At 53.8% G+C, this 931087-nt stretch overlaps 294 protein-coding genes across 294 annotated transcripts; 147 read left to right on the plus strand and 147 right to left on the minus strand.

Annotated features, from left to right (window-relative positions):
• Positions 1 to 67: 67 nt before the first annotated feature.
• On the minus strand, positions 68 to 1649 carry JN550_001090 (uncharacterized protein; the record flags this gene model as incomplete). The annotated part of the gene is made up of 5 exons (XM_049309207.1): positions 68 to 196; positions 294 to 453; positions 511 to 679; positions 736 to 1531; positions 1599 to 1649. The coding sequence occupies 5 exons, from the start codon at positions 1647 to 1649 to the stop codon at positions 68 to 70; spliced, it is 1305 nt and encodes a 434-aa protein (XP_049176996.1).
• Positions 1650 to 3044: 1395 nt separating this feature from the next.
• Positions 3045 to 4112, minus strand: JN550_001091 (uncharacterized protein; the record flags this gene model as incomplete). Its single annotated transcript, XM_049309218.1, has 1 exon — positions 3045 to 4112. One exon carries the CDS (start codon positions 4110 to 4112, stop codon positions 3045 to 3047), a length of 1068 nt encoding a protein of 355 aa, XP_049176997.1.
• A 1248-nt stretch (positions 4113 to 5360) lies between these two features.
• JN550_001092 (uncharacterized protein) lies at positions 5361 to 6586 on the minus strand (the record flags this gene model as incomplete). Its single annotated transcript, XM_049309229.1, has 2 exons — positions 5361 to 5550; positions 5619 to 6586. The coding sequence occupies 2 exons, from the start codon at positions 6584 to 6586 to the stop codon at positions 5361 to 5363; spliced, it is 1158 nt and encodes a 385-aa protein (XP_049176998.1).
• A 1194-nt stretch (positions 6587 to 7780) lies between these two features.
• On the plus strand, positions 7781 to 10260 carry JN550_001093 (uncharacterized protein; the record flags this gene model as incomplete). The annotated part of the gene is made up of 2 exons (XM_049309240.1): positions 7781 to 9985; positions 10036 to 10260. 2 exons carry the CDS (start codon positions 7781 to 7783, stop codon positions 10258 to 10260), a joined length of 2430 nt encoding a protein of 809 aa, XP_049176999.1.
• Positions 10261 to 11162: 902 nt separating this feature from the next.
• On the plus strand, positions 11163 to 12388 carry JN550_001094 (uncharacterized protein; the record flags this gene model as incomplete). Its single annotated transcript, XM_049309253.1, has 3 exons — positions 11163 to 11641; positions 11713 to 12131; positions 12219 to 12388. The coding sequence occupies 3 exons, from the start codon at positions 11163 to 11165 to the stop codon at positions 12386 to 12388; spliced, it is 1068 nt and encodes a 355-aa protein (XP_049177000.1).
• Positions 12389 to 12735: 347 nt separating this feature from the next.
• JN550_001095 (uncharacterized protein) lies at positions 12736 to 25959 on the minus strand (the record flags this gene model as incomplete). The annotated part of the gene is made up of 4 exons (XM_049309264.1): positions 12736 to 13200; positions 13254 to 20083; positions 20147 to 25576; positions 25656 to 25959. 4 exons carry the CDS (start codon positions 25957 to 25959, stop codon positions 12736 to 12738), a joined length of 13029 nt encoding a protein of 4342 aa, XP_049177001.1.
• Positions 25960 to 27458: 1499 nt separating this feature from the next.
• On the minus strand, positions 27459 to 29455 carry JN550_001096 (uncharacterized protein; the record flags this gene model as incomplete). Its single annotated transcript, XM_049309275.1, has 2 exons — positions 27459 to 27874; positions 27937 to 29455. 2 exons carry the CDS (start codon positions 29453 to 29455, stop codon positions 27459 to 27461), a joined length of 1935 nt encoding a protein of 644 aa, XP_049177002.1.
• Positions 29456 to 31733: 2278 nt separating this feature from the next.
• On the plus strand, positions 31734 to 32921 carry JN550_001097 (uncharacterized protein; the record flags this gene model as incomplete). Its single annotated transcript, XM_049309286.1, has 4 exons — positions 31734 to 32201; positions 32250 to 32736; positions 32792 to 32803; positions 32857 to 32921. The coding sequence occupies 4 exons, from the start codon at positions 31734 to 31736 to the stop codon at positions 32919 to 32921; spliced, it is 1032 nt and encodes a 343-aa protein (XP_049177003.1).
• A 532-nt stretch (positions 32922 to 33453) lies between these two features.
• JN550_001098 (uncharacterized protein) lies at positions 33454 to 36792 on the minus strand (the record flags this gene model as incomplete). The annotated part of the gene is made up of 3 exons (XM_049309297.1): positions 33454 to 34616; positions 34842 to 36553; positions 36605 to 36792. 3 exons carry the CDS (start codon positions 36790 to 36792, stop codon positions 33454 to 33456), a joined length of 3063 nt encoding a protein of 1020 aa, XP_049177004.1.
• A 3664-nt stretch (positions 36793 to 40456) lies between these two features.
• Positions 40457 to 41749, plus strand: JN550_001099 (uncharacterized protein; the record flags this gene model as incomplete). Its single annotated transcript, XM_049309308.1, has 3 exons — positions 40457 to 40559; positions 40673 to 40765; positions 40821 to 41749. The coding sequence occupies 3 exons, from the start codon at positions 40457 to 40459 to the stop codon at positions 41747 to 41749; spliced, it is 1125 nt and encodes a 374-aa protein (XP_049177005.1).
• A 367-nt stretch (positions 41750 to 42116) lies between these two features.
• On the minus strand, positions 42117 to 42910 carry JN550_001100 (uncharacterized protein; the record flags this gene model as incomplete). Its single annotated transcript, XM_049309319.1, has 6 exons — positions 42117 to 42215; positions 42270 to 42332; positions 42396 to 42483; positions 42649 to 42664; positions 42735 to 42766; positions 42837 to 42910. The coding sequence occupies 6 exons, from the start codon at positions 42908 to 42910 to the stop codon at positions 42117 to 42119; spliced, it is 372 nt and encodes a 123-aa protein (XP_049177006.1).
• A 962-nt stretch (positions 42911 to 43872) lies between these two features.
• On the minus strand, positions 43873 to 45317 carry JN550_001101 (uncharacterized protein; the record flags this gene model as incomplete). Its single annotated transcript, XM_049309330.1, has 5 exons — positions 43873 to 43889; positions 43956 to 44061; positions 44119 to 44920; positions 44983 to 45198; positions 45295 to 45317. The coding sequence occupies 5 exons, from the start codon at positions 45315 to 45317 to the stop codon at positions 43873 to 43875; spliced, it is 1164 nt and encodes a 387-aa protein (XP_049177007.1).
• Positions 45318 to 45850: 533 nt separating this feature from the next.
• JN550_001102 (uncharacterized protein) lies at positions 45851 to 46543 on the plus strand (the record flags this gene model as incomplete). The annotated part of the gene is made up of 2 exons (XM_049309341.1): positions 45851 to 46150; positions 46208 to 46543. The coding sequence occupies 2 exons, from the start codon at positions 45851 to 45853 to the stop codon at positions 46541 to 46543; spliced, it is 636 nt and encodes a 211-aa protein (XP_049177008.1).
• Positions 46544 to 49019: 2476 nt separating this feature from the next.
• On the plus strand, positions 49020 to 51298 carry JN550_001103 (uncharacterized protein; the record flags this gene model as incomplete). The annotated part of the gene is made up of 3 exons (XM_049309352.1): positions 49020 to 49234; positions 49301 to 49727; positions 49784 to 51298. 3 exons carry the CDS (start codon positions 49020 to 49022, stop codon positions 51296 to 51298), a joined length of 2157 nt encoding a protein of 718 aa, XP_049177009.1.
• Positions 51299 to 51749: 451 nt separating this feature from the next.
• On the minus strand, positions 51750 to 53480 carry JN550_001104 (uncharacterized protein; the record flags this gene model as incomplete). Its single annotated transcript, XM_049309364.1, has 4 exons — positions 51750 to 51996; positions 52065 to 52206; positions 52261 to 53164; positions 53226 to 53480. 4 exons carry the CDS (start codon positions 53478 to 53480, stop codon positions 51750 to 51752), a joined length of 1548 nt encoding a protein of 515 aa, XP_049177010.1.
• Positions 53481 to 54473: 993 nt separating this feature from the next.
• Positions 54474 to 57658, minus strand: JN550_001105 (uncharacterized protein; the record flags this gene model as incomplete). Its single annotated transcript, XM_049309375.1, has 3 exons — positions 54474 to 56370; positions 56427 to 57275; positions 57324 to 57658. The coding sequence occupies 3 exons, from the start codon at positions 57656 to 57658 to the stop codon at positions 54474 to 54476; spliced, it is 3081 nt and encodes a 1026-aa protein (XP_049177011.1).
• A 6913-nt stretch (positions 57659 to 64571) lies between these two features.
• JN550_001106 (uncharacterized protein) lies at positions 64572 to 65190 on the plus strand (the record flags this gene model as incomplete). Its single annotated transcript, XM_049309386.1, has 2 exons — positions 64572 to 64799; positions 64861 to 65190. 2 exons carry the CDS (start codon positions 64572 to 64574, stop codon positions 65188 to 65190), a joined length of 558 nt encoding a protein of 185 aa, XP_049177012.1.
• A 1027-nt stretch (positions 65191 to 66217) lies between these two features.
• Positions 66218 to 68007, plus strand: JN550_001107 (uncharacterized protein; the record flags this gene model as incomplete). Its single annotated transcript, XM_049309397.1, has 3 exons — positions 66218 to 66406; positions 66485 to 67737; positions 67791 to 68007. 3 exons carry the CDS (start codon positions 66218 to 66220, stop codon positions 68005 to 68007), a joined length of 1659 nt encoding a protein of 552 aa, XP_049177013.1.
• A 624-nt stretch (positions 68008 to 68631) lies between these two features.
• On the minus strand, positions 68632 to 70543 carry JN550_001108 (uncharacterized protein; the record flags this gene model as incomplete). Its single annotated transcript, XM_049309408.1, has 9 exons — positions 68632 to 68662; positions 68715 to 68820; positions 68989 to 69130; positions 69196 to 69305; positions 69362 to 69630; positions 69681 to 69891; positions 69946 to 70049; positions 70107 to 70117; positions 70175 to 70543. The coding sequence occupies 9 exons, from the start codon at positions 70541 to 70543 to the stop codon at positions 68632 to 68634; spliced, it is 1353 nt and encodes a 450-aa protein (XP_049177014.1).
• Positions 70544 to 72518: 1975 nt separating this feature from the next.
• JN550_001109 (uncharacterized protein) lies at positions 72519 to 73331 on the plus strand (the record flags this gene model as incomplete). The annotated part of the gene is made up of 2 exons (XM_049309419.1): positions 72519 to 72929; positions 72990 to 73331. 2 exons carry the CDS (start codon positions 72519 to 72521, stop codon positions 73329 to 73331), a joined length of 753 nt encoding a protein of 250 aa, XP_049177015.1.
• Positions 73332 to 74295: 964 nt separating this feature from the next.
• On the plus strand, positions 74296 to 75705 carry JN550_001110 (uncharacterized protein; the record flags this gene model as incomplete). The annotated part of the gene is made up of 5 exons (XM_049309430.1): positions 74296 to 74521; positions 74579 to 74802; positions 74854 to 75101; positions 75159 to 75289; positions 75347 to 75705. 5 exons carry the CDS (start codon positions 74296 to 74298, stop codon positions 75703 to 75705), a joined length of 1188 nt encoding a protein of 395 aa, XP_049177016.1.
• A 2716-nt stretch (positions 75706 to 78421) lies between these two features.
• Positions 78422 to 78749, plus strand: JN550_001111 (uncharacterized protein; the record flags this gene model as incomplete). Its single annotated transcript, XM_049309441.1, has 2 exons — positions 78422 to 78483; positions 78590 to 78749. 2 exons carry the CDS (start codon positions 78422 to 78424, stop codon positions 78747 to 78749), a joined length of 222 nt encoding a protein of 73 aa, XP_049177017.1.
• Positions 78750 to 79422: 673 nt separating this feature from the next.
• JN550_001112 (uncharacterized protein) lies at positions 79423 to 83330 on the minus strand (the record flags this gene model as incomplete). Its single annotated transcript, XM_049309452.1, has 6 exons — positions 79423 to 81187; positions 81240 to 81308; positions 81361 to 81432; positions 81482 to 81507; positions 81658 to 82925; positions 82985 to 83330. 6 exons carry the CDS (start codon positions 83328 to 83330, stop codon positions 79423 to 79425), a joined length of 3546 nt encoding a protein of 1181 aa, XP_049177018.1.
• Positions 83331 to 86633: 3303 nt separating this feature from the next.
• JN550_001113 (uncharacterized protein) lies at positions 86634 to 93469 on the plus strand (the record flags this gene model as incomplete). Its single annotated transcript, XM_049309463.1, has 3 exons — positions 86634 to 87261; positions 87312 to 93355; positions 93413 to 93469. The coding sequence occupies 3 exons, from the start codon at positions 86634 to 86636 to the stop codon at positions 93467 to 93469; spliced, it is 6729 nt and encodes a 2242-aa protein (XP_049177019.1).
• Positions 93470 to 94297: 828 nt separating this feature from the next.
• Positions 94298 to 95173, plus strand: JN550_001114 (uncharacterized protein; the record flags this gene model as incomplete). The annotated part of the gene is made up of 1 exon (XM_049309475.1): positions 94298 to 95173. One exon carries the CDS (start codon positions 94298 to 94300, stop codon positions 95171 to 95173), a length of 876 nt encoding a protein of 291 aa, XP_049177020.1.
• A 764-nt stretch (positions 95174 to 95937) lies between these two features.
• On the minus strand, positions 95938 to 97119 carry JN550_001115 (uncharacterized protein; the record flags this gene model as incomplete). Its single annotated transcript, XM_049309486.1, has 1 exon — positions 95938 to 97119. One exon carries the CDS (start codon positions 97117 to 97119, stop codon positions 95938 to 95940), a length of 1182 nt encoding a protein of 393 aa, XP_049177021.1.
• Positions 97120 to 105496: 8377 nt separating this feature from the next.
• Positions 105497 to 108678, plus strand: JN550_001116 (uncharacterized protein; the record flags this gene model as incomplete). Its single annotated transcript, XM_049309496.1, has 11 exons — positions 105497 to 105604; positions 105655 to 106124; positions 106175 to 106366; positions 106429 to 106564; positions 106624 to 106830; positions 106974 to 107209; positions 107261 to 107478; positions 107527 to 107816; positions 107868 to 107968; positions 108020 to 108338; positions 108469 to 108678. 11 exons carry the CDS (start codon positions 105497 to 105499, stop codon positions 108676 to 108678), a joined length of 2487 nt encoding a protein of 828 aa, XP_049177022.1.
• A 2054-nt stretch (positions 108679 to 110732) lies between these two features.
• Positions 110733 to 113103, plus strand: JN550_001117 (uncharacterized protein; the record flags this gene model as incomplete). Its single annotated transcript, XM_049309507.1, has 5 exons — positions 110733 to 110960; positions 111289 to 111371; positions 111429 to 112156; positions 112214 to 112921; positions 113009 to 113103. 5 exons carry the CDS (start codon positions 110733 to 110735, stop codon positions 113101 to 113103), a joined length of 1842 nt encoding a protein of 613 aa, XP_049177023.1.
• A 1300-nt stretch (positions 113104 to 114403) lies between these two features.
• Positions 114404 to 114883, minus strand: JN550_001118 (uncharacterized protein; the record flags this gene model as incomplete). Its single annotated transcript, XM_049309518.1, has 1 exon — positions 114404 to 114883. One exon carries the CDS (start codon positions 114881 to 114883, stop codon positions 114404 to 114406), a length of 480 nt encoding a protein of 159 aa, XP_049177024.1.
• A 1349-nt stretch (positions 114884 to 116232) lies between these two features.
• JN550_001119 (uncharacterized protein) lies at positions 116233 to 118097 on the plus strand (the record flags this gene model as incomplete). The annotated part of the gene is made up of 3 exons (XM_049309529.1): positions 116233 to 116331; positions 116533 to 116623; positions 116686 to 118097. 3 exons carry the CDS (start codon positions 116233 to 116235, stop codon positions 118095 to 118097), a joined length of 1602 nt encoding a protein of 533 aa, XP_049177025.1.
• A 3765-nt stretch (positions 118098 to 121862) lies between these two features.
• On the plus strand, positions 121863 to 122915 carry JN550_001120 (uncharacterized protein; the record flags this gene model as incomplete). The annotated part of the gene is made up of 1 exon (XM_049309540.1): positions 121863 to 122915. One exon carries the CDS (start codon positions 121863 to 121865, stop codon positions 122913 to 122915), a length of 1053 nt encoding a protein of 350 aa, XP_049177026.1.
• Positions 122916 to 123575: 660 nt separating this feature from the next.
• On the minus strand, positions 123576 to 125433 carry JN550_001121 (uncharacterized protein; the record flags this gene model as incomplete). The annotated part of the gene is made up of 4 exons (XM_049309551.1): positions 123576 to 124073; positions 124162 to 124479; positions 124570 to 125352; positions 125410 to 125433. The coding sequence occupies 4 exons, from the start codon at positions 125431 to 125433 to the stop codon at positions 123576 to 123578; spliced, it is 1623 nt and encodes a 540-aa protein (XP_049177027.1).
• Positions 125434 to 126267: 834 nt separating this feature from the next.
• On the minus strand, positions 126268 to 128763 carry JN550_001122 (uncharacterized protein; the record flags this gene model as incomplete). Its single annotated transcript, XM_049309562.1, has 1 exon — positions 126268 to 128763. One exon carries the CDS (start codon positions 128761 to 128763, stop codon positions 126268 to 126270), a length of 2496 nt encoding a protein of 831 aa, XP_049177028.1.
• An 870-nt stretch (positions 128764 to 129633) lies between these two features.
• JN550_001123 (uncharacterized protein) lies at positions 129634 to 130442 on the plus strand (the record flags this gene model as incomplete). The annotated part of the gene is made up of 2 exons (XM_049309573.1): positions 129634 to 129671; positions 129770 to 130442. 2 exons carry the CDS (start codon positions 129634 to 129636, stop codon positions 130440 to 130442), a joined length of 711 nt encoding a protein of 236 aa, XP_049177029.1.
• A 620-nt stretch (positions 130443 to 131062) lies between these two features.
• On the minus strand, positions 131063 to 131758 carry JN550_001124 (uncharacterized protein; the record flags this gene model as incomplete). The annotated part of the gene is made up of 1 exon (XM_049309585.1): positions 131063 to 131758. One exon carries the CDS (start codon positions 131756 to 131758, stop codon positions 131063 to 131065), a length of 696 nt encoding a protein of 231 aa, XP_049177030.1.
• Positions 131759 to 132271: 513 nt separating this feature from the next.
• On the minus strand, positions 132272 to 133519 carry JN550_001125 (uncharacterized protein; the record flags this gene model as incomplete). Its single annotated transcript, XM_049309596.1, has 1 exon — positions 132272 to 133519. One exon carries the CDS (start codon positions 133517 to 133519, stop codon positions 132272 to 132274), a length of 1248 nt encoding a protein of 415 aa, XP_049177031.1.
• A 451-nt stretch (positions 133520 to 133970) lies between these two features.
• On the plus strand, positions 133971 to 134648 carry JN550_001126 (uncharacterized protein; the record flags this gene model as incomplete). The annotated part of the gene is made up of 1 exon (XM_049309607.1): positions 133971 to 134648. One exon carries the CDS (start codon positions 133971 to 133973, stop codon positions 134646 to 134648), a length of 678 nt encoding a protein of 225 aa, XP_049177032.1.
• Positions 134649 to 135900: 1252 nt separating this feature from the next.
• Positions 135901 to 138358, plus strand: JN550_001127 (uncharacterized protein; the record flags this gene model as incomplete). The annotated part of the gene is made up of 5 exons (XM_049309618.1): positions 135901 to 135934; positions 136032 to 136069; positions 136128 to 136215; positions 136278 to 136627; positions 136688 to 138358. 5 exons carry the CDS (start codon positions 135901 to 135903, stop codon positions 138356 to 138358), a joined length of 2181 nt encoding a protein of 726 aa, XP_049177033.1.
• A 940-nt stretch (positions 138359 to 139298) lies between these two features.
• Positions 139299 to 141839, minus strand: JN550_001128 (uncharacterized protein; the record flags this gene model as incomplete). Its single annotated transcript, XM_049309629.1, has 3 exons — positions 139299 to 141436; positions 141503 to 141645; positions 141742 to 141839. 3 exons carry the CDS (start codon positions 141837 to 141839, stop codon positions 139299 to 139301), a joined length of 2379 nt encoding a protein of 792 aa, XP_049177034.1.
• Positions 141840 to 143832: 1993 nt separating this feature from the next.
• On the minus strand, positions 143833 to 144867 carry JN550_001129 (uncharacterized protein; the record flags this gene model as incomplete). The annotated part of the gene is made up of 4 exons (XM_049309640.1): positions 143833 to 144177; positions 144274 to 144341; positions 144478 to 144659; positions 144758 to 144867. 4 exons carry the CDS (start codon positions 144865 to 144867, stop codon positions 143833 to 143835), a joined length of 705 nt encoding a protein of 234 aa, XP_049177035.1.
• A 381-nt stretch (positions 144868 to 145248) lies between these two features.
• Positions 145249 to 148821, minus strand: JN550_001130 (uncharacterized protein; the record flags this gene model as incomplete). The annotated part of the gene is made up of 1 exon (XM_049309651.1): positions 145249 to 148821. One exon carries the CDS (start codon positions 148819 to 148821, stop codon positions 145249 to 145251), a length of 3573 nt encoding a protein of 1190 aa, XP_049177036.1.
• A 660-nt stretch (positions 148822 to 149481) lies between these two features.
• JN550_001131 (uncharacterized protein) lies at positions 149482 to 151296 on the minus strand (the record flags this gene model as incomplete). Its single annotated transcript, XM_049309662.1, has 2 exons — positions 149482 to 151172; positions 151239 to 151296. 2 exons carry the CDS (start codon positions 151294 to 151296, stop codon positions 149482 to 149484), a joined length of 1749 nt encoding a protein of 582 aa, XP_049177037.1.
• A 1305-nt stretch (positions 151297 to 152601) lies between these two features.
• Positions 152602 to 154307, plus strand: JN550_001132 (uncharacterized protein; the record flags this gene model as incomplete). The annotated part of the gene is made up of 2 exons (XM_049309672.1): positions 152602 to 152874; positions 152940 to 154307. 2 exons carry the CDS (start codon positions 152602 to 152604, stop codon positions 154305 to 154307), a joined length of 1641 nt encoding a protein of 546 aa, XP_049177038.1.
• Positions 154308 to 155110: 803 nt separating this feature from the next.
• Positions 155111 to 155951, plus strand: JN550_001133 (uncharacterized protein; the record flags this gene model as incomplete). Its single annotated transcript, XM_049309683.1, has 2 exons — positions 155111 to 155492; positions 155581 to 155951. The coding sequence occupies 2 exons, from the start codon at positions 155111 to 155113 to the stop codon at positions 155949 to 155951; spliced, it is 753 nt and encodes a 250-aa protein (XP_049177039.1).
• A 132-nt stretch (positions 155952 to 156083) lies between these two features.
• On the minus strand, positions 156084 to 156860 carry JN550_001134 (uncharacterized protein; the record flags this gene model as incomplete). Its single annotated transcript, XM_049309695.1, has 3 exons — positions 156084 to 156442; positions 156500 to 156674; positions 156744 to 156860. 3 exons carry the CDS (start codon positions 156858 to 156860, stop codon positions 156084 to 156086), a joined length of 651 nt encoding a protein of 216 aa, XP_049177040.1.
• A 1092-nt stretch (positions 156861 to 157952) lies between these two features.
• On the minus strand, positions 157953 to 160581 carry JN550_001135 (uncharacterized protein; the record flags this gene model as incomplete). Its single annotated transcript, XM_049309706.1, has 3 exons — positions 157953 to 159022; positions 159084 to 160403; positions 160470 to 160581. The coding sequence occupies 3 exons, from the start codon at positions 160579 to 160581 to the stop codon at positions 157953 to 157955; spliced, it is 2502 nt and encodes an 833-aa protein (XP_049177041.1).
• A 4242-nt stretch (positions 160582 to 164823) lies between these two features.
• On the minus strand, positions 164824 to 169816 carry JN550_001136 (uncharacterized protein; the record flags this gene model as incomplete). Its single annotated transcript, XM_049309717.1, has 3 exons — positions 164824 to 166446; positions 166502 to 168064; positions 168119 to 169816. The coding sequence occupies 3 exons, from the start codon at positions 169814 to 169816 to the stop codon at positions 164824 to 164826; spliced, it is 4884 nt and encodes a 1627-aa protein (XP_049177042.1).
• A 1192-nt stretch (positions 169817 to 171008) lies between these two features.
• On the plus strand, positions 171009 to 172091 carry JN550_001137 (uncharacterized protein; the record flags this gene model as incomplete). Its single annotated transcript, XM_049309728.1, has 1 exon — positions 171009 to 172091. The coding sequence occupies one exon, from the start codon at positions 171009 to 171011 to the stop codon at positions 172089 to 172091; it is 1083 nt and encodes a 360-aa protein (XP_049177043.1).
• A 503-nt stretch (positions 172092 to 172594) lies between these two features.
• Positions 172595 to 173887, plus strand: JN550_001138 (uncharacterized protein; the record flags this gene model as incomplete). The annotated part of the gene is made up of 2 exons (XM_049309739.1): positions 172595 to 173179; positions 173237 to 173887. 2 exons carry the CDS (start codon positions 172595 to 172597, stop codon positions 173885 to 173887), a joined length of 1236 nt encoding a protein of 411 aa, XP_049177044.1.
• A 2223-nt stretch (positions 173888 to 176110) lies between these two features.
• JN550_001139 (uncharacterized protein) lies at positions 176111 to 177945 on the plus strand (the record flags this gene model as incomplete). Its single annotated transcript, XM_049309760.1, has 2 exons — positions 176111 to 176185; positions 176266 to 177945. 2 exons carry the CDS (start codon positions 176111 to 176113, stop codon positions 177943 to 177945), a joined length of 1755 nt encoding a protein of 584 aa, XP_049177045.1.
• A 734-nt stretch (positions 177946 to 178679) lies between these two features.
• Positions 178680 to 182525, minus strand: JN550_001140 (uncharacterized protein; the record flags this gene model as incomplete). The annotated part of the gene is made up of 7 exons (XM_049309771.1): positions 178680 to 178741; positions 178796 to 179201; positions 179256 to 179457; positions 179507 to 180587; positions 180641 to 181633; positions 181695 to 181964; positions 182045 to 182525. 7 exons carry the CDS (start codon positions 182523 to 182525, stop codon positions 178680 to 178682), a joined length of 3495 nt encoding a protein of 1164 aa, XP_049177046.1.
• A 2302-nt stretch (positions 182526 to 184827) lies between these two features.
• JN550_001141 (uncharacterized protein) lies at positions 184828 to 186852 on the plus strand (the record flags this gene model as incomplete). The annotated part of the gene is made up of 4 exons (XM_049309782.1): positions 184828 to 184983; positions 185068 to 185141; positions 185210 to 186657; positions 186725 to 186852. The coding sequence occupies 4 exons, from the start codon at positions 184828 to 184830 to the stop codon at positions 186850 to 186852; spliced, it is 1806 nt and encodes a 601-aa protein (XP_049177047.1).
• Positions 186853 to 187314: 462 nt separating this feature from the next.
• On the minus strand, positions 187315 to 188366 carry JN550_001142 (uncharacterized protein; the record flags this gene model as incomplete). Its single annotated transcript, XM_049309793.1, has 2 exons — positions 187315 to 187385; positions 187442 to 188366. The coding sequence occupies 2 exons, from the start codon at positions 188364 to 188366 to the stop codon at positions 187315 to 187317; spliced, it is 996 nt and encodes a 331-aa protein (XP_049177048.1).
• Positions 188367 to 189613: 1247 nt separating this feature from the next.
• Positions 189614 to 193868, plus strand: JN550_001143 (uncharacterized protein; the record flags this gene model as incomplete). Its single annotated transcript, XM_049309805.1, has 4 exons — positions 189614 to 192117; positions 192181 to 192544; positions 192981 to 193106; positions 193233 to 193868. The coding sequence occupies 4 exons, from the start codon at positions 189614 to 189616 to the stop codon at positions 193866 to 193868; spliced, it is 3630 nt and encodes a 1209-aa protein (XP_049177049.1).
• A 304-nt stretch (positions 193869 to 194172) lies between these two features.
• Positions 194173 to 196512, minus strand: JN550_001144 (uncharacterized protein; the record flags this gene model as incomplete). Its single annotated transcript, XM_049309816.1, has 1 exon — positions 194173 to 196512. The coding sequence occupies one exon, from the start codon at positions 196510 to 196512 to the stop codon at positions 194173 to 194175; it is 2340 nt and encodes a 779-aa protein (XP_049177050.1).
• A 1373-nt stretch (positions 196513 to 197885) lies between these two features.
• Positions 197886 to 199504, plus strand: JN550_001145 (uncharacterized protein; the record flags this gene model as incomplete). Its single annotated transcript, XM_049309827.1, has 7 exons — positions 197886 to 197895; positions 197960 to 198067; positions 198120 to 198192; positions 198249 to 198364; positions 198418 to 198648; positions 198698 to 198923; positions 198976 to 199504. 7 exons carry the CDS (start codon positions 197886 to 197888, stop codon positions 199502 to 199504), a joined length of 1293 nt encoding a protein of 430 aa, XP_049177051.1.
• Positions 199505 to 204987: 5483 nt separating this feature from the next.
• Positions 204988 to 205970, plus strand: JN550_001146 (uncharacterized protein; the record flags this gene model as incomplete). The annotated part of the gene is made up of 3 exons (XM_049309838.1): positions 204988 to 205053; positions 205102 to 205190; positions 205250 to 205970. 3 exons carry the CDS (start codon positions 204988 to 204990, stop codon positions 205968 to 205970), a joined length of 876 nt encoding a protein of 291 aa, XP_049177052.1.
• A 1538-nt stretch (positions 205971 to 207508) lies between these two features.
• Positions 207509 to 210314, minus strand: JN550_001147 (uncharacterized protein; the record flags this gene model as incomplete). The annotated part of the gene is made up of 13 exons (XM_049309849.1): positions 207509 to 207905; positions 207959 to 208023; positions 208093 to 208117; positions 208171 to 208201; positions 208251 to 208280; positions 208337 to 208528; positions 208590 to 208652; positions 208702 to 208725; positions 208775 to 208970; positions 209023 to 209251; positions 209306 to 209399; positions 209464 to 210087; positions 210182 to 210314. The coding sequence occupies 13 exons, from the start codon at positions 210312 to 210314 to the stop codon at positions 207509 to 207511; spliced, it is 2103 nt and encodes a 700-aa protein (XP_049177053.1).
• A 1317-nt stretch (positions 210315 to 211631) lies between these two features.
• On the plus strand, positions 211632 to 215472 carry JN550_001148 (uncharacterized protein; the record flags this gene model as incomplete). Its single annotated transcript, XM_049309860.1, has 4 exons — positions 211632 to 213024; positions 213683 to 214147; positions 214736 to 214744; positions 214796 to 215472. 4 exons carry the CDS (start codon positions 211632 to 211634, stop codon positions 215470 to 215472), a joined length of 2544 nt encoding a protein of 847 aa, XP_049177054.1.
• A 2009-nt stretch (positions 215473 to 217481) lies between these two features.
• JN550_001149 (uncharacterized protein) lies at positions 217482 to 222123 on the minus strand (the record flags this gene model as incomplete). Its single annotated transcript, XM_049309871.1, has 3 exons — positions 217482 to 218179; positions 218230 to 220859; positions 221828 to 222123. The coding sequence occupies 3 exons, from the start codon at positions 222121 to 222123 to the stop codon at positions 217482 to 217484; spliced, it is 3624 nt and encodes a 1207-aa protein (XP_049177055.1).
• Positions 222124 to 223311: 1188 nt separating this feature from the next.
• On the plus strand, positions 223312 to 224982 carry JN550_001150 (uncharacterized protein; the record flags this gene model as incomplete). The annotated part of the gene is made up of 2 exons (XM_049309882.1): positions 223312 to 223335; positions 223396 to 224982. The coding sequence occupies 2 exons, from the start codon at positions 223312 to 223314 to the stop codon at positions 224980 to 224982; spliced, it is 1611 nt and encodes a 536-aa protein (XP_049177056.1).
• Positions 224983 to 225530: 548 nt separating this feature from the next.
• JN550_001151 (uncharacterized protein) lies at positions 225531 to 227675 on the minus strand (the record flags this gene model as incomplete). The annotated part of the gene is made up of 5 exons (XM_049309893.1): positions 225531 to 226188; positions 226242 to 226428; positions 226476 to 226500; positions 226562 to 226844; positions 226909 to 227675. 5 exons carry the CDS (start codon positions 227673 to 227675, stop codon positions 225531 to 225533), a joined length of 1920 nt encoding a protein of 639 aa, XP_049177057.1.
• Positions 227676 to 228484: 809 nt separating this feature from the next.
• Positions 228485 to 230303, minus strand: JN550_001152 (uncharacterized protein; the record flags this gene model as incomplete). Its single annotated transcript, XM_049309904.1, has 3 exons — positions 228485 to 229865; positions 229923 to 229940; positions 230122 to 230303. The coding sequence occupies 3 exons, from the start codon at positions 230301 to 230303 to the stop codon at positions 228485 to 228487; spliced, it is 1581 nt and encodes a 526-aa protein (XP_049177058.1).
• Positions 230304 to 231776: 1473 nt separating this feature from the next.
• Positions 231777 to 232421, plus strand: JN550_001153 (uncharacterized protein; the record flags this gene model as incomplete). Its single annotated transcript, XM_049309916.1, has 1 exon — positions 231777 to 232421. The coding sequence occupies one exon, from the start codon at positions 231777 to 231779 to the stop codon at positions 232419 to 232421; it is 645 nt and encodes a 214-aa protein (XP_049177059.1).
• Positions 232422 to 232590: 169 nt separating this feature from the next.
• On the minus strand, positions 232591 to 233731 carry JN550_001154 (uncharacterized protein; the record flags this gene model as incomplete). Its single annotated transcript, XM_049309927.1, has 2 exons — positions 232591 to 233504; positions 233656 to 233731. The coding sequence occupies 2 exons, from the start codon at positions 233729 to 233731 to the stop codon at positions 232591 to 232593; spliced, it is 990 nt and encodes a 329-aa protein (XP_049177060.1).
• Positions 233732 to 234895: 1164 nt separating this feature from the next.
• JN550_001155 (uncharacterized protein) lies at positions 234896 to 237676 on the minus strand (the record flags this gene model as incomplete). Its single annotated transcript, XM_049309938.1, has 1 exon — positions 234896 to 237676. One exon carries the CDS (start codon positions 237674 to 237676, stop codon positions 234896 to 234898), a length of 2781 nt encoding a protein of 926 aa, XP_049177061.1.
• Positions 237677 to 243059: 5383 nt separating this feature from the next.
• On the minus strand, positions 243060 to 245599 carry JN550_001156 (uncharacterized protein; the record flags this gene model as incomplete). Its single annotated transcript, XM_049309949.1, has 8 exons — positions 243060 to 243826; positions 243882 to 243977; positions 244053 to 244266; positions 244329 to 244639; positions 244716 to 244845; positions 245016 to 245277; positions 245331 to 245361; positions 245419 to 245599. 8 exons carry the CDS (start codon positions 245597 to 245599, stop codon positions 243060 to 243062), a joined length of 1992 nt encoding a protein of 663 aa, XP_049177062.1.
• A 658-nt stretch (positions 245600 to 246257) lies between these two features.
• JN550_001157 (uncharacterized protein) lies at positions 246258 to 248446 on the minus strand (the record flags this gene model as incomplete). The annotated part of the gene is made up of 10 exons (XM_049309960.1): positions 246258 to 246502; positions 246610 to 246654; positions 246713 to 247119; positions 247179 to 247236; positions 247363 to 247573; positions 247622 to 247766; positions 247821 to 247941; positions 247999 to 248044; positions 248101 to 248215; positions 248271 to 248446. The coding sequence occupies 10 exons, from the start codon at positions 248444 to 248446 to the stop codon at positions 246258 to 246260; spliced, it is 1569 nt and encodes a 522-aa protein (XP_049177063.1).
• A 1014-nt stretch (positions 248447 to 249460) lies between these two features.
• Positions 249461 to 251664, plus strand: JN550_001158 (uncharacterized protein; the record flags this gene model as incomplete). Its single annotated transcript, XM_049309971.1, has 3 exons — positions 249461 to 249508; positions 249632 to 249811; positions 249868 to 251664. The coding sequence occupies 3 exons, from the start codon at positions 249461 to 249463 to the stop codon at positions 251662 to 251664; spliced, it is 2025 nt and encodes a 674-aa protein (XP_049177064.1).
• A 1239-nt stretch (positions 251665 to 252903) lies between these two features.
• Positions 252904 to 255303, plus strand: JN550_001159 (uncharacterized protein; the record flags this gene model as incomplete). The annotated part of the gene is made up of 4 exons (XM_049309982.1): positions 252904 to 252978; positions 253097 to 253128; positions 253222 to 254971; positions 255025 to 255303. 4 exons carry the CDS (start codon positions 252904 to 252906, stop codon positions 255301 to 255303), a joined length of 2136 nt encoding a protein of 711 aa, XP_049177065.1.
• Positions 255304 to 255625: 322 nt separating this feature from the next.
• JN550_001160 (uncharacterized protein) lies at positions 255626 to 256164 on the minus strand (the record flags this gene model as incomplete). Its single annotated transcript, XM_049309992.1, has 2 exons — positions 255626 to 255795; positions 255867 to 256164. The coding sequence occupies 2 exons, from the start codon at positions 256162 to 256164 to the stop codon at positions 255626 to 255628; spliced, it is 468 nt and encodes a 155-aa protein (XP_049177066.1).
• Positions 256165 to 256922: 758 nt separating this feature from the next.
• JN550_001161 (uncharacterized protein) lies at positions 256923 to 257264 on the plus strand (the record flags this gene model as incomplete). Its single annotated transcript, XM_049310002.1, has 1 exon — positions 256923 to 257264. One exon carries the CDS (start codon positions 256923 to 256925, stop codon positions 257262 to 257264), a length of 342 nt encoding a protein of 113 aa, XP_049177067.1.
• A 439-nt stretch (positions 257265 to 257703) lies between these two features.
• On the plus strand, positions 257704 to 259079 carry JN550_001162 (uncharacterized protein; the record flags this gene model as incomplete). The annotated part of the gene is made up of 2 exons (XM_049310013.1): positions 257704 to 257931; positions 258018 to 259079. 2 exons carry the CDS (start codon positions 257704 to 257706, stop codon positions 259077 to 259079), a joined length of 1290 nt encoding a protein of 429 aa, XP_049177068.1.
• Positions 259080 to 259541: 462 nt separating this feature from the next.
• JN550_001163 (uncharacterized protein) lies at positions 259542 to 260463 on the minus strand (the record flags this gene model as incomplete). Its single annotated transcript, XM_049310025.1, has 2 exons — positions 259542 to 259682; positions 259780 to 260463. 2 exons carry the CDS (start codon positions 260461 to 260463, stop codon positions 259542 to 259544), a joined length of 825 nt encoding a protein of 274 aa, XP_049177069.1.
• An 870-nt stretch (positions 260464 to 261333) lies between these two features.
• JN550_001164 (uncharacterized protein) lies at positions 261334 to 263420 on the minus strand (the record flags this gene model as incomplete). The annotated part of the gene is made up of 4 exons (XM_049310036.1): positions 261334 to 261489; positions 261623 to 261919; positions 262258 to 262685; positions 262742 to 263420. 4 exons carry the CDS (start codon positions 263418 to 263420, stop codon positions 261334 to 261336), a joined length of 1560 nt encoding a protein of 519 aa, XP_049177070.1.
• Positions 263421 to 265225: 1805 nt separating this feature from the next.
• Positions 265226 to 266270, plus strand: JN550_001165 (uncharacterized protein; the record flags this gene model as incomplete). The annotated part of the gene is made up of 2 exons (XM_049310047.1): positions 265226 to 265264; positions 265320 to 266270. 2 exons carry the CDS (start codon positions 265226 to 265228, stop codon positions 266268 to 266270), a joined length of 990 nt encoding a protein of 329 aa, XP_049177071.1.
• A 677-nt stretch (positions 266271 to 266947) lies between these two features.
• On the plus strand, positions 266948 to 267775 carry JN550_001166 (uncharacterized protein; the record flags this gene model as incomplete). Its single annotated transcript, XM_049310058.1, has 2 exons — positions 266948 to 267061; positions 267122 to 267775. The coding sequence occupies 2 exons, from the start codon at positions 266948 to 266950 to the stop codon at positions 267773 to 267775; spliced, it is 768 nt and encodes a 255-aa protein (XP_049177072.1).
• Positions 267776 to 268946: 1171 nt separating this feature from the next.
• On the minus strand, positions 268947 to 269348 carry JN550_001167 (uncharacterized protein; the record flags this gene model as incomplete). Its single annotated transcript, XM_049310069.1, has 1 exon — positions 268947 to 269348. One exon carries the CDS (start codon positions 269346 to 269348, stop codon positions 268947 to 268949), a length of 402 nt encoding a protein of 133 aa, XP_049177073.1.
• A 651-nt stretch (positions 269349 to 269999) lies between these two features.
• On the minus strand, positions 270000 to 272917 carry JN550_001168 (uncharacterized protein; the record flags this gene model as incomplete). Its single annotated transcript, XM_049310080.1, has 6 exons — positions 270000 to 270105; positions 270162 to 270482; positions 270534 to 270960; positions 271022 to 271964; positions 272020 to 272336; positions 272386 to 272917. The coding sequence occupies 6 exons, from the start codon at positions 272915 to 272917 to the stop codon at positions 270000 to 270002; spliced, it is 2646 nt and encodes an 881-aa protein (XP_049177074.1).
• A 554-nt stretch (positions 272918 to 273471) lies between these two features.
• On the plus strand, positions 273472 to 273947 carry JN550_001169 (uncharacterized protein; the record flags this gene model as incomplete). The annotated part of the gene is made up of 3 exons (XM_049310091.1): positions 273472 to 273518; positions 273589 to 273736; positions 273798 to 273947. The coding sequence occupies 3 exons, from the start codon at positions 273472 to 273474 to the stop codon at positions 273945 to 273947; spliced, it is 345 nt and encodes a 114-aa protein (XP_049177075.1).
• A 1048-nt stretch (positions 273948 to 274995) lies between these two features.
• JN550_001170 (uncharacterized protein) lies at positions 274996 to 276335 on the plus strand (the record flags this gene model as incomplete). The annotated part of the gene is made up of 4 exons (XM_049310102.1): positions 274996 to 275297; positions 275565 to 275661; positions 275853 to 275888; positions 275970 to 276335. The coding sequence occupies 4 exons, from the start codon at positions 274996 to 274998 to the stop codon at positions 276333 to 276335; spliced, it is 801 nt and encodes a 266-aa protein (XP_049177076.1).
• Positions 276336 to 277060: 725 nt separating this feature from the next.
• Positions 277061 to 279708, minus strand: JN550_001171 (uncharacterized protein; the record flags this gene model as incomplete). Its single annotated transcript, XM_049310113.1, has 3 exons — positions 277061 to 279393; positions 279450 to 279465; positions 279532 to 279708. The coding sequence occupies 3 exons, from the start codon at positions 279706 to 279708 to the stop codon at positions 277061 to 277063; spliced, it is 2526 nt and encodes an 841-aa protein (XP_049177077.1).
• Positions 279709 to 280558: 850 nt separating this feature from the next.
• Positions 280559 to 281329, plus strand: JN550_001172 (uncharacterized protein; the record flags this gene model as incomplete). Its single annotated transcript, XM_049310124.1, has 4 exons — positions 280559 to 280622; positions 280677 to 280762; positions 280828 to 280918; positions 280974 to 281329. The coding sequence occupies 4 exons, from the start codon at positions 280559 to 280561 to the stop codon at positions 281327 to 281329; spliced, it is 597 nt and encodes a 198-aa protein (XP_049177078.1).
• A 271-nt stretch (positions 281330 to 281600) lies between these two features.
• Positions 281601 to 282576, minus strand: JN550_001173 (uncharacterized protein; the record flags this gene model as incomplete). Its single annotated transcript, XM_049310136.1, has 4 exons — positions 281601 to 281960; positions 282017 to 282277; positions 282381 to 282421; positions 282498 to 282576. 4 exons carry the CDS (start codon positions 282574 to 282576, stop codon positions 281601 to 281603), a joined length of 741 nt encoding a protein of 246 aa, XP_049177079.1.
• Positions 282577 to 283638: 1062 nt separating this feature from the next.
• Positions 283639 to 284526, plus strand: JN550_001174 (uncharacterized protein; the record flags this gene model as incomplete). The annotated part of the gene is made up of 2 exons (XM_049310147.1): positions 283639 to 283951; positions 284000 to 284526. The coding sequence occupies 2 exons, from the start codon at positions 283639 to 283641 to the stop codon at positions 284524 to 284526; spliced, it is 840 nt and encodes a 279-aa protein (XP_049177080.1).
• Positions 284527 to 284943: 417 nt separating this feature from the next.
• JN550_001175 (uncharacterized protein) lies at positions 284944 to 287904 on the plus strand (the record flags this gene model as incomplete). Its single annotated transcript, XM_049310158.1, has 1 exon — positions 284944 to 287904. The coding sequence occupies one exon, from the start codon at positions 284944 to 284946 to the stop codon at positions 287902 to 287904; it is 2961 nt and encodes a 986-aa protein (XP_049177081.1).
• Positions 287905 to 289538: 1634 nt separating this feature from the next.
• JN550_001176 (uncharacterized protein) lies at positions 289539 to 294161 on the minus strand (the record flags this gene model as incomplete). The annotated part of the gene is made up of 2 exons (XM_049310169.1): positions 289539 to 291838; positions 291893 to 294161. The coding sequence occupies 2 exons, from the start codon at positions 294159 to 294161 to the stop codon at positions 289539 to 289541; spliced, it is 4569 nt and encodes a 1522-aa protein (XP_049177082.1).
• A 1017-nt stretch (positions 294162 to 295178) lies between these two features.
• On the plus strand, positions 295179 to 295612 carry JN550_001177 (uncharacterized protein; the record flags this gene model as incomplete). Its single annotated transcript, XM_049310180.1, has 2 exons — positions 295179 to 295297; positions 295351 to 295612. The coding sequence occupies 2 exons, from the start codon at positions 295179 to 295181 to the stop codon at positions 295610 to 295612; spliced, it is 381 nt and encodes a 126-aa protein (XP_049177083.1).
• Positions 295613 to 296341: 729 nt separating this feature from the next.
• JN550_001178 (uncharacterized protein) lies at positions 296342 to 298000 on the plus strand (the record flags this gene model as incomplete). The annotated part of the gene is made up of 1 exon (XM_049310191.1): positions 296342 to 298000. The coding sequence occupies one exon, from the start codon at positions 296342 to 296344 to the stop codon at positions 297998 to 298000; it is 1659 nt and encodes a 552-aa protein (XP_049177084.1).
• Positions 298001 to 299309: 1309 nt separating this feature from the next.
• Positions 299310 to 301833, plus strand: JN550_001179 (uncharacterized protein; the record flags this gene model as incomplete). The annotated part of the gene is made up of 8 exons (XM_049310202.1): positions 299310 to 299401; positions 299496 to 299683; positions 299743 to 299854; positions 300033 to 300630; positions 300682 to 300750; positions 300799 to 301058; positions 301112 to 301737; positions 301787 to 301833. 8 exons carry the CDS (start codon positions 299310 to 299312, stop codon positions 301831 to 301833), a joined length of 1992 nt encoding a protein of 663 aa, XP_049177085.1.
• Positions 301834 to 302234: 401 nt separating this feature from the next.
• JN550_001180 (uncharacterized protein) lies at positions 302235 to 303859 on the minus strand (the record flags this gene model as incomplete). Its single annotated transcript, XM_049310213.1, has 4 exons — positions 302235 to 302688; positions 302761 to 303128; positions 303188 to 303625; positions 303680 to 303859. 4 exons carry the CDS (start codon positions 303857 to 303859, stop codon positions 302235 to 302237), a joined length of 1440 nt encoding a protein of 479 aa, XP_049177086.1.
• A 1176-nt stretch (positions 303860 to 305035) lies between these two features.
• JN550_001181 (uncharacterized protein) lies at positions 305036 to 306272 on the plus strand (the record flags this gene model as incomplete). Its single annotated transcript, XM_049310224.1, has 2 exons — positions 305036 to 305147; positions 305218 to 306272. 2 exons carry the CDS (start codon positions 305036 to 305038, stop codon positions 306270 to 306272), a joined length of 1167 nt encoding a protein of 388 aa, XP_049177087.1.
• A 380-nt stretch (positions 306273 to 306652) lies between these two features.
• Positions 306653 to 307808, minus strand: JN550_001182 (uncharacterized protein; the record flags this gene model as incomplete). Its single annotated transcript, XM_049310235.1, has 5 exons — positions 306653 to 306918; positions 307004 to 307202; positions 307270 to 307326; positions 307384 to 307515; positions 307605 to 307808. The coding sequence occupies 5 exons, from the start codon at positions 307806 to 307808 to the stop codon at positions 306653 to 306655; spliced, it is 858 nt and encodes a 285-aa protein (XP_049177088.1).
• Positions 307809 to 309310: 1502 nt separating this feature from the next.
• JN550_001183 (uncharacterized protein) lies at positions 309311 to 311416 on the minus strand (the record flags this gene model as incomplete). The annotated part of the gene is made up of 1 exon (XM_049310247.1): positions 309311 to 311416. The coding sequence occupies one exon, from the start codon at positions 311414 to 311416 to the stop codon at positions 309311 to 309313; it is 2106 nt and encodes a 701-aa protein (XP_049177089.1).
• Positions 311417 to 312389: 973 nt separating this feature from the next.
• JN550_001184 (uncharacterized protein) lies at positions 312390 to 316642 on the plus strand (the record flags this gene model as incomplete). Its single annotated transcript, XM_049310258.1, has 2 exons — positions 312390 to 316538; positions 316592 to 316642. 2 exons carry the CDS (start codon positions 312390 to 312392, stop codon positions 316640 to 316642), a joined length of 4200 nt encoding a protein of 1399 aa, XP_049177090.1.
• Positions 316643 to 318460: 1818 nt separating this feature from the next.
• Positions 318461 to 319255, plus strand: JN550_001185 (uncharacterized protein; the record flags this gene model as incomplete). The annotated part of the gene is made up of 3 exons (XM_049310269.1): positions 318461 to 318522; positions 318604 to 318770; positions 318846 to 319255. 3 exons carry the CDS (start codon positions 318461 to 318463, stop codon positions 319253 to 319255), a joined length of 639 nt encoding a protein of 212 aa, XP_049177091.1.
• A 91-nt stretch (positions 319256 to 319346) lies between these two features.
• JN550_001186 (uncharacterized protein) lies at positions 319347 to 320555 on the minus strand (the record flags this gene model as incomplete). Its single annotated transcript, XM_049310280.1, has 1 exon — positions 319347 to 320555. The coding sequence occupies one exon, from the start codon at positions 320553 to 320555 to the stop codon at positions 319347 to 319349; it is 1209 nt and encodes a 402-aa protein (XP_049177092.1).
• A 664-nt stretch (positions 320556 to 321219) lies between these two features.
• JN550_001187 (uncharacterized protein) lies at positions 321220 to 322083 on the plus strand (the record flags this gene model as incomplete). The annotated part of the gene is made up of 5 exons (XM_049310291.1): positions 321220 to 321280; positions 321339 to 321373; positions 321434 to 321525; positions 321587 to 321895; positions 321963 to 322083. The coding sequence occupies 5 exons, from the start codon at positions 321220 to 321222 to the stop codon at positions 322081 to 322083; spliced, it is 618 nt and encodes a 205-aa protein (XP_049177093.1).
• Positions 322084 to 322482: 399 nt separating this feature from the next.
• Positions 322483 to 324642, minus strand: JN550_001188 (uncharacterized protein; the record flags this gene model as incomplete). Its single annotated transcript, XM_049310302.1, has 3 exons — positions 322483 to 324185; positions 324238 to 324316; positions 324370 to 324642. The coding sequence occupies 3 exons, from the start codon at positions 324640 to 324642 to the stop codon at positions 322483 to 322485; spliced, it is 2055 nt and encodes a 684-aa protein (XP_049177094.1).
• A 434-nt stretch (positions 324643 to 325076) lies between these two features.
• JN550_001189 (uncharacterized protein) lies at positions 325077 to 325707 on the plus strand (the record flags this gene model as incomplete). The annotated part of the gene is made up of 2 exons (XM_049310313.1): positions 325077 to 325281; positions 325346 to 325707. The coding sequence occupies 2 exons, from the start codon at positions 325077 to 325079 to the stop codon at positions 325705 to 325707; spliced, it is 567 nt and encodes a 188-aa protein (XP_049177095.1).
• A 12-nt stretch (positions 325708 to 325719) lies between these two features.
• JN550_001190 (uncharacterized protein) lies at positions 325720 to 326910 on the minus strand (the record flags this gene model as incomplete). Its single annotated transcript, XM_049310324.1, has 3 exons — positions 325720 to 326394; positions 326451 to 326776; positions 326847 to 326910. 3 exons carry the CDS (start codon positions 326908 to 326910, stop codon positions 325720 to 325722), a joined length of 1065 nt encoding a protein of 354 aa, XP_049177096.1.
• Positions 326911 to 327361: 451 nt separating this feature from the next.
• JN550_001191 (uncharacterized protein) lies at positions 327362 to 328604 on the plus strand (the record flags this gene model as incomplete). Its single annotated transcript, XM_049310334.1, has 3 exons — positions 327362 to 327371; positions 327440 to 327778; positions 327889 to 328604. The coding sequence occupies 3 exons, from the start codon at positions 327362 to 327364 to the stop codon at positions 328602 to 328604; spliced, it is 1065 nt and encodes a 354-aa protein (XP_049177097.1).
• Positions 328605 to 329015: 411 nt separating this feature from the next.
• On the minus strand, positions 329016 to 330638 carry JN550_001192 (uncharacterized protein; the record flags this gene model as incomplete). The annotated part of the gene is made up of 2 exons (XM_049310345.1): positions 329016 to 330267; positions 330337 to 330638. 2 exons carry the CDS (start codon positions 330636 to 330638, stop codon positions 329016 to 329018), a joined length of 1554 nt encoding a protein of 517 aa, XP_049177098.1.
• Positions 330639 to 331629: 991 nt separating this feature from the next.
• JN550_001193 (uncharacterized protein) lies at positions 331630 to 332882 on the minus strand (the record flags this gene model as incomplete). Its single annotated transcript, XM_049310358.1, has 3 exons — positions 331630 to 332328; positions 332384 to 332526; positions 332591 to 332882. The coding sequence occupies 3 exons, from the start codon at positions 332880 to 332882 to the stop codon at positions 331630 to 331632; spliced, it is 1134 nt and encodes a 377-aa protein (XP_049177099.1).
• A 964-nt stretch (positions 332883 to 333846) lies between these two features.
• JN550_001194 (uncharacterized protein) lies at positions 333847 to 334790 on the plus strand (the record flags this gene model as incomplete). The annotated part of the gene is made up of 2 exons (XM_049310369.1): positions 333847 to 334249; positions 334327 to 334790. 2 exons carry the CDS (start codon positions 333847 to 333849, stop codon positions 334788 to 334790), a joined length of 867 nt encoding a protein of 288 aa, XP_049177100.1.
• Positions 334791 to 335224: 434 nt separating this feature from the next.
• Positions 335225 to 335723, minus strand: JN550_001195 (uncharacterized protein; the record flags this gene model as incomplete). The annotated part of the gene is made up of 3 exons (XM_049310380.1): positions 335225 to 335357; positions 335565 to 335648; positions 335713 to 335723. 3 exons carry the CDS (start codon positions 335721 to 335723, stop codon positions 335225 to 335227), a joined length of 228 nt encoding a protein of 75 aa, XP_049177101.1.
• A 499-nt stretch (positions 335724 to 336222) lies between these two features.
• On the minus strand, positions 336223 to 337204 carry JN550_001196 (uncharacterized protein; the record flags this gene model as incomplete). The annotated part of the gene is made up of 2 exons (XM_049310391.1): positions 336223 to 337107; positions 337160 to 337204. 2 exons carry the CDS (start codon positions 337202 to 337204, stop codon positions 336223 to 336225), a joined length of 930 nt encoding a protein of 309 aa, XP_049177102.1.
• A 942-nt stretch (positions 337205 to 338146) lies between these two features.
• JN550_001197 (uncharacterized protein) lies at positions 338147 to 339320 on the plus strand (the record flags this gene model as incomplete). The annotated part of the gene is made up of 2 exons (XM_049310402.1): positions 338147 to 338429; positions 338512 to 339320. The coding sequence occupies 2 exons, from the start codon at positions 338147 to 338149 to the stop codon at positions 339318 to 339320; spliced, it is 1092 nt and encodes a 363-aa protein (XP_049177103.1).
• A 270-nt stretch (positions 339321 to 339590) lies between these two features.
• JN550_001198 (uncharacterized protein) lies at positions 339591 to 340046 on the minus strand (the record flags this gene model as incomplete). The annotated part of the gene is made up of 1 exon (XM_049310413.1): positions 339591 to 340046. The coding sequence occupies one exon, from the start codon at positions 340044 to 340046 to the stop codon at positions 339591 to 339593; it is 456 nt and encodes a 151-aa protein (XP_049177104.1).
• Positions 340047 to 341132: 1086 nt separating this feature from the next.
• On the plus strand, positions 341133 to 342122 carry JN550_001199 (uncharacterized protein; the record flags this gene model as incomplete). Its single annotated transcript, XM_049310424.1, has 1 exon — positions 341133 to 342122. The coding sequence occupies one exon, from the start codon at positions 341133 to 341135 to the stop codon at positions 342120 to 342122; it is 990 nt and encodes a 329-aa protein (XP_049177105.1).
• A 73-nt stretch (positions 342123 to 342195) lies between these two features.
• Positions 342196 to 342996, minus strand: JN550_001200 (uncharacterized protein; the record flags this gene model as incomplete). The annotated part of the gene is made up of 1 exon (XM_049310435.1): positions 342196 to 342996. One exon carries the CDS (start codon positions 342994 to 342996, stop codon positions 342196 to 342198), a length of 801 nt encoding a protein of 266 aa, XP_049177106.1.
• Positions 342997 to 343241: 245 nt separating this feature from the next.
• Positions 343242 to 347093, plus strand: JN550_001201 (uncharacterized protein; the record flags this gene model as incomplete). The annotated part of the gene is made up of 3 exons (XM_049310446.1): positions 343242 to 343412; positions 343584 to 346862; positions 346938 to 347093. The coding sequence occupies 3 exons, from the start codon at positions 343242 to 343244 to the stop codon at positions 347091 to 347093; spliced, it is 3606 nt and encodes a 1201-aa protein (XP_049177107.1).
• A 4176-nt stretch (positions 347094 to 351269) lies between these two features.
• JN550_001202 (uncharacterized protein) lies at positions 351270 to 354075 on the plus strand (the record flags this gene model as incomplete). The annotated part of the gene is made up of 2 exons (XM_049310457.1): positions 351270 to 352187; positions 352249 to 354075. The coding sequence occupies 2 exons, from the start codon at positions 351270 to 351272 to the stop codon at positions 354073 to 354075; spliced, it is 2745 nt and encodes a 914-aa protein (XP_049177108.1).
• A 2867-nt stretch (positions 354076 to 356942) lies between these two features.
• Positions 356943 to 358416, plus strand: JN550_001203 (uncharacterized protein; the record flags this gene model as incomplete). Its single annotated transcript, XM_049310469.1, has 2 exons — positions 356943 to 357225; positions 357281 to 358416. The coding sequence occupies 2 exons, from the start codon at positions 356943 to 356945 to the stop codon at positions 358414 to 358416; spliced, it is 1419 nt and encodes a 472-aa protein (XP_049177109.1).
• Positions 358417 to 360270: 1854 nt separating this feature from the next.
• JN550_001204 (uncharacterized protein) lies at positions 360271 to 363905 on the minus strand (the record flags this gene model as incomplete). Its single annotated transcript, XM_049310480.1, has 2 exons — positions 360271 to 363089; positions 363164 to 363905. 2 exons carry the CDS (start codon positions 363903 to 363905, stop codon positions 360271 to 360273), a joined length of 3561 nt encoding a protein of 1186 aa, XP_049177110.1.
• Positions 363906 to 366275: 2370 nt separating this feature from the next.
• JN550_001205 (uncharacterized protein) lies at positions 366276 to 366749 on the minus strand (the record flags this gene model as incomplete). The annotated part of the gene is made up of 1 exon (XM_049310491.1): positions 366276 to 366749. One exon carries the CDS (start codon positions 366747 to 366749, stop codon positions 366276 to 366278), a length of 474 nt encoding a protein of 157 aa, XP_049177111.1.
• A 3535-nt stretch (positions 366750 to 370284) lies between these two features.
• JN550_001206 (uncharacterized protein) lies at positions 370285 to 372674 on the plus strand (the record flags this gene model as incomplete). The annotated part of the gene is made up of 2 exons (XM_049310502.1): positions 370285 to 371726; positions 371783 to 372674. The coding sequence occupies 2 exons, from the start codon at positions 370285 to 370287 to the stop codon at positions 372672 to 372674; spliced, it is 2334 nt and encodes a 777-aa protein (XP_049177112.1).
• Positions 372675 to 376577: 3903 nt separating this feature from the next.
• JN550_001207 (uncharacterized protein) lies at positions 376578 to 378439 on the plus strand (the record flags this gene model as incomplete). The annotated part of the gene is made up of 10 exons (XM_049310513.1): positions 376578 to 376657; positions 376724 to 376871; positions 377102 to 377187; positions 377244 to 377434; positions 377486 to 377647; positions 377709 to 377802; positions 377858 to 377927; positions 377975 to 378005; positions 378052 to 378075; positions 378249 to 378439. 10 exons carry the CDS (start codon positions 376578 to 376580, stop codon positions 378437 to 378439), a joined length of 1077 nt encoding a protein of 358 aa, XP_049177113.1.
• Positions 378440 to 379502: 1063 nt separating this feature from the next.
• On the plus strand, positions 379503 to 380090 carry JN550_001208 (uncharacterized protein; the record flags this gene model as incomplete). Its single annotated transcript, XM_049310524.1, has 1 exon — positions 379503 to 380090. The coding sequence occupies one exon, from the start codon at positions 379503 to 379505 to the stop codon at positions 380088 to 380090; it is 588 nt and encodes a 195-aa protein (XP_049177114.1).
• Positions 380091 to 380855: 765 nt separating this feature from the next.
• On the minus strand, positions 380856 to 382053 carry JN550_001209 (uncharacterized protein; the record flags this gene model as incomplete). Its single annotated transcript, XM_049310535.1, has 3 exons — positions 380856 to 381062; positions 381118 to 381426; positions 381484 to 382053. The coding sequence occupies 3 exons, from the start codon at positions 382051 to 382053 to the stop codon at positions 380856 to 380858; spliced, it is 1086 nt and encodes a 361-aa protein (XP_049177115.1).
• A 1249-nt stretch (positions 382054 to 383302) lies between these two features.
• JN550_001210 (uncharacterized protein) lies at positions 383303 to 384667 on the minus strand (the record flags this gene model as incomplete). The annotated part of the gene is made up of 3 exons (XM_049310546.1): positions 383303 to 384095; positions 384227 to 384406; positions 384456 to 384667. 3 exons carry the CDS (start codon positions 384665 to 384667, stop codon positions 383303 to 383305), a joined length of 1185 nt encoding a protein of 394 aa, XP_049177116.1.
• A 2207-nt stretch (positions 384668 to 386874) lies between these two features.
• JN550_001211 (uncharacterized protein) lies at positions 386875 to 387350 on the minus strand (the record flags this gene model as incomplete). The annotated part of the gene is made up of 2 exons (XM_049310557.1): positions 386875 to 387027; positions 387081 to 387350. The coding sequence occupies 2 exons, from the start codon at positions 387348 to 387350 to the stop codon at positions 386875 to 386877; spliced, it is 423 nt and encodes a 140-aa protein (XP_049177117.1).
• Positions 387351 to 388169: 819 nt separating this feature from the next.
• Positions 388170 to 389092, plus strand: JN550_001212 (uncharacterized protein; the record flags this gene model as incomplete). The annotated part of the gene is made up of 5 exons (XM_049310568.1): positions 388170 to 388239; positions 388289 to 388406; positions 388463 to 388531; positions 388587 to 388613; positions 388681 to 389092. 5 exons carry the CDS (start codon positions 388170 to 388172, stop codon positions 389090 to 389092), a joined length of 696 nt encoding a protein of 231 aa, XP_049177118.1.
• A 327-nt stretch (positions 389093 to 389419) lies between these two features.
• JN550_001213 (uncharacterized protein) lies at positions 389420 to 391272 on the minus strand (the record flags this gene model as incomplete). The annotated part of the gene is made up of 4 exons (XM_049310580.1): positions 389420 to 389901; positions 389953 to 390086; positions 390142 to 391103; positions 391189 to 391272. The coding sequence occupies 4 exons, from the start codon at positions 391270 to 391272 to the stop codon at positions 389420 to 389422; spliced, it is 1662 nt and encodes a 553-aa protein (XP_049177119.1).
• Positions 391273 to 392192: 920 nt separating this feature from the next.
• JN550_001214 (uncharacterized protein) lies at positions 392193 to 393702 on the plus strand (the record flags this gene model as incomplete). Its single annotated transcript, XM_049310590.1, has 2 exons — positions 392193 to 392323; positions 392403 to 393702. The coding sequence occupies 2 exons, from the start codon at positions 392193 to 392195 to the stop codon at positions 393700 to 393702; spliced, it is 1431 nt and encodes a 476-aa protein (XP_049177120.1).
• Positions 393703 to 394457: 755 nt separating this feature from the next.
• On the plus strand, positions 394458 to 395387 carry JN550_001215 (uncharacterized protein; the record flags this gene model as incomplete). The annotated part of the gene is made up of 1 exon (XM_049310601.1): positions 394458 to 395387. The coding sequence occupies one exon, from the start codon at positions 394458 to 394460 to the stop codon at positions 395385 to 395387; it is 930 nt and encodes a 309-aa protein (XP_049177121.1).
• A 456-nt stretch (positions 395388 to 395843) lies between these two features.
• JN550_001216 (uncharacterized protein) lies at positions 395844 to 399687 on the minus strand (the record flags this gene model as incomplete). The annotated part of the gene is made up of 2 exons (XM_049310612.1): positions 395844 to 399447; positions 399509 to 399687. The coding sequence occupies 2 exons, from the start codon at positions 399685 to 399687 to the stop codon at positions 395844 to 395846; spliced, it is 3783 nt and encodes a 1260-aa protein (XP_049177122.1).
• A 1422-nt stretch (positions 399688 to 401109) lies between these two features.
• On the plus strand, positions 401110 to 402237 carry JN550_001217 (uncharacterized protein; the record flags this gene model as incomplete). Its single annotated transcript, XM_049310623.1, has 1 exon — positions 401110 to 402237. The coding sequence occupies one exon, from the start codon at positions 401110 to 401112 to the stop codon at positions 402235 to 402237; it is 1128 nt and encodes a 375-aa protein (XP_049177123.1).
• A 594-nt stretch (positions 402238 to 402831) lies between these two features.
• Positions 402832 to 403498, minus strand: JN550_001218 (uncharacterized protein; the record flags this gene model as incomplete). Its single annotated transcript, XM_049310634.1, has 2 exons — positions 402832 to 403366; positions 403446 to 403498. The coding sequence occupies 2 exons, from the start codon at positions 403496 to 403498 to the stop codon at positions 402832 to 402834; spliced, it is 588 nt and encodes a 195-aa protein (XP_049177124.1).
• Positions 403499 to 403934: 436 nt separating this feature from the next.
• JN550_001219 (uncharacterized protein) lies at positions 403935 to 404967 on the minus strand (the record flags this gene model as incomplete). Its single annotated transcript, XM_049310644.1, has 3 exons — positions 403935 to 404166; positions 404240 to 404744; positions 404829 to 404967. 3 exons carry the CDS (start codon positions 404965 to 404967, stop codon positions 403935 to 403937), a joined length of 876 nt encoding a protein of 291 aa, XP_049177125.1.
• A 1233-nt stretch (positions 404968 to 406200) lies between these two features.
• JN550_001220 (uncharacterized protein) lies at positions 406201 to 409303 on the plus strand (the record flags this gene model as incomplete). The annotated part of the gene is made up of 3 exons (XM_049310654.1): positions 406201 to 406214; positions 406272 to 409156; positions 409203 to 409303. The coding sequence occupies 3 exons, from the start codon at positions 406201 to 406203 to the stop codon at positions 409301 to 409303; spliced, it is 3000 nt and encodes a 999-aa protein (XP_049177126.1).
• A 2033-nt stretch (positions 409304 to 411336) lies between these two features.
• Positions 411337 to 412740, plus strand: JN550_001221 (uncharacterized protein; the record flags this gene model as incomplete). The annotated part of the gene is made up of 2 exons (XM_049310665.1): positions 411337 to 411522; positions 411586 to 412740. 2 exons carry the CDS (start codon positions 411337 to 411339, stop codon positions 412738 to 412740), a joined length of 1341 nt encoding a protein of 446 aa, XP_049177127.1.
• A 350-nt stretch (positions 412741 to 413090) lies between these two features.
• JN550_001222 (uncharacterized protein) lies at positions 413091 to 414046 on the minus strand (the record flags this gene model as incomplete). Its single annotated transcript, XM_049310676.1, has 2 exons — positions 413091 to 413193; positions 413385 to 414046. The coding sequence occupies 2 exons, from the start codon at positions 414044 to 414046 to the stop codon at positions 413091 to 413093; spliced, it is 765 nt and encodes a 254-aa protein (XP_049177128.1).
• Positions 414047 to 414455: 409 nt separating this feature from the next.
• On the minus strand, positions 414456 to 417887 carry JN550_001223 (uncharacterized protein; the record flags this gene model as incomplete). The annotated part of the gene is made up of 1 exon (XM_049310688.1): positions 414456 to 417887. One exon carries the CDS (start codon positions 417885 to 417887, stop codon positions 414456 to 414458), a length of 3432 nt encoding a protein of 1143 aa, XP_049177129.1.
• Positions 417888 to 418591: 704 nt separating this feature from the next.
• On the plus strand, positions 418592 to 419023 carry JN550_001224 (uncharacterized protein; the record flags this gene model as incomplete). The annotated part of the gene is made up of 1 exon (XM_049310699.1): positions 418592 to 419023. The coding sequence occupies one exon, from the start codon at positions 418592 to 418594 to the stop codon at positions 419021 to 419023; it is 432 nt and encodes a 143-aa protein (XP_049177130.1).
• A 1372-nt stretch (positions 419024 to 420395) lies between these two features.
• Positions 420396 to 421953, minus strand: JN550_001225 (uncharacterized protein; the record flags this gene model as incomplete). The annotated part of the gene is made up of 3 exons (XM_049310710.1): positions 420396 to 420679; positions 420743 to 421767; positions 421820 to 421953. 3 exons carry the CDS (start codon positions 421951 to 421953, stop codon positions 420396 to 420398), a joined length of 1443 nt encoding a protein of 480 aa, XP_049177131.1.
• Positions 421954 to 422948: 995 nt separating this feature from the next.
• Positions 422949 to 423896, plus strand: JN550_001226 (uncharacterized protein; the record flags this gene model as incomplete). Its single annotated transcript, XM_049310721.1, has 2 exons — positions 422949 to 423120; positions 423178 to 423896. The coding sequence occupies 2 exons, from the start codon at positions 422949 to 422951 to the stop codon at positions 423894 to 423896; spliced, it is 891 nt and encodes a 296-aa protein (XP_049177132.1).
• Positions 423897 to 424647: 751 nt separating this feature from the next.
• JN550_001227 (uncharacterized protein) lies at positions 424648 to 425532 on the plus strand (the record flags this gene model as incomplete). Its single annotated transcript, XM_049310732.1, has 1 exon — positions 424648 to 425532. The coding sequence occupies one exon, from the start codon at positions 424648 to 424650 to the stop codon at positions 425530 to 425532; it is 885 nt and encodes a 294-aa protein (XP_049177133.1).
• Positions 425533 to 426481: 949 nt separating this feature from the next.
• On the plus strand, positions 426482 to 428968 carry JN550_001228 (uncharacterized protein; the record flags this gene model as incomplete). The annotated part of the gene is made up of 1 exon (XM_049310743.1): positions 426482 to 428968. One exon carries the CDS (start codon positions 426482 to 426484, stop codon positions 428966 to 428968), a length of 2487 nt encoding a protein of 828 aa, XP_049177134.1.
• A 442-nt stretch (positions 428969 to 429410) lies between these two features.
• Positions 429411 to 431607, minus strand: JN550_001229 (uncharacterized protein; the record flags this gene model as incomplete). Its single annotated transcript, XM_049310754.1, has 7 exons — positions 429411 to 429635; positions 429703 to 430407; positions 430480 to 430700; positions 430771 to 431023; positions 431123 to 431212; positions 431286 to 431293; positions 431352 to 431607. 7 exons carry the CDS (start codon positions 431605 to 431607, stop codon positions 429411 to 429413), a joined length of 1758 nt encoding a protein of 585 aa, XP_049177135.1.
• A 1297-nt stretch (positions 431608 to 432904) lies between these two features.
• Positions 432905 to 434453, minus strand: JN550_001230 (uncharacterized protein; the record flags this gene model as incomplete). Its single annotated transcript, XM_049310765.1, has 7 exons — positions 432905 to 433001; positions 433080 to 433263; positions 433320 to 433755; positions 433820 to 433919; positions 433982 to 434155; positions 434276 to 434323; positions 434398 to 434453. 7 exons carry the CDS (start codon positions 434451 to 434453, stop codon positions 432905 to 432907), a joined length of 1095 nt encoding a protein of 364 aa, XP_049177136.1.
• Positions 434454 to 438944: 4491 nt separating this feature from the next.
• On the minus strand, positions 438945 to 441064 carry JN550_001231 (uncharacterized protein; the record flags this gene model as incomplete). Its single annotated transcript, XM_049310776.1, has 9 exons — positions 438945 to 438974; positions 439030 to 439092; positions 439156 to 439349; positions 439411 to 439716; positions 439786 to 440226; positions 440298 to 440355; positions 440405 to 440574; positions 440651 to 440782; positions 440848 to 441064. 9 exons carry the CDS (start codon positions 441062 to 441064, stop codon positions 438945 to 438947), a joined length of 1611 nt encoding a protein of 536 aa, XP_049177137.1.
• A 2438-nt stretch (positions 441065 to 443502) lies between these two features.
• On the minus strand, positions 443503 to 444540 carry JN550_001232 (uncharacterized protein; the record flags this gene model as incomplete). Its single annotated transcript, XM_049310787.1, has 1 exon — positions 443503 to 444540. The coding sequence occupies one exon, from the start codon at positions 444538 to 444540 to the stop codon at positions 443503 to 443505; it is 1038 nt and encodes a 345-aa protein (XP_049177138.1).
• Positions 444541 to 447774: 3234 nt separating this feature from the next.
• On the plus strand, positions 447775 to 448823 carry JN550_001233 (uncharacterized protein; the record flags this gene model as incomplete). Its single annotated transcript, XM_049310799.1, has 2 exons — positions 447775 to 448360; positions 448432 to 448823. The coding sequence occupies 2 exons, from the start codon at positions 447775 to 447777 to the stop codon at positions 448821 to 448823; spliced, it is 978 nt and encodes a 325-aa protein (XP_049177139.1).
• A 343-nt stretch (positions 448824 to 449166) lies between these two features.
• On the minus strand, positions 449167 to 450880 carry JN550_001234 (uncharacterized protein; the record flags this gene model as incomplete). The annotated part of the gene is made up of 5 exons (XM_049310810.1): positions 449167 to 449293; positions 449385 to 449592; positions 449649 to 450187; positions 450241 to 450784; positions 450838 to 450880. 5 exons carry the CDS (start codon positions 450878 to 450880, stop codon positions 449167 to 449169), a joined length of 1461 nt encoding a protein of 486 aa, XP_049177140.1.
• Positions 450881 to 451253: 373 nt separating this feature from the next.
• Positions 451254 to 452559, plus strand: JN550_001235 (uncharacterized protein; the record flags this gene model as incomplete). The annotated part of the gene is made up of 4 exons (XM_049310821.1): positions 451254 to 451274; positions 451349 to 451498; positions 451567 to 451680; positions 451741 to 452559. 4 exons carry the CDS (start codon positions 451254 to 451256, stop codon positions 452557 to 452559), a joined length of 1104 nt encoding a protein of 367 aa, XP_049177141.1.
• A 2303-nt stretch (positions 452560 to 454862) lies between these two features.
• Positions 454863 to 457086, plus strand: JN550_001236 (uncharacterized protein; the record flags this gene model as incomplete). Its single annotated transcript, XM_049310832.1, has 7 exons — positions 454863 to 455035; positions 455099 to 455697; positions 455802 to 455839; positions 455895 to 456138; positions 456187 to 456437; positions 456608 to 456854; positions 456914 to 457086. 7 exons carry the CDS (start codon positions 454863 to 454865, stop codon positions 457084 to 457086), a joined length of 1725 nt encoding a protein of 574 aa, XP_049177142.1.
• A 318-nt stretch (positions 457087 to 457404) lies between these two features.
• On the minus strand, positions 457405 to 457872 carry JN550_001237 (uncharacterized protein; the record flags this gene model as incomplete). Its single annotated transcript, XM_049310843.1, has 3 exons — positions 457405 to 457436; positions 457491 to 457571; positions 457683 to 457872. 3 exons carry the CDS (start codon positions 457870 to 457872, stop codon positions 457405 to 457407), a joined length of 303 nt encoding a protein of 100 aa, XP_049177143.1.
• A 1139-nt stretch (positions 457873 to 459011) lies between these two features.
• JN550_001238 (uncharacterized protein) lies at positions 459012 to 464936 on the plus strand (the record flags this gene model as incomplete). Its single annotated transcript, XM_049310854.1, has 10 exons — positions 459012 to 459077; positions 459131 to 459164; positions 459221 to 459258; positions 459322 to 459597; positions 459655 to 460724; positions 461321 to 461388; positions 462195 to 462447; positions 462513 to 462582; positions 462646 to 464688; positions 464748 to 464936. The coding sequence occupies 10 exons, from the start codon at positions 459012 to 459014 to the stop codon at positions 464934 to 464936; spliced, it is 4107 nt and encodes a 1368-aa protein (XP_049177144.1).
• Positions 464937 to 465941: 1005 nt separating this feature from the next.
• JN550_001239 (uncharacterized protein) lies at positions 465942 to 466828 on the plus strand (the record flags this gene model as incomplete). Its single annotated transcript, XM_049310865.1, has 2 exons — positions 465942 to 465995; positions 466052 to 466828. 2 exons carry the CDS (start codon positions 465942 to 465944, stop codon positions 466826 to 466828), a joined length of 831 nt encoding a protein of 276 aa, XP_049177145.1.
• Positions 466829 to 471103: 4275 nt separating this feature from the next.
• On the minus strand, positions 471104 to 474086 carry JN550_001240 (uncharacterized protein; the record flags this gene model as incomplete). The annotated part of the gene is made up of 14 exons (XM_049310886.1): positions 471104 to 471518; positions 471576 to 471640; positions 471694 to 471718; positions 471774 to 471804; positions 471855 to 471884; positions 471936 to 472127; positions 472192 to 472254; positions 472329 to 472352; positions 472407 to 472623; positions 472680 to 472905; positions 472962 to 473055; positions 473135 to 473534; positions 473659 to 473891; positions 474014 to 474086. The coding sequence occupies 14 exons, from the start codon at positions 474084 to 474086 to the stop codon at positions 471104 to 471106; spliced, it is 2088 nt and encodes a 695-aa protein (XP_049177146.1).
• Positions 474087 to 475909: 1823 nt separating this feature from the next.
• Positions 475910 to 479173, plus strand: JN550_001241 (uncharacterized protein; the record flags this gene model as incomplete). Its single annotated transcript, XM_049310897.1, has 1 exon — positions 475910 to 479173. The coding sequence occupies one exon, from the start codon at positions 475910 to 475912 to the stop codon at positions 479171 to 479173; it is 3264 nt and encodes a 1087-aa protein (XP_049177147.1).
• A 543-nt stretch (positions 479174 to 479716) lies between these two features.
• On the minus strand, positions 479717 to 481723 carry JN550_001242 (uncharacterized protein; the record flags this gene model as incomplete). The annotated part of the gene is made up of 3 exons (XM_049310909.1): positions 479717 to 480286; positions 480472 to 481455; positions 481511 to 481723. 3 exons carry the CDS (start codon positions 481721 to 481723, stop codon positions 479717 to 479719), a joined length of 1767 nt encoding a protein of 588 aa, XP_049177148.1.
• A 1392-nt stretch (positions 481724 to 483115) lies between these two features.
• JN550_001243 (uncharacterized protein) lies at positions 483116 to 484552 on the plus strand (the record flags this gene model as incomplete). The annotated part of the gene is made up of 1 exon (XM_049310920.1): positions 483116 to 484552. The coding sequence occupies one exon, from the start codon at positions 483116 to 483118 to the stop codon at positions 484550 to 484552; it is 1437 nt and encodes a 478-aa protein (XP_049177149.1).
• A 1299-nt stretch (positions 484553 to 485851) lies between these two features.
• JN550_001244 (uncharacterized protein) lies at positions 485852 to 487031 on the plus strand (the record flags this gene model as incomplete). Its single annotated transcript, XM_049310931.1, has 2 exons — positions 485852 to 486429; positions 486581 to 487031. 2 exons carry the CDS (start codon positions 485852 to 485854, stop codon positions 487029 to 487031), a joined length of 1029 nt encoding a protein of 342 aa, XP_049177150.1.
• Positions 487032 to 488104: 1073 nt separating this feature from the next.
• Positions 488105 to 489718, minus strand: JN550_001245 (uncharacterized protein; the record flags this gene model as incomplete). The annotated part of the gene is made up of 1 exon (XM_049310942.1): positions 488105 to 489718. The coding sequence occupies one exon, from the start codon at positions 489716 to 489718 to the stop codon at positions 488105 to 488107; it is 1614 nt and encodes a 537-aa protein (XP_049177151.1).
• A 557-nt stretch (positions 489719 to 490275) lies between these two features.
• On the minus strand, positions 490276 to 492006 carry JN550_001246 (uncharacterized protein; the record flags this gene model as incomplete). The annotated part of the gene is made up of 4 exons (XM_049310953.1): positions 490276 to 490981; positions 491216 to 491315; positions 491373 to 491720; positions 491775 to 492006. The coding sequence occupies 4 exons, from the start codon at positions 492004 to 492006 to the stop codon at positions 490276 to 490278; spliced, it is 1386 nt and encodes a 461-aa protein (XP_049177152.1).
• A 961-nt stretch (positions 492007 to 492967) lies between these two features.
• JN550_001247 (uncharacterized protein) lies at positions 492968 to 493757 on the plus strand (the record flags this gene model as incomplete). Its single annotated transcript, XM_049310964.1, has 2 exons — positions 492968 to 493124; positions 493240 to 493757. 2 exons carry the CDS (start codon positions 492968 to 492970, stop codon positions 493755 to 493757), a joined length of 675 nt encoding a protein of 224 aa, XP_049177153.1.
• A 296-nt stretch (positions 493758 to 494053) lies between these two features.
• Positions 494054 to 495468, minus strand: JN550_001248 (uncharacterized protein; the record flags this gene model as incomplete). The annotated part of the gene is made up of 2 exons (XM_049310975.1): positions 494054 to 495192; positions 495285 to 495468. The coding sequence occupies 2 exons, from the start codon at positions 495466 to 495468 to the stop codon at positions 494054 to 494056; spliced, it is 1323 nt and encodes a 440-aa protein (XP_049177154.1).
• A 2192-nt stretch (positions 495469 to 497660) lies between these two features.
• JN550_001249 (uncharacterized protein) lies at positions 497661 to 498286 on the minus strand (the record flags this gene model as incomplete). The annotated part of the gene is made up of 4 exons (XM_049310986.1): positions 497661 to 497685; positions 497746 to 497804; positions 497906 to 498133; positions 498284 to 498286. 4 exons carry the CDS (start codon positions 498284 to 498286, stop codon positions 497661 to 497663), a joined length of 315 nt encoding a protein of 104 aa, XP_049177155.1.
• A 1048-nt stretch (positions 498287 to 499334) lies between these two features.
• Positions 499335 to 502156, minus strand: JN550_001250 (uncharacterized protein; the record flags this gene model as incomplete). Its single annotated transcript, XM_049310997.1, has 4 exons — positions 499335 to 499972; positions 500030 to 501380; positions 501619 to 501905; positions 502129 to 502156. 4 exons carry the CDS (start codon positions 502154 to 502156, stop codon positions 499335 to 499337), a joined length of 2304 nt encoding a protein of 767 aa, XP_049177156.1.
• A 3304-nt stretch (positions 502157 to 505460) lies between these two features.
• On the minus strand, positions 505461 to 508294 carry JN550_001251 (uncharacterized protein; the record flags this gene model as incomplete). The annotated part of the gene is made up of 3 exons (XM_049311008.1): positions 505461 to 505690; positions 505743 to 507342; positions 507395 to 508294. 3 exons carry the CDS (start codon positions 508292 to 508294, stop codon positions 505461 to 505463), a joined length of 2730 nt encoding a protein of 909 aa, XP_049177157.1.
• A 900-nt stretch (positions 508295 to 509194) lies between these two features.
• Positions 509195 to 509750, minus strand: JN550_001252 (uncharacterized protein; the record flags this gene model as incomplete). Its single annotated transcript, XM_049311020.1, has 2 exons — positions 509195 to 509470; positions 509538 to 509750. 2 exons carry the CDS (start codon positions 509748 to 509750, stop codon positions 509195 to 509197), a joined length of 489 nt encoding a protein of 162 aa, XP_049177158.1.
• A 6939-nt stretch (positions 509751 to 516689) lies between these two features.
• Positions 516690 to 518587, plus strand: JN550_001253 (uncharacterized protein; the record flags this gene model as incomplete). The annotated part of the gene is made up of 4 exons (XM_049311031.1): positions 516690 to 517002; positions 517211 to 517357; positions 517432 to 517898; positions 517949 to 518587. The coding sequence occupies 4 exons, from the start codon at positions 516690 to 516692 to the stop codon at positions 518585 to 518587; spliced, it is 1566 nt and encodes a 521-aa protein (XP_049177159.1).
• Positions 518588 to 520034: 1447 nt separating this feature from the next.
• On the minus strand, positions 520035 to 521556 carry JN550_001254 (uncharacterized protein; the record flags this gene model as incomplete). Its single annotated transcript, XM_049311042.1, has 3 exons — positions 520035 to 520847; positions 520921 to 521373; positions 521515 to 521556. 3 exons carry the CDS (start codon positions 521554 to 521556, stop codon positions 520035 to 520037), a joined length of 1308 nt encoding a protein of 435 aa, XP_049177160.1.
• Positions 521557 to 522916: 1360 nt separating this feature from the next.
• Positions 522917 to 525594, minus strand: JN550_001255 (uncharacterized protein; the record flags this gene model as incomplete). The annotated part of the gene is made up of 8 exons (XM_049311053.1): positions 522917 to 523156; positions 523233 to 523339; positions 523396 to 523833; positions 523920 to 524184; positions 524259 to 524656; positions 524721 to 524764; positions 524843 to 524985; positions 525514 to 525594. The coding sequence occupies 8 exons, from the start codon at positions 525592 to 525594 to the stop codon at positions 522917 to 522919; spliced, it is 1716 nt and encodes a 571-aa protein (XP_049177161.1).
• Positions 525595 to 526246: 652 nt separating this feature from the next.
• JN550_001256 (uncharacterized protein) lies at positions 526247 to 528323 on the plus strand (the record flags this gene model as incomplete). The annotated part of the gene is made up of 7 exons (XM_049311064.1): positions 526247 to 526437; positions 526491 to 526624; positions 526683 to 526842; positions 526901 to 527418; positions 527512 to 527793; positions 527879 to 528015; positions 528078 to 528323. The coding sequence occupies 7 exons, from the start codon at positions 526247 to 526249 to the stop codon at positions 528321 to 528323; spliced, it is 1668 nt and encodes a 555-aa protein (XP_049177162.1).
• A 1114-nt stretch (positions 528324 to 529437) lies between these two features.
• On the plus strand, positions 529438 to 530729 carry JN550_001257 (uncharacterized protein; the record flags this gene model as incomplete). Its single annotated transcript, XM_049311075.1, has 2 exons — positions 529438 to 529749; positions 529809 to 530729. 2 exons carry the CDS (start codon positions 529438 to 529440, stop codon positions 530727 to 530729), a joined length of 1233 nt encoding a protein of 410 aa, XP_049177163.1.
• Positions 530730 to 531674: 945 nt separating this feature from the next.
• JN550_001258 (uncharacterized protein) lies at positions 531675 to 532427 on the plus strand (the record flags this gene model as incomplete). The annotated part of the gene is made up of 1 exon (XM_049311086.1): positions 531675 to 532427. One exon carries the CDS (start codon positions 531675 to 531677, stop codon positions 532425 to 532427), a length of 753 nt encoding a protein of 250 aa, XP_049177164.1.
• A 436-nt stretch (positions 532428 to 532863) lies between these two features.
• Positions 532864 to 534698, minus strand: JN550_001259 (uncharacterized protein; the record flags this gene model as incomplete). Its single annotated transcript, XM_049311097.1, has 3 exons — positions 532864 to 533774; positions 533833 to 534098; positions 534148 to 534698. The coding sequence occupies 3 exons, from the start codon at positions 534696 to 534698 to the stop codon at positions 532864 to 532866; spliced, it is 1728 nt and encodes a 575-aa protein (XP_049177165.1).
• Positions 534699 to 536151: 1453 nt separating this feature from the next.
• Positions 536152 to 536837, minus strand: JN550_001260 (uncharacterized protein; the record flags this gene model as incomplete). Its single annotated transcript, XM_049311107.1, has 2 exons — positions 536152 to 536326; positions 536386 to 536837. The coding sequence occupies 2 exons, from the start codon at positions 536835 to 536837 to the stop codon at positions 536152 to 536154; spliced, it is 627 nt and encodes a 208-aa protein (XP_049177166.1).
• Positions 536838 to 537645: 808 nt separating this feature from the next.
• JN550_001261 (uncharacterized protein) lies at positions 537646 to 540354 on the minus strand (the record flags this gene model as incomplete). Its single annotated transcript, XM_049311118.1, has 2 exons — positions 537646 to 538720; positions 538778 to 540354. The coding sequence occupies 2 exons, from the start codon at positions 540352 to 540354 to the stop codon at positions 537646 to 537648; spliced, it is 2652 nt and encodes an 883-aa protein (XP_049177167.1).
• Positions 540355 to 551828: 11474 nt separating this feature from the next.
• On the plus strand, positions 551829 to 554703 carry JN550_001262 (uncharacterized protein; the record flags this gene model as incomplete). The annotated part of the gene is made up of 3 exons (XM_049311130.1): positions 551829 to 552174; positions 552240 to 554506; positions 554560 to 554703. 3 exons carry the CDS (start codon positions 551829 to 551831, stop codon positions 554701 to 554703), a joined length of 2757 nt encoding a protein of 918 aa, XP_049177168.1.
• A 981-nt stretch (positions 554704 to 555684) lies between these two features.
• Positions 555685 to 556689, minus strand: JN550_001263 (uncharacterized protein; the record flags this gene model as incomplete). The annotated part of the gene is made up of 1 exon (XM_049311141.1): positions 555685 to 556689. One exon carries the CDS (start codon positions 556687 to 556689, stop codon positions 555685 to 555687), a length of 1005 nt encoding a protein of 334 aa, XP_049177169.1.
• A 781-nt stretch (positions 556690 to 557470) lies between these two features.
• On the plus strand, positions 557471 to 558783 carry JN550_001264 (uncharacterized protein; the record flags this gene model as incomplete). The annotated part of the gene is made up of 2 exons (XM_049311152.1): positions 557471 to 558494; positions 558557 to 558783. 2 exons carry the CDS (start codon positions 557471 to 557473, stop codon positions 558781 to 558783), a joined length of 1251 nt encoding a protein of 416 aa, XP_049177170.1.
• A 483-nt stretch (positions 558784 to 559266) lies between these two features.
• Positions 559267 to 561140, minus strand: JN550_001265 (uncharacterized protein; the record flags this gene model as incomplete). Its single annotated transcript, XM_049311163.1, has 2 exons — positions 559267 to 560602; positions 560662 to 561140. The coding sequence occupies 2 exons, from the start codon at positions 561138 to 561140 to the stop codon at positions 559267 to 559269; spliced, it is 1815 nt and encodes a 604-aa protein (XP_049177171.1).
• Positions 561141 to 562590: 1450 nt separating this feature from the next.
• JN550_001266 (uncharacterized protein) lies at positions 562591 to 563041 on the minus strand (the record flags this gene model as incomplete). The annotated part of the gene is made up of 2 exons (XM_049311174.1): positions 562591 to 562891; positions 562950 to 563041. The coding sequence occupies 2 exons, from the start codon at positions 563039 to 563041 to the stop codon at positions 562591 to 562593; spliced, it is 393 nt and encodes a 130-aa protein (XP_049177172.1).
• Positions 563042 to 563744: 703 nt separating this feature from the next.
• JN550_001267 (uncharacterized protein) lies at positions 563745 to 564815 on the minus strand (the record flags this gene model as incomplete). The annotated part of the gene is made up of 4 exons (XM_049311184.1): positions 563745 to 563972; positions 564024 to 564426; positions 564491 to 564707; positions 564797 to 564815. The coding sequence occupies 4 exons, from the start codon at positions 564813 to 564815 to the stop codon at positions 563745 to 563747; spliced, it is 867 nt and encodes a 288-aa protein (XP_049177173.1).
• A 4006-nt stretch (positions 564816 to 568821) lies between these two features.
• Positions 568822 to 570624, minus strand: JN550_001268 (uncharacterized protein; the record flags this gene model as incomplete). The annotated part of the gene is made up of 1 exon (XM_049311195.1): positions 568822 to 570624. One exon carries the CDS (start codon positions 570622 to 570624, stop codon positions 568822 to 568824), a length of 1803 nt encoding a protein of 600 aa, XP_049177174.1.
• A 1417-nt stretch (positions 570625 to 572041) lies between these two features.
• On the minus strand, positions 572042 to 574039 carry JN550_001269 (uncharacterized protein; the record flags this gene model as incomplete). The annotated part of the gene is made up of 2 exons (XM_049311206.1): positions 572042 to 573331; positions 573386 to 574039. 2 exons carry the CDS (start codon positions 574037 to 574039, stop codon positions 572042 to 572044), a joined length of 1944 nt encoding a protein of 647 aa, XP_049177175.1.
• A 785-nt stretch (positions 574040 to 574824) lies between these two features.
• On the minus strand, positions 574825 to 575193 carry JN550_001270 (uncharacterized protein; the record flags this gene model as incomplete). The annotated part of the gene is made up of 3 exons (XM_049311217.1): positions 574825 to 574935; positions 574992 to 575132; positions 575191 to 575193. 3 exons carry the CDS (start codon positions 575191 to 575193, stop codon positions 574825 to 574827), a joined length of 255 nt encoding a protein of 84 aa, XP_049177176.1.
• A 1062-nt stretch (positions 575194 to 576255) lies between these two features.
• Positions 576256 to 578256, plus strand: JN550_001271 (uncharacterized protein; the record flags this gene model as incomplete). The annotated part of the gene is made up of 2 exons (XM_049311228.1): positions 576256 to 577596; positions 577651 to 578256. The coding sequence occupies 2 exons, from the start codon at positions 576256 to 576258 to the stop codon at positions 578254 to 578256; spliced, it is 1947 nt and encodes a 648-aa protein (XP_049177177.1).
• Positions 578257 to 580725: 2469 nt separating this feature from the next.
• JN550_001272 (uncharacterized protein) lies at positions 580726 to 583979 on the plus strand (the record flags this gene model as incomplete). Its single annotated transcript, XM_049311240.1, has 4 exons — positions 580726 to 581003; positions 581074 to 581503; positions 581594 to 582745; positions 582801 to 583979. The coding sequence occupies 4 exons, from the start codon at positions 580726 to 580728 to the stop codon at positions 583977 to 583979; spliced, it is 3039 nt and encodes a 1012-aa protein (XP_049177178.1).
• Positions 583980 to 584998: 1019 nt separating this feature from the next.
• Positions 584999 to 586328, plus strand: JN550_001273 (uncharacterized protein; the record flags this gene model as incomplete). The annotated part of the gene is made up of 2 exons (XM_049311251.1): positions 584999 to 585165; positions 585236 to 586328. 2 exons carry the CDS (start codon positions 584999 to 585001, stop codon positions 586326 to 586328), a joined length of 1260 nt encoding a protein of 419 aa, XP_049177179.1.
• Positions 586329 to 586857: 529 nt separating this feature from the next.
• JN550_001274 (uncharacterized protein) lies at positions 586858 to 589382 on the minus strand (the record flags this gene model as incomplete). Its single annotated transcript, XM_049311262.1, has 8 exons — positions 586858 to 586923; positions 587040 to 587181; positions 587234 to 588135; positions 588187 to 588225; positions 588337 to 588366; positions 588420 to 588549; positions 588606 to 588723; positions 588812 to 589382. The coding sequence occupies 8 exons, from the start codon at positions 589380 to 589382 to the stop codon at positions 586858 to 586860; spliced, it is 1998 nt and encodes a 665-aa protein (XP_049177180.1).
• Positions 589383 to 590469: 1087 nt separating this feature from the next.
• JN550_001275 (uncharacterized protein) lies at positions 590470 to 594845 on the minus strand (the record flags this gene model as incomplete). The annotated part of the gene is made up of 7 exons (XM_049311273.1): positions 590470 to 591620; positions 591766 to 591899; positions 592477 to 592500; positions 592555 to 593069; positions 593193 to 594618; positions 594688 to 594756; positions 594823 to 594845. 7 exons carry the CDS (start codon positions 594843 to 594845, stop codon positions 590470 to 590472), a joined length of 3342 nt encoding a protein of 1113 aa, XP_049177181.1.
• Positions 594846 to 596742: 1897 nt separating this feature from the next.
• Positions 596743 to 599027, plus strand: JN550_001276 (uncharacterized protein; the record flags this gene model as incomplete). Its single annotated transcript, XM_049311284.1, has 4 exons — positions 596743 to 596769; positions 596898 to 597027; positions 597093 to 597158; positions 597226 to 599027. The coding sequence occupies 4 exons, from the start codon at positions 596743 to 596745 to the stop codon at positions 599025 to 599027; spliced, it is 2025 nt and encodes a 674-aa protein (XP_049177182.1).
• A 469-nt stretch (positions 599028 to 599496) lies between these two features.
• JN550_001277 (uncharacterized protein) lies at positions 599497 to 602206 on the minus strand (the record flags this gene model as incomplete). Its single annotated transcript, XM_049311295.1, has 5 exons — positions 599497 to 599612; positions 599806 to 600014; positions 600140 to 600336; positions 600525 to 601265; positions 601355 to 602206. The coding sequence occupies 5 exons, from the start codon at positions 602204 to 602206 to the stop codon at positions 599497 to 599499; spliced, it is 2115 nt and encodes a 704-aa protein (XP_049177183.1).
• Positions 602207 to 602485: 279 nt separating this feature from the next.
• On the minus strand, positions 602486 to 605012 carry JN550_001278 (uncharacterized protein; the record flags this gene model as incomplete). Its single annotated transcript, XM_049311306.1, has 2 exons — positions 602486 to 603005; positions 603058 to 605012. 2 exons carry the CDS (start codon positions 605010 to 605012, stop codon positions 602486 to 602488), a joined length of 2475 nt encoding a protein of 824 aa, XP_049177184.1.
• Positions 605013 to 605202: 190 nt separating this feature from the next.
• Positions 605203 to 608586, plus strand: JN550_001279 (uncharacterized protein; the record flags this gene model as incomplete). Its single annotated transcript, XM_049311317.1, has 1 exon — positions 605203 to 608586. The coding sequence occupies one exon, from the start codon at positions 605203 to 605205 to the stop codon at positions 608584 to 608586; it is 3384 nt and encodes a 1127-aa protein (XP_049177185.1).
• A 1667-nt stretch (positions 608587 to 610253) lies between these two features.
• Positions 610254 to 611473, plus strand: JN550_001280 (uncharacterized protein; the record flags this gene model as incomplete). Its single annotated transcript, XM_049311328.1, has 2 exons — positions 610254 to 611025; positions 611082 to 611473. 2 exons carry the CDS (start codon positions 610254 to 610256, stop codon positions 611471 to 611473), a joined length of 1164 nt encoding a protein of 387 aa, XP_049177186.1.
• Positions 611474 to 611954: 481 nt separating this feature from the next.
• JN550_001281 (uncharacterized protein) lies at positions 611955 to 612797 on the plus strand (the record flags this gene model as incomplete). The annotated part of the gene is made up of 2 exons (XM_049311339.1): positions 611955 to 612411; positions 612532 to 612797. 2 exons carry the CDS (start codon positions 611955 to 611957, stop codon positions 612795 to 612797), a joined length of 723 nt encoding a protein of 240 aa, XP_049177187.1.
• A 986-nt stretch (positions 612798 to 613783) lies between these two features.
• On the minus strand, positions 613784 to 614504 carry JN550_001282 (uncharacterized protein; the record flags this gene model as incomplete). The annotated part of the gene is made up of 2 exons (XM_049311351.1): positions 613784 to 613787; positions 613843 to 614504. 2 exons carry the CDS (start codon positions 614502 to 614504, stop codon positions 613784 to 613786), a joined length of 666 nt encoding a protein of 221 aa, XP_049177188.1.
• A 1504-nt stretch (positions 614505 to 616008) lies between these two features.
• Positions 616009 to 619855, plus strand: JN550_001283 (uncharacterized protein; the record flags this gene model as incomplete). Its single annotated transcript, XM_049311362.1, has 3 exons — positions 616009 to 616167; positions 616217 to 619065; positions 619120 to 619855. The coding sequence occupies 3 exons, from the start codon at positions 616009 to 616011 to the stop codon at positions 619853 to 619855; spliced, it is 3744 nt and encodes a 1247-aa protein (XP_049177189.1).
• Positions 619856 to 624165: 4310 nt separating this feature from the next.
• On the plus strand, positions 624166 to 625793 carry JN550_001284 (uncharacterized protein; the record flags this gene model as incomplete). Its single annotated transcript, XM_049311373.1, has 2 exons — positions 624166 to 624497; positions 624578 to 625793. 2 exons carry the CDS (start codon positions 624166 to 624168, stop codon positions 625791 to 625793), a joined length of 1548 nt encoding a protein of 515 aa, XP_049177190.1.
• A 1807-nt stretch (positions 625794 to 627600) lies between these two features.
• JN550_001285 (uncharacterized protein) lies at positions 627601 to 628853 on the minus strand (the record flags this gene model as incomplete). The annotated part of the gene is made up of 4 exons (XM_049311384.1): positions 627601 to 627713; positions 628041 to 628522; positions 628591 to 628673; positions 628752 to 628853. The coding sequence occupies 4 exons, from the start codon at positions 628851 to 628853 to the stop codon at positions 627601 to 627603; spliced, it is 780 nt and encodes a 259-aa protein (XP_049177191.1).
• Positions 628854 to 630021: 1168 nt separating this feature from the next.
• JN550_001286 (uncharacterized protein) lies at positions 630022 to 631542 on the plus strand (the record flags this gene model as incomplete). The annotated part of the gene is made up of 2 exons (XM_049311395.1): positions 630022 to 631314; positions 631390 to 631542. The coding sequence occupies 2 exons, from the start codon at positions 630022 to 630024 to the stop codon at positions 631540 to 631542; spliced, it is 1446 nt and encodes a 481-aa protein (XP_049177192.1).
• A 1699-nt stretch (positions 631543 to 633241) lies between these two features.
• JN550_001287 (uncharacterized protein) lies at positions 633242 to 634004 on the minus strand (the record flags this gene model as incomplete). The annotated part of the gene is made up of 2 exons (XM_049311406.1): positions 633242 to 633806; positions 633877 to 634004. 2 exons carry the CDS (start codon positions 634002 to 634004, stop codon positions 633242 to 633244), a joined length of 693 nt encoding a protein of 230 aa, XP_049177193.1.
• A 2102-nt stretch (positions 634005 to 636106) lies between these two features.
• On the plus strand, positions 636107 to 637921 carry JN550_001288 (uncharacterized protein; the record flags this gene model as incomplete). The annotated part of the gene is made up of 1 exon (XM_049311417.1): positions 636107 to 637921. The coding sequence occupies one exon, from the start codon at positions 636107 to 636109 to the stop codon at positions 637919 to 637921; it is 1815 nt and encodes a 604-aa protein (XP_049177194.1).
• Positions 637922 to 638404: 483 nt separating this feature from the next.
• Positions 638405 to 641028, minus strand: JN550_001289 (uncharacterized protein; the record flags this gene model as incomplete). The annotated part of the gene is made up of 2 exons (XM_049311428.1): positions 638405 to 640954; positions 641008 to 641028. The coding sequence occupies 2 exons, from the start codon at positions 641026 to 641028 to the stop codon at positions 638405 to 638407; spliced, it is 2571 nt and encodes an 856-aa protein (XP_049177195.1).
• An 806-nt stretch (positions 641029 to 641834) lies between these two features.
• On the minus strand, positions 641835 to 643018 carry JN550_001290 (uncharacterized protein; the record flags this gene model as incomplete). Its single annotated transcript, XM_049311439.1, has 6 exons — positions 641835 to 642191; positions 642283 to 642425; positions 642481 to 642619; positions 642684 to 642708; positions 642776 to 642888; positions 642950 to 643018. The coding sequence occupies 6 exons, from the start codon at positions 643016 to 643018 to the stop codon at positions 641835 to 641837; spliced, it is 846 nt and encodes a 281-aa protein (XP_049177196.1).
• An 850-nt stretch (positions 643019 to 643868) lies between these two features.
• JN550_001291 (uncharacterized protein) lies at positions 643869 to 646885 on the minus strand (the record flags this gene model as incomplete). Its single annotated transcript, XM_049311450.1, has 3 exons — positions 643869 to 643934; positions 643991 to 646650; positions 646717 to 646885. The coding sequence occupies 3 exons, from the start codon at positions 646883 to 646885 to the stop codon at positions 643869 to 643871; spliced, it is 2895 nt and encodes a 964-aa protein (XP_049177197.1).
• A 1266-nt stretch (positions 646886 to 648151) lies between these two features.
• On the plus strand, positions 648152 to 648658 carry JN550_001292 (uncharacterized protein; the record flags this gene model as incomplete). The annotated part of the gene is made up of 1 exon (XM_049311463.1): positions 648152 to 648658. The coding sequence occupies one exon, from the start codon at positions 648152 to 648154 to the stop codon at positions 648656 to 648658; it is 507 nt and encodes a 168-aa protein (XP_049177198.1).
• Positions 648659 to 649891: 1233 nt separating this feature from the next.
• Positions 649892 to 650948, minus strand: JN550_001293 (uncharacterized protein; the record flags this gene model as incomplete). The annotated part of the gene is made up of 3 exons (XM_049311474.1): positions 649892 to 650116; positions 650219 to 650855; positions 650932 to 650948. The coding sequence occupies 3 exons, from the start codon at positions 650946 to 650948 to the stop codon at positions 649892 to 649894; spliced, it is 879 nt and encodes a 292-aa protein (XP_049177199.1).
• A 1203-nt stretch (positions 650949 to 652151) lies between these two features.
• Positions 652152 to 654656, minus strand: JN550_001294 (uncharacterized protein; the record flags this gene model as incomplete). Its single annotated transcript, XM_049311485.1, has 1 exon — positions 652152 to 654656. One exon carries the CDS (start codon positions 654654 to 654656, stop codon positions 652152 to 652154), a length of 2505 nt encoding a protein of 834 aa, XP_049177200.1.
• A 5021-nt stretch (positions 654657 to 659677) lies between these two features.
• JN550_001295 (uncharacterized protein) lies at positions 659678 to 660183 on the minus strand (the record flags this gene model as incomplete). Its single annotated transcript, XM_049311496.1, has 2 exons — positions 659678 to 659807; positions 659861 to 660183. 2 exons carry the CDS (start codon positions 660181 to 660183, stop codon positions 659678 to 659680), a joined length of 453 nt encoding a protein of 150 aa, XP_049177201.1.
• A 102-nt stretch (positions 660184 to 660285) lies between these two features.
• Positions 660286 to 661433, plus strand: JN550_001296 (uncharacterized protein; the record flags this gene model as incomplete). Its single annotated transcript, XM_049311507.1, has 3 exons — positions 660286 to 660469; positions 660539 to 661237; positions 661288 to 661433. 3 exons carry the CDS (start codon positions 660286 to 660288, stop codon positions 661431 to 661433), a joined length of 1029 nt encoding a protein of 342 aa, XP_049177202.1.
• Positions 661434 to 663399: 1966 nt separating this feature from the next.
• Positions 663400 to 665849, minus strand: JN550_001297 (uncharacterized protein; the record flags this gene model as incomplete). Its single annotated transcript, XM_049311518.1, has 2 exons — positions 663400 to 665502; positions 665556 to 665849. 2 exons carry the CDS (start codon positions 665847 to 665849, stop codon positions 663400 to 663402), a joined length of 2397 nt encoding a protein of 798 aa, XP_049177203.1.
• Positions 665850 to 667091: 1242 nt separating this feature from the next.
• JN550_001298 (uncharacterized protein) lies at positions 667092 to 667787 on the plus strand (the record flags this gene model as incomplete). Its single annotated transcript, XM_049311529.1, has 1 exon — positions 667092 to 667787. The coding sequence occupies one exon, from the start codon at positions 667092 to 667094 to the stop codon at positions 667785 to 667787; it is 696 nt and encodes a 231-aa protein (XP_049177204.1).
• A 916-nt stretch (positions 667788 to 668703) lies between these two features.
• Positions 668704 to 672512, minus strand: JN550_001299 (uncharacterized protein; the record flags this gene model as incomplete). Its single annotated transcript, XM_049311539.1, has 6 exons — positions 668704 to 668850; positions 668906 to 669039; positions 669093 to 670838; positions 670895 to 672187; positions 672319 to 672349; positions 672447 to 672512. 6 exons carry the CDS (start codon positions 672510 to 672512, stop codon positions 668704 to 668706), a joined length of 3417 nt encoding a protein of 1138 aa, XP_049177205.1.
• Positions 672513 to 678429: 5917 nt separating this feature from the next.
• On the minus strand, positions 678430 to 681923 carry JN550_001300 (uncharacterized protein; the record flags this gene model as incomplete). The annotated part of the gene is made up of 4 exons (XM_049311550.1): positions 678430 to 680248; positions 680302 to 681207; positions 681266 to 681384; positions 681459 to 681923. The coding sequence occupies 4 exons, from the start codon at positions 681921 to 681923 to the stop codon at positions 678430 to 678432; spliced, it is 3309 nt and encodes a 1102-aa protein (XP_049177206.1).
• A 1391-nt stretch (positions 681924 to 683314) lies between these two features.
• JN550_001301 (uncharacterized protein) lies at positions 683315 to 684220 on the plus strand (the record flags this gene model as incomplete). Its single annotated transcript, XM_049311561.1, has 1 exon — positions 683315 to 684220. One exon carries the CDS (start codon positions 683315 to 683317, stop codon positions 684218 to 684220), a length of 906 nt encoding a protein of 301 aa, XP_049177207.1.
• Positions 684221 to 685421: 1201 nt separating this feature from the next.
• Positions 685422 to 688308, minus strand: JN550_001302 (uncharacterized protein; the record flags this gene model as incomplete). Its single annotated transcript, XM_049311572.1, has 5 exons — positions 685422 to 685439; positions 685499 to 687277; positions 687342 to 688028; positions 688090 to 688252; positions 688301 to 688308. The coding sequence occupies 5 exons, from the start codon at positions 688306 to 688308 to the stop codon at positions 685422 to 685424; spliced, it is 2655 nt and encodes an 884-aa protein (XP_049177208.1).
• A 1525-nt stretch (positions 688309 to 689833) lies between these two features.
• JN550_001303 (uncharacterized protein) lies at positions 689834 to 690811 on the plus strand (the record flags this gene model as incomplete). The annotated part of the gene is made up of 1 exon (XM_049311583.1): positions 689834 to 690811. The coding sequence occupies one exon, from the start codon at positions 689834 to 689836 to the stop codon at positions 690809 to 690811; it is 978 nt and encodes a 325-aa protein (XP_049177209.1).
• A 107-nt stretch (positions 690812 to 690918) lies between these two features.
• On the minus strand, positions 690919 to 691371 carry JN550_001304 (uncharacterized protein; the record flags this gene model as incomplete). The annotated part of the gene is made up of 1 exon (XM_049311594.1): positions 690919 to 691371. The coding sequence occupies one exon, from the start codon at positions 691369 to 691371 to the stop codon at positions 690919 to 690921; it is 453 nt and encodes a 150-aa protein (XP_049177210.1).
• Positions 691372 to 692028: 657 nt separating this feature from the next.
• Positions 692029 to 701794, minus strand: JN550_001305 (uncharacterized protein; the record flags this gene model as incomplete). The annotated part of the gene is made up of 3 exons (XM_049311605.1): positions 692029 to 698719; positions 698777 to 701638; positions 701706 to 701794. The coding sequence occupies 3 exons, from the start codon at positions 701792 to 701794 to the stop codon at positions 692029 to 692031; spliced, it is 9642 nt and encodes a 3213-aa protein (XP_049177211.1).
• Positions 701795 to 702623: 829 nt separating this feature from the next.
• On the plus strand, positions 702624 to 704597 carry JN550_001306 (uncharacterized protein; the record flags this gene model as incomplete). Its single annotated transcript, XM_049311616.1, has 3 exons — positions 702624 to 702712; positions 702890 to 704039; positions 704088 to 704597. The coding sequence occupies 3 exons, from the start codon at positions 702624 to 702626 to the stop codon at positions 704595 to 704597; spliced, it is 1749 nt and encodes a 582-aa protein (XP_049177212.1).
• A 388-nt stretch (positions 704598 to 704985) lies between these two features.
• On the minus strand, positions 704986 to 707457 carry JN550_001307 (uncharacterized protein; the record flags this gene model as incomplete). The annotated part of the gene is made up of 5 exons (XM_049311627.1): positions 704986 to 706224; positions 706278 to 706317; positions 706377 to 706753; positions 706803 to 707321; positions 707374 to 707457. The coding sequence occupies 5 exons, from the start codon at positions 707455 to 707457 to the stop codon at positions 704986 to 704988; spliced, it is 2259 nt and encodes a 752-aa protein (XP_049177213.1).
• A 1565-nt stretch (positions 707458 to 709022) lies between these two features.
• On the plus strand, positions 709023 to 711509 carry JN550_001308 (uncharacterized protein; the record flags this gene model as incomplete). Its single annotated transcript, XM_049311638.1, has 2 exons — positions 709023 to 711360; positions 711412 to 711509. The coding sequence occupies 2 exons, from the start codon at positions 709023 to 709025 to the stop codon at positions 711507 to 711509; spliced, it is 2436 nt and encodes an 811-aa protein (XP_049177214.1).
• A 935-nt stretch (positions 711510 to 712444) lies between these two features.
• Positions 712445 to 712732, minus strand: JN550_001309 (uncharacterized protein; the record flags this gene model as incomplete). Its single annotated transcript, XM_049311649.1, has 1 exon — positions 712445 to 712732. The coding sequence occupies one exon, from the start codon at positions 712730 to 712732 to the stop codon at positions 712445 to 712447; it is 288 nt and encodes a 95-aa protein (XP_049177215.1).
• A 69-nt stretch (positions 712733 to 712801) lies between these two features.
• On the minus strand, positions 712802 to 716011 carry JN550_001310 (uncharacterized protein; the record flags this gene model as incomplete). The annotated part of the gene is made up of 1 exon (XM_049311660.1): positions 712802 to 716011. One exon carries the CDS (start codon positions 716009 to 716011, stop codon positions 712802 to 712804), a length of 3210 nt encoding a protein of 1069 aa, XP_049177216.1.
• Positions 716012 to 717013: 1002 nt separating this feature from the next.
• JN550_001311 (uncharacterized protein) lies at positions 717014 to 718528 on the plus strand (the record flags this gene model as incomplete). Its single annotated transcript, XM_049311670.1, has 4 exons — positions 717014 to 717169; positions 717347 to 717433; positions 717504 to 717626; positions 717737 to 718528. The coding sequence occupies 4 exons, from the start codon at positions 717014 to 717016 to the stop codon at positions 718526 to 718528; spliced, it is 1158 nt and encodes a 385-aa protein (XP_049177217.1).
• Positions 718529 to 721207: 2679 nt separating this feature from the next.
• Positions 721208 to 721479, plus strand: JN550_001312 (uncharacterized protein; the record flags this gene model as incomplete). The annotated part of the gene is made up of 2 exons (XM_049311682.1): positions 721208 to 721317; positions 721374 to 721479. 2 exons carry the CDS (start codon positions 721208 to 721210, stop codon positions 721477 to 721479), a joined length of 216 nt encoding a protein of 71 aa, XP_049177218.1.
• Positions 721480 to 724036: 2557 nt separating this feature from the next.
• JN550_001313 (uncharacterized protein) lies at positions 724037 to 725197 on the plus strand (the record flags this gene model as incomplete). The annotated part of the gene is made up of 1 exon (XM_049311693.1): positions 724037 to 725197. The coding sequence occupies one exon, from the start codon at positions 724037 to 724039 to the stop codon at positions 725195 to 725197; it is 1161 nt and encodes a 386-aa protein (XP_049177219.1).
• Positions 725198 to 726137: 940 nt separating this feature from the next.
• On the minus strand, positions 726138 to 729379 carry JN550_001314 (uncharacterized protein; the record flags this gene model as incomplete). The annotated part of the gene is made up of 5 exons (XM_049311704.1): positions 726138 to 728479; positions 728539 to 728629; positions 728748 to 729029; positions 729089 to 729178; positions 729251 to 729379. The coding sequence occupies 5 exons, from the start codon at positions 729377 to 729379 to the stop codon at positions 726138 to 726140; spliced, it is 2934 nt and encodes a 977-aa protein (XP_049177220.1).
• Positions 729380 to 729735: 356 nt separating this feature from the next.
• On the plus strand, positions 729736 to 730299 carry JN550_001315 (uncharacterized protein; the record flags this gene model as incomplete). Its single annotated transcript, XM_049311715.1, has 1 exon — positions 729736 to 730299. The coding sequence occupies one exon, from the start codon at positions 729736 to 729738 to the stop codon at positions 730297 to 730299; it is 564 nt and encodes a 187-aa protein (XP_049177221.1).
• Positions 730300 to 730323: 24 nt separating this feature from the next.
• JN550_001316 (uncharacterized protein) lies at positions 730324 to 730731 on the plus strand (the record flags this gene model as incomplete). The annotated part of the gene is made up of 3 exons (XM_049311726.1): positions 730324 to 730461; positions 730525 to 730618; positions 730679 to 730731. 3 exons carry the CDS (start codon positions 730324 to 730326, stop codon positions 730729 to 730731), a joined length of 285 nt encoding a protein of 94 aa, XP_049177222.1.
• Positions 730732 to 730915: 184 nt separating this feature from the next.
• On the minus strand, positions 730916 to 731724 carry JN550_001317 (uncharacterized protein; the record flags this gene model as incomplete). Its single annotated transcript, XM_049311737.1, has 2 exons — positions 730916 to 731565; positions 731628 to 731724. The coding sequence occupies 2 exons, from the start codon at positions 731722 to 731724 to the stop codon at positions 730916 to 730918; spliced, it is 747 nt and encodes a 248-aa protein (XP_049177223.1).
• Positions 731725 to 732893: 1169 nt separating this feature from the next.
• JN550_001318 (uncharacterized protein) lies at positions 732894 to 736078 on the plus strand (the record flags this gene model as incomplete). Its single annotated transcript, XM_049311748.1, has 2 exons — positions 732894 to 735121; positions 735175 to 736078. The coding sequence occupies 2 exons, from the start codon at positions 732894 to 732896 to the stop codon at positions 736076 to 736078; spliced, it is 3132 nt and encodes a 1043-aa protein (XP_049177224.1).
• Positions 736079 to 736825: 747 nt separating this feature from the next.
• JN550_001319 (uncharacterized protein) lies at positions 736826 to 737548 on the plus strand (the record flags this gene model as incomplete). The annotated part of the gene is made up of 1 exon (XM_049311759.1): positions 736826 to 737548. The coding sequence occupies one exon, from the start codon at positions 736826 to 736828 to the stop codon at positions 737546 to 737548; it is 723 nt and encodes a 240-aa protein (XP_049177225.1).
• A 161-nt stretch (positions 737549 to 737709) lies between these two features.
• On the minus strand, positions 737710 to 739362 carry JN550_001320 (uncharacterized protein; the record flags this gene model as incomplete). Its single annotated transcript, XM_049311770.1, has 1 exon — positions 737710 to 739362. One exon carries the CDS (start codon positions 739360 to 739362, stop codon positions 737710 to 737712), a length of 1653 nt encoding a protein of 550 aa, XP_049177226.1.
• A 1164-nt stretch (positions 739363 to 740526) lies between these two features.
• JN550_001321 (uncharacterized protein) lies at positions 740527 to 741242 on the minus strand (the record flags this gene model as incomplete). Its single annotated transcript, XM_049311781.1, has 2 exons — positions 740527 to 740920; positions 740980 to 741242. The coding sequence occupies 2 exons, from the start codon at positions 741240 to 741242 to the stop codon at positions 740527 to 740529; spliced, it is 657 nt and encodes a 218-aa protein (XP_049177227.1).
• A 238-nt stretch (positions 741243 to 741480) lies between these two features.
• JN550_001322 (uncharacterized protein) lies at positions 741481 to 741973 on the plus strand (the record flags this gene model as incomplete). Its single annotated transcript, XM_049311793.1, has 3 exons — positions 741481 to 741584; positions 741661 to 741854; positions 741918 to 741973. The coding sequence occupies 3 exons, from the start codon at positions 741481 to 741483 to the stop codon at positions 741971 to 741973; spliced, it is 354 nt and encodes a 117-aa protein (XP_049177228.1).
• Positions 741974 to 742601: 628 nt separating this feature from the next.
• Positions 742602 to 744635, plus strand: JN550_001323 (uncharacterized protein; the record flags this gene model as incomplete). Its single annotated transcript, XM_049311804.1, has 1 exon — positions 742602 to 744635. One exon carries the CDS (start codon positions 742602 to 742604, stop codon positions 744633 to 744635), a length of 2034 nt encoding a protein of 677 aa, XP_049177229.1.
• Positions 744636 to 745168: 533 nt separating this feature from the next.
• On the plus strand, positions 745169 to 746626 carry JN550_001324 (uncharacterized protein; the record flags this gene model as incomplete). The annotated part of the gene is made up of 1 exon (XM_049311815.1): positions 745169 to 746626. One exon carries the CDS (start codon positions 745169 to 745171, stop codon positions 746624 to 746626), a length of 1458 nt encoding a protein of 485 aa, XP_049177230.1.
• Positions 746627 to 747600: 974 nt separating this feature from the next.
• Positions 747601 to 750041, plus strand: JN550_001325 (uncharacterized protein; the record flags this gene model as incomplete). Its single annotated transcript, XM_049311826.1, has 5 exons — positions 747601 to 747690; positions 747748 to 747916; positions 747977 to 748189; positions 748239 to 748431; positions 748481 to 750041. 5 exons carry the CDS (start codon positions 747601 to 747603, stop codon positions 750039 to 750041), a joined length of 2226 nt encoding a protein of 741 aa, XP_049177231.1.
• An 82-nt stretch (positions 750042 to 750123) lies between these two features.
• On the minus strand, positions 750124 to 751324 carry JN550_001326 (uncharacterized protein; the record flags this gene model as incomplete). Its single annotated transcript, XM_049311837.1, has 3 exons — positions 750124 to 751010; positions 751068 to 751128; positions 751187 to 751324. 3 exons carry the CDS (start codon positions 751322 to 751324, stop codon positions 750124 to 750126), a joined length of 1086 nt encoding a protein of 361 aa, XP_049177232.1.
• Positions 751325 to 755750: 4426 nt separating this feature from the next.
• Positions 755751 to 757534, plus strand: JN550_001327 (uncharacterized protein; the record flags this gene model as incomplete). The annotated part of the gene is made up of 3 exons (XM_049311848.1): positions 755751 to 755877; positions 755930 to 757192; positions 757248 to 757534. The coding sequence occupies 3 exons, from the start codon at positions 755751 to 755753 to the stop codon at positions 757532 to 757534; spliced, it is 1677 nt and encodes a 558-aa protein (XP_049177233.1).
• Positions 757535 to 759258: 1724 nt separating this feature from the next.
• On the minus strand, positions 759259 to 760265 carry JN550_001328 (uncharacterized protein; the record flags this gene model as incomplete). The annotated part of the gene is made up of 3 exons (XM_049311859.1): positions 759259 to 759492; positions 759610 to 759982; positions 760048 to 760265. The coding sequence occupies 3 exons, from the start codon at positions 760263 to 760265 to the stop codon at positions 759259 to 759261; spliced, it is 825 nt and encodes a 274-aa protein (XP_049177234.1).
• Positions 760266 to 764889: 4624 nt separating this feature from the next.
• JN550_001329 (uncharacterized protein) lies at positions 764890 to 766429 on the plus strand (the record flags this gene model as incomplete). The annotated part of the gene is made up of 4 exons (XM_049311870.1): positions 764890 to 765237; positions 765293 to 765525; positions 765575 to 765645; positions 765699 to 766429. The coding sequence occupies 4 exons, from the start codon at positions 764890 to 764892 to the stop codon at positions 766427 to 766429; spliced, it is 1383 nt and encodes a 460-aa protein (XP_049177235.1).
• Positions 766430 to 767347: 918 nt separating this feature from the next.
• JN550_001330 (uncharacterized protein) lies at positions 767348 to 769043 on the minus strand (the record flags this gene model as incomplete). The annotated part of the gene is made up of 3 exons (XM_049311881.1): positions 767348 to 768301; positions 768358 to 768673; positions 768727 to 769043. 3 exons carry the CDS (start codon positions 769041 to 769043, stop codon positions 767348 to 767350), a joined length of 1587 nt encoding a protein of 528 aa, XP_049177236.1.
• Positions 769044 to 770746: 1703 nt separating this feature from the next.
• Positions 770747 to 772369, plus strand: JN550_001331 (uncharacterized protein; the record flags this gene model as incomplete). The annotated part of the gene is made up of 1 exon (XM_049311892.1): positions 770747 to 772369. The coding sequence occupies one exon, from the start codon at positions 770747 to 770749 to the stop codon at positions 772367 to 772369; it is 1623 nt and encodes a 540-aa protein (XP_049177237.1).
• A 635-nt stretch (positions 772370 to 773004) lies between these two features.
• On the minus strand, positions 773005 to 774415 carry JN550_001332 (uncharacterized protein; the record flags this gene model as incomplete). The annotated part of the gene is made up of 3 exons (XM_049311904.1): positions 773005 to 773202; positions 773262 to 774206; positions 774263 to 774415. 3 exons carry the CDS (start codon positions 774413 to 774415, stop codon positions 773005 to 773007), a joined length of 1296 nt encoding a protein of 431 aa, XP_049177238.1.
• A 1477-nt stretch (positions 774416 to 775892) lies between these two features.
• JN550_001333 (uncharacterized protein) lies at positions 775893 to 777354 on the plus strand (the record flags this gene model as incomplete). The annotated part of the gene is made up of 8 exons (XM_049311915.1): positions 775893 to 776023; positions 776088 to 776176; positions 776236 to 776258; positions 776318 to 776336; positions 776394 to 776492; positions 776555 to 776575; positions 776637 to 776697; positions 776790 to 777354. The coding sequence occupies 8 exons, from the start codon at positions 775893 to 775895 to the stop codon at positions 777352 to 777354; spliced, it is 1008 nt and encodes a 335-aa protein (XP_049177239.1).
• A 746-nt stretch (positions 777355 to 778100) lies between these two features.
• Positions 778101 to 778773, plus strand: JN550_001334 (uncharacterized protein; the record flags this gene model as incomplete). The annotated part of the gene is made up of 4 exons (XM_049311926.1): positions 778101 to 778142; positions 778211 to 778275; positions 778349 to 778573; positions 778650 to 778773. 4 exons carry the CDS (start codon positions 778101 to 778103, stop codon positions 778771 to 778773), a joined length of 456 nt encoding a protein of 151 aa, XP_049177240.1.
• A 1485-nt stretch (positions 778774 to 780258) lies between these two features.
• On the plus strand, positions 780259 to 783167 carry JN550_001335 (uncharacterized protein; the record flags this gene model as incomplete). The annotated part of the gene is made up of 3 exons (XM_049311937.1): positions 780259 to 780378; positions 780450 to 782881; positions 782936 to 783167. The coding sequence occupies 3 exons, from the start codon at positions 780259 to 780261 to the stop codon at positions 783165 to 783167; spliced, it is 2784 nt and encodes a 927-aa protein (XP_049177241.1).
• Positions 783168 to 783993: 826 nt separating this feature from the next.
• On the minus strand, positions 783994 to 786039 carry JN550_001336 (uncharacterized protein; the record flags this gene model as incomplete). Its single annotated transcript, XM_049311948.1, has 2 exons — positions 783994 to 785589; positions 785644 to 786039. The coding sequence occupies 2 exons, from the start codon at positions 786037 to 786039 to the stop codon at positions 783994 to 783996; spliced, it is 1992 nt and encodes a 663-aa protein (XP_049177242.1).
• Positions 786040 to 787114: 1075 nt separating this feature from the next.
• JN550_001337 (uncharacterized protein) lies at positions 787115 to 789359 on the plus strand (the record flags this gene model as incomplete). Its single annotated transcript, XM_049311959.1, has 6 exons — positions 787115 to 787682; positions 787770 to 787838; positions 787892 to 788074; positions 788134 to 788411; positions 788481 to 788508; positions 788572 to 789359. The coding sequence occupies 6 exons, from the start codon at positions 787115 to 787117 to the stop codon at positions 789357 to 789359; spliced, it is 1914 nt and encodes a 637-aa protein (XP_049177243.1).
• A 179-nt stretch (positions 789360 to 789538) lies between these two features.
• On the minus strand, positions 789539 to 790317 carry JN550_001338 (uncharacterized protein; the record flags this gene model as incomplete). Its single annotated transcript, XM_049311969.1, has 5 exons — positions 789539 to 789619; positions 789676 to 789737; positions 789791 to 789970; positions 790025 to 790131; positions 790211 to 790317. The coding sequence occupies 5 exons, from the start codon at positions 790315 to 790317 to the stop codon at positions 789539 to 789541; spliced, it is 537 nt and encodes a 178-aa protein (XP_049177244.1).
• Positions 790318 to 791146: 829 nt separating this feature from the next.
• JN550_001339 (uncharacterized protein) lies at positions 791147 to 793277 on the plus strand (the record flags this gene model as incomplete). Its single annotated transcript, XM_049311980.1, has 4 exons — positions 791147 to 791891; positions 791964 to 792503; positions 792558 to 793131; positions 793190 to 793277. The coding sequence occupies 4 exons, from the start codon at positions 791147 to 791149 to the stop codon at positions 793275 to 793277; spliced, it is 1947 nt and encodes a 648-aa protein (XP_049177245.1).
• A 408-nt stretch (positions 793278 to 793685) lies between these two features.
• JN550_001340 (uncharacterized protein) lies at positions 793686 to 795731 on the minus strand (the record flags this gene model as incomplete). The annotated part of the gene is made up of 4 exons (XM_049311991.1): positions 793686 to 794514; positions 794577 to 795026; positions 795086 to 795455; positions 795503 to 795731. 4 exons carry the CDS (start codon positions 795729 to 795731, stop codon positions 793686 to 793688), a joined length of 1878 nt encoding a protein of 625 aa, XP_049177246.1.
• Positions 795732 to 797128: 1397 nt separating this feature from the next.
• Positions 797129 to 798498, plus strand: JN550_001341 (uncharacterized protein; the record flags this gene model as incomplete). Its single annotated transcript, XM_049312002.1, has 3 exons — positions 797129 to 797272; positions 797329 to 797939; positions 798015 to 798498. The coding sequence occupies 3 exons, from the start codon at positions 797129 to 797131 to the stop codon at positions 798496 to 798498; spliced, it is 1239 nt and encodes a 412-aa protein (XP_049177247.1).
• A 2588-nt stretch (positions 798499 to 801086) lies between these two features.
• Positions 801087 to 802586, plus strand: JN550_001342 (uncharacterized protein; the record flags this gene model as incomplete). Its single annotated transcript, XM_049312014.1, has 1 exon — positions 801087 to 802586. One exon carries the CDS (start codon positions 801087 to 801089, stop codon positions 802584 to 802586), a length of 1500 nt encoding a protein of 499 aa, XP_049177248.1.
• A 1437-nt stretch (positions 802587 to 804023) lies between these two features.
• JN550_001343 (uncharacterized protein) lies at positions 804024 to 805705 on the plus strand (the record flags this gene model as incomplete). The annotated part of the gene is made up of 2 exons (XM_049312025.1): positions 804024 to 804218; positions 804368 to 805705. 2 exons carry the CDS (start codon positions 804024 to 804026, stop codon positions 805703 to 805705), a joined length of 1533 nt encoding a protein of 510 aa, XP_049177249.1.
• Positions 805706 to 806297: 592 nt separating this feature from the next.
• JN550_001344 (uncharacterized protein) lies at positions 806298 to 807347 on the plus strand (the record flags this gene model as incomplete). Its single annotated transcript, XM_049312036.1, has 1 exon — positions 806298 to 807347. One exon carries the CDS (start codon positions 806298 to 806300, stop codon positions 807345 to 807347), a length of 1050 nt encoding a protein of 349 aa, XP_049177250.1.
• Positions 807348 to 808736: 1389 nt separating this feature from the next.
• Positions 808737 to 809024, plus strand: JN550_001345 (uncharacterized protein; the record flags this gene model as incomplete). The annotated part of the gene is made up of 1 exon (XM_049312047.1): positions 808737 to 809024. The coding sequence occupies one exon, from the start codon at positions 808737 to 808739 to the stop codon at positions 809022 to 809024; it is 288 nt and encodes a 95-aa protein (XP_049177251.1).
• A 705-nt stretch (positions 809025 to 809729) lies between these two features.
• Positions 809730 to 811230, minus strand: JN550_001346 (uncharacterized protein; the record flags this gene model as incomplete). The annotated part of the gene is made up of 3 exons (XM_049312058.1): positions 809730 to 809866; positions 809927 to 810959; positions 811039 to 811230. The coding sequence occupies 3 exons, from the start codon at positions 811228 to 811230 to the stop codon at positions 809730 to 809732; spliced, it is 1362 nt and encodes a 453-aa protein (XP_049177252.1).
• A 447-nt stretch (positions 811231 to 811677) lies between these two features.
• On the minus strand, positions 811678 to 814545 carry JN550_001347 (uncharacterized protein; the record flags this gene model as incomplete). Its single annotated transcript, XM_049312069.1, has 1 exon — positions 811678 to 814545. One exon carries the CDS (start codon positions 814543 to 814545, stop codon positions 811678 to 811680), a length of 2868 nt encoding a protein of 955 aa, XP_049177253.1.
• A 405-nt stretch (positions 814546 to 814950) lies between these two features.
• Positions 814951 to 816039, plus strand: JN550_001348 (uncharacterized protein; the record flags this gene model as incomplete). Its single annotated transcript, XM_049312080.1, has 2 exons — positions 814951 to 815194; positions 815261 to 816039. 2 exons carry the CDS (start codon positions 814951 to 814953, stop codon positions 816037 to 816039), a joined length of 1023 nt encoding a protein of 340 aa, XP_049177254.1.
• A 555-nt stretch (positions 816040 to 816594) lies between these two features.
• On the minus strand, positions 816595 to 819214 carry JN550_001349 (uncharacterized protein; the record flags this gene model as incomplete). Its single annotated transcript, XM_049312091.1, has 5 exons — positions 816595 to 817184; positions 817241 to 818258; positions 818306 to 818970; positions 819024 to 819119; positions 819190 to 819214. 5 exons carry the CDS (start codon positions 819212 to 819214, stop codon positions 816595 to 816597), a joined length of 2394 nt encoding a protein of 797 aa, XP_049177255.1.
• A 3827-nt stretch (positions 819215 to 823041) lies between these two features.
• Positions 823042 to 825623, plus strand: JN550_001350 (uncharacterized protein; the record flags this gene model as incomplete). The annotated part of the gene is made up of 5 exons (XM_049312102.1): positions 823042 to 823316; positions 823364 to 823441; positions 823499 to 823544; positions 823593 to 825267; positions 825418 to 825623. The coding sequence occupies 5 exons, from the start codon at positions 823042 to 823044 to the stop codon at positions 825621 to 825623; spliced, it is 2280 nt and encodes a 759-aa protein (XP_049177256.1).
• Positions 825624 to 827392: 1769 nt separating this feature from the next.
• JN550_001351 (uncharacterized protein) lies at positions 827393 to 830554 on the plus strand (the record flags this gene model as incomplete). The annotated part of the gene is made up of 2 exons (XM_049312113.1): positions 827393 to 829771; positions 829823 to 830554. The coding sequence occupies 2 exons, from the start codon at positions 827393 to 827395 to the stop codon at positions 830552 to 830554; spliced, it is 3111 nt and encodes a 1036-aa protein (XP_049177257.1).
• Positions 830555 to 831460: 906 nt separating this feature from the next.
• On the plus strand, positions 831461 to 832633 carry JN550_001352 (uncharacterized protein; the record flags this gene model as incomplete). Its single annotated transcript, XM_049312125.1, has 3 exons — positions 831461 to 831725; positions 831815 to 832298; positions 832354 to 832633. The coding sequence occupies 3 exons, from the start codon at positions 831461 to 831463 to the stop codon at positions 832631 to 832633; spliced, it is 1029 nt and encodes a 342-aa protein (XP_049177258.1).
• Positions 832634 to 836361: 3728 nt separating this feature from the next.
• Positions 836362 to 839055, plus strand: JN550_001353 (uncharacterized protein; the record flags this gene model as incomplete). The annotated part of the gene is made up of 2 exons (XM_049312136.1): positions 836362 to 838468; positions 838529 to 839055. 2 exons carry the CDS (start codon positions 836362 to 836364, stop codon positions 839053 to 839055), a joined length of 2634 nt encoding a protein of 877 aa, XP_049177259.1.
• Positions 839056 to 839874: 819 nt separating this feature from the next.
• Positions 839875 to 841010, minus strand: JN550_001354 (uncharacterized protein; the record flags this gene model as incomplete). Its single annotated transcript, XM_049312147.1, has 2 exons — positions 839875 to 839901; positions 839976 to 841010. 2 exons carry the CDS (start codon positions 841008 to 841010, stop codon positions 839875 to 839877), a joined length of 1062 nt encoding a protein of 353 aa, XP_049177260.1.
• Positions 841011 to 841732: 722 nt separating this feature from the next.
• Positions 841733 to 843095, plus strand: JN550_001355 (uncharacterized protein; the record flags this gene model as incomplete). The annotated part of the gene is made up of 2 exons (XM_049312158.1): positions 841733 to 842267; positions 842344 to 843095. The coding sequence occupies 2 exons, from the start codon at positions 841733 to 841735 to the stop codon at positions 843093 to 843095; spliced, it is 1287 nt and encodes a 428-aa protein (XP_049177261.1).
• A 686-nt stretch (positions 843096 to 843781) lies between these two features.
• On the minus strand, positions 843782 to 846261 carry JN550_001356 (uncharacterized protein; the record flags this gene model as incomplete). Its single annotated transcript, XM_049312169.1, has 2 exons — positions 843782 to 844070; positions 844127 to 846261. The coding sequence occupies 2 exons, from the start codon at positions 846259 to 846261 to the stop codon at positions 843782 to 843784; spliced, it is 2424 nt and encodes an 807-aa protein (XP_049177262.1).
• A 2832-nt stretch (positions 846262 to 849093) lies between these two features.
• On the plus strand, positions 849094 to 850599 carry JN550_001357 (uncharacterized protein; the record flags this gene model as incomplete). Its single annotated transcript, XM_049312180.1, has 4 exons — positions 849094 to 849144; positions 849217 to 850128; positions 850180 to 850468; positions 850532 to 850599. 4 exons carry the CDS (start codon positions 849094 to 849096, stop codon positions 850597 to 850599), a joined length of 1320 nt encoding a protein of 439 aa, XP_049177263.1.
• Positions 850600 to 851001: 402 nt separating this feature from the next.
• Positions 851002 to 851841, minus strand: JN550_001358 (uncharacterized protein; the record flags this gene model as incomplete). The annotated part of the gene is made up of 3 exons (XM_049312191.1): positions 851002 to 851079; positions 851257 to 851550; positions 851686 to 851841. 3 exons carry the CDS (start codon positions 851839 to 851841, stop codon positions 851002 to 851004), a joined length of 528 nt encoding a protein of 175 aa, XP_049177264.1.
• Positions 851842 to 852384: 543 nt separating this feature from the next.
• Positions 852385 to 854151, plus strand: JN550_001359 (uncharacterized protein; the record flags this gene model as incomplete). The annotated part of the gene is made up of 4 exons (XM_049312202.1): positions 852385 to 852516; positions 852626 to 852804; positions 852865 to 854031; positions 854106 to 854151. The coding sequence occupies 4 exons, from the start codon at positions 852385 to 852387 to the stop codon at positions 854149 to 854151; spliced, it is 1524 nt and encodes a 507-aa protein (XP_049177265.1).
• A 315-nt stretch (positions 854152 to 854466) lies between these two features.
• On the minus strand, positions 854467 to 857068 carry JN550_001360 (uncharacterized protein; the record flags this gene model as incomplete). The annotated part of the gene is made up of 8 exons (XM_049312213.1): positions 854467 to 855009; positions 855186 to 855802; positions 855890 to 856267; positions 856330 to 856502; positions 856559 to 856611; positions 856669 to 856716; positions 856771 to 856794; positions 856853 to 857068. The coding sequence occupies 8 exons, from the start codon at positions 857066 to 857068 to the stop codon at positions 854467 to 854469; spliced, it is 2052 nt and encodes a 683-aa protein (XP_049177266.1).
• Positions 857069 to 858571: 1503 nt separating this feature from the next.
• JN550_001361 (uncharacterized protein) lies at positions 858572 to 859599 on the minus strand (the record flags this gene model as incomplete). Its single annotated transcript, XM_049312224.1, has 3 exons — positions 858572 to 858898; positions 858973 to 859183; positions 859235 to 859599. The coding sequence occupies 3 exons, from the start codon at positions 859597 to 859599 to the stop codon at positions 858572 to 858574; spliced, it is 903 nt and encodes a 300-aa protein (XP_049177267.1).
• Positions 859600 to 860803: 1204 nt separating this feature from the next.
• On the plus strand, positions 860804 to 862287 carry JN550_001362 (uncharacterized protein; the record flags this gene model as incomplete). Its single annotated transcript, XM_049312236.1, has 2 exons — positions 860804 to 861377; positions 861428 to 862287. 2 exons carry the CDS (start codon positions 860804 to 860806, stop codon positions 862285 to 862287), a joined length of 1434 nt encoding a protein of 477 aa, XP_049177268.1.
• Positions 862288 to 864127: 1840 nt separating this feature from the next.
• Positions 864128 to 865939, plus strand: JN550_001363 (uncharacterized protein; the record flags this gene model as incomplete). Its single annotated transcript, XM_049312247.1, has 4 exons — positions 864128 to 864287; positions 864372 to 864522; positions 864592 to 865843; positions 865901 to 865939. 4 exons carry the CDS (start codon positions 864128 to 864130, stop codon positions 865937 to 865939), a joined length of 1602 nt encoding a protein of 533 aa, XP_049177269.1.
• Positions 865940 to 867306: 1367 nt separating this feature from the next.
• On the plus strand, positions 867307 to 868066 carry JN550_001364 (uncharacterized protein; the record flags this gene model as incomplete). Its single annotated transcript, XM_049312258.1, has 2 exons — positions 867307 to 867558; positions 867731 to 868066. 2 exons carry the CDS (start codon positions 867307 to 867309, stop codon positions 868064 to 868066), a joined length of 588 nt encoding a protein of 195 aa, XP_049177270.1.
• Positions 868067 to 868452: 386 nt separating this feature from the next.
• Positions 868453 to 869868, minus strand: JN550_001365 (uncharacterized protein; the record flags this gene model as incomplete). Its single annotated transcript, XM_049312269.1, has 4 exons — positions 868453 to 868883; positions 869002 to 869416; positions 869545 to 869712; positions 869866 to 869868. 4 exons carry the CDS (start codon positions 869866 to 869868, stop codon positions 868453 to 868455), a joined length of 1017 nt encoding a protein of 338 aa, XP_049177271.1.
• Positions 869869 to 870983: 1115 nt separating this feature from the next.
• On the minus strand, positions 870984 to 873931 carry JN550_001366 (uncharacterized protein; the record flags this gene model as incomplete). The annotated part of the gene is made up of 7 exons (XM_049312280.1): positions 870984 to 871070; positions 871133 to 871243; positions 871377 to 871557; positions 871706 to 871712; positions 871777 to 871817; positions 872292 to 872664; positions 872728 to 873931. The coding sequence occupies 7 exons, from the start codon at positions 873929 to 873931 to the stop codon at positions 870984 to 870986; spliced, it is 2004 nt and encodes a 667-aa protein (XP_049177272.1).
• Positions 873932 to 874705: 774 nt separating this feature from the next.
• JN550_001367 (uncharacterized protein) lies at positions 874706 to 875589 on the minus strand (the record flags this gene model as incomplete). The annotated part of the gene is made up of 4 exons (XM_049312291.1): positions 874706 to 874776; positions 874832 to 874964; positions 875028 to 875294; positions 875575 to 875589. 4 exons carry the CDS (start codon positions 875587 to 875589, stop codon positions 874706 to 874708), a joined length of 486 nt encoding a protein of 161 aa, XP_049177273.1.
• Positions 875590 to 877137: 1548 nt separating this feature from the next.
• JN550_001368 (uncharacterized protein) lies at positions 877138 to 879214 on the plus strand (the record flags this gene model as incomplete). Its single annotated transcript, XM_049312301.1, has 2 exons — positions 877138 to 877603; positions 877674 to 879214. The coding sequence occupies 2 exons, from the start codon at positions 877138 to 877140 to the stop codon at positions 879212 to 879214; spliced, it is 2007 nt and encodes a 668-aa protein (XP_049177274.1).
• A 410-nt stretch (positions 879215 to 879624) lies between these two features.
• On the minus strand, positions 879625 to 881164 carry JN550_001369 (uncharacterized protein; the record flags this gene model as incomplete). The annotated part of the gene is made up of 3 exons (XM_049312312.1): positions 879625 to 880490; positions 880631 to 880843; positions 880912 to 881164. 3 exons carry the CDS (start codon positions 881162 to 881164, stop codon positions 879625 to 879627), a joined length of 1332 nt encoding a protein of 443 aa, XP_049177275.1.
• Positions 881165 to 884986: 3822 nt separating this feature from the next.
• On the plus strand, positions 884987 to 889277 carry JN550_001370 (uncharacterized protein; the record flags this gene model as incomplete). The annotated part of the gene is made up of 6 exons (XM_049312323.1): positions 884987 to 885220; positions 885423 to 886520; positions 886578 to 887044; positions 887094 to 887242; positions 887318 to 887419; positions 887476 to 889277. 6 exons carry the CDS (start codon positions 884987 to 884989, stop codon positions 889275 to 889277), a joined length of 3852 nt encoding a protein of 1283 aa, XP_049177276.1.
• Positions 889278 to 890471: 1194 nt separating this feature from the next.
• Positions 890472 to 893836, plus strand: JN550_001371 (uncharacterized protein; the record flags this gene model as incomplete). The annotated part of the gene is made up of 4 exons (XM_049312334.1): positions 890472 to 890844; positions 891025 to 891485; positions 891551 to 893526; positions 893590 to 893836. The coding sequence occupies 4 exons, from the start codon at positions 890472 to 890474 to the stop codon at positions 893834 to 893836; spliced, it is 3057 nt and encodes a 1018-aa protein (XP_049177277.1).
• A 660-nt stretch (positions 893837 to 894496) lies between these two features.
• JN550_001372 (uncharacterized protein) lies at positions 894497 to 895390 on the minus strand (the record flags this gene model as incomplete). Its single annotated transcript, XM_049312346.1, has 1 exon — positions 894497 to 895390. The coding sequence occupies one exon, from the start codon at positions 895388 to 895390 to the stop codon at positions 894497 to 894499; it is 894 nt and encodes a 297-aa protein (XP_049177278.1).
• Positions 895391 to 896942: 1552 nt separating this feature from the next.
• Positions 896943 to 902643, minus strand: JN550_001373 (uncharacterized protein; the record flags this gene model as incomplete). Its single annotated transcript, XM_049312357.1, has 3 exons — positions 896943 to 896974; positions 897030 to 902281; positions 902339 to 902643. The coding sequence occupies 3 exons, from the start codon at positions 902641 to 902643 to the stop codon at positions 896943 to 896945; spliced, it is 5589 nt and encodes a 1862-aa protein (XP_049177279.1).
• A 2994-nt stretch (positions 902644 to 905637) lies between these two features.
• On the plus strand, positions 905638 to 911126 carry JN550_001374 (uncharacterized protein; the record flags this gene model as incomplete). Its single annotated transcript, XM_049312368.1, has 4 exons — positions 905638 to 905945; positions 905998 to 909630; positions 909686 to 910336; positions 910391 to 911126. 4 exons carry the CDS (start codon positions 905638 to 905640, stop codon positions 911124 to 911126), a joined length of 5328 nt encoding a protein of 1775 aa, XP_049177280.1.
• Positions 911127 to 911738: 612 nt separating this feature from the next.
• Positions 911739 to 912854, plus strand: JN550_001375 (uncharacterized protein; the record flags this gene model as incomplete). Its single annotated transcript, XM_049312378.1, has 1 exon — positions 911739 to 912854. The coding sequence occupies one exon, from the start codon at positions 911739 to 911741 to the stop codon at positions 912852 to 912854; it is 1116 nt and encodes a 371-aa protein (XP_049177281.1).
• Positions 912855 to 913075: 221 nt separating this feature from the next.
• On the minus strand, positions 913076 to 914962 carry JN550_001376 (uncharacterized protein; the record flags this gene model as incomplete). Its single annotated transcript, XM_049312389.1, has 2 exons — positions 913076 to 914017; positions 914075 to 914962. 2 exons carry the CDS (start codon positions 914960 to 914962, stop codon positions 913076 to 913078), a joined length of 1830 nt encoding a protein of 609 aa, XP_049177282.1.
• Positions 914963 to 915444: 482 nt separating this feature from the next.
• Positions 915445 to 917829, minus strand: JN550_001377 (uncharacterized protein; the record flags this gene model as incomplete). Its single annotated transcript, XM_049312400.1, has 2 exons — positions 915445 to 917649; positions 917704 to 917829. 2 exons carry the CDS (start codon positions 917827 to 917829, stop codon positions 915445 to 915447), a joined length of 2331 nt encoding a protein of 776 aa, XP_049177283.1.
• Positions 917830 to 919196: 1367 nt separating this feature from the next.
• Positions 919197 to 920885, plus strand: JN550_001378 (uncharacterized protein; the record flags this gene model as incomplete). Its single annotated transcript, XM_049312410.1, has 1 exon — positions 919197 to 920885. One exon carries the CDS (start codon positions 919197 to 919199, stop codon positions 920883 to 920885), a length of 1689 nt encoding a protein of 562 aa, XP_049177284.1.
• A 269-nt stretch (positions 920886 to 921154) lies between these two features.
• JN550_001379 (uncharacterized protein) lies at positions 921155 to 921808 on the minus strand (the record flags this gene model as incomplete). Its single annotated transcript, XM_049312421.1, has 1 exon — positions 921155 to 921808. The coding sequence occupies one exon, from the start codon at positions 921806 to 921808 to the stop codon at positions 921155 to 921157; it is 654 nt and encodes a 217-aa protein (XP_049177285.1).
• A 940-nt stretch (positions 921809 to 922748) lies between these two features.
• On the minus strand, positions 922749 to 924277 carry JN550_001380 (uncharacterized protein; the record flags this gene model as incomplete). The annotated part of the gene is made up of 2 exons (XM_049312430.1): positions 922749 to 923538; positions 923601 to 924277. 2 exons carry the CDS (start codon positions 924275 to 924277, stop codon positions 922749 to 922751), a joined length of 1467 nt encoding a protein of 488 aa, XP_049177286.1.
• A 2501-nt stretch (positions 924278 to 926778) lies between these two features.
• Positions 926779 to 927708, plus strand: JN550_001381 (uncharacterized protein; the record flags this gene model as incomplete). Its single annotated transcript, XM_049312440.1, has 3 exons — positions 926779 to 927015; positions 927070 to 927581; positions 927636 to 927708. The coding sequence occupies 3 exons, from the start codon at positions 926779 to 926781 to the stop codon at positions 927706 to 927708; spliced, it is 822 nt and encodes a 273-aa protein (XP_049177287.1).
• Positions 927709 to 927985: 277 nt separating this feature from the next.
• JN550_001382 (uncharacterized protein) lies at positions 927986 to 928831 on the minus strand (the record flags this gene model as incomplete). The annotated part of the gene is made up of 1 exon (XM_049312452.1): positions 927986 to 928831. The coding sequence occupies one exon, from the start codon at positions 928829 to 928831 to the stop codon at positions 927986 to 927988; it is 846 nt and encodes a 281-aa protein (XP_049177288.1).
• Positions 928832 to 930161: 1330 nt separating this feature from the next.
• Positions 930162 to 931087, plus strand: JN550_001383 (uncharacterized protein; the record flags this gene model as incomplete). Its single annotated transcript, XM_049312463.1, has 2 exons — positions 930162 to 930386; positions 930445 to 931081. Coding segments are annotated over 2 exons (862 nt in total), but the record flags the coding sequence as incomplete, so codon positions are not given.

Consider the following 931087-nt stretch of genomic DNA (forward strand, 5'->3'; position numbering starts at 1 on the left):
GTCGTTAGAGATTCATATAGTTTCAATGGTTCTAGCGATGCCATGGAGACTTCCAATGTGTCCGCTATCAAGATCGCATCACCGTGGCGGGCCTGGGCATGGGCCCAGGTCGATACCAAAGAACACCTGTGACGTCGACTGGGTCTATCTTTGCAAACCCCAGGTCAGCATCAAGGCTTTCCTTGGTGTAAACACGCTGCTGGAAGTTAGCTCACTTAATCCGCGGTGCAGGAGTACAGAAGTATGAATATAAATATAAATATAACGTAATACAAAATTTGGGGCATTCTTACTGCTTGTGCTGTCTTCTCGCTGTCTGCCTCAACCCACTGGCATTCAGTAAATGCTGTCCAGAGGGCACCAAAATATGAACTTCTGTCCACGTGGTAGTAGTCACCTAGGAGTGGCTTGATCGCGTCTGTGGCCTCCTGAGCATGATAATGGGGAATCCGACTACATCCCAGGTTTAGCATGGTTCAATTTTTTCTGGCATATGGATAATACACTCACGGGAAGAGATGATGGATGACGTGCAGGTCAATGATGTGATGGAACATGTGTCTCAACAGAAAACCAGGGTCCCTATCGACGGTAGCGAGCGCTCCTCGAAGGTATGTCCACGCTTCGGGAGTGTATTTTGGAAGCGACGGCGAGGTGTGGTGGAGATAGGTAATCATCACTGCAGTTTTGCTCATTAGCATCGAAGTATCATGGCGGTAGCGCAAGAACACATACCAATCCAGTGATTTACCCACATGACCGGAAGGAGGTAAGTCCAAACAACTGTCAAGGACCCAAATGACTGGCTGAGTGCGTAAGCCGCTGCCCCAACCAAGCCAATACCAACATCAGAGGCAATAATGGACCAGAACTCATTCGGTCGGAAAAGTGAGCTTGACGGGAGATAATGACTGTTGTCCCACCAGCCCCTTGACTTCTTGGGTGAAGAGTTGGGCCCAGCGGTGATGTGTGTCAGGAGATACCACGGCCATCCGATTGCCTGCTGGAAGATGATTCGAAGCAGCACCACCACTGGGGCATCCTCGACCAGATGATCAAGATCGACCTTGCCACGGAAGAGCTCGCTATATTCTTGTCGCATAGGTGGCACGTAATTGAGGTCGGTAGAGATATTATTCGCGAACTGATGGTGTCTGCCGTGGCTGGACCGCCAAGCAAAATAGGGGTTCAGCAGTGCCGAGTGCAGAACCCAGCCAACCAGGTTGGCGATGAAGCTGTTTGCTGAGAAGGCACCGTGGCCGCATTCATGAGCCAGAACCCACAAACCGGTCAGGGGCAGCCCAGCCAAACAAGGATAGGCGACATAGCATAGAAGAAGTCGAGCATAGCCGTCGGATTGATCCGCCAGATACAGAGCGCCTGTCAGCAAGCCGGAAAAAATTATAGTATCCTGCACCACGTATCCTAGGGAGCGGATGGTTGAAGGTTGAAAACAGTGAGCAGGAATACGCTTGCGCAGCCGTTGGATGTCGATATCGACTTTCTTGCCGCTGACCTCCGCTTCGATGACCTGTTGAACCCATTAAGTTAGGAAAGAACCAAGTATACAATACTAAAGAGGTTGACATTGAGCTTACTCCGCCATGGACGCGCTCTGCGTGAACAGTCTCCGTTACGTAGTCACTCATCGTGATGGTGAAAGGGGGACTTGGTGGTAACGTGTATTTTCTGGTCCCTGAATTTATTTACATAAGTGGCAGTCAACTGACGATAGAATAGGTAGTTTACTCAAGAAGAATCTACGGTCAATAATTTGATGTTGAGTTTTGCTCCAGGTTGGACTAAGAGTTGAGATGCCCTGCAAGGACTTAGTGAGGGCAGTCACTCAAGGCAGCGAGAAAACGCGGATGAGTGCAGAACCTTAAGGATATCGTCAGAGTAGACTGAGCCAGTAATCCTCAATTTATAGATAATGTGTTGGCGACATAGCTGCACATACAGTCCCCACTTTGGTATGGTATGGCGCAACCAACTTCTGTTCCATTTCCGGTATCGCGAAGTCATTCCTTTGGCCCCCTCCCCCCTATGGAGTAAGAATCACATGAGCCGACCAACAAATGCAGCTTTCTTCTTCCGTCAGGATCTCCCAGTGGAACCGTTACCGATACCTAAACCGCTTGCAAACCCTTGTTTGTGGCGTCCCGTCCTATCAGACCTCGTACGGTGACTCTCGAACTCCTTGCTGCCTTCCTACACCATCTCACATAAGCGGCGCTTGGAAGCGGATCAAGACAAAAATACCATGTCACGCAGGTCCCTACTCGTATCAGACTACCTTATAGGCCAGGCGCCGTTGAACTTGGGGTTTGAAGCTTGAATGACAAACAGATCGGGGGCCATTGCGGACTAGTCCCGTGTCTGCATGCAGGAGACAAATGACAGAAGACTGACACAAGTCCAACCGCCCACCAAGAAAGCAAGTGAAGTTTGATGCCACTTTGTATGAGCGAGCGAATAGGAAGCAAGGGATATGTCGCTGGTGAAAAGACCGGATGATTTTGTGATCACACCCTTTGCTTTTTCTCGGTCCGTATGATAGGGCGTGGACTACGGGAGTTCTGGACCGAGACTTGGTCCGCTAGCAGGCTCTTGTGCGACTTGATCCGAACGGGTGACCCGGCATATCGGTAACGGTAAAGTTGTTTGCTTCTTTCTTATGCCAATCTTCGTTGAGATCAGCCGCTTGATTTTGTTCGGATGTGAAACCGACCTGTCTCTAAAATCGAGTTGTGGAGTCACCTGGCTATAACCCCACAGCATACCATAAGCCTCTTCCTTCCATTCTATCCAACCAATGATGAAAAGAATGATCCCCTCTACTCAGTTTTTGGGTGCAAGGCTACCCTGGAGAGCACCCCTCATCCATGCAAAGTGATGGCCCAGACTCGAATCATGGCAAACAAGCGTCCTATTATTGATTACTGATGATCCAACGCGCGATTGCTCTTGCGCGATGCAACTATGCTATTGGTGGCGACATGGTTCTTGGGGCTGGTTCAAGGTGCCTCCACGCCGCCAACAACCTAGTAGTCCGGGCCCCAGTCGACGATGTCTAGGCCTTTGCCTTTGGACTCCATGATACATTCAAGCTTGTCTTCGTTGGTAACCCAGCCGTGCCTCTTCGTAGCAATAGCGTATCTGATTGGGTCCTTCCATTCCTCCCACCACGTCTTCTCGGATTGTACGAGGCACTGTCTGTTCGGCTCCCCATTCTGGGCCGTGGCGAAGGGCCAGACTGCCTTCACGACCTCATACTTGCTTTTACCTGTGAACAGGGCAGAGACGCTGGTGAAGAACTTGTTCACTTTGTCTGGATTCTGGATGGTCACTCGTGAGTGGGTGACGGGGAATGAGACCGTCACCAGACCCTTGTACTGAACAGCCGCCACCAAGCTCCGAATCTGACCTTCCAGCCAATTGGTGTCCATGTTCGCAACAACCCGTTCCATCGTGAATGTTTTCACATTTGCCGGGTCATCGACGAACCGTTTGCACCATTCTTCTAGTCCACCGTTTTCGACCTCTGGTTTCAAAGCGGGTTGCTGGCCACCCCGATAGCCCATCTCGTCCTTGTTTATGATACGGAGATAATCTAGGCGATTCCTCGCGTCGTCTGGAACTAGCAGGCTCAGCAGGTTCAACTTGATACTGAAGTCGACCTTCCTGCCTCGGTTCCCAACGACCAGGATTTGAGGCTTGGGTGGGACTGTGGCTAAGTTCTTGATGAGAGTTGACAAGGCCATCACGTTTTCGGAAAGGTAAGTGGCCTTGCTTGTAATCGAGTTGGTATCTGCAGACAACTCGAACATGGGGGGCGAGTACTGTCGATAGTCCAAGATCGGTAGGCCGGGATAGTATTGCGGCCCTTTAGGGACGACTGTCCTGCTACGTGGGTCCACATAACTTGTATGCGGGCTGGAATATGGCGGCAGCTTCGTCTGTTGTGACTCCGGTGGCGGACTGACAGTACCATCTTCTCCGTATTCATCAGCCAGCGGCGGGTTGCCAGTTGCGGAAGCTCCGGGTGGCCGGTATACTTCTCCCTGGGCTCGGCGAGCCTTATCAGCCAAGACGGACTCTTGATCCTCCATCGTGGAGGAAAGAATGGCTTCGGACACGACAGGTAAGACGAAATGGCCTACGCGTAACTGCGAGGTTATATAATCTAAGTAAGAACTGATCTCAACAGCACGCCCGAGATGGTAAGCAGAGCTCAAGAAAAGAATTCACTAGATTTCGAAGAGGAGGCCTTTTCTTTCTCTGTGTTTTGTCCGCCGAAAAGCCGCGTGTCTCTGCTTTCGATCTTGGTGATTTGGTAAGGCTGAAGCTGAGGGTGGGTGTAGCTGCCTGGTGGCTGAGCTTCTGTTCTGATATGGCTTGGCCGAGAGGTTGGTGGGCAGTGTCTGACAGATTGAGGCCCGTGCTTCGTCACATAATACTCGGTTAAGTAAGACGCGAAGGATTCAGCGCTTCGGCTACAATTGGTGGTTCGGCGCATGCAAAGAGCGAACGCTAGCGTAGAGGCGTAGCAAAGCACCTAACGACTCAGCCTCCGGGTTGCATGATCTACCATCCAAGTATGATGGCGCTCAGAGTTGTCGGCCATGCTACAGAAGTGGAAATGCACAGCATCATTCAGAAGCCTGGACGCCTCCACTCAGCAGACCAAAAGCAGCCACAATCCCCTCAACGCTGCTGGTATCACAGAGCTACTGGGCGCTATATGCGACAGACTCATATTTCTCAAACTGCCGCTGAATAGGTCTTCCGCCCTTGAAAGACCCGGCGCCGACTGGCTCAAGTATTCCTATGGCTTCACCATGGGCACGTGAAGTATTATGCCTCGTGACGAAAAAGATTGGATACTCAGTAGACAAGACGCTGGCTTCTGAAAGTGACACAATCTACTCAGTCAGCTTCGAAGCAGGACTTGAGGGAGGGTATGCTGACTTGAATGAGTTGAGCATCAAATTGCTAGACTCCCGAACTTCGAACAAAACCTTATAGCTTCGCGCAAGTTGGGGGCCTTCCTTCCTTGCAATGACTTGGGCCGCAACCAAAAGGTCGTTGGAAATGCCCGATGTTCTATGATGAACCTTCCAGTGAAGTTCAGCCGAGACCTCAAGCACGCGAAAAACTGTCGGCATAGAAACACCCTTCTTGTCTGGCATCGTGTGGCCGACAAACCAAAAGCCTGGTATAGGAGAGCCCGCGTCTGATATTCGGCAAGGTTGTTAAAAGCTCATGAAACCCCGTAGAAGCCATATAGCCAAGGCCGCGTTCTGTTAAGCGGGCTGAGCTGGGCGTTTTGTTTCCTGGTCCGTAACTGAAAAGGGATTTCATACGAAGCGACCTCGCATGACGAGCCGACGCCATACAGCCTCTTCGTCTTCATTCTGACCACTTGGCGAAATTGGTGCGCTTTCGAAAGGGTCTGGATTTTCACAGAGGTCCAAGAAATCCTGCGCCATTCCGTCTCCACCGGTAAAGCCTAGGTTCAGCAGTGTTTCTGTTGGGACGGACTCGTACCTATTGATTATAGTGAGTTAGGGTTTCCTTGATATGTGGGATCCGCGGGGGGGGGGGGGTTCTCCTACCATTGATTCATGTCCGGAAAGTCGAAGTCAACAGGTTGTTGGCCCCCAGACTGAGCTCCAGCCGCATCCTGATCCGCCATGGGTTGACTTGCGTTCTTGAGCAGATCAGACAGTTGGTTTGGGCCGCGCATACTGGGCAGACCACCATTCTGGATAGGCGTACGAAGCAAAGCATCGTAGTCATTTGTAAACCCGTTCGGGTTGAAATCGAATGCAGGAATCTCGGTGTCGCCGGCCGCAGCGAAATCCTGCCAAGCGGGATCACGAGATGGTTTCCGAGCTATAATATCGTCGGCCGGGAGGCTGGCAGTCGTCTCGGAATGAGAACCACGTTTCCGGAATATCTCACTCAAAGTATATATTTCGCCAGGGTTTTGTGGAGCTCCATGAGGGTTGATACTAGGCGACGCCTTGGACGTTGCAGATAAAGTACTCCTTCTTGAACGGGGGCCAGTACCTCTCGACGGCCCCATTTCTCCAGAGTTGGGGCTTTGATGAAGTGGCACAGGTGCTGAAGTGGCAAATGACATGGATGCTTCGCTCCTCTTGAGCGTTCGTAGGTCAGGCAATTCGCCGGTTTGAACGAAACGGCCAAGCCGGCTTTCGTTGAAACGCTTTACCAGTTCCGCCTGGTGATCATTGTTCTTGAAGTAGTCTGCATTCGGGACGCCAGTGTTGCCAAATGTGTTGGTGGCTAGGGTATGCAGCACAAGGTCTTCGATCTCCGGGTTTGTCTGCAGAACCAGCCCCCAGAGTCGCTCCCCATACTGCGCAGTGTATCCCGTGCGAGGACCACGCTTGCGTATAGGCCTATTGTATGTGCAATCAGTGCCAGCACGCTCGCAGACGCTGCACTTTGGGGAGGCGTTGTCGCATGGCTGGTGTTGCACGTTACACCGATCACAAGCGCGGCTGGCCTTGCGTTTCTTGGATGCCCGCCTGCCATCCTCGCTCTCCACGTCACTCATGCCGCAAGCGCCCGTGACCACGAGCTTCAGCTTATGCGTGTGCTCTGCGCCGTATGTTTGCTGAGCAAAGAGCCACAATGCTGGGGTTCAAGCCTGTAAGAAAGGAGTCTGTCGCAATGACTTAAAAAGCTAGACGTTACACCCCACCAGGCCAGCGTAGGTTGAGCAGCCTCCATGCAGTCGTTAACTGTGCCTGCTCTATATCGCCATCCCATTGACGTCTGAATAGGGGCTCTGAGGCGAAGTTAGCAATGTCGGCCCGTGACTGGCGTGAGCTTCGTTGGAAATCGCTCTGGTTGCAACGCGTCTTCGGAATCCGAGTGGGGCGCGGAGGGGCCGGGATGATATGTAGGATGCTGAGTCCACTGTGATGGAAGTCGCTTCGGCGCCAAGTCCCATTGAGCACCTTGTGAGCGTTTTGAAACTCCTGGTAACATGGGACTTCCACGTTCGGCCTTGTCTCACCGGCTTCAGTAGAAGCGGCATCCGGGGCGCCGGGATGTCGTTGGCACCGTGGACTCGTAGAGAGAGAGAGAGCGACTAGCCGGCAGCTTAGCGTGTGGCTTGACTGCGCTCACTAACTTGACGTTAGGCCGGGGCCGGGTGTGGCTCGGGCATGCCAAGAGGTCACTTTGGGACGGGACTTATGGAAAGTGGGCGAACTTTGTTTCCCCAATGCCGGCAGGAATGCCGACGCCGACGCCGACAAGCTCTAGACTTTCTGTACCACATTAACGCCCGCTTCGTCGATGCAGCAAGGACGACTCTCTGCTGATAATCATCGTATATCGTTGCAAAAACCTATGGCTATCAGCGACAGCGCCCATGCATGCTCTCAACCACACGCGACGTCGTCAGGCACTATAAATCCTTCTCCTGATCCAGGTGTTTGGAGGGGTCGAGGGGGGTTGTGGTAGCCAATCGATGGGTAAGTGTACGCTTAAGTGTTATTCCGCCAAGTACTGCACACCTCGAACGTCTTGCTCACAGATCGGTCAAGGTCCCACGACGCCTTGCTTGTCAACCGTCTGGCCGCCACTTGGGTCGAGGCTTCCTTGATCATCTAACAAGAAGGGGGTTCAAGGCCATTTCATTCTGTGTTGGAGGTTTCCTGTAGCGCCTCACGCCCTTCTCTCAATCTTGTCCAACCTCGCGTGGTGGCCCCACGGCCCGCTCGCCAAACTTCCATCTGTCATGAATAACACGTATGGCCCAGGGGCCCAACCCCTGCAGAACCGGCGAACATTTCAACCAGATGCATCCATCGTCCTGGTTGGTTGTCGCGGCGCTGGCAAAAGGACTTTGGGATTCATTGGAGCCACTTACCTTCACCGCCGGCTTCTCACCGAGGACCATTACTTCAAACAGGCCACCGGGTGCAGCAGGGCTCAGTTCATGGAGAAATATGGCAAAGAAGCACTCAACAGCCAGTTGACAATGATTCTGGCGCAGGTTCTGCAGGCTAACCGAACGAATTGTGTGATAGAATGCGGGATGGGAACTTGGAGCCAAGAGACCCAGCAGCTGCTCTCGCAGTTTTCCCAGACCAATCCTGTCATATACGTCCACCGGGACAAGGAGGACATTTACAGATTTCTCAAGATTCCCGTTGCGGACGCAGAGCGACTTTTTCTTGCCGACCAGAAGCACCGTGAGTACTGCAACTTGGAGTACTATAACCTCCACGACTCTACTGCTGAGAGCAATGGGTCAAAGGAGTCAGGACTGAGGTCCGCCTCTATGGTTTCGGCGAGACTCTTACAAGTGAAAGAGGACTTTACCAAATTCCTTGATCACATCACAGGACAAGGCGTCACGCGGTCGTGGCTAGAAAACCCCTTCTCAGTTGACGCTATACCGCCGGAGTGGCGGGCACACTCGTATGTCTTGCGTTTGCGCCTTTCGGACTTCCTGACCCAAGAGATCAACATGCAGGCCTTAGAGTCCGGGGCGGATGCCGTCGAAATCATTGTTGACACATGGCCGGATAACATCATGGATGTACTTGCTACGCAAGTTGCAACAATCCGCCGTAAGCTGGGTCTGCCTATTCTTTACCACGTAGAAGAGAACCCACGGGAGGAGCGCCAAAGAAGCCAGGAAGAGCGCGACGCCGTCGACTTTACGCTAATGCTTCACGGTCTTCGGCTTGGCGTTGAATACCTGAGCCTGGACTTGGAACGCAGCGAGGAGGTAGTATCTCAGATTATTTCCTTGCGAGGACGAACAAAAATAATCGGCAACTATACGTTGAAGGGATTCAACGCTCCAAAGTGGTCAGACCCCATTTACATACAGTATTATCGGCGCGCGCAAGCTCTCGGGTGCAGCGTTGTTCGGTTCGCGAGATTCTGCGCTCAGAATCGAGACGACGAAGCCCGACAAAGGCTTATGGACCACATCAATTCCATGCCCGATCCAAAGCCCCAGCTCGTCGCTTATGAGTATTCTGTCCTTGGCGCGGTGCATGGGGGCCCGTTCAGTGAAGGCAAAGCGGCCCCGTCGGGCCTGGTACTCTATCCAGTCGGCCACAACTCTATCAAGGCATCGTCGCGGGAACACCTTGCTGGAGTGAACACAACTCGTGGTATCATGCGGCTGATGTTTCGACACGGGCGGCTCCAGCCCCTGAAATTCTACACTGTGGGCTCAAAAGTCTATTACTCTGCGTCTCCAGCCATGCATCGAGCGGCATACGAGTTTCTCATGATGCCTCATTCCTTCGATGCTAGGAAATGCGACGAGCTCGAGGAACTAGACAGGCTCCGGCGCGAGTATGACTTTGGCGGTGCGTGTTTGACGGCTCCGTTCAAAGTCGTCATGATGACCCACGTAGACCATCTAAGTAGCCATGCCCAGGCCATTGGGGCGGTCAACACGCTTCTGCCATTGCGCGGGCAGACTGCCTCAATTCTTGACCACGCAAAAGCTCGCAACCAAGCAGGTTCGACGACCAAGTTTTTCGGAGACAACACTGACTGGAGCGCTATTATGACCTGCTTACGGCGGGCCATTAGCCCAAGGAACACTGTTCAGCCATCTCGCACCACAGGCCTTGTTATTGGTGCTGGAGGCATGGCGAGGGCCGCTATCTATGCTCTGATCAAGCTAGGCTGTCGCAAGATCTTCATCTTCAACCGAACAAAAGCGAACGCGCAGAAGGTTGCAGAGCATTTCAATAACTGGGCCCGAGAGCGGCGGCTCGTGCCTAGTCATGGCCCAGTGACAGAGATCTGCCACGTTCTGGATTCAACAGCGCAGGGATGGCCGCAAGGCTACCAACAACCTACGTTGATAGTCTCATGTATTGCTGCAGCAGGAGACTTGCATGACGCTACGATTGACTTCCGGGTGCCATCACAATGGCTCAACAGCCCTACAGGTGGCGTGGTAGTTGAAGTAAGTACCCATGACCGGGAACTTCACAAAATACTAACTGTATCCCTCAGTTGGCTTATGAACCTCTCATTACGTCCTTCGTTGCGCAGATGCGGGACATACGCGAGGCGGGCGGTACTTCTTGGGTTATTGTCGATGGCCTTGAGGTGGTGTCCGAGATGGCCATGGAGGCATTCGAACTAATGACGGGTTTCAAGGCGCCTAAGTCACTGATGCGTCGCGTGTGCAACGAAAACTGGGAGAAAAATTGCGCTCCATTCGAGCCACGACGATGAACAACGATTACTCCGTGATGAAATTATCCTGCCGGTGTGCATCTCGTTTCAACCCGCCGCATCCCTAGACCTCAGCCTCCGAACTCGACACTACCATTTTACAGAGCTTGGCCATCAACCGTGGTTAGGTCCATGACTACCTGAAATCTTGAAATCTGGAGTGCACGCTGCCGGATTGGAGCGCTCCAAGCCGCTTCAGTACAAGGCGAGCAGATGTAGCAGAACATCAAAGTAGGATCTAGGTCCTAAAGCAAGGAAGCCAAGCTGAGGCCGGTGTTATACGGCGAATTGGCCGGTTTGGATCCGTCACTGCATGGTCTTACTGAATACCTCCGCATCTGTGCGGAGTAAGGACGGCTGATATGTAAGCGTGGCCTGGGTTCCTTAACCCACGTTGGGGCATATGCTAATCCCGGTCTGCTGCGGCGTAGCAACTGGCAACATTTGGTATGATCTAATCAAGGCTGCCGACATTTTCTCTGCACTTATGGATATGCGACTGGGTTTTAAACCATACAATAAGCAGGATTGACTAGATTTCTAATCAATCTCATTCGGTAGAAAGTACCCCCAAACGAGCACCTTCGTATGACGGCCGCATCCCATGCATCCCCTTGCAGGATACAGTATTTGCGAGAGAAGCTTATACATCTTGGTTATTCTGATCCACCAGGCTGGGTTGGGTGATTCGTAATTAGTATGATGAACGACCACAAGCGCTTGGTCCCTGGCGGGTGTCTTACACTGACCTCACGAAGAGCACTATGAGGCAGCTGTATATAAGCTCTCGTCCATCGCTCTCGGTTTGAGTTTTGGATGGATAGTCAATAGGTCTAGATACAACTCCTTCAGCGACGAACGCACAGATCAATACATTGTCAATGATTCCTCCACCAGCCAGAATGCTTTCAAAGGCGCTGTTTTTGTCGTCATTGGTGACTCTGGCGGCATCGCTTACCAGCTGGGACGATTGGTCGCACGGCCGCGTTGCCCTTCAAGACGTCTCCATCCACTTCCGGTACGCCGGGTCCGGGCCGCCTCTGCTGCTCGTCCACGGCAACCCGCAGTTCAGCTTGACGTGGCAGTTCATTGGGCCCATCCTGGCGGAGAACTACACCGTCATCGCGGCAGACAACCGCGGCGCCGGCGACTCGTCCATCCCTGCCAATGGCAACTATAGCGCCATGGCGTCGGCCGAGGACCTCAAGGGGGTGCTCGACTTCCTCGGCGTCAACGAGACGTACGTCTTCTCCCACGACAAGGGCGTCGGCATGGCCGCCGCGCTGGCCATCAAGTATCCCGGCCTCGTCAAGATGCTCGGCATGAGCGAGTACGCATTTCCGGGGTTCGGGTATGAAGAAGCGGCAATGCCCGCTCCGTTGTACGTGCTATCTGGCTTGTCAAAATCCGCCTTAGCTATCAAAGCCTGCTGACTACAAATCCTCGATATAGCTGGGACTTGTACGCCAACCCGCAGCTAGCCTTCTTCCAGATCCCAGACTTTGCCGAGTTCCTGATCTCTGGCAAGGAGAAGCAGTTCCTGCAGTGGTACTTCTACCACATGTCCTACTCCGGGCCGACGTCCATGTCCGAGGACACGGTCAACCGCTACACGACGTCCATCTCGAAGCCGGGCTTCTTGCGCGCTATGACGGGGCCCTTTTCCTCGGCCGCAGTGGCGGATGACCGCAGTTTCTTCACCGGTGCTCTATCGTCGCCGTCCAACAGCTCGAATGCCCCGCTGCCCATGCCCGTCTTGGCTCTCGGCGGCGAGGCCGGCTTTGGGATCCGTGCCATCTTACAGAAGGGATTGGGGAGCTTTTCTACCAGAAGCGAAATCGATATCGTACCCAAGGCTGGGCATTGGATTGGTGGGTCTCCTCTCTTCCGCTCATACAGTCGCACGATGCTGCACTGCACAAATCGACCCTCCTTACTGACGTTGCCCCTGTGTACAGCTGATGAGAATCCTGTCTGGGTCGCAAACCGTGTTGGAAGATGGCTCGCCACGGATACGTCGCCGTTGGCCAATCTTGACCTGTCCTGGCTCACGGACAAGGTAACGTTAACAGTAGGATACTTTGGAACGCTGGGAAACGCAGCCCTGGGTGGCCTCAATCTGGGTTAGCAAGTTGGATACCTACAGATTTGCAGATACACCATCAGATATACCGTAAATTTCACGTTGGGACAGTTTACGTATAGCAGTCTCATCATATTCCAATCTAATTTCTAAATATGTACAAACGAACAACAGACTGCAGTCGACATCTTCACACTGTACTAGACAAAGGAAAACAACATTGAACGGTCTGGGGGTATCAGTGCGTGCGGCGGGAAAAGACCACCATGTTGTGAAGACCTCCCTCAAACGTACCCAGCCGTAGGAAAATCAGCAAAACCATTAACGCCCTCTCACGGTCTACAATTCTGTACACTAACACCCAAGTGGTCTGTACACTTGGAAGACCCCCTCTAGGCAGCCTCGGTTGGCGCCTCGTCTTCCATCAACTGCTCGGCTTCGTTCAGCTTGGTACCAATGTCCTTCGTCTTTGCAATGAGCTCTCTGCCCTGCGCAACGAGCAAGATCTTCTCTGCATTGGCTGGTAAGCCGAGGTACGTAGGCGGTTCACGCTCTGGCAGCTTGTTGATCCAGTCATTGAACTGCTGGAGTGTAGTACCGCTGGGGACTTCGAGCCCTTCTTCGGTCTCGGTGCTTTCGACAAGCTTGTGCCCATCTTCGAAGGCAGCCGGCTGCAGGACCTTGTACACCAGATCTGTGAGGATATTGAAATCACCCTCATCGTCAATCTTGCCACCGTAGGACTCGCGAACCAAGTAGCAGATCATATCCCAGGGGATATTCTGCGGTGCGATATGGCTGCGAGTCTGGGCAGCCCATTCAATCCAAGTGTCGATGACAAAGGCTGAGCATTCATACTATCCATCATGTTAGTGTTTGGTCGAGTGACGACAGATGATTGGGAACTTACATCAGCATCGTTGAACTCCCAGAAGCCCTTCCATCCAAGCTTGGGCGCATATCGCAGGCGCTCTTGGACCACAGCGTGCAAGAACGACAGCAGTAGGTAGAGCCTCTTTCTCTCGCCAGGATCCTTGGCAGCTCTGGTAGAGGCTGAGCTCATGGTGTCCTTCATATTGGCCTTGACACCTGCAGGCTGCTCATTCATGAGGATTCTGGAGGCTCTCAAGAAATTGATAGGGATCTTGTCGCTCGCCTCCATGGACAAGAAAAGACGGAAGCCAGGTAGCGGCTTGAGCGATTCCATGACCTTCTCCACGGATTGAAGCCAATCTGGGGTAAGATGCACGTTCTTGATAAGCACCCAGTTTCCGTTGGCCCCAGCGTCGCTGACAGCTTTGCTAGCTATCTCTTGGGACTGTTTGGAACCCATGGCGATACTGGTGCATTTGACACGCTCGCGCTCGACCAAGCTGTCGACCTTGTAGCTTGCGTCAAAGCCTGGACTGGAGATTAACGAAATCGGGGTTGTTGCCGAGGCTCTGTCCATGGTCTGCTTGAGGTCTTCTGTGACATCGAAAAAGTCGCTTCCCAGGACGCTCGTAACGAAGCGCTCTGCAGCGGGGAGGAAACGATCAAGACGGAACAACTTGACGATGAGAAGTGAGAGCAGACCCTGGTCAAACAGCTTCATGTTGGGATCACCGATCTGTGGCACAAATTTCTCAGCCTGCTCTTCAGTCAAGAACGTGTCCCATGCGGCAGCCGGCACCTGGTCGAGTTTGTCTCCAAGAACCCTAACCTCCCTCGCTCTAGCGAAAACTTCGTCTTTGGCGTCAACGTCTGTAGAAAGGTCTTGACCTTCTACCTTTGTGTCCAGGATGACATCGATCAAGCTTTTGTCCATGTCGTACAAAGTAGGCGGTAGAGCTTGCACAAGAAGCAGGGCAAACGTGACGAGGTCCTGCTGCAAAAGACCAACTGCAGTGCGCTTGAACGTGGTCACGAAAAGGTCCTGAACAATGATCCTCCGACGGTTTTCGAAGTTTTGCCTTGATTCATTTGCCAAGTTCTTGTTGTCATGCAGTACAGAGTGGAAAATGTCCAAGAAATATTGGAGAGAGAATTGGTAGAAACGACCTTGTCGGCCAAGGTTGTGTAGTTGATCGAGCACGGCAAATATGGCACCACAGGATTTGGCAACAACTGTGTACTGGCTTGTGGTCTGCTCCACCTCAGCCATAGCACCTTCCGTGTCGCTCATCTTGGCGGCGATCTCGGCAGCTTCTTTCTTGAGTCTCTCGAGCGTGGCGATGATGGTATCGTCTTCGAGGATGTTACCGCGCGAGTTATTCAAAGCTTGCAGAAGATCATTCTCAAGCCGGCGCAAGATAACCTTGAACTCGCCTTGAGACTTGATGAGGTTTGACCGTTTCTCGTCGACATCAGGCCTTTCAGACTTGAGTACTTCGTTAAGCGACTGGGTCTGTAAACTGCTCTGGGTCACAGTGAAATTGACAAAGGTCGTTCGACTGCAGATATCCGGAGGGAATGCGGCGGATGGATCTCTCGTGGATAGGAAAAGCTTGAAAGATGGCGAAAAGTCGATTTGCTGCTTTCCAAGCTGAATAAGAACTCGGCCACCAGTTCTCTGGTATTCTTTGTTCAGAACGTGGTTCAGAAGAGGATCCAGATGCTCTGCATCTTGAATCAAGATGGGATTGCCAAAGCGGATAGCGCTTTCGAGTTGTTTGGCAAAGTTACCATCCAGGAAGCTCGTCACGGTGAGACGGCGCTCCTTAGACTCCTTTTGCAAGAAGTCGGTTATGCGGCCAGACGGGTCAATGATGAGAGGGTATCGATTGAAACGATTAAGGATGATGGCATTCTCGGTGCAAAGATCATCAACCGGTAGACCGTTTGCTTGCCAACCTAGCCGATCGTCCGGGGTCGAGAGATATTCCGTGATGGGATTTGGCTGCTTGAATTTCACGCCAGACATATCCAGCTGGTGCAACCAATCCTCCATCAAAGACTTGCGGAAAGTCTGGTCGTACAAACCGCTGTAGGCCAAGAAAGCAGCGGCGACCAAGACGTCTCCAACCAAGGTAGCGATTTGGGTTTCGAACCCTCTGCTTGACTCTTCCCATCGAACTCTCTCCGAGGAAAGACTGCCTAAGAGGTTCTTGCTGCGTTCAACCTTTTCGTTCACTTGCTTGAGTAGTGTTTTGGTTTTATCGATATCACCAGAAAGGACCTGGTACTCTTGCTGGTATTCTTCTAATTCCTTAGCGAGCTGTTGGACTTTGGCTTCGACAGTTGCAGCCTCTTGCTGGGTCACCTTCGCAGTTGCCCCTAGATCTGTGATCTCCTGCGTCAGCGGGCCCATCTTGTCAAGGATCTCCGCGTATTTGACCTGAGCTTCGATCCACAAAACTAGGGGTCCGCAGGCTTTGCTGGCTTTATTGACATTCTCGAAATTGAACTTCGGGTCGTTGATGTATGTTTCTTTGATCAATTTGCGGATAGGCTTGGTAAGCATAGTGTGAGTGTCATAACCTGAAACCTTGGAGGTGAGTTGGTCGTCTCGAATGCCCTGCTTCACCACACCCCAGTCTGCTGGGCCGGTAGTCTTGTGTAGCATGATGCAAACCGCCTGCATAGTAGTTCTGACAGGTACTGGTGGATTGTTCATAGCCCGAACTTCGGAGAGCTGCTGCTTCTTGATGTTGTCAACGGCCTCCCGTGCTGATGCAACTGCTGGCAGAGCTGTTTCGATTTCTTCCTGTACTGCTCTCTGCCGCTCTTCAATAGCTTTTGTCTGTTGTGCGAGCTTCACCTTGAGCTCCTCGGATATTCGCGTATCATCCTCGTTCTGCCTAGATTTTGAGATAATCTGGTCCATCTTCTCACGACCCAACTTCTCTTTGGCCTGCAGTTCTTGTCGTGTTTTCTCGAGACTGTGTTGCATCCTGTCGACTTCTTGTGCCGTATCTCTAATCTTCTCCAGACCAACATTCAAATGGCGTTGCTGTTCCTCAAGATCCTCACGCTTCTGACCGTACAGTTTCGTGAACTGTGCCACGAAATCTAAGAAATGACGTGGTGTCAGGAAGGTGATCTTGTTCTGTTGCACACGCAGCTTGGAGTTAAAGCGGTGCATGGAATCGTGAATGTAGACCATCGAGTTGACAATGGTGTCTCTGTGCGTTGCAGGCAAACTTAAACCACGATAAGCCACAGGAATGGAGTTGGGCGCGGTAAAGTCAGCTTTGTCGAGGTCAACAGATGCCGTCAACTCGCTCGCAACCTGGAAGAAGGCCTGGTCAGACCAGTCTCCCATCCAGTTCAACACGCAACGGTTGAAAAGGGCGGGACTAGTGGCCGCTTTAGAAGAGAGACCCTCCTCAGGAGGATTCATGGTGAACACCACGTGCAGATTCTTGACAATCTGTCCTGTGAACCACTTGTAAAGTTCTTCCTCCGACTCCAGTGGGAGACCTTCTCTCTGAGCACCTTCCTTGCAAGCGGTCATCAGCGTAGCGAAATCGTCTCCCTCGAACAGTCCAGGCACCTCTGCATTGGCAAGTAGGGTGTTCATTCTCTCGAGGAAACCGGAGTCCAGGACATTTGCCTCGTCCATGATGAAGCAAATTTTCTCGCCCTTGCATCCTGTACGGCGAAGGACATCTCTCAGGTCGTCATCAAAGTCGGCAGCCGAGTATTTACCGTGTACTTTGATCTGGAAAACCTTCATACCGTTCATCCACGCCACGAATCTTGAAAGCGTTGTTTTGCCACTACCACTGACACCAATCAGGATCAAATGACCCTGTGGCTGGCGGAAGACTCGGTCGATGCGTAGAACATGTTCGAGAACCTCATTGAATAGGATCAAGGGAACGTCAACCTCTTCCTCACAGAAAGTCTTGAGACGAGCCTTGACAAACTCTCGCAATTCTTCTCGCTCGACCGGGACGTAGTGCTTCGACAGCCAGTTCGAGAAGAGGATGGGCCCACCGATAGCCTTCTCCTCATTAATGTTGGGGAAGTATTCCATGGCAATGCGCTTGACGGCATCGGCGGTCCATCGTCGTTCATCCTCGGAAACGAGACGATCTTGGAAGAGGCGCAGCGCCTCGTGTGCCCAGATGCGAACAATGCCTTCTACAGACAAGTTCTCAAGTGGCTTGATTGCCTCATATACACCACGAACCCACCTGGTCAACTCACGAGGACTGTATACATAGTGAGGCTGGATCTTTGCGGTGAACCTCTGTTGGGACTCGAGATAGAATCGGACCATGGCTTGGGTGAGCTGATCAGAGTGTGGGCGCAAAGACGGTACGATCTTCAGAACCGCATTATTGAAAGTACCGTAGATCTGGTTGAGAGAGATCTCGCCAGGATAATCTACCATGATGAGTGGCGCGTGTCGAAGGAATCTCAGGGTGAGTGGTGTACGGCCGGCATCAGTAGGCGGGTTGCAAGCTCCGACGAATTGGATCTTGTCAAGAGTGACCCATCGCTTCTCTTTTGTTCTCCAGAAGCCGTTATGTTCAACCAATTGCCGTATGAAGGAGATGGCGCGTTGAGTGCCGTACTTGTCAGGAGCAGGCAAGTTGATCTCGTCACAGAAGACCACCAGCCACTTACCACTTTGCTTTGGAGTAAGAATGGCACCACCGGGCTGCTTGTGTTCATCGCAATATTGGTCAAGAGTCTTGATGAGCAAGTCAGGCGTGGTCGCACTGGAGAAGTTGAGACCGACGACCTCCATGTTGGGTAACTTGCGAAGTGCACTGAACAGCGTCATTGTCTTACCCGAACCGGGAGGACCGCAAAGCATGAGGGGCTTGTGCTCGGCGAGCCAAGAGTAAAGCACATCTTCATGACGAACAGTGTCAAGAGTGGGGATAACCACGTCGGTTTGAGTGATGGAGTGCGTGTTGACTTCAATGGTAGGAACTTCATTCTGCCAAGGTATCCATTCAGCTTGGGGAAGGGATACGGCAAAGTCGATCAAGGAGCTCGACTCATCCAATGGCGGTGAGCCAAAGTTCGCTCGAGCCGCAATTCTTTCTCCGAAGGTCTTGCGATCAGTCAGAGGGCAATCACCAGTTAGGGACCAAACCAGAGCGAGTAGCAGTCTCTTGGCAGTGTAGTCTTCAACCTGCTGAGCATCCAATGGAAAGTCGCTGTGTTGGGCATTATACTCAATGATGTTGCGAATGGATTTGTTCAGGAGGGAGAATAAGGTTGTGAGAACTCGAGTAGTTGTGAACTCCATGATGTGGTTGAAGGCCTGTGCTTCCTTAAGCGCAGCCAGGAGGAACCTGTCCGTGGTGAGGAAATCATGTAATAGATCGGCGACCTGCTTTTGAACATCGAGGGCTTGTGCGGCGGTCGTATCGATTACTATATCCTCGTCCAAGTCCTCGAAAGCAGCGCTGCGAAGCCCGTCAAGATAGTGTGAGACCATCATGTCAGGGTTGACAACATCTTCGCTGAACCATACCATACCACATCGACTGACAGTGGCAAGCGTAGCATACTTCAGGGTTTCGACCTCAAACATGACTCGAACATTTGATGGGAGGTTCAAACGCTCACCATTAGGCAGAGTAAGCAGCTTGTTGTCGTCTAGCACGGAGTTCAAGTTCTCAACCCACTCGGGGTCAACGTCACCATCGAACACAATCCAGTGGCGCTTCTTGTCCTCACCACGGAGGTTATCGACGATCGTACGCAGAATGGCCGTGAATAGACCGTCGGTCCATTCGCGTGTAGTTGGATCGAGCGTTCCATAGAGAGCCTCCTTGGACATGACCTTGGAGTCAATAATATGGCAAACACCTTGGACCTTTTCAACGCTTTGGAGAGCATCGAGAAGCAGTCTCCAGGCTGCAGACTTTCCGGATCCAGAGTTTCCGACCATCATGACACCGTGATGAATATTTTGGATCTGGCATAACTGAAGGACCTTGGTCATCCACGTGTCGCTGACAACTAGATGTCGTTCTTTGGCTAATCGTCGAATAGCCTCTTCCAGTTCCGCCAAGTCACGAGGTACGTATTCGACGCCAGGGAAGCAATCTGCCTCCACATCCACTAGAATCTCCGTATCGCTTTGGATCAATTTAGGCGCAATCGTCTCACGAACGCTCTGAACGATAATCTCAGGCTCTACGACATCCTCGGCGCCAATATTGCCGCCGGTAACCGCTAGTCGAGACCGTTTTAGACCACCTGAGCTGACAAGGACACTCTTCAAAGCACGGAGTCCGAAGTCGTAATGTGCTTGCTTCGAGAGTCTTGCTGAACATTTGTCGAAGAACGGCACCACTTGTTTTGAGAGCTGTTTGGCTTGCTTGAAACCCTGCGAGTACAGCATGACCTCGGCGATAAGCTCCTTGTCTGGCTTTGACATAGCAACACTTCGGAAAAGCTTCTTGAGGTTGTCCGGTAGGTTGGAACGACCGGCATAACCGGGGTTCATGGTAATGAAGATTCCACTGTTCGTGTTGACCAGAATAGGGCCCGAGTCTTTCTTCAAGATAATCTTAGACTCATGCTTTAGGCCAAGCTGGATGTCCTGAATTTGCTGGGATACAGCTGATAGGATTCGCTCCTCAAGTCGATTGAACTCATCGAAACAACCCCACGCTCCGACCTGACAGATACCAAGGAAGATACGGCCCATGGCACCATCATCAAATGTGTCGTCACAGCAGAAGACCAGAGTGAAACGACCGAGTTCCACACCAAGGGCCTTGACGGATTCGGTTTTTCCGGTACCAGCAGGGCCGTATGGCGAGCCACCGAGTCTCTGGCACAGACCTTGGGTCAAGGTCAGGAAACATCTATCTGTCAGAGGCGTGCGAACAAGTCTGTCCGGAATACCAAGATACTCAAAGCCATAGTTGAGGGTGGCGTTCGCCATCTTGATTTGAAGCCGGTCGATGAACTCTCCTTCAGGCACGTATGCGTAGCGCATCTGGATAAGCCAGAGGTAGTGACTGGGGGAGTTGGCGTTGGCTTTGATCAACTTCTCGATCAAATCACGTTGGTGGACGTAGTTTGTGATAAGAGCTTCGCACTTCTTTCTCTGAATGACCTCGAGATCACCAAGCACCGTCTCAGCCAGAAGCTCCAAAAGTTGGACTTCCTGGTCATACACAGACTGGAGGTTCTTGCCACCTTCATTCAGGGACTTCTCAACCGCCGTAGTCCAGACCACTTGGGTGGCAAGAACCATGACCTGGCTAGGATACTGCTCGATGTATGAGTTTAAGGAGGCTTGATCAATCTTCTCAGCGTTGAAAATAGGCGTGAAAGCCTCTACAGCTTCAGCTAGCAGTTCCGCGAGTGTGGCCTTCATGCCAGTTTCGAGCAGTGAAAGCCAATCATTGATCCTGGGCACTTTGACGAGCGAGATTTCCTTTTTCAAGGTAACAACCTCGCCTTCCTTGGACGTAAATCCGGAAATGATGCCATTGTCGTCCATGATGAGACTGTTGATACCTGCAAACATCTTCTTGAAGTGCTTTGTGATGCGCATGGTATCGTTGCTGTTTCCGATCATCTCCAGGAGATCCTCGTTTCCTACGAAGTAAAACCGAGGGAATGAAGCTCTCTCCTTCTCGAGATACTGTTCGAGTCCGCTTGCGACAGCGCCTAGACCTTCAAGCACCTTCTCAAGGTTGCTTTGGATGTCTCGGATACGTAGAACTTCAAGAACCATGGGCTTCTTAGTGACTGCCTTCATGATATTGTTGAATGAGCCGTTGTGCTTTTGGAATCTCTGGGATTCATGAGGGAGCAGGTGCTTGATGTCGGCGTTGCCGGTGAAGACTCCCTCAAGGTATACCCATTTCTGCTGGACCTTCTGGAAGACATCGAGCAGTACACCGAGTTCGTTCATTCTAGCTTCCCAGCTGGCAGCCTCCTGTTCAAAGGCCTTGTAGTGGGGCGAAATCTTCATGCCTTGAAGATTGTTCAGGTTCTCGCCAGACTTGGTGTTCATGTCATCGTAACATTCAGAGCGAATAAGGCGGCACTTGTTTTGGTAGTTCGTGAGGTCCAAGGAGTAGTTTTCCCAAGTCTCCTTGATCTCCTTCAAAGATCTTTCGAGCGCCATTTCCCCGACAGCTTGCTGGATAACACCGCGGATGATGACTTCACTGGCAACAAGGTTGAGGTCCCACACATCTCTGAGAGTCGTAGAAACCTGCGAGTAGCGTTTGCCAGGCTTGAGTTCTTTCCATATCTTTTCCCAATGACGTTCCTTGATGGCGTCGGATTTGAGGTCGCTCAAAATGCTGTTGGCTTTCAGATATTGACGAAGGATAGTCTGGATATGGTCGAATGCAGCATATTGACGCATTCTACTCGGCATGTCCTTCGTCATCTTGATCAAGCCATCAATGGACGTACGAATCTTCCTGGGCTGGACGCTCGGCCACAGCGTTTCGCCAAGCTCATTGAGACTGTTCCAAATGGTCGACAAGGCCGCCCATACCGACTGAAAGTCGTGGACTTCCTCCAGAATTATGCCAAGAGACGTCTCCTGGCTTGCAGGAAGGTCGAGAGCTTCTTTGGCCTTGGCGACCATTTCAAATTCTTCTTGCAGCTTGTTGATGCGGGACTCGAAGGACTTGAGTGTGCTGGCTGCAACCTCAGGAGCAATGGTGCCAGACACGGGCTTCTCTTCGTTCCACTGGTTTGCAATCTCGGCAATCTTACCTGTGACGACCTGGTCCTCGGCCGTGATCTTCGCTTTGAGAGCATCTGTCTGGTCTTCCACAATTCTCGATTTTCTAGCCAAAAGATCATTGAGGGCATCCCACTGAGAGTCAATTTGTTGGATGTCAAGCCAGTCGTTGGGGAATTGGTAGCGGTTACGCTGGAGCATCTGTTGACCCTGTCGGAAGACCTCGACCTCGGGTGCCCAGATCTTGACATTACGCTTGCACGATTGGACGATGGTTATGAACTGGACGGCCTGAGCAGTTGACGTTGCCTCAAGAGTCTGCCCCTCAAGATCTTTACGGGCTTTCTCGATCTCGGCGTGAATGTCTCTCATGCGGCCGCCCAATCTGCTACCAAACTTCATCAAGATCTCATGCTGCCACTGATCGTACTTGGCATTCACTTTGGTCTGAACTTGCTCGTAATCGATGGTGATGCGACCAAACGATCTGCTGACTTCAGTGGTGTCAAAAGTTGCACGAGACTTGCGGATCTCTTGGAGCAACTGCAGCCACTTGGAAAGTTCCTCTCCAAGCAACTCATACACCTGTTCTGACTGCAAGTCCCAGAGAGATTGAAATTGCAACCACTTTTCGACATATTCACCGATGTGCGAGATCTTCTTCTCCACGGAGACGTAGACGGTGGTCAGCATATCAGTGCAGTCTGCGGGAAGATCCGTGAACCGAACCTCCTCAGCAGCGGCAGTGCCCAGAGAAAGAGTCATCTGGTATCGTGAAGCTTTGATCTTGGGTAGATTGCAAACAACCCCGAGCCAGTCGTGGAGCTGGGAGAACCAGCTGGCTCTGGCATACTCCAAAGGAGGGTCGAGATAGATCACTTGGTTCCTCATGGTAATCTCATGCACCAGGTTCTTCAGAGTTGGCGCATCTGATTTCAAGGGTTCACCGGAGGGCGCCAGTGCTTTGCGGCGGAAAATATCATCGGTGGAGCTGGGGTTCTCATCTTCGAATGCTTCAATCCAGCTGGTGATTGCTTGCTGGAGGCGAACAAGTAGGGTTGTCTTGATACGCTCATTCATTTGCTCCACCCAAAACCCCAGGTTCACGTACTGCTCCAGGTTCAGCTGGTCAACAGCGGCCTGTATTGTTTGCAGCCGTGTCTCGAACTCATTCGCCTCGTAGGGGCAGGTCCCAAGCTCCTTCAAAGCCTTCTGAATAGTCGCATGAATCGTGGCCAGAGCAACGGTCTTGGACTGAAGAAGTGATGCGGCAGTAGCGAAGTCACGGACAAACTGAACATGCTTGCTGCCAGCAGTGTTTCTGCCCAGAGACTGCTCGAAAGTGCCATTCGGGAGGTGTTGTCTCATGTGTACGTCCCAGGCATCAAGGAAAGATGACCATTTTAAGGGTACGCCCCTTTCGATCAGGTTGTGCACGTCATGCTGGTAGCCACTGAGGAGAATGGAGACTTCGGCCATCTCGGTTATCTGTCTCGACGTTTGTGTGTAAGTTCTAACGCTCTCCATGAGACTGACGGCAAAAGGATACACTCGCTTGGCATCCTTGGCTGTGTTCGATACCGAGTGAGGAACATTGAAGTTCTGCCAACCAAGATTGCGGGTCTCCTTGAAGAGGGTGATGATCTGGGCATCAAAGTTGACAGCAAGATCCAGGGCATTGTTCGCGGACCTGATCTTGTTGATGTTGAACAGTCGGCCCGAGATGGTGATGTTCTTTCTCTGAACGTCTTCGATCCAGGCTTTATAGATTGTCTGCGTGTTGAGCTTCTTTCTGAACAGGTCACTCTCTGTCTGCAACTTCTGTCCCTCTGTGTGATGAATCCACTCAGAGCCAAGGATGTCTTCAACTTTGCCCATGTACCCATCCAGTTGCCGCTCAATCTGTCGCGCCCAAATGATGGCGCCAGAAACAGGGGGGAGATCGTGCAGCTGGGCCATGGCGTGAGCCTCAGAATGACCATACTGCTGCTTGAACCGCTCGTGGAGTGCAGAGATAGCTTGCTTGACATTCTCGATAAGCTGGTTTTGGTACTCAGCAATCGCTCCTCGGATCTTGGGACGAACGAAGAGGGCATTGAACTGGGAAAAGACGCGGAACATCTCGTTGGCGTTCTTTGCGGTCGCCAGGCGGTCACGTAGACGAGCAATGATAGAGTTCTCCACGCGAGTAGTTCGTTCATTGTAGGTGTTTTCAGCTCGGGCCCATCGCTGAGTGCCCTCATCGGAGACGTCAAGCAGGTCCACGTTTTTCAGCGAATCCCACGCTTGCTTAACCTCCTCAACGGCGTCAACATCACCGAGCTCCTCGCCCAGGGGGGCGCCGTTCACAGCGGACTCGGCCCCGTCCACGTTCGCCTTGGGGCCAAGAACGATGACGATAGTCCGTTGCAGCTGCTCGTGGTTTTCGCGAAATGTGGCGATATACTTCAGCCGTGCCTGCAGGTCGCTATGACGGGGGCTGATCTTGATGGGAATGAACTTTTCTTGGCGCCTTCGCGTAGTCTCGCGCGCAATGTTGGTGAACTCCTTGATCTGGGCATCCCAACCTTGGAAGATCTCATCTGCGGTGCTCATGAGAGTTTTGAAGTCGTCATATTCGAGGTTCACCAGGTCGGTACCGGGTAGAAGGCGGTGCATTACCTCCTTCAGGTCAGCCGAAATGGCCTCGACAAGATCCAGGGTTCTTTTGATGGGGTAGTTGCTGAATCTCATCTTCCTGTTCATGTGGCCGAAGATCTGGACAATGGCGTCGTTGACCTTTGTCAATGACGTAGCAGAGAGTAGCTCATCAAGGGGGAAGTCCCGCATGAGCTGGTTGTACTTCTGCACAGTTTCCATGGCTTCCTTCAAGCCAGTATCAGAAGAGAAACTGACGGTGGCCTGGAAACGCTTGGCGTGCTTCAGTATCTCCAACGTTAACATGACACCCTCACTCCTCAGTTGGACCTCGATGCCCTCGAGAGCGGATTCCATGGACAGCCAAAAGTTGATCTCCTGGGTTGCCGTCCTCGTCACGGGATCTCTGGTCAGCTTCGTGATACCCTGGATCGCTTTGATCCAGTTGTTGACGCTTGTCTGTAAGCTATTCATGAAGGTACTGTCGGACAGGAGGGTCGGGGGTATCATATCAATCGAGGGCTTGGCACCCTGAGCAGCGGCATTCTCCAGGGCAGACTGGACGACGGGGTGGAAGGGCAGAAGGAGCTCGGGTATCTCGACATTCTGCTGCAGGTGTAGCAAACTCAAGGCGAGCTCGGTCATGCGCTTCTTGGTGACGGGAATGCCCGTCTTGGCGTCGACATCTGTGCGATTTCTGGCGCCGTTGACCGACTGGGAGGACTTGGTGTTGGCATCGAAGTAGGGAGCCAAGGCATTATGAACAATAGTATGTAGAATCTCGAAGGGCGAAGCGGAAGGTCCTTGGTCGGCAACAACATTACTGAGAGAGGCGGCACCGGGCAACGTCTGGATTTGAATCTGAGAAGTCAAGGGTAGGGAGGGGTCGATGGCCTGAGGGCGCTTGAGGAGGGCGAGGTAGGCGGCGGTCGTGGGTGACGCAGAGATCTCGCTCGTGACGGAATATGTGTATACAGGAGGGACTATAGCGGTACGCGATGAGTACAGTTGCAGGTTTCCCAGAGGAAGCTGGAAAGGGGGAGCGGGAGAGAAGCTGCATACCGTTGTCAACAGGGCCGTCGGGCACCTCGGGCGTTGGCACGACCTCCTTCTGGATGTAGAGAGCTACCTGCGAATCGGTCGCAAAGCGAGTACATCTCTGGACTGTGTCGGCGTAGTTTGCGGGCGACAGAGGGTTCCCGTCTTTCTCCAAGTCCTCGCGGCTCGCCCCAAGGGCTATCGTCACGACGGCGGCCAGGTACTGCACGATCTTCTCGGGTTCGATGGCGGCAAAGGAGGTCGGGGAGGGAATGCCATTAGCAAGGGGCTCCTGCGGCGACAACGGGGAGGCCACAGTGTCCATCATGGCGGCGATGGACGGAGAAGGGAGAGCAGAGGGGGTCGGAAGAGGCTAAGGCGTCGTCGGGCCTGGCATCGGTGGCATGAAGCTTCGGTGCGAATGGTCGAGAGTACCACTCCTCGGCATCAAGACGGGGGGTGAAGGAGTGCGTGTAGGGAGTTGAGGCGCAACAGGTAGACAAAGACAAAACAAGCAGAAACAAAATGAGTGTGGAGTCTGAGCTGGTTCTATCCTCGTGCGTCGATGGCGCAGGAGGGCGATAGCTGTTGTTGTCGTCGCCGTTTGGTGGACTTGCCGGCACCTTTGTCAATAAAGCAGCAGGTTGTGTCTGGAGTTTCGGTATCACAGGGTCGCCGAATAATGTTTTACCAGACCCCCGACACGCGAAGCAGCAGTTCGCGACTGGCAGCATTGAGTACCACAGTACCACCCAACTAGCTGCTGGAATCCCACCTAAAAGAGTACTACAGTACCTACCTAGGTACCTAGTTAGAGCCAGGGGGGTGCCGGCAGGGGTGCGTGGCAGGGCGTGTGCTGGGCGGGCCAAGGGGGCAACTTGACTTGTTGCTTGGGAACTCCTACATAGTACAGCAGGCAGTAGGCTTGCAGAACTGCGCGGTCGTCAACCCCTGACACCATGCAGAGCTGCCCATTGGCCGACCTGTCGGCAACGTCAATGCTTCCCGAGCTTGCCTTGCAGGGAACAGCCCGTTATCCACGACCACTTATGTATGGGCTAGGTAAAAACTAAAGCACATCGAGAAAGGCTGCTAAAACATCTGTCCAGTGCCGACAGACCAGCTCCCCCCGGCGTCTAGTTAAACACACCACCGTCGACGTACAGAATGACCCCGAAATCAAAGCCAGGGCCTATTACAGTACGATGCGTCTATCGCCCTGTGTGGTAGGCATACGCATGCATGCCAGCTACGCGGGCACGTCTTGTTCCCAAGTCTTTGGGATCGGGCATGCGAATGTGCATACATGCCAATGTATAGCCCTCAAATCAGCCCGTCCGTACCTAGAATCATGCACACATTCCAGCGCAGCATGACGTAAGCTGGAGATTAGCCACCCGTACATGCAGTACATAACAGGAGAGTAGAATAGGTGGTATCTGCTGACAGACTGTCCAACATTGGCGAACAGGAACAGGGCCGGTCTTGACTAGATATCCCCGTGCACAACAGAGGGATGGCCTGGAGTTACTTTCTTGTATGTCTCAGGTTTTGCTATAACGTTTTCCTGTAGTTGCTAATGCCGACCATTGCTCATATCTACCATAAAGCCCCCCTTTTTGTAACCTAAGCAGAGTAACTCCTTTCCTGCCGGCACTATGAATGACCCCTTTTCGCTATATCCATGGCCATAACCCTCCTCCAAAAGACAAATCACAGCTCATCCGTAACGCCGCCGCTGTTCCATTGCAAATGAGCATAACGCCAACTCCTGTCTGGCCAGCCTCGGCTTGGTCAAATGACACGCCCGGGGTCCGTTCGAGGCAACTAATTGCTCGCTCCGCTGGCGTTGCCGTTTCCATCGCTCGGATCAGTCAGTTTCTGCCTCTGAACCATGACCCGCTCGTTGCAAATATCAATAAACATTTCAAACTTTTCGATCATCTTGTCCTTTTCTCGGAGCTTCTCCTTGAGTTCCTCGATCTCCTTCTTGCTGTCCTCTCGAAGCTGCTCTAGCTCGTTCTTGGCCATCTGTAACTGCCGGCGCAAATCAGAGCGGATCCGCTCCTCTGGCGTGGGAGCCGGCTTGCTGTAGATGGCTGGGCGTTCGTCCGCAATACCAGCTTCCACTTTCTGAGGATTGCGGTTGATTGCCGCACGTGCGTTGTAGATATCCCTGGGCAATAGGGGCACGTGGGGGTTCTGTTGCTGCAGTATTTCCAGCGTCTGCGTGACGCCAATGCCTGATTTTTTTTGGGGTTAACAAAACTATCCATCCAGGTTCCACGTACTTTCTCGAACTTACCGGCCTCCTTTAGCTGCTTGACGGACGCCACCATCTTGCTATCCAGCTTCCTCGCCGCCGGGTGCAGTAGAGGACTTTCGCTTGGCCCATGGTTGTGCTGGAGATGAACAGGATCTGGCCGGTAGCGAATAGTCCACTGCGTCCTCTGCTCGATCGCAAAGAAGCCAAATTGGCAGTTGCACTTGCGAGACGATGTTTTGCGCTTCCTGGCCTCCGGGCTGACACGGCTCGGCGGCTTCCCAGCACGGTCACACACGAACAAGACCTTCTTCAGACCCGGCACAGTCTTCTTTGATCTGCCAATCACCACAGCATAACCCACTGACGTGCAGTACGCTAGCACCTCCTTGTGGACGGCTTCGAGGCTCGCGTAGCTGCCTCCTTCAGGTGGTGCCGACATCATATTCCCCATGGGCGTTCGCGGGACATACGGGGTACCCTCCAGGAGCTTCGGCGAAAGATGGCCATCCACATCTCCTGATTCTTCTTGACTGTCTACTTCCATCTCGTCGCCACTGTGCGGGTCGCTAGGTTGAGCGCCAGGTTCGGACTTGGGCAGTGCATTTTGGCTCTGAGGCGGCTGAACCTGTTGCGGTGCTGGATGTGGTTGCGGTTGGAGAGGTGCGTGTTGTTGGTGGACTTGAACAGGCACAGGTGGGGGTCCTTGTGGGTGTGCCTGGGGATGCGCCTGCTGGTGCGCCTGGTGGGCTTGCTGATGCGCCTGCGGATGTGCCTGCTGATGTGCCTGTTGATGTGCCTGTTGATGGGGAGTTTGGTGTGGCTGTGGGTGCGGTGGGTGGCGTGCTTGCGGGCGAGGAGTTTGAGTCATCAAGTTTGGATCGTTCGGCTGGTGCACCTGCTGCGGCTGTTGTAACTGCTGCACGGGCTGCTGCTGTTGTTGCTGCTGCTGTATGGGCTGGACCTGTTGAGGCATCTGGTGCATCTGCTGTAGGGGCTGGACCTGCTGCACGGGTTGCGGAACTTGTTGCGGTACTTGCTGGGGCATTGGCTGGTTCATCTGTGTAATGTAGGCCATCTGGTTCGGTGACTGCTGCATATGCCGTTGTTGGCCAGCCCTTTGACGAGACGCCGCCACGGCTGAGGCCGTGTGTGCCTGGCCAGAGCCATGCCTTGCGTTGCCATTCGGTATGTTATGGACGCCGGGTACGGGGGATGGAGTGGTCGAGAAGAGCGGCGGTGGGTATGTCCCTTGTGGTGGCTGCTGGGGTGTATAGTGCTGAGGCTGACCGTAGGGCGACTGGTGTTGCTGCTGCTGTTGTTGCTGTTGTTGTTGTTGCTGCTGCTGCTGCTGCTGCTGCTGCTGTTGCTGTTGCTGCTGTTGTTGCTGCTGCTGTTGCTGTTGTTGCGGCGTCGGTGACGGCTTGGGCGGTGTCGCGGAGTGAGATGATGGAAATCCACGTCCTCGCAGGCTACCGTTCGGCTGCGGGAAACTGAGGCCGGGCACCTGGTGTGTGTTCGAGTTGTGGGCGTTGGTCCCCGTCTGACCCAAGGCCGACATACTCGACACGACACGGACACGGGAGGAAGAAAGAGAGGCGAAGGGGTGGCAAGCAAAGCAGCAGCGACAACAGACGACTGTCGGAGGTGGTCTGGAAACGTAGAGGGCACTGACGCTGGGGATGCGATGTCAGTGTCAACCCTGGCGGGTGGGCAAGCAGTCGAGTGTGGGAGGCGTAGGTATATCACGATCTTTCACACGGGTGTGTGCTGAATGAGATTTGGCAGAAACTGACAGGACGGACGGGGCTTCTGCGAGATGGCGGATGGGGAAGAACGTCGGGATCAACGGGGCTAGGACTGGGCTGCTGGGGCTGGGGGGTGTGAATGGACGTGTCCAAGCTGGAGGTGTCCTGCGGCCTCCAGCCTGGAACCAGCCAACGACCAACTAAGCTACTGCCTGCTGGCCTACTCTAGGCACGCTAAACTTCTAGGGGGATGGCATACAACAGCAAGTTAATGCCTGGGATGATGCCTGGGATGCCTGGCCCCCCGCTGGAACCTAAGCCAATGCCGCCTTTGTGGTCAGCTAGTCCTCGTCAGGGATAACGTCCTCTCTGATCGCCGTCAAGGGCGGTGATGCTAGGACCAGCCGAGAACGACTGCAACTTAACTGTGGTATAAAAACGGTCGGGATTCTAGAATGCCAACTTGTTGTCAATAGCCCACCCACCTTCGAGGAAATTGCTGCTTCAAGGTTTGGGATCCTTCCCTTCGTACTTTGTAGGTCCAGTCCCGAGGTCCATTCCATAAGGTTCGGGCACAGGCGGATGTTTGGTCGGGCCGCAAGGCCTTTGGAATCCTGACGGCAGGTAGGTAGCTAACTGCAGTGATGTCCAACCACTCAATTGATTCGCCGTCTTTGCGTGCCCTCGGCCTATTAGGAAGTTGACCGGCCATTGCCAATCTCGAACAATTCTGCGAGCGCTATTCATGGAGAACCGACGGTGGCTCAGCTATACTGGACGCAAGTCACACACGTACTTGGCTGGTTTCCAAAAATACTCCAAGCAGTGGGTCATGCACTGCTTATAATATAGTTAGTGGGTACCTGACTACATACTCCAAATGCCACATCTCTTCATACAGTGGCCATAAAATCCCAACTTGGATATCCGTCATGGGATCGGAGATTGTTCATCGTGGAAGTCCTATATCACGCGTGCAATTCTAGACCTCGCGTTGCCCCGTACGCTCTATCCTGGATGGCAGTCACCTGGCTCGATGGACTGCGCTGCAGGCTTACCATACCATAGCATACCCAGCTCCCTGCGGTGCGGCACAGTAAGAGCGGCCATACTGTGGACCAACACGGAATCTTCGGCAGAGGGTCGCTGTTGTATAATCCGTTAGATAGCCCGGGATACATCCTCGCCGTAGGCGTATGCAGCATTCAATTGACACCTGAACATACTTTTTTTACCCGTACAGATACTCTCAATCCTACAATATCCACCTGAGCGACCTGACGGGCTGCTCCTTAAGGCCCTCCATCTCCAGCAGCTCTAGGTCTTAGACACCTGATCGAGATCTTCGGGGGTGTCACGAGCAAGACAGCCAGCTCCATCAATTCAGTGGGTAGGCGCGTTACTTCAGACGCACTGGTACCATTAGCATCGGCTCGTGTACATACGATTCTGTGCAGCTGCTTGATTTATATTGATTGCTACGTCTCCTTCGGCATGTCCCTCTCTGCGACGTCCAGCTCGTGAGATACTGCCTTCGGCGGCGACTGATTTAATCCTTCCGTCACTTACCTTGACTCTGATTCCTGATGTTTCGTTGGAGATGAGTGAAGACCACTGGAATTACTCGGACTTGCGAACCCTAAACCGACTAATTGGACATATTTCATCCGGTTCTTCAACCTAAGTACAAGTGAATGCAGAAACCCTTTTTCGTCAAGGATTGGCTGCCTTCGGTGACTGGCCTGCCAGGTGGTTGGTTTGTGATTGCTCATTCTCAGCCAGCCGTGTGTGAGAGCTGCACCGCTACCACGTCGTACTGGTTTGAGGCAGGGACGAGTGGGAAACAAACATCCAGATCTTTGATATCAAACTCGCCCGCTACTGTCACAGATCTCTCAGTACGTTTGTCAGAAACATACGTCCTCGGGATTGATGGACCGCTACCTGAGAGCGATTCGCGCCCACTTCTCTATCACTCGCCGACGCCGAAGGCAACTCGCAGCCCTACTACCCACACGCCAGATGATCTGACAGTCACCACTGATCCCGAGGCTGGCACTCATTTCGCTCCCGCTCAACCCGGTCGTCAATATGAGGGCAGAGACTCTGAATCAGTTCTACGACTGGGGTAAGACCTTCCAGCGAGGCCGAGAGCAGGTCATCAGATCGATCAAAGCCAAGCGCCGGGCGGATCCCACATCGGAGCCGTACGAACCCCACTATCACCACCAGCACCGCTCCTCGAAGCCCCGCTTCGCCGCTCCCGCTGCTGGCAAGGATGCCGCATCCAGTATAGCAACGCTCCCAGCGTGTCTATATGAGATTCCGTCCGCTGCCGCCCGGGGCTACGGCCTGCGGTCCAGTTCCCGCCGCCTCTCATTCCTGTCCCTCGCTCCAGAACTTCGCAACATGGTTTATCAGTACTTCGTTCACTACCCCGGCTCCCGGGAGCTCTTCGACTCCTACTATATCCAGAGGGAGAAGCGGAAGAAAAACCCCACGGATTCAGCTGCCAAGGGCAAGCAAGCGCAGCAGCTGGCCGGCAGATCCAAGTCGAAAGTCAGTATCGTGTTGCACACGCCGACAATTTTACTCTTGTGCAAACAGATCACCCGGGAGGCTCTGACTATCCTTCGAGCCCGTGTACTTGTCATCGACCGTATTCCACCGTGGGTCATTGGTGAGACCTTGCCGCTACCGATCTCGAGCTTCATCACAAAAGCAACACTACAAAGCGTCAGGTACGTCGAGCTCCGGTTGAGCCTCGGGGAGGGCACGAGCGGCAGCGGTCGGGTCTGGTCTAAGGTGCTGACCGACTTTCTCAAATGCCTGGACAACCACAACCTCGTCAAGTTCAAGGTCGTCTTTAAGCTCAAGGATATCCACAACTGGCCGCTCTGGTTTAACGAGCTATGTTACTATGAGCTGATCATGAACAAGGCAAGTCTATCTAGTGTTATCGCTCGGACGATGCTAACAGGACAGCAGTTTCGTCGCTGGGAGCACGACACCGCCAAGAGGGGAAACCTGATAGATTTCGAACGGTGGATCATCGACAGGTTCTTTGCCTATAAGCACAGCGAGCAGTATCGGAGTAAGTCATCGGTTCTTCTCCACAAAACGTAAACATATTGACGAACAAATACCAGACCCTCTCATCTGTCAGTACCCCAAAGGTGATGTGTGGACTGGCAGCATACTTGAATACGTATAGCTGGATCCACGGCCAAGAAGTCCTTCCTCGGTGGGTTCGGCTGTTTACGCGCAACTGGTGGTTGATATGGAGAGTTTCTCCTTCTCTCACCGGATCATGATGACACGGCCGGGAAAATGATACCCCAGGCGTTTTGGTGTTTTACAAGCGTTTATATCATTCAATTGTCAGCTCTTATTTTGATTGTTAGCACAGCCTTGGCACATCGAACACATGTACCACAGGCACAATAGTGATAAAAGCGTTGCATTTAAATTACCTAGCGATTGTTCCGCATGGCGAGTTATGTCACTCAAAATCAAGTACTTCAGCGATTCTTAAGGGGGACTGGTGGGTACCGAGTTCAAGTGTGTTTTGGAACGTGGCACGGCACAATGTGCCCAGGCACTTTTGTGCGCTTTCTATATGCAAATGGTATCTCGTGCTCCTATATCACCCATCCCTTGTGCCTGCATGCTTCCCAGAAGCTTCCATAGGCCGGTTTTACCCTGTCGCATGCGATACGCCCCAAGTTGCAAAATCAGGATCCCTCCCCAGATTACTCCTGAATCATTACAGCTCCACCCTTCCAATACCCAGCCCATTTGTGTGTTCCCACTACTCCTCGTCCATCTGCTTTCTCTTTCCCGGCCTGCGGGTCCTGCCCTCCCCCTCAACAAAGTGGCCCTTCTCGATCTGGTGCTGCCGCAGATTGTCTGGGCGGTTCTTGTACGCGCTGACGCAGCCCGGGTACGGGCACTTGTAGATCTTGGGCGGGTTCGCCGAGTGCTGTAGTTTCTTGTGCTTGGCCATGGACCCCTTGAACCATTGCGGGTCGCCCTTGGGGCGGTAGCCGCAGATGTCGCAGCACGAGTCGGCTTCGACCTTCTGCTGCTGCGTAGAGGCCGGCGTGCTGCCCTCGGCCGGTGCACCCTCATCTACCTGGCCTTGGGGCTCGTCAGCTGTCGTGAAGGCCGACGTTTGAGCTTCTGCAAGGTAGTTTTGGTCCTTTGGCTCAGGAGAGATTTTCGGTTGTGATTCGGCGTCCACGTGGCTTAAAAGGCTTGCTGGATCAATAGTTCGGTGATGGGACGGAGCTGGCATCTTAGCCGGCGATGCAATTGTACCTGGTGTTGGTTCTGACGGTGCCTCAACAGTCTCCCCCAGAGAAGGATCCATGGGGAGAATGAAATCATCTGCGAAATTCCTAGTATCGAAGTCTTTTAAAAATTCGGCCAGAGGGTCCGAAGCATCATTGGTATCTACTGAGAAGGTGGGACTTGAATGCTGTTGGCCGATAGTTTCATTGACAGCCACTTGGGGCTGGACACTATCCTGGGCCTGGGCCTGAATTAAAGACTCAACCAAGGAAATACCAAGGACTTGGTACTTCTGCCTTGGGTTGTAGCCTTGCTGTGCGTATATGTTGTCGCAGAAGCTTCTGACTTGTGGGACATAGTCGTCAAAAAGCTGAGACGAGTCGAGTGTCGCTTTACCGGCCTGGAGCAGTTCGAGTTCAAATCGCCTGATGGTAGTGATTTGGCCTGCCGTCACTCGTTGATCAGCACTTTTCAGTCGTCTGATCAGAGTTTCACTCTGGTCAGCAGAGCTGAACTTCTGCCTGAGCATCTGGACGATATAAGTCGCTGCAACTGAGAACGCATCCGCAGAATGCTGTGTGCCTGGCACATCTGCTGACAAGTGCTCTGACCAGAGATCGGACGTGAGAACCTCGATAGGTCGATTATCGGTCGTACTGTTCATAACTGAAAACTCAAGATCTGATCTGACGTTAGCTTCGGTTGCTGGAGTAATCTGACTTTAATGAAATAAACCAGGGGCCATTCGCTGCACAATAAGATTCAAATACTTGTGATGTATTGGTTGGTGTTACCCCCATGTTGGTTATTCAAGTTTCATCATTGCTATACCGGCTATATTGGCGTAACGTGAAAAGTGCCCGCATGTGGGAGCGATGGAATCGGAGGAGAAAGAAATCGACCTACCATCAAGGAAATTCAGGCCTTCGCCTACCAGGGGATCGACAGTGTAATTGGATCTTGAGTCGAAACGGAGTTCCGGATTCTTGCCTTTTGAGCTAGAAGATCGGTTCAAGGCTGCTTGAGCAGCTTGGGCTTTGTTCGAGTCTCTCGGTTCCCAGAGCGCAGCAACCGTTGTTTGATACATATCACGGTCTCTAGCGGACAAGAACCCTCGGTATGCTATCGCTTGTTGAAAGAGCCTATAGGAGCGGGCTGACGTTTCTTCTTCGTGAATAACAATAGAGAACGCATAGATAAGATGGATGAAGCAGAGGTAGTCCAATGGGTCCGTTGGGTCGACTCCATTGAGTATCCTCCGAAGACTCGCAAGACCTTTGAGGCTCACCTCTCTACTTGAGAGAGCTTCCAGGCGACGAGCTAGAGCGTTGTTGACGTTTTTGACATTTGGAACCGTGTACGCCATCTGTGCCCTCAGCGCCTCCGAAGTATGGGCGACCAGCGTTTTCGTGTCTGACGCGCTCTCGTCTTGTACGTCGGATGCCAAGTGATTTCCAGTGAATAGAACATTGACTTCCGTATCCATAGTTGATGACCACGAGTAGTTGTCTTTCGGGTCGAAAGAGAATAAGAGAGGGTCGCTGCCCCAGATCCTCGGTACCGGAAGATCACCCGGCAACTCGGAAATGTTGTCCAGTATATAGTTGTCGTCTAAACTGGGGAGCCCTGGGGTTTCAGATGGAATAGCCTCATTGAACCCAGTGCTCCATCCGGGGTTGGAAGAAGGGAGGTGATAATCCTTCGGAAACTTGCAACTATTTTCACGAGACAATGTACCGGGATCCGTTCCATCGGCGCTGAACGGAGTGATGGGCGAGGCCAAGGTGGTATCAATCGCTGAGGCGTTCGTCCAAATTCCAGATCCAGCACTCAGAGGAGATATGATACCTTGAGAACTGTTCGTAGATCGTAAAGAAGAGCTCGGTGATAAATACTTGGTTCTCGGCACTTTTCGAGGTCGATCGAGGTTGGTATCAACGGCGAGTGAGGGCCGGCTACCGTTATTTGCTTGTAGTTGCTGCAAGTTGCCACGAGATGGCGCTTCCGGTGGCCGCAGGGTAGTGAACTCGCTATAAAGTGAATTGCCGTTTTGGCTGGATGGTTGTTGAGGAGGCTCAGGGCGTGATTCGTAGTTGACAGAATCAAGCTCCACTGGAAACATAGGTGCGGCGTCCATCTCTAGGATTTCAGTGCCACTGATCTCAGGCTCTAATGGCAGCTGAGCCTCTGATGGGGCCTCTGGCTCTTCTCCGATGTCGAGAGAATCGTAACTTGGCGGTTCCATCCCAAACTCCTCTTGATCGACCTCAAAGGCGTCATCTTTCCGTGACTTGTGGCCCAGTGTAGAGAAGAAGGTCTTCGCGGCATTGATGATCCGACGCCTCTTGGTTGGCTGACCAAGACAACACTTGCACCTCCCATCGTTGAACTTCTCGACCCTCATGCACTCATAACAAACGTATTCCCCAGATTCCAAATGCTGGCACTCGTGGAGGTGACTCAGCATACTCTCGTGATCGGTGAACTGCTCTCCGCATCGTATTAATGGGCACCTCAGTCTATCATTGGGGGCCATCCGCACGGATCTGTTTCGCTTGACTGCTGCCCAAACTATGAATCTCTGCTTTGCGCAGTCATCTCCAATCGTCTGACGGGTCCTACCGAGTTCAGCTGGCGGTTCTCTCGCAGGAGCAGTGAACGATACTTACACGCACGACACGGATGTGGACGACCTCGACTCGGATCTCAGGCTCGACCTCGACTGTCTTCTCAACTCTACTGAATTACGAAGGCGTTGTGTCACGCGCCGTGTTGTCGAGACTTCTCGCTCGTAGATTGAAGTGTCGGTGTTGGCCGAACCAACACCAACAGCGCCGGAGCTCTTCTTGAACTCCATCGTCACCTGGACTGTGGACAAAACGCAATGGAGCAAACAACAGGTCTACAAGAACGGATGCAGTTACAAGTGGCAAATCATCATGGGCTTCACCACGCCTCCACGACTAAAAGTATTTGGAAGGCATCCCAACGCTGCCTCGAGAGAATGACGAGGGTCAAGCTCACTTAGGACTGACGGGTTACATGGGTGCGTGCCGTAGGACTTTTGGACGGCGCTCCGCTCTAATTGGTAGGTTGCCTCAACCCGCAGTGCCGGAGTCGCGAAGGATTGAGCACCGACGGGGCTTGGGGGCGGGATCTTACTCGGTAAGGTACGACAGGCAACAAGGCTGAATCTGCGGGTCAATATGCCTCGAGCCATGTGGACAAAGCCTGCTGAGAGGGCGAAGGACTTTTGGACCTCATCATCGCTCGACGACCAATCAGAGCCGCAGACGCACTGCTGACCGAGGTGGCAGACGCACTCAGCACCCAAGGAAACCTGCGATGTTCGAGCGCACTCGGGCAGTCCTGGACGCACTCATCTCGGTCTTTGACGAATGCCTCAATTGCGTCAAGGACGTCAACGCAAGAGTCGACTGCTCCGAATACCTCGGTAAAGCGTCGAGTGAATGCGCTCTCGCCAGTCTACCCGCCCAAGCAGCACGGTTGGTGGCTCCTCTCACAGAGTGTCCGCTTCGTCGACGTAGAAAGAAGCGTTGACTGATGGAGTCGCGAGAGGATGCAGAGGGCAGGGTTGTATATTTTAAGGGCACTCGAGCAGCACCCTGTGTGCTTTGCCTCGAAAGATAGCCAAAGCTCCTTCGGTTGCTGCCGCGATTGGGTTCCCATTTACCCCCGGGCAACTAAACAATCGTTGGCCAGGACAGGTCCCCAGTCGAGTGTTGATCTAACTATTACCCCGGATCAAGCGAAACAAAGTCACCCATAGGCGACGCAATCTGGGCCATAGGGCTGGCTCAAGTCGGGCCCGACTTGATGATTGAGGCAAGCTCGATTCTGGCTTTTTCGGATTCAACCAGAAGTCCTTCGCAGCGGCTGGTGCAGCGCCAAGCCGACACGGTGGAACCACCCACCCCACTGCCATCCATGGATCCCTGCCAAGACCATGTAGGACTTTGGTTAACAACCATGCTACGATGAAGGCTGCACTCTGCAGCAGGTTGTTGGCTGCAACCAAGAATTGGCAGCACCATCGAGTTTAGATAAGAAGTGCAACGTCCTCTTTGCCGTCCTCGAAAGCTCCCACCGCTCGACGTTTACCATTCCTTGGATAGACCCAGTGACCAGCCTATTGCACAAGTTTTGACCGGGCCTCTTTTCCCTTAGGGCAACCAGTTCGTCCCAAATTGGATAATGAACGAGGGCGGGCACCTTCGATTCTCTTAGTATTACGCGTACGCATGTTGATAGGCCCCAGAAGCCACGGTAATGTGAGCTTACATGCACAGTCCCATCGCTTACGGTTGCACAGAAGATGCGACCCTTCAACCTGCTCAATTTCTTTGCCTAGTCTAGTGCTAAACATTGTGAGATCATGAATGCCTCTCAATTCGGTCCCGCGTAGGAATGATAAAGGATTGCTGCGAATTCCAGGGACTGACACGCATAATGAGAGACACTTCATCAGCCGGACCAAAGCCTAGCTTTCTCGCGATAAGCCATCATTGGTTCTTCCCTTGAGGTATCTATGGACGTAGAATTGCCGGTCCGTGGGTTTATCGTTGCGCATCTGTCCCACTGCTCCCGGCCGAGGCAACAAACCAACCAACGGGTTGGCCGGTGCAGACACGGACCTGCCGGACTTCCCAACGTCCCGAACTTCATATGTTGGTGGCTGCACCTTGAGCACAGTAAGCATGATCATCGTTGATAGGCTTCACTGCATACTAGTGATTATGCGGAAACCCTCTTGGTGATGGCAGGTGCATGCTCCGCATACCCTTTTAAAGTAATCCCACTCGCAATCCGAAAACCACCTCCTCTGGCCGCTCGGCTCTAGGCTCGTTTCAAACAATGCACGCTGAGCTCACCTGTTCCAGCGGATGGGGACGGCCTGGGTGTCTCTCAATCCTCCGCTGCTCACCCCCAGAGCTTGATGGTTTCAGATTGACAGGCTCTAGGAAGGCGGTTGGGCCTATTAACTTACCCCAAACTCTCCCGCATGCACCTCAGATCTTTGCAAGTCCCCAGAATGGGGAACTAGTGGTTGGGTATGTGGGCGAATGAACGGTGCGAGAATACCCTTTGAATAACCTAACGACTTGGCAAGCCAACCATGCGCCGAGAGCACGAGACAAGCAGGCTTGGCACCATCGAGGGTTTGCACGATGAGACGAAAGAGACAAGGAAGGATCTGTTTATTGTGACATCGTTTCTGGGTATTGCCCCCCTCGGGTCCCGAAACAGATGCTGTAGTAGATAACCTGAATAGCTACCCTGCCACGACGGGGGCGCCCGTAAACAGACATGCCCCTGATACTGTCGAGATGGATCACGACTCATGGTGGGACGTCACAAGGGCCCGGGCTGCACAGCTGAACGTCCCATGCGGCGCGAGGGCGCTCACGATGTGGGCTAGCAGCAAACGATAGTCGACCGACCTTGGTGAAGCCAACGATGCAGAACTGCTGATAGCGAGTCTCGATTCCCTGCTTGCGGGCGCCTGTGGCGCCTACCTAATCGCCAACTCGTCCACGCGATTCGTCTAGACTTGCAGACCTTATCAGATAACCCCAAGGTCTACCAACTGGAAGCCAACCAGCCATCCGATGCAGTGCGTGCTCCTCGGCTGGGATGACATCTTCTGGAGGTGTTTCTCGACCCAGCCAGTGCCACATCGCAGAAGCGGTGGTTTGTAGAAGGGGGTGTGTCTATGCCCTTGCGCTTGGGTCCGGGCTGGTTGTAGGAGAAGGAGGAGGGGCGTCTAGGGGGGAGCGAACGCATAAGAGTATCTTGTCTACATGTGTCCATAGACGGACGGCACATGTGCCAGATGGTGCAGTTGGTCCCATCTTTCTGGCTGGCTGGGCTGGCTGCTCCAACGTCTCGAACGAATATGATCAGCCATATATCCACCCATTCCCAAGCAGCCGTCGTCGATCAACAGTCTCCTTGTCTGTTCCCATTTCGACCCGGTAAAAAGCCCTTGCTCGCGTCGTCGTCATCTCTCCTCTGGAAAGACCTATTTTAAATCCTTTTATGCTCCCCCAATTGTTGGCATATACTTGTTCAACTATCGTTGGTATACGTGTGCAGAATTTTTCTAACGATACTACGATATAATCAAATGGCAACCCTGGGAAATTAGACACACGAGCACTCTGTCAGCCTCAGAGTTCCATTCGGGATTTTAATCGTTTCCCCCCCTACACGCGCTCTACTCGCCAATTTTCAGGGTCCCCGTCCAGCCCCTCCTCTACTAGCCTCCCCCCAAAGCGCATCACTATTAATTGCAGGCTCACGTCACCCGGCCGCGTGCACCCTACCAGAAAAAAAAATATTCTGCGCGCATACAAGCGTTGTAAATTTGCCCTATACTGAGCCGCGGAAAGGGAACCAACAGCAGTTTTCCTTTTCACTCGCTCCTACCGTGGACTGCTGCAGGCTCTGCAAGTCTGCAAGTCACCGAACAACGCTGGCTGCCCACACACAATGCTCAGATGGCGCACGTGGTTAGGGAACTGGACTTGAGCCACCACTATGGCGGGCACGGGTCCATAGTGGACAAGATGAATGCAGTTCCTGGCCTCAAAACTAGTACTGGTGAGTCTTTTTTTGGTTGATTTCTGGAATTCCCCGAGTTCTCGTCTTCTTTTCTTGGCTTTCCGTACCGGCCAGTTCACCTGCAGACAAACTTTTGAAGGTTGTTGCTATAGTGGGGTTCGCGCCAGTTGGTGAAGTCACCTCGAAGACCTCCAGTGGTCAACAACGGGACGCAGTCACACGAGCTATTGGACACCCAATTGCTGGTAAAAACATCATCAATCGAAACAAGGGTGGCAGTTCGTACGGGAAACTATTCAGATTCTTCAGCCGAGGCCCCTAGACTGATCCTGTGCCCAACAGCATTCTTCACTTTCCTCCGCGCCAACCTCAACGTCAACCCGTCTGCAATGTCCTCGAATGCGAATACCCCAATGCTGGAGCCCTACCCCACGCATGCGCTGCCGCCACCCTCGCCATCCCCCCTGGTAACCGTCGACCCGCCCTCGCAGCCCGTCCCTGACGACCTGCCCGCGCTGTCCTGCGGTGTCGTGAACGCCGAGATCGACAAGGTTGATGCTCTGAACCTGGTGACGGACTCGATCGCCCAGCAGCGCCAGACCAGCTCGCTACACTTGGTCTTCCATCCTTACCTCGTCTCTGTCCTTGTTGTCAGCCTCGCGCTTGCGTTCCAGTACTCATGGCGCATGAAACGTGACCTGGGGCTCGCCCTGATGTTGCACAGCGGCGTTGTCATGACATATCTCCTTGGCATACGATTCGTGACAGGGCGGTACATTGTCGTTGCCGAAGCGATGAAATGGGACTGGATGGTGGGCGAGGACGGCGAGGAGGACACGGTGATCGGAGTGCGATTCGGGAAAGAGTTGATTGGGGCGCTGTTCTTGCGGCTTGAGCCGTCGCCGAACCTGACCGGGAAGAAGCGTACCCGTGCTTCGGCACTGAAAGGGGGCAAAGGTGTGATTCGAGCATGGACTGTAAAGTTGAAGTACAGGCATAAGGGCGTAGGCACAGATATGCTGCAGGAAGCTGTCAAGGTCACAAGGGAGAAGTGCGGCAAAGACGCCGCTGTCGGGTTCGCCCAGGAGCATGCAAATAGCGCGGTGGTGATGCCAGAGGCGTTCAACGGCCAGATGAGAAGGGGCGAGCAGAAGGCGGCGAAGGCATTGGAAGACGTGCTGGCCGAGTGGGAGGAGGTTCGGCGGCATAAGAGAGGGAACTCTAGGTAATTTGGCGTTGTGGATCCATCTTGAAGAGAGGCCTGGCATAGACAGGATAGATGGCGGTTGATACCCCGTTCTTTCGTTTCGCGATTTATTCAAGCGTCAGCTCAATATTTCAACCATGGAGTCGTGATCTTTCGTCTTCAGCGTCGCTTCAAAAGTGAACAAAATCGTATACGGTTCGTCATTGGGTATCTCGTGACAACGAAGCCCTGAAGCCAAGCCTTCAACTCCTCAGGTTATGTCCATACATGCCTAGTACTCCTTGCCGTTCATCATTTCCGAAAATAGCAGATCCCAGCAGTTGTTGCTCATGATTTCATACAATCCCTTCGTCCCTTGCGCGCTCTTGGTAATTCAGGTGTCGTGAGTTCTACACGACATGGCGGCGTTTGCCAGCTTGCTGTGCCATCTTGTAGCCATCGTCGAAGCCGTAGATGGGACGTCCCTTGCGCTTCAGTGAGTAAATGACCTAGAAAATGGTTAGTGATAAAATACTCCTTGGATCCCAGAAGGGTCAACACACATCGGTGACTGTCACGGTCTTCGCTCTACGATATTCCGTGTATGTCACACAGTCCTGAAGAATCTATCTCCAAGTTAGTCCAGACCCTCACAACAAAGGCTGAGCTCGAGGCATAGCAGAACGTACGTCCTTCAAGAACAGGTGGAGAGCATGACGGGTTTCCTCGTAGATGCCAGCCGAAATACGCTTCACACCACCGCGGCGTGCCAGGCGTCTGTTGTTGAGATCAGTTTCGTTAGAGCAAAGCAAAAGAGAAATCTGTATAGCAGATAAAAACAGTGACATGCAGGCTCAGGACAGCCGGGTGGCCCTTCTGGCACTGTCCTTGCAACCTTTCCGTCGTAACATATCATCGTGGGAAGGCGCACGAAGGACTTACCGAATGGCTCCCTTGGCTTATAGTTGAGCTTCGAGTTAATCGCAGTGCTCTGATCATCAGCAGCAGTGAGGACAATGTTCACTTACTGACGCCCTGGATGTTGTCTCGGAGAACCTTCCTGGGCTAGTGTCAGTCACGGAGTCTCGAGGATGGATATGTATCGCATTTCAAGTTGGACGATAGCTTACCTGTGGCGTTTGGCACCAGTCTTTCCGCCCATGCCATGGCCAAGGCCCTTGCCGCCTTTGCCGCGACCGGCCATAGCTGCAAATTTGGAACCAGACGCCACTGGAGCCATCACGTCTGTGGGTCTCGCACGAAGTTATTCGGAACACAGGAGGTCTATGGGGTTGCGGCAGATGGAAAGGCGCATCAAAACACCAAACTGCGTGGCGGGTTTGAAGAGGAGGAGTGGAGAGATTAGAAGTTGAGGATGTGGGATTTCTCAGGTGGAAGCCATCGCGGCATGCGAGGACCGATAACGTTGACTTGATGGCGACTGCTTCGAATTCACGATGGGCGCATAAGTCATAAGTATTGTGAGGGTGGGGAGGCGAAAGCTGAAATCCGGGGGGCAACCACAAACAGCGCTAAGCAGGAAGTGGACTAACTCGCCACTTATCGGCTGATAAGTAGCCGCGCTAGAGACGCGAAAGCACATGCATGCTCTTGCTGAGCAGGAAGGAGTACGAGCTGCTATTCGCTTGTACATAGTAACCCCGATCAGTGGATGGCAAAGGTATTCAAGGTACCTTAAGTGGTAAGCATGTTCTTATGCCCCGCCCAGCGCCAATAGTTTGGGAGACATCATCATCCTAATTAAATCATTCCACTTTGCGGTGTATTGGACTTTCCGCCCTCTTCCCACCCCGAGCGAAGGCCTAGGCCAACAGCTGAGCCTGACGCGATATGCAAAACGATTGTGTATATGTAATTATTCTGTTCATTACAAGGTCTTATCAAAAATCATCCTCTAGGTTGTAATTGCGTCCTTTCCTCCATGCAAACTGAATTCCCAAGCGAGCGATATGTCCCTCATGGCCTCTATAACGCCGTGACCCAATAGCCCAATGTACTCTCCCCAGTCAGACATCTTGGCAGGATCTTATATGAACGTGAAAAGGCATCGTGCCCGAGTGCCTGCGCTGTTCAAACCTGGACAGGTATGGTAGGTGGCACTTCGGGTTTTCGTGATGGTTTCGTCTCATTGCCATCATCTCTCTCCTAAGAGTGAGCGGCAGCTATAGAAAGTGTCGGTTAGTCCTGAGTTTGTGTAATGTAATCGTGGGGAGCTTAAGGGTTCTTACCGGTTTCCGTGCCTGAAATGAAGGTTGCTTCGCTGAACAGCTTGCCCTTCTCGGTGATGGTCTCGTCACCAATCTTCAACTTCAAGGTAAAGTCGGTAGGAGCGAACTACGAACGTGTTAACCATCACATCAATAATGTGTGTACTTGTAGGTGCGCAAATACCTGGTAGATGTAGGGCTTCGTGCCGGCAGCTCCAGCAACGATCTTCTTCACGAATGCGGGAACCTCGGCCATGACGTCAACACGGTCGATGCGCTTCTCAAAGGGTCCCTCGATGGCAGCTTCGACCGCCTTGCCATCCTTGGTCTTTCCAGTCCAAGTGAACTTTACCTCCTTGGGTTCTGGCCACTCGTTGTCCGAGTCGGGCTGGGTCTTCAGGTGCGCGGCGTCGCAGTCGGTGCCGGCGACAATGATCTCGCCATCCTTGGCGATGCCTCCTACGCTGATGACCGAGGTTCCATAGGACGGTGGTGTCGTGTACTGCATCAGGATAGCCGAGTAGGTTGGGCCCTGGAAGTCGACAAAGTTCCACTTGGCAGCAGCGTGATGCGGCTTCATGCCCTGGAGTGCGTGAATGAACAAGGCCTGGCCTTTGAAATCCACAGGTCCGTCCTTGGTCATCATGCTTCCTTCGGCGACGCAACGAGGCCAGAATGCGTGTCTCATAGTTCCCCACGGGTTCGACAGGTCGGTGCCGTACAAGGTCTTTCCGTCCTTTCCGGCGACAAAGCCGGGCGCGGCCTTGGTGACCTTGAGGTTGACGATGCAGCGCTGGTCAGTCATGGACTTGATGGTGTATGTGTTGCCATCGTCAGACAGCTCTACAGAGCAGTCCTTGGCGTGGAAGTTCAGCTTGTCGTCACTGAAGGAGTGCTCGTTCAGGGGGGTAGAGCACCAAAGGTGGGGCTTCGAACCATCTGGGTAGATGATCTTGGAGTTGAACTGGACCGTCGTTCGGATGCCGCTTCACGGAGGTTAGAGCGGTGTTGGCCGGGAAGGACGGGGCCGAGAGAGGTGGGAGCATACGCAACGTTACTATAGATGACCTGGGCAAGACCGATGTGGCCGCTCTCCGACATGAAGTAGAAACTCTGGGTCTCGACGGAGGTCGAGTCCTTGACCTCCCACTTCAAGTCGTCCCGCTTGAGCTCGGTGTAAGGGGTTGTCTTTGCATCTTCGGCGACCGATCGGATGGCAGAGGGCCCGTATATAGGCTCCTCCGTGCCAACGACGTTGGCTAAGCTGTGTTATCGAGCAGAAAGTCAGCCAAGTTGGCCCAGATTAGACGTGGGATGCGTTACGGGACGTTGGTCAGTCGTGATGGTGGGGCAGACATACGTTTGCTTGGCCCAGTTGAACATCTTCTTGAAGTGCGTCTTCCCTCCTATGGCGAATGTGGCCTCTGCAAAAAGTAGGATCTAGGACGGGGAGGGGTGCTATCTGTATGGATCTAAAGAGCGGTGATGTCTGAAGTGCCGGAAGGGGAATATATTGGATCTAGGGGAATTCTCTAGTTGGGAAACGAATCACGATGGCTGGCCGGCTAAGGCGAAAGAGCTCCAGTTAATGCAGAACGCGGAACAGAACGAGGGTCCTCTGAATGGAGGGGTGATTGGGTGACGTCCACTGATCAGCCACTGACCACGAGGCATGGCGCCCGCTGCTTTGGCTGCAATTGCGCTGCAAGGTTGGACTTGGGACTGACTAGCAGCCACAGCCAGCCCTGGAGCCCCTGGGTTTGCCTGGGTCTGGGGGGCTCCTCTGTACCTTAGGTAGGTGGCATCTGCCACTGACGACTTGCGCCGTGGTAAGTTTTGCGGCTTGTCCCGAAACGGGCAGCCGGGATCCAGGGCGCTCCGGCTCTAGCCTCTTTGAGGTCAGACTGGCAGCTGCAATGCAGTTGCTCCCCTGCCGCCGAAAATTGCAATCGGTCGCAGCTGTTGAGCCTCAAGAGCCATATCAATCAAGGTCCTCGATTTCAGGCTCGATCGACGCGACGAACTGCCCCGACGACACGCGCAACCGCAGCCCTGTGACCCCAGAGACCCCGGCCGACAAGATGTCGAAGCGAGGTGCTGCCGCCGGAGCGGACCAGATCGTGAAGCTCATCGTAGGCGCCGGTCAAGCAACACCCAGTCCACCCGTTGGTCCTGCGCTTGGTAGCAAAGGTGTCAAGTCAATGGACTTCTGCAAGGTGAGCCGTCTTCAGCGACTAGAAGTGCTGAGGATCCAGGACTGACGGCCGCCGCAGGAATTCAATGCGCGAACACAGCACATAAACCCCGGCACCCCCATGCCGACCCGAGTCACCGTCCGCGCCGACAGGACATTCCACTTCGACGTACGCACACCTCACACATCGTGGCTGTTAAAGAATGCCGCAGAGCTTCCGGTCGGAAAGAAGGGGAAGAGAAAGGGCGCCGCCAAGCCCGGCCAGGAGGTCGTCGGCAGCGTCACCCTCAAACACGTCTACGAGATTGCCAAGATCAAGCAGTCGGAGCTACGCCTGTCGGGTCTTTCTTTAGAGGGCCTGTGCAAGTCTATCATATACCAGGCCAAATCGATAGGCCTCAACGTCGTTGCATAGAGGGGTGGCAAGAGCGGGATCAGGCGCAAGAGTAGGAGCAGGAGCAGGAGCAGGCACGAGGAGCTCGTATGTGAGCTTGTGTACATAAGTGTTTATATTAGGGATTGTTCGACCACTTTGGAAGGCTACCAGGGATTTGCCACAAACGACAAAGGGTCTTCCTTCAAAATTTGAGCTGCTCGCGTTCGAGCATGCCCTGTAAGATATCACCAGATAATTACATTGGAAAAAACCTCTGACCACTCCAAACCCACTGTTCAGCCAAGCTCAGTGCCCAAGTACTTGAGTAGTTTCGCGAAACTGGCATGGAACCTGCTCGTATGTTAATCTGAACTGTAATTCGGGGCTTTGCGACATGGTGATAACCCGCTTGCAGCGACTTGCCAAGGCTCTCTGTTGCATATTTCCAATAGGTCAGACCTTAGGACCTCGACAACCATACACGTTGCCAAAGATTGACCCCTGGTACTCTTAACACTCTGTCCATTGGTACTCTTAACACTCTGTCCATTGGTACTCTTAACACTCTGTCCATTGGTACTCTTAACACTCTGTCCATTGGTACTCTTAACACTCTGTCCATTGGTACTCTTATACTCTGCCCACTGCATCTATCAGCCGGCTTCATGTCCTGATCGTAGCTATTAAGACGAGCTGCACATTGCACGGCGTGGGTGCTTGCTCAAGTAAATTCCTGCTGAAGTCAAGTGTTATCACCTTTGGGTCAAGGGCGTGCGTTCTGCCTACATAGGTAGACATAGACTTGTTTCTTCTATGGAGTACTTCAACTGCAACTTGGCAAACACCCTGTGAAATGATCGTGCAGTGCGTCGAGTCTGTCGTAGCGCAGGTTGTTGCGCAGGTTGTTGCGTTAGATGCTTTGGTCTGAGAAGCAATTGGCAGCCTCATTACTTCTATACTACGTGGAGTATCATAAACGGCTGAACAGCATATTTTACATGAATAGGACTAGTATAAGGCTTGAAAATACGCAGTAATAAGTATGTTGTCACATCTCTGAGACGCTGTGGGAGTTCCGGGTCGAGACTCTCGAATGCCGTTGACCAAGCCCTGATAATGGGACGACACTCTCCTTTTTCGAGTTTCGCGGTCGATGTTGCAGCGTGTACGATAAGGGCAACCTCGGCGGTGGTTGCACGCACCCAAGGCGACGGGAACCCCGTCACTATCCGTGTTCGGATTGGTTCATTGATCAGCCTTTCCCAATGATCTGTTGCACAAATCTCGCATGGCATTGTTGGCGGCCCGTAGGACTCGGGATTTTCTCAGCGGCCTCAACTGGTCAGGTTTCGTTTATGCAATGCAGGACAACTGGCATATTGCCACGTCCAGTAGCTGGGCAGACCTGGACTCCCATATCGCTCAACGTCGAGGCAGGGGCAATTGTTTCTGTTCGTGTGTGGTCGACCCGGTGGCACATGTCGAACTTATTGACCTCAGCCAGGAGTTGCAGTGTTGGGTGCGATTGTTCATGACCGATTAACAGGTAGCCACTTGTCTGATCTCAGGCTACACCGTAGACGCTGGCGGATTCCGTGTAGGCGGCTAGGTACGCCGGGGTATTTTGCCTGGGCCCGCGGGACCATCTGATGTCGCCTGGAAGATGCCATCCATGCTTGCCATGGGTGGTCCTTAGCGCCCTGGGCTGGCGCTGGGGTGCTGGGGTGGGGTTCTGACTGCGAGTCATCCCTGCTACACAAATTGAATGGTAGCATTGCCGCTGCTGGACCCCGTGTCTCCAGGAAATTTATTACGTTGCCGACAGACATCCATGAGTCTGCCACAAGGGGAGGGGGAAAAAAACACATGCTTGACCGCGGGATGACCACGCGAGGCCGTCTTATCACGCTCATTGCTTCTTCGACCGGACTGTTGGGTAGTCAATGCCCCCGTCGGTGAATCTGGTGACCGGTCAGCTACGCGTCCGGGACTGGCTGCTTGGGATTTCTTTCGGAATTGGGGCGAATGGGCAGCCTTCTCATTTGGAACCCATCTAACGGCATGCCCCGCTGAGGTCTTGTCGCGATACATGTTGAACATCGGCCCTGATTTTAGAACTACCCGACATCCAGACCGCCGCCTCCTTTTCCTGATTCTGATCACCCCCAATTCATTGCCGGCATGAACACTTGCGCCGACTGAGAGAACCCGTGTGGCCCTCTGGTGATTCAATTTGCTTCTATGATATCCACGAGGAATGCGCGCGACTCATAGACCCTCGACTTTCATCTGACCCGAGATACCTGGAGAAGCCGCCGTGACGTCAGCTCACCCTGCTTACCAGCAACCCGTGATCAACTCAAGACTGCTAGCTGTAGGAGTCCAGCCGCCGAATTGCTGGGAGAGCTTGTGCTGTTGTCCAGGTAGCTCATTGGCCCTGGAGCTACGTATTGCTGGCCTCTGAAGTCTGGCATCTCCCAGGTTCTCCAGGCAAGCGACATCGTCGACCTCCACCATGTCGAGTCCCGGCCCCGATCAAGCGGGGGCCGTTGTCAGCGATGCCGCCGGTGGCAAAGCTGGATTTATACCGCTTGTGACAGTCGTCGACTTCCACCATGCCAGAGGACCCGAAGTCGAGAAGTGGTTTGGGGTGCCGGAGGGAACAGATCCTGCGGCGGACTGGGATTGGACTCTGCTGCCATTCATGGCTCTCAGTGATGGCGCACATGCGTAAGTCTTGAGACTGTATATTGCACTTGGCTATGTCGGGCCGCTGACAACAGTCTATTCCGACAGTTCGACAGAGGACTTCTCCTATTTTACATTGCTGCGACCAGCTCAGGGCGACACCCCGGCGACCTCCCTTTTCGGCATATCCTGCACCCGACAAATGGACGCTTCGCAACTCCTTAATAGACCGGCTGACGTTACCCGATCGACCGTACAAAAAGCCGTCGTGGTCATTGCGGATAGCCCGCAGTACTTCGGGATGCTAAGGGAGCGCCTCTCCATGGTGACCAGCGCCTGGTTTGCGCAGCGTGAATTTACCGACTGCGAGATCCTGCAACACTTTCAGGAAAGCTTGAAGGAAGAAAAGGAGCGAGGTCAGCTGAATGAGGAAGAAGATCGGGATCAATACTTGGGCATGAGTCTGCGCGAGCTGGTTCGCGAGTTCCGGTGGCAGACTCTGGTCCTGCTCAAGTGTTGTCTGCTGCAACCAAAGGTAAAGTCACGCAGCATCACAATCAAATTCAGCAGACAGATCACTAATAGTCGCAGATGCTTTTCTTCGGCTCACGATGCGAGCGGCTATGCATGATGCAATTCTCTCTCATCTCTCTGATTCCAGGACTTCTGAGAAACCTCCAAGATTGTGCCGGCCCAGAACTGGATGAATACAATAAGAATCTGAGCCAACCAACCAGCCTCAGAACGAGCGATCGGAACTCTCTGCTCTCATATATGGGCCTACCCCTCCAGATATTTGGCAAGGGCAGTTTATTTGGCCCGTATACGCCGCTGCAGCAGCTTGATATACTCGCCGATTTTGGTACCAAATCGTACATAGTCGGAAGCACTAATTCGCTTCTTCTGCAGCAAAAGGACCGCTACAGCGATATTTTGATCAACTTGGATGACGACACGATCAACATTACATCTTCGTCACTGCGTTCTGCGCTTGCGTTGTCTGCTAGCGATCGCCGTTGGATTGACTTCATCACACAGGAGGTTAACGACACCTGGGACGAGAAGAATCCGGGGCGGCCAAATCACATGGGGTACCGTGGTAGTGAGGAATTCATTAGGCTGCAGTTCGAAGAATACCTTCTTTCTCTGATTTCATCAGTCAAGTATCATAATCACCTCAAGAAAACAGCTGGGAACTCCAAGGCCGCATTGCCCCATATCGAAGGCGATCCGTCGACGGACTTCAGCGCTGAGTGGGTGGAGTACTGGAAAAAGACGGAAAATTACCGGATCTGGGACGCGCACACCGACTCACTTCTCTTCGACATCGTGGAACCTAAGCACCCATGTGCCGGCGGATTGACTGTCGACGATGTCCAGCGCCGAATCCAGCAGCAAGTACAGGACTTGCACCTTGATGAACGGTTCGCTGCTGGTCGCGAGGTTCTGGGCCGCAACGCCGCCGCCGCTCGTGAAAAGGCTAGCACCATGTTCAACAAATTCTACGCCGACATGGAGGCAATGCGTGAAGCGCAGCGGAAAAGAGCCGACGAAGCAAGAGCTGCCCCTGGAGGAACACAGAAACCCGGTTCCACTGTACCCAATGTGGATCTTGTAAAGGCGCAACAGACAATGAACTCAGTCGGCGCGAAAGCAGGGGCGTACATCGGTTCGTGGGCTGCATGGGCTGGCGAACGCCGGAAACAGGCGTGGAGCTCCAAGTCCAGCAACGGCGGTGGAAGCGGCAGCACTGGCGGGGGTTGGGGTTTCGGCGGCAGTAGGAAATCAAGGACCAGCAGCGAAAAGACTGGGAGTGCAGCGAGCAGCCCTGGCCTAGGCTCCCCGGGATTTCCGTCCAACGAGAAATATCAGGCTCTGGGTATCCGAGCTTCGGCAGACGGGAGCGAAAAGGATGCCAATGACAGACCACCGACACAGCATAGCTTCAGCGAGAGTGTGCTGGATGGCGTGGGATCTGAAGGTTCGTCCAGTCCCGCATGTCCAAAGGGACCAACGCGACCCTTGTCACCGTCTAGCATCACATCCAAGGACGCACAACCCGGGGATGCGAAGGGCATAGATGCAGTTGTCTCCGATAAACCGTGACCAGATGTGGACAGGATGACTTTAAACATGAATAATAAATCGGCCGATATACCCGGGCCATACATGCTTATGTGCAGCGTTGCGTCGTGATACTTGAAACAGAGTGATTTCTGGGTTATACGGCCGTTCGAAGTTGAAGCCACTGAAGCTCTCTACATAGAAGAATATCCTACTACCAACTTGATCAACGGCCATGATGCCGAATGACCTTCTTATCACGCCCCATGGCCTAGGACGTGCAAAGTTTGACAAGCTGCACGACTCTCAAGTGCTCCCATCCTGTCATTACAATTGATTCGCTAGACCGTTGCTGGCCCCGAATCCATCCGAACATGACGCATTCACATATCTGTATATTTATTTTCGTCCCCTCACTCCTAGCCACGGCAGCTCCCAGCACCTCGCTTGTGCCATGGTGAGCTGACGTCCGGGTGTATGCTGCTCCTACGTCTCAGAGCTCATGGCTGTGTAGAATATGGGCAAGATCCACCTCAGGGCCGAGGAAAAGCTCAATCTCAACGTCGTCGTCGACATCGTCCTCAACACCCTCGTCCTGCTCCGGGTCGTAGTCGGCATCTGCGAGCTCAATCTCTTGGTACTCGTCCAGGAAGGCCTGGTGCTCATGAGACCCGTGGGTAACCTTGTCCGACGTCTTCCAGAAGGCAGTCGGACCAGCAGGGCCGCGTGGATCGTAATCTCTGTTGCGCATTTTCAATATCAAATCTCGTTACCTCTATAATCGGAAGAAAGCTCAGCAGAAACTTACTTGTCGAACCAGTGGCCCACCACACCTTTGGCACTCTTGACGCCGCCGATCTGAACGCTCTCGCTCCGCCACCTCTCTTGCCCGTTGAATACGGAGAAGGTCGTCCACCGGACCTCGCCCTCTCTTGTTAACCTCACAGTTCCTGTACTACTGGTTAGCAGGCCCCTGATTAAAAAACAAAAGGCGCGGAACGCACCTTTGATTTCGACCGTACCTCGGAGATCCGAATTTGCGTTCTCGTCCCAGCTGTCGTCCAGCGACCGGGAGATGCCCTTGAAATGAACCACCGGTAATGCTTGGCCATCTTCCGGTCCTGGCGGCTCGACCTTTGTCACGGATATCTTCATGAGGATCAGCCTGGTCGCCTCGCCATAGTGGATAGCCCTGCGGGGGATGTTTGACGGCAACTCATTCTCCGGGTTAAAGTTGAAATTGAAAAAGTCCGTATAGTCCAGAAAGCAAACAACCCTCAACCAAGTCCCTGTAACGCCATACGGGTCCTCAAGCTCATTTTCGTCCTTCTCACGCTCCAGAACCGGGAGGGGCATATACGAATTAGGCCATACCCCAGCAAAGGGGACGTCCCAGAAGTTTTTGCAGATGGGGAAGACATTAAGTCCCAAACGACTGAGGTTGGCTCCCAGGACTAACATGATAGCCTCGACCTTCTCCCAGTCCGTTCTATCCGAGCCGTCGTCCATGAACGGGCCCCACCGAGTCTTCGCGGTATACTGCCTCAGGTCGTAGACCTTGGAGCAGGCGAAGGGGGACATCTTGCCTTGCCGCGTGTCGTGCGAGCTCCGGTGTAAGTGCAGCAGCGGCACGCCGTACAGGCAGTGAAGCTTCGCACTCTGCTGGTGCTCCACCTTGGGTGGAGAGGAAAAGGACGCATGCGGCGGCAGCTCGCCGCGCGCGCGCTCGTAGATGAACGAACGTTCCAGAAAGGCGTTCTGGTTCCTGGGGTCGCTGAACAGCTCGGTGAGCAATGCCGCGTTGCGCGACAGGGCGTGCGTCGCCGAGTTGCTGGCCCTTTCCCCCTGCGACGAGGCATTCTTGAGGAACTGGTTCACCGTCTCATAGACAAACGACAGCTCGTCTCTCTGCGTCCAGTGTGAGTTTCAACAGTAGCAGTCCTCTCTATTGCAATACAGCTCAACGCACCTTATCCTCGACCCCTGGACGGCGGCACACAACCTGCAGCCGCACGACGTCCTTTAGGATCTGTTCCCAATCAACGTCGTCACGCGGGGGGTTATCAAAGTGTGCGGTATACACATCCTTGAATAGCATGGGGTTGCCCCTAATAGCATAGTGGAAGGACTTGCAAACACGAGGAATCCATGCGAGATCGGGCGGGTCCACGAAGCGGAAGACGTTGTGGATGATCTCCGGAGGCAACTCCGTGACCAGAACCATCTTGCGTAGCCCAGGCTCGCGTGCTTTGCTGATGAGGTCTCACGGTTTACAGGTCAACAGAGATAAGCTGAGCGGCACACATCACCTAACGGCAGAGTATTACAGATGCCCGATGAGGACTGAAGATGTCGGGGGAGGTGCGATGATAAAACCCCCGGGTCCAATGACACGATAATAATACGAAGCTCGGCATGGATAGGTCGGGATGGGTTTCAAAGTGGAGGCGGGGTTCGGCGGGATGGGATATGTCAACTTAACTGGCTGGGCGAGGACGGTCCGAAGCCACCATGGAGATAACTACGGTGCGTCTGACGCAAGAGAGTCTGGGGTGTGGACGGTCGGACTTAACGACACTTTCCGGCGTTTCGCTGCATGGACATCTCATCCTGCCATCCAAAAGCCGACATGTCCAAATACCGCCTACATTTTCGCGCTTAGCTGTTCCAAGTGAGAATGATAATTATTGGCTGACCGACGACCATGAGGAAGAGAGGAGCTGGGCTTTCCGACAGCCACTTTCATGACGATGTCACCGACTGAGGGTAACTGCTTTGACAAAGTTTCCAGGGCGCATCAATGGGGAGCTGAGCTCTCCACCCCCACCTCTACCCGCGGACGAGGAACATGTTCACTATTGATGACATGAAGGCTTATTCGTCACTACGGTCGCCCAAGCAAGCTCCTTCTGATGCATGGATTAATACTCCAAAGGGAGAGAAAGCCATCTGAGGGCCGATCGACGGGCATCGTCTGCAATGTGAAACTGATACTTTTTAACAAATCCACGCTTCTAAAAAGTAACGCCACGCCTCGATCCCAGGGCGCGTTGGGGGGTATATAGGGTCAGACAGAAGTGTAGATACAAGACGGAATACAACATATGTATATGGACAAGTAGAAAAGATAACTTTTGTGCCTTTCCTCCATTCCACACATTGTCCAGGCCAGACCACGCTGAGAACTTACATGTCCGTACAGATGTACATATCAAGATCAGACCATGGTGGAGCCAGTATTCAAATGGATGCAGTTACTTAAGAGGATTGCGCCCTCGTGAAGGAGCTCCCAACGACTTGTCTCAAACGAATCTTTGAGCACAAGCAATAATGCTGTGTTGTGGTTTACCCCCTTCATGAGCTTCAAGTCTTCGGGGGTCGGTATAGCGCCAAACTTATGCAAGTAATCTCTCATGTGTTCGATTTTCTCTTGGGGCGTCGTGGGCAAAGAAGCAGCCGGACACGGCCCTTCAAGGGCAAATCCATAACACCAGACAACTAGTGTTGCAAAGTAGAGAACCCAAGGCCGGTTGAGAAGCACGTCGTCGCGGGCCACATAGGGTTCGCCTGGCTTGTAACCGCCAGAACCCGACCCAGTCTCATCGGCTAACAAGACGGAAGCCAAGAACTTGAGGGCATACCACGTGGCATCACGTGCCTTTGCTGTCGGCGCCCAGTTATCTTTCATCCTTCTCTGGGCACTGCTGAGGTCTTGGTTGCCGATCGCGCGGCCGAGAAGTCTTTTTGCACGAGCGAATATCTGGCAGTCGACTATATCGACGTGCATCGCCATGTGTGCCAGGTGATGCAAGACTGTGCGGCTCTCAAACACAACATTGGCGTTACTCCTTGTCTGATTGCCATACGGGTCTGTGATAATGTCGGAGCGCTGCAAGGACTTGTCGAAATCTGTCTTCCAGGAATCGAAGGCTCTGGTCAACGTGCTGCGCCACTTGTCGCGACCTCCAAGTGCCTGCGTCACTCCTCCGCCTAACGAGCTCACTTGTAGATCCCGCTGGTTCATGTGCCAGCTCACACTCAGCAAGCCCGCCATGAGGATCTGTCGGCCGAATGAGTTAGTGTGCACTTCCTGCCCATTGAGCGTTCTTTTCAGCCCTTCCAGAAACGAGATAGGTTTGATCCCATTAGACATCAGATTCGCTTCAATACGTCCAACCTCGGCCCCACTGGTGGCTTTCCACAATTGATCCTCACACGGCAGAGGCAGACGCATTTCGTGGGCTACCATAACTGTAGAGTGGCCGAACATGGTTGCATGTACCGAATCGACAAGGAATGCCGCAAACGCAGCCCGTCTTGTAGATTCGTTTGTGATCCAGTGGTTCCACCATTCATCGGGTGTGTTCGCAAGCCCCGAGGTTGAAGAATGTCTTGAGCCATTTTTCTCCTCGCGAGAGTGCGGAGGCGAGTCCAGGGCGGATTTGCCAATCAGCGACCTTCCTCTACGCATGAGAGTGATGGTGGTCGCGTGATGAATATGTGCACGTTCGTGTAGCTCTCGGGTCGAGTACATCTTCTCATAGAGCTCCAGTAACAGCAAAGCTTGGAAAACCCAAAGCTTGGCTGGGGGACGACTGCTGACGTCCATGAATACCTCCCATCTGACATGCCAAGCCAGGAAATTGGAAAGCTGTGCGCCCGCTCTGGTTACCTTATGCCCGTGTGTCCTGTCCAGGCAAGATGCGCCGATTGCCATGACCGAAAGCAACAAGAGGTTTGGTGTCTTGTCTGGCGAGAAGGTCGGCTTGTGCAATATGGGTATCTGATCACTGAAATGCACCCAATAAGAGCTAATGTAAGCTTGCATCATTTTGCGGCTCAACATGTGCTGTTCATCGCTGCGGTCGCCCTCGAGCATGTTGTCTCTTTGGCGTTCAACAGGAGCGTGGTCGTTCTCGTGGAAGCGTTCTTTGATGAAGTCGAAGATCTCTTGACTCTTCTCCTCAGAAAGTAACGATTCGGGCAAGTTTTGATCCAGAAGGTTAGTGACAGACATGACTTGTTGGGGTTGATTCGATGGTGGGAAGTAGCCAAGAGACACGCCATCAGTCCCGTAATAGGTCATGTTGTACTGGGATTGGTAGTCACCATAGCTATTCGCCATTAGTCATCAGTCCTCGATTCAGGTCTTGAACATATAGCAACATACTTGGAATATTGATTCTGCGCTAGAACGTGGCCGACAGAAGGAGAACCGTCTGGATTTGTTGTGTTGAACAGGTAGGCAACGAAGTCTTCCGGGATCGAGATATATGGAGACTTGTTGAGCACACCATCAGTACCAAAAACGGGAATCGTGGTCTGTGTTGCCATCTGGTCTAAGAGCATCATCTCTCCCGACGCCTGTTGATGAGCTGATTCGTTATATTCGTTATTCGTCGTGGCCGTGGTGGCTGCCCCATATGTTTGGCTTGATTCTCTCGACACACCAGTTGGCGAAGTAGTGGCGAAGTCGGAGGGTGGCAGTGTGAAAGGAGGAAAGTGCTGTTGCGAAACATACGGCCCCGTTGGGGCTTGCTGAGGGGTGTTTGCTTGTTGGTTGTGATAGCCACCATGATGCGTCGACACAGGTGATAGCACCCCATACGAGGAAACGTTGGTCTGAACCGATGGGCGGGGATGGCCAGCTGGCGACTGGTGCGCCTGGCGATGGTTCACAGCATTGCCATAGCCAGTGTCTTGGGGGAGGAAACCGTCTACCCCGTGAGCAGGGCCGGCGTGGGGATACATGGGAGGTGTAGCAGATATAGGCGTGTAAGGACTGGCTCCGGGGCCGCCAGGCCTCGGAAACCCGGATCCTGGTCGATTGGCTTCTGGCGATATCGATCCGGAAGTTGTATGATGGCTCATAGAGTCCTTCCGACTCAGCGCTGAACCTTTAGCAGTGTGACGATCCATATGACGATTTCGTAGATCTTGCCGGACGAACGTTCGTGTGCAGTCAGGAAAGGTACAGTGGTAGATCATCTTAGGCGTATGGTTGAGCTGATGGCGATAACTTCACGCTGGTTAGTCTCGGTCAGCGGAGACGGTCAATTTAACTCACAGGTGCTCGGCCCTTGAATAGCTTTTCCCGCACCCCTCGTGAGGACATTCGAATTTCTTGTCGAGTCCTTTCCGACTCCGTCTGCGTTTTCTCGTAGGGCCCCCATCATCATTAGAGGAATGCTCGTTCTTAGCTTCAAGTTCGCCGTCTGCATCCTGTTCATTGTCGCTCTTGTCTTTAGACTCATCGTCATCGACGTGGTGGCGGGGACGCCCTCGTTCGGGTCCGTCTGACTGAGGAGTTACCCCTTGCTTTTGAGCCATCATAGGCGAAGCTCGTGCAACGGGCAAGGCGGGTTTGATCTCGCCAGGCTGTACTGCGACGAGGGATGACATAATCCATACAATGTCTCTCGGCCCAAGACTTCCCGGCAGGATGAAGGAGCTTGCAGTTGGACTTTAAACCGCGCGGCCCGGGGTTCAGTATAAATAGTTCAAGCTCTGGAAGAATGGGTTCTAGAGTTTCCAAGGAACGCTATACGTCTATAACGTTGTCTCAAATCCGCCGGAGACGTGAAGGTCGCGTTCCACAGGTCGACGTCCAGCTGTTACACGGCAGCGCCACCAAATACGTTGACCGGGGAGCGTTGCCAGGTACACGGAGGAAAGTCTTCAGTCTACTAATTCGGTGACTCCAGCTAATGGTGATCTCGAGAAGTAACAGCGAAATTCACCCCAGTCCAGTTAACGGAGTTGCGAACACATGGCCGGCACAACACGGCAGGCCCGCACGGGACTATGCACCGAAGATAGCTTGGCAGCGCAGTGCGATGCCACTGTTGAAGAGGGTAACGTCGCTCAATGTGTCCGCGACTATGTGTTGCTATCAGTGAGGCCTAGATTGATGAACAGAGCTCGTTAGTCAGGGTGCGCAAAGAAGACAAAGGATGACGAGCGCTCGCTGATCTGAGGCGATCCACGGATGCCAATCTGTACTTTGGACGCGCATGGGAGAGGAAGGAAAAATGGAAGCTAGCGACTCTGAGCGGGGATGTGGAATCGGACGTGGGTTGGATGCGGGATGCGGGTGCTCAAGCGACCTGTAGCATCAATGCCATTCTTGGGAACCGGGCCATACATTGATGAATCTATGTAGAGACATGGGTTCCAAAGACCAGGGTCCAGGACTGCGCCAACGAAGTACCTAGGCAAGCATGCCTCTCAACGCAGGAGACGAGATCGCGCTGGCTAGGTTTTCTCCAGCCCGGCATAAAGCTGTTCTCGTTCTGCTTTGTCTAAGCAGCTCAAATGCGTGGTTTTGAACAAGACGGCAGATGCCTTCTATCGCTCGAGGGCGTTGAGACAAGGAGTTCTGGCGATTTGACCTGGGCAGTCCTTCGGTCTCTGGTTGGAGGGACAAAGAAAGTAGGCATGCATCGACGGCGCAAGATAGCAGACATGAAAGAAAGACAGAGTACCGCAGGCGTTCTGTCCGTGCAACGCTTGCGTGTTCAAACGTACCGTGCCGGTCAATGGATAATATGGATAGTGGACAGCGGCGGCTCAGAAGATGGCGTGTCTTATCAGGCTTGATCAATCAATGCCCAGGGCAGTCCAGTCGTGACTGCGGGTAAAACGACGGCGTAGATAGCCCAGGGAGACGGGAGGACGGGAGGGCTCGCAACGGGGTTGCACGAAACTTGATACAAGAAAAGATTATAGTATTGACAGCGGCTCCAAGAATGGGGTTCAACCGGTCCCGTGGTTCTAGGTTGAAATGGAGACTCGGATCGCGCGTGGTGCAGTGCTCTGGCTGCCGTGGGTCGAAAGTCAAAGCGAACCTGGAGAAATAGACTCGCACGATTGACCACGCGTGGGGGGCTATTGGGTCTTAAGGCACTGCGGGCTGCGGTAAGCCGCGACGATCCAACCCATGCCCATGAGACCTGTGGGAGGGAAAAGGCTGAGTGTTAAGCCGACGTCTCCTCCTCCCCGTCCCCCCGGCCAGCCAGGGCGTGCGTGGAACGAGGGAATTGCAGGTAAACCTTGACGATGCACATACGACGGGACCGTGCGATTCTCGCTACCAGTGGCAATTATAATAATGCCGCAGCTGAGCGCTCGTCGCCTTGCGAGTCCACAAGAGGAGGAAGCCCGGCGTCGGTTGCTTTTTCTTGTATTCACTTGCTGTCCGCGATGTCCTTTCCTGACTGACACTAAGTACCTTAGCACAGGGAGGTCGGGAACTAATCAAAATACAGGGTACGAGGATGCGATAATAGCGCCCGTCGATTAGAGGAAGTCTCGTTTCCCCAGGCTAGCGTGCGTGCTACGGTGCGCGACGGGGGATCCCAGTCCAGGTGGCTTTATATGACCGTGAAACATTGTCGCCTGTTTATACTTCTTCGCCTGGCGCAGGATTCACTATTTCTCCTCAACTAGCCTGTAGCCACCAACATAGCTAGAGCTTGACTGAAGCAGGGTGAGGCGGGCCATAAGATTCCGCTCCGGAGAGGAGGTATTGGCCTCGCGCTGGCCCAGAAGCAGGATTGGGCCGCCTGTACTCTCAGTAGCTGCATGAGACGCGCCTCTTGAATCAAATTTCGAACCGGATCGTGGTCTCGGAAACTCCTACCGATCGATCTTGTTCGGAAACGTTCCACCAGCTCTGCGAGGGAAAAAAAAAAAATTCTTTGCGAAAATCTTTAAGAGTGCTTTGCCTGTCTGCCTCATGCACTTCCGGACGACCCGCGAACCTTGACGTGCTGCGAACTCCCAGACAAGCCAGGCGCTGCCCAAAGGTGGCCTGGATGTCTGGCAGGCAATGGAGTGTACCTTCAGGGGACTAAACGCGTCGACTAGGTTGCGGTCTCCGGTTGAGTCGGTGGCCCGTAGGGGTGTGGTGCTATTCCGAGAAGAGGCATTTATCTGCGATGATCATGGCCTAGCGACAGCATGCGACTCAATATCACATTGGCCTTAAGGTCCCCTAGACCCAGCCAGCCAGCCAGCGGGGCCGCGCGACGGGTTGACGGGCAATGCCGACGATGCAATGGAGCCTTTACCTGCCCTGCCTGCTGGATCTGGTGATGGGTGGAGTCGAACTCGCAGGAAGGAAGTAGGGCAGCCAAGCCGCGCATCTCTGGTTCAATACACAGAACTGTCTGCAAGTGGCACTGGCCCCGTCGCGGCGTTGAGATTGTGGATTTCCGGATGCAGCTCTGTCGACATTGGTGGAAACCCCCATGTTACTATGTAGGTACTTCCGGGGCCCCATGGGAGACTTTCTTGAACCTTGAGGCTCCTGGCAACTGCATGCAAGACATCCAGCATCAGAGACATGGCAGGATATACATAGTACGTCGTCGTCCACACTACGTAGCTCTGGCAGAAAATATTCATGGCCCGACGATCGAGACACGGCCAACGCAGATGATCTGATTAGCGTGGGAATCACCACCCATGCATGTGGAAATGGGCCCGGTTGTCGGTCGTCAGCCTCTCTGTGTGGGGTCTGGGGTTGTTGAGATGACCGAACACATCATATCCCCCTTCATATACAATTGGTTGGCTGGCTGGAGCATCGACGCTTCGTACCCTTGGAGTTTTGCTCAGAACGCCGATAAGTCTGGAGCTAAAGCACAGCTCTAAGCTGATTGACTCCACGCTTCATATTGTGACCACACGTTTTACTCAATCGCAGCTACGAGCAGCCAGGCAGGTGGACAAGACGGTCATAAAGCTTCGATCCAATATACAGAGCATGAGTCGCCTTTTCTGGAGATATAGCCCTATGCTGCATAGATCCAGTGAGCCCTTCCGCGACCGCCTGAGCCAGCACCAAATATTGAATTGTGAGAACTATTTGTCACAACCAGACTGCTAGATGAAGCCTTGGTGGACCACTAGTTGGCAACACAAGATCGGCGACCATCTGCTAGTTTCCGGCATCGCAAGAGCTCAGCGGTGGTCGGAGAACGCGTCGTTCAAGACCAGCTAAGTTAGCAAACAAGCAATTTGTGACAGCAGCATCACGCAACGGTGGGCGCACCGCGAATGAGCACTAAGACGAGAGAAGGACTGTGACATCCCCACGGTCACGGCGTGTTGCTGCAAGCCACCATACATTAGTTCCAGCAAAGCGAGAAATCCAACCAACGTTCTCGCGTGACTGGGCTTAGTTAGCGACCCGGCCCTGGGCCCAAGGGATCGCCAGCTGTCCCCTGGACTTGAACCCAGCTCGAACTGTGCAAAAGCTAAGGTTCTTCCGGACACGAAACTCAACTTCAGCCGGCAGGCAAATCATCCATGCCGTCTAACCCCCAATACCCACCGAGTACCTAGATGTGTGGGGGTTTCATACTAGCTGGTTCCCAGGGTTCTGGGACTGGCTTCGGTACGGGCGTCGGCCCCCCATGCTGTTCTCCTGAGCCGGACAATCACGACATCTCCGTCGCCTTACTGTCCGCCCTACGAGAGGAGGGTAATGGTTTGCGCCATAAGAGGTCATGTGCCCTGCCAGCTCAGCGGCATGATTTGTTGAGTGCTGGCCCCAGTTGCCCAGGAGGGAGAAAAAAGCAAGCCTGCTGGAGAACGATCTGCCCCAGGGCGCCTTAGCTCGGGGCTAGAATCTGCACGTCGATGAATGCGGTATCCCAAATGACCAAGGGACTGTCACCAAGCCGTCAGAACTGGGGTGCATAGGAGAGGCGTGCACCAACCCCCGTCCATTAAATGTCGGCGGTTACATTCAGCGCCCCTTTGCCAACATGTACCCTGACATTTCTGTGCTGCTATAGGGAGTTGCATATATCACCGCCCACTCTACCGACCCGAAGCCGGCTTCACGCAGGATGGCAGATACGATGCATAGGACGCCAATAGAATAAGAAGCAGTAGCTGGTTGGCGGAACGTAAGCCGACCGAGCATTTTTTTGGGGGAAAATTGCCAGCGCCTGAGGACCAGAGAGTCACCTTACCCACGTCGATGCGGCGATTTGCTTACTCCAGATGGGCGTCCCCGGTAAGCTGGAGAACATAGAGAGTGTGGGGGCCCCGGCCACAATCTCGTGTCACGGATGCTTGTGATCCCTTCCATGCGCTCGGTGTAACAATGGGGAAGGATGCAGTGCCAGCATTTAAGACAGAGCACATGACCGAGGGCGTGGCACAGGTTGCACAAGAAACGCGGTCCGGATTGCCAACTAGCCGGCTAAATTTATGTCTGTACCTAGGTGAGTACTCGAGCTTGGTCAGCCACAGCATCATCACGGCGCACGCTTATTTGCTGGAGGACCAGTGGGGGGAGTATTTAGCCCCTAATTGCTGACATGGCTGTTGTGCTGGCTGGGTTTTCGGCAACAACACTGTTGATATTATAGCTACAGTTGAGATAGCCTTGCGTCTTATTTATTTATAGATCCAATTCATTTCTCCCCACTTGGTTATGATATTAACCATGCTGCTGTCTTGGACACGATCTGAGGGCTTTCTAATTCAAGTTAGCAGCACTGTCCATGACATGATGAGGACTTGAGAGTATCCGGCTGAAGGAAGTTGTCACAGTTATATTGAGGCCTGGGCAGGCGGAACACGGTTGTAGGGTAGGGCGGGAGTAAGTATCATAACGTGGTTCTTGTCCCAACTAATTAGAGGTCTACAAGTCTCGTCTGCAATCAGAATTGACGTTGACGTTTGGTAACCCCATCCCACACTGACAAGTTGCAACGCGGATGCGAATCCATCTCTGCTAAGACGCCAGATCAGTGTTTCAGGTCTTCTACGCATAGTTGACTAGGCAAAGAAACACATATGCATTTCCCCTTGATTCCTGTCAGCATCGAGCGTCGAGCGAGAGTGCTGGCTGCCAGAGCAATACCGAATGTGGCTATTTGTCATTGTGTCTTGTTACACAAATAGTGACCGTTGCGACTGTTCAAGCAACTCGTAATCAAATCAATGTCTGTAATTTCAGACCAGATGATTATATCACATATGGTAATCCCTCAGATCGCATTTGTACATTGGACAGATATTGTTCTTGCGACTGCCCTTCATTTTCTGGGGTACTTGATATGTTGGAGCCAAACCCACGGAACCCAATTGTGAATTCTAATAAACGCCATACTTTTTCTTGGGTGGAGTTATGGATGACCCGTTGAGTTTGAGCTCAGGGAAAGACCTGTCATTCCACGTCTGTGTACGAGAAGCGTAAGCTGGGGTTTTTGGTACGAGCCCTCCCAGGTTGCTTCCACATATCTCTAGCTGTCCACTAACCTAGAATGACAGTAACACAAACGGGAAATTATTTCCCACACCAGACTCTCCAAGTCGAAGCATCGTCGAGCGTTCACAGAAGAATCCGGATTGACTGAAGGCTTTCTATCAGCACTCGGGTCTATATTTCGACGCAGTGTCGACGCATCCCCAAGCTTATTGCAAACGTCAGTCAAAAATGTAGATCTCAGTCGAAACTTTGGAACAGAATTGATTACCACATTTCTTACAAGATCATTCATGTAGAAACTCTTTACGTTGCTGCGTGAATGTTCGTACACGATTCATGGCATCCGGTGCTGAGTCGACAGACAAGGAGGGGACTGCTCACGGCTATGCGACTTATAACGGAGATGGGCCAACGCGCCGATGTTACTATTCTTTTCATTATGTTTTTGCAGACAAAATATGCCAATGAGGTCAAGTAAATGATGACTGGTCGATACCAATTTCTCGGTATAGGTATTTGTATATTTTGACATCTCAGGATGTCCCCGTGGACCCGAGATTCTTTGTCGTGATATGCGGTCCCGTCTGTTCTCCCCCTTGACTCGACTTGGCGGGGATTCGGTTCGGAGCTAAGGCAGGCACGGGGTCCACTAGCCCAATGCGGGACAGCCCAGGTTCGGGAAGTGGAGACGGTCGCCATGTCGTCACTGGCTGTGGCCCTGCGGAAAGTCGGTGGTCCTTTGCTCGAGACCCCGAAATTTCCAATGCGCGCTGGGCCTGGGGCCGTACTGGGGTGCGCCGAGTCCAAGGTGCGGGTGCGAATTTGTGCGCTTGCTCGCCTGCCAGCCAGCCAACCTGACCGTTGCTGATCGCCTCACCCCGTCCTCGTCCTCGTCCTCTCCTCTCCGCAGATGCTGCCTTGCCTACCTATCCCACACTCGAAGACACTGTCGACCGTCTCGAACAAACCGATCCCGTTGTGCGAGCACTCGTTCCCACCGGGGGTTGCCCATGCACCCACCCTCTCGCTCTCTCTCTCTCTCTCTCCCCCCAATCCGACTCCCGCCTCGTCACATCCTGACCGATGCCTCCCGCCAAGTCGAAACCCAACCCCGACGACTCCAAGTCGGAGACGGCAAGCATCAAAGAGAAGAACGGCCATGTGGCCAAGGAAACCCACCACACGAGCGCCAAGCTCCGCCGTGTCGCCAGCTCGACCGGCTCGCAGCTGCGTGAAGCGACTGCGGTGAACGGGCACACCTCTGCAGCACCCGCCGCTGCTACCGTCACACAACACTCGACACCGCCAGGGGTACGCAAGTCCTGAACTGCATGCCCGTGTCTCAGCGTCACTGACCGTAATGTCTCTCCAGTTGAACTGGTCGTCGTTCGACCGCGACGTGCTCCACGACTACCGGCGCGAACACAACCTCGACACCCCCACGGCCTTTGAGCAGTCGTACCACCACCTCGTGCTCTCGCGGCCGGGCTCGATCGGCCTGCAATCCCCGACGATGGCACGGCGACGTGAATACAAGAGGCAGAGCAAGGAAGAGCTCGTCCAGGTGGTCAGGAAACACTTCAACGGGCTGGGTGTCCAAGAGAACGACGTCGTGGTCAACTTCCTGCACAGAGTCAAGAACCCTGGGATTACCAGGCCCAGGAGGAACAAGCTACAACCACACGCATCGCCGATGCCCTAGTGGCTACTTTTCCATTCATTTTCCTGGGATGGCAATGCATCACATGAGACATACACGATCTATAACATTTTGGGAGGATTTTGCTTTGGTTTTTTTGCTGTCGTACGGCATTATTTTTTTTTATTCCCCCCTCGGCATCTTGCTTGGGTCATATCAATGGATGGAGTTTTTGGCGCCGGCTCGATAAGGATGGGGCACAGTAATCGATACCTACGCCCCAGGGACACTGGGGAATTTTTTTTTTCCAACCTTACGAATGGACATCTTCTGCAACTGGAGCCGACATATAGCATAGTAAAAGGAAATAGTGGTATTAGTTAGTATATACCTAGGTAGTGCCAATATGAAGGGTATCCTGGCTTTGCATCCACACAGCATCTCATGTAGCTGCTTTGTCTCGTGCTCTGTCTCCAAGAATCACATTGACAAGCTTTTGGTCGGGTGGTTCAGTGGCCCCCCGATGCCGCTGTCACGGAACGCGCTTCCGCTAGACAGCACTCTAACCAGCCAAGGCCCAAGACAGACCTGCAAATTGGGTAACGGGCAGATAAAGTGGGTTCGCTGCCCACGCGCCCAGGCAACTCCAGTGTTGGGTGGGGGGATAGGTCATCTTCAGTTGATGTGATGACCGACAGTGACTTGGCTGCCTGAGAACTGAGGCCAGCATTTCGTCCCAATCTCAGAGGGCCCGAAGCTTCGCGGGTTCGCTCATTTGCATACAACGCTATCGGGCTATGTGCTGCGTGGAACGCCGGGGGCGCCCAGGGGGACCCACCCGCCGTGCCTATTACGTCGAAGCCGATTGGCGTTGGTTTAGCTGGGCCCGGCTCCAATCCAAAAAGTTTTTGGATGATTCCAGCTGCTTCACGATTATACCTCCGTAGCGAATAGGCCACTCTCGACTCTGCGCCATTCTCGCCCGCCCTGCCCAACGCCCGTCGCATGTGTTTCGCGGCCTCTGTCCCGACCCGGCCTGCCATGATACCTCGTCCAGCACAATACCCCTGAGCTGTGGTCTTCATCCAACATGAACTCCAACGTTTTGACAAAGGCCGCCATCCCGTCGCGGCTGCTCTCGCCCGCCCAGATATACCGACGCCAGCGGTTACGCGACAATCTGCAAAAGTGCGCCCCGGCCAGGACCATCGCGTATGCTGCCAAGAGGCCCAGCGTGTGCGCCGCCCAGCCAGCTTGCCAGACATCGACACACAGGAAGGTAGGTTCTCGGGGAAACTCCCTCGCGGCCCTCCCCCGGCCGGCTACCCGCGGTTGCTGATGACCCATGGTTCTCCAGGCTTTCCATGCGTCGCCCAGCTCTCTCGCAGTAAAAGACCCCTACCAGGCCCTCGGTGTAGGCAAGACGGCCACCGCCGCCGAGATCAAGAAGGCCTACTATGGCCTAGCTAAGAAATACCACCCCGATACCAACAAGGACGCCGGCGCCAAGGAAAAGTTTGGCGATATCCAGTCCGCCTATGAGATCCTGTCCGACGCAAAGAAGAGGGAGCAGTATGACTCGTTTGGTGCCGCCGGCTTCGATTCCAATGGCGATCCCCAGCAGGGTGGAGGCCACCCGTTCGGCGGCGGCGGAGGTTTTGGTGGCTTTGGCGGTTTTGGCGGCCAGGGAGGATTCGGTGCCAACATCAACCTCGACGACCTATTTTCACAGTTCACCGGCGGTATGGGCGGCAACCCCTTTGGCGGAGCTGCTGGTGGCCGGCGGGGCCGCAGCCCCTTTCAACAGGAGATACTGGTCGGAGACAATATCGAGATGCAGGCCACGATATCGTTCATGGAAGCGGCCAAGGGTACGCAAAAGACCATGACAATACACCCGAGGGTCACCTGCCACACCTGTTCCGGTAGCGGCTTGAAGACTGGAATGAAGCGGTCCGAGTGCAAGTCCTGCGGAGGTACTGGCACCCGCGTGCACTTCATGACTGGAGGTTTCCAGATGGCCTCGACCTGCGATTCCTGCAAGGGAACCGGCCAAACCACCCCGCGTGGATCCGAGTGCCACCCGTGTGCCGGGAGCGGAGTCGTGCGGGAACGAAAGTCGATCACGCTGGACATCCCCGGAGGCATCGAGGACGGAATGAGACTGAGAGTAGACGGCGAGGGTGATGCGCCTGCCACCGGGGACGGCGTCAGCCCAAATGCCAAGACGACTCGGGGAGATCTCTACGTGCTGATCCGCGTGGCTGCCGACCCCAAGTTCAAACGCGCAGGTTCGGACATCCTCTATACGGCTACCATCCCCTTGACGACGGCTATGCTGGGAGGCGAGGTGACTGTGCCTACCCTTGATGGTCAGGTTAATGTCAAGGTCAACACCGGCACCAACACAGGCGACAAGCTCACACTTGGCGGCATGGGCATGAAGAAGCTCAGTGGACGGAGGGGTGGTGCTGGAGATCTACGGGTCGAGTTCCGGGTCAACATGCCCAAGTATCTATCGCCAAACCAACGGACGATTCTGGAAATGCTGGCCGATGAGATGGGCGACAAGACGGCTAAACGTATCATGAATGTCAAGATGCCTTCTACGTAAGTTCCACCCAGCGACTCAACATGGTATTTTAACTAACCCCATTGATCAGGTCCGATCCGTCGCCGTCGCCCAAGAAGGGCGACGACCCTGCCACACATCAAAACGAGGGCTTCTTGAAGTCCATGTGGCACAATCTCACGAACCACCCGGCACATCAGAAGAAGTCCGACGAATCGAGTAGTGCCGACAAGGGTCCCGAAGGCAAAACCGAGACGAAGAAGCCAGACGACGAACCGAAGAAGGACGCGGGCTCCGGCTCCGGGTGAAGGGAAAAGGAGGGGATGGGGTAGGGTGTGATGCTGTACAGATGTACGAAAGCGAGACTGTGATTGTACCATACGGGAGACGATAGTCGGCGTGTTGTGCTTAACTCTAGAGACAAAAACCCATAGACGTCACGGGAGGGGGGAATTCTTGGTTGCATTGGGCGGCGTGTAGTTCCGAGGGAAAGCCGGACAGAGGAATTATACTCTCTCCCCCCAAACTGACCCGCGAACGGCATGGGGGAGAAAGGACTGAGTCCCTCTCGGGCACAAGCCATGAGTGCTTGTTTGGTTTGTTTGACACTTGCCTCCCAAAGGAAATCAATTTTGTATTATAGATAAACTTAGCAGCGACATCTCCGCCCACTGCCACTCTCCTCAGTCACTAGATGATCGGATACAATGGACACTGTAATACCAACTACTGACAGGCTTTCGGCACACTTCGCAGCATGATAGAGAGGTGGTTGCTAGACAACTTGTAACTTTTCCCATTTTTTCTACCAGTTTTATCCCTATCTAGTTTCGTTCATATCGCGTACTCGACTCTCTGTCACTGTGTTGTCAAGCTACAGGCCTCGACGGTGTTGCTGGAAAAGAGCTTGTGCCCATTGTTGAGCCTCTCTCTTATGTAATGATCTTCTCAATGCATTCGATTCTGGGCACCCAGTCAGTGTATGAGCCTAAGGACAACGGTCAGGATAACTTACCCGTGCTTCTCCTTCAGCTCCTTCATCAAGGGTGTGTTGAGGCTGGGGTGCATTGGGGCGAGGACACCCTTCTCTGAGATGGTGCCATCAAGGACTTGCTTAACAGCTGTAACACATGCTACGTTAGTATGTCTATTTAATAGGAGAATGCTGGATCCGGGGCTTTGTACGACAGTTGGGAGGTGAAGAAAGATGTGTCTGAACAGGATCTCAAGTGAAGCCATTCCAACCGTAGAGGATCGCCATAAAGTTGAGAAGAAAAGGAAAAGCTTACCGATAGCGCAGGGAATGCCGACCAGCTTTGCCATTGCCGAGTAACCGCCAGATCCAATGGGGGCACCATATTCGCAAAGGGTAGAGGTGATGATGTCCTTGCTGCCGTCCTTGTTCTCGATATCAAACTTGTGTTGGAGGAACTTGTTGCCAGATGTTAGACTTGGGCGTTCATAGAAAAATTCGGCGACTCGGAAATGTTACATACCACGAAGTCACGCTCACCCTCCTCATACGCCATCTTCTGCTCAAGGGTAGCACAAAGTGTGTCCAGGGGGTTTCCTCTCGGCGTAATCTTGGCATCCGAAAGGATTCCGACTGTGATGGGTTGTCAGAATCACCAGTGTAGTCATTGCCAGGGTTCAGTTACTTACGCCACCTCAGACCAGCAACCAATTGGCCTTTCTCTTCGGCATCCTTGAAAGATGTCTTGGACGAGATCGCCTGCACCAAGTCATCGTCGCTGGATGAACTGGCACCAAGCAGCTGCTTAGTAGCTTCCTTCCAGGCAATTGGCTCTTTCAAGAAGCTCTGCTCCTCCTCACGGAGGAAGCCGAGGTCAACGAGGACTTTAACGAACTCCGGGAAGCCGGCGTAACGGAAAGTGCCACGCATAATGGTGTGCGCCTCGGGGATGTTGTATCTAAACAGCGTTAGACATTTGTGATTAATCGAATGGGTCCGTTTTCATACCTTTCGCGATAGCCAGTACTGTCACGGTTTCCGTAGGCAACGAAGTTATAGCCGAGGAAGCCAGTGTGGTACGGCTTGGCTGTCGCCATAAGCTCGACACCCTTGACGTGCAGGTCCTTGCCGTCCAACACGTACTTGGCGTCGTTCTTCAGCGCCAACAGAACTCCACGGCTGCTCCAGCTGAACTTGTACCCTAGAGGGTTATCGGAGTCTGGTTTTGAATGTTAGCTTCGGCGACCTGACTCCATCATCATGGTATTCGTACTCTCTGGGGCGGGCAAACCGCCACAAAAGCTCCTGAAGGCACGGACGGAGCCTCCTGCCTTGTGGACACGGTCGATGAGGTCGACAGCGTAGAGATGGTCGATACTTGAGAACAGTGTAAGTCAGGCAGAACGAATGGAGCATGATAATTCAGGGGCTTACCCAGGGTCGAGCTGCGAGTAGAATGGTCAGCCAAAGAAGTCGCGGCGCTCGGTGTGTATTCAACTTACTCCGATCTCGTTCATGACAGTGATACCTGCAGCCTTGGCCTCCTCATGCAGTTCCTGCAGCGCGGGCGAGACGTAGGATGTAGTGACTACATGCTTCTTGGCCTTGATAGCTGCCTTGACCACAATGGCATGGTATGTGTAGGGGATCAACGAGATGGTGACATCGTGTTGAGCCACGGCAGCTTCCAGAGCCGAGGTATCGTTGACGTCGAGGCTGACGGCCTTGGTGTTGGAAAAGCCACCAGCAAGGCTCTGGGCGGCGGCCAGCGTACGGCAGGCAACAGTAACGTGCACACCGGCGTCAGCGAGGACCTTGACGGTAGGGGCGGCGACAAAGCCGGAGCCGAGGAGGAGGGCAGATTGCGGCATCGTTGCAGAGTACGTTGGCTGGGGGAACAGTGCAACGCGTAGGGTGTGCTGAACTCGAGAACGATGGGAAATTCCAGGTGGATGTGAAGTCAATTGAGATTTTCCCACGCTATGGTGTAATTGGTATCCCGAGCTGCAGAGAGCAGCACCTTACGTAGGGTAGTGGAAAAGAAGTTGTTGCGAGATCGGCTGCAGCGCGGGGTGACGGGGTGACGTGGTGGGGTAGCTACGAGCGCGCGAAAGCCGTGCCAGATCCCCGGCAGCTGACAGCCAGCTCCTGTTTGGTAGCCAATTGACATCAGACCCGGCCGGTTTTCGGGGACGCAGCCGGCGCCCCAGTGTGCTCCGTCAGGCGGCGCTCCGTCTCGCTGGTCCTAAGCCCCGGGCCGCCCGGACGGTGTGTGCCAGACTGCCGCATATTTAATCGCGTCAAACTCTATGTCAAGTTCTGTTTCCAGGATAGCACGAGCAACGACCTCAGCTGCCAGGCAGGACGCAGGAGGTTGGTTAGTTTGGTTCGATGGATAGCTATTTGAAAGGCTTGATTGACACATTAGAGAAACCTATCCGGAAAGAACACGCAAGGTTTCTGTAGAGCCTAGCCTCGCCTCGTAGCGCAGGCTTGTGGGCTCTGGGCGCCGTCAGTGAGAGCTCCATTGAGATTTCACTTGGCTCAACCATAACTGCTCAGCCTTTCGCGAGCTCTTGGTGCAGCTTGGGAACTACCAAGTGGTACTCGCCTGGACGTAGGCTCTATAACGCGTGTGGGTAGGTTTTCGCCGTCAAGCCAATTGGTTCAAGTGTAGACTCAATCCGTGTCTAGATTGTAGAATCCTAGGAGGGTTTTCTCAGGTGCAGAGTCACCACCGAATACGGCATGATATCAAATCCTGGCCACGCAAAAGGGTAGATAGGCAACAAATCTGTACCAAGTCGCACCGTGCATTTGCCCGGCCACGAATCCAATACGTCCAACACGCACTAATACGGAAATTTAACTTTCAGCTTTCACTGCAAGGTGACCCGCGCCCCTCACCACTGCGTCCACTTATTCTCAATGTGGGAAATAGCAAAGACACTACTACCGCTGCCCAAAGCGGACCCTTAACCCACTTGAGAAGACCCTGACTTGCCGGACGCGAGAAGTGAAGGTCATGAGCCTCTCCCTTGATCAAAGCGTCGCGATCGATGGTCAGGCGGTGGCTATTGGATAAACACACCCCGGCTCTTTTGATCTTTACCGCGTACTTCGTAGATGTATCCATACCTCGGCAAGTCGGTAATCCCACCACCCTAGCCCAAGCACTGAATGTGGCCTACTGAAATGAGTTGATAGCCCTCTAGATTCCACCACCTCTCTCATTACCATAACGCAACCTAGAGAACCAAGAGATGTGGTATAGTTTACCATAAGTATGTTGATCAGAGCGTAGCCAAGTATCTTGAGGGAAGTCCGATTTTCTCTCAGTTAAAACCAGGCAACGACAGTACTTGTAGTACAGGCGGGTTCCAAGCTAATTACGAAAGACAACTGGGGTTCGACTCCACGATCCCCTCGGCGATGGCCCACGAACGGGCAGATGATCTCTGACTCTCCCGAGACGTGTCAACGTGCACGCTACTTCAGACTACTTGAAATAGTACGATCTGTTATTATCTGCAACATCGCAAAGTCCTCCAAGATCGAAACCTTGGTTGGGCTCACCCGGGGGTTTGGTGTGTAGTTATGGAGGAAGATCATTTACCAAAGACTCAATGCCAATTCTTGAGATGCTGTGGAATATCGGTTGTTCAATGGAGTCAGGCTGCAGCAGCTTTCCCCTCGTCCATTGACAGGGGGTTTAATTGATCAAAAGCAGGTGTTTCCCGCGGACCTGCTTCATTATCTTCCCCTCATACGCTCTCTATTTGCGTGTTTCGCAGACGAATATCAACCTTAGAATTATACACAACTACTAAAGTTGTATCATTAGCAATGTCGACCAAGCCAGCCATCGTCTTCGGGCCCGGTGCATGGCATTCGCCCGACTGCTTTCAACTTGTTCGTGATGAGCTAGAGAAACGTGGGTTTGAGACCGTGGGCGTTACTTACCCGACCGTGGGTGCCGAGCCTCCCACAAAGGGCATATCTGATGATGCTGCTGCTTTCCGAGGTGCGGTCGAGGAGCTGGTCGCGCAAGGAAAACAAGTTGTGTGTGTCGTTCACTCATATGGTGGTTTGGTAGGAGCCAATGCCGTCAAAGGCTTGGGATTCCAACAGCGGGCCAAAGAAGGCAAGGCCGGAGGAATCGTCATCTTCGTCTACCTGGCGGCCTTCGTTACGCCGCTTGGCTCGAGCATCTTGAGCATGCTAGGCGGAAACTGGCTTCCTTGGATGCGACCCGAGGTAAATTGCCTTGCCTAAGTTCTTCAGATCTCGATATGCAGGCTTACATATGTTGACTAGGGCAACTACGTATATGCTGATACACCAGCCGAGATTTTCTACCACGACGTCCCTGAGGAGATGCAGAAGAAGGCAGTGGCGGGTCTACCGCACCAAGCTATCAGATCATTCACCGATCCGGTGGACTACGAGCCGTGGCACGAAATTGAATGCATGTACTTCTTCTGCGAAGGAGACAAGGCAATCCCAATCGCCGTCCAAGAGAACATGGCCAAAATGCTGCCTGGACAAACTCACTTCCGCACAACGGCATCTCACTCGCCTTTCCTCTCGCAGGTGGATGAGACGGTCAAGGGATTGGAGTTGGCAGCCAAAGTGGGCCAGGAGAAGGCCGGCACCTGAGCTTTAGAGATGCAATTCTGTAAGCTGTAGTAAATCATGAGGTCTAGGACTGAACTTGATGTTGGAAACCAGCCGTATCAATGGTATAATTGACTCCGATTATGTAATTCTTCATTTTAATGGTTGAATTACGGTCAGTTCTGTCGTCAGTATAGCTGGAAGGCCAAGTAGACCCGGGGGGCAGATAATCCACATGGCGGATGTAGTACATAGAACGCGGTCCTCTTGCCGGAACAGGGGTCGGTCATAATTTGACTTGCTAAATGCCCGGCCGGCAAGACGGCTCCATGACTCCACCTATACCTCTGTGCATCGTGGTTCACGAGTCAGTCACCTTGCTCAGCCGCACGGCCAAGTAACATAGTCGTTTTACTAAGTGAAGCGTCAGCTGTAAATCGTAACTCACATACGGTATCATACGCCATGGTAATTCCGGGGAGGCTCATAGAGTTCTCACTTGCATTATTGACCCACTGTCATGTCCTTACCCCTACCCACCACACTGGTACTTGCGCACTCCCATCCGAGATGCTATGGTCTCTCCCGGCGGAACGTGATCTGTGATTGCTGTTGTAGATCCTAGAATATTTTTCGTATGCAGACAAGCAGGCAATATCTTGACTTTTCCTTGTGAGCGCCAAGCGGTTACAGGCCCTTGTCCTTAAGGTCGACTGATGTATCTATCAAATGATTATATCTTGCAGGCCCGAGATCACCAGATGGCACCTTGAGGCTCCCGAAGGAATGGTAGCGATCTGATCAAGGTCGAACAAAGACCCATAGACGGAGATCAGTGCGGCTCACTCTACCCCTGAGTCCAGGAAAAGCTTCGGTGCCCCAGTCCGAGATCCATTTTTCACTCAACAGCTGCCCATGACCACATATCGTTAAAATACGGCGATTCGAAAGTCGCACTGACAAAGGAGCCAGGACCGGCGAAAACAGCCAAAGATAGTTCGACGCGATGTCAACACTACCAGATCCTCCCGCCGACATCGACCTTAGCGAAACAAAGGTTCCAGAACTGGTCTCGGTATTTGTGGTCACCTGGGTGCTTGGAGTGTTATGCGTGGGCCTGCGTGTCTTTGTCCGTCTGGTTGTGCGCCGCAACAAGCTGTGGTGGGATGACTGGCTGGTGATGGCTTCGTTGATTTGGTCCGGCGCCTTCATGTTTGATGTTACCTGCTACAGTAAGCATCCCTTAAGAGCTTTGAAAGAGAGAGGCGAACTTAACACAGAGCCCAAAGTGGTACCTCAGGGACTCGGGAAACACATATGGGTTGCCCCCGCCGATGCCTTGAAATCATATTTCTTGGGTCTATTCATCGCAGAGTGGACTTATACGCTCAGTCTTGTTCTCGTAAAGTGTTCTATACTTGCATTTTACTGGCGGATATTCAGCGCCGAGCCGAAAACTCGCCTGTTCATCTATATAATGGCCGGTATGGTACTATCTTGGGGAATTGCAGTTGTGAGTTGATCATGAGTAAGCTTCTATGAAGCTGTGCTGATAAATTGTCAGATTTTAGTCACGATCTTCCAGTGTCTGCCGGTAAATGCATTCTGGATGCGTTATGATCTTGTCAACCCGATGCAAGCTTCCGAGTACACCTGCGGAGTGGGGGTCAAGGAATTCTTCATAGGCAACGCGATCCCGAACATTCTCACAGATTTCCTGATGATATTGGTACCGTTGCCTTCCATTTATAGGCTTTACCTCCCCCGGAGCCAGAAATACGCTATCATGGGAATCTTTGTGGTCGGATTATTGTAGGTTGCCTGACGAGAAATGATGACGAACGGAACGCTGATTTAACGGCCTGGTAGCGTCACCGCGGTGTCTATCGTTCGACTTCAGTATGTGCTCGCACTTGACTTGACGGCTATCGACGCAACCTGGAACTGGTCCGACGAGATGATGTGGACGGGTGTGGAAACCAATGTAGCCACAATTTGCGGTAAGACTTGGATGTCCAATAATTTTCTACTAGAGCTAATTCTAATGCCCAACGTAGCCTGCCTCCCAAATCTCAAACCCCTCTTCAACCTCATCATGTTCGGGTCATGGAATCACAGCACAGTGCGCTCGACCAACCCCGACGGCACACCACGAAACGGACCAGCCATATCACTGCCTGACAGGAAATGGCCCAGTAGTCTGCGACTCAACCCACAAGAGCATGGGAGTAGCAAGGCATTTGTGACCGCCCAAGGAAAGGATGACAAGCGGCCCTTTTCGGTCCTGACCGACAACGAATCGAATACATGGCGAGAGCAGGACAGTGACTTGGAGTTAACGGGTGGCAGCCTGAGGCAGGGTGGAGCTTCGGGCGTCGTGGTCACAACACAAGTAAATATACATAATTCGAAGTAGAGGACTATAACATTTGCTCGAAGGTCCTAGTACAGAACTTACAGTAGAGTTCCTTTTCAAATAAAGAATAGAACATGCCGATTTTCGCGGAATGTAGGACACAACTATTAGTAGCTCACTATCAAGCATTTACGACGATAAGGACTAGAAAAATCAGGATCTCTTCCGCGAGCACATGGATAAACTGGTAACCGGGGCCTTCTGGGCAGAAGAGCGAAGGACCACCCCTTTAGTGGTCGCGTAACGGGCGCCGCCTCATCCTACAATACGGAGCACCGCCGGTCTATGCTGTTACGGTGGAACCCACTCGACCGTTTCCGTCGTCCTGAACCCGTGCCGCAGCGGCCATTGGTACTTTGTGTGTCTAATATCCTTGGCTCGTTGTCCTCATACCTTACCTATTCTCTTTTTAGCTTTATGTTACGGTACTGCGTAACTATTCTAATCTGTCATGATTGAAGCTTTTATTTTATGACGCGTTTACTCATACTATACACTTAAGCTATTCTTCATTGTCATATTTTTGCTACTAAGTAAGACATGTCAATGTTAAGGCGGTAGAAGCCACCAATCGTCCGTCTGCTCCCTTGCTTCGGATAAACTGCACGAAGCACGCGCCAACAAGTATACAGCCTATGCAGAACAATAACAACTCAATCAAGCTCTTAACACGGCTGAAAGTGCTGAAGATCTCGCTCAACTGAAACGAACGTTTCGCTGCTGTATATCCATACTGCAGCCGCTGGGAAGTGACAACGCTCTCCCAAGTATATAATCACAAAGTGGCTCACGTCCTCACTAGGATGTCCGCACGTTACGGTCCCACTCGGACAGCTCGACTATAACGGGCGGCCCTTTGGCTTGTGCATCATAGGGAGAGAGCATGAAGAGGCTGCGTTCATGACTGCCTATGAGAGTGTCTCGCAGCCACGGTCCGTCCTGTCATTTGAAATTCTCGGGACATAGTGCAGAATATGTTTTACACAGGGGTATAATTTCCGAACTGCGAAGCGCATGAACGTTGACTTTTTATTCACAATGATGAACACTTATTCCTCGTATGTTGAAGGACACTTGGAGGTGCACATATAGTGGCTAGGGTATATGGATCACAATGACCTGGATCTGCTTTCTCTCCATATGGCTAAGCGTGACTTGATAATGTAATCTTGCCAGGCTACATTCCATGCTGCATGGGAGTTCTCACTATACTTTGGATCTCGATCAAAAGGTCATATAGCATATAGCCTGTGGTCAATAGGTGCCAGGCAACAGTGGAATGGCTGCCACGTGGTACTGCTACGACTGACGGTCACAATTGCTGCAAGGACGAATTGGCTAACTGCTGGTCCTGATAGAAGGGAGTAGTAATCCACAGCGGTTTTACGGAAGGGCCGACGTATTGCAGAACGTAGAGACAGAAAAGGGTGTAGATATGCAGAGCTTCCCCATCATGGCATTAGGCCAAATGCGTGAACCAATCATAACGATGGCTGCATATCCCGCATAACAAATTATAGCAAGAACAGCCTCATAATCAAAAGGGGGCCTGATCGAGAGCGCAATAGATTGACATAGCCACTTGGTGACGATGTCTCCTTTGGCTGCTTGGGCTCTACAGTGAGACGTCATAAATTAGAGTGCAATGTCGAAGTGGGCGCTGGAAAACTCTGGGTTATCTCGGCCAATAGTCAAAATACTAACAGGAGGAAACGCAATCTGGCTGTGGTGCAGGTTCAACCTTCCACATCCCTGCAAGGAACGGTCAAAGTACCTTGAGTACCTGGGCATATGCCCTCAACTAGAGATCAAGTTGTAAGTTCGGACGGCTATTGCAGCGAGTTGGCAATACCTCGAAGCACGCGGAACGATGCTACGAGTTACGCAGTGAGCAGAGGCAGAGAGATAAGGGAAGGCGTGTGCAGCCTGTTCCGTAGTGCCTACATCTTCGTCGGGCATGATGCCTGCGCATGATAACTATGGCCAGGCCCGCGTAGCTTCGAACCCCCAATCCCAGCATCCGATAGACTTCCTGATCTGCCCGCTAGCTGGAAGGCATCGTCCAATCACCGAGCTCCAGTTTCCGAGAACCCCAACAAACTACACGCTTCCCCGCCATGAGCTACTCCAATTCGAGCCATGTCGCGTGCCGCCTTACTGGTCTGGGCACTAGCAGCGCCCTTGGACGCCCCAGGACGCCCCAGCTGTTCACCGTATGTGCAACCTTGGTGACGAGCCGGAGGCAAAAAGGTCGCCCAAAGATGCCTTACCTACGCGTGCCACGCCGCCCTGAGGACCCTTGGGGAGGAGGAGGACGACCCGGGTGTCTGGGGTTGGTTCGTCTGCCGGCAGGGAGGAACGTGCGACGAGTCTAATCGTCCGACAATTGTATGACATAAAGCGCAGGAGCTATCTGGTCAACAGACCCTTTATAATACCATCATCGACCCATTTCCGAATCCAGGCCCCTCTCGTCTCCTACCCACAGACCTGCTACAGCATCTCCCTATTCCCCATTTCAAGAGTTGAAACTTTTGTTTGTGTGTCTCAGATCAGAGAACATTCAAAAATCTGTGTCCAAGTCAAAAGTCGGTGTGGAGGGTAGTCGACCAGTCTGGTCCTCAAGATAGCGTCTTCACGAACCGACAGCAGTACCACTCCAGGCTCCTCACAGAGCTCGTCCGCCCAGATTACATATATCGGCAGTTCGCGCAAAATGGATCACGTCAGACCCAATGTTGGAGGAGGTGCAGGAGGACAGCCGCTGCGTCCGGTGGTGTGAGTGATGCATTCCTCTCGCCTTTTCCACTGGCGGTGCCACGTCGTGTGCCTGCCAACAGCAGTATTGACTGGGGCCGAGTGCTGACCGCCCACTGATGTATAGTCGTCATCGCGGCCTTGCCGTCCTCGCCCTTGCGACCACCGCCGTCGTGGCCGGCGTGCAGTACAAGAAACGGTCGATGCAGCGGAACGAGCAGGCGCAGAAGAACTCGGGCGGGTCGAATTACTACGTCAGCGTCGACCGCAGCGGCGGTGGTATTTGAAGCAACCCACTGCCGACTAGCAGGGCAGGGGAGAGAGATCCGGGAGCAACCATGATCACTGGCCGAGACTGTCACTTCAGCACACGATATAGAGTTGTCGACTGAAAGTTCATGGATGATATTGATTTGCAAAGTTGCTTGATCATTGCTACGTTTTGTCCCAGATGGTCGTGCCGGATGCTTCATGGACATACAACCATGGCAACAAGGGAAAGAATTAGACATGGCTGGGCATCAATTCAATATGATGTGGTGGGCAGCGTGCTTCATGCCGGCCATCTGTAATCCGTCAGTGGGATTACCAGTCGTTCTCTATTCACGATCAGGCAAGCCAGAGGTATAGATTCCCAATTTTGGGTGACACATAGAATCTGGTACTGGCGGCGCAAATATCTTTGTTGCTTAGATAGCCGAAACAAATCTTCTGCAGAGCCATACCCATATTCAGACACGGCCATCACATCGTCAAAATATGCGACACGTATTGGTAAACCATCTCAAGATTATCAGCCTCCCGTGCTCACAAAGCATATGCATCGCCCTCGAATCGCAACGCAATGTACAAATGTCAAGATGCTCCCGGAACGCCTTACTAGTGCACACATCAAGCAGTGGTATATCGCACAGCTGCAATGATAAAAAATCCGCCTAAGCCAGCCGAGATCGCAATGCATTAAAACGAGCTGCCCCTCCTTCGCTGACGGCGCGCCTCCTTACCGCCGTCGCTGTCCTCGGACCAAGGGACAGCCTTCTCCTTCCCCTTGCCCTTGCCCTGGTCGCGTTGCTTTGTACTGGTGAGCGGTGCGATAGGTTGGTCCTCCTTGGCACTCTCAGGTCGACTGCGCACCCTTGGGGTGGTGGGTCGGCTCCTTCCATCCTTTGGCTTCTTGTAAACTGGCCGCCTCCTGTCATTACCGGCGACTTCAATGGCAACGCCAGCTCTTCCTTTCCAGCTCCCGTCATCGCCCGAATTTTGTGCCGTAGGGACGCCACTGCGCATGGTACGCATCTCCCGGACGACATCCGCGAAGCTCTCTTCCAGCGTCTTCATACGGGCCAAGACCAGTCGGCTCATGCGCTCCGAAGTCTCACGTTCCTGGGAATTCCGGTTCAGCCCCTTAAGCTGGCCCGTTGCCCAAGCCATCTGCGTAGCGAATGAGGCTGGGACCCCATTGAATTCGACGTTGGTATCAAGTATGTCCGAGTTCAAGTCGACGTCAATTGATGGAATGTGACTGCGTCTAGTATCAGGAGCACTCAGCATCGCCGGACGGTCTGGTGCCGTCTTCGCCGGGATCGGGCGGGGTCTGGAGGGTGGCTGGATGTAGATAGATTTGCGTGGTGAACGTGTGCCGCCCGGAGTTACTGCAGGGGTCTGACGGTTGGATCTAGGTCGCGAACGCCGCCCAGCTGGCTGTTCCTCCGAGTCGACCTCAGTGGTTGCGCCAAGGCCACGTCTGGCTTCCTGGGGCGCGTACAGAATGGTGTTGGTCGAAAGTGTGCGACTATGCAAGCCCTGGCGGCGTGCCGGAGCTGCCCGAGGCGAGGCATTGGCGGTCGAAGGCTTTGATGAGTGCATGGAGCTATAGGAAGCGGGTGCCAGAACACCGAAGCGGGTGGCTACTGGCGTGGTAAAGTAATCTTCCTCTTCTTCCTCGTCTTGGCGGGATTTCGGAGCTCTTTGATCCTCGGTGGCAACTTCGTCTTCGTCCTCATCGTTGGTCACAAGTTCATCATCACCATCAGCATCCGTCTGGTCCTTATCCTCCGTGTGCTGGTCCTGGGGAGTTGCGTCAAACCTGAAATTAGCGAGTGGATGACCGCTATTGGATATAAGATCTGCAGGGTCGCTAGCGGCTGACCTGACATCTGATATTGTCCTAAATCTCCGCGTGAATCTGCTGTTACCGCTTCGTCGGCTGTCCATGGTCGGCCAATGGGACAAGGGCTCCCCAGCTTGATCGCTCTGATCCATCCAGTTCCGGATTGCCGTCTGCGATTTTCTTCTCTCCTGCCTCCGTTGTTGTCTCAGGGTGCTTGCATCTGGAGCGCGGAGGAACACCTCTGCCAATGCCTGATCTTTCTGCTGGCCGACGACGGAGCCTTCGTGCATGCGAATATTGGGACTGTACAAAGCGGTACGGCTGGCTGGATCAGCGAATGAGATGAGTCGCCCTCGACTTCGTCCGTGATTCTCGACCAGATCCGTCGGCTCGTAAATACTTGAAGCCAAGAAGTATTTCTCGTAGAAGTAGATGCAAAAAAGCAACGGCCAGTGTGTAAGCTTGATGACAGTTCGGTTCAACCGCACGAATTCCCGCATGGGCATGACGTATCGCAAGGGCGTCAACATCCAAGCAATGATGTTCCCAGGCGCTACGTAGCTAAAAAGGGCGTCATTCTTTACCATTGATATGGTGTTGATTGCAAACAGAAATCTGTTGCAGAATTAGTATGCGGCGCTTCCCAATTTGTAGCATAGGGCCTTACTGGTGCTCTTCGTTCGCGTTCGAGGCGATTGCCATGAAAGAATTGGTCAAAACCGTAATGAGGATAGTCCTTCGAGATGTTAGCCCCAACCGCAGTGGCCAGGTCAAGGGAAGCTACTTACACAACCACGAAATGACAAATGATAAGGAATATTACCAACAGAAACCGGCCTAGGAAGTTATACTCGGGCCATCTACAAGAAAACGTCAGTAATTATCTAAAATCAGTCAACGTGTACTTACACGTCCCAGGCAGCCGGTGTGAATCCCTGCGAAAATGATTCATTAGCTTCGTCTCTTAAGATTCATAGGCGAACTTTATAGGGCTTGTTGATTTTCACGGAACATCTATCCCGTCGGTATAGTCGACAATACCAGGAAAAAGAACGCAAACAAGAAGCTATGCTTTCAACACTCACCATCAGAATCTGGAATATCTTGTAGGCGACCTCCCCAGCGTCATTGTTATTCCTTGACAGGGTGAAGAAAACGAAGAACCCAGAGCAGCTGATGAGGATGAGGATGAAGACAGCTGCAAGATCCACCGCCATAAGTCGAAAAGCGATGAGGAGCTGGGAGAAGTACTGGTAGTGATCGAGCACACTGAAGATACGGGGCAAAAGCAATATCGCATTTGCTGCCAATACATCATATGCCATATCATTCCAGCTCTTGGCCTCCACCAGGAACACCCCATATATTCTCATGCAGTAGTACACAACAAGCATGAGCAGGATTCCTATGTCAAAGAGGTTCCAGAAACTCATGATGTAAAGTGAGAAGCCTTGCTCATTGAAACCGACAACCTCATCAAGCATAAACCCGGCACTCCAGAACCAAAATACAAGTTCCAAGGAAGTGATGCGATTTGACCGCTGGGCGAGTACAGCAAGAAACAAGCAGATCAGGATGAACAAGGAGCATGTCGACAAGAACTGCCGATAGCGTGGAACACGCAGGCGCGACAGCTTCAAGGGAGATGCGTTCCGCGGATTGTATAGCGTTACAGACCGCTTGATAGGCACCGCATGAAGCGGCAGGCTGCCATTGTCTTCCTTCACGCTCTCCGTTTCGAAGCGAAGCAATGGCGTTCGGGAATCGGCTGGTCCGTGGCCCGGAGACTTGGGGCTGTTGTCCTGCGGCGTTGTAGGCTTACGATGGAGGTAATCGGCCGCAGAGTAGAAGCTGATGGCACCATTCCAGATAGCTTCCAACTGCTGCACCACCAGGGGATGGGCTAGAAAATGCTTGGCCGAGGCGCGAATGGCAACCTCTAGCGTAGAAGTTCTTGCAGCGGGCTGTCTATTGGCAGGCCGAAATCCGTTCTGGGCCTCAGGCAATCCTTGCAGTGGGTAGAAGTCGTACGATAAGGCGTCAATGAGCTCTCTTGTGCCGTACTCCTTCAAAAGCTTGAGGGCGAGCAGTTCACAAACTTTGGCCCGTGTATTGCTGGTGCCTGCATTGCCCGGGTACAACTGGCCCTCTCTCCCAAATTGCAGGCAGTTGGCCATCAGAGCATACAGGGTAGCCCGACTGAAGTGCTGGGTCCGAATCTGCTGCTGCATAGGTTTCACCAGGAACTGCGAAACCTGGGGAGACCGCAGCTGATCCCATGTGAGGCTCGTTTCGGTTCGGGTTTGTACGATGATGCGTATAGAGTGCACGATGCTGTAGACTGGCAACGAGTCTGCGTTCACGGTTAGCAGCCAGCGCGATTGATAGCCCCACGACGCGCCCTGTATTTACCTAAATAGCTCGCAGAGAACAATGGCATTGTGGTGGCCGAGCTCCTGCGTCCGTCCCTGTCGCGCATGCCCCCATCGGGCCTGTATTGCGTGAACCTGGAGAGGTCTGCACCATCGTCCTGCTCGTCCTCGTCGTGCGTAACCTCGTCTTCGTCGTCCTCGGCCTCGGTGAAGTCGGCAGTGGCATGGCGAGGCCCCAGATAGTCGCGGCGGGTCGCGGGGCCTGGAGAAGGCGTGTTGGGGTTCGAATGGAACATGGACGAGTCGAGGCGGCGTCTGCTGTTGTCGTTGTCTGTCTTCCTGGGCGGCAGCAGCGAAGACAACATCTCCCTCGCGCGAGTCGTCATTGCGAACTCAGTCCCCGGCCCCTAGGACTCGGCGAGAAAAGTTATAAGAGCATTAGGGACCCGACGGACTCGCTGTGCGTGCTGCAGGAGACGGCGCGACGAGGCGACCGCGAACTGCGGAAGCTAGAGAATACAATAACACGGAGCTGGCACTAATAAAAAAAGATCGGGGTGACGACCATGGGTGTCCTCGCTAGCAGCCACGGCCATAGCACCTGCGGCCCGCTAAATGACGGAAAACACAGGGATCAGCTGCCGCTGAGTGGACCGCTGAGGCAGCCCATGCACCCCGAAATATGGGGGCTTCATGCACGACTGACCACCCGCAGCGTCCTGGCCATGACCAGCATGCCGTGGCCCGCAGCAATCCCCAACGTCGTCAGCATAGCGAGATTGCATGCTCTTATGAGGGCCTGCCACCCTCGTATGACAAGGCCCATCGCGATGGCGGGCTTCGCAACGGTCGTGTAGACTCCTGGGCTTGAGGGACGAGAAACAAACCTCACCATGGATGTCAGCCCGACCGCGGTATATCCCTTGGGTCTTAGCCAAGTCTATTATTTGACACATTCAAACCTCTAGTCAAATTGGTTTATCGGGCCTTTGAGTGGTCAAATTACAATGGCAGAACCCGCTTGCCGAAACTCTATCGACTTTGATCACTGTCCAACCCACACATCGGATGCGAGTGTCTTGTCCTAGTCACGACGTTGAATTGTGGTAGTGAACACCAAATTCGACTTATCGTCACACCGCTCCCCTCCTCTTCACCGGCTGGGCTGCCTGTGTATGTGTATAGACTCAAGGTTCGTTTCACCTGAACATGGGCAGAGTCGATGGCACGCTGTGAAGACAGCAGCCGGCATCGAATAATCATGCGGCCAAGCCGTCACCAAATGCAAACTCGCCTGCGATTTTGCTAAGTTAGGGGCTTTGCTATCTTTGATTGGCAAGCCGGAGCTTTTCCTGAGAAACGACAGATCTTGGGCACTCGATCTAGATCCCCCACACTTTGGCTTTATCAATTCTCGGGGAGGGTGGCCATCTAAACCTGGAGTCAATGACACTACCCTCGTTCCATCATGGCGCTCAACGCTGCACCTGATGCAGGATCGCCCAACCAACCCCCTGTATACCGAGCCGAGCTTCACAATGCTATCCCCATCATAGTAACGGTTGGACGTGGATTGTGTACGGCGCAGTCCATCGATCAAAGTGATGCCGTCGTGAGACTTGACGTTCCCAGGGGGCCACAGACCATGGCACCAAGAAACGTGATTGCTTCATGATGTGTGCCACAGCATAACGGCGCCAGTCACACCGCCAATCCTCGGTGTGGAGGGCATGTACTTGCAGATCGATGCTGGCAGGTCTCGGTTGCATTTGACCAATCGTCCCCAGCCCATCTTGCATCTTATCTACGTCCGGCATGCCTCATATGGCTGTCGGCCCACAACACCTTGTCTCGCTAGTCTTGCTTGCTGAATGCGATTATATGACCTTGTGAACACATGACAATCCCACACCTTGCCTCGCCTTTAGCGCGTGTAGGCAGTTCTCGCTCTTCATTTGCAGCAGAGGCGCTATTGACTTTGGCCAGCCCATCGGATTGGCGTGATGATGGTCGGCCGGTCGGGAGCTGTGCCGGCCACCCCACTAGAAGCAAAGCCTTGGGAACCTACTATGGTAGATGGACGGTACGACCAAGATAACTAAATCGTCCAAGCGACCCCAGAAACTTAGCAGCGAACGGGAAAAGGCATCCATAAGTACATAGGTAGGACATGCGGATGGACGCGTTTTCCCACGCCGCTTTCAACGTAGTAAGCATTGGACCACATCCTAACAGCTAGAAAGCCGGCTCGCATCCTCCAGGCGTCGTCGGAATATGCATGGGTAGTCCATATCTATTCAAGGTCATTTATATCGTTATTCATGCTTGCCATAGCTCGCCCGCTTGAAGAAGTAGTGGCTTTGAATTTGAAGAGTTCCCGCACTAGCATTTCAGTTGTGTGAGTTGTTCTGCAAAAGATCTAGTCGTAAAGTACTGTTTACAACCCAGGTATTTCCAACAGAACTAGCCGTGCAACGCCTGTTCGTTATGACCTTGATATACATTCTACTCCGACCGGTGAAATCCTCTGCAGTTTGGAGCGCTGAGGTTGGTTGTACATTTCGTCATCTATGGATAAGAAAGAGTAGGAACCCCGGCAGGCCAGTAGAGAACCGTCAACAGTAACAATATGCCAATGCCTCCTCCACCACATCGTTATCGATAAGCTTGATAGTCAGCGAATGACGCCACGGAGAGAAGGATTCACATTGGCGATCATGCACCATATATGCAAGAAAACGGAAGATGTACAGAGTCACAAAGCTACGGACCAGATCAGAGAGGGTGCTATAGCCAATCTTCTGTTCAAAAGAAAGTGTCCAACTGTAAAGCATTGCACATAGGGTCGCGTCGTCGGCCAAAAGTCAATTGACAGAGCTCCGTATCGATAAGCCCCCAAAAGTCTCGGCTCCGATGGCGGGGTCCAAGGATGTCATTTTCAAATGTCAGGGACGCGTCCCCCGCCAGCCTTGATGAGAAAAAGCCAGATGAAAATCACGACTTCACGATCCTGACCTAGGCTCATATAGCAGATGGTGTCAATGTCTAAATGGGCACATAGAGATGGCTTGGCACAACGTTGGCTGTGCAATACAGGAACGTCCAGCGCTGAACCTGGCTCAACACAGCATAAAAAAATACTTTCTGGTTCAATCCAGCTGCAGGCAGGGACCGGTAGGGCTTTCGCAGCATCGAGGCTCACCGCGTGGTTGGACAATGGCTTCCGACTCAAGCACCGGGACGTAAGACCTTGCAGGACTGACACAATGCAAGAGTCCCATTGGCTGCAATGTTGCAGATCGCAAAGATTTCTGGGCTGCCGCCCCGCTTTATTGCCGTAGCGGGGACCGACAGAAAAAAAAGTTCTAGGTTCCCCAGAACCATTCTCAATAGCTTGGTCGAGTTTTTTTTTTCTCCCCTTCCTCCTCCTCCTCCTCCTCCTTTATTCTTCCCAAGAATCGCCAGTCAACGGAGCGGCGGCATGAGAACTTGAGCCAGTTGAAGTTCCGCGGTCACAGAGTGCACAATACGTGAGCTTCTGAGCTGCATCCTCGCCCCATCCTTCCCCACTGGGGCTTCCTGTTCCCTGTCCGAGAATAACCGCGGGGTCCCTTGGTTGAGCTGAGCTGGACAGCAAACACGACCACGGACACGGACGCAGACGCACACTGAGCAAACGCGCCAACAAGATGGAAGTCGTCCACCATCAGCCCGCCTCGGCGCGGGTCGTCGACGCCAAGGACGAGGGCCTCATGTGCCTCGAGCTCCAAGATGGCTCAACCTTCCAGGGCTACAGCTTTGGTGCCAACAAGAGCATCGCTGGAGAGCTCGTCTTCCAGACGGGCATGGTCGGCTACCCGGAGTCTATCACGGACCCGTCCTACCGCGGCCAGATCCTCGTCATCACCTTCCCCCTTGTGGGTAACTACGGTGTGCCCTCTCGCGAAGCCACCGACAAGCTTCTGGGAGACCTGCCCGAGTATTTCGAGGCCAACCAGATCCACATCGCCGGTCTCGTTACCGCCTCCTACACCGGCGAGGACTACTCTCACCACCTTGCAACCTCCTCCCTGGGCACCTGGCTCAAGGAGCAGGGCATCCCCGCTGTCTACGGTATCGACACGCGAGCTCTTACGAAGCGCATCCGAGTCGAGGGTAGCATGCTTGGTCGACTGATGATGCAAAAGGACGACAAGAGCAATGGAGTACCCAACGGAGTCAATGGCGCCGCCACTCACGTCGCTAAGAAGTACACAAAATCGGACTTCGAGACGATCGAGTGGGTCAACCCGAACGAGAAGAACCTTGTCGCTGAGGGTAAGTTGTGAAAGCTTGCAAAGGTCAGACTTGTGCTTATCAGTGGCTAGTATCCATCAAGGAACCGAAGCTATACAAGCCGAACCCAGAGATTGCCCTTAAGCATCCCTCTGGACGCACCCTGCGTGTCCTCTGCCTCGATGTCGGTATGAAGTTCAACCAGCTCAGGTGCTTCCTGAAGCGTGGAGTCGAGGTCATGGTTTGCCCCTGGGACTATGATTTCTCCACCGAAGCGGGAAAGGAGTACGACGGTCTCTTCGTTTCCAACGGCCCTGGTGACCCAGCTGTCATGAAGGATACTGTCAAGCACATCTCCGCCACCATGGCGAAGAACCGAACACCGGTCTTCGGTATCTGCCTTGGACACCAACTCCTTGCCCGCGCGGCTGGCGCCGACACCGTCAAGATGAAGTTTGGCAACCGAGGACACAACATTCCTTGTACAAGTATGGTTACTGGAAAGTGCCACATCACATCTCAGAACCACGGTTATGCCGTTGACTCCAGCACTCTGCCCACCGAGTGGAAGGAGCTCTTTGTGAACGCCAACGACGGTAGCAATGAGGGTATCATGCATGTCAACAAGCCCTACTTCAGCGTGCAATTCCACCCCGAAAGCACTCCTGGTCCTCGAGACACTGAGTACCTCTTTGACGTCTTCATCAACACTATTGTCGACTGTGCCAAGGACAACAGCTTGTTGAACGCTCCTGTCAAGTTCCCGGGCGGCACCATTGCGGAGAACGAGGCACGACACCCGCGAGTTCACGTCAAGAAGATCTTGGTCCTCGGCAGTGGCGGTCTGAGCATTGGTCAGGCCGGAGAGTTTGACTACTCGGGTAGTCAGGCCATCAAGGCTCTGAAGGAGGAGGGTATCTACACTGTCCTCATCAACCCCAACATTGCCACAATCCAGACTTCGAAGGGTCTGGCCGACAAGGTGTATTTCCTCCCAGTCACAGCCGACTTTGTTCGTAAGGTTATCCAGTACGAGCGACCGGATGCCATTTACGTCACCTTCGGTGGTCAGACTGCTCTGCAAGTGGGTATTCAGCTCAAGGATGAGTTTGAAGAGCTTGGTGTCAAGGTGCTTGGTACTCCAATTGACACCATCATTACCACCGAGGACCGTGAGCTGTTCGCTTGCAGCATGGAGTCTATTGGCGAGAAATGCGCCAAGTCAGCTTCAGCCAACAACGTCGAGGAGGCTATGCGCGTCGTCAAGGACATCGGATTTCCCGTCATTGTCCGAGCTGCATACGCCCTCGGTGGACTTGGAAGTGGTTTCGCCAACAATGATGAGGAACTGCTTGCACTTTGCAATAAGGCTTTCGCCGTCAGTCCCCAAGTCCTGATCGAGCGGAGTATGAAGGGCTGGAAGGAGATCGAGTACGAAGTTGTCAGAGATGCCCAGGACAACTGCATCACTGTGTGTAACATGGAAAACTTCGATCCCCTCGGAATCCATACTGGTGACTCCATCGTTGTTGCCCCCTCGCAGACCTTGTCCGACGAGGATTACAACATGCTGCGAACGACCGCAGTCAACGTCATTCGCCACCTCGGTGTCGTTGGCGAGTGCAACATCCAGTATGCTTTGAACCCCGATTCCAAGGAGTACTGTATCATCGAAGTCAACGCTAGATTGTCCCGATCGTCTGCATTGGCCTCCAAAGCTACTGGATATCCTCTAGCATTCATTGCCGCCAAGTTGGGCTTGAACATCCCTCTCAAGGACATCAAGAACTCCGTCACCAAGAGCACATGCGCATGCTTCGAGCCATCTTTGGACTACGTCGTAGTCAAGATGCCCAGGTGGGACTTGAAGAAGTTCACCAGGGTCTCCACACAGCTGGGCTCTTCTATGAAGAGTGTTGGTGAAGTCATGAGCATAGGCCGAAGCTTCGAAGAGGCCATCCAGAAGGCCATACGATCCGTCAACTTTAGCAACCTTGGATTCAACGAGACGAAGGCTCTCATGTCCTTGGATGACGAGCTCCAAACCCCATCGGACCAGCGTCTCTTTGCTATTGCGAACGCCATGCACCAGGGATACTCTGTTGACAAGATCTGGGAGCTGACCAAGATCGACAAGTGGTTCTTGAACAAGCTGATGGGCCTGAACAACTTTGCCAAGTCCATGACCCAGTACAAGGTTGACGATGTGGCGCAGCGTCCTGATCTCCTTCTTCAGGCAAAGCGTCTCGGATTCAGTGATCAGCAGCTGGCCAAGTTCATCTCCTCGACGGAACTTGAGATCCGAGAGCTGCGACTTGATGCCGGCATCACGCCCTTCGTAAAGCAGATTGATACCGTTGCTGCAGAGTTCCCTGCATTCACCAACTATCTTTACCTGACCTACAATGCGTCGGAGCACGATATCCCCTTCAACGACAATGGTGTGATGGTTCTCGGTTCCGGAGTATACCGTATCGGTTCATCAGTCGAGTTTGATTGGTGCTCCGTCAGGGCCATCCGTACATTACGCGAGCAAGGCTTCAAAACGATCATGGTAAATTATAATCCGGAGACTGTATCCACGGACTACGATGAGGCCGATCGGCTGTACTTCGAGAACATCACGATGGAGACTGTGCTTGATATCTACCAGATGGAGGGCGCCAGCGGTGTGCTTGGAGCCATGGGTGGTCAGACACCTAATAACATCGCACTCCCACTGCATCATGCTGGTGTCAAGGTCTTGGGAACGTCGCCAGAGATGATTGACAATGCAGAGAACAGATTCAAGTTCTCTCGTACTCTGGACAGAATTGGCGTTGACCAGCCTACCTGGAAGGTATTGACGAGCTTTGAGGATGCCAAGTCATTCTGCCAGAAGGTCACTTACCCGGTGCTCGTTCGACCTTCGTACGTGCTTTCCGGTGCCGCCATGAACACAGTCTACTCAGAAGCAGATCTCGAGTCCTACCTGGAACAAGCTGTGGATGTTTCTCCCTCGCACCCGGTCGTTATCACGAAATATATTGAGAACGCCAAGGAAATCGAGATGGACGCCGTGGCTCAGGATGGCAAGGTCATCGGCCACTTTATCTCTGAGCACGTTGAGAACGCGGGTGTGCACTCAGGTGACGCCACACTCATTCTGCCGCCTCAGGATCTCGAGAAAACGACCATTGAGCGTATTGAGGACGCAACCAGAAACATTGGCGCAGCCTTGAACGTCACTGGTCCGTTCAACATCCAGTTCATTGCCAAGGACAACGATATCAAGGTGATTGAATGCAATGTCCGCGCTTCGCGATCCTTCCCATTCGTGTCCAAGGTCATGGGCGTGGACCTCATTGAGATGGCGACCAAGGCTATCATGGGCTTGCCAGTTGCCGCGTACCCCCCGACCACGATTGTGCCAGATTGCGTCGGTGTCAAGGTGCCGCAGTTCAGTTTCTCTCGACTTTCTGGTGCTGACCCGGTCCTGGGTGTAGAGATGGCTTCCACTGGAGAAGTGGCTTGCTTCGGTGCTGACAAGTATGAGGCTTACTTGAAGGCGCTCATCGCAACTGGCTTTAAGATCCCGAAGGCCAACGTCTTGCTCTCTATCGGTTCTTATAAGGACAAGAAGGAGATGCTGCCATCGATTGCGAAAATGCAGAAGATGGGCTACAAGCTGTTCGCAACCGCGGGTACTGCCGACTTCTTGCAAGAGAACGGCATTCCAGTTCAGTATCTGGAAGTTCTCGGAAACGAAGAGGAAGATCAACGATCTGAGTACTCCTTGTCGCAGCATCTTTCCAACAACATGATTGACCTGTACATCAACCTGCCATCCAACAACAAATACCGTCGACCTGCCAACTATATGAGCAAAGGCTACCAAACCAGACGAATGGCCGTTGACTACCAGATCCCGTTGGTTACCAACGTCAAGAACGCCAAGATCCTTATCGAGGCTATTGCCAGACACTTCGACCTTGAGGTCAGAAACCGCGATTACCAGACAAGCCACAGGACTATTGTCTTGCCTGGGCTGATCAATATCGCCGCCTTCGTTCCTGGCATTGTGTCTCAGGGCAGCCGCGATCTTCAGGCTGTGACAAAGGCTTCTGTCGCTGCTGGGTTTACCATGATCCGTGTGATGCCCCTTGGTGTTGATGGCTCCATCACCGATGCCAAGAGCTTGAAGTTGGCCCAACAGAACAGCAAGCGCGGCGGTTACTGTGATTACAATTTCTCAGTATCTGCAACTTCTGACAACGCAGAGCAGATCACTCAAGTCACTAGCGAAGTTGGCTCCTTGTTTATTCCCTTCAATCACTTGTCGGATAACATCAACAAGGTCGCAGCTGTCATGGCCCACTTTGACTCATGGCCGACTCACAAGCCCATCTTGACGGATGCCAAGACTACCGATCTTGCCTCCATCTTGCTGCTCGCCAGCCTGCACAACCGACGTATTCATGTCAGCAGTGTTACTACCAAGGAGGACATTCACCTGATTGCCCTGAGCAAGGCCAAGAGCCTCAACGTCACCTGTGATGTGTCCATCTACTCGCTGTATCTAACAAGAGAGGATTACCCAGAGTGCCAGGCCCTGCCTACTTTGGCCGACCAAAAGGCTCTGTGGGATCACCTTAACACCATCGACGTGTTCTCTATTGGCAGTCTGCCATACCAGCTTGCTCGCAGCAAGCAGGCACAAACCGATTCGGCCGTGGGCATCACAGATGCTCTGCCGCTCCTGCTGACCTCGGTTACGGAGGGTAGATTGACCATTGATGATATCAAGGCGCGTCTATACGATAACCCTAAGGAGATCTTTGAACTCCACGAGCAAGTCGCTACCTCTGTTGAAGTTGAGATTGACCGACCTTACGTCGTCCCCACTACTTCAACCTGGTCTCCTTTTGCTGGCAAGACCATGCGCGGAGCGGTACAAAGAGTCACCTTTGGCGACAAGACTGTCTGTCTTGATGGCGAAACGCTTCCCCTTGAGCCTCTTGGCAAAGACATGTCAACCCACGGCAGCATGCCGGCGCCTATGTCACCTCCCATCAAGCCTATGACCCAGGCCCTTGGCAGCTTCACTCCTAACACCCAGAATGGAAGGCGTCCTTCTGTTGTTGGACAGAGGTCTTCTTTCAAGCCACGAGCTCTGGACGGTCTCATGGATGGCGACCAAAGAGTGTCTTCCACTGGCGATGACTTCGGCCTGCCTTTATCTATGGGACAGCCGGCATTTGATCCTCTGCGGGACTTGCTGAGACAGCCCTCGTCATTCAAGAACTCCCATGTTCTGTCTGTCTCCCAGTATACCCGCTCGGATCTGCACCTTCTGTTCACGGTCGCTCAAGAGATGCGCCTGGGTGTTCAAAGGGAAGGTGTGCTGAGCACTTTGAAGGGCAGAGTCCTCACAACCTTGTTCTACGAGCCTTCGACGCGTACATCAGCCTCGTTTGACGCTGCCATGCAGCGTCTCGGTGGCAGAACGATTGCCATCTCGACGACACACTCGTCTGTCCAGAAGGGTGAGACTCTGCAGGATACGCTGAGGACCCTGGGCTGCTATGGTGATGCCATTGTCCTGCGCCACCCCGAGGAGAGCTCCGTCGATGTTGCCAAGAAGTTCAGTCCCGTACCGGTGATCAACGGTGGCAACGGCAGCAAGGAGCACCCCACCCAAGCCTTCCTTGATCTCTTCACTATTCGTGAAGAGCTCGGTACCGTACAGGGTCTTACCATCACCTTCGTTGGTGACCTCTTGTACGGCCGCACCGTGCACTCGCTGGTCTACCTCCTCCAGCACTACCAGGCTCGAGTGCAGCTTGTGTCTCCCAAGTCGCTCCGGTTGCCAGCCAAGATCCGTGAGCAGCTAGTGTCCTCTGGACAGCTCGTATGCGAGTCGGAGACATTGACGAAGGAGATTCTCGAGAGGAGTGACGTCTTGTACTGCACCAGGGTACAGAAGGAGCGGTTCCCGAGTGTGGAGGAGTATGAGGCTGTCAAGGACTCGTACCGCATTGACAACGCAACGCTGAAGCATGCTAAGAGCACTCTGGCTGTATTGCATCCTCTCCCGAGGAACGAGGAGGTCGCTGAGGAGGTTGATTTCGATCAGCGAGCGGCATATTTCAGACAGGTGAGTTCTTGTCCCCTCTCCGGCGACCAAGAATATTTTGACTGACTTTCACTCCAGATGAGATACGGTCTGTACTGTCGCATGGCCTTGCTGGCCTTGGTCATGTCGCCTTGAAGTACTCTGGGCACCTGATATTTTGTACAGATTGATTTGCGGATATTTCTAGAACAAGGTTTAAAAAAAATTAGATAGCTGTATTGCGTGTCCGTAAAGGGGGGGATCTTTTTCCACAGTATTACGAGGTAGAAAGGCAAACGCATAACTAGACAATGCATGGCTCAAGCCACTCATGAGTGAATGATTTACGTATGGCATATCATGGGTATATGGCGTTATACGTACGTCGGGTATGCGTACGTTTGGGGTATAGGTATATTATGTATTATATGTTATGTATATAGTTCCTACGTATATATGTTTCGTTCCGTTCAGCTGATTTTTGTGTGTCTCGTGCGTGATCTGTCTTCCTAGCTACTGACCTGGGTATAACATTCCTCATTAGTGGGGCCTTTGAAATGGGGCGACCTTCATCAAGACTCCAGGCCTCAAGGTTTGTGACTTGCGCAATCTACTTAGTTAAGTACTCGTCAACTAAGCCTTGAGTCTAATTCAAAAGCTGGGGACTCTGGAGCTGAGCCAGGTTGTTCCGTTGAGACCATAACGTCATAGTATTGCGTCCTTGGGTTGAGTGTCGTGGAACAGAAACACCTCTGAGCCCTAGGCTAGGAGTGTTGAATCATCACCATCCCGGACCAGACACAAAAGCCGCTGTCGCCGTGCCACGTGAGGCCAACATAGCTACGGTTCCGTAAACCACCACACCGCAAAGGTTTGCATATGTTGCGCTCATCACCGTTAAACACCCTGTTACGCACAGATATCGTCGGATCCCGCATCACACAAGTCGCTGCACACTTGAAACGCAGCGCCCAGCTCGCTACCATGTCGACAGCCACCGCGGCGCCGTGGCGCAGTCTCTTCCTGGAGCACGTGGAGGGCATGAAGTCTCCAGAGTTCACCCTCTCCACCATCCGGCGCGTGCCGGCATCCCGGTACGGGATGGACGCCGGCAGCGGCGACGGCCAGGGCTTCGTCCAGGTGCCGCGCGCCCGCACCTGCATCTTCCGCGGCATGTGGGCCAACCTGGCCGTCAACCCCAAGAACGACGCCGAGCTCAACCCGGACTGCTACGAGTCGGAGCTGCTGACCTTCACCACGGACGTGCGCATGGACAAGATGCCGGAGCTGTGGGAGGGCCAGCCGTCCGGCGGTGTCGAGGGCTCCTCCGGCGGCGGCGGGCCCGTCGAGGCCGTCTTCTGGGCCGACGCCCCCATGGTGCAGTGGCGCGTGAGGGGCCGGGCCTACGTCCTGGCGCCGGACGTCGAGTCGTCCGAGGGCGGGCGGGCGGCGCGCGACGTGCTGCAGGCGCGGATGCGCCGGACGGGGGCGGAGGGCGAGGGAGACGCGAAGGGGGGCTGGAGCTGGGCCCGCGAGCTGACGGCGCACTTCGGCAACCTCAGCCCGGGCATGCGCGGCTCGTTCCGCAACCCGCCGCCGGGGACGCCGGTCGCGGTGCCCGTGGGCGACGACAGCCTGGCGCTGGGCCAAAAGGTGACGGACCTGCAGGACGCCGTGGCGCGGCGCCACTTCCGCGTCGTGGTCATCGTGCCGTTCGAGGTCGACCGCTGCGACCTGTCAGACCCGGAGAGGGGCCGGCGGTGGCTGTATAGGTTCGCGGGCGGCGAGGGCAGCGAGAAGCCGGTCTATCCCGGCGGGCAGGTCGTCGATGGGTGGGAGAAGGTCGAGACATGGCCGTGAAGCCCCTGGGTCTTTGGCGGCTGGGAGGTGTTCAGACTTCAAAAGTTTCGGCTTCCTGAAGTCTCAGCGGGCTCGTCAACCACGATTCGACTGTAGAGCGCAATGCAAGGACCTCTCGAGGAAGACGCGAGCTTCTACATATAAGATGGATATGCAAGCAGGGTTATAGACTTCGGGTTTACATGGCTATACAGCAAGCTCTACATGTGGGTGAACGGCACACAAAGGTTATTTCACCCCGAACATATATGCCACGGAGAAATTTTGATACTGTTTCGAGATCTTATTTGCTATCTCTGACTTCAACGAATGCGGTTCGACGACATCGGCATCGCTTGCGCCTATTTTAGGAGCGCACTCCTGTCCTTGTGGCCGTGTCCTTCAGTCCCAAATTATTATAGCATCATACCCGCGGCAAACGCCATGATCAAGCCTATCGCATCAGGCCTATGGCGCCCTCTGGCCGCCCTCATGAGATGGTACTGTACGGTGGCTCTAAAGCCCCTGGGGATGCAATCCCTGGTGTGTGATTATGTACTTATTCTATATGACTTGCGCGTTGATCCTGAAAGTGCCAACTCCGTCGCGATGCTCAATGTTAGCGAGGTATAAACAATGATATCATGGCTGCAGCTTGCAGCCAAATTCAACCCCTGGATATAAATCTCGGGGGGTTGGGTAGTTGTCGTGATAGCGTCACGCTTATTTGGTCCAAAATTGGGCAGTTTGCCTATATGGGCTGGCCGTGAGAGACGTTGCGATTATCACATGTCTTCAACGCCTTCATCGTCAACCTCCAGTTGTTTCTTCTTAGAGTGGACTGACGCACCGGGATCCCTTCGCATGGTCGAGGGGCGATAGCTGCGAGCATTTGGCGGCGCGGTTTCGCTCAGCACGTTGGGGTTTTCTTTGGATAGGCGCTCCATCTCGTGATCGGCAACCTCCTTGGTCTGCGCCAGTCGGCGCTTGATTTTTGCAATTTCTTCCTCGCAGTCGCCGTCACGGAGGAACTGATGCGCGGCACGCTCACACATGCCCTGCACAAACTCCAAGCCCCGGTCTAGCTCGTCGAACACATCGCTGGGTTGGTCCATGTCGCTCAGTCCGCGGTTCAGCATGTCCATACCGCCGTAAGACCCTCTCATCTGCGCCAGGCCGGCGTGGGGCATCCGTGACGTTGGCCCCATCATGCGAGTGCTCACATATCGCAGCTTCAAATCTTCCCGCGCTTCCCTTGGCGGCCGCGAGGCGATTGCTGGGTCTGCCGCGATGAGGGCGTCTCCGGGCTGCAGAGGATCGTCCACGTCGTTGTCATCGTCGTCATCGTCGTCGGGCATCTCCAGTTCGGCGAGTCGCTTGATCTGTGCCACTTTTGCTGCCATTTTGGCCTTGCGCATCAGGTTCCTCTGCGCCGAAACGAACTTGACCAGTTCCTCGAAGAAGGACTGCACGTAGCTATCGTAATAGACCAGGATCATGCTCCGGGTTCTGTAGGTGGGTGGAGCACCCTCGCCGCTGATCATGGAGTCGGTCTTTTGGCGCTTCCGCAGGACGGCGCGGGCGCGTCTCTGGGCTGTCGCAACCACCTCGTTGGTCTGCCGTTGGAGAGAAGAAGGCGACTTACGATCGCTACCGGGGCTCGATGGCGGGCGATTGCCTTGTTGTGATTGCGACGGTTGCCGTGGCGGTGTTGACCGTCTCGGGGCCGGTGTGGCCGGGGCCGGGTTGCGATGCACGTCGTTGGACGGGAAAGCTGCGCCGTCGTCTTTGGGTTTCAGTGACTCGGTCGAGCCCTGATTTCGAATGGACCGAGCGGAAGATTTGGGGCGCTCGGTTTCGGCGAGCTTCGCCAGATCACGCTGGCGCTGCTCAATCTGGCCATTGAGCTCGTCGAGCCGCTTCACCCAGTCGGGAGCATTGGCCGTTAGGCTCTTTAGGGGATCCATGGTGAGGCGAAGGGCGGTTTCGTACAGCGGAGCGATTTAGGAATTGTCCCAGAGCTCGTCGTCGAGTGTCCTGCTGTAGCGACCGCACTCAGCCTGTTAAGTAGCAGGCGGTTGCGGGTGGGTGTAGGACGCACGGGCGGCGAGGCGAGGAGCTTCGCAGCAGCTGACAACAGACAGCGGTCGAGAAGCGATCACAGCTTTATAAGCTGGTCATGTCGCAGCGCCAAGTATCGCCGCGGCAGACAGTCAGTCGGTTGGTTCTGGCAAAGGCTCCTCGTAGGCTGCGTGTCTCGAGGCGCGATCGAATGGGAGACACGGTGAGCAGCAAGAGAGAGTAGGGTTTTCAGAAAGAAGAGCAGAGGTACGAGTTGGAAGGCCGACGGGCGGATGTTCTGGAGATATCCCAAGCGGCCCTAGGACCAAACCAGTCGCACCCCCGTCGTCCCGTTGTGGAGAGACTGTGGGCTGGAGCTGGGATGTGGGATATGGGAGGCAGCGAACGGTGGAAACGGTGGCACGGTGGCTTTTGCTTTCTTGCTGGGCTTTGCTCTTCTCGGCTGGGCTTCCTGCTCGAGCTCCTGGGCTTTTCCCTGGGCGCTAGGCTAGCATGCCGCGCTGCGCTGGCCAGATGTCGAACCCGTCCACCCGCCTGCCCGCCTGCCCGCCCAGTTGCCCGCATATCCCCCCCCCCTCCCCCCCAAGGGGGCCCCTGGTCCGCCGTGAATGGGAGTTCTTGCTTGGGGGGGGGTGGTGGTGGTGGTGGTGGTGGTGAGGGGCGTCGCGTGCTTTTGCGGTGCCGTGGCATCTGTCGGTTTGATCGGCGCTCTCCCATGTAACTTATCTACATTGTACCCCCAATCGCCATGGGGTCATCTCAGACCGATATTACCCTGGTCATTCTTCTCTCCCCTTTGTCTTTCCCATGAGTTGCACACAACTAACTAGTGCTGAGTGTACATAGTATACTGTGTTATTGAAGCTTCCCCGTATGCCGTGTGTTGTGAGCCGTAGGTGCCGGAGCCGTGCCGGTGTGGCCTCTGCCTCTGCTTTTGCCTCTGCCTCTGCCTCTGCCTCTGCATGGCATGAACATGTAGACACGTGGCTGATGAGGTCCAAGGAAGAAGGAAGCGCTTCGTGGGAGGCCATATTCCCCCAGTGGTATGATATGATCTGTAAATAAGTTTGGCACTAGCCAGGGGACTACATAGCTGTGGTAGAGCCGGATGACCAGAGACAAACCTGGTTTGTTTGACAATAGATGTTGTTGTCCTACTGTACCAAGCGCGTATGTACTGGAGATACCTGCTCGATGCAGCACTGTTGGGAGAGGGAAGTCAATGCGAGACCATGCGGTGCCATGCACGTACGCGCCGGATGGAAATTCAACACTTCGCACAAGGCTTATGCATGTGTGATTTCATGTACGGAGTATGTATGTACAGTGCTTCCCATCGATCAGCGTCACAGCTCGACGGGTCTGGCGGACCACTACGGTAATTGCTGTACATAGTAGATACGGTAACCCCCATAGCGGGACTGGCTTTGACTTTGGCGTCGACCGCTGGCAGGTTCCGAGGAGGACAATCAAAGACGTTACAATTATATTATCACAAGTTGAAAATGTTTGCTGATCTGCCACGGCACTAACCTGTCAGTGGATACTCACTTCCGCGCTCCTTGCGACTGATATGGGCTCGAGCAAAAGCTTGAGCTTCGTGAGGCCTTCTAACAGTCCATACCTAATCCCCTCATTTCCCCCCCTCCTTGCCTGTCTCCTCCTGCCCCTACTAGTGTCGAAGGAAAACAGAAAACATAGAACACATGAAATCGGAGACTTGTGGGCTGTGGGGTAGCTTCATCCGATTGGCCCGCTGCCAAAAGTCCCTCCCCATGCAAGATAGATGAGGTGGGTATGATACCGCAGTATTATCCACGGGGCTGCGAAAGCGCCTGCTTCCAAATCCAGCTCGAATTAGCGACTGCTGCCCGAACCTGCTTCTTTTTCCCTCTTGGGCGAATGCAGGTTGAAGAGCATTCGCGTTCGTCAACTGGGCGGAGGGAGAGCCAATGATTGCGCGAGTATAAATGCCCAAGTTCAGTGCTCAGGTACTTTTTGAAATTGGAAGTGAGACAAAATACTCTGGTACAGCCAGTCCCCCGTTATGCCGTGAGCAGGCCAGGATCCCACGCTCGACCTACACCACGGGGTGGCGTTTCCTGGATCACTCTCTTTGCCGACGGCTGCTGCGCACAGCCCATTGTGTCCGACAACTTTGATGGCCAGGGGTTGTTGGTCAATCCTACGCAAAAGGTACACTAAGCAACAGGATCGGATCGTGCCAGGACCGCCTCTGCTGCAAGTGCGGGAGGAAGCAACTACGGCCAAGGTGGCTGACGCTGCAGGTGTCTCCATCAGATAGGGTCGCATGGAGGATACAGCACTTACAGCTATCGAGATAGGATCGCTGTCAAGACATACAGTAGTTATAAAATACCATGTAGTCTGCACACGCGTCACACGGACTCGACTCACGTTGATGATCCCAATTTGCGTCATAGTTTGGGGCTTGTAAAGAGTCTACCTGACACGCAGGGAAGAAATAGAAGATAGAAATCCCACAACCACCTGGCATTGCAAGGTCATGGCATGTTGAAAAATTACTAAAGCTATCTCTGAACCACGTCGTTAGATATTCTTCTAATAGAGTTGAGACATGCATTCGAGGACACAATCGGGTAGCTTCTACTTTGTCCAGCGACCAGCACGTCCTCTCCCACTTGGACGTTGGTCCACCGAAAACAACAGATGCCGCGTCCGCTTGAGACTCCAGCCCCGTTAAAGCTCAGCGTCGGGCTCTTGCAGCTGCCAATGTCGATAGCCTCAAGATCTGCCCGTGCGACAAGTGCCGTCTCGATGAGTTGTGATCCACGCGGCCGTCGGGAGCCCTGCTGCCACATCTCGGCTACCAATTTAGCTCATGTGTGTTAGCACTATTATGGTACAGTCTAGGGCCGGGGAGCGGTGAGGCTAAACCTGTCTGAACCCGCCATCTCCTTCTCGTGCCACAGTAGCGTAACGGTGATCCGCTCCCGCCCAACCAGTAACTAAACTTAGCTGGTACCTAAGATTGTTACTAGTGCCGGAGTCGTGCTCTCCTCTCTATTTTTCCTTCGCACCCAAGGCACCTGTCGCAACCAGGAAGCCCGTGAAGACGTCGCGAGAGTCATCGAGCGCAGCCTTGACCGTCCACTGGAGTTGGCAATGCTTCGAGCTGGGAATTCGTCGCGGATGCCAAAGCACCGTATTGAAACAGTTTGCATCGGAGACTTGCTTGCTCGCGTGCTGCATTGCCAACGGTTTTTGCTGATCGTGGACCCTTGCGTCTAAAAGTCCCGTGCAGGATCAAAGACGAATGTAACGCAACCAACCACGCATCGGGCCCGGGTCTATGCGGGTGGCTCGGCGTTTGGCAACATATCCGTCTTCCTTCAAAATGGGTGCTGCAAGTTCCATGACACGGCCGAGCTCGAAAATGGTGGCCGTCGCGAATACGTGTATCTGATGGCCCGGCGCTGGAAATGGCGTTCTATAGCTCATCGCAATCAAACGCTGTGAAACCTCAACAGCAGAGGCAAGTGTGCATGCATCGTCGGAAGTGTTCCGCAGGCTCTAACTACTGCAGATCACCAGAGCCCCACGCTTCAGGGCATACAGTACGCTAGAACAACGCCTTCATGTTATTTGTGATGTGTCGAAGTCATGGAGATTCGGCACTTGAGGGACCCTTCGAAACTAATGCTGTCATCGAGATGCGTGTCATTGCCGAGTTGGCATCTTCGCAGCCGGCACGACAGGTCCTTCTGGAAGGCAAGGTTGGAGAAAAGGACCTCTTGAGGCCCCTGCTCTTTTGTCCTTGACGCTCGGTCCCGATCCCACATGTTCGTTCGGTCAAATAAGGTATACCCGACCACCACGAGGGCTGTCGGCCTCGACACCCGCGGCCTCACACACAAATGTGCAATTGCTCCACCTGGCGTTTGTATCGGAATTGCGACCCCGATAGGGCCAAGTGTATGTGGCATCGTCGCCCATCCGAAGCTCGCGAGAATACGACGGATACGACGGTGCTCGATCGACGGAGGTCAGGTGAAGTAGAGAGCCAATCTACTGTATACAACAGCAATTGCCAATAACTATATCCCCCCGGTGCTGAGGCCACCTCACCGTACCTGGTTGTGGTAAACTCGGGGAATGGGTACGATGGAGCCGGTGGGTTATTGGTACGGCCGTCCCGCAATCGTGCAGTCGTCCAATCTTCCTGTCACACCTCAGCACCCCATCTGAGTGGCTGGCTTACGAGCATTCCTATACCAACGAACGCGACAGCAGCGGAATTGCCTCATTGGATCGAATGGGCCGTTTCAAAGGCACTGTCGAGTCGCATTCAATCCAGTTTCGGCCGGACCTTCTGGTCTGACATGTTCACCACGGCCCGTTCCCTTGCATAATGGGTTTGATGACAGCGCTTCGTAGCCGTCCAAAAGAAAGGGAATAAAACAGGAGACCTGATGGGGCAGCCGCGCAGACGGACGTGCCTCCGGCCCTCCCTCTTCCCGCGTCTTAGCCCACCCTCCGTAGAAACCTTGCACCTTGGCACCCTCTGCCGTCCATCCCTTGCCCAACTGGAAGATCAAAACCACCAGCACGCGCGCATGGATCGGCGCCGAAAACAAAAGACCTTTGCATGTGTCGTGTCTTGGTGGACACATACTCTGGTTTCTATGCACAGGAGGTAGGTAGCTGCATTGTGTTGGCCCCAACCACCCCTGTTGCAGTTAGGTCCCCGAACCACGTGGGAATCGACCTGTCGAGGTCCCCGAGCCGCCCTGCTGCAGGCACCCGGCTAAGCCGTCAACTGGAGCCACCATCATCGGTTTTGTGGCTGACAGATCGTCGTCGATACTACACATGAATTTCCCTCATATGGCTCATCTCGGAATTCCATCCTCTTGCCAATTTCTGTGCGGAATAACTGACCCCCCTCAGAAAAGGTGCAAATGATATACGCCTCTGGCTTCGTGGACAAGTCTCGCAGCTACGTGGGCACCCTATAATTCTGCCAATATCAACGGCTTACATCGAGCTCAAGTCGTCATTGTGTATCTCCTCACAGCTGGTTCGGTCAAGCAGAACGGAGATGTCATGCTTGCTGTAATCCGGGGTTGGCTGGTGCGCTGGATATGCGAAGTCCCAGCGTGGGACAAACGTGTACGGTCGTGCCACCATCCGTAAATTAGTGTTCTATGCACTTGCTGGGACTGTAGGTACGGGTGGTAAGTCTTGGTGGAAAGTTGCCAATCAGTGATACAGTCACTGGTATACTGTAAGGCTATATCTCTCACAACAACGATCAAGTCCAATGGCATGATTGTTTGGCGGGAGGACGTAGTCCTGGTTCAGAAGCAAATCGCAACTACGCAGTGTGGGCTCTATAGACCTCCCCTAAGACATTTCCAATCACAAGAATCACAGAGTGAGGCCGAGATAGGTTGTCGGAGATGGTCAAGCCTCCTGAAATGTACCGTCTATCTCGAGAAGGATTCTCTTGCACCATTCTCCCCTTTGGCTGCCATAAGCTTATGATTCAGGTTGTCGGCAACTTAGTGTAATTAGGCGTCTACTTTCTGCACGCGGTCGTGCAGCGTCATGCGCGGTTCCTCGGTCTTTCAGAAAGCGCACATATTGCTATCAAAGACGTCGTCTATCGCGTCGAGAGACCTCCCGCGTGTCTTATGGAAAAGGCAGAAGGCGTATAACAGCGCGAGAGTGCTAAATGTGTCAAATAATGATGTATATCTGTCATGGTTGTTAGTTGCCTGACTGCGGTATGAGATGTAACAAAAGAATCTGACCGGCTACTGAATGTGCTGGGACGCGGGACGCGTGAGAAACGTGAGTGAGAAGTTGCTAGCCCAATTGAAGAACGTTGATAAGGAGACGCTCTTGCTACGAATATGAAGGGCTATGATCTCGGCGGGGGATATCCACCCCATGGCACTAGGCCATGATTAGTATCGTGATGACAAGCGAGTTGTTGGGATCATCGTTACCCCCAGGTACAAGCATATGTGGCGACGAATCGATACGAACATGCGATAATCACCTTGAACAGATTAGGTTCAGGGACCACCTGGGTGACTGCATCCCACGTGTGGTCATAACGGCGCCTGTGGCGTACAGCCAAATCGCCATCAGCAATGAACCTACCGTCATGACCCTCCTTCTGAGTAACTTGTCGATAAGGACAAGTACGGATACGGTCATCATAACATTTATGATATATTGAATCAAGGCAAAACCAGAGTGTGTTGCCCTGTAAGCCCTGTTACCTGGGGTATGTAGATGATATCTAGTGGGAAGATCAGGTTAGCTGCTTACTCTTGGACAAAAAAGGATAGGTGATGTCTCTAGTCGACGTGTGATCTCGAGTTGAAAATCTTCTTGATCCCGCCTAAATCATTACATTTATATACAGACAAGAATTCGAAAAATTGCAATGCAGCCATTGGGACGACTGACAGTAGATGAGCGCATTTGTGCCGTATGGAGACCATATATGTGCAAATACAGCACAATGTACGCAGATGATGTCTTCGGCGCTGCATGATCATGTCCATCCCGTCGATTTGCGTCAGACCTCGAGTCTTGGAGCTTGTAAGCAGGACAGGCAAAACGGAGAAAAGGCATCATCAAAGACTTCCTGAATCCCCCCCTTCAGCAGTTGCAACTTGGCAATCACGTCAGGATTTTTTCGGTCGCCCTGTGCCTGAGTATTGCCACACGCCCATTTCCTCGTCCCACCGATCTTGACTTGCATGCCATCTAGGCGAACAAGGCATGGAAGGCAGGTACAGTATCAAGACAATAGCAGTCATCATCTGCAAGCCCCAGAGAAGTCGAGCAGAGGTATTGCTCGCGATGTATGAGGTCCCGAAAGAGACCAAGTACATTATCAAGATCTAACGAGTCAGTGTCAACATGTTTGGGCTTTGCAGATTGCGCACGCCTCAGGTAGTTATCCACTGCTATAATGCAATAAGCCACCCCTGCAAAACGGTTGACTGATTTCGGTGACGAATCCAGGACTGGTAAATCATGTCAGACTGGCCTTCTTGTTAGAAGCCGAGAGAGTACTTGCCCCTGACTTGTGAACATACTGATTGCAAAACTATTGACCACCCGGGACACTATTGACCAGGCTTGGTTCTGAAGTGCGCACATGAGGGCTGAGCCAATGATGAAGACGATGAACCTGCAGAGCGTCAAGTCGCGTCGTCCGATCTTGTCGTCCGTCCAGGAAGAGAACGAGGCGACTGTTAAAGAACCGCCTGTCATGCTAGCCGTGATGTGGCCAGCTATTACCGCATCGGTGTTATTGAAGTACGTTCTATACTACTGTAGAAATCAGTCTGACCTTCATACATTAGGGGCAAAGACCGGTGGAGACCTTTCTGTGTTGTCCCCAAGATTGCTGGCATCGAAGGCAGATCGAATCCTTGAACGAGCCCGCAAATAATGGCCAAGCAGCTGTCCCTATAGGCGTTGGAGGTCCTGGGCATCATCTTTCCATTCTCTTCATTCCACGTCATGAAATGGATGCTCCTCCTGTATTTTTTATGCCCAGGAAAATGTACCCCTTGTATGGATTCGTGGAACTGAGGCAGGGTTGAAGGCTAGTCTGCTAGGAGCGTTGCTACACTATATTAGTAAATTATAGCACCAAAACTTACACAAGTGCCAATTTGGTAGCCAATTCTCCGACAGCTGCGACAAAGGGTGCTGTTGGCTGTAGGGCTGAACTTGGTAAGACTAACAGGATAGCCCAATAGTTCGTGCGCCGTCAACCTGCGTTCCAATTCTCGCACGTAATGTCGGTGAATGATTGGTTTGCAGTCATTGATGTAAGTGCAACGCCCTTGTCACGCTGCTATGGCCCCTCCGCTTGACAAATTAGTGCCAATACACTAGTTAAGTATCAGGTTAGCAGGCGGAGGACAACAGGCATACACCCGTTAGGCTTATTAAGAGGACCTGGTTAGGGGGTGCGATAGTGCCCACACAGCCGTTTTCCTTGGCGACGTCAAATTAAGGTTTCTCGTTCTCTCCCCCTCCAGGATTGCCGGAAAATGCCCGCTTTGATCGAATCCCTCTCACCATCACATTTCTAGACTGTGTCATTTCTCAGCGCCGATTGCGATGGAGAATCAGGCGAAGCACCTGAAAATACGGAATTAAGTTCAACGTAATTGTGGGGGATGGCGGTGCGAGGATCACGCCAAGTAACTACCCGCCATATGCACCTAAGCTGCCGTTACTATGGATAGCCGATCTTCCGCCCATGACGGCGGAGACATCGGCAAACCGACCTATAGTCAAGGCAAGCAGAGGTCCCGGACGGGCTGTCGTACCTGTCGCTCTAGAAAAGTAAGTACACATGTCCCACCAGTGCCCGACTCGGCTGAGGAGTTCTTTAGGTGAAATGCGACGAGCGCCCTGGCGGATGTTTGAACTGTGCTCGGCTCAATCTGTCCTGTCCTAATGGACCGGATCCTGGTCGGCACAGTAGACCGATTGACGAGTCTGCTCAAACACAGGCAGGCCTGAAGCGCTTGAGGACGTACCGTTCATGCAAGCCTTGCCGCAATTCGAAGACGCGGTGCACCGGGGAGCGCCCAACGTGTCTGCGATGCCAACAGAGGAGGCTTGAATGCCTGTACGATGGCAAACAAGCCCCTGCTTGGGTAGATACGGTCTTACCAGCGACCCGGACGCAACATGGGTCACCACGATCAACAGATCAGGAGCTACAGGCTCCTACTCCGGCTAGTACCCCCGCCGAGAGACACGTGAGACAGCAGTCAGATCAACCAGCCCAAATTTCCTCTAGAGAAGAAGTGCACCACGGGGATCATAGCCAGGGTTATTGCCCGAACGAGTTTTCATGGTGAGAGATGCATCGCTTGATGAGAAAGAGTGTCAATTAACCTGGCCTAGGCTTATGTCACCTGAGTTACCCGATAAAGAGAAGATAGTGATTCTGGCGGAAGAATTCTTTGCGAATATTCACAATATTCGTTCCTTTGGCTTCGTACACAAGCCGTCCTATATGCAACAATTGGATGAACAGTCACCCGCTGTACAGAGAGAAAGCAGCCTTTTGCACGCGATATGTGCCTTGGGTGCCAAGTAAGGCCTCTTACCCTCCGACACAAGGCGACTGATCACGCTGGTGCTAAAGATGCAATTAGATTCTACGCTCTGAAGTGCGGTGAACAGAACCCACTACCAGAGGATTTCGCACTCCGAGTGGGCAATCAGTGGGCATCGAAGGCCAAGCTGAACCTCTTCATGAACATGACCAATGTGTCGGTCCAGAACACCATGGTAAGAACAACGGACCACGGCAATATTCTTTGGATGTCGTCACTGATCATGTATTATAGGCTGTGGTCCTTCTGCATGAGCATGATCTACGAGTTGGTAACTTTGCCAGTGCGTTCTTGCTTACGGGCTTCGGAGTCCGCATGGCGCAAGCCCTGCAAATAAACCTGGAAAGGTCAAGTAATATTCTCACAGGTGATGGAAAGCTATTATGGTCATGTCGAGAGGCACGACGGCGTCTCATGTGGAGCATCTATATTATGGACGCTGTAAGCAAATCCCCCGAGCACTCAGCATCGTGAACGCAGAATTTGTGTCGCCGTGGCTTACCACTGGATTCCATCTCGAAACACTACAGAAAGTCATCTAGCCCCATCTCTCGTGGAGTGTAAAGCTGACAGACCGCATCTAGTGCGTTGGAACCGGCGTTGATGAGCTTACGCTAATTAGAGAGTCCGACATAAAAATCCAATTGCCTTGCAATGAGCGGAATTTTATGTTACAGATACCCTGCATCGTCGAGACTCTGCAAAAAGGAGAATATTTGCCGTTCGTTTCAGCCAAAGATCGATCGGATGGCCCAGTGGATACCCCAGATCTTCAAGCACAGTACATCAGACTCATGAGTCTGCGAGGAAAAGTTCTTAGGTAAGTTGATTTGCAAGTAAATAGCATGGATAACCTGGCTGACTTGAGAAGATATGTCAAACATCTCGATACAGAATTAGCGCCGTGGCTTCCAGCGTCTGAATACACAAACTTGGAAAAAAGCCTTTTGGCCTGGTATGAGGATTTGCCGAACAGCTTGCAGTTTACACGTACTGCCTTAAATACGCGCAAAGAATTATCACAGCTCGGAGCTCTACTAGTCCTCCACTGGACGTATCACGCGACACTGTGCGATCTCTACAGGATAGGTATGCGAGAGTTGTTCCGAATACGCAAGCCGGTAACTTTTCCTCCAGAGCGATTGGGCTTCCAGGAGCGTGTGCAGGATTGCTGCTTCGAGCATGCGACGGCAACCGCCATCATTTTTGAGGAAGCGCTGAGACACAACTTCGAGGTCTTTGCGGACACGTGGCTGCCCATTATAGCACATGATGCTACAAGAGTAATTGTACATTACGCAACCCGAAAGCTTGGAACATCCAGGGATAGACAAGTCATGACTCGGCCTCATGCAATCTCGTGCATGCAAGCCAACATTTCAGCCCTCAAGAGAATGGTCCCCATCTTCCAGCTCGGGAAACCTTTGGTAGGTTGGGTGATGTGGCGTCGCCAGCTCTGGTATTGACTTCGTCTCTAGTACGCTGCCGCTTCGAATATGGTCCGAGAGGGGGGCTTCGATATAAATGAGCTTGCAGATGAGCATTTAGCCCGTACCAACATCACCCAAGATAATGATTCGTTAGTAAAACGAGATCGCCTTTGTGTACCAACCACTAATTGGAATACTAGGCCTGTCACCCTCGAACCGCCACCTCAATTTACTCCAGACTATATCCTCAACCCACTAGCGATATACCGAATGGCACGGCGGGATATAGACGACCAAGAGAAGTATGCGCCGGAACGCATACCACCCACTGCTGCTACACAGAGTACCGACTCTCTCAGCCAGCAACCCGAAACACCGCCCGTTCCAGCATCCTTTGGACCCAACGTAGAGCCTGCGAATCCACCCGCGTTCGTCGGCTCTTGGTTTGAGAGCGGAACGGGCAATACGATCACGGTCGAGGACAACTTCCAACTCCCCAGCAGTTTCGATAACCTACAGGTCAGTTGTTGCAGATAACCTCTCCCCTGACTACTCCAAAGCCGTCGACTCTGATTCTTGCGAACAACGACGGCTTACTAAGTTTTCCCTTTTATTCCGGTGGGCCAAGAACTCACATACTGTAATGCAGGCCTATTTTCCCCTCATGTTCAACAACTTCAGCCTACCTGTTCAGGGGTCCTTCGGGGAGCTTGGTCCGCGCAGTCATGTCTCGGACTTTAACGAAGGAAGTGTTCCCAGCTACCAACCTCCGGACGTCACCATGCCAGATTTGATGGTTCGTCCTGCTTCCCAGAACGAATATGGGATGCAAAGCCATGCGCCACAATGGACTTCTTGAGCTTGATCTCCTCATCTCATTCGCCCAGAGTCATTGATCCGTTGTGTGGATCAAGAGATTTTGCTACTTCTGGCAGCTCTGGGAATAAGCTGGGCTGAGCGGTTGGGCAACATACCTCAAAATCCAAGGACAACCCTGTATGATACAGGTGTCAAGTCTCTCCTGGTTGTACTCTCTCCTGCGAGTGCTTCCTGAGTCACAAGCTCAGTATCATTACCTGTGTAGTGTGTTTACCAAGTACATTGGATTGCGCGAGTATCAATAGAGAAACCCCCATTCGAAGCGTCTTAACAAGATCATGCTTGCATGTGGTTCTTCGTAGGTCTTAATTGAACTGCATGCAATCACAAGTTGCAATCACGACTGTCTTCTATCAAGCCATATCTGAGAAACAGTGTTTCGTACTTTGAGTAAAAGCAAAATCACTTCCCCGTTGCTATCTAGTCTTATACCTCTGGCTGCAGCTGTGGGATCAAAACGACTACCGGGCTCACCGAAAGATCCAACTTCTACAAGATCTTGTGCCATCCCGTCGTCATCAGCACAGCATCAAAACTGAGGCCCTGTACGAATGCCTGCCTGTGGTCCGGTGATGCCATCATGCGGAGTTGCTATTGAGTAGCTCACAGGTGTGTCCCTGGTCGTGGAGTGGTTACGCAACTGCGTCGAGAGACCTGGGTCCCGGACGAGGAAAATGTCTCGAGGATGTTGATAGAGCGACGCACTCACGGCTTAGTATTGATGGCAGTTGGTGAAGCAAGCTTCAGAGCCAGGACCCTAACCTACATACTCATCCTATCGCAAAGCGGCCGGTGGAGCACACCTTCTGTAAGCCGAGTTTTTGTTGGCATAAGACAATGGTTTGCTATGGCGAGACAGCTGGATTACCAAGATGTGCCAAGGCTTGATCAACCCACCTCGCGTACCTACGTATAATTCATCGCTCCTATAGCTTCTCTGGAGTATCACGTGCTAGTTTACGTGTGGCGTGTTGCACTTGACATAGCTACCACAGTAATTGGTGGTGTGGTGCTCGTCTAACATGTGCTCTTGTTTAAGACCCTACCACAAGGCGTCTAGCAGGCCGATGGAGCCAACCTATTACCCCAATAAAGTGCTGGAGGTGTTGTTGTACTGACTCTGCATCGTACGGGAATGACGTCAACTAGGAGCGGGCATTCCCATGGAGGCTCGAGATGGATTCGGTAGGTCCCTGCATCCCGTCGCCATGCAAGGCAGTTGCCGCAAGGAATGCGTTGGAACAACTACCCGCGGTATCGCAACTCTGCACTCTGCACATCAAAGTGCACGACTCAAGACCATGATGCCGTGGTATTGCAGATGCTCCCCAGCTCTCACCGGTCATCCAATGGAGAGGTGGCGCCCAGCCGAAGCTAGGGACTTATTCAGCTGCTGCCCCGGTTTCCAGCTACTGTGGCTAGCCAGAAGCTTAGCCTGGAGCCGCGATAACCAAATGAAAGTGCCGGACAGGCACCCCGGCTTGCCAGGCTTGCCAGCCTGCCCTTGTGCAGTGTCCAGTGCCCAGGACAGCCGCCAGAGCCTACATGCAGCCTAGGGTCGGTCCATAATAATAACCTGGCAAGCCTGGAACCTGGGGGAGCGAGGCAGGGGGGCAGGGGGGGCAGAGGGGGAGCGTCTTCGCCTCTCTCCTCCCATGGCCGACTCTTTCCTTATCTCCAGCGCAGCCGCCTCCCCCATTTTCTTTTCCCAATCGCACTTCATTCCCGGCCCAAAACCCGCACGCGAGGGAGGGGACCAGCTTCAATTGCGTACGCCGTGCCACGCTGTGATCCCCCGGTGGTTAATATCGCGGATCGCTCGACCTTATTTCCGGACAGAACCAAGCTCCCAAATGTTTCAGCCTCACAAGCTGATTTGAGAGAAGGGCCAGAGCCAGACCCAGATCCTTTCCGTTCCCGTTGGGGCCCTCCTTGCCGGGAATCCACCACGGCCGGCGGGCGCGCGCGTCCGCGCTCTCTGGGAATAAGAAGGGTATTACCCGTACTTCGTACGTATAATACATACCAATCACAATGTCATACAGCTCTGGCAGGCTGCATCATGCGACAGTCCTGACGCCCACATCTGTGAATTCGGGCCACACCGTCTATGGATCACCGGCTTCGTACACGGTCAAGCCCGACCCCGATGCCCCCAGTTCTGTAGACGATGCCGAGCTAGAGGACGGTCCAGTCAAAAAGAGGCAGAAGCGCAACAAGCCCACATTATCATGTCACGAGTGCGTTGAGCGAAAAACGAAGGTGAGTTTCTACCTTTCCTTCTGTATGCATTCCACGCCATTTTGTTCGTTTCTATGCCCTGTTTGTTTCTCTTGGAACGTGGAAGAGCGTGCAACACCACGGAGACCGACTTGTCCAAATTCTCAGACACGACCACGTCCACTACAGCTATAGATTATGCAGTTGATATACCTGTCCACCACGGACCCGAAAGTCAAATCGGTCATCTGCATTGGAATTTGAGTGCAGATCCCCCGCGCATGCTGCAACGCGTGCATCTAACTCTCAACGTGCTTATTATGTCTTACTCTATGGCTCCGGCTGGGCTGACTGACAGTCCCTACTACAGTGCGACAGAGGAAGGCCCAACTGCCTTGCATGTATAAAGCGGCAGACCGAATGCAAGTATGCACACGTTGCCAATCTGCTAGAGTGAGTTGTGCCTTTCAGACATGCCCTTCTATTGGCTCACTCAATGTGACTATTCAGGCAAACCACCCGGTCCGCCTCAAATGGACGGAGGATGACAAAACCACCTAAGCGGAAAATCTCTGAAGAAGCCAGAGACCCGCGGGCATCGGTACCCAACATTGCTGATCGAGGTATGCCGGCTGGCATCATGTCCAGTGGATCTGTGGCGTCGTCCACTGGTCTCTTGTCTAATGTTCCTTATTCCCTACCCACCGCGTCCAAGGTTTTCGGAGTAGGGGCGGAACACCCCTTCGCGAACTATTGGACTTTTGAGGGGAAACTTTCGCAGGTCATTGCCGTGATGCCGTCGGAGAAATTGACCGTCGACATGTTGCTTGCACAATACTTTGAGTCGGTGGATCCTATATACCCGATGATCCATCGACAAACTTTCTATGCCGACTATGAGCATTTCTGGGCACTCATGCTCCAGAAGGCCGACGCAGAAAACGCCGATGCTGCGTTTGTTGCGTTGTTGTTCGTAATGATGGCTCTTGGCGCGCAGTTCCAGGAGAACCAGAGCCCGGAGGACAGGAAGCAGTCGGCCGAGTTCTACGCTTCAGCGTCAAATCAAGGGTTGCGAATTAGTTCGTACCTGAGTTCTGCCTCGATACAGTCGATCCAAGCTATGGTTCTACTCACGTATTTTCTAATCAATGACAACCATGCGTCGGATGGATGGTCTTTTGCAGGTGTTTTGATGAGGCAAGCGTATGCCATGGGTCTGCACCGGGACCCCAACATCGGTAAGCGGACCTTGTTGCCGAGTATCTATGGATTTTGATATTCTAACAACCTCACAGTCGTGCCTCATGCAAGCAAGTTCGAAAAGCAGCAAAGGCGCAAGTTATGGCAAGCGGTGCTTCATCAGGACACATTCCTAACCATCCTTTTGTCACTCCCGCCGAGTGCTACCCACACCGACGTGAACGTGGACGACCTCATCGACGATCCTGATGATATTGTCAGCACGGATCCCAGAGACACAGCATACATCCGTGGCTCATGGTCCTTGGCCAATCTGGTCCAGGAGATGATATGCAGTCCGCGCTCCCTCGACATGCCTATATGTTCAACTCAGCGCCAGAAATCGAAGCTGATAGCCGACTTCCGCTCCGTTTACCGTTCCTTCCCGGACATATTCCGTTCTTGGGACCAAGATTCGCTCACAAAGCTAGCGGCAAGCAATAAGCGCATAGTCCGGCAGACCCTGTTCCTCACTAGTAACTACTACCACAACCTCATGCTCGTGCACGCCTCGGAGAGTCCAGATGTGCCTGTCAACGTACGCTCGACGCTGGACGCTGCGCACGAGGCCATCAACGCCTTCTTCATGCTGTATACACTTTTCGACCACGAAGCTCGTGTGTGGTGGGTCTTTAACCACCGTGCGTTCCTCGAAGCTCTGTGCATTGGCAGCGTTTTGCGTGAGACCGCAAAGGAAATCGGTGGTGACGAGGCTGATAGATACGAGCGAGATCCGCTGTTCGCGAGGGCCAAGGCGGATTTGTGTAAGTTTTCCTTCAATCCATCCAGTCCATTGGACAAGATTCCTATCCCAAAATAGCCAGGAACTAACATGGATAACAAATCAACAGCACGCATGATCCAGATCATGCAGGCCATGGGCGAGGGAAAGCAAGGCTCCGAAGTTGCTAGGACGAGGGTCACGGTCCTGAGCGAATTCTTATGACAGGACTCTTCACTCCAAGGACTGTATATAGGTCAAGAAAGGTACAGCACAAGATCTCAATGCTCGGGCTGGGCCAAAGTATATCGATAACAATCATTAATGGGACATCTATACAAGAACTTTTTCAAAATGATATAAATGTTTTGATTCCTTTGTTGTGAGGCATTATGTCGTATAGCCCGACGAGAGAATCTCTTGCCGTATTTACATTAGAAGTGTTGATATACTTACCGTGACAGGGGGCACACATTTGTCTAACTCTAATGCCATTATAACAACCCGTCCGGCAGAACACTAATGCAGTGCCCATCACTTCATCTCCCCAGTCATTCGTCCTTCATAGTGGTGAATTTGGGGTTGTCTGGTCTGCCGTCCCACATTGAAGCTCGGCATTGGCTAGCTCAACAGCCCTGGACCACAGGTGCATACAACTCGTATCCGACCCCTCCAATTGACTCCCATCCGCAGGTCGAAGTTGCATCTGCAGGTCGACTAACATGCAACCCCATCGATTATCGATAGTCAATACATAATGAAAACCTTACAGTCCCACTCACACCTACCCACTCAATACCCCAGAACCTCCCATTCTCCGCTCTGAGGAGACTAAAATTGCAGTGCAAAGGTGCGCAAGTGGCCAGTGTACTAGTCTGTGATAAACGCTTGCTTCTCCAACGAATCACAGCGGTGAGATGGCCGAGTTGGTCCATGGCGTGAGGTTAAGGTCAAAATCTTAGCATCAATTTCCTCATCGGGGTAACCCGGCGTGGGTTCGAATCCCACTCTCATCACTCAAATTTCTTTTTTGGCTTTTTTTTTTGGGCGCTTGTGCATATACACGCAGCTTGGAAGCCCAGTCAATACGATCTCGTTTTTATTCTCAAAACAGAGAATCGGAGTCTCGCAGGATGATGTACAGAACATATCAACAAGATGAGTACTTTTTTTTTTTTTTGTGTTAATTACCATGTCCAAGGAACGCCCGGCGTGATTGCTGTCGGTATCTAGCAGTATCGCAATTGTACAGAGGCGTTGTATCCAAGTCATAGCTACACGGAAGAGGGTGAAAAAATGCTTGTCATTGTGTGCGAAACCTGACACCAGTAGCTAGTAGGGCTTTATGCCTTGCTTTGTTTTCCTTCCACCAATCCATTACATGTTATTTTGGGATCCTCATTGACCACATGTTGGCAAGAGCATCTTCGGAACCCTTCTCTCGCCTCTCCTTGAAGCAATGACCCCCAAGTATGATATATTCGAGCCTCGAGCATACTGATCTCTCAACAGGCCTTCCATGACTTCACCAGCCGTTTCGACTTCGTCCGGGATCCCGTGCTCCATCCCCCGACGTTGTAGATCCCCATCCTCCTGGTCCCTCTGCCCCAAACCCACTGTTTTCCCAACCGTTCTGGGGCGGCTTTGCCTTCTTGTCAACGGCCAGAACTTCGATTTTGGTATTCTGCGCTTTTGCAGGAGCGGAGCTTGCCAGAGAAAATGCCACCACAGGCGGCTGCGCAGTCGCCTTTGTTGCAACAGTCAACGCATAATTTTGTTTGTGTGGCAGTTGAACCTTGAGAGCACCCGGAGCAATGAGCTGCGATGGACCACCGAGAGCTGCAGTGGCTGCTGTGGGCACCGCGGGCTTCTTGAGTGTAGCGTTGATGTTGTTGGTACTCTCGGCCTTGGTTTTCATCAAGCCTTGGATTCTTCTTTCGAGATCATCCTCGATCTTCTTGAGCTCGGCGGCACAGGTAACTCGGACTCCTGCGTCCTTCACCATGAGGTTCAAGCCCTTTAAGGCGCTTTCAAGATCTATGTTTGGGTGCGATGAACTTGCCAAGTTCGTCGTTGAATGCGGAGCTGCTCGGTCGGTGGGCGTGTTGAGTAAGACTCTGTGCGGTGTAGATTCTGGTCCGTTTGCAGAATTCAGTGGGAACTTGCTGCCTGGTGTTTGAACGGAAGCTGAGGGTGGTGGTGGGCAAATTTTTATTTGCATTTGAAGTTAAGCAATAAGATGGAATAATGGCCACCCAGTGGCACTTGTGCACCACGGCATCCCTCCGTTGTGTGTAAAGAACATATCCAAACTGAGAACAACCACACTTAGCTGCAGTATGGCTTCGTGAACCCATTTTCAGTATCACAGAACTTCCCTAACCTGCATCTAAGGGTGCGAACGGCCTTGAAATTAAATATCTATTATTATTGAGATGCCCTAAAGACAGCCATTATTACTCCAGCCGAAAGTGAAAGACATTATTAGCGCAAACCCGCACTCATCCTGTGTATCAAGTAATAGAGTAGACCATCCAGTTTTAATGCTGAGCATTTCTCACTGCTCACCATACCTGATTTCCTCTACATATTAGGCTCCCTCCTTCATCCAGTAATGACAGAACCACAACTTTCTCACAGATTGTATCCCAAATCCTCCAAGGCATAAACGCCGGCTGTCTCGTCGAGAGAGAGAAGATGTTGCACTACGTCGACGACGGTTCCCATAGGTGAAGGATCGCTCTTTCTGGAGGACGTTTACAGTCCCTAATGCTCTCTGTGTTTATCACCGACTGTAGATTTGCGGCGTCTACCGGAAGCTGGATTTCTTTCCGGGATGAAAACCAGCAGGAAGATGTTCTCTATACTGATGCTGCGACTGGGTTGACCTTTTGTGGTGATTTTGCTGCGGAGAGCTGGATTTTGCAAAGTTGACTTCCGGCTTTTCGGAGGTAAGGATTTCTCTGATCTCTTTTACGGGCGGCATGGCTCTTATTCTGCTTTAGAGTTGCGCGTGTGAAGACACAAGATAGTTTTGATGGAATTAAGTGATTTGTTTGGGATTTCTTGGAGATATCATTGTGAGGATAGACCAGCCAGATTTATACACATTCAACCCACAAGCCGCCGTTACTGGCACGGTCGGGACAAAAGCAACTTGAGGCCCATGGTATGGTGATGCAGAATCGGCATACTCTCATTTCCGCAAATGGGATTGGCGGTCTACTGCAGGTATTCGTCAATCTCACCGTGGTACGTAAGACGACCACGACTATTGGCCGTGTTGGGTAACAACTCTAGGCAGGAGCGTATAGGTACATTGAGCCTCGCCATGCCACGGTGCGCCCCGAAACGATGCATACAGAGGCACTATGCTGCATATGCATTGATTCGCTTTTGCATTGCGACGATTTTGTTTCACCCGGGCCCTTGATCCGCTGTGAGAGTCCCTATGTGAGTACGCAACTCCCTCACTTTACCTGACCTTACCTGGGCATGGTTTCCAGGAAGATGTCGTAGTGTGGAGAGCGCTGTCGGTGGTGCCTGGCGCCACGGGCTATAGCGCTATGGCCAGCCCCACTGGCAGCTTGGCTCGCTCCCCAGCCCGAGGCTCCTTGGCTCCTTTCAGAACCTTAATGACGTTGAACTTTGCAGAGCACAGCAGACACTGCACACCCATCATACGACGCCCGCGATAATCCCAATCCGCACCCCGCGACGGCGCTCAGGCAGCAGCGATTCCTCGGTGTCGTCCACCTTCTGCGCGCGAATGCGCTGGTGATACATCCCTATAGCTGACGCGGACAGCTTCGTCCCTGGCCTGTACAGCGGGTCGCATCGCACAGCGAAAACCAGAGGAGCCTGGGGAAACGTCGTCGACGACCACCTCCAAGCCGTCCGTCACAGCCATGTCGGAATCCGTCGACTCGATCGTCAAGGGCGCCCCGGCGCCCAACATGGAGGCCAAGTCGCCGCCCGTGGGTACGAGCCCGCTCGGAGCCGTCAAGCCCGGCGACCCGTTGAACCACACCCCCAGCTCGCCATCCATGATCTACCTCAACATGCTGATCCTCGAGGCGTCGTTGCGCGCCCAGTTCCTGACCCTCCGAGCGCGCCGGCGCAAGCACACGTTCTTCCTCAGCTTGCTCAGTGTGTGGAATGCCGGCTTCGCCTACGCCCTGTTCTTCGCGCCCCGGGAGGACGGTGTCGGAGTGGGAGGCTCGGTGTACTGGATGGTAGACATGGCAGAGAAGGTGTGCTTCATGGCCGGTATTCTCACCGCATTGCTAGTGTGGGCCACCGGGATATGGGAGCGAGGCATACGGTGGCCGCGGCGGTGGTTCGGCATATCGAACCGCGGCCTGAGAGGATTCAACTGCAAGCTTGTCATCATTAAGAGATCATGGTGGGTTGAGCTCGTCTCGACTATTGGCTTCTTCTTTACGTATGGGGCGTTCTCCAATACTTCAGGCCAATACCGCTTTGTCGAGCCGTCAATCCTGCGTGAGGTTGACAAGGAGCTGAACTTGTCGCACCAAGATCACCCCCAGTTGCCATTTGTGAGCACCGACGAGGAGAAGGGGGGCCACGAAGAGGATATCGCACCCGGCGGAGACTATGTCAAGCTACTTCTGCTGCCCAAACCATTCTCGCCCAACTTCCGTGAGAACTGGGAGCTGTATCGGACCGAATACTGGGACCGAGAGAATGAGCGCAGGGCGCTACTACGGACGAAACTAAAGCAACGGGACAGAGAGGCTGCCAAGCAGCAGAGCACGTGGCTATGGTGGCTGCCCGGCCGGAAGAAGGTGGAGGAGAAACTGCACCCAGCACACCATGAGAGCGAGAAGACACTGCATCAGCGACAGTCGAGTATTTTGAAGGAACACAAGCGCGTTCGAAGCGGTAGCAACGCCCGCCGAAGTAGTATATCGGCAGGCTCGTCTCGCAGCCCTACGCCTCCGACCGAGCTCGAGGAGGGCGGACCGGTTGCTAGGAGAGGCAGCAACGCATCCACCTCGTCGGCGAAACGGGGCAAGAAGCACTTGTCGTCCGGCTCGAGATCGAAGCGGCCCGGCGTCGAGTCGCGATCCGTGACTCCGGATTTCCCCTCGCCGCTCGCCAAGGAAACCAGTGCCACTCCGGACGCTGGGTCCGAGGGAAGCGGCCGGACGCTGAGGAAGAAACCCTCGAAATCAAGCATTTCACAGCAAGAGTAGCGTGCTCGTTGTTGGTATTGATTACTCTAGCGTTTGGGCAGAAATAGAATACACTAATTTGAGTCTTGTTGCTCTTGTCTACCAATGATGGCTTTCCGTACATACGTGACATCAGACTCAACACCGTTTTGAAGCGTCCCAGGTGATTAAACACGTTCGTGAGCTTCAAGCACCACTGTGTGTGTTGCAATCGCGACGTGTGGGATGAGTAGCGTCAACCACAGGACTATCGCCATTGCAACATATCCCCATGTCCGCTTCTCTTAAAGTTGATCAAAAACGTTGTAAATAGTCTGGAAATGGTTGAGGACGTTCGGTGAGGATGATAAGAGTCCGACTTCCGATTGCAGGGATGCAGGACAACGGGCCACAGATCGGCTCAGCCTCAAACATGGTGGGTGCATCGCTTACCTTGCTGACTTTCATGAACCATTGTTCTCCTGTCTTCTTCTATCTGCAAAGAAGCCACGGACCACTGGCATGACCTGATATACTGTATTTCAGAAGGCGCCTTTATTCAGTTACTGAATTAGACAGCAATCACATCGGTTTCGGTTCTGCAGAAGTAATGGCTGCCAATGCAGAGTCAACGTCTTCGAACATCTTGTACGAATCAAGCCTCGACGATGAATTAAACTTAACCTACCGCTTCTCTCCCAAAGTCCCGGGATTTATTCACAGAACCATAACTAGGAGGCTTGGCCTTTACCTGCCTGATAGATATCCGATCCGTTGCTCTTTCGTGCTAACGCAGTCGAGATTATCGGAAATAAGACAGCATCTGCAGAATATTTGTACCATTATTCTCCTAGGGTAGAACTTCTGAGACTGGTGGATCCGTCTGCCGATGACGAATTCTTGTCTTCCGAATCGTCTGTCTGCACCAGATGTCGAAGCTTGAAACTTGAGAAATTTAGTCACGACTTCACTGACTGCGTCAAGTCGAAGCAATCGTTGCGCAGCATAAGAGACAACTCGCCCCACTGCGCTTGTTGCGACTTTCTATACAATAATTTCTGCATGGGCTCAAGACTTTTCAGAACCTTTGAGGGCCTGTAGAAGAAATGGTTCCAGTCTACACGATGTTTCGTACGACGACGTAAGATTGCAACGTGGAATATACGAAGACTCGCATTTCAATGGGTTTCAGCGGGCATATGGTATGTTGAATGGAAAACCATGCGCGATACATAAATACACGTTAGAGTTGACACACACTCAGCTGGTGTTTGGCCACCCTCATGGGCAGGAAGTTGCGCAACTGCAAAGCCGTTCTGCAATATCGTGAACCGTGATGCGCCAACTGACCGAATGGTCGGTCAAGCCGTCGAGTGGCTTTCAACTTGTGAGTCGCACAGAAGTTGTCGGGATCTGTGCAAAGACTCTAGACTGCCGGACCGAGTCCTCGATGTGCAAGATCGTGAAGATGGGTACATTTATCTTCTTGAAACGGACGGTGCAAACCGGCCGCTATACGGCCATGAGCTACTGTTGGGGCCAAAATGGGCAATAACAACTAACAGAGGCTACCCCGAGTATATGAGGGCTGGAATATCATTGAACAGGTTGCCCTCAACTATAAGAGACGCAGTGTCTCTGACAAGAAAGCTCGGTTTTCGCTTTCTCTGGGTCGATGCGCTTTGTATACTACAAGACAACCCTGTTGATTGGCAGATGCAGAGCTCCAAAATGGGTTCCATCTACATGAAATCCTATGTCACCATCTGTGCCTCAGGTGCTTCGGGTGTACACGAAGGATTTCTCAAACCACGGCGGCCAAATGAAGCGGCTGGGTCCAGCACAAATGCTATTCCAAGGCATTGTATCTCACTTGCAGCCCGGGAGATCGCACACTGGATGGTTTCCTGCAGTGGGAGCCTCTCAACACACGCGGTTGGGCCCTTCAAGAGCGAATGCTCTCGACGCGCAAGATTCTGTTCGGACCAAGCCAGATGTTCAGGCAGTGCCAGGTATCGACCTTGACTGAAAGCGGTGGTATAATATATCATGAGACCATGGACCCTGCAACTCCAGGCGCAGGTTGGACCGTCGTCGGTCTATGGCTGCAAACCGTGTCGAGATACAGCGAGTGCTCTGTAACGAAGTCTTCAGACCGCCTTCCGGCCCTGTCAGGTACGGCCAAAAAGTTTTCAAGAGTCGAATCTTGTGGTGATTACGTGGTAGGAAACTGGCGGAATCATATTGTGGTGTCTCTTCTTTGGGCAATGACATTCAGCGGCAGACCGCAGCAGATCATGGATCGGTGACTGTCGTGGTCGTGGCCATCTCATGACAGTCCCATCGAATATACCATCTTTCCACCCCGTTCGCCGCAACGAATCCATGAGGAGAATGACGACGAGAGCACTGGCAACGAGCACACTAACGACGTAAGTGCTCATAATCTCACTTTCCCCATTGCAAAGCTGCTCGACGTGAAGGTTACACTTTCCGGCTCGAATAAGTTTGGAGGGGTGAAAGATGGATGGCTCGATCTTTACGCGCCAATACTACGAATTCGAGCCAAGGAGTTCAATGCCATCATTTCTCTCCTTCAAAGACGCGCAGAACTGAGGGTCAGTTTCTTCCGAATGCTTGAAGCATTCGGGCTGCGACAAGAGTTGCCAAGCGCAAGGAGATCTGGGAGCATTCGAGACTGCGGGATTAATCATGTTGACATGGACTATGACTCCCGCAGCCAACATTACATTAATGGTGAGGTAGTCCTGCATTTTGTTGTTCTCGGAAGGCGCCCCCATATAGTAGGTTCGGCTCAATGTGGCATCATTGTCATCTCCTCAAGAGCAAGCGAAGACAGCTTTCAAAGAGTCAGGATGCTTCGAAGGATGTTTTGATATTGTTCACGGTAAGACAGATTTCAGGAGAATTAGGATTGTATAAGCCACTATAACCGAGGAGAGCCAGATAGAGCTCAGCCCCAGCTGGAATACAAAGACTACCTATGGAGGCATTCAGGAGTCATTTCTATGACTATGTGCAATCCAGAAACACACATTCGTACTGACCAAATATAAGATGGCTGGAGAACTGACGTGCTAACATGAAAGACTCATGGATTCCTGGAAAGGGCACACCAACCCCGACCCACTTCTGTCATGACAGGTTGACATGGAGAGAGATCCAATGCCTGCCTGCCTGCCTAAATACAGTTAACCCTGCCCCGTAGCGATCCAGAAGTTCTAGGGGCTACCTAGGGCAGCCGGGGTTGGGCTGGGACGGCTTTTAGCGGCGGGTGGAGATCAGCAGCGGCTCAAACTGGTTAACGAGAGTGGCTGCAGCTCGCATTTTAGGCCGAGCCAAACCCTGGGCACCCACCTGCACCAGCCCGGCGCCCGCCCAATCACTGGGCTGGACCGGACCTCTGGGACTTCGATCCTCACTTTCGATGGTAATCCGAAGGGACGAACCTCATCCATCCCAACCGGAACCACGGAGCTTCTGCTCAATTGATGCCACAAAGGCTCTGCGCAGTCGGGCAATAGATTAGATTTTCCAGATTGTGAAATTTGTCACGCTCTCATTTGTTTGGCTCCGTCCTCCGCGGGACTGATCTGAGTCCACCAGGGCGAGCTTTCCCCAGCAACCGCCAACCAGCTCAACCTCAGCTTTCATTGACCTTCATACTCCCGGCCAACGCAGAAACACCAACCCTGCGTCACAGCTCACTTCGAGTCGCCCGGCACTCTCTACCCTCTACCTTGCATTGTTCTGTCTTCATCCCCGAACTTTGCGCAACGCGACACCATGATGGACACAGACCGCGAGCTCCAGCCGGGCGTCATGCCTGCCGCGCCCTACGCCGCCAGACCCCCCAGTCCCCCCGCCATCATGATCCCGGCTCCCAACTTCCTCAAGGGCAACCAGCCCATTGTCTGCACCCCCAGCTACGCCAACGTCGACCCCTTCTTCCTCAGCGCCACCGACCTCCAGATCATCACGCGCAACAGGCCCCAGGAGGCCCACGACTCGGTCAGCGACTGGGCGTACGAGGACCGCCGCACCGCCCAGCCCATCCTGGACTTCCTCTACCTGGGCCCGTCGAGCGTCGCGCGCGACCGCCAGTTCCTGCAGGACCACGGCATCACCATGCTGCTCGCCGCCCGCGACTCGCGCCTGGCCCAGGCCCGAATCATGGGCGTCGACCGCGTCGCCAAGGAGCTCGGCATCCGTGCCGAGTACGTCGACGTCGAGAACAACCAGGGCCTCATCCGCTCCTTTCCCGACACCGTGCGCAAGATCAACAACCACATGCTCGATGTCTACCGCAGCCAGGCTGTTCAGACGTATGACGGTGACCACAGGATGCAGGACGGCGAGATCGCCATCAACCCTAACCCCGAGCAGTTCCGCCGCGGCAGAGTCCTGATCTTTTGCGAGACCGGCAACGACCGCTCAGCCGGCGTGGTCATTGCTTACTTGATGTCCGTCTACGGCATGGATATGATCCAAGCCTGTCAGTTCATCCAGTACCGCCGCTTCTGTGTTGGCCTCGACGAGGATCTGAAGTACCTGCTGATGACGTACGAGGGCATACTGAACGCCCAGAAGGCCGTCCATCGCCAGCAGCTCCTCAACCCGCCCACGACTGCTTCGCCTGCCACCACGCAGTCTGCCGGTCTCGGCTCCGCTTCGCCCCATACCGCAAAGACCAAGCGAGGCATCGAGGACACCATGGACACCGACGATCAGGACGATATGGGTGGCATCGAGAACGGCTACGCGCTCGACAGAGATCGCTACACGGATCGACCCGCCTTCGTCCCCTTTGTGGACGTTCCTGATCGTACCAAGACCTGATTTGCCTGCCCACCCTATGTGCCCACGAACAGCATCAGCATAGCGCATCTGCATTTTTTACGGCGTCACAGTTTTCATTTGAGTGCATGGATCAGGAGTTCATGGAGTTTGGTGTCCCACTCCTGCGGACGAAGAGACCGGTTGAGCGCATGAATCGGGGCACGCCAATTGCACTTCGTCATTTCAGGACCTGTACATATTGTTGTGCAGGAGTTGTACAGAAGTGAGGGCTGTTTTGTCTTTTTGTTTTCTTGTTTGGTCGGCGACTGTCCGCATATACCCCCTTTGCCGCGCTTGCGCACTTCACTAGACGGATGTTCAGACAGACTTTGGTAGTCGGTGACCCGTTGGAACGGAATGTATCGGAAGTGAGCACGGTTGCCACATCCCATAGCTTGCGTGTATTTGTTCACAGACAGAAGCGGATGACTAGATCTTGTGCCCGTTCGGTTGCAAATCAACTTTGTACATACCAAAGCCAGCCTGTGTCACGTTCTTCATGATACTGCAGCACCTGTTTTCAATTTTTTGTGTCAGAAGAGGTTTGCATGTGTAAACTTTGGCGTGAATCACGCTTCTGATAATGTTTTTGGGACATTCTTGTTTCGATTCTGACTGTTACTCTTTTGCTGCCTTAGCCTTTGTCTTATCCAAGTTCAGTCAGAGGTTTCCCTCCATACTTTCCCAATCTCTCAACTCGACCTTGCCCAAGAGACCTTCCAGTTTCCTGTACCCTTGGCCCTGCACACCAGGACCCGCCCCTTGAACCAGGAGCCCGTCGTCCTGCGCCAGTGCCACGTCGCTCCTCTTCCTCCGGCCATGATATACACAGACGCCCGTGCCCCCGCTCTTGTGTTTCTTGTTGGCCGGGCACATGGGGCTGTTGGGCAGGTGCTCGGGCATGTCGAACTCGAAGGACTTGGGGCCCATGTCCTCCCAACGCGGGATGGCGAGCGGCACCTCCCACCACTCTCTGCTCTCACGCATGGCCAGGGGGTCAGGTGCATTGTTGGAATTCGGCCTGCTGTTTTTGAAGGGCGGCGGGTGTGGTGTGGCAGTTGCTGGCCGATCTTGTGACACGTCCGGAGATAGGTCATAGGCCTTGCGAGGGTCGGGCAAATCTGAGTGCGCGGCAAGAACCTGCGGGTGTTGTGCTGCCTGTGCAAGCAGTAAGGCGTGAAGTCAGCAATTTTGTCGCTGTTTCTCGCGGACGTGCATACTACGCGGGAAGTGTTGCGTGACATACCGCAGCTGGGCTGGCCTCACTCCACGTATATGCGTCGGCCTCCCCGGCCGGCGAGCTATGAGGGGTGTTGCCGCGGAGGATCTCGCGGATCGAGCTGGACACGCTGTAGCTGGACTCGCCCGAGGTCTTGCGGTGCCAGGGGCTGCGTCCGAACAGCTTGCGCGCGCGGGACTTTCCCCCGTTCGGCGGGCTCCTCGTGCCCTCGCGAAGTATGTGCGCTATCCGAGCAACAGTGGCCGCGGGCATATCACCCGTCGGCGAAGTTGACGGATCCCCAAAGGTATCTTGAGCGAGCTTCTCGACTCTGATGCTATCGTGCTTGGATTTCTGAGCCCAGTATTACCACCCAATCTTAAGGAGCAAAGGGCTGCTTGGCATCAAAGTAACTGTGAGACAAGCCGGACTTACGAGCTTAGATCTGGGGCAAAGTGCCATGAATGATCGCTTAGGCTTGACAGTTTTTACTCGCAGGTCGGCATATGCAGAAAAGTCAGTAGGAGTCATGGTGTTAAAGTCCATTTCCGCAGTGCTAGGAGTGGTTGTCTCGTTCGAGTGACTGGTATATGCAGACTCGAGAGGGAGAGACAATGGACTGTTCGAGACTATGTGAGCCGCTGTCGTCGTAGACCTGCCGGGCAGAATGGACCTGGTACTGCTTGCCATGCTCTCTTCACTTGTGTGCTTGCGTCCCACGCCCGGCCGCTGCAAGGATAGCACATGGTCCGCCTCGGTCAAGTAGGGGCTGGGCAGCGGTGCCTTGCCAGCCAAGGACTCGGCTTGCCCAAGCTGTGCCTTGGGACTGTGATGCTGGCCCTTGGGACTGAAGCGAATCGCGGCCGTGCCGGTGCTGTTGTCGGTATGGCTCGAGCTGCCGCCTCGGCCTGATTTCTTCCGCCACCTGAACCCCTTTCCGCCAGAGGGAGTGCCGGGGTACTCGACGCGCTCTCTTTCAGCCCAGTAGCCCTGGGGGAACCATACCCATTCGTACCCTTCCCGGGCTGCCCGCGGTGGATCGATGCCACCAGCTGTTATCGGCGGCGTACTTGTCAATGGGTAGGTGAGATCCCGGCTGGATTGGGCTGTCCTCAGAGGTGGAGTGTGCCCAGGCGTGTACGACGTGATCGAAGACGGAAGTCGACTCGTGGCTCCATCGATGGCTGAGATGCTGCGCGGGATAGACGGACGCCTCCACTATCGGCTTGGTGGTTCATGATCCTCATATTCTGGTGCAAACGCCTTGGGGCTGACGTTATTTGAGTCTCGTCTGTCCATGATCTTCGAACTAGGTCAGATAACTCGAAATTCTGGCAGAAGAGATTCTTCGCACTCGCCAAAGCTTCAAGGTAGGAGCGACAGTACCGTGTAAAGACCACCACAAGTAGCCGGCTTTCGAAGGGCAGGATTTTGAATGCTTACAAGAAACGACCGAAATTGTGAAAATACAACGCAGCGAAGAGCGATACATAGGGTTCAAGGCAAAATAGTGTATGCATTGGAAATGACGTTACTTCACTTCATGCTCAGGTCCAAAGTGTTCGCTAGAGCGTTACATGGGTTCAAGGAAAGCACCTGCCCAGTCTCGCCAATGTCCTAAAAACCTAGCGCAAATGATCACGTAGCCCTTGAGCGACAAATATACTTGACCGCTGAATATACTAGACGCGTGAATCTCTGTTCTCGAACAGATCTGTAGACACTATAATAGATATTCTCCTGCCTCGGAAGCAATCGGCATTTTGCGCACTGGTTTCTGTTCTGTTGGCTTGCTTGGGGAAGGTGCTACTTGTAGCACTCGGCTCATCTTCAGGGGCTAACTATCGTTACTTATCTAGGTACGTACGAGATCGGACTTTGATCTCTCTCTCTCATTGCTCTACTCGGGATCTTCTTCTATAAAGATAGCAGTGATATACACAAATCTCTACCCCTCATTGCCTCCTTCGAGTCTATCTCTGCCAAGATAAAATTACATATACAGGTGCCGTTATCATGCAGACACTTGTTCCATCCCACCATCTCCTCTATAATACAATAGCGACGCAGCTCTCGTAATACAACGGACATGCCATCAGAAGCCCCCGCAGTCGCCCGTATGCGTTATGGTGTTTATTGTACATCGGCGTCCTTTCTCTTGGTGGCCACATCGACCTCAGAGGGATCTTCGTAGAGAGGCTCTTGATGGCCCTCCTCATTCCAGTCACCCGGCCCTTCATTTTCCGGCGGGCGGTCGTCGGTGTCCTCGATCTCGCCGCCGAGGATACCCTTCTTGCGGCGCTGCGCATCCGCAGCTTGCTTCCGGATGAATACGTTTCGGGCTCTGAGACCTTCTTGCGTCATGGAAACCTCTCCAAGGGCCTCATTGATCCTGGCTTCAACGAGCTCCTTCACGTGGAAAGCCAGTTTCTGGCTGCGGAAAACCCCCGAGTATCGATAGCTGAGCCATAGGTACAGGGTGATGGACTTGTGCAGGGCCTCGAGGTGCTTCAGGTAGGCGGACTTACCCAGCGGGTATGTCTCTCTGGTTGTATCGAGGAGCTCCAGGTTGACCGCGGGTATATCCAAGAGATCGCCGCCAGTCATATTGGAGGCGCACCGCGCGAATGCTTGGAGTGTAGCCTTGCCGTTTTCTTCTCTTAGAGAGACTGGGGCATTCAAGAAAACACAGCGGTCATATACAGACATTGGGAACGGCTGAATCAGGTCTGCAATTTCGACCATTTCCCCTAAATTGCACATGTGGAATCGGTGGTTGACGGTTGCAATGTCGCGCAACCGCAGGATGATGTAGCTCAACGGGGTATTTGGCGGGAAATACGCCGAGAAGCGTTCAAGAACAGACGGCGGAACTTGAAGGCCGGCTGTCTTGATCTGTGGCGGCTTGCGACTGAACGCTCGACTGACGTTTCCGAGGTCTTCGTCCTCCATCGCCGTCACCAAACCCATCTGGCCCTCGGGGGCCTTCGGAGGCCCAGAAGACTGCTCGGGCTCCTCACCGGCAGCAGCAGTCAGGTTGGCCCGCGCTGCTGACCGGAATCGTCCAGCACGGCCACCAATCTGCTTGATCTCTGAGACGGAAAGCCGTTTGAAGCCGTACTTGTCACGCTTGTGGGTCGCCTCAAAGATGACACGCCTGATCTCAAGGTTCAGACCCATGCCCACAGCGTCACTGGCGGCCAGAAAGTCGTAGTCGTTGTCTGGGTCGTTGAAAAGCGCGGCCTGTTGCGCCCTCGTCTCGGGCGGCAGTGAACCGTACACAATGGCACAGCGCTTCCCGGTGGCCTTCTCGATGGCCTGCTTCAGGCTGTGGATTCCGACGCGTGAAAAGGCAATAACGGCATCGCCTTTCTCCAGATTCTTCAGATTGCCCCCTAAGCTCCGATCCATGGGCTGTAAAGGGCTGAGGCGCTCGTAGCGATGAATAATACACTTGTCGCCCGTGAGCTTGCACAAGGACTGGATCAACTCCACGGTACGCTCCTCACCGCAGACGTGGACCTCCTTGGCCTGGACACCGAGAAAGGCCTGCGTCCAGGCCCAGCCTCTGTCACTGTCCCCAATCATCTGAATCTCGTCAATTACGGCAACATCCATCTGGTAGTTCAGTGGTGTCATCTCGACAGTGCAGCTCCGAAAGTAGTTATCGACGTCGGGTATGCGCTGCTCCTCGCCGGTGACCAAGGCGCAAGGCTTGCCCTTGGCCACGAAGCGCGAGTAGACTTCGTGCGCCAGAAGCCGCAGAGGGCCGGCATAGACACCCGACTTGGCCTCCTCGAGGGCCTTGAGGGCATTGTAGGTCTTGCCGGAGTTGGTAGGGCCGACGTGCAGATGCACCGTCCTTTGCAGAGCCCGGGTGGCGGGGAACCACTCGTAGGGAAAGCGGAAGTCGGCGATCTTGGCGTGGGTGGCTGTGATGTTTTTGGAGAAGCGGGAGCGCATGAGGAAGTTGTAGAAATTGTGCTTGATCTCTCTGGTCAAGGCGTCGACATCTCCCTCGACGAAGGCGCTCCTCAGGGCCCAGAACAAGGGGTTTTCGGTGCGAGAGACATCGTTCTTGTCCGTGGCCAGGGCGCAAGCCCTCTCGATGGCCTGCTTGAACAGCTTGACCTCACGCTCAAAGTCGAGGGCCGTCTCGATGCCAAAGGACTTGTATTCCTCCCTCTTCGCAAGCCAGCTTCCCTGGTGGGTCATATAAGCGTCGACGCGGGTGAGGGCCAGCTTGCCAAAGATTTCGTAGGTCCTCTGTGCCGTCTTTGCCTTGTGGTAGCCGGGCGAGCCTGGCTTCAGGGCCTGGCGCGGAGGGCCGAAGGCGTGCGCTGGGGCGCCATGGACGATGTCCTGCTGCCTGCCTGGCCCAACAGCGACGTATTTGATCGCTTCGAACTTGGAGCCGGACTCGACCGACTTGTCCGACTCTTCAGATTCCCGCAGTATGTCCCTGGTGGCAGGGCGGGAATCGGCACGCCGCGCCCATTTTTCAGACTTGCGCGGGCTTGGCCTGGGCGGGCTCCGAGCGGTTGCGACGGTGGTCGAGAAGGCGTTTCTGCGACAGGCTCGGCAGGCCAGGCTGGAACGGAGGTATCCAGCTCTATATAGGGAAAGCATGACAGCTGGGGAGCGTGTGAGGAATCATGCCACAGCTGATGGCCTGAGTCGACTGCACTTCACAGCTGCATGGTTGCGAAAAGCGGTGATAGCAGGGGGGAGGTTGACAGCTGAGGTCTCGCGGTCGAGAGCCTTCGTGGTCTGCCCCAGTCGTCGCGCCAAGTAAGTGGATGTCGCCGTTCAATGACTTCAGCAAGGGGGACGTCGATACGGGAATATTTTTTTCTCCCATTAACTTATCGTTTATCGGCCAGCCCACCCATTAGCTACTGGACCCAAGGTACTTGAGCTACCGGCCGCGTCGCAGCGCTAAGCAAGGTTTCCGTACGTACTAACTTATGTATGACAGTAGGTAACCTACTAAGTAACTACCGTAGTAGGCACTTCAGCAGTTGACACCAGGGTGAGACTGGTCGCTTGAGTGAGGCTAGACCGAGCTCAGTTTAACGTGCCCTGTAGTGCTTCCTAGGTACCTACTAGGTAAGTTAACGTAGAGCGTCGTCGGGCAGGGGGTCGGCGTGAGTGGCCGCCTCGCCTCGCATCAATCGCAGCGTCATCTTGCAGCCGCAGGCACCGCCGGCAACTGGACAACCTTGGAACGCTTTTGCATGTTTGGGGATTTCCACACCACTGCGGGCACTTTCCGGCTTCTATCGACATCTACCCCAGGTCTCGGATTCATCCCTCCTTCCGCCCATCACCTAGAGCTAGTCCAGGCTTTCTTCCTATACACACCCAATCTGCCTGTCTGCTTGGGGACTCGCGAGCCCACCGCCCACCGAGAGACCCAGCGGCCACCACACTCCGAAAGCACCCTATAGTCCCCAAACCCAACCAGATCGAGGCACAACTGCCCGCCCGTCCATCAAGATGGCATCCTCGTCCACCCCCAAGACGCCGCTGTACTAGTAAGTAGCAGGCCCAGACCATTTCTTGCCGTCCTCTCTCGTCGCGAATCTCACGGCGCCGCCCTCTACCTTTGGCTCAGCGGCTCACCCTCCTCCAGTGCCTGCATAGCCCACAACACAACCATCCTCTCGGAATGCACCACCAGCGCCTCCTCGCAGACCTCGTCGCTGTCCTCGCTGGTGCTGCCCAAGATCACCCACGACAGCCCACAGAAGATGACCTTCACCCATGGTTCCTATCACATCCACTACATGTCCGAGGCGCCGTCGGCCCACCCGGCCAACGCCTCGGCCGGCGGGCTGACGTTCCTGGTCATCGCCGACTCGGCGCTGGGCCGCCGCATCAGCTTCGGCTTCCTGGTCGAGATCCGGCGGCGCTTCCTCGAGGCCCTGCCCGACGCCGACTTTGCCGACATGCCCAACTACGGCGCGGGCAGCTTCAACGCCGAGCTCAAGCGCCTCATGGTCGACTACGGCACCACCAGCGGCGGCCGCGAGGACGCCATCTCCAACGTCCAGCGCGAGATGGACGACGTCCGCGGCATCATGACCCGCAACATCGAGGGCCTGCTCGAGCGCGGCGAGCGCATCGACCTGCTGGTCGACAAGACGGACCGCCTCGGCGGCAGCGCCCGCGAGTTCCGCGTCCGCAGCCGCGGGCTCAAGCGCCAGATGTGGTGGAAGAACGTCAAGCTGATGGCCCTGCTGATCCTGGTCCTGACCCTGATCATCGTGGCCATTGTCATCGCCGTCAAGAATGCGGCGAGCTGAGCGGAGAAGGAGGGTCAAGGATTCTACGGGACCGGCGGAACCGCGCGGAGCCATGCACAGTCTGGGTCTCAGGCTCTTCGCTGTTCAGGTTTCTTGGATGTTGCGACCAGCAGCATTGCCCATGGGCCGTATGGGATAACATAACGCGCAAGGGTGTCTTTGGGACAGCAGCAAAACTCGGGCTCAAACAGGGCTCTTTCCTTTCTATTTGTTTACGGCGATACCTCAGCAGGGCGGGTTTGTTTTCCAGTTTAGGCAACGCGGGCTTTCATGTATCATGGCTTTGTATATCTAGCACAATCCTCTTGGTTTTGGATTTGAAGCAACAAGCCCTATTTCCCTTGCCATGGCATTTGGCGACACGGTTGCGTGGTTGGTGCTCTTCAGTAGCATACGCACATGAAATTGAAACTCCAAGTTTATCCCATACAACAGCCCAGTAGACACCCAGTAGACCATCGGAGCAGTAGGACCAAGCTCCATCGTCATCGAATATGAATTAATGACAACCTGGGTCCCCCTTGATGGCCAATGTCGATCGTCAAGTACCCCCAACATCATCTCCTCGCCATACCCGCTCTCGCAAATAATCCGATGCTCTTGCGTCTCTCAATGCACAATCATAACCTCGGCCCCTCCCTCGGGTACCCGTACCCCAGGGCCACGGGGCTCGCGAGCGCCGCGTCGGCGACCAGCGGGGCGCGCTGCAGGCTGTCGGAGAAGAAGACCGGGTGCAGGGTCGCGGCGTCGCGCGGCTGCTGCTGCCGGCGCACGGCGTGCGTCTCCCACGCCGCCTGGAAGCCCTTGAGCACCGGCATCGTGGGCTGCAGGGCCTGGGTGGCGGGGGCCGAGAAGGGCGAGGCGGCCGGGGCCATGTTGGACGTCGCCGGGCGGTAAGGCGGCGGTGGGAGCGAAGCCGAGGTGGTGGTGGACTCGAGGGTAGCGGCCTCCAGCGACGCTTCTAGATCTGCGCAGCTCTGTGTGGCTCCTGCGGTGGGGTTCAAGTGGGCGGCAGGTTCATGGGATTGCGTAGAATCTGTAGATAGGACTGGCGCCGGGTCCGAGTTGGATTGGAACTGCTGCTGCGGCGGCTTGTTGAAGCTGGGGTCGTTGTTGTCGGGGTCCTGACGTCGTTGTCGGCTCTTGGAGGTCGCGTACGGGGCGTGGGCCGGGGAAGCTCGAAGGCCCAGGATGGTGTGACCCCTCCAGAGCTGGTGCCGAGCTGGAGCAGATGCGCCGTCGTCACCTTCACGTGCGCCCTGCAGGGCCGGGTGCGGGGACCCGAAGATCTGGGAGGCGGAACGCCGGAGCGCCATGGCGTTGTCGATGCGCGCCCCAGCTGTCGTGTGCTGTGTCTAGCTATGTCCCGTGCCTGGTCGGTTCCAGCGATCGGAGGCACAGCGATAGTTTGGGGGGGGCATGAGGACTTTTTGAATTGGCCCGCGGACAGGATTTGACTGACACCATGTTTCCTCTATATCCCATATCCCCAGTCTTTTTTTCCCGCGACGATGCAGGCGACAGCTCCGCTGGGCGGGACCCGAAGCGCTATCAAGGCCTGGAGCTACGGCGGGCTACCCGCTAACCTGGGCCAGTGAACGCGCTTCCAACGCCCCCAAGTGGGGGTGCACCTCGGCCCTATCCGTCAGCTGTCTCGGCGGCTTGTCCTGCCCGCCCAGGCGTGCCTCGGAAAGAAATCCGTACACAGTCCCATCTGCGTGCAATGGCTGGACTGGCAGAGCCTTACACATCTTTGGCCGCAGGGTATGGGGATCTTGGCTGTCTGCCAACGATGTTCTATAAGCATCCATCTCCCTGCCCCGACTCCATCACGTGGCCTTCTTGTTCTTCCTCCTTGACTTGGTCTTCTCTGCCTCTTTGCCCTTCTTGATAGCGTCAACCAGTGACTCGACCTCCTTCGCCTGCTCCGACTTCTTCTCTTCTTCCTCCTTCATCTCCTTGGCTTTCTTCTCCAGAACCCGAAGGGCTGCCTGTTCCTTCTCCGTCTTCTCGATCAGCTTGTCACTCGACTCCCAGAGCTTCTTGGCGATCTCCTCGTCCCGGATGTCCGTCCTGGCAAAGTCCACCTCCATGCACTCCTTGATCATCTTGCCACCCTGGCCGCGTACGAGGCTGGGCTCCATGACGGCGTACAGAATAGATTGTGCACCCATCTCGGCGCTCTTCAAGAGCAGCCACGGTAGGAAGTAGCCCAGTATGTAGAGAAACAAGCCCCAGATACTGCCCCGGGTCAGCCAGCGCCGCAGACCGGGGGTTCTCGAGAGACCCGGGTCGACAAACAGAACCCTTGCCGTCATGGGCAGCCCATCGGGCCGCTTGTATGCGTCCAGGTGCTTCTGGTAAGCCTGTCCAAAGACCATGAGAGCCAGCTTGCTTCTTGCGTAGGCCTTGCTAGCCGACCACTCTTTCTTGTCCAACTCTGCCACGAGGGGCGGCGACGCTATGTAGGCCGGACAGGTCGGAACGATGATGCGCACGTCTCGGTCGAATGGCTGTGCCCGTATCGCTGGGCTGAGGATCCCGAGCAGGTGGAAGTTCGCCAGGTAGTTGACCATCCATGTCTCCTCGATGCCCTCGGCAGTCTCGATCCTCTTCCCGCCCGGCGGCGTCAGGGTCGAGGCGCAGAGGATGAGCATGTCCAGGCGCCTGGGGGGCGCGTTGTCAATCCACTTGGTCGCAAACTGTCGGATGCTGTGCAGGGAAGTCAGGTCGACCTGCTCGGCGTAGATCATCTGGTTGTTTGTCTTCTCGCGCATCTCGCCGATGAAGTCGGCCAGAAACGTGTCCGAGGGCGGCAGCCGCGTGAGCAGCACGATCTGGGCCCCCCGTTCCGCCAGATCTCGGACCGTGGCGGCCCCTATGCCTGAAGTACCTCCGGTGACCATGACGACCCGGCCGTGCATGTCCCTCTCGGAGAGGTTGGTCGCTCCGCCGCTGTAGATCTTGATCAGGTACAGGGCCCCCACGACGGTGCCGACGGAGAGCAGGATCCAAGGGTCGGGCACCCATGCCGGCAGGCCATTGGAGATGACGCTCTCCAGAAACGGGAGAGGCATGGTGTGGTAAGGGTTGAGGAGGAGAAGGGGAAGGAGGTTGAGAAGGTTGAGTCTCCTACGTGCTACGGGCCCATGTCAGGAGCTGGACACTTGCGCGGGCAATCTGCTAGGCCCATGGGATATTCGTCAGCTACGGCCGGTCGGAGCTGTCTTGTTGGCCTTGTCCGGCAATGCATGTCAACGGCCAGGGGGTGTGAGGCTAAGAGGGTGTCCCCACATTTCAGCTCCAAGTTCGGCCACAGTTTGACAGTCCTGGCCGTGGTGGCGGCTCTTTTAAAGATGGCCGCCGGGTTGCTGCATAACCTTATCTGCAACATCTTGCCTTCTGGGAACAGAGGACAGGCAGGTGGACTTGAGTTGGTGCTCACTTTCTTTCCTGTCCAACTGCATCACATCTGTGACGCTCACGGGAGCACTGTAAAATAACACACGAGATCCCCAAAGTTGGGCCATGGCCTCCCGTGAGCCATATGACAGCGATGAAGAGGGCGACGCCATCCCTCTGCAGCACCAGCGCCAATTCGGATCGGGTCTGCACCGCAGGCCCATCGCCTTTGTCCCCGCAGTCTCGGGGTCTTCGGCAACATCTGAGAGCAGGTCAGATGCAGCAACAGCGTCCGTCGCCGATCTCTATCTGGATATCGTCTTGGGGAAGGAGTCGGGGTCAACCACTCCGGACGTGGCGCCGCCGCAGGTCTGTGAGGTGTGTCAATTGCCGCTGGATGGAGAGTCGTTAGAATCTACCGCGGGCAAGCAAAAGTTCAAGAAGCACGAGACGTCGCTGGCTCATCAGGTATGCCTGGCGCACTCGCATCCGCCCTCGGCCCTTGACCGAAGGCGCCTGGGCATGTCGGTCCTGCAGTCACAGGGGTGGGACCCCGACTCGCGAGTTGGTCTGGGTGCCCAAAAGCAAGGTCCACAGTACCCCATCAAGGTGAAAGAGAAGAACGACACGCTGGGTATCGGCGTCCGGGTGCCCAAGAACCTGGAGAGGTTTAAGAAGGAGAGGGTACAGAAGGCCGATGCAGGCAAGGCGCGCCAGATGGCGGCCGAGGATAAGCGGAGGCGAGAAAGACTGCAGAGGGAGTTCTATGGAAACGGGGAGCTGGAGAAATACTTGGGGAGGTGATGACAAGTAATAAGGGAGTGCTGCCAGGTACGGTACGGCACAGAGGCGTGTAGGGCGTCTGAGGAGCATTGGCAAAGGCGTCATGGGATATGATTTGGTTTGATGATACCCCCAACACGGAACGATGCATGGCAATTTTTAATTTTCCTTCTCTTTATTTTTATTTTTATTGTTGTTAATAGAACTTGTCGAAGTCTGTATACACGAGTATACTCGCCTGCATAATATTCAACACACAGACAGACAATAAGTGTCTCGGAGCTTAACTTGCGTTTTGCCCCCAACTCGAACCAACTCGAACCGGGATCGTGACCACGAAACGGATGGACGACCAGAGAGCGGGCTCGATCGTTGCTGCCGCCATGCTTGTGAAGTGACCAGATAGTTGAGGAGTTGTGCATACATTCAGTCAGTCGAGCTTTTCAAGGCATTGATTGGGTTTTTTTTGGATCCTGTATGAGACGCAGGCCAATTCAGTGTCTGGTGTCTGGTGTCTGGTGTCTGGAGCCTCATGGCAGGTGCATAATGCGGCTGGAGCGCTGGAGGCTGGAGCAGCCGTGGCAGCACTAAATCCCCCCTTGGCTGTCGTTGATATGCATGTCCAGGGGGCCGATGGGGACCAGGGGGGGCGTGTGTGCCCGAACCATCGACGCCTAAATTCAACTGTAAAAGTGGCAGGAGACTAGGAGGGGGCCTGGAGGGGCGGTGGCACCTCACTAAAAACGGGCAAGGACCAAGCTTTGTGCATTGCGTCTCTGCCACTGCGATGCGAGTGGTCGGAGTCGGGTTTGGTGCACTCTGTTACATGGATAGTACTGCCCTGGCGCTGTGGTGCTGTGGTGCTGTTTGCTGGGTGGCTCTCCATTCAACTGAAACCCCGCCAACTTGATCCCAGGCCATGCAACGACTCCCACCCTGTCGCTTGCACCGTCACTCTTTACCTCCTGCAAACCTCGCCGATCCGCACTGCTGCCACACGAACTACCGCATTAGACGTGCCTTTCGGAAGTCGAGTACGCTCTGCGCCGTCTTTGGAGACCACCTCTTGCTGCGTAGCTGCATCAACCGGCCGGGAAAGGGGGGAGGTCCACTCCACCACCACCACCACCGCTGCTCGAGCTGGGCTTATACCGACAACCTGCCACATCGAACGACCACGGATACCGGCCGGGTCTGCTTCTTCATCGTCCCCAGGGACCACTGCCGCAAGTTCGACGTTTGGTGCTAGCTGCCAGGGTGGCCAAGCGCCAAGATGGGGGTTTCCATTGTGCAAGAGCAGCGTGAAAGTAAGGACGTCATACCGCGAGCACGTCGGCATGCCAGCTTCATAACTATGCCCGCGCCAAGATCACTGTAGCTAACCATGGCCTCGCACTCACGCAGTAATCCTGGATACCCTCAAGAACATTACACAAGGAGATGTGAGTTGACCCGGGCCGGCTCCCACGCAGGCATGACCCGCATACTGATCCGTGGTAGTGGAAAGTCCTAGTCATAGACGAAGAAACCAAGAAGATCCTCGACAATGTGGTCAAGGAAGATGACATTCTCAACCAGAACATCGCAAGTATGCATTTTCCGACCCTCGGCCGAACCTGATGAGCGCCTTGGCTTACGCGATTGCCCTAGACATTGAGCGCATCGAGGAGCGCAGGGACATGAACCCGACCATGGACGCCATCTACCTGATCTCCCCGCTCCCCTATGTTGTTGACTGCGTCATGGCCGACTTCGAGAGCCGCCGCTACCAGAAGAGCTTCCTGGTTTGGACCGGCGTCCTGGACCCCCAGCTGCGGCACCGGATAGACAAGTCGCCAATGGCACAGAGGGCGCTGGGCGGCTTCGAGACCTTGTCCATAGACTTCTTCCCGCGCGAGTCGCATCTCGTGACTTTCAGGGATCCCTGGAGCTTCCCGGTTCTATACCACCCAGCTTGCAACGGACTGATAGCGAGGCACATGCGCGAGCTGGCGCAAAAGGTAGGTCCCACATGATCAGCGCAAGACGGAGGATCTGAGATGCTTACGTCGAAATATCAGATTACAGGTCTCTGCGTGGCGCTCGGGGAGTATCCCAAGGTCAGGTACTACCGTCCCAAGGCGCCTTTACACGAGGCTGCTGTCCTCAGCTCCCACCTTGCGAGGTTTGTGTCGGAGGAGCTCGACTCATACGCGCAGTGGAACCCGAACTTCCCACCACCGTCTACAAGACCGCAAGGCGTGCTGCTGGTGACGGACAGGTCGATGGACCTGATGGCACCCTTGGTCCACGAATTCACCTACCAAGCCATGGCTCATGACCTTCTCCCGATTCAGGATGGCGCCAAGACCACCTTCCACATGACCGTCAATGAAGGCTCGCCGGAGGCCGAGGAGAAGGACATGGAGCTCAGCGACAAGGACAAGGTGTGGGTGGACAATCGACATCGCCACATGAAAGACACCATCGACAAGTTGATGAGCGACTTTCAAAAATTCTTGGACCAAAACCCCCACTTCACCAACGCAAACAGCGATACGACCAGTCTCAATGCGATTAAAGATATGATGGCCGGGTTGCCGCAGTTCCAAGAAATGAAGGAGTCGTATTCGCTTCACCTGACCATGGCCCAGGAGTGTATGAACAAGTTCCAGCACCAAAAACTACCAGATATAGCATCGTCAGAACAAACAATGGCGACTGGGCTCGATGAGGATTTCCGGAAACCGAAAAACGTGCTGGAAGCCGTGGCCCAGCTTCTAGATGACGATGCGATAACGCAGTCGGACCGGCTGCGGCTGATCATCATGTACGCCTTGTACCGGGACGGCGTGATCTCAGAAGATATCAAGCGCTTGCTAGCACATGCGGCGCTCCCCCCTCAGGACGGTGAAGTGGTACAAAACATGGAGCTTCTAGGTGGACGGACAACCCGCGGCCTGAAAGACCCCAAACGTGACACGACTCCTATTTTCCCCATCGATACCAAGAACGCGGTTCCTGACGGGGAATACGCACTTTCCCGTTTCCAGCCCGTGCTGAAACCCTTATTAGAGCATCTCTGCAGGGGCGTCCTCGACCAGACACAATTCCCATACGTCAAGCCGCCGCTCGACCCCAACGAGGACGCCATCATCGGCCAGGGCTCCCTACGTGCGGCAAAGCCGTCATGGGCAGGTGCTGGCCGCCGTGTCCCCGAGAATCGCCAGAGGATGATTGTCTTCATGGCTGGCGGAGCCACATTCTCCGAGGCTCGCACGTGCTACGAGGTCGGCAATCAGCTCGGCCGCGACGTCGTGCTCGCCACAAGCCACATGCTGACGCCGCAGCTGTTCGTCCGCCAGGTCGGGGACCTGAGCGTCGACAAGCGCCGTCTCGACCTCCCGATGGACCGCCCGCCCAAGCGTGCTCCAGCGCACCTCTTCGAGCGACCGGCTCCGCCCGTGGCTGCCGCGCCTCCGCCGCCGGGCATGGGAACGGGCATGCCGAACCGACGTCCCGCCCCCGGCGCGGCCCCGGGAGGCCTGCCCGGCGGTCCGAGGGTGGGCGGTCCCGCACCACCCACGCAGGCGATGGGCCAGATGAGCCTGGGCTCGGGCGGCAGGCAGATGTCGCCCGCGAACGGCGGGCCCGGCGCGGTCCCCAGCCCCAGCCCCAGCACCCCGCACAAGCTGGAGAAGGAGAAGAAGAAGCGCGGCTTCCTGGGCATCAAGAAGAGCAGCCACGGCTAAAGGGACGAGAGGGGGTCAACCATGCATTGGCAGCTCTTTATGCATTGTAAAAGAACGAAACCTCGGTCTGCCCAAGAGCAAACCCGACAGCCAGGGGCCGGCCCGGGCGAGCGTCTCTCTTCCCCCCAAATTTCCGAACACAACGGTGGGGGTTTCCCAAGACAGGAAGGGAGGTATGGCAGAGAGAGGAGGGTGGGAAGTGGGTAGGTGCATCAAAGCATGGCGTTTGCGGTGTAGGTTAGATATCTTATAGCGCTGCAACATGAGGTGCGGGTCCTTCTTCTGCATATATACACACAACTACAGCAAAGGGAATGAATGCTATGTAAAAACGAACCCCATGCAGTTCTGATGTGTGTGCCTGAATGGCGTGGTTTTTGAGTGAGGCAGGCTTATGGACTTCAGTTCGTGGAATACGTCAAATTTGCGCATAGACCTTGCGGTTCCAGTACAGTAGCAGCAGATCACATATACGGCACGAAAAAGTCACTAGATGGGTTTTTTTCTTTCTTCGGGGTTTTCTCTTTCTCGGTTTTCCAAAGAGTTTTATTCGACATTTGGCTGGCTAGGACGGTACGTCCAAACGTGTACGTCCGATTCGACTCTCTTTTGCCACGAGGTAGGCTGGTCGCAGACTCGTGCCAGGCCTGGCGAGAGCCAATCCAGTATTCGTAGAGCTCCTAATGAGCGAGATGGGTTTGCTCGATTACAATTGATACATGATAATTTGTCCTTCTCATCGTCGCCCAGCCTCGACCTTGCCAAGTCCCCTCACCAATATAGGGGCTGTTCAATGGCCCCCTTCATCATCGCCCGGAGGAGTTGCATCGTGGGAGTCGTTCGCTCCGTCAAAGCATGACAGGCCGCCACGTATCTGCTGGAGTAATAGGTTCTCCGCTGCAGTCTTGGTGGAGGGCTCATCGGGTTCCGAACGAATTTTCTAGTTCCGGCGGAAGTTGGCAGCACCGGGAGGAGGCATGCCGCGACCATCGAAACCGAAGGCCAGAGCCTCAGGTCCTCCGTGGAAACCTCCGGCCATACCCGGGGGGCCCATGAAACCCGGAGGAGGAGGACCGCCAAAGAAGCCAGGCGGTGGTGGCATGTTGCGCGGCGGACCGGCCATGGCTTCGGGTGGGAAGGCTCCCATCGGGAAGTTGGGGGGGAACATACCCGGCATGGGACCGTTGCGGGGGTTGCCGGCAAGTCCAGGTGGCGGAATCATAGGTCTGCCCGGGCCTGGGGGCAACTGCTGGTTCGCACCTTGCAGGAAGCTGGGGTGCATTGGCTCCAGGCCGGGGGGTCCCTGGCGCTGGAGAATCTGGGTAGGTTGTTGTCTTCGGTTGTCTTGTTCGTGGTGGTGAAGCTGTTGCTCATCGAAGAAACCAGGAGGGCCTTGCGGTCGTCCCTGGTGTTGCGACGCGCTGCGCTCACGCTGGAAATCGGGCTCACGGTCCGGCGTCTGCGGAATCTGAGCCGGGCGGGATGGCTGTGGCATCCTGAGGAGTGGCTCATTCCGTGGCGGCTCAGAGGGGTTTCTGCCACTTTGCATAAGACTCATTAGGAAATCTTTGTTGGGGTTACTATTTCGACCCTGGTTAGGATCAACACGGCCAGAACCCGGGCTGGGCATCGGAAGGCGTGCCCCTAAGAGGTCCTGGAGCATCTGCTGCTCGGTACGCATTGGCGGCAGCTGATTGCCCTGCTGCTGCCTCTGCTGAGGAGGAGGGGGGCCGCGGTTCATTGGCTCGTTGCGAGGTTCTTGGGGGAAGGATTGGTATGGCCCTGGGGATGCCATATTTCCCTGCGGGATTCTGTCGTGGGGAGGACCTTGGTTCGGAGCGGGTGCCGGATATCCTCCCTGAGGTGGGGTGTTGGCAGTGATGGACGACTTCTGTAGCTTCTGCAGGATAGCCTCGAATGCCATTTTATCTTGCTTATCTGCAGGGTTGCCGGCGCCAGCGTTGGGACCCATGTTGACACCAATACCGGCCAAGGCCAGTAGAGGGTTGGGTTCCTGAACTGGCGGACCAGCAGCGGGTGTCGAGGGCTCTGTTTGTCTGCGATCCTCCTGGGACGCAAAGAAACCCTGAAACCTCGAACCCGTCTTTTTGGGCGGCGCACTCTCCTTGGGGGTTTCCATGGGGCTGATCAGTTCTGCACTGGGCGTCGGTGCGAAGTTGGCGAAGAACTTGTCCGGGCCCATCTCGACCGCTGGTGCGGATTTTACCTTTGATTTCTCGGCCTCCAAGGCGGCGTCGCGCACAGAAGTGTCCACGGCAGGCTTGGCTGCCTGCTCAGCTGGGGCGCCAGCCCTCTTACCAGCCTTCATGCTCTCCATGAATTTCTGGAAGTCCTCGGCTGTGTGACCATGGGACTTCTCCTCGGCAGGCTCATCAAGCCATTCCGGCTCGCGCTCCTGGCGGTGGTCCCTGTCCCATCGGCCCAGGTTGCGCTCGTTGCGCTCGCGAGGCTTCTCGTTGGCGTGCTGGTCATCGTTATTTCTCTCTCGCCAGCTCTTGGCTCTGTCAAAGCGCTCGCGAGTAGGTTGAGCCTGGGGTTCGGCATCCGTCCCTCCCCGGGCCCAAGAGGGCTGGTCAGGGCGGTTCCTGTTCACACCGTTTCGGCGCGGTCGTTCACCGTCATCGCCCTCCTTGTCCCGGGTGAACTCTCCAAAGTTGCTGCGGCGCGGGGGTCTCTCGGCGTCCTCATCCTGAGGATTGGCGTCGCGGGCCCGGCGCTCGCCCCCGAATCGATCCGGCCGGTCACCGCCAATGCGGCCATGGAATCGTTCGGCGCCCTCGTGGCCAAAGCTCTTGCGCGGCTTCACGGTGCTCCAGCCATCGCTGTCCTGGTCGGTACCGTCGCCGCGGCGGCGAAAGCTGTTCCTCCCATCGCGGTCGGCACCATTTCGGTCCCTTTCACGGAACCGATCCGTGTCGCCGTCGCCGTTCTTGCGGAAGGTGGCAAAGCGGTCAGAGTCCTTGAACGTCCTGTCATTATCGAAGGGCTTGCTGCCTCGCGACAGGGTAGCAGACGAAAAAGTGGTTCGCGGCGGTCCCAGGATGATATCCTCAGGGTCTGGCATGACGAAATGGTCAGCGATCGGACGAAACTAATTTTCCACGCAGACAGGGTGGTACCTACTTGCGCTGTTCCGCGACATATGCCTGTCGACGCCTGGTCGCCTGTTGGTTTGGTCAAGCAACGAGGTGTCGCCGCTGGATCTGGTCCGATCCGTCCCCGTCTTGCCAGTGGTTTGGTTGTTGCGGAATGTCTCAGGAGGTGGTCTGTGTTTGTTGGCGCAGAGGTTAGCAAATGCGTCACTCGTGATGAATCGAAGGCTGGGAGCAGCAAAAAACACGATCGGAGAGGGCAGAATTTACCCCATCCACTCCTCGGCAGGAGGTAAGGCGTTGGGCCTGGTACATAGCGGCGATTCGCGCAGGAAGAGTAACGCTTCTACAGAGTATCGTGTTGCCATAGCATCTGAGGGGAGGCTGCTGTCAATGTTGAGCGGCCAGGAGGGTGTAGAGCATCAGAAGCTGCCCGGACTTGGGGCAGGTAGGTGGTATACGGTCGCTCGTGGGCGACGGCGGATCAGCGGTGTGAAATTTGGGTCGCGCGAATGTGTCGTAGGTCGGTATGGATGGTTGAAATGTTTGAGGATTGTGCGGGGTGTGGCAGTGGAGGAGTGGCGGGTGTAGAGTCTGGTCGCGGATCAGGCGAGCTCGAGGATGAAAGAGCTGATGTGCGTAATTGGAGGTGGTTGCGTTTCAATGCCTGGCCGATGCCCCTGTGGTTGACAGATCAGGCTGTGATGTGAGAGGTGGGAAGGCCGTCGTCGATGGACCCGAGATGCGTCGACGTGGGAGCGTGATGTCGGTCCAGCTGGAAGGGGGGGCTTGGGGGAGAGGGATGGATTGGTTGCAGGCAGACAGGGCAGGTGAGGTGCCTTCCTTGGTCGGGTGTGTGTGTGGCCTGGTGCCGTGCCCTTGCTGAGGTCGATTCGGTGGAAATCCTGTTCGTCTGAATGTTTTGGATAGCAACTTAGGGGGTGGGCGTGACGAGGGCAGGGGCGGCGGTCCCGAGGTCGGTTTGGGGGTGTTCTGGTACGTGCTGTCCGTATGCTGGTGTGCGATGGTTCCGAATGGGGCGGCGAGCTGAGGTCTTTTTTTCTTCTGTCTCTCTTCTCCTCTCCTCAGGAGTCTGGATAATGCCGTGCGGTGCGAGTCAATTGGTAGCGAGATGTGTACGAGTCGAGTCGGGGCGAGGCGAGTTTGGGTGGTAAGTCGAGAGCGCAAGTGAGGTATTGTGTGTAGTGTATGGGATGCCCTTTCGGTCAGATGGTGGAAGCCCGATGGCAAGCAATTGTGGTCAGGCTGGCCAAGGCAGGAAAGGCTGGTTTCTGGTTCTGGGTAACGTCCAGTACTGGCCTGACTGGTTCTGGCGCTGGTCCCCACCGCCCACGGTCCACCGTCCAGTGGTCGCCTCCCCTAATGGAATCCAATGGGCCCAATGGCTCGAAGCCGGTGGGCGGCGTTGGCACCTGAGTTAGGTGAATGTACCATTGGATAGTGGCCTTGGTCTTGGCCTTGGCCACCTGTCGTCACGTCCTGGCTGCCCGCACAGGGCAACCCTCAACTACACGCAAGCCTGGCCCTGGCTGGGAAGGAAAGCATTCGTTCTTGGCTGCTTCGTCCATCTTGGCCAGGTATACTCGACTCGTCATCGTCCGATATGTTGTTAGCTACGTAGCCTCAATTTTTTCCTTTTCGGGCACGTTTGGACGATCCAGCTAAAGTCTCTCTGCATCCAGACGTTAAAAGACCAGCTGAAGTCGACGGTCGGCTGTCAGATGGAAGCGTCTCCCGTCCATGCAGTCAGTACCCGCAACTCTATACGTGATAGTGTGGGTATGATTCCACTTTGTGCTATGCAGCGTCATGGAATCTAATACGATTGAATAAACCCGAGGGCAAACAGCTTCCAAGAGAATCGACGATCATGGTTTGCTTGCTCTACCGTTGTCCCTCGAGAGCACTGTGTCAACGGGTTGTGGGATCAACAGAAGCAATCGGAGAACCCCTCTTCCTTGACGAATATCTCGGCTTGAATGTCCGCCTCAGTCATTCACGGGATCGTACTATGGCTTGCAGGTAGGGCTTGGTAGTCAGTAGATTGTATAGACGGGTTTGCTACCATGTTACAAAGAACAACCAAGATAAATCAAGTAATGTCTCCCAAAACGCCCCATATCTGTACTGCGAAAAGGAGGGTTTCCATACACAAGCCTGTGCCCTTGCTGTTCGTAATTTAGTCATGACGTATCCGCACATCGCCCATCTTTCCATAGACAGCTCAGTAGCTACATGTCTTCAAAAATGTCTCCCAAGCCAAATCTACGCCGCTGTAGCATACACTCTCCGCGCCTGTATCAGTGAGATAACCGACCGCGCATCACTCCTGGCCCGCGCCTAGTCCGACGTCTGGACCTTGTTGTCGCCCTTGACGGCCTCGGCATACGTGGGCGGCGCCGGCTCGTGCCTCTCGCCGTTGCTGCTCCCGGCCTGCGCCGCCGTGGAAGAGGACGACGAAGGCGCGTTGCCGTTATTCTGCGCGGTCCCGTAGTTCATGCCGCCCTGCGGCTTAGGTTGCTTCTGGCCCCGCGGTCCCTGCTGCTGCCTCCGCTCGCGGCGGCCGTCCTCCTGTACGATCACGTACGTGACCCGGCCGCCCTCGGCGTCCTGGGGCACGCGCTGGTAGTCGTGGTCATCGGGGAACTTGGCGATGATGTACCAGGCGTGTAAGAGGCCGGGAAGCTGTGTTGGGGTTTGTCAGTAAGGGTTCGCATATGCATGCGCAACACGCCCACATGGCGATATGGCGCCGGGGCAGGGGGGATAGGTGAGACATACGAAGCCGAGGACGCAGAGGAGTATGTTGATGATGGAGTCGGCCGAGCAGATACCACATTTGACCCATACTATAACGCGTGTTAGCCTCCTGGTAATTTCGAGAATGGCCCGACAACCATCGTTGGATGCTGGCCGGGGCAGCTGGCCACACAAGCAGCAGGCAGCGAGATAGCCGCGGTTGGCGGGGATGCGATCATGACGTACCGGGCAGAGGAGGGAAGAGGATGGCGAGGAAGCCGAGGAAGATGTCCGAAGAGCACATGGCTGCGTGGTCGGAAGGCCGACTCTGTGTCTCGAGCTGGTGCGCTGTGTTCTGGGGTAAAGTTGGGGAGGTAGTCTGCAGATGAGGCAGACGTGCGTCGGGTTGATGGGAAGACGAGGTTCGACTGTCCAGTGTATGTAGGTCAGCCGCCAGTTGTGACCTTAGTTGGGTGACTCGTCCCTTGGCAAGTTGGGTGCCTTCGGAGGAACCTTTCCTAGGTACCTAGGTAGGGGCTGAGTGGTGCGGGAGGCAACGACAGTGGAGTGGCTCAGCTCCTGCAGGGCGCCAAGGGGGGGCGGCTCTGAGCGGCCAGGCGCGTTGAGCCCGTTCATTGTGGGGCAGACGTCACTCTTCCCCAGAACCCCTAGCCTCATAGGACGCTAATTAGATTGAATGCGGCATGTAACCAATGCTAACGTATCGTTGTTGCTCTCTCGTCGTGCAGGGGGAGGGATAATGACCCATACACCAAGTCGTCTCAAACATATATACGTCGTACTTTACAATGCGTTCCCACCACCGGCGCAGCAACTGAGATGACAACGCCCTTATAATACCTGTCATATCAGAACAGATCGTAGCTCACAACCGAGAATCGTCCTAGAAGGATCGGGCGCCGTGTCAACAAGACGACAAGCCGGCTCTGATGCAGCCTGGTATTTATCATTGAGGGTAACGCCAATCTTCTAATATCTACACAAAGCCCGGCCTCTCTAACCCCAGGTGCCACCACCGCCACCACCCCTGCCTCCCTTCCTCTGCGCGCTGAGCCTCCAGTCGTCCTCGGTCGCGAACTTGTTGTACAGCGGCTGGATGCGCTCGGCCTTCTTGCGCTTGCTGAGCCGGTCCGTGGGGGCGACCTTGAAGAAGGTCGGGGCGGCCTCGACCAGCCACTTGGGCTCGATGGTCGTCGTGTGCGTCATGTACTCCTTGGTCGTCAGCACCAGCGTGTGGTAGATGACCCATTCGGCCTGCTTGCCGAACAGCGCCGAGCTCGGGTGCAGGTACACGGGCGTGCCCTCGATCAGCGTCTTGTAGCCCTCCTGCGGGTCCTTGCGCGCCGAGTTGCGGAAGAAGCCAGAGCAGAGCGCCTGCCGCACCTTCTGCGTGTGCCGGCCGCACGACGCGAGCTGGTGCCGGTGCCGCCCCATGATCTGGACGAGCTGTTTCCGGACCTCGAAGGCGTGGCGCATGGCCCGCGCCTGGATAAAGTTCTCAAAGCACCAGGGGTTCGAGAAGCCCGAAGTCTTCCATGCATTGTAGACGTTCAGGAGCGTCAGGTGGTCACCGCTCGGATCATGGAACTTGGCCTTCTTCTGGTCTGCTTGCTGCTGCTTCTCCTTGGGTCGATGGAATACAGTAGGCACGTTCAACATGGAGATGATACTCAGGACCTCTTCGGAGCATTCCAAATCCACGGCAGCAATGAGCACTTTGGACAGTGACGGGTCCATGGGGAAGTCGGCCATCTTGCGGCCAAGACGGGTCAGAAGACCCTCATCATCAAGCGCCGAAAGTGCATAGAGCTCCTCCAATGCCGTAAGCATGGTATTCGTTGGCGGCGGGTCCATGAAATCGAAATTTAGCAGGTCGTTGATTCCCATAGCCTTCAACATGAGAATTGTGTTCGACAGGTTTTGCCGCTGTATCTCAGGGACTGTTGTCGGCAGCATCTCAGACTGATATGCTGCTTCGGTGTACAGCCTGAAGCACTTTCCGGGACCCGTTCGCCCGGCTCGCCCAGCCCTCTGGTTGGCTTGAGCCTGGGAAATAGGGGTAACGACCAGAGCATCCATACCAAGCTTGGGATCGTAGGCATTCTGCTTTACAAAGCCTGGGTCAATCACGTAGTAAATATGATCGATGGTGATAGACGTCTCAGCAATGTTGGTTGCGATGACGACTTTGCGTTCGCCTGGGGGCGCCGGGTCGAAAATTCGACTCTGCTGCTCGCTGGGTAATGCAGAGTATACTGGCAAAATGTTGAGGTTCGGCACGTTGGGGCCAAGAGCCTTCATGCGCTCATATAAGATCTCGCAACTGGTGTCGATCTCCTCTTGTCCTGTGAGGAAGACAAGAATATCGCCAGGGGGTTCTGTGAGATGTATTTGCATTACCGTCACCAAGGCGGCATCCAAATAATCCGACTCGGGTTCTCGAGAGTACAGGATCTCGACCGGGAATGTGCGTCCCGGAATGGTGAAGATCGGGCATTCGTTAAAGTAAGCTGAGAATTTGTCGGCGTCTAGCGTTGCGGAGGTAACGATGACTTTCAAGTCCGGACGGTGCTTGCATGTTTTCTTGAGCAGCGCAAATAGAATATCAGTGGCAATGGTCCGCTCGTGCGCCTCGTCCAGCATAATGACAGAATATCTCTCCAGGTTCGGATCCATCAGGATCTCACGCTGGAGCATACCGTCGGTCATGTACTTGATCTTCGTTGCAGGGCCGGTCTTGTCGTCGAAACGGACACAGTATCCAACTTCTTGACCGAGTTCACAACCAACTTCTTCCGACACGCGCTTGGCGACTGATATGGCGGCAACACGACGCGGCTGCGTACAGCCCAACATGCCATCGTTGGTAAAACCAGCCTCTGCAAGATATTGCGTCAGTTGTGTCGTCTTGCCTGATCCAGTCTCACCGACCACGACAAGGAACTGGTTCTCCTTGACTGCCTTGATGAGCTGGTTCCGGAATGCGTAGACGGGGAGCGACTCCCTTTGCTCTTTGATCGACATGTTCGTCCGTCTTCCCAAGGGCTCGTCTCTTTTCACAACAGCTTGCTTCCATTCCGGCACCGCGTCAGGCTTTGGCGCGTTCATCCTGGCGTTGCGCATATCGCTGGCAAATTGCCTAGAGTCTGGGTTGGCCATTGGATCATTCCATTGCGATGCAAGGTCAGACTTCGACTCCGCTTCGGCGGCAGCAGACGCAGCTTCCTGTTCTTGTCTCTTGAGTTCCTTTCTTTCCTTGGCCAGATTCGTTCCCGACATGGCGGCACGGTTCAGCGAGCCATCTGGTGCCTTAACGACTCTAATGGGCGAAAGCTCGAGCGATTGTTTCGTTTGACCAACCAAGAAAGGAGGCTCCTCTTCCCTGACTTCAATGTCGACCTCCTGCTCCAGCTCCAACTCGCCTTCGCCTCTGAGGGTGGCATGGTAGTCTTCCTCCAGATCCGGATAGTCCGAAGCCTTGGCAACACCCGAAGCGATCAGTTGCCGGATCTCCCACCTCTCCGGAGAAGTCATGCGCTTCTTTTGGCGACGAGGCTGTGCAGCATACTCTGACAGTGCGGCGGTATTGTCCGCCACAACTCCATTGCGGCCTCCGCCAAGGGCCTCCATGTTGGCTCCAGATCCTATACGTGCCTGTGGAACGAGGTCTCTCCCCGTCTCTTGATCCACATCTTTCATCGAAAGCCCTATACGGCTCCCCTCGATCTTTGTGACCTTCACCTTGACGTCCTGCCCTCTGATGAGAAGGTCGGACGGGTGGTTTACCCGCTGACCTTGGACGAGACTGGATATATGCACCATGCCATCTACCTTGCCTCGGACTCCATGCAGGTTGACAAAGGCTCCGAAATCTTTGATACCAGTGACATGGCCCTCGTATACCTTGTTCAAGATAGGTTGGTCGTCGACTTCGGGTACCGGGGGCCGTCGGAACATATCGTCGTCGTCTCTGCGGCCGCGATCGTAGTCGTCCCTCCTGCTTCTGTGTTTCCGTCGCGATCGGTCATGATGGTCGTCGCCGTCGTAATCATCCCGGCGCCCATCGCGAGATCTGCGCCGCTCCTTGCGTCGGTGGTGCGAATCTTCCTCTCTGGGACTTCTGCTGCGTTTCCGTGATGTCCCATCCGTCCGTGGCTGTCGCGCCTTTGGCTCCAGATCCTCCAGAAGGGCCAGGGTGTCGTCTATGGCGTCGCCATCCTCGGCCGGCACGTCCTTGTCGGGTATGGCCAGACCGGAGAACAGACTCTTCTTCTCCTCTCTTGAGCGTCCGAAGTGCTCCTCTGCGGTCGACCCGTTTGTTCCGTTCGATTTGAATCTGGGGTGCATGGTGCGCACTAAACGATCTATACTCTCGAACAAGCTGGATGGCCATTTGGCGCCGCCCATGCCGGCCAGCTTCTCTTTGAACTGGTCGATGTCGCTACATTCTAGCCGTTGCGCGATGATGAACTCGGCGAGGACCTTCTCGGAGATGCCCAAATGGTTCTGCAGCTCGGACGTGACTTTGGACACCAACGACAGGAGCTCGAGCTCCTCGAAGTCGTCCATCTTGGTCGCAGGGTAAGGGAAACCGGGGTTCGTGGTCTGCTGTGGTTGCGCAAATGTATGTGGCAAGCGACCTTGAAGATGCAACGCGGAAGCTCTGGCGTAAAATATTATGGGTCAGCCCATTTCCTTGGCGCCTGCGGGCCTCAGTCGGAGCCGCGACACCGTGGGGTGTGCACTTCCAAGGTTCGGACCAAAGATGAAAGCAGGGGGCTTGACTGACTATGGTGAGTACGGACACGTTCAACATGGAATTACCAAAAATTCTATTGCGAAATACGTTGATGCAGATTTCACGAATTCGCACTCTGGAATAACAAAGACGTATAGACTAAACGGTTGAGACTTCTGGTGTGGCGAGGCATATCAAACATCGAGCAGCGGTCTTGGCAACACCGAACAAGTCATTAACACGGGCGTGACGAGGCTGGTCGGGACCCTTCCGCCGATTCGCTACAGATCTCAGCTTTGCACACGGCCTTGGGCCTCATTGTCACGGGCTTGAGACTCTGGCATTTGAAATAGGATATAATATAACAGTTACGATCGAGATGGATCAGCGCTGCAAATTTTGGTGTCGATGCATGATATATTCAGTTCCCAACCCGCAACTCCCATCAGAAAACCCACGGTATGCCCAGTTGCCTAGATCTTTCTATGAAATCAGATGCCGTTGGTCTTGACCTCTCCGTTGGCAAGGCCAGCTTGCAAGTAGCTCTGGGTGACCTGTTGCAGACATTCAGGCCCTGCGGACGCTGCCACAAAACCCAGGTACGGCCGGCTAGGGTCCAGGACTCTGCTCAGGTACTCTGGGTGATATTGTACACCAACGAAATAGGGGTGTTCCTTCAGCTCGATGATCTCCATCCGCTCGCCCTTCTCGTCCTTGCCGATGAAGTTCAGACCGGCCTTTTCTAACTGCTCGATGTACTCAGGGTTGACTTCATATCTGTGGCGGTGGCGCTCCTTGACAGTGTCGGCCTCTCCGTACAGAGCTCTGAGCTTGCTCCATTCGCTGCCGGGCTGGAAAAGGGTGGGTCGGAGACCCAAGCGCATGGTGCCTCCCATGGTGGTCTTGTCAATCTCCGGCATGAAGACAATCAGCTTCTGCTCTGCCTGTGCATCGAATTCCTCGGAAGTAGCCTTGGTCAAGCCAGCGATGTCACGCGCGTACTCAATGACAGCGACCTGCATGCCCAGGCAGATACCCAGATACGGCGTCTTCTGCTCGCGTGCCCATTTGGCAGCGGCAACCATACCTTCTGTGCCTCTCTGGCCAAACCCACCGGGGACCAAGATTCCGGACGCGGTGCAGACCTCGTGCCAAGCCTTGTGGAAGCAGGCCGGGTCTGTCTTCCGGGTCTTCTCTTCCAGATGCTCCGCGTCGACCCAGATCAGGTTCAAGCGCCGGTTGCACTTCATAGCAGAGTGCTCAAGCGACTTGACAACGGACATGTACGAGTCGTGGAGTTCGACGTACTTTCCGACAAGGACAATGCTGACCTCTTCCAGGTGCGAGGGGTTTGGTGAGACGGTGGCCTTCCATGTCTTCCAGATGTCGGCACCGTGTTGGAGCATCTTGGGAGCAAGAGTCAACTTGTCCAGCTCGAGGGACAGGCGGAACTGCTTGAGGAGGCCTTGCTCCTCAAGCAGCAAGGGAACCTGGTAGATGGTCTGCATGTCGCGAACGACAATGACCTGTTCGTAGTCGATTTGGCAGTGGTGTGCGATCTTCTTGACCGTGCTCTCCTCGAGCGGTACCTCGCATCGGCAGGCGACCAGGTCGGGGATCAGACCGGCGCTGCGAACCGACTTGACGGCGTGTTGCGTGGGCTTGGTCTTCTGCTCGCCGTGGATGATGGGCACGTAGGAGACGTGGATGTTGATGAAGTTGCCCTTGCCAGCACGGTGACGCAACTGGGTCAGGGCCTCGACAAAGGGTGCGCTCTCAATGTCGCCGACAGTGCCTCCCAGCTCGACGATGCAAATGTCGGGCTCTTCGCCCGAGTCGTCGACAGGTATCCTCGCGACGCGTTCGATCCAGTCCTGGATGGCGTCTGTGATGTGCGGCACGACCTGGACCGTCTTGCCCAGGTAGTCGCCGCGGCGCTCGCGCTCGATGACGTGCTGGTAGATCTTGCCGGTGGTGATGTTGTTCTCCCGGGTCAAGCTAATGCCGAGATAGCGCTCATAGTTGCCAAGGTCAAGATCGACCTCTCCTCCGTCGTTCAAGACAAAGCACTCGCCGTGCTCCTTGGGGTTCATGGTGCCGGCATCGACATTGAGGTAGGGGTCGATCTTGATGGACGAGACCTTGAGGCCTTGGGTCTTCAGCAGCAGGCCAGAGGACGAGGCTGTTTACGGAGGGTCAGTGGACGAGACCAGAGATGCGACGACGGATACAACAAGCTGGCTCATACCGATAATGCCCTTGCCCACACCGCTGATAACACCGCCGGATACCAAAACGTACTTCATCTTGAACAGTCGGGCACGGCTTGTCCAGTCGATGGTGTTGTGAATGAGGATCCCTTTCTACGACCTGCACTCGATTTCTCGAGTGAGGTAAACAAAAGGAAGAGAAAAGGTTGTGCTGCAAGGGCGTCGAGTAAGTGGTATGCAGTAGAATTTGCGTTGTCTGCCCCACCAAACAGGCAGAGCCTGCAGCAAAGAAAGTTTTTGGCGGGTTGGCGCGGGTGAGACGCGCCATCCCTGCCTCTGCAGCGCGTTAATTGATCACGACTCTGAGGCTGGGCGGTCAGAGTCAGAGGGCCCATGGAAGTTGCTGTGTCCTAACTATACATATATCCAGGCGTGGAATTGTGGCTTATTCGGAAATCAATGCCTCTATCACATACATGCATGCAAAGTTCGCTTGCGTTTTGCCCAGTCATATCGCAGGAGAGTACTCTCAGGACAGGCGCAGACCTGTCGCTCTTTAACACTACTTCTGGGCAAGTATAGCGTTCGCGCCGCCCCGGTGCAATGCCAATGACTCGTTCCTGGGGTCCACGTGGAAAACACCACACGTCCCGTCTGGCCATTGCCGGTCAATCGAAAGAAAGACAGGTAACCTTTCATGCTATACGTCATGTCTAGTCGGAAGGGAATGCGCAACAATCGTCCCATATACTGCAATCTGATGGCTTGCGAAGTGGTGACGACTATACCAGACAACAGCAGCCAGTCGGGACTCGGCAGGCCCAAGGTGGCATTGCGTGCCTAAAAATAAATGAATAAAAGGGCCAGGCTCTTGTGTGTACTATGTACTGTAGCTCTGCAGGTCCTGTCTCAGTCGGTGACTTTTATTTCTCCAGTGCCGCCTCCCGGAACCTGCAGGCAGTCCAGGCTCGCAGGGCTCGGTGCGGGCAGATGCAAGGCCCGACCATGGATTTACAGGGGGGTTGCGAATCTCCGGGAGCGCCTTAACTCCGCGGAACCCGCAAAATTCCACGTCAATGATGCGGCGAGCCCTCAGCCGCGGCCAATCCGCGAACGAGCGCATTCGCACGGCACCACCACCACCTCCACCACCACCGCTGGCACCTCACCGCGTCCCTTGCGAATCGACTGTTCCAAGTCCCTGCCACCCGCTAGGCTGCAGTGTATACTCAATCGTTCCGGTAGCCTCTGCTGATTTCGTCCGGACCTTCGGACATTTCACCCCTGCTTACGTACTCCTCCCGCTCTCTATCCTCCTTGTCTGTCTCGCTCGTTGATGTGGCTTGCCAATAAGTAGGCGTGTCCCTCCGCCCGCTTGCCACCCGCTCCCCCCCGTCCGGTATGATCAAGAATCCCTCTACATCAGCCGTGCTCCAGTCGAGGAAACTCGTCACCGCCGTCCAGAAAATCCAGACCGACAATCAAGCCTATCCACCCAGACAACGAGCTAACATGACCACCGAAGCCGCTAACCCCCAGTCCGGAGGTTCGTCCATGCTGGCATCCCAAAGAGAGTCGGAACAAACACATCACAAGACTGAAGAGAAGCCCAAGGCCTTCCAAAGGATGGCGCCTTACTTCCCCCTCGGCTATAAGGAAGCCGTATACCAGTGGGTCCGTGTCCTTCCTTGTAGCCTTGCGGGCTGCTTCCCTCCGCCTCCGGTACTGACCAGCTGCAGTGGACAAGTGTAACGCCGACGGTCGCGGAAAGAAATGTCATCTCACACATTCCATACCTCAGAGAGGCTGTGGCCAACTCGACGGCACCGTTGGCAGATATTCCCTCGGCGGACCACCCTGGCTCTACAGAAACGTCGACCGACATCGACCCATATGGCCCGCGAGTATGGAAGTCACAGATGGTCCAGCTATCGGGCAAAAACCGCGGCCTCAATGAGTTCTCAGTCGAACGAGTTGGCGAGACCGTCGATGATAACCTCGTCATGCTGCACGGCTATGGAGCTGGCCTGGGCTTTTACTACAAAAACTTCGAGAGCCTCACTCGGTCAAAAGGCTGGAAGCTTTATGCACTGGATATGCTGGGAATGGGCAACTCAACGCGGCCGCCCTTCAAGATCCACGCCAAAGACCCAGCCGGAAAGATTACCGAGGCCGAGAATTGGTTCATCGACGCGCTGGAGGAATGGCGCAAGATCCGCAAGTTGGAGAAGTTCACCCTCCTCGGTCACTCGTTGGGCGGCTATCTCGCCGTTTCGTACGCTCTGAAATACCCTGGCCATCTCAACAAGCTGATACTGGCATCGCCGGTCGGTGTACCGGAAGACCCATACGCGGTCAACGCCGACATGCCCGAGCCGCGGGAGTCAACATTCCAGGACGAGTTCACGCAAGATCAGCAGGAAACCACCAAGACTCGGGATAACAACAACTTCCTGAATACAAAGAACAACGAACAGCAGGCTGGCACCACGAACGCCAAGAGGCGGCCCTACCCGGGCTGGCTCGTATGGCTTTGGGACGCCAACGTCTCACCGTTCAGCATTGTACGCATGACTGGCCCGCTGGGCCCCAGATTCGTCTCGGGCTGGACATCCCGTCGGTTCAACCACTTACCGTCGGAGGAGAAGCAGACCCTCCACGAGTACGCCTATAGTCTGTTCCGGCAGAGGGGCAGTGGCGAGTATGTTCTCCCGTACCTGCTAGCACCAGGCGCTCATGCCAGGCGGCCTGTCATCAACCGTATCCAGGACGTGGGCCGCCAAGTCATCCAGCCAGCCACCGGGTCGACGCCAGCGGTCAAGGAAACCGGGTTCCCGATCGTGTTCATGTATGGCGAAAACGACTGGATGGATGTCGCTGGAGGTCTGGCTGCCGAGGAGAAGCTCAAGCAAGCCAAGGTCAAGGCGCTCCTCCAGGGAACCGAGGAGGAGAAGAGGAAAGAGAGTGGCGCCGCCAAGGTCATCGTTATCAAGAAAGCCGGCCACCACCTTTACCTTGACAACCCAGAGGACTTCAACAGGGTCATGAAGGAGGAGCTGGATGAAACCAGAAAGCACACTCTTAAAGAGCGGGAGCAGTCGTCATAAATGAGATAAGCGAGAGGAAGAAGCGGCAAGATACCTTGGACTGATTTCGGCGTACGGAGTTGTTGCTGAAACCTAACAGTAACGGTTTGATAGATCAGAGAAGAGATTAATGTGTCCAGTACCGTTGCTTTGGTACAGAGCTGCCACTGGGTAAGAAAGGCCGTACTGGCTTGTATAGATCATAGAGAAGATAAAGAGCCTTGCCTCAAACGCAATGGCACCGAGCTGTCCAGAAAGAACAATCTCCGAAGACAGTTGAAGAGTTTCATCTATGGGATTGGCTAGTGGGGTGCGTTTTCTCAAGACTCTCTTCACAACTGAAACGCTGGTCTCCTAAGGCGGGATATCATCTGAGCAACAAAAGACTTGCATGACTTGACACAGAGCGAAATACCTTCGAATTGGCCACAATGCCGTTCTAGGCGCGCCCCAACATAATCTGAGGCTTGTCCTTTGCCCTCGCGACCTAGTTATGGCCAGGCACCCCACAGCGGGCAACCCCCCTGCAAGCGCGGCTGAGAAAGTTCCAAGGTTGCTGCGTCATAGCTTCCGGTGCCTTAATCGATGGAGGGGCAACTTGGCCTCCACAAGCTCTAAGTCACCTATATCCTTCGCAGCCAGTCGTTGCCGGACGAAGAGGAGAGCGTACATTTTTGGGGGCAAACGATCCGACATCAAGAAGGAGGGCACACGATCCAAGCTACTTAGTTTCTCGAGAACCTGACCGATATCACACCCACAAAACACTCCATCCCTCTTCCCTCCGAGGTCCCCTTCCGCCAGCCGGACACGAGCTAGACACCATGGCCACGACGCAGACACACCCGGACCCGCCGCCGGGCGCGTCGCCGGCCTTCATCCCGCTGGAGGCGAACCCGGAGCTGATGACGAGCCTGCTGCGCAAGCTGGGCCTCAGCGCGGCGCTACAGGTGCACGACGTCTACTCTATCTCGGACCCAGAACTGCTGGCCTTCATCCCGCGGCCCGCGCTGGCCCTGCTGCTCGTCTTCCCCGTCTCGGCCGTCTACGAGTCCCAGCGCATGGCCGAGGACGCCCCGCTGCCCGAGTACGCCGCCAAGGGCCCCGCCGAGCCCGTCGTCTGGTTCAAGCAGACCATCCGCAACGCCTGCGGCCTCATGGGCCTGCTCCACGCCGTAAGCAACGGCCCCGCGAGGGGATACGTCGGTAAGTCGCCTTTTCTACTGCTGTGTAGTCTGCTACCCTGCTATTCCGTGTTTTCTCATCATACTGACTCCACATCCCCCCTATCAAGAGTCTGGCTCCGACCTGGACAAGCTCATCAAGGACGCCATTCCCCTCGCTCCCGCCGAGCGCTCCAAGCTGCTCGAGCGGACATCGTCCCTGGCAACGGCGCACCAAGAAGCCGCCAGCCAGGGCGACACGGCGGCGCCTGACGCGCAGGACGACGTCGACCTGCACTACGTCTGCTTCGTCAAGACCGAAGATGGCACACTGTGGGAGCTGGACGGACGACGGAAGGGCCCGATCGCACGGGGAAAGCTGGAGGAGTCGGAGGACGTTCTGTCTGAGTCTGCGCTGTTGTGGGGGCCGTTGAAGTTCCTGGAGCGTGAGGGCGCCGATATGCGCTTCAGTTGCGTGGCGTTGGCAGGCTCGCTCGAGTGATTCATTCTCAATCTTGATACCCATGTCAATTTGCGCCAAAGCCGGCCTTATGATCTAGAGCAGGAATACACGCGCCCAGGTACCCGTCACTGCCCAACTGTGTATGTCTTCTTCCACCAATTGGTCGCCTGCTCACGCGTCCTTGGCCGCCTTGGCCTCCTTCTCCTTCGCCTTTCGCTCAGCCCTTTCCTTGGCTTTGCGTGCCTTGTCTGCCGCCTTCTTCTCCTTCTTTTCCTTTCTTAGCCGTTCCTTCTCCTCGCGCTCCTTGGTCCTGTGCTCCTTCTTCTCCTTCTTGAGTCGCGCCTTCTCCTCACGCTCTTTAGCCTTGCGGGCTTTTCGGGACAGATCTTCGACTAATTTTGGAGGGGGCGTGGGCGGAGGAGACTTCTGGCGCGCATGGTACGCGCAAAGGGGTCCTTCGGGAGTGGCGAGCGTCTTCGGCACAGGTGAATGGAGAAGTGGGACGTTGGGGGTCGGAAAGCTCTCCAAGCCTGTAGCATGTGTTAAAACCCCGTTTCTCAAGCAGTGGTTCAGAGTATCGGCCTTACCCTTGGGCGTAGGCGGTGGTAATATGGGAACAATCTCCATCGGGGGAGTCTTGGGCTTCACGACCAAGGGGATCTTCCTTGGTTCCTGGGGGGCAGGCCCAGGCTCCTTGAGAGCTGGCTTACGACCATGAGGGGCCGTATCGGGCTTCTTTTGCTTCGGAGGTGCCGAGGCTGGCTTTGGTAGGTGATCATGAGCGAGGTCGTCATGTTGCAGCTCGGGAGGGTCGCCTTGCTAATCGCAGACCTCCACGGGACGAGGTTCCGCATGCGCAAGATCATCTAATTGGGGTTCTGGGCTATCCCCGCGCCAGTCGCACGGTCCCGGCTCAGCATGATGAGAGGCAGGACCGGGATGAGCCATGGCTGAACGAGGTACGATGTGTGGAGCTGCTGCTGCGGGTTCTTCTGTTCTCTCGGGGGACCACAGCCGAAACCTGGGGACGAGTACTCTGGGCATATGGTGGAAAGCGAGTCGAGTAAGTGATAATAGGTGTTGAAGCAGTCAGATAGGATATGCGGCAATACGAGGCAGCCGGGGAGCCAGCAGAGTCCTCGATAATGATGCAGCGATACTCAATGGTCAAAGTCAACAAATGGGAAAAGAGGCGAGAAGAGGTTCGTGACGAACGGAGCAACACGATGGCCAGTGTCAACAGCTTCCTTCTGCAGCTATTTATCAGGACGCGGCAGTCTCCAGTGCTCGTCAGGGGCAGCGGTGGTACGCTCCTTCTCGTCGCATCGGTCCAGATAGCAAGCGCAAGACAGGTCTGAGGTTGACAGTTGCCATCGATTGCTCGAAAGGCTGGCATTTCCAGCACTTACACTTTTAGTCACGATGAAGAAGGTGACCGGGCGGAAGTGAATCAGGCTTCGAGGTTGCTAGCAATCCTCGATTGTGAATAAAATGCTGGTCAGGGGTCGCCCCTGAATTTCGGCAAGGGATTTCCAACTGCAATATCAGATTGGCCTTCAGGGTTTGAAACCATGAATCAGGTGGCTGGGGTATAATGGGCCGCAATCGCTGATCATGATGCAATAGCTTTGTAGTTTACACAAGGAATCATATTGCCTGAGTCTATCAATATCGTTGTCTATCCTAATTGCCGAGCCTGTATTATCTATCGGCATACCCAAGCATATCCAGCTGTAAAGGTCGTAAAGATGGGGGTATAAGTATGTTTGGGCAACTCGCCGCCTGGCCGTATCCGTACAGTGTCGTGGCAAACCCATAAAAAGCTACACAAGAGAAAAGTTGGAAAAAAAATAAATGAAAAGTGCTCACGGGAGCAGTTATTGTGTTGCCAAGATTCCGAGGAGAATCCTGGGGAAAAGGGCAATGCTGAGTTGCCCCCAAGTCTGGTTTGCTCATCGCCAAACGCCTTGCTGTTTCTCCATCATAGGTACCGTAACTCAAAAACAATCGCCGCTTACAGCCACGAGGCTGCGACGTTCATTACTCCACATCAGCATCGAAGCCCTTCATGTCAATCCGATGCGGGTGGACCGACTCTTTTTCCTTGCCTTTCTCACTCCAAGGGCGGATTGTGGTCCCGCTGGCACCACTTAATCTCTTGCGTCTCTTTTCCTCCTTACGCAGCCTCATTGCGGTGTGGACGTCCATCTTCTCGATGTCCCTCTCCTCCATGATAATGTCCTCTCGACTGGCGTACCTAGCAGCACGGTACTGTCTTAAGGGCGTGCTTCGCCTGGTCATCGGAATATCGAATGATAACTCATCCTCTGAATCTTGCTCTTCCTCCCCCGTAGAAGACTCGGTGTCGGTCGAGTCATCGTACCGATTGGCTGACACATGAGTTCGGGGTGCACGGCGGCGATAGTCTGCCCGGGACCCGCTATACGCATTTTCAAGTTCAGTCAAGGTTGACTCATCGAGTTTGTAACTTGAGATATCCCTCTCATTGTCCCTACCCTTAGATCTGGAGATGGATCTTGGGGGCGAAGAAGGTGCGAACAGAGGGGTGGCATCGAATTGACTAGAAAGGCCGGGCAACTCAAAACCAAAACCATAGCCCGAGTCGTTGAATACAAGCTCTTCCTCGCCTTCGCCTCGGGGCCGGCGGGGTTTATCAGCATCATCGTCTGATGAGATGTAGTCGTCAATGTTGAAATTGGTCGAGCGTTTCGGTTTCACTTCTGATCTCAGCGGTGACGAGGCCGACACTGCGAGCGGGGACGGAAGGCGATGATCCGGTCCTGTGCGGCTCGAGACTGCCCCTAACGAATCATGGCTGAAGTTGGCTTCCTTTGCGAATGGCGAGAGGTCGATGGAAGTATTGGCAGTATGCCGGGACTGCGGTCTGAAAGGGTTAGAGCTGAGACTCGTCGCCGATGTCGAGTCCATGGAGCCATGCCGCAAGCTGCTTGTTCGTTCTGGGATAGTCTCGTCGAGATCAGGCTTCTTGACAGCTTTGCCCGGCGCAGTCCTGGGACTTCGCGTGTGGGCAAATTGGTCAATCAGGAGTTCATCTCGATTACCAGAACGTTTATGAAAGGACTTAGGACCTGTATAGGTTGTCAGCACCAGCTTCAACAAATAACTGCGGACAGCTCTTGGGGCACCTACGAGGTGTCTCAAATGCCTGCATCCGTAGATCGCGGCGCGAGCTGCTCTGCGTATCCGATCTTGGGCTTTGAGGTCTTGCACGGTGAATACTGCCTCCATCGGTGTCGTTGCCGGTGGAGGTCATTTGCATGCTCTGTAAACTCAACCTCTTTGATGCGACATGGTTCTGAGCTGACTTTGATGCATAGGACAATGTCTCCCTCCTAGACGATTTCGTGGTCTTGGACGATCGTCCCTTGGTGGATCTATCTCGGTCCTTTGATCCATGGGTTTTCTCACCAGTGCGACTGGCATAGCGTCTCTTATCTAGTGACGAATTCCGAGGCGAAGGTACCGACTTGATGGACGACAGTCTGCCATCCGCTGCTCTGGCCGCGTCTTTGCCTTTGGCCTTCAGCGAGTCGGGAAAATCAGAATCACTGTCTTGAACATGTTTCCTCTGTGAGGAATGCAGATACGAAGGGAGAGACTTGCGCCGATCCGCCTTGGTCGACGCTGAGACGGCCTCGTCATCGATAATACGACGGCGGAGAGGGCTTTTGGGCGGCAGAGGTGGGTCGGTACCTGGTGCCTTTGACCTTACAGCATAGGTCTCAGAATCCAGTGAAGTGGTCCGCAGACCGGCTCCCAAGGAATGCCTCTTCCTCGACTTGGATAGCAAATCTTCATCTCCTCCATTCTGAGATCTTGCGGCGGACGCTGAGTTCATGCTGTGATGTGTGGAGGTTTCGGTCGAATTCAACTTGACTCCGCTGGCACCAACGTTCCGATCTGCAACATCTTCGCCATAACTCCGAGCACCCGTCGCCTGGACTCTTTGGTACAAATCCGTAGATTGAAAACCCGCTTGCGCGTCCAGTAGGTCAACGAAGCCCCTGGATAGCTTGGTCGCGGCCGAGTTGCTACTGTTGATGGACGAGGTCTTCTCGTGTGCGATGGCGGGCAGTGGCTTGTTGAGAATTGAAGCGTCGAAGATTTTCTCGGGCAACTTGACAATTGGCGGGCGCGGCTTGTCTGAACGATGGGGCAGTTTGCCCGGCAGCCTGTAGGGCGGACGGTTCCCCTGCGAGATGGTAGGCAGTTGAGGAACTGGATGCTCCTTCAGAGATGCGGACCTGCGACGGCCCAGCCATCCGGCCTGGTCCTCGGTCGGCGCCGTCTGCGGACGTCCCGACTCATCTTGTCGGAGCTTGCGTATCGACGGCGTCGGTACGTATGCCTCAGTGGAATAGCTCGGGGCTTTTCTGAGTTGCGATTTGATCTTTGTCCTCTGAATGGCCTCCAAAATGCTGGGGCCATTGCCTGCTACCGGTAGGGTTCCTAAGCCAGAAGTCAGAAGAGCGATTCCACGGGCCAATTAGCAGGGTTGCTACGGTGCGACTATACCGAGGATTGGGGGCAGCGACGCCACAGTCGCATTGTATGGTTGCGCCTTGAGAACATCGGTATCCTCGGAAACGGGCGGCGGCTTCCTGGACCAGAAGCTCAAAAAGCCCATCTTGACTGTCTGCCACTACGAGGCCATACGCTGCTCTTCTCTGGAACCGAGGCTGGGTCCAATGGGCGAGGTTGTCGGGTTTCACGTCAGTGATGCGGGGTCTGGACGAGGCGGCAGACAGGGCAGGGCATTTAATGGTTCGCCGCCATTCGGGGTCGATCTTGGCCACGAGCAGAGACCCCAAGAGCCCGGTGGCAGGGGGAAAGAATGCCTCTCAGCTCGACGAGAGTAGTTGGAATAAGAGAAGAGTGAGTGAGCGGAAAGGACGGGGAGCGGCCAGTCAAGCACTCGTCAGCACGAAAAGATACGAGAGGAGAGAGAGAGAATGGGGGTGCGACGCGAGATGCGACAATAGTTGAGTGAAACTTTCTTTCTAGAGGCTGAAAGTGGTACCTGCTGTCGTCGCCGGCGCGCAACTAGAGCAAAAGGAACACTTGGATCTGAGCACCTTGTGTTCCCACCCTGATGGATGCTAGTTAAGTTAATTAATATGTAGGTCTAGTTTTACCGTGCTAGGCAAGCCAACTCTATGTACTCGACCCTGCACTCTGGGTCCATCCACCCACCCCAGAGGCTTCTGCGCTTCTGCACTTCTGCACCCCTCCGGGATCCATTCCACACGAAAGGCGGGCCTATCCATCCATCCATCCATCCATCTGCACGGTGTGAGCCAGGGTCCCGTTTGGACGACCGCCCACCACGACTGCAACTTTCCTGTAACATATTGCCCTGGTAGGCACTGGCCCAGGCATGCACACCTCTAGTGAGCATCACGGCAAGAGTTGCTTCAGCGTTACACATCCATCCGCGACGCAACGCGGCCATCCCATCCCAAGCACGCAAACGGGATGGTTGAACGAATCAAAGGTTGGGGCGCCTCAACGCTTTGACTGTGGCATTCATAGTCGCCCTCCAAGTCCTCGCCGGCCCTCTGGTAAGTTCTGCCATCTCATTACTGACGGAACTCTGTCGGTGAGACATTGGACTTGGTTCCCTGGTCTACATCGGACACAGTTCAACCTTGAAACTTGGGAAGAAAAACAAAGCGGTCCATGTGCTCGAGAGATTTCATGTGGCGGGTGCTCTCCATGCTTAGGGCCATCGCAATCAACTCAAACCATAACTGCCGTGCCACGTCTTCCCGTGTCGAGCCCGACTTGGACTCGGCGGACCCCGTCGTAGCTGAAAAAGAAAGTCGTCTGCACCAGATCTCGGAAGAGCCGTTGGAAAAAGAAAGGCACTCTAGAGGGCTGGAGATCTGCTGTAGCGTGAATGACATCAACGAAGACATGCGCTAAGATCGACGCCCAGTGAATGGCCCATGGCCCTCCCTCAACCCATGCTCGAGCAGCAATCAAAACCCCTGAGCTGATGACTCGGGCGTCCACTCAGAACGGAAAGGGGAGATCAATCCGGCAGGACCCCGACATGGCACTATACCCGTCCGGGGCCCCCTCTCAGCTCGATTTGGGCCTTTTCTGCAGCAGCACACACATCCCTGCCCACGCAGCACCAGGTTGCAGGGCAAGCAGGGCCTGCACATCCCACCATAGTGGTTCGCCCTGTCTGTTTTGTCTTTCACCCATCCATCGGTCCAGTCATGCCCATTCCCAGGTACGGAATGCAACCAACTAGGGAGACAACGCGGGCAGAGCCGAGTCACGTCACACACGGCTCAAGAGCGCCGGCTGTTGCGTGCGGGAGCGAGCAACACGGCATCTCGTCGCGCTGTGGGAGGAATGCTGCGCGCAGTACGCCCGTTTACTATGTACCTCCCGACCTCCCCGCTTGCCCACCGGCCGAGGATTAACTAGCTCACTGGGAACTGTTGGACATCTGGCCGCGTGGTGGGTTGTGCCTCACTAGCGGTCCGACCTAGTGGCTGGCTGCTTGGCTGCGCAATGTGCTGATTCGCACCTGAACGTCTACTAGTCTTGCAAACGCTCAAGTTAGTCGGCCGCCGTCGATTTCCACCCGACGATCTGGCCTGGAGCCGTGGCAGATAGGCGATGATTGCCTTCCGGGATAGCCCTTCGACGATGGCAAACCGACGACACTAGAGGCGTCGCCATCAGACCACACGCTCCTGCGCACTTGCGAGGCGTGCCATGCCCAGGAAAGCACACCCATTTCCCATCACACAACCAGACCTCGCAAACACATCTCAGGTGCGGGCCGCGGATCCCAGTACGAAGCACTGTGAGTCTCCGCTGCTCATCGCTGCGACTGCAAGATTTGGATAGCTCGATGCACCTGGCCCCTGATGACGACCGGGGAGTTACGAGCTCCTACTGTATCTTGTTGCATTAGGGGGTCCGAAGAAGCTGCGCTGGGCTGCGGAAGCCAATTGCCCGGCAGCCAGGATGCAGATCGAAGTCATTCTGGTCGAACCGTGATCCTTGGATGATGCACGCCGTCTTGGAGATCCTTCTTGGAGACCTTCGAAACACCTACAGTAGATACCTACCTAGGTAAGGCCAAGCTGTGTCGGGCCGGACATTGATTGATTACCATCGTGATCAGCTTGCCCGCTGAAGTGCTAAGAGTTCGCAATATCCCGCTCTCGAGAAATTGCAATTCCTCAGCGACCAGGGGCCAGGGGTCCGAGTCAGGGGTCTGAGGTGACACCCCGGGGGGACCCACGTGGATTGACTGCACGAAACATTTTGGTTTTCCAGAAACAGTCTGCTCTTGGCAGATTGGAACGCTTCTCGGCCGCGAGCCGTGGAACTCACCGTACTAGAGGGGGCCTGGGGTGTAGTAATTTCTCAAATCCCATTTCGCAAGAATTCACTTTCGCAAGGTAAACCCCACCTTCTCTGGTGGTCCTCCAAACAGCGCGACTAGAGCCAGCGTCACGTTGACCAAACGACTAGCGCTGCCTGTCACAAGAGTTGCACGAGGGACACGTGTAGCTGTACGTTTGTTATGACGGAAGTTCGGCTCTCAGTAGATGTTCATTCCCGTTCAAATGAAGTGCTTCCCTCTAGCCCCTGAGCCACCATCATCTGGGTGCCATCAAAATTGATGAACCCATGCTGGTACCGCACATGGCTCGAACCGATAGAACACTCGGTTTCTTCCACAAGCAGATGCTCCGTTTGACAGTTGGTTGGAATAGAGTCTGCGGGCCCAGGCGCCTTAGTGGTCCGCTGACGGGTCAACCGTGCTGGACCTGGGGACCTTCACCTGCGCTTGCGCTCTGACAGCGGGACTAAGAGGATACCAAGAATAACAAGTGGTCTGATACTACCTAATCTGCACAGGACCTGTTTCCAGCCGCGCCCGTTAGACTTGAGTAGCTTGCCTGCGGACATGTCGCCAAGTAGGGGCTGGTGCGTATGGCACCGAATATCACCATATGCGCCTCAAACACAGAGCACGACCTCATGATCCATCATCGGGAGCATCTAGTCCTGGCCCGAGAATCCTCCTCCATGTGACGGTAATTAAACAGGATATTACTTTTGCAAACACCCGACACCTGTGCAGAAAGAGCCCAACTTGTCCAGAATTTCGCCCACGGACAATAACAGCCTGATCTATCAGCCGGAGATTGCCTTCGCCCCCGTAGAGGGCCTGGACTGGGTAGTTCTGCTCACTGTCTTCTCTTTCAAGGTGAAAGCATACTCCTTAAAGGAAGGAATCAAGACGCAGCCATGCAAGGCGGCTGGCAAACAGGTCAGGTGCGCGCGTTGCGCCGTATACGATATCACCAACCAGCATCATGGATGTTCGTATCAATGAGCGCCCAGCTACCTCATCAAGCACCCAAGCAACGCCCGAATAGGTCTAAAATGCAGCTATTTACAAGCTCCAGTTACTATGATGTTATTCAGCTCAATGTAGTTCAATAGTAGATGCTAACCCATACTAATCGAAAGTATTGTAGTGGATGTTTGCAATGTGCGCTGACGTGGGGTTTGCTCTGCTTTCTCCTGTTTGAACCCCAGCAAACATTGTTATCATACTGAAGGATTTGCACCGATAATTAGCAGTGCTGTATCGTGTAGTTTAAGAGGTCGATATCATCATCAGAGCCAGCGTCTCACGGTGGCACAAGTGAAATATCAGAGAATCACATTCATTGCCGTCTCATTGTATCTCTAGCGTGGCAAAGTTTTCGAAAATCTCTATATACATGCATAGCAATTATGATAGACCGGATCACATCATGCAAGTCAGCCTAGCCAAGGCGTTCTCCGGAAGTATCTTTATCTACTTAATGGCCTCGTCACGAGATTACACAGCGGTGGCATGCATGGTAGGGTTACTCTCGGCAACCTCCTCAGGCTTACAATTGCAGCCAAACTGCTCCTTGAATTCGTGAACCTGCATGTTGTCCAGCATAGCCATGCACTTCTTGGCCGCGGCGATCTTGGCATATCGGCCACTGCTCGCAGTAGCATGCGCTCGCACCTGGCCATGGATCAGGACGGCTGCAACGACTTGTTTCTCGCTCAACGAGCCTCCGGCGGCAGGCATCTCGTTGACCATGACACGCCAGTTGGCACAGCCAAAGTTGAGGTGCAGGCAGTTGGATAGGAATGTGACGGGGTGCTTGTTGGCGAAGGAGTCGTACAGGTGCATGTCCTCGAAGTATGGCCTGATGTGATTGTCGAAGAACTTCTGAACCTCGCCAAGGTCGTACTTGCTATCGACAAAAATAGCCCCAATATACGCCTCGACTATGTCGGGGAGACACTTAGGCGGCTCGATTACCGACGTCCAGAAGTCGCGTGAGTATTCAGACGGCTCGAGATAGGCTGCCTCGGCCTCGTCCTCGGCGTCCTCCCGTGCGGTGGTGATGGCATCTACATACTGAGCGATCTGCTGCTGTAGGCCACCAGTCATTGAAATCATGTGTCTCTGGAACCCAAGGGCAACGCAGAGACAGCCCAGAAATTGGTTGGAGACCATTGCCATCTTGTGCTCCGTGAGCCACTGGGGATCTGCGCCGGGGTAGCGATGGAAGAGATAGTCGACACAGACCATGTCCAAAAGAGCGTCTCCTAGGAACTCAAGGCGCTGGTAGTGGGGAATATGCTCATACATATAGCTATAAGATGGGTGGATGAACGCACAACGGAGCAGCCGCGGGTGCGCGAACTTGTATCCGAGTTGTTCCTCAATCAGCTTGGCGAGGTGAAGGTGGACTGCTGTGGGCTCGGCCGCCTGCCATTCGGGCACCTTAAAGGCCGAATAGAACTCACCATAGGCCACCATTGTATGGTTCTTGTTCTCAAGTTTGTTATTGCTGAACTTGGTAACAGCTTGGACCGCCATATCGAGACTGTTCGACTCCTTGCCTGTGAGATATGCGGCACCAATGAGAGCCTCGCACACATCGGCAATGGATTTGTCTCCTAAGACATGGATGTTCCTCCCTGCCCCCTTTTTGCCTTTGATACTTGTGTTCATCTTGCCACTCAGTTGCTCGAGCCCTTCCGGATACCAGTTTCTTCGATTGAATGACTTGGAACGGATGAATGCCTCAACCTTGAGGTCGAGAGCGTTATTGAAGAGGTTCTTGTTACAGATGAGCAGCATGCGATCTACGTGATAGTCGAACTCATTGCCCTCTGGGATTTGAGAGTACAGTGCGATTGTAGTACTCATCTTCAGGAAAGAGTCGCCTAAGAACTCAAGACGCTCGTAATTGTTGCCCATGCCCCTCTGGAAATTGACCTGCTCGGCTGCATGGTCGCCTGTATTGTCGCTGTCTTTCGTCATCGCCTCAAGTGCCAAATCTGGACGAATCTGCAGACCCCAGCCATCACACGCTTCCAGGACAATGAGGCTGGACTCCAACCGGTGGATTATGGCTGGAAGGTTGTAGGCCATTGCAACAACCTCGACCGGCAACTGTAACCTTATGTTAGCTTTATTCCTAGCATCTATGTTTCAAGCAGAAACTCACAGCTGAAACCTTGAGGGTAGCGAATGTCACAAAACATTTATTTCCTTCTTGATCTGCACCCTCGAACTCGTCCAGGAGATTGCGTCGCAATGGTATATACTCCGCTTCGACGACCGGAAGATCGTTTCGGACTTCCATTCGAGATCGTGATTTGGACCACTTACTGATACTATAGTTCCAGATATCGTTGGGGGCGTCTCTACGGGCTCTGTTGTTGCCCAGTCCCTTCACACCTGGCACCTGAGGATCGGTAGGCTTTAGATCAGCTCGGGGACACAGCGTATAGAATTTGCGTGAGCCATCGTGCGGGTCAGTAAGGTATCTGTTGTTGAAGAAGCCCAAGGGCTGACCTTCCCAATCAAGATCGCCTGCTTCGTGAATCATCGTGACGCAGTCCCAGCTGATCAAGTCACACGCTTGGTCGCAATCTCCGAACGTGTATAGGTGATCCTTGTTCAGTGGAGCGAGATAGTAAGGCATTTTCTCGGGCTCACGTCTGTATTCCTTGCTGAACACATCCTGAAATATACGCAGCGAGAATTCGGTCAGTGCTTGAACCTGTTCTAGAGAGATCGTGAATGCGGATTCAAGTGGCAGACAGTTGACCACCGATGTTTGCTGGTTTCCAAAGAAGATAGGGAACCTGGCAACTTGAGGAAGTGGTTCGCGGGTAACAATCGCCAATGGCCTTGAAGGCCGACCGAGTGCTTCTGGGCTCTCAAGCTTCAACACTGTCATGTACATGGCACCCGGAAGTCCACGCCTGTCCCAGATTTCCGGCTTTACCCTCATGTCATACTCGGCTCGCTTCTTTGAGCTCAGTGCTAAGTGGGCATTGCGCATCGCCGGAAGCCTTTTCTGGTGAATCGACTGCAGGTAATCATCAAGCTCTCCGGCCTTTCTCAGCTTCACACACATCTCAAAAGCCGCCGAGCATTTTGCAACTTGCTTGGAGGTTGCACGACGGCCTAAGGCGCTCTTTATTGTCGAGTTGTCGGGCAAAATTACCTCGCATTGGTACTCCTTGCTTACACTCTTGACGACGTAGTCGGCTTGTAGACTCATGTCTGCTCGGCCCGCAAGGGACGATACATACGAGGCGAGAACTACGAGGCTCGATTCATAAGTCAGCTTGGCACCCGTCTTTTCGATCTTGAAAACTCGTTTAGACTTATCCTTTCGGAGGAAGAAGTCCATATCAAAGTCGTTGCCTTTCAGCAGGCGATCCTCCGGCATGGTGGAGCAAAAGGCATGAAGAAGCTCTTCCTTTTCCTGACAGTCAAAGACTCTCTTGGCGTGCTCTTCGTTGCCGACCTCAACCATGTGGAAGTATTTTGAGTTCTTCATGCGAGCTCGGCCTTTGGACTGTATGTATTGTATCATGGTCCGGTACAGGTCAAACCTGATTATGATGTTGCAATCTGGGATGTCCAGGCCTTCTTCGGCAATAGTGGTGGCGATGAGAATGTTCAAATCTCCATTGTGGAATCTCTGGATCGCCCTTTGCTGTTGAGCGTAGGACATACTCTCGTGTTCGCCCGTTACCCCAGTCCCAGATCCTAACTAGTCAAGAGTCAGCTTAGTCACTGGTATAGTAATTCAGGCACCACAACATACCAAGGTACCTGCTTGCAAACCATACAGGGCCAGGGGTAGCTGCTTGAAGAGATCGTCGAGCACGATCGCCGTGAGCCTTTGCTCGACAAAAATCATACATTTATCGAATGCTGGCCGGAAATGCTGCTTGAGTATGCCGAGCAAAGAAATGACTTTATGGGACAAGTGACCTCGCGTTGGGTCTACCGCCGGAAATGGGTGTTTCTGGATCTCTCGGTAAGCGTCCTCGATGTCCGCAACACGAGCGTCAATGGCTTCTATGGCTAGGTCTGATCCGGTACTGAGTAGGTTTCGCTCCGTTCTCGCCTTTGCCTTCACTATTTCCTCTCGGGGCAATCCCAGTTGCCACACTCTGTCAGCGCACCACGGACCAAGCTCCCTGGTAGAAGCCTTCGAAAAGACAAACAACTTTCTGAAGACACTGTTCTTGCCGATGAGCTTGTGGAGCCTTTGCCCAAGGGGTGTGGTGAACGGAGCATAGGATAGCCCATACTCAACCAGAGTTTCAAGGCCACCCCCCTGCCTCTCCAGCGAACCAGACCTCAGAAGATCTGGTTGATCGACTGTTGCAATTTCACAATGAAGTAACCCTTCTAATTGAGCTGCAGTGGTAGCCAAGTCAGTCTTGGCATCGACAGGCGAGGCCGTCATTCCAAGGATTCTTGGCCGCCTCGACGAGCCTTTCTGCAAGTCAGCGTAGAAGTCCTTGATAATCCTGGAATATGGATGGTTCTTCTTTGCGTGATGAGCTTCATCGAAAATAAGGAGGTTAATCTGGTCCATATTGAAGTACCCACGAGACAGGCATTGCTGTAAAATGGCCGCAGTACAAACGATGGCCATGTTCTCTTCCAGCTGCTGTTTCCAGAATCCCTGAGTAGACATCGAATCAACAAGTTGTCCGTGGAACTTTGCCACTGGATGAGAAAGATTGGCCTTCAGTACTTTCCACTGTTGATAAACGAGCGAGACTTTATCAACAAGGAAGAAGGTGACGCGGGGCTCCAATTTTCTCTCCTTGGAGTTTCGGTCGATCAGTTCTTGTTCCAGAGTGTGACGAATGAGTAGGGCCGCAATGAGGGTTTTGCCTGTTCCCGTGGGGAGCACAACAATGAGGTTCTTCTTTTTTGCCCTTTCGAAGAGTTCGACTTGGTATTCCCGGGGACTAGAAATGATACGTTTCTGAGCTGGGTCTCGACTAGAGAGAATTTTATCGACATCAGCTTCATCCCATCGGATCGAGGGGTTATCTCCCAGGGCTGATTCGGCGAGCTTCTTGTTGGCACGCTTCTGCTCTTGTCTCATCCAGTGCTCGAATTGGTCTTGGTCCGCAAGGCGTCTTGCTGTGACCTTGCGAGCCTTGGGTTCTTCGACGACCGGCTCATCACCCTCCGAGAGGTCTGAATCTTCTGAAGGTTTCGTTGCACTCCCCGCCTCGCCATGGTCATCATGCAAGCTGGCGCCTACCTGAGGGTCAACAGAGCCCAGCCCGCTATCTTGTGACAGATCAGTCAAGAGCGTGGGTAATCCTGTAGAAGCTGCATGCTGGTAACCATGTTGTGGTACATATTGATGTGAGTTGGTCCCATAGGGAGATCCGTGATGACGATCTCCCGAAATACCGCGAGATGAACCTTTGTGCACCTCTTCAGACCTTGTCTGGCCCTGTGGGCTCCTTGGATCCGGAGCGACAGGCATGCTCCAACGAGTCGTTGCACGATGAGATGGAAGGTCGCACGACTTACGGTCCGAAGATATGGTCAAGTGAGCTTGCAGGACTCTCAGTTCATGATGGCAGGCAGACAGCCAACCTATCGGTGCCTAGGTAGGAAGACGAACAGCGGAGGAAGGGGACACCGGAATTTGAAACGGCCAAAGACGTTGTCGACGTGAGGATTGGATTGTTCCAGATGTTGGAAGACTGTGCCTCCTCTTTTACGTTGATTTTCCGATGTGAATACTTCTGAACATTCACATATCGGGACACAGCAAAATCTACCTCGACTTGACCAAGTAATCAAACCGGCCAGTGAAGCAGACAGATTTCAACAAGTGATGCGCTGGTTGTGCTATTCGACGTCTGGAGAACTTGACCAAGTCTGCTTTTGGAATATCCATTGGCCATTGTGTAATTACCATTTTTAATTACATATGGGCAGCCATATTGTCAGACTTTCACCACCTGCCTGCAAACATGGCATGAGCAAACGGCATCAGCCTGTGAAAGCACAGCTGCCGTCCGCAGGCTGCAGGCGTATCATTCATCCCAGCCTGTCCCAATTTCTTTCATTTCCTTGCTTTCTCCAAGGAAAGCGAGAATAAGAAACATTCAGAAAAAAAAAAAAAAACTGTCTCTTGATTATCATTCATCTTGGCTGCAAATGTAAATATGGCTACACACTTGATGTAGGTAGTGGAGGTAAGGCAGGTACTATTTCGGTGAGAGATGAAAAGGCGTACCAGATGATCAGGGGTCCTCGGCATGGGACGGCACTCTGCAACTTAGGCTCTGGTCCGTGCTCTACAGGGTTGGCTGGGCCCCTTGCATTGATTGACAGGTCTACGAGCCTTAAGGGCCTTAAGGCACACTTTCCGGGGCCACCTTAGCCTGGAGGGGCAACTGCAGCTGGCTTTCATAATCCTAGTGCAAGCAAGCAAGCAAGCAAGCATTGGTGATCGACCCCCCCAAAAGTGCCGTCTTGTTCGCGTGCCCCTCACTGAAACGGGTCACGCTGGGATTCCATGTGAGCAGAGTGCTCATAATTGCCACACAAGGGGCGCTGCGACTTGCGACTTCACCCGCTGGAACCTGGAAACCGTCTGGATTTCAAACTCCTTCCAACTCACGAACTACGTCCAGCATCCACCAGCCAGCCCAGGTTTGCTCACCATGGGGGAGCCGAGAACTCTGAAGACGGTGTTCGAAGGCGCCGAGAAGAAAAGACTAGCGCTAGAAGGCACATTTGAGGCGAGTTCGCTCACATTCCGTGAAGATCTCAGCTTTGCCCTCAAATCCTACGAGGAATGTCTGAAAATCATCAGCAACGTCTCGCTGTTTAGTGAGAACGAGGGCCCGGAAGACATCAACACCACAGACCTGCCTTATCTGTTGGTTAGCTACCGGATCGCCGAGCTTCTGCAGAAAATCTCAGTGACGTCGCCCCTGGAGCGGAAGCTCGCTCTGAAGACGACGCGGGACGCCTACGAGCGGTTCCTGTATCTGCTGGACAACTACACACTCCTGTCCAAGCCTGACCGCAAACTCTGGGATACATACAATGAAGATCCCGAGGCCTTCTCGACCATCTCCACTAAAGATCCAGCAGCCCGGCGCAATGCCAAGATTGCAAACTTCCAACAGGAGAAGGAACTGAAGCAGAAACTTGCATATATGCGGAGCACGCCGCGTTACCTGGAGAATGGAGGTGACGAGGAAGCTGTCAGGGAGCTGCACCTGGCAAATGTCGCCTACTGTGCCCATATGGCGTTTCAAGGGCTGGAGCATATCAACCGAGAAATGGAGATGTTGGCACAAGCGCCCGTGCCACTGATGCCGACAACGACCACGGTTCAGGAGGATGAGAGACGCCGCCTGTCTCCTACGGAGGACGGCTACACAGAACGGTTGGACCGACCGCTGCACAGGTTAGGCTCTGTGCTCAACGGGCCACTTCTCAGCCGGGAGGGCAAGCCGTTACGGCCGTTCACCCTCACGAGCAATCGCCAAGACCTACAGAAAGGAGTGTTCCGGCCTGGCCATAACCTGCCAACAATGAGCATTGACGAGTACCTGGAGGAGGAGCGGCGGCGCGGTGGCATCATCGAAGGAGGCGGAGAGGCGAGTGGCCGGCAAGCGACGCCCGACGAAGACAACTACGAAAAGGCAGATGCCGAGACAATGAAGGCGCGGGATTGGGACGAGTTCGTAGAGGCCAACCCGAAGGGTGCGGGCAATACCCTGAACAGAGGCTAACGACCCGACCAAGCAGAAAAGCAGGATCGAGGTGTGTGGCAGGGTATACTGTAATGTGTAATATAAACTGGAAGGTCTCGATACCCGCTAAAGGAATACATGCATGGCAGGAAATCACAGCCTGGATCCTACTGACATCACAACGCGTGTCTTCTTGTTCTGGATTTGCCCTTCACTTCGGATCTTGCAATGTCCATCTGGGCGTGAATCTCCCAATAGTCAAACAGACTGGCTCGCGTTGTCTCAGTCCTGGCCGTGGCGTGGTCAGTGGTACCAAGTTGGACCCACTTTTGAGCATTCAGCCTTCCCCAGAGGAGCTCTAAGTTTCGGGGCCTTCGCCTCGGACGCGAGGCTAGCTGCTCGCCAGCTATTGACAACGACCACCACCTCAGGCATCTTGCTTCGACTCCGTCATCTCACAAAAGCGTGGCGAGCACAGGTTGGGTAGACAGTGTGTGTGAACATCGCCGACGAGCGCGTGAATCATTGAGTCAACGGTCGCCATGGCGAGCGCCGAGATGGACCCTCTGCTGCTGCTCCGACAGTCAATCGCTTCGAGCAGCGCCATCCTCCCAACCGCGTCCGACGATGTATCAGCTCCCGAGGTCGCACTATCCAAGGCCACACACCTCACATTCACCACCCCGTCCAGAATATCACTACCGATCACGACCCCGACGCGCTTCGTGGCCAATGACACCGCCGTCGACTTGCGCAGCATCTACTTTCTGTGGCTGAAGCGCGAGCTGCCCATTCCCGAGTACAATGCAGCCGTGGCACAGCTGGACAGCGAGCTGGCCGACGGCAAGATCCACAAGCCGGCCTACTTCGAACGAGTCGAGTTGATCGCCTGGCTCGAGGGCTCCAGCGAGGAGAGTGAATACATCAAGCCGCTGGCTGGCGACAAGGATGGCGCAGCGTCCAGCGCCGCCGCCGCCCTGGCTTCCAAAGGCGCTGCTGCCCCGGCCATCGGCTCTACTGTTGGACGGTCCGGCAAAGGAACCCTAGACCCGCGCCTGGCCGTGATATACAACAGCGAACGAAGGACGGGAGACCGGAACAGCGCGCTGCGCGGGATCAAGCCGACAGTATGCTTCCCTCGTGCTTGTTCCTTGTCCGATTGTATGCTAATCTAGGTCCTGTAGGACTTTTCACATGTGCGGAAGATTGCGGCTCCCTTCTTATCCAAGAAGCCTGTTCAGCCATCCACGAACATCTCGTCGAACCCTTCTCTGGCCCTCAACCCGAAACAGAGGCGGCCCGATCCTATCATCCTCCTCTCACCATCCGCCTCCTCGCTTCTACGCATGACGAACGCCAAATCATTCCTCGAGAACGGCAAATTCGTCCCGGCCGACTCGCCCCTGGCATCGGCCGAGGGGAGCACCATGTTGCACATCAATCGCCTCATGAAAGACATCGACCCCAACAGGTCGCTGCGCTTCGTCCTGGTGGAAGGCACGGAGAGATTCAAGCCCGAGTACTGGAACCGCGTGGTTGCCGTCTTCACCACTGGCCAGTCCTGGCAGTTCAAGAACTACAAGTGGACCAACCCGCACGACCTTTTCCGTCACATCCCGGGCATCTACGTGGGCTGGCGGCAAGACAAGACGCCCGAGGCGGTGCAGGCTTGGGGCCACAGGGTTACCACGGTGGGTGTCGAGAGATGGAAGGATGTTGGCTCGGACGCGGGCCGATGGCGGGACCGCGAGGTGGTGGATTCGATTTGGAGGGTCATTGAGAGCAACATGAGAAGCAAGGGCTGGACAAGGGACCGAGCCCCGGCTTCGATATGATCTTGAGATTTGAGACGAACTTTCTTCATCATACCCTCGTGTGAGGGGTCGCCTATCAAGCCGAGTAGCAGCAAATGCCTGCACGCTCGGCCGTGTTCAGTCACTGGCTCCTAGCTGGGGGCTTTACTGCTTGTGGCCTCCCAAGAAGCACGAGGGCTAAACAGTCTTGATCTCAAGAGTCATGACCTCAAGAGCCATGACCCCAGGGTATCATTGTCCACGGGCTCTTCTAAGTTTATTGAGTGAAGTAAGCGTTCCGTTGTGGCATCACGGCGAAAAACGGACGGGAGTTTGGGGGCGAGGCGCATCGGAGGCCCAATTTTGCTCGAGCTGTCTTCTACGTGATACAGCATGTACATAATCTATTCCCATTGATCCTGTCATATTTCTTGCCAGCGGATTGGGAAAATGAGGATTCAGGCCTCTGTAGCAAGAAATGACACATGAACAGTCTGGCAGAACTTGTCATTGACAGTCTCAAATAGCTCAACTGTAACCCTGCTCTTCGGGGATCCTCAAGTGCTCCATGCTCTATATCTAAAAAGATATACCATTTGCTTCTATAATGCCATGCAAATCCTAGTCGTCTATTTTTTATCCTCAGATATTCAGACCTCTCCCATGAAATGTCTATGAATGTCTATGCCGAGTCTAGCCGAAGCCGAGTATATCTATGATCTATATCTCTAGCTCGCAATGCTCTCTCTCTCTCTCTATACCCTGTTGACGGCGGCGGCCTTGACGCTGATCTCGCCGTCTACGACGCTCTTGACCACCTTGTGGATGTCGCCAAAGTCGTGGAACTCGGTGTACGGCACGCTCTCCCTGATGCAGTACTGGACGAGGTCTATCGATAGACTGTTAGTGAACCCCGCCAACCACCATGTTTCGTTGTAGTGAGTTACTTACCCCTGCCGGCCTTTGCGAACAGCAGATCCGTCTCCTTGGCCGCCGAAAGGTCCGACACGCCGTCGCCGGCATAGAACATGACCGGGCGCTCGGGCAGGGCTGCGTACGGCCGGATCTCCAGGGACTTGTCGTGGCCGAAGTCGCTGCGCACGAGGGGTCAGCCTTCCTCCACAATTTGCGCTTCAGTTCCGCCCCGCGGCGGTGGTGCCATTGAGCGGGAGAGAGGGAGAAAACGACGAAACTCACCTGTCGTCGTGGTAGACGATGTTCCAGCCGCCGACGTCGTTGATGGTCTTGCCGGGGCGGGGCGCGACGTCGTTGCTGACGATCTGCATGTCGCGGACCTCCTCCTCGCCGACGAGGTGGGCCAGCAGGGCGCGGATGACGGGCTGCATGCCGCCGCTGAGGACGACGACGGGGACGTTGTTGGCGCGGCACCAGGCGTAGAACTCTTTGAACTTGGGGTCGAGCACGACGTTGGCCAGCAGGACGCGGATGCACTCGTCAAAGGGGGTGTCGACGCTGTCGAGCATCTCCTGGAAGCTGGCGCGGAACGTCTTGCGGCCCTCGAGCACGTCGTGGTTGCCCTGCTTGCGCAGCGCCGTGCCGAAGCCCAGGTTGTCCGTCATGTAGTCGTTGCTGTCCTGCAGCGTGATGGTGCCGTCGAAGTCGGTGAAGAAGATGGCCTTGGGGTTGGTCCGCAGGGCGGGGAGCGAGGCTGGCGTCTGGGAGCCCATCGTGCTGAGTTTGCGTAGGGGACGAAGGTGTGTATATGACTCGAAAGGGTTCGAGGTGTCGGCTATGCGATGCGGTGTCGCGGGTATCAAATATGTGGAATATACCCAAATGTTCCTGCTGTGTCTCGGACAGTGGGAATAAAAGTCTCTCAAATTGTTCGCCTATGCAGAAAGACTATAGAAATGACGTCACTTTAAACACCAGGTCTGTCGTGTCAATCGGTGTTATGGGCGGTTCGAAGAGACTAGAGAGAGAGGTTCTAGAGTTGCTGTTTGGGAATACAAAAGCACAGGAGAGAAAGGCACAGAGGGATGGGATGAATGCGCAGAAACTATGTTTTCCAAGGCCGTTCGGCGACGGAGCTGCAAGCAAGAGTCAAGAGTCAAGAGTCAAGAGTCAATCAACCGCCCCCGTGCCTTTGGGGGGTGCGGCACCGGTGCCCCTCCAAGCGCAACACCACCGCTGCGGCCCAGCGAGCAACCTAGCGGCAAGGTGGGATGATCTGCAGGTGTGCATTTAGTTGAGGCACGCACTAAGGAAGTACCTAGGTGGCCAGGGTAGCACTGGTCGTTCACTATGGCGGTAACCTGTAGTTCTGCCCGGCCCCGCGGCGCCAGGGGGCGGCACCAAGCATCCAACCTTACCTACGGAGTAGGTAGCGTCCAATGGCTGCAGATGAGCCCCGGCTTGGCTGCGCTAGACCCTGAACGACAAGCGGTGAGCCGCAACAGCGCGTCCCACCCCGGGGCGGCACACCCGTTGAATTGGCCGTGTTTCCGTTCCCGTCCGAGAAGCTAGGGACCCCGTCCGTCCAGTGTGCACTTTGGTCTGGCACCACAGTTCTCGACTTTTCGAATGCGTCCTCTCCGCTGAATCGGCCCAAGCTCCTCCTTTGCTCCTCCTACGACCGTGGTCCGCCGGCAAAGCCTACCGCACCCTGGGGGGCCATTGGAGCGTCGACCGAGCCCACCATGTCGCCTTCGACGGCAGTGCGGCCGCTCTTTCGAGCCGGCTCCCGCCTGCTCCTAGAACACTGGCAGAACGGCCTAGCTACCACCGCCAGCTCCGGGAGGCTCGCCGCTGCTTTCGGTCCCCGGCCAGCCTCCAGGCCGCCCTCGATATGTCTGAGCTGCAGCTTCACCCTCGGCCGGCAGCTGAGATTCTCGTCCACAAACACACCTCCGCCCGAACCACCTCAACCTCCTCCTCGTAAAGACGAGCCCAAGCCCGAACATGTCTCGGCCTCCAGCAGCTCCGAATCAGCAGCAACGACAGAAGCAGAATCGTCACCATCCGAAGCAACACAACCACCACCACCGCAGTCACCGTCGTCGCCGCCGCCCTTGAACGCCTCTCAGACCTCTAATCCCGTTACTTCAAACCCATCCCTGCCCTCGCATACCGAGTCCCGCCGCTCCCAGCTGAGCACCCGTTTCACCGAGTTCATGGACCGCGCACAGTCGTCGCTGTTCGTGGCCTCGCAGCGCATCAACGACCTGACGGGCTACTCGGGCATCGAGTCGCTCAAGGCGCAGATCGCCTCGCTCGAGGCGGGCCTGACGCGCGCCCAGGAGGACCTGCACGCGGCCCGCGGCGGCTACAAGGCCAAGGTCGCCGAGCGCGCCTCGACCCAGCGCGAGGTGACGACGCTGATGGCCCGCCAGAAGACCTGGACCCCGCTCGACTTCGAGCGCTTCACCACCCTCTACCGCACCGACTACGAGCTCGAGGCCGACGTGGCTGAGCGCGCCCGCGACCTGGAGGAGGCCGAGCGCGAGGCCGAGAGGCTCAGCCGCGAGCTTAGCGCCGGCATCCTCGCCCGCTACCACGAGGAGCAGATCTGGAGCGACAAGATCCGCCGCATGAGTACCTGGGGCACCTGGGGTCTCATGGGCGTCAACGTGCTGCTCTTCCTCGTCTTCCAGTTCGGCGCCGAGCCCTGGCGCCGCGCCCGCCTGGTCAAGGGCTTCGAGGAGAAGGTCCGCGAGGCCCTGGGCAACCAGGAGGAGAAGGAGCGTGCCCAGCGGCTGCGGGAGTGGGAGGAGCTCATGCCCGTCTTCCGGGAGGCCGACCGGAAGGCCGCGGCTCTGGCGCCTGAAGCTGCTACTGCTACGGCTGCTTCTGCTTCTGCTGCAGCCGCTGCACCGGCCTCTGTGGCAGCAGACCCTGCGAGCCCTGCCGTGGCCGAGGCGGCAGAAATACTAGAGGAGACACCAGCGCCCGCGGCAGCAGTGTCGTGGCGGGAAGTCCTCACGGACCCGGCGTGGTGGAAGGAAACAGCCGCGGACCTGACGAGCGAGCGCAAAGTGGCGATCCGAATGCGAGACGTATCTTTGGTCGCGTTGGAGGGCGTGGCCGCCGGCGCTGCCATTGCGGGCAGCATTGCTATACTATTTCTGCGGAGAACGTGACAGAACCGCAGACCAGCGCAAATCTGTTCCTGCCACTGCCGATGCCGACCAGGGCCAATGTTTAAGTGTATAGATAAAGAGTGCTAAAGATCAAAGGGCGACCATATTGGAGGAATCAGGGGTATCAGGGTATTACGCATGACCCATGAGGCCCCATTTATCGTGTACATTGTAGATAAATCTGTACGCTTATAGCCTCTAATCCAGAAACTACTGGAACAAATCCACTCTACGCACTACTGTTACTTCTGTCAGCAGTTACCGCCGTTGTCTCAGCCTGTGGAATGTTCCTAGTACAGCAGGTATAGGGGCTTGGCCTCACGCTAGGTGATTTGCAGGATAGGGTTTCTAATCGAAGCGCTTTGCCCGTATTCTGTTTCGAAGTCGCTACATTACCTGGTCTATTAAAAGGCGGCCACATTGTGCCCAGGACTCACGGCGAGAATCTAGAAGTGTTTCCTCCTCCCTTCCAACCTTTTCCCCTTCCTTCTTGTAAAACACTACAACGTCGCTTCGTCACCACTTTGACTCATTGCTTTTCGAAGGCCCCTTGCCCCTCCGTCATCATGGGTATATACCACGCCTAACCGGCTGGCGTCGTCCTCGGGGTGGAAAGAATCCAAAACAGGGATGGATGCTGCTGGCCCTGCGCATTTTTGCGCACCACGACAGGCCCCGCAACTTTTCGTACGTGGACCGGCCATTCTCCCCCAAACCTGGTATTATTCGTCCTTTTACTCGAAATCTGCTGTGTAAGAGAACCCGCGGAACTCTTCTTGCATAGCTTGCGACAGCACTGAGGAATATTAGTTTGCTGTACTTCCAGATCGGAGAATGCGCAATGACTTACCAGACTGCACTGGGGTGAGAACGGGCGTAACGCTCGTGAACTCGGAGTCGAAGTTGCTGGTATCCGTAGCATTCTTAATTTGCGGCAGGAAAGGAGGCGCAACACGCTTGTGATAGATATCGTCCCAGACGATATTGCGGAAGAAAGGCTGGCTCATGACTTCTTGAGCATCAGTGGGACCGCTTCCCAGTCGCTTATCCGGCTCTCGGGTCAGCAGCTTTTGGAGGATGGACACCGAGTCTCGCGGCATGTGGATCGGGTAGAGAGGCTCATCAGCAAGAATGGCGTCGTAGATCTCGTCTTCATCTTCACCTCTGAAGGGAGACTGCTGAAGCAGCATCTGGTAGATCAGGACACCAAAGGCCCACCAATCGACGGCTCGCCCGTATTTCTTGTCGAGCAGAATCTAAAGCATGGGGTTAGCTAGTGGCCGAGGTGCGAATGTCCATATGTTGCTTACCTCTGGCGCCATGAATTCAGGAGTTCCACAGAATGTGCTAGTAGTAGAGCCGAACCACATGTCTTCTTTGCAGAGACCATAATCGGCAATCTTGATGTGACCATCCAAAGTAAGCAGAATGTTATCAAGTTTCAGATCACGGTAAATAACACCGTTCTCATGGAAGTACTTCAAAGCCAGACAGACTTCAGCGGCGTAGAATCTGGGATGCGGTTAGCAAAGCAAAACGAAGAGCTTCGACAAACACTTACTGGGCACGCTTGGTCCCGAACTGGCCACGCTGGATATGTAACATCAAGTCACCACCACTCACGTACTCCATGACGAAGTAAACACGAGTTTCCGTCTGGAAACATGCGTGTAAATTAGTCAGGAATGGGTGTCGTTCTCGGTTGGCAACCAAGAAGACTCGCTTCTCAGATCTGATGCTCTCTACTTCGTCATTCTCGATAATGAACTCCTTCTTGAGGACCTTGATGGCGTACAAACGCCGCGACTTCTTCGTCTCCGCCAGCATGACCTTGCCAAAGTTACCTTTTCCAAGAACAGCCAAGAAGTTGAAATGATCTAGTCCAATTCGTTGACCAGTTCCAGGATCGGTAGCCGAGGGCAGAGCAGGCTTTCCAGCCACGGCTCCCGGTCTGGACACAGCAGAGGCTGGTTCTACCACTGGTTGTGGCTTTTGGATAGGAGCGCTGGGTGGGTACATGGCTTGCTGCGCTGGAGGCGGGCTCATTGACTGCTGCGGAGCCGGACGCCCTTGCGGCTGTGCTTGCGGCTGGCTGGGATATGTGTTGACATTCGCGTAAGCTGCGGGATTGTACTTGGGCTGCTGAGGAGCATTGTATCCCTGGTTGTGTGCGTAGGGGTCATCCTGCGCATCAGGGCCACCATATCCCCCATACCGGCCTGAGGTATAGTCTGGGATTGATCCAGGGCGGTTGCCTTGCCCTCCAGATGTGCTGCTCATCGCGGCTGTCGCGGCAGCAGCCGCTGCACTCGATGTGCTAGACGATGTGCGATCCGGATGAGCGGGTCTCGTCGGGGAGGTTTGGCTTGCGTACATCGCCTTGGCGGCGTTCTGCGCCTCCTGAGACGCGATGCTAGGTTGGTATGATCCCGTTCCTCCTGAGCTGTACGGAGAAACAGGTCCCTCTGACGTGGGTGTCATCTTGCCCTGGCGAAGAGTTCGGTCACTCAGGGATGAGACCTTGGATTGCCGCTGCTTCTGAGTTCGAATGCCCTCGAGAATTTGGTTAGCCACAGCCATACTCATACCACAAAAGTCCGGTACGAGATGGACACATTGCGCGTGGGCTGTCAAGCCACATTCTGCCATCTGGTTAGTACATGGTCAAAAACTGAACGGCTTTGCGAGGTCGTACCTGAGCACTTTCTGCAATTCTTCTTTCCAAGTGGTAGTATATAACCACAGTGGCAGCACCAATTGGCCGTGACATTGGAAAACGCCTGGAACCTGTGAGGAATACGGTGGTTGATCTTCTCCTCGTCTGGGTCGGTTTCGGCGTTCGATTTGCTGATACACTTTGTAACGACGCTGGTGTAGCATTTTGTGTGACATGTGTATTTGCAGTCTTCGCACTGCATGCCCGCCGAGTACTTGAGAAAATCTCCGCACAGAGCACAACGCATGATATTGTAGAACTGGTGCTGGACAAACTTGTGCCCATACATCTCGTGCACCTCCTCCTTGCGCTGACGAACAGCACCTTTACGACCGAGGCCGAGATCGACCTGGCGACGATCCTTGTTCATCTTGTTAAAATTAACCTGGAGATGAATCTGGCCGGTAGGTTCCAGGGTGAACCAAGCGTCAATGGGTTGGTTAGCAGCCGACGGCATGGCCTGGGCACCGAACTGCGGCTGCTGTTGTTGCGGATCTTGTGGGTTTTGGAATCCTTGGGCGCCAGGTGGTGGGCTGAACTGCGGTGCTTGCGGGCCCATTGGGAACTGTGCCGGGGCTGCCCCTGAGTTTCCTACTCGGTCTGCCGAGACCCAGCCGGAGCTGTTGACCTCTGCCTCGATCCTCTTACGGCGCATCTCCTCGACGATGTCTGAGATCCGGACCCACATCATGGCAATGGGCAAGGCGTGCTCGCCTGGCTTGTCGTACACGGTCAGTTCCACCTCGTTGGCTTCTCTCACGTCAATGTTGTGATACTCCCCCTCCCATTTGTCGTTCCGCGAGGCTTTGGTCCGGGCGACGATGTTGTCTTCGACCTTGACGGCAACAAAAGTTTCCGGCCCTCTGCTGAACCGGGCGGTGCTCGCGTGATCAACATCCCGGACCTGGATCACCCTAAAAGATAGCTGGCCTGTCAGAGGCTTTCGCAAGTTGGGCATGTTGATACTATCATCTGCATCAAGTTAGTCAACAGAGAGGTCAAATTGACTATAGGGATAAAGAGGGGCCATTACCATCGGGAGAGTCGACCGAGTCCACATCGTCGATGTGGAGTTCTTCATATCTCTTGAGGGCCTGTTTCAGGAGTTGAATCTTTTGTTTGCTCTCTATCCGCTTGGCGGCGGCATCGGCCTTGCTCTTTCTGTCGCCATCCATACTGTATAGCTGAACCATCTTCTCGATACCCTTCAGGTACTGCTCCTCGACGTTGAGCTTGAACTGGATCTGCGAAAGCATGAGTTGGATGCGGGGTCCGAGATATGGAGTGTCATATTTGATCAGGTCTGGAAGAGGCCATTAGTACAGCTCGAGTGAGACGAGATACACGCGGCTACAGGGAGCCCTCGCGGAGCAGAAGACTCACCCAGCTTCGTAAAGTTGGGTCTGGGCTTGGGGATGCCTGAGCTGGGCCCCGGCGGCGCGTACGGATGCTGCGGGGGCATCAAGTCGCCGTGGCCGCCAATCTGACTGTAGTTGATCGAGCCATAGGAGCCTCGATCCGGCTCGGTATATCCGCCGCTGGCATCCTTGGGCGGGGGGGTCGGCGGGCCCTCAGCATCCCCACGCAGGTCGGAGCTCTTGGGACGCAGCGATGCGACGGCGGTCGAGCCGGAGCTGACGCTCATGCTGTCCACGCCGTGGCCCAGGCGGCGCACCTGGAGGTCCCGCAGCTTCTCCTCAAAGAACTGCAGGTTCCTACGGCCCTCGCGCATCTGGCTGTCGAGGCGGGATCTGACATCGTCGTTGTTGGTCTGCTGTCGCATAGCATTGGCGGCGTTGATCAGGGCCTTCTCCCGCTCGATCTTCTTGTAGATATTCATCATGGCATCGTCCTCGGAATTCATGCTGGCGGTTGGGTGCGCGTCGTCACGCGCGGGACCAGGCTGTGGCAGCGAGCGAGGGTGATGTGATGGGGGGGATGGACGATGTTGGCGTGGGCGTGGGCGTGGAGAAGAGGAGGGGGCGGGCGGGCGGCGGGCGGCGGTTTAGGGATGGGCAGATTGGGGTTCCTGGTTGATCTCTGTTGTTTTACTGTGGGTAATGAAATAAGGCCAGGACAGGTCAGGTCAGGTCAGGTCGGGTCAGGCACGGAGCAGCAAGCTTAGGTATCTACTAGAGCTGCTGGGCGAACGAACAAACGTGCCGGCCGGGCTGTCCCAGATCCGATGCTCGTCGCGAGTAGAGAAAGAAATGCAGACAAGACAGGCCGTCAGGGAAGCACACGCTGGACGGCAACGAACCAAACTCTCGCTCAACACAACAGCACACTGGGCCTTTCCCTTCCAGTACAACCGTGACGCTAACGAGAAGTAGCGGCCGGGAGTCGCAAAGAGAAAGGGCAAAACGGAGCCGGCCAACAAGTGTGGGCGAGCGTGGGCGCTTGAGAGATGGGTTTTGGGATCTCGGGACGTTGGGACGTACGTCAGTGACGAGATGGCTATGGCGGGGTTTTGTGTCCGTGTTGTTTCGCATGCGGGAAGCCCAGCCAGTCCTGTCTGTTTCTTTGTGGGGGGTGGAGGGCGAGTTGCAAGGACTCCAGTAGGAGGCTTTTTGGGCGCGCACGCGAGAGGGAGGGGGAGGGGAACCGGCGAGACGGGAGTCTGCCAAGGCCGCAAGCTGGAAGATGGGATCCTGGATCCTTTTTGCTCACCTCGCACCACAACCTACCGGTAGGGACAAGTATGGAATGGGAGAAGTGCAGGAATCCACCGCGCCAACAGCAGAGGCCCCGAACCGCATGCGAGGTGATCGGTATATCTACGATAACTTGGAACACAAAGTCCACACGATCATTCGATCCCAGCCCGGAGTCTCCTCTTCTCTTATCGCGGCGCGACGAGCGGCATAACTTCTCGCGCGCTCGAAAGACGGATCGTCTAACTACCTAGCACTAGTTACCCCGAGTTAGTCCTTCCTGTAGGGTAGGACTCATAGGTCTTTCCCTACGAAGATCAAGTCAGAAGTAACTCTGAGAACAAAGGGACCGAGCGCGGGTTTTGCTGGTTCCCAGCAGCTTCGGGGTATAGTTGGGCTGTTACTTTAAGTAGGATCTGCTACCTGCAGTGGTCGAGGGCTCGTCTGCTCGTCTGGCGGGAGCTTGCTTCTGTTGCCCAACTCTTCATCCCCGAACAATTTTGAAACTAAAACCTTATTCCACAATCTAACGGTCCCGACACTGAACTGAAAGCTTACAAACCACTGGCTACAAGAACCCGGTCAAGCCATTCACACACACGCATGCCAACGCAATGTGCTTCATGCCCGCTGATTAAGTCATGCCACCGCGGCTGTTTGGGTCTGAAGCACTGCCAGACAATTCCAGATCGACAAGCTGTAGCATCTACAGATGGGATGGGCTTCGTGGCTTGCAAGGAAGCCTAGCTAGGGGCTTAGGAAGCATTGCAGTCACACCCGACTCACAGCCACAGCCTGGTTAGCCTGGATAGCCATAGCCATAGCCATAGTACGGGCTCCCAGGGGCAGATCGCCTAGTTAATCTGTCGCGATAAGCTATGGCTCCTCTGCATTTGCCTGTTCTCGTGGAAGCCCACTTCCAACTTTTATCGCAGACGTGGCCCCGATAACCCCCAAACATGACCTGGACTTGGCTTACTGTGCATATACTCCTGACGTGCGCCGGAGTTAACTTCCCGGTCCGCGTCCGACACCTTCGGAATGGCTGAATGGCCCAGCTAGGCCGTGCATTACGTAGTCGACGCTGGTATTCCGACCTAAACCTGGGGAACGGACCGGTGTACATAACTCCCTGCTCTCCTTCTTATCTCGGCCTCGCTCACATCAGCATCTCTTGCCCTTCCTATCCGATTACCCTGCTGGTTGCGCGCGGCATGGATTCGCAAGGGCTTGCGCGATTAGTAAAACATTTAGCACGCGCCTAGGAGCGCATTGCTTCCTCACCCGGACATTCCGCTGCCCATCGCGATCCTACACATAGCTACCACGCCCACCACGCCTGGTGGCTCATACAATCCCTCACGTTCCATCCAAGAGCCGCAGCAGGCCATCCGCGCATATCCGGGCCGTGTGCGACCCTTAACGCGACCCACGAAAGCGAATCCAGCGTATCCGACTGCCCGAATGACGACCGAAAGCCAGCCCGGAAAGGGTGGGGGCGGACAGATTATCATGATGGACGCCGAAGAGACGGGGTCCAATCCTGGCGAAGGGTCACCTCTACTTGGCGCAGGCGCCGACCGCGATGATAGCGAGGGTAGAGGGAGCGATAGGAGCTGGATAGGTTACGAGGACTTCGAGCATCTGACGTGGTGGCGGCGGCCGTCTGTACGTTCCCAGCTGCCCGGTACGCTGTCGAGCGTAGCGGCGCCATGAACTTCCCAACATGCGTGGTACTGACCCGGTCGCCAGGTGTATTGGCTTATTGGCCCTTATTTCCTCTTCACGCTCGCGTTCGGAGGCGTCATCGTGCCAAAGCTTAACTTGTACGTGCAGGGCTACACTCGCCGTGACAGAGTGAAGCACTTGTGGCTAATCAGATTATCCTCTGTAGGATAGTCGACCTGGTCTGCCGCAATTATTTTGCCGACCAGACACTCAAGGACCCTGCCTTCACCTTCTCCCCGGTCGTGCTTGGTGGCGATAATCCTCAGTGCAACATACCAGCTGTTCAGAAGAATGTCGCGACCTTCACCTTGACTCTCAGCATGTTGATCGGCGTTTTGAGCGCCTTGACTGCGCCGAAGCTTGGAGCTCTATCGGACCGCTACGGACGCACACGCCTTCTGACGATTGCGTCTTGCGGTGGTGTATTGAACGAGATCGTCACAATCCTCGCAGCGAAATACCCCGATGTAATCGACTACCACTGGATCCTTCTCGGGGCCTTCTTTGATGGGGTCACAGGCTCGTTTACGGCCGGAAACATCCTCGGGTCCTCATATGCCAGCGATTGCACACCGCCCTCGAAGCGCGGCGTCACCATCGGATACCTCCACGCCTGTTTATTTACCGGCCTTGCTTTGGGCCCTCTTTTGGCTGGATATTTCGTCAAGTGGACAGGTTCCCTTCTCTCCATTTTCTACGTCACGCTTGGATGTCACATCTTTTTCATCCTGTTCATTCTCTTCATCACTCCCGAGTCTTTATCAAAGAAACGCCAGATGCTGGCTCGGGAGAAGTATCAAAATGAACAGGAATCACTTGCAGAGCGCATGCGCTCTCATCTTCCACGCGTTATGGGTGGCTGGGTGGGACCCAACGCTGCGGGTTACATCAGTGAACATGGCCCCGATTGGCTTCCAGCCCTTTTGAGCGCAAACCCCTTAGCACCTCTGAAGATATTGGCTCCCGGTGGGCGTGCAAACAAGAGCCTGCGGCGCAACATGATTATACTTGCGCTCATCGACGCGGTGATTCTCTCGGCAGCCATGGGATCTGGAACAGTTACAATCCTCTACGTCGAGTACATATTCAACTGGGGGAACTTTGAGGCTTCGCGTTTCGTGTCTCTCATCAGCTTCATCCGCGTGATTGTGCTCCTTGGCATCTTCCCGTTAATCAACTACTGGTTTCGGCTGCGGCCAATGCAGCGTCAGCGTCGCGAGAGTGGTATTATAGTAGCCGAGAAGAACGAGGGAGCAGATGAGATCGACATCTGGTTGCTGCGCCTGTCCTTGGCATCAGACACCGTGGGCATTCTGGGCTACGTCTTGGTGCGGAAGGAAGAACTTTTCGTCATGTTCGGTATAATCACAGCCTTTGGTGGCCTGGGCGGTCCCGTCATTCAGAGCGCAACTACTAAGCACGTCCCTGCCGAGCAAGTAGGCTCGTTACTCGGGGCCATTGGACTGCTTCATGCTCTTGGGCGAGTGTTCTCGCCGGTCTTGTTCAATGGCATCTACGCCGCAACTGTGGAAACATTTCCCCAGGCATTCTTTGTACTGCTCACATCGCTCTTTGGGCTGGCTATGATTGCTAGTCTCTTCTTGCGGCCTCATTGTATGTTCTCCCCTTAGCAACCACCCCCGACCCCTTTTTTGCACATCGTTACTGACTTAATCCGCAGTATTCCTAAAGGACGAAGCGTACGAGCCAGTCCCTGCCGGGGGACCTAACTCTGAGTCGGTTGCTGTAAGTGATGAAGAGACTGTGACGGAAGCAGAGGTGGCAAGCGAGGCTCTGCCACGCGTGTAAACTATTTAACGCGGACATGGATATGGTCATTCTAGAGGCCTCCTTCATTATAGAAAACATAAACGAGAGCTTCGTATGCTCGCATGGGGTGGCTTCTTAGAGCTTTACAGGGCACGACTCAGGGGATTTCGGCGTATTGGCGTTGGATGACACACGCACATATGTAGTATGCCCTGTATATCTGACTTTTTCTTTGTCTATACGGGCAACATCTACTCCATATTTACCTTTCTTTAAATATATGTCATGAGGCTCTTTTGTGTGCCCCCCTCCCTCCGTCTCCCCTTTCTTCTCAGAACTAGCGCGTGCCTTCTGCGAGCAGAAGCCAAGATCTGCCAAGTGGGCAGGTTTGGTTTGGTGACTTATAGCACATCTTCATCCCACACGATTGGAACTCTCTTCTTCAGCCAAATATTATCAGGCTGCCCTATGGATCGACGGTGGGGAGCGGTTTTATTAACCTTATGATGGGGATGGATATGTGATGACTTGGCTCGAGACATAGTCCGCACCCCTATTTTCCTGTCTTGCCCCTGTTTCCTAGACGTGCCTCTCTGTGGCTTCAAAGCTGTGGCACTCAGATATTTACTCGCAGACTTTTTCTTGTATCCCTTCCGCGACGTGTGCTCACTGTCCACGAGCTCGATAGCAATGCGAGCCTTGTATTTCAGCTCTCGAACGCACATGGCGGCGCATAGCCCGGCCATTTCTTCTCGCACAGACTGGGCAAGGAACCAGCTGGGCATAGGTTCCCACAGAGAGTCTTCGTACGTCTTGCCAGCTAGATAAAGCCTTGTAACCCTCTGCATGAATTCGCTCATCGCTGCGTAGCACCTGAGGCCACAACTCCAGCCATCATCCTGCGGCGGAACCCACATGTTCAGCAGAAGCTCTGGGGTACGGGCGAAAGAGATGCCGCCTGCAGCCAGGACAGTCTTGAGTCTGTCCAGCACGAACCCTACCGTCAAAGGGTCGTGGTCTGTATCTATGATAACAGCTTGAGCGACATGATCAAACTCCTTTGATCCGCCCGTTTGCTGCATGTGTAGAATCAGAACGACCCAGTGCATTCCCACATCGACGGGCCACATCGTAAACTCGTGTGCTCTGATACTCTTTAGCAGTTTGCTATCACCACCGTGATTTGTTCCTTCAAGACTCTGGCGGACCTTATCTGCGTTATGCTCGAGACTCGTTCCGCCAGAATGACGGAACAATCCCGCATCAGCACTGGTGTCGAGCAGATTGATCAGCTGCCGAACCTCTGGTGGCTGCTGCAGGTATCGAAACTCCGTGGGGACATCCAGTGCCGAGCCGTTGAGCCACTCGGTGTGACCAGCCTGTAGCGAGTCCAGACCAAGGAAAGCGTCCCAATACTTGATTCTGAGAATAGCTTCTTGGTCGATACTGGAGGGCTTGCGGTGTCTGTGTGTTCTGTCACTCACGACTACAGCGGAGCTGGCGTGCAAGGGACACCCACCCTTTTCAGGAGAGAGGGTTTCTACTTGAGTCATATCTTGACTGCGATGAGTTCGCTACGATGACCGCAATGAAACCAGATGATGAGTTCTTTGAATTATGGTCTGTTGTTGAATATTTGGTTCTTTCAGAGCCACAATAACTTTCCTTACAGTGCCTTGCACTGTAATTGAATGAAAACAGAAGTTTTATTGTCTTGCTACCGTTCTGATAGAATATCTATCACCCGCCTTGTCCTACGGCCAGCAGCCCAGCAGCCCTTGTTTATGGGATTTCAGAGCTAACAACACACCTTCGGCAGCCAATAGCACTATCCTTGAAACGCCAAGGAGGACAAGTATGACCATTTCATCCCATGTACTGCAATTTGCGCCGAGGGAAGTAATTCTTTGAGGCTCACTTGCTGTTCACCTCCGGCGCTCTTCAAAAGCTAACGATATCCAGGTCAACTGTTTGCTTACCGCTACTGCCACCGGGGCAGATGCGGGCTCAATGTTGCTAATAGGCTTGGTTGGCCTTCTTTCATTCAATACCTGAAAAATCATTACGCAACTTACCCAGTACTTAAGTAGATCGGTTTCATCCTGGTCACCGACCACTTCCTCGCTGGTACCGTAATGTGAAGCTATCGCCACCTTGCTAAAAGCCCAAAATCTGGCTTGCACGGATAGTCATGAAGCGTTCTTGACCATTTAAGACATAACTATCGACTGTTTCAAATTGTGCAGTGCTTCCAATGATTACGCTATGACGGTACCACACCAAAAAGTTGGTCAACTGTTGCCAGTAGGAAATAAATTACAATTCGAATCCGTGATGACGAAAGTTGCGAACGTGACGTATCACACGAAAGACCTGGATTGTAGATGCCACAGCCCCCCTATCCCTACGCTGTGGGCTGTCTCCATGATCAAAACGGATCTTGTCGAAGAGCAACTGACATAAGAAGTCCAACACCTCTCAGATTTCTAACACTGTTTGCAATACGATACTGCAGAATCCAACCTACTCAGTGGGCGTGGACTTAGCGCGTGAGGTACTGTTGTTAACGTTTGGGGGTCTTGCAGTTGATTTCTTGCTTGGAGACTGCTAGGTCCACGCCCCCACCCACTTTATCCCATCAACGCGTCTAGTCGCGTCAACCGCGTTCCCCAGACCACCCACTCTAGTCGTGGTACCTATCGATTCCGATCCATACCACTCGACACATCCTCAGTAGTTCCTCAAGTCTTTGACTGCAGCGATTCTCTACGAACGAGGCGGGGAAAATTGGACAGTCAAAATGCTGTCGGCATCGTCTCCAGTGGTCTATCCTGCCAGCTCGTCGCCGCCAGTCAACAAGAGACCGAAACCGCACAATGGACAAAAGCCTAAGAGAGGCAAGGCCGGATTCCTAGTCGACGACGACTCGGACGAAGATGAGGGCCTGTTGACGGAGCCGATTGCAAAGCGGCGCATGCTAAGCAGCCCCAGCGAAAACATTACCGCCGCGTCGACACAGCCGTCATCACCCCCAGCACAACCCGACGTCGAGGTGGCCGAACCCAGCAAATCAGAGCCCAGCGTTGGTGAGCCAACGGACACGCAACTTGATAACACCAACAGCGGAGATCATGACACCTTATACGAATCCCTCCTGAGGAAGAACAGCGATTTAGCGGCGGCTTTCGAGAACCTCTCTTCCTCTTCCAAACAGTCACGCGCGGCTTTCAAAATTACGACATGTTCTGGCAAGACGGTACATGTCAAGCCAAGGAAAGCAAACACCACACAGTCATATGAGCGCTTGGTTGCTGCCAGGTCCAAAACGAAGGAGGGTCGAGCAAAGCGTAGCTACTACGGTATCGAGATCCACGAGTTGGTAGACGCAGCTAAGCAGGAGATTGCTGCAAGCAAAGCATCCCCCGATGCCTCGCCAGATCGCCCCATGCCGTCAGTTGAAGAAGTTTCTGGCAAGAAGCCAAAGAAGTCGATGCTGTGGACCGAGAAGTACCGAGCTAGAAACTTTCTTGACTTGTGCGGCAACGACGGGACCAATCGCAACGTTTTGCGTTGGCTTAAGCGATGGGATCCCATTGTCTTCCCTGGCGCTGCCAAATCGAGGCCGTCGGGACGTAGACCAGGAGCCAAGGAACAGGCCGAGCAGGAGAAGCCCCATCGCAAGATTCTCATGCTCACAGGGCCACCCGGACTCGGCAAGACTACTCTAGCTCATGTTTGCGCAAAACAGGCTGGTTACGAAGTCATGGAAATCAATGCCAGCGACGATCGGAGCAAGGACGTGGTCAAAAACCGGATCAGGACAAGTCTAGGGACCGAAAGCGTCAAGACTGTTCAACACAAGAAGGCAGAGCCAGGCCAGCAGCAGAAGATTGCCCGCCCAGTTTGTGTGGTGGTCGATGAAGTTGATGGCGTTGTGACTGGCTCTGGCGGTTCCGGAGATGGAGGTTTCATCAAAGCACTCATGGATCTGATCACCTTGGGAGAGAGAAACAGTGCGGGTGTCGGTGAACCTGGATACCAGCACGGCCGCAAGAAGAAGAACGATGATTTTCGACAGATGCGGCCATTGATCCTTATCTGTAATGATGTTTACCACCCATCCCTCAGGCCGCTACGTCAATCAAGTTTGGCTGAGGTTATACATGTCGGCAAGCCAAGCATTGATGCGGTAGTCACACGCCTTAAGGGTGTCTTTGAGAAAGAGGGCATTCCGTGCGAGAAAGATGCCGCACGCAAGCTTTGCGAGGCAGCCTGGGGCATGAGTAGCGGCATGGACGCCAAAAAGGGCGCTGAGAGCAATGCGGAAGGTGATCTCAGAGGGATCATGGTCGTTGGAGAGTGGGTTGCCGGACGCCTCAAGGCTGCCACACTGAAAAGTCCACTCCGTCTGACGCGGCAATGGGTTGACCAGAACATTGTCCAAGATCTAGCTCATGGCGGAGGAGGAGCAAGAGGTCTTGGACGGGGCAACGTGAAGGACATAGTCACGCGCATTTTCCAGGAGGGCGCCGGGTTTCCCAAGGGCAGTCTGCGTGTTGCTCCTACGGCAATGCCTCTCGGCGAGCAACCTCAAGCGCAACTCAAATTCTCTGAGCAGACCAAAAAGTATGCTATTGAGCGATTGCGGGAAATGATCGAAACCAGTGGTGACGTTGATCGCATCATTACCGACATCTTCTCCGATTACCCGAACCATGAACTGAACGACGACTTCTTCCTGTCGAAGCCTGACCAAGCATATGAGTGGATGCAGTTTCACGATGCCTGCTCTTCAAGGTTGTTCGGCAGCCAGGAATGGGAGCTTGCCCCTTATCTCAGTCAGCCGGTTCTGGCTTGCCACAGCTTGTTCGCTTCACCCACGCGCCACTCCCACCTGATGTACCAGAAGAGGGGCCAGGAAGAGGAAGAAGCGCCGCCGCTTCCATTCTCAGGCCCCCGTGCAGATTTTACTGCTCGTGAAGCCCAGAAAGAAAGCCGCGCCATGCTTCAAGCTATTCAAGCACAACTGGCTCCCACGCTAGGACGATCATTCCGGAGTGCTGAGGACATTGCAACGGACTTCTTGCCCTATCTCATCCGCCTAGTATCACCTGATGTGAAGCCAGTCGTCGTCGGTGGTAGCGGTGACCAGAAAGGTACAGCTAGCGTCCGAAAGGAGGCTGAAAAACGGATGGTCAAGCGGGCTGCGGACACACTTCTCGATGTGGGAATTGCTCTCCAGCGCGGAAAGATTGAAGGCGATATGTTCAGTCGAGGTGTAACGTGGGTGTATCGAATGGCACCGTAAGTACATCCCTATATGCAGAGATATGCAAAGGTCACCTTGAGTTGCTAACATACCCCTAGTGATCTCGATGCGCTGGCCACCTTTGAGACGTCAGCAGCGGTCATTCATGGCACGCATGCGCCAACTCGTTACGCTGTCCGCCAAGTTCTGGATCAGGAGATGCACAAGATGTCGGTGCTGCGCGAAAACTCGGCGAGACAAGCCCGCTTCCGTGCGGGTAACCCGCACGGCCAAGAAGATTACTCGTTTGACGATAAGGAGAACTTGTCAAAGCCCAAGGAGATCCAGCTGCCATCTATTCCAGTCAAGAGAGACTTCTTTGGGAGAGTCATCAAGACGGAACCACGGCCGCTGCAAGAGACTGATGGAAACGGCGACAAGAGACCCAGAGAGGATGAGACGCTTGGAAAGGGGGAGAATAAGGTATGGGTAACGTTCCACGAAGGCATGAATAATGCTGTTAGAAAACCAATCTCTTTGGGAGAGCTGCTACGAGGTCTATGAGTTGCTTTCCGGTGCCTAGGTGTAGTATTGCATAGAATAGCATTGCGCATTGGAGTGGACGATGTTCTATTTTGGTACTTAATGACACAAACATATTGAATTGATTAAAAACGCCGTCGTTACTTAGCCACTAATTATTGCCCGGAGCTGTTTGGTTCCCCTTGATAATAAGGATGTACGCTGTATATGGAGGTACGCAGCGTTACACCGCCTAGCTGGACCCTATCTCGGCGGTCGTCCAGCGCATAACGTCATTGACCTCAGCGGGCTTGACCATTGCAGCGAGCCCGCTTTCAGACAAGCCTGGCGATCATTCCCTCCCACTCAATCATTATGCCCATCACTCACACACCAGTGCGTCGTGATGATAAAACGAGGCACCCAACTTATAGTCAATCCTTTTAGCGTGATCGGCAAACGGAACATGGTTTCCAAGCCCACGGGGCCAATCCACTTTGGTCCCTTCGAAGTCACTTCACAGGTATGTTCTAGATGCACCGCCGCAGTTACAGCATCTCCTTGCAGCGTCTTGACGACACGTTTATCTGCACACCGTCTCATCTTGGACTACCTACTCTCGGTCGCACATGCTAATGATATTCAACAGGTCTTCCTCAAGACACCACATTCATTCGCCCTTGTGAACCTGAAGCCGCTGCTGCCAGGCCATGTCCTGGTCTGTCCGCAGAAGCCGCACCTGCGGCTGACGGACATGTCGGCGCCTGAGCTGACAGACCTATTCCAGGCCGTACAGCGCGTCCAGCGCATGCTGGCCAGACATTACTTCGCCCGGTCCCTTCCCTCCTCTTCGGACAGGGGAGCAGCCGGCTCCAGCCCGGAGCAGAAACAGCTGAGTGGGAAAGCTGACGGCAACAGCAGCAGCGCCAGGCCCGACGATGGCTCCTTCAACATCGCGATCCAGGACGGCAGCGAGGCCGGGCAGACAGTGGCCCATGTGCACGTGCACGTGATCCCGCGGATCCGCGGGGAGACGGAGAAGCCGGATAACGGACCCGGTGACCAGATCTACGAGCAGATGGCGGCCGAGGCGGGCAACGTGGGTGGCGCGCTGTGGGACCGCGCCGTCGCCGCGGCCGGGAGGCGGCCGAGCCCTGGGGGCGGTTTCCCCCGGATTGAGGACGCGGAGCGCAGGGCCAGGAGCCTCAAGGAGATGGAGCGCGAGGCCGAGGTCTTCCGCGGCGTGCTGGAGCAGCTTGAGGGTGACGAGCATGCTACGCGGTAGCGCGGCCGTGGAGACATTCCTCAGTGGCTTATACACAGTGGCGTCGGCGTGCTGTTTAGTTATAGAGTATACATGGAGGAGGCCCTTCTGAAGATACCATTTGTCGAGGGGGCCACCGTCACTTCTAGGCCTGTGTGAAATGACTGTATCATTGTTACTAGATGTTTCCAAACCACCTAGTATGTACGGCTCACGGTCTTTGTTATATTGTTGGCATTTTGCTGCAACTGAGCATTTCTTGATGTACAATTTGTCTAAAATACAACGCCAACGAAGCCTTGCGCCGAGGCCGAAGAAACCGCACTTAATGATAACCGTTGACGTTGCTGAGAGATTCGAGTTCGTCTTTGGTTCGCTTATACATATCTTGTGCCTCCCGCTCCCTCCTACTGACAAAGGCGACCTCTTCGCGTAGTGCATCGAGACGACTCTTGGCGGCAATTTCTTCCGATATGCTCAAAGCCTGAAATCCGCTGAGCGCAGTCTGTGCCTTCCCAAGGGCTTCAAAAGCCTCCGCTGTCTTTTGCCCCAGGGTCTTGGCTCTGTTCTGATATCCTCCGAGATGCAGTGTAAGCTTCTTTTCGACCTTCGCGCATTTCTCCACAGTCGACATGGTGGAAGCCTGAACAGCATCGAAAGCAGACTGCATGAGCGCTGCCTGCTCTTCTTCCTCATCATCCACATAGCAGCCTAGACCCAGCAGAAGGGCGTTGCTGTTCTCCCTGTTGAAGACAGCGGATACGTCTTCTGGCTTGGGTTTGTCCTTGACCTCCAGAAGAATCTGAAGGCGGGCCTCTGCAAGCGCAGCATCGTCAAAGCGAGCAAGGCTGCCGGGCCGCCCTTTGACAGTGCCTCCTGGTAGGGGGTATCTCACTGCATCATTTCCAATGAGCAAGGCAGCCTCCTTGGCAATCAGGGCTTCCACAGGATCTTCCACCGTTGCGGCCCGCTCAATCAGGGCATCAATGTCTACTACGTCAGGTCGAGGCAACTCTTTCTGCATGACCTGCGTTCGACGTCTGCGTTCAAGTTGCTCCTGTGCTTCCCTAATCTGTCTTTCACGACGATCTCTTTCCTCCGAGTCTTCTTCCATCTCATCTGCAACTACCAGTTCCATCTGATCCTCTGGAGCTTCAAGCTCCCAGTCGGATTCCTTTGGTTTTGGCAGAGAAGCAAGCCCCTGCCTCAATGACTGCTTCTTCGTTGTCTCACGCAGGCGCATGTCCTTCGCGGACCCAGGGATGAGCGCCATGGCATCGCCAGCAGCGTTCAAGGCAAAGCTGTCTCGCGGGGTCCGCAGAGGAGTCTGGCCAACCCTCCCTGGTGTGGCACCCACGCCATTGGCAGCATTTCTCAGGGGTGTGGCTAGGGGATTAGGTGTTGAAACGACCTGTCTGCGAGGAGTTGCGCTTTCAAAGCCTGTGGAGCCCGAACCCTCCTGTAGGTCGGCATTTTCGCCTCCCAAGAGAGCTGACTGGTTATTTGTCAAGGCCTTGATGTTGCGGATTTCATTGGCAATATGATCCTCCTGGGCCGGCGCCATGGGTGTCCGAATTGGAGTTTGCGACGTCAGGGTTGAGTATGTGTTGACAAGGCCCCTTGTAGCATCGTTCTCGCTGGACTGGGCAATTAGGTTTGCACGTTCACCCATCATGCCCATCTTGACAATCTCTTCGAGCTCGCCCTCGCCAACTTGCGGCGTCGGCAGGACAAGCGCCCGCCTTTTGCTGCTCTGCTCAGCCTCGCGTATCTTTTGCATCTGACCGGCCTTCATGGCGGCCTGCATCGAGGCCGAAGGGCCGTCCTTCTCGTTCTTCCGCTTCTTCCTCTCGCCGTCATCATCCTGCTCACCCTTGCGCTTGTTTGCGAGCTGTTGCTTTCGGGGGTCGAATGCCGCCCTCTCCCGCTCGTTCAAGCCTTGTTCCTCGGTCGTGTCGTAAAACCCTTGTGCCGGTGCCTTCTCGAAGGGAATGTCGGCATTGTAGTCCATCTGACCCTTTTTGCGGGTGATGACCTTGATGTTGATGCCAGCCGTCTTGAGCTCGCGGCGCTTTTGTAGGGTGGCCAGGCGCCTGGACTCCTCCTGCTGACGTTCTCTCGCCTTCCGCTTTGCCTTCTTTCCTTGGGTGTTGGCAAGGCGGGCTCGGGCCTCGCTTAGCATCTCCTTCTCATCCTCGTCGAGGTCGATGGTGTCGGGTTTGGCGGGCTTGCTTTCGGGGTTGGGGTCGACCTCGCCCGGACGTAGTCTCCGTACATCATCGGCGGTGGGTGCTTGCGTTTCGCCGCCGTCTGGGCCGGTGAGGCCTAGTCCGCCAGCTTCGCGTTGTTCGGCTTCGTCAAGCAGCTTCTGGTAACGTTCAAGGCACTGGTTTGCGGTGCGGCCAACGAGGGGAGCAATGGTGCGCCATTGGGTGGGCATCAACTTGGCCAGGTGCAGCAGCCTCTCATCCTCCTCCTTGCTCCACTCGATCTTCTTGATGCTGGGATCCAGCCACTCGTTCCATCGCGCCTTGCACTGCTTGGGGGTTTTGCGCTGCAGGAGCGACGACACGCGCGCCCACTGATGCAGCCCATACTTGGAGACCGACGCCTTGAGGATCTCGTCCTCGGCGTTGGTCCAGACTCCTCCCTTGACGACCGGCATATTTGGCAGCAGTACGAGTTGGTCGAAGCAGATGGTGGGCGCCACGACGCGAGACGGCTGGGAGATGCGCGGCTGGTCGTCACGAAATAAAATAGTCAATCAGCCTTGATTGAAGCTTGACGTTTGCCGGTGGAAAGAGGCGCGAACTAGCGTGGCGCAGAGGGCCATTGTGGCTTGTGAGACAGGGTCCGAGCTTTCCGCCCCGCTATTTGCCAGCAGAATGCCATACCTAACTAACTTGTTACAATTACTATCTCACATAAAACCAAAGCTCTCTTTTTCAGAGAGACGCGCTGGAAACTGCTTGAAAACCTCAAAGTATCGTCTCTTCTGCTTTCATCTTGCTATCCATGAATGGACAATAAAATAGGGGAAAAAAAAAGGGACAACATAGTTAACTGGTGTACTGGTGCTACGGGGCGCTTCAACAAGGTCCACGCCAATGTTGCAGCAATTGTCCATTGACACGTAGAACGTCATTGACTCCGCGCGCATAAAGGTAATGATACGCATCTCAGAGCAATTTTGAGACATTGTAGGTGGCAAGGCGGGTGATTGTTAACAAGAGCCGCAACGGACAAATGCTCTCTTTGATTGCCGCCCATATCGGTTGGGGTTGTCTGATCGTCCAGTGTCCACACCACTGGCCGAGACCACTATCCCGTTGTGGTTCACATCCCGATGAGCTCAAACCACAAGGCTTATCTTCGTCAGACTGTCGGAGCATAGGTTTCTGAACATCAGCCTGCAACACCAGCATTTCGTGTGATGCAAGATCCCTCTCCAGAGAATGCTTGGCGCGTCTGGATCTCTGGATTGGTTCAAGGTGAAAGTCCAGCGGTGTACACTTCAAGCCGTCTGGATGATGGGAGAGGCAACCATTTCGCCGGGCATATTTTCTCCAAATGCCTATTTTGGCAGCTTGTAAGTACCTATGCGGGCTGTACCCGCATCTCGCACCCGCATCTTGTAACTGCGACTCCACTCGGCCAAGACGAATACATGCCTTTCGACGCCTCTCGCAGAACTGCCAGGCAACCTACCCCACAGCCGCACCTTTGCGCGGGTCACTTCCTGTACTATGTATACCATAGTACTACACTATGCAGACGACCCCACATCCTATCTTGTTAAGACCTTTGCGACTATCAACAGAACTCAACTCGGATTGGGTTGCGTTCTCTCCGACTCAGTCCCCTCCAATGTGCCACCCCTGACATTCACCCGTCACGCTTTGAGATCTTCATCAGGGGTCCTGTCGTATACCTGTTAGACGCATGATCTGGTATAACATGCCCGACACATTTCCGCCTTGTCAATTGCCCGTCTGTTCTATCTCCATGACAGTTTTTTGAATACCATTGCACGAGACAATGAACATAGGTATGGGCATCTGATCCACTGTACCCGTCCACATCGTCGAGACAGAATATGTGGCAACTTCCAGCGCAGGCGACAGGTGTAGCAGTGGCTGTTTTGTTGTTCTCAGCATTTTGCTGGATCTGCAATGTCTTGATGTTGTGGCTAGCATGGATACACAACGAGCGACTAAGCTGTAAGTCGGCTCTTACGCTCCGCGGCTGCCAAAGCTGAAGCAACCCGCGTAGATGTTGCCTGTATATCATATTTTCCACTTCTATCGACTACATGCAGTATCATACAACAACTTCACGACTATATGTAAGTGTCAGTCACCAGACAACATCTTGGCGGTCAATCAGGTCTGACTGAAACAGCTGGTTTGAAGATGTTGCTATTGCTGCCTGGGAGAACAGAATTGCCAACGTCGGTAATCCAACGCTCGTCATATGCAATGGCTGCACTGGGATCGATCGCATTCTGTTCTACATTCGTGAGTCTTCTATGTGCACCAATTTATGTCTGCCAGGTACTCACCCTTTGCAGAGTATTACTGCTATAATGTCGAAGCAACGTTCGTTCTATTCTGGGCCTTCTCTCTCATGGCCTCAGTCTATGGCTGGACATCGAAGCCTCATCCGCGTCGTATATTTGCCCGAATAAACATTGTTGGGAAAGTCACATCTGTGGTTCTCCCGCTTGTGACTGTCTCGTTACTTCAAGTGGAAGCAATTCAAGGGAAAATGGTGGCGTTTCTGGTTATTGCTGACTTCCAGTGTAAGTTTGATTTAGCTTGTGTGCCGACGCAGTCACTGATATCCTACAGTTATAATCAGCTGTGGTGGAGGGGCGATCTTCCTGCTGATGATTCTTGCAAAATACGTCCATTCACGGAGACAATTCAATACGTGGACCGCTGCCTACGGAATAAGCTCCCTTACAACCGAAACTGACACGAAAAGGAGCAGCTTCTCTCCCATATTGCCACGTCCAAAGGGAATATATGACAAGTGGCTTGTCATTCGCTTCACAATCGCATTCGTTGCGCTCGGGTAAGATGCAAACTTATCATGTCCGGTCATTGATGCTGATAGGTCATGCTAGAATCTTCGAGTGCTGTCTTGCAACATTCCAAGTCACTGGACAACAAAACAACACAGCTGTTTTTCTTTCACACGCGCCTAACCTGAGCGCCGAGAAGGCAATTCGGATGAGTCTACAAGATTTGCCTGGTGTCACCGCATCATTGATTCCATTTGTTGTCTTTGGCACTACCAAGCAATTCCGAGAGAAGATGTGGACGACATTCGTGCCGAAGAGATGGCAGAAGTCTTCCAAGAGGGACAACATGGCTTTCACAAACCGCCAATCCATGCTGCAAGACCCATACTCAAGCATCCGAGTGTCAAAGGGTGTGGCCATTTCCTACAGCATGAATGACATGAGTCCCACGCCAAGTTGCAGCAACTACAAGAAGGCCGCAGATGATGAGAAGCCACTCAAGCCTCTGTCACCAGCAAGAGTTCCTGCTAGAGGCCCCTGGGAGGACCGATGGGAACAACACTCAAGCCTTCACGGTGTACGATGGCACGTATCCGCAGGCGGCGATACCCACCCATCACAGGTTAAATAATGAAGTTTGGATAGTGTGCATGTACTCGGGGTTTTCGGAGTCTCGGGGGCGGTCAATTTACATATATGGGCAGGTGCATTTGTAAGTCCTGCGCGCAAGGCCGGTATCGGGGAGGGCACAACTCGAAGCTTTCAATCATGTATTCAGTCCGAGATACATTTGCAGGTAGCAGAGTGGCTGGATGTAAAAGATCGGATGAGGATACCCAATGAATATAGTGCCAGTATTGGCTTGCCTGATTCGGTAGCCCATCGCCGGGGTCCTTGGTTCCCCACGTTGAGATATGGCACTCGCAGCAAGGGGTACACAACATCGGACGAGACGACCACCACCTAGTATTGCTTTGGAAAGATGGCATAAAAGGAGGCTTGCATTTAAGAACTAAGAACGCTTGATAGACTGATTGGTTTTTACAGACTTGCATTTGTCACATGGTGCGAACAGATGGATTTAAGACGACGATGGCTCGTCCTCCGCTATCTTTTCCTCGACGCGATAGGGGTCTGCGCACCACAACAGGCTCAAGGCACACAGGAAAATAAGCTTAGCCTGGTACCAAGATCATTCCAAACCTCGATACTAGAATGCTCAAAACTCCTCAAATCTAAAGGACCGCACGCAGGGGTGGTAGACAAGCATGCAGCCCGGGACCCACCTGCCAGATCGGGGACGTATTCTCGGGACTGGGGCCGAGAAATAGATACTCAAAGAGCCAATGGAGTATTGACAGCGGAACGCCTTCAGACCAGGGGAACTACTGATTCTAGCTCCAATATTGAGGCGTCTGCAGTCATGCACACCACACTTATCGCCGCGTCGTCCGACTGCCGACGCTGAGAGATAAGGTTGACAACTTCGGCCGCAGTCCGACACGTCGTTGTTTCAGGAATTTCGAGTACTCATGGACAGCAGTGGACAACAATGAATGAACGACGTCTGTGCGATCAATGCCAACTACCGACTCGACGCCTCCCTTAAGTTCTGCCGGAAGCTAACGATCCAAATTCGGTCTTGCAAACCAGTATGCTTCAATCGAGCAGCGCTCACAATTCTTGTTACTGGCCACATGCTTTGGCCTCCACACATACCATCACTAGCTACGTTCCACCAACTGCCTTGGAATTTCGGTCAGTGCTAGTTGCAATGCATATCAAGCGGGTAGAAACTGTGCAGATGAAGCCTTAGGTCGACATCAACAACCTCGGACTTCTGGAACAGAACGTCAGCGAATAATGTGGTATGATGTCGCGCAGGTAAAGTCCTCAATGGTGCAGTAGTCTCGATCTACTCAATATAAAGCGCCTCCTCATAGTAACCCAACCTAGTCATGTTCTCGCGTCGCAGCGCTAAAATCCACCCCATTCTGCGGCGAACCTCGGCCGTGAGTTGTCTCCGAGTTCCGGACCCATTAGCTACTTTAAGATAGTACTTATAGCTATCAAGAATAGAAGTATACGCCCGATTTCCGCGAGCTCGGGAGATTCTGCTTAAAGTTCATAATGAATTTACATATCGGTGATGCCGTCATTGGCTCCTAAGTTGGCCATGGCTAATTACTTAGCTATCAATGTCGATAGGGATATAAGTACATATGTGGGCATTAGTCGTGCGTCATCGGAGAGTAGGCGCATTGAACACCGATCCATACTGCATCTACCGTCAGTATTAAGCTTCCTTTCTGGGTATCCGTGCTGTTGAAAACCTACAATGAGGGTGACGCGGTAACATGGGACACGGATAAGCGAGATGCTGGTTTAAGCGCTCCAAACATCAGGCACAAGCCTTATCGCCTCCGGGCGTCAACTGTTTGGTAGGTATAGAGGTAGATACCGGAGATTACGATCGATGATCAAGTGTAGAGTGAGGAGGATTCTAAGTAGCTGTATCTAACACGGTCTTTAACAGGCATTGATGCGATCCTTATGGGGTGCGATGTGTGACGTATTAAAGATGGAGAATGCAAGTATCCGTGGCACCCACTAAGGTGGGTTACCACACAACTAGCTTATCTCCTTATCTATACACCAGCTGTTACCAGCTGTCAAGTAAGTATGGAGGTACGCTAGTTCCGTGGTAATGCACCTTAGTGGGTGTTATAAATGCTTACATTCTATAATTATGATATAACATACATCGCACTTTATAAATGTTACGGTACCACAGGTATGATCGAGCCTGTGTTGCAAATCCTGTAGTATTGCAAAAAATCTAAAACTAAAAGAGAGAGGAAAGAAGAGCTCCCTCTACAACTGTGGCGTTTGCTATTTACAGGTGGGGTGGATCACCCCTCGTCCCCAACCACAGTGTGAGGGATTGGTCTCAGAGTGAAAGAGGTGATGACTTTTATTGAAAATTACAATACAACTCAAGCCTACCGAGGGGCCTCTGTGAGCTCGCAGAGGCTCCTGGCTACTTAACAAGGCCCATTTCTGCGGGGTAGTGGCGAACGTGTTGATACTTCGCCAGTTCTGAGCTTATTCCCATTATCACATGACACACAGCAACCACTTGCACTAGCCAGCCCGTAACAGCAACCGTGGTTGAATTAAAGGGGATCTAAAAACTTATAAAGAAGGCGCAGGTCACAAACAGTATCCACAGGACACCGGCCATGAGTGGAACATGGTTTTCTGTCAGCGGGACAGTGTGAGGTCAGGTATTGTTCAAGGTCATGGTGTGGTTGTATTTTTAAAGAGACTGAATCTTGTTCCTGTTCCCTTGAAGGGGACATGAAGGGGGTTATATGGTGGATATCGCTCAGAGCTTCACTGGCCCTTCTGTAAACCGAATGCATCGCCGTGACATCTTCGTCCGGCTTGCTGACCAAATTCAACGTTGGCGACTTCAAAATCGGTATTATCATAGACGTGACGTAAATGAGAGTCCGGGAGTCATGTCAGTGAAGAGCCCCAGAGTCCTGTCGGTCACTGTGAGTGAAGATGCAAATCTGTAGTCTTTATGTGGCGGTGGTCCCATCATGTTTACCAAAATAATTCGACGGAGACTGTCAAGGATCTAGGTCGTCAAGTCAGAAACGAAAGTGCCGTTGTCTGGAACACTCCATCGAGGCATATTTGCTCGTTACGACCATAGCCTCATGGAACGGGCAAGTCTGGCGAGGTCCCAAGACATACTATGATAAGGGGGGTGAAACTCGTCTGGGTCCACGATTGGGGCTCGAACAGGTAGGTCATGTGCGCGTCACCCATTCGTTGTTGGACTTTCATCCTGTTGCCGTTGATGGTATGACTCCCGCAAGTTAGCCCGGCTAGTTACAGGTCGGGATTGGATCTGGGGTCCGAAACAGAGCCATGTCACACACCAGCACTGATCTTCAGGAGTTTGACAAACACAGAATATGAGACCCCGTACTAGTTCAGGCTGACCGATCGGCTTAAAAGAATGTTAAATTATTCTTTGTAACTTTTCTTTTGATGTGACTATTGAACTGGAGTAGTGCTCCTGGGCCATATTTCCCAAGTAACACAACCTTAGCCAACGCAGTCCTCCTCGTCAGTGTCGACGAATCGAACGTACATTGTTCGTATAGCTAAAATAGACGTATAAATCGACGGTCGCCAACCCGAATAGTCGTGAAATGAAGGCATAAAGTGCGATAGTGTATTAAAAGCTATGGAAAGAGGGAAATTGAATAAACGAAACACGAAAAGTATAGCCACATTTTCTCAAGCCACAATTCTATACCACATGTCACCAGCCCGAGCTCACTATCTACGTATGACTATGCAGCTGCAGCTGCACCTGTGACTATACTTGTGGCTGCACCTACCATGCTCTACTACTCTCCGAGATGTTGTACCATCAAAATTTATACTTGTTTTTATGTAAAAATTAATTTTTTTCCCAAGTGAGAGATGCCGGCTGACCTGGTTTGTACACGCCGTCGCCATGATTGCTAGAGCACGATGGATAATGAATCCGCCTGCAGCTCTATAGTTTGACGTTATGCAAGTTACACAGGCAATGGAGCGTGGACAAGGACAACGAAGTTCATTTCAGACGTTCCTCAAGAATCAGCAGAGTTGTATATATAGCTAGCAATCATAGATCATTGTCGCATTCAGCTGCTCCTGGGTCAGCCAATGCTGAAGAGTCCATGTTCATGCGGGCGTATGTCTATTCCCCACAATGCTACACCTGCAGGGCAGGGAGCCTACACAACTGCCAGCGCATCATAGGCACAATGGTGTCTTGGGCTGTACGATGACTGGCAGTCGCCTACATTGAAGGCACCGTGGTAGGCCGGCTATGCGATGACTTGCGTCAATTCATGCACACTAGCGAATAGGATATCTGATTTGTAAACATCAAAGTGCGGACTGCTGCACAACGCAAGCTTGGAGCCCGGCTTCTACGACAGAATCGTCTGCAGCCTGCAGATGGCAGTGCTTTCACCGAAAAGAACATCAGTGCCCGGAATGTTTGCTGCGAGGATACCAGTATACTTATGTCTCGGTTCGTCTGCCATGGATCTCGACTCTTGACAATTCTTCACGAAGTGTATACTCACCTAGAAGTATTATTGCGCTGCATTAATCTCTCTGAATTGATGCCATGGATCCTCTGAGCGGCGCGGCAAGTATTATTGCCGTTATATCACTCGCCGTCCAGTTAGCACGGAGTGCCAAAACTTTGAAGCAAGTTCTCGATGGAGTGTCTCACGCTTCAGTGGGAGCTACTCGGTTGCGAGATGTTGTCTTGCAAGTCTACTATATTGCCGTCAGTGTGGAGAATCTGCTTGACCAGGGAAAAGATTTAGAAAAATCTGGCCTCTACATATCGAACATGCACTCGGCCCTGCGTTTCTGCAAAAGGGAGCTAACGACTACTGAAAATCGTCTACGGATAGGTGAAAAGATTGAGAATGGAAAGAATCCCATCACCCGAGGTTGGGCATCCGTCCGTCTAGCGTGTACGTCGGACCAACTCGATAAGTTCGCCGGCAGGTTGGAGCATGCTATATCCATCCTAAATGCCAACCTACTGCTAAGCCTCACGTAAGCCACTGTCTTCAGACCATGGTTAATATTAATATTTACCATATTAGTCACTCAAATACTATCCTTCATTCTAAACTTGACGTGTACACACGGAACTTGTCCGTTAGTATCAGAGAGGAACGATTGCAGGAAATATCACGCAACAAACTCGAACGGACGATAAATGTCGCGAACGATATCAACGTTCCCCCTAAACGCAGTCAGTTCGCTGCATCCGTGAGGGCTGTATGGTCTCTAAGCGATCGGTTGGAACTCCAATACTGCAAACTCAATCAGAGAAAACACTTGCATTCACTTCTATTCCGGATGACGACATACAGGAGTCGAGTCCTTACCATGCAACTGGCGGCCTGTTTTGAATGGAATTGTCCGATATCATTGAATGTTTCAGTGCGAAATCGCATTCCAGGAGATGCAGATATATTGGTGGCCTGCAAATATGGGAATGCCGACAAAGTCAGGATGCTGCTAGTATCGCGTTCTGCGGGACCCAATGATATGACATGGGAGAACGTCACACCACTTAGTGTATGCCGTGATCAATGAAACGTTTATAACCGTAGCTAATAGCGATAGATGGCAATTTCCTATGGCCATGAAGAGATCGTACAGCTTCTTCTCCGAGAAGGTGCAGAACCTGATCTTCCAACTGGTAGTCTCTACAGGTGAGAATCTCCATTTCATAGCTCATTATTCTGGAAGTTATGACACTAACTCGAGTCAGCTCTCCTTTGCAGGTCGCAGTAGCCCATGGTATGTTAAACACTGTACGCATACTTATGGCCCATGGAGCCGATCCCACTTATTGCTCCGCCGGAGGTTGGTCAATACTGCATTACCTTTATGACCGTGATAGCTCGATTCACGGTTACGAATTTGCCGCTGTGCTAGGGTATGATTTGTTATTTGATGAGATCAAAGATTCTCAAGGCTGGACGGCGCTTCACAGATGTGCAGCGTTTGGTACAGCCAATGATATAGGGCTCCTGCACCGCTTAGGTGCTTCCCCATTTCCTGACCGTTACATCACGAATCAAGGATGGACTCCTGTCCACATAGCGGCTTTGATGGACAACACATCGACTCTGGAGGCATTGCTTCACCTGGGTACAAGTGCAATGGGCATGAGAGATATGATCTCGTTGAATCTGAGCGTTCCAAACTTCGTCGATACCCATGGTTGGACCCCTTTACATGTCGCAGTATACCGGAGCGCTTCATCAACTATATCATACTTGCTTCGAAGAAAGGCTGACCCGCAACAAAGAACATATTGTACCGCAGGGTGGTTTCCCCCAGGCTACGAGGGAGAAGCACTTGACACCATAGACATTGCAAAGTTGAACGGGGAGAAAAGTCTGTTTCACTATGTCTACTTGCTGAACGAAGCAGGATACGAGGTGACGACTGACGGTGAGGATGTCTTCTGGGAAGCCTACGTATGAGAGTATCAAAACTGGTTACGACGGAAGCAAATTTTGTGAGATTTCAAAGCAAAATATATCCAAAAATTCGTCCACTGTGCTGAGTATCAAGTGCTACGTGGCTCTAAACCGCTGAATCGAGACGGAAGGTTTGGAATAGTAAACCATTATAAGTCATTTCTCGTGATGTCAGTACACCCCCCAAATATCCTGTGCCATGAATTATCGGCACCATCCGCTTTAGACTTCGAGCTCCTACACCCTTGTCCTGCCTGACAATTGCAGCTACATATGCAATTATCCGTATATCTGTTTGAACCCATTAGATTCCATGGCAAACATTCATAAGGTCATCTTACCTCTGACCGTACTGCCTTTTGCCGTGAGCCATGACCACTGACCACCAACGGTTATTGAATAGTAGATTTCCCTGTACCATTGTGGGGAGTCGGTCCTTGCCTTATATTGAGTATAACAGTAGGCTACACCAGTAGGTTGGTTTTATTTCTACTCTTGGAGAAATCCAGATTGGCTTTTGATAGCCTTGACACATACTTCACGGCGAATTTTATATTCAAGATAACACCGAAAGGCAACGGCCATGATAAAGCCTCTTGACACATTTCATCTACATCTACCGCATTGTGGGACATGATTAAAGCACGAAATGTTTTTGTACCTCAGTTCTCATTCCCAGATTGAACCTACGCAGGGTATAAACATAGCTATTGTTGGTAGAGCGACAATGCTGCTAGCGTCCAGTTTTGTGTCAACAACTGCGTTAGTGACACATCAAGATAGCTGCAAGTGGCAAACTCGGAACGTCATCAGTGAACAAGCCAGTGGTCAAAGGCACACTCTGAACACACTCTGGCACTTTATTACTAAACAAATAGGGCTCTCGTGCTAGGGTACTTGAGTCGAACAAGAGCATCAGCTGAATTGCTTCCGTTTTAGTTGTGTGTTTGTTTTGAAACCCACAATTCGTACCAAGCGGGAGGGACATAGGGACTAAAGACAGTGGCATGCATGGAACAGCGTTCCGTGGCTCGCTTCAAGGCAGGGTCTACGAGAATCACAAAAGGCTGTGTTCTGTGCGCCACAGCTCGATCTTGCCGACTAAGACAAATTGTGCTACAAATTGTTACTCATTCCCTCATTTACAGCTGGTCAACCACTAGTACCGAATACGTTTATCGGAGAAAACCAGAGCCACTGAAGCACGCAAAGGAAATGGTCTATTTGATTTTCGGCCTATAATATGGACGAAATTTTCTTTGTTAACTATCCTGGTGTACTACTAATATCTCGCCTGATTCCCAGTTTCACAATCAGCCCTATGCTGCTGTGACTTGAAGACGAGCATCCAAAGGAAAATCTAAAGGGAAAGAAACCTGACTCAGCCCGATCCAAACCCCCAAAGTCAAATATTGCAATCCCCTTAAAATTATTATTAGCTACCATCGCACGCCTTCGAGTATGCTACTTACTCCATGAAGCTCGCTATCGGGGTGATTCATGTTCAAGCTCGATTCAAAGTTGCGCGCCACTCATTCGTTTCATGCATGAGGATCTTCCGGTGAGAGCTCGGCGTGCCACCCATTCGTTGATTCGATGCCGGGTGGATAGGGCATAGGGTCGTAGTTCTCTACCAGCAGACCGCCAGACTCGAAGTGTAGCCCCACTTGCGTTCGGCTTCCAAGATACTTTGAAGGGACAAAAAGCCGGATCCAATGCTTTAGCAGCCACGGTGCATATTTCTTAAATATCCAAGGTGTATACTTAAAGATCTGGTGATGCAAGAAGTCTGTCTTTGATCTCTCAAAGATGGATTCAAGTGCTTCCAAAGAAAGTTGACGGGTTTCTTCAACGAGGAGGAAAACCAGCACGAATGATAACAAGTTGAGCACGGCAAATACGCACAGCAGTCCTGGGCTTGTAAGCCAGTACAAAAGACTGTTCAGCAGTGAGCCATTTTTCGCGCACTGATGCGTAAGCTGTCTACTCACACTGGCAGTAATAGTGTTAGAAGTCCAGCAAAGAAGAGATTCACAGATATGGCGAAAGCACAGCCCTGCGTTAGTGAATTAGGCACACGAACTTTTGAAGTAGATCGATGCTCGGCGACGAAAAATTGACATACTACTTCACGGTGTGATAAAGGAAAGCTGCACCGCCATTAGTTGACGCCTAAGTCAAGTTTCTATTGTTCTCTACGTACCTCTCCGCTGATAACGTAAAGGGAACTGGCCCTGTTGAAATGAGAATGAGACCACAAACTTGTGCATCGTGCTTACTGACCTAGTCCCGGCGAATATAGTGCCGCGTGCACTGTGATATGACTGTTACATATGGTAATTTGAATGTCTACAGGGCAGATGACTTACGAAACAAAAACACTGCGACAAGTGTGGTAGTCACTGAAACAGCGTTCTCGTCATGGATTGTAGGCACAAATGATGCTGAAGCCCCTGCCATCATGACAGCCATTGGCAACAGGGTAGCAAGTACCCACTTTCGCCTTCCAATAGTGTCAATAGTACGCCATGCTGGTATGCCGAACAGGAAATTGACAGCACCTGATAACACAGTGTCAGTATGTCTTGTTATTCTGCGTAGTGTGTAAGCGGCTGTCCATACCGAAACCAATACTGTAGTACATCGACTGATTCTTTGAATTGCCCATGTTCGAGAACATGACACCTTGATAGCCGTGAGTAATAATTAGGTAAGTATCGGATATGAGCCTTACCTGAATAGAACGCGAGGACGTTGACTTTTGTCACGAAATTAGCTTTTGCTCATAGACGGCTGGTTGCACTTACTTCCACACAGTTGCTGAGAAAGTGCCATGATACAAGTGCTGACGAGGGCATTCCTCAATCTTGGCACTGAGAACAATTGTGCGTACTGTTTCGCAAACCCGCGGAGTCCGATGTAGTGCTCTTGTAACTCATCCTTGTGGTCTTGTCTCCTGTGTAGCGACTGGTGAAGTAGATAGATATCTCTCAGGGCGATGAGCTCATATGTGTCAGTCATGATGATTGAGCCAAGCATTTCTTCGAAAACTTACCTCACATCGTCCAAGTCTCTTCAGTACCATGTATGCTTTGGATGGTCTGTATCGATGACTCCTCATGTAATAACGTGGACTTTCAGGACAAATGCAAAGTGCCAAGAGTAAAACAACGGAGGGCACAATTGGCGCACCGAGAATGAACGCAAGTGTGGTCTGATTGTCGCCAATGAAGGTAGAAAACACAGCGTTGAAGATAAATCCGATCATTATTCCGAATGCCACCCTGGAAAAGCGCAGAATTTAGCATCTACCACAAATTTAAAGTAAGTGCACTCACCATAATTGCCACGCAAGGACCGAAGTTCCACGCCAATATGAGATCGCGGTCTCAGAAGCCAACATTGGCGTATTCACAGCTTTGATCCCCATGCCTGGAATACCAGTCAATTGACAATCTGGAAAGCCCGTGGCTCGCTACAAGATGATGTGATTTACCCATTCCATTTATGATCCTTACTATAAGTAGTATCTGCCATTTGGGAATGGCGGTGTCGATGGTCACGATTACGGCCATCAATATCGAGGTACCAAGGACCATGAAAGCAGCAACCGTCATTGCACCTCGGCGCCCAAGCCTGTCGCTCAGTGGCAATGCCATCCAGCATCCGAAGGCCGCAGCGGCCAGAAAAGGCGTTGCATTTGTGATACCCAATATCCAGTCACCGTTTGACGGACGATTTGGGAATACCTCGAGCATGTGCTTCTGAGTTGAGGTGCTAATATTGAGGATCTCGCGGTAAAGCGATGCGCCGTTGATAGATGACTGAACGTGCCCCTGTAGCAAGGCTGCCAGAGAGACTGTGAGGATAACGACAAGCATGCCTGGCTCTGGAATAACAGAGTCATATTCTTTCAGGAGCGCCACTTTTTCTTCACGACTAAGGTTCACCAGACCAGGTTTCTTTGAGCAATCAAGGTCGACACGGCAAATATCCTCATAAGCCTTTGGGTGTTTGGCAACTCTTGCTGCCCTGAGGAGTCGATCATAATGGACATCTGGGAGGTAATGTTTATGGAATAGTCGAACGTCAGATGGGAGGTCCTCGTCTCGAATATCGCCTATAATATCTGGGATCAGCATCTCTGGGTTAGGTAGAGTGAGCCACCTGCTTGGAATGGTTTTAGGTCATGCCATACACAAGGGATTGCTTACACAAAATATCCTCGAAACGTGCATCTACGCGCAGAGCTCTCGAGCTGACTCTCCTTTTCGTGATCTTGGTCCATAAGCGCTCAAAGATGTGTTGTAGTCTAAAAACATCCTCTGGTTGCTCTGGAATGGCCATCTTGGATGACAGTGACTAAAAGTGACATGAGTAGAGCAGCTAGTGTCAGGACGAAGAGCCTGTAATAAACTTGTAAGGCACCAAGACCCGCTTCTGATTTGATTGACCAGTCCTGTGTCAAATGCAATGTTGCGGTCACGCTTCCGGGGGCAGTGCTGCGGTCACAGAACTCTTAGCGCACCGATGTGCTCTTGTGAACGCTTTCAAGTATACTGGAAGAGCTGTCGCCAAAATTGTAGCCGATCAAGTCTGGGAGATTGAGTGAAAAGACAAACCGACACAAGGGATCCGCTATACAGGATTCCGCCCAAATGGTACAATCGCTACAAGGCCCTGCAGTCTGATCACGGTGATGCCACCTCTTGCGAGGTTCATAACGTCAGTGCCCGCAGATACGAAACAAGCTGTTGCCATGAGCGCATAATGTGGTCTGCCATAGAACACAATTTGTGCTGTCTGCAAAAGAAGCCTGTAGGGTGAGTGTAAAGCACACACTGTGCTGTTTTCACCGGCACAAGGAAAGGGAGGCGGCGGAATATAGCACATAGGCCGTAGAGCACGTCTGTTCTGCTTCTTCCAAGGCTGTGGCGCTTCTGTAGCCTATGGCACCACTGGACCAGCGCAGCCCAAACTTTATCTGACGTGTACTGCAAATACACCAGACGAATACCAGATACGCTACTGGGGTCATCCATGAAAACACCTGGGCAGCCAATGACTTTGCCAATGTGCACTTTCTGCAAGCCTAAGCTGCCTGCTACTTACCTTGCCGTCAATTTCCACATTGCCGCCTTCATCATCATTGGGCGACTTGTACCAAAAATAGAAGGACAAGGACAAGGCAAGGCCCGAGCGATCGCGTTCGAAGTCATCGCTCTCTGTGCGGCAATTTTGGCAGGGTCTGCACACTCTAGCCGGACGAACCATGAAATGTGAGCTGATATGACTTTAGACCTTCGAGACTTGCATATTGCCACAAGGGGCAGCAATATCGGGGGAACTTGGAAGCACCGAACCCCATGGGGATCCTGTGGGGCCGGGGAAGATAGTTTCTACCTTGGTTTAGATCTGACTTCTGGGACAGTTGAGGGTGCGCCATCCTGGCGCGTCCACCTCCAGTGATTATATTTGCTCCACGTCCTGGTCTCTTAAGGTTGCGTCAAATGAATGCTTTGCATTCATTAAACAACAACTTTCCGACATCGACCTGCAACAAAGACCTGCAAACAAATGACCATTTCCTCGTAGATAAATTTCAGTCTGATTCGATCATTTGTTTCCAGACTCCCTGCTCCAGAATAACCATCAACTTGCGCCATGTCTGGTACGACACATAATGCTGAACAGCAGGATGAGTGGGAGTGTTTGAGCTTTACCCAAACCACACTGGCGGAGAGAGCATCCGACCATGCATCGTCGATACCGGCATGGCAAAGAAGCATCCCTTTGCGGGACGTTCTAAAGTCCATGGGCGAAGCGACTGCTTCCGGCCATTCCATATCTCAAGTCCACGCAAAGGTTTTGGAGATGGCATGGAAGTCAAAGTTGAACACGAACCCAACCACTGGGGATGAGATCCTCGACTGGAATCTGCAATATACTCAAATCCTTATCGATTGCGACAACCTGGAGAGTGTCACATTCCCGCCTCCTGGCCTGGCTGATCTGGAATCCAAGAAAAGTTTTCTGCAAAACAAAAAATGGGGGAAGCTATGTTCTACAACAGCTCTGTTATACCTGAGGAAGAGAGGCCCCCAAAGCTTGCAGATGGCTAATCACTACCTTCACCTGGCTTTGGAGACCTACCTGAATTCCAAGTACTGCGACCGGGCATCTCTGATACCGATAGCTCAAGATCTAGCCGACGTCCTTGAACTGCAAGGTAACATTGGCCTGGAGAGCGACTATTTCCAAGATGAAACGAAGATTCCGCGGTGGATCGCGAAGGAGGTCATCCTAGGACGGATGGCGCTTGCCAACCAATGGTGCGAATCTAATGAATTCGAGAAAGATCAGTTCTATGAGGTGAACAAGAAACACGGACTGTCGCCGCTTGAGAAGTCCGTGAAGTTCGAACACCGCGAGGAGTTTACAGCTATGCTCCGCTTCACGGCGCGAACTGTTACTAGCCATAGGATGTCTTCGATAGCCTCGAAGCTATTGCTACTGGCCGCTGACACATGCAACTCAGACTACGCCAGAGATCTATTAGAATGTGGAGCAATGGCCAACACGCTTGACGACCATGGGCGTACAAGCTTGCATCGCTTGCTGTTGTGTCGCAAATTCGGTGACTCCGGAGGTTTCAAGATGATGAAGCTGCTTCTTGAGAGTGATACATCGATCCTTGATATCCAGGATGAGAATGGAAAGACTGCGTTGACACTCGCGTGCGAGGCTGAGTATATACGCAAGACTGATGAGTTCCTTAAGCACGGTGCCAACCCAAATATCTTGGACAACCATGAACGCAGTCCTTTCTTCATTGCCTGCAGCAAGGGGTGCTTCGAGATGATCAAAGTTTTCATCGCCAACGATAAGAGCGGCCGGTCCAAGATAGCCTTGGAAATCAACGCCCTTGGGCCAAGTCGGGAGACACCGCTTATTGCTGCTGTCAGATTTGCTGGAAGAGGAATCTCTAAGGATACTGGAGCAATCGATGCAATAAAGTTACTCGTGCAGCATGGTGCGGACTCAACCCACAAAGATTGTAAGAAATTAAGCGCACTTGACTACGCAACTGGCTATAGGAAGAATCAGATCAAACGCATTCTGAAACACCCCGGGATCAGTTCCAGACTTTCATTGACTTCCATTTTCTCAAACTCGCGGGCGGACTATGCAAGCTCATTACACAGTAGCTATGGACATGCATCATCAGGTGGCCCATCTTTTACAGTGGAGCGGCATTGTTCGACCAAGCCTGTGGAGCACGATGGGGGCAGGGGGGGTTTGGGGATCATGCGACAGGAAACTTTCACAGAGAATGTTACTGTGTGAGTATTTTTTTTTTTTTTTTTTTTTTTTTTTTTTTTTTGCTTTACCTCTTGCATTCAATTCGGGCGACGCAGATCTCAATGGTCAGTGCTTGATCACTGTTTGTCGTCGAGGTCAGACCGCCAAGCTGCCCAAGAAGCTATGCCCGTTATATCTGCATCGCTCCTTGGTCAAAGAAGCAATAAGCTGCTCTTCTTGAAATTGGTCGACGGGGCATATCATTAATCATGAGTTCTCCAGGCCTCAGGTATCACCCCAAAACCTCCATGAGAGTTTTGTAGAGGACCAATACGAAGCCATAGAGAATAGTACTGATGTAGCTGATCCTTGCTGCCGGATTTCGCCAGCGATGATTTCACCACTGTCTACAGCGGAGAAACGCAAAAATATTGAGGGTAAAATCATCACCGCTCCCGAGACTGGGGAACCTTCGATCCCACAAACCTCTCATGCAAAAATTGTTGAGGATGGAGCTGCTCTGCGGATAGACAGCGATGACGATAAAACCACCGGGAGTCTCCTGGAGGAACAGACATCTGATGACTTGGACGACGACACATTAGACTGGGAGTCGAACGATTCTGTTGAGGATCCGCCTCTTTTCCCGGTCAGAGCGAATCCAGTAAATCTCTCGATTCTTGGAGGAGCCTCAGGTCTACGCCAATGTCCTAATCAGAACACATATAGCAACCATGAAGGCCCCTTTGATATCACATCTCCAGCAAGTGAAAATCATCACCACGGCATACCAGCTTCAGGCTCTGGGCCTTCAGATGAAATGAATTCTCAAAATGGAAGTACTCAGGCAGAGGTAGAAGTTGCCGAAGAACCTGCGGGTGAGCCTATTCACAGGAAATTCGCCTGCGTGTATTGCAAAGCTTACCCTCTGCTGTTTCCGCATTGCATACGAGAAGCTTTTGAGAGCATTGCACGCTTGAAGCAGCACATACAACGAAGTCACTATGTTCAATTCTACTGCTCGCGATGCCAAAATGTCTTTCAAGGTCAGGAATCCAGGGATAATCATATTTCCGAAGGCGGCTGTCAACCACGTGCGGCTGACGTATCCTCGAGGAGTATAACGGAAAAGCAAAAGCAGTCTCTCGGCAAATGTCCTAAGGGTCAGCGAGGTAATGCTGTTGGGCAATGGTACTCCATTTTCACACTGATCTTCCCTGAACGAGCGGTCCCAATGACACCCTGGGCGGACTCAGGCCCTTCCTCAATCTTAACAGATGTTTTTTCAACATTACGACAAGATTTTGGCGAAAGTATTACGTCAACACTCGCGTCTCAAATCCGTCAATCAAGAGATGACAATGAATTAACAAGGATACTTTGCGATTGGTTTCGAGTGTTCTTGGACAACTTTTTGGAAAGAAGTCGTCAAACTCAACATAATGCTAACGTACCGTTTCACCAAGATGCCTCGGGTGAGTAAAACAATGAACGACTTGAAACTGCTTTTTGACCTATTATTACAGGCCCTGCCTCACTCTCTAACAGTCTTGAAAACGTCTTGCAAATGCATGACAACCAGCATGGAGCCGCATACATTCAATCACCACCTGCACCGCAAAATGCGGCGTCGCCTACGTCCATATCAGCTAACGGTACGCTTCGCTTTCCTCAAACGCCAATTCCTACTCTCAATCATATACAACAATCACGTGGGCCATTATACTCTAGTCTGTCGACCCGGTTCGTTGGTCCCCAACCTGGATACCATCCCCTCTCCTCGCACACCCACTACGACATCAATTCACAAGCGAATCTGACAGCCCCATGGCCTATTCAGATTCAGCAAAGTGTTCCTGGATCACATCTCCAAGCGCAAGGCTTCCAAGCTGCAGATGACATATTCTTGGCCGATTTACATGACCCAGCTGCATTTTTGGGGGACACCCATCTCGTCTCCTCCTTCTCGCCTGGGATTTGGAACAACCCGGCGTACAATTCTGGTCAACCTGGTGTATCGGTCCAGCAAGGACTCCCATTGGACAACGCTGTGAACCTCGGGACTTCACCCATGTATCGTCGCAACCACAATTTTCAAGTGGGGATGCAAGGACCATCTCAAACAGATCCGCAAAGGTCTTCCTCGGGAAATCAGAATATTCAAGCAGCTGGGCGTAGTGGAGCGAATGATGTTGCAATGTAGCTGGGATTACTAGGCTGAATGCGCCTCATCCGCTTGCCGAGACTTAGAGCCTTCAAGGCAGGGCTCAAGGTACCAGTGACTCCCTTCCATTGGCGTCTGTAAGAGCGATGTGTGTTTCGGATAGACATACCTTCGTACGAGGGCAGGATATAACATGTGTCAGACATGCACAAATGAGTTAAATCAGCGTGAACTCGATTGCCGTGGGGTTTTCTGCCGCATTGTCAAGGTTAATGTAATAGCCAAAGCGTTCTGTTCAAAGGTTGATTGACTTGCTCCACTGGGTGCTTTTTGATTCAGAGTGAGTTGTTTAGAGGGAAATAAGGAAAAATGAACCATTAGCACTCAGCTTAATAGAAATATATCATATACTGTTCGTAGAAAGTCTGATAATAAAATCGTTTTGGCATCGAAATGCTGAAGATATCGTGGCAATTGCAATGTTGCCCTTACTATATCCATCTGGAAATAACATAGGTTTCGTCCATTGGGCTCTAAGGTTCCTAACACCTTCAAGTAAGGAATGAGTAGCCTTAAGCCTACCTGCCGTTCATACTTTATCAGTAGCAGGATCTCATTTTCGTCCACCAAAACTTTTCACGATAAATTCGTCACCCACAGCCTGAGGTCGTGCACAAGTTTCACATTGGAGGAATCTTCAGACGAGCGCGAGCGTTTATCCTTGACCTATCGTCTACGGCAAGCTGAATCCAACAACATAGTGATTACTCCTCTTTTAGAGCCTACTAACTGATTCGAATTCTTCTATTTCTTTCAAAGCACGCTCTTCTGCCGTAGTAGTATTGCTTGCTAGGTTTACCGAAACAAGTCGTGTTTGTGCTCCGACCAACCCCAATCTTTGACATTGAATCTTCGGCCCAGAAACCAGACTATAGCGTTACAAACGCTGGCCTTCACATTCAGCTTCCTCTGTTTCCGGTCTCCGAGCCTGGGTATGATGGCGTCTCTTACGCGTGCATAGCTTGTACCCTGAAAAGAGGCCCACCTTCACGTACCCAGCGGGACCAAGAACGGCCCGTAATCTATCTGTACAGGCCTCCTACGAGCACAAGCCAGTCCAACAACAGAGTCAGCTTCAAGGGTCAAATGACGGGGGTCATTTCAATTATCGGCCGCCAAATCAAAATGCAATTGTTCTAGAGGTCACCCTACGAGAATGTGCTGCCTCTTGTGTGATAACCGCCATCTTCGCTTTCCCCCGATAAAGTTTTCCGTTGTTGCAAGAAGGATAACCGTTACCGAGAGACTTTCCTTTCGACCAGACACGTACCAGAGACCTCATTGCTTGAGTACGATGATCATTGGCAGTGACAACATCAGCAAGCAAGTTCTTGCTGTCGTTGCAATCGGGAGAGGCGCCTGGTATCTTTTTCTGTCAATCCTGGACAAAACTGTCACAGCAGAGGATTGCTTCAAGGCACTTCTCCAGCCGGGCTCGGGAGCTCACTCTGGCTTCATAGGATGCGGTATCCCGTTCAGCGCGGACTATCCCACCACGCTGAATCTCGGCCAATACCATGTTACTGTGCAACGTGACTCTTTGGGGCACTCTTATCTGACCTTCCGTATCATCTTTGGGACCGGAACCGTTCAAAATAGAAGCGAGGTACCGATTGCCTGCAAACAGCATTTTTTTTAAGTCCGTGTTCAGCATGGACCTTCAGGTTGAGAGGTTGAGATTAGCATAGAGAACGCAGCCATTCATGCCCACGATTGAAGCCACATTCAAGACTCAAAATGATGGCGGGTTGCAGCTTAAATGGCAGTCGAAAGTCAGTTTGGTACTGCCAGCAACAACATCACATTCTAGAAACAATGAATAGTACATTTGACTCGAATATTTCGATTGTATTTGTATACATGGTAAAACTACAAAACAGACTTGCTGGCATGGCTAGAATAGAAGACGAATGCGCGACCGCGCGATGTGATGACGACGTTTCTCTCATCCTCACCCCTTCCCCTTCTCTGTTTCTCCCTCAAGACATTTACCTGTCTGTTTCAGGTCTTGTTGTCGGCCTCGTGTACGTCGACTCTTTTGGTTTTCTTCGGTCGTGCACCTCTTTGAGCACGTGCAGTTTCTCTTCCGTGACTCTTATCGCTTCCTCCACCTCGCGCTCGGTCATCCTGTCCTCGCGCAGTCTCTCCTCCATAGTTCGCGGCTCAACGACTCGTTTTCTGATGGGCGCTGTGTCGTCATTTATGCGGTGAAGTCCAACCCGTTCTTCCAGCCAATCCCAAAGGTCGCTTTCCTCGCGGCGCCAGACCTCTTCGTACGCCATCAGACGCTCTGGGTGTGCTGGGAAGCCTATACCAGGCCCGTAGCCCCCAATATTCTGACGCGGATTAAGACCAAAACCAAACCATGATGCCACCAGAAGCCCAACAAGCAGGCCATATACCACATTTCCGGTGAGAATTGGTTTGATGATGTCCACGAGGGGCCCAAGAAGCCCGTGCAAGGGCTCCAGAAGGCCCCAATCCTGGGAACCCTTGGCAATCGACTCTGAAGTTGCCGCAAGAGATTCTTTCGATGTCTCCTGAAGTTTCTTGCCCTTTCTCTTTTTACCCTTCCCAACTGCACCATTAGCGGCAATAGGGCGAGAAGTAATGGCTGCCTTTAGGCTAGCGAATAGGTCTTTGCAATACTGGATTTGGCCATCATTGGCACCTTTCTCAATTGGACCTGATGACAATTAGTAACCACATAAATTTGCGAAATAGGTGAGAGCTTACCTTTCAGCCAACTCTTCCCCGTCCACTCGATGGTGCAGTTAACTTGTACTCTTGTCGCATTGTTTTCGGCCCACGAAAAACAATACTTTGTCTTGACGCTGAATACGTTTCCGCTCGGTACGTCAGGATTCTGAGTAACGATCAAAACATTGACAGCCTTCTCCAGATCTATATTCTCGAGAGTCTCGGTGACCACACATTTCGTCTGCTTCGGTCCTATCGATGCATTCAATGGCTTTATATAGGTAAAAGCTCTCGACTTGTTGTCCGCTGTTAGTCCAATCTTGTCCTCCATCTGCAAGTCGGTACACTTCTGTTCAACAGTAAGCCACTTGGCCATGAAGTTGACAGAAGCCGGTCCGAACATGTAATTGTAGACCTTTCCGAGGGGCGCAGCAATGATCTCGTCGGCCAACAGTCTTTCATAATGCGAGGCTGCGTCACCACACTCGGTTGGAGCGTGGGTGGCAGGGCCAGGGAAGTCACTTCCACCAGCAGGAGCCGGCGCTCCATTGGCTGGCTTATCGGAAGTCCCGTTCGTAGCCAATGGCCCAGAAGCTTTGCGTGTTGTGGATCTTTCCGCCTCGGTATCGGTCAGGCTTGTCTCTACCAAGCGTGTTGATTCTGGGGCCTCATCGTCCTCTTCATCCTCATCATAGATGTCGTCGTCGTCCTCCTCGCTCTCATCATCATCGGCAATCTCTGATCCCGATCCGCTATGGTCCGCAATTGGTTCCAGATCATCGACTTTCTCGGTCTTATCTCCTCCTGTTTCATCAAGCGACACCCCATTCAACGAGCTGCGGAGAGTTGGATGGCCCAGCTTCCAGATGTTGACAATGAGATCATATGTAGAGTCCCGGCTCGTAAAGCTAGCGAAGACATGCTTGGCGTGCAGCGTGGTGATCATGAGGCCATTCTTGAAGAGCAAGGCAGTGCTCCTCTTCTCCACGGACACTATCTCATCGAAGCTCATAACCAGAGTCGTCACCCAGCCGAAGATGTTGCTGCTGAAGCACAAGTGACCCTCAGATACGTATAATCTACCGTGGGCGAGAATTTCTCTTTGCAAAGCACAACTATAGTCTTCAATCAGGTAGTCGTCATCCGGTACGCTCTTGAATAGGTTGTGAAAGTCACGATTGCGCCTCTTGGTCGCCACGGCAAAGCCGGTGAGCTTCGGCACGCTCCCAGCAGCATGGGGATGTGCTACACTGGCGTTTGCGGCGGCAATGGCCGCCCCGATTGTGGTCCCAGTTCCAGTAGTCCCAGCAGTTCCACCAGTGCTGCCACGCTTACGCCTGCGCCCAATAGCACTTCGAATACTGCCGCTCCGATGAATGCCAGTTTTGCCTTCATATACACTGGTTGGCGGCGTCTGATCACCGGTGGACCCATACACAGATCTCGGTCGGTTGATACCAAGATCATCTGTTGACAAGGCTAATTGCGGGTTTGGGGGGGCATCTGGAGCAGATTCCGATCGAGACCTCGTGTCGGTTACGTGGTCTGGGAACTTGGATGCCTGCGGAGTCGGGGCGGCGCTGCCAGACTCTTGAATACCCAGATGGCTCAAGCTGAGATCGCCCTGCCCCAGGGTCTTCACAGCAGGTTCGGCCATAGTGGTCTCCCTGGAAATGCCCGTCGAGCTCTCGACTTCAGTTGTGTCTCCGTCTCCCTCCTGGGACTCGGCGGGTATGGGAGCCTTTGGCTTTCCACCGATGCCGATGTTTGCAGTAGAGACCGTGCTGCTGAGAGTGTTGGCGGCGTTTTGTGCAGCTGATATGACAGAGGAGAAGAAACCACCACCCGGGGTCGGCGGGACGGCGTTCTCAGGGGTTGGGGTCAAGGGCGCCAAAGTGATGTTGGACAGCTTGCTAGGCCCAACGCTTGTGGCGGATCCCGACCTGGATCTCCCGCGCCGGTGCGATATCGTGCCACCGGGCTGCGATGCGCTCGACGTCGGTCTCGAGGACGGGTCAGAGCTCTGGAGCGGGGTTTGGGACGCCGGGACCCCTTCCTGCGGCGGGTGGGAGTGGTCGGTGGGCGTCGGCGGTGTGTTCACTATAACAGGTGCACTGTGCTCTGAGGATGGTGGTGTTCGGGGCCTGTTGGAGGTATCAATGGCAGGGCGCGACTTGAAGCGGCGTGACGATTTGTTGGAGGAGGCTACCCCGGCGTCATCTGCGTCAGGTGCGGCAGCTAAGGTTTGGCCGGTCTGGGAGCTGGAGCTAGCTGGCCGGGACGAGGTCTCGGAGGCGAAGTCGGTCTTATCAATCTGGTCTGAATGTTGGCTCCCTAAGCTCGGCGTGGCGCTCGGGGTCCTCTTGGTCTTGAATACGTCCTTGAACCTGCCGGCAGGCGACCTGGACCGCTTGGACGAGACGCCCAAGGGGGGCTGCAGGCCGGTCTTGCTCCCGGAGAGCTGACGAGTCGGCACGGCAGAATTGTCGGACGAGACCGAGACCGAGTAGGTGGCCGACCTAGCGATGCTGTCGCGGCTGTTGTTCGCCAGGGCGTCGATGTGTTGCACCTCGGGTGCGTGCTCTGCTTGGATAATGGGTGATGATGTCGTCAAATGTCCTATTTGCGAGGGATGGCTTGAAGGGACGGTGGGTCGGACCGGTGATCTGCCAGGGTTCCAATTGTGTCAGACTCAGAGCTGCCTCCTAGACTAGCAGGACTCGGTGTAACAAGCTATCCGACGCGGCGATCTGGCCTCAGGTACACGAGCAAGCATCAATCGCTACTGTGTCGAGCCGCAAAGGTTCCTGAACAGACTTGCATGCAAACGAGTGAAAGAGGGAGCAAATAACCACGATATCTGCCGACCACCCAATAGACAGGAGCGGTATAATCCAGGGGACGGGACAGACTGGGGTTATTAGTGAGAGGGGCTGTCGGTGAGGAGTACGTAGTAGTACGTAGGAGTACGTCAACGCGTGCAGAGCCCAGAGCCCAGAGCCCAGACACGAGAGAGGCCTTGGAAACTAGCGACTAGCCTGCTGGCCCCGTCTTGAGGCTAAAATACAGGGAATCAATCTAGCACGTACAGTAGCCGCCTGCCCATTCTGTCTGATTTGGACGTGTGACACGCTGCACTGGCGATGCGATGCCCGGCTTCAGATGCGAATGCGAGGAACCCGAGGGTGTGCGATGACACTGTTGTACGGAAATGTGGAGGGAGTTTATACCTCTGGGTTGGCCCCTTTCTCCGCTAGGCCAAGTGGGCGTTGCCGTCTGCTCCAATGCTTCCCATATGCACAGTAAGCACGTTTGAGGAGGTAGAGCGTAATAAAAAGGCGTCCGAAGGAGCAGGCACAGCAACACAAGCCTCATGTCGAGGCCGTATAGTTGCGCTGTGTCGTCGTACGGGAACGGCTGGTGGCTCCAGCCCTAGGCTCCCGTCCAGCGTCCAGCTACTGCTTGGACCGGGATGCAGCTGACAAGGGAAAAAGAGGGCTGGGTCGTAAGAACTTGGAATTTGTGCCTGCGCTTGCGACACAGATCCTGGAGGATAGAAGGAGTGATAATTGGACAACTCGAAACCTTAAAACGAGAGGCAGGACTGGGGAAACACGGACGATAGACAGCTTACCGGTCATTGTCCCATTCGTCTGCCAGTGGGCTGATATTGTCGTCCTCTTCGTCTTCTCCAACTCGGTCGTTCTCCTCGATCACGGCCTCGGTAGGGTGCGATTGTGACGCTGGGCGCTCCGAGGGGTCGTCACCAAGCGACGGCTCGCGGCCATGTGGGCTTCGGCCGCGAGGAACATCCTCGCTGCTAGTCGTCGACGCAAAACTCTCTCTGGACTGCTTGCGCCAGCGTCGCCTGGCAGCAAAGTTGGGTAGGAGCTTCGCGACTTTACCACCCGACCCACCGTTGTCGTCCATGGTGCGCGGCCTGGAGGTGTTGAGGCACGAGGATGACCGAGGCTCTGGTTCGTCCCATTCATAATAAGCAAAGAGGTGGTTCTGCGGTCGTGCTTGTGCTGAACAAAGACAACGGCCAACTTAGGATTGGAAGCAGTGTCTCGCAGCACGTCCGCTAAAGTGTCGTCATGCTCGGGAAAGACGGCTCGACTTGTTTCTGGGCCGTGGTCGAGCTAGACGGTACGCAAATTCCGAGGTGAGGCGCTTTCGACTCCTCGGTGCTGATGGTCTTAGCCCAACGGCGCAGTCGTGGTCCTGGTGGCCCTTGCCCAAGTCCTTGCGGTGGTGATGATCCGAGATCCGAGACGTATAGATGAAAGAGGACATCCCCAACCGGTTGGACCACGGAAACGTAGATTACACAGGGTGGTACTCAGGTACTCTCTGATGTCGCAAGACTACCAGTCGGTTTTGGGATAACCTCGACTGCTGTAATCGCCCAGCTAGCGATCCGTCACCATCGCTCTATTGGGCCCCCCTGCGCTTGTGTCCCTGTCGGCCTCGTGATGAACCCCCCGGTGACACAGGGGACACTGGCCGAACTCCGTCACAGCGATGCGTTCGCAACCTGGAATGATCCACAGCCACTGGGTTTCGAAGTTGTTACGGGCAAATACCCACTTTGCATGCTGTTTCCGTCCAAGTGGTCTACTATGTAGCTGAGCTAAGTACCATATCGGTAGTATGTCCTGGGTTATAGAAAGGCATGCACTATGATGGAATCGTACACAATTATCTCGGCCCTGCAGATCCCATCTCGAGAGCGGCCAAAAGCCAATCCCCGCGCGAACTGTCCAGGCCCCCCTCCAGTCTACAGCAGGGGCTACCCAGGCACTGTAGCGCCTGTTGCCTGTCAACCTACCATAGTACAGTAAGTGCCTTAGCTAGGGCTGCGGATAAAGGGCAGCTCCGCTCAACCCCGCTAAACCCAGCCGCTGATATGCATGGAACCTTGGCGGCTGCGTACAACTTAGGTAATCTATCGATACCAAGCTGGACCACTGAGCAGTACCATGACCTAGTAGCAGTCGCTCAGCCATCGCCATATCACACTCGGCAAGGTCGCTGGCGATACGTCCGTCGACCCCATCATCCCATCGCACAGTCGCCCGGCCTGCCCTAGAGCATGCATACACTCTGCGCCGAACTATGGAGGCGGCACCCTTGATCAAGGTACACATCTCGCATCGTCACACATCCCGGCGCAGACAGATCACTGACCATGCAACCTAGGCCCACGACCATGCGCGCGCCGCATCCGAGGCTACCCATGCCGCGAACTCGACCGTGGCCATCAACGAGCACACGCGCGCCGCCGGCGAGTTTGCAAACGCTGCCAGGAGCACCACCAGCGTCGAGGCCCTAAGAACTCTGAAGCTCCTCGAGCAGCACCACCAACGACTGTCCGAGCTGTTGAGGATACCGCTGGAACGTGCACATTCGCACCAACCTGCTGAGGATGAGCCGCAGAAACCCGCAGAGAAGGCCGACGAGGGCACATCCTCGGAGACTCCCACCGCACCCAGCTCAAGAGTCGAACCCGACAACGATACTTCGACCGAGAAGAACCCACAACCCATCCCTAGCCTACCGAAGCCACAAAAGTATCCTGTACGCGACCTCGGTGCTTCTATAGCTAGCAATCTGGCATCTGCCCGAGGAATCCGCTCCAAGTACCGCTCGCAACCTTTGACTCCGAGTGTATCAAATGCAGAAGCACCCGGAAACCTGGAGCTCACCACGCGGAGGAGCGGGTCTGGATCCAAGTCGAAAATGCAGAGCATGATAGATAATGCAGACAGGCCCGGCGCTTCATCACCCGGGAAGGTTTCTCGGCAAGGGAGCTTTGAGGGGCGAGGCATGGAGAACGAAAGGGGTCCACCAAGAACCCGCGATCACCTTGCACCACCTGCCGACGAGGGCTTCTCCAAATTCTATAGCACATTCGGCAGCATCATCAATAGGATCTCAGCACCCCTGGCATTTGCAGGTCTGCCTCTGATCGGTGAGGACCCGGCCGAGGAATCAACGCCAGTCCCAGAGACTCCGCCGCCAAAGCGAAACAGACATAGGTCTTCATCGTCTGTATCTATGGAACCTGACTTGAGCAAGCTGTACTCCGGGTCCACCCTGAGAGCCATAGCCCGGGATGGTCAATCTGCAACCGACTCGTTTTATGTCGTACCGACCAGTGGGCATACCGCCTCCTATGCCAGCATCCTCTCTTACGCCGACAAGGAAAAGCGTCGCATGGAGGCCTCTGTACTCGGGGAGCTTGGAAAGGTCGCCGAGGATCCAGATGAGGACGACTTTGTAGATGCGAGGGAGTCACAGGCACCATCATCACCAGGTCTCCGGAGAAAGACGGGAAAGAGTCGATCCGAAAGGGAGATGAATAACGTAGTCGAAGAGCTTTACCTGGAGAATAAAAGTCTCAAAGATATGCTGGACAAGCTAAGCAAACGACTGCACGCGTTCGAGTCCATGTCGCAGACGTCAGGCATGCGGCTGGCGGAGAGCATGAGGCTCATGCGCCCCAGCTCTCCGGTCTCGACTACAACGGGGAGCAAGCCAGGGACAATGGCGAGCGGAGACGATACTCTGAAGAAGAGGAATCAGGAGCTTGAGGAGCAACTGCTGCTTCTTGCGAACCAGATGGAAGATCTGCAGAAGGACTACAATAAGGCCCGCGCCAACCTCATCCGCTACCGTGAGAAGTGGGATCAGCTCAAGGCAGGAGCCAAGGCACGGCGGGCTGGCGGAACACAGGGGAGTTCGGAGGGAGCCGAAGAAGCGAGCCGGGCACCTAGTATGGCTTGAAGGTGACATATCCTAAGAGAGCAAACTCTAAACCGGGGAGATCTTCAACTCGCTGGAATACAAAATCATTTCTGCCACGTCTTCACGAGTACTCGCGAAGTCTAATTGTGCACATTAGAAACCTGACAAGAGATACATGGTAGGACTCTGTTGGCCCATTGCCTAGTTACGTTCCAGTTATCATCCGGGTTCTCCGTGACCCCTGAGAGCTGGTTGCACTGCGCGTGTTTTGTATATGTTCATATATGCATATATCCTTGATGGCAATTTCCCAATGCAAATCGCTCTCCACTATACGACAACCTGATTCAGCCTCGATAGAAGCGTGCTATGAAACCCAACATGAACAGGTCACCCAGATGCTAAACCCAACCCAGACAATGCAAGATGCTAATGACATTCCACATGCCCAAATTTTAACGTTGCGCTCCCCCTTTTACTCATCTCCCAAAAAAAACCTAACCGGCCAACCTCTGTCCCCTGGTCGCAGAAGAGTCAGCCCCCCTTTCAGTCCTCAAGGCCGGGAACGCCCTCCCAGAGAAGCAGGATCACTTCCTCGCCCCCAGACGTGGCAGGCGGATCGGCAGCACCAGGCAGACCATGACTATGCCGACGCCGACGCAGCACAGGAACGTGACGCGGATGGCGGCCTCGTAGCTCAGCACGACCTGCTCGCGCACGGGGCCCTCGAGGCGGGCGACGGCCTCGACGCTGCCGCGCACCCGCTCGATGATGTCCTCCTTCCAGGCGGGGCCGCGGCCGCCGTCGCCGTCCTCGGTGACGTAGGCGCGCAGGTAGGCCAGCAGGGCGTTCTGCAGGATCAGGCTGCTGCAGGCGATGCCGAGCACGGAGCCGAGGGCGCGCCAGAGCACCAGCGTCGACGTCACCACGGCCTGCTCCGCCTGCGGCGACACGGCCAGCACCGCGATGAAGGTGCCCGGGAACTGGAACCCCTGGCCCATGGCCCCCGGCAGCAGGCACAACAGGTACGCCCACACGGGCCAGTCGCGGCGCATCATGCTCAGCACGACGGCCCCCAGCAGCGAGAGCAGCGTGCCCGACGTCAGCGGCCACTTGAGCCGCTTGGTGCGCGAGATCAGGAACCCGGTCGCCGTGCCGACCATCGACGCCGAGACTTGCGGCGCCACGAGGCGGATGCCGGACTCGGTGGCCGAGGTCAATAGCACGGCCTGGAAGTACAGCGGGCTGTGGCAGTGTGTGTGAGTGAGTGAGTATGGGAACCCGGTGGGCGAACTTACACGTTAAACAAGATAGCATTAAGGAGGAGTGAGGCAAGGAAGTTGGCAAAGATCAAGTTGGCGCGCGGACTGCTGTGTAACAGTTTCAAGGGCATGATGGGGCGCTTGGCCTTGGACTCGGTCCAGAGGCATAGCGGGAAGCAGGTGGCAGAGATGGCCAGCGAGGCGATGATAAACGGGTGCGACCCTAATCAAGTCAGTAGGCGTCATTCGATGGATCAGTGTTCAACTCACATGGCAGGATATTGCCGCCGAGATTCTATATCGGTAATAGTTAGTGAGTTTCTCCTAACAAGCACACGCACAATAGAGATACGCACTAATCCCAATATCAAGAACGTAGTAGAGCAGGTCAGGAGGAAAGAACCCTGGAAGTCAAAGGCCCGCATAGCCTCCATGAAGCTTTCCCTTTTCCCCTGAATGCCAAGGTCTGTGGGGACAAAAATGACTCCAAGAATGATGCAGAGGATAACAGGCGGGACTTGGATTCCAAACTCCCATCTCCAGCCGAGAGTGTCGGCCATGAGACCACCAAGAGCGGCGCCTGAGGCCGATGCGATGCCGTATACCGCATTGATCCAGCTCTGGTATGTGCCTCGGCGTCTGGACACAAGTTAACATTATTCCATACTTCTCACTTGATCGTGAGCCCGCCATCTTGACCTACTCTATATCCACCAGGTCGCTGATCATGATACTTCCCAGTGTCATCATGCCTCCAGCCCCAAGCCCACAGACGGCCCTCGCCGCGATGAAACTGGTCATGCTGCCAGCTAGCCCACACCAGGCCGTTGCCGCCGCAAAGATCGTCATGGTCATGATATAGGGCCCTTTCCGGCCGATGGTGTCACTGAGACGACCGAGGATGGGCTGGAAGGCAGTGCTCGTCAACAGGAATGCCGTGGAGAGCCAGGACGCGCTGTTAGAGCTGTGGAAGTAGGACGTAATGACCGGGTGTGACGACGCCATGATCGTACCGTCAAAGGCAGCGATGAAATACGTGAGCATCATGCCCATGAAAATAGTCCAGAATTTTCGGTAGTCTGTGTCGATGAGAAACTCTCTTCCAGATTTGTGCAATGCCGCGGGAATAACAGCTTCCACATCATCGTCGGTCAAGTAACCACCGGGCTCGTCCCTGGGCCGGGTTATATGAGTTACACTTGATCGCCGTTGACGCCCCCTAAGCATCGACGATTCAAGAGACTCCGGGGCCAGCCCCGTCCCGCTCTGGATAGACGCTGTCCTGGCGAGGAGGAGATCCGACTCGTTTGCGTCGATTTCGTCATCCTCGTCGGTCTCATACTGATCCCGTGTCAACGCACGACTTCCTGTGTAATTGGGTTGATGCGGTGTTGCCAACAGCGCCGTGTGCTCAGTAGAGTTGCCGTCGGCGTTGCTACGCAAGTGTGACGCAGCGCTCTTGGCCCCCATAATCTTTCTGAGTAAATTTGGAAAAGGGGAAGAAACAGCATGCAGAAACGCGCTGCTGGATTTGAGTCTCGTCAACGAGTATTTGAGCTCTAAATCTGAGTCGGAGGGTTTCTTTGAAGTGGTTGGCTTAGATAGATACACCGCAGTCCAAGCCACTCACAACACGCTCTAAGCGACTCTTAGCAATGATCCCTACGAACTTGCAACATGAAATCAGCCTGTGGATTTGTGGAACAATGGCGCAGAGCCTTTGGTAACTCGAACTTGTCTAGACATCAGACTGCTACAAGGCTCCCTCCGACAAATGGAAAAAGGCACAGTTCCTGCCCCGCAGGCATCTCCGCCCCGGCAACGGGGCCTTAGCCGCTGTAAGCCCGCCAAGCCTGCGCTTACCATAGTAGGGACAACGTCGGTTCATGATTCGCGTTGCATACGATGTCGAAGAAAATTACGCGATTGGCTCGATCACGCCATTGAGCGTAAAATGGCAGACTGGTTCCTGATCAGGAAGGCATCGCTAAGTATAATTCAATATAGAGTCGCTCGTCTATGTATATTTCTTGGAGATCGATATGCTGCGGAAGTAACTGCTTGTCGAGCCGACGAGTAGCTGGACGGTGATAGCCCATCTTCAAGTATAAATTTCGAACGCACTGCGCCATAAGCAGCGCTCCGCGAAGCTGACAACAGCAACATGTCCATGGCTCTTTTCTGGTAAGGGGCGAGCTCGCCTGAGCTACCAGATAATACTCACATGAGCCAATGGACAGAATAGACACCCAACCACATCCCCTTCCACGTGTGCCTTCTCAGGATATACTGGCAGCTCTCGCCTGCGAGGAGCCAGCCAGAACGCCAGCACCAGTAATGCCACCGTCGTGACAAGCACTGAGCACCACGCGCACAGGAGGAGATGCGCCGAGTTCGGCTTCTATGATCTGATCGAGGAATTCTTGGCAATCGGCCAGGTAATCTTGGAAATGGGCAATGCACCCTCCGGTGTAGCCAACAATGAGCTCTTTCTGTGAACCCGACCCGTTCAATGGCTTCGTCTGGTTTGAAGTCTCAGCGAGAGGTGCTCGCAGTGGCAGGTCTCCTGCGCAGGCAAGGAGACCGATTGTCGCAGCGGCAATGATCCCAGCAGCTCTGACCTCGATAGCCTTGGCAATTTCATAGAGGGCCATGGCAGTCTCTTTAGTCCACCGAAACTCAGTCGACGTGACAGGAAACTCGGTTTGAAGCGTCTCTACCAAATTCGACTCATCGGGAGGTTTGATGCGGCTGAGAAATGTTGTCGAGAGGCCGTAACGATGTAACAGTTGCTGTGGGAGGGCATTTTCGGCAAATCCGAGTTGTTTCGTCAAATAGTCAACCAATATGAGCCGTCCTAGCTCCCCGAGATATCGGCCCGCCGTCATGTACTCTAAAGGTTGAAAGCCGGGTTTATCGCATTCGGCATCGAGCTTGCTGTCCCATTCACTGATGAGCCCATGTTTCTGCAACGTCGGTGCTGTTCCATTGATGGTCCATTCCGTGTTCACAGCTACCTTCACATCCTCGCCGTTATCTTCATCGGTCACGCCCACCTCGGTCGGTACTTTATCGCGATGCAACATGTCCTTTCGCAACGGGATGGTTGCGTTGCAGCCGGTTCCGCATATCAACCCCATGGATGCCTTGCGTGTTGGGCTCTCCTGTGCCTGGTAGACAAAGGAAACCATGGTGGCGACCGAATCATTAGCTATAGCTGCAATCCTGATGGGTGGAAGGTTTTGCGACTTTGCCTTCTCATAGCCTTGTAACAACTGTCTGCCTAGATCGAGGTTGGAGGTGATCGCAAAGCCTTTACCCATGCTCATGAGCGTGGCTTCTGAAAGTTTATGCTGCACAATCGGGAAGCTGAACGCGACCCCCAAAGGGAGAGGTTGCTCGTGCGAGAGGGTGAATCTTTCACTTCCATCCTGTACAACCTCGGCGATGCAAGCCCCTATCCAGGCAAAGAGGTCATCTGCTTTCTCGTTCTTGAGGTGCTCCAAGATGGGCCACGATTTCTCAAGAACTCGGCGAAGGCGTGTTGTCTGTGAAGTATCGCCATTGGCCTTGCCAGAGCCGTTCACACCCTTGGCTGTGCCCGTGGCTCTCTCATTGCCTAGTAGTTCAATGAAGCCCACTCTTAAATTAGTACCACCGCTGAATGACTGTAAGTCATTTTATCGTAAGTAGTGAGAGATCATATAGTAAACTGACATGTCAATCGCAAGGTACCTAGAAAATACGTCAGCCCTCTCTTTCTCTCTCTTTCTATATGCTATTTGGCACAGTGATAATATGTTGCTACCGCTTGGCTGCACTTGAACGCATAATACTCGGTACACGCCAGACAGAGTTATGCAGGGCTTGGCATGGGGGCAGCTGCAAGATGGACCGATGTCCTCTCAGTACTTACCGGCCTTTCTCGCTCCCAGCAGCCGGTCTGAGGATGGTGTCGGATATTGGGGTGGGGAGGAACTGCTCTAGTGACTCAGCAGCCAGATACTTGAAGGTCTGGCGGAACTCGCGGGCTAGACGGTGGGCAAGAGACACGTCCATGCGGAGTGGCCGCAGGAAGTGCTCGAGGTCCGGCCTCATGGTTTGGTTGGGGGTGGGGGTAGCCGGCTATAGACGTGGGAACGAAGGCAGAGCCGCCGGATGCATGTCAAAACCGGGCGGATAGGCGACTTATCGACAGCCTGCACAGGCCCAACGGCTCAAGGAGAGGTTCACGAAGAAGCGACGGGCCAAAGGGGGCGCTTGAGATTGGAGGGTCGGGGGAGGCAGAAACGACGTTGGTACTTGGCGGCGCAACTATATGAGGTGAGGTGGGCGATGGGTTGAAGAAGTGCCGGGCCTTCATGTAGCATCGTCGGGATGTTCGTGTACTAGAAACGTTGCAATGCCACTTAAGGCTGAGAAGGGGGCCGCGACTCCCCCGGATTTTAATAAACAAACACGCAGTGAGTTGAGGCAGGGCCGCGAGTGAGTGAGGGCCAGCCTGCCCACTTTCAGTTGGAAGCTGGATGGATCGGATGGGCCTCCAGCTAGGTTGGTACACAGGTAGGGAGGGACGGGGCGGGCTGGCTGAGTGCTATATCCAGCAAGTGATGCGGAGCTGGTTGAACTGGGATTCAATAGGCTGCACCAGCAGGTTAGGTGGCATGCGGGTTGGCGATCGCCGCGTGTAATGTGTACGAACGGACGGTTGCAACTCATGGCGAATATTATTTTTATTACTATCATCATCACCGCACCACCACCACCACCACCACCACCAGCAGTCGTCATGCCCCCCTTGCTGGAGTTGCACGAGCTCGCGGCGGCTGGTTCCCAACTTGATCCCAGCAGCTGCGTCTGGACTCTCAGCCAGCCAGTCATAGCGTCGACGCTACACGCTACACAGATCGCTGGATCCTACTACCACCCGCCCACATGGCAGCCCCCAATAGCCACGCTGCATGGCGTCGAATAGAGGTTTGGCCCTGCACTATCGAGTCCGCGGACAAGCCTAACTAGATGCGAAGTAGGTCTGGGGGAGCGGTTAACAGGCCACTGGTGTCAGGCCTAATCTGGATTCTAAAGTGACCAGGTCCCTAGGCAGGCAAGTAAGTTGCCCTGTAGTCCGACCCTGCCCGCAGCGCTGTGAGTGCTAACATTAGAACCCAGACGGGGCTTACCGGAGCTTGTCCTCGGGGTCGGGACCGACTTTCAGGCAGGCTCTCCAATGAGCTCCAGTGCGGCCAGGGGCCCCCCAGGTGATCCTCCTCATGACCAACCAGGACCGCTGCGCTCCCGTCCCTCCCCCCGTTCCCATGCCGGAATGTCCTACTCCACGATCACGACATCCTGCCCTCGTCACGGTCGACCTTGCTTACCATCCGGCTTCACCTTAGCACACTATGCATAAATGAACTTATTGCTTGCGGTGACACCCCAACTCGCGCCGTCGGTCATCAAAATATATTCCATATCTGCAGCGCCCAGGCCGCAGCACCGCGTCCTAAATTAGCATCCGAGGTTCCGGAGTCCAAAGCCCGACAGATGGCTGCCCGCATCAGTCTACCCATCATGGAGGAGAAGAGGCCGTCGCGGCCTCGATCTCTGCGACGAAACAGGCCGCTGCTCACATTCGCCGTCGTCGCCATCCTCTTGTACGCATTCTACACCTTCCACCCCTTTACCACGTACGCCGGCCACCAATGGGCACCATCCAAGGCGGCCCAGGGAGCCGCCGCCGCCCCGAAGGACACCAAGGCGACGACCGCGACGACCGCGACTGCCGCCCAAGGCCTCGTGCCGCTCGAGGCGCACATCATGAGCAAGTGCCCGGACGCGAAGGATTGCCTCAAGGATATGATCCTGCCGACCATGATGCGCGTGAACGAAAAGGTCAACTTCACCCTGTCGTACATCGGCACGCCCACCGATTCCAACGACGGCGTCGAGTGCAAGCATGGCCCGAACGAGTGCATGGGTAACATCCTCGAGCTGTGCGCTGCGCATCTGTACCCGGACCCCAAGAGCTACCTGGGGTTCACCATGTGCCTGACCCGGGACTACAAGCTGATCCCCCAGCGGGAGTTGGTGGAGGACTGCGCCCTGGAGCATGCCATCGATTTCGAGAAGCTCAACGACTGCGCGGCTAAGGATGACGGCGCATTTGGCATCTCGTTGCTGAGGGACAGCGTCAAGAGATCAGCCGCTGTACGTTAGCCCGCTCATCAGACCTCCTGGAAACCCTGAAACCCCCAGTACTAATATCATGCGCTACAGGCCAACGTCACGAAGAGCTGCACGGTCCGACTAAACGAAGAGATATACTGCATACGAGACGGCGGGAAGTGGAAGGATTGCCCCAACGGTTCGGGGGTCAACGACCTGATTATTGCTGTAGAGAAGCTTTACGGCCGGTCTTGAGAGGCTCGAATATATCTGTCCATAACTCCGACTCCTCGCCCACTGTGTAGCTGAGCGATACCGAGTCCATACCCGTCTCCTCATCCCCTCCCATCCTCTCCAACTGCTCGATGACGCTGTCGAGGCCCACCGCCTTCCCTACCGACTGCGTAGACGTTGCCTCCAGCGCGACGTGGACCACGTGGATGTGCAGGTGATAGTACGTGGGCTGGTAGTGGAAGAACAGCTTCAGCTGGTCCTCCTCGATCTGCGGGTATGACTTGACCGTCGCGTCGATCGCCTTCGCCCTCATGTGCCGTAGCCACGGGATGTGCTTCTTCTTCAGGTCTCGCAGGCTCCACAGGTCGCGCCGTTCGACGATGCACAGCAGGTGCAGGGCCTCGATGGTCTTGCGGTCCCAGTGCAGGTTGGGCAGCATCAGGAAGCCCTCGTCGCCGTCCCGGCCCAGCGGCGTCCTGTATATCACGTCCTCGACCTCCTTGCGCCCCTCGATGATGTTGTAGACCCAGTTGAGCCGCCCGGCCTCGCGGTTCGCCTGCATGAATGGCCGTACCTGGTCGCAGTAGATGGCGGGCGTCTCGGTCACGAAGCGGTGGCCCTGCCTCGAGTGCTTCTTGATGTGCTTGTCCGTGCACGGGCAGATGAGGTCGATCTTGAAGTCGGCGTACTTGTCCTTGTCGTTCTCCTGCAGGATGGGCCCGCCGCTGCCCAGGAACCACGAGTAGATGTCGTTGTTTCCCAGGTTCGTCAGGCTGCGTAGATTTGCCGGGAAAACGGACAGGTACTCGGGCGCATCAGGGAAGGGAGCCCTATCGAGGACCAGGAGGGCAGGCTCCGCGTCGACACGGCCGAGGAGGGTAATCCGGCGTCCGCCCCCATCTGAGATACTCTCGTCAGTCTCGTAGTGCAATTATATAAGAAACGACGAAAGCAAATATGCCACCAATATGCCACAACCAGAGGCTAGAATCCCTTGCCTGTTAGACTGACATTGGCTGCTCTTTACTTCCCCGCTGTCACCATCCCGTACCTTGATTGAGCACGCGGTCGAACTGGAACTTGGGTATCAGCGCCTCGGCGTTGCGCTTCGCCTCGTCGCTCGCCATGTCGCGAAGAAGCAGAGTTGTATATCTCGTGTGTCGAATTGCTACAGCAGGCGTCTAGTGGAAGACCCAGCTTGATACATGTCACGGTAGACCCTGTGATGCAGGCCCACCGCCTCGCTATGTTCCAGGCAGTGGGCTGCCCCTCCACCCCTCTGCCCCTCAGTGGGGGGCACGAACCCACCATAAAGCTGTGGTCACCGACCAGCCAAGGAATTCGACCTTCCGAACATCATACTTCCAGGGTCCGATTATACATGTGTACGCCCCTGTAAGGTTATCAAGGATAGAGAGGAGTTAAGTACCTAGTCGGCGGTCAACTTACATACAACCTCATAAAACTTTGATATAGGAAACTCTGCGAGGCCGTTCTACGTCACGACGCAGGAACACGAACGGAAATCGACCGCCGCATCTGTTGGCTGCATTTATGCTAAGCTGGTTGGTTCACCATGTGCCAGCGTCATCAAGACAATTTGATGGAGGGAATGATTATGCCAATCAGGCATTCTTCAGAACTGTATTTTTGAATGGGAATAAGCCATGCTCGCTTGTGATGAGTATCTAAGCATAAGCCCCTTTCAAGTCCGGTCCAGTCATGGAGCCGAGGAGGTATCTCTCATCTCGGTCTTCCATCTAATAGTACATACACGGCATGTAGGCCTTTTTGTGGTTTTGGACTCCCTGCTCTTCCTGTTCCAGTTCTCAAGGCATCCTCTCAATCGGATGAGGATCCAGACATCGTACCAAGGCGTGCAAGTCGGGGCAGCTATAGAGATCCATCAGGGCGGGATATCGGGTAATGATTGGCCGTGAAGGCATCCGTTCGTTCAAAACATTTTGTAAACTCCGCGTTAAACCAGTCAAAAGTAAACCCCCAGCCGTTGGGCTGACCGTGTATCAACCAGACCCCCAACGCCAGGCGCAGGAAAATCAACGCTGCCATGACACCAGCCAACCCCTTGCCACATTTTATACGTGGAATCCATCTTCAAAGGAAAAGAAGCGTAGATCGAGACGAGACAGACCAAAGACATGCGGCCATGGCGAAGTACACCTTACACACACATATTTTGGTACTTCCGCCTCTTATCGTACAAAGAAAAAGGAAAAAATAGAAAAGTCGGAGGCGCCGGGTTGATGTGGCATGGGCGGATTGCTCAGGTTTTATTGCTCTGCAGTCTTTTCCGCATTTGGCGAATCCGACATGGGCACGTCCGTGACCGTTGGTGACTTCGCCTCTTCCGAGATTGGCACCGGCTGCTTCAGCGTTGCCCCCACCGGCTTCGCTGCCGCCGCCTTGCTTAACCTGCTCTTATAATCACTGAGGCTCAGTTTCTTTTTCACCGGGCTGGGGTGGACGGCCACACCATTGGTGGTAACAGAGGCCCCAAAAGGACTGGGGAGATTGCCCGATGAGTATGGCGATTGCACTATTGTTCCTGTCGCAGACATAGGTGTCGTTGCAGCAGAGACAGAGGCTGTGCTGTTAAATGTGGGAACTGGTGGTAGCTGAACTCGAAGTTCTGGAGATTTGACAGCAACGTTGGGCGAACTGGCAGTCTCTGTAGGGGAAGCCGTTTTCGAATCAGTCGGCGATGCCATTGGTACGTCTAACATCACGGCGTCACCGCTTGAATCAGTCTTGACAGTGGTCGCTCCCAGATTATCTTTGCTTGTGACAGGCGACTGTAGACGGTCGTTCTGTACTTTAGGTGAATCGAGGTCCATCTTAACTAAGGCGGACACAACTGATGTGGGCGAGGCAGTCGAAAGCCTTCGACGCTCCTCTAGGTCGGCTCTCAAGCGATGTCGATTTTCCAGCAAGCGCTTCGATAGTGAGACTACACGCCTCTTCGCCCGAGGTGTCGACCGTGCCGAGCTGAACCACTCCCCTTCCACCGCATCGGTTTGAACTGCGGCATCACAGTATACAGGCCGAGGACCTTCGGACGAATGACGGGATGGAATCGGCATAGATCCATGTCTGGAGCCGGGTGCCCGGAAATGATTGGCTGAGTTTGGTGCAATGGCACTCTGAGGTGAGCCGGACATGCTTCGATTGGTGCTAGCATCAACGTAGCGTCTCTCACCCAAACCATTGGTCAAGCCAGCAGCAGATCCCGACGAGTTCCGCTTGCCTTTTGATACAACCGTACCATCAGAGGTCCTCTTCTTTTTCCGCGGGGGTTGCTGCTGTTCCATCCGACGAAAGGAGTCCTCCACCATGGCAACCTTTCGCTTGTCTCTGTCGGTTGGCTCGGTCAGTATTCCCAGCGTGTCAAAGGACCCTTGACGTGGTGCAGGCGTCATATCCCGGCTGGGTGGCTTGCTGTGTGATGATCCCGAGTCGTTATCGAGCACGTCGTCGCCATGGCCTTCACTAGGGGCGCGGCTGTTCGTCGCATGGCCAGTGCTAGTGGGAGAAATGGCGTGAGGCTTGGGCTTACGCGACTTCTTTTTGACTGCTCCCGACTTTGAGTGTGACCTGTTGATGTACTTCCTGTAGAATCGCCGGAAGGCACAGTCCGAACCAAGATCGCATGCGCAACCGCCGTGTTCTGACAAGATCAGGGAGAGCCACGTACGAAGGCCTTCATACTGCTCAATCTGGGTGGGATCGTAATCCGGCAGTTCACTCATCTCTCCCACACCAATGCCGAGTAACTGGCGAGTCTTCATTCCGCGCTCGCCATTCTCAAATCTGAAATCCCATGGAATGGTGACTTGCTCGTTGGGCGCAATTCGACGATCGCTCACAAGCCAAAAGTGATATTCCGAGCCCTCGGACAGGTAGGTATCAATCGTGGCGTTCGGTCTGCAGCTTCTCCGTACATAGCGGGCAAGCGAGCCTTCCCGCCTGGTGTCGATATACAAGGGTAGCTCCGGATGAAAGAAGACGAACGGCAGGGGCGAGCTGAGCTCGGCCCATCTGTTTGCCTCGTCGGCGCAGTAGTCTTTTTGGAAGCCCAACTGGCCATTCAGTTCGACGAGAGGAGTATCCTTCTCGATCGATTGTGGTGTAGTCAAATATTGCCAGTGCAAGACTGTATCCGGGGCCATCAGGTGCTCCTTGTGGGATATCACTGGTGTCCTTTTGATCGAATCAATGTTGGGTGGAAGTTGTTGAAAGACATCCTTGTAATCACAGCCAGCCTCGCGCTGTAACCTATCGTGATCCCGCAGCCAAAAAGACATGACATTGGAGATCTCGAGGCCGGCGAAAGAGTTCGTTGAGACGATCTGGATGTCGCGGTCGTCATTGTACAAGGTCAAGAAACTGCTCGAGTAGTTGTGAATCTCCACGTCCGTCGGAATATCGGGAGGGGTTGTGGCAGGACTTGGAGGGTGCCCATGAGACGTTCCATTGGTAGTCTTCTGGCCATAGGAAGGACTGCGCTTTGCGGTCCCACTGATCGACTGACTGGGTCGGTGGGTGCTCTTGGACTTCTTGTGACCGTGATGTTCGCCGGCTTGTTTCGCATTTGAATCCGAACCGCTGTGGCCATTGACTTGGAGGTCATTCGGCCTCGTCTTCTTCTTGTGACTCTTGGACGGCGGTCGCTTCGGTTTCCTTTCGGTTAAGTTCTCGGCGGTCTTGACCTTGGCGCGGCGGGCTTGTTGTCGCTCGATGGCAAGATGGCGATCGAGCAGTCGCGGCTTGCAGTCGACGCAGGAGTGCGCAAAGTCCTCCTGCAGGGCGTCTTGCACATTGTGGGGATAATAGCATTCGATATGCTGCCAGGTGTCGCATGTCTCGCAGTATATCGTGTTCCCGTCATCGTCAGCGAAGGGGCAGATGCATTTGATCGTGTACGGCTCTTCATCTACCGTCTCGGCCTTGCTGGACGCGTGGTTCAGCAGGACAGGCACCGGCTTAGGGCTCGTAACGGTCGTCTGACTCGGAGGCACGATATGCGTCGACAGCGAATGTAGCTTCTCTGTCATAATCTAACAGGACACCTCACGGGGTGATTCGGTGTCAGAGGGAAATGATGAAGGGAGGTTTACCGTCGTGGTCCGGGTGGCATGACGAAGCCCTTCCCGACACGACACGACGGCACGGTACGGCGGTTGTCGAATGGGGGAAATGATGCTGGTGACGGTGTCAACCATCCGTTGGGGGGAAGCCTGAAGGCCGTGGGCGTCGGGGTGGCGGTCGTGGTCCTCGTCGTCGTCGAGAGAGTCGGCGATCCGTCGGTCGAGGACTCGAGGCCAAGAAGGCGCGAGAGGCCACTACGCACAAAGGATACGGCCGCGACGCAAGGATAACGGCGGAACCGCGCAGAAGGATGCACGTCAATGAGGTCGCGAGAGGGCCGATAGGTAGGCAAAAATGCGACCAGAGCGACCGTCGTGCGTGGAAGGGCAGAGGGAGGATGCAGCGTCGAGATCGCGAGAAGAGGCCAGGACCAGTTTTAGGTTTCCAAGGTTGCGCCTCGAGTAGTGCCGAATAAACTTTGGAGCGGGTCGAGTAAAAGTTGCACACGAGTCTCTGGGATGATCTCGAGGGAATAAACAGACGGGGTCGTCAAGGGAATGTGGTCGCGCTCGAGTCTCGCGGAAGGGAGAATGGAAAGATGGGGGGGGATGGAAAAGTCGACAGAGCGAGAGTGAAGGACGGGGTTGAGGAGAAGGTGCGAGTAGAGAACGAGACTAGAGAGACTTGAGACCTGAGACTGGCTGGGAGGGAAAGCGAAAAGGCTTGCGCCCAATGGCAGCGGCGGATGGGGGGGATGATGGGAGGAGGAGAAATGGGGAGCGGAGCCCAGTGCAGTACATCGAGCAGCGACAGACAGACGTCCGACAAGGCAACACCAGCACCGGCACGTCCAGCACGCCCCCAAAGCAGACGGACAGCGAGCCAGCCAGCCAGCCAGCCAGCCAGCCAAGCCAGCACGCAAAAGAACGACTTGTGCCAGGCCCGAGTCTGAGTGAGCACCAATGCTGCACCAACAGGGCCTTGGGGCACCTTGGCCTCGTTTGGGGTGCACGCTGGTGCTAGGCGCTGTGGTGTCGAAGTGCTGGGCTGCTGGGGGTGCTGTGTGCCCTGCTGCTAGCGGGCGCGGGACGGCCTCGCCTCCGCCATTGGACTGTAACTGTACCGTCCCTAGCGGCCACAGCGTACCCGCGGTCCTGTCTAGGACAGGACCTTGGTGTGCGCGTGTGTATGTATGTGTGTGCGTGTGTGTGCGTGCGCTGCGTGCGGACGACGCGCATAGATAGGGTGGGCGGGTGCTGCTGTAGCCGTTTTGGTGCTAGGCTGCAAAGGACAGAAGGAAGAATGGAAAAGCTTGAAGAACCATCAAGACGCCAACAAAAACAAGCAAGACTAGATACGAAACTCTCACCTTTGGCGGCTCACCTGGATGGAATGGACGACTTCATGCCCCGTGCCTGCGGGGATGGCAGTTGTCGATGGAGAAGAGGTAATATGGTACCGGTTGGTGGTAAAACCAACTCTTGCGGCTTGCATGGCAAATGGGTGTTGCTTTTAGAGGCGGGCAGTCTGAGGGAGTACGAATGATGCTGCATCGCGCCTGGCCAAAATCCCACAAGAAGCCATGGGGGTGGCTCGGCGCTGGCCAATGGCCAATGGCGCAGCTGCGACCTTTTTTTTCTCCTCGGCCGCCTGCACCCAGGCTGCCAGGCCAGAGGGGCGGGGGTGGGAGAGTTGGGAGGACGTCGAGTTTGGGAAGGGGAGGGAGAAGACAGACCAAAGGTGCGCGCGGCGCGAAGCGAACACACAGGAGGAGCCCAGCGCCGTCCGTTGCATTGTTGTGAGATTGGCCCCCCCCTAGCCCGGCCAATCATGTCGCGTCCACAGGTGATACTAGGCCCAAAAGGCGGTGGGCTACGTCGGTCGAGGTGAGACATTTGCGCACTTTTGCTGCATGACCAAGACGGAAACCTGGCTTGCCACCCCTGTCTTCGCTGACTTCATCTTACACAACCCCCCGTTGCCTTGTCGCCTGAGGCCATCGCACTTGTCGCGGCCCCCAGCAGCTCAGGCAGCAAATCATATGAGACTGCTGCTCTGGTGGTGTGTGCCATGTGCGATGATGATGAAGGACCACCGGGAGGTGACTGATGGTGCTGTCCGTAGACTTCGGTATGGAATCGACTCAGTGCTCGGCCGGCAGGGTCATTATGGAGAGAAAGATGTCGCCATCATTCTCTCGCATGGACGCAAAGAGGTTGCTTTCTCCTTATCTGCTGCTTTCGCCATGTGAACAACGTCGTGAGGCGTAGCCGCGGGAAGGAGCTGACTAGCCATGTGAATGATCGAGCTGAGTGAACGATACTGAACGATATGAATGTAGGGTTAAGCAAAGTTGAGGATAAAAGGATCAGTTATGACGAAACCTAGGCAAAACTGCTCGTGACCAGTGTGCGAATCAACAGGTGTACGGCCTAAATACCCCTGTACCTTAGCCGCTACAGTGTCATTCTTGACTGTCCAAGACACCAAGTCCCGCAAGTCAGCTCTTCAGAGTTTGGAACGGTCGCATTTCTTAGTCTAGGGTTGGGGCTAGCTGACCTGTGCTGTGAGCATATCGCTATCTCGCATGAATCTTGACTTGGGCTTCCCTATCAGTTGTTATAGTTCGAGATACCCTTATTTCTTGTTCAATACAATGGTCGTCAGAAAAGTCGTACTGTAATACGCACAAAATCGTTATCGGTTCATCTACTGGGATACAGCACAGCTGAACAACACGGTGTTTGCCCTCTTTCCCAAGGGCACTCGCTCCACCCTCGCGGACGCGGTGATCTGGCGGCTTACGGGTTTGGGCCCTCCGATTCGAAACACCGACGGCTCACATCTCTTGTCGGCAAGCTGGGACTCCCTTGACTCCCGAGAGCTCTACTAATTAGTGCTAAACTTGATAGCACCCACCCGGTGTTTTCCTGTTGAGGATAGTATATCTCCAATACTTGACCGTGCATCCGTGTGCGCAGATTTGGTTGCCAGTTTGGCTGATGAAGTGAACCGGATCTCACGGGTGATTGCTGCCACCTGTTAGTGCTCGGCAGTAAGTTGGTTGGGTACCGTAGCCATTATCGTCCACTCAACGGCATCTTTGCCTCAAGATGCATAAGATGGTGCCTCCTCTTGCAGCTGCAAAGCTCGAGGCTCCAATCACTGACAACGCCTCCTGTATCTACAGCAAATGCCCTGTCCATCTGCGCCAGATCGTCGGTTCGCAAAGGTCGATCCCGGCTTCTCACAAAACACCAATCGGATGCCGCACGGTACTGCTGTCGGTTGCAACGTTTCAAGCCGACGGTTGCCCTCGACATCTCCGGTGAATCATGTGTTGCGGCAGACAAACGCACGTAATTGTCGAGAGCAGTCGCTGTAGTACCGCGCCGTTGCGCTCGGCCACTTGTTTGCCGTCGTTCCTGGCCGGTGGCCGTGCCGTAATGTTTTGTCTGCCCCTTATCTACGCCATAAGTACACTAGGTTCTTGTTCTGAGCGCGCTGTCTCTTGTCGTTTTTGGTAAAGGGCAAAGCTCTAGAGTGTGCCTGAAATTTATGAAATTTCGCTCTCAAGTTTTGGCATGGCAACAGCAGCATCATCAATCTTCCAAAGATGACCAGATGCTCGTCGGGATTCAGAGCCTGAAGCAGTGTCGGACATATCACTTCAATCTCGATAAAGTTGACAAGCACATCAATGACGAAGCTGTGTGGTCACTAGAACTTCTTCTTCATGGCATCGCTCGCGGCGACGCTCACAACGAAAAATGGAAGGGACATCAAAAATTCCACTTTCCACGACCCCGAAGGATAGTGGGGAGAGGAGAATGCCACGCTGTGCAATGCAGATCCCCCAAACCAAACGGCCGCATGCTTGATCGCACCCGTTTAAAGCAAGGTAAGTATGCTTCAGAAAAGAAGAGGAAAGCAATAAGGTCGAGGGGAGGACAGATACTTATACTCCTTCGGGATGCGGCTAGGCAGAAACACGCTTGGCTGATTGTCCACTAAGTAGGTATTTGTGGGGGTTATGTGCGCCAGCCAATCAGAACTCAACCTACGTTGAATACTTCTCTGTGAATTAAACTTCCTTCTGATTGTTCAACTGCGAAACTTATAGCTAGCTGGCGTCGGATATGGTCAATGGAAGATCAACAGAGTATTTGCAACATTCTGTTGCTGTTCACTGGCATCGGCCTCGCTGCAGATCTGGAAAGGTCACTCTACGGTGCTCGTAACTAGATTCCACGGGGCTGTCCCTGGATTCTGCCAAGCAGCCTGTGGAATGGCGGGAAGGTCGTCGGAATTACCATACTCAAGTCTCTCTAGACCTGAGACCAAATGTCTAAACCTAGCGATGTCGAAGGCACTTAATATACATGGTGACGCGCCAGCATTATTCAGTGTGGAGCTATGAGGTGCATCAGTTGTCAACGACGTCGTCGGTGATTCTTATACTCCCTTGCCATAACTTTTGGCCGGGTCAAGGGGAGGAACACCGAGACCTTGCTATCGCAAGTGTTTGGGCGGTGCTCAATAACACCACGTTATGTGGAATCTTGATGAGGACGAACGAGTGGGCCGTCACTTTTGCCCGGTTTGGTCAAACACGAGAATCCGCGACGGAAGCATTGAGCCATAGGATTCAGCACACCTAGAAGAGAATTTGCACAACGCTGACGCGTCATTCAGTAAAAAGTCTGATATGCATCATATTTGCAAGTTCTTCTCTACGTTAATCCAAGTCACGACAACAGCAGGTAACACTGGTTGACTCGCCTCATAAGGTTGGGTTGACAATTTCTACGTAGACTTAAATGGACTACAGAGACAAGCACCGGGAAAAGAAAGCGTCTCAAACATGCGCCTATGGCATAGAGGAGGTACCTGGTGACCAAGGCGGGTGTTCGATCTTCGAGCTATCTCCTTTTTCTGTGTTTTGACTTCATTCGTTTACAGCAGCTCGGATCGAGAATGGCAAAGTGTCTTACACTGCACAAGACATATCTCGTGGTGAGCAATCGACTTATGATGAGTGATGAAGTTAGTGACATTGAGCGGTTTGAGTGTAGTGAAGTGGACAATTCTCTAGGCAGACGGCCATTACAGAATTACCCTCAAGGGTCTGCATGAAGTGGAATGCAAGCATATATTATCGAAGTGACACACAAAGCCTTTGGTCTCTTTCTTCATTTATCCCATACGTCAATATCCCGGCGTTCCGTTCATGCGTACTTCTCGTCTCCGGCAAGATGCAAGGTCTTCACCTAGTTGACTAAGCCACAAAACTTCTAGCCAAGGCTCCGGATGCTGCCATTCAACCACCAAGCCAACCTCCCTTTGATCTTACGTCAAGGTGGGAGTCGCACCGGGAATAGGTGGCACTACTCCTGGAGAATTCGAGTTCTCCATCTTGATTATATCCGCAGCCTTTTCGGCAATGGCGTAGATAGCGGCTTGTATGTGTGCCCCAGGGATCAAGGGCATGACCCCGGCATCTACGACTCTCAAGTTCTTCGTGCCGTAGACTCTGAGCGACGGATCGACCACACCACCCTTACCCCTTGGTAGCATGGCCGTGGTACCGCTAGGGTGGAATTCAGTCTTGATCTGCGCGCGGAGAGCGTCGTCGAGCGCCGTTGCATTTGACACCTCATCTGGACCGAAGCCAACTTGGGGCACAGGCTTCAGTGCGGCCATGGACGGAGTTTGTATTAGTCGTGAGTTGAGTCGCAATCCAAGGGCTACGATATCGCAGTCAAGCGGGTGTGAGCAGTAACGAGGGTCGATGATGGGCGGTGTGTTGCGGAAGATACATGGCGAGGCCGCTTGGACGATCCCCCGCGAGAAGGGTTGCATGTTGCTGACGGAGAGCTGTCCCCACGAAGTCGACATGAGTTCATAAACGGCGGATCCATTGTCTGACAGCAAGGGCAGAAGAACTGATAGCTGGTCCATATATCCTTCAATGAGGGAGTCGTCGTAGCCATCAGGTAGATGCAATGTGTCGTTTGATTTGGCCTTCGCGACGTGGCTCGCGAACTCAGTATCATTCAGCAACCACTTCAGAGCAGGAAAGGCAACTACGTCAACCATTGGAGATGTAAAAGGGCCTAGCATATTTGTGTCAGTATACTCCTCGCGGGCAACTGGAAGTGGCGCTTGAACCTGTTCTATTTGCAGCATACTCGTTCAACGTAGCGTCCCTGAGACTCTCATTGTGGTGTATTTTCTCAGCCGTGAGGAGATCAGCAGGGTTCGTGTCTAGGAGGGAATCAGTAAACCGCAACCAGGGGTTATGTTCTTACCTCCCGCATGAATGAACGGGCAGTCACTGACAGTTGTAGAGAATCTGAACCATCGGATGATCCTGAAGATTTCTCCCAACACCCGGGATGTCAACGACCATGTCAACACCCAGATTACGAAGCACGTCACGAGGCCCAAAACCCGAAATCTGAAGCAAAATAGGCGAGAAGATAGCCCCTGCTGCGAGAATGACCTCTTTCCTGCAAACTGCAACACGCCTAATCGCGGTGGCATTTTCGGCAAACTGCAGATTCAATACGAGATCAGTGAGATGGAGACGGCCGCCTCGAACGATTTCATACTCACCTCAACTCCGCTTATCGATGTGCCTTTCATGGTCGGAATGAAGCTTGAGTTCCGGAAAGGCGCATCGCTATGGAGGATGCGTGTCGCCGTGGTTTGAGTCAGCAGGTGCAGATTTGGTCTCGAATTAGCTGGGTCAAGATACGCCGTGCGGGCATCGGAGCGCGACTGGTTGTCTGCAGACATGCTGCTTGGTATGACGGAGGCACCAGTCACATATCCTTGGTTTGGATCTTCGTTGAAGGCATGCCAAGCTGCTGGAGTCCATCCAGGAATTTCTCTGTTGTCACGGATGGTGGAGTTAGTTGGAGATTCTCACGCAGAAAGGGTTGCCAGCTCTCTACAACCATGGGACAGAATATGTTCCAAGCCCATGAAACTGTGACTTACGAGACTGATTGTAGAAGTAATTCGGATACGAGATCTGGACTGTGCCGTCGAAACCATGTCCAAAGCGCTGGAATTGGGTATGCTGACCTTCTCGTAGAGTTTTATCGCCGTTGATGGCATACTTCTCAGACTAGATGCGCGTTAGTGCACAATCACGGTAAATTGAACATGACAATGATGGGACGACGGAATTGAGCTTTCTTCTCCCTTTGAAGACCAAAACAAGGCGTAGTATCACAAGTTATGTCATCCGAAGTAGCCAGCATTTTAGCGGTGGACTTGGATAAAACAAACGCTTACTCTCATGAAATAGGGCAAGAGACCGTCCCAGCCCCAGCCTGGGTTACCTAGAGCTTCCCAGGCATCAAAGTTGGCTCTCGAGCCCAGTGTCCAACAGAGACCATTGAGGATAGTGCTACCCCCGACGACCTTACCCTGTCCGAAAGGCAGAGTCCGGTTGCCCAGGAATTCTTGGGTGGCAGTAGTCAGATTGGCATCGTAGCGTTGGGGGTTCTCGAAGCCAATGAAACCGGGTATCTCGACCTGGGTACTCCTATCGTCGCTGTGGGCAAACGCTTGTCAGTCTTGCCGAGAAGCGGAGCCTTGCTTGCCTACAGTGGACCAGCCTCGATCACCAGAACTGTGACTGCGGAAGAATTTAGCGGTTGATCGATCATCAGAGTGGATGACGGGGACAACCAACCTCTTGGATCTTGCGACAAGCGGTTGGCAACGACGAGACCTCCAATGCCGGCGCCAACGACGATGTAGTCATAAATTGGAAGCGGAAGTGGAAGTGTCCCATTGCCGGTGTGTACGAGGATGCCTTGAGCCAAGTCCAAGATCAGAAATAGCAAGAGAAGCATTGTAATCGTGGGAACCATCTTCGCAAGTAGCAATCCTTGATGATGTACATCAGAAAGTGGGAGGATTATCAACGTCTTGGGAGAAGGGGGCAAGCCAAAAGCTTAGCAGCAGTAGATAAAATGCTCTGTGGGGGGCCAGATGGTCTCTCAAGAAAAAGACAAAATTTAACCTGACGTGCAAACATTATGTTTTCTTATGTTGTTGAGGACGCGTCATAGTTTTCCCCTGAGCAGCGGTTCAGCGTCGCGTCGTGACAAACGGGGCAACGGCCGTCCCGGTCAAGGCAGCGGCAACAAGCTGGATTTTGCATGCAACATGGCCACTTGAACTGACAAGTTTTTTGTACCTGTAGTTCGTCCATCTCACAGCTCTATTGGGATATTCTGTAAAACAAAATTTAGATGCTGAATATCTCGTAGCATGTAGCAAGCATCCCAGGATGACTGTCAAGGCTACCTCTTCTATCACACCTATGTAGGGTTTCATTTACTGTTGGGTCAGACTTGCCGACATCTTTTATTCTGGTTTAGTCAAACTAATGCATTTTTTTTTTCAGCCGAATAGTACAGATAAAGAGAGTTGATTGCCTTCTGTTCGGGAATCTTGTTCTCCGCCAAACCGCGTGTAGTAATTCCTACTCGTCTGCAAATCCGCCGAATCTGGTCTTCAATCGTCCTATGACATCAATTGCCCGTATTCATCGTATGTATCATTTTCATCGGAGTGATAGTCACCTTCTGAGTCATCATCGTCTGTGCCATCTTTGATAAAGATGAGATTTTCGGCCTCGACATTGAGAAACAAAGGTGGTTGCCTTGCTCTATTTTCGATCAGCAATACTCTTTCAAGAGCAGAACCCAATCTGATCAGTTTATCGTCTCGATGGGGTTTGACTATGAGGGCAATTCCATACGGAACACCTGGTAGGTATGAGCATCAGCATGTTGCATATTTACTCATCTCTATGGAAGGGGTTCACAGGGGTAGAGCAAGCGTCCTTCTCAAGGTCCAGGGATGACCAACTCACCGTCGAATGGATTAATATCGAGAGGGATGGTGATCATGGGATACCCTACGAGAGCGGTCAAAGGCTAATCGATGGCTTGGCCGAGGGTGGCAGGATAACTTACCAGCTTGCGCCGCTAGTTGCATGACTGCACCTCCTCCGGCCTGCACCGGAACCAGCAGTGCATCAAAGTCCCGCTCATCATCATATTCAAAGGCGCGGTCTAGACCGTTGTCCTGCGACATCCTTTGAATGTGTGATGAGGCGTCACGGTATGTATCGTCCTCGGTTCCCCCAGACGCCATGCTCTTTTCGAAACTGTCCTGGCCGCTAGGCCATGCTGGATGAGTCCAAGGGAAACCTCCTCCAGATGCTATATTCCTGTTGTATGCAACCACTTCTTGGACGCCGTGTATGCCACAGGGATTTGTGACCAAGCTGGACAGATATCTCCTCAAGTCGTTGAAGAAGTCAACTTTGACTACTGTGTGTTGGGAACGCTCTGGGTATCCCCGTAGCGATTGGAAGTCCCTTGAAGTTGTCAATCAGAGCCAGCGCCAACTTCGTGAAGCCACAGCCTGATAACATACCAGTCACAGCAACCATAATCAGGGACACTCTCTCCAATACTGCCAATCTTTGTGACATCTACGAGCGCGCCATGACACATAGCCCAATGTACAGCCAGTCTCAGACGTGGCATTTGTGCTCTTTTGCTTGGGTCTCTCTCTCCGCAGTCCCAAACTCCCTCCATTGGCACTCCAAATAACGTACCGGATAGATCTCGGTGGTCGGTCAAATGATTGGTCAAAGATCTGTTGCCATCGGAGATACCATCAAGGGCAGCAGCGGCGTCCGCAACGGTTCGACCAAAAGTTCCGACTGTGTCAAAATTGCGAGACACTGGAATGACACCATCACACGATACTCGACCCCTGGTAGGTCTGAGCCCAACGACACCGTTCCGGTCGGCAGGAAATATCACCTGCTTTCAAGTCAACACAGCATCCATGGTACATGTGAGGCGACTAACCCTAGATTTAGTTTCCGTGCCGAGGCTGAAAGCACACATGTTGGCAGATACAGCGCTAGCAGAACCCGAACTTGAACCCCCAGGATTCTTGGAGAGATTGTAAGGGTTCCTGCTCTGCCCTCCCCGGGTCGAGTAGCCCTCGGAGCTACCCAGGTCAGCAAGGAGTCCCCAGTGGGATAGTAAGGGAACCGGCACTTACTAATGAAACGATCGCATAGATGACCACTCGGACATATTGGCATGGCCCAAAAGTACGGCTCCCTTTTGTCTTAGAAGTTCCACAACATGAGCGTCACGAGGAACGTTGGCGCCAATGAGCACTGCAGAGAATGGTGAGCCGAGATATCTCACTGGTCACCACTGTGTAACCAACTTACTGCTCGAACCAGCGGTTGTGTTCATACTGTCCTTCGTCGCAATGTTCTGAAAGGATAGTGAGAAGCAGGTCGTCATGGAGTGTTATGGCTGAAAATACTCACGTCCTTTACCAAAAATGGTATGCCATGCAGAGGTCCTCGAACAATACCGTATCTTCTCTCCTCGTCAAGTCTGTCTGCAATCGCCAGGGCATCAGGGTTCAACTCAATCACGGCGCTGTATGTCTCAGTCGTTATTACACCGCGCGGATAAGTCACTGGTGAGAACATACGACAAACGCGGATTGAGTTTCTGAATGTAGGCGAGGTAGCACTTGGTCAGGTCAAGGGCTGTGAAGTGGCCGACGTTCATCGAATGCTGCAGGTCCTTGATTGACTGCTCAGCGATATTTCTGCCTGCACAAAGAGGCATGTCAATTTCGAAAGTCTCATTCCAAATAGTAGGCATCTTGACAAAAAATGTGTGCTGATAATGCAGCGGCGTATGACTATCGATCTGAAATGCGGACTGCTGAGTGGCTTATGTTGCCATGAAAATGTATGATGCTAACCTTTCGACAAGGCGGACCGTTTCGTTGTGTATCGCATGGCGTTGCACACGGAAGGCGCTTTGGAGGTTCAAGGAGGATTGCTGGTATCCCAAGAGGCAAAGAGCGACTGCTGACAGAGCCATACTGCTTAGCTTTTTTTTTGGGGCACCACGACCACAGGTCAGAATATTTGGGCAGTCAGCATTTTCAAGGCGAAGTCTCATTTTGAAATTGCCTACAGGAGCTTACTGTATATCTGTCGCGTAGACTACAAATCGAGAGCAGAAGATATGCCCATATTCCGCCATTACAAACGCCAGTAACAATAAGACTGTACCTAACCTACATTCTTAGGTCGGCAATAACATAGTCATCGATAATATATTCCAAGGTAGTGGCATATGTATATACCACCTATGGAGGAAAGAGGTGCCTAATAAATAATAATAATCAGAAACATTGCTACCAGGATACCCATATCCATGTTGTTAGGTAATGGTGATCTGATGGGTTGATACGTTCTACCACATACCTACTACATATTTAAGTACCTAACTCGGGTATGTATGCAAGTTGACCCTTCAGGCATCCAGGTGCGTGGTGAAGAAAAGGCGGCCTTGAGCTCGGCAGGTGGTTGCATAGTGCCAGCCGGGGGCTCCCTTGTCGGTTAGCCTGCAGGCACGTGTCGGCACAGAAAACCCTTCAATTTGATGTCACCGCCCCCGCTGGCGCCCGCTACACTTGACCGATACCGGTTAGCTGTCGAGGGCTTTATCGGCCTTATCAGATCTTGACTCACGGGGATGCTTCACAACATTGAGATGAACAACAGCACCGCTCTTCCTCCGTACCACTTCCATGGACAAAATTTGATGCTATAAGCCCAAAGCTGTCGAGTGTCCTCCCGGGCCTCGCAAGATGCCTGTTGCGACATGAATCCGCGAACGATTGCCTTCAAAAAGGCTAGTTCTACGATCAATGTAAGTGGGCTACCTCCCGCACCCGAATGTTTCTTCACTTGTCTTCACGAAGCTTCGGAATGACAGATGACTTGTGCTTTTGCGCGTTCAGAGTGACAAGAATGCATATCTTACGATGCTCAGGTACCATTCACCAAGGATTTTCAGAGGAGCATCGCAACGCGGTCAAGCAATGGCTCGCAAAAGCCCACGCCCTTAGGAGCGGTGGCTGAAAGTAGCGGTCGGGCCAGAACAACAATAGCATTCAAGTCGCCATTCGCATCCATCTCAGACGCGCAGAAACAACAGAAGAAACAAGACAGGGTATCTATCCGTCCTAGCATAATCGTTCTTCACAGCACATTGCTGATGGTCTCCAGGACTTTCTGCTTTCCGTTCTGGAGACATCTGTCACTAAGCGAGATGCACGTGCTTATATGAACAAGTTTGTTCCGCTCCTCCAGAAAAAGGGCGCGACAAACTTCAAGCAGCAAGCATCTCAAACCCAAGAAAATGGCACGAAAGAGACACAATCTACGCTTGCAGAAGCTCAAGATTCAACGGAGACATTGGGCAGTGCAGCTGCAGTTTCTGAGCCTGTCTATGTTGCCTTGGTGAAGTTTAGGGCACCCCAAGACCTCGACGACTCTACGATGCATGGAGTTGGAAGGACTTTGAGTCAGCTCAAGAAGCTGGGCCTGACAAGTATTGTGGTTGTCGACTGTGATCTCCCTTCCGAAGACGAGGCCACGCGGCGCCAGGTCACCAACATGCAAGCCAGCCGGATTGTGACAGCAATCGATGATCAGTACGATGAAGCGAGCGCTCGTATTGTTCAATCCCCGATCATCATAGGAGATGCGGCCGGCAAAGACACTTCGCCGTTTACTTCCGAAGACCTCTTCGTCGGCAACTCGAAAGATTTGATGGACACGCTGCAAGACGAAGCCATCGCCGTTGTACCCTCCATTGGTTACACGGAAGATCTCTGCTCTTTTAGATCCGTTGATCCCAACGAAACTGTCATTGCACTGGCCCGCCAGCTTTCGGGTCTTCAGTTCTTAGGCCAGCCGGCCGAGGACGACCAGCTCACGCGGCTCTTCAAGTCCGCCGAGGTGTATAGATTGATCATATTGGATCCTGTGGGAGGCATTCCCGCTCTGAACAGGGCGACGGGACGACACATGTTCCTCAACATGGAGCAGGAGTATGAAGAGGTTACCAAGCACCTCTCAGAGGCATGTGAAGCACATACGACATCGGATAAGCCACGAAGTGACAGTTTCTATCATTTGAAGAATGCTGAGCTGGCAAGGAAGACGTTGTCGCTGCTACCGCCTACTTCCTCTGCGATCATAACGACACCTCAGGAGGCAGCGAACGACAGATCGGGAGGAGAGGATGACCTGGACTGGGCTTTAGTATCGACCAGGAGGAAGTTGAACCCTCTCATTCACAACCTGTTGACCGATAGACCCGTTCAGTCGTCATCTCTACCATCCGGTCGTATACGACCAGTTGTGTCGTCGAATGGGACGTCACCACGGATTGGCTCATTGACAACACTAGCTAAGCGAGGCATGCCGTTAACTATCTTCCCAGACCCCCGCGTTGCTCCGTGGAGACCGCCGCAACCGGGCGAGAAACGCCTGAAGCTGACAGACCCATGCATCAATCTTGGCCGGCTCGTGCATCTCATCAACGACTCATTCGGGAGAGAGCTTGACGTTGAGCATTACCTCAAACGAGTAGAAGACAATCTGGCCGGCATCATCATCGCCGGCGAGTATGAAGGAGGGGCCATACTAACGTGGGAAAGCCCGTTTGGCGAAAGTGGACCCGAGAGGGTGGCGCCATCCAGAATGATTCCATACCTCGATAAGTTTGCTGTTCTCAGGAAAAGCCAAGGTGCCGGAGGTGTAGCGGACATTGTCTTCAATGCGATGGTCCGAGATTGTTTCCCGGACGGGGTATGTTGGAGGAGCAGAAAAGACAACCCGGTGAACAAATGGTATTTCGAACGATCGAGGGGTACCATGAAGATCAAGGACATGAACTGGACCATGTTCTGGACGACGTCGGACTTGTCTATAGACCAGCAAAAGTATAGGGACTACGAAAGTGTATGCCGGGGTGTGGAGCCATCCTGGGCGGACAACAAGCAGATACTGGATTAGACGCCAATGAAATCAATGGAAAGATTTTTTCTTGCTCCCAGAGCTTTTAACGCCGAATCGTCTCCCTAGCCTGGGCTAGTCAAGCATCTCGAGACGAGTCAGATTCCCGGTATTCCTTCTGGTGCCTGGGGGCGTCGACAGAGGTTTTCAGCCTCGCCTCACTGCACAAGTCAGTTATGTGACAAATCCTGAGGACGTCTCGCCGTCGTCCCGGTCGTGATGCAATAATATTGTGGAATCGCGGGGCGGTCAGGAATTTGGTGGGGTCTTGGGCCTTCTGTGCTCATAGTGGTTCATCACGGCACGCCTTGGGGTGCGGGTGCAGCCCAGCACCAAACCCCTCCAGCAACCACCTGGGCAGGGCTTGTAAGGCCGTGAAGACCCATTGTTATGACGAAAGTGAATGGAGCTGGGATTCACTGCATTCGGGCCATTTCTGGTGAGAATGGCAACGGCATCATGGGACAGGACCGTAGACGCAAATTCACATATCGTCATACGTGTTTACTGTCATGTGAGAGTTTGTGATTACATGTATACGCAAGCGGGTGAGAATGCCACTGGCCATGGGTTGTGTCCATTCATGAATTCTTGGGCAAGAGGCGCCAGGACGGGTACCCGACCTAGATGGAGGGCCAAAGGTACGCCGCGTGCCGATCTGCCGGAGCAAGCCAATGATGGTGTTGGGCTCTCTAAATAGAATACCAAGTATAGAATGAGTATAACTGTCCACAAGGCATACTTGCTGTTATCTTTTTTTAATGCATGCGGGCGTGCGAGCATGGATGTGAGGGTCGTAGCCTCGTTGCCGATCAGCTTGCTGCTGTGGACTGTGGAGGAGCCAGGCAGGCCAGGTCGTCGCGGGCGTCGGGTCGGTGCTCGAAAGTTCTGGAGTCTTCAGGCAGAGGCTGGTTGCGCCTAACAACGGCGGGGGGGTGTGTGCCTAGAGGAGGGGGAGGTCGCAAACTCAGCGAAACTTGCGGGCGGGTTGGCGGGCAGCCTCACCACTGGACGCACCGCACCTGTTCGTTTCTACCTATCCTACCCACCTTTGTTTGACACCACTCATCCCCTCGGGCAGCTTTTTTTTTCTCCAACGTCCCGAAAAGTCTGAACATCTGCAAAACCCGCCGTGGACAAAACGACCCAGACACAACTCTTTGGTTCTCCTCCCCTTTCGCAACCCTCGTCTCCTCCCGTGAGAACGTCCTGTCAAACCCCCCCACTCGCGAAGTAAAGATGAGCGTAGTCGGTATCGACTTGGGTACCCTCAACACCGTGATCGCGGTTGCGAGAAATCGCGGTGTTGATGTTGTGAGTACTTCCGCGCATCTCTCTTTCCGTCACTACCCTCTCTATCCTCTCGACTCTACCATACGCCCTTCGGGCGTGCCCCAAGGCGACCGTTCGTTTGCTGACTTTCACGTCCTAGATCACCAATGAGGTTTCCAACCGAGCCACACCGTGAGTCCTTGTCTCCCCAGACTTCTACCCCGTCGACCCCCCTCCGGTCGTTCTCCCGCGCATCCACGCTAACCGCACTCTCTCTCTATCCAGTTCCCTCGTAGGATTTGGTCCCAAGTCCCGCTACTTGGGTGAGCCGGCCAAGACTCAAGAAATCTCCAACCTCAAGAACACCGTCAGCTCCCTCAAGCGCTTAGTAGGCCGGAGTTTGAAGGACCCCGATGTCCAGGTCGAGCAGCAATATGTCTCGGCTGCCCTCGTCGACGTCAACGGCCAGGTCGGCGCTGAGGTCTCCTACCTCGGCGAGAAGCGACAGTTCACCGCCACTGAACTGACGGCCATGTACCTCAGCAAGATCAAGCAGACCGCCGCCAACGAGCTGAGACTTCCCGTACAAGACATGGTTCTGAGCGTGCCCGCCTGGTTCACCGACATCCAGCGCCGCGCCCTGATCGATGCCGCCGAGATCGCAGGTCTGAGGACCCTGCGCCTCATCAACGACACAACCGCCGCCGCTCTTGGCTACGGTATTACCAAGCTCGACCTGCCCGGCCCCGAGGAGAAGCCCCGTCGTGTTTGCTTCATCGATATCGGTCACAGCAACTACACTGCCTCCATCGTTGAGTTCAAGAAGGGTGAGCTTGCTGTCAAGGCCACCGCTTGCGACAGACACTTTGGTGGTCGTGACTTCAACCTGGCCCTGGTCAACCACTTCCACAAGGAGTTCAAGGGCAAATACAAGATTGACATCACCACCAACCCCAAGGCCATGGTCCGTGTCGATGCCGCTGCCGAGAAGCTGAAGAAGATCCTGTCTGCCAACCAGCAGGCCCCCATGAACATCGAGTCCCTCATGAATGATATCGATGTCACCGCCATGATCACACGTCAGGAGTTCGAGGCTCTCGTAGAGCCCGTCCTGAACAAGGCCACCGCTCCCATCGAGAAGGCCCTTGCCGAGGCCAAGCTGACCAAGGACGACATCGACTTCATTGAGCTTGTCGGTGGCTCCACCCGCGTTCCCGCCCTGAAGGAGAGAATCCAGGCCTTCTTCGGAAAGACCCTCTCTTTCACCCTGAACCAGGACGAGGCCATCGCAAGAGGTTGCGCCTTCAGCTGCGCTATCCTCTCGCCTGTCTTCAAGGTCCGTGACTTCGCGGTCCAGGACATCTGCAGCTACCCCATCGAATTCTCTTGGGAGAAGGACGCCGACATCCCTGATGAGGACACCAGCCTTACCGTCTTCAACAAGGGTAACGTGCTGCCTTCCACCAAGATCCTGACCTTCTACCGAAAGCAGGCCTTCGACTTGGAAGCCAGATACGCCAAGCCCGAAGAGCTGCCCGGCAAGGTCCCTGCCTTTATCGGACGCTTCTCCGTCAAGGGCGTCAAGGCCGACCCTAAGACCGAGTTCATGATCTGCAAGCTGAAGGCACGTGTCAACATTCACGGTGTCTTGAATGTGGAGAGTGGTTACTATGTAGAGGACCAGGAGGTCGAGGAGGAGGTTAAGGACGAGGCAAAGGAGGGCGATGACGCCATGGATACCGACGACAAGAAGGACGACAAGCCCAAGACACGCAAGGTGAAGAAGCAAGTCCGCAAGGGTGACTTGCCCATCGTTGCTGGCACGACCTCCCTTGACGAGCCCGCAAAGAACGCAGCCACCGAGAAGGAGTCTGCCATGGTTATGGAGGACAAGCTCGTGGCCGATACCGAGGAGAAGAAGAACGAGCTCGAGACTTACATCTACGACATGCGCAACAAGCTCGATGACCAGCTGGCCGACTTTGCCAGCGAAGAGGAGAAGGACAAGCTCCGATCCAAGTTGACTGACAGCGAGGTGGGTTCACATCGAATTACAACAGTTTTGAGTCTGTGCTAATAATGCAATAGGATTGGTTGTACGAGGACGGCGAGGATGCCACCAAGGCTATCTACATCGCCAAGATGGACGAGATCCGCGCCATGGCTGGCCCCATCACCCAGCGGTATTTCGAGAAGGTAGAGGCTGAGCGTGCTGCGGTACAAGCAAAGCTTGATGCCGAAGCTGCCGCCAAGCGTGCTGAGGCGGAATCGAAGAAGGCTGCAGAGGAGCAAGCGAAGAAGGAAGAGCCTGCTAAGGACGAGGTTATGACTGACGCACAGCCCGAGACGGAGGAGGCCAAAGAGTAGAATTCTTTCCCCACGTTTGCGGCTAATTAAATCATGAGGTTCTTTCTGGCGTGCGGTCAGGTATAAAGAATAGATAGACTTGGAATGACGAATCTTGTGTTCATGAACATGTATACGATGGGCTTCTGATTGCTTTGGTTGGCAGTGGTTAGATACGCACTCTCACTAGCGGCCCCAAGCCGCGATTCATTCTAGGAGAGAAGCGAATAAAAGTGATCTTTACTTGTATCCTCAATGTTAATCGAAGTAAGCTGCTGTATAACCGTGATCAATTGGACCCAATCTATAACCTGGAAAGCACCCAGGTGCTCATCTGCAGTCATCAAGGTGTTCCTTCGAAGTTGATCTCAGGACCGGCTGAAGATGCCAGGCCGAATTCGTCTTTGATCTTCTGATCTGACCATCCTAGAATTCGGGTATACCATTGTGACGAGCAGCCTATTTGCTTCGTCTCGACCTTCCACTCTGGCCACCTCTCAGCCAAATTCTTGTCTGCTTTCCACTGTAAGTAACCATTCATTATTTGTGTACAAGGAAAGGGCAATAAAGACCCCTACACGCACCATCCCAGAACTCCAACAAGCAAGTCCCCATGTCCAACTTGGCCGGTAGATCACGCCCGTCCCGTTCTGCGGCGCCATCCAGCTGGCCCGAGTCCGTGATACGGATCAACAGCGCCCGGATGCTCGCCCCAGTGTATTGGGCGCTGCTCTTGTTGCGGACGATGATGGTCTGCGACGTTCCATCGAAGCTGAACGCTACGACCGGGAGCAGCGCCGTCCGGCTGTTGGGGAACAGAAAGTAGTCTTCAGCCCACTCGAGGTACTGCTGCCAGGTACGAGCTGGGATCCCACCCGCCATTGGGGGGATGTGATTTCGGGAGAATTGCGTGAAATAATTCTCCAGACGGTTGAATCACGAGGAATTGGAATTGTTATTAAGTGACGGTACTATGATCATGCATGTAGTGTATGAGAAGTCCTTCCCTGTGACGACAATGGTAGGAGGGGCGGCAGCGGCGTTCATTGTTTATGTGCTGTCTTTTTTGATAAAGGGACATAGTATCTCAAACTACCGGTCTCTTGCTGTTGTTCTGCTGTCTCCTTCATTGCTCCTTGTCTTTTGTCCTCACAAGGGTACGATCTGGAGTTGCTGGGTGTTCAAGCATCAGAACCACGTGAAGGCACCATGGTTTGGTCTAAGCAGGACACTCATCTCGCATCTTATGGGTACCCTAGTCTCTGAAGATGATATACTTGTAAAAGAAATACATGATCGTGTAGCAGTCATTATCTGCATTTGCATGCTTCGTTGCTGGTGTCGGTGCTTTTCTGCCGTTCAAGCCTCGAATTGATGTGATTGGAGAGATGCATATGCAGCGGGGTATATATTTTTGGTATGATTCTTCTACCGCTGTTGTCATTACGGGTCACTGAGACTCACCAGCATATGTGCGCCTGTAGTTCATGGGTTATTGAAGGGGACAAAACATATAGTATCAGCGATAGGCACTGACGTCATACTTATGGCATGAGCGGAAATCCGCATCATTGAAAGAGGCCAGCAACCCATTGATGTTAAATGACTTCCCGTCTCCAGAAATTAACGCGTCTTTGAAGATGTTACGAACAGCACCTCAGCGCTTGCAAAAGGGATTATGCTCACCAGCCGCGACCACTGCAGGCCAACTCCGGAGAGCCTATGTGGGCAGCAAATCTGATCCGCCCGCGGGATCCCAACAAGAAGGGGACGCGTCTGGGAAAAAGCATTACACTACGCCAGATGAAACGAAGAGCTCGGAGCCCAAGAAGAAGAAGACTATTGCAGAGCTTGATGAAGAGATGAAGCGGAAGATGTCAGGCCTGTCTGGGGATGGAGGCGAGGCGGGCATTGAGTACGAGGATGGCCAACCCGTAGCCATGAAAAGAAGTGTCAAGAACAACATGTTCCGATATATATGACCACCAAGGACGCATAAGCCAAGAAATGCAGTCTCACTGCCAGAGGCATGGTACTCATGCAGCGTCGTAAGTCATACATCAAGCCTAGAGGTGTCCTTCGCAGCGTTTACTAAGACGGATCTGCCAGGCTTAAGATTCAAAGAGCCACTCATTATCAAAAAAGAACATCGTAAAAGAAATTAGTGTATTGTCGAGCGGTATGGAATATGAAAGACTGAAGCCGAGTTCCACTAGTTCGCTAAATGCATCTAACCCAAATGCACTGAACCGTGGTTTGCTACGCCAACAAGCAACAAATAACTTACCCCGCTATGCAATCAACGTAGAGTGTCTTGAAGAGCTACAACTACTTGCGTACATGCATGTATTCACATGTGCATCAATCTCACCGACTTCGAACACTTTGGCCCATTGATAATGGTGATCTAGAGTGCCGAGCATGCCTCCTGCACTGGATGATGTCCCGTCATTGACGGATGACAGCGCGAGCTTCGATCTGATTGCCCATGGCCATCGGGACCTGGTCCAGGCCGTCGCATTTAATGCATATGGCGACCGCTGTGCGACGGGCTCAGTTGATGGCAAGATTCGAGTCTTCAACCGCCAGAAGGACGGCACCTGGCGTATGTGTGATAATTGGGGTGCCCATCCCGGCGAGGTTCTAGAGGTAGGTCGTGCCTTGCCCCATGGCGCGCTTTCACGATTCAATGGCCGCCGCCGACCTCAGAAGTAGTAGCTAACGGCCACGCGCAGCTCCAATGGCTGCCGCCGACAATATACCCGAATCTCATTGCTTCTCTTGGTATTGAAGGCCGTTTCAAGCTATGGGCCGAAGACGACTCTGCCGCGCCAAGTCGGCGCTTCAGCTCTCGCGGCAGTAATCCCAAGGCCGCCCACGAGAGCAGGTCAAACAAGTCACCATACCGCTCCTTCTCAGTCAAGCATAATGAGGAGACCAGATACACCTACTTCGCATTCCTCGCAGCGGATGGACATCTATACGTCCACGAGAGCGAGGAGCCTGAGAACTTGGCAGACTACACCGGCATTGACGATTTCCAGGCGCTGCCCAGGCCCAACCGTGGAGAGGAGACGTGTTTCAAGGTCCGCTTTGATCCGAACCCAGAGCCCTGCTACAAGGCATTGAGAGCCGGTGTGCCCACTGATGCCCTGAGCCTGGTCGTTGCGGGCTTGGACTCTGTCAAGATCTTCCGGTCCCGTGACACTGTGACCAGCTCTTTCGGCGCGGCTACCCGAGCAAGGGAGTTCTACCAGGCGGTTGAGATCAGCGGACATAGGGGCCTGGTCCGCGATGTCGCTTGGGCACCCGGCAACTTCAGAGGCTACGACATGATCGCTACCGCCTGCCAGGACGGCTTTGTCAGGGTCTTCCGGATTGACACTCCATACAACAAGGATGATGGAAGGTCATGGGCCGTTGCCGACATCACAGGCAAGGACAGAGCCGGGGCCCACTCTGCTGCAGCGACCCAGGATAGTCAGCCTCGAGGCCAACCCCAGGCGCACTCGGGCATAAGGGCCGAGATTGACAAGTCTGGCTCCCATGGAGAACGCCTCATCACCGGCCAGCCCGGTCAGATCGAGCACACCGTGAGGGAGCTCTCCAAACTCGAGAGCCACCGCTCGCCCGTCTGGAGGGTCGGCTTTGACGATGACGGTCAGATTATGGGTAGTGTTGGAGACGAGGGCAAGCTCATGTGTTACCGCCAGAAACCGGATGGCACCTGGGACAAGAGTTCAGAGTTGGGTATGATGAAGCAGAGGCTTGTCTTCCCGCACTCTATTGCTGGTTAGTCGTGTTGGGCAATGGCATGAGTTAATCTGAGATCTCTGGACTTTCTGGGGCCGTACCCGTTTCTTATGTTACATGATACCCTTCCTTTGCTTTGTGAAGGATTACGGTCTTCAGGTCTAGTTTAGTAGATGTTCAGCACGGATACAAACCTAGTCTCGACGCAATTAAGCCCGCTCACCGACAGCGAGGGACGCGCTGGTTTTGCAATGCTGACTGCCCTGTTGCTATATTCCTCTATGTATAGCCACCGGCTTAGAAATAGCTTCATTTCTCTCAAATCAGTGTGATCAATGTACATCCTCTTATACGCGCCATCACCTTTTTCAAGGTCTCGTATTGCTGCAACAGCGGCCATAGCTGAGATGCAAGTTCGGGACGGGGCCTTATCAAGTGCAGCCTCAGACGGGTTCCCCATTGTCTCCAACCACGGCACGATACTTTTCCACCGAAGTGAGAGAGACTCAGGTGCGCGCGTTCTGTATTGGAGATGAAGGCCAAGATGTTCCAGCCGGACCTCCTAGCCATGTCCCGTCTACACACAGGATCTTTTCGATATCTTGTGCAGGTTTCGGTGGCCAGAAATGAGAGTTGCCTAGAGAATGCTTCCCAAAAGCTTAGCGGTCTCTCTCGGAGCGGGCTGTCTTGCGTTATGGCCGCTTCCGTGGCTAAGCTGTCAATTACGTCCATGGCACCACTTACAAAACAGTCTCCGATGAGGCGAAAACAATCATTTGTACCATATTCATACGAACTATTCTCAGGAGACCTCCTGAGAACAAATGGTAGACGTCCCCCCGGGAAGGTTATTACTTCATCACCGGGCTGAGTATCTGTAGGCCCCCAGCCACAGATTCCATCCGTGGTCCTAAACAGACGTCGTCGCGCGGCGAGAGTTGTCATTGCAGTTGCCAATCCTTGCCTCTCACAGTTGTCCAGTATTAGATAAGGATCCGACCAACGTTTGAATTCCTTGAACTCCTCAAATACACTCTCAACACTCTGGAGACCAAAGGAGAATGTTTCAACGACTTGCGCCTTGTCAGAGCCCAGATTGAGTTTTCGCTGCTCGTACCAAAACAACAGCGTCCACAGAGCTTCCAAAAGATCCTCCCTCATGACAGAGCCGTGAATAGGGTGGCCTATAGCTTCGACTGTCCCAAGGACTCTGCCCCACAGTCGCAGGCAACCAGGCCTTTGCTCCCGCATGATACTCACAGGAGAGCTTCCCGGTATGGAAATGGTCTTCACATACTCGACGGGTGGTCGGAAGTAGTTTTCGCAGGGGTCCGAGATGGCGTTGAGATGATGGCGCTGAGGCTGATGTTCATTTATATCTGTGAGTGTCTTTGCCCATCTTATCAGAGAGCCTGGTTCCTGGGACATTGTATCCCAATATTTCCTCAACAATTCGTCCCGAATAATCTGCCTGTCCTCAGTCCAAAGGCCAAGGGGCTCCTCCAGAAATACTGCTTTCAAACCCTTGCTTGTATTATACCTTTCCAGGAGAGTTTCTACCCGTCGGGTGTTCAGCTCATTCGAAATGACACTCTAATTAACGGCCCACGTTGGCAGATCTTTCCTATTTTTTCCGTCCAATGTCACCACACAGTATGTCGAGCCTCCCAGTTTTGTGAATGATATGACAGAGGACGGTGGTGTACACTGCTCTTGTCGAAAGGGTATAGTCCGGAATGAGCCACGTCTGAGACGGCAAAAGCCCTATAAGTGCAAAGATTTTATCCCGATCGTCTGACGCCTTCCGGGCTACCGTTGCTTGAAGAAAAGCGAGGAGCTCTGTCACCTCATCGTCTTGGTTTCGGTGACGACCCTGTGTAATCAGTCACGCAACGCGTCGATCTTCAATATCCTGGACGGCTTTTACGAAAAGCTCCAAAATCTTCTTCATATCCGAGCTGGGATTTTACTCTGGCAATGAATCCACAGCCGCGAACTTTTCCCAAGGTGCTTCTACACCTCCATGATGCATAATAACCCTGCGAGAAACGATGGCATCTTGGAAAACCCACACTCTGCTCTACCCGGGGCATGGAAGAAACATACGGAGTGCCTCTGCAAGGGCATCCAGGTGTGATTGATCTAAAGTCTCCATAAAATCCAGGTGCTCTCTCCTTGCGAAAATTTGAATGAAGCAAAAAACATCCTTTGGACCCGGATATAATCCAGTAGGCCCAGTGGTCCAACGATGACGAAATCCCGCGATAAAACCATCGTCTTGATCATCATTAGAGAATTTTATTCATCATGGGGTGGGTTTTGGCTCGAGAGGCCCAGGTTGCGATGACCGCGACTATCTCCTAGGAAGACAATCGTCTCTTCCGACGAGGCGTAAATGTCGCGCATGATGAGAACCTGTTGCTTTTTCTCATCGTCATCATTCTGGTTGATGCACTGGAAATCCATGAGCCTATATTCTGCTACTTAAAAATGTCCGACAAGAGAGACGTCACCTACGAGAGCGTCAACCCAGTGTCAACACTGTATCCGAGCTCCTGATATGCCTTAGAGCAGATTCCAGACTGACTGTCACAGCCACTTCGCACCCATCAAGAAGCACCGGTCGGATCACCTTCGTGGAGCCCCAAGGGTATGATAATGTTCGATAGGTAGGCTTGCGGTCCAGGGTGTAGTACCAGAGTCGGCAATCGATTGGAGCTTCCCATTCACCTGATTTCATATCGACAAGTCGAATGGCGCGGGGCAACCAGAGTCGAGTATAGGGGCTGCCCATGTTGTTTTCAATCGCCAAGGAGTCTGATCCCAATGCACAATGGTGGTCAGTCTTGGTGCTCTGCTTGAAGTCGAGTTGAGGGCGCTGGGGCTGTGTGCCAGAGTATTGCCTTAAGTTAGCGAACCAACGTCAAGCAATTTCGTCGTGGATGTGTCCATACATACAGACAAATCACGTTGCAGAAAACTGCGTCAGCTGCCTGCACAATTTCTTGAGTACCACCAGGTCGAATGCTACCGCCCTGTCCCAACGACCCATTCAGGAGCAGCAATCGCATTGAAGGTCTGAGGCAGGCATAATATTTTTGTATTAATGAGATGTACTTTCAAAGAAGAGAAAGTGACATAAAGTGAATAAAGCTTTCTCCAAGTTCTGTCTGTTCCTTTCTATCTCTTCTTTGGCACAATGGAAGGGTGAGCATTCTTTACCAGCATCTGGACGTATTCATCAAACCAAGCCCCAGCCCTCGGCGCCCCCGTCATACCGCACTGCCCGTCACTCTCACCACCAGGCTTGATCCACACCAGACTATCCACATACGTGTTGTTGTTAGACGTGCCAGGTTGCGGGCCAAACCCAGCGGGCGAGACGTTGCACCACTCACCCCATTCCTTCCTGGCGCCGTATTGTGCCACACGGCCCTGGTCGACGATAAAACGGGAGGGGAGACCTTCCGCCTCAAGATGAGGGGCCAGCGACGAGGCGTAGTGGGACTCGTCCCAAGAATTACTATACTCGGTGTAGTTCTCCCTCTGGGCAGCGTTGAATGGGTTGTAGTTGGAGACATTGGTTGCGAAGCCTCGAATTTTGGTGTTATTGCCAGACTTCTGCACAACTTCTGCGAATACCTTGGCACCTGGAACAAGCAGTCAGTTCAAATAATGCTCCGCACGACTTTGTAGTTGTCCTTACTGGGTGCGAGGTTGTCATTCCAACCGAGCCATCCTCCATGAGCAGCATCCATATATAGATGTACGTTCTTGAATTGAAGACTGGAGATGGCGTAGGCGATACCCTCCTTGTAAACGTCGGCAGCGTTGGCACAGAATTCAACCGCCATGTTGGTGACCAGGTTGGCGAGGGAGTCAGGCTCCAGCACGATGGCGAAGGTGAGATCCGTGGCGGCGCTCACCTTCTCGGCGTAGGGCTTAATAAACTCATTCTTGTAAATCTCTAGTCCATTTTCAGCACTGCTCAGCTCTCCTGCGCTCTCACCGGCGCTGCAGTCGCGGTCTGGAAGGTTGTACAGGACCAAGCCAACAATTTGGTCGACACCACTGGCGGCCTTCTCGGCCCGCGCGGCAGTGATGGCATCATCGATGTTCTTTAGGCCGGCACGGTCAGATACCCAGACAAAAGTGCCGATGTCCTGGATTACTCGGACTTTGTTGGCATTGACGTTGTCGTTCTGCGAGAGGAAAGCCTCGTAGGTCTGATCCAGCTTCTTTGCCCATGCTGGGTTTGCAAAGAGCTTCTTACCCTCAAATGGGTTGACCCCGGTGTCATTTGCGCGTCTGTAGGGCCGAGACCATTGAGGTGCAGCTGATGCCGTAGCAGCGGCACAGAGCGTTAACAGTGCAGCAAGGCGCATCTTGTCGGTATGTGTACGAAATCTAAGCTCCCCGGATGAACACTGTAAGGTAGGGAAAAGCCTCTCCCCAAAGTGAAGAGGTCGAGCACCTTTTATCCCCAGATGAGACAACAGGTCCGTCTGGCCAGTCTACACAAGATCAATCCATGCTAGTGAGTTGAATTACATACAACTCGGTCAACCATCAAGCGAGCCCGTTCTTTCCGCGAATGACCCAATGTCGCGTATGTGTGGTAGCAAACTTTCGGAAGCATGGGATCGAGCCCTGCGGTGGCGCACCAAATGACATCTTCGCATGGTTCTCGGAGGTGTCATCGCCTCTCAGTCAGGAAACGGAAGCACCACGATTGATTGCCCAGGGCTGAGGTTGCTTGCGGGATGTTGAGCCGCATTGGCGCCCCCACGGGCTGTCTATATTCAGGGGACGCTGCAATGTTGGTTGAATATGCAAGATTTAGAGTAGAGTCGTCTATGTGGATTATACTTGGCCAGGCACCGAGGCGGCATGAGCGGGTTTCACCTATAGTTGACCGGCTGGAAATTAATTTCGCCGCAAAGACGGGACGGTTGCCGGAACGTGGAAGAAGTCTTAGCTTTCCTATTGAGGCGTGCATCAATATGCCAAGCCTTGGGAATTGTCAACCATCAGTGAACACGAATGGCCCAGCGCCATTTGCGTCAAGGCTAGGCTGCTTATATGCATATGCTATACGAGAATAGAGGTTTCTAACCCGGCTATGAACTTGAGCGTTTTGTCGTTTCTCTACTGCGGCTCTAAAATTTGTATGATGTGTTTGCATTCTTACAGATTTGATGGCATCGTGACCATGGCAGCGCTTCATCGCCGCCATGTCAATGCCAGGCCAGCGACGGTGCACCATGATACACTGCTGCTGTATTTTGATTCACGAGCCTCGTTCTTACCACACCTGAGCAAACCTCAGCAGTCTCGCTGTTGTTGAAGGGATAACCTGGATTAGTACCATGGACGAAGGGGACCATCTAACGATAAATGTCACCAGAAGGTTCAGTTCATCGTGTCGGATTGTGAGGTTGTAGCGAGGCTGCTTGAAGTGAGGCTACTTGAGTCGAGACACCGCGAAGAAGTACTGTAAGCTTGGCAGATTGCCCGTCGGACTGGAATGTCGCGATGAAGGTCCAGCCGGACAAAGTTGCAAAGTGCACCGAGCCGCGGCCAGTCCCCCTTGTTTCATGACCCTAATAGTCACAGTCGGCAGCATAGCCGAGGATGACCCATCGGGAATGATTAGCCTCCTTACTATACCCAGAAAAGAGGGGTGGTGGGCTGTGGTACAGGTTGCCTAATCTGGACAGCGATGAGATGCCAGCTGGCATGGTGATGCATTCACGGTTGGGATGCCGAGTTGACGACTCGGCACTCAATAGGCAGTGCCGGAGGGCCTATGCCATGTAAATGTCAGTGAGCACATGATTCTGCCTCCCATGCTTTCTGTTGCCAGGCACGATTCGGTGAAGCACTCACCGTCCGGGGAACGCCCGAGCACGAGAAACCCCACCGAACCCCGCCAAGGGGGAAATAGCGGGCTCTGCGTAGTTCCAATGAACGTCATGAGGGGCACTAGAAACATGGAGAGCACTGCTTCGTGAGCTGGGGCTGGCGAGCGCGACTTTTGGCGGGGAAATTTACAAGCCCGGCCGGCCAGTACATAATTGTTATTGCTGCCCGTCGTCTGTTGACTTTTCCGCTGGTTTTTTCTGCCTCTGCCCTCACCCTCCTTCTACCTCCCGGAACGATACCACGATCTGCGACTGTATTTTCCAAGATGACTAAGGTTCCTTCTTTGAAACTTGCCTCTGGCTTTGTATGTTGCTACCTGCCCAACCCCCGATCGATGATTTATTGACTCACCATATTAGGACATGCCGGTTGTCGGCTTTGGAATCTGGAAGGTTCCCCGCGAGACCTGCGCCGAGACTGTCTACAACGCCATCAAGCTCGGATACCGCCACTTCGACGGTGCCTGGGACTACACGAACAGTGCCGAGGCCGGTCAGGGTGTTCGCAAGGCCATTGCGGATGGCCTGGTCAAGCGCGAGGAGCTCTTCATCACCAGCAAGCTATGGAATAACTACCACAAGCGTGAGCATGCCCTCCAGCAGGCCAAGCTCGAGCTCGAGGCCTGGGGTCTCGACTACCTTGACCTCTTCCTCATCCACTTTCCCATTGCCCTAGAGTTCATTCCTTTCGAGGAGATTCGCTGGCCCTGCTTCTGGTCCGACAAGGAGCAGACCAAGGTCACTCCCCTCGCCAAGGTCCCCATCTCTGAGACCTGGAAGGCTCTCGAGGAGATTGTTCAGACCCCTGAGAACCCCAGCGGCTTCATCAAGTCCATTGGTGTTTCCAACTTCCACACTCAGCTCCTCTACGACGTGTTGTCGTACGCCAAGATCCCGCCTTCAGTCCTCCAGATCGAGCACCACCCATACCTTACCCAACCTGAGCTCATCCAAATGGCTCAGGAGAACAACATTGCCGTCACTGGCTACTCTACCTTTGGACCCCTGTCCTTCCTCGAGTTGAACAACCCCCAGGCCAAGAATGCCAAGCCTCTATTCGAAGTCGACATCGTCAAGAACATTGCCGAGAAGTACGGCAAGACTCCTGGCCAGGTCTTGCTCAGATGGTGCACACAGCGGAACATTATCGTCATCCCCAAGTCGAACAGCGTGGACAGACTTAAGCAGAACCTGGAGTGCTGCTCTTTCGACCTCACTGAAGACGAGCTAAAGCAGATCTCAACTTTGGATCTAGGCCTAAGATTCAACTGCCCAAACACTCTTCAAAGACCTATCCGTATTTTCACATAAAATGTGAGGCAGGTCAATGGAGGAACGATAGAAATTTAGAATCTAATGAACAAAAACCCTTGACGACCAGTATCCTCAGAAATCTCTCGTGCAGCAGCTGACAGTGAGAGCGCTTCCTCCTGCACTCTTCAAAGGTTGTTTACTCACGACGTGAATCGAATGTTGTAATTTGATATTGATTTGGTGACGAACAAAAACCCTGGGCCATGTCGAGACTAAATAATGAGAGTACGTACGACGAAATCTTTATCAGAGGCACAAGGATCGCTTACCAACGCGCATAAGCTTGGATGTTTACACCAATTGTCAGCCCAACATGTGTGCTAGAGGTCAAGTAAGCGAGGGCTGAAAGTGGAAATACTGCAATATGTTGATGATTTCAAAACGCCAAGAAATGCTGTGAACAAACCTGTGAGTTCATTTGACATTGTAGCAATATCCTCCTCTTTTTAACAGTCAATTATCGAGCCAATTCACGTCCTTTTCAAACAAATTTGTTACGAGGCACCACAAGAATAGGGGGGCGGGCGCCACACGCCAACCCCCAAAATCTGCACCGCCACGTCTGAATCGCGGGGTGCATTTCCACTTACCAAAATCGCGTTAAGTCGCGTCTCACGACATCCGTTCGTGAAGCAGCAGAAATATTCACGTCACTCACTTCGTGCTCATAAAAGATGGCGCTGCCTTTACCGCCGGGCCTCGTGCCGACAGAGGTGGCTTTCCTCTGTGAAATGGAATTGGTCACAATTGTACCTCGCCAGAGGCTGGAATCCATCCCACTTCTAAGTGTAGATCGACCCCGCCACGCATCCCACCTTTAGAACATCACCAGCTGACCCAGCCCACAGGGTGCAACGCCGGCGCTCCGACCGCCGCATCGCGCGCAAATCCCGCTCTGGCTGGCCCTGCTACTCAAGAAGCAGCGCCGCGCAAACATCGTCCCGCCGGCCTGGCTGCATCCCGCCTCGCTGGCCGAGATTATCCACCAAGAGACCAACGTCGACCCGGAGGCCTTCTCCCCGCCGCCTCCGCCCGTGATGCGCTCCGACGGCCGGGGTGGCGCGCGGCCGTACGCCTCGAACCCGGAGCCGAAGCCCGGAGATTTGGTGCTTTCGCCCCCCTTTCTGCCCTCGTGTACGGCAGACGCCCCCTCAGGCTACCTGCCGTATCACTGGCTGGAGATGTCAGAAACACTGCTTGCACATGCAGCAGACGATGTGCCGAGCGCGGCGGAAGTGAGGACGCTGCTGCGTGACCTGCAAGAAGTCCGGGCGGCGAAGATGAGAGGGAGTACGACGCAGTTGGAGGGCGGCGGCGGCGTGGTAGGACTGAGGGGTGTTGGGGCCATGGAGTTAGCGGAGAGCAGAGGCTTCGTACAAGGTGTCGTCGATGGAGTACGGAAGATCGGCGCCAGCGTCGAGCAAGCAAGGAGAGAGGATGAAGAGAGGGGATACGGGGATGAAGGAGCCGATGAGAGTGATGACGAGATGGGCTTCGAATGAGAGCTGCCTTCAACTAACAAGGCCCCTGAGACACTGTTCTATGCTTTTACGGCACACCGTGATTACAAGCATGGACGTGGAACAGACGAAATTACGTATACGATACACTAGACGATGGGTCCGCTGAAGCTCGGAATCGAGCTTTGCTTGCTCATGGTCCAGAACAGACCGGTGACAGGGTCCCGTCCATTTGGGGGATATATCGGTCATACATGGCGAAAAGTCGGCATGTCAAGAAGCAGGATATTATGATGAATATGCAGGCGAACATGCAAATACGCCAAGATTACCATCAGTCAGAACACACATATCATTCCACTACCAGTCAGTGAGTGTTCTCTATGGCAAAACGAAGGGACGACACTAAAGCAAGGTGGATAAAAAGGCATAAATAGATACATAAGATTTTCACCCGGTGTTGCGCGCAGGACTTGAAGTGAATGAATTCCTTCTGAATAGCCATTGAAATCAGTCTCCAAGAATCTCATTGCAGTTGACCGATTTTTGGCAAGAAAGCTCGGCCACCAAGCATGCTACGTCTCTAGTTTTTACCGTCCACCACGACGGGGCTGTTTTCCTGTCGGTACTTCAGACAAGGTCTGCGAAAGTCCGCCTAGGACGGGGATGCTTTTACCGTCGTCATCCAAGAGACTAACAAGCAAGTACTGTTCATTTAATTATCAGGCCAATGTGGCCTTGCTCGTTGAACTAGTGAAGACTTGTCTCGCAATATCAGACCACCCGCGGCCCAGTAACCAGAGGAATCCCAAGGCTCTACCGAAACTGGCTCGTCATACTCATTGCTTGTCAGCGGTTGGGTGTCAATGAGGACCTTAGCTTGTTGCTAGACCTAGTATTCCCAAGTCAAATCGTTTGCAGGCCCCCTTCCTTAGCGCCTCTTCCTACAAACATCGCACAATTGCAACTGCAACACGATGCCACCACATAGCACATCCAGTCTCCTTATCCCTCGGTTGGAATGACATCTCGAGGCTCTAGTCTACGTATGCCTTAGAGCAACAGGATGCAATCATCAATCACAACATGCAAAGTGTAGAATCAAGAATCTGGATAATCATCAGCTGTGGATAGGCACAAGTCACTTTTCACAGGACGCTTCACATTTGGTTTGAACACAAACGAAACTAAGACTATGGACCACAAACACATCTTAGATCGACTCAAAGTTGCCAGGCAAGTATGCCACCTCCGTCGTCACATCCATGTAATACCAGTCCCTATAATCAATCGTGACAGGTTCCTCAACCATCGGCACCCGCAATCCATCCACAGTAACACGATATCGCGGCGGCTTGCCGTCTAGGTCGTGCGTATACATGCTCCATTGCCCAATGTTGGCCGGGTGGACGATCCTGCTCGAGACGAGGAACTCCGCGGTCGACAGAGCGTGCCACTCCATCTTCACGGCTTCTCCCAGCAGTCGTACCGTCACGAGGAGACCAATGTACCGGAGGAGATTCAGAGCATACAGGCCCAGCGCTCGGAGAAATCTTCTCCCCAGATGAGATAGTGTGGTCCCCCATTCTTGCAAGCGTTGATACGACAGCACCATTTCAGGAAGCGTTTAGGTTCGAGTCAGGAAGGATATGAATGCCGCAAAAGCCAACTATGCTGACATCGATAGAAACATGTTGCTGATGTCTCTATATACAAGACTCGTTTTGGTCAGGCCTACTTGGAGGACGGCATGTTTCGCTTTTACACGTACCGTCGGTTGTTTGTGTGAAGTCTTTAGCCCCTGGACTCCTTAATGAAAGATCTTTGTGCCGGTGTACAATGCATTCCCAGCACTGTCAAAGCACCCTTCATCCACAAGACAAGGCATTGCCTGATAGGTTCCAGACGATAGCCATATTCACATCCTCAAGCCCTCCAATGAAGGCATCTCGTATCGAATCTCCAAAATTAATGACGCACGTAGTTCGAATATACACACCACAACCAAATGAGAAAACGTTTAAAAAGAGATTTAGGGTTTCTCTGCGTCCAGTATGTTGGATCTGCTTAAGAATACAGGGGACGGTCATCGCTAGTAGACGGTCTTGTATATGACATTGTACAGTATCTAATGACACCTCTATACTACAGATCGATGTTCCCATTGAGGAGTACGCAAGATTTTCGCAACGCTTGGAAAGGAAGCCAAAGGCAAATCTAGCCAGACGCCTGGCAATATGGTACAGAATATCGTATTGAGTCCAGTTTAGTCGCCTTTGATCTGTGTGATACCGTCTGCAGCAGTATCGACAACCTGGAAACCATCGGCGTTACCGGCACCTCTAGCCGCTCGGGCATACGCTTCATCACTCCTGCGGAGATATCAGTAGGATTACTTATAGTAACACACGGTACAACTTGGACATACCTGTCACACAGGACTTCGATATCTTCATCGCTGAGAACGCGATCGCCACCGGAATGGCGATACACTTCACCGTCTTTGAGGAGCAGGGCACGGAGGGTTTCTTTGTCTAGATCCTCGCCTTGCTCCATCTTCTGGCCCATAGTCTTGAAGCCGCCTTTCTTGATGACCAGCTTCTCGAGGCGCCGCTTTGCGTCAGCGCTCATGAGCAATTCTTCTTCAACAGTTCCCTTGGTAGCGAACCGAAACACGACGACGGGCCGCATCTGACCGATACGATGGCATCTATCCTGAGCCTGTAAGTCCTGCTGAGGATTCCAATCACTGCAGGCCTGTTAGTGGGAAAAGTTTCGGTCCTCACAAGAGCAGTCTTACCTATCAAATAGAATAACTGTATCGGCACTAGCGAGGTTGATTCCCTGACCTCCCGCTCGCGTGGATAGCAAGAAGATCTTGAATTCTGGATCCTCATTGAAGCTGCTGATTTGCTCACGACGGTCTGTCTGCGACACGCTACCGTCAATCCGGCAGACCTTCCAATTTCGCAGTCCTTCGCAGTAGTCATGTAAGATATCCAACTGAGTCTTGAATTGAGAGAAGATAAGGACTTTGTGGCCCCTTGCAAACATTGCCGGGAGTAAACGGTCGAGAAGAAGCATTTTACCTGAAGAGTTTACAATGCTCTCGTCGACAGGGGTGTTCTCATCGAAAGCCCAGGGGCTGTAAAAGTTATGGGGGCTGTTACAAACCAGCCGCAGTTGCATCAGTGGGTTGCCAAGCTTTTTCTCAGCTATTTGCATTTCTGCCAGGTGTTTTTTTATTAGCAAATACTCTGTTAGTAGAAAATTGAGTAGGTGCCTTACTAGCAAGCTCCAGCGTGGCAACTCGTTCCGCCTCCTCCTCGTCCTGAGGCTCTTCATCACTGTCCACTTGAGCGGCTTCGAGCTCCGCCACAAGTTTCGCTTCAAACTCCTCGTCATCGAGCTTATCATCGTCTGAATCATCTGTAACTTTGTAGGCCTGCGGATTCTTCCGTGGACGACCTCTCCCACGACCGTTAGTCGCCGGTGTGGACTGTCTGCTTGATTTGTTGCTCTTTGCCTGAGGTGTCTCTGTTGTTGGAGGTGCCCTCCTCTTCGTGCTTGCTCTGGAAGGGGTATTTCTGGTAGGGGTCCTCGAGGCCGCCTCTGTTACAGCCTTTGGAGGCCTGCCGCGCCCTCTCTTGGGTCCCATCATGATAGAGAAAGCATCGGTCGAAGCGGGTGACGTAGCTTCAGATGTGGTGGCACTGCCAGCCAGAGATGTTTGCCGGCTGGTGCGCCTCGAATTAACAGCAGAGTTCGTAGTGCCTGTAAGGCGCTCCACAACCTTCTGCTCCAGATAGGCCCGCGTGTCGGTGCTTCGATCACCCATGACGTTGTAAAGGTCCGTTTGCTCCTTGGTCATTGGCGCATATAGCACGTACTCGCGCTTCTTGGGAAGCCAGTGCGCAACATCCGCCTTGATTCGGCGAAGCAGTAGCGGTTGGAGCACTTTGTGGATTTTTTTAACCAATTCTTGGTTTTCTTGATCTCCAATGAACTGCTGTGTGCCCTCTTCATCCTGAAGGTCGCTGAAGTCAAACCAGATCTCAAAGGCTTCCCAGTCGAGAAATGTTTTAGGCATTAAGAAGTGGAGCAGTGACCACAGCTCCTTGAGATTGTTCTGCAGAGGAGTGCCTGTGATAAGAATACGTGTGGCAGACTTGAACTGCTGGAGCGTCCTGAAAAGCTTGGCGTCGGCATTCTTCATCCTGTGTCCTTCATCCTGATCATCTGTATTAGCCTAGGCCATAGTTGAGTGGATTGTTCCTATCGCTTACGACAACAATGAATTCCCAGTTGATCCTGGATAGAGCGGCATGGTCTCTCAAGATCATCTCATAGCTGGTACAGACGACGGGAAACTTCAAGGTCGGGCTGCCTTTCTGATAGTGCTTCATAATCTGGGTTTTGAAGACATCTTGTCGCTCTTCAGGCTTGCCGTGATATAGGGCAAAAGGAATCGAAGGAGTCCATTTCTGAAACTCATCTTGCCAGTTTGACAAGGTGCTCAGCGGAGCTATTATCAGGTGAGGGCCATAGAAGCCCTCCTGTTCCCGAAGTAAGGCTATGAGGGAAATGGTTTGAATTGTCTTGCCTGTAGAGGTTAACACGGAAGCTAGTTTGCATGGGTTGTGCATCCTTACCAAGACCCATCTCATCTGCCAAGATGCCGCTGAGACCCTGCAAGACGATCTCATACATCCATGTCAGACCTTCAAGTTGGTAATCTCGCATAGTCCCGCCGGTCATGTTCTTTGGCTGCTTCTTCAATTCAAGCCCGGCATCTACGAGTGCCTGGTTGTCGAAATCACGGCCAACACGACCCAGCGCCTTGGTCTTCTTAGTGAGGATGTCGCTGAAGATGGAGCTCTTGCGAAGCAGCTCATCTAGCTCCTTTGCCTTGGCCGCCCGCTCCTGCGGGCTCAAGTCGGCTCCCTTCCGCTTTCGGCGGGCCTTTGCCAGTCGCTTTGCCTCATCGCGGGTGTTCTCTGCTCGGGCCCTCTTCTCCTCCGCTTGAAGACGCTGTTCCTGAAAATGGGAGTTGGCGGTCATTTTGGCGTGATCGGACTCTTCAGAGGTTGGTGGTGACGAGGGTGCACTAGTGTGGATACGTGAAGGCGAAGACAACGAAGACGATTTGACAGAGTCCAGATCCGACGAAGAGCCCGACTCCATCGTGTCTATTGAGGGAGGGTACGGTGGGAACAAAATGACAAGGGCATTCGTCTACGAAAATGGGTAGTTAATTTGTTTTGCTTCTGGTGCGGGCTTGGACCTGGCTGAAGAAAAGTGATGATTTCACCGGCGTGATGCGCACACATTAGCGCGTCGAGCAGATCGGCCAGGACGCGAAAGGATAGCGATGTCACGCGTTAAGTGGCAATCGCGCTCACCCTGCCCATTGCAGCCTGCTCAAGGTGGTGCGCATTCCGGCCCGTTTGCAAGTGGCCGCTTTCATCCACAGTGGAGGCGGGACAGGACCTACGTTAGGTACAGGCTACAGTAGGTACCTAAGTTACAGTAACTAACTCAAGTTAGTGGTCGAGTGGCACCCGGTCGGATCTTTAATCGGCCCACCCAAGCCAAGCCACACTGGACTACTGCTGACTCATCGTTGCGTCGTCGGCTTCATTCCCCGAATCGTATTTAATCACCTAAACCTCATCCCTTTCATCATCGCCGACACCAACGCAGACTCGTAGCAGGACCTCGAGCAACCACCAGCAAAGATGGCATCCGGTCCGCAGAGCTTCTACGAGCTGTATCGCCGTAGCAGGTACAGCGTCACCGACTGCTCGCCCTACTGTTGCTTCCAAGTTGGCTAACCCTGGGGCGTGGCGATGTAGCGTAGGCACCGCCTTGACGGACACCCTCGATGACCTCATCCAGGACCACCGCATCGACCCCCAGCTTGCGATGAAGATTCTTGCCAATTTTGACCGGGCCATCACGGAAGTCTTGCAGGACAAGGTCCGCTCGCGGCTGACGTTCAAGGTGAGTTACTGCCCAGCGCTCGGCGACGTCGTTCGGCATTATCTTACATGCCTCATTACAGGGAAGCTTGGACACGTACCGATTCTGCGATGAGGTCTGGACCTTCCAGCTGAAGAATGTGGCGTTCAAGATGGACAACGGCCAGCACACGGTACAAGCCGACAAGGTCAAGATCGTGTCTTGCACTGCCAAGCCTCAGGGAACGACTTAAGCGGCGAGGAGATGTCGAGCACATCAGCGTATACGATATGGACCAGGATGTATTTCAGAAATCGCATGCAGCGGCGTTGGGGTTCTTGGGAATGATTTAGGGCATGATGGGCCAATTCATGGTTGAGGCTCACAGACTGACAGCCGCGTTTACGAGAGTTATGACCACAGACTGACCTCGGGTCCCAAAATTTGGGGTGACTGAATGCTAGATGTCCTCCTCGTCTTCATCCACAGTCGAATAGACAAGTGCGGTTGCCTTACGCCTGCTGTCCCAAAAGTGATAATATCGCCCGCATCGGTTCCCCAGTTTGTCACATATGTCCGGTTGTTTCACACTGCTAGTGACGAAAAACGAGCCATCCATCTAGGTAAAATTGCTCAGTATCAAATATGTCAGTCTGCAAATACACAGCTTGGACGTGCATCATCAGTGACCAAGACGGCTTTTCTCCTAGTTTGAGAGAGCTAGAAAGAAAAGAAGCTAAACGGATGAGCCCGTCAGAACCTGCAGACTGTTGTGCATCCGTGCAGAATTACTGATTCCCTATTGTACTAAGACAAATGCAGGTTGGATATCCAGGGAGAGGGGTTCAGAATTCAACATTATACCTATGGACTCCGTCCGTACCCGTTGTGACATCCCGCCTTGGGATGCGGGGATCTCCTCGTTCGTAGCACTGGGACCGCCCAGCACGTGAAAGCATGCAGGAACAGCGAACCATTTGAGACAAGCTCCAATCAGTGCCCTAGACCGCATCACCTGGTTACATAGTTCTTCCTGATTGTTTCCATCATATACCGTCACCTGCTCCCAAACGGACCGAGCAGGGGTTCTCGTGTGCTGCCAGAGCCGAGTCAGACGCCCGCCCGTTGCGATTCAGCCCTGGATCCCTGGCCCCACTGAAGCTCGGCCAAGCGCAGGGACACGCGTGCGCCCAGAAGATCATGACCCGCTCTGAGTTCATCGCAAGCCCCCAAATCCTCCGCGCCCTCCGCTGAAACAAACCGCACCACGCATATAAAGGACGGGAAGCCAGGTGTCCACCATGCCCCGACGCAAGGCCGCTGACTCCCTTCGGAACGGAGGACCGGCGACCACCTCTTCTGCTACTTCTTCTCCCGTCGCACCCACCTCCTCCGAGAGGACCCTGAGGAAACGCCCGGTGCCCTCGGCAGCAGAAACCGCCGCCCAGGAGAAGATGGACCATGCCGACGACCGCTCCGCTACGGCTGGCAACGATAGCATTGCTCCCGCCCCTGCTGGCTCGTGGACAAGCAGGAATGAGTGGATTGTCTTCGCTGTCGCCAGCGGCGCGTGCGCCGCGGTCAACGGCTGTTTTGCGAAGTTGTAAGTAGCCTACTTCTTGCCATAGCCTCCAAGACACCAATTGGTGGTCCTCCACTTCTTCTCCAACCCTTCCTCAACCAGCTGCTTCACCACATAAATCTCGCCAAGAATAGCTCAGGACTTTCGCACTTGATATCCTACACCGTCCTTTTCTGTACCTAGTTGCGTAGAGTCTCCTATTGGATGAGATCAGGGGACCATGCTTCCTTTTTCACTTTGGACATGTATCAACTGAAAACCCCCGACACAGCGCTTACCAAGTCACAGAACTACCAACGAGTTGACCTCGAACATCTCTTCAGCCATCGCGAAGGCCTTTGGCCTGGTCGCCTTTGAGAATGCACTTGAGCTGATTTTCCGCTGTGTAAGTTGTTGGGTGCCAATCCAGTCTTGTCAAGTAAAACCCTACTCGAGGCCCGTTGTGAGGTTATTCCGACGTTGGCGAGTAATCTGCATTAGCGTGGGACCTGCACCTGGCATTTGACTACACTTTCCAAACTCACTTGCTACCCAACATTGGCGAGAACCCAACAGCTAATGTACATTTTATGACAGATATTCTTCGGCCTTAATTTGGTTTTCAATGGCGTGGTAAGTTTGCCTCATTGATCCACTTCTGTTGCTGCTGTATAGGCCCAGTATACAACGATATAGTCCACTAACGCCTCGCAGATGTGGACCCTATTCACAAAGGCCCTAGCCAGGGGTACCTCAACCACCCAAGTGTCTATCATGAACACATCATCCAACTTTATGATTACAGCTATCCTGGGTTTCATGATCTTCTCAGAATCCTTACCGCCGCTGTGGTGGGTCGGCGCTGCGATGCTTGTCGCCGGTAACGTCATCATTGGCCGCAAAGACGAGGTTGTCGCCGCGGATCCTGAGGAGGACGCCATCTCAGGGGCCGAGGCCGGCGCCAGCGTTCCGCCGTACGGCACTGTTGTGCCGACCGTGCGTGTCGTGCCTCCGGAGAAGGATGACGACGACGAGGACGTTGCGCTTCTGGGAGACCTGGATGACCCGAATGATAGATGAGTGTCTCGGCTGCGTGGACATGACTTGGATACTGCATTGGTACAGACGGATACCCTTGTTTACGAATAACATACATCATAGATGAGACCTTTCACATCGGGCTGACGAGTGATTATTGATATTCCGCTTCGTGCCGCACGATGTTTAGTTCGTCCTAAATGGTTCGTCCTAGATAACAGGGTGTTTCCAGCAGACAATTATGCGCGGATACCATCGTCCACATTTCTGAGGCTTCATTGTTGCGCCGCTAAATCCCGAATACAACTCTCTCCCTTGCGTATATCTACCGGAAGTGTTGTCTCCAGCAGCTCATATAAGCCTAAGGTGAAACAGGAGACCCCCTGGTTATGGAGTACCAGCCATGCCAGCTGAAAGAACTTGAGGCACCGCAACGCTGGAACAACGGGCGGTGACGAGCTTTAGGTAAGACCCAGCTCAGGGGGCTAACAAGACATGTTTCCAGCGGAATGGTTTCTGGAATATGCATGAGCGATCTAGTGGTGCCAAGACTGCATTACATACCTGCAATGCTGTCAATATCTGCAGTGCAACGTTGGAATAGTTGCACTGCAATTTTAACCCACGTGGAAACGTTGAAGAGAGCAAGCATGTCAGGCTACGAGGCAACCAGTTCCCCGAAATGATGTAGCACATACATTTGTCGAGGATCTTAATTAAGTATCTGCATAAACCAAGTCCCGAATTGATCGGTTCGATCTATATACTTATCTATTCTCCAGCTCTAGACCCTCATCATCCGCTAGATCCGCTAGATCCTCGTCTCCATCCATGATGGCACCCGCCCCTCTCGGCGGCGGTGGGGGTCCGTTTCCCAGCTGTATCCTGCCACCACTGACACTTGCGACCTTGTCCGAGACCCAGCCGGCCGCGGTCCGAATCCATCCCCAGAGCCTCTCGTGTCCTCTCTGAATGTCATGGTCCTCTCGGGGGTTTTCGGACGCCTCGGCCTGGAATTGGTATTTGAGGCAATCCTTGACTGTGACTAGGCCTGTCAGGCGACCGTGGTGTTCGATCAAGATGACACGAGGTCCGATCTTCCGGAATAGTTCCATGACCGTCTCCAATGGGAGCCGCGGGTGTACAGTGACAGGGGTCGCATCCACGTAGCGGCTGAAGTCGATAGAGGCAGCCGACATACCGAAGTCGGCGTTGTTGACAGTAACTGTGGGCGTAATTGGTGTGATACTGCTGAGCGCCGTTGCAGGGGGCGAGAAAGCGCATTTCGCTTCGGGGTTGATGGTGATTTGACGCTCACGGCGCAGTCGGTCGATTGCGTAGCGGAGTTCGGTTCGACCTATATAGCCAAGAAGAATCTTCGACTCCAGGTCTTCCACTATAGGGAAGCCTTGGTATTTGGGCTGGCTCAGGAGATCTTCGACAGACTGAAGCATCATGCCATTGGCTGGAATGGCTACGACGTCCGTCTTCATAACAGCCTGGACGGGTACACCAAAGTTGTGCTCCTCCTTATTATCAAGAAAGGGGAAACCGCTGAACCAGATCATTCGATCTGCGATGCCACCCTTTCCAAACAGCTCCGACACCGCTTTGGTAACGCCAACCACAATCATGGTAGGGAGAATATAAGTCAAAGCGCCGGTAAGTTCAAACATGATAACCACCACAGAGACGGTAATGTGCATGATTCCGCTCAGAGCAGCTGCAGCACCCAAGAATGCATATGTCCCAGGGGTAATGCAAGGCTCATCTGGTTTGCAAGCGGCAAAGAAGGCACTGTTGGGAAAAGAATCGTACAGACTCTGGACGATGATGCCGATAGTTCGTCCGAACGATGCCCCGATCGCCATTGATGGCACGAAAATACCCGCAGGAACCTTGCAACCGTATGAGATGATGACCAGGAATATCCTGATAATTGTCGCCAGGGTCAAAGAGAGGATATTGCTCCAGCGCTTGTCGGCGTCGCATAGCCCCTGATAGTCCTCTGCCCCTTCGCATTCCAAGAACAAGATCTCCATGCTCTCTGTCATGTCAATCCGAAGGAACACATTAGGATAGCAAATAATAGCTGTCCCCGCGGCCAGCAGTGTGGCTTCGAGCACTGCGTACTTGGTCAGGTACTTCTTGCGAAAGGCCTGAGCCCGCAGGTTCCACTTCATAACGAAAGCACCGTAAAGGCCGCCAAAGATTCCGAGGATGATGTAGAAAACGACCTCGAAGAAATGCCATGATCGATCGTACTTAACCTGGAACATGACCAACTGCCCGGTCCGAAACGGATTCATAGCGGCGAGAACTGCGGTTGCCACCAAGGCGCAAAAATAACTTCGCCACATAGTCTTCAAGGGAAAATAGCTCGACATCTCCTCGAGCGAGAACAGCACACCTCCTATGGGACTACCAAAAGCCACACCCACGCCCGCGGCAGCGCAAGCGCTTAGGATCTCTCGGGTCTTGGAAGCGTTGTACTTGTATTTTTCGAACATCCTGGAAATGACGTTGCCGGTGCAGACCGCATAATGGACGCTGGGGCCCTCTTTTCCAACCGACAGACCGGATGCGATAGCAAGCGGCAGGGCGATAGACTTGATGAGCAACGTCCAGAATCCCAAGAACCCCTTCATGACGAACCCTGCGATAATGCATTTGATCTCGGATATACCCGAGCCGGCCGCATACGGCGCGTAGGACCTGACGAGTATCGCGGCAGTGAAGGCGAAGGTCGTGGCAAAGATGATATACAGGAAATAGTTGAGAGGCTCGAAACTGGTCCACCTGTGCCAGTCGTCGCATCCGTTGTCCTCGCCCCAGCAGCAGAAATTCTCGTTCAGGTAGAAGGCAGTCGTGCAGTAGCCCAGCTTGATGTCGGACAGCCACTCGGTGATGATGTTGAGGAACGATGCGATCAGCCCGATAGCAGCGCCGACAAGCGTCACGACGATCCATCCCTGGGCGGCATCGTAGGATTCCCATAGCTTGTACCGCCATGTCACCTTGCCGTTGTCGAAGAGACCGGCCGTCCTCCTCCGGCGGGCCTTGCGCCGCATCTGTTCTCTGGCGGCATCTTGGACCCAGTCTGTGAGGCATTGTAAGCATTGGACGGGGACGTGGCGCGTGGTCGCAGGCGCATACCTATGGTTGTGAAGTCCTGCGATGCTTGGCATTAGTCATACAGAGGTACAGTATGCCTGAATCTGACAGGGTCGGGACCAACCTCATATCTCTTGATCTCAGCGATCTCCTCCTCGATCTGCTGGGCGGCCGGTGCATCGCGGCCCTCGCCCTCGCCGCGCTCGGCGGTGGAAACGGCGAAGGATAACCTCGAACTTAGACTCGGCCGTCGGCTCGGTTGCGGTCGGGAGAGGGTGAATGATGTTGTTCTGGAAGTCATCGCATTGAGTCCGCGACCATGATAGCAACAGCAGACAGCTCCTCGATTGCCTGGTCGCGCTGGGAAGAAGGTAGTTTGCTCGTGTCGCCGGTTACTTAGGTTATGCTGATTAGACACCTCTCTGTAATGGGCCACCAGCTCCCCCCAGCTCTGGTGTACCGTACAGAAGGCTGGAGCTGAGCTACGTAAGTAAATCATTGGCCCAGACGCTGTCGGCCCCCCTAGAGGACTGGCCAGGGGGTCATCTTTAGTGGACCTCAAACCGCTCCAGTGTTGCATGCAAAGCCGTGCACGTGCCCCTTTCCCCCCAAGTCATGCAACCACTCAAACCACTTTGTGGCGGATCGCGTCTCTCAAATTCAGTACGCGTTTGTTCATGAGAAGTAACCTTGGCACGCAGTCCTGGATAGAGCCTCGGTCGCCGTCATCACGCCTCTTCACATCTCGAATTCGAAAAAACAGTCCAAAACAGGAAATGTAAGCAAACCCTCTTCACGCACTCCATGCTTTGCGCCATCCCCTGGCCATCTTTGAGAACTTGTGATCAGGCCTGCTGTGGCGCATCTCATAATGAGCTCACTTGATGTTCTGGCCCAGGTTGATCAGAGTAAGAGAGAGGTACATGAGATCACTTCATTCTCTCACGTGAAATGTTTGTCAAGAATTGACATGAAATTGGGATTCAAGAAGGCTGGCATTTCTTAGAATCGTGCTAATACTGCTGGACAGCACATCACCTGCAGTATCCATTTCGACATCCCACTCTACTTGGACTCTGTATGGCCGAGCCCCGTCCTCTGCTTCTGGACCGACCATCATCATAAACCTCAGGAGGGCACCGACATACACAATGCCTTACAACACCACAGCCATCCCTCCCCGAAAGGATGTTACGGGCGCCACTCTGTTGCCATGTAAGTGGCCCTCAGAGGCTTTCAGGTCTGGCGCGATACTAACGCAATCTCCAGTATCAAGAGTCAAGAAGATCATTGCACAGGATCAGGATATCAACATCTGCTCTAATAACGCGGCCTTTGCCATCACAGTCGCAACAGTGAGTATTTTATCTACTCGGTACTCTTGCCGCCAGCCCTTACTCACAGGAATGCCCGCACACAGGAGCTGTTCATACAACATCTAGCATCAAAGGCCCTAGACGCAGCAAAGGCCGAACGTAAACCCCGGAGGAATATTCAGTATAAGGACATCGGTAGGTTGATCCCCTGGCGTCTATCACGCGAACCGTCTGCTCACCCCAAACCCAGCAACCGCGGTGCACCATCACGACAACCTCGAATTCCTCGAAGACCTTGTGCCCAAGACCGCCAAGTTCAAGGACGTCAAGGCCGCGGCCGCGGCCACGCGCGCCAGCCTGCGTGGCGAGCTCAAGACCGACGTCGTCAGTGAGGAACCGCCGGCGCCCGTGCCCAACGGCAAGAAGCACAAGGCCAGCGCCAGCCGCTCGAGCCTGAACGGCAACGTCGACATCGGGAGCATGTTGGGAGGCCACCGCGTCGCACGGATGCAGAGCGAGGACGACGGGCCTGCCGACCCCAATGATCAGCTCCAGATGGAGATGCAGCAGGCGAGGGGCGATGGCGATGTGGAGATGGCAGATTAGAAGCCGTCACTTGGGTTACAAAAGCTTTGTCTTTGTGTCACGAGGAGTTTAGGAGAAAGCATTCTGAGCCATGTTCTAGCAGTCAACGAATCACTTGCATCATGGATTGACGAGTACAATCATTCGTCACAGCTAGTGACAGCCACCTTTTCGTGGGTATATCATGTGATCTTCATTTTCCATCCGCGCGCACTTTGCATCTATATGTGCACGAAACGCCGTTTCAATATCTCCGCCGCTCAGAGAAAGTTTTAGTCCGAATGGTCACCATCTATTCCTCCATCTCATCGCCAACGTGAATACCGGCGGGCATGCGACCCTCCTTGAGCATGGTCTCCAGCCTCGTGATCTCATCCAAACTCGTAGCATTCCTGATCATGTCCTGCAGCCGCTTCTTCTCCTTGTCCGTGAGCTTGATCCTCGACATCCTAGAAGAGAGACCCGTCGATCCGTTGGACGTGGAAACGTTGAAGGTGGAGGACTTGATTCCCATGATGGTGGACGCCAGATCTGTCGGCTTCTCTGCAGTTCCGAACAGCTCCTTCGCACGTTCCCGCTCCGCCTGCTTGACCTTCTCGTAGTCAAGGAAGCGCACCGCCGGGCAGCGCCATAGGACCCAATATCGGTAGTGCTGCCAGGTTGTCAGCATGGCATCGCCTCATCGGAGATCAAGGTATCATAACGTACGTCTTTCTTTGCGACAGGGTTATCCTTCAACACGAGGTGCGTCAACCTCGAGAAGGAGCCCAGAGGGTCTAGGTCTGCTAGCTCCTTGAGGTCGTTCGACTCGAGTTGCAGGTTCGTCAACATGGGGATCGAGTTGACCAGCGTGGGCTGTATCGAGCTGACGCGGTTGCGCGCGAGCAGAAGGGTGCGTATCCGAGGGCTCAGGGGGAAGTTTCCCAGGACCTGAATATCGTTGTCGACGAGATCTATGGCATCTTGGGGCTGTTTTCGTGAAAAAAATAGGGCAGGTTAGCGGGACATGACCATGGTGCAGTGCCACGCGCATGTGCATGCGACTGCGCGGGCGGGACGAGGAGATACTCACACCAGCAACGCCCAGGTTCTCAATTGCGGGGATTCGGTGACCTGTTGCGGTGCGAAGAGATCGCTATCAACTCTGCTCTGGCTCCAAAGTGTAGTATCTGCTCTTTCCCAAACGTACCTCGGAGGTCGAGCTCGCGCTCCTTCAGCGCGTTGAGCCATGAGGGCGAGTTCTGGAGGAGCTCGACCGTGAGCCTCATCTTGACGGGGGCTCGTCGCGGTCTGCTCTTACCTCGTTGACGGCTTCCAAGGGGGCGGGACTGGGTTGGACTGGGGGCTCGTCTGCCTAGGTCGTTCTGTCGTCGTTGTTGTCGTCGTTGTCGTGGCCGCTGGTGCAATCGTCTGTTGCTCCAGTTTGGTATCCCGGCCACAAGGCTGAAAGGCTGGGTCCTCAAAAATTCCCACTGCAAATGCCCCAGCCCCAGCCTAAACGCAGCGAGACAAAGCTGCCTACTGGACAAGGCAGGTGTGGGGTACCTGAGCCAAAATTGATTGAGCGCTGAGTTCCACTATATTCATACCCACGGTTTGTAGCACGGTGAGCCAAGTCCATACTCGCCTGCTCCATACACCGTGCACCGCTTCTTCCATGCCCAGCACTACGTTACCATCACTCGTCATGAAACTGCTGTGCACGCACGTAGCATGAGCCTGCAAAACTACGCAGACGGGCCATTTCGTACTTTGCTTTTTCTTCTCCGCTATTATTTCCTCACGGCTACCCTGGTATCTGGTAGTACACCTTTTGCCTGACTGCTCGAGGGCCCGGATCCGTTCAAGAGTGTATATAGTTGATTCTGAGCTTTTCTGGTCTGCAGGCCGGGGCGTATGGAGTTACCCGGTTTATTTAAGACCGGGAAAGTCTCGATGATGTCGAGGTTGGCCAACTCCGGCTTGGCATGCCGTAAGACAAACTCAAACGCTCGTCTGTTATTCGAACGCCCAATGCCAATGGTGCTAGCAGGTTCAGCAGCCGACTTATGTCGATTAGTGTCCTGCTTTATGATCGCCACGGCAGCAGAGGCCAGGTGCGATGGTTTTCTCGGGCCTCCCGGCACTTGGCGCGGTGCCGGCTTCCGGTCTTCGTAGAGCCAACGGACCGGAAACAGAGGATGGCGTCACGATGAAAATCCAGTAGTCCGGGAGCCATGCGAAGGCTACTTCTCTCACATTTGCTACTATCATATACGCTATCAATTACAGTACCACTACACCCTACAGCCCACTCCCTCACACAAGTTTCCAATATTGCAAATCTTACAATGGGCTCAAAAGCTGATGAGGTCTCGACCATCCGGATGATGGTTCTGGAGACAGATGAGCCGCATCCTGACACTGTAGCAGAGCGAGGGACGTTTGCCCAGATTGTACATGACCACTTCTCAAAAGCTGGAAGAGAACACGATCCGCCTTTGGGCATTGAGACCGTCAACAGATTCGTGGTAACTGAAAGAGGAGGCAAGGTACCAACATTCGAAGAGTTTGAGGGCGTTCATAGTGTACTGATCACTGGGAGCGTTTTTGATGCTCACGGTGATAATGATTGGATACTCGACCTGCTGAAACTGCTGCGAGGTTCGTAACACCGCTTCCAATACCACAATGAAGACTAATATCCGGTAGCGTTGTACACGCAGCGCCCTGATTGCAAGTTGAGTGGTATCTGTTTCGGCCACCAACTGCTCTGCCGACTTTTGGGCTCTGAGATCAAGCCGGAACCTTCTGGCCTTTGGGAATTAGCTCATAGCCCAATTGACCTCACGCCCATCGGCAAACAGCTGTTCTCCACGGACCAAGATAGGATATACCTCCATCAGATGCATCAGGACCAAGTCGTCTCTCCACCATCGTCCGAAACATCTGGCGGTCTTATGCCACCTGGCACAAAAGTCCATGTCTGGGGTTCCAGCGACCATACGCCCATTCAGGGTGTGTTCATCGCAGATCGGATCTTTACAACGCAGGCACACCTAGGATTTGACGAAGCCATGGTACATCGTCAGATTCAGATGAGGGTGGAAAGCGGTAGCATCCAAGACATGGATCATGCCGACCGGGCAAAGGAGACGGCGCACCTTGAGCATGATGGCACTGCGGTCGCTGCGGCAATCCTAAGATTCTTCCACAATGAGGACCAATTCATTGTCTAAAGCGACATGATTTCTAGCACTTGGTGCCTATCATTCGGCTCCTCAATTCGGTAACTACTATTGAGAGCGTGGTTTATACTGCATATCGAATGGGTAAATAGTTTGGGTCATCTGTATTTACAGCGCGCGTGCCACTTGACATCTTGCGTCGGGTTCTCTCAAAGAATCCTTTGTCACCATGTCTGATTCCGTCAGCGACTGGCTACACACAATGAAACATGCATGCTTTTGTCCACTAGGATTTCGGAGAGATAGATCGGCAAAATGAGCTTTTGTTGCTCTTGAATTATCACTTATATCTTTGTCCCCACGCTTAGGCTTCAGACCCCAGCATTTGCAATGGCCCTCTTTGACTTACGAAGTAACAATCATCTTGAACGTGACAGCTGAAGTCCAAAGGCGACGAATGGTTTCGCCATGACGCGAAACAGATCCAGGAGGACTAAGAAGAAAGCAGCTGAAGCTCGGGTTGAAGTTGAGGAATCTGAGTCGGCATTTTCGCAGCTGGGGAATGCCGGAGAATCGAGCAACAACCAAACCCCGGCAAACATTCATAATCAGGCACCTGCTTCAACAGTAACTGAATCGAAGCCACCAGTAGAAGATGCAGTCAAACCTGGGATTGAACGGCGGAGCAGCTACGCATCGGTAGTGGCTGGCAACCACAAACCACTCGCTAGTCAAGCATCACAGCCACAGCCAGTTGTAAAAATAGCGAACGATAACACCGAGCGTCAAGATAAAACAAGGAAAACTGTTGGACCTGCAAAATCTGGAGATTCTGAGCACGCTATTCCGCTGAGTTTCGCTCAAGCTCTGACCAATTCTCGGAGCAAAAACACACGGCAAGGCTCGAGCAGCAGGAATCCCAGTACACATGACGACTACCAGCCGCCTTCAACGCAGCAATCACAGGAGGTAGAAGGTGCCTTTGTGGGAAATGGAACGGGTTCCGTCAGTTCTTCCAAAGCAAGCGAGTCAAAATCACATGCGGATAACGAAATGAGACCCCACGATAGAAAGACAAGACAACGTTCTGGCAGCTACGCATCAGTAGTAGCCAGCACTTCAGCTCCATCCCCAGCTCCTAGTCCATCAGATCCAACTCGAAACAAAGAGGTCAGGCGAGGTTCTTCGGACACAGTAAATTCAACTGGATCTACGGCCCCCGCATCCCCATCCCCGAACACCGTCAAAACCAAATCGACTGAACAAGTGTCTAAGTCCAAGTCATATACACCTCACAAGGGGAGAGAAAATGAGTCGAAAAGCAAAACCGGGGATTCCGGTACTTTCTTCAAGAGTACTAAGCTAAATATACCATCAGGCGATCAGCATGGCACGCAGTCTGAGAGCAGTCCCACAGCGTCTCCTGGTATTGGACCAAACTCGACAAAGAAGAAGAGGAAAAGGGGAAAGAGAGGTCATGGCAGGAGGCATTCTCAATCAACAGACCTCGGCAAACAAGCTCCAGAACATGCAGAATATGAGGAAAAATCCAACAGCCATGCACCACAACCCACAGAAGGATATTTAGCATCACCCAGAAGCGTGGTTCCAGGGGATGCCACCAAAGTCAAGCCAGAGTCCGAGGACAAGAGCACCAGAGACTTAGAAACACGTCAAGCTGATCAAGTAGAATCAAGTCTGGGGCTCGAAACAGGCGAGAACACCGGTCGGGGAAGTGAAGTGAAGTCAAACGATTCAGCAATTGAAACCTCTCAAGTACCCCGACCCGGCTTCGTAGACACAGGTGCTTCTATCTCTGCTGCGGTGCCTGAGAGCTCGAGTGCCTATTCTCCCACAGCAGAAGTGTTCCACCCTCGTAAGAAGTCGCATCCGTATTCACCAACAGCAGAGGTATTTCAACCTCGCAAGAACTCACGTCCGTACTCACCGACAGCTGAAGTGTTCCAACCTCATACGCACCGCACCGGCCAACACAAAACCAGCAATGACAAGTCGTCCGCATGGCGAACAGATCCAAGCCCAGGCCCAGGTCCTTCGCCTGTGAGCGGTTATGATTCGAGCTCGCCCGTTAAGACTCCTGTCAGTCCTTATGATAGGATACCAACAACACCGGCTCCATTCTCTCCATACCATACTCCATTTCATACACAAGGCTTTGTGGGAGGCTTTCCGCCCGGAGACCGAATGTATCAAGAGAACCACGGTTATAGCCCTAACACTTACACTCAACACCCATTGGACCCTCAAGTTGAAACACCAATAAGGCCCCCTCCTGACTCCACCACACCCGTAGAAGCCCCCCAAGGGATACAGGAACTGCCCCGAAAACCAGCTGGATTGGCAAGCTTTCCGCTACCTCCGAAAAACGAGGATAGGCATGCCAGAATGTACCCTGATACGACTCAGAGGCAAGTCCCGAGAGAAGTCCTGAGAGAAGATGGCTTTGCGCCTTACAGCGCAGGCTCTCCCGGCCAGGAAACAAATATCGAGAGTGTATCACCGGAGCCGGCGTTTCGGCGGCATGAGTCGCCAGACCTACCTTGGGGTTGGATGCAGAGAGAATTCGGTCCAAGTAGAGAGCTCGTCTACATCAACTTCTTGACCCAGGAGACCCAGATGGAGCGTCCCACGGAACCTGCCTCAGTAGAACCCTCCCTATACTCAGAGGCTGGCCATGGCACATCAACAGCCGCCGCTGACATTTCTACCCCTGTGAATAGTGCTGTCGTCGAACCTCCTGTGTGGAACTACCACACTCTCCAGAAGCTCGAGCAACAGACAAGGCCGTCGAACAACATCATCGAAGATCTCACACGAGCACATCACAGCCCAGCCGCAAGGAATACTAGAAATTCAGCGAGGCGGACGAACTTCGTCCCGTCCCCCCTGGTTACTTTCGCAGTCGAGGGGGTCGACAACCAGATCTGCCAGCTCTGTGACCATTCGACATTGGAACTTGCTACACCTTGGCCCGTGATCAAGGACACCCAGCCGGCGATTCTACCATGTGGGCATTGCTTCGGTGCCGAATGCCTTCTCCTGTGGCTGCGAGAGTACGATATCTGTCCCGAGCCCAGCTGTCAGATGTCGGTCAGACACCGTGGCTGCGGACACAAGTTGGATCCGCTGATCCTTGACACTCAGCGAATCTTTAGCGTGCCCAAGACGATAATTCAAGGGGGCCAGGTCGGGAATGAGTGCCGGAGGTGTCGCATCAGAGGCGAACAGGAGAAGGAAGCCAAGCAGTTTCATCAACTTCAGGCGAAGTTCAGGGAAGCCAGAGCCACAGTTTCAGCGAATCACACTGAAGAGTCTGAGAAGGCAATGAGGGTCATATACGAAGAGCTAGATGCACTCCCTTTCGAGGTTAGGAAGAGCAAGCTGAGCACACTCTTCACAGTGTGGTGAACGTGTCGAAAGATTTCAGGCGCAGGAGTTGCTCATCGTAATTAACTCAGTAGATACCTGTGCTATTTAAATTTTGTTTATTTTTCACCCTGCGCAGCGAATAATGCAAGAGCCACATCGTCATGCGTCCCATCTTCCTATCAGGGCGATCGGGTCGTGTCGCGAAAGGGATCTGCCTTTGTGCATTTTCTGTAAATTTTCAAGAAACCCGAGAGTTTGGATCTACATGTACCTGCCCAAGCCGAAAGTGAACTCAATTAGACGATATAGCCTTCCGTGTTTATTGCCGGCATAATGATATGTCGCTTGTGCTCAACGATAGCCAGACAGCTACAAGGGACCAGTAGTAATCCCGGAGGCACTGTGGATTTGAGGTTGACGGACCCATTTCAGTTAAGTCCAAACGTCGTACCTTCGGAAGTCACCAACTCTAAATGTTTATAGTCGGAAGCACATGCTGAAGCTTAACGCCGCGCGGGTTCTCCACCCTCTCCCCTCACCCGGCAGTGCCAGGAGGGCCACTGACGTTTGTCTGACAGCATGCCACCAGACTCATCGTCATCGACTTTTCTCACTAAACCCCATTTTGGAAAATCAGGTGTTTTCGAAGGGTCAAAACGTTGGCAAGCTCTGAGCTATGGATGGTGCCTGTACACGGGCACCCCCAATACGTATATAAGCCCGCCTGCCACTCCACGACACCTTGATGGGCAACTTACCTTTTCGCCATCATCATCCAATCAAACCCTGCCCAAAGCAGTATCCCAAGCCTTCTCAACGAATCAAAGACTCAAAAGTGTCATCAACCGAATTTATAGTCCGCAATGGCCTGCAGCTGCAGCACCTCGGGTACCTGCGCGTGCCAGAACTCCGGCACCTGCAAGTGCGAGTCTTCGTGTGCTTGCACCAACTGCCCTGTAAGTTCCCCTACGTCTGGCCTGGCCTGATGCAGTATATTACGGTGTGACTAAGACTTTTGCGTGCAGAAGAAATAAAGGGACGAGCGATAGGGGCAAGATAGGAACTACCGCCACTCGTTAGGGAATAATCGTGGTGCACAACTTCCATGCCGGCGTCACGTTGTATTTACAGTGTGAAATATTAAATCCCTCTGTAACTTGTGAGCTGTGCTGTATGCGTGATGTGAAGCAAGATGATCCTATACGGGTTACTCTCTAGACAATGCTGATCAACATATACCCACAATTATGCTGCGCAAATATAATTGTAGTCCGTAAAGTGCACTGTTAATCTTTGAGTTTGATAATTCTTCACTGGGAATGGCAGGGTAACTGCCAAGTGACATAATTCTCTTACACTAAGATGCTACATTCAACGGTCAAAGCCCGATCTGGGACAGTATGTTCATTCATTACCCTTGCGTCGGCATCCATTCGTACAATCCGACGAGGATTCGTCTCACCCCTGTGATGCTATACACTGGTGGGTACTTTGGGGACACTCCTGAAAACCTATGTCCAGTCCAGTATCCGCCGAGTGGGAATCTCGCCACATTAGATATACAACCATTCCAACACCGGGGCTATAGAAGCATCTCGTCACAAACCACCAAGCCTCTTGAGCAACCAGAACGCCAGCCTTTTCACAAACCCTACAAGCAACCAGGCAACTCTCTAAGCAGCATCAGCTGCGGCGCCCTTGACCATAGCTCTCAAACTAGCCATTTCACGCTTCAGCCGCGCGTTCTCCTTCTTAACTCTTGCTGTTTCCTCACTGGACTCCTTGACCTTTGTCATCAGGTCCTCCTTTTCGGCACTCTTGCCCTTCAAGGCACGCACGATCTTGGTAAGTTCGCTATTGAACTTCTCATAGAGAAGCTCGTTCTCGGCCGTGCTTTCCTTGTACAACTGGTCGATGGCCTTGACCTTCGCCTCTGTAGCTTTCAGGGTGTTCTCCATATCCCGCTGCAATGCTTCATGGCGGCTGGTGAGATCTTGAATCAAAGTCGGTATGCGCGATTCGAGGGCAGAAACATTTGAAGCCAACTTCCTGAGATCTACGGTGTTTGACCGTGGCAATGAAGAGTTCATACGAGCCATGTCAGCTGCTATCTTGGAGAGCTCAGACTGCAAGCTGGCATCAACCTCTTCGGCAGCTTGCTTCTCCGTCTGTAAACGCTCGCGGAGCTTTTGGGGTGATTGCAGTCGTAGTCTGCCCGTGTGGTTCTTGCCAGCGCTCGTCGTGGGCCGGGCGGGTGTTGTTGGTCGTGCAGGCGAATCAGTAGTAGGCGGTGCACTTCTGAACGCTCGCAGAGTTGGGATGCTAGACGTTGAGAGACCCTTGCTATGCCCCTTCAAGGGCGACCTGGGTGTTTGTGGTGAAGATACAATCGGCGTGCCTTGAAAAGGGTCGACAAAAGAAATGTTTTCTTTCTGTCGGCCGCTACGGCTGGGAGAGGGTGGGCTAATCGGTATCCTGGAAGGTGATGGAAGTCTTGGACCCGAGTTGAACTTCTGTGATGTCTCTTTCATGTGAGACAAAGGCTGTAAAGGTTCTTCATCGTCATGCAGACTTGTCGCTGCCATGAGACTCTTCAGATCCGACAAGGAGCTGCGCCGCTTCCTCCTAGGGGTCTTTGCAGTTGCATCCTCTCCATCTGGCTCTCCGATAGTTTCCAGGCGATGCGAGCTAGTAGGGCGTGCAAACGAGTCGTCAAAGGCGCCGGCTATCGGAGGTCTATCACGCGAACCAGGCCGTTTCAGCAGCTTATGAGGTCCGGTGCCCGAATCTATAGACCTTGCTCTGCCAACAGATGCCTTGGACAAGCTCGAGCTCTCACCCGTGACAGGATTCCTGCTATGCTTGCTGAGGGTCCGCCAGACAGACGGACGGTCCTCGTTCTTGCTGTTCTGACGCAACAAATTGTCGAAGCCTAGTTTCCTTCTAAGCGATGAAGTGTTGGAAGTTAGGGAACCGGTGTGCGACTTCATACTGCGAGTGGTGGAGTTCAGAGACTCGTATGCAGATCCGGCAGGCGCAGGGCCCGGATCAAACTCCCCTGGCCCACTGTCGAATATCCTGTCGCAATCTTCGACTAGTCTATCCAAGAGGTTGATGTAATTATGCGCGGAGCCATCATCGACTAGGAGTTCTGCAAAAGCCAGTGTCAATGCACCTCTGTCGCCATCATTACCGCAGCCATCCAGCAGTTCAGCCAAAAGCTTGATCAAGGCGGTAAACGCTCGGCGATTCTGGGGCGCCATATCTGCAAAGAGAAAGCGTACGAAGTCTGCGAAATCACCTGGTACTCTTTTTGATGCACGTTCCTGAAGTGCATCTAGCGACTTCAGGGTCATAATTGCACCCATCTGCTCGCGCCAGGCAATCCTCACAAACTTCTCAAAAGCAACAAACACCACGTCTGCATTGATCTCTGGGGAGGTGTCAATGTCGAATGGACTCTCGATGAGCTTGTTGTATAGATCGTTGACAGACAGCTCGTCAACAGCTGCGCGATTGAGTATCGTGTGGCCAATAAAGTTGCCTTTACGAGCGTGGAGACTAGCCACATAGCCCGTGAAGGTTTGCTCGAGGCGAACAAGAGGATTTTCCGGTCGGTCATCGTCCCCTCCTACTTTAATGCCGTCTCGGCTCCTTGCTGACCCATACAAAGAAGCCGAGTCTTTGATGGAGCTGTTCGACCTGCTGAGAGGCGAAGGAAAGAGCCCAGAAACGGGTGGACGCTGCTGCTGCTGCGACTGCTGTTTGGTAGAGTTGAAAGTGTCAGCATTGACGCTGCCACCGCCCAAGAAGCTTGTGAGCATCTTGACTGGCGAACTCGCCAAGAAAGACCTGGACTTCTCGATACGATGGGAAAGGTTCAGTCCCCGCAGTATCTTCGTGTGAAAAGATACCAGAGCAGTGGTGACGTGAGGATTAGAGACGTTGAATTGAGTGCTCAACAACTGGATAACTAGAGAAATGTTAGTTTACGCAATTATGCCAAATGCATCCAACACAGACTCACTCCTTCTAACCAGGGTGGGCAAGAAGTCTTCTAGGTCAACCTCGTCAGTAGACTTCTTGCCCGTTAGACCTGCAGTGACCAACACGATCTTCTTCATGTCGCTGGATTTAACGTCGGAGACGATTTCCACGCCATAATGCCCAACTGGAGAGCCCTTCGTGCCCTTTTCGTGATCGACCACGATACGAATCGGCGCAGGCTCTTTACGGCCCTCGACTAGCTGGTCAAGGCCTTCTTGAAAAACAGCGGCGTAAAGCCCAAGGCCAGTATCAGGCATTCGCACGGATCGCAGAGACCATTGCGGATCTTCTCTCTCAGTTTCTGCAAAGCGACCCTCTACGCGAGCTTTTGCGATGTCCTCACTCCACTTCGCAGCCTTGCCCTCATATGCTTCTTGTAGGACAAAACACCGCGAGGTGATTCCAGTGCTGGTGACGTATTCTCCGGCGTGAGCTCCGGACATTTCCTTTGACGATGTCATCCATACCATACGGCCATCGGCCGACTCGGTGAACCTGATGTTTGCCAGGTCGTGCCAACCGGCAAATCCAAGTTCGTACGTCCCTTGACCTCCGGCTGCATTTGTCATGGATGCCAAAAGTCCAGCTGCTGACGGCTTATCAATCTCTCGTAGAAGGTCGCGGGCTGTCATATTGTAACCATAAATCTTCTTGACAATCACCATGCAGTCGGAGAACAGCAAGAATATGCCTGATCGGTCGTCGGTGTTGATGTCAAGGGGAGCATCTGTCTCATATGGTGCTGGAAGCTCAGAAAAGTCGGTAGCTAAAATGAAACGTCCCTTGGGCTCCAAATCACTGGGCCAGCTTTCTATCATGTTGCGCAATCGCGTGCTGACATGGGGTTTGTCGGCGAGAGGATCGTCCATGGAGCAGATGTTGGCGATGATATCCCTAGCTTTCAGCATTGGCTGCAGAGCGGGATGCGTTATTGGCAAGCAGCTGACGATCTGGTCAATGACCAGGCTGTACCGCGGAAGACGCTGAACAGGCTCAATGACGGTCGATCGAAGATGTTGCTCTCCAGTGACGGCCACACGCTGAGAGAAACTTGATTGCTGATCGATAAAGGAGGTAATCAGCTGTGGGAAGTTCTGGCTGGCCCGTATGTAATCTTGGTAGCACTCGGTGAACTGCGGAAACCATTCCAACATGACTTTGGCCACGGCAAAGGTGCCACTAGGGTCTTTGGGCTTTCCGGGGACGCTGGTCGGACCTGCTATCCGGGCAGACGGCATCGTAGTGTCCATATCCTTCATAGCGTCCTCCTCGGTCTCATCCATAATCTTGCGCAGTTCCTGCATGAAAGCCGTGTTGACTTCGAGGATCTTTTCGGACGATCTTGGGAACAGCTTCTCGACGTCTTCCATGGACGGGCTGAAGCTGTTTGCGGCTCGCGTTTTGGCTTTCTGTCGGTAGTCGTCTGCGATATGCTGAACTAGCTCGTTCATCTTCATTACATAGCGCTCCTCCGTATCTACCAACTCGGCCAGCTTGCGACGTAATTCCAACTTCTGGTCCTTGGTGAATGACTTTTGTCTGTTCAACGCGGTCGGCTTCGAGGGGGCTCGGCGCAAACGCGAGGTGGGCAAGAACATGGCCTCCCCGAATAGCTTCACCAGGGGAGTGTACACTCCGTATTGTCGCAAGCTAGGGTCCATAATGTCGTCTTCGTCTTCGAGCACGTCGAGATCCTCGAATTGCAGCGGGGTGATGGAGCCGGGAGGCAGCACTAGGTCGATGTCGACATTGCTGATATGCTGCGTCTGCAGAGCCATCTGCAGCTTTTGTACAATCTCTGCCGACACCTCCGATCTGGCCATGTTCTTCGCAAGTTCGGCCGCATGCTGCTCGCCGAACAGAGTCGGTGCGGAACCGGGCCGCCGACCTCTCGTGGTAGGGTACTGATGTCTGAGATGGGCCTTGACCGTCTCGGGTAGCTCGTGGAAGTACTTGAACAGTCCAAAGGCTAAGGCGCGCGTGATCTCGTCACCCTGGAACTCCCGCGGCAGATGGTTGACGACATTGTAAAAGGGCGAGTTGGGCGAGATGGTAACTCGTGGAAAGGACTGAAAACCGGCGGGACTGTATATGTGCAACTGGACCCGGGAGCTGTTGAAAGTGTAGTTTGCCGTGGTCGAGGGCCCGTGAAGTATCAAGACGGGGAGGTGCCCAAGTAGAGGGTCGGTGGTGTGGTAAAGAGTGACATGCTCTGGCGAAAGAGCCAGCTCCTCAGTGACGCGAACCATGACGGCTTCAGTAGGTCGCGATCATGCTGGCTGGCCAGGTTGTTTGGGCTGAAGTTGTTGAACAGCCTGAGCCGAGAGAGCTCGGTCGCGCAGGCTGAGCTTGGTAACTGGGAGTAACGAGTGAAGGGGGAAAATGATTGGAAGTGGAAGCGATACACGACAAGGCTCACGTCTAGCCGTCCACGACGATAGCGGAACAGACCAACTCTACCAGCCAGACCAGCTAGGTAGGTACTGCAGTCAGTTGCCGACTGCGTGTTGCGTCGCACGGACTCAGCACTATCTCAAGTAAACAGGCCTCGAGTGCCGACGGGAAGCCCTGCTCGTCGCGTCTTCTAGGTAGCAGGGCACCTCATGGGCGGGATGACAGGGAGGTAAAGTTAGGTTATTGTTTACTTTAATGCGGCGGCTCCTGCAGGCAATCTGATCTGCAGCGCAAGGGGGCAAGCCAAAGCATCCAACTAGTAGGCAGAACAGTCTCAAGTTAGAGATGTTCCAATCTGGCGTCCATCAATATGTACAACGAAGAGTGAGGCTTGCGAAATGTGCGACAGTCATCTGGTCTCGCCAGGACGATGAATATCTGCAATGATATTGGCAAGAGTGACCAGGATCCCATATGATTTTCCGGAAATCTAGGGGCCTCGCCGTGCCTCGCCGCCCCGATGGGATCCCAGATCGGAGAATTTCCTGCCAAAGAACAGCCTGGGATGGCTCGCACCAGAACGCGATACGCGTGCGCTCGCCCTCCCATTGGCTGCTCCCCCGCTAACAAGTAAACATCCTGACGCCTAGCGCGGCTTGCCGGAAGCCCCTCCCTGGCACTTGCGGTTCACTCCGGAGTCGGGAGTCGGAATGTGCTGTTTTTAGTACCAATTGGCGAAGGCCATTTTGCCAATCTCATCTCAGACGTCGAGGCCATATCGAGGTCCTGGATGACCAAGTGCTCTCCGGGGGGATACTCGTACATTCTGGCTCGGTCAGGGACGCTGCTGCTGTTTCCCAAGACCCGGCGCCATGTCGACGCAGACTGACGCTGGCGTGCTCCTCACGCATGCTCCCGACGGCGTGGGCTACAAGCTGCTGGAGCTGCCACCGGAACTGCTGGCGGAGCTCGAGTCTGAAGATCCTCCCACGTAAGTTCCAAGATCTTCGTCTCAAGAAAGCAACACCTCACATCACGATGCAGCCTCAGTCTGGAGTCGTCTTCTACGTCTGCCGTCATAAAGCACGGGGATAAGTCGTGGGGCATGCGTCAGAAGAATACCTCCAACGCGCTGATTCTGCTTCGCCCCGCCGAAACGACCACAGACTCATCACATATTCCCGAAGTTGGACTCAAAGCTGTGGCAACCATTCACGACAGTGTCGAGCTCGTGTCAGAGGCCGCAGCCAGCGTTGCCCCTGCTGCCAGAGGCAAGTGGCACGAGAAGTTCGCACGCGGACGATGACCCCTAGAGGCCTTGAAAGCGCTTGGCTGCTTAGAAAACAGGTTGTCTCGGCTGCCTCTGCACTTTTCTGCGCACCAAAGGATCGATAGCCTCTAACGGAAAACTTGACCTCTGGGTCGGATTTGGCATGTCCAGATCTGAAAATCGAATTTCAACCTCATATTCCCGCATGGCACTTGCATCCCTTTCGCTGGGACCATTCAAGTTAGGCTACATGAATTAAAAGAGGTAGAAAAGACTTCAAATTGACAACACGACCTGATATCAGCAGGAAGGGCTGCAACATTTGGTCACTCCCGAAAAGCTGCATATGAGGCAGTTAATGAACAAATTCAATCCAAGTAAAACAGTATGTTTATCCGCAGATAAGCCAGCCAGTCAGTTCATCGTGTGTGAGACGATAACTATAACCACGATAAAAGTGTCTTGCGTCTTGGTGCCGTACGGTAACTACTCGAGCCTCGGCTTGCCCAATATGGCTTGGCGCCTGAGATCGGCCGGCTTATCCAAGGAATTCCTACCGCTTGACGCCATGCGCCGAAACTACCCCGAAATCATGTTGCGACTTCGCCGGAACTCTGCTTTATTCCTGCATATTCTCCCGATTTCCTCTCGTTGCTGCCGCCTCGCCTACCGACGGCCCTGATTTGAATGTTGCTGGTGTATCTATATATATATCGCTAGAAAGAGGCCTGCCGATAGCAGTATTTTACCGGCGAGCTGACCGCCATGCGAGTCCGCACGACGTCGGCGGCCGCTCTTCGCCTCTTCTCTTCGGGGCCACTCGCGCGCATCGAGAGCAGGCAATTCCTCTGCAGCCAATGCTTCCAGAGGCAAACTGTTCGCCGAGCCTCGTCGAATCCTCGCTCGAGAACACACCTTGCCGCTTGCCCAGCACAAAGCGCACGCGCACGACTCTGCCTACGTTCTCGGTCGTATGCGACCATCGCTGAGGGCTACACGGCGAAGGCGAGCATATCAGACAGCCATGGCCCCATACAAGAGTACGACAGGCGAGTAGCGGAGGGCCGATTACGCGAGGACGAGCACCAGCGGGGCATCATTCAAAGCCTGCAGCATTTGCACGACGAGCTCGTGCACTATGAAGCACGCCCCGTCATACATCCCACGATCGAGTCGCTGAAGCCCTCCAAGTCTCTCTTTGGCTGGCTTGGCTCGAAACAAGGCAAGACGCCGATACAAGACATCCCGGCCGACTTACCTCACGGCTTGTATCTTTATGGCGATGTGGGGAGCGGCAAAACCATGCTCATGGATCTTTTTTATGATACGTTACCCAAAGCGGTCAAGTCAAAGACTAGGATACACTTCCATAACTTCATGCAAGATGTGCACAAGAGGCTTCACAAGATGAAGATGGAACATGGAAACGACATAGATGCCGTGCCGTTTGTCGCTGCAGATATAGCGGAACAGGGAAATGTGCTGTGCTTCGACGAGTTTCAGTGCACCGACGTGGCAGACGCCATGATCTTGCGGAGACTGTTGGAGTCTCTCATGTCTCATGGTGTGGTCTTGGTCACAACTTCCAACCGAGTCCCGGACGAGTTGTACAAGAACGGGATCCAACGAGAATCCTTCATTCCGGCGATCAACCTCCTGAAGGCGCGGCTTCACGTGATCAACCTTGATTCGCCAACCGACTACCGAAAGATTCCCCGGCCTCCGTCCGGAGTCTACCACACACCTCTGGATGCCCATGCTGCATCTCATGCTGAAAAGTGGTTCCGTTTCCTCGGAGACCCTGAGTCCCCCGAAGCTCACTCAGAGGTGCAGAGAGTTTGGGGCCGAGAGATATACGTCCCTCGAGTTAGTGGTCGTTGTGCATGGTTCACCTTCAAGGAGCTCCTTGGCAAGGCTACTGGTGCTGCCGACTACATCGAGCTCATGCGAAGTTATGATGCCTTCATTGTGACCGATGTTCCGGGTATGACGTATCGCGAACGCGACCTAGCTCGACGATTCATCACGTTCATCGACGCTGTGTACGAGTCACACGCCAAGCTTGTATTGACGACAGCGAAGCCTCTAACTCAGCTTTTCGTGTCGGCCCAGGAGATGGAGGACTCGCTAAAGAAAGACGAAGGGAAAGCTTCTGAAAACGAAAGCCCGCGAAGCGAGTCTGTTCATGATACCATGCAGTCTGCTATGGAGGACGTGAATAGCAACATCGAGCAGCTAAAGGACGCCAATGTTTTCTCTGGTGACGAGGAAAGATTTGCTTTCATCAGAGCCTTGTCACGATTAACAGAGATGGGCAGCAAGGAATGGGTCGAGAGGGGCATGGGTCTGGAGGGTTCTGGAGGCAAGAAAGATCGGGATGATTGGGCAAAGGTTCGCAGTCGCCAAGCGGAAGACAGCATGTGAATGAACACTGGCTGGCCATGATAGTATGTTTGGATTTAGCCATTCCCATATACCATTGCGCAGTAGATCGTAGACAAGCATTGTTTGTACAACTCAGCCGTCAAATATCATTACCACGGTTCCAATTCAGAATACCGATTCGTAATGGCAACACCAGTAGAGGGTCCAATGTCTGCCCGCGGTAGGTAAAATGGACGATGGCGGTTCAGATACCTCGATAGTTCGTAGGCTGGCAATGAGAATTTCCTCACATTCGGATCAATGCATTGAATAACAACAGCCTACTGCTTTCTAGAACGGCCACAACGTTGAAGGTGAAAACAAGCTCATGGGGCAGCTCAAGCTTTTGTTCTGCCCCGGATCGATCCACAATCGGCCGAGTGTCGTCCAATGTGCCCATGCTAGTTGAGTGTTTCAGGTTTCCTGGGGGCTTCTGGCACCCTTAAAAGCCCCAACAGCGAGTATGAAGCCACTTGACATTGGAAGACTTTGAAGTCCTCTGCCGTATACCTCCTCATACGGAACCGCAATATCGAGGTTTTAACCAATTTTGTTAGGGTGTCTCAAGATCAGCCGCAACTTCGGGGTTTGGACATCGGCAGCTCGGTGTCTGCTGCCCCAGACACTCGGGATTTGTACGATTCTCAGATGCAGCACCCCATCTTGGCATGGCCGAAACTACATATACCGACCTACCTACCTTTGTTGGCTGACTGGATATCGTACCATATGTGATGTGTAGGTACCATCTTTGTCCCGTGGCTTGACGCCGGCAGCTACCAGCCAGGATCCATATAAAATCCCATGGGCTGCCATTTCGGGTCGGCGAATGGCCCATGAATATGCTAATGTCCCGTGCCATAGATGTCCCGCCAGCGAGTGCGCACGCGGAGGCCCGGAGTTGCATCATATCCAACTTCCAAGGTTGACGCTCAAGGAGCAAAGTGTCAGCCCTACGGAATGGCCGTTGATATGGGTCTCCCGTGATGGTAGCCGTGAAGAGCCAATCAGAGTAGCCCAAGGCTGCCCTAACGTTTCAAAGCGATTAGTGTAACGGTGATTTGCCACGCTATTGGCAACGCCGGGCCTCGCCAGCTGAAGTCTACCCCACTCGGCCTCGTCGAAAGTCGGTCGTTCAATAGCACGCCCACGCTCCACCACTTCCCTCCGGGGACAAGCTCGGCTGCCCAAACCGTGACCGTTTAACCATCCTCATACATGTTCAGCTACGGATCGGGATTTGTTGCCTGAAGCCTGACTTACCCGACGCGGGAGACCAGCCTGTTGCGTGGGTAGGGCCACCGCCATCATGGCCGAAGTTGCCAAACCGACGCAGGAGGGCCCAGTCGCCGGCAGGAAGAAATTTGCAACGCCGCCGGTCAAGATTGCCTGTCTCGCCTGGTATGTCGTGATTCTTTTGCTTTTGATGTTGGCGCTCGCGTTCCCCCCGGTGGACCCGAGCGACCACGTATATGTATATGCTTACACTGCGCAGCCGTGCCTCAAGGACAAGGTGCACAGGCGAGCACCCTTGTGCCCAGTGCACCACCAGAGATCGCCCATGCGTCTACAAGCCGAGTCGCCGCGGCGGTCCTCGTGTGCGCAAGAAGCCGCGCCTGCTCGGGGACAATAATGAGCAGGCTACGGCCGACCCTGAGCCAGCACCCGTGGTGCTGCCCAATCGTGAGTTTAGAGTTTGCTAGCAATTGTTTGAGGCAGGCAGTGTCTAACGACATATACAGTGTCAGTCGAAAGCTACATCAATCCAGGCGCAGGGTTGAAAAACCTTACCGAAGTGATGAATGATAGTGACATGCTCTTCGACAGTTTGTTTAGTAATTCTGCGAATCTTATGTTAACGTCATCCACAAATGAGGTTGGGCCTATGGCAAGGTCGTATACCTGTGACCGTGCAGTGTGAGCAAAGCTCTCTTTTTCGAGCTCCTTTTCATTTCCTACTGCTTTCGTTGCTGTTGACTGCCCTTGTTTCCATCAGAAAAGGACCGGGACCCGTGACTAATCAAGCTTTCAGCCTTAACGCCTACTACATATGGATACACGCATATTTCCCCATTCTTCCACCACCAACAGAAGTTCCTCTCATGCCCGACGAGGCTGTGCCTCTATATGAGAGTCGACCCAAGGATGTAGATGAGTCTTGTTCACCTCTTGCTCTTGCCATTTCGGCAATACTGGCACTTATCCCTTGCGCCCAAGACGTAAACCCCCTGGCTGAAGAATCGATCCTCTTCCGGCGTAAATATGCCCAGTTCCTTGCGCAATCAGCCTTTGAGGCTATTGAGGTAGAAACCGAAAAGCCTGAATCATCCATGGACCCATCAAGAGCGCTAGATGATTCTGATGACGAATACTCTCGTCAACCGTTTCATCTGGGCGTTCCCGTCCAGCTAGAGCACATCATCGCACTTGACTTGCTAAGCGTTTACGAGTACGCCCAGCGCGGTAACTTGAAGAGGATGAGGACGAGGGCCAATGCTGCTCTGATGTCAGCAATGAGCCTCTCTCTACATACCCATACCGACGATGATGATGTCTACTCGGAGGCACGACGCCGTGTCTGGTGGATGACATTTGTTTGCGTTTGTCAGAGTTCCATCGTCAGCAATACGGTAAGATGTCTCGCAACAACTTGAAGTAGACACTGGCTTACAGGAATGAAGAAACCTGCTTTTGACATCTTTTCACCGAGTTTCACGTCCAAGATGCCAATTATCCAAGCTGACCCTGAGGTATGTGTTGTTCCCCCACTGAAGTGATCCTATACTGACCCCCTTTAGGCTTGGCCTTTGTTTCTCAAGTCACAACAGGCCATTCTCACCGCAACACAATTTGTCATTGACCTCAATGCGGCAATGAAATCCCAGTCTGACATGACACACGTATATCAGAGGATGGTTGAGCTTGAAGTGTATTTGGAGCCTCTCGTCGCCGCATCAGAGGCCTGGGTTTTGAGCTGCCCACCCACCCGACTTGTCGACAGCCACGAAACTGTTGTTGCCCAAGCTTTGCGGTGTATGTCAATAATCAAATTGAACAGGTCAGTGGAGCCAGCGTATTTCGAAGGTTAATCTGAACTAAGACATTATGTAGTGCTCGCATCAAAGTGCACCGTTACTGCGCGTTCTTCGACTTGCCTGTGTTCCCTCGAAAGAACTGCGACTTGAAGCCTGTAACACCAAGTGAGAGCAAGGATGCCCTACGTCACTGGCCGACATGTTGTGCCACTCTCATCGGGCACTCAGGACCTTCAAGTCATACAGGCTCCTCCTCTTCTCCAACACTTTCACCTCGACTGACACCTCATTCCGAGGGTAGCGTGCAAAACTTCCAGGCACCGGTGACACCAATTTTCCCTTTCAGCAGTCACCAATCAGCCAAAATCTGTCTGAAATCTGCCCTCAGTATCTCGAATGCGTTTGATATACTCCCATATCCCAACCCCACCACACAAACAGCTGAGGGCCCCTCTTACCTTGGTCCATTCTCAAGTGTTATTGCGCCGAGAACGATGCCGTCATTCGCTTGTTGCGCTATGCAATGCGGCTACGTGCTGCTCATGGTCCATGAAAAGACGCAGACAATGTACTCCGGTTGGAATGGTGACACTGGATCCTTGGCCAATAATCTTCTTGGCAGGCTGCAGCAAGGTCTGCTCTCGATATTGGCCACACTGGAAAACTATGGGACTGCGTTTGAAGCTCTTGGTGGAATGAGAGGTATGTTATCTACAACCCGCAGCTATGAACCTGGGACTAAAGGACGTAGATCAAATTCGAGACAAGGTATACTCTTCGGTCAGTTTCGACGCATGAGTCAAAACCCGTTGTTGGATAGTGCACGGGTTTTTCTATCCAGCCGGAAGCCACACGAGGCCCAGGTAGTTCTTGTTAAAACACGTACCCACTATATGTTACGACTTTCCTGGTATGGGGAATTGGGAGAGAAATTGTAAGACATTTAAGCGAGAAGATGGAAGCCATTGGGGGGCGCAACAATACCACTCTCGGCGCAGGGCGTTAAGGCACGAAATTTTCTATGGTTGGCAGGGGATCAAGTTCTTTTGAACATGTTCCTAAGAATAAGTCGCTCGGCTATCTGGCATTTTTACTAGCATCAAATACAGAGATCTCCTCATGGACTCCGTGATGGTCTGTATTACAAATTCATCCACCTTCCTCCTCTTTATGCATAGACCAGCGGTTCAGGTGGTAGGTTATTCTGGGGTATAGGTCGAGAAAGGCATACCTTCTGGTACTTCTTTCCACTGTTTTTCTCCATCCAGGAGCACCTGGCAACTGTCCCAAGCTTCTCTCAGCGCACAAGCATGCGCCTCGCTCCTCGGGACGATCTTCACTGGGAACGGCCGAGGCTGCACCAGGACACCTTGCGTTAAGTCTTCGGGGTCTGGCACGGTCTCCCTCCCATTGCTGTCCACAGCTCTGCGGAATTGGAATGCCCAGAGGAGTCTCGCGATGCCGAGGGTCAGGGACCGTTCGGCAATATGTATACCCTGGCAGACCCGGCGCCCGGCGCCAAATCCGAAATGGTCCCGTTTGGAGGCGTCAGCATTAGCGGTTGCCTCTGCCGCCGTTTGCAAGTCACCCTCATATCTTGTAGGGTCGAAGGCGCGAGGGTTGGAATGCCGTTTTGGGTCCATATGAATAGCCCTGCCTCACTGTTAGAATAACGGTGTCCATCTTTGGGTGCGGTTGTTAGCATGATCAGTAATCTCGACCTACCAAACGTTGAGCATGACATTGCACCCTTTGGGGATTCTGTAGCCCATGTACTCATCCTCTCGTATGACACTATGCGGGATCCCGAGGATCGCCGTGGGCATCCATCGCAGACACTCCTTGACACAGCAACGGATGTATGGTAGTTTGTCATCTAATGTGGGCAGCCGATCCCCGCAAACCTTATCTAGCTCCCTCTGAGCGGCCTTCTGAACTTCGGGGAACAACACCATGGCCTGTACGAAGCCTACCAGCTGAGCGGCTGTTGTATCGGACCCTGCTTCCAGCAACGAGCCACTTATATAGGCTGCTAGGCCGTCGGAGAAGGCCTCAACCTTCTGGGCCTTTACAAGGTCTACGCAAAAGCACGGCTAGGAGTACCTGTTAGCGCTCAGGAATCTCCAATTAGCTCGAGTTGGGTGTTTGTTACCTTGCTCGTACCATTGCTGATCCTCGCCTTTGCATCGAGCCAGTGGCTAACATATAGCTCCTTCTCACGTGCATGGAGATCCTTGCAGTACCTTCTCATCGGCACCAGGAAATCTGGGAGTTCACGAAGGGCAGGGTACAGGTCGAGAAACGCCGCACTGGTTGATCCTAGGACCTGCACCATCTTATCGAAGCCGTAGTACAGCTGCTTGAGCTTTGGGTCATCGTTGCTGAAGGTCCGGAAGCCGAAAACCATCTGGGTAGTCAGAGAGTTGGTGTAGCGCCGGATGTGGTCGACAAACTCGTCGGGGGAATCAAGTAGGCCGCGCATCATCTGCTTGTTCTCCAGATCCTGGTACGGTATAAAAGCTGTGGCCGATCGGACGTGAAGCATGTTGTGGTAAATCCTGTGGATCATCCGCCACGTCTCTCCGTATGCCTGGTGGTGTCTCTTAGCCATTCGAACATCCAAGCACGATTCGGTCAGGCTTACCATCAAGACCACCCTTAAACTCCCGCTGATTATATTGGGAAGATAAAGATCGGGGCGCGAAGAGTAGATGTTACTTCTCTTATCAAGTAGGTCCTTGACCGCCTGATCAGAGTTCAACACGATCATCAACCTTGTTCCCATCATCAGGGAGTACACCGGCCTGCCAAGATAAGCTTGCATATTGGAACAAGATCATAAGTTTCTTACCCATATTCTTGAGCCCATTTCTGAAGCTGTATGTGACCATTTTCTTTGGGAAGCAAATGCAAGTTGCCGATTATAGGGAGAGTAGGGGGTCCAGGAGGACAACCTTTCGGTCGAGAGCCAATTTTCAATAGCTGGTAGATTAAGACACCTGCTACAGGCAGAGCCAACAAGATCCAGAAACTTTCCATTTCCCCTCAGTTCTTCAATGGATGGGACTGCAAGAAGACTGTCACTTTCCAAGTCCCGACTGCACCTTGAGACCTCTTATATAACCTTTACCCGAGGCATACTAGCACGGCGCCCGGCCAGCTTCACACCGAGTCTCATGCGACTTCGTGGCGCAGTCCTTTGCAACTGGAGAAGAATACCCGTAAGTTGCTGATCTTTCTGGTCTGTGTGCAGTTCCCTGCGAGTTCTGGGGGTTTGCTGTAACCTCACATGCTGGATTTGATAGGTAGTGGAGCTCGGCGTGCATTACTACTCTGCAACATGGGATATTGCATGCAGCGGCGTCCGCCTGTGATTGGAGAAACGTGCGGCGAAGGACCAAATCAATCTGACCCCTCTACGAAATTGGAGAAACGAGTTGTCATCTGCAGTCTTGTTGTACGACCGAATATAAGGGAAATCCGATCATACCTGTGGAGTCAAGTATTTCGAACCCACAGTGATTGGTTCGCGTCAAATGAACTCCCATTACTAGTGCTTACAGCGCCTTAAACATGGTAGATTCAGAACGATGGACCGGCATAGGGTTTCACTAGCACACTGTTATTTATACCGACTGAGCTTGGTCTATAGCGGTTCAGTGAGCAATGAGACGTGGGAAAGGTCACTTCCGCATTTCAATCCTGATCAAATTCACTGTTATGTCAAGAGTGTTGCGATCTGGTAAACCCCACATAACCCCTATACCCTGAGGGTTGCCGTTTAATCGCATATTGAACACAGAAAGCCATGACGCAACTGGCTGATCAATTCGAACGCATGGCGGGGCTCTCTGATTTTAGTTCACTGTATACCTCCCCTCCCCTACCCAGCACACCTGTGTAAGCTGCATGCGACTCCAACGATAGCTGGCGGGCATTCCACGTAACTTCACCTATGGCCTAGCTGGGACCTGAAATTCTATGGTCGCGGGACGTCAAAATGCCTGCACGAGCTTCACTGTCGGCATTTCTGGCCACCGCGAGGTCTGCCTTAGCAGCGTCCGCCTCCAAGAAGCAAACACTGACCTTCGTTGTGGGCAATGAGTCTGCTGGTATGAGCCTTTTCTCTTGTTGCGAAATCCTAGCGCAGAGCATGGGCTATCGGCTAACCGCTCGGAAAAGATCTTGATTCCCTCTGCTCAGCTCTGCTCTTCGCGTACTTACGTACATATGGCTCGCCGCAAACTCTCCACATACCCTTGTGTCATCTGCCCCGAGACGACCTGACGCTACGCCCCGAGTTCACCGAGGTGCTCAGGAGAGCTGCAACGTCACCCGATGATGTGATCACACTTGATGATCTACCCGAACTGGACGCCACGAATACGCAATGGCTCCTTGTGGACCACAATTGCCTGACCGGCCATCTCGAGCTTTTCAACAAGCAGGTAGTTGGCTGCGTCGATCATCACACCGACGAGGGCAAAGTCCCTCAGGAAAGCGAGGTCCGGCTCATTGAGAAGAGCGGCAGCTGTATGAGCCTGGTAGTTACGCACTGCCGAGAGGCATGGGAGAAGTTAAAGGACGCCGACAAGGCTACAGAGATTGACGCACAGCTCGCCCATCTGGCTGTTGGCCCCATCCTGATCGACACGCAGAAGCTTGGGGACAAGAATAAGACGACTTCATTTGACGAGGATGCGGTGCAGTATCTAGAAACCAAGCTTCCGTCAGCCACGGGGTACGACAGAACGAACTTCTTCTCCGACGTCGCTAAATTGAAGGAGGACATTTCACCCCTGTCGATGCGCGACATCCTACGCAAGGACTACAAGGAGTGGGACGACAGTGGAGTGAAGCTGGGGACCTCGTCCGTGCCCGCGCATTTCGGGTATCTGACAGAGAAGGCGGGCAGCAGCGACGCGCTCCTCGACGGAATCAAGAGATGGGGCACCGAGAAAGACCTGGACCTCGTGACTGTGTTGACCGCCTTTGCGAACGAGGCTTCATTCCACCGCGAGCTTCTCCTCTTCGCACGAACGGAGAAGGGGGTTGCGACTGCCAAGGCCTTTGAGAAAGACTATACTGAGAAGCTTCAGCTCAGCCCCTGGAGCAGTGGAAAGCTCGACCTGGATGAGCAGTCTCAATGGCTGCGATGCTGGACCCAAGGTCGTGTCGAGAACAGCCGCAAGCAAGTCGCACCTATGCTAAGAGAGGCCATGAAGGCAAAAATATAGAATGGCATCAATGATGCCAGTGAGATTATCTAGAAGCAGCAATACTCAGCGTTCGACAAGTTGGACACAGTGTTGGTTGATTTTGAGTTCTTGACATAAACGCGACGACACCAGATAGTATCTAGAGCAGGAGCAGACTTGTAACCCAGAGAGGCGCAGTTATGTCTTATGCCATTGACACGTTTCTATATTCTTGACATTTGCACTTCTCAGAGCCAGATCGAGAATTCGTCAAATCAAATCATGTTAACAGGGTATACAAGACAACTGAGAATCCTATGCAACGCTTCGCTTCAAATTCACTACCGCTGGCTCAGACCCAAGGCCAAATCCCCAAGGCGCCACATCTCTTCCACCAAGTTCCCACTTTATCCCTTAATCTAAGCTGCAGCAATGGCATCCAACCACTTTGCGAGGCGGTACCCCTGCTTCGCAATCTGCTCCTTGACGACCGGCTGCGCCGTGGTCGTGTAGGTGCCGCTCAGCTCCTTGTTCTCGACGGCGCTGATACCGCTCTTCAGGACAGTGCTGCACACATAGGCATTGCTCTCGCTGGCCCAGCCCGTCGCCGTGGTCTCGGCGTCATTGATGTTCAAGCCGGAGACCCAGCCTGCGGCGCTGGACTTGTAGTCGCCGGATTTGATAGCTACGGGTAATATGAGTCAGAGATTGGCCATCAAGATGAGTTGTGCATTCATGCCGGGTGCGGGAAAGGGAAGTTCGGGACTTACCAGTGGTAAGAGTCGTGGCCCAGGTCTTGGCAGAGCTCTGGGAAGAGCCGCCTGACACCGACTCCGGGATCTGAGTGTCCCAGATGGCGTGCAAGTTGGTGTCGTCGCCGTCGTACAGGACATCGATGCCGTTTCCGCCGGTCTCGAGATCCTCACAGTGCAGCGGCTGGCCGACATCGCCAATGAAGTGGATAATCATCTGGTCCTTTGGTGAGTAGGCGATCCATGGACAAGGACCTGGGGTTGGGGTGAACTGGTGGGCATACCTTGGCGGCGATCTGGCGATCAGATGTGCTAAGTTTGGAATTAAGGACACGCGAGGTCTGTCAACTCGAGTTTAGCATGGTGCTCAAATATTCCTGGCGATGAGCTGAACGTACGTAGTTTGCGATGGCGCTCACAATGCATCCATCTGCACAGTCCCGATCGAGGTCAACACCACAGGACGAAGGGGGATTGTCTTGGGCATCGATATAGTGATACCCGGCCGAGAACTTCCCAGCGGTTGTATACTGTGGAACGCGTGGTTAGTGACAATTCTTACTATCTTGTTGAGTCTATCGGGGGGGTTTTTTTTTTCCCGCAGACAAGAATCACTTACACGGTACGAATCAGCCCACGATGCAACGGACGCCAAGTAGTCCGTCGACGTATCGCCCAGCAGATTCTGGAAGTACGTCTTCGTGGACGACGCCACGAAATTGGTCGCAATATAGGCTACGGTCTCGTGGCCCATGGCGCCCCAGGCCATGGCGCCGGGAAGGGCCGCTGCCGAGAGCAGGGCTACGGAAGCGATGCGAACCATATTGACTAGGGAGAACGAGCAAGGGCGGGCTTGAAGGATGGACAGCAAGGTGTCTTGGAGAACGGAGATGGGGAAGCCTGTGGGATGGTGTAATGCCAAGGAAGCGAGGAGGTCGACGGGAGGTAATATAGGCATCCGGCGCCACCGTTATATGGACCCAGGTGCGCCCGCGTGCATCAAGAACCAGGTTCCTCGCGACGAGACTCCCAACCCATGCTGGTGGGCTTTTGATCTGGCAGCTCGCTCAGTTGAGCGCGTTCTTTTTGCTTATTGGCTCGCGAGATTGGGTGACCGTCCTCGAATGCGACTTCGCCGGCCACGGGGTATACTAGTCCACCTCTGGAGACTGGAACAAAAGAAAGGGGTCCCACTGGATGCACAACCTTAAGGTATACCCCTGTTAGGCTTAAGTGCAGCTCGCGGTCACCTTGCTTACGCGGTTGTAGATTCTTACAAGGGTCTGAACTTGGCTTTTCTCGGTTGCGCACTACGTACCGCCCCTTGCAGACTGGGGTTGCGGCAGGGGAGCTTATCGAGCTGGCTGTCCAATTACTTGGGGCACGTTCGATATAAAGCCCCAGAATATGGATCGGTTAAATCGGCTAGCTAGACGGTGATCACGAGTAGAGGTTGTATTATGTACTGAAAGCCGAACAAGTATCCTCCTTTGAGGCCCATTGCGGAGTTACGCCTGCTAATCCTTTTTGGTTGTCGGTCAGTACCTAGATGTCCAGGTGCAATGCGGCTGTAGTATCGACCTAAGCGCATGAGCCACCCAGAACTCTACGTGGGCTTAATGGTGTCTGTCTGCTTCTTGTGTGGATCTACTATGTAGGGATAGGTAAAGTAATCTTCATGTACCATGGTTTGAGAGCGGAGAGCTTCACTACCATGCCACCATGCTACATCACCCGAGGCTGAGGTTGAGACCCCCCAAGAATCACAGCCGGAACTGGGCACAGCTAGCTAACCCGCAATCCGCGGTATTCCGGTATTCGGGGCAAGAGTGGCATTACGAACGTCCTGAATCTTTCGCATTGTAATTAATCTCGCACGTGTCTTATCAGTTGGGTTTGAGGTACGGAGTACGTGTGTAGCTTGGCTTTAGCTGAAAGCAATCTGCGTGAGTCCGCAACGGCCTAGTTGCTCGTTTAGGAAGGTAATGAGTCGACCAAGGCGGTAAATGGATGCTAACAACACAGCCTTTGCGGAAATCGCAATTCGAAAGGTTATTGGCAAGCACCCGGTGTTTGTCGATAAGCTATATTCTAGCATTTACAGTCGCACCCTCTTAAGTGCAGTAGTGTACAGTAGGTTACATTGGAGACCCGGCTGCGTCATCAACCATCCATTCGGCAGTCACAAGCCGGGCCACATCTCTATAGCGTACAGACAGACGCCGGATCTGCATCCGGTTTCCGACGGTCAACGATAGAATCGCGACGCCGGGCCTCACATCAGGTATCGATGCTCTCAAACTATCTTGTCCTGAGCGTGTCTCGCTAGGCGTCCAGTCCTCGGGACCCGTGGCGGTGCCGCTGCAAAAGCTTGATGTCTTTGACAAGCCTTACGAATTCGCGATTGCCAAGCGACCTTGCGAAGCCTGGAGCGCTGGCTGGAATGGTATCTGCATGGTCCTCGGCTCGGGGATCTACCACTCGAATGCACCCAAGCAGTGACTCGAGCACCCGTCCGGCAGGTTCAATCGGTGGGTTTTCAATGATCATCTCCTGGAAGCATCGACGCACCGTGTCGGCACACAATGCCCGGCGTTTTGGGTCGTCTGTAGCAGCCATCAACTGGTAGACGTGAATGTACATAGCCTCAGACCGCGGCTGGGCGAAGCGTGGAGGTATGCGCCAGGCTTCCCAGAACTGCTCCCATCGATGCATTCGCGCGTATGCGTCCATGAGACTGATCAGCAAGCGTTCCCCCATGTACGGCTGCTTAGTTTGCACCATCAACCCTTCCAACCTTCTTTGGAGGTTGAGGGACTGGTCATCGGGCCTTCCAAACCATGACAACCCGTCCATGATGGACACAATGACATCATTGCTAAGGACAGGCTGGCCACGGGTGTGCAGCATATCCAACACTTCAGTTGCAACCTGTGTCCGATCCATTAGCTCCGCTGAAGCTGAGTAGATGCAACTCAGAAGCTCAAGTATCTCACCCCGACTGGCCGGAATAGCGAACAACTGAAGGTCCCGGATGAGTTGCTGCATAGTGAGCAGCGTAGGGGAGCCATGCATAGTTCCCCGCGTCTTGGACGCCATAGCGAGCCGCAGGGACCACGTCCGTTCAGCAGGCAGGTTTTCCATCGCTAACCTGGATAATTTCTGAAAGGCCGCAGATTCAAGCGTTGCCGAGAGTTGGTCTTCTTGCACATCTTGTAGGTAGCTTCGAAGAAGATCCAGAACGCGTAGCTTCGTGGGGCCATCATGTAGGAGCTGTTCCTGGAGAACAGAGAGGTCGGACAGTAACGGGTCGGTCGGATTGGCTTCGCCGGGTTTGGGGCCGTCTCTGATAGGTGTAGTCGACATGGACCTGGTCTGGCCAGAAAACGCGGAGCTGTCTGACGCCTGATGCCCAGGGGTAGGCCGCGTTGGCGACTTGGACAGGATAGCCTTCTCCAAAGGATGCGAATCCGCAGCTTTCTTAGTTTCCGTAGAAGTGACGGCCCGTTCCTCAGACGGACGGCCAAGCGCCCGCTGCCAGAGGGTTTCCAAGCCGAGCTCCGTCCTTCGTTCCTCCGTCATGACTTGCACAACTATAGTTGAACCGGTCTGTGGGACGCCGAAACCCGCAACTCGGCCATCTTCGCTGAGGACAGCAGATTCTGTATGGGAGCGGTTGATAGTGCCCAGGTTGACACAGATCCAGCCAGTGGATATACCATCGTCGGCATCGTCAGTGCCCATGGTCCCCAGGAGCTTAGCCCGTTTTGCCTTTCGGCGCAGCTTCGTCTTGCGCTCATTCGGGCCGAGAAGTCCGTCGGCATCAGCGTGCACATGGTGCTTGGCTCGCAACCACCTTACCAAGCGGCCGGCGGACACGTTCAGATGGCGCTCGCTGCGTGCCGTTCCAAACAGCATGAAGAGATTGGGCCCTAACGCCGGAGGAGGATCCATCTCGCGTAGGTCAAGGAGAGAGAGGTCATCGAGGCCCATCTCTTCGGCTGCATACTCCAATACGGCGGACAGGATGGGCGGCGAACCGGACGGCAGCTCAGGCAGCGGCGGTGGTTCAGCGAAGGGAGCATGCCTGGGCGGCTCGACCTGAAGATACCATGGCACACCCGCCGGGGCGGGCTCCGCTGCGGCGCTTTCCAAGGTTTCGATGTCGGATGCAGACCCGTCTTGCGCGGCCTGTCGGGCTGTCTCTGGAGATTCGGGGGAAGGAGTAACGTGGCTACCAGTCACATGGCCTGAACTCGAGGCTGAGGAGTAGCTGCGAAGAAGGTGGCGCGTGGTCGCGACGGGAGACCACAAGAGCGTGTGCTGAGATCTGGCGAGTGGAGATGGCTTCGACGAGCTCAAGAAGAGCCTCAAGACAGAGGTGCGGCAATGAGAGCAGCCAGCTGCTGCCAATGCCCTTCCAGCGGCCATGACAACGGATAATAATTGGCGGCTTTGCAGGCAGTGCAGTTGCTAAGAGGAGTGGTCAAAGTCCTGGACCCTCGCGCGTGGACATCTCAGGAGGATTTGCAAAGCTCCTCATATCCGCTTGACAGCTCAATTGACGTCTCCCGATGAGATCAGAGCTTTGGGGCCTCGGGATCCCTGATGCCGTTTCTGGCGCGTCGGAAAAACCCTGCCCAGCAACTTGAGCTGGGGCTGCTTGGCCGAGCTGACCCTGGTTCTGAACGTTAAGTTGCCAGTTAAGTTGCTTCGTACGGTACGTGGAACCCAGCCCGACAGCTGATGGTGGAGCTGGGGCTCCTGGCTGCTTGAGCAGAAGCGGGTGAGCTGGAGAGCTCGGCCAATTGGGAGCTTGGAATTTGGCTGGCCCGGCTGTCTGCTTTGGCGCGATGCCCTGCCCTACAGTGGAAATAGGTTGACTTTCACGGCGTGCGGCGTGCAGCGTCGACCTTCGTTGGCGCGTTCCAGAACCTGGACACGCTAAGTTGGGTACCGTTTTTCCAGTGCAAGTTTAGGGGTCACCTGCTGTGGAACGAGCCCAGCTACAGTGCCTAAGTTAGCATGCCTAGAGGCTAGTCCCCTTTCCGGCCAGCTCTGCCTATGGGGCCGCCCCGCCTGCCAATGGCGATTCGCGAAGAAAAATTTGGAGCAGGGTGCTCCATCATATCGCCTCCTATCGAGACTTTGTCGATAACATCAGTCTTCTTGCCAATTTTTGCCGTTCCCCCATCGACTTGGACCCGACGTTGCCGGCCTTCTCGTCACACAATCCTCCTTCTATTCCAGTACCCTAGATCCCTCGCACGCAGTCGTCACTAAGGCCGCTTGATGCGTTCGTAGCACCCTCCCACGTCCGGCTGCTGGGATATCTCGTCGCTCCTTTGCATAGATACCACGTACAACGCCCGGGGGCGTCCTCCCTCTACACAAAGCCGTCGCGATGCTCGTCAGGCCGTCGGCTCGAGGGAGCCTCAGCGCACCCAGAGTCAACAGCCTCCGACGGCCACAGTTGTTCTCGCCATGTGCGTCGCTCCGGTCCCGTTTGCCGGCGTCAAGTCACAGGCTGCTCGTCACGCGACCAGACCTCCTCCCCCGGAGGAGACGAGGTAGTGGCGGCCTGTCTCATGGCGCCCTCCATGAGCGATCGCTCGCCACCGCCATGGACGATGCCCGGATCCAGGACGGTCTCAACCTCGGGCCTCCGTCCATGTATACGCAGCCACCGACGTCTTCGCGGAAGTCTGCGCCCTACGACCTGAGACTCCCCGATCCGAAGCAACCGCTGCTGCTCCGAGCCGTCGACAGCGAAGCCTTGCCGCGCGCCAAGACTAACGGCCACGGTGTTCCAGGAGACGTAGAGTCAATGTTGTCCGTTTTCGATGCTTGCTTGCATGTCGGCCATCTCGATCGAGCTGCTCTCGTCCTCAAGCGTTTCGATTCCATGGGCTGCCTGCCAGGCTCTTCCATGGTGAAGCTCCACAACAGATATCTCCGCGCCAACCTCCAGAGCCACTATTCGCAGCCAGATACCAAGTGGGCCGAGTCGATGCAGATTTGGTACGAGACACGCATTCGCGCCAGAGGACTTCCCCAGACGCCAGAGACCGTCGCCCTCATGCTCAAGGTCTCCTTGCTCTCGGCCCAAGATCAGGACAAGCTTGAGCGCCGCGTTCATAGGTACATGGGCATGGTCCCCGGCGATGCCGGTCTGCAGGTCTACAGCGAAGCGGATATTCTGTCGGATAAAGATCTTGCCCAGATCACGAGCATCTGCACGACTCATAATTTCTCCCCCGAGGATTGGGTACCTGACTCCGAAGAGGCTCCTCAGCCGCCCCAGGAAAACCCGATCGCGTGGTCAGACACCAAAAGTGCCAGCACGGGAACGGAGTCGCGGCCTGAGGTCGTCCCCGTACCTCAGAAGGGCCTTGGCCTGAAGACCTTGCGCCACGTGCTGTCCTTCTTCTCCGACGTCCAAGACCGCGATATTTCGCGCCTACCCATTGCAGAGCAGCGTGAGATCCAGGCCCGACTGGAGCGGGACTGTGTCCAGGCTGCCATCAATCGTTGGAGAGAGGAGCATGAGACTCTGATGAAGATGGGCAGGAACACTTCATTGTCCACACATGCTCTCAACAGCCAACTGTACGACTGGCAGTGCTCGCTGGAGAAGAAGCTCAAGGATGAAATGGCTCTGATGGATATTTCATTAAAAAGGGAAGACAAGTCTGCAGAAGACTTCGACCGATGTCTCCTGGCTCCTTACTTGCACCAAATCGGGCCAACCCGGCTCTCTGCCGTAGCAATATTGAGTCTTCTCAACGCCACCGCGACTGCCGGCGCAGATAGTGGCCCGTTCCTCTCACAAGCGGTTAACTCGCTCGGCAAGGCGATTGAGGAAGATGCTAGACTTCAACGCACACAGACCAAGAAACCCAAGCAGGGCCGAAAGCGTGTGCTGAAGACTCAACAGCGCAGTGGTGTGCAGAACAAGCCAAGCGACGCAGCCGTGTCTGACCCGCACGCGGATGGACTGGTTGTGATGGCACCTGGTTCTGAAGACCCCAAACCCTCCAACATTGTGGATGCCCCAACATACGATGTCACAGCGTGGCCAGTTGTCATTCGCACCAAGGTTGCGGCCTTTGTCTTGCTGAGCCTCATCGATACGGCCAAGGTCACAGTCGTGCGCGAGCACCCCGAGACAAAGGAACTTACTCGGCAGGCCCAGCCTGCTTTTGCAAAGACCTCCATTTTCAAAAAGGGCAAGAAGATTGGCATGATCATGCCGAACAAGTACCTGGTAGAACTCATGAAGCGTGAACCACGTGGCGACTTCCTGGCCAGGCATCTGCCCATGCTGGTCGAACCAGAGCCGTGGAGCAAGTTTGACAAGGGTGGTTTTCTCGAGAGTCCATCCTCACTGATACGAGTGAAGAATGGCGAGAAGGACCAGAAAATATACACCGAAGCTGCGCTGAAACGGGGTGACCTGGACCAGGTTTGTAAAGGTTTAGATGTGTTAGGCCGAACGGCATGGAGGATCAACCGTCCCGTTTTCGATGTCATGCTTGAGGCCTGGAACTCTGGTGAGGCCATCAACAACTTCCCACCTTTGAACCCGGATATACCTCTCCCACCTGAGCCGGAAGCCACCGGCGATCCTTTAGAGAGGAGGAGGTGGATGCAGGCAGTCAGAGCTGTAGAGAACGAGAAGTCGGGCCTACATTCAGAACGGTGCTTCATCAACTTCCAGATGGAGATTGCCAACGCCTTCAAGGACCAGACTTTCTACTTCCCTCACAACATGGACTTCCGCGGTCGAGCCTATCCTCTACCCACATACCTCAACCATATGGGCGCAGATAACGCTCGTGGCTTGTTACGGTTCGCCGAGGGAAAGGAGCTTGGGGAGGCTGGTTTCCATTGGTTGAAGGTCCAACTTGCCAACGTCTTTGGATTCGACAAGGCCAGTCTATCAGAACGCGCAGCATTCACAGCAGAAAACTATGAGAACATCAAAGATTCTGCCACCAATCCTCTGAATGGCCAGCGCTGGTGGTGCAAGGCCGAGGACCCATGGCAATGCTTGGCGGCTTGCTTTGAGGTGTATGCCGCAATGCAGCTGGAAGACCCAACGAAATACGTGTCCCATTTACCTGTCCACCAGGACGGTACATGTAATGGACTGCAGCACTACGCCGCTCTTGGGGGTGACATGTGGGGAGCCCAGCAGGTCAACCTCGAGCCGGGCGATCGCCCTGCAGATGTGTACTCTGCTGTTGCCAATCTCGTCAAGGAGAGCATCGCTGACGATGCCAAAGCCGATGTTCTGCTTGGCAAGATCATGGATGGCAAGATTACGCGAAAAGTCGTCAAGCAGACAGTTATGACCAATGTTTATGGCGTTACATTCGTTGGCGCCCGTGCTCAAGTGCAGAAGCAGATCGAAGCTGCCTACCCTCGCATCCGAGCTGAGACCGGCTGCAGCTCCATGCTCTTGGCATCTTATGTTGCCACGAAGATCTTCAAGGCGCTATCTACTATGTTCCGCGGTGCCCACGATATTCAGTACTGGCTTGGAGAGTGTGCGGGACGAGTTTGCCGTGCGCTTACACCGGAGCAACTGGACAGGCTTGAAGCCGAACCATTGGACGTGAAGAAGACGCCCACAGGTCGGGTTAAGAAGAACCAGCTTTCCTCGTCTGATCTCTTGGGCTCGTTCAAGTCTACCATTGTTTGGACGACTCCGTTACGTCTACCTGTTGTCCAGCCATATCGAAGGAGCGGTGTTCGTACCATCGCGACAGCTTTGCAGGACCTTAATCTCGTCATCCCCGACAGGTCGGATCCTGTCAATCGACGAAAGCAATTGCAAGCATTCCCGCCTAACTTCATCCATTCGCTCGATGCGACCCACATGCTGCTGTCCGCACTTGAGAGCCATCATGTGGGACTTACATTTGCTGCAGTGCATGACTCCTTCTGGACCCATGCTGCTGATGTCGACACAATGAACCGCGTGCTGCGAGACTCGTTCATTCGGATACACAGCGAGGATGTTATTCAACGACTGGCAAGTGAGTTCGAGGCTCGCTACAAAGGTTCTCTCTATTATGCCCGGCTGGAGGGTGGCAGCGAAATCGAAAAGGCAATTCTGGCCCACCGTGCCCAGTCCAGGCTGGCCATGCCAGAGGAGCTGCTTCAGGAACGGGAGAGGCTGCGACTACTTCAATCGGCAGATCCCGCTGACGTGGAACGCGGGCGCCAAATGACGACGCCTGCCAGCATTTTCGAAGAACATGCCGCAGCCCAGGCCTCCGTGGTTGAGGACGAAATGAGTGAAGTTGGTTTGGGAAATATGCCTCCTGGTACAGAGATCGGGAAGTCGGGCCCAGACGGGCCCAAGGCGTACAAGGGTGCGGAGGATTGGATCAAGGGTAAAGCGCACGACCCTGAGTATGTCAAAGAGTTCCTTGCCACGACTGGTTTTGAGCAGGCCATCAAGAAGCAGCCCACTCCAAAAGTCAACAAGTCAAAGTTTACCGGGGTTTGGATTCCGCTGTCTTTTCCCAAGCTCCCTGAGAAGGTAAGTTTGGCCATCCCACCCGATAAACCATGTGAGTACTAATTTTCTTATAGGGTGAGTTCGACGTCAAACGACTCAAGGGCAGCCAATATTTCTTCTCTTAAACACAGGGGCATGGGCTGTAGGATATATTTGCTTGATGGACACCGTCATCAGCACTTCGTCAGACATTGTTGCATTTGGAGCGTCTGCATTTGTAAGCATTTATTGTGGCCACCGGCGTTATGGCTTTGAAAAAGGGGTGTGTTCAACTATGGGCCAAATTTTTTTTATACAACATTTACGCAGCGTGTACACTAGAACCACAGGGTTGGCGACGGCGGATGCGTAGGCCGCTTTGGGAGTCGGGGGTATGATAAGACGCACGTACGCCTTGTACATTTTGTATAGTACTTCATAGAGAGTGGAGGCAAAAGCGCTGGGACGATGACAGGTTAGTCAGCAGCATCATGCTCAGCAACAGCCTGAACCTTCAAGTTAAGGGCATTGTCATATACTACAACCCGAAAATTAATATCAATCACAACCCTCAAGTCTCCGGTCAACTTCTTTGGTTGCGGGTGCCAGACTGCGTATTCATGTCACATCGGGTGATCCTTCACAACCCCTACTGGCTGACCTCCAAACCAGGACAGATGCCAAGGGTCGCAGGTTCCCCTTGTGTCTGGCATTGAGATTCGTGCCGGATGTCGGTCAGTCGCCGGCCGCTCGTGTTGTGACTCCCTAGCAGTTGCTAAGATCGCAGGTACTCTCTGTGACGATTCAGTTGGCATCCCTCGTCCCCATGGGGATCTTGGGCTCTAGCCCCGCAGCCTGCATGAGCATCCTGAGCTTTATTTCTTCACTTTTAGACACCGGTACGGAACGTGCCAGTCAATTGTAGATGAGAGAGAACTTTGGTCTCAGCACAGGTGAAGCCACTGGGTGATCTTCACCTTTCCCGGATGTTTGTCCCAAGCTTTGTTTCTCACTGTATAGTCCATGAAAATGTAAGTCAAACATCCGGAGGGGTAATACGAGCAACAGGGGTGGGGGTCTGCCTGCCCCAGCCTGCCTGCTCGCCGCCAATCCCGTCAATGAACACCTGCAGCAATGCTCTCGGCGTAAGCAGCCTCAATTCCCACCTATACGAAATCGAATGAGTGTAAACCAAGCGGTCAGCTCCATTCTGCCCGAAACGCAGAACACTTCGTTCTTCCTTTTCCCTGCCGGTTCTAGACAAGAGTCGATCCTGAAGTGAAGAGGCACGGTCTGTAAGTGCTACGATGGAACACAAGAGAAGCCACTTGGACGCATAGAACATGGGCGAGGGCAAGGGCAAGGATAGTTTGTAAAAGGCCTGGGGAGCAACAGCGGAACCACACGTTGCACTGCAGATAGCTTATACTTAGCCGAAGGCCCCAGCTGCCTGTGCTATAATCCTCCGGAGAAGTCGACCGACTTCCTCCGCACTTGATCATGGTCCATGAGACGAGAGTAAGTTACATTTCGCTCCTCCCCGGTTTGCATACTGGTCTGGCCTGTTGTCTCAGACCACGCGACTATCACCATCTTACGAGCGTCCGCATAGCTGCGCATGGTCCCTGGCTGGGCTTGGCCTGGCATGTCGAGATAGGTATTGCAGATCCTTGCCCGTCCCTTTCGGGCACGAGAGGAGAAATACACCGTAGGAAGTGCCAGTCCAATCTCCTATTACACATGGGTTCGGTCCGCATCATGTGTAGAATACGAGAAAACGGCGGCCGCTGCGTGTCTGCATAAATACCCGGGCCATCCAGGCTGTTTGTGCTCTCGTTCGCTTGGGTCCTATGCTGCCATAGTCTGCACTCTGCGAGCGAAAGTATAGCATCGACAAGAACTTTTGCTCTGAGAATTCAAGTTTTGTTGCACCTATCTGTAAAGACGGGTTGGTCTAGTTTGCGATGGCTCCTATTACCAAGACTATCATCTACCTGGCGGCCAGCCTTTTGACAGCCAAATCATGGTAATTGCCATCCCTGGGATAGCTTCTATGATATCCTCTCTATGGGTTGAGGACATTGTCAGACTAATGCTATAGTTGCAGCTTGGCAGCCCCGGCTGAAGAGGCATACGGGACGGCCATCATCACGACCGCTGCTCCTACGTTCACGCAGCCAGCGCATTGCTCCACGACATTCGACGACTTCGAGCACACGACGGCGTGGGTTAGCGGCCATAGCTGCTACACCTACACCAAGACGACGGTACCAGGTTCGTCCGCCCGCCGCTCCCACCTCCTCCCTGACTCCCCTCTCTCCATGGCGTCTTTTCTTTTTCCTCGAACAGTGCCCCGTTTTCTTGCCGTTCAGGAGAATCGCGCTGACCTTGAGGACCTCAGCGTCTTGCCCCTCGGCGTGTGCACCGGGCGTGACCTTGACCTGTCCCGCAATCGCGTTCTACACCACCATCCAGGTGCCGTGCTCAACGGACTGCTGTCCGACGACGTCGACGTCATACGTCGATGCGCCGTGCCCCACGTGCGGATGTACTACGTTGACCGTGACGACCACACAGACGACCGGATTCTGCCCGACTTTTACGACACCCGTTCCGATACCTGTGCAAACTTAAGACAGCACGGTGTCACATGCCGGAAGGATGTTCTACGAGAGCGCGAGCTTAAACGTGTTGCGAGGCAGAGATTGGTAGTTAGCATTAGCCAAAATTGCCTGGTTCACCTGTTAGATGGACAGTGATGAATTGGCTCAGGACTTGGCTCTCTATTTCTGTATCCATCTTGTCTAAATATCAACTTCGGCTATAGCATCTCGGCAACGAACCAACACTTTATCGCACAGTAGCGCCCTTCAAGCTCTTGACTGTGACTATGCCTCCACTCTTGGTGACGAGCTTGCCGACACCGGTCTTGCCCGTCTCCTTCACGTCGCCAGCGTTGAATGCGACCTCCAGGTTGTCGGTAGTCGTGAAACCAGGCTGGAAAGTCTCCCAGACCTTCTTCTTGGGGTTGAGCACGCCCTCGGGCTCGCCCTCCCAGCCCTCGAAGTATACGCGCTCGCCGGCCTTGGAGTCTGCGGGCGGGCTGGCCAGCTCGACGGGGCCCTTGTGGTCGTCAACCTCGCCCTCCTTGAGCTTCGGGGACGCGGCCAGGACCATGGCGCAGGACTTGATGCCCCGCATCTTGACGGGCTTCAGGTTGGCCACGACAACCACCTTGCGTCCTTGCATTTCCTCCAGGGGCACAAGGCCGTTGAGACCAGAGCAGACTGTGCGGCAGATCTGACCTTCGTACTCGATGTAATCGTCGGTGGCCTCCTTGTCGCCCATAGCAATGGTCGACACGTACAAGCTGTCGGCGTCCGGGTGCTGGATGGCCTTCAGGATGTGTCCGACGCGGAGATCGATCAGGGCTGGCGTCGGTGGGGCAGCGACAGCGGGGGCCTTCTGGGGCTTGGGCTGCTTCTCCTTCTTCTCCTTCTTGGGCTTCTGCTCACCACCGGCGCCGACAGCGGCGACGACGGCGTCCTTGGCCTGGACGGCAGCGTCCTTGACAGCCTCAGCAGCGCCCTTGGTGCGGTCTGCCAGGGTGGCGGTGGCAGCACCACCGGCGGCGGCAGCGGCAGCGGCCTTCTCCTTCTTCAAGCGCTCCTTCTCGGCCTTGGCATCAACGGGGGGCTTGACGTAGAGGACCTCCTCCGGGTCGACGTGGACCTTGTCGGCATCCTTGACGTCGAGGCCGAAGACGGGCGAGTTCTGGACGAAGTCGAGGTGGCGGACGATATGGGGGTGACCCTCCTGGCCGGACCGCTGCTCGGGCGACCACTTGGCGACGACGGGGGCGAGGGTCTCGTAGAGGGAGACGTCGGCCTTGGAGGGCTTGGTGCCGAGCAGGGTGGTGCGGGTGGACAGGTGGGTGTTCAGGCTGCCGAGGATGGAGGCGTCGGAGGGCGAGGACTTGAGGCGGTCAGAGGTGGTGAGCCATTGCTGGATCTCGGTCTCCTCGGCGGGGCTGTAGGACTGGGACGAGATGGCGGCCATGGCGTGGGCTCGCAGTGAGGCGATGCTGCGGAAAGCAGGACAGAACAGACGCGGGAGTGACAGCTTGGACGGTCTGGGCCTACTGGGGGGTAGGCGGTTCGGACGGGGACTGGCGACGAGATATCCTCACTTGTACTTTTCGTTGCTGTTGGCGGGGTGTCGACGGTTTCGTCTTGGTCTGCTCAAAATTTGGAGCTCGGGTGCCCAGCCAGCCAATTTGCCAACTACCCCGCCATGCAGATTATGCATACCCGCCATGCAAGTTGTGCATGAGCTATGTGCATCCACATCGAGTTAGGCGACCCAGTTATGCTCGCACTGGAGACCCTCTCTTGTTGCATAACCTCCTTCGAAATCAAGCCTCCCGTTACGGCAGCCCGGAGATCAACATAACCCGGATCCGTCGATGCCCAGGCCAGTCCCAGCCCGTGCCACAGCCTGCCCAGTCTGCCGCACCACGGCTCCCAGGGTCATTGATGGGTGGACTTGGACTGGCTGGCTGGCTGGCTGGCTGCTGCTGCTGCTGCTGTTGCATCGCCTGGAGCTAAACGTCGCGATATTTCCGCGAGCTCCCTCGAGCTGTCATTCGCAACCCAACCCACCACGTTACCCGCCCGACTATCCCGCCTCTTCGATCCAACACTGCATACAACGGCCTGTCAAGATGGGTGGCTACAACTACGGGCTGGGGAGCGCTACGACCGCCCTCCTGGTCATTGGAGCCTGTGAGCAGCTCCCGCGCCCTGCGTCGTGATGTTGACGTAGCTAACTTGTCCCTGCCAGACATGCTCTTCACCGGTAGCGGCGAATCGTTCAACGTACGCCATCCGCAGCCCACCGCCCCGTGCCCGAATATCGTTCTCTGACAACTGGAATAGGTCGGCGCTTTCCTCGAGTCCATCTCTCCCTACGGCTGGGCTGGTCTCGGTATCTCCCTGTGCATCGGTCTCTCCGTCGTAGGAGCAGCATGGTACGCTTCTATCCACACACCCGTCCCCGGCTCTCGGCCTATATATCTAACCATCGCATAGGGGTATCCTCATCACGGGCTCGTCCATCCTCGGCGCCGGTGTCAAGGCCCCCCGAATCCGAACCAAGAACCTGATCTCCATCATCTTCTGCGAGGTCGTCGCCATCTACGGCGTCATCATGGCCATCGTCTTCTCCTCGAAAGTCGGCTTCGTTGACGCGGCTGGCGTCGCCGACGCAGAGGCCTACTACACCGGCTTTGCCCTGTTCTGGGCTGGAATCACCGTCGGAGGCTGCAACCTGGTCTGCGGTATCGCCGTCGGTATCAACGGCAGTGGAGCCGCCCTGGCTGACGCTGCCGATGCCACCCTGTGCGTTGTCCCCCTCGTCGTCTCTTGTCTGTCTGGCCATCGTGACTTCTGCTAACCTCAATCCAAGATTTGTCAAGATTCTCGTTATTGAGATCTTCAGTTCCGTCCTCGGTCTCTTCGGCCTGATCATCGGCCTCCTGGTTTCGGGCAAGGCCAATGACTTCGGCAAGCAGATGGCCGGTTCATAAGGCCTTGAATGCGGGCAACGTTTTTAGAGGAGGGGCGGTACATGATTGTAACAACTCATTGCATACGGGATCCAGCACGGATTCCTCGGCGTTAGGAAGACGGATTGCGTGCAGTAAAGTGCATTACGTAGTTTTTATAGTGACAACAGAAATGTACGTATAGGGTGTGATTCGATATCTAAGCCGGCTTTCAGCCTTTGACATTCAAATGGTACCGAGTTCGGTCCACGCATTGATTATGGGACTGCTCGATATCGGCAGCGTCTACACTCCTAGTCTCTGAGGTCCAGTCGATGTTAACTGATCAGCAAGAAGAAACTACGTATCAGTGGCGTGCCCATCAAATGAATATTCACTGCTTCAAGTAACATTATATGCTAACAAGGGCTCAGTACAGAGCTACATAGCGCTCCTTACACCTCCCATCAGCAATGCATCCACCTTCTCCCCCTTCTTGAGCGGTCCCTCGCCTGCCGGCATGCACAACAAGGCGTTCGCGCCCCGTAGACTGCCGACCTTGGAGCTTCTCTGCCCACCCGTACTCGAGGCGCTCAGCACACCGTCCTTGCCCACCGTCACGATCGCACGGTGATACTCTGGTCTCTTCTTGTCGAGCCCAAAGTCATGCGCCAGCGTGACGGGGACCTTGGTAAGCCCCGCAGGCTCGACGCCAGACATCTGGTGCAGCGAGGGCAGGACGAAGAGGTGGAAGGTCACGATGGCCGAGGCCGGGTTTCCCGGCAGCGAGAAGATGACTTTGTTGACCCTCTGTCCGTCGTTGTTCTTCACGGGGACCGTCGCGAAGGTGGTCGGCTTGCCCGGCTTCATGGCCACGCGGCCGAAGTGGATCGTGCCCCCCAGCGAGCGCTCGATCGTCGGCTTGAGCAAGTCGAGTTCGCCCATCGACACGCCGCCGGTGGTGATGACGAGGTCCACGCGCCGGAGAGCATCGCGTAACGTCTGTTCCAGGGTGCCGGGCTTGTCAGACGCAATACCCAGGTCGACCACCGAGAAACCCTGATCTTCTGCTGCGGACATGAGGGTGATACGGTTGGTGTCTCGGACTTCACCCAGACGCAGGTCGCCGGGCCGGTCGTGTTCGACAATCTCATCACCGGTGGATAGTACACCAATGACAGGCTTGCGATGTGTCTTCACTTCAGATACACCTACCGCCGCCAGCAGGCCAATTTCGCCCCCTACGGCGGATACCTGCTCGCCTTGGCTGAGAATCAAGGAGTCGATCTTGATGTCGCTTCCGACCTCGCGGATGTTCTCCCCTTCCTTGACATCTTCTGCCAGGATCTCGATCTCCTTTTCTTCTTTGCCGTCGTCCGTCATAGTCTTTAGTATAGTGTCCTCAACCATGATAACGGAAGTAGCGCCGGGGGGCAATGGAGCCCCAGTGGTGATCCTGGCGATCTCGCCCTCCTTGAGGGCTTTCGCTTCACCGGGCGCAGCGTGCGATACCGAGACCACTGGAAACACGCCCTTCATATTGCCGTCTTTAGGCACCACGACGGCATACCCATCAACGATGCTCGCCCTGAAAGCTGGCACATTCGCCCTAGCCTTGACATCTTCGGCGAGGACCGAACCCGGTAAAGTTCTGTCAACCTTTGACGTGACAACTTCTGATGGGGGAGTATGCTGCTTGATTTGGGCCAGAGCCTCGTCAACCGACAGCATAGGATATGGCGATTCTCTGTTCCTTCTGCTTGGTCCCAGACTGGGATCATTCGACATTGGGTTGGCGCCGGGTGCAGTGTGTCTAACGAGCCCTCCATGGCCATGACTATGGCCATGGCTGTGAGAGTGAGAGTGATCATGTCCGTGTGAATGCCCATGTGAATGGTGATGGCTGTGGTCATGGGAGTGGGAGTGACCTCCTTTCGAAGGGCCGATACCAGCATCAGCCTCTAGCTTCTTGAGACCGCCCGCGTGCAAGCTCCTCGAGTCCGAGCCGGCTGCTTGGAGACAGGCATGTGGTAAAGTCTTCAGGACAGCTTGCAGGTTTTCTTTGGCTCCTTTTGGAGAACCCGGTAGAGTGATTATGACAGATTTGTTCCGCACACCGGCGACGGGTCGGGACATCATGGCAACTTATGGGATGTCAGAACCAGGGTAGATAGCCACGCGAGGGCGACCACTTACACGGAGTGACACTCAAGGACGCTGCCAGCATGCCGTGAACCAAACCAGGAGCTTGCTTGTGTAGCACAGCCGTAACAGCCTAATATAAGTCAGCACTCGTTCAGTATGTGACCAAAAGAGACGAGAATTCACCTCCGGCGTGTGGTCTGCTGTTGCGAACCCGGTACCGCCAGTCGTTAGGATCAGGTTGACCTGCTCCGCCGCTCCGTCGGCCCACAGCATGATCTGGCGCTGGATCTGAGCCACATCATCCGGCACGATCTTGGTGTCGACTGCTTCCCACTTGCCGCCACCCTCCTGCTCCAAGACGTCCTTAAGAGTTGCCTCGGATGCGTCCGTGCTGGGATCCTTGGCTGCTGTCGTCGAGACGATCAGGATCGCTACTTTCAAGGTTGATAACGACATCCCGGTTTATTACGGACTTCACCCGTAGTATCTAGAAGCACTCTGAAAACTATATGCAAAAGCCCACTACGAAAAGCTATTGGCTTCCGAGCGGCCACAATTCCACATACAGGTGCAGGTCGGATGGCATATGAGATGGGGTAGGTTGTCTTGGCCCGTACCAGCCCAGTCACTATAGCCCGTAGCTCGCTCAGACAGGGATCTCGATAAGATAAAGCTCAACTCCGCCAAAATTTCCAGGGACGGTCGCCGCGTCGCAAATCATCACATTCTCTTTGATAGCCGGTGACTCTAAGCGGCTGGGAACACGTTTGATGGCTTGAACACAGAATATCTCACCGTCAAACGCAACTAATTTCTGCCTATTCCGGTATCATAAGCAGCACTGTCCGCACGCCCGAGGGGACTGCCACCCATCCAACTTCTCCCCCACCATGGTCCGCATCAAGGAGCGCTACCTCCTGGTCAACATCTTGTACCCCAGCGAGATCGGATCGAAGCCCAATCTCCCAGATGCGGTGATGGTCAACCAACCCACGAGTGATAGGCTCACCCACGGACAGCTGATCCGCGAGATACGCGCCGAAGTCGCGTCGCTATTCGGCGACTACGGCTCCGGCGCCGTCAGCAGCCTCCAGAGTGCGTTTGCCCGGCCCCCGCGCTCTTGTCGCAGTGCCTAGCAGCTAACAATCTTCCCGCATAGTCAAATACCTCTCAACTGCGACATCGACATTCATCCTGCGCGTCAATAGGGCGCACTACCGACTCGTATGGACGGCTCTAACAATGATGGACCATATTCCGACCCGCGACGGCAAGCTGTGCACGTATCGGGTGGTGCATGTCAGCGGCACAATTCGCCGGGTGGAAGAGGAGGCAATCCGCCGTGCGCGTGATCTAATGCTGGCCGTCAAGGATCAAGCCGGGGCGAAAGACAACGCCGCCCTAGCGGCCATCATGGGGGAGGGCAAACGAACCCGTCAGGCGCCTCCGGTGCAAGATGCCCTCAATGTGGATGAGGACGGCTCGGGCGACGAGGAAATGCAAGACTACAGCGACGGATGAAGAGGAGGGGTATCATCGATTTCTTCGCACTATCTTCACGCCACTACCGCCAGGAGGGGGCGGCGGCAGTCCGTCAAACTCATCATCCTCGCCGTCGTCCGTCACCAGATCGGGAGTCGTTGCACCTGTACTTGTCTGGCCCAACCTCGCGGCCTGCTCATCATCCTCCTTCCTCTCGGCTTCGTCGTACGCATCTTTGGCGTCGACCCAACGCTCCTGGATGTCCTGGACCTCGAGCATGGACGATTCGTTACGCATGGCGACCTGCCACACTGTGTCGTTGGCACCCTCAGCGCCCCCGAATACATAACCGCCGGCGCGATCTATGACGCGCAACAGATGCATCATGCTCTTCTTGTTTTCGACCGCCAAGACCTCGAAGCGCACAAGCGAGAAGTTCTCGACGAGATCTGCTACAGCCTGGTTCAAGCGGGCAAATTTCTCGGTCCTCAGCGCGGGTGCCTCTTCTTCGAGGTACGGCATCAAATAGTTCAGATCCTGGACCTCTGTGTAGAAGTCTAGATTGAAGGGAAGCTTGTCGTACTCGGAGACCTTGTCGATCTTGGTGAGGACGTTGATATGCGGGAGGTCCATCTGCAGCATGGCACGGAGGGTGAGCAGGAGATTCGAGACGTAGAGGGAGGGTTGAGTCAGGCAGAACGAGTCGGATAGGTGGACGACGACAAGCTGTCACATCAGGTCAGTCTGTGGCCGCCTTCGGCAGAGCTCTTGTAGACACGCACCCTAAAGCCCATCTTCTGGAGCTTGAAGAATATGTTCCGTAGCGAGTTATGATGTGTATATAGCTCGACCTGGCCGGGGCAGTCGAAGAGCACATATGAATCGCCGAGCGCCTTTAACCCATCCTCCAGCCATTCCATGTTGTGTTCCAGCTCCTCGAAGGCGTACAGCACTCCTCCGTTGGGGCCGAGGGAGTCGTCCGCCATGATCTCCTCCAGGGTGACAAGCTTCCGGATATCCAGGGCGCACGGGTAGTTGGTCCTATCGTTGGCGGGGTCTAGATTGACGACGGAGCAGTCGCGCCCGATCGCGCTCATGAACTGATGCACTATCACGAGCAAGCCGGTCAGTATAGGCCCCCAGACTCAACGGGCAGAACAGGTAGTGGGGTAGCTCACTGCCATCACAGTACGTGCTCTTGCCGGCGCCGGGGCTGCCGAGCACAAGCTGTGCGAATGGCATGTCTGGCGGTGAACGGTGGTTTCTTTCTTTTCTGCAGAAGTATAGCTAGGGAGAGGCTCAAGGTTGCGTGATCTCTCCACCTACGGGCACTGCGGGAAGATAGTTACCATCGCAGTCAGAGATCTATCTAAAGTGGGATGAATGGATGGACGAAAGCTCCAGTGCCCCGCCACAGGTTCCAGTGGCCGCATCCTTGCCAGCGAACCCCCCGAGGCGCCTGGAAATTTAGGCGGTGACAGAGGGCAGGATCCCCGGGGGAGCTTGTTTATCGACAACATGGAGCAGGGGTCTGGTTGGTAGGAAAACATCCGCCTATCGAAGCTCCCCCGACGAGCCAAGACGACGACGACGACGACGACGACGACAACGACGAAGAACAAGAGGGACACCCAGAACAAGGACCTGGTTGCGCGATCCAATTGCAACTTTCTCAACATAGACACAACCCAACATGGCGCCCTGTGAGTATTCTGGACCTTGCTCCTCCTCCTCTGTATACGGCGACAGCTAAAGCTAACCACCGACCCAGCAACGCAATTCGAGCTGGCGCAACCGCCCAACGATGCCATCTCGTCGCTCGTCTTCGCGCCCGAGGCCCCCACGCGGCTGCTGGTCTCGTCATGGGACAAGAACGTCTACCTCTACGACACGCACACCGACGCCGAGGGCGGCGGCCACGGCACCCTGCTCCAGACCTTTGAGCACCGCGCCCCCGTCATGGATGTGTGCTTCGGCGCCGACGACAACGAGGCCTTCAGCGCCGGCATGGACTGGACCGTGAGGAGGATCGACCTCGAGTCCGGCGACCAGACCGTCGTGAGCAAGCACGCCGCCCCCGTCCGGAGGGTCGTCTACAGCCGAGAGCACTGTACGTGGTTTCTCCCCTCTCGTCTCGTGCTTCGTCATAGCGCGGCTATAGCTATACTGCACCTCTTAAGACGAGCATGTTTGCAGCCCTTGACTGACCTGACCCGGCAGCCCTCCTCATAACCGCCTCCTGGGACAACACATTACACGTCCTCAACCCGTCCAACACTTCGCTCACGCCCCTGACCATCACCCTGCCGGGCAAGCCGCACGCCATGGCCGCCTCGCCGTCCAAGGTTATCATCGCCATGACGAGCCGCCTCGTGCACATCTACGATTTGGCGGCGCTGGGCGCGTCGCTGGCCTCGGGCAGCGGGGCGGCGCCCGAGCCGTGGCAGCAGCGCGAGTCGTCGCTCAAGTTCCTGACGCGCGCCGTGGCCGCGATGCCGTCGGACGCGGGCTACGCGACGTCGTCGATCGAGGGCCGCGTGGCCGTCGAGTGGTTCGACGCCTCGGCCGAGTCGCAGGCGCGCAAGTACGCCTTCAAGTGCCACCGCCAGACGGGCACGGCCGAGGACGGCGCCGCCGACGTCGTCTTCCCCGTCAACGCCCTGGCCTTCCACCCGGCCTTCGGCACCTTTGCCAGCGGCGGTGGCGACGCCATCGTCGCCCTGTGGGACGCCGCCGCCAAGCGCCGCATGAAGATCTACCAGAAGTTCCCCGACTCGGTCGCCGCCCTCGCCTTCTCGAGCGACGGCAAGTACCTGGCCATCGGCGTGTGCCCGGGCTTCGAGACGGGCATGGAGGACTACAGCGGCGAGGGGAGGACCAAGGTTGTGATCCGCGAGCTGGGCGAGACCGAGGCCAAAGGGAAGGGTGCGAAGTGAGAAGGGTATCTAGGGTTGTCAAAGAGGATATGAGGGTCAGACTTACGATGAGTATCAAGGAAGAGTTGCATGGCTGGGCGATTTGAATTCTGGCGAATTGGCGTTTTGGGCCGGTAAAATATACCAGGACTGATTGCTTCGCACTCGTGCTGACGTTATCACATGTGCATGTGTGTATTGAACATATGTATGTGAAAGCTTGAGGTCCCCGCGGGCCATATGCATCAAAGATGATTCACAACAGTATGTCTTCCTTGACATTGAAGGCAAATCATGATACAAGTAGCTCATGTTTCTGGCAAGCAAGCTATCTGGAAGCGATAGAAGAGCAACAATGATCTAGCAAATCGCGCGCCATCATGCGCCGATCCCAGGAGACCCTATATCACTTAAGGGCTCACAGGTGGCAGCTCATTCACTTGAAGACGCAACCTCTTTCTCCAGAACGCTGATGCCGCCATCAGTGTCCTCCTCAGTCTCTCCTCCTGATGGTGCCCACCTGGCTCTATTCGCCGCTCGAATGTCGTCAGAGAAGAGATGGTTCCCGTATCTGTCCCAGTAGGTTCCGTTCCGATCCCAGTGTGACAGCTCAGTACCGACAGAGCGCGGGCTGCTCGAACGTTCTTCATCCGACAGTTCCTCACTGTAGCCTGTTTTCCCAACAGAGCAAATGTCCGAAGATAAGCCCAAGTCATCAGACGCATCGTCTTCAGGCTCCTGGAGAGGACTTGAATTTCTCCAAGCACTCATGCGCAGCATTGCGCTTGTAAAGTTGCTTGGTCCTCGTAGTTCCACGCCGCTCCGCAGATTCCGAAAGTCTGGAGGGCCTCTCTTGCAACCTTGGGCAGGCTCAGTAGATGTTCTCGGCGGCGCGGTAAGCGCAGTGTCAACTGAGGCGTATGGGTGGCGATCGTCGCTAATAACAGTCTTCGGCCCTGCTGGAGGATGTTTTCGCTTTGGTCGTTCTGGGAGTTCACTCTGCACAAAGTCATCATACGTCGGCCATACGTCCTTTGCCGCGCCGCGGAGCTTCATTCTTTGAAAATCAGAGTAAATGTCGACTTTTCTCCGCTTGAATGATGCAAAGATACTGCCACTCTCTCCGAAATGGTCGCCTAACGCTAGACTTTCCATCCCCGGGAGATATTTGGGCCCTCGCTTGTGCTTTCCTGTCACACAGAAGACAAAGCCTGGCACCGCCTCGTCCCCAGAGAATCCATCTCCCGGGCGCCACATAATTTCCGCTTGGCTTCTATGGACAGGGAATTTGAACTTATCCAGCTCGGGATCCTCTCTTATGAGGAAAACCCCTTTCTGTATATGACGATGGTGGTGACTCTGTTGATTGCTGTTAGAGCGCATAGTAAGAAGCAGTTCATCAAATTGCTGCATATCTGATAGCACAGCAGCTGCCGGACCAGGTCGAGCATTTCTGCGGCGCCTACTGTTGGCCTGACTGATCTGTGGGCTCGAATGGGATTCGACTTGTGTCTCGGCAACTATTGGGTAAGGTGTTGCTGTTCTGCGTCGGCGAGACCTGCCTCTGGATGGCTCATCTGGAGAGGACCAGGCGGCCTGAATCATACCATGCTGCTCTTCTATAGACTCATTGACTAAGCTGCGCGAGCGGGATCTGTTGGGCGTGATGGCTCCGTGCCTTGTACTGCCTGTGTGTCAGGAGACCGAGCAAAACGTTGCGGTGAAGGACTCAAATGAGAGGAGCTGATGGTACCTCCAGGAACTTGAACGCTGAGGCCCAGTTGTAGTGACGGCCGACCGGCGGCGCTTGGAGTTTGCTCGAACAGGAGAACCCAGCTGGACTTGATGTCCTTGGGGACTCAAGACCTCTGGTTGGCTTTGTTCTGAAACACCCCATTGATGAGGCAGAGACTTGATCCTCCTCAGTGATCCACGGGGCTGCTGTCTCGTTGGCGGTATTTCGACAGGTGAGCTTGCTACAATTGGGTCTGAAGAGCCAATGGACTGGATGTCCTCAACAGCAACGGACACACATCTGCGGACTGGGGAAGCCATGTTGTGACCGTAATGTGTGACCCAAAACTTGCCTTTGAAAACCGGGCATGGATCAGATCGAGAATCAGTCTCGGAGTAAAGCCTCTGGACAGGAAAATTCAACGCAATGCATAGGTACCTAAGTAGAGAAGCCTTCCTGATATGCACGGGAAACTATTAAGTTGGGGAGGTGCGCCTCGGACTTGCGATTCTTGTCGTATCCGAGTTGTGAGAATAGATGACATCGCACCTTCCCGCGGGTGTGACAAGTGTAGAGTAGGTGTCTCTGATAAGCACGTCCATGAAATCAACTCCTGAGCGCCAAACTGTGCTGCGTTCAAGCACGACAATCGTGCGGCCAAAATCTCCTAGGACCAATGTTTATTTCAGATGGGAAGGATCTGCGTTTATCAGGATGGTGGTGAGAACTTCTCTTAAACCTCTCCATCTTTGGCACCTCATGCTTGCTGTCCTGCAAGCTTTGTAGACCATACAAGCAGCCTTGATCTCGGTGCAAGAGAGGATATGCAGGAAAAGGCTGACAAAATGTCACGTGTAGTGCTTACTAAAGATCAAGGGGCCACTCCTATCCCTTGACTTAAATCCACGCCAGCTGACTGGGCTCCTTCGTTTGTACTGAACTCAATGTCACCCAACCCAGAACATAGCTGTATGAACTTTATTGTCTTGTGTGTGTAATTTGAGTGAAATTATTTTGATTTACTGATGGATTCATCAAATTGCCGTGATACTTGATATAATCAGAGGCAGTCCTTGTTCTAACCCAGCTTTTGTCGTCCACCATACGAGCGCAACTGGACAAACACGAGACAGTAAACAACTGTTAGACCACTCCATGGCATCTTTGGCATAGTGTCGCACTGGCACCTAGTGCTTCGCCAAAGTCATTGCCAGTGAAGCCGTAGTTTCGACTACAGTTCTTCCACCCCGTGTGAAACGACGCCGGGCTCCACTGCCGGTGCACCCATCGGTTAGCGGAGAAGAGAGCCTTCTAAGACTCCCTCTTCGAGGGCGCGATGGGCCTGGGCGTTTGGACGTAGTCGAAAGTGCCGCCCATTCCAAGCAGCCAGACCTTTCCTGGATGATCGGGGATCTTCTCGCCCCACAAGAAGTTGGCTGGGAAGCCGATGTCGAACTTCTCGGCGCCCTCAATCTCCTGAATATCCTGTTCCGAAAGCTCGAGTGTCAAGGCCTCGATGTTGCCCTTCAGATGGTCGATGGTCCTTCCGCCGACAATAGGGAACACGTACGGGGTCTTGTGCATCACGTAGGCCTGGGCAACCGAGGTGATGATCGTGTTCTTGCGCTTAGCGACTGCCTCCAGTGCCTTGCTGACCTTGATGTCGGTCTCGCTCGCTTCGACCTTGCGGCCGCCGCTGTTCTTGCGCTGCTCCTCCGTCTTGAACTTGCCGCCGCCGAGCGCGCCCCAGGGGGCCAGACCCATACCTTCTTCGCGGCACATGGGGATGATCTCGCGCTCGAAGTCACGGCTCGCGGCAGACCACCTACCCTGGTATACGGAGAACTGGCGGAAGCCGTGATCCCGAGCGTACTGGTTGGCTTTCGAGACGACCCAGGCAGGTGTGTCCGACACACCGAGGTACAATACCTTACCAGAGGTGACCAAGGCATTGAGCGCCTGCATCAATTCGGGGATTGAGGTGCTGAAATCCCACCAGTGGACATATAGCTTTGGGAGCGATCAGCGATTATCTTGATTGCAAGCGAGCTGGCCTATGACTTACAAGGTCGATATAGTCGGTTTGTAGTTTGCGCAAACTAGCGTTGACCGACGTGTGGAGACTCTTGGTGCCATTCCCAGTGAAGTTGACAGTGATTTCCTCGTCATGCCCGGAACGGAAATTTGTAGTGAACTTGGTCGCCAGGACTGCATCAGGTCAGTCTCTAATGTGTGCTTTCTCTGTATGTTCCCGGGCTTGATTTCTGCTTACCGATCTGGTCACGAAGGCCGCGCTTCTTCATCCACTCTCCAATCCACTGCTCGGATTCCTCGAACTGGTAGTTGTTGGCAGTGTCGATGAAGTTGCCGCCCTGCTCGTAGAAAAAGTCCAGAATCTTCTCGGTCTGGCTCTGGTCGCAGGCTCCCATATAGTCCTTCCAGGCGTTCCCGAAGTTCATGGCTCCCAGGCAGAGCGGGCTCACGCGCACCGAGGCAGTGGGCGAGAGCACACGGTAGCGAGCCAAAGGGCTCTTTGCGGGCGGCGCCATAGGCAAGACAGACATGTTGCAAAGGGGTTGTAGATCTTAACCACGAGTGATCAAGGTGAGATAGATGTTAGTGTTTGCTAGCAGTAGGCACTGAGGTGTTAAACAGTAAAGAGGAGTAAAGTAAGTACGGGAATGGCCTGAATGGTCAAGTTTGGGAAAGTGCACTCGACAACTGCCTTAGTCTGAGGGGACGTTGTCCAACTTATACTCGAGGCAAATGCTGTGTCACCCGGTAGCTCGCACCGTCGGATGTGATGGAATCGTGGACGTGATCTACAATGGGCCTTGACGATTATCCCCTAGCCCAATCTCCGTAATTGCCTCCAATACACAGGATGATATCATGAACCTGTAACATCTCCAACCATACAACCTCGGTTGTATGGAGAGTTGGGCCTAATCATGCAGGCCCGGCAATGCAAAGGCGTGGGGTTTGGCTTCGAGACAGTACCACAGAAGCATGGTTAAGTCCGAAAAGTCAAGTGCGGTGTTCGGGGGAGCTGTCCTGGCTGCCTGGTTGGTAATCTGAGCGGACGAACATATTGCTATGTCCGTGCTAAGCTCCGGGAAGCTGCATTAGACTACGAATTGCAAAGCACTATCATCTGAAGAGTGGAATCCGACCAAGAAGAAAACGCGCGATGTCGAGACTATTTCGATGTGGGTTCGGGGACGGTACATGGATGCAGTGGATGGGTTCCAAGGTTACCAAGCCAGATGATGGAGAAGTCAATTGCGCCGCAGACGCACGTCACTTATGCAAGGCTGGAGGATAAGCTATGCAAACCGAGATTAGCGATTACGCCAACCTGGAACCCGCCGCCTCGGACACGGGCGAGACGAACGAGCGCAGCGCCGCCCCCGGCTTTCCATCAGTGCACAACGACGACAGCCACCTCCGCGAAAGATGCAAAGACATTGAAAGTGGTGCCGTGTACCAGACCGCCAGACCGCCAGACCGAGCGAAGAGCGCGCAACCATGCCAATCTGCATCGAGTGCCGGCACCCCGTCAAGACGCTATGGACGCAGTACTCGGGCGGCGCCGGCGGCGGCGAGAGCAGCGGCCACAACATCCGGCTGACGGTGTGCAAGAACTGCGGCCGCTTCTGCGACAAATACGTCGAGCACGACTTTGTCGTCCTGTTCATTGACCTGGTCCTGATCAAGCCCCAGGTCTACCGCCACCTCCTCCACAACACCCTGATGCGCGAGCGCGACCAGTTCGACCCCTCCATCATCCGCCTCGGCACCCTGCTCCTGCTCTTCGACGTCTACCTGACCTGGGCCCGCATCGAGAAGCAGACCCTCCCCTCGCCCGGGAGCCAGAGCAACCTGGGAGGTCTGGCGCAGCAGCCCATTGTGTTCCAGTACATGTTCTTCTGTAAGCCGCGCCGTGCCCAGTGCCTTGTCTACGCAACCCCCATTTGACGTGAATACTAATAACGTCATCTGCAACAGTGATCCTCTGTACCTTCTCGACGCTCGCCTTCCACCTGTCCATTCGCTTCCTTACATCGGCCCCCTTCTCGCCCCTGAACCAGCTCGGCCTCTTGCGGACCTATTCGCGACCGAACTCGGTATCGACAGCGCTGCTGGTCAGCTCGTCTACGAAACTCTTCCCGATACTCATGGTTATCTGGGACTACGACGTACCCGCAGCGGCTAGGAGTCTGGGCTGGGCAGTGGTCTTAAACAACGTTGAGGCGCTCAAGATCCTTTTGGACTGCGGATATCCTGTAGCACTTGTATTAGCGGCGGCGGGCGCAGTTTCGCGATGGGTCGTAGGCAGGATGATCCTGTGGATGGTTGGGCTGGAGGGCGTGGATGGGGTGGGCGAGAGCGGTGTCGCGGCAGACGGGAGGGCGTTATGGGCTGCACTGCTGTATGTGAGGGACTGGGCCAGCAGTCTAGCTGTTGGGTAGCACGGGTTTACATATGTCAAATTGAAGCGCTTGAGTTTGAATTGTGAAGCTTATGACGCATGTGTTGACAGCTCTCGAGTCGCATCGCGTCTATACACCGGAGGCGCCATTCGCTGGCCAGCCTCGAAACATAGTCGACATCTCAACTGCCCCCTGGCTCGGATACCTCATCAGAAGCCAATCCTTGACCGACTTGCTGTATCTTGCCCACAAATAGGCTTGCTACCAGGATGCACAAGCAATCAACAAATCCATGCCATTCTTCCTGAACGCCGAAAAGATGTGTAGTCAGACCCCAACAGCTAGGCAGTCCTTATGGTACAAACTCGCTCGCCAACGCGGCATCCTGCTGATGCTATCTAATAGCACTCCTCTGCACGTCGTCCCTCGCCTGCGCTCCGTCCGATCAGGGAAATATCAGCCAGTCCCCAGCTCTATTCGTGTTGGTATCCGCTCCGGACCGACGGGTTCTTCGGGGCGATTAGGGGATGCAGCTGCGCCATGAAGGTGATGAACCACATGAGATAGCAGGAGATGAAGGCGATGATCAGGGATGAGCGCCATGTACTGCAGATTTTCACCAGTCCGTTAGTTATCTCTGAGTTATTTCGCGTCTGTAAAGTAGCGCTGCGGAAGGATGGCATGCATCGGATGGGCGGCATGCAATGACGCTCCATCATCTGCATTTCCGTCCAAAAGGCGACCTGAGGCTCGGCCTCGGCGCGAGAGCTGCTGTCGGAGCCCCAGGGGGGATCAGAGAGGAGGACAACTCACGTCTGGTTCTCTCCCTTTGGCGCCAGAAACCATGCGGCAACGCACATGGCGGCCACGATGACGGCGCCGAGGAATATGCTGCCACTGGACGCAGGGACGAGCTGTGGTTAGCGATCATGGTCTAGGTCATTGCCGTCGGTGCGCTTACCCTCCAGCCATCTTGTCTGCTTGCTATGAGCGTCCGTCGAGGTACTCGGGGGTTTGGTCTGGGGAAAAGTGACGTCGGATCGGTTGCAGGGTGGTGGAAGAGCTGCCTGGCAAATGACGCTTTGGAGCTCGGGGATGGGAGCTGCATGGCACATCGGGACATGATCTCAGAGGGAGATGAGGCGGCCAGCTGGTGGGTTTCGGCGCGCTAACCAGTCGGCTGAGTCATCATACAGGGGTCTTGATAGGACCGTATACTGCAAGCAATCAACTCTTCCTGTTGGACATGACATCGAAATTGCTTTGTACAAAAAACCAAAAACCGAAAAGTCTCTTAATCGAGAAATAACTCATAAAAGACAACGGGAAACGCTCCTTCCCATTTGTCACTGCATGGTGAAGCCGACCTATTCGGTGTGTGACTAGCGACAGCCAACTAGTTCGAAGGTATACTTGCAAACTACCTATAGTTTGTCTTGGTTTCCGCAGCGTCTTGAGAGATGAGCACACTCTAGGCATCGTTTTCATACTTTAGCCCAGCCCTCATCCTCGCAGCGCCGTAGATGCCTGCTATATCGCCCTTCGCACCGCCCTTCTCCTTCTTGACCTCTTCCAGGTACGACCTGCCATTGGCCACATTCCCGAGCTCCACGCCCGCCTCCTTGGCGATGCTCTGCGCATGGCTGGCGTCCTTGATGGCGTTGTCGGCCGAGAACAGCGGCTCGTCCATCTTCCAGTACGTGCCCTGGATCATCCGGCCCGCGTAGGCCGAGTAGACGCCGCCAAACAGGGCGTCCACGATCTGCTTCAGCGGCTCGACGCCGACCCCGGACTTTTCTGACACAGTCAGCCCCTCACCTAGCTGCGTCACCATGTTGACAATGAACGTGTTGCCGATCAGCTTGAGCTTTGACGCCGTTCCATACGGTCGGTCATCCAGTGGGACCTCGGCCTTGCCCATCACGCCCACCATGTACGGGCGCAGCTTGTCAATTGCCGTCTTCGGCCCCGCCGGCACGAAGATGAGCTGTCCAGCGTCCGCCGCAGCCGGCGCTCCGAACACGGGGCTGGCAATGAACTCAGCGCCGGCCTCTGTGACCTTTTTGCCTACGCGCTCGCTGGTATCTGGGTGAATAGTAGAGCTGTCAATGAACAGTTTGCCCTTGATGCTGCCCGAGGCGATGATCTGGTCATAGTTCTCCTCCACCGCAGCGTCGTTGCTAAGCATCGTAAAGATGATATCGGCGCGCTTGACGCCATCTACTGCCGAGGTGACGACCTCGGTCTTGCTGCCGCCAATCTTGGCATTAAGGTCATCTGCGCGCTTCTGAGTCCGGTTGTAGATGAGCAAGGGCTTATCTAGATGACCCTTCTGTGCGAGATTTTCCACCATGCCCTGCTGACTATTAGCTTGATGTTATGAGACATCGATTCGGACTCGAACGCACTCGGCCCATGTTCCCGAGGCCAATCCAGAGAATTTGAGGAGCCATAGTTATTGATAGCGTATATCGATGTTCACTTGAGCTGTGAGAGGGACTAGAAAGTGACTATGCCAGCTATAGTCTCTGTTGGTGTTGTAGTGTCAAAGGAAAACGGCATACATTGCCAAGGGCAAAGTTGAGAATGCTCGACTTCCAAGTAGCTCTTTGCGGGTTGTGTTTTTGGATTGCCGAACCAGGCCGCATTTATACTGAGGAGTTCAAGAGCCTTGGGTTGACTTTCGACTAGACTGCATAGGTGACGTAGGGGAATAGTTAGCCCTGGGTGCGCTTTTAGTGCAACTCCTCCTTATCGCCGACCTTTCTTGTAATCAACCCCAACGGAGGCTGAATAATTGCAGCTGTGTTTGATGAACACGTCTACTATCGTCATATGTGGGATAGTCGGATTTATAGATGGGCTCGTAGACCGACAACAGACTCGGTGATTTTAACATCGCGCAGCTCCCGGCCAAGCCCGTCAGAGGTGGGGTCTTAGACGGTGCGGGGTTTGATACAGCGCCGGCTCCCGGCTCAACGCTGCCGGACGAAACCCCCGGGCTCCCGATCTTCATTACCGCCCCCTAGCACACCTAAAGGACTTTTGCTTGGGACTTAAGATACTGCGGTCTGCAAATTGGCTCTCTGGGCTTTTTGCACAGGAGGCGACGTCACCACCCTGTCCGCCCTTTCCTGCGACTTGTGACAGATCAAAAATACCCCTTCCGAGAGGCATCAAAGATTTGCAGCCCGATTGCGCCAGGCCACCTCAAAGGGGGCTGACAACACCCCGGGTCCCCAATTATCAAAGCTGGAAGGTGCATTCTGCACCTCAGTTGAGAGGTCAGCTCAGCCTCATGGCTGATGGCACGCTGCCTATCACCCGCAAGCCTTAGGGACAGGTTAAGGTGAGATGCCGCTGGCATGATGTTATCGTCTAGGCTACTGCAGGCGATGGGTCGACCTCGGCCGGCTCAGATCAAAGCGGCGTTAGCCAGAAGCTCGCTGAAGAGATCGCTCCATCTGGCCCCGCCATTTTTGCTGGATGACTATATCCCCAGATATCAACTGCTCACCTCAGTGGAGGCTTCCAAAAAGCGGTCCCGAGCCTACGCGCACCTGCGCAACTGCAACTTGTGCCCCAGACTCTGTGGTGTGAACCGGTACGAAACCACGGGGATGTGTCTCATAGGGGCAAATGTGAAGGTCAATGTGATCGCGCCACACTTTGGAGAAGGTAGGCTAGAAGCTCTTGAGGCACCTGTCCGCTCTCGTCTTCCCCTTAATCACCGGTTCCATTGACTGATGTGTTCATGTAGAACCCTGCATCCAAGGTCACAATGGCTCTGGCTCGGTCTTCTTCTCTGGCTGTAATCTGCGATGTTCCTTCTGTCAGAACCACGACATTGCTCATCAGCGCAATGGCATGGACTTGACCCCGGAGGAGCTGGCCGAGTGGTACATGAAGCTACAGGAAGTCGGGAATGTGCACAACATCAATCTGATTACCCCTGAGCACGTCGTGCCCCAGGTAGCCCTCTCCATCCTGCATGCCCGGGAACTCGGTCTTCGGATCCCCATCATCTACAACACTTCAGCCTTCGATTCGCTCGCATCGCTTGAGCTTATGGACGGGCTTGTCGACATCTACCTACCAGACTTCAAGGTCTGGTCTCCCGCTACAAGCCGGCGTCTGCTCAAGGCCGAGGATTACGCCGCTGCTGCTCGAGAGAGTGTGAGGGCCATGCACGCACAGGTGGGCGATCTATGCTTTACGGGTGATGGACTCGCGAAGAAAGGCGTATTAGTCCGTCATCTGGTCATGCCAGGCAAGGAGGCAGAGGGCGAGCTAATCATGAAGTTCCTCGCCGAGGATTTGGGACGGGATGTATTCGTCAACATCATGGAGCAGTACCGGCCGGCGGCAAATGTAGGGAAGCCAAAGCGAAGAGCCAAGGTTGTGGAGACCGGTGGCGTGGAGGCCGCTCAGAAAGACGGAGAGGTTAGGTATGCAGAGATCAACAGAGCAGTCACGGACGAGGAGGTCTCAACGGTACGAAGGGCGGCAGAGCGGGCTGGGCTTTGGCGGTTCAATGATCCTCCCAAACACGATGGGTTCGCCATCTGAATGGCTTATCAGATCGTGCTTCGCAAATACCAAAGCGCTATACTAGACTTCGAGAAATGATTGGACAGTATCAGCAGACCTGGAAAAGCGAGCAAAGCCTGAACTAGAATTCGGTAATACATTGGCCGCGAAACGAATGTGTCAGCTGCGCGTGGACTGTGCAATTAATAGTTTATATAGACCGTACATCTCATGTAACTTCCTATCATCATTTCGCCATAGCCATCGTAGATCAAGGTTTCTCAATGATGCGTATCCATGTTATAAGGCTCATAGATTCTTCGAATAATGCACAAAATCGGACTTGGTTGCCTTCTTGACATACAGCAGCTGAGCCCTGTGGTTGAAGTGCTGGGTGAGCCAGTACACCGACTCGGCCCCGAGCACGTTTTTGGCGTGGTCGTAGACGTGGTCGATCAGCTTGCCGCCCACGCCCTTGGAGCGGATGTTCGGGTCCACAAATAGATCGTTCAGGTACACAACGCCGTTGATTTTCGAGGTCGACATGTGCGGGAACCAGGTCGCGAAGCCGATGATCTGCCTGGACGACTCGTCCTCAGCCACGGCGCAGAACATCTGCACGTTGTCGTCCAGGAACCGCGAGAACGTCGTTGCCGTAACCTCCTCCGAGATAGTGCGCTTGTAGAATTCGTTGTAGGCCGCCCAGTACTCTCGCCACTTGGCCTCGTCTTCCTTAGTAACGGGACGGATGGTAGTTGACGACATGATAGGGATTCCCGACTTGGGATTTTGACTGTTGGACTTTTGTTGCTGCTGCTGCTGCCACCACTGTGGAAGGTGATATCGCGCTTTGCCTCGGGAGGATACAAATGCACCAATAATGTTATACTTGTGTATCTGGCGCCGATATAAGCTGCTTGAAACTGAAATAGTTGATTGAGCAATCATACCTAGGCAATTATGAAGGGAAGGAGTGTTAAGCCTTTGAGATAGGAATTGGGGGGATGCACCTACTTGATCGGGCAATATTTATACACAGCCAATCGCAAATGCAAGTGGGTGACGTGTAGTACGCCCTTCGACGCATTAGGCCCAACTTAACTCTAGCGTTTGCTTAGTGGGCGTACTCGGGTTCCTGGTATCGGCCTAGCAGATTAACAATCCACCTTAGGATTGAGCTTCCCCATATTCATGGGACTAACCAGTGATAAGTCGGATCTGAGTCACTCCAGCTACAATAAGTGATGAATCAAATTGGATAAGACAAGTACAAAATAACAAGACAAAGGCTGACACACTATTACTGTGCAAGCCACCATGTGTACAGGACCAACTGGGGTTTCTACCTAGAGTGGATAAAGACACTGCTGTATAGTAATTGTGCCATTGCACGCCCATATATAAAGCTGATGCTACAAGTGAAAGTGTGTGTGCAGCAGGTTTGCCTGTATATCTTGAAAGAGTGAACTGAGTCTTGGCCTCAAAATTTAGAACAAACCAAAGATGCTGCCGTAAATATCACGTAATTGATCCCCTTTGTAACACTTCTAAGAGAAACAAGTCTTCTGTTTGCTTTTTATCCGGAGAAATATCTAAATCTATGTCGCTAAGCGCAATTCTTGAATCTCGTTGTTGCGAGAGACCTGCTTCGTAGACTACCAGCGAATACCTTATTATTCAAAGGGGGGGGGGGGGGGGGGGCGGTTGCATTGGCCTATACATTCTTGAATTTAATAACATTGGCTTAAAATTTGGAATATAAACCTTGTATAGCTCTCTCTTAGAGGTGCGTCTTCAGGTGTACTGGGTGGACTAGCCCTGTTACGCTGGCCTGAAGCGTTTTCGCAGATGATGGCCTTCGACCCATCGACCCCGTTTGCACCTGCAAGCGAATTCGACTACTATCGCCAGCTCAATTTCGGGACTACCTTGCCCTACCGCCGCGAAAATGGTCGTCACTCTATTACTTCCCGCCTAGCTCATCCCATCCGGGTTGCAGGCAGTGATCCCTGGTCGTACAGCAAAGCTTTGCAAATTGCCCTTGAGCCGCGGTCGTTCAATGAGCTCAACGGCCAGCGCGAATGCTTGCTCGAGGCACTCAATTTAGAGAGCGAACGTGTCCTGAAACTTTTCCGTGAATGGGCAACCTTTGACGACATGGTCCAACTCAGCGAGGGGATCAGACTGCGGGAAATTAAGAAATCTCGTTCATGGTGTAGGAAGCAGATTGCTGAGAGCATCGAAGAAGAAAAGGCTATCCTCTTGCGCCTGAGCGACATCCACATTGAGATCCAAAGCCGAGAACGGTGGTGTACTGTTTGGAAAGAGCGGAGCGAACCTGGTATTGAATACCTGCGACAGACCTGGCACCATGGAAATGGTGGGAGGAGATACGAAGGTCATCATGCTACTCATTCCCCGCTCACGCTGCGGCCTCATACCTGGCAGCCTGCTATGTCTCTTCCACTAGGCCTAATCTCTTCAAACGGAAGTGCACCCGGTTGTGAGGAAGATGCCTTCACGCGCGGGCAATACCAAAAACAGCATTCCCCCGATTACCAGCAGGATGCCGTGGCGCTAACAGCAAACCCAATGGTCACGGTGGCGATGGGCTCTAACCCTGCTGCATTGCATGACAAATCGAAGACGAACAAATTCCAATACTTCATTTCCAAGGCATCAGAATCTTCGCCAAGCGATATCTCCACAATTCAGCCGACTCGGAAGAGAAACAGCATGCCAGAGCTGATGTACGTCTGGACCGATGAGTCTGTGGGTGAGGAAGGCCACAAGTGTCTTGGATACGCGGGCGGAGAGAAAAATAGACTATCAGGCGCTTGAGTGTGACGGAAACATTGTGAGAGTGTCGATGAAGATCTATTGTTGCTTTTCATTTTCTGGCCTGGCAGGTAGCTCACGCAAATTCACCGAACTTGCCATCATCAAATCCTAGATCCGCTGCCGAGGGCTGACCAGAACTCTGCATGTTCTGGCTGATTCTTCGCTGTGACTTAACGCTCTGCGCACTTGGCGGCGGAGGGAGGATCCCACCTCTCGATGATGATGCCGAGGGCGGCGGAGCCAAAGAGAAGGCTGACAATGGTGCGCCTGATGCGGGTTCGGGATCTGGTCTCCGGCGCTGGAACCTCCCGGGCAGGTTGACAGTGATAGTCTCGCCTTCCTTCAAGCTGTAGTCCCGCTTCTCTTCGCTGTCCTTGCTCTCCGCTGAGGGCTTCTTGCCCGCGGGCCCGCCTTGCTCCCAGCCCAGACTCTTCCTTGCTTCCTGCAATGAGACGCTAAAGTCGAATGCCTCGCTCCTCTCCTCGAACCCAATGCCCAGGGAGGCTTTCCTGCCGGCCTCATCCTGGACTCTCAGGGCAAAGAATCTGGAGCTGTCAGATACCGGCTCGACCACAGCTTGTGTTGTATAGGGGGCTGCAGCAAAGAGCTGGCCATTGCTGGCATCCTCCAGGACGATGTCTGTCTTGAGCGTCTCGCCGCCATTAGGCTGCGGGATGGAAGTCTCAATCACACGTAAGCGTGCGGTGAAGATCTGGCGCTTGTTACCATCGGCTGTCCAAGTCGCAGCGACGTGGCCCTTGCCCGCAACCATGGGCGGGATGTTGTAGACATGGACTGTGTTGGTGATGAAGAGGACCCGCTGGATAGAGTCTGCCGGCAATGGCTGGCCGGTAGCTGGGTCAATCGACTCCATGGCGGCTGCTGGCAAAGTGCAACTATTTAGTAGGCTTGGCAGATGGCAACTAGGTCGGAACTCCTCTGGAGGAAATCAATAAGAAAATATGCCTATGTCTGTCTACGAGGTCCTGTCCAGTCTGCCCCGTCTGTGCTTGCAAGGAGGGGTCTTGACTAGCTGCTGCAGCTGTAGCAGAATAGGGGTCCTTTGCTGAGGGGCGGTCCCGCCAACATGCCGCCCTCCAGCCAACCAACAGCGCCGGCATGCCCAGCATCCAGCCCTGCGCCCACCCCGGTCCGGCCATCCTGGAGGTCTGTTGTCGGAAGATTGATACGCCGATAACGTGCTGTGGACCTCAGACTTTTAGCGTCCAGACTCCGGACGGTACCGGCGCCAGCCCGAGGCAGCTCTATGATGATGTCGTCTTTTTCCATGTCCGAGCTTCAGAAGCTTCTCTGTCTGCATTATTAAGACGATTGGATCTTGATACGTCCGTAACGAGGGATGGGCAGCAGTTCTGACGCCAGCCTCACCACTTGCCACCCAGGACAGCATCTTTCTTTCTACCCGTCATTTGTAATTGTAGAAGTTCTCGTTTTACATAGGCTGGCTTTCGCCGCTTAATCAGACTTCCCGAGTCCCTCTCTGCCTTCCCGCCGCTGTCACCTTGGGTCGGATTTTTCAAGCCTTGCGCCCGCGGAGCCGCCACCATGTTGTGCCGGCAGCATCTGTCGCGGCACATTGTTGCCAGGGGATCCTCGAGATACGCCCACAGGCTGAACACCGTATCGTTATCGCGGCTGTACTCGATAAATGCCGCCACATCACGCGTCGCACCCAAGCCGCATGCAGCGCGCTCGTATCCCACGACAGCAAGAGGCGTGCCCACCGCCCGCTTCTCTACATCGGCGGCCAGGCGAAAGGAAAAGGACAACGACTTCTTCGACCAGAAGGTGGAGCCGCTATCGGAAGAGGAGGTGAAAGCAAATCTGGAGAAGAACAAGGAGACCGAGGAGGTGGCCGAGCGGGCCAGTGAGGCCAAGAGTTCCACGTCTGACTCTCCCCCGTCTGGCGTAAAAGACGGCCAAGGCGATGCAGCGGATGGAAAGGGGAGTAGCGCTGCTGGCGGAGCTTCCTCTGGCTCCGGGGGCGACGGCCCAGGGGATGGTGGGCGCAAGGGTCGTAAGTCTGGAGCTGATAAGGCGCTTCAGAAGCCCATCGTGCCTGAGGTTTACCCGCAGGTCATGGCAATTCCCATTGCTAAGCGCCCGTTGTTCCCTGGTTTCTACAAGGCCATCACGATTAAGGACCCTCAGGTGTCGGCAGCCATTATGGAGATGATCAAGCGGGGGCAGCCGTACATTGGCGCGTTCTTGTTCAAAGACGACAACGCCGACGAGGATGTCATCCGCAACCCCGAGGATGTCTATGACACTGGTGTTTTTGCGCAAATCACGAGTGCCTTCCCAGTTCACGGAGAGACTACTAGTCTGACTGCCATTTTGTACCCACACCGTCGTATCAAGCTGTCCACCTTGATCCCGCCAGGCGCCCAGGAGAAAGATGTCAAGAAGTCCGAGCCAAGCACAGAGGCGACTCCCGAACCCGAGCCTATTCCCGCTAAGACCGATGAAGAGGTGCAACGGGAGAAGAAGGGTGATGTCGTCGCCAGCTTCGAGGAAGGTGTCGTAGCGCCCAAGTCCGAGTCACAGCCGGAAAAGTATGAGCCAACGTCGTTCCTACGGAAATACAACGTCAGCTTGGTCAACGTCGATAACCTCGCCGAAGAGCCGTTTGACCCCAAAAGCTCCGTCGTTCGGGCCGTCACAAACGAGATTGTCAACGTCTTCAAAGAAGTGGCAACTATGAACAGCCTCTTCCGCGACCAAATTTCTACCTTCAGCATGAGTTCGTCAACTGGCAACGTCACCGCCGAGCCAGCTAAGCTTGCCGACTTTGCAGCAGCTGTCTCGGCAGGAGAACCTGCTGAGTTGCAAGAGGTCCTGGCTTGTCTGAACGTCGAGGAAAGGATGCAGAAAGCGCTCGTGGTTCTGAAAAAAGAGCTCATGAATGCACAGCTTCAATCCAAGATTACCAAGGACGTTGAGCAGAAGATTACGAAGCGGCAACGTGAGTACTGGCTCATGGAACAGATGAAGGGCATTCGTCGGGAACTGGGCATCGAGTCCGATGGCAAAGACAAATTGGTTGAGAAGTTCAAGGAAAAGGCCGACAAGCTAGCCATGCCAGAGGCTGTGCGCAAGGTTTTCGATGATGAGATTAACAAGCTGGCACATCTGGAACCCGCTGCCTCGGAGTTCAATGTCACCCGAAACTATCTCGACTGGCTTACCCAGATCCCCTGGGGTCAGAGAAGCGCTGAAAACTTCGGAATTCAGAATGCTATGAAGGTTTTGGACGAGGATCACTACGGACTGAAAGATGTCAAGGACAGGATCTTGGAGTTCATTGCCGTTGGAAAACTACGAGGCACAGTTGAAGGCAAGATCCTGTGCTTCGTTGGCCCCCCTGGTGTCGGCAAAACCAGTATTGGCAAATCGATTGCCAGAGCACTCAACCGTCAATACTACCGGTTCAGCGTCGGTGGCCTTACGGACGTTGCAGAGATCAAAGGTCACAGGAGAACATATGTCGGCGCACTTCCAGGACGAGTGATCCAAGCCCTGAAGAAATGCCAAACAGAGAACCCTCTGATTCTTATCGACGAGATTGACAAGATTGGACGGGGCTACCAAGGTGATCCCTCCTCCGCGCTTCTGGAGTTACTTGACCCAGAGCAGAACAGTTCTTTCCTGGATCACTACATGGACGTACCCGTGGACTTGTCGAAGGTCCTCTTCGTCTGTACCGCAAACATGACCGACACCATCCCGCGACCGCTTCTGGATCGTATGGAAGTCATCAGGCTGTCTGGTTATGTCTCCGATGAGAAGAAGGCCATCGCCGACCGTTACCTGGCACCTGCCGCCAAGGAACTCGCTGGCCTGAAAGAAGCCAATGTTACCTTGTCGGATGAGGCAATCGACGAGTTAATCAAGTCATACTGTCGCGAGTCCGGTGTTCGAAACCTGAAGAAGCAAATCGAAAAGGTTTTCCGAAAGTCAGCGTTGAAGATCGTGCAGGATCTTGGAGAGGATGTTCTCCCAGAATCAGAGGCACTCACCGAGGATGGAAAGGCAGCAATGGAAGAGTCAGAGAAGGAGAAGGAGAAGGGCAACAAAGATCCAGTGTCGCCCGAGGCAACAGAACAGGAAACCACGGAAAAGCCGCGAGTTGCACTTAAGGTGCCCGACTCTGTCGAGGTGACCATTGACAAGGAGAACTTGAAGGACTATGTTGGTCCTCCAGTCTTCACATCGGATCGTCTTTACGACGTGACGCCACCTGGAGTTACCATGGGTCTCGCTTGGACGCAAATGGGTGGCTCTGCCATGTACATTGAGTCCATTCTGCAGTCTGCTCTCAGACCTAGCAGCCGACCGGGCATGGAGATCACCGGAAACCTCAAGTCAGTCATGAAGGAGTCCTCGACAATCGCGCTCTCCTTTGCCAAGGCTTTCATGGCGAAGGAGTTCAGTGACAACCACTTCTTTGACAAGGCAAAGATCCACTTGCACGTCCCCGAGGGAGCTGTGCAGAAGGATGGCCCTTCAGCTGGTATTACGATGGCGACGTCTCTTCTGTCATTGGCACTTGATACCCCGATTGACCCCGCTGTCGCCATGACTGGCGAGCTGACCTTGACTGGAAAGGTCCTCCGGATTGGCGGGCTCAGAGAAAAGACCGTAGCAGCGCGGCGGGCAGGCTGCAAGCTGATCATTTTCCCGGAGGACAACCTGTCTGATTGGCTGGAGCTGCCTGAGGTGAGTGAATGATAAACCCCCCAGGACCTCCACTATTTCGCCATCAAAATTGTCATACTAATGGATGCTCTACAGAATATCAAAGAAGGTATCGAAGGCCGGCCAGCAAGCTGGTACAAGGAGGTGTTCGATCTCGTTTTCCCCAATGTAGACAGAGAGGCAGCAAATCGATGCAAGATCTGCGAGTGGAAGAAGGAGCATGACGCAAAGAGCGACAAGGACGACGATTAAGGCACGCCAAGGAAGTTTAGGAATCCACTACGATACACTGACACTGCCTCATCGGCCACGGCTTGCATACACCATAGAGATTCTCGACATTACATAGCATTTGCGGCATTGGAAGGGGAACCATTGAAAGGCGTTCTAGGCGATGGGACGCAACGACTCGACGAGGCGGGCTCGAAGGAATTTTTACAACACACTCTCTTCTCTCGAATAGACCCCCCTGTAATTGTACCCGACTGGGTCATATTGTATTAGTAGAGAACGGAGGTGCGGTGCGGTGCGGTGCGGTACAGTGCGGATGGTTGTGTCCGTCTACGCTAGACTTGTCGGCCCAACTACTCTATGTAGATACAAATGGATGAAGCCAAGCGCTGTATATTGACGATGCCATTCATAGCAGTCGGCAACGACGTGGACGAGATCCACTGACGTCTGATCTCTCTCGTCGGGGACGCTATCGTGACGTCTGGTGACTGGTGGGCTCTCCAGCCTGAACCTTGAATAGTCCCCTAATGGTCTTGGTCCTTCCCGGAGATTGGGCTCGCGAACTATAAACACGCATCATGCGCGACTACCTGTCAGGCTCCGCCGTCGCTACTGCACTCTGCAGGAGGTCGCATTCACTAAACTGTATGCTGCACCATTCTGGAGTCGGGCCCAAGCTTGGGGGAGATGGGGTGGGTTGTTAATTGTTTCCATTCCAAACCCCCTCAGCTCTGACGTTTGCGGATAGCCGGGATCGGTAATTTGTCAGTAGCGTCCTGCTGGTTGCTGACTTTCCCGAGGGACAACCCCTTAGTTATTGCGAATGTCCACGGAGCATCCGGGCGCACGCCGCCCTGGGTGCCCAATTGCCCAACGCTGGAGGTGCCGTCCAGTCACATGAAGCCTGGGGTCTGCATGGTTAGTTATTTGACGGGTTGGATTACGAAACTGTACAACTCATCACATTGTGTCATCGCCGTCTATTCCTAGAAACCGACCTGCCGCTTTGGAGGTTTGACATTTGACCCTTGGGCTGTTGGTGAAGCAATGTCGTCCTGAAGCAGCATAGAATTCCAAGGTTGTGAGCCCAGCCGCCGGGAACTTGTCGGTGGGGTCTAAGCCACTTTAGACTCTGAGAGCTCAGTCGGGACGAACGCCCTGACGGCCTACCGGTACCCGTGGACCTGAGGGCTTAGGGGTCGGCGGGAGCGCCAATGCGGGCTCGACCCTGGGAAATTCAAACTTACGCAGCGGTTCCATGTCCATTGACCACGCGCCGTCTGCTGTAGCTCGATCTAGATCTCCCGCGCAGAGTCATGGATAGGCCTGTTTGCTGTTGCATATAGTGACCCAGGCATAGCGACTGTACTATAAGCTCAATTGAAACGAGTGCCTGGCCCTATTTCGCGAACGGCCTTCTGGAGGGGTGAAATGTGCATTGGTTGGAGGGGAACTGTGACGACGTACCCCTCGATCTCGTGGGGTCAACTAATTAGTGCACATCTCGCGAGCAGTCCTGTCCGCACTTCGGAGAGCCGCATTTGGGCGATGATGCCACCCTCCCTTGCCAGCGTGTGGTGTCCCCAGATAGTAAGGCTGTGATATATCGCATGCGGAAGGGAACTCAGTTCCGTCCGTGCAGGGCTCGTTAGCCAGTGTCTTTGCAGCAGCCCTGCTTTCCAGAGACGGGCAAGACGGGCACGCCTGGCGGGCTGGACAGCTGGGGGCATGTATCGCTGCCCAAGCTGCCGGAGCTGGTTAAAAGGTTTGATGCGCGCCGCTTACGGGGCTGAATGACGGGGTTCGACTTGGATGGCTCGTTGGTGGCTGAACGTTATGGACTCTTAACGGTCACTTGTTTGACGTATCGAACGACGGCACCCTCTTTACCGGTTATGTCTTGCTTGGGCGCGCCCGTGACGGCCCCGTTTTGAGACATTCCAGAAGTCGGCCGCTCATTTACTTACAATGTGAGACCCGTACATGAACTGTTCGGTTCCACACGTCATCTCGTAGCCCGAGTCGTTAGCTGTCGTGCCACACCGATACTGTAAGCTCATACGCAGCCATCGACCCAGATGACCATGTCCAGCAGCGGGTTTGCCTGCAGTCGTCCAGACGAGAGTTTTGCGCCGCGTCGTGTCTGCCCTGGTCCGCTGTGCCTTAGCCAGAAACCACGACTCCCTCGCCCTTTGGCGGTGAGATATATGTGGTCCCGGTTCTCAACTTATCAGAGCCCGCCAACCTGGTAGATCCTAGGCAGATCTGAGACCGACGGCATTTTAGCTCATGATCATGGATCGTTCCGATTCGTGAGGATATCAAGGTGAAAATCCATAACCCTCGGTGTAGATCCTAGTCACGGAATTGGGTACAAGGCTCTTTGCAGGCCCTGCATTTGTGTAGTCACCTGTCTCGTCGTCCGCGTTCGTGTGAACGCTTAGTATGATGTCTGATCGAGGTGTCTACGCTGGTGATGCAGCCAAAGTATCCCGAAACATGACGCAAAAACGTCTGGTTGAGGTAATTCTTTTGAGTATATGAGGTAGCATTGACCAAGTCTCCTCCCACGGCTATACTCCGCGGCTTACTGAGAATATTGACAGCTCAAAGAGGGATATCTTCCTGGTACGTGGGGTGTATGAAATGCCGCACCCACCCAGCTGCGTGTACAACACGGTCATCAATTGTGCAGTTGTGCCGAAATTGAACACGTCTTGCACGTCTATTGCACCAAAACCCGACTTGAAGCTAATTTGTCCCCAGAATTGCTCTTGTGGATAGTCTTGAGGAGCGACTTTAGCTCTTCCGGAGGTGGATCACGCTTGCTGTTAGACGCTACCCGTATGTCCCGGAATGACATCGTCGCGAACGGGTAGCGTCGTCTCTGGCTGTGCTGTCAGTAAATGTCCATGTGGGAGCAGGCACCCAGATCGGGCCTCGTAGACACGGTGCAGCTGGTGATGCATCCCCTAGACTATTCTGGTGTAGAATAAGGGAACGAGGATGCGTCGACAGCGTGCATCGCACGGGCTATGGGCATACATCTCTCCAACCACTGGGATGCCCACACCCCCGTGACCATGCCGTGCTGGACAACACATTGTGGATTCGGTCAATCAGAAGCACGAATTGATTCTACTTGCTCATCCCACTTCGGACCCTCCAGCCTGTGAGTGCATTGCATCTTCAGCAAAGTAAGCCCACGATGGTTAGGGCCTCCGTGATCCAGGATGAATAATACCGAACCCCTCCATGGTAGACTCGATACACATTTACACCTCGAGAAGTGACTTGGTCGTTCATCGCGAAGATCCCTGTCTTAGGTTGACCGCGACGGACCCTGGCTCCAAGCTGCCAAGGCCCCCTGATCCCAGCAAAAAAAAGCACGTTGCCCGTCGGCTAGGAAAAGTTCGGCATAGTCCGGGGCGTGTGCCTGCTTGGGTGGGTTGTTCACCGCATGCGTCTCTACTTGCGTGTATTTGCTTGCGTCTAACCTGTCTTCACACAAGAATCGTGCTTGTACCCCGACTCCCAAAGCGCCTCCGCGCCTCCCTCTCCTCCTGCTCCTGTTCTGCACCCTCTCCTCTCCGACTCCTACGATCCAGCCCCCAGACTGGAGGCGTGCAGAGGAGACAGACCCCCCGGCCGAATGACAACACAGCAACCGCAGCATCGGCACCCGGACGGCCAATAACCCTCGAGCCGCCTCACTCCCGCTTCCCAATCGAGTCTCCTGCCTGCTTAAACTGCTGCTGCGCCCATTGCTGCCGCAGAAAGAATGCTCCTTTTCTGTACCATAGCCCTGCAATGAGTACCCAATTCCCGTCATACGTCTGATGTCCCGTGCATAGAGTATCGGTTGGCTGCATGGACCTTGGGTTTAACAGTCGTTGACCCGCCTCTACTCCGCCCCGGAATACCCTCGCCCCAGATAGAGTCTGGACATCGGTGTCGTCTTGGGGCAGGACTGGACGTAGAGAGGTCACGAGTCTCAGCCTCGTTACTGACGTTGAAGCATCTTGCCGGTACTTCAACGATCGTCCCGCTGGACGTGCCAGAACTGCAACAATTCGTCGCCGCATACAGCCAGCTGGTTCCACTCTGATACGTCCCTGCAGAACACCATTTCGGAATAAGACACGCCTATGACTCTGCAGCAAGCGGGCTCGATTCTATTGACTGGCCGCCGAAATGGCAACGCAAGCAGAGCCCTCGCACGAGCCTCCAGCTGCAGATTATAACAATAGGCTCTCGAGTCTGTGGAAGAGGATTATAGGCCGGAATAGCGTGCCTGCATCTTCGGCAAGCTCACCTCACGATGCTCAGGAATCGGCCTCACAGCCTCTACCAGGCGCAGGTCTGCTACGACGGGCCTCGAGGAAGGTTGTTCCTGGTCTCCCTCGTGCAAAGACCTTCAAACGACAACAGTCAGAGGTCCGGGAGAAGCTTGAGGCAACCAAGCCTTCACAGGCGGAACGGAGGGCAGTGTCTGTGGATAGACGGGGCCATCATCCTCTCCGAAATGCTCATTCGGGACAACATCTTCCTCGCGCCAGTGCGCCCGACTTCCTGGATGACACCTACTCAACGACAACTGCCGGCAACAATGCTTCAGTACCCCAAAGCCGCGTCGAGGAGAAGCAGTTCCTTAACGTTCCCAGCGTTAGCACGGTCAATGTAGAGCCTCTTCCGGAAGAAGCCCCGAGGGAGGCAATTGTACCGTCGTTAGCACCGTCAGCTGTCGATGCACAGTCCATCAGAACGTCTCTATACGACGCACAAATCCACGAAGAGCTGGAACGCAAATGGATCCTCAACCTTTCTATGCACTTCAGAGACAGGTCGAAAAGAGAGAAGTTCTTCGTAACATATAGAGAGAAAGAGCACTTATGGCGGCGGGTCACTATATCTCTGGACTACCGAAATGCCCCAGACGAGTCTCTAGAGAGAGAGCTGTCCGAAATCAAATTTCAGCGGGAGAAGAGCGCCAAGATCTACGAGGCCATCCGGGAAAGCCTTCAGGACATCCAGTTTTACGAATCAGTCACGAACCTCAAGCTACAGACCACGGACGGCAGATTGCACGTTCACGTCGTGGAAGATGTCAATGTAAGCGCGAGTTGCCAAAGAGAAGAGTGTAGGACATAACCTGTTGACCATCATGATTTAGGAGATCATCCATTTCCCCACTGTCAGAATGGTTCAGCATTTGAAATGTCGACGCATTCGAGAGAGTGATATTGAGTTTGACTCTCACATGTCTGGCTTTGTGTATAAAGTTAAGGTTGACGGTCGGACGCTCATCAAGAAGGAGATCCCCGGGCCCGATACGGTAGACGAGTTTCTCTATGAAGTCAACGCGCTCAATTCCCTAAGGTTCTCCTCGAATGTAATTGGCTTCCATGGAGTCGTAGTGGACGACGAAGACCAAAAAGTCAAGGGCCTTCTCATCGACTACGCGGAGCAAGGCGCCCTCATCGAGATAATTTATGACTCGCAGGAACATGGACTCGACCTCCCCTGGGCCACGAGGGAGAAGTGGGCACGGCAGATTGTTCAAGGCCTGTCGGACATTCACGAAGCCGGCTTTGTGCAAGGCGACTTTACGCTTTCCAACATTGTGATTGATGACGAATACAACGCAAAGATAATAGACATCAACAGACGAGGCTGCCCAGTGGGCTGGGAGCCGCCGGAGGCAACTCCGCTTATCGACAGCAACCAACGAATTTCTATGTACATAGGTGTCAAGTCGGATCTATACCAGCTGGGCATGGTATTGTGGGCACTGGCAACACTCGAGGATGAACCGGAAGCCCACCGTAGGCCGCTGCACCTGGACCCAGAGATTGAGGTACCGACATGGTACCGCAGGATAGTGGAAAACTGCTTGAGCGAAAACCCCCGCGTTCGGATGCAAGCCACGGCTCTTCTGCCTTTCTTCCCAGAGACTGCATATGACGATGACTACGACCAAGGAGACCCCCCTTCAATCTCTGTTGACGACGGTTACTCGGTACAGCAGTATTTGGTGGACGGTTACGAACGAAACGGACGTCCGGTTATCAGAACGGTGACTCCTCAGAGCGACGTCTACTACTCTGGCATTGGCTGTAGTTCTGGGTTGACCTCGCCTGGCCTGTCAGATGATGCTTATTATTATCCTCCTCGTGGACGATCCCCACCCAGTCCCTTGCCAAGTAATGTCGATGACTGCGATACGCCATTCTTTGATCGCAACGTGGTCTGGTCAGATCATCCTTCTGGGCCGCCATCAGCCAGCGATGTTGGGCCTAACGATGCTGAGTCCGGAACGCCCACGGATACCGAGACCGCTGTGTCTCGTTACTTGGCTTCGAAAACGCAAACCAGCCTACAGACTCAGGAGACAGCTTTCCAAGATCAGTCACCTGGCCCGGTCATCTCGACCTCCAAAGAAAGCCAGTGCACTGATGTTGCCGAGACCGACAAGGCTGCTAGAGCACGCGAGATCTTGGCCCCCGAGATTCCCGAGCCCTTACTCTTGGATGGCCCGAACGAGTTGGAATCCAGCAAGCGTTCAATTATTGGGCCTGCAGCATCCGATTACATAGACTCAGAAGTGGCAGATGCCGAGCCCGAGGCCCAGCCGATGCTTGATACGACAGGGAAAACAGAACCTGCTCCCGAGCTCGGCAAGGGTAAGGATACACCTGGGACGGCTTCTGCTGAGACTTCTACTCTTCACCAACCCCAAGACCAAGGTGATGACGACAGCTCTGGTCCTCACTACACCCACATCGGCAAGGACGCCATATACACACCCGCACCCCCAGAACAATCAAGCTCTACACAGCAGCCGGAGGCGCCTACAGGAGTCGCGCACGAGATGACTGGCGAGCTGACAGGCATCGGGATGGCCTATGGCGAAGAAGATGATATTCGACAACCCATGTGTTCAGACGAGGATTTGGGTCTTGCAACAACAGCCCCACAGAACGTGACTTCGCAAGCGTGAGAGATGCGGAAATTTTGAAATACAGATACAAAACAATGACAAAGGTGGCGACACAGTACATCGGAGGGATTTTTTTTTTCTTTTGGTTCATTGTTCCTCCAACACTGGGAGACAGCACAGGATACCTACCACGCACGGAGTTATCTTTTCACCTTTTGAGCAATGCATGATTGGTTGATTAGGGTCGCAAAGGTTTCCCCGGGCCCGGGAGATATGTACAATGTAACGATGAGGGCTGGGTGGTGTACACGTAGATTGCTCCCCCCACGAGCAACAGTTTTTAATGATGAAATATGACGAAATGATACATTTATTTGCACCGCGCACAGTGGGACGCCCCTTATTGGAGCGGTCTTTAGACCTTCAAGATCTTGTCAACATGTTTCGCACCTTACCTCACGTGCAAGCGATCCGGACCTCGGGGTAGTAGAACACAATCACTGGTCCACAAGACATTCGAGATCGCGCGATGATGCTAACCGACCAGGTGTCTCTTTTCCCTACAAATCAAAATTGCTAGGATAGTCTCTTTTTTTGCAGTGAGTTCCCAACACCCAACAGTCTCTACAGAAGGATGGGAGACCGTGGTGGTGAAGGTAGGTGTTCGCGGATGGGGGCGCTACATCGAACCGACTGTTGTGGTACGATGTGGTACCATTATATAGCGGAAGGATTCATTTGCATGGGCTCCAATGGGTGAAAGTATAAGTCCCGGCCTGGCGAATAGGACTTCAGCAATCGGTAGTATAACCGGAGAGAACTAACTTAGTAGTCTAATCTACGGTGGGGCAGCAGATACGCAGAGGGGTGAGCGAGTATAGCACCGACAATGGCGACGAATCAATGGCCAGTTCTCTGAGACCTGGGGGCATTCTAGACAAGACTGTGCCTGAAACCATGTTAGACTTTTTGGGGGCCAACAAGATAGAGTTGATGGACGCGGCACGGGTGGCGTTACATTTTTGGCGTTTTTTTGCAGGCTAGTGCTGTCGATCAGGGAACCTGGAAGGCTTCTGGAAACAAATCGGCTTGGCGGGGCTTGGTCGAGATCGGGTGGCACGTGCTCCTTTCAACGGGCGATGCGGGGCGAGCCAACGACCGGAAATCCTGCGGATGGGGCGCGCCCAGCAGCCAGGTGAAAAACGTCGCAGGGCTCGGTCACCGAAAAGTCGCCACCCACTCGTCGTGTCACCCGGCTCTTCGGCTGGTGGGTTTCGTTGAGCCGCCCGTCTGGTTTTCGCGATCGTCGCTGGCCATACTGTGTGGTATGGCGCTCTAGCTAGGAACAGAATAGAGAGTGGCCAATTGCTAAGTTGGCAGGCAGCTGTTTCTGGTGTGCGATTGCTACCTGGAGTCGTCCGTGAGCTGCTGCCGAGGCATACGACGAAGAAAGCGTTATTCGCTGTCTTCAGCATGGACAACGAACAGCATCTCCTACTAAACAGAACATGATGTCATGATCCACACATCACCGAGAAACGCATGAGGACTCTAGGAACTGGGCTGTCAATGTAGATGAAGAATTTTTGCATCGTCCGACTGTATGTATTCATGATGTATGTGTGTAATGCAAGTACTACCTAAACTTATGTGCATGCTGTAGGTTGGTAACAAGGAATATGTGAGACACGGTGTAAGACGAGAGCGACTACCCTTTTTTTGACGTGTACCGGCGGCATGGACGTTCGCCTTGCCGCGTGCTGTAGTCGGCTTAAGGCGATGCCCTAAAAGCCTTTAGGCGCAATTGTTGAACAGTCTAGCCTCCGACTATGTGGCAGAGATGATTCCAATGGGAACCAGGCAGCGAAAAAGTTCGACACCGCAACACAGACCTCTGCGAGATTGTGCAGGAGCTCTTCGGGTCCATGGCTAAGGTGATCGATCAGTCGACGTCGGGATTCACAGGACACATGTCTCGTCCGGGACAATCTGCGGCGGTCGGGCACGGTGTGGTCGGTCGCAGGCCGCGGGAGGCAGAAGCTGATGTTAGCGAGCGAGAGGTGCAGGGACAGGCCCCCGAATGGGAAGGACCCTGGTTCCGCCCTGCGGCTTATGGGCTCCGCGGGCCAATCAGCGTCAACGTGGTTCCCAACAATTTCCCCCAACAACGACCACGTCTGGATTCTGGAACAAGCTGGCAGCCGGAATGCAGTCACAACTCGCATTCAGGACTGGTGGCCGGGCAATGGCGATGATTCGATTACCACTTTGTTGCCAGGTCCTCCCCCTGGCCATTCCCCACGTTTGGGCTCTTCCTGACGTCCACCACCTCGGCTTGTGACAGTGCCTTTCGATCTCCGCTGTGGCTTCTCCGGGCTTGTGATTCTCTATCAACGGGGTGAATTGGTGCAAGTCTCTACGTGTGTCTGTTTCGGCTCGATCCAAGACCAAGACACACAAACTACACGGGACCCAGGAGTCTCATTCTAGAACCCATCACAGTCCACGTTCATCCCGTCCGGTCTCACCGCAGCAGCTTGTCACCACGGACGGACGGGCTTGCTTCTGGCGCAGGATCCAGCCAAAAGACTCGTTTCTGTGTCGTATGCCCACCCCGGGCAGGGATATACTATTGAGGCGAATTCCCAAGGGACCACTATTCCACCCCCCGCCATCTTTGCCCACCCGCAGTAACTGGGCCCTGTCCCACCAAAGTCAGTCCCCTACCCACTGCATACTCGGTACGTGGGTACTTCAATGCTTGGGATCGTCCGCCTCGAATAAATATCTTCCACAACCCACCCCCAGCCGCTTCCGCCTTCACCTCCCTTCCTCCAAGCCTTTCCCATCAGCCAAAGCCCTCGACAGGTCCATCTCGAGGCCCGACAACCACACACAGTCATCGTCCGCCACAGCGATTCTTCGTCATGGCGTCGGATGCCCAGTCCCAGCAGGCCGCGCCTGTCCTGGACGGCACCAAGGACTACAAGCCTCTCCGGTCCAGGGAGTATGACCTGAAGAAGCCTCACATCACCGAGACCCCCATCACCTGGGGTAACTGGTACAAGCATGTCAACTGGCTCAACACCTACTTCATCCTCGTCGTGCCCATGATGGGATTCGTCGCGGCCTACTGGACTCCCCTCCACCTCTACACAGCCGTCTTTGCCGTTATTTACTACTTCAACACTGGTCTCGGCATTACAGCCGGTGAGTTTCATAGTCCTATCATTCTGCCGAGGGTGGGAGACTAACCTGCTGCCAGGATACCACCGTCTTTGGGCGCACTCTTCCTACAAGGCAACCCTCCCGTTGAAGATTTACCTGGCGGCCGTTGGCGCTGGCGCCGTTGAGGGATCCATCAGATGGTGGTCTCATGGCCACCGTGCCCACCACCGCTACACCGACACCGAGAAGGATCCCTACTCTGTCCGCAAGGGACTGTTGTACTCCCACATTGGCTGGATGGTCATGAAGCAGAACCCGAAGCGCAAGGGCCGCACCGACATCACCGACCTGAACGAAGACCCCGTCGTCGTCTTTCAGCACACTCACTTCCTGAAGTGCGTTATCGCCATGGGTCTTGTTTTCCCTACCCTGGTCTGTGGTCTCGGATGGGGCGACTACCTTGGTGGCTTCGTCTACGCCGGTATTCTCCGAATCTTTGTCGTCCAGCAGGCTACTTTCTGCGTCAACTCGCTTGCCCACTGGCTCGGCGACCAGCCCTTCGATGACCGCAACTCGCCCCGTGACCACGTCATCACCGCCCTTGTCACCCTCGGCGAAGGTTACCACAACTTCCACCACGAATTCCCCTCGGACTACCGTAACGCCATTCAGTGGTGGCAGTACGACCCGACCAAGTGGTCCATCTGGACCTGGAAGAAGCTTGGCCTCGCCTACGACCTCAAGCAGTTCCGCTCCAACGAGATCGAGAAGGGCCGTGTCCAGCAGCTGCAGAAGAAGCTCGACCAGAAGCGTGCCAAGCTCGACTGGGGCACTCCTCTTGACCAGCTTCCCATCATCCACTGGGACGACTTCGTTGCCGAAGCCAAGAACGGCAGGGGCCTCGTTGCCATTGCTGGTGTTATTCACGATGTGACCGACTTCATCAAGGACCACCCCGGTGGCAAGGCCCTCATCTCGTCGGCTATCGGAAAGGACGCCACTGCCATTTTCAATGGTGGCGTGTACCTCCACTCCAACGCTGCCCACAACTTGCTCTCCACCATGCGCGTTGGTGTGCTCCGCGGTGGTTGCGAGGTTGAGATCTGGAAGCGTGCCCAATCCGAGAACAAGGAAGTTACGATCGTCAACGACTCAACTGGTCAGCGCATCGTCCGAGCAGGCGACCAAGTCACAAGAACAACACAGCCGCTTGCCAGCGCCGAGGCTGCATGAACTCGCGATGGTTAAGTGGTTATTGGTATAGGACGGGTTGACGCCCGCTTCCGATTCAGAATAGAGTTATCCCCGCACCCTACGGTGTTACTGAGATTACTCAGCCCTTGGTTGTACATAGATCAGACAGACGTCAGTGTTAGCGGTTGACGTCTTCTTTTTTGGCTTCTTTTTTAAACTGGCGTTCAGGGGCTTCACGGACAGCGGCGCATGATGAAAAGATATCAAATCATCACTCACTAGACTGAGATTAAATGAATTAAAAATTGAAACAATAATATACCTGCCACGTGACCAGAAATATGTTCTATACTAGTCATTTGTGAGAAATGAGGAGATACGTCCACTGCCAAAGGAATATTCATGTAAATTCATACTGCGACAAGTTCAAATTTCACATGCAAACCGCCAAAAGCCCCAAGTCGTCCAGGCCTGGCAGAAGAAGTTATCCCACTCCCGCCCAACCCTTCCATCCGAAAGACAGCCTTACCAAAGACAGAGGTGAAAAGAGGCCCGTGTTGCGGTCCTTGGCCGCGCGCCTGCCCGTCCCAACATTATCGGCAAACGGTATCGGTAAAGTGGAGCCGAAAGCTCAATTAAAAAAAAACCACCACCATGCCTTTTCCTCCCCCTTCTTGCCCGACCGTCCCGTTTCCTCTTCGGCGTCACATGTCAGCCCCAACATTGTCCATGACGTGACGCGACGAGGCCCCGTCCCTAGCCCGCGGAGCCCCTGCATACGGGGGATGTGAGTGGGTGAGCGGGTGGATGTTGTCAAGGCAAAACGCGGTGCTGCTCGCTTTCGCTTTCAGCCCTACCAACAAACCAAATCACATTGGCCTGTTCTCTGGTTGGTCGGCTTTCTTGGGTATAACGCTCCGCTTATCAGAGGGCGCGAGTCGGATGACGGAAGTATGCCGTATGTACACGCAACAAGTAGAACGATGGGGGGCCTGAGATGGATGTAATCAGTCAATCCTACTAGTTATTGGGCACTCGCCACGAAGCGAGGGTTGAGAGAGACCGTCTTCCCAATGGGCGGGTCGAGCTCTATGGATGGGATGCCCAAAGGTTTTCCCTCTAGGCTGACGAGTTACCTGGCAGCCGACATGTGGAATTCGAATCCGAGCTGGTGAGGTTGACGGAGACAAGCGTACATAAGCTACCTTCCGCGGCATTCAACACAAAATGCAAAGTCACTAGTAACAGGTTATTTCCCATTAGCTATGGTCTATCAAGTGGGCTTTCAGAATGCAGCAGGGAGGCTCCGCATCAAATTGCGGAATGTATGGGTGGTATCATCGCCGACAACACACAGCGTAGGAGCAGTGACAATTACCCGCTTGTCGAGAAAAGCCAGAGTCGCTTTGGCTTGAAGGGAATGCCCAACCCAGGGTATACGCGAACCTCGTGTAGCAGATTTCTACGCCGTCCCACCGCAGGGTGCCAAACCAACCACTCCCTTCTTAACCCCATGCTCAGTGATGCCCATGTCCGGTGTCCCAGAAAACAGTGCCTCAACTCCTTCCGGGTCATGATTTCCTCGTGTGAGGACCGCCTTTATGGTATTTCCACGTGCCTTCTTTCCCCTTTATGGTATGGTATCGAAAGCCTCAGAACGCCGTGCATCAATGAATTGTTAAGAAAGCTGCAAACAAACAATGCGGTCGAAAGCCATGGAACAGATGGAGCAGGCTAAACAGAGCCATAACTTAACATAGACCGTCCTCGACGCCAAAAATATGCAGCATGGTCCCCTCCGTTCAAAAGTCGATCTATGAGAAGGGCGCTATGCCTGCAGGTCATGGCGGCAGAGCGGTTACAAGATCCCGTGCCCGACATTCGGAGGTGATCTTATTTGAACAGACTTCGGAGATCCATAAGCTTCTGCTTCGCTGCTTCAGCTTTGTCCATGGTCTTCCCACGGTTCATGGAAAGGCTGGCCAGTTTGTTCTTCTTATCCTGTAGGACCAGCATGCTCTCTTCCATGCTGTGCTCCATGATGTAGCGGGTAATGCGCACAGGACGCTTCTGTCCAATACGATGCACTCGGTCTACAGCCTGAGCTTCGGCAGCTGGGTTGAACTGCGGTTCCATGACGTAGACATTGTTACCAGCAGTTAGGTTGAGACCCAAGCCGCCGGCTGTGATGGAAACCAAGATCACATCCAGGGCCGGGTCCTCACGGAACCTGTCCATTGCGGCCGTACGTTGAGTGCGTGACATTTTGCCATCCAGACGAGTGTGGACGATGCCCGCGTCGTCGAGCGCAATCTGGATCAGGTCCAAATGGGATGTCCATCCAGAGAAGACGACGGATTTGTAACGAGGCTCATGCGGGTTAGCCTCACTCTGTGCCTGGGACTTGAGAAGATCATCCACCAATGCACGCGTCTTCGTGTGAGGTCCAGAGTAGCCACCCATGTTTGGCGTTTTGGACTTCCCCTTTACGCCGGCGTGGTGCGATTCGTGCTCAGCTTCAGCGCGATCCTTTCGTAGCTCGCGAAGCGCATATCTGGTGGTATTTGCGCAATAAGGGCAATCACCCGATGCCTGACCACTTACAGTCTGCTCCCACTTTGGCTTGCACTTTGTGCAGATCAGATGATAGTGCTGAGAAATGTAACCCAGTATTACTTCGTCACGTTCTGATTCTGCATCTGCATCGTCACTCGCTGCGCTGAGAGACTGGCCACATTCATTGCAGCTGTCATTGTTGGTGTCCTTCAGCAGATCGAAGGCCTCATAAGCACCCGACTCTGTGATTGCCGGCTTCTCGGTTTCGTCTTCGTCGCCACTGTCGAGATCGATCGCAGAATCTTCGGTCATTCCTTGTAATAGCTTGAGATCGTCGTCATTCAATAAATCCTTGCCGTGCGCAGAGATGAGCCGAAGCTTCAGGATTGACTGCAGAATGTGAATGTAGGTCCTTCCGCCAAGCATTCTCTCCCGACCTGCAGTCACAATGTCGACTTTGTCCTGAGCCTTCTGCTCAAATAGCTTGTATAGTTTCTCTTCAGATGGCGAGAATTTGAGCTTAACGATTTGATCGACTCGGGGCGGCAGGTCAATCTTATCCTTCAATCGCCTTAGGGTGACGCTATCGACGAGAATTCTCAGCTTGGGGACGATCTCAGCGTCACAGGCCTTAAAGGGTGCTACGATATGCTGCGTGAACATGGCCTTGTTGTCGAATGGCTTTAGTCTAATGAAGGCGAGGAGAGCTGCTAGGTCATCCAGCTTATTTTGTACAGGGGTACCAGTGACAGCCCATCGCCGATTGGCTTGTAGGCGGCAGATGGCTTTGAACAGCAGGGTGGACTGCTCGCGGATCATGTGTGCTTCGTCCAGAGCTATGCGAAACCAACTGATGTCTTCAAGAGGATGAGGTCCCCGAGCTCCCCGATGTCGAGCTCGAAGCTCACTGGAGACTGAGCCGTATGTCGTAATGACGAGGTCAAATTCGGCAAGTTTCTTGGCGTCCTTGATTCGATTCGGCCCGTGATAGATGTAGTATTTGAGAGTGCCAGGCTTAATGTGCTCTTTGATCTGAATCTCCCAGTTCGCAACGGTGCTCAGGGGACAGACCAGTAGAGTCGCCCGCGAGTTGAGTACTGGGGTTGTCAATGCTAGAGGCGCCGGTGCAGGTACATCAAATCGTCCATTTTTCTTGGGTGCAGGAGGGGGCGGGGGCTGCTGGGGCTGCGCTTTGGACCATTCCTCTGCTACGTCAAGAGAGCCAGTGATGAGAGACAGTATGCTCAACGTCTTTCCAAGGCCCATCATATCGCCAAGTATACCACCAAAGGTATCCGGCGGCGGTCGCGAGTGCATCTGACCAGTAATGACGTTGTGATAGATCCTCTGGCCGCTGTTTCCGATACGAACGCGCCAGAATGAATTCGCTGATTTGCCATCAGCTCGCAACTCGACAGGCTTCTCCCTCATGGTCATGAAATGGAGACCCTGTTTTTGATGCTTGAGGAGTTGGGACGTGATTCTCGGGTCGGGCTCCATCTCGGGAAGGTCTTCACTCCTAGTGAGAGAATCGAACACGCCCATCACCTCGGTACGAACCTCCTCGACAGTCCTCATAACCGGAGGATGAACAGACGAAGCAGTACTGGCCGGTACGAACTGCGGCCTTACGACAGGCTGCTGTTGGACGACCAGCTGATTCATAGGGTTTTCATATTCTATGCCCCTCTCCACGATTGTGGGATGAAGTAACCGGAGGCCCTTGTTCATCAGGTGTCGGACGACAGCCTTGCCTGAGCGTCTGGGACCGTATAATATACAGTCGAAGGGAAGTGACTCGGAGATTTGGTTGCCAACATGCTCGCCGGGCTTCTTCTTACGAGACTTAAGCTTGCACTCGGTTCGGAGGTGAAGGCGAGAATCCAGAAGCGGCGAGATTCCCAGCGCAGTCTGGTGATCAACGCGACCGACGATTCTCCGCGTATGGTCTTTCGCAAAGATGATGTGCGTTGGGTCGCCTTGCTTTCGATTCAGCATGATCTTGACTTGCGGCCAGTATTGATCATCCAGAGCACGCTGTCCCGGCTTGGGGCTTGGTACCACGTCGAAGTTGATTTTAGCACTTTGAAGCATACCGAAGCACACCTCTTGATCTTTCGCATCCGTGACCTCGACGATGTCACTATCATCATCCACTATCAACATGTCAGCCCAATCCTGTCCGCAATCGTTGCTGTCGCCGCACAGGGTCGAAGCAGATTGAACCTACGTGTTTCGGTGAGATCGACTGTGTCAACGCGACCAAGAGCCGGGTTTTTCGCAGCCTCAGCACGTTTATCCTTGATGGCCTGGCCGACTATACCACTGCCGCCTCCGCTAAAGCTGTGATGCTGATTGCCGTTCTCCGCCTCGACTTTTCGGCGCTTTGGTTGCGGCACGGAGGAGCGGTCCTGAACGTTATTCATGCGCTCAAACATACTTGCGAAGCCACTCGGTGTCGGCGTATGTCGGGCGCTCTCGGTGCCTTGCGACGAAAAGGACGGCGGGGTACTGGTGCTCGATGCGGTGCCTTCGTTGGGACTCGAGAATTGGAAGTCGAGAGGGCCAGCGTTGCTCGAACCGTTCAGCCCGTTCACACCACTCGCCAGCGACATGTTAGCTGCAGCATTCGGGCGCGACACCATGGCAGCGCCACGAGGGTTCAGCAGATCGGCAGGGTTGTAGTTGAGCCCGAAGGCGACGTTCGGGTTGACGGTCGGCGGGGCATTTGCGAGTCTGTCCTGGGCTGCGATGCCTTTGTGAGTGTCAATGAAGGTGCCATGGTAGTCAGCCTGGCCGACGTATGTGTCGTCGCGCGAGGAGGGCGGTGTTGGGTGTGAGGACTGTGCAATGCGCTCCTTGAGCGGCTGCGGGCTCTCGCTCCGGCATCTGTGCTTACCGTTGCTGGAGGCAGTGGGAAACGTAGCGAAGGAAATGAGAGATTTACCATGTGCATGGTTGTTGGAGGCCATGGTTGTGGCTTCTGGTCAGCCGCGGCCGGCTGGTGAAGCGCGGCTCGGACGACAGACTCGCGTTAAGTGGTGGTTGTGATGGAGAGCGAGGCTCTCATCACTCGCGAAACCGCAAGCTTCCCTCCACGCAGTTCGGCTGCGCCACAGGAGCTCATGCGCGTGTGAGATGTGTGTATATGTATGGTGTGTGTGTGTATGTGATGTATGGTAGTCGGCGGTCCACGAGACACGGCTGCCGCGGTCGCACTTGGTCAAGTCGAGGTGAGTGATGAAGGTTATAGAAGAAAGCGCGGTCGCCTTGTCCCGGCGGCAAGCGAGCAGTAACTTGGCGAAGTGAAGGGCCAGTCGAGGAAGCGGATGGTGGGGCAACCCGCAGGCGTCGAGAGTGAGTATAAGAATCGAGAGAATTACCGATTGCCGAACTCGAAGGCAGCAGAGGCCCGGCAGCTGCACCGATCGTGTTCGTGTTCTTGCTGAAGCCAGGAACCCCCCCGGTCTTGTGCGAGGAAAGGAAAGAGGAAGAAAAAAAGAATGTATGATGCAGGCGCACGCGCAGGCACGAAGGGAGTAGCCGGGCCAAGCGAGGTATTGTAGTCAGGGACTATTGTGGTGACGGAAGCCGATCCACATTTGCGACGAGGGAGGACAAAGGCATGGAACGCATAGGGAGGGAGGGAGAGGAGAGAATGCCGGCTGCTTCAAGAATCAAGATAGATTACAAGCACAACAGGACCCAGTCGGCAACAGCACCGGCGGACTGCTGTTGTAATTATTTTCTATCTCGACGACGGCGGCGGCGGGAACGATGGGTCGTGAACTTGAGTCACGCGGCCTCTCGAGACGTGTGTATTCGCAGCTGCTACCTATTCTCCGAGGCCTCGAAAAGGGCTTCAGATGATCAGTGATCGACCTATGCGGTTGTTGTTGGCGGTTCAGGCCACCCCGCCAAGGTTGCATCCGCATCTGTAAGCTCGATAGGCGGGCGGCGGGCATCATCGAAACCACCCATGGACCCATTCACACAGGCTCCACCCCACCCAGCTCCAGCTACCTACAAGCAGCCAGCCAACAGCCAGCAGCCAGTAGCCAGTAGCCAGTAGCCAGCAGCCAGCAGCCTACCACGAGGAGTCCGGGATCGACTCGCCCTCTGCGCCATGGGCCATAGTAATCCATCCGATAGAACTCTAAAAAGTCCCTCGCTGCCACCTCCGGCATTTGCTCCCGCCATGGCCCGTGTCGTGCGTGCATGGCCCCAGACTGGCATGTGCATATGCCCGTGGGCGGTGCTTGTGCCTCAGTTGTCAGTTATACCATAGTAGAAGCCTGCCTGGCTGCTGGCGTGGCAGCCATGGGTGAGGCGCCCTGGCGCATTCTTGCCTGCCCCCTTGGCCCGGCCATGGCCCCTAAAACCGTGCCGACTTGCAGATTCTATTGGTCTCATGACCGCCTTGAAGCATTTCCCCTAACCTCAAATTGATTAGGTCAACATGTCCACGTGCCCCTGCCAAAACTTCAAAGGCAGTCCCCAAACTACTCGTTCCACCTTCTTTTATGTGCTAGCGGGAAATGCGATGCATCGTGAACATCTCTGTTATTCATTGGTTCCGTCAAGTGGAATGTGTTTGTAGATAAGGCCGTAGCGTTATGCAAGTATTTCCAAGGTCGCGCTCATGGCAGAGCGTACAACAGTGTCTGGTTGGGTCCCGAGGCGTATTTAGTGGCTGGCCGTTCACGAAGCTCCAGCATGCTCTTGTCCCACCCGGTTACGGTTGCGGAGATAGTAGTAATGCACCATTATGGCTACCTTACCCATCCATCTAGCGAGGTGCGTGGTTATACTCCAATACTCCACTACACCACATGACTTGTGTGTGTGTGAAACAACGTGATCATTGTTCTTGTAGCTGCTTTTTGCATCCATATCTTACTTAAAACAAGAGTGTACAAGGAACAGCAAACCCAACGAACCGGCAAGTTTTTACGAACGCCCCCTGGTAAGATAACATCCCAGCAGTATACAAGCACCTGTAAAGTCGTTGTGGCCCTGCTTTTCACTACCCCACGCGTGACCTGTACAGCTGCGCCATGTTCAGGAACTCCGGCATTTCCAATCTTGACCAGCGCGTAACCAAGGACTGGGTACGACAAATAAGTCCCACTAAAACATACATTGGGCGGACGGCCAGGCCAGCAGCAACCTGGGAGCTGCAGCAGCCATGTGCAGGTTCGTCAGCATGTATCGACGTCAATGACTGTTCGTTTTCCATGCTTGAAGCATGTGTATTATTAGAGTGTCTCCAAATTGTCGACGACGACTCTAGTCTCGTTTTCGATTTTCATTTCAGGCTTTCCACTCTCGGATGAGATGCGTCAGCCGTTTTGCTTGCCTTCGATCGCTTCGTTCCTGATGACAATCTCATGTCGGAGAAGCGACAGATGCTCTCCTCCTTTGGTGTGTTCAGTGTGCTCTCGGCTGCGGCTCCGTGTCCTCTGCCGCCTCCTCTTGGATGGTTCTTGGGTATTTGGAGAACGGGATCTTGAGGGGCTTTGGCTTCGGTGCCGGTTGATCTTTACGATGCGCAGCAGCTTCCGTCGTGTTGGTGAAAGAGACCAACCCCTCAGGCGGGACGTGTTTCTCGAGCCATCGATGCGCGATACGGACCGATGTCTGGAGCGACCTCGAAAAGTGGCAGATTCGCCCGAAGGGATCTGGCGCGTGGTGACGGTCAGGAACGGACCTGGGCTTCGACGTCGCTTCCGGCCCCGTTGCTCCGGTTCTGGCGATGAGAAGGCCGAGAGGATGACCTCGGCCAGTCTCTCGTTGGTGGGTGATTGGACGGACATATGAAATGTTGTTCAATAGTATGGTGGTCTTTAGGATCAACAGCTGAATTAGGAGCTTCGATGCAAAAGCCACCGACAAAATCTTGCTGTGTTCAAGGGTGTAAGTAGAAGTCGAGCCGAGACCACCTCGACAAGCCTCGTATCAATTCGTAGTGGAGGTGCGTGGCCCGCCCCCCTCTGTGGAGTCGACACGGACAGTAATGGGCGGGATGACCGGGTCAATTAGAAATGATTTGTGTAATTGAGTTGCCAAAGCGATTACACGTACGGCGGGCAAAGATGCAATTACATACGAGGGTTTCCTCGAGGTGAGGTTTGCAATACGGTGCGATTTGGGAAAGAAGAAGAAAAAAAGGATAGGAATGTTGCTGAGGACATTAACTCTGGAAGGTTAAGCCGGCTTCCCGGTAGGGAATGTTGGAAAAAAAAGGGACACGAAACGTTAGATCCTTCGCGCATAAGACAGCCAAGAGGATCCGGTATGGGATGCCAGGATGTTAGGAGGAACATTGGTCGCACGGAGCTTATGGTCATATTCAAGGATGACCGGGGAATTGGTGTAGATCAGCACTCTCTCCTGGAGATCTCCAGACATTCTGGAAGATGTTGGTTTCCAGTCCGGGGGGTCGATCCTATTGGCTCGGCTTCGTTGACGTAAACTCTGCGTCGAGCCAGAAACCAAGCGGAAAGTTTAAGACTCGCCAAGACCAGCCGGCAGTGGATTTCCACCTTTATCTAGCACGTCTTTCGACACTACTGTATTTCATAGCTATGAATGATCAGAATGCTGATTCTGTCGAGAGCTTGTCGAGCTTGTCAAGCTTGTCTTGCCTTCCTCAACGTGGTGCCATGACAGCTGATGTGCGGGCGCGGTGGTGCCGCAGGTTACCAAGTTATAGTACGACACGCCAAGACATCTGGATCGGATGCATCAAGGCCGCGCAAGGGCTCCCATCTTTCAAGACGAACTCCATTTGTTGACCAGAAGCTTCGTGTTACGCAGGGGATCGCGTGATGATGATCAGTTCGGTTCGGATATTGCAGCAATGACTGAGATCTGCATGGAATTAGAGTGCTGCTGGATTTGCGAGAACAATGGCGCTGCCTGGTGGTTGCATCCCGTCACTGAAACCCATATGCATGCATATAGATTGACAAGAGCTGATCGCTGCAATTTGAAGGTCAATTGTGCTCAAGTGACCGCACAACTTACAACAATAGCAGTCTGGAAGCTTGCAGCAGGGTGCTTCACACACTTAGAGTACATGGTCTTCATCCGGGACAGTTGTGTTGAAGCCTTTCCAAGACTTTATCGAGCCACACACATGGCCCAGCAGGGGCCGGGATTGTCTGCGCAAAGCAAGAATCTGGGGAAGCACGGCGCCTTATCTAAGTCGGGGGCGTAGCGCACTACCATGCATTCGAGGCAACAGGGGGTATGAAGTACTGTAAAAGGTTCCAGGTAAAACGTAGTTAGTGACCAAGCCTAGCTATGTGCCGCTTTAACCCTGAGGTCAGACGGACTTTGGCCCTTCATACCAGATAAGCCCCGCACACAGTGAGCCTCCAAGGTGACTTGAATGGCTATAGCTTAACAAAGGCAACCGTACGGTGCGCTTCCATCAGGCTAATACGTTGACATGCAGGCCATGCTACCCGTGCTACGAACGAACAGCCTTAGCCATCCTCAGGAAACTAGAATCATATTACTGTAGGAGATCAGTACGTCCTTTTGCTCCAGCCGGTGGCCTATGCTCAGTTGCCATGTCGGATTTGGGAGTGCGCGATTCCAGCAACACCCCTCTCCTCACTCACTGCTCGCCAAGGACAAATATGACATGCTAGCCAAGTACCCTGTGCTATTAGATCATCCGGTCAGTCCGTTAGTAATACTGAATATCAGCCGTCGCTCGTGGGGCAGAATGTCGGACAGTAGGCATATCTCGGGACTTGGGATCGAGGCCTTCGAGTTGGCGTCCTCAATGCTCTGGCGGCGGGAACGCTGGGATATCCGGTTGACGAACACCACAGCAGTAGTCTACGTCCCTCAAAACTCGCGCCTCTTTGATTACCCATACCCTGTTGTTGCGATAAACTGCGGATGCCTCTGTTACTTAACAGCCGTCGCATTACGATAATTCCCAAGATGTATATGAACCCTGCCATGAGACAAAGTCTGGTAAACCTCAATACGAGGCCCTCGCAAATTCAGTATGTTTGGTTTGTTTAGCTAGCTAGCAATCTGTAAGAGCCATGTGTCAATTGAAGATGGACGAAGAAATGCTACCAAGCAAGAGGTCTCCTCTTATTCCTGACTATGGTGAGTGCATGGTTAGTTTCTACGCTCTGTAACAGGCATGTAGCCAACTCTATATGGAAATCATTCACGTAGGAGGGGAAGAGTTTAGTTTGCACCAATTCCTGTGCTCTTAAAGATCCAAGTTTATCTGCACAACCAAGCCATGCATGATTCCAATACTCGGGGACGAGTTGCTAATGGTTCTCAATGGTTGTCAACGCCAAGCCCGAGTGAAGTGGCAGTGGCCCTTCGCTCGATTTGATCGGCAAGCATTCCAAATGCCTGCGGTACGGCCTGGGGATCTGTTGCTTCCATCGTGTCAAAAGAACCTGGGTTTTTGCAAAGGTATACCTATTTTTCCTGTATTCAAAGCAGTGGACGTCTGCCCTGGCTCCCTCAATGCTGTCCTGAGAGGTCTCGGCTTTTCGAATCCACCACCATCCCTCGGCAGCTACAGAGCATTAGAGGAGATGAAGGGGGTAACTCGCACCACACCTGCAGGCAGTCGCTTTATTGATGACTGGCATCTCTCGGTAGGGACTGATTGTGTGTACAACGTCGAAGATTCATTTAAGCGTCCGTTGCAACGCTTGAGAGTGAACAAATATTCCATTTGAGGAAAAATAAATCAACATAAAATAAATCATAGGTCAACCTGTAAACCTATGGACCAGTTCACCAAATCTCGGGAGAGGCGCTAAGGCCAGCTTCTGGGTCGACGTGCGGCGGCTCCAGCAGTCGTCTCCACTGCCTTAATGGAGGGCCATACCAACATCCTGGCCCCTGGCGTCTTTTTGGGGGGCCCTTTGGGTCCGGTAGGTGGCGGGCCAGAGCTTTGGCGTGCCTTCAATCACTGACGTGACGTGTCGGCGGCACCCTTTCACAACTTCAACGAAATGGACACTTGTAGAACTTAGTTGGCTGTGCTTGCTTTCAGGCACCCGGCTTGTGCCACTCTTGATTTTTTGAGGCTCTTCTATTCGTGGCTCGACTTACTTCTTCTCTCGTCTTGTTGCGCTATTCTGCACACTCCTTGATACGCCTCGGCTCCTGCCCTGCCCGTCCTGATTCTTTCGGCACCGGGAACCCTGGACAAAGAGCGAGAGTATCGACCCCTTTCCAGTCCAGTCCAGTCAACGACCACCCCCGGATTCCCTTCCGTATCGAGGCTCCCGACGCACGATGAGATAGACTCGGACGACCTCAGCCTGCATCATTCACTCGTCATTACCCGCCATGCCGCGCAGTCGCCCTGCTACGACAGGCTATGAGCGCCTTGCCCAAGCCGACCAGTTCAGCGACGATTCCGAAGACGAGGGCGCTCTCGGCCAGAGCTTTGCCTCCCTGCAACCGCAGACAGCGCCCAGACATGCGACTGCCACGCAACCTCGCCCTCATTCGGGCATGGCCTCCCCGGAGGCGTCGAAGCACAAGCATCGCCCAAGGAGAGCAAGGACCAACTCGGGTGTCGACTTGAAGGCCATCAATGCCCGCTTGGAGAAATGGGCCGAGGAGATCGCGTCCAAGTTCAAGAGAGGGAAGGGCAAGGGCAAGTCGGATGAGGAAGAACCGCTCGAAATCCATTACAGTGTCTTTCAAGCTCCCGATGGTGTCCGGCCAGTGACTGCCGAGGGCCTGGCGGCAACAGCTCACGATACGGCAATGTCCCCGGTCGAGTTTGAGGAGATTGTCGAAAGCGTGAGGACGGCCATTGACCAGGGCATGCATCCTAGCATGATTACTCAAGGCAGCTCAGGAAGCTACTTTGCCCGCAATACCGATGGCAAGATTGTGGGCGTCTTCAAACCCAAGGACGAGGAACCATACGCGGCCGGCAACCCGAAGTGGAACAAATGGATCCATCGAAATCTTTTCCCCTGCTGCTTTGGGAGGGCATGTCTCATTCCCAACCTGTCGTACGTGAGCGAGGCTGCTGCGTATACCCTCGACTGTCAACTCAGAACCAACATGGTGCCGTACACGGATGTCGTCTGGCTTTCTTCCAAGTCGTTCCACTATCCTTACTGGGATCGCAGAAACTTCTACCGGAAGAAGAAGCCATTTCCTGCCAAGCCTGGCAGTTTCCAGGTCTTCTTGAAAGGCTTCAAAGACGCCAACGTCTTCTTAAAGCAGCATCCTTGGCCGGACCAGTACTGGTCTGGGCTACGATCCGGCGATACCCATCGCAACAAGCAAAAGAAATGGGCGGACAACTGCAGGCCGTCCAGCAGACGTGTCAACGATGGTGAGAGTGACGAAGAGTACGACGCCCCGGAGCCCCGGCCCCTTGGTCCCGACAACTTCGTCTGGACTGAAAACCTCAAACAGTCTTTCCGAGAGGAGCTTGAGAAACTTGTCATTCTTGATTACATCATGCGAAATACGGACAGGGGCCTGGATAATTGGATGGTCAAGGTTGATTGGGAAACCCAGGCAGTGTCTATTGCCTCTGAGCCTCTACAATTCAACGTGGATGTTGGTGACGGGGAGGATCAGCCAGCACGCCCAGTGAACCTGATGGAGAGGAGCGATTCCCGCAGTCCACGTTTGGATCCGTACAAAGCACAGAAACCTATGAATGCAAGTGGAGCGGCAAACATTCAGGAGCCCAAGATGACCATAGGGGCCATAGACAACTCCTTATCGTGGCCTTGGAAGCACCCGGACGCTTGGCGAAGGTGGGTCTCTTCTCGTTTATGTCTGCACTCTGGACGGATCACTAATTGTCGAACAGCTTCCCCTTCGGATGGCTCTTCTTACCTGTCGATTTGATCGGGCGTCCTTTCTCTCAAAAGACGCGAGACCACTTCCTCCCGCTCTTGACTTCTCCTGAATGGTGGAGCCAGACCCAATTGGCTCTCCGGAAGGTATTCCGCATCGATCCCGACTTTCAGGAGAAGATGTTCTCGCGCCAGATGGCTGTCATGAAAGGCCAGGCTTGGAACGTGGTCGAAACTCTAAAGACTCCTGATCACGGCCCACTGGAGCTCACGCGCCGGACTAGAGTTTGTGTTTGGGACGATCTTGTTGATGTACCTGTGGCAGTCCCTATGAGGGTAGCAAGCGCCGAGATGCGCCGCAAGGCCGAGCCAGAACTACAAGATGCTATCCAAGAAGAAATGGATATTGGTGCCATCAATTCATCTAGCGCACCTACGAACCAAACAGACGATCTATTGGGCTTTGCTAGTCCCTTGCCAAATCCAGGCCGTTTCGAGTTGTCGACTCCGAGAGCACAGTCCCCAGATGAGACGCAGAACTCACCAAACGGCAAGACAATGAATCCGTTCGATGAACTCAATGCGGACCCGTCACAGGGCTCAACACCACGACCAAGGTTTTCGCGCAATGCCCCACGCGCAAGCTATCAAGGGCCATCAAGACCTTCTGCCCATATGCACACGCCACAACGCGAACGGCGTTTCAGTCATGCCGCTGGAGCTGGGCGTCGAGGCAGTAACTCGATCGCGCAGCAGATGTATGGCGACTATATTGGAGTGGATGATGATATGGACGGCGACCTGGGCTACGCGGCTGCCGAGGGCATGGAGGGAAACAGGAGGAAGGTGATCGTTGAACGCTTAGAGACTGTAAAGGCTAGGAATCCTGTGTTCACTTGCTGGTAGATGGTTTCATTTTCATTTCCAGCGACGGCATTCTGCACAAGGGCAGGCGAAAGGTCCAGAAACCGTACAGGTGCATCAATATGGTTCGGGCTCGGCGTATGGGATACAGCTTCAGGTTACAGACTACGGCACTGCATATGGTCTCTTCTTGTTCATCATGTTTAATCTCTTCCCTTGTATACCTAGTTTAGACGGGGCGGGCTGGGGGCTGCGGCGCATATTCTGAGGGGAACTGTACATTATTAGACCAAAACCGTCTTCCTCGGGTGATGGATGATAACTCAGCCTGCTAATGCTGCCTTTCCAATGTTCTTATTCTGCGCGGTCTGAACTGAGATGGCGACACGTTGGTTGTGATAGCCTGCCATACGACGGATCGCAATGGGCTACCAGCGTGCACCGCCGCCACCATCTACGGGCTTAGCTGAGCACCACCGTCTGTGCCCGAATAATCCCTCTTATATGCCAAATGACCTGCTGCGTAGTAGGCTGATCTGTGCAACCGACTGGCGGCGCACGAGGCAGCCTGGCCGTTGTGTTCAACGGTCGCAGTAACCAATCATGTATTAGGGAATGTGGTATGGGGGTGTGACGGGCACTTAGGCAACCAATATGGAAAGATTCTGCCCGAAGCCAGGCGACAGGACGCATGAGTGCAAGGTGATTCGTCATTTTGGGCCAGCATCACTCGAGGAACACCAATAGTAGTTTTATGGTGCATGTACGTGTAAAGCCTATACACCAAGACCAATGGGGCGATACATATGCGGCTGTATTTTGCTCCAGTCTAGGGAGATGACGTTTCTTGGAAAACTGGTCGAGGTTTCCAAGTGGCCAGGCTCGAAGTGTGCTGCGTTTCATCCTCCAGACAGCAATCTCCCCAGAGTACGTTGATAACCGTCTTGGTTGTTTCCACCTGCGCGGGCCGTACCAAGTGCATGCTACATCGGAAAATTCATGGACTCGACTGAGAATCTGTAAGAGGAGGGTTGCATCGCTCACAAATAGCTCTTAGGAGTAGCAAGACCCCTTGGTCCCATGTGAGATCAGGATTGATGCGCCCCGAAAGTTGGTAAGAAACAGGAGTTTTTACAGATAGGTACACAGTCTGATTGTAGACTGTAAAGCAAAGATGACATATGACTAGAAGGTCAGGGATGCAACCAGACCCGAGGGCATGGTTCGCGTGGACGCCCAATCAGAGTGGCCGCAAGTTTATACCTCAGCTTCAGGCAAATGGATTCCAGTCCCAGAAAAGATGGAGAATCGGCCACCCCTTCATTGCTCACAACAACACCTCAGCGCTTGAGGGACTGATTGTATTTCGTCACAGGGTTTGTTTTGTCAAATCCTTCTTTGCGGGAATACTATGTATGACCGACATGAATGATACTAATAAAAGAACCCACGCGACCTGTCAGAGGGATTTTGGCAGGATCAACCTGCAGCGGTTCCTGAGACAATGCCGGCGTGTTCCTTCTGGCCCGGCTCGGACTAGCCGAAATAGAGCCTCGGGACTATTTCAAAAGCCTGTTGCTTGGATAATCTGTAGTAATAAGTCGCTAATGTACAGTACTTTCAGGTGAATTATGCGTGGGTATGGAATTACTCCATAATCCGATGTGAGGGTTACCTAGGAAGCCAGGTATAATACTTGCAATATATTTGAGATTCCAGTGGCAAAAGAGGAAAATTAAACCGAACAGAGAAACAGAGACTAGAGATAACTTATGAACTATGAAGCCGAGGTCCTAATATCTCTGAACCCTATGGTGAGGGATGCCGCCTAGACCAGCAATACCGTTGCGCGCATTTCGCAACCAGCATCGCAAACGGCGGCAAGGAAGATATGTGTGGGTCTTGGTCCACCGAATGTCAGCGGTGAACAGGTTGCGCCGTGCCTCCATAATGAGCCAGGGCAGCGGTCACGTGGACCTATCCATTGAGAGCATTCCGAGATCGACAAGCCGTACGGACCGTATTTTGAGCTTCCTTCCAGCCAAGGGAGCGGCGGACAATCCGTAGACAGACCCTTGAAGGAGGCGGCGAGCGTGCAGGAGGGCGTCGCCGATGGATGCAGCAGCTAGCCGAGACGACCCGCTCAGGGTTTAGCGCTGCTTGTATGTCTGGTACCCATGTTGATGGGACTTCCGTCTTATTTGTTTCCCCTTTCGTTATATATTCCGAGAGCATCCTGACGGATCGGTGTGCCACGTTACGGATGCTGCAGGGCCCTGTCAATTTGCCCCGTCGGAATGCTCACTGCAAGTTGGCTTGGGTTCATGCAAATTCATGCCAAGGAAATACTAGAAGTTGAGGAATCTTAGAGTTTTCCAAACCTGAAGTGTGCCTTCATGCTTGCGTAGCCATCTACGTTTCTGGTCATGCGTTAGCTAGTATACCAGTGACAGTCCTGCCACCGCCTCAGAAAGCCAAGAATGACGAATGTGAACCAAATTCCCGGGACTCAGAATAACCCGAGCGGGTATCAACCTTGTTAACCACGAGTAGCATAGTGTCAAGGATGCTCAGAAGCCTTGCCGAAAAAGTACCTTATTGAGCCCCAGCCAGAGCCACAGCCCTGGTATCTGCTAATGACCCATGCCTTTCTTCCTCCGAGGTCACCGAAGCGGAAGCACCTTCCCTTCAAGTGAAGCCAAGCCAAAATTGCGCTCTGTCGACTGCAAGTCATCTATTCTGGAGCAACCCATGGTAGTCGCCTCAAGCTCTACCATACAAGGCCTGTCATTGGGGTGGAGTACTCTCTAAAACACGCTGAACCAAGAGCACTAATGAGTGATCTGCAGAAACCACATACATAGCACGTTATCCTGGATAATATGGGTCACTCCAACGGTCCGCTGTCTGCACACCAAACACGCTGGCTGACATCGACAAGATTCGATGGCCCAAAGCCGAGGGCTGACTGGTGTCGTGTTTGAGATTGTGTATGCTAGACTACTACCAAGGGTGGCTGCAGACAAGAAAAGCATGGCCGTGGACCACTATGCAGGTTGCATAGCTCTCCCAAGCCCGTAGCTGCAACTATGGACGTACTGTAAGCTTCTGTCAGAGCTCCAATTTAGCGAACGTCAATGGATATTGAGGATTCCCATTTCTCGCCTAATCGAAATACGAGGCGGTCATTCCGGTATGCGGTCTCGTGGCAAATGCGTGTTGTTACCGAATGATTACTCAAAAGACAACGCATTGCACAGAAAACTAATTAGAACAACTGGTTATCGCTTAGCTTCATGTATTACAGCTCCCAAGTAATGTGTAGAATAGCAGTTCGGAGATATTCGCCTTTTGGGCCTCGGTCAATCTGCATCTGCCTGGACCATTTACCCCCAAGGTGCGCGACCCTTGGGAAGCTCGTCGTCTGCAAAGAAGGTTTCTAGAAGGCAGCATATTCCTGCGGGTTTGTACAGTGTGCAGAGCCTCGTAACACCCACGATCGGCAAGTAGTCATGGGTTTGAAGCTGTTGCTTAGCGTTGCCAGCGTGTTCGTCAGGGGCCTTTTTACATACACACCTTCGACTACCCCATATCGTAGATGAGCATTGTAGCATGAGAAATATTGCGGCTTGTTCTCTCGAAGGCGGGTTCGTCTGTGTTCCTGAAAGCTGCAAGGGAATTGTTGCCAAACGCACCTCTCCTTCCAATATACGCCTAACCCCCGCCAACACCCAAGAGTTTGCAGCGTCCTACTAAACGTCGCGACTTTGATTGCCCAGTGATCAATCTCCAATACTGCAACAACTGCGCTCTGATAGTAAGCAAGGCTGAACAGGACCAGCCGCAGCGGCTCATGGCTGCGTATGTGACCAGCACCAGCAGATAGCGTCGAAAAGTGCTGAGACTTGAGTAGGACGAACAGTGATGAGTTGCCGGATGAGCATAATGAGACCTTCGAATACCATAGCCGACATTACCACCGAGTATCCCGAGACAGCAGGGCATACTTTGTCCCCGCTGACGAGGTACGGATTAAAACGGAAGCCGACTGGCAGATGTTGACCTTTGCAGTCCGAATCTCAACGCCTCAGACTGGTCCATGACATTTTCCATCTCAAATTTGGCGAGCAGCTTATTCTGCCCGAGCGGAGAATGAATGCCCTACGCCGAGTGCTAGATTGCGGGTCTGGAAATTGCAGCTGGGCACTGGACGTCGCCCGCCGGTATCCTAATTGCGAAGTATGTGATCCCAGCTCATCTTTTGACGATTTCTGCCGTATGTCGCCGTGGTTCCGAGACATGATACTAGGGTATATCTCTCTTGTCCGAGCACAACACCTTTCCATCGAGGTCGACGAGTGATTCATACGGCGCAGACCGTAGCACAATGTACAATCTACCACTGAATCAGCAACACTTGATTCTGTGGCGCTCTTGAGATGGCGCTGACTGTTTCTGACCGTTTCCAGGTGCATGGGGTTGATATTAGTCCCATCATGATGCCCTTTGGATTACCCTCGAACCTGTTCCTCTACCAATGCGACCTTAACGACGAGTGGGTCTCCAAGTGCGGAGGCAATGGGGATACATGCTAATATGCGATATGTGCAGGATCCCTTATCCGGACAATCACTTCGACTTCGTCCACAGTAGACTTGTTGATGGCGGCGTCAACTCTGACCGATGGGTTCCATATATTCGTGAAATGAAGCGGGTTCTTGTCCGTCGTGGATGGGTCCAGATGGTTGAGATATACTTCAATGCACAGTCTTTCAACGGATCATTCAATGATCTTCCCGACGGTGCACTCGAACTACCCTAGTTACAAGTTACATGTGCTAACTCGAACATAGGCGGTGCTCTTCGTCAGTGGTCAAGTCATTACTTAGGGGCAATGAGGCGTCTGGGGAAGAACCCGGCAATCGGAATGCGCCTAGGTGACATGCTGACAGCTTCTGGGTTTGTCGAAGTAGAGGCACAGTCGTTCAACTTACCCATGTGCGCATGGTCCAATGGTCAGAAACGCGTGGTTCCCCCCTAGACACCGAGTATATTGACGTTGCTCAGACCCGGCAGAGTCTCAGCTGGCGGCGTATAACCAATACAATGTGGCTGAATTGCTGCATTCGCTAGCCTTGTGGCCGCTAACAGCAAGACCTGGAGGGCTTAGGTAACGTTTGAAGTCTAGATCTCTATACGAGGAAGGCCAGTTGACGGTCTTGCAGGATGACCATCGATGAGTTCGATCGGCTGGTGGGCAATGCCAGGGTCGAAGCCAGCAACCCGAATTTGAAGGTATGTTTTTGTCGTCAATGAGGAGCGGCTTCATTTGCTGACTTCAGACCGTCGTTGTGGGTAGCCATATTTCGAAGTGTAAGTTTATCAACACTCACGAGACGATTGCATCGTGTTAACTTAGGGATGAGCTACGTCGCTGTCGGTCGTAAGCGATAAAGGTTAGACTAATTGGAACGTCTTCGGTGTGCACGACCTGAAGGGTATGCCGAGGGGATAACTCAGAGTCCAGAAAACCCTGACTGAGTCAACTAGAAGTGTCTGTGTATACAGAATCCTACTGACTTGTAGCGTGTCTTGGCAGTTGACAGTGCATATCAGGGCTGGTTGCATGTCAGGATCTGGAAGACGGGGACTCCAAGCCGTTAGCACCAAGTGTAGGAAGTGGAAGTCTGTTTAAGGTTTACGCAGAACTGGGCAGCAAGTTGGAAAGCGCGATCCTATCATACTTGGGTGTTCTCGGTTCCAGCCAGCTGGGTCCTGTTCATTCAACGACGCCCGCCATGAGCTAGGACCCATTGCATGTCTTCAGGTGACACAACACGCGGAGCATGGAGGCAGTCCCTCATGTCAACCTTGTCGGCCGTCAAGTCCCGGGACAAGACCCCTTCCGCAAGTATTTTGGTCGATGAAAGACGAGGAAATGTTGGCTGTGTAATGTGTATTGCTCGGGGGGTTGCATTAGAGTCCATTGAAAAGAGACGCCCAACCCGACTTCCAAAGCTGGTATGGAGGTAACGAGTCCGTACCCATCCACGCACGCACCGTGAATGATAATGGCAGCGAGTCTGCAGCCTTCGTTTCTCAAAAAGTGTCCGAAAGATTATGGCCAGAAGTCCAATCTGTTGCGATAAAGCCTCGAGGTAGGTAGGCGTCTTTGGCAAGGGTCAGCGCTGGCCATTGTGGGGAGCTCTCCATCCTAAGTACATAGGTAACTGTACTCCCATGGCCTGTGGCCATTGAACCATTTACCGCCTGTGCTGTACGGAGTAGGTTACACGCGGCGACGATGAACATGAGCCTGTTCACCAACCTGAGCATGTCGACGCCTGGCTGGTGGATGGTAGTGACACGCCATGTAACTCGAGGCGATTGTTGTTAACTTTCCCTACGTCCACTTGCGGAATTCCACTCGACACCAATGTAGGGGTCTCTGGACTTCCATCCAGCTTTCCCACCCCAGTTGGGTATTTGCATGCGATCTCGGTCCTTGGGGGTGATGATTGCGGTGTCGGATTCCCAAGTAGCCGTAGTCAGTTAGTGCCCACCTTAAGGTAGCGTCGTTAGCAACTGGCCAAGTACAAGGGTAGGTTCCAGAAGCTGGTGTTCCATTGACCAATTGGATGCGAAGCCCAAATTTTCCGCGTGAAGCTCCCTTGCGACACGAAGCTCACGTTGAACTCATCCGGGTGGTCAATCTTGAACCGAGAAAGAAATCAAATCACAGCATTTGTTCTTGCCACAACTGGACCCGCCTCAAGCCCGGGCGACGAACGAACGAACGATCATCTCCGGTGTTGCATTTGTGAAGAGCTACGTACAGGACGAACAACCACACCTCTTGAGCTCCTCACCATGGCGGCATTCGTACCTAAGCGGCTCGCCTCGAGCTTCATGCGCACTCGCATCACCCCTGTTGCGCCCCGGGGGATGGTCCGTTTCTACTCCTCCGACCCGCCAGCACCTCCGTTGCTCCAGAAGTTGAAGGGCGACCTCAAGACAGCAATGCGAGCGAAAGACACTGCGCGCTTGGCCGTCCTCCGCTCTATTCTGTCAGCGACCCTCAACGCCTCCAAGACAGACAAGCCCATCACCACCGACGCACAACTCGTAGCCCTCCTGCGAAAGACAACGCGAGCCTCCGAAGACGCGTCGGCCGAGTTCAAGGACGCAGGCCGCGAGGATCTCGTAGCCAAAGAGCAGGAGCAGATCTCGATACTGAAGGGGTACGTCTCGGAGAGCGGCGTCGAGGTGGTCGGCGAGGATGAGCTGCGAACCGTTGTCGCGGGCGTTGTCACGGCAATGACGAGCGAGGGTGAGGTTCAAGGGAAAGCCAAATTGGGAGATGTCATGAAGAAACTTCTCTCGCCGGGTGGACCTTTGGAAGGCAAGAGCATCGAGAAGGCCCAGTTAGCAAAGGTGGTAAAGGAGGTCGTCGGCTAGACTTGTCAATGGCCTCACTTCGAGCGATTGTATAAAACTGTACTTCAAGTGTACAACTACCGTGTATCCCACGTGTACGATAGGCATTGACAAGCGATGCATTCAGCAGGGCTGTCATAGAAATTGATCTTCACTTCGGCACTATTGCAACAGCAGTAGTCAAATCACCAAGCTTCTCATGACACTTCAGGGCTCAATGACTGATGGCATAGTCAACATCGTCAATTTTAGAAACTGTCAAATCGTCCATAAATGCTTTTAAGGTCATAGTCCAATCAAGTTTTGGTTATTGTACATGTTGGCCACTTCAGTAACACCATGATTCATCCGGGGAGTGAATCACCATATTCAATCGGCTTTTGTGATGAGAGAAGGCGAATGTGCAAAGGCTGGCGGAACTCTATCGGAAAGTGATCAAATGGCTATAACCTGCCACTTATATCACTTTTGAGTTCTCATGCCCGGAACGAATTATACAATTTGACCAATCATCAGCCAGAGCTCGCAAGAAAACGTAATCTAGGGTAAAGAGGCCAGTTTTATTTCGTTAACATAGATTCTAAAAGCCCTGCACAGTCACCTTTCAGGGTTTCTCTAAGCTTGATCCCAGCCAATAGCGATGCCCACACCTGCCATAGAGCGCCGACCTGTCCTAACTCCAAATCACTGCATGTCCTTGCCTTTACGAAGGGCTTCCCGGTGTGCAATTCGCCTCCGCGTCGCTCGCAGAGAACAAGGGGGCAAGCAACTCAATATTGCCTTCGCTTAGGATAATGGTGTCGCAAGGTGTTGTTGATCTGAGCCACTGGACACTTTCTCCGCCTTGTAAGCATCACGAGGTTGCCATGTTGCAGCATCACCAAGGCGGTCGGCTGTTAGACCAGCACGGCCTGCGGGCTTCAACCCTGCCTCGACCTGCCTTTGATAGGATACATTCCTGAGGCGTTCGGCTTCGGCGGGTGTCAGACGAAGCTGTTGGATGTTAGTCGAGAAGTTGTCCAGAAACGATGGCCATGTGCAAACCCACATATAATTCAACGCCAATAGCGTGTAGTGCCACAGCCAACCATGCGGCCATACCAAACACCAGATTGAACGCAGCCGTTACCTGCACAGCATCTGTGCCAGAATATTTTGCCTGTACTAGGGCCTGTTGACTTGGGTTCTCGCCCGAGAAGAAGGCCGCACATTCCGGGTACCGAGTAGCCGTTTTTTCCGCGCTCTTGAGGATAAAGTTGATTTTGTCGCAAGGCTGAGCGATGTAGTATTCTCCAGTGACATCCATAATCATGACGGTAAGGATCATGATGATGCGCAAAGTTATTATAGCTCCAGCCTACACATTGTCAGCCTTTCACGTGTTGGGTATGCTGAACTGCTGGTAGTCACTTACATAAAACCATGCCCTCAGCATCCAAGCACGATGCTGCTCAATCTGCAATCTCTTGATGTTTATGAATGCGAGGACCAACGACCCAATGAACATGATGCCTAGGACGCCAACACCGGTCTGGATTTCAATACCGCCGCCAAAACTATGCCTAGCAATCATGAGAGCACCTGCAGTGCCGATGAGAGACAGCAAGACAACAATGTAGCCGTTGATGCGGTGCACAATGATAGCCTTGTGCCGCAACACAGGTATGAATTGAAGGCAAACCAGCAATGAAGCAGGCAGAATGCACCCCAGGTGCAGTATTATTCCGATTTGTTCTCGGCTTCGTGGCTGGAGATAGTAGAAACACTCTCCAGGCAGAGCGGCTGAGCTCGCGCCCGCACTTTCACCACAGTACACCCCAAAAATGTTGAGATACTGAAGACGCGCCAGGGTAAAACCGAAAAGGGCTCCGAGGAAAATGAACCACAGGACAAAGTTGTAGCCTTTAGAAAACCCGATGGGGTTATATATCTTGCGAGCCTGTGCTACGAAGGCATTCGCCGGGAGTTTCTCTGACTGGACCATTTTATGGCAAGCTTGGGATAATGTGGACCAAATAAGATAGTTGGTGAAGGGGTTTGAATGTGATTATTTTCTTTGCTTGTTGCCGTTGATATCTGATGTGAATATTCCCATGTGTACGGGGATTTATTATATATACGCCGATTTCTATGTATTCAGAGTCATCCCGAGCATGCTCATAATAACCACAGACCAGGCACCGATTCCTTACCACAGCCGACTTTGTGGATGCCATGTGCTATATTACAAGCCTCATGGGGGGTTGCGAATGCGAAAGTTATCTGACGTGTCGTCACTCCGAGTACCTAGCGAAAAAATGCGGAGGAACTCTGTTGTCTTGGTAGCCCTCGTAGCCCATTTGAGGACGCTACATTAGAACCGGTGGGCGATACGCTAAACGCTATACGTTGTACGGTTATACTATGTACATACGCTACGCTTGACCGAAAGCAGACCGACTGTACCAAAATTGTAGATCGCTGTGGGGATCGCCTACAAGGGTTTGAGGCCCCACCTCGCATTCGTCTTGACAAGCCTACTAAGGCTGACTTAAGCTGTCTGGTCGCCCCCGAACCGGCGCATCTTCATCCCGCCCTCCTATTCTTAAAGGCGCAGGTAATTGTGGTTGATCAACTTCTGGGCTTCAATCTGTGGCTATGCTGTGCAAAACATGAGAAGCCGCCCAGCCTGTCATCTCTGGGCAATCCTCCACAGATGACCATATTTCATTGAAGCTGTGTCTAGTGCATTTATCGATGACGCGTCGATGTCGGCGCAATAGCAACGTCTCTAAATCATACCTTGGGTTTCCATTTAGAGGCAATGTCAGTTATGGCATGAGTGCAAGCCCACCACATGTGCTGCGGGTATGGGTTATTGCATATAGTCTCCTGCCACTCCGTGGAGTTCTTAGCTGTTCCGCGCCACGAAGTTTCAGCCTTATTACCGCGGGACAGCGGGGTTTACTAGAACATTACACAGTCAGGAAGTCGTACACAGCACTACCTCAAAGGGACTGGTACTTGGCAGAAAATACTCCTTCACGAAATCCCGCCCAGAATATGGAAGACATTGCTTGATGAGAGAGAGCCTTCATACACACCAATACTTGATTTACTAAGTAACCAACGATTAAGTAGCGGTGTAGCTATTCACATTCTCTATGTTTCTATTAAATACTATAAATATATCTAAAGTTTTCACGACAGAAACTAGCCTGTCATGTATAATGGACAGAGTACGAAGACAACCCCTACACGTAAATGTAACAGTACGGACCTGCCACCGTACTGACGTGGTGCTTGATAGCCAACGGCCCTCGCACGATGCCCAAGTCAATTGTGTCTTCCACTGTAGTGTTTGCGCTGGGCGGCGTGTTAAAAACCGTGTTCGTTCCCGCGATCGCATACGCGCGCTCAACCGGCTTTTGGTTCTGCCAGATCCACCATGTGCGGTCAATCTGTCCGTGGTGAAGCCAGAACATGGGATCGTTAGGCGAGTTGAAGAAGTCACCGCCGGGGTCTCCGCCGATCGTGTAGTGCCCGGCAGAGTGGAGACCGAAGTAGCCGGTATCGAAATCGCCTTGCAGGTGGTCCTGGAAGGCCTTGATGCCAGTTTGATACAGCGGGTTTGCCAATAAGTTGAACGACTCCTTGTCAGTTGACCACTGGCTCGATACCCATGGGGAAATGTCACGTCGTATGCAACGGGGCTGGTAGCCGAGGAAGCTCCCCGCCGTGACATCTGCTGCGGCGAGGGACGGAGCGGTAGCGGAAATGTTGGCAGTGATGCCAGCGTAAGGGCCAGTCTTAACACAGCCACCGCCTTGTCCTGGAGGGATACAGTTCAGCCCCGAAGGCATAGCGTTGGTGCAGTTGTGTTGGGCGAAGACGCCGTTCCCTCCTTGCGAATATATGCTTCCATCAAAGTAAGGCGAGTTGATAGGATCCTTGGCCGACTTTCCCCAGTTCCAGTACGGCAAGTAACCCTTATATCCGCATTCGTCACGAAGGGTTTGTTCAAAGGCCCAGCTGAAATACCGGTGCCTGGCACAGTTCAGCGTCAGCAACTTGCAAGAATATAGTGAGACAGAGCGTTGCGGGAACCAGCAAGCGATTTACACTACTCCTTTTTCTGGAGTGGCGAAAACTTAACCGAAAGGAGGTATAATACTTACCAGGAGAGGAAGTTTCCGGTGGCATGAATGGTGAGAGTCTGGTTGATATGAGTCGCAACGAAGTCGTCATATCGTGACTTTGCTCCGGGGACTTGGTCTGACGGTGTTTTCGCTGGCTTAGACATTAAACACTTTACGGCGTTGGTGTAGGCCAGCTTCTCATTATTGGAAAGTGTGGAGCTGTCGATAAGGTGAGTGACGAGTATGGCTTCTGTTGAGGCTTACGTACTATTCTCTCCTGACAGCTACGTTTCTGAGGTCGCATGTCTGCGAAACACCCTTTGTCTTGAGCTGATTCTTCAGGCTTCCATCGGCAACAGACGCCGTAAGCTTTGCCAGACTAGCTATAGCTAGAGTGTCCGTGGCCAGCGTCGACTCTGGAACGTAGGCACAAGCCGCCGAGGTCAAGGTAATCAGAGGCGCCCATATGGACAGCTGCATCTTGTCTAAGGTGTGGTGCGGCGCCAAGCGTTACAGAAAAATGGTCGGGGAAGGTGGCACCTTGAAATTAGGGTCTGGTGTGCAGAGAAGACGAGACAAAACAGAGAGTGTCTTCGGCTCAGATATATGACGGCGTCAGTGGCACAGCCAGTGACCCAGGAAAGCACCCCTGTGGACGATATTTCTCCATGGAAAAATTGAGACAAATCAGGGAGACAGGCCTCATCAGCCTCGAAATACAATAGTGCAGGCCTTCGGCTCAAACCATTGGTCCCTTGGGCTGCGGAGCCGTTGGAAGCGGGCCGTATTCAAGGTTACCAGACCGATTCACGTTGGTCTCAACGGCGTCGGACAGAAAGGGAATCTCGGACCGGAAGACTTGTATTCAGTATAGAATTAGATAATCTCGCAGTTCGCATGGGACGGGTATGGGAAGGAAGGTGGCGGGCGCGATTGTGGCCTGATAATACTAGGGAACCGTTGTCACTCTATCCACTACGTCCGTTTGATCCTGCACAGCGCCACTCGCTAATGATTCAACTAGCAACACCTGGATGCTCCAGGAATTCTAGACAGCATCGCTTGCGATATTTATTAACAAACACCGTTCAACACTAATCTGTGAGTGGCTACGACATGGGCTTGACCTGGTTGTGGCAAATGAACCGCTGCGCTGGGAGCTGTGATGCAGGGCTCGGGGCCTTCTAGGCGAGCCAGGGGGTTGCGCGTTAGCTGCACATACGTCTTATCCGCATTCTGGGTCTCAGGTACGATTGGTGGTGTGCGACGGTCCCTTGAAGAATTTTCCTTACGATAAGGCAGTCACAGTATGGGCTTGCAGTTGAGGATAGAAACGTTATAGTAATCTTTGCTCTATACCATAGTAGTGCGTCCGGTTTACGTTGTGACAAGAACCTTATATGCTAATTTAGACACAATATCATCGTATACTCGTTTACCTCAAAGTTACACCGATCTGGGGAGAGAGGGAAATGAGACGGTGGCAGAGAGATCTAGCAACCCAGATTTAAGCTTGTCTGGTTTCGAAGTTGCTCATAACATGGGTCCCCGGCTCCGACTTGATCTAGAACCCATATTTACGATTGCATGCGTCCTTGGTTCTTGTGCGAACACAGCAAGGGTCCACGTGTAGCATTGCGGCACAGCGCACCAACCAATTATGCACTACCTGACAGGGACTGCGAACAGGTGGTGAAGAAGCTGTCAGGAATTCTACTCCGCCCTCGCTTCACCGTCTTGCATTCGGGCTGTTCCCTCGCATGGGAATGCGACAACGCTGTACGCGGAGAAGTATACAGAAGTGGAGTAGTGGAGCCTTAGGGGCCTTTGTCCAGTTTACCGTCTTCGGGCCGATAGCGAGACCCGGCCGAGTTATATGACCTTCTCCGAACTAAGTCTCCCAAAAGAAAGAAGAAGCCCTGAGGTGGCATCTTGGCAACGAAGATCCCGGAACTCGGCTGTGCATCCACTAACTATTTAAGTCATGTCAATAGACTAGTCCCCCAGTCCTCACAGAAAACCCATCCAGAGGCTAGGCGAGACGGCCCAGATTACCCTAGTCTGCTTGAGGTCCCTCTCATTCGCCCTTACAGTCACAGCTCGTCCGACAATTGGCATGATGCTTGGTGTCTCGGTTATCGAGGCGATGGAAAATCGCTTTCCCCTGTCGCTCTACCCAGCGTGATCCCAGTAATCATCTTTGATTGTCGTTTTGGCGGGGGTTCAGATGGAGACTGGTTTGCGACTCATGGGGATATGAAGGCACAGTGAAGTGGCTTCAGTTGGCTGCATATTACCTTACTGTGATACCCCAATTAGGCAAATCACCAGCTGCACATGCAATCTAAGTAACACGCAAGTGAACCTGATCTGGGTAAGACATGGTTCACCGTCCCGTCCCTTCCCCGGACTCAGCTATTCCAGAACAGAGCTCTGACCTTGACCACCAGCAGTGCAGCATGCGAAGCCGCATACTCACAGACCTTGTGACTACCCATTCACATCTAAGGCGACTGCGACACGGGAAGCGAGTACTACATCTCGTCTCAAGTCTCCTATGAAGAATAGTCCCTGGTGCTATGGTTCGCGAGGAGAACAAAGCCCGCTGCAGGCTAATTACTGGAAGCTGCCGGCTTGACCGTGTCACCGGCATCTACAGCCATCAAACCTCGCCAAGTTTCGGAGGCCTATTGGGGACCAGTACCATGTCGATGGCGTTGAATGCATGGCGGTTCGATTCCAATCACGCCCCGCGACCTGACTTCGACCACCATTTCGCCGCTATTGGGATGAACCTCGCAGGCTGGTCCAGGGTCTCCTTCTGCAATAGCCACGGAACCCTGTCAAGAAAGAGGGAGAGCAATATTATGCCTGCCAGTCCAATCAAACATACCGGGTCAACTTCAGGTGCAGAACAGTTCTGGCGCACTGACCCTCCTTCGAGTCCATGGAGCAGGAGCTTTTCAGCCACATGCAACAAGTGGGCATCGGAACCAAGCTTCGTATGGACTCTCGGAAGCTCTAGAAGGGCAAAGCGCACGACGGCCTGAACGAGATGGCGTCCTTGGCGAGCATTGTGGCTATCTGCAGGTCCCTGGGACACAACGTTCCAGTCTCGCTTCCCGTTCCTAGCGCTCCTCGAATGCCCCTTTAGAGAATACATAGCGAAAGCTTGACTTAGAAAAACGGCGCGTCCGGCTATGTTCTTTATATAGCCAATTCGATGCCAACGAGGGTGGAAAAGCATCCCCAATATGCTGCAATATTCCTGAAGATCGCAATCTTCAGTCACATCACCAGTCGTTCCTTCTAAGCAGCTGGGCATGGGCCCTGCGATTCGCTCTCATGGCATATGGCCACGACAGGAGGTCCCCGCAGTAGTACCGATAGGCGAAAGACCATCGAATGTCCCAGCGATCCTCGGGGTCGTCGGATTCATGATGGGGCTCTCGACGCTCAGTACTCTGTTGCGGGTCTACGTGCGCCAAGTCATGATCAAGACCTTCGGGTGGGATGACGGGATTATTCTGCTATCATGGGTAAGCCAAAACCTACTTCCTCACCGTTCTGACGCACCAAAGATGGGAACCTAACGGAACCGCCATAGCTCGCAGCAGTTGGTACGATGATCTGTCTTGTTGCCGAAACACAGACTGGCGCTGGTCGCCATTCGGACCAGATCTTACCGGATGAATTTGCACGATTGGTATACTGGCAATATATCCACGGACCATTGCTTGTGACGGGTATAAGCTTCGTCAAAATTTCGATAGGGTTCTTCCTTCTGCGATTTGTTCAAGGAATCTGGTATAGACGATTCATCATCTTTATGATAGGTACGGGTTCCGTGATATGGAGAACGTCAAGTCGTAGCGGGTTCTTATTAACTATCCATCCAACTGCAGGTTTTCTGGTTTTATTCGCAATCTCGTGCAACCTTACACTCGTGCTGCAATGCATACCCCCTTCCGCAACTTATACCATGCCTAGACCGCCGGGGGCACAATGCTTCTCACAGGAGACTTTCCTTACGATATCAACATTCAACGGTGGTAAGGATGCTCACTTCAACGGCAGGACCAGGACTGACGCTACATCCAGTGACAAACATCATCACAGATGCCATCTTCGTCGTTTTACCCGTCCCTATGATCATCGGTCTGCAGGTCAATATACGAACCAAAATCTCTTTAATACTTATCCTCAGTCTCGGATTCTTGTAAGAAGAAATTCCAGAAGTATCTTCCTTTCAGGCAAATAGCTTATCCTTATTAGCGCTTGCGTTGCCTCTATCGTGCGGGTAGTAATCGGAATCCACGTCTTCGAAGACCCGGACTTTTTGTGGTAAGCATCCCTTAGGAGCCTTGAATTGGAAACCTCTGATGTTAAGTCTGTGCAGGAATTATTCCTTCTTCATCTGGAACTAGTAAGTCGTCCCAACTACCTCTATCAACACCCGCCAAAAGCAAGCAGCCCCCTGACTTTCCTCTTAGTGCCGAACTGCATACCGGCATAACAGCAGCGTGCCTGCCGGCCCTCCGCCCACTCTTCGCGTCGATCCTCGAGAGCACGAGTCGGCACCTGCGGTCGGCGGGCTACGTCGGCTCGCGGTACGGAAACAAGTACGGCACGAACGGTGTGACATCGCGAAGTACGCGCAACGGATACCTGAGGCAGGAGGACGACGCCATCGGCCTCGACAGCTTGCGCAAGACCGGCCGGCTCGATGACAGCAGCATGTACAAGGCGCGTGTAACAAGCACGAACAATGGCGGGAGCGGGCGCAGAGCTGGAAATGATGACGACAGCAGCGAAGATGGCTTGATCCTCCAGCCGACGAAGGGCGCTATCACGGAGCGGACGCAAATTGTAGTCTCAGAAACTTCGCCTGGGGATCGATTTTGATAAAGTTTGAAGGAAACCATGGGGTGGGTTGCCTTCTGCTTGGCGTTTCACGGCATTGAAAATAGGCGGCAATAGAAGATTTGGGCCTTCAACATGTAAGCAATAAGCAGAGCTCTGGTGAAGGCCATCTATAAGTACATATAACAAAGAATTGATTCATAAGGAGTTGGCTAATGTCGCGTCCCTTTTCGTCCGCACAATTCCATTTCGGCATCTCGCGCCAACTGAATTGTCTTATTCATCCATAAAGTATAACCTCTGAGCGCCGCCAGTTGCCCTGTATCTCTATATAATCTATTGTAAATATCCACATTTGTCTTTTCTCATTTAGTCTTCAGCGCGATCCTTGCTGTTCTCCTTCAACTGGTCCCTTCTCTGCACCCAAATGACAAGGAGAGTGACCACAACACCTACAGCGCAGGCGCCGAGGGTCACAAGATACGCAGCTCTGTAGCATTCCAAGCCCTCGGTGCAGTCTCGGCTGCCGTCCGGCTCCACAATGGAGTGGGCGTCAAAGATGGCGCCATAGAACAAGTTGAACACGTTGCTGCTCAAAACGGGAGAAAGTGTCATGAAACCCCAGTTCTGGGAAAGTCCATGGATGCCAAAGGACTCAGCAACGATAGACGGGAAGACGCCGAAGAGGAAGCCGTAGCCCAAGCCACTGAAGCCCGACACAAAACCCAGCATATGGGGGTTTGTGATATTGAGCGCGCAGACCTGCGCCACGGAGAAGATGGCTGCTGCGATGACAAGACACCAGACCCGGCTGGCGCCAACGATTTTCACGAGAAAGTCCGAACCCACGCCTGCGCAGTGTTAGTACAGAAAGTGCCGAATTGGGCATATTCTTGACTTACCACTCAGCAGTCTGCCTGCAAAGCTGCCGATGGAGAGGATGGAAACGTGCAATTGTTGCCGCAAGACTAGAGTTTTGTCGTCGATCGAATCGTCCCAATGTTTCCAAAGAGCCGTTACATCATTTCCGATGTTGCTGAGTAAAGGTCAGATGATTCTATGGTAAGTGACGCTCACATGGCTCCACTTACTTGATAGTCATGAGGCCAATGCCTGACAAAATTGCCATGATACTGAACAGCTGCCAGAACTCCCAGTTCTTCAAGAGCTTCCAGCCGCGGATATCTACACGATGAGAACGATCCAAATCAACACTGCTCTGCACTAACACATCGCCGGGTAATGAAGAAGACGAGGTCGACCGGGACATCAGAGACGAGGTCTCGTCTATCTCAGCTTCCTCGACCTCTTCTGGTGTCCTTTTGGGTGCAACAGCAGCCTCAACATCAACTGCTGAGCTGTCTAGACTGCCGGCAATGACGGGAGGGTTTGAGGTTGTTCCTTCTTGATTGGTGGTGTTAGTGGACATACCAGGTTCAACACGGGGCCCGCGGCTAACGCGGGAGTTCTTGGAGTCATGTGAGGTTGTCCGGTGTAGCTGCTGTGAGTCCGTCATGCTGTCATCGCCCGATGCAACGGCATGGTAATGAGTGTGCGGGTAGACGCGCAAGAAGAAAAAGCCAATGAAGGTGATGCCGAAAGTGCCTGCGGCAAGCAGCTCCAAGAAACGACCGGGGTCGCCGGGGAAGAAGATGGATCCAACCAAAGCAAAGAAAAAAGCGCTGAGACCGAAGGCTGCCAGGGGAAAGGCCGTGGCCGTGCCGCGGTGATGTGGCCAGTTCAGGGCGGATGTTTTCACGGCAGCGGCGAAGGCCAGGCAGCCCCCCAACCCAGTCAGGTAAGAGAAGAAACACATGAGGGAAACGGAGCCATGGCCGGCGTTGTAGGCAGTGTGCAAGGGCCAATATCCAACTCCGAGTAGCACGGAGCCGAGGATGACGGCGGGCCGAGGCCCTCGCGAATCAACCAGCATCCCGACGGGCACGCCCGCGGAGTACATGCCCAGGTTTCCAAAGAGACCGATCAAGTTGCTCTCGGTGGCGGAGAGAAGTAGCCGGTCGGCGAATTGGGGGGCCCATGCTGAGTATACATACTGGGACGAAGCATCAGATAACCGATCTAGATATGTAGGAGCTCATGGCTGGGGCGCCGTAGTTGTATGGCGTGCGCAAACTCACATTCGTTCCACACGCCAATGATATCAGGGTGGCAGCGACGCTCGAGACAATGCGAGCATTGTGAATCTGCTTGTCTAGTGTCATGATGGGCGGAACGGGATGCGATGAGAAGCGATATCGGTCGGGGGTCTAGCGGTCACGACTCTCGACGGGCGTAATAGAGCTGGTCGGCGCGGGACGGAGTCGCTTCCCCAGTCTACCAGACGAACATGTCGAGGCAGCGCAAGCTGAGGGAGAAGAAGTAGGCGAAGAAGATGCAAAATGAAGGACTACATCTGGTGGACGGGGAGTGTGTTGCGGGTTGCGACGAGCGACGATCAGAGTTGCGGAATAGCTGATTGGGGGTGCCTTATCTCGCACCGCAATGCGTCGTGTCGTGCTTCGGATCTCAACCCCTGGCATCGGAGAGAGACACGATAGCGGACGGGGGGTCAGCGGGCAGCGGGCAGCGGGCAGCGTGCGGGGACCGCGCCAGGCCCCTTTGCATCCTAGCGCGGGCGTCCGTTTTGGTTGCAAGGGTGCCTGAGTGTCCTGCACTCTACTGAAGACATAAGAGTTGGGTAATGCTCAGTTTCAACAGGCTGCCTCGAGAGATGCTGGATGAGACAGGACTTGGCAAGATCATTTCGGATATGGCGGAACGAAGAATGCCCTGTAATTTATAGATAGCTCCACGCTCCTCGACTGTGTTAACCGCCGTGCGACACTTCAAGGTTGAGCTCCAGCACAGAAAATGCCCGGCTAATGCGCCGGTCCGGGGCTGGGGTTCTAGGTACCAACCATAGCATGTAACAGCGAGGCGCTTCCAGGCTTCCAGGCTTCCAGGTTGGCCTTGGCGGGCACGGCGACTGACTTATGACGCACGTGCCCGGCCTCGTCGCACCCGCCGAGAAGCTTGAATCAACAACGGCCGCAAGGCAACCTTCGTCCATCAACATCGCGAACCGAGCCGCTGCCCATCGAGCATCCGTGTCGCACAACGAATACCCCATCCATCAGCGACCATGGGCGCACTACTCTCCATCCCCCTGCTGGCCGTGCCCAGCGTCGGCACCCTGATGTCATTCGCTGCCAGCTGCTGCGGCGCCGCCACCTGCTCCATGGTGTGCAGTGCCTGTGGCAAGTGTGGTAACAGGTGAGCGACTCTGGACGCCCTTGAGGATATCCGTATATACGGATATACCTTACACGCTGCTAACGGAGAGCCGAAACAGCGTCGCCACGCGTATCGCATACGCCCTGATGCTCCTCGTCAACTCCATCGTGGCCTGGATCATGCTCACGCCCTGGGCAATCGAGAAGCTCCAGCACCTCATGCTGGACTACGTAAAGATCGACTGCCCGACAGGCGAATGTACCGGATGGCTGGCCGTCTACCGCATCAACTTTGCCCTCGGGCTCTTCCACCTCATCTTTGCCGGTCTCCTTTTCGGTGTCAATAACTCCAAGAACCCACGCGCCGCCATCCAAAACGGTTTCTGGGGCCCCAAGGTCATTGCCTGGATCGCCTTCATCGTGCTGTCCTTCCTGATTCCCGATGAGTTTTTCAGGGTCTGGGGTAACTACATCGCTTTTATTGGAGGCATGCTGTTTTTGGTCTTGGGTCTCATCCTCCTGGTTGACCTCGCCCACACCTGGGCTGAGTACTGTCTGGAGCAGATCGAAAACACGGACTCCAAAACATGGAGGGTTGTCCTGATAGCCTCGACGCTGGGCATGTACTTGGCCTCCCTGGCCATGACCATTGTTCAGTACTTCTTCTTCGCCAAGTCGGGCTGCTCCATGAACCAGGCCGTCATTACCATCAACCTGCTCTTCTGGATCATTGTGTCATTCGTATCCGTCCACCCCACTATCCAGGAATACAACCCGAAGGCCGGTCTGGCGCAGAGCGCCATGGTGGCCGTCTACTGCACGTACCTTACCATGTCTGCCGTGTCCATGGAGCCAAACGACAAGGACTGCAACCCCCTGTACCGCGCCCAAGGCACCCGGACAACCTCGGTGGTCATCGGCGCCATCGTCACTATGCTGACTGTAGCTTACACGACAACGCGGGCAGCTACCCAGAGCCTGGGCCTTGGGAACAGCCGCGGAGGCATCAGGCTTCCCGACGAGGATGAGCATGATCTCGTCACCCAGCAGCCAGGTCGCCGGGAAATGAGAGCCGAGGTGTTGCGTCGGGCCGTGGAAGAGGGTAGTTTGCCGGCGGACGCCCTTCTGTCGGATGACGAAGACGAAGATTCTGGCACCAAGGGCACGGGTGACGACGAGCGCACTAGCACCCAGTACAGCTACAGCGTGTTTCACGTCATTTTCTTCCTGGCCACGTGCTGGGTTGCAACTCTCCTGACCCAGGGTCAGAACATTGAAGATGAGGGTGATTTCGCAACCGTGGGACGGACGTATTGGGCAAGTTGGGTCAAGATCGTCAGTGCTTGGGCTTGCTACCTCATGTACATCTGGACACTGGTGGCTCCCATCGCCTTGCCTGACCGATTTGACTTTTCTTAAGTGAGGCAGAGCATATCCTTTCGTAGTGCATTGGGAGTCGGCTGGTTTTCTTGATTTTCATGGTCTCTGCGGGTAGCATCATCTTGAACAAGATTTTCTTTTTGTTACTAGTCAAATATCTTGATACACCATATTGTAAAGCATTGTCGTATTGCGAAAGGGGGCCGCTAGCAGGTCGAGGTGTCAGGCTAGACCTTGGGCCTCGTATTCATCAAATATACTGATTTTTTACGATTACAGTTTCGAATGAAAGCGGAACGTATCACCAGAAGTACATAAGCTCCAGATTGCGTCCGCTTCCAATACACGAGCTAGTAGATCAATGCATGTTGACAGGGGAACAGATATCTGGCATACAAGGATATACGAGTATATGTTGGCGCTTAAAGAGTTCTACCCAACCACCGTGCAGGGTTGCATAGCCCCGCTATCATGCAGACGTGCATAGCCAACAAGCTGGCAAGGTCTGTGTTAGTGATTTTCCATGTTGGCAAATGCCCTTCACTGAAAGAGGCCTGGCGATGAGGAACCAGCTATTTCACAGGTGTATTGAAATTAGAACGTTAGCGAGAACGGCAACGCCGTTGGTCATACCAGCCAGGCAGACGTGGCTGTGCCTCACTCAACTCCTGCTGCAACCACCGAATTATAAATTTTTTTGTTCCTCCCCTTTATCAATCTTTTCATCTTTGCGCAGTTTGCATGCTGGACTACTAAGGAAACATCACATCTGAAGTGAGTGTCACATTGTCATAATGGCAGACTACCCTGAACCCTTCGTAGTCCAACCTCGGGCCTTGCCACACAAGCAGACCTTCATCCTCCTCCACGGACGAGGCTCCTCGGGCGAGAAGTTCGGCTCTGTCCTTCTCGATACTCCTATATCTTGTCCACGCGGATCCTCGGTGCTTGATAATAGCCAAAAGTCCACCCTCACTTCGATATTTCCACACGCACGATTTATTTTCCCTTCAGCAGCACGAAGGCGCGCCACGGTGTACAAGCGCGCACTTACCCACCAGTGGTTCGACAACTGGAAGCTGGATCCCCCAGCAACCGATAGAGAGGATCTTCAGGTATCGGGCTTGCAAGAAACTACTTCCTACCTTCATCGGATACTGGAGCGAGAGATTGCCTTGGTTCCTGGCGGTGCTAAGAGTGTTGTGTTCGGTGGCCTCAGCCAGGGCTGCGCAGCCTCACTGACAGCGTTGTTGCTCTGGGAGGGCGACGCTTTTTGCGCTGCCGTTGGTATGTGTGGGTGGCTCCCCTTTGCAGCACGGATGGGCGAACAAATTGGGGAGATGTCTTGTCAGCTGCAGGGAGAAGATGGTGGCGAAGATGTCTTTGATCCGTTCGCGAGAGACCACCTTGACGATGATGCAACTACCCAAACGGATCCAGCATCCAGAGCTTTATCTTGGCTGCGAGATGAGATCCAGGTACCACCAACTCAGAATGGAAATGAGCTGAAGTTCCGAGATGTGCCATTGTTCCTGGGCCACGGGGTACAGGATGATAGGGTCGATGTTGTTTTAGGACAAGAAGCGTCACGGTGTTTGACTACCCTTGGAATGAGTGTCTCGTGGAATGAGTACGGGGACTTGGGACACTGGTACTCAGAGACTCTTTTGCAAGACATGGTAGACTTCCTAAGAAGCCACTTACCGGTAGATTTCAATAGCTAGTGATCAGTCTCGAAGATGAATCCCTTAATAGTGACAGCTTATCGTCGAGAGGCAGTGCTGGACCGTAACAAAGGAGCCCAAATATCAATGACACGAGGTGTAAGAGTGCTAATTATATCCAACTTGCCGTAGCACAGTCCAAGGATACCAGAGCAGTCGTGACCATCAGTAGCCCAAATGTCCAATCACTTCATCGTACATCATTGTGGAAAATTTGACGGAGAGAAACGAAATGATCTGTATGCGTCTAAATGCTATGCTGAATGCGCCTTCACTAACTGGGTATACTTCTGCGCAATGATGTAATGTGTACAAAAGGGAGAGAACAGATCTAAGATCTTGAGTCGCATCCCACGCCATGCAGTCATTCTGAATCGTCATATGTACAACCGGTCCATTTCTCCGTACTGGACGCCTCGTGCTTCCTCGCCTTCCTTTTCCCCTTTGGGATCAGCTCTAAAGATTGATCAAGTCCAGCTCGCTGAAATCTGGTGGCGCTCGTCCGTACACCACGCGGACCTTGCTGTCCAGAGCAGTACCTTCGTTAGAGATCCAAATATGCTCACTGAACTGATTGGTCCGCCTGATTTCATCGTCACTGATACCAAGATCATCTCGCGGGATCCAAACGGTTGGCCGACGTGCGCGCAGAGCCTCGTGCATGAAGGCACGTCGGACCAAGACGTCTCTTTCGTCGGGGGTCAAATCCTCGATTTCGTCATGGTACCCGCCGTAAAGTGCTTCTCCTATGGCACGTTGCGCTTCCAGGTCCTTTTGACGCTGTTCCTGGCGGTATTTTGCGGCACTCTTCACGCCCTGCTCGGCCCGTCCGTATGTCTGGTTCTTGAGCGCCTTTCCGCCGCGGACTGCCCAAGTGCCCGCGTGGGTAAGACCCTTGACGGGCGCGAAATTCGTGAACTTATTACCCCTAGATTGCTTCTCGCCTGTCCCATCAACAGCGTTGGAGGGATGACTGCCACGGTGTTGATGAGCAGGAAGGCCTTCTTTGTCAAAGACTTCTTCATCTCCATCGTCAACCAATCCCATCCGGCGATCTTGTGCACGCTGGAAGGCCTCGTCACGCAATACAGCTTCGTCCTCGAATGTGATTGGAAGATACCGAAACAAAGGTCCAAATGAATAGTTGAGAAGAAATTGGTAGCCGACCGTGAGGAATGTCGCAACAATCATGATGATAGCTTGAGGCGTACAAGCGACATTGCCATCCTGGTCTCGGACCAAGAAGAACAGGCCTATCAGGCAAATCTCCATGACGTACAGCCCAGTAAATGTCTGGTTGAGAGCACGGGGATAAAGCACACCGCCGGTATCGATGGTTAGGCGGTTGACGTATAGCATGCTGTATCTGTTCGCGATCCAAAGGAGACTGAATGTGAGAATGGCGAAGATGGAGATGACAGGCGCCACCACGGAGTAGATCAGTCCAATGCAGGCGAAGTTGGTGTAAACCGGGAAATAAGACCCCCATCTAATGGTTGGAAGCTTCGTATTCGTGTTCCACTTGTTACGCGCTGTGCTGTTCATGATCTTGGCGATGATGTACCAGTTGATCAGTGCGCCAATTTGAAGCAGGGTACCGGAGCTCGTACTGAAGGCTTGCAGAATCATGTACGAGAAGAAATAATTCGCGGCTTGGGGTAAACTGTCCGCGAGAAGGTCTGCTATGCTTCCAGGATTCTGGGCGAGTTTTCCAATGACGTTGTAGATGCTGCCAGAAAGTGAAACAACGAAGAACACCTGTACAAGGAGGAAGGCAAAGTAGAAGCTCTGCACCGATTCTGCTTTTTGCGATCCCGTCTTGGCTCCCTTAAAGCCAGCAAGTAGATCCATGATGATAGGAACCAATGCAAGAAGGACGGCAAGCAAAATAGCAGGCAAGACACCAGACAGAGCCTGGACAGCCTTCCAGACAGTGGTGTTGTCCTGGAGAAAGCCAAGCCACGGGTAGGAGTCGACAAGTGAGTCAATGTTCGAAATGGAAGACGTAAAGGCAACGGGGATGGCCCATAGAATGATCATGCCAGCAACGAAGGCCCAAATGGCGGCAGTGCGGAGCCACTCCATCCACCAGCTCATGGCCATGTTGTCCCAGATTACATCGTTGGGCGAGATTTCGACTGTTCGAGGCGCCATATGTCTAGGTACGTGGTGTATCACACTTTGACATGCCATATGGGCAGCAACTTGGTGGTTGAACTGAATGAATGCAGACTTCATGAGCGGGTAACGTTCAGGGTGTTTCTGGTCTTCTTCGATCTCCACGTTCAAGCGGGCGAGCTCCTCTCTGCACCAGTAAATGGTGTCTACCTTCTTGTTCAAGTACGGGAGCCCAGGAAGGAAACCCGGTGTCCAGTTGAATCGTGCGAGCCGGTGGGTAGGGCGATCTGACTTCTTAAGCCATTTCTCCCACTCAGGCTGGCCCTCGCCACCGTCGTCTTTGAACTCTTCGTCGAATGCTTCCGGATAATCGATAGGGGTCTCGTCGTCTTGGCCCATAAACGGGATAACAGCCTTCAATTTTTCACCGAAGCTCTTCTGCTTGAACGGAAATTCAGAGTCTTCGGCACCTTGAGGCACAGGCGAAGCAAAGCCGCCGGCGGGAGCTTTCCAAAATTGAAACCAGCGAGCTTTGTCGTGAATATACATATCGTCAAGGTTGCTTAACTTGCGGGTCGTGTTCGTGAACGGTTTCAATTCAATATCCTCATTCTTAGAGGTAGAATTGCGGGAAGCAATAGAGGGATTGGCTGAATGGGTAAGACGTGCTCCCGCAGTTGAGTTTGATGGAACATGGCCCATCACCTTACGGTGATCAGAACCCGCGGTAGAAGGCCGAGGAGGCAGATCCTCCTCAGCCGGAAGTTGTACACGGCGGTCCAAGCTGCGTTTTGTTGGCGTGGACGACCTCGCTGCTGACGGTGCTATCGTCACAAAGCCGTTAGTCGTCTCGAGCTGGTTGTCGAGCGTCCCGGCAACGTTTTTGGCACCCCCAAGGATACCGTATCCAGTCTTGCCGACGGCGTCAGCTCCTCTGCCGATACCGTGAGTTAGTTTGGACAAGCCAGAGCCAAGAACCGGAATCTTCATCAGGCCACCTTCGTCACGCGACGTTCGTCCATGATCATCGTCATCATGCTCCCCACGCTCTTCGTCCACATCGCGGGCCTCCTCTACTCCTTCCTTGATGTCATGAGGTACTTCGTGGTGGTCACCGCTGCTAGCGCCAGCGCCGCTCTCTGCCTGCAACTGGGCTGCGACATCCTCTTGTTGCTGACGCTGAGCCTTCTCTGCTTTCGTTGGCGCCTTGGTCTTTGAATCCTTCCGGGCCTTCTTCTCATCGGCGTCTCTTTTCTTCAGCTGTTTCTTCTTTGCCTCACGAATCAGCTCGGTCTCGGCACTCTCGAGCTTCTTGTGTATTTCATCGCGCTCCTTGATCTTGTCCAGCAGGGGTTGGAGGTCCCTCGTGAGCCAGATATTCCGAAGACCGCCCGGGAACACATCAAACAGGCCGCGAAGAGCTTCTTCAGAGAGCCACTTATCAGGTATGGCGCTAACCAAGACGGTAGTTGCGGAGGCTCGCAGACGGTGCTCTGCTGTGGTGAGCCAATCCTGACGCACTTTGATGTAAACCCGCATCTCGGCAAAGAACACACCGCACACCCAAAGGATCACAAGCAGGGCTAATATAAGATGGGCCCAATATCTGTGCGTTTTCGACGGGCTGACATTACCCCAGGCAAGAGTATCCAGGCCTCTGGGGGTGCTATCGTCCGCGGTATCTGTGGTGCTGCCATTGAAGTCGTTGCTGACGCCTCCGACATAGTTGATAGGGACTAGGATAGGAATAATGATCAGGGCCATAGGAATGAAGATGATCAGGAGGGTCTGCAGGTAGCGCAGGAAAAAGTAGGAGTCGAGTCCACATTTTTTTATGATCTCTCGGTCTCGGAATCGCAGCAGGGCATTGACCATACCCCATGGACTATCGGGGGGTGGTTCTGTTCGTTCGCGTTCCGGCACGAGGTATGTCTTGGGCTTGCTGAAACAAACAGGTATGAGTGTGGCTGCTTTGCAAGGCGCGAGGCAGCGGAAAGACTTACAAAATTCGAGCGAGCTTGTTCCTCAAGAGCAGGAAGAGTCCTGTCTGGACACCGAAGACAGCGAACGAAGCCGCTACAGAGGCTAACAAGGCCACCAGACTCCTTCCAGTGCTGTCCGAGGCGGAATGGGCATTGGGATCGGTCGTGTCGAGGGCCGAATCGCCCGATGAGCCCGACATGGTGCTGTAGGCTGCCGGCAGCAAGCCGACTGGGGGCGATGAGTTGGGTTTACGGTGTTGCCAGAGTAGGTGCTGGTCGAGAACGTGGTCGGTTAGGGGCGGGCAAGTAGTGATAGTTTCGGTACGCGCGACCCTGGAGGGGGAGAGCTCTGACGGGCTAGCTAATCATCAAGAGAGTCTTGGGTGGTGTTGAGTGTATGTGACGGACCAAAAATGGCTCTATTCATGCTCTACGAGGCATGGCAAAGTGAATGTGAGGTTGTTAGGTTGTGGGGGAAGACTGTGAATCAGATAGATAATGGACTTTGCTATTGCATCAAGGAGAAGCCGAACCAGGTTCGGATCTCGTCCCCACAAGCGGGCTAGACCGACACAGACAGCCAGCACCACCAGCAGACGCCTGACGCCCTCCTTTCCGTGGAGCCCAAGGTTCTGACGTTGAAACACGGCGTTTCGCGAGCTGAGCCTGCCGCGGGCAGACAAATCAAGCCAATTGGTGCAAAGCGAGCTGGGAAAACCTGGAACGGCAGGTCTCGACCGGGGCCCCTGCTTAGCATGCTATACCATAGAATCTGCGGCTTGACATCAGAGGCACTGCTAGCGAATGAAACCCATGTCGCTAGCTTGGCGGGCCCCTGACCTGGCGCCCTCTTTCTCCTCTCTTTTCCTTTGACTGCAGGGAACCGCTCGATCAAAGAGAAACCCGTGGGAACAAACGCGCGCCTAATCGCCATTGTCGCTTTCTTTAGAACAGCGTAATCTGTCTGTCCCTATAGTACCCACGGCCTACCTAGTCTTGTCTCTCAATCTTGGAGACTCGCAATGACACTTGGAAATGATTGTCATTCTTTTTGTTTGCCAGCGGTGCACGTGCACTGAGTCCACCAGCGTTGCGAAAGGGTGGGTGTGTGCTTGATGCTATCGCTCATATCTCGGTTATGTACGAACCCCCAGCGAATGGCTGTCGCTCTAGTCCGCCGCGTGGACCATTGTCTTGGCAACACAATGTCCTGCCACGATGACTATGAGGTCACAGCTGCTTGCAGTACGCCTCCATCGTCACCCTCGGTCCCTCTTACCCCTTTCAGTAGGAGAGGTTATCGAGACAAGTTTTCTGTAACCCGTGGAATTGATAAACGGCGATGCATGCATGCGATGGGTAATACCAAGCAGTTCGTCCTGAATTGACTCCGGAGCTCTGGCTGGTGTAACGTGGGGCAGGGAATGCTACTCAACCTAATCTGTCAAATCTTGCGTCTAGCATCCTTCCGCCATTGCTACACAGAGCCCACAATCCCAGCAAGACCATGGCCCCAAGCTTACATCATGAATTGAATCAACCCTGGGTCGTTTTGACTGCAATCGAGCGCACTCCAATGCATCAATCATCAGCGCGGGGCTCGACAAGCGCTCTTCTCAACCATGCAGTCCTCCTTGCTCTACGAGAGTGCAGATAAGTCTGTTGTCCTGATTGACATCCCTCGATCACTCGAAGAGGCACAAGTCTTGGCTGGAAACCCGCCCCCGAGGCGGCTGGTGTCCTGCAAAGCCCTGACGGAGCCCTGGCAGAGACATGACTCGAAAAAGGGTCGAGAACCAAGCGTCTCACAGTCGCCGTCGGCGGCCATAGATGAGCTAATGACTCAGGAGACTGTTCGCGCAGCCATTGATCAGATCGGCCAGTCGTACACCGGGCATTGGTGCTTCTCTCGACTTGTTAAGAACGAGGCCCAAGATACGACGGACATTATACCCCCACAAAAACGCAAACTCGACGGCGAGGAGGAGGGAGATGATGCAGCGAAGGTACAGACACCTCACAAGCCGGGAGAGTATTTGATAGACGAGCGTCCAGAAGAAGTTGGGAATGATGCGTTCTTCTTTCCAACTAAGGCGCATCACCTGTTGGGCTCTATCGAGAACGAAAGAGCTGCGTTCCTACAGAAGGCACCGGCTTTCGACCTTATCCTTCTAGATCCGCCATGGCCCAGTAGGTCCGTCAGGAGGAAGAGGGAGAGCTATGCCACGGCCTACGACATGCACGAGACCAAGAATTTGTTGTCTCTCATCCCCGTCGCCGCACATCTCAACCCCGATGGGTTGGTAGCTTTGTGGGTGACTAACAAGCCAGCCGTAATAGACCTTCTGAGATCACCGGGTGGTATATTCGATCTATGGGGGCTCGAGCCGATCGGCGAGTGGATATGGGTCAAGGTTACCAGCTCCGGCGAGCCCATTGTAGATCCGCAGTCATCGTGGAGGAAGCCATGGGAGCGGCTGTTGATCGCGAGGAAGAAGGGCGGCACAGCCAGGCTCGATGCCGAGAGAAAGGTGATATTTGGCGTTCCCGATCTGCATTCCAGAAAGCCGAACCTCAGGCGGCTCTTTGGCAACACATTGCCCGAAGACTACGTGGGGCTCGAGATCTTCGCCAGGAATCTTACTGCCGGGTGGTGGAGTTGGGGAGACCAGACCCTGATGTTCCAACATCGACACCACTGGATTGAAGAGGCCATAGCAGATGAAAATGTAGTAGACAAGAAAAAGTAAGATTCTGAAGAGAGCCTCTAAGTCACTGTGTAGCTGCAGATTTCGGGAGGCCATTTTAAGTATGCCCGTGAAACGCATCAAGAGCAGCCAATTTGTGTCACGTAAACCCATTACGCTGCATGCTGTGTCCTGGCATCCGGAAAGGAATGACTTACGAAACATTGATGGACGAGATCGCGGATGTGCCAAGCGAATCACGCTGTCAGTCAGCATAAAGCCATGAATTTCTCTTCAGTTTGGATATCTTGCAATGCATTATGATCTTCTTTCTCGGTTGCTGACTGCTTCCCTTGGTACTGATCATTTGCCTCGGGGGACTTCTCGAGGTCTTATACCCGGAGACACACTCTGCCTCTCCATCTGTGCCCCAATCGAGGCATGCCCGGTTGTTTGAAAGACATCTGGTGTGGGTTTCACCCATAACTTCTGCCCCACGAAGCCGGTGTAGTAGAATGTGTAGCCCTCTTCTATAATGCAAGACCCATAATTCGCAATTCTTTCTTTATACCAGTACCGAACCATTTGCACACGTAGCTTATTTCACAAGATCGTACAACAACGTCCACCCTCCCACAGATGATACGCGGGCGCCCCCTATTTCGATTCCGACGAAGCCTGCTCGGCGTCGGCCGTCCGCCACCTGGGGTCCAGCTCCCTATTGTTCTCCCACTTCTTGCGGCCCTCGAGCAGCTCGGCGGCCTGGTCGGCGAGCATGCGGCGGTCGGCGTCGCGCTTGCGCATGGCGGGGGTGATGAGCTCGCCCTTCTCGCCGTAGACCTTGCGGCGGCGGTCGGCGTCCTTCTCGAGGGCGATGCGGTTGCGCATCTCCTCCGAGTGCCACTTCTCCGTCTCCTCGGGGGCCGTGGGCGCCTTGGGCCACGCGAACGGCTTCTCCAGCTCCACCGTCATGTACTTGATGGGCGGCGGGCGGCCGAGGCGGCCGGTGAAGGGCGACAGGCGCGGCGGGCGCTGCGCTATGTGACTGCGCACCCCGCGCGTGCTGACGCCGTAGGCGTTCAGCAGGTAGTCTCGGATGTCGAGCTTGTTGAAGGTGAGCGGCACCTGGAAGGTCGCGAACTGCGGCGGCTGCGGGCGGTGTGGCCGTGTGAGGACGACGACATGATCGGGTCTGCGTAACGACGGCTGTGTGTTAGTTGTCTGCGGGTTTGCAAAGGGACAAAATGGACCGATTGAGGGGCTTCGCTTACAGGAAGACTTGCTTCGTTCCTGTACGGAACGTCCTCGCCGTAGCTGCGGCCATGATGTCTGATTTGAGGTGGGTTCCTGCTTCGATGCGCCGCCAGATCCTTCTCCCTCTCTCGCTCGAAGCTCTGTACTCCCAGAATCATCAAATTCGAGATTGGCGTCTGGCTTCGGAGCCGCGGCGGATGAAATTCCGACGGGGATCCACCTGACCTCGGGACCCACTTACAGCTCAACCCCGGTTCTAGACATTCGGGACCAGCCGCTCACCAGGGAGCTCCATCTCACAATCAATTCTTGCATTGTGTATTCTTCATTATGCAGCCTGACGCCGGAAGGGCTCGGTGGACTTGCACATGTGTGATTCAACAAGCAATTGTACATTGATTCTGTCAACTGTTCGCAAGGCATCCGATCTATCTGATCTACCTTATCTATGTGCCATATGAGCAAGGTTTACTGTGACCTGCGCTCATTTCGCTTTTGTCTATCCCTTAGACATCCAAACCGTCTACGACGGTGCCCTTGACCCAATTGTGCTGCAGGACACGGGCGGCCTCGTTGGCAGCCTCCTCATCGACCAGAATGCTGACAAGATACAGGGTTGCATCAATGCCAGCAGTAGACCCCCCACTCGTGATGACCCGAAGACCACCAAGTCGCATCGCCGCGCGGCGTGCGATTGACTCGCGACGGGACATGCCCTTGAAGGAAATGCTTCCCTTGCTGTAGTGTTTCAAGTCAGTCACGGGTCAAAACCGTAGCCAGGTCTGCACGTCTCGGTGTCAGGGTAGCTTACCGAGCACCAGCTGATGGGCGTCTACCGGCATCAGACTTGCGGCGGATGTAGGGGTTCTCGTCCTCGTCACCGATGTCGAAGCGGAGATTGTTGACCACGTATCGGGCGATCTCATCCACGTCGGTTCGGTCTGTGCCGTCTCTCACAGCCGAGTGGCTGCAGATGTTCTCGAAGGCAGTCATGAAGTCGGGGTGGGTGGTAGCAGCCAAGCCGGAGAGAATGCCCTGCTCGGCAAGGAAGATGGAGCCAGTGTCAATGGACAAGAGAGTACGCTCCCGGGTGTTATCCTTGATCTGCAATTCGCTGTAGGCTTTGATGATGGGGAGGGGTTCGGCCTTCTGCTTGAGGATGGCCTCGCTGTTGCCGCCTAGAACGACGAGGACATCGTAGTCGTCAAGCTGAGCGTAGGCCTCCTTGAAGGCGATCTGGGTGCCAATGACGACACCCTGCTCTGAGAGCACCTTGGGCTCGGCAGCCACGGTCGTGACCTCGAAAGCCTTGGAGGCTGTATTGAGAGACAAGGATAACAATCAGCACGTAGCTCTTGCGATGTGTCCATATATCCTTGGCAGGCCATTTCATCACTTACTGGGGTCGCTCTTGTCGTGGAGGACCGAGGTCAGAACTTGGGTTACGCTGGCAAAGTTCAGGAGATCAAACTTGTCGTGCAGGACGACGAGGACATCGACCGGGTCATCAGAGACCGCGGAAGTCTTGTGGGCTGACATGGTCGTGAAGATGTGAGGTGAGGGGCAGCAGACGGGATGGAAAGTTTGAGTATCAGAGTCGGGGCGGGATGGAATTGATCAAGTGGTCTCACGAGTCAATCCGATGGACAGTAGGCGTGACAGTGCTGAGCAACCACGAACGAGCTTTGTTCGCCGCGGGGAGATGATCAAGGCAGGACGGCTGATTGTTTTGGAAAAGCAGAATGAAGGCAGAGAAGAGGAGGAGAAGAGCTTGGGAACAGGTAAGCTCGAGAAGGCCCTTAAGAAGGAGGGGTCGAATTGATGTTCAGCTGTCTGGTCTCCTCATTGGGCTAAACTCACCCATTGTCCCTCACTGGAGGTCACGCGTGCAGGCCAGTCGCCCGTTGATCTTAAGATGTCCCTTCCGTCATGTCGCAGCGTGGGAGTTACATGCGCTGCGTGCTGCCCCACCAGGCGTACGATTCAGGGCCCGGCAGAGGGCCGGCCGCCTGGCCCCAGCAGCTAGAGCTAAGCAGCTAAGCTACCCTACAGCGCACTTGTACGGAATCAGCGGGCGGGTCCACTCAGCAGAATCTGGGGATGCTCGTCTGCTCGCTGGGAAAATGCGGGGTGATCGCTCGCGGGTGGGGGCTTTCAGAGCCGTGTGCAGAGACTGTGCCAGACACATGGCAAAGCAGCCTGGACTGTCTGCGACGACACAGTGTGAAGCATTCCTGCGTTCTCTGCACCTGGGCACAATCAACACCTGCACCGCGATGGGCGTTGGGTACGCCCAGACTCAACCATCCCAGGCGACGGCAGCTAGCCCATCCATGCAAGGCCCAAAATCCCCACTGGACGCCTGAGTGTCAGCTCTTTCTGTACCGACGAGCAGTACGACTCTGCTGGGCGCGTTGTCGTATGACTGTGTGCTGATGCCCGGCCTCGTCTGGCTGGCCTGGGTCTCTGGCTGGCGGGCCCTCAGCGTTGCGTGCAGCCTGTGTGCAGCCTGTGGCCCGTGTGGCCCGTGGCCTGCCGCGAATCCGCCTGACCCGACCCCACTTGGGGCCCTCTGATTCATCAATGCCCCTCTGACGACTGTCCGCCGTAGGTAGTGCCGCTCTGCAGCTCGGACGGAGCATGTCAACCTGCAGCCTTCCCGTCTGATACTCAAGCCAGCGAGCCCAGACGAGCACAACTAGGTTTGAGCAACTTCAGCGCCCACGATCATGCAAAGTATATGAGTCGGCACCGGCGGTCCCTGTAGCAGCCATGGCCGCTCTCCCGTATGCACACGCACCCTCGTCCGTCCCTTGCGCCGTGCGGCACTAACGTCCCCGTAGGTCCTTCAAGGAGCTCACCAAGGCCATCCACGCCTTCATCCCGCAAGCCTCGCTTCCCCTGCCCGACGAACTGGTCGAAATCATCGATGGCTACCTCCAGAAGCACGAGCAGCATGACGAGAGCATCTCCGAGAAGATCCATGAGGAGCTCATCTCCATCTTCGAGAAGGAAGTCTTGGGCCACCCTTCCCGCTACGGGCCCTTCCTGAATATACTCCGCCGTCTGAGGCCCTTGATTGCGCATCCTGAAAGGACGGTCAAGTGGTGGCACCTGTTGCAGCCGGCGTTACAGTATATGAACCAGGAGAAGGACCTGGCAGAAGAAGGCCAAGCAACTGTTCTGGACATCCTCACTGCCGACCCTGGCGAAGATGGCGATAACCCCGGCGGCAGCGCGGCCGTGCCTCTGGCGGAGCAGATGCTGGCCCTCTGGATCAAGGATTGCGAGGTGGCCGGCAGGTCTGAAGACGCCCTAGGGAATTTCCGGGAGAAGCAGCTCCGTGAAACACTCCTGATATTCGGCAAGAAACGACCAAGGGATTTCATGACCATAGTCGACAAGTTTCTGGTCAAGAAGGACTGTCGCGCGAGAACTCTCCATCTGATTTCCGACTTCATCCGAAACCGCCCGCCCCATTTGCATCTGGTTTTACAGACTCCCCTCTTCAATACCTTGATGAACTGCCTCCAGCTAGATACATCCACGACTGTGGTCTCGCTGGCGCTGACGGTTCTAACCATGGTCCTTCCTCACATGCCAAGCTCCCTCGTGCCATATTTGCCTACGCTGTTTAACATATATGCGCGGCTGTTGTTCTGGGAAAGAGAGCTCTCAGCTGCAGAACTCGGAGCCGATTTGATAGCGGAGCGGCGACTATCTCCCGGTGCGGTATCATGGGAGACCATGACATACTCTCCCGAGTTCGACGACGGATCCGTTCCGCAGCTCCTCAACTACTTCACCATTCTCTATGGCCTGTACCCTATCAACTTCATGGACTATATCCGGAAACCACAGCGGTATCTACGCCATGCTGAGGCGCCAGATTCACATGAGATAGAAGTACAACCAACAGAGATCCGGCACGCGTCCGAACAGTTTCGTCAGTGCCATGCACTCCACGAAAATTTCTATACCCTCACCATAGAGTCTGAGAAAACCGACTTTGGGAGATGGATCAAGAGCGAGCCTGCCGAAGTTGTCGCTGACTGCATGGCGTTGCGTCTGCCTTCGGATTCGGCATCTCTTTCAATGTCTTCGCAGTTCGGGGTTCAAGAACCGCCACTCCTCTCTATCAAAGATGATGGTGAAAGAGATAGCCTTGAAGCGGCTCTGTTGAGTAGGTCCGTTCCTCTTGGAGCTTCACCCCATGGTGGGTTTCAGGGTGAAAGCTGGCGGAATGGACAGGCCATGCCAATCGGGTCGCCGACGAGTAGCCGAGTGCAGTCCACACTGTTTCGGCAATCATCGCAGAGCAGTCACCAGTCTCAGCGAGACTCGTCAAGTACGCGGCCATCTGCCAGGGCTGCTGAGAGCCCAACACTTCCCTCAACCGGCTCGTTCACGCAGTTGCAAGACATGATCAACTCGAACAAAGCCATCAAGTCAACATTCAACCAGTCGTTGGCTAATGACAGTGTTCCATCCCTAGCGTTGAGCCACCAAGATTCTATTGCGGAGAAACCAACGGTAGCCGCTCGGCCAAGCCTGCAGTCTATGACTGCTGCGACCTCGTCTGCCGAAGCCAAGGACACACAGATAAATCACCTCTACCGTCAGATCCTTTTACTCCACAACGACCTCACGTTCGAGCGATTCATGAAGCAGCAACACCTAACTCACATGGGAGAGCTCCGAAGGAGGCAAGTGAGAGAGGCTGCTTCCGAGGCTGAGGCGCAGAACTTGATCATGCAAAATCGAAATTTGAAGAAACGACTTGAGGACGCCAAGAAAACCGAGTCACAGGTCAAGACAGAATCCGAACGGAGTCGAACGCTGGCCAAAAAGTGGGAGGCTGACCTATCTGCCAAGTTGAGGACAATCCGTGAAGAGCAGAGAAAATGGCTGGCGGAGGCAGAAACACTCAGAGATGACCTAGCAAAGGCCAAGGCCGAGGCGGAAGCACTACGTAAAATCGTCTGTGACGCTGAGGTCAGGGAGTTGGGACTAAAACAGCAGATGCAATATGTCGAGGCCAACAAGAACGAGTTGGACAGGCTAAGGTTCGAGGTGGATCGCCTGACCAAGTCAGAACGGGTTCTAAACGCTGAGGAGACCAAACGCCAAGGGGCAATGACACGCGCCACACAGGCAGATAGTCGTGCCGAAGTACTGCAAAGGAAGCTGGATGCAAGTGACGTCGATTTACAGCAGACTCACGATCTCTATCAATCCCAGATTGCCGTGCTCAACGCGAAGCTTCAGGACGCGTTGAAAAACGGGGCAGAGCGCCACGAAGATAACCTCAAGGCACACATGGAAAGTGCCCTAGCAACAAGCAGGATTCAACAAGACGAGCTCAAGAAGCGGATCACCCAATTGACGAGGAAGAACACGGCTCTCAATGCCACACTCCTGGAACTCCAGTCCACGATGCCGACCCGATCAGTATCTGATCCGCAACGGCGAAGCTCTTCCGATGTCGAGGTGTCTCTCTTATCCTCAGAGAATGATAGTCCCTTGAGCTTCCGAAACCGCCAGCACCGTGTCTTCTCCGATCCAGAGGCCTTTGAGGCAGCCTCCTACAACCCTACACCACCACTTGAGCCCTACGATGCGGTACTAAGGGACCACACTCCACGACCTTCAACACCCGCACTCACCGAGGGGTCCGGGTCAACGGCTGGCAAGTCAAGCCCCGCAGCAGAACGATATCACGGCAGAGGTGAGCAGTCCTGCAGTCTATAATGTACCTGGCTAACTATTTCAAGGTGGCGTACAAAATGTAGTCAGAAAGGAGAGAAAAGAGAAAAAGGACGACAAGGAGAGGAAGAAGTCCAGTGGCATTCGAGGAATCAGGGGCTTCGTATGATTGAATGATACCCAGGGGAGCTGTGGTTCTAATACACTAACTAGTAGACCACCTCATGAATGATGAATATTACGGAAAGAGACAACCTGTCTACCTATCCGCCTAAATTACTATGAATTCATGTATTATTAACACGGGATTCAAGAGGCCGCTCTCTGGGGAATGACCATTCTGAAGTGCCAGAAGAAACGCGACTTGGCAACGATCCGCGTACATGGGTGGGCGACAGGAAGAAATATGCATTCAAGAATACGTCTCAGTGAATACGGGACAGACCGTGACAAGGGAGTCGAGCATAAAGAGTTCAATGGCACTAAACAGGCGGATTCAATCCTCACCAAGACTCGGCCAGAGGATGTTATTAATACTGTGTATGGGTTGAACCGTGCTCTTTACGGTTCAGCATACTGTCCCCGATGTGGGATGCATTTGTTTTTGTGTTAAAGCAAGGAAAGGTGATCGAGAGGGATCGAGTTCTGCCCAACCAACCAGCTTTGGATTAGGAGCCCAAGACCTCCTACGCCACATCGCACCACCGGCGGCGCGAATGCAGGAACAAAAGCGACCTGCACTTCCAAGGAGGGGGACCCTTTTCCCCGTTCAACCCTGTCTTGCCTGTCCCCGTCCCTTTCCCACTCTTTCAGGCGCCCGGGACAGGCGTACTACAAAACCGGACACAACCAATCACTCATCCACCACACCACACACAAACGGCATGTCGCGCGTCTTAGTCAAGTGGCTTGAGTGGCGTTCTGGTTAGTTGCATAGCTTTGCACATCCAAGGAAACGAAACGGAACAAAACGAGACATTTTTTCCCTGTCACTCGTGCAGCTCACGCGCGCGTACGCTTTGGCAATCGGATACGAGGTGACATATGCCACGAATACCACAAACACACATCACATTCCTGCCCGGGGCTTCACATGGCCTGACCAAGCCAGCTTCCCCCTTTCGCTTTCACAAGCCGATCGGATCAGTGAGTCTGGGGGTGGACCCAACGCGGCATTGCTCGTGCGCTGCCTTGGAAAAGCTTGTATTGTGGCCAGGAATGAGTAGCGCTCAGGGGAAACAACAGCCGAACGCAGCGGGACTGTTGCCAATTTAGGTGGTCTAGATCCTGCGATGGTGTTGGTTGGATTGGGCTGACGTCCTGGAGTCAGCGATCGTTGCCCCTTTTGTTCCCAGCTAGCAACATGGCTTACGGGGGCTGCCCCTGCTAGCTCTGTGGTGCTTCTGTCAGGCACGGGCGCCCGCAGGACCGTCTGCCCTGGTGTGAAGTGAGGGACGAAGGTATTTCCAGAGTCTACGAACGGGACAGAGTAAGGAAGTAAATGCAATTTTGATCTTCAGGGCAACAATTCTTCTTCAGCTGTGAATCACACGCGATATGTTCGTGTCTAGTTGCATGATCGATTCACGCTGGGCAGTGCCAGTATGCCAGTCCCGATGGTAGGATCCGATCCCGCGAAAGCCGGACTCATGGTGGCTGCAAGCCCGTCCTGTGCAAGTCAGTGTGTGTGGAGAGACTGGACGAATGAGAGGTTCAAGCGAGGAATTCGATGGTGTGTATGCGTGAGTTAGAAGGCACGCCCTTCGGGAGAGCATAACAAATAAGCGAACACGTCAGGTCTCGTGTTGGATCAAATCCTGGTTTTCTCTTTCCTCTCCATCCCAACTGTCTTCTCAACCCGTTACATCTCCATAGCCTTTGTAATTCCTGTCGTCGTCATTTTCGCATACAACAGACACGGCAACACATTCGTTCATCCGCTCCGGACCTTCTTTATTACCCACCTGTATAGTCTTGTCGACTATTCACTTAGGCCTGCAGAATTCCTAGCACCCGCTCGCTTCTTTGTACTGTGCCTGGGTCTCGATCGCAATTACCCAACGCCTTTGTTTCGGGACACTTTGGACGGGCATAAGGCAAACGAGCTTACTCCATATCTCACACTTCACTTTCAAGTATCTTTATCACTGGGAAACCGGTCATACATTGTTTTCTCTTTAACCCTTCCACCAAAATATCAAGATGTACACCACTGGGCTTCTAGCGTTGGCCACGACGGTTTCCGCGGCTGTCCAGGGCTTCAACTATGGCTCAACTTTCACTAATGGTCAGGGAAAGCAGCAATCTGACTTTGAAGCAGAGTTCACGACTGCTCAGAGTCTAGTGGGCACTTCAGGCTTCACCAGCGCCCGTCTCTACACCATGGTCGTAAGTCTTCCCGATATACAGACCCACATTGCAATAGCCTTGGGCTAATCACCTTGACAACAGCAAGCCGGCTCTGCGAGTGATCCCATTTCAGCAATTCCAGCCGCCATCAAGACGAAGACCTCGCTGCTTCTCGGCCTCTGGGCTTCTGCTGGCCAGGCCTCTTTCGACAACGAACTCAAGGCTTTGACCGCTGCTGTTGAGAAATACGGTGACTCTTTCACCAAGATCGTCGATGGCATCTCTATTGGCAGTGAGGATCTTTACCGAAACAGTCCTATGGGGATCAAGGCCGGTTCATACGTCGGTGCTGAGCCGGACACCCTCGTCAGCTACATCAAGCAGGTTCGAGATGCCCTCAAGGGCACGTCTCTCTCTGGGGCTCAGATTGGTCACGTCGACACTTGGACGGCTTGGGTGAACGGCTCAAACTCAGGTGTTGTTAATGCTTGCGACTGGATTGGTGTCGACGCCTACCCTTACTTCCAGGACACCATGGTCAACGATATCGGAAAGGGCGGCTCTCTCTTCGACGATGCTATCGGCCAGACGAAGAATGCCGTCGGTGGTAAGCCTGTCTGGGTTACCGAGACTGGCTGGCCTGTTAGTGGCAAGACCGTCGGGCAGGCTGAACCCAGCACTGAGAATGCCAAGGCCTTCTGGGACGCTGTGGGTTGCGAGAAGCTCTTTGGCAAGGTCAACACCTGGTGGTTCACTCTTCAGGATGCCTCTCCTGACACGCCCAACCCTTCATTTGGTGTCGTCGGCAGCACACTGAGCAACACGCCGCTGTACGATTTGAGCTGCAAGGATGTCAAGCCAGTCTCATCCTCTTCGGCTGGTTCCTCTTCGACCGCGACTGCTGGAAGCGCTTCCGGTTCTTCGCAGGCAACAAGCTCTGCTGGCGACACCAGCGGCTCCCCGGGCGTCAGTGGCATCAACTCACAGGCTACAGCTAGTGGTACCGACGCTGCCAGCCCTTCTGCAACTTCCGGATCGGGCTCATCTGGCTCGGGTTCTGGAACTGGAAGTGGTAGCAGCGGTACTGGCTCAGGCTCAGGCACCGGTTCCGGTTCGGGTACTGCCGGTAGTGGTTCTAACAGCACCGGTACTGGTAGCACATCACCCAAGTCTACTGTGCCCATCAGCATGGCTTCCGGCATTGAGTCTTTCGGCGTCGCATTCCTTGCAGCCTTCGTTGCCATTGTAGCACTATAAAGACCCCTGACACTGAATCTGGGACGATTGCCTGTGGAAATGCAACTCATGATTGGCGTTGGGAGGGAAAATTGACATTCTTGAGGATGTACACGATATTGATCAATAGACTTTCTATACACTTGTACCTTTATCCCTTCTGTGTCCCTTGAATCAGGATCTTGAGTGAAATCTAATCAGGCGTAGTGACAAGTGTTTATACAAACAGCTTTCGAGCAGGCAATACATTTGCGTTTATTGTATAGATGTTGAGCAGTCCAAGTGGCACACGTTGATATCTCGCTAACGGCATAGGCGCTCGTTGGCTTGCAGTTCATCTTGATACCGTCGACGGTTTCACGTAGTTCTTCCTACAAGGGATCCATGCGGAGCAACTTTCCAGGCCACGGGTCCTTGTTCTTGCGCTCAACCAAGAAATCGTCTACAGCGACAAAGCCCAGAGACTCGTAGTACCTTGGAGTAAAGTCAGCCTTGCAGTCCATAACCCTTGATCACCTCCAACCCACCCTTTGTTGTCACAAGGCGTGGATTACCTCGCAAACGTGCACCTGATTGTCAAATTTCACAAGCCACAACTCTCAGACTACAACCGACCTCAAAAAGGGGACCAACTGCATAGCGAGGTGAAGGAATTCAGCACTTACCTGACCAACCGCCCCCCGTTCCCCGACCATGAATCCACGAAGAGCGTCTTTGCCCCCTGCTCGGCCGCAAACTCTCGGACCCGGCCCATCAAGGCGGTGCCAACCCCTCTGCGAGCGTGTCCAACCCGAAAGTCGGACACCATGACCTCAATGTAGACCGAGGGAGCCCCTTGACTTCTCGCCTCCTTCGCCTTACCTACCAGCGCTGCGAAGCCGGCCTGCGACTCGATGTAGTGTGGAAACCAGTCGAGATGCACGACCACGGCGCCGACCTGCAGATACCGCACCGTGATACCACCGTCATCGGAGACCCGGTAATGCAATCCACTGTCGTCGAGGCCATCTCCAGCGTCTGCTCCGGGCCCCACCCGGGCCTCGGCGATGAATGTCCGGACCTTGTCCTCGACGGCCTCCCCTGTGGAGCCGCTGTTGCGGAATCGCTCCGACGCGACCACCATGTCGTCGCGCACGCTGTCCGCGAACCCGTCCTTCTCCGAGAACGGCTGCGTGCCCCACATGCCGGCGCAGTCGACCGCGGCCAGGTGCGCGACGCACGAGTCAAAGGCCGCCGTGATGAACGAGGTGTCCTCGGGGATGAGTTCCTCGCGAATCTCGAATGAGGGCGGGCTCGCGGTGGAGCTACTAATGGCGGGAGCGGACATGTTCACGGCTGCGAGTGGGGAAACTAGTAACTCAAGAATTCAGAGTATAAGTGTTTCGAGCAGTCTCGGATTTGCTGGTGCACGCCTATGGTACGTTGAATTTGTCCAGCTTCGCCTCAGGTTGCGGCGCGGCCAACATCGCGAATGTGGCTCTTACCTTTTGGGGCAAGTGGTTCCCGGATATCAGCTCCGTCTGTCGGCATGAGACATTTCTTGGCGGTCGAACCTGATAGCATCTCACGATCAGATATTATTTTGTCGATAGAACGGTTCTGTTCACATTTTACGCTTGAGATCTCGGTTTTTGGCCAGTACTTTCTTTCGTTAAATAAGATCCAAGGGTATATAGGTTAGTTAGCTTGAACCTCCATGTTGAAGCATGCCATTCAAGTTCTTGCCCCTATCCACATCACTTCTCAGCCAAATCTTTAACTGCATTACGGCTCCATGTCGAAATCCTGTTCTGATCGCATGTTGCCCATAGCCTCTTCAGCAAAGCATGACACAGGCCAGCATCGCTGCCTGACACGGCCTTCTGAGACTCCAACCAACTGATCACCCCGAATCGAGTGATCAAGGTATCACTGCCCCCCTCTATGGAGCTGACTCTGTATATGATTTTCAGGGTTTGTATGCGCAGATTGGGTCCCATATACGGATTGGAGTTGAGGGCAAAGAGTCGCTCAAAAACTTTCCGCTTGTGGAAAAGTCCCACATCCTCCGTCGTCCGTAAACTGTCCAAGAGGTAGTTGAATAACCAGCTGAGCTCCGTATAGTAGGCGTCATCTTCTGTAGGTCCTTCTTGAAGGATATCCTGCACCAGTGGAATCTTCTCAAGATCCCAAACCGGACCACGGGTGAGGAAAGTGTTCAACTTGGGATACAGGCAGTGTGTGGGAACCTTGAGCACATCAAGCGCACGGCACACAAACGCAAGGAGTGAGTTAGGTATTGTGGCTCCATCACTGTGCCTGACCGTCTCAATCAGCTCCGAGAGAAGGAGCCATACCTGCTCACTTTCTTCGTAAGATGACTCTTTGATCTTGGCCGCTATCTTGATGACACTTGTGAGAGCTTCTTTGCGGATACTTGGGTGTTCAGACGCGAGAAGCCAGACAACGGAGGCAGTGTAGCCTTCCTCAACCAGCTCCTCTGGCGATTTTGAAGTCCACTTGACCAAGGCACTGTTGTCTTTGCTAATCGTAATTGGGACTGCAAGCACTTCTTGCAGCTGCTCCTCGCTCAAGCGGGCGTTTTCATCGTCTTCTGAAGCCATGACCTTTTGCTGGGGCACCTGGTCTATATCCATCTCATCCGGAGATGTTGTCTGGTCTAAGATGGAAAGGTGTTTTCGTGCCTTGGAGTCTCCAAGAGCTGATGAAAGTTTGTCAAGAACTGCTTTTAGTAGCTTCTTGCTACCTCCGGCTGCTTTGGTATAACCAAGGTAGTTAGAGAGAAAATCCGCCATGTTGACCAGCGATTTCTTGTCGGTGGTTGAGGACACGAAGAATGGCAGTTGTTCCACCATTGTCATTAATAGGGGACTCAGCGCATCCTCTACTGCGCCATCTCCGTCCTTGGAATTCTCAACAACCAACTCAGATATCAGTTCCTGATATTTGACTGGAGATCTGGCACAACGATCTGAACAGTTGTCAAGGAATGTCCAGATACCTGGATCAACATCAGGAAGCGTTCTTAGGGCGAGAAGCAGAGGTCGCAGGCCAGTGACCTTTGAAAGGCGTATGACGAGCTCGTGCTCTTCAGCAATGAAACCGAGGATCCTCTGCACGTTTGGCGTGGCAAATCCTTGGGAATTATCTGTGTAGAGACTAAGAAGGGTGATAAACGGCGAAGCTTGAGACTTGTCGCTGCGGGCGAACCACTTCATGCTTGGAGAGTATTTCGCCATGGTGAACAGGTTCTCTAGCTCCAGTAGCCGCAAGGAAGCTTCTTCTCCATTACCACGGGCGGACTCGAATCTCTTAATGGCCGCTGACAGCACGGGAGAGAAATCGAATTTTGCCCCAAGAGCAGCCTGAGGAATGACGTCGTGGTACAGTACCAGCAGTCGGCTCGCGGCAACTCGTTGAAGAAGATCATCCTCCGACAAAGCCCGATAAGCAGTAATGACTTCCTTGATACTAGGCACTCTCCGGCAAAACTCATCGATGAGGCGGCGCGAAGCGTCCTGCCACATAGTATCAGATGCATTAGATGCTTTTCTGTGCATGTCCAATGCAGTCGAAAGCTTTTCAAGAGATATAACGAGTATGCGAACTGCAAAGAACGAAACCAGGTTGGACTTCTGACTTAGACATTTTGAGAGGGCCTTGAGCTCGAGTGGAAGCGGGAGGATGTTGCCAAGTACGACGGCGGTCGGTGGCGGTAACCTAGCATACTTCTTGGAGTGGCCGAAGAACTGCGGGATATCTAGGCGAATGGTATTGAACAACAATGTAGAATAGCCTATCCACGTAGCCGACAGTTTGGGGTCGAAACTGAAAGATTTCTTATTGGCAAAGTAGTTGGCAATCAGCTCAGGACAAGCCGACAGGATCGCCACAAGAAGCTCATTCTGTTTTAGACTCGACCATGGTCTCAAGGTCTGGATAAAATCGGAGAGCAGAGTGTTGCGCACTGGGACCTCGTCGACGAAACTGTCAATCCAGGAAACACTTTCCAAACCAAGCAGACCGGCCCCATCGCTTTGAGCGTTGAGCAAGACATCTGGGTCAAGACCGTCGGGATAGTAACCGTTTTGAGACCGAATAATTCCAGCAGACGGACTGGTGCAGGCAGCTACTAAGAAATCATGGGCTGCCTGGGCAACGGACTGGCTATCTTCTTCCGCAGACTGTTGATGCTTGTAGGTGTACAGCGAAGCGATGCGCGCCAGGGATTGCGAGTTCAGCAGTCGTATCTTGACATCCTTGGAGAGCTTCTGGTCCAAGACGACGGAGCTTCTCAACGTATTCAATACCTCGAAGATCAAGTAAGGAGGATCATCCCGAAGGCTGCGCATCAAAGCAGCAACGAGGTCCTTTTGCGACAGCAGATCCCGCTTGGCTTCGACGTGAATGAATTTCACACAGCTGAGAAAGACTCTGACTGCATTGGTCCTGACACTAGGTCTCTTGGGGTCCTCAATGCCGTCTCCCAGAAAGCGCAGTCCCATGTTTCGAGCCAGCGACTTGAGGGTGTAAGTCCTCGCGCGGAAGGCCGGCAAGGCAAGCGCGCCACCATCCAGGCAGATGACCTCTCTGAGCAATCTCAACGTCGGCGATATTATAAAATCCTTTCCTTTGTCGGCAGAGAGATTCTTGGCCAGAAGTTCCTGCTGGCGTCTCTGCAAGATGGTTCGGGCGATTCCCAGGCCGCTAGGCACGAGCTCGACATGGGCTGATATGAGCTTCAAAAGAAGAGCCAGTACTACGGCGACAGCCGACATGACGTTTTCATTGCTCATCTGCGAAGCCATACTCCATGCCTCCATGATGTCTGCCAGGTAGACAGGCGCCTCGTCCTCGGTCTCGGTCTCGGCCGCTCTTGGCTTGGTCATGTCGAGGAATTGGACGACGATTTCCATCTTGGCCTCGTCCTTCTCCCCGGCTTCATTGTAGATGCCGTCGAGTAAGTCCTTGAAGGACTGGAGGCCATGTCTGGACTTTCGCAGGTCTTGCTCGAACGTCAGCAGCTGCCGCAACTGCCTGGCCGAGTATACCTCTTCCGAGGTCGGGGCTTCGTGGACGACATTCCGCTTCCGTTTGGGCGGCCTGGTAGTGTCGACTTGGTCGGGGTTCGCGGGCTCCGCGCCGCCCAAGATTCTCTTCCGCTTCATCTCGGGACGGGGTACTCGGCGCAACGGGAGGGCGGGAATGGGCAGAAGGCCGGGCGCTGGGTGCAACGTCGGGGCTGAGGCGTTTGGTTATGGATAGATCACGTCATGAGCTCGCACAGCGTTCTTGGCGGCGTGAGCGAGGAACGAACGTGTTATGGCCTCGATTCAGACAAAGTACATGACCATGTATGCAGTTCTTTTCAGCAACAACCCCACGCCTCGTCTGGGTATCGAAACAAACCTGCGATTCTGCCGGCCGAGATCTTTGGAAAAAATTGACCGCCTGCCGCTCTGACGACCAACTTGAGCTAACTAGGTAGGTCCCCAGTACCTCAACCCAGGCCCGGCCACTCCCACTCGCTGTCTGCCGGGTCGCCCCACTGCAGACAGCCCCGCTGTTGGACCCGCTGCGGCTCTCCAGGTACCTTACACAGTAACTTAGGTAACTCCAGCCCCGCTACATAGCGCCTCGCCCTGCCCTGTCAGGCGCAACGCCAAAAGTCGACTCGTCTTCTTGCATCGTCGCATTTGCTCACACACCGTCTCTCATCAAAGCACGTGTCGCTCCTTGTAGACTTGCGACCGCCTCTGAAGACCTTTGGTATCTTGCGCAGCGCTCAAAGGCCCAACCCCCGCGCAATCCGCTGCAACACCTGCCACAACACCGTCGGTCGGTCGCACCGTCTCGGTTCTCTCATCCCACCATGGGTTCCGTCGTCCTCCCCCATCTCACCACCGGCTGGCACGTCGACCAGGCCATTCTCAGCGAGGAGGAGCGCCTGGTGTGCATCCGTTTCGGTCGCGACTGGGACCCGGACTGCATGCGCCAGGACGAGGTGCTCTTCAAGATCGCCGAGCGCGTCAAGAACTACTGCGTCATCTACCTGTGCGACATCGACCAGGTCCCCGACTTCAACCAGATGTACGAGCTGTACGACCCCTGCACAATCATGTGGTTCTTCCGCAACAAGCACATGATGATCGATCTGGGTACCGGAAACAACAACAAGCTCAACTTTGTGCTCGAGGATAAGCAAGAGCTGATCGACATCTGCGAGACCATCTACAAGGGCGCCAAGAAGGGTCGTGGTTTGGTCGTCAGTCCCAAGGACTACTCTACCAGATACCGATACTAGTAGCACCTCCATTTTCTACTAAAGAATCATCAACAATGAGACGACGGACACGAACCACGACTGCCTGCGAGGACGGAGGCGTTGATTGAATTGGGTTGCGATGGAAACATCTAGGGTTGGTCTCACAGTCAATCAAGAACACTGCATGAATCAAATGATGCTAATGCCCCTATTCTTGAAGTTCGTCTGTGACGGCTTGCTGCAGCTCAAGATAGTAAGCTTGAACTCCCACTGACCAGTCTGCCTACCACTCAGAAGTCCATACCATACCCCAGGGGTGAGATGCTTTTCTCCGGTTCACTCGCTTTCTGAAAGCTCTCCTCTTCCCGAATCAATTCACCTACCTAGCGACCTAGTTCGCTAGAGGTTTAATTACCTTCATCCTGGGTGAAGGTGTAGATCACCCGCACATTCGTGGTGCAACCCCGTTAGAGTATGTTAATTGTAGGCGAAACCTCTAGAAACCCGCTGTAGAGTATTTTGTAGACATTTACAATCGTAGGTAGCATTTTATGTATGTGAACACCAGTGCTAGCATATAACCTGCACAAGCGCCATTGCCAATCGTGGAGATCACCAGCAGCCTTGTTGCTCGATCGCATAGCACAAAACTTATGAGAAGTGAAAGCTGACAGGATGAAGAAGAAGAAAGTAAATACCGGAGCCGGGAGCTGTGCCCGGGGTCCCCTCTGAGTGTGGCTAAGAGGTAGAGCAAGAGACGTAACAATGCCTAGCAAGTGAGGTGCCTTACCAGCCTGGCCACCCCGGCAGGTTTCCTGGCTAACTGTTGACAAGGAAGCGCGAATTACGGATCAGAGGAGCTTTCGCCGACATTCTAAGCACATACCATTGACGGAGTTGTTCCCCTTTCTATTAGAAGGCGGCCTCTTAGACTCATCAAGACACCCTCCAGAGACGCAAACTTTGTCTTCCACATATTCTCAAGTCTCCACTCAGACTTGCATTCCAGCTCACAGCCAGGGTTTGGGTACTCCTATGTAAAGTTGTCTATGGTACGTACCTATGTGACACGATGAGGACCAGACACTCAATACTGCTACCAAATCGGTTCAACCTAGTGAGCTAAAGGTCGCCCCATATCGAACACTTGGAAGGTCACAAGTGCGCGTATTGGATGTCCCCTGTTCAGCCTCAAACCATAGAAGTAGGGGGCAGAACATTTGCCCACTGGTGTTCAAGTGATTACTGCACCCAGCAAAGCAATGAGGAATTCGTTCAAAGCCTCGGTTTCGCCTAAATGAATTCAACGCCGCACTGTATAGGATATCTGCAAAAAGAAATGCTCTGTCTCTTAGTAGGTGTACCGATAACACAGATAAGCTACTCTGTGGTCACAGGTCGTCCGTCAAGTTCAATCATCTTGAACAGCCATTGATGTTAGACCTTCAAGCATGCTCCCCGTGACCGTCTCCTGGCTGCCATCGCTCCAGTCGTCCCCGCTACCACCTTTCCTACTCTCGCTCTCATGGCCTCGCGTCATCACGTGCCGTATACTTATGGAGCCCCACGGCAGACCGCACGTTTCATCTGCAGCCCAAGGCTCTGTCGACCCAGGGATGGAATAGCTGTTCCCAGCATGCTGCTGGTTCTGGCGCTCACGTTCGGCATGCTCCTTCTGCTCGCGTACCTTCTTACCTGTATTTTTTCCGATATTAGTGGACCAACGAGGAAAATGACTGCCAGGGAAAGAGAACTTACGGAATGCTTTCTGCGCTCGTCGGTTACATTCCCACCTCCTCTCTCTAGACTCCGTGGTGTCTGCAATAATTAATTGTCTGGAGTTTTGAGACGTGGACGAGGCCGTTTGCTCTAGGGCAGATATCGTAGTGTTCTTCTTGTTTTCTGCTTTGTCAGAGTCGGAGCCATCCGCCTTACTCTTTTCTTGTGATGGAATAGACAGATCAGCGACCGCAGTAGATTCCTGAAGTGGAGTTGACAATGATCGACTAGTAGTATTGTCAACTTCATGCAAGATATTTTCTTGTCTAGATGATGTCTCGAGCTCCAATTTGGTGTCAAATACGTGATTGAAACTTGACAACCCGTCGCTGGGGAATAAGTTCATAGCATGTTCAGAGCTCAAGACCGAAGGGTCTATGGTCGATGCTGGCCGTACTGCGTAATTCGAATCTAGCAAGGTTGGCATGTTTCCCCACTGGGTGTGATCATAATCTACTTGTTCATGGTGGTAGTAATCGTGGTCAGAGTCCAAGAACAAGCTGTCCCAGGGGCCTCTTTGTCTGGCGTACCAGTTCGTAGTACTGGTTTGTACATCCCCGACTGCGCCGTTGGCTGTGGTGTCTGTGTTCGCAAAATGGGACTCATCGTTTATCGAGAACGGAAATGTTTGATTCATCAAGATCGTGGCCAAATTGATCTCCAGGTCATCTCCTGGACCAATCGAGCCCTCCGCATAGTCATCTGTGGGTGGACCCGTAGGGCCCGGCGCTACTGCCGGTGAAGGCGTTCTGTATTCAACATCCGAAGGTGTTTGGACACCAGCCTTGTCGTCAACTTCCCCTGTCTGATTTGTACAGCTTGCGCTCTTCTCGAACCTGTCGAGCTTGTACTGAGCGACAAGACGACCGTGGTACAGGAATTTGGTCTCTTTGTTCGTCACCAATCTTCTCCTTTCCTGAATGCTTAACATTGCATTCTTCTTTTGGCTACTAATATTCTTTCGAATATTCCATTGGCGAAACTTGGTTTTGTACTGCTTCTTGCTGTGGTTTATCAGCACTACCGCAATCATGCATGATCCAAAAAGTATGATACCTGGCTTGGAAACCGTGGATCGCCTTCATGAGGTCCATGACTTCTGGCAGCTCCTTGTCATCTTGCCAGTAGAGCTGCTCGATGATTTCACGTCGATCTTCCCAGTCCTTCGAACATTTAGGACGAAAAGGCATTGTGGATTCTCGCAATTCGGGAGTCTCCATGGTACTGGCATTGCTCTCCATAGTATTCCACAGCCACCCAGAGGATTTAGTAAAAATGACGACAGATAATAGGTTTTAACGAGTGGCTGTTGACTCATGTGGTTTGTGTTCCAGTCTTGTACACAGTTCTGCACAGTAAGTCGCACAAGTTGTGGAATCAACATGATGTTGACGAAGGTGTTCGCTGAGCTAGGCAGCTAAGGCTTAGATCATTGGGGGCCAAAACAAAGGTTCCATGCATGAATGTTGGCTGGCATGAGCTGCGGGGCACGTGTTCAGCTTTGGTTTAGAACTGTTTGAAAAGCACTCCGAATAATTTGAGCCTTGATCTACTATTCTGGCAATTGGCTGTGTGAAAGAGAAGTCTACTCAAGAAGTAGCATCTATCTTTCCAAGACTGAAGGTGAACGCTGGGGATGAAGAATGATGTAGTGGAGATTGTAGTGCAAGAGTTGTCGCAAGCATGTAACTTTGTAGCCCATCCCCTGCCCCCATGTATGTTGTAGGCTGAGGCTGTGATGCCTCCACAAGGTCTCGTCTCAAAAGACTTATCCACTGCAAATATCAGGCACTGCGACCTTTGCAAAACATATGCTTTAGCTTCCGCGACTAAGAGCCGTTGCGGCGCAAGGGGCTCGTGGACGGCGAAGCTATACGCGGATACAGACGATTATGATTGGACAGGTTTGGCAAGTTGCGGCATATGAGGACCCACTATCGCTTAGCCCCGTACTCGTGTTCCCGTCGTAGATCTGAGGGTCTATCTATACGCGTACAGATGAAATATGTCACATCGTTGGCATCAGCGGATTTCCTATATATACCTAAATCTCTTCGTTACTCACAGCCAAGATGCTTCCCTCATATTCCCCAAAGCACCTCGACAACCAGACTAGCCATTTGGCTACTAAGCACAGATTTCCTTTGGTCTGGATTCGCCTGAATATATTTTTCGACATCATACAATGGCCGTGTTAAAGCCTCTCAAGAGCGGCTACTATGTTTGGCACTATGTACCTTCCTTGCCTGCATCTGTAGTTTTCATCATTCTCTTCCTGTTTATCACGGCCGCGCATGGATACAAACTGTACAAGTTCAGACTGTGGTTCTGTATTCCATTTCTCGTGGGCGGTCTTAGTGCGTCAAACACCACAATTTTCTCCCTTCTCGGTATCCTTTGCTCACCTTAATTAGTGGAAGTCATAGGCTATATCGCGAGAGCCAAAGCCGAGAACGAAACCGACAAGCTCATGCCGTACATCGTCCAAAGTACCTTCACGCTCTTACCTCCTGTTCTTTTCGCTGCTTCGATCTATATGGTCCTCGGCCGAATCATTCGCGCTGCCCGTGGAGAGCAATACAGCCTCATTCGCGTGGCCAGACTGACAAAGACTTTTGTCTGGGGCGACGTGGTCTCATTCTTCATACAAGGCAGCGGCGCTGGACTCATGGCTCAAGGCGCTAGCTTGTCTTCGACTGGGCAATGGATCGTAATCGGCGGCTTGTTGGTACAAATCATCATGTTTGGCTTATTTGGCATGATCGCCATGGTCTTTCATTACCGGTACACACGGTATAGCGTCAGCGCGATGGCATACTCTGGCTCGAACTGGCTGGGAAGCTTGTACATGCTCTATGGCGTGAGCTTGTTAATCATGGTCCGAAGCATCTTCCGCGTGGTTGAGTTTGTCATGGGGAATGATGGCTATCCGATGAAGAATGAGTGGACACTGTACATCTTTGATGCTGTGCCGATGTTCATTGTTATGGTTGTCTTCTATTTCTGGTATCCAAGTAAGCTACAACCGCTTAACCAGGACACTGAGCGCGTCAATTCTGCAGAGGGATTGGACTCAACTGATGGCGTTGTCCAACTGTATATGGGGGACCGTCAAGTTGGCCAGAAGGATTGATTCGAAGAGCGACTTGCCAGGGGCGTTATGCGAGAGCTGTGGCTGGCTAGGCGGAGAGAGTTTAGACTAGAATGATAGAAGAATCTAAGCCGTCGGGAACGATGATGTAAGTAGATAGCCGCGGATTATAACATTCAAAATACATCGACAGTAGAGTGACCATACTGCATGTATCATTCCATGCAGATATCACGTGCATTCAGATTCATTGTTGCCTAATCTCGCTATAGAGACTGTTGGTGGCGGTGTTTGGCAGCACCGCCCCTGAGTGCCGAGCTGGATCTGTCTAGTGCACCTTGGAGTGGGGCTGTCTGCGCACGCTTTCGTCGCACGTAGCTCCCGCGATCGTGTCGTCCTTTACAAAGTTATTGGTACATCTGTGTCTGAATTCGATACAATGTGTGTGCGTGATGGGAAAGCGAGCACCTCACAAGAAGTCCAGGCATGGATGTGGAGAGTGCAAGCGGCGTCACATCAAGGTTGACCCCTCGCAAACCATCGCCGAATATATGCTAATGGTTGTCAGTGCGATGAGCAGCGTCCAATCTGTAGCAACTGCGCTACTTCATCAAAGACATGCTCTTTCTTATCAGAGCAGCCTGCTCTACCGGATCTGACTTCTGGAAACACCGGAAGGCCATCCCATAAGCTGTCTCTGTTGACCACTGCACCCCAATGTAGTCCACTCACCGTTCCAACTCCGCGGCCACTATCACCCTCCTTTGCGGCGTTCGACGTACCCATGGCCAACATGAATCAACTGGAGCTGTTTCATCATATTGCAAGCGGTGGTTTAGATTTGGGCAACACAGATCGACCTCATTTCACGGAGATGGTGGTGGTGGAAACAGCTTTATCGACCCCATACCTAATGAATGAACTGCTCGCGTTCGCCGCATGCCATTTCTCGTTCCTGAGACCGAACAAAAGCTCTTTCTACAGACACCAAGCCATGCAACTACAAACACATGCCCTAAGTCTCTTCAACAAGACGCCGACCGAGATCGGTCCACACAACTACATGGGCGTGGTGGGATTCAGCTGGTTACTGAGCGCCCACATGCTCCGCGACACCACCATAGGCCCGGAGGACGACTTCCTGAACCGATTTCTACGTTATCTTGAGGTTTACAGAGGTGTCCGAATGCTCACATCACAAGCCTGGCAGTATCTGCTCGAGTCGAAAATGAGCAACGTCATAGCTGCCGGAATCAATCTGAGTGGCCTTGGAAGCTCAGGAGCTGAAACTGCGAAGCTGCGAGAAACCATTCAAGCTTCAAGAACTTTAAGTGCGGAAGAGGTTAAATATTGCCAAGAGGCTATCGATAAGATTCAGTGGAGTATCGACGCGCTGAGCAGCTCTCACGATGACCGCCAAATCAGCCATAGCTTTCAGATGGTATTCGCTTGGCCTCTGCTTATAGACGTCAAAGTTGTAGACCTGCTGCTGAGCAGAAATCCGGAAGCACTACTAGTTTTGGCGTTCTATGGAGTGGTACTACATCTGTATCGAGGTGCTTGGCTGTTCCGCAATATTGGCACACAAGTCGTGGAAAGCATTGTATCATATCTAGGCCCAGCCCATCAGCACATAACGTGCTTGGCAAATGACATGGTCCACGCCAACCCAGATTAGGCCCCGAAGGTTACGTCTTTGGGCACGATGTTGGGCACGATCATGCAGCTAGCCTTCAAAACCTTCATAATGCCCACCACAATACGGCCACCAGCATCCCAAACTTAGGATGCCGATTTACCGGAATGCCCAAGAAATTTGCCTTTTGAATTTTTCACTGCTGCGAGGCCAGTCTATGTTCGAGTATATTGGCGAATTAGGTCTACAAAATGGTGGCGGTCTAGTCTGGCCTATCGTTGGCAGGTATGCGTGAATACCTAAGTTGGGTTGGCCACTTGTCTACAATACAAGCTACATACCCGAGGACACACCTGAAGACACCATCGAGAATTGTCATAACTGGGGGGTTGAGTATGGCAGGGGTTGTGCGTTTCGGCTCGGGCAAATGCAAGCAACAAACAGCTCCGCAAGTCTTAATACATAGCTCCGTGCGGCGTGAGTCACTCGCCATAGGCAACAGCCAAGGTGCCACTGTGAAATCACTCACCGGCGGCATTAAGAGATCAGGCCTTGTTACTTAACATTAGTGAGCCCGTCAATTGGGAATAATTATAGGTGAATATACTCTGGGTGGCAGCAACCTCCGCGTTAATTGTGGCCTCCGTAGCGTGGTCGCAATTGCCTGATTCATCACCGTCAGACTATTTCAGCCAATCACGCAAGACCAATCCGTTTGGTGACACAGCCGGTAAGCCTTGGGTTCCGTTCATTCTCCCTTTTCCTTCCCTCTTTCTCTATTTAATGAACAGGACTAATCGTCTGCTCTGTGGTAAAGTCAACATCGCTCCCCACCCACTTCCTCGCCGTCTGCTCAATAGTCATCCACTGGTGTCTTCTTTCTGAACTCAGACCCGGATGCTACGGGACAGTCACAAGCGCTTCAGCTACTAGCCATATCTGAGAGCAAAAGGCTTGTACCGTCTCGTCGATTCGCTTTGTTGGGCCCATAATGGCGCCCGCTACAGTTCCGGAAAACCAGTCTGCTGGAGCTGCCGCCAGCTGTTCTTCGGCTGCAGCCTCCTCTCCCCATAGCTCGCTGAACTCGTCCTTCCCTGTCTGGATGCCAGAGCTGCCTGAGCTCGGATTGCAGAAATCTCTCTTCAAGTCTTATATCTGCAGTCTTGTGGGTGACCGAGCTGTGGAAAGCCATGACCTTCCCAACGCCGAGGAACCCAGTGCACCCCTCCCGACCGAGAGAGATGAAACTGGCAAGGCATCAACTGCCCTCTTCATGGATGCTTTACTTGGTAGCAAGCTGGCAGTGCCAACCTTTGACGAACGCGACAGTAAAATGCTCACAGAGAACGGCGATGTTGCCTACAGCACCTCTGGGGACGTGCTCGTCGATTTGTTTTACGAACTCGAAACTCTTGTTTCTACGGACAGACTAAAGGTTACACTCGAAGCAGCGTGGAACAAAGACCCCGATTCTACTCTGCGCCTCCTCTGGAATGCACGATCAATCCATCTGGGCAAGAGTGACAAGATCACCTTCTATCGTGCTGCCGGCTGGCTAGCCCAGCACCACCCACAGACGTTCCTCTCCAACATTGAATGGCTAGTCCGTCCAGTGATTCGCAAGAAAGTCCCCACCACAGACTCGGCTGTTCAATCAGCCGAAGCAGCAAGCTCGAGTAATGCCAACATTAGCGAGGTCTGTGACTCCATGGAAGATTTTGATATAGTGTCTGTCAACTCAAATGCCGAAGACGGACAATCGCCCACGAAGATTAGAAAGACAACAGTTGACGTCGACCTTCCGCACTTTGAGGTCAAGCATGGTGTTAGTCACGGGTATTGGAAAGACTTACTCAACATGCTTGCTCTGGCAGCCAATGGCAAACTGAACGCCGACCTAACACCAAATGACATCCACTGTATCTTGAACGATGATGCATGCAACAACAAAGGGAAATCCAAAAGAGATTGGTCTCAAGGCCGCAAAAAGTCACTGTTAAAGCAAAGGCACGACAATACTGTAACCCGCCTGCAGGAGGACAGCTTCTATCGTGCATTTTTCATGGCCGTAGCCAGGATCTTTGCAGATCAGCTTGCGCTTGACATGTCCTGTATCAGCAATTCAAAGTGTGAGAACAAAGAGGTATCCTTGTGTGCCAAATGGGCTCCCACTCCGAAGCATGCCCATGACCGACACACATTCATTGCCTCTTCAATCGCGGAGCTCCTCTTCCCGTTCGATACAGTCTGCCCAGAGAGCGTGGACCCGACTGATCGCACTACATACTTGAAATATGCCCGAAGGGCATATCAGTGTTCCACCCTCTCCAAGCTACGCCGGCATCTTGAGGTGGTTGAGCGACCTATCTCAGAGGAGTGTTTTGATCACATCAGGTATGATAGGATCCCGTCCCTCGCCATGAAGCAGTACACCTCTCTCTTCATCAAGAAAGACAAGGACGGATTTGCGAAGTACATTGAGAAAGTCGCATCGGGCAAATCTCGCATTTCCGGTGCCACTTTGCTACCATCTACCCTTATTCACGGTGTTCGAAGTGTTGGCCACTCCAATGTCTCGGGTAGTGTTGGTAGAGTTACAAGCAGCCGCTTCAAGGCCCAGAGAGATCCTCTAACGCAAGAAATTCTCGACAAAACGGCTGATGGGCAGTGGAGGACCTTATGCCAGCGCATCCGAGACTCGGGAAAACTGGAGTCATCGATAGCTGTATGTGATGTCTCTGGCTCCATGCTCCATCCTAAGTTCCGAGACGGAACCTGCCCCATGGATTCATCAATCGGGCTGTCTCTGTTGATGGCTGAGATCACCCAGCCACCTTTTGGGGGTGCATTTATCACCTTCTCTGACTACCCACAAGTCATGCATGTCGGAGGCACATCCGACAAGCGGTCTCTCAGAGAGAAAGTTGACTACATTGCTCAGTCTGCTTGGAGCATGTCTACAAACTTCGTTTCTGTGTTTGAGGATTTGTTGCTTCCAATGGCTGTGGAGCACGGACTCAAGCCTGAGGACATGGTCAAGCAAGTGTTCGTCTTCTCAGATATGCAATTCAACCAAGCCGATGTGGGCCAACCATACGAAGCGTACCGCAGACCGCAGGACACCGCATCTTGTTGGTCGAGCTCATTCGAACGCATCAAGAAGAAATTCCAGGACGCTGGATACGAGATGCCACGTTTGATTTTCTGGAACCTTGCCGGTGGTCGCAATAACCGTGTGGCCTCGAAACCAGTCACTGCAGACGAGGAGAATGTGGCGCTTGTGAGCGGTTACTCTCAGGGACAACTGAAGATGTTCCTGGAAAATGGCCAATTCGAGGATGATCCTGATGAGGTCGTGGAGAGTGAGCACGGAGACGAAGTCATTGTGCAGAAGCAGAAGAATAAACTGGATCCGTCTGCGGCAATGCGAAAGGCAATTAGTCATGATGCATATCGCATGCTTGAAGTTATCGACTGAGTGGAATGGCGTCGCGGGAATACTTACAACGCCCACCGTTGGTGCCTGAATGTTTCAGGTTAATAACTGATCTTCTCCCTAAAGAATGAGAAACACATAAAACATGGCTTGTGTAAAATACTCGTGGTGCTTGTGAGAAAACTTCGCGAAACGATGTTAGCAGAAGAGCTGTAGGCAACGTCTCGCACCTAGGGCTATTAATAAAATCCGGCTGTATCTAACCCTCGGCCTTGCATAGAACACCTTTTGGAAAATTTCCGGGAAGACAGTTTCTGACAGAGTATATCACGATTGCATTCAGTTGAGTGGCTTTCTACTCAACAGTCTCGGATACTGTCAGAACCTATCTGCTGTGGAGTCTCTATGCCTACACAAACGAGGCATATTGCATAGTAGGTTACTTTCGCACCTAGATACACCCCTTCAAATGAGTGGGCAGTAATCAATCCCACCAAAACCTCCCGAACCACCCGACAATTCCCTTCTTTCTCCTTAAAGGCGGCTCGGGGTTAGCCTTGGCTATTGCGATGAATGTCCCAACTGGGACTTTCTCTAGAGGTACGATTTCAGTACGTTTGAGAAGCTTCCAGCCAAAATACAGACCGAAACACAGGGGTATCGTGAAGTACGACGAGAAGAAGTCGGACACGTCCCATTGTCCATCAACCTTGGCGGATATTAGCGACTGGTTCTTATTCCATATGGAAGTTTGGTCCCTGTGGTCAGGCACTCACAAAAACGTAGAAGCCCCCTGAAAGCATGACAAAGGAGCTAGCCCAAGTGACAACATGTGCAAGGTACGGCTGTAGAGGTGCCGAGTACGGCAGATCTTTTGGCGAAATACCTTGTGCTTCCATGGCCCATCTCAACCTCAGGGAGCATATCCCGATCACAATCCAAACCGCTAGCGTGGAGGAGGCTGTGAGACTAGAGAGCCAACCAAATACGGTGTTTGCATCGGAGTTCAGGCACATGTAGGCGAGGAACATGAACGAGCTCTGGAAAATCACACAATAGTGCGGAATACCCCATCGTGAAGTACGTCTGAAGAACGCCGGAGCCTTGTCCTCTAGTGCCAGAGCATATAGAGACCGAGAGCCCTGAAGCAGCCCGTGATTCCCCGATGACCAGGCCGAGGTGATGACCACTGCGTTGATGATACTGGGCAGAACCTTGACGCCGGCTTTCTCAGCTGCGATAACGAAAGGGGACTGTGCGGCATTGCCCGTCGACTTGAGCAAGCGGGGATCGTCAGACGGGACGATGAGACCCACGACGAACAGCGACAGGATGTAAAATACGAAGACTCGGACAAAGATATGCTTGGCTGCCCGTGGGATGTTCCGCCGAGGGTTCTTCGTTTCGGCGGCGGCGATCGACGTGGTCTCGACCCCAGCGAATGAATAGACTGCCGTAACGAAGACGGAGAAGAAGCCACACTGCTAGTAGTTAGTACAATAGTCTTATGCATAGACTTTTATTCACTGCTCTTGGTTGTACACGAGACTTACAAACTGTCCTACGCTTCCATCGACGAGGTATCCTTGACCAAATGCCCCTGGGTTGACCCAATACCAGAATCCAAGTCGGGGTTGCCCAGGTACGCCGCCTAGGTCGTAAATCAACCCAAATAGGATGAGTCCAATGATTAAGGCGATCTTGAGCATAGCCGATACCAACTCGACCTCACCAAAGACGCGGATCAAGAATATATTAGTGACGAAGGACGCAACTGGTGTTCTAGAATTAGTATCCCGGCAAGTTTCTATTGCAATTCCCGGTCAAGTCCCTTGAGTACTTACCAAGGCAGATTGCAATGACGATACCGGCATGCAGGTCAGTCCAATACCTAACGATGGTGCTGACGGCGACCCATTCGCTCGGAACGCTGACGCAGGGTCCGTAGACCGCGACCCAGCCGATGGCAAAGGATAGGGCGGGATCGACGAAGAACTCGGCATGGCGCACGTAGGCCCCCGAGACCGGGGCCAAGGCCGATAACTCTGCCAGGCAGAGCATCACGCAGATGACAAGGAGACCAATCACCGAATAGCCCTGTGGGACAACCAGAGCATTTCAGTGGTTTGGCACGAAGAAGTTCATCGGAGGAGAAACATTTGACTGCGCAACGGGCCACGGAAGGGCTGAACTTACAATGAGAGTCCCTACGGGTCCCGCTCTCTGGATAGATTTCCCACTACCCAGAAACAAGCCGGTTCCTATGGCTCCAGCGAGTGCTATCATCTAACTTTCGTCAATATCGAGTTCAAAGGGGCATGCATTGACGCCGACGTGCTCAGCTAGAAGGCATGCTTACTTGGATGTCTAGTAAATGAATCAGCGACTAAACGGGGATAGGGGACATGGGCCAAGCAACACTGACGCCTTTGACTAAGACCTCGCTTCACGCCTTCGGGCCTTAGGAACCTTGGGTCTATTCCTGGAGGTATTATATCCTGGTCAGCGCTGGTACGCAAAGCGGTGACATCTCCAATCTCGGGGTCATGATTGGGTGGGTGCGTAGTCGAATCGACTATAGAGTCGCGGGCCTCTGAATGCTTCTCATTCGTAGTTTGAAGACTATCCACCCCACCATCCTTCTCCGTCTGCTGAAACAGCAATTCGCTTTGGCGATTCATCGTGACTGAGGACTTGACAAGCGCGGTTTTCTGAGAGATAAGAATGTAGAAGCCGTAAGAACGAGGACTTCTCTCCCGGGTTGCATTGCAGGTTGTTCCCCGCAGAACCAGATTTGGAAATGCTGGTCGCTGCTCCCAAGACCACCAATCATGTATAACAGAGCAGAACGCGTTGTATCCCGTGCACGTTATACTTTGAGCTCGGGTTGATAACAACGCTTTTGAATGATCGGCTTATTTTGGAGCACAATGAGAGAGATAGCTACTGGAGAAACTGACCTCGTCTGCTTGCACACATCCTCCTGATATGCAATGGAGATGCACGCCGCGATGAGTAGGTGAGGCAAGGCGGTGCGCCAAGGACATTGCAAAAAGTCACATACATGGCGCAGTGGTTCTCCCCATGGCCATCAGTGAAAGCTCGAAACCCCACATGTATGCTCCTGGCACAGCACAATACCATTTAGCAAAATGAACTAACTCACTCATTTACCCAAAATATTTAGCAGAACTACAGGAGAAATATTGGTGCCGTTGCTGGTGAAATCTACACATACGCATTAGACCCAATATCGTCCTGCCTGGGATAAGGCTTTTTGGTTTCCGATACTACCTAGTTCAGTTCAGCCGCATCGCCATTTCTGAGCCAGATAAGTCAGTGCACGCTGAATCTTCCAGCTGAACAATTGTAGTATGTTATGCAATTGGTATAAGAGAGTAACATAAGGGTTGGTAGCTCATGATCATTCAAAGGTGACAAGCAGCCTCGATGTCTTGACTGCAATCATGGCGAATTGAGTTCTATTTGTTTGGTTTTTTGTCTTCAGCTCTTCGCTAGTTTCGTTGCATGTCCTGTTTCGCCGTGGCTCACCACACAGCCCCTTGATCGGGACGAAGGCGTGCCAATGCCACATCAATGGTGGCACTCGAGGGTCTCGTTTTTCTCCGAGCTGTCTCGTTTCCATGCAGTAATGTCTCCCATGCACACCAACCATGCCCGTGCCATGTTGCCATCCTTGTTTTGTTATTTCATTAGATGCTCAGATCAGCGGCCCCTTGCTATCCAGGCGCATAAATGCCAAGTCGCCGTCGTGTTCACCCCGTTACTGTGCAAGGCATCGCTGAAAACAAATAGCATACCCCGTCGCGCATTTCTGTAAGTGGAAATATGAAAGGACCCAGACCAGACCGTTCTCAAAACGCCGTCGATTTCGAAATTTACGTATGAGCAAGGAACTTATGATTTTTCCATGGTATCATCGCGGTTTGTATAATGCAGAAGATTTGACTTGCCCGTCTACTGGCCGTTGAACTGCTCTTCGGCTTGTTGCGACTGCTGCTGATGCTGCTGAACATTCGACTCGACGTTGTGATAATCAAGAATCTCCGAGTACCTGATACCTCGGACAAGTTAGTCAGATATAGGCCTAACGAAAGCAAGAGAACCGGAGGGATCCGCTTGAATAACTCACATCATTATTTTCCAAGTGTCTACGGGCAGGTCTGCATCGTTGAAACTCCAGTCAAACTTCTCCTCAGCCACAGGCTCATCGGTGGGATCGTGGTACGGTGCGAGGTACTCGTGGGCCAGGGCCTCGGTGGCAGTAATTCGCTTCTTAGGGTCGAACACAAGCATGCGTTCCAGGAGGTCGATCGCTACGCCCAAAGTAAGCATCAAATCAGGTCATCGACTGCAACATCAAGATACGTACCAGCAGGATCAGCGTTCTTGAACTTGTTCTTCAACGGTTGCCTCTCACGCTTGGGCAGCGACTTTACGAATCTGAGCGTGTTCTCACTCGCGATGGTGTTGATGACATCGTCTGGGGGTGTTCCGAGAAGCTCGGTGATGATGGAGAACTGGTTGACGTGATCCTTGCCAGGGAAGAGGGGTTTGCCCTCCAACATCTCGGCGAAAATGCAGCCGGCACTCCAGATATCGACCTCGACGTCATACTTCTGCCAGGTGAGCATGATTTCGGGTGCTCGGTAGTATCTGGTTGAGACGTAGCCCGTCATCTGGGGGTCCTGAATACGCGCCAGGCCAAAGTCGCAAATCTTCAAGTCGCAGTTCTCGTTGACCAGGATGTTGCTGGGCTTCAGGTCACGGTGCACGACGCCGGCTGAGTGGACATATTTCAAGCCGCGCTAGAGAAGAGAGGTGTTAGCAGCAGTGCAGGCGTGCTGGTATGTGGGTGGCAAGAAAACTAACCATAATTTGGTAGAGGAAATACTGAATGAACTGTTTTTCCAGAGGTCTCGAAGTCAGGAGTCGGTGCAGATCGGTACCAAGCAACTCCGTCACGAAGTAGCTGTCGTCCTTGTTAGCATGTGACGGCGGGGTGTATTGGCGATAAGTCGCTGTGTAACATACAGATCCTCGAGGGGGGAGATGAAGATGTCGCTCAGGGAAATGACATTCTCGTGTCGGAGATGTTTGAGCAGTTTTAGCTCTCTGTATGTTCTCTTGGCCAAGACAGGAGTGCTGAACGGCTTCATGATCTTCTTGATGGCAACATTTTGGTTGGTGAGCTGATCTCTCGCGGAACTGTGTGACAGAGCGCGTGGTCAGCTTGATGTTCCACAGCGCGGGAGATTCGCAAAAGGCGAAGTCAGGCTCCGGCGCAGGAGACGACGGAGGGGGGAATTGTCGTATTGTTGTGCTTACCAGACCAGTCCAAATGCGCCCATGCCCACGGGCTGTAGGTCCGAGTACCTGTGTGCGAATTAGCCGTCATTCGAGCACGAGCAGCGGTTAGAGGGGCGGAGGGGGGTGCCATTGCTGCGTACCTCGAGGTGATCTCGAAGGTGGTGCCAAAGATCTGGGCCCGTACGAATTCCGCCATCTTGTTTCGTTCTCTTGATGGAAGACAGAGACAGAGATAGTATCAGAGCACGGAGGGGGGCGGGGTAACGAGGCTGAAGATTGCGAGTCTTGCGAACGACGGCGAGAGGGGGGGAATCTCCAGCAATCGACTCAAAGGACAGAAAGACAGGCGCAGAGGGGTCGGAGATGGGAAAACGATTGAGAGGATGGGATTGTGAGAACGGGTAGGCGAAACAGGATTTGCGTTGCAAAAGTCGAGTCGGGCACTGGATAAGGTTCTTCCAGGCAAAGGCGGTCGGCGACCTGACCTCTCACGCTGCTTAGCGGGACTGGGACCGGACGAGACAGCAGACGATCGCGATCGCAAGTCAGCCAGCAGCCAGCAGCCAGCAGCCAGCCAAAACCGTTCCGGACAGGTGGATGCCGTCCAAGGAAAACAGGTACCTGTCACTAGGATACCTGACGGAGCCTGTCCTGGTACGGTACGTACTGTTGGCGCCGGTGCTGAGTGGGTGCTCGGGTGCGCCTTGATTGCTTGAGCCTGCTAACAAAGTGGGAGCGGGGAGGCAAAGGAGACAGACCCGACTGGGATGCAGAGCAGAGACGGCGAGTTGGGAGTACCCCGCTAATAGTGCAAGCCGCGTCGACGAGTGTCAAGCAGCTGATCCGTATTTTATGCACAAGACAACTAAGTAAAGTGCTCTCGACGTCTACGTGATCGATCGTGTCTTTTGGGCTGGTTGTTCGCCCTGTTCTGGAAAAAAAGAGAGAAAGGTAAGCAGTGAGTTACGCGATCAACACACACACACGACCTGCAGGTGCCATCTCCTTCTTTGTGGACTCAACCATCCAGGCGTTGCAGAGGGCAGCCCTCCGCACCATCTAGGTAGGACGAGGCGCCGCTTCCAATAAGACTTGCGAGGGCTGCCAGCAGCCAGCCTCACGATTCCTTGGTAACGCGGAATTCCCATAAGCCACAAGCCGGCAAGTTGATAGCCCCCACGAGGCAGACAAAGGAGAATCGAATAGGCAGCAGATGGCTTGGAACGGGATCAGGCGCTTACCCGCGATGCGCTGTAGTTTTCACAGACAACGTCAAGGACTATGCTGACTTGCAACGACTATGTCGGCAATCACAACGGCTCAAGCGATCGCGCGTTTAAAGTTGGACAATCTCGCCGCACGTGAATGGCAATGGCTGTGTCCTTGGTAGAGGATGGGACCTGCGACGCTGTCGATCTTTCTGTATCCGCCCGCTTTTCCACTATGGTTGGGAGATCTGGCGAGTCGGGACTTCGAGGGCCGTTCCGCGTGTTCTTGCACTTGCGGTGGGTGCGAATGGTCGCTCGGCGTCGGCAACGGAGTTCTAGATACGATGCCCAATGCTCCCTGAAAGAGGTATATGTGAGGGTGAGCGCTGTGAGTAGGCAGGTCTGGTGATGTGACGATAAACGAGGCTCTGGGTCTGGGAGAAGAGACGCACAAAGAACGAGGAGGCTGTTGGAGCTAGGCAGGTAGCACTAATAAGGGAAAGAGGAGGATGGGAATCTCTCCTCGGCAAAGCAGGTTTCTGTATCCTATGGAGATGTTGGATTGGATTTTCCTATTCTCGATGCCGTGGACCCTATCGAACCACGAGCACCTGCAATATTTGCTTGGTCTCAATTCAAGCCCACATGGCCATGATGCATGTTAGCCCAAAAGGTACCCAGTCGTCCTCCCTGGAAAGCCTCCAAGCTGCCGACGGCCTGTCTGATTGGGCAATACAAACGCGGCGGGCAGGCCTGTTCGGCCAGTTTATTATCGCCAAACACGGCTCGTCGTGCTGTGGTGTTTTCTGTCCGGGTGCAATCGCCAGCTGTCAAGGAAGTAACTTGTGTTCGTACTCCGTACCATGCCAAACCCCACAGCGTGGTCCAGGCTGGCGCATCCTGGCTCGCGACTCCAGTGAGGGGTACGGAGGCCAGCAGCGGCCTCTCGTGATTGGCCTCAGCTCACGGGACCCATCTGCAAAACAGTCAAGCCCTGCTGGATTTCCCATGGAGCCTGTAGCCATGACATCATTGCTGCTCTGCGGTCTCTCACCCTGCCCGTCGCGATTTGTCCCACATATCCACGGGCGTGCCTCAATAGGACAAGCGTGGTTCGCTGCAACTGTCCAAGGCTTGGTGGATTCGGGGCCGGGCTTGTTTCTCACAAAATCTTTAGCCGGGTGGAAAGTGAGCCACAGCAATCGTGCTCTTTGCTGTGTAATCGACGATGTGCACGCCCTGGCACCAATTTCACAGGAAATACGGATTACACGTCAATGCCTCCTCCGCGGCTCGCCAGTGCCGGCGGTCTGGGGCTGATGAGCATGAGGGGGTTTCGCTCCCGATCAATGCTCGTGCCAATTGCTTTAGGTCTTATCTCGAAGTATTCAGAAAGCTGTCTGGTGCGCCCCTACGATCTCAGTTGAGGTACTTCTGCGACACCAGTCATGTTCTTGACCTATACACAGTACCAGTACGCAGTCGCAACCCTCCTAGCGACCGGGCTATACCGGCCCACTGCATCCCGAGAATGCGGTTCATAACCGTTTAGCAGCAATCAGGGTCCAGATTGTGAAGAGAACCGATCCGTGAGTCGCATATTACACGGCCAAATCCTCTTTCCAGTTTTTGACAAGCGTGGCGCGCTCACAGCGACTAGTTTACGAGTACTTCTTAGTCGCTTCTGCATGGTGTGTCCTATCACGCAAGCGCTTCCCCACGTGTGCCGCCCAACTTGCATATAATCCGGAGGTTTAGCTCCTCCCAGCGTGACCTTGTAAATGCGGATGAATACGGTACAGCACTGTACTTCTTCCCTGGTGCTATCTACAGCCATAACGCAGTATCCAAAGTCGCTAGCCTGTCAGCTCTGGAAGTTTAGCAGCTCAGCACCGATGAAGGCCAATCACCTGTCATGACATTATACATGCAGTCACATGGCCTGAAATATCAAAGGTACAGCAGAGAGACCATTGTATACCAGATTGAGGCTTGCGGGTCAGGTCTTGGTAGAAGCAAGCAGCCCTACCACCGCCTGACACCAGTGCTTTAGGAGTGCGTCTGCATGGGACATGATGCCCAACACACTCGTGACGTTTCCCCTTAGACTAAGGCGTGAGGTTTCTGGTCCGAGTTGATTGATCGCAAGCTTCTTAGCCTCACAGTATAGTGTGATGACGTCACGGACGCTGAGGGGCCTTCCACAGATCATTTTCCATGGTTTTTGCACGGCCTTTCCAATACGCTATCCCGGCGGTGACAAACATACACTAATTAATAATCAATTCCCACTCCCACGTGTGCGGAAGGATATGCATCAGTAAGGAGCGTCATGGCTTCACGTCACCATATACTATGCTGCATGGTGTGTTGCCTGCCGATCATCGACCGATGCTGTTGCACTGCTCAGGGATTCCTCCTAGAGCTTCCAAGACTTCCCACCCGAGATCTTAAACCCGATCTGCCCTGTGGTCTGAAAATAGTGTTCCGGGAATATATGACACGCTTTTCGGTACCTGACGATCAATTCGCAGAATGGCAATTCTCTAGGGCAATCCCCACAATAACCCCAGTCTGGGGTTCTAGAACAGTTCTACGGTGCGTCGTCTCGTATTGTCTGCCACACGTCATGTCAGCCCGGGAATTTCCCAGACTATTTGAACAATAGTTGCACAGTTGCGCAGTGAAGCCGAGGCCATGTACTCCCAAGTGGCATTTTACTCTGTCAACACTGCAAATTAGTACTCCTGTAACGTATCGACGACCTCGGCATCTAGAGCTCTGACACTACCCATGGGTAGGCATGTGGGTGCGCAGCACCCGGCAGGAGGCTTCTTTGCGTGTGCAAGTTCTCACGGTGCCATACTCATCCTTGTCTCTACTTGCCAAATCTTGCCCCATTTGATATAGTCTCATTGGGCTTTGCCCTCTTGATCCTTGGAGATCGCGCTATTGGCTTAGCTATATGAGCAACTTCGGCTACTCATTCCGCCAGATTGCAAATTCAACGGCGCGTGTGCCGTTGAGGAGCTACTGAATTTATCTTACCTCAAGTGGGATATGTTCTCTATGCTCTAAATTAGTTGAAAATTCCGCTCTCCGAGGAACGGCTATTACAATATTGCGTTGATATTAATCTTATGCGATGACCCCGTGGAAAACATGTATATGCGGAAGATTACCGTAACGATCTGAAACTCGAAACCTTGGTGAAGAGCCATACAGGTAGGTGATACACTGCATGCACGGGGACGGACGAAGATCTAGCCACCAGCTGGTGCCGCTCTTTTTCGTTCCACAAGTGTCGATAACAAATCAATAAGCAGGTTTGGCACATTGTACTGCTGATTGGTATGAGGATGCGCAGGTTTATATTGATACTAAATTGTCAACTACACGCATCTGGATCTGTAGCCCCGATCAAATGGATCAGCACCAAATCCTCATTAGTCCTATCATATGTCTCTGACCTGTGTGGCTCAGTCCCGCTGAAGAGCAGCATTCCTCCACTGTCGGGCGTGTCAGCTTCTCTCACGCTCCAAGTTGAAACTTGACTTAACTTACCTTGGAGTTCAGGAAGTAGACCGGGATTCCGAGTGCGAAAATTCCGGTGAAGATTCCGAACAACTAGAGTGGAGTAGGTAAGCTCACGTTCAGGCTGGGAGCAAGATACGAGCGCCTGCCACTTACGATCATGAACGACTGCAGGTATGAGTAGATATGAAGCATCGGGATAAGCCCGTACGCAGCACCGAACGCAATGATGTTCTTGCCTCCAACTACGGGCACCATGGCTGCTCCGGGGTTTTCGGGGAACACCTCGGCAGCAAACGTCGTCGTGGTAATGATGATACACGTGAATGAGAACTCATATACGGCCCAAGCTAATGAGGACCCATTTAGTGACCGCACTTTCCGAGTTACCAACTCTATGGTGCCACTTACCGATTATCATACCCCAAGCCGAGTATTTCTCGGGGTTGTTGGCGCAGACGCCAAAGACTATGATACCAATTGCACCGGCCAGGTACGGGATAATGAGGTGAAGGAGATGATGCTCTGGACGGTGGACCCCACCGTTCCGCGTAGCCAGCCAGATGTTGAGCTTGTCGGCGAACCAGCCTGAGTACCCCATAGCGAGAAACGCGGCGGGGATGATTCCGACATTGAACAGTCCTACTGATTCCGCGGACCACCCGTATCCTTCAATGAGAATAGTGCTGTATACGAGAGAAATGGCGACAGCAATTCCTACACAATAATTAGTATTTGCGGTTCATTCTCGTGCTTCCTTACTGCACCGGAAAGGTCACAACTGACCGAGCGAGATGGAACTTGCCAGCATGGCAAACACCACACCAGGACTGCTCAAGCTCTTCAAGATCTTCCCATATGCCCCAGCCCAGATCTTGAAGCCGTTTTGCGCCACTGGGCTCCACGGCTTCAACTCCTGCAGGAAGGTTCTCTTCTCGGTAGCTGTGCTCAGGGGCTGTGCGAGGTCGCCGAACCGTTCGCGAGCGTCCTCATCGGAGAGGAAGTGGGTGGCACCAAACTCGTCCGTGTAGACGATCTGGCCGTTGAGCGAAGCTGCCGGTCTCTGGAACCTGGTCTCGGGCAGCAGGAATATGGAGATCAGGATACTGAGGCCCAGCGTGATGGCGAAGAGCCAGTAGTACCATCGCCACGTGCCCGCAGCTGTGAGGTAGGACAGTCCGATTTGCAGCCCAGCGTTGACGCTGTTTTGGACGGACCAGTACAGCCCTGATATGCAACACCGATCAGACATGAATTTACACTTATGGCTGTGGGCAATTTGTGGGATCTGAACTCACCGAAATAAAAACTGCGCTCGTCAATGAATGTAGCGTCAGAAATGATGAGAGGCAGGAGCTGGTGCAGGTGTTAGCTATTTCGATTACGCAAGAGTCTTGAGACTCACCGACTCAGTGGCACCTGTTGCCAGGCCCAGGAAGATACGGCTGATGAAGTGGCCATCATAGTCGTTGCTCGTTCCAGCGGTGAGCACGGTGATGAAGGCCAGGATAACCGAGAACAGGAAAACTGGGCGGCGACCAAAGACGAAAGCCAGGGGAAGAAGTCCAAAACTTCCTATAATGAGGTATGACCATTAGCCCCTACTGCTCGTTTCTTGTGTAAGAGTGAAGACGCTAGACTGTACACATACCAAGGGCCATCACCATAGTGGGATAAGTGCTTAATCCTACAATCTCATCTGAAGTCTTCGCCGGGCTGTACATCATGAACAGTGTGTTCATGAAGGTCGAGATGCCGCTCACCGAGAGCAGGGAGAAAATGGCTGACGTGTAAACACAGATTAGTAAGTATATTCCTCGATTCTCTCGTCTCGAACTGCCGGCTTACCAAACCAACAGCATGTTCCGACAATGCCCATCTTCCGCCATTTCGGCCAGTTTAGGGGGTCGTTCGGGTCATCTGTGGGGATGGGGATCTTGCGAACTTCGTGACCATCGCCGACCAGGACGATGTCGCCCTTGTCTTGGTGCTGCTGACCTAATGACTTCTCCGGGAGCGCGCTGGCGGTCTCCACTTGGGAGGTATCTACCTTTTCGACTTCCATCGTGCTCGACATGTACTACTATACTCTCTCACTCCACAGATATTTCCCGGTTCACTAGATCGTACCACACGAACTGGTAGCTGATCAGGGAGCGGTCGTACGTTCACCATACGACCATCAGCGAGGGGAGACATGGTCTCGATTATATTATGTCCCCATTGCTTCCCAAGGGCCTGGCCGAGACTCGAATAGCTCCAGTAAGCGCCCCGGAATGGGGGTTTGGGGCATCCACAGTCCGGGGTAAATGCCCCAGTTTTTCTCCATGCTGTCGGTTCGGCTCAGTAGCACATTGGACGCTAGGACCAGAGAGTCATGAGATCCCGAAAGACGAATCGCGCACCACACTGCAATGAGTAAAGCACCCTTGTATGACCAGCCGGAAACCGGTATCTTTGGCCAGAGATGCCGTGCCGACGGCTCACCCCTGAACCTGCGGGCAGCAGACTCCGGGGTCTCACGCGACAAACTATGGGATCTCGTGTGAGTTCATGCCGAGTATGAGCAACTCGCGACACATTAGTGGTTCACCGATCAGCCGGGTCGCACGACCAGGTCCTATTGTATATTACCTGCATGGTCATTCCCGGGGATGGATACCTCATTGTAGGGCCGACCATGGTTAGCAAACCCGGCATCGCAAGCATAAATCGTGATGTCGATGACGGCGACTAATCCCTCCTCCGCAGACATTGAATACAGCACCATGCATTGCCGGTGAAGCTTTCCATCTTGCATATGCCGGATGCCCGCATGTTGCAGGTCAGTATGCTCAGTTTGCCGCGATGGCAGCTCCTCGGGCTATGTCCAGAAGTGCTGCAATACTTTGTCAAACCCATGGCATATGGCTTTATTTCTTGGTCGGACTGACTCTCCGTTGGCAAGAGCTGGCACGGGGAGAAAGACTACAATACTACGCAGGTGGTGCCCCGGAATCACAACGACGAAATACACTGCCTCCAAGAAAGAAGCCGCAATTCTCGAAGCATGGCGTTGACCATGACAACTCATTACTTCCTGCTACTCAAGCTCAATGTTTCGAAGTAATTCAAAGCCTCGAAGTCTTTGACTGGGAACTCAATCCAGGAGGGATTCTGTCTGTTGGAACATAACTTCCCTCGCCCCTTCCCCAGAAGTTTGGTCCTGTATTATCCATACCATCTTCCAGGGAAAAGAGCAGTGGCCTAGAGCCTCGTTAACTGGTCGAGTATCGAGCATTCCAAATGGATGTCATGATTACTTTCGATGATGAATATTGGCTACCATTTTGATATTCCCACACGAAGTTGAGTCCATATATACTGTGCTAACAGTTACGCCATGCGCTGGTCAAAACAAGAGCTATCTTCACCCGTCCGAATCATAAACTAGACGTTCGTATTAAAGGCTTCACTGGACCCCGGCCTGGACAGCGGTTTGCGACGACGTGCTTTAGGTCAGCTGCGAGGAACGAGTTCAGCGGAGCACGGAATCTGGCGGTTTGACATAAAGAAAAGATACCAGCCTGTCAAGAGTTGAATGGTTAGTTCGCCTACCGAGGCCAGTCTGGCTGTTTCTCGAAACTACGTAGGTAACCAAGGCTAGTCTGCAAACTGTCAGAGCCGGCTGCAAGTCAGACTTCCCAAGTTGTTGTCAATCATGTCACTGGATTGCACGAGAGGCGCAGTACAACACTGTCATGCTCTCAATCGCATGATATCGACAGCCTGCAGATACGGCGATTACATCAACATAGCAGCCATTCCACATATTACTGCTTGAATAAACCACGGCTAGGTCAGCTGTGTTCGTAACTGATTTTGGTACAAAGCGGAAATGGCCTGAAGGGCTGTTGGCGTCACCATAGGGTTGCGTTAATTCTACCAAAAGCGATCACCGCGCTGGAAAGGCTTCGTTGCATCGAAATTATGGTGGGGGGTTGGAAAATCAAAGCAACTTTTATTGACCATTTGCCTACGGCATATTACCAGGCAAGACCTCGACTCCCTCGAACTCCCGCCATCAGTATCAGTATATCCGTGAAGCTGCTAATCGCAGTAAGCCGATCCATCACCCTCCGACCGTCATGATCATACCGAATAGACCTGACCATGGGGTCAGATACAAAGCCCAACTTTTTTTGCCCATTTCCCTTTTCATGAGCCGCTAGAGGAACGATCGCTGAAAGGAATATGCTCGCATGCTGGAAGGCATCGCGTGGCTTTGACTAGAGAAAGATGACAGCCAAGATTATTAGTGCCATTATTGCACCAGTGGCTCTATGTTGGTACGCCGTTTTCGGCAACCAACTGGAGTGCTGCTGCTGGACGCAAGTGGCGTATATCGAAAGTAAGGAGATTCGTTTCGGTGGTGTTACATAGCCTCGAAAAAGACCCAGTCGAGGGACTGTCTCCTGTATGTTCTTCTGGGAACACAGTGGACAGCCTAGAATGGACCGTGTCTCATGAGGTTGACTGAGGCGTGGGAGCTGCCTCGGATTCCTCCTTGGCAGACTCCTCAAGACGAGGCTTCTTGGATGGACGGTCCTCCACGGCATCTTTCTCCAACTTCTCAATCTGCTCCTTGGCGTCCTTTAGCTCCTGTTCCATCTCATCAAGTCGTCGCTTGAAGGCGTTCTCACGGCGGTGGCTGTCGTCGAGCTGTCGCTGTGTCTCCTCATGCTTGCGCTGGATATCTTCGCGTCTCTGACGCTCTTCTGCCTCGGTCCTAGCAGCCTCTTCGGCCTGGTGGCGGAAGTTGTCTGAGCTCATCTGGTCTGCCTCAAGTTGGGTCAAGCGACTGCGGAAGAGCTCGTTGATGACCTCAAGCTCACTGACACGTGTCTTTAGGCTCGAGTTGTTCGCGATGAGCTGCTCACGGGTTTCTGAAGCATCAAGTCGCGCCTCGCCGTTCATCGGTGAGCCCGGGCGACCAGGGGAACCACCGGTCGGGAGGGGGTATTGAGGCAATCCGGACGATTGGTACTGGTGGCCATCGACGCCGTTGAAGACGGGCAAGTGAGGGTCGTACATGGAAGGCGTGCCGGTACGCGATAGGGGGGAGTCGTCATGGCCGTTGGGCTTGTGCTGCGAGGACCGGCGGACGGCAGCGAGGGCGGCAGCAGCGTTCTCATGGCCTTGTGTGTTGAAGCCGTTCGAATCAGCGACCGAAGCTGGCAGGCTCTGCTGGAGAACAAAGTGAGCAAGCGTCTCGAGGCCGGCGCGCGGCGGAATGCGCCGACTTACCTTCTTCTTCATCTGCATGTCCGGGCGCACCGTCTTGACGCGATTCCGGCTCTTGATGACGTCGGTCTTGAGCGAGATGGGCCTTGGGCGGCCGTGCAGCTTGAGGAAAAGACCGCAGGCGTTGCAGAGGACGGAGCCCATCTCGTCGCGTCGCCATAGCGGCGTTGTGCTGGTCTGGCAGTTCTGGCACGTCGGCTGCGTAGACTCGTGGTTAGTGGCCATGGTGGGCGTCGGGGTCGGAGGCAGGGTCGCCATCGCGAGAGAGTGAGCGAAAGAGAGAGGAGGGCGGGAGTGGAATCAGGTATGTAGGGGCAGCAACGGCGACGAGAACCTCGAGTCTGGCGTCGAGCCGATAACTGATGGAGACGTCTGGGAAGACGGGATGGATTGACTGATTGATAGAGTGATAGAACGATTGGCAAGCGTTATCAGAACTCGGGGGCTGATAAGAAATTTCCAAATTGTCGGCCGGCTGACTGGCTGGCTGCTGGGCGCTGCTGGGTTTTTTTTCTCCAGGCCGCTTCCGCTTATCTCTGGCGGTGGAGCCACCCAGTGGAAATTTTTCGGGCCAATCAGCGGCCGGTGATTGGCACCACCCGCGCACGCTGGCAGGGGCGGGCAGGCGACTTTCTGCGGTACTTGGGGTCGTGCCACTGGGCAACCGGCTCCAGATGCCCCCCGTCCTGCCCGCCACGGCCGGTGAGCGTCACCTAGTCACCTCCCCGACGCTCGATGGCAGGTCAGAACTTGCACCGCAGCCACCACCAGCTGCCGTCGTCCTTGGCCGGTGCCATCCGGGAGGGTCCTCGCGCGCGAGCTTGTACTTGCTCTGTCGGGCTTCCCGCTTGGGGTTTGTGAGGATGGACTAGCGGGAACAGGGTGGCCAGGATGGTGCTATGCACTGTACGTAGCATGCCCACGGGTAGTGTTATGCCAAGATCCCCCACGACGGACAGAGCATCGGCCGTTGTTATCACCAATCTGGCCTGCCCCAAACTCGACAGTCGTCTTTAGGCGAGACACCAGACACCACCCGTGCAGGGGTATCATACCGATAAGATATAGCGTGCTTGGGGGGATTGACCAAGATAAGGAAGCTTCGCCCTAACTCACCAGATTTCCTGTCGCCGTTGGCACCGTTGCATGCGGCGAAGTCGAAGCCATGATTGGCGTTGCCGCTGGCATGGCTGCGGGAGCTGGCGCGGTGCTTGACCTAGATCAATTGCGTGTTAGCCGGAGGTTCGCCTTCAAACAAGCTGGAGGACATGACAAGTTCCTCCGTCTTTCGGTAACAGCCGCGACGCCGAATGTTGCAGATCAAATAAATGACACTACCCGTCACGGCGGGGTTGTTGAGCTCAGATGTTTCTAGGAATCAAGCTTGACATCGGATGATCAGATCCACTATAGGCCGGAGCCCAAAGTACACCCTCACGTATATGTCCATGTCGATTCCCAGCGGTTCAGCTGTACCCTACAGACTCTGTTCTGCCCGGCATTTCGACCACAGTTCCATGATGACCACCAACGAACTCTTACGCCCCCGACGACTGTGCAAACTCTTATAGACTCACTGACCTCTGCTGTGGGGAACTCGCGGTTGATGCTCCCGTCGCGAGGGCGGATATGCCAGGAAGCTGTGCTATCGCTTCGGATGCTGTCGTGGCTGTCGAACTCGGTCGCGAGATCGGCTCGAGAGTCGGCAGCGGAGCTGCCGCCCCATCCTCCATGATGGCTCTGATCGGGGGGAGTGCTGACGAGTAGATTCGCGTGGGTATGGGAGAAATCGGTGGCAGACCTCTCGCCGGACCTGCGGCCAATATGGAAGCCGTGGTTGATGAGTGCGTCTCGAGAGAACTCGAGACTTCAAACAGGCAACTGGGTGCTCGCGGGACAGGGGCGTCGTGTTGAGTAAGGGCTGGTGAAGGACCGTTTCGTTATGCGTGTCGTCGATTCGTATAGGCGTTTCCAAACTCGAAAATTTTCGGATCGAGGGCCTGACGTGGTATCTGGAAGGGAAGGCTCGGTAGGACTCCTGCGAATGCAACAAGGACTGAACGAGCGACTGGGTGGGAAGAACTTTTTGAAGTGTATCGTATTTCAAGTCACCACAGCATCGTTCGAATAACCAAATCCTTGGAACCTGAGAGACGATTGTGCAGAATTCAGGCTTGGTAATGAGAGACTGGAACATTCAAACGTGACCCCCTATTGAAGTCGGACAACATACGAGCCACGGCGGATGCCTGTCATTCTTGACAATTATTTTGCACCCATTGGTACTTTATTTTAGGAAGTCTAGGTGCAGTTTACCTTATTTTTTGGTCTTGGCATACATACGGCGCGGCACTAGCATATCTAATCCAGATCAGGGCATTGGCCTGCCGTTCCGCGCGAGACGAAATGACGGATAAGCGATCCCGCGATCCGGCGTGCTGATAATGCCCAGGGTTTGTGGGTGCGTTGATAAGATTTTCAGCTAGGATTCCAGTGAGGCGCAAGTTCCATCAGCTGAGCCTGTCATCATCAGCATTACGGAACGGGCCTGTCAAGATGGCTAACCCCTACGGAGGTTGTCAGGTTGTCAGGTTGTCTGGCTTCCTTCTCTGGCCCAACGGCGATCTGTCCGATTGCTGGTTCACCAATCCAATAACTCAGTATGGGGAGCCCTCTTGCCCCAGAAACCTATGCAATCTCAGATCTGTGCCCGCTACTTGCGCAATCACTCCCCAGCAATAACTTATTAGTAATAATAACACGCCAACTGCGTTGGACCTCCAACAACTGTGAAAAGTTCGCAGCCGCATGTGATATGACGGGTACGTAGTGGATTCAGAATTAGAGTTGTTAGTCCCGATGCTAGCCACACAGACACCCAGGATCCGGAGACGCATCGGATGAGAATGAACGAAAACCGGTGAGAACTGCCCCCCTTGTATTTCAACGTGGTCCAACATTGGTTGCGGTGTACGCAGGACTCTCTGTATTTCCACCTGAAATTTCCACTACCCCTGTTCTATAGTTGCCTTCTACAATGGGAAACTCGTGCAGATCGTGCAGATATTCGGACACTCGAAAAAATGTGGTCTGATCTCCCTCCTGCGTCCATCCCGAATCCTTCCATCAAACACAACGGGGAGTCTGTAACGTGTCTGTGTCTGTTCTTCCGTGTGGTCCGTATAAGCACAGAACGCGAGTGAAATGAAGACAGATGGTCCAATGGGGCAGAAGATTAAATTCAATATTACCCCGCCAAGCTTCTCAGACTCTTTGGGGAAAAGGAGGAAGTTCGACGCATTCGATGCAGTGCAATGTGCACAGGCATAAGTCCGTCGTGCAGGATAAAACCGTGGCGCTGATTGGGGTGTGGCGCAGCTTATCGTGCCATGCCCCACCAAAAAGTTCATCGCGGACTTTCCTGTCAACTGCAAAGTTTCTGGGGCTTGCAGCCGAACACTCCAGCTCTGTCCTCAACCTCCGATCGCCAAGATGCCTTCCACGAACAACAAGGAGAAGCCGTGGGACACGGATGACATCGACAAGTGGAAGGTCGACGCCTTCAAGCCCGAAGACAACGTCGGCGGCCACTTTGTCGAGGAGTCGTCTTTCGCGACCCTGTTCCCCAAGTACCGAGAAGTCTACCTGCGCGAAGCATGGCCGCTGGTCACCAAGTCCCTCGAGAAGAATGGCATCGCCTGCACCCTGGACTTGGTCGAGGGTTCCATGACGGTCAAAACGACGAGGAAAACCTACGACCCTGCGGCGATTCTCAACGCCCGTGACCTCATCAAACTGCTGGCCCGCTCTGTGCCCGCACCACAGGCCGTCAAGATACTCGAAGATGGCGTCGCATGCGACATCATCAAGATCCGCAGTCTCGTCAGAAATAAGGACAAGTTCGTGAAGCGGCGACAGCGTATCCTGGGCCCCGGTGGTACCACACTCAAGGCGCTTGAGCTGCTCACATCGACGTATATTCTGGTACATGGTAACACAGTCTCCGTCATGGGACCTTTCAAGGGCTTGAAGGAGGTCCGTCGCGTGGTAGAGGACTGCATGGCCAATATCCACCCGAGTAAGCTACCCTCGTCTGATATCCCGGCGGTTACTTACGTCTCGGAAAACACTAACACGGCACGAAAACAGTCTACAAGGTCAAGGAGCTCATGGTCAAGCAAGAGTTGATGAAGGACCCGGAGCTGGCCAACGAATCCTGGGACCGCTTCCTGCCCAACTACAAGAGCCGCAACCTGAGCAAGCGTCACGTGCCGCACAAGGTCGCCGACAAGAGCAAAAAGGTCTACACGCCCTTCCCGCCGCCGCAGGAGAAGAGCAAGGTCGACCTGCAGATCGAGGCCGGCGAGTACCACATCGGCCGCGAGGCCAAGAAGCGCATCGCCCAGGAGGAGCGTATGGAGCAGCAGAAGATCAAGAAGGAGGAGAAGAAGCGCGAGCGGGAGAAGGAGTTCATCGCCCCCGAGGAGGGTGTTGAAAGGAAGAAAAAGAAGAGGAAGACCAGGACCGAGGACGAAGAGTAGTATGTTTACGATAACCGATAAACTCTTGGACTTTGAGTATCTGGCATTCCTATAACAACTGATACCCGCGAGGGAATTGCACCGTGTGTAGATTCGCTTCATCTTGAGAAAGTGTGCCTCCGTGAAATGCGGTTAACTCGGCTTGCAATAGCTTCTCCTTGTCATTTATGTTGATACGAATAACATATACTGAGGTGTGCGCAATGCCGCCACTATGCAAATGTAGCAGTTGAGTTCCAATATCTATGCGAACGCCGTGCGCCTTGAACCGTCATCATTGGTATCAAATCATTTTTTTCAGATCACTTTCCACCTGCTCTTCACGTATGGGATATAGAATATCTCAACCATCTAGAGCCATCATGGTATCATCATTATCCAGCGCCGGCCCTTGCGGCTCCAGCGGAACACCACGTCCACGACCTGCCAGCAACTCTCTCCTAACCTCAGGTCCAATCTTCTGATGACCACTATACATTACAGGGTCAGCGTTGAAGTTTCTTGGGGAAATTGCTGCTGCGCGATAGCGAACGCTGGAAAGGAACCAAATGGAAAACTCACTGAGACAAGAGAAGATCTAGAAGGGCCTCACGCTGGTCCTCTGTGATGTCGTTTCTATACCGTTGAGCGAACATGAGAAGACACTGATGCCATATTACAGGGAGCTTTGCCTGTGTAGCAGCCCGCTCGCCGCTGGTGTCCATGGCGTCGCCCTGCTGCACGGAGGCTGGGTCTTGACTTCGGAATCGGAGGAAATGAAATACCAAAGCTACAAGAAGTGTTAACGTCACTGACGACATGGAGGCAAGTTATTTGGTGGCTTACAGTCGATAACTTGGTAAGGGAGGGAGTATCGCTTCTCCAACAAAGCTTTAATCAGGATGTTGGTTGCGCCACCACCCTCTGTGCCAGACGAAGCCTCCTCGGCGGCAATGTCGCACAGTCCCTTGATAGCGGCGGCCGAGTGCAGGACCGGAATATGGATTCGCACCAGAACTGCCGAGATGATGCGAGCTTCGAGAAGTGTGCACGTTCCGCTTGCCACAAGGGGAAAGAGGAAGCCCTTGAAAAAGGAGGCAGGCTTGTACAGGGCCTTCTTCAAGGCGTTGAAGAAGTGGACGTTGAGCTTCTTATTCTCGTAAATGTCCTCCCGAACTCTGTCGAGAACAATCATCTCTAAGAATCGTTGGACAACGGCCGGGTTCGATGAGACGAAGATGCGAGTAGCCTCGTAAACGGCGTTTGGAGTCCAGTCCTCGGGCTTCGTGAGCTGGATGATATCTTCCCAGTGGGGGATCGTGGGGAGGATCTTGAACGGCTTGGGGAGCTTTCCGCTCTTGTAGCGAGATAGAATCAAGCCGATTCTTCACAAATGTCAGTCGTTGAGTAAATTTGGCGGCCGGGCCGGAAAACTCACTTTGTGTATACCTCAACCACCTTGGGAGGCAATTCGTAGTCCTCATCGACAGGGCCTGCTTCCGCGCTGGCGTCCTGACCAGTTTCATGTGCTGCGATCTTGGCCAAGATGATATCAGCCAGATTCATACCTCCTGCTGCCGCGGCGTTCTGCTCTTCCTGTCCTGGCCATCCATGCTTGAGCAGTGGGTCTTCGTCGGTGGGCAGGAACTTGTTGTACATCTCCAAATCTTCGGGCTCTACTTCGATCTCCTCAACCTCCTCTTCCTCCTCTCCCCAAGCGGCATCGTCGTCGCCGAAAGGTTCCTCGGTCTCGCCCTCCTGGTCGAACCTTGAATCAAAACCGAAAGCATTGGACTCGGTAGGCGGTCTCGGCGGTGCCGCATCGTTCTCTTCCATCAGCTCTCGTCCTAGCTGGAGGATCTGCTTGGACGCCTTCGCATCGACATAGTGCTCCTCGTCGGCGTCGCCATCCTTGGATTTGCGCTTCGGCGCCTTGTTACGCAGCAGGCCGGTTGCGACCAAGTCGTCCTCGAGAGGATTGTCTGAGTCCACGTTAGCTGGGCGAACGTCGAACCAAGTGCTGCGAGAGGCTTACGCCGCCTGACACCTGCGGCCTTTGGTGTAGTAGCTTTAGGCATTTTGGGCGAGGTGTTGTGGTCCTGGAACGTTTGCGACAGGGCAATCAGTCTGCAACTTCGTTCTGTACAGGGTCCAGACACTCAGCGAGCCCAAAGCCGGAGTCAAAATTTCTACTGCGGTCCCCAAAAAATCCTGGTGGGGTACGCCCAAAACGCACCCAAATTTGTATCTTATCGGGGTCAAGTTTATCTTATCGCTCTTGGCGTCCAAAAAAGAATGCCCAGCGCCAAGTTGGACGACCCCTCCAAGGCGGCCTGCCCCTCCATGAGGTAATGTGCCCAATTGAAATATTTTTCTCAATTATTAACCATAGAGCCCGGTGAAGACCGCGACACGAGCATACAGTCTGTCGAGCACAGGATATAAGCCAAAATGCCTACGGAACTCGAGGAGGTATGGCACCTGCCCCTGATCATCCCAGTTTCTTATTCTCGTTCTGTCCGCACATTCTAACGTGTTTGCAACAGCTGGTCGGCTTCATTGCCAATCCCAACCCGCAGATTCGTTTATTAGCTACCGAGAATCTGGTGCCTTATTCGACATCAGAACCCAGCATCTTCAAGGTGGAAAATTTGCAGCCTGTGAAAAATCTGAAGCTCTTAGTCAAAGACCACCCGGTAAGTTCGAAATACAAGAGGTACAGACTACGAATGATGCGGTCGTCTAATGATGTCATAATACGCAGAAAATCGCAGAACATGTTGTCACGATTCTCGTCAACCTCTCCGCTGATCGTGACGTTCTGGAGTGTTTGGCTACCGATGACAAGTTCCTCGACACCATCCTGGGCTATGTCATTGTAAGTGAATACCTACCCTCGATGGAAAAAAAAAAAAAAAGCCCTTACTTACACGCTCAGCAACCGACCGAGCCAAACGCAAATCTGTTGTCCATGCTTCTTGCGAACCTTGCTAAATGGGACGCCTTCAAGTCTGTCTTGAGCAAGAAGCAAGAGCCTCCCAAGGAACTCGCATCCGGCGACCTGGTATTGAACCAGTTGCTCGACCTTTTTGTCAAGGGGGCTGAGGGCACTTACAACAAGACTGCTGACTTTGACCATCTATCATATCTCTTTGCCGATCTCACGAAACATGCCGAGATCCGCCACCATTTCGTCACCAAGCAAGACTATGATGGCGTTATCCCTATTGCAAAGCTCAAGGTGTTCACTGAACACAAGTCTGAGGTCAGGCGGAAGGGAGTTGCCTCCACACTCAAGAACGTGGCTTTTGATGTGCCGTCACATGCTGCATTCCTGGCTGAGGATGAAATCAACATCCTACCATACATCCTGTTGCCTCTCACCGGAAACGAGGAATATGACGAAGAAGAAACCATGGCCATGCTTCCAGATCTGCAGTTATTACCGCCCGACAAAGAGCGTGAATCGGATCCCAACATCATCCAGACTCACCTGGAAACGCTAATGTTGCTGTCCTCCAGGCGGGAAGCCCGAGATTACATGCGCGAAGTCAAAGTGTATCCAATCATTCGAGAAACACATCTCAGAGTCAACGATAAGGACGTCAAGGATACTTGCGAGCGGTTAGTTAACGTTCTTATGCGCGACGAAGAAGACTCGAGTGGTAAGGCACGTGTTGAGGAGGTTGGACACGCCGAGGAGACAAGGGGCGCAGATGGTGTAGACGACGAGGACGATCAAATTGTCGAGGTCTAACTGCATCGTAGCTGTGGGCCAACGAAAGGAGACAGAACTGCTTCTTCGAGGGAGGCGTGCGTCACCAGGCCTCCTTCTGTTGCAGTTAGCTGTGCTCAGGATACCGACAGAATGGTTGTGTGGATCCTCTTTGTGGAACTAATGAGCGACTGCAGCTTGCGCAGATGCAAGTTAATGCACCGCCTATCACGTTGGGCCCAGAGCTACAGCGGCTGAGCGATTTCTTCCGAAGCTGAACACCTGAAATCCCCTTGCTTCCTGGAATGACGGTCTATGTCAAGCTGTAGGTTGATCGAGACCCTTGTTAGCATCCTCCTGCAAACGATCGGCAAAATTCAGGAGAGCCTCGGCCTCACATATGTAGCAATTGCTCGTTCACCTTATTCGGTTCCATGGAAAGATAGATGCTGGGCTTGTCTGGATCGCTCCAACATTTCCTCGCTCTCACACGATCTGAATCGATAGTGCAATTGCAGGTCCAGAATAATAGGATATCCCTTTTATTGCACCAACAGTCTTGGCAATAGTCTCACCAAGGCCACTTCGCCACGCTTGACAATGAAGGCAAGCTTTGCCAAGATGGTCGGGCGCACATCTCCCGCTCCCGCAACGATGAGGTGACTACGCAGGACAGCCGGCGTTGAAGCACCTGTAGCGGACGGCTCGGCAGCGGTTACTGGATATCGGTTCCCGGCTGACGCCGTCAGGCGAGGCGCAATAGTGGATACATGAGACTATTTCGTGTCCTTCGCATGTCGAGGCTACCAGGCTGAACGCGTGTATTATTTCTGGACTATGATTCGCCGGGCGCGACTCATTATAGCTTGTCTAGGCCGAGGGTAGTGAGTTAGGTATGTGCTCCGACGCCTGCCCCGACGCCTGCCCCATCTCGCCAAGCTTGACCCTCGTCCACTTCAGCATTGCCAAGGCACAAACTGCGCGTACCCGGCTTGGTAATGCTTGTTTCCACGCCTCCTATCAAGCCTCTGACGTTGACTTTAAGCCTATCACGCGAGCAAGTTGAAAAATCGTATGTATAGGAGGAAACTGGCTCTATTTTTTGAAAGAATATCATGGAAAGTCGTGAGCCGATTATGGGCAATCCGGGCAGTGAGCAATCCTGCTAGTACCTCACGCTTTGCGAGAAGTTGGATGACTGGACATTGTGGCCAAAGGCTCCATTCATCGTCGGTCAGCTTGGTTCTTTGATATTCAGCAGGGAAGCTGCCGACGCTACGCATGAGCCGGAACGCACTAACTACAAGTAGTAAGGCTGGGTGCGGGAGGATAGAACGAATCAAGAGCTTATTCTGAGAGCACGTTTTCAAAAGGCAGTTCTGGTTGGCTGGGATAATGATTCCCAAAACGTCTTTTCTAGGATACCTGGGTACAACTTAGGACGAATATTTTGAATTAGATGCCCATCGACCCAAAGAGTCATGGGCTAGAAGAGCAATTCGCCGACGGCGAGCTTTTAGCAAACCTAGCAGGCGAGTCCAGACTTAGTAGCGTAATAGTTCCATTCCGTCAGTCTGGGTCAGGTCCTTAGTGAATACTGCATGTGTGATATTGTGTGAAAGTACGTACATGTACATGCAAATTCGACATCAGGGCTCCAGAGCAATCCTGTCTTTTCGTTCTGGAAGCTCTCCTCGGGGAAGGGCAACGTCAAAAAGGTCGTATGGAGTACACTCGTGCGCGTTTCGTCCAAACCAGCACTGTATCCTTACATGTCAACCGGCTGTCTGAGGAACGAAAAGGGCCGCGACGTCCGGATACGTTGACCGAACCGAAGGGGTGTTTTACCGGGGGCTAGAGCCTAGTCATCATGCATGGTCGCGCATACGGATCCGATTCGTAAATGGACCCTTGACCATTCTCGAAGTTGTGTGGATGGCGAAGTCCAGTGCTCATTAAAGCAGCCGGTTCACATAATTAGTAGTTCCACTTAGCATTGGTGGGTTGATCCTATGCATGGCTGCCGCTACGCGTTGCCTTGGTGCTTCTGGAAGATGGTCAGCTGGAAATAACCCACGCCGCAACGTACGAGTGCTACTTGCATCCCGCGTGTCTTAAAAGGGCGTTGCCTATCCGTTCACCTGGACCATCCTCGATTGTATTTTATTTCCCTGTGCAGAGCCCGCATATCTTTGGCATCGGCGCATATCAATCCGTTCGTTTTCGATATTTTCCCCATCGAAACCGGATTTATTGCCAGACTACTAGCCTGACCTTCATTGCATCTCCTCCCTTGACAACGACTTACAAGAATACAGATCAAGGTCGACAGTAAGAGGGTCAACATGTCGTCGGAAGACTCTGCTCCCAAGCAGGCCACCGTCGCCAAGACGTCTGGCGGCAACGCCGCTTACCACAACTTTCACAATGACTTTGTTCACATCGCGGACCCTAACGAACGACGTCGTCTGGCTCTGGCCGAAATTGACAAGGCTCCCTTCGGCTGGTACCATGTGCGGTAAGAACGAACTTGAGAAAGTTGGCGTTTAGACAAGGTGAAGCTGATCCAACCTCGTCACAGGGCTGTCATTGTTGCCGGTATCGGCTTTTTCACCGATTCTTACGACATCTTCGCTGTGAGCTTGTTGACAACCATGCTGGGCATAGTCTACAACCCGACAGTTGGAACTCTGCCTACGTCCTCAGATAGTGCCATCAAGCTGTCTACTTCTGCCGGCACCGTTATTGGCCAGCTTCTTTTCGGCTGGCTGGCAGACCGCGTCGGTCGTAAGAAGGTGTATGGGATTGAGCTGATCATCATCATTTTTGCGACTTTCGGCCAGGCTCTGAGCTCCAACTCGCCCTCCATGGACATCGTCGGCCTCATTATCTTCTGGCGTGTGCTGATGGGCGTGGGTATCGGTGGTGATTACCCTCTTTCGAGCATTATCACTTCCGAGTTCGCTACTACCAAGTGGCGAGGTGCCATGATGGGTGCTGTATTCGCCATGCAGGGTATTGGGCAGCTTGTCTGTGCTTTTGTCATGCTGTTTGTCACCCTTGGCTTCAAGGAGCAGCTCGAGCAATCACAAGGCATTAGTAGCTGCACAGGATACTGTTCGATTGCAGTCGACAAGATGTGGCGAACACTCATCGGCTTCGGCGCGGTTCCTGCTTGCAGTTCGTGATCCCCATATTCTCACTTCTACTCCCTGCTTTATTTCCAACTTCTCACAGGAGGTGTATGTGTTTGATAGACGAAACTGACTTTTGATTGTCGCCAGTTGCACTCTACTACCGTCTTACCATCCCTGAGACTCCCGTAAGTCTCAAGTGTTCTGCTACCCGCCTTTATTCATAGTTGATCAATTGTTTAGCGATACACCTTCGATGTCGGTCGTGATGTTGAGAAGGCTGCCGATGATGTTAAAGCCTACATGTCGGGCAAGCATGAGGGAAACCCTGATGAAGTTACCCGCATCCAGGCCCGGGCTGCGGCTGAGAGTCAGATGAAGGTTCCGCAGGCAAGCTGGAGTGACTTCTGCCGCCACTACGCCAAGCCTAAGAATGGCCTCCTTCTTTTTGGCACTGCAGGCTCATGGTTCATGCTGGACGTAGCTTGTGAGTAGGCTGGTTGAGATATCGCTTCCCATACTAACATTTTTGCAGACTACGGTCTGTCCCTGAACAATGCCACCATCCTGAGCGTTATTGGCTACTCCACCTCGGGTGTCCACAACGCGTACCAGTATCTATACAACACTGCCGTTGGTAACTTGATCATTGTCCTGGCTGGTGCTGTTCCAGGCTACTGGGTGACTGTGGCAACTGTTGATACCCTGGGCCGAAAGACCATTCAAATGGGAGGGTTTATTATCCTCACTATCCTCTTCATCGTCATGGGATTCGCCTACAATTATGTCAGTGCTCCTAATACCCCGTATTATTCATTTTTCATCAAACTAGAGAAGGTTTTAGTTGTGGCCAAGTGGTATTTCAACTAGACCTTGGTGTACTCACCACAATCATTTAGATTATTCTCTGCATCGAATGTTGAAGAACTGAAGGCTAATATACCTGAAATCTGCAGATCAAGGCGCACTCGCAGTCTGGACTTCTCGCCATCTACGTTCTTGCCCAATTCTTCTTCAACTTTGGGCCGAACAGCACGACCTTCATCGTTCCTGGCGAGGTCTTCCCCACCCGATACCGGTCGACATCGCACGGCATCTCAGCCGCTTCTGGCAAAATCGGCTCTATCATTGGCCAGGGTGCTATTGCGACTCTCCGCACCCGCGGTGCCACTGCTGAGAATCCTGCTCCTTGGATGGACCACGGTAAATATCCTGAAAAATCACCTTTCCCTTTTACCACAATTGCTAATTATGCCTATCAGTACTCGAGATCTACGCCCTTTTCATGCTTCTCGGTTGTGTCACCACCTTCTTCATCCCGGAGACCAAGCGCAAGACGCTCGAGGAGCTGTGCGGCGAGGACCAGCCCTTGCCTAGCAGTCATGCCAACGGGAATGGTGTTCTCGACGAAGCCAACATTGAGCAGAAGGCCTAATCGGCGACTTTAGTGGGTATTGTGAAATATGCAACAGGCCTTCGTCGCAAAGGTTCCAATGTTTAAACTAGGTAATAGGAATCTGGCCATATAAAGTGACACTTGCAAATTGCCCATGGCGTGGATCCCATTACTTGAAGCTGCTTTGATATGTACTCATCGCCTTAATTCAGATATTTCATGCTTTTTACTACGAATGTGTTCGTACCATCTTTTGACGACGAGTGACAGAGCCAAGAAGTTTATCCGTTTGAACCATGCTCCTTTTTTGTCTTCCTACGAGTACCTCTCAACCTTGGCCAACTTGCGCATAACGGCCTAGTTGGTGGCTACTTCGACCTTGCCTTTATCTGAGACGAAAATGGTCAACTAGTTGCCCTGCGCCCGAAAGTTGGCGTACTTACAGAAAGCCACGTAGCCCTTGATGTTATTGGCTTTTTCTTTGGTCTCGGGGTAGTACCAAGCCGCGTTCTCGAGCTCCTTGTCTAGAAAAATAGGGCTGTTAGGTAAACCTCAACATGCTACAGAGCGAGCGGCTTCATTCGACTATCTAGATATACAAGTCGACAGCACTTCCTTGAGAGGGCTTGACTCACCCCCGACCTTGAGCGTATAGTAGCTCGCATCTCCTTTCCAAGGGCAGTGCGTGCTGTGATCCGTTTTGCTAAAGAACTCGGACTTGATTGATGACGGAGGGAAGTACACGTTCCCCTCGACAACCTCGTAGGTGTCGGTCTCGGCCACGGTTGTACCGTTAACCACAGCTTTAGCGGGTCCGGAGGGCATTATTTCTGGCTGGGTCAATTCTGGAAATCTGTATTCAAGCGTCGCTTGTTCCTTGTTTGAAGGATGAAGGTAAACTTACGAAGTTACCGGCGCATTTATAATGCTGCTTTCCTGGTGCTTTGCTATTGTAAGCACCACGCCACAGCAGGGAGCCGGACTCCAATGTTCGATTTGCGGGGTCGTCATGCAGATGCAGCTATCCGTGATTTGGAATCACGGATTAAGACGAATGTCTATAGTTTACAATCCAATATTACCGGACTTCCTTGTTTGAATCTATAACACTACAATGAGTTCATGACAGACATCGGAGTTCGCAGGGTCAGCTACAAAAGCATTCCACATCAAGTTGGCTGAGTGGTTGTCACCCAGCGGTACTGCAATAAACAAACTACTTGACTATGTTTTCGAGGGCCGCGAACTGTCATCTGCATCTGACTTGTTTAATCTGTGACGGTTGGTTTCGACTTGAATAGAAACCCAGCATGTCGGACTGGACGCAACTATCCTGAAGTACGTATTATCTTGCTATTTCTGTAAATCGGACAGTGGATTTCCTGACATGCTAGGACTAATGCGTAACTACACTGAAGTTACGCGGAGCTTGCCGAAGTCGGTCGCAGTTTGTTACTGCGCAGACTAAAGAGTCAGGGTTCCGTTCGTCCAACCAGACCGAGATAGCCGATAGAGATGGGGGCCCAGCTGAGAGGTTCTACAGTTTGCGCCTGGATCAGCACGGTCGAGCCTCGCGAGCGACCAATGTGACCTCACAGTATAGAAATCCAGAAATGATGATTCATCCCAGAGCCGACTAGTTCCGCCTTCCTTCTTACCGAAACCCCGAATCAACTCCACAAAGACCCCAAACTTCTCCACACGGCGCTGGTGGGTCGTCGGCCATTTGTCTGTCGAGGACTCGAGAGTCAATTGTCCAGATGGGAGACTAAAAACTGCCGACGCAAGATCATCTCCCCCAAGTGGCCAATTCCCCCAAGGACGCAAATTCATATTTCAGATCGCAGCTGCGTGGTCTCGCGCGTCTCTACTGTAGTACAGAGACATCATTCTCATCTTGAAGCGACTGCGGACTCTCCCACACCATATCAACTGCCCAAGTTACGCAGGTGACATCATTCACGATGCCGCTCTCTGGTGTTGAGGTCGCGAAGCACGACAACAAGGATTCGTGCTGGGTTATCGTCCACGTGCGTGTTCATTGATGTTGCGATCAGAGCTGCCTGACTGACATTTCGGCCAGGGAAAAGCATACGATGTTACGGAGTTCCTGCCGGGTGAGTTGGCAGCACTAGGGGTTATAGCCAGACGCCTTATCTAACGCCTTGTGTAGAGCATCCCGGTGGACAGAAGATCATCCTGAAATATGCCGTAAGCCACCACCGCCACTTATATATATAGAGCAGATGGCTTATTGAGATGTGACATGTGCAGGGCAAAGATGCGACCGAGGAGTTCGACCCCATCCACCCACCTGACACGCTCGACAAGTATCTCGACCAATCGAAACATCTAGGAGCTGTTGACATGAGCACGGTCGCTGCTGTCGAGAAGGTTGAAGACCCCGAAGAGGAAGAGAGGCAACAGCGGATCAAGGACAAGCCATTGCTAGAGCAATGCTACAATCTCCTAGACTTTGAGGCGGTGGCGAAAAAGACCATGAAGAAGGGTGCATGGGGCTACTACTCAAGCGCTGCAGATGATGAAGTTGTGCGTACAACAGGGTCTGTCGCATTTCAATGAACCTGAAGGCTGATAGACATCTAGACGTTACGAGAGAACCACGAAGCTTTCCACAGGATATGGTTTCGGCCCAAGATTCTCGTCGATGTCAAGAATGTCGATTTCTCGACCACGATGCTGGGCACCAAGGTCGACATACCGTTCTATGTGACTGCCACTGCTCTGGGCAAGCTGGGGAACCCAGAGGGCGAGGTACTGCTCACGAAAGCAGCCAAGAAGCACAACGTGGTGCAGATGATCCCAACCCTCGCGTCGTGTTCGTTCGACGAGATTGTGGATGCCGCCGAGGGCGATCAGGTGCAATGGTTACAGCTCTATGTCAACTCGGATCGCAAGATCACGCAGCGCATCATCGAGCACGCGGAGAAGCGCGGCTGCAAGGCCTTGTTCATCACAGTGGACGCGCCCCAGCTTGGCCGAAGGGAAAAGGACATGCGGTCCAAATTCGAAGATCAGGGCACCAATGTGCAGTCAGGTCAGACCACGGACAACTCTCAGGGCGCAGCAAGGGCGATCTCGTCTTTCATCGACCCAAGCCTTTCCTGGAAGGATATCCCCTGGTTCCAGTCCGTCACCAAGATGCCCATCATCCTCAAGGGCGTTCAGCGAGCGGAGGACGTGCTCAAGGCGATCGAGGTCGGAGTCCAGGGTGTTGTGCTCTCGAACCACGGTGGCAGACAGCTCGACTTTGCGCGGTCCGGCGTGGAGGTGCTCGCCGAGACTATGTCGGTCCTCCGCGAACTCGGTCTGGAGAACAAGATCGAGATCTTCATCGATGGCGGCATCCGCCGCGCCACCGATATCATCAAGGCCCTATGTCTCGGCGCCAAGGGTGTGGGCATCGGCAGGCCGTTCCTGTATGCCATGAGCGCATATGGGCTGGAGGGCGTCGACCGTGCCATGTCGCTGCTCAAGGACGAGATGGAGATGAACATGCGGCTGATCGGCTGCACGAGCGTGGACCAGCTGAACCCTTCGCTGATCGACACGAGGAATCTGGGAAGCCACGTCACGCCGGTCCCCAGAGATAGCCTGGGCCACACGGTGTATGACCCTCTGGTCACGCCATCGTTCAAGCCGCCCAAGTCGAAGTTGTGAGGTTGTTATGTCGTCTTTGTGAAATCAAGATAGGTCTATACACTTGGGGGATTATGCGTAGCGTTGAGTGGAACCCCCTGAACCCCTCTGCATTAGATACACCTGGCGCTGCTGTTCAATATCGTCTTCAAGAACGCTGCTACATACACAGACAGATACATTTGTACAAGAGACTGTTTTCCCTCAGAGTGGTGCTATAGTACTATACCAAGCGCACCGCACGACTGTTGACCATCACCTGGCTGAATCTGTGCTACCCAGTGGCTACCATTTCTGATTTGCTCCCTGTGAGTGCTGCAATGTGAAAGCAGTTTGCAACCGATTCCTGATTGTGATAAGTCCCACATTGTCCGGTTCCCAGGCGCCAGCCAGCAAGGTGTATTGTGCTGGTGACGGACGGCCTGGTTGGTCCCAGTAGTTGCACCTGAGGTACATAGTACGAAAGTGCTTTGCATTCACCACACGCAACAAGGCAGCCAATGGTACCTGTTTATCAGTCAAGCGAAGGAACTGGTCCAGTGTGAATGAAGTGAAGGCCGAAGGGTGCCTGGCGACCGCTGGCCCGTGCGCCAGGCTGTCACAGATTGCCCAGGTGCTCCACGGGTGGTGAAGTTAACGGGGTTGGGTACCTGCTGGTAGGCTGGACCTGCTGGGGTTTAGGTACGTGCACTGGACAGTAGTGACCTTGGAAGCTCAAGGCTGCCGCCCACCACCACCACCACCACTACCACCACCTACCGCCCGCCGCCGCCGCCGCCGCCGCAGCTGCCCTGACAGACGGGAACGCTTTTGGTGAATAACTTAGTGAGAGGCGTAGACCTGACTCAGGCCGCGCCGAGAGTCTTGTCTGCTTCACTTTCCCGCAAACCCCAACGGCGACGACTTCTGCTCGCCAAAACCAGCCCAAGCAGAGCCACTGCAGGTGACGGTCTGAACGTCGCTGCTGCGAGCAAACCGTGAGTCCTCTCCAGCTCTCTGCACACTTCCTCCCCCACTAGCCCTTGCCACGATTGCCCGTCCCTCCCCTCCTCGACTCGAGTCCAGGCCGGCAGACAATCACCCTACCCTCACCTTTTGGTCATCGCGGGGTGCCTGGTCAATAAGGCTTAGCCAACACTCCAAGGCTGCCGGTCCCACCATCGATCCATCGATCCATCGCCGGCATCCACTTGGTACTACTTACCTTGCCTGCCCAGTCCTCAACTCTCGCGCGTCATTCCCGGCAGACGAGCTCGTACCCTCACCCTCACCCGTGCCCGGTCAAACCACCAACACGTTATTGTCTACTTTGTATCTTGCCTGAGCCCCGGGGACCCGTTGTCTGGCTCCGCTGCCGCTGCGAGCCGCCTTCAGCCTCCTCCTTCCCCGTCTTGCCTCGCCCCCAGGCCACACCGAAACCTGACCCCTTCGCATCCATACTAACCCGCTTGGTGCCAGCTCGACACCACACTGATTCTCTGAGATAGCTGCTCAGAAGAAGAGGCGCGCCGAGGCCGAGTCCGCAGAGGGAGCCGAACCGAAGCGTGCGAGAGCCCACGAGCTCACACCCCACCCCGACGCCGATTGCGTCTACGGAACGTTCCAACGGCTCGCCATCGAGTACGCACAAGACCCCGACCCGACCTCCAACGTGACCGGTCCCTCAACCATGGCCACCGCATCCGCCCGCCAGGGCATGCCCATGCCACCGGCTCCCAACCGGGAGGACATCGGTGCGACGTAAGCTCAGAGAAACCCAACCTTCGACGTGGCACGTAAGAGCTGGGTTGGCTGACAGCATGTAGATGGAACTACCTCCAGCATGGCATCGACAGGATCATGGTCAACCTGCAAGATGGCATGGACCTGGCAACCGTATGCATCTTAGACCCTAGGCCCCATCACGAGCGAGCGAGCTGATAGCTGACGTCTTCTTAGTACATGGGTATCTACACAGCTGTTCACAACTTCTGCACTTCACAGAAAGCCGTCGGACTCGGCGGTCCCAACATGGGCTCTCAAGCTCACAGAGGAGGTACAGATCTCCCCAAAGTCCTAGATGCAACCAACGCTAAAGCATTCCTCTTCCGAATAGCACACCTCCTTGGTGAGGACCTCTACAAGAAACTCATCGAGTACCTCGACAACCACATGGAAGGGCTGTGCAACAAGTCGATAGCGCACACCGACGAGGCCCTCCTCGCATTCTACATCAAAGAGTGGGACCGGTACACCACTGCCGCAAAGTACATCCATCATCTCTTCAGATACCTGAACCGACACTGGGTCAAGCGGGAAATGGACGAAGGCAAGAAGGACACGTACGATGTCTACACACTGCACCTTGTCCGCTGGCGGGACAAGTTCTTCAACGTCGTCGTCAAGAAGGTCATGGATGCCGTCCTGAAGCTGGTGGAGAAGCAGAGAAACGGTGAGACCATCGAGCATAACCAGATCAAACAGGTTGTCGAGTCCTTTGTATCGCTGGGCCTCGATGAGCACGATGCCTCCAAATCGACTCTCGACACATACCGATTCCACTTTGAAGAGCCCTTCGTGGCCGCCACCAAGGAGTTCTACGACGCCGAGTCGAAGCAGTTCATCTCCGAGAACAGCGTCGTTGAGTACATGAAGAAGGCCGAGACCCGGTTGAACGAAGAGGAAGAGCGCGTGAAGATGTACTTGCACAACGACATAACTGGTCCCCTGCGCAAGGCCTGTAACGAGGTTCTGATCGCCAACCACAAGGACGTTCTCCGTGACGAGTTCCAGGTTCTGCTGAACAACAATCGAGAAGACGACATGGCGCGCATGTTTAACCTCCTCAATAGGATCACAGACGGTTTGGAGCCTCTGAGACAGAAGTTCGAGGCCCATGTCCGCAACGCTGGCCTCGCTGCGGTCACCAAGGTGGCCTCGGACGCCGAGAAACTCGAGCCCAAGGTTTACGTCGATGCCCTCCTCGAGGTTCACACTCAGTACCAGGGCTTGGTTAAGCGGGCTTTCCATGATGAGCCCGAATTCACCAGATCATTGGACAACGCCTGCAGAGAGTTTGTTAACCGTAACGACATTTGCAAGGCAGGCTCCAACAAGTCGCCTGAGCTTCTCGCCAAGTACACCGACGTCCTTCTCCGGAAAAGCGGCACGGGTGTTGAGGAGGCTGAGCTGGATGCTACCCTTACGCAGATCATGACTGTCTTCAAGTATATTGAGGACAAGGATGTATTCCAGAAGTTCTACTCGAGGATGTTGGCACGACGTCTAGTCCACAGCAACTCGTCCTCGGACGATGCCGAGACAAGCATGATTAGCAAGCTGAAAGAAGCGTGCGGTTTTGAGTACACCAACAAACTGCAGCGAATGTTCCAGGACATGCAGATCTCCAAGGATCTGAACAATGGGTACAAAGAGCATACCAAGGGCCTGTCGTTGGACAAGCCGCTCGATTCATCCTACTCCATCCTGGGAACGAGTTTCTGGCCGCTGACGCCGCCCAACACACAATTTAACCCCCCGGCTGAGGTCCAGGCTGATCTCGACAGATTTGGCCGCTACTACAAGAACAAGCACGACGGTCGCAAGCTCACATGGCTGTGGCAGCTGTGCAAAGGTGAGGTACGAACAGGCTACTGCAAGTCCTCTAAAACACCTTTCACGTTCCAAGTCAGTGTTTACCAGATGGCGATTCTCCTCATGTTCAATGATAAGGACGTGCACTCGTACGAGGACATATTGTCCAACACAGGGCTGAACTCGGAAACTCTCGACGGCGCACTGGGTATTCTGTGCAAGGCAAAGGTCGTCAACCTGAAGCCCGATGGAGGCAAGGTTGGCCCGAACACCACCTACCACCTGAACTACGATTTCAAGAGCAAGAAGATCCGAGTGAACCTGAACATCGGAACCAAGACCGAGCAGAAGCAGGAGGAGGTGGAGACAAACAAGACGATCGAGGAGGACCGGAAGCTCGTCTTGCAGGTATGATCAACTAACCTGTGAATGCACTGATCAGTATGTCATGCTAACCGATCCCATAGTCTGCCATCGTCCGCATCATGAAGGCACGAAAGAAGATGAAGCACAGCCAGCTGGTCAGTGAGACTATCACGCAGATCAAGTCTCGCTTCGTGCCAAAGGTTTCCGATATCAAGAAGTGCATTGAGATATTGCTTGACAAGGAATATCTTGAGCGCCTCGAAGATGACGAGCTTGGATACCTGGCATAAGCCTGGTTTCTGCCGTACCACACCTGGCTTTTGCCAGGTATGTATGATCACTAGCCTCCTTTCACTCTTGGTTTCTTGCGAAATACCATCCCCAGCAGTTCGTTGCATCCGTGGGGGTAACGTCGGTGCATATAGTCCGTGCAGACTGGTAAGGATCCTGGCAGACAGGAAGGGTCAATGGGGGGGGTTTGCAAATACGGAATCGCAGATATAGATCTCATGCATTTGGAATTACTGCTACTTTCCATGCTTCATTCAGGTTTCTGGCCTGATCTGCCCGCCTTGCTCCGGGCATCGCGACCAGGTGATTCGGTTTCGGGTTTGGTTCCGGTTCCGCTGCCATGCAAGACAGGAAACGTAATACTTCTCAATACAGCAGCCATCAACAGGATCCGTTTCCTCCATCCTTGTAACTCTGTCCGGTCACGTCAGAAGGACCAAGATTTACCAGGCTAGATAGATAGAGTATTCACGGTTGACGACATGGGAAACGGGGGACCTAGCTCTTCCTGTCCTCCTTGGCTTGCGAATCCAACGCCAAGATAATAAACCATAGACACTCAACTGGTTTCCGATTCAGTTGTAGTAATGGTCAATGAGATTTTGAACGCGTCCTCACACTTCCCAGTCGTTTCTGGCAACTTCGATAACCCCATAGTCAAATTGTGACACTTGCAACATGGTAACTTTCTCTTTCTTGCCACACGCTGTCTGGCATCGTAACGCTTGGTGGAAAGCGCAATCAATGGCGGAGTATAATGCACGAGTCTGGCCGATTGCTGCCATCCCGGCAAGCACGTTCTGCCATCTGAGCCGTATCTCGCCTCAGGGACACATATTGAGCACCTGCTGTTTCCACCACCTGGCACTTCGGCAATACTTGTGCCGCTTCGAGGACCGTCCAACATATCATTCACTTCCGTCTATACAAGATTACATAGGCAAATTTGATCAACATGTCTTTCTACGGGCTTTCCTTACCAAGTAGAGCCTATGCAACTCGAAATGTTCCTGAGAACGATACCGGAAGATCCACACAACCATACACGATCCACCTCGGTAACGGACCGCTACTTCAACGATCAATTATTGAGAATACATTTGACGGCCTTTAGAAAAGGAAGGAGAACCAAAGGCGCAACTCGTCCTCTGAAGTTTCAGCGTACATCGACCTTTACAGAAACGAGTCGATTCCGCGAGCTCAACACGTCGAACACTCCAAGCTTCCTGTGGGAAATTTGGACGAGACGCATCACGCCCCCGAGCTGCAGGAGACAACACCAAACGCAGCCGAGCCCGCTGGCCAAGAACAAAAGACAGAAAAGCAATCTTGGGCAGATCTAGGGTTGGTTGAGCTCCAAACCAGTCCTTTGCACCAATGTCGCAGCCCTTCATCGTCCAACTACCCCTCGGAGGGTATTCGTTCAGAGGAGTGTCTCTCTCCTGCTAGGACCACGAAAGCCAATCCCAAGCGTAGTTTCGATGGCTCCGATATCTCGCGGTACTGTCTGAGTCGAGCCCGAGCATCAGAATGGCTCCGTTCTACGGACTTGTCGGACGGCAATGAGCGAAATCTGACTGCTACACTCGAGGAAGAGCTTGCGGCCTTTGAACATCAGGATGGAAGTATGACAGAGGAAAGAACGAATACCGTTGCTGAGGACGAGGCCGGCCCAGCTCGTGATGCAGCGTCCGATGGAAATAGAGGGAGCGTCGGAGAGGACGAGGACCGGTGTACAGCCAACAGAGAGCGGACGGCTGTCAATGCTATGGTCACTAGCGAGGCAGTGGCCGAACCTCAAAAGCACAACAAGTCCAAGATGATGAGGTGGCTTTGCAAGAGTTACAAGCAAGCAAAGAAGCGATTGGTCAAAGCGAAACGTAAAGAGTAAGAAATGGCGAAGGGAAAAGTACTGGGCTGCAGAGAAGTATTGCGGACGTCTCAACACCCTATCTCTGCAAGACGCGCGGTAGTAGTGATACATCCCAGGGATACAGGAAATAGGAGATAGATATCCCAACTCCACTCTCGCTGCCACATGGGCTACTGATCTAGGACCACACATCATAGTGCTACGGTGCGAAAACTGAAGAGCTTGGGTGCATGGTAGTCAAAAACTACCCTTAGGTGATTGCACAGTATAACTACATCGATTAGACAAAGACAGTTCTTCAGTACCCTACTGTTTTGCTGATCTGGTGAATCTTGCTGCACATATGTTAAGAGAGTTGGACTGATGGGCTCGCTCGAATGAGCATTGATACCTCGGCGCATCAAATCCAATCCCAGAATAGTCGGTCTCACTTAGGTGTGTTTCCTCGGCCGGTGAGTCCTGGTGTTTCCAAACGGCCAGCCGTCTGTTCATATTTGTCAGTGTATACTGATGTTATTCTCGGGAGGAAGAGGAAGGAGAAGGAAAAGGAAACTCACATTGACTAGGCGCGTGGACGTCGATTTTGAGCTCATCCGCCCAAGTTGACACCAGAAAGGGGTCTTTCAGCAGAGCACGGCCTACAAGGACAGCATCCGCTGAGCCTGCATCCAGGATCTCCTGGGCTTGTCTACCTGAGGTAACCTCCCCGACGGTTCCAACGAGGCACTTAGAATTGCCGAGTGCTTTCTTGATAGCCACTGCGTCTAGAAAAGGTCAATATGCTTAGACACGGTCTCCCAGCAGCTTGTAAGACGTACAAGGAACTTGGTATCCGGGACTGGTTTGGATCTTCTGGCGGGCATCAAGCCCACCGCCCGAAACATCGATGAAATCAACGCCGTGGTCCGCCAGGACTTTGGAGAGTTCCACTGCTTCGTCCACGTTGAACTGTGGCAGCGATGGATCCCATTCTAGGTAGTCGGTCGCGGAGATACGCACCATCAAGGGAAATCCCTTTGGGAGTTCCGCTTTGACAAGGTCGACAATTTCCAAGGTGAGTCGAGTACGGTTTTCAAAAGAGCCGCCATAGTTATCGGCCCGATGGTTGGATGCGGGCGAGTAAAACGAGTGAAGGAGATACCCATGCGCCGCGTGGATCTCGATAGCCTGTATGCGGTTTCATTGGAAAAACGGACAATATTGGCCTCGCAGCTGGACTCACATCGACACCGGCTTTCAGAGCACGCTTTACCGCCGCGACGAAGTCCTTCTTGCACTTCTCAATGTCTGCTTTGGTAGCCTCCCGAGGTGTAATGGTGGCCGAGCTGAACGGCTCCGCGGACGCTGCGATGACATTGTCGGGCCATCCGCCTGACTAGGAACGTATCTGTCAGCCGCGTTCCACAGGAGACAGGGGAGGTACACGTACATGGTTCCCAGCAGAAGCCTTGCGGTTGACCCAGGGCGCTACCGTGCTGGCCTTCCGGCCCGCGTGGCCAATCTGGACGCCGAACTTGACGCCCTGGCTGTGTGCAAACTCGACAATCTTCTCGAGGCTTTCCACATGCCCGTCGTCCCAGAGGCCCAGGTCCTGCGGCGATATGCGGCCCTCGGGGGACACGGCCTGCACCTCGGTCATCACGAGAGCGATGCCCCGGGTGGCGAAGCCGCCCAGGTGCACGTGGTGCCACATGGACATATAGCCATCTTGAGAAGAGTACCTACCCTTTGTTCAGTCGGCTCTAACACTGCTTGGCGTTGGAATCATGATTACTGGCACATGGGAGACAGAATAATGCGATTGTGTAGCGTCAGCCCATTGATTTTCAGAGGCGAAAAGAGAGAGCCTTCGGGCTGCTTATCCCAGGCAGTGCCGGCCGCGGGGTCCTGAACAGGAGTGAAGTAAGAGATCTATTGTAATTAGCCCAAGAGGACGACTAGCTGGTAATCATAGTGACGTTAAGTCACTTACGCCCTGCGCCCCATGATTAACGAGGCTGTCCTCGACTGCACATATGTCACCCGGAATGGGCGCTTGGTCTGCTTGGGGAACTTCTTGTGGCATCTTGGGGAGCTTTGGACGAGGATATCTCTACCGATTGTTTTCTGCCGAACGAAACAGGAACATAAACCTTCAAGCGGAAAGAGGGCCGCGGGGCCTTCTTATACACTCTACGTGATACCCATCTTTTCCGGTGACCACTCAAGCAAGGAATCCAATGGTCGGATTTACTGGTACTCATGAGCGCGCTCGTTTGGACAAGGCTGCGGTGCTTACTCATGCCAACGCTTCTTATAACGTGCTGCAGTTGAAGCGCCCAGTAGTTGAAACGGACTTCCAACTCTGCGTTCTGATTGGGCAAAATGTGTCAGCGTTATGCAGGATACAGATTGGGCCGGAAGTATCGCGGTCAGTGGGGACATCCAGTGATGGGTGTAGTTCACCTACTGTGACCGCAATTCTCATTGGTCCAGGTTTCATCCGTTGGTTTGGGACACCCTTATAACTGTATTCTCGTTTCTGACCTTGTGGCATGTTAACACGGTGACTCCTCAGCGGGCACTTAGCCAACCCAGCAGCATGGAACGATATAATGTGGTCAAGAATCGATGGAGGCGATCTGTGTATGAATGTGACCTATTGAGCGATAGACAAGCAGACAATTTTCCCTACACTGTTGTACAAAACCGCTACAATGGAGATCGCCTTCATTTGCTGCTAACCAAAGCAGTATTCTTGACAACAACTCTCGGTTGCTTTTTGACACAACGGCATAAGGGAGTCTGAGAAGAATTTGAAGGAGGATAAGACTGGTAACAAAAAGTAGAGCACATGGGTCTGTACTGAGAGGAATAATTCGATTGAGTTTCTCGACAGCTATATCTTGACCATTTCCCACTCATTTCTTAGTGCTTCCTCGAGCTTCCTGACGCCGATTGGTAGGTGTAATCCCATGTATCAAGATATTTCTTCATCGCCGTTTTGCTCTCCTTGACCTTATGCTTTACGTTCGAGTTGGAGGAACCATGGCTTAGGAGTCGCTCAGCGGTAGTTTGGGTACCACTGGCGACATATCTGTCAATAGTGGCACTCGAGTGATCGGACTTTTTCTTTCTATGGCACTAGTCAGCCTCTACCCCTCCAAGTTGCCCTCTGAATAGGGTCATAGGGCCTCTTCATCTCATGCACATACCCGCTCGAGCTTGAGGAGACTGCGTAATTTCCAGAGTATTTTCCGGGCATGTTGCTAGATCTCCCGATATCCTTGGCGTAGGGGATGAAGTGTCTTCTTCTGCTTTAATTGTAAGGGGCTCCTTTTGCAACGATGAAGTGAGGCCTAGTGATACTGCCGGAAGATCGATTTCCTGGTCATGGCAGGCAGCCCTTGATATATCCATTGACCTTACAACCATCGCAATTGCAATCGCTACTTCGACCACTGCCCGTTCCATAGTAGCACGAGCTCGCTCGGTTGTCGCGCGATTGGTGCTTGAGCAGCACACAATGTGCGGAGGTTTGGAGCCTGAATCGAAGCAAAGGCACAGGGGAGTGCGTGCAAGCATGGACTCAAAGGCACCAGATGTGCCCGCCGGGGGACGAGCGCAGACTCCCAGCGGGCATCTGGCCGGCACAACGCCACAAGGGGAAACGACGGGATTCCATGCAAGGATCATTGTCGCGAGCAATCACCATTAGTGAGTCTTGGGCCTCGTCAAATACAGGAGTTGACACTGACTTTCTATATGTGTTGGTCTTGGGGACGTGTTATTGGCGTATAGCACCGTTGTGCCCACGATTTCGGTGACAGGGGGAAAGGGCACAATGTGTGCTCGCCACATGACCTGAATGATCAGAGAGCTTATCACGTTTGCAAATTTCTGATCCATGTAGTTTGGCTGACTTTTGTAGACTATGGCGAAGCACATGACCGGATGGAGAGCCTTCAGGGCAGTGCCGACCGACCTGTATTGTGGATATGGCTACACTCACAGTAAATCTCTGGGAAGTTGGGAGGAGTATTATGAACAAATTTCAAGCATATTGATCTATCGTAGGGCTCAATGTCTCCTGATGAGATTGTGCAGAGAAGTACCTCCCCGGGTGACTTCACGCAAGTGTTTATGAACAATTTTATCCTCTCTTCTAGTCTATGATGCATTCTAATAACAGGTTGAATACACATTTTTGCATTTTCACTATTGCTCTCCGCCATCTCTGAACCGTAAAAATGCAGTCTGATGACCGAAATGATTTTTTATTAAATGCTTGCCATAAGAGTGAGGTCATAAGGCCTAGTAACATGGGTCATCGGGGTCCAGTGGTTCGCGACAGGTGGGAAGATCTTGATGGTAAAGCATTGGTTCATCGGGTTTGCGCTGCCAGAATATCATTGATTTCTCGGTTTGTACTCTTGCCTCTAGATCGCCTTTCTGGTCGGTAGCCTTCCGTCGTAGGAAACGCAGCCTGATTAGATACGGGAGGTAATCATTAAAATACCAAGGTAGATATTGTTGGAAGATCCAAGGCAAGTATTTGAAGACCTGGAATCGTACGAACTGTGTCTTTGGGACACCAAAAACGAAATCCAAGTCCTCAAGGGACTTCTGCTTCGTTTCTTCGACGAAGAGGAAAACGAGGATGAATGCTAAGACGCTCATACCAGCAAAAAGAGCCAAAGTTCCAGGATAGCTGATCTTGGAAAGGACACTGACGCCTGTTAGCATTGGGAGATCATCCGGTAAACCTGAGAGCATGGTGGTTTACATTGGGAAAAACAGACTCAATAGCCCAGCGAAGAAAAGATTAATAGATATGGCAAAGGCGCAGCCCTGAATTTCACAATTAGTGTTACGATGGGTTTGCATTATGGCTACGTGCATACCGCTTCTCGATGTGTCAATGGAAAGCTTGTATGCTGTCAGTACTTATACTGGTGTGGTTCTAGTGACAGAGATGAAGTACCTTTCCGCTGCTAATGTGAATGGAACAGGTCCTGTCGATGATCTTAGTGATGAGAACATATACCTGCGTATGCGAGCATACCTAAACCAGGCGAGTAGAGTGCTGCATGAACTACAAAGGGTCATCAACTAACGAATCAGGGTTGAATCATGAGCTACTCACTGTATAAGAAAATTGCCACCAATATTGATGCAGTATGATCATCTTCACCTCCGCCAAGCGCCCATTTAGAGGAGGCCGATGATGCAACAAGTAGTACAGCCATTGGGGGCAGAGTAGTGATTAACCATTTTCGTCGACCAATGGTGTCAATGTACTTGATAGCAGCGAGTCCAAAGATGAAGTTGACGGCACCTGGCGCTCAAAGGTTAGAGAAGTACGCCATATCGTGAACAGAACACAGTAAAGGATTGATTACCGAATCCGATACTGTAGGCTAGTGACGTATGCTGGTCTCCGCTGAGATTGCTAAATAAGGTACCTATTTATCACGTAAGCCAACGAAGAAAAAGGGAAAAAAGGGGGCGGAGCACGAAGAGGAAGTCTGCCACTGACCGGAGTAGAACGCGAGAATATTGACTGACACTGATGTTAGCTGCAAAACGGGATTTCAAGCTGATGGTCCCTACTTACTGCCACATAGTTGTTGGGCCAATGACACAATAGAAGTGCTTATAAGGGCATTCCGAAGCCTTGGCTTTTGGAAAAGTTCGATCACTTGGCTTGAAAAGTCTTTGAACCCCATAAACACGCTGGAGTGTTGTAATTCTGAGGGATTGCCGTGTTCTGCAGCTTCAAACTCCTCCTGGACTGACTTATGCAGGACATAAATGTCTCTCATAGCGATGAGCTGGGAGACAGAGGAAGGTTAGCGGCAGTGTAAGAGTAGTTGTCTTGGCCACGAACCTCGGATCGCCTTAGTCCCTTGAGAATATTGTAAGCCTTCGCCGGATTGTAATCGCGGCGTCTCAGATAATATCTTGGACTTTCCGGACAGGCAAGCGAAACCACACAAAGAATAAGCGCAGGGAGCAGCGGGGCTCCGAGTATCAATGTCAACTGAGTTTGATAGTTTGAGATCCTGGCGAAGAGCGCATTGGATGCAAAACCGACCATGATACCGCAAGCAACCCTGAATAGATCTTGTCAGTCTATTCAAGACTGATACTGATGTTTCTGCAAACGTACCATAGCTGCCAAGCCATAACAGAGGTGCCTCTCCAATAACCGACGGCGCATTCGGATGCAAGCATAGGGGTATTTACGGCTTTGATTCCCATACCTGGAGCAGGAATTAGTCAGACTCATTCAACACACCGGAGGAAAGCGATAAACTCAGTATCGCAACAGCAATAACGCACCAAATCCATTGAACATCCGCAGTATGATTGTAATATTCCACCGTTTTAAACCACCGCTCATTGCAGGGACACCCCCCAAGATGGCAGATGTGATGAGTACCAGAATAGCAGCAACTTGCATGGAGCCTTTGCGCCCAAAGCGGTCACTGAGAGGTAAAGCAACCCAACATCCAAAGCAAGCAGCAGATAAAAATGGTGTTGCATTCATCACTCCTAATATCCAATCACTTGCTTCAACTCTTGGCGTGTGCGTCAAAGTTGTGCCGTTGTGAGCCCTGATTGTAGCGTTTATACCCGATATATCGAACAAATCCTCATAGAGAGAGGCGCTATTGATGGACGACTGGACCTGACCTTGAAGAAAGGCCGCTAGTGAGACAGTGAGAATTACAATGAACATCTGCAACACGAACGTCAGTGGCCGCTGGGATATGCCTCCTCTCAGGCGAGTGGCGCCTAAGATGCTGATGTTGGAGCTCCAAACGCTACCGGAAGGAGAGTAGATGGCTTTCAATACTACTCACGCCAGCTTCCGGCATAGCAGAGTCCTGCTCTCTGATAAGTGCTTCTTGCTCTTCGCCGCTGAGTTTCACCAATCCAGGTTTGTATGGCGCTTGAGCTCTGCTAATATCCTCATATGTTTTTGGATTTTTGGCTACCTTGGCAGCCCCGAGAAGCCTTCCATAGTCAACCTTTGGCAGGTAGCATCTGTGAAAAGCAGCAACATCTTCGGCAAGATCCTCGTCACGTAAGTTGCCTGTTCTAGTGTCAGCACGTACAATTCATCTAATCCTGGACGTTGACATCGAAAATAAGCAGTCTATAAATTATATGCCTAAGGCTGGCGACGGATTATGCACACTCAGCAGATGAACTTACTGAGTATGTTCTCCAACCGAGCATCGATATTATTGGCTCTAGCTCGTACTCTTCTTTGTCTGATAAAGTCCATTCTGTTAAGGCTTGATCTTTGCTCTTTTGGGGATGATTTCATTCCTCAGAGGAAAGAAAAGCGTCAAACAGGAGTAGTGTGAGACCTTCTGGAAGGGTGAGGATGAACTGTTTGCAGATAGCCTGGAGAAACAGATCCGCCTCGGTTGAGATGGGAATTCAATGATCAAATACAACCTATGGTCAAGAAAACCGATGAGCCTTGACGACGTAATAAACATGAAGTGGTCTGCCAATCAATCCGAGTATTCCATGTCAAGCGCAAAGACCAAGCGTGTCCACAGTGTCGTACACTGGTATGGCTCTCTCCTCTAGGCGAACCAGGCGAGTAGGCAAAGTAAGGCAGCCCGCTTGACACTGGCACAATTTGTGCTAGGTCTAGCACGGCTGTGCGCTATCCTTGTAAAGCCTCGCAAGTGGCCTGATTGGTGACTAAGGAAGACTCATTCCGGGCCGGGAGATAGACGCGAGGGCGAAGGGTGTATACAACCACCACATAAAGAAGTGACTCGCATCTCATCCCTGTCGATATCCCAGCCTGATCATGTTGCCGATTCCTATTCGTACTTCCTATCCGGGTTTTGTTGCTACTCGCCAGGCCTTATTTCGGCTTCTAGCCCCCGTCGTCCCTTGGGCGGCGCGAAAAACAAAACCTTTGGCTGGCAACCAAATAAAAACAAAAAATAAAATAAAAAGGGGCGCTACATTTGTATCCTACTCAGCGAAAATTCCGTTCTTGGCGGTTTCAGCCATAGCTTGTTACTCCCGTATGTTCATTGCCTCGCTGCCTCGGGTGCCTATAGACGGCGTGCCATGACTCGCTTAAAGCGCCTTCTGGAATGCGGGCGGCCGGGTGGGTCCAAAAGCCTGGGGTGCTGTGGGGAAGGTTGGGGAAATCTCTATAATCGTTCCCTGCCAAACCAGGTATTCTTGCGACGGCAAGAATCTGGGTACTCAAGGCGCCCTAATCGGAGACCTATTCCGCACCCGGGCACCAACTATCACGACGTCTTGTTCTTATTGGCTTTCCTACCGGCCATACTATGTACGCTCGGAGCGCAAGGATCGGCAGCCGAACCAGGGTCGCCACGTCGCCAAACGGCCAGACACACAAGGGCGTACTCGGAAACTCCAATATGTTGAATTAGGCAATGGGGCTACTATAGCACCTAGCTGTGTACTTGGTTCCTCGATCGGTCACGTCGTACCTGTGCAGAGCCTCATGCCGTACACCCTTCCTTCCGTAGTACGCTCACCGAAAATCACTGCCCAATCGCTTGATGACATTTTGCCGAAGAGTCGTACGTAGATATTAAAACAAATCCCAATGGAGGACCTCTCTAGCGCCATTGTACACAGTGATCGGTCTCGCCCGGTCGGCAAACAGTTTGAGCCTTCTTCACATCTCCAGGCCAAGCATGAACGCACTCCTGTGTACCCCTTGCTGATGTGACCCTCCTGCCCCCATGGGCTCGCCTAAAGCCTATTGCGGGGGTGGGTACGATCAATTGTGTTGTTCATCCCATCATGCGGGGCCCACTCCGTGTTCTCTCCTGGTTCCCAGAGTAGAAAGGTGATATATCTGTCTAGCTGAAGTCGAAGATCCGTTCGGTTGACACCTTTCTTTTCCACCAAGATCAACGTCTGCTTCAAGGCGTTGACTAGACTATTCCAGGGCTGAAGACGCGTGAGTCAATATCCGCCCACGGTGATATATCAAATCAAGCGCAGCCCATTGGCTTGACCGTCTAGAATCATTTCACGGTTTCATCCCATCCTTTACAGCATTGTGGGCTTGCTGCCCCTATTGCTCTCTGCCATAATATGTCCAATTCGATGGAGTCCCAGTCACATACCAACCTCGGTTCTGAGGAGCCCTGCGCCGCCGAAAACACGGCTTCTGGCGATGCGAATGACGATCAAGCTCCATCGACAACATTACCAACGTCGACGAAACGCAGTCTCTCGGCGCAAGCAAGCATGGATCAAGCAACTCCTCGGGAGACGCGATCTATCAATGAACGCAATCAGAGCTCCTGGGCCCAGGCTAAGGAAGATTACATGAAGGCGGCAAGGGGAATGGCAAGAGCAGAATCTGAACAGCGATTCGACGATGCCGCCACTTTCGCCACCGATTGTTGGGCAGCTCGCAAAAGCTACTCTGAGCTACATCGATTCTCCGCAGGTGAGAAACTGGACATGATACTACATCATACAGAGATCCTTCTTCAGTGTTCTGGGTTGGACAAAGTCCACATCGCCATTGGACTGGATGAAGTCGAACATGACGCGCGTTACCTTGATGCCTCTAAATGGGGTCAGCTTTGCGTCAATGTTGGGTTGCTGTACCTGAGATGGTCTGCGCAACAAAACCTGAGCAAAGCAAAGCACTACTTGGAGCTTGGCCTGGCATCCTCAATCCGATCCAAGCCATCAAACCATGAGACGCTCCTCGCCATCTGTCAGGCTTTGCTTGATGTTTACGACCTGAATGAAGACAATGGGAATGTACAAAATCTGATCACAACAATCCGCCGAGATATCTCTCCCGAAATGGTGAATCAGATCAGCATTGGAGAAATCGCCGCCGTTAACAAGTGGTGTGAGGATCAGGGTTTCAGCATCTGCCAATGGTATCAGCCAAGTTCGCCGGCCGATGCTCCGACACAGGACCCCAGTATTGCTCACTACCACTCCCGAGACCCCAAGAAAGGCATCTCCCCCCTGGAACTGGCTCTCAGAGATGCACACTACGACAGATTCCGTGCCATGCTGCGCTTCGAACAGACTACCCTGCCGCGAGCAACGATGTCATCTATTGCATCCAACCTTCTTCTTCTGGCCGCTGACACCAGACATACACTCTTTGCACAATCTCTGATTGATAGCGGCGCCAAGGTGAATCATGTCGACGAACATTGCCGTTCAGCATTACATCGATGCCAACATTGTCCCAGGTTAGGTAATGAGGGGGGCACCAAATTAGCAAGGTTGCTAGTTGAGCGAGACTCTTCCCTGCTTAATCAGAAAGACGCTCAGGAAAAAACGGCTCTGTTCATGGCATGCGAAGCGGGACATATTCCCATGGTACAGCTCCTTCTGGATCTCGGAGCGGATCCTGAAATCGCAGACATCCATAGGAAGACTCCTCTGCACGCAGTCTGTGAACAGGGCGACCTTGCAACAATGCAAGTACTTCTGAACACTGTCCATGCCTCCAAGATCATCAACAAACCTGGGCCTGGTGGGTATACACCTATCATTGTGGCAACCAGAGTGGCATCAGCAAATGCTAAGCGGATCGAAAGCGTAAGAGAATTGGTGCGGCATAATGCCGATCCTCATATCAAGGACAATAGAGGCAACGATGCATTCATATATGCGACTGGCCATTCAGGAAAGGCAATCAAACAGATTCTTAGACGGCCGGGATTCGAATCGAATCGCTCATCGACCTCCATGTCATCCACCTCGCAAGCAGCAGCAATAAGTGGCAAAGGCGAGCCTGAAAATTGGACCATCTTGAGCCACTCCAAGAGCAACGCTTCCGGAAACGGCAAACAGAGAGCTCTGGTCTCATCCCACGGCAAGAATTCTGTTTCCAGCAAATTCTCAGCCGTCTTCTCACACTTGGGCTCAAGTAAACGGAGTACTGTACCGACGGAATTCAGCGAGGAAACTCCAGCCTATGCGAGTAACAGTACCGAAACGTTTCTTGTGCGACAGACAAGCGGGCAAAGGGGGAGAAGCGAGAAGCAAGAAACTATTTTGGAAGTACCTGAAGCTTCACAAGTTCCACTGCAGAGACTAGCTAATCTATCCCTCGGTGCACCATCTCCCGGCGCTTCGACCAGCGGAAACGAATACTTGTTCGACTCTGAAACGGATCTCTCGGAACATGAGCACGAAAGCGCGCAACAAAGCAGTGCTGCTAATAGCGCCCCTATCAGGAATTACCAGCAGGTGCCCGGTGTACGGGGCCTCTACAACGAGGGTCCACCGGGCTATATTGGACACCCAGTCTCATTCGGAGGAGGCGGTGCGGCCGGGTCCGGATTTGGCAACTTACCAAACTATGGAGGGGGCAGCGCGGCCGGATTTTGCAATCCGTCGAACTTCGGAGGCCAAGGCCAGTCAGCTGGTCGGACATCACAGCAAAGTTGTATTGTCGACCAAGCTCCTGTATTGTCTGAGCCATCTAGCGAGAAACAATTTGCTTGTCCTTACAACGAGGCAATGCCTTTCGCCTACCCAGAATGCTCCAAAAGAGGATTCACTCGCCCTCGGGACATCAAGCAACATTTACGTCGACAACATTATAAACCATATTGTTCAATCTGCCACCAGACTTTCGAAGATCCTTCTCACCGGGACTCCCATGTGGATGAACATATGACCTCAGGTCAGCGTGGGATCAAACACAATCTGGAAAGTATGACCGACATGCAGAAGGAAGCGATCAGCAGAAACCCTCCTCCTCAGTTGAATGGAGATGACCGAGAGCAGTGGTACCACATGTTTAAGATTTTGTTCCCAAATCTTGGTCGACCCCACTCACCGTATTTGGAGTCCGACCCCCTTCTAATGCTGGACTACCTAGAGCAGTTTTCTCAAAATCGAAGAGTGCAGCTCGATTCGACCTTGCAGCAGATGATTAGCAGTGGTGCCATCCAAGAGCCGACCATCACCTACGTGGCTCGCCTTGCTATAGATCAACTATTCTTGCACTTTAGGCAAGTTCTGTCGTACGAAACTTCACGACCCTCGGATTCTAGACAAGCTTCTCTGAGTTCGTATTTAACAGGGTCTACCAGTCCGCCTCTAGACTTTTTTGCCTCACAACCAGCCCCAGACTTCCAAGTCGCTTTCAATTGGTCTGGTTTGGGTCAACCCCCCGGGGACAGGCAGCAGGTAAATGCACCATTCGGGACACCACAACAAATCCATGTGCCCGATCAAAACACCTGGTATCCAAGCCTCTCATATCCCGGCGGGGCACCTCCAGCGACTCCTCCTGAATTGGAGAGCCATGGCTCTATTAGCAGCGATTTCCATCAAGGACGAGACGGTTCTGGTCATCTACGGTGACCTGTGTTTTATCCAGACAAGTAAATCTGTGAAAACCATAGACGCTTGTTCAGTGCTGCACTATCCAAAGGAGTTGCAAGGCTGTGTCTTGATCGACTGGGCTACCAGCCCTCTGGTTTGGCGTATGAATCTTATGTCCAAGTCTGGTTATATATTGTTCGACCGCAAAGAATAAGTATTACAGCATACATACTGCGTTTTGGATGATGGCTGTTTATTGAGACTATTATTTGTTGAGCGAGAGTAAAGTCTTATATCAGAATGAAACGAGCACGTTGCCTACCGTAACTCTGTCATCCTTCATCTGCTTTTGGCAAGCTTGCTGCATACTGGTGAAATCTTAGAGATTCATCGTCAATTCAGGATTGACTGGAGATACCAATTTATAGCTTATTAAAACCTTTAAAATGCCACTGGACTCGTTTCGGTCTTAAATCCAGGAAATCTCCAAGACGGCTTGTAGAAGAACAGAATACGCCTATGTCTCTACGTAAGCCCTTGAAAGGTCACCATGAGAACTGTGAAATTTAGGTCTTCTACTGCCTATAACTTCACAGGCCACTTTTTCCTAATCTTGCGGCCAAATCTATGAATTATTATGGGTACCGGAATCATGGCGATACATAGAAAGCCCAGAACACTATTCCCCCATCCTATGCCAAGGTTGGCAAAAAGGGCCGGACCCGCCAACGGTAGGAATGCTCCTGTCAAACTCCGGAGCACGGTGAAGGCCGCGATTCCACTGGCAGCGTACTGCGGGTATGCATCGATAATGTACGCCTGGGCCGGCATCCAAAGGCCGAAGATGCCTAGGCCCAGCGGAAATATGCCGGTCACCGCCGCAGCCCAGTGAGCATGCTTTTCGGCCGCCCAGCCGTACCAGAAAAAGGTGCAGGGAGTGATCATGGCGAAGTATGCCATGGTCGGTAGGCGCATCTCAGGCTCGTAAATGCCTCCGTTGGCGGCCGTTAGGCGGATAACGGAGCGGTCGCTGAAGTATGAGAAGAAGATCAGCCCGGCGGTGTAACCACAGCCCATCGCGATGAACGCCAGACCAGAAACCCCCGTTGACCAGCCGTAGATAGTCTGGAACACTGTAGGTACTGAATTATACTACAATATACACATTGATCAGTTTGTGTGGTTTCATCTCGCTGGGAATTGCTACAGTATCCAATAGTCTTTCAATGTCCCTAATCTGATAGCAGACTAGCGACCGCTATATGGGAGCAAGCCAGCACCATCTACTGACACGGAAATGGAGGAGTAAAAAACTGTACACACTGCGTGGGACTCACCATGAGATACAACGTCCCATAGACGAAGGAGATGTACAAAGAGATGGTGAAGATGATAGGGCTGAGAAATAGCAACTTGAGTGGCCGAAGCAGGCCAAGCCTCAGAATTGCAGCATTCGAAAGGGATCTCGACTCTGGCGTTTCATAACATGATTCCAATTCTGGGCGCCCAAGTTCTTTGCGCAACTTGGAAGTTTTGTGCTTGATCAGGACGCGATGATTCGTTTCGGGAAACACGAAGACCAGCAAGCCCGTAACAAGCGTGGATGGGATGAAGCATATCCATGCTGCCCAGCGCCATCCAATACTTCCAGCAATGAAGGCACCGACGAGAGGTGCTACCGAGGGGCCGATAGTCGGGCCGATAGTCCAGATGGACATGGCAAACCCACGTTCTTCAATTGGGAAGAGGTCAGCGATAATGCCTCCTCCTATCGTCAAGTTGACCGAGCCTCCAACACCGGCGAGGAAACGGAAGGCGACAAGAGATCCCAAGTTCGGGGGCAAGGCACAACCAATCTCCATGCAGCAAAAGAAGGAGTTGGCCAATATGAGCACAATTTTGCGTCCAAATATCTCCGACATGGGCGCGAGGAACAGCGGGCCAACAGCGAAGCCCAGCAAGAATATACTGACTGGCATCGCAGCCACCGTTGCGTTTGTCTCGCCAAACTCGGCCGTATAGTACTTGATTGCGGGGCTTAGGATCGAGGACGATAACGGCGCCATGAGTGTTATAAGCGCCAGCAGCACTACGGCTGTCATTTTCCTCCTTCTAGAGAAGTTGAGCGGCATGGTAGGGTCATGCTGGCTGTCCCAACCCACGATGCCCTTTTCAAGTTCAGACAAGGGCAGTATGGTAGGCTGCAGGTGGTCCTTCTTACTCTCCTTACTGGGTTTGCTGAGTACTTTACTAATAGTTTGGGATACTTTGCTTCTCCTGCTGGCCACACTATTCCGCGATTCCGTGCGCCTGATTTCATCCTAGAAAAGCTGTTAGTCGTCCATTCATTAGAGATCAAGCAGCATTGCAACAAACATCTGTGACCCCAGGCCCATTATTGGGGCGAGCCATCAAGTCAGCCTCTTCTCTCTCGAATTTGCTGACATGAGGTTTTTCATCAGACTCCTCGGTTTCGGCTGCTTCCTCGCTTGGTCGTGCCACATCGCGGACATAGTCCAACGGGCCGCGAGGTGAATCGCGTATTGGCGCAGAGGAATCCATCCCGGTTTCAGAATGAGGCGACGCCATGATAAATAAATATCTGCGGTATATGCGAGAGCACTTAAAATGGGTGCCTAAGTGAGATGGTCTTTGATCCCCTCATCTGGGCGCGCCAAGACGAGGCGTTCACAGCAAAGGTATATGGATGCAAGAATATCCATAGAGCGGAAAGCACGGCTGTTGAGGAGAGATACATCTGGTTACAAATCAACGGGAATAAATCTCATCCTTGACTTATTGGCGAAGTTCCGCCAAGGATCATAGTGATCGACAGCGTTACTAGATAGCCGTTTCGGCGCCGAACGCTTGCTTGTTGCGGGGATCGAGGGGAATAGTCAGATAGTTCAAGAGTTGCCCATTAACACACGGCTGATTGCCTGCCAGGCAGCCCTAACGTGCCAATCTGCACATGGCGCAAAGAATCCATTGTGCAGACGGGTTCCGACTTGATGGATTCTGATCGTGAATTAGGCCCACGGTTTGAAGGATCAATGTCCAAGCACCTGGGCCAAGATGGGCCAATAACGCAGGTCAGATTCTCCAAACTGCAAGGAAATGCGAGGTGGACAATGCTACCCCAGAGGAAGAGACACCAATGGAAGATGTTTGACAGACCCAGTGCGATGGGTCATCTTTCCCAGACAAGTCGAGCCGACTAGCATCAATCATACAGCAACGCAGCAGGTGGTGAGTGAGCTTGCGAATTGTGGCACGACAGGAAAGGTGCAAATTCCCAAGCTTCTCAGAGCACTCGAGACGACCTCCGATTCTGCTTCTGTGGCACAGACTTCAAGAGCGTTCGTCCATCGATAGTCGCAGTCCACACTCCAAGTGAGATAGTTCTCGTCTCATGCAACACAGGGGTCATCATCTATCATCACCAAAAATAGCACCCGCATGTTGGCCAGATTATGAACATCCGTATACGGCAATCTGTGGCACCTAGCACAGGGCATACTGAACATCCATGGAATTAGAGTTGACATACCAGAGCGCAAGACAAGCTCCAGGTATCGTTATAGGGCTCACCTATAGCTAATCGGGTGGGTGCTTGGCGGTCTCGGTAGTCGAAGGCACCCCGGCCCACAGGTTGGTAGGCACCAGGGTCCTAGCCTTAGCTTTTGCTTAGCCCTGGAACCACCGCCCAAAACGGAGACTCACAGGGTCCTGGGTCCACTGATACGGACCCCACAGCATTTTTCCAATGGCATACGTAGCACGTTAGCTTCACATGCCTCGTCATTCCTCGCTGGGGGCCACGAAATCCACATCGCAACTGCATGAACGCGCTGTCGCAAGCTCGTCGACCTCACGGCTGCCGGGCAGTCTGTCTTTTCACGCGCGTGGCTTCGAACCGCCGACCGTCTTCTCCGTCCCCGTCCATGCCATGAAGCGCCGCGAGCCGACACAGCAGCAACCATGTCATCAACCTCGTCCTCACCCAAGCCGTCGACCGACCTTAGCCGCAGCGAGGCACTGAGCCTGGCCGCACTCTCCCTGCTCTGCACCACCATCCTCGCCAATGCGTTCCAGGGCGACGGCGAGGCCCTGGTTGCATCGCTGGCTCTCAGCGGCCTGGCCTTTGCCGCGAGCTATGCCATGATCCGCTGGCTGGGGCCGACTTTCATCAAGGCCGGGTTGAAGGGCCGCGACATGGCCAAGGTGAACAACAAGCACGAGCTGCCCGAATGCATGGGCGCCATCTGCGCCGTCGTCTACCTGATCGTCATCATGGTCTTCATTCCTTTCCCCTTCTACAAGGACATAGTAGTCGCGACTAGTGGTGGAGGAAACCGCGACGTCGTCATGAACGTCGAGTACGTGCAGCAGGGCCGCTTGCTACACAAGTTCCCGCACAGCAAGCTGGCCTCCTTTCTCTCGGCCATCATATCCCTCCAGTCCATCTCCATTCTCGGCATCGGCGACGACCTCTTCGATATCCGCTGGCGACACAAGTTCTTCATCCCGGCCTTCGCCTCTATCCCGCTTCTCGTCATCTACTTTGTTGACTTTGGCGTGACCTCCATCGTCCTTCCGACTTTCCTCCAACCCTACGCCGGCCGCGAGCTCCTCGATTTGGGCTTCCTATACTACCTGTACATGGCGGCTTTCTGCATTTTCAGCCCAAACAGCATCAACATCCTGGCCGGAATCAATGGCATCGAGGTTCTGCAGTCCATCGTCATTGCCCTTCTGCTCGCCTTCAACGACGTCCTCTATTTGGTGACTCCTTACCCTCACCCGGCCACCGACTCACATCTGTTCTCTCTGTACTTCTTGCTGCCCTTCCTCGGTGTGTCGTTCGCCCTGCTCGCCCATAACCGATACCCAGCGCGCGTCTTTGTTGGTGACACTTACTGTTACTTCGCTGGCATGGTCTTCGTCGTGGTCTCCATCCTAGGCCACTTCTCCAAGACCCTCCTGCTGCTTCTCATTCCGCAGGTGTTCAACTTCTGCTACTCGGTGCCGCAGCTCTTTGGCCTGATCCCTTGCCCACGCCACCGCCTGCCGCATTTCAACGCACGCACCGGCCTCCTCGAGCCTAGCGTTACGCGGTGGGAGGTTGACTTCAAGAAGCAGCCCAAACCGTTAATTGCAACAGGCCTACGTCTCTTGCACAAGCTCAAGCTTCTCCGGGTCACGGAAGACAAGGAGACGGGCCGCATCCTTGAGACGACCAACTTCACCATATTGAATCTATGGCTCTACTGGCGTGGACCGCTAAGGGAGGATCGGCTCGCTTGGGAGATCACGGCGATGCAGACGGCTGTGGGCCTGTTTGGTCTGTTTGTCAGACATCGCCTGGCCCTACTGGTATTCAGGGAGGATAACCTCGGCATAGGAAGTAAGGTTTAGGCGTCCTTATATCCGCTGTAAGAGGTGGATGGTGATTTGGTATGTTTGCCTCTTCTTAGCCAGGGCCCACAGTGAAAAAACGGATGGTGTATATACGCGTTTGGTCAGAACATCGATGGTATATACCTGCAGATTGGGTTGAACTACAACCCAATGTACAATAAGTGTACAATAGCGTCAAAGGGGAATTTTGGTTTTGGTTTGGTTGGAGGTGGCACATTTCAAACGCTCTCCAATCAGATGTATATACCCTGTGCCAAGCTTGGCGCACGCGCTAGCTATGAAGACACAGATGAGCTGAATATAGCCGTTCCGTTACGGAAGCCGTACATTTCCGAGACAATACTATGAAAACAACGTCTTAAGACCTCCTGAATCGTGTTTAGCGAACTCGCGTCTGAGCTCCCTATCCATGTCATGAGAAAAGGAGCGGCTCAACGAGCTCAACTGTGGAAAACGGTCCTCCCCGAAGAGTGAATGACTGCCCAATTAAGTAACGGAATAGCAACCAGTATGCTAAGGGAATCAAGTTTGTATGGAAACTTCTGGCAAAGATGAAAGCCAAATCTCTGTTGCTAAGTCATTGCTCTTCGTTCCAGGCAATCATGTCGAAAATGATAATTTAGTTGTGTAGCTCGGAATTTCATGGTGTATAAAACTGATCTATGACCCCTGAATTCATTCCATCATACTCTCTTTCCAATGTAAGTTTCCAACCCAACCGAATTGGAAGTGATGGGGAAGGGGGAGATGTATTTAGTAAACCTTACACCTACTTCTTTCTGAGTCAGCCCGCTGCGCTAGATTCTTGACTTCTGGCCGAAGTGTAATATGTATCGTGAAGTCGTGATTAATTAAGGATTTAATGTTCATAGACCATGGCTTCGTAGTGTTTACATCCCTCAACTCGGTTCCTATAAAAGTGCAACGCTCACCTCATTTCTCATTGTCATAATGGCGCCTTCCCTTCCAAAAGCGTCTTCTTTGTCCTGCCAGTCGCACCCATCAAGGGCTGAATCAGAGCGTGCCGTGTACTTACATTTACGGACTTCATCTGAAGCTGCGCGATGAATAGAATGCCATTCACTTCCACGAAAATTCACAGCAATGTGACAACAATATCAACAGCATCATCGACGATGGTGAATTTTTGGAATTTTCGGCATGTAGCTTGACCCTATTTAATTTCAAATATGACGAGCATGTCAACGACTCTCTTTATGCTCATTATTCTGCCCCCATTGACCTCAAACTGGCCCACCCCGATAGTATCTGTCTCCTTATAGACCTCTGCCAGGGATGGCTACCACCACAGCCTTCACGTATTTTAACAAACTTCCGCTCGAGCTTCAGCTCGAAGTCTGGAAGCACGCGGCCGACGATTGCGGTCCTATGAGGTTGGATCTCGTCAATACCTCATCGACGTGGGATGCCGACGCCAACGACTTCATTCTGCCAGCCATCTGCCATGTCAACGTGATCGGAATCCAGAGACGCCGGATCGCTCTCATGAGCGTTTGTCATGCTGCTCGCAAGGTGTGTAAGAAGCAGTTCACAACTGTTGCGTGCCGCCACCTGTCACTGTTCTTCTCGAACGAAGAGCAGACAGACTACCGGGCGGGCCTCGATAATGGGCACACGCAAAGGGCCGTCTCCCGATGCCTCGTTCTGGATTGGGACGTAGACCTCATTTATCTTGCTGAGAGCGGCAATGCTACGCAACTTCCATGGCTCTTTGCTCAAACAGAAGGCCTTAAAGGCATCAAGAATCTAGGTCTACACCTGCAGTCTTTTGGGCCTTTCGATCACTGGAATACTCTCGACGAAGACCTTCGAAAGGCAGACGCTCTCGGACCAAAAGACCCAGAAGACGACTAGTAAGTGCATTTATCCTGGTCCTTAGAAACCATCTGGTTTGAAACAGTGCGACCATAGTCACTCTGAGCACGATATGTGGCCTTAGAGACGTTCCATTGTCCATTATGCAATCTGTGTAGACTAGCAACGGCTGACTTGTGGGTGAATCAGCGAGAAAGAGGCAACCCATTTCCTCGACAGATATGCAGACAGCATGACCTCACTGGAGAACATGGTTCTTGTCATCGATGAGACAGTGGCGGTATTTCTCGCCGATTACAGCAACCTCGATGATGAGCTTGAAAGTTTTCTGCGGGATATGCCGAAGAACGACCGCCTACTTCCCTCGTACGAGGCCTTTGGCGTTACCTTGGACATGGATGCCGACTGGGTGTACAGGCTGATGTATACCTGCACATCCCAGTGGGCGGGGTGGACGGAAAAGATGGTTGGGATCGTGGAGATGTTCAGAGGGTTTCGAAGGGCACTGCTAAGACGGGGAATGGACAATGTTAGACTCATCATGGCTGTCGACGCGAGTGGAAGCCTCAATGCCTTGAGTTCCGACATGTTTGAGTGGGGTGAGATCATGGAGGATCCACGTCACCAACAGAATGACTGAAGCAGTCACGGTCACGATCCAGTTCTACTGCAATCGCCGTCGCCGTTAACTACATAGTCTCCTGCTGGGGTCCTCTGGTCTTTCTACACGAAACAACGACGACCCCTGCAGACAATGTATATAGAAATTACAAGGAAAATTGGTCAACACTAAGGCACACTCTTAGAACAGGCTACATCATGGCTTCCGTCCTCAACTTTAGCTAGACGTCTACTCTTCAGAATCGTCCACGATCCCATCAATGACCAGCTTCGTGGTTTCATCCCCTAGAAATGGACTGTGATCAGCATCAATATCAATGATTTTTACGGTTTGCCGTCTGCGCCGACGCCTTTTGACCAGTGGGCGAGATTACATTATCCTCGGTAAGAATAATGTAGCCAGTGCTGCCAGATTACTACCGCCTCCTTCCCGACGTGCGGTGGTGGCAACTCGTAAATCCTCCTCACATCATCGAAATACGTCTTTCCAACGACCATATGTCCAGCCCAGTAGTCAGAACCGGGGGTACAAGCACGGTGTAGCCTTGCTGCCGCGGAGGCTCAATGAGCCTGCGACAATGGTGAGGCCGGGGAAAGCCTCAATAAATGATGGCGAGGACAGGCTTCTCAGTTGCCGTGATGAATCAATCAGAACAGACAGTGCAACATGGCAGCTGGTATTTTTTGCATGGCGCGTAACATCAGAAGTCCGCTGCCTCAAGATTACGTACATAAAAACTTGTAAGGGTTGACCTGTGCGGATAGTACAAGTGCTTACGCCACGCAGCGGCTGCACGAAGCCGACCTGCAGCTTCGCTGGATATTATTTGCCTACTTCAGAATTCCAATTGTGTACGCTACACCATATACAAAGTCAAAGTAGGCGGCAGATTTGTGGAATGAATGCGATGACGGTGACGATGACAGCCACGTTGTTCTTCTAGGCGTGATCGAAGCACACGTCAAGGACATCTGCATATTCCTGCTAAATAGGCTTCGATAGCCGAATACACTCTTACAGCTGATATCATCATCACTCCTTCATCTGACCTTGCTCCTCGAGTTAATGAATCTCGTATCCCACAAGCTCTCTCATATTTCGTACCGGTCGCTCTCATGCTTGACTGGGCGGTATGTGAAATAATCAAACTTGGCCTCCCTAGCTGTGCCGTTTAGATCCGAGCAGGCCACGCCCACAAAGGCACCAGTAAAGCTCCCATGCGCCTGGTGCCCACCACACTCGTCTGACACAATCGAAGCATCGAATACCGGTCCGATCTTCTTGAGGTCCTCTCCCTCGAGCGCGTAGAAGAACTGCAACTCCTTGCCACGAATTGAAAGCGCGAGCCTAACTTTCCCTTCATTGGGGATTTGCACGGGCTCGGGAAACGGCATGTTCAAGTTGCCACTGGGCCACGACGCCTCGCAGCTCTGGATAAGCAGTTCGCGCTTTCCGTCAGAGTGTGCGGAGACGGTCAGGTAGAAGAAGTTGAACCGGCAGTAGTAAGCCGTGAGGCCGGCGAACTCGCGTTCGTCCGTGGGAGAGAAGTCGATGACCGTCTCAGCATCGTAGGAGAAGTGTGTCTGGCGGCGCGCCACCAACGCCTGCTCGAACCAAGAGCCGATCGCCTCTCTGCCTGTGAGGGACAGCTTGCCACCCTGGACTGAGAAGATGCGTTCGGGTTCTGGTGTCCGGAGCCACTGGAAGTCCTTGTGTAGCTCCTTATCAAACGTATAGCGTTGTTCCTCCCAGTATCTAGTTTCATCCCGAGTTCCGGGAACATCAACTTTCAACGAGGGCACAGGCCCATCTTTCACATATAGCCAGTCATCGTCACTCCAATACGCTTCTTGTATCGCGGTTTCCCGTCCCAAAACACACCGCCTGAATTGCGTCGTGGGCCGTCCACTCAAGTGCACCAAGTACGTCTTGCCTTCCGGTGTCTCAACAATGTCGCCGTGACCAGCCCGCTGGATTGCAGCCCATGGCGTGCCCTTGGATGTTACGATGTGCTTCTGCGGATGTGTCTCATACGGACCCCATATGTCCCTTGAGCGTGCGAGCGTGCAGGCGTGCTCGTAGCCTGTGCCGCCCTCGGCAGTCAAGAGATAATACCAGCCGTTTCGCTGGTAGAGATGGGGACCTTCCACCAACCCCAGGTCTGTGCCGGGATAGATGTTCTTCTTGGGGCCGACTAACTTGCCGGAAGCTGGTTCAAACTCCTGCAACACAATACCTGCAAAGGCTTGTGGCCGTCGACGGTGGTCCCACAGCATGTTAACGAACCACTTGCGTCCATCGTCGTCGTGAAACAGTGAAGGATCAAAGCCGGAGGAGTTGACATATATAGGGTCAGACCATGGCCCTTCGATGGCAGGGGCGTGAACGATGTAATTATGTGTGTCCTTGTATGATCCGTCTTTTCGCTTGACATCGGTATAAACGAGCCAGAACTTATCGCCATCGTACGTCAGGCAAGGCGCCCAAACTCCGCAACTATCAGGGTTTCCTCGCATGTCCAGCTGACTCTTACGGTTCAGGGGTCGAGTCACCAGGTCCCAGTTTGCCAAGTCCTTGGAGTGGTGGATCTGCACGCCTGGGTACCACTCGAATGTCGAAGTAGCAATATAGTAGTCATCCCCGACCCGAAGAATCGACGGGTCCGGGTTGAAGCCAGGAAGGATGGGATTGAGGATAGGAGGCATGGTGAGTGTTTGAGTTACTTGCAAGTTGAAGCGGTCGAGTTGCACGTGAATAGTCAACGTCCTTGGAGCAACTATATACAGACCAGGACGAGGGGAAGGGCTTAGTTCCATGCAAGCAATTTAGCCGCTGCGGTGCCATTTACACCGAACGCACCCCACTCAGCGCTGAATGGTCACCTGCGCAAACTCGCTGAGGTATCGGATCATTCACCCGCAGACTCAGTCCTCCTATTAACGAGTGTCTTTATTATTTTATAGGTTCGCAGGTATAAACTATGGTTAGGCACAGCTGAAGGGGCAAACTCCAAGCGGAGATAATACTGCCAACTCTCGGCTGATGTAAATAGCTGCCACCACACATTGCACGATGGGCATGCAGTATGAGTCTTGCAATTGGGATAAAGAATACATTGCAATTGGCCTGTTTCTATGTTTGTAAGTAGAACGCTGCGAACCGGTTTTTTTGAGACTAATTCAATGCACGTGCCTTGTTGGTGAACAATAAGAACTCGATCCATACATCTTCCAGATATATCCGTGGACGTCTGCTAACCTCTTCATCTTCGGATCCTGACTCTGACGCCCTGGCTTCCAGGGTAAGGAGAAGTCGTTATATAATCGGCATCCATGGCGATATCTTCAATTTTGGTCTCGTACAATTCCAAAGTGGGGCCAGTTTGTGTCTCCAACGTAGGATCATAAACATCGTACTTGCGGAATATGCCAGCGGTCAATGATTGCAGTTCCTGATACGCCAGGTTCATGCCAATGCATTGACGAGCACCCTTCGAGAAGCTGAACTGAGATTTCAGAAGCTTTGGGTTTTCAATATAGCGATCAGGGTAGAACACGTTAGGGTTCTCGTACAGCGCGGGGTGACGATTGATGATCGGCGCTGTCATGCCGAAGGGTGTCCCTGCCGGTATTACAAACTTCTTGCCCTCTGTTGTTTCAAGCACAAGATCTTCATCAGGGGCGACGCGATCCTGACGGTGGCTCGCTCCGGGGTAAAAGCGAATAGCCTCCTCAATAAGGGCATTGAGGAAAGGTAAACCGTCCAGTTTCGATGCAATAGGGAGTTGATTGGGGTCCGGCATTGCTGTTTCAAGTTCAGCTTTCAGTCTTGCCAACATACGTGGTTCATCTAGTAAATGAAACGTGATTGCAGCTAGCGTCGATGCGGTCGTTTCGCTGCCAGCAATCAATAGGACCACAGCCTCATCAGCGAGCCGTTGTGCTGTCTTCTCAGACTCGGGGATTTCACTGCGATAGATCTCGTGAAATATCGTTCTACCCTCAGGCAAGTCTTTTGAGTTACGTATTTCTTCGATTCGAGCATTCAGTTCCTTCAAATACTCTCATAAGTTTTGATCCGATCAGGTCTGCTATGCTTGCCATACCTGCATATAATTTGAGAATATACCAATTCGTGGTAGTAGCGCTAGCATGATAGCAGGTGGCAAGTTTGCCATTATAAAGGCGAGCCAGTAAACGTACGTGCCAAAGTGAGTAACTCTCGATGGTCCCATGACGTCAAAGAATGGGGCATTGCAGTCTTCCATCTCAAGGAACTTGGCACTATCCCAAGAGCATAGGACTGCCGGGATCACCGGAAGTTAGTAGCTTTCTATAAGAGGCAGACCCATTCTCAAACTGACTTGAATGATATCTTTGGTGGCCGCACGAAAGGGAGCGCTAAGATGCACAGTATCCCCACGTTGAGCCCAGCGATCCATGCGACGCAACAAGGTCGCCAGAGTGTCATTGATGATAGGCTCAAGACGGCGCACGTTCTGCTGGGAGAAGAAGGGGTTCAGAACACTCCGGCGTTTTCGGTGCAAGTCATGATCCTGGGTTGCGAGGATGGAGCCAGGTAATTGAAGCGTCTTCAAGATGGTCTTGTATCTTTCGCGACGATGTTTGGGAGACAGCGGGTAGAGCTTCTCAATAGAGCTTGGGTCATTGACATGTAACACATCAGGTCTGACCCTAACTACAGGTCCTGAAGAAGGGGAGATCAGCGGCGTTTGCTGGGAGAGGCGCCACCGCTACCTACCGTACTTTCGGTGCATCTCCTCAACGATCCAGACATACTGTCCGCCACGAATCACGTCGTAATACCCGGCATAAAGACTGGTGAGAGCAGCCAGCTTCGGCCCGGGAAACTTCGCGAGAGGGCTAAAGTATAGGCGGTAGATCGCCACAGCACAGCAGTAGCAGAATACGGTTAGACCCGCTAATAACAGGTGCCAGGGCGTTACCCCGACGATGCCAGCTTTCCAAGTCATTCTTCCTGGTGAATGAGTTGATTAAAGTCGGTACTTCTGAAGCTTCGGAGAGACAGTGTTTTTAGAAGGTATAATCGGAAAGATCTACGAAGGGGGGCAGTGCAGTCCTGCTGGAAATCACGTCGGCCCCGAGCGCGACTAGGTAGGAGCAAGGGTGAGCACACGGATGGCTAGCGCTGCCAAGTACCTAGTTGCCTGCAGTCTTTCAAGGACAGGATAGAACCATCCTCTGTGATAGAAGTCTTAACCTGGCTGTGCAAGCACTACCCCTACAGTACGTCTGACTCTCGGCTGCATCATTGCGTGTGCACTACAATCAGCTCAGCGCCACGGACGCCCAGCTGTAGCTGGCAAAATTCGACCACCTTCCGTCTTCCACTTGACCCTCCTTTGGCGAGATGGTAAATAGTCAACAGCCTGTTGGAGACTTAGGTTGGTGAAGATTGCTCTAACCGCAATCCACACCGACATGAATCTCACTCCGGCTGTTTCGTATTACGACCACTCCAAAGACTATATAGTAGGCAGGATCCGACGACCAAGGCATACCAGCTTGGACATTTGCGCAGCGCAGGTGCATAGTAAGTACTAGTCGAGTACTGTAACAATTGCAAGCATCTGTGCACAATGAAAACAAATCTGCGAGCATCAATCTTGCTTCCACTACTGGGACGTATATCAGAGGTGAACGACCATCTTGGCGGTATGTTATGAGTATCCACTTGTCAACTCCACACTCTCGTTGTTACTAATTAGGCAGAACACCGATACGTAGCCAATGATGCGGCCTGGCGTGCCTGCAGTATGCATTCGCACTCTGCTAACTAGCTGCATGCTATTTAAGTTTGCGAGTTTGTACGACGACTTGCTTCAGAGTTGGGTCTATCAGCTGAGTTCTCAACGAATATTTTCATTGTTTCGAAAGCCACACCCTGCTCGCCTGCTATCCCGACCTCTGATAATGCCAGTGACGGAAATCGTCCACCTTCATACCCTCTCGGGCAATGTCGACGCGGCGTACCGCGCCGTCTGCCTGCGCTGCATCCAGGCGCAGGACGAGTGGTGCGACGCCAATCTTCCTCAGCAACCCAAGGGGCTTGAAGCCCGAGGCGTAGCTGGTACGTCTTGATTATTCTCGAACATTGTATGAGTGCTCCTACGCTTTGAGTAGAAGCAGACGAGAATAAAAATAAACTAAACAATCGAGGTTCGCGGTGGCTGAAAAGAAAATAGTGTTCCAAAATACCAATGATCCCAGCGAGACCCTTCTGACCGCGCACTGGGACAGCGTCGCGGAGCATGGGATCTGGATCGCCTCTGCGACGAACCAGGAGATATTCCCCCTGCTTCAGGAACAGGTCGACCTCTCGCGCCTGGTGTACTACCACGTAGATGGGGTGTCTGCGTTTTCGGGCTCCGAGAACCCCCCGCTGATCCCAGTGCTCAAAGCTCCTGTTATCAGTTTGACGCACTACTTTGTATCATCGGAGAGGAAGCAGGAGTTTGACCGTGCATGGCAGGGGGTGAAAGCAAACCTGGACGGTTTCGCACGACCGTACGTACATCGAGGTGGCTGGAAGATCGAGAAGGGAGAGGACGCGCAAGAGGAAGTCTTCGTTTCGGTCGGTGGGTGGCAGAGTGTGGAGAGGGCTGAGGGTTTTATGGGGAGTGAAGAGGGCAAGAAGTTCGAGGAAACTCTGGATGCAACTGCTGCGAAGAAAGAAGTCAAGTACTTTACAAGATTCTTGTAGACACCCTACACGGATGACCCTCTAATGACACACATGTTGCTATGACTAGCATGATCGAAGGACGCGCATGTAAATGCCATGATGTATTGATTTCCTTCATGATTTCATCAATTCCACACTCGTTATCCTTGAAACCCGTTACTTATACATTGCAGTGTTCTGGCACTGTGAGAACAAAAATGCGAATTGCCTCTGCCCATTCCGGCGTACAGCTCAGGGGCCACGAGAAGCCATTTTCCACCTTGATCCCTTCTCTAATGCTTTGGCACACCATGCTGGCCTAACGCGAGGCACCATCACTTCCTAACACCGCCGCGTCTGCGTCTTCGCATCTTCTTGTTGCAAGAGGACGTGGACTTTCCTGCGCTTACTGTTGCCTTCTGCGCAGTGGTCTCCCCAGTCTGGCTGCCAGAAGAGGTAGCCTGACTGGAAGTGGCAGCCGATGTTGAAGTGGCCATGGATGCACCGCTGGTCTCGGTGCTTGCCTGCGAGCCGGAGTTGGTGTTGGCAGAACCCAGACCAACGCCGAGATTGTTCACCGCTGGCAAGGTGAGGTTCATCGCCTCGGCATCCTGCAGTTTCTGGCCTTTGTTCGGTGGGCCTTGGAAGTTCTTGGCATTGCAAGCATCCTGGATGCCCTTGCACTTGGCCTCCCAGACCTTGCAGTTCCGGTTCCCTGTTGGCCCGACCGATGCGTAACACGTCTCAGCCTGGTTGTAGCACTCTTCACTGGCATTCCAGCAGCCATCTTCATTGCTGTAGTCGGCGATTTCGACACCACACCAGTTGCCTTCTTTGATGAGACAGTCTGAAGGGACGAGGGTCGCGCCTCCCAATGCCTTCATCGACGAGGTGTCTGAAAGGGAAGACGCCGATGCTCCCGAGGACGGAACGGTGTAGACGTCGGGACCTGGCATCGGGTAGGGAAAGACGGGAGGATAGATGTTGAAGCTAACACTGGCATCGCCGTACTTGACATAGCCCGGGATCGAAACACTGTACTCGGCGGGAACGTCAAGAGTCCCGGAGTTACCGCCCTGCACTTGGACTTGGGCGCACCCAGTGTAGAATTGGGGGTCTCCCTTATCGGCATTGTGAAGCGCCAGCAGCTCTGGCCGGAACAGCCAGTTGCCAGACGGCAAACCAGGCGGGATCTCGACGGACATCAAGCCGTCAGCAGCGATCAGCTTCTCGGTGCACCATTTCCCGGCCGAGTCGTCGTAACCCTCCTCCCAGATCTTGAACCAGCCCGGCCCTGCGGCTGGAGTCGAAGCCATGTCGTCAACCTGCTTCGCATAGACAGCACAGGGGCCTTTGTGACCAGGGTCTATCGCGCCAGGCTCCTCCCGGTTGGGCCATACGCGCCACTCAAATGTCAACTTGGCGCCAGCCGGCGCAGGACAGGTAAATGCAACGGCTGTCTCGCCGGTCGAACCTAGAGGAGAGGATCAGACATGTTCATGAGATATGGATGGCAAACTGCAGTAGATATTATGACGGTTAAAGGTCAGGGGTATGAAAACTTACCGCAAGCCATGTCATTGCTGGATAGACTGGGGATAGGGCTAGTAGCGCTCTCTGGCCTCATGTTCATGCGGACGCAAGTTCCGTCGCCCTGGGAAACATCGTTGATGTGGAGAGTGGTGAAAGCCGTATGGGCGTTGGCAAGGGCTGCAGACAGGCCAACGAGGGCTGATACAGAGTACTTCATCTTGACAGTGGGTGTGATTTGGTGAAAAGAAGGTATTTATGGAGTAAAAAGTGAGTGACGAGCAGTGCCTAATCTCAAAAAAACGAGAATTCTGAGCACGAATCTTGATACAAAAGAAGGTAGAACGTCTAGCTCCTTTGGTGAATGAAGGGAATGTGCAGGCAGAATCACGGGCAGCTGGGCCTATGATTGTCCTGGCAGTTGGGGTATAGAGGAAGACGTGAATGTATCGAGATACAGTAAAGAATGAAATCTGCTTTCCAGCAGCGCGTTTGTCAAAAGAGTGTGCGATAGAAGCCTCACCTGATCAAGATGCCAGACCTGAGGAACGGAAGGAGAAAAAAAGGTGTTGGCGCGGGATCTCTTACACAGTCTTATAACCACGATACCGTGGAGACGGTAGCGGGGGAAACGCACGAGTCGTGTAGGACAAAACTTCCCCTGACTAACAGATATACCAGCTCTAGTCGCACATTTAGAGGCATTTCTGGGTGGGAGCCGTGGGACAATCACCATCCGTTTATACTGCTCCGCCAGCCTCCCACCCTCTGTGCCATATCCACGGCTTGAATGGGGGCCAATACCACTTGGGCACCCAACACAGCCAGGAGCCTCGAGGGGAGAAGGGATATTGCAGCAAGGAGTCCTGCATGCGTTAGGTCTGCGGGATAACTTTAACGCCCTCGACGGCCAACTGCCACGACCCAGAGCCGCCGGTAAGAGAATCCGAGGAAGGGGGGAGGTCGAGGGGAGGAAACGGACGCCCTCGTGGTGCTCCAAGCGCGGGCGTCCGTTTTCGTCCAGCCAAGTGCGCCAACAGCGGCGCCGGTTGGTGCAACCCTTAGCGGCAGCCCAACCAACGTCTCCCCACGGCTTCCACGCACCTCGCACTTCTGGTTGGCGCTTCTGCCCGTCATAATATTCCCCGAGACTGGGCGTTTCAGAGTGTTGCCGGTTTGGACTTTTATCGGGTCACTTTCATCTGATCGTTTGACGGGTCGGAAAACAGGTCGAAATACTTGGCCATCAGCCGCTGCCATGGCTTGCATGGCTCACGTCCGTTTTCCGATTGGTCAGAGTAACAACCACGCAAGAAACCCGGACCACTCACTTTTAACGATTAGTTGGCGTCGAAAACGTCCTATCGCCAGCATTTCAGGTGTGAGTTGATTGGCCTACGATGGTAGATGCACTTTTTTTCCACTACTGTAAGGGGTCATAGTGAAAATGGGAGTTTGTGAGCGTGGCATGCATAGTTATCCTGTCGGATTTCATCGGATGCAACCGCATGTTTACTGATTTGGCCCCTCATCCTAAGTGCATATTTCAGAGTAGAACTGATAATGAGTGTTGAAGCGAATTTTGTCTTCTCTCATCCCCTTTCTCTCGGTGATCATTTGGTAGTTCTGATGAGCACCTTTCCCGAAAGTGGTTACGCCTGGGTAGCGCACATAGTCCTCGAGTCAAGCAAGATATACCACCCTGAACGAACCAACGCCCCGGAGACACGGAGGCATCATTGGTCTCCCGGCATCCTACATGGGCAAAACAAAATGCTGTCTTTCGAGGCACACAATACCATGTGCCCCTTAGAAAAAGCGACTTCAGGAATTAGCACTCAGCAATGTCACAGGGTGCGCTCCCTCCCTTCACCAGACACAGCTTCAAAGACTTGTAGTAGCAGAGGTGGGATTATTTGACTCAATCCTCTTCTCCCGTCTGGACCGATTACTGTCGAAGCCTACGTGTCATGGGCGCGAACATATACACGATTTAGAGAACAATGAGTTCTATACGGGCCATGCTTCCTGCAAAATCCCTAATTTCAGGGGGCTCACACAGATCCCCCACGCGTGCATTAGTTCCGTTCCGGCATGATCAACAGTGTAGACCTAGAAAAGCCCAATGCTACACTGGAAAGGCGAGGGCTCTTGTCAGATCACATGAGACAGAGTAGAGAAGACGTCTATGAAGTCGTGTAGAAAGTAAGGGTGAGAGTGGGGAAAATTTTATGCGCCTACAGCCTTCAGGCGATCGGCAGACTACCCTACAGCCTAGGTAAAGACGCCTTCCTCCCCCGTGAGAATTACACCGCTCTATGCAAAGGTCGATCTGGCCCTTCCTGAATTTCCTCTTTTGTACATGCTATGGTACAGTGTTTGGGGTTTTGTTTCATTACTTCGTGGGTATCTTTACTCGTTGATCTTGGCGAGAATCCTGTAGAATACGGGTGAGCACGGAAAGGCCGTTTCTGGAAGTGGCTGAATGCAGACTTACTCGCTGTCGCGGAAGAGATGGAACTCCTCCTCACCGACCTTGACCGGGGATCCACCAAACTAGGATGACTGTCAGATACACAGCACGCCAAGCCAGGATGGATGAGAGGTCCGGAGCCGGGAACCGACTCTTAGGACACCTTGGACTGGAATAGACCTACCTGGGGAATCAAGACTCTGTCACCAATTCTGACACCCATGGGCAGACGCTGTCCCTTCTTGTCCAGAGCTCCGGGTCCAACAGCAAGGACCTTGCCCTCGTTGAGCTCCTTCACACTCGACTCGGGCAAGAAGATGCCGCTGGCGGTCTTGGTCTCGGCCTTGATCCGCTGGACCAGGACGCGGTCCAGGAGGGGGGCAAGGGACTTGATCGATCGGATGGCGGTAGACTGTGTTAAGAACGTGTCAGCGGTGAGAGTTCCGGCCTGCATTCTGCACAGTGGGGAGGGAGGGAACACGGCATCTTCGCCGGGGGGGGGTTGCTGCAGACGGCCAGGCGCGACTTGGATGAGGGTCGCAGGAGGGGTGTGCTAACTCACCATCGTGATTAGAAGTGCAAGAAATATAAAAGAGGTGTGCGTGCGTGTGATTGAGAGATGCGAGAGTCTGACGAGAAGATTACAAGTCGGGTAGTTTGGGCAAAGGAGAAATTGAAGCTATCGCGAGGTCTTCTGGAAAACTGTCGAAGAACCAATAGCTTCAGGAGCTTGGCCCGAACTTTTTTTTGCGCCAGTTTTTCCGATGCCGAGGAAGAAGCAGCCGCCCGGGCCCAGGGCACCTGCGAACCTTGGGCTGGGGTGGCCGGGTCCTCCAGCGCTCTTTAGCGTGCCGATCGCCCCGAATCCTCCAGCTTGCCGGGGGCCTAGACCACTGCCGGACATTACGCATTACTAAGGCCGCCTGTCGGCCCTTGATACGTACGAGTTACTATCATACATTCGCTCACTGGCTGCCGTTAGGAATACACACGATCAGCATGTATGTACATAAAGCTAATTGCATATCGCAGTATGTCGAGGTACACGTGAATTAATCTATGAAGATATAAGTCAAAAGTCTATGCGCTGTATCCCGCTGGGGTTGTTCCCACAACCTCCGTGAGCCCGGCTCGATTCAATTGTACTGTGTACTGATGCTCCAGCCCTGCTCTGATAACGCCGTCCGGTCCCGTCATGAATGTAAACATTATGCGTGACACATCAAGATCTCCGTCTCCGAATTCAGCGCTATTAAAGACTGTCAGCTATAGCTTTGGTATTAGTTTGCCTCCCCGCCGTATCCAAGGAGTGATCCAATGCCACGCCGTGCTGCGCGCTGCTTGTATGATGCCGACGCCTGCGTAGACAACCGCCAAGAACAACCAAGTCTGCAGCGAAGCACATAAGCGCGCAGCTTCAGCGAAAAGGTACCTGGGTGAATAATATATTCATCTCAGATTTGACCCTTCCAACCGAAACCTTGCAGGATGCTTGGGGTTTATGAACTTGCCAAAGGCAAAAGCGAGCGTGCCCCCAAAAGTGATTTTGATTGACAACCAGCCAATCCTGGTCATAGCCAATTCAATCCACAAATTGGCAAAACAACAACGAATTACTTGGATTGATTCGCAGGGGGTTCGAGAATGTGCGTGTGGTCCGTAGCTGGCTCGATTCGGCCCGGTGCCTCTTGTCTACAGATGACTGTGTCCGAGACCCATGGCTCTTCGAGAATTTCCTTCATGGTAGCCCGCTGGCGTGGGTTGATTGTAAGCATGCGGCCGATGATGTGTCTGCTCTCCCTAGGTAGTAGTCGTAATAGGCGCCAAGGACCTCGTATCACTTCCTTGGCCGGCGGCGCGCTGGATGTCGCCTCCTTGTGTCCTGTCGAGCCGTTCTCAGACTTGCTTGTGGCTGATGCCTCTTGCTTTTCAGGTTTCTTTTCACTGTGCCCACTGCTATTCTTTTGTTGCTTGTCTTCGTCTCCTGGGAATATATCGCGCTGCGGGGTGTTCGATAGGTCATTTGTTGAATGCGATGGCAGGATCAGCTTCTTCGGGTCGTGACCTGGTGTTGGCTCCGCAGCGAATAGTTTATAAGAGTTATCGGTCAACCGAGGCACTTTCCACGGGAACCGCCGAAGCGACATGCAACAGAAGATGATGGCCAAAGACCAAATATCAACTGCTTGCGGGTCGTACTTTCGCTCGTCATACACCTCGGGTGCGAGATATGGATCGGATCCGACAACTCCTAAAGATGATCAATTAGTCACGGCAGCTTTGGTGAAAGAGGACTTGTAAACTTTACCAGTTGCGAGCACAATATCGCTCTCGAAGGGGTATTTAAACACGTGGGCACTGCCGAAGTCGATGATCTTCATGATGCCATGCTCACTGACCACCACGTTGTCCAACTTCAGGTCTCGGTGCGCCAGACCCATGCTGTGGAGATACGTGACACCATTGAGGATCTGGAGGAAGCAACAGCTGACTTCGGGCTTCGACATTTTCCCCGTCATGACGATGGCAAAAAGATCGAAAGGCGCGTATTCCATCACCTCATACCACTTGCCTTTTTCCGACACAATATCCAATGTCTCGATGACATTGCCATGGTGCAAAGCCGATCCAATGCAGAACTCTGCTGTCAGCTTCTTAACGTACTCCTTCTCAGTCTCATACGTATGTCTGGGTCGGAACTCCTTCACGGCAAAGACTGTGTTATCCTCATGCCTTCTCATAAGCTTCACGGATCCTCCAGCTCCAGATCCAAGCACTCGGCCTATTTTGCCATATTTGGAGGTAAGACTGTGGTCCTCGGCGAAGGGGACCTGTTGTGATGGCCTTGAGACGAGCGGCGGCCTTGTGTCCTTGGACTGCACCGAGAGCTCTGATTTCTTCGGCTTATGACCGCCGCCCACCTTGAAAAACCTCCTGAGATCGGACATGGAAGTATTTCGGCTATGTGTGGTGGACTCGGTACCCGTATGATGAAGTTCATGGTTGCTCTTGTTCAATACTCCGAGTAAACCTGAATGACGCTTCTCTGCTTTGTCTGTCTTGCCTAGGCTCAGGCTTGTAGTTGAGGAGCTTGGGGACCCTCGCCCCTTTTTCCTAGAGAAAACGAACCGCGAGTCGATATTGGCCGAACTCTTGGTTGGTGGTGCTCGTTTGCTCGCAGCATAAGGGTCATTGAGATCTCCCGCCGGGGTGAAAGGTCGAGAATAATACTGAGAGGCACTTTTCCTGGAAGGGCTGGATTCTCTAGATACCGGGACCGAACCAGGCCCAACGCTGAACATACCTTGGCGGTGGGAGCGGGTATCGTGATCGCGCTCGTCGGGTGCGCTCGTCTTCTGCTGCGGCATATGGTCATATGATGCTGGGCGGTGCGGCAAGCCTATGCGCGGGGAAACTGGGGCGGATTCTTGACCAGAAGCTTGGGGCGTTATCGCTGAGGGTTCGTAGCCGCCATCTGCTTGCGCACTACTGGGTTTCAGATGACGGCTGCTGGAGATGGATTCTGGCCCGCTTGTGCCTGAGGGTGTCAAGGGAGGCGACACAACTTCAAGCCCAGGGCTCAAGCTTGGTGTATGACGGCCGGTGGGCGTATGGCTTTGCTGAGGAGTAGGGTTCAGCGAGCTCTCGTGGGACGGAACCTAGGTTGTGGTTGTTAGCAAGTGTAAGACAAGATTCGTACAACTTTAGATATATGAGATAGAGGTGCTGGGCAAGGTACTATTTCACGGGTGGATGCAACGTCGGAAAAGCAAAATGTCCTGGAATTGCTGCTTGTTGTCCCATGTGGCAGCCGAGGGAAAAAGCAAGGCAACGCAAGACAAGACAAGCAAGCAAGTAATCAGAAAATCAAAGGACTAGACAAGCCAGAAAACATACCCGCGAAGCCGGAAGAGAGAAGGGCTGATATGAGAAGCTCTTCATGCGTTGTTCTTGCAGCCGAGACTCGGCCAAGGACTTGGTCAACTCCCGCAGCTGCTCAGGCGTGACATCCGGGGGCTGGCTGATGCTGGAGGGCGAAGAGGCGTCTTTCGTTGGTTCGATCCGGGTTTGGCCAGCTTCGGGACCAAATTCCTCGACCTTGGAGGCGAAGCGAACGGCGGGGGGTGCGAGCTCTGGAGCGAGTTCATTCTTATCGGAATGCTCGGGTGGCTGACTCGAGCCGCCTGCGATGTCGAAAGCAGCAGCGGTTAGCAAATGTGAACAAAGAGGGCATCGCGTGGAGTGCCGTGAGGCTCCGGAGGGGACAAGAGCCACGGGCGTATAGGCGCATGACGCCTCAAACCCGCGGGTCTGTACGGCAGAGAGCGGTGGTGGGGTTGGCTGACTACACGCCCCTACCACAGAGAAGGACGCATCGGGTTCGGTTCACTTGTTCTCTGTACTCACCCTGCTGACGATTGGCGGCGCTCTGCATGGCTGCTCAGTGCTGGAGCATCGATCTGTCCGGCGAGGCGGGAGGGTTGGTGGTGCGGTCGGAGGGCGACGATACTTGGGGTAAACGAAACGGCAGGCAGAGATTTGAAGAGAATGGAGAAAAGATGATGCTATGATGCCGCGAGACGTCAAGAACGGAACAAGTCGAAAAGGCGCCAGTCTGCTCCAAGTAAAGTTGACCCAGCTCCATGGTGGGGCTCACGACATGGAAACGGGGGGTGCTCGCCAGCTACGAGCCTGCTACGAGCCCGCGACACGCCGCCGCAGCCCTGCGGGAGCCGCCAGCCCGCCAGCCCAGGTACTCCCAAGTACCCCCTGGCTTCCCTCTTCGGCATCAGCGATCATGTCGGCCCTGTTGGCAGGGATGGGACGGCTTGCAGAGAAAGTCTCTCCTGGAGGTGGGGCATCCTGGTCTTTTTTGGCCCGGAAGCTGTTCGTCCAGACTCTACTACGTCCTATGGAAGACCAGGCCATGGGTCAGGATGCTCGAGATGCCTGGGATGCTTGACGACTGCATGATTGACACCTGGGCGGCGCACATGGAGGCTGCATTATCTGGCAACGTTCTGATTTGGCGTCTACCAAGAGACAAAGTCAACCTTGGCACCATGTGCCTCGCAGTGGACGTGGACAATGGTACCGTCCCTTCGACGTCCCGCTGTCGCTTCCCGATGCTGTGGCCCGGCCTCCAGAAATTGGGGGCCTCAGACAGATCTAGAGAAGCCCACCGCGCCACTTGGCTTAACATTCGGCGCGTCACATCCTGCTCCAGAGCTCCAGTTCTCCGGATTGTGCCATAAAACTTCATCTCTTGCTGGCCGTCGAGCTGCCATCCCTGTGTCAAGCCTTTTCCGCACCTGTTGTCCAGTTCCGAGGTCATCGGTAACTTGGGGCATTCGTTCGAAGAGGTACCCGCTGCCGATTAGCTCGCCAAAGCCAGCCCAACCCGAGGCCATCGCTGTCACAGGCCAAAACGGTTGACAGTGATAGGCTACGGCGTTGACTCATGAAATCGCATTTGCATCCGGTTGAACGCCGAAAGTCGCCGTAACCCCAACGCCGGCTCATCGGATTGCCCTTTTCGGGTTACAGCTTTCTTCAATGCAACCCACGGCCATTATTCCCGACAGCCCTGCGTGTCGTCATTGGCAGCCGGAGTACATATGCATCTAGTCCTCACATCGTTCGCTCCCGCCTCGTCCCTGTCATGTTCTCGTTTGGCCTCTGCAATCCCATGAGCGCAAGAAACGCCAAGCACTGACTAAAGCGGGATACAGATCCGGATCGAATCCCTATGCGTCCAGAAAGCTTCCTAGTCGAGCATGACAGCGCCCCAAACGTAGAAGTCGGGCGGCGGTTACTCGGCGCATAACGACCCCACAAGTTCCAAGAAGATTTCTTTTTGCGGGCTATACTCGCGTCCAATGAAATGCGCAGGTGCGCCGTTCCAAGAGATTTCACTTACGGTGGCGTTCACGAACATGATTCTGAACTGCGAAAGATTGTGCGAATCAAAACTCTGTCTCTTGCTGGCTGCTTTGAACAAGTGGACCAGGCACGTCCCGGTAAACACCAAATTTCAGACAAGCGCACAGCCCGCCATACGAACTTGCCATATGGTTGGTTGGTGCCTGACTGTCCCTGACTTGGTGGGTTGGACGAGCGGGAACATTCATGCATTTGCACAGCAGGCGGGTCTCGGTATACTGCAATATCGCTTGCGTAACAGCAGCCCCAGTAACTCTGTCCATTTTCAGGTCCCGAACCTTCTAAACGCAATTCCTGCAGGGGGAATCAAGGTGTCTGCGTGGCCGACTGTTCTAGACTTGGAACTCACTGACGATCGCACTGTGACACGCAGGGTATTCCCGCTTTTCGGGCCCACGATCCGCACCTGGTGCTTCCCGCTCATGCGACGACAAGACGACACATGGCTTGTGTGGCTTCGGAAGCTGGACCTTGCGCCTCACAAGCACGTATCCGAGACAATCGGCAACTTTGCCCCGGAGACGTTCTCGACCTTATCTCCGCATGGTCACAAGAGACATGCAGATAAACAATGCAAATAGGTCCGATTCCTAGGTTTGTTCTGCAGAGTAGCTACTATGTCAGGGTCGTGCGAGATAGTGCAGTTTCATAGGCCAGTCCAGCATACACACAGCTCCTATCCCTGAGCTCCAAAGCAGGGTCGAAGCCGCTAACGAGGAGTTGATGTCTACACGTCATGCGGTGGCTCAGATAGAATCATGGCTGAGCAGCTGTCACGACATCCAAGCTCCTAGAGGATCCACTGCGTAAACAAGTTCCGCCCACTCTCGCACGAGTAGGTCAGCCCTACCTATAGACCGAAAGCCTATACTATGGGCTCCCCGACGTTGGGACACTCCGCGAGTCTCCCCGTGGAGATCATTCAGGCTCCCGGATACTTCGGGGATATGGTATGAGAAGCCCATGATCGAGTCATGTTTCTGTAAAGACTTGTCCATTGTGATCCACCGAACATCGGCACATTGTTGTCTCGAAGAACCGGGATATTAGGTGAAATGGGCGTACACAGCGTCGCTTGCCGTCGACGAGTACCATGCACAGGAGTTGCAATGAGTGTGGAGACACACAAACGAACCCCCTTGCTTGAAGCAATGGTACATACCGGACGACCCTTCACTATACTAGAATGGAGTAAATGATCGATATGATGTAATGGATTATGGTATCAACCCCATCATCAATCCAGTAGTAGCGCAAAACGTGTAGGGTCTGGTTTCATGTCTCTTGCTGCCATTTACGATTGCCGCGAACATCGGGTTTCTTTGTGCAGATTTGTGCACTGCCTCTGCCGCACTTTACAGAATTACAGTGCTAGTCAGCTCCCGTACGCTGGTATCATAAGCTGCTACCGAAACAAGTCAGGTGCGGAAGCTTTATGTGACGGTCGCTGGCTCCACTTCTGATGAAACTCAAATAATGGACGCAGGTGTAGAGAGAGTTTAATCGGCGGTGATAGCAATAATGTCTATTTCGGAAGCAAGCAAACCGTTATACAGACTCCTCAGAAGCGGTCCAGCTTCTATAAAGACGCCTCGAACACCTGTGCTCCCTGCGCTTGCTTTCATAGCTATTGTACAAAATTTCGCGAATATGGCGAATTCAGCAATTCAACCTTTCAAAAAATCCGTGTGATTTTATACTGCATGTCGGTTTGGAAATAAAATCCGTTGGAAACACGGATGCACAGAGATCAAAAGGGCCATACCGTTCCACGTTCTTCGTCACTCTTGTCACACTCAACGTAGTAGCCTCGTGATGTCAGCCAAAGAGCGGGTGTCCTTGGCCCTGCCGCCCTTGGCCTTCTCCTGGAAAGCCTCACTGACCAGCTTTCTCTTCTCTGCTTGGATATCGAGGACGCGTTCCTCGATAGTACCCTCGACAATCAGGCGCCAAATAGTAGTCGGACGGGTTTGGCCAAGTCGATGCACTCGATCGACTGCCTGGTCTTCAATCGCAGGGGCCCACCCTGAAATCGGTCAGCATATGCAATGTGATCTCATGGGTCGGATACAACTCACAGCTATCTGCCAAGACGACAGTGTCGGCGGCAACAAGGTTCAGACCGACGCTACACACTTGCAAGCTCGCGAGCAGGATTCGTGTATCAGGGTCTTCATTGAGAGCGGTGATGGCTGCATCACGGTTCTTCTTGACCATACTGCCGTCGATACGAGTGTAAGTCATCCCAGCTTTTTTGAGTCTGGCTTGTATGATGTTGAGGAACGATGTCCACTGAGAAAAGATGACCACCTTGGAGCCGTCGTTCTTAAGCGTTGCGTTGAGGATCTTGACCAATGCATCGGTCTTTGAGCTTCTGCACTCATCATCTGCTTCAAAGCTGTTACTTTCAGTCGCCGCGTCAACCAACGATTCCGGTGAGAGCTGATTTCGACACATGGGACATTTGCCCTGCATCTCAATGGTTTTCATAATGCAAGGTTTCCCAAAAACGTGTTTGCAAGCTGTAATGACAGGTTGGTGAAGGGCGATGTCCTCAAAACAAATCGCACACTCCTCTTGACTCTCGATCATAAGCTGCAGGGCTCTTTGAAGAATGGGAATATTCTCGTCGGTCAAGGGAACGATTTTCTGATCTTCAAAGAGTCTGAGAAGATCTTCGACACGCTCCTGAGCCAAAACCCAATGATTGCAAACCTGCCGTAAGCGCAACAGCCTTTCCAAGATATTAGTGTATCTACCTTTTTGGCCGTGTTTCGACTTTTCCTGGTACTGCTCCAGCTCACCCTGAGCTTCAGCGAGTAAGGCATCGTACTTGGTTTTCTCGGACTTGTCGAATGTGACTCGGTGGATGTACTCCGTCTTTGGGGGCAAGTTGAGGTTGACGAATTTCATGTCCTTCCTGCGGCGAAGGCAAATATCCTTCATAAGATGTCCAAGCAAATTGACGGCCTTGACTCTGCTTGGGTGTTGGTTGTAGTTCTGCTTGATAGGGCGGGCAATGACAGCGGAGAATAAGCCTTCGTCCTCGAGGCCTCCGGTAAGCTTGAGGAACCTAAGTAGGGAAAAGAAATCCTTGACATTGTTGATGATGGGTGTACCTGTGAGGATCCAGCGAGATCTTGCTTTGAGCTTGTGGGTAGCCAGAGCAAGCTGAGCTTTGGGGTTCCTGATGGTATGACCTTCGTCGAGAACAATGCGACGCCATTCGACCCCATAGAGGCGCCCCGTATGGCCAGCCTTGGACTCTGAGCCAATCATACCGTAAGTGGTTATTACCACTTGATATTCGCGTAGTTCATCGCCTGACATCGGTTTGCACGAATGGTAGACGAGGACTCGAGGTTGTTGGTCATTCTTCACGTGGGACTTGATCTGCTGCTCCCAATTGCTCAGCACACTGACAGGCGCTACAATCAATGTAGGGCCATTCTCTACACCGTCGGAGACAATAAGGCTGATGATCTGGAGAGTCTTTCCAAGTCCCATATCATCTGCCAAGATACCGCCAGAGATGAGCTTGGGGGGTGATGATGTGGCAAAGCTTGTTGCAAGATTGATGTACGCAGTCGAGGTCCTACGCTGCCAAAGCTGAACAATGTCCTTGGAGCCTACCGGTGGGAGCTTGACATTCTCCTTGGCGAGCATCCACGCGAGTCCCTATTCTGTCTTCAGCACGAGACAATCAATTGGCACTCACGCTGCAACGTACCTGAAGTTGATATGGCAGCATCTGCGACTTCAGTGTGTCGGGCTGTTCAGCCATAGGCATAGCCTTGAGAACGTCCTCCCCAGTCGCCAGTGTATCAGTGAAGGAGTCTTCCCGCACTGCGTCGTAAGTTTCGCTCGTAGCAACCAAGTTCTTGAGCGACGCCTCTTGTTCCTGCTTCTGGGCAGTCACAGCAGCAGTTCCGCTCAGGCCGCTTCCTGAAGTCATGCCGCTACGCATGCCAGTGGCCTTTCTTCGAGCCTCTGCCTCTTTCCTAGTGTTCTTCATCTCGGTAGCCTTCAAAAGCTTGTCGGACTTCAACTTGCCCTCAAGGGTCAAGCGAGCTTCAGGTAGGCTTGTGCCGTAAAAGTAAAAGCGTATTGGGCAGTCATAGAAGCCCTTCTCACCAGTTAGGACACCTTCAAGGGCGATTTCATTGCCGTCTAGGTAAGGTGCCAGTTTTGCAGCCAGATTCCGAGGAACGTGACCGATCTGCTGTCCCATGACATTATCGACGCGTATTGCGTTGCCGTCATACTGATTCTGAGGCTCACGCTTACAGACGACGAGCTCATGGGGCGTCACTACACCATTGTAGTAGCGTACGCCTACAATTTTGGCATCGTGGGTGCCGTACAACTCCAACGGTGGTCCCTCTTCGGCTTGCGTAAGATCAATGAGCTCGGCTTCCTCATCGTCAATAGCCTGGGTCGATGCCGGGAATCGAAACGAGGAAGACTGGGAATGCGAAGAAGGCGGAGTCGCAAGATTGCGGTGCGAGGCTTGTGAGCCACCGGGAGTTCTGTCTTGGCTTGAAGACAGCCCAGAGACGCGTGCAAGCTTGTTGCTGCGCGCGTCTGGCGCAGTACCTGCGGGATCGAGCGCCCGCTTCTGCGAACCCATGGTGTCTCTAGCACACTTACAACGTGCCGCCTAGGTTAATCATTCAAATCAAACGGAGCAAGACGCAATCGATGAATGCATCTAGAGCGGCAGCCCAAATGACAAGCCTCGGAACTGTTCCTCAAGGCGGACCATGAATATCCTCAGGCCACACGCCCAAACGCGGTTGCCCAGAATCTGGGCCAAACTGAGCCACAGAAAAAGCAACAAGTCTGATGCGAATTCAGGTGACTTCATTGACTACTGTGGCTTGAACGCTTTGGAAGGCCGTGTCTGAGCCGCTAAGCGAGCGCTAAAGCCGTCTCAGCCGGCCGGTCTGGACCCACTGTTCCCGAGAGCCGTCAGAGCAGGGGCGATTGCGTGATTGACTAGCGTGCAAGTCGTGAGGAACATCTAAGAGTTCGGGCTTCAACGACGACTTCTCCTCTTCTTCACCTTGCCAATCGTGCTGTGGCGATGATTTGGCTGTCTTCAGAAAGACCGTGGCGCGCAGAAAGCCCATGTCTCTCCAAAATCACGCGCCTCATCGGGAACAATGACAATCCTCCCCTCGAAACAACTCGACTTCACCAGCGACTTGAACATATCTTCCTCAGGGGTTGATAGAGATTGTGTCGTCATTTTCAGTCTGGATTATACAAAAGCAATGCCTGGGGGGGACAAGTGTCCGCTCCGCTCTGCGCAGACGCAAGGAAAGTACAAACTTCGAAACAAGGTATCATCTCTCATAACTTCATGTCCTCTCCTATCCTTCACTGATCTTTCAACAACCGGCCAAATGCCGAGTAGTACCCGCATTTGGGGACGTGGCTTCTCTTGCCAGTCCTCTGGTCGAAGATCCAGCACCCGCCTTTGGCAACATTGGGTGGAGTATACACTGCTCTCAGTCAGTGCAAGCTTCTACATTGGGGGCGGGTGTTGCGCACAATGTAACGAGACAGCGAAGTCGCTACCCTCGTTTGATACACGGTGCAGGCCAAGTTCGTCGGCCATGTATGCAACGGCGTTCTCTCCATGTACAGTTTGGGATTTGATCTTCATTTCTTCATGTTTTGCTGCGTCGGGAAAGTCATATCGCGTCTCGGTCAGGTCTCCCTTGAGGATCTTCATGAGGCAGTGGGCGTTGCCGTGGTCATGGATGGGACTCCCTTTGCCGGGCGTCCAAACAAGCACGAGCTGTTTAGGGGGGCGGTGTCAGCAGGCAGACAAGATGCAGAGGGCCTCAAGGGGCGTCTGAGCGTACAAGGTTACTCTTTCCGTTGCCTTCGTCGACCAGATTCCTGGTATAGCCTCTGCTCCCGTCTGCGAGGGCATACTTGGACCACTCGGCGTCGTTGGACACGTATCGGGCCATGGAGTCACTCAGGACGTCAACATCCACATCGTCAGACGTCAGACCCGACGACTCCCCGAGGGCTTCTCTCAGCAGATCGACAAGTTCTTCAAAGCGGTTCATCTTGGAGCTCTGTTGGAATGGTTGAATGGTTGTCTTGAGGTCAACTCGAGGGTGGAGAGGATGCGAATAGGCCAGAAATCACTCGCACGATCAGTGTTTTCAGGCTATGGTTGGCAGGCAGTGCGTCTGCAGAGATAGGGATCGTGTGATGTGGTATCTGTGGATCTTTTACTCCGCTTTTCCTATCGGTCGGACACACGTTTTTAAGGATATGCCGATCTCGGCTATGCAAAGAGCTCGACACCACGATAATGACGAACAAAACACGGCATCCAGGCTTCTAAAACTTGCGACAAGCTGTTGGTTTTAGCTTCTACACAGTGCCAGAGGCGCCTTTATTTGTGCTTGTTTTGTCTACGAAACCCCTTACTCAAGTGCAAACGTCGGCGTTGTGTCCGCTGTACTGTGGAGAGACCCGACCAGCTAGTGGAGAAACGGGGATGGCTCGCGATCTTGGTAGTGTCGAGCTGCCGGCTGCCCACCTTGGCAGGTGTCAATTAGTCGCAATGCAAGGAAATCAATAGCATGTGGGAGGATATGCACGTCCTGAAAATGGGATCATCCACAGATAAGAGTTGCGTCCGAACTTTGCTGGCAAATACTGGCAACAAGGTGGTAGTTGTGTCATGTCCGTATACTGTCCAATGGTATGCTCTAGACACAATGTAACTGGACAGATGCCGCACGTAACAGAAGCCAAGTTTTGTGGAATCGGGGATACTGATGAATCGCAACTTGCTTGCGCTCTTTAGAGTACTTGCCTGATCGATAATGTGGGAGGTATTCATTCTCTTTGACCAACTCCACCAGACCCGGGACTTCGATACCGAATGGCGCCACCTTATTGAAACATTCCATCCCGCCTTGCCGGCATGTTTCTAACAATGATAGCAGTCAAAAGTTTCAATTCATAGCGGTTTGCACAACGGGTGACAGACCAAGTGGCGCTATTGTTGTTTGTCGCAACCTATCCCCCTATGCCGGAAATGGCCGCTAGTAGCGGACACTGCTAAATCTCCGAGCCAATGCGATCCATATTCAATGCCTCCCTCCGCTTGTTGGGTGCCGGTGAGTAGATAGAAAAACCTCATTCCCTTTTTGCACCTTGATTACCAGTTGACCTTGGCATACGCAGGCGTGTGGCATTGAAGAAGCTGTCTCGTATGAACTGTGAACTGTTGGCGGCTATTCCCGGTTCAAAATGCATACGCCGCCCCGGCAAACAGGAACAAGCAGTAATAGCGGCATTGCTTGTGACAAGTTTAGAGTCGCTGCACTTACGTAGCTCGTACGTACGATCTGGTCACCAGAGTTTGGCCATTGGTCAACTCAGCATGCATTTAAGTCAGCTGATACTTTCGCAGCATGTCCAACGACCATGTGATGTCCTCCAGGAAGCGATATTAACAGTATACCGTCAGACAGCTTTAGTCACGGGGGGCTGTGTTTCACCGCACTGGGGCTGCAAGAGGTTGGTGGATCCTTGTCTCATTAATCACAGACGTTGTGATAAGCTTTGCCAACAATATCTTCCGCTATCAGAGGTGAGCGGGTGAGGAAACATCTCTAAGCTCACAGCTTCCTATCTCCACGCCAGTTCGCCATTGCAAGGAATAGGACCAAGAAGATCCGGGGGAGATAAGCTAGCGGCTTAAACTACCAAGGCGGGGCATCGGTACCTTGCAGGGGAAGATCGTCTTATCCACGTGTAAATAACCTCGATCCGATCTATGTTTCGAGAAGATCGGGGAGCTGGGGTTATCTTCGTGGGCAGCTAGTCCTGCAGGAACTGCCAAACGTCATAGTAGAGGGCGATGGCGCGATTCTTCCGGTGGAGTTCGCCGAGACTATACCATAGTTCGAGGCTTGTGCATCTCTGCTGAAATAGGCAATTCGTGTAAAAGGCATCCAAGCTGTTAGTTCGGTTAAGTTCTGGTGTCAGTAAACAGATAGATATATACTGTCGTCCTGAATGATGGCGTGATTGAACCCCGGTCTGCCAAGGCGAACAGATCCAGGTGGGAAGAACGGGTCACATGTGTATTGTCTAACTAAGAACCTGTAAAATGAAAGCATTGAATAGGAGTCTTTTCAATTGATGACTTGATATCATCCGACTTCGCGGATATGATAGGCTACGAAGAAGACATGTGAAGGGTGCTCGAGCTAGCAACCTTTATGGTGGTCCTTCTGATCTCTTCCAAGGCTGGGAGGGCCCTCCAACCTTCGGAAATGGGAATTGTAGTAGCCAATTGACTACTATACCGTTTGTAATCTATGGGTATGCTCTAATTTGAACATAATTTCTACCTTACTCTAGCGTCTATGGGCTGGGCTTCATCGACTGTCCACGTGTAGATTCGCCAAGGTGTGTTGTGAGTTGTTGTTGTTGTTGTTGTTGTTGTTGTTGTATCCCAATATCTTGATCAGTTTCCAAGCTAGTTCGGAATACCTTGTCCGAACCACGTGGTTTTAAAGAGCGTGGCTAGAGTCCTTTTCAGAGCAGGTTCGTCATCCAAAAGCAGAAGGACCGACAAGGAAATACCGCAGCCCTCCTCTCCTTGCCGAACTAGCTGTACAGCAATACTGGACTCTGCGATGATATTCTATGCCCCAGGGGCCGTACGACAGTATGAAATATCCTCCAGGCCCTGGAAAGTCTCAACTGTATGCTCCTTCCCCAGCTGTTTCAACTAGGCTAATGTGACTCTGTATTGGTGGCCTCAGAATCTTTTTCGGCCTTCCATGAGGCTTTTAGGATCAAGTCCAAGAAGTCACCCATCGGACGAAATCCAGGTTAGAGATATAGCTTGTCGTGGTTCCGTTGTATTTTGCATTTTACTGCTCGCAGATGGTGGGTGGTGAGCTGACATTTATCATCGATGCCGAATTGTTGCAGGATAAGCAACTGTGCATTCAAATCTCTCAGCTTTTCGCAAGCAACCTGTAATGATCAAGATAAGGTCAAAACCAACAAGTTCCTGCATATTCGTTGAATGAGTACGAAAGCTGAGATGATGTCCATAATGATGGCGAGGGGAAGACTTACACAGCTGTCCGATTGTTACGTTTTCTGCATAGCCCAACGGCTTGTTTCCTACCTTGACTCTTCGTCTTGCCCAAGCTCGAGGTCCTCGGCGGCACTTCGGGTGGATATATGAGTTCAGGTGCTTCGGCGAACCTCACATGGGCGTCACTCCTTGGATGGGCGGAGGCATTGTTCGGATAGGAGATGATGCCCGGTTGCCACCGCGCGCTAGAAACCGCCGTCTCATATGGCGGGGGTGCGTCAAGTGTATTAGGCGGCGGCGCAACATTGGAATATGGGAAAGTAGGTGAGTTTTCACTTTCACCGCATCCGTGAGATCGATGTGAAGATGACTTCCATCCGTCGTAAGGTATGCTTCCCCCCACCCCTGCGCCCTTCAGGTCCCATATTTCGTTATCGGCGAGCTGTATTTGCAGCTCACGTCCAAGCTCGCGGCTCTGCTCCAGCCCCCTTCTGAGCATATCCTCTCTGATCCGGGCACTTGCAAGCTGCTGTCGAACAGATGCTAACTCACATTGCAGCTGGTGTTGGTGGGTGCGTTGGATTTCGTCGAGAGCAATTCGCTGCTGTTCAACAACCCAATCGGGGTCATCCATGTAGTTACCCATTTGTATCGATCGAATGAACCGTCGCACTACGGGCGGTGGGCTATAGTTCAAGCAAGTAGGACACAGGGCGGGTTCGATGCAATACTTTGAATTCACATGTATTCGAAATGTTCTTTACTACCGTGATAGCTATTGCTCGCAATGTCTGCAATCCATTACATTATATAACAACGTATGTACCAGCCTGGAATGGTCGACTGTTGGACCTCACTTTTTCTTTCTTTGACGTTGCCGGGTGCGGAAAGGCGATGATGCCTCGAGTATTATACTCCTGACCGCATTCGGCCAAGTTCGCTAGTTTCAGAGCGACCAACAGTCGACCGTAGAACAGCCAACACAGGCTGGTTATGGAAACACAGCATCCACCGGGGAAGCCGCGGCTTGAGGATCTAAATCGAGCAAGAATTGTGACAGGCAAAATGATTCATCGTATCACCAGCCGATGTGCATGTCTCTTTGCCCGTGCGCGCCAAAGCCTCTTTCGGCCTACTGATCCACGTGCCAAGATGTTGAATATCCAGCGGAACTTTCAACACAGGGCAGTCGGACTAGTGAGACATTACGAGACCATATCATGCTAGTCTTGTCTTGACATGAATTCAGAAGGCGGCGATTTGCGGAGGACGCACCATTTGTCTCTCGAAATCCAGGGAAATGCTTGGCTCGCCACAAATGTTATTTTTCAAGCTGGGAGAAGCGCCTGTTTGTTGGCAGTACGGTCATTTATCAGTCCATCGTCTCCATCGAAACATCGCCTTGTGCATGGAATATAGCGGAAGGGAGCACTGGTTGTAGGTACTGTAGACATCTCTGGAAGTGATAGCAGTCTATCAAAGCCATCATTGGCTGGCCGACACGGAGAGGATCCATGGATGGACCTCAGTGGACTTTGGTGGTCCGGCGAAAGGCTCTACAATTTCCCGATGAAATACAATCTCAAAGCTGGGGTTGGTGCTATGGTCCACATGTGAGGTGGCAGGGGTCATGCCGACATTGGTGATTTCCCTGGGTGTGGATCGCTCCGAGCTTGCCAACTTGCGATTGGCAATTTGCTCCTCCTGAACACGAAAGCTTGCTACGCTCCTCTCGCAGAGGGACACCCCCCGTCTCCCCAAGAGCAGAGTGCGCCTTGTCTTGTCCGGTCTTGCAATCGGGCCCGGCAGCAAGATCCTGCATTGTTGAAGACGATATCTGATTACCGGAAAATCGTTCCGGCCGTTGCAAATGTTGCTGCCGGCTGTTTCATCGACGTCAAAAGCAACCCATGCGCAGCTGTCAACCCCAGGGCCCCTTGGAATGTGCCGTGCTACTGTACTATGGGAATGGGAGAAAAAGGGGACCATGGCAGCCCCAAGCGTCAGGGTCTCTGGACCGGCGGCAGCAGGTCGTCATGTCAGTGCTGTGGCACTCAAGCACGAGCCCATCGCAATGGTTCCTTAGGGGCGGCGCCGGCAGATGGGAAGGTTAGAGTTGTGAGATTGACACGGACTCGGCAGCCGTCCCAACTCTGTGTGCGCATCCTGTGAATCTGCCCCTCTGGGCGCCTCGATCTCGGGCTCCCATGGCTCGTTGCGACACATGTTCATCAGTTACCAAACGTGTCGCTCGAGGTGCTGTGATGTGGCAGAAGATTTCGAGCTCAAGCCTCCTTTTGGCGATGAGCACCCCGGCCAGATGTAGATGCGCCGCCAATGAGCGGCTCGAACGGGGGAGGGCCCCCCTGTCGCAATATCCCGTTCTAGGGGACCTACATAGTTAGCCGGTCCTGTGGTGGAGAGAGTCCCCTGCTGAACGCCTGAGCCGGCCACACGCGGGGCCTGGCGTAGGCACAGAGGCACAGGCTGCAGACTGGCCGCAGCGCATCGACGGCATCCCCCATGTCGGGTCCCATGCCTGGCGGGAGGTCGCCATGCGCGCTGCCAGTGGCGGCCACCCGCATCGTGCTCCCCTTAGGCCTGCGATTGCGCGGGCTCAAGATGCGCCCAGGTGGCAGCCGAGGAAAAAACACATCTTGGCACTGGACGGCGGCATGGCCAGCAAGGCGAGAGAGCCCCTTTTGTCGCTGCTGCAGCCATCCCAAATTTGACGAAGCGCAGCCAGCCAGCCAGCCAGCCAGCTAAGAGGGAAGAAGAGGTAGCGAGCTAGCCAGCAAGCCAGGGGAGAGAGCCCAGGGGAGCCAGGGAGCCAAGTAAACGTAGGCCCAAAAAAGTTGCTGCCCACTGGTGGCCTGTCACTCGATTCACTCACACAATCGACCCCTTCAATTACTGTTCCCGTTCCGCCAACCCCAAACCTCCTGCTGGCCCATCAACCACCTCACCATTTGAGCGTTGACCAGCCATTCCCGCGGGCCTTGTCGTCGTCCTTTCTCTACATTCTCTAGACCTTCACCCAATTAATTGCACCTCTCCCGGCCCTGTCCGCATTCGCAGTCCACCGCCGCCCTTGACACGCGACGGCCGACACGACAGACCAGCTCAGCGCAGCACATATTTGGCGTCTTTGGGTACGTACGCGAACCCGAACTCCTGCCCGTGGGAAAATTCACCCCCAACCCCGGGCGAGCATCCAGCGACGAGGAAGTCTCCGTCCGTCTCCCAACCTTCGTCCTCGACCCTCGACCCTCGCAATCCCTCCGCCCACCCGGCTTCGTGTGCCTGCCATTGAAGCCGTCGTGCCCCAACCCCCTTTCCCTTGACTCCCGCCTACCTAGCTCTCTCCCCGTCAGGAGTTCTCCACTGCTGCCCTTCACGCCGCCTCCGCATGACGACCCGTCGTTCAACACTCCACGTTTCGATTCGACGCCGGGCTCGCGACTAACCTGCTTGACATCGACAGACTTCACCCCTTCCTTCCTCCCGTCGACACCTCTCATTCATAGATATCGGCAAATCTTGAAATATTCGCTATGGGTAAGCACAATCTCCTGTCACTTGTCTGTCGCCGGCCGGAAAGGAGCGAGTACCGCCAGGGACGCCGCCTGCCTGCTGTTGGACAACGGGGCCCGCGACTTCTTCATCCCTCGCTGCTGCCAATTCCTTCCCATGCTTCGCCATGGACCTGATACGACGCCTATCTCGCCTTGATGCTCTTCGGCAACGCTTCTTCCAACATCGCATCAACACCACACTCGTTTACCGACCGCCACGCTCGCTTCTTGGTTGATCTAATACTTCTTGGGTCTGCCCCTTTTTGGTTCTTTGGAATACTCGGCCATCGCTAGGAACATCCGTTTCCCTTTCCACCACTCCCACCGCAAGAAGTATAGAAAACGCCCGCAAAATGCCTACTTTCCTCATCAACCACAACAAAGCCCGAGCCCGCAGCGTCCAGCTCGACAAGACTCTGGCTCTCGAAGCTGCGGCCGCAGAGGTAGCAAAGAAGCGAGAGTCGACCGGCACGCCACCGGTTCCTACGACTCGGCACAGCAGTTTGGCTCTCACGGGACAAGAGAATCGAGATCCGTCTATTCGACATTACAGGAGCATGCTTGTTGTGGATGCCCCGACACTTCCGTCATTGGGTCCCCTGAAACCCATGGACTGCACAGAGCTCTACGACCAGGACCTTGCACCTTCTCCGCCCCCACCATATGGTATTTTCGTTTCCTGGCGCCCTGGACAGCTCGCATTCCGGCCGTGACATGTGTTTCAAGCCTGTTGCTTGTACAGTGATTGCTGACTTGTTCTTGAATTTTCAGCAGACAACGGTACCGAATCCCCGCTAGCCATTGGCTCTGATGCGGCCAACGGCAAGCACTCCTTCCCTAACGAGACAACGGTTTCTAACCTCCTTGACTACAGCACCCAGCCCCGTGCTCTCAGCGGTCAACGAGAGCAAGAACATTGTTCGCAGAAAGCTGACAGGCTACGTCGGTTTCGCCAACCTGCCGAACCAATGGCACCGCAAGAGTGTTCGAAAGGGATTCAACTTCAACGTCATGGTTGTTGGTATGTTTACAAGAGACCCCTCGGGCGTCCTGCGAAAGGGTGTTGAAAGAATACGAACTGACCACAACGTGCAGGTGAATCTGGCTTGGGCAAGTCGACTTTGGTCAACACTCTGTTCAACACATCCCTCTACCCTCCCAAGGAGCGCAAGGGACCGAGCTTGGACATCATTCCCAAGACTGTCACCATCCAGTCCATCAGCGCAGACATCGAGGAGGCCGGTGTTCGTCTACGCTTGACTGTCGTCGACACCCCTGGTTTCGGCGACTTCGTGAACAACGACGAGTCGTGGAGACCTATTGTCGAGAACATCGAGCAGCGATACGACGCCTACCTTGATGCCGAGAACAAGGTCAACCGCATGAACATCGTTGACAACAGAATTCACGCATGCGTGTACTTCATCCAGCCCACCGGTCACGCGCTGAAGCCCCTGGACGTCGAGGTTATGCGTCGCCTGCACACCAAGGTCAACTTGATTCCTGTCATTGCCAAGGCTGATACCCTCACCGACGAGGAGATTGCCAGCTTCAAGGCCAGAGTAAGAGTGCCAATGCCTACCCACTTGACCATACACTGACAAAGTCGCAGATCCTTGCCGACATCAAGCACCACGGTATCCAGATCTTCGAGGGACCTCGTTACGAGCTCGATGATGAGGAGACTATTGCTGAGAACAACGAGATCATGTCCAAGGTCCCCTTCGCTGTCGTTGGTGCCAATAACGAGATCACCAACGCCGAGGGCCGCAAGGTCCGCGGACGTCGCTACCCGTGGGGTGTCATCGAGGTCGACAACGAGGAGCACTGCGACTTTGTCAAGCTTCGACAGATGCTTATCCGCACCCACATGGAGGAGCTCAAGGAGCACACCAACAACAACCTGTACGAGAACTACAGAACCGACAAGCTTACCGCCATGGGTGTTGCCCAAGACCCTAGCGTGTTCAAGGAGGTCAACCCTGCCGTCAAGCAAGAAGAGGAGCGTACCCTGCACGAGCAGAAGCTCGCCAAGATGGAGGCCGAGATGAAGATGGTCTTCCAGCAGAAGGTGGCCGAGAAGGAGAGCAAGCTAAAGCAGAGCGAAGAGGAACTGTACGCCCGGCATCGCGAGATGAAAGAGCAGCTGGAGCGACAGCGGTTAGAACTCGAGGAGAAGAAGGCCAGAGTCGAGAGCGGACGGCCGATCGAGAAGGAGGGCAAGCGCAAGGGTTTCTCCCTTCGCGCATAAGCCGCAGTCAACACTACCTACTCCTTTCTACGACTCATGCCCGAGCCTTGATGATGCCCATTACAATACCAGCCTGCCGCGTTTGTTCTCTTCTTGTCTGTCTATTCGCTCTCTCTTAATTATTTTTCTAATACACAATCCTCTCAAGATGGTCACGGGCGGGAACAAAAGTCGTCAGATGTATACTGTTAGACCGCAAGGGCCGGTGTTACAGACCGCGGTCGACCGTCTCATCAGGAGGCGATGCTGCAGAGAAGCAGCTCTGTTGTCAGAGATGCCGGTGTTGAGGTTCTCGAAGGTGGTTCCCGAAGGTGGTTGTGCGAGATCACTAGGCCTCGCGCTTTTACGAGCCGCGACTTATTTCGGAAAAATTCCACGCCACATTGCCATCTACATGAATCATTATGCTATCCTGCCACCCTCGAGCAGATATGCAAGGATGAATTATGAGGCAGTAGGCACGTGGGTAGTATCTACTCGTCAGCATGGATTGACATCAGCTGGAGAGCTACACACTGCAACCTCCCGCCAACCTCTCGCTCAGCATTCTTGGACTCGCCGACAGCCTCGAACAATTTCTCCTTTCACAAACTTTTGTATGCATTTCGCACGTTACGACAAAATACCCGGATCTGAAATGGGGGAATTTGATGCTCGGCGTGTTTGTGTAGGAGGCGGAGGAGTAATGTTAGTCGGACACTGAAAAAAAAAAACACCCCTCACCGCCCACACTAGATGCATGTATTCTAGGAGGGATGGATCTCTTCTTGATGAGATGGGCTTTCTACGCAGGCCTCGCTGGCTTTTGCGCCATCTGACGGATGAGAACCTCCCTCACATCGACACATCTGGCCGCGTTTTGCGGCTTGCACTACGGTTTCCTTAACGTTTGATCACTTTGATTTCTCCTTGCTGTTGTTCTGTACGCGTTCTTTTTTTTCTAGTCTAGGTCGTCTGAAATCAAAAAGAGGATGATTTTTCTTAGACATGCGTTGCGCCTCAATGGCTGAATGAAATCGGCCTTGGCTGATAGAGACGGTCGTGACTTTTTCCGTGTTTCTGTACCCGTGTAAAATGCCATCTCAAACGTGCCGCTCTGGATGTATAAGATCCGCCTCAGAGTTTCTCTGTAGCATTGGTCGCCCCTTCGGCTGTAGTACGCGTTGTCGTCAATGAGTGAGGCAGGCGGTCTTCAACGGAACAGGGGTCACGCAATTACAAACATCGGGATGATGGGTGATATACAGTTCTTGTTGTATTGTACACATGTCTATACATAAACCAACGCCCCTCGCTCCCTTTCGAAGCAATTCCACAGGGCACGTGCACACCGTCTCACATTACGGGATCGGCGGCCGTTTTACTTGAGTATGGTACATTAACCACCGTCCCACTCGGTCTCCCAACGACCTCCCTCGGTATTTCCTGACCAAACAATGTACATGATCTATCGTCTCCGCAGGTACCAGTTAAAGGCCAGCTGGTTGACCCGATAGGGGAATGGCGTGGGCACCTCGGCAGTTCCGACTCTGGCGACGGGGTGGCGCAGGTAGACGGCCGAGCAGATGTTGTGGTTGACCTCGAGGTACTGGGGGATGAAGGCGAAGGGTGCCAGGTAGGGCCTCGGCTTCCACGGGGTGGCGTAGGGCTTGCTGGGGTCGTAGGGGTTCTCCTCCTCCTCCTTGATGCGTTCCTCGAGCTCCCTGAGCTCCTCGGGGGTGAATTTCGGGGCGCTGGTCTCGGAGGCGTCCTCGGCCGCCTCTCCCGCTGCGTCGGCGGTGGGGTCGGTCAGCTTGAGGTCGCCCATGATCTTGGTGAGCTCCTTGGCTATGGAGCCCGGGGTGGCATCCTTGCCACCGGACATGAGGGGCTTGGCCTGCTTGATGAAGGCGCGGAGGGCCTGCTTGTTCTGGACGTTGAGCTTCTGCTCCTGGAGCGTTGCCTTGGCCTGTTTTATGAGGGACTTGATGGCGGCGCGGCTGGGTTTCAGGTCGACGGGCTGCTCGATCTTGTCGGTCGTGTCGGGGTCCTGAGCCGCTGCCTCTTCTGCCTCGATGGCGGCGTCCTCTGCCTCGGGGGCCAGGGTCTCTGCGGTCTCGGGCGCTGCCTCTGTCTCGGCCGGCGCGGCGTCGTCTGCACTGTCCTCGGACTCCTTCGGCTTGGAGGCACCGACCTTGGGCGCTCCGACGGCATACAGGACCTTCTCAACGTCGACCTGAAACATGTCGCCGGGGTTGAGCCTGTAGGCTGGGTAGGGCATCTGTCGGACGGGAGTCAAAGTCAGCCTCTAGCGTCCCGTTGTGCCACCAAACTTGGGTGAAGCAACGACGTACCTTCTTTCCGTTGACCTTGACGGCGCCGTGCACGCAGAACTGCCTCGCCTGTCTGGCGCTGCTGGCAAACATGGCCCTGAAGATGGCGATATCCAACCTCCTCTCCATAGGGGCGAAGGCCATGTTCATGTAGGGGGTGATAGCCTTGGGCTCAATTTCGGATTCGCCCCATTGCGGAACGGAGTCTTTGCCGGAGCCCCTACCGGCGGCCTTCTCGGAGCCGTCGTTCTCGGCCATGTAGCGAGGGTCCATGTTGGCGACGGACAGCAGGCGGCGGCTGAACATGCGCTCCCAGTCGCGCTCCTTGATGTGCTCGCCGTGGTAGGCGCGCAGCAGACCCTTGGCCCGCCATTTCTGCTGGAAGAAGGTCTCGGCGTCCGTCGTCCCGACCCTGGGGTCTCTCTGGCGCCAGAGGTTGTACAGGTTGTACTTGTTCCACGACTGCCGCAGTTTCTGGAGCGGTGCGAAGAGGAACGCCGGTCAGCATCCATCTCGGGGACCAGGTACGGTGCATTGCATAGGGGATGGCGTGCGCGTGGTCGCAGCAGGACGGTGTGGGATTGTGTATGGGGGGGGGAGGGGGTGGTGACCTACCGGCCGCTTCAGCACGTGAAGCCTTTTCCCCGTCTTGGGCATCTTGGGCTGTCTGGCGAGGAGTTGCTCGTCAATTGCGCAGCTCCGCGGCTGGTTCAGGAGCTCAAGAGTCTCTCTGCACGCGATATGTGAGGTAGCTCTCCGGGCCAAAAATTTCCAGAGGACCCCTGTCACGTGGGCTTCCTGTGGCGCACTGTACTTGGCCCGCCTCGTTCGCGGAGACGAGACCGTGCCAGCCCGGTCTCTAGAAGTCAGTCGAAGCACTGTAGACGCACGGGCCCCATCACTCCCTCATTCCATTGCGTCGTAGCAGCACGTCCCTGCCTACCACCAACTAGTCCTGCTTCCCATTCGAGGATACGGTCCTTAACTTGCTCTATACGCGTAGAAGAGGGACTGTGTGGGTTTCACGATGTCAAGCTGAAGTTTTCGAGTTCCTCGGGTGTTTCCTCTGTCATGTTCGCACTGGCTTGTTTGCTCAAAGGCTTTGTTTGCAGCTCGCAATACTATCTCGGACTGACAACTGGAATAGTGCAGTACTCATTCGTCCGGTGGACGACGGCAAACCGGATGGGGCTTCGAACTTTCCAGTAATGACAAGAGCCGAACGCTTTTACTGCAGTCCTCACGCCTCTCAACCAATGGCAATGGGCCTCTTCTTCTACTAGTTCCTGTGTTAATATAAAGTATGGTATTTCGTCCGGGAGCAGAATCCTAAAAGTAGCCTAGGATACCTAAAGATAGTGATATAGTTCTGCTGGGTTTGATCAACTTTAGTCAGTGTCTTGTATGCTTGGTCCGTATGCTGCTGTGTGGACTGAGACGAAAAAGGGATACGCCTGTTTGCCTGCTTGTCCGAGTATGGAAACATGCTTACAACGAACTAAAAACATCTTTCTCTGATACACATATGCGCTACCCCAAGGGCTCTGGAACAAATAAGCAGAGAAGAGAACAAAAGCCCCGGGTTAATGGCTCACGGAAAGCACCAGTTTGCAACCCTGGGTAAGCTGTCTTTCGGCTTCCAAACGGATCTACAATGTTCAGCCGGGCGTTCCCAGCCAGGGAAATGCCAATCTGTTATTGACTTCAACGTAGGTCTATCCCTTAATGGCTCTTGCCGGGGTGGATGGGGGCGAGGGGGATCTCGCCCTCTTGTAATGGGAGTACATTATCATTAGACCAAGCAACCGTGGCTGACAGAAGGGCTTCAATCTGTGAACATCACCTGATCGATGGCCTGGATTCAGTTGTTTGCCTAGGTTCACATCTTTCATTGGTTAGAGCTGCCACACTCACCTGAGGTACGAACCTGTTCGGTGGAGCTATAGTATACGCAAATCCACCCAACAACTGGTCACACAATAATTTTGCACTCCTGAACTCCAGAAACCCAACCGGGTTATGCCTCAACGGCCCATCCCCAGGCCTTCTTGAGATGATCCTGAGCGCCTCCGGTCGGCCAGGAATGGGCCGTTTCCGTTTTGACCAGAACGTCCAGCAAGGCCCGCCGTTCCCTGTCCTCAGTGAAGCGATCCCCGCACATTGTTACCCCCATGCTTGCTGTGAACATGGCTGGGATCGTAGCCCTGTTCGCCAGGGCAGTCCCGCAGAGCTCGCGGATCTGAGTTCGTATTGAGTCCTGTGAGTCCAAGAAAGGTATCAGTACCGATCATCGCGAACCGCCTGTTTCTGGGAAGTCAGGTGGCCAGACATACATCAAGCTTTTGTTGGGCAATCTTCTGACCTGGCCCGATACGAGGTATGGTCGGATCGTAGCACATAAGCAGCGCCCGGGCGAATATAGCATGGGCATTCCCGATGACTGGCAGAATTCCTCGTCAGCGACCCTGTTTCATCCTCCCCGGATGCTACACTTACCAACAGCACTGTTCAAGTAGAGAATCTGTGGGAAAACCTCGCCACGGTCTTGATCCGGCTCACAGTACGCCAGCGGCAGAAACGAGACCGGGCGCGCCCTGAGCCACGCCGCGTCGTATTCCTTCAGCGCCTGGTACTCGGCGACGCCGTGCTCCGCCTCGCCGAAGCAGTGCCGGGTGACGTCGGCGCAGTGCATGATGATGCGGTTCGCCCAGGCGTCGTCGTTGGCGGGGGCGAGGGAGCGGTCGATGAAGGCGTGGTCCAGCTTGATCTTGACCGGCCGCTGGTTTACGAATGCCATGACGATCTCCTGGCGCAGGCCAGTCCAGAAACAGGCCTTCCGGAGACCGCTGGCTATAGGTGGTGAGGGGTCCGGCGTGTTCATAAACAACTGGATGCCGTGCAGATGTAGCTCGTGGTCTGCTCCGATGAGTGGGACTAGAAATCAGGAAGAGTTAGTTCTCTAGTATCCAAATATTCGGTCTAATCAGGGGTGTGCAATGCCGTGATTGCGGGAGAGTTACCGTCCATCTCCTCCAGCGTCCTCAGAAGGATGGTCGCAGCTAGGAGGTCATCGTTGGCGAGCGCCGATTGGTGATCCGTGTATATGGTCGAGAGTTGATTCAGGCACTCTTGGTGATAGCGGTCAGCAGCAAACTGATCGAACTGCTCGTTCATACTGAGGTGTCTCGAGGAGAGCGCAAAGATCGCGTTGAGTAATGTTGGGCACGTAATCGCCCTTCGTGGAACTTCGCAGGCGAAGTGCCTTTCTTCATCGCACAGGTCGAACTACGGGATTCGTCAGAATCAGCGCCTTGAGTGACATGACGAACCGGCAGAACTGTGGCTTGGGGAATGCTTACCCAAAAGCACATTTTCTCGAGATAGTACCTCATCAGGCGCACCTCGGCGGCATCGCGGAGTGGAAATGCAAGGCTGGCGTAGCCGTCTGAGTTGGCCAGACCGACCAGCGAGTCGTGGGGCGTGAATGCATAGCTCCTAGCATCCCTTGGTGATGGGACTGTGTTATACGGTGACAGAGTACTTGTTGAAGCATTGGGAGAAAGTAATGTGACTTCCGTTGGATTATGTGGATATGTACATTGCGCTCGCCCCAAGTTAGGAATGATAGGGGTCTTGGGAGCGTCGGGGGGTTGGGGAACTTCAACTTCTGAGTTCTGGGCTGTGAAGGGGTAATGTGTGCTTCCGCTCTGCAAAGTGTAGAAAGCTTTGACTTCGTCTGTTTCGTTCACAAAGTAAACTACAAATGTCAGTCAGGCATGATGAATTATGTTTCACTTATTGAAACTTTGTAAGGGTCTTACACCGTCGCGGTAATTCTACCCAGCGTCGGTCGGCTTTGGGACATCTGTCGAAGGATCTGGTCAGCAAGAAAGTCCCACTTTCGAGCGTGTTATAGGCATAGAGTCGGTGGAGATCTACATACAAGTGAAATTTGAAGCGCAACGCTCGGGCACGGACACACTTCTTCCCTGACGCCGCACAGCGCGTACAGGGAGGAGGTTCAACACCTGGCTCTGGAACATAATCTTCGAGCGAGTCGCATCGCAGATGTTTCTCGCGACACAACTAGAGGCATCGTTAGTCACGTTTACAGCCAGAGGCCAACCCGGACTATTCCGACCACCTGAGCAGTCTAGACATGGGAGATGTATAGATCCGAGAGTTTGGATTACCTGACACGGCGACGTGCTGTCACCCCCAGACCCCAGACCCATTCTCTGGGGAGCTAACGGAGGGCCTGGGCTTGTCTGAAGTGACGCGGAGCTTGCGATCGGATCCGCCAAGGGGGCATTGGGTCTTGTTCCTTTCCAGGAGTTTCGGTGGAATGAGATAAATCACGGCATAGAGAGAAAGCCAGGAAGGTTAAGGATGCGTCAGGATATCATTCGGGGATCTGGACTCGATTGGCGAAAGAGGGCAAAGACGCCGATTCTGTCGCAGCTGACTATGTGGTGGATCAGACTTCCCAATCCATCTCCCTCGGCCAACCAGGACCAACCAGATATGGGGAGTGAGCTCTAGTTCATCCTGATTTGGCCAAAATCGACGTGCCCCCAAACTGAGCTAGCAACCCGGCCTGTCAGTGAAACTTACCCCAACTTCCCCAATGTTCTTTCTTATATTCAGGTGGCCGACCTGGTCTTGACGAACAAGCAACAGATGGGACGCCGGCATGATCTAGCGTCCACGTAGGGACAAGATTTCATAGCTCTGTGCGGGTAGCTGGCCGGGTGCCCATCAAAATCTCGAGGGACTGGCTAAGCCGGCCGCGGTGCTAGGGAAGATGATGGAAGCCTTGAAGCCTTGACATGGCCTGCGGGTTGCCACGGTAAATTATCTGGTACGGCAGCATCTCCCCCACGTCTCGGGGAGCAGGGAGAAGTAGACACGGCGGGCCAAGTGCCGGCCGAGCGTTTTAGCGACATCCACGAGTCGCGGCAATGCCCCTGAAGGGAACACCAATCAAGGCGATGACGTTGTAAAGCTGAGGCTTCCTCGACGGTTTTGCCCTGTTTCGCGGGCTGTGGGGAAATTGCAGGGCCTACCCATGTCCTTCTCCGCAGTCCAGTCTCGAGGCTGCTCCTCCACATTGGGGAACCCTGACACCGACAGCCTATAGGAGCCCGCCTTTTGCAACTGGGTAAAAGTTTAGCATATAACTGCTGCCAGGCCCTACGACGGTAGTGTCTCGACGACGATGCGTAGACCCGCATGGAACTGGGGATATAAGGACCAGGATTTCTCCTCATTCTGTTCTTCTGTCCTCTCCAGGTTCCATTGACTCGAATCCAAGCCTCATACTTGATCATCAATCATTCATCTGACCATGGAGGACACCAAGCATGACGGAGTCCTTGACTCCAAGATTGCAACTGCAGAACATGAGGAAGGTATACTCAGCCTCAACATGGAGGAACTGGCTTACGGCCCTGCCGGAGTCCGTGGCATCTTCACCTCCTCCTATGTTGCCTTCTGCGCTGCCTTTGCCACCATTGGTGGTCTACTATTTGGATACGAGTAAGTCTATACTCACCTTCATTGCCAATTCGGTGTTGACTCTTTGTTCTCAGCCAGGGTGTGATCTCGGTCACCCTCGTGATGGACCACTTTCTCGATCGATTCCCCGAAGTCGCCGACGGCGCCGCTGGCTCTGGCTTCGCCAAGGGTCTGATGACTGCCATGATTACCTTGGGAGCCTTCATTGGTAAGCTTGACACCCTCTGTGTATCGAAGTAACCCTGGTCGTGCTGACACGGCAGCAGGTGCCTTGAACCAGACCTGGACGGCCGACAAGTTCTCGCGAAAGTACACGATCATGATTGCGGTAGTAGTCTTCATCATCGGTTCTGCCCTACAGACTGCGGCGACCTCGTACGCTATGTTGGTAGCTGCGCGCTTCATTGGCGGCATCGGCATCGGAATGTTCGTAACCAATTCCGATCTCCTCTCTCATCTCAAGCCGTACTAAAGTCCTCAACAGGTTGAGTGGTGTCGTCCCCCTTTACATCGGAGAAATCGCCGCGCCAGAAATCCGAGGCACCCTCCTCGTCTTCGAGCAGATCTCCATCGTCACCGGTGTCGTGGTCGCCTTCTGGATTACATATGGAACCAAGGACATCAACAGCGCGTGGTCGTGGCAGCTGCCCTTCCTGTTGCAGATTGTGCCTGCTTTGTTCCTTGGTTTCGGCGCCATACTCCTCCCACTTTCACCTCGATGGCTGGCAACCAAGGGCCGAGAAGAGGAAGCCCTCCACAACCTCGCTAAGCTCAGACAGCTACCCACGACCGACCACCGAGTCCGACAGGAGTGGATGGAGGTCATCGCCGAGTCCAAGTTCCAGAAACAAGTGCTTGCAGAACGCCACCCACAACTCGTGGCCAGTGAGAGCTTGTCGAGCAAGCTGAAGCTGGAAGTTGTCTCCTGGACTGACTGCTTCAAGAGCGGCTGCTGGCGAAGAACGCAAGTTGGCGCTGGACTCATGTTCTTCCAACAGTTCGGTACCTATATCCTTCCCTATATGCTCAACTATATATATATGCCCCGAAAGGAGCGTATTGAATGAAGAATGGTGCTGACTCTTGATTTTATAGTGGGTATCAACGCTCTTATCTATTACTCGCCAACGCTCTTCGCAACAATGGGTTTGAACCACGAAATGCAGTTAATCATGTCGGGAGTCCTCAACATGGTTCAGCTGGTTGGTTGTTTCACTGCCATCTGGTCTCTGGATCACCTCGGAAGACGCAAGCTCCTGTTGTCTGGTTCCATTGGCATGGCAGTGTCGCACGCGATCATCGCAATCCTGGTTGGAAAGTTCTCGTATGACTGGCCGTCGAACACCTCGGCGGGTTGGGCAAGTGTTGCTTTCCTAAGTAAGTGACACTCGCGTCTTGGCTGCTGGGCTTTGCAACGCATGCCTGGCGGTGGAGAAGGAGTAACGTTGCTAACTCGACATAGTGATCTTCATGCTCGCTTATGGCTGTACCTGGGGTCCGGTTCCGTGGGCGATGCCTGCTGAGATCTTCCCGTCGTCGCTTCGAGCCAAGGGTGTGGGTATCAGCACAGCTTCCAATTGGTTCAACAACTTCATTATTGTAAGTCAATAGCAGCCTGATATCGCTTGAAAGATCTTTCCAGCTGACCCGTTGTCTGATAGGGCCTGATTACGCCTCCGCTGGTGCAGAGCACAGGATTTGGTGCCTACGTGTTCTTCGCTGTGTTCAGTCTGCTGTCTTTTGTGTGGGCCTATTTCTGCGTGCCCGAGACGGCCCGGAAGACGCTGGAGCAGATGGACGAGGTGTTCAAGGACCGAGGCAACACGGCTGACGTGGCAAAGAAGCAGCAGATCATGTCAGAAGTCATCCGGGAGAAGACTGGTGTCAATCCTCTGGCAGAGCCGTAGAGGGTCTTTTACGGAGAGATTGCTAGAGTTGTTGGATTCACTCTATAAATGACCAGATACTTGAATGATTTGAATGAAACATGAACGCTATTCCACCAAAAGGAGAACATGCTTTTTTTTTTTTTTTTTTTTCTTCAAGTGCGCAGATGAGCAATTGACTTGACTCACAGCAAGCGGCGGACCACGTAAGGAACAGATGCAATGAAACTCTGGAGAGTGTTGCGCTTTGCATGCCCGACTAAGGCCGTAGCGATACAAAGACTATACCGCAAAGCGGCCCACAGCCAAACACTAAAATTAAAATAAGTTAGTAGTGTTGCAGAAGGAAACTACAGTATTGTGGTATACGGAACGATAAGGAGACCTGCCTGGAGATGGCCTCGATAAGAACAACGGCGGAATAAGAATCGGCCGGTTCGCCGGGGCTGCGGGGTGGGGACGGCGAGAAAAAAATGCAATTGGTGCGCAGACTGAGCGACGGACAGACAGCCTTAGCGTCGACGCTCCCGCAGCTACTGAAGCTCCATCAGAAACTTTTTGGGACCTGGCAGCCTCGACACTTCGTGCTCTTGCGTCTCCCGTGTCTTCTCACATTGCAAACAGGCACGATAGAAGAAAAAGAAAAGGTGTGCAGCCAATTGTCACAGCATTCCCACACCGGCACCCAAGCTGCCCTCACTGGTGAGTTTTTCTATCATCCGTTCATGTCGTCGTCCTACCGTTTGCCGCACTCGAGTCTCAGGCTTCTTCCCGAGTGACTCTTCTGCCCCGCCATAGCCTCTCATTCTCCCACACCGTTGTGCACCAACCACCCGGGGGCGGCCTGCGTCAACCTTGCGGTCTAGTAGGAGTTGAGGGCGGCATTGTGATCGCAAGCATTGTGGTCGAGTCACCGCTCTGCAGATTGAACAATCGGGATCTGCCATCCCGCGCAACTCACCAATCGTCAAAACCTCTGGCCCCGCCACCTGCGCAAACTGCTTCTCATTCTTCTCATTCCTCCTTACCAACACCCGTTGACTGCTCGTCATTCCGCTCAACGCTGGTCTATCTTTACCTCGGGCCCCTAACCGTGTGACATAGTGACCGTATCCACTCAGTCGCCGCCTCCACGATGAGCGAACAGGAGACCAAGGTTCCCGAGGTCGCTGCGGCCGTCGACGCCCAGCCCACCGAGGCCAAGGCCGAGCCTGCAGAGCAGAAGGATACTGCCATGGCCGAGACCGAAAAGACGACCGACGCCAAGGATGTCGAGACCAACGACACCAAGGACGACAAGAAGTCCTTCTCCGTCAACAACCCCCCTCCGAACATGCTGAAGGTCAGACGCCCCAGCCCCAACCGAGGCGGGCGGAAGGACAAGAGCAACAAGTTCGACCCTTCTGTCCTTGGAGAGACCGACGATCCCGTCCAGATTCGCGGCCAGGTAAGCCAGTCACGACACTACACGCGAAAACGCACCCTGACTAACGTCTTCTCTTCCAGGTTGAATTCTACTTGAGCGACGCCAACCTGCCGACTGACAAGTTCCTGTCGGAACTGACTGGCTTGACGGAGAACAAGCCTGTCCCCTTGTCCACCATCTGCTCTTTCAAGCGCATGCGCCGTTTCCAGCCCTACTCCGCTGTTGTCGCCGCCCTCAAGGACAGCAACCTGCTGGTCGTCGAGGGCGAGGAGGGTAGCGAGACTGTCAAGCGAAAGAACGCCTTTGTCCCGGTCAAACCCTCCAAGATTGAGGAGCGAAGCATTTACGCCAAGGGTTTCGGCGAGGAGGTCGCCTCTACTCAGTTCGACTTGGAGGCTTTCTTCGCCCAGTACGGCAGCTTCAACTCGGTTCGTCTTCGACGTGGCGACGACGGAGGTTTCAAGGGCTCCGTCTTCGTAGAGTGGGTTGATAAGGAGACGGCCGACAAGTTCATGGCTGTTGATCCCAAGCCCAAGTGGAAGGACCACGATCTGTTGATCCTCTGGAAAGCAGATTACACCAAGGAGAAGAACGAGGCCATTAAGCGTGGTGAAATCCAGCCTTCTGCCAGCAGACGTGGCAACCACCGGGGCCGTGGTGGCCGACGGGACGTTGACTCTGACAACTGGAAGGAGCGCCGAGATCGCGACCAGAAGAACGGCCACCGTGATTCGCGTGGTCGGGGCCGCGGTCGGGGCCGCGGCGGCCGTGGCAGAGGTGGGGGCAGGGACAGAGACGACCGTCGCTCCCGCCGAGACCAGGAGGATCAGCCCAAGGCTCAGGGCGGCGAGGGTGATGGGAAGCCCAAGATCCACGTCAGCGGAGAGGGCGCCAACGGAGCTGCCAGCACCAACGGCAAGCGTGCTCGCGAGGATGAGGGCCAAGATGCTCCCCCAGCAAAGAAGGTCGACGCCAAGGAGCCCGCCGTGGAAAGTGCTTAAGGCGGACTAGCTTTTGGTCGCGACCGTCAACATAAACACATGGCATCGGCCATCTGCCCGGCAAAGAGATATCATTCAATCGCCTGGTCTTATGAGTTTTGAATTGTACATAAACCAAAAAGATGCACGCGCCGTCAGGCCTGCCGGATTGTGGTTGCTACACCACCCATGAGGCAGGAAGTTTGGCCAGCTTGGCGCGGAGTGGATTCGCCCCATTTCAGGAAGGATGGGCTTAGGAAATCATGGCGTTGCGGTATGCTTTACTACTCAATAGAGAAACCAAGCGGAAATTCTAGTGCTTCTCAACACCAAATATGCTTCTGTTCTCTGCGACATATTACCCGTCAAGAGTCGGCTATTTCAGGCTCATTCCTTTCAGCACCGTCCTGTGAAACGCAGCGTTCAAACTTACGAGCAATACAATTCCTGGATCATAGAGCAGATTCGCTACGCAATGCTTTGCTGTCGGAATCCAGAAATTCGTCCACAAGGGGAAATGGTTCAACTCGTGGCGGTACTCAGGGGCTCGTGCAGATGGAACAGCTACTCTGCCCAGGCATTGCCCAGGCACATGACCATGTAACTATTTTTGGCAATGAAAAAAGCAACCAAGGTTTTGGTGTTCTCTATCACTGAGAATAGGGCTTAAGGATACCGAGCACGTAGATTAGGATATTCCCTGGTTACGACGTGTAATCAGGCATCGTCAGACATGGTTGGGAATCTATGGTTCAGGCTAAATCTTTGCAGCCTCAATGCCCGCAAACCAATATCGTCTATCTTCCGAATGGACATCTATCAAGGACGATCTTCTCTCATCTCAACCAATGTGCTTTATGCTGTGTCTATAAGATGGAGTGTGGGCTCGATCAAGAGTTCCCGTGACCTGTCCCGGTCTGGAATCTCGAGTTGCTATTAGTTGCATCACGAACTAGAGTCGTAATAATGAAGGGGCTTTCCATCTTAGCTATCCTCGTGGCTAGAGTTACGACGGTCGTGGCTCACTGGAACTACAACAACCTCATCGTGAACGGCCAGGTCGTTGGCGAGCCTTACCAGTACGTTCGGCGCACCAACAATTCGAACCACCCCCTTCAGCTCGTCAACTCCACAGACATGCGCTGCAACGCTGGCGGCGCTTCTGGCACGAACACATCGACGTACACGCTCCACGCCGGCGACGAAGTCGGCTTCGGCGTCGAGGAGACCTTCGGCCACCCCGGCATCCAGCAGGTGTACCTGTCTCGTGCCCCCGGCCTCGCCGCCGACTACGACGGCTCGGGCCCGTGGGCCAAGGTCTATGCCGCCACGACGCTGGCGAACGCGACATCCAACCTCACGTTCGGCTCCGAGGGCCTGCTGTGGGCGCCGCGGCGGACGCACTCGTTCCGCTTCGTCCTGCCGGGGCAGACGCCGCCGGGCGAGTACCTGTTGCGCGCCGAGGGCCTGGCGCTCCACGCTGCGCACAAGCTCGACTGCGCCCAGTTCTACGTCGCCTGTGCGCAGATCCGCGTGCTGGGAAACGGCACGGGGTCCACCGGCCCGCTCGTCCCCATCCCCGGCGTGTATAACAACACGACGCCCGGCGTGCTGATCCCGCAGTTCTGGACCAAGATCACGGACTACGCCGTGCCCGGGCCGGCGCTGTGGCCGGAGGGGACGGCGGTGCAGCACAGTGTCAAGCAACTAGGTTCTTAGTTGTCTAATCTCGAGTTTCGTGTAGTCAATGGGGGCTTGGTAGGTTTTTATACCATCTTCTAGGTACAGCTCGTTTGAGCAGAGTCAGGCTGGGGTCTTGCAACATGAAGGAGAAAAGAGTTGTTATATATGAGCAATTTAACGGTGTCTATTGAAACCAGAGGATTGGAACTAGTAAACTGCAGTCTTGGTCTTGCAGCCATTGTGTCACAATCCTGTTCTTCGGGTGCGTCGGCCCCAGTACATATTTTTGGCTAAATATCGCAGTGGTCTCTCTTGCCAGCAGCGTAGCTGTCTTCAATAATAGGCCTTGAATCTAATCTTTCCCATATTGGCATGTAAATGAATGGTACACTCTGGGTATCAGGTTCTCCGACAGTCTCAATAGAAGATGGTCTCATGTATTTGCGTAACTGTACAGTGTCTATATATATCTTTATCCACCGGCAGCAAAGGGACTGCGCTTCCTCAATTTCTCCCCATAGAACCATAGCATAATGGGAGCAGGCCATCCGATTGCAATGCCTAAAAACGCCAGAAGGCTGTTGCCCCATCCCAAACCTAATCGATCATACAAACTGGACGCGAAAAGGGGAAATCCAAATCCAGCAAGCGACCGCAGGACGGTCCCGGCTCCAACGGCACTGGCAGCGTAGCGAGTGTAGGTATCGACCAAAAACGTCTGCACGCACTGAAACCCAATGATAGTCCCGGCGGCAAACAAGCAGGCGCCAATATTGGGGCCGATCCAATGCGTCTTGTATTCGGCGGTCCATCCGTAGATGAACAAGCCGAACGGGACAAGAAGTGCCCCCGGAATCATCATGGGGACTCGGTACTCGGGACGGCCAGGTCCTCCGTTGCGGCGTTTGAGCGCAGCGTATATACGATCTTGCAGCGGCGCACAGATTTGGGCGCCAAGAAAGAAGCCAAGGCCAAGGGAGATGTAGTTCAGTCCACTTATACCGAGCTGCTCACCATAGCCCGCTGGCTCCGGACCAGCCCACAGGGACGGAAATGAGACCAAGACAATGTACATAAGGCCATAGAGATACATCATGTAGAGGGCAAGTACCTGCAAGATAATCTGGGTACCCAGGAGGCGAAAAGGTCGGGTGAAGGACATTTGCAGCGTCTTGCTGAGCGTCCTGTCCGGATGATCGAAGGGGGTGTGTAGGTTGGTGTTGCCCGTCTCCTTCTGGAGTTTATTCCTCTTCCAAGCTAGCAGAACCGGAGTGTACGTTTCCCGTAGGAAAATCAGACCCGAGACCTGAATCGCGGCATCGGCGATGGTGGTGGCGTAGAATGACCACCGCCACGTAGTGTTTTGCGTGATGAATGCACCGGCTGTCCGGATCGGTGAGCACAAAGTTGACGGAGAACGGGGAGAAGGTATGAGACTAACCGACAGGGCCTATAGCTGGGCCAAGAAGTGGAGTCAAGGAGTACAGCGACATTGCTTTACCTCTTTCCTCCGCCGTGAACAGGTCGCTCAAGACTCCTCCACCAATTGCCAGAGGAGCAGAGCCTCCCAGCCCAGACAAGAATCGAAAACCTATGAGCTGACCTTTGGTCCTGGCGAGTCCACAACCAAGGTTGAAGAAGAGGTAAAGGACATTAGTTGATTGCAAAACTACTGTCCGACCGTATATCTCGGATAATGGTCCCCAGCTAGAACCATTGTCAGCTATAGCCAAGAGAATTCGGGAAATATACTTACGCCAACGGTCCAATGGCATACGCCAGGACGAAGATGGACAGTACTATGGCCTGTTCTGTTCCTGCGGGAACGTCAAGTTCTTCGCCAATAGTCGTCAATGACGGTGCTACCATTGAAGACGATAAAGGCGATATCAAGGTGAATGTTGATACGATGAAGACGATAAGCCATTTCCGGCTGAACGCCCAATTTTTTGGGTTTTCGGGATCGTCCGGGCCAGTCCATGTTACAAGGTCCGGGTCATCAGGGTTGGCCGCTGTGGTCGTCACCTTGTGCTCCATCGGCGGCCCCAGTTCTGGGTCACGTCGACTCTCAATGCCGTCGTGGACTTCGGAAACCGTGCGTGAAATGGTTGCACCCATTGACGCCCGACTTGGTCTGTGATTTATCTCGTGGTCAGAGGATGAGTCACTAGAAGAGTCGTCTCCTCTGGACGTGGAAGATTGGCTTTCTCTCTTTTCATCATCCTCGGACTGCTTCGAGTCTCTCTCGACCTGAGCCACGTCTGGGCCTACGCCATGCTGCGCTTTCTCGCTAATATCGGGCTCCATACTGGTCCTCATAGCTTCCAGCCTGTAACAGGCGTTTTGGTGTTTTCAAGGTCTTTCAAGATCCAAGAAAAATCCTCCTTATCGCTTATGTATGTAGTGACGAAAGAAAAATTATGTTCGGTGATGGGTACCCGACAGGGTGGACGTAGGCGGGCCTCAGTTGTAGCCGAAACGCGCTTTACTGCCGGGTTCGATGTCCGCGAATGGGGCGGGTGGAGCCACTATAACTCAGTCCCTTGAACTTGTAAGTAGGGGCTGTTGTGCACGGAGGCCAGAAAGCACCCGGGTTTAGGAGCTCGGGATTTAGGTTGATGACGTCGAGACGTTCGTTATGGTATCTCTTGGTCACTGGATGTCAGCGACTTGATATGGTCGTTAGAGACTGTTAGAAAAATCGAATGCTCAACTGCAAGAGAAGACTATATAGATTAGAAGCACTACGGCAAGTTCAACGAGCAGCTGCTCAAGCCTGAAAATTGAGGATTGTCAAATATTTAGAATATGTGTAGCCTTGGCGAGAGCTTTCTTGGCTCAATATATACCAATCCGACAGCCTAGCTCAACCCCGCGAAACCGGATAGGAGAGATGCACAATACAGAGCCTCCATGAATGAGGGGGGCGCACCGTTATCTTTTAAGTCGGTATGATTTGCCCATGCACACCTGTGCACCTGACCGGCTGGCGTCCTGCAAGGTTGTCCAGTGTCATTAAGAGAGCTACGGTCCCGGGAGCCGTGGGAGGTGTGGATTGGCGAGGTCCAATGATGCAGGCTGTGTTCGCAGAAAATGTCAACTCGAAGCAATCGCGCCGATTACGTCTCCGCCTACCCCTTCGGCTCCCCACCGGAGTTAAGCGGTGTTCGCTGTGTATCCACTACTCGGAACCGATCACGGCTATGGCTGGTAGCCGGCATTGAATTTATATTACTTGCACGCTATCTTAGGTGCTTGACGTTGCAGGAATCCGGAACTCACAGGCAACTGATTTCTGAGAAAATACAGTTGTCAAACGCCTACTTGCGCTTCAAACGTCATGCTGTTTTCAGATGCGTGGGTTCCTGCTGTAAGCTGCGTAGGAAACTTTTCAAGGTTGATCTACTTCTGCGAGGTCATCATAGGCTGCCACAATACTTCTTCTGGGATATGGATATCTCTTCCTTGCAGAATATCCTTAACTCAAATGGAAGTCGAGAAACTCATCATCCGATGGAGTCAACAGGAGTATCGAGAATTCTGCCGCTGCAAGAGGTAGCAGCTCACAAGCTCCAAGTTCAGAACTCAGAGACATATACAGCAAAAAGGAAGCGCTTACTACAGACGTCAATTTTCCGTAACTTTTGGCGCGCAAGTAAGCATCTATTTTTCCGTCAATAGATCGCACAGATCTCGACGGAGCGATAATGGTGTTCTGATTCACTTGTGGGAACTTGAAGCTCTACTGAAAGGTTGTAGACTACACTTGACCAGGTGTAGGCCAGTTTGTGGCTCCTAAGGTCCAGAAGATCTTGGGCGCTCCTGACCCGAAACAATCGAAGTTCCCCTCCGCGGCAACCTTGCCTCCCTCGACCAGGCCATGCGCCGGGTCGATTGCGGACTTGATATTGACCGCAACGTCCAGGTTGCCGATGCTATGATGGGTGCCTAATTAGCAACACTCGTCGCAGCTAATAGCAAAACGGTGACGTACAACGCAGAACCGGGTTCACCATCTCTCCTGCTTATTCCGAACTCGCAGTCCGCGAAACTGGCTATGCTGTAGTGGCCGCCATCCCAGTCCCATCCCTTCCACTTGCCAGACCGGTCCATGAGCTGCTGAGCCAGTACGTCGCAGTGAGATACCTCAGCACCTGCAAAAGACACTGCCTTCATGCGTGACTGCAAATCGCAGAGGTTTTCGCCTTCGCCGTTAAGGAAGACAATTTTAGTTCTCGAGCTGCGCTTTGTTTCCTCGAGGAGATCCTTATTGATCCTATCAGTGCTTGTCGATAAATCGTTTTCGCGGATGTAGAAGATCTCGGTCGATCCATGAGGCATAGTAATCTCTTCTGAGATCCATTTTGCTTGGTTCTCGACGGCAGAAGCTCCAATAATTTGGCATATCAGCAGCGAGAGCGTGAAACCCATTGATATTAGAGGCATGGCTGGTTACCGAGAATTGATTTTACTCTCATGGCTAGCGGAGGTAAGCTCAGCAAAATAGTAGATACATGGCTTGCACGTCAGAATCTCAAATATGTAGTCATTGAAGTTCAGAGGTAAATATTAAATCAAGACAGAATTGATCCGCCACTCCCCAATACCAAGCTTACGGGAAATTTCACTCTCCTTGGGCCATCGAGATGTGTTTTCACCGAAGTGCTCGTTGGGGACTTGTCCCCTGCATGTGAATGTAGGCCTCTACCACGGCTGAGCTCGTTATTAAGAGAAAAGATGGCGCACTTCCTCTCTCTGACACTTGCCTGCATAGATTCATGAAAATTCACTCAACGGCGGTACATATTTCCACGCCATGGTGGGTTTTTTTTTTTTTTTTTTTTTTTTTTTTTTTTTTTTTTTTTTTTTTCAAGGACCCGCCGTGTTCTATGGCATGTTTCAACCTGTTCACGTAGGATTCTGGGGACACAGAGGCACGAGATTGTTTAGACGATGTTCGTGTTTGCTTTTGAAGGGAGGTGTGTCACCCTATATATCAGATTGGTCTCTATGGTAATCATTTCGAAAAAAAATTCGGGTTTGATGTACAGGAGCTGATTATACTCCAAAGATAGCAACCATTCTCCATGAACTCCATGCGACGCTTTTGACCACCCATTTCCAACACGATGTATTTATTGACCCAGCCCCCCTGCACCGTAACACCAGACCAACATCCTCGAAGATCGCTGAAGCATGAATAAACGTCAGTTATTCAAACGAAAAAAAGTCGTAATATCCATTAAGGCTTCCATCAGTCCAGATTGGGCAGTGTGTCCCAGCCCTCCAGAGAACTGGACAAGTTGTTCAGGCTCTCGAAATCGAAATTCGCTGTTGCAGGAGAACGCCTAGAGCTGGGACTGCCTGGATTGCCTGTGAACATAAACATCGACGAATCTGCAAGGCTACTGTCGCCTCCGTTTGCTGCAGCTCCGATATTCCAAGCATCAAATCCAGACTGCCAATTGACCCCATCTTTTAGGTACCAGTCTTGTCCGTCAACGGCATACATGGAGTTCGGCGTCGCATTTCGAGTGGCGTTCTGCGTTGACCGTCCAGAGCTTGAGGTATTCGATACGGGGGCGTAAGACCGAGAAAAGCTTGGAATACCTTGAGGCACAGAAGTATGGCGCCAAGACTGGCCACCCATGCCATTGAATCCTATGGAATTGTTCACCCCTGCGTTGCTCAAGCCTTGCAGACTTGGATGATTTGGGTAGATTGTCGAGCTTGACGCGACACCGCTCATTATGTCAGAGCTGCTCCTCGTCGCTTGGATGGGCTGTGAGTTGGCCGCCGGTTGGGCATTGATGCTGACTGGGCTATAATGCTCCTGTTTCGCCCCAGATGGAGCAGCGGGCGGAGAAGGGGATGTAGTAAGATGGGGTCGAGGGGAGGGCACATCCGAAGTACTGAATGTACCCCATCTTTCATCTGTGCGTGACAGGACATGTGCAGCCTCTTCGGGCAATTCAACGTTCCACTTGCGCACTAGGACACTCAAGATGCTGAGCGTACGCCGGCCACAGATCCAATCTTCCGCAATCTCCTCGAGGGCTTTGATACCGTGTATGATGTCCCGCTTAGCCGTCTTCTCTGGAAGGTTTAAAAGGTGAATCGTGCAGGCTGAATGAAGCATGTACACTGCAATGTTGCATATTTGACGGAGGTTATAAAGTTTCTTGTAGAGTCGCATCAACTTGGAAATAGCACCGGCATTTGCGGTACATATCCGCCTAGGCGACACATGTGGCGGTAAGGGTGAAGCTGAGGGGGCGTATCTCAGAAACGGTCGGAAAAGATGAATGTACTGCAGGTGGAAGAACATGCTAGATCAAATCAGCGCTGATAGCCTCCAACATTGCCATACACGAATTGGGACTTACTGCATCAGAATTGCGTTTGGCAATTGGCCTTCTTTGGGTTCAAGTTCTTTCGGAAGCTCTTTCCGCCATTCCTCAAGACGCCGATGGAGTTCGCTCAGTTTTTTCAACTCGATTGTCTTACCACTTGATCTGCCGATGTGATTGGGGTGATAGAAGAAGAGGAGAAGGTCACCGCTGATCTCACAGAGCTTAGATAACTCAAGGCCAATGGCACGGGTCCGCGACGGCTGCTTGGATGTTTCATCGGAGCCAGCATCCGTGTAAGGAGACCAATCTTCGGCGTCCTCGTCGGGGAATACGTCGTATCTGGGAACGTTGTAAGAGCCCTTTGGTAATTGTGGAAGCCGTCCAAGATAGTTCGACCAACACTTGTCAAACAGATAACATCCCCAGAAGGTCATCCTGCGTGCATCTACCTCTGTCTCATCCAATTTTTCGTTGTCGGTGCTGATGCCGCCGATGTCGAGGTTCAAGCCCAAGTCCTGGGCCATCCTGAAACTCATCCCACTGTACACCCAGCCTTTGGCTTCTCGCCCACATCCGGCTTCTCTGACCGACATCAGAGCCAACGCTTGGACGGTGGTCAGGCGGGGTTTCTCATATTCGTCGTTTTCAACGATCAACCTCTTGGCCTCAGCAAAAAAGTGATCGCCCTTGGTCCAGCTGTCCCCGGCGGTACCGTACGCACCATCGACGTCTGTGAAATGGCACCCAAGGGCGAGCATCGCGTTGACAAGTAGTGAAGAGCAATATGTGGTCTTGTGTGAAGGGCCGATTGGTTTTCCCCTGAAGAAATCCCGATAGAACAGGTTTTTGGACAGGGTTGCAAAATAAGAATAATGCCAGTTGAAGTACATGTTCAGCAGATGAACAACGAGCTCCGTGTCTTTGGTGACGTCCGTCCAGCTGGTAATAGGGTCCGCATCCGAATCGAGTTCCACAAGCTCAGGCTCAGGGTTGGGCACGGCCGGGTTGGTCAAGTAGATCAAATGCGAAGTGCCACCGATAAACCGCACAGAGCCGTTTTCCAGTCTCAACTCTCCCATTTTGCGGGCCAAGTCCCTCTCGCCTTCAATAGGCATATCTGTAGTATAGTCCTCTCCTACTGCTTCATCATCTTCCACTTCTGGCATGGCGGTATCCTGTTTCAGGATAGATTCAGCTACCAAGTCGAGACTATCGCATGTTCGAATCTTTCTAACAATCTCGGGCACGTCTTCCTCTGCAGCGTTGAGGATGGCTTCGATCAGAATTTGTAGTGTAGAGTTCCGCGCCTTTGTACTATCGATTTTCTCACGGTAGACACCCTTGCGCCGATGATCCGAATTCGGGTCATAGACGCACTCGGTGCCGTACACACTGGCGCAGGCCGCGCAACTCGGTAGAGCACCGTCGCATTTGCTCTTGCGTTTCCTACATGCTATACAGGCTGTAGAAACACACCGGCGCTTCTGCGTCGATGGATCGCCGCCGCGCCGCGATTTCTTCTTGGTAGGGGGAGGGGCATCGGGCGAGGCGACGTTGGGATCTGTCGGAAGCTGCTGCGGCGGCGGCGGGGGAACGTTTGGGGCATCCATTATCGCGCGGGCGGCTCGACAGAGTTCTGCCGACCCTCTCAAGGTGCCAAATACGATTGTCGCAAGCAGGCTGGCGACAGCAAAGGACCAGCTTCCGGTCTTGACGTCCGGACTCGTCGCGCAGACTCGGCCCACTTTCCGCAAGTATGGGTCGGAAGCAGCTAACTATTTTAGACTCAACGTCAAAGGATGGGACGAATCCCCGTACGCGAAGGAAAAGAGTTCAGCAGAGTCTTTCGCTGCAGGCTTGTCTCGCGGGATTTCGGGGTCGTCTCATTGTATCGTGGGCTTAGTAATGCGGTCTTGGCCTGCGCGCCGCAACAGGTGTCTTGCTGCCGGGGGTGTTCCTATTCCGATGTATTTTGAACGGTATGCGGTAAAGAAATCTTGACTGTAAGCGGGTGCTGGAGCAGCAGAGGCACACCCGACAGGCTGCTCACTCGACTACAGGCGGGTAGCAGTTGTTCACCTGGGTGCCTCCTCGAGTCGGGTCTCTCCGTGGGAAGTGCCGTTGCCCCGCGATGGCGGAAAAAGTGGCCTAACTTAGACCAGTTGAACGCTTGGCTCGATTTCGAATACAAGATTAGAGCAGTGCCAGCCAAGTCGACAGAAGGGTATTTATGGGAGGTGGGTATGGCTTGTGTGCAGGTGGCATTGTCTTTTTGCTTTTTCTATTCCTTCTCCCACGCAGATGGCATCGTGTTCCTGGTGTAGCGCACAGGAAGCTATTATATCTTCGATGACTGGACCATACCCTGTTACATTAGCTTGGCCTCATGTGCGGAGTATCTGCTGGGGAGATAAGGATCCCCCAATCACCAGAATGACGCCGGTCTCAGATCTGCCCACGCGCTACCGGCCCGTGGTTGTGTAGCCCTATCAAGGGGTGCCTATTGACAACCGTAGTCTCTCGGGGCCAACAACAGAGAAGATAAGACATCCGACTGGCGCTTTCTTGTAGCCGGAACGTATCCTGCCCCCCACTGCCCCGGCTCAACTTGTGGTGGCCATGATGACACCATCAGTACTTCACGCAATCCGATAAAGAATCCCCTACCAGTAGTTAGCGGTCTCTTATTCAGGGCTGCATGATCCTGGGAGTGCTTTTCGTACTGGCCAATCTGTGATGTTGATAAGAACGAAGAGCATGGGGCTAATGCCCTCCAAACAGCCACAATGCCTTGGCTTAAGCAGCTAACATACTTACAGGTAACTCGGTGCTTGTAGAATCAGAAAGACTTCGCCATCCGAGAAGCTTGCTTTTGCTGATACAGTAATTAGTCGCCTGTGAGGTTGCGTCATGATGGTATGAACCGACCCCATAATCTGCCTGCTGATGTGACTAGGTAATCGGTGACCCTCAGTCATCGATAGGCGCGCACGAAGTCATCTATCTGAATTTGTTGTCCGCAAAATCGAGGCGGCGACGCCTTCAGCGAAGTATTGCACTGTGACGGAATTATAGAACTTTTTCCTATGGGGACATCGACAGCGGCATATCGATTTCGAAATGCCGCTGTGCTGTTTAACACCACCTATCCGAAATTGAATCCGCAGCATGGTACAGACCTGTGCTGGGATGACGAATCAAGATCTGCAGAAAACACAAGAGTCACATCACCCAGGACGCCAGTCCACTACACACGGGTGCTACAAAATGATGACCGGTGGAATTTACAAGTCCCAAGAGGGGTCTCTGTTCATAGCCTTGTATTTCAACTTGTGATCGGTTGATAGTGTGAAAACTACCAATCATATCAACTTGTATATAGAAATGAGACGGCCTCAATGGGGCGGAGATGCTACTTGACTTGTCGGCAAATCGGATACTAATTGTTGCACCCGAGGGTCTCGTTATTGCAACTTGAGTCAGTGTTTCTAGTACAGGTGCGAGATACTTGGATCTCTATATCGGGCTTCGCCTCAAGAAAATGGGCCGCGCAAAGAGCGGCTAGTAAGCAAGAGTGACGGAAGCGCCTTCGTTTCCACGTTATATCTCTTCCTATATACACGGAAGATTGATAGACACAATTTATCTGGATAACTTAGAAGTTAACCTTAAACACTGTACAGTCTTTTCGAAGCATCGCTCTCTTGAATACAAGAGGCTGCCATCGCGTTTGAAATATGTTTTGCTGACCCCCTTCCCCCTAAAACGCCATCAAAAGCCGTTGAATAATATCTCAGTATGTTGTTCGGTTTCATTGGGGGATTAATCAACCTTGTATCGACCATAATGGTGAATATGTGCTCCGTCTTTGACGACATGATGAAACTCCCGAAGAGTCAACGTGATGGTCCGGCAGTTTGGCGTACTTGCTTGGCCTGCTGCAGGCGCTCCATGTCCATGGAGATGTGTCAAGAGGTCGAACGGATGACTTCACTTGATGAAATATGCCAGTATGAGTGCTAGCAAGGATGTGGGCTGTTTCTCTCCTGACAGGCTTTGGAATTATGTTTTTGCGCCAGTTATTGTGTCAACTCTGGAGTCCATTTGGTACGGAGACCTCCAATGACACCCCTATAAGAAAGTGACCGCCATAAAGACGACGGGTTTCTAAGTATGACGGATAATATGGCCAAGACGTTGGTGGTCTATGAGCTACTTTGGCATGTGTGCTAGATATAGGTCTTCACAAGATACCAGTCATTCTCATTCTAAAATGAAAGCCAAACCAAAAAATCACAAATCAACACTTTGCTCAGCCAGCCAGCATTACACAAGGCTCAACTATCAATGATTATGAACTCTTCCTCCTTAACATTCTAGCGCTATATGGTCTTATATAGAAGGAACGGAGTACATTAAAGTCGAAACGGTGTAAAGAAGAAAACTCTATCAAAGTCAAACAGCCGCGCAGCCCCTAAGTGTTTAGCCACACCATCATGTCGAATTACCCCCATACATCAGAGGCTGAATAGAGGCTCAGTCACTCCCTTTCAGGCAATTCTATCAGTCATTGCCGAGGACAGATGGATCATATAATGCTACTAGTTGGAGGTAATTGTGTGTGCCTGTTCAGTCTATAAAGAGGAGGCACTGTTCTCTCTGGCCATTCAACTGTTTGCAGTGACCCTGTGCCGAGTCGATCTGGATATCCACTTGCAAATTCTCATAAGAAAGCTATCAACAAAGCCCCTTTTGCCCCAAGCCTGCAAATGGGGCGTGATAATTCCGGATACCTACGTCAGCCAAGTCATGTGACGGCGCTTTCAAGAGCGAGCTCTAAGGTGGCTTGGCCGAGGTCGATATCGACGACGCCGATGAGCTTGGGCGAGACCTACCACCTTGTCTGCGTATGGCTCACCCAGTCGACTAGGAAGAACGTTCCAACGCGTTAGCTTGCCTGCAGTTCAGACGCATGGAAGTGGCAACTGCATGAATCGACATCAGACGGGATCTCCATGTGCATCTGGGCCCTGTTGTCGGCCGCGAGGTTGGGGTGACGATGAGATGCGCTGACCACAATGCCGTGCTCTTGGGCTTCCTATCCCAGAGATCTGCAATGAGAAGCGACCTGGGGCAGTATGATGGCCTCATCATCAGACGTTACGTCCAATGACTTTACGCCTTCGCCTCGAGTCTCTTCAATCCGTCGTCTCGCTAGTCGAAGGTGTACCTGCATTCATGGCTTCGCGACGATGCGCGCGGTGTTTGATGACAAGGACAAGGCTAGTTTGAAATCCATGAAGCCCTGCGTCGAACGTCAAAAGCTTCGAGAACTCTGCCAAAGAGATCCTAGATCCAGGCAGGAGTCTGTTCCCTGGGCCGCTGCCTCCTGCAGTGGAGGCTGGAAGCATGCACTTCCGATTGTCGGTATCCCCGTCGTGGAGGGTGAGGATTCGATCTAAGAGGACATCATCAGAACTTCCAACCTGCAAGATCGTTCACTCATGCGCGGCGCTGGGGCCTGGCTGCATCAGATGCCGTGAAGGTCCGTTCGTCTGATGAATTTTTACCAGCCGCGTTTCCAAAACACTTGCGATACTGAAACCCCAAAAATTGTATAGCTTCCCCAATGATGAGCCCCGGCACCACTGTGTTGTAAAGGAAGGCGAATTGTTGCCTCAACCGAGCATGGGCATGAAATTTACATCAGTTCATCTCTTCTGAAATACGGGCTAGGCTGCACGCGGAGTTTCAGACTATTTGGAAGCAGCTGCTTAGCAGTTGCATTCCCATCGGCTTTTCCGCCTGTTACCCAACCTTCTCGAAGTGAAGCTGCCGAGTCAAAATTGGCAAGGGGGTCCTTGTTCAGATGTAAAGCCCTGCGAGGAGGTGCATTTATTCGACATCTAGGTCAGCTGCTTTGGTCAACTGTCATGCGTACAGGTGTTCACGGTCAACCATCACACGACTTAGTATTTGTCTCAATGCAGGGACACTCCATCTCACTTTCGGGCTCCATATAGTCTACGGGCGCAACTCCTATACTTTGCCACCAAGGAGCAAAGAGCGGTTCATGGATCAAGGACCCACCGACGATAGGAAAATAAGCTTTAAAACACCGTTCGATGTGGAAGGTTCTATCGACCTAACCCTGCCACCGGGAAAGCGTGGCGTCTGGGGTAAACAGCTACCCGCCAAGGGCAGCCGTGGTTGATCGCCTGCTTTTCAGACGAAAACTAGCGAACAGCAAGGTGAGTCGGGGGTTTGATCTAACCCGAGGATAATGACGACAGAAAGTTGCGAATCGAACCACAATCAATTGGGGTGATGCTGTAGGGGTTATCGATCTTGTCTCAGCATGGGATGGAGATTGTCCAGTTGTAGGCGGCTGATCTACACCACAAAACACACCAGACGAGGATGCATGACACTCCTCTTTTGAGATGCCTGTCGCTTTCGAGAAGGCTCAAATTCGCCTACTGAGTCTGTTGATACCGCTAATACTCCGAAAGATACACGCTGAAATGTCCTACCTGATGTACAACAGGGCAAGGGTTCGTCCAGAAGCGGATTGCACGTCGGCTAGCACGTCTCGTCATCTCGCAACTAGCGAAGCGAGCAACGACGATCTAGGACGCCGGAATAGATCAAGAGAGGAGCGCTCCATGTTCCGAGATGCTTTCTGGCAAGCGGAGGGAAGAGGCATCTCATGTTCGTGTGGGGGATCGCTCCGCACCCGAAGAGTGAGTTGCAATGGGCATGAACAAGTCATCTGTGAGCACCCTGGACAGTATCATTGACCCGTAGGAACTCCTTGCCAGGGTGCTACCCAGTGGCAAGCCCCCCAGCTTGTTCAGATCGCAGTCTGCCGGGCGGACCCTGCGGATCCCTTCGGACCATAACCAGATTTGGACGAACCCCCTGTATTTTCTGGGGTAGAGGGGTGGTATCTATCTACATAAGCTTAAGCAAAATGCTTGTCTTGGGTTACTGTATGATGTACGAAGCCACTGCGCGGGGCACTGGTCATTAACGACTGCGAATGATGGAGGCGCATGAGAGCACGGTGGGGTGAAGGGTTACATGTTTCCGAGAGTCTGGGGGAACTAGAGAAGTTATACTAGTGCACCGAGTAAGCGAGCACTCCCGTAAGGCTGCGGGTAGTCATGGCTTGATCCTTATAAGCTGAATTTCTAGAACGCTATACACAAATATCTCCCTGGGCTGACCTGTATGATTTTGCTAGAAAGGACACAATAACGAGGCAGCACTACCAAGCGAGGTGGTTGGCTGTACAAAATCAGTGTACTCAAACGCACCTCTGCCGTGCAGTCAATATAAAACAATTTAGATGTTGTCTATCATTTCCCTAAAGATGCTGTACATCTCAAGCGGCCTCGTTTATTGCCAGTGCATCCCGCTAGTGGCGAGGTTCCTACTATATTGAACAGACTGAATTCTGTACTCTTTGAACTTGAGACAAGCTCAAGACTATTCATGACCAGAGGCTTCTTGATCCCGCGAACGACTGCCGTGCAGTAACCCCGGAGACTAACCACCCACCTTGAGGTAGCATGGGCACGTGGAAGCAATCTATTTTTTCTCCTTTGTCCCGGCATGATCGCCACGGGATGGAAGCCGCAATGTCAAGAGTGACAGCAGCATCCGATGTGACAATGCGATATCCATGAGAGTGGGTGGCTGCAATCAAGTGGAATGTACACTCGGTATGTACAATCGGTATGCTCTCGGCAGATGGAACGCAGCCAATCTTCTGGCTAGATAGAATACGGAAGCCCGGTTTTTGGGTGACATGCGGCCCCTGGAATCAGGTACCACGCAAATACAGCCTGTCGCCATGCCCTACAGTTCTCACGGAATGCTACGTCTGGCGGAATCACCGAACGCTCTTCCGCCCGCTGCCTCGGCAGCCAGGCTTCTGGAATTGACGATTTGGATTACATTTTGATATTCGCCATCTAGTTTTGATATGCCACATCTGAAGAATTCGTAGAGTGTCCAGCCTGCCAGAGAACACTCTGACTCCGCCTGCCTGGGCCACATCACGATACCAGTGGCAGCAATTCTGACTCACCGTTGAACATGCGTTGGTGGGACGTGACGTAAAGCAAAATTGGCCCTAAACAGAGACCACAGCGGTAAGAGAATGCTCTGCGCTGTATCTGCATCCATTGGCAATGCAACATGATCGTCAAAGCCGTAGCCCCTGGGATGTCGGTCCACTTCCCGGTGACAGGAACTTTAATGAGCTGTCAAGTGTTCGGCATGATCCTTTCGCAGCCTTGCTAGCTTGGCATGGCCGCTGCTTTGGTGGTGAGCCGAGATTGACAACCACACATCGGGTCTTCCTTGTTCGCTCATATGTGGTGTGTTAAGAACTCTGTTAGCGTCTGACAGGTTGGGCCAGGCCATGCCAGCCCCGTCGAAGGTCCGCGGGGGTATATGTCGGCCGTTATAGTATCCCCGGTCATTGTGTTTCATAAACACGGCTGGCGGGCCAGAGCACCTACATCATTCGTATAGGGCCCACAACACTTGGAAACAGTCGGAAGCTCTCTGCACTGTTACCCAGAACTACCGGAGGCGGTCTCGCAAAGATCAACTTATTGCGGTAGTCGGTCTTGACCGTCTGGAGAATTGAGACCGCTGGAATTTCCGCTTCATGTTTGGCGCGACTATTGCAAAGAGCCCTTCCCTCTGTAGTCCACTGGTGGCATCGGTGATAATGTAGTGCCGCGATGCCAGTGATATACGCACATCGTAGGATACAAACTCTCCGATTCCTTGGTTCAGGTCATCCTCCAAAGCCTTCGAATGGCTTGTGTTTTCAGTCGAAGGCGGGCCGGACCCAGGATGTCAAGCGTGGGCGAAGCGTCAAGACGTGCCGCTGTGCCGCCCTTCTGTGACGATTTGGTGCGACGTTGACCATCAGTCGACCAGGAAACCCTCAAGTCCAGGACGCCGCCCAAATCCTCTTCGCTGTCGCAGGAGCGCGACTCCGGGTCCAAAAGGGAAGAGGCGGGCTGGATGGGCGATAGCGCACGGGTCAGTGCGCGCCAACAGACATCACTCCCACTCGTCTTTGGTTCAGCATACTGTCATCGACCTTGAGATCAGCTGGAAGGGCGGCCGTACATATGCTAGTTGGACAAAGCCGTGCCTTCGATTGGTTCGTGGAGCTTGACTCGGCCAAAAGCCACCAATCACATCACAAAGACCAAGCTCAACAGGGCATGACTGGGAGTTTCGGTCCGGTGACCGTTAATGACAAGGGCGCCACGCGATAATTGTAGCATGGCTAGTCCGCCTATACTTATTTTGGTCGTGGCTTGCATCATGCGCGCTGCGGCCAGAGAAGATATGTTTGCACTTGAAATATGGCATGGACTAATGTGGCCTGGATCTGACTATATTCATCACGTGGAGACATCAGGGACGGCAGAACATCTCTAAAGCTGCTCTCCTACCGTTGGAGAACCTATCTGAATGGCACCAGCGGGTTGGAGATCTCCTGTCAACTTCGGATTCGACAGCGCGAAGCGCGTCGAATCAGGGAGGTTTTGTGGTCTTAGACTGGAAGGGAAGGGAAGTGAGAATGTGTGCAAGCTTGACCGTAATAGGGTTTCGTGATGACTTGCTCACCGGAGCCGAGCAAATGTCCTCAGCAGCTCAATTAAAGCTCATGCACAGTCTCGGCGAATATCGATGTCCGTCATGTGCGTGTGCTGACCTGCATGCCCACCTAACCGGTACTTGTGGTACGAGCCATATTAGATCCTGCCAGATGGCGCCAGCTACTCCGCGACTTACACAGGGTGCACATCGGTACCAACCTACCACTTCTAAGGGCGTACGTGTAGACATTTACATAGTCTACCCAACTCATTACCTTCAAAGGACGAGAAAGGTTAGAAAAGCCATTATACTGGGTCAAAGCTCTGCCCAAAGCCACCATATAAATACAATCCAAGTTTCGTTTCAGGCATCGAATTTGGCGCCGTCCGGTGAAGACGGCTCGTTCCTATTTCGGCTCTTAACAAGGACGTTATGACCTTGGAAGCTGCTTCCCTCAGTGACAATACGTTTTCCGTGGAGTCTGAATTGCTGATGAGCTCAGAAACATGGGCGATGAGTGAGCTCCGACAGGGTCAGCCTCGCTCAGAGCAGTCCAGATACGCCCGCACCTCGCTGTAACCTAATTAGAGTGCCCTTCGCAAGGAATGATTGATTCTGTCAATCAATGCGACCTATTCAGTGTCTGATATTGCTCTGTCCTGGTACACTAGGATAGAACGTGACCCAAACAGAGCGCCTTGTGGGTTCACGACACCAAAAGAGAGTCGGAGTTTTGCGTAACAACATATGCACTTGCTTGATTACCCTGCCTTGCGTTGGCTGATCATCTCTTCTGGAGGGCATTCTCCATCGCTTGTCATTGTTACTGCACCACCTCTCCATAGCGTAGTATCGGTACCAAGCTTTTGCTGTAGCGCCAGCATTCAGAAGAGGAAAGAAAGCAGGCATGTCAGCGTCGACTTACAGTCCACAGTTCAGGTGCATATGTTCATATGCACCCTGCGTCATCTCCACCTCGCCTCCAGCATCTCGATAGCTGGAGGAGGTGCGCCTCAGCTACCCAGTAGGCACCTAAACCTGACAATGGCCTATCCATGCCTTTTTGGACCCTTACATTAGGACGCAAGCAATTTGCAGTTGACCAGGGGGTCTTTGGATCCTGCAACACCACCACCCTCTTGAGGCCCAGGCTCTGGTTGGCCCGGCTGGGCTGGGGTGGCTGTCGATGCTGCTTAAACCGATCGCGGGGGAAAGGTTCCAGAACTTCTGCAAATCATGAGTTTTCCGTCAATGATTTGCATTCTCAGACATGTTGCAACATGGGACGAGGAAATGATAAATCGAGCCTATAGGATTGCCATAAGGACTTGCACCCGCATACTACTGCTGGCCGGGTGCCCGGTTGCTGGCCTCAGAAGCAGGACGGCAGCAGCAACGCCGGCATACATACTGGATGCATAGTGCGACTAGAAAGTCTGTATAGCTTCTTTTATATAAGTCAGCCAGGCACATAGGGAACGGAGCGTGCAGAAGAAGTCGGGAGAGCCGGCGCTACAATCTGTGTGGCGGGCTTGTGGAGCCTCACGCGATGAGAGATCTCGAGACATTACTGCAGGTAGCGATATGCTGCCAGCATCCATGACAGGGGTGCCTCTGGCTCGATCTGGATGATAGGTCTCGCTTCGGCGCCTGACGACCCGACCGTGAGAGATGTCTGGCCAGCTTCGAGGAGGGCCCTGCCGCCAAGGCTTGCTGGGGTGGTGGAACTGGGATGGCACAGTTCATGCTTTCCCGCCAGTCGCGTCTCGCTGTGGCTGCTCTTAGCGCTTGCTGCCGCCGCTGCCGTTAAGTTAGGCAAGCTGGGTAGTGGGCGAGGGTCATCACGGCTTCGGCAAAGCAACGCTATCTGTTCCGGGCGGCATGGTCGACAGCCTGGTGGCCATGTCATACCCCCTCGGACGAACGGTCTTGGAGGGAAGATGGTCGCGCACTCTCAATCCCGCCCGGCTCTGTAGACGCGACTTGACCTCGAGAGTCGACCGCGCCATTGCTGTTGGGTATGGCGCCCCCCCCTCTGCCTCTCAAACGTAACTATCGTGTATATAGTATAGTATACCTGGAGAAACCTCGGTGCCCGCGTGTGCGTTATGCCGAGGAAGCTGCTAAACGGGGACCGGGGCTGCTAAACTTACGCTGGACTACCTTGGTGTTGAGAACGGGCGGTATGTACTATGGCACAGAATTTTAGTTGCTCCCCTAGTCGAAATGAGCCAGACTGCGCGCCTTGCAGACCGTTGCTCGGATCGTGTGTTCCCCACACTCTGGTGGTGATGATCACGGTATTGGCCCCCTCCAACTTCTCCAGACTCCACCGACTTGGACCCTTGCCGTCCCCCTCCAATCCGGCCCCCTGTCCGGCTCGTAACCATGTCATCCAGAGAACGATCAGGCAAGGCGGGCCATATAACAGGTAAGCCCGAGAAAGACTCCTCCGGAAGGGGCATCGTCAGACACACACCAGAATTATTCACACAGCAGATCTCCATCCTGTCACTGTCGCTGCGATTCCGTCCCACCGCTGTATATTGTATCCCTAATATCCGTGCATTGACTCGATATTGCCTCGATGAGAAGAGGTTCAGTTGTCGCCAATCGAATCGGGTCCACCGCCTAAGGCCGGCCAGGGACGTGTGCTTCTCCATGCGCGCCAAGACCGCAGACATTGCTGGCCCTCACCCGCGAGCAAGTGTCGAGACGACTTGAGGCGTTCCTTTTGATTGTCCTGCTCAGATCGGTGCTGGCTCGACTTCCCTTGACCCTTTGGTGGCTTCCAGCTTGCCTCCGGATTCCTCTCTCCTCCCTGCCTTAAGTCCCGAGCTATTGGGGGAGGTCATCGGCAAGTCTAGGTTGCGTTTGGCCCCGACCTGCTTGGAGGTACGAGGCAGATCCCGTTGTACGTTCATCTTTAATATCTCTGCACCCTTGTACCTGTTTTGTCGTCCAGTCACGGACCTCACACACGCCCTGACCCCGCCACCTGGTGCCTGTCGCCTCTTCTGGGATGGGATGGGATGGGCTGGGAGTTGGGGAGCTGTGCCGTCCTTGTATGACCGCGTGGATCAGCTCCCACTGTTTTGGAGTCTCTTATGCTTCCCTGACATGGTATTATGCTCATGCCCTGATCCCCCGCAGGGAAGGCTTTCGGTCCGTCCATCTACCGTTGTCGCCAGCCGCAGTCACGTCTGTCACGAAGAGCTATAGCTACCCTCTCGCGGCCATATAGTTCGAGATATCTCTCCCCCAGGAAGACTCTTCTAGGCTTCCCGTTACTCACATGCAGACAATACTTCACCCAACTGCTCGCATTCGTTCGAAGTTGTGTGTTTTCAGAATCACCCTTAACAGCCTCTGAGCCAACAGCAACTCGTCTGACACCATAATCCAACAAAAGACCACGCCTCACGTACTGCATACGATATCTGCCGAGATGTTGTCGAATCCCCTCCAGCGGTTCTCGCCTTACCATACCCTTCCATCTAATGCTTTTTCAAATACTCACGTACCGACAAGCCACCTTCATGCAACCGGCCTTGATGCCTTTGGCCATAATACGCAGTACGCCCTTCAGCATCTGCAACAGCATGTTGGTGTACATGCGCCGCATCTTGCCAGGGCTCCTCAGCCCAAGCACCGCCAGCATCCTTACGGGGCCCCAACCGCCAGAGCAACCGGCGCAGCTGGTCCTATTCGGAGAAGAATCAGCAGGGCCTGTGATCAGTGCAACCAGCTAAGAACAAAATGTGATGGACAGCACCCGTGTGCGCACTGCATAGGTAAGGCTTCCCCGGCCCTATGTGTCGAGAAACCACACGGCTGTGTACTGATCAACAAATTGTAGAGTTCGGACTCGGATGTGAGTACATACGAGAGAGAAAGAAGAGAGGGAAGGCATCCCGCAAGGACCTTGCACAGCAAGCCGCCGCACAAGCGGCTGCCCAGAGTGGCCAGCAGTCTGAGAATGGCGACAATGGCTCTACGGCCGAGCAAGGAACGGACCCGGTGTCCAAGCCGGAGCAGGCTTCGAACACCAGTGAAAAGGCGTCCAACGACCTCGCTGAGGATGCTATGCAGCGAAGTCAGAGGACTGGAAGTCTTGACAGCTTGGCGGAATTGAGCTCGCACCAACCACACTTGGCCACACACACTTCCGGCCTGGACAGAGACCATCTCGACAGTCCAACTTCGTTGGATCTGAACGCTTTCGGCGGCGTTCAAAATCCTTACGACAGACAAGGGATCGGTGCCCACATGATGACAGGGCATACACACAATGGATATGCCTCCGCCCAGCACAGTCTCTCTAACTACCCGGACATCCCCTACGCACTCCAAACGCAAAGCCCAACCAACTACGGGGCGAGTGCTTCAGCAGGGTTCAGGATAGGAACAAGTCCACTAAGCGCCTACCCGCTGACCGGAGAACCAACGTCTCCAGGCTGGATGTCAATGTCTTCTCCTCCACCTCACTATCAAACACACATCCCACAGAACAATTACCACCAGCAGCTTCGGTATCCGGTACTGAACCCACTCATACCACATCTTGGAAACATCATTCCGCTATCGCTGGCTTGCGACCTGATTGATCTATACTTTGCCAGCTCCTCATCGGCTCACGCCCACCCCATGTCGCCATACGTCCTCGGCTTTGTCTTCAGGAAACGCTCCTTCCTTCATCCCAGCAAGCCTAGACAATGTCAACCAGCATTGCTCGCAAGTATACTGTGGGTGGCCGCTCAGACTAGTGATGCACCGTTCCTGACAAGCGTTCCATCCGCGAGGGGCAAGATCTGCCAGAAACTGCTGGAGCTCACTGTCAGCCTTCTCAAGCCGCTCATCCACACCCCGTCAGGTGAAGCCTCCCCCGTCGCAAGTCCTGTGATCGACGGTGTGGCTCTTGGTGGACTTGGCGTCGCTCTACCAGGATCTATGAGCATGGAGAACCTCACTGGGGAGTCTGGGCCGTTTGGCGCCGCCGGGACTCTGGACGACGTGATCACGTACATTCACCTGGCCATTGTGGTGTCTGCGAGTGAGTACAAGGGAGCCAGCTTGCGATGGTGGAATGCGGCCTGGTCGCTCGCTCGAGAGCTTAAGCTAGGCCGCGAACTGCCACCGAGCCCTGTACAGGCGATGGATGATGAAGATGACGCCGAAGGCCTGGGTGCCAACTCCGGGATTGTCACCGAGGAGGAGCGGGAAGAGCGCCGACGCATATGGTGGTTGACCTACATTGTTGACCGCCATCTAGCTCTATGCTACAACAGGCCCCTTTTCCTCCTAGATATCGAATGCGAAAGCCTTCTGCAACCAATGGACGACACGGAATGGCAGAACGGCAACTTTAACCCGAGCACGACCGACCCTGCTCTTTCAGAGAGCAGAGTCAAAGGGCCGCATTTCGAATGCACCGGGCACAGCATATTTGGATACTTCCTGCCACTTATGACCATCCTGGGTGAAATCGTCGATCTTCACCATGCCCGCAACCATCCCCGATTCGGTGTCAATTTCCGCTCAGCTCGCGAGTGGGATGACCAAGCTGCAGAAATCACACGACACCTTGAAGCCTACGAGCAAAGCCTCAATATCTTCGAGCAGCAGCATTTCCACGTAAACAGCGAGGATAAGAGCGATCAGTCCGTCACGCTGGAAATGCCCGGAGAACTTGAGCACCTCGGATCGCCGTCCGCACGCTCGGTCCGCACGAGCTCGTCACGGATGACCGAGTCTGATATCCAGACCCGTATCGTAATGTCCTATGGTACCCACGTGATGCATGTGCTGCATATACTCCTCACCGGAAAGTGGGATCCCATCAACCTCCTGGATGACAACGATCTCTGGATATCGTCTCAGGGCTTCATCACTGCCACCGGCCATGCAGTTTCTGCGGCCGAGGCTATCAGCAACATACTCGAATACGACCCAGGCCTGGAATTCATGCCATTCTTCTTCGGCATATACCTCCTGCAAGGCTCATTCCTACTTCTCCTCATCGCAGACAAGCTGCAGGCCGAGGCCTCGGCCAGCGTAGTTCGGGCTTGCGAGACCATTATCCGTGCACACGAAGCGTGTGTCGTCACTCTCAACACCGAGTATCAGGTAAGCAACCCCAGAAGACGGCAACCCATGGAGCATCACTGACACGTGAACAGCGAAATTTTAGTAAAGTAATGCGCAGTGCCCTCGCACAGGTTCGCGGGCGCGTGCCTGAGGATCTCGGCGAGCAGCATCAGCGACGCCGTGAGCTTCTGGCCCTCTACCGTTGGACAGGAGACGGTACTGGGTTGGCGCTGTAAACGGCCTAATGCAGTGGCGATTGCAGTCCTTGATCAATGCCAACCTGGACTGGCGTTTGATGGTTTTATGAGTTGTCAAAAAGAGAAGACGAGAAAGGGGGAGCAATGCCAGATAGGTTTGGAAAATCCCCTGGCTGAACATATCATCTGATTTACTTTTTCTTTGGCGTGCGAGTTGAATTCAGCGTTGGATTACCGATCGATCAATGTCTATATTAGCGACGAACGATTCCCTTTCTTCCCTTCTGGGTTCTGGCGCGACTTTCGGGACCGAAAAGGTTGGTTTACGCTGCGACGCGAACATGATACAGGGCGGATAATGACGGGCCTTTGGAGTTCTTGTCAATCCTTCAGCACATTTTTGAATGGGACCCCTCGTGGTAACTTTGCGGCGAAAATGGGATATGGTGGGCCCCGGGCTTAGATGAGTGTAAATACTGTAAAAACGAATTTAGAATGATGGATAACTTTTGATCTACTCTGATCTGTTTGTCGGTTTCATATTGTGATACGCATGGCTACCATGACATGATTGCGACATTCAAAGGGATACATCGAGGCCGGTGTTCCTCTAATCCTGCAGATAGCAAGAGAGTGGGATATGGCCATATGCCCCTACATCTTGCCACCCATCCATCGTCAATCCTATATCGTATGAACAGCTGCTGGCAGTGTGTTGATGCCAAGCTTTGTGCGGGCCGACTTAACCGTGTTGTCCAACAAGTAAACCCTTTGCGTGTCCCCTAGTTTTCGCTCGACGCTGATGCCGCCCACATCATGGGGAAGGGGTTTTCTGTACTGCTACATGGCGCCTCTTCGGCATTGGGGGTCACCTCTGCCAGCAACTTTCCTGTCGTGCCTAGGGCCAGTTCCCGGGATTTCAGGGGATGTCAACCACAGCCCTCATGGGACCCCTTGGACATCCATAGCGCTGGCGTTGTCATATTCATATGCATAACTCCAAGTTTGTGGTATCATGATTCATTCCTCGTCGACATCTTCGCCGTTCATGCCCTCGTCACCGTCCTCCTCTCCCTCCTCTTGCATGACCTGTTCCATCAGGGACCCACGGTCCCGGTCGCTCCGTCTCCGACCACGCTTGTAGGCCTCGGTTTCCGTGACTGCCTTGGGCCCCACGAAGTGTTTCCCGGACCATTCGGTCGAGCACCTGGGGCATTTCCGGTCTCTCCGCGTCCTCCAGAAGCCCTCGTCGCAGATGTCGTGGAGGCGCACGTTACAGTCGCGGTCCGCACACCGCTGGCCCGTCGTCACGATCTCCTTGCAGGCCTCGCAGAACTTGACCCGCTGCCACTCGTCCGGGCCGGCATCGGGGTCGTTGTAAGACTCGATGAGCCATGTGCGCAGCTCCATGAGGGCGCGCGGGGCCAGGCCGTAGAAGCTGTTGCCGCTCTTCTCGAACCAACCCTCGTCGACCATGGCGGCCATCACGGCCTCGACCTCAGAGGACTTCAGGCCCTTGAGGGACTGGGACTGCGCCTGGCTGGCCTCGCGGTCGAGCACGGACTCGTCCAGGTCGGGCCGCGGCACGTTGCGGCACTTGTTGGCCTGGATGCTGTCCACGCACATGACCTCCATGCGCTGGGTGTTGTACTTCTCAAACATGGAGTCCAGAATGCGCTTGACAAAGGCAATCTCATCCGCCGTGTGCAAGGTGGCCAGCTGCGTCAGAGGGTCCGAGGTGGTGTTGACCAGGGCCCAGACACGCTCCTTGCGCACCTGGTGCATGGCGCTCCGCAGGTCATAGTCGAAGTGCGAGACTGCCTCCTGCGCGGCGGCGATGTAGGCGGCGAAGGTCTCCTGCGACACCGAGTTTGGATCTATGGGCTCGCCGTCGCGTGCTGCGAATATGGCGGCCAAGATGGATTTGCCCTCCCTGTAGGTGACTACTCCGCGGGCCATCAGGGCCTGCAGGAATGCACGGTTCCCATCGTTGTAGTCGGCGGGGATTAGGTCCTCCTCGTCCATGGTTGCTTCCCCTCCAAACCGACGCCAAGATGGGCGGAGGACGAAGAGTGAAGAGAGACCTGCGTACCTCAGAAAGAAGTACCTAGAGATGGGGCTTCTGTTCGGTCGAAACTGGGAACACAACCGTTTGCCGAATATGATGCTGGTTTGGGCCAACTCGGGAAGTATAGGGCCGTCGGCCAGTGTGACGCGACTGGATACTTTTGACGCGTTAATGGATCGGCCCCTTGATTGACGCATAATAGCGGGTTGTTGAATAGAGCAGGGTTGGGCGATCAGTTATCGGCACTTGACGGGGGCCTGCACGCATGACGCTGACGGGGTCTGAGTACTATGTAGTGGTTGCTGCCCCCTGCTCCCCCGGTCTAGAGCCCACTGGAGCCCCTCCAAGACCCTGGAGACCCGCTAAAACCCGCGTGTAGCTCCCGCCACAGGTGGCAGTGCACCCTATGACGATGCTCCTACGGTACGCAGTCAGGGCAGTACGCTTTAGCTGCTCCTGTCTGGGCATGTGAACTGAAACAGGGCTGGGAGTCTGGCGGCCGGCGGCGGGAAGGCCTCCCAGACCAGCTGCCCAGCCCTTTTCGCCATCGTTACGTCGATAACTCATAAAAACCAGAGACCAACATCCCCCGGCTGCTTTGATCTCTCTGTCGTTCCTGCGTTTGATGTGCTGAACTGCTCTTCTACACCAGCTCCGACCTAGACTCTCGATCCTGGTCACACTTCTCCCAGCCACATCCCACCCACTCGCGACAACCTGCATCGGGAAACCGCCAAGATGCTGGAGTACTTCACCTACAAGAAGGTCAAGAAGCACAGGACTGAGAAGGCAGAGAGAGAGCGCTTGGCCAGCTCGCCCAGCGCGGCCTCCCCTTCTGCGCCCCCGCCCACCACCATCGTCTCCAAGCCGAATGACGAGCCCATTGGCACCCCGCTCCTCAATCAGGAGGACGAGAGGTTCCTCGAGCGCATCACCTCGCCCGACTCCAGCGCAGTGGGCGACAATGGCTATGACGATGAGAATCCACCGCCACTGCCTCCCCGCGTCCCCACCCCCATGCTGAGCTGGGACAGCGATGCCGAGAGCTTCAAAAGCCAGGAGGCCAAGGCCAAGGACAAGGGCAAAGGCAAGGCTGGCAAGACCGATGTCAAAGATGCCGACAAGAAGCCGGCCAACAAACGCTTTTCCGTCATCACCAACATCGGGCGCACCATATCCCAGCGTGCCAAGCGGCCCAGCACCGAGAACAGCGGCCTGAAGCCGGCGCAGCTGGCCGTGCCCGAGCGCGAGCTGCACCGCGAGGAGACGGACATCTCGCGCGTGCTGGACGACCTGAACCTGTCGGCGTCCAACAACAAGGCCTTCTCGCTGTCGGCCGACTCGACCGAGATGGTGCGCAAGTTCAACCTCGTACTCAAGGACCTGGTCAATGGCGTCCCCACGGCCTACGGCGACCTGGTCCGCCTGCTTGACGATCGCGATGGCATCCTCGCCAAGAACTACGAGAAGCTGCCCAACAGCCTCAAGAAACTCGTCACCCAGCTGCCCAACAAGCTGACCTCCACCCTGGCCCCTGAGCTCCTGGCTGTCGCCGCCGAGGCCCAAGGTCTCCGGACAGAGGACATGGGCAAGGGCGGCCTTAAGGGCGCCGCCAAGTCGTTCCTCACACCCAAGAATCTCCAGGAGATAGTTACGAAACCCGGCGCGGTGGTTGGCTTGTTGAAGGGTATCGTCAATGCGCTGAAGACACGCTGGCCGGCGTTCATGGGGACCAACGTTCTCTGGAGCGTGGCCATCTTTTGTAAGTCCAAGCCCACCTTCGTCCTTCGCTTCTACGGACCAACACTAACGGAGAGCAAATAGTACTCCTTTCGGCCCTGTGGTACTGCCACAAGCGCGGGCGCGAGGAGCGCCTCGAGCGAGAGGCTACCGAGAAGGATCCTCTGCACGGCGTGGACCGTGTCGAAGAGCTCCCCGACGACCCCCAGCTGCCGGCCCCCGCCCAGGCCTCAGGCTCGGCCACACCGCCCCCTGTTCAGGGACGCTCCGGAAAAGCGTCGCCTCCCCGTGTGAAGTCCAGCAGGAAATGATCATGTTATGAGTATATATGATTGATACCCCCCTTTCTTTCTGCACCTATTAAAAATGTCGGCAATCATGATTTGCATTTGGTTTCTGTGGCGGCACATACAATGTCTGGAGGAAGACGGATTAATGGTTTGGTCTCTATAGACAGGAAGGCAAATGAGTCCTGACAAGCACGTAGTAGTAGCTGAACAATATTCATATCAATTGTTTTTGCTTGATGCAGCCCGCTTTTGCCCCATTGCCAATCAGTGCCTATGAACGCCAAGCGAGGTCTTTACCCCTTTTCCGCAATATGAGCGCTGGAAACCCTTCCCGCCAGGTACGCCTCTCATGACAAAACCAGAGCGCTCGCTCTTCGCAGAACTCAACCCCTGAACAAAGTAATGCTAGTTCTGCCCTTCCAGCAATGGCACCAACACCATGTCTAGAGTTACCCCAATGTCTCCTCATCCCCCAGGACCTTCCAAGCACAACTGGGGGCCCTTCTAGTCATCCTGGACAAGCTCCTTGATCTCCTCGCGGCCGGGGGCAATGCCAGCCGAGACGTCGGCCTTCTCGTCGCGGCCGCCGGTGCGGTCGATCACCCTCGCGCCGTCCTGCATCCAGAAGTCGACCTCGTCCACGATGTCGGCCACAATGTCCTCGACGATCTGCTCCGAGTAGCGCTCCGAGACGGGCTGGATCTTGCCGGTCGGGACCGGAGCGCTGCCCGCGACGTTGACCGTGTCGGCGTCCGTCGTCGTGGTACCGCCCATCTCCACGTCGCCTCCGGTCGAAGCAGAGGGCTCCGGGGCTGCTTCTGCTGCAGGTGCTGGTGCTGGTGCAGACGTCGATGACTCGTAGCCGGGCGGCGGGTACCAGAAGTCGGGACCGAAGTTCACCTCGGCGGCACCGCCGCGGAACACGCTGATCGCAGGGTAGTAGCCGAGCATGCCGTCGTCCATGCCCTCGCGGGCTCCGACCTGGGCCTGCGGCTTGGAGGCCGGCGGAAGGAAGGCCAGGAGATCCTTGAACGGCGTGCCCATGAGGACGCCGTTCTTGTAGACCCTGATGCACGAGTTGGGCAGCGTGCGCAGTGCCGGAGTGGGGTGGACGGGATTTGGCGCGTCTGCCGAGCTGCTCCCAGCCGACCCGGATGCGCCCACGGGCGACGGGTTCATCAGGTCCTCGAGCTCCTTGGTCGTGTGGTAGTCGATCTTCTCGAAGTAGATGTGCGCCTTGAAGCGGATGGGTATCCGGTCTCGCACGATGTTCGGGCCCTCGGCGCTTGGCGGCTCGTCGTCCAGCAGGTCCACGGCCGGGTTGTAGTGGCCGCGGACAACCTTTCGGTGTAGCTGCTCCGAGGGAAGCTGGATCTCGAGGCCGATGACGTCCCCCTCCACAATCTCCTCCCCGGGCGGAAAGAAGTCCTTGGGTCGGGACATGTGCACCTTCTGACCCTCGACGTCCCGTATGCCGTAGCTGTAAGCGTCAAAGCCCACGGGGGCGTCCAGCGAGGCCTCTCGCCTCGCAAATCCTAACCGTACGTGACCATGCGACTCAACCTTGGCTCCCTCGGCCCTCTTCAGCGTCCCCCGCGTGATCTTGCACTCCCAGTACCAGCGGCCCTGCCGTATGGCCACATTGGTTCTCGCCATGCGGAAGCCCTTGTCCGTCGTAATGTGCCGGCCTGATTGGTCGAGGTACATGTGTGTGGCGGCATCCTCGTAGCTGATGTGGGCGCCGTGCGGCTCGGGTTCGGTCTGGCGGTAGTAGAAGGAGGATGGGAAAGCAGGATCGGCTATGCAGTGCAGGTAGTGGAAGTTCTTCTTATTGTAGACGCTGCGTGTGTCTGTCAGCCAGATATGCGCAGCAGCACCAACGTCCCATCTGCGACTCACTGCTCAGAAGTTTCATGAAAAGCAATAGTGCTGCCGTCTGGCATCGTCACATCGTGGTGGTGGGTGAAGACAGGGCCGCGAGCCGGCTCGAAATCCCCAGGCTTCGGGGGCGCAAGTTTATACCGCAAGGGCGACGCTTCGTCTACCGGCGCCTCCTTCTCTTTGTGCTTCGGATCCGGTGTAGCTCTGGAGCTGTCGGTGCCGGCGATGGTAACGCCCTTGGACTCGCGCTTCTTCAGCGACTCCTTCTTGGTCCGCTTCTCGCGCGCCATGGCTGGTATATCGTCGTGCGACTGCTGCTTCGAGAGCTTAGGATCCGGGTTCGGGTTCGGGTTCGGATTGAGCGGCGACGAAACAGCAGGCACATGGTCGTCTTCGAGAGCTCGCTTTTGAGGCAGCGAGGTTGCTGTGGCCGTGGCCGGGGGATTGGGTGGATTGGGCGTCGCATCGCGCTTAGGTATCTCTACGTCGGTTGCCATGGTTCACAGTTGCTCCTCACGGAGGAGACTCTTGCCCGGCGCGGCGAGCAATTGGGTGGTCGAGACGAAAGGGCTGGGGTCGGCGCAGCAGCTCATCTAGGTCTGAGGCTCTGACTTAGCTGCACGTAGGTTGCATTCGCGCTTCAGACGCGACGGCGACGGAACGGGATGGCCCCAAATTTTAGCGGGCCAAGAACCGCCGGTAATCTATTAGGTACTTCGTTGGCCATCGCTTCAGAGGCTCATGTCAATGCCTAAACAGAGTGCCAAATTATTGAACCACGCACCTTCCAACTGTGTCAAATCGCCATTGCCCAGGTGTGCTTGCCTGCTGGCTCTAAGCCGCAGGTACGAGTATAAGAGTACATTATACCACAGTAGTATACATACTGATAATTCACCAAAGCAGACCCAGCCATGCGTTATTCACTACAAATCACCAAGCAGCATGCATTCATTCGTAAACAAATCGATGCTGTAATTCATTTCCCTACCGGAGAACTTCTTCGCATTTAACACACAATCATATACTGTCTATACAATGCTAAGAATAGGAGGAAGGATTGTTCACAAATGAAGAGACATATCTGCCAGACACTGACTGTCACGCCGATAGTGACAAAAAGTTATCTACGACTGCCACACAACATGGTGCTGGTGTGGCACACCTGCGAAAAAGGGAATCTAATCGCCTGAGGGCAGGATGTAATGCATTCCGACCACCACGGGACTCGAACCCGCAACCTTGGACTTAAACAAGTTAATGCAACTTATACTAGGAGGTCCACGCGCTACCATTGCGCTAAGCAGCCCTTGTTGCGCTTCTGAGGCTTTAGATTATGTTATATATTCTCGAGAAAAGACACGTGACCCCTCAGGGCGAATCTTATATCTCTCAGCAGGATCTATACTTTGCCACGGAAGAAGGCATCGCAGCATCGGTCCTCATGTCGTAGGGCTTACTCTGTTTATGCAGTACATCCATTCCTATCATCTCATTCTGTAAAATTTGGTGGTCGCTGACGCATATACCCGCGATGGTTCGTTGACGTTCGGCGACAAGCGCGAACCGGGTGACGGAAGGATGCGTGGAGTGGACCACCTAACTCACAAGCAATATTGTTCATGCACAATTGGCAGAGAATGTCTTCAAAAGGATGAGACTGTCTGTCTGGAATGGCTACAGTGCTGTGATATTGATGAAGCCGACTGAATAGGGATGACTTGATTCAATTAGCCCTTCACACAACCATCGTAAACCCAAGCAAGGCCGATAAGTCCAAGAGCAAAATATCAGGGATAATGTTACGTTGCTGATTTATTTGTCGACATACATGTCAATTTTCACTCTGGCTAGCGAATTCGGATATCTTCACCAAAGCCTCGGAGCCTAAATGTCGCGTTCGATTGTTCAAGCCATACTGTTCCTTTCTATAGTGCGAACATCGTACTAGGCGTTGAATATGCCCTGATCCCCATGCACTGCCAAACAGACCGCCGACGCGTACTCGCCGTCGTGGCTGATGCTCAACAGCGCACTTTGGCCCTGCGAGGACGTGGGAAGCCGCACGATGGCGGTGGGTGGACCGCTGGATAGCGAGCCCTCCCCGACACCGGGCTCCGTCTGCACCGGGCTATCCTCCGCGCCGTCCTTGAACCCTCGCGCGGGCGTGCCGCTGACTATCTCAATGTCTTGGAACGTGATCTTCAACTGGTGGTGGGCCTTAATCGCTGCCTCCTTGGCTGCGAACCTGATGGTTGCTGGCGGTTAGTGGGATGTGCACTCAACAGGTAGCCAATGCTTCTCACCGGCCCGCCATGAACTCGGCGGCTTTCCACATTGCGGGATCCCGATAGCCACCGGCGTCATGTTGCTCTGGTAAGCTGTCTCCTTCTGCCATCTTTGACGCGGCAGAGTTTGTGCCCCCCTTCGGAAACACGCATTGCAAGATCCGCCTTGGCCGATTTTGTTGGCGTTCTCTTTCTGTGAGGACGCGCTCAATGAACCTTGGCCCGTGGCGGGAGGTTAGGATCTTGTATATTCGGGGAACATGGCAGATATCATTCCCCAATCCTAGAGGGAATGGAAACCGTGTCATGACATTGAACGAAGGGCGCGCGGCAGTAAGAACAGGAAGCTGGTAGGGTAGAGTAAGCGGTGGGTGAAGTCCTTCAATAGTTGTAGTTTTATCGCAAATCTTTGGATTAGCGCCCGTTGTGCAAGGGCCCAGTCTGAGGTACAACTAATGGCATGGCAAGCAAGGCAATCAAACAAGATGCACATTTCTTCTTTCGCATATTCATCAACTTTCAATTCTCAAAATTGGATGGAGTATTATTTCAATCTGATTATTTCAGGTCCACCTCTTGCCGTTGATCTCCCAAGCGAGTATTGAAAGAAGCACCCAAGATCATGCATCCCATATTCAACCATCCAACGCCAAAGCCAGCTTCATGCAAACCACAGAACCTTTTTAAAATTGGAATGAGATGAATGCAGACCATAGAGATCGGTCTGGGGAATATTTTACCCAAGGTCGCTCCCGACCTCGAGGATTCAAGTAAGATTGTCGGGGTTGTCCAATGGGAACATGCGACTCGCGCTTAGTTGTCTCCAAGGAGAGGAGCACGTTCGGTGTCGGCTTCTTGACGTCTTTGCCAACCGAAGTCCTTTCCAGTCGCAGCAGGAATTGCGATCGCAACCGTCGCAACGAACAGTGTAGCCATGATAGTGAAGGCGAAGATCCACTGGAATGCGATGATCTGTCTGAAAAACTGGCCAACGCCAATAGCAGCTGCGATAACGCTGAGGTTGAAGCCCATAGTATAATCCTGTGCTTCTGTTAGTACACACCTCCAGAACATGTGGCGGACTGTGCTCACCTTATAGGTCACGATGAAGAACAACCCGTAGACAAGGATGGACCAAATGAAGATATTTCCAAAGATTCTGGAAACCAAGGAAGCTGGGTGTGGTACCATGATTGCGCCATTCCAGTAGATGGCCACAAATGTCCACGCCAGCGGTCCGGAGACTACGGCCTCGTGTATGAATCGAGCATAGCCAGGGTGGCGGAAGTAGAGCGATGTCAGGTTGGCAAAGTTGACAATAACCAACAGCTCAGCCCAGCCGAAGTAGCTGCGCACAAAAAGCATGACAAAGGCGAAGTGGAAAAGGTTGTTGAGGATGAAGTGGCTCCCAACAGCGCAAGCAGCGTTGAGCTTCTCAGCGTCTCCAGACCACAGATGGACGATATAACCTCCCTGAAGCACAAAAAGTACAATCCTATACCCAGAGGTTAGCCTGCCATTGAGAGGTCTAGCTTGGGGGCAGGTCTCTTTCTACTGACCAGTAGATGCTCGCAATGATGTGGTTCATCCGGAACGCCGTAGGGTATAAGTCGTTCTGCTCCCAGATCGTATGCCATTGCCAAGCGCCATCATGAGGTCTGTTGAAGGTGTAGTAGAAGCTGACGATGATGGAAAGCAGCCAGGTTACGATTGTGAGGATTTTGTACGTGAGGATCGAGTTCTTGCTATGAGAGTCGCGCTTGGCGAAGGGGTTAACTATCAGTCGATTAGCTGTTGGATCGCCCAAAGTCGAGCATAACAAACGGCTAGAGTCAGGGGTGAAAGTTAAAGTATATAGTACATACTCTGATGTGCCCGCTCCATATTGGCGGGTTGGAATGCGCGCTGTACGTCAAGAAGTCACAAATCTTAGATGAACCAGCTGTGTTGCGTTCGTAGCGATGATTTAGGTGAAGCAAAGAAAGTAGAAGGGGATAGGACAAAGTCGACACAGATGTTTTAAAGGTCCAGTAGGATCGTGCTTCAGTCGTATTGATGTACTAGTGGGGTCAATGCTGGTGCATGTACTTGCGGGGAAGTGACACGAAACAGTGACGTCCGGCGGCGCATCTTTGCATCTTGGGTGGTGAACGGAAAAGCAGGAAAGTTGGATGATCTTCCCTGAGCCTTGCACTGGTTTAGGTAGGTCAACTCGCAGTTCGCTAATGTGTCACTTGTGGCCTTGACCGTTCGAGGTAGACCCTGTCCTGTTTACTGGGGCTTTGTATGCAACGCTTCAACAGGTGTTTCTCTGGCTGTTAGGAATTCACTTGTTTTTGTGCCTGCATTGGAATGGGACTTCGCATGGGTGAAGCCTCGGGCTAGCATTCTAGTTTGCATTCAGCCAGACCAGTGTGTCTTTCTCACAGAGGCTTTCGCAAACATCTGGCTGGTGCCCCAGGCTCAGACGAAACCAGCGTCACAGGGCCTCCCGAGCACCATCCTTCGTCATACCTGTCTCCATAGGCGAATCAGCTGTTAGTAGGACGACAAAAGAGGCACAGAGCTCGCGCGGCCCTTGTCAAATGGCATACGCGCCTAGCGTGCAGTGGATTAGTGCCAGGGAGCTAGGTGACAATTGGGACACTTCCTCCCGCGTATTACCTCGCCCAAAGACTCAAATTAGGTCGCTGGGCGACGATCGAGATTGCCACCCAGCCTGAGTGGATCACGAGGCCGATGAAGTCAGCCGCCAACCGCAGTCGAGTAACATTGCGAACATGGTTAACGAGCCGATTTCCATGCTGTTAAGGCAACGATATCTGTGGCTCGGCCGTCTCCTACTCTGACTATCCTGTTGTGACCCATTGTATAACCCGCTAATAAGTTACAATCTCCCGGGTGGTGTCAATCTCGAGGTTCATGTTAACCTGGACCAAGTCAATCAGTACTCTCTCTAAGAGTCAAAGCTGTGAGATACACTTCAAGGATGTTTAGGAGGACTTCCTCCGGGTCCTGTGCCGAGCGTTTTCCTGCGAACAAAATCCTGCGAGAACGCCGCATTGCGGGGACTTTGATCAACAGGATACAAGGGTACGTAGCGCCTGCAGGATCCCTGGTGCCGATCCTCTAAGTTCCAATGGGCTGGGCAGACAAACTCACCAGGCAAGGACAAGGCACGCAACATCGCCTCCACGTCGCACCGTATCTCCTTTTCGCATAATCTAAATCAGACGTATTTATCCAGGACACGCAGCATTCCCTCTAAAATATATGTATAGGTCGTTCTCTCTTCCCCTCTTCACCTTGCACATCATAGTAATCAATCAGGAGCGTCAGTGATTGGCTTTGGTAGGCCTTACAGTTCTAGCATTAATTGGGTGGCATAGAATTGACAAGTCGTATAATCCTAACGAACGCCGCCACAGTGGACTTGCTTCAAGTCTCTGACTGCTCCAACCAGCACAGACCAGAAGTATACCCAAGCTATGTCAGTTGACATGGGTGTCAACTTCACATGACCTTGCCCTTCAAGAACATAAGTTAAGCTGGGCAGGCTGGACTTTCAAATCCTGCTTTCTTTAGGAGATTGCTCCGTTCAAGAGTTCTGAGCCGATATATATATTTATATATATTATTAAGTATTACAAAAGAATCCAATTTTAAGTAAAGCCTATTCGAGTGTGGTGAATCATCATTAATTCCTAGTGTTATGTTCGCTACAATCAACAAGGCACATTTGTTCTTAATGATTGACACTCTCCTGGCAGTTGTCTTGCATAGTTTATCATAGCATCAAGGAGTCAAGAGAATGCCTGATGTAAGGATGGGTACTAGGAACTAGCTCAACAACGGGATGATAGAAAGAAATGGTTCATGTTTATGTGGTGTCAGTATTGAAGTTGCTACACGCCATCTCCACCTCCAATGAACAACGCGAGGTCACAATGATCTTATTCATGAAGCCTGAAGCCAAAGATATATCTCATAGCCTCCGGGTACTACCCGATAGCACATAATTTGTATTCACTCATCAATGAGCGCCTGCGATCCACTGGAAATTGCAATATTACCAGTTTGGACAACGTCCGACTCATAGTGTATAGATGCGTGTCAGAAAAATCAGCTCACAATCAGTTGTAAATCTCTGTGGGATAACTACTTCGAATGAGATGGCCTCGTTACGGGCTGTACCGTTTGTCGGCGTGCCAGCAGTCTGGGTAGCTGCTCTCAGGGGCTTATATGGTCCCAGTCAGATCGAGCATTAAGACGCCATGAACGTGTCTTTCCTAGCCAGTAGGTCAGATCTGCTTTGGCAGTTACTGCGGCAAACGGAGGTCAGCAGTCTCCACGGCTGATTCAAAACGCAGATTTATTATCCGTGCTGAATAGAATAATCAGCAACCCGAAACAGCAATCAGCCATCAACGAACAGCAACACATCCTAATTGGGAACAATCAGAGTTTTCAGATCAGCAAACCCTCGGGCGACTCCCAGGTAAATATTTAAATCACGTCTTGGCACCCTCCACGCCTTTCCTTTCCCACCGTCAGCGCAGAAGCAGTTCACCAGCTTCTTCATCAAACCTTCAGCAAAGTCGTGTTGCGGTGAGTGAATTTTAATCATGAACATCTCCTACGTCTATCACCATTATATTCTCGTACCCTCACTTTCTTGGACGGCTGTCACCACATCGAATACACATCCCATCTTCTATATCACAGCATCTTGTCTCCGTCATGTTTCATATCCGACGCTTCATTTCATTTTTGTTGTCCTTGTTGCAAACGCGCACCTCCGGGCTCACATTTTCGCGTTATATTTTACATTTCTTGTAATTTTTACATCATCGATAATTGCCTTAACATCACCACAATATCCCCCTCCCTCCAGCCATGTGACAATGCTGGCCAAACTTCCATGTCACTGACACTATGAATTTTTAGGCTCGCGCTTTGAGGGCGTCGGACGGTACGAGTCGTGGACGGAAGGCTAGGACACTGGGACCGGAAGAAACACGACAGCCACCCCGCAAGAGCTCACACAAACCCTTTGCCGTTGATGAGTCCCCCGGGGGGTCCCTGGACCTCAGCTAGCTGGGAGTCAATGCTCGGTGTGTTCCGTCCCTCCAAGAAGTTACGTGAGCTTTAAGTATCCCTTCGATGACTTTGTCATACTGGGGCAACTCGGTGGAGTGCAACTACGAAGGGCTAGGAACGTTTCGACTTGGTTGGGAAATAGGTCTGCAGAAGCGGCGTACTGTCGTTGCCAGTGATTACGCCGTGGAGCCGGGTGGTTTGTTGTGAACTGACAGATTGCGTTCTAGGTCTACATATGGTCTCTGCCGTGGCCTGGGATCCTGAACTTACACTGCCTTCAGGGTCCTTACGGCGAAACTACCTCTTTTTTTCATTGCACGCTTCCCTTGAGGCTGTGAAGAAGAATAATGCCTTGTTCTAAGGCCTAGGATCAGGAGCACCAAACCCGGAGGACGATAGTATCTCATCTTCAACCCGAATTACGCATGTCCTATGGGTAATCAAGGTACTAGATAAGCTGGTCTCCCCGCTGAATTCCATTGACTTTTACACATCGACCGTGAGACGGAGGTTATTGTAGTTTTAAATAGAGAGCCATTAATTGCGATGCATGCTTTGGGGAAGTGCTGCCCTCATTCACTTGGTACGGGAACCGGCATACTGTACTGCAACATAAACAGCTAAGTTCATCTTGGGCCCATGAAATCAATTGTTCTAGCTCTACCTTATAAAACTACCGATGGTATCTGGAAATGTAGACGAAGAGGCAACCCCAAACTCCAAAAAAGCTCTATCTTTTTGTTGCCCATATGCTGATCCCCAGTAAAAGCATGTCAAGAAAACTCGTCATTCATTCCACCGAAACGGCGAACTTGCTCAGACTCCTCAACCGCGCCCCGAAGAAGTACAGGAGCCAGATGCCTGCAATGCCGATGGTGCTCAGACCACCCAGCAAGGTCGTACCCCGAGCGACGCCCAAGTTCGCAAACAGGGGCTTCGCAAACAGAATGCTGGCGAACGCGAGCGCGCTGCGGAAGAAGTCGTTGCCGGCGAACAAGCTTGCAGCATATTGGGGATAGCTCAGCGGAACGTACACGAAGATGCATTGCATAACAACGAACACGGTCGCGCCGTAGATGGTGATGCCGATGGTAGGGGCGATCCAGTGGATATCGGGTCGCGCGGTCCACGCAAAGATGAACAAACCGATTGTCGGACCAAAGGCCGCGATCAGCGCCGGGATTAAGCGTGACTCCTGGATAGGGTAGCCCTTGGCGACAATGCGTGGGTTCATGTAGAAGTAAAGGTATGAAAGGTATACGGTGACGCCGAGCAAGCAGGCAACGAGGATACACAGAAAGACCAGCCCGACCTGTCCGTAGCCCATCCCATAGTAGACTGGGTAGACGAGCGGAAAGACTTCAAAGAAGCTATAATAGATACCATATATGATCGCAGTATATAGTTGGACGAACAGAATAGCAGGATCCTTGATTGTGATTTCGATCGGCTTGATCAGGGCGTCAATGACCACCGCTCGTTTGTCAAGATTCTGCTGATCAATTTCAGATTGTGACATGAATCGATCCGAGCCTGTGAGCTTGCGCAGGCGCTGGGCACGCTGCAGCAGTAGAGTCGGTGTCGACGTCTCCGGCAGAAACAGAAACATTGCGATAAACACCGGCGCGGCTGCCCAGATGATTTCCAATAGAGACCATCTCCAACCCATAACGGGAACAGAGAAGCCAGATAGGAGCGGACCCAGAGCAGGTCCGTTATAAGCGGCCGAAACCCAAGCAGTCAAAGCGTAAGGTACAGAGAGCATCGAGTACATATCAGACAGCGAGGCGGCGCCGTTGGCGAGACATGGCGACCCGAAAAGGCCTTGCAAGAAGCGGAGGACCATCAGGCCCGGGTAGTTGGTCACGAGCGCCGTGGGAATCGAGATGATAACGAACAAGAACATAGTCCAGATGTAGACTGGGTTCCGGCCGATCGAGGGCAGCTCGCTCAGAGGCGAGAACAGCAAGGGACCAATGCCGTAACCCAAGACGAACAGGGCCAGACCCAGCGATGCCTTGGTGTCGTCGACGCCGAACTCGTGCATGACGCCCTCCTCCGATGTGGTATAGATGGCCGACGATGTATACACGACAAAAGTGTACAAACAGATGATGAGTGTGATCATAGCCCGGCGCATATCGCTCCAGTTCTGAGGGTTGGCGGGATCATCCGTGAAATACCAATCAACTAGGATTGCGCCATCCTTGGTCTTTCGGGGTGTGATGGGGATCGACTTTGTCTTTTCGAGCTCGTGCTGCTGCTCGATATCGAAACGGTGTTGGGCAACGGAGATTGTATCCTGGTTGGCGCTCCTCGACCGTGTGAGTGCGGCTGGGCTGGTTGATACCGAGGCCCTAGTATCTGCCTGGTTGTTGTCGCTGTCGTCCGTGGAGGATGAAAGGGTACTAGAGGACCTGCTGCCATCGAATGCTGAGGGTGATGTTGTCCCTTTCGATTCATCGTTCAGGAGCCTGGTCCACGGCTCTGGTAGCTCGAAGTTTGGTTGCTCTTCGGGGTATCTCAGGACTCGGTTTCTGGTGATGAGGCGGATCAACTGCCCTACAGGGGCTTCTCTGAGGAATGACGACATGTTTTTGTTTTTCGCCTGAGGCGTGCCACGAGTATACTTGACGATTATGGTTCGTGAGAAAGAACCAAGTTGTAATACTCAATCCAAGGGCGGGCCTTGATAATGTCCAACAGCGATGGAAGCTTGCTCGTCGCCGGACAATTGCCCCAAGTATAGGACTGTTCTATGAAATGACTTGACTGATCTCATCTTGACTTGGAATAGACGACACCTTATATAACCATGAAGCACCAAAAGAATGATTCTAGACATCGCGGATATTAGCACCTTGTTTCCATGCTGACATTTGCGATCACTGATACGGAACATACACTAGCGCCAAGATTCCATATAGCTTGTTGGGACCGGTCGAACTATGTTCGGCGATTACCAAGCGGCGAATGTAAGAGAAGCTGAAGAGTCAGAGCGGGAGACTAGCGCCATCCATTGTAGGGTCGGAGCTACAGAAAAGGACAGGAGGGCTTGAGATACAGTTCACCTTATCAGATTTCCTGTTTCAACGCTGACGTTACCCAACTGACAATTACACCATGCAAAGGCAAATGATGCGAATGGCACAATTAGAAAAGACGATCAAGTATGGCGACACGATATCTGTTATCAGGTATATTTTCAAACATGACGAGCAATCTTGTCTGAGTAACCTCCAAGAAGACCATCTAACTGCTACTAGGTACATCGGCCTTACTCTGCCCACTTACATACATCCCCACGGTAGCATCCGCATCAGCAAGATTTTCCAACACACCCGGGCTTTAGCGTTAGTCAGTTGCGTTAAGCTGGGACGGATTTATCAGCGCCAAGACTTCCAGGCAGGTATAGACAATGGTGATTGGCCACAGCTGTCGCAATGCTTAACGAGGGGTTGGAGTCCAGCGTGGCTCAAAGTTTGCAATACCTAAATTGCATCATCCTTGGCGCCTAACGTGCGCAAACTCCGTGGAAGGTGCCCTACAGCAGGGCTTATAAATCCGATCCTCCTCCGGAGATAGTAATACTATCGAACGAATTGAGGGATTGCCAGTCTTGTGTCAAGGTATCTCGGATGAGATAGTTGAGTCATCCACCTTTTATCTCCTCGCTCAAAAAAGCACCATTAGTATTCAGAGTCTTCTTCTTTCTCTTTGGGATAGTCGTATAGGGTACGTTAGTAAATACCGTGAATCAATGGCCCAGGCCGCCCCCTACTTCGTTGTTTTATGCCTTGGGTAAATTCCGCTAGAATACAATACATACTGCGATTAAAGGGAAACCGGTGTGCCAGTCCACCGCTTGCATCGCAACTGAATCTTACGATAGCTAGCAAATCTACACAGTAATCGACGGAGATAAGAGGAGAAGCTCCAAGTGTTGGCGGATGTTGTACGTCAGGACTAGTCATGCTGCATGTGGGCCATTATTTCTCGATGTGACTAAGTTAGGCTACCGACAACTCGGGGGCTTTTTCATGTGTTTCAGCTCCCAGCAGGACTACATTTGTAATACTGTCACCCGCTTTAGAACTCAACTTCTGCTGCCGTTTTCGCTCCACCTCCCTGATCAGGGTCTGCACATCGGACTCAATGTTATGCATGCCCCTTCTCTTGCATTCGGTGAAGAGAGCCTGCGCTCGATTATCTTCCGCCAGAATGCACCGCCTGAGAAGAGCCAATGCTGTTCCCTTGTCGATCCACCAGTTGTTTGGCTGACCGTCTGTCTCGCACGACCTCATTGCTTCGAGATACCGGAATGCTGGCTCATAGTTCTCAGACAGCGTGCTGATAAGTATAATCTGACTGTAAATAGCCTCATTGGGCTTCACAGAGAAGACCTCCATTTCAGCTATGAGGAACCTCATGGATCTTGGCACAGAACACCTGTTGAAAAGTAGGCCGAAGGTACTAACGTCTGGGGTTTCGGAGCAGACGTGCCGCACGGCGCGGTAGAAGTCCAGTCCAGCCTTGAATCCTCGTCGGGCCAATATCGCTTCAAGCACTGTGTTGAAGGCTGCGATTGGAATGTCGTAGTCATTGCTCAGATCACGGAGCATCGCAACAGCTTCATCCGTGTGCTCTGGAGACTGCCGCAACTGTAAAAAGATTGGGCGGGTGCTGGACAGGTCCGGCTGCAAGCCGGCTTTCTTCATGAGGCAGAGCGTGAGAAATGCCTTTCGTAACTCGTTGCCTCGAGCCTGTATCTCCAATAGAGGCTCAAAGTGGTGTAAGCCAAGCTTACGCCCCCGGGCTGACAGGGTTTTGATAATATACGAAGCCATTTGGGCGTCTCCGTGCCTTGCAGCAGTGTTGAGCACGTTGATTGCCATGCCATCAGAGGGCACGATGATTCCTGGCACCACCATACGATTCCATATGTAGCTTACACCTTCATAGAACGCATCCCGGCTATAAACGTCCAGAAGGAAGTACCACATACTTAAAGCTCGTGATCCTTTCCTACTGTTCATGGTGTGCTGCATGATGGTGAGCGACTCCTCATGGAAGCCTCGTTCTCCCAGAATATATATAAAGGCGTCGTTGACCCATCGGGGATATTGCATATCGTGTTGATGAAAGTACTCTAGGCGATCGAGGGCCAACTCGAATTGGCCATCACGAAGAAGGCCTCCGGCGATGGAGGCAATTCCACGAAATGTCGGCTCTATCCAGGCGGCTTTCATGTCATTGAGAACCTTATTGCGAAGGACATAGTCTGGGTGCACGGCCAAAACCTAGGGGTATCATCAGTTCAAGTACTCCTCTGGCATCTTATGGAGGGCACCAACATTCAAGGCAACATGGAATGTGGCACTTGTCGGGGAAATCCCTTCCGATTCCATCTCTTTGAATATTTTGGCGACAGCTGAGGCCGAACCGTATCTGCGGTCTACGTTGGCATTGATGAGACAAGTGTATAGAAATACATCAGGCTTCATGAGACGCTTGGTCACCAGGTAGTGCACCATGTCGCAGATGGTATGGTACTGGTTCTCGAGGTTCGTTACTTCTCTGAGGGTATCGACGATCTTCTCGGTCGGGACGGTGTCGAGGGATTCGTCGAGCGAGCCTCGGCGTAGCATTGGAAGAGGAAGATGGGAGTTCCGCCTCCAAAGTCGAAAGAGGGACCTGTGGTAGTTGATTTCCGCATATTCTTTGGACGACGCATATCTCTGACGCTGACGCCTGTGAGGCTCTTTCTCTGCCCCTTCTAGCTCCTCCGAAGACACCGGGCCCCTCAAGTCGTAAGACCGCGGTACCGCTGCCCTGTAGGCTCGGGCACGCAAAGATGGTGATTTCACGACCGCGCGCGCTTGGTGAACTGCGCTTGGCCGATTTCGCGACGCCAAGGGCGCTCGCAAAGCTCTCGACAAGGCATCGGCATCGACGGAGGGACACAGACAGCGCCAAAGGCCGTCAAACACGATGCGCTCGCCTGGCATTGCAGTCCATGACCCGTGGGCGCCGAGTGGTTGGCAATCTGGCGTTGTCCCAAATTTTGATGTTGGTCGATTCGGGGATTGGAGATAGCCTCGTTTGGAGTCGCTTATCGATAATCACGTGATGCCCCGACACGGTGACCATCCATGTCGAGTCTCTTGCCGCGCTTTCAGGACCCGGTCGCAGAGTTTCCAGGCCGCCCAATGCGGTATGTTAGTTACACAGGTACGTGAAGACAGTGTCACAATAATTGTACAGAGCAAAGATGGCTTAACATGTGGCCTCATCGTATTGATGAGGGGACCCGACCTTGGTCGACTCACGCTAAGTAACTACAAGTCGATGCATCGTAGAGCGTGCACCTGTGCCGTACCGTCCCGTCCCGTCTCGTTGTGCTGTTCGACTCTGTGCGCAAGCGCGCACCCTGGGTATCTCTAACACTTGTGCCCAAGACAGATTTACCTCGAGATATTGGCGTTTGCAGCAGACTGGGCGACGGTGGCCTTCTCCACTGACGGAGGCGCTTTTTTTGCTCGGGTTGCTCTCGTGTTCCGCTGTATTCGCTCCCGTGCCGGGCTCATGATCCTCTATCTCCTCCTCCTCCTCCACCACGTCCACGCCCTCTTCCTCTACCCTGGCCCCGGCCACCACGGCCGCCTCTGTCGCCGCCGCGGCCGCCGTGATCTCCTCTTGAGCCCCCTCGGCCTCCTCTGAAGTTGCCTTGCTGCCCTTGCTGTTGTTCCTTGGCGATGTCGATGATCTCATCCGGCACTCTCAGGTATTTGATCTATCGCTCGGTTAGCACCTTTCTCCGAAACGCATAGGGATTTGTGCTGCCACGACGTACATTGTTGCCCTTGACATAGACTTCGGGCAGGCGGACGAACTTGTCGGCTTCCTAGGATTCCATCAGCTTCCGGCGTGCCTCGGGGGAAGGACGGCGACCGCGCATACCGGACTCGTCTGTACCACCTCCTTCAGTGTCAGGTTCATCCACGTGTCGCATTGCACCAGGTGCCCGTTGAGTGTCTCGCCATTCTTGAGTTCGACCAGCATGGGGTGGCCCTGCGCCGCATTCAGGAGCCCAAGCGGCAGCTGTGCAACGACTATTAGCACCCGAGGACTGCCCGGGGATAAAGGCAGGCAAGCTCACCATCTTGAAGCAGTGGCAGCGCTGATGCTGCAATCAAATGTAGGGCGGCGGTGTATGCAATCTGAACCGCGAGCTCGGTGTTGATCGCAGACAAGGCTCGCGAAGCTGGTGATGCAAGCTTCAGTGAATCGTCAATTTCGGTGGGGCAGCTCTGGCCGTCCCGACAGCCTTGCGCCTCAGGCCTAGCACTGAGCCGATACCTAGGTACGTAACGGGGTAGCACAGACCCCACGTCGCCAGGCCTTCAGCACCACAAAGAACTGCACCAAATCTGGAACTCCCTAACGTTGGGTAGGCGCTACGGCGAGTCAACGCACCACTGTCGCCGTCGCCCAGGCCCAATGCCATTTGACCACGGAAATACGCATCGCGGCCATCCTGCCGGGGTATCGATGCCCTCATCAAACGTTCACAAGCACGCACGTACAGCGAGTGGGCTGATTGCGAATGAACTCGCCGACACTGAATTCGCTTATGACTTAGTTGGCCAGCATCATGACAGATCCACCGCCGGTGAAAGCACTCTCTCCAAAGATTACTCTTACTGCATTGTATGCAAGTATATGATGCGGCTCGGTGTCCTGGATGCACACTGCCAGATCTGACGTCGACGTTGGTCTTGTCTCCCAATTTCTGTAGTTTATCCACAGACAAGATCTTCACCCTCTACCATGTACGTACTCCCATAGTGTAGTAGAGACGCGTCCTCCCTTGCTTGCCCACTTGGGGCGGCCTCACCTCTGGGCCAGTTCCAGGTGGGTTAGAGGACTCGTCAGCTAGTTGCCGCTCATTGGCCCGACCAGACCCCACGCAGGAGATGGGCTTGCGCAGCCTCAACTTCCCACCCTCGCTACTGGGTCCTTGATCTGCAGCACGTCGCCCATTTCAATCCCGTTCCTCTGCCCTTCTAGGCATCCATTTCTTGTCTCTCGTTCGGATTTCTCTCTTTTTCCTTGTTATTCTCGCTCACGGGCGTGGTTTCGTAGGCTTGCCCCATTGTCCTGCGGAAACCTGCCGTTCACACGACGAATTAAAGTCTAAGTATCCGTTGGTTGCCTGCACACAATGCACGGCCTTTTACGGGCTGCCGTGTTGCTGGCCCCGGCCTTGGCGACCGGCCTAGCCATCCAGCCAGAGGAAGTCACACCTTCGGCCTTTATCCGACTTGACCTCCCTCATGTTGAGGATGACACGGCCCGGGAGGAAGCCACACTTCGATTAGATGTGCTCAAGGCCGAGGAATCGTGTGGACACGGGAATGTTGCGCTCAACGGCCAATCATTGGCACAGGACTCGGCCGGTCTTGGCGCCGGCTCCATCACCACCGACCAGGGCAGTCTGCTCATCGCCAGCTGGAAGTTTACATGTGTGGATGTGGAGGACCAGCAGAAGGAACAAATGATGGAGCTCAGCGTTGACTTCATTGACGGCAAGGAAGTCAAAGATGTCAGCGTTACCATTCAGTTCCAACAGAGGAGCCCCATGTCGATTTCCTACGTCGACGGCGCCGACTCGGTCATCACAAGTCCTCATCAGCAATATATGCCAGACATGCCAAGCGACGATGGACACAACCCGGAGCTTGAGGCCCATATCGCTGAGTTGGAGGAGATGAAGCTGCAGCTAGTCGAACTTGAGCAAGCGATCTTTATGAAGGTCCAGTTTATGTCCAAGGCATTCGGTTTTCAGGAGAAGTCCTCCAAGGTGACTGAGTGCGACAACCTCAAGTGCATTTTCCTTTCCATGTACGACAGTGTCAAGGGTGTTGCCACGAAGTTCTACGGACACGGCCTGCTTGAAGATAGCTTTGGTGGCCCGCCTGGCAGACCTTTCGGAGGTCACGGCAGGGGTAGGCACGGAAAGCCCGGTGGCCACCACGGCTTTCCCTTCCCTCATCACGGCAACCACACCCATGGTAACCACACCTTCCCACCGCCGCCACCCCATGGAAAGCCTCACTTCCCCCCGCCATTCTGCCACTGTGAGCCTCCGCCTCCACCCCCTCACGGCCCTCACCATGGTCCTCCCCATGGTGGCCCCGACCGGCATCATGGCCCGCCGCCTCCTCATCACGGCCCTCCCCATGGGGGCCCTGAAGGCCACCACGGCGGTCCCCCGCCTCCCGATCATGGCCCTGGAAAGAAACCTCATAACGGAGAGGAGAGGCCTCCATTTGGACACCACTTTGATGGCCCGCCGCCACCGCCCCATGGGGAGCCCGAGGACCTCCCTGGCCGACCCGGCGCAGACGGTCCACCTCCGCCGCCATTTGAAGCTGGAGAGCCCGGTCAAGAACACCCTCTCCATGCTCCTGAAGGCGATCGACCCCCTCCTCCCCATTTTGAGGGAGACCACCCGCCTTTCCACGGCTTCGGTAGCCACCACCACCCACCACCTCCACCACACGTCAGTAGTTGAAAGCCTTTTATTTTAATCAAAAGTCATGCTAACTTCTTCTAGGGTCTTGATTTCCACCAGCTAGCCCAGTCAGCTCCCTTGTTGCGTGTCTTTGCTGTGGTGGTGACACTTGGTCTTTTGGTTGTCGCCCTTCACACTCGATGCTGCACGTCTCGCCGCAGCGAGCGCCGCCAGTGTCGTGAGCGCCGCGCTGCGAAGCGTGCTGCCATCAAGGCCAAACTCGCTAGCTTGATCCAGCGCCTTAAGAACATGGCAAACCGCAACAGCGATGACGAGGAGAAGGAAGCGATCATGCGCCGCATCCACGCAGAAGATAACGATGACTCAGACGCTGTCTCTACGACTATGGAGCAGGATATTGAGCAGTTCAGAAATGCAGCCGACGTGGTCAGTGATATGGTGGCTGCTGAGGAGGGCCGAGCGAGACAGGAGATGGCCCAATACGCGATGCCAGTACCCCCCAGCCCTCACTCAGCTTTCCCTGACTATTTGTCGGTAGACGAAGCCCTGCCTGCGTACGATGAGGGTTCAGACGACTCGAGCTACGTGGCCGATGGTATTCGGTATTCTCCGGGAAATAGCTCATACACACCTAGCATAAGCTCACAGGAGAGCTCGCTTGATGAGCACTTGGGGCGGAAGAATTAAATTACCTGGGTTTTCTTTAAGGAGTAGAGGATGGCCGTGCAATGGGGTCAAGGCCAAGACATAAAGAAGTACAATTTCCTAAGTTTTTAATTCGCATTTGTGGTTATCATGGCCTAGGGGGCTTGGGCATTGTATTACATTTTAGCAAGACGAGGATTGGAGTGCATCTTGGTCAAAGCCTTCGTATCTGGGGTTTCTTAGTCTACCAAATAATGCCTAAGATTGCCATGTGCAAGCTCAGTAGGTCCACTTGAATAGATACCCATTCAAATATACATAACTTTTGGCCGCTCATTGAACAATTGTTTGAACAAGTTTGAATGTGACCAGATATCCTTACCTGAAGTGTTTGCCCTTGGACATACGAGCTATGGCTTCTTGATCCGTTGTATTAAACTATCATATTGCGGCTTGCGACGTGATTTTGGAGGACGCTACGCCCTCGAGCTTCCCGAGGTCGCCAGGATGTCTTATAGGTATTACTTGTCCAGTCACGTCCTAGTACGCGCCTCTCTCTCATCACTCCGATATTCAATGGAAACAACGTCTATAGACTAATAGCCAACGATGGTCATCTACTTATATATGTACCAAGCCCTGACTACAAACTTGTGACTGCTGGCTAAGCCACTCCGAAGAGCTCTTGCTACCTTCTGGGTCCCTTGGTTGTCTTTGTTTCTTGATCTCCTGTTGCTACATATGCCAGCGTTCTAGTTGGCGTGTATACTATCAAATTTTGCTGCCTTGTTGCCCTCTCAAGTTGCGAGCAGGCCAACGATAATTTGGGGGCGAAGCCAAGGCTGCATCACAGTACAAGTTACAGCCCTTACCTAACCTAGTTTGATGCAAGCATGGGACTTCTGCGCAATGGCTGCCCTACAGATGACCCAACAGCCGTTAACTCACATACAGGCGGCCGCAGAAGAGGCGGCCACCCTGCGATCTGCCGCCCCCGCCGGCCCGCTCTGGGTGCGCAAGCGTGCGTACCTGTAGGAATACTGGAGACGATGGGTCTGGACCAGGAAGTTAGCCGCCGGCTCGTGAAGAGCACTGCGGGAAATGGCGAATCAGCGTCCAAACAACGACACCCACGGTTCCTACTGTGCCTTCGCTTGCATAAGCGGCTCCTGAGACTGCGAAAACCAGGCCGTGATATAACATAGTATGGAGCAGGATTGGCAGACTCCGAGAGGTGCGTGTTGGCGGGAAAACTCGATTGCTAGTAGGGAGGTGTGCCCCATGGGTGAGATTTCAAGAGTGAAGTTGCACAGCAGCACGATGGCTTACATTGATAATGCGCGATTCAACGCCACAACGTTCCTGTCAGGTTGTGCCTGAAGTAAGGGCTGCATCTTGCATAAGAACCCAATGGCTCAACACCTACCTATCCCACCCAAAGTGCTGGTGAGATTGGGCAGGCATGTCATTTGCCTGACAACTCAATGAGATGACCCCATAAGACACCCTGTCCTGCGCCAGATGTGACACCACTGGGCTTAATTTCAAGAGTCCCCCAACGGCCCGGATCAAAGAAAAGCATCGGCTCTGCGTTCCTTGCTACACTGGCAGCTTTCTCGCAGCATCCTAAAACACAAACAATAGTAGCTTCACTGAGAAAGACGACGGTCATATAATCCTAGCCCCCGGGGTAGTATCGAAGGTCCCTAGGGTATGGTTGGGAGTTGTCCGTCTTCTCAATGTCAGCCTGCAGGGAAGACCCCGCGAGAGCTACAGGGCCCCAGGGCTCTCTGACCGGGGGCGACGCCAACTCGCCTCCAGCCAGGCAGCCTGCCAGCGGTTAACTTTGCTATGCCATTCCCAATATATTTGACTGCCTGCGGATCGCGGTAGCAAGGGCCGCGCAATACGTGGGCTTTTTATGCGTCAGTCGCTTGCGGAGTGCGTAAGATAGTCTTGTTTGGGTTCCCAAGCCAGGCGCTCATAATCGGGCGGCCACCCCTGATCGCGGCAACATTTCTTCAGCGGAGGCCTATCCTGTCCTGTCACCTCGTGCAAGACCACCTGCAACGACAGCTTGCCCCTGCTACGGTGCCGTCATCTCGGGTTCCACTGCACACACCTCTCCGGGCACCGTCCCGCTTGCACCTTTCACCGACAGCATGCTCTCAATGCTCAGACTCTGTCTCACTTGCGACTGAGCCAACCCACCACATACACCGACCTCATTCGACTCCGTGTCGACTGCAGAGCGACTTCAGCAAGAAAGTACCGCTCGTTGCGCCGGCCATCAGCTCGACCGATAGACCCCACCCCCACTGCCCCACGATACCCGACCACCTCGACCACCTACCTGCTGTTGAGAGACATACCCCGACGACGACGCCCACGCGCTCATGAGAAGACACACCCAGCAAGCGAGCTTCGAGAGCGTCTAACAAACTGGGACTTCGGGAGATAAGCGCAACTGCCAATACCCAGGGCTAGCAGGCTCACCGCATCTTGCCCAGCATGACGCAGGTGCCGATGATTTCGGTGCCGCTCAAGGCCACGAACGAGATCGACTGGGTGACCCCTCTCAAGACATACATCCGGGACACCTATGGGGATGACCCTGAGCGCTATGCCGAGGAATGCGCAACCCTGAACCGGCTGCGCCAGGACATGAGGGGCGCTGGCAAGGACAGCACAGCAGGGCGGGATCTGTTATATCGTTATTACGGCCAGCTCGAGCTGCTGGACCTACGGTTTCCCGTTGACGAGCAGCACATCAAGATATCTTTCACTTGGTACGCCTTTGAATCATCCTACCAAAGGCTCTGTCGGGGATCTGACGTGCTGACTTTCTGCCTGTTCTAGGTTCGACGCATTCACACACAAGTCGACGGCGCAATACTCCCTAGCTTTTGAGAAGGCTTCCGTCATATTCAATATCTCTGCTGTACTATCCTGCCATGCTGCCAACCAGACGAGATCTGAGGAGGCGGGCCTCAAGGCTGCCTACCACTCCTTCCAGGCTTCCGCTGGCATGTTTACTTACATCAACGAGAATTTCCTGCATGCCCCATCGTCTGACTTGAGCAGGGAAACTGTGAAGACCCTAATCAGCATTACGCTGGCCCAAGCACAGGAGGTGTTTCTGGAGAAGCAAGTGGCGGATAACAAAAAGGTCGGAATGCTGGCCAAGCTCGCCGGCCAGGCAGCTTATCTCTACTCTCAAGCTCTCGAGGGCGTCCAAGAGAACGTCAACAAAGCCATTTTCGAAAAAGTCTGGCTACTGTTCGTGCAGGTGCGTGAACGATTCCCGAGGCTGACCTCGATGGTCTGGGAATATATTCCCTGACTAGGCGCTTGGCCGAATTGACTGACGCTGATGTAGATCAAATACAACTTACTAGCGTCTCAGTCACAATACTATCAAGCTCTGGCTGATGACGATGCCAACTCACACGGTGTAGCCGTTGCTCGGCTGAAAGCAGCTGAAGTCCAAGCAAAAGAGGCCAACCGAGTTGCATCCAATTTCCCCAGCTCTATGCCTCCTAGTTCGAATCTGAGCCCCGAGACTGGTGCGCTTCTGGCTGATATTGCCAAGCGGAATCTGACCGCTGTCCAAGAGAAGCTCGGGGAGTTGTCAAAGGACAATGACTACATCTATCACCAGCCAGTCCCTGCCGAAGCCAGCTTAGCACCAGTACCAAAGCTGCCAGCGTCAAAACCTATACCCGTCAGCGAACTTTACGCAGGCCAGGACATTCAACGGATTACAGGGCCCGACCTTTTTGCGAAGATCGTTCCATTAGCTGTCACGGAGTCGGCGAGTCTCTACGACGAAGAGAAAGCCAAACTCGTGCGAGCCGAGTCAGAAAGGGTCGATCTTGCAAATAGTGAGATGGCGGCGAGCCTGGACTATTTGCGCCTGCCTGGGGCACTTCAGGTCTTGAAGGGCGGTGTTGACCAGGACATTCTTCCAGACGAGGACTTCCGGACGTGGTGTGACGATGTAGCCGGCCATGAGAACCCCATCTCCATTTTCGATACCCTCCGGATAGATAAGGACTCCATCGTCAATGCACTCGACAAAAGCTCTAAACAGCTGGACATGGAGGAAAGTGTGTGTGAGAAGATGAGATCAAAATATGAGAGCGAGTGGACACAACAACCAAGCTCCAGGCTCACTACAACCTTGAGAGGAAATATCCGAAATTACAGGGAAGCACTCGACGAGGCATCCAAGAGCGACGGTCAGCTGTATGCTAAATTCAGACAAAATGAGCACGATTTTGAGGAGATGCGGGTCGCTGCGCAGAGTGGTGATGCTGACGCTCTGTTTCAACGTGCTGTCAGTAAAGTTCGGGGCCAGTCGAGTAACGCTACGAGCCCGCTGGGCGGGGAACCCAACTTGCTTGACGCAGATTTTGAAGATGGCAGTCTGAGCGTTGCGGATCAGATCAACCGGGTAGAAGACATCTTGAAGAAGCTGAATCTTATCAAGAGGGAAAGGATCCAGGTGCTCAAGGATCTGAAAGACAAGGTAAGCAGGCTTCACGATAACATCTGAATATGCCCAGAAAGCTTACGTGACCCAGGTGCATAATGATGACATCTCACAAATTCTCATTCTCAACAAGAAGTCGATCCCAAATTACGAGAACCAACTTTTCCAGACCGAGTTGGAAAAATTCCGGCCTCACCAGAACCGCCTGTTACAGGCCAACCACAAGCAATCTTCCCTGATGAAGGAGCTTACCGCCACCTTTAACAACTTGCTCCAGGACAAGCGCGTACGATCTGAACAGAGCAAGTATGAGGCTATCCAACGGCAACGAGCCTCCGTCGTCAACCGATATAAGAGGGCTTACCAGGAGTTTCTGGATCTGGAAGCCGGCCTCCAGAGCGCTAAGAGATGGTATGCGGAAATGAAGGAGACCGTTGACAGTTTGGAGAAGAACGTGGAGACGTTTGTCAACAACCGCCGTTCTGAAGGCGCCCAGCTCCTGACTCAGATTGAGCAAGACAAAGCCACGAACAAGAGCCAACAAGCCGAGGTCGAACGTGAGCGCCTCCGTGGCCTTATGGAACGGATGTCAATGGACCCTGCCTCATCTCCGTCACCTAAACCTGGGTCGACGAGACCCGTTCCATCGCCTCTCAACTTCTCGCAAAACCAGGCAGCGTACCCACCACAGAGCAGCACTCCGCGATATCCTCAGGCATCGTTCAGTGGACAGTACCAGGTTGCTTCTTCGCCTGCTCCATCACAGACTACGTTCCCATCGTACTCTAGTCCGCCGCCAAACCCCTCGTTTGCGTCAACTCCACAACCGCACGCCCAGCAGTATGGACAACAACCTGCTGCCTACAATCCTAGTAGCTGGGGACGAAACCCAGGCCCAACCTCACCGCCGCCGACGCAGACCACCTTTGGTATGGGCGGGCGGGGCCCAGCATCGCCTCCTCCTACACAGGCATCATTCGGCCACACCCAGCCGTACAACACCTATGGCAATCCACAAGCGCAGCAACAATATGGCAACCCACACGCACAGCAACAACCTCAGACTCAATACGTCCCTCCTGGATTCGTACCGCCTCCACCTCCTCCAGGACCCCCGCCGTTGGGACCGCAGCAGACAATGCACTATGCCCAGCAAGGCCAGGAGTATTATGGTCAGCCCCAGAGTGCTGCACCACAAAGTTCTATGTCTAGGAGCGCGCAACCTCAACAATCACAGGATCCATGGGCCGGTTTGAATCAATGGAAGTAGTTGACGAGACGCAGGATCAATGTTCTTCAAATGGGAAATCAGTGGTAGAAACATGCAGCGAAGCGAGTCGATGGGACTGCACCTAGAGTGCATTTGGCACCATGCCAGTTGACTTTGTCGGGGATCCCCAAGTAGCAATTTGTCGCCTGGACCAAGCAGTGGCATGAGGACTATCTGTGAATAAGAAAATTTATATGCCATACTTGATGAGACGACCAGTAATGAGCAAGACTTGTTGAAAGCACAACGTGCTGCTGTGAGTAGCCATGCAAGCACCCAACTAAGCCGCTTCAGTATCAATCCCCAGTTGAAAGTAGGCGAATCAACGCTCTCGGTTTCTGAAGCACCCCGGCCGGCGGGCACTGCCGATCATCGTTATACTCGCGCGAAACGTGGTGCGTCGGCCTAGGCCAAATGATCCGAGACGCAGCAGAGGGAAGGAGACGATACAATCCAAGCTCTGATTCCGACTATCTAGCTGAACCAATGACCAAACGTCATCACTTTGGCACCCATTCGCATTCGCAAAGCCGCGGACTACGCTAGTCGGCCGATCGGGCGGACTGCTGCCCGTGGATTTCGAGTTAAGCCGAGTCTTAACTCCACGCCGCATTGCCCAGCTAAGTCCGAGGCCCCCCGTTAAAATCTTCCCTAATGACTACCTGCACAGTAGGGGAGATCTCGGGGTAGAAGTCCAGCCAGCCTTATTACAGGGTCAATCAAATGCATGAGTGCTTTGCCGCAGGCTACCACTGGCATACGACAGGCACCGCATTCTCGCATTGCCCGGAATCCGCTGCTGACAACATATCCCTTCGTTTACATATAACACAGAACAGCCCCCGTGCCTCACGAGCCGCTTTTCTGCCTGTCGTGTCTGTCATTGACCACCAATGCATTCTATGTTCCGCCTGCTCTCCCGAAGAGGCTTTCGATTTCACTCGAAGATAAATAAAAGTTTCAAGACTCAGAGAGCATCCGTCGGCGGGGCCACCACCCTCGCTGCGCTGCCGGTAGCCATGTTTGCAACCTCCGTCTCCCAACCCGGCCACTTGGGGCCGGTGCCAGAAGACGCCGATCAGAAGAGCCACCACGTGAAGAACCTTTGGGGGAATACCTCCAAGTTCACAAACCCTCATGATTCATTCAGAGAGCCGGCTCGTTGGGACATCTTCGGTTTGTTATTGTAAGCTTTGACTCGAGATCCGACGGACCACAATCGTCTCTTTCTAGTCTCAGGACTGACACCTCGGTAGCGGGAAGCTCACTGGGCTCGGGGGTTGGCCAGAACCAACAGGCGCCGAGATTTCGGTCGTGGCGCCGGAACTGCTGCCGACGAGGACTGAGGGCCACGGCTCAGCCAACAAAGCGCTGCGCGCAACCTGGCTTGGCCACGCCTGTTACTACGTGGAATTCCCGTCGGGGCTGCGCGTACTCTTCGACCCCGTGTTCGAGGAGTGCTGCGCCCCTATTAACGCAGATACCTTCCGGCGCTACACCAAGCCTGCCTGCGCAATCGCGGATCTACCCTTTGTTGACGCTGTCATTATCAGCCACAGCCACTACGACCACCTCAGCTACCCGACGGTCCAGGAGATCCGCAATCATTTCCCACAGGCCCACTATTTCGTCGGCCTGGGACTGCGCAGCTGGTTCGAGAAGAGCGGTATCACCAAGGTAACGGAGCTGGACTGGTGGGAAGATGTCGAGCTTACCTTGACGCCTCAGGGGCTTGCTGAGGCGGACAGGGCAGGGGTTGTCGCTTCTGCGTCCTCCGCGGCGACGCCTGAGAAAGGCATGTCGACCTCAAACCCCATCACGGCCCGCATCTCATGCCTCCCGTGTCAGCACAACTCGGGTCGCGGCCCGTTTGACGCCGGCAAAACGCTGTGGTGCAGCTGGGCCGTCTCGTCGGCCTCGGGCACCCCGGCACAGCCCGAGAACACGAAGTCCGTCTGGTTCGGCGGCGACACCGGGTACCGCACCGTCCCCAAGGTGGCGCCCCATGAGGACGACTGGGAGCCGCCGTACGACAAGCTGCCCGTCAACCCGCAGTTTGCCCAGATCGGCCGGCTGCGCGGGCCGTTCGACCTCGGGCTGATACCCATCGGCGCCTACGCGCCGCGCCACGTCTTCAGCAGCGTCCACGGCAATCCGTACGACGCTGTGGAGATGTTCCGGGACACCAAGTCGAAGAGGGCCATGGGCATCCACTGGGGCACGTGGCTGCTCACTCCGGAGGAGGTCGTCGAGCCGCCAAGGCTGCTGAAGAAGGCCCTGAAGCGGAGAGGCATTGCTGAGGAGGGCGTGTTTGACGTCTGCAATGTAGGCGAGACGAGGGAGTTCTGATATGGTAGCAGCATTCTCGACGGGACCCTGCACTCCTCGAGAGGTTGAGCGAGGGCTGCACTGAGTCAGGAGTAGAACGGAACGTTGACTGTACTATATATTGCAATGTGTGAGCGTTTTTGCATCAGGAGGCGACAGGCGGCATGTACATAACTTTTTAGACGGATACCCAACTCAGGGGCTTAATCGATTTTCTAGCATATTCATCGAGTCATACCTGCGACTTTGTGGTTGCATGCGTCCTATACCTGAGCATAACTACATATAGATTAGGGAAAACAGAGAGTTTCACCATATTTATTTCGTCGCCGTTGCGCTATAACCGTTTTGAAATGTAGTTTACGTCTGCTTGTTCACTCAAACCTGATCACATACCATATCAGGACTTCATTGGGCCATGAGTGGGTGTGGACGGCTATACCTAGTGACACATTGAGGTTACCAAACAAAGCAGTAAAAAAGTATAGCCCCATGTCTTTGAATCAATTAATTACTCTTTGCTAAACAGGTCATGCTATCTAGCCCTATTTCAACTCAGTTCCAGCCGAAGCGCATCATACTGTACGTAGATGGACGGAGTCAACACCGCGCTCTCCTGTATCAACAACTTGGATTAGCGCAAAATATTGTGAAGGCAAGCAACAGTCTGAACAACGGTAATCCGGCAGAGGGCTTGCTGGGAATTGCTGGAGTGTAGGCAGAAGGACTCACGTAGTTCGTTGCGTTGTACGGCAGACTGAGAACAAGACTGTTCTCGCCAGCTCGCAAAAGATCCGCTGGGAAGTTGAACTTGTGTGCGAGGTTGTAGCAGATGACTGCGGACCGTACGGCACATGAACTACTTTGGTAGTATCTGAGCACGCTCATTAGCAAGAATTCTTAGGTACAAAGGTTCCAACACCTACGGGATGACCCAAGGCTCAAGGTCCTGGCCATTCACGTTGACGGTATATTTCAGATTCGAATGAGGCTCAGAGGCGTTATAGACGTCCGTGTTTCCAGCAGCTGTCTTCGCCCCGGCAAGCTGGACTGTGAAGATACCTGTCGTCTTGGCCTCGCGCTGCTGCTCCTCCAGGTTGAACGTGATGGTCCAGTTGTTGACGTTGCCGTCGCCAACGTACGGCTGCGTGCGGATCGAATTGCCCTTGCCGCCGAAGACGCTCCAGTGGACGTAGTTCAGGTCGGTGGCGACGTCGCTCTCGCCGACCTTGAAGGCGACGCCCTCGGGGAACTCGTCGACAAAATCGTACACCGGCCAGTAGATGCGGTACTCCTCGGGCCGGCGTGGTCGCGTCTCGTCCCGTGCGTACCCGTGCCGGTACTCGCCGCTGCTCTTGTCCGGCGTCCCGATGCGGAAGATCTCGGCGCCGGCGCTCTCCTCGCGCCACGTCACGCTCGCCGTCTGCACCTCGCCCGCCGCGATCACGATGTCGTCCTGCGTGTAGTCTCCGAAGATACCGTCGGCATAGATGGTCAGCCGGTACGTGCCGGCCTTGACGCGTGGAATGGTTGCAGCACCGGTCGCGTCGATCTCAGCCCAGTACTGATATGCCTTAGTGTCGAAGACGTTGTCCTGGAAGTCTATGGCGTTCTGGGCCAGGACGGCGATGGGTTTCTTAGCTTTGCACGGCAGGCTCGCTTCAAGCTGAAATGTGCCTCGTCCTGAAGTCGTCACATAGTTTGGTATGTATTGGGCGATGGAATCATAAAACTCGGCGTTCCAGGAGGGGTCTGCAAATTGGGCTGCATCGGCTTGCGATTCGAGGATGTCTGTGCCGGCAGGGAGATGGTTGAAGTAATAGTATTGCTATTTTCTATCAGCCGGGACGAAAATATCAATGGGAAAGACAACACTCACGGGACCGAATGTGCGGTCGAAGCCATGAGTTATGTTCGGCTGAAACAGTTGTTAGCCCCAAAATACTTATACTTATCAGATGCTCTCGGCGATCATTTGGCGCAAATACGTGCGGCGGTGCGTTGAGAAGGGGAGTCCAGTTCAACTCACTGTCTGGTCACCATGATGGTTTGACACAATCTGCGAAAATGTCAGCTCTAGTCTCTTGGGAATAGGTCTTCGGGGACACATACATAGTTGTACACGATACCGTCCACCATCAAGTCAGAATGGAGTGGTCCACCAAAGTATGTGTCCTTCGTGTTCATCACAAGCCACGCTCCAAAGGTCGAGTTATCCGAAGTTTGGGTACCGTCGGCGAACCTAGCATGACAAGTCAATATACATAGCTTTTGGTATGAATGGGGATGTTCACATACTGTCCGTGGACATCGTTGTTTCTCCATGTGTCCTGGAATGTGTACTTGGTAAAGTAGTCGGCCTCCTGCTGAACATAGGCATCGTCTGGTGTATTCCCCAGATACCACGTAGCATCCTCTTAATTAGTGACAATGTCAGTGAAGTGCCAACACAAAGAGTGCAGTATGGCGTATGCCTCCGATGCATGTCTTGGAAAACTACTTACGGACAACAACCTGCTTGGCAATGGCCGCCTTGCTAGGCAGCGGCGCCCACTGGTCTTCGTTCGTCAACAAGTGCGTCCAAATAGCTGAGTTTGGTCTGAACAAGGTCCGAAACTCCTGAAGGTTTCTCAAGAACGGTGTTGTCTCGTTGTAGTACGCCAGCCTTTCGAACATGTGCAGGCCCGTCTCATTATCCCGAAGGAACCAGTACGTCTCTAGCACCTGACCCGTAGCGGCATACGTGTCGGACATCTTGATGCCACCGTATGCGGTGCCCGTAGAGTCTGTGCCCTTGTACAGCTCGTACCTTGGCTTTGCGCTGCCGGGAGTCCAGAAACCTGAGGGCGTGCAATAGCAATCCAGGTAGGGCCCAATGCCCGTAGACCCGGACTTTGTCCCCAGCAGGTTCTGACCATCGAGGGTCAGCTTTTCCACGGAACCCGTAGCCTTGTTTACACTGGCATAAAGACGGTCATTCGATATGACCAGCTGGGCGGCATCTTGAGTTGCGGTGAGCGCAGCGAGCGCCAATGCTGGCGCCACGGCCAGTGACGAGACGGAAGCCCGCATCATTGAGGCTATACGGAGAACCCTGATGCAACCTAGGCACGAGACTCAGCAGCTCACCCGTGTCGTTATTTCAGACGTGCATGACCTATGTGGACTATATACTGGCCCCGACCCCAGCTTTACCCCAAATTTCCGTTCCCTAAAATGACCGCGCGATAGTCTATCCCCAACCTGGGGTCGCCTTTTGGATGGAGAAATTAAAGCAGGGGTATTTCTTCCGGGGAACTAGAATGCGGGGAAAAGGAGGACGAGTTCGGATGAATCCAAGAATTGTTACTTCAACCGAGGGCACGTTTTAGTATGCAAGCGCTCGGTGGGGGAATAGTATCTGAAGGACACGATCGCACATCATGATACCCGGGTACCTGGAGCTTCAGGTCGAAGCCAATCCATGACTTCTTCCGTGTTGCATAAGTATCCCATTAAATTTTTTCCTCCTTTGATTTCGAAATCTTGAAGGCTGTCTCTGGCAGAGCATGAAAGTTATCATGATGGCACAGGTTTGGTCGGGCACTCGGTGAAATGGATAGCGAGTTGAAATTACGAAGCAGCCACTCAACCACAAAATACGGTAGAGCAGTAGACTTTCAGCTCAACATGCTTGGCCGAGCTTGAGGGACCGACGAATGGTTTGGCAATGGTTATGCTAGCCCGTCTCTATATGTAGGATGACGCACGTTTTCGGTACGTGCATGTGCCAAGAGATATACTCCTGAGTATCACTAGAACCTGGTAGGCCGTTAGTCTCGAATACATATCCGCCTTGCCGTTGTTCAATACGCGTCGATATCCCTCAGCGTTACTATGGTCGGTGCACTGACTCCTCCGGACTTGACATTGATTTCAAGGTAGGCTGTGGCCAATAATGACATCGTCTCCAAAGCCTATAAGGCACTTTTCGAGAGTTGAAGGATCAACACAGATATGTTAACTAGTATAATTGTCTCTATTTCGCTATATTCAGCGATTCCCTGCTAATATGGACTAAGAGTGCATATCGAAGCCTACGCTCTCGACGTTCCTCTTCATAGTTCCTTCCAGCGTTTGCCCTCGGCTTCTGCAGCTGAGCCTTTGTCTCCCATCTCATGCTTCATGCTTTCTCGCTCTGACTTCCGTATAACAGGTCGTTCACCATATCCCCAATGGCGAGAGAACTCGTGAGACCGGGGCTCTCCATACCCAGTAGGTTCACCCAGCCCTCGAACCCCTCCTCCTTTTTGATGTAGAAGTCCACGAACCCCTTGCCGGGGCCCACGGCGCCGGCCTTGGCTAACTTGGGTCGGATGCCGGCGTAATCGGGTGTCAGCGCGCTGACATCCACGTCCGGGAGGTACTTCCGGATCTCGCCCAGAGCCTGGGGCAGGCGCGCCGCGCTGACCTGGAGGTCGGCCGGGTCGTCAACCCACTCGACGTCCGGGCCGAAGCGGAGGCGGCCCGCCATGTCGAGCGTGAGGTGGGTGCCCAGGCCGCCGGCGCCGGGCATCGTCATCGGGTAGATCAGGCGCTTGACCTTGGGCTGCGAGGCGCCGTACGAGAAGTAGTTGCCCTTGGCGCAGTACAGCTTCATGGCCCGCTCCGGTGGCACGATGGAGTTGTGCAGATCGATGGCGCCGAGCCCGGCGCTGTTGACCAGCGTCTCCGTCTCGATGATGCTCTCCTCGCCGGTCGACACGTCGCGCACCGTGAGGCGCCACCCGCCGCTGCCCGGCAGGCCGGCCCCCGGGAGCGGCTCGACGGCGGCCACGGCCGAGTTCAGCGCCGTGACGCCGCCTGCGTCCTCGAACAGCCCGTGCAGCGTCACCATGAGCGAGTGGCTGTCCACGATGCCGCTGGTGGGGCTCTCGAGGGCGGCCTCCTGGGCCCGAACAGCGGGCTCCTCACGCGCCATCTCCTCGGGGCCGACCCAGCGCGTGGGCACGCCGATCTCGTCGCGGCAGAAGGCGTGCAGGCGCTCCAGGGCGTCGCGCTCACCGGCATCCTGCGCGACGATCCACTTGCCCGTGCGCGCGTGGGGGACGCCGTGCCGCGCGCAGAATGCGTACAGCTGGTCCTTGCCGCGGAGGCACAGCCGCGTCTTGAGGGAGGCAGCGGGGTAGTAGATGCCAGCGTGGATGACCTCGCTGTTGCGGCTCGAGGTCTCGGTGCCGACCTGGCCGTGCCGCTCCAGGAGCAGAGTGCTGGCCCCTGGGTGGGAGGACGCCAGGCGCTGGGCCGTAGCCAGGCCGATCACGCCGCCGCCTACTACCTGGACATTCCGGTTAAATGATTGGGCTCCCAGAAAGGACTAAACAAAAGTCGTGATCGTAGCCAAAAAGGGATCCTGGTGTCGGGATGGAAAGTGGGCGGGACCCTCGTCGAACAGATTGGACGGAGGAGGGCAACTTACAACATGCGTGAAATCTGCCCGCGCCGGCGATGTGCTCGAGAAGGGGCGGGTTATTGCATGCCGCGTCTGCGAGAGCAATTGACGCCGCAAACTTTCTCTCAGCATCTTCGTTGGTAAGTTTGACGACGTCAAGTCTGAGGATTCTCGTTAGTGCAAATGATCTCATCTATAGTCGGATAAGCATTGGAGATGCTGATTGGCTCGCCGTGGCAGACAACACCATGCCGATCATCGGACGTTGCTATTCAACATAGTCTGCCAACAAAGTCACGCACGATTGATCTATCACAAGCGGGCTCATAATACTTGAGGATTTACTACACCGCAGAAGCTTTACAATATGCGCTATCTCAAGAATGATGCAGCGCTCACACATCTGTCGGCTACTAGAACACAACAAAGAAGCGACCGAAACCACGAACGACTCTGATGTACAACCTCAGCCTATTAGACTTTTAGGAATAACAAGTACCTATGATAGCCAGACTCCCATCACGCCGTGAGAAGAAGAAAGTCCTGCCAATATGCCCTGTACGATACAAGCAAAACAGCCCTGTGAATGGTGCTGTCCGCAATGCGCCGAATGCCGAGACACCTAACGCCATATTTCCGTATGCATTCATCTTATGTGTGCAAAAACAATGTCAAGATTAGCGGAGCTCGATTTCGGGGAACACCTTTCGGCCATGCAGGTTGATGTGAAATTCATACACGCCATCCTCAGCTCCCACCCATCTAAGCATCAATATTAGTTACAAGCATAGTTGGGCGAGTTCACCATGTGCTTACAATGTCTGGCCGTCCGCACTCCATGTGAGTCCGGCCGTATCATCAGGGTGCTGAGTATGGTCGCGGCTGCTAACTCTTGGGTAGTTACGCCGGGTGCCAAAGCCCGTCAGGTCGTCATTCCAAACGTCGTTGATGACAGGAATTGCGCGACGCGTACGGCTTGGTTGCACCCTGATGTTGTCGTTCGACCCGGATTCATCACCTCCCGCGATGTTGTAGAGAGCCTCGAGATCGGCCCAGCCTGCGAGTGGCCTTCCGGCCGCCCACGGCCGAGAAGAATCTCGAGATGCTGCCGCCTCGTTATTACCCGAAGTAGCGTTGCGGCCGAGTGCCGACGCCAGGTCGGAATCCTGGGCTAAGGCGGCTTGCATCGTCGAGCTATTTCTCCTCCGAGGCGTGGGAGCACGTCTCTCGCGTTCATGCTCCGACGAATTCTGTGCTTGAGCTGCTGCTAGGCGATGTTGATCCCGTGCATCACGTCTTTCACGCTCGAGAATGCGTGAAAGTGTGTCACGCTGTGCATGTGTCAGCGCGAGAATACAAATTGTTGGTTTTGCGATAAGCCAAGGATATTGTGGCAAAGTGAATGATGGACAGTGGCCCATGTGCGAGTGGTGAAGTTGGGTGGGTCGACTTACTCTCTCAGCCCAGATGGAGGATCTCCAGGCCGTGCTACCCCTTGCTATCTCCTGCGCGATCTGCTCTCGCGCTTCCCTGGCCTCCCGTCGCCGCCGTTCGTTGGAGACAGCCTCCAGAATCGCAGTCTCTTCCGGCGTGAACGGGTGGTTCAGCCGTTCAGTGGCCTCAGCAGTGGATTCGGGATTCGTAGTAGGTTGGGGCGAGCTAGCTTGGCTCAGCAATCTCGCGAGGTGTGAGGGGCTACTGGAGGCCATGTTGCGTTCATTCCTATGTTCTAGGAGCCGAGGGTCAATCGTGTTCCGGTCGTTGAGGGGTAGGTGTTCATAGTCATCATGCTGGTCTAGTGCAATAATTTGACGTTGCGTGAAGTTTGTTCGCGCATCAGCGACGCCAATCCGTCCACGATGCTCAGTCCACGCCAGAAGATCGTAGGGGCCAGGGCAGAAGGCCATGTCTCGAATGGCGCCCTGGGTATGAGGACGTTGACTGGAGCCGAAGGACGCAACCAGGGGGTCCGTTTCTGCAGTGACCAACGCGGCTACGTTAAAAACGAGCATTGTGCCATTCTGAACCCCGATCGCCAGATATCTCCCAGAGGACGAGAAAGAAGCGGCGAAGGAACCCCTGCAGTCGTCGCGCGGAGGCTGTTGTGTCGGTGGCGTTTCCAAACGGACCCTGGGCAGCATCTTCCACTCGTAAGAGTCCCCGATCCTGCCCTTGTCCACAGCACTTCTGGTGTGCAAGTAGAGAAACGGGTCGTCGCAAATGCTGGCCAGCAGGGAACCATCGGGGGAGATGATGCTTCGGTTCACACAATCTGGCAGTTCCAGCTCGTCGAGGTATTCGCAGTCGTGCAAGCCAACGAGGGTGACCGTCTTGTCGTTGTTTGCAAGCACAGCGACGGGAGTGGCATAGTGGCCAGGGCGCGCGGGGAACAAGGAGGTGGCCTCGGGCGGTTCCCAAATGGTGATGCAATTCACGCGCTCCGAGCCGTACTTGTGGTTTGACGCAGTCCAGGTCTTGGTCGGACCGTTGAGCCTCTGCTCAAGCAGGTTGAACATATCTCTGCTGAAAGATGATGTCAAAGACGTGTCGTTGGCGGCGGGCGGAGATTCGAGCGAGCGGAGGTGCGAATGGAAGTTACTGCTGAGCGCATCGTCGACATTGGTCCGTCTGGTGGTCTCGCCGCCGTCCATCTCGCCGAGGCTGTGGTTCTGGAGGACGGCGAACTCGCCACTCTCACCACCGCAGCATATCCAGCCATTCCTTGCGACCAGGCATCGCGGATGAAAGCTCAGGACTTTGATGGTCTCGGATTCCTGCGTCTGGGTGTTGATGCGCGTAATGTGGTTGTTGTTGACTCCAGTCGGGAAGTAGAGGGTGTCGTTTCCCTCGGCGCTGATGAGGGACCGCAGCTGCCAGTGCCTGTTTCACACAAAATCACAAGTGAGCATTTCTCGTCCCCATGATTCACCGAGTGGTCCGTATGCCTACCAGGGAGCGATATTGGTGCGGTAGTGTTTGCGACGGGTCTTGAGGATCAGATTCTCGGTCGGCCAACAGCTAGATGGGTCAGTCTTGTCAGCGTCGGGTCCGCGGCGGCGGCGGCGGAGCGCCTGGTACACGTACTTGTCGGTCGCGACGAGGACCATGATGCCGGCGACTGGCGATGGTCAGACCAAGGTGGATGTCTCATCAAGCCGCGTGGTGATGCAAAGTGCGCAGGCCGAAATGGATGCGTCGGTCGTCGGGGACAAAGGATGCAGCGCAGCTGGGGCGCCGCTGCAGATGGGAAGGTGGCGTGCGAGCTTCGTCTACGCCCACGCCGACGGACCAAGAGAGGCGCGCCGCAAGCTCGGAAAGATGCTGCTAATTGAGCGACGAGAAAGTGTTTGCGCTGCGCAGCACGGCCCCGAGGTTCTCAATAGAGACTGAACAGGTGCAGATTACGAGGTAGAGGCACGAGGCACGGGGCTTGGCCGTTATTGTTGGGAAGACAGAACAATGTCAAAGCAAAGAAAGCTTAGTTATGACGTTCTGGGTTGACGGGGTGGAGAGCGAGTTGACCTCTGGATTGTGGAGTGTGTGTGTGTGTGTTAGCCAGCAACTGCATCCAGGCTCTAAACCCCGTCCATCCGTGTGGAATACCCAGCTTCCCACCTCCAAAGCCACTTTTACGAGCATCACTTGTCATCAAATCAGGCCTGTAGAAGAGGATACCATGTAGCATGCATTTTACCTCGTTATTGGTCAAAGTGCCGGACTGCTGGCGTACATGTAGCTTATGCAGCATCTCCTCTGCACATGGCTACCTTTACTGGCCTGGTATGCTTTGCAAGGCCTATGGCTAAATTGTACAAGTCGACGGGAGAAATCATATGGCGGCATGATGCCTTCCACTTGGGGATACGTTCCTCCTTCCGGTATGGATGCGTTCCTAACAGGTACATTGCACATAGTCTGGAGATGTGTGGAGGCTGCACGCAGGCGAAGGGAGAGCAGGGAGAGGAGGGAGAGGACAATATCATAGCATCTTCCAGCTCGTAGACTTATACTGCCGAGACTACAGATCTGCGGGCATTGTCGACGTTCCCGCAATTCGAGCAAATAACCATGCGTGGACTACAGTAGCTGGAGCTCTGGAGAGAGGAAGAGTTCAACGCTGCTCGCGGTTGAACTGAGCACGGTCTGGCGAACGATGAATAGCCTGCGCGTTGCGTTCCGCACTCGCATCCCACGTGGATGCAGTCACGGAGCTATGGCCAGTTGCAACTCGGATGCACGCGGTTGTCGGCGTGTCTAGGATACGTAGTGACTAATAAACGCGTCGGTCACGAAGAGACAAGGCCCATTGACATATGGTCCGCGGGCTATGATAATGGCCAATGATGCACAGCGTGCGGGATTGGTGCACTCGGAGCGTGAGCCGCAAGTCATGCCCATCATCGAGTCCTCCTTTCTTTCTGCATCTCGGGACGGCCGCCATGTCTCCGCCTTCACCCGAGGCCCCGTCTTTGCCGTCGAGGACCAGGCGAAGGGGAGCTACCTACGGGCCTCCCAGCTTGCCAGCCTACCAACCATTGGGCGCAGGCAGGACGGGCCCCCGTTTTTGCCTCCCCTTGGCGGGCCCTGCTTGGCTCCAGGGCAGGCTAGGCAGGCTAGGCTTGCTAGGCTGGGCTAGCCGGCCGGCGACTGCAGCAGATGGAAAACTGTAGAAGACGCCAGCCAGCAACAGAGCTCCCACGTCCAGGGTGCTCCCCAGGTCCTCCCCCAATCAGTGGCACTGGCAGACGGGCACACTGGCAAAGCATGAATGGCCCGTGCTCAACCTCGAAATTTCCAGTAGAAATTTTCTTTCGGCTCGGCCCCTTCGCATCATCGCATCTTTCCATCTCCAGAACCACCTCCTCGCCCTTTTCTTCCCACTTGTACCACTACCACCCGCTCCGTCGTCTTCTTTCTGTCCTGCCCGCGCAGTCTGCCCTCCGTCTGCAGGATTCTTCTACTCCTTTGTAATTTAATAGATACGCCGACGCAGAAGCCGACAAGATGATGGCCGCGCGCTTTTCCAGAGCTGTAAGTCCCGTCCTCACCTCCGCCCGATGGCTGTCGGGCGTGTGTGATGCTGTAGCATCGCCGCAAAGAAGCCGTTGGCCTCACCACAGCCTGCACCTCATCGAGCACCAGCTAATTCCCCCCTCCAGCTTCCCAGGGCATCCACATCAGCCGCCGCCCGATGGGCTGCACCGATGCGCAAGCCCCTGGGCTCCAGCTTCGCTCGCTACGAGTCGACGGAAGGAAAGGTCCAGGGTTCCGTCATCGGTATCGATTTGGGTAAGTCGGCGACTCGAGAAGCCGGTCCGGATACAGACGTGCCATACTGACATGTGCCTCTACAGGAACTACCAACTCTGCCGTTGCCATCATGGAGGGCAAGGTTCCCAGAATCATTGAGAACTCGGAAGGTAAGTTCACTACGCGGTGCAGCCATTCACGTTTGCACACCCGACGCTAACACGCTTGATTTCCCAGGTGCCAGAACTACCCCCTCAGTCGTCGCGTTCGCGCAGGACGGTGAGCGGTTAGTCGGTGTTGCCGCCAAGCGACAGGCCGTCGTGAACCCCGAAAACACTCTCTTCGCCACCAAGCGATTGATCGGTCGCAAGTTCACCGATGCCGAGGTCCAGAGAGATATCAAGGAGGTCCCCTACAAGATCGTCCAGCACACCAACGGCGATGCCTGGGTCGAGGCCCGTGGCCAGAAGTACTCGCCCTCGCAGATCGGTGGTTTCGTCCTCAACAAGATGAAGGAGACTGCCGAGGCCTACCTGAGCAAGCCCGTCAAGAACGCCGTCGTCACTGTCCCCGCCTACTTCAACGACTCGCAACGTCAAGCCACCAAGGATGCTGGTCAGATCTCTGGTTTGAACGTCCTCCGTGTCGTCAACGAGCCTACTGCCGCTGCCCTGGCTTACGGTCTGGAGAAGGAGGCTGACCGCGTCGTCGCCGTCTACGATCTTGGTGGTGGTACTTTCGATATCTCCGTCCTCGAGATCCAGAACGGTGTCTTCGAGGTCAAGTCCACCAACGGTGATACCCACTTGGGTGGTGAGGATTTCGATATCCGCCTCGTCCGCCACTTGGTCGACACCTTCAAGAAGGAGTCTGGCATTGACTTGTCCAGCGACCGCATGGCTATCCAGCGTATCCGTGAGGCTGCCGAGAAGGCCAAGATCGAGCTTTCCTCCTCCCTGCAGACCGACATCTCCCTGCCCTTCATCACTGCCGACGCCTCCGGCCCCAAGCACATCAACACCAAGATGACCCGTTCGCAGCTCGAGACCATGATGGACCCCTTGATCACCAAGACCATCGAGCCCGTCCGCAAGGCCCTCAAGGATGCTGGTCTCCAGGCCAAGGACATCCAGGAGGTTATCCTTGTTGGTGGTATGACCCGTATGCCCAAGGTTTCCGAGTCTGTCAAGAACATCTTCGGCCGTGACCCCGCCAAGTCTGTCAACCCCGATGAGGCTGTCGCCATCGGTGCCGCCATCCAGGGTGCTGTCCTCTCTGGTGAGGTCAAGGATCTCCTGCTCCTTGATGTTACCCCTCTGTCGCTCGGTATCGAGACCCTCGGTGGTGTCTTCACCCGTCTGATCAACCGCAACACCACCATCCCTACCAAGAAGTCCCAGGTCTTCTCCACCGCGGCCGACTTCCAGACCGCTGTCGAGATCAAGGTCTACCAGGGTGAGCGTGAGCTGGTCAGGGACAACAAGCTGCTTGGAAACTTCCAGCTCGTTGGTATCCCCCCTGCCCACCGTGGTGTTCCCCAGGTCGAGGTTACCTTCGACATTGATGCCGACTCCATTGTTCACGTCCACGCCAAGGACAAGAGCACCAACAAGGACCAGTCCATCACCATTGCCTCTGGCTCCGGTCTGTCTGACTCCGAGATTGAGCAGATGGTTGAGGACTCTGAGAAGTACGCTGAGCAGGACAAGGAGCGCAAGGCCTCCATTGAGTCTGCCAACCGCGCCGACAGCGTCCTGAACGACACCGAGAAGGCTCTGAACGAGTTTGCCGACAGACTCGACAAGACTGAGGCTGACCAGATCCGCGAGAAGATCACCTCGCTCCGCGAGTTCGTCTCCAAGAGCCAGGCTGGTGAGGGCACTGCCACCGCCGCCGAGATCAAGGAGAAGACCGATGAGCTGCAGATGGCCAGCTTGAACCTCTTCGACAAGATGCACAAGGCCCGTGCCGAGAGTGGCGAGCAGTCCAGCAGCGAGGGCTCTTCGGAGGCCAAGCCCGAGGACGAGAAGAAGCCGTAAAAGAAGCACCTGACGACCTTTTCTTGACTTGTTTTAGATACCATATGACGTGGGAAGTTGAGAGTCATCTCACTTCAAACCTGTATTTTCACCTGTACTCATATTTGCCGCTCTGCTTTGAAGCCACTTCTCCGGACATGTGTTGATAAATTGCGGGCTGGATCGGGGGCGTTCTGAGAGCATGAAATCAAAAGCTTTTTTGTCTGCAAGTTGGAGGCAGTTTTACTCTGACACGGTTTTTGACGATATGACTGGCAGCATTTGGAAGGGCGGCTCATGGTTGAGCTCTGTGTAAATAAAGGCGTATAGCATTCGCAAGATCTAATCAATCATCCCCCCTCAAAAAAGAAAGATACAATCAAACCATACACTTTACCTTGGCCCAAATAGATTGCAACATTAATTTGCACTTACTTATCTTGGATTTGCTCACTAATTACGACTCTCGTCATTTAGCACTACCAAATGCCTAACCATTGCCCATGCCACAGAACCCTTGGCTCCGCGCCCGTGTCTCCGGGTCCATGTCGTCCATCATCTTGACAAGATCACCCGGCCGCTCAAGCAAAGACACAAACATGCCGCCTATAGCGCTACGCATTAGTTTGACGAACATCTCCCCCCGTCAAACAAGCAGACGTTTGACTCCAGCTGTGGAGGGCGAGGGGCAAGAGGACAAATTACTGATCGTCTTGAAAATACAGGATCCCGTCATGATCGAGTGCGGTGCAGGGACGAAAGCTTAAGGACAGTACGGAAATGACAGAAACAGACTCACCCTCCATGTGCCAGGCAACGTGGCAGTGCAGCGCCCACAGGCCCGGGTTGTCGGCCGCGAACCGCAGCACCACGTGGCTCTGCGCCGGGACCGTCACCGTGTCGCGCCGCATCGGGTTCTCGAGGCTCCATGTCGTCGTCGTCGTGCTGTTGGCGGCGGCGCTGCCGAACAGACCCGGGCCCCAGCCCACGATCTGAAACGTGTGGCCGCTGTTTGCGCAGCGCGAGGTCCCCGTCAGTGGCTCGTACAGACGGATGACGGAGAAGCAGAGGGAGATTGCGTAATCATGCCGGAGGCAGAGGTGTGTTGACAAGGGAGGGAGTGGGTGGCTTACTGCATGTGCCACGGGTGTTCCATGGCGTCGCGCGAGTTGATGACGATCTGGGCCCCTTTGCCCGCATGCGGGATCAGTAGGACCTGTTGGTTCAAGCCAAAGTCCCAGCTGCCGTACGAGTTGGCCTTGCTAGGGTCGAACTCCTGGCCCGGGACCTTCCAGAGCGTAGCGTTGTGCTCGAGGGGGGAGTAGGCGGTCTGCGCTTGACGTAAGCTTGTATCCCTTCCCAGGTTTCGGTAGGGTCGTCGAGCGTGAGGGGGAAGACGAAGTGAACAAACAGAGTCATCAGAATCTGATGAGTTCTTCATTCTCCTATTACCGATGTGAAGAAAGGCGGCTCTGACAATCGGGAAACTGTATGAGAAAAGGGGGCCTCGTAACACACTTTGTTGATGAAAATCCGATTGACATCCTGTGCTTGCCGGAACATGTACTCGATGTACTGGTCATTACCGTCCGCCACATCCACGGCAGCCAGTTTCCTCCTGGGCTTGGGGATATTGAACGGCATGTCGTCGCAGCCTTCCCACACATCGCCCCTGACCCCGTTGTTCTCAACTCCGTACGGATTTGACACGTTGCCCCTGACGCCGACGGGCTCCGCATCCGGAGCGGCCCCCTCGTACGACAGGATGCCGCGGGCGGCGTATTGCACGCTCTCGAGCGTCGTGCTTGTGTACGGCGCATATGGCAGGAAGCACGTCTGCGGCAGCGTCGCACGCATGTAGTAGTTCCCCACGGTCTGGTTCGCGACTAGGACGACGGAAACGCGCTGGCCGATGTTCAGATACACACCCCGGGTGCTGATGGGCTCGATCTCTACGCCGTCGAGCTCGATGATGCTGAGCGTGTGGTTGTCGACGCTGAACCAGTAGCTTAGGAACGACGATGAGTTGATCAGACGCAGTCGGATCCTCTGGCTGTGGCGAATCGTCGTATGGTACAGCTGGCCGCCCTCGCAGTTGAGTGAGGCAAAGGGTGAAGCAGTATCCGGTGGGTAGGTTGAAGAGGCTACGGAGCAATCGGTCGTGTGTTGGCCGTTGAGCACAATGTTATCGGCCAGGGGCTCGACGCCTGGTTCGAACGGAACCCACCTCGAGGAAGAGTTGAGGTAACTCGCCAAGAGCTGTTCTAGGTGTCAGAGCGACTGCTAGGAGACAGCCTCGTGCGTGATAGGTTGTCCTCAAAAAGAGATGTGAGAGGGCATGTGCTTACCACAGAGCCGTAGGTGTGGTACAAATCTCCCACAAACATGATTCTCTCCTCATCGGTCTCGGGCACCATCTCCTCTGGATCATGTATTATAATCGGGCCGTATGCACCGTCGGTATATTGAACTCCAAGGTGCGAATGCCACCAATAAGTGCCGCGCTGGTTGTCAACGACGAACTCATATGTGAAGTTCTGGCCTGGCGGGATGCCGCACTGCGATACTCCGGCCACACCATCCATCCACGTGGAGCCGTGTTGGTTGATGCCATGCCAGTGAACAGCGGTGTCTCGTGCAGCCATCATGTTGTTAACATGAACACGAATTGTATCACCTACATTGGCCTCGATGAGAGGGCCAGGCGACTGACCGTTCACCAAGATCATCGGCTTCTGAAAGCCATCCGGCGCAGCGACAGCGTGAGAGATATTGAAGACGTACTCGCGGACGGCGGGCTCTTTGGAAGTTTGGAAATCAGTACGCAGATCTAGTTCCGTGCTATTGATCAGGCGTTCTATCGGGACAATGTCGAGGCGCTCCGGAATCCCGTAGAAGTGACTATAGTTGAAGGGTGTAGCGGCAAAGACAGTCGGCAACCGCGGTGGCCATGCCAGACCGACGACGAGGCCCAGTGCCAACGACACGACGAAGGAAAACATGGCAATGGTCAAGAAGAGCCATAATGGCACAGATCGCCGAACAGGACCGTCTTGGGGGCTCGATGAGAAATCTGATAGGGCGGTCGATTTGTAAATCCACCTAGCCTCGGTGTGAGTTGTGGGAGGGCTGGCAAGGACGGGCGATACATCACCGGCGATCAAACGTGATGTGCTGCCGGACGAACGGTGGCCTCTCATTTTGTGATAAGGATATGACGATAGGACTGGACATATTGTGCATTGGAAAATTTCGATCAATTCGTAGACATACCTGGCAAGGGATGAAAGATGACGTGGGGTGATTACATTCCTCAGCTTCCCTCGAATGGGACATTATGCAGGCTTCTGAGACTTTGACTCATCCGATGAATATGCACGGGAAGGTATTATAATGGAAGATTGGAACCGGTAGCATTCATTCTGCTGAGTAGCAGCCTAAGTCTTTTTTGCCTTGTCATTGTCAAGCAGCTCGATTTTCTAGCCTCGGCCGAATCCGAACCAACCCTTCTTCTTTGGAGTGCCCTCATCGCTCTTCTGCTGCGATACTTCCGCCTTTGTCGATGCAACTGGTGTCTGTCCTGGGTAGTCGATGTAGTTCCATGCAACGTCAAAGAAAAGCGGCTTGACCGGGATGGGCTCAAGCTTGGGGGGGTAGGTCACAAGGTTCTCCAGATCTGCGCCTTCTGTTGGGTATTCGTACAAGCGCTGCACCAAGGGAGCGGTGGACTTGATGCCCGAGGAGTCCTTCTTGGCCCGGAGGTTGTCGATTTCTACCAATGCGCGGCACCGCTGGAGCTCGCCCTTCAAAAGATTGGTCAGGAACTCAATATCGGTATCGCGAATCTCGATATTCAGAGGCGCCCCGTCAGTAGAAGTCGACATCTGTTTGGAAAAGAATGCAGCAGACTTCTGAGACTCATTGAACGCATGCCTTGTCAGGGCCAAGGCATTGACAGAGTTCTCAGCGAGCGAGTGAGAGCGTGCAATCGAAAGACACCTAACGTTGATATTAGTATCACCAGAACCGTAGAGAAAATACTACAACTTACTTGAGAGCGTGGAAGTACTTGTAGGTCGCATCCAGTTGCTCCTGTAGGTCTTCGTCTGCTGCAACGCCCGGTAACTCTTTGATGGAGTCCAAGCTCTGCAGGGTCGCATCATAAAGCACGACTTTCTCCTTGAGTCGGGCAATCTTTCTGCCGGGTGCTTCAGACTTGGGCCTCTTGGACCCGTGTTCCTGTTCGCTTTCCTTCTTTGCTTTACGTGTGGTGTTGGGTGCCGAGTCAAGGAGGGCGCCATCGTGGTTACCGCTTAGTACTCGGTTACGGCCGATTCGCCAGCTGATCATCTGGTAATTGACAGCCGTGCGGGTAATCTGTAAACTCTGGACCCGGCTATCGTTCTGTGACACGCCCTCTTCTTTCAGCTCGTCAATGGCATGCTTCGTGGCGTCTGCAGCATCCTGGCTAGCGATGAGGACTCCGTCATAGGCTGCCGCCATCTCCTTCGGGAGCGTGACCTCGGGTGAGGCCAACTTCTCCTTGAGCTGTGCTACCGCGGCTTCGGTCGAGGCCAGGGCTACCGCAATGGAGGCATCTTCGATCTTGACCTCTCTCGATCTCCAGTTGATTGACTGGGGGGCGTTGGGCGCGTCGGCCTGGCCCTTCTGAGCGTCTGCGCCGGTCTGCTTGAGTAGGCTGGGGTCGATCTTGTCAATCTGGTCTACCAGAGAGCTGTCCGAGGGAAAAGCCTTCTTGGCAATGGTGGGGATCGCCTGGGTACGGGGTATCTTGAGCTGGTAAGCAGCGTAGCGTATCGAGGGGTCGATGGTCTCGGAAAGCAGGTCCTTGGCGATGTCGGGGTTCTGCACGGTCGACAAGGCGTTGTATATGACACGCGCGGTAGAGTAGCTCCTCAAACATGGCTCCCAGCTTTGTTTCTCAAATCGCTCGGCACCCCTGATCAGGGCAGCGTAGGCCTTTGCCTCGAGGCCATCAGTGGGACTGGCACCACTGGCGGCTTGGTCGGACAGCAGCTCGACGAGGCGCTCTGCCACCTTCGCCGCCTTGTCGAGTCTCGAGATGATGTGCGAACGGGTGCGGCCGGTGATGCCCTGGGTGTCGGTGGAGTGCAGGGCCTTCAGCTCCATGGCATGGGACCAAGCGCGCTCCGCCGTGAGCAGCAGCAGGTGCAGCCAGGCATGGTTCTCGGAGATCTGGTCGGGCAGGATCTCGCGGTAGTCGCCCTTCTTGTTGTACTTGCCGCGGCTCTTGATCGAGATGCCCAGCTTCTTGCGGCAGCTCAACAGCTTCTTGCCGAGCTGCCTGTGGTAGGTGGAGTAGTCCCCGTACAGGAGGGCCTGGTTGCGCGCGGCCACGACGAAGTTGGTGATATCCATGGCGGGCGACGTGCCGTGCTGGCTGGCTGGCTTGTCGGAGGGAGGACTCTGGGGGCTTGGGTGTATGCGGTCGAGTGAAGACGTGAGGACCCCGGGATGTCGTGGAGTGCTGGCGCTTTGCGGGCCTGAGGAGCTGGCCGACCCCGAATGCGAATGGGCTCCCGTCGCTTGACCTGGTACCTGGTAGTGCCGTCGCCAATAGGTGGGGTTGACTGGAGCGTCGACGTAAGGTCTGGCACGCCAAAAAGCCCTCCAAAATTCAAAGTGGGATGCTGGTAAATCCTCGGCCCAGAGCTGCTGCTCGGCTGCTTGGCGGCCGCTCCGGTGGGACCCCACGGGCGCTAGGCGGGCGGGCGTCAGCCATGGGTCCGGACCGCATAAGCGCATATGCAGGGCCAGGCGCTGCTCTCGGCCGGCTATATCGCTACATCGGGGCCCGGCAAGAAAATCGATGATGGCTGCAGTGGTCGGCAACAGCTCCAGCTGTGATCCGCGAGTCCTCCAGCCAACGCGTCCCGACCACGTGTGCAACCTTCTCCGGTGGCTTCTCGAGGCCTGTGTCAAGTCCTGCCACGTCTTGGAACCACAGACACCTCGAAAGCGCATGCAACCGCCACCTGTACGTCCCAACAATCCCAGCCCCAAAAAATCTGCCCGTCAGCTCATCTAACCAGCCGCGACCAGGCTCGGCCGTACCATGAGTTGAACGTCGCCGCCTTCGGACCCTAGCGAGCCCCAGACCTTAGCAGGACGACATCGAAAGACTGGCCCTCTGCCTGTGGTGGCAGCTTCTCCAATGCTGGAGAAGACAGCTGCGACCCTCGAACCGTCTGGCCTGCAGCGAGTCCTTCCCATTGCGACCAAGTCTTTCAGAAGCCGGAGGCAGCTCCATACTGCCTTTTGGCAGCATGGCGCTGCTGACGTCGAAATCAGCAATGCATGGCAAGCCCTGATGCATGGCGTCTTTGGCCACAGCATGGATCCGGCCCTGCCAGACTCGTCCTCGCCTTCCTCCGCCTCTGCTTCCGCCTCTGCATCCGCCTCCGAGCCCAACTACCCTGCCCTCCGAGCGTCGAGCTTCCTACTAGACTTCTTGTACCCGAATGGTGCAGTAGCTCTTCTGCGCCGCTTCACTCCCGTCTCCGCCGATCGATTAGAATACCGAAATCCATCCAGTTTTGCTCGGGTGTCCCCTCGACTCTACAGCGCATCTGCGCTGCCCGAGCAGAAGAAGGCCGAGCGCACCGGAGCTGGAGCTTCACCACTCCCAGATACGACTGTCGCACGCTCGGGCGCAGATGATCTCATGTTACACAGTGGGCTTCACAGTGAACCAAATGAGTCTCGGATGCATGGAGGAGAAACTCTTGACAATGGCCTTGGAGAGGGACGGAAGCACACCAACGAGCTGCGGTCGCTTCTCGCAGGCAACAATCCCGAGGACGCTGATAAAGTTTGGTTGCTCTACAGCAGCTTGGGCGAACAGGACCGGCAGTCCTGTCTCGGTCAAACTCTTGTCTTTCTGTCCAAAACCGGTCGCGTGACCGACTCCTGGAAGATATCCGAGTTGTTCCATCAAATAGACCAGAGCCGGTGGGATGGGTACGCCTTCGTGGCGGGCATCGAGGCCGAGATGAACCTTCAGAATGTGCAGCAAGCATTGGGCATATTCGTGAAGGGGTTGGAGGACACAAAGATCGAGCCCCTGTTCCTAGTGCAGGCTTTCGATGTCATGCTTGCCGCAGCGCTGAAATCGACCACCATGGATATGCTCCATGACTTGTGGCAACAGTACGATAACATGGCAGCGCGCTGGGACTTTACGGGTGTGACGACCCAACTTTCTCGCGTCAGCTCGGTCACAAATCTTGCCGGCATAGTTCTCGGCCTTAGGCTGTCCCTTAAAAAGACAGAACTGAAAGGCATCACGGCACTGAAACGTCTATTGGTGCGGCGAGCCGTCCTCCATGCTGCTGATGATCAGGTCATGCCCCTGCTGCGCATGACTGATGACCACCTTGCATACGAAGAGTTCATCCGCAGTTGCCGCGCGCACTCGTCCGTGGAGAGGCGTCAAGTCCTGATCACACAAGTGTACAAAGTCTATCGCAGCCTGCCGAACAGCAAGCCTGGTCACTCCGTTTTGCATACAGTGTTCACTGCCTATACTGCCATGACCACGCCACGTGCCAAGTTCACTGGCCTGGAGATGCTTTGGGGCGATTGGCACACCTTTGATGGGCAGGCCTCCCGTCGAGCGTATCAGAAGTTTCTTGGGGTATACGCCGCTGCGGGGAATGTGAAAAAAGTGTACAAGTTGTGGCCGGAATATGTCAAGATACACGGTGACGCAAATGTGTTGGAGGGCGATGACACGTTTGCCCATCTGTTGCAAGTCCACGCCGTCCGACAGGAGCTGCCCGAGGTGGAGCGGGTTTTCAACGAAATCGAAAGCAGGTTCCGGCTCAAACCCAACAGAATTTGTTGGAATATACTGCTCAACGCTTATGTCAAGGCCGGAGACTACGAGGGTGCAATCGCTACCTTTGAGAGGATATCGAACGATGTTGGTGCGGATCGTTACACCTTTGCAACGTTGATGCAAATGGCGGGCGAGCGAGGCGATCTCGGCTATACTGTTGATTTATATCGTCGAGCTCGCAAACGTGGTGTTGGTACTCACGATCAAGCCATTCTAGGTGGTCTGGTTGATGCCTATTGTGAGAACGAACTTTTCCATGAAGCGGAGGATGTGTGCGTGCGCGCCGCCGGTAGGGGTCTCAAAGAGCCGCGGATGTGGAATAAGATACTGCGGCACTACGGGCTGCGTCGCAATCTTGCCAGCATCAACAGAATTCTCGCGCTCATGACGGACCTGGATGTACCTTACAACAAGCATACCTACCAGGAACTGCTGATGGGCCTTGCGCTTTGTAGGCAATCTCAGCATGCGCTGCATCTGTTGGCTGCTGCTATCAAGGACAACGCTTTTCAGGTTGATGAGGGCCACTTCCACACCGTCATGGGGGCTTTCATCAAGAACGGCGAAGGCGACTTGGCTGTACGGATTCATCGACTCATGCAGCAGTGCGGGTTCGGGGAGTCAGGAGAGAGTCTCGTGGCACTTGCCACAGCCTTCAGCCAGTGGCACCGACTACCTCACAAACGCAGGAAGGGCCATTCTCAACAAACTCTGCTCACTCAGGCTTTGCGCCGCTTCTACAAGCTCTACGGCGTTAAAAACGTGAAGCATGAAAGTCGGTCGACGGAAAAACATATTTCGTCCGACAAGCTATTAAGACCGGAAACACTGTCGTCCAACTTCGGCAGGCTAGTCTACCTCTTCACACAGATGAAAGACTACGTCAAAATCGATGAGCTCACCAACTTGTATCGTCGTGTGGCCTACGGCAGCACGAATCCTTCCTATCCTCTTCCGATCCAGTTGCTCAATTCCATCATGTGGGCACACCTATCAGAGAAAAACTACGATGCGCTCGGGCAAACGTGGGAGGCGATGTTCTCTATGGCACAGGCGGGCTCTGTCTCGGCCGAGTGGAGCGAGGACCTCCCTCACACTCGCAAGGTCTCTCCACGCTACCGGTACATCTTATCTGATGGCGTGAAGACGATGCAGACTATGTTTATCGATCAAGGCGACACGCTCAGTCTTCAACAACTGGTCGAGGCAGTCCGCAAAGAAGGCTTCGAGATTGACTCCAAGAATTGGAATCTACACGTCCAGGGACTAGTGCAGCTACACGCTTATGCGGAAGCCTTTGAAGCATGCGAGCAGTGGCTTATGCCCAACTGGACCGGCTGGAAGTTCGCCCGTGCTCGAGAAAACATGAAGAACGCGATTCCCCTCGACCTGAGGCGGAAGGGCTCTTCGCCTCGATATCTTCGCCCCGTCACCCATACGCTGTACTACCTAGCCAGGGGCTACATGGAGTTGGACAAAATGAGTCCATGGAGCGGTGACGCCCGGAAGATGATGCAGAATATCCAACGGGACTGCCCGCGCTGCTTCAGAGCTATCGAATCGATGACCAGGACCTATTCGGATTTGGAGCATCAAATTATAGGGAACGGCCCTCTCGTCGAAGACGTTGACAAGGCCGAGGAGGAGCTGGAATCTAAGCCAGAGGAGGAAGTGCGCCAAACGGATGGTCACTTGTAATAGTATCAAGGCCCCATGTACATAGTCATGTCAAACCTGTACAATCTAGGCGAGTTTGTGAGATTGATCACAAAACTGTATACTACCAGTGGAGAAACTACTGAGATAGACTAGAATATCTTGTAATTAAAGCGCGATTGCATACAGCTCATGATCACTGATAAAAATAGCAATGGCTACCAGTGCTACCACGCTTACCCTATTATGCGTCCCGTAGTATAATTTCCCTATTTACACCGCTCACTTTCGTTGCAGCAATACAGCACATTGATTCGTGAGGCGGGACGTAAGCGCGAGAGCCTCAGGCCACAACTACAGTAGTCAATGGATCGAGCGCCGGCAATGATTGCCGGGATGCCTGGTCCGGGCTACTAGGGTAGACGCAGACGGACACAGGATGAACCATCTGAACTCTATCTGCGTGTGGATTCTGCTTCAGGTGTGCTCCTGTGCGGTGTGACTGGGTTGCTCATGGGGCTGACTGACATGGCTCCAGTGAAGGAACATCACGTCGAGAAGGATCAGCATCTCGGGGGATACACGATGCTGACAGTTCTTGCAGGGCAGACGACACTGCATGTCAAGGAATACCACATCTCAAAAGATGTGTTTTGTGGTGATTCGCCGGCCGTGACCATCCTCCCCAGAAACCTGGCCTCGAAAAGTAAAACCAGCGAGTTGCACAGGGCGAGGTTCTCATGTGGCTGTGTCGTGCGTTGGTAGCGGAGAATATAATCCTGGCAAGCCTTAGACGCCCAGGGGTTGCCGGGACTGGGTCCGCTAACCCCCTTCAGGGTCTGCCGACCTTAATTGCTACCCCTTTGGGGCCCATCTAAAGCATCAACTGCCATCCATCTGGAGATCCTGAAAATTAAAAACCCCCAAGGTTTCATATGATCTGCCCATGGGTTCGAGAAGATCAGTATGACGGCGGCGGGCTCGCACCCTGGTTTGCCCACTCTGGGATTTTCGCGCTGCATCTCCGACCCAGTTCTCGTCCCGTTCATGCATCAGGCGGGCTGGTGCCGCGCGCACAGCGTGGGAGCATGAGACCAAATTTCTTTCGAAACAGGCCTTGCCAGCCAGCCAGCCAACCAACCGCCCGACCCGGGGCGCCAACTAATCGGTTGGTACTTGGCCGGAGCCCCCCAGAGGATACACGCAAAACTTGCATTGCATCGCCTTGCTGATATGCCGCATGCGTCGGGGGGAAGGAATGTTGGTTGCGGAGCTAACTGGTGCCAATCATAATGTTTGCTGGCGATCTTACGTCCTTTACTCGGAAACACGTCGGACTGACTGCTGACTTCCTGGGTAACGGCAAGTCTAAGACGGAGCCAGTGTGATCGGGCCAAGCACACCACATTGAACTATTGATGAATGATCATGACCCAAATCCATGCGGAACCCATGCCTGGGCGCTTGTTTCGCAGTTTGCGTAGGGCACATTGCGGAGTCACGACACCCCAGACTGCTCCAGTTTACTTCGTCGCAATCACGGCCATAATCTATCTGATATAGGACAGCCGCCCCGTACCCACGTACCCACAGGGGTGCGTTGGCTCCCTTTTTTTGATATCCCATATAACAAGTCGCCTGGAATTCAGATGCGCTGGGGAGGTTTGGTTCATGAACTTTTCCTAGTTCCCGTCCTATCATTCCTCAAGATGGTCTCATTTACTTATGTCGGGGGGCTCCTATCCAGAGCTTCCTGGTTAATGTCTATTAAGGAGACTTCGATTGCGAATCAAGAAACATACTTAGACAACACAATCCAGGCCATTTCCCAACTCCAGAACTGGTACAACGAGGACACCGGGTTGTGGGACACGACTGGTTGGTGGAACAGCGCAAACTGCTTGACAGTGCTTGCAGACTTCGCGGTGCTGGGTGTTGACAGCGGCCTGAATATCGCGGCAATCATCCAGAACACATATGAACAAGCCCAAAAGACAGTTGTTACGGCACAAAAGACAATCTCGGCAGCCGGGCTGCCTGTATCGAGCTACACGAGAGTCACCAAGCGAGATGGTCTCCAGAAGCGAGGGTTCGACAACTTCCTGAACGACTACTACGACGATGAGGGCTGGTGGGCCTTGGCCATGATCCGTAGCCATGACCTCGGCGTTCAGGGCCTTGGGGATCAGCAGTATCTTCAGGCCGCGGTCGAGATCTTCGAAGACATGAAGGCCGGGAACTCGAGTTGCGGTGGAATCTATTGGAGTAAGGTCACAAAGTATACCAATGCTATTGCCAACGAGCTTTATCTCAGCGTGGCTGCGTCCCTGGCGAACAGGATGACCAACAAGGAATACTACCTGGACATCGCCGTAAACCAGTGGAACTGGTTTAAGAACAGCGGAATGATCAACTCGAACAACCTGATCAACGATGGACTTGACGACAGCTGCAAGAACAACGGGCAGAACACATGGACATGTAAGACCGATCGCGAACCTTCTCTCAAGTTACGAAGACTAATCCAGCATGAACAGACAACCAGGGTGTAATTCTGGGCGGTCTCGTAGAGCTCTACAAAGCCACCAACGACGCAGGCCTCCTTCTCGAGGCGCAAACGATAGCCACGGCGGCCATGAACACCTTGCAGCGCAATGGCACCTTGTACGAAGGTTGCGAGCCGAATTGCGGTGCCGACGGAGCCCAGTTCAAGGGCGTCTTCATGCGCAACCTGCGCTATCTCCAGGATGTGGCCCCCTTGCCTACCTTCAAGGCCTTCCTAATGCACAATGCCGACTCGATCTGGGCCAACGACCGCAACGGGACGCAGCTCGGCGTCGCTTGGACCGGTCCCTATACCACGGCGGATGCCGGCTCGCAAAGCTCGGCTATCGACGCTTTGAGCGCTGCTATGGCAGTGGCCTCGTAATAATTCGTTTCTTTGTTTATCGCCAGCCATTGGGCTCATAGAAATAGATGGACACGGCGCTCAGGGCCAGTTTTCCTTATTTGGGGATAGATGGCAGCAAGACTATACGTCGCCCAACTGCCTCATAATGACTAATGACTTAATGAAAATATACCACTATTATTCCACCTCCAAAAACAGTATCCCAAGTGGCGGTTGGCATTACGTATTGACATGGATTCGCGGGTTGGTTATTCTGTGGCGCAAGATGCAGGCGCCGAGGCCGGTCCAACTCGGCTTCAAGCCGTCGTATCCCCGGAGCCGGGGCGCCGTTGACAGCGCCAAGGCCGGATGGGCGTAATGTTGCAGAGACACCAGTGAGTCACGGCCATTCACTCAACATCCAACATCTGATTGTCTCTGTCACGTCACTCACAACAACGCTACACTTCGCCAAGTCCGTGACTTTGTGATGTTCCGGCCTGCCCGCTTCGTTTCCAGAATGACGCTGCCGTTCCCACGCCCGCCATCGCTCGCCGCGGGCTTCACGCTCTCCCGGTGCACTCCGGACGACATCCCGCAGATGGTCTCGGTCTACCTCGCGGCCTTTACATCCACCAAGTTCACATACTGGTGGCCTTCGTCGGTGGAGACGGTGCGGCGCTGGAACGAGGCGCGCTTCCGCCTCTATTTCCGCGACCCGACTGACCAGCAGTTCAAAGTCGTGGACGATACGACAGGCCAGGTCGTCGGTTTCAGCCATTGGAAAGTCCCAGCGCAGTTTAAGGGACTGGTCGAGGGGTTTAGGACGTACGACGACCGGGCCGAGGGCGAGTTCGACGGCTCGGTCTCCCAGTGGATGCAGAACCCACCAGAGGGATCCAAGGAGGATCTGTACCACGAGTTCTTCGCGGGCATCAAGGCCATGGGCGCCAAGTGGAATATCGACGAGAAACTAGGTAAGTGTGCGATGTGTTCATTTTCGATGTTATCAATGGGTGTAAATGCCTTTGCACCAACCTATAATTCCGCATGGCAGTCTCCAGTTTGTACATGAATGACTCACATGATGAGCCCAGATCTGACTCTCCTCTGCGTGCATCCTGCATACCACCGTCGCGGGATAGGAGCCGCGCTTTTGAACAGCGTATCGGACGTTGCCCACGCGGAGGGTGTCACGACATACCTGGAGGCGTTGGACAACGCCGTGCCCGTGTATAAGCGCTACGGATTCAAGACCGTAGATAAGCTGGAGTATGACTTGACCAAGGCCGGGAAAGATGGCAAGGCTATCATTGATGTCATGCTCCGGGAGCCTAACGGCTCTGGCCAGAGTGGAGCATGAGAAAGTGCTTCTGGGTAGGGAGACTATTTGCGGGCGCTTATGGCTGGGTTGCATACCAGTCTCTGCATGCAAGCTTCTGCTTGGATGAGCTGCGGAAAGGACAAAACGGCTAGATTCATCCATCACATAGAATTCCTAAGACTCCAGTTTTGGCATAGACGGTGGTTCAATTCTATTCTGTATGACGTTGCCTTGGGAGGATTGTCCGCGGAAGATCAGGGGCACTGGGAAACATTGGTGAATAAGCCCGTGACATGACAAATTCCGGAGTACGAGACACGTACTTGGGAGAAACCATGTATTGCAGGCTTACATTACGCCTCAAGCTCCTTCCACATAAGCCTTTTCTTCCATAACTGTTAGATCATAGTATTACTAGAAAGAATTAATCTACTACAAATGCCCATCGGCATTTGGCGTTGCGCAACACGACGTTCCCACCACCCGGAGGTATGGGCAGCATAACTCGAGGCGTAAATACAAAAATATATGCCACGTGCCGAAATTTTGCCCAGGTCAGGGGATATGACTTGACTTATTGAATTTGATGACAAGCGTGGCGTTGTCTGTCTTCTGATGACGCAGAGCGGGTTCAATGCGTTCTATGATTGTATATACATGACGCGACCAATTGTCTCATACCAGGTAGTCTAGTAGGTAGAACGTGGTCAAATATTGCTTTAAGATTATCAGTACTCCAGGAGCAACATGAGTTCCGTAAACAGGAGATCGCGGTGAGAAGAAGCGGCATTGGTTCAATAATCACGACCACCACGAACACCCGCATGCACCGCCTTTTTTGAGCGTTGGTGATAACGACAGTGTCAACATATCCATCTCACAGGTGGCTGAGTCTCATTTGTACATCATTGATTGCACAGTTCTTGAATAATATTCTCAACTCCAGCGAAAGAGAGTTCGCTCATCGTTTCGTTCCACAGCTTTTTAGCCACACGGTCACCTTCTGGCTTGTAGATAATAGGGGCTTAACTGGCATGAGATAGTCAGCAAATAATGTCTTGAGGTACCACAGACTGTAACTTACGGAATCAGTTCGCAATCTTCCAGGTATTGCCCATGAATCTCCTCGCCATGTTTCACAGCAGCATCAACGATTGTCGCTGCGCCAGCAGAAAGTTCCCTTGCCAAGGTTCGCATTAGAATACCAACCATAAGACCTAGAAATGTTCCGTCAGCATCTTTCGCCAGGCAAGAGCCCCGGCAAAAGCCAGGATGAACGGAAGTGATGATGGCCACGGATGGAGGGACATGTTTCGCCACTTCGACGAGGAAGAGCTGTGCCAGCAGCTTGGACACTGCAGATTGCTCCGCCCAATCGAATTTCGTAGGCTTGTCGTAAGCAGACAGTATCAGTTTGAATTCTCGTTCCGTGAACTTGGCCCAAGCAGCAGCAACCGATGCCACGAAAATGAGTCGGCCACGCTCCGGCCCAGCATGCTTCACCTTGAGAATAGGAAGAAGGAGAATAGCGAGAAGCGCGGTCGACAGGTAATTGACTTGGATATCCTCCTCGTGGCCCGTCGAGGGACTGATTCTTAGAGTGGATCGATACACCCCAGCGTTCAGCACCACAATATCGAGACGTTGCAGGTGTTTTGCGTGCTCCGCGAAGGCCACAACAGATTCGTAGGACAGGTAGTCAAGGGACCAGACCTCAATAGTGCCTGGCTCAAGGTTCCTGCCCATCGATGAGTCCAGTTTAGCTGCTTTGCCCTTGGTCTCGGAGCGCACGGCAATGATGAGCTTGGACGCTCGAAGATCTAGGAAGTGCCGCGCGCATGCGAGACCGATACCGACGTTTTATCCTGTGGCGATGATTGTCTTCCCGATCAAATCTTCATCTTTTGGTACAGTAGGAGGCCGGAGAAAAAGCTGGCGATACAGGAATTGGCTAAAACTTGACTCTTTCTCCGGTGTTAGATGAAATGTGACCAACATCTTTGATCAAGGTCGAGACGTGGGAATAAGAGGAACCAGACAATAAAAGGTAGTCTGACACTGGGAAATGCGTGGAAAATCGTACAGCCTACTGCATAGTCTTACTTTAGACTTGGTTGAGGTTGAAGTTGAAGTCAAGTTCAAGATTGAGGTTGAGCTGGACGGCTGTAGGCATCCACGTAGTTCAAGTTCAAACGACTTACATTTTTCTTTGCAGTATCTTCAAATGAGTTTTTGATGGTACATAACAGGGTAATTGCCGAGGAGTAGATGGCCTGTGGTCTAACAAAAGCATTGTACCCGAACATCGCGAGACTCGTGACTTTGTCCTAGGGCCAAGTTGAAGCTATGTAAGACGTTCGAGCCTAGGTTTTCGCTTCCTTACCAGTTGGCTGCAAGCCCCGTATTGGATCTCCCTTGCTTTGTGTTACCACTAGGCTGACTTGCTTGAATGTAAAAAGACAACGGACAGGGATGCGGAGACATGCTTTCAGGACACGAGGATTTTGTTCTCTCACGAGTACCAAAACTCCTGACTCACTAACGTGAAGACACGTCGTCATCAGTTCTCCTTTGAATTCGATGAATCGGTGCCTGCAAGTGTATCACACTATATCCAGCCGCTAGAAATGTGCAAACTCTGTCCAGTCTCCTTGAAGCGCTATTGCTCAGACACCATGTTCCTGCTGGTAAGGCAGTGTGTAGCCAAGCGGAAGTATACTCCACCTCGCCCCGGGGAAGCAGCAAAAGCTCGTTTGCTCCCGCAGTATTATTAGCGATCGACCGATGTTGCTTCGTTCAATCAATTGGGACACTTGCAGGGTAGTTATTATGCTATTGGCGGCATCAATTCCCGATCCAGAGGTATTGTGCGGATACCGTATTCGCAGCTACCTACTGTAGGTAGCCACAATACTGGTGCATAAAATTGTTAGAATGTGGGGCCAATAGCCTGCTTAAGCTCGCAGGGGCCCAGGCTGCAAGCTGCGCGACTCCGTTCCAGGCTGGTTGGTAGATGCACGCAGACACTCTACGTTCACGGCATTCTAGTCACAGTGCTTGATGCCAAACGAAGGAGCCCGAATCCAACGGGACCACGCGGATTTGTGCCATCTGGGCTTTCCATAAGTGGGCATGAATGTGCTGCCTCGTCTCGACAAACAAGCCCGCCACGCTGCACCTACAACGGCACTGACGAAGCGATCTGTATCATAAACGAATAGCTTGAGCTTACTGCGTCGATACCCTGGAAATGGATGAGTCAGAAGTCGACCGCGATATCGTGATCCAGCGATATTCGGCTGATTTACTCGCTGATCTCGACGAGTCATTGGGGCCCTTTTTGAGAAAGCCCAACGGAGACCTACGCACGCGAGTTCGGGAGAGGGAAACATCACGCCTCATATCTCAGGTTTGTCGTATCCAGCCAAAGTAGCGAGCACACCTAAGAAATCGGGCAGGTCCTGGAGCCATTCCAAGAGCTCCCTCAACTATTGGATCCCTATCTGCCGAAATATGTCCCTCTTTTGGCTGAGGCGTATCTTGAGCACGTCCAGGTTCGGCGCAGACGAACGAAACCCCTGTCCCTAAGATCTCAGCTGTTGGTCCCGCTGTCAAATGCCATATGCAAAATCATATACTCTTTCTGCAAGATCAGAGGCGAAAAGGTTATAGTCCGCTTCCTCAATGTCGAGACCAGGTATCTCGAGCTCCTGTTACTTGCTATTGAAGAGTCCGAGCGCCAGTCAGACGCATCTGGCAACCAAGACGCCGTCGGCTTGTGGACTTGGCACGAGAGATATGTGGTGCTGCTGTGGCTCTCCCAGCTGTTCTTTGCCCCATTTGACCTTTCAACAATATCGTCCGGAGATACCGATGATGCCGAACGTCCCATCGTGCCTGGATTCCGATGGCCAGCACAAATTCCTGGCATCACACTTCGGGTTATACCTCTGGCCTTGAAGTATCTTGCGTCTCCAGGAAAGGAAAGAGATGGCGCGAAAGCTCTTCTGGTACGGCTGGCAATGCGGAAGGATATGCAAGAAGTTGGTATACTCCGTTCGTTGGTTCAGTGGGCCATATTTACGCTCAGCCCGAAGAAAGATGAAACTGCGGCATCTCCGTATTACTACATTGGAAGTCTAGCCCTGCTTGCAGGCATTCTTCGATCGTCTGCAAACACCTCCATAATGGACCCGTACCTCAGGTCCATCTTTTACGCCGTCCAGTCGATCTCATCAGAAGACAATGCTGTTTTCAAAGTCATCAATGGCTCCGCACTTGCGCGGAAAATGATGATCAAGGTAACAAGGTCCGTGATACTTCTCGTGCTCAGAGAGCCCCAGCAGTCAATGGCAGATACCGAAATGGTAGAAGCCACCGTCGGACATCTGCTCGAAAGCCTAGCAGATAACGATACGCCAGTGCGTTTCGCAGCTAGTAAAGCCCTGAGCATGATCACACTCAAGCTGGAGTCTGATATGGCTCAACAGGTTGTGGAAGCTGTGCTTGATTCCCTCAACCGAAACGTGCTATGGATCAAAGCGCCTTCACCTGGCTCTCCCACAAGGACCCGTGACCTCACGGCAGTTGATCCACCCGAATGGCACGGTTTGATGCTTACTTTATCGCATCTGCTTTATCGACGCTCGCCACCACCAGAAAGTCTTTCTGATATCGTCAATGCCTTGGTCATGGGATTGTCCTTTGAGAAGCGAGGAACTGGTGGCGCATCAATCGGAACGAATGTTAGAGATGCTGCATGTTTTGGGATTTGGGCTTTGGCTAGACGCTACTCAACAGAAGAACTGCTACGAGTTCCCACGCAATCAATAAGACGCGTGGCACAGGAAGACCCGTCAATGTCGATCCTGCAGGTTGTCGCTGTGGAGCTCGTGGTTGCTGCTTCTTTGGATCCCGCAGGCAATATACGTCGTGGATCTTCAGCAGCATTACAAGAGTTGATAGGAAGACATCCAGACACAGTCACCGAGGGTATCGCTGTCGTTCAGACTGTCGACTATCATGCTGTTGCTCTACGATCTAGGGCCATCCATGATGTTGCGCTCCAAGCCACCCGTCTCTCTCCCCAGTATGGACTTGGGCTATTGGAAGCTCAACTCGGATGGCGTGGCGTTGGTGATATGGATGCAGCAGCCCGACGAGTCGCGGCCGCCTCTTTCGGGACCCTGACTGCGGAGATTTCGCAGCGCATGTCAAACAAACCGGAGCATTTTCTGCAGTCTGTAGACCTTCTATTGGCCCGAATAGACTCGCTTCAAGTGCGTCAGGTTGAGGAGCGTCATGGGCTAGTCCTCAGCCTTGCGGCAGTTTTCGACTATCTTCCTGCTCTTGTGAAAGGAGACATGTCTGGTGATCTAACAGACAAGTTACCTGTCCGCAAGCTGATCGACGCTATCACGACTATATTGAAAAACAGCATCACGACGACCTATCGAAAGCCTGAATTGATTGCTGAAGCTGTCAGCCAGCTCGTCATCTCCGCATACCCACTATTTCTAATGGTTCTGGTGCCGGAGAAGCGAGAAGCTGCCAATACACATGCCGTCTTGCTTCAGGGCAAAGAGATTACTTGCGAAAGACATTCATCATCCTTCTCGACTGCAATCGCATCGGGCGACGTCGCAGGAATCGACCATCGCTCCATTCTAAGGGACTTGACAGATGTTCTTCTTGACGCTATCAATATTTGGTTGAACAGAAACGAAGAGGAAGTGATAGCTCCAGTCTCGCAAGTATCAGTGGTGCTGTTGTTCTTGACAGAACCCCAGAATCGGAGACAAGTCATTCATAAATGGATTTCAACCATTACGGAATCCAGAGGCTCCCGTAACAAGCACGGGTCAGCATATTTTGTGGCGCTAGCACAAACATACCATGTTGCTGCGTCACTTTCTGACGGGCCGCCTGTCGTTAACGACGTCATACAGGCCTTCAAGGTGCGTTGGGAATCAGATAAGGATACGGAGACACGAGTGGCAATCATCGAGAGCCTTGTAGGGAGAGACATCCTGCGCCGCCAAGTGCTAGCGTTCAGATCTATCATCTCGGAAGGTCTAGATGACTACACGACCAATGCCCGTGGAGATGTAGGCTCCCATGTCCGGCTTGCGGCGATCAAGGCAACCCATACCCTCTGGGAAACCAGTCTTAGCCAAGACCTTTCTACGGAGCAATTCAGCACCGACGTGTTGATATTTTTCCCCAAAGTGCTCCGCCTCGCTGCCGAAAAGCTCGACCGAGTCCGCATCGGAGCGCAAGCTGCTCTGGGCGTATTGGTGGCATCCAGGTACGTAAACATTTGGTGATGAGTAGAGGGGTCCTTACGCTAACACACCATCAGCTATGCTGATACCCTGAGGAGTGTCTCCTTCTCGTCCCAACAGTATTTTGCCCAGCTCTTCGGCATGTGCACTGCTGCTTCTCTGTCTAGTCAAGTCATGTCTGCTTGGTCATTGACTGAAGGCGAATGTACTTCTAGCCTACTGGCCGGTCTGGCGACTTCTGCAGATACAGGTAATGAGGACCTTGTCATAGCTAGTCGTGCAGCACTTGCACATATCTGCAGGTCGTCGACCAACGACCTGTCAAAGATCTGCATAGCGCTGATCCATAACCTCAAGCTACACCAGGGCCAGGATCGAATTGTCGTACCTACACTGGAGTTGATCGCATACCTGTTTCACGTTGGCATCTTCCAGCAGAGCAAGGATATCAATCTACGTCAACTCTGCCTTCTCACTCAAAAAGCTGGGTATAAGACGGGCAATGTACGGAAGCTAGAGGCCTGTATCAAGGTCTACGGTGGTATCGCAACGACGCCTGGCAGCGAAGGAGGGGCTCCTGTTGTGACGTCCGAACTAGAACTGAAGCGGCAGGAGGGCATAACAGAAGCGAAACGACGGTTAGGTGCACTGCTGAACCATCCCTGGCCCAAGATCAGGAACCTAGCTGTCGATGAACTGTGGGGGTCGCTGTCAGGAGAGTCTGATCACGTGTCGAGATTGTTGAGCACAGATTGGGGTAAGGCTGAGAAGCCGGCCATCAAGACTCTCGTGGAGCAGCTGGGGCTCAATTAATCTGGAGGCGACTCCCTGCGGCATAAGACCGCGAAGCACCACCCGGAGTGTAGATCTCGGCCAGCCTACCGTAATGGGCCGGGCCTTTCGCCTAGGAGCGAACAGCAAATGCCACGACGGCGGACCAGAGACGCCCAAACAAGGACCATGGTATGACACAATGCGGGAAGCTGGCGATCTCAAGCGAAGGCAGCAGCAATGCCACTATGAAGCGTGCCGATCTCCACCAGACGTTGCACGCACAGTAGGCAGAGGCGTGGGCACAGGCGAAGAGGCCCCATAATGTACATAACTATAGCTATATCACATATGTCGTGTACTACAGGTCTGGTGAAGATAGATAGCGGAATACTAGACCCCTGTTACGAGGTATAAACCTCGAGCCTGGGTGAGCTGCAGTTTCTCGCGCTAAGCATGTTTGAGTCTGCCCGTGAAACCAACGACAATGGTTGAATGGTAAGAACGCTATGGCCAACGTCTCTGGCGGTCGGGTTCCCTGAGGCTCAACGCTCAGAACCGGGGGTAATGGCCTTGGTGACCTCACGGGCACATCAGCCAGCATAACCGACACGATCCAGCGGCAATGAAGATTCGCTTCTGCGGCAATGGTCAGGCGTCACGTTCACTGCTGCATCGCTTTGCCTACGCGCATGCGCCTGCACCTACGTGCTTGACCTTAGATATGTGCTTCCCGAGTCTGGACCTGCCGTGGGTGGAGCACCGGGAACGGCAAACAGCTCGGTTATGTTCCTCTCGATAGCCACGGTAGTTTCAACACTCCCATGCCACATGGCAGGGAGGGAAACCAGCGCTGCGTTGGCCCGGCAGAAGCGAATCGCACGGGCGCCTTTTGGCGATGGACGGGATGGTGGCTTCATCCCGTCGTCTTGGCCCCGAGTTCCTACACACATACTGCATACACACATAGGAATTAATCGGCCTGGTGTTCACATGCTCACATGTCTACCTATCTCGACAGCAGCAGCAAGACTGGCGCCTTGGGGATGGCAACCTGACTGAACGGCTTGGTTACAGTCTGGGTCCTTTTGACCAGGGGCTTGCGCGCGGTGCTTTGCCGGAACAAGTTTAGCGGCCTACAGCACGGCTACTCCAGGGCTCGGGCAGGCGGGAACAGAGAAACAGCCATGAGGCAGCGGACGGCTCAGTTACAACTAATAGTTCCTTACATGCACGAATGCACTTCGCTGAACTTGACTGCAGTGTAGCATCTGATACCCGACTTCGGTCCCGCGTGGTCTGCGTCTGCTTCCGCTGATTGGGTCGTCGACCTTTTCTTCCTCTGTCCTGTCTCTCTCGCTCACCGTATGCCGTCAGCAAGGGAATCGGACCGCTATACCCGCACGTGTCGGAGAGTGGCAGTCCGAATGTACTTGGTCAATCATCTACATCTCCAGAAGACTGTGTGCTCATTCAAACGGGCGACGGCGTTTTGCTGCCGCAGCTGGAGCAGAACCAGCCGAGTAACTCATTCATACAGAGTAGATGTTGCGCTCCTCCTGTCCATCATCTCACCGTCACATCGTGTATGTGAGGTAAAAACCTCGCTCTCCTGTATGGATTGCCTGGGGGGATCATCATGGTGCACACTACACAACTGTGTTGCATGTGCAAGGCCTATCACAGCTAGTTACCTGCGCCTCAAACCCCCAACTTGTACTCCCCTGTCTGCGTAAGGAAGCTCTCTAGAGATAACATCAAGTGACCCCCAACGTTCGTCTTCGTCTTCGTCCTCGGCGACTGTTTTGACGGTCATAGAAGAGGGTCCATGCCCAATGACTGCTCATTACTACAGGCGACTCTCGTGTATATCGCGGGAACGGACGGATATTCTGAGTCAACCCTATAGTTAATCCGGTAACAGCACGTGCATCCGCAACCCTCCAGCACGCCCTGGGCTCTGGAGTCTGGAGCGCGACCAAGTTGAATCCAACACATAGTACGTCGTTGGCCCCAGGTCGCGTGATGGTGGCCCCGCAGCTTAGGTTGGTTGGCTTCCAGCCAGCTAGCCAAGGGTTCTCTCTCAGCGTGGCCGGCACGCATAGCGCAGCGCCACCAGAATGGACCCTGTCAATCCAACTGACAGATCAGGCTATCGAGATAACCTAGTCTGGTCCTGCCCGCCGGGTCTCGCAACTCGCAACTCGCACCAGCGTGCAGCCAGCCCGGCCGTTGGACTATCCTCTTAGCCAACCAGCCTAACGAAGGCCTAGATCGCTTGCCAGTATCAACGGCACCGACGATTCGTACTACTATGTATGAGAACGTGTAGCCACGGTAATAGGATTACGCAACCTTTTTTGTTGCATCTGCCCAGAATGCTGCCACGGCTCTCTAGAGGCCCTAGAGGATCCCCAAGGCCACGTTGAGAGACGCCCTGCAAGTGCAAATGTCAGAGCAACCCTGCTTCTCTGCAGGACTCGTCGTTCAGCCCCAACTGCGAAACCCACCCAATTTTAGCTGAACGATAAGACGGAGCCTGCCTGCGACCCAGTCTGGTTGTCTCACCACGACATTGACTCGCAGTCGAGATGCCCAAATTTGGTGGCGGACCCTGTTCGATATTGGGGCACGTCTTCCAAGCCTCATCTCCGTCCCGTATCAGTTTCGCTGCGAGCTGAGAGGATTGCTTGGACGGTTAGGGGACAACGGCCGCGGTCCGTGGCCAGTCGGGTAATATCACACCAATCTATCATCAAGCTGCCCAAACCTGAGCAGTGAGCGCAACGCACACGCAGACGGACCGTGGCGACACTGCAACTCTGTCGCCGCGCGCAAGAACCCGGTCAGTCGTACGGTGCAGTAGGGAAGCTTCCTCATGGTGTGAGTCGTCGCATGGCGGGCCAAGCAGGTGCGTGTAGCTGCCACTGGATGTATGTATGTAGAGCAGGTGTGTACTGGGTGTCCAGTAACTACTCTATCTCGTCCTTATCTCTCGCCGAGCGGTGGCTCTGGCCGCCCAGACAGATTTACTGTACTATGGCACCAACCTCCATTCTGACTCCCACGCTACCGGATCCCAACGGGACGGGCGGTACTGGATACCCATTCGCTACGCGGGCTCGCTTACGGTGTCAGCGGTAGCCTGTACCAGCAAATCGGTGCAAGCCAATTCGCCGCGAAGATGCCCCCCCCCTGGTCTCGTCCCCGTGCATGTCCTGCAGCTCAGCTAAATCCTACCAAGCTGGAAGCATCGCATCGCGCATCTCGTACCACCCCGATCACAAGTGTGACTTGTCCCAATTGACGCCGTGGCCCGCCTGCGCCGCTCCACTCGACGGCGTGGGGACTGGGGAGATGGGGGTTTTGAGGGCCCAGACGGTTGACCAGAATCAAGATCGTGCCAAGAGGTTTGACCAGAGTCAAGACAGTGCCCACCGGTCTGAGGGAGATTGGGAGACTTGCTGGAGAGTCGGGGTGCAACAGAGCAAGTGGGTGCCGCCCAAACGCCCAAACGCCCACCTGTCTGCCTGCCCACCGCCCGCGCCGCGCGCCGTCGCCTAAAGATACCGCTACTTGGTGCGTGCTAATGCTGGTCACCCTTTGGTCGCCGGTTCCCAGAGGCTCGGCCGTCCCTGAACCCTGTCGCGGGCTATCAGTGGGCACCAAGGGACGCTGGATTCAGCCATCCTCCATCCATCCATGTGAGTGCGGCCGGGGGGTCGAGGTTGGGGTGCACTGCAGCGGCGCCCACCCCCCATGCCCACGCCTCTTTCCGGGCTGGACGGTGAGTTTCTAATATTATGTCTCCCCCGTCCCACCCATCCGCTTGCTCGCTCGCTACCACCACGACTTCACACCTGGTGCTCGACCTCTGCCTGCTGGGACCTGGATGCCGCTCCAGAGGACGACGACGACACACGCCGACGACTGAAGAATTTGCAAGCCACGGAGGACCATCAGGTTATGCCAGGTACAAGACGGTCGCGCCCTGCTCACGCTTCGTCCCATCGTCACTGTCAGATCGAAACGCTTTGTTCATGCAACGGTCTTGCGCGGGAAAACGGTCACTAGCAGCTCACCACAGACCACCACCCGTCAAACGTCATAACGGCCCTTTGTCCTCGAGTCACAACCAAGCCGGACACCACCGGTTCACCAACATTGTCTTTGTTTATCCCCAGTCCAACGGCCCAAAAAACATGTTTCGGTGCGCGGTTAATGACCCGAGACCGCACCGTCGCCTGTGATTAATTGGCTTGGGCCTGGTCCCTGGAGACAACTTTTTACTCCCCGCTCGTCCCCCTCTGCGGAGGTTGACGGGCGAGGTTGGATAGAAAAGGCCAGGCAAGATGGCGCTTTACTCACCACCGCCGCGGCTGCATTCCTTCAAGGAGGACAAGCCGACGCTCCTGGTCTGTTGGTGGATAACCTTGTTCTGCGCCACCATCATACTACTGCGCATAGTTGGCCGTTTCATACGATCAGAAAAGCTGTTCAAGGAGGACAAGGTCGCAGCGTTCGCCATCATACCGCTATTCCTACGCATGGCCTTGGTCCAGGTCATCCTGGTTTACGGCACAAACAACGCCGAGTTGCCCTTGGACCTCAGCGAGGAAGAAATTCGGAGGAAATCTATAGGCAGCGGGTTGGTGCTTGTCACTCGGATACTCTATGCGACAACGTAAGTAGACCAAAATTTTCCAAAGCCTAATCATCACGGCAAACTCAATTCCAAGGCGCTTACGGCTAACGCGTGTCCAGACTCTGGATCTTGAAGACCGCCATTCTTGAATTCTTCAAGAGACTCACAAGCACCTCGTGGAAACGATCCTCCGAGATCACGTTGACCATCATTAGATGCACTCTGGGTGTTACTTTTGTTGGGGTTGTGATATCCGATCTTGCGGAATGTCAACCCTTTCATAACTACTATCAGGTATTACCTGATCCTGGCGGACAATGCCGGCAAGGATATGCCCAGCTCCTGACCATGGCTGTCTGCAACATCATTACCGACCTGCTGCTTGTTATATTCCCCGTGTCGATCATCCTGAGAAGCCACATGCCCAAGAAGAGGAAAGTTCAGCTCACGCTGTTATTTTCGCTTAGCCTGTGTGTGGTGGGGACGACGGCATATCGCGTCCCTCACATTATACGGCAGAACGGCGATCAACAAGTCCGATCGCTGTTGGCCTCAGTCGAGCTGCTCTTCGCAACCGCAGCCGCAAATGCGCTGGTCCTAGGGTCATTCGTCCGCGACCGCGGTGTGAAGAAGGTGAAATTCAGATACGGGTCAATCACCGGCGAATCTGTCGACATCTCCTCCGCAAGATCACAACGGCGGCCGACAATGCGGAACTTGGGCAGCGACGAAGACCTGATACGGGCCCTGGGCCTTTCAGCAGACCGCCAATTGCGCTACAAAAACGGCGACGACCCAGAGGGAGAGCACCGCTTTACGCCTGCTCCGATAGCCAAGTTGCCTGACGACATGAAGAACTGGCAGTTTCCTAAACGCCAGCGCAGTGGTGCCGAACGGAGCGATGACTCTTTGCTGGCGCCAGATCAAGCAGTATCTCGGACTACCACCAATAACACTCCCCGAAGAGTCTCGTTCTTCGACGTCGGTGGACTGCTTGAAGATGGCGTAGCAAGAAGCTTTCGAGACAGCTATACCTCAAGTATTGACCCCTTGTCGCCAGTTTCACCACATAGCATATTATCGCCACACAGTCTGCCTACGCCTACGGTGCCGGCCAGCAACACTGGCCTTCGACGCGGTTCTCAGGCATTCCTACAAGACATGGGAGGGCTTTTGAGCCCAACACCTTCAAGAACCACAAGATCCAGCTCCAACATCAGCCCAACGACGACAGAGCTCCAGACCATTACGCACCCTCGACGAGGGCCCGCGTTCGAGCCGCAAAGTTTCAAGAGTCACCCTGAACTGCGGGATCCCGGCGGCTTACTGCGATGACATCGCCTACTCATTACACTACCTATCTTGCCCCTTCTTCCAGGGGCACACTACTTCACCGCCATACACTAAAACCTTACTCTTTTATCACGAACCTTACGACTAATGTGGAAGTCATTCATAGAATGATGTGTATTATATTTACAAACTCGAGCTTTCTCGAAACGACTCAAAATCGGGCCGGGCCTGGGCATATTCTTCTTACCCGTTAATGGACTGGGTTATACAAGGACACTTGGTTCACAGGCTTAGACCACGACTTCTGGCGTTCTTTGGCATTCGGGGCATTGCCAGTTTCTGCCTGGCAATTGAAGCTGTTCTGATGACGATACGGCTCGGATTTGATTTTTGATTTTGATTCGCCCTTGATGACGGTATGGATGGAAATGGGAGGGGACAGTGGCGGAACGCCGACGCATGATCCGTGGGTGGACTCGCGTAACGGGGGGAGAGTATGGTATGCAGTTGGGTGGCCAATCAACACCAGCTCAGCTTCGTTGCCACCTTACTTCCTCGTTTCCCCTGGAGCAGTTGATTTTCTGTTCTCATGTTTATTATATACCCCCGGAGGAGGCGATTAGGCCCCACGATGCGAAGTGAAATTTGGTTGTTTTGTTACGCGTCGAGCTAGATATCTATACTGACTATATAAAGGGACAAGATACTTGGAATATAATGATGCTCCTAAAACCTGTCCTGAATGCAGCCTCACCCGAGCCATCTAACATCTCTTTGCCGTTTCTCTCCGTAAAGGCAACGGACCCGTCCCGCTTGTATTGAGCAATGCCGACCCGAGGGCAGGGTGCTCGAGGCCGCCGAGCCGTCGCTCAATGCATTGGCCCCTTTGACGCAATCATGCATGTATGTATAAATAACCCCCCTCAAGGTAAACACGGACCAACGGGCTGTCCCTTGCAAACTTTAACTCCTATGCGCCGGATGGCATGACAAAGAACATCCCAGGGTGATTCAGCCTCATTGCGCAGTCAAGGGGCCGACTGCCTCTTTCCCACAACTCAACACACACATATCCACACATCCACAGGCACACACGCACTCGCCGAGGCGTTTGTTTCTACCCCAAACGCGCGGGTGCGTGGATCGGTTTCGCGACAGGCCCGGGTTTCCCTTGACGCATGCAGAACCATCCCAGCCCGCCCCCCGTGCCCGCGTAACCTGGTTCTTGGGGCGCGCGTGGAGGGGATCGGCGGCGCCGTGTTTGATGTGCGGGCGCACGTGTTGGGCGGCCCGCGACTTACGCGTGCGATGTACGCAGCTTTGCATGAACGGCCGCAGCCAAGATGGTTCGTGTTCGCTCTAGGAGGCGGACAGAGCGGCTGGCCGCTGGCGGCGGGCACGACTATGTCTCGTTTCCGGGCGGGTGTAGGAGATAGTAGGTAGTCATCGGGTGGGTGGTCCCGAACCCAATGAAGAGTCAACTACAAAGTTGGTGTGCGAGTTATTGTTATGACATGCGTGAGGTTGAAACGTTGCATGTTTTTATATCTCTAAGTGTCAGAAAGGAAGAATAGGCAGGGCATTGCCGTCAAGTAGATTCTGGCGTGTGGAACAACTGCTCGTTGACAGGACGAGGCCGGTGGAGCGTAGGCCGGTTTCTATTCTGTTCTGTACCAAGTACACACTAGACGAAGTGGAAAACAAGTGATACCGGGCCACATCTTGTGTACTCGTGCTCTTGGCTCGTTTGTCACAACTTGATCTTGAGAAGGTGTGGATCTGGAGCAACTGTGTGTCCAAGTCCACGACTCCCCTCTCTCTCCCCTCTTAAAGTCACACCATAACGGTTCTACGTGTGGCTTTCAGATGACAAGCAAGTGTCTCTCGTGGGCACGGTGCTGTCGAATGCCACGAGGAAACACGGGGGTTTATCTTCTGTCCAGGAGACAAGTCGACTGTAGACTGATCGCGTTGGTCAGCAATGCTTGTTCCGGGTACTCTTTTTATTTTCAGGTATCTTGATGGAAGCTTCATGGAAAAAAGTCAGAAGTGTTTCCGGTCCTTAACGCCAGCCAAACCGTTATGCCATGCGAAACGTACGTACGCCCATCTCAAATCGATCTCGAGCGAGCTTATATACCGAACTCGGGCACCATGTCCCCAAGCTCGAGTATAGCTCTCTCTCCCTCTGTCTCTTCCTTTTCATCCCTCTCGGTTGAATCTCTTTTTTTCCCCTCGCTCTCTTCTATACACACAATCTGTAACTCGCATAACGACCAGCCGTCTCACTCTTTCGGATGATCTTGACGACCTGGCCGCGCTTCATGCCAAAGTACTTGGCTACGGGATCACGCACGAGGATGCGGGGGAGCTGGGTCTCCTTGAGGCGGTAGCGCTTGAGCAGGGCGATCTTCTCGTCGCGGGAGAGGATGACGTGGCGGGGGACGAGGTCGTGGTGGGTGATGTTGACCAGCAGGTCGTCCTCGAGGAACCACTCGATGGCGGTCCAGTCGGCGAACTTGGTGATCTCCTTCTTGGCGGCCGAGGAGACGGGGACGTTGGAGACGATGATGCCGTTGGAGAAGTGGTTGTCAGCGCAGAACTTGGCGAAGCGGCGCATCTGCTCTGTGCCGAGCGTGTTATCGTCGAGGAACTCGATGTAGATGCTGCCGGCCTCGGGCTTGGGGTCCGGGTTGTGAGGGGTGGGAGGCGGGATGGAGCGGCGGTTGAGCTCGTCGCCGGGGCGGGCGGAGAACTTGAGCAGAGAGCGGCTGAGATTGAGCGTCAGTGAGTCGATTCAAGGCCAGGCACGATAGAGCCGAAGCGGGTGGGCACTCACGCCAGGCCGCCGTCGTCGTTGACAAACTTCCGCCTGAAGGCGTCGAGAGGCATGTTGATTTCGTCCTCGCCGAGTTCGTAGCCCTAAGAGAGATGGCGCTTTAGTTTTGACTTGCTTGACCAGGGCGGGTGAGCGTTTGGGGGAGAAGGGTCGGGACTGACTCTGTCGGCGACCATCTCGTGCACCGTCCTCCAGGCTCGCCATGTTCTGGTGATGATTCGCTCCTGGGCCTCGCGCTGGCCGGTCGCGTCGTCGTTCTCCATGGCTGAGGCTTGTGGTTCCCAGGTAGTATGCCGCACAGTGGAGACGGAGGTCTTGCAGGAGACAGAGGAGGAAGAGTGCGGGTTGTCGTCGGGGGGTGGCGTGGGCGCTGGGTGAAGAGGTGTGAGATGGCCTCGTCGCAAAGCGGTCGACTGGGCGAAGGGAATGCAAGAGAGCTTCAAAAAAGTTGAAAGGCTGCCGCCGCCGGCCCGCCGCCAAAAGAAGAATGGACCCGCTCTCCAGCCAGTCAGAAAAGACAAGGCCAGACGGAGGAGGAAACAAATTCTCTGGTCTGTGCTGTCCGGCCGTCCCGCCCAAGGTACGGTGCCTGAATATCTGCATAAACTAGACAAGGTAGGCATCAATTGCAACTATGCGTCTACCGTGTATACTACTATCCTATCCGATGGTATTCTCGGAGCCTACCGACCCAGCTACATACTTTACACATGTGTAGTTAGTACTATGTACAGGCAACCTTGGCCTGCTTGGGATGCTTGGAGGCAGGGGAGGGCTGGCTAGGTACCGTTTGGCCGGCTCCCACTTGTGCCCACCACCAAAAAAAACCCACTGAACGGGATACACTACAGCGAGCCACAGTGAGCGAGTGTCGCCCTTGCGTGCCAGCCTGCTAGCAACAGGTCCCCCGAAAGTCAATGTGGCACCAAAAAACACCCCGTGGACCCCCTTCCCCCTGGCCCCTGGCCCCTGCTTCTGGTGGGCTTTTGGGCTTTTTGGGGCTTTTTGGGGGGGTTACTTTGCTTGCTTGCTGGTCAGTGGATTTTTGCGTTAGTCAATTTTTTGTGTTCACTTCCACCGGAGCGCCAAGAGGACCCTCCATCTTTTTCAGAAAAAAGATCTGGCCAGTCCTGGTCCGTCCGGTCCACGCACTTCCACCGCCGACCATTGATAGACCACGAAAGTCGCTCCTCTAGGCCGTGACTTCTTCTCCTCCTGCCCCCTTTGTATCCGCCCGAGTCGCCTTTGCCAGTGGCTCCCGAAGTGAAGCAAACTCCTCCTCCTCCTCCTCCAGAGTCCGGGTCTCGTCGGTATCATTCAATTGATCATCGTCGCATTTCCCTCTTTTCCCTCGCCCTACTATAAAACATCCCCTTCACTCCCTCCCTCCCTACTTGCTTGCCCTGTAATATCTCTCACCTCACAGTCGCCATGGCCGAGGTCGCTTCTCCCGCTCCCGCCGCCGCCCCGGCTGGCGACAAGCGGCCCCCGAAGCCCGATGAGGAGGTCTTCAAGAAGCAGCTTGCCGCTGCCGAGAAGAAGCACGCCGACAACATGGCCAAGTTCAACGCCATCAAGGCCAAGCTCGACCTCGCCCAGCCCAGCAAGAGCAAGGACCAGCAGAGCCCCGCCCAGAAGCGCCGCGCCGAGCTGCTGGCCGAGGTCCAGGAGATCCGCTCCAAGCAGGGCGCCGGCAAGAACGCCCGCAACACCAAGCTCGACCAGCTCAAGCGCCTCGACGAGCAGCTCAAGTCCCGCATCGCCGAGCAGAAGGCCGCCCGCGGCAAGGTCAACTTCAAGAGCGTCGAGGACCTCGACCGCCAGATCGAGCGCCTCGAGGCCGACGTCAACAGCGGCACCATGAAGCTCGTCGACGAGAAGAAGGCCCTGGCCGAGATCTCCAACCTCAAGAAGCAGCGCAAGAACTTTGCCGGCTTCGACCAGGCCCAGAAGGGCATCGACGACCTCAAGGCCAGCATCGCCGATCTCAAGAAGACCATGGACGACCCCGAGCAGAAGGCCCTGAGCGAGCGCTACAACCACCTCCAGGCCGAGCTCGACAAGATCAAGGCCGAGCAGGACGACGTCTACAAGAACCTCAACGCCCTGCGCGACGAGCGCACCAAGCTGCACGCCGAGCAGCAGGAGTCGTGGGCCGCCGTCCGCAAGGTCAAGGACGACCACTACAACGCCGTCCGCGCCAACAAGGCCTACGAGAACGAGGCCCGCGCCCGCGCCCGCGAGAGGCAAAAGGCCGAGCGCGAGCGCTTCGACAAGGAGAAGAAGAAGGAGCGCGCCCAGAAGCTGCTGGAGGAGGCGTCCGACCCGGCCTACCTCGAGGAGATCCGCAGGGCCAACGGCCTGCTCCACTTCTTCGACCCCTCCTCCTTCGCCGCCGCCGAGAAGGCCCCCCTTCTGGCCAGCAAGGGCCTGAACGCCGAGGCCTCGCGCAAGGTCGACGACGCCGGCTTCAAGGGCATGAAGGTCGTCAAGAAGGAGGAGGATGACTACATGCCCCCCAAGCAGAAGGGCAAGAAGGGCAAGAAGACCGCCGCCCCTGCCGAGCAGAAGGGTGGATTCAACTGCCCCCCTTCGGTCATCGAGGACTGCTCTTCCATGGGTGTCTCGCCCCCCATGAAGGCCGAGGACGTCCCGGCCGCCATCGAGGAGATCAAGAAGAAGCTGGCCCACTGGAAGGAGGACCAGCAGGCCCAGACCCAACGCGTAAGCTCCGCCTCCCCCAACTCCAAACCCGGCTTGGTGACTTCATACGAACATGTACTGATATTACTTCCTTAGAACGTCGACAAGGCCAAGAAGGAGATCGAGCGTCTCGAGGCCGAGGAGGCCGCCGAGGCCAACGGTGTCAACGGCGACAAGAAGACCGACGACAAGGTTGAGGCCGTGACCTCGGACCTCAAGGACGCCTCGTTGGACGAGAAGAAGGAGTAGAGCTCCTCTCGCTCGACTGACGACGACGACGACGACGCTGCTTACATTTTTGGGCCCGCCTCCGTCTCGGATCCTGAGCGGACCTTCCAGCTCACCTTCCCACCCCTCCCTTCCTCAGTCCCACCTCCACAGCCGGTTCCAGCCGCCGAGATTCCCTTACCCTCCTCTCCTACGAAAATCGGCCCTCTACCTATTGTCACCTAATGGCCGCACAACTGCTGCTCACAGGGATGCATGAAGTTAGGCGCCGGGCTTCTCAGGCCTAGCCATGCCCTCATGTGTCTTTGCTGCTTCTCATTTACGAACCTAATGCTCCTTTTCGTCCCCGGCCGGGATCAGGAAGGTTTCTATAAAATTATACGAAAAACAGAAAATGCTCCTCGTCGAGCGGAAGGAAAAGTCAAATGTTGTTTTTTTCCGGCATAGCCTTGCCCCTGAGGTTTGTTAGTCATAGCATGGAATACACAAAACAGGTTCAGGCGCTTTTCGAGTTGTAGCTATTGTTATGCATCGTGCCGTGCAGACTTGAGTAGTGGGCGTCTCTCTTCTCAGACGTAATCATTGTAATTGTCCTGAAAAAGGCAAAATTATGCCACATATTCCTTGCAAGGCTTCACTAGGCACCCAACTCACTTGCTGGACTGTTGAAGCACGTATATGTGGGGGAACAGTATACCTGGGCAGCAAAAGGACACGTGAGGAACTACAGGAAATCATGGGACGGGTCAAGGTCGATGTTGGGCAGCTGTATTCAAAGTCGCCTAAGCTACGAAGTAAAGTAACTCTTAACTAAGCTAGGCCATGGGCACCTTCCCCTGACTGGTGCGACCTATCCCGACTAACCACGTTCCTCTCTCCTCTCTCAGCGCGAAAAAACTAACCACATCCTGTTTTCTCAACCAGCTTGCAAATTCGTGCGCGCTTTCCAGAGGCTCTCTGTTTCGAAATTGCAAGATCCGGGTCCCTCGTTCTTCCGGTAAGACGCCAGCAACTCCAAGAGGGAGAAGAGTCCAATCGAGGTGAAAAGAAAACCGTTGCCGCACAGGAGCGGTTCGTCCTGTAGAAATTCCCAGAAAGTCTCCCCTGCCGACCTGCGCAGCGTAGATTTGGGGGCGGATAACCAGTAGCAACAAAACAAGGCTCGGGAAGGGAAAAGGAGAAAAATGCGGAGGGAAAATGCCACTGCTTGCCGTCTTGTCGCTATGCAGAAATGAGAAAAAAAGATCTTTCCCTGTTCTCCCATCCGGATTTCACGCATGCAGATTAGGTCGTCGGTATTCTTTTCGCTGCACGTGGGCTCATGAAGTGAGGGGGGGAAAAAACATTCAGAATTAGATGCTGTCGATATAGTCGTTCACTCGTTCGGGTCATAAAAAGCGTTCTGTTGTCCAATTTTACAGTTGGTCATGGATGGTATTGTGGTACCCAAGGTGTCCGTAGAAGTGCCGCTCGGGGTTTGAGATGAGTTTCTTCAATAATCATACGGTGCGATGCCCGAACCGTAACCGTGGCCCATCCTCGCAAAAGGCTCGGCAAAGGGGCTTGGGTATTGGGCGTAGTGGTCCGCATAGTAGTAATCTGGGTCGGGGTCCGGAACGCCCGGGCTGCTAGATAGCGAAGATGAAGCCACGCTGCGGGAGTCCTCATCAAATAGCTCCGATTCCGAGGCATCGGATGGTACCTCCCACAGCGGCCCAAGTCAGTACGGAGGCCCGGGGTAGTATGCAACACCGGGGGGAGGCGGCCCCCGGTAGGGCATCCTCCGCGCACCAGGCGGCGGTGGGCCCAAACCACCACCCATCGGCGGTGCCGTTGTACGGCCGTCTATGCGTCCAACCGGCGGCGTCCTTCCCCGAGGTAGGGGCGTGCCTCGATGCCGGTCGTGGTCGTGGTAGACACTCCCACCACCCATGGAGCCCATGGCGCTTCGTCGGTTCGTCTTACGAGATCCGTTGAGAGCACTCAAGGGCGGGTCCTTCACAGCGGGTTCGTCATCGGAAGGTAACGACAGCTCGACCAAGCTATAGAAATACTCCAGCACCTCCGGATACCGTTGCACGCTGGCCTGCCAATCCTCATCGACGCCACGCTTCAGTGCTGCGTTGGCATGGTCCAGTTGAGAAGGATGAGGTGGAGCGTGATAGTAGTGATAGGCTTGTTGTGTAAGATGATCCAGGTGGTTTTGGTGCTGCAATTTACGACGCTCGGTGAGCAGCCGGAAGTATTCCAGAATGTAGTCTTGAGCATGTGCTCTTACCCAGCCCCTTGACGTCCAGTAAGCAATATGTCGACAAATGAATTCTGACTGGACGCAGCTATAGTCGGTTCACTTACCGTATGTCATTGTATATCCCCCGCATCATACGGTCTTCGGCCTGCTTGACAGCGGACTCGAGCCCTTTGGCCTCGCAGTCGCATTGGACGGTGGCCGGAGCACGGCAGATGGCACAGTCCGGATCCATCCTGACTATAGACTTGCGGTGCTTGTGTTCCCTGGGATGCATCTTAGCGACGGTGGACCGGGGGCGGTAGAGGAGGTTCAGGCCCGTGAGGGGTCGGGCAGAACATGAGAGAGAGTGTGTGCAGACTAGAGTGTACACGAAACTATTGTACAATGTGGTTTCTATGTGACCCAAGAGGGCCTCATGATAATGAAACAAGAGCCAAAGGAGGGACAAAGTCTTGGTGGTCTATGTGGCATGAAGGACTGACCTGGTTTAAAGACTGTGGAGGGCGAACAAGCAACGCAGCACCACAGAAGAAGGTGACAGCAACAGCAATGGTGAGATGCAGTAGGCTGCGTGTTCCGTGGGAGGGGAATTGGATGAAAGGGCGAGCCAACAAGTGGTTAGCTCCCAGGTATTCGTGCAGCAACAGCAGCACACCAGCACCAGCACCAGCACCAGCACCAGCAGCGACAGTGGCAGTGGTGGAAGCAGTAGCGTCACCAGCAACAGCAGAGCAGACCGCCGCGTAGTCGACAGAGCAACAAATGAGGAGGCACGTCGACGCTCTATGGCCCGATACGACGGCTATTCCAAGTGGTGGTTCGCGTTCCAGCACGTCCGTATGGTATGGGGTGTGGGGATGGTTGGGGGGGAGGTCAAGAGAGAACGCTTCAGGTCCGGGCGACGGAGACGAAAGAAGAGCTGGCGGATCGGCGTCCTGGTGGACGGGGATGGAGGTTGAGAGGCTGGATGGGGCACGCCTTGCAGCTCTCTCGCAGCACCGAGGTCCCACAGATCCAATTGACAGTCCGGAGATAGATGAGCGTGAGATGCCGTCGGGTGGGAGTGCGTCTGCCCAGTGAGGCCTGATCACGTTCGCGTCTGTCGTGAGGGCGGAAAGGAGAGGAACAGACAATTATCGAGCTGCCACTCTTCCACGTTGGGCCACTGAGCCGACAGATGGGTTGTGTCGTGGCTCGAATGGGGGTGCGGCAGGCTAGTATGCACTCTGCTTGAGTAACCCAATCCAGCGAAGCCAGACCCGCCCCAAGATATTGCCCCACGAACCACGCTTGGAGCTTTGGGAGAAAGGGGAGGAGGAGGAGCAGCAGAAGCAGCAGAAGCAGCAGGAGAAGAGGCTCGCGTGATGCCAGCTCGGGCTTACTGCACAAGAACAGTGGAGAGGGCGGTCGATACCCGGCTCTTCCTGTCTGGAGGTGATCAAACAGACATGGGAGAATTGCAGAAGACGTGCAGTTGTTGGCTCTACTAGGTACAGACTACGAGCGAGACAGGTCTCCTCTCGGAGAGAAAGGGGGCATTTTCCGAATCCGCTTGGATGCAGAAGTCCAGAAGTCGAGACCTCGCAGCAGTGCATGACGAGAAAAGAGAGCAGCCGAGCAAATTGGAGCCATGGGCGGCTGGAAGTCTGGAACAAAGTCCGTCTTGGGTTCACCGCTTCTCAGACCCGACGGCCGCTTATTAGACGGCCTGCAACTCAACCCCGGCGGCAGGTGGCAATTGCTTGCGTGCGGCGCCTAGTGGCTGTCGACGAGCGGCACACAACGAAGCCAGATGTGAAAGCAGCTCTGTGTGATCATACTTGCAACTCCCTGGCCGATGTCTTGCAGAGTTCGGGTCCCTTTCTCTAGGTTGCCCTGGCATCGATCTCCGGCTTGAGGCTCTTTGAAATTGAGGGGCCGAGGAACGGCGGAAGCTCCGTGGGAAGCCGGTCGGATTTTACATGTGGAGCCACAAACGGGCGACTCAAACCCACGCAAGCTCTGGGACCGGACATGGCAGATACGACAGAGGAGTGATCGAGTAGCTTGGGGGGACCAACCCGTCCACAGCAACGCAGCTTACGGTTTCTGCGTATTATATCGGGTCAGCGTATGGAGATATTACCTAGTAGTCTCCGCCTTGCCGCGCCCGTCGTTCATCGCTTTGCACTAGTCCCACGCCACCCGTCGTCCTACCCGTATCTTATCGGGGAATTTTTGCTCCATCCTCCGCCATAGCTCAGACAGCTGCTCTACCCATCATATCCATCTGGAAGCATAGCAAACAACTCTGCAGAGCCAATGCAGAGATACTAGGGGCTTCCGGACCCAGAAATGCCTCCTAGATGCTCCTCCGGCCCGGGGATACTTCTCCCGTTCCTGTATCCCTCGCTCTTCCGCTCGACCAGCCGCATCGCCCGAGCCGGTATCACGACCCTCCACTCTTCTTCATCCCCCGGCGCCGACTCCAGTGACGACACTGGCGAGTCCCCATCATCGTTAGGCTCCAGCGCGGAACTGCCCAAATCTCGCCTTAACCCGGCCCCTGACGACTATGCCATCTCGTCCTTCGCCGATAAGGCAAAGGTCACCATCCACGCCGGCGGCGGCGGCCACGGCTGTATCTCCTTCCTGCGCGAAGCCTTCCTAGACAACGGACCCGCGAACGGCGGCGACGGCGGCCATGGCGGCAACGTGTACATCCAGGCCGTCCACGGCGAGACGTCGCTGCACAAGCTGGCCCGGCAGCGCATCATCCGCGCCGGCCGCGGCAAGACGGGCCAGGGCAGCAGTCGCGCCGGGCAGCGCGGCGACGACTACGTGATCCAGGTGCCCGTGGGCACCGTCATCCGGGAGATCAGCCGTGTCGATCCCATGGTCGAGGAGCACATGGCCTGGCGGGCGGCACGCGAGAAGGAGCGTGAGTTCAACCGCATGTTCCGCGAGGCCCAGCTGGCTGCCACAGCCGACGGTCTGGACCCCGACGAGGCGACCGCCAGCATGGAGCCCCCCGAGAACCCCAACATAGACAAGTTCGTCCTATACCCGGGAATATCACACATGGAGCGCCGGACCCTGACGCTGCCACGGCTGCCGAGGAGGGAGAGGCTCTACCACCAGCCCTCGGGTCCCATACACCTCGACCTCTCGAGCCCGACCCCGCGGCCCGTCCTCCTCGCGGCTGGCGGCATTGGCGGGCTGGGTAACCCGCACTTCGTGTCGAAAGACCGGCCGCGCCCGCTCTTCGCCACCCGCGGCGAGAAGGCCGTCTCCATGCAGCTGGAGCTCGAGCTGAAGCTCCTCGCCGACGTGGGGCTGGTCGGCCTCCCCAACGCCGGGAAGTCGACGCTCTTGCGTGCGCTGACGAACTCGCGCGCCCGCGTCGGCAACTGGGCCTTCACGACGCTGCAGCCCAACATCGGCACCGTCGTCCTCGACAACCACAAAGGCCGCCGCGTGTACGCGCCGCCCAGGGCCCAGCGCCCGGCCCCGCACGCCGTCATCAACGACGCGCGCTACGGCAATGTCGTCATCGCGCAGCCGGAGCAGATCGGGGCCGGCCCGCCGCCGCGCACGCGGTTCACCGTCGCCGACATCCCGGGCCTGATCGAGGGCGCGCACCTGGACCGCGGGCTGGGCATGGAGTTCCTGCGCCACGTGGAGCGGGCGGGCGTGCTGGCGTTCGTGGTCGACCTGGGCAAGGGCGACGCGGTGGCGGCGCTGAAGGCGCTGTGGCGTGAGGTCGGCCTGTACGCGCGCATGCGGGAGGAGGAGCGCAAGGAGCGCGAGGTCGGCGGGCGCATCGACTGGGAGGGCGACGCCGGCCTGAACCAGCCCTCGAGCAGCTTCGGGCCCGGCCAGATGATGGTTGCTGATTTTCCGGACGTGCCCGATGCGGACGAGGGCGGGCTGCACATCGCGGCCAAGCCGTGGTTCGTGGTGGCGACCAAGGGCGACCTGCCCGGGACCGAGGACAACTTTGCCCGGCTCAAGGCGTACCTGAACGCCGTGACGGACGGCCAGGAGGAGCACCCCAGTGGCGTTGAGGGCGCGTGGACGCTCGACTGCGCCGCCATTCCCGTCAGTGCGATCAACGGGCACGGCGTCGACAGAATTGTGAACTGGACGGTTGGTCTGTTGGATGAGTAGACAGCATATAAACCATGTTAACCGTGCGGTTTTGTGTACAAATAGCCATCACCGGCCCGACTAGTCTAGGCGGGTTAGAGAGTGGGTTGTAAAGTTCAGCACCTCTCACATTGTATTATAAGAAATTGGAGGCACCAGCTGCCTTGGAGAAATTGTACATAAATTTTACTTCTCCTGAATTACTGCTATATCGCGTGTCTCAACGATGGGGTCATTCGGCCTAAGATATGATATATGTTGTGCAAATGATTCAGGTTTTCTTCTATAATAGACCCTAGTTGAAGACCAAGACACAGCCAGTGATGCAATGCATACGCCATTCTTCCCATAGCAAGCTTTTTTTCACCTATCGTACAGGCCAGCTAACTCCAATGCGCTAACCGTCATATTCAATGCGTCTTCGCGTGGGGAAAGGTCATCGGGACTAGCACAGCATGCTGGCTTCACATCCGGGGTTGAAGTCGAGGTGCTGGTCGGGGGCTCCTAAGCTCCCACGGGCTCCTCTTCCTTCGTCTCAGATGCCGCCGGCTCACCATCCTCTCCCTCCTTGCCTTCCGTCACAGCGTCCTGGTCCTTTGCTTCGGCTTCGGCCTCTTTCTTGGCAGACTCCTTGAGCGACTGGTTGATGACGGGCGTCGTGTCATTGAAAACACGCAGCAACATGGCGGACCTGTCCTCCTTGGGTAGCATCAGGTTCAGCGACATGTAGCTCTTCCACAGAGGCAGGACGATTCGCTCCTTGAAGTCTGGGTCCGTGCCGTCGGGCTCGACTCTGAGTACACAACAGCCCATGCCGATGTCACGGGCTTGCTCGCCAATCTCGTTGAGCTTAACCCAGTCATTGTCTGAGAACCTGGGGAACATCTCCCTCAGAAGTTTGTGGAAGGTCTCCTTGTTCGTCAAGCGGATGACACGGTCAGAGCCGACGTAGCCTTCAATCATGTGCATGCCCTCGGACTGAATGCGCCATCGGCAGATATCGGCAGACGGGGCGTCTTGCTTCATGAACATCTTCACACCGGCATGGACAAACTTAATGCCACGTCCCTCGTTCTCCACCAAGATGTCTCTGATCAGAGCACTGGTGTAATATATCGCCTTCGCGGGTTCGCCTGCTGCGTTCCGCACCATGTAACGGTCCTTGGGGAAACGGTCCGAAACCTTGTAAAACTGGCGGATATTGCTCAAAACGTCGTGGTCCTCTGCCAGGTATTTGAAAGGCTCCTCGTATGACCCATCTGAGTTTCTTCCCGGCTTTAGAGGTTTCTTCTGCTGAGCAGGTACGGCGGTGTTCTCGCTGGGAGTTGCGACCTCCGATGTTGGCTCTGTTACGATGGCTTCTGTCTCGGCAGCAGGTGCTGCCTCTGACATCACCTCGTCGACTTTGTCAGCTACCGCCTCAGTCTTAGCCTTCTTCGTGTCTTGTTCTCCGTCAGCATCACCCTCCTCCCTGGTTCTCTTGACGCCGTTCGTCGGAATGACATCCGTAGGCTCGCCATCGGCAGCCTTCTCCTCCTCGACCTCCAACTTGGCGGCAACTTCCTCTGCGACTTCCTTGTTGGCGCCGTTGGTGGCTTTGTCTGTCTTTTGCTGCGGCTGTGCCTCAGGTTTGGCCTTGATTTCGGCCTTCTTCTCAAGAACTGTGATGAAGAAACCGCCGGTGTCCTGCTGGTGTGCGTAGACACGCATGCATCGGTCTAGTGGCAAGCCCGAGCAGTCACTGTCGTCAGGTCTGGGGAACATGGTCTGCGCAACCTTGCCAGGGATGGCACCATCATCCTGGGTTGCCATGTGCTGCTGTACTTCCTCCCAGCTGTTCCAAATACGACCACCCTTATCCATGATCTGCCATTGGTGCATGCCGGGCTTGCGCTGAAGTCCTGGGAGCCTGTCACTGCAATCAATGATATCGACCTTGTCGGGTCCTCCACACCGTTCGATTGCAGACACGATGACTGCCTCGTTCTCGACCGGGTTCATGCTGCAAGTGGAGTAGACAATCCTGCCACCGACCTTCAGCAACTGAAGAGCACGCACTAGGATGCGGATCTGTGTGATGTGAAGGCCTAGGGCGTTGCCTGGCTGCCAATCCTTCCAGAGGTTCATGTTCTTCCTCATGGTACCGTCGCCAGAGCAAGGGACGTCGGCGAGGATCCGGTCGAATTTCAGGTAATGGTTCTTCTCCGGGTCTTTGGGGTCCCTCTTGACCTTGATGGAAGGGAAAAGGGTCGCATCGTGGTTGGTGACAAGAATGTTCGGGGAGGAAAGTCGCTTGAGCTGATGTGTAAGCATGTGACAGCGCTTGTACTCGGCGTCGTTGGCGACCAAGAGGCCGGTGGCCCTTCCGTCGTCGGATGGGTCGGCTGCGAGATCTGCGGCATCGTCTCCGGAGGGCTCGGCCTTGTTCTCGCCAAAGGACTGCAGCACCTGTTGGATCCTGGACTCCTCGCCCATGTGGATCATCTCGACCAGCTGAGCGGACTTGCTCCCGGGCGCGGCGCACATGTCCAGAACCTTGTGGCCGGGCTTGACGTCCATCAGCAGGGGCGGGATCATGCTGACAATCTCCTGTCTGCTGATGTTGCCGACGCTCGTCTCGGAGACCAGGAACTTCTGGAAAGCGGCGAAGGGAGGGAACTTGCGGATGACGTGCTTCGGGGTGTTCATGGAGTAGGCGAGCTGGTCAGGGTACCAGGCGACGGCCTTGGGAGGCTCGACAGGCTCGCCGTCGAAGCGCTCGATCTTGGTGATCTCGGGGACATAGCGCTCTTCCAGGAGTCGCTTGACGGCCAGGGCGTGGCCCTTGGAACCGCAGAATCGGAACGAGTTGGGCAGCTCCTTCTTGAGCGCCTCCCAGAAGAGCTTTCTCTCGTCGTCGTCGAGGGGCAGGATGGTGTTGTAGTACCTCTCGAGCTTCTCGTGCTGCTTGGCAGCGTCTGGGTAGGAACGCCATGAGGGCGCGCGATCGTCTCCTCCACCACCGCCTCCTCCACCGCGGGGTCCTCGGTTGTTACCACCGCCTTTGCGACCGCCCTGCCGTGTGTTAGAAGAGAGTCAGAGGCCGCTGGGACCATGGGGGAACGTACGCGAAAGTTCTTGCGACCCATGTTGGAGGAATTGGTAGCTGGAATCGCAGTTGGAGGTTGACAAGAGCCGACGTTTCTGAAGCTTCGCAAAATCTCTGATCTGCGACCTGGAGCTCACCGCGCGACCTGGACTGCCCCGCAATATTTTTTTTAGTGGGACAATGGTCCCCCCCAGAAGTGGGTCGCCTATAGCGATAAGACCTCTGGGCCTCGTTCGTCCCCAGGTCGGAGACGATGCTGGTCATGTCTGACTTGGTTCTCTCTATCTACGCCCACCCATCGTCACATGGTTGCAACTGCAGATTACGGGGGTCGGAACCCCAGTTGCACAACCTGGTTGCGGAATGATACCCTTTTCACTGTCAAACATCTACTATATTGTGAGCTGCTTATGTGCTCGACGACGGACGTCAGCCACAGCGCCGATTAGCATTATGTACAGGCAGATAGATATCAATCAAGGCTTTAGCGTCTGTATAGACTGATCGTGGAGCCAGTGTCGATGAGGCAGGCGCTACAGCAGCTGGTAACGCCCAGGCCAGAATTTGTTGAGATGTAGGCGGTGATATCAGGCTTCTGGCCATGCTAGAAGACAGTTGTAGCCCACGTTCAATATGAGCCTAGGATTCACTTTAATGCTCTTCTGGGGTTAATGTGGTGTGACTACAATTCGATAAATCAAGAACAATGTATGCTTAAGCAGGAGCAAAGTACATGCGAGTGCGATATAAAACGAAGGTCAAGAGCACACTATAATCATTGCGACAGCGCGATTCCATGCAAGCACACCCACTAGCAATCTCTGAAAGCAGGATCCCAATAGTCTCTCACATCTTGTACTCCACACCAACTTCGTGCTCCATCATGTCGAACACCGGCTTTGCGCTGAACCAGCCCGCCATCTCGTGTCCGATGCTCTGGAACGTGAAAGCAGCCTCCTCGTCGCTGACCTTGACCGTCTCGCCACCACGGCCCGCGGCCGCGGCATCAGCCAGCAGCTGGCTCTCGCAGCAGACTTCCAGGGACATGAACCAGCGCACGCAGCTTTCGACGGACCCTCCGCAGGTCAGAAGCCCGTGGTTTGCAAGGATGGCCGCCTTTTTCTGCCCCAGGGCCTTGGCGATGTTGATACCCTCCTGGGGCCCGAGGACAATTCCACCGAACTGGTCGTAGTGGGCAAGGTCCTTCACATAGAAGTCGTCAGAAAACCATCTCTCTTAATGAAGCAACGCTGCATGAGATCGGAAGGGGCCGGACAGGGACCTCTCAACTTACGTTATAGAAAGTACATGCATCCTGCGAAATGATGTCCAGGTTTCGACCCAGCGTGCTAAATGCTCGGCCATATTTGCTGTGCGAGTGCGCTACTGCGTTCACGTCGGGGCGAGCATCGTGTACAGCATGGTGAATCATATACGCTGTGTACGGTTAGACGGTGGTCCTTGGGCAGATAAGATAACACAAAGGGCATACCAGCAACATTGAGGAGGCGGACGGGTCCGCCGTCGATGATCTCGCCGTGGGAGTCCACGCGGATCAAGTCCGAAGCTCTAAGGAGTGGCCAGGCAACACCGAAGGGGTTGACCCAGAAGGTGGTTGGGTCGACGGGGTCCTGTCGGGGCATACTGTCAGTACGATGGGTCACATTTCGGGTATTGTTGGTGATCTCTACTTACGCGAACAGTGATGTGTCCTGATACGCTGCTTAATGTCAGTATACATGGATTCGAGACTATGTCCGATGAGGATCGGGGGTTGTAGGTCTGACCCTTCATCGAAACCGTTCTTAGCAAAGATTCGGAAGCCCAGAGCCAGCCTCTCCTTCAGATACTGGCGCTCTTGATACGGGTCGTCGAACTTGGGCGGATGAGGGACCGAGCCCTGGTGGCGGCATTAATACACATCCCCTGTGGCAAGACGGGACCTTGGTTAGCTCACTCACCTTTGCAACGCCTGTCGTCTTCAAGTCGGTATCACGGATTTTTTCTGGCTCAGTCACCCCTGGAGACATCTTGACTATTTACCTAGGTAAGGCACTTGTAATGGAGAAAGTAACTAAAACCGTCTTCTGGAAGGGAACCTGTCTAGGAGAAAGCCAACAACCAAACGAGCCAAATCCAGTGATCGCGACAAGGTCTATATTTGAAGACTGAAGAAAGTAAGAAGTCGAGCGGTATAACAACCTAGGTCCGGCCGGAGACAACGCGGTAGTGGCAAGCACATGCGGGGAAGCTGCAGCTTGCAACTCTAGAAGGGCGCACCCCCCCGGTGCCCTTGGCCGGATGCGCAGAGCCCTTTGCAGTGCACTAGCGCACGTGAGACTCGTGTGGCCGTGGCTCAACTGGTACAGAAGGATCGCCATGAACTGCCGATGGGAGTCGACTTGATACGGACTGTCGGAAACGTAATCACCAATATGCCGATAGTGTAAGCGGCCTCCGACCCGGCCTCCGCAAACCGGGCAGTCGGCAACGTCGTTGGCGACCTGCGCCACCACTTGCTTTCCACTCCTCAGGCCCCCAGTACAAGCTGCATGAACTTGTGTTCCGGTTGGTGGATGTGCCTAGGACTATGGTCTTACTTGCTCGTTCAACATTGTGCTACCAGGTATCGACAGAGAGAAAATAACTCTATTTTATTTTTGCAAAACCGTCCATTGATTCCAGGCCATGTAAAAGTATGCAAATACTGGCTTTTCTAGTATCAACGATGCTATGAACTGACTGTGCAATGGAATGTCTCTCCAGCAAGAAACATTCAGATCTAGCAAGTCACTGGTATCTGATCAAGGCCGCCGTACCAACTCCGTTTTCATGCATTTTGGTCTGTATGTACGTAATAGAGCCCTCGAAACTATGTACTTATGGTTCGGCTTTTTCTGCTGCTGGGGTTGTTGTCCCTTTGGAATGAGACATGCTGTAAGGTGCCTAGCGATGCGGTGTCAGTGTCCGTTACGATTGATGATGTATGATTTCAAACTTACGAGGACCTGTTTGGCGTTACAGATTCTCCAGGCGAGGTTTTTGACGTTACCATCCGCCGGTACGACGGCGGGCGCAAATTCTATGCCAAACATGTGCTGAATGGCATAGACTACTCTCCTCGCGTATTTGCCATCCCGCTCTACATGGTTGCCGAAAGGCTCCTCTGGGGTGCTCGGCGCAATATCCGGGTTCCGGTCGAAGCAATTCTGCAGGATAGGTAGGAGAGATGCCTCAACAGACTTTTGATACAGCCCTTGGGAGTCTACTTCCACGTCCTCCTCATCGAACCGACCAATCTGGATTTCGAAAGGCTGTGAGATGGACATGACGTTATGGTTGCCAGCATGGTGGTACCGGAATTCGAAGACACCTCTGGTCCACCACAGTTTGTCACCTTCGAAGACGACCTCTCCATGAACAAGACCGCCTTCCGTTGGGTCGGCCTGGTCGACAGTGACATCTGACATGAGAATGCCTTTGTCGGCAACGGTGGAATCATACTGGTTGGGAGTGACGGCGACCCAACGACCAAGCGAAGGAGCCTCGGTCGCTTCACGGGAGCGGTTGTCTGCAACCATGTATAGTCCGATCCAATCCTTCTTGTGGTGCTTTGCCGGCGCAGTCCATTTGACTTTGATGGGAGCGCCGTATTCGAGGATCATGGTCTTGAGATCACCTGGGAAACGGGCATTGGTTCCTTCTTTGCCAGTAGAACGTTCGGTCAAAGTAGAATGAGCGGCGGATTCACCCTCTACTCGAAGAGAATAGTCCTTTGGATCGAAACCAGCCAGGTCCGGTGAAAGCTTGGTCAAAGTGAGGCGTGCTGGAACGTTGTTGAACAGTGCTGTGGTGTCCCGCACAATAGTGGACACGCCAGCAGCGAGTTTCGGGCGAGCATTATCCAAAAACTCCTCCACGAAATGTGACGTTTCGTCCATGACCTTGTTGACACTAGTGCTCCATCCCTTGACGGGTGGGGGGAGGGAACTCTTGATAAACTTGGTCAAGCCGGCCTCCTTGCGCAGGCCACGGCCATATATCTTTTGCATGTGCGGCTGCTCGACGAATTGCAGGAATCCAAGGGTGAGAAGATGGCTGAGGAGAGCCAAAAGGAAGATCGATCTGCTCCACGTAATCAGTGCAGCTCCCCATAGACCAGCGGTACCTATGATTCGCTCCGGGTTATTCAAGAAGCGGTATATGGAAGAGTAGGTCAGCTTGGCCCCTTGTTCGAAAAAGAAATCGCCAAAGAACCAGCCGAACTCCCCGAGGGACTCGTAGATGCTGACAGAGGTCCAGATGTGCAGGGCGATCAGTCCGGCACCCAGTGTGTGCTTCAGCAACACAAAACCATAGTCCCAGCTTGCCGGGACTGCGTAGAGTTTCCAGCAAGCGGCGATGAAGGACGCATAACACAATACCTGGGATATATGGTACATGGCCTTCCACTGACGCCAGGCTTCACCAGAACTTTCACCAAACTTGACAAAATGCCGGGTCCATATCTTGTTGTTGGATTGCCGGTTGAGGATCACACCAAGACCAACAGAGTACCACAGCCGCCAAGCGCAAGCGTGAACGACAAACAAGAACTGAAACAGAGGAGTACTCGGTGTCACAATAGCCAAGGAAGTGAGGTATCCCAGAAGAAGCAATGTCGAGTAGTCCGTAGTTCTGAACAGATCAAGGTTCTTGAAGCCCAAAAGATTGTGGATCTGCGCTGGAGATTCGTTCTGGTACGCTGCAGTGGGTGAATCAGCAGCTCCAGGTTGCACGGCGCCGGCTGTCTCCTGTGCGGAGTTGTCGGCGGAGGTCTGAGTATCTGCACGCTTTCGAGGCGCCGGCGGGTTGTATGTCTTCTCGATATGAGGGTTCTCCACAAGCACAAGGAAGGCAAACTGCGCAGCATGTGCCACGATGGAGATGAGGAGTACCGAATAGCTGGCAGCCATCATGGAAATGCCGTAATACCCGGCATATCCAATCGAATACATGGGATGAGGGGCCATCTCGAACACGCCGTCAAACGTCAACTCTTGGTCGATCAGATAGAAGAAGTCACCCCAGTACCAAGCATAGTCCTTGACGACACGGTGGGCGTCAAGCTTGACCCAGAGGTTGAAGCCGAAAAGGCCCAGGCCGAAGAACCAACGGGCCAAGCAGATCAGCGTGGACTCGTTCTCAGGCGAGTGGCCACAAGCAATGGCGAAGAGACAATACGACACGAAATCACACATGAGAATAAGATCGACTACTCGTCGAAAGACAAGCCAGGTATTGTACTCGAGCGGGGCCTCTTCGAAGGAGTAGTCCTCGGGGATCTTTGTCTCCAATTCGTTTTTCAGGAGCTTATACAGCCAGGGCCGTGGGTTCCTACCTGTGGCGGGGTTCTCGAACAGCTTCCACGTCTTTGCCCAGTTGACCATCTTGTTCTCATTAGACTGCACTCTGAGCAGAAGGCCAATGCCCAAGTTATAAGAAGCTCGCCATATGAGGAAGATGAGGGCGAAGGCGGGCCGCTTGAGAGATGAGGGCAGCAGGCACAGCAGGGCAATGTGGGCGGCAAGGATGGCCAAGACCAACGCATCAGACAGGTTCTTGGGCTGGCGGGGATCTAGCAACTGCGAGACCATGTCATGCGTGGTAGGCACGGTGAAGACTACAACACAAACCCCAAGTCAGCATCTTACTCGACCGCGACGTAACGACTGCTCGCTTCACTGACTTGTGCCGTCCGGCGTCCGGCCAAAGGTCTTCCTGGCCTTGGGTGCCGGTTCGCCCTCCTCCTCCCCCCGGCCCGACTCCGCACGCGGGGGAGCACGTTCGCTCTCGGAAGCAGGTACAGCATGCCTGTGGCGCAACTCGCCGGGTGCCAGGGAGCTGTCGGAACTCATTGCGGACGAATGTCGACGTCTTAGCGGAACAACAAAGAACGCTAGGAATCCACGATTGCGATTGGGGTTGCGAGACGATGTGAACTGGCCCGAGGGGTTTTTATCCAACGGTCCCAGCCATGAAATGCGGGATGCCCGCTTTGAAACGCACCCGACAGACGGCTGCCGATATCCGTCTACGTGTGGATGTATGTGCCGTACGTCTTCAAGGCCTTGGCCCTCGACACTGGAATGCTTGTTTTACGTCACAAGCGACTGGGGAAGGCCGTCTGGGGAAGCCCAGGGCGCAGCGCGGATGACTAAGAGACGGCGGAGATGCGAAAGGGCTGAAGGGCTGAAGGCGGGAGGGATGAGCGACGCTTGAATTCTAATTACCCAATTGTTGGTGTAGCTCAGAAAACCAAATGAACAGTCACATGTGTGGGATGAAGGCGCGACGGCCTCTGGGCCTGGCCAACCTTAGGGCATCGTGGGCGCCGTAACCCGGATGCCCAGAAGCGGCATAGCTGGCTCGCCCAGCGCCTGTTGCAGAGAACGTGGCCCCGTGGCCGGCGGCCGCATCAGTGTCCCGGGTCTAAGCGCAGGCGCCAAGACTGGAACCTCTCGCTCACTCTAGCTCAGACTTCGTTCAACCCTCGTCCTCTTGTGAGACGAGCTGCTGGCCGCCAAAGAGTTCAGACGGCTTCTTGTCCACGAGGGGCGAGGGACACGATCTACAGGAGACACGGTTCGTCCGCACGCGGTCTCATGGCATTAACAGGATCCATTATAGGGACCCTATGTTCGCATGGATCTGCTGAATTAGCTACCGGTTGCAGGCCACTTGCGCAGACGTGCTTCTCACGCGTTTAATTGGATTGTCATGCAAACGAAACCCATTTTGCATACCAAACACTGAGAGGACCCTGTGCAGACCAATCGATTCTCCGGTTTTGCATTGCCAGAACCCATTTCATCCGAGCTTCGGCAGCTTTGCATGAATTTTCAAAGCACTTAAACATGTCGTGAAATGGACGGACTGCAACGACGACCTTCTAGAAGGTAGGGATCGTAGGCAATGTCCCCGGATCTGCCGTAGTCGCGTTTATGACTAGTTTCCAGGCACGCTTGTCTATAAGTACTGCCATGTGAACCTGAGGCTATCCTGGTGTTCCTCGTTTTCTTTCTCCATGCGGATTTGCTTTCCAACCCATCAGTCCTTATAGTCTTCCTCGAAACGAACCACTATCCTTCACTCCCCAGCACTTTTCAAAGCAATAATCAATAATGGCTCTCTTCAGCAAGGACGTCCCGGAGGAAAAGCCCGAGGAGAACCCCAAGGACAAGAAGGGCAAGTCCAAGGACAAGAAGGATAAGAAAGACAAGAAGGGCAAGGGCAAGGAGGACGATGACAAGCCTGGCCTGAAGCGCCCGGGCACCTCTGGCACCGAGAACATTCTCATCACAAACCGCAAGGAGGCCATGGAACAGTTTGCCAAGGCCCAGCGCGCCGAGAAGGTGTGGAGGGCCAAGAAGCAGGCCACTGCCGCCCGCGAAAACTACACCGAGACCAAGACTCACTTCCGGGAGTGCTTCTCTCACTTCAAGTTGGCCTTCACGGGCTTGTTCGCCGTCATGTTGGCGATCCCCCACCTCATCAGAGACAAGAAGGAGCAGAGGCGCAAGAAGGCCGACGCCGCCCGTCGTGCGCGTGACCTCGAGAGGAAGAAGAAGCTCGAGGAGGCGTTGGCCCGCCAGTCAATCGACACTACCGTGACCAAGCTTGACGCATAGTCGGCCAGAGTCCTCGGATAAGGATGCGCCGACCGTCATGAGAGGAGGGGGAAGGGGGAATGAGAAAAGGGGGGTGAAGAAATCTACCAAAGATCGATACCCCCCTTTCCAGCAACCACAGTCGCTATTTCCTATGTCACCAACATCGTCGGGACTACCCACTGATGTTCACACTCACTCAATCAACACCAAATCGCAATCGCTCTGAAGAAAAATAACAACAAAAAAGATCAGGTTTCGACTCTCATTTTCGATCTTTCCGATACAGATTCTAACACAACATCTTGGCCCAACGCCACTCGACTCTGCATTCAGCGGCCATACATTCGTTCTCCGGCCGCGGACCTTTTTGCAGCAGTCCACACTCACTCGAACACACTCTTTATGAAATGACGAGACAAGGTTAATGAGACCTCATGATGACCAACACAAGACGCCTTTGTCGGATGGGAAGCATGCGTTTCATCGGGCAAGGGAGTAAGGTCAGGGTGTGGGTCCAACTATAGACATACGTCTTGTCATATTTCTCGTTTTTGCCCTTATAGCATTTCCCCTTTTCTTTGACTCTATGAGGCGTTGGTTTTTATACTCTTATATACCCAGCTACGGCCTTGATGGCCGTAGAAATTGTTTAGGATTAGTAGTCAAGGGCCGGCAGGTATAATCAGAAGCTAGTGCTGTGTGCGAGCCACACTTGCACTGGCAGGATTCAATACAGAAGATATATCTCTCCAAGTAATCTCTCCCTTGCGTAGCTGAGTTCGTGTCTCCCGAGTTGCAAGACTTCTGCCATCAGATCCCGCGGGTGAAAACTGTATACTGAGTGTTGATGACGATAGGAGCCGCCATGAATTAAAAATAAGCGCAGGTTGTGTACGTATACACAGCGGTTGACTCAATGAAGGATTATTTCATGGCCTAGAAACTCCAGAAATCCAATTATTCACGGCAGTCGATTTTCTGGGTGACTGCATCCGGGTTTTCTGGCACCGGGCTCTTTGAATGTCGTCACGAAGACTAAGAAGGGAACACAGCAAGTCTATCCCGCTGATCTGGATCTGAGACACGTTTGTCTTCTGAACAAAATCATGATCCATTACCGGTGAAATACAGTCTATCATGTGCCCATTTCATGATCTGGATCCCAGACATTCCGGCGTCATGCCCATTCTGGGCGGGAGGCTCTCCTCCCTCCCAAAATTTTGTCGTTCCTCCAGACCCACAACCAACAATTTACGCAGCCTTCTTTGCGAACTCTACGCGCAAGATAAGATGCTTGAAACCATATCCGTCCATACTGTTGCATGCCTTGACGGCGTCGGTCCTGTCTGCAAAGCTGATGAATGCAAAGCCCTTGGCCATGCCGGTCTCTCTGTCCTTGGCGAGGAACACACGGGTGACACGTCCGAAGCGCTCGAACATGTCGCGCAGCTCGCCCTCTTCCGCCATCTCGGAAACCTGTCGCGGGGAGAATTAGTGCACTGCTTGTCGGGGGTGCGCAGGGGATAGAATAGGGCCAAAGCCGCTGAAACAGGCGCCGGAGGAATAATGAGAACTTACGTTGGTGACACGCAGGGTGGCCAGGTCGTCCCGCTCGCCAAACTTGCCGCCCATACGCTCACCGGCACCACCGGTGGCGCCGGCTCGCATGGCCGGCGGTACGTAGCTACCCTTCTTGCCAGCACCGGCGGCTCCGACCGAGACCTCGTCGCCCATGCCGGCGGCGACATCGGCGGCACCCTCGGCGCCGACGGGGGCCATGGTGTCCTTGTAGGGACAGCGGGCGGTGAAATGCTCTCCGTTACAGATACGGCACTTGACGGTCTTGTCCTTGAGCTTGTCCTTGAGGGCGTCGGTGGCGCTCTCCTTGGCCTCCTCCTTGGTGTCCTTCTTCCAGTTGGTGCTGAGGCGGAAGATGATGTTCTCGCCGACCGAGGTGGTGTCGCTCTGGGGGCCGACCTTGTCGTTGGCGGACAGGCCAAACTTGGGCCAGTTCTTGCGCTCGGCGACGCGCGGGTTGACGACCTCGCGGTGCGTCACGAGGCGGATCCGCCGCGTCGTCTTGACCTTCTGGCCGTCTTCGTTGTAGCGGTATGTGATGGTGGTCTTGGTGCCGTCCTTGTTCTGGATCGTCTGCGGCGGCGGCAGCTGCTCGGTCTGGGTGGTCTCCTCCAGATCATCGTCGTCGGCCCAGTCTCTGTTGGGAGGCGAACACGAGGTTAGCAATCGGCGGGCAGTCGCTGCAGGGCCGCAGGCGGGCGACGGCGGCTTACCTTGGCTTGGTCGACATCTTTGCGGCTTCTCTGCGGATTTATGGGTTTCGTGTCGGTCGAATGCGCGTCTTGCTTGCGTTGCTTGATGCGGTTTGGCTGGTCTGGTCCCGTCTGTCGTTGTCGGCGTGGTGGATTTTGGACGTTGCAATAATTATTTGCGTGTGGGGCAACTGCTGACCCCTCCAAAATCTCCGCCCGTGTCCCCAAGTTTCGCCTCACTCGATAGCAGTGAGTGAGTCAGTCAGTCAGCCGGCTGCGCTAAAACACTATACTGACTGCCATCTCTTCCAGTCTGCCTTGATCTCCAGATCGATGTGTAACCACTTGGGCACTCGGTTCGGTTTCCTGAGCTCCTCGAATATTGTCCTGGCCACCAACCAGGATCAGCAGAACCGAAAAACTGGTCACGAACAAGAAAACTGGGTCGCAGGGAGGCTCACGGATATCTAAGCATCCTCTACAAAACCTGTTGTTGCCATACCCAACCCCCGGCACAATCAAACTCGTTACTTGATCGATGGATGATCATTTGATTTTGGTAGAGGGAAGTCTCCCTTAGCCTGCAGGTGTGAAGCCGGCGTCATCAATAACAATCACATCTATGCAGACGACTTGAAGGCGTGAAGACTCACGCAACGGACCTCTGCTTCCTCTATAAACATCCCCCCTCTTCTCTTCATCAGCTTGAACATTTCACAGGGCTGTGCTTCGATGCCCATGACAGCGTCAAATTCAAGGTGGGCCTCAGGCGTCCAGGATTCACAATTCGCAGAGATTCTAAGTCATGAGCATGAGGCTCGAATCGCTGTCGAACAAGGCATGGGCATGGAGTAAAGTGACTTAGAAAACTATTATGCCAGTTTGGCTGTCTCCTAGAGTACATCTCAGTAATCATAGCATCCGAACTCATGCAAATGGTATCTCCATCCCCTGCTCGAAAATGGCCGCAAACCTGCGCAACGCCCTTTGATACCACCAAAAATCCCGCCTTCGCGGTGGACCTTTTTTCTATATACACACAAAACGCCTTCATGACAGATCGTAAGGTACAAAGAATCTACACAGAGCCTGGTGTAGCCACGTAAACATAAGGCACCCACTTCAGTGGGCCCTGCATTTTTGTTGTTGTATAATAGACAACGCTGAACTATAGCGGAATAAGAAGAAAGGGAAAGTAAGAACGCTTCTCGTCAGAGTGTAAACAAAGGGGGAGAGACAACCTAGGATTTCTTCGGGAGGGGTGGGAGAGCGCGAGTGGGAGGAGGGGCAAGTGGTGGTCCCTCAGCAAGCTGCGGCATGCTCCTCCGGCCGAGTAGGGCCTTGGCTCGTAGGTCGACGTTTAGGAATTGATTCGAAGAGGATAGTAATGGAGACCGGGATTGACGTTTCGAGGCCTTCTCTGTCAGGAGAGCCTTGTCGACAGGGATGGGAGAGCACCGTGAAGAAGAATCTTCAGCCAGGAAGGTGGCTCGCTTATACGAAGGGGCCTTCGTATTCGCAGTGGCTGCAAGCCTTTTCTCCAGGCCGTTCGAACCCATCGAGGGCGCCCATGTTGGGTTGTCTTGCTGTCCGCTCGTGCTTGAGAGTACAAATTGTTGCGTCTTTGATTCTGGATCCGTGAAGGAATCTGCAGGAGCCCGGAGGTTGTTCAGGCTTACAAAACGACGTGGAGAAATCTTGGCTTGAGCCCCGCGATCATTCGTGACTGTGGAAGTAGCTTCCGCCACCGACGGCAACTCTCTTTGAGGTGGAGTCCGGACCTCGTCACGTTTCCACTTAGAGAAGGCTGATGAGTCTGGGACTGCTGGTGCAACTAGGCTCTGCCTTTGCATGGCGTTGATGCTCCTCATGGCTTCTTGGGGAGACAGCGGAGATCTTGGAGACGGCATGTCCACCACCGTGGACAACGGCCGTGACATAGCGAGTGACGTTGGTGGCGGCTTCCTGCATGCCTTGACAGAGGGCTCCGGTTGTTCTTGTGATTCAACTTGATCTGATACGGAATCTAGAGAAGGCGGTCTGAAGCCCGAAAACCGCTTGCTGAAGTTGGGGACGCTTTGGCGGTTGGAAGCATTGCTGTCATTGCTTTCTCCTCCAGTAGAGATGAACGAGTGCGGACGTGCACTCGACTCGAATTGGGTTTCGAGGCTGGGGATGAGAGTCTGCATGGATTGCCTGCGGCTCGATATAGCCTGTGCATTGGGCCGCAGTCTGACCTCAGTCTGAGATTCTTGTGCTTGCGAGTTCGTTTTCACTCCCTCGTTGTGGCTTGAGAAGCTGGCACGGGTGGGCGAGCAGGCGGGAGACGAGTTGGCCGATGTGACGTACGTCCTCTGTCCGGATGAGATGTAGGAGAATCGATTCGAGCTGTCCCGGAGGCTGTCGAGATGTTGCCCGTCAGACGAATAATGACTCTCGGTGGTTGAAATGTCATCGAGCGAAAATTCAGGAGTGAGCTCGGCCGAAGGGATCGCGGGGAGGCCGTGATCATGGTCTTGCTCTTTGAGGGCATTTTCGTTGGTCCATGAGAAGTCTTGTTGCACGATCGTCGAGAAACGCGCCGGGTCCCTTACCACGATAGTCCTCTGACTGGGTTGGGTTTTCAAGTTGAGTGTGTGGTCTTCCGTTTTTGGCTCTCCGGTCTCTGAAAGTCGCTTCTTGCCACCTAATTCCTCTATCTCCCGTCGCAGGACTGCAAGCCAGTTATCCATGTCCTCCGCACTCTCAAACACCATGAGAAAGTTTGAGGTAGTCCTCCGCTCTGCCGCCCGCAGGGCCAACTTCGAAAAGAGCGACCTGTTATCCCCGGTAGGCGCGCCATCCGTGTCCACGGTCGAAACAACCTGTATGACCCAATGTTTCCCTGGGATGAGATCACTGGCGAAAGCGGCGGAATCTTTGGTCAGGCGCAGGACTCTTTCTGGCAGACGATCGAAGGAACCATCGGCCGAGTATTGCAAAAGGTAACCAGATGTGTTCAGGACATAAGTTTTGGTGGTCCATTCCAAAATACTCCGTGATCCACCCGTGCGCTGGTGGAATTTCTTAATCTTGTCACCTTTCTTCTCTCCAATCTCCTCGCCAGCTGCGTCATCGCCCGCGCCGGTCGACCCGCTGTTGCGATGACCGTTGAGCCTAAGTAGCACATCGAGAGACGCTGTACAAGCCGGTAGGGTGGCATGCTTGACAGACTGCGGATAAACCTGGAAAAGTGGCAACGGTACCCATGAACTCGAGTTCGGACTAGGCGCTGCAGGCAATGGCTTGCTTTTCCCAACGCCGGATTGTCGCAAACGTGGGATAGACGGCTGACTCTGAAGACCGGATGCATTTGATCTGGACGAAGACGGAGGTTGGGGGCTTGCCAAAGAAAGGTCGGAACGCGAAGAATGCAGGCCATATGGCCAGTTGCTGATCTCTGCCAACGAGGCTCGTATGCTTCCCAGCCGAGGCGATTCCCTTCGAGCGGCAGACCCGTCCGGGTCTTGGCCGTCCTTGTCACTTCCGGTCTTCTGTCTGCCGAATAGACCACGCAGCCCGACCCGTGATTCTCGCTTGTTAATCTTCTCCTGCCGAGAGTCCACACGGAGTGGGACCCTGTCCTCTTCCGCGATGACAATATCTGGCGGCCGCGCGCGGCGAATACTGTTAGAATGAGACTGTAGTGACTCAAAAGCTCCAATCGTCGGGCTCAGAGGCCCGTGTTCTGTGTCTTCTTTACCCATCCTCAAATACGCCGCTGGTCGGCCAAAACGTTGGGAGAAAGTTGTTGTTGATCACCAGTAGGCGCAGGTGTGGGTGATCCGGGACGTGGGGAAGTTGGGGGATATGAGAAGGTCCAAGACTCGCGTGATGCGCCGCAACATATGATGATTACCAGTGCAGCGGTTGGATGTGGTGGGCCGCAGGATGTGAAAGGAATGCGAGGGTTTAAGGCATGTATCGTGGTCCAACAGCTTGGCAAGTGTTGTTCAGATGTCCAAACACAACAAGATTACAAGGAAACCATGGAGACATGGGCGAGGTCAGGGCAACCCTGTGTAAGCTCGAGTACTCCACGACGGGGCCCAAAGGTTGCGTAGCAAGGACGCTTGGATCCCGGCAAGCCCGCACCGCAGAGAGCGACACGACGCCAGCAGCCCGCCTTACTAGAGGTTTTAGAGGCCGAGCTTGACTTGACGCTTTGGTTTGGGGGATGCGGGTGGTGGTCCTGGTGCTGGGGCAGAAACGAGGGAAGAGGAAACACAGGCCAACGCCATGACGCACGAGACATTGGACTCGAAAGGATAAAATAGTAAAAGCTAAGCAGACGCACGACAATTCCGCGTCTCTCTGCGCTCGTGGTGGTTGGTCAGACTCAGATCGATCCCCCGAAGTATCTGGCTATGTAAAGAACGGCGGGCAGGGATGCAGAACAGTGACTTCCGCAACCCAGGCAGGGATGTCGCGAAAGCGCCCCCTGTCCCCCCTGCCCGGAAACATCAGCCGTGTCCAGTGCTGACCTGCAAGGTGAGGTTTGGTTTGGTGTGGCCAGAGAGAGTACCATAGTACTCCGTACCCCGTTGCAGTACACACGAGCGAGACGGACGCGAGAGAGCCGCCCTGCGCAGAGCAGCCCGGTACCTTGCCTGCACCTGTGAATGCCGTACCCTCCTCCATGGATGCAGGCCCTCAGGACGCCGCGGGTTTACGACACTGGCTTGCCAGACTGCAAGACTCTTGGTACGGGGGCCACTAGGGAACGCCTAGTGCGTCGTAGTCAGGCACTGGTCAAATGCTTACACGATGAGTATCCGCTCGTGATCTCACTGCCGGCCTAGGTTGGTCTGGCCGCTGCGAAGGAGGGCAGAAAAACTTGGTACCAAGATGGATCCGCGATGGGCATGGAATCTTCAGCCGCCAACGGGCATGGGTACCGGGGATTTGGGGGATTGATGAGTGCGCCCCGATGGGCCCCCAGGCCCCCCAGGGCCAGAAAGCCCAGCCAAGTTGCCAACAAGGCAGGGCTGTGGGTACGCACAACAGACACACTTGCCAAAAGTTGGCCGTCGGAAGCTGCTCACGATGGGGCTAATAAGTGACATGGGGGAACAAAGTAGGCGACGTTGAAACGTCACCCATCACGGTTCGGAATACTAACACTTCTTCGTGTGCCGGGGACTGGAATGCGGGCTCTCAGGCCCCGACCCAACCTGGAGCGTGACAGCGAACAAGCGCAATTGTGATAGTCATATCGGGTTCATTGCAACTTGGCTCCTGCATGCTCTCTCCGTGATTTGTACCAATTATCGTCGACTTCAATTTCCGCAAGTTTGGCAGTTGTAGCGCCGGCCCCAGGGGCTTTTCAGATTGTTTTGAGTCTTGAGCAGAAACGCGCCGCGCTCCCCTGAGAGGGGCACGTCAAGTGATTCGCTGCGCCGACATGACGAAACACTCGGAACGAATGGAGATGCGTCAGGGTCCCCTCCCCAGCTTGCTCGCTGCAGGGTTGGTTCAGTTCAGCGCGCCTTTTACAAGGCTCGGCACGGGCATGACGGGACTTGCCCAAACCCAACCACAGACGTGCAATTTTTTTTGTTTAAATCTTACCTCGAAGCATGCCAGACCCGGTTCTCATGCAATAGTAAGCGTCTCATATTGACGTGCAGACATGGGCCCCCGTCCTCCAGGCCACCTTTTGGGAAGACGATAAAAGCCGACATGCCAATTCTGTGATGAAAGCACGGTTGTCGCTATGTTCCCGGATCACCTCGTTTTCTCCAAATGTTTTGACAATCCATCCGGCATAAATCATGCAGAGTTCAATAATACATTTGACAGGTCTTGGGCGTCGCTGCCACAGAGTCAAACCACACCTCCCACTTAGTCACCCGCCTATCGAACGTTATGTGCACAGCCATTAGGCTTCTCCTTTGCATGTGCATCCGCTTCTGCACAGTTCTCTTACTCATCAAACCGGATCCTCTCTTGCCCCTCTTCCTGTGAAAGTTCGCTTGTTTTGTACAGGAGACAGGAGAGCAGGTATTCCAGATTGGATGGACCACAAGGTCTCGGGTTTGTGCGTCACGGTGTAGTTGCTGTCTTACTCCGTGAGGTATCCCAGGAGACCAGCCCATTTGCTCGTGTTCGGCTCGTCAAATGCACTACGCCTTCTAACAGAATATCGTATTTGGGCCATGGAGCATTGTCAGTGGTTTGCAAGCTTCGCTAACAGGCCCAAGTCCGACCATGGAACTCTATGCTCGATTCCGCCCGCGGGGTGCCGAACCCTAACCTTCCTTGTCCATGCTCTGTTGGCCTTCCTGATAATAAAAGCCTCGGATACTTGATCCTTCGTGACGTCGCATTGCCTGGCTCATCTGAGGAGTTTGGACTTATTACCAACTCCGTAAATGTGTGCGAAACCTGGTCACTCCCAGCTGAGTCATACGCGTGGCATTGACGAGACGTGAAGTACGGAGTGCGATATTGCCGATTAGACCAGTGTCATATATGTCAACATACGTTGGTAAAATTGACCTATCTTTTGTGTCGATCTCTTGCAGTATATCTCATTTGTTTCTCTACGCTGCGGTGATTCGCGATATCCTGCTTTCTTTTTCTACTTTGTCCTCCCACAGAAACAACCAAATTTTTTCAGCTGATACGCCCCCGTCCAGCCATCTCAGAGCCATGGTATCGACCACGGCGCAACCGATCATGTTAGCACAGGCAAAGCTGGTTCTGGCCACACGCCGCATTGTTGGCAGTGTTGCATTATACCATCGTCTGACGCCTTGGAATCGATTCAACGTCGCATGATTTGCGTAGTGCGATCCGTCGGCAATGCTTCAACGTACAGACACTACCATGGTCTGCTTGCGTGGACGACGAGCCCTGGTACCCCATAACCCCTCTCCAGATTGGCACTTCCCGCGCCGGATGCGCGGTGGCGTCCATTGGCTTGCGTTTAATCAGATGTACCTGCATTAGCTACTATGGTACAGCTCTCCAATCCTACCTAGGGCTGAGCACGCCGGACGTCACTCTGAGAGTCTGAGGTCTTTCCAAAACAGGCCAGGTAGAGACTCCGGTCGTACGAGCTCGTGCGCGCCCGGCCTGCCTGGGTCTCGGCCGTTGTGGGAAGTATAATTATTGACGGCAGCGACCCGATGCCCAATGGTCTCGGCCCATCTGGAAGGTCATGTTTGCGCGGGCGAAACCACAACCCACTACTGTCGTCCAAGAAAACTCTTCAGCTCGCCAGCCGCACTCTCAGGTACATGGTGCAGATCCCACTGGCCTCGAAGATCGTTGCTTTTCTCCCGATTGTACATTAGCTATTGCTTATCCTCCCTGTTGCTGTGCCGCTGTCAACGGCCTTGACGTGTGGAACACATGAGATGGACCCCGACCCTCCGCAACGTTGCCTGAATCGGGAGCAGCGGCGCCCTAAAGATCGTAGCAAGACAGGACATCCCTGAGAAAGACAGGCGCGAAACATCAGCGCTTGGGTCGAGATCGAGCCCATTCTAGTGAGTCAGATAATTGCTTTTTGGGCGTGATCCCTCTCATGCCGGAGTCCGGAGCCGGCAATCCTTACCTGCCTGGTAGGCCTGGCTCCTGGAAAAGCGACGGTTGACGAGCGAGGTGGTGATATCCCAGTAGCTCCTCGATGGTGAGACGACCGACTTTGTCTCCCGACTCTGTGGTTAAAGTTGATCCAACGGATCCATAGAGTGGGCAGGCTTGTACAAGCGTCCGCTGTGGAATGCAAACATGACTAGGAACTCGGATTTAGTTATCGCCTTGGGCAAAGTCCATGATTGGCTGAACCGATATACCCAGAGTACTCAAATGGCTTCTGCCCACGTTTCACTCACTGCTGCTGCACGTTGACATCTCTCTAACCAATTTCTCTTGTGTCTCATGTTGTACTTTGCACGACAAGACAGCTTTGAAAGACTAGAAGGAGACGTCCTTGGAAGGCATTCCCAATTAACAATGACTGGGTATCCAGGGTTGTGCAGCCGTGAAAATGTTCTCGCTGGGGTTGCCTGTTCGCCTATACACACGACAGGGATGCACCTGAGCCCTACAATATATCGCAAGTGGTTACCAGTTCGAGCATTTTCGTAATATACCGTTCCGCGTGCCCCGGGTCCCCGAGCAACGAAATCCAAAGTCTGCAAACCACGGATGGATCAGAAAATTTCCTACTTTGTGCAGAGGTCTCTACTGCCGTAGTCACTAGTACCACAGTAGGCAAGTGGTGGATATGGGTTATAAATGAGGCGGATTGCAGAACCCACGACAACTTCAACCGCCACGTCAGTGGTCCACTCACTAAATCTGCGCAGAAAAAGGCATAAGAAATCAATCGCCAAAAAGGATGTGAGGATGAAGCCAGACACGTGGTAAGTCGGCCGTGTCTTCAGGCTGCATCGTCCGGGGACATGCTTCAACCTCGCGTTACTGCACAGAAACGGCCAGAAGCAACCCGCTAAGAACATCTTGCCTCCGGGCGGTGCGTTTGGCAATGCCCATACCATGGTACGGGCGAGGCCCCCCGGGTGCCAGGTTTGCCAGGCTTGATGAGATGGTCGAGGCTGCATCCATGTGTCGGTCAGGGTTAGGTAAACTACTGTGTGTAAGGGCATCTGCCGTACCAACCACTGAGGACCAGCGACTGTTGACCCCGCGATCGGTAATGGCGCTGAAAAGAAGCAGGGCAGGGGTTGGTGCTGACCCCACCTTTGACGTAAGGTCACCAGCTGGGCGAGAACTCCATGATGGTGTCCCCAGGTGAGCTACTGTAGATGCGGCCACCCAGCACCCAGGAATGTGCGGCTTGACACAGGCCAGGGTAGCTGTCGGGAGCTGTTGCTACACAGTACCTAGGTAGAGGCTCGAGGTCGAGCGAATAGAATACCTGGGCCCAACTACTGACACACCAACCACTCCACGTCGGCCCATCATCACCTGAGCACCTCTCCGTACTCCGGTGACGAGGGCACAAAGTGGCGCATCATCAGCATCACCTGGCACCTGCACCATCACCGTTGACCACTGTCCCGGGCCCCAGCGCTGCTGCTTTCCTGCCCAAACAGGCCTTGTATCGTCTTCTTGCCTTGATCTCGTAGCCTCGTCACCCCGGCTGCGCCGAACGGACTGCACCCAGGCATCAAACGAGGTCAAGTCAGCTGGTGCACGCCTCCAGCGAGGCGTAGCAGAGAGAGAGAGACCTCTGGCCATCAGCTCATCGGCGGCCATCGCAGCTGACCGGTTGCCTGTATCGGCATCTCGGAGTCTGCCCACCACCTGCCAGGTCTAAATACACTCCGCTGCCCTGGCCGACCGGGAACGGTGAACTCAATGTCCCCGGACCTGAACTCGCTTCCACCTTCGTCTCCGACAATCCTCTCCCGAACCATGAACACCTCGAGCCACAACGGCGACGGTGGAGCCGCCATGGGCACCGAGTCTCCCCCGTCGGCTTCTCGCTCACAGTCCATCTCGTTACAGGCTGCCGCCACCATGAATGCCGGCCTCCAGCGACGTGAGACCTCCCTCTGATAAACCGTCATTTCTCCGTAGAAGCTTGCTCACATCTTCTCCTGACGGCTAGGCTCCAGTTCCGCATCCAGACAGCAACATTCCCCAGCTGGTCGTCGAAGGTCAACCGTCCTCTACAATCTACAGCACAACGATCCGTCAGTTCCGTCCGCAGGCGAGATGCAAGAGGGCTCTGGCGCAATCTCCGGGACGGGCGCAAGCTTCGATCACAGAACGGGCAGCCCGCATTCCATATCGCGTTCGCCATTGTTGACGGGAGGCGATCCGCACCACAACCGAACTCCCAGCCTGGGAGAGCTCCATCAGGAGCTCGAGGCCGAACAGGAAGCCCAAGTTAATCGACTGCTTCAGATGATCCGCCGGCAACAAGTAGAGCTCCAACAGCTCCAGTCGCAACAAGGCCAGAGCCAGTCCACAGTGGCAGCCGAAGATCCCACGCCTTCCTCGGAGCGGCCCAGCTCGGTCGTCATTCCGAGCGGTGGCCTACCTCATCAAACGTCTTCGGTCTCTACGCCGCGATCGCCCGTTATATCGCATGCACGCGGGTCTTTTGACGCCAATCGTGATTTCCGGCCATCTCGCACCCCTAGCAGCCATGCTTTGTCCCCCAGAATGAGATCTGGGTCTATCAGCGGGGAGCCTGGTGAACCATTCGCCCTTGGGGGCCGCGATGAGACCGCCTTCTACCAAGCAGAGACCCAGTCATTGGTGCGAGAAAACCAGATGCTGCGCCACCGAATTAGAGAACTGGGTAAGTTCGGTCTGCTCAAAGTATCCACCGCTCCCGCTGACAATATATAGAGCGCCAGCTCAGCGAGGCACACGCTTCATCCTCTGTAACGCGAGAGCCGGCCCATCCCTCACATCTTCTCCAGTCTCAGTCTGTTTCGGAGGAGGGAGGCTCTGAGAACATAGCACCTGGTATAGAAGCCCCCAAGGCCGACTGATTAGATGTGCCAGCTCGGGCCTCTCTTAGAGAGCGTGGCCACATACAAAATCTAGGGCTACCGGGTCGCAATCGTCACCTGGCGACTTTGGGTTTCAGTCTATGGGCTGTCATAGAGAGCGGTTTCTTAAGCCCTCTCCGGCGTTAGCGGTCCGGGTTACCTTGGAAGAACACAGGAAAGGACCTCACGGGGTAAGGCATAACCACACCATTCATGCACTTGACTTAATCTTTAGTCGATACCAAGCTGTCGCATTAGCTCGTAAACTGCATCTCTATCAAGGATGGCGTAACAAACTTGTTTTGATAATGAATTCCCGTTCCGTCTACAATCTACTTCGCGATTACTTCCTGACGGACTAGCCTTAGGTTCTGTCGCTACTTCAGGGTAAATATGTGACGTGGCCTTCGATGTTTCTCAAATTTGGTACCTAGTTAGGTCTTGTGGACCGGTGCCCATCAGCAGCCTCCCTCTGTTCCTGCTGACATTGGCCTCACCCATTTAACAACTGCGAGGTGTGAGGTTGTCGTATTTCGTCTTTACCCCGAGGCTGACTTTCGGTCTGGTCTTCATTGAGGAGTCACAGTAGCCAGATTATGATCTTCCCCTTGAGTTACCTCTGCTGGACCTCCGCAGTAAATAAACCTATCGAATGAAGCCCGTCGGCCCTTGATTTGCTCAAACCAGGCACTTGCGAGGAGCAAAATCTACGGTAGACAGTTATGTGATTCTAGAAAAGAGTACTATGGTAGTTCCCATTCACAGGTGCCTCATCAACACATAGTCTGCAACCTGTCACGGAGGGAACATACACTTTTCGTTACGACATGCCCACATGCCATCCGCATGACAGATGGAGCGGGACTCAGTGGGAGGTGCCGTGCTCTGCTTCATCGACCATAACCTCGTCTTCCCCGGGGCCTCCTTTCCTTTGATCATGCCGTTTGCCAGCAGCGTGTGGAGACTGACCGACGTGAGCACCACCGGGCACCAGCCAGATTCGTGCCAATGGGTCTTTAAGTACGGAGACGAAGACGGGTCTTGGTATAAGATAAGCTGATGTATGCATCTGATCTTGCGTGTGATAGTCAATAAAAAACAAATATTAAGGAAAACTTATATAGCAATGGTCTACATACAACTCGTGTACCTCGCATGCTATCATGTCGCTCGGTGCATCCCAGCGTGCCTATCGAGAATTACGTGCTGGATTGCCCCCGGAACCCCCCCCCCCCCCTCCCCTCTTTTGAGTATTTCCGTTATGGGGCAATGCTTCACATGTTTCCTCGTTCGGCCGCAGGCGTGCCGTGATAAGTCTGGATCGACTCGTGTAAGGAGTCATGCAGGGAACGGACAGGTTGTCTAATTGCTCTGCAAGGAAGCCTCTGCGAATGATCTTGATACTGTCCCTGCAGTCTTTGCATCAATGACGGGCTCCAACTTCATACATTACAAGTTGAAAGTTGATGAATCGTAATATATCGGGTTTGACTTGGGGGGGGGGGGGGGGAATTTTCAAAGTACGCCGAGATCGTGTCACACGCTACAGACGCGGGTGAAACGGCCAAGCAGTCGGAAGTGAGCCATATCACGGTCCTGAGAAGGGACAAGCTCGTGTTATCAAACGAATCTGGTTCTCGACTACAACGTAAACTAAACAACGATGAGGGGGCAGGGCAGGAACACAACGCCATACCTCCATCGGGACATGCTTACGGCGGGAAACATGACCTAATATCCCCCAGTGTCGAGGCGGTAGAGTACTTGCGAAGAGCTGATACGTATAGATACAGTAGGTGAGATGTGGGTTGTATTCCAAATAGTTCGATTTCGAACAAGGCTCAAGTAACCATAATTACGCCGGGGATATCTCTCCGAAGTCCTTTGAGCCAAAATGATGCCGTGACCCTGAATACCATGTCTAGATATGAACGCCAAAAATTATACATATATAAAGCAGGCCCGCCTACTCCTGCATCTGGTCCGACTCGGGCGTTCTCTGGCTCTCGACACCGAGAGTTCGGAGTCTCTGGGACAGAAGGCCCTCGGCTGTTCCCGGGCTGCCATTGATCAGGCTCGAGAAGGCATTGCCGCCATAGCCCGCATCACCTTTGCTTAGCTTGTCGTACCTGTCAAATTGACTGTCCTGGCCCACGAGGCTGGACAGATTGCTGGAGGCTTGGGTCGTCGGGCGGCTTAGTTGTGAGGAGCTCGGAGACCAGATATCAGCTTGAACGAGAGCCCGACCCGACCCAAACTCGGTAGACCGTTGCCTCTGTGGGAGGCGGAGAGGGATGACATCAACCGGGTTTTGAGCGCCACTGAAACTAAACGAGAATGGCTGCTGGGAAGTGGTAGTTTCAGATCCCAGCCCATCCGTAGCATCAAATGCCTGGCTGGAGGCACCGAAGTAGAAGCCTGAACTCCTCCGCCGGAACGCCTTCTCTGCCGCGAGGTTGGCCCCCGGACCGGTACCAGCGCTCATCGGCGGATGCATGACGCGGATGGGTTTGTACGAAGTAAAGCGTGGCTCTGGCAGGGTGATCTCGTTCTGGAGCTTTTCCTTACCGTCGGGAACACGGTTCGCGAACACGACACGAATGCTTTTGTACAAGTAGTATCTACCACGAGAAGGACAGCATATGTGGAGATGGACAAGGTAGCGAAGAATGGGTCGATCGGCACCGCCAGTGTCCTTCGTTACGGGCAGGTTGTCGATGATAGGCCCAGCAGAATAACTGCGTTGCCTGACGAAGGTTTTTGTGCCCGCGTCCATACCGGTGAGGTCGTAAGGAACCAAGAACAGCTTCACGGCGGTTTTGTTTGGGTTCTTGATGATAATCTGTATCTGCCCCTTCTCTGGGATCCGATAACTTCCGCCCGGGGGGGCCCTTGGTGAGCCTGATCTCCTCTTCTGCTTCTGCGATTTTCTTGCGTCTCTACTCGTACGCTCCGCATTGATGTCATTGACATCCCCCATCTGATCCACAGGCTTGCGCTCCGAGTTTCGGTTGTGTGTTTTCCGTTTCGATCGAGCTTCCTCCTCTTGGTTCGGTAGACCGTTTTCCAAGTCGATCTGCCCAACGTAGGGACTCGGCCCGTCCTCGTTCTTGGACCGTCCATGTGCGGAGCTGGCATAGCTGTAGAACACAGCAGGGAAAGGCAGGGTCACGTGAGGTGGACATCGCAGACTCGACTTGCACTTGCCCATGCCTAACACACCAATCTGAGCAACAAAGTCTAGCGGCTTCGAGGGGTTCGTTGACATCCTTCCTCGTAGAATGCTTTCTTCGTAGGATCCCACCATGGATGCATGATGCAGCGGAGACGTATCGGAACTATATGACGGTCGCCTGGACCGTAGGTAGGCTGGAGTCTGCGGCGAAGTTCCGGCCAGCGGGAAGCTTGGTGTGGACGTGAGGGAGCGGCGAGGCTGATGAGCTTGATAGGGGTATGTCCTTTCATGTCGGAGAGGGTGCCTCGAGGCCGGGCTGGGAGAGGGGAAGGCATACGAGACGGAATGGCTTGACATCAGCGTGTGGCGGCGCGAGCCCCTGGGCATACTCGAGCTGATATCGATCCCTTCCATTGGGGAGGGCAGGTCGAGGTCGTCATTGCTTTCGGACTGAACTAAGGGGCTGGTTGGCGCCTGATACACGAAACTCGACGAAAGGGACGATGATAATGACGAGATTCCCAATCTCGACTCTTCGGTTCTGCCTAGACTAGACTGCCTCCTATCGAATTGGAAAGGTGTAAAGTCGCGCGGGGGCGATGTGGCCAACCACGAGCGGCTGGTTGGTTCAGCCGGGCTCTGCGGCGGGTCGTATACACCCGTGTCTATCCTGCTCGCACCTTTGCGGGACTCATCTTGGGTAAAATCCCCCGAGTGGAGCGCGGACCGAGGCCGCTCGATGTTGAGGCCTTCCCGTAGCCGCCGCTCGTCTTCAGACTCTGCTTCTCGCTTCTCAGGGGTGATGGTTGGCGGCGGAAGCAGCGAAGGGGAGCCACCGGGGGGTTTGGGGCTCCTCGAGGGCGTGGCCGGCCGCTGGTTCCGTATCGAGTCAAACTAGTTGCCAATCAGCCACCTGGCAGTATTTTCAGAGGGGGACGGGTGCATACATGTCGATTGGGGATCCAGGTCGGGCTCTCGCCTCTCTTCAACCTCTCGATCAGCTCAGATCTGTCGGAGCACGGGGCAGACTCGTCTTCATCCGGGGTCCTGGCGCGAAGGTCCTCTGGGATGGGGCCGTCGCATAGTTCAGTGCTGACACTGTCCTCGGAGAAGCTCCTGGCCAGAGATTGTGCGTTGTAGTGAGAGGCACGGTGCTGCAGAAATGGCTCTGGCGGTGAGGCCGTTCCTGGGGGTTCGCCAGGGGGGTCCGTCGGCTCCAGATCCTCTTGGAAGAAGGGCATGTTGAGATCACATCCGACTGTGACCTCCAAATCGTGCGGCTATAAGGTGTGTTCTGTCATGTCGTGGTAGTCATGTGCGGTTTTCGTTGTCGTCGTGACAGCTCGGTTCACACACGAGAAGCTTGCTGGTGGAATGGGGGGATTCGCATGTAGCCCGCCAACCGCTGCGCCGAGCATGCAGTGACGTATTACCTAGCGTCAGGCACGTGGAAACTGTTGGTGCTGCGGAAGACGAAAAGAAGAGAAGGGGGCCCTTTTCCTCGTCTCCAAGACCAAGTCACGAGCAGGAAACCAGAGGAACGGGACGATCGGAGACAGATGTGCAAGAGAATGAGTGCAACCCGTTCGACCAGGTCCAGTCGATCACCTGACGGGGTCGATGACTCCATTGTCTGAACCAAGTTACTGCAGTTCGGGCGGGCTAGTCACCTATCATCCTGACGATTCCGGCGGGGGGCTCAGGGATCCTACGGGGCGCCGTTCCCGCTTTTCGCCCACTAGATTATGCAGGGCTGCATGTGCCATAACTGAGCAGCCATGACTGTTCTGTTGGCATGTGCTGGGGGGACCCTCTAAGGGCCCCCAGATGGCTGCATCTTCCGACTCCACTCCATGTTTGTTGGCCTGCCTCGCACTACTGCATGCGCATTGCTGCAAGTAGGCCAGTTGGGTATCCAGTTATGCAACCCGACTTATCTCTTCTGCGCGGTGTAGATTGTCTAGCTGTGTGGCTGGCGCGGGCGCGCGCGAGAGCGAGAGGAGAGAGTGTGTGCTGTCCGATTTGAGCCGTCCCCAAGTTGACGCGCCAGGCATAACCTTGGAAAAGTCCTGCTTTGAAAATGAGTTCAACTCCATCCATGGCTGTACGCAAGTATGGTTTAATTCAAGAGGGACCAGTGCAAACCTTCACCAAGATTCACACGCGAGATGCGTAGCTAACTCGTTCACGTTAGACCCTGGGTAATTCTCCCGTAAGGTAGCGCCCGGTTCCGCACTCCCAGGGACGATGGGCCATCCCGACCCCCACCTAAAAGTTCTACTGTAAGACAGCGAGCAAGGGTCGCCGATAGCGATAACGACCCCCAGATGGACAAGCCCAGACCTGGAAAAAAAGTCCCAAATTTCTTGACATTCCGCCAGGGTCCCTTTTGTCGCAACAAACCAAACGTCACACCGCCCCTTTGCAAAGGTCGCAGATACGGACCCAAGACCCGAAGGAAAACAGACAAGGCCAAAGACGAAATGGCACCCAAACGGCCGCTGGACTCGGTGGACGACACAGGGGGCGCCGAGCCCAACACCAAGAAGCCCCGCAAGGGCGGCTTCCGCGTCGGCCCCGACAACCTGCCCGACGGCACCTGGCGCCGCAAGGTCATCAAGATCAAGAAGGACCTGATCCAGAAGGCCAAGATCAAGAAGGCCTACTCCAAGATCAAGGCTGCCGAGCAGAGCAGCAAGGCCGACCATGAGAAGAGCAACACCGTAGAGCGGCCAGAGGGGGACGGCCAGGATGAGGGCGAGGGGGAGGGGGAGGGGGAGGGGACACAGCAACCGCAGGCCGAGCCACAGCTGCACCCGGAGCGCCAGGCCATGCTGGACGAGGACGAGGCGGAGCCCGAGCCCGAGCCCGAGCCGCCGCGACGGGCCCGCGACCAGAGGCCGGAGCGGCCGCGCGGCCGGAAGCAGCAGCAGCCGCCGCGCCGGCCCGGGTACTACGACAAGGCTCTGGAGCAGGCGTCGCGCAGGAAGGAGGAGCAGGAGCAGCGCGAGCGCGAGGTGCAGCGGCGGCTGGACGAGCGCAACCGCAAGACGGCCGAGCGCGAGCGCTACCGGCGGGCCATGGCCAAGGCCAAGACGCCCGGCCGCGACGGGCAGCGCAGGCTGGGCCGCGAGAGCGGGCTCCTGCTCGAGAGGGTCAAGAAGATGACGGGCAGCTGAGGGGCAAGGTGGGGAGCAGGGGGAGAGAGAGAGAAACAGAGAGAGAGCGACAGGGGAATTATACCTAGGCCTGAGGGGACCTGATTCTACGAGGCATGAGTGGACTTGAGGGAACCTTCGTCATGCAGCGGCACAGCCTGCATAGACTTGCGACTGCCTACAGGGTATTGGAATTCAGACTACAATTTAAGTCTACCATCACGATCACCGCCATGACGTGGGCCACGCAAGTGCACGATAATCAGCTAGTTGATAGTATTCACGTTGGACGTGAATGTCTTGTGTGGCCTATAAACAATGATCTTCCTCTGCTCAGGCCAACCCCTTTGGTCCCCTCGCCCTTGGCAATAAAGGAAAAAAACAACTGGCCGAGGACGGGATTTCCGCCGTCTCCGCTTAAGAAAACATGTAGCCTGAATTGCATAACCACTACGACCTGCAACTCGTACTCTAACAAGGAAACCAAAACGAGAAGACTCTGGCGAGTTCGGCCGTGAAACCCGTTCTCGAGTCCCCCCAAATTTTGACGACAATTCCAGAAACCGCAATGCTGTTGAGGATAGGATATCAACTTGAAATTTTCCTAATGCCGGGCGCCACGACAGGAGCTAGCCGCCTTCGTGGACGCCTAACAGAGAAAAAGCAAAAGAGAATCGAACAAACACAATTCAATGGCCGTCATAGGGAGAGGGTCGTTTGTTCAGTATCCGGAAAATGTGAACGGGACCAAGTCACAGATCGCGCTGCTTCCAGGAAACAAACGCCTGCTCTGGAGCTTCGTAGACAGCACACCCATGCGAACAGTGACGGCCTTGAAATTCGTGAGATGCGGGAATATATACATTGAGTGAGTGAGTGTGTGGTTGGTTGTTTGGTTGGGCGGTTTGCCCTTCAAGGCGATTGATTGACTGTCTTTTTAATCTTCAGAGAAGATCATCTGGCTGTTCTCAATGATGTACTGCACGGCTGTGTTCTTTGCGTGCATGTCTGTCATCTCTCGTTCAATGGTGCGATCCCTCATTATAGTGGGTGCAAACACAACAGCCAAATTCTTTGGCGACATCTACAATGCATTAGCAAAACTATGTCACTGCCAGGAGGTAATGCGAGCTACATACCAGGTTCTCCGGCTCGCGCTGGGCTACCCGGACGAGATGGAACATGAGGAACTCGAGGCAGTCCCGATGTTTCTGTGGTAGAAGATTGAAGGTCTTCCTCAGATGATCGCACTTCTCGTCGTCATCCGTGAGAGCTGCGGATAACGTTAGCAGGACTGCCATCTCGGTTGCGAGGTAAATAACTTACTGTTGGTCTCCAGGATACGGTCGTAGACGTCATATGACAACAGTGGTATGGGAAGTTTCCTGAAGTATTGCTTCAGAACGCTCGTCACAGCCGTGATATCCAGGTCGGGGTCCGAGATGTCAAAGTTTTCGTTCTTGTCAAAGCCCTCCTGGATGGCTTTCACTTGCGAGTTGCCTCCAGTCTTTCGGTAGATGCCCTCCACATCCATACCTCGCAGCTCGACTTCCTCAATGCAGCGAGTGACGACGCACGGGATCTGCCTCTTCTCGTAATCAGCACGCTCCGAGAGATCCGAGCCGAAGAGAACGTTAGCCGCTTCCGCAATGTTGGCATTGGACGTGTTGAAAGTGCCGAGGTTCTTGGGCATGGTCGTTGATTTCTTGAAACCAAAGAAGCCCTGCCGTTCATTGTTGGCAGCAATCTGACGAGCCTGGGCGGTCTGCGGGCCCTGAGACACCGGTGATTCCACCGGAGTGTGGGTCATGTTATAAGGCAGGCCGATGTTCTCACCGGCAAACTGAGGCTCGCGACGCTCAGGTTGCTGCAGGGCGCCAATACCTCTGTTCACTCCCTTGGCAATGTTCTTTGCCATCGCCTTGGAGCCCTTGGTCCAGTTAAATCTCTTTACTTGGCCCTTGCGGATGTTGACGACTGTGGGGCCGGATTCCAGGATGGGTTCTTCCTGATCAGGGATCATGGTGGTACCCGTCTGGATACTCGAGCTATCGAGCTGAACCGAGCTGTTTGAAGTACCCTTGTGCTGGTGGTAGATGCCTAGGCCATTCATCGGCGATCGTTGGTCCGAGTGGCTCTTGAATCTTCCTTGGATCTGGTGAGTGAGGTCGTTGTTCATCTCAGCGAGCTGGGCATTCTTGGACGACAGCGTCTCGAACTCCATGAGCGCCCGGTCACGGTCTGCGATGGCTTGGTTCTTTTCCTCCATCAAGGCATCCCGCTCAGAATGGAGCTGCTCCAGAGCGGCCGTCATCGACTGTTTGAGCTTGTCCAGCTTCTGGACAAACTCCTTGAGGGCCGATTCTTCCAGATCGCGCGGGTCGATGGGCCGCTTCGTGTCCTTGGCCTTTTCCACATAGCCGGCTAGCACCTCGAGCTGGCGAATCATGATTTCGGTTTGAGTGTCAAGAACTGATACCGTTTTCCTCTTTTCCTCCAACCTCTGACTGATAACCTTCAGGTCTTTCTCGTTGGTGAATTGTTTCTCGAGTTCGGCAACTCTTTGCTCAGACGTTCGAAGGCGACGTTTCAAAAGGGCAGGATCGTCACCTGGTGCCAATACTATGGGGCTAGTGATATCGTGCAAATGGCCATTTACGTCTTCCGCAATGGGCGTCTTGGGCCATCGGGGTGATGCGGTGGTCCTTGTTGATTCACTTACGCTTCGCGTATGTCCCACACGAGGAGGGTGACTGCTTTGCTCTGCGCTGTTGGTTCGCCCGTGACGCACCGCGTTGGATACCCGGCGCATAATGTTCGATGAAGATTCATCTGCACCCAGAATGCGAGCCATATCCTCATCCATGCTGAAATCACCACCCGCACTCCACCTAGGAAGCTTGGGCGAAGTCCTGGGCTCATTCGGGTCCGTCGAACTGGTAGATTCCTTCCCGGCCTTGTGAGACGGAGGCGCTGGTGGTGCACGAGGGGCCATGTACGAGTCGCTTAACTTCTGCTCCATCCCTGGGCGTGGTGGCAGCAGAGGGCCCTCTTCAGGCGTAGACTTAGAACCTGCAATAGTCATATTAGTCAGTTGTAAAATGAAACACAAACAACACTAGACGTACCAGGGGCCCCTCTTGACGCAGAGGAAGGCAGTTCTTTCCTAGATATGGGTTTGGACTGGTTCGAGCTGGAACCAAGAGAAGACTCATTCGACCGGGCCTCCTCCTCATCCTTAAACCGTGAGTCCTGCGAGCTTCGGGGAGTCCCAGTCTTGGTGCCTGAACCGAGCATCTGGGGCGAGTCGGTGATCGAGCCGTTGGCATAGCCTTCTTTGTCTTTGCGACCAGATCCCTGGCTTCCCCGAGAGCCAACATCCTGCAGCCCGCCGGATTGAGAAGCACTCCGGGAGTTCAACTTCTTGCTCTTGGGGGCTTCCTGTAGTTTGAAGTCCTCACTAGGGTGCGAGCGGCCGTTGGTAACCTTGTCGTTCGCTTGTGCACTTGTCCTCGCGGACCCAGACTTGTCCCTCTTGGACAGCTTCCGGGTCATCTCCTTGGCAGGGGAACTTTCGTAGTCGGAGGACGTCTGGCGGCTCTTCTCCTGGAAAGCAATGTGCGGGGTGGAGGTTTGCGATTCCTTCCTCCTGTTGTCAGACTCGGCCTTTGGGATACTGAAGTAGTCCTTCTCTTTCCTCCTATTCGGTTCGGGCAACGCCGGGCTCGGATCAAGCGCGACGGGTATGAAGAATCCCTGATCCTCGCCGCTCGTGGTGCTTGCCATATCGTTGCCCGAGAACATGGTCGAGTTGCGGTTATTGCGGTAGCTCGTCGGCGGTAGAGAGAGCCCGGCGTCCTTGTCTCTATGGTCGGAGGGTCTCTCGGGCGACCTGGCTGGTCTGGAGCTGCTTCTTGAGGACGAATCATTCCGCGCGTACGGCGGCCTCGGTCGGGGAGAGAGCTCGGTGGGTGTGTCGGAATCAGGGTCGACCCGGTCGTTGGAGAATGCGCCGTTCGGAATGGCATTGGGAGGGAGCGCGGGCAGACTCTTATCAACTACCATGGGCGAATTCTCCTTCTCGCGCGCCTTGGCCTGGGCGGCTGCTTTTGATTTCTTCCTCCGCCTGGCCATGAGGGACTCGTGGCAGCTCATGCAGAAAATGCCCTGCGAGGTCCGGGCATAGCGCAGGTTCTCGATCTTCCTCTTGCAGTTCCGACAGCGGAAGCAGGTGGCACAGAAGGCCTGGTCCCCAGTAAGGATGGCCAGGTCCTCGATCTTGTTGCCGCAGGCACTGCAGCTGTAGGTGCAGTTGTTGCAGATGAGCGAGCCGTCGCCAAGGAGGAGTAGGTTCGCATCCGAGTCGAGGAGGGTGCCGCAGGTGTTGCAGCGGAAACAGTTGAGATGCCATCGGTTGCCAGCTATACCAGAGTCAGGAGCCTCGAAGTCAAAGCGGAAGGAAGAGAGCGACATGGGCGCCATCCGGAAACACCAGACAACAGCAGGTTGAGGATCGAGGGCATGATGGGTTTGTGAGTGTGATCAGACTTACCGAGTTCGAACGCTTTGCCCTCTTCGAGGATCTGAGTTCAAGCACCGTGACGTTAGCTGACGGGGGGCTTCGTCCAAGGCAGGGCAAGGCAAGGCAAGGTTCATGGTGCCGCCTTTCTCACGACTCACCTCACCACATCCTTTGCAGGGGAAACTATCCTCGGCCTCCATCGGACTCTCCAGATAGTCGTCCATTTTTACGGTTGCAGATGGCTCGAGCCAATCGGGTTTGGACCTGACCAGATCGCGCGCAGAGGTTCGAGGGGCGTCCAGACGGTTTAGACTCGGCGGCTCATCAAGGGGGAGGGACGCAGCGCGAATACAATCGCATGGACACGCACGTCAATTGCCCTGGGCGAAGGCCACGCAGCGTCACGACCCAGCGAGACGGGGGGGACAAGTACGGGTGAAGCTGAAGCTGGGCCGGTAAAGGGGCGAAGAGCTAGTGAGGCCGAAATGCTAATTCGCAAGCCCGCAGCTGGGACGGGTGGAAGTGGGCAATGTGATGTGATGCCAAGTAGGCGAGTGCGAGGCCCGAAGCTGCGTCGTGGACGACTGCCGTCTGGTGGTCGGGTTGGACGTGTCGGTGCACGGCGTGCGTCAAAAAAGTCAAGTCGGCAGCACAAGACCGAGAACCAAGAGTCAAGGACCAGAGCCAAGAGGCAGAGAGAGTAAAGGCAAAGCGTGTGTCGTGCGTCGTGCGGCGCAACGTTTTGGGCCGAGTTAGCGGCGACGTCTGCTGTAGTGTTCGTGTCGTATCGCGTGGGGAGTCCAGTTCAGGCGGGCTGGCCACGTCCGGATGCTCCTCAGGGGGTGCAACTGCTCGGGTCGATGTGCGGTGGTGATGGGCGACGGTGAAGGTGACGAGACAAGACGAGATGCGGCAACGCCTGGACGTCTAGCGCACAGCTCTGTGAACCTCTCTTGTCTGTCTTGTCACGACAAGAGGGAAAAAAAAAACTTACCCCAAAGACCAGTCGTGTTCGTAAGGGGGTCTCGGGAGGAGGGGAACCACTTTCAAGGGGTAGAGGCACTTCAATCCCAAGCCGTAGGCCCATCTAACCCATCCTAACTTTTAACTAGCTAAGGTAAAGTAATCAAGTAGACTTGAGAGAGACTTGTCCAGGTGCAGGTGCAGGTGCAGGTCCATGGATGGGTGAGTGAGGGTGACAGTGTGGCCTCGCGACCGAAACGGTACACGTCCAGCCCAAGTGTCAAGCTACTGTGTACGGCTCCCCTAGCGCCCAAGGTGGGTAACCCCCAGGGGGCCCCTTGGAAAATCATCCAGGGCCACACCAAGCCACCACCGTCCAGTGGTAGGGGAAAGGTCGGGACTGTCAACGGGGGTCCTGCGGGCCCTGCAGCCCTTCGGTTGGGGGTCCTGGGGGAGGGCCTCGAGGCTTGGGGTCATTACTTCTTATTCCCACGCTGCCTGACCCCTGGACGAACTCATCAACGGTCAATATCGAGGTCGTCGAGGTCGCCGTCCGGCTCTCGTTGAGTTCCCTCATTGCTGCGGCAAGCTAGGTAGAGGGGGACACACGTTTCCAAGATGATATGATACAGCCCCGGTTCTGTCACGACAAAGTAGCTCCGTTCTCCGCCTCTAGCTGAGTACTTGGGTACCTCACTCCATACGTCTACAAAAGTCTTGATTGCGCTCTCATTAAAACCCTTATGGCCGTGGGTGCTGACGTGGGCTGCGCAGCAACTGTCTGTGTACGCGTACCTAGATACTGTAGATACCCCGTCGGACGGTCACAAGAGCCAGGTATAGATAGGTACCTCACTATATGTGTCCCATAGTAGAGAGCCTCTTGTGGTGGGATGAGACTTGTCCGTGGCCCTTTTGCATCCACCGATAGCAAACGTGGTTTTTAAACGTAAGTGCTGGAGGCAGAGCTTCTGTCGATTGTTCCCCGCGAGACCTGCTGTTCCATATAGTGTATAGGCAATAGTTAAGTGAATGACCTTTGCTTGAGCTCACGTGCAGCCTTACATATATGGGCACTCAAGACATCCAAGCTGTACGACAAGTCTCAGGGGTCGTTGGCCAAGATCAGTCATGCACAGTCCGATCGTTGTGGTACTGATCTAGCTCAGCTTACTATCACCTACTCCTTGCTCTTGCTGCTAACCCTGCATGCGCTTGGCTCCCATTTCATTCGGTCGGTCCAAGTCGGCCGGTGGCCAGCGTGGCTTCACTTTTCCGGCAAGCGCTGCGGAGAGACACACAGCCAGTACCTGTAATAGGCCAACATGGCTCATATCCCGCATTGACGGTATTAATAGTTCGCAAGATAGAAGGAGTCAGCAGTAACCCATGTCGTCGTTCCGACATTCGCTACCAGAGAAGAGGCGCCTGCCGTCCTGGGAACTTTGCGATATCGAAGATCCTCCTGCTGCGAGCTCTTCACTGCCAAAGAGACCATGCGACCGCCACGGGAGTACCAAGGCAGCCGAGTCCGTACAGGAGAAGTAGAGATCACCTAGTGCCGCGTGTCGAACGCCTTGGTTCGAGCCCAATTGATCGACACGCGACCCGCGCGAGGCGCTTTTAACGCTTTCTCAAACAGCAGCCCAGCTCAACGCAGACAGCCACCAATGATGACCCGCGGCTCTGATGGCCATGCTGGCGCCGCTGATGCTGGTCAACTTAGCAAGCTTAGGAAGAGAAAAGCCCAGCACTTGCTGTGTAGCAGCTTGCTAGGCTAGTCGGTGCCTCGCGGTCGCCGTACAGGCGCAGTGTTCGTTTCTTCCTCTCGTGCCTGACATGGCCCAGTCCAGTACCACCCAAAATTCTCCGAGGCAAGTCTATTTCCGCCTCTGCAAGCCCGGGTGGTACGAGAGCAGGGGCCTGCTATAGTATAATTCGCGACCTCGTTTCAGCTAAAGTGCTCCCCACAGGTGCCAGGGATGGCAGGGGTCCCGGGCTGCTTTGCCCAGCGAAACAGATTGACGGGGTCGCGCCGTCATATCAAGGCACAGTGTGTGTGATATTAGCCTTCGGGCTTACGAGTCGCTGCTAATTGACCAGCACAGTCTCACAGGTTTGCGACGCTCAACCTACTGGCCAACGCTCCCGAGGCGTTGCGCTCGAATTACAATCGGCGTCGAGAACGACCGCCAACCCACATGTTCCTCACCTCAGTGACGTAGCTTCCCCAGAATCGAGATATTGCCTTCCAGAGTATTTCATTTACTTCCCTTACCCTTATTGAACGCATTAAAGTCCGAGAATCCAACGCGCGTTCAGCAATGCGGACCTCGACGCCTTGCAAGGCACAGTTGAGTTAGAGCTAACAGTTGAACCAAAGGATCGATAACCGGCTCTTGCCCACTTTGTATCTGGGTGGGTCAATACTCCAAACCGAGCTCTATAGAAGAGGTGGACTTGTGATTCTTCACCGACAACCGTAGTCAGAGCATAGTGTACCACAACATCCGGACAGGTTTCGAATCAAACCTCCTGCAAGGATGGACGTTCGGTGTCTCGACCTCGATAGTAAGCTTTGTCTCGAGGAAAGAGCTCGCGGGATCTCTCTCAGTTGCCCGTCTATCTAAGGAAGAAGTTCCTATATCAGAGCTTCTCTCACACCATCCCCGGCACAATTCGATACAAAGTTAATTCGGCGTCTCCAGTCCAATTTCCTCTTTCAGCCGCTCAGCTTTCGGTTGTCGAGCATTGATCGCCGTTGACACGACCCAACCAGGACACACCACGCATTGTTTCAGATCCTGATTCCTGTGCGACCCTGGGCTATGCCTCCCTCTGCTTGATTAGAACTCATCTGCAGCTGGGCTTGCAGCGTGGCCTTGTTGCCCCCAGAAAGAGGATGCGTGCTCTGCCTCTTGCGAAGCGCCACCCTCGACCCTACCATCCCTGCAAGCTATTTTGCCCTGTCCCGAAGGAAGGTGGTGCAGACGCGGGCTTCTATTTCTGCTTCTGATATTTCATGACTGCCTCTATTTGAGCTCCTGGTACAGATGAAATTCGTTCGCTTTCTCCTGCCTTCCCAGGGCAACTCGTGAGAGTCCCAGATGTCCCGCCGTAGTCCACATAGAGTTGCTCTGGCCAAGGTTGCGCTGATGTTCAAAACAAAGGCGCGTCACCGGATCTCGCGGCATGGCAGCATCAACCTTTGCACATCCGACATCCCATCTTTGTCGTGATCTTGGAATATTTGCGCACAGCCCTCAGGACGTACCCAGCTCTTTGGAAGGTTTATTGAGCTGGAGGGGAACCAGACTCTAACCCCTGCCCGGCGATTTCGCGTCAGAAGATTTCCCACTCTGATCATTATTGGTATCCATAGCCGTGGTATGCTGCAAGATCCATTTGATCAGATCGCCTCCCGCACAGACGGACGGAGCCCTGCGTCGCTTTAAGCTCGCAGACTCCGAGCAAGCGAGAAATGCAACTCTATAACCAGGGACATATAGAATGTGTCTCGAGATCTGCTTCTGTCCTTGCGCCTCGCGTGCACAATCTCACCAGCGTCTCTAACCTGCAAGCTCCTTTTGGGGGGCCCATTGAAATGTTTCAGAGTATTTACAGAAAATGAGCACTGATGTTCTCTTCATCTGCCGGAACAAGCAATCTTCTCGGACGCGGCAGACGCCAGCCACGCGCCTCCTCAAATGTCCATGAAACGGCCAAGTAGTATACATAGGATGCACGTGGTATCCATTTAGCTATTCGGTAACGTTCGAGCAGGACAACAATAAAAGGTACGACCCCAAATTCGGCACAAGAAGCAACCTCGCTTGCTCGCGACGTAGCACAACATCGAGGCCATTCCATGCCATGCGGCTATCCGGGATCTTGCACCGCGCCATTTGCCTCGCAGGAGTGGCGCTGTACGTCTTTCGACGATGCAGGGCGCGTTCGCGTAGTTATATTTGCGTGGCGGCCTCTGTTTATTGTTGGTGCCTTTTATGACCAGACCGAAAAGCGCTGTGTCTGCGGTGCTTGTCTCGATCCTCTTGGCATGGCCTATACTCAATGATATTGTCAAAGTTCTTCTAGGTTCTTCCTGCCCAGAAGATGGCCACCCCGTGAAATGATCTCGCTACACATAGTATCGCTCTATCTAAGCAGTCCGTGTATAAACTGTATGTTTCCCCTGCGCCGCGCGGGGTCACATGAAAGCATATAAGTGCAACAACAAGGCCAGGGGCCCTTGCTCAAGCCTGTCGGCCAAAACGGCCACAGAAGCACAGTGTAGTTACTATCCTGGAATTGCAGAAGTAGGGACGAGTTTTGAGCCTCATCGCTTCGACGCCGGTCGATCCCCCGGGCGTGGTTTCCAATTCTGGCAAGTCGCTATAACGTCGTCTCTGGCGAGTTCTCTCGGCCGAGTATAGTGCCCGTGGTAACATGCATGAAACGCGCAGACCGTACGGAACCGACAGTTCTAGTGATTAGTGCGCCGCTTTGACGGGGCCTTGTACGCAACGGGGAATATTCAGCCGAGGACTATACCATAGTACCCGTATCTTGAACTATTGCCCACGATCGCCTCCGGCGCTGCTGCATTCAGGCTAGCCGCTGATGCAGTACCGAAAACCATTATAGTTCGGAACGCATCACGGCTGTCGCGATTACATAGTATGTTCACGGGGATGGCGCCTGGATACTAGGTACTGGCACACTAGTTTGCAAAGCCACGTACGAGGAGCACACATCCCATCCATTCTTAGGCATAGTCAGAAAAGTAGAGCCGGATGTGATTACAACAGTGCATATGCTAAAACGGGATCTACCCTTTTCCCTCTTCGCCGGTGCCCTTCCAAACCAGACAACCAATGTCAACCAGACTCCTTCAAGTGCAAAAACACCCGCTATGATATACAGGAACAACCCGGGTTTTTATAAGGCTACTGCCGTGTCCTTGCAACTCCAGGCTTTGTCACCCCTGTAAACGCCAACCGTGGAAATGACTTTGGGCTCCCTTTATATGTGACAGTCCGACCCCCTACGAAGCACTCCCACCTGTCCTCTTTCGAGGAAGTTGGTTACTTTCTCGGCTACAGACAAAGCAGCATGCGACAGGAGTCCAAGCAGTAGGGCCAGCAGCTCAAACAGCGCAAATCGAGCCCAGCCCCTCAACTAATGTAGTGCGCCGCCCTCACGCTGACGCTTGACAATATAGTACGTGATCAGGCTCTTGGGGTCGTCTTTGACGCTTTGCATCCTGTCCCAGAATTGTTGCTCGCCAACTTTGGCGTGAAGTTCCACGCAGAGGTGCACGGCATCCATACGCACACCGCTCTCCTTGCTCTCCAGGCATCTCAACGCGAGGCTCGAAAGACCGTCTAGTTCGGAGTCATTGGGTGAAAACTCTGGTCTGCTCTCGATCAGTTGCTTCAAGATGTGCAAACCCATGCTCAGACTTCGGCCACTGCGCGCGTCAGTCTTCTCAAGTAGGGGCCCCAGACGACGGGTCATGGAGACAGCGATGGTAGGTGGGTCACCGATCTTGACAAGTTCCTGGGCTAGAAGCTCTAGGCCGCTGACAATGTGTGTACGTGCATCGTAGCCCGCGCGCGAAGCTAGGAGGGCATCAAGACCAGGTGACACGTGGGGTTGAAAGCTGTCGCGAGACTTCTTGAGGAGAAGCTTGATGGTCGAAAGAACCTGCGTTTTGACATCCTGGACCTTTTCGGGAGCTATGCTCTCCAGAGGTGATTCGAGATACTCGAAAAGCCCATTGAGCAAGGCGTCGAATTTGTCATCGCTGAGCATCGCCCTTTCGTCTCTCAGTAACGACTGTAGTTTCCGGAAACCATGAACGTCCAGGCTCTGAGCCTTGACACGCTTGATACCACTATCGAGCAGGCGGTTTTGAGTGGTCTTTTCGGGTGTTGAAATGGCCGTCGGAGACGCGGCAGGCTCACCCTGCGCAAGAGAAAGCTTGGCGGCATCCTCGTTGACTGGCTTGTCTTCGAGAACAGGACGCACAGGACTGTCGTTGACAGCTGGGCGGGGTGTCGTTTGGTCTTCTGTGAAGGGATCCTCGTAGACCTTGAGGGTCTTTGAAGGGCTCTGTACAGGCGTCTGAGAAGGAGTCTGCGTAGGAGTCCGAGAGGGTGTCCGTATCCCTGCTTCGCCCACGTTCTCAACTGATTCCCTGGGCTCCTCTGGGGCATCTTCCACTATGGCAGGGACATCTGGTGCCGATTCCGAACCTTCTGTTAAACTTGCGATGCTCGGGACAACCAGTGTCAAGTCTTCGTTTTCGTTTGCGTTCGAAAGGCTGCTTGAAAGTAAACCATTGACTGCAGGCTGGGCCTTGGGCTTTGCAGGACTGCTCTTAGGAGACGCAACAGCGGCAGGCGCAGTCTTGGCAATGGGCTTCGACGGGGAGTGAACACTTGATTCGCTATGGGTAGGTTGATGTCCTGGCCGAGGTCTCGGCGCTGTCCTTCTAGGCGAGCCCGAGATGGTTTTGGGCGTGATAGTTTTAGACTTGACGTCAGGTGGGCTGGACCGAATGTCGTGATTCCGCCCAGAGTAGGGCCCGGCAGTAGCAGGCCGAGGTGCCATCTCTGGCCGTCGCCTTGCAGGCCTCATGGGCGCTGCGGAAATACCACCAGGAGCCTTGCTCGACGTCTCTGCTCTCGCTCTAGTTCCAGGAGCGGTGGCTGAAGAAGAGGCTGACATGCTCGACACATTTGAGGTCGTTCGGACGGGTGATACTGCGGCCATTGCAGATCCCGGACGCGGTGGCAGATTTTTGGCAGCCAAAGCCCTCTTCTGAGCCATCATGGTTTCCCTCAGCGAAGTCTTGGAGCTGGCGCCCATGGTGCTCTTGGAAAGGCCCATTCCAGGGCGTGGCAGGGGGTCAGTCTTGGCCGATGGCTTGTCCGGGTTGTTGGGATCCTTGAGGAGTAGCTTCTGAGCCGTCATCTCAAGGCCGTCCATGATTCTGTGTGGGATTGTTAGTAGAGCGATTTGAACCGACCTGTCCGGGTCACTTACGCTACAGCCCTGGTCGGCCACACGGCCGAGAAGGCCCAGTACGTTGCTCGCATTTGCTCCCTGACACCAGGGTTCGCGTCTCCCAGGCCTTTCTTAAGACATTTCTCCATCAATTCAAGCCCACCGCCATGCTCGAGATGGTTTTTGTGGTGCGCTTCTTTCTTGATCAAGGTCCTCAGCCAACCAGTGACATACATTCGTGGCTGCACGTTCTTGTCCTGACAGGCTCCCCACATGTGTTGCATGATCCTAGCAGTGTATGTGGTTCGGCCTATAATGGTATCAACGGTGGTGTTGGCCAGCTGTGAGGCGATCTTCTTGGTGGCAGCGGCTAGTTTGATGAACGTCTGCATGAACAGTTCGACCATGGGATCCATTCCCGGGCCGAAAGTGTTCGCAATGTCCTGGACCAGGACACACCCTTCCTTTGACAGACTTGTTCTCAGTGACGTGACGGCCTTTATAATCCCGTCCAGTAGATTCTTGCAACCCACGAGAAAGGCGTCGGGAAAGTCAGACGCGTTGCCGGCTAGAAGCCTGCGCAGTTTCGTGACACTTTCTTCGCGCTTCAGCCAGTTCTGTTCCGTCTCGCGGCCTTCGAACCAGCCGTGCATCTCTCTGAATATGTCGTCCAGCTCGCGCTGCGTGTTGACGTAACTCGGTTCGACGGAGTCGGCCTTGGCCTCGGCAGTCATCGGTGTGATCGGCCTCTCGCTGGCAAGCGATGACATGCTTGCGGCGAGGTTTGGTCGTACCAAAGGCGCAGAGTCGGGCCGTGTGTCTGCTTCTATTCTCGAGGCGGGTGTCGGTGCCAGTTCCTTCACAATGGCAGCCTCGATTGCTGGGCGGACCTTGAAGTTCTTGAGCTGTTTCTTTAGATCCGACTTGGCGGCGTTTGGTGCTCCCCTGATATTACGGGTCAGCTCTGTCTTGACAGCTATGTGAGCGCAGGTCAGAAACATACCGGAACAGTTCGATGACAGTGGCCCTGGCGGCATCGCGTACCATGCCGTCTGCGTCCTCCAAGAGCTCCATGAGGGTCGGGACGTAGCCCCTGAACTGTAATCCGTGTTCCTGGTGCATCTGTCACGTTGTATGTTAGCCCGCGGATTCCAGCGCAGTCAGCTTTGGGAAGCCCAGTCTCGGGGGCGGCGTACCTGTAATAACCACTGCATGCCCGACTCCTTGGCTCTGGGGTTCTTGCCGACCATGGCAAAGTTGCGCACGTATCGCTCGGCCTCGGCGGGTATGGCTCCGTACATGGTTGACATGGCCTGCACGGCGAGGGCCCTCAGCTTGTCCCTCTGGTCGCCCATCTTCTCGACAATCAAGGGCATGGTGCTCTTGGCCTCGCGGGAGAGGAACTTTGGCTCCTGGCGCGACAGGCGCGTGAGCAGGTGGTTGAGCGCGGTGAAGCCGGCGTTGACGAGGGCCGAGTGCTGGGAGGACGAGGCCAGGCGCAAGGCGTCGAAGAGCGGCGCGACGCAGGTGTCGGGCACATTGTGCTGCTTGATGGCCGACTTGGCGGCGGTGACGACCTGGACTTTGGAGTCGACGGCGACATCCTTGCGCAGGATCGTCAGCACGTCGGCGACCTGCTCGTCTGTGAGTCTCTCCGCCATGTCCGGCGCTCTCACGGCGTTGGTAGGGGGGTTATGGGGGAGCGCTTTGGTCTTCTGTGCGTGTGCGTGTGCGTCTGCGTGTGTATATGTGTTTTCTAGTGAGAATGCTCTTGTCAGCCGGAATGTGTCGCATCGAGCTCGCGGCGAGCTGCCGAAGAGGGCGAGGTATGTTGTCACTTGGCTTCCCCCTTTCGCGCGGCGGCGGGAGGGAGAGAGGGAAGCGATGCGACGTACCGTACTAGTCCGGCTGGCTGGCGTACTGTTATTGCCAATCGCAACTCGTGTCCGGTGAATCTACAGCCCGATGCGATGTTGGAAGCATGGAGGCAAGGCTGGCGCGCAGATTGGCGAGCAAGAGATGCAGAGTCGCGGTCCTGTGGCGGTGGCGGTTGCGGTTGTGGTTGCGGTTGCGCTGTGATAATCTGATACAGAAACAGAGAAAAGGGCTGGCCCAAAGAAAACAAATCATCACACTCCCGCGGCTTCCCGTCTTGTTGTCACCCCACCCCGCCCAGGAAGCTCTGGTCGCCCCCGGAGCAACCAGAAAACCAGCTGCAGTTCCAGAGCGGATCCCGACCTGCATACAAATGCCACCAGTCCCTATTACACACAGGGGTCTCACAGCCCGATACCTGTCTATTGAGCCGTTACCGTGTTTGATCTCATGCCCAATGTACTATGGTAGGCACGCATTTCCGGGTCCCTGGATCATCGCGAACGACTGCGCAAAGGACGCGGGACAATTAAACCCTTCCCCAATAGATCGCCCACCAAGAGGGGCTGCCTGCAATAGTCCCCTTCCCAAGACATGTTAAAACACGGAAGCACTGGACTCACTGCGTGCCATGCGACCCCGGTAGCGGCGGCGACGGCGGCGGCGGCGGCTGGTCCCTTGTTGCTGGAAGCCTGTTTGAGCAGCGGACAATATCCATCCATGGCGGCATGTATTCCGTAGTTGAAATACGTGGCGTGGGGCGTTTTCAGGGCCCGCTTACCAGTTACTGTAGGCAGGCGTAGGCATCATCAATACCTAAACCTTGGAAGTCTCCATAGTAGGGGAGTAACCACATACATAGATCTGAGCATCCTCAGAGGGAACGAACGACTCCAGCGTGCTGACTATATAATACTGATTTCGCTCTTCCCAAATGCCTTCCGCATGTGTTGCGCGAACATTTGCATAGGCTACAGAACCAACTCTCGTTTAGTTTCTTCAACAGATGACCCAAGCCACCGCCGCCATATTGGTCGATTGACTTAGTTCATGCCACCTTTCGTGCACAACCAGCATCCCACAATTCTATAGACCTTTCGTTTCTTGCAGTTGTATAACAGACGATTGTCAGCACTTCCATCCGGAGTATTCTGACACCCAGCCCAAATCATTGTATATGCCTCCTCCGCCCTTGACATCGCGCGTGCCCCGGCCCGAGGACCTCTTCATGCCCGTCAAGTCCTACCAGGTCGAGGCGCCGTCCTCGACCTCGACCTCGTCCGCGGCGCCCACGCCCTCGCCGCTGCCCATCCGCCTGGCGCCGGAGACCTCGGGGCCGCAGACGGCCGCCGCCGCCGACAGCAAGCCCGGGGTCTTCCCGGTGCCGAAGCTGCGCCTGGAGATCCGGGACCTGAACCACGCCGGCGCCGGCATCTTTCTGCACGCCATCAACGCGGCCTCGGTCTTCGCCGCCTGCGTGCAGGACGTGCTGCAGAAGCTCTACGTGTCGCCGGCCCACCCGCACCTGCGGAGCCCGCCGACGCGGTCCGTGACGCTGATCCTCCGGGACATGGGCGGCGTCGCCTACACCACGGGGACGGACCTGGACGACGACCACAAGGAGATCCACCTCAGCCTGCGGTACGTCGCTGGCCTCCCCAAGGAGCGCCACACCCACGAGATCACCGGCGTGCTCACCCACGAGCTGGTGCACTGCTACCAGTGGACCGGCCAGGGCCAGGCCCCCGGCGGGCTGATCGAGGGCATCGCCGACTGGGTGCGGCTGAGGTGCGAGCTGGCGCCGCCCCACTGGAAGCGGGAGACCGGCGGCCGCTGGGATGGGGGCTACCAGCACACGGCCTACTTCCTCGCCTATCTGGAGGGTCGGTTCGGGGAGGACACGGTGCGCAGGGTGAACGAGAGCCTCCGGACGACCAAGTACGAGGAGAAGAGGTTCTGGACGGAACTCCTGGGCCGCCCCGTGGAGCAGCTGTGGGAAGACTACCGCGAGAAGATGAAGGAGGACGGCGTGCAGGTCGACGTCAAGACGGAGGGCCAGGTCGACGAGGCTACGCAGACCTAGGCGGGTGCGAGGTGCATCGGACCTGCGAGCGAGAAAGCTGAGGGTGATTACGGGGGCGATTATTGCTATTATGCCGTCAACGAAGACAATGGACAACAGAACATCTGCATTCAAGACGCTGTCGGCGAAGACAAAACCGACGACGTGCGAGTGAATAGGCACAACGCTTTCAGCGAATACGACGGGACCGATGATGATATTCTGCATGGCCAAGAGTCGCTCAGCCGCTACTTGAAGTGCTTCGTACATCAGCTAATCCTTGTGCCCTTCCACATAAGACTGAGACTTCTGTACAACGAGGCGAACGACGCCGCTCTGTACGTCACATCTCTGCTCCTTTTCCTACAGTGGTGGCCGAGAGCGGTGCTCAAGTACTTGTTTCGAAGCCGGGAGGTGGCGTGGCCGCTAAAGGTCATTCTGTTGCTGGTGGCGCTCGCCATTGCAGAGTATATTGTGCGTATCTTGATCCTGGAAGTACTCGGGATTCCCCCGCGTGCCTACAATGTCTTCCTCTACATGGCTGCTCTGTCGGTCTGGAGTTTCAATATCTACAAGATTGCTCAGATAATCTGTACTCTGGCCGTTGACTTGGTGCTGGATAGGTGTCAAATTGGGTTCCTCGCAGGAAATCTTTTCCCTGCAGTGCTATGGAAGCAATGAATTTGGTACACTGCATGTATAACCTTTAAGTATTTGATGGCATGGGAGGCAGGTTGGGACAGCGGTTCTTTTGAATACCTTCAGGATTAACACGGTAGCGACATTTCGAGGAACTCATGAATATTTCTCGTGACGAGTGGTATTCCAGCGGAAGATCATTCATGATCAACCATACCATCGCGTTGCCGAATAAACCATTTGTACATGCCTTCTGAGCTGTGTAATTTTACTTGGCCAGGATGTTTCACTGTGTTTCATTGTAGCAATTTAAGCATATCACAATGACTGAGGGAGCAAATGAACTTGTCTAGGTGATCAATTCGTCATAACTACAAGGCAAACCAAATGGATGATAGCTACTAAACAGTTCCACGCTGTGCTTTCGTATAGCTTTTCTTTATCCACGGCCGCATCATTTCCTTGTGGCCCAAGCATCGCGTCATTCGTGGCGACTTGGGCCTATATCAATGCGAGGAATCGTCTCATGGCATTCATTAAACATGCCACAAGACAGAAGTCTATCAGCATAGCGGGTAGCTGCTTACAACTTGTCGTAGTACTGCACAGATACGTTAGCTGATTACGTCCAAGGTGTCGCGAAAGAGTAGTTGAACTTACGTTGGAGACATCGGGCACCTCAACCTTGAGACCCTTGCGCTTACGCATCTCCTGGACGATGTGGCCAACCTTCGAAGTACCATCGAGAGGCGAGCCACCGGGCAGGTGCTGCCAGTGGTCGAACACCATCTGGGGGAAGGCCTGGCCGGAGGTGGCCTGTCTGAGATCACCGTTGAAACCGAAGGACTCCATGACGGGCAGGTAAGCCTTGATGGTGAACAGAGGAGTACCGGGGCGCTGCTCCTCGTTGAAGACGTGACCTCTTCTGCGGGTGAGGACACCGTAGACACCACCCATGGCCGACTCGGGCACCTGGATCTCGACCAAGAAGACGGGCTCCATAAGGGCGGGCTCGGCAAGCAGGGTAGAGGCGTACAGGACACGGCGGGCAGTGGGGATGATCTGACCACCACCACGGTGGATAGCATCAGCGTGCAGGGTAACATCCATGATGTTGAAGCGGACGGCACGCATGGGCTCCTCAGAGACGGGACCCTCACGGGTGGCCCACTGGAAACCGGACACAACGGAATCCTTGATTTCGCTGAGGTACTGGACGGCCTTGGTCTGGTCAACCAGCAAGTTGGCACCGGTGGTGTCGGGACCGAAGCACCAAATCTTTCGGGCATCGGTGACATCCCAGCCGAAGTCGTCAGCCAGGATACGGGCACGAGCCTTGAAATCGTCACGAGGTCCGATCTTGCCATCCTCGATGGTCTTGGCAAGCTCCTCATCCATGGGCTCAGCAATCATGTAAAGACGGTTGTGCTTGTTGGGGGACTTGGACAAGGCAGTGATGCTGGACTTGCCGTTGACGGTCTCACGGTACTGGACAACGGGGTCGGAGATGATGAGGGGAACACCGGCGTGGTCGTTCTCGAGATCGCTCAAGCAGATCTCAAGGTGGAGCTCACCAGCTCCAGCAACAATGTGCTCACCAGACTCGGAGGACAGGGAGGTCAGGACGCAAGGGTCGGACTTGGAAAGACGCTTGAGACCTTCGACCAGCTTGGGCAGATCCTGAGCGTTCTTGACACGAACGGAGCGCTGGACGACGGGGGAGACGGAGAACTTCATGACCTTCAGGTTGTGGGCAGTCTCCAGGGTGGTGAGGGTACCAGACTTGAGCAAGAACTGGTCAATACCGACAAGACCAACAATGTTACCGGCAGGCATATCGTCGATGGGCTCGACCTTGCCACCCATCATCAGGACGGTACGCTGGATAGCCTTGATGAAGAGATCCTCCTTCTTGCCAGGGGTGTAGTTGGGACCCTGGATGCGGACCTTGATACCGGACTTGACGGTACCAGCGAAGACACGACCGAAAGCGTAGAAACGACCCTTGTCGGAGGTCGGCACCATCTTGGAAACGTACAGCATGAGAGGTCCCTTGGCGTCACAGTCGCGGATGGCGATGGCGGCCTCATCATCAGAGGGACCCTCGTACAGCATCTCGGCACGGTACTTCTGGGCGGTGACGGGGGAGGGAAGGTGGAGAATCATCATCTCCAGGAGAGAGTCGGCAGCGGGCAAGAAGGTGCGCATGACGGCCTTCAGGAGCTGCTTGCCCTCCTTCTCACGGTCCTCAGTGGAGAGCTTGAGGTCGAGCTTGCCCAACAGAGCCTCAACCTCGTCCTTCTTGAAGTTCATGACCGAGGAGAAGATCTTGAAGATGGGGTCCAGGATGAACTGGTTGAAAGCACGCTCGAGGGGCTTGCCCTCGTGGCTGCTCTTGGTGGTCCACTTCTTGGTGTGGGGGTTGAAGTAGTTGTCACCCTAGACGTCAGATTAGCTGCTGCTGAGCAAGACCATGTTGTTCTACTAGAGTGAGCGAACTTACCCAGAGACGCTCCATCATCTTGTTACGGTCAACACCGAACTTCTTGGCGTAGCGGACGGCGAACTGGCGGACGGTGAAAGCCCAACCGTGCAGACCGGAACCGAAGGCGACGGTACCCTTATAAGGGTAGACCTGGATGTCACCCAGGGACTTGTCAAGGTAGGTGGAGATGATGACGTTGACGGACTCAATGGTACGCGAGAAGGACTGGTACAAGTCCTCCTTGGAGACCTGGAGCTCGAGAAGAGCACGATCGACCTTGTTGATGATGACAACGGGCTTGATGCGCTCACCGAGAGCCTGTCGGAGCACAGTCTCGGTCTGGACACAGACACCCTCGACGGTGTCGACGACGACAAGGGCACCATCGGTGACACGGAGGGCGGCAGTGACCTCGGACGAGAAATCAACGTGACCGGGCGAGTCAATCAAGTTGATCAAGAAGTCCTTGCCCTCGGTCTTCTGGCCAACGACATCCTTGATATCGTCCTCGGTGGGGAGCTGACCGAAGAGGGAGATGGCAGTAGACTTGATGGTGATACCACGCTCCTGCTCGTCGGCACGAGTGTCGGTGGCACGGGCATCTCCAGCCTTTGCGGTGGAGATGATACCAGCCTTGGCCAGGAGGGAATCGGTCAAAGTCGACTTGCCGTGGTCGACGTGGGCAATAACGGACATGTTACGGACCTGTCCAAGGCAGTTAGCCACCCGTCACAAAGAGCCGCAAGGTCGGGATACGGGTTCTTACATTGCTAGGCTTGTCCATAAGCGTCCGGATCTCGTCAATGGTGAAGCTATCGGCGATGTCAGCGCAAGTGTCTCGAGGCGAGGTCAGGTTAGGTCGGGACGGGGATCGGGCATCGTCGACTCGAGTCGACACCAGGAGCACACCACAAGTGGTCTCCTGCGTGCTGGACGAGGCCCGTCCGGACCGACAGAGGCGTCGGCGGGCGACTTACTTGACCATTTTGGCGGTATTGATAGGATAACCGGCCTATGTGTTGTTTTTCTCTTTCTGTAGCAGATAAGACCCGACTCAAGTGAGGGGTACTGACGACAACCTCTCCTAGGGAAGAGGAAGACGATCAGTCGATGGGCTCTGGAGCACAAGAAGGAAGAAAAGGGAAGATGAGGTGATGACAGTCGCAAGCAACTATTCCCACCAAGCCAGCCTTTTGCTTGTGAGGGAAGAAAGTGTCTCGGGTGGTGCGTCCTGAAAACTTCTCTCGCTCGCTCGTTCCTAAGCAACGAACCCCGCAGCACTTTTGCTTTGGGCTGGGCACCAGTGGCAGTGGCAGAGAGGGGCCAGAGGGGCCAGAGGGGCAGATTGGATGGATCTCGGATTGGCCCAAGGTCCCCACAGCCCAATTTTAGCCAATGGCAGAATGTGCCTGCGGCGAGGGTTCCAGACCTAGAAGGCGAATAAATTCACGGATGACACGCACCTGATACGGAGCGGGGGGGAAGGCCGCAATCAATCTCTCGGGTTCAGCAAAACGGCGCTGTGCATGCAGCTGTGACAAAGGTCAATAGCAGGAGGCAACTGCTAAATGACCAGATTCCGGTTTATTCTTCTTTCTCATCGGGTGTTTTGGTTCTGGTCCTCGGGGTTGTCTGGGCACCTTACTGTTTAACAACCCCTCTTCCTTCGCGGGGAACTCTGGTAAGGTATTTTATTTCTGACCGTATGACTGCAGCGTGAGTGACTGGCCGCAGTTAAAAACGTGTGTCGCCCCACCACCAAGTGACATACGATTGGGTTTTCAAACTACGAGAAACAGCATTCCACAGCAGATCAAGAGCAGTTGACTCCCATGGTCGGCTGTACGAAGTGAAAACAACATGCATTTTGAATACATACTCGACAGTATGTCACTCGATGTATGATGTCACTTCACCGTAGGACTCACATTCATTCACCTTTGGCTTCCCCCCTCCCGCGCATATGGTTTCGATCGAATTTGTGAAAGTGCCCGGCAAAATACGGTGAGTTCCAGAAAAAGCTTGCATGCGGCTTTACCGGATTTAATCTTAGATGCCCCGCCTCGTCGCAACGGGCGGGTGCCAATCGATAGCAACCTTGGAACGAGAGAACGTACTCCGTACCAAGCCAGGCAAGGGTGTGCGATCCGTATACTATTCCAGTGAACTACCTAACTAGGTACTTATGTGTGTGCATACTTTTTGACAGAAGCGCAGGGCTTTATACAAGCCTGTGTTTACTCCCCTTCAGCACAATGCCAACCCGCCCACAATACTCCTCAGGCAGGAGAGTGAGAAGCACCAGGGAGCTGTGAGCTTACAGCTCAGCTCGGCTGAGCTGAGGAGGGGTAGCTGTTACATAGCTGGCGGCGCCTTGTTGGACAAAACCTCATTCCTAAGACAGCTATCTCCCTGGAGCCTGGGACTATAAAGCCAGCCAAGGATCCCTTGGTCTTCATGACTCGCCCAGAAACCGCCATCGCCAGTAGATGTCACCCGTCACGCTCACCATGTCCCAACTCAAGACCTATCTGGACCTCGTCAAAACGACCGACAACTACCCTCTAGTGGACATTACCCAACTGCCCTATGCTGAAGACCCCGAGAAAGGACTCTATCAGCTCCTGCTGCCTAATGACCTGCGCCCACATGGCTTCATGCTCCCCTCGGTAGTCCGGCAAATGCCATGGACATCCGACTTCTCTATAAGTCACGAACGCCCTAGGACCGTGCAGCTCCTCGACGGCTCGAACGGGTCCAACACGGCAGAAGTTTGTAATGCCGCCTTCAAAAAGGTCATAGACAAGGCCCAGGAGGCCCAGGTCTTCGCGAATCTGCACAAAGTGTGGCCAGAAGACTACAAAGTACTGGGAGCCAAGTACGAAGGCCGGGTCCAGCTCCTGCGCGCGGCAGCTAGTCTATTCGGCGTCTCATGCCGCGGCGCTCACATGACCGTGTATACCCGTACGGAATCGGGCGAGCTCAAGATCTGGGTCCCCCGACGAAGCAAACTCATGCAGACCTGGCCAGGCAAGCTTGACACCACCGTCGCTGGGGGCGTGAGAGCCGAGGAAAGCCCCTTCGAGTGCATTGTCCACGAGGCTGACGAAGAAGCGTCCCTGCCCGAGGCTATGGTCCGTAAGAACGCCCGGCCCGTCAGCGCCATCACCTATGTCGCCGAGAGCGCGGCTGGGTCTGGTGGCGAGTTTGGGCTATGCGTGCCGGATGTGTTGTATTGTTACGATCTAGAGGTGGGCCAAGACGTGGTGCCTCAGCCACAAGACGAGGAGGTTGAGGCATTCTATCTCATGAGCGTGGATGAAGTCAAGGACGCTCTCCTACGAGAGGAGTTCAAAACCAACTGCGCTTCGGTCATGATTGATTTCTTTGTCCGTCATGGTATTATAAATGACGATAACGAGCCGGACTACCTCGAGATCGTCACCAGACTACATCGTCCTCTCCCGGTCCCAACATCCGCCGCTTGAAAGTCACTATGGATAGTTATCTCTTTAGTAGAAGGAGTTAAATGGTGGCATCGTTTCGAATGATGTGCGTATAGAGGACTTGATGAACACTTCAGTTCACCCTTTAATCATTGACCGGCATCCCGCATGACAATAGACATGCCCATCTCCTTAGGCATCGTGTCCTTAAATCCATTCTTCTCATAGAGCCTTCTTCCAGGGAGATCCGCACCCAACGTGATGTATGCTGTTCCCGGGCAGGCGTCCGACTTGATCCGCGCCAGTAGCTTCTTCAAGATGGCATCGCCAAGCCCCCGCCTTTGATGCTCCGGCAGCGTCGCCATGTCTGCGATAAGGAAGTACCAGCCGCCGTCGCCAATGATACGACCCATGGCGACTGCCTTTGTTGGTGCTGTCTCCTCGGTGACGTAACATCCATACCAGCTGCCTCGGATGGCCACAGCTGCTTGTTGGGCTGTTTTCGGCGTCAGTCCAGATGCGGTGCGCAAGTGTACATAATCTTCCACCAAGGGATATCCATCCTGTAGGATGTAACCTGCTGCGAGGCTGCTTGTAGACATGTCGCGTAGTTTCTCAGCTGCCTACTGGAACTATACTTGGTGGCGGCTTTTTAATGTTAAAGCCACGAAGACTGGGTCCTGTAGCCCCCTTTCTAGAAACAATTGGAAAGGGAATAAATGAAGAAGTGGGTGTGTCTTTTATTCACACGACTTTGTTGTGGTCGCTTTCTGGAGTTGCAATTTGAAGAAGGATGGCGTGTTGCCTGGAGCCGTGTTTCAAGCCGATACGCAAGCCGAAGCCGACAGGTTCGTAGTGCTTTCACCGCCTCGGAGATGCTTCGGCTCGGCTCAGGACGCCAAAGAATGACTCAACGCGCGTTTTATACTGGAACGCGGACGCAAAAGGTGACACCAAGTCACCTGGCCACTCTTTGGAATGTCATGGACATCGCCTTAAGGGAAAGAAGATTCTTATTAACACTGGTAATACTAATGATGATAATAATGCCTCCGTGGAATTGCATTATGCAGACCCTATCCCATGCATTAAAAGAAACAAATGATGAAAACTCCCCCAAGGCGCCTTCGCTATGAATACCGATGACCTGATTTGCCATCGCTCTCTACTTTTTTCACACCCTCCGTATAGTTCCTTCAGCCAAAGTGACTTCAGAGTTGATAGTCTCTATGACAACACGAAAATTGTCATGAATTATTTTAGGAAGATCCTAAAATCCGCTCGTAGGCATCCTCGACCTCGCCCGCCAGCTCCAGAAGACTCACGATGACGATCTGGTGCGTCAGGTTCGGCAGTCTGTCGCGATGCAGTCCGATCCACTCCAGGGGCGGCGTGGCCTCGCCCATGTCCCTGAGTTGGGGGGTCTCGATGATGGGCGGCTCGAGTGCGACGTACTCGTACTTGGACTGCGGAACGTTGACTTCGGCTGTAATCTTCTGCTGCTCCTTCTTTTTGTGCTCATCACCGCCGGCGCCGCCTTCTTTGCTGTCGTCAGCAGGCGCGTCTGGAACACCAGTGACTTTGATGGCAGACATCTCTGGCAGCTCGCGGCCCCACACCGCCGCGAGTGATTTGGAGTGGTTGGCCACCATCCCGCGGATGTAGCTGATACGGGAGTAGTTCCAGCCAACCTCGACTTTGCCTTCGAAAGCCGACTTGAATATGTAGTCGATGCTACGGGCCTCGGGCATCTGCCATGTCTGCATGATGGCCTCTACTTTGGGGACTTTGAGGATTGTGCCACCACGAGAACCGGTAGCAGACGCCGCCACGTCCTCAACTGATATCTCAGAGACAGCCTTAGGCGCTGAGACGCGCCTGACACCAGCGAGGCCGATTCGCAATTGTCCGAGTGTCAAGCCTAAGATACTGTGGATGCGGCGCTGTTCCATAGACGCAGCAAACCGGGCTTGCGCGTTGAGGGCCTCGAGCTTGAAGACCTGATTATCTGAGAACGTACTAGGGAAGACACCTAGGTTGAGGGCCTTAAGAGTGACAACGACATCCGTGTCAAGGGAGATCGGCGACCTTGCTACCGGCACGCCGTGGTCTGGCTTACTAGGGCTGGGATGCGCCAAAGTTCCCGGGGCCGTGAGAGACCTGCGCTTCATGAATTTTTCTATGTCCCGCAGTGAAGACTCGTAGTTGGCCTTTCGTTCTTGGATGAGCCTTTGCACAGCTTGCCAAAGTGCAACAGCTGAAGCTGCCGAGGTGGTTATACCAAAGACCTGTACAGCTTCGCCGTCAAAGCTTGCCACGAGCCTATCACCGCTGCCCTCTCTGCGCCGACGTACATTGTACATGAGAAACTCCATTGACGTGATGTCGGCGACCAAGAATGCCTGGTAGTCAAACGCAGCCTTCAGTCTAAATTGACTAAACCCGATAGAAGCCTGGATCCGTGGCGTCTCGTTTAGAGCAGCTTCTCGCTCTGGCCACTCTATGGATGTGCGGAGTTTGAAATTCTGTAGCGCCACGAAACCGCTCAGGCGGCCAATGCAGTCAACGCTGATTTTCTGGAACCCGAGACAAAGGTTCTGTTCCCAGTCTGATGTTTTCTTGGACGAGATCCAGAAGTCTGAAATGGCAAAAACAGATTTGCCAAGTGACTGTCCCAGGTCGACATTAACATCCAGGGCAGCGAAGGAGATCGTAGCAGTCCATGGGAACGCGGCGGTAGCGGCAACTTGTTGATATCGCTGGACGAGATGTCCCTGCGTAGACTCTGCCGAGGGGGTGGAGACTGGTGCTGCAGAGGCTTGACGTACTTCTCGTGGTATCCAGATTTCACGGAAAAGCAAAAAGTCCTGTAGCTGCTTGGCGTTGATGTCAACCTTTACAGGACTAACTTTGAGGATGGCAGATAGACCACTTGTGCCACTGACATGCTTACTGTTCATCAGCGACAGAACAATAGAGTCGACCTCAAAGCGTCCGGTATGCTCCCTCGAGTACACGTGTTGTACAGAAGTCTGCAGGTTGGTGAAAGCACCGGAGATGGCAAAGAAGTTTCCGTGGTCAACTGAATGCACTGTGTTGACAGTAATGTATATGTCCTCGAAACAAGCAGTCGCAGCAACTCTGGCGATTGGTTGACAGCTAAGTGTGAACTCCTGTTTGCAAATGCGCAATCCAAGGTTCAACTTCGTTCGCCCCAAAACTGCGCTTGGATCAGCAGTGAGGAGATTCTCTTCCTCAGCAGGCTTGCTGTTGGAAGCGTGACTGCTTTTGCTCGCTGGTGTACTTGGCGTGGGTGGTTGCTTGTCATGATCACTGACTACTTCTTTGATGCTAGATGTGATATCCATGATTAATGGCACGACAGTCGGATATAGAATGTTGCGTGACGCGTCAATCTTGATCTCTCCATAAAAGGCGGGATCCTCCTTGCCATCATCCCGATACTCTGTCTTCCAGGCAAGGCCAGGCGACTTGAGAACGGTGCTGCTACTAGATTCGTCGGCGCTGAATTGCCCATATTTACCAGCCAAGGTAGGTCGCGTTGTCCGCGTTGCTATCAGACTCTCTGGCCCTTCCACTTGTCTCCTGCCGGATAGGTAGACCACAGCTCCAGCGAAATCGGCATCAACCAAGCAAGACTCCAGCCTTTTGCTTCCGAAGAATGAACGCTGGCGAGTTTTGATGGGCGTGTCAGCCGGCTTATCAGTGGCGACAAGAGGTGTCCAGTTTGACGACGCTTGCTGTACATTTTTGATGGAAAGTCCGATCGAATCAGAGAGGTTGGACGCAGGGATGATAAAGCCAGATGTGAGGCGTAGATCTAGCGACTTCCCAACGGCTTGGAAGGCAAGACGGCGGGTATCCAAGGTAGAGACGAAGGCAACATTGAATATGATCTCGGGAAGAAGTGCCGAGTTGTGAGACCGAAGAATCCTCTCTTGTCCTGGGGGGACCATTTGCAGCTGGAAGTTCTCGATAGTAAGCTTCGCGGCATTTTGCTTTCGACTGGCGAACTCGATTCTCTGAAAGGACAGAACGAGGTCTTCTTGCCCGGCCGCAACATATTCAGAGTCGGGGGCGACGAGCCAGCATAGTTGAATGTCGCTGATCTCGAAAGAGTACGTGATTGACGCGAAGAACGAATCAAATATATCGCTGTTGGCGTCATCTTCTTCCTCTTCCTCTTGGTCGTTAATCGCGATGCGAGGTCGGGATTGCCGCAGCCGTTTCTGCAAGTACTCAATCTCTCTCGTAGTGTCGAGGTCTTTTATCTTGTCCCCCATGTAACCCACCACATCCACAAACGTGGAGACAGTATCGGATGATAGATTTACTTCGAAACCATTGCTTTTGAAATCAAACGACCTTCGGTCAGACCCGTCGTCCATTTGTTTAGTAGTGGCGGTAACCAGAGCGCTGAAAGCCAAGTTGCCACACGTCCGCATAGACTTCTCATCGGCACCTTTCTGAATATCAAATGTGATCTGGCGAAGATTGACGTGAACTTCGGGGTTCTCGAGAACTGGTCCGTGAGGCTCCAATCGATTAGCAAGCTCGAAATGTACACTTGCCAGACAGAACGACAAGTGCGCCCTGGGTTCAATGTCGGATTTGATAGGAGCCTGCCCAAAGATCTCAATGCCTGCCAATGTGGTGTGTACGGTATACACCAACTTCTCTCCACTTGCAGCGGCATTCTTCTCCCGGGCCTGATCTGGTGGACCGAATATCTCCTCGACATGCTCCTGGATGACTTTGCCTTGTTGCTGCAGATCATTGATTGCATTTGACATTTCGGGCCGATTGAGTGCTGTGAGAAGGCTATAGACCGCCGAGGCATCTAACTGCACCAGTTCAACAGACGCAAAGACTGAGACAGCATGCTCTCCCTGCCCCATCTGGCTAGTGATCCGGCCATTTGTGGGTGGAATCTGGAGTAGAGAAATACTCCGAGGCGCGTTGTTGACTTTTATCTGAATGTCATGGGAGTTTTCCTTGATGTCGAAGTCAAATATGACCTCCTTGCCAAAGTTGGCCGCCATGGCTGCTCTTGCTACAACGCCTTTGACCGTGTATGTGAGGGATCGGAGGAGCGGCAGGCTTATAGTGTAAGTGTTCAGGAACATGGCGAGATTGACCCGAAACGAGGATAGTCGTTCCGTTATCTTCGGCTTCGGGGATTGAGGTTTTGGAGCTGCAGGGAAATGCTTCTTCAGTTGGTAAAGCTGTGCAACCTCATCACGAACAATCGTATCCAAGACTTCCGTTAGGACGATTGGATCTTGTTTTACAGCTAGCTTCAGGTCCTGACTGCTTGCTGTGGCTTTAATAGTATGGACTGAGGTTTGATTGACGAGCTGTAATTCGTGAGAGATGAAGACACTAGGTCCTCGCAGCCGCAGGGTGGATAGAGGTTGTTGGTGACTTCGAAGCTTGGTGGTAACAGTATCACATGCAAGAACCGCATTTGTATCTGTAAGGCCAGGTCTCCTTGCCATCAGCACGGAGATCGTCAAATCCTCACTTTGAGTGTCTGACTTCAGGTTGACAGTCTCAAGTACCACAGACCCTTGGTCAAGAGCGAGCACAAAATGAAATGACATGGGTCGCTCAGGTACTATGGGTTCTGCTCGATCCTCCCGAACATTCTTCGTTTTGAGGTCTGTTGTTTGGGGGCGTGCTTGATGATAGAACCGCAGAATATCTTCCGTGAGCTCCAGCAGTTCCCAATTGAGGTTGATGCCAGCCTGGGCGCAATACATGTTCACTATCATTAGAGGACCCTCGACCTTGCCAGTTGCGTTTTGCGTTTCCACCAGCTGGGTTTCCTGAGACTGCAGTCTGATGGTGATATCCATGGCGTACAGCTGATTCTGCTTGGGGCCGGGGTCGAGTACGAAGGCAGCCTCCTGTAAGCGAAGAACGGCCATGACGGGGGTGTGGTCCGACGTTGCGTTATCCAGCTCAATGGGTTTCCCGAATATGTTGCTGATCAACGCAGATTTATCGGTGTCTTCCAGATCCCAACTACGCCATTTTGAAAACGCTTGGGTTACTTTCTGTTTCACATCCTCAGGATACGCCAGATCTGTGCTCACGCAACTTAGACTGAGTTGCTCCTTGTCTTCATGAGATCGAGTATTCCAGACTTGCCGCATTCTGGAAACCAGCTTCCACGAGTCTTGTGTCCTGAGATGCTCCGTGGCCGCCCTCAGAATGGCGGATGGCCTTACTATGAAAGATGGATCCTTCGTCAAGTGACTGTCGGCCATCAAGCTGTAAGTGAAATGCTTTAGGCGTCGGTCTCCTCTAGATAAAGTGGCGGAGAATAGTTCGCCCATGTCAGAGGCGAGAACATTCGTCCTGTGTATCAGTGCAGCAAGGTACTCAATCTTGCTTGAAGACAATGTTGATCGCACAGTACGGATGTCGCCGTCGATGTATGTAACATCTCGAGAGCCCATAGATAGCATTACTTGTTCCACGTTGGCTTTGACGGCTGCATGAGTGTGGTCCATGTCTGCGAAGCGCTCGGCTGCTGTTATTTCAGCCGAATCCATCCTGAAATGGAATGACGCTCGTGTTTTGCCAGAAACTTCACCTGCTTGTGGCGTACGTTTCTCTGATCGAGCAGCCAGAGCCAAATTGGTGATAGCTATATCGTACTGGTCCTGCTCTGCATGTTGAGGTTCTGGTGAGTCGAGCTCGGAACAGTTCAGAAAACGCAAATTAGCATGCGGTATTCGAATAACAAACTCATCAATGTCCGCTTTCATTTTTCTCTGTTTTTCGGAACCAAAAATTTTTGACATCGCCCCAATTTGCAAATCGTCTAGGATGTCCTGAGGATCTGTAGGTTGTAATGCGTTCAATAGTGAGGCAATGTGCTGCAGAGAAGTCGCGTTTAGAAATGCAGTCACGCCAGAAGGCAACTCAACGAGAAAACTGGTGTACGCCGAGCCTTCACTGAAAATGTCGGGGGATACATCGTCGAGTCCAAATTGCGAGGTTTCTGGGGCTGCGTCGCCTTCCGCTTCTATGCTTCGCAAGGTTGCTTCTTTTGTCTCGGGGCGTATATTCTCAAGCGGGAAATAAGGGGCAAAGAATTGGCTGGAGAAAGTAACAGTATTGTGCAATAACTCTCTTCTATCGTTGTGGTCAGTAGGTGCACTGTAAAACGCGGAGTGGCGTCCTGTAGAAGCCGAGTACTCTCTATGGGGCAGGATAGGGCGTCCATCCCGGGCTTGTGCCATTCGTGAAGATTTGATGGAGGCAGGCCGGCGCACACTGCTCGTGCTTTCAGCCCCGAGTGACAAGAAGGAGCTTTTGCTTCGCAAAGGCTCAGACCGGTGTGACGATCCCAGCGTCGAAATAGTTCTCTTCTCAGCATCGTCTTGATCGTGCCCAAGGCTGATGGGTTGAGGCACCATAGGGACACTTTGGGCAAGCTCATCGACGGCATCGGGTGCAAGTGGATCGAGCATTTCGGGAAGCAGAAGGAACTCGGTGCGATGAGTACGTTGATCTTCTCGACGCACGAGTTCTTGCTGCATCTTTCTCGCTTCAGTAAAATCCGGCTTCCTGCCGATTAGCGCAAATTGGATGCTCGTCTTGAGAAGGGCTTCGGTTTCCACTTTGCCATGCAGTCTCGATTTGTGTCTCGCTGCGGACTCGGAGTCGACACATGCTATCTGCAAATCTGGAATACCAATGTTGGCTCGCTTTGAGTAATGGGTCCTGGCCCAGTCGTTGAACTCTACGTTGATCTTCCCGGTGGAGAAGAGAAATGCGGCTTCTTCGACATGCAACCATAACTGGATCGACTCGACGTAGACCCGGAGGAATGTAACATCGTACATGACCACGGAAGAATATGGGATGAGTGCATTCTCGTCGTCGTCAAGCGAAAAGCCGAAGGCTTTGCCCCCACTGATAAGAGTTGTCAGAAACTCAGTAGTGCATTCGCCGGTGACTGCTCCCACAGACAAGTCCCAGTTGCACAAATAGGTGGGTTCGGTAGGCGGCAGCCCAAACAGACGATGGCCGTACACTCCGAGTCCATCAATGTACATCTGAGTGCTTGACGTGGCACTCAATGGACTAATCATGCCGTCGTCATCATTGCCCAAGGACAGACTGAGAGGGTTCAGATCAAAATCCAGGTCCATGTAATAATTGGTGAAGCGAAGATCAGCAGCTAAGCCGGCTGATTCGATAGTGACATGCCGCTTCGCTGAATAGAGATTGGCAGGCAGCAGAACTTTTGGGTCGTCTGCTCTGATGCTGAGCATAACGTCCAAGTCGTTGGATTTTTTGCTGGGAGGTCGTGTCGCAGCCTCAGCCTCCGAATTGCTCTCCTTCAGGCGCAACATTTCCTGGTACTCATCCAGAGTCTTAAAGTGAATATGGTCGCCGAAATAATTGTCCTTGAGCTGCAGGAAATACCGTATAAGGAAGCCGTAAAGAGTGAAAAAAGGCGACTGTCCTGTGACGTTGAGGACTAATGTGTCAGTATTGCCTGGTGCCGTTGTCGAATTGTAGTGGTATTTGCCGTCAAGAGCAAGATTTTCCAATTGCCCGATATCCTTCGACGTTAGGAATGTAGCCTGAGTGTTCCACGTTGGAAGGTGCAGAGCCAGGTTCAGCAGGTCGGCTTGAACGTTGAACGGCACCGCATTCTTGCTTGGGCGATATGTATCCAGGGATATACAAGTCTCCGCTTTGAGCATCGGGCTGGAAAGAACCAGGTACGTGTTGTCCTCGAATTCGGTTGGATTGTTGACAATATTGACATCGTTGACGTTCAGATAAAGCTTCAAGTCGCGGAATCGGAGGTTCAACAGGTACTTGAAAGGCACAAAGAGGAGATAATCCTGCGGTGGCCCACTCCCCCAGTCATCAATGAGATCAATCAGCAAGAATATGTGGTCTCTGAGAATGAACAGCTCAAGCTCGTCACCTTCAATGTCAAATCGCCAGTTGCGGAGGCTGTTCCATTTCAGAGGGGCTGACATGTCACACGAGATGCGCTGCGTGCCTGATCTCCACAGTGTCCCATGATTCACGCTGGTAGAGACCTCAGTTGTAGGAAGCTCAATGTCCAGCGTATTGCTATATCCCGAGAGCCCTGCTTGCATATCCATGGAGTAGGACACTGTAGCATTTGGGCCGACTTTGATATCAAGCCACCCAAAAGGTCGCTGTTGGGCGGCTGTGCTAGGAGGATTTTCCTGGTTGGCCCTTTTCCCTCTCCGTCGTTCGTGCTTTTCGTGTTGTCGTAATTCAGTAACCTCCTTCTTCCATCGCCAGTTTTTCGAGTCCTCTCTGGTAGGGATTCTCAGTGTAACCTCCTTGTCAATTTCCAAGAAAAATTTGAACTTCGTCGGAACCCGATCAAGACCAGGCTGAAGCGGTTTTGCCGGGACCGCATCTTTACTCAAGGTCGGGTTGAATATTCTTTGCAGCTCAGCTCGATGTCTATCTGCCCATGGACCATAGTTAATGATGCCACCACTCACGGCTAGGTTGATCGCCCAGGCTGGCGGCGTTGTGCCATTGATGTTGTTGGGTTGGGATGGATTATCTGACTCGAAGTGGCTCCTCGCCACCTTGCCTGGCACATCCCAAAATATTGTCAAAACCGCTTCTGGGCTGTCCAGGATCGTATTGATGGCAGCGTACTCAACGGCAGACCAACGCAGCTTGTCGTCCTCGTCATCATCATTCAGGTAGCGAGAAAGCCCCTGCCAATGGTTCGAGCCAGGTATCTGGCTATCAGCTGGCATTGGTTCATTTCTCGAATGCACCGAGAAGGACTCGACAGATCGCCTCCAGTAGGGCACCATGTCACGTAACCTACCAAGCACCTTTCGGCGATGGCGCCTGAAAAAATGCCGAGGGGCAAAGGGTCCAGAACTTAGGACAGTCTGCTTATCCCTGGCCGCTCTAGCAAGCTGGTCCTCCTTGTAATCGCTATTCTCTTTCATCTCGAGGATTGGGTGCTCAAACCGGATCTTGAAGATTTGTCTGTACGGGTCAACAGTTTCACAGCCCGAAGCATCAATCTCTCCGTCTAGGGAGGTGGACTTGATAACCAGTACGGCCTTGGTGTTCTCGTTTCCCATGACCACAGCGGCTTTCTGGCACTCAAAGTGGATGGGCAGAAGTTGCAGCATCAGGGGCATCTCTTGGTTGACCGCAGAGGTATCCCCATCACCATCTGTCAGCGATGTTGGCGAGGACCTGAGTCCATACCCGTCCGCAGAGTGTTTCTCCTCATTGGACGTCTCGGAGCTTCGTTTATCGGCCGAAACCTTGGAATCCAGTTTGTTGAGCTGCTCCTCGACCTTTTGCGAGGCCTTCTGCAACCGATGCCGTGGCTGTTGGTCGTGGTCGGCCTTCTCGGTGGTTTTCTCATCTAACGTGACCGGATCGGCCATTCCGGCCAGAATGGAGTCATAGACAGGACTGCGGTTGTAAACAAACCACTCGAGACCCGAGACAGCAATGTTGATCCGACATGGCAACCTGGCGGCCTTGTCCTTCTTGTCAGACGTGTTCTCCGAATCCCCCTCCTTGCTGAGCTTGCTGGGCTTCGAGAAGCCAAGGTCGACATCCCGAACCCTCCATAGCCAGTACGACCAAGTGACGTGTCCATTCTGTATCAAGATGGTCTCGTTGTTCCCGTGATATCGAAAGCCAGTGAAGAAGATTCGGCCGGCCAGCAAGGAGACCTGGAGAGCCTGGATGTCGACATAGATCTTGTGCTTGTTCCATACGTAGAGTCGGATCAGATACGAGACGAAGGACGCAAATACTCTGTTAAAGTAATTGAGGAAGAAGATGGCGCTGCAGTATGCGTCAGCTGGCTCTGGGCGGCGGGTATCACGAAAGGGGCAGAATATGCACGACTTACAGTACACCACAGCCGATCAGAATGCCCAGGAAGCTGGGGTTGAAGTTGGTCCAGCGCGTGCTCTGGTCCTCGCTGCCCAGGTCGGCCATGGCAACTGCAGGTCGGACGACGAGGTGCGCCACCAACCTCTGTGATGGCCCAATTGCGTCCCCGTTCCCTACCACGTCCGGTCGGCAATTGCAGCTACGGGGAGCACGGAGCCTCGGTCCATAGCTGTGTCGATGTACGGCGACGTTGTCGAGCGGTGGAAGGTCGCGTCGGAAGTGTAAGTTGCAAGGAATCCAGTATGTTGGTTCGTCGAGACGGCTTCACGCGCGATGCTCTACCGCGGTCCGTCCAAAATGCATGTACCCTACCTCCTCTAAGGTAGGTACGACGACTCACTAAAGGCGGTGGTTAAATTACAGGCGATGACGCGCCTTGATTAGTGGGAGTCTGCAGCACTGAGCTGCTGTCGTGGTAGGCCGGCGCCGGGGTGGTGGGCGGCCCTGCTCCAGCTAGCTGCTAGCGCCCGTTTTGCAGCTCTGCGTGTCGCACGGGGGGAGAACCTGGGCCTGTTGGGGGCCATGGATGACTTACGTACTCGCCGTAATGCTCCCCCTGTTCCCCCCGTCCCCCGGGACGTAGTGGTTATCGCCGCCACCAGCACTGGTTATCGGGCCACATGAGCTGCATCGACCCCTGCACTTCTCCAATGTCGGGTCTCTCTGGTCGACGCGCGGAGCTTTTGAACCGCCAGGGTCCCTACGTCAACTCGCATCATTCCTCCTACGCCCACGGTCCCTCGTCCTCGTTCTCGTGTAGCTGCCTAGATAACCCCGAAGGAGCGTATGCGGTGCAGCATGTCTTCGTGTTGTTGATGTCCCTGCCTCTTCTCCTGATCTCTCAAACCGTTGAGAAGGCTAGTACCGCGACATCATGGCCGGCGGCACGGGCAGCAAGTTCACGGCCGCGGCGACTACCACCGCCGGCGTTGCGTCCATAGCCGCAACGCTGCTCTCAATCATGTAAGTTGATGACGTTGCGCAACCCGACCCATCTACGTCCTCCCAACTCATTCCACACGATGCTGACTCTCTGCCGCTGCCGTCCAGCTCAATATGGCTTCAACTGTACGTCTGACAAGCAATCCCGAACACGCACCCCGTCCCGCGTCGTGTCGCGTGATGTTGACACTCTTGCAGCAAGAACTATCGGAAACCTCTCCTCCAACGATATGTCGTGCGCATCCTACTGATGGTCCCCATCTACTCCATTTCATCATGGGTTAGCATGGTCTCTCTGACGGCCGCCTCCGTTCTCGACCCCATCCGGGATATATACGAAGCCTTCACCATCTACACCTTTTTCCAGCTGTTGATCAACTACATGCACGGCGAGCGCTCCCTCATCATCATGACACACGGCCGAGCCCCGGTCCACCACCTCTGGCCACTCAACCACGTTCTGCCCAAGGTCGACATATCCGACCCGTACTCCTTCTTGGCCATCAAGCGGGGCATCTTGCAGTACGCCTGGCTGAAGCCCATACTCGCCATCGCCGCCATAGTCATGAAAGCCACGGGTGTCTATCAGGAAGGCTACATAAGTGCGACTTCTGGATACTTCTGGAGTGGTATCATTTACAACATTAGCGTCACCGTCAGTTTATACTCCCTCGGCCTCTTCTGGGTCTGTATGCACCAGGATCTAGTGCCCTTCCGTCCTGTGCCCAAGTTCTTGTGCATCAAGCTCATCATCTTTGCCTCGTATTGGCAAGGCTTTTTCTTGTCCATCTTGGTCTGGCTGGGCGCCATCCCCGACGATGTCCAGGGCTATACGTCGGACAACCTGGCTGCTGCCATTCAAGATGCTCTCATCTGCTGCGAGATGCCCATCTTTGCCGTTGCCCACTGGTATGCCTTCTCGTGGCATGACTTTGCCGACAACAGCATTTCAGCCGCAAGGATGCCCGTCAAACATGCCGCACGCGACGCATTCGGGGTAGTTGATCTTATTGAAGATTCCAAGGAAACGTTCAGGGGCGACAAGTACAGCTACCGAGTGTTTGACTCGACGGGGAAAGTTATTGCCCATGAGGATTCCAGCTCCAGGTTCGCAAGACTGAAGCAGGGTATGCGATACAAGCGGGGAGGCGAGGCCAAATACTGGATTCCACGGCCTGAGGAAGTCAGGGGCGAGGTGAGCGCAAATACGCCGCTCTTGAACTCGAATGGTGGCCCAAGCGGTCAGACGCCCAAGTATGCCGGCGGTGCCACTGATGAGACAAACCTTGACCCTGATGACGAGAGTCTCTACGATAAAGCCCGAGAGCTGGAGTTCGGGGATTGGAATGTGAGTATCCCGATGAGGAACCTGAGATGCCTGCTAATTACGACGTAGTACCCTGTTATCACAGCCAACATACCGTCACGGGAACGCTGGGTTGCCCATGCTTCTGTTTACCAGGTCCCTTCTGGTGCATGGAACGCCGTCGGTGGGGGTATATCGGTGCATAGCAGCAGACCACAGGCTCAGTCGTCAGCCAGTACTGATACATTGAGCAACAAGTTGAAAAAGGGGAAGGGGAAGGAAAAGGAGAAAGAAAGGAAAAAGGGCTCGTTTGACGTACCTTCAGCAGGAAGCCCCACAGAAGCTCGAAAGCCCGTAGCAGAAGAATCGGCGGCATCGCAAGCACAGGGGCCTCTTGGGGCACCAGTTCTCGAGACTTCAGACCCGCAGATTCTACAGGAGGAGGCGGATGAGGAAGCGGTTGAAGACGCAGTCGAGGAAGAAGATGAGACCTTCCAGATAGGGGAGCCGACTCCAGACGAGACCGAGGACTCGAGGAGTCCCCTGTATGGATCCGGTCCCGAGGATGAGTTCCAGAATCCTTGGGGGAGTAGCCATTGACCCGGGCCCGAATGAATGATCTTGTTTTGGCATAATGTTAGATACCCAGGAACAACTTGTGTGTATTAAGCATAGCGTAGGTGTTTGAGACATCACGGACGTGCAATCTGCAATTGGAATATATCTTTCGGTTGATTCTTTGGGTGTCTTGATACTTGTGAACCAAGCAATACGTTGTCGACAAAGTGTCGCAATGCCTACTGGTATATATAAATCATATATCACTTACACTTCTTTAAACTTCTACACAATCTCCCAATACGTAGATCTGTTCCATAACAGACGCCCCCTGACATCACTATTGCGTTCCGTTGAAATTGCCACGCATTAGCAGGAGCATCCACCACAGCACAACAACCAGAGCGCCGAAGACGGACAAGGCCTCATCCTATGGGCGGCTTCTCTTGACCTTCCTGGGGCTGGAGGTGCTTCCGCTCCCACTGGCTGGACTCGGCGGTGGCGGGCCGGTGTCCCAGCGCACGGGTTCGACGCCCAGCACGAAGTCGAGCGTACCGCCATCCGCGAAGACGTCGTCCCAGCTCACCCAGGCCTTGTCCCACGCCTGGCCGTTGACCCGCAGGCTCTGCACGTAGTAAGCGTCCTCGCCGCTGCCCGTCGTGGTGATGCGCAGGTCGCGGCCCCCGCCCAGGTGCATGGTCAGGTCGCTGAACCACGGCGAGCCGATCAGGAACGTCGTCTGGCCCGTCAGCGGGTACAGGCCCAGCATGACCCACAGCACCCAGCTCTCCATGGCGCCCGCGTCCGAGTTGCCCGGCAGGCCGCCGGGCGTCGGGGCGTATCGGGTCTTGGCGACGGAGCGCGTGTGGTAGACGGTCCGGTCCTGGCGGCCGACAAAGTTGAACAGGTACGGCGTCGTGAAGCTGGGCTCGTTGCCCGGGTTGAACAGGTTGTCCGTGAACATGAGCTCGAGCCGTTGGATGAAGGCGTCCGTGCCGCCCGACAGCTCGATGAGGTGCTCCATGTCGTGGTGTGCATTGAATGAGTACTCGGTGGGAAGGGCCTCGTAGTAATAATCACCCCAATAGCATCCGCCACAGGACACAGGGTCCTGGTTGATGAACGCTCCACTGGGGTTGATGGGGCCTAGGAATCCAGTAAAGTTTCCGTGGGTCATGTTTGGATTCCATTGGTTCCTCCAGTTCTGCGAGCGCGAGAGATACTTTGCAGCATCCTCCGTCTTCTCGAGGCCGGACGCCACCTGATGTAGCGCAAAGTCGTTGCCGGCGTACTCGATAGCCCGGCTCACTGAGCGGCCATAGGTTGTGGTGATATAGCCGTGCTCAAGCCAGTCCGGGAGAGCACCTCTTCCTTCTTTTGTTGAGGAGCTCTTATCCCTCGGGTCATTGTTGTTGGCCGGCACCACCTCCGCGTCCGTGACCATAGCCGAGTAAGCGTCCTCCCAGTTGACGGCTCCTCGGACCCCCTTGACATATGCATCAGCCAGTACGTTGTCGGCGTTCGATCCACCTTGTGTTGCCCCATTCCAGAATGAAGAACGCGCATCAGGCATGAAGCCCTCGTTACGCCAGATATCTACAAGAGAGCGAATGAACTCTTCGTAGGCGGCAGGTTGGATAATGTGAAACAGGGAGGTGGTACATCGAAACTAGAACTCATCAGCAACTGTGAAAACCCGGGGAGAATCAGAATCCGGCATACCAGGTCCCAGAAAGTGAAGATATCATCGTAATATGGCTCGCTTGATGTCCATAGGGGGTTTCTCCGGTCTTATTTGTCGGGATGATGCTCATGTGATACAACGAACTATACAGAAGCTGCAACTGAGTAACGTTCGAAGTGTCTTCAGTTGTGACTTTGGACAAGACATCATTGGTCCAGGCTACCTTGGCGTCCTCCTCAAGATTGGCCAGTGTCGATTCCACTTTGATTTCGGCCTCGACGTTATTGCAGGCCTGAGCTGATGAGGTAAAGGAGACTCCAACTCTCGATGCTACTCTCGTTGAATTGAATGTGAACACAGCTCCAACACGCGAGTCCGATGTAACCGTCGTCGAAGTACTGTACTCTGCCAGTGTTGTCGCCAAGGGAGCTGTCCCTTGGAACGTCTTAAAGTTTGAGGGTTGGTCAAAGTAGCCACAAAAGTAAACCGTCCACTCTGGTGCACGATTCCACCCCTAAAGGCTGCATAAGCTATTGCATCTTATGGAAATTGCGGGCACTTACATTATCATATGAGCCGAACCCTTCGTATCTCGTTGGTATTCCGTCAGCACCGACAACGACGGTCATGTTGCCCCTCCGATAACTCTGGCCAAGACCCTGACCACGATATGAAGGAAGCACGTGGGATACATCAACAATAATGTTAGGGGATGTTGTCGTGCTTGGAAAAGTATAATTGTACAACCCCGCGCGCTTTGTTGCACCGAGCTCAACCACTGTGCCACTGCCGAGGGCAGCCTTGTAGTAGCCGATTCTCGTCACGTCTGTCGCTGCTCTCGTCTCATTGTGGTCGAGTAGAGGGTTTTCGACAGCTTTCGTCCATGGCATCTGGGAAACTACGCCATACTTCGGTGCACCTCCAGTTCCACTCTCATGGAGCATGCTGAAACCAGTGAAATTACCGGTGGCTTGATAACCCGAATAACTGTCGGAGCCAGTATACAAGTCGGGTCCCAGCTTGGTTATGCCCAGCGGCAAGGTAACACCCGGGAAGGTATTACCTCCGTTGGTATCGCCAGTCTAAATTGAAATGAGTCCTCACGACTTGGGGGTTGTGAAGAGCTAAACTTACATCGGGCAACACATAACTGGTAAGATCTTGTGCAAACGCCGCCGAAAGAGTCGTACAAGCGCACAGGATCTTTAAAGTACGCATTGCGATAGACTGTCGAAGTAATTACATGCAGGAAAGACGTGTACTGCCACCACTACCCATTAGAGTCTTTATTGTCGAGCGCAAAGTGCCTGAAGACCTAAAGCCTTCAACTTCACATGCCAAGGAAACTATAGTCGGGGTGTCGCACTCGAGCTCTGTGGAGTTCAAGTCACGACTTATACCACACGTGTTGACTCGGTCGCGTGGGTTCCTTTTCCTTCCAAGACGGCAAACGACGATCTAAATCATACCATGCGGTAAAGCACGCGTGTGATTGGTGGTGTGCCAAAGCCGTTGCAACTCCTTTTAGTCTTGTGAACTCAACGTGCTCAGGAGACGCGATCTCTTTGGCTGGCTTGTGTGGGGATTGGTCTGCAACTATGCAGTAGGCCTCACGAGCCGCAGAGAGCGTACTGGTGAAGGTGGAAGCAGCCTCGAAACAGCGATGGCCACTAAGTTAAGTATTGCAAGTAATAACAGACGTTTAAATCTCTTGAAGACTAGGTCGCAAAATTGTATACGTTCTGGGATTTTAAGCCAGAGCAGGGAATCAATTGGTCGCGTAGCCCACGGGTTTCTTGGTTAGAGAAGCCTCGTAAAGGAAGGCAGGCTTTGTATGACCAAGAATAGGGTAAATTGGTGGATCAGCTGCAGAATCATGAAATTTGAAGGGGAGCTCGAAGGGGAAAACGCAGCATGAGAGATGGCTCTCGGAATTAGAAAGTACTTAAGCAACGTCACCGGCACAGCCTGCTAAAGCTGACTGACTCCTTGGTCAATCGAGGGATGTCGTCGCTGTGCCGCGCAAGTACCTAGACGAGATTGTTACTTAAATTAAATATGGCCCTCAACGGGCCGAAGGATTGAGCCGCAGGGGATTGTCGTGAAGGGAAGGGTTACGTTACAAGCCTGCAGAGTCCGTCCTCATGACAGAGGGAAATAAGTGAGTGCCGTACTCCTGCGAGTGAGTTCCGGTGCTTTCAAGTGTAACAAGAGTTGAAAGATACTTTCAGCGCAGATGAATCTCACTGTTGTTTCGTGAGATATCACAATGACTGATCGTCCTCGCACAACCGCCTCGAATAATGCACGACTGTCTCCTTGCGCGCTAAGAATCCGGATCCGGATGACGCGATGTGAGATATTCCTTCTGGATATCTGTCTGCCAAGTTCAACTGGCTGCCCGATTATACGGCAGCCATTTACCAATGAACTTGCAATTATCGGTGCAGGCCGTCGCGTCACTCCACAAGACAAGACAAAGTGAACCACTGGCTTATACTAGCGGCAAGCTGTCAAGCGCGACAGTCCAGCTTGGCGGTTTAAGCTTATTCCACCTAGGGCAAGTACCTAGGTACCTAAGCACCTACCTAGGTAGGGAGTGGCAAGCCTCCCTCCAGCCACCGGCCCACACAGCAAGCAAGCCACCACCACACCCAGAAGTTTTCTCAGACCGCTCTCGAGCGGTGAATTCAACACCTCGAATTTGGTCGGCAGAATTTTCTCGTCCAGATCTCACGAGTTCGCCCATCCCACCCCGCGCGCGCGACAGCCAATCCGCCAGAATGGGACGCCGCCCGAATTCCACCATTGCGGCCTACTTCGAGCGCGGGCCCAAGCTGAAGGACAACAGCAATCGCTACCCTCATCGCTGCAAGGCATGTGGCGAGGATTTCCCCAAGGGCCGCATCGACTCCCTCACCAACCATCTAACAAAAAAATGCCCCGCCATCTCCGAGGCCGAGAGGGTCAACGCCTGCCTGTCCCTCGCGGGCATGGGCAGTCCAGCCCGCCGCGCCCATCATGCCAGTGCCGCCGCCGCCCATAGCGCCGACATGAGCGCCTCGGGCGTCTTGCCCACCTCCAGCAGTGCCGACAGTGCGCTGTCGCAGACCAACTGGACCGCCCTCGAGACCCTGGCCGAGGTCTCGCGACAGATCGACCTCAGCGAGAAGCACGACGATCACATTCCCAGCCCTCACAATGCGCCGCACGATGTGACACAGGCCCCCTTCGGGCACACACTCTCGGCCCTCGCCTCGAACCTCTTCGAGCCCCACGAGCAGTTCACTCTCGACAACCCGCCCATGAGCTACGACAACCGGCCCCAGCACGAGCTGTCGGAAGACTTGCACCAGAATCCCGATCCTCGCTATGAGATGTCAACCGAAGACAAGCTGCGGAGCTTGCTCGCCTCCGCCGATGACCACCCCATGGAAACCAACCTGTCCATGGCCGCCGCTGCGACAGCCCGTCTGAATCCATCCTTGATGGACCCCCAGCTCCACCTCCTCCACCAAGAGATCGAGAATCACCAGCCGAGCGAAGCTCACACGCCTGCAGAGGTTGACGCCAGCGCCATGAATGGTCCGGACACAGAAATGGGCGCGGCCCTACAAGCTGATCCTACCAGCGACACGGAACCCGCTGTTACTGACGCGGAAATGGGCAGCAATCTCTCCTTCGCACCCATTGTCTCCACCGGCGTCGATGCTGGCGCGAACGTGTCTTTTGCCCCGATCATGTCTACAGGCGAAGATGTAAACTCCGTGGAGGCGACCGCTCCCAACAACGATCTGATGATGGATTTCCGACATGATCAACGGCCGTCAACGCCAAACACCGGCGTGTCATCCGCCGCTCATGACTCCATGGCAGCCTGGGGAGAAATGACGTACATCTCAGAGAATCTGCAGCCACCTGCGACTGTCAGTGACCAAAGCCAACAGCTAGCCTACACCCTCAACAAGGGTGGGTTCAGGATGGACACCTTGAGCCCCAACGGCACCCGCCAACGGCCCACTCGGGCGCGTTTCGATCCAACCCGCAGGAAAGAAGTCCAAGAGGTCCGCCGCATCGGTGCTTGCATCAGATGCCGTATCTTGCGCAAGGTCTGTTCCAAGGGAACGCCGTGCGAGACCTGCCGAAAGGTCCTATCCCCGCGGCTTTGGCACACGGGATGCATTCGCACAAGATTGGCCGAACAAATTGAGCTCTACTCGGCTGGAGTCCAGATCGTCGTTGCGCAGAAACGCGTTAATAGGATCAAGATGGATTTCAAGCTGTCTAACACAGGTGCGACGATTGTCGCCTCCCACTTTCATGAAACGGGCCATCAGATTACCCTCCAGGTCCTCCAAGGCCTGCCCACAGAAACAGAGAATCCTGAGGCCAATGCAAACCCGTCGCCCGGTGCGACAATCATGATAGACAATGACAACGAGGATGTCCCCGCTCAGGTAGAGACGTACATGCGCCGGATGCTTCCCGAGTTCATCAACCGTGAAACATCCTCTCACGTTCGTGTCACACTGGAATGTGCCCAAAAGGTCGCGCACGACACAAATGATGAGCTACTACGTCGCTCTCTTGAGCTTTGGGGCCTCACAGAGATCATGGACCGTGAGCGCCAGTGGTCTTTTGTCGAGAAGACAGGCGATGGGGAATACCCGGAGGTCTGGCTTAAGGACCAGGTCTCTAACGGCAATCATGAGAATGAGACTTTCACCACGTTCTGCACTCAACTCACTGCCGCCGCCGAACGGAAGGCAGCGCTTATCAGCAAAAGTCTTCTGAACGGCATTCAGCGCAACTTACAGGACGCCAAGATCAAGCTTGGATTCCCCATGTTCCTCACCTGCATGATATTCCTCAACTGCGTGGAAAAGATGACCTGGTCTTTCAAAGCCTGGGAGGGAGAGGCTTTACGGCTTTCCTGGCCGCTGGAGAAGCAGCCAGCTGACTACTACAACCAGGGCTACCCGCTCTGCGACCTCTTGAAGATGCTTCTCAACATTCGGCATATCCTCCCAAAGGTCCAATTCGCCGATGGCGACCAGCCCATCCAGGCAGACGATGACGATGAGACAATCAAAAAGTATTACGACGATTTGAACGTAACACGTGAGTGCTTCTTCTTGAAAGCGGCTGGCCTTAATACTGACGATTATCTAGCCAACTTCTTGCGCAGTCGTGAAGAACAATTCTCCTTCGATCAGTCAGACTCGCGGTCACTGGAGTTCCTCTTCTGCTCAGCACTCCTCCAGTCCTAGCGTGACAGCGGGATCAATACGAGTCGAGGTTCTACCACAACAATTGGCATTGACGACGTTACGCACCATGGGCAGTTCCAAACAACAATGAGGATGCAGCCTGTGCCTTCATTAAGCCAACCGGGTCCTTCAGACAACCCCGTGGTTTCCCCAGTCAATACTGCGCTGAATGAATTTTTCTCGGCAAGTCAGCCAGGAGGCAATCATCCGAAGAGCACTCTAGAAAACTTCGACTGCCCAATGAACATAGAGGATGTCGACTGGGATGACGTTTTTCGACAGCTGGGCATTCCAATACGCGGGGACCAGCCACCACCGGAGCCCACGATATCGGCATACCCAGAGCCGCCCGTGACGGCAGACTATTTTGACGCTACATATCCAGCGTGCAACACGCACGCTATATTTCAGGCGGCGGTACTTGCAACAGAAATGTGCGAGTAAAGAAAAATATAGATCACAGGGAAAGGGAGTAGGTTATAGACGGATCCGGGGCGAACAACAGCTTCCCCTACAAAAAAGCAATGATTTTTCCCTTGCACAACGGAAGACGGAGGGTACGGAAGGCAAGGATTTTTTTTACTCCTAGGTAGATACCCTTGTGATCTAGGAGCGGCGTTTTGAGGCGTTACAGGACGCGTTTGCTATAAGCGGTCATGTATGGACCTGCGAAGGCTCCAACTGCAGAATGCTCACGGCACGTGTATGAAATAGACTTTGTGCATTTCTACGACTCTGCATCCCTGCGTTCTCCGTGACTCCTGCTGCTTGCTGTCTTATGATTTCCGATGTAGTGTAAAAGTTACCACAGAAACGTCTCGTCTTCGTGGACGTCTTTTTCTCTATCGTAAAGCCCGTAATACGTGGATATCCATCTCCCCTCTGGAATCTCTTCCCATATGCCCCAGAGTTGCAAAGTGCCAGTCCTGATAGGTCTACCAGCGATGCATGACCTCCACCCAATCGGCTGTGTCGCCCGTCTGGCGATCATCCACCCCCTTGCGGGGCCTGCCTTCCTCGTCTTCGTGTTCCTCGTCACAGAGCTCCCTCAGTTCCCCCATGATTGTGCACGTCCGCACGTCGCCCCTCCACCAGCCTCGCTTTTTCTTCTTCTGCTTCACAGCAGCATTACCAGCAGCGGGCGGTGGAGGAGCTGCCGGGGGCGCCCTCTCTCGGCGGCCGGTCCTGTCGTCGTGGCTGTTGATGCGGACCAGCCAGCCCATGTGCCGCCTCGTCGCGACCTCCTGCGACGATGCGCGATCGGGGGATCGCCGCGCTGCGAGACCGCGCCTCTAGCCCGTCTGCGTGCGCTCCAGCTGGCCCGGCAGCCCGCCGCCGCCGAGGCTGCTCTGCTGGCGGCGCGGCTTCTTGAAGCAGGCGAACTCGTTGCGGCTGAGCTCGCGCAGCTTCTTGAGCACGTCGCGCATGCCCGGCAACTCGGCCTGCAGGCGGTGGCGCGTAGCGTCATCAGTGCGAGAGTCGAGCATGGTGTAGATCTCGCTCTGGGTGGTGCCGGCGCGCTCGGTCGTGTACTGCGACAGGGTCTGGGCGACGAACTCGACGTCGAGCGTGGCCTGCATCAGGGCTGCGATGTCGTAGCGGGGCCGCTGCTTGTAGGCCTCGAGCAGCTCGCGCGACGTCGCCTCCAGGAGGAAGGACAAGACCTGGGTGGTCAAGGTCGGGGCCGTGGTGCTCACTTGAGTATGGACCAATACAAGCGAGAGCAATGCTTCATAGACGTATGGCTTGACTTCGCTGGGTTTGGCCGACGTGCCCCAGGTCGGGTCAGCGAGTCCCGCGCGTATGATGCGTCGGAGTTCCTGAACCGAAGGACGTGTATATGTTTGGAACAGCCGCGCGTCAATCTGAGATAAAGTCTCGCGGATAGTCTTGGACTCATCGGTGAGCTTCACCGAGAAGGCGTTCTCGAACTGTGAGTTCAAATTCGGGACGACCTGGTTGCGCAAGGCGGCCAGGTTGCTAAGCGTTAAGAGCATCCGGACGTTCTGAGCGACAATGATGAGACACGGTTCTCTAGATGGAATAGAAGTAAAAGCATCACTTACCCGGTCACCAGGGTCGATAGTTTTGACCTCAACATTATATGAAGCTCGGTTATCTCCCCCTTCTTGAGTTGGCAGATCCAGCTCGGGCGTCCATTCATCTTCAGTCTTCTTCACAGAACGCTCCGCATTTTCGACCATACCACTCAGTGCCTTATACAGAGTCGTAACGTACTGACTGCGTACCATTTGCAGAAGTTTCGTTGGCGGAGGTTGTACAATGTCGCCGGCACCCGGCTTCGCCATGGCTTCTGAGATGTACAGAATCTTCTGCATGCCAGTCAGAAGAGCGCCTTCAAACGCGGCAAACGTTGCCGGCATCCGTGTGACATCTCCTAGGTCCCTCGACCTGTGCCAATCCTCGACGTATTTGATGTTTTCGGCATCTTTGTTCCACGCCCCGCATATAGCGTTGACACACCTCTCCCGCGCTGCAGCAACCAGCGTCTTCAATAGCTCTAGCTGTCTCCCGTCACCTTGCCTGATGGGGTCGGCACTCGCCATCTCGGCAGCACCCGCACCTACCAGCGCGAGCATCTTGGACAGGTAGTGCACACCACTGATGGAATTGGAGTTCGGGGGCCAAAAAGCAAACTTTTCATACGTTTCGCCGCGCTTAGGTGAGGGGGGTGGGAGATTGTTTGCGTCAAAATTGAAGCGGGGATCTCTCAGGGCGGTAGGCGTCAAGGATGCCGACATTGGTGTGCCGGGTGAAGGTGGCAAGGGCGAGAAGAGTAGGGAGATGTCTTCAGGGGGAGGCCCTGCGAAGAACTCCAGTACATGCTGTCGGATCATGTCGACAAGCTCAACGATGCCCTTTTGTAGATCCACGGCACCCTGTTGGGATAGCCGATGATGCTCGCGAGATTCGGCATTATAACCCATGGGTAGGGTCTTCTGCGTCGTGCCATCAACGAAGCCTTGTACAGTCTGCCAAAACTCAACAACCTCTCCAAGTACACCTTGGTTAGAGAGCAGAACGGTCAAGAAGGCCAACATCTTTTCCCAAAGCTCTGTAACGTCTGCGGAATCGATGCCAGATGGTTTGCTCCCTACAGCTTGACGCCCAAGCATGCGCAGATGCGATGATAAGGCTTGCGGCGGCGGCTTCTCCTCATTGGCCAACCGCCTCCTGAGAACCTCGATCTCTACTTTGGCACGATCCGCCGTGGATGAGATCTTCCCCTTGAGATAATCATACCGACTAAGCAGCCACACCCAGATGGGGTTGTCTTCGACGCCTAACTCGAACAAGAGGCCAATGAGCTCCATATGCTGATCCTGGGGACGGCCCGCAACATTTTCCATCTTGGAGACGTTGTGAGACGAAATCAGCTTCTTCCATATGTCACGCTTGAAGCCTTGGATCTGGTCATCGACGTCGTGCCACATCCTCGCGGCCAGCAGAATCTGATAAGTCTGGCTCTCGCTGGGTGTCGTGGAGCCTAGGTCTTGCACCAGCTTGCGGGCTTCGTCAGCAAACTTGCGCGCCCGCGAGAATTCCTCCACCAAGTTTTCGTAGTCCTTCCGTTTTATGCTATCGGCGATGTTTGTGCTGGCCTCAATGTAGTCTTTGTATCGGTCCAACGAGGTCTGAACAGTCCTGAGGTTCTCCTCCTTCTCCCTGCCACCGAGCGCCGGCCCCCACACGTCCTCTGCCTTTGCAGAAACGTCAAGAAGCGGCGTCTTGACGCCCTGCACGCCGTAATCGCTCTCCTTGACCAGTGCGTTCTTCTTGCGGGCATCTACGCCCGGGGAGAGCGGGGAGACCATTGGGTTGGTGCCCAGCGCTGCGCCGCCGCTGCTGTTTCTGAAGCTGCTTCGGCTGGCATGCCTCGAATGCGCCCGTGCCCGCGAGGGCGACGGAGGCGGCTCAACACCCCTGTACTTCATTTCTTTGTAAACATTGTCGATGGTAGCCTTTGCACGGACGAAGCGCTCGAAGTTGGATTCGACCAAGACCTTCAGGGAGGCCGACTTCTGGTCGATGGACTGAGACAGATTATCGAGCCCAGCCTCGAGGGCACGGGTGTCGTCGAGAGCGTGGAGTTGCGACAGGAACAGCGAAGGGGAGAAGGTGGTGGACGAGAGCAGGAACTTTGTGCGCAAGCGAGTGTCGTCCTTGATTGGCACGCCAAACTGGATCAAGGATCTCACGACACTATCGTTGCCGCCCAAGGGGTCGGGCTCGTCGCGGTTGAGGAGGCTGCTCACGCCGGCAGCGGACTTCTCGGAGCCAGCGATGACGCTGGACCTGTTGCTGACGGCGCGCTCGAGGGCCTGGTACCTGGACTTTCTGCGCTGGAGCTTCTGCTTCCTCTCCTCCTCCTCGTTGTCGGAGACATCGCTGTTGTCCTTGTCGGCGGGCCACTCGGTGGGCAGGTCGGTGGAGAGCCCGTAGAACTCGAGGACGTTGCGTTTGAAGTCGGTGGTAGCCATGTCTATCTGCTACGTGGTCGGACGGGGGCGCGGGTTCGCAGCTTGATCATCTTGGGGCCGGCCCGGCAAGCCTCAATGGGGGTGTGGATGGCAAGGGGTGCCGCGCTGAGAAGGCGGCCTGTCCAGAGAGTGTGTGTGAGAGAGAGCGTGAGAGCGTGAGAGCTCCGGGCTGGCAGATGTGTGACGTTCCAAGAGGTACAGATGACCCCTGTCGACAGGAAGGAAATACACTGGGGGGGAGCTAGGTAGTTGGGGCTGTCGGGCAGGTCTCCAAGTCTCCGTATTGCGCTAAAGTGCGTTCCCGTTCAGTGCGCGGGCCCTTGGGCTCTGGGGGCGCCCGTGAGGCTCCGCCCCACTATCCAGACAGACAGCCCAGCCCTGGAGCCCTCTGCAGTGACCTGAGGTACCGCGTACCTGTAGGAGTCGACGTTGCTAGAATACGACTGTCCTCGGCCACCAGCGTGTCAACATCTGTGGTCAAGACGTTGCAGTCTAGGAATATGGTATAATTAATATATTAGTACATAAGATGGGTACTCACCGTGGCCCGTTGACGGTTCAGATTCACAGCATAGACACATTGACGATGGGTACCTGGTCCGTTGTGTCTTTGCTGGTTACAGGCCTCAACTTAGTGGGTATACCTATATCCATGGATCGATCCATTGGGCGTGTCCAGCTGGCGCAGGCTCTTCGGCTCGGAATAAGGATTCTTCGGAATAACGGCCAGCCCCGAGTGAAGAGAAGCCTGCCCCGGCCTCCCTTCCGAAAAAAGCCGCGCTCGCTATCAGGTTTGGCTTGTTGATAGGCCATGTGAAGACGAGCTGCTCCAGGTTACTTTCACGAGCTTTTTTTTTTTCTTTATCGCCGCGCACCCGTCCACCTCCCCCATAACGCCAGCACCTTCTCGCACCTACAGGAGCCTCACTTGAACCGCGCTGCTTCTGCTCATAATTTCACAATGCTGGCCATTCGAGCAGTCTCGGCCCCCGCGCGCCGGCAATGCGTCCGCGCTGCTCCTCGCGCCGCCTTCACTATCTCCCAGGCAAGTCGCCAACCACCACATGCGCCTCCTGGCTGCGCTGCACACAGCTAACCGCCCTCCAGAGATTCTACTCCCAGAGGGTCGCCAAGTTCAACGGTGTCAAAGACTCCAACGTATGTCCGTCCGCTCTCGCCTTCTGTCCCATCACGTCCACGCCCCCGCCATGAGCTCCCGCGAGACAAAAATCACTCAAGGTCCAATTGCCATGCACGCCCCCCGATAATAACCGCATCCGAGCAACGCACACGACCGCGAGCCGTTGCAATGACACAGGCTGATGTTTTGCGCAGGGAAACTACCCAGTGTCCATCATCGAGGGTGATGGTATCGGCCCGGAGATCTCACAATCCGTCAAGGATATCTTCGCAGCTGCCAAGGTTCGTCAATGGCCCCGTGTATGCTTGGCATATGCACATTCCCATGTCTTGCTGACACAACCCCCTCCAGGCACCTGTCACTTGGGAGCCCGTCGATGTCACCCCCGTCTTCAGAGACGGCAAGCAGACCATCCCCGAGGAGACCATTGAGAGCATTCAAAGAAACAAGGTCGCCCTGAAGGGTCCCCTTGCTGTAAGTCGTCCACTCTGAGCAAACAAGCAAGCAAGCAAGCAAGCAAGCAAGCAAGCGACACTTGCTCTGTTCGACTACCAAGAACCCTCTCGCTGACCCATTGATAAAAGACCCCCGTCGGTAAGGGACACGTCTCCCTCAACCTCACCCTGCGCCGCACTTTCAACCTCTTCGCCAACCTGCGACCCTGCCGGTCCATCGCCGGTTACAAGACCCCTTACGACGATGTCGACACCGTCCTGATCCGAGAGAACACCGAGGGTGAATACTCCGGCATCGAGCACGTCGTCGTCGACGGCGTTGTCCAGAGCATCAAGCTCATCACCCGGGAGGCCAGTGAGCGTGTCCTGCGATTCGCCTTCCAGCACGCCCAGGAGATTGGCCGCAACACGGTCCGTGTTGTGCACAAGGCCACCATCATGAAGATGTCCGACGGTCTCTTCCTCAAGGTCGCCCAGGATGTCGCCAAGGACTTCCCCGGCATCACGTTCGAGTCGGAGCTGCTCGACAACACCTGCTTGAAGATGGTCACCGACCCCCTCCCCTACAACGACAAGGTCCTGGTCATGCCCAACCTGTACGGAGACATTCTGTCCGACATGTGCGCCGGTCTGATCGGTGGTCTGGGCCTGACCCCCTCTGGCAACATCGGTGACGAGTGCTCCATCTTCGAGGCTGTCCACGGTTCCGCTCCCGATATCGCTGGCCAGGGCAAGGCCAACCCCACCGCTCTTCTGCTCAGCTCCCTGATGATGTTGAGACACATGGAGTTGACCCAATATGCCGACAGAATCGAGAAGGCTACTTTTGATACCCTGGCCGAAGGAAAGGCCCTCACTGGAGACCTGGGCGGCAAGGCCAGCACCAGCGACTACGCCAACGCTATTATTTCCAAGTTGTAGATACCTTGATGTTTCACTATAATGCATTCCTCTAGAAGGACAGGTAGTTACGGTGTAGACTGTACAACAAATGAGATGACTTTGCATGATTCAACAGTTGCGCCCCCCACTCAAGTGCAAAGGACCAGCGAAAGCGGGAATGCTGCTTCGTGTTTGATGTCCATTGCTCAATGTGACACGCCGGCAGGGGTCGGCGAAATACTAAACCCCCGGGTCATCTGTGCAAGTGGAAGAGTTTTTCAACCTGCAGCGAGTTGGTATTGACTCATTGGTGCTTGGTAGGAAGGAAGGAAGGCGGCACGTCTCTAGGTGGTGAAAGATGCATGGTGCATTGGCTCGGTCGAGTATCCGTGCTAGCTTCTATTTCGTCTACGCCCCAGTGCAGCCGGTCGGCGTCCAAGAAAATGTCGTGAGTAAAGCATATCACCGAGTGACGACGGCCCAGACTTGCCCAGCCGCGCTGACCACCGCAAGAATGCCCTCTGTCTCAAGGGAAATTGATACTGTTTGACACTTGCTCTTGCCAAGGGACTATAATCATGTTATACAGTTGCCAAGGTGTGTAGATCTTGTAGATCTCTGGGCCTTCCAGCAATTATACTCTACACCGGGAAAAGTAATTTGAAACCGTAGCACCAAATAAAAAGAAAACACGTACTCCGTACATAGGGCTGTCTTATGCAACAATTGCTTTTTCGTCCCCGTTGCCCTCGTGACCTATCCCTATGCATGGCCCGCCAAGGGGGGTCCTGCAGCCTGCATGCAACCCCAACTCCGACTATGCAGTGACAAACGCGCAGGACGCGTTACGTGGGGGTTGTTAGTTGCCGAATCGGCCCAAGGCATGCAATTTCGCGATTGGTCGGGCCCTTGGCTGACAACACTCCAAGACATGAGTTACACCACAACCTCGATGAACCAAGACAATAGTGAAGCCATGAAACAGAACCCAGCACGGCAGCTGCGTTTTCGGGATTTTTCGGTTATTGCCAATTTGTTAGTGCGCGTAAGTTTCAGACCCGCGTCTAGGCAATGCATAATCGGGACTGGGAGTTTCACTGAAGACATGCAACATTCATAAGAACATGAGAACGTGAAGCATCAAGGGTGTTGCATTTTTGTCAGCCAAGTGACAAGGTAGGTGGGTGCTTGCGTCACGGCAATGAAAGCCGAACGCGCTGGCTGAAATGGCTGAACTTGGTTCCCTTCATGTTGTGCAACCGTATTTACATTGCGTCTCGAGACTTTTTTTGCTTGAGATCTGCGTGGTCTTCGAGCCATCAGTCACCCCAACTTGCTGATCGATCTTGTCGACGACGTTGCCACGGTCCCCGCCCCAGCTTCGTGCACATCGTGCTTATATTGACGTGATGGTGGACCACGTTCAGCCTCGACCTTTCTCGGTGCAATTCGGTGTTACTGCCACCCGCCACCGCGGCCCTCCATTACATGCTTACCGCACCGCCGTGAAAGAAGAGTAAGCCGGCATCGGCTCCGAGAGAGCATGGGACACCCAGGCCTCGGGACGGCCCACCAAACCCACGATGCACGCCCACACCTGTCGTCATAGCGTCCTGGAGACCTGGTAGGATTCCCGAAAGGCAAAGAAGAGAAAACCCAAAAGTGGCGGCCGGGTTGGGGGTCTTGACTGTCAGCTTACTCCTGAAACATTTTAGCTGACGGAAGGTGGCTGCACAGGTCGGACTCGCTGTCGAGATGCATCCGATCGCGAACCCACGGAGCTACTGCTGCCAACCGGGGCCGGAAGTGCGGAATGTAACTCGTACTTTGTCGAAGCCATCTAGATACATGCAAGTTGAGAAGAGGCCAATACAACCAATCAGTAGTGGATCCCCCATATGTACGGCACCTAGGCAGGGAATCAAAGACTGGAAGCATCCTGGAAGCTCAAGAGACTACTCCCCAATCCCGGTACGTCGTTGCAATTTGGAAAACCAAGCAAAGGACAAGACAATTCCTACTGCACAGGCGAGTCCACAGGCGGAAAGGATGGTTGGCTTGGCAATTGCTTGATTGCGAAATTACCGAGATGGCTGCGTCCGCCGCCAGCGTGTTGACGGTCGGTCTGGAGAAAGGCCGCCATCCCGGCCTGCTTTCGACCGGCGCCCTTTTCTGCTCGCCCTGCACCGTGACAAAGGTGTCCTTCTACTCTTCTAGGGCAGAAACCAGCCAGTGGGAAACGGGTTCTGCCCACTCGGCCTGCATTATGCAAGCCGCAGTAGCCCACGCTAGTCGGGCCTGTTGGTATCGACTACTCATGTAGCTACCGTATTAGTTTTATCTCCGATCCTGGGTGGGATGAGCAGGCCTCGTCGGCGCCCTTTTTTTTTCTGGTCCCTACTCTGGTCGTTCACGAAGACGCGGGTTTGTAGCGAAACTCCACAGTACGTACCTTGCTGAGATGGCGAGACAACGTTTAAATCACGCACCCTACAGTACGCCTGTGATGAATACTGGGGATTAGGGGACCCTCAGCTTTGGGGCTCCGGACCCGTCGACCGGAATCCCAGAATTTCTATATATTCGTCTCTGGCCGGCTCCTCGAGCCCTTCTCTTGGCTCTTCAGTCTTTTCCCACGATACCACAGCCTGCCTACAGACCACTCTCCTCTCCTCACCTCTCTCTTCCCTTCCCAATAACACAGCCCTATATCCAAAAATGCCTTCCTCTGATATCAAGTCGGTGCTTGACACCAAGCCTGTCACCTTCACCCTCAAGACCGGCGGCGGCAAGTGGAAGTGCACTCTTCACGGTGACAGACACGCATAGTAAGTGCTCCAGAGCCAAGGATGCCTGTTTGGACACTTCGTCTAACAACTCGTAGTGAGAAGCACCGTGCCGCCACTCCTGGTATCAACCGCACCGACTCAGACATCTCCGTCGCCTCCAACTCGTCGACCTCCTCAGCTGCTTCCTCGACCTCTCACTAAGCCATGCCCAACAATGCACCACCGTTGCCGAGACACGGGTGACTACTGGTCTGTGGTCTCTCAAACCTCACCCCAAACGGGTAGGTAGACCCAGAGGCCAGTGTTGTGCCGATATCAGAGCCGGTGCGTAGTACTACGGTAGCTGCAGAGCGGAAAGCTTGTTCCCACGCAAAATCACGGGATGGTGTGCGTGTGCGTGCACAAGTGGAGGGATCCTCCCACGGGGATCGACCAATGGGCACCATCGAACCGACCGCCGGGTCGTCTGCATTGTTTTTAAGTGGAGTTGGAAATATCCCCGTTTTCGTTAATTGGTTTACACGAGCGGAAAGCTCGGGGCGTTCGTTATCTGTTCGGCGGAAATAACTGCGTTGGTGTTGGATCACTACTGGCGATCTAAAGAAGCCGCTAGCTTTTTGGCAGACGGTCGAGAATGACCGCAGAACCACTGTGAAGCATACTTGGAAAAGTAAACTCACAGTATATATTAGATGCATGAATGTCAAAGTCATTGCTTCTATACTCTAACTTCTTTTGATAACCGTCGAGCTTGTGTCAAAAATTCTTTTCTGTCTTGATTTTCGAGGTCCCTCGAACCAGGGCTGAGTGACTTGCAGAGTGCCACGAGTAATGCACATCGGGCACTTCCACCAGCAACGAATCGGTGCCAGCTTAGGGTATCCAGAGTTCCCCCCAGCCGCGATACTCCACAGCGGAGCCAACTGATTTGGGGCCCTCGGGGGTGCGTAATTCACATTACCAACCCACGCTCGAACTTCGGGAGTTCGCACTCCGAGTAGACTTACCGAGGCGCCCCCTTGAACGACTTGAGCAGCGGCGTACCAGGTCCTAGCCTGTTGGCAAGACAGCACCGGAGGCGTCGTATAGAGCTTCCAGAAGGCTTCCTTCGGCCCTTCTTCTGCACGCTTAAGGGGGTTCGAGATCCAGCCAGCGTCCAGCTGGGGCGCGACCGGATGCATTGCGTCCCATCCCAGGTTGCTCGAACCAAGGGCTGAAGGGCGGGCTGGCATCTACCTGAGCACGCAACGATTGTCACGAGATGTGGCATACGCAGCAGACGAGCAGGCAAAGTCTTCGGCGATGAATATCCGAGGGGGAACACTGATTTCCACTTGGAATTTCCGGTTGTCTCCTGTATTGATAACACTCAGCTGTTAGGATGTATCCGGGTAGAGCGAGCATATGACAGCCCCTTTCGCCGCTATACAGCTTTGTTTCCTACTCTGCTAAAGATGAGCATACTTTGACAGGCGTTATTGGACATCTCACAGGATATATTTGGCGAATTGCTTCGCTATAAGTTGAAACGTGTGACTTGCCAACCATGGGGCGGTCGAATTTGTCGTCAGGAGAGACCACGACTGGAGAATATGTTTCCTCCGGGAGCAAGAGCGCTTTGAGAACACAAAGGATTGGTGACCACCAAGTGGACCAGTAGGAACAGTAGAACAACTCTGAAACCTTGGGTGGAATATCGTCATCTCCCTGTTGACTCGTTTTTCGTCTTCGATCTAGGCAGACTTGGGCATTGAGGCTCTGGCGTGGAGGTTGAATCATGTCCGGCTGGAGAAATGGCGGGGCAGCGCCACAGGGCAGGCCTCAAGAAGCGATTCCACGGGCGGAACGAGGGGAAAGCAGCCACTTGAAGCGTGGAGTTCTCGTGACGCGAGCCCCTCATTGGCGTTATCGGTTATCGGCGACACAGGACCCTGCGTCTTTCCTGTGTAAGTAGTGTAGTTGGAGATTAGTAGTTTGCAGAGAAGTGAAGGCTTACACTCCACGCCCGAGTCGTGTTGTAACAGAGAGCTAGGCCAGCAATAACAAACATGTGTCTCAAGGTTCTCAGGCCGTCCGTGATGCGATGCTTAATTCAGGGCGAGGCTTCGAGGCTAAGCCCCAACCTTGATGAAAGCTATGGCGTAGGAATGAGCACCTTTGGAGTACGTCACGCGACGAGGCTTAATATGGATGAGATGCTGGTCCTTATCACCCCCAGGGCGGGATGGAGAGGGAGTTGGTGTACTCAGCCCTGACCGTCCCGCCGCAGCCATCCGTAGTCGTGCTCCATTCTATCCATCCATCCATCCATCCCTCCATTAATCCGTCCAGCCCAACATCCACCCTCTTCGTTTCTCTTGCGCGTTGTCTCTCGAGCAACGAGACGATTGAAGCCGGCGGAAAATGCCTGTGCCCGTGGCTCTCAAAGGTACGCTCCCCCATGCAGTTTCCGCCCTGTGCGCCCCCAATCCACCATCCTGTCACAAGTTTCGGGGGATCGGTACCCCGCCGCCACCCGCGGCGGGCCTTCGAACACAGCAGTGATTGTCCATTGTTGGCTGCCTGCTGTGGCGAAATCCAACTGCTTGCGTGGCTCGACCTCCCCTCGAGGCCCAGGACCTGTACGGCCTGGTTTTCGAGTGAATCCCATGTTGCAAGCTCTGGATCTACATCATATACATCCTCCCTTTCTATCTTTCATCTGCAGTGTTGAGGTTGTGCCTCACATCGTCCGCTTGCATACTTCCCACCCGGAAAGATGCCCCCCATTAACCATGCTTTGGCAGTGGGCGTCATCGCCGCCTCCGTCGTCGTCGCGGCTGGCATAGCCATCTACGAGTCGCCCGAGCTGCGACGCATGGCCGAGGACCTGCGGCGCCGCATCTCCATTGCGCTGTACTCGCTCGGCGACAGCATCAGCCCGCAGGAGCGCGAGAACCTGGTCAACCGGCCCGAGGATGCCGAAGGCTTCCTGCTGTCCCGGGGGATCGATGTCCGGGGCGAGCAGGGCGAGCCCGGCGTTGACGCAGACGAGGAGACCAAACGGCGGCAGCGCGAGGAGCTGCTGTACTGGAACGCCATTGCCGAATCGAAGAAGGAACAAGAACACAGGGATCCAGAGAAAGGCGCCGCTGCTTCAACGACACCGAAACGGCTTCATTCGAGGGGCTCGAGCTTCGATGATTTCCTGCAGCAAGACTCAAGCGGCGAGAAGGGCACCTTCGTATTCAACTCGGGGGCCGACGCCCATGGCGAAGACGCTGAAGGACTTCGACGGCGTGGCGACGGCGCCCGCGGTCTGAACTACTCGGTCTACACCAACCCGTTTGCCGATGAACATGGCATCGATGAGACCGTCGCCTTCGAAAACAGCCTGATGGACCCCGAGAAGGAAGAGCTGGAGGATATCTACAGCGTGTCTGAGCGTGGGCGGGAAGCTTTCGACCGGGAAACCACTGCCACTCTTTCGGCACCGCCCGAGCACATCCCCTCCCTGGTGGACGTGGACACTCCTGCCCAGGAGACAGGCCCCTCCACCACGTCGGACCGTGAGCTAGGCCAGGACGAGTACATGACTGCGGGCCAGGAGGACAGACACGAGGCCTACAGCTCCATCCAGGCATGGGCCCAGACGTCGAACCCCAGCTTCTACTCGCCACTTCCAGTCTCGCCGGCGGGGCCGCTTTCGGAGGCCGAGTTCATCAGCGAAGGGCAGCTCACCCCGACCGACTCCGCGTCGCTGGCGGGCTCGGGAGAGGACATCGCCGAGGAGGCACGCTCGACGGCCTCCGGGGAGCATGGACGGTACTACGACGTCATGAGCGACGATGAGGGCGTCATGACCCCCGCCAGTTGGACAGAGGTTGGCAGCGTGATCAGCGAAAGCGATGCTGGTGTTCAGCCTGCTCGTGCATCGTAAGAGGGCAGCGATTGTTTCTTCTCATCCGTTTTCTTCTGTTTCTTCCTCTTTTTTTCTCTACATTCGTATATTATACCACCTATAGGGACTCTCAAAGGCATGGCGTCGGAAGGGAAGGAAATCATTGGGCATCATCACTAGGCATCTCACACGACTGGGTACTGGAAATACTTGATTTTAAGACCAGGGTTGTTTCAGGGTCCAGGCTTGCGAATATTGACTATATAAATATATCATCCAACACAACGCCGTGTTGCTAAGATGAAAAGGGTGAAGGTCGTCTTGCCACAACACATGTTTTGTGGACGCTTGACAGGTCGTCATCCAGTCGATAGTGAAAGTAATTATCGGCAAACACCCAGCGTTTACATCCCGTTACATAGCGCTTGCCACATTTTATATCTCGTGAAACAAGCCTTGGATTATATTCGTACAAGGAGATTAGGCCGTACCTCAGCCGTGCGTGTCACGCTCACACGATTTGTATACTCGATGTTGGGCACAGGTTTACCACTACAAGCGATGAGCACCGAAATCTTGGTCCGCAGGGTCTAATCTTCAAACAGTTTACTGACTTCATCTTGAGCGGGGCCGTAGCTATCTGTCTAGAGCAAATCGCAGCCTTCTTTACCATTGAGCATGGCTTCTCTCTTCGTCGGGAGCTTTTCAGGTACCCGATGCGAAAATGATGAGATGGCCGATCGAGGCGGACGCACACGACAGCATTGCACAGAGGCCCGATCCCTTCCTTCAACCGGTCCACCCACCAATCTCGCTTGCTCTTTTCGTCTCCCCTCGCAGCAAAGTCTAAGAAAGTTTCCTCCCACCAGGCATCTTTCCTTCTCCTTCCCACATAATACACCGTCTAAACCTGTTGCAGGTAGTAAACCGGGGATGGCAGAGGGTGAGTATGATAGCCGGCATCCGATGCGGATGGCGACTAGCCCGCGAATCGGAAGCGTGACGTCTCCAGTTGACCCAGACCGTCTCGCGGCGCGACATATCTCCTGCGGTAGGTGTTCGTGAAGTCCTGGAGGATAGACCTTATCTGTCGAACATCACCGGTATCATTCGCGCCGAGCTTCTCCTTAATCTTGGTCATGAGGCGGTCAATCTCGACGAGACTCATGGTTCCTTGTGGCAAGAGTTTGATGGTCTCCTCAACCCAGACTATGGCCTCGTGTGGCATGATCTCGAAGAGGGTGAGCAGAGCTCCACTTCCATCGGCGAAACAGTCTCGTGGGAAGGTAAGCATCATGCCGGCGAGCACACGCTTGACCAGAGTGGAACCTTGGGTTGACAGCAACTGCCTGACTGTGCTACGCAGCTGCTCCACGACTGCCGGGCCAAGGTGCTCTGACGAGGAGGGCGGGTTCCTGCTACCCCATGACAGCAAGTCTCGAAGGTAGTGAAGGGTCGCAGACAGAGGCTCACGCTGCTCTAAGCCCAGAACAGACATGGCAGCCTCGAAGATGGAGGTGAAGAGCGGCGACGGAATAAGCTTCTGAGGGTAGTAGAGGAGGGTATCAATAAGAAGACGGAAGAAATCCTCGACGACATCAGGAAGCTCCTTAGGCGAGAGGTCGCTGATGAAGCGCAACATGTTTGTCGCCTGCGCTTCAAAAAAGGTGTAGATGGAGTCGGTGATGTTCTGGTCCACGTGCTCTCGGTCATCAGAGAACTCACGGAGGATAGCGCCCGTGACCCACAGGAAGCACCCTTGCCTTGACGATGCGAACCCAGCAGCGAGCTTGTTCGCCATGTCGGGCAAGATAGGAGTCATAGCGCCTCTATGACTGATGACCATGAACCGCCAGCAACGACATACGCGTTCGCAAATCGGAGCGAAATCGATGAATCCATCGAGAATCTTGGCCAAAACCGGGAAGGTTTCTTGCCAGTACTTGACTGCAGCATCCTCTTCGCCACGCCCCACAGGTGGGAGGACGACAACCTGCTGGACAAAGATGGTGATCAGCTGGAGGTGATCTGCCACGGCGAGCTTTCCATCATCGTCCGTGGCATTGTTTGCCTTGGCCATTAGCCTTTGTACTAGGGGATCGCAATATAGCTTGAGCAGCCTGTAGATTTCTTCCTTGGGCTGTACACCGACAACGCTGGCAACACCCTCCGTAATTTCTTCCTGACTAGTCTCAGGGAGTTTGTCAAGAATCTGGTCGTAGAATTGCTGGAGCTGAAGGACCTGAGCGCTAAGAAGGTGCTTGCAGTCCGTGCAGAAGTACTTGATGGCCATAGCAGCGGCACGGATAACCTCCTTCGAATCGGTCTGAAACGACGACACAATGTAGTTGAATTGGACTTCCAGGAACTCGGGGTGGGCTGCGGTCCACTCCGTATATCGACCGATGACCATGATCGTAGCAAAGCGCAGCTTTTCGTGGGCAGGTATCTGTACAAGCAGGGGCATGAGTTGGGGAAGCACGATATTCTCGTCCTTGCCAACCATACGTCCCATAGCACGCATGGAGAAGAGCGGCGCCTCGAGCTCTTGCCAGTGAGGGACCGATGTGGCCGTCGCATGACTGGCGTACTTCTGCGTCCATACTTTGATCGCGTCCAGGACCTTGGTAAGACATTCGGTGATGCCCATAACCTCGCAGGCGTCTTTGAGGGTGTCGCCCATGGCGTGTCTGAACTCGCGGAACTTTTCCTCGGCCACGAGATCGCCGTCGAAGAGGTGCCGGGCTTCCACATCACGACCATCTTCCGACTGGGGATACTGAAGGTGCTTCAGAAGGATATCCACCAGCTTCGAATAGACGTCAACCAACTCCATGCGTGCCTCGATATACCTCTCCAGTACGAGGTACTGCTTGAGCTCGTACCAAAAGTCGAAGGTGTATTCAATGACATCGCGATCCGCGTCTCTGGCGGCACACTCCAGAATAGCCTCAACGAGGGGTCGGAAGTGCGCAGTCTCCCGGGCGATGGCGACAACCCAGGCAATACCAGCGTCCGAAAGCACTCGGGTCAAGGACTTGTACGTTTCGGCATCTTCTTCCTCAACCACCTTCTCGATCTTGGGCCGCAGGGCCACGACACGCGGGAGCAATACTTGTATAGTGTCGACATTGTCGTCGACCTCCCGGGTTTCCCTGACCATGGTGGACAAGCACTCGGCGGCAGCCTGGAACGAGTCATCATTCTCCAGCGCGTTGAAGATGACGTTCAGCAGCGGCGAGTTGACGACATCGCTGACGGGTACCTCACGCAACCACGAGGTTATGCACTCTAGCAATTGTGGGTTGGTGGCGGCTGAGGCTGTATTGAAAAGGTGCGTTAGCTAGATCGTCGAAAACAAGGCGAGGGGGTGGACCTACGCGATGAATGGGCATAGTTGATGAGGAGTTGTACGACCTGTGGCGCGTTGTCCGACAGTAGTTCGATAGTCCTCTGATTCAGTTCTTCTTCCTGTCATAACCAATTAGACTGCGATCCAAGCTTCTCGGTTCCACCAACACAACCACGACGAGGCGCCGGCGACGGGTAAATAAGCAGAGGACTTGTTGGTGCTTCGCGATCCACATACACTTAGGGTGATTTTGCGTCCCTCGGTGACCTCTTCGGGGAGAACGCGCAGGAAGTCGAGGATTGCCGCATGGCTTTCGACTTGGTTGCCCAGGGAGGATACGACCAGCGGCAGAACATCCTTCCACTCCTTCATCTGTATGGCCAGTATGGCAAGACACACGCAAAGCTGGACTCGGATGGGCTTGGGACCCGGCGCATAGAGCTTCAGGAGTTCCAGCAGCTGGGTCTGGACGACGTGGTGCTCGCCGGCGGGAACTTGCGTGGCAAGATCGTACGTGATCTGTTCTGTGGTATTAGACGGCGGTAGGCGAGGTTTGGTCTTTGTCGAGGTTGGCCTACCTTGCCTCTGAGGGTTGTGGCTGCGAACAGCTTGACGTCGGGCTCTGCATCTGACTGCAATAACGAGATGGTGGTGGTCCAGGCGCTTGTCTGCAAAGGTGAACATCAGTGCCTGCACGTGCGACGGGTGACAATCAAGTATGGGAGGTGGGATGGGCGTACAGATTTCTGAAAGTGCTCCAGAAACTCATGGGCCTTCTTCTTGCGCTCGGTCTCGCTGCTGCGCATGGTCAACATGGCCTCCAGCACTTGGTCCGGCGGGAAGGCCGCCTGCGCGCCGTTGGAAGCCATGGTGAGAGGTCTGCGTCGCTCGGGAGGTGGGTGTTGTGGTCGTGGTCAAGTCGACATGTGCACACGTTGACCAACGAGGGGCAGGCTGGGGGGTAGGCTCCTCTCGTGGGCCTCGTCCAAATGCGCGCCCAAGGCAGGAAAAAAGTGTAAATATGGGGTGAGAGAAACAAACAGGCTGCCGGCGGAAAAGAGGAGGCGGCACGACAGCAGGCAGTGCGGGTCAGAGTGAGTAGGTGCGTGAGTAAAAGCCTCAGGTGCCTGGGTTGCGGCGACGGTGACAGGCTGAGGGGAGGTGTCAATATGCAAGCTGCTGGGAAATTGTCTGGGGGAGGAGGTTTATCGTCATCGGCCCAGCAATGGAAGTGGGCAGCGATCCGTCGCCGTCGCCGGGGGGCCGCCTCTGCGGTGGTGGCATAGGGGACGACGACCGCCTGGGCGAAAGGTGGGATGTGCCTGTGGCGCACCACATCCTTTTCTTTGGAGGGGTTTGGCAGAGAGGGGCCCTGTGGCGCTCTGCTCGCACCCAGGCGAGTCGGCAAGGCAGGCCGCCCGAGGCAAGCGACGCGATTGGGCGCGTGCTGGGTGGTAAGCTACCCGTCACCCACGGTTGGTGCCAGTGGGTGGGTGGTGCCAGTGGTTGGTGCCGGTGGGTGGTGCCCGCCGCAGGGGGGGCGTCAGGCGTCCAAGCTCTCCCGCGCTGGTTTCCAGCCAGCCAGTTGGCGCTGGCACCAATTTTCAATCCCAGGTCCCTACGCTACGCCTCAGCCTCGCCTGCAACCGCCTGCTGCTTTCTGTCGGTCTATCATCGCAGCCACGCGACGCCCTCACCCGACGACGAGTCCATCTTCCGAACCCTGCCCTGCGCCAGTCTGACTTCTTCCTTCCGTACACCTGCGGAAGTCTTCCGAGCAGCTCGATAGCACACCTAGATTCACCTTCTCAGCATGACTGGACGCGGCGGAGGCGGGCGCAAGGTTCTCTTGCCCCCGATCAACTTCATCTTCAAGCTCCTGCAGTCGCATGCCACCGTCAAGATCTGGCTGTACGAGCAGCTGGCCGTCCGTATCGAGGGCAAGATCAGGGTATGTTCTGCTCGCCCACACCCACACCCGTTACGCCGTCGCTGACCACCACCTCCCCCCCAGGGTTTCGATGAGTTCATGAACCTCGTCATCGACGACGCCGTCGAGGTTAAGCAGGTCACCAAGACAAACCCGGAGGAGAAGAGGCGGGCGCTAGGTACGAACCTCTCTATAAACGACCGCACATACCTACCGCGCACCAGCTAACTAGAGACAGGCCAAATCCTGCTGAAGGGCGACAACGTCTCGCTCATCCAGGAGGCAGTATGAAGATCGTGCAGGACAATTGGCGTACAGGACTTTTGGCGATCAGCGTTTCACAGAGATTCACGGTCAATGCGATACCAAGGCGAGAGGCAGAAAAAAAGAAGCAAGAGAGAAAAAGTCACCACTGCTTGTTGTGCAGGGCTGGGGTTATGGGGCAATGTACAGTGGCCTTGATCTATCCATCTATCTAGGCTGCGTGTGTTGACGAGTGCTTGAACTCGCCATCCCCGAGGAAGAGGCCGTCTATGGGCTGGTCATGGGGTCCAACTGGGACCGATTCTTCTGACGAGGCTGGGAGGAACTGTTCCCGCAGAGCTAGAGCATAGAGCAATACAGCCGGATGGCCGTCGGAAGCTTTCTGGCCCTCGGTCGCCCTCAGTGCGTATCGGTGAAGAAAGTAGTCATAGAAGCCCTTGCCGTGACCCAGCCTCCGGATCGCCCCTGATTCGGGATCCGTATCGAAGGCGACCCCAGGCATGAGGATCAGGTCCAGTGGAGCGTCCTCAGTTGGCTTCCCCTCCAGTTCTCCCACGCTTCGCACTCTCTGGTCGACTGTCCCCGGATCAACGCTGGGGATGCCCCATTTGTCCCGCTGGAGGGATTCGTAGTCGGCTATGCTCTTCAAACTCACCATGTCCATGAGCCGGGCCGGGCCATCGCCGGGAGGCAGGCCGGACTTGTGGAGGTAGGGAACGAAGACCTGCTTCCCGGACGAGAGGGCATGTCTGACTATGGGATCCGTCTGGATCTCGCCATTGGGCATGGATAGGTAGACGGCAATGCGCTTGGCATTGACGTAGGGCTCAAATCTTGATAGAGACCGAAATACCTGGGCACCTAGCTCGGTGTTAGCCCTGCACGTCAGCCTCGCCCGGCAAGGGGGTGGTGCGGCTACCGACTTTGCGACGTGACGGAGTCGTGTGGGATACTCGTGAGCCTCTGCTTGATCACTGCGCGGAGCCGGTTCTTGGCGGCGCTGAGGGTCGAGGAGTTCATGTCGGCAGAAGCGTTCGTCCCCTCTTGCATCCTCGCAAGTCCCCAACGGTCTCGGAGCGGCCTATAGGCAGTTGTTTACTCACCCCCACCACGCTTGGAGGGGTCGCAATGCAATCTCTGCTGCCCGGGTTAGCTGTTACTAACTTGTTTGTCAGTTAAGGTAGAGACTCTGCGTGTACATCGTACAGGCGTGCTAGAATCCCTAGAATCTGGCGGTGGGCAGGTGACCGGACCCCACTACGGCCCAAGCAACCTTGGAAGATAGGCCGAAGAACCTTGGAAATGGGAACAAAATTGACGGGACCCGCCGGGCATCTCCGTATCAATGCAGCGCCAGCCGAGTCTCACCGACCCGCCCGTTGGTCATATGCTCTAGTAAGAGTGGGTTGGAGTTTTCGGGCCTGCGGTGTGCTGGTTGCGGTACGACTACGGCTAGGGATGGCTATAGGGTCGCTTAGTGACTGTGGGCTGCAGTCTGCATGCAACGACAGGACCGTGACAGGAGTCAAAAGGGACCACGGACGGGAGAAAGACACTGCATCAAACTCTGATGCTGCTGCTGATGCATGGGTGGGTGGTTGGATGCAACCAACAAGCTTTGTCTGTACGTTTTATCTAATCCATCAATCTAATCGATCGCCGTGGATGTGTTCCCAGGACCCGGGCTGGATTTAAAGTAACTCGACCCGTCCGATGTCCATGCTGGGCATCCCGCCAGGCCTGCATACCCTGGACGAAAAGCTAGGACGCTATAACTTAGCGCTCTCCTTTGCCCGCGACGCTGCAGCCGCCGGGTCCCAGTTGGTTCTTTTCTGCAATCACAATCACACACCACACAGACACCCGACTCGCATGCGCGTTATCCCGCTTATTCTTGGCTGAGGCATCACCAGAACGGTCCGCAGTCTTGCCATTGTCTCGTAGGCCACGTGTGAGATCTGCTCGGGTCCTGGCATCTCTTTCGGGCTGCCTGATCCTGATGACACAATAGCGCACCTTTTCCCTCCCGCCGTCTAGCGGTTTTCCCACATCCCACTCCTGGCCAAAGGTACCCGTGGACCCAGGGCGCCGCACCACCACCCACGCCGCTTGACTGCTCGGGCTGACAGGACAGGGCGAGGCGAGGTTCTCACTGGATCGGATCGCATACCCATCCGCCTGCAGCCTTGATGCCGAAATCCTCTGCCTCCCCCAAAAGCAATGACACCCAGGGTGGACAGACCTTCCCGTTGCGACCCATAGTTCCCAGGGAAAGATCCACCTCAGCTGCCTGCCCCTCGCCGCGTCCCCTGTCGCATGATGCTACGACGTCCAATATAATACGTCGTGACCCATCACCTCCTCCGCCGCCCTCGCCCGGCCCTGCTCTGGACCAAGGTGCGACGACTCCAAGCTCTCATGGCCAAGCCCCGAGCCATGATACTGAACAGCAAGACAGCACCGCCACCACCACCACCACTACCAACCCCGAAGAGATAACCGACGAGCGCGGTCCAATGTCCAAGGCACCGCTGCTGCTTCGTTCGTCCCCGGGCTTTGGGACCGGGTCGTACGGCGCTGCGCCAATTAATCCCATCGCCGATGACATCCTGGACAATAACCTGGATGACATTGACGAGCGATATGAAGGCCATCTGCCCGAGGTGGAAGAGTTGCGGAATCGACGGCGCAAATCACAGAGCACAAGCAGGTCAGGTACTCTGGGACGAGCAAGCACGTCCTCGCTGCGGATCAGAAGGCCGTCTGAAGAGATAGGTAGTTCGACGGTGGTTGGCGGCATTGAAGGTCGGTTTGGCGTCACCGAAACAGCCCTCCTCAACGAGGAGACGCTGTCCGATGCAAAGTCGAGCACCTCGGGAGCCGACTTCGAGGGAGAGTCAGACGACGACTTCGTCACCGACATCAACGAGGACGACCCTCCCGACAACTCTCCATATGCCCAGGTCCGCGCTTCGGTCGCGCCCACCGACAACTACACATTGTCCATAAGTACTCCTCGCATGTGGATTTTATCCACCCTGTTCGCCGTACTTGGATCCTCTACGAATTTGTTTTTCTCGTTAAGATACCCCAGCGTTGCAATTACGCCAGTGATAGCTTTGTTACTGGTCCATCCTCTTGGTCTCCTGTGGGACCTCCTTTTGAAGCGAGATGATGACCCGGTGGAAGAATTTGTCGACGGAGTACGAGTGTCGGACACGACAGCCCGCTCGCCAAGCGACTCGAGCTTGCCGCCCCTGAAGCGAAGGAGTCGTGCTCAACGCTTCCGGCTGTGGCTTGCACAAGGAACCTGGAATGAGAAGGAGCACAGTTGTGTCTACGTGAGCAGCAACGTGTCGTTCGGTTTTGCGTTCGCGACCGATGTGATCGTGGAACAGACCCAGTTCTATAAACAGGATGCTAGCATAGTCTACCAGCTTCTGCTTACCCTTTCAACCCAGATCCTTGGGTATGCATTTGCTGGGCTGACCCGACGCTTTCTCGTCCGTCCCAGCGGCATGATCTGGCCTGGGACTCTGATGTCGGCAGCCATGTTTGGCACGCTGCATAAAGAAGAGAACAAGCCCGCAAACGGCTGGAGAATCAGTCGGTGGAAGTTTTTCTACGTGATCTTCTTCGCCGCTTTCTTCTTCTACTTCATACCCGGTCTGCTCATGCCGGCCCTCAGCTATTTCAACGTCATTACCTGGTTTGCTCCAGACAATGTCGTTGTCGCAAACCTGTTTGGGGTAGTGTCCGGCCTGGGTCTCTTCCCGCTGACTTTTGACTGGGCTCAGATAGCCTACATTGGGTCTCCGCTGCTGACGCCTTTCTGGGCTGCTATGAACGTCGTGGGAGGCTTGGTCATCGTCATGTGGATTATTGCCCCTATCGCGTACTACGCGAATCTGTTCTACTCGTCGTACATGCCCATCCTGTCGGCGTCGGTATTTGACAACACCGGCAAGGTCTACGATGTCAGCAGGATTTTGACGCCTGACTTTGTCTTCGACAAGGCAGCATACGCCAGTTACAGCAGAGTTTTCCTGCCAATTACCTATGTCCTCAGTTACGGGCTGCAATTCGCCGGCCTCGCCTCTTTACTCACGCATACGGCTTGTTGGCATGGGAGAGACATCTGGACCCAGTGGACTCGGTCGCTGAAGGAGGCTGAGGAGGAAGGGAAGCCAGCATATCAGCCACTGTCGAATGAGAGCAATGGTCTCTCTCCGATCTCCAGAAACGGAGAGAATATTGCAAGAATCGCTCTGAGGAGATCGACTTCGAACTTTGACGATCTCCTTAGTCGGGAGGATGTGCATAATCGACTGATGAAGCGATACAAGGATGCGCCCCTTACCTGGTACTTGTTGACGGCGGTAACGATGACGGCCATTGGCATGTTTGTCGTCGAATAGTAAGATAGCCCTTTCATGTGGCTCACAAACAGTTTTGGCTGACACATTCTAGCTACCCGATTCATTTGCCTTGGTATGGGCTGCTCCTGGCGTTGGGCATATGTTCCGTACTGTTCATCCCAATTGGAATCGTGATGGCCGTGACAAACCAGCATAGCAGCATATACCTTATCTGCCAGCTCATTGCCGGAGCTGTATTTCCTGGCCGCCCGGTAGCTAACATGGTTTTCGTCACCTACGGGTATATTTCGTCGGCCCAAGGCATCAAGTTTGCAGCGGACCTCAAGCTCGGGCACTATATGAAGATACCGCCCAGGATCCTCTTCAAGGTTCAGATGGCAGCCACGATAATATCTTCGCTGACGCAGATCAGTGTGCTGAACTGGATGTTTGCCAACGTTCCAGGCCTTTGCACCTCCGAAGCGATCAACGGCTTCACCTGCCCCATTGCTCGAGTCCATTTCAACGGCTCGATCCTCTGGGGAGTCGTCGGCCCGACAGAGTTTTTCGGTCCAGGTGCTACATACCGCCCTCTGGTATGGTGTTTTCTGATAGGGGCCGTTGCGCCGATTCCTCTGTGGCTCTATGCACGGAAGAAGAAGAACACCATCGTTCGGAAAATCAACTTGCCTGTCCTCTTTGGATCGCTGAGCTGGATTCCCCCAGCGACCGGCCTCAACTTTTCGGTGTGGGCGCTGGTATGCTACATATTCAACTACGTAATCAAGAACCGTGCAGGCGCTTGGTGGGCCAAGTACACAATGACGCTGAGCGCGGCCCTGGATTCCGGGCTTGCGGTCGGTATTGTGATCGTGTTTTTCGGTTTCATCTTCCCAGGATGGATGGATGGATTTAGCTGGTGGGGGACAGAGGTTTACAAGCAAGGCTGCGACTGGCAGGCTTGTGCCTTCAAGACCGTTGCCAATGGTAGCCATTTCGGGCCTGACAATTGGTAGACGCATGCGAGACGGATACGGATACAATGACTCACGGATATGGATGCATACATGGATGATTGAATGGGACACTTAACGATAGAGCTGGGACAGGACTATGAATCTGCATTGAAAAGGGAGTTTGGATCATTGGTCGATTTACACATACGCAGGTTGCAGGTGCCTCTGTCTGAGCGTCACCTTGGGAATAGATGATATTCCACTATATACTATGACTCATCAGCACAAACTGCAAGTTTATGACTCTTTTTCACAGCAGGTAAGCCCGTAATCAGGGGTTCGTGCTGCAGCGCCCCAGCTAGCGAATCCTTCTATGCGCGCTCAAAGACTCACTGTGGGGTATTACGAGTTACAAGATTGCTCGACCTTCCGAAAGCAGTTGCACCGGCGCATTTCCCAGCAAGGCGATCCACCAAGCTTCGGGATCCATGTCTAATGGGCTTTAGTTCGTCAGTTTGTATCAACGACTGAATGATATTGCTGAGGATGTCAAGAGACGACGAGACCTTCAAAGTCCCGTCTCAGCTTCCTCAGTTATATAAAGTCGATTGGCTCTCTCCAAGAAGACTCTCGCTGACAGTATCAATCACTTGAGTCGACAATCAATCTCGAAACCTCTGCCCTTTATAACAACACCGCGAAGCTGCATGTCTCTATAGCCCTACAGCCACATCATCTTGTCAAAGGGGACACACATCATCTAGTATAATACCAGAGCCAAGTGTCTTGGCGAGACCCCTGTCCAATATGGCGACTTCAACAGCATCACCACAGACGCAGTCTTACAACCATCTCCCCACCACACTCGCGTCCTCAACCCACCCCATCCTCCTGCGGACGCTCGAGCCCGAGGACAACGTCGCCTTCGCGGCCATCCTGTCAGACCCGCGCAACACGGAGCACGAGGCCGGCAGCCCGCCGGACCACATGGAGCTATCGGTGGCCACGGGCGCCATCGCCCGCATGCGGGACAGCGCGGCCGCGCCGACCGTGGTTTCGGCGCCGGAGGAGAGCGGGCCCGGCAAGGTGCTCAGCGGGCCCGGCCGCGTGAACCTCGCCATCGTCTACCTGGGCGGCGACGCCGCCGGCTCCGTCATCGGGCTGGGCGGGTTCGGCAGCATCAAGGACCTGTCGCGGGCGACGGGCGAGCCGGTGGCGGACGTGGCCGCCGAGCCCTTTGAGCGCGTCGGCGACGTCGGCGCCATGGTCAACGCCGAGTACCGGGGCCGCGGGTTCGCCGCCGAGGCCGTGCGGCTGGCCATGGAGTGGGGGTTCGCGCCGGCGGGCCGGGGCGGCCTGCAGCTCGACCGCATCACGGCGACCACGCGCGCGGCCAACGCGCCCATGGTCCGCGTGCTGGCCAAGTTCGGCTGGGAGGGCCGCGCGGTGCCGGCTCAGGGGCCCGAGGGCAAGGACGAGCTGACGTACTCGATGCAGGCGGAAGAGTGGGAGGCGAGGAGCCGGAAATAGGGGGCGGGCTCTCAATAGGCAGGACGATCCAAGGGAGAATTATATTTGCGACAAGTGTCTATGAAGCGCACGAATGAGGCTCGTCCAGGTTGGTCATGCCACTGTTTCCATATATTAATTACTAGACACTATATATCACGAGTGTTTGTAAACCTGCCCGTTTAGGCCTCCCAAATGAGCACAATTATCGAGTCAACATCGGACGGACCTTCCTGGGTATGAACCGTATCTTCAGGCAACCTGTCATCCTCGTCTCCATACGAGACGGGCGACCCCCTCCTCTTGATATACGCCTGCCACACCTCGCCCTTGTCCGTGGTTCTCGCATCCAGCAGGCGCCAGGTCTGCTTGACCCCGGTCCACGAGACGACCTTCCTCTCGTCGCGGCCCTGGACCGCATCGACCACCAGCCGCTTGGCGGTCTGCACTATCCTCTCGTTGTCGCGGTTCTGCTGTGTCACCAGCAGCGAACTCTTCTTCAGCGGCAGCACCTCGACGCCGTCCGGGTAGTGCGAGATCGTGTGCCCGTTCACCAGGATCCAGGAATCCTTGAACCAGAACCTCTGCAGGAAGCAGTCCTCGCCGCACAGCGACGTGATCATGTGCGCCTTCCACGCCTCGAAACTGTGTCGGTGCTTGTAGTGGTGCAATGTCAGGGGTTGAACCCCGCCCTCATAGCCTGTACGAAGGCCGTGGTAATCGTCCTCGGGGACGTAGAAGGACGGGAGCACATACAGACTGTCATCCGTATGTTCCGAAACGCAGCTGTAGAGCAGTTCGTCCCAGTAAACATTCTCGTTCTCGCGCGAGGCGCCGCCACCTTCGGGTTCCTTGTCCTTCTTCAAACACGGCAGCTGGACAAGTTTGTTTGCCATTGGCACTGTGAAGGAGACAGCCCCGCCACCGTACGTCATGGTGATGTTGTTCTCAACAGTCCAGTCGGCGCGCTCGCTGGGCATGCCAAGGTAAATGTTCTGCTTGACGCTGAATTTGCTGAGCTTCTCTAGTAGTTTCGCCAGGGAAGGAAAGAAGACATCGTCATCCACAAGGGAGAGGAACTTCTTTCCCTTGCCTTCCTTGGACAATTCGTCGCTGCGGCGAGATAGCATATGTAGCAGCTCGGCGTAACGTGCCGTGATGTCAAGATTATCGCTCGCTGGCAGTACCACGGCGTCGATTCCCAACTGCCTCAACTCTGTGCTCACATAGCTCAGCTCTGCATTGCTAGCTTGCTGCAGAGTAAGAACCAGGCTTGCGCCGTTTGATCGTCCTTTACCATCCGTAAGCCACCGGGCCCAGTCGTGCATCAGTGAGTCGTTAGAGTAGATGAGACGACTGTAGGACGTAGAGATACCGAATATCAACGAAGAGACATCCACCTGATCTGGCGTCGCTGATCGTCTAAGGGGTAGCTGTATGGCCTTCTCCGCCTGTAAACCTAGCTTCTCGTCTTCTATTCGGACCCGCTGGAAGTCGCGCGACAAGAGCTTGACGGAGGTCTGTGTCATACTGCTTCGAGCTTTTGACTTGTAAGTCGGCCTTATTCTCCTGGAGAACCATGGAATGTCCTTGGTCAATCCATATTGGCTGGCCAAGGCCCTGAGGTACACAGTCTCCTCCGTCTGAACATCTTGTGAGGTATCGTTGAGCCACGTTCCCTCTGTCTTTCCATCTGTGTAGTCGTAGATGCTCGGAGGCCGGGACTGCTGTTGTCGGTAGAAACGGACGGTGGAGAGTAGGATGCAGAATATTACGAAAGAAGCGAGAACATGGAGCGACCGGATCCTCCCAGAAAGATATACCGGGCGGAACATTGCAACGCCCCCTTGTTGTGTAAAACAGGACGAACGAGCGGGAGCCGTTTGGTGAACAGTCTATGGCGATGCAGCGTAGACAGGCGCGAACTCAATTCGCATCAGAGTAAAAGAAGCGAGCGACAGCGCCTGGAAAATAGGCATCGAGAAGTACGACTATGACCTCATGCGTAGGAGGTTTGCGACAACCAAAGATAATCGCTCCAATGTGTGCAAGGACGTGGCTCAATTGGACGGATGTATTGGAGGCATGTCCTTGTCACTGACGTCTCGGGCAAGTATGAACACACGGCTCGAGGTCAATGGCGTTTGACGGGCGTGCTACTGGCGCACTCCGACCTGCGTTATCTGGAGTCTCATCACAAGTCCCAAAGAATAAATAGAAGGGATGAATTGGACGGATGCGATCGAAATTGGGGTGAGACACACCAAGCTCATGCCCTAGGAAACGTCTCGAGTCTTCGCATCCCCTCCATCACACCTACCCATAACAGCAAGAGACACCGGCCCGGAGCTTGCGTCCAGCGATAATCCAATTTGCCTGAACTTGGATTTTGGGCGTTGCGATTGCATGCAGGAGCGCGGCAAGGTAATAAGCGGGCTCAATCCGGCCATAGCCTCTATGGTGTAGTTATTGCGCACCCCTGACGATATCCCTTGTCTTCCAAATAGTCTTGCTTGGCTTCCTTGATCTTCTCCGCACTATGACCAGTTTCGATCAGTTAAGGGGCAGGGATACTCCGCAATATTCTTCTTCGACAGGCTTTCAATGATAGGAAATTGGAAGATGTCTGTTGGTCAAATTGGGGCACAAGTTCCAGATACCTTGCGTGTGTCTGTCTTGTCATTGATAGTTGGACTGATATCACTATTCCACCCTTGCATCTCTTCCTGTACGCTTGATATAGTCGGCACTAAACTTGTGCATCGTCCTGTATCAAGTATACTTGGACTTCCATCCGATGATACATGCATGGTTCAGAAAGCTATTTCCATGACCTCCTCTCAAATCGTCCAAGAAATCTCTTCGAGAATGGGAAAAATTCGGCCAAAACGTGCCAAGAAAGATAAATTTTTGATCCTTCCGTGTCTTCTCCCCCTGTTCCTCTACGAGTCATGCCTGTTCGCATTTCCTTGACCACTTTGCTGCGTAATTGTCTCAACCTACTTTTTCTCAGTCACGCCCTTTTGCATTGCCTTGAGGGTCGCGGGTGTGATGGCAGATGGCGCGTACGAGGCAGGTATGTTGTTCTGCACAGTCTGCCTGGCATCAGAAAACTTGTCGAAGCACGACGCCAAAACCTCAACGATTGTATCATCGGCGGGTACCAGTCTAGTGTCAATGATTTCTTTGAGGTATTGCTCGACCTTGGAAAACTCGTTTCGATCGGAACGGTATCTGTCCGGCAGACCTGAATTATGAATGAGGGCAAGGAGGCCCGCAAAAAGTGTGTTGATGCCAGCAATGACTGTGATCACGGTTCCGTTCTTCAACGACAGCGAGCCCAAGGCCGTAAGCACTGCATTCAGAGACAGTTGTAGGATCATAAGTGTCCAGCTTAGTACGGAGCAAATATTAGAGCCTGCTCGAGACCAGAACCCGATGGGTGTGCTCACCGAACGGCACTCAGCAAATGAAAAAACCAAGTGAACTTGGATTTCTCCCACAGAACATCTTGGTAGAGTCCATCGGGGAATCCTTTGGCCGGCCAGTACCAGCACGCAGGGCGGATGACGTTGGTGCTCTCCAGATCTTTGAACACTCCAACGCCTCGACAGAACTGAATCCATTCGGCCTGAGACAGAACGCGGTGTTGCACCTCAGGCTTCTCGACACTGGCCTGGGCAGAACCGGCTGGTTTTGTCGAATCTCTGGTCATAGCTGGCTGGGGTGGTTGGTTCGCTTTGTCCTCGATTTTCAAGTCCGGAAGGGAAGGGGGATGGTTGCGTCTCGGGAAGATGGTGGTAGTCATGATCCAGATGTGAGTATCTCACACGTCGAGCAGTATTGTCTTGGAAGTTCCAAAGCGTGGTAGAAAATTAGCAACCGCCAGCAAACGGCAAGAAATCTAACACAAAGTGAAGCTGAGTTCGTGGCGTCCGTTCTTTAATCCCGGGATGCAGGCAAATCAGGTCGAGGGCGAAAAGAAGATGGACACGGGCAAGCCAGACAGCTCCAGGGCGATGAGCATCGAGGTGCTGCACGTGGCAGGATGGCACTGGTAACTGCTAGTACTGAAGGCTCTTGCCTTGAAGCTCGAAAAAGTTGGTGCATGGCCACCAGCTGTGGAAAGACAGGAAGGGACAAGTTGCATCCAGACGCCAGCGAGGAAAGGTACGATTCCTTGAGATGTGGTTACCACATATGATGTACCCGGAAGAAGGTCACATTAACCCCGACCTGGTCTTGGCAATCCCTGCGAAGACTTCACTGCACACCAAGCCAGGTGGAGGCCAAGTGCTCGTGAAGATGCCCGTCGATATTTGTTGTGGTAGGTCGCCCTTCCGCATAATGGTCCCGCGGTGGTTGAAGCCATGACATAGACCATTCGCAGTAGAGGGCGATGCGGACGTTGGAAAGCCTCCCGAGGTCCAGAGAGAAGGTGCCTAGAAGACTTGTCACAGCCACCACTCTCTGTCAATGATAGATGTAGTCAGAGGCACAAACTCATCGTTACAATATTTCTACTCAGATTGCCTACGTGGAGGAGGCAGGTGTGATCCTATTGAAGCATGCCAGATAATGATTAGACCCACTCATAGTCTAGGTCGGGAGATGGACAACCAATCTGCATTCGATATATTCTTACACCTGGAACATTCCTAGTGTGGCCAACCAAACTCTAGCGATTGGCTAGCACTCAAGGACCCCTATCCTGGAGGGGTAGTGGAGGGGTAGTGGAGGGGTTCGCAGGAATAGCTACTGCGTACAGGGGTCGGCCACAAGCTTTGACCGCCCGGCAGAACCATAATTTTTTTCCCCGTAGAGCTCCAAAGGCAGCCCTGGAGCTGTCGCTCAGTGACTCGAAGCCGTGCAACAGGCGATCTGCGAAGACACCGACGCGATTCCCGCTATCCTGTCGACATAGTGCTGGAGGACTCGTGCAAACGCAGAGAGCCGTTCGGGAGCTCTGTGGATGCATCACATCACCTCCTGGGCTGTGCGCAACGTCATTCCGAGCCTTGCGACCCGCTCGTGCTCGTTCGGCAGGCAACGACTATTCCAAACCATCCGCACAATGGGTTCCAAATCCAAGTCCAAGGCGACGGACTCGACTTCTGTCGAGACGCACAAGATCACGCTCAATGGCGAAGACTTCACCGAGGTCAAGGAAGGCCTCGGCCGCATTTTGACCCCATTCTCAGCACCCAAAGCCGACGCGAAGGATTCCAAGAACGATGAAGAATACCAGAAGGTCTTCTACAACCCCATCCAGCAGTTCAATCGCGACTTGACGGTTCTAGCTATCAAAGCCTATGGCGAGGAGGTTGTCGCGAGACGGCGCGCAGCCTCTGAGAGGAGGATCAATAACAACAAAAAGAAGCGCAAGAGGGATGACGCTGAAGATGGGAGACCGCTAAAGCACGAGCGCAGCGAACCCGCCGTGGCAGGCGCAAGCACAGAAACGGACCAAGCCAATGGTAGTCCTATGGACATATCTGAGCCCGTGAAGGAGCAAGAGGCATCGGGTAGCTTGAAGTCGGCGGATCAGCCAGGGCAGAGTGCGGATCAGTCAGGGCAGAGTGCGGATGGGAGTGGGAGCACGGAACCTGGCGCCCAGTCTACTGAGACCAAGGAAGGAGGTGAACAACGAGAGAGAAAACTGCAGCCCCCCAAATTCACCATCCTTGATGCCCTATCTGCGACCGGCCTCCGCGCGCTGCGATATGTCCAGGAGCTTCCATTCGTCACGTCCGTTACCGCCAACGATTTGACGCCTGCAGCCGTGGAAGCCATCAAGCGCAATGTTGAACACAACGGCGTTGAGTCCAAAGTCAGGGTCACCCAAGGAGATGCGCGGGCCCACATGTATTCCTTGATCGCGGAGCAGCTGACGCTAGAGCACGAAAAGAACCCGCGAGGGTACCGAAAAGGACCCAACACGCCGTCGGGAAAATACGACGTGATTGATCTGGATCCATATGGTACCGCGGCAACCTTTTTCGACGCAGCCGTCCATGCTGTACGCGATGACGGTGGTATGCTGTGCGTGACCTGCACGGATTCTGGGGTCTGGGCTTCACACGGCTATCCTGAGAAGGCATTCGCGCTCTACGGCGGCGTTCCTGTCAAGGGGTTCCACTCACACGAGGTTGGTCTGCGCCTGGTGCTGAACGGTCTGGCCACCACTGCGGCCAAGCACGGTCTCACCATTGAACCTCTGCTCAGCTTGTCGATTGACTACTACCTAAGGGTCTTTGTTCGGCTTACAAAGTCCCCGGCCAGTGTCAAGTATTTGGCAGGCAAGACCATGGTCGTATACAGCTGTGACCAGGGTTGTGGTGCTTGGGAAACGCAGTTGCTGGTGCGCAACAAGAAGGTGCAGAACAGCAAGGGCAGCGGCGTGTTCTACAAGCATGGCCTGTCACAAGCCCCCTCAGCAGATCAGCATTGTAAACATTGCGGTACCAAAACTCACCTCGCAGGGCCCATGTATGCTGGTCCTCTGCACTCGACCGAATTCATCCAGCGTATCTTGGCAGACTTACCGAATGCATCGAAGGACGTCTACGGTACAACGACCAGAATTGAGGGAATGCTGCAAACAGCACTTGAAGAGTCAGCGCTTCCTCCGCCACAAGATAACCTAGCAGCCTGCAAGGAAGATGAACTCGCTGCCCTTGAGCCATATCCCTTTTATCTTCACCCAACAATGCTGGCAGGTGCGATTCACTGCAGCTGCCCGGATGAAGAGAGCTTGCGTGGCGCTTTGCGTGGACTAGGCTACGAGGTCACCCGAAGTCACTGCAAACCCGGGAGCATAAAGACCAATGCGCCTTGGGAAGTTATTTGGCATGTTATGAGAGAATGGATCCGCCAGAAAGCGCCGGTCAAAAAGGAGAACATCAAAGAAGGAAGCGCTGCTTACAGGCTTCTCAGACTTGATCAGGAAAGCGCGGGCGAGAAGGACAGCACCGACAACGAGGTTGACAAGCTCGAGGTTGTCTTCAACCAGGCATTGGGTAAAGATAAGTCGAAGAAGGGCTTGGTCAGATATCAGGTGAATCCCAAGGAGAACTGGGGACCTCTGAGTAGAGCCAAGGGACACTAGCTGCTACACAGCCGGGAAATGCGAGTGCCATAGGGTTGGTATCGTATGTAACTTTTCTCCGCTGAGATCGCATCATTTTAACCGCTGATAAGGCAAGGCTTTTCCCGCCGAATTTGCAGCATAGGCACTTTTGCAATGCTGCATCATTCGTCTGTCCACCAAAGCTCTTGACAAGATGAGTTTCGGGTCAAGGTTCGATGCAAAGGAAGAAGCACTACCTACAAGAAGCGGTGACGGAAATAAATAATACAAACCAAAAATGACTCGGAAACCAAATTGGGCAACCTCACTTTGCATTCATAACCTTGCACCGCCGTATTCCGGCTTTCATGTGGCTCACCAGTGGGTCCGTACTAGGCTCCCCAGTCGACTAATACCCTAAATATCTACCTTAGTCAGCCGGCTTGGCTGCATCTACGCACCCTGCCGAACGGCGAAGAGCCACCTTGCTAACGCGGCTGGACGAAACTGCACGTCAGCTTGATTCTCATACTACAATATCGGTAGCTCGCCTTAAGGTCGAACTTAGCAGTATGACTGGCACGAGCGACTCGATGCCTCCGCAGCTGGGGAGTGAAGACTTGCAGGTCGAAAAGGTTGTCTGTGTCATCAAGAGCCCTTTGGATACCACACTCTACGAGATTCTGAGTCTCGAGGAAAGGGAACACGACGGCGTTAAGTCTTTTGAAGTCACTACACAGCCCAGTGCCCAACCTCCTCAGTCTCTTCTCGATGAGCTTCTGGTAGAGAACGTGCCGGATTACCTCTGCGAAAGTGATACGAGGAAGGTGCACGTTGTGGTATCGACTGGATCGGGGACCGCGCTGGCTCAGAGCTTCTATCAGTCTGCTCTGCGTCCAGTTCTCGAGAAATTCGGGCTTGCGGCCGCGAATACGTCCTCTGACGGACCAAGCGTCTCCCACGCCGCTTCAGATACCGGGACGTATGCTCTTACCATTACGCAAGATGCTCAGAGTATCCGTAGGTTTGCAAGAGACCTTAGCATGTCCACCAAAGGTCTCCATGGCTCAGGTATGCAACATACAGTGGTCCTTCTCAGTGGTGATGGGGGCATCGTCGAACTGCTGAACGGCAAGGCGCCCATCGACGAGGTGGGCATGTCTGATACGTCACGCCCTCTGATTATTATGTTGCCTCTTGGAACAGGAAATGCCCTTTTCCATAGCTTACACAAGCCCCTCTATGCTACAGCTGGCTCTGCCGAACCTTCCCCTCTTGTCCTTGGCTTGCGCACGTTGCTGAAGGGGCAAACGGCCCCGTTGCCCTCCTTCCGTGTCGATTTCTCAGCAGGCTCTCGGACGATTACCTACGTCGACCCTGCAAAAGATCACTCGAGTGGTTCAGAGCAAGGTATCCAAGAACAATCCAACGCTGCTACCCATCTATACGGGGCTATTGTCGCATCCTATGGGTTCCATTCTCAGCTAGTCTGGGAGAGTGACACTCCAGAATACCGGAAGCACGGAGCACAGCGGTTCCAGATGGTGGCAGCGGAGCTTCTCAAAGAGAGCCACGCTTATAACGCGACTGTTGAACTGAGTTCTACTGGTGAATCCACGTCGAAGAAGCTCGATAGGGGCCAACATGCGTACATCCTTGCAACGATGGTATCAAACCTCGAAAAGACCTTCACCATCTCCCCCGCCAGCATTCCTCTGGACGGCAAGCTCAGGCTTATCCACTTCGGTGCAGTAGGTGGCCAGAAGACCATGGACATCATGATGCAGGCCTACAACAACGGAAACCATGTCGGTATGGAGTGGACAGCGGACGACGGCAGACCGGAACGGGTAGGATATGATGAGGTCAAGCAGGTCAAGGTCACAACCGATGAAGCCGATGCACGGTGGAGGAAGGTCTGCATCGATGGAACTATTGTTGAGATACCAAAGGGAGGCTCTATGACAATTGCGACGGAGGAGCATCCGCACTTGCAGGTACTAGTTCATCAGTCCCTGAAGGCTGCATAAAGAGATTTTACCTAGGAAGGTATGCTTGAAAAGAGCGGATTCAGTAGACAGATTTAGACAAGGTCTCCCATTTCTCGTTATCTGTGTTCTTGAATGCGATTGACAAAGTGTTTCGCGGTGCACTCCTTACACACTTACGACGAGGACTCACCCGCATCAAGCATGGTTCCATAGAGCTCCTACGACCTGGCCGTTTGCCCAGATGCATTGATCTCAATGACTCCTCGCCTGCAAATTTTGTATAATAGGGCAAGTCACCATGAGTCATAGCCAAATGAAATGTGCCTATGTGCCTGCCAAATATGGCGTCTTGAAGGGCTCATGCAAGGCCTGCATGTTGGTTAGCCTATTAGATCTAGTCTGTTAGTCTGCTATGCTACAGGTGGGCTATAATCATTAGCTGTCTATGCTGTATTGACGAACGACCATTTGTATCACTTTTAGATACAAATGGTCGAAGAAAAGTAGGCAGCCGCCATCAGAGTTTACTGCGAGTGCTGTCAATGTATTTCGATGGGCTAATTTAGGATCTCGGTCGACGTATCCTGCCGAAACTCATGACTACCTCCCTAGGTACCCAGGTAATCGGGTAAGTGTAGATGGCTTGGGAAGTCACGTCCCAGGTCCACGGGTACCTGTGGGGGGAAGGTACATACACGAACTTAATCGTGGGGAGCTGTAACCGGCCTAAAAATGAATCATCTTGATTCATCTCCAAAGTCGGTTCTAAGATAACGAGACCTTTAACAGCATACACATGTCAGCTATTTCACCATCAGACACACCCCCCAATCATTGAAGTTTCATCACGTTTTTGACTGAGCTCAGTCAACGGAGTGTGCAGTCAAATTCAAAGCAGAGTGAGGAATATCTCAACGGCGCTTGAGACACAGCGTCTGCGCAACACCGCACGCTAAGGGACACACTGCGAGAGCCAATTGTCTAAGTTAGCTCCAAATTTCGAGTTCGCAATCATGACCTCCATGGCATCGGAGTCAGTGGCCACGATTGTGTGCACGTGCAAGCAGACCCGTTTTGACATAGCGACACCTGATTATCGAGAAGTAAAACAGACCTTTACGCGTTCAAATCCGCGGAAAGTTACTAACTATCATGCTTAGCTAGATGTGGAGGGTCTCAATATCACGGTTTCGTCTGGCGCCAAAGCAGCTGCTAAAGGAAAGAGCAAGTCTAAGGGCGAAGGCATCGAGATCCTGAACAACGCGAAGCTCCGGTTAAAGGCTGGCCAGAGGTATGCCCTGGTCGGGCGTAATGGAACTGGAAAATCCAGTGAGTGGTGTTGTATATCCTTCGAGATAGACGGCTCTTGGATTTGCTAATATCGCACAGCATTGTTGAAGGCTATTGCCGAGAAACTGATCCCAGGGATACCGGAAGAGACGCGTGTGGTCCTTCTGCAACAGACTAATATCACCGACGAGAACCTGAGTGATGCGAAAGACTACTCACGCTCAAGCAATACAGGAAGCAGCGGCCTAAGCGTCCTTGAAGAAGTCATCGAGCGTGCGACTGCCCGTCAAGAAGTCCAGAGAGAAATCGACGGTTAGCAGCGTCCAGAAGAGTCAGTTGAACCAGACTAACCGTGACATAGTACTTTCTAAGGGTATCGAGAGCGCTGATGCATACGGGGCGCTTCGAGGCTTACGTAAATTTCGGTACGATCAACTTCAGAAGGATCTTTTTCTCAAGGACAAAGATGCACGACTGCGAAGCGGTGCCCGGGGTATGCAGGCCCGGAAAGCACTGATTGCTGCCGAGAAGGAAGTTGCAGCATTTGAGACCATGTAGGTGGCAGTTTCTCACCAATCCGTATAGACGCTTATCGGATGTCAGATACTCGCAGAAGAACGAGGAGATTACATCGGAGGTGCTGGCGAAGGAGACAAGTGACGCAGCTGACATGCTTGCCGAGCTAGAGCTCCAAGTTGAGCCTTCTAAACTCGCTGAAGTTGAGTCTCGGGCAAAGAAGATCCTCACAGGACTCGGCTTCTCCGACTTGTACATGGAGAAGGAGGTCTCCAGCTTATCTGGAGGATGGAAGATGCGCACTTCTCTAGCAGCGGCGTTGCTTCAGGATTGCGATATTCTGATTCTTGACGAGCCTACGAATTTTCTGGATCTATTTGGCATCATGTGGCTCCAGCAACACCTCACCACCTTAGCCGATACCCCAGAACCGCCCACGTTGGTTCTGGTCTCCCATGACCGCGACTTCATCTCCCTTTGCACTGATCTACTGATCGTCAAGGATAAAGACCTCACTTATTTCCACGGCGATCTGCCCACATATGAATCATCACGCGCCGAGAAAAAGGTCTATCTGACGAAGATGAAAGAGGCAAAGGAAAAACAGAAAGAGCACATCCAACAAACGATTCAGAAGAACATGAAAGAGGGCAAAGCCAAGGACGACCAAAACAAGATACGACAGGCTAAGTCGCGGCAGAAGAAGCTTGACGATCGCTGGGGTCTTGAAGTCAGTGCCAAGGGTGGCAAGTTCAAGTTGAACCGAGATCTCGTTGGCTACCATTTGACTAGCCGGGCGGACATCGATATCCCACAAGATGAGCGGCCTGTCAGTTTTGTACTTCCCGAACCTCCTGATTTGCGATTTCCGGGAGCCTTGTTATCCCTGGAGAAGCTGGCTTTCCGATATCCTTCCAATAAGCCGGGCAAAACAGTGCAACCACTTGTCTTGAAGGATATAACACTTTCCGTGAATATGGGGGACAGGATTGGTATCTTAGGATTGAACGGCGGCGGAAAATCAACCTTGATTAAGCTGCTAGTGGAGGAAACAAAGCCAACATCGGGGACCTTATCGATTCACCCACGCTTAAAACTGGGATACTATTCTCAACATGCTGTTGAGACTCTGCAACAGATGGGAATTGGCGAGCAGGACTTGACGGGGTTAGGTTTGATGGTCGAAGAAGTATCTGGAGAGCTCGATGAAGGGCAGTTACGCCGCCTTCTGGGTTCTCTGGGCTTGCCTGGTCGACTGGCGTCAGATACGCCAATTCGTAAGCTATCTGGCGGTCAACTGGTACGTTTGGAGTTGGCGCGCATTCTGTGGAAGGCTCCGCACTGCCTGGTCCTCGATGAAGCTACCACTCATCTCGACTATGAGACTGTAACAGCCTTGCGAGAAGCTCTGAAGAGCTGGGAAGGCGCGGTCGTTGTTGTCAGCCACGATAGATGGTTCTTGCGTGGTGTGGTGGAGGGCCTCAACGATGATCAGGACAGTGATCTCTCGGATATTGAGGAGAACGAGATCCCACGGCGACGCGTGGTATATCGTTTGAAGGCTGGCGAGTTGGTTGTACTTGAAGGAGGCGTGCAGCAGTTTGAAAACATCATGGAGAACCGGGTACGCAAGGTGATGAACTCATGATGTACTGCTGAGGTCTCCGAATAGCAAGGAGAGGAATCCTTGTAGTGAACTGAATAATGTCAAGTGCGTTGGTGTTGCAGACTCAATGTGAAATCCTGTCTAGGAACAATCGCTCTTGCAATACAGCGTGTGACCTTTCATCAGCATACCCATGGAGCGTCAAAGCCTTTGTCGACCACTTCGAGGCTGCTAGGCTGTCTTTCAATCGGAGTGAGATTTCGGCAGCTACGTAATATGCGTTCGGCAGATAATCCATCATATGCTCAAGTTCGAGCATTTCAACCAGGGCCAAGGCCTTTGGCAAGAGCTTCTTGTTGGCAAACTCTGAGGTGTTGCGCGTCAGTCTATCCTCCAGCTCTGATAGGTACTTGCCCATCTTCACCCTCTCTGAGTCCGTACGCTCGTGATCCACGCAAGCCGCACACGTGCATTGGAAGCCGTACTGGGACAGACGGCTCTGGCGCCCGGCATGCGACTTGAGCAGTGGCGCGTAGGTGACAGTCACCTCTTCTCCTGCCTGGATATCTCGCGCGGCCCAGATGATTCTGAGGCCGGATGCCTCGCTCCAGACGTTGGCCGCGTTCGGCCGGCACGAGTGGTTGATCTTGGCAATCTTGGGGAACATGGCCACCGTCCCGTCCGTCAGCGTATAGGCGTTGCTCCGGAATATGAACATGTTGCGGTGCTCGTCCGACTCCTGCTCACTCGGGAGCCGGTACTCGTGGCAAGAGTGGAAGTCGCTGCGCTGCTCCGCCGTCAGACCTGCAACTGCCACGTCTACGTCGTCTATCATGGCCTGTATCTCATAGCCCTTGCCTGGAACGAACTCGGGAGGGTTGATGGAGAATAACGGCTCCTCGACCATGATACGCGTCCCGGTCTTGATCAAAGCTGTGGCAAAGACGCCCAATCCCTTGCCAATGGAAGGTCTGACCTCCCATGTGGTATTGGAAGGAGCTCTTACGATAGCTTCATTCACGTTAGCTATTGCGCTTACTTATAATCAAGCTAGGAAGCTAAGCTTACGAGCCGTCAGACAATGTTCCTCTTCCAATTGCAAGTTGGTTATGAGGCCATCGCGGTTGCTCTAGTCTACAAATCAGTGGAACTGCGCATCGCGTGGTATTCAGCCAGCGTACACTTACGCGTCCGCAGTACAAAGGTTGAAACAAGGTACTCGCGCAGAGGAGGGAGCTGTCGAGAAATGTTGGCGCTGTAGTGAAACTTGAGTAGGCGCATATAGTAGATGGCGCAATCGCCAAGGAAAGAAACCGGATTCTCATCATGTAAGTTGCTCTACCTTTGGAGAAGCTACGCCAGATGATACAAAATCACTCCCACGAAGGTGACTTCACGGAATTGCAGAAAGCCGCGAGACTTCTTTGCGAAAGGATTACGAGGTCGGCATGATGTTGAAACACGGGGGACTCAAAAGTATTGTTTGAAGGCATCGTCGGAGCATGGTGGATACTCGCGTGTATACCCCGTACGACACTGAAACCGTTGGACATGCATGCTGCGACTAGTCTACGAAGGACCCTGAAACAAGACGCCTACGCACACCTTCATCACATGAGTGCCAGACCGTGCAGCCATCGTTCGACGAGGTCGAGAATAGCCACAAGTATGTCGACTTTGCTTTAGGCCAAACTTTCACTTGTTCGGCAGACTTCCGCCCGATGATGGGTATTGCTAATGTTGCCTTCCGAGGACAGGCAGGCCTGACCTGGAAAGCCGCTCAGCACGAGTTCAAAAGTCTTCTCCTAGGCGCATCAAAGCGACAACTGTGAACTAGCTGATGTGCGAATAGCACTCATAAGTTGACGCCGCCTGGGAGCGAATGCAGGGACCAGCCGTTCGTCAGCAACAGTGGGGTGGTGTGCTTGCTTGCTATATGCCCTTGGTGCCTTCCCGGCAATGTAACCTGTTGGAATGATCTACGTGATACATGCGCACTAACTACACATGCCTCATGCCAATAGCCTGGGTAAAGATTTCCGGTAAAGGTGTTTAATCCTAGATAAGGATGGATCGGCGACCTCTACACTTGCTACAATATGCGACGCAACAGGCAGAGAGGTTGAGGCAGCTCGTCTGCAAAGTTATACACGCATTACAGAAAGCCGGATGATATAACGGCACAGATTGAATAAGCAACAGCTTGGACTCGATTCGCTGCTCTACATATCGGGTGAAGGCGAGCCGCTGTGTCTATATTACTGGGCCGTTTCGCCTGATCGTCCCTTCCCGAATCGAGAGACTTCCGGCACGGGCTGGTAAAATGGGCAGGTGCTGTATGGTGACAGCTCGACTCACCATGCTTTCATGCATTACGACTTGGTAGCCTTCTGAAACATGTGAAGGAGACCAGCAATCAAGAGAGTAGAAGGATTGCCGGCTCAGAGAGAGCCTTGCTGCAAATCTGGACAGATTCCTGACAGATTTGTCTGCCAGTAACGGCCAACTCCGAATCGACTTAGTCATTACCATTGTCCTTTGTTGTCCAGGCACTGGCAAACTGGCCCATAAAGCAAGCGGGCTGCAGCGGCCGCGCAGTGCGTTGTCAAATGAGACATAGCTACTAAGTTAGTTGGCATCCCAAATTAGAACGAAAAGGACGGTGATCACCTGAGACACCAAAAAAGAAGTGTGCTCCTGGTTCTGTAGTCTAATGGGCAAACAATACTCCTGCCTCAAGTCAAATGTCTACGTGACTCCACAACCGTGCACTCGGTTCCGTGGCCTCGGTACTCTTTGCCACGCGATGGCAATGGCAGCATGGTAGGGTAGGGCGCGTGATACCGTGCGTTCGAGGGTCGGTTGGTCGGGTTGCCAACGGGAGCCAGCGAACCCTCACGGTCCCAGAACCATGTCTATGGGATCTGCGTCTGGTGGTGGCCCCAAGCATGGCTAGCGTCTGGTCTGGGTCTGGTGTTCCACGAATCAATCGAACGACATCAGCCTGTCTGCTCGTCCGAAACACGAAGTTTGAGCTTCTTGGTTGTGTGCGGCCAAGCCTCGCCCGCACACATGCAAATAGGGGCCCTGGTTGCTGGGAGACTACTTGACGTTCGGGGGGAGCGGTCAGCATGTCATTTAGTTGGTGGAGCACCCGACAGGCTGGACGTTCACGGCGGATGAGGACCACACTGCACGAAGCCGCTCGCAACGCGTTCTTGCGAGAGGAAGGGAGCAGTCAACTCCACGGTGGGTTCTCCAGATGCAGGCGCGTGGGCGTCCGCAATTTTCATTGACTCGTTTCCGGCTGGAAGCGCCGCGCCTAGACATTCGTAATCGGCCCGTCTCTTAAGCTGGAGAAGGGCATCGTCTGGGGATTTTAGTGGTCCCCGGGGCCCCGACCCCCTAGCGTCCCACATGGTAAGGAAGCGGACCAAGGCAGGTCTGCGCTGTCCTTGGATGACCACCGTCTTATGCCAAAACACACCATGGCCGGTATGGCCCGATGACTCTACGATACTGGAATTACTCAAGCCACCAAGCAGAGTTTTGAAGCAGGTGACTCGGAAGGATTCCAGAAAAGGGCCGGCTCACCTGCGACTTCATGTGTGCCTCAGGTAACCGCGGCCGGGTTCGCGCTGGAAAACCTGTCCAGTGATGTCTGTAGATCAACCGCATTGCGACCATGTTGCCTATTTCAGCTGTTCAATGGCGTGGTCTCGGGGAGGACTCCAATTCTCGCCATCGCAGCTTGAGCTGGGTTTCCCAATAGTGAAAACGGACGTCCCGTCACATGACGACCTCTGTTGCGAAGCAGCTGACTTGGGAGGAAAATTTTTTTCTTTCTGGATATATCCAGAGTATCCGCAGTTTTGCTAGCGTGCCAATCTGTCAGATCGAGACCTGTCTTTCCGGAGGGCTTGTGGGTATCACGTTGTAAGATGGGGCACTTCAGCGAGATGTCACTCTGAAACTTTTCGGAGTATTTTCCGCTTCCGATACATTCAGCTCCGCTAGCGTAGAGAATATCTCCATGTTCAGAGAGGAAGCAGAAAGTGCAGATACTGTTCTGTAGACGAAGCGCCGTTAGTTTCTAGCCCTCAGAGACTTCGTGCCGCTTGAAGTCCGTTGTGTAGCGCGATAGACAATTCATCGATCAATGGTGATGTTGTTGTCCGTTTAGTCTTGGTTACCAAGGGACTATCCGCGGCTAGCACAAGCCACACTAGAGCATCCTGTCTGGTATGGACGGCTCAATCGTCCAATCTGGGACAGTCCCCGCGTTTCTGGCGTTCGAACTCGGCCTTAATGTGGAGAGAAACGTAGGCGTTAGACTTGGCACCCACCTTAACGAAGCCAAAGTAACGTCGCGTGTCAATGGCACGAGCATCTGAACAGACTTCTTGGTCGCAACCCGACACTTGGGACTGACCGGATTTGACCCCGATCGGCTGACAACGATACCGAACAAGCGAATGGCCTCAGCATCAAGCGGATGCAGGAAAGACAATGGAGCGCCCGCTCTCCAACGCAGCTCTGTATGGAAAGCAACTCTGTGCTCGGGAATAAGCTTTATGGCTGGGCAGTGATCTGTGTGTCTCGTGCCAAAGGTGGCGTCGGCCACTGCGTCTGCGGCGCTAAGAAGACTGCATTGGCTGCATCTCGGCAGGCGAAGACGTTCGGCTTCTATTGTCCTAGCGGCTGGTGAATTAGGATGGCGGCCGTAAGTTAGGTCGCAAGTTGATTTCGGTCAACATGGTGCCGGCAAAGGAGCTGGATTTTGTGCCTAGCACCAGATTCGACTTTGCCTACGGATAATTACGCCAATTTACGGGATAGATGACTTGCATGGAACCGATCTACGATAACCAGCAGAGATCTGGTTCACCATCGTTGCCCATGTTTTCGACGAGAGCTGTCGCTGGTCTCCTTGTGAAACATGCGGGAGTATACTTGCTGAGAGTCTAAATTCAGCTTGTCAGCTTGCTTCCCAAATGCACTGTCCAACCTTCGGATTTCCAAGGTCGTGGTGGCAGGCGCGGACCCAAGCGTCTTGCTTGCTGGGGGTGGTTGAGCGACGCTGGTCCCCCAAAAGCTAATTTGACCATTGTCTCCATGTTCCCCATCTCGCGACTCCAAATCTCCAGGTTTCATGGGTCCGGGGTAGGGGAGTCCTTCGCAGGATTTAGTGGGCCGTCGGCCAATGCGACTCGGTGAAATGAGGCAGGAGTACCAGTGATTCCCATCCAAGTGGTGTAGACGGGCCTATTAATCCCTGTGGAGGCGTGCAGGCGTGCAGGTACCCAATCATGCGGCGTGCGTCCACCACATATGATCGTCCTAGCGAATCTCGAATAGTCGCTTCGGGTCTAGATGCGAAAGTCACCCTCGGCCGGCCGGTACCAGGACCCTGACGACGAGACCTGGGGCAGCTGGGGACGATGTACCTGTTGCTGGCACCGCGTGTAACGGCGGAGTCACAGATCGCGCCTCGACTCTCACTCCTGTCCCGTTGCTCCCGACCGGTTCGATCTGGCCATGCCTGCAGTGGATTGGCATCCTCCTGCAGCTTAATTTAAATTCACAGCTCTCCCCGGCCCTGACGAGACCTCGTTTCTTTCCCTCCCCTCTTGTGGTCAACCTTTCTGGCACGTTCCTTCCCCGTGTCTGCCCAAGCCCAGAGACTGGTCCAAGGATATATCTCCTCTTTTCTCTTTCCCAAAGTCAGCGTCGAGAAAGATTACCGCAACAATGGCCGGTGGTGTCGTCGTTGAGGGCACGACTAATGTCGATCGCACGGAGGCCCCCGTCACCTGGAAGGCGTACCTCGTCTGCGCTTTCGCCGCCTTCGGCGGTATCTTCTTCGGATATGACACCGGTATGCCTAGTCATAGACGAGTAGCCACATCGTGACTAACGAAAGTGTATAGGCTGGATGAGTGGTGTCTTGGCCATGCCATACTTTATCACCCTCTACACCGGCATGGAATACGACTACACTCACGACAACGGAGATGGCACCTTCGGTGCGCCTATCGGAGTTGCCGTGAAGGACTTCCACCTGCCTTCCTCCCAGCAGTCCCTTTTCACCTCGATGCTGTCCTGCGGTACTTTCTTCGGTGCTCTCATTGGCGGTGATGTCGCAGACTTCATCGGTCGTCGCCCTACCATCATCGCCGGTTGCTTGATCTTCTGTGTTGGTTGCATTATGCAGATTGCTTCCACCAACCAAGAAGCGCTTTTCGTGCTTGGCCGACTCGTCGCTGGTGGTGGTGTTGGTTTCATCTCCGCTGTCGTCATTCTATACATGTCCGAGATCGCCCCCAAGAAGGTCCGTGGAGCCATGGTCTCTGGGTACCAATTCTGCATCACCATTGGTATTCTCTTGGCCAACTGTGTCGTCTACGCCACTCAGGCTCGACCTGACACCGGATCCTACCGCATCCCTGTTGGAATCCAGTTCCTGTGGTCGATCATCCTCGGCACCGGCCTATTCTTCCTGCCCGAATCCCCACGTTACTTCGTCAAGAAGGGCAAGATTGCCGAGGCTGCCAAGGCCCTTGCATTCGTTCGTGGCCAGCCCGAAGACTCTGACTACATCAAGGACGAGTTGGCCGAGATTGTCGCCAACAACGAGTACGAGCTTCAAGTCGTTCCCCAGACCAGCTACGTCGGCTCCTGGCTGGCCTGCTTCAAGGGCTCCCTCTCCAAGGGCAACAGCCCCATTCGCCGTACCCTCCTCGGTACTGGCATGCAAATGATGCAACAATTAACTGGTATCAACTTCATCTTCTACTTCGGGCCTGTCTTCTTCAAGCAGCTGGGTACGATCAAGAACGTCTTCCTCATTTCCATGGTCACCACCCTCGTCAACGTCCTGTCGACACCTGCCTCGTTCTGGCTCATCGAGAAGTTGGGTCGTCGTGCCTTGCTTTTGGGTGGTGGCTCGGGTATGATTGTCGCTCAGTTCATCGTTGGCGCCCTTGGTGTCACCGCCGGTAAGGCCGAGGCGAACAACCCCGCGGCTGTCCAGGCCATGATTGCATTCATCTGCATCAACATATCCTTCTTCGCCGTCACCTGGGGTCCCACCGCCTGGGTCATCGTCGGTGAGGTGTTCCCTCTCCCGATCCGCTCCCGTGGTGTCGGTATCTCCACCGCGTCCAACTGGTTCTGGAACACCATCATCGGTGGTAAGTGCCCACAAATGCGTGACTTGAGCCTGAATGATGCTAACAAAACTCGCAGTCATCACCCCCTATCTCGTCGGTGACGACCAGGCCGCCCTGGGACCCAAGGTTTTCTTCCTCTGGGGTTCTCTGTGCTGCCTCAGCGTCACCTTCGCCTACTTCCTCGTGCCGGAGCTTAAGGGGCTCTCACTCGAGCAGGCAGATTTCTGCATGGCGGAAGTTACGCCCCGCAAGTCTGCTGCTTGGAAGCCATCGCACACTTTCGCTGCCGAGATGAACCTTGTCCACGACGAGAAGCCCATCGCCAACGCCACCGAGGCCCCTATTGGCGAGGACAGAGTCTAAGGAGCGTTTGGCACCAATGATACCCCCGAGCTTCCTTGATGGAACTCATAATACAACGTACTTCAGATGGTTGCAATTATCCACGAAGTAAATATCGCGTAATGCAAGGCGGTGGAGGTTAAGGCGGTAGAGCGTCGGTCTTATGCAAATCCATGATACCAGGACTCTTTTCAGATACTCGAGATGTAGATCCCATAATAAATAAGACCTTTTCGTAATCTCTGAGTCATGTCCGTTGATGTTTGCTTGTATAGTGCTGCTCAGGGGATAACTAACAGTAGTCAGCCTCTCTTGCGCTCCCGGTTCGCTGTAAGTAAAGTCATGGACTAATCGCCCACAAACGTATGAACACACGGTTGATGGCAGCAGGCTCAACCTGGCGTGATAATTGAACGCCACTGCGTATCCGGATGAGGTCCAGTAGGATCTGGCCCCATGCCGTAGAGATGCGAGTCTCTTGCTGTGGTAATGACCAAGGAAGGAGCGCGTGATATCGGGTCCGCGCAGCCCCTATTCGGTCGTGTCGTCAATGGCATTCGAGGCAGCTGGTTTGGACGAGCTGGATGGCGGCGAGGATAAAAGCCCAATAACAGTGGCGCTTGTAGCTTCCAGATGAGCGGGCGTGACGAAGAGAATTCTTGTCGCGCTTCGCCCAAAAAGATGGAAGTGCGACGGAGAGGGGCACCGCAGCCTACCAAAGTGGGAAGTCGTCGGACGGGGAGAACTCATCTGCCTCAGTTGCGAGCTCGCCATCCTCAACAATTTCATGTTGATTGTGGCCGCAATGATAGTTTTCCAGTAGTGCTATGGTTGATTTGCTGCCATTATAATGTTCCTTTTCTCTGGGTATCGAGGTTGTGACGATCAACATCGTGGCACCATGTCGTCCTGACACGTTCTTAGCATATCTCTGGAAAAGTACTCCATTTGTTCGACGGTGACATATTTAGGTCACCCCGTTGACCTGTGGTGGTTGAGTCCAGTGCGTTGATGGACAGTCGTACCAGGAGTCTTCCCAGGGCCCCGTGGGTAAGCTGCAAATACACGTCCACCTTGGCGTTTTCTGGACATGAGCAAAGGAAAACTGGCAAAGATAACGCAGAGAGGGCCTTGGCCGCTCATTTGAGAGAGATCGAGTTGGGGCCGCGCTGGTCCCGGCTGGGCCGGGCATTCGGCCCTTTAGCGGTGGATCTGGGGAACAAAGGCGGACCTGGTGGAGCAAGAAGCGGGTGCCGCAAGGAAAGCACGTCCATGGCGAGACCTTCGTATCACTGAATTCACGACGACGTGGTATGTTGGGCTTTCCTTGGCCCTTGGCGTGCTGTCCCGTTAAGTGGCGTACGTGATGCTGGCATAGACGGTCACACAATTCATGTAGCCCGGTCGACTTGGTTGGGGAACCTGTGAAACCCGGTTTGTGCAGATGCTTCGGGTTATCGCTACTTGGGGAAGGAGAAAGCGAGTTCAAGGGAAAGAGCAACCCTTGAATTAACACACCAAATAGTCAAATCACGTAGCTGCGTCCTGAAAAGCCTGAACGCATGAAGTGAAAATTGTAGTCGATATGGAAACGAGTATTGTCAAACTCCGGGGCAAATGCAACGCTCTCTAAAACCAGATGCTAAGTAACCTCTATATGCAGTTCGAGACGGGGTATCATGATGCTCTAGGCATTCCTGAACTTGTCGCCAAAAGTAAGTCTAGCACACAGGCCTTGCCTCCTCTTACTTCCTCTTGGAAATGCCACACTTCTGCAAGCACTGCTCAACACCAAGGGCAACATTCTTGGAAATGGAGTTCTTTAGCTTGTCAATATCAGCGCCATCGATCATGTTGCCAAAGACGGCAGCAGTAGCGTCGGCGTTTGAAGCAGCAAAGAGTTCCTGGGCGATCTGACCAGTGCCTGCATCCTCGGAGTTGAAGGCAGCAAAGAAGGTGGCAGGCTCGCAGTTGGGGTTCTAAAGAAAGATACATGTTAGCTTCTTGTTCTTTGAAATATCTTCTCTTAACAGTTCACCCATGTATTCCATGGGATTGAGAGAAGATAGATAACCAAGGTTCTCGCTGGCACTTACAAATTGGCTGTGAACGGATCCAGCGTAGAAGACTGTGGACTCAAACTTAGACAGTTTGTTCAGAATCTCCCGCGGCTTGTCATCCTTGTCCACAACATTGTTTTCGGGGATCATAGAGGAGACAATCGTGCCCTCGACGACCATAGCGAACTCAGTCGCACGTGGGTGCACGTGGGGTGTATTGAAACCGCAAGGTCCGAGGAAGGCCACAGCTCCGCCAATGCCGGTGTTGGTCAGGGCAGGGAAAGTCTTGCGGTTGGCTGGGACAACCTTGCCACCCTTGCTGGGACCGCCGTTCTTCTGTTTCTCCTCCTCGAAGTTGAACTTGAAGTCCTCATTGCTGGTAAGCACATTGTTAAGGGCGTCAACGCGGCTGTGGGCGAGGCAAGTTAGTGAGCCATTTAGTCTGGGAAACCAATATATTGAGTTGACACTTACGTGTCGCTGAGGAAGATCCGCTGCGTCTTTGAAAGACCGGCAAGGCCACTAGGCGCGGTAGTGGCCTTGGTGGTCGTTGAGCTTGTAGTACTGCTGGGCTGTGTGGCCGTTCCGGTGCCAGTTGCGGTGACTGTGGAATTACCGGCATCGTAGGGCGCAGCCAGGGCAGTTGAAGCAACGGCCAGGATAGTAGCAGCCAAGGCAGGAGTGAAATGCATTTTACCGGTTTATAGATGTACTTGCTGTTTAGAAGAGTATAAATGCAGCCCGAAGAGACGTGAAAAGAATCGAAGCAAAGAAAAAGACTATAGGAAAAGAATAAATGGAAAAAAGGAAATCGAGAATAAGGAAATCGTTTACTGTAGATTCTGTTCTGTTTGATAATAATCAAGGGAGATCTTCTCCATGGTGGAACTCACTTGAGTCTTATACTTTGTGCTGACTTCATCACGGCCTAAGCTGACGTTCCGGAGGGTCAAGAGCGGAAACATTTTAGGAAACGAAACATATCAGCGTGGCATGCAAAGTTGTGGCGTGGAGGCTGTGAGAGAGCCGGCAGTCTGGTTTCCGGTTAAGTAGCGTGCCAGTCAGAAAATAGCGTGGTCGTTCCACACGTTGCTGGCCGCTTTTGGTATGAATGATGATGGGGAAGCTTGCTGAGCAAAGGTGGCGGAGTCTGCGACAAAAATAACGACCGTTAGCACCCTATACCTTGTAACACCCTTTAGCCGCCCAACTCACCAATCAGAACCCAAATTGCGCTTATTTCGTGGGATCACTCGTCAAGTCCAACTGAGCTTATTCTCGTCCAGTAATTTACCTACATGCGTGAGCTGTAGACATCCTGGTGAATCAGGACACTTCTCATCCGGAAGCTGTGCCTTCCCGAGTCGACGGATCTGCTTATGAGATGAGGCCGCCAGGATGGTTTCCGCATATGGCCTGTCTGATACTCGGAGAGGACCAAAAGGTCAAGCTGGTCTCGCTCGATCTCGCAATCTATGACTGGTAACTTGCTTAGAAGAACAAAGCTCTTGAGTGATTTGCAGTCGGAGATTTGGCTAGACACTTCGCTCTGCATTCGGCTACAGTAGCATGCGGGTATGCACCCCAGAGCCGACAAGAAGATTGCTCACCGGCGCAAACTACGTTGCCATAATACCTTTCACTTAAGCTTACTGATCGGTCGAGACCCGGCCGCTTCAAACATCATCACCAACCAATGTCTTCGATGCTGGCGTAATCATACACTTTGTACCCTAGGAAAAAGTCCGGAGGCCGGCAGCTCATGTCTGTGAACATCGAACAGTCATGTGGGAAGGCTCGTATTGGGGAGGTGCAAAAGCATTTGAGACAGAACGCTGCTCCCAACATACAGGACGCCAGATTCTAATCTTGGGATATGTTTACCGCTTGATCTAGTTGGCTTTTAAACTATCCCTAATCAAGATTTGAAGAGCATTAAAGCATCCTGGAGCATACCAATATCTTGTGGATACGAGCGAAGTGTGGCGAGCGCCGAGCTTTTCATCGTTTGATATTCTTACTTGAGAGTCATTCCGCAAAGATCTGGAGAAGATAGAAAGACAGCCTCACAGAATCTATGAGATTCAATTACCGCCTAACTCACCTGTAAGCATGACATTCAGCTTGACTTTCCGTATTGTCAGGTCCCGAATCCTCCTGAGGGATCGGTGGGCACATTCCAGCACGAAGTAACCCTACCTATTTACAGCCTTGCTGGTTTCTTAAATATGGGCGTCTCGGTCATTAACAGTGGCAAGGCTTATCAAAATCTGCTGACACCGTCTTCGTATGCTCTCTTGACAACTACCGCTTCAAGTGATCATAAGTGGCAGACTAGTTGAATAGGGACACGATCTCTCGCACCACCAATTCAAAACCACCAAGGCTACATCCCTTAACACTCTAATGGTTTCCGCATGTACTGCAGAGGAAGCTGAAGTCATTGCCTCTGTACTGAAGTGCTAAATTCGAATCCTAGAACCGAGTAGGATTCCCCCAAGGGACATCCTGGATCCGACAATAGAGCCCTTGCTTCGCCTCAATTGAACAACTCATGGCGACACGTCAGTCGGGACCTTTATGGCCGTGGCTAAGTGCCATAAAGAGGAAGACATGGTCGATTACGAAATATCCTTTCATGATAAAGTCGGGCTCGGTGGGTCAACAGCCTTCTCCTGGCGTTATTCCCAAGATCACCTGCATTCAGTAGAATGGTGAGGCATTTCCGATCTACAAGCTCGACCAGCTTCACATCGGGCATCTCAGTTTGGTCATAGCGTGAACTTCTCCCACTCAGTCGATATAAGGTTTATTCTACATCGTTTTCCCCTTAGGGATAGGATACATGATTGGAGATGTTGAGGAGAACTATTTCGCATCAGTATCGGGGGGTTTGCATGGGACTCCAATCGGACGTAGTCGCCCGGCTTCGATCATTCCCACAAGGGATATATATACTCCAGCGTCGTAATCGCAGTACGAAGAAATTAAATTAACGAAAAGGGAGTTTCTAGACTTTTCAACAGGGCACCGATAATCGGAATGTATACGGATGAGTAGTAGTCCCACTCCGCTTGTGTACTGCTCGGGGTTTTTTGTAGATACGCACTCGAGTTTCACTCCTATGCAATGGCAGAGATGAAATTATAAATGACGCAGAGAGCATAGGGAAATATAGAGAGCCAGAGAGGCAGACAGGCTGAAAAGCAGACGGGTACCATCGAAAGCGCAAAGTTCAGAAACATAATTCGCGTTGAGGAGTCGAAATCCCCGACTTTCGAAGATGTAGACTGTGGCCTTTGGAAGGCAGAATGCCTTGCAAATGCAGAAGGCGAGTGATAATCAGTCACCATTATGGTCACACTTCCCGGAGAGCCAAAGCAACGGCCGTCAACACACATCGCATGTGCCAGTGGTGGGTTAAGTGAGCAAGAGCACCTAAAGACAAAGTTGTTTTCATTTCTACACAATTTGGGAGCAACCACGGAAGGATGCGTATACCAACCGTGCATATTTCGACGAAGATTTCCACTCTCAACCAAGACAATTCGCGCTACGTATAGGACAGGAATCGCATGGCTAAGCTCTGTGAAGGTCAAGGCACGTCCTTGCATTTGCGTCGAATAGCAGACGAATCACCAGCATAATTCAGACATGCTCAATACGTACACAACTCGTGTCGTCGATACTCACTTCCTATACATTTGGCAAGTCAAATTGTCATTATTGCGTGGATGGGTCATATACAGCACAAGCGGGTCCGATCTACTAACACGCCGGGGGAACGAACACAATTAGTGAGTGTAAGGAAGGAATGAATAGTGCTCCCAGATTCGTAGTGCAGTGTAACCTTGGAATTGTTGCCCACCACAATTGGCGCGTCTGACGGGTACGCGATCCTGGTGAGCACTGGATCAGCAAGACTAATTTCACAATGCATTCTTGGCGTCAGAGTGCGAGGAACCACAGGCTTGACAGGCGGCAGAAGCAGACGTTGAAGTCGACGACGCGACAATTTCGGGATGTGAGGAAGCTGCACAAGGAACAAGCATGCGTTGCAACGCGCCGTTGCGACGTGAAACGGTGGTGGAGGTGGTTGAAGTGAAAAAAGAACCTTAGGAACCCTGTTGCTGGTAGAAGCTCGAGCCGCGGCGTGGAGCTCTTCTTTCTTTTGGCTGCTGTGGAAAGTCAAGAAATAGGTAACAAACAACCTTAAATCGCCGGCCGTCACACGGTTGTCAGACGCAATCCACATGGTGTCTCACAGAGTTGCAACAAGTAGACGAAGCCATTTAGGTACTGATCACCCTAATTCAGTGATGAATATGCACAGTAAGGAAATTTGTTGATTTTGGCAGTTCTGGCACCAGGACGGCACATGCCGGTACGTAGCACCTACCGGTACAGTAGGCAATGATTCGGCGATGTTTCTTCATAGTCGCGATCCCCACAGCACGATGATCGACAGGTGATCCAATGGCGTGAACCCACTGGCAGACGGGCACGACAGGGCAGGCCTGGCACAGGCTGGGGGAAATAGCCATGTCGCCATGGGGGGTCCAGGCCTGCCAGCCAGTGGGCGGCGCCACAATCTGGCATTGGCGCCGGGGCGCTATCGGAAAACCCACGTTCCCCCGATTTTAGAGTCGGTCCGTGCAGCGCCCAAGACTTTTCTTCAGTGAATTTAATCTCGTTTGAGCATTTAGTCATTTGGCCGCGCCGCCTGATTGGCCCGCGGGCCAGGAACAGGTCAGGGAAGGCGACTTACCCAAATCTGCCCACGCCAATCACCGAGATGCTCCACCCTCAATTTGGGCCTCTGGGTCTTTTGCTGCTCGTGCCTTTGTCCAGCCTGTGCCTGTGCCTTGCCTTGCCTGGCTCCTGGCCCCTGGCCCGGCCCACGACAACATGCTTGCCCCAGCCGATCGTCTCTCCTGTCTCTTCATGGCTTCGTCAACCTTCTCCAGGTCTTGGTAGGAAACAGGCCTCTCTCGTTCTCTTTTTCCCGCTCTTTGAGCTGCCACTCGTTATCGTCTGCGACATTGCTGTTGCGCTCCGTTCGCTAGGGCACGGTAAACGCATACACCACACTCTCTTGCTACTTGCTATTTGCTATTTGCTCCCAGTCACTCTTTAGGCCCAACGCCATCCTCCTACGAACCCGTCCTGGAACGAGTCCCGACGCATGCTGGAGATTTGCACGATCGTCGCGTTGATCCCACGACCGCACCTTGCAGAGGAGACAGACTAGATCCCCATATCCAGTAAACACATCAGCCCTACGGTTATCCCATCCGTGACCTCCAGTCCGGCATCATGAAGTTTTTGGCGCAGACCGCCGTGGGCTCGGCAGCTCTCCTCTTGGCTGCCCAGCCCTGCTTGGCAAGCTTCCCGCATCGACACAACCACCTGGGCAGGAGACACAGCCATGAACACAACAACAGCATCAGAGGTGTTGCACACAAGGACCGTTCCCTCGGCACCTGTTCCTTCCCCGATGGCGAGGGTTTGGTCGCAATCACCCCGCACAAGGACAATGCCGGCTGGGCTCTCAGCCCGGATCAGTTCTGTACTTGCGGAAGCTATTGCCCATACGCTTGTCCTCCCGGCCAGGTCATGGCCCAGTGGAAGGATGGCTCGACTTACGGCACGACCGACAGAATGGTAAGTCTCATCTCGTCCGTGGTGGGAACGCACCGTGTTGACATGTAAATCCTAGGCCGGTGGTCTCTTCTGTGGTCTGGATGGCAAGGCAGTGAAGCCGTTCTCGAACAAGCCGCTTTGCGTTGATGGAACCGGCACCGTCTCGGCCGTGAACAAGGTTGGAAAGGTTGTATCCTTCTGCCAGACCGTGCTTCCCGGCAATGAGGATATCATCATTCCCACGGATGTACATGACACCCAGGTTCTCGCCGTTCCCGACCCAAGCTACTGGCAGTCCACTGCCTCCCAGTATGTATCCCGCCCTGCATATGTCAAAGTATTCATCTGACGAGCCTAGCTTCTACATCAACCCTCCTGGTGTCGACTCTGACAAGGGCTGTCACTGGGGTGATGAGTCGCAGCCAATCGGTGAGTCGGCCGATTCAATTTTCGATGCGGGATAGCAACCTAACATGTAGCAGGCAACTGGGCACCATATGTTGCTGGCGCAAACACTGACTCGTCTGGATCGACCTTTGTGAAGCTTGGTTTGAACCCAATCTGGCAGGGCAGCAGCTTGTTTGGAACGAAGCCCTCGTTCGGCATGAAGATCGAGTGCCCAAGCGGAAACTGTGTTGGTCTCCCCTGCTCGATCGACGGCAATGGCGTAACGAGCAACCTGAAGGCGACCGGCGCTGGTGACTCCGACTTCTGCGTTGTCACTGTGCCCAAAGGAAAGTCTGCCAACATTGTGGTCTACAACTTGGATGGCTCCTCAGGCAGCACGACCTCGGCCGCGCCTCCCACCACTTCGTCCAAGCCTCAACCCACGACGACCTCTACTACCCCTACTACTTCTGCAACCCCAACTACCTCGAGCACTCCTACATCGACCTCTGTGCCCTCGACTTCCTCCAAGGCTTCGTCGACATCTCATGAGAGCTCAAGCAGCAGCTACCCCCCGAGCTCCTCAAGTGCTTCGGCTTATTCCATTGGAGGTATCTTCCAGGAGAATGGAACGTCAACCTCCGCTTTCTCCTGGGTCAGTGCTTCGTCTACTCCCACCTCGGTCTCGGGTAGTGGAAGCGACAGCTCGAGTGCTGGAGCCGCATCAGCCACAGAGTCTTCAAAGAACGAGAGCTCGGCAGCTCAGGGCAACGGTGCCATCGCCGGTTTGATCGTTGCCTTCATTGCCGCCGCTTGCTTGTTGTAAGCAGCATGTTGGTGGGTTGAGGCCGGCGGCACTATTCTCTTCTTTGCACACGATTCTTTTGCATATGACTTGGTGGGCATTTTGAGCCTCGCTTCTTTTTCCGACGGGCGGGGTAAACGCATCCAGCCCCCTATTCGACTTAGATAACCTTTCTCCCCCCCTGCCGCCGGCCTTTGCAATCACTTCGGACAGGCGTCCCGAGCTTGGGAGCTCATTTGAGCTTTCGATGTTGGTCGCACCCGACTACTTAGCACATTATTGTTTATTGTCTACTCCTAAAACTTAGTGCAACTCATGAGAGCATTGCATTTCTTTGGATATTCTTCGTGGGCAGGACAAGGTCCTGTTCCATATAGGTTTTTGTTTCGACACTATACCCAACTTTTTCTCATAGCAAGGCGCGCGGTGGCTTGGAGACTTTTTCTGGCCTTTGCTTCTTGGCCACTTTTTTCCCCGCGGGGATTTACTACTTTTTTCTTGGGAGGAATGGAAGCGGAACACGGGACATATCTTTTCACTATACCAATATACGACACGATCAAGACTCAAGACGAGACGATACTTTTGGCGCAGGACCAGGGGTCCTACGGACCGGGAAAAGAAAAACCATCTGGGGCTTGGGTGTTACTACAGGTAGACTCTGTACGGGCGTTGCATCACAGCGCATACCATTCTTAGAAGAACTTTCCTGTCTTCGTTCCGTGCCAGCCGAAATGCCATCGGCTGGCATGCTTATTTGAATATCAAGTATCACAAGGACATGATTATCGGTCAACTTATATGCTTCTGTGAAATCTCTCCTGGATGCTCTGACGGCAGACCGTGCATATCTTGGGTATCATTTGACTTATCATGGATGTGTTCAATATAAACGCTTCCTAGTAGTCCCTTGGGCGCGCGCGGGATGAGGTCAGCCCTTCACCCAACCAGGCCAGGGACCTCGTCATCTCCACCCCCAATCACTTCTGAAACGTTCGGCCACCCGGCCGCCACGGGGCTTCCCTTCTTCGCGGCGCCCATGATGGCGAAGCGGCCCAGCGAGTGCGCGACGTACCCGTGCAGCAGCCCCTGCGCCACCAGCGACGCCACCACGCCCTCCACGTGCTCCGCGGTGATGGGCATGTTGCCCCATACCAGCCCGTCGTTGGGCCGAAGCTTCTTGGCGCCACCGGGCGGCGCCACCAGCGTGCTGTCAGCGGTTCCCGGCCCTCCGTTGCTGGCCACGGCCTTCATGAAGATGGCGTTGACGTGGGGCGGCCGCGACCGCGGGCCCGCATCCGCCGGCACGTAGCCCTCCAGCCGCTTCTGGATGTACGTTGCCGCCACGACCAGGTGGGCGAGGTCCAGCGTCGCGGCTTTCTGGTTCGGCTTGTCCGAGTCCATCGGCGGCGCGACGTAGGTGAGCAGGAAGATGCGCCTGCTGAGCGACCGCCACAGCAGCGGCCGTAGCCGGAAGGTGAGGGTCAGCAGGAGGCCTTTCCGGAGAAGCCACTTCTCGTGCGTCTCGAGTGTGGACTGGAAGAGAAGGTAGTTGCCGGTGCGGATGGCGAGGGCGAACTGCGAGAAGATCGGCGATAGACCCTCGGCCTCTGGCCTTTGAAGGAGGGCCGTCGAGGGCAGGTAGCCCAGCAGCATCTTGCAGGGAATGAGGTACGTCAGGATGAGTTTGCGATGGGTCTGGAAGGCTGGTGGCGTCTGGAGGTAGGCCTGCTCCAAGCACTGAGCCGCGCGGCTGAAGTGGCTGTTGATGAAATGGAAGCGGCCAAGATAGTATAGATATGTCACTCGTTGAGACGCTGGGTAGTATGACAGCGACGGTGATTTGGCGGATATGTTTGTGAAGATTGTCTTTGCGAGATGAGTTTTGCGGCACTATACCCCCCAAGTCAGTTCAAGCACTTCCTAGGCGCGCCCGCGCGCAGACTTACAGCAAAGAGCAGTTTGAGCGTGACGTTGGCGAACGTGTACACGCCGACCTTTTTGCCCTCCGGCGGTTGACTCCTATCGCTCGTTCGATCTGTAAGGCATGCGGTGAAGACCCTCTGCATTACCTCGGCCGTCTTGTCGATAATCGACTTCTGTTCTTCGTCGCCTCCGGACGTGTCAATCGTTTGGATCTTTCTGGTAAGATCAGGACGCTTGTTAAGCGTCATCGAGAGCTTTGATAGAGACCCGCAGAGTGCCACACTCGTCTGGAGCATCATTGTGCCGTACAACGGGTGGTTCAACGCCGTTGTACACGAACTGGACTCATGGTCAGCAATTAACCACAGCACTCCAGATTGGTTGCTACTAACTTGGTCAACCCCATAAGCAACTCATGAGCGACCAACAGGTCGTCAAAATCTACGTCCCTCCAGTACTTCAGATAGTCTTCCATGAAGGCGACAAGGCCCCTCCATGCGGTGCCCTGATCTGCCGGCACATCATCGTCTTCGGGGAGGTGCTTCTCAACGAGCTTGTCGATTGCAGCGACGCCGCGAAGCTCCTTGGCCAGATTGTGATAGATGTCTGGCACGGGAGGTTCCACCAGGAGCCATTCGCGCAGTTTCTGCGCATTCCGCTCCTTGACGAAACCCCGTATGCTGGAGAGGAACTGCGTCGTCAACGCCATGGCGACATGAGAAGGGGCGGCGGTGCCCGATTGGAGCTCTCCAAGGAGAATGTTGTATACTCGATTGCCAAACACGTGCCGCTACGGTGCAAGGTAGGACCCACAACGTTGCTGCTTTGGACCTCGCTCGCTATAAAATGTGCCCGGCTTGTTCCCCGTTGGTTGTGTTCGCCAGAGCCAGCATTGTCGTCCACTGGCCGCAAGGCTGATCGACTGTAGTGGGGCGCGGCTGATAGTTAGTGGAACACCTCACCCCAGCAAGCACTTAGGTACACTTCGATTTATCGATCTGCTACCACGGACGTTCAAGGCGAGGGGGGTTTTGTTGCTTCTTCTCGTTGGCACAATAGGTCCTCTGTGTCCTAAGGATTCAAGTCCAATTATCGCTCCACGGGATTGCACGGTTTCCACGCATGGGAAGATGCCCGCAAGAAGACGAGGTGTCACGCAGTATGTGGGACACGGACCATTGGTTTGGTGGCCCGAGGGACATCGTCTTTTAGTTCATGTCGCCCGGGGGCCAGACAATCAACACACGAGCAACATCAGCATCAATACACATATACTGTGATCAACACTTTGGAGGATTTGGGCGTCTTCTTCAATTATGGAACGATCACGCCACATCCATTATCGCACCCCAGACTCACAGGACTGGCAATCCACATCAGCCTGGGCCCGGTGGTATTTCGGACCTGAACATGGCCAATCTCTAGCAAGGCACAAACATTTTCCACCGAAATGATGTTTCATAGCGACGTCGGACCCTTTGAAGAGCCTCAAAGGGGTCTTACCCGCCGTGCCAAGACCTGATAAACCACTTGCAAGCGTCATGTTCATCGTCTCGCCATTGCGAGCTGTTATCGGGCGTCGAAGCTGACCCACTCCAGCTAAAGTCCTTCAGGAGGGCTCGAGATCTCGCGACGCGAGCCATGGACGCGAGGAAGGCAGAGCAGTATCATTCACCCTCTGTCTTCGCTTCCATGAATACTCTATCCTATCAGAGCAAAAGTCACAACCAGACTTCAATCATGCCATGCCAGTACCCTCTCCATCTAACCCGAGTCTTGTTGCTGCGGGAGACAGATCTTATTTATCTTCTAGCAAGTGGACTTTGGGCCTACTTCGAGGCCGAAGGTGGATCCCTGAAGTGTCCCCAGTTTTCCGGGCCTCAAGCCTCAACTCGGCCCTGAATCTTGGATACCGAACACCGAGTCCAATCCTCCTTGCCACGGCCGACTCAAGCGTAGGGCGGAACACTCCCGTAACTGTGGCTAGAGCTGCTGCTAGCGTTCCGTTTCACGTTTCTAGTCTCCACTTCCCGCTATATCGCGTCTTCACCACATGGCCGGAGCTCTAAGCCCACATCACTTTGTCGTGAGTGACAGGTGGGTCTTCGCTGGTAGCGAGCTGGACGTATCGCGGGAATATACGTACCATTTGTTTTCAAAGGTCTGTTTGCAACGGTAAGTCATTTCATATAAATACAGGAGGCTCCTGTGCGTCAAGTTGGTCACGGTGGATACTGTCTGGTGTTGTTGTCTCTTATCATCCTTGGGCAAGTCTCCAAGCTCTTTTCTTCGTTGCTATATCCTTCTCTCTACTTGAGGCCTACTACCTTTTCCCTTTCGATGGCGGACACACAGGCGAGTGGTTCTCAAACCACTCTGCACGAAACACACGATGATGTCGGGAATCAAGACATGGGCAAGCAGCAGCATAGGGACCCGGACCTCGACGTCAACCTCCCGTACCTGACGCTGAGCGCGAGAGCGAACATGAACGAGTACACAACGGAAACCCAGGGCGGAGAAATACCAGCGACTGCTCTTGGAAACGAGAAGGTGCAATACAAGCTGGTGACTTTCGTGAAAGACGACCCGGAGAACCCAAAGAACTGGAGCAAGGGTTACAAGTGGTACTGCACAATGGTCGTTGCAATAACTTGCTTCGTTGTTGCCTTTGCCTCCGCCGTTATTACTGCAGATGTTGCCGCACCTGCCAAGGAACTTGGTGTCAGCGAAGAGGTTTCCCTGCTCGCCATCAGCTTGTTTGTCATTGGATTTGGCGTGGGACCTATGGTCTTTGCGCCTCTTTCCGAGGTCTATGGACGACGTATCATCTACGGATCGACTTTGCTCATTGCCGTCATATTCATCATTCCATGTGCGGTCGCACCCAACATTGCTACCCTCCTGGTCTGCCGTGCCATCGACGGCATTGCCTTTTCGGCACCTATGACGTTAGTAGGTGGCACGCTTGCGGATCTATGGAAGAACGAGGAGAGAGGTGTCCCAATGGCAGCCTTTTCTGCGGCGCCCTTCATTGGCCCTGCCATCGGGCCCCTTGTGGGAGGCTGGCTGTCTATGGCCAAGGGATGGAGATGGCTGTATTGGATTCAGCTCATCTTAGCCGGAGCTGTCTGGATTCTGATTACTTTCACTGTGCCCGAGACCTATGCTCCAACTATCCTTAAGCGTCGTGCTGAGAAGATGAGAAAGCAATCCGGCGAGCCTGGTCACGTCACTGAGCAAGAACTCGACAAACGCCCTCTCAGCCAACGGATGCGCTTGTTCCTGCTCCGCCCCTTCCAGCTTCTCTTCCAAGAGCTCATCGTGTTCTTGATCAGCATCTATATGTCAGTCCTGTACGGACTGCTATACATGTTTTTCATCGCCTACCCGATCATTTTCCAGGAAGGCAAAGGCTACTCCGCAGGAATCACGGGGTTGATGTTCATTCCTGTTGCTGTTGGAGTTGTCCTCTCGGCATGCTGTTCTCCGTTCGTGAACAAGCATTACCTGACTTTGGTTCGCAAGCACAACGGCAAACCGCCCGCCGAGTGCCGCCTCATTCCCATGATGATCAGCTGCTGGTTTATTCCCATTGGACTTTTCATCTTCGCCTGGTCCTCCTACAAGGAACTCAGCTGGGTTGGACCGGCTCTGGGAGGCTTTCCCGTCGGCTTCGGTTTCATCTTCCTCTACAACAGCGCCAACAACTACCTCGTCGACTCGTACCAACACCTTGCCGCCTCCGCTCTCGCGGCCAAGACCTGCATCCGCAGCTTCTGGGGCGCTGCCGTCGTGCTCTTTACCATCCAGATGTATCACCGCCTGGGCGACCAATGGGCGAGCACCCTGCTTGCCTTCATCAGTCTGGCCTGCTGCGCCATTCCCTTCTGCTTCTGGAAGTGGGGCGCCCGCATTCGTGCACACAGCAAGTACGCATACGCCGGTGATGATGAGGAGAACACTGTGCCGGCTGCCAACCCAGCAGATGTGGAAAAGGGACAGGCGCCGGCTCCTCAGGCCGGTGCGCACTAAACGCCGAGTCGACCAGAAAACCCACCAGTGCCGCCATTACACGAAGTGCGGAACTGCATTACTCGAAGTCACAGGGTTTGTCTGAGTCAGAACCAAACCAAGTTACTGGTTCAACTCAACCAGATGCTCATGCAATCACCCATACAATGCGGGACCGAACACCTTGCGGTGACAAAGCGCGATCCAAATTAAGACTCAAGTTGAGATAAACTCGACTAGAAGAGGATATAGAGCACTGTACGTGCACATAAAGACGATAGATTTACAAGACATTAGAACGAGATACCCTGGAGTACCATAGAGAGAGGATGCTTGATTATAGATACACCACAAATAGATTTTATATAATGATCAGAAAGAAGATGAAAACAAGTCCACGAGTGTATGAAGGCCAAGGCCTCTTGCGGTGAGAGCATCATCGACGTTGTTAATTTCATGGGAATTCTGGGAGGGCGAATACCCTTGAAGTATTTGGAACCACTGAGACCTTGGCGGATAATATGGACGCTAGAGATGCAATCGGAACAATGATCACAATGCAGATGAGAACATTCGGGTTACTACTGACGAAAGTGGGCGCAGACTTTTGCATTGAACAGCCTATCATTTCTCGGGTATCAGATAGACTCACACCATCATACAGACTCGACACGCTGTACCACCAGCGCCGTCGCAGCACCACCTCCGTTGCAAATGGCAGCAACACCGTACTCGCCGGGCTTGAGTTGGTGAAGCAGCGTGGTCAAGATACGCGAGCCAGAGCTACCCAAGGCGTGGCCTAGCGAAATGGCACCTCCCAAGGGGTTGACCCGAGCATTTTCCAGGCCGAGGATCTGTATAGTTATTAGTCAAACCTCTTCAGGGCTCATGGGCTATAGTAGTAGCTGCATACCTTCTCGTTGGCCTTGATGACGGCGGCGAACGCCTCGTTGAACTCCCATACTGCAACCTGGTCCTTGGTAATGCCTGCGCGCTCCAAAGCGATGGGCACGGCCTTGGCCGGAGCGACCGGGAAGTCAACAGGGTTGATAGCCGCATCGGCAGAACCGCAGATTCTCGCCAGAACCCTCGACCCGGCGCCGTACTGCTGCGCAATGGCCTTGCTGCCCAGAACCAGAGCACTGGCGCCGTCGTTCAGAGTCGAGGAGTTGGCAGCCGTTACGGTGCCGGTACCGTCGCGGATGAACGCGGGTTTTAGTGTGGGCACCTTTTCCAGCTTGACGTCGAGGTAGCCCTCGTCGGTATCAATGATGGTGTCGCCCTTCCTGCCCTTGACGGTCACAGGTACAATTTCATCCGCAAACGCCTTATCCTTCCAGGCGGCTTGTGCCCGCTGGTACGACTGGATCGCATATTCGTCCTGCATCTCACGAGTGATCTCGTGCTTCTTGGCCGTCGTCTCGGCGCAGATACCCATGTGGAACTGGTCGTAGACGTCGGTCAAGCCGTCCTTGAGGAGTCCATCCTCCATCTTGATGTGGCCAAAGGGTGGCAGGCTGCTCGCTCGCGGGACATAGTAGGGTACTTGTGACATGTTTTCCATTCCACCTGCAATCTGGGCCTCGCTCAGGCCGAGCTGGATGTTCTGTGCGGCGAGGATGACGGATTTGAGACCCGATGCGCATACTTTGTTAATGGTGATGGCCTCTACGGTGGACGGAAGGCCGGCAAAGATTACCGCTTGCCTGGCCGGGGCCTGCCCGACGTTCCCTTGTAACACATTCCCCATGTACACATCCGTAATCTTCTCGACTGGGACTTTGGACTTTTCGAGGGCGGACTTGATCGCCACGGCACCAAGCTTGGGCGCCGATACCGACAGGAAAGAGCCATTGAACTGTGCATTGGTTACATATGAGATCCTGTGCCTACAGGGAGATAGGTCTGACGTACCTTTGCCGTCGGTGTCCTCGAAGCACTCAGAATATACGCATCTCGGATTTCCTGCCTCAGAGCTGCCTGTGCTGAGAAGTGGCGTGCCGAGCAATGCCGAGGCCCATTGCGCAGGGCCGCCCGGGCAGCTGGTCTTGCGAGTTGTAGAACCATTGTCGTGTCTCCTGTGGGGCAAAAGCAATGGCAACACGTTTGACAGATAGCTGCAACAAACAACACGAGATGAGCAGGGTGAAAGAAAAGAGGCGACAGAAGAGAAGAGGAAGAATGATGCGGTTGATTCCGGTTCCGTAGAGCTTCCATGTTCCCCGGCAACTCGCAGCGTTCCCGCCTCCACCGGCTAGACGCGGGGGGGTAGCGGCCCCGCGGTTCGACGGTGCTCGTGGACCTAACTGAACTCGGGCAGGTCTTTCGTCACTGGCACATGCATGGCGGGCCATAGGGGCAGTTCTCAGCAGGCCCCAGGCCGCCCTGAGTGGCAGAGCGTCGCAGAGGAGCGGGAGGAGCCCAGCCTGGCCTGCCTGCCACCCTGGCGCACGTGGGATTCGCGTCTCGGCGTCGCACAACCCCACGGAGAAGCGCGGAACAGCGCTAAGAGCTTACCGAGCAAGCGAACGTGCCGGGGTTAAAGTGCGCTGGAGGACTTCACCAACGCCCTATCGTGGTACACCTTGGTTGGTGGCCGTCGGGCGGGAGGAAGAGGCTCGTTGCGAATGAAGGTTGTCACTTGCGCTACCATGATTATACTTTGGTATCGTTGAGGCTACCCGAGACATACATAACTGCGTGGGCCGTGCTGGGTATCCAAGGACCTACTGAGTGGTTGTGCATGTGTCCGTCTGGAGTTGTAATCTCGCCTTCTTGATGCCATTCCCTCACGGTGTGATCGCTGGTGATAAAGATGATGCTGCCAAGCCCACATGGCGGGCGTCTGCTAATTTCAGCAGGCCGGTCAACCCAGTAGGGCTTCAGCGCTTCAGGGCTCATCTGCGGCCCTGGTCGCCTTGTCCACCCACCCGACGCCAGCTTGGATGCTGTGACGAGTCTCTCTTGCTTTTCTCATGTTGTGCAGCACCAAGGCTGCCGGGCATGGTTTGGGGTGATTAGCGCAGGGTTTATTGGATGCAGGGCTTTTTCTCAATCTGCAGTTCGGGGTTCTGAAATTAGGATGCCACATGGACGACGAGGAAGCTGGTGGAGGTGTCCGACCAGCCCGGCCTGACGATGCCCACTTGGGAATCAGATGGATCCTCGGAGGCTCGGCCTGCCAGCTTGTGGCCCTGTGCAGCGTGGTGCGCCGTGAAGATCTTGCTTTTGATGGATCTCCAGCAGATATTGGCTAGATGGCTTGAGGGCTGGCTGGCTGGCCTGGCTGGGGCCTGCCAATGTCAGATCACCTTTGCGGTTTCGAGGGCATAAAACAATGCACTAGTCAATGTGACCCTAGAAGGGCGGCACAGGGCGACAACAGCACTATTGGCCCAGACTGTGGTAGCCTGACTTTCCGATATAATAACCAAGCGAATGCGCTTCGTCGCCAAACTCTGCCTGCCCGGATAGCCTCTGCATCGCCCGAGACTCGAGGGGCGAACCCCTACTCTCCTTTTTTTGTCGTTTCCTTCGCGGCGTCATGGTGAATGGCGATAGCGTCCAAGCCCGAATGGACCAGCAAACTCTGGATGCGGGACCAGGAGGCGCGGAGCTTCACCTGGACCCTCGCCGAGACAGCGGCATCTCGGCCATCTCATATCGGTCCAACTCGTAAGAATCCCGCAGCGACACTCACCTCTCGCGAAAGCCCAGTCAGATGTTGACCAACCAGTAGGACTCTGACCGAGTCGGTGCAAAGTGACAACCCTGTTTTTCGCTTTGTCGAGGAGAACGGGAGGACCTACCACTCGTACAAAGAAGGACGTACGTTGCAGCCCTACGGCCATGTTGTATCACGTTACTAAAGATTGCCGCATGCACAGGCTATCCCCTACCCAACGATGCCGTGAGTCATGTGCTGCAGCAGATGTCTGATACTACAGTATACTGATGTCCAACACTCAGCGGGAGCAAGGAAGGTCGAGTAAGTCGCTGGCCGCAATCTGGTGAGACTGCTTCAACGGCGCTTACATATCCGCAGCGGTTGAGCATCACTTATGGCGCCTGACGTTGAGAGACAAGCTGTATCTGGCACCGATAAACCGACTCAACCATGTACTAGACATCGGGACCGGCACAGGTGAGCCGCACTCCGAGTCACACTTGCGACAGCAGACAGCTTACGATTTCATCTTCTGTCAGGTTTATGGGCTTTTGAACTCGGTATGGCTGTGACTCGCAACCCCCACGCCCGCCGGTAAATCGGGTTTGCTGACCTGCGTAGCCGTTAGATTCCCCAACGCCCGGGTGATTGGGACTGATCTCAGTCCAATTCAACCGCAGTAGTAAGTCGACCATGTTTGGGCTGGCACAGCTTGAGAAATAGAGTTGAGCAAGATGGATATAGGGGCTGCGCTGATTGAACGACATGATGCAGCATTCCAACCAATTGTCAGTTCGAGATCGATGATGCCGAAGATGAATGGCTCTATCGGCAGAAGTTTGATCTGATTCACAGCCGAGCAAATGTTTTCTCTTTCCAATCCCCAGAGACGGTCATCACGAGCGCCTACTCCGCACTTGCCTCCAACGGCTGGCTGGAGTTCAAAGATTTTGTGTTCCCATTCCGCTGCGACGACAACAGCTGGAATGGAACGGCCTTGCAAACGTGGAACCGGCTACTCGAGGACTGTATCGTTCGCAGCGGAAGACGACTGTATGTGGAGGAATACGCTCAGATGTTCCACAACGTCGGGTTAGTCAACGTCACGGAAAGACTGTTTATATGGCCTATCAGCCCCTGGCCTCAGGGGCCTCGGAACGAACATCTCAGAGAACTCGGCCGCTGGACCCGAAAAAACCTGCTGGAAGGGCTGGAGTCTCTGAGCCTCATGCTGTTGACCAAGTTTGGTGGAATGAGCAAGGAGGAAGTGCTGCAGCTGGTGCAGAATGCCAAAGCGGACTTCTGGGACACCAAGAACCATGTGTACGTTCAGATGTAAGTCAAACGCCCCTGGAAGCCCCTGGCTCCGTTCTCCTATAGTCTTGAGACGGGAACTGATGGCCAACAACCTATAGAGTTGTGAGCATGGGGCAGAAACCGTGATGATGGGTTTGTATGAATATGTCGTAGGTGCGCTAGGTCATAGTTGGCTTGATGGATTACCGGATACCCTGGCGATGCGATTCACGTCCTTTTCAACTTGGGACACTGGCAGTTGCGGCGTTCTCGGTCACTGGGAATCTCTAGGTTGCATTGTTATGGATTTCTTGCTTTTGTCAGTTTTATATATTAAGCAAACTCGGCTAGCTTCGCCGAGCACCGTAATAAGAGCAAGGGTATATTTCGAGGATGAAGTGCTCCAGTCTGCAACCGCTCCATGGAGTGCATTGTGCGCAGGTGCTGCTGCAATGTGCTTTTTAAGTCGACGGCACTTGATGGCCCAGGTGCATTTGGGGGAATGCATCACGGATGGGGCCCCTTGAATCGCTGTCGGCGGGGGCTTCAGCTTATCAAATCGCCCGAAGCCCGCTTTCGCCCCCCTCCAAAGCTGGGCCTCGCTCACCTCCTACCCTTTGATTAAACCAGCACAGCCATTGCATTCCTCATCATTCACCTGAGTGGCACCAGCACTCTCAAAAGTCATTCTCGAGCTTCTGACGGGTTAGAGGAGCATCCACACCCGCTAGGACCCCACGGAAACGATCTTGCCGGCACTGTATCGCCCACAGCGACAGCGCCATCACCATGTCTACCGCCGCTCGCCGCCGCTTGATGCGTGACTTCAAGGTACGAAGTTCGCCATGGGCTCTGCCGACCGATAATCAAGGCTTCGCATACTGACCCGGAAACCCCAGCGCATGCAAACCGATCCTCCCGCCGGCGTATCAGCTTCCCCTGTTCCCGATAATGTCATGACCTGGTATGCTTTGGCGTCGAGTTCCCGCAGACCGCCGCGAAGCAGCTCCGAGTACTGATACGCGGACCGCGCACAGGAACGCCGTGATAATAGGCCCTGCCGACACGCCCTTTGAGGACGGAACCTTCAGGCTTGTCATGCATTTCGAGGAGCAGTACCCTAATAAGCCGCCTGCCGTCAAGTTCATCAGCCAGATGTTCCACCCAAACGTCTACGCCACCGGCGAGCTCTGTCTCGATATCCTCCAGAACCGATGGAGTCCCACATACGACGTTGCCGCCGTGCTGACGAGCATCCAGAGGTACATCACACGTCTCTGAATTCTACATGTACATTCCTAGTTACGAGGAGCACGTACTGACATGAACTCGGTCTAGTTTGCTTAACGATCCCAACACTGGCTCGCCCGCGAACGTGGAAGCATCCAACCTGTACAAGGATAACCGAAAGGAATACACGAAGCGAGTGCGGGAGACGGTGGAAAAAAGCTGGGAGGATTAGGAGCGACGAGCCTTCTCTTGCGGTGCTTGGTCCGGGTTCGTCTCGCCCAAGTCCGCTTGAACAGAGAGCGCTGCCTCGAACGTATAGAATGGGTGAATACCACGACCCTGTCACGAGGCACGCTGATGGATGGATGGGCGTTTAGTCTTGGTGCGACTACAGTACAACTTCTACGACCATGGGATGCGGGGATAGGCGTTAGGGCGAGATTTCGGTCATGGATCGTGTTCTTTTCTCTCGTGGCATGGACGTAGTCATGGATCATTTATACCTGGCCATGATACGGTTGAGAGACACATGATCAATAGTTGTGCTTTTATTTTCCGGTTCAAAGGGGCTTCGCATAGCTGATGGCGTTTAATTCATCGATTCCCAACTGCATAGCGAGAGTTGACTTGAATGAAAGTGGGTTCTCGTCGAGGCGAGGCATAGTCAAGGTGTTTTATGACCTGCGGAGCCGGCAAGTGATTGGCCACCGCTGAGCAATGCAAACAAAGGACGTTGGCCGTTGGGGCGCAACTCTGATGATTGATGCGCATGGCAGAACTCGAGGGACAGTGAGGAGGAATCCGTGGCAGTGGAGCCAGCCGTTGCCATGTGCAGACTGGCAGGCGGGCAGGCTGGCAGACTGGCCTGGGCGCCGGCAGGTTTAACTTGCTATGGTACTAGGTCTGGTACCATAGCACCGCGCTGCGGGCCTGTTCCCTGCGCACTCAAGCCGCTGGATGGTTCACGTTCCTGATTGCTGACAGGCTCCCGTCATGCCGAGTCACCGCATGCATGTCCTCCGTGTCAGTCCAGCAGCGGCATTGATGCACCAAATTGCCAGTCGCATGCGCCATCTCGTGGAAGCTTGTCCCAATCTAAACGGGGTGGCCCCCTCGGCCCTCTGATTCGCTCCCCTGCGTGCTGCCACCCACTCGGTCTGTCGTTGGCCCCCCTTATCGATTCCCAGCAGGTCCCCTACTGCACCACACCAGCCCGCCTCAGGCACACTGCGCGCCGAAGACACCCCACCCCAGCCCAGTGACTCCCCCCTAACTTAGCACCAGCTGTAGCCCGTAGGCGCCCCCCCTAGCAAGCCTAGATGTCAAACACAGGGCAGCCCGCTCAACCCTGTCCAGTTTCTCCGACCGCCTGCGAGTCCCTCAAAGGCCAACACCCCCAAACCCAAACCCACTTTGAGACGCGACTTTTGACAGAAAAGTCAACAACCTGCAGCCGCACACCACGGACGCCCAGCTGTATGCCGTATGACCTCCTCGCCGGTGTGTCGGCTGAGTCGGGTCTAGAAATCCTGCTCTCTTTGACCTCCCCTGCTGCTGCCGCATGCAGCCCTGATATGAGATCGTCGTCCTCGTCCCGCCGCCCTGCATCATAACCTTAAGCCCGCCCGCCCGCCCGCCCGCGTTGCTTGCTGCTCCTGCTCCTGTACCCCCAAACCCCCCCGGTGCCCTACACAGGTCGGTCGACACGTCCGCCAACATGTCGGGCGCAAACACCATCAAGGTCGTCGCCCGGTTTAGGCCCCAGAACAAGGTCGAGCTCGGCTCCGGCGGCCAGCCGATCGTGTCCTTCGATGGCGACGACACCTGTAGCCTCAACGTACGTACTCCGCCTGCCCGCTCGGCGGCTCCCTGCCGTCATGCACGCCTTACTGACGCTTCGCTCTCCAGTCCGCCGAGGCATCGGGCTCCTTCACCTTCGACCGCGTGTTTGGCATGGACACCAAACAAGCAGACATCTTTGACTACTCCATCAGGTCGACCGTGGACGACATCCTCAACGGTTACAATGGAACCGTCTTCGCATACGGCCAGACCGGTGCCGGAAAGTCGTATACCATGATGGGAACGAGCATAGAAGACGATATGGGCAAGGGTGTCACGCCGCGTATTGTGGAGCAGATCTTCAGCAGCATCATGTCGAGTCCCGCCAATATTGAGTACACCGTACGAGTCAGTTATATGGAAATCTACATGGAGCGCATTCGCGATCTGCTCCAGCCGCAGAACGACAACCTGCCCGTGCACGAGGAGAAGAATAGGGGTGTCTACGTCAAGGGCCTCCTCGAGCTCTACGTCTCCAGTGTGCAGGAGGTCTTCGAGGTCATGACCAGGGGAGGGAATGCCCGTGCTGTGGCCGCCACCAACATGAACCAGGAGTCGTCGCGCTCACACTCCATCTTCGTCATCACCATCACACAGAAGAACGTCGAGACCGGCTCGGCCAAGAGCGGCCAGCTCTTCCTGGTCGATTTGGCTGGTAGCGAGAAGGTGGGCAAGACCGGCGCCAGTGGCCAGACTTTGGAGGAGGCCAAGAAGATCAACAAGAGTTTGAGTGCCCTGGGCATGGTCATCAACGCCCTGACCGATGGGAAATCCTCTCACATTCCCTACCGAGATTCCAAATTGACCCGTATCTTACAAGAGTCGCTCGGAGGTAACAGCAGGACCACGCTCATCATCAACTGCTCGCCCAGTAGTTACAACGATGCTGAAACCCTGAGTACCCTCCGCTTTGGTATGCGTGCCAAGTCGATCAAGAACAAGGCCAAGGTCAACGCCGAACTCAGCCCGGCCGAGCTCAAGGCTATGCTCAAGAAATCGCAACTTTCCATCGCGAACTACGAGAACTGGGTTGCCACTGCCGATGGCGAGCTTCAGCTGTGGCGTGCTGGTGAGAGCGTGCCTAAGGAAAGGTGGACGCCGGCGCCCTCTGTCGACGGCTTGGCCTCTGCCAAGCCTGACACGAAGGCACCAGCACGACCTTCCACGCCATCCAGACTCATTCCCGAAAGCCGCGCTGAAACTCCCGCACTCACCGAACGTGCTGGCACTCCTAGTATACCTCTGGATAAGGACGAGAGGGAGGAGTTCCTCCGGAGGGAGAACGAGCTTCAGGATCAGCTGGCCGAGAAGGAGTCCGCCGTCGCAGCCGCCGAGAAGAACTGGGCCGAGTCCAAGGAGGAGCTTGCGTTCATCAAGGAGCACGACAGCAAAGTCGGAAAGGAGAATGAAAAGCTCACAACCGAGGTCAATGAGGCCAAGATGCAGCTGGAGCGCCTGACGTTCGAGAGCAAGGAGGCTCAAATTACCATGGATGCTCTCAAGGAGGCAAACTCCGAACTCACGACGGAACTGGACGAGGTGAAACAGCAATTGCTAGACGTCAAGATGAGCGCCAAGGAGACGAGCGCTGTTCTGGATGAGAAGGAGAAGCGCAAGGCGGAGAAGATGGCCAAGATGATGGCTGGTTTCGATCTGGGCGGGGATGTCTTTAGCGAGAACGAGCAGGCCATCGCCCACGCTATCCAGCAGGTCGAGGCGTTCCATGAGCAAAGCTCGTCGGGCGACGTCATCCTGCCGGACGACCTACAAGATCTCAAGGCTAGGCTTCTGGAAACCCAAGGCATCGTCCGCCAGGCCGAGCTTTCGCTGTACAGTGGTGTGTCAAGCGACTCGGAGGCCCGCCGCAGGGTAGAGCTTGAGCACCGTCTGGAAGCGCTGCAGCAGGAGTACGAGGATCTGCTCACCCAGAATCTCGCGGAGACCGATGTCGAAGAAATCAAGGGTCGTCTACGGGATGCCTATGCCAGCAAGCAGACTACACAGCTCCAGCTTGTAGATGAGCTCAAGGCCGATGTTGCCCAGAAGGCTGCAGAGAATGCCCGGATGAAAACGTTGATTGAGGATCTACAGAACCGCGTCAAGTCTGGTGCAGCAACCAACCCTGGTCTCGCCAACGGCAAGACGATCCAGCAACAGATCGCCGAGTTCGACGTTATGAAGAAGAGCTTGATGCGCGACTTGCAAAACAGGTGTGAGCGTGTGGTCGAACTCGAGATCAGCCTCGACGAGACCCGCGAGCAGTACAACAATGTCCTGCGATCGTCCAACAACCGTGCTCAGCAGAAGAAGATGGCCTTCCTCGAGCGCAACCTCGAGCAGTTGACGCAGGTCCAGCGCCAGCTGGTTGAGCAGAATGGATCCCTCAAGAAGGAGGTCGCCATTGCAGAGCGGAAGCTGATTGCAAGAAACGAGCGCATCCAAAGCTTGGAGAGCTTGTTGCAAGACAGCCAAGAGAAGCTCACAGCCGCAAACCACAGGTATGTACCCCTGAACCCTACTGGTAGCGAATATGTCACTAAACAAAGCTCTAGATTCGAGTCACAATTGACTGCCGTCAAGGAGCGTCTCGAAGCCGCCAAGGCGGGATCTACCCGCGGTCTGAACTCATCGGCTGGAAACGGTGGCTTCAGCTTCGGTAGCCGTATCGCAAAGCCTCTGCGTGGCGGCGGTGACGCTGCCCCCGCCCAGGTCCCCACCATTGCGAACCTACAGAACGAAGGCAGCGCAGGTAAGAGAAGCAGCTGGTTCTTCAACAAGTCGTAGGTAGACGAGCCTAGTCATGTCAAGGAAGAACCGGTCTGGCACGAGGAGGACGCGCAGGCCGTGCAGAGCCGGTGGGCGCGATAAGGGATCGCCATATGCTACTGCCTGCATTGCGGTGCCTTGGGCGGACTAGACTAAGCGTGTTACGTCCGCACATCTCTGGCGACGGATGGGGAATGCTTATCCCCAATGTCACTGACGGTTTACCCCCCTATCTGGTTTATGAGAACTACAACAGGCAATGGTTCGGGCAACGTTCACTGCGACTTCTTTCGCAAGATCATAGACGGCGAGATGACGGTTTGGAATATGCCGGGAGTTTTACGCAGCAAGATAGAAATACCCCCTGGTAGACCCTGAGGTTTTTATTTTCCGTACGGGTCTGAAGACTATGAGACATGCGATATGCCTTACTCTTACTCTATTTCTTGTCTCCCTTTCCTCCTGGTTATAGGCACTTGAAACTGTCTACATGCATGGTATGGGAGTCGGTGGCACGTATCCGTCATGATTTGTCGCGTTTTATGTGTTCTATTTTTATATCCGTTGCTAGATATGTTGATAGATGACAATAGCAAGAAACTCACCCAGTCCAAAACATTAGTCGTGATGAACTCCGCCAGGGTATGTCGAAGACTGACCTATAGCATGCGGATCTAGTGACTTGACGTGATCATATGTCAGTTGAAGCGATGTGCCAATGAAGCGGAGATAGCATATGGCTCATGCACTTCCAGCAACAGTAAAGATTTGGTTGTTTTTGGCAGCTTGATGTATTCTATCTAGGTCACCCAAGATACAAATCCAACGGGTGTCCAGTGAGGCCTCACTGCCGGTGCTTCTGCTTATACTGGATGAATCTGGATAGGTTCAGGCCCGCCTCATCGGCACGGGTCCTTAGCTCGGGGAACCTTCTCTTGTCGACCTTCTTGATCATCGCCTTCACCTTGGGGGTGGCCTCCTCAAAGTACCTCAAAAACCCGTCCTTCCAGAAGACCTCCTTGTCGCATGCCTGGTTCTCGTCCCCGTAGATGTCGAACAGCTGGTTGAGCGCCTCGATGGCGTCGGCGGCCGGGGTTTCCGGCAACTTGGCCACGACCATGACCAAGAACACGCCAATCTCGCGGTTGAGCTGCACCGGCGCCGGGTCCAGGGCAAGCTGGCCCAGCACACCGATGCACTTGACGCCGAGCCCCTGGAAAGGGTCCTCCTGCTCGGCAGGCAGGCCGGTCGACGCATGGTAGAGAGAGATGAACTTGTTGGGCTCGTCGGCGCCAAGTGGCGTCCTCTCGTGCAACGTTGTGGCGATGGCCCACGCTAGACTTGTGACGATAGTCGCCAGGGCAACATCCGAGGTGTCGCTGGAGAGGATGTGCGCGACCCCGTTCTTCCAAATCATCTGCGCCGCGGGCGTCCATGCGGCTAGAATGGGGGCGTTTTGCTCCTCCAAGAAGTCGATGCACGCCACGGTCCACGCGATGTTGTTGAGAGTCGTGAAGGCATGGCCTCTGATGAGTTGGGAGGCTTCGTCGGCCTTGTCGTTGGACTTGGCTACTTTGACAATTTGAGGGATGGCTTTCTGGATGAGAAGCCCGAGGGTCGGTAGATCGTCCAGGCCAGCTGCACCCTCAGGGTAATCGTCTGCTCCAGTCACCATGTCCATATCAGCCTCCATCTCATCCTCGTCCATTTCGTCGTCTTCGTCTTGTTCCTTGTCTGACGCATCCGCGCCGTCTTCGGCGTCCATGGCGGTGTCTTCGTCGTCGAAACCCTTGAACTCGTTGCTAGTCTTCTTGGGCTTCTTATCCTTCTTGCTCATCTTGTTCCCTCTTTCCAAAGTCTCTTGCACTGCAGTGCCGATAGACGCTAGAATCTCAAGCGCCAGTTGCAGAATCTCAACTGGGCTATTCGATCCACTGTCGCCATTTGCGGCTTTGTTGCTTGTTGGCGCTATGGCGAGGGCATCGGTAAGAGTAGGTATCAACAAGGCGTCGCTGGACTGGTCTCTTCCGGGGTTTGCGTCGTCCCACTCCATCACGTTAAAGATGTTGTGAAGCACACCGCACGCAAACACCGCACGTGATCCTGATGCCGTCTTGAACGACATCAGCTGCTTGAAGACATTGTGCTCCCCGTCGCCAAGAATTCTCTCAACAAATTGTCGGTTGTCCTCAGTAAGCGTTATCATGCAAGACAAGGCACTGCTGATCACATCGTCCGACGCCAGGTCACTCGAGACCAGCTTGAACAAGAAGGCAATGATCTGTTCGTTGCGAACGATGGCCTCCAAAATATCATCCTGGGCCTCTGCAAGAGCAGCAGTAATCGTAGCAAGCGCTTCAGAAATTGCCCAGGCAAGACTCTGCTCCGCCTTTGAGGCCTTGCTGATCGCTGGGCTCTGGCCGCTCAGAGACTCAGTGACCTGTACTTCAGTGAGTCGAAATGCGTCACAGCTTCCATATAAGACACAACTCACCTTCTGAGCTGCGTGTTCAATGGCGGTAAGGACATCAACTCTGAATAGATGCACGCAGAAGTCGGATTCCTCTTCCTGTGTCAGAAGTTTCAAAATCTCCCAGCCCGCAGCCCGACTTTCAAGACCGGTATCTGTGAGTGTCTCGGTGAGGATGATGTGAACGACCTGCTCCCTCAAGAGCAGTTTGCGGCATCGCGCATCTTGAATGATGTTAGCGACGGCCTTTGCGGCCGAAGTGCGCGATTTGGGATCAGCACTCTGAAGATCCTTGAGAACGGGCAGGATACTCTTCTCCCGTAGGGCAGCGAGCTCGGGGTCCGTCGGCGGCTTGACGGGTTTGGCGAGAGGGTCGGAGCGTTGGCTCGCCTTGCCTCTGTTACGCCGGGTTTTGCCCATATTGACGGCGTGAGTGCGAACAGGAGAGGAGAATGCCTAGCAAATACGCAATTCTGGGTAGACGATAAATTGAATCACCACCTTCAAGTCTATTGCTTCAGGCGTTTGATGTGCTTCAAGAAATTTTCTTAAAATCCAGCCTTGCAAAAAAGTAACCCGATCCACCGGTCGGCGACGAGTGGGTCGGGCGGGAAGCCCAAGGGTCCCTGAGTGGGGCTCAAGTCGGGGATCAAGCTCCATGCTGCCCGGCCCCAGCTGGAGCCCTGGAGGTGAGTTTGTACTGCACGCTGCCGATCCTGGATAACGGGTTTGGAGTCTTGGACGGGCCCCCGGGAGGTACCCGTGGACCTTACTGTGTAGTGATTGCAGCATGAGCCGACCTAGACGACATGGGAGGAGGAGTCCTGGAGCGTCGCACAAGAGCACTGCCTCCAGCTGGCCCCCGTAGTAATGCAGCTTGGCTCTTGCTCTCCTACTTAGGCTTTCCCAACTCGTACATCCAGCCGGGCCCCCGGGGCGGGGAGGGCTGTATAACCTTCAATGCTTGGCTGTTCGAGGGAGTGTCTCGCACTCTCGACCCGACGTGACACGTTTCTCTAGCGCAAGTCTGCCCGCTGCAGCTCATGTCATTTGTCCTGCCACCGGGGTCGGTCCCCTGCTGCAAAATAGCCATCAAATAAGATCGTCACCCATTCGAAGTGGGACCTCGCACCCTTTAGTGCTTCAACGCCACTGCAAGGCGTCGCAGCTAAGTTGCTCGGCAAGCTAAGGGGGACCAGGTCACACCTACACTAGATGGTGCTAGGTACTTACCTGCTGAACGGGGGGATTCGTGAGAATAAGCGCAACCTCCCGGCTCGACTTTATCCTCACTCCAGGTCTCCTCCCGCCCGCTACAGATGTGCGCACTCCGGTTGCGAGCTTGCCTCATGTGAAATGCCGCCCCTCCACATGCTCCCCGCGCCTTCGACCTCGAGATAACACGTGCCTCCTTCCCACCCCCCAGCAGGAGGCTCCCGGCGAGCGCGAGCGCGAGCGATCAATGTCTTTCTGGGGAAGGTCGCGGCGCTTCTTCATGAGCGATGAAGAGATGGGCAAGAAGGACGACGACCACGTGCCGTCGGCCGTCAACGTCGGTTTGCGCAAGCCCAACTGGCATCCCGCGCGCGCGCCGCAGCGGAGGGGCGTCAAGCGCATTGCTCTTGCGCTGCTGGCCCTCGGCCTCGTCTACCTCTTTATCCACAACATTCCCACCGACCTGGGCCCGCGAAATGCCGGCCGCCCAATGTACACCGACCGGCGACCTCACTCCGCGACAACAAAAGGCGATGCGCAGTCCGGCATCTATGGCGACGATGCGAGCGCGGTAGCGCACACGTACACGGGCCCGCCCAGGTTCCTCGAGCTCGCGGCGTCCCTCCATGCGATTTCTACTACAAGAGGCGGCATGCTGTTGAATAAGAACATCCTCTTTGCGACGTCAAGTCTGAAGAGCGCCGCCGCGCTGCTACCTGTCGCTTGCCAGATGGGCAGAGAGTCGAGAAATTATGTGCATTTTGCGCTCATGAGCCGCAGTCAGATCAGCATCGAAGAACTGAAGAGTATAAACGGCATGGACGAGAGTTGCCAGATCATATTTCATGGTACGGATCTTCGACTTTTCAGATAAATGCTTTAGCCTTCCTGTGTACAGAGACGTCTCGAGGGCTTCGCTTGCTGACACGATTCAGATGCCCGAACAGACAAAGCCGCCATCATGACGGACGAGCGCATGGAATACAGCACATTCCGTGCCTTACGTGAGTACCACTTAAACAGTACTTCGTCTGGTGGACTGACTCATACCGTGCAGACCATATCCATATGTACATGCACCCGCAAGCTATTATTGTGGATGGATCTGGGTCAGAGAACTGGTTCTTCACCAAAGGGGCCGCTGCACATGTTAAAGCCACCGGGAACACGCTGATTGAGCTGCCGCATTCCGCTCAGAAACTTCTCTGGATTACCAAGTTAGATAGCCGGTCACTGCGTGGTAAGTCCGATTGCAGTCACTGTAGTAACTTGCCAGTCGACATGCTAACATTCTTCCAGCATGGAACGACAACCATGTCGATATTCTGATCCAAGCTACACCAGGGGCTTCGGGGAGCCTCATTAGGCTGCTAAGGTCCCTGAGCTCAGCCGATTTCTCGTCATGTTCTATTCCCCACCTCACAATTGAGTTGCCACACGACATTGATCCTCCTACGAAGCAGTATCTGGAGACTTTTCAGTGGCCGCCAGCTCATATACCTAATCCGACAAGTGCGAAATATGTGACTTTGAGACATCGCATACCCCGTCGGGGTCTGACCGAGGAGGAGAGCTCAGTACGATTTCTGGAATCTTTTTGGCCAGCAGATCCGAGAATGTCACATATTTTGGTTCTTTCCCCTCAGGTGGAGGTCGCGCCGAACTTCTTTCACTGTAAGTTTCCACTTCTTAGCCCAAACCGGCGTGGATTCGCCACTGACGAGACCAAATTACCAGACATCAAATACACGCTCTTGGAGTACAGGTACTCTGAAGCATCACATATTCAGCACTGGGATGCTCGACTGTTTGGTATCAGTCTCGAACAACCTTTGCAGCACCTAAGCGGCAAGGCCAGATTTAGCCCTCCATTATCGCTTCATGAGGCTACCGAAACCGAAGTTGCCTCGTCGTTCTTGTGGCAGGCGCCGACCAGCAATGCAATGCTCTTCATGGGTGAGAAGTGGGCGGAAATGCATGACCTGGTGTCTCGCTCGCTTGAGATACAGCAAGGCTCCAGTGACGTACCGGCGCTTCTGGCGAAGAAGGAAATCAGTAGGGAGCACCCGTCTTGGCTGGAACATGCCTTACGGTTGTCGAGGCTGCGAGGATATTGGACGTTGTATCCCGGGGAAGACACAGCTAAGAGCCTTGCAACAGTTCACACTGATCTGCGCCATAGCCCAGAGGAATATTCCAAATCGGCAGATGAGGTGACGTTGACCGATGAATCGAGCGATAAAGACTTTGAGGATGCGCTCAAGCGATTGAAGGCTGGACCGGAATCCAATTTGGAACTCCACTCCTCGTTGCAAAGCTTGGTGGAAGCCGGTTCTCTCCGTCCCTTTGGCAACCTGCCCCTCCTGACATGGGATGGTCGTAAGACGGATCTTGAGCAACTGGACTCGCTTGCTGCCGATTATGCCATTGAGTTCATAACGCAAGTCGGCAAGTGTGAAGATGAGACCAGGAGCAAGAGAGTCGAGCTGTCCGTACAAGATCTCTTCTGCACGACAAGCGTGTAAAATCGCATACCGTATCCATCAATGCTCGGTTGGACGTGTTCGCAAGGAATCATTGGCTTCCTGACTGTGGACTGGGCTATGATTGAAGGCTTTCAAGGGATATAGAGGCCATTCTGGTCAGGGCGGTGGCACAGATCTTTGATAAACCCAAATAAATACCATGAAACCCTGAGGGGTGATTATTCATCTATCTGTATTTTGGCGACAGCAAGGAGTATCGCACATGTTCCGATAATTGCGAGGCCGATGAGAGACATGATCTATACATTACGATTGTCAGCTTTGGAGGGAAGTGAGTTATAGAGGTCAAACCTACCGACTGCGTCCGCCACCCTGTCTGAACGATGGCCATCTTTCTGCTGTACTTGTTGACGGTTTCTTCTCAGATGTCAGTCAATGCAATCAGACGTAAAGCAGAACCAGCGACTAACGTATGTAATTGCAGAAACCGGCCATCAGGCATGCAAATGACAAGAGCCAAAAGATGAGTCCCAACGGTCGCGCCATCCTTAGCTCGAGAGCGGTAGGTTTGGACTTGAGATGGAAAGACAGGACTATAGCAACGGCAACGATAGCCATGTAGACTGAAAGGCGCAAGTACGACAGGAACGCTGCCGTTCTGTCAGTGAACCTGCGCTCGCAATGGCTGATGGTACTGGACTTACTACGCTCATTGGCACAGTGGTCCCGCGCGTCGCTGGTGTCGTTCTCGAACAGCAACGGGCCAAAAAAGGGCCAGGTCCAGAAGGCATTGTTCTGTGGCCAACCGGAGCTAGGGTCGGTGTCAGCATTGCATAGTCTAGACTATTGCACTTGGAGCGCGCTCTCGCGCTTGAGAGCAACCGACTTACACGCAGTCTTCCCCAACCTCGACGGGTTTCCTCAACGCCGCATAGGACAGCGGGCCCAAGCATGACGTAGTGCCCTCCTCCTCATCCGGCTGCTCTGCGCGCTGCATGTTGGGCGGTCGAAGTTATTCCATGCTCAGCGTAAAGAAAACCTCGTGGTCGGTTAGTGCCGATGTTGCGATTGATAATCAAAGCCCGCGTTGGAGGGAGTCAATTGGGTATTTAAGAGGCTGCTGGCGATCAATTGACCTGGAGATGGATTTTTGCATTTTAGCCTTCTGGTGTAAGTTCGACCTGATGAGCTAATAAGCTCCAACCTCGGAAGATACAACCGCCCAGCGTGTTTGGTCTGGGCTCGGCTCGCCAAGCATGCCTGTCCCCGGCAGCGATCCCGCAACTGACTTGCATACCTCAAAAGGCAATCAAGAGGCCAATGCCCCCCCGGCCGGCTCGCGGTATAGCACCACGATTATTACTTATCAGGGCGAGTAGAACCGCTGCATACACTACACAAAAGCACCCCGCCACGCCGGGCTCCGCTCAGAGGCGCCGCGTTCGGTGACTCAGTCTCGCCATTCTTCTTATGTACAAGCAGCATGCTTGGACCGCAGTGGAGGTTAGCCTATCTCTTGTGCTGGGTCTCTTTCCCGATAGCACTTACCTAACGATTGCGGGGGGCCCACTGCCACCTCTTAGTCTAGCGGGAACAGACCAGACGACGGCCGCGGCCGATGAACTACAAAAGGAGTAACTATCGGTGAGACGCTAGGTTGTGATTCACGCCACGAAAGCGTGTCTTACGGAACGTGTGTCTGTTCAAAGATCGCCGTGCTTTCCCGTTGTGTTCCAGCGAACATCTTCCGTTTTTTTCCTCCTTCTTTTCCTTTTCATTGGCCTCCCGAAGCTCCAGTTCTCGCTCCGCGGTTGTAAGAGGGGAAAATGGCAAGCTCAAGGGATATTCCGTCCTCGGGGCGCGGCATCGGAGACATTGCGTCCTCGTTTGCTTCCTCGTTCAGGGCTGCCTCGCCCTTGGCACAAGAAATCGTGGCCAGGGATATTGCAGAGTGCTCCGAGGACGAGGACGTTGACGATACATCCAATTTCTTGGAATCGGACGCTGAGTCCGTAGACGGCGGCCATGGTCCCACGTTATACCGCCAACCCGCGGGCATCGAGGTCGCGTTTGGCTACCGGAGACCCAGTCTGCTGCTGGAGCCGGCAGAGGAGCCGACCCGACCGGTCGTCACCAGGGCGGAAAAGAAGCAGTCTCGAGATGCCGAGCGCAGCCTTCTGAGGGATAATCACATCCTACCCCCTAAGCACGGCGTGGAGGAGCAACCCGGGCTGCTCACCAAGGTGTACAAGCGTCTGTTCAGCACCAAGGTCCGGAAGACGCCCGATGACGAGGAAGTGCCCAGGATAGCGATCAACCCGTCTGAGACGGCTCCGCTGCTCCCTGGCCGGTCGGCAGACGGGTCGGGTCAGGAGGAAGAGAACCTCAACGAGCAGTGGGAGGCGGCCGTAGCCTCTGGCAAGATCCAGACGACGTGGCAGAGGGAGGCGCAGACGATCGGCAAGTACTCGCGGTCGCTGATTGTCACTTTTCTGTTGCAGTATAGCATCAACATTGCCAGCGTGTTCGCCGTTGGCCATATCGGCAAGATTGAGCTGGGAGCCGTAAGCTGTAAGATATCCCCCTACCCCTGAGGCCTCACGGCTCTCTTTTTGCTCATCCAAATACTGACCCACCCAACAGTGGCTGCCATGACGGCGAATATAACATGTTACGCACCTTTCCAGGGCCTAGCAACCAGTCTTGATACGTTGTGTTCGCAGGCTTATGGGTCCGGCCACAAGCACCTGGTTGGCGTCTACGTGCAACGAATGATATATTTCCTAGGTAGCCTGATGATACCAGTCGCGCTCCTATGGGTCTTTGCTGCCGATATCTTAGCTCGTCTCGTACCAGAGCCCGAGTCGGCTGAGTTGGCCGGTCTCTACCTGAAAATCATTATCATCGGGATCCCCGGGTTTGTCGCCCTCGAGTGCGGAAAGCGATTTGTCAACTCTCAGGGTCTGTTCCACGCCACGACATACGTCTTGCTTATCGCTGCTCCTTTCAATGCGTTTATTAGCTGGCTATTTGTTTGGCACTTCGGGTGGGGCTTTGTAGGTGCCCCTGTGGCTGTAGCCGTCACGCAGAACCTGATGCCAGTGTTGCTGTTTCTGTATGTTGTGTTTGTAGATGGGTCTCAGTGCTGGAATGGCTTCAGCAAGAAGGCCTTCACGAACTGGGGTGAGTGATGCAGAACCGCCTCGGAGCCTTTGCTCATAGCTGACCGTACACTAGGCCCAATGGTTAAGCTGGCACTTCCGGGGATGATCATGGTCGTAGCTGAATGGCTGGCGTTCGAGGTTCTGACTCTGGCCAGCAGTCAATTCGGCACATCTTACCTGGCAGCCCAGAGTATCCTGATGACCCTGACCTCGACAACCTTCCAGCTTCCCTTCCCGATCTCCATTGCCGCTTCCACTCGAATTGCCAACCTCATTGGCGCGAAGCTGAGCAGTGCGGCAAAGACTTCGGCCAAAGTTGCGGTGTGCAGCGCCGCCCTCGTCGCTGTGTTTAATGTCATCATTCTCTCCAGTCTGCGGTACGAGTTGCCGAAGCTCTTGACCACGGACGAGGAGGTCATCGAGTTTGTGGCCCAGATCATGCCGCTGGTCGCTGTGATGCAGATCTTTGACAGCATGGCCTGCATGGCGCATGGTCTGCTCAGGGGTATTGGAAAGCAGCATTTCGGCGGATACGCAAACTTGTTGACGTACTACCTTGTGGCATTGCCGATATCGTTCGGTGTTGGTTTCGGCCTCGACTGGAAATTGGAAGGCCTGTGGTCTGGGGTCACATTAGGTCTGTTCTTGTGAGTTATAATTGAATTTCTCCCACCTAAAACCTTGTGGTTTACTTACTGTTTCCAGGGTTGCGGCCGTGGAATACTGGTATATATACAAGAGTGACTGGGAAGAGTCTGTTAGGGAGGCTGAGCACCGCAACGCTTCTGGATAGATTATGGGATTGCTTTTGAGTCTTGAGCTTCTCGTCAACGGTGACCGTCGTTGTCTTTCTTTTTCGTTTATGCTGCCACTGCAGATTTGGAGCTAATTTCACGCGTTGGGCCTGTCTTTGGTATCATAGCAGCGGCGTTTAGGGATGAAGAACGGCTAAATAGAACGATCGCAGAGACTAGTAGACCAAGTATGGTAATTTGACTGGGAGGTGCAATGTTACGTCGTTTGAGTGCCAACGCGTTACTTTTGTGTATTTCTCTTAAAACTATCAAGATGTTCTTGCATTTCCATTCGTTCATATAATCGTGTCTAACCTTTCGTATACCATGCCCAAAGATTCACAGTTCAATAAAAGAGCATTATTACCTGTTCTTCCAAGACGTCCAAAATTACAAAAAACGTTAGACTAACAGCCTCCACTACTACCTGCCGGCCCAGTCCAAGCATCGTTGGTCTCAGCTCGGATAGCTTCGACATCAGTCTCATCGCAGGCAGGTACGACCAGAGTCCTGTTAACGGTCTCGAAGATCCAGGGCTGGTCGCAGTCTTCCTGCCGAGCATAGCCGTAGTCGATAGTCTCTCCGGCAGTCAAGGCGATAGCGGCGTACCACAGAGGGCGCTCCGATGTATAGTTCGATGCTAGCAATGGCTGTGCGTTGTTGACATCCCATGACCCAAGGTCTGTAGTGTTGCCCACGAGGTAGATGTTCTCGCCGAAATAGGTGGACGCATTGACCGCAAATTGGACGTACGAGGTGCACGATGCCGTCACATTAGGAGCTCCTGCTGCAAATGCTGGGACGTAGGAGCCTTTGGCCGAAGAAGCAGCGCACTGAGCGGGAAGAGTGACGGCAGTAGACGGCTCCCAGCTCGGCGGGTATTGGCCCGCTCGTCTTTCTGCCATGGTCACAAATGCGGCATAAGACCAGGTCAAATCATAGGCCGACAGTGGGTTCCCAGGAGCGGTCTTATTGAACTGCTCGGACAGCGAGCCGTTGGCAGGAGTGTACTGCTCAACCACGGCTACGAATGAGTCGGCGTAATTATGGACAGCATCAATTATGTGCGAGAACTCTGCGCACGTATCATTGGAGCTATAGGTCTTTGTCCTAGCAGCCGGATATATGTCTTGGAAGAAGGCTAGGGATGTGTCGTCAATGGTGAGTGCTTCCTGCGTCTTCCACTGCGCAATTGCATCGTAAAGATATTCTGCAGCTCCTGCGGTGATCAGATACCTGGAATTTGTTAGTGGTCCGCCTGGGTGAAACGAATTGAGTAGCAAGGACATGGATCTTACCAAGGGTTGCCTTCGTAGTAGACATCCTCAGTGTACCGGCCCAGGGCAATTCCAGAATCTATAGGGATATCCGCGTTGATGGGATACAGTGAAGCGTTGCGAAACGAGTCCACGAATGCCTTGAAGCTGGACAGGCCACGACTGTTGCATGGCTGGATACTTGGGCTATCGCAACTGGCATTCACGTCAAAAATCGAGATTGACCCCAACATGGTGTTGGCATCCTTTCCAGTTCTGATAGTGTTCGTGTTGATGTTTGCCACAAAATATCCGCCGTTCCAGTAGCTCTGCAGGAAACAGACTACTTGAGGTGCTTGGTCACACCCTGTACACTCCACACCCAGTTCTGCTGCTAGAGTGTTACCTTCTACGAGAGCGCGGTACTGAGCTTGTGTTGTGAAGAAGCTGGAACCAGAGACTTCTTCCCACAAGTCGAAACCGGTTGAGTTCCTGGAAGTTGTTAGTCTCAGTATCAAAGCGCATTTATGCAAATCAGTGGGATTCATTACCAGTACTGTCCAACATAAGACAGGTCGTTCGAGATGATAGGCCAGATTACAGTCTTTGCCTTGCTCGTCTGGCCATTGGCAATTAACCAGTTACTGTAGGTAATGAGCGCAATCGCACGAAGAGCAGGCCCATCTCGTTGTGGCCTGCCCCAATTCCCATTGAACCGTGTGCCGTCCACATTGTACTTAGGTTCCCCGAGGCCTTTGCCGGAAGGAAGGAAAGTGCCGGATGGGTTAGAGACTGTTTGAAGGACAGCCTGGGCATGCACGTAATCCTCAATATATTGCTGAAGACTTGTCTCTCCTAAGATGAACTCATCGACTAGCGCCTTCAGAGTTAGAGCGGAGTCTCTCGACCAAGTATAGAAGTCTGCAAAGGGTCAGCCAAGTCTAGATCATGGCAGCTGGATACATTACAATTCGGGTTGACCTTGGAAGGACTTGCGACGACATAGCCTGCGGAGGCTCCTTCGACCAAGGAACCGTTGGGCCCAATGTTATTCAGAGTGCCTTGGAGAGCAATCGGCCTTTGAGCGGCTATGAACGCGTCGACATCAACAGCACGGGGCAATCGAGCTGGGCTGGCAATACTGAGACTGCTCAGCGCAGCAACAGCTACCGCATATTTGGTGATAAGCCGTAACATCTTGGCTGTAGGTCTACGGTAAAGAGCTCAGGCCATGCCCGATGAATCGAACGAGATCAAAGATGTCTTTTGTATTTCGTGGAGCCACGAACTCAGGCCATTCTTACCTAGTCTCGGTCGTTCTTTCATATACTAGCCCTGCTTTGCGCCACAGTTTCGGAGATCACGTTGAGAAAATCCATCTTGGCCTGCAGCCTTAGACTTGACGTAGGGACGTATGATGGTTCGTCAGAGCAATGAGATCCCCCCTTGCTCCTCCACATTCAATGTCGCGTTGGTCTGCGGGCCGATTCTGGGGAATCGTGGGGATTCGCATGCGCCTGAGCCGCGCGGGGTAAACTGGGATTCTCCTCATACCCATCGTGGCGGGTGCTGAACAAAAAAATGGACGTATCCTTTCAGATTGAGCACGTTCTATTTAGAAATCGAAAGAAAACGCGTCAATTTGTCTAGAAGAAAAACCATAGTAAATTCGCCTGGACGAGCCCGTGATTTGTATCAGGCTTCAGATAGCAACGAGACCTGCACTGCGCCTTCGGGGTGCCTGTTCTTTCTAAATACAGTCTCAAAGTCAAAGGCATGTTGTTATGGTCTCGTGAGCTCCAAGAGAGGTCTACCTCCAATCGGCAAGGCGGCCGGGAATTCTGGGATCGTACAGTCGCACCGACATCTCGCCGAGGATAGCTCTTAGGAGGGCGGAGTTGAGGCCGAAGGAGGAAATTTCCGCAACCACAACGACGGCTCTAGCTGATCGTCAATAGTTTGGACACAGGCAAACCTGCGCGTTGAGAATCACATGTCATCGTTCTATCTGTCGACCAAACTCGATCCAGTTCCGGAGTGTTGTCAGACTACGCGTCATACGCGCCACGAAAATTGGCGAATGAGGACTGCAGGCAGGACCAAATTTGCACGAATTCAGGTATATGCATGTTCTTCGGGCAAATGGCTGGCTATGCGCTTCATCATGAAATTTTTGTGCAGATCAAGTGCTTATCATGTTCCCCAAAGCCCTGTAATCATGTCAAATGGCCAACTGCGTTCTTGGAGTACTTGGCTTAGTACCTTCAACGCACGCTACGTGCGGATATTGCAGTAACCGGCACGAACCTCGCATATGACACATGGACACGGCCTTCACATTATCATCGCTGAGCACAATAGAGGTTGTTGCAATAGTGCACAAATTAGAAGCCAAGTATTGTCGGAAGCCACTATTATCTGTCCCGACGTCATGGAGCCCATCTTATCAGATCCGAGTTCGGGGTTAGCTCAGCCTTGTGAGCTAACGACGCGCTATTAAATAAGCCTGACAGAGCAACACCACACAACTCTCAGCCTTCCGTCAGACGTTACAGCTTGTGATATCTGAGTCGACAGGAAGCAAAGCCCAAAAAATGATGTTGAAAGTGGACTTGAGACTGTGCCTTGGGCTTCTGTTGCTCCTTGGGGTTGCCTGCGCCAAGGTGGATGTCAGCAGCCAATCTGAAAAATCGCCCCTTTCCACCCTGACCCTGGATGAGATCGAAGAGAGACTTCAGGTAATGCATACAATCCTGCCCGTCTGTGAAACATTGACGACTCATCACATATCAAGCTATGTCCTGTTGTCGTTGATCTCAACACTGAGAAGCTCGCTGGCGCTCCTGAGACCTCAACCCTGAGCTCACGGGTATTCGGAATCCTCTTTCCTGGAAGTCCCGCTGTGAATGCCATTCTGGCGACCCTCTACATTTCTGGGCCACCAAACTTTCTTCTGGCACTATGCCCACCCAATATTGATCCCTCCTCCTTGTCAGTCATGGTTGCATTCGCTGTAGGAGGCTTATTGGGCGATACGCTCTTCCACCTGCTGCCCGAAATTTTCCTGGGCGAAGATAGCAGCGAACACGTCAGGTTCGTCCTTGTGGAGCCTAATCGCAACCTCCTACTGGGAGCTGCCATTATGGTTGGCTTCATGACCTTTGTCGCGATGGACAAAGGACTACGCATTGCAACCGGTGGCGAAGGGCATGATCATAGTCACGGCAGTGCTCCAGTAGATCCATCTCAAAGTCAAGCATCCTCTACCTCGATCGACGCCATAAATGGCGAGGCAAGATCCCGGAAGAAGCCTCAGAAGTCATCCGAAGTATCTGCTGTGTCAGACAAGGCGGATGCAAAGGAGATCAACCCCAGCGCTAAGTTGGGAGGTTACCTCAATCTCATGTAAGTTTGAGACTACGTCCTGAAGCAAGATACAAACTTTGCGTGTTCAGATGCTGACGATGACCTTGCCGATAGTGCTGACTTCACGCACAACATCACTGATGGTTTGGCTATGTCGGCTTCATTCTACGCATCTCCTACCATAGGGGCTACCACGACTGTGGCCGTATTCTTCCACGAAATCCCGCACGAAGTCGGTGATTTCGCTCTGTTGATCCAGTCGGGCTTTTCGAAGCGAGCTGCGATGGGTGCCCAGTTTGTGACTGCGCTAGGAGCTCTGCTGGGCACCCTCATCGGCATAGCAGTCCAAGAGTTCGGCGGAAACTCGGCCACGTCTGCGGTAGGGATGCACGGAGGCCTACTGGGGACCTCTTTGACTTGGGGCGACATGTTGCTGCCGTTCACTGCCGGGACTTTCCTGTACGTGGGAACTGTTGCTGTCATCCCGGAGCTTCTCGAGACAGGGCCACACAAAAGCGCCGAGTTGCGCAAGATGCTCACTCAATTCGCTGCCATTGCCGTTGGCGCCGGCATCATGCTGTACATCTCATGGGATTGAAAGCAACGCTGGGCACATGACTGTGAGGATTTTGCGGAATCGGAGTAAGTGACTCTTGCCATGCATGATCTACTCTGGTCATATCTGCCACTTGATGGCTGGTACCCAGGGATGGCATAGCCAGGTAGAGTTAGCAACTTGGAGAGGCTGACTCGATGCCAAGCGGGATAATGGGAGCGACTCTCGTATTCGTTGCTCAAAGAATAGGGAATGTTTCCATAGGAGTCGAAAGGTGTATAGGTAGCGAGAATTCCTGCACCGACGCTCGACCATTGCTTATTGCAGTTAATCCAAAGCCAGACCCTTGTAAAGGGTCCAATAGATCGGCTGACAAATTCAAAATATGAAGAGCGCAGCTAATGGCATTACGTGATTTCTTAGTTCATATCCTTATATGGTCCAACGCCGTGAAGACCACATAGGTGCTCATTAGCCCACGATAGAAATCGCGATTCTAGCGCAAATTGAAATTTACTTGTCGTTCCAAAGGCGTGCTCCACAGCTACAATGAACGTGTGGTATCGATATTCAGCCTTCAGGTAAGACGTAGGTTGCCGGTGGGAGTCATGCCAAGTCGGATGCGATCAGGGTCCGTCTCTCGCTAAGTTGGTCCCTGCGTCGGCAACCCGTCCAAAGTCAACCACCCGCTGCTGTCTGACGTTTGCGATCATTGGTGGGTGTCATCTTGGCAATATGTTTTGATGCAGACCTCTATAAAATGTTTTTATCAGACCAGGCACTTTAGTAAGACTGTTCCTGTCAAGCAAGCCGTTGGAACTCTTCAATCGCCCTGGTGCAGTGGATGAACTGCTAGGTGATACAGAGACACGTTAGGATGAGCTCATCAGTAAGAAAGGAAGAGGCAATATACTTTGTCTAACTATTTAACAGCTTAGATGAGCACTTGCCTCTCTTGGGATCTTAGCAGATAGGATTTAGCAGTCTGGGGATCTTCCTTCGACCTTCAGCCATACTACAGTCATTCAGCATTAGTTCAACCGCTGTTAGGTGACGCAAGCACCGGCTACTAGTATCATTGACTCTGAATATCGTAGCTGCCCCGGATTTTCGGGATGCGCATACTTTATTTCCACGGAGCTGCAATCCGCCCGATGTCGGACATGGCAACCACTGCGGCCCGGCCACTCAGCGACAGAAGAGTTGCCGAAATTGTTTCCTACATAACTGTCTGCCCAATGCCTGCGGCCCATGGCTGAATTTGTAGTTGAAGTATCATTTTAATTGTCGCCTTTGCTCGTAAACCGTTGCCCAATCGCATTACCCAGTCCATACACCCCCTAACCAGTCTCACCATTGCGATCCTACCTAGGTATTGTTATGATATGACCGACACGTACGAAATTAGCTTGCTTAGCCTACGCGTTTCAAAAGGGGGCCACTGGAATGACTAAGTTGTTTTTGACCTCCAGGCAACCTCTATTGTAGAACCTAACCAGGTTAGACGTCCGCATCACATGTATTGTACATTGTGGTCCGTATGCTGCGGAATCTCGCACCACTGCCCACATATAGACGATTGCACGGCTCCCACAAGGCAGACAATTTTCTTGACCGCTACTGTGTACGTGAACATGACAATACTGGCTGCACACATCGGCCTTGAGTCATCCTGTTGCTTCAACCCCCAGGTCAAGAATGTTTGCTTATAGGGACTAGCCTCTGGTACGTACTATGGTAGTTGCCGGGTCCCATCCCTACCATTTAACTAGCGCATGTCAATGGAGGGCGCGACGCTCGGAGCGCTACAGGGGTCACATAGTTGGTGGGGTCTCCATGTGTTCCACTAAAACTTCCAACTAAGAAGGTAATCAAGGGTTCTACAGTACCAACTATGCAGTGAGCAGGTGGGTCTTGTCTCTTAGGTAGGGGTGGCTGTCTCCAAGGTTCTCAAGCGCCAGAGCTCCAATCTCGTTGCTATCCGATTCCGTCTTACTCGGGGGACAGTTCGACACTTGACAGCCCCTCCTCGGGGTAGCGTAGCCTCTTCTAGGCCTACGCCATCCTGTTAGATCCGCGCAGCTGACCGGTTCCGTTCACCAGAAGGGCGCATCTCCGCCTGCGTCATTCCTCCATCAATGGCACCATTTGATTGGGTTAGATGAGATATACGTTATGCTCCATGTTGGCCGTCCACCCGTGGCTGGGCTGGCCGCTGGCCATCCATGCCCGAAGCAGTCATTGCGACAGCGCAGGACAAACGTTGCTGGTCTACCCCATCGTATCTCATTGTGACTCTTATCATTAATAAGCTACGGCATGTCACCGGCCTCCACTGACTTACTTTCAACCAAGATGCGGTAGAGAGGTAGCCTTGCTACCTTGCTTATAACATTGGTAGTCCATCTATCTGAATGCGCCGTCCCCTGTATCAGCTAGCATCCATCTCAAACATTGCTGACCTGGGCCCAGCCGCCATTCCGCGGACGATTGCAGCAGCCACTACACACCACCACCAGCTTGGAGGTCACACGGGTGCTTGGCTGACCGCGGCGGGCTCTTGAGAGTCGTTCTATCCAGCACTAGAGCAAACCATCATCATTGGTGTCAATCGCCTGCGATAGCACACCATGTTGTTCGCGGCTTCCACTTCCTCTGCTTCCAGCAGCGATGTCAGCACCTTAGGCTCTCTCAACCACCGGCTGCTTGGACATAAGTCAACAATGAAGATACAGCTGGACAACTACTACACCAACAGGGTGTATACATCTTCCTCGCGATTGTCGGGACACGTCGCCATCGAGGTTGGAAAAGATACTCATTTCGACAAGGTGCAGATCCTGTTATTAGGCACGAGCAGGACCCGCGTGGATAATGTTCACCACCCTCAGCTCACATCGCACACTTTTCTAAAGCTTGAAATGCCCATCCCGGAAGCATCATATCCTATCCCAAGGCTCTATGAGGCAGGCCGTATCTACAATATTCCATTCAACTTCACCATCCCGAGCCAGCTCACGATCAATGCTTGCAATCACAATATCGATACCAACGCTGTTCACGAGAACCATGTCTGTTTGCCGCCCTCAATGGGATCATGGGGAGGAAAGGATGACTTCTCTCCTGAGATGGCCCACGTTGACTACAGCATTGTTGCACGGCTGCTCGGAGAAGAGGGTGAGAGTGGGAAGAGGTTTAGGATCATGGAGGCGAGCCAGTCAGTAAGGGTCCTTCCCGCATATTCGGAGCAACCGCCCCTGGATATCACAGCGCACGATAAACTATACAAGATGTCGAAGACCAAAAATTTGCGCAAGTCAATCTTATCTGCCAAAGCCGGAACAATCACTGTGTCGGCAAAGCAGCCTGGTGCTGTCTTTCTCAGTCCGGATGGGGCTTCTGCTTCGAGCTCCAAGGCGCAACTTGAACTCGTCTTTGAACCCGCCTCAAGCCAGACCTTACCACCAACGCCGACGGGTGTGACTACTAAAGTAACTGCTCTTACATACTTCAGCTCGGGAGCAATCAACGGCTTTCCCAATATGGGGGATTGGGTCAGGTCATTCGGAGCAGATTCTCGCGGCTCATATCCTTGCACAACGTCGCTCAAGTCGACAGCGGCTCAACCAGTCAAGTGGCAACAGCACATCAAACATCAGGCACGTAGAGACTCTGGATATGCCAGTGACTCCAACTCCGATTCAGAGCACAGCAGCGATCAGAACCGCCGAAGGGGCAGCAAGAGCTCACACAAGGGAGCCTCGCCTATCTACCACACGACTACTTTACAGGTGCCGCTCGATCTCCCTGTCCATAAGAAGATGTTCATTCCAAGCTTTCACTCCTGCATCCTGTCGCGGGTGTACATTTTGTGGATCACGGTATCACTTTCAACCGGCGGTTCGAGCTCGAGCATCAACCTTGCGCTTCCCTTGCAAGTTGGCGTTCACAGAGAGGATGCATCCACCAATCCGACGGGGCTCCCCTCATTCGAGGTTGCTATTGAAGACGCTGAAGCAGATGATCACCTAAGGCCGCGGACACTACGTGTTCCTGATGTTGAGTTTGAGCGCCACGCACTACCCGGCTATGCGGATGTGATTGCCGGACGGACTGCAATTGCGAATTGAATCCTGCGACTCATTTTATCTCCTAAGCAGAGGTTACGGTGCGGGAGCGGCTGATGAGTGATAACTGTGGTTTTTTGAGCGAGAATTCGGCAAGATAAATCAACGTTAAAAGCTAGGATTTCCATGGTATGTCACCTGGCGTTTGGTCTTCTTCAACATGATATCCATTGAATTTGAGCGCGGAAAAGATTGTCAAGAAGGATTCGAGGAAGTTGGTCGGAAACCAGGCTTTTCATACACAGTGTACATAGAGCCATCAATTAATTGACTAAATATTTATTCTCCAAAACTTTTGGTGCACGCTGATGGGCACGAAGCGTCTTCTTGTGGTGTTAACGGTCCACGGTCAGATGTAGTTGGTGAGTGGAACTGAACACTGAACCGTCACACCTCACGTTTGCTTCCATTTCCGGTCTGCACAGACTTCGACCACTGCCAAGTGTTTCCAAATAAATACTTATATTAACTCAAAATTATGTCATCAAACCACATGCAGCCGGTAACACTCTCGCGCGAAAGCGATATCGGTCGACGTCAACCAGCTCGCTGGAAAGAACAATCACGTCGCGTTATCTAGACTTGGTATGTTTTGTCGGAGTTGAAAGAGTGTCGAACATTACACTGAACGATGCCCAGGCTGGTTTGTTTTCTGCAGTTCAAGTGAGCAGCAACTCAGAGCCATTGCGCCAGTTTTGCCATGCCTGAATGCGTGGAACGTGATCAAAGCCAATGACAGGATTCGTACTCATTACGGTGACTGCAAAAAGACGTTCGAGCTTACCAATGCAATGGGTTACAATTGGCGACTGAAGCGCCACCTGATTTCCCTTATTAGGAACCCACTCATGTTGCCATCGAGGTTCGATACTAATTGCCATCGCGGCTGTTCTCTGAACACCGATGGTTATGCAATATAGTACTAGATACTGTTAGATTCATAAGTTCTAAGTTGCCGAAGATGTAACACTGCTATTCCAGCCTTGCACCTCAGCGCTGGTTTCTTGGGGTGGTCCGTTGACCCCATGAGATGCAGCAAGGCAGGCTTCCCCACTCCTGTTGGTTGACCCACGTTGCTTGGTAGCAGGGAAAGACAAGGAAAAGGGAAACCGAGGGAGTTGAAAACCGGTGTAACAGAGGGTGATTTACAGGATCCGTCTATATTTGGAGTATTGTCAGCAGACAGCGTAACCCCCACTCTATAGGTACTCCTCTCCGCTATAATAGAAACATGTCCCTTACTTTCTAGTAGTGGAGATACCTTGTGGCTCTGCCTCTCTGATTTCCGCTGTTAACGATTGAGCTCATAACAACATAATGTTACACCAGGTAGAACTCCGCCCCGGCAGGGAGAGCCTTCAAACCCATGTATACCTTTCTTGGGTCGATACGTGGCTTTTGAGCCTGAAGGATGGTCAACCCAAACGAAAGAGGGCAGATATGACCTTGGAGGAGATCACTGATCTATTTCGGGAGTCAAACATGTTCCGTCTATTGGACGCTGATACTATACGACGAGCTGTCAACTCGTTTCAGCGACTTGATAGGGAGGGCCATATTACCTACGGCGGTAGCCGTCCTCCCTCTTGCGCCACTACAGACGTCATGTCTCAGAGCTATAATCCGCGAACTTCTGTAGGTGTTTTTTTCTATAGAACCCACAGTCGCTGAGCTTTATTCGTGGGGCTGGGCAAATCTACTCAGAGCATGGATCTGGATGAGCGTGGCTATGTCGAAATCATCACTGCTCCAAACTGAAGAAACTTCCACTGATGATTCCACAGTGTACTTGTAATGGTGATTTTCCTATACCGAAAGAACTTGCTACCGAGAAGTTCTTGAGCAATAGTCATTGCCTTACCGTTCAAAGTACCCTTAAATATCTGCAGGACGTTGTTGATCGGCCAGACGAATGCGCCCCAGACCTCTATACGCCAGAGAAACTACGAAGGGCCGTTCATGAATTACTTCTAGCTAATTCGGAGGAAACCAACATTGTGGATACTTGCCTCGGAGTTGGAACCGCCAACAAGATCCCAAAAATCCAAGCCCCTGACAGACGGCCACATCCCCAACACGACCTAGCTCTTCTTACTCATGGAGAGCTATATCCCTCCATCGAAGGTATCAAGATCTGTGCGGATGCCAGGCATTATTTTGTCCTTGGATGCGCTGTTAACCGCTGCGATTATGGTATCGCCCGTGCGATTGCAGATGCAGGAAATGATATCCTCATTGGAGACTATTTCGAGGCACTGGACGAAGCAACACTAAGACTCCTCCAACGCAGCGGTGCCGCCGCTCTGGCTTATCTTAAACTTTGCAGTCTTGCTGGTGGGGTCACTGAATGGCAATATCAGAACTTAGTAGCATCGAACATCCACGCTCGCGTGCTGATGGTATATCGAGACCATGCCAGAGTTCGTCTACCCAAAGGCATCTGGGGCTCGCGAATGACCGGTCTACCAGTACAGCGCCATATCGACCTCGGCTTATTCAATGCGATCATGCCAGCTGCAATAGCTACTGGAGAGGAACTGACTGAGATGGAGTTCATGGATCTTGTTTCGGCTTGCACGCTAGTCAATGACTTGTCAGACTTTCGCAGCGATCTCTTCCGCAACTCGCGAGAGAATCCGCTCCTGCGGGGTGTCAAAGGCAATATCTGCCTGTATATAGACGGATTGATTGTAAGCTGCCTAGAAGCTGCCACCAAGGCATTGCAGTCCAGTACACTCAGTGGCATTGTCGTCATGGCATGTTGCAACTGGTCTGTAATGGGGACGCACCACAAAATTTACGAGCTGATATCAGGGGTCAAACCGGTTCAGAATTATCCGCCATGTGGATATGCTTCGGAAGTCGAATCCAAGTACTACGATAATCTTCTTCTGGCATTGAAACCTTATGGATCACTGGGCACATCAGGTCCGTCTCTATGGAAAACGCGGGCCGATATGGATAAGACCTACGCCATCGCGCGGCTTTCTGAGGACACACATAAAGCGTGGTTAGCAGATATCACTCGTGCTTTTCTGGAGCCGAAATCTCTGAGGAAGATAGTAGATGTCGTTCACTTTGAATGGGTCGGGGCTACGGGAGATGCGGCTTATTGCCCCTAGTCCAAGGACACTGATGTTTATTTTGTGTCCATGGTACTAATGAGTAGCGAGAGCAACGATTATATGATCATAGGCAAGATGTGTTCCGTAAATACATGCTTGCTTTGAAGAGAAAGCGGGATCAATACCCCTCCACTTCATACGCCACATACCTGAATTTCAGCTTCTCATAGTCAATCAAACATTTTTTTTTTTTTTTGCTTTGACGTTTTGCCAGCATGTCAGACTGCCAAGGGCCTTCTTGGATACTTGAAGCGGGGCGGTGTGCCATGCTTACAGAACCTAGACATGATCTCCATCTCTATCGTCAGCTTTGTGGGGATCATCTGCCGCTCCGCTTACGTCGAAGCCAGGACCAATTGCTTCATATGTGTGGTCGAATATTCAATGATGGAGTCGACATCAGCTCTGCGCTAATTTGCAACGATTTTGAATTCAGAGTTTATGAACCACTTGAAATCAGCAACCGTTCACAAACGTCGACATCCAGCGGATAAACTTTCGCAGAAGAGTCGGTCGGATAGTAGCCTCCTATATCCGTTTGACAGCATCGGGGGTACTGAGATTCTTATATCAAAGAAACCATCCGAGAATGCTTCCCCTCAGCCCCGAAGAAGTGACTGTGGAATGGATGTCCAATACACTGGGCCAGAGGGTCAAGACGGTTGAGTATACTGGGGCCATTCATACGACTGCGAGTAAACTTTTCGTCACGGTGAAGTACGAGGACGAGAAAGAAGACGATGGCTCCAGACCAGCCAAGCTGTGTATCAAAGGGGGCTTCACAGATATGGCAGAACGGTTCCCCTGGATCATCTTGATCTATCAAAGAGAGGTGGAATTTTTCAACAGAATTGCCCCGACGCTCAAAGGGCTAGAGCTCCCAAAATGTTGGTGGGCAAGCTCCGATGCGAAGCAAGGCATCGTCGTAATGGACGACTTGAATGCCCGGGGCTTCACATTTGGCGACCCGCAATTCGAATGGAGCATCGAGAAAGTTCTGGCCAGCGTCGAACAGCTAGCCGTTCTGCATGCTGGAACCTGGGGCGTCAGGGCAGAAGATTACCCCTGGCTGACAGCAGACTATGAACACGCAATTCTGTCACTGGCGGATACCTACGAACAGACAATAAACAGCCCTGGTCGCCCACAACTCATCGAGTCCTTGACGGACCAGAGCCGTGTAATCGGTGCCCTGAAGAAACACTTCCGGTGTCGAGACCCCAGGTTCCGCTGCCTGCTACACGGTGATACACATACGGGGAACACGTTCATCAATCCCAGCGGATCCCCTGGATTTCTCGACTGGCAGATGATACACATTGGCTCGGCGTTCCACGACGTTGCGTACTTTGTGACGGGTGCGTTGAGCGTCGACAACAGAAGAAAACACGAGGGTCGCATTATTGACCATTATTTGACTTGTCTGGGTAACCTCAGGGCACCCAATTTCTCCCGTGATGAGGTGATGGTCGAGTATAGAAAATCACTATTGGCTGGCATAGGATGGATCATGGCTCCAGACTCGATGCAGTCAATGGAAAGAACGCTCCCCATGATTGGACGATACGTCGCAGCCATGGACGATCACAAGACTATCGAGCTCATTGAGTCAGTGCCGGATACGAAGAGCGGCAGCTAGTTGAGCAGGAAGTGTCAACACAAAAGACAAGGAGTCGTTTCGGTTGGTGTACAGGAAAGAATAGACCAGCCCTGGCTTACCACTATCGACAAGAGACAGACATTCCACATCGCGCCTCAATAACAAGATCAGAATTCTAGCATGTATTGCTGCCAATGGGCGATTTCAATTCGGACTGATACGGGGTAAACAGGGTCCCTTGTCTCCACGCAATTCACTACCGGGGTGAGTCATCTCAGATAAGCTTGACAAGCACTGCATCGCCTTGTGACACATCTCCCCAGATTTAAAGTACCATACTTCCAATTGTCGAATAGCGTGCAGGATGACAAGCCACCGGCTCTGAATTAGCATTGAGCGCAAGTCGCCAAAAGCTCTCCCCTCCTTCGGCTACAGCACCCCATTCCCAGACTAACAGACCAGCGAACGCGCATACCCTGTACCAACTCCGAACTCCGATTACCCTGCGTGCCTAGCAACGTTCAGTACTTTCGCTATGGTGTAGTATTCCGATTTCTCCCTCACTTGGCCGAAACCAGCCTCAATCCGCCAAATTCGAATTCCGTGCCGCATAGGCACACGACGATGGCCCTGGAACTTTTGTTTTCATACGGCAATTAAGATTCAAGTGCGTGAACCCGGCCCACACTGGCGTGCATGGTCTGGCAGATTGAACACAATGTTGATCACAGCCACGTCAGGAGTCATCATTGCTGCAGGGAACCTCTGATGCTATTTGCCGACCAGGCAGGGCGGCTGCCGCATGGCAGGATGATAAGCGATGTCTGAGTCCCGACTACGTATTTCTTCCCCCAAGGTTGGCTGCCTTGCTTAGTGGACTTGGCAGCTCCAAGACCGAAGTATGCCTGCTGGCATGTAAGGAATCAACTTTTGTTGGTCAATTGCCTTTTAAGCCCCCATCACAGTCACTCCATAACACTCCATAGCCTCGTACTAGGCGGTAAGGAATGATGATGAAGCGCATTACGTTTGCTCCGTTCCTGCCTCAAGGTGGTGGCTTGGGTGAAATTGAGTCACCTAACCAGGGACATAAATTTTCATTCCGATTTGGAGCAGCGTACGCAAGCTGGTTGACTTGTGAAGTAGGATGTGTTACATCACAGCTCGGTTGTGTGAAATTGTGTATATATATCAGGTCATGTTGTCGATGTCTGCCTAGAAGAATTTGCCTACATTATCATCATCATCAGGCAACAACTACAAGACTTACACACACAATAGCCAAACATATATATACTCTGTTTGTTTCCATTATACAAGGCATCACAACCGATCAGCCTGACATCTAAAGTCAAGAACAACAAGACCAACCGCCATTTCAATATCACTTTTCACAATAACGACATTCTAACAACCTCACTTATAACAATGTCGGCCCGTCCCACACACACGCAAGACGCCAAACACTCGTCCGCTATGTTGGACATGTTCGCAGACGTAGATCGCCTGTCGCCATACACCACGACAAGCAAGAAGTCGTCGTCATCCTCAGCAAAGTATGGCGACAACGCCTCGCTGTTCAGCACTAGCTCGTACTCCAGCACACGCAGCCTGCTTAAGAGCAAGCCGTCATCCAGCCGCAGTGGCAGCAAGACAACGGATCCCAAAGAACTGTACGCCACCGCCGTGCGCAACTCTCTTCGTCTCAACGTCTGAAAGCCCATAACTTCCTGTGTTGGGAGATTCAATGTTCTTCTCTTATGTCTAGCTATCGATGCTTCTATGTCAACTCCGATCTTGTCATTGGGAAATGGAAGAGAAAGTCCTGAGTTCTAACAAGTTTCGTTGTCGAATTGTAGCTAGGGGAAGATTATGCACTCGTAACATACAACAACACTACAACAACTCTATATATGCACCACAGCGTGGGGCGTTGACAGAGTCGGAGCAGGAGCCGGCAGGGAGTGCCGATCACCGACAACGCACCCGCCTGGACGTTTCTCCCGCCAAGACAGGGGGAAACGGACCAGAGTCCGGGCGCACCAACACCGCCACGATGGCTTCGCAAAGCTGAGACTTCGAGCCGGGTCCGTAGGGATTGTCCCTCTCTGGGGCATTTCCGGGCCCTGCTCGGGGTTATTCAAGACCTGCTGTGATGGAATACAGCAGGCGCATAGAGGACGGAGGACCGTCAGGTTATAGAACTATTTCAGGTTTCCATACAAAATTATGGGACTTCGGCTTGGGTTTGCTGGGAAGTTTGCACCGTTGCAGTGAGAAAAGAGGAAATGCTTAGTTTCGCACGGGGTATCTTTATCCACCTTGTCTATCTACCTAGAAATTTGAGCTTTTTGCCCTCATTGACTATGTCCATCTCCTTGTGACTTATATTGTTTGAGCGCCTGCGCGTCATGCCTCCCCTTAGAAGGTATCGTCTAGTATGTCTTGATTCATCTTGACCATAGTTGGGCTGTATTCTGCGTCGTCTCCCAGGTATTCAGGGGCGGCTCCGGCAGTCAGTAGAATGTCATCCACTATGCGTTTGCTTGCTTCCCGAGCTAAATATGCTTGTTAGTGCCTGACTAGAGTACAAAGCCAAGAGGCTGCGAGATACTGACCAGGCGTTTGCATGAGTTTGCTGGGCGGCAATGCGAATTGAATAGTCTTGGGAGGACTCATGCCTCCAAACACGCCTCCCGTCTCTTCTTCGTCGCTGTCCCAATATATCTCTGCGTCACTCTTCCCTTTTCCTTTCGCGCCACCGGCCTGGCCTGCGAAGACGTCCTTCGTCTTCCTCGCCGTACCGGGGGTATGCACGCTGACGCCGGGTGTCCGCGGTCCACTTCCGGCAATGCCTCTTCCCAGACCCTTTGGTGCCTTCAGCGGCGATACGCCACTGTATAAGTTAGTCCTGAGCATGGGCGCCGCCATCTCCGGGGAGCTCATGGGGCTGTCCTGCCACAGCTTGCGGCGGGTGTTATCATTTTCATCGACCCTGGCCCCGCCCAGCTTCACTGGCGATAGCGTCTTGTGCGGTGTGGCCTGGATGCGGTAGTTCTTGTCCAGGATGCGATGCAGCAACGGGTCCGTGTTTTTGCCCTTGACTTTACCGCTAGCTCCGAGGCCAAGGTGCTGCGTTGGGTCGGGTGCCTCGAGCATGGACGACGACCGCGGTGTCATGGACATATCTGGCAGGCGGGTCTGTGTTGCCGCCATGCCGGGCAGTTGCATGGTCTCATCGTCATCCCCTTCTTCTGCTTCGGGAGGGAAGTCGTCGCCCTTCCTCGCAGCGGAAGCCTCGTCCTTCATCTCGCGGCGCAACGTCTCGAAGGGCGAGTTGAGGTCTGCGAACTGCATCTGCCGGAGAGATTTGGTGGCGGGCGGACGTGGTGTGCTCCCCGTCAGCGACCCGTCGTCCAGGAGGCTGTCCTCGACGTCGCGATGGCGCTGGGACTGCTCCTGGTAAGCGGCCTGGTCACCAGTCGCATCCTCTACATCCTGTGGTGTGTAGTCTTCGGAGGCAGTTGTTGTGTCGGCGATCTGGGTCGTCTCTTCGCCGCCCGCGGTGGTATCTTCTTGTTCGTCGTTGGCAAGCTCCTCGTAGCCCGAGAGCGACACATTGGCCGAGGCCTCGAAGAATTGCTTCCAGAACTGTATGCGAAACAGTCAAGTCAGATGTGCCGTAACTCCTTTGATGCAGAAATGCGAGTAACAGGGGTGTCAAACATACCTTGGAAGCTTCCCAGACGTTCTTGGAGTGCTCCCCGTATTGCTCTACCAGGGGGAGGATACTGGTGGTCACGATGCGGTGAGCTTTGCTGAAGTTATGATCTATCTCTTGCAGAGTAAGAGTGATGGACTGCTCGAGCTTCTCAAGCTCTTCCGTCAGGGTCAGGTTCCTCGACGGGCCTGGGCGCGACATGTTTGCTGGCGTTTGGGGCGTATTGTTTGGAGGGCAATGTTGTTGATGTCAGCGCGGCCAGACAGTTTATGGCAGCTCGAAGTGTGGTGGGGTTGTGTTTAGGCGCGTCGAGCGCGATGCGGGGCCACTATAACGCCCAAAGGAATCTGGTACCCACCCGCGGTCAAGGCAATCCTGCCCATAACATGACAATAGCTGGCGTCTTGGACGCTGCCTTCATTGAACAAACGAAGCCGTTTTAGCTTTCAATTATTCTCTTCTGAGCTCGACTTACCTGTTTGTTCGAATCATGATGCTACTTCAATCTCTTCGTAGCGGTAGCAGCTCTTCAACAACAGCAAATGAACCCAACATACGGGCTAAAATATCTCGAGGCTAATCCATGAGCCTTGCAAGAAGGTTGAATGAAATGCGTTGGTATTTCGCCGGGGGTATCATCTACGTATCCTATCCATTTCTTCTAGGCCCACCATAGTGACCTGACATCTCTAATTGTAGCAGTAATCGATCAATCGTGTTCTCCTCTTTGGCGGCTGTTCGTCCTTCGTCGCTCATCAAATCATGCCTTTGTGCTTTGCTGCTTTGCCCCCCCTTTTCGCTTAGGCCGCGACAAACGGTAATGAAGACGTCAACTCCCTTCTTGAACGCACTGTAGAGTGCAAATACATCTTCCGGGCCTTCCTGATGCCCGCCCAGAGCCTGGGTTCTAGCCAGCTTGGAAAATCGCAGAATCAGGGTGAAGATTTCCTCCAAGACCTTGAGCACAGGCTGCTGCCGTTTCCTTAATAGCAGCGTATGCATTATGGAATCCAGCACTTGCTCCTGGCGCTCGCGGAGCCCGTCAGGACTTACGATCGGAGCCGTGTTTGGCGTCATATCGTCATTCTCGAGCCCGGACTGCACCTCATCCAGCCAGTTCTCGAATTTCATCCACGGAAGCCCGATACCAGAATCGAAGAAGTATGCAGCGATGCTAGAGGTGAAGTGCTGGGCCTCAATCCGAAAACGCAGGCACACGTCATCCACTTGGCTCCAGCGTGACGTCCTGGCAAGAGTGTCTCGGAAAAGCTCACCAGTGACATGTAGCATACGGAGCAGGCGAAGGAGCATCTTGAAGATCTTGTCAAACTTGACCAGAACCACCGGTGTCATAATTGGTGCTAGTGGCGCAGGTGGCTTGTACGACAGTCGCAGGAAGTCTAGAGCCTCCAAAGACCCTGGGTTTATGCACTTTTCGATCTCCTCATCGGAGAGGTCTCGGACCGCAAAGCTCAAATCTCCAGGAAGCTCGTCCGTCTCTCTGTTGCGTGTCTTGAGGTCAACCGCTGGGAAATAGGCCTCGGTCAATACCCCCATGAGGGCAAGGCGTAGCTCGGAGCTTGCTGGAGGCCAAGTATCCCGCGTGCCCAGTCGAAGACCCATGGCACCTCCTTTCCTAGCAACGCCTGCTTGTCGCTCTGCCGTTTCGAGATCAGCATCAAACAGGGCATGAGACAGACGACTACAGAACAAGCCGTTCCCGAGCAGCTGAAAGCTTTTCTGCAAGGCGATGTGATCGCGCAATCTATGCGAGTTGAACAGCAGCTTCATGTACTCCCGATTTACCAATCTTGCCTGTGCCTCGACTAGCGGTCCAAACGACAACAGGGGAAGAAGTGACCAATGCGGTATGAGTGCCAATCCACCCTGGAGCTTGTGATCTTCTTTTTCCGCGAATAGACGGTCATGAATGAGTTGAGACAGCTTGTCTGTCGAGCTTGGCGCCTCGAGAGGTTTATTCATCTCCTTGATGGACGCCATGAGCCTGTCCGCCAATTGACTTTCTTGCTGTCCGAAGAGTTCAAGACTGTATGTCATGATTGGCGTGCTTGTTTCATCCTGTGTCTTCTCAACCTGCCCAATTCGGTAGTCGTGAATCGCTTGCATCAAAGATGTTTCGTAATCGTTGACTTGTCTCTGCAGGAGTTCAATGGCTCTCCAGTCGTAATGCCATTGAAGCTTGGGAGGGCCTTTTGATTGAACCAGCTCTGTACGGCAGAGTACATGTTCAGGGTGGTGAGTACGCAACAATCTCAAAGTTTTCCCGGTCTCAAACATTGTGCGGGCAACATCATCCGGCACGAAGTTTGGCACGCGACGTGCATCAAGTATGTAATCCGGCTCTTCAGTCTCCATGCCAAAGTCGTCCATGTAGACGACGTTCTCAACTCGGACAAAGCTTTTCCCTGGGCCATCTTTCGTCATGGGATTGCCTTCCTCCGCCTTGACTCCTATCCACTTTTGGGTAAAGTCGGCCCAGGGTTCTGAGACCCTGGCAAGTACCTCACGCATGATGTCGCCCAGCAGACTATTGCCATCTTCCAGAGCCTGGGTCTCTTCGAACAAGATGGACAGCATTTGCTCGTCCGTTCTTCCTTTGTTGAGTTTGGTGACCAGCGACTCGAAATGGGCCAAGATGGTGTGGACCGGTTGCACTGCAGCTTGGAGCTGCAGCAAGGAGCCAATTTTTCGGGCTCGATATCCCAGCTTCGTCTGGATGACCAGAAGAAGACTGTCAACGGCTTTTGCCAAGGCTATCCTGGCTGCCGATGGATGAGTCCTGTACATGATCTGAACGAAGACGTAGAGAAAACGCGAGATATTCCCGGACTGAAGACATTTGCTTTGTAGGGCTTGCAGTACTTTTGACGAGAAGCCTGATATCCGCAGCTTGTCCAGCTCGGGTACAAATACCTTAGCCTTCTCATCGTAAGTAAAGAATATCGACGTGCGGCCAAGAGCCAGTGCCAAAAGGGCAGTGATATATGGGCTCGTTTCCACGAGGTGGTGGTCGCTCTCCTGTATGCCGAGTGGATCATCCGGCGAGAGCAGTGCCACATCATACGAGCGTGCACCGGCTTCAGTTATGAATAGAGGCTCGACAGGCGGGATGTCAGGCAATGCAAATCCATCCCAGCTTTTATATCCCGGGACCGGAGGGGTCTCCGGTCGTCCTATACAAGCATCATTGAATAGGTCAATATCCTGCTGGGTGGCCTGCCGAGGGGCTCCAGGAGAAGGTGATAACTCATCGTCGGACTCATCCCGCCTCCGCTTCAGCACCACAGGCTCCCAGATGGTGGGTAGGCCGAAGAACTCGTTAGACTGTCCGTCTGTGATCTCATCGTCACTTGCTTGCACCAAGTGTGACGAGTTGAGCCGCTTCAGGTCGAGGTCGAAGAACTCATGCTGGCGCAGGGGTGATGCTTCTACCCATCGGGACGTTTTCCAGAGATCCGGAGCTGCGAAGACGTCGGCAATATCCTCGCCTGCCATCTGTAAAGCTGATTATGACCTGTGAGCTTCATTTGGCGCAGAAGATCCAGGCCCGACTTGTCCATGCGCTCACCAACAACAAAGCATGGAAGAAGGCAGGCCTACCGAGATCAACCCATTGCCCAAAACGCGGTTTAATGGATTTCCCGCCCCAAGTCGCGTCTCCCCGCGCCCTGTCCCAGGCCTTAGCGGACCCCACTGGAGATCGGCAGGGACTGGGGCGGCAGCTCAGCTAAAGCTACAGCTCCAGAACGCTGCATTTTTCTCCATCACCCGTCTTCCGCCAACCGTATTCTCCATCTTCACGAATGCTGCGCGCTTCCCTGAGCCTCGCCGAGCAGATATCGCATCACACCTAGCGCCCTACGGACCTCCCGACCCTGATCTGCTGCAATTGGAACTGCAATGCCTCCCAAGCGCAAAGCCGCGCGCGCAAGCTTGGGTGTCAGTACCCCAAAGACACCCACGCCCATGCACGAGGATTCCATGGACATAGACACCCCTCAAGCGTCAGATACCCCAAGAGCAGCCGATACACCCACTGTGGGCAAGCCCAATCAACCTTCAGCGGAGGAGTTGCTCGGAAACATATGGACGGACGACCAGGAATCCTCCTTATACAAGGGCATCATCAGGTGGAAACCCGCGGGTGTGTGAAGCCGTCCTCCCATCGCCCGTCTGTTGTCTGCCTACTCACGCGACTCCATTACTCTAGGAATGCACAAGCACTTCCGCATGCTGGCCATCTCGGAACACTTGCGCAATCACGGCATCAACCCCGACGTTGAAACACACACTCGCATTCCCGGTATCTGGGCCAAGCTGCGCACGCTTTACAGTCTAGACCTCATCGATGAGCGGGAGAACTACGACGACGACGTTGATAAGTACAAGGAGTTCGGCCTCCCGAACACGGAGTATTGGGACATGATGTTTGCTCGCCGCCTGCCTGAGAACCCCAGCGAGGCCCCGAGCTCCCCTCCCGAAATGGACCTCGACGATCATTCCACGCGCGGTGCCGCAGGGCCCCCCAGTGTGTCGGGGGGCGAAAGGGGGACCAAACGGAAGAGGGGCGGGGCCAATGCTGCCGACGTCGCTAGTGTTGCCGGTAGCACCGCGAGGACTCGTGGTAGCACTGTCGAAGATACCGAGGAAGACACGCCCCTGGCGTCCAGTCCAGTGGCGAAGAGCGCCCGCGGTGCCAGGAGCCGGAAGAGAGCAGCTGCCAAGGCAAAGGCTGAGAGTACGGAACCAGAGCCCACCGAAGAAAATGACGAGGAAGACGGCAACCAGGGGGGGGGAGAAGAAGGAGCAGAAGAAGAAGCAGAGGACGAGGACGAGGACGAGGAACGGGAGGAGGAGGAGGAGAGTGACGCGGAGGCCGAAGCCGAGGCTGAGGCTGAGGACACAGCAGCCAAGTCTACGAGAGGCAGCACGAAGGCCACAGGACGGACAACCAGAGCGCGCGCCAATACGCGGAAAGGCAGGAAATGAAGGACTGTGGAGAAGCACGATGAGTTGGATTAAGGACAGGTTTCGTCCCTGCCCCGTGTACTTTGAAAAGCTGGCAGGACAGGCGGCTTTTGTTCATGATACCCATAAACTTGGAATTGTACGTTGTGTACCGAGGTAAGTATAGCTGCACGGAACCTACTCCCATATTCAAAATCAGTGCTGATAGTTGCAGAATGAAGGGCTCCTCTACGTAGTGAATTACCCGCGGATAAGTCTACCAAGGGAATTTTGAATCAAATCTTGCGCCGGCTCAAAGGCTTCAGAAATATCCATTATGCAACTAGAATGGTAAAAAAGATCGTAAGTATCCCGACCATGGCGGATGCAGCCCGCCTGCCCTATATACACATAAGAGATCCGGCCCGTCTCCATCCCATGAGCCTATCTTATAAATTGGCTCTTTATCTCAGCCAGTCCATTTGGTCAAGCAGATTATCGCACCCAGTCCATGGTATCTCAAGAAAACAGGACGTTGCTTGTATCCATCCCCCCGCGTACTCGCAATACACTTCACAAATTATCGTATTACCGACATCACCGCTTCCCACTGCCATCCTCGAGGTCGGTTTTACTCTCCCGGAAGACGCTCGGCCGTGCCAGCGGACTCGACGGCGCGTTTCCCCCCACGGCCCGGTCCATGGGCTGGAAGTAGTCCGTCTGCTGCTCCCTGCCCTCAGCTGTGGGCGGGCTGACGGGCGGCGGCGGCGACCCCGGCACTGCGCTGCCGATCACAGGGGTGGGCGGCGCCGTGCCCGCCGCCGAGCTTACGGTAACATCGCTGATGTTGCGCAAGTGCGCCTGCTCCCGCTGGCTCACGCTGCTGAGATCCGAGACCACGCGGCCGGCCTCGGGCTCCGGGGTGCTCGTCGCCGCCGGGCCTGTGACGGTGCCCAGCGCCGGCGAGTCCGGCCGCGCGGGGTCCAGGCTCGGCGTACCCGCCAAGCCGCGGGCCTGCGAGTTCGTCGACACGGAGGCGTGGTCGCCCGAGACGGCGTAGCTGCTGGAGCCGAACGACGAGGGGTTCCGGGCCGAATGGGGCGTGCGGGGGGCGAAGTGGGTGTGCTTGTTGATGATGTCGATAGGGGTGAGCCCGGTGTCGCCTAGTTCTACCCGTGGAGAAGTGTCTAATGCGTCTCGTTAGTCATACCGCTGCTTTGAGCCTCATCAGAAAGGCACTTACCCATAAGCTCGACGAGTGGCGTATCGGGCATTTCTTGCACGTGGTGTTGGACTGTTGTCGACCTTGCCTGAGCCATCTCTTGGTGGTGTAGGTTAGGTGTCTGGCCGCCGGCCTGAGATTCCATGTCGTCAATATTGTTGGGTGTCTCTTCGGTCGTGACGGTGCCGGCCTTGTGATTGCCATCCTGTCCGCGGATCCAGGACAGGACACGGTTGCCGTTTTCATCGACAGTACCGCCTTCACTTACTCCGCCGCGCCGCAGAAGCTTGCGCCGTCGGTAGAGCAAGATGCCAACCACAATGGCCGAGATGAACACGAGGCCGAGAACCACACCCAGAACCGGTGCGACCCATGTGGGAAGCCCAGCAGAGTTACCCATGTTAGTTCTGTCCCCGTTCGAGTTGTCTCGAGCGTAAGGATAATAGGTGGTGATCTTTGAAGTCGCATAAGTCGTCTGGAACACTTTGGACAATTCAGGCGTTGCCCATCCAGTCGGTGTTGGCACTGTCATTGTAGCGCCCCCAGCGTAGTCACCACCAATCATGAGATGGATCATTTCTGGGACGCCATACTCGCCGTATACCTCCGGGTCGTATGACTCCTGCCATTTCCCCTCTGTCAAGTTGAACACCTGGACGACGCCGTCCTCTAAACAATTGAGACTGCCGCTGCCTTCGTTCGACGGATAACCGCCGACAACTACCATCTGGTCCGGATACGGTGTGAAGCACTGGTGGCCAGCTCGCGCATGGTCGGGTTTTCCAGATGAGACCTTCATCCACATGAATGATGGGAGAGAGAGAATCCACACATCATCGTTGAACGGCTGGTCCATATGCAGTCCATCGTAGCCACCATAATAGTAGATGCTGTAACTTGACAAATCTTTGGCGACCGATACCACAGCACAACCAAGCGCCAGCTGGCCGGGCCCTCCAATGGTGTCCTGCTTATACCATTTTTTGCTGGCTATATCGAAGATGTCTATAGTTGACATGAAGGCAGGGCTATCGTTTTTCTGTGTGCATGTCAGTATTCGTCTGTAGCATTCTACGCGTAGCTTACGCTTTGTCCCTCATTCTCAGACGTGAGGTTTCCGTTTGTAAAGTCTGGCTTCGTCACACCACCCAACGCAACGAGAATGCCTTGTTCACCGACCGGTACCCATACAAGAGAAGAGCCACCACGACCTTTAATATCGGGTGGCAGAGTATCATTATGCCAAGTTTCCTCTTGCTGTGTAGTCATATCCAATGTGATCAAGGTATCAGAGGTTTCGAGAGCGTTCAGCGAATCGTTGATTGTGGGAACATATATGGGACCCCAGCTGCGCGAGCGCATCCCGCCAAAGTAATAGGCCTTGTTCTCGGATGGAGCGTTGGCAGCCCCTCCAAATGCTAGATACCGCGTCAAGTCGCCCTCAGGTAACTCCTTGAAAAGGAAACCCTGGTTGAACTTCTCCTTCGGCGCTCCATATTGGTATTGCTGATAACCAATTACGTTCTCCGCGTCTGGCGCAGCAAATGTATCGGTATAAGTCAATAGACCGCCGTAGAGAAAAAATTCATTATCATTAGCAAGCATGGCACCGTCGAAATAGTTCGGTGCCAAATTGTTAAGACTGTTCCCAATCGAACCTTTTGGTACGGTGGTAAGGATCTCGCTGATATTTGCGGAAGTGTTGAAAGGCCTGCTGAAGTTCAGTTGATAGATTGAGCCTAAGGGGTTAACTGGAAGCTTCGTCAGTGATACTGTTTCTATCTGGTGATGGTACTCTACAAACGGTCAAGTTCCGCCGGGGCGAGTGATCCATCGGCTAATCCTGGCGTCCACCATAGGTATCCTCCATCTATCCATACAGTATCTCGAATATGTGCAGCTGCTACGGTGTCAGTGGTTTCCCTATGGGAGAGGTCGTTCATCAGAGCAAAGGGTAACTGTAAGCTGACCTCGAGGATTCTGCCACGAGCACATGGTGGCATTGACTTGGTTGTCAATCCATCCCGAAGATTGACTGTCCACAACTGAGGCGATGCCAGCAGCAATCGCTAACCTGGCTATTCTTGACCAAGACATCGTGTCCAAGGCTGATCATGCAACTGGGATCATCTAGTGGGCATAGATCGGGAGACGAAAAAAAATATCAAGCGACCGTGGTAGACAAACGAGGCTCACGAAGCTGCATGGGTCGACCTAGGGACTTAGACTGTAACAGAGCCACAGGGGGGCAATTCGACGACAACAAAGATATCCGGGTCAACGACTGGAATGTGGTGTCAAGATCGAACTTGACTCTGATTTGTCACGTACCCGAGCCCGAGTTGACCGCGACCTCAAATTTTTTTGAGATGAAAGCAGAGAGCACAACGGATTTGGAGGCTTCGTCGCATTCGCCTTTGTCTGGAATCGAGGGAAGAGACAACGCCTTGCACGGCGGCCCCGCATCTGACAACGGCCTAAGGCGTGGCAAAGTCTCAAAGAGACAAGACGATTCTTCTGGGTCAGTTTGGATTGGCTGAGCGCGTGCTGATGCGACCCCAGGAGAGAATAGATGGCGAACAATATGTGCAGCGCCTCCCGTGCTGATCGCTGCAAGTCAGACTATGGAAGATTCGAACAGAGGTTTTTGGCCGCCTTTTCGCAGGGCTGGACAACCACGAAAATCTAGAAGTAGGGTGAGACTTTACCCACACTTACATGTCTCCCTCGCATCCAGGAGAACGCGAGGGTGTGGTCGCTCTCAAGCCTCAAGCAGCAGCTACACTAGCGCCAGAACCAGAGACTCGGCATCGCAATGCGGATCGTTACCATGCCAGACTCAGCCTCGCCCGCAAACAGCATAAGCCGAGCAGGCTTCAGGGCAATACTCGGGAGACAAGTCGTTCGATAATTCCGTATCGCTTTCATCGCTCAACATCAAGCAAAAGCGCCAAGCCTACAACTACAACCTCAGATTCTCCAGTGGCTGCGATGGATCGACTGGGTTGCCAAGGTGTCTATACGGATCGTGTCATTCCCCGAGTCAGGTATGGTACTGTAGGGTCAAGACCAAGTACGGCGTACCCCGAACAACCCGACTGAAGGGACACAGAGTAGTAGAGGGCTGTGCCTAACATTCCGATGGTACAGTAGCACGGACAGCGGGAACGGTCCAATGTCTAGTTTTGACGGAATGCATCAGCACAAAAGCACTGCATGAGAGACAGGGATCTGATTGGTGGACGTTGCCCACCCGACCTGCACGTGGATAGAGAAGGCTGGGGCTGCTGATGTGATTGTGTATCCCCATGCTGTCCGTCTCGTTGACACATCAGGGAGTCCGCCGACGAGCTTCAAAGGCGCGTACATTGCAAAAACGCTGGCTCTGGTGGCGGCGGTGGAGTATCTGGTCAACGTCGCGGCAGATTGCGAAGTTGTGAAGTCCAGGTAAGGTTGGAGAGAGGCAAAAAGACGTTGCACTAGGCACGTCCCTCTACTCTACAAGCAGTTCCACTACGTTAGCCCTACCCGTTCCCAGACTATGCCAAGTGGAGCCCCGGCTATACTCCAGAGTGCTAGCCAGCCATCGCTCTGAGCGCCTTGACTGCGGCCCGGCCAATCAACAGTCGACAGCAATGCGGCCCGCTCGCCTAGCACAGTCTTCGGGCGGGAGTAACACCCAAGAGAGACAAGGCAAAACCCCTCATTACCATCAGCTATTTTTACTTTTGACGGTCCATCCAGCTTTTCCAGGGTTCTTACGTGCTAAGTAATATGGTCATCAGCTCAGTCTCACGTTGTGGATACTGTTTTCCATACTACTTTCCATACTCTGTGCACGGTAAGCAAGTAGCTCGTAGACTAATAAGACATGATAAATATCGGTCGACTCTGCTTCGCCATCCTGGCCTGGTGGGCAGAAATAGGTGGATGAGTTATCCGACTATCACACCCGAGGGGGCTTCTCCGGTGGATCGCCTGCCTGTGAGCTGATAGCTACCCCGCTTGCTCCAATGGGCAGGGCTGTCCACCTCAACTGCAGACGGGCAAGGTTGTCTTAGAAGGCGGCCACTCGTCTCTGGCCTCATCTCTGGCTCTGTGTTCTCGACCACCCTCACGCTACCGGTTTGCTCGTGCTGAAGACGGCTGTTAGGCCAGGACTGAGTGTCCAGGCACCCGAGTCATGATGTAACCAAACTTGCCCACGACAAAACCTACTCACGAGGGGCGAAAGTGCCAACCGCATCGGTCAGTCTCGCTGACTCTAGACCGCTGTCTCTGCACAGGCGGGCATGTCCATATTGCGAAGTTATGGACGTCGATTATTACCCTGTATGGTAAGCAATATTGGATGACTGTTGGTCCCAACCAGGCCTAGAGTGTTCTGAGCGGCATCCACCTTCCGTATCCTGAGCAAACTGTGTTACCGTTTTGTGTACCCGGGTTCAGCCCCTGCCACTTTGTGGTCAGTCATGCCCAATTCGTCAACAAGGACGACAGGGTCTCGCCTTCATTGGTCCAGACTCCGGGCCTCTATTGGTACAAAGTCCATGGTTGCTATTGCTCACAGCCTTCTCTACATCGTACTTCTGTTTGTGCCGCACAGCTGCAGAATGATCCAGGAAATGGCGGCTCACCAAAACAACCATGTTGCCATCGGCCAACACGTCGGCTGGAAGGCGCCCACACATGTTTTACCGCCATGGACAGCCCTGCCATCGGTCTCACTCGATCTAGGCAAAGCTGGGCCTAGCTGGCTAAAAGGACCGGCCGCCGTCACCAACAACGTTAACCAAGCATGTCGTATCCTGAAGATTGACCATTCGGACGTGCAGAAATGAATGCCGAGCTAGACCATCCGAAGGAGCTAGCATGTCCTGTACTCCACTCGGAATTGTACCACAGGAGCTTTCTACTACAGTATAGATACTTACCCAGGCATTCGGGCTGATGAGGCTGGTAGCCACGGATGACTGGCCTGTTGCTTGGCTGCATCCCCCTCGCCGTACGAGTATGACCGAAAAAGCCGAAAGTACTTTTCAAGATTGTCTCGCTCGTTGCTAACTCAATAACGACAAAAGAAAGAGTAACCGGCAGATCTCGATCTGTGTTCCGGTGAAGATATCTCTAATATGAAGCCTGTACACCACAGACGGTTTAGCCGCCTGGTACCTTGGGATGGCAAGCGGGCCGGACTCCTCGTGCATGCTATCACCCTCCATCATGCAATGCAGTCTAGGGTGGCCATAGGCAAATAAGTTGCTCCTCACGGATGCCTGGTTACATTGTGGGTTCATGGGTACCGGTGCTATGCAACCAGACGAACCCTGTCAGGCCAAGCTATGTACCTCCAGCTGCGAGTGCCTATGATCGTGCCCTGCCTCTACTGGTCAGCCTTATTCATCTACCTAGCTTCGCTCGCAATTCTCGAGAGGAGCTACGACAAGCTTCACTCTTTTTCCTCCGCAAGGAAGTCCTAAGTGGCGTTTTCGTATCCTCTGCGCAATAAAAAGTCACATTCGTTGACCTGGGGCCGTATAAGTCGCCAAAAGCTGACGATACCGTCAGCAGTTCTAGACCCTGCCGGAGCTCTGCTATTGGCTGATCTAGAGATCCTACAGTCGGAGCTTTGATATTATCGCCGCAACCCACGCGACATATACAAGACAGCCCAGGGACGCCTCTTGGGGTCCATCGTAACCCACTACTTCTATTGTGTTAGAGGACACACTCTTTTCTCATCGTTCGCTATACACAGAGTCGCTCGTTGTGCTTAGGCTTACACAAGCCTCCAATTGGATCCTCGTGGGAGCTGGTACAAGATGCAGCACATGAAGAAGCTGTGCGCATCGGCGGCTCTGCTGTTCGCCGCGGCGAGTGCGGCGAGCGTCCACGCCAGGCAGAATGTGACTGAAGAGAGAGTGACTGCCAATAATCTATGCTACCCAGCAACAACTACTCTCTGGAGCACGACGACCTCAATAAGCACTTGCTATCTGACGGAGACAGAGACTGAAACTATAACTTCTACGACAACTTGCTATGAGACCGAGACCGAAACGGAAACTACAACTCAGACTACTACGACAACTGAGCAGTAAGCTTGTCTTCAGGAGCGATTTTGCCTTTGACTAACTCATTTAGTGATACTACCACTGTTTATGTGACCAAGGATGTCATCACGACCGTCACTACAACTACTACTGACGAGGAGACTTTGATGTGAGTTTCCCACGAAGTTGCTTAACTTGGGCTTACTAATGTCTCGATTCTATTTAGTTCTACTGAATATAAGACACAAACTGCCACCACAATCTTGACTACGGTGAGTAGCTCTGTGTTTGCGGGATAAACCCAAAGCTTATTGATATAGTCGTATCCCTATTATGTCACGGTATGCGCAGGGCAAGTCACATCGTATCTTCTAGCCCGCCAATATGAGCCAAGTACGACAACAGTCGACACCACAATTACTATCACTTCCTGTCCGCCAATTGTCACCGACTGTCCGGCGAACAGCGCATCGACATCTGCAATCCCAACCTCGGGCTTCACATGTGTGGTTTCAACTGTTTGGAGTACAGTGACTGAAACTTCGACAACCACCTTTACTCAGCCTGTAACAACGACGGCGACAACAACGGCGACGACGACAGATACAACGACAGATACGGTTACAACCACGACCATTTACACTACATTGGTGCCAACCACCACCACCGAGACCGTGACTTCAACGACTGTTTCGCCAACAACGTTGATTGTTGATCGCACAACCACAGAGGTATCGTACGTGACCTCGACGTACGTCACCGTGTCGACTTACATCACGAGCGTACCCACCACAATAACTGATACCATTACGACCACAACAACTGCTATCTCTATCTCCGCGACGACAGAAATATCAGTCTCACCGACCACGGAGATCTCAATTTCGGCAACTACAACGACGGAGGAGGAGACTTCTTACATAACTCTTGTATCGACTACTACATATGTCACTGTTTCGATCACGTCCATCACCGACTCCGTATTTAGCACCAGTACTTTCACCACGACAGAGCTGGTCACGACTACGCAACCAGCTGTGACGGTCACGACGCAGCTTCCGGGTACTACAATTGTGACCACCGCTGTTATCACGAGCGTTTCGGTTTGCCCAGTGCCTACCAACACGGCTCCCGTCGCTCCCTACGTAGTCGGCTCGGATTTGACCTGGGGATGTCGGCCTGGCACCGTATGCAGCCCTGTTAAGCGGAACGGCTGCAATGTCTGGGCAGATCTACCAGACAAGGAGTATGTCTGCGAGCCAGGACGTTGCATACCATCACCTGCATACGAGGCCATTACGTGGCCCGAGAACGCTACTGGATACTACTACCCGCCTGTAGAAGGCTACTTCTATCTAGATCCAGAGGCCTTTGGCTTGAGCTACGATATCTTCGAGGAAGACGTAATCGCCACAACCACGTGCGATGAGTATGGTCGGACTATAACTACAACAATCACTACTGGCAACTGGGAATCTCAAAAATCGTTGACTGAGTACCCACGGACGACGTCCTCAAGTGCACCGGCGTACCCGACGTACCCAGCGCAACAGAAGCGCTCACCTGTTGCGCTACTCCACAAGTGGTCCAAGAGAGACGACACGATCCCTTCGATGTGCTACCCCTCTTGTAACAATGTAGTGGTCGAAGCCCAAAATCGAGGTAAAAGTACCACCCTGTGTGCTACTGGTTCGGCTTTCAGACTTTACGTGGAAACCTGTGATCGGTGCATCACAAACAATAGTGGTAACCAGAAACAACTTGGCTCTGAGGCTTATCTTAATTCCAAGTATTCCCAGTATCTCAACTACTGCGATTCACAAACCGCCGGAGGCGGTTCGTCCTCTACATCAGCTCAAGGAGTTGGCTCTGGCTCAGCTGCCGTCTCGACAGCTCCTCAATCATCAGCCAACACAGAGACTTCTCTCATCCCGATCGCGACAAACACTACGTCAAGCTCCTCGACATCTGCCATATCTACGAGCTCAGCAGAGAGTATAATTTCATCGAGCGAATCCATTCCAACGTCGACAGTTTCAAGCACGACCAGCAGCATTGTCAGCACGACTACCAGTAGCACCCGCAGCACCAGTAGCGCAGCCGCGAGTAGCACGGAAGCTGGAAGCAGCAGCAGCTCTGTAACAGTCCCATCGACGACCCGATCTGGAAGCGCCGGCGGAAGTACTACTGCTCCAGTGACCTCTTCTGCTAATGCAACGACCTCGACGAGAGGCACAACGACCACCAGTGCTCCGGCAACCGTTATCACAGCTGGAGCATCGCATGTGTCGTTGTATGCCAGCTCGAGCTCACTCATCTTCACTCTCCTGGCACTTATCTTTGCCATCTAATTCTCAGCGCAATAATGTTTAAACTTGTTTCCCTCCTTCTCGCATAATTCGCGTCACTCCTTTTACGACATTACGACCTTAAGAGTTTCAAGACAATCCTTCACGGCATATAGCATTACATGGATGGCGCATGGACACGGTATACGGACTCACACACTCATTTGGCAGGAACTTTGAAGGTTGAGATTTGGTTGTGTCAGGTTTTACATTATTTTTCTACATGATACCCATAGTGACACGATCCTTACGATAGAGTCCACATCGACCGCAATGGGGAGAGGTACTGGCCAAGGGGTGACAGTTTCTGATGAGACAGGAATAATGACTGGTCTATGGATGGAACGGATTGAGAGTGAATATACTTCTCTGTTGATCTTCGGCGGCGTGGCGATGGGAGGGAGGGAGCCAAGCCGACACATTATACAAATATTCGATGATACGTTAGTTTACGTGAGGAGGGATTCTGGGAAGAGGTCATATTGGTGACGGATTTTAATGGTCAGTAGGACTTTAAAACGTCCCGTGGTGGGGGAGATGAGATGTAGTTTTCTCGGGGGGCAAAATCATGGGCCTTAGGCCGAGACCCTTTTTGACAGAAAAGCCAGTGAAATCAAGATTCAATCCACACTATTGCAGTTGTTGTTTCCGCCGAATGTCAACTGTCTTCTGGCAGTCATAAGATCATTATCAGGTATCAGTGAGATCATGGCCTGTACCGTGACGGCGTGACTAACCAAGGGGTGGCAGAATACAACGGCCCATAAGTTTTCAGTGCTGGCTAGAAATGCCTGTTCCAGCTTGCCGGGCCGTTTTGGATCTTCTAGGCAACGGCCAGTTCAGTATAGGGGCTGAGACCCGAGCTAGGAAGATCAAGTGACAGAATCAGCACAAGGCATACTCCATACAGGTGGTCTTTCATGCTATAACGCTTAAGAGCCGTTCGAGAGACAGCGGCGATCCACGATTGTAGTGTAGTGATTAACAGGTTGTCGCGGAAGAGTGCCGCAGTCCGCGTTAACGCTATACTTGCCCCACCAGACCTGGCCATGGAAACAAGGACGCATGAAACCAGCGGGTGCTTGGAGGTGCTTTCTAGAAAGGCGTTTGGAGGCCTGAGGCGGAATAGGCAGGCCTGGCCAAGGGTCAATTACTTCTTCAGGGTCCGTCCGCGTTCATAAGCAGAATCTTCGCATTATTCATCAGAAGGTCTGGTTCCAAACTGCCGCGCCAGGTCTTTCTCGTCAGCACAGCCACCTAGGCACCGCCAGTTAGCGAGTGTCGCCCCGAAGCTGTTAGTGGATCGCACGACGAACAGCGGATACGTCACATAGGTGCTCTAGTGCCGTCGCCCCGGCGGTCGGTCGGTCTTGGTGGGGTCAACATTGCCTCAACTCGACTCGACGCCAAACCAACACCACCTCTACCAGAACCAGCAGTCAGGCACTGGTTGCAAGATACGACATCTTCTCCACCACCCTCCTCCCCAAATCACGCACTCGTTCTCAAGCGCCAGGAGCTTGAGATCGGAACACAAGCCAAGCTGGGGAAGCGTAAGCTCTCGAACGGAGAAGCGCCTGCCTCCCAAAAGAGAACCATGACGGTACGTTGAAGGTCCAGCTGCTTCTTCCCCCACTCTCACATCTTCCCTCGCCGCCGCGAGCTGTTTGCTCTCCGACTCGACCTCGCTCTGGCTGGCTTTGCGACGCCGTCTGTCACGTCACGTTGCACAGCTATAACAGTTAAAAAGTTTACTGACCCTGACCCCCGCCATGCAGGATACGACCATGACGACCCCGCCGCAGACCGAGCTGGTCACTCGACTGCAGGTCGACGACTCGGTGATCGGCACCCACGAGATCGACGAGTCCCTCTACAGCCGACAGCTCTATGTACTAGGCCATGAGGCTATGAAGCGCATGGGTGCTTCCAACGTGCTCATTGTAGGCATGAAGGGGCTCGGTGTCGAGATCGCTAAGAATATTGCTCTTGCTGGCGTCAAGAGCCTCACTCTCTACGACCCTGCACCCGTCGCCATCGCCGACCTCTCTGCCCAGTTCTTCCTTCACCCCGAGGATGTCGGCAAACCTCGAGATGCTGTCACAGCGCCCCGCGTCGCCGAACTCAACGCCTACACCCCCGTGACCGTTCACAAGTCGTCGAGCCTAGATGGCGACCTCTCGCAGTTCGACAAGTACCAGGTCGTCGTGCTTACAAATACCCCCCTTCACCAACAGCTGGCTATCGGCGACTACTGCCACTCCAAGGGCATCTTCGTGGTTTGCGCTGACACTTTCGGTCTTTTTGGCTCCATCTTCTGCGACTTTGGTGATAAGTTCACTTGCCTTGACCCAACCGGCGAGAACCCGCTGAACGGCATCGTCGCCGACATCGATGAGGAAGGTCTTGTTTCGGCCCTGGACGAGACCCGCCACGGCCTCGAGGATGGCGACTACGTTACTTTCACCGAGGTCGAAGGCATGGAGAAGCTGAACAGCTCCGAGCCGCGAAAGATTACTGTCAAGGGGCCTTACACCTTCTCGATCGGCGACGTCTCGGGTCTTGGCCAATATAAGCGTGGCGGTCTCTACCAGCAGGTCAAGATGCCCAAGTTCATCGATTTCAAGACTATCTCTGCTGCGGTCAAGGAACCCGAATTCCTCATGTCCGACTTTGCCAAGTTTGACAGACCGGAGCAATTACACGTTGGATTCCAGGCCCTCCATGCGTTCTCGCAATCTCACGGGCGCCTGCCCCGTCCCATGAACGACGAGGATGCTACTGTTCTCGTTGTGTCTGCCAAGAAGTTTGTCGAGGCGGAGAAGCTTGAGATTGAGATCAACGAAAAGCTCATCAAGGAGCTCAGTTATCAGGCAGCTGGTGACCTTAACCCCATGGCCGCCCTCTTTGGTGGCCTCACCGCTCAGGAGGTCTTGAAGGCCGTCTCGGGCAAGTTCAACCCCATCAAGCAGTGGTTTTACTTCGACTCGCTAGAATCGCTGCCTACTAGCACCAAGCGCTCTGAAGAACTGTGCAAGCCTATTGGTTCCCGATACGATGGACAAATTGCCGTTTTTGGAAAGGAGTACCAAGAGAAGTTGAGCAACATTCAGCAGTTCCTTGTCGGTGCTGGTGCCATTGGTTGTGAGATGCTGAAGAATTGGGCCATGATTGGTCTTGGCGTCGGACCCAAGGGCAAGATCACCGTCACTGACATGGACTCGATCGAGAAGAGCAACCTGAACCGTCAGTTCCTCTTCCGACCCAAGAACGTTGGACAGATGAAGAGTGACTGCGCTGCCCAGGCTGTGCAAGAGATGAACCCCGACCTGGCTGGCCACATCGTCACATTGAAGGATCGTGTCAGCCCAGAGACCGAGGAGATCTTCAACGAGGACTTCTGGAACAGCCTGGACGGTGTCACCAACGCTTTGGACAACGTAGAGGCCAGAACTTATGTCGACCGACGATGCGTCTTCTTCCAGAAGCCCCTCTTGGAGAGCGGCACCCTTGGCACCAAGGGTAACACTCAAGTCGTTCTCCCCAAGCTGACCGAGTCATATTCCTCATCCCAGGACCCCCCCGAGCAGTCATTCCCGATGTGCACTCTGCGAAGCTTCCCGAACAAGATTGAGCACACCATTGCCTGGGCTCGTGAGCTGTTTGAGACATCGTTTGTCAAGTCGCCCGAAACCGCCAATCTGTACCTGACTCAGCCCAACTACCTCGAGTCAACTTTGAAGCAGGGCGGCAACGAGAAGGCAACTCTAGAAACCATCCGCGATTACCTTGTCACGGACAAGCCCCTTAGTTTCGAAGACTGCATCATCTGGGCGCGTACATTGTTCGAGAAGCAGTACAACAACGCCATCCAGCAGTTGCTGTACAACTTCCCCAAGGACTCGACGTCTTCATCAGGCCAGCCGTTCTGGTCGGGCCCGAAGCGAGCCCCTGACCCGTTGAAGTTTGACCCCAAGAACCCTACGCACTTCGGCTTCGTTGTGGCCGCTGCCAACCTACACGCCTTCAACTACAACATCAACACCAAGGGCATTGACAAGACGACATATGTCAAGGTTCTTGACAACATGATTGTCCCTGACTTCTCCCCTGACAGCAATGTCAAGATTCAGGAGAAGGATACCGATCCTGTAAGTGTCATCGAACGTATCTTATTGTAGTCGATGCTAATCAAATTCTAGGATCCCAATGCAAGCAGCTCCTTTGACGACGGTGCTGAACTCCAGAAGTTGGCAGACAGTTTGCCGGCCCCTAGTAAGATGGCTGGTTTCAACCTTGTTCCCGTTGAGTTCGAGAAGGACGATGACACCAACCACCACATCGACTTCATCACTGCCGCCAGCAACCTCCGTGCAGAGAACTACAAGATCGAGCAAGCCGATAGGCACAGAACCAAATTCATTGCTGGCAAGATCATCCCCGCTATTGCTACGACTACCGCTTTGGTCACGGGCTTGGTGGTTCTGGAGCTCTACAAGATCATCGATGGCAAGACAGACATCGAGCAGTACAAGAATGGTTTTATCAACTTGGCGCTGCCGTTCTTCGGCTTCAGCGAGCCGATTGCAAGCCCCAAGGTCGAATACCAGGGCCCCAATGGCAAGGTAACGCTTGACAAGATTTGGGATCGTTTCGAGGTCAACGACATCACGCTGAAGGAGCTTATTGCCGACTTTGAGAAGCGGGGCTTGAGCATCACGATGCTGAGCTCTGGTGTGAGCCTGCTGTATGCGTCCTTCTTCCCCCCCGCCAAGCTCAAGGAGCGCATGGAACTGCCCCTCAGCAAGCTTGTCGAGCTCGTCTCAAAGAAGCCGGTGCCCGAGCACCAGAAGGATGTCATTTTCGAGATGGTGGCGGAGGACGCGAACGAGGAAGACGTGGAGGTCCCGTACATCAAGTGCAAGGTGCGGTAAATAGATGGTATGCTCATGACAGGTGAGAGTTTATTGTCTTGAGAAGAGGGAAAATAACTACTCTAGAAGGCATAGATGCTGGATTAAGACGTGCCCGGCTTTCGTACTCTTTCACATGACGAACAAAACATTCTACTCCCATTATTGCCTATTCACTGTGAACTTGCCTGCCTATTTTGGGGCATGTATCTGACAATCGGCATTTGGACACGAACACACAGTTGTGCCTTTTCTTGAAGTGTCTCCGGTAGCTTAGAGAATATTGTGAGTGTTAGCGCTGCTTACAAGGGTCTTAGTAATGACTTGCAGAGGAGAAATGTTTAGCCCGTACATGGCCTTGCCCCGTCCACCACTGCGGGCTCTAATCTTACGTCACGATTGGCGATATCCAGCACTGCTTATGCCGTGGATAGCAATGACAAAGCACTTGGTGCTGAATCCGAGCCGCGAGCCGCGCTACTTATGCACGGAGTGGGCAAGGCGTAGATAGAGAGAACATCATGACCTCTTGTGTTGAACAGGTATATATTGTTGAGCCAATTCCTCAAGCACACAGTTACCCCTCATTTTAGAGTGTCAAGTCCATGAACCTCCGAACCGTATCGTCCAGTACCTGGAGAGTCAATTGCCGCACTTCAAATCGTCTTTGCATTGCACGGCAGCCTATACTTGCAGCGACTCAGACTCAATCTCTTGCGTCTTTCGTAGCATACAGATCTTTGTCGTCAGCGTCGCGAACCTGCGCAGAATCCAGACCCGTGAATTCATCTCACAGCCACGTGCGCACACAGATCAGAATGGTGAGTCTCTCCGCAGGTCCAGCTTTCTGCGCCGTATGCACCTAGATGCAATCAGGTCTGAAGTCGAGCCCTGTGGAATAACACCCTGGCACACCTTGTTAACATCATGTACCAGTCCTCATCCGCCAGCAACATCACCCAGTGGGTGAAGCCCGGCGATAAGAGTGGCGAGTTCAAACGCCAGACCAGCGCGTTCCGTGACTGGATCTCGACAGAGCCGGGCGCCAAGTTCCCGCCTGAGAAGGGCCGCTACCACCTCTACATCAGCTATGCCTGTCCCTGGGCCTGCAGGGCGCTGCTTGCACGCAAGCTAAAGGGTCTGGAGGATTTTGTCAGCTTCTCTGTAGTGCACTGGCATATGGGCGAGAAGGGTACGTAGGCCTCACTTACTCTCGGTACTTCAAATGAATACCTGAGAGGACCGGCAGAGAAAGGAGAAACATCTGACAGGCCATGACAGGTTGGCGCTTTGCCACGGCTTCTGACACAGATGCCGAGGGCGAGAACGTGATCCCGGATCCCTTGCCAGGCCATGAGAACTACACCCACCTGCGGGACATCTACTTTGGAGTTGACCCGAACTACTCGGCGCGCTTCACAGTGCCGGTGCTCTTTGACAAGGTGCAGAAGACGATCGTGAACAACGAGAGCTCAGAGATCCTGCGCATGTTCGGCTCCGTGTTCAACGACCAGCTGCCAGCCGACAAGGCCGCCATCGACCTGTACCCGGAGGCGCTGCGCAAGGACATCGACGAGGTGGGCGAGTGGACCTACGACCAGATCAACAACGGCGTCTACAAGAGCGGCTTCGCCACTACCCAGGAGGCCTATGAGAAGAACGTCGTCGCGCTGTTTGAGGCTCTCGACCGCGTCGAGGAGCACCTGAAGAAGGGCAAGGGCCCCTACTACTTTGGTGAGACCCTGACCGAGACGGATATCAGAATGTAAGTTTTCCATCCCTGTTTCCTGCAGTGTAGTGGTACTGATATGTTTTGAAAGATTCATGACCATCATCCGGTTCGACCCCGTCTACGTCCAGCACTTCAAGTGCAACATCCGCGACATCCGCTCCGGGTACCCGGCAATTCACAAGTGGATGCGTAATCTGTACTGGAACAACGCGGCCTTCAAGGACACGACCAACTTCTTGCACATCAAGAACCACTACACCAAGAGTCATACCCAGATTAACCCGTTCTCGATCGCGCCGGTCGGGCCCCTGCCGGATATCTTGCCTTTGGATGATGAGGTGCCAGCCGTCAAGGCTCTCAAGGCGTAAGACCTTGGGGAGGGCGTTTGGATAGCAGTAGTCTCGGGGGTGTTAAATCAAGGGAATAAAGCCAAATTTTCACGCCGATGGATACTTATTGTATGTAGTCTATCAGATGCAGCCTACTATATGTAGCTAATTATAAAGCTTCACTTAACACAACCTTTGAAGGAATTCTGTACATTACCATTATGACAACAAACTAGGATTAGATTTGATGTGACGAAAGTGAACATAACTTCAGAGGAAGCTCACCCACATTTACTATAGTGGGTGCCGTACAGCCAGGCCAGTCCAATCATTAGCATTGGCAGTTCCCTATCGAGGCAATTGCCAGAAAGATATTGGTATGAGTTGCAATTCAGTCCCAATGATTATCGTTTGTATTAGCGAGGAAATTCCGTGATCAATGGTCGTCCTACCAGACGCATTCCTTTGCGAGTGCGTAAAACTGCCGTCGACATGTCACAATGCATTGATGGGTATGTAACTATGAAGTAGACTTGCCAAGCATATACATCGTGACTAGAAGAGGCAAATAACGGCAATTCGGTTCGTACCAAATGTACGGTACCTTTTCATCTGTACAACAGGACCATATCCTTGCATATGCAGACGTAACTCGCTGCTGTCGCCGCGTTACACAGTGTGACGCATGACAGCTGTAGATATTGATTCTCTGCATCTCGGCCCATCCCCACGATCGCAGGGAATGGAGCATATGCAATGCACTCACACGACTCACCCGGCAGGCGAGCGAGCCGCTCTTGGCACTTTTCGAATACTGCTACATCACTGCAACACAACCCAGCGCAAAACCCTTGTCCGGTTCATGTACGTCGCCCCATCCGACAAGGAAACTAGGTGGCAAGACGAGGCCGCCGACCTGGGCTGTGGGCATGCGGCACAATTAACTGACTGACTCGCATCTAACTCACCGAAGTACTATCGGCAATTGCCCCGGAGTGTTCGCGTGCTCAACCTGTGCCTTGCGCTCGCAGACATAACGACCACTAACCCCACACGTTCATTGGGCACCGGATAGGGTTACTTGCAGCGATGGAAAGGCGGCTTTGTCACACGTTGCTGCTACCGTGGAAGAAAGGACAGTACTTATTCGTTATTAACCACCGTGAGTAGACTGGGAGCTGACTAGAAACTTCATCTCCAGGGATAGAGAAGCCGGACCGGAACCCGCGGTTTGCCTCACGGCTGGGGGTATGCGCCAGTAGATGTAGGATATCAGCTCGGGCTTGAAAGTCAGATATATTACAAGCATAGAGTTGCTTGTATTCTGTATTGACGTGTGGTGGACCGAGTCACGGGTCTTGACCATGAATGATTAAGTACATCAGTTCAACTGCCTTGCCAGAGCGATGTCACAGAATACGCGAGGCAGAAACGGAAGACGGAACCGTAAAGTGTAGATGGAGTCACCGTTTCTGTGTCTCGTCAAGAGGGCCAGGAGTATACTGACCGGAGCGAGGACTCGGACCTGGAGTGTATATGTGTTCTATGACGCGCAAATTACGGGAACAATAAAGGGTAACTGTAGGCACATATAGCAATGTCGGGTCCATTGCCCACCCAAGTAATTGAAAGCACTTCTCTTTTACTATTGAAATTAGGCGCCTAATATTCCAAAATCATTCACGCTGGACTGCGATGACTCTCAATCATTTGCTTCAAGTTACCGAGTACATATGCCGTGTTTCTCATAGACTTCATTGACACTACGAGCAGGATAAAGAGGTACTTTATGTTGCATCGACGTTCTGAAAAATGATCGAAATTTAGTCGCATTACTTATTGAGCGAGAGAGCAACGGTTATCAGAGCAAAGTGACATGATATATCGAGCAGGAAAACCATTCTTGCCAGGGGGAGGAAGATGCCATAAGTGCGACTTTGTAAGTGGTCTCTCTCTGATCACACAAGTAGTCTGCATCGTCAGTGATTAAGGAATTCAGACTAGTTAGCCTCTACGGTACGAGTGTTCTATAAGTATTCCGGATTTCGTACGTCCTCTTGAAAGCAACACAGGATCTGGCCATGGTATCGTTTGTTTTAGTCAGTACACCATTAACTGCGGCTAGAGACACTCGACTAGAGGCTAGGCAACATGTAGGTAGGGAAAGCGCAGGTCAGTCCGCCGACACACCGAGAGATTTCCACATCTATCCCATAAGGTTACATTAATACACTGTCCTACGCTAATATTGGTATTGTATCGTCGCTGGAGAACAAGAACCATGTCACTAGGGTAACAGTCGAGTGGTACGAAGGCCATGTGAACTCATCAGCGATATTGTGGACGTGAACGCGGCTCGTGATATGCTACCTGGTTTGAGCTATCTGAACTATTGGTAGTCAGATATTTCCAAAAAATTATTTTGATGCACCATGAGTTCGTAGCGAAATTGCACCTGGTTGGTGACGAAGTCGGGTGGACAAGTCCCCACTCTTTCTCTGGTACGTAGGGATTTCCATCCAATGAACTGAATCAAAATATTATAGTAAACATAGATACTACTAAACACCCCATTTTCATACAAGACAGGGGATGTGGTCTAGTGGTATGACGTTTCCTTAGCATGCGCAAGCATGGAAAAGGTTCTGGGTTCGATTCCCAGCTTCTCCACATTTTTGCATCCATTGCAAATGGTGTTGGTCACGACAATCATGGTTTCGTTCCTTTTGTCCTTCTTTTACCTAGGGGAGTTTTTCTTTTAAAACTCTCCTGGAGTATCTTCCCCACATCTTCGGCTCTAACATCCTTCATCGCAAGCATGAATTATAAAGTGGTTGTAAGAGCCGCCGTGCCACTCAAGCCACTCTATCCCGGCTGTAGGGCTGAGCCCAGCAGTGAAATATGGGTTACGCAGATGAAACTCTGTGCGACAGGGATTCCTGCATCTCAGCCGCATGCTTTGCATCTCTGCTATCCATGGTCAATTTGCGTTGTTGACTTCTCACGATACAAAGGTGATGATTGACGTTCCGACTCAGACTGCAGAGCAGATTCAAGTCTTCATCTTGATATCAGAGTGTGCCTTCTTGACTACCAGTAGACCGCATGAAAATGACCGGATGGCTGCCTAGGTAATTTGGATCTCGCAGCCTTGTAGGCTCGGAGACCTGGAAGGCTTCATACAGAATGAGAATCAAGACATCGAACGAGCGCTGAAGTGTACTCTGCTGCCACTTCAAAGGTTAAATTTTTTCCCGCTTTATACACTTCTGCAAGTTGAAGAAGTAATCGAGTGGCGTTGAAAGTCTCATTTGTTCCTGGAGTCTTCACGTTTTGTGGCAGTGCGAGAGCGTAAGCAAGGTACTTTCACTTCATTGGTGCTCTAGTACTAGGGGTAGCTGCACCAGCATGATAAGCTGAAAAGAACAGGGGAAATCACATTGTCTTCCGGCAGCTACAGGCCAATGATTTCGAGGATGACTGCAAATAGTTGCTAAAATTGCTGTGCCTCCCCCGACTTGCCCCTGCACTTGTGTACTTTGATGCTTACGGTGGGTCTCTCTACTCGTGTTGAAGGTTGTCATGCATAATCAGGTCGAAGCGAGCTTGAGGTGGTTTAATCCCGTGGGGGCTGGATTCCAAGTCGCGAATTGTTCCAAGATTTTGATTCTTGCATCCTCACCTCTTAAGTGCTTCTATCAATCACCGATCTTGAGCGAGCATAGGGACCAAATCGAGCCAGGCAACATCGATATGAGAACTCACCGATGCACGGCGACGCAGCAAGCCAATGTGGCGATGGCCCTCGGGAATACCAGCATAACTTTCCTCGGCAGTATGATGCGGTTCCAATGAGCAATGTTCATCGACGTGATGCTTCCGCGGATGGAACAGTACCGTTGATTAAGTCAGCAGACGGTACTGGTAGCCTCTCTGTGGAAAAGCGCATATGGGAGCATGCTGGTCCGTCCGAGACTGAGTTTTACGATTGCCAGAAACAAGACTTCCAGGGGATAGATGACCGCAAGGAGCCAGACTACAAGCCATCAGCGCTCAGGTGGCCGTTCTTGAGCCTTTTGTTGCTTGCTTTGGTTGCTCTATTGAGCCTTCTAGCATACGGTCTTCATGTACTTCCTGTCAAGGACATTGGTATTATTGCGATGGTGGAAGGACAAGATGACTTGATAAGGCGACAAACTGGCCCGTTCCCAGGTAGTGCAATACCAGCGGTCGTGACAAGTCCCTCGAGAACATCTACAGCACATCACAATTCCGCTCGGACTACGCAGAATCTCACAACCACTATGCAAATCACCACAACGGGTGCTTATGGCGATGTTGACAAATCCATCACTCCGACTTCAGCCGCATCGCCAGCGTCTGATGCCTTTGGAGACGTCGACATAACCGTCACAGAACCTATTACAACCTCGACCACTACTAGCGCATTTGAGAATGTCGATACGACAGTAAAGGGTGCTTTTGGAAACGTTGATAAAACCATCACGGAGCCTATCGCATCCTCGACTGCGGCTGATGCATTTGGAAATGCTGATGAAACCATAAGTATAACAAGTCTCTTGACTAATACAGACGCTCATGGAAACGTTGGCCAGACCATGACAGTCTCGGACGGCACACCGACGTTGGCTTATATACCGGCTGCTGTCACAACGTTAACTAACTCGGCTGGACTCCCAACATTAACGTCCACAAGCACTCCTACCGCTATCACGATTCCGACAATTACAACACTAACCAACTCGGCTGGAGTTGCCACCGCTACTATGGTCACGAGCGTCCTTGCAACTCCTATTGTTAGCACGCTGACGGATAGTGCTGGCGTTGCAACCACAACTGTGACAAAATATCCCGTCATGCCATCGTCCACCTCAGTCGCTCCTCGTGTATACTATATCAGCTCTGCTGAGTACTTTGTCGGTTTCTGCCTACCAACCCTGCTGACGACCCTCGTGGCCATCCCCATCCGGATTCTTGATTTGAACGCCAAGTTATTTCAGCCTTGGCACGAACTTACACATACATCCGGGGCCACGGGTCGAGAGTCGCTGTACCTGCCTACCGGCGGGTTGGAAGCCGATTTCAATGGCTTGCGATCACTATTTGGTGGACAAGCACTCGTGTTTCTCACTACAGTCCTTTTGCTATGCTCTTCGCTGTTAACACCCCTCTCAGCTGAGGCCGTCGTCCTCCACCTCCGAGGGAATTGTCCTCCAGGGTCCGCAAAAGGCTGTACTTACGAGCTTGGCATCTTTTCACAGCCCGCGAAGGCGACTATTGTTTTGCTTGGCATCATGTGTTTCACAGTCATATTGCTCATCATCTTTCTAATGAGGTGGAGGACTGGCGTCAAGACGAACCCATGGAACATCAGCGGCATTGCAGGACTGACGCAGAACGGACATGTGAGAGCATTGTTCACGCATCATCTTCAGAGTAGCGTCAGCTCTGGAAAGTGCACAGAGAAGTCACTGAAGCTTATTATTGCCGACAGACGATTCAAGCTGGGATGGTTCCAAAACGATAGTGGGCAGATGGAGTACGGCGTAATGCTGTACGACCAAGACTCGGAAGGTAGTCCGCTTCACACTGACGACGCAGGTCTGCCAGAGGCTGAAGGATTTGAGAATTCGACAAGATCTCGAAACAACTTACCGTTCATGCTGGGCTACGTTGGGAGATTGATCTTCCTATCTCTTCTATCAGGGTTACTGGGGCTGATTTTGTACTACAACAATACTGGTGATGACACAGGGTTCGAGAGATTCATGGACAGCCAGTCGTTTGGCACAAAATTCCTATTCACCAGTGTTGGAGTTGTCATCACCCTCTTCTGGTCATCATTTGTCGGCAGTAAGTGACAAGACTAATGTAATTTTTGTTGCGGATGAGGAGGCATTAACACGCGCTCAGGTATCGCCATCATATCCCCCTACCAACTCCTCGCAAAGCAGCCGCAGCTAGCGGAACGATCCATCCTGCTTTCGCTCCCTACGAACTCCTTCAGCAGTGTCACATCTGGCTTTCGCCGCCGACATCTTCTCCTCGCGGTTGTTGGGTTAACAGCGATCCTCTCGGAGTTCCTCACGATCTTTCTGTCGAACATCCCTTATAGTGTCACACAAACATGGCTTGCATCACGGGTGTGTGCCTGGGGATCTATCAGTATCCTTGCTACCATGGTACTTGTCGTGGCAGGCAGCTTCTTGGTCAGGTGGCCTCATATGCCTGTGAATCCGAGCACCATCGCCGGTGCAATGTACTACGTGTGCGACAGCTGGATGCTGAACAACTTAGAGCATATCAGCATGCTGAACAGGAACGAGCGTGACTGGAGGGTCAAAACCATGGACCTGAAGTACCGACTGGGAAAACATATTGGACAGACTGGTGCTGTGAGAGTCGGAGTAGATAGGGTTGATGGAGAAGTCCTCATCTGACGTACTTCTAGCACTGTTGAACCAGTAAACAAATAACATATGCCTGGTCTCAACAGCACGAAGTTTGCCTATGTCTACCCGGCAAGCCTGCCTGAAAACACCTATCGAAGTAATTTTTGTGATATAAACGTTCAAGATCATGTTTATTGCTAGCTAATCGACCACATACATGCAAAGCCCACTTGAATACCCGTAATAGTATCCTTCATGGCTCAAAAGCTAGTTAATTATTAATCATATGCCGATATTTCAATTTGCAAGACCTCGCCAGTTTCAAATCCTTCTTCTGCTAGTTTGCTCCTCTGAACTTGAATTACAATTCTTGTGTGCTCGTGCACGTAAGTTTTGAAACCAAGCCCTTGTGCGTTGCAGCAAGGATGATCACGATTCTCAGCATCCTTCCTCATAGAATGCAGAACCTCTGCTCCGATATGACTCAGGAACATTTCAGGATCTGAAATAGTCTGCTGCTGTGCAGATGAAATGAATAGCCAGTCATCCGCTTTATTAGTCCACAGGTGATACGTAGCAAATACCCTTTCGCAAGCGTTTTCAGGTAATACGGTGGCCATATAGGGATAATGGACACGAAAACCCAAGAGACATTGGATTTCTTGACCATAAGCTGATATGAGTCGGAAACGGACATAGCCTACCAAGGTACGACCGCGTGAGGGCATCAAGAACAGTCCCTTCGTGGAGTCCCAATAATCCTGAGGTTCCACCCGGAGAAGTGTGATCCGTGCTAGATTCCATATGATAGGGATTGCTCTAATATACTGATTTGCGATTGTGGTAGCTAGGCTGGGACTAATGCATTTAGCAACGAAGAAAGTCTCCATGCGCCTGTTGAGAACCAGTGTTTTGGCGATACCTCGAAATGCGTTGGAACGAGAGAGAGTGCCGGGCCATATCCTTACAAAGCCACACCCGGCTATCCTCAGAAGGGGGATCCAGACGAATCCCACGGGCTTTTCCTTATCAATAACTTCGATACATTCCAAGTCGAGCCCATGCTGATCACGACCTTCCGGAAAAATAGTAATGTAGTCAGTGAATCGCATACCCTTGTTTGTTAAGGTAAACTCCACATCCTTTTTGCTGTGATTCGCCACGGCCCGAATATTCCCGCTATGTATGAATTCCGCTGGCGAACTCGCAAATATGCCACGGACAACTTCGTTATCAGAGAGTGATATCCAAGCAAAGATTGATCGATCATTTGTATCCTTGATGATATGTTCTTGAAGTCTAATGAATGCCTGCTCTCCTTCGCCGTAGATCAAGGGCATATGGACACCAAACAAGCCGAGCAAGCAATACGCTGTGTCCTCGACACGCGTCGTGCGTCGTCGAGAAGCCCACGACATCTTTCTGGCGACACCACAGTCTTGGGCTTCATCGCAGTCCAGAAGAGACTCCCAGGGCACCGTTGTAATCCTTTTAATCCTTTCGAGTTGTGATTTCAACTCTGATTTGGTGCCCCGAAGGCCCCATCGCTGGTCGTAGAAGAGAACATTTGGCGGAGCTATCAGCTCTTGGAGCGTCCATCCACGCTCGAACCAACGGCATTTGGAGAGCTCAGCTTCAAATAGCTCTGGTGAAGACATGCCATCGCGTGCCGGGAGGTCAGACAGAAAGACAAAGCATGCTCTGGATTGTTTATACCATTGCCACATGGAGTTGATGGCCTCCGTCAGCTCTGCACTCGACGATTTGTCTATGCAGCAGGTATCAACCCAGCAGTACTGCAGGGGCGGGTCATGCTTGAGAGCATGCTCGCAAGTCTGGACAATCTTGCCATATCCTTTTCTTGCTGCAGCGGTTGAGGTGTCCTGGAAATCCTGGAAAGAGACTTCCTCGTCCCCCCAGGTATGGGAAAGAATAGCGTAGGGAGCGTCTGTCGCGTTGTGGAAGAACTCGAGCTTCAGCGTCGTTGCGTTGATAAGCCACATGGTTTGAGGTATTGAAGATTTCAGACGCTCGCTTTACTTTCTGGTGTGAACAAAAGGCAGAAACAAGGCAAGAATATAACTGGAGAATGAAGAAGTCTCATTGAGATGTCAGAGAAGTATATTCAGTGTGCAGCCCAGCTGATTTTGTCGAGGCTGACAGCACGCGCCTCTGCCACCTATGCACACTTTCACACTCATGTGCATTGCGCGGCCAATGGGAATGTGAGAGCTGTGGTTGACGTACCAACTGCATAAAGACATGGAAATCAGGAAAACATGCTGTTAACAGAAACCGAGTAATCCTCTGTTTTTTCCTATTTCCCTCTTTTCCTTTTCTCCTCTATCTCAGTTGGCTGTTACCAGAGCATGAGACGCCTAGGGCATGGTATACTGTAGTGTAGTACCTAGTAGACTGCCCTATGTTAGCAGTGCAGTAAGTCAGACAACCACGAGACCGACTTAAGGTACTTAACCTAAGTAACCAGACATCGCTGGGGGGGGCTGGTTACAGGGGAGAGGCCTAGATAAGCCCCACGTTCAGCGATAAGCTCAACCCCGCTAAAATTTGATCTGCAGCACCGAAGGTGGTGGGTGGCTCTCAGACTGGCGATACCCTCGATTGAGTCATCCCAGTCCCGAGAACTGCCCGTCCTTCCCACCCACCTTTCTCACCGCATACGAGAACGTGCCAGATCACAGGCCGTATACCGCACACACTCACCATGGACCTCGACACGCCGCCGCCCTCCGCCGTGCCCAATGGCGCTGCCGCCGCCGCAGAGGACGACGCCGACCCCATCATCGCGTCGTACAACGTCTTCACAAACCCGGCGCCCGCGTCGACCCGCAAGATCCTGATCCTGCAGCACCCCAACAAGCAGGGCGACATGCGGGGCGACAACCCGCCGCTGTCCGAGGTGCGCGTCAAGCCCTCATCGGGCATGCTCGAGGTCGACGTCCCGCTTAGTTATCACGACGGCTCCTACGACCGCGACAAGGGCATGCGCTGGGGCCAGGCCCTGCAGCGCAGCATGAACCAGAAGAACGGCGGTAGCCACGGCCTCGCCGGCGGCTTCGGCGTCGGCGTCCCCGCCCCCCGTGCCGGCCGCCGCAAGGAGGAAGACCGCGAGACCTACGACTGGACCGAGGCTGTGCGCCGCGACCAGGTCTTGCGCACCCAGACCCTCGGCGGCCAGTACGCCGGCCGCAACGCCGAGGATGAGGAGTGCAAGTGGATGGTGGGTGTCTTCAAGGGAGGTAGGTCAATTCGTTCCAGATCCCAACTAAGAAGAGAGCGAGCCCTGGCCGTGACTGACTCCGGTCTGCGTACCAGGAAACCTCCACCTCACCCCAGCCCAGTCTGAGATCCAACTACGGCCACAGCTGCACCACCTCGATGCGGTGGCCGAACAGGACCGCCTCACGCGGCCACGCGAGGGCCAGGGCCCGGGTCTAGGCGGGGCCGGCCCCGGCAAGGACGGACCCGGCGCGGGCGCGCAGCCGGCGCCCAAGGCCATCACCATGACGATCAAGACGACGGCGTCGGGCGACCAGCTGGTGACCGAGACCATGGCGGACCGGCTGCGGATGGTGCAGATGGAGAACTGGCAGAAGCTGCGGTTCGTCGACGAGGACGCCGACGACGCCTGGGAGCTGTACAACAAGACGCTGCTGTACCGGTCGCCCGCCGCGCTGGCCGAGGCCGGCGCCCAGGACCCCAAGGGCAAGGGCAAGGAGGCCGCCGTCAAGCTCGACGAGGACGAGAAGGAGGACCTCGAGCACCGGGCCACGCGCCTGCGCACCCGCTGGGGCGAGGAGGACCTGCTGCATGCCATCGCCGGCAAGGACCGCCAGGGCGTGCTGGAGGGGTACGGAAACACGTCCATGCCGGGGATCAAGCCCGAGGACGTCGTCGAGGACGGCGCGGTCAAGAAGGAGGGCGCCGACGGCTCGGCTGCGGGCGCCAGGAAGCCGTCTGCTGCTGCCGCGGCCAAGGGGAAGGCAAAGGCCACTGCCACCGCTGCCACCGCCGGTCCCTCCACTGCAGCGAGACGAGCACCAGCCAAGGGCAAGGCGCCTGCGTAGGGTCTGATCATGGAGATCGACTGAGAAGGTCTGCCATATACACTGGGGAGATAAGGGCTCTACGGGGCAAAAAGAATCATGCATTGCTAGGCGTTCTTGTATGGCATCAATCACATTGACTGGCGTTTTCGCCGAGGGAAGGCGAAGGGTAGGCAAAAATTAGTACATATCAACATGACGGGTTCTGTCGCCCGTGTTTTTCCCTTTCATTCACCGCATTTTCTGTCTAAACTAATCTCACATGGCGGCTGATGACTCCTCGTCTGGGTAGATAGAGAAAAGAGGCTGCCCAGATCCAGGTGGCCAACGCAGCCTTGTGGGTTTTGTGGTGCAAAATCGCCACCCATAATAATTAACGGCATTTGATACCGAGCGTATTCGGTGTGCCGTCAAAATCCAGAGGTAAACTGACAAGATCGTGATTCTCGTGGAATCAAATGGCGAGGATCGAGGATGCTCATTGCCGGCGTCAAACAGGACAAGCCGCCCCCCAGCACGCCCCCACAGGCGCCGGAGCCAGCGTCTCGAATGCCGTCGGTATTCCACGGGCTTTCCATCCACTAGTCCTCTAGTCATTATTGCAGATCCCGATGTTGTCCTCTATCCGACTTCTAGAGTTGGATTTACTGCAACAAGCTTCTCTGACTCATGGCAACATAGATCGTACTTGCTTTGGGGCTCGTCAACTACTGCAGAAGCTCAACGTCAAGACCGATAGAGCGCATGAACAGATTGACGTTGTCGAGACGCTGCTTGCCCATATCAGCAGGCAGAGTCTTGGCCATGGCCACGGTGTCCATGACCCGGTCCTTGACGGCAAGGACCAGACGCTGCTGTTCATCCGGGCTAGCACCGATACCGATGGCCGCCAAGAACTGCCAGACGTAGATATCCTCTCCTGAGGTTACGGTACCAGGGAAGATATAAGAAAGAGTAGGCTCCAAGTGGTTGAAGAAGGTGTTGAATGTGGCAGCCCTGTAAGTCAAAATGTTAGCTTCAGGGAGGAATATGATTATTGCAGCGTAGCTTACCACTGTTGCCAGAGTTGTTCATTGGCGACGCCAGCTTGCTTGATGATCTCGGCACGGCTGAGGATCATGGTCAACATGGATATACCGATCCTAGTGCGGGCAATGGTGTCGATGTTGAGTCTTTGAATGATTATGCCGAGGACGGCGGTTACGATTTGAAGTTCCGCGTCAGCCAGGAGGTTGAATAGCTGTGGCATGACAGCCATGGAGAACAACTCGATGCTCTCGCGTGTGCCAGCGGAGAGGTTGATAGGTTCTCCAGACTGAACCTGTGCGCCTTGCACCACATCCAACTGATCCAGATGAACAATGATCAACGTGAGGATTGTAGTTCTCTGCTCGTGGCTCAGGACGCGGAAAACTCGGGGAACGGCCTTCTTGCCTTTGGGGTGCGAGAGAAAGGTGATGAAAGGATGGACCTGGTTAGGTCCAACTTGCTCATGGATCTTGAGCGCATCCCATAGCTGATTGTTGAGCTTGTCGGCCACGGCGTGCCATTCGGCTACCTGCTGCTGTACCTCCGGGGTAGGGTTGGCGCCAGGCGGTGGCATGGTGCGCTCGTGGTCTTCCATCTTCATCAAGATCATGTAGACATCCTCGATGGCGCGAAGGGCTACCTTGCGGTCGTTGATGCTCACGGGGCGCTGAGAACTGGGCGGTCGGTTGGCATCGCTACCACTCTCGGTGCGCTTGATGTTCAACAAAGGCTTGGGGGTCTTTGCATTGCTGAAGGAAATCTTGCCCAAGCTGCCTTCAATGACAAGTTGCTTGTTCTTGGGCTTGTTCTTGGCGGCCTCGACAGCACGTTGAACCTGCTGCTCCATTCTCTGGACATGGTTCTCAGGTCCACGGCCGTGCCGTCTCATGCCACCATGTCGGTTACCAGTCTGGAACAAATACGTCTGGGCAAAGTTGTTGAGGGGCGCGTTGGGGTTTGGTCGTTGAGCGGCCTTAAGGGAGCTATGAACCTGGTAGTAAAAGTCTTCGTTGAGAGCAGCGTCCGTTCCGTATTCCGAGGGGTCACCAGTTGCCGATACGAGCTGCTGGAGCTGGATTCTGGTGATAAAGCTCTTGTCATGCGGTGTCATCAGGCCATTGTCTCGCGACAGCATATGGATCTTGTGGTTTCGCTTAGCACGACGAACCTCGGCCTCCAGGAACGCCGCCTTGTCCTGCTCAGAGAGGTTTCCAACTTGGCCAGGCTGCATAGCTTGGACTTGCTGGTTGAGAGACTTCTGGTGCCTGTGGGCGGGTTGCTGGGGCACGCGGCCAGAGTCACCAGACGCTCGGTTGGGGTTCTGCAGGATCTGCGTAGGTGCCACGGAGGGCGATTGCGACTGCGGCTGAGGCTGGTGCTGTTGCGACAGAGGGCTGGGCGCATTAGGCGCGGCATGCTTGGATGACGGGCGCTGCAGAATGGTGATGGGGTGGCCATGAGGACCACCGGTCTGGGCTTGTGCGGGCTGACGGGCTTGCGGCGGCTGGATCTCGGGCTCCTGGCGAAAGTGCTGCTGCTGCTGGAACTGCTGTTGAGCGTGCACCTGAGCTTGAGGAGGCTGGGTGACCATGGGCCTCGTAGCTTGAGCGCGCAGACTTGCCTCCACCTCCTCCAGGCTCATGAACTTGCGAGCAGAAGGCGCAGAGGGTGCGGGTTGGGCAGTCGGCGTGGCTGTCTGCTTGGGCGCAGTGCCCCAGATGGAGGCATCGACCTTAAGCTCGGGTTCGGGCTCCTGGTACTTCTCATAGCCGCTGCGAGCCGGGCGGATCTGGGGGGGATAAGCATGGCTGGCATAGCCGTAGCCGGCGGGGGCAGCGCTGGGAGCGTGCTGAACAGGGGCCTTGAAGGTGGGCTGCTGGCGAGTGAAGCGAGCATGCTCCTCTTCCATCGCATTGGTGACCTTGGAGGTGGCGCCAAAGAAGTCAAAATCTTTGCCAACAGGAGCAGAGGCAAAGGCCTCGTCACCACCAAAGGTGTCGTCATTGAGAGCATCGTCGGTCTCGTCGAGCTGGTCACCTAGCCCATCGTATCCGTCCTCAAACTCCAATGCGTCCATGTCGTCATCGTATTTCGAGAGATCGGCGAAGGGATCGTGGTGCTGGCCGAAGCCAGGCGCGGCCATGTTATGACCAGACATTGCGGCAGCAGACGGGTTGCTCCAGCAATTAGTGGTGGGAGCGTAGTAATGTAGTAGTCTGAATTCTGCGATCAATCAGTACCCTGCATTAAGTGACAGGCAAGATGATGGGGAGTGGTGGGAGTAGGAAGATGCCGCGGATGCAGAAACCCGCAAGAATGGCGAAGATGGAGGAGAGGGGCGGTAGTCGCTGAGGGGAGAACAAGATGGGGTATTGGCGATAGAAAGCAGTCCGCAGAACACATGCCGCCGCATCGACGACAAGCTGTGAAAGCTGAGGTCTCGTGGGTCATGGATATTCACGGTCACGATCCATGTCGTCGACGTGGGGTAGACATCAGGGCTCCGGTGTGAGCTCAAGCACTTGCTTTGCCCTGGCCGGCCGGAGGTGCACTGCGCACAGCAGACAAGGTGGTAGCTTCCCTAGGTGACTCACAGCTAAGAGAACTCGGGACTCGGTCGAACTAAGGCGTCTTTGAGGTCCTGGATCATGATGCGACAAAAACGGGCTTGGGTCGAGAGGAAGTGCGAGGAGGGTTCAGCCGGCGTCGCAAAGGCGCAGCAGAGCCGTGGAATCGCGGCTGGACAATAAAAGACGGATAATGTGCAACACCAAACAAGGCGACCGTTTGAGCGCCGGGGTAAGTGTTCAAGGTAGGTATGTACGGGTGCGAGAAGAACAAGCAGGTTAATCGGAAGGGCGAGGTGAACCAAAGCAGCTCTTGGGGGGTCAAGACCAGCCGCGGCGCACGGTTCGTGATGATGATTTAACGATGGTTAGGTCAAGCATTGGGGCCAAGCGCCCACCAGGCCGCCGGGCGCCAGGTTTATCCTTTGCCGTTCCTTAGCGTCTTTTCCGCCTTAGGCGGGCTAGGTCAACGTCCAGCAGGTGCAGGTGAGGGCCTCTCCAGGCGCGCCTAGGCTCTGGCTGGCCAAAGCGTCTCGCCGGATGGCTCATCCTCAGTCTCCAACTTACATGCCATTATTATCCATCCTACTGTGCTGTACAGCTGTAGTTAAGGCACGTGTGGTATGTATCAACGACAAGGCTGATATAATGTACAAAGCAACTTGATATGTATCTCTGCGATACATGCAACGTGCTGGGTCACTGGACATGATTATGCCCCTACCTGTGGACACTTGAGCTGGAACCTGTTGGTCTTGAGTACTCAGGCCATTATTCCGTAAGGGAGTACGGAACTTCCCTATGCCCAATCTACTTTGGATTACCGCAAGATGCACCATCTGAACCTGGGCTGCAGTATACAGGGAAAAAGCACTGTTGCAAAACGGACAAGGCAAGCTTGCAAGGCAAGTCTACAGTACATGCGTCCTTTCGCCATAGTTGGGCTGTGGCACCGGATCACAGTACCTTCAAGACCTGTAGGGTTCGGGCGATATAGCACTGGCTGTGCAACTTCAGACTCCCCATAGATCATCCATCGCCCCGAGTCTCTATCGGATCCTCACGGTGGCAACATGGACCAATGTTTTGAAACTTGCCGAGCGCACCGATTTTTGGACAAATGCTATCCATGACGGCGTCTGTTCAAGCCATTAAAATTTTGAGTTGAAACACGCATATGTCATGCAAAGTGGTTGCATTGGCGGTCTTTGGTAGTCAAATTGGTGGCTTCACTGTCAAGAATACATAGATATGGGCCCAGTATTGGCGCAGAGACTCTGCGATACGCGTGTACTACGGAGCACCCAACGGCCAATTGACAAACGGGAAGACTCGAGGTCACTGCGGGAATGGGAGTAGCGCAGACGTGGAAGCCGGCACACGGCATACGCATTCGGCTCCAAAGTTTGTGCTATAGGCCGGTACACAGTAATGGACAACATAGACGAAACAATCGCTGACAGATGAGGACGAGACCTCTGGCTCCCCGAATGGGCTCCCTACTGTAGTCGAGGGACGACGGCTTGATAAGAGTGCGACACGAAGTTCTGGAACACTGCACGCCAAGACCACGGGGGATCTACCATTCGGGAGTCGCTGGACTCGGCAGCTAGTCCCGAGCGGGCATCGCCAACCTTGTCTCCATGCTGTCCTTTTGGGGCAAGTTAGGGGGGGTGGCCACGGTTCACGACCCCTGGATCGGTCCCCCGTTGATTGCATTGAGCGCAGCTGAAAACCCTGGGGTCCAGCGGAAGGAATACGCCCAGCGAAAGCAGCAGGCGGGAGGGAGGAAAAAGGAAAAAAAGGTTCCATGTTCAAATGATCCCCTACCTTAGCCTTGCCCCGTATCTCGACGCGTGGTCGTGTCGAGTCCTCCTCTCGTCCCTCCTCTAGAAACTGCGTCTCTGCGTGGGTTTGTCCAGCCTGGACTTAAGGTTCGGGCGGTTTGATAGACCAGTTAACACTCTCTTCTGTACACCTGTCTGCTTCTTCCTGCTTTGACGAACCACACCCCCTTTAAGTAACCGTTGCCCATTGAACGTTTACCTTTTTGTCGAGGCCCCTCCCCCGACGCAGGCTCTCATTCGTAGACGGGGCCCCCCCTAGTCTCCTCGTAGCTAATCTCCCTTTTTCTCACCTCGTGTTACGAGGGCCATGAAATAAAAAGGGCTCCTTGTTCTCGGATCTACGCAACCAAAGTGGCCCCACCCCTTTTCTACGCGGACAGGCCCCAGGACAGGACAGGAAAGCTGGACCGCAAATACGACGCCCGCCAATCGACCTTCGTGAAACGCGAGGCGACCTTGGACCTGGATGAGCCAGTGACATCTGTCAAAGTCTCGCCTCCCCCGTTTGCCTGCCCCAAACCGCACTCATCCATCTTCTCTACACGCCTTGCTTACCACCATCGCGGGCAAGCAAAAATGGCGGCCGGCAGCGCGCGCATTGTGCGATACATCCTCCTGGCATTCTTTGTAAGTGGCCTGGCTCCCAGCCTGACCTCGCAGGGTCATCTCGACCTCTTCTAACACGCAAACGCCCCTCAGTTCTTCGCCGTCGTCTACTTCGTCTCCCATTCCTCCTACGATGGCGTGCCGTTGACCACCGACTCCCTGAGGGCCGGCAAGGGCTCGACGACCAGCTCCGAGAAGGACACATCCTCCGGATCCAAGGGAGCTGCCAGCAAGGATGCCGGCAAGTCGAGCAGCTCGAGCGGCACCAGCTTCGGCAGCAGCCCCGGCACCCCCTCGACCTCGCACCAAGACCTCGCTGAGGCCCCGATGGCCCTGACTCCTGCCGACGCCGGCTGGGACAACCTGCTGGGCACGGCTCCTGGCCCCCGTATGAACGCCACCTTTGTCACGCTTGCGCGGAACAGCGACGTGTGGGAGATTGCACGCTCCATCCGCCAGGTCGAGGACCGCTTCAACCGCCGCTACAACTACGACTGGGTCTTCCTGAACGACAAGCCCTTCGATGCCACCTTCAAGAAGGTCACGTCCTCGCTCGTGTCCGGCAAGACGCACTACGGCGAGATCCCCAAGGAGCACTGGTCCTTCCCCGAGTGGATCGACCAGGACAAGGCCAAGAAGGTCCGCGAGGACATGGCCCAGCGCAAGATCATCTACGGCGACTCGGTCAGCTACCGTCACATGTGCCGCTACGAGTCCGGTTTCTTCTTCCGCCACCCGATCATGAACAACTACGAGTGGTACTGGCGTGTCGAGCCCAGCGTCGAGCTCTTCTGCGACGTCCACTACGACCCCTTCCGCTTCATGGCCGAGAACAAGAAGAAGTACAGCTTCGTGCTGAGTCTGTACGAATACGTCGAGACCATCCCCACCCTCTGGGACAGCACCAAGAAGTTCATGAAGAACCACCCCGAGCACATTGCCGAAGGCAACTCGATGGGATTCCTCAGCGACGACGGCGGCGACAGCTACAACCACTGCCATTTCGTATGTGTACCGGCTCCTCACTTTTCGCAACATGCTAACTTTTTTCTCTAGTGGTCCAACTTCGAGGTCGGCAACCTGAACTGGCTGCGATCCCAGCCCTACATTGACTACTTTGAGGCCCTCGACAAGGACGGCGGTTTCTTCTACGAGCGATGGGGCGATGCCCCTGTGCACTCCATTGCCGCCAGCTTGTTGCTGAAGAAGGAGGAGATCCACTTCTTCAACGACATTGCCTACTACCACGTTCCCTTCACCCACTGCCCCACCGGCGAAAAGGTGCGAACAGACCTTCGTTGCCACTGTAACCCCAAGGACAACTTTGACTGGAAGGGCTACTCTTGTAAGTTCCTGGTCTTCCCTCCTGAAACAATGTCTCGGCATAGGGTTACTAATGTGAGACTAGGCACGTCGAGATACTTTGAAATTAATGGCCTGGAGAAGCCGGAAGGCTATGAGAACCAGCAAGACTAGGCCCAACGGTTCAGTCACTTTGTAATCCTAGAAGGGGGGGGTGTTTCGAAAAATGGTCTAAACAGTAACCTAACGAGTTCACATCTGCATCTCAAAAACGGTTTTCTACGGGGAATGGCCAAATCTGGGGGATGGGTTCAGGCGTCACAGGGTTTTTTCACACGACATCAATTTGGAGACACAGTTCCGGAATTCTTATGTAGATATACATTGCAAGCTATGGCATCCAAAACCAGATCCGTGTCTGGCCTGATTTTCTACCCGTCACATAATTGTCACATTAGTGTACACAATATGCGCGATACGCCTGTAGTACCGCACCCGTCTCCCATGAAATTTTGGCCACGCATTGCTTGACCCCTGTCGCTCTATAGTCCCCTATCACCCTTCTATCCAGGTCTATCATGATCCGACGGAGGCCTTCTTGGGCTTCTTTGTTCCGTACTTGCTTCGACTCGACATTCGGTTGGCAACACCGCCCTAGATTATGCTCGTTAGCCACGGTGTTCTTTCATCAGGCACAAGAAGCAAGCAAGACCCCTTTTCCCTCTCTCGTTGGCAAGCGGCCACGTAACTCGGAACCCAGAGTCTCATGCCAGCCGGTTCATACCAAAGGGGTCTGAAGAACGAGGAAAAAAAGACCGGACAAGGACTCACCAGATCCAGGGCGCCGCGCACCAGATGGTAGCGCACACCGGGGCAATCCTGACTGCGGCCGCCGCGGACGAGGACGACGCTGTGCTGCTGGATGTTGTGGCCCTCGCCGGGGATGTAGGCCGTGATCTGGCGGCCGGAGCTGAGGCGCACACGGGCCGTCTTGCGCTCGCCCGAGTTGGGCTTCTTGGGCCGCGTGATGCCCACCTTGAGGCACACGCCCTTCTGCTGCGGCGACCGCGTCTCGGCCAGCGCCGGCGACACGGCGTGGCGCGCCCGCTTGCCCGTGCGGACTTTCTGCAAAGACGTGTGTGTGGTTAGCGATGTGATGTCCTGTTCTGGGGGCAGGCTTTCTCAGGTCGGGTGGGTGCGCGTAGGAAGCCGCTGCAGCGGGTGCCGCCGGCGGAGGGAACTCGGGGTGTGTCTGCGTACTCTTAAGGCTTGGTTCAGTGTCGTCTGGGGTGAGGGCGTGGTCGAGAAGGAGCGCGGGACGGCAGGGAGCGAGGCGGCCATCTTGCTGGCGATGGACGGCACGGCTGGCCTCCGTGCCAGTGTGGGCATCAGGTATCTGAGGATGGGCGCCGCCATGGTGGACGGTGGGCCGGGGCTCGCGAGGTGTGGTCGGTCGTGGAGTGGGCGAGGATCGAGCTGCCGGGTCCTGGGCTGAGCTGAGCTTCCTTCACGATACTCTCTCCCTATCTGCGCGTAGTTGCTGCATGTAACTTTCCCAAGACCCGTTCCTTCCAATTTTCGTGCACGGGCCACCACTCCTTCCCCGGTCGGCCTGCCACTGGCCAGCTCTGTGAGTGGCCAGTGATTGGTTAGTGAGTGGTCCACGATCCAGCCAATCAGCGCTGGATTGGGTGGATGAGCTGGACCCGACGAGAATCGGTATCGGCGGCTCACTTTGTCCGGGTGCCAGGCTCCTGGGCCCCTGGGCCCCTGGGATCGGGCCCTTCCGATTCACATGCCAACGCCCAGCCAATCCACGATGAGCGGGCTGCCCATGATGCAAGCTGCCGCCAGCTGCCCCCATCTGGGCAGCTCCCTTTACCCCGGAGACCTGGCACTTGACGCCTGGGGACGTCATGGCAGCCCCACGAGTCAGTCTGCCATGGGCCGTGGCGCCCCATGGCTACCCTCGGCTTCTGGGGGGTCAGTCCGGCTGCGGTTGGACGAATGGAGACTCTGGGGAAACTGCCCGTGGAGGATATGAACGAGCTGCACCTGGACCTCTCCGTGCCATTGACCGTCGGGACGAGCGTATTGGCATTCCGCGAACTCTAGACTTCCCTTGGTGGACTATATACCCCGTGCTTGGATCCTCATCACCGAAGACCAAGACCTTGTACCATCTTACCCCCTCCTGTAGCTGCTTGACTCCATTGCCAACCGGGCCTCGGCTGCGCCAGCAAGTACCACCATCACCATGTCTTCCATTGCAAGAGCGTTGCGCCCTGCGCTGCGCCGGAGCCAGACTGTCATGACCAGAGCCTCTGCCCCGTCGCCACGTTGCCAGAGGATATGCAGACCGTTCAACGCGCCTCAGCAGTATGTCGTGCCATTGCACTATGCCAGAACCACCGTGGGCTTACACTGACGGTTTCCCAGAGCACGATGCCTCTCGGCAACCCCCCGCCGCTTCAGCGACATGACCGAGATCCCGCCAACCCCCATATCACACCTCTCTGAGACCGAGGCTGCCATGCAGGAGGCCGTCTCCAAGTTCGCCAACGACGTCATCCTGCCCAAGGTCCGCGACATGGACGAGGCCGAGAGCATGGACCCGGCCCTGGTCGAGCAGCTTTTCGAGCAGGGCCTGATGGGTGTCGAGATCCCCGAGGAGTACGGCGGCGCCGGCATGAACTTCACCGCCGCCATTGTCGGCATCGAGGAGCTGGCCCGCGTCGACCCCTCCGTCTCCGTCATGGTCGACGTCCACAACACCCTCGTCAACACGGCCATCCTCAAGTGGGGCAGCACCGACCTCAAGAAGCGCTTCCTGCCCGCCCTGGCCACCAACACCGTCGGCTCCTTCTGCCTGTCTGAGCCCGTCTCCGGCTCCGACGCCTTTGCCCTGGCCACCAAGGCCACCAAGACCGCCGACGGCTACAAGATCAGCGGCAGCAAGATGTGGATCACCAACAGCATGGAGGCCAACTTCTTTATCGTCTTTGCCAACCTCGATCCCAGCAAGGGTTACAAGGGCATCACCGCCTTCATTGTTGAGAAGGACGCCAAGGGTTTCAGCATCGCCAAGAAGGAGAAGAAGCTCGGCATCAAGGCCAGCAGCACCTGCGTCCTCAACTTTGACGATGTCGAGATCCCCAAGGACAACCTCCTCGGCAAGGAGGGCGAGGGTTACAAGTACGCCATCGGTCTCCTGAACGAGGGCCGCATCGGTATTGCTGCCCAGATGACGGGTCTTGCCCTGGGCGCCTGGGAGAACGCGGTCAAGTACGTCTGGAACGACCGTAAGCAGTTTGGCCAGCTGGTTGGTGAGTTCCAGGGCATGCAGCACCAGATCGCCCAGAGCTACGTCGAGATCTCAGCCGCGAGGGCCCTGCTCTACAACGCAGCTCGCAAGAAGGAGGCCGGCCAGGACTTTGTCCGCGACGCCGCCATGGCCAAGCTGTACTCGTCCCAGGTTGCCCAACGCGTGTCCGGCCTGGCCATCGAGTGGATGGGTGGCATGGGTTTCGTCCGCGAGGGCCTGGCTGAGAAGTACTGGAGAGATAGCAAGATCGGTGCCATTTATGAAGGAACCAGCAACATTCAGTAAGTGTGAATTTTCCGGACGAGTCACGGAATGACCGTTGCACGTAAAGAATAATTAACTAACGAAACCATAGGCTGAACACGATCGCAAAGTTGTTGCAAAAGGAGTACACTGTCTAGAGTTTTGATGTAAAGGCCACTGCTAGTTGGGTGGAGTTCAATATTGAAGCCCGTGTTTCTTTGAAAGGGCCAAAGCGGCGTTCAGCACCATGTCACGATGCATCACTTATATGGAGTTATGTAGATCGTCTCAATCTTCACAAGATACCTCTTACGACCAGATTATAACGCCTAACCTGTATTGAAATATGACGGTCCATCACATCATTGATTATTTTAGGCCAAACCATTCCAAACTTGGTATAGTAGATTGGGTATATATGCTCACGCTGGGCATATCTGAATGCCTCCAACCCCCAGCCTCGAAAGGCACTATCATGAAGTCCGCACCGCGGGAGAGCTGGCCATTCCCAGGTCGTGCGTCTGCCCGTAGGCATTATGGTAAGTCATATCTGACCCGTACGGAGAATGTATATGTGCGTAGCTAGCGTTGCCCCACCGCTGGGGATTGTACTCCTGAGTATCGTACACGACGCCGTGCGAGCCGACCTCCTGCACCTGCACACTGCTATACGCGGGCTTGCCATCGCCGTCGTCGGTCCTCCGCGACCTGGCTCGACCGCCGCCGCCCCGGGCCCGGGCGGCAAAGAACAGTGGTGGCGGGTGCGGGAGGTGGGTCAGCAGCAGCACGACGAAGAAGACGATGCAGATGGTGGGCAGCAGCCACGGCGTCAGCAGATACGTCAGCCCGTGGGTCGACGATCTGGCCAGCAGCGACACTAGCGACAGGCCCAAGCCCATGAGGAAGAACAGCGCCGTGCGGAACATCACGAACGTGCTCCAGCCACCGGATGAGCGCCGCCGCCGTGTCAGCGCGAACATGATCGTCATCAGCATCAGCACCAGCCCGGCTGTGATCTGTAAGATGGGAGACATGTCAGCTTCTTTTTCTGTGGTTTCAACCCAACTTCTGTATCACGGTCGATGTCTGCTAGAGAGACGCTCGAAGTCTAGACGGGATGCCACTCGGCTTCACTGAGAACCTTATGTTCTTCACTAGACCACGCGCAACACGGGAGTTAAGGGGCACTTACATAGCCATATTGAAAGACTGTGTCGTAGCGGGTGGCGATCTGTATAATGCCTGCGTCCTGCCGCAGCGCCGGGTCCGTCTCCTCCATGTCCTCGAACGGATCGATCTTGAACCCCACGAACAGCGAGTTGATGATGGCGTACAGCAGCTCGTTGACGTCGTATTCGAAGCGCTCGAGGAGGTCCGGATAGGTGCCCGGCGCGCTGTCCCACAGGCTCTGTGGTAGGCCCTGGACGTCATGGAGCAGGGTGGTGACCCGTTCGTCCGTCTCGGTGTATGTCGACGGGTACAAGTTGAAGATGATCTGGACGGTGCTGTTGAGCTCCGCCGCCAGGTAGTCGCTGGTGATGTAAACGTCGGTGGCGGCGATCTTATCGATCAGGGCATTGAACTCCCCATTGACCCATTCCGTCAGCTCGTGTACCTTCCACCACACCATGAATTGCGTTGCGCCCTCCATGAACAGCAGCAGGAACACGTGGAACGGGAAGTGCAGCATCGACCACGCCAGCTGCCGTGCCCCCTTCAGATGGTGATGGTTCATCCAATCGAAGTAGAGCATGAAAAAGCAGTACATCAGCGCGATGGCAGACGTTAGGACGCCGATGGTTGCGCTGGCTGGGGAGAGGACACGGTTAGTCGTTGGGTTTGGAAGCGAAGAGAGACGAGTGAGACGGGGAGGATTAGGGGGAAAAGGCAACTTACTCCACCCTGCGGCGTTCTTGACGATAAGCACAACGTTCTTAGCAATGCTGGTGACGCCACCGCCGAGGATGATGACCGTGAGCACCGTCATACGCTCTGTCAAGTGCGTTCCCGTGAACGTGAGGACCTTGTAGAACTTGGCCAGGCCAAGCTGGATGATAGCCTCACACACGGCGACGATATACCATACGATGTAGACCCTGCTGTTCCGGTTCTCTTCGAACCGGAAGGTGACGCCAAGGAAGATCATGGCCGCGACGAAGTGCACTGCCGCGGCGATGGCGATGGGGTATTTGCCCTGCTTGTACCTGCGGATGTGCCACATGATCGTACCGTATTGGACGACGAGGACAAGTCGTGAGACCATCAAAATGATTGCTAAACCCCTTATATCAGCTAATCTGTCGGGCGAATATCATTGCTGGTTGACTTTTGCCTACACAGTGTCTGGAAGGAAGATTTCTCCTGCTGGTCTGGGTTGAAATATGTGACCACGACGCTGAATCCGACCATCACGCCAAGGTGTGCAGTTCGGATCACGCGCTCAAAGATGCTGTCCGTGACGAAGCGGACGTCGAACATGCCGACGAGGAACCAGGTGAACCACAAGATACTAGTGATTATCAGTGTAAGTGTTGTCGAAGGAATTGGAATTCTTGGGAGGCATACGTCAGGTATCCGATGTAAGAGTATAAGTCTTCTTCCTTGGAGACGCCTTTCGACTACGCGAAATGGGTTATCAGTGGCCGCCGTCATGTCATGTAGCATTTGGAACTTACAGATGAGAACACCTCCAGATTGGCCACGAACCATAAGTCGTAGAAAAGCTAAGAGCTATATCAGAATATTTGGTGCCTATCACGTTACTCGCTGCGTCGTACCTCATAATTAGTTGAACTAGAATGCTGTTGACATGTTAATCAAATCTCGCTGACATTTGAAGTGGATCACATGGAAACTTACCTTCACGAATTCAGGGCAGTCATGGTCGTCTCTGTACCGAAAGCCAAGGTCTTCAACGTCAGGCTCCCCGTCGATGCTCAAGCCTATGGAAGCGACCCTTTCGGCCTTCTTGTCATCATCGGGGATCAACGGGCTAGCAATCAGCTTCAGGTTGCTGTCCCTGCGGAGAACCTCCTGCGCTGGAGCCTCGTAGCTGATATTCTCGCGGCCGGTCATGGTGATGATGGCGCCAGCAGTATTAGGCTTGTGTGCTTGTGCCTGTCCTTTTCGACTTTCCCATTCGACTATTTCCAGAGCCGGAGCTACTCTTGTCTTAATGACTGGATAGAAATACAGGTGGACGACGGACAAGATGACATGGCCATGGGGGCGACGGTACCATATAGCAAAGTCGAAGGAATCAACCCATGGCACATCATCAAGCTCTAGGTATGCAGTGGAGCCACACTGCCATCCTAAAGCTTGTAAGTCAGGCTGTCAAAGGGGCCATTGCTAGACCGATTCCTTCGCAACATCGTCTCCTATTGGCTGCCGCTGCTTACATTTGCTGAGGCTGAACATTCGTGGGTCACCAGTGAGCATTTCGGCTCTTGGCTTCTGGCTCTACGCTCGCCGCCAATGCCAGTTGGGGGCTAAGATCGTCTCGCTTCGCACCGTCGTACTGACATTGCATACTGACCAACCAAAAGGTTCGAGGGTAGTAATTAGGGGGGAGCTCTAATGCGGTCACTTTACCTATTCACCACAAGCTTATAATCCCTACGCCAGCGACTACCCCATCAAAATTAGTAGGGCTAGAGGGGGAAGAGATATGCAGATCAAGCCGCGCCTATAGCGTCGTCAAGCAATTAGACTTTTGACTCCTGGTTACTCATCACAGCTTCGGCCTCACGGTCGCCGTATCTTGACCATACCTAGATCCGAGCCAGATGATTCACACGATGCCCTTTCCTTGCATCAAGGAACTGCTGCATCAGAAAAGCTGACTCCCATGGATCCGATTATCGTAACCTATTTTTCACAACCCAAAACCACACACTCAGGCGCCTGGAAGGTATTGCTAAAAATAGCGAGCTCTGGTAATGTCGCAGCGCAATCAGACGCTAGAGCAACACCAACGGGGTGGGTCACCAGCCATCGACAACCCCCCTGCAAGCAAATACCTGACCGCTACACTAGTTGTCCCAATCACTAGAGCCCTGGTGCTCGAATAGGTAAATGCGAGGCTGTGCTGCCACGTGAGTCAACCTTGAAATAGAAGTTCGAATCTGCAGATCTTGCATCTCAACTCCACTGGCCCCGTCCCGCTCTTCACACGTACTCCGCAGGCGGGATTGGTACTCCACCGTATATAGCACCAGAGGCTTGCAAGTGCTCTAGTCCATGGTCTTGGGTCTTGGTAAAAGCTTATCGAGCAAAGTCTTTGGCCGCTCCATGACAAGCTAGCAGAAATCGTTGGGAAGGCTGTGCTGGCGAATTGTTGGATTGACATAATTCATTCTTGGCTCGCCTTCACGTTGGAGAGGGATATTCTGCAACAATATGTATACTTGATAATGGCTTGTATGCAAAACGATGAAATAACACACAGCGTCACACCACATCATGCCCTAATTGTAGCACTGCTAGTGGTTGCGTTTCATCATTCTACTAGAGAAGCATTCGTGACCGGTCGATCTAGTACACATCTGCTAGAGGCTGGATTATATATCTCATAATCTAGTATACCAGCAAAGCCCGCACCTCGACGCTTTCCCTGCACCCCTCGTCTCCTCCATATGCCGGGTCCTCAAAGGCGCAGTGAGGTGCCCGCCTTGCAATATCCTTTGCTGAATCGAAGCATTTGATCAGTACGACCTCGTCGGGTGTCTGCTCATACTTAAAGTACCAACGGTGAGCTGCGTTGGGCCGCACCGTCCACGTCTCGGCCTTCTTCTCTCCTGAGTCGTCAAGCACAGAAGTGGCGACAAGGTCTGCCTCTGGCACGGACTTGGAGTCTGCCACGGCTAATGGGTCTTGATGGATAGTCTTGATTGGGCGCCAAAGCTGTCTATCCGTCAGTCATGGAGTTCGGTTAAGGAAACTGTGAGACCATTTGAGTATGAGAGAAAAGGGCACACATTGATTATTTGCCATCTTCTCTCCATCAGGGCATCATTTTCCTCCGGCCAGTACTTCCTCAGCACTAATTCAGCTCCGTGGTATGACTGGTCTATGTGGACCCGCCTCAGTGGCCCTCGAGATGCTACATTGTTTTGCCCAAGCTGATGCCAGTACGATGGGCCGCGGCGCACTTTATAATCGAAGACGTGTACTCGAGATGCTCCCGTTCTATAATGCAATAAGCCACACATGCCAGCTAGGTGCAACACGTAAACTCACATGTGGCGGAGCAACTTCTCCGCCTCTGGGAAATACTCCCCTTTGATCCTTTGCTCGTCATTGAACAGCTTCTCATTGCTCTCGTGACGGCAAAACTGAAACCCGTGGGAGTCCAGAGTGAAGTGGCCTTCCTGGCCAGTTACATCCTCCACTGTAACTTGGAAAGCGATAGTGGGTCGTTCGTTGGTCACTTTGGTGTCTCCAACTATAATGGGCAAAGGTGCAGAGCCGTCACCAGGGTCTTTCCAGTAGTTCAGAGTCGTGACGACATCATGGCGGCTTGGTGATACACTGCCAAGTTGAGACGCGTGTATTTTCGAAGCTGGTGGGATCAAAGGTAGCCTGTGAGAAACCAATGTAGCCATCGTGGAACTACCAATAGGATCAATACTAGTCAGCCGCGATCAAGCACTGACCTTTAACTTCCGCGACGGTTCTGCGAACTCAGATACTGGATCCTCAGGGATCCCCGAAAACCCAGTCTGTAGTGACGAGAATTGTCTGATTCAACATAAAGACCGTCATGTTCATACGCGGACATCTCAAGTCGGGTCGCATGCGGGGTCACAGAACTCCAATCATGATATAGCCGGTTGTTAATGATTGGCAAGGTCATACGAGACTCACCGAGTCTGCATTCTGTTTACCCCATATACCACGAGGTTCTATGCGCATAACGAAGTAATATAAAGTTAGGTCGATAACCGATGCCTCGAAAAGGCTCTTCCGCTAACATATATCCATTGTGTCAACTCAACTCCATTAACTGGAAATGGAGTACATCGTTAGTTATACTACATGTTCTTGAGTTCCGTGTGAATTGATCGGGATCGATACTAGCTAATACATAAACCTGCAAGTATTCATCTGATATTAATGTATTTCGAGGTGTCGAAAAACCCTCTCGGTGTTTACTTCACCCGTAATTGTTGCTAGGCAGTGGAAAGCAAGGGGATCATTAGTCATCTGCATAAGCCGCCAGTACAAATATTAAACAACAGTTTTGTATTTCTTTTACGTAAATTCATGGATGGTATGGCGTCCAAGTCAATATTTGATTGCTTTGATGTCTACAGCCAACAGAGGTGGGTGCCGTATGTATCGCGCACACTTTCTGCATGTTCTGAATGTATCTTGCTCACCACCAAACGAAGCAGTAACGTATCAGATGCTGGTTTGTGGCCCTCAAATACAGATCTGGAATCTGTTGATCCTTGAATCATGAGAACGAAGTAGGATGGCCAGCATGACTGCAACTATAAGCACGGATGGTTCGCTCACGACGCCAAAGAGGAGTTGCGGCGAGCGTGTAAGATTCGGTCTTGATTTCACACCAATAATATCGTGTCAATATGTGACCAAATGCATCTCTCACCGGAGATTCGGGCTTATTCCTTCGGTAGGATCACAAAAAGAGTGATCTCAGGTGACACGTGTGATACATATATAAGCGAACCGGTGTGCAAGCTACATGTGGTAGCACAGACAAGATCAGTTTCCCCTCTTCAAACTACCAGAATCCTCATCTTCCGCAACCGTGCAAATCGTCTCTGAATAGTTCAAGTCGTCATGTCGGCTTCTCCGCCCGTTGGTAGGGATCCGGAGGTGATCCAGATCAAGAGCAGAGAAGGGGTGATGTATGGCCGCATGGATTTTGACACCTTCGAAAAATGCCCATGGTCTAGTTCAGCGCCGCCGCCTGAATTGCTATCAGGAGCGACCGTGTTGCTACTGATTCGTTATCCTGAAAAGGGCAGCAAACACCCAACCTTCGAAAATGCACTTCGGGACAGTTGCCTCAACTTTCCACCAGAAGCATTCACCACCAGAACCTCAGCAGATCACCTGATTGACCGAGGCGCTTCTGCTTTGCACGACCAGTTGTTCATCGCCTCGTGGCCGATATTGCATTCCATAAAAGAAGAGTCACTCCGAATTCTGAAAAACGTGTATAAGAAGTCCAGTGAGTCTAGTCAGAAAGACAAACGGCGGTTCGAATGGGATTATCTTAACAGCATACTGGACGCCGATAAATCCCGTGACACATATCATTTCATAACTGTTACCAGCTGTACATTCTACTATCATACGTCACGCACAGGAGTAAACATTGGTATGGCTTTGGCCCGCATCACTTTCATTTGTGACTGTTCTTATAACCACCTCTACAAAGAGCTGATTCGCGAAAGATAGGTGTCTTCCTATTCAACGACGAGTTTCGGGCCCCATACACTAAGCTCTATGGCAGTCAAAGTTCAAATCGTGGATTAGTTCAAGAGATTTGGCAAACTCGCTCGCGAATTCTGGACTTGGTAGATCGCGACAACAAGGTGTTGGCCATGACGGGTCTCATCCAGTTCCTGGGGCAAGTCGCTATGTCAGACGTGTATACCGTGATTTGCCAACTGAATGTCGCGCTTGAAAGGCTCGTACGACATGTTTTGAGTAAAAGCCCCAGTGAGGGCGCTGGTCAGACCGCTGATCTCTCCATCGAGGGTGACAATCAAGTGTCTGATATTAGCAATCAGTTGACTGAGTTGAGCACCAACTGTTTTCACCTCGAACACTTTCTGTCTTACACGCAATCCAAACTTAGGTTATCGGATGATGCAAGCATGAAAGAAAATTTGCATTACGTACGAGAGACGGTAGCAGCGACTAAGCAGCGCATTGATGGGTTTACTCAGACGCTCATGTCTACAATGAGCATCATTGAGAGCCAAAAGGCCATACAGGAAGCTGAGAATATCGGGAAGCTCACTCAACTTGCTTTCTTCTTCATCCCCGTGACGTTTGTCGCCAGCATATTCGGAATGAACATTGTCGTATGTGGCATCAAGACTGAACGGTACACTGCTGACGAGTTGCAGGAATTCGAGGACAGACTAACATCGTGGATATGGATTGCTGCATCTTTCTCCTGCCTGTGCATCACCTACGGCCTGTTGTATCGCGCAAGAATCCCTTGGGATGCCTCGCCAGTTTCCGCTCGCTTGAAGAACTTTTGGGACCACTTCTGGGAGCCTAGGAAAGTACGTAACAGCGCAGGCTGAACAGGAACACCGACATCATGAGGCATACCGACTGGCGAGCCAAGTTGCTACACGGGTGAGAGGAGTATTTCAGTCGAAAGGCTGCCTCAAATCACGCAGGCAAAGCAAATACTGGCCAGAATCCAAATTGCACCAATGCGGCATTGATCAGGGAGAGAAGTGGCCACCAACCGAATCAAGGATATTTTCATAGCTGAAACTGGCCGACAAGACACTCAGTAGTCTGGCGGATGAGTTCCAGGCCGTGTAGCGGTCGTGAATATAGAAATTCGCAGGGTGAGAGGCTCAGAGGAGAAGCAGCTATATTGCTGCACATACCGGTGGTCTTTATGTACTTATGAATTTAACGAACTGAACGACACGGATTGATTTCTTCTTTCTTGTCATGAGTAACAAAAGTTACACAGAATAATCTGCTTCAGGCCACATAATATCTCGCTCACTGTGCAATTATCTTTGTGGTTTCATCAAAGACTTGCTTGATAACCATCGACCTTGGCGGTTATGTAGTATTTGATAACCTGGTTACTGCGTAACAAGCGAGTAACGTCGGTAACTCACCTTCCAGTTCATAGAATGAACCGATGTTTGGCCGGTCGTATTCGTGTTAGGCCGCAAATGTCGTGCAGAAGCGGTGAGTGGGACAAAAAGGGGTGGGAGGCTCTCGATTGGCCAATTCAAGGATTTTTGTTGAAGAACCCTGCCAAAACCGTTGTTCGTCCACGGGAGCACAAAGTGGCACTTTCTAGAGGGTAGAAGCAGACCGGGCTGGCTTCGAGACGACTCCGATCTCACGTTTGTTGGACCTGCTCTGTACTGTAAAACTTACGATGGGCTCCTCTGAGCTCCTAAAAGCAAATGAGATCTTGAAGACTCTGATTTGAAAGCGGGCGGATCCTGGGACGACATGGCGTGTTCCCCTAGTCCTCGGAAGCACGCCAGACCGGAGGCTTAAGCGGCTGCTCCCAGGGCGAATCAGACGGCCAGCATTTCCGCAGGTTTATCGATCGGGTGGGGTAGGTCAGAGCTCTTTTTAACGCCGTGAATCGATGCCGCAGTTTGAAGGCCGCCCCTCCACGCCGAGAGCGTCGAAGACGACGAGCCGGGAACTCGGAGTAAAGTTTTGTTTCCCATTGATGGCATGGCCGGTGGTATAAGTGAGATGTGCCATTGCGGAGATACATAACTACTATGTAGACACGGGGCGACAGACAAGATTCTAGCGCTGGTCGTCGGACTGTCGCGCTGTACTAGCAGCCCGCTCGAGCCGGGTGTAACCTGTTGTGGGTAAGGGTGCGATCAACGAAATACAACCCCCCTTGGGCGCCTCAAGGTGGTAACTAGGGAATTTGCGGCAGTCAACCAGTAGTTCGGCCTGCCGTGCTGTAGATGATTATTTGCGCCGCTGGGGCGGGCGTGTGGTAGGCCTGGTCGGGGTCCCCTCCCCTCCTGTCGCTCGCTCACTCGCCTCGCGCTGCCTCGCCTAGGGCGATAGGAGATAATAGTAATTTCTTGTCCCCGGGGGAGCGACACCTTCCCACCTTCTCTCTTGGTGCTTCATCTTTTCTTTCCCGAGACTCGCCAGTTGAAGGATCTGTCTCTCCTTGACTGCTGGTGAAGAGGTGCTCCAACACGCGAGACGTTCTCCCGTCACCCTCTTCCCCCCTCAACCTTATCTGGGCAGATCTGGTTCCTGAACTCTCTCTTTTTTAGTCTGTCGCAAAGAGCCCTGATAGGTCACGATTTGTTTTCGCGTGCGAGCGACACCACCACCCGACAGACATTCCCCAGGAGCACCTGTCACTGCTTTCGCCCACTACCCAGGACTCCGTCATCCACCATGGCTACGAACGCGACGAGCTTCACGTCGCCTCTGGCCGACAAGTTCCCCGCCGTCAACCTGCCTCCCCAGTTCGACTATGTCGTCGACAAGGTCGCCAACGCCGGCATCCTCACCTGGGTCGTCACCCTGCTGGCTCTTGCTGTCGCATACGATCAGAGTGTGTACCCCCCCTCCTCCGCTGCTCGCTCCGGCCAGCAACAAGTCCAGGAGACTTCGTGACTAACCGAACCTCGCAATGCAGTCAGCTACTGGACGCAAAAAGGGTCGATTGTCGGCCCTGCTTTCAAGGAGCCCTTCATTGGACCCTTCCTCCAGTCCGTGAACCCCAAATTCGAGGAGTACTACGCCAAATGGAAGAGCGGCCCTCTTAGCTGCGTCTCTGTCTTCCACAAGTAAGTTTTCTCTACCGTTCCCGTTTCCCTGTTTTTATCTGAGCCGCCGCTGACTGTCTACCCCTCCAGATTCGTTGTCATTGCATCCACTCGCGACCTGTCCCGCAAGGTCTTCAACTCGCCCGCCTTCGTGAAGCCATGCGTTGTTGATGTCGCCACTAAGATCCTCGGAGAGAAGAGCTGGGTCTTCCTGGACGGGAAGGAGCACGTCGACTTCCGCAAGGGCCTCAACGGACTCTTCACCCGCAGGGCTCTGGAATGCTACCTGCCCCGTCAGGAAGAGGTCTACAACACCGAGTTCAAGAAGTATGTTCAGGTCACCAAGGAAGCCGGAGGCAAGCCAGTCCCCTTCATGACTCACTTCCGTGACCTCATGACCGACGTCTCGTGCCGTACCTTCGTCGGCTACTACATCTCCCAGGAGGCCATCAAGAAGATCTCGGACGACTACTTCCTCGTTACGGCTGCTCTCGAGCTCGTCAATTTCCCCCTGATCATCCCCTACACCAAGACCTGGTACGGCAAGAAGGCTGCTGCTATGGTCATGGACGAGTTCGCCAAGTGCGCCGCCAAGGCCAAGGTTCGCATGGCCGCTGGTGGTGAGGTTTCCTGTATCATGGACGCCTGGGTCAAGGATATGATTGCCTCCAAGAAGTGGCGTGAGGCGACCGAGAAGGGACTGTCGACCGAGGGACTTGAGAAGCCTCAGCCCCTGATCCGCGAGTTCACCGACTTCGAGATCTCCCAGACCATCTTTACCTTCCTGTTCGCTTCCCAGGACGCCACCAGCAGCGCTGTCACCAACATGTTCCAGATCATGGCTCAGCGCCCCGAGATCCTGGACCGCGTCCGTGAGGAGAACCTGAAGACCCGCAAGGGCGACATCCACGCGGCCGTCACTCTGGACGAGCTCGAGTCCATGACCTACACCCGCGCCGTCGTTCGTGAGCTCCTGAGATACCGCCCTCCCGTCCTGATGGTGCCCTACAAGGTCAAGAAGGCCTTCCCCATCACCGAGGACTACACCGTGCCCAAGGGTGCCATGGTCATCCCTACCACCTACATGGCTCTCCGCGACCCTGATGTGTACGAGAACCCCGACGAGTTCGACCCTGAGCGCTACTACAGCGGCGATGCTGAGGAGAAGGGCGCCAAGAACTACTTGGTCTTCGGCACTGGCCCTCACTACTGTCTCGGCCAGCACTACGCCCAGCTCAACTTGGCCCTCTGCCTCGGCAAGGCCTCGTTGCTGCTTGACTGGAAGCACCACGCCACGCCCCTTTCCGAGAACATCAAGGTGTTTGCTACCATCTTCCCTGAGGTGAGTCCAGTCACTTTGACTATAAGCGAAAGACAAGTATGCTAACTTGTTCCCCAGGACGACTGCCCGTTGACCATGGAGGAGCGAAAGTGGTAAGCGACTGGAACACCTTGATAATTCCACACCACTGCCTTTGAAGGAGCGCAACATCGTTTTAGGCTCTATCAAACATCATGACAGACTACCAACCCTTAGAATAATTGTAATCCGTATACTGTATATACTTGAGAAAAGTTTGGGGAAGAGAGAGAGAGAGAGACAATGGGATTGGGTGGGAGGTACTTCGACGTTGGCAGCAGCTGACGAAACGAGATGAATAAAGTAAAATGAACTTATGGCGCGGTTCCACCATCGTAGTGGTTTGGATACCACGTAGTGATACCATATCGACTTCGATGAGGACTCGGATTACCATCCTGTCATGGTACCTCGTGGACTTCTTAAAGACGGATCAGCATGCAGTGAATCACACCCTAGAGCCTCTGACTACAGAAGTACTTCAGCGCCCTTCATGATAGAGATGCCCAGGGCGACAAGTTCTTCTGCCCTGGTAACGCAACAGCCAAGATGACTGCCACAGATGTCACCCAGCCTCGATGCGAGGTATCGGCTTTGACAACAATACTTGTCATCAGTGGATTCACCATCGCGGGGTCAACCTTGGGGCCGATCTGCAGCGATGCTTGGGCGTGCTTCGCCAGGTATGTCAGAAATGAGCGAAGCAGCCTCAGCCGCCAGAAAGAGGGAGTCCTTCGAGACAGAGCCAGATGCCGAGAAGAGAAGCGACTGATTGACGTATGTGCCCAACGCAGACAGGGAGTCGGACGGCCGTGGCGGACGCCGCAATGTCTCCTTTCAACAAGTCCACACGGTGATTAACAAAGGGGTGCATCGGACCGGCAGATGTAACTGCTCTGGGGGGTCCAACTCGTAGAACAACACGTACCGCGGGCCATGAGATCGCGAATCTCGGACGCCGCTGGTGGTGGTATTCCTGGTAGCATAGCTGGGAACTTTGCTGTCCTACACGTGGGTGGCTACATAAATAAGAAGCAACGGATCGGGCTTGTGAAGGTATAGGCGGCGCAAGCTATACCACGCAATATCCACGTCATTTGGGGGCCGAGGCGCGCTCGCAATCGCTACTGAGCAGCTAAGTTACCGCATCATCCGTATCAATTGGCACATTAGTAGGCGAACGAATGCACTCAATCAGAACCACCTTCCCATCGTTAGCTTTGAAACTCCTTGCTGAAAGACCAATGGTAGGTAGCTGCGTCCTATGATATGTGCTTTAAGTGGAGATGCCGAGAATGCGCATATCAATGGGATTATATGGGTAGTTAACTAGTTGGTACCTGGGCCATCCGTAGCGTCAGAAGCTCAACGCTTCGTGAACGAGCAAATCAGACCCATACTCTGATCAGCACAACCTCATAACTACATCCCACGAACCCGGCACCATGGCGGCGAAACGCATCTCCCTCGGCGCCGCCCTGCGCACGAGCTCCCAATTGACGCCCCGCGCCGCAGCACCAACAGCTCTACGCAGCTTTGCGACCTCGGCATCCCAAGCTTCACGGCCTCTGGTCCTCAGCACCCGGCCGTCCGCACGGGCGACAGCGGCAGTCACAGCATCGTCATCCTCCTCCCAGCGCGGCGTGCGGTGGTCCTCCGAGTCGGCGACGGGGAGCAAGATCTACAGTTTCGAAGAGGTATGCGCTCTTTCGTTTTCCTCTCCAGCCACTCCCCCTGGCATACCACAAGAAACGGTAGCGACCAACACACGTACACCGACGTCATAAAGCCCGGCCTCTACAGTGCACCGGGACACAGACCCTAGACCTAGACACGATGTGACTGACAACCTGTGAACCACGCAAACAGATCCGCGCCCTCTCCAAGGACGCCTCGCGGCCGCTGACCATCGTCGACGTGCGCGAGCCGGGCGAGCTGGCGTCGACGGGGCGGATCCCGGGGGCCGTCAACGTGCCGATCACGACGGCGCCCGACAGCTTCCACATCGCCGACGACGAGTTCGCCGACCGCTTCGGCTTCGAGCGCCCCGGCAAGGTCGACGAGGTCGTCTTCTACTGCAAGGCCGGCGTGCGCAGCCGCGCGGCCGCGGGCATCGCGCGCGACGCCGGCTGGACCCGCGTCGGCGAGTACCCCGGCAGCTGGATCGATTGGGCCGGCAAGGGTGGGGAGATCGAGCGGTCTTGAAGGGGGGGAGGTGGAGGCGCGAGGAGAGGGGACTCTGGGGACTCTGGTCAGCGAGTCGTGGATTGGCATTTAGAAGACAGTCACAACCACAGCCACTGCCCAAGAGGCTCGTCCGATGAAGACGTTGCGGATCATGTCACTGCACGATGTTATCAGGAGCTTGCCCTGTCTGCCGAGATCAGAAGTGACATCACTGTGGGCAGGGCCTAAGAAGAGCAATGGGGCAGTTTATACTGAGGCTTGGTATCCATATAAAGACCATATCTAATGTTACAAGTCTGTAAATCAAAAACAAAATTCCATAAGACGCCCCTAAGCATGCTGAGCTACACCCTACATATCGCTGCTCCCGTGACCCGGTCCGGCCCGCGCCGTGTCAAGACACTCTATAGGCGTAACATGAGTCGCAACATTGCCCCGGGACCCTCTGCGGGCTCCTTGGGCTCACTCTGGATCGGCGCCGGGCTCCCGGCCTTGAAGAACAGAACCTTGATGGCGATGGCCAGCGCCAGGTGCAAGGCGACGACCAGGATCAGCAGCACCTTGCTCGTCTGGCGGTCGGTGGCGCTCAGCACGGGCCAGAAGTTCCTCAGCAGGAAGGCGACCGAGAGGCCAAAGCCGATGCCGACGAAGAGGTAGTTGAGGAGCTGGATGGTCGACCAGCTGATCAGGGCCACGGGGATCCAGATCAAGTTGGCGTAGCCGTAGAGCGCCCAGCACTCGAGCAGGTTCGCCGATTCGGAGCCGAAATAACGAAGGGCGCCGAAGAGGAGGATCGGGATCACGAGGGTGTAGCCGTAGATGAGACCGGCGGCGCCTGCATTATTTCCATAGTCGTTAGCTTGTGCCCCATAACGTTCCCCTTAACTCTCCCCTATACCCAGAATGAAGGCTCCAACACGGAGGGAAACGAAGTAGAAAGAGAGAAAACCTACCACTTAGCAGCGTAAAGTCGTAGACGAAGGGCCCGTTGCCCGTGGAGGCCAGGTACTGGCTGATGGTGCCGCCCATGAAGAGGATGAAGACGACGGTGGTGGCGATCCAGAAGGGCCCGTACAGGTCCGGGTTGCCCTCGAGCACGTCGAGGAAGTTGGCGCGCGGGTACAGGGCGGCCCAGCAGCGCGCCAGCACCGACGACGTGTCGACGTCGAAGAACTGCGCGTAGAAGGACAGCGACCACAGGAACCGCTTCGACGAGCCCGACCCGGACCCCGAGCCCGCCGTCGCCGGGGGTGGCAGGCCGGAGCCGCCGCCGCCGCTGCCGCCCTTGCGCGTGCTGTTGGACGGCGCCGTGAAGGTCGAGTTGTGGAATTCGAGGTCCTCCTGGAGGTCGGTGTGTCCGAGGTCGCCCTGGGAGTTGCGCGTTGCGTCAGCACGTCAGTCCGTCGTCATGCCTTTGCTATCGATGCCTTCATGGTTCATGGTTGGACGGCCATGGAGGCAGCGCCAGATGCAAGAGCTCCGGGTGGGATGCCTACCTCGTCATCTACGTCTACGACGGCATCGTAGCCGGCTCCAGACATGTTGAGGACACTGGCTGTTCGGAGGCGACTGGCAGCAGGTTTCGGCGAGCCTTCAATGCGCTCTTGCGTGGTGGTGTTTGCCTGGTCTGGGGTACGTGGTGGTTGCGATGGGTTGAGCTGGAGCTGTCTACCTGGAGCTTAGAGGCCACGGAAGCAGCCCGGGCTTTACCCGTGTCATTCGTAGCGTAGTAAGTTACAGTGACTGGCGGGCGCTTCTAATTGGTCCCAACACCGACCCCTGCGACTTACCTTCAAGACCTAGGTACAGTAAGTTACCATTATGAGCCTTTACGACGCGTGCTGCATTTTTCAAGTCCTTCCTCTTTCTGATCCATCGTGGCCAAATCAGAGAGACAGAACGGGAGGATCTGGGAATGTGCAGAAGGTTATACTTGGTCGAGCCATTCACGCAGTTGCTCAAGAAGACTTGACACGGTGAATGATCTGAAATGGACTTTGGGTGTAACATCTACCTGTCGCTGGTCGGTTGTATAAGAAGTCTCCGCCAGATACAACGAATACAGGTGGCTGATCCAAAAACTGCGCATTTTCTTTAGCACTTCAGCATTGCCAATTGGGTAATGCTTAAACGTCGCCATCACGGTTTCTTTGTGAATACTTGTGCGTACTGGGGTACCTTTGGCCTTCCACCGAGACATGTGCGCTCACACACCGTCAACGGCCGGGACGGATAACAGACGGATGCTAACACCTCTAGGCTACCATGAGCTGTGGTTAAACGAGCACGCGGGCCCTTGTGTCTCGTGTGAAGGACCTGTTGACGGTTTACTGTTATGAACCTTGACATAGACGATGCGGCCAATTCTGAGACCTAGATGAATCAGGCGCCCATAAACACGCTCTCAACCCTGCAATGGACCTCATCCTTTCTGGTATTTGTGATCATGGGCAACGTCTGCCGTGGTGGTGGAGGAAGAGGAGCTGCTGCTGCTGCTGCTGCTGCTTCTTATTGAGATGCGAAAGTTGGACAAGCTTGACCGTCATGATCGAGGAAAGTCAACAGCAGTTCGCGAGGAGTTTCTTTTTGGTGCTCCCGACGAGGAGAAGTACGGTAGAGAATTGCGCACCATGTATTCGAATACGTGCTTGCAACACCCATCGCTGGACAAACACTCAATCGCTTTTAGAGAGACGAAACCCAACTGAGCCAAACTCCCATCGTGATGCGTGGCCGGCATTCAAAAAGAAACAAGTCTTTCAGATCGTATCATAGCTTGATTGTCTCCTATCTAGACGATGCTATTTCCGCACACATGCCCAAGCCATGAAATGAACCAGTCGAGTTGCTCTCGGTACCGAGGACCTCCACCCTTCCGATCTGTGTCATGATGCCAAAACCAAGTACGCCGGGGAGATGAAATAAAGCGAATCGTTTACTTGAGCTTCTTCTTGGGTCGGAGCTGGTTGGTGTGACCGCACTTGCGCTTACGGCAGTTGGTGGCTCGCGGGGGAAGACGGGCCTGTAGGTCATTCGCGTTAGCTGCGACAGAACGCCCAAGCCCGAAAGGCAGAGGCAACTTACGTAGCACTTGCGGCAGATCATCTTCTCGCAGTTGAACTTGGAGGCCAGGGCCTTGAGCGAGGGCTCGATGATACCACCACGGAGGCGGAGGACCAGGTGGAGGGTGGACTCCTGTAACGAAATAGTCAGTATCGGCCGATGCAATGATGGTGTCCCCCGTCCTTTAGAATCTCTACGCAACCCAGTCGAAACCCTTGTAGAGCATAGTATCTCGGTCCTGCGAGTGCCTGAGAAGTCCACGTACCTTCTGGATGTTGTAGTCGGAGAGAGTGCGGCCATCCTCGAGCTGCTTGCCAGCGAAGATCAATCGCTGCTGGTCCGGGGGAATGCCCTCCTTGTCCTGGATCTTGGACTTGACATTGTCGATGGTGTCGGAAGACTCCACCTCAAGGGTGATGGTCTTGCCCGTCAGGGTCTTCACGAAGCTGCGAGTCGGGCCATGTCAGTACCTCTGTGCCACTGTGTCTAATCCCACATCTCCTGTCCTTTCCTGTGTCGGGCGGCTCGCGGGTTTGGCCAGTTCGGAGTGCTGGATTGGGTGGATTGGTCGGGAGGGGGATCTAGAAAACTCACATCTGCACTGCAGGCACGGATATGTTAGCATACTGTCACTTTCCAAGCGATGGCGGACGTTTGCGACTTACTTTTGCCGGTCTTCGATGAATTGCTGTTGGTGATGGGAAGTCTGAGTGATGTCGCCTCTCGCAAAAAAGTTCCGGTGGGGTGAAATTGAGAGGAAAATGGTTGCCCTAGGTGGATCAGGTGACTTGGTGGGTGTGGGGCCTGGCAGTTTCGCGGGCAAGAGGAGTGAATTTATCTTAGGTGCCAATCAAATCCGAGCTTCGGCCTTGTCCTCCCTGGCTCGGTGCTCGAAGCCACTGTAGGACCACTAACGTAATACCGTACTGAGCGAGGTAAACGATGGACCCCGGGGCGACCCGCAGACCTCAATCACCGTCCAGTGCGGTTCATGGATGGCTGCCGCTATCACAGCTTGAGCCGATATGCTTGCGCAGTCTGCATTGACATGTGTAATGTTGTACAAGAGAAAAGTAATCTGGGTATCTAGATGTCCATCGAAACAGAATCGCGCCACGCCGCCCTTCCATGCCTATCTTATAGAAGGACTGCCCTCCCCTTGCCCTTGATATCTGCATACTCGGCGTGTTCTTGTGACTGCCCGATCTTGTCCTTCTTCAACTTCCTAGCAGACCATATCTCCAGGCGTCTCTCGACTTGTAGAGCAGCCATCAACAAGGCCTGGACCGATATTGCGGCCAACTCTGCTGCTACTCCGTAGAAAGCCTTTGCATGTTCGGGCAGCTCGTCTTCTGTCCGCCACACCGGACAGTAGTCACGGGCAGCTCTCTTGCCACCTGCTGTGTCTGGCTGTGGCTCAACTGTCCGCATAGTTGCATGTAAAGCCTTGTAGCGTTCTTTGATATTGGCATTATCGTTTGGCTGTTCAGCCATATCCAGTTCACCTGCTGTCCTGCTGTCCTCTTGAAATGGCTGGCGGATAAAGGCAGGTGCTGTAGAAATGTTAGGGTCCAAGTAATTCTCTCTGCTTCTTTCAACGTGAAGGCATTGCTCACTTTTGGGTTCATCATCACCTTGCGTGATCCACATCCTCTCGAACCAGTCCATGAAATCATCCATCTTCTGCTTGTCCATCGTCAGCGCTTCATTCGCGGTTATCTCGTGCTCCGTTCCTCTTTCCAGCTTGTCTTCCGATTTTTGCGGTGGCTGCTCTCTGGTCTTTCGCCACTCTTCCCAGTTGATTTGCGTCGTTCTTGGGTCACCCTCGCTAATGGGCGGACGCTGGACGCCGTCAAGAGGATGCAGTAGTTTCGTCGACACGACGACCAAGGTAATGAGTAATACTTCTGGGTTATCCATGGCGCGCACCCGCTTAGAATTTGCGTCAGGAAACCCGAAATCCGCCTCGAGAAGTTGAGAGAGGCATTTGACCATGAAGTAGATCTCGACCGGCAAGGTGAGTTGCTGAATGTAATCCACCAGAATCGGCACGTAGTTCAGTGGCGGGAGTTTGAGTTCGGCGTGAACGTTGAGTGTGATCGCAAGCTCTTGTGCGGTAGCAAGCAGTTTGCCCCGCTTGATGTGATCTCGAACTTGCAGTGCTCTGTGATACTTGGCCGGCAGACGGTCCTTGACGTGCTGCGGAATGCCGTTGAAGGCAGCCAAAAACTCGATATCGCCCTTCATCGCCCACTCGTGGAAGTCTCCCATCCTGACGGGAAGTCGCAGGACAATGCAACCTAGATAACATAGCGCCAGGGTATGTACAAGGCCCGGCGACCTCCTCGACCCTTCAATAGCCCATCGCGAGCTCGTCGACGCATCGCTGTCCTCGGGCTCGCTCGCGCTCGTCGCCTCGTCAGTCTCCGGACCCTCAGTGCCATCCGCCATCATCGGCAGTCCCAGCAGATACGTCCACAGACCCCGGACGACCGACTCCAGCTCGTTCGGGAATCCTTTCTCTTCCCGCACCAGCCATAAGAGCTGCTTCCGGATGATGAGCTGCAATATCTCGAGGTACAGTTTCCTGCCTTCGGGACCCTCCAGCTTCACCGCTGCTCTCTGCCGCTTCTCCTTTCTAGCCTTGGTCACCTTCCCCGTTGTTCCGTATTCATCCTCGCCGGCATCGTGGGATGCAAAACCCTCGAGCTGATGGCCGTTCTTGCAGTAGCGAAGTCCTTCCTGCTCATACCAGAGCTTAGTAGAGCACTCCTCGCACCTTTCAGGAGGTCGCATGCGATGGTAGGAAGAAGGCGCCATAATGTATGGTATAGGATGTGACAGTGGACCTTGACACGACGAGATTGTACCGGGCGACTAAACTAAGGCCAAAAGCGTCCGTGCCTAGTGCTCAGGATGAAGTGTTGCTGGAATACTCATTGGAAGGATTCTTGCGCAAATTAGGCTAGTTAATGTAGTCGCTGACTTGGGCAACGTTCGGAAATACAGCTACTTTGTTTCGATAAATAGGTGAACACGCAACTTAAGCCAGTTTTCTGCGCCATCGTCGCGCATACCGCACTCTGGGTCGACTGCGATCATATTCATATAGATTGCAGTCATGACCAGACAGAAAGTAGGTCACGGCACCCTTGATTGATCACAGCTTTACACACATCACATGGTACAATCAAGCAGAGGCACAGTAATTTTGCTCGTGGGTAACTTGTGGATTCTATAGGACAAGTTTACCGGTCAAACGGACCCCTTTTGGTTCATCCTCTGATATGCTCGTCGCTTCGTGACAGAAAAGATGGTAGGGGGAAGACGGTACGTCAAGGAAAAAAGGGGGAAACTGTGGGCGTTCAACGTCATATCATATACCCAGCAGAAATAAGTGTCAGTGTCCAGATAGAACCCATCTACGCAACGACCACAGGGGGGGTTTAGGCCCCATAGTGTCCATGGCACCAGCAATGTCCCGGAAAGTTGTCGTCTTCACACCTGGCACCTGTTATATTGACAGAGGTGTAGTCGCCGATGCTATTAATGCAAGGTCGCCGGCGTAGATCATGCGCTGCCGAGGCAGGCAATCTAAGAGCCACGAGGAGCCTCCTTGGCCTCGACGGCAGCCTGCTCACCCATGGCAGTCAAGATGACGACGTCTGCGGTACGTTAGCAAACACTGCATCGCGCAAACGACCAGAGCTGGATCCTTACTGGTGTCCTTCTCCTCCTCGACGAAGAGACGGTTGATCTTGTCGCCGATCTCACCGTCAGGAACGCGAACATCATCCTTGGTCTCACCATCCTCGCTCATGAGGGACAGGAAACCATCGTCAGAGACGTCGAGCTGCGAGGGACGGTTAGATACAAGTTTGGGGGGGTTCAGTTAGCGGCACGCAGGACGACTTACGAGCTGGAACTCGCGACGGGTGACGTTGGGGACATCCATGTTGTGGGTGGAGGGGCAAAGTTCCTCAAGCTTCTTGCCAGTGAAGATGTCGATGGCGACCAAGTGGACCTTGGCGTGACCGTGCTTGCCAGTCTTGGAGGTGGACATGTCGACGATCTTGCAGGGGCGGTTCTTGATGACGACGAAACCGTTCTTTCTCAAGGCCGAGCACTGCATGGGGAAAGTGGTCGACGCACCGGCGTCAACCGACTCGAAGGTGTGCTCATGCTGCAGAGGATGCCGTGTTAGTAATTTGAGCTCTCCGATGGCTGACGACGATGGAGATTTAATGGGGACGTGTGGCCGATGGAGCGTCGCGCTGTGGTGGCCGGCCGGGCGAGCAGCGTCGCACGCAGCGCAGCGCAACGCAGTCGAGGGCAAGGGCAGGGCAGAAAAAGCATCGCGGGGTTGGTCGTCGGACTCATGAATGCGGGGTGGGTTTTTTCCCCTCCTCCTCCACGAATTGCGGTGGGAAGGGAGACGGGGTGCGAGATGAGGGCTGACTTACATCGGCGTCGGCCATCTTGACTAGCTGAAGCGAAGAACGAGGTTTGGGATGGGAAGGTCGAAGGCGAGGGAGTGAGTGAAACGGATGCGACAATGTCCAATTCCCAAAGAAGAGAAGTTTGTGGTCGGGTGGGAGGAGAGGAGAGGTAGAAGTAGGCGTGTGTGCTGCTTTGGTGGGCGGAGTGAATAAAAATTTAGAGACGGGAGAGGCAGCGGCCAGCCAATGGACGCGCCTAGATTTGCAGCTAAGGGTGGGGCGGACAGGACGACATTCTCGCGGAGACCGGTGCCCAGCAGGCCCAAGCAGGCCCAGCAGGCCCCAGGAGCCCTGGGAAGCGCGGCCTTGGGCGGCCCTGGGTGCCCTTCAGCAGGTGCCCGGGTGGCCCAGCACGGAAATCTCAAAAATCAAGTGGGTTTGGCTCTGCAGACAGAGCGGTCGGGACCTGCCCCCCAGGCAGGGCGTCTCAGACGAACACACTCGGTTAGATGCGACCGGCCTTTTTACCTACGTGAGGAAGGGTTGTTTTCCATGCCTTGGAGCCTTGTGGCCTTGGGAATTATCTGTACCCGTTGGCAACTAGCCACTTACTGTATGCACAAACAATAGCATACATAACTGCAAATGCCGGGTTTGCGTTGGAGGCTGGCACATCAATTGCCATTGCACCCGCACGGCACACGGGAAGCTTCGCCCAGCATCGACTGATCCAGCTTACAGCCTTCACTAACACACACCTAGGTAACTTTCGCCCTCAAGTATATATGCATGTAACCTTACCTCCTGATCAGTATCGACACGACTGCTCTGAGGGATGGTTCTAGTCTGCCATTACCTCTCGGGCCAGGCCACGGCAGACACCGTCAAGGCCTGGATTATTCTGTTGTTTAGTTATGTTGTCTTCTATCCACAAAGACGCTACAGATCGATGACAAGTCGCAGACAGCTCAGCTCGGGGATGTGCCTTGGGAGCCTGACTGACAGCTTCATGATTTCGGCCTGGCATGACACGAGACCCGGTGCACGCGTGTGTGTGTGTGTGTATGTGTGTGTGTGTGTGTATGTGTGTGTGTGTGTGTGTATGTGCAGTCTAGTGAGATCCCCAAGCGCTTGTGTCCCGCAGGCGGATAACTCCCAGTCGCTTGATAGAAAACGGCAAAGCGCAGTTCTATTCATTGGTAGCTACCTAGCGCCAGTCTAGAGCTGCTCCAGCTGCCACCTTGCCTTTACTGTGTACCTGTGCCCCTAGCATTCCCCAGGGTGCTGCCCTTTCAGGGGCTTAATAGCCAACCATTCGGCATGCAACCCCCGCGACAGCCAATCAAGGAGGCCCAGCTCCACGCTGCTAAGGGGAGGCTGATGTGCCGCCTTGCGACATCGTCAGTGGACAGCTTGACGGTGTTATAGCATACTAAACCCATCTGCGGTTGCGACAACGTGTTACTGCCGTCAACTGCTCATGATCCACGCGCCCTGAGCGGGCTTTGGATATTTGACGCCGTTCCAGATCCCGCCCTCACCCGATAGTCATGCGACGAACTGGCCCGTGACCGCCAACAACCCAACATGTGGCTCGATCGTCTAGCTGGCCAGACGTCCGTATCGCCATCCTCGTCGCAGCCAGGAAGCCGCGCATACTCCCCGGTGCCGGCGCGGAGGACACCCAGCGGTCTCGGGCCCTACATCACATCCCAACAGCGCCCCGGCCTCACCCCAAGGTCCTCGTCACTGTCGCTGGCCTCGAACGATTCCTCGACCTCCTCCCTGTTGGCTTCCTCACGGAGGGCTGCAAACGGTTCGGCCTTGAAGCAATCGACGACGGCCTACGGCGGCCCAGATCCTGTCAAAGTATTGAATCAGTTGCTGGGAGGCGAAGCGACGCCCAGTACCGACGATGCCGGCACGGTTATTACACATGAAGACTTGGGTTTGGACTTTGATTTTGGAGGCCTGACCCTGAGTGCCTTCGCCCTGTCCAAAGCGTCAGACGAAGGGAGTACCGAAGTACATAGGCCGCAATCTGTCGAGCAATGTACGTGATTCTGCTCCCCGTTGCATCTGAAAGTATTCGCGCGTATAGTAGCTTACCCCGGGGACCTTAGATGAACGAGATAAAACCAAGTTCGAGGATTTGCACAGATCCATCCGGGCGTGTGACGAAGTGTTAAGCTCGGTCGAGACGAACCTGACGAGCTTCAGGAATGATCTAGCAGCCGTATCTGCCGATATCGAGACACTCCAAGCGCGGTCTACAGCTCTCAATGTCCGGTTAGAAAACCGAAAAGCAGTCGAAAAGGGGCTCGGCCCCATAGTGGAGGAGATAAGCGTGTCGCCTGTCGTGGTCTCCAAGATAGTCGATGGCCATATCGACGATGCATGGATCAAGGCCTTGGCCGAAATAGACAGGCGAGCTGCTGCGCATAAGAAAGCCGCGGCGTCCGCTTCTGGAAAGGGGTTGCAAGATCTCGGGCCGCTCTTAGAGAAACTCGTCCAAAAGGCCACAGAGAGGATACGGGACTTTCTGGTGGCCCAGATCAAGGCACTACGATCGCCACAGATCAACGCCCAAATCATCCAACAGAACAACTTCCTCCGATTCAAGGAGCTCTACTCCTTCCTACACAAGCACCATGCCGGCCTTGCCGATGAGATATGCCTGGCTTATCAGAACACCATGCGCTGGTATTACCACAACCAGTTTTCGCGGTACGAAACCGCCCTGAAGAAGATCAAGCTGCATGCACTAGACAAGACCGACGTGCTGGGTAATGAAGACACGTCGCGGAAAGGTACTGTGCTTGGCTCTTCCAAGATCGCGGGCCCCCCACATGATGCCTTCAACCTGGGACGGCGCGTTGAGCTGCTGAGAACAAAGGACCACACAGCCCTGGCCTCCTACTTGGCTGAGGAGGATGCCAGCTTCCACTACCTCGAAGTTCCCTTTCGGAATTTCAACCTCGCGCTCGTCGATAACGCAACCGCCGAGTACACCTTTCTGGCCTCCTTCTTCTCCCCGGCTCTCTCTTATGCTACAATCTCGCGAAATTTCACCTACATCTTCGAGCCTACTTTCGCCCTGGGTCAGTCTCTGACCAAATTCTTGGTTTCAGAGACATACGATGCCCTCGGGCTCCTCCTCTCCGTGCGCCTGAATCAGCACAACCAATTCTCGCTGCAGCGGCGTAAAGTCCCCGCGGCCGACAACTACATCAACGGCACCGCCATGCTGCTCTGGCCGCGCCTGCAGGTCGTCATGGACGCGCACTGCGAGTCGGTGCGCGCGCTGACCACGGCACTGCCGACGCGCCCGCCCGCCCGCGCCGAGCTGGCCAAACTCAGCGCCGCACCGCACGTCACCACGCAGCGCTTCGGCCAGCTGGTCCACGGCGTCCTAGCCCTCAGCGCTGAGGCCGGCGACGACGAGCCCGTCGTCAGCAGCCTGCGCCGCCTGCGCGCCGAGATAGAGGCCTTCCTCACAAAGTACAGCGGCCAGTGGGGCGCCGATCGCCGCAAAAGGGAGCGCTTCCTCTACAACAACTACAGTTTGATCCTAACCATCATCAGCGATACGGCCGGCAAGCTGGCCGTCGAGGAGCAAGAGCATTTCGAGGGCTTGAAGACGGCGTTCCAGGAGGCCAACTAGAGCCCGCTCGCAAAGCTTGGGACCGTAGAGGGAAGGAGTTGTAGGTCTCCAATGCCTCATTCTCGAAGTACTACAGCAGCTGTGCAAGGCCGCAGGGAGTTTACCATAGGCGCTCAGAGGAAATAGCATATTTTATGAGATATCAGATTTGAATTTGCCTGCGTTCCGTCTCTGCCATCTTTTGAGTTCCAGGGTCTGCTTGGGTATACTACAAGCGTTTGCCCTCGTTTCTAATCTAGTAGCTGTACTCTGTACAGTCGGTCTTGCGCCAGCACGGTCAAAGGAGTCTATATATCCTCCGCCAAACTCCAATGTCTGGCCGCCGACTATCCCTTTGGTATATTGTAATTTTTAAGCCCGCCCCGTCCCAAGTCTATCTGAATACAAAAATAGAAGAAGCAAAAGTTGGTTCAACTGAACCTAGACCAGAATGCGGCAAGATAACCTAACACACTCGGGGATTTCCGCAGATATATAGCAGCGACGCCGATGAGGACGGCGAGCGCGACGCCCTTAGCCGGCGATCGGTATGCCCACATGGTCTTGAGCATCTTCTCCTTTGTCTCGGCCCACTGCAGCTCCTTGACTTGTCTGTCGAAGAAGCGGCGGCCGTCATCCAGGGTCTGGGCGGCGCAGACCTCGACGTCGCGGGCCGTCTTCAGCACGCTGGCGCCTGATATGCGGCCCCAGGCGCGGAGGCTCTCGGGCGGGTGGCGGGCGAAGAGGGTGGCCGTGTCGGCGATGAGCTGCTCGAGGTCGAGGGGCTGCGGCAGCTTGGACAGGATCGAGTGCAGCATCTCGGGCTCCGAGGCGGGCGTGTCGAAGAGCTCGCCGCGCCGGTTCAGCACGATCTGCGCGAACATGTAGACGCTGAAGACCTGCCCCCGCGCCAGAAGGGCGTCGAACAGCCGCGCGATCGAGCTGTACGACTGGATGTCGTGGGCGTACATGGTCAGGGTGCCTGACAGGGCGAAAAAGGGCTCCGTCTGCGACAGATGCCGGCAGAGCGCCGGGTCCACCGCGTAGAGGATGTCGGGGATCAGGCGGAGTTGGGAGATGGCGGGGGCCAGGTTCGGGAGCATAAAGTCCCGGATGCGTAGGGCGGACAGACGAGCTACGGCGCTTGGGCGCAAGGCCGGCGGCAGCACCAGCAAGAAGACCTGGCAAATGTCATGGTAGCCCTGGAAATAGCACAAGTGTGGATGCCGTCGGAGGGTTTCCGTGATGAGATCTGAGAGCTCACTTTTCTTCAAGTCGAGCTGGGCTTGGGACTGGTCTACACGATCAAGATGGTCAGCATGTCGTGAGAGCGGCGCGGGCGCACAAAGAGGTTCCCTGGACGGTGGAGGGCAAGGGTTCGATGCCGGTAGATATATAATGCCTTGTCATAGGAGGGCGGTCCAAGGGTAGACATACCATGTGGGTAATATATGAAGCTCCGGTCGACATCGAGGCGGACCTGATCCTCGTCCCGGTGCCGCGGCAGCTCTGACCACGGCCCATCGTGTGCCTCGGTCGCTCCAGATGCAACGTTCTGTTGGTGTGCTTCTGCGGCCTTGTCCAAGGGTGGCTTCCCCTCATCCGAACTAGCCGCAGCTGCAGGGTATGCAGATCCAAGTAGGATGGGCCCTGCATGAGTATCACCGTGAGCCTCACTTGATCAAGACAGAAATGTGTAGCGGGGCGAGGGAACTCACAAGCCTGGCGGCGAATAGCATCAGAGAGGAAGCCTCCTTTGGTGGCAGCAAGATCCTTGAGGTCAGCTATATCGCGTCGGTTACAGGCGTCGAGGATGACCAGGGCCTTTGCTTGATTCTCTGCAGTGTCATGCCCATGCATCTCTGTGTCTGTATTCGAGGGAGCTTTTGGCTGGACAGTGTTGCCCGGAAGCCCGTCGCTCTTTGAGCTGTCCTCCCGCCTCTGCCCGCGGTGTGCTGCCTCCTTATTCATTCTCGACAAATTTCAGACGATCCGACCATGAATGCAGTGGGTTGGGATGCCACACGACGCCACAAGTGTTGGCCTTCTATCCTGGGGTCCCGGCGTACCTGGACAAATAGGAGGTAGCGGATGACCGAACGTCTCCGAGTCACATCAACCACTCGACGTTGTTGCGGGGTGTAGGATCTATTGGCAGCCGAGAATCGATAATCACAAGCAATTATTTCTGCGGCGCGGGCCGGGTGTCCTACGTACGTAGCTACTGGAACAAGACCCTGGCATTAGCTGCTTCCTGGCCTATAGATTGGTTGTCGCCTGCTCAAAGCGCTATTCTTTTGGGTGTCCTAGCCACATGGCTCTGTCGAAAATGATAGAGCTTCTAGAGGCACACTGAGTTGGTGCAAGTGTCGCGACTGAGCTAACCTGTTACTTGGGATTTGACGCGACGAGGCTGAGAAATGCCAGGGGGGTTCTGTCGCGGTCGATGTACCTTGGTAGGCCCTGTCATCCCCGGGATGATGCAAGCAGGTTCGTCGTAGCTACGTCGGCTTTGGCCATAGAGCGGCGTGCTGGTGCAGTCTACCCTGTGGTCATCGGCGTGACGGTCATCATCGTATGTCAATGGGCAGCCGGCGTGGTTTGTTATCGCCCCAGATATCGAGAGGGACACGGTGTTTGGGACATGGATCGTGGTCGTGATGCTGGTGATACGTCGGGTGACACAATGGGGCCCGACGCGAGACGTGGGCAGGGATGACGGTGGGAAACGGAGCCGAGCCACGGGGGCGCACGCCGGCGAATCAGCTCAAGCGCTATCCACTGTGTCGGGCTCTCGAAGCGCCTGCCCGCATAGTCGTGTCTGTCTGTCTTGCTTGCAGCTTGAGACTTCACAAAACCCCTCCCTTCAACAACAGACAACGGACGGAGCACGCCAGAGACTGGCTTGGGCCTTAGTAGGGCTAAATCACAAGGTTTACGCGTGCAGATACGGATACGGATATTCCGGCCAGGCAAGACTGCCACATACAATCCACCATGCAAAGTGCATACTGGATACTAAGAACAAATGACCGGCTAACACGCAGCTAGGAAGGGTCGCTATGCAGAAGTGTGGATCCGTGCCAGGTCGTTAGGTCGTCCTCCACCAGTACTATCAACTGGCCTGTTCATTAGATACTGCTATGTACAGTAAGTTACATCCATAGGTAGGTAGGTATGAACCCCTGCTCGATATGCTGTATTGTAGACTACTACGGTACAGTTCAAGATCTCGTGGGCATTGCCGGATTTGGATATCCAACGCAGCTCGGCTTGCGAGTGGCAGCCAATTGTGTGCGTCCATTCGATGAGCTGGGCAATGAATAACTGTATAAACCATCGTCCTTCGATTTAGAAGGCGCTTCCATGGAGCATACCGAAGTGGAGCTGTACTTCGTAACTTGAGTCCGTCACTGAATATTCCGGCGTATTTCATTATATCCGAGAGCTCACTGATTTATATTGCCACAGAGACTGTGGTTCTCATGAGATCAAGCACCCCTTGCTGTTGTCCAACTCCTTCGTGAGCCTCTCCTGTTCTGTCAGCACATTACCACTATCAATCCGCACTAAACCTGTATCCACATTCCTGCTGTCGGTTCTTCGTGGATCACACCGGGTTCAGCGCCAGAACATGCATCTGTGACTCACTACCTTCCCTTCCACGTCCGTGAACCGCTGCGCCCGGGGAGTAGTATGCTCATGGTCCGATAGCGTTTCCTCCACCGGTGGACCAAGATCCTGAGAGTGATACTTACTGTGTATCTCGGCATCCTTGATGGCCCGCTCCGCCCTTACTCTGGTATCCGCCGGTTAGCCAGGGCTGTAGGAGGGCCACCCCTCCCTGAAGACTATGGCATTCTACCCTGTCGACACTCTAGACAAGGATGTGAGCGACCGACATGGGAGCCATCCAAGGATCTGGATACTTGACGGTCAAAACGGCGAATGGGAATCCCACGGAGAATTCCCGATCGTGGCTGCCATGGACTCAGGCATGGCCATCGATCTGACCCCAAGATGTCGTGCAATGAATCCGAGTCACCCGATTGTCAGATCAAACAGCCGTGAGAGCTACATGCTTACTGCAGGGGCGTCAGTCGCGGCCAGCCGTGATGCATCGTGAAGGTCTGCAATGCGTGTCCACTGTAGACGCAGTCGGGGATGAATGATACCTGTTTACATATACGATCTGGAGATACCTTGCGGCGAGACGGGGAGAAAGGCACAGCGAAGATAGCGTGAGTAGAAGTATACGAGCACGCTTGCTAGACGTTGAAGCAATCATGTGTGGTTCCTGGCTTGTGTATGGCATGGATTCTGAAGTCGCAATCACGCCTGGCATCGTGTAATTGCGTGGCTGCCATGCCATTGTGTGCGCATGCGAAATTGACATGCATCGCAAAAGAAAACCATGCACTGCAGACGCAAGCCATGGCCAATGTGTCAGACTTGGTCTTGCTGCCGAAGGCTAGTTTACAGGGCCACTACCTTTGTCATGGGCCTGCGTTAGAGATCCTAGTCGCAGCCCTGCAATGGGAAGAGCCCAGCGCAGTCTCATTCGACGATGCCGCCGATGGTGAAAATAGAGTTTGCTACGTTGATCTGATCTCTGGCGGCTACTACGCTGCCGCATGAGATCTAAGATCTCACCAACAGATCCTCCCATGTCTTTTCTTTGATGAGCTGCTAAACCACAAAGGCTGATGAAGAGTTGGCTGTTGTTTCCGAGAAGCCAACCGTCAACCCGAAATCTGGTGTTCGTCGTGTGGGTAACCGTTAGTCCGGTGATCACCAGAGACCACTGAAGAACCTAGGGACATTGGGAACTATGTAAACCAGCCGGGTCTGGCAAACATGGGTCTGTTCTCGAGTCCCTAGTAACCACCAGGGAGATCGTCCCCCCTATTGTGCACCAAAACGCCGAAAGTGAAAACAAGGTAGACCGATATTCTGGGGTTATGTAGTGCGGTAGTCTCCATCGTGGGTTGGCCTCCTGGGCAGTGGAAAAATGACCCCTCCACACATGCAGTATGTACCTCCTACCTACCTAGCGGCCAAACTTGTCAAGGTCCACTTGCAACCTGATATTCCCCGCTGCCTATCTTCTCTATTCACCATTATTCCACGCCCAGGGGGTCAAATCGCCCCTTGTCGTTCGCCTTCCCCCAGGGCTACACGCAACGATTCAGATACAACCACATCTAGGGCCTGCAGGCTTGTGCACACCTTCTCGGACGACGTCTCAGGGGTCCGTCGAGCAAGGCCCACCAAACCTACGTCGAGGCAGTCACTCAAACGTGCGCAGGACCGGGTTGAGCAGAAGTTGGCCAACACCCACACCCATCAAACGACGAGCTGCATTTTGACTTGAACCCTGTTCTTTGGATCAGCGACTCTCTTGCCTCCGGGACCATGAGATTGCGAGCTGCCATCGTATGAGCTCACCACTGGTCATCACCCATACGCCCGGAACCCGTATCCTGGCTACTATCACGGCATCCAGTCACCGACAGTTGGCCCCCGGCGAAGCTACGTTCCTGCGGAGTGTCTGAGATGTAAAGCTGGTATGTGCCCGTTGGTTGAATGTCAGTCTTTTATATCGCTGATGTTTTGATTTAGCTTTTGGAACAAGCGATTTCTATGCTTAGCTGATGCGTTTGGGGTAGCCCAACCCGCAAGCCATTGGGCACTTGTACCACCGTCAACACGCGACAGTGATTTTGACGAGGCTGCATACATCCTCTGACTCATCTCAGCAGCCATTCCTATTTTCCGCTATGAGAGGTCGCGATGGCTCTACAAAGCAATGTTCTAGAGAACGGTGAATGGGTCACTCGTACTCTCAATCCACGAGAACTCTTTCGCCAGACGAGCTCCTCGCATCAAACCAAAACCAAACAGCAGGCCCCGACGCCGCCGAGCTATGGGATACTGACCAAAACAGTCTTCGACAGCCCTGTCTTTCACTGGGTCTTGCCAGTCCAGCTCAGATCCTCCCGAAACAACGATGTGGCTTTTATAGGGGTGAGTACGCTGGCCTTTTCTTTGCCGTGAAACCAGGGGAGAACACGCCAGCAGCAGATTGTCACTCCTTGGGATGTGGAAATCAACATTATGGTATCGACTCTTCCGGATAAGCTGGCTGTGGTTTCGCAGATGCCGGTACTCTGTTTTGCTTCCACAGCCTCGTCCAACACATTGAGCTACTTGACTGACTCGTAGACAGGACAACTTCGTACAGATACGTGAACTGAGACCCGATGTTCAACTACAAGATGTCGCGAGGAAGCAAGATTTTGGATCGCGCATACGAAATGCGTGCGTCATTGGCTCCCCTTCGAATTATGTCGACGATCAGAGAGATGCGCAAATAAAAGTTGAAGATGGTGATATCGAGATGGACAACGCAGAAACGCCAAACATAAGACAGCTGCCCCCTCAACTTTTAGCCCTCGTTCTCGAAGGGGGGGACTTGGTGTTTCTCTATATCAAAGAGACCGCCCATGGGCTGGATTTCGTGTCGTTTAGTCGAGACATACCAACCGAGCGACTTGTGTGCCCAGGTTTCCACATGGCCGTGGATCCAAGCTCGCGCTATCTCGTTCTTGCATGTGCTGAAGTCCATTTTCAAATCTTCGAGCTTGAGTCGATGGAAACATTGCGTGCCAGATGCAACGAGGACATGCCGCTCGATCCTGTCCGAAGTGTTCATTCGCGCGCCGTCAGGGGAGTCATCCACAAGATTGAATTCCTGTCTCCGGGGCCTGATAATGAGGAAGTCATCACCCTGATGCTGATCCTCGTCCATAAACGCAAGTCCAGGATCGCGACTTACGACTGGGAACTAGGAGATGATATCGAATCAGTCTTCCAGATGGAAAAGTCTGGCTGGCGGGTAAGAGAGGATTGTCAGATGCCCCTTCTCGTCATTCCGTCTACTGTTCGTTTTAGCTTCCTTGCCATCAACGAAGACGGTCAAGCGTTCTGGGCAACACTGGCGAGCGGAGAGCCGAACATAGAACTGGTTGATATCGGGTATCATGACGAATCTGATCTTCACATGGGGAGTCAGGGTCCGTTATGGACCGCCTGGAGCAGGCCTTCGCGTCTACCAGAGTACCATTTCAACCATGATACGATATATTTGGCTAGAGAAGATGGAATCCTCAACTATCTAGAGATCACGGCTGGAGATGGGGTACAGACGAATGTGATTATGAGCGAGGTCAAGTGCAATATCGACAAAGCTTTTGCTTGCCTTTATGATCAATTCGGAGATGTCCTAATCACAGGAGGAGATTCTGGTCCAGGTGCCCTTTGGCGAGTGAGTTACCGACGGCGAGATCAGTCCTTGGAACTATGCTGATTGTCTCTTCTGCAGGCCTTGCCGCGACAGATACCAAGGAAGATTGCCACCATTCCCAACTGGTCCCCAACTGTTGATATTACTTCGAAACGAAACGACACAAGGGTTTCCAGATCCACGTCAGCAGACCTCCAACTGTCACCAGACCGCATTTTTGCCTGTTCAGGGCGCGGAAAAGCAGGATCCGTTGCAGAGTATCGGTTCGGGCTCGAAGCTACTATAGGTCCAGAGATAGACTTTGAGGATCCTGTGAAACAATGCTGGGCAATGAGAGGCGCGGACGACAACTTCGACCTGCTAGTCTCATTTCCTAATAGGTCTGCGGTATTACACGTCAAGGCAGACTTCACCGAAGCTGTCTTCCAGGATCAAGCACAGGTTCCTTATGATCTAGCCTCATGCACCTTAGCGGTCGAAGAATTTGAGGGCACAACCGTGCAAGTCACCTCTAGCTGCATTACTATCATCACAACATCTGACAGGTGAATATTCTGGTCTGTTCCTTTGAGCTCCTCTAACCAGGGACGATAGTACCCGGCATTTTCCCCACGAATTCGACGATGGCTGTGCAGTCATTATGGACGCTACGATTCGAGATGGCACTGTTGCTTTGGTGCTACATGGCAGCTCAGGATTCCGTGTGAAGACATTCTCTGTCGATGGAATCAACATTATAGAAAGTCAAAGATTTGATATAACTGGGGAGGTTACATGTGTAGCCTTGGGAAGGCTAGGAACCGATGCGTTTCTGTTAGTGGGGATATGGGAATCGGCACATCCTGTATTGGCCATCTACCCAACAAAAGCTGCACCTCCAGATGAACAGCCACAGCCTGCCCTACTGGAAATATCGAGAAGTAAGCCACCCATTTGCATTTGTGAGTGGGATCGGATACTAACACTTATAATACAGTCTGCCCCAATAGTGATGTTGAGGCACTGACTAGTATTGTTGTGTTTGATGAGAAACCTTGCACAACTTCTCTCTGCTTTGGAACGAGAAGTGGTGAAGTACTTACATTGTCGATAGACCCTTCTAAGCCACTGGACTTCGAAGGCACTTATGATAAGTTTGGGCACTCCGCAGCAAGCGTGTCGCCCTTGAGTATGGGGACAGATGGAGCTTCAGTCCTTGTTTGCTGCCACTCGTGGGTGACAGTGATGAGAAAAGGACCCTTGAGCAAATCCGTTGGGTTTGAAACGAGAACGCGTGTCTGGGTCACTAATACCGAGTCATCAGTAGCCCCTTCACCAGCTCTTAACTCAGTATCGCAGTTGCGCCTGAAGTCGTCTGAGGTGGGCGAAAACCCATCTTTGGCCATGCTGTCAGGATCGATGCTGTACATTACGGAGCTGCAAAACATCCCCAAACCCGTCCTGCGCCATCTTCCGGTGGCGGGTACACCTGTCAAAGTCATGTACTCACAAATTCTCAACGTTCTCGTCGTCGCCATTCTCGAAGAAGAGCGACCGTCACTGAATTTCATCGACCCTGAGACAGGCTTGGACGTTTCGCGCCCAACCGACGGTTCAGACCGTATGTTGGAATACATTAACGGCCTCGGGAAGGAAGGAGGCCGCATATACTCTCTTACTGAGTGGAAATACGCAAAGGGAGGTCGAACCTGGGCTTACATCATCGTGTCTGTTGGCGAACCGAAACGCCAGGGCGGCTCAATACTACTGGTTTCGGCGGAGCGACACGACTCTAGGGTCTCAGAAGATGGCCCATATCGAATACGTTTCTTCACCAAGTTTAAGAGAGTCGGTTATACGCACCCTGTATACTCTGTTGCGAGTGACGAACAGGGCTTACTGTTGTGCTCTGGGCAAACCGTTTATTACGAGATACTTGACACTGAACAGAAGAAGCTCAGGAAGGTCAAAGAACACCAACTCCCTTCACCAGCCAGTCATATGGAGGTAGTCAATGGAAATCTCCACGTTGTGACTCTTAGTCATTCACTAGAAATTCTCGACTTCAAAAGCACCCCGGAGGACGACACCATGATAAGGCTACATTCTGATGATCGAGCTAAATCAACGGTGCACAGTATTCAAGCTGTTGGCGGCTCAGGGAGAAGCAACAACCAGCCTGTCACCCTGTTGTCGGATGCCGTATGCGGATTATGGGGTATATGGGCTCCTTTACAGACCGACAGGCCCTTGAAAACCATATTTCATGCAGAGCTTCAAGCATCGGTCCGGAAATTCATCAAAGTCCGCACACGACCACCATGGGACTTTTTCAGTCGACATATAAAATATGGACATACAAAGAGTGGAGACGACAACTCTGACATTCTGGGCCTAGGAGTTGACGGCTCCCTCCAGCACTTTACCATCTTGAGCACCAATGCCTGGCGGCTACTTCGATTCATCCAGAACCTTGCACTCAGGTCTCCAGCGATCTGCCCTTCTACGGCCCACCATTGTGGCCGACACGAGGACGAGATGGACGTGGGATGGGATCCCGAACCACAGACCCTACCGGCTCTGAATATGCAAGTTGATGGAGACATACTGCAGAGGTGCTTGGACAAACAAGCGCTTGAGAATCTACTGTCGGATGCAAATCATCGTTCTCGTTTCATGGAGCTCCTTCAAGCTTTTGATGAGGGCAGGCGAGGAACTGCCAGCCCCGAGGCTCTCCCCGAGGCTGCGTTCGATGTAGCTTACGATATGCTGAGGTACTACCTGGCACCAGCTCTGTAACCTGGCTCCGACGCAGATCGGAACACGGGAATCGGAAATTGGAGATCATTGGTATATATCCGGCCAGAAGCACCTCTGCTCTGCTGGGATGATGAAGAAGAATGAAAAGTAGTTGAGATAGATACATCGAAGGGCCAAGGAAAGCCATTGTTCATTGAGGATTCAGAGCATGCCGTTCACTCACCTTCACGCATCCAGATGAAACTCTTTGGTGTTCATTATCTGAGTGTCCACTATGGCAATCAATGGTCATAAGTACTTCAGTAGTTTTGAGTATAACTACACGGGTATTACATGGAGTGGCTATCCATTCAAGTTGCTGTGCAACGCATATGTTTCCGATTGATTCGTCCCCGCAGTGGATCCGACAACGGCGTCCCAGTTATCTCTGGCAGTCGACAAGCTGACTGACTGTGTGCACGTGGACTGTGGACGATGTGAATGTCGAGCAGCGCAATGCAAGCCGTGGCCATCCACTGCTAGATGCAGAGGCAGTTTTATAGTGAGTCCGTAAGACGAAAATCCATCCCTAAGTGGTTTCGGCATTAGCTGGGGCCAATAAACTTACGGGCGACCCAATCAGTGGGCAGAGATTGGGGCGGCATCTGCCCCGCCATGGCCCGTGTGGCGTGTGCCCGCTTTCACTGTTCACGGGCTGTGCCGGGCTTGAAATAATAGGTCGGAATAGCTGCGCCAACGACTGGTGAATAGTTGGATACTGACAGTTGCCTAACTGAGAGGGAGACAGATAGAGGCAGAGAGAGGGCCGGTGCGCCAGAGCAACCAGGCCTGCCTCAGTGGATAGATGGACAAATGAATGTCTGCCAAGACGCACACATGAATTCACACACACACGCACACGCACACGCACACACACACGAGCGCCAGTGCAGATCGGACGCCTGTTGCTGTTGAATTTCCCAACTCACCGGGCGCGCGGCGTGTTGTCGGAGTTAAAGAAAGCAGCTGTTGGCCACCAAAAATTGACACCCCACATTTTGAGTCTGATCTCACATCTCGACGCACTTGGTCGATTGCCCCTCAGCCCTAAACATTTGCAGCTCCTGCAAATTCACGTCGGCCTCTCCATCTCTTCGACGCCTGTCCCGACAGCGCATTTCCCTAGCGAGCCGGCCCCCGTATTCTTCAGAGGTCCATTTAGTCTCTGCCTTGTGTGAGACCCCGCCCGCCACAATGCCGCCCAAAGGAAAGAAGGGCAAGAAGGACGACGACTGGGAGTCCGAGCTGGGCGAGTCCATCGCTCCCCCGGCCAACGGCGATGCCGCCCCCGCCCAGGATGGCGATGCCAACGGCGACGAGGACGAGGCCCCGGCCGGTGGCCTCATGGCCATGATGAAGAAGAACCGCGAGAAGCGCAAGAAGAAGGGTCTCGGGGAGGACTTTGAGGACCCCAATGCCAAGAAGGACGACGAGGAGGCCGCTGCAAAGGCTCCCGTCGAGGCTACCATGGAGGATGAGTTCACCCTACCCGAGAAGAAGGGCAAGGGTGGCAAGGGCGGCAAGCAGGCCCCCGCCGCAAAGGGTGCCGATGCCGACGAGGAGCTCGGTGAGGGCGGACGCATCCTCACCAAGGCCGAGAAGGAGAAGCTGAAGAAGGAGAGAGAAAAGCAGAGGAAGAAGGAGCAGGTCAGTTCAATCTCGGGACGATTTTACACCCCGGTCGCGTGCTAATATATCTCTATACAGGCCGCCGCAAAGAAGAAGGCCACCCCTGCACCCAAAGCAGAGCCCGCCAAGGCCGCTGAGGTCAAGAAGGAGGCCGCTGCTGAGGCTCCCGCCGCAGAAGCCGCCGGAGGAAAGAAGGGCAAGAAACTCCCACCCCATCTCGCCGCCCTTCAGAAGCAACAGGAGGAGCTGCGGCTACAGCGTGAAGCCGCCGAGAAGGCGGCTGCCGAGGAGAAGAGACGCCTCGAGGAGCTCGAACGCCTAGATGCCGAGGAGATCAAGCGGAGAGAGGAAGAGAAGGCCCGCAAGAAGCAAAAGGAAAAGGAGAAGATCGAGCAGCTCAAGAAGGAGGGCAAGTTCATGACCAAGGCACAGAAGGAAGAGAAGGCCCGTAATGAGCGCAAGCTCCAGCAGATGCTGGCTGCCGGTATCAAGATCGGACCCCAGGACGCCGAGGGCGAGGAGAAGAAGAAGAAGGTCGTCTATGACAACCGGAAGCGTGGCAAGGGCAACCAGAACAAGGTATGTCGGACATCGGAGACCCCACCGAAATTTCTCATTTTTCAAATTTCTGACGCATATTGCAGATTGATGAGGAGAAGGCCCTGGCCGAGGCTGCCGAGCGCGCAAGACAGCAAGCCGAACAGGCTCTAAAGGAGGCAGAGGAGAAGGCAGCCAAGCAAGCTGCGGAAGCCGAAGCTGCCGCAAAGGCCGCTGCCGAGAAGGAAGAGAGCGACATTGAAGACGACTGGGAGGCTGCAGCTGCTTCTGAGGAAGACGTCAAGGACAGCTGGGACGCCGACTCGGACCAGGAGGGCGCAGAGACTAAGAAGATCCCGTCGAGACCCAAGGTCGACGAGAACTCTGAGGACGAGAGTGAATCCGAATCCGAATCCGAGGAGTCCGAGTCTGAAGACGAAGAGCAGACGGCGCGGCAAGCCGCCGAGGCACAGCGCAAGAAGGAGGCTGCTGAGCGTCGCGAGAAGGCACATCAAGCTGCCCTGGCTGCACGGTCAAAGGACAACCTGCGTTCTCCTATCTGCTGTATTCTCGGTCACGTCGATACTGGTAAGACGAAGCTTCTGGACAAAATTCGACAGACAAACGTCCAAGAGGGTGAAGCTGGTGGTATTACACAGCAGATCGGTGCCACTTACTTCCCTGTCGATGCCATCAAGCAGAAGACTGCCGTCGTCAACCGTGATGGCGCTTTCGAGTTCAAGGTTCCTGGTCTGTTGATCATCGATACCCCTGGTCACGAGTCTTTCTCTAACCTCCGTTCGCGTGGTTCTTCCCTCTGCAACATTGCCATCCTGGTTGTCGATATTATGCACGGTCTCGAGCCGCAAACCCTCGAGTCCATGAAGCTGCTGCGTGATCGCAAGACTCCTTTCGTCGTGGCTTTGAACAAGATTGATCGTCTCTACGGCTGGAAGAAGGTTGACAACAACGGATTCCAAGAGAGTTTGGCACTGCAGAACAAGGGTGTCCAGAACGAGTTCAGGAACCGCCTGGAGCAGACCAAGGTTGCTTTCGCCGAGCAGGGTTTCAACTCCGAGCTCTTCTACGAGAACAAGTCCATGGCAAAGAACGTGTCTTTGATTCCCACATCGGCGCACACCGGCGAGGGTATTCCTGACATGTTGAAGCTGATCGTCGGTCTGACCCAGGAGAGGATGGTTGGTTCTCTCATGTACCTCTCTGAGGTCCAAGCCACCGTCCTTGAAGTCAAGGCTATCGAAGGTTTCGGTATGACTATCGATGTCATTCTATCCAACGGTATCATCCGCGAAGGTGATCGCATAGTCGTGTGTGGCACGGAGGGGGCCATAGTGACGAATATTCGTGCACTTCTTACTCCAGCTCCTCTCAAGGAACTGCGTGTCAAGTCAGCCTACGTACACAACAAGGAGATCAAGGCCGCTATGGGTGTGAAGATTAGCGCTCCAGGTCTTGAGGGCGCCATTGCCGGATCTCGACTCCTGGTCGTCGGCCCTGACGATGACGAGGATGATTTGATCGACGAGCTTGAGGCCGATCTCAATGTTCTGTTCAGTCGTGTCGAGAAATCTGGTCGTGGTGTCTCCGTGCAGGCATCTACTCTCGGTTCGCTAGAAGCTCTGCTCGATTTCTTGAAGTCCTGCAAGATTCCAGTGGCCAATGTTGGAATTGGTCCTGTCTTCAAGCGTGATGTGATGCAATGTGGAACCATGTTGGAGAAGTCGCCCGACTTGGCTGTCATGCTCTGTTTCGATGTCAAGGTCGACAAGGAAGCCCAGCAATACGCTGAAGACAACGGCATCAAGATCTTCACGGCTGACATCATCTACCATCTTTTCGACAACTTCACCAAGCACATGGAGGAGGCGCTCGAGAAGAAGAAGGAAGAGTCAAAGATGCTGGCTGTTTTCCCTTGCATTCTCAACACAGTTGCTGTCTTCAACAAGACGAACCCGATCGTTGTCGGCGTTGACGTCGTGGACGGTAACCTCAAGCTCAACACCCCACTTGCCGTCGTCAGAAACGGCCCTACCGGAAAGGAGGTCATTCCGATAGGCAGAGTGTAAGTTAAACTATTACGCTGTGTTCTGTAATGTTTCCTTTTTCACTGACACAATATTCGCAGGACATCCATCGAGCGAGAGCACAAGGCCATTCAGGTCTGCAAGAAGGGTCAACCGTCTGTGGCTGTCAAGATCGAGATGGGTAGCTCCCAGCCATCTTACGGACGACAGCTCGAGGAGAGTGATGTCATCTACAGTCTGATCTCCCGTGCCAGTATCAACACTCTTAAGGAGTTCTACCGAAAGGACGTCTCCAACGACGAATGGCACCTGATCGTCAAGCTGAAGCCGCTGTTCGACATCAACTAATCTGGCAACCGCCAACCATGCTGGGAACGTGTGACGCAGAGTCGAGAGCTGTGAGAAGTGAGCCACAAGGCTCAGTGGCGGTCGATGCATGTGTAGGATGACGGAGAAGGGAACCAAACAGGTTTACATTCTTCATATTGCGGACAGAAAAAAAAGGATTGTCATTTGCTTTAGGCGCACAGGTTCAGGTTTCGCAATCTACACTTTTCTATGACTGGCCTCTTTTTGAGCGATATTGGTCTGTGATGTGGGCTTTTCTCGTAGACTCGTGACATGGGTGACCTCGCGCCGTTATTGATGCCTTGCTGATTCGCCCTATGTCAGAATTGAGTGGGATCGAGATGTTTGGCGAGGATTGTACTATTGTGTTTTTGAAGCTGGCAATGCTGGGCTTGGTTTGTTTCCGAGATCAATGGGCACTCTTCCGTAGACTTCTACTTCAGCTCACAATTCTTCAGGTTAATGACCCTCGTCCTTCCAACACCAAACCGGTCCGCTTTTGAGGTGATCGGTCAACGAGAAAAGACGAGTACAATGGAAAGGTAGGTGGAGTGCGAAATAAAATATAACGTACAGAATTATATTAGCTCAGGTGTATCGAATCAAGAACATATATGGCCATGGCCACCGAGGTGCCTTTCGATAGATGTACATATCCGTTTACCATCTAACATTTTGGTCAAAAAACCTAAGGTTCTCTTCTGGGATAAGAGTGTCCTCTTCATCAACAGCGATATACTGCAGAAGCCTCCTCTTCGCCACTGAGCGCCGTTCATGCCGGAGCTCCTGCTGACGGCGACTAGGACAATCTTTTCTAAGATTGCCGTACGTCGTGGAGCCCACCCAAACGCCTAGCCCGCGCAGCTTCTGTAGCCATGCCTCAAACATATCGGATTCGGGCCGGCTTGCGTTAGGATCATGGAGCCATCTCTTGAACAACCCCTGGATTCTTTCAGAAAATAGCTCCCCCTCGTTGCTGTCCTGTCGCCCTTCTCTGATCTTGAATATCCAGTCTACGCCACTGTTCTCCACAAGCGCGCACAGCTCGACGCGCGCCCAAATGCCATCGGCCGGCGGTTGCATGTAGTTCTCGTCGCTGTGCAAGACCGAGGCGCCGACCATCGCCTTGCGGGCGTACGCCTCAGACATCATCTCGAAGAAGTCTTGTCTGTCACGATCGCGGTTGTGGATACAGCGCATTGGGTTGGAGAGGCTCATCGAGTTGTTGTAGAGGTCTGGCGGCCAGACGTCCCATATGGTAACCCGGCCGGTGCGGTTGGCCAGTGTGTGGGCCGGCTCTGACATGCCCTCTGAGTAGAATAAGGCGTTGCTTGGGAACTTGCCATCGTACTTCGGCTTCGTGTTGTCCAAGAACCATGAAACACTGTAGTCTTCGATTCTCTTTGCGTTTTCGCAATGCAGATCTTCCACCTTCACGTGGCTATTCGCAGATTCGATACTGCTGTTGACGATCGCAACCGCCTTCTCTCTCTGTTTCGCACCAATGGGAAGCTGCTGAGCACAGCTCAGGGCTACTAATAGCAGTAGCCGCATGATGATGAATGGATTTTTGTTGTCATCTTTCAATCAGAGCCCCAGTTCGTCGACTGGCTCAAGAAGTATATGCTTATCTTGTATATAGTAATATCGACGGTGCTGCCGGAGGCACTGATGCTTGGGGCATGCAAGAGGCCAAGAACCGTTGAAGAAGGCCTTCTCAATTATACACTGGGCTGAGGGGACTACTATATTTAGGCACTCTCCCCTGAGATCAAACGAGCGGTAGGCAGCGAGCCCCCAAAGAACAGCCGTTGAAACCTCGATTATGGCGAGCAAGGTAGCTGACTGGTTGATTGCGGGGGAGAGATAAACTTGAAAGGCACAGACTGATCGACATCCTTACTCCTGTGACACCTCAAAACTTTGCCAACTGGATGAAAAACTGCCCCCAGCAAGCAGGCTGTTAAAGACTGAGACAGGAAATCCCAAGAGACCACAAGTCGAGACCTATCTGAAAACAAAAGAGTGCCCCGACGATGCTGAAGCACGCAAGGGCGATGATGATGATACACGCAGATGTATCTGCTTGGCCGTGGTACGCAGCACAGCCTCCGATGGCGGGCAAGAGAGCTATGTACAGGCGTGATACGAATCCTGCAAACTTGGTTGGATCCATCTCACACGCATTGTTAAGGGATGTTGATCATTGACACAGCCTGAAATCAATGTGATCGGTTGGAACCCCCCTGGTCATTGGTAAGGCCGCGGGGCAGACATCACCAGCGATTGTTACAACGCAGCTGTGCCGCATCCTTTGTGTCAGTTGTGGCCCGGTGTCTCCAAATGAACAGGCGTTGCTTGCATAAATCGGTATTGGGTCTAGCGGTCAAGTCAAGTGAGCGCATTGTCTGATCAAGCTGGATGGACCATACGCCTATTGCTAGGACCAAGGGGTGAGATCAGGCTTGTGCGCGGGTCTCACAACGCCCTAGATCATATTGTAGGATGATTTTGAGACCTCTAAGGCCTGTCATACTCCTGGCGAATAAAGTTATCGCTTCGAGCAGAATACTACTCTTACCGTCTATTTAAAGGTTCTCTCTTCGCCTTCAGTAGCCAGCGGACCGTATGCCCAGTGTTGAAATTGCTCAACTATAGACATGGACTGAAATATGTTGGAGCTGAGGTGGTTCACTACACGTCCCACTCAGGTTTATGGACACCAAGTTCACAGTCAATCCTAGCATACGGATATATTACAGTACTGTGATAACTTTAGATTCTTCATGATATTCAAATGATGTTATAGGCTGTATAGTAGCGACTTTATCCAACAAAGCAAACAACAAACTCCGAAGTGTCTCAAAGATGATCCGCGCTGTAGTCCACACCCACCCGTTAACCGACGAACAATGAAGGCACGCCCATAATTAATTTGCTCGAGGTCGATTCTAGACCTCATCGTATTTTTATTTCGCGACCATCCCCCGTGCCAGAATGCCATTTGGCGGCTATGCATTATATTATATAGAATGTCCAAGGAGTTTTCGGTTCCATATCCGGCGTGCCAGTTTAGATGCGAAGAGGAAAATCGTGGTAGTCAAATTTACAACTGGCCAGATAGCAACGCTTCAGTAGCTAAGAAAAGAATTAGTACGAGAGAAATCCAGAAGAGACAGATCTAGAGACTTACCACTGTTGATATATGCCCTTCTCGCATCGAGCGGGACGTTGAACCGCCTCTCCAACTCCTGCTTAATGCCCTTCTTTGTGACAGTCATCAAGTCTGCTGTCCGCAGAATCTCGCGAATCTCGGCAAGGAGGGCGTCGTCACTTGGCAGGCCTGCCAGGTTGGCCATCTCCATTTCTTGGTTGCCGAAGAACTGCGAACCACCGAATTGACTCAAACGGTGGTGATCCATCTGTGATGGAGCGAGAGAGACCCGAGACATGTGCGCACCGGGGTTGAGGTTCTTAAGGTCGTATGGCGGGATGACACCGTGCGTCGAGCCGTGGTGGCTGCCTGCATAGTACTCCGTGACAGCAGCACCCTGCTTGGTGGCGTAGCTGTAGCCCGAGATCTCGGACCGAGTATCATCACGAGCCGTCTGAGCATCCCAAAGCTCGGCTTGGTACTCCTCCCACTTCTTGCGGGGGATGGAAGCAGGGTCAAATTTACCTTCGTCTGAGATGACAACCTTCGTACCCTTCTCACCGGCGACGACACGGGTGTTACCCCAGTTGAAGTCGTCCATGTGCCAGAAAGAGTAGAGGGGCAGACCCAGGGAGAAGACTGGGATCGCCAAGACGTAAAGGATCATCCAACCAATCATCTCCCACTTGCGGCGCAAGATGAAGATAATGGCTTGCAGACCGTAGATGGCACCCAACATGACGAATGCCGTGACAGGGATAATGGTAGCCTTGGTAGCGACCATAACAATAAGGTACGCAATGTAGGCAACGGTAACCGGCTGCACGATCGTGGAAAGCAAGTCAACGAAGACGATGAAACGCATACTGAAGCAGCAGAAACCGCAAAGCTGAGCCATCGGGATAAGTTCCATCAAGTTGTGGACAGTGGAGTTGATCCATCGTCGACGCTGCGAGAGGAAGACTTGCCAGGAGTCGGGTGCAATGGTCCAAGCGTGAGCTCTCATGATGTACTTGGTCTTGTACTTGCTGTGGAACTTGAGAAGAAGTGTGGTCAGGAAACGATCCTCACCAAGATGCAGCAAATTCTTCATGTGCAAAGTATCGACACGAATGGTAGAGTAGGCGTCCACAATCTCTCGGCTGACGAAGAGCGGCTTTCCGGTGTCGGCAGCGCGAATGCGGTACATGGAGAAACAACCGGGCAAACAAGTGACACTGCCAAACAAACTCTCAAAAGCCTTGGCAAGGTTGTGAGAAATGTAGTACTCGTACACTTGAATCATGGTGATGTACGAAGACTTGGCATTCGTCAGTGCTGTTTCACCACAGCATGCAATGAGCCTTGTGTCGTCCAGGAATGCGGAGACGAAACGGGTAGCAGAGTCAGCTGCAACCACTGTATCAGCGTCGATCTGCAGCATGAACTCGTAAAACGTCGGGTTGACTCCAATGATATTGCGGATCTGGTGATAGATCTCCAGCTCAAGTGGACTCATGGCGAGATTGTAGTGGACACGGTTGAGGAAGCGCATGATGATCATCTGGGAGTCTCGCTTTCCACGGTTACCGGGGCGGGAAACCTCTGAGGGTTTGCCAACCTTAACGACGACCAGGAAAGGAACGATATGGCCTTGGACTTCGTATAGACCAGAGTAGACTTTACCCATGTTGTGCTGTTTGAGACCCTCGCCGAGTGATTCGAAGCTGAGCGGCTCTGGGTCCACGGTCTCTGAAACACCGAGAATGTCGAGAACGATACGAGGTGTCGGCCTGTCATTGCCTTGTCCGATAATCATACCGTCACAGACAACGACAAGCAGCTTGCGTTTGTCATCGTACTGCATACGGGCAGCTGAGTCGATAGCACGGCGAAGGGAGTCTTCGTCTTCTGTGTAGGCAGGAATCTGACACATGACGAACTTGTCCAGGTTTTCGGGCATGTTCTTGCCTCCAAATTGAAGAGCCGCAAAGAATTTGAAACCGATGATGGAGCAAAGCAGGATAGAAATTGCCAAGACCAAATACTCGGCGAACTTGCATTTGGGTGAGTTTCTAGTGTCGACATCACCGACATAGAACAGGTTGTCCAGGCACAGTTGCTGGCGCTTGCGTAGGTCCTTGTCAAGGGCCAAGATGTCCCAAAGCTTGGTCACATCGGTTCCAGACTTCTTCCGAAATAGATCAACCACGGAATCATCCATAAAATTGGTGAGACTTATGTCTGATGGTGGGTCAACGCCCTCCGGTGCTTCTAAGCGACGGCCGCCCATTTCATACTTGGTCATGTCGTAGACACGACCGTTAAGAATGGCGACATAATTGCTCTTGCCAGCAAGCGTTCCGACATATTCGGCCGAGTAACCAATATTTCCTTTCTTGTAGCTTGCTTTCAACTCAACCATCTTCTCGTAGAACCAATCTGGCTGGTACAGAGTGGATGAGTAACGGAAGTCGTGGTACTGTGCGTTGTAGTCTTGGCTGCTGATAACGCTGGCAGAACCGCTGACGTTGGAAGACTTGTAGTCAAGCGTGACAGCGGGATCCACCGAGCCCGTGGTACCTTGGCAAAGTGCCGATACCTGTACAGGGAAAAGAGAGGTGATATCCAATCCAGCATACTGAGTGAGGGATTTGTCAGATATATAGGGCGGATAGTGAGCAGGCAGGAAAGCGTCCAAGTCAAAGACCTGACCTCGGATCGCAACGTAAGAGCCAGACGAACCCGACTTGCCGTTGTACGAGGAAAGCTCTTCCGTACTGAACACGTACTGCTTGGGGCAAATGAGCATGGGGAAGAAGATGATGAAGAAGACTGCCACAGCACAACTGAACCAAATGATGAAGTTGATCGCCAGCTTCTCTCTCCATGCCATGCGGACATCTTTTCGGGGCATGCCACACCATCGGATGAGAAAGTCTGGGATGAACCAGGTCAACAGATACGTCACAAACACCCATCTCTTGCGACTGGGACTATCCTTGAATTCCTCAACCTCGACAAGGGACTTTTCGTTGCCCCTCTCAGCCATCTGCTCCCTGGTGTCGAGGTTCTTGAACATATCGCCACCGCCAAATGCGGAAACACCTGCCTCGGAGCGGGCGTCATCACCAAAGTAGCCACTACGCTCCTTGTCTCTGTATTGAGGTGTGTTTCCGTTGGAGTTCATCAGCCGCTCCTTTGGAGTATCGAAGGGGTTCAGCGGAGAGCCATTGTAACCATCTCCTGACTCCGACGGGTGGCGGCCTGAAGCTGAAATGCCATCACCAAAGTGAGCAACCTCCATCCAACATCTCTCACTGAGGAAGATACCAGTGGATCCAATTTGAGCCTCATTACTAGGCCATTGCCTGTCTTGTACCACCATCTCGACCTTCTCCCGCTCGCTCCCAACAAGGATTGTTTCGGCATCGGCAAGCCCAAGGAATTCACCGAACGGTAGGAATAGACTGAAGTCAGCAGTACGCAAACGCTGGCTGATCTCAGCAATACCCAGAGTCTGGACTTGGGTCCGGACACACTTGCTGTCAAACTGATTTGCGATGCGGCGGTCATTGGGTTTCAAGCAGAACACAAAGTATGCATTCGAGTTTGGCGCTGTGATGGATTGCTTGACATTGTCCAAGGAGGCAAGGAATTGGCCGGATGCACCCTGCTCGGACGGGCGGTTGGACTTCTTGCTTTCGCCGCCTCTGTTCTCTGCATTGCCCTCACCATCACTGGCGAATTCATCAATGGACTCTTGACGGCGCATGCGGTTGGTCCTTGCGGTTCTGGTGGTCTTCCGGGACATGACACTAGGTTGTCTCATGGGCTTTGAGCTGACAGAGGCCTGCATGACGGTTGTTCTCTCGTGCGGGTGCATGACAGTTTGGAGAGCCTCTTGGCCGAACAGACGCGTGACAAATTCGCTCTTGCTGGAGTTGATCAGGTTCATCAGATCACCCGAGATGACCTCGCCGTTCTCTTCCACGAGACCCTTGATAGGGTACTCGACTTCACCAGCGAAGTGTCTGACAGTGAATGTAGCAGCAGTGTTCTCGGTGTAGAAGTTGCTTCCGGGAAGCTTCGCCTGCGCGGAGCCTACAGAGATTGCCGGGTTCTTCCCTTCAAATCGCTTACGACAGCTGTCAAGGAATTGCATATCAGTGCGGTGACGGCGGGTTTGGTCATCCAAAATACTCAGTAAACCATTTCCAGGCTTAAGCAAGCACTTGACGGCATCGGTGTTGTCGAAATAGCTGGTGGCTGCGACAGAAACCTCCTCTTGGTCAAGCTGCTCCGCCTTGCGGTCGAAGAAATTTTGCAGAGTGAAGTTGTAGAGAGATTCGACTGCCGCATTGTTGAGCAGCTGATCGAGCGCAGAGCCAGTGGAGGTCTGCTGGGAGAAGCCCGGAAAGTCGACGATCGAAATTGTGTTGGAGATTGCCTCCTCAGGAGCACAGATCTTCTGGTTGATGTTCTCAATCACGTATGCAACCAAAAGAGAATATAGTGTGCGTGCAAGCTCATCAGCATTGGCACGGGCTCCATGGGGATCCAACATGACCGTGACTCTTTCCCGATGAAGCACCTTGGTCTTGTAGCCCATGGTTGTCTGCAGATCTTGCGAGCTCACGCCCAAGAAAGCAGCGATTATTCCAAGCACGTCCTTGTTTCGAACGGCGGTCACCGTCTGTCCACCTTCGTGGGAGAAGCCACCACTGTCATCTGCCGTGGGGGTAGTATCCGCAGTAGTTTCGAACTCGAGCTGTCCAATGTGCAAGATACAGGCCAAGATCTGACAAATTTCGGCGATCTCACTCCTCGGGAATTCCAGCTTGCGCAGGGCATTCTTGAAGAGTTGAAACCCCTCGGCATCGTTGATTCCGACCTTGAGCTGAGTGGGATGGCCCAGGTATTTCCACCGCCTCTGGCCAGCGGAATCCCGTGGCGTGTCAATGCCAAGGTGGGACTTTTCCGCGTCACTCGTACCAGCAAGCAAGTAGTAAAGAACATGGAAGTTACGCTCGCCGGTAGGCACCTCAGCAATCCTGCTCCTTTCTAATCTGTGGTCCAGCAATTTTCCTCCGAGGAGCAAAGGGCTGGTTGTGGATGCTGTATCATACTGCAGCTCGTAGAAGAGACCGGCTTTGGATGCTGTCGGTGTCGTTGCAGTCTTGGTGGTGGTGAGGGTGTCGAAAACATAAGCAGCGAGGGAGACCTTGGCTGAGAGAGGAGTCGAGGACTTGTTGAGCAGGGCAGTCAGGAGATGGGATCGGATCGTGGTCTTTCCAGAGCCCGATTCACCCCTGTGTGGCTCGTTAGTCGAATTCGCTGACGTTCATTAGATGATATTGGGCTCTTACAGAAAAATGATGCTCTGATTCTCGGATCGGTGACCGAGTCGAACAAATGATCGGTCTGCAATGTCTTCAGCGCCAGCCATGGCGCTACCCTCTTTGCCGCCATCCAGACCCTTGGTCGACGATGTGTACGTGTTCAAGGATACAAGTGCGTGTGATGACAGACGGGCCGTAGGTATAGACACATGGAAGCGACTGGCAAGATGTGCTGTTATATGCGTGTCAGATTGCAGATGTGCGGGCAAAGAGGGCAATGAGGGTTGAGTATGAGCTCCCCCATTGCCGCCCATTGGCAGGTTGTGAGCCATATTGGCTGACGAGCCAGTGACGCCGTCTCGATTCCCAGGGTCTGCGGATGGGATGTGTGCAGCGTCGTTCGTGGTGACTGGAAGTGAAGGGGGAATTTAGAGCGACAGGTTGGTAACCAGCGTCGAAGCGTATAAGGACCCCCCTGAACACGCCGACCGAATGTCTCGAATGTTATTAACTCTCAAGCGAGCGTGCGAAGTATTAAGGCTGATACAAGAACGAACGTGTGTTGAATAGCAAAAGAGAAGGAAAACAATGGAGCAGAGAGGCTATCTGATGCTCTCCCGAACGAATGCTTCCAACGTCGACGGGTTCCGCAGCTCTCTACTAAGTCGTGTAACTGGGAACAGGTCTCTTTTCTCGGGTGGTTTTGCTTCGAGTTTATTTTCGTACGGCTGGCTGCAAGGGCCCAAAGTGCACTTTTGTCACATACGAAGTACCCCGAGTGGCACCTGGGCTAAGCCGTAGGAAGCTGAGGGGAACCGATCGCGTCGGGTCGGTGGTGTGACTTGAAGGGCCAGATGATTCAGAGGCCTGGACAAGCTTCTCTTCAACTTCAGATAGACTTGTCACAGAACACACTCTCTTGATATGAAGAATGACCTTTGATCCTGGAGTAAACACACCCTTTTCAGCTGAAGCGCCAAGTGCACTGTATCATCCAGGCGGCGATTCACTAGTTACAGTAGATCCCTACGATATACGCACCTGTGACGGCAGCAGGCGGTACGCCCAGCAGACAGGTAATGGTACCTGTGCTTTTTTTTCTTCACAGCAACCTGGAAACCTTCTGCACTAGTTGCCCAGGCACTTACTTCGGCACAGGCTCCAGCAAACCCACTCCCGGCTGCCCCTTTAGCCAACCCTGGTCCATACATGTGTAATGACAACAGCTTTCAGCTTTTCTTCTTCAGGGGTTGCATTGATGGCCCGTAGAGTTATTACCTTCATGCCCTCCTGCCAAGTTCTCCCCGACGTGACGAAACCTGATCTTGAGATATTGTCCCTCTGGTCCACCACAAAATCAATGTGTTGCTTGTTTACGCTGAATCAAGGTGAAGGTTTCAACTATTGAGTGATGGCGACCCGTCGCAACGACGCAATCTGAATCGTGGGCCGGTAGTGGAAAGCAAATTGCGAGTTTAGACGCTGCTCAGGCGCGCGCTCTGTTTCTCCTTGGCTCAAGACTTCGGGGCTGAGCGAGCTTATTGAACGGGCGTCCAAACGGTTCTCCAGAAACTCCGTGCTGATTTATTACATGAGGGACCGGCTTGTCACCTATAATCTTGGCAATCTCTGGGGGATTAGCAAATGCCTTCAGTCCCCAGTGCTGGCCCGGCCACTTGTGATTGTAATTGCACAGAGCATTCTGCAATATCAAGACACTGACGGCGTAACGTAACGGCAACTGACATCACAGCGCCCGGGGGGGCCTACCGCTGTTACAGCGAGAGATCGGTCTTCGGGCAGTTGTGGTCCTAGGTACTGTACCATGGCCCACGGTAGTCCCGCGGTAGTCTGGCCCAGCGCGCAGCCGCCTCGGCCCTAGAGGCTAGCACATCCCTACATAGCAGCTAAAAATAAAAAAAGGTGCTCACAACAAACATCGTCAACAAATGGAGACGACTGCAAGCATTGGATGCAGGGCAACGCGGCATTAGCGGACCTCCATGTTTTTCTGCGATGCGGCCTCAGGAGAGAGCCTTTCCATCGGGACCATTGCAGTCCGGCTCGGGTAGTCTTTGACGGTACGTGCTTGCCATCATCATCCTGTGACGATTACGGGTGGTATGTCACGCATTTGTCTAGTTATTGCTCATTCTCGCCTGCCAAACTGATGGAAACCTGGGTATCCTTCAATTTTTGTCAAGGGAAAACGCGCTTGGGTTTCACTCGTATTGTCGAGGCTCGAGGCTCCACGGCGCCGTTGTAACTTGTGGTCCTGCTGCTGTCACACTGTGGCAATGAAGGTTTGGCGTTCACGAGCTTCAAACCGGCTCCAGAGCCAGCGGCCAGAACGGGCAGCCCGCCCTGCCGGCCATGTAGTGATCCGTTCTTTCTTGGCCTTGCCCGTCGACGGTGGGTTTCTCGACCTCGTAAGTGCAGGCCCTGCAGGCCCTTGGGAACGCGCCCCACGCCCATCAAATCGGAAGTCAGATCATCTGGATTTTCTGGGTGGGCAGGCCCCATTTCGCCGCTTCGTATTCCCTGGACACGGGTTTGGCCCATGCATAAGGGGGCACAACCGCAGTCAACAATGGGTTCCCGGGTGGGCTCCTGGGGGCTGTGGTTGGACGGGGGTCGACGGGGTCTCAGGGATCTGTCCAAGGCGCGCTCACAGGCAATGGCGCCGCGCCTCTCCCCGGAGGAGGCAGACGAGATCGACACGATGCAAAAGATGGCCCAACACCTTAATATCTTATGCAAAATAGCCTTTTAGGATTGGCGCGACTGCGCTCTTGGTCCCAACCGACCGCCGTAACCCAGCTCTCTACGTGTAGGCAAGGAACGCTGGTGATCTTTTTTCGACTGGCATCAAAGGGGAGCATTCGATCGATTTCATAGTTTCTCCTCCCTATCGTCTTTGGACGGAGTGTTGCTGATACCTTCCATTTCTTCTTGCTGCACTGCTGTTGGACCGCTCACTCGCTTTGGCGGTTTAATATACAATCGTTCTTATTAATCTTTTTTCTTATTTTCTGGCGGGGGAATAGGGGATAACGCGAGCAGAAGACTGCCTGTTTGTTGCCCGGCGAACACCATCCCATCCAGCCTGCACCTCCCGGAATCCTCGTGCGATATAGTCGACACCCCTTCTCGAACCGATCCGACCCAACACTTCGTCATCACCACACAGGCCCTCGAATCGGCATCTGAGAGGACTCCGTAACACTCAAAATTGACTGTCGCTGTTCACCCACACTCGCTGTGCTAATTAGCAACCGAAAAGTCGTGCTTGTCCGAAAGGACAACGCGAGTCGTCCGATCTCAAGATGGCAAACCATCAAGCCCGCATGTCGATGTACTCAGTTGCATCCGACTCAGTTGGCGGTCACCGCGGGCCCGGCCAGCAAGCGTCCCAAGTGTCGACGACCACCTTGCTCAATGGCATTCACAACATCTACCTGTCTTCTCAGCCATACCATCTCGATGCCGGGACTAGCATGGTGATGAACACATGGCTCACTGCTACTCAGACTGGCCCTGACGGAAGGGTGGGTGGTACCATTGATCCTGCTCTTGCAGCTCGTGCATGGGAACATGCTCGTCGCCGTGCTGAAGACGGGTGTATTGTTCTTGGGTATGTGGACTCCTCACTCCATTACCTGGTTATGGCAACTGACTTGGCATAGATCCCTCCACACATCAACGCCTTCCGTTCTGACACCCTTTCTCTCTTCCCTTCCGTTCACTGTGCCCTCGACTATTTTCACTGCTTTAGAAGCAATCAAACCTTTCGTGCGCAGCGTCACCCCATATAATCCAGCAGCTCCCCGCCAAGCTGCCCTTGCTGTCAATCTGACGCTGAACCTGACTGGCAACTTGACTGCAGCCACTCTGGCTCTCTCTCAAGGAGGCATAGACACAACAAAGGGTCTTTTGGACATACCGGCCGAGGCTGGATACCGAGCATTCGATGTCTTCTACTACCTGCTCACATCCGCATCCACCCCGGCGGAACGTGAGTTCTTGGGACTTAAGCCAGCATCCAGCTACTCGCTGTTGGCCAAGTCGGGCTCGTACGACCCACCGTCTTATCTCCCCACTGCAGATGATGCCGCTGCCGCCGATGACTTTCGGGCGGCGCTGAAGGAGATTGGCATCAAGGGCTCTGCTCATCGAAACTTGATCTCGACACTTGCCGGGCTTCTGAAGCTCGGTAACACTCTTGACTACAGTGCTGACGAGGACCAACTTGATGATATCTGCGAAGACGTCGGCGGCCTGCTTGGACTTGATCCTGAAGTCCTGGCGAGGCAATGCAGCACGGAAGATAGGCGCACGCTCATTGGCGGTCTGTACGAGGCCCTGGTAGACTGGGTGATCTCACGGGCAAACAATGCCATTGCTAACCATGTGGCCCGAATCCGCGACGGAGCTGAGTCCTTCGATGGCCGCGGTAACCCAGCTCCGAGCTCGAATGGCGACGCTGGTGACACCGTGGGCATAACCATTGTCGAGATTCCTGATCCGTCCCTCGGCAAAGCCATAGCATTGCGTGGCATCTTTGATGACACAACCGGCATCAATGCTGAGATGAAAGAAGACGGCGTCGAGGTTCCACCCGCTGGGAGCTCCGTCTTGCGCGAGATGCAAAACGCCGTGGCCGAGGTTGCACCAGATCTTGGTGACATGAACGGACCAGCCGGGCGAGATAGATACTTTGAACTGGAGAAACGCGAGATCATCCTCGAAAAGGTTGCTCTTGGCAGCGATGACGATGGTTTCCTGAAGAAATTACTCTTCCCAATCCCTGGATCGGGGATCAACCTTGGCCGTGCCGGACGTATCGACCTCTCTGCAGTTCTGAGCAGCAGCCGCGCTTGGTACCACCTATCGCTGCACCCCACAGATGAATCGCCCGCGAGCCTGGCGGCTCTCCCTTCGGTCACATCTGCATGGTCTGCTGGTACTGTTTCCCGCCAACTACGCGCCTGGAGATTACCAGAATGGGCAAACCGCCGAAACAAGAACTTAGATTTCACCGCCGACTTTGACCTGGACGAGTTTGCAACCCGGTTTGCGCCGTTGGGCTGCCGGGATGGTCGCGATGGCATTGAAACTTGGGTTCTTGAACGAGGCTGGAGCAATGGCGAGGTGGTTGTTGGCAAAGAACGCGTGTGGATGCGTGAGACAGCCTGGTGGGAGGCCGAGACTATGCTTGATATGAAGCCTGCAGATCTCATGCTCGGCTCAAATGGCCTTGAGACTGGATATTCGAACACAGGCAGTGGCTATTTTGGCGCTCCGCTTGACAACGGTAGCCACGATCACCTGGTTCATTCTCGAAACCAAAGTCAACTTACCCTGGGCCAGCATGCGATGCCTGCCCCTTCTATTGCACCAACAGCCATGCGAAATGTCAGCGCTGGTGACTACGGCTTAGGTCATAAGGGAGACAATCATCGTGATGACATCTACTACACCAACAACGGAGAGTTCGGCAATGCCTTGGATCCTGATCTGGCTCGGGGCAAGCATGTCGAGACTCAAGACATCACTTTTGGCCGAAGGGCCTGGGTTGTGTTTGTGTGGGCTCTGACCTTCTGGATCCCTTCGCCCTTGCTCAAGTGGGTTGGCCGTATGAAGAGACCTGATGTGCGAATGGCGTGGAGAGAGAAGCTGGTGCTTGTGTTTCTTATCTTTTTGGCCAACGCCATTGTTGTCTTTTGGATCGTCGAATTCGGCCTACTCCTTTGCCCTAATTTTGATAAGGCTTGGACTCAAGATGAGGTTGCGACGCACCAGGGTTCTGCCGACTTCTGGGTCAGCATCCACGGTAAGGTCTACGACCTGACCAGCTTCTACAAATTAGACCACAGTGACACCGACATTTCGACTGACGCAGCTACCATGACGCCTTTTGCTGGCCTGAACCTGGACGAATACTTTGTGGCACCCCTGCCTCTGAGCTGTCCTGGACTTGGTATCGATAAAACCACCGCACTCTCGCCAAACACCACTGTCGAACTTGCCCAAGGTCTCCATACTTCTGGGTATTTCCAGGCTGATCCCACCACCAAGCTAAGGTCCGAAACCTGGTACCGGGATTATTTCGAACCAAGAATAAAGCAGTACTACCACGGTGATCTGGTATGGGACAAGCAATTTGTAGCCGAGGACGGTTCAGACAATAACCACCAATGGGTTATCTACGACGGCTCCATCTACGATCTCACCGATTACTTCCATACCATCGACTTTTATCAGAACCTTGCACAGTACAATTTCTTAGACGGTACTTTGGTGCAGATCGCTAAGGACAACCCCGGTGAAGATGTCACAAACCAATGGAACAGCCACATCAATGCTGTTAAGAGCAACCAGACAGCCTACGCTACTGCCATGAACAGCATGAACTGTATCAAGAACACGTTCTATGTCGGTATCCCGGATTTCCGATACTCCGCCAGGTGCCAGGTCAACAACTACATCCTGCTGGCTTTTACGATCATTATGTGTTCCGTCATCGCCATCAAGTTTCTTTCGGCTCTCCAGTTCGGTTCTAAGCGTCGGCCTGCACCTCAAGACAAGTTCGTTATCTGCCAGGTCCCGGCCTACACCGAAGACGAGGACTCGCTGCGGAAAGCTCTGGATTCCCTAACTGCTCTACAATATGACAACAAGAGGAAGCTAATCTGTGTCATTTGCGATGGTGTCATCATCGGACAAGGAAACGATCGTCCCACGCCCAAGATTGTCCTTGATATTCTTGGGGTTGATCCCAAGGTCGACCCTCCTGCCTTGCCGTTCAAATCAGTCGGAGCTGGCAATGAGCAACTGAACTACGGAAAGGTCTACTCTGGCCTCTACGAATTCGAAGGCAACGTCGTTCCCTACATCGTTATCGTCAAAGTCGGCAAGGAGTCGGAGCAGACTAAGGCTAAGCCTGGAAACCGTGGCAAGCGCGACTCGCAGATTGTCCTCATGAGCTTCCTAAACCGTGTCCATCACCGTGCCCCCATGAACCCTCTTGAATTGGAGGTATTCCACCAAATCAACAACATTATTGGAGTTGATCCCGAACTCTACGAGTACATACTCATGGTCGATGCCGATACCTCCGTACGCGAGGATTCGCTCAACCGTCTCGTGGCTGCGTGCGCCAATAACTCCAAGATAGCTGGTATCTGTGGTGAGACGGCTCTCCAGAACGAGGAAAGATCATGGTGGAGTATGATCCAGGTTTACGAATATTTCATCTCTCACCACCTGGCAAAGGCTTTTGAGTCCCTCTTCGGCAGTGTTACTTGTCTTCCTGGATGGTATGTATTTCCAAATCCAGCACCTGGCTGTTTCTATGAGCTAATGATGAATCAGTTTCACCATGTACCGTCTACGTACCGCGGACAAGGGCAAGCCTCTAATCATTTCCGACGCTGTCATCCGTGAGTACAGTGTCTGTAATGTCGACACGCTTCACAAGAAGAATCTGCTATCGCTAGGAGAAGATCGTTTCCTCACCACATTGATGACGAAGCACTTCCCTTATATGTCCTATAAGTTCATCCCCGATGCCTACTGTCAAACAGCCGCGCCAGAAGAATGGAGCGTTTTGCTTTCTCAAAGACGACGATGGATTAACTCCACCATCCACAACCTGGTTGAGCTGATGATGCTCAAAGATATGTGCGGTTTCTGCTGCTTTTCCATGCGATTTGTTGTGTTTATCGATCTGGCCGGAACCATCATCCTTCCTGCGACTACTGTGTATCTCGGCTACCTGATTTACCGTGTAGCTTCGGGCACCGGCCAGTTCCCCTTGATCTCCATTATCATGTTGGCAGCAGTGTACGGCCTGCAGGCAATCATCTTCATTCTGAAGAGACAGTGGCAGCACATTGGTTGGATGATCATCTACATTATCGCGTTCCCCATCTATTCCTTTATCCTGCCCATCTATTCCTTCTGGAAGCAAGATGATTTCTCGTGGGGTAACACAAGAATTGTCATTGGTGAGAAGGGTAGCAAGTAAGTTTATTTCCTAGTCGAGATTCTGCGTATTCTCGCTAACTGTTACTTTAGACAAGTGGTTGCTGTCGATGGAGAAACATTTGACCCTCGTTCGGTTCCTCTCCAACGCTGGGATGATTATGCTGCTCTTAACAACCTGCCAGGACGCCGTGGAAATTACTCTGAGAAGGCAGAGGCCCCTCCGTTTGATGACACGTATGAGATGGACGACATGAAGTCTGTTTACAGCTCAGTGCGTCAGCAGTCAGTTCTCCACGGCCTCCAAGGCCACCGCCCAGGCTCTACTTTCATGCCCCCTACGTCACACTCTCCTGCACCATATGGCTCAATGACGCGGAACTCGAATTTCGCGCCATACTCCGACGGCCCACAGGCCATGCATCGCCAGTCGACTGCATCCTTTGGCGATATCCAGCGCATGCAGAGCCCTTACCAAGACAGACCCAGCACATCCAATCTTCGCGGAGTGGCGAACATCTCGCCGTCTCGTGACATGCACAGACAGTCGCAAATCTCGCTTGGCTACACCGGTGGGAGCCGACAACCACTCGGTCACGGCGCTGGAAACCAGAGCATGGCTTCGTTCGACTTCCAACGGGGCCACCAAGGCCCTGACGACAGTATGATCGTCGAGGCAATCCAGGCCGTCCTCAATGAGGTTGATTTGGATACCGTCACAAAGAAGCAGGTGCGCGCTTTGGTGGAGCAACGGCTGCAGAGCGAGCTGTCTGGTGAGAGGAGGACTTTCATGGATCGCCAGATCGACAATGAGCTGGCAAACATGTAGATGATGCAGGTTCGGCCTCGTATATAGGAGGGAAAATTTTCAGTCTTTTTAACGAGGAAAAGGCTGGCTTGGGATAGCACCTGAAAAAATCACTCATGGATTTGGCGTTTACGCAGACGAGTTACTTGCGAATCTTGTTTACATATTGTGCCAAGTGGTGGAGGCAAGGCTCTAATGCATTTGTTTGGGAACTGGCTGTGATTACTGCGGGAATAGCTTTTTGTTTACACGTCACATCTACTACATTATAGTAATACGGCTTGCTAGCCACGAAGAAGATTTCCAGTTTATAGTCCGATTTCGTGTGGTGACTTTGCTCCGTGGTGTTCCTCGAGGGATCGTGGCCTATGGCTCTGCCCGCAGTATTCAACACCACCGCAGCGCTGTTATATACATCTCGTGCCAACAATCATTTTGTGTTAGCCATCTTGCGTAGCTCGTAGCCTCGTCTGCAACCACTTACATAAAGAACCCCGCCGACGGGCCCAACGACCCGCTGCCATCGGATCCGCTTCCGAAACACTGACAGCACTCAATCAAGACTTGTCCAAGACTTTATGATTCTTCGCCTTCATGCATTTCGATAGGTAAACCGAGCACTCCCAAGACAATATGAAACAACCCATCCGAGTCGGCATCCTGGGCCTCAGCGCCGGCGGAAGCTGGGCAGTCGCCGCTCATCTTCCGTATCTCAACAGCTCTGCCAAGTATTCCATCACCGCCGTGTGCAACTCCTCTGTTGAGAGCTCAAAAGCAGCCATTGAGAAGTACGGCCTTCCAAGCTCGGCCAAGGCGTACGGTCGTCCTGAAGACCTTGCCGGAGATGCAGACGTCGACCTAGTGCTGTGCTCGATCAATGTCGCGCTTCACCACCCTGCCTTGCTTCCCGTGCTTAAGGCCGGAAAGGACGTCTATTGCGAGTGGCCGTTGGGCAGCAACCTCAAACAAGCGGAGGAGCTGAATCGTCTGGCGAAGGAGAATGGGTGTAAGACCATCATCGGCTTGCAAGGCGGGCAATGCCAGGTCGTCAACACGCTGAAAGAGATTTTGGCCCAGGGGAGGATTGGCAACATCTTGAGCAGTACCTTTGCTGGTGCGGCGCAATATGTTGGGCCCGAGGAGCAGGAGGACAAGGCGTACTTCTTCCAGGCCGGCGTCGGCGGCAACCTGGCGACCATCTTCTTCGGACACACCATCCACATTATCTCGTCCGCGCTGGGAGAACTCAGTTCACATACCTCGATTTTGGATACCAAGATCCCCACGGTGGACCTGACGGACAAGCCGTCGACGGACCCATCGCGTAAGGTCGTCCGGACGGTCAAGCGGGAGACACATGACCAGGTGCTGCTCCAGGGCCGCTTCGAGTCCGGTGCCCTGCTGTCGTACCACCTGTACGGCGGCAAGGCGTTCGCGCCGGGCGAGGGCCTGCATTGGAGAATCCTGGGCGACCGGGGAGAGCTCAGCATCACGGCCAGCGGCACCAACCTGCAGATGGGCTTTCCGGATTGCAAGATACGGCTATTTGACAACCGAAAGGACACCGTTGAGGAAATCCCACTCGTGGAGGACGAGTGGACCAAGTTGCCTATCCCGGCACAGAACACGGCCAGGATATATGAGGCGTTTGCGAACGGCAGGACCGGTGATTACCCTGACTGGGACTTGTCGATCCGAAGGCACAAGCTCATTGATGAGATGTATAAAGGTGTCAAAGGTGGCTGGTGAATGGATACATAGCGGCAGATAACCGGAATGGAATAGTTGTAGGAAAGGACCCATTGTTTCTACAAGACACAGACACCTGATGATTCTTATGCGGTACTTCCACGCGACATGCCAAAAAGAAGAATACTTTTACATCACGCTATCACATCAGGCCTATAAGTTTCAGGAAATTATTCTTGAGAACCTGTTCCGTTTATCATCTGTACAAGCTAAAGTCATGCTCAAAGACCAGCCATATAGTCCCCCTGTCCCCGAGCCTGTCTGCTCGCATCGACCAGAGCCATGCTCTCCGCCCGCCCACACGGCATGAAGGGCCGACAGTCTGGCTCACACACCGTGTCCTCGGGCGGCAGCTCGCCCGACTCAAAGTACCTCTTGATCCAGCCCTCGCGGCACGCGCCCGGCGAGAACAGCGAGCCGTGGCCCGCGTTCTCTTGGACCAGGACGCGGGAGCCCGAATGCGCCCGGGCTGCCGCGTTGGCGTTGGCGTTGGCCAGCGGCGTGACAGGGTCGAGCCGGCTGGAGACGAACAGTAGCGGCGCCGCCGGCCGGCCAGGCACAGTGCGCTCGGTGTCCGGCTCCGGCGTCGTCCACGGGCCCGTAAACCGGTAGCGCGGCCGGACCCGCCAACCCCGGATGTCGAGGCGCATCCGGCCCTCGGCCGCGCCGAGGTCCGGCGAGTCGCGCTTCAGCGCCTCCAGGTATTCGACGTAGTCCGGAATCGTCAGGTTGGCTTGTGACTTGGCGTCGCCGCCGATGACGGCGATGTGCGCGTCCTGGCTCCAAGTGAACGGCCGTGAGCCGTTGGACGGTGGGAGGTAGCTCTGGGGCCGGGCAAGAACCAAGAAAAGGCGGGTGAAGTTACCGGCCATGGCTTCATCGAGCGTGGAGGCCATGGCCGGGAAGTCGCGCTGCGGCTGGTACAGTGCTCGGAAGAAGCGCTCGAGGATGTCCTCTTTCGTAATGGACACGGCGTGGGTACCGGACACGAAGGGCGCTGGAAAGTCCGACAGGCTGTCCAGGAAAGCCTCTACGCGGGCCCGGATGTCCAGCGGCGACTGGTCGCCGGTGCGGTGCAGCACGCAGCGAGACTTCGCTTCATGGCACGTCTCGTAGAAGTGGCTCAAGACCTTTTGTGTGTCTTTGACGTTAAGGGTCAATGTCTATAGATTTCGATGTGAGCTTGATATATAGTGACGGGGCCGCAAGGGTTTCCTTACGCCTCTATAATGATCTTCAACGTCTTCAACGCCCTCGAGAACCATCCGACCAATGCGGCCGGGAAACATGGACGCAAAGTAGTTACCTAGAATTGTACCATAGGAGAAGCCCCAAAACTGGATCCTCGGGGTGTCGTCTTTCAGTGTCTTAGCTGTTCGTAATTCTAGAGGCCGCTGCCGACGAGGGTCCTCCGAGCTTGTCCGAATCTGCTCTCCATTCCTCAGTCCTTCGATCCGGTCCACAATCTCAACCATATCACGCGCCACGCTACTCGTGGACATAAACGCCAGGATGCCTGGACCCGACTCGCTACAGAGCCGACCAAAGGCCTCGGCCCGGGCAGCCCGCCACTTGATGGCGTCCACAGCCTGCTCATCCGGCCAGCCGATGATGCGGTCCTCGGCCACACTCAGGCTTCGGGCAAACTCGTCCCCACGGTAGCAGTCGGCATGCGGCTCCGAGATGCCAACGCCGCGCGGATCAAAGGATAGGATCTCGTACGCCCTCGTGTCGCTGTCCACGGTGCGCTGGGCTAGCTCGCCGGCGCGGAGCACAAAGTCCACGCCGGACGCGCCAGGCCCGCCGGGGTTCACAATAATGGTGCCGCCGAACCTGGGGTCCGACTCTGCAACGCGGGCGGACCGGCCGATGATAGCTATGGAGACATCCACGTTGCTTGTGTTGTGAGGATCGAGCCAGTCCAGGGGGAGGAGCAACTTGGCGCACCTGTGCTGCGCGTCGTAACATGCCGTGTAGTTGAGGGATGGCGATGCGGATATGGTGGACCAGTCGAAGTCCGAGACCGAGGGCGGCCTGGCTTGCGATGCAGTTCGGGCCGGCGACGGCGCAAAGGCAAGGAAGCCTCGTGTGATGAGGCTGGGCTTCATTGCCAGTTCGAAGGCAGCGGCTGCGTCCGCATCAGAGAATGGCACGGGGTTTGTACCTGATGCTACTGTTGCTGGAGGTCTTTGCGGTCTTGGACTATCAATTTAGCGTTGTACCTTAAGACAAAGCGCATCCCTATAGGAAAAGCAAACAATTCAGGTAGGAAAAGCATATAGAATTGGCTGTCAGACGGTTGAGTGAGCGGGGCGCCACATTGTCAGAACTGACGAGGCTACGGCGTGAACAGGCTGCAACGCATGATGTCCATGCCACACAACCTGTACCAACAAACGCTTCACCACAACCTGACATTGACGCAGAACAGGAATGAACAGCCCCGCCGAATCGGGATGGATTATGTAGTTCGATTGGCTTTGAGTAACCAGCCCTAAGTCCTCCTATGGCGCCAAACTCCTATACGCCGCGGATGGTATCATCGTAACAGTGCAATACAATACAATACAACAAAGGCCCGTCATGCTCGTCAAGGGTTTGCAGCTGCCGACTGCTCATCGTAGAACTTGAGCGTGAGTGCTGCCAGGAATCCCGGTATACAACCCTTGTCTCTCACCCAGAACTGAATCTCATCATTGATATGCCGAGCAAACGGGCTCTGTGGCCCTCCGCTAACCTTCATGGTTCCACGTTCTCCGTCAAAGACAATGCTATTCTCGTTTTCCTCGCTTTCGCTTTTGCAAAAAACGCTCTCCACGCGCATCTTGCCGTTCGGGATGAATGTCACAGTCCACCCGAGGGTGCTGAAGATGGCCTCCTTGAACTCCTGTGACTTGGCCTGCCATACTTGTTTGAGCCGCAATGCTTTCTTCTCGGCCGAGGCCTTCTCCCTCAGGGCCTCTTCAACCTCACGCTTGGTAGCTGCAAGCTGTGACGCAGGGATGACGGGGAAAGATGGGTTGCGATGAGCCTTCTGTAGCTGGGAGAGGAGCTGCTGGTTTTCTTTCTTGAGTGCCTCCAGCGTAGTGACTTTGATGGCTTCCCAGTCCGATGTTGGGTTCGATCGAAGAGATAGGACCCTTGTCTTGGTCTGAGCCTCTGCGGCCTGCAGACGGGATTGCAGGACAGACTTGTCCTTCTGGAGCACTTGTAATTCTGCTTGCGCCTTTGACAAGTCATCAGCGAGCTGCCGACGCTTCCTGTTCAGCTCCCCTATCTGTTCAGACTCGGGATCCTCTGTGCTCTTGCGCTTGCTGCCGACAGCAGGTGCCGGGGAACTATTGGAAACCGCTTTCTCCGCTGCCGAAAGCTCTGCGTGCAGATCTTTGACTTCAGCCTTGTATTTCTCAACCAGCTCCTCAAGTCGAGAGATGCGTTGCGCTCGCTCCTGATCAACCTTTTCGGGCTCAAACGTCTCATCCTCAGCATCGAATGTCTTGAGCTGGGCTCGGAGGTATTCGACCTCGTTGACTGCAAGCTGTCGCTGCCGCTCGATGCGAGCACGTGCTTTGTCTGCAGACAGAGGCGCAGTTGCCGTTTTCTGCTTCTCGATATGAGCGTTGAGCTTGCCGATTTCGTTCTCAAGAGACTTGATGATCTCGTCACGCTCGGCAACTTGGGGCTGCACATCGCCCAACTTTTCCATCAGTGATGCAGAGTTGTAACGCTCCTCTACGAGAGCGCGAGCCACGGACTCGGGCGAGTCAAACTCCATCATGCCCTCAGATTCACTGGCGCTCTGGAGATAAGATGACCAGGCCAGACGTTCATCTTCCAGTCGCTTGCGTTGGATACGCGCTTCAGTGAGCTCAGTCTCCAAAGATTGTGCAGCTTCAAGCTTGCGCTGTAGTGTCCGCTTTTCCTCTTCCACCACCTCAACGGCCTTGTAGATCTGGCGCAAATGGGTGAGCTCGGCATGCTGCTTCGCAGTCTTGGCCTCCAAGGAGCGGATATGTGCTACTTGGTCGGAAAGTTCGCGCCTGATGATGGCAATGGTGTCGGCATCGCCCGTCTGGGCCTTGAGGCGTAGTACATCGGCCTCGAGGTCGCCGAGTGTCTTGTCCTTTGCCGTCAGCTGCTCCTGGGTCTGCTGCAGCAGGGTTTCCCGGGCCTGGGCGTCCTTCTCCACCTCTTCGATTGTCTGCCTTTGATTCGAGACTTGTGCCTCCAGGTCGGCAATCCTCTTCTGGCTGATGCGCTCCGTCTCATCTCTGGCGGCGGACATCTCCTCCAGCTGCTCCCTCAGCAGTCGCGACTCCTCCTCGGCGTCTCGTGCCTTCTTCTCCAGCGCAAGCCCCTCTTGGGCCCAGGAGTCCTGGGCCTCGGTTTGTTTGCCGCGTAGGGCCTCGAGGTCGCGTTTCACTTTGTGAGCCTCGGCCTCGGCGGCCTGGCGCTGCTTGAAGTCCTCCTCGGCTTTGCGCTGGGCGTCGCGGACGTCGTTCTGGCACTGCAGCATCTTCATTTCGGTCTCCTGCACGGAGCTGTTGCTCTTGAAGCGTTCGGTGGCGAGCTCGGCCTTCAGCTCCTCGATCTGCTTGCGCTGGGTCTCGTAGTGCTCGGCATCAGGCGGCGCCATGTTCTCCTTGAAGCTCTCGAGCGAGGAAGCGCGCTGGCTCTGTCCCGACGGCGTGCGCGCATGCTGAGCGTTGGGAGCTTCTTGGCCACCAAGCAAGTCATGCTGCGGCTGCGATGCTGAGCGGAAGGTTGCGATCTGGAGACGGGCGGCGGTCAGTGACTGGTGGATGGGTGTCTGGTCTCCGATTGTTTACAGCCACGTTGAGCTACTTACCCTCGACGTTCGCAGAGAGGACTGGGGCCGGGGGAGGGCACCGCTCCCTAGAGAGCTGCGAAGGGTGCCGCCCAGGGATCGGCGCTTCTTGGCGGAGCCGCCTCCGCGTGGTGTGGTTGCCGTCATGGTGTGTGAGGAGGTTGAGATGCGATACAAGCGTCTCGCAGCTGGTTGTTTTGTTGTTTTCGGCTGGCCTGGTCGCCTGGGGATGCTGCAGGGATGCGTCTTGGGCGGCTGGTCAAGTGCCAGCAGCTGCCACAAAGCACAGGGTAGAGGGCGAGGTATTCTGCTGTCAAGACTATAGTTAAATAATGCCCATGATCGAAGGGCGCTGCACGAGTTACATACCTACTTAAGGTATTCAATACTCTTTGGGACTGAGTGTTCATGGTCATCACCGCGTGATTGTTTTCCTAGAGCAGCATCATGAATTGAACAATTGGTCAAGTGTACTATGTACGGTAGGACCAGGTCAGGTCAAGCCCACTCTTCGGGCTGCTGGCCAACGCCCCGAATGGGCCTTTCTCAGACAAAGAGGGTGCCATATCTAACTCGCCTCAACCCACGCAGGGGAGCACTGTCAACTGGGACGACTCCGTCTGGCCGTTTGCAACTTGGTAGAAATGCTCGTGCCCATCACTGATCAAAGGCCAGTGTCCGGCGTCTAGCGCTCTGACACACACCACGCCATTCCTCCTGTGGTATGGGCTGATCTCGGTCACGGAAGCTCTGAACTGCTTCGATAGCCAAGCAACATACATACAGTTTGTCGGCACCGTTAACAAATACCAACCAGCACAGACAGTGAGGAATACTCAGGCCACCACCTGTCAACTTGGGAGGCAGTGATTCTGCCTAACGTCGCTGAAAGCTCGCTTTGGTGACCTGGACCATCCCTATCCGTACCTAGGTACCGTAGTATGTGCCAAGTTAAAGCATCCAGACAAGCTTCAATGGTCTTTGGCAGTTTGCCTCTGAAGGAATGCCGCGTCTCTGTGCGCAGCAGTGCAGCAAGATCCCTGTAATACCCCGGAGGTTCTACGTCAGTGCCTGACATGCCATGTGGGCTTCTGTGGACTAGGGCTGATTCTCGGGTCGGCTAGTTCCAGGATCCTGTGCTGTGCTTGACTGGCTGGCTGGGCCTGGGGGTTTCGCTGGCCGGGCCCTTCTGGAAGCTCTCTCGGTATTTTCGGGGAGCTTTGCCCTCTGGCGATGCTCGACGACAAAGCTTGCTTCTGACTGCTTCCGACTACTACAGACCTCAATTGTCGGCCCATAACCCTCCCTGCCTGCTCCCTTGCCATCAGCTCACGAGAACCGCATCTGCGTCCTCAGGCACGGGACGCAGCCGCTTTATGGCTGCTCTGACGACCTCGTAATCCTCGCAGCATCTGCTGCACTACCTGCCCAGCTTCCAATTCCCGCTACGCCCACCACCGTCATCGCGCCCACCTTTCGCCCACCCTCGTTCACCTCCGACCTGCCTCTACACCATGGTGCTGGCTGCTATGCGTCCAGCATCAGCCGCCCGGGTCCGCGGCACTCGGCATGCTGTGATCCAGACTCTGGGCGCATCCCATGCCGTGTCCGCCCGCGCTCCGATGCCGTATGAGCTCGCTGTGGCTGTCCGCACCCGAGCTACCCTCAACCGACCCGTCTTCCATTCCACCTGCAGAACGTTCGGGACATCGAGTGCCCAGCTGTACGCCGACAGGAAGCACGTTTCCGACGGCGATAGGGATGCTCAAAAGACCGAGTCCGAATCCGATGCTGCCACCGAGGCCACCAGGTCCTCCAAAGATGCGCAATCGCAATCACAATCGCAGTCGAAGCACGAGGCAAGCTCCTCCGATCCGCCCCCGGCCTACAGCGAACCAGCTGGGCCACCGGCATACGACTGGGAGGAGAAGGCCAATTTCAACATCAAGGAGTTCGACGATCTACCCTACACAAACTTCGGCGTGAATCAGCACATCGTCATCGAGCGCGAGTTCAAAGAGTGTCTGCGTCACATACCATGGCAATTCCGCGCCCCCATCATGTACGCCTTTGCCTACGGGTCTGGTGTTTTCCCTCAGTCCAAGGGTGGAGGTACGGCCACCGAGGCCGAGATCCGCGCAGTCCATCCCAGAGCTCCTGAGGCTGTCCAGAAGGCCCAGAATGAAGAGCCCAAGATGATTGACTTCATCTTTGGCGTCACACACACGCAGCATTGGCACTCCTTGAACATCATGCAGCATAGGGACCACTACTCGGGCCTCGCATCCTTGGGCTCGGGGGCCGTGTCCGCGGTCCAGGATCGCTGGGGCGCCGGCGTGTATTTCAACACGTACGTCACCGTGGAGGGCATTCTGGTCAAGTACGGAGTCGTCAACCTTGAGACTCTCAAGCGCGACCTTCGAGAGTGGGATACACTCTATCTGGCCGGCCGCCTCCACAAACCTGTCAAGATCTTGCGCGACAATCCTCAGGTTCGCATGGCAAACCAGATCAACCTCCTTTCGGCTCTTCGAACCGCGCTTCTTCTTCTGCCCCCCACCTTCACCGAGCGAGAGCTGTACTCCACTATTGCCGGCATCAGCTACCTTGGTGACCCGCGTATGGCATTCCCTACCGAGAATCCTCGCAAGGTGTCCAACATTGTCAGCAACAACATGCAGAACTTCCGTGCTCTGTATGCACCTCTTATCGAGTCCCTGCCCAATGTCGAGTTCGACGATCCTTCCTGCAAAAAGGAGAATTGGATCTGGGACAACCAGTCGGTGCTGAAACTTCGGCAAGACATGGATCCAGTAAAGCGAGGCAACATGGTTCGCCGTCTACCCAAGGCCTTCCGCTCCAAGCTTTACTTCGAGTATCAGAAGAAGTTCCAGATCCCGCAACTTGAATTCGATGAGATGATGGAGACGAGTAAGAATGAGGACACGGCATCCTTCACGAGGCAGCAGGGTGGCGGCTTTGAGCAGCGCATCGCCCAGGACGAGCCCGAAGAGCTACGCAAGAATGTTCGTCATGTCATCAAGAAGACCATCAACTGGCCCAGCACAACCCAAACCCTGAAGGGGCCGCTCATGGCTGGCTGGAGCAAGACACTCCGGTATATAGGGGAGAAGATGGCCAAATACCGCGAAGGTAAAAAACCAGAGGCTACTACGACAGACAAGGAGGACAAGAAAGAGTAGGGCCCTCTTGCCAGAGAGCTGCTCTATTTCCTAGGCGTATCGGTCTCGTGTCCGGTTACCAACCTTGTGGTGATATGCTTCAGTTTGATCTAAGATGCCTTGCATTGGATGGATTAGAGTCATTAAAGGCGTTTTGATGTAAATAGGAACCAGAGGCAGGGGCGAGCGTTTTGTCCTCCTTGTGTGAATAAGGCGATGAATATAATTGATACCAAAATCTCTGCCTAGTCCCTCTGTCCCCAACACGATCCAAGCCTACACCGTCCGGCTCAGTCCCTGACCCAACATCCAGCGAACCCCATCTGCGTCAGCGTCGAGTCGGTCCAGTTGGCCTCCCCGACGTCCATCAGGAACTGGGAGCAGTGCTCCGTGTGGCCGGGGCTGGCGATGACGGTGTCGAGGGCGGGCCTCTCCTCGAACAGCGCCCAGAACTGCTTGCGCCACATGACGGCGCAGTGGTTGATGTGGTCGCGCACCGACGTGTAGTACGAGTCGCGCACCGCCATCTCGGCCGCCGTCAGCGGCTGCGTCAGCGCCGCGTCCGCGAACCCGGCCCAGCTGCCGTCCTCCTCGTACTCGGCTACCATCTCGCCGTCCCAGCACGGCCCCGGCACCCAGTTGTTCAGCAGCACGTCGTACCGGCACCCGGCCGCCCGCGCCTCCGCCACCGAGTTGCCGCACGTCAGCAGCCGCGCCCCCGTCGTGATGTTATGGTGGGAGTCGCCTGCCGTCGTGCTGCTGCGTTGAGGGTATGGCGCGGGGATGAAGAAGTAGATGATGAAAGTCCACAGCAGCGATGTGAGAATGAAGACGGACACGTGTGAGTAGATGCCGCTGCGTCTTTGCGCTTGCTGTTGCAACTGCCTGCTAGGCTCCTTCTCCGTCGGATCATCTGAATACTTGAGAAAGGGTTGCTGCTCCATTGCTGGTGTTTGGCTAGGGATGCCCTGTGTGAAGTTAGAGCAGAGTAATTACGAGAAGAGGTATGCAAAACAGATGGCAGCATCGTATCCGATTGCTGAGTCAATTGGTCTTGTTTTGTTTGGATGTGTTTCGTCTCGCTTTGACTTGAAGCCTCCCTGGTGCACTGACATGTGCCGATAGTACGGGGCTGTGAAGTGATACTATGAAACACCAAGTCAGCACGGCGCCAATGGGCGATTTTTGGTCACGATATTCATCTGATATTTCGCGTAACAGGTAATGGTCGGTATCGCAGCAGACCGGTTTCACGCAACAGCTTGTCAAAGCACTGTATCTGTCTTGCACAGACAAAGGGGGCTATGGTACAGGATCACCGTACTGGCCAACACGCCATCTGTGGAATGACCTTAAACTTGTAACATCTTGGCTTCGTTTTCATGGCAGCTAGATAGGATGAAAGAGATATGGATATGTTTTGGACCAAAGGCGACGGACTATACAGAAGCATTGCGTGGTGAGGTTGTTTCAATAGTTCAGTCAGGTACGTTGTGCACCATAGTGGGACGATACTCGCGTCATCCTACACAACCATCATTTACCCTCTACTGCTCCACGGTCTTTGAATTAGACGAAATGGCCTATTTTCAAGAAACCGAGATCATGCTCAAGTCCTTAGCCTGACATGCACAGGCATGGAATCTTTTGGATGTACGGGGCCATTGCCGACCCGGTACAGTCGCTCCCCGTCAATTGTGGGCTGATGGCCAATATTTCCCCTTGAGCAATACTATTAGCATCGTCTAGTAGATGCTAGATTGAACCTGACTTACTGCTTCATATCCCACTCAGCCCAAGCTTCCTGCACGTCAAACTTTCTGGCCGTCAGCACGGCAACGAGCCGCAGCTCAGCCATAGCAAGCTCCTGACCGATACAGTTCCTCAGTCCCATTGCGAAAGGCTCCAAGTGTCTTTGAGAGGACGCATCGGGTCGCCCTCGGGCACAAGCCATCTCTCGGGAACGAACTCCTTGCCGCGTGGCCAGAGGTCGGGCCGTCTTTGGATGATAGAGACGCCGTCCCACATTGAGAAACCATCAGTAGGGTACCGAAACGAGGAGCCAGGCGCAGTCAAAAAGAACTCTGGACTGCCATCGCGAAGTGCCGCCACTAGAGGGTACAGTCGCAGAGTCTCCTTGATGACGGCTTGTGTGTATGGCAACGCGTACAAAAGATGAGGCGCAGCCAGGATGACCTCATGCGCCTTCTCTGTGTCGGGGCCCAGTACGGAAGCATGCTCTTCCCTCATCTTCGCAAGGCAATCCGGGTGATCTTGGAGGCATTTGAACATCCAGCAGATTGTCGTCGCAGTCGTATCATGGCCCGCAAAGACGAATGCCTTCAGGTTACTTAACAGCTTATCCAGGAACTCTGCGTCTGGCGGGAGAGTACCCTGCCCATCTTCCTCGTCGAAGTGCTTCAGGGCTAGATCGACAATAGTGCGCTTACGGCTACTTTGTGACCCGGAAGCCAATCTGTCCTGGACCTTTGGCATGAAGAAATCGTACATCGCTTTATTGTTCATCCCAATGGAAGACGAAGCCCAAGGTGTGAAAGCGTGAATGATACCGCGACTTGCGTTGGCGGCTTTGCCCATCTGCTCAGCTTGGTCGAGCAGAGCTGTTTTCAGGGGGCTTCCCGTCTTGCGAGTCTGCTCGTGAAGACGTGTATCGCTATCAGCAGTCAACATTGCGTCTCAAACGAGATAACTGTGCCGAAATGATTTATTACATACATTGTAGCTCGCGCAATGACGTCGAAAGTTAGATTTGTAGTTTTTTCCTCGAGCTGGAAGACCGGTCCCCACGCCCCGTTGTTTCCAGAAAGCTTCCTCAGTTCATCGACGAAGACTAGAACCTCTTCGACCAGCTCTGGAAGTAGTGCGGCTACATTCCGAGAACTAAATCCAGGGTTCAGACGGGTTCTCCATGTTTTCCATTCATCTCCTTCAGTAGAGACAATGTCTCTGTTATTCGTCAGAGGCTTCAAGAAGTCGCGGCCTATCTTTGCCTTCGGCAAGCTCTGAATTTGCGTAAATTGTGCCGATACAGCTGGATGTGTGGATACGATCAAGGCTGAGCTTGTTATAGGCCATACGTCGAGATAGATAACTGGCGGGACTGTCTTCTCCCCTGGGAAGAGCGTTTCAAAATTGTCCAAAATCCATGTGTACATGGTGAATGTGTTGGCGTCTTTCGGATGTGTGCGACGATAGTCCCCAATGAAAGTGAGATGTCCAAGGAGCCATGAGTGCGGTAGAATCGCGATGCCCTGAGCTGCCACGTCTTTGACTTGCTTGCGTATTTTGTATCCGCGGTATAGCCATTGTGTTATCGATCTAGCAACAAAAAGACCAACAAGGGTCACAGCAGCCTTGACGGCCAGCCAACTTACCGGTTCTGTAATTTCCATGATTGCTATGCTCATCTAACCTACCATTGGGTACCAAAGTTTGGAATGCCAGAAAATTTTGACGAAGCTGAAAACAACACCTTGATTTTTACATCCCTTACTTCCAGGGCAGCCAAAGAAGGCTGGTGAGCCACCAACGATTTGAGAGGCAGTGATTGGTTAGATTTCGGCACGACGATGGCGCTAGACCCAGAGGGTATCAGCATCGGGATAATTTTCTATAGTCAAGACTGGCAGGTCTTGAATGAGACCCCATATGGACTATCAGATAACGAGATTCTTACAAAGTTCCCATGGCACACACCGTGGTCATCAAAAGTGCATTGTATTAGTAGACTATCCATCCTTTAATTTTAAGTCCAGTTCCACGGGGTCGAGTCCTCAAACCGCATCCATAATACCCCCTTCCCGAAGCAGCCTTCGCCGCTCGTCTTCGTAATCATAGGCGCCGGCAGGATACTCAGCGTGTGTATGGGCAAGGGAAATGGCACCACACACAATTTCCACTGTAATCAACAGCAGCAAGACAGTAAAAAGTGCTATTTCCCACATGCTTCCTAGTATTCTTATTCCTTTTGGAAATATGCTTCTCTATTTTCCCATAACCTAGGACCAGGCGCCATGGATAGTATTTGTAGATTTTGATTTTCGTGTGTCCACAAGAACAAGAACAAAGTCACTCTAGAACAGACCACAGTGAGAGAGTAACAACCTGGATGATGATTCACGCGTAGTAGATTCGGATAATGGACGTATAAATTGCTGATGGCGACAACTGTGAATTGGAAGGTCACTATCACTCAGTTGCCTCCATATCAGCTCCCATCAAGGAGTTCAAGGAGTTCGAAAATCAGTAGAGTCATACTGCCTGTGAGTGTATTTGACCCCCGTAGTAACGCATTGTCTTTCACCGGAATCATTTTGCAAGATGATTTCGAGTAGACGCTTCACTACTCTGCCCAGGCAATTGAGAATCACGGGACACAAAAGCCGCGATAAGTACAATGATGCGACAGCTGTTTCTCGAAGCATACTTCAGAAATTAAACATCTGATAATCCACCCAATTGTAGTTCGAAGGACGAGATGGAACGCCTCGCCAACAAACATTGCTCGATACTCCATACCAAGACCGAAAGAAACGCTCAGCTCTAGGACCGAAACAGACAAGCCGAGATCAACCTACGTAGTCACTATTGGAAGGGTTGCCCCACCCCCCTCCTCTTCCCTCTTGATCAACACTGAACAGGTTGATAATTACCAAATCAAGTCTGTCATTACTGAGTATACGAACCGTGCTGAACCAAGTTGTGAGAGATGTATGGACTATTTGTGTACCAGAGTCCTCATTTATAACGTAATCAAGCAGGCTTTCACCCTAGCAATTATTCATGAATGTGGCAATGGGCGAATTCATCTCGAATTATAATTTATCCTCCTATGGATTGCGTTACAATGTATCCGCCCAAGCAACCTAATCGTCTCTATTTTGGAGGATTCTCTCTCCGTCAATGATTTATCCTGGTTGTACCTTATAGTGATTTGTTGTTACACTGGCTTCCCAACATCTTGGATCAGGTACGTAGCGCGGATGCATGGCGTTGTAGTTACTTTGGAGGAGTTCAAGCTGCACTGCTACGTCAGATCACATTGACCGTTGTCCATCATTGGAGCGACCTTGCAACCCCGGAATTCCTCAACTTGAACTCCAAATCATCACATTACCGGATTAGGTAGGTCCCATCGTCGCATTACAGTGAGTTTACGCCGGCGGTCCTTGATACTTGGCATTACTTGGCGTCTTGAACATCACAATTCAAACCAAGCAGTTCATTCACAGAGCCAGCAGGCCGACTGGCATTCACTTGCCAGCTGCTAGATCAACGAAGACAGCTAGCTCAGCGACGATCAGCTCCGTATGCAGCCGCGCGAATTACTTGGGGCTCAATACCAAGGCACCAAAAATTCCTGGATCTATAATTTCTGTGGGGTAGCTTCCCTGCTCTGTATAGTTGCCAAGCTCCATGCAGGGATGCCGGTAGATGGGGATGCCTCATCTTGGTAAATGCTAAGACTCAACTCTCCACTGTCCATCCAATCACGATCCACAATGCTGTAAACCCCCCCCCTATGTGCTGCGATAAGCTCGAGAAACTGGGCACACGCACCCCATAAATGTTTACGTGATGCTACTAACTCAGGACTCAAGACAACTGCACTTGGACAGCCGGCGGGATCCGGGCAGTGGACATGTATTTTACAGTGCCGCATTGGGAAGGTTGGCACCCCTTCCATAGAAATTCAGAGCTAGAAGTCTTGGACTTCTTGTCAAGCAACCTTCCTTTTGGGTGCGCACGGCTTCAGGTATGAGCTTGCTCGTTGTATAAAGAGTCTTGGTGATCGTCATGGCCCTCAAGGTGATTGTAGAGTCAACTCGGCTACTATAGGCAGTAACTTGGCGTCACTCTCTTTTTAAATACATACTTCTCGTCCAATCACGCCATGCAGTTCAAAGCATTTACTATTGCGGCCCTCGTGGCCTCGGCTGCAGCCAAGCAGCGATGCGCTGCCCCTGCACCGACCGAGCAGCAAATCGAAGCCTCCAGACAGATGAAGATTCAGGAAGACAACTACGCTGCTGTAGCGGGTGAATCCATGCACATCCAAGCCACTATCAACACCAACGTCTATTGGCACGTCATTGCTAGCGCCAGGACTGTGGCTGCTGGCTGGTTGAGCGTATGTATCCTTAGCCTTCTGTTTCAACAGGACAAAAGCTGACCACTTCGGCAGAATGCAACCCTTGACGCTCAGCTCGATGTTCTGAATGAAGCATATGCCCCTCACGGTATCTCCTTCAACGACGCTGGACGTGATTGGACCATCAACTCCAACTGGGCCCAGGATGGCGCTGAGCTCGCTATGAAGAAGGCACTGCGCAAGGGTACCTACAAGGACGTTAACGTCTACTTCGTCCCCACCCTGGATGCTTTCGGCTACGCATACCTCCCTGATTCCGTGAGCACGGGTTCCAATGCTTTCTACCGGGACGGATGCACCATCCTGTCCTCTACCGTTCCAGGAGGTTCCGAGACCAACTTCAACCTCGGCTACACTGTTGTGCACGAGGTCGGACATTGGCTCGGTCTTCTGCACACCTTCGAGGGTGGCTGCAGCGGCAGCGGTGATATGGTTTCCGACACCCCTGCTGAGAGATCTCAAGCATCTGGATGCCCTGTTGGCCGCGACACTTGCTCTGGAGGCGGCGTTGACCCCATCCACAACTACATGGACTACAGTGACGAGTAAGTTCATGAGCTTCGATATTTTGGTGGAATAGAAACTAACACCGCTAATAGCCCCTGCTACGAGGAGTTCACTGCTGGGCAGCAGACCCGTATGTACAGCCAGTGGAACACTTACCGCGCCTAAGCCCTATAAGCCTGAGATCCAGGTACCAGGCTTGCTTAATACTTGGCATCAGCAAACACCGGTCTCCAAAGAACCACAAAATTTCTTCCTCGGCCGACTTGGGCCAATTATATTACCGCAGTCATGCTAGAGCTTTACGCTGGCTATGTACATACTTTATGATATGAATACAGTGTTGATATGACGTTGAAATGAGTGTGTCAGTTGTGATCTGTGAAAGTGACATTACTATTCAGTACCAACATAGCAGGCAAGTTCTATTACTCTCGGTACTTTGCTACGTTTCCTCTCTTCCTTTCTTTGGTGCAAAATCGTCGTCAATGGTGCCAAATCCGTTATTGTTCCGAGGGGCATCGAGGCTGGCATGGGAACGCAAGGGATAACGCGGCTCAACATATCGCTTTTTCGCCGAAACTCCGCCGGGGCTTACATCCGGCGCAAGATGAGGACCCTTCTCTTCCATAATATCGCCATCCCACCAGGCCGGAGTGACTAATAAGTTGCGGGCCTTCACGGCGTGTGGAACAGCGCCAGTCGTTCTGTGACCTATTTCCGATATTGGGGTTTCCAATCGCATTTCATCTTGACTTTTGAGTACAGACATTCCTATAGTCGACCCTGTCGTGTACAGAGCCGGCTTGTCCGCCCCATCCGTCGAGAGTTTGCTTTCATTGAATGAGAATGAGATGGGCAGTTCCCCACGAGAGGCAATTGGTCTTCTTGAAATGATTGATTCGTGGTCAGAATCTTCTGGAGTCGCCACAGCAGTGGGCAGAGTATCAATAAGGCCTGTGGTGACGTTGATTTCATCGAGAGATACGCCCTGGTCACTATTGCACTGCTCATAGTCTAAACTCCGTGAACGTTGGCCTTTCATAATTACTGAGACGTGCCAGCGGAGGTAGAGAATCATCGTCACAGCCATGACTCCGAATATCGAGGCAAAGGAAAATAGAACATAGATAGACACTGTTCCATATGTTCCGACCAAGGGCGTGGCGAGCGCAAGCATGGCGTAGTTGGCAACAAACCCTGCACGATTAATCCAAAGCTCGGCACGCCGCAAGATTTCGGTGGCTCGAAATAGCGTGCAACCTGGTGCTTGGATCTCGGCGACCCACATGTTTAAACGTTTCTCTTTGAATTCGTCCAAGTTTAAGGGAAATTCTCTGCTTGATCATGATGAGCTCGAAGGCCTCAGAGCTACACTCTTTATATCTGTGAGGCCCTTGTTAGGCTCCAGCTGAATAGTGCATACCTTCAGCACGTTTGACCGTTTCAATTTGAACCTGAATACCTCATGGATTGATAGCTTCGGCACCACGTATTGAGACTGTTTCAAGTTGCGTGGATGTAGTGACATATCAACTCCTTCAGGAAAGACATGTCCATCTAAGCAGAGCAGACTCTGCCTTTCTGGTAAGAATCATGAGAAGGGAGAGTGTGTATGTGAATGGTGTTGTATTGTTCTGACTTGCATATACCTTTCCAGGTTACGTCGTTAGGCCGGGAAGAATGAGACTGGACTGACCCGTCTAGATAAGTCAATGCACTGGAACCTCACTAGAGCAATGGATAGCATTGGTGCAAATTGTAGGTTCAAGCGCATTCTGGGTGGAATTGATTCAACTCATGTAGCAGCTCACTTGGCCTAATAGCTATCAACCTGCAATCACACGGCTATCAGAGCGATTGGTCAGGTTTGACGGTACTCGAGTAGATATGATCTAATGAAGTCTAAGCTGGTCTGGATTTATGGCCGAGGACTAGTCGTTTACGCTAACTGGCAAGTTGCGGCTGGTGACTGAGAATGGTTAAACAAGGATACTCTTCACGTATAATAGCACTCTGGAGGCATCGCACAAATGGACAAGTAGGTAACCCAGTAATAACGCCTAAAAGATCTAAACATAGACCAACTCAACTGAGGAGGCAATTTGGGCCACATGCAGTTGGTGATTTTGCTGTGGTTGAGGCTGACAGTAGCTGCACATGGGGATCAGTGGGTGTGGGCTCTCCAGGCCGCTATTCGCGGAAAAAAACACAACACGAACACCGCCGGCCGGAGAGATCCGAGCGAGAGCCAAGGGCCCACAGTGAAAGCCGCAGGTAGAGTAGGAAGCCTCTCCAGATAGGGCCACCGACATGGGTTGTCAGTAAAATCGCCTGTAGGGACAAGGCAAGGGCCACAAAACAAAATGAACATACCCAGCATCCAGGACCATGCTGCATTTCGTTTGGATTAACATCTGGCGAGGTAGCTCTTGGCGTGCCTGTAATTTTGTGTTCAAGTCAACGTAAGCTTTCCAAGCTTTTCGTTCTTATAAAGCCAAGTGACTTGGCGAATTCTTGTTCCTCCAGCTCTGGATTCCGTGGTTCATCGCCAAGCAGCTCGTCTGAGTAGTTAGTGTCCAGACCCAACTAGTGCCACTCGTTACCAGTCAACTATTACAATGCGATCTTCTACCGCGACTTTGGCACTGCCGCTTGCGGCGCATGCCACCTGCACAAATGCGACCACTCCTTCGGCTTGCACTGTCACCAGCTACTCGGGCATCGCCTCCGCCGTCGCCAAGTGCACAAACATTGTTCTGCAGGACATTTTCGCCCCAGCCAACTCAACCATTGACCTCACTCACCTGCAGAATGGCACCACCGTGACCTTTGCTGGCAACACGGTAAGCTGCCTCGCGCGACCCCTGAAGCGTGCAATTGAGTACTGACACCCGCAAAAAGACTTTCGGCGACACTCCCGACCATGATTTCATCCCAATCAAGGTCTCGGGCTCCAAGTTGACCATCACCGGAGCTCCTGGCCACGTGATTGAGGGCAATGGCGCTGCGTACTGGGATGGCCTTGGTTCCAACGGTGGAAGCTCGAAGCCCAACTGGTTTCTGAAGTTATCAAACGTGTTTGATTCCTCCGTCACGAACCTGCACATTATCAACTGGCCTGTTCACAACATCCAGATCACGGGGAGCAGCGGCGTGACTATCGATGGGCTCAACCTGGACAACAGTGCAGGATTTGCGCCTAACGACCGCTCGGGTGGGAAGGATGCTGCCCATAATAGCGATGGGTTCGGTGTCTCCAGCAGTGACAGCATCTCTATCCTGAACACCAGAGTTATTAACCAGGATGACTGCGTGGCCGTCACTAGTGGGACCAACGTGGTCATAGACAACGTGTACTGCGAAGGTGGGCACGGTCTGTCGATCGGCTCCATTGGCGGAAAGAGCAACAACGTGGTCAATGGAGTTGTGTTCAAGAACAGTGAGCTTGTGGACTCGAGCAATGGCTGCCGTATCAAGTCGAACTCGAATACTACTGGAGAGGTCTCTAATATTACTTATCAGAATATTACTATGAGCGGTATGG

Source organism: Neoarthrinium moseri (assembly GCF_022829205.1).
Source record: "Neoarthrinium moseri strain CBS 164.80 chromosome Unknown scaffold2_Wmoseri_CBS_16480, whole genome shotgun sequence".
NCBI lineage: Eukaryota > Fungi > Ascomycota > Sordariomycetes > Amphisphaeriales > Apiosporaceae > Neoarthrinium > Neoarthrinium moseri.